At 42.5% G+C, this 1098075-nt stretch overlaps 19 protein-coding genes, 2 long non-coding RNA genes and 1 further gene across 55 annotated transcripts; 9 read left to right on the forward strand and 13 right to left on the reverse strand.

Annotated features, from left to right (window-relative positions):
* Window positions 1–34797: 34797 nt before the first annotated feature.
* Window positions 34798–64818, reverse strand: smarca1 (SWI/SNF related, matrix associated, actin dependent regulator of chromatin, subfamily a, member 1). The gene is made up of 24 exons (XM_003223394.4): window positions 64602–64818; window positions 62065–62151; window positions 61008–61174; window positions 59224–59324; window positions 59021–59121; window positions 58108–58287; window positions 57145–57300; window positions 56703–56834; window positions 55917–55985; window positions 55195–55304; window positions 54770–54996; window positions 53606–53727; window positions 52940–53092; window positions 51376–51508; window positions 51049–51197; window positions 50708–50827; window positions 50119–50229; window positions 49893–50006; window positions 48657–48779; window positions 44627–44759; window positions 42616–42734; window positions 42055–42267; window positions 38105–38215; window positions 34798–35269 (listed from the first exon to the last, which is right to left on the reverse strand). The coding sequence occupies exons 1-24, from the start codon at window positions 64746–64748 to the stop codon at window positions 35198–35200; spliced, it is 3150 nt and encodes a 1049-aa protein (XP_003223442.1). The 5' UTR covers window positions 64749–64818; the 3' UTR covers window positions 34798–35197.
* A 72-nt stretch (window positions 64819–64890) lies between these two features.
* LOC100553651 (synaptotagmin-like protein 2) lies at window positions 64891–104105 on the forward strand. 3 transcript variants are annotated; one of them, XM_062964030.1, is made up of 18 exons: window positions 69885–70037; window positions 79959–80471; window positions 81406–81554; window positions 85848–85947; window positions 86372–86465; window positions 87607–87700; window positions 88442–89599; window positions 90775–90873; window positions 91721–91812; window positions 92749–92850; window positions 93406–93575; window positions 94389–94491; window positions 94681–94842; window positions 96454–96532; window positions 97686–97785; window positions 98908–99113; window positions 103575–103682; window positions 103791–104105. In XM_062964030.1, the coding sequence occupies exons 2-18, from the start codon at window positions 80371–80373 to the stop codon at window positions 103811–103813; spliced, it is 2940 nt and encodes a 979-aa protein (XP_062820100.1). In that variant the 5' UTR covers window positions 69885–70037; window positions 79959–80370; the 3' UTR covers window positions 103814–104105. The 3 variants fall into 3 exon arrangements, with proteins under 3 accessions (XP_062820099.1, XP_062820100.1, XP_016850543.2); XM_062964029.1 differs by lacking the exons at window positions 69885–70037; window positions 103575–103682; window positions 103791–104105 and adding exons at window positions 64891–65026; window positions 99457–101977; XM_016995054.2 differs by lacking the exons at window positions 103575–103682; window positions 103791–104105 and adding an exon at window positions 99457–101977.
* A 2950-nt stretch (window positions 104106–107055) lies between these two features.
* gsk3a (glycogen synthase kinase 3 alpha) lies at window positions 107056–107337 on the forward strand (the record flags this gene model as incomplete). The annotated part of the gene is given in 1 exon segment (NM_001281714.1): window positions 107056–107337. The product of NM_001281714.1 is annotated as a glycogen synthase kinase 3 alpha (mRNA).
* A 16424-nt stretch (window positions 107338–123761) lies between these two features.
* vbp1 (VHL binding protein 1) lies at window positions 123762–132522 on the reverse strand. Of its 2 annotated transcripts, none has more exons than XM_003223397.4 (6): window positions 132365–132522; window positions 126895–127019; window positions 126557–126623; window positions 126180–126278; window positions 125254–125392; window positions 123762–124843 (listed from the first exon to the last, which is right to left on the reverse strand). In XM_003223397.4, the coding sequence occupies exons 1-6, from the start codon at window positions 132461–132463 to the stop codon at window positions 124773–124775; spliced, it is 600 nt and encodes a 199-aa protein (XP_003223445.1). In that variant the 5' UTR covers window positions 132464–132522; the 3' UTR covers window positions 123762–124772. The 2 variants fall into 2 exon arrangements, with proteins under 2 accessions (XP_003223445.1, XP_016850544.1); XM_016995055.2 differs by having other exon boundaries at window positions 126895–127015; window positions 132365–132506.
* A 1918-nt stretch (window positions 132523–134440) lies between these two features.
* On the reverse strand, window positions 134441–173793 carry LOC100554237 (phosphatidylinositol-binding clathrin assembly protein). Of its 3 annotated transcripts, none has more exons than XM_008114674.3 (20): window positions 173521–173793; window positions 160990–161132; window positions 159999–160074; window positions 159383–159485; window positions 158689–158782; window positions 158453–158564; window positions 156883–156989; window positions 156359–156400; window positions 154365–154450; window positions 153224–153347; window positions 151957–152093; window positions 151324–151427; window positions 150349–150495; window positions 149885–149977; window positions 148264–148380; window positions 148107–148137; window positions 147347–147479; window positions 146825–146881; window positions 144333–144440; window positions 134441–143799 (listed from the first exon to the last, which is right to left on the reverse strand). In XM_008114674.3, exons 1-20 carry the CDS (start codon window positions 173648–173650, stop codon window positions 143785–143787), a joined length of 1959 nt encoding a protein of 652 aa, XP_008112881.2. In that variant the 5' UTR covers window positions 173651–173793; the 3' UTR covers window positions 134441–143784. The 3 variants fall into 3 exon arrangements, with proteins under 3 accessions (XP_008112881.2, XP_008112880.2, XP_008112879.2); XM_008114673.3 differs by having other exon boundaries at window positions 147359–147479; window positions 149885–149995; XM_008114672.3 differs by having other exon boundaries at window positions 149885–149995.
* Window positions 173794–173889: 96 nt separating this feature from the next.
* On the forward strand, window positions 173890–284006 carry vsig1 (V-set and immunoglobulin domain containing 1). 3 transcript variants are annotated; one of them, XM_062964034.1, is made up of 7 exons: window positions 173890–175023; window positions 276287–276447; window positions 279959–280157; window positions 281967–282131; window positions 282621–282740; window positions 282924–283062; window positions 283234–284006. In XM_062964034.1, exons 1-7 carry the CDS (start codon window positions 174987–174989, stop codon window positions 283424–283426), a joined length of 1014 nt encoding a protein of 337 aa, XP_062820104.1. In that variant the 5' UTR covers window positions 173890–174986; the 3' UTR covers window positions 283427–284006. The 3 variants fall into 3 exon arrangements, with proteins under 3 accessions (XP_062820104.1, XP_062820103.1, XP_008112883.1); XM_008114676.3 differs by lacking the exon at window positions 173890–175023 and adding an exon at window positions 271874–274740; XM_062964033.1 differs by lacking the exons at window positions 276287–276447; window positions 279959–280157; window positions 281967–282131; ... (1 more) ...; window positions 282924–283062; window positions 283234–284006 and adding an exon at window positions 229881–235218.
* gab3 (GRB2 associated binding protein 3) lies at window positions 182053–266610 on the reverse strand. Its single transcript, XM_062964031.1, has 10 exons — window positions 266354–266610; window positions 207099–207402; window positions 192725–192941; window positions 191535–192007; window positions 190317–190372; window positions 188397–188652; window positions 187486–187567; window positions 186994–187096; window positions 184719–184835; window positions 182053–183021 (listed from the first exon to the last, which is right to left on the reverse strand). Exons 1-10 carry the CDS (start codon window positions 266423–266425, stop codon window positions 182905–182907), a joined length of 1797 nt encoding a protein of 598 aa, XP_062820101.1. The 5' UTR covers window positions 266426–266610; the 3' UTR covers window positions 182053–182904.
* Window positions 284007–284931: 925 nt separating the features above from the next.
* Window positions 284932–288774, reverse strand: psmd10 (proteasome 26S subunit, non-ATPase 10). The gene is made up of 5 exons (XM_003223367.4): window positions 288617–288774; window positions 287518–287616; window positions 287022–287168; window positions 286577–286743; window positions 284932–285867 (listed from the first exon to the last, which is right to left on the reverse strand). The coding sequence occupies exons 1-5, from the start codon at window positions 288737–288739 to the stop codon at window positions 285714–285716; spliced, it is 690 nt and encodes a 229-aa protein (XP_003223415.1). The 5' UTR covers window positions 288740–288774; the 3' UTR covers window positions 284932–285713.
* A 167-nt stretch (window positions 288775–288941) lies between these two features.
* On the forward strand, window positions 288942–310997 carry atg4a (autophagy related 4A cysteine peptidase). Of its 3 annotated transcripts, none has more exons than XM_016995056.2 (13): window positions 288942–289087; window positions 294422–294493; window positions 294889–294960; window positions 295352–295450; window positions 296514–296615; window positions 297013–297085; window positions 297783–297862; window positions 299006–299196; window positions 299988–300066; window positions 306210–306355; window positions 307745–307801; window positions 308636–308747; window positions 310006–310997. In XM_016995056.2, the coding sequence occupies exons 1-13, from the start codon at window positions 289078–289080 to the stop codon at window positions 310068–310070; spliced, it is 1158 nt and encodes a 385-aa protein (XP_016850545.1). In that variant the 5' UTR covers window positions 288942–289077; the 3' UTR covers window positions 310071–310997. The 3 variants fall into 3 exon arrangements, with proteins under 3 accessions (XP_016850545.1, XP_008112889.1, XP_062820102.1); XM_008114682.3 differs by having other exon boundaries at window positions 288944–289087; window positions 294419–294493; XM_062964032.1 differs by lacking the exons at window positions 288942–289087; window positions 294422–294493; window positions 294889–294960; window positions 295352–295450 and having other exon boundaries at window positions 297018–297085.
* Window positions 300345–475762, reverse strand: col4a6 (collagen type IV alpha 6 chain). Of its 7 annotated transcripts, none has more exons than XR_010001086.1 (48): window positions 475506–475762; window positions 473947–473998; window positions 418709–418792; window positions 382339–382473; window positions 381063–381107; window positions 372149–372265; window positions 371951–372019; window positions 370184–370219; window positions 369762–369824; window positions 368208–368243; window positions 366641–366682; window positions 363473–363565; window positions 361860–361913; window positions 361411–361470; window positions 358044–358088; window positions 357861–357914; window positions 357643–357712; window positions 357188–357298; window positions 356023–356172; window positions 355375–355479; window positions 353150–353307; window positions 350574–350753; window positions 348706–348889; window positions 348287–348370; window positions 344651–344704; window positions 343241–343312; window positions 341633–341740; window positions 340257–340478; window positions 339743–339904; window positions 336488–336658; window positions 333502–333645; window positions 333189–333314; window positions 330281–330462; window positions 329139–329202; window positions 328706–328780; window positions 327340–327447; window positions 326065–326172; window positions 325849–325920; window positions 325567–325692; window positions 325219–325335; window positions 324080–324241; window positions 322830–322928; window positions 321226–321372; window positions 320897–321013; window positions 319546–319737; window positions 314780–315066; window positions 312235–313182; window positions 300345–300670 (listed from the first exon to the last, which is right to left on the reverse strand). XR_010001086.1 is itself a non-coding variant. In XM_008114678.3 (47 exons), the coding sequence occupies exons 1-47, from the start codon at window positions 475517–475519 to the stop codon at window positions 312922–312924; spliced, it is 5217 nt and encodes a 1738-aa protein (XP_008112885.2). In that variant the 5' UTR covers window positions 475520–475762; the 3' UTR covers window positions 310892–312921. The 7 variants fall into 7 exon arrangements, 5 of the variants coding, with proteins under 5 accessions (XP_008112885.2, XP_062820095.1, XP_062820096.1 ...); XR_010001087.1 differs by lacking the exon at window positions 300345–300670 and adding an exon at window positions 306484–308814; XM_008114678.3 differs by lacking the exon at window positions 300345–300670 and having other exon boundaries at window positions 310892–313182.
* LOC134294066 (uncharacterized) lies at window positions 436315–441595 on the forward strand. The gene is made up of 2 exons (XM_062963885.1): window positions 436315–438087; window positions 441316–441595. The coding sequence occupies exons 1-2, from the start codon at window positions 436540–436542 to the stop codon at window positions 441355–441357; spliced, it is 1590 nt and encodes a 529-aa protein (XP_062819955.1). The 5' UTR covers window positions 436315–436539; the 3' UTR covers window positions 441358–441595.
* Window positions 475763–477564: 1802 nt separating the features above from the next.
* On the forward strand, window positions 477565–607519 carry col4a5 (collagen type IV alpha 5 chain). 3 transcript variants are annotated; one of them, XM_062964070.1, is made up of 51 exons: window positions 477569–477860; window positions 510574–510633; window positions 518487–518576; window positions 520790–520834; window positions 521044–521088; window positions 521214–521276; window positions 522806–522859; window positions 522992–523018; window positions 524633–524713; window positions 524846–524908; window positions 525378–525413; window positions 526809–526850; window positions 526995–527087; window positions 529303–529356; window positions 529455–529511; window positions 538333–538377; window positions 538468–538521; window positions 539708–539749; window positions 540345–540477; window positions 541241–541414; window positions 541846–541929; window positions 542046–542138; window positions 543817–543887; window positions 544001–544192; window positions 545712–545880; window positions 547105–547197; window positions 547828–547932; window positions 548872–548969; window positions 549973–550123; window positions 550571–550684; window positions 555291–555458; window positions 560886–560975; window positions 561962–562111; window positions 576242–576340; window positions 576765–576854; window positions 578717–578856; window positions 580519–580645; window positions 581608–581688; window positions 582677–582775; window positions 583855–583905; window positions 585225–585410; window positions 592981–593114; window positions 598946–599018; window positions 599939–600010; window positions 600440–600568; window positions 600675–600773; window positions 601033–601245; window positions 602126–602303; window positions 602977–603091; window positions 604634–604806; window positions 606032–607519. In XM_062964070.1, the coding sequence occupies exons 1-51, from the start codon at window positions 477759–477761 to the stop codon at window positions 606111–606113; spliced, it is 5079 nt and encodes a 1692-aa protein (XP_062820140.1). In that variant the 5' UTR covers window positions 477569–477758; the 3' UTR covers window positions 606114–607519. The 3 variants fall into 3 exon arrangements, with proteins under 3 accessions (XP_062820142.1, XP_062820140.1, XP_062820141.1); XM_062964072.1 differs by lacking the exons at window positions 592981–593114; window positions 598946–599018; window positions 599939–600010; ... (5 more) ...; window positions 604634–604806; window positions 606032–607519 and adding an exon at window positions 587648–590391 and having other exon boundaries at window positions 477565–477860; XM_062964071.1 differs by lacking the exons at window positions 477569–477860; window positions 510574–510633; window positions 518487–518576; ... (8 more) ...; window positions 526809–526850; window positions 526995–527087 and adding an exon at window positions 528622–528751.
* Window positions 607520–614969: 7450 nt separating this feature from the next.
* Window positions 614970–632803, reverse strand: irs4 (insulin receptor substrate 4). The gene is made up of 2 exons (XM_008114684.3): window positions 629081–632803; window positions 614970–617894 (listed from the first exon to the last, which is right to left on the reverse strand). Exons 1-2 carry the CDS (start codon window positions 632550–632552, stop codon window positions 617890–617892), a joined length of 3477 nt encoding a protein of 1158 aa, XP_008112891.3. The 5' UTR covers window positions 632553–632803; the 3' UTR covers window positions 614970–617889.
* Window positions 632804–644664: 11861 nt separating this feature from the next.
* Window positions 644665–676335, reverse strand: LOC134294078 (uncharacterized). 3 transcript variants are annotated; one of them, XR_010001063.1, is made up of 7 exons: window positions 676166–676334; window positions 659232–659443; window positions 655204–655363; window positions 654927–655094; window positions 653997–654104; window positions 653350–653533; window positions 644665–652472 (listed from the first exon to the last, which is right to left on the reverse strand). It is a non-coding gene; the product is annotated as an uncharacterized LOC134294078 (long non-coding RNA). The 3 variants fall into 3 exon arrangements; XR_010001061.1 differs by having other exon boundaries at window positions 655204–659443; window positions 676166–676335; XR_010001062.1 differs by lacking the exon at window positions 653997–654104 and having other exon boundaries at window positions 655204–659443; window positions 676166–676335.
* Window positions 676336–676377: 42 nt separating this feature from the next.
* On the forward strand, window positions 676378–679593 carry nxt2 (nuclear transport factor 2 like export factor 2). The gene is made up of 4 exons (XM_003223369.4): window positions 676378–676532; window positions 676643–676729; window positions 677155–677299; window positions 678285–679593. The coding sequence occupies exons 1-4, from the start codon at window positions 676518–676520 to the stop codon at window positions 678461–678463; spliced, it is 426 nt and encodes a 141-aa protein (XP_003223417.1). The 5' UTR covers window positions 676378–676517; the 3' UTR covers window positions 678464–679593.
* Window positions 679594–679894: 301 nt separating this feature from the next.
* On the reverse strand, window positions 679895–684214 carry kcne5 (potassium voltage-gated channel subfamily E regulatory subunit 5). The gene has a single exon (XM_008114685.2). The coding sequence runs from the start codon at window positions 682818–682820 to the stop codon at window positions 682443–682445; it is 378 nt and encodes a 125-aa protein (XP_008112892.1). The 5' UTR covers window positions 682821–684214; the 3' UTR covers window positions 679895–682442.
* Window positions 684215–685422: 1208 nt separating this feature from the next.
* acsl4 (acyl-CoA synthetase long chain family member 4) lies at window positions 685423–738304 on the reverse strand. 7 transcript variants are annotated; one of them, XM_008114689.3, is made up of 16 exons: window positions 738167–738304; window positions 707671–707745; window positions 704902–705138; window positions 703617–703794; window positions 702626–702735; window positions 701785–701923; window positions 700336–700486; window positions 698930–699053; window positions 698409–698480; window positions 696644–696783; window positions 695505–695677; window positions 695256–695330; window positions 694970–695161; window positions 694034–694148; window positions 689560–689717; window positions 685423–687078 (listed from the first exon to the last, which is right to left on the reverse strand). In XM_008114689.3, exons 3-16 carry the CDS (start codon window positions 705127–705129, stop codon window positions 686921–686923), a joined length of 2013 nt encoding a protein of 670 aa, XP_008112896.1. In that variant the 5' UTR covers window positions 705130–705138; window positions 707671–707745; window positions 738167–738304; the 3' UTR covers window positions 685423–686920. The 7 variants fall into 7 exon arrangements, with proteins under 7 accessions (XP_008112896.1, XP_016850546.1, XP_008112893.1 ...); XM_016995057.2 differs by having other exon boundaries at window positions 704902–705141; XM_008114686.3 differs by having other exon boundaries at window positions 704902–705343.
* Window positions 738305–778600: 40296 nt separating this feature from the next.
* tmem164 (transmembrane protein 164) lies at window positions 778601–828889 on the forward strand. Of its 5 annotated transcripts, XM_062964007.1 has the most exons (8): window positions 778602–779031; window positions 783050–783601; window positions 799909–799958; window positions 800387–800453; window positions 807135–807232; window positions 814826–814904; window positions 822870–822970; window positions 824970–825109. In XM_062964007.1, exons 2-7 carry the CDS (start codon window positions 783146–783148, stop codon window positions 822927–822929), a joined length of 810 nt encoding a protein of 269 aa, XP_062820077.1. In that variant the 5' UTR covers window positions 778602–779031; window positions 783050–783145; the 3' UTR covers window positions 822930–822970; window positions 824970–825109. The 5 variants fall into 5 exon arrangements, with proteins under 5 accessions (XP_062820075.1, XP_062820077.1, XP_062820076.1 ...); XM_062964005.1 differs by lacking the exon at window positions 822870–822970 and having other exon boundaries at window positions 778601–779031; window positions 824970–828889; XM_062964004.1 differs by lacking the exon at window positions 807135–807232 and having other exon boundaries at window positions 778613–779079; window positions 824970–828889.
* A 4525-nt stretch (window positions 828890–833414) lies between these two features.
* Window positions 833415–933891, reverse strand: ammecr1 (AMMECR nuclear protein 1). Of its 3 annotated transcripts, XM_062964001.1 has the most exons (7): window positions 933569–933879; window positions 915238–915787; window positions 868169–868279; window positions 847010–847124; window positions 842606–842696; window positions 840486–840582; window positions 833415–838693 (listed from the first exon to the last, which is right to left on the reverse strand). In XM_062964001.1, exons 1-7 carry the CDS (start codon window positions 933765–933767, stop codon window positions 838579–838581), a joined length of 1278 nt encoding a protein of 425 aa, XP_062820071.1. In that variant the 5' UTR covers window positions 933768–933879; the 3' UTR covers window positions 833415–838578. The 3 variants fall into 3 exon arrangements, 2 of the variants coding, with proteins under 2 accessions (XP_062820071.1, XP_062820072.1); XR_010001073.1 differs by lacking the exon at window positions 833415–838693 and having other exon boundaries at window positions 842490–842696; window positions 933569–933888; XM_062964002.1 differs by lacking the exons at window positions 833415–838693; window positions 840486–840582; window positions 842606–842696; window positions 847010–847124 and adding exons at window positions 863014–865380; window positions 867746–867848 and having other exon boundaries at window positions 933569–933891.
* Window positions 933892–947891: 14000 nt separating this feature from the next.
* chrdl1 (chordin like 1) lies at window positions 947892–979738 on the reverse strand. Its single transcript, XM_003226398.4, has 12 exons — window positions 978862–979738; window positions 974207–974362; window positions 970100–970212; window positions 969177–969270; window positions 963899–964044; window positions 963136–963229; window positions 962706–962773; window positions 957914–958088; window positions 954469–954663; window positions 953194–953361; window positions 951656–951745; window positions 947892–951524 (listed from the first exon to the last, which is right to left on the reverse strand). The coding sequence occupies exons 1-12, from the start codon at window positions 979154–979156 to the stop codon at window positions 951394–951396; spliced, it is 1725 nt and encodes a 574-aa protein (XP_003226446.4). The 5' UTR covers window positions 979157–979738; the 3' UTR covers window positions 947892–951393.
* Window positions 979739–993950: 14212 nt separating this feature from the next.
* On the forward strand, window positions 993951–1095112 carry pak3 (p21 (RAC1) activated kinase 3). Of its 3 annotated transcripts, none has more exons than XM_062963867.1 (16): window positions 993951–994105; window positions 1055790–1055983; window positions 1063333–1063433; window positions 1066769–1066813; window positions 1068942–1069095; window positions 1070204–1070241; window positions 1071423–1071554; window positions 1072054–1072216; window positions 1076822–1076885; window positions 1078735–1078783; window positions 1082056–1082168; window positions 1083496–1083613; window positions 1084351–1084450; window positions 1089159–1089355; window positions 1090958–1091095; window positions 1092031–1095112. In XM_062963867.1, exons 2-16 carry the CDS (start codon window positions 1055812–1055814, stop codon window positions 1092118–1092120), a joined length of 1674 nt encoding a protein of 557 aa, XP_062819937.1. In that variant the 5' UTR covers window positions 993951–994105; window positions 1055790–1055811; the 3' UTR covers window positions 1092121–1095112. The 3 variants fall into 3 exon arrangements, with proteins under 3 accessions (XP_062819937.1, XP_062819936.1, XP_062819938.1); XM_062963866.1 differs by lacking the exon at window positions 993951–994105 and adding an exon at window positions 1024577–1024826; XM_062963868.1 differs by lacking the exons at window positions 993951–994105; window positions 1066769–1066813 and adding an exon at window positions 1024578–1024826.
* On the reverse strand, window positions 1016307–1021260 carry LOC134294063 (uncharacterized). The gene is made up of 2 exons (XR_010001046.1): window positions 1021094–1021260; window positions 1016307–1020849 (listed from the first exon to the last, which is right to left on the reverse strand). It is a non-coding gene; the product is annotated as an uncharacterized LOC134294063 (long non-coding RNA).
* Window positions 1095113–1098075: the final 2963 nt, after the last annotated feature.

Raw genomic sequence — 1098075 nt, forward strand, 5'->3', positions numbered from 1 at the left:
CATCTCTATTTTTGGAAACACACGTACTAAAAATATTAGAGAATATTTAATCCATACAGATGTAATCACTCCCATTAGTACACCGAAGAGCACCCTGAGAGGCCATTATCCTTGTGGTCACTGTAAGTGTTGTCCTCAATCTTGGAAGACTAAGGAGATATATAATCATAGGAACAAAGTGGGCACCACACTAAAACATTTTTCTACTTGTAATAGCAGCAATGTAATCTACCTCTTGACATGTGACTGTGATCTCTGGTATATCGGAAAAACAACCAGATCCTTGAGAATCAGAATCTCTGAACATAAATCCAGAATCAAAAATTTATCTACAGAATCTCTTTTATATTCACACTTCACCCAATACAAACATTCATCTACCTCATTTAAATTTTGTGCTCTGGAATGCATCTCTCAAAAACCTTTCATGGACTTGGAAAAACTATTATCCCAAAGGGAAATGTACTGGATCTTTAAGTTTAAAATCTTTTCCCCTCAGGGACTTAATGAATCACTTAATTTTAGCTGTTTCCTTTAAACCTTCAAGTACTCTTTAAAAACCTTTGAATGAACCTCCAGAATTACTCGCAGTTGAAATCACCACAAGCAGAGTCACTCAGTGAAAGCATTTAGCACTATGTAAGTATAATACTGTTATATAGGTTACCTTTACTTCTGTTAATACTGCTGGTAAAATACTTGTTACTCTATGTTTTGTTTTAGATAGAAATTCATTGTTGCTGAGTTCAACAACTCCTGAAGAAGGGGTTTTTCCCTGAAACAGGGTCAAAAATACCCGGGACCCCTGTAGACTTGGGACTTTATTTGAACTTTACTTTTGAAGACTTTTTTGAGAGCGGTGCTCCATCATTATTTTCTTCAATCCAGTATACAGCAACACGACCAACCATCTGTTTGGAAGATATTTTCATTGACTGTATCCCTGAAGCCTATATATATTGGACCCAATACCAGACTTGAACAACTTTTGTGTTAGAGCTGTTGCTCCTTTTCATTTTGTTGGGTACGGCCAAATTGAGCTTTGTACGGGGAACTGTAACAATATATGTCATTTTCTTTGTACATAGACAATCGTTTGTGTGTATAGATACTTTACAAGTATTCTGGGACTTTGTATAGTACCAGTACTCTTTGGCAAAGAATGCTGAAGATCTTTTAAAACTACAACTCCTACAATTCCATATCATTGAGCCATGGCAGTCAGAGTGGTGTTAAACTGCATTCATTCTACAGTGCAGATATAGTTGTTTTGGGGACAGGCAGCACTGCACAGCCACCAGTTTATAAGCGTGAGTGTTGACTTACATGACACAGGCATGATATAGGATATCCGAGAGACCCTAAAGCCCAGACAAATCACCTTGAAGAATGTCATCCAAACCAGTCCCCAGATGCCTTGTGTCAACTCTGCAGCAATAATGTTGGACAGCCAACCCAAGAGAATATTACCTAGCGCAGTCTCCTTTTATTGTCAAGATCTGACTTTATCCCCTCAGGAAACAGCTATGATCTTTAAGAAGAAGGAAAAAAAGACAAGCTGAAGACGTGACCTGCATTATGGAGACCTGATCAGGGAAGCCACTGGGGAGAAGGCTTCATTAGAAGTTCTTCCTTGTCTTACTGATGGATGCATTTGCTGCTAGAAAAAGCAAGCCATCCATGCAATGAGGTGGTGATGCTCCTGTCACTCATTAGCCTGTAAAACTAAATGAGAAATGGTATGAACTATGGTTTTCAGAACACTCCTTCCAGCTGTTGCTGGCTTTTTCCGGATGCAAAATTGCCCAGTAGAATTTTGGATCAATTAGCAATGGAATGCACTTTTTTATTGGTTGCAAAACAAGATGGAACCAGTTCCATTCGCCATTGGCAAATGGCTAAAAAAGGTGCAGTTCCTTGAAGGCAGGCGAAGGAAGTAGAGAGAGGGGGAAAATCCAGGGCAACAGGCAGGGACTATCAACTATCTCCGATCTCATGAATAAACTCAGCGCTGAATAAATCATTTTCACTGTGCCGGTCCCACTGCATCTCATTAGAGAGCGCTGAAAGAAGAGTGCCCAAGAAGCATATTCGGCTCTTCTGAACATTAATAACATCCGGCGCATTTCACTTCATCCTTTCCATGACTTAAAGTTGCAGAATGAAAGCAGCCATACTAAGCTTTGACAGAGCATAGGAAGAGTTTTTGACATCCTGATGAAACTCAGCGCCCATCAGTACACATTACCCAGCTAAGGGTTCAACAATGGAGTTGGTGGCCTATCATTTTCTGGACTTCAAATTTTTAGTAACATGTTTGTGAGAGAAATTAAAGCAAAATATTATACTCCAGGAGGAGGAGGAGGAGGAGGACGAGGAAGAAGGAGGGGAAGGTAGAAGGGGGAAGAGGAGGAGGAAGAAGAAGAGGGGAAAGAAAAAGGAGAAAGGATGAAGAAGAGGAGGAACAAGAAGAGGAGGAGAAACAAGAAGGGAAGAGGAGGAAAAGAAGAATAAGAAAAGGAGGGGAAGAAGAAGCAGGGGAGGAAAAAGAAGAGGAAGAAGAGTAAGGACCTCATCACATGGATGAGATCCAGCATTGCGATTTGTCAGACTCCATGGCGAATTAGGGGGGCAGCGGGGCAATCCCAGTACCTTAGCTGGCAGTTGATGCTTCCCCATCACACATGGCTTAATCCAGTAGTAGCCTCATTGTGCCTAATGGAACAAGTGGAGGCTTCCCTGTTGGCAGCGCAGCCTCCTATCAGGAGAGAATTGCAGCCAGATGAGGCCGATGTTTTGGATTCCACAAGGGAAAGTTAAAGTCCCAGGTCCCTTGTGAAATGGCCTTTGGGGAGTTTTCACGAGAAGCTAGATTAGGCTTGAGAACGGAGGGAGTGAAAAATAGGCTGATTAGATGCTCTGAGAGACTCTGTGAGAAGACTCTCAAACCCAGGTGCATTCGACATGATCTCATGGCTACTTGGTCGGGTTTAAATTAAGGAGTGCTGGCTTTGTGCTTTTCAGAGGAGACAATGTTGCAACAGAGATTGCTCTCCTGTCTCAGCTCTCATGTTCATGATTCAAGTATTCTTAAGTTATCTGGCTCATGCCTTTGTTTCCTGGAAGGGTTTACCTTGGAAAATTTTTGCTTTCTGGTTTATGGATTTATGTTTGCTGTGGATTTTGGTTCTCCCGATTTTATGTATTTTGGCATTTTTGGAGTACTGCTCATTTGTATTCCCTATTCTGCTGACCCCTTTTGGAATTGCCCTTTTCTCCTTTTTATCTGGTTTTTTCAATAAACATATTCAGATAGAACTACTGGACTCCTCTGTGGTGCTGGGTGAAAAGGTATTATCAATGCTAGGGTGCAGTAGACGGTGGGGGACTCTGTGAGTGAATTGGGGTAGAAGCGTCCTAGAATCATTATTTTTCGCATGTGATGAGGTTACCAGAGGAGGAGACTTCTGGGATGAGACATGATGAAGCTTTGCCTCCTTCCTTTTCCATCCTAGGGCAGTGGCAATTGGGATGGAGGAGGGAGGACCTTTCCGCAGCTGCTGGGACCCAACTAAGCTGCCAGACCTTCTCTTTTGATTTTGGGACCTGAGCAAGGGGCTTCTTTGGGTGGGCCTTCTTTTAAAACAGAGCAGGTTGGGTGTCCAGTATTGCAAATTGCTCCTGATGCTCCAATGGTTAAAGAGGACTACAGGATCTCAGTCCTTGGTGCAAGAAATCCCGCTCTGCTTGCTCCAGTGCAGTTCATGGTCAAAGTAATGTCTCAATTTTTTCATTCCTGGAGTGGGTCAGCAAAGGTCTCCCTTTTGAGATACCAAGGAGAAACCTAGGTTATGTCTGGTTTGTTGTTAAAGGAACTCTCTCCAAAACGTTCATTGGAACTTAGTATCACTTCACTGCCACATCAAATTGTACAGTTCATTTTACCTCCTCACTCCACAATCCATTAAACCAAACCTAAGCAATGCTCCATACAACGAGATGGTACATGTTTCTTCACAGATAGATTTAAATCATAATCAATATTTATTACACCGACAGGCTTCCAGTCTGTATAATCTTGTCCGTAAGGCTTCCTAATAAATCATTCCCATCCTGGCTGGATTTACCTCCTGATATCAGCATCGTAGATCTGAACACACTGTCGGTGTTTATGAGAAAGAGAAACTAATAAATGGAAAATTATGAGTGGAAATTGAGTCTGCCAGATGAATTCTCAGCCAAAGATTAACATATGCTGTATTAGCAAAAAAAATACATATATATTTATATATAAATCTAGACTCCAGCCGGTATTCAATATTGAAATTGCTGGGGCTTTCTCACTGTTTTCCCATGTATTATCAGTCTGCATATTTCATTAGCTGCAGAGGCAACTTTCTAATAACTTCCCAACCCCTGAATTTCTGTCACTCAGATTTAAATTTGAAGAGGCACCAAAGGGCTATAAAAGGGAAGGGGAATAAACTCCATCCACTCAGGGCTATGGTCTTTCATTGCTATTGTCAGTGAAAAGTTTCCTTTGAGATACATAATTGAAAAGCCTAAGCCAAGCACAAAAAATATTATGAGGCGTGCATTTTCATGACAAAAACTTTGATTTACAAACTGCAAACACAATACAATAGGTAATTGCAAGGGTGTCCGTCCCATTTTATAATCTTCTTCATTTTACATTCCAAATAAACTTCCGATGTCGGTGACACTGCAGAGAGAAAATAATATTTCCTCTTTCAATCAAAACACATCAGCTATCTTTTGGGGAGGAATGGGAAGAGAACTTATCAAAAGCAACAGGGAGAAGAAGCTGAAACTTCAAGAAAGAAAGATGCCCCGGCGCAAACCAGCTGCCATTTTTGGAGATAAGATGTGAGCTGGTGAAACCATTGCATGGTGGTTCTTTTTCTTTCTGAAGAAAAGCTGAAACTAAGCCGTAAGATCTTTGGGTTATAATTTTATCTCCCTTTAACCCGTATCTTTGTTCAACTGTCGCTTTTAAGTATGGGAGGGGAAAAAAATAACATTTGCTTCTAAGCTTGCTTAATCTCAAACTTAGCAATGATATACATATTCCAATATTCATGGATTCTTCAAAGGTAGAAAAAGGAAGAAAAAGGAGGCGATAGGGCCATTGCAAGGAGAAGATGGGGTGACGGCGACAGGGGACAGGGAAAAGGCAGAACTGCTCAATGCCTTCTTGCCTCGGTCTTCTCAGAAAAAGAAAGCCATCTTCAACCTCAGCAACACGGAATGGACGAAGGATTGGGGGAAATCCAACCCCAAATAGGGAAACAAGTTGTCCAGGAACACCTGGCCTCTCTAAACGAATTCAAGTCCCCAGGGCCAGATCAGCTACACCCAAGAGTACTGAAGGAACTAGCGGAAGTTATTTCAGAACCACTGGCAATTATCTTCGAGAGTTCTTGGAGAACGGGAGAAGTCCCAGCAGATTGGAGGAGGGCGAATGTGGTCCCTATCTTCAAGAAGGGAAAAAAGAACGAACCAAACAATTACCGTCCGGTCAGCCTCACATCAATACCAGGCAAAATTCTGGAAAAGATCATTAAGGAAGTGGTCTGCGAACACTTAGAAACAAATGCGGTCATTGCTAATAGTCAACACGGATTTACCAAAAACAAGTCATGCCAGACTAATCTGATCTCTTTTTTCGATAGAGTTACGAGTTGGCTCGATACAGGGAATGCTGTGGATGTAGCGTACCTGGATTTCAGTAAGGCCTTCGACAAAGTCCCCCACGACCTTCTGGCAAACAAACTAGTAAAATGTGGGCTAGACAAAACTACAGTTAGGTGGATCTGTAATTGGCTAAGCGAACGAACCCAAAGGGTGCTCACCAATGTGTCGTCTTCATCATGGAAAGAAGTGACAAGTGGAGTGCCGCAGGGCTCCGTCCTGGGCCCAGTTCTGTTCAACATCTTTATTAACGACTTAGACGAAGGGTTAGAAGGCACGATCATCAAGTTTGCAGACGACACAAAACTGGGAGGGATAGCTAACACTCCAGAAGACAGGAGCAGAATTCAAAACGATCTTGACAGACTAGAGAGATGGGCCAAAACTAACAAAATGAAGTTCAACAGGGACAAATGCAAGATACTTCACTTCGGCAGAAAAAATGGAAATCAAAGATACAGAATGGGGGACGCCTGGCTTGACAGCAGTGTGTGCGAAAAAGACCTTGGAGTCCTCGTGGACAACAAGTTAAACATGAGCCAACAATGTGATGCGGCTGCTAAAAAAGCCAATGGGATTCTGGCCTGCATCAATAGGGGAATCGCGTCTAGATCCAGGGAAGTCCTGCTCCCCCTCTATTCTGACCACACCTGGAATCACACTGTGTCCAATTTTGGGCACCACAGTTGAAGGGAGATGTTGACAAGCTGGAAAGCGTCCAGAGGAGGGCGACTAAAATGATTAAGGGTCTGGAGAACAAGCCCTATGAGGAGCGGCTTAAAGAGCTGGGCATGTTTAGCCTGCAGAAGAGAAGGCTGAGAGGAGACATGATAGCCATGTACAAATATGTGAGGGGAAGTCATAGGGAGGAGGGAGCAAGCTTGTTTTCTGCTGCCCTGCAGACTAGGACAATGGCTTCAAACTACAGGAAAGGAGATTCCACTTGAACATCAGGAAGAACTTCCTCACTGTGAGAGCTGTTCGACAGTGGAACTCTCTCCCCGGGGCCGTGGTGGACGCTCCTTCCTTGGAGGCTTTTAAGCAGAGGCTGGATGGCCATCTGTCGGGGGTGCTTTGAATGCGATTTCCTGCTTCTTAGCAGGGGGTTGGACTAGATGGCCCATGTGGTCTCTTCCAACTCTACTATTCTATGATTCTATGATTCTATGATTCTATGGCTGATCATAATTGGAAATCGTCAACGAGGAGTCTGTAAACAATGCAAAGCCCAGCTTGTATCGCTTCTTTCTCACTTGCTTAGAGAACTAAAGAGAAAAAAAAGGAGATATGTGCTGCTAAAAAATAACCTTAACTCCAACCCCAGAAGGGATGGCTTACGGTTGTTCATCTACACTCCTCTTCTGCTGAACTGGATTGTAATGATAGTTACTTAATTCACAAGATACAGATAAAGAAAATTTCCAGAAAATGGCCATGATTGTTGCACCCCAAGCCTGGAAACCCCTATGACCACAGCACCACACAAGAGTCCCGAGTATAAGGTAAAGGTAAAGGTTTTCCCCTGACATTAAGTCCAGTCGTGTCCGACTGGGGTTGGTGCTCATCTCCATTTCTAAGCCAAAGAGCCGGCATTGTTCATAGACACCTCCAAGGTCATGTGGCCATGGGCATGACTGCATGGAGTGGCATTACCTTCCTGCCGGAGCGGTACCTATTGATCTACTCACATTTGCATGTTTTTGAACTGCTAGGTTGGCAGAAGCTGGGGCTAACAGCAGGTGCTCACTCTGCTCCCAGGATTCAAACCTGCATCCTTTCGGTCAGGAAGTTCAGCAGCTCAGTGCTTTAACACACTGCACCACTGAGGACCCTCCTAAGTAAACAGTTTATTGAAAAAAACACATAAAATATCTGAAAAATCAAGAATAAAGAAAGAATATGTATAATCCAAAAAAGAATCAGCAATATGTAATAACCAGATTGTAATCCAAATGTCTCATGCAAATCCGGAGGCAATATAGTCCAGAAATAGTCAGAAAGTCACAGGTAAAGCATAAATCCACAAGCAAAAATATACTTAGTAAAAACTTGAGTAAGAATACAAAAACAAGAACATAAGAAATTACTTGAGTCCAAAACCATGGCTTGACTTGAAACAAGAACCAGGGAACTCAGGCCTAGCTTCTCACTTGAACGCTATGTTGCCTGAACTAATTCTTAGGTAAACACAACTTGCCAATTAATAAGAACTCATGAAGTCATTTCTTTCCTCACAAATTTTCTCCTCAACTTTCTCACATAAGCGCTCTGACCAGCAATGCCTCTTTTCTGCTCTAATCTGTAAACGAAGACTCTTGATCTCCATAGCTCCAGGTGCTACGTTGGCAGAAGCTGGGGCTAACAGCAGGAACTCACCCCGCTCCCCGGATTCGAACCGCTGACCTTTTGGTCAGCAAGTTCAGCAGCTCAGCGGTTTAATCTGCTGTGCCACCAGGGGCTCCAAAGACAAGTTGTTGGTAAATACAATGTACTTTGAAGAGGTCTTGAACTCTAATTTAACTAATAATAAAACTCTCATAGAAACGAAACAGCACTTCAATTCATATTGAGAGACAAGTATTAATTCCCACCACAGTCAGCTCCTCTACCAGTTTGCTGTGGTTGTAATAAGGCATGCGCTGGAGCGCTCGAGGGACCATTGTTGACCAAGGTGGGATAATATTTAGAACCAGAATGTCAGTTTCAGGTGCAAATACATTTGGCCATTGAAGCAGCTGCTCCATCAATTAAAACCTTCTAATGAACTCTTATGAAGATTGACACCTTGGAATTAATTAAGTATTACATATTTCCAGGCAATTATCGTGGCAGTAATGTTAGACGTGTGGAACTATTTGTGGCTTCCTTCATCCTAATCGTCCGTATTGGTTTGGACATGAATGATTATTTGGGATAATCAAATTTTGCAGCTTCTCAAACAATCTGATTCCGGCAAATACAGTTTGTACACCAGAGACGAAAAAATCCAGTGTTTGTAAAACTTGCCCTTTGCTGTGCAATATCCCTGGGAATCAATAGATGCTACAAAGAACCTCAGATGTGGTTGCATTTCTAAATGTCTAATTCAGAGGAGAATAGGGATTTATGTAAACAGTACTTCTGAAAAGTAAAAAAAAAAAAAAAAGATCTGCACTGAGATTGTGCCTCTATGGGTTTTGGAATCCTATTAATTGCCATTTATTGTAAGGACCACTTTCTTTTAAAGAGACATACTGGTCAGAATTCTATATGAACTGATTAGTTATGCGACTTGCTTCAGACATGTATCATTTTGAACCTATATTATAATACTCCAATGGCTGCCAAATATTTTCCAGGAAAAGTGCAAAGTGTCAGTCATTACCTTTACAGTCAACCCTCTACATTTGTATTTTTTATAACTCTTGTGGATTTCTGTTGAAATTGTCCACAAGCTTGTGGATTTCAATGGCCTCTCTGTGTAGCCTGACATGGTGGTTGTTAGAATGGTCCAGCATTTCTGTGTTCTCAAATAATATCCTGTGTCCAGGTTGGTTCATCAAGTGCTCTCCTATGGCTGACTTCTCTGGTTGGATTAGTCTACAGACCACGGTGTCAGACTATGCAGAGAAGCCATTGAAATCCACAAGCATGTGGACAATTTCAACAGAAAGGAGGAACCATGAAAATGAACAAAATCTGGCTACCAGTATTAAAAAAAATTCCAAAATCAGGACAATAAATAAAGAATAACACTAAAAAAACTGGGGAATTCCAGACAGGAAACCATCAGGGCCAGCTAACACCTCCCAAAAAGGAATCTTCCAGGCAGGAAGCAGCCAAGCTTTGAAGCTGCAAGGCTATTCAATGCCAATCAAGCTGGCCAATTGGATATTCACACTTGCCTCCAACAGACAAGCGTTCTTTCTCCCACCACGGACATCATTCTACAGATATATAAACCTCACTTGCCAAGTTTCCAACAGACCTCGCAACCTCTGAGGATGTCTGCCGTAGATGTGGGCGAAACATCAGGAGAGAATGCATCTGGAACATAGCTATACAGCCTGGAAAGCTCACAGCAACCCAGTGATTCCGGCTAAGATTGAGCCATGGCAGTGAAAGTGGTGTCAAACTGCACTAAATCTACTATGTAGATCAGTGGTTCTCAACCTGGGGTCCCCAGATGTTTTTGGCCTACAACTCCCAGAAATCCCAGCCAGTTTACCAGCTGTTAAGATTTCTGGGAGCTGAAGGCCAAAAACATTTGGGGACCCCAGGTTGAGAACCACTGGTGTTGATCTACCTGATTGGATTTGCTGAGAGAAGACACTGCTGGTGTATTGAAGAAGAACGCGTTCTCCATGTTGTAATATTTTGCTGCAGTTTCTTTGCCACTGATAGGAAGCTTCCTCTTTCCTATGAAGAGTTGATTTTGTCAAAAGACTCAAAGCCATGGCAGGATCCAAGCAGAGGAATTCAAGACTCATTCCTGCGGATACCAGCAACTATCTGGAGACATTTAACGTTTTAATCCTGTGCTCTGGCTTAAGATGTACTTCTTCTTCCTCTCCCTCTATACTTGCTTTGTTTCCACCTGCCATGCTTTTAACATCTGAAACCGGCGCAGAAACAAAAGCAAAGACTGGCGACGCAGTTTCAAGGAAAGCGTGCTATCAAAAGCCTGGTTTTGGAGGGGGGGAAAATCCAACATTTTATTTAAATCTCTCTTTAGTGCCCTTTGTCAGCAGAGACTCTGAGCAGGTCAGCGATTACGATCCTGCTGACACAAGCCGTCTGGATACTTTAAAAGGACCCAAGGAAAAGCGGCTTCAAGGAGAAAAGAGCCCATACGTTTTGAGCAAGCAGCCTCAACCCACGCCTTGTAGGAATTTTCTGCTTTAAATACAAGCCTTGTAGGAATTTTCTGCTTTAAAATTAATCTGTTGTATGACTCGTATTGTCATAGTTTGGTTTGCAAGGCCATTCCATTGACATCCAATGTGTGCCTAATATGAAGTAGCATGACCCAGAACTCTGGAAGACTTAAATTCACATCTCCATGGGTGATTTTGGGCAAGCTGTGAGTTTTCCGGGCTGTATGGCCATCTTCCAGAATGCTTCTGAGACATGGCTATACAGTGCGGAAAACTCACAGCAATCCAGTGATTCCAGCCATGAAAGCCTTTGGCAACACAAGCCACAGTCTCTCGGCTGCAAAGGATGGCAAGGCGAAACCCTTCTGAACAAATCTTCCCCCAGAAAGACCCAACTTACGTTCACCTTCGCATTGGCATAAGTCGGAAATAACTTGAATGCACACTAAAGCAACAGCAACAACTCGGCCTTGTAGATGAACTCCAAGCCCATAATCATGTCTGCATGAGAAGGTTAGTATAGAATTTTAGCCACTTTTAAACTACAGGAAAAGAGATTCCACCTGAACATTAGGAAGAACTTCCTAACTGTGAGAGCTGTTCAGCAGTGGAACTCTCTGCCTCGGAGTGTGGTGGAGGCTCCTTCTTTGGAGGCATCTTTAGATGGCCATCTGTCGGGAGTGCTTTGAATACGATTTTCCTCCTTCTTGGCAGGTGGTTGGACTGGATGGCCCATGAGTTCTCTTCCAACTATGATTCTATGATTCTATATTGATTCCATACAATAAGCCCTTGTTATCCACTGGGGTTTGGTTCCAGGATACCAAAATCTGTGGATGCAATGGCATAGTAAAACGCTGTCCCTGGTATAAAATGGCTAAGCCAAGGTTTGCTTTTAGTATTTTTAGAAAATTATATTTTCAAGCTGTGAATGCTTGAATCTATGGGTCCAGAATCTGTGGATATGAAGAGCCGACAGTAGATTTAAACTGTGGTTATGGAAAATGCATTTGGGATTGTATCAAAAATAATAGGTCTCTGCACCAAAATGTGAATCATGCAGCTTGAATGACTGCAAAGGAGAGAGATTGGATTCAAAGTCCAAAGTTGTCCTTGTCACTTAAACTTCCATGGCTTAATGCTATGGAATCATAGGAGCTATCGTTTTACAAGGCAATTAGCCTTCTCTATTAAAAGGGCCACGGTGGAGCAATGGGTTAAACCCTTGTGCTACTGAACTGCTGACTTGAAGATTGGCAGTTCGAATCCACGTGAAGTGGTGAGCTCCTGTTGTTAGCAAATGTGGGTAGATAAATAGGTACTGCTTTGACGGAAAAGGCAAAAAAGACACCCCAAACAATCTTGCCGGCCACAGAACCAGGAGGTGTTGGAAACAGATAAGAGCACTTCTCCCAGAGGCAGAGATGAGCACCGCCTCCAGAGCCGGAAATGAAAGGAGAAGCCTTTGTGCATTTATGTCTCATTGTATGCCATTGCAACAAGGCATTGAATGTTTGCCTGTGTTATATATATATATATATATATATATATATATATATATATATATATATATATTCTGTCTATTTATATGCTGTAATCCGCTCTGAATCCCCTTGAGTAGAAGGTCAGAATATAAATAAAGTGTTGTTATTATTATTATTATTATTATTATTATTATTATTATTTTTATTATTATTATTCCCCAAACTATACATCCCATTATACCATAGCTTTGAGCCATGACAGTTCAAGTGGTGTCAAACTGCATTAATTCTACAGCGTAAATGCAGCCTAGGTTACGTGAACAGGATAGGAATCAAGACATTGTTGATCAGTTTGGTTGATGTCAACAGATAGTTGCACAATTATGAAGCTTCCACCAGAATCCAAGCATAATTTGATGTGGAACTAAACCTGATTAACCCTTCATGAGTTTGGGTCAGATGTAGCACTGTATTGCAGATCGCTCCATTTGTGGCCCTGGTGGCATTATTTCATTTGTCTAATTATTCTCTGCTCTTTGGAACAATTACACTCCTTCTAGGATTTTTGTAGACTTGGATCATTTATCATCCACGACAGCAACGTTCAGCTCATGTGTGAAGGTAAAGGTTTGCTATAGCTGCCGGCTGCTGCTGCGAACACAGTTATTGCTTATTGTTTCACATCAAATCAGCCTGACAGCTTGGGAAAGGAAGCATGGAAGTATTATTTAAACCTCCTCAGCCTGTGGCAGTAGCCAGGTTTTTATCTCGAATCAAGTTCTAGAATAAAGAAAAGCTAATAGGTTGTCGAAGGCTTTCATGGCCGGAATCACTGGGTTGCCGTGAGTTTTCCAGGCTATCTGGCCTCCTGACGTTTCGCTTGCATCTATGGGAGGCATGCTCAGAGATTTGGGGTCTGTTGGAAACTAGGCAAATGGGGTTTATATATCTGTGGAATGAATATCCAGAGTGGGAGAAAGAACTCTTGTCTGTTTGCTAATGGGTTTGAGGAACATCAATCTTGCATGCTTTTAGCTTCTAAATCAGTATTATTCTAGACAGAAGTGAGCAGAAGGTATTCAGTTATGCATCCAATCGTACACCCAAGTCTTCATTCGGTGGCACAGTCACTTGTGCAATATTGCCATTCGGCAATAGATTTGTATAGCACAGTGGTTCCCAACCTCTAGACTTCCAGGTGTTTTGGACTTCAGCTCCCACAGTTCTTAACAGCTGGTAAGCTGGCTGGGATTTCTGAAAGTTGAAGTCCAAAACACCTGGAGGCCCAAAGGTTGGGAACCACTGGAATAACAACAACAACAACAACAACAACAACAACAACAACAACACTTTATTTATATTCTGCCCTATCTCCTCAAGGGGACTCAGGGCGGATCACAGTACACATAAATGGCATTCAATGCCATTTGGAGATAGGACAGAACAGAATAATACAGACAGAAGGAAGTATGTTGTCTTGAAGTCCATTTTATTGGTGCCTTGGAGATTGAGGTTGTGCTCAGATTCAGTCACAGTAGGTGCTGTTGCTTCATCTCTATGACAAAGAGCCATCAGGACTTCCACCTTCCATCTTCCACCTTGCTCTCGGACACCACATTTCTGGTCTTGTTATTTGCAGTACCTAATTTTTCTACTTACAGCTTATAAGCTGTTTTCGAACTGCTTAGGTAAACAGTGAGCTGGGCTTGCAGTCGGGTGCTCACGCTGACCGGGCTTTGAATTGGCCACCTTTCGGTTGGTAAATCTCATTACTGCTGGTGATTTACCAGCTGTGCTACAGCCCAGCCCAACACAATAACACAATCGACATGCAGGTCCACTTTTGGAGAGTTCTGCTATACCAACACCAAGCCAAGATCTTGGCCAATTCCGAAGCAATCTTTCCAACACTGTGGCATTTGGTGGCATCCATAAGAGAGGCACTGTGAATCAAATCCAGGTTTTGGCTTGCAAGTTAAAGGAGATATCCAAGATGTTGAACATCAAACAAGATCATTACATTGGATAAATCCTTTCAGACAAGGAATTATATCTCATGAAGCTACTATCGCACTGCAGTCAAGCAATCATCGATAGCAGATACATACCAGAATAAACACCCATTGCAAAAGATAGGTGATAGAACATTGCAAGATGTGAGCTATTGAAATTTTGCCTATTCATAGCAAGACTGGTTTATTTATTTATTTATTTATTTGCGACATTTATATACCGCCCTTCTCACCCCGAAGGGGACTCAGGGCGGTTTACAAGTATATATACATACAATATATTATATTATACAACTATATTGCAATATTATTAGTAATATTGCATGTAATATAAATATACAATTATAATAGTGAATTATAATTATTATTACATTGTATTACATCATAATATTATTATTAATATTAAATGTATATACAATGTATTATAATATTAGTATAGTATAATATTTTATATATCATTATATCATTAAATTGATACAGGAGACATGGTGGAAAGATGTCTTCCCGGCCCCGCCTGGTTGATCACAGGGAAGAGACAGATTGGCGGTGAGGTGCATTCTGCAATAGGAACAGTGGTGTTCCAGCTTCATGTCAGCTTACCTGTTTCGTGCAATAAAGTCCTCTTACTCAAAGCAGATGCATTGCCCCGTTGGCACAGAAGCTGCCAACTCTCATTTACCATTAGACAGCGTCAAGCTAACCCCGACTGGGACCGCCTTCCTCCTGGAAACCAATGTCCTCACTGCGGGAGAATATGCGGGTCAAGAATCGGTCTCTTCAGCCACCTAAGAACACACACCCAGGATGGAAGACAATCGTCCTCGAGCTACGAGGGATCGCCTAAGTAAGTAAGTACCATTAGACATCCCAAGTAAAGATTGCCACATGTACGGAAACATGGTAAGAAAGAACCATTCCTCTAAACAGGAGCTTTACTGGGACAGATTGGCACATTATGGGTATTTGCTCCCCTGAAACTGGAGAACCTTCCCATTTCAGCAAATAAAGACTTATATCTCCAAAGGGTCTGATGGAAAGGTGTACAAGGGAGGGATTTTTCTGACTTCGGCATGAATCCCTGAGCCAGCGAAAGACCAAGGAATCATTTCAAAGGCTAATGGATAAGTGGATTTAGATATTGAGATGAACACACATTTGCGCTCGCACACATTCAGCTCAGCGATGAAAACAAAAATTGAGTCAGCTTTACGAACTCACATCATGGTCTTGAGATTATGTGTTTCTTCACAAGTCCTTTTATCCAGAGGAAGCTCGAGGAGTGATGTAAAAATATCCTCATTTAATTGAAATTTGTGGCTCAGGCTCACATCCGAGAACTAGGGACTAATCCAATATGTTTACAGCAGTTCTGCGTCTCCTTGTCCTTACTGAAGCGCTCTCCATCTGCCCAGTTTGCTCTCCTCGCTTCAAATCTCTGAGTAATATCTCCTTGAAGGATTTGGTCATCAGTGCAAATGCTTGTTGGTTTGTTTTGCTTAAGGAGAAAATTAAAAAGGAAACCTTGCAGGGGAAGCTTTGCCCTGACAATACTCCCATTAGGCCAGATAGGATGGAACATAACGGGAAAATGGGTAACAAACAGGCTAAAATTGGGGGAAGAAAAATAAATATATACATGGATAAGGATACAACAAATCAGAGGGACCAGCCCGAAAATGTTTTATATATATATTACTAGCTTGGGACCCGGCAATGCCAGGGTCATTTGAGAATGGTATTATTTGTCTTTTAATGTTATGTTTTCTGTTTGGAGTGGGTGAACTACAATTCCCAGAATTGTGGCTGAATCCTCCTGAAACCCTGCCAGTATTATAAGTTGGCCATTTTGGGCGTGTGTACCAGGTGTGGTGCAGTACTCTCTGGATGGGGGTAAACTACTGCAATTTCCAGATTCTCAGGGCAATTGTCCCGAAATATCTATCAGTATCCACAGCAGGCAATATTCAGTTTGTGTGCCAAGTTTGGTCTAGATTCGTAATTGGCTGGGTTTAGTGGTCTTTGGATGGAGGTGAACTACAACTCTCAAAATCAAGGCCCCTTCCCACAAATACCTGGAGTATGTTTGGTAGGTCATGAGGCTTCTCTGTGTGAAGTGCGGTCGTAGTGCATTGTCGGTGGGGGTCAGTGTTTATCTGGTTGCAGGTGAACTATAACTCCCTTTTTCCTAAACTTGTCCAATATGTTCTATTGGTTATGGGGGCTCTGTGTGCCAAGTGTGATGCCCATTCATTGGAGGTGAACTACAAATCCCAGTACCTACTACTCCTCAATTTCCAGTCCAGTTCCCCTCTAAACCCACCAGTAGTCAAATCTGGGCATATAGGGTCTGCATGGCAAGTTTGGCCGAGAGCCATCATTATTTGGGTTCATAGCGTTCTGGGTGTAGGTGAACTACAACTTCTCTATATTCCCCACTTCCAGCATGTGAAGTCAATCCCCAAATTCCTCCAGTAAGTTTAGTTGCAGCTCAGTTTTGCTCTGTTTGTTGTGCAGAGAGATTGGAAAGGAAAGGGCAGTGGGCGGGGCCATGCAAATTCCACAGCAATTGAGAACCCTGGGATGCGGAAGAAAAAGCAAAATCTAGGATGAAATGGTCGCCAAATGAAAGCATTCCTTGGGTGGTGGGCTGTAGTGTTTGGGAAGGACATTGGCAGGGGCTGGGCTGCATGTTCATGGCTCTCGCTGTAACCGCAATGTCAGTGGAAAAGAGTGACTTGCTAGATTCTTAACCCTGAGAACTATAGCCTGTTTGTGGAGGCCGGAGGCTGTCTGTGTGAGCAGACATCTATGCCACATACACACATACGGGTTTTCGCTTTTATTATGGATTTATATTTATATTATATTATATTATATTATATTATATATATATTATATATTCTATTATATTTATATTATATTATATTATATTAATATATATATATATATATATATATATATATATATATATAGATAGATAGATATAGATTTAGATATATGTATGTATGTATGTATGCGCATCCAATACATTCAGGGAGGTTGAACATCCCTGAAAGCTGTTCCCTATTTACATTGCAAGTAAGAGTGTAATCTTTGATCTCTTGAGCAAAGAAGCTTTATGAAGCATGGAGGTCTGTACATCCGAAGGGTTAATAAGACTGAGCCTTGGAAAGCTATCCTCTCTATACTCCATTCAATGCGAGAGTCTATGTCACCTGAGCTGCACTTTCCATCGTCCACTTCCACTCAGATGGAGCCAAGTGTACTTATTTGAAGGACATTGCTTTAATGAAGTCATTTGTGCCATTAGATATTAATCTGTCAAAGCAGTTAAAGTCGAGTGACTGTAACAAAACTAAATAATACATAATGGAGAAAGGTAATGAGGAAGGGGAGTGGGGAAGCACAGGCAGAAGTCAAGGTTAAGTAGCTGGCTTAATAAAAGAGTGAGATATGTGGATGAGTAAAGACCAGCCAGAGTCTCCTTGATGTAGCAAAGGGCTGGAGAACAGATCCATTGCTTACTGCACATATCCATGGATTTGCTGTCATCTCAGTCAGATGGTTGGTCTCTCCATCTGGCAATTGAAGTTAGGATCCTGGATATGCCATCATCACCCATGCAAGGCTGCCTGCCATCTAAGATCCTTCACAGAGTCTGGTGGGTAAATATAATAAAAGTGATGTCTCTACAATAATAATAATAATAATAATAATAATAATAATAATAATAATAATAATAATTATTATTATTATTATTATTCCTGATTGTGGAACTCCCTCCCAAAGGAGACCTGCCTGGCTCCATCTCTTCTGCATTTCCAGCACAAAGTAAGAACAATGCTATTTTTCTTGAATTAGGATCCTTGTTTCCTGGTTCTGTTCTGGCTATGCCACCTGTAACACCAACTATTATTATTATTATTATTATTATTATTATTATTATTATTATTATTATTTTATTGTATGACACAGCAAACAAGATAGACATGCTGGATTTCATATCACAAAATCACAAGTCGAACACTTCCCAAGCGTTTAGGACTGTGTGATGTATTTTCGGATGATGCGTGCAGATCCCAATAGGGTGGCCTTTTGCAGTTGGCAGATCGTAATTTTGTCAATGTCTATTGTATCCAAATGCCGGCTGAGATCTTTTGGCACGGCACCCAATGCGCCGATCACCACCGGGACCACCTGCACTGGTTTCTGCCAGAGTCTTTGAAGTTCAATCTTGAGGTCCTGATAGCAGCTGAGTTTTTCCTGTTGTTTTTCGTCAATGCAACTGTCACCTGGGATGGCAACATCAATGCCTTTTTCTTTATTATTATTATTATTATTATTATTATTATTATTATTATTATTATTATTATTTATACCTCACTTTTTTCTACAAAAAGGAGACAAAGTGGCAAAGCAATTCAAGGGGTTGGATTTCAAATGTGCTCTTCAAAGTGCTAAACTTCAGTGGTGCTGTCCAAAGTGCTGAAGTTGAAGAAGTTATCCAGCAGTCTGAATCCTATCCTCAAAATCATCTCAACATACCCTGGACAAAACCCCTTTACATTTAGGGCTTAAACAAAGTGGAAATTTACTGTCACTACTAACATCGCACCTCCTAGCCATTGCTTTCTTCAGTCCCAACATTATCAAATGTTGTATAATCAGTACCCATACCATCTGTAAACCATACATGGATTCCTACTGCCTTGGGGATTGGGTTGCTGTGAGTTTTCGGGGCTGTAAGGCCGTGTTCCAGAAGCAGTCTCTCCAGATGTTTTGCTTCTTCTATGGCAGGCTTCCTCAGAGATTATGAGGTCTGTTGGAAACTAGGTAAGTGTGGTTTATATATCTGGAGAATGTCCAGGGTGGGAGAAAGATCTCTTGTCTGCTTGAGGCAAGTGTGAATGATGCAATTGACCACCTTGATTAGCATTGAATAACCTTACAGCTTCAAGTTCTGGCTGCTTACTGCCTGGGGAAATCCTTTGTTGGGAGGTGTTAGCTGGCCTTGTTTGGAATTCCCCTGTTTACCCATTTCAGTGCCAACTAAACCAAAAGTGTAGATAATGGTTGCATAACAATGCCCTTACATACCTTGTATTTCTTTTTATGTTTTGCTGCCATGTTTTCTCCTTTCTCACTTGTGCTTCAGCTATTCTCTACTGATTCATTTTGAAATCCCACCTCCAAGAACTAAGACCTAACAAGAACCGTATCCAGCCTGGTGTACGCTGAGCTACCCTGCACATTATCTGATTTTTTTTTTCTCTCCCCATAAGATGATCCTGTATGGGAACCTCATTAGAAACCAAATTACTACCTGCCTCAGGTTTGCACTAATATATTGACATCTACAGCGGTTGTTAAATGAACTGTGAATCCAATACGCTAAAGTCATTTTCAAGTGAATCAAATCAGGTTTCAATCAAAAGAATGGTGAAGCATGAGGGACTTAATGCCTGGCACTTTTCATGGCATCTCCTCGGCTCGATGGCTTTTAGATGCAATGGGTATAAGTCATGAAAGAGCACAAATTTAGATTGAACAGAATGCAGGGCATACTAAGTAGAGCGTTCGGGGCAGGAGCAAAATAATGAACTAATTGAGTCATTGGTAAACCGTTACAGGCCTCCGTGCCTCTTTGTTTACAGATCTGCTTTCATGGGTCTCTTTCTTTCTTTCCCATTAGTTGAGGCCATCAGATGAAAAGTGATACTGCTCAGGTGTCACTGTACTTCTGGCTTTTAGACCTCTTTCAACCATCCCACCTGCAATTGCCTTGAAAGATAATGAACTAAAGCACAATTACTATTTGGGGCTACATTACGGAAGAGACAGGAAAGCAGGAATGAGTTTGCTTGCTACATTTGCAGAAGACAGAACACCAATTACACTTTCCATAACATCAGTATATAATTTTGTTTACAATGATCCATACGCAAGTAGATGCTCTTTTTTCCAACTACACCTTCAAAACAAATGGACTGGCAACATACATGCCCCTAAGTTTGTGTTTTGGACACTGTAGAAGGAGCTTTGTAACAACTTATACAGGGCCGGCCCTAGGCAATTTTCAAATGTAAGCAAGCAGTATTTTTGGCGCCCTGCCCCCCAGACCAATCACTGAATCACGGCGTGGGTATGAGTGATAACCTGTTAGGATTATGATACCAATATGGTTAGATATTGGTGCAGAGTAACAAAAATACAGAAGTCTAGGGGTTTATGTGAGCAGAGTTGAGGAAAAAAATAAAATAGCCAGTCTCCCTTTCCCTTTAAAGAGTCATGCACATAAAATAAGCATCAGAGACATCAAAAGTAAAATAGTAAAAATATGTTTTCTCACAATCTTGTATGATGATGGTCATACAGGTAAAAACATCTTAGTTCCAAAATAATACAGTTCAGGATACTACATATCTTTTAACAAGAAGTAACATCAGCATGGCAGGATCAAGAAGAGCATGAAGAGCAAAAGAAAGTCTACCCTTTTATGCCCAAATTCTAAAGGCATATGTCACTTCCTGTAAGTCTCCAGAAAGTATACTCCCATTTCCCACATCACATGCAAAACCCCTAAAATGCTGCCATCAACTCTGGAATGCAGCTTTGGCTTCAGGTTACTAAACAATAAACACAACTAACTACATAAACCATCCCACATTGAAAATGCATGCATGATTGCTAGATAACCCAACACCGCGTCTGTTGTTTTCCCGCACCGTGGGGATGGGTGATCCTTGCTCTCCAAGGCGCCTCAACTGCGCCCTCTAGACGACTGTGCCTTCTGCAAGTGCGTAGTTCACGTATAGCTTGAACTGCCCCTGTACTTATAGAATCATACATTTGGAGGAAAGAGTAAGGCCATTTAGTCCAATCCCCAAACATCCAAGGACATATAACTAAGGTATGCCCAAAAGACATGCTCCAAGCCTCTGCTTAAATTCCTTCAAAGAATAATAATATATTTTTTCGTGTCAGGGATGACTTGAGAAACTGCAAGTCGCTTCCGGTGTTAGAGAATTGGCCGTCTGCAAGGATATTGCCCAGAGTGTGGGGTTGAATTCCAACAAAAGGGAGAACTTATTTATTTACAACATTTATACCCCGCCCTTCTCACCCGAGGGGACTCAGGGCGGCTTACAAAAATTGGCAAAATTTAATGCCCAAAATGCAATCATAAAAACAAAACAATATAAACAGATCTGTTAATAATATTGTTAAAACACATTATAAAAACCTTAAAAACGTATATATAATTAATTCCATTCGTCCGAGATCCTCATGCTTCATCCTGGCCATGTTTTACCAGGCTGAACCCAATGTCCCAAGTAGCAGTCAGCTGGAGGCCGAAGTATCAGATCCAGGAAGGTAAAAGGGTCAATTTGCATAGGATTTCCATCCAAGTGAACAACAGAAACTTAGGGCTGGAAAAATAATAAATCAGCTTCACTTATAAGGGACTCCGAGAGGATGAAAAGGCCAGTTATGTCAGGAGTGATAGAGTCATGCAAAACCATATCTGTGACATCGAACGGGCCTTCGGTGTTCTCAGTTGCAGATATAATCAGAGTTCATTTGCTGCAAATCCTTCCCTTGGTTTTTATAAAAACGGCTCTATAGAAGCCAAGCAGATGGGAAGAAAGGCTGCCATTCCAAGCGACAGATCCATAACAATTTACTACTCTGGATTGAGGAGAGAGAGAGAGACAAAAAAAGGAAGAATTAACCTGTGCACACAAAATATGTCTGGTGTTATTATTCTCTGTAAAGTTGTCATATGCCAGTGGAAATATGCACAGTAAAAATAGTGTGACTGATATAGTGGGGCTGTAAACAGCTTGTTAAATAGAAACAGTAAACATGACAAAATGTGCTTGATCTTGGTCAGCTGTAAAATACTGTGTGGGCTCCAAGCTTGGGAGGTGCATAGCTGAAGCCTCCATATTGCTGACTGTCCTCGCCGTAGCAGGGAATCCATACCATTAGGGTCAGGGGTTCAAGACCTCTTTTCTCCATCCTTCAAGCCCTTCTGCTCATTTAGATCCCAACTACATTTCCATCCCTGCAAAGTTATCAAAGTTATTGTTCACTTCTGTTTAAGGTGGGCATGTCCAAAATCTGGTCCAGGGGTTGATTGCAGCCCCTGTTCAAATTTCCACCGGCCCTCTCTTTCCAGGCCTCCCTCACCTCTTTCTGCCTTCCTCCCTCCTTTTCTTGGCTTCCTTCCTTCCTTCCTCACTTTCTTAACTTCCTTCCTCTCTTCCTTCCTTCCTTCCCTCTTGGGAGTCCGTGCCCCGGAAAATCCCTCCAGTATTTTCTGTTAGTCATGGGAGTTTTATGTGGGTAGTTTGACCCAATTCTATCATTGGTGGGGTTCAGAATGCTCTTTGATTGTAGGTGAACTATAAATCCCAGCAACTACAACTCCCAAATGTCATGGTCTATTTTCGCCCAAATTCCACCAGAGTTCAAATTTGGGCATATTGAGTATTTTTGCCAAATTTTGTCCAGATCCATCATTGTTTGGCGTCCACAGTGCTCTCTGGATGTAGATGAACTACAACTCTCAAACTCAAGGTCAATGCCCACAAAACCCTTCCTGTTGGTCATGGGAGTTCCTTGTGCCAAGTTTGGTTCAATTCCATTGTTGGTGGAGTTCAGAATGCTCTTTGATTGTAGGTTAACTATAAATCCCAGCAACTACAACTCCCAACTGATAAAATCAATCCCCTCCTAATCCCACCAGTGTTCAAATTTGGACGTATTGAGTATTTGTGCCAAATTTGATCCAGTGAATGAAAATACACCCTGCATATCAAATATTTACTTTACGATTCATAACAGTTGCAAAATGACAGTTATGAAGTCACAATGAAAATAATGTTATGGTTGGGGGTCACCACAACATGAGGAACTGTATTAAGGGGCCGCGGCATTTGGAAGGTTGAGAACCACTGCTTCAGGGTCTTGAAGGCACACAATGATTCATTCATTCAAGCCATGGTTGCCTCGAGTTTGCAAGATCTGAACAAGGCTGTTGATAGCAGGAAGGCTTGGAAATCACATAGGCTGGATCTCCACTGCCATATAATCCAGTTTCTGAATCCGGATTATCTGCTTTGAACTGGATTATATGAGTCTACAATGCCATAGAATCCAGTTCAAAGCAGATAACCTGAATTCAGAAGATGGATTATATGGCAGTGGAGATGGGGCCTTAGTCAGTGTTGTCATCGATTGAAGCCAGCTTGACAGCAACAACAAAATGGTGTTAAACACAGTGTCAGCATTTTTTGAGGACAACCTTGACAACCCCATGGTACCCATATAACTCTCCATTTGATCTGAAACAATTTGCAAGACATTTCCTCCCCTGTTTGCTAAATTGGATGGATAAATATTCCAGACTGAGTGGCAGCATCTTCTCTTGAAAGGAGCCCTGTCCTCTGTGCCAAGAGCATCGGAAAAGATCAGACCTGCTTCCCTGATTGTGTTATCCTTCGTGGAAAGAAGTAACTTTTAATAATGCACCGCAATCCCAGAGAAATGGGGAGGGGGAATTGATCAGATCACAGAGCTGTTATAATAGAATTTAATTCTGCTTCAGATGTGCTGGTTTTAATAAAAAAGGATTGCACAAAGCTAAAATAAATTACACTGAAAGGTCAGGCTTATTGCTTGTACAGTTATGTTAACTCTACCAGAGACATTTTTAGAGACTGTATTTATGAGACCTTTTGATTTTTTGGAGGTGGGAGATAAACCACATCTATGGCTCCCCCATTATTTGCTGCAGTGATTCATTCGCGAGGGACGGTCCTCAGCTCTTAAACACAGCATCTTTAAGGGGAGTTCATATACACACCGATGACTTGTTTATAGAGCAGGTTTCCCTAATATATTAACCAAAGTATCTTCTTATCTGCCAGGAAATTAGGAGATCTTAACTAGTTGGTTAAACATGAAATATGAGCTCACATCATTTCATGGAGTATTTTTTACCCAAAGGCTGGGGGACATTGATTTCTTGGACTACAGCTTTTGCCATGGCTGCATTGAGAAACATAATCAGTAGTCTTGTGTGTTTGTATAGAATCACTATCCATTTTTGTTTGTTTCGTTCGTAAGGGCACGTTTTAGTTTTTGAGCGCCTCTCCCGAAAATGGGCACCTTTCCCAATGAGCTTTTTTGTCCAAGGTCCAAAAAAAATGCATATTTTCAGTCCATTAGTGGCAAAGTGCCAGCTCCTGCCAAGGCCTACAGCTGGGTGCCAAGTGCGTCTTATTCAGTGCTCTACACTTGGTGCTCGGCTTCAGGCCCTGGCAGGTGCTGGAGCTTTGGGCCTGCTCGCCACACACACTCTCCTTGGAAAGAGAGTGTGTGTGTGGTGAGTATGCCCAAAGCATTTGCACCTGCCAGGGCCTGCAACCAAGCACAAAAAATCAGCCAACCAAACTGTTACCATTCCCACTTTCCTTTAATTCCACTGATATTTCCATACCGGAGGGGGGTGTACTATTTCATGCCTTCTGGATTAACAAAACAGTACGAAAACACAAATTAAATGGGTGAGATGGTAACTGGGCCCATGACTAATAATCAGTCCTTCCCATTTTCAGGAAGGCTTGATTATTCGCAGATTTGGCTCAATTCTACAGAATCATGGGAGTCATAACGGTACAAGATATTTAGCCTTCTCTGCCAGTGCCTCGCCAAACTACAAATCTCAAAATTTCTTACCATTGAGCCATTAAAATCAAGCAGCATTCATTCTACAATGTAAACACACCCCTGCTAAGAACAAAGACATTTTACAAGATATCTAGGCAAAACATTTTAGCTCTGAAAAAGCTAAAGAGGATGTGCCTCAGAAAAATTGGATGCATAGTAACCGTGCTTTCTGCGCCTCGGTAGAAAAGTCAGGCACAAACTAACACAAGTACACCTTGGTGGGAGAGTCATGGAAGCCACATTACTGCATATGCTCAGCCACCTGCCTCTCCAAATACTTGTGATTCAGCCAGTCCCATTGGGTTCATCTCAATCAATCAAATAAAGGGAGTCTTTTCTGCCAAGCTAAACCAGGGACGGTTAGCTGTGCACATGCCTGGTGTGATTTCGAATTGGAGCTCTGTGGGTATTCCAAAACAGTGTATCCAGGAGCTCTCTCGGCTTTTCTTGTGTTTGTTCAGATGCTCAGTTCTGGTAAGAAGAAATAAATAGAAGCATGGAGCTGGATGATACTTTAGAGAAAACACTTTTCTGCTGGCAGGTTGTGTAACAATATGTTGTGTGCTTTTAAGTCAACTTGGACTAATGGAAGACCTCTGATATTGTATAGGGGGTGAGTGGGTAGACAGATAGACAGACGGATATAGACAGACTATAGGGGTGAAAGGTAAACATTATAGATGAAGAGAGAGATGATTAGATACATAGATAGATCATAGCTGGAGAAAGAGAGAGATGAAATGACATGAGAAGAGAGAGGGGATAAGTAGAGATCATAGATGGAGATAGAGACGATATAGACAATAGGGATGATTGATAGTTAGATATTATAAGTAGAGATCATAGATGGAGGGATGGGATGATATATATAGAGATTTATTTTATCTATCATGTCAGAAGCGAATTGATAATACAGTTATAATGTATAGAAAAACTACAATCAGAGTTAAAACCTTATTTATTTATTTACAGTATTTATATTCCGCCCTTCTCACCCCGAAGGGGACTCAGGGCGGATTACAATGAACACATATATGGCAAACATTCAATGCCAACAGACAAACAACATACAGTATATACAGACACAGAGGCATTTAACATTTTTCCAGCTTCACGATTCCGGCCACAGGGGAGCTGTTGCTTCACCGTCCACTAGTGACTGTACTTCCTCATTCCTTTCCTTGTGTTTTGCTGGCAGTTTTATGGTGTTGTAAATTAGCCAAATTAGCTTCCCGCATAAAGCGTACTTAAATTTCCCTACTTGACAGATGCAACTGTCTTTCGGGGCTGCATAGGTCAACAGTAAGCTGGGCTATTTAATGGTCGGGGGCTTAACCCAACCCGGGCTTTGAACTCATGACCTCTCGGTCAGTAGTGATTTATTGCAGCTGGTTACTAGCCAGCTGCGCCACAGCCCGGCCCAAACCTTGGCATTATACTAGATGTCCTTTGATCAGAAGCTGGCCACTTGGAGTGCCTCTGGTGTTGCTGCAAGAAGGTCCTCCATTGTGAATGTGGCAGGGCTCAGACAGACAGTCTGAGCCCTCAGGAAGCAGTCTGTGGTTTGCTCTTCTCCACTCACACACGTTTTAGACTCTGCTTTGTGGCCCCATTTCTTAAGGTTAGCTCGGTATCGCATGGTGCCAAAGTGCAGCCTGTTCTGCACCCTCCAAGTCACCCAGTCTTCTGTGTGCCTGCCAGGATGTGATAGCCCAGCATTCATAACAACTGTACTCTCCACATCCTGCCAGAGCAATGGGGGGGGGGGGGAGTGGGAGATAATCTAAATGATAAGGACCATCTGGCCAGGGATGGGTTTTATGGCCAGCTCTGGTTTTTCAAGCCTGGGAAAAGGATCATATAACAGATAACAGATACGTGTGAATGTGGGGAGGGGGGAAAGGTAGGAGGCGGATATACTCAAGGTTTGGTGGGAATACGTCAGTTCCAGCTTCGTTTCCATCTTGTAAAGAAGGTCTTCAATAAAGCGTTTCCACGGAGCTGCCTGTGTGAGCCTGTTTGGGTCCGATAGCTTTCAAGAGCTGACAGTGCCCAGGAGGGAGTTTCTCATCCGGTCTCAGCCACTGATTGAGGTTCCAGGGTATGTGTGGCAAGTTTACTAGTTCCATCACTTGTTTGGTACAGAGTGCTCTCTGAGTGTTGGTGAATTACAACTCCCAGAATTCAAAAACAGTCCCCCAACCTCGCCAGTATTCAATGTTAGCCATGTAGATAGTGTGCCAAGTCTGGTGCAGATCCATTGTGGGCTGGATTCAGAGTGCTCTTTGATTGTAGGTTAACTATAATTAACTGAATGAAAATACATCCTGCATATCAGAAATCTACAATATGATTCTTAACAATAGCAAAATTATAGTTATGAAGTAGCAACAAAAATAATTTTATGGTTGGGGGTCACCACAACACGAGGAGCTGTATTAAGGAGTTGCAGTATTAGGAAGGTTGAGAACCACTGCTCTAAAAAGAGTGATGTTCTCTGCAGTGAAACTGCAACCAAATGCAAGTGAGTTGTGTTTTCATTGTGCGAAATGGGAAGTCATTGCAAGCAACCAGCTATTTGTAACTTATTATTTCAGTCTTCAGCATGACAATGAGCTGAAAACCATTGCAAAGCTTCAGTAGTAAAGCTTTCCGCTATAGATCTCTCTGCAAATTATTGCATCAGTCAAATCCATCTGCCCACTTGGAGATTTATTGTCAGCTGCCGCAAAAGCTTTCTTGGAAAATCCCAATGCGCTGCTCAAGGCAAACCCAGCAACCCGCTCCTTATTTGTGCTTACAGGACCATGGATGCTACAGTCATTTTTCATAGAGGAGAGAAGGAGAAAAAGAACTTGCGGTGCCAGGAAAAAGAACTTGCGGTCCCTTTTTTTTTGCTTTTGTTTTTTTCTTTCATGGGACCGGAATCAATAATTGTGCCTATCGATTGAGGACATAAATTCAAAACATTAATTTACATTGAATGCTTTAACCTCATAAAAAGGCAACAACTGAATTTGCCAACATTGATTTCCCTTTTGTTTTTGAGAGAAAATCTCCAGGTCTGTGTGGGAAATGAAGCGTCAATATGTTGCAGTGTAGAAAAAAGCTGTTAATTATCAGCAAATACCAAAAACAAACCCCCCAAAAAACAAGAAATAAACATCTCTGGGAAGGAAGTATATTGTGGCTTAAGTCTACAGCGGCCTTTAGCAACCTTGATTACAGTTTCCATCAGTCCCAGGCAGGCTAAGGCTAAGGATGATAGGAGTTAGTTAAAACACAGCTGGATAGAGAAGTGACAACAGACTGGGCTGGAAAACAGGAATGAACTGGACTATGTTTTGATTTTGAGATAAGCTTCTGCAAGGACTTCAGCCTGTTTTGAATGGAAGAGCTAACTTCATTTTGCTTTATTTAATCCAGTTTTGCAACTAGATGTCTAGGGATGTGTCTACACTGCAGAATGAATGCACTTTGACACCACTTGGGCTGCCATGGCTCAATGCTATTGATAAATGAGAGCTGCAGTGGCACAATGGGTTAAAGAAACCCTTGTTAAACCCTTGTTTAATCCCTTGTGCCAGCCAGACTGCTGACCTGAAGGTTGGGTTGCTGACCTGAAGGTTGCCAGTTCAAATCCAACCTGGGAAGAGCATGGGTGAGCTCCTGTCTGTCAGCTCTAGCTTGTGGACACATGAAAGAAGCCTCCCACAAGGATGGTAAAAACATCAAAACATCTGGTGTCCCCTGGACAACGTCCTTGCAGACACCCAACTCTGTCACACCAGAAGTTAATGCCCAATTCTCCTGTTGAGTGCAAACTATAGTTGCAATAGAAAAGATTCCACCTAAACTTTAGGAAGAACTTCTTAATGGTAAGAGCTGTTCAACAGTAGAATACCATGGAGTTTAGTGGAGTGTCCTTTTCTGGAAGGTTTTAAGCAGAGACTGGGTGGCCATCTGTAAGGAGGGCTTGGATTATATATTCCTGAATGGCAGAATGGGATTGGGACTGGATGGCTCTTGGGGTCTCTTCCAACTCTACAATGCTATGGTTTAAAAATAGATCCATTTAAGACATTGATGACAACCCTCTTAAGCTTCCGTATATAATTGAGGAGAAGAAAGGAATATTGTCTCAGTTTAAGCAAAAGTTCCATTTACTTTTGAAGACGTGCCTATTGGCACAAAGATAATAAAAACTGGAGAGGTTTTTTTCTCTCAAACAAAAGCTTATGGCTTACCAATACAGTCATTTATGAAGTCGCTGACCTTCCCATAAAATGCAAGTATTTTATATCTCGTTTGACTGACACCTAATTAAATTTTTACTAGGTTAAAACTTTGCGAAGGACTTTCCATGCTATTCAAGTCGCTGCTTTGGCAAAGCAGGGAGGCCAAATGTTATGACAGCCCAAAACGTGTGGGTTGATCATTTATTTAAGTCATGGAAAATCGCCCAGAATGTTAAAATCCAGGGGCAATTATCATTTGCAGGCAAAACTCCAGCGTTCTCACATTTTTGCGGCAATAAATGTGAAAGCCTTGACATTATCCCACTGTAGCAATCCTGTTTGGAGGAAAAGAGCAAAGAAAGAACGGTTACATCAGAAGAACGTTGACCTTGTTGCTACTTATGGGAAATGACTCAGTGCAATAATTGCACAACAATTAGCATTTTTCAGAGATGCCATTTCATACAAAGGTTCTTGAAATGAGCAATTTGTGTATAATGGTTAGCAAACAAAAACTAGGCAAGACAAAAAGGTCCTCAGAAATCTATTGCTTATGGCCATTTGGCATACAATTCCTTTCTGCTGACGTAATATACTTGAAGATCAACAACAAAAGAATCTGCACAACCTAAGCAGAGTTGTTAACCTTGCTTAAGCCTAACTTTAGGCTTAATCTTGGGAGATTAGCTTTGCTTAAATGTAACCTTGGAGCTCATTGTTGGTCTTACTCAAGCCTAACCTCAGAGCTCACAGTCTAATCTTGGGAGATAGTTGTTACCTTTGCTTAAGTGTAACCTTGGAGCTCATGGTTGAACTTACTCAAGTCTAACCTTAGAGGCTTTGCTTAAGTGTAACCTTGGAGCTCATTGTTGATCTTACTCAAACCTAACCTTAGAGGTCATTGTCTAATCTTGAGAGATCGTTGTTACCTTTGCTTAAGTGTAACCTTGGAGCTCATTGTTGGTCTTACTCAAGTCTAACTTTAGAGGTCATTGTCCAATCATGAGAGATCATTGTTATCGTTGTTTAAATGTAACCTTGGAGCTCAGTGTTGATTTTACTCAAGTCTAATCTTAGAGGTCATTGTTAGCCTTGTTTACATCTATCCTTAAAGGTTAATTTTGCTTAAATCTAACTTTGAAGGTCATTGTTGACCTTGCTTCAGTCTAACTTGAAGTCATTGTTAACATTGCTTAAATATAACTTGGAGAGCATCATTAAACTTGCTTAAAGTCTATACTTGGTAGTCTTTTATTCAGAAGGTCTGCAAAAGTCTTTCCCAATTTCGTAACAACAATGAGCCCCGAGTCCCCTCGGGTGAGAAGGGCAGGGTACAAATGTTGTAAATAAATAAATAAAATTTCAAAAGGCTTTCTCAATAAATGGCCCAGAATCCCTAAGGAGACAACAACCTGGGCTGCTGTTATCTGTGCTCCTTCTTGGAAAGTATCCCATCAGCCCAAAAATTGCTCTCTTTTTCAGATTTTCTGGAACAATTTTCACCATCGTCAAGCTCATTTAATCCTTTCACTGCTCTCGGACAAAGGGCTCCCACCTGCCGAAAGGGCTTTCATCCGGCTTTGCCAATGGACGCTGTGCCCAACGACAAAGCCCCGCTGCAAGTAAAACATTGCCACAGTGTGTGGCCTGAGACATCACCTCCTTTCTGGTCGGCAGGATCCAGCTTAATTTGTTGATACCGTTGTATTTGCTCTGCATTTCAGGAGGGAGAACGAAGCCCAGTCCTTTTTTGGTGGCGTTTGCAGCAAAACAAATCCTTTTGCTAATGAACAATCAAAGGCCGGGAGACTCATCCTGTGCTTTGTGCACCAAGGAAGATCCGAAATGCAAAGGATCCCGTCGCTTCAACGTGAAATAAAGGAGCGCCCTGGGAGTTCTCCTCTGACTTTGTTTTGCCTGGCATCACAATGCTAAACAACCGGCCCGGCTTTTGTTGTTGCAATAATCGAAATGCAAAGGCAATGGACTGCTTTTGTAGCCACGAAGGATGTTTCTCCTGTGTTTATGTGCTCATTTCGCCTCTGATCCCTACATTGTTTTGCTTCCTTCCACAAAAGTAAACCACCAACTTGCCAACTCTTTACAAGCCCTTGTTTTGTTAAACCATCAACTGCTGAACTATATACATTTCCCCTGCTGCAACGTGTTGATGATGGTGTTTTTCATTTCATGTGCTTTTGGCTATTTTAATGATTTTAATGGTCTCCCTTATACTCTTGGCATTTATAGTTGCATTTGCTGCTTAATTTTTAATTTTAAACATCATCTGCCCGGGGGCCAAACGTTGGGATGGAGCAGCAGAGTCATGTATCCAAGTCAAAAGCAAAGCTCTCAGTAAAGACCATTGTAAACAACAGATGATCACAACTTATAAGAAGGATTAAACCACTGGTTGAGTGAATACACTATTTTTAAGACACTGATAACATATCAAACACATATTTAAAAAGAGCACACCTAACTGCAAAAACATCATAAAAACCAAACCCCAACTTTTAAAACATTTAAAACAGATGAAATACATATTTAAAAGAGCAAACCCAAATGCACATCCCTCTACTTTGGTCAGTTCGGGCAAAAGCTGAACCTTTTAAAGCTCTCAACTTGGTTTTAAAGAAATGGCACATGCATTTCCTTGCTCAACGAGCAAGGGATCCGTATATTGGGCTTTCTTCTTTGCCTAAACAGGGGACTCAAAACTGCTGGCTTTGGAAAAACAACCTATTTTTGCTTGCAGGACCCCCACAAAAGGAACATTTTAAAGAAGAAGAAGCAGCCCCATGTTTATTCCTTGGAGGAAGAGGAAGTGAGCAGCTCTGGTTTTCCTCCTCCCTCAAATCCATGAAAAAGTAACTGCTGGCTTTTTCCCAGTTTGAGGGAGATTGGTTAAAATGGAATTGGAGGGGCCACTAAGAATATCAGAAATAAGAAACAAACCATTAGTCCACAATCCACAGGACTCCCATCCCTGCTTTATATGGTTATGGATTAAGGGGTCGGATTGGCAGCAGCAGCAAATACACAAAGTAAAGTCAGACCTCCACATTTACGGACTTTTTCTAGGAATCTCTAGGTCTTCCAGTGCAATTCTATGGTCAATGCGCTCTATTCCTTGGCCATAGGGTTGTGTTGGAGGACCTAAAGGTTGTAAATAGAACACATTCATCAAATATAAATGTGGAGGACCAACTGTATAACAACTCAAACACTAATGCCTTCAACGTCAACTGGATATAGAATCATTTTTAAAGTCAGTTATCTGAATTAGAGTTGTGCTGGAGGACCAAGAGACTCCTAGGGAAATGTTCTCTCGGGTTTAAAAATGGGATTTTTTTTTATTTGGGGTTTTCCCCCTTTTGTGGGGCCCTTATCCCCAGACTGTGGGATTCAATGAGAAACTTCAGATTAGGCTCTCCTTTTCCAATGGAATCCAATCCACTTCACAGCCAGTGAATAGTGTTTCAAATTTTTCAATAGACCCCAAACCAGCTACTCCCAATAGAGGATGCAGCTTTTTCTTCTGTTTTCCTCACTTAAAATTGTTTCATTCTTTTGAAAGAAGGAGGTCTTGCTTCTGAATATGTCACATCTCTTTCTCGGTTTTGAGGCTCTTTTGTGGCCATCTGTCCCACAGACGCCATCCCTTGGAGCTGGATTTTAGCGCCTGAGCTGCTGGGAAGAGATACAGCCTTCTCCTCCTTTTCTTCCACTTATTTGAGTTTATCCTGCCGGGACTCGGAGTTCATCCTCCACTTCTGAACATTATGCTCAACTCCCTCTTGAGTTTACTTTCCATCTGGATCTTTCCTGAATTCCATCCTGGGATAGTATAAGGCAGTCTTTTCTGATCTCCGTCTGGATCCTCCTGAGTTTGGCTATCAGATCTCCGCTGCAAATTAGGCAGACAATCTTGTATTCCCCTTGTTAATTTTTAAGCTGCGCTTCCATCTACTTGAGAACCGTGAGAGCTGCACTGAACCAGTTCATACTTTGGGGGATTTAGTGGAGCTAAATTAAATTGGCTGCCAGTTCCAAGTACCCAAATTCTTGTCTATCATACTTCCTCTAATGTTTTAGTACAATTTATTGCGTATTGTATTCATCTTAAATATGCGTCAAAAAACAGCTGACCCGCTGTAACATTGAGAAGCCACAGGGAAAAAACATGGAAATGTGTCTTAACAGCTGTTTTTCTTCTACAGAAAGCCCAATATGTTTCATCCTCCACAAGACAATATTTGCCTATAGAAAACATTACAAAGATATGAGAAACTGTGGATAACAACACACACTATTGAAACAAAGTTCTCTCGACCCAAGGATATCACAAAGGCATGCCGGAGGACCTAGAAAATGCCTAGAGAGGTTTTTTTTTATCGTCTCCAAGCCAATTCAAAATTTAGCTGCAGAAATTTCAAACTGAGAAACCTCATAATAATTTGTGGGAAAAAACATATTTTTTGTTTAGTTTCTTGAAGATCAAACATGCATACAATGTACACACACACACACACACACACACACATATATATATGTCAAAATGCACTGGGTTGTCTCCATACTATTTATAGGGCATTTTATTGAACATTTTGGGACATTTCTCCATTCCCCTTCCCCCCTGTGGATTCTACTGCGGTGTTGGTATGTCACTCCACCTGCATTATTTTTCAGGGTGACAATTCTATAGTCTTTGCAACCACTTCAAATTTAATATTGAATGTACTTTTCTTGCACATGTGTTTTTCACGACAAGGACTTTACGTCTACTCTCTTCCTAGATTTGCTTTGTACAGAGTGACACACACTGGTTTTCCCACTTAAAATTTTTAAATAAATCTCTCAAAATTTATCCTCCTTTGAAAGTAACCTTGGGTACTTACACTGGCTTGCCCAAAGGAGGCAACAGAGAATTTTGTTTTCAGCCCTTTAACACTGAAAAAAGCCAGGTACAAATGCCACAAAAATCAACAAGACAAACAATAGCACCTGATGCTTAAAATACTAGTTTCGAACAGCTAGTTTGGCAGAAGCTGGGGCTAATAGTGGGAGCTCACCCCACTCCTCAGATTTGAACCGCCAACCTTTCTGTCAGCAAGTTCAGCAGCTCAGTGGTTTAACCCACTGCACCACTGGGGGTTTTGCACTGGAGAACCTACAAATTCCTACAGCAGTGTTCTTGCTAGAAATCTCTAGGTCCTCCAGCATATTCAGAGGAAATTGGTCCCAGAGTCAAACTAGAGGACCTGGAAATTCCAAGCGAGAATGTTTTCAATCAAACCTGTGAATAATCCAATCCACAAAAGTCAAAACCGCAGATGACTGTTGCTACAGAATGTGGACTGTGATGTCGGATCTCAGCCAATTGCTTTAAATCCTATGCGATAAAAATCCAGCAGATGAAGGAGAAAGAATTGCGCTCTACCTACTCTTTTCCTGCCAACATTCTATTTGCATTTTTAACATGGAGTTAAATAGAAAGGTTATCTGCCACTTCATGTACGACAGTGTGTTCTAGCATCAAATTATAGCATATGACAGGCCTGGTTTCAGGAGTAGAAGGGAAAAGGAAAAAAGATGTAAGTGAACACATACAAAAGGTGCAGTAAATGGAAGTATTACCCCTGTATATCACTACGACAAAAGCAAATGCACTCAAAGTCAATGCACTGGAAAAACCCCTAGAACGAAAGCGGAGTCGAAACATGGTTTTTTTTTTTCCAAAAGAACATGAGAGGTCTATTTTTCCTGTAGTCATTTTAATTCAGTTATACTTTCCACGATCATATAAAGTAGCAAACAACAGTAATACACCTAACAGAACCAAGGGGAATATTTCTTTTTTGTCAAAGCACCTGGATATAAAACATACGAAAGCCAAAAATGTAGCACAAGCTTCAGGACAGGAAGTGCATATTTTCTTGCATAAGACAAAACAACACAAAAAGACAACTGCACAAAAATGCTGGAATGCATTAAAATATAAAACTACAAAGCAAGTAAAGAACGGCGTTGTAAATCAGGCAAGATTGGCACAAATAAAAACTATGTGGGGGGTGAATACACAAAGGGCATCAATAACTTGGCAGAGAGAGAGGGCAATATGGCAGTTTTGGATGAAACCCTTTTTTCCACTGGTTTTACGTCTTCACTTTCTTGGCGTCCTTTTTGCCAGAGCTGTCAGCTGAGGAATCGGCTTTCCTTTTTTGTGACTGTGGAGAGAGAAGCAAGGAGAAACATATCCATTTATCTTAATGCATGGTGATCTATACAGGTAATGAAGTCTAATAGACCATTATGTTGCCATCTAAAGATAACAAAGGACTCGGGAAGTCGCTCCATGTTTCAGCCACATGCAATAAGTCCATCAAGCAGAACTACTGCAAGAACACAGCCATAACTTCACAAAGTTTGCAATATTATATTGTTAATGTCAATACTGCTAGCTTTCAGTTCCAAAAAAAATACAAGGCAACCATGACTTTGACAAGGTCGGAGGGAAAAACCAAGTGGCTGGTAATAGCAACTTCCCCGTTTCCCCGAAAATAAGACCTAGCCTGAATATAAGCCCATGGGTGCTCATAATATCAGCCCTGCCCCAGTTAAGATCGTCAAGTAGATGGATGCATTTACCAATAGTACGTCTATTGCAATACTAGGTGATGATATTAATATATAATAATATATAATATAATATAATATAATATAATATAATAATAATAATAATAATAATAATAATAATAAATAATATAATGATAATATAATATTATTTATTTATTTCATGTCAAAAGCATTGCATAATAAATATAATATAATATAATATAATATAATATAATATAATATAATGATAATATATAATACAGAAATACAGAAATAAATAATACTAATGATATTAATACAGTGGAGTCTCACTTATCCAAGACTCGCTTATCCAAGGTTCTGGTTTATCCAATGCATTTTTGTAGTCAATGTTTTCAATATATCATGATATTTTGGTGCTAAATTCATAAATACAGTAATTACAACATAACATTACTGCGTATTGAACTACTTTTTCTGTCAAATTTGTTGTATAACATGATGTTTTGGTGCTTAATTTGTAAAATCATAACCTAATTTGATGTTTAATAGGCTTTTCCTTAATCCCTCCTTATTATCCAAGATATCCGCTTATCCAAGGTTCTGCTGGCCCGTTTAGCTTGGATAAGTGAAACTCTACTGTACTTAAAATAAGCAATAATACGAATTATACTTAAGCATTTGTAAATACTGGGAGGTAAATGCCTATGTGAACAGAGAGTTGAGACTTATCAATTAATTATCAACCGAAGGACACACAACACACTAATAATATGCACACTTGATACATGAAAAAATAAGACACCCCCTGAAAATAAGCCCTAATGCATTTTTTGAATAAAAAATCAGTATATTATGGGGAAACTACAGTAGTTTGTAACTGCTCACTGAATCATTGGGACATCCTTTCACTGCAAATCAGCTTTTGAAATGATGAGCTTCTTAGCTAAGGCCATATTCTATCTTTCATCCGCAGCCTTTCCTTGGGAAAACCTCCAAGCTGCGTATTTGTTTGCAGTTTGGTAGACATAATCTCTTCATAAGGGGCTACTAACACCACACCTGCACATTGCTTCCGATTCTAACAAGACATTTTAAAAGATACTGGAAATTCCCTTAAGATTCAAAGGGGCACAATGCAAATTTTGTCTGAAATCTGGCATTCGTAATACACTTCTAGTCATCCTGCAAATGCCACCCAGTTGAGATAAAGAGCATAATGAGGATAACCGGTTCTGTATCTACCAAGATAGCGGACAGGATTTCCAAATCTTGATTCGTGTTCGGAACCAGAGTCAAATCAAAGACTTGGTGAAAAATTAATTTGATACCAAATGGGCCACCAAACTGAAAGAGGGATATCTACCTTTTTTCTCTCTTTGTTTTTAAAAGTTATAAAACATTCCATCCCTGGACTTTCTCCCTAAAGGGACTTTTCTGCTTGGCCAATACATCATGGAGGCATTTATCTTGAAAATGAATGTATATAACCGCAAATATTTTACTTTTTTATGCACCCAGCGTTGCCTGGGTATGCATTTTCTAATGGGACCATTCATAAAACTGTCAAACTAATGCCAGATACAAACAATACTGTTGTCAAAGACTTTCATGGCCAGAATCACTGGGTTGCTGTGAGTTTTCCGGGCATTATGGCCATGTTCCAGAAGCATTCTCTCCTGACGTTTCACCCACATCTATATCAGGCATCCTCGGAAGTTGTGAGGTCTACTCACAACCTTTGAGGATGCCTGTCATAGATGTGGGTGAACCATCAGGAGATAATGCTTCTGGAACATGGCCATACAGCCCAGAAAACTCACAGCAACCTAAGAAACAATAGTGTTTGATAAAGGTTTCAGGACTCAGTTTCCCAGATTAACTCAGGTTATTTTTTTTTCTTCATGCATAAAAAATACACTACTCTGAATACAAGATTCTCTTAAGAACTGAATTATTGCCCAGGGTTTTTAAATCTTTCTTTTAACCTTTCTCTGGCTCAGTTACATCTTTGCCTGGTCCTTTAAGAAAGCCTCCTTAACAACATCTCCTTGACAACACTCTGGCCCTCCTTAACAACATCTCTATGGCAAGGGCAACACTTTGGCCATCTCTCCCGTGAGGTAGCCTTTCTATCTAGTGCCCTCTGCTGGTTGCGCAAGAGCACTGCAGTGTGAGGCTCATCAACGTAGATCGTTTTTAAAATAAGGTAATAAACAAAAGAGGTATGTTTTATTTAGTTCAAATCCCACTAGCATTTTAAGTTTGATAATGAAGGGTCTGTGTACTAAGTTTGCTCCAGATCCATCAAGCAATGGAAGAGCCTTTGAAGAGCAAATATATATACACATATATCTATATATTCAGTTTCTTATATAGAGGTTATAAATATGAATTGGAAAGGTGGAATGTAAATATTACACACTTTAGAAAAACCCCCAAAAGAAAGCCAAACACAGATTAATTACCGCTGGAGTTTTCGTTCCCCGTTTCTTCTTCTCAGCCTTCTCTTTTTCCTCAATCTCCATATTTTCTTTTTCAATCAGCGATATGAGTGTATTGCAGCGTCTCTGAAGTTCCTAATCAAGATTATTTTAAAAGAAATGTTGAAATAACAGCCGCAAAATCTTATTAAAATGTGTTTCAGTTTGGTCCTTTTTTCATGTTTGTTGATCCCATCTTTAGGATGGCAATTAAAATCTAAGGCAATTAAAATCAATGGGTATTGAAATTCAATGGGAAGTGGATTATGTCCCTAATTATGCCCTATAAGACTGCGCACCACACAGAAAGGAAAAGCCTGCCTTAAATGACGCTTGAGGGCACAAATTGCGAAGCACCGACTGAAATTAGACCTTCTAAAAATACTCAGCCATTTTAGAAGCTCAGGCTGTTCTAATTTAGACTTGCCAATGTAGCCCAGAAAACAACTTAATCTAAAATAAACTGCCATAAAAGCATTTCTGACATCAAAACACGCCAGAGGATATGCTGCAGCACACACAAAAAGCAGAAAAGAAACACATACATTTTGATATTATCCTTTTTTCTCTTTTCGACTTCCTTCTGCACAAAACCCAATACTTCTTAAAACAATAAAGAAGAAGGCATCCAAAGCCCTTCCAAAGGAGGAACTCAAACAAATATGGGATACTTTGAATTTACATACATATTTGGCAATAGTTTCAATCAATGTTTAAGCCCTGACAGCTTTATTCATCTCATCATTTTAGGTATTAGACATGGCAGCACTGATAGGCATGAGAAGGCTAAGATTCAAGTCAACATTCGGCCACAAATATGCTCTTGGCCTGAGGACAAGGGAAGGGGTTCGTATAGCTTGAGCCCCTTAAAATTACCCAGCCAGTTTTAATCATGAATTTTAAACTCATATCTTGTGTTCACTATATTTGTTCTACGTATTTTAATGTATTTTATAGAAGTACATTTTAATATTTGTATTTTATATAACGATTATGTGTTTTTAGCTGTAACTTGCCTCAAGCCACAAGGAGAGGCGGGTAAGAAACAAAATAATAAAATAACAATAATAATAACAACAGATTGAATATAAATGTCATTAAGTTAAACACTTGTACAATTTGTTGTCAAAGACTTTCATGGCCAGGATTACAAGGTTGTTGTGTGTTTTCCGGGCAGTATGGCCATGTATATACCTCACAACCTCTGAGGATGCAATCAGCTTCCATCTCCCGCATTTCCCAAGGACTCAATGGGATCTTAGTCCCTTCTGGTTCTTCTCTATATCCCCAACCAAAATAAATGAACAAGTTTAAACATGCCAAAAAAGGCCACCAAAATGGCCAAAGGTTTTGGAGCTATAAATCCCTCTGAGAAGCAGCTCAAAGAGCTGGGGGTGTTTAGCTTGGAAAAAAGAAGGTTAAGAAAAGGGAACATGGGAGCCATGTTTAAACATTGGAAAGAATGTCCCATTGAGGTGGAAGGGGTAAACTTGTGTTCTGCTGATGCAGAAAAAAACCTGGAATTTTATAGAAACCATTACACCCTTTATGAGCTCACACTGTATAAGCCATATGCTGGTAGAAAAATAAAAACAGCAGAAGAATTATATATGTTTTGGGAAGAGAAAATCTATATATATAAAAAAGCTTCTGACCATTTCTACTTTAATTAAAACAGCGAAACTACACAACCCAAAACCATGAAATTTGGCAACAAAAGACCGTCCTCCCTGCTGTGTTTAGACAGCAAAACAAAACAAACAAACTGCAAGTCCCTCAAAATTCCAAAAAACAGGAAAACTCCATGTGCGCATGCGCCAACCAGCCCCCCCCGCCCCCCGAGAAACAAAGACGTCACACCAAGGCTGAGGCAACACTGCCTAAACTCCAAGGGAGCTGTTAAAACCGTTACTGTCCTCGCCTCCAAACCGGCTACTTGGGATTATGGGAGTTGAAGTCCAAAACACCTGGAGGGTCCAACAAAAAGGCTCAAATCCCTACTCTTCTCACAACAAACAAGGACATTACATACTAATCAAGGTGACTACTTACAACATTATGAAAATGGACATTCAAGAAAGGAAACATTCAGGGCCAGCTAGGTAAAGGTAAAGGTTTCCCGTGACGTTAAGTCCAGTCGTGACCGACTCTGAGGGTTGGTGCTCATCTCCATTTCTAAGCCGAAGAGCCGGCGTTGTCCATAGACACCTCCAAGATCATGTTGCTGGCATGACTACATGGAGCGCCATTACCTTCCCGCCGGAGCGGTACCTATTGATCTGCTCACATTTGCATGTTTTCGAACTGCTAGGTTGGCAGGAGCTGGGGTTAACAGCGGGTGCTCATTCCGCTCTCGGGATTTGAAACTGGGACCTTTTGGTCCGCAAGTTCAGCAGCTCAGCACTTTAACACACTGTGCCACCAAGGGACCCTAACATTCAGGGCCAGCTAACACCTCCCAAAACAGAAATCCCCCAGGCAGGAAACTTTGAAGCTACAAGGCCTTTACATGCTAATTTTGGTGACTCATTCTAACATAAAATCTTCCCTCCAACAAATAAGAGTTCTTTATCCCACACTGGACAAAACTGTATTCCACAGGTATACAACCCACACTTCCCTGTTGAAATCCATTGAAAATCAACAAAACCTCGCTCCCACTATTACAACACTCTAAAACCAGGACACTGAATACAGAACAACACACTGAAAACAGGCACATTCCAGACAGGACAAAACAGGGCCAATACAAAGATTCCCATAAGAAGAAAACGGCCAGGCTTTGAGGCTGCTATTCACTGCTATTCCACCTGCCCAACAAAGGATACCCATAATCCACAGCAACGCGTGGCCGGGCAAAGCTAGTATTTTATATAAATGCAAAGCCGGGAAACATGCAGGAAAATCAACCTACTTATCTAGAACCAGAGAGACATCTAGTGGTCACTAGCTAGGAGCCAGGATGTTTAAAATGAAACAGCAGAAAAACAAGGGCTTTTCCCCCTGAAAATCAATTCCTGAAAGATGCTATCTGATCTTAGAAGCTAAGCAGGGTCAGCTTGGATTAGTACATGGATGGGAAATCTGCAATAAACCCCAGATGTTATAGGTTGTATTTCAGAGAAGAAATTAGCAAATCTATTTTGAGTATTCCTTGCCTAAGAAAACGCTATGACTATAGGTCAACTGGGCAACCTGAAGGCACATACATAAGCCCTCCAAACATTGTTATTTTTTCCTTATTTTGGAGCGAGGTCTCCATTATATATCATTAAGCATGCCAATAATGCCAAATTAACATCCGACTATTTATTTTAATTCTCTATTAATCCCAATTTTAAGTCTCGCCCCTAAATGTTTGTTACATCGTAATTTTTCAGTTATGTGATCCCTAATTTGTTGCAATGTCTCACCATTGCTGGATGTTGTTGTTTAATGTGCTTTATTGGATTTGTGGTTGTTTTATTTCAGGTTGCACTTTATAGCATTGAATGTTTTCTGCTGTTTGCTGTGAGTTGCCCTGAGTCCCCATGGGGAGAAAGGGCAGGATATAAAGTTTATTTATTATTATTATTATTATTATTATTATTATTATTATTATTATTATTGGCCGATTTCAAAACAAGTCCCCATCTACATTGCCATATAATGCAGCTTGAAACTGCAATGAACCACATGACACCTTTATTTTTAATTGCTATGAACCATATTTTACAATTTCAAACTGCATTATATGGCAGTGTAGATGTGGCCTAAGTAGGTGTAGGAGAGCTATTTGTTTTGCTATAGCACAATGTATAAATAATTGATTTAAGCCATTCTATATGCCTTTCCGATCCAAAAGCATTTAAGACCCAAAAAAGAAAAGAGGCCTAGAAGGTTTAATACACACACAGACTTAAAGCATAATCCCATAGAAGGTCAGTGTTACTTACCATTGCAGTCCTCGACTTGATAAACCAGTCAAATCTAAATTGGGGTGCATTGCGGACACACTGCCTTAGCTCTTCGTAAACATTTTCTTTATCAAACCCCATTTTGTGCAACATGCATATCAAGAACCTGTCCTCCTCTTCTGTGTAGTTTTTGCCTTTGTTTGTTCCATACTGAATGCGGAGTTGATGAAAAGGGGCTTTATACCTCGCGATCTAAAGTTTAAAAAAGAAACTATTGAAGACTTTTGCTGATTCATGTCCAAGGATTATAATTCAGCTGCACATTTATGCAACTCTGGCGAAAGTGAGGTTAGCAGAAATACTTCCATCCTTTTGCCAAATCTTTATTTATTTATAATGAGCATTTCAATTCATATGGCTTTTATACCGCTAAACCACTTATCACTAAAAGAATAACTTTGCCCACCAATGAATTAGTGTAAGCTCTCTACTTAAAAACTGGAAGGGACTAAAAATACTTTTATCAGTGGGGAACACTACCAGATGCTGGGCTTCTAAGGGACAACATTAATCGGAAGAAATATTAATTTGAGGAATTACTTTGACATCCAGGGCTTTTTTGATGCTAATCCTCCGTTGTATTCTGGCTTCCCCTCGTTCAATCTGAGCCATGATCCTCTCAATATCCTGGAGTTCATTGCAACGTTCCCAAAATACAGCTGAAAAATTTCAGAAACACAAACATTCTCTAAATGCACCATATTAATAAATAACCCAATTACTATGTTTGAAATAAGTGATGTTTTTAAAAGGTCACCAGAACAAGTATTATATACATTACTTCCAGAACTTTTCTAACATTATCAGAATATACTCAGATTTTTAATAACAGTAACAATAAAAATAATAATTTTATTTCTTGCTCAAAGATTCCTAAAATATTTGACATAGAAAACAAATATATATCTAATGTTGTTTTGTGGAAATAGACAAAATGTGCTAAAATTGACATATGGTACAACCCCTGGATCTATGGAATCTGTTATGGTTGAGCCTTATGGCTCTGATACTGGGAGACGTGGTCGTAAGACTCCTCGAGAGTCAGACTCTCTTGAGGAGCGAGAGAGGAAACGGCTGCGGGACTTATTTGCAGAACCAACAGACGAAGATTCCTTTGAGGGTTTTACCGAGGGAATGGAGGAAGAGGTGGTTAGCTCAGAGGAGGATAACATGGAATGGACTCGTGTGAGGGAGGATTTGGGTGTCACCGGCAATGCTAGTGTGGGAGGCGACTGGCGGGTTGCAGGATCGGACCCGTGGACGAGTTGGAGGGATGGAACGGGATCCACAGCTGGGGATGCTGTGGGGCGTAGTCAAGGGTGTTTTAGCTCTGATGAGGATGATGATGATGAGGCACCTGGAATTAGGGTAACAGCTGACAGCGATGAGGAGTTGTAAACTGGCATAAAATGGGGTTTAGAATCCAGGGCTAATTGCGTTGGGCAAGGTAATCTGGACGAACGCTTGGGCTCTTGTTGGGAATTTCCTGAAGACGGGTGTGTTTCGTTTGCTGAATACGTAAGTTACCAAGGACACTGGGCATAGACGGCGGGAGGAACTGTGTGGGCTTTTGTTGTCCAACCTGTGTTTAATCTTATTAGCTTGGACCTCCGTCGTCTTCTTGACGGACATTAATTGCCTATTCTGGATTGACGCTGGACTGACTGACTGACTACGACCTCGGACTACCCCTTCTGTGGCTTTCGGTGGAATTGGTGAACCAAAGACATCTGTACCCGGCTTTCGACCTCGGACCGGACTGGGACCCTGCTGACCGTTGCTACCCTGATTGAAGTGCCTGGATCCGGATTCCGTTTGTTGCACGGAGGAGTAACAACCTTAGTTACTCATTTGCACCTTTCGAGTAGCAGAGAGGAATCTGCTGCCAGCTATTTATGTTTCTTTGAATCCTTGTTTATCAACTTTTGTTTGTTTAAATTGCCGGGCTGAAGTAAGCATTTTCTGTTTAACCCGGATTAAACTCCTGTTTAATCCGGTTTATCTTTTGAACCACTTTTAGTATCAGCGGAGTCTTTTTTGTGTATCTTTTACACTGAAGGCAAGTGTTTGCCTAGTCCTTTGTTTCATACGGGCACTTTTTAGTTCTGTAACTTTAATAAACTGTGTTGAACTTTATCTGGTGGCGTTCTGTCTCTGACAGAATCAGTATCTGCAGCTTCATTTACACAAGTCTAAAACAATTATGTTATCTCGGCATTTTCTAGGTCCTCCAGTGCAGCTCTATAGTATGCTTGAGTCAAAAGCTGGCCCTAGAGCCGAGTTGCATGATCTAGAAATGCTAAAAAACCTCTGGGCATTTTTTAAAATCTCCAATGCAATTTTATAGTATGCTTCCAATGGAAGTTGTTGAAGTCTTTAGGTTTCACTATTATCAACTGTTTCATATTTCTATGGTGGGTCAAGGAATGCATACCCCGCAGATAGAGAGGCCTTCTTCAATACAGAATAGAATTTAAAAGCTTTATTGGGCAAAAAGACCCTCCTCTTTCCAAAACCATTCTGAAAAGGCTCAAACTACAAATCATCAAACCTGAATACTCAATGACTTCTTCGGGCGACTTCCCTTCCACCTCACGGGCAATATTATCGATGTCGTCACGTCCATATTTTTCATTGGCTTTAATAAACTGGTTGAAGTCCCTCTTGTTCCAGTTTGTAAAACCCTGCGGAGCACAAAGTTGCCACAGAGGTGAAGCAGGAAACGTTTTGCAAAATCTTGAAACTTTAGAAGGATGCAGTCGGATTAGCTCATTAAGGTTCCTGTAACAATGTCACACAATAATTAAAGGGGCTAATGATCTTTCAGGACTTCCATAAGCATCTATTATGTGGGGTTTATTACTCAGTCATAAAAACCAGAGCGAGTTATTTTTTACACACCGCTCGCTGTGCATCAGGGAGAGAAAGGCTGTGCAGTCTTTTATTATTATTCACGCCCGTAAATAGCATTTCTCCAAAGAAGCAAAGTTCAATCCCAATTTTAATGGATTTCCGCTTATGTCACACTCGAAGAAGCACAAGTCACAAATAAAATTGCAAAAGGTTGAGGGCACATGTCCAGATGTCATCAGCAATCTCCCAGGCCTCCCAGACTCCATTTTGTATACTTACAAAGCAAATTGTGAATGAAATGAACACCTGGATGGGAAGCAAAGAGAGCCAAGGCACCCACTTCTCCTACAGGGTTTGACGCAGTTACAAGAAACGTGTATAAACTCTAGCTAAATATATCATATACAAGGGTGGGTTAAAAGTTCTGCCTCCTGTGTCATAAAAACATTATGAACAAACATATAACAGCAGAAGTTGCTGCAGAACATAGCCTGAACTATCTTCTATTCAAAACTACCATTCACCACAGTCACAATCACTTTGTACACATTTGCACCATCATTTAACCCAGGCATCAAAACCATTTGGGGAAAATTCAGGGTTTGCTTTATGACCCATGATTTTAAAGCTGTTTTAATGTCATTCAGATAATTGAATCTGTAACCACGTAGGTTGTCTTTCAGAGGTCCAAACAGATAAAAGTCAGAAGTGGCCAAATCAGGGCTGTAGGGTGGGTGAGGCACTACTGACCAGCCCATTTTTGCAATCGCCTGGATTAATAACTAGGGCGGCTTACAGGGAGCGTACCACCCCCCTGCTAAGCCAGCTCCACTGGCTGCCAATATGCTACCGAGCCCAATTCAAAGTGCTGGTTTTGACCTACAAAGCCCTAAACGGTTCTGGTCCAATTTACCTGTCCGAACGCATCTCCTCCTATGAGCCCACGAGAACCTTAAGATCATCCGGGGAGGCCCTGCTCTCGATCCCACCGGCCTCACAAGCACGGCTGGTGGGGACGAGAGACAGGGCCTTCTCGGTGGCGGCCCCTCGGCTGTGGAACTCCCTCCCCAGTGACATCCGGCAGGCTCCATCTCTTTTGGGGTTCAGGAAGAAGCTGAAGACCTGGCTATGCGCGCAAGCGTTTAATGAATGAACTCAGTTAGCATTGACATGGATCGGATTAAGGCTTTTGCACAAGGTCTGATGGATGATTGGTATATATATTTGGTGTTGCATTGTTTTAAATTTTATATATTGTATTTTATTATGTTATTTAATTATTTTAACTGTTTTATTCTTATTTTATTGTATTATGATGTACTGGTAGTGATCCTACCAGTTGTGTAAGCCGCCCTGAGTCCCCTCGGGGAGAAGGGCGGGGTAGAAATATTGGAAATAAATAAATAAATAAAAATTGTGAAAAATGATGTGTGTGGGCATGCATCATCAAAATGAAGCTTGATGGAACAAATGTCTTTTAGTAGTCTCTTCTTTCTTACTGCCTCCTTAAGTTTTTTAAGTGTGGTTACATAGTTAAATGTCATTTTTCACATGTATTGGCCTGAAATCATGTGATTTCAGATTCAATGAGTTGAATCAAATCTGAATACTTTATATACCCATGTAAAAGACTAGAATTTTTAGTCCAAAAGTCAGCCCCAAAAAACAGCTGACTTACTGACGAGTCAATATAAGTACAGGCAGTCCCCACGTTAAGAACAAGAGAGGTTTCTGGAGGTCTGTAAATTTGTATGGAAATCAGAATAGGTACATTTGCAAGTGTAACCACACACACACACACACACACACACACACACACACAAATATATTAACTTTGGATAGCATAAGGAAAGCACTGTGACGTTTCCTTTGCTGTCTGTGCCCATTATAAGATTTCACCACACTTTCTATCCCTGTGAGAATTGGATTTTGAAAAAAATTGGCTTGTTGCGGAAACAAGGATTGGTGAGAAAGCTTCAGTGGAGACCCATTTTCCCCATGATAATAATTCCTTCTGGAGTTAATTTGCCTTCCAAGGGGAAGATTTATTTCACTTCCTTTTGTCTCACCCTCATTCTTAACTAGGAGTAATTTGTAAGTCAGACGTTTTTAACTCATGGACTGCCTGTAGAGTTAGCTGCCGATATGGGCACAGAACCCTCATGGAAGTGGGAAAACCACAAATAGAAAACCTACTGTATTTCCATCCAATAGAACACCTCTTGAGGAATCTTTTGACCACAGAATTGGACTGGAGAAACTAGAGGTTCCTAGAGAGAACATTTCAATCAAATTCATGAATATTCAGATATGTAAAAGTGGCAGGCTGACTTAGAAATATAGACCATAGAGCTGGAAGAGACCTTGTAGGACATCCAGTCCAACCCCCTGCCAAGAAGCAGGAAAATTACATTCAACTTTAAGTCTCATGTCTGAGCAGAGCTGCAAAAGGCAAGAACAGTGGTTCTCAACCTGTTTGAATGCCTGGGTTGAGAAATGGTGATGGCTGCCAACATGGACCACATGGCCCTTTCTGCAGAGGACCTTCGCCGTAACTACAAGTCATATAAAAATTCATAATCTGACCGCCAAACCTGTCCCCAACTTATACATGAGGTTGACTTACACATGTACATATGGTATTAAATAATACTTTCAAATAATGAAACAGTAAGTGAACTTGCATTTATCTGACAAGATGAAAGGTCATAAAGAAATATGCAAAAGAATCCAGGTATTCTGATACACATTCTTCCAGATATTAAATACTATCATTAAAGGTTTTCAGAAACAGCCGTGCAAAAACTAAGAATGATTGGCTGACAATGTAATTTCAAGCAAAGTTTCACTTCAATCACCAGAGGCAATTCAAATTTTCAAAGGACAATCACGAAAATAACCATTTATAAGAGCACCATTCAAGCCTGTGAATACTTAACCGCAGGAATGTATTAAGGAGACTGTGACAAAACCTGATGCTTTCTGCTTTGTAATGCTAAAACAGCAAAGCGATCTAAAATGATTTGCAAATAGCCCTACTCTCTCTCTATTCACAGACACAATTAAATTGGTTTTTAAGGAGGTCTGGTTAAATGCTAAAGCAAATCTGGGCTTGGAGAGCAGCCGTGGATGATTAAAGTGGAAACACTGAATGTGAAGGGTCTGGAACCACCCACTGTTACTTATATAAGTATCCTAATCCAAACAATAACAATGATTTTCTAGAGAGAAAGAGAAAACAACTTGAGTCAGGTTGAGTATCCACTATCTGAAATCTTTAGGATTAGAATCATTCCATTTTTTCAGATTTTGGAATACTTGCGCATGCGTAGTGAGATATTTTAAAATAATTTTGTACATGAACCAAAGCTGGTGTACACAGAATCATCAGAAAACAAAAAAGCTGTCACAATCCATATGGACCATTTGGGATTTTGACATTTTTGGAATTCTGGATAAAGAATACTCACCACTGTGAACAAAAATGCTTTACTAGTCTTCTCAGGTTTTGTGCAAAAAATAAAATAATTTAGAGCAGGGACATTCCTTCTAAACCAGTATAAAAAAGCATTAATGTATATCCTCAGAACATGGCTTCTGCAGCATTCCTTGGGATATGGGCATGTTGACTGTGTGCTATACATCTTTTATCTTTCAAAATCTAGCTAAGTGCACCATGAACAGACCTGATTATTTCTTCTTGGGACGGGGAAGGGGGGGGCTTTTACCTGGGTGAGAAGTTTCTCCTTCTCTTCTGCCTCTTCTGCCGTCAGAGGTGCCGACTCGTCGATCTTCCGCTGCTCCTCTTTCTGCACCTGAGCTGCGTTGGGGAGTTCTGGATTCCTGGGGACCTGCAATCAGTGGAGGACTGAATGAATAAATAGTAAAAAGCAATGCCATTAAGGGGTTCCGTGTATAGCCCTCTCTCTCTCCCTTTACAGCCTTTCCCAGAAACAGGCACAGGATTGATGGATATCTCCTCTGCTGAGTATTTTGTTAGAGAAGGCAATATTTTTTCCTGGCTTCAGGACACTGATCAAGAAGTGTTTCTTTTACTGGTGTTTACCATTCTGGGAAAGTTCTCCAGGCAAGGTGAACATGGCGTATCATAATTCATCCATCCCTGGTTGTTCCTTCATGCCTTGTGGGCCCTTGTTCCACAGAAGTATAATGGTAACTGCAGCTAGTAAATAATCAAAGTGCCTCCAGAGGGTCTTGTTTAGGGCCGAAAAGTGCTCAAGGACACCATGAATAAGAGAGATGAGGGTGTAGCATACACACATACAAGTCAGGCACACTCGGCGACTCCTGTTTAGATGCAACAAAGCAAGCATTCAGTTTTATAGCACTGAATAAGCCTGTGCTGCAATCACCTGGCATGAAGATAATCTTTATAATGCTTTGGCTTTCTTTTATGTCATACCTAAACTCATCATTTGAAATCATCTTTAAAAACCACACTATATATGAAATAGTGGACATATTCTATACTGAAACGTCTTCTTTTTATTCTTGGGGTTATTTTGTATTGTTTTATGGCACTGAATGTTTGCCATCCTTTGCTGGAAACTGCTCAGAGTCCCCTTGGGGAGATAGAGTGGGTTACAAATAAAGATGATGATGATTATTATTATTATTATTATTTTAAAAATCCTCAATCGAGTGTTCAGAATTCTTCACATTTTTAATGGAAGGAGATTGAATGCTCCGCTTTAACTGCCATGGCACAATGCTAATGGAATCTTAGGAGTTGTAATTTAGTGGGGAACCAGCAATCTTTGGCAGAGATCTTGTAAAATGGCCGCGATTCTTGTAAAATTCTTGTGAGGCAGCCTCAGAAAGAAAAAAAATCAACCCCCACCACCTTCAACCAAGGTCAGAAAGATGAAGCTATCTAAAAACATGTTCTATTCTATGTGGTACAGAGATATCAATGATCTTTGAATGTGGAGATGGATACTTACCTTGTAGCCTATGGTCTTGCGATAATAAAGAATTTCTTTTTCCAGAAGTTCAAATAACCGTGGTGGAAAGAACTGGAAATCTTGAATATTTGGCTGTTTTGGAGGTCGTGGTGCCTTGGAAAGGAAACGTATCTATTAGTAACGCCACACTGGAATTTATGCGCTTTATATAAATAAGGTTACTCCATTGATGGAGGGAGCATTCACTATAAACACATTTATTCACCTTTGGGATTTTTGGTTCACTGACACGGAGGGCTTCTCTGAAATAGGCGTCCACAGCATAGTTGGCCTTACGCTCTCGTTTGGGAGGTTCGATCCATTCCATCATGCTCAGCTGGAGAATAAATTTATTTTTAAAACCACTGAAATGTAGCAAGTATCAGAGTTCAGTTATTAAGATGGTGCTGCTGAATTCTCAAAGGTTTTGGCTTAGTTTCAAAGTCCCTTTCAGCTTTGATGTTACCAAAACATGTTTGCTTTTCATGCCATCTTCATAGACAAATGAGTGAACTGTCCACTGTTAAACCTTGATTTATACTGAAGCTCTGAATGCTAAGAGGAATTAAAAGCTAATAAGGGAAGAAGGAAATATACAAAACATCTCAGAGACATACATTTGAACTCATAACATTATCTTTGGCTACCTCGGGAGGTAGCTAATTGAAATATTGTGCCAGGAAAGGCTTGAATGTAAAACATATTTGGCTCCAGTCACTCATTTGATAAGAGCAAAGATGTTTTAAAACCTCAAGCATTTTTTCTCGTTTGATACAGTTTACATCTTTATTTCATCAGTACAGTGAAAAACATACCTTCTGCTTCCCTCGATAATCTTCCCCTTCAAAATTGTACAAACTCGTTTCTGTCTCCATAGTGAAGTTTCGAAGAGAGCTCTCCCCCATTTTTTGTAGACGCTCATTCATTTCAGCTGTCTATAGCAGATAACACAAAAAAAGAGAAAGCCATTGCCTTAAGAAATGTTGCTTTTCCTAAATAAAACATACAAATGAAAAGAACTAAAGAGACCTAGCCACAAGTTTAAGACAAACAACAATGAAATAAATTGTGCTGAAGGAACAGAGAGCTGCCTCTAGACCGACCACCACCATTACAACTCTCACCAGGTCCAGGGAGTCGACTTTGGCCCTCTCACCTTTTTTTCCCCTCTTTCCAAAATAGTGGTAATATCTTCATCAGTCAGCTCACTGTCCTTGGAGGCAAATACATGTGTTGCTCCATGTCGGATCATCTGCAGCATTTCATCCTTTGCCAGTTTATTAGATTGCTGATCGATTAATCTCCCTGGTGCAGGAAACAAAGAAGCAAAGCTTCTAAATATTTTCAATGCTAATGCTACAAAGGACTCCCTTCTCATCAAAACAAGACCTCAGTAAACCTGTTGGATGTTAAGGGGAACCCCTGGGCCAAAGTCTACTTCTCCTTTAGTTCTTGAAACACCAAAGATGTACAGAAATATTACCTTGTTGTATAACTATTGAGTCCAATCTCAGTTTTATTTCGGCTCTCTCTACAATTCTCTCTTCTACAGTGTTGTCAGTGATGAGTCGGAAGACCCGTACCGGTTTCTTCTGACCAATACGATGTGCACGATCCTATTCACAAACAATTCAATATGTGAGAACCATGCGTGAGAGTCCGACAGAAGCAACATAAATGCATACATGTGTAAGGCAAGTATCAATATACTCCTGAACCCCACCAGGAGTATTAGAAGCACTTGAAAGCCATCCCATGAGAGAAGAGGTATAGATATCATTTTAGAAAGTTATTTTGTTGTTGCTGTTTTCACACTTTATTCTATTACACACATTATTCTCATTGCTGACTCTCTTTTAAGGAGTAGGCCTGCTTAGTACATGGGCTCATTTAACATTATTTCATTTATATGTGAAGAGCTTTGGGTGTCATAGAGACATGCAGGATGACTTGGCAATGCCTAGTGAGGTGTTCTCTCTAGGTCTCCGGCACCAATCTATGCTTGATGTCTGTGTTTTGCCAAGCTAGACAGGCCATTTGCCAGAGGGAACAAAGTTAGGATTGCATTTAAGGCCACTCTTCCAACATTCCTCCCCAATCCAATACCTCTTCCATCAATATTGAACTCATGGGAGGCTTTGCACAGGGAGTCAGGAATCATCTCCATTTATAGAGTTTTACAGATACATTTCAGTTTAATAGCAAGGAGAACAAACAAAGATAGCTCTGGAAGGGAGAATTCTGCCAGTATTCAAGTATGGAAGGCCTAGCCTCACAGCTTAAGCTCTACACTGGCAAATCTAATGTGAAGAACAAAAGTTTACAAGCAACAGCAGGTTTCCACCAGAAAGCAGCAGGGTAGAACAAATAACTGGCCTGCAATCATATGCCAGCAATACCAAGCAAGAATAATCACCATGCAAGTGGTTGGTGGCATTAGAAAATCACATACAATTAGGAAAGGGTAAGAAAAGAACCTCCCTTTAACTATGAGTCCATCCTAGTCATACATCACTGATACCCCTTGGGATAAACCCGCATGGCTTGGAATCATGTTCTCCCATTTAACTGACCAATCCATCAGACCTAAATAGAGAGCTTTCTCATCTTTAACAGAAAGCAGAAAGGCAAGACGTTTTCTCTCTGGTATCTTTGTACTACGCATGCAGCTATAGTATAAAATCTCACTTATGGGTTTGGCTTTATACAAGTGAGCCTAGAGCAGTGGTTCTCAACCTGGGGTCCCCAAATGTTTTTGGCCTACAACTCCCAGAAATCCCAGCCAGTTTACCAGCTGTCAAGATTTCTGGGAGTTGAAGGCAAAAAACCTCTGGGGACACCAGGTTGAGAACCACTGGCCTAGAGTTTGGCTGCTCAGTTCTCACCTGACTTGGATCATCCAAGTCAAGCCAAAGAAGGTTTCCAGCTCTGTTGTAGCTTATCTTATGTCTGCCTTAAAGGCAAAGCCCATCTCAGAAATGTTTAATGTGATGATTATGAAACAATAATAAAAAGCTTTGCCTGAGATGGACAAAAAGGCTGCTTACCATTGCCTGCAGATCGACCTGGGGGTTCCAGTCGGAATCGTACAAGATAACAACATCAGCAGTTGCTAGATTAATCCCCAAACCTCCAGCTCTTGTACTCAACATAAAAACAAACTTTCTGCTGTTGGGAGCATTAAAAGTGTCTATTGCTTCCTGAAAAGGAAAGAAAAACAAAAGATTTCATGACAATAATGCCTCCATGGAAGATGTAAAACTTCAAGTTACAGTATATTCATGGAAAGCTATCATGTTAGAGAGACTCTGAGTGATTTCTTGCACCCCACCAGGAGTATTAGAAGCACTTGAACGCCATCCCATGAGAGACATATCCTCCAGTAAGCACTGCTGTTTTTCACCCATATTCTTTGTAAATGCACCTTTCATCTATTTCCTTTTCAAGTGACTGTTCAAACTTAAATTAGAAGACTGAATGACATGAAAGAAACCCAAGAGACCATTCCATAATCTTGGATCAATCTCTGTTTATAAGGCATGTCACACATAAAAATCCTTACTTGGCAAGGTAGCGCCTTGGGAAGCATAAATGCCGGCGGAGAAATGACTGGTCACCGAATAAGAGTCACTGGGCAGAGATTGCCCAGGCTCCAACCTGCCTCCAGGACAGAGAGAAATGAAAAACCAAGTGACAAGATAAATCCTTCTCACCTCTCTCTCCTCATGTGGTGTTTGTCCATCCAGCCGGCAATACTCATAGCCCCGCCACATGCAATAGTCTTCCAGTATGTCCAGTAAGCGGGTCATCTGGCTAAAAACAAGGACTCTGGAACCTGAGGCACAAACAAATTATAGAAATGCATTTTATCATGCTGGCAAACTGCTTTGAGAATCTTGTTGATTAAAAAAAGAAATTATCTTCCATTTTCATGCAGGATTTCTGCAGCTCTTGCTTTCCTCTTTCTTCTTCCGTCTTCTGAAGAAGCTTTTTAATCCTATGTCCCTCTGACCTACCCATAAGGACCACAAGGACCTCACTGCCAGAGCATGTTCCTTGCTTGTTGCCTTTTAGACTTATTATTATTCTTGCTACTACTATTCACTAAATGTCTGGTTGGTTATTTGGAGACCACTGAAACTATGCAGTTTATTCACTGGAACAATATACATAATAGGCCACTACTGGAGTGAGGTCCACCACTTTCCTATCTGCCCTCAAGACAACAAGGCGTCAGTGTCCTCATGACAAGTATTGCATCCTTCTACACATGAACAAATAGAAGAAAATAAATGGGAATACTTGTTTGTCACAAACAGAAAAGAAGCTAAACTTGCTTCCTTCACTTGCTTATTCTAGTCTCCAAAGTATGAATCAGGTTCATCAACTGTTGTACTCATCCAATTGTACTCTGCTAATTCTGTATTACTCAGTAGGACGCACCTAAAAAAACACTATTAATCCATACTGGACTATTTCTAGCCTAGGCTCTATTTTCCTCAACTGGTTACAGTGAGGTAGGCAAAGTATGGACCTTCTCCAAAACCTTCAAATGAAAAAATAAAATAAAATAAAAACTCAGTAATGTTGGGGTGGTTTCTTTTTGCCCCAGAAATATTAAAATTTATCCAAACCACACCTACTTGATCCCCTGACCTTTTCCCAAACCTTCCCAAATCATAAACAATAAAACAAATATAATAAAATCAGACAAAATGAAAATTGGAAGTGACACCGTATCACTACAGGCAAGTCCGAGATTTGTTGGTAGAACGCATCAGGTGTCTACAGGGATGAAAAATAGTGCCCGCCTCTGTGCAATTGCCTGTGTCTGTGTTATAGTGTGACTTGTAACTTAAGCACTGTTCACAACTTACCCTGTTCTTTGAGTTTTGACAACAGTTTATCCAGAGCCACCATTTTACCACTGTTGGTCACAAGGTGTGTGTCAGTGGTGTACGGCGGGCCAGGTTCAGCACCATCAAACAGGTACGGATGGTTGCAACACTTCCGCAGCTGCATCAGGATGTTCAGCAACCGCATCTTGTCCATTTTTCCAGCTGAATTCAAGATGTCGATATCTTTCATCAGAATCTTAGTATACCTGAAATAATAGTCACTCAATCACTTTAAAACAAATGCGTCTTTAGATGCTCACTAAATGCTACACATATTAACATGTTAACATTAAATCTAAAATAAGTAGTGGGAACTTTGTCATCCACCAGGGATTGATTCCAGAACTCTCACAGACACCAACAACTACGTGTATTGTTTTGAAATGAAGGAAAAAGAGTCTTACCATTCTCTCTGCATCTTGCTGAGCCCCAGATAAATCTTCACTTCTTTCTTAGGAGGCAGACTCTTTTCCACTTCAGCTTTTATCCGCCGTAACAGAAATGGCTTTAAAACCTGACATAAAAATAAGCAACAAAGAGCCCCAAGTCTATCACACCATCCTGAGCACATTCCACCTTATCTGATTCTAGATGCTGTTTATTCATGCTGAAAAGGCCCTTTCCCCATTTAATCACAGTATTTTGCAGAGGAGCTCATCCTGCAATTATATACCAGCATACCATGCAAGAATAATCATCATGCAAGTGGCTGGTGGCATTAGGAGATCACATACAGAAAGGGGGAAAAAAAAGATGAGTAGAACTTGTTTAGTTCCTGGAAGGAAGAGAGTGTGTGTGTGCCTTCAAGTCGTCTATCAATTTATAGCCAGCCCACTGTATTCCATAGACTTTTCTTAAGCAAGAAATACTCAGAGATAGTATTGCCAGTTCCTTCTCTAGAATTCAGTCTCCTGCTCCTGAGATTCATCGGTGTTCTTCCATCCAAGGACCAACCAGGAATTAACTTGCTTAGTTTCTTCCACAATCAGTCAAAATCTGGTGCCCTTATGGTATTTAGGTCACCAAGGATCAGAGTTTTCAAAGTCGACAGCACTAGGTTTTGAAGATATTTCATCCAGAGACAGAAAGTTTACAGTACTTGAGCAAGAAGCATCATCATACTTACCGCGTGAAGCCTCTCTACGAGTTTTTGGTCACCAAGACAATTTTTAGTGTCAAACCATGAGTCAAAATCCTAAAGATGTTTTTTTAAAAAAGAGAAGTGTTAATGTACTGAATCTATTTATATAAGGCAGCAGCATTTAAATCTGATTGACATGTAAGAAGAAATATGCAGCTTGCATTCTAAACAGAATGGGAATTTCTCTCCTTTTACACCACACAGTAAAATCTACCCTGTGCTCTGGCATCATTTCGTTTCTGGCAGAGATGCCAACCTCTGGACAGCAATGGAAGAGTTTGGAAACACACACACGATGTGATAATGTCAGGAGAAAATATATACTTTTTGTTCTGTAACAGGAAGAAGGACCAAATTCAACATATGGATTCAGTGGCTCTGCCATGTCTCACTATTTATGTAACGCAACATGGCTGTACCTGTTGTTCAAGGAAGATAGGAACATATTCATTCTGCCCTAAAAATGCATGTGCAGAGTACGTGGTTGAAATAAAATGGAAACAATGCAATGAAGACAATGATTATTATAAACCAACTAGGTTTAGGCTCTATCTAAGAAATGCAAGCCATAGCAAGACTGCTTTCAATGTCTTGACTGACATAATAGGTTCATTGCTGCAGTAACCATTCCAATATCAGTTTGTTAGCTTTTATACTGCAGGCTATTATGATAAAATATAAAACACTACTCCTCACTATTTTGACAGAAACTAGATTACTGTTAAAGGGATGCTAGAGAACAGCACCATTTTACTGTCAGCCCAATCTCACCTCTGCAGAATTGAAGACATCTGGTAAAAGAAAATTGAGCAATGCCCAAAGCTCATGGAGGTTGTTCTGTAAAGGCGTTCCTGTCAACAGCAACCGATTGGTCGTCTTGAACTCGCGTACAATCTCAGAGAGCTACAAAAAATGAAAAAGCAGATTTATTCTTCCCTCAACAGACATGTGTACAAATTGGAATACCAATTATTTCAATATTAGTTCTAGGTTAGCATAACTTCCTAATATGCTATTGTTTTGTAATAAGAATCAATAATTGTTGCTTTAATTCCTACTCTAAAACATCCCTTCCTTCCATTCTAATATGTTCTCATTTTGCCAATATAAATCAGAATGCCTTCATTCCCCACAAAACTGATTTTCCCCCTCCCAGACACCTCTATTCTAGTATTATGGCTTCAGGGCTTACAGAAATTAAATTGATGCATACCTTAGATTTTTCATTCTTTATACGGTGAGCTTCGTCAATCACCAAGTATCTCCAGTTAAATTTTTTGAAAACAGACTTCTCTTTAATGACCATTTCGTAGGAGGTTACACACACATCCCATTCTCCAGGCATCATAACATCACGGATGAAAGCAGCCTAATTAAAAAAAATGAACATGAGAAATACTTCTCAATAAGATAAAGCAAATGGATAATTAGCTTGGAAAAGACTGTGTGATAACATGATTGTTGTTTTGAAAAATCTGAAAGGATGTCATACAGAATTTGAAACAAGCTTGTTTACTGCTGCTTCAGAGAGTAGCAATGGATTCAAATTTCTTATAAGGCAATTCTACCTAAATATCAGGAATAGCTTCTTTACCATAACAACTGTTTGATGATGGGAAAGACAGCCTCAAAGAGTAGTGGACTCTCCTTCAAAGATTTTTAAACGAATGGGCATCTTTTAGGACCACTTTAATGCATGGCAAGGGTCAGACTACATGGACTCTGTGGTCCCTTTTTATGCTATGATTCCCTAATAATAATAAAGAGTTGTCTGATTCATTTGGAGACTGTTGCTATAAGCATTTATCTATATCTAGGAAAGAACTTTCAAATTTAAAAAACAGAAGAAAATGAAGCATCTCAGGGTTGATATTAGGGCTGTCAACCTAGTAGTAAAATCTTCGCCAATAAAAAATGCTATTGCTGCCTGGGAAAGAGAGCCAGAGAGAAGTACATCTTGAGCTCAGGTGTGGCCTGATTTGACACATGCAAACATCAGCTTAAAAGTTGTACTCTTTTCCTATTGGAATCACAATTTTCTCTGTGCCAAATGAATGCAAATTTCATTGACAGCTTAATCAATTGGTCCTATTGTACTCTGCAAAGTGCTATTCAATAAATAATAGTTACAAGGGGAATGTTCCTGGGGCCTCACATACGCTGCCGACTCACTTACTCTGGCATCCTTGTCCCCAATGAGACATACGGCACGTAACGATGGGACCCAGCGTTTGAACTCGTTCATCCAGTTGTGCAGCGTTGATTTCGGAACCAGAACCATGTGCGGCCCAGGGATATTTCGGTAATGCTTCAGGTAGCCCAGCAGTGCAATCGTCTGCAGTGTCTTTCCAAGACCCTAACCAAAATAACAACAGCAATAATTACAACTCTAATAATGAAGTGATATGTCACTTTTACCCGCGCCAGACTAATTTTCATTTACAACGAGCACGGGGAAGTATGGAAACCAGCTATAATTTCAGTATATTGCCATACGCAAATTACAACTCTGGTTAGAGTTTATTTTGAGACAATAAAGACACAGCTTCTCATAAGCATGCAGTACACAAGAAATATTTCAGATAATGAAGTTTTTAATTACATTTTGCTTTGAGCCATGTTGCCACTGAATATGTGAGCCTCAGACTATATTACTGCTATGCATTATTCATTTCTTTTTGAATTGCACAAAACTTTTTGTTCCTTGCGAGTATGAGATACATTATGCTGCAGTCCCATTATAATAGATAATGCCTGGAGGGGAAAAATATTTTTGTGGGGTATTTTTTTTGGAGATGCAGACATCATAATATTAAATAACATTATTTCAAGGGCTCCTCCACAGTAAAAGAGTTGAGAAAAGCGGCCTTAAATTCCCAAGGGCTTTAAAAGTAGTTGGGGATGTAATAATAAGATTATTATCAATAGAAGTCCCAATAAGAAGCCACTGACTTCTGTGAGCTGTACTCTGATATAGGATTAATAGTTCCCAGTCTGTACATAACTCAGTTTGATGCTTTCTAATGGCACCTATGAGAGCAATCTTTTCTTCCCTTCCAAAAAATGCATTCCAAAAGTGAGGAGCTTACCATTTCATCTGCCAAAATCCCATTCACACCGTTTTCATATAATGAGATCATCCAATTCAAGCCCCTGACCTGATAATCACGTAATGTTCCTCCTTTAACATCTGGAAAACATCCATTGCTGTCTCATTACTTGTACCTTTAGTGACACATACATTCTTAAGGCAAGTAAGTAAATGCGACAAGGCTTCGATGAATATACTCACAAGAAGGAGACTCCTCAAATCTAACACACACATTTGCGGTTTTCCGGCTCTCGGAAAGGAGCTCCTCATCCTCCTCTTGCTCTGTGCGCCTATGGCGGTAACTGCAAAATTCATGAAGAAATTAAAGTACGACACACGTATTGAAGTATTTTCGGCAAGGAATGTCCAATATACTGTATCTGTAATTGGAAGACCTGCTACAGGAAGAGGAACTTTAGAAGCATACTCCAAAAAAAAAATACTCCAACAAGGATAATTTTTACTAAATTGATAAGCACATGCAATAGTAAATGTACACCATATGGAAAACTCTTGCATATATAAAGAACATAAAAGGGAACATAAAAGATTATCTTGAATATTTTTTCTTGACATGTTACTTGTCATGTTATTTAAAAAATAATAAAATAAAGGGTTGTTTAATTACATAAGCCTCTTTTTAACATTGTATGCTGCATGTTGTTTTTTTTACTGATGCTGATGTTTTTATTGGGATAATTGTGTTATTGCTCTGTTATTGTTATTTGATTGTTGTATCGGGCAAGGCCCCATGTAAGCCGCCCCGAGTCCTTTCAGGGAGATGGGGCAGGGTATAAAAATAAAGTTATTATTATTATTATTATTATTATTATTATTATTATTATTATTTTGGAATTAGCTATAGCCTAGAAACAGGTTTACCCTTCAATCAGAAATTAAGTGAGGCCTAAATCTGCAGGATCAATATTCTCACCTTAAGTCATCATCTGAGAATAAGATTTCTCCACATCCCAATTTCATACACGTATTATTACGCTATAAGAAAGACAAGTAGTTAAAATTGCTGGAAGAAACATTAACAACCTTAGGTATGCAGATGATACCACTCTGATGGCCGAAAGTGAGGAAGAGCTGAGGAATCTTATCACCAAAGTGAAAGAAGAAAATGCAAAAGCTGGGTTACAGTTAAACATCAAGAAAACCAAGATCATGGCAAATACACCTATTGATAACTGGCAAATGGAGAAAACATGGAGGCAGTGACAGACTTTATATTTCTAGGCGCAAAGATCACTGCAGATGGAAATCAGAAGACGTTTACTTCTTGGGAGGAAAGCAATGGCCAACCTCGATAACATAGTGAAGAGCAGAGACATCACACTTGCAACGAAGGTCCGCATAGTGAAAGCAATGGTATTCTCCATAGTAACCAATGGATGCGAGAGCTGGACCATAAGGAAGGCTGAGCTTAGGAAGATAGATGCCTTCGAACTTTGGTGCTGGAGGAAAATCCTGAGAGTGCCTTGGGCCGCAAGAAGATCCAACCAGTCCATCATCCAGGAAATAATGCCCAGCTGCTCACTGGAGGGAAGTATTTTGGCCACATCATGAGAAGACAGGAAAGCTTGGAAAATATCACGATGATGGGGAAAATGGAAGGAAAAAGGAAGAGAGGCCGACCAAGGGCAAGATGGATGGATGGTATCCTTGAAGTGACTGGCATGAACTTGAAGGAACTGGGGGCGGTGACAGCCAACAGGGAGCTCTGGCATGGACTGGTCCATGAGGTCACAAAGAGTCAGAAACGACTGTGTGAATGAAAAGAAGAAACATTACAAACTAACAATGAACTATGTATCCATGAATTTGTAAAGCATTTGTAGACATAATTGATACATGCAGATCTGTGTGTTTCCCCTATATCTTGCACCTAGACCAAATGTAACAAAATAAAAAGTAGTTATTTAACTCCAACCAAAACATTAAACAAAATGTCAAAACAAACATGTAAAAACAAAACATACTCTCCAGCAGAAAGCAAACTCTGCTTTTCATCCTTCTTTACTCTGGGCCGGCCAAGTTTCACTTTCAGAGGGGAAGTTGGCGATTTCTGAGCTGCAGGTTGGATAAAATGTGCAAAGAGTTCTGTCTGCTTCAGCAGGAATTCAAACCTTTTTGCTCGGTCTGTTTTCTAAATTCAAGATGAGAAAAAGAAAAGATGATATAGACGTGTGACCTTAATTATGTAAATATAGATAGTAATACACATATAGACCTTAATTATATAAACTCTTCCAAATCTAGAATACAATCAAGCATGAGTCTGATCTGTTCACTTAAAGCACTGCATACAGGTTAACAAGGATTCTTATTATTATTTGTATCCCATTTTATCTCCAAAGTAGCCATGGGTACCAGTAAAAACAGTGCCATATATAATTTAAAACCTAGAAAACATGCTACTATTAAAGTAGAATTAAACATTGAAATGATTAAAAATAAAGTTAAAATCATTTGAAGCTATTAAAAACCTATTCACATAGCTAAAACTCATAAAGCTGCCCAAACTGTACTACACAATGCGCTTGCTTCTAAGTCTGAAATTCTATTAACACCCACTTGGGAATAAGCTTCAATAAATATATTCTAAGTAAGCAAGCAGACAATCAGATTACATATACAAGCTTACTATATAACTGATCAGTATGTATGATATGTACAGATTTTAAGTATTCCAAACATATTTGTAAGTGACTGTACCTTCAAGTCCCTGTGAATTTCAAAGACGTAAATAATCAGAGATAGTTCGGCCAAGTCCTTACTCTAATAGTCACTAGTAAATTCCCATCCAAGTAATAACCAGGGCTGACCCTGCTTATACACCCTTTAGAAATGTAAGGGTATACATATACATACACTGATAACTGATGACACCTATCTTTACTGAGCAGGATAACATCTTAATAATTTAACAACAGTGATAAATTGTTTCACAGTAATATTTGATTGTTTTTAAATAAAAATTAAGTTAAATAATGGGCACCGTTATCACCACATAAACTGCTAAAGCACAAAACTGACCATCTTCTCTTCATATTCTGGATCAACTTCCTTTTCGGATTTAGATGCTTTTGGGGGCGGTTTGAGTACAAATGGTGGGTCATTTTTCTGAAAATAAAATTTGAAAATTCTGCAATTAGGGTAAGAAGTCAGAAAGACAAACAAAAGAGGGCATCACAGCCTTGAAAATGCTAGAGGAGAGGGTTCTGTCAATAATTTCAAAATCAAAGTAGTTTTCATAACTTCAAATGGCTCCTAAATATTCCCTACGCCTGTATCAAGGAATTTAGCAGATTACTTGGACTACAATTCCTATTCAGAACAAGATAGACCGAACACCAAATACTGAAACAGCAGCATGAAAACAGAATTAAAAACTATTTGTGTACACTGAACCATCAGAAGGAAAGCAAAGGAATCCCTGTATCAGCCACCCATGGGAACAATCGTGGAATATTTCAGATTTTGGAATACAAGATAAGGAGGCTCAACCTGTAGAATCTCAATTGCTCAAGCAACTTCACCAAATTACTGATCCCAGGATTCCATAGTACTGAGCCATAACAGTTAAAGTCATGTCAAACAAGACCGTTTCTGATGACCAGGTGAAAGCTCAATTAGTGCCAAATCCACAAACTCCATTGCCAGGATATGTATCTCCTGTGCATAAGAAGAGGTATCTAAGTTTTCAACCCAAATGGTTCAGCAGATTTCCCTGGTTAGTCTACTCATTTTAAGTACAAGGTGCACTCTGTAAGTATGGTGTGGTGTTCAGAGAAGAGGTTGGGGGACAAAGGTCCTCATCAGAAGCTTGGTGCATGGGTTGCTAAATCATGTGGGCAATGGAAAGATGCAATAGAAGTCTTCAACAGACACCAAAAAAGCAGAGTACCATCAGAACAACTTGTGCTTGGCTGAAAACCTCTTGCTAATTCAGTGGAAAACGTCTTGATGTAACCTGTCATCATGATAAAAGTAACAAGAAGAAAGCAGAAGAAAACAGAAAGAAATGTCTGCTAATTGTGGAAACTATTATCCTTTGTGGCTGACGAGAACTGGCTTAAAGAGGGAGCAATGATTCAGGACCTATTCCTGTGAAGAACTCTCTGAAAAGTCACCGGGGGAGGGGGGGAGTTTCAATCCCTCCTGATTTTTTTTCTGGCTATGGGCCTGGTCCCGAGTGATATGGTAGACTTTATGCAGCATTTTTCTATGTTGCACCGGTTCATAGACTGCCATAACGTCCACAAAAACTGTTCCCATAATGCAACCTTCGCATAGCCTTCCTTGATATACTCAATATTTGAATGAAGTAGTGTTGCTCTCGCTCTCTCTGCTGGAGCTCAGAAAGGTTCAAGGCAGCACCCCGCTGATTGAGCATGCGCAGAGTGCACAGCATGCCTGCCAGGCAAGGGGCACTGCCACACTGAAGAATCAGGGACACTTGCTCAGTGCCATGGCCTTTGTCCTGTGGGGTCCTGCAGAGCTCAGTATTGTCCCCCATGTTGTTTGACATCTACAACATGGAGCCACTGGGAGAGACCATGTGAAGTTTTGGAGTTCTATGTCATCTGTACACAGATAACACCCAGTTCTAACACTCTTTTCCACCCAATGCTAAGGAGGCTGTCCAGGTCCTGAACTGGTGCCTGGCAGCTGGTGCCTGTGACGATCTGGATGAGGGCTACAGACCCACTAAGAAAATCCAAAAATTGCTATGTTCAGCAAAGGACAAGAGGGATCCTCTCACTTCTGCAGGAGTGTACCATATACTATGGAGCTGTGAACAAGTCTACATAGCGGCCACCAAACATAGCAGCATTGTCCAGATATGAATCAAGGAACATGACAGGCACTGCTGACTGACTCTAGCAGAGAGGTCAGCCATAGAAGAGAACTTGATGAACCAACCTGGACACAACATATTATTGGAGAACACAAAAATGCTGGACCACTCTAACAATCACCATGTCATCGACAGAGAAGCCACTGAAATTCACAAGAATGTGGATAATTTCAACAGAAAAGAGAAAACCATGAAAATGAACACAATCTGACTAAAAATATTTTTAAAACTCTAAAATCAGGACAGTAAATAAAGAACAATATTCAGAAAACAGGGAAATTCCAGACAATAAACAATCAGGGCCAGTTAACACCTCCCAACCAAAGATTCTCCCCCAGGCAGGAAGCAACCGGGCTTTGAAGCTGCAAGGTGGCCAATTACAACATTCACACTGCCTCCAGCAGGCAAGAGTTCTTTCTCTCACTCTGGACATTCCGTAGATATATAAACCCCATTTGCCTCGTTTCCAATATACCTCACAACCTCTAAGGGTGCCTGACATAGATATGGGCGAAACGTCAGGAGAGAATGCTTCTGGAACATAGCCATACAGCCTGGAAAACTCACAGCAACCCAAATCATAAGTAAATAAATAAAATAATGACTGAAGCCGGGCACTGGGAGGGCGAGAGGCTCCTCGGGGCTGTAGCTGGACGAGGCCTTCCCGGCCTTCCTCCTCCTCGCCCGCTGGCTCTCTTCTCCCGGGACTTACCTCGTCCGGGCCAGGCTCCGGCGGCGGGGCGCAGGCGGCCGAGGTGGAGGGCTCCTCCTCGCCCTCCTTGGGGACGGCGGAGGAGGCAGGGAGGGCGGCCTCGGCCTCGGCCTCAGCGGCAGCGGTGACACTGACAGCCGCCTCCATTTTGTTTCTGGAAAGGAGGGAGCCGGGCGAAGGTCCCCCTGGAAACCCGCCCCCCTCTCTTTGGTTCCCCTCTGTTTTCCCTCCCCGCCCCCTTTTTCCCGCTACGTCCAGAAGATATCGCGAGAACACATTCCCGAGAATGCCTTCACTAGGCGCGCTGCCTGAAAGAACGCTCCCTCATTGGTGCTTCGATGGAAGGAAGGAAGGAAAAGGCGGGAGAACATATGGCCTGAAGCCCCGCCTCCTTTAAGGGGCGTGCCCTGGTTATGGTTGCCAAGGTGACAGCTGGAGCGGCTTATTTAATTAATTTAATTACTAGCTTGGGGGTTATTAGAAGAAGGCACTGTTTGTTTTGGGATGTTAGGTAATACAGTAGAGTCTCACTTATCCAAGCTTCAGGATAATCCAAGCCATTTTTGTAGTCAATGTTTTCAATACATCGTGATATTTTGGTGCTAAATTCGTAAATACAGTAATTACAACATAACATTACTGCATATTGAACTACTTTTTCTGTCAAATGTGTTGTATAACATGATGTTTTGGTGCTTAATTTGTAAAATCATAACCTAATTTGATGTTTAATAGGCTTTTCCTTAATCTCTCCTTATTATCCAAGATATTCGCTTATCCAAGCTTCTGACAACCCGTTTAGCTTGGATAAGTGAGACTCTACTGTATAACTTAATTTTGGTTCAGATCCATCATTGGCTGGGTTCAGTGTTGTCTGGATAAGGGTGAACTACAGCTCCCAAATTCCCAGGGCAATCACCCCCCAAACCCTACCAGTATTCGCAGTTGACCATGTTTGGTCTGTGTGCCAAGTTTAGTCCAGAACCATTGCCAGCTGGGATTAGGGCTCTCTAGATAAAGGTGAACTACAACTCCCCAATGCAAGGTCAATCACTTCCAAAGCAGGCCTGTATGCTCCGTTAGCCATGTTGGATCTGTGTGCCAAGTTTGATCCAGAACAGACGTTGGCTTGGTTCAGAGCTCTCTGGATAAAGGTGAACTACAACTCCCAGATTCCCAGGTCAATCACCCCCCCCCCCCCCTAAACCTTGCCAGTATTCACAGTTGGCCATGCTGGGTCTGTGTGCCAAGTTTGGTCCAGATCTGATGTCAGCTGGGTTCAGTGCTGTCTGGATACAGATGAACTATAGCTCCCAAAATCGAGATCCATTCCCACTAACCCCTGCAGTATGGTCAGTTGGTCATGGGGCTTCTCTGTAACAAGTTTGGTGGTCCCAGGACATTGTTGGTAGGGGTCACAGTAACAGTGAAAGTCCCATTATCCGTGACAAGTTTGGCCCAAATGGCCCATGAGGTCTATTCCAACTCTATGATTCTATATGGCAGCGTAGAGTCATATAATATAGTTCAAAGCAGGTAATCCAGAATCAGAAAGTGGATTATATCGCAGTGCAGATCCAGTCTGGATTAATTCTACAGTTAGATGCACCGAAGTCTGAACTTTGAAGGCACTGTCCAAGGTGCTGAACCTCTTTAGCCACAGCCTTCATCAATGAAACACATTAAAGGACATTTTTCTATGGCAATAATACAATAATATGGAAGCCACCAGAGACTTCAAACCTAATAGTCATTATATCAAATTCAGTTAATGATTTGCAATTACTTTATCATAGCAACTAGCTGTGCCCAGCCACGCGTTGCTGTGGCGAAGTCTGGTGGTATGGGAAATAAAGTATTGAGGAATTGGTGGTAGTTAAGGTCAAGGGTAAAGGTTTTCCCCAGACATTAAGTCCAGTCGTGTCTGACTCTGGAGGTTGGTGCTCATCTCCATTTCTAAGCCGAAGAGCCAGCGTTGTCCGTAGACTCCTCCAAGGTCATGTGGGATGACTACATGGAGCGGCGTTACCTTCCCGCCGGAGCAGTACCTATTGATGCACTCACATTTGCATGTTTTCGAACTTCTGGGTTGGCAGAAGCTGGAGCTAACAGTGGGGGCTCTCTCCGCTCCCCCAATTCAAACCTGTGGCCTTTCGGTCCAGAAGTTCAGCAGCTCAGCGCTTTAACACGCTGCGCCATCAGGGGATATTATTTCCTAAAGGTTGTGAATATACAATATTTCTGATTGGTTTTTTTTGTTTGTTGGAGGCAAGTATGAATGCTGCAATTAGGAAAAATGATTAGGATGTAATGGCCTTGCAGCTTTAAAGCCTGGCTGTTTCCTCCCTGAGTGAATTTTTTGTTGGGAGGTGTTAGCTGGCCCTGATTGTTTCCTGTCTGGAATTCCTTTGTTTTCAGAGTGGTGTTGTTTGCGATATTTTATGTGCTTCTACTGTCTGTGGCCCTGAGAAAACAGAGGATTTGCCAGACTTTGATGATGGGAATACTTTGTTGGGAGGTGTTAGCTGGCCCTGATTGTTTCCTGTGTGAAATTCCCCTGTTTATTTACTGTCCTGGTTTTAGAGATTATATTGTTCTGCATTATTCTATCCCAGTAATTATTTCATATTAAAGAAGAATCTCACTTATCCAACGTTCACTTATACAGTGTTATGGATTATCCAACACAGTCTGCCTTTTCATAATCAATGTTTTTGTAGTCAGTGTTTTAAATTCATTGTGATATTTTAGTGGTAAATTTGTAAATACAGTACAGTAGAGTCTCACTTATCCAACATAAATGGGCCGGCAGAATGTTGGATAAGCGAATATGTTGGATAATAAGGAGGGATTAAGGATAAGCCTATTAAACATCAAATTAAGTTATGATTTCACAAATTAAGGACCAAAACATCATGTTAGACAACAAATTTGGAAGAAAAAGTAGTTCAATACACAGTAATTCTATGTAGAAATTACTGGATTTATGAATTTAGCACCAAAATATCACGATATATTGAAAGCATTGACTACAAAAATGCGTTGGATAATCCAGAACGTTGGATAAGCGAGACTCTACTGTAATTACTACATAGCATTACTGAGCATGGAACTACTTTTTCTGTCAAATTTGTTGTATAATATGATGTTTTGGTGCTTAATTTGTATAACGATTACCTAATTTGATGTTTAATTGGCTTTTCCTGAATCCCTTCTTATTATCCAACATATTCACTTATCCTGCCGGCCTGTTTACGTTGGATAAGTGAGACTCTACTGTATATTTCTAATCTTATATTATCTGCTCAGAACTGGATTATATGAGGCCCCATCTTCACAGCTGTATAAAATGCACACTGAAGTGGATTATATGGTAGTGTGGAGTCAAGATAATCCAGTGCAAAGCAGATAATATAAGATTATAAATGGGTTATATAGCTGTGTGGAAGGGCCTTGAGTCTACACTGCCATATAATCCAGTGCAAATTAGATAATCTGTGGAAGAAGCCTAAGTGAGGCCTAACTGTGCCTGTCCCCTAACTGAAACCTGGCTGTCCCTTGGCTGGTTGCTAGGCAACCAAGTGGGCAGAGATTAGCCCTCTAAACTGGCAGGAATTGGATAAAAAAATTATTGCTCTCCCTCTAATTAGGACTTTATTTTTCTTTTCTTTTTGTTGTATCAACCTTGAGGCGTGGATGATGGGTTGTGTTGTCAAATTTTGAGGTTGGGGGGCCTGTACTTTTGTTGTTTTGTGAATTGCCGTGATGCCATCACTCTTTTATATATATAGATTGTCTACCACCTGTAGAAGCACTAATAAAATTAAAAGAAAGGAAGCACCCAAAGCCGAAGGAATCAGAAACATGGATGGTTTGTGAAAGATGGAAAGTTTGAAATTTGCTGGGGAAAAGATCTGCAGGTGACTGCCAAAAAGACAATTAAATGCTTCTTAGAACAAATCAAGCCTGGCCTCTCCTTAGAAACAACGGTAACTAATCTCAGTTTATTTTACTTTGGAGAAGTATCACTAAAAAATTACAATAATGTTTGGTAAGATGGAGGGAAGTAGGAAACATCTTCAGATAATAATAACATTAATTATTATACTTGCTTATAGAATCCTAGAGTTGGAAGAGGCCATCCAGTCCCACCCCAATCTACCATGCAGGAAAATGCATAATCAAAGCACAAAGACAGATGGCCATCCAGCCTCTGTTTAAAAGCCTCGGAAGAAGGAGCTTCCAATGTGCACAACAAAGGAGTGTATTTTGAATGAGACTCAAAGCTAATAATATAATGTATTGTATATACAGTAGAGTCTCACTTATCCAACATAAACGGGCCGGCAGAATGTTGGATAAGTGAATATGTTGGATAATAAGGAGGGATTAAGGAAAAGCCAATTAAACATCAAACCAGGTTATGATTTTACAAATTAAGCACCAAAATATCATGTATACAACAAATTTGACAGAAAAAGTAGTTCAATATGCAGTAATGCTATGTAGTAATTACTGTATTTACGAATTTAGCACCAAAATATCACGATGTATTGAAAACATTGACTACAAAATGCGTTGGATAATCCAGAACATTGGATAAGCGAGTGTTGGATAAGTGAGACTCTACTGTACATATAATATTGATAATAATACTATACTGTAATACAATATAATACTAGTAATAATACAATATAGTAATATATAATACTGCAATATAATAATACTAATATATTAAATATAATTACTACTGATAATATATAATGATGTTCTGTTTTAGTATTGTATATTTGAAGTTGCAATGTTTTTGATTGTGAGCCACTTTGGGTCTCCGTATGGAGAGATAAAGCGGGATATAAATAAATGCATAAATAAATAAAGCGGCTCATAACATTTAAAAAAACACTATCGTTTAAAATCCGCAACTAACAAAAGATTAAAATAAAATTCAACCTGTCAAGTGCAGTTTCAGTGGATATCCATGACTTTACTCATTCTGCTAATAGCATTCAAGACTTTACTCTCTTCTACTAATAGTATGGAGCTATCCACATTTTTGTGAGTGCTATGCATAAAAAGTAACTTTTGCAAACTCTGCTGGCGACTGGCCCTTCCATTCTTCAAAGGTAGAGAGCCTGCTTTTTAGCCCTCCATGGAGCAGAGCTTTCTTAGAAGTCAATTCTTTTTCAGAGCGGGCCAATAAAGTCCAGTCCGAGTTTTACCTCCAGCCGACTCTTTCGGGCGCCCGGTTCGGGCAAAGGGGAGGGCCAAGTGGGGGAAAGTCCATCGTGGACGAACTCCAGTCCGGGTTTTGTTACCCCGGCGGCTGGAGGAGTCGGCGGCGGCTTCTTGCCCTGTGTGCTCTTCTCCTCGGCGCCCCCAGCAGTCCCCTTCCGCGTGGTCCTGCCGCCGACTGGTACAAGAACAACAGCTCAGGTAAGGGGGCTAAGGTTGCCAGGAGGAGAGCTATTTAGGGCTCCTGTACCTTTTGTGTAGTGGAAGGCATTTCAGTAGTCCCGACAAACACCATCTGCTGAAATGCCCTCTTCTACACAATCGTTAAAGGGACAGGAGCACCTGACAAGTCTGGATGTGTCACTCCTAGTGTTGCCACCTGGTGCCCTTATTCCTTGCATTTCCTCCTAGAATTGCCAGATCAAATAAGGAAAGGGGCTCTGGGAACTTTAAGGGTTGCAATAAGAAGGAAAACTCAATATGTTGCTTCTTTGCACCTTTTGTTGGTGGATTTTGAGACCTGCAGTGCTTTAACTGAAAGGCACAGCTAGAGATCCCTGGCAGTTCCTTGTAAATGGGACTGAATGGGACAACAGATACAGAATGAAGTGTGTGATCCTGTGCATGCATGCATATATATATATATATATATATATATACACACACACACACACACAGTAGAGTCTTACTTATCCAAGCCTCGCTTATCCAAGCCTCTGGATTATCCAAGCCATTTTTGTAGTCAATGTTTTCAATATATCATGATATTTTGGTGCTAAATTCATAAATACAGTAATTACTACATAATGTTACTGTGTATTGAACTACATTTTCTGTCATATTTGTTGTATAACATGATGTTTTGGTACTTAATTTGTAAAATCATAACCTAATTTGATGTTTAATAGGCTTTTCCTTAAGCCCTCCTTATTATCCAAGATATTCGCTTATCCAAGCTTCTGCTGGCCCGTTTAGCTTGGATAAGTGAGACTTTACTGTATATATATAGCCCCCCCACCCCGGCACAGTGGATTAAACTGCTGAGCTGCTGAACTTGTTGACCGAAAGGTTGGTGGTTCAAATCCGGAGAGTGGGGTGAGCTCCTGCTGTTAGCCTCAGCTTCTGTCAACCTAGCAGTTCGAAAACATGCAAATGTGAGTAGATCAATAGGTACCACTCCGGAGGGAAGGTAACAGTGCTCCATGCAGTTGTGCCAGTGGCCACATGAACTTGTTTTTATCCGCAGCTCTGACTGCATTTTTTATGGCATGTGAGTAGTATGTGAGTAGATCAATATGTACTGCTCCGGCAGGAAGGTAACAGCACTCCATGCAGTCATGCTGGCCACATGACCTACCGTGTTTCCCCGAAAATAAGACAGTGTCTTATATTAATTTTTGCTCCCAAAGATGCGCTAGGTCTTATTTTCAGGGGATGTCTTATTTTTCCATGAAGAAGAATTCACATTTTTTGTTGAACAAAAAATGAACATTATATACTGTACAGTAGTTGTCATCACAAACCAGCATAACCAAACTGTGAATCCTATCAATAATTTCTTGTTATTACCATTATTTCCATGTACAAGACTCTATGATATGTACATTTACCAATCCCGCATGCTCTTGTGTTCTGTTGGGCGGGCATGCTTCCAAACAAAGACTTTGCTAGGTCTTACTTTCAGGGGAGGTTTTATATTTAGCAATTCAGCAAAACCTCTACTAGGTCTTATTTTCCGGGTATGTCTTATTTTCGGGGAAACAGGGTAGGAGGTGTCTTTGGCCTAGAAATCAAGATGAGCACCAACACCCAGAGTCGGACACGACTGGACTTAATGTTAGGGAAAAACCTTTACATATATATATATGTAAACCACCCCCAAAATGTTAAAATAAAGACCTAGTTAACTCATGAATCTTAACTGGTTAACCAAATCCCCATGCCAAGTCTATGAGAAGCAAAAATTAGAGGCCCTCCAGAACTACCATCACATTTTATAAGTGGGGCTGTCCCTGTGAAATTGGGACGTTTGGAATGTATGTGGTCCAAATAATGCCTTTATTATTGTGCTGTCCTTTGTGTGCCTCCCCAAGACAAAGCTTTTCTCAGTGGAAAATCAGACCTGGAGCAGTCTACAATGTTTATTGTGTGGACATGAACTCATAAAGTTGCTCTCACGTAATGGTTATTGTGTGAGGCAGCATATTTATCAGACAGCTCCAGGAGGCTTTCATTACTTGTATTCATTACTATAAGTTATTCATTTAGTTGTTTGCAAAGCTCTGTTTTGTTTGGCAAAGTGTAAGCAAATACACTTGGCTTGAAACTCAGGATGCAGCCGGTAGGCTGTTAGGAATTGTGGGAGTTGAAGTCCAAAACACCCGGAGGGACGAAGTTTGCCCATGCCTGATCTATACTGTAGAATGACTGCAGCTTGAAAGCACTTGAACTACTGTGGTTTAATGCTATGGGATCCTGGGATTTGTAGTTTGCTGTGACCCTAGTACTAAAGAACCTTCACGACTCCAATTACCTTGATCCCATAGAGTTGAGCCATGGCAATTTAAGTGTGGCCAAACTGCATTAATCTAAATGCACCTTGAGTTTGGCTCAGATATGGAGACATAAACTCTGTATTTGTTTTCCTCGCTAGCAGAACATCAGTAAAAGTAAATAGACACTCCTTCTGCAGGCAGTAAAATCAAACAACCCTGCATCCAATTCATAGAGGATCAAATACACTCTGTTTATTTGTCATCCAGGATACAACTCCTATTCCGTGTCTGAAACTAGAACCTTTGACATGGGGAACATTCACCATATTTTTGTATACGTGCTCCACAAAATGATGAAGACGTCTATTAGTCATAGCATTGGCTTTTCCTACATATTTTGCATTTCACATATTTTGAGGGTTTTTTTTTTAGTTATCCTTGGTTATTAAGAGCATACCTACACTGTAGAATTATTGCAGTTCATCCACCATAGCTGAATGCTAGGGAATCCTGGGAGTTGTAATTTGGTGAGGTGCCACCGCTCTATGGCAGAGAAGGCTAAGGACCTTGTGAAACTACAACTCCCTTGTAATGTCTAGCGTGACCTGCCCAAGTACAAAGCACAGTGTTTACTTCTGACTTAAAACCCTTCCTATTATAACATAATGACTTCCTGGACTCTTGTCACATGCAATGCGCCCATTCCTTCTGAAGCAGAATTGTTTTCCCAACAGAGCAAGAACTGCTGACTGCAATGCCGCATTTCTGACATTCCAGACAGAATTCAGTCTAGACAAGGGGGGAACCTGCCACAAAATGTTTGCATTCAAGGGAAGTCCCTATTCAGCACCCTCTTTCAAAGGAAAGCATTCCATTCCATTCCCCTTTCTCACTTGGAATGCACCTACAGTGTAGAATCAATGCAGCTTGAGACCACTTTACCTACCATGGCTCAATGCTATGGAAACCTGGGGATTAGGGTGATATGAAATCTTTTGCCTTCCTTTCCCAAAAGCATTAAACTTTCTTGCAGATTCGGGGGGGGGGGGTATGCAAGACCATAGGAAATAGTGAACCCTGGGTTGCTGTGAGTTTTCCGGGCTGTATGGCCATGTTCTAGAAGCATTCTCTCCTGGCATTTCTCCCACATCTACGGCAGACAGAGGTTGTGTAGTCTACTGGAAAAGAGGCAAGTGGGGTTTATATATCTGTGGAAAATCTAGGTTGGGAAAAAAGAACTCTTGTCTGTTTGAGGCAAGTATGAATATTGCAATTGGCCACCTTAATTAGCTTGAATGGCATAGAGACCGCATCTCCCCCTATGAACCTGCACGATCTCTTCGCTCTTCGGGGGAGGCTCTCCTCTCGCTTCCACCACCTTCGCAGTTGGGGTTGGTGGGGACGAGAGAGAGGGCCTTCTCCGCTGTGCCCCCCCCCCCCCCCCGCCTTTGGAACTCACTCCTGAGGGAGATTAGACAGGCCCCCACCCTCCTTGCCTTTCGAAAAAGCCTTAAAACCTGGCTTTTCCAGAGGGCCTTCGACGACTAATTCTTGGGGGTTGATTTGTCTGCCCTTTTAATTTAATTAGAGAGTGTCCTACCATGATTATTGATACCTTGTCGAGCACTTCTGCTACGAAGCTACCTTCTTCATGTAGCTCTCTATTTCGGCCCAGAACTGTTTTACCTCCTTGATTTTACAATGTGTAATTGTCACTGTTTTTACTATTGCTGTGAGCCGCCCCGAGTCCCCTCGGGGAGATGGGGCGGGATATAAGAATAAATTTATTATTATTATTATTATTATTTTAGCTTCAAAGCCTGCCTGCTTCCTGTCTGGGGGGATCATTTGTTGGGAGGTGTTAGCTGGCCCTGATTGTTTCTTGTCTAGAATTCCCCTGTGTTTTTTGTTTTGTTTTGAGCGATGCTCGTTATTTACTGTCCTGATATTAGAGTTCTTTTAATACTAGTGGAGTTTTAAAATCTGGCTACCAGTATTAAAAAAAACTTTAAAATCAGGGTCAACTCAGTGATTCTGACCATGAAAGCCTTTGACAACAATAGTGAATTATATTAGAATGGAGGATATCTGCCGTGGAATTGTGCTGGGGAATATAGCAAATACCTAAAAATGACATATTTTGTTGGATTTTTTTTTCATGTTAGGAGCGACTTGAAAAACTGCAAGTCGCTTCTGGTGTGAGAGAATTGGCCATCTGCAAGGACGTTGTCCAGGGGATGCCTGGATGTTTAGATGTTTTTACCATCCTTGTGGGAGGCTCCTCTCATGTCCCAGCATGGAGCTGGAGCTGATAGAGGGAGCTCATCGACTCCCCGGGTTGAATTTGAACTGGCAACCTTCAGGTCAGCAATCCAACCTTGAAGTCATCAGTCCTGCCAGCACAAGGCTTTAACCCACTGCGCCATTGAGGGCTCCATTTTGTTGGATGGGGATGAATGAAATATGAATACGAGGGTCGTACGGTACCATGTCTTGCACAGTTGACAGTGAAGATGTTTAGGGATTGTATAACAACACAGTGATCATGCCTTTGGGGTTAGCTGTCTTAAGGGGAAGTGCCAGGCAGAGGGTTCACTCATGGAAGGTATTCCTGGATTAAACCCTTTGCACATGGCATGCATTCCTAAACAGTCATTTGAGTTTATTCTGTGGACTTGGTCTGATGGGTGCCACAACAGAGCAAGTTAGGATTTGACTGTGCCCTGATGCAAGATTACTTGGATGAGTTTATATATCAGACGTGGACAATTTTTGGTTGTCTATATGTGGTTGGACTACAGCTCCCATTATTCCTAATGATTGCACTGGCTAGCATTGAGGAGAAATGCTGCAGCAACATCTGGAAATCCAGACATTTCCTGCATTCACTAGAATTCCATCATAAGCAATAACATGCAAAAAAATTATATACTTAAAGTGGTATCAAACTGTATTCATTCTATTGTGTAGACCGGCATGGGCAAACTTCGGCCTACCGGCTGTTAGGAATTCTGGGAGTTGAAGTTCAAAACACCTGGAGGGCTGAAGTTTGCCCATGCCTGGTGTAAACACACCCCTAGATGGTTGTCATCGAACAGATTTGCATTATTTGTAAATGAATAGAGTTATATTGTGGCAATGACAATATTGTTATTCTAATATTATCATTGAAGACTCTATGGATCCATCTCTACATTGTAAAAAGTAATGCAGACACCACTTGAACTGCCTTGTCTCAATGCTATGGAATAATTGGAGCTGTAGTTTTACAAAGTTACTAGCCTTCTCTGCCAAAGAGTGCTGGTGCCTCACCAAACTACAAATCCCAGAATTCCATGACATTGAGGCAAGGCTGGACACAAACTGCATTCATTCTGCAGTGTAGAGGCACCCTTTCTCATGCCTATTCTAGGCAGCGGATCGTTGATGTTACATTTGATAACAGAATAGGTTCTATAAAGAATTTTTTTTCAAGTACTGTAGGACCAAACCACACACAGATACATAGGCTGAATCAAGCAGGGCTACCTTTTTCCCCAAGATGGTCTCATTTACTGTGGAACTGCAGTTGGATTCCTGTGAGTTAACTGCTGCAGGTTCAATATTTGGGACTAATGTAGATTCAATAGGTGGAGTCTGTTTAACTAGTCTAGACTGCCGGATGTCTCCTCTGGTAAGTTCCGTATCACATATCGCAAAACAGGTGAGACTGGGATACTCAAAAGACTATCAAGTCAATGTTCTTTGCAAACTAGAAGTTCATTTTCTTGCATTTTGAATTTGAATATACAATACTGCATTGGCTGGACATGTACAGTCTTGCTCAGTGCTCTTACTAGAGAAGTTCTGAGCTTCTATATATAGTTGAGCCATTGGAAAAGGCAGGTAATACTTTATTATTATTATTATTATTATTATTATTATTATTATTATTTTATTGTATGACACAGCAAACAAGATAGACATGCTGGATTTCATATCACAAAATCACAAGTCGAACACTTCCCAAGTGTCTAGGACTCTGTGATGTATTTTCGGATGATGTGCGCAGATCCCAGTAGGGTGGCCTTTTGCAGTTGACAGATCGTAATTTTGTCAATGTCTATTGGCACGGCACCCAGTGTGCCCATCACCACCGGGACCACCTGTACTGGTTTCTGCCAGAGTCTTTGAAGTTCAATCTTGAGGTCCTGATAGCGACTGAGTTTTTCCTGTTGTTTTTCGTCAATGCGACTGTCACCTGGGATGGCAACATCAATGATCCAAACCTTTTTCTTTTCCACAATTGTGATGTCTGGTGTGTTGTGTTCCAGAACTTTGTCAGTCTGGATTCGGAAGTCCCACAGTATCTTTGTGTGTTCATTTTCCAATACTTTTGCAGGTTTGTGATCCCACCAGTTCTTTGCTGCTGGGAGGTGATAAATTCCAATGAATCATTTGGACCACATAGTTGTGCCTCTGTTTGTAGTCTGTCTGTGCGATTTTCTTACAGCAGCTGAGGATATGATCAATGGTTTCGTCGGTTTCCTTGCACAGTCTGCATTTTGGGTCATCAGCTGATGATGATGATGATGATTATTATTATTATTAGGGAGTGTTCCACTTTCAAAAGGGTCCTGTATCCCAGACACCAGAGAATGTGGAGGGCTGATGTAGTAATAATCCATGACATCCCAACAGGGTAACGTCTCTTGCAGGTGTTTCATTTTTGAACCGAGTGAATTTGAACAATAAAAGCATTCACAAGAACAGTTCTGGCAGCTGAGATTATGCTGAGATATTGACAGAGCTGGCCCGGCCTTGAGCCTTAGGCAGGTGAGATGGAGGAATCACAGGTGGGAGAAAGCAAAGTCTATGGAGCTGGAGCCACAGGCCACACAGCGCCCTTTGTTTGCAGAGAGACTCTGTGCCAACTCAGCAATTCCTTCCTATGGACACCTTGACCTTGCTTTGGGTCTTGGCTCAGCTCTGGAGTGGATTTCCCCTCCATCTTCCCTGGCATCCGACTTGACGAACATGACCTAAGGACTCGGTTGCTATGGGACTCCAAATCCCATATGCCTGCTCTGGGGCTACAAGTCACATCATCCTCCAAAATGCTAGGCTAGATAGCCAGCATTTCACTATATGCAACCCTGGCTTTTGCTGGCAGACGTACACCAACCCAGTGATTTTCATAGGGTATTCATTGGCAAAGAGTCCTTAGAGGTGGTTTTGCCAATTCTTTCCTATGAAATATCATCTACAGCACCCTTCCAAGTGCTAACCAAAGCTGGCATAGCTTAGCTTCCAAAATCAGATGGGATTTAGTGCATAAATAGGGGGTATTTATGTACTGACTACCGAATTCTTAACTATAACCAATCAGTTAAAAAAAACTAACTTACCAAGTGTGTGTGTGTGTGCATACATAGGATTAAACCACTGAGCTGCTGAACTTGCTGACCAAAAGGTCGGAGGTTCGAATCTAGGGAGTGAAGTTCGCTCCTGCTGTTAGCCCCAGCTTCTGCCAACCTAGCAGTTTGAAAACATGCAAATGTGAGTAGGTCAATAGGTACCGCTCCGGCAGGAAGGTAACAGCACTCCATGCAATCATGCCAGCCACATGACCTTGGAGGTGTCTACGGACAATGCCGGCTCTTCAGCTTAGAAATGGAGATAAGCACCAACCCCCAGAGTCGGACACGACTAGGCTTAATGTCAGGGGAAAACCTTTATCTTTACCTATACATACATACACACACCTCATTTTCCCCAAAAAAGTGTTAGGGTGAAAAACGAAGAGAGTAGAGACTTGAATTATTATGAATTTGGTAAATTACTTCCTGTGTGTATGTGTGTATTTCTGTTTGCCTCTTGCAATGTAATAGTTTGACTTTATCTTTGGAGACCAGGATTTGAATACCTTCTCAGCCATGGAAAACTTGGGCAAGTCACACTCTCTCAGCTTCATAAAAATCAAATGTAACCTTCCCCCAAACCAATGTTGCCAAGAACATGTTGCCTTGAGGGTCGTCATAATTTGGAAATGGCTTCAAGTCCTGCAACTGAAACACCTAGTGTAAGATTCCCAACACCAATACATTCTGCCTTTGTTCTAGAGCCCATTCCAGCTGAGTTAATAAGTAATAGTGGCTCAAAGAGAGAAGTCTTTTAATCTTACATGCCTTGTTCAGATACATTTTGATCCTGAATACTGCTGAACAATTCTTTACCTTGTATTTCCTCCCTCTCTGTGAGATTGGACTGTTTGCCTTGCTGGAGGTAGAGGCAGTACGAACGAACAGCAAAACAATGGAATTCTTTGCCAACATGGCACAACCCATTCCTCACCGAAACCATGAGCTGTTCTCAGTGGAGGACTGAGCAAAAACAGAAGCAGAATGTGACATTTCTTAGGTGTGGCTTCAGGAGATGCCATAGAAGATGTTTGGTTTGAATGCCTGCTCAACCATAAAACCAGCAGACAAGTCACATCCTCTCAGCCTCAGAGGAAAGCAAAGGCAAATCTCTTCTGAACATATCTGGCCAAAAAACCCTGTGGTACTCGCTTTGAGTCTCCTTTGTGGAGAGAAAAAGCTGAGTATACAAATAATAATAATAATAATAATAATAATAATAATAATAATAATAATAACAATAATAACAATAATAATAATAGTGGGTGCAGTGCCTAAAGGCCTTGGCCTGCACTTAAACACAATTGGCGCTGACAAAATTACCATCTGCCAGCTGCAGAAGGCCACCTTACTGGGATCTGCTCACATTATTTGCCGATACATCACACAGTCCTAGACACTTGGGAAGTGTCCGACATGTGATCCAATTCAACAACCAGCAGAGTGTCTGCTATGGACTCATCTTGCTGTGTTTCAAATAATAGGTTTGCCTTAGGGTCACCTTAGGTTGGAGACATAGATCTCCAAATAACTTTGAGTTGTTCTAAAAGAGTCACCCAGATGCCCTTTCTTTCCGCTTTTATGCTAAATTACAGCTCCCTCTGTGACCATTATCCGAAAGAATAGCTTTTCTAAGATACAGATCTTCACAGATAGGGACCAGAATCAGCCACAGGAACAAAAAGATTTGTTTACCTAATAATGCAACTCTGTCAATTGAAAGGAAACAACACATTGTCCTAACAAAATGTGAACAGCATTCTTCATTTCTTACATAAACTGCACAGCAGAATATGCCGGCACAATACTATGATGTTGTGTTGTTGTTGTTGTTGTTTACCTTCAAGTTGTTTCTGACCTACAATGACCCTAAGATAAATCTGTCTTGGAGATTTCTGGAGATGAGAGAATGTGACTCATTCAAGGTCACCTAATGGGTTTCTATGGCCGACCAGGAATCGAACCCTGCTCTCCAGAGTCATGGTCCAAAACTCAAACTGCTATGCCACACAAGCTCTTATACCAGTTTGATACCACATTAGTAGCCATGTCTCTTTCTTCCCCTCCTCCCCCTTTCCATTTTCTGCAAACACAAAGCCTTGCTCACTGGAAGTCATGAGTCAACATGGCCAATGTACACATGCGGTCACCACATGTTGCCTTAATCGAGAAAAGGCATCTCAGTCGATGTGTTATTCTTCTCCCTTCCCCTATTCTTTTCTTTACAGGTGCCACTGAACCAGATCGGCAAGATGTCTTGATAGGAGAAGGCTTTTACTGGAACCGCAGCCATTGCTCCTGTTTTTGAATTCTTCAATCAGGTTTTCACTGAGGGAACTAGTTCATTTATGCTTCCCTTATCGGATATGGATTAAATGGACTAAAGCTCTATGGAGAGACTTCTATCTTCCACAGACACGCTACGAAGAGGCTCAGATCATAGAAGAACAGGTCCATGTTTTGATGTTCCAGGCTGGACCCACTGGCAGATCATTTTCCAAGGCAAACTGGCCTGAACTGGTGGACCCCTTACTCTCCAGTTTTGGTGACAGTTTTTGCAGTCTCCACTCAATGCCCCCCTGATTGTCGCTGTTTCCAAACTCCCTGTCCGTGGCTTGGCTGAAGGAAGCTGAAGAGAAGATGCTGGACCTCAGCTTTCTGACCGAAGAGGAGTACGGGAAACTGATGACAGTTCTGCAGAGGGATGCAGAACTCAAGAAGAAAGATGGCGACCGTATCAGGTATGGGGCTGGAACTATGATGTTTTCATATTGGGAAAGGTGAAGCTTCCCTTGGCCTAACATTGAGCCACATGAAGCAACAGGTTTGAGGGATCGTATGGATAATTTTTTCATTGGTGGTCATGTTTACTTAAACTGCCAGGGATATGGAAGGATGGTTTTCTGCCTTATATGCCAAAATATCTTGCAGATCTTTGGCTACTGTGCACCTTGACCTGGCTGAATGTAGAATGGCGTGGCCCTGGATTTTCATGGCAGTGAAGTGGGGAAACCACTCTTGGTGTATTATTCCAGACTTTTCTTTTCTTTTGTTTTCTTTCTTTCTTTTTTTGGAGCTAGCTATGGTGCTGAATTCATTTGCAGGATAGGATTTAGCACCTTGGACAGCTCTGGACTGCCATAAACCTCAAAGTCAATTAATCACACCATAAACATTTCTAGTGTAGTTTTTGTCTATATAAATGGACGGTGTTCCATGCAGTCATGCCGGCCACATGACCTTGGAGGTGTCTACAGACAACGCCGGCTCTTCGGCTTAGAAATGGAGATGAGCACCAACCCTCAGAGTCGGACACAACTGGACTTAACATCAGGGGAAACCTTTACCTTTATAATGAACCCAAACCTATGTATCTAACAGAACGTTCCCATTTCAGTTCTCTCTCTGCACCTTTGGTCCCTTACTCCTTCCATCTTTGTTTTCTCCAAAATCTTGATTCCTCACCTTTCACTTAGCATTCTGTCACAATCCTTTCCCATTCTTGACATGGAATATTACTGTTTTTCACATTATAGAAGTGCAAACTTTTCCAAAGTTTGTATTCCATTTGAGCATCTTTGACGAAGGCTGGTTTACAAAGTATTTTCAGTCAATGCCTATAAAATGTATAGAGGCAAGAAAACTGGCCTCTGATGGCTTTTCATTCCCCCCTAGACGTATACAAGGCTCACTGAAAGATGAAAAGAAGAAGTTTGTGACGGGTGAATGGTTTCATGAGGTGAAGGCGCAGCGCTTCCAGGAGGCCTTGGAAGGGCCGGATCTACTCCGAGCTTCAATTAAAAAGAAAAAGAACAACTTTGATGGTGAGAATGTGATAACTAGTTACAAGTGCAATTCAAACAGTTAGAACAATGTTATTTGTAGTTCAATCAGGGGCAATCCACAAACCATTGACTGCTGGTTTGCAAAAAGTTTCCAGAAAAGTAAAGCAAGGAACAGTTGCAGCCAGTGATACAAAATGGTACTATTGGTTCAAATTTGGCACAAATACCCGATATGCCCAAATTTGAATACTGATGGGGTTGGGGGGGGGGGGGGAATGATTTTGTCATTTAGGAGTTGTAGTTGTTGGGATTTATAGTTCACGTACAATCAAAAAGCATTGAACTTGAGTTTGAGAGTTGCAGTTCACCTAAATTCAGAGAGCACTGTGGACTCAAACAATGATGGATCTGGACCAAACTTGGCACAAATACTCAATATGCCCAAATGTGAACACTGGTGGGGTTTGGGGAAAACAGACCTTGACATTTCAGAGTTGTAGTTGATGGGATTTATAGTTCACCTACAATCAAAGAGCCCCTTGAACCCCACTAATGATCGAATTGGGTCAAATACTGGTCTTTGGCGACCCATCTGAACCTCCCTCGTGACCCCTTCAAGATTGAGAAACGCTGATCTACACTGTAGAATGAATGTAGTTTGATCCCCACTTTAACAGCTGTGGTTCAATGGGATGGAATCCTAAGAGCTGTAGTTTGCTGAAACCCCAACATTATTTGATGGAGAAAGCCAAAGACTTTGTAAAACTACAGCTCCCAAGATCCCATAACATTGAGCCATGGCCGTTAAAGTAGTGTCAAACTGCATTAATTGTACCATGTCGATGCACCCTAACGATAGGGTTCAATCCATTATGATTCCAGCATTGACATTCCTTTTGTGGTGCTCTCCAGTGAATTTGCATTCTGATGGAGCAAGGGAGGTCCTCAGGAGCGCATAATGGCATAGCGAAAGTGTGTTCCCTGCTTCCAAAACTGCTTATGGACTCCTGCTTTGCTCGAAAACAGTTTCTGGGATGGAACAAAGCTGGCCTGACAGAGCTTTTATGCCGTGATTTGTTAAGGTTGGGCTGGGCTCCAGATCCTGCCAGCTCGACTGTGGCACTTGGGTATCAGGGTGCCTTGATGCATAAAAACTGCCATGGGGTTATTCACATGGGCATATGGAGGAAGGCCAACTCCAAATTCTTTTTCTCCCCTTTTTGACAAAGGGGGAGCACTGTTTATGGAAGGAGGAAGAGAGGGGGAAGGGGAATATTAGGGATTGTGTTGTCGAAGACTTTCATGGCCAGAATCACTAGAAACATTAAAAAGCAGGGAATTCCAGACAAAAACCCATCAGGGCCAGCTAATCACTTCCAACAAAGGATTCCCCCAGGCAGGAAGCAGCCAGTCTTTGAGGCTGCAAGGCCATTCAATGCTAATCAAGGTGGCCAGTTGCAACATTCACAATTGCCTGAAACAGACAAGAGTTCTTTCTCCCACCCTGGACATTATTCCACAGATATATAAACACCACTTGCTTAGTTTCCAATGGAACGGATCTGCTCACCTTGGAAGTGTGTTGTCAAATGAATACAGTTTGATGCCACTTTAAATGCCATGACTCAATGCTATGGAATTGTGGGAGTTGTAGTTTTATAATGCCTTTAGCCTTCTCTGCCCAAGAGAGTTTTGCTTCACCAACTACACCATACATACACCCCACAGATTCCATAGCACTGAGCTGTTGTCAAACTACATTCATTCTAAAGTATAGATTCACACTAAGATGGATTTAACTCTTTGCTTGCTTGCTTTGAAATTATCTTGAACATGAGAAAAATAACAATTGGAGCACAAATTCTTCCTGGTTTACATATCTCTGAATTTCTGGTTGTTTATTGGACCTCTGGTTTTAAAGGGATAATAAAACCAGTGAAGAGGTTATAAGCTTAAAAGGCTGGACCTTTAGCAAAACAAAGATTTGAGCATGCCAAACTGGTTGGACGACTGGGAGGCCACAATTGTTGTTTCCTTTTCTGTCTTAGCTGTCCTTCCAAGTTACACTCAGGCAAGCGTGTTATACTGAAATATAATGGAAAGAAAAAGAAATGACATTTATATTTTCAGGGCTGGTTCATTACATACCCATAAAGAGAGTATCTAACAAACCACAAATGACTTAATCATTGCAAAGTAGCAAACTGCCATCGGGTCAATGATAACAAGCTTTGTTTTCTTGCAACATGATCCCTGCATGGGAAATTTTCCATAAAATGTTGAATATTGTGCAACACAATATTGTGCAAGATCAGCGTGAAGAAGTCTGGAAGTCTGGACACGCCAAAGGGCTGACCATGTCATTAGGTTCTGTAGAATTAATCCAGTTTGATGCCCCCGGTTGTGCAAAGCGCTGAAAGGTTGCAGGTTCGAATTTGGGGAGCGGCGTGAGCACCCGCTGTTAGCTCCAGCTTCTGCCAACCTAGCCGTTCAAAAGCATGCAAATGTGAGTAGATCAATAGGTACTGCTCAGGTGGGAAGGTAATGGCACTCCATGCAGTCATGCTGGCCACATGACCTTGGAGGTGTCTACGGACAACGCTGGCTCTTTGGCTTAGAAATGGAGATGAGCACCAACCTCCACAGTCGGACATGACTGGACTTGTCAGGGGAAGACCTTTACCCTTTACCTTACGATGCCACTTTAACTGCAATGGCTCCATGCTCCAAATCCTGGGAGTTGTAGTTTGTTGTAGCACCAGCTCTGTACAAAACTCCAACTCCCATGATTCCATAGTATTGAGCTATGGCAGTTAAAGTGATGTCAAACTGTGTTGATTCTGCAGTATAGATGTGCCCCCACAGGGCTATTATAATTATTTCCCCCCAAGCTAGATAGCTTTGAGGCTCTTTTCAATGTGCATGTGAGGTGCATTGTTTTTCTTCCAATACATGCAACAACAGAATAGGAACATTGAAGCCACTGCTTCATATTTTTTTTTAGCTATCAGGGCAAACAATTCAAGATCTCTTTTTATTAGCTCTCTTGGCTGCCTCTGCTGTTTGCCCACATCGGATGACTTTGACTCCAAACAGGAAGCAGCTCCCTTCAAATCCTGGAATGGATTATGCTTGTTGACAGCTTCTGCCACATCCTGTTTAGCTTCGGAGCTGAACTTGTCAGCTGGCTGCCCAGGAACGGAAAATGAGAATTGGGCTTCTGCATGGCATCCCCATCATTCTCTGTTGCTTCTTGCAGTGAGAGTGAACATGCATTGGACAAAGTCTATGGCCTTCATATGAGATCACAGGGTGCATCTACTGCATAGAATGAATGCAGCTTGACACCACTTTAACTACCATGGCTGAATACTATGGAAGCACAGGAGTTGTAGTTTTCAAGGTCTGGAGCCTTCTCTGCCAAAGTGTGCTGGTGCCTCACTAAACTACAGCTTCCAGGATTCCATAGAATTGAGCCATGTCAGTCCAAGTGGTGTCAAACTGCATTAATTCTACAGTGTAGGTGCACTCATAGACCTTTTGCATTGCTGAGGGACAAATCTATAAGACCTTTGTGTAAAAAATAAAAACACTACATTCATGAATGTGGCACAATCATAAATGTTCATAAGTTGAGCTATGGTTTGACCTGCCATGAAATACAGCTCAGGTCCGGTTCTCTCTTTATGAGGCCATCCAAGTCTCAATTTTTCAACATTGCAGATTTAGTCTAATACTAGCTTGGGTACTCGGCATTGCCTGGGTTATTTGAAAAAGTCAACATTTTAATTGTACAAAATGCATAAGGTGGTGGGTGAACTGCAACTCACATCATGCCAGGTGAACCCCAAGAAACTCCATCAGTACTTAAGGTTTGTTATGTTGAACAAATTTGCTCTAGATGCATCATTGGTGGGGTTCAATGTGCTCTCTGGCTATAGGGTGAACTACAACTCTCACTATGGTAAAACAGTCCCCTCAAGCCCCTGCAGTAGGTTGAGTTAGTCATGGGGGTTCTGTGTGCCATGTTTAAACCAGGTCTATCATTGGTGAAGGTCAAAGTTTCTCTGGTTGTGGGTGAACTACAACTCCCAGAAAGGAAGGTCAGTTCCCCCCAAACCCCTCTAGTAATCAAATTTCAGCATATCAGGTATGTGTGCCAAGTGCAGTCCAGATCCATCGGTGTTTGGGTTCACAGTGCTCTCTGGATGTAGGGGAACTACAACTCCCCCAAATCAAGGTGAATTTCCAGCAGCATAATCCCACATCAAAACAGTGCTCACTCAATCAAAACTGTATTTTACTGTATTACTGGGTTTTTTTTTCTAACAGAGAAGGGCAATGAGCCAACCCAGGAGAGTCTGGAAGGCCGAGATGCTTATTTTCCATTGGAAGCTACCATTTTGCCCTCTCCGAAATCTGAAGAAGAAAGGTAATTATTAACAAGGAGAAGTGCAGGTGTGGAACAAGCATGGCCCTGCATTGTTTATTCATATAATTATTTACACAGGCAAATGCCCCAAGGAAACTGCAATTTAGATTTGAACCGAGCTTTGCCGGAAGCTGGGACAGAGTCATAATATTTCTACATAGAAAAATATTAATTTCTGTGCACAATGTGTCACTTCCTTTGCAGAAATGTGGGGGTTTTGTGCAAAAAAAAAAAGTCACAACGTGCAGATTTTTCACAAAGTTTTGAATAGGCTTTGAAAATGCTCTGGTTTCCAAAGAGTGTCTTGCTTAAGAAAGAAAATACCTGCAATTGTTCAATGATTCCTTCAAGAAAGTAGATAACCCTAACCCTAACCTCCTCTATTTTCAGGATTTGTACTTTTTCACTTGTTATTCCGTTGCAGGCCATTTGAATCCCCTTTGGAGTCTCCTGAAGGACACCGAGCCAAACAAAAGCCAAGGCTGACATTGTCTTCTCCACCATCTTCATCAGAAAAGGTAAAGAGGTCCAATGTGGTTCAGCACGGCAGTAGATTCATCACAGGCAAAAGGAATTGTGGAAGACGTAGTACAAACAAGAGTAACATTCTGAGCCTTTGTGTAAAACAGGAGTAGGCAAAGGTAAAAGTAGCTACAACTAGGGTTACCAGATGGAAAACTGGAGAAGGTTTATCTCATAACCTGGTCATACAAATCACAACTGATGAAATCTCATCTTCTATGCAAACTGGAAAGGTACAGCAGCCCTTTCCTGCTTTGAATCCAGCATTTCTATCCACATGGGGCCATTTTGGAAACATTTTTGTGGCCCTTGGCCCTTTGAGATGCCGTTCTGGCCATACCAAAGTGCACATGCCTCTCCTAGACACATCTCAGAATTGCAATGCAGTCTAAAATAATAATAATAATAATAATAATAATAATAATAATAACAACAACAACAACTTTATTTTTATACCCTGCCCCATCTCCCCGAAGGGACTCGGGGCGGCTTACATGGGGCCAGGCCCGATAAAACAAACAAAACAGTAACAAAGCAATAAAACAATTATCCCAGTAAAAAACATCAACATCAATAAAAACAATCATTAAAATCAACAAGCAGGATGCAGTGTTAAAAACAGGAGACTATATAGATTCTAGCCTGTTATCCTGCACTGTTTAGTATTTTCTTTGCAAGTTGACACTGACTTCTCACCACTTCCTGTTTGAGACTTGTTTATTGGTTTGTTTATGGCAATCTTTGTAGCCTTCTGGGAGTGCCAAGGGCAAAGAGTTTGCTTTCAAATCTGCCATAATGGTCCATGTGTCAATAAGCATATTGCGATATAGTTGTATAATATAATATATTGTATGTATATATACCTGAGTCCCCTTCGGGGTGAGAAGGGCGGTATATAAATGTCGCAAATAAATAAATAAATAAATAAATAAATAAATAAATAAATAAGCATGTGTAGCTACTCATAGATGGGGTTTAACTAATTGCATTCCATTCTCGTTTTGGAGTGTAGGAAAGGACCTTGATCACTTGGATGAACGAGTTGCATTCACGGTGATATGGACACCAGCCAGAAGTCATGTTGAACCCTAACAAAACCATTCCTTTTCTAACAAAAACCTTTCCTTTTCCCTTCAGAGATCCAGTCTGGAGGATATATCACCAGCAGACAGTGGGGTTGGGATAAGTCCGTTCTTGGGTTCGAGAGGAGATTTGCAAGGAGATGAGAAAGGTTTGCTTCTCTTTTAAAAAAAGTTAAATTTGGAGGTTTTGTCTCCAGTAACACCAGCATGATGCCAGGATTGCATAGTGGTTTGAGCATTGTACTATGGCCCTGGAGGCCAGGGTTCAAATCCCCTCTCAGCCATGAAAATCTTCCTATCCTCAGAAAGAGCTGTTATTATCAGTCAGACTTGAAGGCACACGATAACACCACCACCAGAAGAGAGCTTTGGAGTATATTTTGGAGTAGGGTCCCCCTACTTCGGAACTTGACCCTTCTTCTCCAGTACTTTGGGGCAATGGGGAGGAATCACAGGGCAAGAGTACTGCCTTGAAAATGAGTGTATCATGATCACAAAGCTCTTGAAGCCATCCATCTCCAGTCGTCTTACTCCTTACGAAACACAGGGTCTCCTAAGTGTTTGAGTGATTTACAAAAGTTTGTGACCTTAATGCTCTGGTCTTTAATGCATTTAATACCAAGATTCTCCCAAATATCTCATGAAGTCGACGAGCTTCCAAGTAGTTGAGGAACACCACCAAAATGGTTGTGGCCTAAATGTGTCAAATGGTGCTTCACCAATATTTTTGGACTGTAATTCAAAAAGTTCCTAAAATCCTCCTACCATCCTGGTCAGTGGTCATGTTGGGTGGGGTGTTGTAATCCAAAAAGAACAGCTTTTCTGAATTCTAACTTTCCATTTATAATGGAGTCTTTGAACTAGCTCTGGGTATTCTGTTTCCATCCTAGGTCACGAAATATCCAGTGTGATTTCTGCAAGGCTTTCCGAAAAGGATGTGACTGATTTCTCTCACTTTAGTGGAGGAGATGTTCCTGACTCTGTAGGAGTGATCCCACCTACTAGAGCAATTCAGCCGACTTTACACGAAGATGTCAACACTTCTAGCAAGATCCCAGTCAAGAGGAAATCTAGCAAAGAGCCGTTTGGTCCCATCACAGATCTGATTAACGGAGTCGGCAATGCCGAACTTGGTCTAACTAAGAGAGGATCACTGAAGACCTCAAAACTATCATCTCAGGGAGGGGAGAATGACCGTCCGGTGAAACAAGGACCCAACTATACAATCTCCTCTATGAGCAACAAAGATGAAGAAGTGGCCCTCGATCAGGAACATTTCAAGAATTTGAAGAACTTTTGGGAGAAGGGTGGCGAATCCCTTTTGGCGAATGATGTGTCCGAACCACTGATGGAAAAAGCTGAGGTTAACGGAAGGCCATCGAGATTGAACCGATCTCTCTCAGCCCAGTCCAATCAAAGCCCAAATAGTGATGACAAGCTCAGTTCTCATGTACATGGCAGAGCCAGAATCCCCTACAGAAAGACAGCCGTCTTGTCTTCCAGTGAAGATGAACCCAGTTACATAGCGCACCCAAGAAAAGGATCGGGATCAGGAATTCCCAGGTCCACTTACGGGAGAAACAAAGGGCCAATGGCTCGCAACAGTCTAAGCGATGGCAATGGTAAGCAGTCTCCGGCAGAAGAGGAAAAGAAAGCCCAGCGTTTCACAAGGAGATCGAAATTGCCAGTTCGAGTCCCATCGGTCAAAATAGAGAAGCCTTCCATAGAGCAGACTGGGTTCAGTTTTGAGCCAGAGACGCCCGCTGATGATTTTGTCATGGCCGAAGAAAGCAGATGTAAGAGGGATTCATTGGCTGGAAGGGTTCAGATACTGATTGAGTCTGTTCCTTCTTCAGAGGATATGGACAAAGATGGCAGTGTGGAAAATGAAAGTTTGAACTTGAGCGTTCAAAACAACCTGGAGGCGGATGAGACACTATCTAGCAAAGAACTTCCTTGTTCTGATGAAGGTTTGTCACAAAATGGAGCTTCTAGTGAAACAGGAAATACCAGTGAAACTCAGGAAATGGATCCTTCTACCCCTTCAGGTACTAACAGATGTTTTGGATTTCTTTTTAATGAAAAATAGTTTCTGGCTGCCTAGTATTTAAACGATCGTATGGGTAAGCCTAGTTAACGAAGCACATGTTTTCCTTGAACAGAAAATGTGGTGCCAATGGCAGAAATAACATGAACGGAATAGGGTTAGCCAACAAGTATACTCACAATATAAAGGTGTATAATGTGGGGCACAGATCCAAGCGGTCTGTGCCCCGCATTATACATCTTTATTCAAATACAGCTGGATATTGTATGTGTCTCAGTTCACAATCCATGTATTTCAGCTAGGTGTTTGCATATGTATTTCTTCACTCCGCTGAACATGCAAACCAGACAGATAATATACAAAACTCATGCACAAATGTTTCAAAGTGTAGTTTTTGTTTGAGGATGGGGAGAGACATAGATGGATGGATAGGTAGATAGATATGTACATATGTACACAGATAGAAGAGAGAGAGACAAAAGGAATGAAGGAAAGGAAAGGAAATTATGTCACCTAGTTGTGCACACTAGTTCCTGGATATTACTATACAGACCTTTGCACAACTAGGAGCCCCTGGTGGCACAGTGGGTTAAACCACTGAGCTTCTGAACTTGCTTACTGAAAGCTTGGCAGCTTGAATCCAGGGAGTGGGGTAAGCTCCCACGGTTAGCCCCAGCTTATGCCAACCTAGCCGTTCGAAAACATGCAATTGTGGGTAGGTACCACTCCGGTGGGAAGGTAACGGCACTCCATGTAGTCATGCTGGCCACATGACCTTGGAGGTGTCTAGAGACAACGCTGGCTTTTTGGCTTTGAAATGGAGATGAGCACCAACCCCCCAGAGTGGGACACGATGGGACTTAATATCAGAGGGAAACCTTTACCCCTTTACCTTTATGCACAACTATTTCAAAGGGTGGTGTGCTTTGTTTTCCTCAAAAATAGATAAATAGATAGATATTTAGACAGACTGGAGGGAGGGAAAAAGGAAGGAAGGAAAATGCAAACCAGGTCACGCAGCTGTACACACAGGTTCCTGGATCGCATGCCATAATATTTAAACCAAATAAAGAGGAGGAGAAGAGGGAGAAACTCACTCACATCCTGCACCAGTCTTGGTGACAATCATGCCTTTCCTTATTGAAGGCAAGCCTGTTTATTTTCATTGTATTCCAGAGAGAAATGGGCACCCATCTCCCGTTGCCAGAAAATCACCGCGTGCCAACGGGTATAGCCTGGCAAAGAGCATGGTGAATCTTTACACAACCACGGAGAGTAAGTAGGCAGCCTGCCATTTTCGCCTTGTCTGAATCTTTCACACATTGCTTCCCCAAATAAGAAGTCTTCTCGTAGTCTGAAAATTAGTCTGATCACTAAAGCTACAATGTCAACGTTTTGGCCACAGGACATAGAAAGGGACCCCTGCAAATTTATTGGTTGGTTCATATGGAATGAAAACACATGGGAAAAAAATGGTAAATATCTTTACCAGTAAGACTGATTGTAACCACGAGAGGGAGCTGAATCCATTCTCTTCTATACATGCGTTAAACAGACATTGACTTTTGCTTTTGCTTTACTATCTGTGGTTTTTATGCTGCTGCTGATGTGGTTAGACAAACATGCCCTTTATAATGCACATTCAGTCTAATGCAATAAAAAAATAAACATTTGAGTTCCTCGCACTTTGTTTCCTGCACAGAAACTACTGTTTCCTGCATAAAAATGCAGTGTGATAATTTTGCACAAAGCCCAGCACTGCAAATAGCACCACATCTGGAGACCCACAGGTTGAGAATTACTGGGTTAAACCCTTGTGGCGGCTGAACTGCTGACCTGAAGGTTGGGTTGCTGACCTGAAGGTTGCCGGTTTGAAACTGTGAGATGGGATGAGCTTCCGTCTGTCAGCTCTAGCTTGCGGTGACATGAGGGAAGCCTCCCAGCAACACATCTGGGTATCCCCTGGGCAACGTCTCTGTAGACGGCCAATTTTCTCACACCAGAAGTGACTTGCATTATGTTCTCAAGTCGCTTCTAACACGATAAAAAAGGCAGATGGGAATTTATTTTCTATTCCAAGCACAAAAACCATTTTTCAGTGTTTTTTGTTTCTTCTTTCTAGCCTATTCTAAGCCACAAATACTGACCCATCAATACCTTGAGCCTGAGAGAGCCAAAGACCTGAGCAAATCCAGTCCTCTCCTGCTCTCAGAGGTAGGACTCATATGGATTTATATAGTGGGCTTCCCACTTTGGCAAGCATTCGGGACACAGGGACCTCACGGAAATTGGAAAAGGATGCATTTAAAAAACATTATTTTGTTTTTATATGAGAGAACACCTCTTTAGAAATCTCTAGGTCCTGTAAAGCAATGGCTGGGATCCTGTTGATTGTTCCCAATTAGACTCAGAGAGTGTCTGCATGGTAGAATTTACACAGTTTGACATCACTTTAATTGCCATAGCTCAATGGTATAGATTCCTGGAAGTGGTTGTTTAGCCTTCTGTGCTTTCAAAGCTATACCAAAGTACAACTCCCATAATTCCATAGTATTGTGCCATGGCAGTTAAGCTGGTATCAAACTGGGTTAATTTTAGAGTGTAGATACACCCTTAGTCAATCAGTTGTTAAATGATGAATCAACACATGGATAAACTCCAATGAGTCAATGAGTCTAATGAAGTCACAACTCAAAACAGGATTTGGCATTTTATACAGGATTGATCAAAAATATAATCTATCTAGTTTTATTGACTTTGTAAACATAATGTTTTGTTTTTTACTGCACTTGTAGCATGGCTGTCTTCCAAGAAAGCCAAGACAATATTTTCTTTCATTTCCCTATTTTATCTTTCAAGTAATCCTATGAGTGACTGGTCCATCACTGGGGTAGAATGGGGATTTCAGCCTTGGTCTCCCATCTCTTCAAGTCCAACACTTTAACCCAGCGATTCCCAAACTCTAGTCCTCCAAGTGTTTTGGACTTCAACTCCCCAAAACTTCAGCTGCTTTGGCCAATAAATAGAGATTGAGGGAGATGAAGTCCAAAACACTTGGAAGAGCAGAGTTTGGGAAGCACTGCTCTAGTCAGTATGCTGAGAATTGACCTTCTGTGTTCACGTTTTAACACCCATGTGTTTGATTTGCAGACAGAATCGGACACCGCTTCCGAGATCAGCTTCCAGTTCTACCGACACAAGAAGTCTCCAAGTGTGGGGAGTCACTCCTCGGATATGGCCTCCGTCTCCTCGGTATGTGCCCCAACAAGTCTCAAAGGTCTCCATTCATTGGCTTTGTTGGCCGGGACTGATAATACTGTAGTTGGAGAGTTTTTTTAAAGTTCAGACTAAAGTCCAGAACAGATTGGTCACCCTATTTGCATCAAAACTATCAGCTGCCACTGAACTTGTGTTATAATGAATTGCTTGTTCTGAGAAGGTAGTTCAGAGCCAAGGGTTACGAAGTGGTCATGCATGCTAAGAGATTATGGAAGTGGTGGTCCAATTTTCTTAAATGATGACATGATTAAACCTATTGGAGGAGAACCATGTGTTCCACAAAGTCACTGTCTCCTCCTTCTCCTGCAAAACATCTCCTGCACATAAAGCATCAGTTCCCCCATTTAGAAATGATCCCTTATTGAAACATAGCAATTTCAAATATAAAGACCTTTCTCCCAGGAGGAAGGAGCAGAATCATAGAGATTCGCTTTGAGTGGGCAGTATTTTGTCCCATCTCCCAAGCCCTTCTCTGGTCTGTCGATATGAAGACCCCCATTGTGACCCTCCTTTCTTCCCTCTGAGCAGGTGAGTGGAAGCGTTCTGAGCGTCTACAGTGGCGATTTTGGGAGTGTCGATGCCCAGGGGGTGGTTCAGTTTGCCTTGGATTACGATGAGAAAAACCGAGAATTCCAGATTTTCGTCTCTCAGTGCAAGGACCTGGCCATTGTGGATGAGAAGAAAGTTAGGACGGACCCGTAAGTGGAGACTAAACTGTTGTGGCCATGCCTCGGGAAACAAGGTTGAGAAGGTGTGAAGAACCATCCTTTAGAAGTCTGCTTAATTTGGATTGTCTAGAGAGAGTGGTGGTTCTAGATTATAGTGGTTATAGAACCTTTGGTGCTCCAAATGGCTTGGACTTCAACTCCAGAAGTTCTGGCCAATATGACTAGTGTAAAGGAGTTCTGGGAGCTGAAGTCCCAATTGTCTAGCCCAGTGGTTCTCAACTTGTGGGTCCCCAGATGTTTTGGCCTTCAACTCCCAGAAATCCTAACAGCTGGTAAACTGGCTGGGATTTCTGGGAGTTGTAGGCCAAAACACCTGAGGACCCACAGGTTGAGAACCACTGATCTAAAGAACCAAAACTTGAGAACCACTGATAATGCTCTCTAGAGTACTTTTTGTGTATTTCTGAGAAAAACAGTGCCCAGAGTTGGACAGACACAGAATAAATTAGAACTATTACACCAGGCCCTTCACTTTCATAGGAGCAAAGGAATGCCCCAAAAATGGAAAACTGCAAATTTATAAAAGCTATTTTTAGATCAAATTCTTTTTGTTCAACTTGCATTGGTTAGCTTTGGCTTGTCTTGATCAGGAAATAAAAGTCTTATATAAATAAATAATAGAATGCTAACTCAGTGGCACTTGAGGTTGACCATGGAAGTGTGTTGGGGGACCGAGAAATGCACTGAGAAGTGTTTTCTCTAGGAATCTTTATGTCCTTCAGTGCAACTCTATGGCCAATGTCTACCAGCTTAACTTGAATGCTGACTCAGTCCCTTCTCCAGGTACGTCAAGACCTACCTCCTTCCAGACAAAGCACGGATGGGGAAAAGGAAAACCTCTGTGAAGAAGAGGACCGTCTCCCCCATTTACAATGAAGTCTTGCGGGTAAGGGATAAAGACGAAGCTGGTCCCGAATCCATTTTTATGCAATGGAGCAAAATTTCCCGCTGGAGTAGATATGATGGATTGCAGTCCTGCAAAGAAAACCCCATGAGATGGTTGCCTTAGAGTTGGCAGAAGTTAACAATAACAATAGCCCCCAAATAACAAGGCTATTTTTTCCTCTCTCTGCAGTATAAAATAGAGAAAATGGTTTTGCTGATTCAGAAGCTGAACCTCTCCATCTGGCACAACGACCCTCTTGGGCGGAACAGTTTCCTGGGCGAGATTGAGGTCGACTTGGCTGGCTGGGACTGGCAGAACAACAGGCTGAACTGGTACATGCTCAAACCCCGGGTAAGCCCCTTTCAGTGGATATCCTATGTCAAAGGTAGAATGATTTATAGAAACTATGTTGGCATAAATCTAATCGCCAGTCTCAGCTGGAGTAGATCCATTGAATATTATATAGACCTTGGTTTACCAGGTGTAATTTCACCTGCCTCTCTGCAAATGATGGAGCACTTGAGGTTCTTCAAGCTTGAGTTGGTCCATAGAGAAATAATAATAATAATAATAATAATAATAATAATAATAATAATAATAATAATAATTTTATTTTTTTACCCTCCCACCATTTCCCCAGAGGGACTCGGGGCGGCTCACAGATATAAAACCAGCATACAGTGATATAAAATACAAACATCAAATACAAAAACACACAAATAAATTTAAAAGGCATTTAAAAAAATCACAATCATTATAAAACACATGAAAAACACAGCAATAAAAACATAAAATGAGCTGGGCAAAGTGCACTGAGTGAAACTTGTAAACAAGAAGGAAGTTAAGGTGCTACAAGGTCATGGGAAGAATCATAGAATCATAGAATCATAGAATCATAGAATAGTAGAGTTGGAAGAGACCACATGGGCCATCTAGTCCAACCCCCTGCTAAGAAGCAGGAAATCGCATTCAAAGCACCCCCGACAGATGGCCATCCAGCCTCTGCTTAAAAGCCTCCAAGGAAGGAGCCTCCACCACGGCCCCGGGGAGAGAGTTCCACGGTCGAACAGCTCTCACAGGGAGGAAGTTCTTCCTGATGTTCAGGTGGAATCTCCTTTCCTGTAGTTTGAAGCCATTGTTCCGTGTCCTAGTCTGCAGGGCAGCAGAAAACAAGCTTTCTCCATCTTCCCTATGACTTCCCTTCACGTATTTGTACATGGCTATCATGTCTCCTCTCAGCCTTCTCTTCTGCAGGCTAAACATGCCCAGCTCTTTAAGCCACTCCTCATAGGGCTTGTTCTCCAGACCCTTAATCATTTTAGTCACCCTCCTCTGGACGCTTTCCAGCTTGTCAACATCTCCCTTCAACTGTGGTGCCCAGAATTGGACACAGTGTGATTCCAGGTGTGGTCTGACCAAGGCAGAATAGAGGGGGAGCATAACTTCCCTGGATCTAGACGCTATTCCCCTATTGATGCAGGACAGAATCCCGTTGGCTTTTTTAGCAGCCGCATCACATTGTTGGCTCATGTTTAACTTGTTGTCCACGAGGACTCCAAGGTCTTTTTCGCACACACTGCTGTCAAGCCAGGCGTCCCCCATTCTGTATCTTTGATTTCCATTTTTTCTGCCGAAGTGAAGTATCTTGCATTTGTCCCTGTTGAACTTCATTTTGTTAGTTTCGGCCCATCTCTCTAGTCTGTCAAGATCGTTTTGAATTCTGCTCCTGTCTTCTGGAGTGTTAGCTATCCCTCCCAGTTTTGTGTCGTCTGCAAACTTGATGATCGTGCCTTCTAACCCTTCGTCTTAAAAAAAAATCCAAATATTTATTCTAAGGAAATTGATGAGTTTCAGACAAAGGTTTCCTCTGGTTCCTGCTAAATCTAGTCACCTGCTGGTTTGAAGTCTCTGGGTTTTTGTTTGGTGCAATTCATGCCAATTGCAGTCTTTTCTCTTTTCCAGAGTTTGTCGGCCTTCAATTGCGTGGATCACCGGGGAGTGATGAACCTGTCCATTAAATACATCCCACCAGGAAGCCTAGGTAAAAAGGCACAGTTTTAAGAAAATTTGCCCAGGTTACATACCACCTTACAGTAACTTAGCTCACTGTTATGTATTATTGACTTTTCAGTCTCGAAATTGTAAACCTGACACATTTTACTTTGTGTTTCTTTTCCTTTCTTATAAGCTGGAGAATCTCTGGTGCTTTACATGCTGTTGGATTCCCATCGTCCTTGTCTGTTGTTGGGGCTGATGGGAACAGCAACAGAGGGGGACACGGTTTGTCCATCCCTAAGCTGCAATGCAACATGGAAAGACACTCCCCCAAATAGTTGCAGGACACCTCAACTTTGGGTGCATCTACACTAGAATTAATGCAGTGAAAAATCACTTTAATTGCAGGGTTGTGGTATGTCTTTCGGGCTGTGTGGCCATGTTCCAGAAGCATTCTCTCCTGACGTTTCACCCATATCTATGGCAGGCATCCTCAGAGGTTGTGAGGCATGGATAAACTAGGCAAGGAAGGTAAATATATATCTGTGGAGAGTCCAGGGTGTGATAAGAGTCCTTTGTCAGTTGGAAGCCAGCGCTAATGTTTCAGTTTCAATGCTAATTAGGGTGATTAACTGAAACATTAGCGCTGGCTTCCAACTGACAAAGGACTCTTGTCACACCCTGGACTCTCCACAGATATATATTTACCTTCCTTGCCTAGTTTATCCATGCCTCACAACCTCTGAGGATGCCTGCCATAGATATGGGCGAAGCGTCAGGAGAGAATGCTTCTGGAACATGGCCACACAGCCCGAAAGACATACAACAACCTTGTGATCCCAGCCATGAAAGCCTTCAACAACACACTTTAATTGCCATGGCTCAATGCAACAGAATCATAGAAGGTGTAGTTTCCCAAGGTCTTGAGCCGTCTCTACCAAAGAGTGGGTCTGCCTCACCAAACTACAACTCCCAGGATTCTATAACATGGAATTGAAATGGGGTCAGATTTCATTAATTCTACAGTGTAGATGCATTCGTGGACCCTTCATGCAGAAGTTCTCAAACTGTTCTTCCATGTACACACTGATTTAGAGGGTACACACTTACACTCTCTGCCTGTTTTATTTACCCTATGAATTAATGAATTAATGAATTGTTTTTGCCCGTGTCATGATTCCTGTTGCCATTAATGATAGGTCGCAAAACCCCTCCATCTGGGGAGGTCCACATCTGGGTGAAAGACATCAAAGACCTTCCGCAGCTGCGTCCCTCGGGAGTGGACTCCTTTGTGAAATGGTAGGCATGATACCTTCCAAAAAGAGGCTTATAATAACTGGCATTGCAGATTATTTCCCCAGCCAGCCAGGATTTCTATAATACTGGTGAACTGCTGTTAAGATTTTGTTAACTTCCAGACTCCCTTATTACTGGTAATTTTGGGAGTCAAAGCCCAAAATGTATAGAGGTCCATTGATTGAGAATTGCTATTTTAGAAGAGCCGCTGGCAAATTGTGGTCCTTGCTGGGATGAAACTCTGATTGGCCCCAGTCAAACATAGCAAGTGGCAAGGGATGCTAGAAGTTGCAACCCAATATCATCTGATATATTTCCTTTGAAAAATATTGCCATGCATAGCACTATAAGCCCCATCTATCATGGATAGATAGATGGTTGGGGAAGATGGCTTGATTTATCAAGAGGATTTTAATTTTGGGCTGCCAGCCTCAATAACTCTCATAGCTAAAAGAGAATCAACCTGTAAAGCAAAAAGTCTGTGGCTTGAAATTTTTTGATCTGAAAGTCCCTGCTTTGAATTTTGACTCCCTTCAGAACATTTCTCTCTCAGCCTAAGTTCTCCCATCTGCAAAATTAATTTTATGTATGGACACAAGTCCTCTTGAGAATGTTTAGTGGTACAAAGGTCGGAGCAAACATTGGGCATTTTGCACCAGGAGAATCCAAAAGAAACATGCAAATAAAGTGTTTTGATGCCCTCTGAGGAGCGGCTTAAAGAGCTGGGTCTGTTTATCTTCAGAAGAGAAGGCTGAGAGGAGACATGAGAGAAGCTATATATAAATATATGAAAGGGTGTCATAAGGAAGAGGCAGGAGGCTTGTTTTCTGCTGCCCTGGAGACTGGGACTCAATGGGGCAAAGGGTTCAAATTACAGGAAAAGAGATTCCACTTGAACATCAGGAAAGAACTTTCTGACTGTAAGAAGACCTGTTCAACAATGGAACTTTCTGCCTTAAAGTGTGGTGGAAGCTCCTTCTTTGGAGGCTTTGAATTAGGCTGGATGACTATCTGTCAGGGGTAGTTTGAGCTTTTCCTGCCTGGCAGGAAGGGGTTGAACTGGATGGCCTTAGAGGTCTCTTCCAACTCTAGGATTCTATAAACAGGTGTGTTCTCCTTTTCCAGCTACGTTCTTCCAGATACGAGTAAGAAGAGTTACCAGAAGACCCGAATTGTCAAGAGAGACTCCAATCCGGTCTTCAACCACACCATTGTGTACGACGGGTTCCATACGGAGGACCTGAAAGATGCCTGCGTGGAATTGACTGTCTGGGATCATGAAAAGCTAACCAACCACTTCCTCGGAGGGATCCGCCTGGGACTTGGGACAGGTAATGGGTTTGTTTGGTTTGTGTCCTTTAGACATGTGACATAGTTGTACAGCCAGAAATCTCAAATATCCATACCCATTGGGAGTAGGGAACTCGCGGTGGCGCAGCGGATTAAACCGCTGAGTTGCTGAACTTGCTGACCAAAAGGTCGCGGCTCGAATACAGCAAGCGAGGTGAGCTTCTGCTGTTAGCCCCAGCTTCTGCCAACCTAGCAGTTCAAAAACATGCTAATGTGAGTAGATCAATAGGTACCACACCCAATAGATGCACCCAATGTCTTGTCTATTCTGGGCGCCAGAAGGTGGGCATTTCTGAATGTTCTTCCTTCCTTCCTGTCTCCAAGGCTCCAGTTACGGGATTGCAGTGGACTGGATGGACTCCACGCAAGAAGAAGTGGCCTTCTGGCAGGAAATGATGTCGACGGCCAATGAGTGGATTGAGGGGTCGCTGCCTCTGCGCTCCTTGGCGGGAAGGAAAAAGCTGAAATGAAATGAATGAGTTTCGCCCAACTAAGCAACGGAACATGGATGGAAGACACTGGGAAATGCTGGAACGCATCCAACTTTTTGGGTGGCTTTTGTGACATAGTTTGGAGAAACGCAAAAAGGACAATCGTCTCTCCATACCCATGGATTCAACCATCCACGCCTTGAAAACATTTCTGAAGAATTCCAAAAAGCAATCCTCGACTTTGCCATTTTATATATATTGCAGGGACTTGAGCATCCAGAGCATTTTGGCATCATGGTACCCTTCTGGAGATATCTTGTCCTGATGCCATCTCAGCTCACAGGTTGAAAGAACTGCTGTTTATTGTTGTAACATTAATGTGTCTTTTATTCGTCAATTTTTTCCAAAAACGGACCCAAAAGGCAGAGTGAAAAAAATGTAAATATTTTAGGCTTTGGTCTCAACCTGTGGGGATGACAGTATCATAAAAATGAACTCTAAAGCAAGAAGAGGACGCTGGAAAGTTGGAGCAAATGATGGAAATGAACACTAACTGGCTTATATAAGGAGTTGTATTATGGTGAACCAAATAAGCAATCCATCTCACCAGGATGGTGCTCTTTCAAGAAAGGGCCAAAAGCTGATCGCAGTCTGTCATTATATTACCAATAGAATGGTTGCTGAGATGCTTGCAAAAAATGTTGAATTAAATCTGCTGTAGCAAAGGCCAGCCCTGCCATTGGGAATAAGGGGCAATTGCCTCAAATGGAGAAGCTCTTCTCTCCTCTTGAAGGCAAACTGTCTTTATCCCAAGCTGTCCTCGAATGTGAAGAAGGATATCTCTTGCTAGTCCTAACTGAATACATTCTTAATCAGGGGATCATACTCAGGATGACTTCACTTATATTATATTCACAATTCTGTAGCTGTCGATGTAGCAAAAGTGGAAAGCACAGTGATGCATAGCTCCTGGACTGTTTATTTGAGATGTGAAATAATAGCAGCAGGGTAAATAAGGAGATTCTCCCTCCCCATTTACTCTGGGCATTGAATGAGGCAACAACAAAGCTTTCAAGTTTCCCTCTGTTTCTGACTAATGTACGTAGAGGAAGCCAACGAAAAAGGAAACGGATGAAGCAAAATTTGGATAGGTAATGGTAAAGGTTTCCCCTGATGTTAGTCCAGTCGTGACCAACTCTGGGGGTTGGTGCTCATCTCCATTTCTAAGCTGAAGAGCCGCCATTGTTCATAGACACGTCCAAGGTCATGTGGCCAGCATGACTGCATGGAGCGCCGTTACCTTCCCGCCGGAGCGGTACCTATTGATCTACTCACATTTGCATGTTTTCGAACTGCTAGGTTGGCAGGAGCTGGGGCAAACAGCGGGCGCTCATTCCGCTCCCAGGATTTGAACCTGGGACCTTTTGGTCCGCAAGTTCAGCAGCTCAGCGCTTTAACACACTGTGCCACCAGGGGCCCCAGAGTTTGGATACTCCATACTTACACTTTGTCAGTAGCAGCTTAGAAGGTAACAGTTACTTGACATAGTTATTAGCACTTTTAATTAAAAGTGAAAGGTAGCATTTCAGCAGGCTGAAGGTCTTTTGGGTTGCTGTGAGATTTCCGGGCTGTATGGCACGTTCCAGAAGCATTCTCTCCAGACGTTTCGCCCACATTTATGGCAGGCATTCTCAGAGGTTGCGAGGTCTGTTGGAAATGAGGCAAGTGGGGTTTATATATCTGTGGAATATCCAGTATGGGAGAAAGAACTCCCCTTTTTGGGGCAAGTGTGAATGTTGCAATCGACCAGCTTGATTAGTATTGAATAGCCTTGCAGCTGCAAAGTCCAGCTTTTCTGTGTTCTCAAATCATATGCTGTGTCCACTCCAACAACCACCATGTCAGACTACACAGAGAAGCCACTGAAATCCACAGGCATGCAGTCATGCCGGCCACATGACCTTGGAGGTATCTATGGACAATGCCAGCTCTTCGGTTTAGAAATGGAGATGAGCACCAACCCCCAGAGTCAGACACAACTAGACTTAATGTCAGGGGGAAACCTTTACCTTATCTGTTATAAAGAATCAATACATTAGAGTAAGGAATGTTGTGGAACTTCTTTGTTTTCTATGGTTTCTCTAGGGCAGGGTTGTTTCTCTATGCCATCAAGTCAATGCTGATATCTAGCAGTACATTTCTTGACAGGATGTATTCAAAAGAGATTTGCTATGGCCTTTTAGGCTGAGAGAGTGTGACACACCCAAGATTACTCAGTGGGTTTTTGTGGGCAAATGTTGATTTCCAGAGCCTCAAACCAAATAGGCAGAACCATTTGTTATTGTAACCTCCCTGGAGCCTGTGCAAACATGTCTTGACATTCAACTGACATAAAGCCAAAGATTTTGCTTGTGCTCTTGGTTGTTGTTTGTCTCTTTGGCATCAAGTGTTTGCAAGTTTTTCCCCAAATCTAAACTTTGATTCAGAGGAAAATGACCAAGGAAGGGGAACAATAGAAGATGGGGTAAACAGAAAAGCAATATAGGGTTATAAGTATGTTAGCTTTGGTTACTTACTTAGTAAAATAGAATAGGGATAGTTAATTGTTTCCGTCAAAATAGATTCCTCAGTGCCCTGCATCCTATATCATTATTTCCAGGCTCAATACTTCATTAAGGGTTGCTTTCCTACAGTCCTAATTCTTATCTCTAATTTCTCATCAAACATAATATATTATTGCCATTATTATCATTATTATTATTACTATTTCTAGATCAGGCATGGGCAAACTTGGGCCCTCCAGGAATTGTGGGAGTTGGAGTCCAAATACCTGGAGGGGCGTGTTCTAGACCCAAAGCAGCCAACAAGAAAAGCAATACAATATACTATTTAAAACCTAAAACACCATACAAGCATCAAAATAGAATTAAGCATAGAACTATTAAAAATACATAATATTTCCGAAGTATCATTGGAGATAAGAGCTGTCATCACTGATCTCTCATCAGACATAAGAGCTCTTACCTTTGTTCTCTCATTGGACATATATGAGCATGTTATCGTAAATCTCTCATTTGAGACAAGAGCCCATTATCGTGGCTCGCTCATTGGAGACAAGAGCCTATTATTCCAGATTTCTCATTGGAGATAAGAACACATTATCTTAGATCTCCCACTGGAGATAAGAGCACTATCTTGGATCTCTCATTGGAGATAAGAACACTTTATCTCGGATCTCTCATTGGAGACAAGAACCTATTTCAGATCTCTCATTGGAGATAAGAACACATTATCTCAGATATTTCACTGGAGATAAGAGTACTATCTTTCATTACAGATAAAAGTACATTATCTTGGATTTCTCATTACAAACAAGAGTATATTATCTCGGATCTCTCATTGGAGACAAGAGTCTATTATTCCAGATTTCTCATTGGAGATAAGAACACATTATTTTAGATCTCCCATTGGAGACAAGAGCCTATTTCAGATCTCTCATTGGAGATAAGAACACATTATCTCAGATCTCTCACTGGAGATAAGAGTACTATCTTAGATCTTTCATTACAGATAAAAGTACATTACAAACAAGAGTACATTATCTCGGATCTCTCATTGGAGATAAGAGCGCTATCTTGAATCTCTCATTGGAGATAAGAACACATCTTGGATCTCTCATTGGAGATAAGAGTACATTTATTTTGGCTCTCTCGTTGGAGATAAGAGTACATTTATTTTGGCTCTCTTGTTGGAGATAAGAGCTGGGAAGATCTCTGTGATCCCCTATCGGAGATAAGAGCTCGGATCCAGTGGATATTAGAGTCAGGAAAGGGAAGAAGGGCTTTTATGTTCTTGGTGGGTGCAACTCAGAGTGAGCATTTGCATTTGCAAACTCTTCAGTTTCAGACAGGTTCCTTCCTCCCAGTGCTGCCTTACACCCACATTGCAGCCTTTGGGGTGGCCCCATTGAGGCCATGCTCCCCACAGACCCTTCTTGCTAAAATCTAACAGGTCAAATGAAAACCAAAGGGCTAGCTTCAAATCCCAGGCATCTAAGCAAGAGGACCCTGGTCTGCTTGGCCCCAACTTCCCAAGCCTTTTCTCCACAGACAGGAAGAGGTGAGTGATAAGCCCCAGAGTCCCTTAGATAGCAAAAGCCATAATGGGATAACGTGATGAGATTTAACCATCGCTTCTTAATCCTTGGATCTCTAATTCCTGTCTGAGGTCGGAGAGACTCAGTCCCATAATCGTGGATGAAAACTGGCACACAGCCCTCCATCCTTCTGATTTCTTCACCCAACAGAGATCCATTGGAGCAACTGGAGAAAGGTGAGTCAATGCGTAAGCAAATCCTGTTTATTCAATGAATCTTCTACCTTTGGAATTAACAATAGGATTTAGGCCAATGGTGATTAGGTTTGGGATTAGAAGGACACACTGCTTCCTTGGAAAGTTTGATTCTGCTTCTAAACACCCTACATCATCATCATCATCATCATCATCATCATCGAGTTACTGTGAGTTTTCCAAACTGTCTGGCCATGTTCCAGAAGCATTTTTTTCCTTCCTTCCTTCCTTCCTTCCTTCCTTCCTTCCTTCCTTCCTTCCTTCCTTCCTTCCCCTTTTCTCTCATTTCCTTCCTTCCTCCTTTCCTTCCTTCCCCTCCTTTTCCTTCTTTCCTTCCTTACACTTTTCCATCATGTCCTTCCTTTCTCTTCTTTATTTTTTCCTTCCTTTCATTTACCTCCTTCCTTCCCTTCCCTCATTTCCTTCCTTCCTCTTCTTTATTTTTCCTTCCTTCCCTCTCTTCCTCCCCTCTTCCCTCATTTCTTTCCTTCCTTCCCCTTTCTTTATTTTTTCCTTCCTTCTCTTTTTTATTTTTCCTTCCTTCCCCTTTTCCCTCATTTCCTTCCTTTCCTCTTTTCTTTTCATTTCCTTCTTCCCTCCCTCCCTCCCCTTTTCATTTCCTTCCTTCCCACTCCTTCTCCTTTCTTTACCCTTCCTTCCTTCCTTCCTTCCTTCCTTCCTTCCTTCCTTCCTTCCTTCCTTCCTTCCTTCCTTCCTTCCTTCTCCTTTCTTTACCCTTCCTTCCTTCCATCCTTCCTTCCTTCCTTCTCCTTTCTTTACCCTTCCTTCCTTCTCCTTTCTTTACCCTTCCTTCCTTCCATCCTTCCTTCTTTCCTTCCTTCCTTCTCCTTTCTGTACCCTTCCTTCCTTCCATCCTTCCTTCCTTCCTTCCTTCCTTCCTTCCTTCTCCTTTCTGTACCCTTCCTTCCTTCCATCCTTCCTTCTCCTTTCTTTACCCTTCCTTCCTTCCATCCTTCCTTCTCCTTTCTTTACCCTTCCTTTCTCCCTTCCTTCCTTCCTTCCTTCCTTCCTTCCTTCCTTCCTTCCTTCCTTCCTTCTCCTTTCTTTACCCTTCCTTCCTTCCTTCCTTCCTTCCTTCCATCCTTCCTTCTCCTTTCTTTACCCTTCCTTCCTTCCTTCCTTCCTTCCTTCCTTCCTTCCTTCCTTCCCCTTTCTTTACCCTTCCTTCCTTCCATCCTTCCTTCCTTCCTTCTCCTTTCTTTACCCTTCCTTCCTTCCATCCTTCCTTCCTTCCTTCCTTCCTTCCTTCCTTCTCCTTTCTTTACCCTTCCTTCCTCCCTTCCTTCCTTCCTTCTCCTTTCTTTACCCTTCCTTCCTTCCATCCTTCCTTCTTTCCTTCCTTCCTTCCTTCTCCTTTCTTTACCCTTCCTTCCTTCCTTCTTTCCTTCCTCCCTTCCTTCTCCTTTCTTTACCCTTCCTTACATCCTTCCTTCTTCTTTCTTTACCCTTCCTTACTTCTTTCCTTCCTTCCTTCCTTCCTTCCTTCCATCCTTCCTTCCTTCTCCTTTCTTTACCCTTCCTTCCTTCCTTCCTTCCATCCTTCCTTCTCCTTTCTTTACCCTTCCTTCCTTCCTTCCTTCTCCTTTCTTTACCCTTCCTTCCTTCCTTCCTTCCTTCCTTCCTTCCTTCCTTCCTTCCTTCCTTCCTTCCTTCCTTCTCCTTTCTTTACCCTTCCTTACATCCTTCCTTCTTCTTTCTTTACCCTTCCTTCCTTCTTTCCTTCTTTCCTTCCTTCCTTCCTTCCATCCTTCCTTCCTTCCTTCCTTCTTTCCTTCCTTCCTTCCTTCCTTCCTTCCATCCTTCCTTCTCCTTTCTTTACCCTTCCTTCCTTCCTTCCTTCCATCCTTCCTTCTCCTTTCTTTACCCTTCCTTCCTTCCATCCTTCCTTCTCCTTTCTTTACCCTTCCTTCCTTCTTTCCTTCCTTCCTTCCATCCTTCCTTCCTTCCTTCCTTCTTTCCTTCCTTCCTTCCTTCCTTCCTTCTCCTTTCTTTACCCTTCCTTCCTTCCTTCCTTCCATCCTTCCTTCTCCTTTCTTTACCCTTCCTTCCTTCCATCCTTCCTTCCTTCCTTCTCCTTTCTTTACCCTTCCTTCCTTCCTTCCTTCCATCCTTCCTTCTTTCCTTCCTTCCTTCCTTCTCCTTTCTTTACCCTTCCTTCCTTCCATCCTTCCTTCCTTCCTTCCTTCTCCTTTCTTTACCCTTCCTTCCTTCCTTCCATCCTTCCTTCTTTCCTTCCTTCCTTCCTTCTCCTTTCTTTACCCTTCCTTCCTTCCTTCCATCCTTCCTTCTTTCCTTCCTTCCTTCCTTCTCCTTTCTTTACCCTTCCTTCCTTCCTTCCTTCCTTCCATCCTTCCTTCTCCTTTCTTTACCCTTCCTTCCTTCCATCCTTCCTTCCTTCCTTCCTTCTCCTTTCTTTACCCTTCCTTCCTTCCATCCTTCCTTCTTTCCTTCCTTCCTTCCTTCTCCTTTCTTTACCCTTCCTTCCTTCCTTCCTTCTTTCCTTCCTCCCTTCCTTCTTCTTTCTTTACCCTTCCTTCCTTCCTTCCTTCCTTCCTTCCTTCCTTCCTTCCTTCCTTCCTTCCTTCCTTCCTTCCTTCCTTCCTTCCTTCCTTCCTTCCTTCCTTCCTTCCTTCCTTCCTTCCTTCCTTCCTTCCTTCCTTCCTTCCTTCCTCTTCTGCCTGCTCTTCTTTCTGGAGGCGCGCTCTTCCCTCCCGCGGAGGATCCTCCTGCGCTTCTCTTCGGGGGAGTGCGGCTCTTCCTCCTCCTCCTCCTCGTCTTTGGCCCAGGATGAGTCAGTGCCTTTGGGGCCGGGGCTGAGCCTGCCTCCTCCTCTTCTTCCTCCTCCTCCTCGCCCTCCTCCTGCATCGCCTGCATCCCTTCCTCCCTCCGGCGGAGCATCCCGGGCCCGGCAGGGAGAGCGGGCGGCTTCCCTTCCAGACCCTTCCTGTCCCTGCCCAGTGCCCTGGAAGGCCTCTCTTTCCCGGGGAGGCGCGGGGCCCCCGAGGCCTTTCTGGCGGGGATGGGGGCTCTCGAGCCCAGGCAGGGATGCCCCACAACCGCGCGGGGTAGAGGCAAAGGGCGCTCTTAAAGGGCCAGAGCAGGTCTCTCCAAGGAGACGAGGCAGAGGGGGGAAAGAGGAGGAGGATCCGGAGGAGGAGGAGGATTCGGAGGCTCCGCATCCCTGAGCCATGGAGGCCATCTGGCTCTACCAGTTCCGCCTCATCGTCATCGGCGACTCCACGGTGGGCAAGTCCTGCCTCATCCGCCGCTTCACCGAGGGCCGCTTCGCCCAGGTCTCCGACCCCACCGTCGGCGTGGACTTCTTCTCCCGCCTGGTCGAGATCGAGCCCGGGAAGAGGATCAAGCTCCAGATCTGGGACACCGCCGGGCAGGAGAGGTTCCGGTGAGCGGCGACGGGGAAGGCATGGCCTGCAGGGCCCTGGGGTGGGAGGAAGGGTGGGCCGCGCGTCTCCCTCCTTCCACGTCCCCTTCCCCTTCCTCCCAGGAGGGCACTGGGATCCCCTTCCCTCCCATCAGCCTCCCCCCCCCCCTTTGCCCTTCTTTGTATCCCTTTTCCTCTTCCTCCATCGAGGAATAATGTAATTGCATCCTGCTTTTCTTCCCTACAGGAGGCTCTGATCCCAGATTATTATTATTACTATTACTATTATTATTATGGCCCTCTTTCCTCTCCTGGAGGAGACTCTTTCCCCACCTCCCCACCTAAAAATAATTTATTTGTATCCTGCTTTTCTTTTCTAAAGGAGGCTCAGGCTTATTATTATTATTATTATTATTATTATTATTATTATTATTATTATTATTATTATGTCCCTCTTTTCTCTCCTAAGGAAACTCATCTCCCATCTCCCCATTTAATAGCAATAATAATAATAATAATTTATTTATTTATTTATTTGTATCCTGCTCCTTTTCCTAAAGGAGGCTCTGACCTCATATCATCATCATTACTGTAGAATCTCACTTATCCAACATAAACGGGCCGGCAAAACGTTGGATAAGCGAATATGTTGGATAACAAGGAGAGATTAAGGAGAAGCCTATTAAACACCAAATTAGGTTATGATTTTACAAATTAAGCACCAAAACATCATGTTTTACAACAAATTTGACAAAAAGTAGTTCAATACAAAATAATGCTATGTAGTAATTACTGTACAGTAGAGTCTCACTTATCCAAGCCTCGCTTATCCAAGCTTCTGGATAATCCAAGCCATTTTTGTAGTCAATGTTTTCAATATATCGTGATATTTTGGTGCTAAATTCGTAAATACAGTAATTACAACATAACATTACTACGTATTGAACTACTTTTTTCTGTCAAATTTGTTGTATAACATGATGTTTTGGTGCTTAATTTGTAAAATCATAACCTAATTTGATGTTTAATAGGCTTTTCCTTAATCCCTCCTTATTATCCAAGATATTCACTTATCCAAGCTTCTGCCGGCCCGTTTAGCTTGGATAAGTGAGACTCTACTGTATTTACGAATTTAGCACCAAAATATCACGGTATATTGAAAACATTGACTACAAAAATGCATTGGATAATCCAGAACGTTGGATAAGTGAATGTTGGATAAGTGAGACTCTACTGTATTATTATTATTATTATTATTATTATTATTATTATTATTATTATTATTATTATTATTATTATTATGACCCTCTTTCCTCTCCTGGAGGAGACTCTTTCCCCACCTCCCCACCTGAAAATAATATATTTGTATCCTGCTTTTATTTCCTAAAGGAGGCTCAGGCCTATTTATTATGTCCCTCTTTCCTCTCCTAAGGAAACTCATCTCCCATCTCCCCATTTAATAGCAGTAATAATAATAATAATAATAATAATAATAATAATAATAATAATAATAATTTATTTGTACCCTGCTTTTCTTTCCTAAAGGAGGCTCTGACCTCATATTATATTGTTGTTGTTGTTGTTATGTCCCTCGTTCCTCTCTTAAGGAGAGTCTTCCCCCACCTCTCTATCTAATTATTATTATTATTATTTTATTATGACACAGCAAACAAGATAGATATGCTGGATTTCGTATCACAAAATCACAAGTCGAACACTTCCCAAGTGTCTAGGACTGTGTGATGTATTTTCGGATGATGCGCGCAGATCCCAGCAGGGTGGCCTTTTGCAGTTGGCAGCTCGTAATTTTGTCAATGTCTATTGTTTCCAAATGCCGGCTGAGATCTTTTGGTACGGCACCCAGTGTTCCGATCACCACCGGGACCACCTGCACTGGTTTCTGCCAGAGTCTTTGAAGTTCAATCTTGAGGTCCTGATAGCGGTCCTGTTGTTTTCCGTCAATGCAACTGTCACCTGGGATGGCGACATCAATGATCCAAACCTTTTTCTTTTCCACAACTGTGATGTCTGGTGTGTTGTGTTCCAGAACTTTGTCAGTCTGGATTCGGAAATCCCACAGTATCTTTGCGTGCTCATTTTCCAATACTTTTGCAGGTTTGTGATCCCACCAGTTCTTTGCTGCTGGGAGGTGGTACTTGAGGCATAAGTTCCAATGAATCATTTGGGCCACATAGTTGTGCCTCTGTTTGTAGTCTGTCTGTGCGATTTTCTTACAGCAGCTGAGGATATGATCAATGGTTTCATCGGTTTCCTTGCACAATCTGCATTATTATTATTATTATTATTATTTCCCTCATTTCTCTCTTAAGGAGACTCTTCCCTCACCCCCTTATCTAATAATAGTAATTATTATTATTATTATTTATTTGCGTTCTGCTTCTCTTTCCTAAAGGAGGCTCTGACCTCATATTATTATTAGTAGTAGTATTAGTATTAGCATTATTATTGTGTCCCTGTTTCCTCTCTTAAAGGAGACTCTGTCCCTCAGGGCCTGTCCTCCTCCTTCTGCCCCACATTCTCTCCCCCACGCCTACCATCATGACCATCCCCAGTAACCTCTCCATGTTTCCTCCTTTATGGAGGGAAGAAGGTGTGGTGAAATTTGGGGGAGGACCATGCTTTGCCATTGCTAGGCTGGAAGTACAATGGGGGAGTTATGGAGAGAAGAAAGGAATGGGGAGATCTCAGGTGATATGGCCCTACAAGGAGATCCTCCTCCCTCCCCAATTAGTAGTAATAATAGTATCTCAAGATGCAGTCATTGCTCTCGGTGCCGTTTTCCAGCCTTAGCCATCTTCACTTGGACTTCTAAGTGTTGGTATCTCGAGAGCCAAGAGCTCCTTCAGCTTCAGAGCTTCTCTTTGCTGTCAAGATTTGTATGATTTCACTGTTCTTTGGAAAAGCATGACCTTGTTAGATGTCATAACCTTTTGAAAAATGATGCCATAACCTCTTGGTAAAAAGCACAACCTATTAGAGTCATAACCTTTCATGAAAGGTTACTCATCTGTTAAACCGATATCCTAAATATCTCTTTGAACTATTAGGGACAAAGATATGCCAATGCACAACATACACACATATACAGCAGAGTTTCAGAAGTGTATTTTTAGTTGCCCCAAAACATCTACTTCCTTTAAAATGTATTTGCCTTTAAAGCATGCTCTCAAGAGATTCTTTAAAAGTAACATAGTTGGTTTACTCACAAACTTCATGTATTCAGCCTACAGGTACTTTGCTTATCAATCCAGTTACAAATAGGATGTGTAGTTTCCCTGTGTAGGTAACACAGGGCATCTTTCTTAGAATTAACAGTCCATAATCTAAGGCAGTGATTCTCAACTTTCCGAATGCCACAACCGCTTAATACAGCTCCTCAGGTTGTGGCGACCCCCAACCATAACATTATTTTGTTGCTACTTCATTTTGCTACTGTTATGAATCATAAGGTAAATACCTGATATGTAGGGTGTATTTTCATTCACTGGACCAAATTTGGCACAAATACCTGATATGCCCAAATTTGAATACTGGTGGGATTTTGGGGGGGGGGGGGGTTGATTTTGTCATTTGGGAGTTGTAGTTGCTGGGATTTATAGTTAACCTACAATCAAAGAGCATTCTGAACTCCACCAAGGATGGAATTGAACCAAACTTGGCACACGGAATGCCCATGACCAACAGAAAATACTGGAAGGGTTTAGTGAGCATTGACATTGGGTTTTGGAGTTGTAGTTCACCTATATCCAGAGAGCACTGTGGACTCAAACAATGATGGATCTGGACCAAACTTGGCACAAATACTCAATATGCCCAAATGTGAACACTGGTGGAGTTTGGGGAAAATAGATCTTGAAATTTGAGAGTTGTAGTTGCTGGTATTTATAGTTCACCTACAATCAAAAAGCCCTTTGAACCCCACCAATGATAGAATTGGGCCAAACTTCCCACACAGAACTTGCATGACCAACAGAAAATACTGGTCTTTGGTGACTACTCTGAACCCCCATCGCGACTCCCTTAGGGTCCTGACCCCAGGTTGAGAAACACGAATCTAAAGCATCTCTATTCTGAGAGTCTAATTGAGTCTATGTCTAGTCTGAAAGCATACTGTTCCTATTGAAGTCTCAAAGCATACTATACTAAAATGGAGTCTGAGTCCTGAACAAGTCCAGATCTGATCATATGGTCTGCAGCCCCTCCCACAACAAAAGAGTTAAAGTAAAATTGCATACCAATATGCACATATGCAATACAGAAAGCAATCTGAATTATATACATAACAAATATTGAGTGGAGGCTTCTAAAGGTTGATATTTCCAACATTTCATTGCCATAAATGAAGTCTTTTCCCCCTAAGGAACAAAGCCTGACCTTTGGGGAAACATCGCTTAAAGCCTTCCCTGGTTAAGTCAAGTCCACCGCATGACAATCCTACAAATGATTAACTTCCATGAGCCGTGGGCATCAATAGCCTTGCCTATTTGTCTTGCAAACTCAGGGCTTCCTTGATGGAATCAATCAATCTCCAATGTAATCTCCCTCTTTTCCTGCTGCCTTCCACTTTTCTTTGCATTCTCCTCCTTCCCAATGAATCACGGCATCCCATGACAGGTCCAAAGGACAAGAGATTGAATTGAGTCCTTCTGGCTTCAGGTTTAGGCTTGATTTACTCTCAGACTCGCTTATCTCTCGGTTGGGCAACCCTCAGGATCCAAAGATATCTCCTCCAGCATCACGTTTCCGATGAGTGGATTCTCTTCCATTGTCTTCACAAGTCCAACCCTCCAAACCATACGCATAAATAGGAAGTGCTATTCTGGATTATCCTGGCTTTAATTCTCTTCTGAAAATCTCACTTATAGGTGCTTTTCCAACTTATAATATATTCAGCCTCCATTTTTTACTTATGGTTGAAGGTATAGAAACTCAGAACTTGTGTTGTCGAAGGCTTTCATGACCAGAATCACTGAGTTGCTATGAATTTTCTGGGCTGTCTGGTCATGTTCCAGAAGCATTCTCTCCTGACGTTTCGCCCACAGCTATGGCAGAGATTCTCAGAGGTTGTGATTAATAACGTGGGCAAGTTACAGGGAGAGATCCACTCCCCTGTTTAAGGAGCTCCACTGGCTGCCGTTCATTTTCCGGTCCCAATTCAAGGTGCAGACTATCATCTATAAAGCCCTAAACGGTTTGGGACCTACCTACCTCCATGACCGTATTTCCTTCCATAAACCTGCCCGATCTTTACGATCATCCGGGGAGGCCCTGTTATCACCACTGTCTTTATCCCAGGCCCGCCTTGTGAGTACAAGGGAGAGGGCCTTTTCTGCTGTGACCCCCCGACTGTGGAACTCACTACCTACTGAAATTAGGCAAGCTCCCACACTGTTAGCTTTTAAGAAAGACTTGAAAACATGGCTCTTCCGCTGTGCCTTTGGCGAGTAATTTCTGTTACTTCTGTGTTACTCCCACCCCGAACATCTATCCTCTGGATTACCCCACTTCCATATGTCCCTGCCCGCAGTGGAGTACCCCTATGCCCCTCTCACTCCAGGTTTTATCTTTGTGTCCACGTGGCCTGCCCTTGTTTTACTGTTTTTTGATTTCTTGATGTAATGCCTATTATCATTTATTGTATTTTTAATGGTGCTATGTTATGTTGTTTTATATTTTGTTATATTGTATTGCTCTGGGCATGGCCCCATGTTAGCCGCCCCGAGTCCCCGTTGGGGAGATGGTGGCGGGGTATAAATAAAGTTGTTTTATTATTATTATTATTATTATTATTATTATTATTATTATTATTATTATTATTATTATTGTGAAGTCTGTTGGAAACTAGGCAACTGAAGTTTATATCTGTGGAATAATGTCCAGGGTGGGAGAAAGAACTCTTGTCTGTTTGAGGCAAGTGTGAATGTTTCAGTTGGCTCCCTTGATTAGCATTGAATAGCCTTGCAGCTTCAAAGCCTGGCTTGCTTCCTGCCTGGGGGAATCCTTTGTTGGGTGGTGTTAGCTTGCCCTGATAGTTTCGTGTCTAGAATTTCCCTGTCTTCTGAGTGTTGCTCTTTATTTACTGCCCTGGTTTTAGAGTAAATAAATAAACAGACAATAAACAATCAGGGCCAACTAACACCTCCCAACAAATAATCCCCCCAGGCAGGAAGCAGCCAGGCTTTGAAGCTGCTATGCTATTCAGTGCTAATCAAGATGGTCAATTGCAACGTTCACACTTGCCTCAAGCAGACAAGAATTCTTTCTCCCTCCCTGGACATCATTCCACAGAGATATAAAACCCACTTGCCTAGTTTCCAACAGACCTCACTACCTCTGAGCATGCCTGCCATACATGTGGCTGTTGCTGCTCCTTTCAAGAGCTTTTGGACAAGATGCAGTTATCACCATATAATTTTAGTCACACAAAAGTCTCGTAAAATGAGTTGGACTAGGAGATTTTTGTGGCCGAATGAGGGCTTAAGTTGAGATCATCCTCGCTGTAGTTCAATAGTTTAATGCTTTGTGCTCCACTGGCTGTCCTTCACATTTAATCCTTTATGCCCCATTTTCCACATCTATTGCTCTCTGCTCTGGTTTGCGCTTTTCAAAGTTGACATTCAGGCTTCCGGGTAGGCAGCTGCTTTCCGTGTGATTTGCCAACTACAGCTCCCATAATCCTTCCCCACTGACTCGGCTGCATGGGTGTTTGAGTCCAAATGTCATCAGAAAGGCACCATTTTGCTAATGCACCAAAAGAAAAAATATATAGAAAACAAAGAGACTCACCCAAATAAGTGAATTCAATGTACAGTAGAGTCTCACTTATTCAACATAAACGGGCCGGCAGAATGTTGGATAAGCGAATATGTTGGATAATGAGGGATTAAGGAAAAGCCTATTAAAAATCAAATTAGACTATGATTTTACTAATTAAGCACCAAAACATCATGTTATACAACAAATTTGACAGAAAAAGTAGTTCAATACGCAGTAATGCTATGTAGTAATTACTGTATTTACGAATTTACCCTTAAAATATCACAATGTATTGAAAACATTGATTACAAAAATGCATTGGATAATCCAGAACGTTGGATAAGCGAGACTCTACTGTATATATAAAAACATGTGGTAGTCTACCAAACGACCAACAGTCTGTATGTGATACGTAGCTCATACAATTTTATAACAATCTGTGTGAAAGTTTGGTTGCTGGGAGTTTTTCCAGACTGTATGGCCATGTTCCAGAAGCATTCTCTCCTGACGTTTTGCCCACACCCAAAGGACAAGAGGGATGCTCTCACCTCTTCAGGAGTCTACCATATACTGTACCACTAAGCTGTAGACAAGTCTACATAGGGACCCCCAAATGTGGTCTTTCTCTTTGCCCGCTTGACAGTTCTGATTGCAGCAAGGAGGAGGATAATTTTGCTCGACACGGGTTTCTTGCATAAGATACTTATTCACATCGCCGTTGCCAACAAAATCACTGGAACAGCCTGTCTAGTTCGCGGAAAGATTACACGCAGGACAAGGAGGGGCCAAACCAACAGATAAAAATCAGGATGTATTCAACAGAAAACCTTTGCACAATCTGTCTGAAATTTGGCAGATCTGATGTTGGGTGGTGAAAGGGACATTGAGAACCACGTCTCTAGGCGTCTTTTGGTCCTCTAGGTTGAGGCTATGGTCAACTTGCAATCCATTGGGACACCGCTGTGCGAACAGTCCCCGAGTCTTTCCCTTTCCATAAATTTGACCCAAAGGCTTTTATTTATTTATCATGAAGCAAATTGAGGCTACAGTTATAATGTATTTAAAAACACAAAGAACGTTAAAAAGTTGACATTATATTAGATTTCCTTCAACCAGAAGCTGGCCACCTGGAGTGCCTCTGGTGTCGCTGTGAGAAGGTCCTCCCTTGTGCATGTGGCAGGGCTCAAACTACGTTGTAGTAAGTGCTCTGTGGTTCACTCTTCTCCACACTCACATGTTGCGGACTCCACTTTGTGGTCCCATTTCTTAAGGTTAGCTCTGCACCTCGTGGTCCCCGAGTGCAGTCTGTTCAGCGCCTTCCAAGTCGCCCAGTCTTCTGTGTGCCCAGGAGGGAGTTTCTCATCCGGTATCAGCCACTGATTGAGGTTCTGGGTTTTAGCCTGCCACTTTTGGACTCTCACTTGCTGAGGTGTTTTTGAAAGTATCTCTGTAGATCTTTAGGAGCCTGTTTCTTGAGTTAAGGCATTGGCATGCTGGCTGATACTCAAACAGGGGATGGGCCAGAGATGTCAATGCCTTAGTCCTTTCATTACAGCCTGCTTCATCCTGGCAGATGTCAGATGGTGCAATACTGGCGAAACAGTATAATTTCGCCAGGGTTGTAGGACATCGACATCCTCTAATAATGTGGAATGTCTCATTAAGGGCCACATCCACTGTTCTAAGGTGGTGAGATATATTCCACACCGGGCATGCATATTCAGCAGCAATGTAGCCAAGCACAAGGGCAGATGTCTTCACTGTATCTGGTTGTGATCCCCAGGTTGTACCAGTCAGCTTTAGTATGATGTTATTTCTAGCACCCACTTTTTGCTTGATATTCAAGCAGTGCTTCTTATAAGTCAGAGCACGGTCCAGAGTGACTCCCAGGTATTTTGCTGCAATACTCCAGTAGGATTCCTTCCCAGGTCATCCTCAGAGCTCGAGATGCTTGCCTGTTCTTAAGATGAAAAGCACATGTCTGTGTTTTAGATGGATTAGGTATCAGCTGGTTTTCCCTGTAATAGACAGTAAGAGCACCTAAAGCTTCAGAGAGCTTCTGTTGAGCCATTTCAAAGCTCCCTGCTTGAGTGTTGATGGCACGATCGTGAGCATAGATAAAACTCTCTGTCGCTTCTGGCAGTGGCCGGTCATTTGTGTAAGTGACCCAAAGGCTGATGTCACCCCATTTTACCCGGTGGCAAAGTGTGTTAAAGCTCTGAGCTGCTGAACTTGCGGACCGAAAGGTCCCAGGTTCAAATCCCGGGAGCGGAGTGAGCGCCCGCTGTTGCCCCAGCTTCTGCCAACCTAGCAGTTCGAAAACATGCCAATATGATTAATAGGTACCGCTCCGGCAGGAAGGTAATGGCGCTCCATGCAGTCATGCCGGCCACATGACCTTGGATAAGAATGAATGACAAGTAAAATAAGAGAGACAACGCTGTGACCAAGTTACAGCAGTCCCATACACTAGGGGACCTAGAAAATCCCTGGGGAGGGGACTTATTTTGTCAGATGTGGATATACGAAACCTCAAAAAACAGTCCCATGGATACAACTGGAGGTCAATGGAGGTCCATTGGCACTTTCAAAGTTACACCCATTTCAATAGGCCTGAGGATAAGGATAAGGTCATCTGCATGTAGCATGCTCCTCATTAAAATAGTCATTATTGTTGGAAGTAAAGAAGCCTCCACACTCGAATAAAGAGCAATTGAGGACGGAGGGAACCCTGTGGGGCAGACCTGCTGTCTTGTTTCTGACCTCTTATTTTCTAGATCTATGTGACTCAAAGTGTGTTGCTTCCTGCCTGCATGGAGAGGCAGGAAGCCTCTTTTCTCTTCTTCCCAAAAGTCTTCAGTGTTTGATTACCTTTTGTTTGAGAAGGGAACAGCATGAGGCTCCTCTGTCTCAAGAAGCCTTACAGACATGAGAGCATTGGGGACTCTTCTATCAAAGTTAGGAAACTTCCTTTTGCCCATCACTCATTTATCTGAGATGTGTTACTTGAAAAAATAAGAGTCTTCACCCTTTTTTGAACCTTATCAGAACATCCTGTGTATTTTCGCTCATTTCCTACCGTAAGCTCATATATAAAAGGTAAAGGTTTCACCGGAAGTTAAGTCCAGTCGTGTCTGACTCTGGGGGTTGGTGCTCATCTCAATTTCTAAGCCAAAGAGCCGGCGTTGTCTGTAGACACCTCCAAGGTCATGTGGCTGGCATGACTGCATGGAGCGCCATTACCTTCCCGCCGGAGTGGTACCTATTGATCTACTCACATTGGCATGTTTCAAACTGCTAGGTTGGCAGGAGCTGGAGCTAACAGCGGCCGCTCACGCCACTCCCAGGGTTTGAACCTGGGACCTTTCGGTCTCCAGCTCAGTGCTTTAGCACACTTCGCCACCGGGCTCCAAGCTCATATATAATACTAGCAAAATTGCACTCTACTCTGCTATAGGTACCAAATATTCCTACAATTATTGCCTCTCCGGGGCTGTCTGTCGCTGTCTTTCAGGTCAATCACCCGTGCCTACTACAGGAACTCGGTCGGCGGCCTGCTACTCTTTGACATTACGAACCGCCGGTCCTTCCAGAACGTCCACGAGTGGCTAGAGGAGACCAAGGCCCACGTCCAGCCCTACCAGATCGTCTTTGTCCTAGTGGGCCACAAGTGCGACCTCGACACCCAGCGGCAGGTCACACGGCACGAGGCTGAGAAACTGGCGCTGGCCTATGGCATGAAGTACATAGAGACCTCCGCCCGGGATGCCATTAACGTGGAGAAGGCCTTCACCGACCTGACACGGGACATTTACGAGCTGGTGAAACGGGGAGAGATCACCATCCAGGAGGGCTGGGAAGGGGTCAAGAGCGGCTTCGTGCCCAACGTAGTGCACTCCTCAGAAGAAGTGGTCAAGTCAGATCGGAGGTGCCTCTGCTAATGGCGCGAGCCCAAGCCGAGAGAAGTAAGGCTGGACTTTACTAACCCAAACTTACCCTGCTAGACGAACATGGGATGATGGAGGCATTCATACAAAGTATACGGTGGTGGTGGTGGTGGTGGTGGTATTAGTAGGGCCGGCACCAATCCCCAGTGCTCTTACCCTCAGAAGAATAAAACATTGGGGATCTGTAAACCCCATTTGTAGGAACAAACCCAGATGCATGCTATATATTGTAGGAAAGGGGGAGGAGTAAGGCAGCAAAGGTGCTGGGGAGTAGTAAATGCTGGAAGGATTTTACACACCATTTTAAGCAAACCTGCCCTTGAGTGCTTTATTTGGAAACTATTGTCAGACTAGCCTATGAGTAAGACACAGATTTAGAAGAGGAGAAATACAAAGAGTGAAAATGTAGCTTCTATTATAATATTTTAAGGAAGATTAAAACATAACATGTTGATCTTCTCTTTATGCTACCATGATGGTTACTACCAAAAGGAAAACATAAATACTGAGAGTTAGGCTAGCTAGGTCTTTACCATCCTACTTAAAACATAACCCAATAAATAATGATTTTACTATTACTTATTTGTATCCCCCTTTCCCCTCTCAAACGAGACTCAAAGCAGCTCAGATAAAATACAGAGATGTTTCTTCATTAGTCAAGCCCATTTTGAAGGCTCCTGTTACCAGGAATTTGATGGATTAGTGATTGTTTCTCTAATATTAAACTAGAAATAGTTTAATGATTTTTTTACTGTAAAAAGCCCTGGGAAAATTCTCAGTCATTCAAGTGTGAATTCAGTCTACGGCCAACAGCAACCTGGAGGCAATATTTAAAGTTGTTTTAAACTGTAACTAAGGTTCAGGGAAGGAGAGAAAGCATCTCAAAGGATTTTGATCAAGAGTGACAATTTTAGCAAGTTTGGGAGAGCCGTTTGAAGGCAAAGCAGGGCTTGTTCTTTGTGTATTTCATTGAAAACAACTGCAGAACAGGTCGGATGAAAGCTATAGAAAAGTTGGGGAGAGGCGCAAGGAGGGACATCATTGTTTTGAAAGTAGGGTTAGATATGAAATGATCTGGGCAGCTTTAAGGTTTCCCTGCGTAAACCATCAAGTGGTTGTTTGTTTGGAGCAAGAAAGCCATGTATGTGTTTGAAGCAAGGTTAGCACTATCTTGAATTCCTGGAAAGAAAATAATACACTTCCAAGGCCCTGTTTTTGGAATGAGGCCACTTTAGATCCTTTGGGAAATAATGTGTGCCTCATGGGGGTGATCTTGTAAAGAACCACCGGATGGAGCAAGTTTGAGATGCAGAGCCAGGAAAGGGGTTCTTTGTGTGGCACCAGGTTATACAAGATTACCCATTTACCTAAAGATGAATCTGTGCATCTTCAGATATACATCCATACTTCACTTCATTTTCTTAAAACAGCCATGACGTAATTTTAGGCCATCCATGATCACAGGATAGTTTGGATTTGGAATGAAATGTTCTTTCAAATTCTAGGAGACTGCTACAAAAGCAAGTTTACATGAAGAGAAAGGGCAATGTTAGTAATTTTTATTTATGCAAGTTAACCGCGTTGCTCATTTTGCAGTTTACTTATCTGATGTCAGCCAGAACCAAAATAAAAGACATAAACACGCATATGCCTGACATAGCTTGGGCTTTGACTGACTTAACAATGAATGGCAAATGCAGTGGAAGTATAACATGAGCATATTGCAGTTGTGTCGAACATAAAACTAGGACCATCATAGGTAATATAAGCCAAGGAAAATCAGAGTTTATCTCAATTTTCTACCAGAGTCTTGTATTCAACCAATTTGAAGATATTAGAAATGGGGGAGGGGATTGTTGCCAATTTTAAATCGCTATTTTCACCTGGTGTTTGAAGACACATTTATAGTGTGATACGTCAAACATCACCTCTGATCCTGGATGGATGTGTGATTGTTGTTTTGGGAAGAACAAAACTGTCAACGTAAGTTCCTTGTTTGTGTCTCAACATACTGCTTCATGCACTCTCAAATGTTGCACAACATATCCAAATTCAATGAAAACTGGGGTGAAGAATCCTTTGACATGGCTACATACCATTCCTTTTGTTGGGTTTTCCAACTTTTGTACATTTTTCTCTATTATAAAAATTATTATGCCTCCCCTAAGATCTAACTTACTCATGGTCAGAGTTTGGGTCCCATCCTTTTGGCCTTTGGTGCCAATGAACACCAAAAATTTTGAATTTAACTCTTGGGTGAAAAGGATTACCTGAAACTGAATTACATGGCCAAGAGAGCAATTGTTCACCAATCAGATAACGCTGTAATTTTCTTCATGATTTGGCCAACTCTCGTTTGGGTTTGGGCCACAGCATTGAAGGCAACTTGCCATCAGGAATCTGAAGGCGAGGGCAAGGAAACCGTGTCTAATGGAAAATACACAGACTTGGGCTTGGGATCTCCTGCAGGTATGCCAGCCATTTCTCTTTCTATTTAAAAGCAGGTCCAAGTGTGATCTTGGGAGCTATTCTTTTGAATTGTTTAGGATGACAACTGGAATTTCACCTTCCACAAGCACATTAGCAGTGCGTATATCTCAATTACATCCTCTTCAGGGAGAGATTAAAAATCTTCCATGGCTTCAGTTTCAGTGATTTTCCTCATATTAGGGGTAGTAGGAAATCTGAATTTATCCACTATTTCCAATGCAAACATTTCAGATAATGCATTAAGGCCTGAATCCAATTGCTAGTCAACTAGAGAAGGCCCACTAAAGATCGATTGTGTGGGACATCCTCACGTATGGAAATGCTATTGATCCTCTACTCAAGTCCAGGTTAAGCGGCTGGACTTAGGCCTAAAAGCAAATGTGTAGTCCTGGAGAAGGTATTGATAATTCCTTCCATACACACCTGAAGAAATTCGCCAGGCACTTACTGGCGTTTCCAAATTCCAAAACAGATTGAGACTTTTTGTTTTTAAGCAGGGCCTGAACATGGGAGATTTGGGCCATCCTTTAGCAAAAACATTCAGTGTGAAGGATTCCAGAACATTTACATCACATTACATTTCATTCCTCTGTTCCCTGTTACTTTCTTTTTACTGTAAGTATAGTTCGGAATGGCATCCTATGTCAGACTATAAAACCAAATAGGAACATTTGCTTATATCTGGAGCCTTTTAATTTGTAGCGTATAATGCGTTGCAATTAGAAAAGAAAGTACAATATATAGGAGACATAACATTCTTCTAAGTCGATCTAGAGGCCTAAATCGAATTTCTAGTCCTAGCTACTGCAAACCCACTCAGTCCACTGCTACATGGTTAATTAAGACTTAGGTCAATCCTATTTATTTCAATGGGTTTATTACAGATGGGATTAACAATTGGATATAGGCCATAATTCTGATGAAACCTGGTGATGTAATCTTTTTTTATATTGCCTTATATTTTTAGGCAGCTTATATATAAAAGACACAGGGGAAATCCTTCTGTACAAAAACTTTGTAAGATGAAAGCCTCATTTCTTAACTGGCTTGTGTTTTGACTACTGCAAGTTGAAAGGTGAGGCTGGCTGTAAAAAAAAAAGGAAGCTTCTTTCTTTTCCTTGGTTGCTTTCTGGAAAAAACAAAACAAAAACGGACAAGACACAAATCCCACAATCGCATTCTGCATGTTGGATTCAAAGTTCCTCAGAAACTCCAGGTTTAAAAAACAAAATACATGCTATTGTACACTTCTTTCCTAGCTTTCTGTTGTATGCACTGTAATGAAAATGTGACAATAATATGCTGTTTTTAGCTGTGCGTGAATGAAAAAATTATGCTTGTATCTAGCAAAATGGTTATCATGTAACATTCAAAACTTGTAAAGAGGGAAGAAATCCTCGTTTTTTTTATTTCTTCCTCTTGCCTTTTTTTCATCAAGCCATTTAGTAGCTCTGTATCCAGCAAACCTAAGACTGAGTCGGGTAAATAATAAACATACACAGTTTATAATGGAATCCACTGGTGTTTTCAACTTCATGCAGAAATCTGATTTTGTCTCTTTATGTTTCAACAAGTTATTTTTGTGCAAAAGGAGCCAGCATACTAACTATTCCAATATGACTGCCAAGTTAATCCCTTAAAAAGTATGAAACGATGGTTAATTCCTCTTAATTATGGATAGCTGATAATTCGCTTGGAACAAACCCTGGAATGTGTATGGCCTGCAGTTGTGTTGGCTCTTTCTCTGTAATGCTGTTTGTACAAATTTGGAATCCACCATTCTGAAAGTTCAGCTGTATGCTGACATTCAGAGATCTTCTGTTGGGATCTGTCCAGTCTCATTTTTTAAAAAAGGTCCCAAGCTTCTGTGTCCCAGTTGATAAGAGTGCTGCCTGTGAACATTATGGGAATTTCCCACAATGCCTTGGAAGGACACTGCAACAATGAAATAGTATGAAACGTATATGAGGATTAAATGATTAATCTTGTTAAGAGCAAAGGCAGAATTCTTATCAAGTCTGAGGGACCAATTTAACGTTATGAAAGTTTTGGGAGGGACATTCCCGTGCCAGGTCGGGACTAAAGGGAACAGGGCTGGAAAATACTAATATATTTTAGTTTAAATGGTTGTTCCTGCTATGATTAGTTGTACAATATTTCAACCTTGCAGGATTAGGAAAAACCTATACAAAAGTGGTGAAAGGTATCCTGGGAAAGGATCTGTGCCAGCTAGATCACATGTGTCCAACTCAAGATGCCAGCTAGATCACATGTGTCCAACTTTGCAGCTGTCTTTCAGTTTTTACCGAATCTGGGTTAAAAACTAAAAGAGCACTGACCACTAGGGAAAAAAACAGTACAGTTGGACCTCTTTGTCCACAGATTCAACAGTCCATAAAGCTGATGGGGCCTTTTGATGAAAATGAGCTTGACCCCTGATCTACATTACAAGTTTGAGGGCAGGAACGTGTTTTATTGTTCTTTTAGGAGCTGCAGTGGTGCAATGGATTAAACCCTTGTGCTGACTGAACTGCTGACTTGAAGGTTGAGTTGCTGATCTGAAGGTTGGAGGTTTGAATCCACAAGATGGGGTGAGCTCCCGTCCGTCAGCTCTAGCTTGTGGGGACATGAGAGAAGCCTCCCAGCAGGATGGTAACACATCCGGGCATCCCCTGGGCAATATCTCTGTAGACGGCCAATTCTCTCACACCAGAAGTGACCTGCAGTATGTTCTCAAGATACTTCTCACATGATAAAGAAATGTTCTTTTACTTGAATCTGTTGGTTTAAAGCAGAGTCTCTCCAATTGTGCTCCTCCAGATGTTTTGGAGATCAACTTCCACAATTCCTAACAACTGGTAAACTGGCTGGGATTTCAGGGAGCTGAAGTTCAAATACCTGGAGGAGCACAGTTTGAGAAACACTGGTTTAAAGGGCCAATCAGTTATATAGCAGAAATTTTTAAGAAACCCCATTTAAGAATTGTGAAGATGCCTCTTACTGCCCATTGTTGTTCTTGCAGAGTTAAGTCCACTTATGAAGAAGCTCTGGGTCAGGATTTTGGCCATTATTTATTTCTCTTTAAATGCCTTTTGACAAGAACACATGCTTTGGCGTTTTGGGAGTATCTATGTTATCTTCCATCGCACTGAAAACTACAAGAAATGTGTGACAGCTTTAGATGTTCTTATGCTGAAAAGAAAGAGGCACAAGAGGTTTCTGCCAGAAGCATTTCGAGTTTCACTGTCTTTAATATAATGAAAGAAAGTACAAAAAACTTTACAGGAATTATTTATGACATGAAACTAGAACACGGTTAACATTTGCTTTTAATTCTGAAGTGTACCTTGCCTTGCCAGCAATGCTGCTAATTTGACCATCGGGTGTGTAGCGCCGTTTCAAAAAATGAAAAGAAATTGAAAGGTGTCAAGGCAACACTTTTGCAAAGCTTCATAATAAGCAACATGGGAATAAGGTTCCACTTGTTAACGATGGGAGCAAGGCTCAAATGCACCATCCATGTTTAATTGTAGGTTTCACAGAGTGCCTTTGCAAGCATTAAGACATCCGAACGAGACACAAAGGACGGCAAGTGTGTTGACCAAATGCAGCAAGGGATCGGCATCCGGATGCTCCCAAATTTCAGACAAATAAAGATATTATGGTAACACAGAACTGAGGAAGACCATATACGGGTCTCTGTTTTTTCAACTGTTTCATCCTTTTTTTATAAGCTGCCATGTTTGTGTGAGGTACTTAAAGCCACACTGAGAACAGAATTGGGAATTGTTTGAGCAGCAATGCCAAAGGGCAGGAGTGCAATGGACACAAACTTCATTCTGCTAACAGATTTCTCCCCTTCATGGATTTTGCTCTCTGGCCAAGAAGATAAAGCAACCCTTGCTGAAATGTTCTAGTCTCAGAAATCCAAAATGCACCTTACCTTTTCAGACAAACCCTCAGGGTAATGCTTTCCCTGTAACAGATTTGTTTCTAAGGCCAGCAAAGCCAAATCCCTTGGGGCTCCTTTCCCCAACCAGCCATAATTTCATGTCGCATGCATGGAACTGAATACAGCTTGCAAATAAATAAGGAGCAGCTCATCATTATTTTAGGTGTTTATGTTCTCAACGAAAGCAATTAAATTAAACAGTCTGTTTGTTGAAAGATGAACCAGAAAGGGGCCATTTTAAAAATAAAAAAATACTTTGAAAATCAGAGCTGTTTTTAAAACCGGCAGAACTATGCTTTGCTTTTGGATGGGTCGTCCTTGTTCCTTCGCTTTACATCCCAATTATAAACCCTAGCCATATCTGGAAGTACAGTTAAGGAAGCCATTGTTCCGTGTACAGTGAAAGTACCAACTTCTATCCTTGTGTTATTTTGCCCATTTCAAAGAATTAACACAACAAGTTTGCTTTGTGAATATTTCACATTGTTGTTTTCATACCCAACATTTGCACAGAGGAAGGGTGAATACAGTAGAAATTTGTAGTGAGCAACTCTATGTCATGCCAGCAGAAATGGCAGCCTGAAGACAAGGTTTAAAGGTTTATCAACATAGGAGTTAAGGCATTAAAGCCTTCATTTTCCCCAATAGCTGAGACAGTATTAACTTTCTCGACAAAGTTCTTTCCCAACGGCATCATCAAACAAATTAGCACAAGGGATGAGCAAAGTGATATGCAGCACAATAGTTTGATCTGGAGTGTTAAAAGGATACTGACTTCTGTAGTAGTGAATTGATCCCTAAGAAAATCCAGGTCTTCCTCTAGAGACTCCAGGTTTCTTGTGGCTGTGGAGAGATTCTTTTCTAGCAGTGCCTGGGCCTCATCAATATCGTACTCCAACATTACATTGGCCTAAAAACCAAATTTAAATTGGAAAAGCTTAAATGTTTTTAAAAATTGTTTCAAGCTAAAAGCATCTCTAAAGCACTAGGTCTGGTTCTGACTTTCTCTCAGATTTTTGTTAAAATGTAAAATATAGGTATCTATTGATTTTTCATTTGAGACCATAGCAACAGTTTTCCTTTTCTAGAACTGCCATGAAGTGGATAGAGTTCAGAGCAAAGTGTCCAGCAATTATCCTGTTCCCTTCTGAACTAAGCCAGCAATTCATCACTTGTTTTCTTGTGACATTCCAACAGATCAGAAATTACACAAGAGCAAGTGTGAACAAAAACACCACATAATATTGTGACAACACCAACTAAATGGCTCAAATCAAATTGTCCACTGCAGCTCTGAACCAAACTGTATGCTTTTTTTCCATTTCTGGTATCAAACACATCCATGCCGAGAAACTATATATTTCCAAACCACTTCAGAAGGTAAACTCTGATTTCAAATTGGTCAAAACTATACAAAGAAATAAAACAGAGCATGAGACGGAAGGAAGAGGGGGAACATGGCTTCTTTTCGATTACCCAACTGAGCTATAATTTGGAGAATAATTTTTAGCCTTGTTCAGAGTCCCACCTCTGTAGCTCCAAATGTTTGTCACTGACTGGAAAAGGTAATGCCAAGTCCATATGCAACCACTCAGACCGCACAATACCATCTGGCCAAATTAACAGCTAGAATAAAACAAGTACCAGGATGGATGGTTTTAATTCTAGAAGTGTATACTTACTCAACAATTACTTACCCCCAACCAGAGACAGACTTTGTCTGTCGGAGGTACTGAAGCTTTACAATAGAGGTTATCTGCCAATAAAAATCTGGTTTCCATTGGGTTTGTAGATTCCTTTGGAAAAGACAGAAAACAATTCAACACAGGTTAACAGACATTATTAGTAACAATTTTCTGCTCTGGGCAGATGGCAGGAGTTGCATGTAGCCGAATGGATCTGGATGGAGCCAGATTTGGGAAGGCAGACATACAACGACTACACATAATCATCCAATACCTCACCGCCTACTCCAAAACAATTACTTTATTCAAAGAAATTAAATTACACTGAACATCCAACAGTTCCCTGTTGACAACTGTGTACTTAGAAATGAACAGTCAAAATTACTCACCTTTTTCTTTTGCATGTGCTTTAAGATTTCTAATGTTTGCTTAATTTCTGGAATCTGGTTTTTTAACCTGTGATTAAAAGACAGACAAAAATATTACTTTCACAAAGTTTACTAAAAATAGAGCCTGCTTTATATTTGGAAGCAAAAACAAAACAGAACTGCTACTATCAAGATATTTGATTCTGCAAATAAGAATGAAGTTAATTTAGCCACAAACTCTGTGGATCACAGACAGTTCTACTGTATGGTAACTTTCTCTTTTCTGCTCAAGCTGCATAATGATTTAGGGATTTGTACTGTAGAATGGTCTGTTATAAAAACCACCATATAATACCCACCTCCTTTTCTTCTGGGCAAGGTTAAGTTCCATAAACTTATATTTCTGATACTGTTCATCCAGTCTCTTGAGGACTATGTCTGCAGTTTCATTTCCTGGTTGTTTCATAAAAGAGTCTACATCTTCCTTCAAGAAAAAATACAGAGTAAGTGTTAATATCTTCAAAATCTTTGGATTATGTAGTAAACAGCTGGGGTAATTGGCCAATGCCCAGTTGTTTTACAGCAGTAGCACCAAATACTGGTTTGTCAAACATTGCTAATGTCCACATCTCCAGAAAAAGCCCATCAATAAGAGACTTTAGGACCAGATTAAGAAACTACAGACAAGCAAATAGTAATGGAGATAGGAAAAAGCAGTAGCTATTTGGATACCACTCACTGGTTGGCAAATGAGAATGCTGTAGGAAAGATCAGTTTTTGAAGCAATTGTGATGGAGAAACGGGGACATCTAAGGGTCCCCCAACACCTGGAACCAGCAACATAAAAGCAAGGAAGCATACATGGTTCCAAAGGAGAAATAGGCATAAAATCCCCAACTGCATAACACCATCATGTTTACGATACACCAAGAGTATTGTAGGTGCTACATAGACAACACAAGCTCAGACATTAATTGGGGGGCTGTTCCTTGTCTCCCAAAGGCATGTTTCAGGACCCAATCTGGCTTGCTGGAGCAAGGCTGGGCCTCATGAGCACCAGCATTTCGCTGCCAACAGCTAACACTCACATGTCCCTGGATGTCCTCAAACAAGGCAGGAAGCCAAAAGTCACACTCTTTGATCATTCTGGTACCCAGTGCTCAAAGGTAAGCTGCTTTTGAAGATTCAGCAGTCGCAGCTAATCGTTGCCACTGGCTATTTGTCTCATCCTGATTTTAAGAAGCTTTCTCAGCTAGTGAGCTGATCCCTACAGACTGTGCAAAATTTCTCTGCATGTACAGTTGGTAAAAATCAAGTCTATTGAGAAGCCTTGGAAATAAAAATTTGGCACTCCTATCCCCTTTGCAGTTCCTTATATAGAGAATTTGCCAGCCAAATATGTCTGTAGTATTCAAAATGTATCATGAACAATCCCAGCATGTAAATGTACACAGAACTCTTTCAACATGAATCTAAATGGATCAACTAGTTCAGTACAAGTTTTTTTTAACTAAGGTCTCCCAACATCAAATTCAAATAGCGAGTGCTTGCAAAAATGTACGATTGCAGCAAAAATGGGGCCACGAGGGAACAAGAATATAAGGGAAAAGGTGTCTGTAACGGCAATACATTAATTCTAATCAGTATAAATTCCTGGCCCCAAGTCTCTTGAATTAAAATCTCTCTTCACACCTAGGTAAAGGAAAGAGTCATCCTGAAAAGCACTAACTCTGCATTAGAAACTGAAAACAAGTCTGTCTTCTTCATGGCAAGTATATGAAACTGGCTTTAAACTAATTGGAGCATTAGATTTTTCTTATTCTTTGTCCCATTCAAGTGCCAATCACACATTCTCTGCTTCAAAGGAAGGCAAAGGCAAATCTCCACTGAACAAATCTCACCATGAAAACCCCATGATAGGTTTGCTTAAGGTCACCATAATTTTGTAGCAACTTTAAGGAACAGTATCATTATAATAATAACAATATTAATATTAATATCCTACTTTTCTCTCTTGATTGAAACCGCAAGTGGGACGCAGCATTAAAAATAATGTAATTAAAAACCTACAGCATCTAAATATTAAAACAGAAGGAAGCCTACAATAATTAAAACAAGTCAAACAGCAACAAGTAGAATTAAAACTAAGTAAGTTGTCAATGGCTTGAAGGCAGTCACATTGCATTCCTATAAAACCAGCATACATTAAATAAAGCTATGACCCTTGGGTAGAGAAAGCCTGCCATAACATTTACTTCCTGCCTTTTGGGCACCCAGCAATGAGACTCCAAGGTAGTTACACCTTTCGAGGAGAAGAATGAAGTCTCTATCATGATGAAGGGGGCAAGGACCTGATTTAATAAATGAAGAATAGAAGGTTTGATTAATAAATAGTCTTAGTCTTTTCACATAAAAGAAATCAATTGAAGGGTCTGCCATGAGAAACACGCAGAAAGAAAACTCACAAAGATAATAAGATGATAATATGATAATAAATAATAAAGATAATAAATGAGCAATAAAAATAGAAGTTGCAAGGAAAAGATGGCACAAGCAATAAACAAGTGACGGTCTGGGTTGCTGTGAGTTTTCCGGGCTGTTTAGCCTTGTTCCAGAAGCATTCTCTCCTGACATTTCACCCACATCTATGGCAGGCATCCTCGCAGGCTGTGAGGTCTGTTAGAAACTAGGCAAGTGGGATTTATGTATCTGTAGAATGATGTCCAGGGTGGGAGAAAGAACTCTTGTCTGTTGCAGGCAAGTGTGAATGTTGCATAGGGAGAATACGGCTTGTATTAGAGTGAATGGACAAAGAACGGAAAACATTCAAATTGAGAACGGGACCAAACAAGGTTGTCCATTATCCCCAATGTTATTTGCTCTGGTAATAGAACCCCTAGCATATAAAATAAGGATGGATGAAACATGGGAAGGGTATAAGATTGGGAGGAAGGAGGAGTTGAGATTGAACCTGTATGCGGACGATGCAATAATTTTAACACAGAGACCAAGGGAAATGATTAAATCAATGAAAATAATATTGAGGGAGTTTAAAAAAGTATCAGGGCTATCAGTAAATATGGAGAAATCAGAGATAGTATTTATTAATACGCCACCGAAGGAACAATTAGAGATAAGGAAGGAATCAGGTTTAAAATTGGGTATTAAAAAGATGAAGTATTTGGGAATTTGGATATTTAAGACACTTGATAAAATAATAGATGGAAATTATAGAATGGCATGGAAGAGAATGTTAAAACAAATGAGTAGGTGGAAGAATAAAAATTTGAGACAGATGTCTAGGATAAGGGCATTGAAAATATTGATAATTCCAAAAATGATGTATTTATTTCAGGCTCTCCCAGGAATTCCTCCCATGGCAAAATTAAAGGAATGGGATAGGAAACTAAATTATTGGGTTGAAGGAGGGAAAAGACCAAGAGTAAGGAAAAAATTGATAATTGCAAAAGAAATGAAAGGGGGATGGGGCTGTCCATGCCTAGAGCTATATAGTGCTGCCTTCCAAATTGAAAGAGCAATAGAATTACAAGTGACAAATAAAAAATGGGTGAGATTTGAAAAGGAAATGAATGGAGTTAATTGTGAAGAAATAATCTTTAGAAAATGGGATAAGAGAAATATAGATAAATTAATAGGACCAATGAAAGGAACAATGCAAGTGTGGAAGAAATGGCAAGGGAGAATAAGTAGCTTAAAATCTAAAATGTCAACAGTATGGATAATCAATAAGGATAAGGAATCAAATATGAATAGAAATATTCAAACATTGAAGGAAAAAGGAATAGAGAGACTAGAACAACTATATGACAGAGAGGGAACGGTAAGAGAAAATAAAATTAAACAATGGCTTGGAGAAGAAAATTGGTTACAGATAAGAGCAATCTGTGCATATTGCAAAATAAAAGAAAATATTAATATGGTTAAGAGAGAAGATAACGCCTTTGAAAAGATAATAAGAGAAAAGGGGGAAGGAAAGAAGGCACAGGCCAGCAAAATATATACAATGCTCATAGAGGCTGATGGATGTATAATACGGGATCTGAAAAGTATGTGGGAAACGGAGCTGCAAATCACAGAACAAGAGATGAGAAATGTGGTAGAGACAATAGGGATGAAAAGGAATACCAGAGTACGAGAAATGAGGAGGAAAATATTGCACAAATGGTATCGTACACCCTGCCAATTAGCATACTACTATAAAAAGGGGAGTAGTCACTGCTGGCATGGATGTCATCAGAAAGGGCGGTTTATGCACATGATGTGGGAATGTGAACATGTACAATATTTTTGGCAGACTATACAAAATGAGTCAAATCAAATACTAGGAAATGAGTGGGTCATAACAAAGGAAATAGCGGTATTAGGGAAAAGAGAGGAAATGGGAAATAAAAGGGAAATAAAAGAAGCAATAATTGAATGTGCACAAGCAGTAATAGTATTAGGATGGAAAGATAAATCAAAATGGACAGTAAATAAATGGTACCAATATATGGTGGAGCAAATGGAATTTGAAATTATGAATGTGAAACTAAATGTTGTAAAAACTAATGAAAATAGAACAAGAGAAATGGAAGAAAGATGGACAATGGTAAAGAACTATATCATGAATCAATCTGGAGATCAAGCCATAAGAAATAAGATACAAATGTTATATAGTATATAGGTTGGAAATGGATTAAGATAAAGATATAAAAATTGTCTCATAAAGAAATGAATATGTAAAAAGAAAACAATCCTCGTGTTGGTGGTGGGAATTGTAAATGTTTTGTATGTCTACGGTATGTATTTTTTGTGTTTAAAAAAATAAAAATTTATTTTTTAAAAAAAGTGTGAATGTTGCAACTGGCCAGCTTAATTAGCACTGAATAGCCTTGCAGCTTCAAGGTCTGGTTGTTTACTGCCTGGGGAATCCTTTGTTGGGAGGTGTAAACCTGCCTTGATTGTTTCCTGTATGGAATTCCCCAGTTTTCTGAATGTTGTTCTTTATTTACTGTTCTGATTTTAGAGTTTCTTAATATTGGTAGCCAGATTTTGTTCATTTTCCTGGTTCCCTCCTTTCTGTTGAATTTGTCCTCATGCTTGTGGTTGTTAAGCATGGTCCAGCATTTCTGTATTCTCAGATCATATGCTGTGCCCAGGTTGGTTTATCAGGTGCTCTGCTATGTCTGACTTCCTTGGCTGAATCAGTCTGCAGTGACTTTTATGTTCTTTGATTCATGTTTGGGCACGGTTTTATTCGTTTTTGGATAACCCCAGACAGGAAGCAGCCAAGCTTTGATACTGTAAGGCTATTCAATACTAATCAAGGTGATCAATAGCAAGATTGGCACTTGCCTCAAACAGACAAGAGTTCTTCCGCCCTGGACCTTCCAGATATATAAACCCCACTTGCCTAGTTTCCAACAAACCACACAACCTCCGAGGATGGCTAACTTAGATGTGTGCGAAACGTCAGGAGAGAATGCTTCTGGAATATGGCCACACAGCCCGGAAAACTCACAGTAACCAAAAATATTAGTATTAACGCAATGCTTTTGACATGAAATAAAATAAGCAGTTAAAGGGGAATAACAGTATGGCAACAGTGCTGTTTGATGAGACCTCAGGGAAGGCTTAAAACCACTTTCGTTCTTCTCTACTGGAGATTGAGGCCTGCAAACCTCCACTGCCCTCCCTTTCCCAGTGGCAACCCTGCGCATGCGCAGATGGGACCCCCTCCCCTCAGAGCCTTCCAGGCCCAACGGTATTCGGTTCCGAGTGGAAGCTTCTCGGCCTCCCGCTCGCCCCCTTTCCCTGCCATCCACTCACCACGAAAACGGCCTCCGGAATCCCCAAGTGGCCCCTTTTCCCGCCACCCGCGGGGCCGTCGCCACAAACCACCGCCTCGCCGCTTGTGGCCGCCGCCATTTTGGGGAGGAGAAGACGAGGGGCGGGGTTAAACGGCACAAAAGGACACGCGCATGCGCCTGAGGGAAAAGGAGTTTAGCGTCGCCTGACGACAGCGACGACGCTTAAAGCGATGTGGGCGGGACAAAATGTTCCCCGATTGGTCAAGGACGGCCTTGATTGACAGATTGAATTAACCCTTTGGGCACATGCTCAGTCCTAGGCTGGAGCTGGAGGGAGTTCTTGGGGGGTGGTTTGGGGAAGTTCTTGGGTTAGAAAGTTACTTTTTTTTTTACTGTTGCTCCCAAATACAATCAGCCAGCGCTGAGTGGAGAGTTGGAGAGTTTGTAGTTATATATTATATATGCTACAACTTATGATATAATACAATATCTATACACATAATAAAAGTGAAAATCTGTATGTATTCTAGGAGTTATAGGGACTTGACAATTTTCTTCTAGAGTCTCACTTATCCAAAACTCGCTTATCCAACGTTCTGGATTATCCAACGCATTTTTGTAGTCAATGTTTTCAATATATCGTGATATTTTGGTGCTAAATTCATAAATACAATAATTACTACATAGCATTACTGCGTATTGAAATACTTTTTCTGCCAAATTTGTCGTCTAACATGATGTTTTGGTGCTTCATTTGTAAAATCATAACGTAATTTGATGTTTAATAGGCTTTTCCTTAATGCCTCCTTATTATCCAACATATTCGCTTATCCAACATTCTGCCGGCCCGTTTATGTTGGATAAGTGAGACTCTACTGTATATTACTAGCTGTGAGTTTTTGTTTGTGAAGGCAAGTATGGATGATGTAATTAGTCACTTTGATTAGCATTGAATGGGCTTGCAGATTCAAAGTGTGGCTGTTCCCTCCCTGGGGGAATCCTATGTTGGGAGGTGTTAGCTGGCTCTGGTTGTTTCCTCTCTGGAATACCCTTATTTTCAGAGTGTTGTTCTTTGTTTACTGTCCAGATTGTAGTTTTTTAATGTTGGCTGCCAGGTTTTGTTCATTTTAATGGTTCCCAGGAACCCAATAATAATGATGATGATGACTCTGAGCAGGAATCCTTTGTTGAGAGGTGTTAGCTGGCTCTGGTTGTTTCCTGTCTGGAATATGTCTAGCTGTGCTCGGCCATGGGTTGGTGTGGCGTAGTCAATTGTTATGGAAAATAATGTAATGGGAAGCAGCCTGTTTGAAGCTGCAAGGCTGTTCAGTGCAATTCAAGGTGGGCAACGGAGGATCCCCATAGGTAGGAAGGAGCCATGCAAGTGCGGTTTATGTATCTGTGGAATAATACCCAGGGTGGGAGAAAGAACTCGTCTGCCTGAGGCAAGTGTGAATGTTGCAATTGGCCAGCTTGATTAGCATGTGATAGCCTTGTAGTTTCAAAGCCTTGCTGTTTCCTCCCCTGGGGGAGACTCCTTAAAGTTGAATGCGATTTTCCTGCTTCTTGGCATGGGGTTGGACTGGATGGCCCACAAGGTCTCTTCCAGCTCTATGATTGATTCTATTATTCCTTTTTCCTTTCCCCTTCTCCCTTCCCTTCTTTTCCTTACCCTAGATACCTTTTGTTTCCTTTCCATTTCTCCTTTTTCTTTCTCCCCTCCTTCATCCCTCCTTTTCTCATCTATCTTTCTTTCCTTACTTCCTCCCTTCCCCTCACATGCATCTCTCCTTTCTTTCCTAGTAGCATCACAGAGGGCCACTTCACCTAGCAACAGGCAATCCTTCTGAAAAGGTAGCCAAGTGTTGTTTTTTCCATCTCAGATCACAAAGCATGAGACTTCCTAATAATTTTGGAATTTACAGGAAACAACCCTCATTTCTTGAAACTTTTGAAAGAGTCCTTCCATTCACTGGTCTTTCATATAAATCCACATTGGTACCGAGGAAATGATACTGGTTGCTCAATAACCAATATGTGATTGCCTAGAAATTAAAGGTAATTTTAACAGACATTACACACACACACATCCAAGCCAACTTTGTGCCAAAGTTTATTTTTCAAAACCTGATCCTTAACAAAACGGAGGATTCTATGCAACAGTCTCGGTCATTTCCATTTCTATACATCCTGCCAAGTTATGAAGGGTCAAGATTCTCAAAATGTTAACGTAGCAAACCTTGTGCTTCATTCAGCAAAATAAAGAGTTGGGAGAAAAGAAAGGAACTGAAAACAACTTTTTTTTGGCTAGATGCATCATGGTCACTTTTTACAACTTTTCAGAGAGAAATTACATCCATCTACAAAAGAACATGCAGAACTGGGCAAAAGACACTTTGAGCAGGTGAAATATCACATTAGACCCCATTGATCTGTATCAAGTATGACTTTTTAAAAACTTAATTGAGAGAAGCATTTCAAACATGAAAAATAGTAAAAATTCAGAATACATATTTTATTTCAAAATACATTCAATCCATTCAGTCTTCTTAATGCGACAGTTTGGATTTTCAGGTTGAATTAAACTGTTACACAGGCTTTAAATACGATTTTTTAAAATAAACCCAGGTTGAAAAAGTGATGTTCTTGATTAATTTGGCGCTTCATGTAACCCTTGCACTGATAAAGATCACACTATTGTTGGTTGATAGTGGTGAACTGAAAGACTTTTCATACAAACATCCATTATTTAACCCGGCTACAGAGTACTCACGCAGGGAGTTCAAGTAAAGTGGCAACTGTCACTGGCATCAAAACTGTTATAAAACCTTAGCATTGTTGTTTAAAACAAAGGGGAAAATCTTTACAAGCCAATATATGTATCTACACTACAGTTTATGGCAGCTCTACACCACTTTGTCACAGTTCCATTCTATGGGATCTTGGAAATTATAGTTCCGCTCTTCTGAACAACACTAGAGATATCGCGCAAATAAATGCAAGCTTCAGCAAATTACAAATCCCAGGATTCACAAGAGACATCCAGAGCAGTCTCCATCAAGCTGTGCACAGGAGTAATGAGCTGGAGATATACATTTTGTAAAATTTGGCTTACAGGATTAAAAAAAAAATTGGTATTAACAAAATGGCCAACAAACTTTCACATAAGAAAAACTGTATCCTCACACTTTCATCAAAATCTGGTGAACGATGCTAACATCATTATTACAAGGATAACTTACATGCTGCCTGGTTGTATTGGTGCTACTCGGCAGCTTCAGCTGTTGTTGAAATGCAACTCCCAGCATTCTTCACTGGCTCTACTGGCCAAGGCTACTGGGACTTACAGTTCTGCATCACCTGAAGACCCACGTCATTGATCTCAGGGAGGTAGCTTCCTCAAACGCTGCACTAAGATTGACTTACTTCTGGTCTATTTGTTTCACAGCTCAGTGCCTTCAGGACAACACTGAACACTGTGAGAAACGCTTGGCTGAATTTCATGCGCAAGTCTGCAAGGACAGCGGAGAGGAAATAGAAGGTGAAATGGAGGAAGGAATGAATCGGGGACGAAAATAGAGGTGTAACTTATTCCTTCGATGCGGTCATGACAATGAACTCACCCAGAACGGCTCTTTCCTCCCAGAGGGAATTTTCAATTTCCACCAGTAATGGTCTTGAACGTTCAAGAGATATGTATCGGCATTGGCATCTTGGGAAGAACTAGCTCCCTTCCTTCCTAACACATCTGCAATCCTACCTCCATGCATGCTGCCAAGAACATGTGAAATCTGATCATATACCCTATTTACTCAAATCTAATGTTTCTTTTTGGTACCTTTTTTGGCTAAATTAGTTTGCCAAAATAAGAGTACACATTGCATTCGTGTAATATGGTCTTCTTAGCGCTGGACCAAAACAAAGGGGGAAGCTGCTTCAGAAGTGCTTGGAGCTCCTATTGAAGGAACATAAATCTCTAACTTTATGGCCATGGCTCAATGCTAAACAATCCTGAGATTTAGAGTTTGATGAGGCATCAGCATCCTTTGGCAGAGAAGGCCCAAGACCTTTTTGGGCACCGTAGTTGAAGGGAGATGTTGACAAGCTGGAAAGCGTCCAGAGGAGGGCGACTAAAATGATTAAGGGTCTGGAGAACAAGCCCTATGAGGAGAGGCTTAAAGAGCTGGGCATGTTTAGCCTGCAGAAGAGAAGGCTGAGAGGAGACATGATAGCCATGTACAAATACGTGAGGGGAAGTCATAGGGAGGAGGGAGCAAGCTTGTTTTCCCCTGCCCTGCAGACTAGGACACGGAACAATGGCTTCAAACTACAGGAAAGGAGATTCCACCTGAACATCAGGAAGAATTTCCTCACTGTGAGGGCTGTTCGACAGTGGAACTCTCTCCCCCGGGCCGTGGTAGAGGCTCCTTCTTTGGAGGCTTTTAAACAGAGGCTGGATAGCCATCTGTCGGGAGTGCTTTGAATGCGATTTCCTGCTTCTTAGCAGGGGGTTGGACTGGATGGCCCATGAGGTCTCTTCCAACTCTACTATTCTATGATTCTATGACCTTGTAAAACTACAGCCCCCTTAATTCCATAGCATGGAACCAAGGCAGTTAAAATGGATTCATTCTACAGCATAGATGCACCCCAAGGTTTACCTTTCCATTGCTGAAAGCTTTGGTGCTATAACTCTTTTGTCTTTAAAGAAAGAATTTTAAGCAGACAGCAACTGTAATGTCCAAATGACAAAGAGTGCGCTTTTTACATTCGACAGCAAATACTTTTTTTGTTTAAGGGTTTTGGAAATGGAGATACACATTAGATTTGATGGTGCATTAGACTTGAGTATATATGGTATTTTTCAGATATCGAGTGGGTCCTGACTCTGTTCTCACTGTGTAGTTGCCTGGAAAAACAGCTAAGCTACATAATGCCGACAGTGGTTAAGGGAAGGAGAGATAAGAATGGCACATCCAGGACATGAAGAAGGCCAAACCCAACAGACCAAGTTAGATCCATATAGGTAAAGCCTTGGCAAACATGTCCCCATTTTAATGACAACAAAGTCCAGCTAATTTAGTTTGGATCCCACCAATTACACTGTTTAAATGAAGATGTAGGACAGTGGTTCTCAACCTGTGGGTCCCCAGATGTTTTGGCCTTCAACTCCCAGAATTCTTAACAACTGGTAAACTGGCTGGGATTTCTGGGAGTTGTAGGCCAAAACCCCTGGGGACCCACAGGTTGAGAACCACTGACGTAGGAGTTCAAATCTGCACCAAAACCAAATTAAATCTCTCATCTACAGAGGATTGTAGGTTGTCTAGACCTGCCACTAGCTCTTTCTGGCATTTCTTACCAAACGGCATAAGGAGGGCAGGGGATCATATTCTTCTATTTCCGATACAAGACACAATTCAAATCCTATTTTAAATAGATATTTCAAATACAAAGGTTTTCAAAACAGCACAGCTCTGAAAAGAGGTATACAAGGATGTAATAGACTCACCCTGTAAAGAGGAAACCTTCCCTCTGGGAAGGCACAAACCGACTGTGTTTTAAGACATATAAATAAATGAAAAAGGGGATGTGGGCCAAATAATTAGAAGAACGTGTTAAGCTCAAAAGATGGGTTTAGCACCTTTGTTTCATCATTCAGTGCTCTGGAAAAACCCAGCCAACTAGTTGGTACAAATTACTATAGAAATGTAAATTAAATGGTGACATGGGGAGAGAAGATAGACTGTCTTGGCCATTAGAATATTTGAAAACAAAGGCTTTAACAGACAGCTATGGACAAAAATGAATTACACTATACATTTTTAAGCAGCACATTATGATCAAAAAAGTCAAATTACATCTTCAGAGTCCGGAGCAGTACTGTATTTCTATTCCTAGTTTCTAACTGTAGCAAGAGCATGTACAGTTTCTATCACTTAGCAATATCATCTTTAGAGTGGAAATAAGTAACTGATACATAATGCAGTTCAATGTTATCCTCAAAAATGCAAGCCATTTAAGAAACGTTTCCCTTTTATGTACAAATAAAAGCACTGATCCACAGTGCATTCTGCTCTAAATTTGAAACCTAACTTTCCCTAAAACAAATCGAAGAAACAAACAAAGAAATAAAAAAACCCCACAGATATGTATTTAATTTTAAAGTTGAGGAAAGTATATTTGCTTTAAAAAACTCTACACATCCTTACTATATGCAGAGAACTCTTTATACATTTTTCTTTTTAAAAAAATGAATGTATATGTAGAAAAAAGGAAAGCCAGCTTTAGAAGAGACATTTTCAAGTACTGTATGATGTTACATGTATTCACATCGCAATGTTTTTCTTCTTAGGGCAAGGAAATGGTGGACATTCTTATTTAACGACACATTGTTTATGAACTGTATTGGAAGCAGTATCTGATTTTAGCAACAATCGTTTCATTTATAGTGTCAAAACAGATATGGCTTGGATTACCAAAGTAAAAGTAGGAAGGGTTTCTGTACCTTTAATGGTTGTGTAGAAGAGAGAATTTCAGCTGGGGTTGCTTGTTATCCTGCTGTGGGATAAGCAAGTTTCTCTAAAATTTCCTCTTCTAAAAAAAAGGATTCAACACACCAGAGCTTTCCCTAGTTCTCACTATAGACATGGCAGTGATAGGAGGCAACTGGATACCATGGGAAAAGAGCTGGTGGAGCTCACTCATGGATATTACTCTACATGACCATGGGCACTGAATGTCTCAAAATGGCAACCCTTTACCACCAGCCCAACTGCAGTGGACTGCAAACAAGAGCAACCCATCTCAATTCTAGAACATGCAAACTTCTCTTTCAGGTGGCAATCCTTGCCTGAGATCAGGGGACATTCAACAAACTCAACAAACCAGGCTTCTCATGCCCCTTCTACACTGTCATATAATCTATATTATTCCAAGCAGATAATCTGGATTTTATATGGCAGTGTAGAAGGAACCTCAGTAGAGCTGCAGTGGTGAAATGGGTTAAACTCTTGTGTCGGCAGAAATGCTGACTTGAGGGTTGGCGATTCGAATCCATGGGATGGGTGAGCTCCTGTCTGTCAGCCCTAGCTTCCCAGGCAGGGACATGAGAGAAGCCCCCCGCAGGATGGTAACACAACTAGGCATCCCCTGGGTAACGTCTTTGAAGATGGGCGATTCTTTCACACAAAAAGCAACTTGCCTCAAATAGCTTCTGACATGATAAAGTAGAGAGGTATATTATTTCACTCTTTAACAGAGGAGGTCTAAACCAATCTGTATGGTATCACTAGTGCAGTGGTGTTTTCGTGCCAAATTTAAAGATCCCAGCCCTCACTTAAGGACAACCTTGTGAGAGGAACACTACAATACTACTCCCCTGTTAAATATATCAGGGCACAGTTGCAATGAAAGTGTTAATCTGACATGTTACTAAATCATGCTCTCAACATATTCACGAAGAAGTTGTTAAAACGCTACTTAGCTTCCAGAAAGGAGAATTAGTTTGGGCACTATCTCATGAACAAGCTCACTTAAGCAGTACAGAAGTAAATCCCAGAAAGAATGTGTGTAGGAATGCACCATCAACCACTGGACAACATGTCCTAGGTTTCACTGGGATATTATTTTTATAGTTCCCCTTAATCCACTAAAATAATATATATCAACTTGGGTGGGGGCTACTGTAGAGTATATATGATGGGTAATGTTTTATTACCACTAAATACAACACAATCTCTCCAGACGGTTCTATTATGACACCACTTGCATTACTGTAAACAAACTTTAGCCAACTGGAAGTGGGAAACAGTACAGCTTTCTGTACGTTGATCATTTCTGGGGTAATTTTAGGCTTGGCGACAAAAGCACTTCCAAATAATTTAACACAGTGACAACCACCTATCTGCTAGGGAAAAAATGACGTCTTAAGGGAAGATAGCTACTGCAAGAATCGCTAGCGATGGCTGAATGCTGCTGACTTCTTTGGGCTGTATATTCTATTCTGACAGCCTAGACAAAAAACAAAGGCAACATCCCAGGATTCACTGGCCAGCCAGGAAACTGAGACCCCTTCAACTCCATTAGAAATCTGACAAATGACCACAATCAAGTTAATATCATTAAGGGAACAACCGATTAAACACTACCTGCAGTTTTAATACCAATATTTACAGCTGACACCAACAAATGTTTTGAATGCAATTGCTCCAGTGAACAAACCTAGAATTGCTTAGTTGAGTAGAAAGGGCTTTGTTTGATGAAATGAGGAAAATACCAGAATGTTTAGACACTGGAAGAAATCCCACCTGTAAAACAGGTAACTGCTTCTTAAAATGCTTCTGATCCAAATTAAAATGTTTCTGGTTACAGCAAATGCTATATGTAAAGTATACTGTATGCTTCTTAAGCTATCCATTGAGAGGGACCAGCAGACATTTCCCCCTCCTCAGTGTGCCAAGGACCTGATCCATCTTTGTTGTTCACTGATTAAAATTATTATTTTTTCCTTCCAGCCCATGGACACCACTTTGGGGAAACATCACCATGCTAATTTATTTCTCAATGCAAACTACTGGAGGAGATGCATAGAATATGTTGCACACTTCAAGTAGAAGCAAAAAGGCGATATTGCCAGTTAGGTGAGTATTACTGCTTTAAAAACTTCCAAGTGTGGGACAATTCGGATATTTCAGAATGTTCTGCTTGTTTAATGCAGTGCATAAACTTTCACTATATTAAAAAATGGGGTACTGGAAAAAATATGCGGGACCTTTATGGACAATACTGCAATGAAATGGAAAGGAGAATGTCTAAATATTGAGGATTTATACATCATGTTTGTATCACAAAAGGATTATTATGAACCATAATTCCATTAAAATCAACACTAATTAGTGTATAATACTGAATAAAACACATAAAACATATAAAAAACATACTTTCTGCTAGAGAGTCCAAGTTGCCTGCTCTCTGAGGAGACGGGTCTTGCATGAAATTCCCTGCTGTGAGGGAATGTAATAAATTAAATACAATTAAACTGAATGATTAGAAAATAATCAGGGAAAGGTGGGGTTAAGAAGTGTCCTGCTTATTTTACAATCTCAAACTTTACATGGCCATAAACTCAAGTTAATTCTATTTATAAAATCCATGTGATTTAAAACATATGTACTGGTCTAAATTGGACTAAAAGACCAGAAATCGGTTGGAAGCAAGATGATACAATCCTAAATGAGGATTGGTTGCATTAACTCGCTTTAGAAAAAAAGGAAAGGTCGCACAGGGAAGCCACCCCAGGACCACAATAAATATGGGGTTTTGAACAAACATTAAAGGCAAAGGCCCTTGAAACAGTCACTTTCCACGTTTAATTACATGCATCCAGTTTATGCCTTTTGGCCAGGACGTGTTCCAAGATTTGGTCTAAAACATTTTTCCCCACTTGCAACATTTAGTCCATACAAAGTTAGTGGTTACAAATTGCAAACACATATGTAAAAAATGATTTTCTTTTTTAAAAAAATCATGTTTAGTTTGACAGAACAAGTATATCCTTTTTGAAGCAAGCATATTTTTTTCTCTTTACATTCTTGGCACAATATTAACAAACACAAAAGACACTTACAGAGAAAAAGACCGGGCTTCGAGAATCCGACACAGAGCCTGATCCACAAAAAGGATTTGTTGATGCAAACCTTTTTTTTTTTTAAAAAAAAGTGAAACAAAACAAGGGCCACAACTTGGCAAACACTTTGAAGAATGAGCTCAAGTGCTGCATTTCAAGCTATTTTCATGGCAAGGGCAAAGCTTTATGAAAGAAATCATCGTGTTGGCATTAAGAGATCACATTTTTGGCTGTTATTGCTACTGTGGGTGGATTTGAAAGGAGAAAACAATCTCCACAGTGATCAGAAGGGGATTTTCATCTTTGTATGACTGTTCTTTAGTTTTTAAAAAATTACTTTTAAAAGTCGTCTTGTAACCTCTCCTCCTAAATGTGCCCCAAATGCCTCCTGTCAAACAATGCAGGAACCTTTCCAATGTTAATTTCTTGCCATTTGTGGGTATTTTGAAAATCATGGACTGTCAGGCTTTATTGTCACACATCTTAACGCTTTCCTACACTGCAATAATAATATTAATAATAATAATAATAATAATATTCCACATTATCTTTCAAGGATAATAGTCTGAACGTTTCAATACAAAAGAAACGTGAGCTCAATTTCGTAAAAGTGGTACAACATTTGCATCTTGTATGTATGTAGGGAGGAAGAGAAGGGTTTTGTAGCGCTGGAGAAATTTTGTACTTAAAGGTATACAAATATGTACAATCCCCCCACCACCCCGATGTAAAAGTTCTTTTACGTTTTCACTCTTTTTTGTGTGTTCCTCATCCGCACAATGAGGATTATGAAACAAAGGACAGAAGGGTTTTCCAGGAATACAAATTTCCAGTTCTTAAAGTGCAGCATGTAACTAATGAGCCCCTAAGAAAATGCTGTCCAACCTCCTTCTCCAATAAAGGGCCAAAGAAAAGGGTCTTCTTTAAAAACAAAAACTAAAAAAACTAAAAAAAAAAAACTTCCAAGATTCTTTTACTTCCCAGGCTGCCTACAGACGTTACTTTCTGGGATACGAAAGGCAACTCTTAACTTGATGCTGCTGTTGGTACATAAAGGAAGCACAGCTATGGCCACTCATGCTGGACACTTCATCCCATACAAATTAACGTACTACAAATATTATTGTACTTCTCTCAGACTGCAAAGCGCACTTTCAGCAAATAAAGACCCTCTTGCTGTCATGCCAGCTGATTCAGGGTCGTCCCCCCCCCCCCCCCAAAAAAATGAATGGTCTACATTTGAGTTAAAAATCGATTCACAGCATTTTTAAACTCACAGTACAAAAATTGCGAATTAGAAGAAGCTCGTCTAACATGAGAAAAAGCAGTCACACGATACTGGCGTTCATGATGAAGGGCGAAATTCGTATTTAATCAGGTACTCCCTTACCAAGAGAGAGTATCTGCAAGGTTTATTGCTCGACTTCACGATTCTATCAGCCACAGACGTCGGGGGGGGGGGGGGGGAAATAAATAGACATACTACGCACCCTCCGCTGGCTCACCGTAGCCCAGCGGGTGGATGGAAATGCCGCAAGGAACTCTCAAGTTGGCTCTTGAGGGAAAAGTTGGGGTTTTCTTTGCACACTAAGCTGACGCATTTCAGCGTTCCACACTATTCAAAACCAAACATGATTTCATACCATAGTTGACTGTTGTAATTAAGAATCTCTAAAGCACAGCAATTCAAAGTAATGTATATTGTACGGAGGGGGGGCAGGTAATGCACCCTGGTGAAGACCGCCGCTTCCAAGTCCTGTCTCCTTTCTACCAATATTTGGTTGTCAAAGTGTCTCGCTGCTTTGGCAGGTCTACATAAACTGTATCTGAAAGGTAAGAAATCCAATTGAATTGATACTATTCACCAACATAACCACTTACATTTTAAATAGTCCTAGTACTCTTCCTGGGATTATGGGTTAATTATTTAAGATTATGAGGACATTGCTTATTTTATTTATTTATCGTGTCAGAAGCAAATTGAGGATACAGTTATAATGTATTTAAAAACACAAACAAAGTTAAAAACTTGGAATTATACTAGATTTCCTTTGACCTTCTGGTCAAAGAACATTGCTAATGACAAGCAATTAACTTTTACAAAGTAGAGTCATGAGCATAAGGAAGCTCTGGCCCCATATACACTGCCATTCTAATGCAATCTGAATTGCAGTACATGGTCAGTGTAGACTGCAGTGAATTGGATTATGAGTCTACACTGACCATATAATGCAGTTCAATCTGCATTATAATGTCAGTGTAGATGGGGGTCTGTATCTTGTGATATACCCTGTGCAACAAGAAATACATAGAACATCAATTAAGGACCTAACGGACATGAAATGAGGGAAAAACTTGCCTGTGTTCCAGAAATAGGTGCAAAAGGATTTGTTGGCCTTAGACCTGTTTGAGTATAAATCATAGACTGGGGTGCCATAATAGGTGTTGCTCCGATCTGTGTAGGTACCTGTGCGAAAGAAAGAGGAGTATTATGTAGTATTATGTATTATGTCCCAGCTTGAAAATGATGCTCTCTCTCTCTCAGTCAGGGTTTTTCCACTTCAGAATCCTTTTGGCCCGATACATTTTTACGTGACCCTGGGTATGTAGGTATATCAAATAGGTATAAAGATAAAACATTGACTGATAACAAATCAGAATTTGCAAGGCTGGTTAAACAGGTTAATTTTCCTTTTTATGAAGTCCAGCTGAAGCATCTTCTACACTGTAAAGGCTGCATAACAGATTTGTGTCAATACCTAAAGTTCAGAAAACTTTTTAATGTTGTCAAATTTTCAGGACCCCAACACTGAGCAAGGGGGGCCCCATTTAGGGTTGGGGCCTACAGTTTAAAAAGCAATGCTCTAGGTCAGGGGTCCTCAAACTTTTAAAGCAGAGGGTCGGTCCACAATCCTTCAGACAGTTGAGGGGCCAAATTATCATTTGGGGGAAAAAACCGAACAAATTCCTATGCACACTGCACATGTCTTATTTGTAGTGCAAAATAACAATAACAATGAAAGAATAATACAATATTTAAAAATGAAAATAATTTTAACCAACATAAACCTATCAGGATTTCAATAGGAAGTGTGGGTCTGCTTCTGGCCAATGAGATAGTCAGGTTAATTAGGGTTGTTGTTGTTGTTGTTGTTGTTGTGTGTCTTCAAGTCATTTCAGACTTTGGGCGAGCCTAAGTCCAAAATTATTTATTTATTCATTTACTACATTTATTTACTACATTTATATCCCACCCTTCTCACCCCGCAGGGAACTCAGAGCAGCTGTATGTACATACAATATATTATATTATTAGCATAGCACAATATTAGCATTATACTATATTGAACTATACCACTATACTGTAATATTATATGTAATATATAACATACTAGCTGTGCCCAGCCACGCGTTGCTGTGGCATTGTCTGGTGGTGTTGGTGAGAAATTGTTGAGGTATTGAATGTCTGTTGTATGGTAGTCTTTATTTTTAGTATGCACACTGAAGTGGATTATATGGCAGCGTGGAGTCAAGATAATCCAGTTCAAAGCAATAATATAAGATTCTAAATGGGTTATATAACTGTGTGGAATGGCCTTGAGTCTACACTGCCATATAATCCAGTTAAAATCTGATAATCTGTGGAAGAGGCCTAAGTGAGGCCTAACTGTGCCTGTCCCCTGGGCTGAGTGGGTAGCTAGGAGACCAAGTGGGCGGAGCTTAGACTTCTAACTGGCAGCAACTGGATAAAAACTATTATTCCTCTCCCTGTAATTAGGACTTTATTTTTCTTTTCTTTTTGTTGTATCAACCTAGAGCCATGAATGATGGGTTGTGTTGTCAAATTTCGAGGTTGGGGGGCCTGTAGTTTTGTTGTTTTGTCCGCTGCCCTGATGCCATCACTCTTTTATATATATAGATAATTAATATTATTATATGGTATTATTGTTAGCATTATATTGTATAAAATGATAATATTCTTATCAATATTATACCCTGTTTCCCCTAAAATAAGACATCCCCGGAAAATAAGACCTAGTAGAGGTTTTGCTGAATTGCTAAATATAAGTCCTCCCCTGAAAGTAAGACCTAGCAAAGGTTTTCTTTGGAAGCATGCTCGCCAAACAGAACACCAGAGCATGCAGGATCGGTAAATGTATGTACCATAGATTGTTGTACATGGAAATAATGGTAGTAACAAGAAATTCTTGATAGGATTCACAGTTTGTCTGGTTATGCTGGTTTGTGATGACAACTACTGTACAGTATATAATAAATGTTCAATTTTTTGTTCAACATTAAATGTGAATTCTTGATGGAAAAATAAGACATCCCCTGAAAATAAGACCTAGCGAATCTTTGGGAGCAAAAATTAATATAAGACACTGTCTTATTTTAAGGGGAAACACGGAATGTATATACAATATATTATATTATTAAAACTGATATTAAAATATTATATTATAAATGAGGGTGGGGGCCAGGTAAATTACCTTGGAGGGCCACATCCGGCCCCCGGGCCTTAGTTTGGGGACCCCTGCTCTAGGTCAAAGAAAGAAATGTGTACAGCAATCTTCAAACCATATGAGTTAATGTGAACTGGTAACAAGGTAACAGTGGCCTGCAGATCAATAAACACATACTACCTTAGAACTCTAGAAAAAGGGTTCTCCATGTTGTGTGGATTTGGGGAATGGGGGAAGGATGAGGAGGGAGCTCAAAATCATAAAGAGGATAACCGGAGAATTCACCATTTTTTCTCATTGAGATTCTGCTATATCAGTAGTATGAAAATCAAAGATGAATGCTTCTGTCATTTAGATTACAAATGCAAACAGTAGGTAACCTTACCATTCCATACAGAGGCACTTGAGGTGTATTCACTGGGTAGGTTACTGGAGCAGGTACCTTAAATAGTGGGAGAAAGGAAACAAAAGAGTGAACCATTTTGTTACAAACTGTACTGACAGGTTGGCAAAATGGTTTAAAAATGTGACTTAAAATTTATACCAAGCTCATAGCGGGGGGGGGGGGGGGTACATAAGCAGGATAAGATACTTCATTCTGGCATTGTAAAAAAGGGGCAAGGATAGACAATTATTGAGAAAGAAATAATACCAAAATAAACCTTCATTAACAACAAGGCAACTATTCTCAGAGTATCAAAAGGGCTGATCAGGACACTTTCTCATTGGCTGCCTCAAATATTGCATTTCTCTCCCCTAGGCAAGTTTGTATGTCCAGGTACACAGGGCAAACACTATGAACAGCCTTTACAAATATTTATTTACTTATTTATTGCATTTTTACCCCACTCTATCTCAAGGGGACTCAGAGCGGCTCACAAAAATAAGTTCACAAAACTCAACGCACTGAAGACGTTACCATCTGTGGCGCAGGAGGCATAGGGACCGTGTTCCATGTTGTTGCGGTGCTTGTTTTGGCCTGCCAGTTGGTTCCCCCAGTTAGCTTCTTCTCTGTAGGCTGACTCCACTGCATATCAGACCTGGAAGGGAATGCATACAGTTGAACTGCCACATATAGGAAACATAGCTAAAGAGCAACAGAACAATTATGTTAAGCACTATTTTTTTTGTCCCAGTTACAAAACATCACACATTTCATATGTTGAAAAAAAATGAGATGTACCCATTGCTAACACCTTGTTTAATTTAACTGAGTGTGTTAATTCAAGGCTCAATGAAATGGCTAGTTCCTGGAACAACATACTCCCTCCCTCCCTCCCTCTGACATCTGGGCAATATCATATAATCTAGTAGTAGTAGTAAGTGTTGTTGTTATTTGTATCCTGCTTTCTCTCTCTAAATAGGGACTCAACATTCCACACAAGGGACCACTTTGCATTGAGGAATCTTTCAAAAGAGACTTGTGATCTATGGTGGAAATATGTGCTCTTAAGGGGAGAATGGAAGAAACTGTTACCTCTAAGCTCTAATGACCATTTAAGCTTTTGAGTCTTAGTACACATGCTTACAGCAACAATATGAAATATTCCAAAATTCCCTTTTGCATACTATCTTAGCAATCCACACACATGACCTAAAGTACTGTTAACAATGCATAACTAGTTGTTTTTGAAATTTAAACAGGGACAAGATAAAAAATATCTCACTTTTTGGATGGTGTTCCACCAAAGCCAAGATCTGTAACAAAAATATATAAGTATAAAATTAAGCACTGATTTATTATTAAAGTATTAAAAGTATTTAAGTAAGACCTGGAATTTGTCTATACAATAAATATGTATGGAGGTATTTTAAAATACTTACTTCCTACAAGATTAGCAAGTGAAGAGTCAAGATCGTTGGCCAAAATCTTCCCACTTTGCTGGTTGATTAAAGCTCCTCTCTGGTTTTGTACTGGTACTACTGGCTGCAATACATCCTCTGGAAAATGAAGAACTGGAAGAAAGAAGAACAAAAAATATTAATGAAGTTATTCATTCAGAACTAAGACTGTAATATGAAAAACAGGAAGCAGCACTCCAATCCTGAAATCCCTAGAACACACACAACGCAAGATTAGCTGTGCAGAGATAAATATGCTGACATTGTGAAGCTCAACTAAATAGATAGGCTTATATTTCAATTACATTGGGACCTGTAATTACTGTGAGCAAAGAGGGACTTTGAAGAGGCTCTCGTTTGATGGGTGCCTTTCATTTTGAAACATTTTAAGGATTATATACCTAAATTAAAGCCTACATGAGTCTTGAGAAAAAATGAATCCTGGACCAATTTCTACAGAGCTGAAAGAAGGTAAAGCTTTGAAACGTTCAAATGGGTATTTTTTTTAAAGTACAGTTGGACTTCCACATTTACAGGTGAATTTGATTATTTGATGGATTCCATTAAAACATTGTCTCTAGGAATCTCTATCAAAAGCTGTCCACAGGGCCATGCTAAAAGACCTGGAGATTCCCAGAGAGGAATTATCTCAGGAAGAAAAATACTGAATTTTTTATTTGCATAATTCTTGTGTATATTATGGTCTTGGTATGAAGAACATCGCGTATTACAGAGAAGGGTCCTGTTCCTCTAAACTCAGTGAATGCAAATGTAGCTTTGAATTCTTAATTGGTGGCCTACAAATACCTTAAAATAATAACTTGGAAGTTATAGACAGCGCTATAATTTCACGCTTATTTCCTCTACGCACCCCACCCCCATCTGTTTGCATGCTGCAACTCCGAACAGAGAGTGACCTACAGAGCATGGACCTACTTAAAAGAGAAAAACTTACCCAATGGTATCCAGGAGGACACATTGAAAATTGTACCGAAAAGAGAAAAAGAGAAGGACCATTATAATGCATCATTGAAGGGTACTGTAGGTGAGGACTTGTGTTCTGAGGATAACAAATACATTTTTTAAAAAAAACTAGATTTAAACAGGTATTTGCAAATTGTTTTGAAACTTGAGTCAGACAATTAAACAGAAATCTAACACATGATGAGATAATGACCACTATCATACAAAATCAGTGAGTATCAGAGATACTATTTAGCTACAGAGCCAACACCTTAATAATATATATTAAAATTAATATTACTAATAACAATACATTTCATTTGTTACCCACCTCTCCTAATGGCTTGATGCAGGGTACAACAAAATCAAAGCACGAACACAAAATTTACAAAAAATACAGAGATCAAAATACTTGAATAATATATACAAAGAAGGCCAAGATCTGTATATCTTCATAATGAGCATATGACTAGCCAGAAAGGCCTTTTGTCATCCAGTAAAATAGATGTTTTTAATGTAAATTTGATATAAATGTTGGCTCCACTGAACTACACATCAAAAAAATAAGAAACTGCTGGCTACACATAAACACATATACAAACACACACAGTTAAAGTTGATACACATTAGGTAACTTTACCTGTTGCAGTTCTAAACTCAGGCACTGCTGACTTGCCACCAAACACAGCATCAAAATCCACATTGATGGTTGAACCGGCGGTTTTCTGTAATGCTGCAGGAACAGGATAGCCTACAAATGTTCATAAAGTTATATTTGCCACAATTTTCAACAAGTCCACATTTTTAAGAAGTAAATGTTGAGGGAATATTACTACTATTTCAAAGCCAATACATGGTAACATATGAAGATTTCAATCTACAGTATTACAATACAGTAGAGGCTTGGGGGAGGGCATGACAGAACTTCAGAAACACATTCATATTTGGTAAATAGGATCAAATATTTACATCAAATGTAAAAAACACATTGTTAATGATAAAGTATTCCATATAGTGGATTAAGGCTGAATATCAACAAAATTAGGAATCAAGATCATTATTACAGTGCCCCTGTATTTAGAAGTAAATTAGAGGACAATTTACCACTAAACAGTTCAACTGTTTGTTTCGAGGGGAAGGCAGACGTTCCAAAAGGTGTGCTACTTTTGACGGCTTCTTCGACCGGCTTCATATCGAAGAGGTCTAGGTGAGGGGGAGACCCAACACATCCGTTTGTAGACGAAAAAGGTCCTTTGGAGTGCAGCAGGAAAAAGAGGGCACAAAAAGAAGAAATTAAGAAAGAGAAGAATGTAAGTACTCACAAGAGAAGACTGTATCAGAAGGTGTATCAGAAAGCCTTTGTGCAAAGCTCCAAACGAATTTGTTTTTTTCCCCTCTACATATTTTGAAGAGAAGAGTCCTTACACAGGGGTTACTCCATAGGCCAGTGACTTGCAGACAAAGCTATAGTTCCCAAGGGCACTAGGTAGACCAATGTTGTTGAACTGGTCATTCAGATGCTGACCTCTTGGCAAGATAGAATCAGGAGAGCATCTCAAAACCATAAACACTCTTTGTTGCACCGCATGCCCTACGTAAAAAAAAGGGTCTGCTTGGACATATATTTTTAATGATGGAAGAGAAACACTTTAGATGCTTCTATTTATGATTTCGCTTCTATGATACATTGGATGTTGGTTGTAGATCTCGTCATATGTACTGTGAGATACATTTTGGGCCTGAAAGGGGAGAGAAATCCCACAACAGGGCACCTTAACACACAAACACAGGCTCCAACTGTTCCTCGAAGCTTGACATCTGCCATAGAAATACCTGATGATCAACTATACCCAAGCAAGTTGCCAACAGAATGTTTCAATCTGAAGGACTATTTAATAACTTAATTTGGTAAACAACTCTGAATGTTTTTGTAAAATGTTCATTGCTTTTGTGTTTTATTTTACTGAAAGTTGTTAATGTATGTAAATAAAAATTATTTAAAAAATAACTTAATTTGGTAAACAACTCGGAAACTCAAAGAATTGTACAGATTTGCTTCGGCCGCAACAGTCAACATACCTCCCCAGGCACTGCTTGCGGATGTCGCTATGGCGGGAGTGCTCTGTACCGTTGGGACAAACGCAGGCTGAAGGTCAAAGAGATCGGTAGAAAGGTTGGGCATGCTGAAAGTTTCAATGGGAAAGCCAAGTATCAGCAAGGTGAGGCCTATTACCTTGTTTCAAACATAAGGCAGAGACACATTGGAAAACCCCTACCACAAAACACACAGTCAGATAATCAGCTAAATCTTTTATTCCATGTTGAACTGATTAAAAATAATTGTGAAAACATTAGACAGATTACACAAAACATTTTCTTGGCCAATGATCATTTGTTAAAAATGTAATGCAAAGCATAATTGGATGGTGTTTTTTTTTACTGAAAAGAGTGACTCAATTCAATTTATTTAATCTTCTGATTACAAAATGGGTAGAGGAGAAAATCCCTCTTGTTTGTTATGACTATGATTACATGTGGCAAAGAACACATGAGTTTTCAGCAATGCCTACCCTCCTTAATAACTGCCATGAAATCTTCTAAGATACAGAATGGAAGAAGGAAGAATAGAAAACAAGAGAAGTTTTAACATGAGTAATGTAGCTCTGAGTATCAGGTTCTCTTTACTTGCTCCAGCACTGAAACGCCCCTCACCTATTGGTGGTCGGTGCGGGCGTTGCAAAAAGGTCCACCGCCGAATTGGTATTCACACTCTTCCCTGATAAAGTGCTTGGAGAGGCAGACGTAGATGTGGAATTGGACACCACAGAAATCTCCCTCAGCCGCTGTTCCTTTAAAAAAAAAATCAAATTATGCAAGATAATGTTGACTTAGGAAATTGCAATGTACACTCTGCTGGCCTTTCCTGCTGCCCTCAGAGGACAGTGGAACTGAAACCTCACTATCTTGCAGAAAGTCGCCCACATCCCCATTTCAGAATATGGCACATTAAGACCCACCCAAATCCCCATTGCTCAACTCTCTTCCAGAAAAATCGAGGGGACTGCCTTGCTTGGTCATGATTTCACAAAAGCCAAGCAGTTTCCTGTCTCACTGATTTTGATGGAAGAGAATGGGCTCTTTGCCCACCCACAAATAATTCAAAGCGCTCAACTTCAACTGCATCTGTAAACCCAAGGCTTTAACAAAACCACACGGACAGATCGTAAGCATTCAATGGTAGAAATGAAGACTTAGACCCCATCTCCGCTCTGAATCACCTTCAGGGTGAGAAGGATGGGATATAAATGTAGTAAATAAATATCTCCACTGCCATATACAATCCAGATTATCTGCTTTGAACTAGATTATATGGCAGGGTAGACTCAGGTCCCACCTACACTGCTATATAAAATCCAGATTATCTGATTTGATAATCTGGATTATATGGCAGTATAGCAGAGGCCCAAGACTCCATGACATACAGTAGTGGTTGATGCCAGTAATTTGCAACACACCATTACTCAACTAATCAAGACAGTATCCACATAAAATAACTTTTTAAGGCAGAAAACACAATTCAGCGTAACGATAATAGTAAAGTTGAAAGGATGCTGTCAAATCAGCTGATATACTTTTTAAATCACTTATTGATACCTAGACCATAGGTCATTCGCATTCACACAAATAAATACAATATAAAAGGACAACAATATAAAACATTATAAACATACTACATCAAACGATGGGCATACAGGTCTTGCCTATTAAGATTCAATGCCATCAAGATAAATTATAACTTCAAATATAAAATTCTTTTGCTTAGAGCATCCACATAACAACCAATTTCAATGTCGGTAATAAATTTAGCCTGAATTTTCATTGCTACCAAGGTGAGTTACTCACAAAGGAGATATTTTTTTCCTCTGACACATTATTGTGTTATTTTATACTTGCCCACAGCCTAGAAACCCAGATGTACCTTCAGCGCTTGCAGCCTCGCCTGCTCCTCCTCCAGCGCCTGTTGCTTCTCTCTTTCATCCATTTTACTGAAGGACATTCCTGTGTTGGCAAGTGTGGAGACGGCACTGGACAGAGTACTGGCTCTGAAATGGGTAGAACATGCATAGATACACATTTAACAGCTCTGCGCCTTGAGGATGGCTCAAACAATTATTTTGAGGAATAGTGGTAGGGAACTGAACTGAAACCACGCAGCTTTGCATTTGTCTAAATGCGAGAAAGAGTTTTCAGACTGCAGCCCTATTAACATTTACCTGGAAAGAAGTCCCATTGAATGAAGCTAGGCTTAAACCCAAGTAAACAAGCACAGGGTCTTGTGAATAAGAGTGGGAAGCATGATATTTCCAAGTATACATTTTCAGCATGCACACTTTTATAAACCCCATAAGGTTCTGCATACATGCATATTCATAAACAAAAATAAAAGATTATTGTTGAAAAGTGGAGGGGCGGGAGGGAAGAGATTAACATCTGTGGTCACTTCAAAAGATTTCACAGTGAAGGAAATGTTAGTGACTGGGTTTCACTGGAAACTCTACAAGATCCAACTTTATCTGGTCAAAGTAAATCCAAATAAAGGTTTCTAGGGTGCCTCCAAACACTTGCATGCTATTGCACTCAAAGCAGGGGGTGTTACCTAGACAGAAGATGCATGCACATGCCATAGAACATAAAAAGCAAATATTATTAATGGGAACTTTGCTGCCCCTGGAAAGGAAGGAAATGCATTCCTTTCAATATTTTAGCCTCTAATCCTTTCCCACTCACCTATTGCAAGAGATTATAGCAAGAGATGCTTTGGGACTACGGTTAAATGTGCATTCAATAAATCTTCGATAGAGCGGAAACCTCCCTTCGAATACCACCACCATCTCTTGAGTGAAACCATTTCAGTTCCCCCATTGAGATGGACAGAAAGATGGTTTCATTATTAATTATTATTATGGTGGTTTAATATCTCACTGTAGTCCTTACTATTTCAAAGAGTCAAATCTACTACATCATGTAAAAGTAAGAAAATGCAAGGTCTTAAAAATGCATGTCCATGTTACCCCGGAAGTTTATAAAACTCAAATAGGGATGAATGACCAGCTCATTACCTGCTGGCAGCCGAAAGCTCCTTTGTCTTCTTCCCTTCCAGAGAAGCTAGGTGCTGCTCCAGTGCTTCAAGCAGACTGCTGGGAGCCTAAAGTTAAAATTCTCATCAAATGGATGTTGGATGAGCAATGCTAAGCTAGGTTTTTTTTGCTCCAAATGCCAGAAAGTACTCCTAAAGACATCACAACAGACAACATAATAGTCTGTCTGTCTGTCTCTCTATTTACATATGGGATGGGGGAGGGGTCATCAAGATAAAAGAAGAAATACATTTATATGCTAAATTATTGAATCTAAAGGATGTGCTTCAAATTGAAGACATACTCTGATTTCCAGGGTTTAGATTTCACACAGATCTGCCTTGCAAAACCTGTTTTCCAAAGGCATTAGAGGTCATTTAATTAATAAAAGTTCCTGACATACAGACAATGATAATATATTCATATATTAAGACTTTAAAAAGAGACAGTATCCTTTGGATTCTTTCTCAACAGAAGCTGCAGGAACCAATGATTTCAAGAGGAATTAAGCGCAACAATCTTATAGAACTGAGTAAAGACTGTCCAAAACAACATTTAGGTATTTTTATTCTTTTTAAAACCTATCTACATTTCTTCTTACAACCTAATTATATTGTTCTTTATGCCAATCCTACAATATAATTATTTCAACTTAGAAGGTTCAACACATGACCTAGTCTTAACCCTTTTTAACTGGCTTAATGCTAGAATGATATAACTTCTGCAACATTTAAATCTATTAGAGTTCTGTATGAGTTCTGCCTTACTATCTTTGTGGAATGGCTCTAAAAGCATCAGTTGTGTTTATCCCTTCACATAATGCCACTTTATACTCATGTCACTTGACTACGTACATGTTATTTCACACCACAACTGACAGAATCATTCAGCAGGACCTCTGATTACAAATCTGAATGTACAATGACTAAGACAGCAGTCCAAGTTCTTCCCTCACCCTATTAAGAAATTCCTAGAATTGCAAATTCTAAGTGTGCTTTCCTGAAAAACAGAATCCCTGCCACTGAGCTGCTGGTTTTTCTCCAGCTGTCGTGGCTGCTTCTGCTTGCTGTTCCTGATGTGTCAGCACAAGCAGAGAAGAGTATTTAGTTTCCATAAACAAGGATTCCGGCTCCACAAAATAACTTCAGTTGCATATTTTGATGACTTCTCTTTTGAAAAGCTGCCCTTCCTCTACCCAGGAAATGTTCCAAAATGTGTTCATGGTATAGGAACATCACAACCTACTTTATATCTATCTAAACCAGCATTTTCCCCCATTCATATTGATGACACCTTGCCAGAGTCTCCGGCAATGAACTCTCCCATCACCAGCAAGATGTCAGTAATTGAAGCTCTGACTTTTGCATGCCATAAATATGCACCTGGACCTCCTATTTGAGGTATATCATCTCTAATTTAATGGCCACAGCTCAATGCGATGGGATCCTGGGATTTGTAGTTTGTGACATATCCACATTCTTTGGCAGAGAAGACTCAAAGTTTTGTCAAACGACCATCTCCTATGGCCAAGACTATTAAAGTGGATTCATTCTACAGCATAGATGCACCAAATGTTTTCTTTTCCATTACTGGAAGCTTTAGTGTTCTAACATTTTTGTTTTTAAAGAAGGAATCCTAAGAAGGAAGTCACTGTAATGCACACCTTTTTTGGCCTAATTACAGAGTACACTTTTTGCTACCATGCATTACATTAGCTAGCAAACCCTCTTTTTTTGGTTTCAAGATTTTGAAAATTGAGGTGTGCATTAAATTAGACAGCACACTTGTCTTAAGCAAATAAGGTATACTGCTTTTACACAAACAGAATAGTTCAGAAGGGGGAAATGACATGTGTTTCCATATATCACACACACACATATATATGGAAGAGAATGGCGTCTCAGAATGTACAGAATGGAATACTAACAGTTGAAATCACAAAGGGGGGGTTAAATCAATATGAAATGTACACTGACCTGCGTAAGATCTGGAATGTCACCCTGATCAATTCCAACTTGCTAGGTTCACAAAAAAGGGAAAAGAAATGCACATTACTACATGCAGTGGCAATGAAGAGAAAGAACTGTGGATCTGAATGTTTACATAAAGGTTAAGGAAATCAGGGAAGACATGAAGAGCTGTTTGAACTGGTACAACCCTAAATGCCATTCTAAAAACTCAGTTTCATGCAAAGGCCCTGAGAAATATTAAGTAGATTTGTTTCAAAAATATGAAACCCCCTGTTAGAACTTTTGATACTATTTAGACAAGACAATCAAAATGAATGCTTTCAAAATAATTACAGATATTTCTTAATAAAGTTAAAAGCAACTAGATTTCAAACCCATTAAATGCACATATTCTAGTTGACCATAACTTCCCAAGATAATTATTTAAATCTTGTTTTGCAGGAAATTAAAAAGGTTTGCCCTGTGCATTTATTACTGTACCAGTCCAGAGAGCGAGATGATATGTTGTTAGTGCTGTCGGCTTGATTTACCTCGGCCACTTTGAGGAATTCTGACAATTTGGTCATTCTGGCAAGGAATTTTTTGTAAATATCCAGACCGTCTTTACACTGATTCTTCTTCATATCAAAATATTTTTCTGGAAAATCAAATTCAGAGTAAAAATAGCCATCAATAAGAAAAGTGTAAATACTGGAAAGTAAATTACAAGGCAGACTCATCTTTGATTCTTAAATGATTAAATCAGTGTCCTTAGAATGTATGTTTTAGCGTTTATATTTATAGATAAACCATAAACGCATAATTTGTTCATTACCTTTCAACATTTAGCCATATGCAAAGATAATCATGGGGCAGTATTTTAAAAAGAAAAAAAGTTGTGGGGTTTTATACACAATCAATACAAGTTCTCCTTCTTTCATCCAGTGACTCAATTTTTAATATGTACAATTATTCCAAATACACATGGAAACAAAGTTTGAATACAAATCTGAAGTTTCATTAAGAGCAATTCCCTGCTTCTATACCTGCAGACTACTTCTGCACACTGGGAGGAAAACAAAAACTTGTTGAGAGATGAAATGAGCACTGGGTGCTGCTGTTTAAGGAGGATAAGAGCAAGTGCATATAGAGAGGTAGCCATGCTATTTCTCAAAGCTGCCTACAGATAATGCCTCTCTGCTTCTGGAGGCACATCCCCACAAAATAATCACATGCCACAGTGGATTCTCTGAATCAGAGCCAATATCTTATAAGGGCAACTGAGGCCAAGTCCCTGCAGTGATCCCTTAGGCACAGTTCTATTTAAATCCCTGAGATTTCAACACAATGTGTTTAGAACTGAAGACCAAGAAAAAATGAGGGCCAATGGCTCCCCTAGCAAGCACACATACACACAAAATCAAAGAAATCTAGCAGAAGAAAAGACCGCTTTTCTTGGATCTTTTGAAATCTCTGTGCTACTGACTTAACATTTATTGATACTTGATACTGGGGAGGTTATTTATTTATTTATTTATTTATTATTTCAATTATTTATACCCCGCCCTTCTCACCCAAGGGGACTCAGGGCGGTTTACAAGTGGCAATTGATGCCATTATACAATAAACTAAAACGATTAAAACAGTTAAAACAGTCATAAAATAGTCATAAAATACAATATACAAAGTTTAAAGTGGGTTGTAAGTGGGATTCTGGGAGGATGATCACTTTTAAATGTGATTTTAATTTATATCCATACACAAATATTTACAGCAATTGGGGTTGTTGTATTTGTTTTGTTTTACATTGTCACTAGATTGTGTGGTTGTTAGCCACCTTAATTCCCTAGAGGGAGAAAGGCAGGGTATAAAGATGATGATGATGATGATGATGGCATAGCCATCATGGTATTATTCTAGCTGGCCAATAGTGTGAGAAACAAACAAGAAAAGACACTTGAGGTCAGAGCAGGATGATAGTAAAAAAGTATGCGAACTTGGTGGGATTATCAAAGCGTTGGTCAAGGGAGAGACAGAGTCCAGAAGATAAGTATATTCACATATCCACACATTTTTCTACTGATAAACGTTTGAACAACTTGAATGTATTGTTTCACGTACCCAACAGGTTAATAATCCCCTCATTATAGGCAGCAAAAAGCCGAATTGAATCTTTGAAAAGCAGCATGAAGGCAGCATTGATCACACCATTCGTTAGTTCATTAGGGTTGGCCTGTGTAGAAAAGCAGAAAGAGTTTTCAGAACTTAAATCACCAGAAAGTGAAATTAGAACATATTTAGTCCCTGCATAAACCAAAGTGTGGGTTCTAGTCAGAGAGGCTAAGTCTAATGCTTACGTCAAAATCAAGCAGTGCATCGAGCTGATTCTGAATAATTGGAAGGGTCTTCAGAAGCTTTTCGGTATTCATTGTTCTCATCACACCATCAATCCTTCAGAGACAGAAGGCAAAATAAACCAGAATTATGCAGGCCATACACAAAACAATGCCATGCAATGATGGCCCTACAGACTAGAGCAGAAATGAAAAACTTGCCATACTTCTAGTGTTATTAGACTCCAGTTCCCATCAGCCCTTGCTAGTACAAACAGAAGCGAGGTTTGATGGGAATAGGCTACAAGTTCCTAAACACAAGACTGCATCCCCTTTTAATCTTAACTAGTAAGGACTCGCTCGAAATGAATGATATTTCTCAGTTGCTGCTCACCAAATTTCCACTGATTACCATGAAGTTACTCTAGTTAGGATTAACACTGAATTTAGGTCTAAGACTAAAGACTACAAAAACTCAATGAATACGTATCATATGCAGTTCCTTCCCATAATGTCTTCTTCTATTAAAAGACACTGCGTCTTTTTAGTATTTTATGAGAACAAAATGCAGGTATTATTTAAAACTTCACTTTAGATTGTCTGTTTTGTTCAGATGCCTAACCTCCTTCCACATTGAGCCCTGCTGTGAACATTTGGTCCCATCATCCATGCTGATGGTGTGAGAATAAAACAGTATGGAAACATATTAAATACTTGCCCTCTTTTCATTTTGGTGAAATCAACTGCTACAAGCCTATAAGAAAGTGCTTTTTCATTCAAGTATCTGCTATATCGTCTGATGAAGGTAGACATATCGTAGCCTGGAAATGAAACATTTTTAAGTTAGAAATTTTCATACTTCTACATCTCTAATCTTTTCTATTCAGTATGAAGCATGTTCCACATTAATTCTAGTTTCCCAGGCACTGCCTTCCCACGTTTTCCACTATATTCCAAAAGGCGTAAAAGTTATAGGAACACATTAATATACCTGCTTGTTCAGGAAACATGCATTTCAGAATTACAAACTTTACTTAAAACCATGTTTTAAAACCCATATTTTAAAACATAATTATTAATTAATTAATGAGAAAATCATATCCCAATAACACTTTAGGGTAAACCTCCTACAGATATTTAATTTGGAACACGTTTTACTTAATCCAGTAGGATTCACATGTATACAATGGATGGACCCAATTTCTGCTACTTCCATAGTATATGGGGAAGATGAGTACAATAACTAAATCCACTGGAATACCTAACATTCCCTCTACTATTAAAATATTATGCAGCTTGCAACTTTCTTTTTAGAATAATACAAACATCCTTACCCTGCATTGCACTTTTATCCAGATAGTTGTTGAGATTAAACAATGTATTTCGAGATGCCAGGTACTGGATGAAGCGCTATTGGCAGAAGAATCAGATTCCAAATTGGGAGAAGTACATTGATTTGGAAATATTTAACATAAGGCAGAAAAAATTAATATACTAACAGACCTGAGTTTGCAGTCACTATCTAGAGAAACAAACCTGGATTAACTGAGTCAAGTAACCAAGAACAATGTGTGCAACCAAGTGCGAGTGCAACTAAATCCACAATTCTCGCACAAAGGGCAGCAATATTCATTAACTATCATATATTTGCATACAACTCACTTTTGCAAGGAAATACTCAGACCATGTTTATAATGACATACAAACACCACTGAGATTATTCACCGTGATATGCACCACACACAAAAAACACCAGTGCTCATATTTGTAATAAGGCAACATGTCTAAGGAAGTATTATCTCACTAGTTTTTCAGTAATAAGAGAAGGAATGGCCTCTAACCTCTAACCAACCTCCACCCACACTTTTTATCACTTGGCTCTCAAAAATTACTCATAATTTCCAAATAAGACTACCAGCACTGGACAAGAGCACACCTTACAGAGACCATTCATGATCTGTCCATGAATGTAATTAGCAGACAAAAGGAAGAATGAGAAAGGATAGCATTCAGAAATGCTTCTCTGCGATTCTGCAGAACATCTGGAGAAAAGTGGTCTAAATCCTAAACATTATGTAATTATAATGGCTGGTGTAAAAATTATTCTGCTTAAGACTCTGGGCAGAATATTCCTAATGCAATTACATTTTATTGTACATGTAAGCTTTATATGCAACTATTTGCTTTCTAGCAAGATAAGAATCATATATACAATTCATATTGGCATACTGACTTGTTTCATCATGCTCAAATTCAGAAATCACAAGCGCCTGAATGCTCTTTCTGTTATTAAGCGTAGTACTATATCACAAATGACTGTCTTACCTCATTTCCGTACATCATGAGGTCGTGTGTTGTAATTAGAGCTTTGAACACTACTACCCAGCTACTGTTTGCCGTTCGCTCAAAAAGCGTATCTGCCAGCTGTGGAATATTCACATTCATCTCATTTGTGCACTGGATTAGATCTAAAACATAAGAAACAATCCAGTTAAGATGCATTTATAGGAATGTGCCAGTAAATAGTAAATCTATTTAAGGAACATGACTTACAAGTGTGTCTCTTAGCTCTCTCCCCCTCCCCCCAAGCCTGCCATTCTTCAAATTTCATTAGTGCAAGAACCATAGGTGTAAAGGAAGACTTCTGCTAGTTCCAAGACACAGGCTATTATTTCATTTGTTAAAGGTCTAGTTCATGTCCACCCAAACGTACTGTTGCCTTTTCCCAAAAATGCATTCACTTGAGTTCATGATCTGTAACTATCTATCTGGCAAGAGTTCTTCACAAAACCTAAATCACAGAGATAGTCTGTAGTGCTATTCTGAGACACCTAGGATTTGCCTGGCATGCTGTCGATTGTCTGGAATCTGCTCCTAACAACTATCCACTCTTCATCAAATATAACCACATCTTTCAGGTCCTGCCTTTTCCTCTCTCATTTGTGTCACTGTGATTCCTGCACAAGAAGCAGATCTAAACTGAGTCAAATCATTGGTCCATTGATCCCAGTACTACAGACTTTGGACTAGCCCTGGCAGACCAAGATTTCAGCAGGACTCTTTCCTAGCCCTGGCATTCCCTGGTGGTGCCCCATCGAGAAACTAGCCAGGTCTGCCAGCTTTTACATGGCATTACTTCACACTTTCATTTTTGTGCCTATAGTAGTCTTGTTGTCATGGTTATATATCATAGTAACCTTTCATATTTCCTTTCCGGTTACTCATCCATCAGTCCCAATAGAAACAGCTCAAGCTTAAATGGAATGCTTATCTTCAACACCTCTAGTATTTAAAGTATGTATGTACTGGATTTGAACCCATTCTTTGCTTTTCCCATGTCTACCACATAAGAGAAAATGTCAGCACTGCAATCTTTTATACTGGGGGGATTTCCTCAGCAATCAGCTGCCTAGAGTCACCAATGCTCTCCTTAAATTGTCAAATGTTTATGATCATCCAGAAAGAGGTGTTCAATATTTCCCCATCCTTTGAAACACACACAATAACTTTTTTCCCCTTTTTCCTGCTAACTTTCTAATACATACTTTCTGAGCTCCTGAGGCCAAGTCTGTTTCAATAAAAAATTGTGTTTCAGCCTCCAAAGACTACCTTGCAGCCTCCTACGGCTTCCCCCAAACTCCATTCCTGCTTCTAGCATCAGAGTTACTGAGAATCATACAAGAACAACTACCTGAGTCACCTAACTAAATGTAATATGAGTAGAATGAAACAGAAATGCTTTCCAACTTAATCTTTGTCCATGTTCTGGAGCTAGATTTCTCATTGCAAGCAAGCATGGAGCATAATCCACCATCTGAATGCCGTATCTCTGTAAATGATCTTAATATTTTGTGTTATTTGTGTACATGTCTAAAATCCATGTCCGGGTGAAGAATGAACAAAGCAACAGAGAGCAGTCAACGCCACATTTTTTGTATTACTTCAGGATACCCTATAAAAAAAGCTCAAATGAAGGCCTGAACAATGTTTTACTCTGCTCAAAGTACTGAATTATTAGCAATATTTAGAAGTCTACCGTGGCCTTAGAAGAGAAAATGACAATCTAGAGTTGTTACTCAGCACAGCATTGGCCCTTCCTTCCCTTTTCCTCCTCATATGTACATTCCAAATAGCACAAATTAATTCATGTGAGCTCTTACCAAAAAAAGAAAAGAAAAGAGAAAAAACAATCAAACTGTAAGAATGTGCCATGCTCCTAAAAACTTATTTCCCCCTTTGGAGAATGCAATTGAAAACATATAAACTGAGAGTCTTTAGTGACTTTTTCTCATGCTGTTGTGTATGTACATCCTGCTACTGCTAATACAGGCGGACAGAGGAAATCATTCCAACACTGACATTAGAAGAATAGAGCTGTGTGACTCTGATCTCCTTCCAAACAAAGCAGCAGTTCTGTCTGAGCCTTCTTCTGTCCAAATCACATTGCGATGATGGAACAGTGACGCTACACAGCTCACCAGCCAGTTTTCATGGGGTAAAGAAGGAAAAAGCCACTGTTTTTAGAGCCCAGACTTTAGATTCTATTTCAGCTGCTATTGTCCTGAACCCAGCGTGCTTTACAATTCATCTCCCCTTTTGAAAATAGACATATACACAAAATGTCTTTTAACCTACATCCTCTAACAAAGGACCAATTAACTGAAATCTGTTGCTGGGGATAGTCACAACCTCTGAATGGTTTCTGCATTTCCAAAGAGCTCTTCACTGATTTCATTGCCCTAACATGCCTCTGAGTAGTCTGTGATTTTACCAAGTTTCCATTTCCTCCATGACCACAAGAGAGATTCGGCAACACCTCTACTGTAAATGGCTAGTTTCCTCGATCCTGATGAACACCAGACATACCACAAGTCAAGAGACCCAACTGTTTATCTGCTATGTAACGCTCAACTGTGTTTTTGTGATCAAGCCAAATAAACCACAGAAGCCCCCAACAAGAAAACAAAAAGTCCCCTGTGTTTGAACCATACAACTGTGAAATACTGTATTACAACTATATGTTAACAGCGAGAGCAGTGCAGACTCTTGTTGCATATCAGCTGGCTTGGATTATACTCATAATCTAATGAACCTAATTCTATAGTCGCACATGCCTTTCTTCCCATAATATCACAGCACAACATGCAGACTGTTGTCCTTCCACCTTTTCCCAAAAAAGCATCCTTTCCTGAGGAAGATAACCACATTCTCAAAAGGTTGCAAAAAATGAAGCCCAGTGGCAAAGTAACTTCATGAAACAGACTTGCATGTTTTTTGTTCATTTATATTAGCTTACAAGGGCTTGATGAAGGTGTTTCTGGTATCCGTCCGGAACTACACGAACAACCAACCCAAAATGCCACTGTGTAACTCAGTGCCCTGTTTCCATGGGGAATCCACAAGGAAAACATAAAATCCAACATATATCAGAAAAGTTCCCCAGCCAGTCTGGGTAATCTGTGAAGATTCCATAACAATTTCTTCCAGAACCTATTGATTTAGTTGCAAGGTGTCTCAAATGCCACTCCTAACCGACAAAAAAAAGAAGAGAAGAAACTTCAAAGGCCCCTGTGCTGATTGTAAAAGTTGTAACAGAAACAGCATAAGAAGCAAGCAAGACATAAGTCCAAGATGGCAAATTCAACTTTCTAGACAAACTGAGTATTCAAGTATACCTCTATTACCAACAACATGAGATCACTATTTTTATTTTTTTTAATGTTCAGCTGTGACAAAGCTTTTGCACTTTCTTCAAATTCCAGTTACTCAATTCTTATCCATACAAAACAAAACAGGCCCTGCCAAAGCAAAAGGTTCTAAATACAGAGAAGTCCCCTAAATTTGCAGAAACACAAGCTTTATGCATTAAAATTAATAAATATCCATAAAAAGACAGAACTGTGGGATTCTAGAACGCATGGGATTCTCAGAGCACACTTAAAAAAATATTAGAGTAAATAATCTCTTTATCTGGACAGGAACTTCTGTGTTCACAGTGAACATTATTTTTGGTCTTGTGCAGGATAGAAGAAAGAACTGTGCAAAGAAATGGAATAGAGAAGCCCAATGTTTTAACAAAGCTATTCCTAAACATTGGCAAAACCCTATGCTTTAACAATAAATCATAATTATTTTGAGTCGAAATGACCTATTACTGTACCGCTAACGCCAATGCTTATTGCCTCCAACTGCAATGTAGAGGACTGGAAGTTGGGAAAAGACGGCTTACTACAATGTAGTGCTCCATCTAATTACAAATGGTTAGGACATATTTCTGAATCCAACCATTAAAAAAGGCAACACCATTTTACCATATCACTGAATATAACAAGACTGGAGCGTCCACAAATTTTGGTCTTCACGGAGGGTCCTGGAACCAAACCCGAGTAGATACCAAAGCCCTTTCTTTCTCTCATATACATCTGAAAAGTACCACTGCTGTCAACATTCTTAGCCTGGCAAAATATCTAAGTATCAGCATGAATTATTCTCCTAAGTGTGTTCATCAATAAAATGCATCCTGGCAGGGGGAACTAACTTGCAGTAAGAAGCTGATTCTCACCAAAACCATTGTCTGATAGAGAGGGCAAGGGAAAGATAAAGAGAAAATGATTATTTTTTCTTATTCACAAAGGATCCAAAGCAAAAGCAAAAGAATTCACCTACACAGGGCGTGAACTGACTTTTTTGTTAAATCTATCAACCCATTCAGCAAATAACTGAGGGAGCAGGAGTTGGCCTATTTTATTTGCACATGCCAATCAAATATTTCAAAATGATGTTGTACCAGTTAAACCACAGGGTATATAAATTCATGATATCTCTTTATAAGGCCTGAGCCAAAGCACTTTGAAGTTTGTGGAAGGATTTGAATGGTTTTTTTTCTAGACTTCTGAACATATCTTCTATTTTTACTAGGAGAAGGTGCTTTTTTCAACTATCAACCAATACATTCAAAGCTGTTGAGTAACTTTATGGTTCCACCACTTCCTAATTTCCTGGCACTGTCTAGTTTACTGATTTTAAGTTTGCATTCAAGCTTCAATCCATCACAGGAAGCAGAAGCCAGAAGAGAAAAGAGAGGCATCTGTACTAGACAGAAAGCATCTCCAGGCTGTACTTACTGAAGATGAAATGCCCTAGCAATTGTCATGCACTCAAGCAACAAGTCATTTGTTAAATGAAAGTGTCACAAGACTCTCTGTTCCTTTCTGCAAGTAATAAATATTGCTATTCTTTTGGTTCCAAGCTTTTCTGATGTTCCAGTTAGTTTTCAGAACAAATGGAAGTTGAAATGATCCTGTTCATCATTCTGGAGAAGTGTGTATGCAAACTAAGTCAACAAACAGATGGCAATGGCATGCATGCACAAGAAGGGTGGATACGACAAATAAAAGCATGTCAAATATACTGCAAAGATTCATATCAATGATGGCATCAGAGGCTGCATAATTCTTAAACATAATGTTGCTTTTCCAGATTTTAAAACTTCTCACCATGAGAAGCCTCATTCACTAGCTGGGATAAAAACAAAATAGGACTGTCACCCAAAATGCCTTGGAATTCATGCAACGAAGACCATCACAAGACAACATAAAACATAAAAATAAAATATGTTTAGTAAACACACTGTTAAGCTCTCAATACCATAATCACCAAAGTAACTTTGTGTTTATGAGTCAGATCACGGGAAATTGTCAATATTTCTTAACACCTAATTTGCCAGAACACTGCCTGATTGTTTCCTGTATAACTCCAGAGATAAAATTATAGGGTTTTTTTTTTAAAAAAAAAAAAACCTGAAAATTCATGAAGCACCAAAAAGTTCTTAATAAACTAGAAAGTCTACATAGTTGCAGAAGCACAGTCCAAAGTGTGACAAAAAGAAAGTATATTTACCCAGAGAGCTTAGAACACAAATATTCTTCTTTCCTAGCACAATTTTTTAACCATGGGTAAAAATTGACGTTTAACAATACCAAAGTTATTTTAGCAGCTAAGCTCCCAAGAAACCAGAACCACAATATCTTATCTGGTGAAAGCATTAACAGAAGGCTTCAGACCTTTGTGGCATCAGGTCAAGAATGTTCTTTATTTGGAGACAGATTCCATCAGGAAGAGTCACATGACCACACTCACTGACCTCTTAGAGAAGACATTGTTTTAAAAAATGGCTATTTGAAAGTGACAGTGTAAATTTTCTACAGCAAAAGATGGGAATAAATAATCTAGCAAAAGAAACAGCAGAAGTGTTACTCCGCTTTATATGTTCTCTTACTGTTTTTATTACATAGCAACAATAACCACAGGTTAACATAGTGGATTCCAAAAGCAAACAATCACTGGCCAAAGCACTTCATCTCATTCACATTTTTCTACTAATTTCCTACAGTATATTTGCGAGGTAGAAGCTGCCAGTAAATAACAGCCTGACTTTAATTTGATCACAAGGCAATAAAGAGAATCATCATAAAGGGAAGATGTCTTTGCAGATATCATTTCAGCAAGTCCAGCTTTCATCACCACTCTGTGAGATGTTGTACCTTGCTGAAACTATCCCTTGTACACAAGAGATAAGATCCCCCCCCCCCTTCAGGGTTGATCTCTTTTGCACCTCGTCATCCTAGAAAACAAAGGAAAATAGATACAGGAATCTATCTTGTCATTTGGAAGCTAGACTATCCATCCATTTAGCCTAGTCAGTCAGAACAGGTATTTTTTTGAAATGTAACACCAGCCAATTATATGTATGTATATGTATGTGTGTGTGTGTATGTATATATATTACAGTAGAGTCTCACTTATCCAACATAAACGGGCCGGCAGAACGTTGGATAAGTGAATATGTTGGATAATAAGGAGGGATTGAGGAAAAATCTATTAAACATCAAATTAGGTTATGATTTTACAAATAAAGCACCAAAACATCATGTTATACAACAAATTTGACAGAAAAAGTAGTTCAATACGCAGTAATGTTATGTTGTAATTACTGTATTTACGAATTTAGCACCAAAATATCACGATGTTTTGAAATCATTGACTACAAAAATGCGTTGGATAATCCAGAATGTTGGATAAGTGAGACTCTACTGTACTTTGATAGCATAGGGAAGAGTTAACCACCCTGTAGTGCTTCTTTTGCTGTCTGTGCCCCTATTCAGAAGATTTCACCTCACTTTCATTCCCTGTGATCACTGGATTTTGAAAAAATTGGCTTGTTATGGAAATAAGGATTTGTGAGAAAGCTTCAGTGGAGACCCCTTTCCCCCATGATAATAATTCTTCCAGGAGTGAATTTCCTTTCCAAGGGGTAGATTTCTCTCACTTCCTGTTGTCTCACTCCATTTTTAACTATAAGCCAGATGTAAGTCTGATGTCTGTAACACAGGGACTGCTTGTACCCTACCACAGAGCTACAGTTTACTCCAAAATATATTATACACTTTGTAGGCTGGCATTTAAAGGGGATCCGTGTGAGTGTGTTCAATACTGAATACTGTTACAAAAGAACATGAGTGCTTTATTTGTATACTAGCTTGGGGACCCGGCAGTGCCCGGGTTATTTGAAAAAGGCATTACAGTTCAGTCTCACTTATCCAAGCTAAATGGGCCGACAGAAGCTTGGATAAGCGAATATCTTGGATAATAAGGAGGGATTAAGGAAAAGCCTATTAAACATCAAGTTAGGTTATGATTTTACAAATTAAGCACCAAAACATCATGGTATACAACAAATTTGACAGAAAAGTACTTCAATACGTAGTAATGTTATGTTAGAATTACTGTATTTACGAATTTAGCACCAAAATATCACGATGTATTGAAAACATTGACTACAAAAATGGCTTGGATAAGCTAGGCTTGGATAAGTGAGACTCTACTGTATTTGTATTTGAATGTTAGGTATTCTCAGTTTAGAGTGGGTGAACTACAATTCCCAGAATCGTGGTTCAATCCTCCCCAATCCCTGCCAGTATTCAAAGTTGGCCATTTTGGGTCTGTGTTGTAAGCATGGTCCAGATCTGTCGTTGGCTGGTCATCGCCTGGCTGCAATGCTCTCTGGATGGGAGTGAACTACTACAACTCCCAGATTCCCGGCGCAATTGTCCCAAAACATCTGTCAGTATCCAGAGCAGGCAATGTTCAGTCTGTGTGCCCAGTTTGGTCCAGATTCGTCATTGGCTGGGTTCAGTGGTCTTTGGATGCAGGTGAACTACAACTCCCAAAAGCAAGGCCCATTCCCACAAACCCCTGCAGTATGTTCAGTTGGCCATAAGGCTTCTCTGTGCAAATTTTGGTCCCAGTCAATTGTCGGTGGGGGTCAGTGTTTCTCTGGATGCAGGTGAACTATAACTCCCTTTCCCCCAAACTTGTCCAATATGTTGTATTGGTTATGGGGGTTCTTTGTGCCAAGTTTGATCCTGGTCCATCATCGGTGAAGTTCGACTGCAGGTGAACTATAAATCCCAGTACCTACTACTCCCAAATGACCAGGCCAATTCCCCTCCAAACCCACCAGTATTCAAATCTGGGCATATCGGGTCTCCATGGCAAGTTTGGTCCAGACCCATCATTGTTTGGGTTCATAGCGTAGATGAACTACAACTCCTATAAATTCCCCAGTAGGAGTCACAATGCTCTAACTTGATGCAGGGTAAACTACAACTTCAATCCCTCAAACTCTTCCAGTAAGTTTAGTTGTAGCTCAGTTCTGCTCTGTTTGTTATGCAGACAAATTTGAAATGGAAGGGCAGTAGGTGGGATCATGCAAATTTCACACCAATGGAGAACCCTGGGATGCCTACCTATGGTGCAAGGGCAGGAGGCGGGGTCATGCAAATTCCCCAGCAATGGAGAACCCTGGGATGCCTGCCTGTGGTGGAAAAAGCAAAATCTAGGATGAAATGGTCCCCAAATGAAAGCATTCCTTGGATGGTGTGCCGTTGTATTTGGGGAGGACATTGGCAGGGGTTGGGCTACATGTTCATGGAGCTCGCTGTAATCGCAACATCAGTGGATGGGAGTGACTTGCTGGCTTCTCAGCATTGGGAACTATAGCCTGTTTGTGGAGGCTGTCGGCTGTCTGTGTGAGCGGACACCTGTGCCACATACACACATATGGGTTTTCACTTTTATTATGGATATATAGAAGATATAGATATAGATTTCCACAAGAAAAAGGGTTGGACTAGATGCCCCATGCAGTCCCTTCCAATGACATGATTCTGCTTTCAGATTTCTGGAGCTGTTGAAATCTCACTCCTAGACTCCACCTCTTTGCAACCCCTTTTGAACAACTGTTGCAAAGGGCTCCTAATAAGGTTTCTAATAAGACCCACCAACAAAGCCACAACAACGTACTACCGGTATCTCAGAGCTAAGAAACCTACATCTTCCCTAAAAACACCAGGTCAAGAATCAAAGAGCTGATGTGGCAACAGAAATCAGTGTCACCAAGTCCTGCAACAGAGTGGGTTGCTTTTATGCAAGCTTTAGAGACCAGAATACAAACCAAAGGTTCCAAATTACAAGAGAATTATTCAAAAAGTTAGGAAGAACTGTAAAAACTGTGAACTAAAACATCTCAGACATAAGGATGGACTCCTCTAAAGGAATCTTTAAACAGAAGTTCAGTTTTATTTTCTAATATGCCTCCATGACAGTGAGTTGGAATAAACAGACCTTGTGGTTTCTTACAACTTTAATAGCCTATGATTCTATAACGCTAACTGGAAGAGGAAGAGAAAGAATTTCCTGTAGGGATGAGACAGGGGGAAAAAAGAGAATCTTTTTCTTGTCAGTTGTTTTACCCACCAACACTCATGTTATCCTACCCGACTCATTTTCAAGCTTATGTTTCAGCTGTAATATTCTGTGATTTAAGCCACCCAACTGAATTTATCCTCCCGGTCTCATTAGTTGCATTTCAACCGTAAATCTTTCTCTCCCGCTTTTGCTTGCTGCCTTGAGCTTAACCCACTCAAGAGTGGACGCTGACAATCAGTAACAAATTACAGATTTATCCCAACCCTTGTGTACAATACAATCATGTAACCAGCTCTGACATTAAGTTCAGAAGGACATCCTCTAGGTGAGCAAGAATGGGAAGGTCGCTCCGAAATGCTCAAATGGTCCATTTGTGTGGCCGAAGTACATTTGCTTTCCAATGTTTCAATGTAAACAAAGTTTGCTTCATGCACATAAACAAAAATATTGTTCATAAAATGTATATAACCTATCTGTGAAACTTAAATGTCATGTCTGGTCTCGTCTCCGAAATACTTCACCATGTATGTGTGTGTGTGTGTGTGTGTGTGTGTGTGTGTATATATATATATATATAAATATTCTGAATTCTGAAACACCTGGTCCCACTTCATCAAATAAGGAATAAATATTGATATATTTGTGAGCAGTGGGGTATTAAACACCACAACTAACACACCAAGTATGAGAGATATCCTTTTTGTGGTCTACAGTTATCCACTCATATTTGTTCACCTGTAAGGAAGTCTTTTTGAGCATAATTTCAGAATTGGTTAAGCCAGGAGGAAGCTGTTTTGCACAGTTATGATAAGGCTGTTATTTGTTACTGCCTATCAAAGTCCACTCAGAATGGGTTAATCTCAGGGCAACAAGCAAAAGCAGTGTCGAAATGCAACTCATGAAACAAGGAGGATACATTAAACTGAGTGGGCTTCAATATAGAGTTCAGATTGCTGGTGCTTAAATCCTGACCCTCTGCTTGCTTCAATTCAATACAACTGACCAATAAAAGTCTCCTAAAAGAGAATACAGGCATGGTTCTATAATATAATAATGTTGTAGGCACCAACCATGAGACCACTCAGCCTGCAACTAGTAATAATGATGACGATATTTAGACACCAAACACAAGATAACCCAGCCCCCAAAATAATAATGATGTTATAGGCACCAACCATGAGACCATCCAGCCTAACAATAATAGTTGTAATATTAATAACAATAATAATGATATTGTTTTAGGCACCAACAGGAAAACTACCCAGTCCCAAAATGAATGCATTATAATAACAATGATGATGATGTTTTAGGCACCAACCATGAAATAAACCAGCCCCCAAATATAAAAACAGTAATATAATTTTGTTATAATTATAATGTTTTAGGCACCAACCAAAAGACCACTCAGCCTCATAACAGCAATAGCATTGATAATTAGCCCCATAATGAATACAATATTATGATGATGTTGATGAGGTTTTAGGCACCAACCTGTGAATAACAATAACAATAGTAATAATATAATGTTACTGATTATGATGACGATGTTTTAGGCATCTATGATGAGACCTCCCAGCCTCAAAATGAATATACAATAACAATAATAAGATATTTTAGACCCCAACTGCCAGGGGAAAAATAATAATAATAATTTTATTTTTATACCCCGCCCCATCTCCTCAAGGGGACTCGGGGTGGCTTACACGGGGCCAAGCCCAGGCAAAACAGACAATATAAAACACAACAATAAAACAAATCAATCAACAATAAAGAAAGTCATAAAACAAATATCAAAATCACTAGGCCCTGAAGAAAACAATAATCATGACAGTGATGATGAGGGTTTAGGAACAGATCCCCAGACTCCCAGCCTTCTAATAATACTAATTATTACATTATTATTATTATTATTATTATTATTATTATTATTATGTTTTAGGCACTGATGATGAGAATACAGTTACAGTAAAGATAAAGGTAAAGGTTTCCCCTGATGTTAAGTCCAGTCGTGTCTAAGCCAAAGAGCTGGCGTTGTCTGTAGACACCTCCAAGGTCATGTAGCTGGCATGACTGCATGTAGCGCCGTTATGTTATATAGTTATAATGTACAGAAAATACAGTTATAATGTACAGAAAAATCACAAACAAAGTTAAAAACTTGGCATTACAGTAGAGTCTCATTTATCCAACATAAACGGGCTGGCAGAACATTGGATAAGTGAAAATGTTGGATAATAAGGAGGGATTAAGGAAAAGACTATTAAACATCAAATTACGTATAATCTTACAAGTTAAGCACCAAAACATCATGTTTTATAAGAAGTCTGCCACTTGTTTGGTTGCTGGCTGCACTTGTGTTGTTGGGCATGTTGGCCTGCTCCGCGTTGCTGCCTAGAGAGACAGCTATGGATCCTGACAGGAGGCAGAGTGTGTTGGATAATGCAAAACATTGGATGAGCAAGACTCTGCTGCATACTAAATTTCCTTTGACCAGAAGCTGGAGAACCTTCTGACTGCAACACCAGAGGCACTCCAAGTGGCCAACCTTCTGATCGGGGCCAGCTCACACCTCCTAACAAAAGGATTCCCCCAGGCAGGAATCAGCCAGGCTTTGAAAGTGCAAGGCCATCTAATGCTAAGGTGATCAATTGCAACGTTCACACTTGCGTCAAACAGACAAGAGTTCTCTCTTCCACCCCGGACATCATTCCACAGATATATAAAACCCACTTGCCTAGTTTCCAACAGATCTCACAACCTATGAAGAGCCTGGGAAAGTCACAGAAACCCAATTATAATACTAATAATGGGTACTGTCCTATTAACCCAGGCATGGGCAAACTTGGGCCCTCCAGGTGTTTTGAACTACAACTCCCACAATTCCTAACAACCTTAAAAGGCCCTTTCCTTTCCCCCCTCAGCTGCTTTGGGGCCTGAGGCTGTTAGGAATTGTGGGAGTTGAAGTCCAAAACACTTGGAGGACCCAAATTTGCCCATGCCTGCATGAACCTTAATAGGATGCTGTAGGCCCCAACCTCCTAACCCCAAAATAATCATCATGATCACAATGAGGACAATGAGACTCACAGTCGAGGTGCTTCTTCTTGGGCCCCATGACTTCGTGGGTGGTGGCCTTGCAGACGGCCTTGGCCAGGGCCGAGCCGGTGACGCTGTGCTGCGCCGCCGTGATCCGGTCGGTGATGGACTGCCCCGACATGTCGGCCGCGAAGAGGGAGGAAAGGAGAGGAATCCCCTCAGAGGGCGCCGGAGGAGCAGCAGCAGCAGCAGGAGGAGGAGCAGCCTCAGTCACCGCCCCGCCGAGGCGAAGCCCAGCCCAGCCCCGGCGGCGGAAAGGCGGCTTCTGCTCCTTCCCCGACCGGAAGGCCTACCCCGCTCGCCTCAGGAGAGCCTCGTCTCTTTCACCGCCACTTCCGGACTTCTCCCCCACCCCCTCCCCTCCCCGGCTTTGTCCTCCCTCCCTCCCGCCGCCGCCTCACGGCTCCCACTCCGAGACAAAATGGCCGCCCGCCCTCCTTCCCTGTCACAGTGCTCCCTCCCCGACGCCTGTCTCTCTCTCCCTCTCTATCTCAGGTATTTCTTTTTTTTGGACTCCAACTCCCAGGATGCCTCATCATTTGCCAACGCGGCGGAGGCTTCTGGGAGTTGAAGTCCTTAAAAAAAAAGACGATCAGCACTGTTAGGCCCCTCTCGCTGCCATGGCAACGCAGAGTGGAATCCTAGGATTGGCAGCTCAGCCCTTCCGCTTAAGGTTGCCATGGCAAGTAGGCAGGATAGTTAGAAAGGACAGGATAGGTGGATAGGAAGATAGAGATAAGTAAATAGATAGGTAGATTTAGGATAGGTGGATTAGATAGATAGGTGGAGAGATTAGATAGGATAGACAGATAGGATGGTTGGTAGGTAGATAGGATAGGTAGGATACAATAGATAGGAAAGGTAGATAGATGGGATAGGTAGGTTGGGTAGGTAGATAGGATAAGATAGCTAAACGTAGATTGATAGGTAGGTAGATAGGCTGGGTAGATAGGTAGGTAAGTAGATAGATAGGTGGATAGATAAGTAGGATACGTAGGTAGGTAGTATAGGACAGGTAGACAGGTAGATTGATAGGATAGGTAGGTAGATAGGCTGGGTAGATAGGTAAGTAGGATATGTAGGATAGGTAGGTAGATAGGATAGGTAGGGTAGGTAGATAGGTAGGTTGATAGGATGGGTAGTTAGGTAAGTAGGATAAATAGGATAGCTAGATAGGATAGGTGAATTAGATAGGTAGAGAGATTAGATAGGATAGACAGATAGGACGGTAGGTAGGTAGATAGGATAGGATAGGTAGGATAAAATAGATAGAAAAGGTAGATAGATGGGATAGGATAGGATAGGATAGCTAAACGTAGATTGATACCCTGTTTGGTACCCTGTTTCCCCTAAAATAAGACATCCCCAGAAAATAAGACCTAGTAGAGGTTTTGATGAATTGCTAAATATAAGGCCTCCCCCGAAAGTAAGACCTAGCAAAGTTTGTGTTTGGAAGCATGCCCGCCGAACAGAACACCAGAGCATGCAGGTTTGGTAAGTGTACGTACCATAGATTGTTGTACATGGAAATAATGGTAGTAACAAGAAATTCTTGATAGGATTCACAGTTTATTTATTTATTTATTTATTTAATTTATATACCGCTCTTCTCCCCCAGGGGACCCAGTTTGTCTGGTTATGCTGGTTTGTGATGACAACTACTGTACAGTATATAATAAATGTTCATTTTTTTGTTCAACAATAAATGTGAATTCTTCTTCATGGAAAAATAAGACATCTCCTGAAAATAAGACCTAGAGCATATTTGGGAGAAAAAATTAATATAAGACACTGTCTTATTTTCAGGGAAACACAGTAGGTAGATAGGCTGGGTAGATAGATAGGTAAGTAGATGGATAGATGGATAGATAAGTAGGATACGTAGGTAGGTAGTATAGGACAGGTAGACAGGTAGATTGATAGGATAGGTAGGTAGATAAGCTGGGTAGATAGGTAAGTAGGATACGTAGGATAAGTAGGTAGACTGAAAGGTAGGTTGATAGGATAGGTAGGTAGGTAAGTAGGATAAATAGGACAGCTAGATAGGATAGGTGGGATAAAATAGATAGGGTAGGTAAGTAGCTTGATAGGATAAGTAGGTTAGTTAGGTTAGGATAGGTAGACCGGTAGATTGGTAGGTAGATAGGTAGGTAGTTTTATAGCACTATAACATTCTAGAGCCTTATTGAGATTTCTAGTGGACAAGAACACCAGTCAACCAGATACTGAGCAGAGCCAATGGTTCCCAAACTTTCGTCCTCCATACGTTTTGGACTTCAACTCCCAGAAGCCCCAGCTTGTCCAATGGCCATGAATTCTGGGGGCTGAAGTCCGAAACACCTGGAGCGCCACCAGTTTGAATCCACAGAACCTTGAAGACAGCCTCAACACCCATTTAACCCCGTTTCTGATCACGATAGATTTCACAGCCTCCTTTTCTTTTGCTGCAGTTCTTTTTTTTACTGACTTCCATTGAGAACTGTTTGTTATTAACAGCCATGGCTCCATGCTGTACAGTACAATACAGTCATCCCTCGACACTTGCAGTTTTGACTTTGGCAGATTTGATTATTGATGGATCTGCTTAAAGATGCTCTCCCTAGGAAGCCCCAGGTCCTCCACTGTGACTCTGTGCCCCCCAGTGCCATTCAGTGAAGGTGACTATAGGGTTGTACTATACTTTTTTTTAGTGAGGTGTTCTCTCTGATAAATAAAATAGCCATTTCTTTATTTGGGGTTTTTCACTTTCCCCTCATCTAAAGTATGTGTTTTAAAATGTGTTTTAATTGTATTATATTGTATTGTATTGAAAAGGCCTTTGGCTCGGTTGAGATCAATAACACTCTGCACCAAGCCGGAAATGGGGGGGGGGGGGGAAAGCACAGGGGATCATATATTTTGACAAATGGTAGATTTGCATGAAGCCCAGTGGATCAACAACAAATCATATAGGAATTGTTGTTGTTGTTGTTGTTGCTGTTGTTGTTTGCTGTGTCATACTATGTCTTTGTGCCAATAATAATAATTATAATAATAATAACTGCAAAGGCTCTGGCATAAACCAAAGCACATGGTCCCTGTAGTAATCGGCACTCTGCGTGACGTGCCAAAACATCTCAGCCAGCATTTGGAAACAATAAACATTGACAAAATTACGATCTGTCAACTGCAAAAGGCCACCTTACTGGGATCTGCACGCATCATCCGAAAATATATCACACAGTCCTAAACGCTTGGGAAGTGTTCAACTTGTGATTTTGTGATATGAAATCCAGCATATAGATCTCGTTTGCTGTGTCATACTATATCGTTGTGTCAATAATAATAATAATAATAATAATAATAATAATAAATTTTCAATTGAGTGGGTTGGGAGCTATCCCAGGACGATGGACGGAATCGTCCAACACATCCAGAGGGTTTCAGGATCTTAGGGAAGGTTACTACGGGCCATAGATGTGCGTTTATGTTGGCACACACTGCAGTAAATCCAGTTGCTTTGCCTGCCCCCAAAGATGGCTGGTTGGTGACAGCAGAAAAAAGAAAGAGCGGCACTTGTATTGAGAAGACAATAAAGGCTTTGACAAGGTTCCCAAAGTCGGATTGCATCTGGAGCAGCATCATTCGAGAGAAAGCGGCCTTGTCTCTTGCTGATGCCCATTGCTCATCAGAGCCCCTGCAGCACGAAGAAGAAACGCATTGAAGAACCTATGCAAACAAAAACCGCACCGACAGGTGTCCATCCTTTCAAGGCTCTGTGTTAAGGAAATGCCATTCTTGGTGTTGCAAGCTTTAAACACCGTTGATAGATTTACACAAACACCAGCTTTCCTCGTGGGTTTTATGCTCGGTGGTCAGTTTGTAATGAATGGATGCCACATTAATCTTCACAGGAAGGACGGACCCTGGATGCATTTTAATTCAAAAGAAATATCTTGTTGGTAAGCACCATTCTGAGAAAAATTAGCCTCCACTCTCCTGTGTTTTATTGGGCTTAGTTGCACACCCGAAATTATAGCGGAAAGCTATGGAAATAAACAAAAACCTCACCCACACCTGAGCAGCCAGTCGCTTTCCCCAAGTTGTCCTTTGTGCCACTTTGTATTTACATTGAAATGATATTTTGTGATGGAAATTATAACATGGTAGCCACACAAATGTCACACTTTGGCCTCCTATTTAAAAAAAGCTGTCAGTGAAAGAATGAATGCTGAAAACTGTGACATAGGAGAAGGAAGGTGGAGATGGAATATGGAGGGTTGACTCTCCCCAAGTTACAAATATCCAGCTTACAAACAAATCATAATTATGAATGGGGATGAGACAAAAAGGAGAGAAATCTACCCATTGGAAGGGAAATCCACTCCTGGAAAAGTTATTATCATGGGGCAAAGGGGTCTCCACTGAAGCTTTATTGCCAATCCTTGTTTCCACAACAAGCCACGTTTTTCAAAATCCAATTATCACAGGGACAGAAAGTGAGGTGAAATATTCTGAACAGGGTCACAGATAGCAAAACAAACACCACAGGAGTGTCCACTCTTCCTTATGCTATCCAAAGCTATATGTAAGGATAGAAGGTCAAGATGTGAACACATTCAGCAATTGCTTCCATACAGGTGGTGGATTCTGTTTTTGTGCAACTTGCTGGCTGGCAGGCAGAAAAATGTGTGAACTCGGCTGGAAATCATTGCATTTGACATCATGCAATGTGAGTGTATGATGGGAAGTTCAAAGAAAGCCAAGCCCTATGAGCAGCGGCTTAAGAAGATTGGGATGTTTAACATGGAGAAAAGAAGGCAGAGAAGGACTTGATAGAAAACACATTTAAATATATAAAAAGATATCACATTATGGAGGGGTCAAGCTTGTTTTCTGCTGCTCTGGAGTCTGGGCTATAACACAGCAATGGATTCAGATTGCAGGAGATTCCACTTAAACATTAGGAAGAGCTTCTTGACAATGGAATGTACTGGCTTGGAGGTTTTTAAGCAGAGGCTGGATGGCCGCCTGTCAGAAGGGGACCGGATGACCCATGGGGTGTCTTCCAACACTACGTTTCAATGATTCTGTCCTTGTTAAACCCAGTATCTCTTAATACAAACACAGCCCAACTAGTGTTTGATGGGAAATTGCAACTCACCTAGACCTCTCCCCGGAGCATGTTTTCCTCTACTGATAGTCTCAGCTATCTGTGGACAGCAATGCAGCTGCCTGGGAGGCGATAATGCAGCTGCCTGGTCATATCTTTTGAGGCCAAACTATTCATGAAAAGACGCAAAGGCATGGCCTCCAATATTTCACCGATGAAAACCAAGGTCCTTTGAGCCAAGCAAACTCAGAATGTGGTCAAGATGGAGAAGCTTATTTATGAAGGAAGACAGAGAAGCCAGGGAAGGGTGCAATGGTTTGCTTTTGCTTGACTCTACTGGGAAGGACAAAAGTGAGCCCTTTCTTTTCCTCTCCCCATTGAAGACAAACTACTTTTTTTACATTGAACTCAGTTTGCAGCCATAAAAGTAAGATAAGGACAACAGGTGGAAAGTAAAGGAGAAACTGAGACATTTTTAAAGTAGATAAAAAGTGGGATGACCAAAGAGAAATCATGACTGTTTATGCCGAACGGAATTGTAGCTTGATGGGACACCAGCACTCCTAGGTAGAGAAAGCTCAAGACTATTAATTCTACAGAGTAGATGCACCAGAAGGAAAACTTATACATGACACTATGGTCCTTCAGTTAGCCATCTATGCCATTCTCTTTCTCTTCCTGCACAATGTCCAAGCTTTGGATCTGTTTGCTTATAAATTGCAACCAAATGTTATTTATAGCACTGGAGAATTTTCTAAAACAGTTTCCAGCTATTACGTTTTCCCAAAAGCCCACATCACCATTTCACGGATTCCAGAGATCCTTGGCTCCACTGTTTTGAGTTTCATGCAGACAAACCTGCCAGATATTTGTGGCCTTATTCTTTTTCCCCTTCCCTTCCCGTGTACTAAGAAAAAGGAAGCGAATCTTGCACTAGGAAGTGGTGAGGCAACTATATTGCTAAACATGTAACTGGAGCAAAAGTTAACTGAAAACATCTTGGTTTGGCTGCTGAATTCATCTTGGCCTGCAGGACAGCTTTGCATGATTTTTTAAATTCCCTGAACACAATGCATGGACAAACTGTGACATTTTTGCGGCAAATATCTATTTCCTGCAACAAGTGGCATGATTTTAAGGGACACAGTCCTTAGATGCATCTACATTGTAGAATTAATGCATTTAGATACTACTTTTACTGCCATTGACTGAATGCTATGGAATCATGGCAGTTCAAGTTGAGTGAGATGTCAGGATTCTTTGGCAGAGAAGATTAAAGACCTTGGGAAACTCCAACTCACATAGCAAAGCGGAGTCAAACCACTTATTCTACAAGGTAGATGCACCCCGATCATTGATGCTATTGAAATGGATTTTTGGGTCAAAAGTACACAGATGATCAGTTTCTATTTGGAAAAGACACACCTGGCAACAGGAGCCCCTGGTGGCTCAGTGGGTTAGACCACTGAGCTGCTGAACTTGCTGACCGAAAGGTCGGCAGTTTGAATTCAGGGAGCGGGGTGAGCTCCTGCTCTTAGTTCCAGCTTCTGCCAACCTAGCAGTTCAAAAACATGCAAGTGTGAGTAGTTCAATAGGTACCATTCCGGCAGGAAAGTAATGGCACTCCATGCAGTCATTCCAGCCTAGGAGGTGTCTAGGGACAATGCTGGCTCTTTGGCTTAAGCCTGTTTAAGAACCTTCAGAGAAAGAGACCATCTGAATTACTGTAGGGTGTAAGGATAAATAGACACAATCACATAATTGGAGGTACTGATGTTCACAGAGGTTTCGAGGGAGAAAATAAGAAACAAGAAACTCCAACAAAACAACACAGTGTGACCTAAGGCCCCCTTACGGTTGTTTGCCAAGACTAGGAGAAGCTAACAAAACCCCAGGCAAACAGAGCTGGACATCCAGTCAACAGGGCAAAGTCGAATGCCAGCATTCCCGAAGTTGTGTTTTGCATGAGGGAGGTCACTGGACTTTCGCTCTAGAGAGAGATAAGAGGTGAAAGTACTTAGCAGCCGGTAAAAGGACATCAAGTGAGGGCAATGGGGGTTTCCTTTCAACCAAAGTTTGGCAAAGCAATAGGTACATTTTGTGCCATTCATTTAAGGCTTCCTTTTGCACCAGTTGGCCAAGAACTTCTTGCATTTCCTTTCTGGGATTCAACAAACTTAAGGGCTTAAGGGCTGAATCTTCTTTGCTTGTGTGCCCTCCACTTTTAATATTCCCCCCTTAACAACTGTATAATGTTTGTATACATGCTTCCCAATTTGTCCTGGTTCTTTCCTTCAAGGTTTATGTTATTCCTTTACAGTGGTTTGGTGCGATTTTCATTTTTTCACCCTAGCCTTGGGATTTGTAGTTTGATGAACTGTACTTTGTTAGAATGGGTGGCAACTCTGTCAGGGAGGATTGACCCAACTGCAAAATGTAGGGAAAAACCATGGCAAATTTAAACTAGCATGAAACAGATATAATTGTGCAATGGAGACACACCCCTTTATCTTTTTGTTCTGGTAGAACATCTGCCCAACTGTAGGACAGGAAGACAAGATATGGTGGCTATAAAACAATGAAGGAAAGCCTCATTGGTTCTATTTCAGCTTGTCAACAAGTTTAGTATAAAGAACCCAAAAGACAACGGGTGCACATACGCTAGTATTAAGGCAGTACTTTAATTGCTCTGGCTCACTGGTATTGAATCCTAAGATTTGTAGCACTTTTTGGCAGAGAAGACCAGTAATAGCAGTAGTAGGTAAATGTTTTCCCCGGATATTAACCCGACTCTGGGGGTTGGTGCCCGTCTCCATTTCTAAGACAAAGAACCAGCGTTGTCCGTAGACACCTCCAAGGTCATGTGGCCAGCATGACTGCATGGAGTGCCATTACCTCCCCGCTGGAACAGTACCTATTGATCTACTCACATTTGCATGTTTTTGAACTTCTAGGTTGGCAGAAGCTGTGGCTAATAGCGGGAGCTCACCCCACTCCCCGGATTCAAACTCCCAACCTTTCGGTCAGCAAGTTCAGCAACTCAGTGGTTTAATCTGCTGTGCCACCAGGGGCTCCAGTAGTAGTGGTAGTAGTAGTAGTTGTTGTTGTTGTTGTTCTTGTTGTTGTTGTTATTATTATTATTTATTACTGCCTCCCCTTGCAGCATGAGGTGAGATACCACAGGATTAAAACAGAGAGACTAAACACTATTAAAATGCACATGAGAATGGAATGGAGCCATGACAGTTAAAGTGATGTCAAAGTGCATTAATTCCATAGTATAGATGCGTCCCTAGTGTGACTGACAAGAGAGGATACTAAAATAAACATACAGCTGGAAACCTGGGATGAGCAGGGGTTCTTTACCCCAAACCTAATAAACTGTGATACATTTAATAAAATCCCTGACCCCCAACAGAAACTGGGAGAGATTACATCTTCACTTCTTTTATTGAAAGGAGGCTAAATATGAAGTAAAAGATCTTTGTGCTAAGAGGGTTGGGTCAACTTTATTCCAGTCATTTCATAGCTTCAGCCACACAGGGCTTGGCAGTGGGATTTCCAAGGACTGGGATCCATTGGAAGCTTGTTTACCGAGATCCAGAAACTGGGAGACCGTCCTTATGAATGGCTGCGGTGCTTCCTGCCCTGCTGAGCAGGCAATGCCAGCCTTGCTAAGACTCACTGGTTATTTCCCACCTTCCTTTGTTTCCTTTCGAAGGCAAAAACTTGGGCGTACGTTGAAATACAAATGGGACAGTGAAGATGGCTCCCACTCATTGTGACAGTTGCTATGAAGAAGCCAAGGACGAAAATGAGGGATTTTGAAACGGCCACAGTGCGAAGTCCTATTTACATGGTCCAATATGGCATTGAAGCCGACACGCTTCATATCAAGGGATATCCCACCCTTTGACAAAACTTGATTTCACATTACCCCAAAGGTTTAGCCCTTATTCTTCCACTTCCTGTCAGTACCAGATGCTACGGTCAAGGCAGCATCTGTTAAATAGCAAGGATATATTTCATTCTTTCATTACAGTGTGACACAACAAGTATTTGGTTCCCATTAAGTGTTCCAAGGCACCCAGATTCAAGTCTTAAAGGTACCACGGGTCCGTCTTGGAAAGGTGTTAATGTGGCAAAGTGATGAGCTGGTCCTTTTTCGGTGCCCGAAAGAAGGCAACACTTCAGCTTTCTTGCCATTGCCACTGGACTGTCCCAATGACCTGGATTTCCATGTGCAAAATTATGCTTCACCAAGCAAGGTGTGCATGTCCCCTTCAGACCTTGGACTGCCGCTCGTCCGTCCATTCCTGCTTCGTGCTCTGGAGAGCCTGAGTTCGTTGTTCGTCCACCTGGACATAATCCACCCGCTGTTCTTCCGAGAGGAAAGGTTTCTGCCAAAGAGAGAGCAGTGCAAGAACAAGGACAATAAATAAATAAATAAATAAACACAAGCTTAAGAAGGAAAAGCTGAGCTTGAATCCGTTCCTCTTCTATCCATCTGTAGCTAGTTTCCTTCCTTCCTCTGTTTTTCTTTCTCTCTTTTCCTTCCTCTCCCCAGCCCTTTTCTTTTCCTATGTACATAATTTAAGAAGGAAAAGCTAAGCTTGCATCACTTCTGCATCTCCTTCCCAACTGTAATCAGGACAATAAATAAAGAACAACACTCAGAAAACAGGGGAATTCCAGACATGAAACAATCTGGGCCAGCTGATACCTTCCAGCAAAGGATTCCCCCAGGCAGGAAGCAGCCAAGCTTTGAAGCTGCAAGGCTATTCAATGCTAATCAAGCTGGCAAAGTGCAACATTCACTGTGTTGTCGAAGGCTTTCATGGCCGAAATCACTGGGTTGCTGTGAGTTTTCTGGGCTGAATGTCCATGTTCCAGAAGCATTCTCTCCTGACGTTTCGCCCACAACTATGGCAAGCATCCTCAGAGGTTGTAAAGTATATTAGAAAGTAAATATTTGCCCACAAGCACAAAGATATATACTAACAATGGTAAATAAACTGTTATATACAGTGTAGACTTATATTGAGTTTGACTGAGACACAGCAAACTTTCAGCTGAAAGTTTATGTTTAGAACATGCATTGTTTAAATTAGGAACTACTTTGTTACACAGAGTATTACCCATTGTAATTATGTATTTTGTACTATGTGTATTTCACTCATTATAAGTCTACACTGTATGTAACGGTTTATTTACCATTGTTAGTATATATATTTGTGTTTGTAGGCAAATACTGTTTTGGTCATAGTCAGGAACCCATTTACTTAGTATATTAGAAACTAATCAAGGGAGGTTTATAAGTCTATGGAAAGTCCAAGGTGGGAGAAAAAGCTTTTGTCTGTTTGAGGTAAGTGTGAATGTTGCATCTGAGCACCTTGATGAGCATTGTATAGCCTTGCAACCTCAAAGCTTGGCTGCTTCCTACCTGGGGGAGTCCTTTGTTGGGAGGTGATTAGCTGGCCCTGATTGTTTCTTGTCTGGAAACATGGTAGTCAGACTACACAATGAAACCATTGAAATCCACAAGCATGTGGACAATTTCAACAGCAAGGAGGAAACCATGAAAATGAACAAAATCTGGCTACCGGTATTAAAAAAAAACTCTAAAACCCTTTTCCTTTTCTATGTACATATAAGTTTAAGAAGAAAAAGCTGGTTTTGCATCAGTTCTGCATCTCCTTCCCAACTGTAATCAGATCCAGACAGGAATTCCAGACAGGAAACAATCAGGGCCAGCTGACACCTCCCAACAAAGGGTTCCCCCAGGCAGGAAGCAGCCAGGTTTTTGAAGCCGCAAGGCTATTCAGTGCTAATCAAGGTGATCAGTTGCTACATTTACACTTGCCTTGAACAGACAAGAGTCCTTTCTCCCACCCTGGACATTCTACAGATATATAAACCCCACTTGTCTCGTTTCCAACAGATCTCACAACCTTTGAGGATGCCTGCCGCAGATGTGGGCGAAATGTCTGGAGAGAATGCCTTTCCTTTCTCTCTTTCTTCTCTTCCCCCTTTTATTTAAAGAATATCTTCATGTGCATCTTAAGTTTCCAGTTGCCCATCCCTTGCCAAGACCTACCTTTTGTACAGGTGACGGAGAAGCAGAATTAAAATCCAGCGCTAAGTAGTCAACGTTAAACTTCTTTGGCCATTGGAACAACGCTCCGTTATATGGCGAAGTTGCTTGCTGGTGCTCCTGTTGATGGAGGTAGCAATAAGAAATAAACCATCGGGCAGGTACCAGATGTATTAGACATGAATTAACCCACTATGATAAGAATATGTTCCAAAGAACATAAGCAAAAAACCACTGATCTATGCTGTAGAATGAGTTGACTTTAACTATATTGATTCAATGCTATGGGGTCATTGGGGATGTAGTTTTTCAAGGTCTCGAGCCTTCTCTGCGAAAGAATGTTGATGCCTCACCAAACTACAAATCCTAGGATGGCATAGCATTGAGCCCTGACCATTAAATTAGAGGTGACATCCCTTAAATAGGAGCTCTAGCTTCTGAAGCAGCTTCCTTTTTGGCTCAGCACCAAGATTCCTGTATGACGTGAATCTAATGTACAGTGTTTCCTCACTTATTGCTGGGGTTAGGTTCCAGGACCACCCGCAATAAGTGAAAATATGCAAAGTAGGGACGCTATATTTATTTTAATATTTATACATTATTTTACTAGTTATGCACTATTTTAAGTCTTTATCAACCAATCGTGTGTTGATAAATCGCCTGCTTCTCCTCCCGTTGCCTCTTGGGCTCCTTTTCTCTCCCTTTGGCTTCTCCTTCCTCCCTTCCTTAGCCTGTAAATTGTAATTTTTATGATTTATAATAATCTTTTAGAATTTATTGAAAAACTGCGAAACAGCAAATCCACGAAAAGTGAACCGCAAAGTAGTGAGGGAACACTGTGTGCCCTAATTTTGGCGAGGTCATTTGACCAAAAAAGGCGAGCATTAAATTCAAGTTAACTAAATATAGTAAAGGTAAAGGTTTTCCCCTGACATTAAGTCCAGTCATGTCTGACTCTGGGGGTTGGTGCTCATCTCAATTTCTAAGCCAAAGAGCCGGCGTTGTCCGAAGACACCTCCAAGGTCATGTGGCCGGCATGACTGCATAGAGCGCCGGTAGGATATTTGAAATGCTTTGCAAAAAAAATACTTTTTGACCCCTAGGGGGCTCCCAAAGATGGTAGAAATCTGTTGTCGAAGGCTTTCATGGCCAGGATCACAGGGTTGTTGTATGTCTTTCGGGCTGTGTGGCCATGTTCCAGAAGTATTCTCTCCTGACGTTTCGCCCACATCTATGGCAGGCATCTTGATGAACCAGCCTGGACACAGTATATTATTTGAGAACACAGAAATGCTGGACCATTCCAACAAATATCATGTCAGACTACACAGAGAAGCCATTGAAATCCACAAGCATGTGGACAATTTCAACAGAAAGGAAGAAACCATGAAAATGAACAAAATCTGGCTACCAGCATTACAAAACTCTAAAATCAAAACAGTAGATGGGAACCAACACTCTGAGGGCAGAAGAGAGCTAATGACTGAACAAAGGATGCCCCCAGGCAAGAGACAAAAAACCTTTCCAATGCTAATTAGGGTGATTAACTGAAACATTAATGCTGGCTTCCCAGTGACAAAGGACTCTTGCCACACCCTAGACTCTACACAGATATATATTCTTTCCTTTCCTTACTTAGTTTATCCATACCTCACAACCTTTGAGGATGCCTGCCATAGATGTGGGCGAAACGTCAGGAGAGAATACTTCTGGAACATGGCCACACAGCCCGAAAGACATACAACAACCATGGTAGAAATCACTTCCACGTCCCATTTCAAGCTTTAAAAAGAGAAAATTGATTTTTTAACCTCAAGGCATACATACAGCCTTGAAGGGGGTGTTTTACCCACCATGGTCTATATGGATTTACAGTCAGGACATTTATAGACAGGACAACCTTTTCCCAGCTGCTTGGGATGAAATAGAGAAAGTACCTGCTCTATCTAGTCCTGTGCAACTAGCCCTTGTGCACTTTCCATTTGGGCTTTTCTCATTCCTAAGGGGCAGCCTTGACAAAATGGAAGGGAGGCATTGATGAAGCCTCTCTTTGCAGCCATTGAGCTGGCATGGCTATCAGCCGTCCCTTGGAGAAGTGCCACCAAGGCTTGTGCACACAAGGAGATCTGTACAACTGAGAGAAGGACCCTCTCCTTATCTGTGTCTCAATCGCGCCTTGTGTTTTTCCATTTCGCAATCCATGCCTTTCTCTTAAAAAGTGCCCTTCCGCGTGAGTTGTCAAAGGCGAGCGGGGAAGAGCTGTATCAAAAACAATTACCATTTGAATGTAACTCTCTTCCTCTTCTCCGGAAATGGAACTGGCAAATACTTTGGCCGAATAAATGCAGTCTCTTTCTGGAGAGATAAAGCTCGTCCGATTGCTAGGAGGAAGGGAAACACACAAATGCACACAGCAGGGAGAAAAGAAGAAAAAGAGCTGTCAGAAAAGAGCCTTCCCAGATGCTCTGAAAGCAAGCCAAATCCTGACACAAGCCTCCAAGGGGGAGCGCATCGACACCCGGCAATATCACAAGGGTGACGTTTGCTGCACAATAAGGTTATACATACAATCTCATCCGGGAGATGATGCCGATGGGAACGTGGCCGTCTATCAAAATGGGAAAAACATTATTTTGGAGGAAGTTGGGGAATTAGGAGATGGGTCTCCACTTGCGATTTAAAGCAGGTTCTTTTCTGGGTGACTCAAATGGTGATAGCTTTGCCAAAGGTCTTCATAAAACATGCTGGAAGGGGTCTCCCATCTACTTACTAAGGCACGGTCCATGTCCTGGTTAAGGCAGCATGTTCTCGGATGGTGGACAGATTTCGCAGGTCCAGTGGAGGCGGTCGGACTGCAAAATGGCACAAAGAGAGGTCAAATACTTGACTGATACAAATTTATAAGTTTTTTTTTTACTCTCTTGTTGGTATAAGAGCACCAGCTCAATCCTCCTGCCTTTGGCCCAATATCTTGGCCTTGTTGGAAATAGCAACCTTCAATATATTTTATGGGAGAGTAGATTTTTTGGGGGGCAACTGAAATGACACTTCTGAATATCTGCTATATATTATGTGCATTGGCATGTCTTTGTTCCTAACAGTTCAAAGAGATAACAAGGTATATCAGTCTAACAACTGAGAAACCTAAATGGTCTTGCATGAATACTAGTGGATATTTATCACTACAAAGAAGATTTACTCAAACGAGTATTTATCTCTTCTCAGGAAGAACATACTTTACAAAAGGTTGTGATTGTTCCAAATAGCGTGAATGCCAATGAATCTCCAAAAGGGTTATGCTTCCAAAAGGCTATGGTGATTCTGGGTTTTCTAAAAGGTTATGATCTCTAAGAAGGTCATGCCTTTTCAAAGGGTCTGGTCTGGAACTCTATCCCAGTCGTTCCTCAATGGCAGGTATTAGCTGAGCTTTGCTTCCAGGATGCCCATGGATACCAAAATTCAATTCCCGTTAAATACAACAGAGTAGTCAAGTATATCCCTTACATAAAATAGTAAAATCAAGATTTGCATGCATGGGAATTTCTTTTGATTATTTTCAAGCCGTGGAGGGTGGAATCTGTGGATGCAGAATCTGTGTATATGAAGGGCAAACGGTATAAGGAAACAGGCGCCACATCTCCAGGTCTCTACTCAACAATAACTTGTAGAATACATACTTACATTTACGGCGAGGTTTGAGGTCCCGGTTCACCGGAGGTGGTTCCAGATCAGTGGGAAGTTCAGGCAGAGGGCTGGGGAGCTTTTCGGTGTTTACGGTGGAGACAGCAAACGCCGTTGATCCTGGACTCATGGGAATGTAGCCGTCCGGTGTGCAGTCAGAACCGGGGAGGGGAGGGGAGGCACTGGGGTGCATGGGCACGTAACTGTCCTCGGAACTGTTTGAAGTGCTGGAATAGAGCGGGCTAAACCGACATGGCTGGCAAAGGAAAGGGAAAGCAGTCAGCTGAAGGATCTACATCAGGCATGGGCAAACTTTGATCCTCCAAGTGTTTTGGACTTCAACTCCCACAATTCCTAACAACCGGTAGTTAAGCAAAGTTAAGTAAAGTAAGTAAGTAAGCATCAAATCCCTCCCACCTGTCCTTGCTTTATCCTAGAATCTCAAAAGACCCATCTTCCAAATGGCTTGAAGTCCTATGGACTTCCCAAATGCTCCAAAATCCAAACCCATGGGTAGCTGGGATAGTGAACCCCTTGCTTTTGGATGGTTCAAGGTACACACACTTTGTGTTGTGCACAACATTATTGCAAATACAATATATAAAATTGCCTTCGGGCTATAATGTGTATATATGAAACATAAATTAAACATAAATTAATTTCATGTTAGGACTTGAATCCCTTCTCCAAGATATCTCATTAAGTAAATAAACATATTCCAAAATCCAAAAAAGGTCATATCTGTATTTCTTCTATTGTAAGATGCCACTGATTGTGGCATCTTACAATAGAAGTGGGGGAGTGTTTTTAAGATTTTTTTTAATTATTATTATTTTTAAAGATATTTTAAAGATGTTTTTAAATTGTTAGATTTTAGCCTTTCTTGTAAGCTGCCCCGAGCCCTAGGAGAGTGGCGGCATATAAGTTTAAATAATAAATAAATAAATAAATAAATTGTAAGACACACCATAATTTAGTACCACCATCATTAACATTAATCACATAAAATAATAATAATAATAATAATAATAATACAGTAATAATAATAATTTGCATTATTCACAGATACATTACATAGTCCTAGAAACTTGGGAAGTGTCTGACGTGTGATCCAATACAAAAGCCAGCATAGTGATCTGGTCTGCTGTGTACTAATCTTGTTGTGTAACAAATAATGATAATAACAATAACAATAGCAATAATTTTGTGTGATTGATGTGAACTTGGTTCAGACTTTTAGGTGGACATAGTGATGGTAGTAGTAGTAGTAGTGGTAGTAGTGGTAGTAATAATAATAATAATAATAATAATAATAATAATAATAATAATCGTTGTTATTCTCATTATAAAAGCAAACAGGTAAATTCTCTCATGAGGTTGAAGCAGATATCCTCCAGCATGAAAACTAACATTTTGAACATGCATATCTTTTACTCTCAAATTGGTAATTCTCTTTGTTTTCTCGTGGTAGATTTTGCCCTGTGAGCAGTCCCATAACTGTGTACTACTCAGCCATAGCTCCAAACTGCATTGATTACAAAACCTATGCAGTGGTTAGGAAAGCCTGCCCCTATTGGCTGAAGTGTTGTCCGAAGTAAAAGCATAATGGGTTTGCACCTATTGGGCAACATTCATTCTTTTTCATTTATTTCAGCTTGTTAGGGATGGTTAAAACCACCTACTCATGACTATCAACCAACTCCAGCCCCACTTGTTTCCATGCTTTGGCAAAAAATAGATTGAAAACATAATAACTGTTATTGCTGTTGCTGGGAAACAGCTCATTTCATATTTTCTATTAGCCTGCTGATGGGTGCTTATTAATTTATTTTATTGTCCCCCCGCGAAAGCTTTACAAAATACAGTGTTTGCATGAGTAAAAGAGTATGTAGGAGGGAACAGGACAAAAAGGGCACTTACCAAATTCAAGCTAAGCCTCTTATCCCTGCTTCTTAAGGAACTTTCATCCATGTCAACTGCAAAAATGAGAGCATGGAGTATCAAGTTAATGCATAACAGTTCAAGAAACTAGTCAACGAAATGGCAGGGATAATATTTCTGGCCCAGAGTTTTCCAAGTATCTTGAAAGAATCCATAGGAGAATTTTGGCCAGATCAAGAGAAGTAGCAGGGCAAAACCATTCTACTTTGGCCAAACCTCAATAATAATAATATTAATAATATTAATAATAATAATAATAATAATAATAATAATAATAATAATTTTATTTCTTGCCCGCCTCTCCTCACGGCTTGAGGTGGGTTACAGCATTACTAAAACATCAACCAACACATAATCGTTGAGAAGCTGGAATGTGTCCAGAGATGGATGACAAAGATGATAAACAGTCAGAAACAAAGGCCCCTTCTACACTGCCCCTATATCCCAAGATTTGATCCCAGGTTATCTGTTTATCTCAGATTATATAGCAGTGGAGGCTCATATAATCCAGTTCAAATCAGATAATCTGGGATCAGATCTTGGGATATAGGGGCAATGTGGAAGGGACCTAAGTCTTACAAAGAACAGCTTAGGGAGTTGGGTATGTTTGGTTTGGAGAAGAGAAATCTGAGACATGACATGAGAGCTGTCTTTAAATATATGAAGAATATTATGTATAAGATGGGGCAAACATGTTTCATTCTACTCCAGGGAGTAGAACTTAAAGCAATGGACTAAGAAAAACCCCTAGAGTAGTGTTTCTCAACCTGTGGGTCCCCAAAAGTTTTGGCCTTCAACTCCCAGAAATTCTAACAGCTGGTAAACTGGCTGGGATTTCTGGCTGGGATTTCTGGGAGTTGTAGGCCAAAACACCTGGGGACCCACAGGTTGAGAACCACTACTCTAGAGATTTCCCTTAAACATTAGGAAGAACTTCTTCACTGTAAGATATGCTCAATAGTTGAATCAATGGCTCAGAAGGATGTGGACTGTTCTTCTTTAGAGGTCCTTAAAGAAAAGCCGGATGGGCATTTTTAAGGAGTGACGTAGTTGTGTATTCCAACACAGCAGGGGGTTAAACTAGATAGCCTTTTGGGTCCCTTCAAACTATAAGGTTTTGACTCTAGGAAGATCTTGAGATCTTTTAAAATCAAATTTAGCAAAAGGGCTGGATGTGTTTACTATTAATAATCTTACCTCTCCAATTCCTCATGGAATCTAAGCCAGACATGGAGATCCGTCTTGGCACCACAACCCTTTGACTGCTAGAGATCCCAGAATGTCCATTTTGAAGGCCCCCAAAAGGTTGCTCCTCGGCCCTTCTGTCAGAGAGGTGCGTTGGCTTCGGAGGCCGTGGCGGCGGCGTATTGGCCAAAACGTCCAGTTCAACGACACCCAAAGAAAGAGTGTTCTGGCTTTTATCAACCAGGAAGGTTGGTGTCAAGGGAGGTCCTGATAATGGAGAGGATGAGGAGAAATCGCTAGAAGGAGGCCCACTTGAGTCTGGGTTCCTAGGAAGGAGCCCTTGGCATGTTGGCGAGAGGATCTCCTGCAATGGGCCACCCGAGGACTGTAGGAAGAGGGAGGGCTGGGAAGCCACAAAGTCAACAAAGACATCGTCGGATGAGGTCTGCTCAAGGGACCGGTCGGAATTGGACCAGCTGTGGCATCTGGAAGGAAGACAAAGAGGACCAGAGCTGTTTGTTAGGAGGTGGGGAGCTTGGGAAAAGTTGGTTATTTGGATACAACTCTGGGAACGTTCGCTGGGGAATATGTCTAGGCAGCGGCAGTCCAAAAAAGTAACATTTCCAAGCTCTGATTGTTCTAAACAAGGAAGGCTCAGTCATTTAATAAGAGCAAACAATTCCAAGCTATTTCATTTTTTTAAAGTTCATATGTTGTTGTTGTTGAAGCTTAAGCGGCCGAGGGGGAAAGGGCCTGAGGCTGTTAGGAATGGTGGGAGTTGAAGTCCAAAAGGACCAAAATTTGCCCATTCCAGGTCTAGGTCCTTCAGATGACTCTGTGGTCAGCTCCCATTGGAAGCTGGTAATACCTGCACAAGAGGACCTCAAGGTTCCTAGAAAGAACATTTTAATCAAATCGATGAATAATCAAACCTGAAAAAGTCCATCTGGCAAATATGGAAGGTTGCCTGTAGCCAGCTCCTTCTCTTCATTCTAACTTGTTCTGTCTTCCAAATGTCCAAAGATATTTATCTTGAGGTTATCTTGTGCAAGTATCATCAGCTTCCAATGCTGAAGGGCTCAGATGGTTGGGGTGTTTACCCCCTAAATATACAAGTTTCTAATCTTAGGGTGCCTCTCTTTCCCTTGCAAGCCAAGTGCCACTTAACCTCCCAAGTCTGGTTTTCATGGGACTGAAGATACCTGACATGGCTGAGTTTCCCTGTCTCACAGTTGGATAGGAAGAGATAGTCTGGGAGGAAGACGGACTCCGACTCGCTGGCCGTCTCCTCAGCAGCAGAGGCATCGCTGGTGGGCTGGTCGACCGAAGAAGAGGTCTCCGCGGTCCTCAAGGCGTGGGCCGAAGTGGCCGGCGAGGGCTGCGGTGAGGAAGTGGTGTGTGACAAGCTGTCCCCCGAATCTGTAGCAAAGCAAAGGCCAAACCTTACTTAAGGGTGCAAAATGGGGGCCGTTTTGGCCCCGATCCTGCAAAGCCCAGCAATTTTGATTCAGACATAAAACATAGTAAAAAAGCAGAAATAATAATAATAATGATAATGATAATAATAAATAATAAAGAAGACCTGGCTATGGCTCACGAATGGGACACTGAAGAAAGAGACAGAAGGCCTGATCCTTGCAGCCCAGGAGCAAGCCATCAGAACAAAGGCAATTAAGGCCAAGATCGAAAAATCAGCTGATGACCCAAAATGCAGACTGTGCAAGGAAACCAATGAAACCATTGATCATATCCTCAGCTGCTGTAAGAAAATCGCACAGACAGACTACAAACAGAGGCACAACAGAGTCAGACACGACTAGACTTAAATGTCAGCGGAAAGCCTTTATCTTTACCTGTACATTTTAATCTCTGGTTTACTAGGAAAACTGAATGACTGCGTCATGAAATGATGGATTTCTAAAAAGACTGTCACCAACATGAAACATTTGGAAAGCTCTGCACTACAACATACTACAAAATGAAATCAAGCAGTCTCCCACCGAACACACGCCTACATACTACAAACTACAGAAAACTATTCTACAAACCTCGCATTCGTGGCTGATGTCTATCCATTATTATTCTACTTTCTTTAGATGGTACTATATGACCACACTTCTCTTTAGAGCATTGCTCTCTTTTGAGTTGTTAGGTGCACCTACATTTTAAAATTAATGCCATTTGACACATCTTTAACTGTCATTACTTTTTTATCATGTCAGAAGCAACTTGAGAACCTACTGCAAGTCGCTTCTGGTGTGAGAGAATTGGCAGTCTACAGAGACGTTGCCCAGGAGACGCCCGTATGTGTTAGCATCCTGCTAGGAGGCTTCTCTCATGTCCCTGCAAGCTAGGGCTGACAGATGGGAGCTCACCCCATCTCGCCGATTCAAGCTGGCAACCTTCAGGTCAGCAACCCAACCTTCAGGTTGGCAGTTCAGCTGGCACAAGGGTTTAACTTACTGTGCCACCACAGCTCTACTGCCATGACTCAATGCTATGGAATTTTGGGATTTGTAGTTTGGTGAGGCAACAGCCCTCTTTGGCAAAGAAGTCTAAAGACCTTGAAAAACTAGAACTCCCATAATTCCAGTGCATTGAGCCATGGCAGTAAAAGTGGTGTCAAGTTGCATTAATCCTAGTGTAGATGTATGCATGTAGATGGACAAGGATGAAAGATGAGGTCAGCTTTGGAAGGAAACGTAGCTTTCCTGGCCAAACTGGGTTGAAAAGAGTAAGTCTGTGTGCACTTATGTTCACCATATTGTTTTCTCTTTATGAGCAGCATTTCAAAACAGGTCAGCCAACTTGAATTACTTTCTGGATGGGGCAAGACGCCAACCAAGTGAACTGCATTTCCATATCGACTTGCGGATGTTTGCGAGAGACCTCTGGCAAGCTTTGCACATTTTCCGCATAGTTTTGGGAAGCGTCCAGTGCTTTTGGTATTTGATATTACTGCTGATTAATGGGATGACGTGCATTAATTAACTTCAAATTCCCAAATCATTCTCTTGGCTTATCTGAAGGAACCAACAGACCCCAAGCCAAGGATAAACTGACCAAAGGCCACAAAAAGTGTGCATAGTGAGGATGCAAAAGTAACGACGGCATTTGTTTCAAACACTTTCTGTTTCTACAGGGAACAATTTTAGAGCAACATCACTGTTGAAACAGCATAGTAATCCTAACTACGGGATTTGGGGGATTGTAGTTTAACGATTCCCCAAAGAAGCTGGCTCCTCACCAGACTGCAAATCCCAGGATCCCATAGCACTAAGCCATGGCGGTTGTAGTGATGTCAAACTGCATTGATTCTACATTGGAGGTGCAGCCAATAATCATCCCAAAGTCTTCCATGATATGTCTACTTTTGCAAAAACCAAGGTGATAATGAATGTAATGGATGGGCTGCTATGAGTTTTCCAGGCTGTATGGCCGTGTTTAATAAATAATAATAATAATAATAATAATAATAATAATAATAATAATAATAATAAATTATTCTTATATTCTGCCACATTTTCCCAAAGGGACTCAGGGTGGCTCACATGGGGACCAAGCCCAGCAATACACAACAAAATACAATCACGTAAATACATTTAAAACATATAAACATAACATCATAAAACATATAATACATTAAAACATACTCAAGCAATAGCTAATAGTCAGGCACAGTAAACATATTCAGAATCTCTAAGGATGTCTGCCATAGATGTGGGCAAAACATCAGGAGAGTATGCTTCTGGAATATGGCCACTGGCCAGCCCAGAAAACTCACAGCAATCCAGTGGTTCCGGCCATGAAAGCCTTCAACAACACAATGGTAGAAGGCGGCCAGGCTTTGAAGCAGCGATACTACTCTGTACTATTGAAGCTGACCAACCAAAGATTCCACTAGGTAGCAAGCAGCCAGGCTTTGAAGCAGTGAGGCTATTTGTTGCAATTCTAGCAACCCAAAAAACGATTCCCCTAGAACGTGTTAGTGTATTTTGTTGTTAGAGGGAAATGTTAGATTAATTGTTTGCTGTTTGGATTGTGCATCTGTGTTCCAGCAAGCTTTCCAGCAGCACACAAGTTAATTACAAGCCAGCCCTGATTGACTGCCTGCAGGGCCAATAGGTCAAGCCTTCTGGTTTCAACAGCCTGGACAGATCATTCGTCATGGACAGTGAAATGTTGGGTGTTGGCAGTGTGTGCTGATAGCTGATGACGAAGAGAGAGGACATGCTTTACCCTTGCGGGGAAGCATGAGTCCGGAGAGCGATGGTGTTTGTTATTGTAGCTGTAAATACCTGTAAATAAATAAAGCCTTAGAACTGCTGGGATCAGCAGAATAACAACTGAGGTGTTGTTTGTCAGTGTTGCTTTTGCTGGATGCTTAAGCGGTCTGACTGGAGAGGACAAGGTGAGAGGACCTGTCTCACCAATAAATCAGGGTGTTTTGAGTGCCAATTAAAACCCCTGACAGAACGCAAGTACCCAGCCTTCCAAGCAGCAAGCCTATTCCATTGTATTCCAGCTCACCAAACAAGGATTCCCATAAGAAGAAAACGGCCAGGTTTTTGAGGCTGCAAAGCTATTCACTGCTATTCTACTTGGTGAAAAAATGATTCCCATAAGCCACAGTAACGCGTGGCTGGGCACAGCTAATACTACTACTGTAATAATAATAATAATAATAATAATAATAATAATAATAATAATAATAATATCCCATTTCCCCATCAAATTGGATCTATGCATATGCTATAAAATTAATACTGCATTGAACTGCATTGTATGGATTTACACCAAAGTGTTGGACACGACTAGACTTAATGTCAGGGAAAAACCTTTACCTTTAACCTATACTTGGTTTCCCAACTCCAGTTCTAGTAATAAAGCAATATATCATTTTAGAAAGCCCTTTGGCTTTCGACGGTGATACGCCAGGATTCATTTCAAAACAAATGCATTTCAAGCTGGCGAGGTTTCGTTTCATTACGGACACAGCAGAGGTGTTTATACTGAGCAGAAACTCTTGCTTCCGTAACCTATAAACAATATCTGGGGGAAGCGGCCAAGTTATTATCTAAACTTCTGCAGCGACGTTTCCAAGAAGCGAAGTGTTTATAGTGGGAGAAGCCACTGCGAAGAGAAATGCACAGCCAAACATGTTCCCTGCAGGTGTTTGGGAAGGAAAACTCTGAGACAACATAGCCTCTTCGACGCTTTATATGACAGGCATGGGGAAACTCTGGCCCTCGGGTGTTTTGGACTTCAACTCCGGCTGTTAGGAATTGTTGGAGTTGAAGTCCAAAACACCTGGAGGGCCGAAATTTGCCCATGCCTGCTTTGTGAGAAGGAGAAACTGGGGTCCTATGAGAGAAAAGCTATATGGAACTTACAGCAGAAGGGAAACATGTTGGGAGAGCAGTCAAATAAAATCCTATCTGCATTTGGGAGTGGGTTTTGTTTTGGGGTTTATGTTTTCATGGAGAATCATAAACAATTGCGAGCAAAATCATATCCTGCTGTTCTGATCTGGCCAGCAGATGGCAACCTTCTAGAGTCATAGCCAATCTATCCATATACACTTGAGCAAATTTTTTGTTAGTTCGTTAAATTCGTTTAAAATTGTTTCATAATTACTTTTGAATTGATATTGAACCATCTGCTCACTGCCTTACAAATATTACGAATTTGAATAATAAAAGTACCTTTTTTTCGTTTGTTTCTGATGTCTTCGGATCGCCCCCCCCCCCCCAGGACCACACCGGCTCAGTAGAAACAGGGAGGGAGCGAAGAGAAGAGAGAAGAGCCATGCCTGCCTGCGCTTGGCCTTCTCCTCGCCCTGCCTCGCCCTGGAGCCGCCGTTTGGTTTTGCTTCTTAGAATCATAGAATCATAGAATCATAGAATAGTAGAGTTGGAAGAGACCACATGGGCCATCCAGTCCAACCCCCTGCTAAGAAGCAGGAAATCGCATTCAAAGCACCCCCGACAGATGGCCATCCAGCCTCTGCTTAAAAGCCTCCAAAGAAGGAGCCTCTACCACGGCCCCGGGGAGAGAGTTCCACTGTCGAACAGCTCTCACAGTGAGGAAGTTCTTCCTGATGTTCAGGTGGAATCTCCTTTCCTGTAGTTTGAAGCCATTGTTCCGTGTCCTAGTCTGCAGGGCAGCAGAAAACAAGCTTGCTCCCTCCTCCCTATGACTTCCCTTCACATATTTGTACATGGCTATCATGTCTCCTCTCAGCCTTCTCTTCTGCAGGCTAAACATGCCCAGCTCTTTAAGCCGCTCCTCATAGGGCTTGTTCTCCAGACCCTTAATCATTTTAGTCGCCCTCCTCTGGACGCTTTCCAGCTTGTCAACATCTCCCTTCACTCAGCCAGGCTTAAAGGGGAATACCAAAACAAGGCTTGCCTTCCTAAACGGAATCCTTAGAGCCAGAGGATATCCCTTTAAGAGATATCTCCACTGAGGAGATCTCCCGGAAAGGATTCTGGCACCAGCTCAATTGCAACAGATTCAGTGCCATGTCATGTGAGCTGTAGTTTTACAAAGTCCCTAGCCTTCCCTGCAGAAGAGAGCCAGTACCATGCCAAATTACAACTCCCAGTTTTCTGTCAAATTGTTTTGGATTTCAACTCCTAGAATTCCTAACTCCAGACATGGGCAAAGTTTGCCCTTGCCTGGTATAGAAGCATTCTATTCTTCTCCAGACATGCCAACAGTATTAAGTGATAAAATCTTGGGCATTTTTTCCTTTAATGCTAAAAGTTCATAGGTTGTTCAGCAACAGCCTACTGGCTGGGTTGCTATGAGTTTTCCGGGCTCTATGGCCATGTGCCAGAAGCATTCTCTCCTGACGTTTCACCCACATCTGTGGCAGACATACTCAGAGGTTTTGACGTCTGTGCGAAGCTAGGCAAGTGGGGTTTATATCTGTGGAAGGTCCAGGGTGGGAGAAAGAACTCTTGTCTGTGGGAGGCAAGTGTGAATGTTGCAATTGGTCACCTTGATTAGCATTGAATAGCCTTGCAGCTTGAAAGCCTGGCTGCTTCCTACCTGGGGGAATCCTTTGTTGGGAGGTATTAGCTGGCCCTGATTGTTTCCTGTCTGGAATTCCCATTTTCTGGGTGTTGTTCTTTTACTGTCCTGATTTTAGCTTTTCTGTAGCTAAAAATGCATATAAAATTGATTCTATAGGGAGGATAAATGATTGGATTTCAACTCCTACAGCTTGGCTTTCTCTGCCAATAATGGTACCATACCAAACTAAAGCTCCCAAGATTCTGTAGCAGTGAGCCACCTTGGATATTGTAAGGGATTTATTATTATTATTATTATTGTTATTATTATTATTATTAGACCTTGCTCCCAGGAAGATGCCTTCGCTGTGGCTCCCAACTTATCTATCTACCTTTCCACATATTCTCCACATTGTGTGTATGTGTATGTATATTATATATACATGAGCCCCGATGGCGAAGTGTGTTAAAGCACTGAGCTGCTGAACTTGCAGACCGAAAGGTCCCAGGTTCAAATCCCGGGAGCAGAGTGAGTGCCCGCTGTTAGCTCCAGCTTCTGCCAACCTAGCAGCTTGAAAACATGCCAATGTGAGTAGATCAATAGGTACCGCTCTGGCGGGAAGGTAATGGCACTCCATGTAGTCATGCCGGCCACATGACCTTGGAGGTGTCTATGGACAACACTGGCTCTTGGGCTTAGAAATGGAGATGAGCACCAACCCCCAGAGTCAGACATGACTGAACTTAACGTCAAGGGATACCTTTACCTTTACCTATATATACACACACACACACACACACACACACACACACACACACATATATGCAGGGACTATATATATATATATATATATATATATATATATATATATATATACACACACACACACACACACACACATATACAGTATATATCACACACACACCAATTTAACAAAGTTTTAGCCACAAAAACAAAGTTTCTGAAGTAGAACAATGACTTTCACAGTCATTTCCCAATTTAACAGGAAATAAGACTTTCAAACCAGGAACAGATTTCTGCAATTATTAAAAAATGGTTTATTATAAAAGCTATGAAAATTCGCCAAAAATCAGAGGATAAGGGAAACGTTCCAAATTTTGGTGAGCTGTCAGTGTTAAATGTGTTCTACCACTGTACCAAGTTTGAAGAAGATCACTCAAAAAATGAGGGCGGGAGAGTCCTGTAAAATCTCCCCTCGTGCTGTTTTTTTTGGCCACTGCGCATGCGCGTCCGCCATTAACGAATTACTTTTGAAACTAACGAATTTTCGTTAATTTCGAATTTTTTGGGGGCAAAATTCGGAAATGACATCAGAAACGAAACGCTGGCGCCCCCTACTTTTGAAACGAGTTTAGAATCAATTTTTTCATGGATCGCTCAAGCCTAATATACACATAATAAATGTGAAAATATGTATGCATATGTGTGGCTTACACACAGACAAGCTCCCACTTCCACAAATAGATATAGCTCCCACTACTCAGGAGACACCAATGGCCCTCCCTCCAATGACATTGCAGATTATAGTAAGCGCCGTGAACATGTCCAAGAGTCCTGCCAATGTCCTCCATAAACACCATACTGCCCACCACCCAAGTGAAGGCTTTTATACGGGGACAAATTGATCCTAGATTTTCTGTTTTTCCTCCACCACAGGCATCCCACTGTTTCTGACTCTCTCCATCGGTGTGGAATTTGCATGACCCCGCCCACTGCCTCTCCCATAACCCTTTCCTGTTCTTTGATATGGCACACAACAAACAGAGGAATTGATCAGCAACTGAACATATTTGGGGAGAATTCACCATGATTTAACTGCTTCTGGAAGCAGTTAAAAACACGGCTATTCTGTTGTGCTTTTGAGTAGACAAGTCCGTTATAACCTGGTCCATATCTACACTGAAACCTGCCCTGCTTACTTTTTAGTTTGATTCCCGTTCAGATTTATCTTCCCTACCTGTTTTATCTATTTGATGTATGTCCTATTTGTAATAGACACTCCCTAAATCAGTTTTGATTATCGTCCAGATGTTATCCTATATTGGACCTTTAATGCCTGGATGATTGTTTAACATTTTAACTATGTTGATTTTAACTATAACTTGTTTAAATTGTTTTTAAATTGTGTTGTCTGATGTCTAAATTGTTATTTTATGATTTTATGTGATTATATTGGGCTTGTTCGCCGTGTGAGCCTGCCCGAGTCCCCAGCTGGGGAGATGGAGGCGGCATACAAAAATATTATTATTATTTTATTATGACACAGCAAACAAGATAGATATGCTGGATTTCATATCACAAAATCACAAGTCGAACACTTCCCAAGTGTCTAGGACTGTGTGATGTATTTTTGGATGATGCGTGCAGATCCCAGTAGGGTGGCCTTTTGCAGTTGGCAGATCGTGATTTTGTCAATGTCTATTGCTTCCAAATGCCGGCTGAGATCTTTTGGCACGGCACCCAATGTGCCCGTCACCACCGAGACCACCTGCACTGGTTTCTGCCAGAGTCTTTGAAGTTCAATCTTGAGGTCCTGATAGCGGCTGAGTTTTTCCTGTTGTTTTTCGTCAATGCGACTGTCACCTGGGATGGCGACATCAATGATCCAAACCTTTTTCTTTTCCACAACTGTGATGTCTGGTGTGTTGTGTTCCAGAACATTGTCAGTCTGGATTCGAAAGTCCCACAGTATCTTTGCGTGCTCATTTTCCAATACTTTTGCAGGTCTGTGATCCCACCAGTTCTTTTCTTCTGGGAGGTGGTACTTGAGTCATAAGTTCCAATGAATCATTTGGGCCACATAGTTGTGCCTCTGTTTGTAGTCTGTCTGTGCAATTTTCTTACAGCCACTGAGGATATGATCAATGGTTTCATCAGCTTCCTTGCACAGTTGTTATTGTTATTGTTGTTGTTGTTATTATTGTTATTATTATTATTGTTGTTGTTGTTGAGCCCCCGATGGCCTAGTGGATTAAAGCCTTGTAACTTGAAGGTTGGGTTGCTGACCTGAAGGCTGCTCCAGCTCCATGCGGGGACATGAGAGAATCCTCCCACAAGGATGGTAAAAAACATCAAAACATCCAGGCGTCCCCTGGGGAACGTCCTCGCAGACGGCCAATTCTCTCACACCAGAAGCAACTCAGGTTGCTCCTGACACGAAAAAAAAATATTATTATTTATAGGAGTTGTAGGTACTGGGATGTAATCTAAGAGCACTCTGAACTCCACCAAATATCTAATTTGTGTGTTCTCCTGTTTTTCGTGCCCAAATGTGTATTGTATAAAAGGATCCATAGTTGGTATCTGCACATGTGTATATATGTAAACACTTACCGATTGCAACACGGGATCTCATTGACATTTAACATGACTGCAGTACTTTCAGCCTACATGTTTTATACAATCCAGCCAGCAAATGAGCCATGATGAAGTAATTTGGAATGCAAAGGACTCTTTCGGACTCCAGCCGATGCACTGAAATGACCTCTGCTGTTTATGGATGCAGTTGCGAACAGAACATCACAATCAGCCATCTGCATTAGGTGCATTAGGTGCATCTACACTGCAGAATGAATGTAGCTTCACACCACTTAACCTTCAGCCTTCTCTGCCAAGGGATGCTGTTGCTTTGACAAACTACAGTTCTGAATATCCCATGGTATTGAGACATGGCAGTTAAAGTGATGTGTTGTCGAAGGCGTTCATGGCTGGAATAACTGGCTTGCTGTGAGTTTTCCAGGCTGTATGGTCATGTTTCAGAGGCATTCTCTCCTGGCGTTTCACCCACAACTATGGCAGGCATCCTCAGAGGTTGTGAGGTCTGTTGGAAACTAGGCAAGTGGGGTTTATATATCTGTGGAATGGTGTCCAGGGTGGGAGAAAGAACTCTTTTCTGTTGCAGGCAAGGTTGGCGGTTCCAATCCGGGGAGTGGGGTGAGCTCCTGCTGTTAGCCCCAGCTTCTGCCAACCTAGCCGTTCAAAAACATGCAAATGTGAATAGATCAATAGATACTGCTCCAGCAGGAAGATAACTAATGGCACTCCATACAGTCATGCCGGCCACATGACCTTGGAGGTGTCTACGGACAACACCGGTTCTTCAGCTTAGAAATAGAGATGAGCACCAACTCCCAGAGTCAGACACAACTAGATTTAACATTAGGGGAAAACCTTTACCTTTACCTAGAGATACATTCCTTTAGGATGTGTAAATGGCAGTCTACATATCTTAAAGGCACACAATCCAGTCTGATTTTGGAAGCCAAGCAGGGTCAACTCTGTTTAGTACTTGGAGGGGAGACCGCCAAGGAATCCCAGGCGTGGTAGACACTATTTCAGAGGAAGGACACCTCTGAGTATGTCTTGCCTACGAAAAGCCTCAATACAAACCATAAACACCACATTTAAAGCTTTGCTTGGTGAAGTCATGTGCACTTCTGCACAATTCCTTGAAAGCCTGGTAATAGAATTAGTGCCCATTAAAGGCTCGGCCATAATAGCTGCAGATCATAAATAATGCAAGTCTATTTTCGATGGGAGAGAACAAGGGCAACACAATTCTCTCCCTCCCCCATCAAGGATATGCCCTGATCAACAAAAACAGAAAGTTCCTAAGTGCATAGATGCATAACGAAATGAAATGAAATGCCCCTTGTCTGCAGAAGACCATGCCAGTCCAAGCAGCATCTTTTCAGCATGCTTTCAATTACGACTTCAGGGCCAAAACTACACATTTCATCCCAAGGATTAAAACTGGATTTTTAAAATATGTGTATATTATATTTGTAATGCAAAATATAACTAATAATAAATTCCTTGAGGTTCCAATAACAATTAGGTGGGAAATCCACTCTATATATTACTTTGGAGCCCTCCATGCTGTTCAATGTGCTAAAGCATGGACTGCAAAACACAGCTTCAGCACTTTGGACAGCCCCATGAAAACCCAAAGTGGATCCATTACTTTGTTGACATTAGAGCAGGCATGGGCAAAGTACGGCCGGTAAGGTGTTTTGGACTTGAACTCCCACAATTCCTAACAGCCTCAGGCCCCTTCCTTTTCCTCCTCGGCCGCGGGAAAAGGAAAGGGCCTGAGGCTGTTAGGAATTGTGGAAGTTGAAGTCCAAAACATCTGGCCGGCCGAACTTTGCCCATGCCTGCATTAGAGCCACTGGCTGCCTTTGGACAACGCCAGTTAAAGTGATATTCAACTGCTATAACAGCTCAGTGCAGAATAATCTCAATCTACAAGTTAAACATGAGCCAGCAATGTGATGCGGCAGCAAAAAAAGCCAATAGGATTTTGGCTAGCATAAATAGGAGTCTAGTGTCTAAATCCAGGGAAGTCATGCTACCCCTCTATTCTGCCTTGGTCAGACCACACCTGGAATCACACTGTGTCCAATCAGAGCCAGCTAACACCTCCCAACAAATGATTCCACCCGGCAATAAGCAGCTAGGCTTTGAAGCTGCAAGGTTATTCAATGCTAATCAATGCTAGTCTTGCCTCTAACAGACAAGAGTTCTTTCTCCCACCCTGGACCTTCCATAGATTAGATATATAAACATCACTTGCCTAGTTTCCAGAGCCGGCCCTAGGTATTTTTCAAGTGTAGGCGAACAGAATTTTGCCCCCCCCCCCCCCCAAAACCAATCACTGAAAAATAAAAGCGTTGGATAAGCAAAAATGTTGGATAATAAAGAGGGATTAAGGAAAAGCCTATTAAACATCAAATTACATTAAGATTTTACAAATTAAGCATCAAAACATCATGTTTTACAAGAAATCAACAGAAAAAGCAGTCTCGACTGCGCCCGCGTATGTTTTGCGCCCGAAGCAACCGCTTAATTCGCCTCATTGTTGGACCGGCCCTGCTAGTTTCCAACAGATCTCACAACCTCTGAGGATGCCTGTCATAGATGTGGGCAAAACGTCAGGAGAGAATGCTTCCGGAACATAGCCATACAGCCTGGAAAACTCACAGCAACCCAGAGTTTGTTGTTGATCGGGATTAAACTATTCAGTTGCTGGCAGTACCTTAGTTATGTTTCCAATTATGTTTTAGTCCAGATACTGTATTTAATTCAGTATGTTAATGCTCTTGGTTAATTTGAGTTCCCTTCTGGCAAAGTGACTGGGTATAAATGTAACAAATCTATATAATTTACCATAATTCGAAAATATACAATTTGTAATGATCGCCAATGTTATCATTCATATATTCATTGATGATTATGACAAATGGTGAGTATCCAAGTAATGACTGGACCCACCAAACTGACTTTCTAAGACGGTAAAAAGTTATGAATGAGGATAGAGAAGAGAGGGTAGCACAGTATGCTTTTGCCTGATCCAACTGGGAAGGGCAGAGGATAAACTGGGACTGTATTTGCAAAATTGGGAATGTTGTAAGATATGCTACATCATAATGTATGCTCTCATCCACCACTGTATGCCTGGATTGCTACTTATGGAGGTATTTCCCCCTGGATATATATTATGACTCAGCTATGGCCATATTAGCCATTCCAGCAAATCATCTGCTCAATCAAGGGAAACATGGAGGTAAATGAATCTGACATTTGGACATGTCTTTGGAGTCGAGAAGCAAATTAGAGTAGGACCAGTACGATTCAATTATAATGTTGGAACACAGGCATTAGATTCATTTTCTTTCTGAAGGACACAGAACCCTTTCTCGTAACCAGTTGAAGGGTTTGCTGGATGATTCATTCCCAGACATTCTTTAAATGCACTGCAAAAGCAGACAGCACATTAAGCTCGTATTTCCCCTGCTTTAAAACCATATTTCCCTTCGAAGTTTAGTTGCCTCTCCAAAATATTAGGAAACCCTGAAACATGTTTGTTGCAAAAACATGGAGATAGAAATATTTAATTCATTTTTTCCTGAAATTTCAAGTTGTTTAATAGAACAAAGAGGAAAAGATGATAGCCCTTCCGCCCAAAGATAAATGCTATTAGTCCTTCTTCAGATACTTTTAGGAGTCCAAAGTGAACTGTTTGGGAATGCCCAGTTGGACAGAGACATTTCTGGGATATATTTCATTTCATTGGTCACTGACACTTCTCTAAGAACTTTTGAAGTCATTTAGGTGTGGCTCTATAGTAACTTCCAGTGGAGCTCATTCATTTCAATGGAGTCTGTTATCCTTTTTTTGTTTTCTCTATAAGTTTAGGAATGTAGCCTTCATGGATATAAATGTGACACTGAAGTAGCCATACTAATCTTAAGAACAGTAATCACAAAAATACACAAATACTGTTTGTGTTATTATTTCCCATCCTTTAAGTGAGCCAGCTTTCTTTTTTTCTTAAAACAAAATAATAAGGGAGTTGCTGTGAGTTTTCCGGGCTGTATGGCCACGTTCCAGAAGCATTCTCTCCTGAAGCATTCTTGCCTGGTTTCCAACAGACCGCACAACCTCTAAGGATGCCTGCCATAGATGTGCGTGAAACGTCACGGGAGAATGCTTCTGGAACATAGCCATACAGCCTGGAAAAATAGGTGATTCCAGCCAAGAAAGCCTTCGACAACACAAAATAATAGTAGCTGTGTGGCCCTTCTTGGTATCCACATATTTCTGAACGAACAGACATTTTCCAGTTGAAGCTGACCAAGCGACATATTAACCAGAAACAAATTCAGAATAGAGTAATCTTTCCACATTTGCTGGGCACAGACCCTGAGAAAGTGAAATATATAGTATATACAGTAGAGTCTCACTTATCCAACACTCGCTTATCCAACGTTATGGATTATCCAACGCATTTTTGTAGTCAATGTTTTCAATATATCATGATATTTTGGTGCTAAATTCATAAATACAGTAATTACTACTTAGCATTACTGTGTATTGAACTACTTTTTCTGTCAAATTTGTTGTATAACATGATGTTTTGGTCCTTAATTTGTAAAACCATAACTTAATTTAATGTTTAATAGGCTTTTCCCCAATCTCTCCTTATTATCCAATGTATTCGCTTATCCAATGTTCTGCTGGCCCGTTTACGTTGGATAAGCGAGACTCTACTGTATTTTTTTCTGAGAGAACACTCTTTAGTAATATCTCTATGGTCAGCTTATGCAGGTCAATTTTTGCAGATCTTCAGATCTGCAAAAACGAAATAAAGATTCGTACTCTCTATGAATCTTTAGGTCCTCCACTACAACCCTGGTTAGCTTGCAAATGTGGAGGGACAACTGTACAATTTTCTTCCCCAATGCATACTTATGATAAAGTTGAAACCACAAATTAGGCACAGTAAGAGATTAACAACTTCACACAACTCTATAGTTGCCTTCCACCACATTAAAGGACTCAGAGAACATTTCTCTAGGAATCTCTAGGTCCTCCATCATGGCTCTGATTAACCTTCAGCAGAAGTTGACTGTTGCATTGTACTGGAAGACCTAAAGAGTCGTAGAAATAACATTTTAATCAAATAGGTGAACGACCATATCCACAAATATGGAAGGCCAACATAGTCTGCTCCTTCTCTTCCTTCCTTCCTACCTGTACCATCTTCCAAATGTCCGAAGTTGCAGATTTGGGTGATGTGGTGGACCCATGCTTGCATCTCCTCCTCAGACTTGGCCACCAGATAGAAGGTGCGGTACGCCGTCTTCACAACAAAGACGAAATTGTTCTGGAACTCCTTCTTGATGAAATTCAGTCCCGAGTGCTTCACCACCTCGCACTCGTTCAGGTCGATCACCCGGATGGGCTTCTTGGAATGGCTGTTCCGGTAGTACTCCAGCACATCGGGGTTGCCGCTCATGCGGCCTTGGCGCAACACGAACCAACGCTTCCGCCAAGCCTGTGGAAAGAAGAGCAACGGAGAAGGCATCACTGATGGGGAACAAAAGGAAGGGAACTTATACCAGATGCAGGACATCTGGTGTCAAATTTGGGGTTACTTTCCACCACATCCATGGAAAGGTTATGGGCCCAGGAGACAATAAGTATATGGTTATGGGTCCAGGATACCAATGGTCAACTTTCAGCAGAAGATATCCATGGAACCACACCATAGGACCTAAAGACTCTTTCAGTCTAAAGGAGAACATTTTAATTAATGGTTTTCATGGCAGCCCTGTACACCAACCCCTATAAAAGTGGATGACCTATGTACAGACTTTCTGTATATATTTCAGACTTCAGTGTTAATGTCAAAAATACATAGCATGATTTCACATAGGATTTGTGCTACATTAGAACAGTCAAGATAAATATCACTTAAATAAAATGAACATTAAATATTAAATAACCAAAAAATATAATAAGGTGTAAACAGTAAACTAATTTGGGAATCCGCTATTGCAACACATCCAATGAAATGATATAAAACCAGTATAAACAAGGATTAGGACTAACTGTGTTCCAGTCTCCTCAAAGCAGCTCAGATAGGTGCTTTCTTTAGCCAGCTGTGAAGAGCTTCCCCACATTTAGTTTTGAATTCCTGGAAATGATTCTGTAATTGCTCTGGCGCTCTGATGCACATTTGCCGAGCCATTTGCTTTTAGTGGCCTCAGAGCAGCCTTTTGAGGCACCACTGAAGAGCAAGAATTGATCTGCATTAATTGGTATCCATCCTCCACAAAATAAAGCACAAAGCAAAACAGAAACACCAATCATAAAATCATGATTCTATGATCTGTATCTCTGTTTTGGCTGGATGATCTTGTGATCGGGTCTCTGCATTTGAACAGATGGTCCTGGTCAAATGCTTGGAGTGCAATCTGACCACTCGCTGCTGGCTTATGGAACATTGATAGCCTTTTCCATTGGGTCCACAAATGTGAGTAGAGCAATAGGTACTGCTCTGACAGGAAGGTAATGGCACTCCATGCAGTCATGTTAGCCACATGACTTTGGAGGTGTCTATGAACCATGCTGGCTCTTCAGCTTAGAAAAGGAGATGAGCACCAACCCCCAGTGTCGGACATGACTACACTTAATGTCAGGGGAAAACAACAACAACAACAACAACAGCAGCAGCAGCAACAACAACCACTTTGACCTAAGGGGATCCCATAAAGGAAAGACTTCCAAGTGTCCTGTTCAGGTTTTGCAAACTCAAAGCTTCCTTGATTGAATCTATCCATTGGTGGTGCAGTGGGCTAAAGCCTTGTGCCGGCAGGACTGCTGACTTGAAGTTTGGGTTGCTGACCTGAAGGATCCCAGTTTGAATCCAACCCGAGAGCATGGTTGAACTCCCTCTATTAGCTCCAGCTCCATGCGAGGACATGAGAGAAGCCTCCCACAAGGATGGTAAAAACATTAAAACATCCGTGTGTCCCCTGGGAAACATCCTTGCAATTCTCTCACACCAGAAGCGACTTGCAGTTTCTCAAGTCGCTCCTGACATGAAAAAAAAATCTATCCATCTGGAATGAATGAATGAATGATCCCTTGTTGTTGACCAACAAACTGGTTCAGACTTTTCCTACTTCCATCTCCCTTGGTCAAGCACTATCGTGTTTTATAGTGAGCATCTCATGTCCAAGGGACAACAGCCTTGGTTTAGTCATCTTGGCTACTAGTGAGAGTTCGAAGCTCAATTTGGTCTAAGACCCATTCATTTTCCTTGTTCTCTTTCCATGGCATCCATAGTACTTTCTCCAGCACATTCTACATTTTCTTCTCGTAGGGTTTCTTCACCATCCAGCTTTCAAAACCATACATAGAAATATTACTGTAAAGATCTTGTTATGACTAAGGTTCTTTCAGGCAGGGAGAAATCTTTTTATCCCACCACTGCCACCAATTTGTAACGATCTAATTACGACTGACACCAATTTGTAAAGGACTATGAACGACTAACACCAATTTGGAAAGATGCAACTACCAAAGACTCAGGGAGGAGACCTTTTACTTTAAAGGGTTGCGTAACTTGGTTTAGAATATATGCAACAGAGGCTTAGATGTTAGAAGAACAATAACAAGTTTATTCAGGCACAGAGCTTAGTGGTTACAATGTTGTGTGTCTCACTTAGAGGTATTCTTATTAACAGTTACAATACTAGAATGAGATGAATCAATTCCCTAAAGTATCACTCCTTTTACTTAAAGTAGTTAAAACTTCTTCCTCTGCCACTTTTAAACTGTTACTTCAATGGATCTCCGTGAGTCCAGCTGGATTAGTTCCCACAGTCTGAAACTTGGACTATCCAGTGACTTCAAACCACAGTCACCCCTGTGATATACTATCACAGATTCTCTGTTCCTTACTAGGACACAGACTACATTAAATAAGTCACCAAACTTATTTAAAACCGACTCAAAATGAACAATCGAGTCTACTTGATCCCATCAACCTGAAATCAATCTTCCCTATGCATCATCAGAGCACAGACTGACTCTCTTTTTTAAACTCTGCACTTCTTCAACTAAACGGCAGTTGGCTCCGCCTACTTCTCCATGGCAACCAGCCTCTGAGTGCTAGATGCAATAACTGTAATACTTACCCTTTTAAAACATAAACACACAATTAAACATAACATCTGTAAGCCAAAATTCATACTTCATTGCAATTACGGACAAGGATATCCCTGGGACCAGATTTGGACCCCCCCCCCCCCCCAAATGGTCCCAAGCATTTGGATAAGAGATGCTCAATTCGTATAAGGTTTCGTTTTCTATTTTAAAAAAAGAAAATCAGGAAAATAAGACCCACTCTGTTGTTCCACCAAGAACTTTCATGACTTTGGAGCAGGAAATGGAGGAAACAGCTGCCCGCCTTTCCTGCAATGGGGCACTCTAGGTACTGCAGGAAATGCCACGGCTGCCTCCCCGCTTCCTGAAAGGCCAAAAGGGAAGCCGAGGTTAGAACAACAGAGTGGGTGTCCACACTGTAGAATTAATACAGTCTGACACTGCTCTAATGGCTGTGTCTCAATGCTATGGGATCCTGGGAGTAGTAGTTTTGCAATGCCTTTAGTCTTCTCTGGCCAAAAGTGCCAGTGTCTCACAAAGCTACCAATACTATGATTCCATGGCACTGAGCCATGACAACTCAACTGGTGTCAAACTGCATTCATTCCACACTGTAGATGTACCCAAATTATTCCTGGCTCTTGAATTGTCCAGACCCTTGCTGTCAATTTAAAGGTAGAACATATTGCTGAAAGAGTAACAAAACAAAACAACGAACAACGCAACATTCCAAGCAAATACTATCACAACATTCCAGGCAAACGATAACACAAGGAGTTGTTTTGTTGCTTGGAATAAGGACAACAATTTGCATTTTTGGCTCATAATTAAGGGTGCATCTGCACCACTTGAACTGCCATGGCTCAATGCTATGGAATCCTGGGAGTTGCAGGACTCATTGGCAGGGACAACTATAACTCCCAGGATTCCATGGCAGTTGAAGTGATGCCAAATGGCATTAATTCTACAGTTTAGATGCACTCAAAATGGTTTGAGCATTGGACTATGATTTTGGAGACCAGAGTTCAAATCCCTACTCAGTTATGGAAACCTATTGGGTGCCTTTGGCCAAGTCCCACTTTCTCAGATTAACTGCTTTGAACTGGATTATATGTTGGTGTAGGCTCACACAATCCAGTTCAATGGATCCGCAGTGGTGTAATGGGTTAAACCTTGTGCTGGCTGAACTGCTGACCTGCAGGTTGGAGGTTTGAATCTGCGAGACGGGGTGAGCTCCTGTCTGTCAGCCCCAGCTTCCCATGTGGGGACATGGAAAGGCCTCCCAGCAGGATGGTAACACACCTGGGCATCCACTGGGTAACGTCTCTGTAGATGGCCAATTCTCTCACACCAGAAGCGGTTTGCAATATGTTCTCAAGTCGCTTCGGACACGATAAAAATAATCCAGTTCAATGCAGTCAGTCTCCATTCTGAAACTGCATTATATGGCAGTGTAGATCCAGCCTAAGTTTTGTAGATAGCCTTCAGTTACAAGATGAAGCTGGAAACTCTCCAGTTTTTTGGAGAATCAGAATGAACACACAGGTAAAAGGTAAAGGTATTCCCCTGACATTAAGTCCAGTCAGTGTCCGACTCTGGGGGTTTGTGCTCATGCCCATTTCTAAGCCGAAGAGCCGGTGTTGTCCATAGACATCTCCAAGGTCATGTGGCCACTGGCATGACTGCATGGAGCACCGTTACCTTCCCACCTATTGATCTACTCACATTTGCATGATTTCGAACTGCTAGGTTGGCAGAAGCTGAGGCTAACTGTATGTGCTCATTCCGCTCCCGGATTCGAACCTGCGACCTTTCGATCTGCAAGTTCAGCAGCTCAGCACTTTAACACGCTACGCCACTGGAGGCACAACCATAACAGTACAATAAACCGAACTCTCTGAAATGTGTATAACCATCTCTCTTTAACCCTTTTTAGTATTGAATCTGGACCTCCAGCATGTTCCAAGAACTGGGAATTTATTTTTATGATACAGAAACTATCCAATTACTCCAGCATTAAAATATCATTGGGGGAGGGGGACATCCATTGTTTGCTAAAAGCCCTGAACTGAATCTAATTTAAGATGGTTGTGTAATGAATTATAGGAAAGCATACAAAGGCTACATTTCACTTAAGCACTGGAAGAACAAATAGCCACATCCATGGAATAAAAGGCAGAGAGAATAAAGTTGGAGGCAAACGTCATCCTTGTTTCCCAAAAAGCTACATTCCCATCCATCGCCGAGCCCTGAGCGCATGCCCCGATCTATAGCATCGATGCATATTTATGTCTCCAGGAACAGCTGCAAGGCAGTGAGTCATTGCTGCAATTTAATAAACTTGCAAATTTGCTGTCAGGCTAATGGATTGCTTGGGGCCTGTCGGAGTCAAATGGATTTGAAAGCGGCAGGGCTTTTGTGGGAGGAGAAGGCAGAGAAAGCAGCCTTGCAAACGTATACGCAGCGGACCTTGCAAAAGTATGCGCAGGGATATAAACACACATGGTATCTAATGGGTTGGGCTCAACTGACTGCAGCCGGCTTTGGCCCTCCGTATCCACAGATCCTGTATCCATGGCTTGGAAATAGGTTTCCAAAAGAAAACTGTGATTATGCCATTGTATATCAGAGGTGTCATTTTACTACGACTTTGGCTGGATCTATATTGCCATATGGAACCCCCGATGGCGCAGCGGATTAAACTGCTGAGCTGCTGAACTTGCTGACCGAAAGGTCGACAGTTTGAATCCGGGAGCGGAGTGAGCGCCCACTGTTAGCCCCAGCTTCTGCCAACCTAGCAGTTCAAAAACATGCAAATGTGAGTAGATCAATAGGCACCGCTCCGGCGGGAAGGTAACGGTGCTCCATGCAGTCATGCCGGCCACATGACCTTGGAGGTGTCTACAGACAATGCCGGCTCTTAGGCTTAGAAATGGAGATGAGCACCAACCTCCAGAGTCGGTCACGACTGGACTTAATGTCAGGCGAAAACCTTTACCTTTATCTTTACCTTTACCTACGTTGCCATATAGCACAGTTTCAACTGTAATCATATGAGTCTACAACTCCGGTTTCCAACGACTTTTAAAAGTCATTGGTTTATTACGCTAACAGCTTTCATGGAAATACTCCAAAGTCCTTCCACTCCCCCACCACTTTTGTGCAAAAACAAAACAGCCCACAATCTCTAATCCCCTTTCTTGCAGTTTATGTGTGACTATAAACACAGATGTCGGCTGCATTTATACAAAGAGTCTGGAAAGCACTGCAGGTGGTTAGGCTACATCACATCACTCCACAGCTAGCATTGGGGTGCATCTACACTGTAGAATGAATGCACGTTGACACCACTTGAACTGCCTTAGCTCAATGCTATAGTAGGAAAGGAATTGTAGTTTGGTGAGGCACAGGACTCTTGGGCAGAGAAGGAGAAACTAAAGTTTCCGTGATTCTATAGCATTAGGCCATGGCACTTAAGCTGGTGTCAAATTGTGTTAATTTTGCATAGTATAACTTGTCGAAGGCTTTCATGGCCGGAATCACTGGGTGGTTGTGAGTTTTCTGAGCTAACTGGCCATGTTCCAGAAGCATTATCTCCTGACGTTTCACCCACAATCTATGGCAGGCATCCTCAAAGGTTGTGAAGACATTCCACAGATATATAAACCCCACTTGCCTAGTCTCCAACAGACCTCACAAGTGGGTTGTTTTGAGTTTTTCGGGCTGTCTGGCCATGTTCCAGAAGCATTATCTCCTGACATTTCGCTCACAAACTATGGCAGGCATCCTCAGAGGTAGAAACTAAGTAAGTGAGGGTTATATATCTGTAGAATGTCCATGGTGGGAGAAAGAACTCGTATCTGCTTGAAGTACATGTGAATGTTCAGTTTGCCACCTTGATTAGCATTTTAATGGCCTCACAACCTCTGAGGATGCCTGCCATAGATGTGGGTCAAACATCAGGAGAGAATGCTTCTGGAACATGGCCAGACAACCCAGAAAACTCACAGCAACCCATGGTATAGTATAACTGTTTGAGCATTGGAACATGATTCTGAAGACCAGGGTTTGATTCCTCAGTCAACCATGGAAAGCCAGTGAGTGTCCATGAGCAAGTCACATTCTCTCAGTCGCAAAGGAAGGCCATGTCCAACCCCTTCTGAAGAAATCTTGCCAAGAAAACCCCATGATTAGATCATCTTAGGGTCGCTAGAAGTCGGAAATGGCTTGAAGGCATGTAACAAAACAGTTTGAAAGCTCTGCACTGGGTTTCACTCCATGCTCACATTTGCTTGTTACATGCCATTTAAAGAGAAGGCGGTTCTGCTGTCATGTGCCTTTATTCCAGCCACAACCTACAATGACCCTTCTCTGGGCTTTCCTTGACAAGATTCCTTCAAAGGAGGTTTGCCATTGCTTTCCCTTAAGTCTGAGAGATGGGGCTTAACTGCTACCATATAACGAAGTATCATAGTGTAGTTGTACAGCACTGAATTGCATCATATGGCAATGTAGATGGGACCTTGGATTCCCCCAGGCAACAAGCAGCCAGGCTTTGAAGCTGCAAAGCTATTCAATGCTAATCAAGCTGGCCAACTGCAACAGTCACACTTGACTCCAACAGACAAGAGTTCTTTCTCCCACCCAGAAATATATACACTCCACTTGCCTAGTTTCCAACAGACCTCCCTCATAACCTCTGAGGATGCCTGCCATAGATGTGGGTGAAACGTCAGGAGAGAATGCTTCTGGAACATGGCCATACAGCCTGGAAAACTCACAGCAAGACAGGGACCTAAGTTGTCCCGCACGATTCTATGGTCAACTCCCACTAGTCAACTTTATGCAGATTCAATCAAAACGTTCTCTATAAAGACAAATATACACTGTAGAATAAATGCAGGTTGGCACCACTTAAAATGCCACAGCTCAGTGCAATGGAATCCTGAGAGATGTAGTTTCACAAGGCTTTTGGCCTTCTGTGCCCAAGAGGGCTGGTGCCTCACCAAACTACAACTCCCAGGATTCAATAGCATTGAGCTACAGCAGTTCAAGTGTTGTCAAACTGCACTCATTCCACAGTGTAGATGCACTCTTGGGAGTCCTGAAACCACTTTGCCTTATTGATCCCTTCCCAAAGTAAAGGACTCCCTTGCCCTTATTATTCTGCTGTTTCACCTTCTCGGCTAAACTGGCCGATGAGGAAAGCTGTTTACAGCCGTGGAGCCCATCTTTTAACTGCCTCCTCTCACATGACTCTGAAGCACGGAACAAAAGGAACATAAACAGGAAATTGGGCAAAGGGATCCCTCTGGCCCCCGCCCCGTTCTTAAAAAACCAAAAAACAGCAGCTGGGTCATTTTTATCTCAACCAAATCCATCGTCTTCCAACCAGCAAGGCAACTGCTTATCTTGATCTCCTTCCGATGGCTCCATATAGGCCACCCTCTGTATCTTAAGACATTCACACTCAACTGGCACTGGGTAGCTCATCTCTACCCTGTTTCCCTGAAAATAAGACATCCCCAAAAAATAAGACCTAGCAGAGGTTTTGCTGAATTGCTAAATATAAGGCCTCCCCTGAAAGTAAGACCTAGCAAAGTTTTTGTTTGGAAGCATGCCCGGCGCCCGCCAAACAAAACACCATAGCATGCAGGATTGGTAAATGTATATAATAATAATAATAATAATAATAATAATAATAATAATAATAATAATAACAACAACAATAATTTTATTTTTATACCCCGCCTCCATCTCCTTAGAGGGACTCTTACATACCAGTTGTATATGGAAATAACGGTAGTAACAAGAAATTCTTGACAGGAGTCACAGTTTGTCTGGTTTAGTTATGTTGGTTTGTGATGACAACTACAGTACAGTATAGAATCAATGTTCATTTTTTTTGTTCAATAATGATTATGAATTCTTCTTCATGGAAAAATAAGACATCCCCTGAAAATAAGACCTGAAAATAAACCAATGGCCTGTTATATAAAGCACACACAAGTAATGAGGCCACAGATATTCTGTAACTGTAAAGTAAAGGTAAAGGTATGACTGGCGTTAAGTCCAGTCATGTCTGACTCTGGGGGTTGGTGCTCATCTCCATTTCTAAGCCAAAGAGCCGGCGTTGTCCGTTGACACCTCCAAGGTCATGTGGCCAGCATGACTGCATGGAGCACCGTTACCTTCCCGCCGGAGCGGTACCTATTGATCTACTCACATTGGCATGTTTTCGAACTGCTAGGTTGGCAGAAGCTGGAGCTAATAGCAGGCGCTCACTCCACTCCTGGGATTTGAACCTGTGACCTTTCAGTCTGCAAGTTCAGCAGCTCAGTGCTTTAACACACTTCGCCACTGTAAGAGTAAGTAAATATTAGGTTAACCACACACAATGATGTTACATTGCAGTCATAATGTAATGTAATGGCACCTTGATGACTACAAAAGCATCCTCATTAGAAGCCACTTCCAAGCAATGGTTCAATGTCCTTCCATCTAACAAATCCACCTGAGTCCATACAACAAGCGAAAGTTAGATGGCATCAACCTGCTTTTATTTTACTGATCAATGAAATCATTGATATATGGTAAGCATTAAGAACACTTTTCCTCTGGGTGGATCTTTGTCTTTCCTCTCGTGGGTTGTTCTTGGTCTTGCAGCTCTTCTGATGTCTGAGGTGGAGTATCCATTGGCTTGAGGAGTCCAGTTTAGGTGGTTCAGTTCCCCTTGGAGGGGGTGGAGTTCGCAAGCCCTGGAAACAGCACCAAAAAGCCCACTATATGGTTCAGATATGTGGATGACACCTTCACCATTTGGAGCCATGGAGAAGAACTAAACCAGTTTCTGGACCACCTCAACAGCATCTACCCAAACATCCAATTCACCAAGGAAAAATAAAATGAAGGAAAATTGCCATTTCTATATGTCCTAGGTAAAGGTACTGGACTTAATGTTTTGCCGACATCAAGTTCAGTCATGTCCGACTCTGGGGGTTGGGGCTCCATTTCTAAGCTGAAGAGCCAGCATTGTCCATGGACACCTCCAAGGTCATGCAGCTGGCATGACTGCATGGAGCGCAGTTACCTTCCTGCCGGACCTATTGATCTACTCACATTGGGATGTTTTCGAACTGCTAGATTGCCAGAAGCTGGGACTAACAGCGGGAGCTCACTCCATTCCCTAGATTCGAACCGCAGACATTTCGGTCAGCAAGTTCAGCAGCTCAGCACTTTAACACACGGCACCATCGAGGGCTCCCATAGATGTCCTAGTCATCCGTAAACTAAATCAACAATTGAACCACACAGTTTATTGAAAACCTACACACACTACCTACATAAAACCACAGCCATTACCCAGGTCAAAAAGACGCATAAACAAAGCCCTTGCAGATGGTGCAAAAACAGAAACATTGAGTCATGGCAGATAAAGTAGTGCCAAGATGCACTGATTCTACAATGTAGATGCACCCAACTTCATCCATCACATCGTTTTGTTAAGCGGCATCAAATAAGACCCTTGCCCATCTGCATGAAGCTATGCAAATAGTTTGCTGCTTCTTGCAGCGGGTCGGGATCCGGCTCCATTTTTATGCCGAATCTGGGAGTTGCTCCAATTCTAGGTCCTTCCCTCCGTCGCAGACAAAACATGGGCCAAAAAGTGGGAAAGATAACACACAGAGGTCAAAACTTCAGAGCTGAGTCGGTCCCAGACGTTTTTCTTTTTGAAGTCGAATGACCAGAGGGGTTATCGCAATAACCTGAGCGGTTTGCAGAGTCCAAAACAGGGTAATGTATCATATTTTTATGAATATGAGCAAATATGCAACTCTGATTATTCCATCACAGTGAGCCATGGGATCAAACTGCAAGAATTAGACAGTATAGATTTGGCCTGGGCAAACTTGGGCCCTCCAGGTGTTTTGGACTTCAACTCCCATCATTCCTAACAGTCTCAGGCCCCTTCCTTTCCCCGCTTAAGCGGCTGAGGGGGGAAAGGAAAGGGTCTGAGGCTGTTAGGAATGATGGGAGTTGAAGTCCAAAACACCTGGAGGGCCCAAGTTTGCCCAGGCCTGATCTACACTATAAAACTCTCACTATGCCATAGCCTTGAGCCACTGCAATTAAAGTGGTACTAAACTGCATCCATTCTACAGTGCAGATGCACCATAGGCTCTATCCGTACCGGCAAGCCCAAGGGTAGAGGGGGGGAGTTGGGAGAGGCGCAAAGTTGCTTACTCCATCTTCCCTTGGTCCAGCCCTCAGTAACTGCCGAACGGTGTTGCTATTGCTGGCAAAGGCCCAGCCGGCTGTTTTTTGACCTTTTGCTCTCCTAGAGATAGAAATGGGAATTGTCTGAGGCTTGGAATAACTTCCTGCCATTGTGTGAGCGAGGGCTGGTCCAGCTCGATAGATAGCCGACACTATCTGGCTGGCTTTGGAGAGCAGAAAGGACGGGCTGCTCGCTGCGTGTGACTAATTGTAAAGACTCATTAGGCAATAAACTTATCAAAGAATAGCCCACCAATAAATGTGACACAAGGGCGGGGTGGCTGTCCTCCTTATGGTCCTCCACTTCCGTCACGCCCCAACATCCAAACCCAGCTTTTAAGGTCTTATGTGCCTTCCAGTTGGCTCTGGTTTATGCCAATTCTATTCCATACATAGCATAGAATAACAGAATCATAGAGTTGGAAGTGACCTCAAAGGCCATCTAGTCCAACCCCAGCCTGCAAGGCATGAAGACACCAACCAAACTCTCGTGACAGATGGCCATCCAGCCTCTGCGTTTTTATGGTGTCAGAAGCGACTTGAGAACATACTACAAGTCGCTTCTGGTGTGAGAGAATTGACCGTCTACAGAGACGTTGACCAGGCAATGTGTTGTCATCCTGTTGGGAGGCTTCTCTCATGTCCCCGCAAGCTAGAGCTGACAGACGGGAGCTCACCCTGTCTCGCAGATTCGAACCGGCAAAACTTCAGGTCAGCAACCCAACCTTCAGTTCAGCAGTCCTGCCGGCACAAGGGTTTAACCCACTGCACCACTGTGGCTCTGTCCTTCAAATAAGACGACTCCACCATGGACTGCCATTGTAAAATCCATATTTTTACTTTTCACTAAAGTAGGATGGCTTAGCTTTCTTGCCAAGATTTATTCAGCCCTTGTTTTTTTTGGTTTTTTTTTTTGTGAGGCTGAGAAAAAGTGACTTTCTTAAGATGAACCTGTGAAACACTTTTCTGGACTTCAAGATAAAGATCACCTAGACCCAGTCATTGTAAAATCCGTTATCTTTAACCATACCTCAAATAAATGTTAAGGAAACCTTGACAAAGACAGTTGCATTGACCCATTCACGGTCAACAGGAGTCAACCTTCCTGTTCCAAATGCAAATTTCATAGAGGAACAAATGAAAGCCAACCACACACAACGGCACAAAAGGGGAACAAACACCAGGTCGGCCAGTGCTGGGATGCTTGCTTTGTGTTCCATCGCTTCCACTTATTTATTTTTAGCCACAGATGTATTTTGCATATCCAACCTTGCTGGGCAGGTTCTTTCTAAAGAGTAAATTATAACAACAAGGTAGAAGGCAATGAAGAAAACCAAAGGGCCATGTGGAAGGGTTTGCTAAAGGCACCAGAGATCCCTTCAAGCAAAAAAGCTCAAACTTGCATGTTTGGCCACCAAAAAGAATAGTGGTGGCTAATGAAAGAAAAAGTAACCCCTTGGAAGACATCTTCCAATGGTCTCAATTTGTTTTTTGCTTACTTCTGCATGGCTTAGCTGACTCAGTTGTTTCATTTCATGTGTATATGTTTGTGAGATAGGAACAAAAGGTTTGTTGTTAGAAAAACTCATTGAACCGCTCTCTTTTTTATGGTGTCCCAATGATTCCATGTTATTCCTGCTTCAGATTCCCAATTTTATCTTGAAGAAGCAATACTCACATCTGCTTCATGAATTGACGTGCACCTGTATTTTGACATTTGAAAATGCTCATTTTTCTAAAACAGATTGGGAGAGTGGATTGGCAATTTTGGAGGCCTAACCTAAAGGGTTGCCAAGGGACAAAGATGGCACCCTCCTGCTTAATGTCCTTGTGACTCACAACTTGTACAATCCACAATTCGAAACCACTTCTAGGCAGTGGTTTCTTTTCAACTGAGCTTGACAAATGTCAAAAAGCCATAGAGAAATGAGTCATCACACCCAAAGAGTTAATTTGCAGCAATTTCACCAAACCAACGTCATAGTAATCTGGAGGTCTCTTTTTAGCACGGTCGGCTCTCTGAAAAACACAACACTTTGCAACTTAGTTGTTGTAGGACCCAACAACCTAAAACAAAGCCGATGCAAGCTGTAGGAAATCCAGGGTTGCTTTTCTATACCAAAATTAATGGGGGTGGCAAAATGAAAGAAAAGAAAGAGGTATTTTGAGCTTTCCAGCTCTACTGTCTTTGGATCATTAGTGGCTACTTACACTTTGCCAGCTCAGTCGTTTCAAAAGACAATTGCAAATTATTGTCACTAATCTCCCGCCTACACATCTGAATTGAAGTAACTCCGAACAACTATTTAACAGGAGAAATTGGGCAGGCTTCTCGTCTATTTGAAACACACTTCACGCTCACAGTATGATTCAGATATATTAATGCGCAAAATATCCCAAGTCAGATTATGTGTTCTGCATAGTTCAGGACAATGGTCCCTCGGTATCCAGTGGGGTGTATTTCCAGGACTACAAAACCCATGGATACTCAAATCCCATTTACCATAATGAGTTGACCTCATATATAAATCAAGGGCAGGTTTAGGGAGAAAAAATGGATTTTGTTATGGCCCATGGATAAGTCAAAAGGCAGGAAAGTGCCGGTGCCACTTCAAATTCTTCAAATATTTATTTACTTACAGTATTTATATTCCACCCTTCTCACCCCAAAGGGGACTCAGGGCAGATCACAATGCACATATACATGGCAAACATTCAATGCCATTAGACATATTATATATATAAACAACCACATATAGACAGACACAGAGGCAATTTAACGTTCCAGCTTCTAGCTTCATGAGGTATCCCTGGCCACAGGGGGAGCTACTGCTTACTGTCCACTTGTGACACTGAGTCCTTGATGGAATACTTCCTCATTCTTTCCGCACTGGAGATTGTATGGCGTCGTAATTTAATTAAATTAGCCTCCCCGCATAAGCGGTACCTAAATTCCTACTTGACAGATGCAACTGTCTTTCAGCTGCATAGGTCAACAGCAAGCTAGACTATTAAATGGTTGGGAGCTTGCTCTGACCCGGGCTGGCTTTCAACTCATGACCTCTCGGCCGGTAGTGATTTATTGCAGCTAGCTACTAACCAGCTGCACCACAGCCTGGTCCTTATACAGTATGATCCCCCATTTCTATGGAACCAACAGACACAATTTCACTTAGTTATGGCTTCATTTATTCTCTTGGGACCTCCTGTACAATGTACACCCTCCATCATTTGTCCCACTGCACATACCATATATGGTCCTGTATAAGTTAACCTCATGTACATGTCAAGGGTAGGTTTTGGTGCCAAAGCTATGGATTCTGATATGACCCATGGATAAACTGAGGATTGTTTCAAGAAGAGGGGAAAGCACCAATGCCTCCTCTGGCAGTTACTGCCATTTCATTGCACAGGCTTTCAAAAAGGCCAGAAATGATGCCACAATGGAGATAGTGTATGGGGTTACTGCTTCTTTTAGGTTCTCCTGATATGGATTAAGCTCTTGCCTTTTGTCATGCTACTCAGAGAAGGTGATAGTTCCCTTTTTGATAAGAGTTAAAGCACATTACTCACACTGACCGATGAAAAAGTTGATCCAGGTTTTGGGGCTTGATCTCTTGACTACTTACACATGCGTATATGCAATAATCCACAGTTTCCTTCTTGGGAATGTATCCCTTGTGGATATGGGAGTCATCATGTACTTCCCCTCTACATGTCCCCACTTCGTTCAGGCCAAAAGATGTGTTCTTGTATTTAAACATCCAGCTCTGGTGGTGGTTGTTTATGGGTTGAAAGAGATGTGATGATGCGTTCCCATCAATGGCATCTATTTACTGCTATCAGAGCCGCTGTGGTCGGGACGATGACTCACGTCTACGGCCACCAACTATCAAACCGTTGCTCTATCTCGCTATTTCTGGAATGGAGGGCCCCCCAACATGAAGGCCATCCTCTTGCTGCCAGAGTAACTATAGGAATGACATCAACAAACAACGGCAGGCTGATCTGGAGGTCAAGGGAAGAACAAGCTTGGAACAGCCAGTTTTTGAAAAACAGCTTGAAAATATAAATTCCTCTTTCAGCAGCGGCATGGAGGACACCAGGGAAGAGAAATCTCATCATAATTCCTAGTATAAGAAAGGCACTTCTGCCACCCAAAATATGCTATGATTATCGTCTTCATGGGACATGAGAGAAGCCTCCTACAAGGATGATAAAACATCAGAACATCCAGGCATCCCCTGGGCAACGTCCTTGCAGACAGTCAATTTTCTCACACCAGAAGCAACTTACAGTTTCTCAAGTCGCTCCTGACACACACAAAAAATCATCTTTGGTCAAAAATTCGCAAATGGGAATGCCTTTTCTTTGGTTCATCTCATCCCTGACTAAATCAAGAGCAGGGAATCGGGTATTTTGTGTATCACAATAATCTGCACAAATCATACTTTTAGGGAAAGCCAAAAAAGAAAGTGCATGGGTGGTTCTGTGCCAAGAAACAAGTTTGAATATGTCTCGTCTCCGCCAGGGAGAAGTCCTTTTGTAAAGCGAATGGACCTTCATTGCATGCTCAAGCACCTAGATCAGAGCTTTGCAAACATTTCATGTTGGTGACACACTTCTTAGATGTGCATCATTTTGCAACACAATCACACAGTTCTACTAGCAAACCGGAGGTTAAACCATCCCCTTATAAGAACTACGGACACATACATAAATTCTAATAATGACATGTATGGGGACACAACATTTCTTCTAGTTATTTGCTTATTTCACAAAAATTCAGGCATCTCTTGTTATGCTTGCAGGACACACGTACACATTTCAGCCAATACATAGTTAGGAAAACTCTGACCTAGATAGACCAATATGGTTTGCCTAGTAATACAAATAGCCGAGGTTGACAGTGATGTAGGGATGCTGGGAAGATTCCCTTGCATTTCCAGTAACAGCGAGAAGAACTGTGGTTCAGCTCAGAGAGAACCAACTCATTTTAGAAAACCATCCTTTCTTTGATGATGGTCCCTGCCTTCACTATACCACCTAAACCATGAATTTGCCAGGGTGTTATAGCTCAGCAAGTGGAAGAAGATTTTTTCTGCCATTTTAGAGGATGAGGGATTTGATGGGGTTCAAAGTGATGGGTCTATCAGTGTCAGGAGAGAACTGCAGGCAGATGAGACTGATGTTTTGGATTCCTGTGATTGTTCCCAAGCAACTGGGGAAAATGAAAGAAGTGAAGGGTCAATTTCTCTTGAGAAACAGCAAATGGGGAGTTTTCCTGAGAAGCCAGATTAGGCTTGAAAATGAAGGGAGTGAAAAATAGACTAATTAGACATTCTGAGAGAATCCATGATAAGACGAGGTGATCTCATGGCTACTTGGACAGGCTTAAATTAAGTGGGATTGGTTTCACACCTCTCAGAGGAGACAATGTTGCCATATGGGATGGCTCTCCTGTCTGTCTCTGCTCTCAAGTTCATGATTCAAGTATCCTCAAGTTTCCTATTCTGGTCCATGCCTTTCTTTTCTTGCAGCATTTACCTTGGAAAAGTTCCTGTTTTCTTGTTCATTGATTTGTTTGAAGTACCACTGTGGATTTTGGCTCTCTTGACTTTATATTGTCATTTTTGAATTATTGCTGTTTTGCATTTTCTATTCTTCTGACTCTTTTGGAAACACCTCTTTTCCCTTTTTACCTGCTTTATTCAGTAACCATTTTTAGATAGAACTACTTGGTTCTGGTGTGGTGCTGGGTGAAAAGGTGTTTTCAGTGCTAGAGTGCAACACGGAGAGTGTACCATGGCCTTCCTCTGAGGCTGAGAGGGCTTGAATCGACCTCCAGCACGATTCAGTGGCTGAACCCTGCTCTCCAGAGTCATAGTCCAACACTGAAACAATTACACCACAATGGTCCGGTTTTCTTGGCAAGGTTTATTCAGAGGTTTAGGAGAGGTGTAGCTATTGCTTGAGTATGGTTTAATGTATTATATGTTTTATGATTTTATGTTTATGTGTTTTAAATGTATTTATGTGATTGTATTTTATTGTGTACTAGCTTGGGGACCCGGCGGTTCCCAGGTCATTTGAGAATGGTATTATGTGTCTTTCAGTGTTATGTATTCTGTTTGGAGTGGGTGAACTACAATTCCCAGAATCATGGGTCAATCCTCCCCAAACCCAGCCTGTATGAAAAGTTGGCAATTTTGGGGCCTGTGTACCAAGTGTGGTCCAGATCTGTGGTTGGCTGGTCATTGCCTGGGTGCAGTACTCTCTGGATGGGGGTGAATGACTACAACTCCCAGAGTCCCGGGATAATTGCCCCAAAACATCTGTCAGTATCCACAGCAGGCAATGTTCAGTCTGTGTGCCAAGTTTGGTCCAGATCCGTCATTGGCTGGGTTCAGTGGTCTTTGGGTGCAGGTAAACTACAACTTCCAAAATAAAGGCCCATTCCCAAAAACACCTGCAGTATGTTCAGTTGGTCATGAGGATTCTCTGTGCGAAGTGTGGTCCTGGTCCATTGTCGGTGCGGGTCACTGTTTCTCTGGATGTAGGTGAACTATAACTCCCTTTTCCCCAAACTTGTCCAATATGTTCTATTGGTTATGGGGGCTCTGTGTGCCAAGTTTGTTCCTGGTATATCATCGGTGGGGTTCGGAATGCTCATTCATTGCAGGTGAACTATAAATCCCAGTAGCTACGACTTCAAAATGTGCAGGGTAATTGTCCTCCAAACCCCCCAGTATTGAAATCTGGGCATATCAGGTATGCATGGCAAGGTTGGTCCAGACCCATCATTGTTTGGGTTCATAGTGTTCTGGGTGTAGGTGAACTATAACTCCTCTAAATTTCAGTGCGGGGTGAACTACAACTTCTGCCATGTGGCGTCAATCCCCCAAACTCCTCCAGTAAATGTAGTTGCAGCTCAGTTCTGCTCTGTTTGTTATGCAGACAGATTTGAAAGAAAAGGGCAGTAGGCAGGGCCATGCAAATTCCACAGAAATTGAGAACCCTGGGGTGCCTGCCTGTGGTGGAAGAAAAAGCAAAATGTAGGATGAAATGGTCCCCAAATAAAGCATTCCTTGGGTGGTGGGCCATAGTGTTTGGGAAGGACATTGGCAGGGTTTGGCCTACATGTTCATGCTGCTCGCTGTAACCGTAATGTTGGTGCAAAGGAGTGACTTGCTGGTTTCTCCAAAGTGGGAATTGTAGCCTGTTTGTGGAGGCTGTAGGCTGTCTGTGTGAGTGGACACCTGTGCCACATACACACATACGGGTTTTCACTTTTATTATGGATTTAGATAGATTAGATTTAGATTAGATGTGAGCCATGCCGAGTCCCTTCGGGGAGATGGGGCGGGTTATAAGAATAACATTATTATTATTATTACTATTATTTACCATCGCCTTCCATCTGAAACTGAGAGAGTGTGACTTGCCCAAGTTCACTCAGCTGCTGAGCAGGGATTCAGACCCTGGTCTCATAAAGTCCTATCCTACACTGGTTGGCCCGCTCTTCCTTTCTTCCTTCCTTTCTTTCCTTTTTATTTTTCTTTCACTGTTATCTGACAGAAGGCACCGAGGGAAACGTGTCTGCTTCTCCATCGTGTTTGGCTTTCCCGAGATTAGAACTCATCTCAGAGCGATTCCAGCCGATTAGCTTGGGCCTCTCAGAAGGTTTCGTCAAACCCAAAACAACAAGGGCTTCTTGGAAATGTTAAACTCAGCTTCCATGGAAATGTTCTCCCTGCCACAATTGATAAAACGAGGCAGAGAGGGGTTGTGCATTTTCTTTTTCCTAGAAAAAGGTTGCTTTGTCAAAGGCCTCCCTTAGAAAAAGCCCTAATGTCCAAATGCATCAGAACTGCTGTCTCATCCAAGTTTGCTGTGATAATATTTCTGTTGCATCCCTTTTCCCCCTCTGTATCTTCAGCGAAAAGTATGACGCTGCAACTCAGACAGGGCAGAGGCTCCCCTGCCAAATGGAAGCAGAATGTTATGAGATTTTTAGTAAACAAATACCATAAATAATATAAAGAAGAATGAGGCCAATGCAGACCCAATTTTCCAGCAACGCAGAGCATGAAACATGGAAAACCTTCCACACCAAGCATTTTATCGTTTCTATGTGTTTGAATGATCCTAGTACTTTGCCTCCCTTTTTCCTTTGTATACCTACATTGCATTACTAAAAACTCCTATTTTCTGGAGAGGAGCAATGTTTTCATTTTGCGACTCTTGTTTGGGTGTTTGCTTATGTGTTTGTCATGTAGCCTATTCATTTAAAATAAACTGTCAGATGCAAAACTAGTTTGAAAAGCAGGTTAGAAATAAAAACAAGAGATCTTAATCACAACAGAACAATTGAAATGGAAACCATGTGCCTGGTTTTGTTCCTCCGGCTTTGAATATATCAAGAGACGGAAGCTAATATTTATTTATCTATCCAATCAGGTGCCACTTGCGAGTCCTGAATTCCAAAAACAGGGTCGTATCTTTCACCTGGGAAGGACTCAACCATTAATTTCCCATCTCACTCGCCTAACAGACAGAAAGACAACACCAAATACTTGGAACGATTTCCATCCTCTCCATCCAATTTGCTAGAAAAGGGAAAGAAATGCAAGATAGCTCAGCGATTACTCTTTGCTTGGCCGCCTTCGGAGTGTCTGGACCTCAGGATATTTCATTCCAAATGCCTCTCCCTCTCAGTGCTTTCTTGGAATAAGAACAATAAGAACAACATTTCCCTTTTATTTCCCCCAGCAGAAGGTAACCAGAATGGAGTATTCCGGAAGAAGTCATCACGGCTCAAGTCGAACTGAGAAAAGGAGCAGCTGATGCTGCAAGGAGTTGCTGTGAGTCTTTCGGGCTGTATGGCCATGTTCCAGAAGCTTTCTCTCCTGATGTTTTGCCCACATCTGTGGCAGGCATCATCACCTCTGAGGATGCCTGCCACAGATGTGGACGAAATGTCAGGAGAGAAAGCTTCTGGAACATGGCCATACAGCCCGAAAGACTCACAGCAACCCAGTGATTTCAGCCATGAAAGCCTTTGACAATATATTGATGCTGTAATGCTTTGAAGCAAGACTCACTTGTTCAGAGGTCCACATAGGAACAGAGGTCCATCTACACTGTAGAATTAATGCAGTTTGACCATGCTTTAACTGCCATGACCCAATGCTATGGAGTCCTGGGACTTCTAGTTTGATGAGGCAGCAGTATGCTTTATATATATTGTATATACAATCTTATTTTATAATAAATAAAAATGAAAATATAATAAATAATAATAATAAAAGTGAAAATGTGTGTGTGTGTGTGTGTGTGGCTGGGGTGTCCACTTACACAGACAAGCTCTCATTTCCACAAATAGCTTTAGCACCCACTACTCAGGAGATACCAATGGCCCTTCCTCCAATGACATTGCAGGTTATAGAGAGCGCTGTGAACATGTCCAAGAGCCCTGCCAATATCCTCCATAAAGTCTATACTGCCCACCACCCAAGTGAAAGCTTCCATGCGGGGTCAATTTCATCCTAGATTTTCTGTTTTCCCTCCACCACAGACATCCCAATGTTTCTGACTCTCTCCACTGGTGTAGAATTTGCATGACCCTGCCCACTGCCTCTCCCATAACCCTTTCCCTATTCTTTTCTATGCCGCACAGCAAACGGAGAACTGATCAGCAATTGAACATACTGGAGATGTCTGGTTTAGAAGGCAGAGGCTTGCAAGAGGAAGCCTGCAAGAATGGTTCATTTTGGTTTCCTCGCTGCTGAGACTTCGGAGTAAAGAACTTCTGAGAAGTTGGAGGTGGGACTTGCAATAAAGGGAAATCTGGTAGGAGATGTGCGGTCTGTTAACCGACTTTTTCTCCAAGGAAGAGGAACAACAGCTGTTCTCTGACAGTCCCTTGCGTCAAGAGTAAAAGCAAGCAAAAAGAGCCTTAGTTTTTCCTTCAATTAAAAATGGGGACAAGTGTAAGACCAAAGAGTTAGTATCATAAAACTGAAGACAAAGCCTAGCCTTTTCCATCCCTGAATTTACTGGAAGGAAGGAAGGAAGGAAGGAAGGAAGGAAGGAAGGAAGGAAGGAAGGAAGGAAGGAAGGAAGAAAGAAAGGAAGAAAGGAAAGAAGGAAGGAAGGAAGAAAGAAAGGAAGAAAGGAAGAAAGGAAAGAAGGAAGGAAGGAAGGAAGGAAGGAAGGAAGGAAGGAAGGAAGGAAGGAAGGAAGGAAAATGGATGGACGGAAGGAAACGAACTACAGATATTGTCAAAGGCTTTCATGGCCGGAATCCCTGGGTTGCTTTAAGTTTTTTAGGCTGTATGGCCATGTTCCAGAAGCATTCTCTCCTGATGTTTTGCCCACATCTACCGCAGGCATCCTTAGAGGTTGTGAATATGTTCACTGACCATTAACTATTGCTTGAGTATGTTTTAATGTACTATATGTTTTATGATTTTATGTTTATATGTTTTAAATGTAATTACGTGATTGTACTTTATTGTGTACTAGCTGTGCCCGGCCACGCGTTGCTGTGGCAAATTGTGGTGGTATTGGAAATAAAGTATTGAGGAATTGGCAGTAGTTTAGTATATGTTATTTCCTAAAGCATGTGAATATATAATATTTCTGGTTGTTACTTGTTTTGTCTGTTGGAGGCAAATGCGTGATGTACACTTTCAGCTTCAAAGCCTGGCTGCTTCTTCCCTGGGGGAATCTTTTGTTGGGAAGGTGTTAACTGGCCATGATTGTTTCATGTCTGGAATTCCCGTGTTGTCTGAGTGTTGTTCAGAGTGAACCCAGTTCAGAGCAGAAATTGGGCGATGGCAATTAGCTGTGTGGAAGGGACCCCAGAATTTCGAGGCAGGGAAATCACGCTATCTGCTTTGAGCTGGGTTATCTGAGTCCAGACTGCCGTATAATCCAGTTCAATGGGGATTTTATTGAACTGTGGAAGGGACTTTAGGCATTCCCCCCCCCCAATATATTATTTCCTTAGTTTGAGAGCACCCCATTACCCTTTACTGTGAGGACCCCCATTATATTATTATTATTATTATTATTATTATTATTATTATTATTATTATTATTATTTTATTGTATGACACAGCAAACAAGATAGACATGCTGGATTTCATATCACAAAATCACAAGTCGAACACTTCCCAAGTGTCTAGGACTCTGTGATGTATTTTCGGATGATGTGTGCAGATCCCAGTAGGGTGGCCTTTTGCAGTTGGCAGATCATGATTTTGTCAATGTCTATTGTTTCCAAATGCCAGCTGAGATCTTTTGGCACGGCACCCAGTGTGCCCATCACCACCGGGACCACCTGCACTGGTTTCTGCCAGAGTCTTTGAAGTTCAATCTTGAGGTCCTGATAGCGGCTGAGTTTTTCCTGTTGTTTTTCGTCAATGCGACTGTCACCTGGGATGGCAACATCAATGATCCAAACCTTTTTCTTTTCCACAACTGTGACGTCTGGTGTGTTGTATTCCAGAACTTTGTAAGTTTGGATTCGGAAGTCCCACAGTATCTTTACATGCTCATTCTCCAATACTTTTGCAGGTTTGTGATGCCAGCAGTTCGTTACTGGTGGGAATGAAGACTTGATTAACTCTCTGTGTGTGTGGTGGAACCAATGGGACATACCAGTTGGAGAGGAAGATATAGATAAAGCATATAGACCTTATCCTCAAAAGAGGGGGGGGGGAGAATTACAGAGGTCCCACACCAAGAGTGATAGTAGTGACATTTGTGAAACTATCAACATGCCTAAAAGTCTTTAAAGCCTTGAGGAGTGTGAATGACCTGCAGTACAACAGTAAAAAAATTACAGTTTTCCAGGACTTAGCAAGAGCTACAAGGGAGGAGAGAGCCTCCCTCAAGGCAATAACGGATAGTCTCAGATCAGCAAACATCAAATACACATGGGCCTTTCCAGCCACACTAATAATTTTCAAAGAAGAAAAAAAACTTACTGCAAAGACTATAGAAGAAGGGAAAAGGCTCCTGAGAGAACTAAAACTGACCCAACCCTCACAAAGAAAATCTCCAAGAGAAACAGGTGTCCCAACAGATAAAGAAAAGGAGTCTGAATCAGAGGAAGAACAACCAAGAGAAGAACATATAACTAAAAAAGTAACCACAAGGAAAAGAACTGGGAAACCTCAATCAAGGTTCTCCTATAGAATTCCTAACAGAAGAAATTTCAAATAACTGTTTTTATAGCAGGGTTTAAAGAAATGTTTATTGAGACTTGCAAGTACATTCTGTGAGGAATTAGAGGACTAGAGCAATCACAAGACAGTTTTTGTTTTGTTTTTTACTAATTGCTATTATATTCTAAACTTTAAAAAAGTTGGAAAATGGTTGTTAATTATATATGAAAAAGAAGAAGATGAGGTGCTCTGGAATTAACAAAAGGGATGTAGATGGGATTAAGGAACAGGGATTAGTGACAGGGATTAAAAAGGGAGGGGGAAGAATGAGAAAGAAAGAAAAAAGAGAGAAAGGGAAAAAAAGAAAGGGGGAAAAGAAAAAAAGAGGGAAAGGAAAAAAAAGGGTGATTCATGCGAAAACTTTATCCAACGGAAAGGAGGGGCAGATGCAGGGGCCTCTGTCCTTGGTTATTCTCTGGATGGGTGCTAGGATTCTTTTCCTAACAACTCCCTCGAGGAGGAGGGGGTCATGGGTTCCAGAGGAGGGGTTGTTTTGGGGTAGGAATCTGGGTCTTGCAGGGATATGGGTTAATATAATGGTTAATATAATGGGAGAGCCTGTAAAAGAAAGTTGGGAAGGTAAACAACGGATCTATGATGGATGAAATTAAATTAATGTCACTTAACATAAATGGCCTATCTTCTCCAGTTAAAAAATACAAACTGCCTACATTGTTATATGAACAGCATGTTGATATATGCTTAATCCAGGAGACTGTGATGTCCCATGGGCGATGGAGTTCTGATCCCAGCACCATTGTGGTTGATGATGACGAAAACATGGGTTTTTTGCTGGCTCAGCAAGAGACGGAATTTTTCCAGATGCCTGTTGTTGATGATTCTACCCAAGAGCCTATTAAAAAAGACCTTGAGCAGGCCTTTCCCACTGCCTCTTCCCCTTTTGCTAGGAAACAGTCCTATGCTACGAGTCGGGGTGAAAAAGAACAGTTTCGGAGAAGCTTGAGATTAGCAGCTAAACAAGACGTTAATTAGCTATGTTCCCCTGGGAAATTCTAGGGAGGAATGCATCTGGAGGGAGATGTGTTTCGCTTCTCTTTCCCTTGGGAAAGGAAGCTCTGGACACCTGCTTTGCAGGAAGATGGGACTTAGTTAAAAGTGCCCGACACGGAGGATTCCGTGCGGAGTCAACAGATCAGCTTCAGGAGTGATTTCGTGTTTCCAGCCAAGTGTAGACTTCGTAAAGTCTGCAACTCCAGTTTCCTTGCCTTGCCTTGCCTAGCCAAGTATTCAAGAACTATCTTGCCGTGCTTCCAGCCTTGGACCTTGTTTCTAGTATCAAGCCTTATTCCCAGTTCTTGCCATGGACTTACTTGAACTTTGGAAAGATCTTTGGACGTTTCCCCACTCTATTGTTTATAAATAGAGTGTGTTTCGGTTTGGAATTACAACTTTGAACTCTAATATAAAATATTGGACAAAATATTTTTGGACTATATTTGACCTTCCCTGAAAGGTCTTTTATTGGGCTACATTTTCTACTTGTTTTTTATTATTCTTACATTTCTCCTTAATAAAGATATTAGATAGTTTTTGGCCTCCGTGTGTCGGTTCTTAGTGCTCCGTTGCCTTGGGCGTGACAGAGACCCACAAGAAAAAAGATAAGGAAAAATTGTTAAATTTAAAGAATTGGGACTTACAATATGAATCAATAGGTTCAAACAAATCCAGAGGTGTAGCAATTATAATAAAGAATACTAACAACTTTGAACTAGAAAAAACGATTTCAGATAAGGAAGGTAGATTTATAATGATAAGAGGAAAACTAAACAATAGTGATATCTCCATTGCAAGTGTATATGCTCCAAACAAAAAGCAAATAAGTTTCATAAATAAAACATTTGCCAAGATTGAAAAACATGCAAAGGGCGATGTAGTCATCGGGGGAGATTTAAACACGGAGATATACATGAATAGAATAAGACCAGGGGAGAGTCCCACAAGGTTAGAAAGTAAAGTAAATTTTAAAAAATGGAATCTAATCGAGGCCCATAACAGAATAGGTGAAGAGGACATGGCACCAACTTTCTACTCACACAGGCACTCAAAATTCACAACTATAGATTACTTCATAGTTGGAATTAATAATTCTAGAGAAATTAATGAGGTAAAAGTTGGGAAACAATGGCCAGGAGATCATGCTCCGATTTTGCTTAAATTGGGTGAATCTGTGAAGAGATTTACAAAGAAATGGAGATTTAACCCAAAGGTAACTTTCAAGGACAATGACAAACAAGACATTAAAAAACAGATAAAAGAATTTTTTTATAATAAACAAACAACCAGAAATAAAAGAAGAGTTATTATGGGATGCTTTTAAAGCAACTGTTAGGGGTATTTGCATCACTAAAGAAATTGGGATTAACAAGAAAGAAAAATCTACTCTTGAAAAAACTAGAGGAGAGGTGGAGAACTTCCTCCAACAATTCCAAAATTACCCAACAGCAGAAAATAAGAAAAAATGGATTGAAAAAAAAACCGAAGTCTGGAGAACTTAGAAAAAATTGAAGCCACAAAAAAACACCTGTGGATCAAAAATGATTACCAAATCAACTCCATCAATAACTTAAAAAGTTTGGCCAGATTCCTTAAAAAAAACAGGCCAGAAACAAAATTCTAAAATTAAAAGATTACAGGGGTCAATTAAAAACAACAGATAATGAAATTAGAGAAATTATGGCAAGTTTTTATGAGAAACTCTATGAGGGTAAAGACACACTAGAACAAAAAGTTTATTTACAGAAAAACATAGATGATCAATCACAAATAGAGTTAAACAACAAAATATCAAATTTAGAAGTTGAAAAGGTAATAGACAGTCTAAAAGTGAATTCAGCCCCCGGACCAGACAGCCTAACTACAAATTTCTACAAAAATTTTAAAGGGGAAATTACTCCGAATTTGGTCACACTTTTCAACGTAATCATGGAAGGAGGTAAAGTTCCAGACTCTTGGAAATATTCTGAGATAATTACAATTCCAAAACCGAATAAAGATGACACAGATCCTAATAATTATAGACCTATCTCCCTCAGCAATGTGGATTATAAGATCTTTACAAAAATCTTATCAAATAGAATAAAGGAAAAAATCCCTAAAATAATCTATGAAGATCAATATGGATTTATTAAAAATAGGAAAATAGCAGACCCTATCAGGAACATCTTAAATACTCTAAATCACACCACAGCTAATAGCTCTAAACTGCTTATACTTAAACTTGACTTTCATAAAGCATTTGACTCAATAAACCATAAATATTTGAGCAAAATATGTGAGGCTAGTGGAATGGGTGAAAAAATATGTAATGTATTAAAAGAGATATACAGTGGAAATAAGGCAGTTATAAATGTAAATGGGATTAATTCGAGACAAATTAATATTAAGAGAGGAACTAAACAAGGATGCCCACTCTCCCCATCATTATTTGCATTGGCCATTGAACCTTTGGCGAATTTAATTGGACAGGACCAAACCATCAAAGGATACAAGGTGGGCAAGGAAGAAATAAAAATAAATCTTTATGTGGACGACACCATGATAATTTTAAGTGAGGTGAAAGAGTCATTAAGTTCCTTGGTCAAATTAATAAAGGAATTTTGGGAAATCTCAGGGCTTGAAATTAACTTAGGTAAAACAGAATTTCTCCATAAGAACCTATCATTGAAAGAACTAGGAATTGCTCAAAATATTATAGGAGTGAAACTGGGAAAGAAGTCACTAAAATACTTGGGCATAGAAATTCCAAAAAAAATTAAATAACATCAGCCAATCAAACTTTAACCATTTATGGAAAATGACAAATAAATTAGTTAAATTAAAATCTGGGGGAAGAATTTTCAGGACATCACCTCTAGACTTAAAATTTATAAAATGAAGATTCTACCCAAATTCCTATATTTATTTCAAAATTTGCCAGTAAACATTTCTGCAAAACTTTTTAAGAAGTGGGACAGTTCCATAAAAAAATGGGTAGCGGGAGGGAATAAAAATAGAATTTCTAATTTTATATTCTATGGCACCCAAGAAAAGGGGGGATGGGGAGCCCCATCCCTGGAGTTGTATTATGAGGCATGTCATATTGCTAAATTAATAGAACTGGAACTGGAAAGGGGAAAAAAATGGGTGAAACTAGAGAAAGAATTAAATGATTGGAAAAAGGGCTCTTTTATGGGAGAAAAATTGATAAAAAAGAGCTTAAAAAGTTAAGAGATTGCCCTCTTCTCTCAACACTGCAGGTTTGGAAAAGATGGCAAAATAAATTACAAATAAATAAAATAGATCCCTTTCCGCTAGAAACCCTGGAAAACAAAGATAAAACATTTAAGAACTTAATCAGGTCCCTGAAAGAGAATGGAGTAAATAAGGTAGGAGACCTCTTGGAACCTAATGGAGATATTAAAAAATGGGATAAGATAAAGGACAAATGCAGTTTAAAGTATTGGTTAGCTTGGGTAGGCCTGTCACAAAGAGCACATGAAATAAAAAAATAAAAAAACACTAGATGCCCCAATGGATAGAATAATTGGCTGGAAAATAGAAAAAGAGAAAGGCATTATAGGGGAAATATATAAGGAATAGCCTTATCCTATAATACAAAACATACTTTAGTAGAGGCCTGGAAACAGGATATAAACTTCAATGAACACTTAATAAACTCCTGGATCGATAAAACCCAAAAAATTAAACATATAAAAATAAAAGAAACACAAAAGAAAATAATCTCAAAATGGTACAGGACCCCTTATCAATTGGCTCACATTATGAAAAACATTTCTAATAAATGCGGGGAAATTGGTACCTTTTCCCACATGTGGTGGGACTGCTCTGAAATCCAAAAATACTATAATACTGTTAGAGCCGTAATAGAGGAAATAATAGAGCAAAGGTTATATTGGGATAAAGCTCGATTTTTGTCCCTTAACATAGAGGTAAAGGAGGGGAACAACCAATGGTCAGATATATTAAAATTTATGATAGCCGCTATTCATGCCACAATTGCCAGAGGGTGGAAAGATAAAACAAAGTGGGACCTGAAAACCTGGTGGTCGTATCTCTCTGAATATTTAATTAATGATTTCATCCATGAAAAGAAAAATAAATATTTGAATACTCAGTCAAGACAAGATTGGCATAGGAAATTGTCTTGTTTAATCGACAAAACGGAAGGAAAAGATAGGTACAAAACTTTAAATCAGGCCTTCCAGACAATTAAATCAATGTATTGATTCAAGCAACCCAGATGGGAGTGGGAGGGGGGTTGGAAGAGGGTGGTAAGGGTGGGTGGGATGGGGGGTTTAAAGGGGTAATTAATTAAGATATATGGTAAAGGGAATCACAATTGGAACCTGCATCCCAGCCATAAAGTTTGTAATCAGTTTTTGTGTTATCATTTAGATGGCAAAGGTTTGCAGTGTATTGTTTTGTTATCTGTATGAAGAAATAATAATAATAATAATAAACTTTTTTTAAAAAACCTGCAAAAGTATTATTATTATTATTGTTATTATTATTATTTTCTCCTGACCCCAAAGACTCCCCCATTCCCCTCTACATTGGCCCCAATTATTATTATTATTATTATTATTATTATTATTATTATTATTATTATTATTATTATTATTATTTTATTATGACACAGCAAACAAGATAGATATGCTGGATTTCATATCACAAAATCACAAGTCGAACACTTCCCAAGTGTCTAGGACTGTGTGATGTATTTTCGGATGATGCGTGAAGATCACAGCAGGGTGGCCTTTTGCAGCTGGCAGATCGTAATTTTGTCAATGTCTATTGTTTCCAAATGCTGGCTGAGATCTTTTGGCACGGCACCCAATGTGCCCATCACCACTGGGACCACCTGCACTGGTTTCTGCCAGAGTCTTTGAAGTTCAATCTTGAGGTCCTGAGAGCGGCTGAGTTTTTCCTGTTGTTTTTCGTCAATGCGACTGTCACCTGAGATGTCGACATCAATGATCCAAATCTTTTTCTTTTCCATAACTGTGATGTCTGGTGTGTTGTGTTCCAGAACTTTGTCAGTCTGGATTCGGAAGTCCCACAGTATCTTTGCATGCTCATTTTCCAATACTTTTGCAGGTTTGTGATCCCACCAGTTCTTTGCTGCTGGCAGGTGGTACTTGAGGCATAAGTTCCAATGAATCATTTGGGCCACATAGTTGTGCCTGTTTGTAGTCTGTCTGTGCAATTTTCTTACAGCAGTTGAGGATATGATCAATAGTTTCGTCGGTTTCCTTGCACAGTCTGCATTTTGGGTCATCAGCTGATTTTTCGATCTTGGTCTTAATTGCCTTTGTCCTGATGGCTTGCTCCTGGGCTGCAAGGATCAGCCTTCTGTCTCCTTCTTCAGGGTCCCATTCGTGAGCCATAGCCAGGTCTTCTCCTTATCAGCTTTTCCTTCAATTTTGTCAAGGAACTTTCCATGCAATGTTTTGTTGTGCCAGCTGTCAGCTCTAGTTTGTAGTGTGGCTTTCTTGTACTGGTTTTTTGTCTGCTGTGCTTTGAGGAGTTTCCGATTTTTGACTTCAATCAAAGCAGGTTCTTCACTTTGCTTTACATATTCTGCCAGGGCATGTTCTTCTTCTTTGACTGCTTGTTTGACTTGTAAGAGTCCTCTGCCCCCTGATCTTCTAGGCAGATACAGCCGGTCAACATCACTGCGAGGGTGCAGTGAATGATGAATGGTCATGAGTTTTCTTGTTTTTCTGTCCAAATTGTCCAGTTCCATCTGTGTCCAGTTTATGATGCCAGCAGTATATCTTATGACAGGTATGGCCCAGGTGTTTATGGCCTTGATGGTGTTGCCTACATTGAGCTTGCTTTTGAAAAATTTTCTGACCCTTTGTGTGTATTCCTTGCTGACCACAGTTTTCACATGTTCATGCTTGATGTTGTCCAGCTGTCGTATGCCCAGATATTTATAGGCCTCTGGCTGGTGACACTTTATTGTTTGGGCATTAGGTATATTTATGCCCTCACTTTCAATGATTTTTCCCTTCTTCAATGCCACTGTCGAACATTTGTCCAAGCCAAACTCCATGCTGATATCAGTGCTAAAGATTCGGACAGTGTTAGTCAGAGACTGGATTTCAATTTCCATTTTTCCATACAGCTTCAGGTCATCCATGTACATCAGATGTGAAATTTTGTGAGAATTCTTAGATGTTTGATAGCCGAGATTTGTTTTTTGTAAGATTGTTGACAGAGGGATCATGGCAATAATGAAAAGCAGAGGGGACAATGAGTCTCCCTGGAAAATTCCTCTCCTGATGTTGACAAGTCCATAGCTTTCATTTCCAACAAACAGTTCAGTTTTCCAGTGCTCCATCATGTTTTCAATGAAGGTGCCAACGTTTTTACTAATCCCGATGGCGTCCAGGCACTTGATGATCCAGCTGTGTGGGAGTGAGTCAAAGGCCTTTTTGTAGTCAATCCACGTCATGTGAAGATTAGCTTTTCGGCTTTTACAGTTCTCCAGAATCATTTTGTCAATCAATAACTGGTCTTTTGTGCCCCTGCTTTTCTGTTTGTTGCCTTTCTGTTCATCTGGCAAGATTTTTTTTTTCTTCAAGATAGTCTTGAATTCTGTCAGCTATGATGCCAGTCAGTAGTTTAAACATAGTGGGCAGACACGTTATTGGCCTGTAGTTTTCTGGTGCTGCTCCTTTTGCTGGATCCTTTTGTATCAGGTATGTTCTTCCAGTTGTTAGCCATTCACTGATACTTCCTTTCTGCATCATCTCATTGAATTGTTGGGCCATTTTTCCATGTAAACTAATCAGATGTTTGAGCCAAAATCCATGAAGTTGATCACTATCAGGCGATGTCCAGTTCTTGACTTTTTGCACTCGTTTGCTGATCATTTCAGTTGTTATTTCCATCTGTTCCATTTTGTTCTGTGAGAATTTTCCTTCAAACTCCTTTATCCACCCAGCATTTTTGTTGTAGTTCTTATTATTTTCCCAAAGCTCTTTCCAGAACTTCGTTGTTGCAGTTTGTCTGGCTTTATGGTTACTGTGTCTGTTGTTGTTGTTGTTGTTGTTATTATTATTATTATTATTATTATTATTATTATTATTATTATTGTTATTATTTTCTCCTGATCCCAAAGACTCCCCCATTCCCCTCTACATTGGCCCCATATTATTATTATTATTATTATTATTAGTAGTAGTAGTAGTAGTAGTAGTATTTTCTGCTCACCCCAGTCTCCTGGCCTCTCCCTGGAGAGCAAACTGCCGCTTTCGGTGCCCTCGCTCTCTCCTCGGGCGGTCTGTCCTTCCCTCCCCCTTCCAAGGCGTGCGGTGCTTTCTGGAGGATGGAGGATCGTGGCGATGATGGCGGCGCCTGCGGCAACAGGTGAGCGCGTGAGCAAGCGTGTTGGAGGGGGTTGGGGCGTGTGAGGCTCACGCACTGCGTCCTGCTCCGCGCAGGCGCAGATGGTTTTTTGGCTTTTTTGGGCCATGGTTCTGACTTTGATTTTTGGTTTTGTTGTCACAACCTAGCTGCAAGGACAGTGGGTTGTGTTGCCAAGTTTCGTGGTCCTGGATTGTTTAGTTTCATTGTCTACTTTTAGGTAAAAATGCCATAAGCTTTTTATATATATAGATTGCTGGGCTTGGTCCCCATGTGAGCCACCCCAAGGTACCTCACAACCTCTGAGGATGCCTGTCATAGATGTGGGCGAAACGTCAGGAGAGAGTGCTTCTGGAACATGGCCATACAGCCTGAAAAACTTTGCTCACTCCTACATGTCTTCTCTACACTGTAGAATTCATGCAGTTTGACACCACTTTCACATCAATGGCCTGTGACAATAAAATCCAGGGATTGGTGGTTTGTTGAGTCACCAGGACTCTTTGGCAGAGAAGGCTAAAGACCTTGCAAAGGGACAGCTCCGGTGATTCCACAGCACTGAGACATGGCAATTCAATGCAATTCAAACTGTATTAATTCTATAGATATGCCCCTAGTTTACTTCCTCGTCCAAATCGAGCACAAACCAGGAAGGTTAAATGAACTAGTCCTATGCAAAGGCAGAAAAGGGAACTTGCTTCAAGCAGACCGTTTTATGTGTCATGAACGGTTGAGACATCTATTTGGTTCCAAGCAAGCTGTTTACTTTATTACGAGGGTTGAATGAAAAGTAATGCCTCCACCTTTGTAACTCACCAGATGGCAGTACTGGTATGTGGCAGGTATACTGGCTTGTTCGGTAGACTCTCCTCTACTGTTCCGTTTGGTGGGAAGCCTTAGCATTGAACGGTTGTGTTGTTAAAGTGCGAAGTATGGAACCCTGCACAGAAGGTCGGTCAATGTGACTTAAGCAACGTGCAATCATTGAATTCTTGACAGTGGAAGGTGTCAGCCCAAAGGAGATTCATCCGAGAATGCAAGCTGTTTATGGTGTTATGTTAATGTGAGTACTGTGCGTCATTGGGCGAGTACGTTTAAAGATGTTGAGGTGGGAACATCTGACTTGTGTGACAAAGAGTGGGACGTCCTGTGACAGCAACCACCGAGTTTCACAAGCAAAAGGTTGACAGATTGATTCAGGACGATCGTTGTATCGCTCAGAGAGAAATTTCAAGCATAATCGGCATTTCACAAGAACGTGTGGGTCACATTATTGCTTTGCTTGGCTATTGGAAGATCTGCGCACGATGGGTACCCAGGATGCTGATGTCTGAAATGAAAGCACACAGACTTGAAATTTTCCAGGAACTCCTCTTGCATTACGAGAATGAAGGTGAAGCCTTTCTTCTTTGGGGTGACACCTTCTGCTGTCAAGAATTCAATGACTGTACGTTGCTTAAGTCGCATTGACCAACCATCTGTGCAGGGTTCCATACTTCTTTAACAACATAACCGTTGAATGCTAAGGCTTCCTGCCAAATGGAACAGTAGAGGAGAGTCTACTGAACAAGCCAGTATCTGCCACATACCCATACTGCCATCTGTGAGGAGTTACAAAGGTGGAGGCATTACTTTTCATTCAACCCTCATATATTAGGGGAAAGGACTTGGGGGATTGTCCACTTTGCACACCAAAATCATGTCTTGTTGCAACCATTTGGGTCTCTTTTTAGAGAGATAAAGTAGGATAGAAATAACAACAACAACAACAACAACAACAATATGCAGATATGTTGTCGAAGGCTTTCATGGCCGGGATCACAGGGTTGTTGAATGTCTTTTGGGCTGTGTGGCCATGTTCCAGAAGTATTCTCTCCTGACGTTTCGCCCACATCTATGGCAGGCATCCTCAGAGGTTGTGAGGTATACCTCAAATATATTGCTCATTTTATTATATGTTTATTATATGTTTATTATATTAGTTTGACTTGCCATTTACTCTTCTTCCATAGTCTCAAGTCTCAAACTATAAAGGTTTCCCCATTCAATCTTGGAGACAAATGTAGGGGAAACAGTACAGAAGACCTTTATATATCAAGATCAATTTGATGCATCGTTGCAAGATCTTAAGGACTATTTTGCTGGATATGTTTCAAAGTTATAATGAATCAGAAAGGTATTAATTACCCCCAAATTAATGAGTTTAGCTTACATCCATTTGGTATTGGGCTCCTGGCCACACTCTTGGCTCATTTATCACATTTTAACTTCATCACTTGGATGATGCCAAAAATATTATTCTTTTAACTTCGTCAATTAGCTGATGCCGACATTATTATTAGTTACTCACCTGGGTGATAAGGCAACCATAGTGTTTAATCAATTGAGATGGTTATTAAAAACCCCAGCAATTTGGCCTGAAGCTCAACTATTCTGCAAGGTGCAATGGATAGCTGACAGCTCATAGTGGAAAGGAGGTTTGCTAGATTTGTATTCCTTTCTTTGTTGCTTTTGCCTTATCTAAAATGCAAAGGTTTCCCCTGATGTTAAGTCCAGTCATGTCTGACTCTGGGGATTGGTGCTCATCTCCATTTCTAAGCTGAAAAGCCGGCGTTGTCCATAGACATTTCCAAGGTCATGTGGCCGGCATGACTGCATGGAGCGCTGTTACCTTCCCACCGGAGCGGTACCTATTGATCTACTCATATTGGCATGTTTTCGAACTGCTAGGTTGGCAGAAGCTGGAGCTAACAGTGGGTGCTCACTCCGCTCCCGGAATTTGAACCTGTGACCTTTCGGTCTGTTAAAGCTCAGTGCTTTAACACACTTCGCCACCGGGGCTCCTTGCCTTATCTATACACATAATAATAAAAATGAAAATATCTATGTGTGTGTGGTGGGGTGTAGCTCAGGAGTAGCTCCAGCTACTCAGGGACACCCATGGCCCTCCCCCCAGTGACATTGCAGGTTACAGCGAGCGTCAGGAACATGCCCAAGAGCTCTACCAGTGTCCTCCATAAACACCATAATGCCCACCACCCAAGTGAAGGCTTTCATACAGAGACAATTTCATCCTAGATTTTCTGTTTTTTCTCCATCAGCAACAACAACAGGCATCCCAGTGTTTCTTTCTCTCTTCTTTGGTGTGGATAACTCTTTCCTACTCTTTTCTATGCCACACAGCAAACAGAGGAATTGATCAGCAACTGAACATACTGGAGAGGTTTGGGGGACGGACTCAACATGATGGAAGTTGTAGTTCACCCTGCATCAAGACACAGCACTGTGATCCCCACTGACAATGGACTAGGACCAAATTTGGCATACAGAACCACCAGGTTTGGGGGCAATTGATCTCGATTTATAGGAGTTGTAGTTCACCTACATCCAGGGAGCACTGTGAACTCAATCAATGATGGATCTGGACCAAACTTGGCACAGATACTCCCAAATCTGAATACTAGAGGGGTTTGGGGGGAATTGACGTTGATATTTGGGAGTTGTAGTTCACCTACATCCAGAGACACTGTGACCCCCACCGACATTAGACCAGGACCAAACTTGGCACAGAGAACCTCAGGAACAATTGAACCTACAGTAGGGGTTTAAGAGGACTGACTCACCATGGTGGGAGTTGTAGTTTAACCTGCAACCAGGGAGCACACTGAACTCTACTGATGATGCATCTAGAGCAAAATTGTCCAACATGACCAACTAAGGATCATTGTGTGTTTTCGGGCTGTATGGCCATGTTCTTCTTGAACATGGCCATACAGCCCAGAAAACACACAACAATCATGTGATTCCAGACATGAAAGCCTTTGACAACATATGACAAACAAAGTACTGATGAAGTTTCAGGGGGTTAACCTGGCAAGATGTGAGTTGTAGTTCACCCACAACCTTATGAATTTTGTAAAATAAAAAAATTGACTTTTTCAAATAACTCGAACAGCATCATGTCCCCAAGCTAGTTCTTGATAAAAAACCTTATAACCTTATTGTCCATGAATCCAAAAAGAATAAGAACTTTTGCCTTTGGAAAAACAACAGCCTTTCAAGGTTGGTCAGGTAGAGAGAGCAAGTCACTGACCAAACGTCCACCAATAATTTTCATGGCTCAATGAGAACTAGAACCCAGATTGTCCCAGTCCAGCATCAAACCACTATAGTGTGGTTTACACTTGCAAAAAATCAGCTTTGGATGCAGCTCTCTCAATAGTTTGAACATCTGCAATGCCTGTGAATTTCACCACTGGATTTACTGCAAAGGCCAATGGGAGTTGCAATCCTGAAGCATCTGGAAGGCAAAAGGCTCCCCAAATTAGAATTGTATACAAACTCTGTCATTGGCATCCCAGCCAATTCTGGATTTTGGGGGGAAAGGGGAGGTTGTGACCGTCCGCACTGTCCATCCATCCCTTGTTGCTTAGCATTGTTATCATTGCATTTGCCATCGGTCACCCCAGCTGTAAACTCCTCCATCTGTCAACTCAAACATTTGCAATACGTTTTGGACGCCCAAACAGCTGCGCAGACTCCACAGTTTACATGACTTGCGATGCTAGACCGGGTTTGTTTATAACCTCGGTTAATCCGGCGGAGTTTATAGCCATGAAATCTGGGTCATTCGCACCATTTATATTGTTTGCCACATATAAAGTTTACTTTACGAAGCATAAGGCACGGAACACAATTTCCTTACCGCAGTGGTTCCCAAAGCACTTTCAATAAGCAAAGCGGTGGACAGTTTTTCCCAAGTTGTTTTTTCTCTCCCTCTCCCACAAATACATTTTCTTTTTCTCCTTCGCTAACAATCTTAGGTGGTCAGTCATTTCCATCTAGATGGAGACGTAAAGTCCATGAGCAGATATTCGAACCCAGTGCTTCCACAACAGCCAAACAAGAGTGCAAATACACCAGGCATGGGCAAACTTCGGCCCTCCAGGTGTTTTGGACTTCAACTCCCACAATTCCTAACAGCCGGTAGGCTGTTAGGAATAATAATAATAATAATAATAATAATAATAATAATAATAATAATAATAATAATAATAATAATATATTTTATTCTTATATCCCGCCCCATCTCCCCGGAGGGACTTGGGGCAGCTTACATGGGGCCATGCCCAGACACGACAGCACAAATCAGATAAAACATTAAACCGAGCAGTAAAACTTCAACATGATTAAAAACAGTCATAAAAGTCAATATACACAATAATATTAAAATCCCGATTTGGGTCAAAAGATCCAGGCCAAGGTGCAGAGCAATATCAAGTTATCAGGGGGGATAATTATACAGCAGGTGTAATACTTAAAGTGCTGAATGAATCTACTGCTTAATAGGTAAATAACATGATCCCACAAGGATCAGTCAACGAAGGCCTTCTGGAATAGCCAAGTTTTCAGGCTCTTCCTGAAAGAAAGTAGGGTAGGGGCCTGCCTAATCTCCCTGGGGAGCGAGTTCCATAGCCGGGGGGCCACGGCGGAGAAGGCCCTCTCCCTCATCCCCACCAACCGCAACTGCGAAGTTGGTGGGAGCGAGAGGAGGGCCTCCCCCGACGAGCGAAGAGGTCGTGTGGGTTCATAGGGGGAAATGCGGTCTCGAAGGTAGGTGGGTCCCAAACCATTTAGGGCTTTGTAGGTGATAACCTCAACAAACTATAACCCCCACCACTCCATAGCATTGAGCATGACTGTTAAAGTGGTGCCAAACTGCATTAATTCTACAGTGTAGATGCACCCTAGAACAAAGGGAAAGCAAGGTTGAAATCTCCACTTGGCCATGGAACCGTATTGGATGACTTTGAGCAAGTCACACTCTCTCAGCCTCCTTGGAAAATGTCTTGGAAGAAGAAGATATAGGTCCATCTTAGGTAAAGGTATTAAGTCTAGTCATGTCCAACTCTGGGGGTTGGTGCTCATCTCCATTTCTAAGCCGAAGAGCCAGTATTGTTCATAGACACCTCCAAGGTCATGCGGCCGGCATGACTGCATGGAACGCCATTACCTTTCTGCCAGAGCAGTACCTATTGATCTACTCTCACTTGCATGTTTTCCAACTGCTAGGTTGGTGAAGCTGGGGTTAACAGTGGAAGCTCACCCTGCCCCCTGGATTTGAACCACCAACCTTTCGATCAGCAATTTCAGCAGCTCAGTGGTTTAATCCGTTGCATTACCAGAGGCCTTGGGATACTTAGCAGCAGCATTTAATAACATGCTATTTTCTTTTCCTATTACCCAGAGCTGATTTCCCTAAAATTGGAGAATTTGCATCCATATCTCACCTGGAAATAACCTACAACTACTGGAGGAGGAAATATCCCCAAACACCAACCATATCAGCTTTCACAACTCAGATCTGTTTTCTGCAGACTCTGACATGAGTAATCTTGCATATGCAGCCTTTGTTTTCTTCTCTTTGTTCGGAGATGATAAGATTCTCAGAAAATCCACAGCATGTTGGATATTCAGGCTTGAAAAATAAGCAATTTGACTTCAAGAGGGCTCTAAATCCCAATATGAATGGAGAGCCACCTTTCTCCCTCCTTCATTCTGGGCTCCGGCACAATTCTCCAGCAAGGAGCTCCCTAGGGTTGCCAGTAAACAGTTTTGTAACCGTTGACCTTATCTCAGAACAGGTTTCTACTTTCACAGAAGCCTCTGCAAATGTCCTTCGATGCCTGCTTGGTATTAGAAGTTAACCACACTTGCACACAGAGCAGAGCAGGAAAGCACGAACAAAACGCCTCACGTTATATTATCAAGGGAACCGGAGGAAATGTTGCTAGTACTGGAGTCCAAAAACATCTGCAAACTCTATGCCAGTGTAAACTCTGGGGCAGAGATGCATCTAAACTGTCAAATTAATGCAGTTTGACATCACTTTAGCTGCCATCGTTCAATGCTATGGAATAATGGGACACAGTTTTACAAAGTTTTTAGTCTTCTCTCCCAAAGAGAGCTCGTGCCTCCCCAAACTACATCTCCTCTGATTCAGTAGTATTGAAGTGGTGTCAAACCACATTAACTCTACAATACAGACATACCCCAGGAGCACAGCTAATGGAGTTGTTTTGGCAAGATTAGTCCAGAAGGAAGCCTTCCTCTGAGGCTGAGAGAGTGTGCCCTGCCAACGGTCATCCAATGGGTTTCAATGGCCGAGTGCGGATGTAATCTCTTGTCTTGAGAGTGCATCTACATTGTAGATTTAATGTAACATTGTGTAACATTGTGAAGCGCCCCGAGTCCCCACGGGGAGATGGTGGCAGGGTATAAATAAATGCATTTTGACACCACTTTAATGACCTCGGCTCTATGCTATGGAATCCTGGGAGGTGTAGTTTGGTGAAGCACCAGTGCTCTTTGGCAGACAATACTAAAAACCTTCCCAGGATTCGATAGCATGGGGTCAAATGCCATTCATTCTACAGTGTAGATTGTCGTGGTTTGCATAGACACTGTGCTGTGTGTGTTAACTGGAAAATGAAGTGCATGAAGCCAAGTCTGCAAAAGACCTGGGGATTGATTTTGATACTGTTTCTGTTCTGCTGCTGCAGAACCATTTTGGACATGTTTTTCAGTGCTGGCTGAGTACTGCTAAAGAGCAGGGTATATTCAGAGAGGCCCTGCTATTTCGAGGCCTGTTTGCTGCTGAGAAAAGAAGGTGAAGAACCAGGACTGTATTCTTCTCTGAAGCAAATTTGTGGACTGAAAAAGGACTGTTTATGACTGTGGACTTTTGTAAGTGATCAGAGGGACCATGATCTCTTGGAATTAGTAAAGTTTCTGTATTGTTTGTTCTGCAGTGACATATTGTTCTGCGGGTGACTCTGGATCGAGGGCACATGTAAGAGCTTCAATTTATCGTCATCAATCCATAACATAGATGCACTCCTAGACAACCGGATAAGGCTGCTTCTCATGTTAGATAGATATAGATATAGATATATCAAAATACCTAACTACACAAGCTTGCAGGATTTCTGAGCAATGTATTCCAAGCCACAAAAAGAGCTGAAACATCCAGTTAAAGAAACCTAATGGAAGAGCACTGGGACGTGACTGCTTCCTCTTTGGAGAACAATATCAAAGGTCTCGCTTGCTCATCAGTGATGAGAAAGAATTTCCCTGGAAGTCGGTAGAATTGGGTCCGGTTCCACCATTTGGCAAAATGAACAGCAGCCCATTTGGGGACATGTTCATGACACAGCAGCAACTCCTCTGTTATGTTATTTAGCTTGTAACTATTGTGTTTTTACAGCCAGGCCCAGGAAGGAGGAGAAACGCTCCTGAGACAGCCGGCCTCAGTGCCAACATTTCTTGGCTGCCTTATTGCACAGCTTGACTTTTGGGAGGGGATGGCTACGTTTCCTGCTCTGCTTCGGGCGGCAAAGTCTCTTTGGTCAGCATAAGAAAAGGAGGGACACTTTCCAATGATCAGTCAGGGACAGGTTCATCCCCCTGTCATCCCATTTTCCAGCTGTTTTTAAAATGTCCTTGTTTAACTCCCTTTCTCCACCTTTGTCCTCACCTGACTTCAGTTGCAGCAAACCAAGCTGAAAGTACTGAAGTGTTTGCTCTTCCCAATACACCTAAGCAAAAGCAACTTGCTACAGTCTCTCCTAGCATTTCTGGCCTTCATTAATATCTTTTGCCATCTCCATTGGTGTGGAATTTGCATGACGTCACCTACTGCCTTTCCCATAATCCATTCCTATTCTTTTCTATGCCACACAGCAAACAGAGGAATTGATCAGCAACTGAACATACATACTAAAGAGTTTTGGGGAGAATTCACCATGATTTATAGGAGCTGTAGGTACTGGGATGTATAGTTCACCTGTAATCTAAGAGCACTCTGAACTCCACCAATGATGGACTGGGAACTCACTTGGCACACAGAACCCCAATGACCAAGAAAAAATACTGGAGGTCTTTGGAGAGATTTAGAGGAGTTGTAGTTCACCTACATCCAGAGCACACCATGAACCCAAACAATGATGGATCTGGATCAAACTTGGCAAACTCGATATGCCCAAATTTGAATACTGGTGGGTTTTTGAGGGGTATTGGCCTGGTCATTTTGGAATTGTAGGCACTGGGATTTATAGTTCACCTGCAATCAATGAGAACTCTGAACTCCACTAATGAAAGAATTGGACTAAACTTGGCACACAGAAACCCCATGACTAGCAAAAAATACTGGAGGTCTTTGGGGAAAATTTACCTTGATTTGGGGGAGTTGTAGTTCACCTACATCCAGAGAGCACTGTGAACCCAAATACAGATGGATCTGGACCAAACTTGGCACACAGACCTGATATGTCAAAATTTGATTACTGGAGAGGTTTGGGGGCTTCCCAACATGTTATGCTTTGTAAGAACTGTTTTCCTCTGCTGTTGACTGATACACACACACACACACACAGTCAGTATATACACACACACACACACACACTTATATATATATGCATCTATCTATGTCTGTCCCCAATGATGTAATGCCTGTTTGTGCCTTCTGCACCCCAGAATAGGCCCACGGATGAAATCAAATCCAAAGTCTCTACAGACTGCTATTTATAAGCCACTCTCCAGAGACAGGCTGCAATGGTTATTTAAAGTTTTCAAGGGGGAGGTGAAGAACATGTTCATTTTTAAAAAGCCAGAAAAGAAACAGAATTGCAAAGCTAATCGAGACAAAAGGCGGATTCGGAGACGGAAAGAGCCATGAAAAGTCCCTCTGCACCTTAAAGGCGAGCCAGAAGATTTGGGAGAACGGTGCCCACTTCAGATTGTCATATTTGGCAGAACAGGGGGTTTGTTTGTTGGTTAATCCATCAAATCAACTTAAATTCAAGTGCAAAAAGTGCAGACAGTGATCACAACCCACAAGGCTGGTCATTGACACAGAGTAGGTAAAGGTTTTCCCCTGACATGAAGTCTAGTCATGTCCGACTCTGGAGGTTGGTGCTCATCTCCATTTCTGAGCCAAAGAGCCGGCGTTGTCCATAGACACTTCCAAGGTCATGTGGCCAGCACAACTACAGGGAGTGCTGTTACCTTCCCACCAGAGTAGTACCTATTCATCTACTCACATTTACATTTTCGAACTGCAAGGTTGGCAGAAGCTCGGGCTAACAGTGGGAGCTCTCTCCACTCCCCAAATTTAAACCGCCAACCTTTCGATCAACAAGTACAGCAGCTCAGCGGTTTACCCCACTGCGACACTGACACAGTAGTTTCGTAGTGGTATCGTATGTGTCCTTGCAAAGATGAACGGATTAATGCATGTAGTAAATGAGAAAACACCTTCATTCTTATCAGAGCCACAGCAGGTAAGAGTTCTTGATGGACTCATCTAGACTTCTCATGGAAACAAGACGTATTTAGACTTCATGGTGTTGCAAGACGTTTGCTGCAAGGAACTAACAAACACTGAACTGCAAAGGTCAGTCTCGGATATTAACCCATGATGCTTTTGCTTTCATTTTCCAGGTTTGAGAGGGAGAAATGGGGACTTCATCTCAATCTTTGAAAGGGAAGGAAGGGCACTTAAGAGGGGGAAAAATGGGAAATGGAAGGGGATAAAAAGGGAAGTGATGTCAGGCTGGAGACACAAGGCATGGCGCCCATTGCAGGAGGCACAGACCTATTTCTCGGTGATCGTTTCATTACAAATTGAATTGTCTAAATTCATGGGTGGGTGTCTAGATCCAGATGACACTGTCATCCATTTGTGACTTCTCTCCCCTCCACCCACCTCAATAATGTTTTCCCATTGCACTTCTGTCTTTCCGCCCCACCTACCAATCATGGAAATTCCATTTAAAAAGAGAAACGGAATAAATCTACTGGAGAAGTAGTTTGCTTAGAAGCATGGCCTGAAAAAGTGGCCTGTTGTGAGGCGGGAGGTTAAAGAACCCCAGGAAATGCCATATATGGGCAGAGATGGCGACGGCTAGCGACCCAGGTGCATAAGCTCACAGAAACATGTGGTTTCTGGGAAATCATGTGTTTCTGAAGAAATGAAAGCTAAAGATAAACAAACTGCGCGTGCGCACGCAAGCGCTCTGAATGATTGTGAACACGGCACAGAAAGAGTGCGCCCGGGCCGCTGGTCAGCGCTGGTTGGATGCAAGTCAAGCAGCGTCACAACTCTAAGCCAATGAATTTGCTTGTGGGCGGGCATAACCCGAACCCTGTAGTGTGTATAAATATTTACTCAGCCCACCGCTGGGGGTTCTCCCTGGGAAAGCACCTATTTTGTGCGAGGGGGAACCCTAGTGGCCACTTGCCAATAAAACTGTTTTCTTGGAAATACTCCAGTTGTCCGTCTCCAATCCCTCCCACTGCGCTCGCAAGGACCGTAGCACAAAGGTTCCGCTACATTTTCTGGTGACCCCGACGTGATTTCCTATAAGACGGGCCAGGAGGTCGGAGACGGATCCCGTTGGCGGGACGGTCCCAACTCAGCGGTGGGGGCCGGAGGCAACTACCGTGAGACGAGAAGGGGCCCCTGAATATTGCAAGACCGGCTGCGGTGCTTGCCTCTGATGCCAACGCCGACTGACGGTGGGAGCTGCAACACCAGCGAGGTTCCATAGAAACCAGCCAGGAGGAAAAAGGATCCAGGGAAAAGCCCAGGGGCGAAGGTTGGTCCGACGTCTACAGAAATCTGGCAAGTATAGTGGTTAAATGAGACACTAAAGGGAACACCGGCGCCGGGAGGGACACACAAAGGTTCCCAGGGAGGTAAAAAGGGGCTCTGTCTTGTGTTTCCTGACGCATGCCGTTGAGTGTCCGGGTGCCCAGGCCAAGGCAGTCCCCTCTATTAGGCAGGATGGGAGGGAAAAATTCAAAGAGCTCCACTCCCTTACAATGCATCTTAGATAATTTTGGCTCTTTTGCTACCTGAGCCGTAGCAGGCAATCCAAGGGACCTGAGAGATTATAGACTGAGGAATTTGTGTCAGGGAGAATGGCCAGAGTTTGGGTTAGGTTGGCAAGTAGAAGGGACGTGGGATCTGAAACTGATCCGAACAGTGGAAGAATATTGTGCTGTGAATCATCCGAACCAGTGGGTCTATATTGCTACCTGGGAACGGGTAGTTAGAGAAGATCCAGGTTGGGTTCGACAGTGCAAGAATGGCAAATGTATGGTGGTGAAGAAGGAAGGGAAAAAGAAGGAAGTTTTCCAATCCAACGAGGAGGACTACCCAGATTTACAGTTGAGTGTACAGGCTAGACAACAGGAAATACTGCCGCCACCGCCCCCACCCCAGGGAATAGTCCCCGGTGCACCTACACTAGGAACGGGACCCCCACCCTACTCTCCAGAGTCAACCGAAGCAGCCAAGAAACACTATCCTAGCCTAGAAAAATATCAGGAGGAAACAAAAGAAAAGAAGAAGTCACAACGGATGCCCAGTGATGCTTCTCCGGCACAAACTCGGAGACATGGAGCTCCGGTATGGCCTAGTGATTCACCGACCGGACCGGCCCTCCAGATGCCTCTGAGAACGGTGCCTGTGATAAACAACAGGAATGAGATAGTTCAAGCATACCAGGTAGTGCCTTTCAGTAGTAGTGATATTCTGAATTGGAAGAATAATACTCCACCTTATAGTGAAGAACCCCAAGCTATGGCTAGGCTATTGGAAGGGATTATGGCAACCCATAATCCCACCTGGCAAGATTGCAGACAATTGTTGAATATGTTGTTCACATCAGAAGAGAGAAGAGCAGTGTTGAATAATGGGGTAGCCATAGCCCAGGTTGGGGCCCCACAAGATGGTAATGCAGCCGAGTGGGGAGCACAGAGGTTTCCTGTGGAAATAGATCCCCAATGGGACACCGTAGAAGAAGGACATTTGCAGAGACTGAAAGGATTCCAGCGTATATTGGCAGAAGCGGTAAAGAGGGGCCCGCCGCGACCCGTCAACATTATAAAAATTCAGGGAGTGGTACAGGAAAAATCTGAGTCACCAACAGCCTTTTTGGAAAGGCTGGAGGCAGCATATAGAAAGTATAGCTCGTATAATTTGGAGGATGAAAACGGTAGGAGGGCGATTCAACAGTATTTTATCAGTCAAGCGGCTCCTGACATCCGGAGAAAGATTCAAAAGCAACCAGGATTTCTAGGAAAGACTAGGAATGAATTGTTGGCACTCGCAGATCAGGTTTATATGGCAAGGGACCAGGTAGAAGAGGAGAAGAAGGATAGGAAGAAGAAGCAGGAATACCAAGCATTAGTTACCATGATGGAACAGAGTGCAAGTGGACAGAGAGGAAGAGGAGGATATGCCAGAGGGGGACAAGGAGGAAGAAGAGGGCCCCCTCGGAGGTTAGGTCGAGACCAATGTGCTAAATGTAAGAAGTTTGGACACTGGAAAGGTGAATGCCCAGAAGGAAAAGAAGGAAGTCAGGAAGGACCGAGAGGAAGAGGAAGGCCTGAGAGAGGAAGAAACCCAGGAAGGGGAAGAGGACATGGAAACTACGTACCCTTTCCTGCGAGAGAGGTGATAGCTGCAGCAGCTGTGATGGAAGAAGAATGGGAAGATATGGATGGAGGAGAGGAATGAGGAAGCCAGGCTCTTGTTTTGTTGGACCCCGGGGAGCCGATGGTCACACTTGAAATCGGGGACCAACAATTGGACTTTTTAGTGGACACAGGTGCCGAAAAATCAGTAGTAAATACAAAAATTAGTCCACCAACTCGGGAAACTACGAAAGTAATAGGGGTGTCTGGGAAGACCCAGAAGTGCCCCTTCCTCAAGGAACGCACCTGCAATCTGGCCGGACATCAGGTCAAGCATAAGATGTTATATCTTCCAGACTGCCCAGTCCCTTTGTTGGGAAGGGACATTTTATCAAAATTACAAGCACAACTCCAGTTCATGAAGAATGGACAAATGGAAATATCATTTCCCATGGAAGAGGAATGGAGACTGTTTCAAGTTAGGATTTTTACTGAAGAAATACAATGGCCATGGCATGAGACTCCTTTAGTGTGGGCAGAAGATAATCCTCCAGGATTAGCTAAATATGTTCCACCGGTGGTGGTGGAAGTGAAAAGAGGAATGGGACCCATATGTAAGCCACAGTATCCCGTCAGTCGAGAGGCGGTGCAGGGGATCAGAAAGCATCTAGAGCGACTTCTGCAGCATGGGATATTGGTACCATGCAGTTTCCCGTGGAATACGCCCTTGCTCCCAGTCAAGAAACCTGGAGGACAAGGAGAATATCGCCCAGTTCAAATTTGCGGGCTGTGAATCAAGCCACCGTTCCCCTAACCCCAGTAGTGCCTAATCCATACATCATGATGAGTCTAGTACCAGCATTTGCCAAATGGTTTACTGTATTGGATTTAAAGGATGCATTCTTTTGCATTCGATTGGCCCCTGTATCCCAACCGATCTTTGCTTTCCAATGGGAATCTCAGCAGTCAGGGCAAAGGACCCAGTATGTTTGGACACGCCTTCCTCAGGGGTTCCGGAACAGCCCGACCATTTTTGGTCAAGCCCTGGCCAAAGACTTGCAAAATTTTATAATAGGTATAAATAGGTATAAGAAGAGGGAATTTGGCTTCAGTACGTAGATGATCTGCTTATCGCTTGTCGGACACTAGGGGGCAGTAGAGAGCAAACTTTGAGGTTACTCAAGGAATTGGAAGAGAAGGGTTACAAAGTGTCAAGGAAAAAGGCCCAGTTGTGCTGTCCCAAGGTGAAATATTTGGGGTTCCATCTGACCGAAGGAAAGAAGATGTTAGGAGCTGAAAGAAAGGAAGTTGTTTGCGCCATCCCCACTCCCAGTACCCGGCGACAGGTGCGGGAATTTTTGGGATCAGCAGGATATTGCAGACAGTGGATCCCCAACTACGCCGTGTTGGCTAAGCCGCTGTACCAGGCTACGAGAGGTGGAAGAGAAGATCCGTTTGAGTGGACAGAAGAATGTCAACAGGCGTTTAAGGCATTAAAAGAAGCATTGATGTCATCTCCAGCATTAGGACTGCCCGATTTGGAAAAACCATTCACTCTGTTCGCTGCAGAGCGGGAAGGAACAGCGGTTGGAGTATTGACCCAACCACTAGGTTCATGGCAAAGGCCGATTGCCTACTTGTCAAAGCAATTGGACACAGTGGCTCGAGGATTGCCACCTTGCCTGAGGGCTGTGGCAGCATCAGTAGATTTAATTAAAGAAGTGAATAAATTGACCCTAGGACAGCCACTGACAGTTAAGGTGCCCCATAGCGTTAAGGCACTGTTAGACACTAAGGGACCGCGCTGGCTCACAAGTGAGAGGTTAATGAAATACGAGGGATTGTTGTGTGACAACCCACTGGTGACCCTGGAAACTTGCTCCACTCTGAATCCGGCCACCCTGCTCCCGACTCCAGGAGACACCACGATCCATCAGTGTGCCCAGGTGATGGACGAGGTATTCTCCAGTCGACCGGACTTGAAGGATGTGCCACTGACGAAGGTGGACGACACTCTGTTTACAGATGGAAGCTCCTTTATGGAAAATAATCAAAGACACTCAGGTTATGCGGGTGTCCGGTGGGGGGGAGAGACGCTGGAAGCAGGGTCACTGCCCCCGGGGACTTCTGCCCAGAAGGCCGAATTGATTGCCCTGACCCGAGCGTTGGAATTGTCAAGCGGAAAGTGGGCTAATATTTACACAGACTCAAAATATGCCTTCACTACCCTCCACGCACACGGAGCACTGTACAAGGAGCGCAGGCTCCGCACGTCTGGAGGAAAGTGCGTGAAACATGCCGGAGAGATTGTGGATCTCCTGGAGGCGGTTTGGAAGCCAAGGCAGGTGGCTGTGATGCATTGTAAAGGGCACCAACGTGGAGACGATCCCGTAGTGCAAGGAAATAGGCAGGCTGATCTGGCAGCCAAAGAGGCAGCTAGGCTGTCCCATATTGAACATCAGGTAATGGCCCTACAGGTAGAATTAACTGAACATAACGTTACATATACACCAGAGGAAGAAGAATGGGCCTTAAAGGAGAAGGGTCAGTGGTCAGGAGAACTCATAGTGATGCCAGATGCCCGTGTCTACGTCCCTAAGGACTTGGCATGGCATTTAGTCCAACACATACACCAAAACACACATTTAGGAAAAATGGCATTGGCAAATCTGCTAGGACGACAGTTGTATATCGATGGATTACATAGCCTAACGGCAGCAGCAGCCCGAAGATGCTGGACATGTATCAAAAATAACCCCAGAGAAGGACCCCTCAAGCCACCAGGAGTCCAACATGTGGGTGGGGTACCCTTTGAAGCTTTAGTCACTGACTTTACAGAAATGCCCCCATACAAAGGATACAAATATTTACTGGTGTTCGTGGACACATACACAGGATGGGTGGAGGCTTACCCTACAAAGACTGAGAAGGCTGTGGAGGTTTCAAGAGCTCTAATGAAATATGTTATTCCCAGATTTGGCATACCCTTAGAAATTGGATCAGATAATGGCCCCGCATATATTCAACAGGCCGTGCAAGGCTTATGTAGAATTTTGGGCATAAAATGGAAGTTACATTGTGCATATAGACCCCAATCTTCTGGAAAAGTGGAAAGAATGAATAGGACATTAAAGGCTCAGCTTGGGAAACTTTGCCAGGAGACAGGATTGCCGTGGACAGTGGTTTTGCCCATGGCATTATTAGGAATCAGATGTACACCACACAAACGGACAGGACTCTCCCCTTTTGAAAGACTCTATGGACGACCCCCTTTGAACTTGAAGGGAGCCTTAGAGATAGGAGCTGAGCAACACCTCATAGGAGAAAAACAGACATTGGCCCAGGTTCAGGCTTTGGGCAGACAAGTGCAGCAGTTAGAAAAATACATTTCTGAATTGAACCCACCATTCCCTACCACACCTCTACATTGTTTTTCACCAGGTGACGAGGTTTTGGTCAAGGATTGGAAGATTGAGCCATTGGGACCCAAGTGGCGAGGACCCTATGTTGTGCTCCTGTCTACCCCCACTGCAGTGAAGGTGAAGGAGATTAAGCCGTGGATACATCACACCCGTGTAAAACTAGCACCTGAGGAGTGGCGGACAGAGCGAGTTCCTGGTGAGGACCTGAGACTCAGGATCATCCGGCAACTCCCTGAGGGGTCAACAAGGCCATGAAGCTGATCCCTTCGGGTGCAACGGAGCGTCGGTGGTCAAGTATGTCGCAGCATGGCCCAACAAAGGCGCTCTCCGGGAGATGGTGGCTAGACATTTTGAGAGGAAAAAGTGGGAGACAAGTTATGAGGAGGGGAGGAAAGCATACTGTGTTTGGTATATTGTTTGTGTTAAGTTTTGTTTCCTTTTTGAACGGGGTACGTGCCAATTGGATAAAAAGACATGCCAATTATATGTTTGAGCAGCACGGGAAAGAGGTAGCATTAATATATGAACACCCCCTCACCATAGGAGATTTTTCATTTCTTCCCGATTTAATTGATGAACCACAGATTATGTTGGAGGGATTGTCCAAGGCTCAGGAGGGTCCACCTACCGTGTTTTCTAGCATACCGCAAGAAATAAATCAAACTCGGTTTCGACGGCTTAGATACCATACCTCCACCAGGGGTTTGTGCTTCTGTTGTGGAGGATCGGGAATATGGAATTCTAAGTGGAGACACTGGGGAACTAGGCAGGCATTCTTTTCCCGATTAGGCAATTACTCCCATTGTCGAGACCGGTTCTATCTACATGGACGATTTAATACATCTTATGTCTCACGATTAAATCTAACCGCAACCGAGTGGGCTAGCATGTATCCAGATTATCCCACATTTAGTGTGAATGATTCTATTGAGGGCCTAAAATCTTATATGAACATACTGCAACAATTAACCCAACTGAGCCTAGGTCAAAGCCTCTGTCCGTTATGGCAAATTAGGGATCCAAATCTATGGTTTTCCTTTGATAAATGGGCCACAAATTATCACCCCAGCAACTACCAGTGTGTCGGTGTGGGTTATTTGACATTCCCAGTCCGGGTCTTACACAAAAGGCATCAGCGCCTGAAACGGGACATTGTGCAAACAGGCCCTCTAGGACCAGAATGTTCGGATGAGGTCATTATTAACAAGGCCCTGTCAGGTTCAGAAGCCTCCCGTGTAGGAGGAGGCCTGATCACAGGCTTGTTGACCCTGGGTGCTTACCCAGGGATTGTAGCTCAAGCAAATCGTAGAAGTGTTCTGGGCCTGACTTGCCGTCTTGAAAAGTCCATAAATGCCACTGGTAAAATTTTCCGGGAAATCCAGTCTGAAGTAGAAGAAATCAGCCAGATGGCCCTACAGCATAAGCTGGCCCTTGACTACCTACTGGCGGCCAGGGGGGGTTTATGCGCCATGGTTAGAGGGCGTTGTGTAGTGAAATTTCATAACTTGAATAGTACTATTGAAGATGACATCGAGTCATTGCAAAAGTTAATTTACAATAATGTCCAGGAGGTAGAAGGTTGGTCTCCCTTCTCCTGGGTGACTAGCTGGTTACCCTCAGTAGAATGGTTGAAGGACATATTGTTGGTAGGGATTTTAGGATTGTTCATTGTTCTCATAGTTATGCGCTGCACTCCAATAATGATGCAAATGTGTACTAGGTGTGTCACACAATCTTTACCTGGAGAAAAGATAGCCATACTCCAAGCCAAGCGGGATTGGATGGAACCATAATGCTTTGCTTCAGCTTTTGTACACGCGCTTCGCAAAAAGAAAATGGGGGAGTGAGGCGGGAGGTTAAAGAACCCCAGGAAATGCCATATATGGGCAGAGATGGCGACGGCTAGCGACCCGGGTGCATAAGCTCACAGAAACATGTGGTTTCTGGGAAATCATGTGTTTCTGAAGAAATGAAAGCTAAAGATAAACAAACTGCGCGTGCGCACGCAAGCGCTCTGAATGATTGTGAACACGGCACAGAAAGAGTGCGCCCGGGCCGCTGGTCAGCGCTGGTTGGATGCAAGTCAAGCAGCGTCACAACTCTAAGCCAATGAATTTGCTTGTGGGCGGGCATAACCCGAACCCTGTAGTGTGTATAAATATTTACTCAGCCCGCCGCTGGGGGTTCTCCCTGGGAAAGCACCTATTTTGTGCGAGGGGGAACCCTAGTGGCCACTTGCCAATAAAACTGTTTTCTTGGAAATACTCCAGTTGTCCGTCTCCAATCCCTCCCACTGCGCTCGCAAGGACCGTAGCACAAAGGTTCCGCTACAGTTGGACTACAATTCCTTTAGTCCCCCACCAGCCTGGTTGGCCAGGAAGTGTGGGACCTAGAGTTTCAAAGTTCTCCCTGGGATCTTTTTCATGAGATACAATTATTATAATATGATGCTGTGGGCTGTATGGCCATGTTCTAGAAGCATTCTCTCCTAACGTTTCGCCCACATCTATGGCAGGCATCCTCAGAGGTTGTGAGGTCTGTTGGAAACTAGGCAAATGGGATTTATATGTCTGGGAATAATGTCCAGGGTGGGAGAACAACTCCCAACAAAGGATTCCCCCAGGCAAGAAGCAGCCAGACCTTGAAGCTGCAAGGCTATTCAATGCGAATCAAAGTGGCCAATTGCAACATTCAAACTTGCCTCAGGCAGACAAGAGTTCTTTCTCCCACCCAGGACATTCCACAGATATATAAACCTCACTTGCCTAGTTTCCAACAAACCTCACAACCTCTGAGGATGCCTGCCATAGATGTGGGCAAAACATCAGGAGAGAATGCTTCTGGAAGATGGCCATATAGCCCGGAAAACTCAGCAACCCAGTGATTCTGGCCATGAAAGCCTTTGACAACACAATTATTATAATTACTTCAAGTATGCCATGATATCTATTGACAGGTTTTCTTGGCACAATTAAATCCAGAGAGGTTTACCTTTGCCTTCCTCTAAGGCTGAGAGAGTAAAAGCTCTTCTGAACAAATGTGTGACGTGGCTGTCATTGGCCAGAAACACCTTGAAAGCGTGTAACAACAGCGATGTGTCCCTGATTTATGCAACGAGTCAACAATACAGCAGTAATGCTAGGACAGGATGGCGAAAGTTGTGCTCTTAACACACGCAAACGTTGTCCTGAACAACCCATGATTACGTCCATCTTGCAAATCTCACGGCCTTGGGTGCATCTACTTTGTAGAATGAAGACCTTGTTCATAGCACTGGTGGCACAGTGTATTAACGCAGTGAGCTGCTGAACTTGCGGACCAAAAGGTCCCAGGTTCAAATCCCGGGAGCAGAATGAGCGCCCGCTGTTAACCCCAGCTCCTGCCAACCTAGCAGTTCGAAAACATGCCAATGTGAGTAGATCAATAGGTACCACTCTGGTGGGAAGGTAACGGCGCTCCATGCAGTCATGCTGGCCACATTACCTTGGAGGTGTCTATGGACAACGGCGACTCTTCGGCTTAGAAATAGAGACCCCCAGAGTCGGTCACGACTGGACTTAACGTCAGGGGAAACCTTTACCTTTTTTATCATAGCATTGAGCCATGGCAGTGATGTTGTTGGGTGTTAAACTGCCTTAATACTTCAGTGTAGACTGAAGCACCTCTGGAGGAAGCTCGACTGGACCAACGAGGAAGAAAAGAACAGCAAAACAGCTCCGAGAAAAGACAAAGCCAGCGGAAGGGCTGTCAAGGAGAGCCAAGACCCAAGGGAACCAGAGTGGGAGGGATTGCACAAGTTTCCACCAGGCCAAAAGGAAAGGTCATCTCTCTCCGCCGGCCTCACTGCCACCCACGGAATAGCACCACTGCGCCCTTGGATTGTTTTCAATGCCGGAGGGACTGGCCAGGCAGTGGGAGTGGGCTCCGAAGGATCTCTGTGACATTTGGGCTCTTTTTCACCCCATACTACTCCATTCCAGCTCAATGAAGCCATTCCAATGGAATTCTAGGAGGGGTACTTTGAAGTTAGGGAGTTCTAGTGTACCACCAAATAATTTCAGTGGGATGGTGATACTGGAATGATGTAATGTGACTAAAGTTGTTTTGCATCCCCGGTCAAGAAACAAAACCATAACAACAACAACAACAACAACAACAACAACAACATGCAACCCTGTTACATTCAGAGATCTTAACTGACATGGCTCAATGCTAATGGAATCCTGGGAGTTGTAGTTGTACTAAGGGTGCATCTTGAGCCCCTGGTGGCACAGTGGGTTAAACTGATGAGCTGCTGAATTTGCTGACCAAAAGGTTGGTGGTTCGAATCCAGGGAACGGAGTGCCAGCTCCAACTTCTGCCAACCTAGCAGTTTGAAAACATGTAAAGGTGAGTAGATCAATAGGTACTGCTCCGGCAGGAAGGCAACGGCACTCCATGCAGTCATGTCAGCCACATGACCTTGGAGGAGTCTTCGGACAATGCCAGCTCTTCAGCTTAGAAATGGAGATGGGCACCAACCCAGAGTCAGACACAACTAGATTTAACGTCAGGGGGAAACCTTTACCTATACCTAAGGGTGCAGCTACACCAGGCATGGGCAAACTTTGGCCCTCCAAGTGTTTTGGGCTTCAACTCTCCCAATTCCTAACAGTCTACTGTCTGTTAGGAATTGTGGGAGTTGAAGTCCAAAACACCTGGAGGGCCGAAGTCTGCCGATGCCTGACTCTACACTGTAGAATGAATGCAACTTGACTCCATGTTTACTATTATGGGTCAATACAATGTAATGCTAGGAATTGCAATTTGGTGAGGTATCAGCACTTTAGCAGAGAAGACCGTATAAAATTCCCAACACTTTCTAGCGTTGAGCCATGGCAGGAAAAGTGATGTTAAACTGCATTCATCCTACAGTGTAAATGCTTCTCCTAGAATCCCTCTTTTATGTCTTTGGGTGCAATTCTACACTGTAGAATTGATACCATTCGATCACATTTTCACTCCTGTGGGGGAATGCTATGGAGTCACGGGAGTTAGAGTTTTACAAGGTCTTCAGCCTTCTCTGCCCAAGAGTGCTGGTCCTCACCAAATGACATCTTCCAGGGTTGCAAAAGTGGTGTCACGCTGCAATCGTTCTGCAGTGATACACCCTAAATCCGAACCCCAAGGACAGCAGGGCTCTGCTGCAACACTCCTAAAAGGGAGTGTGTTTGTTTGGCTTTCATGCCGGCACAAACAGACACACAAAAGATGCAGTTCTCTCTCTCTGTGTGTGTGTGTGTGTGTGTGTGTGTGTAGCAAAACAAGCCATTGGAAAAACACCAGACACAACAGCTGGGCCTGAGTGCTAGCAGGGTTTTGACCTCTGGAGGCCTGTCCTCCTGCCTGAGCTTGCCGGGCGAGGCGGTGGCTTCACCCTCCTAAGGCTAGGGACCCCACTGGTCACTCTGGGTAAATGGGATTCAGGGAGCCTCCTATGGCTATGGGGCCAACCTCCAGAGTCCTGGGATTTGTAGTTTACCAAGGAGAAGGTTTGGATTCTTCATCCCTTGGATTATCGCACTTGAAAGAGCTCTCTGAAAGAGAATGTCCAGAAACAACAGACTCTCTCAGACTAGAGAGATGGGCCGAAACTAACAAAATGAAGTTCAGCAGGGACAAATGCAAGCTACTTCACTTCGGCAGAAAAAATGGAATGCAAAGATACAGAATGGGGGACGATGCCTGGCTAGACAGCAGTACATGTGAAAAAGATCTTGGAGTCCTTGTGGACAACAAGTTAAACATGTGCCAGCAATGTGATGCAGCTGCTAAGAAAGCCAACGGGATTTTGGCCTGCATAAATAGGAGTATAGTGTCTAGATCCAGGGAAGTCCTGCTCCCCCTCTATTCTGCCTTGGTCAGACCACACCTGGAATACTGTGTCCAATTTTGGGCACCGCAATTGAAGGGAGATGTTGACAAGCTGGAAAGCGTCCAGAGGAGGGCAACTAAAATGATCAAAGGTCTGGAGAACAAGCCCTATGAGGAGCGGCTTAAAGAGCTGGGCATGTTTAGCCTGCAGAAGAGAAGGCTGAGAGGAGACATGATAGCCATGTACAAATACGTGAAGGGAAGTCATAGGGAGGAGGGAGTAAGCTTGTTTTCTGCTGCCCTGCAGACTAGGACGCGGAACAATGGCTTCAAACTACAGGAAAGGAGATTCCACCTGAACATCAGGAAGAATTTCCTCACTGTGAGAAGGGCTGTTCGGCAGTGGAACTCTCTGCCCCGGGCTGTGGTGGAGGCTCCTTCTTTGGAGGCTTTTAAGCAGAGGCTGGATGGCCATCTGTCGGGGGTGCTTTGAATGCGATTTCCTGCTTCTTGGCAGGGGGTTGGACTGGATGGCCCATGAGGTCTCTTCCAACTCTACTATTCTATGATTCTATGAACAAGGTCCCAAAGCAACACATTCTAGGATCCCAGGTACGCAGTGAAATGATAAATTCCAGGTTTACAAAACTACAAATCCCAGGATCAAAAGTATTGGACAGCAAGTCCCAGAGCTGCAAAACAAGCACCTCCTGAGTATGCTATAAAATGATAAGTCCCTGGGTTGAATACCTACAAATCCTAGGACCTAGTATGGCATTCAACAACAAATCCCAGGATCGCAAAATGACAGCTCCCAGGATCGTGACAAATCCCAAGGCTACAACTACAAATCCTTGGAGATTATGTTATAAAAGAACACTTACCAGAATTACAAATGGACAAACCCCAGGATTTTGGGGATGTTTGGAAACAACAAATCCAAGTGTTGCAAAACAACATACTCTGGAATCTGAAGTATGTTCGAAGATGACAAATCCCAGAATTGAAGAGTAAAACTCCCAGCATCCTGCACATTTTGCAATTGGTTGCCTTCAAGTAGTTTCCAACTTAGGGCGAACCTATAATAGGGTTTTTCTTGGCAGGATTTCTTTAGAAGAGCTTTGCCTTCCTCTGAGGCTGAGAGAGTGTGACCTGCCCAAGGTCACCCAAGGGGCCTCCATGGGGTTCGAACCCTGAACTCAACTCATGGTGCAATGCCCAAGGTCGCTATATGTTGAAATGTGTTATGAAACTACAAGTCCCAGGTCTCCAGCCAGGTCGGTATCATTGCCTAGGGTGCACAGACCTGCCCTCCTTCCTCACACACATGCAATATTTTCAAGGTTGTGGTTTTTGTTTTTCAGTTTCTTTGTTGTTGTGGCTTTTCTCTCTCCGCTTCCCCTCCTCCTCCTCCTCCTCCCCCAGGAGAAGTTCTTTCTTTGCAAAGTCATCCAGTGTTTGCAATGTGGCTCTTAAAGGCACAGAAAAATAACAAAATAACAACAACAACAACAACAACAACAATAATAATAGTGGATTGGAAGCCCAGACCATTTGGAGAATGGCTGCGCTACTTTTAAGAACCTCCTTTTAAATTGTACTTTAGCCTTTCGCTCAGATATATTATTGTTTCTATAGGTAAACAATTCAATTCCAATTTAATATTTACCTTGCTTTGTGAGCTACTTTAAACTCCCAATTTTGGGGAGAAAGAGGGATGTAACAAAATATAACAACACTGAGGTGATAGTAAACATAATACTGTGAACAACAACAATAATAATATTGTGATAATAGTATAGCGCTACTGTTGACAAAATAACTGTGAATATGATAATAATTGTACCATGATAATAATAATAATGCTGTGTTGCTAATAATAAATACTATGAAGTGGATGCTGCAGCTAATGGTGATACTGTCAATGTTACCAATAATATTAATATGGTTGATAATAATACTGCTAATAATAATACCAATTCCCTGATGCTAATAATAATAATGCTCAGATGCTAATAATCAATACTATGATGCTGACGCTGCAGTTTATGGTGATACTGTCAATGTCACTAATAATATTAATATTGTTAATATTAACACTGCTAATACCAATGCTAATTTGCTGATGCTAATAATAATAACAATGTTCTGATGCTAATAATCAATACTATCATGTTGACGCTACAGTTGACGGTGATACTGTCAATGTTATTAATAATATTAATACTGTTGATAATAATACTAATAATAATACTAATCTGCTGATGCTAATAATAATAATAATAATGTGATGATGTTAATAATAAATACTAAGATGCTGATAGTGACACTGTCAATGTTACTAATATTAATACAGTAGAGTCTCGCTTATCCAACGTAAACGGGCCGGCAGAATGTTGGATAAGCGAATATGTTGGATAATAAGGAGAGATTAAGGAAAAGCCTATTAAACATCAAATTAGGTTATGATTTTACAAATTAAGCACCAAAACATCATGTTATACAACAAATTTTACAGAAAAGGTGGTTCAATACACAGTAATGCTGTTTAGTAATTACTGTATTTATTAATTTAGCACCAAAATATCACGATGTATTGAAAACATTGACTACAAAAATGCCTTGGATAATCCAGAACATTGGATAAGCGAGTGTTGGATAAGTGAGACTCTACTGTACTGTTACTAATATTGCTAATAATAATACTAATTTGTTGATGCTAATAATAATAAAGCTCTGATGCTGATGCTTCAGCTGACAGTGAGACTGTCAATGTCACTAATAATAATACTGCTAATAATAATACTAATTCGCTGATGATAATAATAACAATGTTCTGATGCTAATAATAAATACTATGATGCTGATGCTGCAGTGTCAATATCATTAATAATATCAATTACTGTGAGTATTGATAACAATACTGCTAATAATAATACTAATTCCCTGATGCTAATAATAATAACAATAATACTGTGATGCTAATAATCAATACTATGATGCTGACACTGCAGCTGGTGATACTGTCAATGTTATTAATATTACTACTGTTGATAATGCTACTTCTAATAATAATACTAATTCCCTGATGCTAATAGTAACAATAATAATACTGTGATGCTAATAATCAATACTATGATGCTGATGCTGCAGCTGATGGTGATACTGTCAATGTTAGTAATATTAATACTGTTGATAATACTACTGTTAATAATAATACTAATTCTCTGATGCTAATAATAATAACAATGTTCTGATGCTAATAAATACTATGATGCTGATTCTGCATAGTGTCAATGTTATCAATAATATCAATTAATGTGAGCATTAATAACAATACTGCTAATAATAATAATACTAATGCTAATAATAATAATTATGTGGCGATGCCAATAATAAATACCATGCTGCTGCTGCTGCAGAGGATGGTAATGCTGTCAATGCTAATACGGGATTAATAATACTAATATTGTGATGCTACTAGAAATAAATGCTGTGATGTTCATAATGTGGATATTTTGTTATTGGTTTTATTATTGTTCTTTGATGTTTCATATTTTATCATTGCTTTGAATTTGATTTTGCTGTAAGCCGCCCCGAGTCCCCTTCGGGGAGATGGAGGCGGGATATAAATAAACTTATTATTATGGTGGCGAAGTGTGTTAAAGTGCTGAGCTGCTGAACTTGCAGACCGAAAGGTCCCAGGTTCAAATCCCGGGAGCGGAGTGAGTGCCTGCTGTTAGCCCCAGCTCCTGCCAACCTAGCAGTTTGAAAACATGCCAGTGTGAGTAGATCAATAGGTACTGCTCTGGTGGGAAGGTAACGGCGCTCCATGCAATCATGCCGACCACATGACCTTGGAGGTGTCTTCGGACAACACCGGCTCTTGGGCTTAGAAATGGAGATGAGCACCAACCCCCAGAGTTGGTCACAACTGGACTTAATGTTAGGGGAAAACCTTTACCTTTATTATCATTATTATTATTATTACAGTAGAGTCTCAGTTCTCCAAGCTAAATGGGCCTGCAGAAGCTTGTATAAGTGAATATCTTGGATAATAAGGAGGGATTAAGGAAAAGCCTATTAAACATCAAATTAGGTTATGATTTTACAAATTAAGCACCAAAACTTCATGTTATACAACAAATTTGACAGAAAAAGTAGTTCAATGGACAGTAATGTTATGTTGTAATTACTGTATTTATGAATTTAGCACCAAAATATCACGATATATTGAAAACATTGACTACAAAAATGGCTTGGATTATCCAGAGGCTTGGATAAGCGAGGTTTGGATAAGTGAGATTCGACTGTATTAATCAATGCACTGATGATGATAATACTGTAAGGAAACTGTAGATGCTAAGAATAATAATGCTAGCAAGGCTTGAATAATGGCACCCCTAAAAGCCTTATTAGCATTGTTATTCCCCCTAATAACGCTAATAAGGCTTGCATAAATGCCACGCGTGTCCAGAACTGTAAAGAGAAGCGAATCCATAGCGCAAAAGGCTCCGACAATACGGGAGGAAAGGAAAGAAGTCGATAGATAGATACATCTTGTATCTATTAGATGTATCTCTCTATCCATGGGATGCGTCGAATAGACAAGAGAGAGGGTCTTTCCGTTCGGGGCGGGGGTCCCAGACGCGTGTCGGCGCGCACTCACGTATCTCTTGAGCTTCTTCTCCGGGGGGGACTTGATGAGCCACCCGGTGCAGACGACGTGCCCGCCGCTCATCTTGGGCGCCCCACCCGAGAGCCCCTCTCCTGCCGTGGGCTCCGCTCCGAGGGTGGGCTCCGCTCACGAGGCCAGCCTTCTCCTCCGGAGGGAGAGGCGGGCGGACCCTCTCCGCGCTCCCATCCACACGCTCGCCCGCTCGCACACTCGCGCGCCCGCCGACACGCAGCGCGCACAGCCCACGCGGGCGGGGCCCGCCTCCCCTCCCACTCCGCGCCGTCCCCGCCCCCCCGCCCCCCCTTCTCCTTCCTTCTTCTTTTGCTGCTGCTGCAATTGCGGAGGATGGGATTTGCAGTAATTGCCATTTGCGGAAAGAGATGGGAATTGTAAAAGCCCCGTGGAGCAGCCCTATCCACCCCTGGACTGCAACTCCCAGCATCCCCACACACACTGAAAGAGATGGGAGTGGGAGTCCTGTGCACTATCATCATCATCATCATCATCATCATAATCATTATACCCCCTTTCCTGCCTTTAAAAGGTGCCTGGACTGCAACTCCCAGCATCCCCACACACACTGAAATGGATGGGAGTGGGAGTCCTGTGCACTATCATCATCATCGTCATCGTCATCATACCCTCTTTCCTGCCCCAAGAGGTGTCTGGACTGCAACTCCCAGCACCCCGCACTGAAACTGATGGAAGCAGGAGTCCTGTGCAGTATCATCATCATCACTACCACCACCACCACCATCATTATACCCCCTTTCCTGCCTGGACTGCAACTCCCAGCATCCCCTGTGGGAATCCTGTGCAATATTATTATTATCATTATTTCCCCTTTTCCCTTCCTAAAAGGTGCCTGGACTGCAACTGCCAGCATCCCCCACATTTTGGGTCGACACGGGAGCCATATGGGATATCCCTTTCCTCCTAAGAGATGTCTGGACTGCAGCTCCCAGGAGTGATGGGAGTTGTAGTCCAACCACAGCTGGAAGGTGGACTCATTTGGGAGCCCATTCACTGATTTACCTGTGCATATCGATAAAATCCCACTGATTCAATGGGATGCCTGTGGGATTCACAGTGAGTGCTATGGGTCTTGGTGAACTGCAGTTCCCACCAGCCCCAAGCCATGCCACCAGTAGTGAGGGAATCTGTGCCTTGATATCATCATACCTATGGTCAGCCTTTCAGGCATGAGCAAACTACAATTCCCATCTGACCTAACATACCAGAAGTGCATATAGGCATTGTTATGTGTGCATCTACACTGCAGTTTGACACTACTTTAACTGCTGTGGCTCGATACGATGGAATCTTGGAGTCTGTAGTTTGCGCTCTTGGACAGAGAAAGAGAAAGACCTTTGAAAACTACAACTCTCTGGATCCCAAAGCACTGAGCCATGGCAGTCAAACTGCATTCATTCCCTAGTGCAGACGCACCATCTGTCAGATGGGGAGTAGCAGGTTTGGAGATTGAAAACAGGAAGCTCAAAGAGAAATTAAATGCAAAAAGGGGGACAAACAAGAGGAAATAAGAGAAAGAAAGACAGAAAACATAAGATTTGCATAAGATTTCCATAGACTATGCACAGATGCAAATTCAACTGGAGCAGAAAATATGATACATTTTCCCAACCTCAGTGTGTGTCTATACTGTAGGATGAAAGCAGTTTGGACTAAGATGGCTTAATGCTTTGGAATCACGGAACTGTAGTTTTACAAGGTTTTTAGCCTCTGGTACTGCACCAAACTACAACTTCCAGAATACTATAGCATTGAGCCAGGGCAATATTACAAGTGATGCCAAACTGCATTCATTCTGCAGTGTAGAGGCCAATCCGGGAGACGTGTGATGCCCTTAAACCAGATGCATGAAGTGGCAATGCTCACAGCTTGTCCTTCAAACCTGCCACCATAGCCATGGCAGTTCAAGCGGTACCAAACTGCATTAATTCTGCAGTGTAGATGCATCCAAAGTGCTCAGGCCCTCCGCCATGTGCCCCATGTCTTTGTGTTTATGTGCCGCTGCCATGTTCTTGCAGCCGGAAGGACAAGGCTGGGCTATATTTGGAAGGGAAAGGGGGATGAAGGAGCGACAGGAACGGCACACAGAGAGACACTCTTCTCCTATGCGATACATGTTCCAGCTGTCTCTGACACCCACGGCTCCTGCGGATGGAATATTCTTATTCCTAAGGAAATGGAAAGAGAAAGAAAGGGAGAAGTTTGGGATGGTCCTTTTGTCCCTGCGCTGGCTCTGTGTACTTTGTGGAATGGAAAAGAGAATGGTGCCGGTTTTGTCAGAGAAGAATCCCTCCTCCTTTGCACCCATTTGCAGCATTTCAGGCGTGAATCTACACTGCAGAATGAAAGCATTAGCACACCACTTTTAACTGCCCCGGGCTCAATGCTGTGGAATCCCAGGACTTGTAGTTTGACAAGGCCCTTCACCTTTTGGCAATGATGACTTGTAGGCATCAGGAGATAACCACTAGGTAGGGCCGCAGGTCAATTTGGAAGAGTAAAACCCCAGGCCCCTTCTACACTGCCATATAAAATCCAGATTATCTGCTTTGAACTGGATTTTTTGCCAGTGTAGACTCATGTAATCCAGTTCAAAGCAGATAATATAGCAGGTCTGCTGACAGAAAGATCAGAAGTTTGAATCTGGGGAGCGGGGTGAGCTCCCGTCAGTCAGCTCCAGCTTCCCATTCAGGGACATGGTAACACATCTGGGCATCCCTTGGACAATGTCCTTGCAGACAGCCAATTCTCTTGCACCAGAAGCGACTTGCAGTTTCTCAAGTCGCTCCTGACATGGAAAAAAAATTCTACAGCACTGACTACATTCTGCTGTTTCAAACTGCATTATATGGCAGCATAGATGTGTCCAGAGTTTCTCCTGAGGACCTAGACCTAGGTGTTCTCTTGCATATGCTACATTTATGGTTTCCCTACTTTTATGGTAGTCTTGTGTCCTTAAAGCAGGTGGGCATATTATGAATTTAAGCCCATCATATGAATTTAAAGGAGAACAAGGGCATACGGTAACAGAGGAGGGCGAAAAAACACCCTAAAGTTCACACTGGATTGTAAAATTTATCATATGTTCTGTGATCCACAAGTGGTTTGTCATACCACATGATTTCCCCCTCCTACAGATCTTGCATTTAACGTGTTTTGCTTTTGAACCATGCATTGCAAAGTAAACATTGGCTCGATTTGCAAGTCCTGACTGCTTTGCACATATTTCTAGGGCAATCCCACTGCTGAGGAGGAAAATAGGCTAACCATAAAGATTTCCCTTCGTATTCTGCTTCAGCTCTGAGTTGCAATAAAAGGAAAACACAAAAGGATGTGTCAAAATAAAACAAGGGGGAATCAAGGCTTGTCAGGACAGAAAAAGCACACAGGAAGAATGGTAAACAGGTGGGAAAGAGATGGAGTTCATTCTAGACAGTAGAATTAATGCAGTCTGACACCACTTTAACTGTTGTGGCTCATTGCTATGGATTCTCAAGAAAGGTTGTTTTAAATGGTCTTTATTGTTCTCTCTGCCCAAAAGTGATAGTGCTTCCCCAAACTACAACTCCCAGGACCCTGTAGAAGTTCAAGTGATATCAAATTGCATTCATTCTCCAAAGTCATTTTGGATTCTCCAAAACCTGGTCTGAAAGCTGAGCAAAAGGGAGGAAACTTGCCAATGTGCATATGTCCTGAAAATTGCAAAGACCGTTTGCAACAGTTTTTCAACAGATTGGAGGGGGAGATGTACAGATGTAATTAGTTACGGTGCGAGACAGATTTCGCATTATGCCCACAGATGGAAGGACTGCAAGGAAAGGAAAGGGCAAATTTGTCACTGTTGTTTTTTTCTGATTTTGGCTCTATTCTGAAGGCAGAGATTCCTTGTAAGGCAAGCAAGACACGTAAATAATAAATAATTATAATAATTACAATAATAATAACAATAGCATTTTCTCTCTCAAAGGAGACTTATAGCGGTTGAAGCATAACAATTGCTTTTCTTTGCCATGCCTATGGGAGAGAAAAGTAAAGGTAATAATACCAGTAGTTTTTGAGAGCAGATGGCCTCTTTTTCAAAATATAGGTAGAAATATTTCTACCTATATTTTGAGTTTGCATGTGATTTATGTTTATGGCTAATAGACACAATTATATGGGTGCTAGGTGGACACCCAACATAACAAACTTAAAATACCGATGGAGTTTCTTGGGGTTAACCTGGCATGGTGTCAGTTGTATGCATTTGTTCCAATTAAAACATTAACTATTTCAAAAAACCTGGGCAATGCCGGGGATCCAAGCTAGTGCTGAAATAAAGTAGAGAAAGGCAATGTACCTGAATATAATCAATGATCAGCATCCTATACAAACATCAATAATTATGCTTCCATCTAGCGGTAGTATATAGAAATGACTTGGGACATCTCCACTGATGGATTGAGTCACAACTTTCATAAAAGTGTTCTTTGGGGGACTATACCTCCCAGAATCCGCTCACCATCATGGCCAATGATTATGTAGACTGGGAGATACTGGGAGGCGTTGTCCAAAGGCTAGTTTTTTCCAAATTCCAATAGATTCCAATATGTCAATTGTTTCTCCAAAATGATACCGGTTGTCTGTGAAGTTTGTTGATCCGGAATAACAGTCAGGTTCTTTTGCATTCTCACTGCCATTTGATCCCAATGGAATCCTGAGAGTTGTAGTTTTCACTATTAGTCAGAGAAGGATAAAGATAAATACCTTGTACAATTGCAACTCTCAGGATTCCCTAGCATTGAGCCATGACAGTTCAACTGGTATCAAATTGCATTAATTCTACAGTGTAGATCAATGATGGGCAACCTTTTGTACTTGGTGTGTCAAAATTCACCAAAAAACCTAGCATGACTTGGGTGGTGTGTCACTTCAAGAAAAAAACCATAATTTCGTAATATGTATAGTTTAAATAACAAAAATATATAATTGTAATATATAACTGTATTCAATAAATCAAAAACTATTTACTACCATTATTTCCATGTACAACAATCTATGGTACCTCTTGCAGTTTCCATGCTGATTTCTCTCTATTCTAGTTTCAATTTAGCCATGAATAATGAATAATATAAAAATAACATAATAGTAATAATATGATAATATACTACAATAATAATAGAATATATATATATATATATATATATTCTATATATATATATATATATATATATATATATATATATATATATAGAATATATATATATATATATATATATATATATATATATATTCTATATATATATTCTATATATATATATATATATATATGCAATGTGCATAATTCCCATGGAGTAAACAACAAAACCACTGGACCAAATCACACCAAATTTGGCCACAAAAGACATAGTCATCCAATCAATCTGCATGCAGCAGTGTGTCAGCAAAAATGGCTAGGCGTGTCAGTGCTGACATGCATGTCATAGGTTGGCCATCACTGGTGTAGATGCACCCTAGGATTCATCTGTCCTTGAGAAACCCATTTTTCAAATGTGGTGTCCATGGCTTCTCCAAAAGGGTGACTTATATATTTTATGTCATTGGGCCTGACTGAGAGATTTTGAGGAACGTATCCAAGAAAAAGAGAGGAAAATGAATGGGGGAACCCTCTCAAATTCAGGATTTGTTCTCCTTCCTACCATGATTTATGCCTCTGCTGCTATATTCCTTGTCCTGAGTGCGTTTTCTCGGGTCGTGCCAACAATGGCCCTTTACATACTTGCTGGCCCTTATCTAAAGATAGGAAGGAAAATGGGGAAAGGCCGTCAAGACGAGAGAAACGCCCTGTGAGCCGACTCTGAGTCAGCCCCAGCCCCAGCCCCAGCCAGGCTGAAAGGGCCATTCATGGACAACTCCTACTCAGGGACACAACTATTTCTGTCTGGGCTGCCCCTTCGCCCCTCTGCCATGACCTCTTCCTCCTGGCATTTTAAATCTCCGTCACATGGTGGGCGGTAAACTCCATCGATTCATGTAATTACACTTAGGGTGTGTTCACACTGTAGCATGAATGTAGTTTGACACCACTTTAACTCCATGCTATGAAATCCTGTGAGTTGCAGCTTTACAGACATCTTCTTGGTGTCTCACTAAACTAGAACTCCCGGGATTCCATAGTATTGAGGCATGGAAGTTAAAGTGGTGTCACATGGCATTAATTCTACAATGCAGATGCATTCCAGGATCGGTTGTTGCCCAAGGCCAAGTATTAGGATGTCTTCTCCTTTCCTTCGCCTTGCAGAAATTGTGGGAGTTGAAGTCCAAAACACCTGGAGGGCCAAAGTTTGCCCATGCCTGCCTTACGCAGTGTGGATGTACTCTGGGAAAATATAGAGCTATATGTGCAACAAAAGGATGACTATAAACCTCCTTAAGACTCCTGTACGTCCCACTGTTTTCCCATAAGAGAAAACTCAGACGGAGTAATTCTTCCAGTATTTGCATTCGGTCTCTCGGTGCTCTTCTCGCCAGGCTTTTCCGTTTGCTTGTTGTTGACTCACGCCGTCTGCTCACAAAGCAGTGCCTGGCACTGGGCCTTTCCATTCTCCATCCTATCTCAAGATAAGGGTTTCCATGCCACCCACTGCAAGTTCTCTGTGTTCCCGATGGAAAACTAGAACTAAGACAAAAAGCTGGAAAGGGAGAGGTCTCCCTTTTGGAAAATAACTCTATATGGAACTATTTTTTAAGGACAGTTGCCCTCTCTTTGGTTCACAGGATCCTAAAGCCCCTATTTGGAAGTTAGTCCTCTGTCATCCCACTTCTTCAGCTGCTTTCAAAATGTCCTGGATTATTTTTTTCCTCCTCTTTCATCTTCAGCATATTTCAATAGCTTCAAGATGCAAAAGAAAGTTTGTACTCAGCAGGAAGGAGAAGAGCGGGAAGATGGGATGTTGGCCTCCTCAGTGCCTTCAAGTTGTTTCCAGTCTTTAGAGACCTGATTTAATGGTTTTCTTGGCAAGAGGTTTGCCATTGCCTTCCTCTGAGGCTTGCCCAAGGACTATGACTGAGCAGAGAGCAGGAGGTGGAATAATAATAATAATAATAACAACAACAACTTTATTTTTGTATCCCACATCTCTCCGAAGGGACTCGGGGTGGCTCACATGAGAACAAGCCCAACAACAACATAGGTTAAAAACACAGATCCATAGATTAAAACATTGTAACAATATAAAACAACATAAAACACATCAACAGAATAAAAAACCTGGACATAATAGTAACTGAATATACAGAGGGTAGAATCTAATCAAGGGCACATCTACACTGTAGAATGAATGCGGTTTGGCACCGCTTGACACGTTCTTTAGTCTCCTCTGACAAAAGAATGCTAGGGCCTCCCCAAACTACAGCTTCCACAATTCCAAGGCATTGAACCAAGGCAGTTCAAGTGACATCAAACTGCATTAATTCCCCTGTGTAGAAGCACCCCAAGGGCAATCAATGGGTTTCCGTGCTCGAGGGAGATTCGAACCCTGAGCTTCCCAAAGTATTAGTCCTACACTCAAAACTGTATTGGCCAACACAACTCCTGGGTGCTTTTGGGTGCAACACAACTCCTACACTGCTTTTGAAACTGCATTATATGGCCAGTGTAGACTCATATAATGCAATTTAGTGGAATTAAACATTATTTGGCGTAGTTTTTTAATCGTGTCAGTCACTTCTGGTGTGAGAGAATTGGCTGTCTACAGAGATGTTGCACAGGGGACGCCCTGATGTGTTACCATCCTGCTGGGAGGCTTCTCTCATGTCCCTGCATGGGAAGCTAGGGCTGACAGATGGGAGCTCACTTTGTCTCACAGATTTGAACCATCAGTCTTCAGGTCAGCAGTTGAGCCGGCACAATGGTTTAACCCACTGCGCCACCGCGGCCCCTTGTAGTGTAGATGGGACCTGGGTGTACATCAATGTTAAAATATAAGATGTATATTGGGTACAGTCATTGATCGGACGCTTGTGTTTCAACTGAAATACAAATTACACGAATGTGAATAATGGTGGTACGATCTGGCCTGAATTATGAGGCTTGTTATTAGCAAATATTTCAACAGGACCACACCCCGCAATGAGATTTCGACCAAAGAAATCACCCAGCTTCCCTGGAACAGTAACAGCAATCTGATAAAAGTAGAGGAGGGAAAAAAAACGCTCTGTTGACTTGCTTTTGCTCTCCTGATAAGTCAAACAAGGGCCATATTTTTTTGAAACCTCAGTTGGGTTTTGCCTTTGCATGCAACTGCGTCCTCTGAGAATGGAAGCCACCGTGTTGAACATATTTGCCATTCTGGCAGCCATTACAGGTAAGACTCACTTCTTATTATTATTATTATTATTATTATTATTATTATTATTATTATTATTTTATTATTGTATGACACAGCAAACAAGATAGATATGCTGGATTTCGTTTCACAAAATCACAAGTTGAACACTTCCCAAGTGTCTAGGACTGTGTGATGTATTTTCAGATGATGCATGCAGATCCCAGTCGGGTGACCATTTGCAGTTGGCAGATTTTGTCAATGTCTATTTTTCTAAATGCCGGCTGAGATCTTTTGCGACGGCACCCAATGTGCCGATCACCACCGGGACCACCTGCACTGGTTTCTGCCAGAGTCTTTGAAGTTCAATCTTGAGGTCCTGATAGCAGCCGAGATTTTCCTGTTGTTTTTCGTCAATGAGACTGTCACCTGGGATGGCAACATCAATGATCCAAACCTTTTTCTTTTCCACAACTGTGATGTCTGGTGTGTTGTGTTCCAGAACTTTGTCAGTCTGGATTTGGAAGTCCCACAGTATCTTTGCAGGTTCATTTTCCAATACTTTTGCAGGTTTGTGATCCCACCAATTCTTTACCGCTGGGAGGTGGTACTTGAGGTATTATTATTATTATTATTATTATTAGCTGTGCCTGGCCAGCATTGCTCTGGCGTAGTCCTAAGTGGAGTTTTCTTCGTAGCATTCAAGGTGGCCTAGAGAGGATTCCCCTAGGTATGAAGCAACCAAGCTTTGAAGCTGCAAGGCTATTCAATGGTATTCAAGTTGACCAACAGTGGAGCCCCCTAGCAGGCTTTGAAGCAGCCAGGCTTTGAAGCTGCAAGGTTATTCAATGGTATTCAAGTTGGGTAACAATGGAATCCTCTAGGTATGAAGCAGCCAGGCTTTGAAGCTGCAAGGTCGCTTCTTGAAAAGGAGTATTGTGGCCAAATTTGGTGTGATTTGGCCCAGTGGTTTTGTTAACTCAGTCCTAATTATGCACATTACATTTTTTATATAGAGATTATTATTATGCTATTTCTTCTTATAACTATTTCCTGCTCTTACCACTTGATTGAAATGCAAAGTGAGTCAAAATGAAATAAGGATTCTTTCTTTCTTTCCCTTCCCATTTTATTTTTTGGAAGGTAGTAAGTAAGAACAGTATATTTGGGGGGCAGAACAAAAACAGAGGAGGTGTGCTATCAAATCAGATGATTTCCATAAACCTAGAATTTCCTGCATTTTTACAAATAATTTTTACAAAGGATTCCCCCAGGCAGGGAGCAGCCAGGCTTTGGAGCTGTGAGGCCATTCAATACTAATCAAGCCTGCCAGTTGCAACATTCACACTTGCCTCAAACAGACAAGAGTTCTTTCTTCCACCCTGGACATTATTCAATAGATATAGAAACCCCAAAGATCTTACAACCTCTTAGGATGCCTACCATAGATGTGGGCGAAACATCAGGAGAGAATGCTTCTGGAACATGGCCATACAGCCCAGAAAACTCACAGCGATTGTGTGATATTTATTTTAGCAATTGGAAAGTGCAAAATAAATCAGAAAGCTTGGCTTATCCTCCATAGGTCCTGCGAGTTGCGCAGTCATCACACCATCGCAGAGGTCCATGAACACAACCGTTGGCGGAAACATCACCATCCCCTGCATCTATCCAACGCAGGTCTCCGTATCCAATTCATTCATTCAGTGGACCTTCCACAAGTCCGGAATGACTAATCCCGAAATAGTAAGGAGACTTGTTATGTTGCTGTTGCCCTGTTTGTTTGTTTTTCATAACTGACTAATTACTTACAGTTTGATACAGTTAGTTTAGGATTCTTTCCTAAAGGTTATTCTTCCAAAATTGCATTGTGCCAGGGCAGTTCAAGTGGCATCAAAATTCCATACTTCTACCCATAGCGTTCTACAACACTCCTGTGACACTCAAGATTTCATAGGCCCCATCTACACTACAATATAATATATTATTATGCTATACTAATAATATAATATATTGTATATACATATAATATTGATAATAATATTATAATGTAATACAATATAATAATCACAATACATAATTATAATGATATATTATACATTACATGTAATATTACTAATAATATTGCAGTGTGGTGGAATAGTACAATATAGTAATATAATGCTAATATTGTGCTATGCTAATAATATACTATATTGTATGTACATATAACTTGTAAGCCACCCTGAGTCCCCTTTGGGGTGAGAAGGGCGGGATATAAATGTTGCTAATAAATAAATAATAAATACACTGCCATACAATGGAGTTTGAAAATACATCACAATCCGTACAGATTCATATAATGCATTGCAATGCCCTTAAACTACATTATATTATCTGATCAGTGTAGAGTCATATAATGCATTTTAATGCTTTTAAACTGCATTATATTATATGGTCAGTGTAGACTCCTAGAATGCATTTCAATGCCCGTAAACTGCATTAATTATCTGGTCAGTGTAGCTGGGGCCATAGATTTAGAGACTTGCAGACTCTTTTGTGAAATAAACATGCAAAGTCTTGTGTATCGAGACTCGATCTGGAAATCGAACCCTCATTAAGTGCATCTCAGCTAAATATCCCATTGAGGATGGCTTGAGAATGGCTCCAGCCCCAAGAGTGCTCTGTGTGATGTACAACTGAGTATCAAAGTCTCACTGACCGCTTAGACGGGCGCATTTCTGTCAAACGCAGCAGTCCCCGTGCCCCTCTGTGACTGACCCATCCGCTGGTCATTGTCAAAAGATGGTGTACATGACAGACGCACGGGGAAGGTGTAGCTGGAAAAACAAGGTAAGAACACCTCAACTACCAAAAAAGAAAGGATACCATAACTCTTTTGCTTTCATTTCCAGGGGTCATTTTGTATCTGCCAGGAACTCCATTTCGCAAAATCAAATCTAGAATTAATGTAGTTTGACACCGAATTAGCTGCCATGACTCAATGCTATGGAATTTGGGAATTTGTTTGTTTTTTCGTGTCAGGAGCGACTTGAGAAACTGCAAGTCACTTCTAGTGTGAGAGAATGGGCCGTCTGCAAGGATGTTGCCCAGGGGACGCCCAGATGTTTTGATATTTTTACCATCCTTGTGGGAAGCTTCTCTCATGTCCCTGCATGGGAAGTTAGAGCTGACAGAGGGAGCTCATCCGCGCTCTCCCTGGATTCGAACCGGCAACCTTTCGACCAGCAGTCCTGCCAGCACAAGGGTTTAACCCACTGAGCCACCGGAGGCTCCATTTGGGAATTGTAGTTTTACTAAATCTTTAGACTTCTCTGCCCAAGAGTGCTGGAGCCTCACCAAACTACAAATCCTAGGGTTCGGTATCAAGCTGCCTTAAATCTTCAATGCAGAAGCACCCAAATTATATATTTATTCCTGTTAAAGTTTAAAAAACAGATCACTTTGCATTCTGTAATTCAGAACACTTTCAGGCTGGACTGAAAATGTTTTGCAGGCCAAAGTCAAACACTTCGCATAAGGAAGTGGATCATATATATTTTCTTAAGTATTACAGTATTTTCTAAAGTATTATTAAAGTCCTTGCTCTTTGGAAAGTACTTAAAACTGCTCCAAACGGGGAGATACGTTGTCACAACTTGACAGTATAGTACTCGGCTGCCTGGAAATATAGTGGAGTTGTACAACTTCATTTTAAGTTGTGTGCGCATGCTTACATGTATTAACCAATTGTCCTGGGAGCCGCAGTGGCAGAATGGGTTAAACCCTTGTGCCGGCTAAACTGCTGACCTGAAGGTTGGCAGTTAAAATCCACGACATGGGGTGAACTCTCATCTGTCAGCTCTAGCTTGCAGGGACATGAGAGAAGACTCCCAGCAGGATGGTAACACATCCGGGCATCCCCTGGGCCACCTCTCTGTAGACAGCCAATTCTCTCACACCAGAAGCGACTTGTAGTATGTTCTCACAGGATTTTTTTTTTAACCAAAAGTCCTTTGATAGCGTTTGGGTGTAGCCTGCTTTTGGGTCAACAGAAACCATGAGATAAAATTGATTAAAGCGTTAGTCAACCCTAACGTTCAGTTTCATGAGCCCTCCTTTTTTATTACACGTATACAACCGAGCTGCTCCGTAAAGTAAATACGATTATATTTTTGTCTCAAGGGAAGGATTGATATGTATTTAAAACTAAAAGTACATTTCTAAAGCATTTCAGGCTGGATCGACACTGCTTTATAATCCAGTTCAAAGCAGATAATCTAGATTTTATATGGCGATGTAGATGGGGCCAAAGTGTCTCTTTTTGTAGCAAGTTGATATAGCAATATAGGACTTATAAAAGAACTTGCATATATACCCAGCTTTGCTCCTTTTCTTTCCCTCTGCTCTGAGGCTGAAAGGGATGGTTCTTTTAGTTCAAACCCCTCAATTATTTTAAGTTAGATCATGAAGGGTCTATGTGCCAAGTCTGGTCCAGATCCATCAAGCCACAGATGAGCCTTTGTGGGACAAACCAATCAACTACACTAGCTTGAGGACCCGGCGGTGCCCGGATTATTTGAGAAAGGCATTGTTTGTTTTGGGATGTTAGTTAATATCACCTAAGTTTGGGCCAGATCCGTCATTGGCTGGGTTCAGTGCTCTCTAGATAAAGGTGAACTACAGCTCCCAGATTCTCAAGGCAATCATTTCCAAACCTTGACAGTGTTTGCACTTGGCCATGTTGGGACTTTGTGCCAAGTTTGGTCCAGATCCATCGTCGGCCGAGTTTAGTGCTCTCTGGAGAAGAGAGAACTACAACTCCCAGATTCCCAGGGCAATCACCCCCTACTCCTCCCTGTATGCACAGTTGGCCATATTGGGTGCTTTAGCTGGGTTCAGTGCTCTCTGGATAAGGGTGAACTACAACTTCCAGAGCCAAGACAATCATCCCAAACCCTTGTGCACCTGTATACACAGTTGGCCGTGTTGGGTCTGTGAGCCATGTTTGGTCCAGATCCCATGTCGGCTGGGTTCAGTGCTCTCTGGATAAGGTGAACTACAACTCCTGGAGCCAAGGTTAATCACTCCCAAACCCTGCCTGTATGCATAGTTGGCCATGTCGGGTGTGTGTTTGGTGTGTGTGTGTGTGTGTATGTATGTGTGTGTGTGTGTGTGTGTGTGTGTGTGTGTGTGTGTGTGTGTATATATATATATATATATATATATATATATATATATATATATATTCTGATTAAGCTCACGTTTTGTGCTGCAGATTTATTATTCCAGGGACGGCCAGCCATACACTTCTGCCGAATTTCAGGGCCGAATCCAAGTGGTCAACAGCACAGGGAATGCCTCGCTAACCATCTTGCAGATGCGGCCGAAGGAGACTGGACTGTACACCTGCGAAGTGCTGAGCTTCGGGAATCCACCTGCGACTTTCGAAAAATCGGTCTTTGTCTACGTCTTGAGTAGGTAGAATCATAGAATAGTGGGCCATCTAGTCTAACCCCCTGACATGCAGAAAAAGCACAATCAAAGCATCCATGACAGATGGCCATCTAACCTCTGTTTCAAAGCTTCCAAAGAAGGAGCTTCCACCAGACTCTGAGGCAGAGAGTTCCACTGATAACAGCTCTTCTTACAGTCAGAAAGTTCTTCCTAATGTTCAAGAGGAATCTCCTTTCCTGTAATATGAATGAATTGCTCCGAGTCCTATTATTTGCTTTCTAATCTTTCTACCTCCCCCTGCACCATTCTGGGATTTGGAAGGTTAAGAAGTGGAGTTTTCAACAAAATATCTTAGTGGCAGAGATTTGGGGAGGGATGCTTTGGCTACCTTGTGGTCCATCACTTGTGTATTCCTTTTTAATTTTTTGAACTAAAAACATTTCCCACATTACATGACATTGGGAGCAAAGCATCCATTTTTTTTGTGTTTCTACCCCAGCTTTTAGGCCAAAAAAGATTTATAACAGGCTTGGGGTATAGCTACACTGTAGAATTAATACTGTTTGACAACACTTGAACCTCAATGGCACCAGATTACAGGATTTTTAGTCTTAGGGTTGTTGTGTGTTTTCCGGACTGTATGGCCATGTTCCAGAAGCATTCTCTTCTGACGTTTCACTCACATCTATGGCAGGCATCCTCAGAGGTGGGTACCTCACACTTCTGAGGATGACTTCCAGAGATGTGGGCGAAACGTCAGGAGAGAAGGTTTCTGGAACATGGCCATACAGCCCAGAAAACACACAACAACCCTATGAATCTGACCATGAATGGCTTCGACAACACATCTTTAGTCTTCTCTGTTTTGGGCCCCATCTACACTGTCATATAATGAAATTTGGAAGTGCATTATATGGCCAGAGTAAATGGGGGCCAAAGACAAAATACAGCTCCAGGGATTTCATAGCACTGAGCCATGACACTTAAAGTGGCACCAAACTCTGTTAATTCTACAGTATAGATGCAACAGAGGTGGAATAAATTAGGACAAAAATGACCCTGCATTTATCCTTTGAGTGTTTTTAGGGTATTTCTGTTCATTTTTGTGGATCTCTTTTGAGGTGCCAAAAATAGCATTGCAAATCATGGGGGCCTGTTTCATCCAGTTTTAGGGTTCCCAAGTCAGGATTGTCCCAAGTCCTGAGGTTTCTGGGCTACACTTTGCGACCTATGCACGGCCCAAAGATGCCATTAGACCAAATACATCAAATACTCACTTTCTTGTCACAGAAAGAGAGGCAAAACATATTTTTCAGGTTGTGAATGAAGACTGAAAGGGTATCTAAATGGGCTGTTTCCAAAGCAAGGAGAAACAAGAAGATTCGTCTTTCTCGTTTACTTAGGAAGATGGGATACAGAACATATAATCTGGCCAAGTGCATCTACACTGTAGAATGAATGCAGTTTGACACAACTTGAACTCAATGCTATGGAATCCCTGAATTTGTAGTTTTACAAGGTCTTATCTGCTCAAAGGTGTTGGTGCCTCACCAAACTATAGCACCCAGGATTCCATAGCATTGAGCCATGGCACCTAAAGGGGTGCCAAACTGCATTCATTCTAGTGTAGATGCACTGTCTGACGTGTTATTGTGTTCCATTAACAGTGAGAAATTGGATATATGTTGCACTATTCCTTTGCATGCCTGTATTTAAGGAATTAGAACTCCTTAGCATGTCCTTATGTTCAGTTCAAGCTTTCTCTCCTTGTTTGCTGAGATGTCATTAGTACTCTACAGTTGAATCTCACAAATATTGTTGCTTTCCAGCTCCCCCTTCGAAGCCCCTTTGCAGCTTCACCCAAAACCATGAAAAGGTCGAACTGGGCCACATCGTCACTCTCTCCTGCCTTTCGGAAATCGGGATGCCCCAGCCCAAGTACTACTGGCATCGGCTCTCGGGAGATGCCGCCATGCCAGTGACAGATACCTACAGTGAGTGACGTTTCCCAGTTGCTTTAGCGTTACCAGAATCGGAGTTGGCTGTCATCAGCAACCCACATTGCAATATGGCCCAGTGAGGTGACATCCTAGGAGTCCATACCTTGGAGCCATGGCAGTTAAAGTGGTGTTGAACTGCATTTGTTGTATAATCTAGACCAGGCATAGGGAAACTTTGGCTCTCCAGGTGTTTTGGACTTCAACTCCCACCATTCCTGGCCTCAGGCCCTTTCCTTTTCCCGCTCAGCCGCTTAAACTGGTCAAGTCACACTCTCTCAGCCTCAAAGGAGGCAAAGGCAAACTCAATTTGAACTAACCTTAAATTGCAACGGACTTGAAGGCACACAAGGACGAGTCCTATGTCTCCATCTAGTGGACTCTGCAGTTTCCACTGATGGTCAGCCAAACAAGGCAGGCCTTGACATTGACCGCATCACACCCTGATACATTTTGCAACCAGGATTTCCTTTCCTTTGGATACAGATCCCCAGACCGGTGTCTTGACCATCGGCAACCTAACTAAGTTCGAGGAAGGTTACTACCAATGCACTTCCTTCAACTCCCTCGGCAACGCCACCTGTCAGATTGACCTCACTATCAAACGTGAGTTTTTCATGGTTATGGTAACGTTTTTGTTCCACTTTAGCTTTAAAGGATCATTCCTTGAAATCAAAGTGAAAGGTAGGTACATTTACAGTATATATAGATAAGTACTGCATTTTGTGTTAGTTCTGCTAATACAACTATAGTCCTGCAAAATGGCAAAAAGAGACCATGTTTTTCCAGATTCTGAAAGCGGCATTATTGCTGCAGCGCTGATTGCGGCCATTCTGGCAGCCGCCCTGATCTGCGTCATTGTCTGGATTGTAGCCTCGAAGGAGAAGAAAAAGAGGAGGAAAGAAAAAGCTGCCATCAGCGAAATGCAGTAAGTTTTCAAACTCATCTCATGAAGGGGCAGGTCCATGACAATCTGTTGGATTTTCCAGACTCTCAGTACATTCTGCCACTGAACGTCATGGTTGGTTCTTTTTGAGCTGAGACTGAAAGATTGTAAAAGTTGGTGGATGCCTATCAATCTAATCTTCACCTTCTGCAGGACTATGGCTCAGAAGGAGCCCCTTACGTCGGAGTATGTGGCCATTCCCAGCCAAGAACATGAGCCAGTTGCCGCCGTGCCACCCAGCAAGGATTCTAATGAAACGGGCGAATACGTCACTCCCGAGGAGATCGAAGTGGTGCCGGTGCCGGAGAGCAAGGTGCAGGGGACAGAACACCACCCCGTAGCTTAATGTCATCCCAGCAGGAGCCTAACAGCAAGTCAGCAGCTCAGGAAGTAGTGCAAGGCATCGTACCACCCACCACGGGAAAGTCAAAGGCCCATCTTGTGCAAAAGGACTTTTTGCCTTTTGATGTTTATGGTTGGATAAAAACCTCCATCTCCCAGGAAAAGGCCTTCTCATTTAGCATTGATTACCAAGGTTGGATCTACACTGCCATATAACGCGGTTTGGAACTGCATTATATAGTCAGCATAGATCCAGCCAAAGTCAACATTGTCTGCCTCTACATCCTTCCCCTTTCCTTTTCATTCCCTGTTCTGGCAAGAATGGATTGGAGTTAAGCCATGTACACGTTCATTTTTCCAAACCTGTCTTTGAAATGGTGTAGTCAACACTCTCCTGCAACTTGTGCAGTAGTCTCTATACACTGAAAGAAAATTGTATTGTAAGTTGCTTTTATATCTGTTACCAAAGGATCATACTACTCTCCTCCAGTACTGTTGGGTTTTATACAGAGAGAAATGTAAGGAGGGGAATTACATTGATTGTTTTGCTACTTCAAAGTATAATAAACGATAACGAAAATCAAGATTTCAAATATCTTCACATACATTAAACAACCAGATCTGGACATGACTAGGCCCATCAGGGGCATTTGGATCTTCTCTTTCATATTAAGTAATGGAGTGACTTTAAAGGTGACACACAGCCCAAAATAGGACTAGAACAAGCTAATTATACACCAGATCAAGTTGTTTGTCCATTGAGAGCGGTATTATCTATAACAGCAGTTCTCAAGCTTTGCTGTTATGTACCTTCAATTCATTTTCGACTTACAATGTCTTGTAAGGCGAACCTATCATGGGGTTTTATAGTGAAGAAGATTTGTTCAGAGGGACTTTGATATTCCCTTCCTCTGAGGCTGAGAATGCAGCCTGGCTAATATCAACCATATCTTCCATAGCCAATCCTAGACTTTAATCCGATCCCATCACATGATTGGCTTTAACACCATAGTGGCATCTGCTCAGTCTTCCATGTTCCAGACATTTTGGATCTGAACTTTCCAAAGCTCCAACCAACATGACCAAGAAACGTGGATTCTGGGAATTGAGGTCATAAAGTGAAAACCACTGATGTAAACAGCCACAACCTGCAACATGGCAGTCAGCTTCCTAGGGCTTGTTTTCTTGATGGGACCCAGCTGCAAAGGCCTAAACAAGGATGAGAGTGGTTGGTTGCCAACCTTCTATTAGCTTGCACAACCAATGGTAAGATATGATGGGCGTTGCAGTCCCACATCTACACATCCACACAAGTTCTACTCCAATCTACGTTTAGATACCTGAAGCAAAAGCAAGGCACATTTTTTTAACTGCACAGAGTTTTGCACATGCATTAGGAGACCAGAGACCAGAGCAACTGATCAGTAGCTGCAAAATGCTAAGCTTCTGAGGCAACAAATGGCCACTCTTGTAGCTGAAGGGGACGCTGCTTGTCAGACAGTAAACCGGTTTAAGGGGCAAAGCGTATTTTATTCTAAGCAGCTTAGGATGCAAAAAAATCACTCCAACTGTACAAAGCATTAACGCACACTGCTCAAAACGATTGAGACAGTGAGCTAGGAAGGTAGCAGAAAGGAGTCAATACAAGTTGATCCTAACAACTGAAATCCATATTGTATCCCAAAGCTAGGCCCTCCCCACCAATAAGAAGCAGAAAAGAGAGGAATATCTTTTTAAGTAAATGGTCCACTGAAGTTGGTTTTTATGACAGACCTTAACCTTTAGGTTGCCATAGAAATTTACTTGGAAGTAAAGCTTCTACTTCAAGCCATTTTACTAGGCCTGTCATTGCTTTAGCTGAGTTAAACCCCTGATAATCTCCTATATAAGGCATAGGGCAGAAATGATTGTTGCAAAGGATGCGTTTTATGTCAAGAGAATCCATAATCTTTGGAGAAGGTAGTAATGCTGAGAGTTTGAGTCCCACAATATCTGGAGGATCACACAGTTGTAAGACAGCGATCTGCCATGGAGCAAGATTAATAGCTTCCAAATGGAAAGACGGTTGCCAAGGGTTTATCTTCTGTAGAAAAATAGGGCTTTAACTCCAATGCTGCCACATGTACAAATAAATGTTTAAAAGTGTTCATAAATGTACAAATAAAAAGGTTGTCCACTGAAGGTGTAGGAATCACAGTTAGATAATGAACAAAAAAAATCAAGTTGTGATAGTTAAAATCAATCCCAAACCAAAAACAACCCAGTGAACAGTCTTCAGTTTGCTGCAATGGCTAACCTTCAGCAAGCCTCCTCAGGATAGATCCCAGGCCGCCTTTGGCAACTTGAAGGGGGGTCTTTTCTTCTTTGTTCTCAATGTAGATACTTGCACCTTGGGACACCAAAAGCTTGGCTTCATCCACTCTCTCTTCATCGCAGGCTAAATGGCTACAAACAAAAACAAGAATTGTTAACTTTTAAAAAGGCATCATGATTGTTTTCCCAACGACTTCCATGATGCCTTGCAAATTGGATTTTTAAAAGAAGAACACAAGTCCTTTCTCCCTCTTTCCAGCAGACAGTAAAATTCCAAAATGTATTCAGGTGTTTAAGGTTTAATTCAAACAGCAGAATAAAACATCACCCAAAGACCATAAATAATTTAGCACAATCATAACCATTGTTCTGGTTCCAAATACTATTGCAATATGAGGATGATTATGAAGTTAAGCAGTCCATAAGACAAAAGAAAATAGTAATTCATAGTTTGGCTGTTGTGAGCTTGGAAGCCTAAATCACTATTTGATTTAATAACTTCAAATTGAAAACAAAGAAAAGCAGCCCCTTTGCATAAAAAGCCATTTATTTCCCCTCTCTTCTCATTTCTTTTTACAATTTTCAACAGCTTTTCTCTCTCTTTCTATATATATTACTTGTTGGATACTGCTGTTCTTATATACAACTGGGAGTGAGAAACCCTTGCAGATCCACCATAAAGTGACCAGACCCACTGACTAGAATCTACTCGATGTCAACTGTTGGAAGTTGACCACAGAGTCACATTGGAGGGCCTAGAAATGCCTACAGAGACTATATAAACCAAATGTGTAAAGCTCAACCCCAAAATGCAGAGGGCAGACTGTGTATCAGTTCTTACAGGGCCGTGTTTCCTTCCGAATCCTGCAGATTGGCAGATGCTTTGTGCTTCAAAAGGATCTGTATCATCTTCAGGTTCCCTTTGGAGGCCGCTCTGTGCAATGGAGTGGAGCCCATGTGGTCCTTTGCATCCGGATTGGCCTTGTTCTCTAGCAGCATGAGCGCAATCTAATAAAGAGAAGGGAAGGCTTTGTGTGAAGCAGTGCCCACTGTCCTTTCAGGTTTGGGGCTTCTTTAGTGAAAAAAGGGGACGTATACAATCTTTTATTTACATTATTACGGTTATCCCAAGAAAGACTTGAATATGTTTGAAGATAATACTATTAAGAGCACGATGAAATATTACAGCTTGACTTCATCCAGAAAAGCCAGGCAACAGCTTGAGGCAGCCAATGATTTTTGGCTAGCCATGGCTTTAACCAAAGGGAAGGAAAGGCCACACTTGCCTCCTGCTTGTTTTTGGAAGCGGCGTAATGCAGTGGAGTGCAGCCATTTTGGTTGACAGCATTGACCTGAGCACCTTCTTTCAAAAGGTCTTTCACAATCTCCTCCCGGCCGGCTGAAGCAGCGATGTGCAGAGGGCTCCATCCGGCCTAAAAGACCAGAGGGACACAAAACAATTCAGAACAGCACTGCACATAAGGACTATGGCATACCTCTGAAGGTGCCATTAGCCACAGATGTAGGTGAAACGCCAGGAGAGAATGCTACTGGATCATGGCCACGCAGCCTGAAAAAACTCAAAGCAGCCCAGTGATTTCGGCCATGAAAGCCTTTGGCAACACAAAGAATAATTTGGTTTTAAAATTCACAGTAATAATAAATTTAATAACAATAATGCCCCCAGCATCAGCAAATACAGAGACCTGTGGTCAACCATGTAAATGGGGCTCTGCTAAAATGGCTTTTGTTCAATTCATGATATAAAAGGCCAGTCCTTACATCGTCCTTGTCATTCACAGGAGCTCCCAGGCTCAGCAAGAGGTCCACAATGTCTGGATGCCCAGCGGAGCAGGCCCAGTGCAGGGCCGTCCTGTTATCCTACAGGGAGAACACAAAGAAACATTAGCAAGGCATTTGAAATCAGACAGCATGACATAAGCCAATCAGCAGCATACAGAATACACACAATGTGTTGTTGAAGGCTTTCATGGCTGGAATCACAGGAATCAGATGGTTTTCCCTGTAACAGGCAGTAGGATCACCTAAAGCTTTGGAGAATTTCTGCTCAACCATTTCAAAGCTCCCAAGCTTGCTAATAGCAACATTCACACTTGCTTCAAACAGGCAACCATTCTTTCTCCCACCATGGACATTCCACTGATAGATATACACTCCACTTGCCTCACTGGCAACAGAACCTCTGAATATGCCTGCAAGAGATGCAGGAGAAACATCAGGAGAGAATGCTACTGGAACAGGGCCATACAACTTGAAAAACTCACAGCAATCCAGAATACAGACACCTCCCTATTTATATGAGCCTGAATAAAGACTCTGAAAAGGAGAAGCAGTTCAAGGGCCCTTCCACACAGCCATATACCCCAGAATATCAATGCAGAAACTCCAGAATATCTGCTTTGATTTGGGTTATCTGAGTTCACACTACCATATAACCCAGTTCAAAATACAGTAGTCTCACTTATCCAACATTCGTTTATCCAATGTTCTGGATTATCCAACGCAGTCTGCCTTTTAGTAGTCAAATTTGTAAATACAGTCATTACTATATAGCATTATTGTGTATTGAATTACTTTTTCTGTCAAATTTGTTATAAAACATGATGTTTTGATGCTCAATTTGTAAAAGCATAATCTAATTTGATGTTTAACGTGCTTTTCCTTAATTCCTCCTTATTATCCAACATATTCGCTTATCCAACGTTCTGCCGGCCTGTTTATGTTGGATAAGTGAGACTCTACTGTAAATATTCTGGGATTTTCTGCCTTGATATTCTGGGATATTGGAAGGGCCTCTTGAGATTCCTAGAGAAGGCTTAGTGCAGTTCTGTTTAAAGGCCTCACTGTCCCAAAGACCCACCTGGTCGACTTTGGTGGCCAAGCTCCGGTTGTTTCCCAGCCGCTCCTTCAACTCCTCCAGGCGGCCCAAGTAGGCCAGGTTGCACACCTCCACGTCGGAGACCGAGCCACCCCCGTCCTCCATCTTTGACAACCTGGTAGCCCCGCCCTCAAAATGGCGTCCCTTTCCTCTGCAGCCAATCCGATTCCATTACTCCTCCGCCGCAGCCAATCCCCTTCCCTGACTGTTCTGCCGCCGCAGCCAATCCGCTGTGACACCTGGTGCCTGACGGGAGTCGTAGTCCCCGCGGGAGACAAGTACGCGGCCGAGGCGGGAGAGGGGACTACGTTTCCCAGCGTGCCTCACGGAAGCGGAGACTGCCGTCGTGTTGTTTTCTGCGGGGAGAAGGAGGAAGAGGAGGAGACGACGGGGGACGGTGGAGAAGGAGAGGATGGTGGCTGCGGAGGTCGCCTCAGGGGAGGATGGAGTGCGGTGAGTGAGCGAGCGAGGCCGCGGCAGGAGACTAAGCCCAGCATCTTTTCCCGCCTCTTTCTCTCACCCAATGGTCACCGAATGGGACCTGAGAGAACAGTGTCTGAGGCCCCTTCCACACAACTGTATACATCCCCACATTATCTGCTTTGTACTGGGTTATATGTCAGCGTGGACTCAGATAACCCAGTTCAAAGCAGATATTGTGGGTTATTCTGCCTTGATATTCTGGATTATATGGCTGTGTACAAGAGGCCTCTGTTGTGGAGAGAAAAAGCAAGCTATAAATTAACATAATACCCTGTTTCCCCTAAAATAAGACATCCCCAGAAAATAAGACCTAGTAGAGGTTTTGCTGAATTGCTCAATATAAGGCCTCCCCCGAAAGTAAGACCTGGCAAAGTTTTTGTTTGGAAGAATGCCCGCCGAACAGAACACCAGGGCATGCAGGATCGGTAAATGTACGTACCATAGAGTGTTGTACATGGAAATAATGGTAGTAACAAGAAATTCTTGATAGGATTCACAGTTTGTTTGGTTATGCTGGTTTGTGATGACAACTACTGTACAGTATACAATAAATGTTCTTTCTTTTTTGTTCAACAATAAATGTGAATTTTTCTTCATGGAAAAATAAGACATCACCTGAAAATAAGACCTAGAGCATCTTTGGGAGCAAAAAATAATATAAGACACGGTCTTATTTTCGGGGAAACACGGTAGTAATGTTGAGGGATTTTCTGCCTTGATATTCTACATTATATGGCTGTGTGGAAGGGATAAACAAAACCTGGGATCAGATCCTGCCTTTCTGTGGCCCCTTCCACACAGCTGAATAAAATCCCACATTATCTGCTTTGAACTGGAATATATGGCAGTATGGACCCCGATATCCCAGTTCAAAGCAGCTTTCGATATCATCAACCATGGTTTCCTTTTGGGATGGCTCTCCAGAATGGGTCTTGGGGGGGGGCTCTGCCCCTTCCTGGAGGATCATCCCCAGTTGATGAAGCTGAGGGACACCTGCTCGAACCCCTAGTCTTTGACCTATGGGGTCCCACAAAGTTCCATTCTATCCCCCATGCTTTTAAACATCTGCATGAAACTGCTGGGCGAGATCATCTGGAGTTTCGAGTTCGGTGCCATCTCTACGCAGAGGACTCTATTACTCTTTTCCACCTAATTTCAAGAAAGCCCCCCCAGATCCTGGACCAGTGCCTGGATGCTGTGATGGACTGGATGAGCTGAAGCTTAATCTAGACATGACAGAGGTCCTCCTGGTCAGTTGCGAGGTTGATCGGGGTATAGGGTGGCAACCTGTGCTTGAAGGGGTTAGACTCTCCGTGAGGATGCAGGTCCGCAGTCTGGGGGTTCTCCTGGACTCAGCGCTGACTCTTGAAAGCTATACACACACACACACACATATATGGGACTATAATAAAGGTATGTACAGGTAGCCCCCAAGTTACAAATATTTGACTTACAAACGACTCATAGCTAACAACAGGAAGTGAAAGAAATCTACCCCTTGGAAGGGAAATTCTATCCCGGAAGAATTATTATCATGAGGAAAAGGTGTTTCCACAGCAAGTAACATTTTTCAAAATCTAGTTATCACAGGGGCAGAAAGTAAAGTGAACTTTTCTGAACAATGGCACAGACAGCAAAGGAAATGTCACAGGCATGTTGACCCTTCCCTATGTGATCCAAAGTGAAAAAGTATATATTTTTGCTTGGAGTTACACTTAAAAATGTAGCTGTTTATACTAAGAAACAAATTCACCTTAAGAACAAACCTACAGAAATTGTCTTATTCATAACTTGGAGATTACCGTAATATATGTATTAATATATGTATACAACACACATAAAATAAAGGTTAAACAATATACACATATATATGAATATTATTGTCAATAACAGACCATTAAAACACTAGATATCTGTCATATAGCATATTATAGAAACACTAAACAATATAAAACAAACTGGGTATTATCAGTACACAAATTGCTTACTTTTTAAAAAAAAAACCAATAGATTTAAGATCATTTATGACAACATAAAAGGGAGACAAGCCACAAGTAATGCATAGGTGTATAAGGAAAAAAATGAACAGCTCAGAATACAGCCATGACAGGTTGATCAAAACATTCTTTTAAAACTAGCTATATCTGTCAAAATGTATAATTGCTGGTGACAATTTAATAGAAATTGATAGTCCTGCGTTTGGTGTTTAGGGTTTAAAGTTTGACGCTGGCCTAGAAATGTTTTAAATAAACAACCAAGGATTTTCTCAGCATCAATGTAGCATATGCATTTTGATATGTAAACATAAATGTAGGATAGGCACAACAATTGTGAGAACTGACTTTTTCCCTACTTGGGGAAAAAATGTGTGACTCTGAACATTCAAAGGCAACCCCTCAGATCTAGACTCTTGACTGGAGCTACCATATCCCATATATTTTTGTATTTTGTTCATTTTCAATGGCTAATGTGTCAATAGTTGTAGATCTACTAGAGAGCTATCCCTATTAAAGACATCTCACCCATTTGGATGTTATAACTCCCAAACACCTGCAAAATAAAAATTTAAAAAATGCACTTCTGCAGAACTCATATTAAAAAGTGAGCATTTATTAGATCTAACTGCTAGATGCAGATTGCATATCTGTCCTTGACACTGCAGGCAAATAAATATATTGAAATAAAACAAACCCAATTGATTAATTCTGTATAGATTGAACAGGCTCAGTATCTGTTGACATAATATCATAACTTACTTGATTTTAATAACCTGGGTTGTAACAATTATAAAAGCCAAATCTTGTCAAGAGTTTCTTCTATGAAAATTGAAGTATGGAAATCTCAGGAAATTGAATAATGGAAATAATTCTAAATTTCATGTGGTATGCATTCTATTAAATATGTCGTGTGCAAAACCTATAGGCATGGGAAAATAAACAAGCCAGGGGATGCAATGGGTTTAAACCCTTGTGCCAGCAGGAGTGCTGACCGAAAGATCAGCAGTTCAAATCTGAAGAACAGGTGAGCTCCTGTCTGTCAGCTCCAGCTTCTCATGCAGGGACACGAGAGAAGCCTCCCACAGGATAGTAAAACATCCGGGTGTTCCCTGGGCAATATCCTTGCAGACGGCCAATTCTTACACCAAAAGCGACTTGCAGTTTCTCAAGTCACTCTTGACATGAAGAAAAACACTGCACTTTTGATTTTTGCTAGACTACACATATCCTGGTTTCTGTCTATGCGTGCATCTATACTGCAGACCCAGTACAGTTTGACTACATTTAACTCCCATGGCTTAAAGCTATGGAACCCTATGTTTTTGTAGTTTTCCAAAGTCCTTAGCCTTCTCTGCCAAAGACTGCTGGTATCTCATTAAACTACAAACCTCATAATTCCAAAGCATTAAGCCCGAACAGATAAAGTGGTGTCAAACTACCTTAATTCTATTGTGTAGATGTACAGTAGGCACAATAAATAGAGGCGCCTTGTTCTGATCAAAATGAAGTGTCAGTTGGTTATCTGTGTGTCCCAATGCTTTGCAAAATTAGTTTTGTATGTAGCTGTAACAAGGCTTTCTTTGAAGCAGTCCCAAACTGTGGAACCCCCACCCTCAGCACCTTAGGCTAATTCCATTTAAAATTAAATGTCTGATTGTTTTTTAAAGAGTGTTTTAATGTGTATTTAAAATGTATTCTATTTGTACTGTTTCCTTTGGTTTTGTGTCTTTCTTTATTCAGGAACCCCTGTGGGCTAGGAAGCAATATAGAAATGTCTTAATTAAATAAATGTACGCATGACTTCATGGCCTTGGGGTACAATCAGTCAGAGCTGCAGAAGTCAGTAGGTCCACTTTTAAATCCAAGAAAACAACTGTTTTCTTGATTTGTTCAGTCTGCCATATTATCTCCCCCCCCCACCCCGGTTCCTGCTTTTCTTGGAAGGAGCTCAGTGTATTAAACGTCACATGCTTTCTTGATATAAATTTTTTTTATTAAAACTTAAGGTCTCCAACTGGATGAGATCACTGTAACTGTAAAAGTGCCTGTTTAGAGATCACTTTTTATTACATCATTCACAGCACTGACTGTTAGGAGGTCTATTTTCTTCTTCCCATAGGAAAGAAACAAATGAGAGAATCTCCCCATGGGGTCCTGCGGAGAACTGAATCCGTCCTTTTAGACATCCCATCCCCCAGGATTAGGTTCTCCTTTAGCTGGAAGATGCTGTGAGTCTCATGACACTGAGCTTAGTGGAGGAATGTTGTGAGAGGCCTTGCCTTTTAAAGCATAGCATGATCCAGAGAACTGTTGACAACTCCTGGCCATTTTGACCTCCTTTAAGGCTATTATTTTGTTCCGTTTGTTGAGATCAGAGCAGTGTTTAGCCTTGTGTGTTCTCTTCTGTTTTAGTGCAGCCCTGTTTTAGCTGGCCATCTAGTAGCAAGAGTTTCTGTACTGTCTCTTGTCAAGACTTAATTGGTGTTACACAATGCTCAGAATCGGTTATTTTAAAAAGCAACAGAATGGCAAGAGCAATGCAAAACCAGAACCATGTGTCCTTATGAAAGGAATGATATTATTAGACTGTCTCCAGCATTTGCAAAAGTGGCTGTTTGTTAACAGTGAAATTGCATCCATTAGCAAGAAAAAATAATTTTATATTGTATTGGACATAATATAAAGCAATTGCTAAGGTTAATCTTAATTTGTCTTCAGATAATTTCAGTTCTTTTGCTTAGTTTACAATGATCTCATTTGACAAATTGACTTACTTCTCATGATATTTGAAAGTGCATCTTGCTATACTGTTAAGAAAATTGATGTGTTTCTAGACATTTCTTTAAAAGAAGCAATTCGTGTAAAAAATAACAAGAAAGAATAGGTTTTCCACAGGTCTGGGTCTGAATCGTTGTCTTGAATGTTTTGTATTTGGTGTGAAAAGGAAGAATAAATGGTTCTGAAACCAATCTGTTTAGTCCTACTGTGCTTTTGAGAGGATAAACCTGCAGGCCGCAGCACCTAATGCATGCCTCCTACCACATGGGATCTGGTTTCAGCAGTGGCTCTATAATATTGAAGCACAAATGGCAAAGGCCATAGTCTGGTGAAAAGCAAGAGGTATTAATTACATTGACCTAAAAGCCAAATGAAGCATGATAGTATGTTTGGTGAATCACAAGACCAGAGGTTGGAATCCAAGAACTGAGCAGGTGCAAAAATGGCTGGGGAAACAAATTAGCATTTCAGTGTTCTGAAAACAGTTCCCGATTTTATTAACATCTGAAAAACTCATTATTTTTAGCAGAGTATTTAGAAGAGCTTCCTGAAACAGATGAACCTGCTTGGATCTTGGGAAGGCAACACCAACTTAAAACTGGTAGGTTGGAATGAGAAGTTCACAGCATGTTTACTCAGTAGTTATTTATCAATCACTGTTGTACTTTTTGCATTCTGCACCACTGTAAAGGACATGATTTCACGGATAATGGAATTAATGTATTTAGGACCTATCATTTTTGTGCTGCTAATCAATGAAATAATTACACTTTTCACACATAACACTGAATGATTTCTAGTAATCAGATGACCAAGACTTATACAAGTGTGTTACAATGAGATTATTCTCCTTTGGAGAATGATGGTATTGGACTGGAGATAACTATTGGACTGTACTTAGGAATGTTCCTTTGGGCCTGTCGGATATGTAAGATGTGAAATAACAAACATAGATGATGTCAGTGTCTAATTTTTAATGCTACTCTTTGATTCTAGAAAAATCTAAGCTTCTTTTGGACATAAGCGCTCGCCTTTGGTTTACCTACAGAAGAAAGTTTTCACCAATTGGTAGGTGTTTTTCTCCCCATCTTTTTGCTCTTTTCTTGTTTTCAAGAACATCATTACACAAGAAAAAGAACAACAGTTCCAAAAACCAGCTCTTACATTCTTCGATTTTCTAAAGACCATTTGTAAAAGGATAGTGCTGTATCATGCCCTGATATCTGTATGCCTCAGATATTGCCATATTAAAAAAAAAACGGGAGGCAGAGTGGGACCTGGAGTGTTTGGGGTCCATAAAAGTGAGAACCCACCCCTGTTGCTAAAAGGTATTTCAGTAGCAAATGGTGCACGGGGTTAGATAGCACTTATTCAAAGTCATGTGCTTTTGAGCCAACGACCTTTAGCATTGTGTGTATTTCTTTCATAAGCACATAAATACGGTGGCTGTTGATTCCAGGTGGCACAGGACCATCTTCAGATGCTGGCTGGGGCTGCATGCTGCGATGTGGACAGATGATGCTAGCTCAGGCTCTGATCTGCCGGCACCTGGGAAGAGGTAAGTGTACTTTTTTTTGACCAAGAAATCCCCATAATTGTGAGAAGTGAGGATGATGTGTGTTAAAATACCTGGAGGAGTGCCCTTGGGAATGCTTGTCTGCAACAAATGGTGGGCCGTTTTAGGCTCAGGAGTGGCCATTAATTTAAAAATAGAAAGTGGCCCTTTATTTAATTCCTGATGCCAAGGCCTAGGTGGTGAAATTGCCTGCATACCTTTAGAGAAGGTTTCTCATTCTGGCTTTCCAATGCATTTTGGACTTCAGCTCTCAGAATTCCTGGTCATTGTCTAAAGCAGCAGAGGCTTCTGGGAATTGAAGCTCAAAATACTGGAGGACTTGAGTTTGTTAATCTTCTCTAGAGGGTATCTTGGGACATAATTTTTCTGGTAAGCATATGGCTCTCTAAGTTTCCTGCAGAGTAAGGCAACCTGGTACCCTTCCAACAATTGCCTATGCTTTTAATAGTGTGTATGTATATTTATGTGTGTATTTATATGTCTGTCTGTGTGTGTGTGTCAGGAACGACATGAGAAACTGCAAGTCGCTTCTGGTGTGAGAGAATTGGCCGTCTGCAAGGATGTTGCCCAGGGGATGCCAGGATGTTCGATGTTTTACCATTCTGTGAGAGGCTTCTCTCATGTCCTTGCATGGGGAGCCAGAGCCAACAGATGGGAGCTCACCCCACTCCCCGGATTTGAACCACCAACCTTTCGGTCAGCAGTCCTGCCAGCACAAGGATTTAACCCATTGCGCCACTGGAAACCCCAATAGTATATTACAAGCAGAGCTTAGAAGTGCTTCTTTTTTGGACTACAGCTGCTATGATCCATAATGATAGGCATTGTAGCACAAAACAGTAACTTTATCCAAGGTCTAATAATACTTTTCCTTTCCTTTTTTGAAAGAAATTTTTCTAGTGGTTTCTCATTACTTTTAGCTCAGACCACGTAAGATTGCCATTTCAATGACTGACTTTGCATAATCATCTCTAGTTCTTATTTTCCTGTACTTCTTGCCAATGTAATGTGATCATTAAAATCTTAAATATTGTTCTCTCTTAAGATTGGCATTGGGAAGAACACAAAAAGCAGCCTGAAGAATATCACAGGATCTTGCGTTGTTTCTTGGACCGAAAAGATTGCTGTTACTCCATCCACCAAATGGGTAAGAGCTGTCTTCCTGGCTCCATCCTTGCATTTCACTCAAGTTATTCAAGTGGCATATAATTTTCTGTTAGCATCCATTGAAATTATGGAAGGTGCATGTTTTTAGGTGTTTATGGCAAGGTATATATTTTGGTCAGCCTGCCATAGGTGAAAGGGTGTAATGTTTTAAGCAAAGAAAAGTATCATAAAACACCTTGTATACAAATATAGGATTATTAAGCACATTGATTAAAATATTAAACAATTAGAATGTAAGATGGCCGTCAACAAAAAGAAGGCTGCCAACTTTCTGTTGGACATGAAAAGCACCTTATGCTGAGCGGATGCCATTGGGCCAGTACTTTCCAGATGCTTCTGCTATTTGGCGTGTCTGTTTCTTTTTCTTGTCCACACAGCACAGATGGGTGTTGGTGAAGGGAAGTCTATTGGAGAATGGTTTGGACCAAATACGGTTGCCCAGGTGCTCAAGTAAGCAAGCATGGATACATTGCTTTGTGTATGTAATATATGTCTGGCCACTTGGAGTGTAGTGCACAAGCCAGCCTTCATGTTATGATGATTTCCCCTGGAGATTATTAATAATTTTATTTGTATCTATACCACCAAAGAGCTCTTCTGGCACTTCACATCTCTATCATGATATTATTTATTATAGCTATTTGAAAGAGACAGAGTGGTTTCATAATGAAACCTGCACCTGGAAGCCCCTTTCCCCCCCCAAAGCGGAGAAGAAATCCCTCATTTTGTTTAGTAAGTTTCTGAAACTGTTTAACCTATCTTTGTAAAACAGACTTTCATCTATTAGAAATAAAAGGAATATAATTTTCCCCTTCTGCAGCACATTGGCTCTTGTTGCTAATTTGTTTTGGGCATTTGCTGAAAATGTTTATTTTATTTTCTTCTTAGCTTTTCTCCTGCAATTGTTTGGAAGTGTTTTTGTTGAGGGGAAAGTGTTGTAAACATTGGGATTGTGTTCACGCCAGAAGCAATAGAGAGGCTTTGCTAATACTAAATACATTACAGAAAATGGCAAAAGGGAAGGGATTTCATAAACCTTAGCCCTTGCACGCTCCCAAACAAAACTGGGCAAGCTGTTTCCGTTATGTTTAAACTTAAGCCTGTGTAGGAGTACATCTGCATTGAAGCCTGCTTTGTTTTCATTCAGGAAATTGGCACTCTTTGATGAATGGAATTCTCTAGCCGTTTATGTGTCTATGGACAACACTGTGGTGATTGAAGATATCAGTAAGTTTGATATCTATCTCCATTTTCTGATCTGTGTAGTTTCTAAATTCAGTTGGGGTTTTCTTTCTGCCTGATTCTGTTTCCAGAGAAACAGCGGTGGCTAGGGGAGCCTTCGCACAATTAAAACTTGTGCGCCAGCTGCGACCGTACCTTGGGAAGCCAGACTTGACCACGGTGGTCCACGCCCTTGTTACATCCCGTTTAGACTACTGCAACGCACTCTACGTGGGGCTGCCTTTGAAGACTGTTCGGAAGCTTCAATTAGTCCAACGGGAAGCTGCCAGGTTAATAACTGGAGCGGCGTTCAGGGAGCGTACTACTCCTCTGTTACGTCAGCTCCACTGGCTGCCGATTAGCTACCGAGCACAATTCAAGGTGCTGGCTTTAGCCTATAAAGCTCTAAACGGTTCCGGCCCAGCTTATCTATCCAAACGTGTCTCCCGCTATGACCCACCTCGAAGCTTAAGATCGTCGGATGAGGCCCTGCTCGCGGTCCCGTCAGCCTCACAGGTGCGGCTGGCGGGGACGAGAGACAGGGCCTTTTCAGTAGTGGCTCCCCGCCTATGGAACGCCCTCCCCATTGAAGTCAGGCAGGCTCCCTCCCTCCTATCCTTCCGTAAGAAGGTTAAAACTTGGTTATGGGGCCAGGCCTTCGAATAAGAATCAGCAGCATTAATTACTATTATGTATACTGGAACTCAATTGACAGACCCAGTCTTTTAAACTTGTACACGCCTACCTATATTTTATAAATGCATTTTATGAATGTTATATGTAAGTTAATTTTTTAACTGATTTATAGTGTATTGTACTGTTTTTATATGTCTGTTTTATTGTAAGCCGCCCTGAGTCCCCTGTTGGGTGAGAAGGGCGGGATATAAATATTGTAATAAATAAAAATAAATAAATAATACTTTAGCTGGTATTGCCAGCTGAAAGAGGACTGGTTACAGTCTCCAACTGTTTATTTTGTACCTTTATGTAAATAAATTATTTCCAAAAATTATTTCACAGATCGTTGCAGAAAGTGGATGGGAATTGGAGGTTATTGTAGTTTTAAAAAATACCTTATAAAAAAAGAAAATGCTGACAAATCACTGGTAGTGACCTAACCCCCAGGCTTTGCTGCCTCTTGCTCCCCAGAGAAGATGTGCCGGCTCCCCAACCAGAACTGCCCGCCGGTTGCCCACTGCAGCCCTCTTTCGCACCAGAGTCTGCTGAGCCGAAACAGGAGCCCTGGTGGGTTCTGCTGTGGTTGGAAGCCTCTGCTGCTGATTATACCTCTTCGCTTGGGGATAAACCACATCAATCCAGTCTATGTGGATGCTTTTAAGGTACCATTCATTAACGGGAGGTTTAGTTGGTCAAGTCGAGGTGATGGGCATTTTGGGTAATATTTAGAGCAGGCATGGGCAAACTTTGGCCCTCCTGGTGTTTTGAACTTCAACTCCCACAATTCCTAACAGCCAATAGCTGTTGGAATTGTGGAAATTGAAATCCAAAACACCAGGAGGGCTGAAGTTTGCCCATGCCTGATTTAGAGCAAACCAATCTTTAAATGACTTATTCATTGGAGGGGAAAACTTTGGGATAGAACCCTCATACAGTGGGTCAATTGAATTCATAGGCTTATTATCCATGGATTTAAACAGGAGAGCTGGAGCCTGTGGTAGTGCAGCGTGTTAAAGCGCTGAGCTGCTCAACTTGCGGACTGAAAGGTCGCAGGTTTGAATCCGGGGAGCAGAGTGAGCACCCGCTGTTAGCCCCAGCTTCTGCCAACCTAGCAGTTCAAAAACATGCAAATGTGAGTAGATCAATAGGTACCGCTCCGGCGGGAAGGTAACAGCACTCCAGTCATGCCAGCCACATGACCTTGGAGGTGTCTATGGACAGCACAGGCTCATTGGCTTAGAAATGGAGATGAGCACCAACACCCAGAGTCTGACACAACTGGACTTAATGTCATGGGAAAACCTTTACCTTTAAACAGGAGAGCTAGAACCATAGAGTTTACAGAGACCACAAGAGCCATCCAGTCCTACCCCTGCCATGCTAAGTATGTATGTATTGAGTTCCTCCATGAAAGGAAAGTGGAATAACAATAATTTTCTTCTTTGATCCCTAGGAGTGTTTTAAGATGCCGCAGTCTTTGGGAGCTTTAGGAGGAAAACCAAACAATGCCTACTATTTTATAGGATTTCTGGGTAAGGAGAACATAAACACATGGGTCAAATTGAGTTCTGTTGAAAATAATCCTCTTAAAGCTGACATTTCTCAGTAACTGGATTTAGGAAAGAAAGTGTAGAATGCTTTTGGCTAAAGGCTTATATGGTTCAGGTCTTGATAACTGATTGGATCAATACATTGGTCATCTTTGAATTTGAGCTTTCTTGACAAAAAGCTGGTCACAAGTTTTGTTTGGATGGAGCTTCCCACTTAAGAATGATCCCCAGGGGAAAAATCCTAACTAGCATCTACCATAGTGTCAGCTCACCACAGCCGCTCCTGAATGAACACACAAGACTCTCTGTGATATCACCAGAAACTTTTACTGTAGGAAACATGAACATCAGAAAAGCCAAGAATGGGATACTACGGCCAACCCTCCTTTATATACCCTCCCCCTCATTTGAACAGTCTCTTCCCGCTCAGTAAAACCCCGCGCAAATTCCCCGCCAAGTCCAGCAGCCGTTTCTTCTCCAAGTCCTGAGCCGCAGGTGTCTTATCAATGTCAGTGACCCTGAAACTCAGAGCCACATCCAGGCTCTAGTAGCAGGGTTCTGACATGGCGTCCTCCTCCCCTTCATCCTGGAAGGAAAAGATTAAACACAACTATTGTTCTCCGCCGTCCAGAGTTCCTTTATACTTTTTTAACAGGCTGCAATGGAATACCGGGTGTATCTTTCCTAGGTCCTTGGGTAGCCTCAGCTCATAGGTCACTTCGTTTATTCTTTTTGCTACCCTGAATGGTCCTATATAGCGTGGAGCCAATTTCTTGGATGGGAATCCCAATTTTAGGTTTTTTGTGCTCAGCCAAACCAGATCTCCTTCGCCCAATTTGTCCCCCTCTCGGCGCCTACGATCCGCAAAGAGCTTGTACTTCTTTTGTGTTTCCCGCAATGCCTCTACCACGGTTTGCCACCCTTGCTTGATTTTGGCCGGCCATTCCTCGTCGGTCTGGCCCTCCCCTTCCTTCCACTCGGGTAGCCTGGGGAAAGGTGCCACCTCCTGTCCGTATACTATTTCGAATGGGGCACGACCTGTGGCCGAATGTACGGCCCCGTTAAAAGCCATCTCAGCAAACGGTAGAAGGTCCGCCCAATCATCCTGTCTATAATTGGTGTACATCCTTAAAAATTGGCACAGTGTCTGTTGGGTACGTTCGACCCCCCCGTTGGTCGCGGGATGAAAGGCCGAGCTCAGGTTCCTTTCTGCTCCTAACAGCTGTAAGAATTTTCCCCAAAATTTTGCAGTAAATTGGACTCCCCGGTCGCTAATTATTTTGTCGGGACACCCATGTAGGCGATATACATGCTTCACATACAAATCAGCAAGTTTTTCAGCTGAAGGGAGTTTTGGCAGGGCCACAAAGTGTGCCTGTTTTGAGAATAGGTCCAATATTGTCCAAATGTATCTGTGGCCTCTGCTGGGGGGTAGTTCGCCTACAAAATCCATGGCTACGCATTCCCATGGCCTCATGGGCTCCACCACCTTCTGCAATAGCCCCTGGGGCTTCCCCGGTGGTGTTTTTCCCTCTGCACATAATTCACACTGCGTGACGTACCCCCTGGCGTCTTTCCTCATTCCGGGCCACCAGCATTGTCTGGCCAACAGTTTAATAGTCCTGGTGGGGCCTAGATGACCCGCACCTTTGTTATCATGGTACTTCCTTAACATTTCTCGTCTTAAACATTCAGGGATATACAATTTCTTATTTACAAACACCAAATCCCCACACAATTCTCCCTTTTCTTTGTTAGTTTGTAACCATTTGTCCATTCCATACGCTCGCTTCAACTCTTCCTCCCATATTTCTCCTCCCCCCGTGGAAATGGCAGTACGTTTGTTTTCTTTGGCCGCTTGTGCTCGAGTTAGTACTGCCAGGCCCCATTGCTTATCTAGGAATAGGCTCCCTTCAGATTCCTGAATTCCTCCCCCGTGCTGAGGCATCCGAGAGAGAGCGTCAGCGAGTATGTTATGTTTCCCCTGGAAGAATCTGAGTCTGAAATCAAAACGGCTGAAATATTGGGCCCATCTAATTTGCTTCGCTGATAGTTTACGAGGGGATCTTAGATACTGTAAATTTCTATGATCAGTCCACACCTCAAACGGTGTTCCACTTCCTTCCAGAAAGTGTCTCCAGCACTCTAGTGCTTTTAGAATAGCTAAGGCTTCTCTCTCCCAAATTGGCCAGTTTTTTTCTGTATCGCTAAACTTTTTTGACAGATAGCCACATGGCTTCAGGTTCCCCCCCTCGTCTTTCTGTAGCAGAACTGCCCCATATGCCCGGTCTGATGCATCGCAATGTAATACAAAGGCTTTAGACATATCAGGGTGCTGTAGGACAGGCTCCTCAGTAAAACGCTTTTTAAGGGCTTCGAAAGCTTCCTGGCATTCTATTGTCCATGTCAGTTTGGCCCCTGGGGCCTTCACTTTGGCTGTTTCTCCCCTGCCTTTAGTCTTTAACAAATCCGTTAATGGCAAAGTGAGGCGCGCAAAGTCCTTGATAAATGTTCTATAGAAGTTTGCGAACCCTAGGAAGGATTGCAGCTGCTTCCGTGTTTTGGGGGCTTCCCACCCCCTCACGTCTTCTACCTTCGCAGGGTCCATCGCCACTCCCTGGGAGGAAATCCTATACCCCAGAAAGTCTATCTGGTCTTTATTGAACTCGCACTTGGCAAGCTTCGCATACAGTTTTGCTTCTCTCAACTTTTGCAGGACTTCCCTGACTAGTTCTATGTGTTGCTCCTTAGTCCGAGATATTATCAATATGTCATCTAAAAAAACAAAGACCCCCTTGTACAACAATGGATGCAACACTTCGTTGATTAATTGCATGAACGCGGCACCTCCGCCGCACAAACCGAAGGGGAGCACACGATAATTGAATAATCCGAATGCACAGGAGAAGGCCGTCTTCCACCTGTCCTCTGGTTTGATCTGCAATTTATGGTACGCTTCAATTAAGTCCAATTTAGTGAATATCTGTCCCTCCGATAACTGGGCGATCAAGTCCTTCACTAAGGGTAGGGGGTATTTATTTACAGAACTGATTGCATTCAGGCCCCTGTAGTCAATGCAGAGCCTCAGCGTTTGGTCCTTTTTCCGCCTGAACAACACAGGCGCCCCTAGAGGGGAATTTGAAGGCTCTATGAAACCCCTCGCTAGGTTTTTATCAATGTATTTTCTCAGTTCCTCCTTTTCCCTAGCCGACATTGGGTATATTTTTGCCTTGGGAAGCTCTGCTCCTGGGACTAGCTCTATCTTCACTTCAACTCTCCGCTTCGGTGGGAAACTGTCTGCTTCCTTCTCATCAAATACGTCCACAAAATCCCGATACTCTGGGGGTAATTTATCTGCCAGTTCTGCTATCCTGATAGAGTCTTCCTCCCCCCTTTTCCCCGGCTCTCTCTCCACTTCCTGGCTCCCTTCTTCCAACTTCATCCTGAAGATCATGCTCTTATCCTCCCAGTTGATTTGCGGGTTGGCCTGCCCCAGCCATGGCATGCCTAGTATAACATTATAGCTGGCTATTTGTGATATCACAAATGACACCTTTCCTTCCCAACTCCCTATCTTACACTTTACATCTTCGGCACTGTACTTAGCTAATGATCCCGATGCTGTGGATCCGTCCAACTGCGAGAAAGCTATTGGGGATTCTAGGTTCGTTCTTTCGCATCCCAATCCCTCGGCTAATTCAGGGGAGATGATGTTCCTGGAACATCCACAATCCACAAATGCTTTGCAGGTTGCTTGTTTGCTGCCACTTTCAAGCTGAATGGGGACCACTATCATAGCTTTGTCCTGACTTACCAACCCCCCCGAGTGGTGCCTCATCGGTGGTTCTTCCTCGGCGCGTTTCCCTGCCACGGCTCTTGGTTTGGGCGGGCCTCCGCCTTCCCCTTTTCTCTGCCAGCACTCGGCAGCCCTGTGGCCCAAACGGCCGCACACGAAGCAGCCCCTCCTGCTGGTGCTCACGTTCCCTGTCGGCTCCGTTCTCCTCCCGGCTGGGGTTGATCCCTCCTTCCGGCTCCCCTCTTTCATCTGCGGCCGCTGCTGTAGCCCTCCTCGGTGCCTCCTCGCCTGGGCCAGCGATGTCTCGATGCGCCCCGCCAGCTGAATCCATCCGCGCAGTGTGTCAGGCTCATCACGATGCACCGCCCAGGAGAGGATCTCCCGCCTGAGACCCTCTTTGAAGAGTTCTATCTTTGTTACTGCAGACCATTCCGGCACCTTTTCAGCGAGGCATTGGAACTCCTCCGCATACTCAGATACTGACCTCTGCCCCTGGGAGACGGTCTTCAACTTCTCCCTCGCCCGGATCTGCTCCAGTGGATCTCGGAAACGGGTCTCCAGGGCCCCCATAAAGCGTCGGAGTGACCCCAGACATGGGTCGCGCCGCGCGTGCAGTTGAACGTACCAGCTGGCCGCTCCCCTCTTCAACACTGCACCAATGGCCCGTACCCGGCTGGATTCCGTTCTAAAAGTGTGAGCATTGTCCTCCATATAGCCCCTCACCGTGGTCAGGAAAAAATCCAGTTCAGAGGACTCTCCCCCAAACTCGATCCTTAGTTCCTCTCGTCTCGGTAGGGGTCCCTGTGGTGGCAATCCCCAATTCTCCGCCCGTCGCAAGCCCCCTTGCGGACCAGTGGGCCCCGCTGCTGCTTCTCTTGGCCCTGTGCCACGCCCGGCATTCGCCAGGGGCACCAGGGTCTCAGTTGGGAGCGTAGCCGGGATTCTCGGAGGCTTTTCCCCTTCGTCGTCACTCTCCTCCACCCGCGTCAGGCTTGTTTGGATCTTGGGCCGGGCACCGGGCTCCTTTCGCATTTCCCTTCCCTTCGGTGCTGGGAGGTCTGCAAAGCCCTGGCTGCTTCCCACGCTCACGTCCCACATTGAGCCAGCCCGAAGTTCCCTTCCTCTCTCCGGCTCCGCCAAAACCGCCAGGCGCTCCATCGCCCTCGACATCACTGCCAGGGTGGTCTCCATCGCCGACATCCTCTCCTCCAGAAACACCATCCTTTGTGGGCCTGGGGAAGGTGAACCTTCCTCTCCTCCGGTGCTGTCTCCCCGCACCACTCCACGCCTCTGGGTTACCCCATTTGGCTGGGCATAAGCGGTGGATGACGCCAGGGCCGCCAGCTGGTGGAACTCAGCGTCCGGCTCGGGAGTGGCCCTTTCCGACCTTCCTCCTCCTGCGCCCAAGAGCTCTTCATCCTCCACTTGCATGTTACACCTCACCGCTACAGCGGGATGGTGTCCGTATTCTTGGCTTAGTGTCAGCTCACCACAGCCGCTCCTGAATGAACACACAAGACTCTCTGTGATATCACCAGAAACTTTTACTGTAGGAAACATGAACATCAGAAAAGCCAAGAATGGGATACTACGGCCAACCCTCCTTTATATACCCTCCCCCTCATTTGAACAGTCTCTTCCCGCTCAGTAAAACCCCGCGCAAATTCCCCGCCAAGTCCAGCAGCCGTTTCTTCTCCAAGTCCTGAGCCGCAGGTGTCTTATCAATGTCAGTGACCCTGAAACTCAGAGCCACATCCAGGCTCTAGTAGCAGGGTTCTGACACCATAGAATAGAATAGCTTTATTTGTCAATGTGCTATTGCAGAATGAAGTTACATCCCTCCCCCGCACACACCAGAAAACAACACACCCATCCCTCCACACCCCAATCATCACCACACAGCCCCCAATGCCACATCAGTGTGAAGCCACGGAGATCAATAAAGCCACAGCTCTAGGATAAAAGCTATCCTTGTTTGTTTGTCCTTGTCTTTGTCACCCTGTATTGTCTGGCAGATGGCAAACGTTCAAAAAAAAAAAAAGAATATGCCAGTATTCAAATTTGGTTCAAAATAACATTTCTAGGTGCTCAAGCCATTGTCGTTTGGGTTTTTAATATGCTCCCTAATTCTCTATTTTAGTTACATGATGCCTGTTGGCATATTTTTTATTATAATGGTGTGTTTTGATATACCTTGTGGTACCATGCCTTCAGCTGTTAGGAGTGGCGAGTAACAAATTAAATGTATTATTATCATTGTTATTATTTCAATACAAGACTGGATTCCACTTCTGTTTTCTAAGAGAATGTGTTTGTTCTATCCATGTAGGAAATGAGCTGATCTATCTAGACCCTCATACCACCCAGCTTTTTGTAGATTCTGAGGAAAACAGCACTGTTGACGACCGAAGCTTTCACTGCCAGCAAGCGCCTCATCGGATGAAGATTATGAATCTCGATCCCTCTGTAGCATTAGTACGTGTTAAAGGAAAGACTGGTTGAGAAGGGGAAAATTTGGTCCAGTTAGAGCCATAGTTAGAGGCTCTGAACCCTCCAATTTGCTCTCTTCTCAATCCGACTGAGGAAATTGGCTGAACCATATGTTTACAACAACAACAATTCTTTATTGATTAGTCACTTTTGACCATATCAAAACATGTAAAACATACAATACGTACACACTTGCACATGCATACAATAAAACCATGTAAAGATACAAAAGATCCCGATCTGCAGCCTAATAACCCGCTCTTAGACAAATACAGAGAAAAAAGGTTAAAATTAGTAATTTCCTAAGGTAAGGTTTGAACGAGGACAGGGGTAAATAAAACAAGTGTCTTGTCCATAGTAAATCTTAAGTTTGGATTTTGTTAATGGCAATGTATCAGCTCTCAGCTTCCATCTTCTCACGAATGGCCAGCGCTTTTTGCGTAAAAAGGGCCAGTTTTAAAATAGAGTTTTTATCTGAACCCTGTAGGAGGATATGCAATTTCTCCTTATTCTCTAAGTGAGTATGATTCTCCAGCAGAGGGTCTAAGTAGAGAGATCGAATCCTGGTGTAGTAGGGGCATTTTAAGAAAAAATGTTCTGAGTCCTCCACTTCTGCATCTACCTCACGACACCCACAGGTTCTCTGCGTATAGGGGATATTCTGATGTCTACCTAGCTTGGACTTAATGTCGAGCTGCTCGAATCTAGCCTGGGTAAAAAGTTTTCTAATATATATATGTTTAGCTTTTGTTATAGCCAGGCAATTAGGGAATCTGGATATTGCTCCTCTTGATGGGAATGGGTATTTTACATGGTTACCAGTTATGTCAATGCTCCATGTCATCCACACTCAGTGAATTTGGGGCTTCCTCTGCGCATAAGCAGAGGCTGGATGGCCATCTGTCAGGGGTGCTTTGAATATGACTTTCCTGCTTCTTGGCAATGGGTTGGACTGGATGGCCCGTGAGGTCTCTTCCAACTCTATGATTCTGTTATTCTATCCCTCCCTATAAATGTAGGGGATAATTGGGCAGATTTCATGTGAGCCTCCAGAAGCAAGGAATTGGGGTGTGGGGGGAGCAAAAGGGGCTCATTTGATGGTTTTGATGGGCCAAAAGTACTTCCCGCTTCATTAAGCCTTAATTTTGGTGTACATTTGGTTTGGTTCCTGCTGAGGTGGCAAAGCCATCCCTCGACATCTGACACTTACTGTGTCAGATGTCAGAACTGTAATCCTAGTGCCCTCCCTATTCAAGGTGATTTGAAAAGTACTAAGATAGAGTGGTCCTATTATTTTCTTCCTTATGATCAATCTGGTCTGATGGTGTGTTTTGTTCGAATAATTGTCTTTAAACATTGCCTCTACTTCCTCAGGGATTCTTTTGCAAAGAAGAAAAAGATTTTGATACCTGGTGTAGCCTTGTGCAAAAGGTAAGTGGTAGGAAATCTCTTAAATATATATGTGCAGGCTGTGCCTTACTGCATACATCAGTTGCAGACTGGGATGTATAGAATACTAGCCTTAGAGGGATTATTTTATTTGTATTCTCCATAGTGGTTCTTTTCTATTTAGGAAGCAATTTGTTTATAGTCTTGCGATGAAAGCAGCCTGAATTTGTAGCCAACTGATATAATACTTAGCACTGTGATGCCTGCGCTGTGATGCATGATCTTGCTCTTAAGAGTGTAAGTGTACAAAAATACTGCCTGGAACATGTTATGTTTTGACTCTAGCACATCTTTTCTCCCAGTTTCTGCATTATCATTAGGGCTTTTCCTCTGGTTTAGTGACTGATCTTAAAATGTGCACATCTGTATAAATACAGACAGTGAAAGGGATATAAATGAGGAAAAGGAATGAGAAAGTAGCCTGGAAAAAAAGGAGAAGAGCAAGGAATGCAATCTACCTCTAATAGGGATTCAGAATGAAACGATTCTTGGAAGCAGTGCTGTCAACCCATAACCCCTTACTTGCACAAAACAGAGAAAAATAGCCCTCCCTCCTTTTTTCTTTCCCTTCCTTTCTAGTCAAACAATGTTCACAAGCAACATGGGGAACCCAAAGAATATGGCCTGCCATTTTTGTTTACTCGAGGCAGAGTGATGGCCGTCATTTGTAATAAGGCTCTGATAGAAGCCTTGCAGGTCTTGGCATCTCTCTGCAGAGAGGCTCACACAGTGTGTGCCTACTAAAAATGGCCACACAGTTTTTACTGGTTTCACTTCCCAAGGTCCCTTTTAAAAACTAAACATTTTACTTTTCAGGAGATACATAAACAGCAGAGTCTACGAATGTTTGAGCTCATTCAGAAGCACCCACCACACTGGCCTCCTTTCATACCGCCTACGAAGCCAGAAGTGACAACTACCGGTGCAGGTACAGAACAGCTCCTTACGAAGTGGCATTTTCTCCTTTCCAACTGAAGTACTGTATTTTATTATCCCTGAAAAAAGAGGGGGTATAACAATTACTGAAACAACTTTTAAAAATTAAACCAATGTTGAAAGCAACTTGAGAAATTGTAGTGTCCAGAGAACTAGGTAAGTTTAGCATTTTCATCCTCTTTGCCAGAAGGCTCTGTGCACTGTTATTGCTTTTATGCTCATGACAGATGTTTTGTCCTGTCCATCACTCTCCCACAGTGCATCATGATCTGATCCATCCAGGGCTTTAAAATGCCAGTTTTTAAAATGCTTTTGACAACAATGTCCTCTGTGCTAAGATCCCGTCTCTTAATGGCCCATGTGTGCACAAGTTCTAAAGATGAGCGCTTCACATTTCCAGCAGGTGTCAGTTATTGCAGTTGTTGATCAGCACTCATTATAGAAATGGCACAAGGGGTCTTTAAAAGACTTGTTCACTGGTGCATCCAGTGGCTGAAAGACAGGTTAAGCCACCAAGAACTACTGCCTCTTGTGTCTTCTCATAGAAAAGTTTCTTCACTTCCTTGACAATGTGACTTTGGAAACTTTCCCAAACTAGCAAAGCCAGCTGTTTCTGTAGCGTGTCTGATCTTCTGTTCTACAGTTTTAACACAATCCACCATGAGTTCCAAGTTCATCCAATCCCTTGGCCTGTACCATACATGAATCCCATAGAGCAATGGTATGATGTAACAAACTTCCTTCCATCACCATTACGGCACACCACAATCTCTCATGGCCACTAGTTCTCATGATGACACTGGATGGCCCCTTTAGTGCATGGCAGCCTGACCAGCATTACCAATTTCAGAAAAGGGGTACAGTTTTTTCTTGCGCATGCACAAGATGAATCAATGAAAGCTTAACACTTTCTCAGTGTAATCGGTTGCCAGCTTTTGGCATAAGTGCACAGACAGGTTGCATCGTTGCATGAACCTTTATGACCCAATCATGACTTGCTTCAAACTGAGTTGCAGGCTAGGTCCTGTGCTTCCATCTGCAATATCATAGAAGACGTTGCAGCCCTTGTCACACATTTTCCTCAGAGACACAAAGACCTGTTTGGAGAGGTTGACCATAGGGGACCTTGGGCAAGGAAACATTATGGTGAGGTTGAACATAGTGGTCCATATGATGAAGCTTATGGATTTCTGCAAAAAGATACACTGGGCCTTGTAATGAAACCTTCTCTTTTCGTCCCTTTTGTACAGAGCTTATTGAGTCCACCGATAAACTGTTTGAGTTGGAAGAAGAGTTTGAGATCCTGAGCGTATGAAGGGCACCTCCGCTGACCTTTTGGCACGCAACCCGTGTCGTGTGTAGCATTTTGCCAGTGACTGAGACCACACATAGCCTTTCCAGCCCCCAAGTGCCTGCATACGAACAGTGACAACACAGCACAAGAGCTGAACAGCACCTAGAAGCGGGGAGAACCCTTCGAGAAGACCTTCCCAGGGAAGGAAGCGAAAAGATCCTGGCTTCGGCTTGTGCATTTTTTCCAGAAATATATATATTTTTTCTGAAACAAATGAGACTTTTGGGGGGAGATGAAAGCAAAAAAGATATTGAAGTAAAGACTACTGAGAATCGCCTTGAAGGCATCAATATTTGGACGGTTGTTATTCCTCGATGTAGTATATAATGCAATAGTTCTGCTCATGCTGAAAGCATGTTGTCAAGGCAAAGAAGCGTGTGGCCTCTGGTCCCTAGGAATAAATGTCTTTGTCTCGTTTTAAAAACTCAGATCAGGCAAAAAATAATGGTTTTGTAAAAGGTTTTCACATTTGTGCTGCCACCACACTTCCGAAACCAACCAAGAAGCCCAGCCGTTTCTATGAAAGGAACTCTTTAATGATGCACCATTGCCTCCTGTTTCTTGAGATACGCAAATGAATGGGGGACATGGAGGGCTGCTCCCGAATTTCCCCATCTTTTCTTCCACTTCTGGGAAAGGAAGGAGCATCACACAATAAGCCTGAAGCAGGATGCCTCCCTCTTTCTCGTGACATCTTTCACCCTGCCCTTAAAAATTCCAATCATTATTAAAACTCACTTTTATTTTGCTTCCCTTCCAAGTTAAGAAAAAAAGAAAAATACTTTTGTTATAATTGTATATTATTTATTTTAAATTAAACATTTACAGTTTTCTCCCTCCTTGTGTAAGAGCACTTTATGTGTGCAGCTAATAAATTTCTTAAAAACATTTCGACATGGGTTTTTGTGCATTTTCAGAACCATTCTAAAAATCCAAAAAGGTAATTGGTCAGAAATGAAAACCACCTTCTTAGTTGAAGCTGGACCTACACTGCCATATAATCCAGTTCATTGCAGTTAATCTGCATTCTGAAACTGGATTATATGGCCATGTAGATCCAGCCTGACTCACACTCTTCTTTTTGCTATCAGTTTGACATAGTCACATTTCAACAAAGTTTATGGTGGATCTACCAAAATTCAAGCTTCCTGTTTAATGAAGATGTGAAAAATTCTAAATAGCTTATACAAAAAGGCTGCCAAGCTTAGGATGTGAGAACAAATGGAATATAAATCTCAAAAGTGGTGTACTGATCTTTTATGGCTTTTTTGGGGGGGAGAAAATAACGAAATATATTCTGTAGAATGTTTTTGACAGTGCATTACAAAAATTATTCTTCCTCAGCCTAGAAGTAAAAAAAACAACAAGCACCTCTTTGTTTCAGCAGTAAATCTAATGACTATTTGATGTAACAACAACATAATACTAAGCTATTCAATAGTCTATCAAGCACCAGCTGTCTCAAGGCTACCTCTGTGAGACAAGGGCAGAATATTAACATGTGAATACAGGCAGAGCGTCTGCTCATTTGTTGGGCACCACTTGGTAAACAATATTTTAAATTTCTTATTTTACATACAGTGCACACCAGGTCTGTACTACCATTAGAAATGTACAACTTCCAGGAGCCTCAGCATAGAGTTAGAGAAGCAATGGGGCTTCTGTTTTGGGACTGTGTTATATGAATCAAAAGTTTTCATTCAGGGCTCATAAAGAAGTGAAGAGGGGAGTCATACTCATCCAGTGTCTAATTCAAGAAATGGTTATGGATTTTGAAACTTCAAACACCAACAATCTGCTTGGTATTTTTAGCTGGGAAAGTCAGAAAGGTGGGCGAAGTCCCAAGAAATGCTGTGGCTTTATCTCAGGAGTTCAACTACTGCATTTACTTAGTATAAGTTCTCTACTCCAGAGAAATGCCACCCTCACATGTTATCAGGCTATTAAATAACCTGGTATAGCTAAGACAATACCTATGCCACAGTTTGCACATTTTTTGAGACAATTCAGGGGTTTTTGTATAACCCACTTGCTGGCTGCAAATTATTAGAATTACATAATTTAGAAAATATCCCAAAAGAAGGAAGAAAAAGCAGCCTTTTAAGCACATGAGGCAAATACTTACCCCACAAGTAGTAACGAAGTCAATTTCAGAGAACATTGTCTCAAAAAGCCCAGGATAAGAAAATTTTAAAAAATACAAGAAATGCAGAGAGCTCATGAAAGCGAATCGAGGCACAAAAAGTGGTCTTTAAAAACGGAGTCTTCATCCCAAATTCATTCTGGGCTCCTTCAAATGTATCATCTTTTTTAAAAATACTAAAATTGCATGACGTTAATGCAGGTTGATTCTAACCACCCTTTTCGCGTTGGTTTACTATGGCTGTGTCATATGGCAAGTAATGGGACTTGGACTTGATACCAGCATCCATGGAACCAAACTCTCTCATATATGAAGGGCCCATTGCACACTTTTTTTTGAGCATCGGGAACATCTGATGAATTTTTGCAAATGTCTCAATCCATAATGTAAAAAACAGTCCTAAAGGGTGATAGGTTTGAGAGAAGAACGTTCTCCCGAAGTCAAGTGATTGATGTATTAAACGTGGTTCAGTGTGTTACAAAGAGGACAAAGGTGGCACCCCGGAAGGCAGAGAAAGACTTTGAGGTAGCCATGAATACAAAAACGAGAGAGGGGAAAAACATATAGCACCATGTTCTGTGATGATAGACAAAAGGATTCCGGCCTTTGAAGAAAGAAGAGCCCAAAGTCCCTGGGAAGTGTGGGCTTTGGCTAAGTTTGGGTCCTTGGCTACAAGTTCTTCATGCAGACCTGGCAGCGGCTCACCCGCATCCGGAGCTGCCCGGCTTTCAGCGTCTCCGAAACGGGAGCCTCCACAAATTGCTGAGCCGGTTCCACCGTTGTCAGCCAGAAGCTGTACTTGTTGGAGAAGTAGTGGCAGGTGCCCCGGGCGCCGTTGCACTCGATGAAAGGGGTGGCACGGAAATCCTCCAAACAGGACCCTGGGGAGACCAGCGATTGGCCGCCTCCCTCGGCTCCGGCTGCCGTGTGCTGGAAAAGCAACAGGTCAAAATAGCCATCAAGGTCAGGATTGATGCCGGCGCACAGAATGGACCGATAAGGCACACAGCCCTGCTATCCCACTTTTCCTGTTGATTCCAGCAATATCCCATTATGGGAAAATTATTTTCTTCCTTCAAAACCCACCCTCCAACCCCCCCCCCCCCCCCCGAAAGTGGACTGTCTTTCTCTCTCTGGATAATCAGGAGAGCCTTCTGTGTTTGGGTTGTGTTGCCGTTACCATCAAATTGTGCTGTTCTTACCATTAAATTAATTTACACTATCAAGATTTGCCATCAGTTGGGGGTCCCTCCCCCAGAAATAACATAGTACTATATAATATAATAATATTGTGCTATTGTAATAATGGAGATGAGCATCAACCCCCAGAGTCAGACATGACTGGACACATGGACATAATGTCAGGGGAAACCTTTACCTTATGGTAATAATATAATATATTGTATATACATATAATATTGATAATAATATTATAATGTAATGCAACATAATACTAATAATAATATTATATAATAATATTAGTTATATATTATATATTAAATGTGATATTACTAATAATATTACGGTATAGTGGTATAGTGCAATAATGCTATTATTGTGCTATGCTAATGATATAATATATTGTATGTGAAAACAACTTGTAAGCCCCTCTGAGTCCCCTTTGGTGCTCCCACCACCGTCTCAAGTGCGGCTGGTGGGGACGAGGGAATGAGCCTTCTCAGCAGTGGCCCCCCGGCTCTGGAATTCATTGCCAAGGGGGATTAGGCAATCCCCTACATTATCCAATTTCCATAAGGAACTGAAGACCTGGTGGTGTCGGCAGGTTTTTGAGTAATTACATTGGACTACCGCCGATTTCTGGGCCTGAATATATTGCACAAGATTTCCCTAGCCTAAAATGATACATTTTAATATATTGGTTTTATGGTTCCCGTTCCCTTGATCTGGTCATGTAAGTGTGATTTATTGTTATAATTGTATTATTTTACTTTGTTTAATAATGTGTATTATGTTGTTATGTAATGTTTGTGTTTGCTTTTATGACTGTAAACCGCCCTGAGTCCCATCCAGGAGATAGGGCGGTATATAAATAAAGTATTATTATTATTATTATTATTATTATTATTATTATTATTATTATTATTATTATTATTATTATTATGAGAGAGGGCAGGGTATAAATGTAGCAAATAAATAAATAAATAAATAAACAATTTATTAAGTCAATGACTGTCTTAACCATTGCTTATATTCCCTAAATGCAAACACCAAAACTATTTTTTATTCCAGCAATACAAGATATCGGAGCCTCCAGTGACGCAGCGGAATTTGCTGACCGAAAGCTGGGTAAGCTCCCACTGTTAGCCACAGTTTCTGCCAACCTAGCAGTTCCAAAACATGCAAATGTGAATAGATCAATAGGTACTGCTCTGGCGGGAAGGGCGCTCTGTCCTCAGTCCCCATGCAGTTGACCACCCCTGCTTTAATGGAATGCAACGATATAAAAACATATTGACTATAGCCCCAGGGTACCAGAACATGCTCCTCAGTGCCTCCCGACCCTTACCATCAGGAAAGAGTAGCCGATCCAGAGGCTGCGCCAACCTTCAGGACACTGAGGGATGTTGATGCCTTGGCTGTGAACGGCCACCGCTTGGGAAGGGGCCTCACAGACGGAGCAGCGGCTGATGTACTGGGCAATCTGGAAGCTGCCGACGGGCATCATGGGTATGGAGGCCGTGGTGGAGAGCCAGTAGGACTTGTCGTTGCGGCTGGCGTAGTAGCAGACCTCGTTGATGTTGCAGTAAAGGAAGGGCATTGTGCTGAAGCGGGGCAGGCAGGAGCCAGCAAAGCCTTGGGGAATGAAACAGCAAGGTCAGAGTGTTGGAAATAGCAACCTCCCAAGCCTCTCACTATTTATTTGTTAGCATATATATTTGCCAACCTGTATTCTATGTGTATGCTGGTTTGCTAGATTGACTGTATGCCTTTGGTGTGGGAGGGACTATAGACACGTGATTGCACTGAGCATGTTCAGACTCAGGACTCCATTTTGTATTCACCTTTCGCATCAGACCTCAGTGAAAGTTGATGCATATATGTTGCTGTGTGGAATTCAATATAGAAGTATGCTTATGGACTTCAGTGAGTACAAGTATACTTAAAGACTATGGACTATTGATTGAGAATGATACCCTGTGTAGACAGAAACTACATCCTATCTGTAACTGAACGTCAATAAGAAATGTGCCTGTGTGGTGAATTAATACATGATATTTATGAGTAAACAAGATATGTTATTTTGCAAAGAAGACTTTTTTATTATAATATATTGTATATACATGTAATATTACTAGTAATATTATGATGTACTACAATGTAATAATAATTAAAATTCATTATTATAATTGTATATTTATATTACATGCAAAATTACTAATAATATTGCAATATAGTTGTACAATATAATATACTAGCTGTGCCCTGCCACGCTGGAATTGGAATTGCAGTGAATAGCCTCGCTGCTTCAAAGCCTGGCCGTTTTCTACATAGGGTATCCTTGCTAGGGCAGGTTGAATGAGATGGAGTAGCCTCGTTTCTAAAGTCTGGCTTTGAAGGTGCAAGGCTGTTCAGTGTTAATCAAGGTGGGCCAGAAAGGGGTTGATATATGTATGGATAACGTGCAGTGGTGGGGGTTGTGCTGTCTGTGCTCAGACTGGCCTTTGGCACAGGCGCAGATGGAGTATTCTGGTTTTGGGGGGGGGGGTTGGCCCCATGGAGGTTAGGGATGTGTAGTTTGTTTGTAAGAACGTAGAGACGTGGATGAGGGGTTGTGTTGTCAATTTTCTAGGTTGGGGGGCCTTTAGTTTTGTTGTTTTGCCCGGTGGAGCGATGCCACTGCCTTTATCTCAGGCCCGCCTTGTGGGAACAAGGGAGAGGGCCTTTTCTGCTGTGGCCCCCCCTTTATGGAACTCACTGCCCATTGAGATCAGGCAAGCCCCCACTCTTTTAGCCTTTAGAAAAGATTTAAAAACATGGCTCTTCCGGTGTGCTTTCGGAGAGTAACTGTATATACCTCCTTTGTTACTCCTCCCAACATCTATCCTTTAGACCCCTGTTCCCCATGGTTTTATTCTTATCTCTTCTTACCCCGAGTTTTAACTTTGTGTCCATGCGGCCCGCCCTTGTTATGTTATGCTGCTTTTGCTTTGATTTTGTTCTGTACTGTGCAGTGTTATTCTTGTATTGTTTAATTGTATTTTGATATGTTGTTTTTATATTTTGTTTATTGTATTGTCTTGGGCATGGCCCCATGTAAGCTGCCCCGAGTCCCCGTTGGGGAGATGGTGGCGGCGTATAAATAAAGTTTATTATTATTATTATTATTATTATTATTATTATTATTATTATTATTATTATTATTATTATTATAGATTGTATGTATACTAGCTTTGCCCGGCCACGCGTTGCTGTGGCTTATGCTTTCAGAGTGTTGCTCTTTATTTACTGTCCTGATGTTAGAGATTACATTGCTCTGTATTGTTATATCACAGTAATTATTACATATTATATTTATAATCTTATATTATCTGCTTAGAACTGGATTATATGAGGCCCCTTCTACACAGCTGTATAAAATGCACACTGAAGTGGATTATATGGCAGTGTGGAGTCCAGATAATCCAGTGCAAAGCAGATAATATAAGATTATAAATGGGTTATATAGCTGTGTGGAAGGGCCTTGAGTCTACACTGCCATATAATCCAGTTCAAATCTGATAATCTGTATTTTATAGGCAGTGTGAAAGAGGCCTAACTCTGCCTGTCCCCTGGGCTGAGTGGGTTGCTAAGAGACCAAGTGGGCAGAGCTTAGCCTTCTACTGGCAGCAATTGGATAAAAACAATTATTCATCTCCCTCTAATTGGGACTTTATTTTTCTTTTCTTTTTATTGTATGAACGTAGAGGCATGGATGAGGGGTTGTGCTGCCAAGTTTCGTGTTTCTAGGGTGTGTAGTTTTGTTGTTTTGTCCTAGGCTGAAATTTCATTACCCTTTTATATATATAGATATACTTGTAAACCGCCCTGAGTCCCCTTCGGGGTGAGAAGGACGGGATATAAATGTCACTTATAAATAAATAAATCTCTGAGTGCACACTTTTTGCCTATCTGCCTTTCTAATTTACAAGACCTGTTGAACATGAGCTGGATGAGTTAGATAACTTCCTATGTTATCTAACCAAAAATTCAACCTATGGGTAACTGGTAGGCTTGATCGATCCACGAAAAATTTGATTCTAAACTCGTTTCAAAACTAGAGGGGGGCAGCTTTTCGTTTCTGATGGTATTTCCAAATTTGGCCCCCCAAAAAATTCGAAATTAACGAAAATTCGTTATTTTCTAAATTAATTCGTTAATGGCGGACGCGCATGCGCAATTCCCAAAAACAGCACAGAGGGAGAGGACTTTACAGGACTCTCCCGCCCTCATTTTTTGAGTGATCTTCTTCCAACTTGGTACAGTGGTAGAACACATTTAACACTGATAGCTCACCAAAATTTGGAACGTTTCCCTTATCCTCTGATTTTTGGCGAATTTTCATAGCTTTTATAATAAACCATTTTTTAATAATTGCAGAAATCTGTTCCTGGTTTGAAAGTCTTATTTCCTGTTAAATTGGGTTGTCTTTACTGTGAAAGTCATTGTTCTACTTCAGAAACTTTGTTTTTGTGGCTGAAACTTTGTTAAATTGGTTTGTGTGTGATATATACTGTGTATATATAATATATATATAGTCCCTGCATAATGTGTGTGTGTGTGTGTGTGTGTGTGTGTGTATAGGTAAAGGTAAAGGTATCCCTTGACGTTAAGTTCAGTCATGTCTGACTCTGGGGGTTGGTGCTCATCTCCATTTCTAAGCCCAAGAGCCAGTGTTGTCCATAGACACCTCCAAGGTCATGTGGCCGGCATGACTACATGGAGTGCCATTACCTTCCCGCCACAGCGGTACCTATTGATCTACTCACATTGGCATGTTTTCAAGCTGCTAGGTTGGCAGAAGCTGGAGCTAACAGCGGGCACTCACTCTGCTCCCGGGATTTGAACCTGGGACCTTTCGGTCTGCAAGTTCAGCAGCTCAGTGCTTTAACACACTTCGCCATCGGGGCTCATGTATATATAATATACATACACATACACACAATGTGGAGAATATGTGGAAAGGTAGATAGATAAGTTGGGAGCCACAGCGAAGGCACCTTCCTGGGAGCAAGGTCTAATAATAATAATAATAATAATAATAATAATAATAATAATAATAATAATAATAATAATAAATCCCTTACAATATCCAAGATGTCTCACTGCTACAGAATCTTGCGAGGTTTAGTTTGATATGGTACCATTATTGGCAGAGAAAGCTAAGCTGTAGGAGTTGAAATCCAATCATTTATCTTCCCTATAGAATCAATTTTATATGCATTTTTAGCTACAGAAAAGCTAAAATCAGGACAGTAAAAGAACAACACCCAGAAAATGGGAATTCCAGACAGGAAACAATCAGGGCCAGCTAATACCTCCCAACAAAGGATTCCCCCAGGTAGGAAGCAGCCAGGCTTTGAAGCTGCAAGGCTATTCAATGCTAATCAAGGTAACCAATTGCAACATTCACACTTGCCTCCCACAGACAAGAGTTCTTTCTCCCACCCTGGACCTTCCACAGATATATAAACCCCACTTGCCTAGCTTCGCACAGACGTCAAAACCTCTGAGTATCAGGCCTGAGCTGAGGCGAGGCGGCGGCGGCCATTTTCCCCCTCCGTCTTCCTCCTCCTCCTCGGCCTCCTTCCCCCTCGCCCCCTCCCATTGGCTGAGCCCGTGACGCCCCTTTTGCTGAGGGGCAAAAGGAAAGGGCCTGAATGGTGGGAGTTTGGGTGATTTGCAAAAGCTTTTTTTTCCTAACGAAAAAAACGACGACATAACGAAAAACGGCCTCTCGCGATTCGAAACCGCGATATCCAGACGTGTGGACAACCAATGCCGTATATTGCTTCAAAACAAACGAAAATAACGAATTAATAACGGTTAACGGGGAAAACGAATTATTTGAGCAAGCCTAGTAACTGGCAAAGGATGAAGGAATTCTATCCCTGGTGAACTCACATAAAATACACCCTATCCTTTCCAATTACAGTTGGGACGGCTGTCTTGTCAACTTATTTGGAAGCTAACATCCCATCCCTGTTTAGTGCAGCACAACCGTCTAAGTGTAACCTTTCTGTTCCTTTGACAGGCAACTGGCGCACGGCACCACTGATCCACATATCCACTCACCCAGGTCTTGGTTGTGTGCCTTCTCCTGGCCCTCCACATACAGCAAGCTGTAGCCTTCCCACAGCTTGCTCATTCCCACAGGGCATGGCGGGATCTGCTCCGACTGGCTGTGTTTCACCAAGGTGTAACCCACACCAACGCTACGTCCCGGCATCCCTGGCAACCCTGGCAGCCCTGGCCTCCCAGGATGACCTTGGCAGAAAGAAAGAAAGGAAGGAAGGGAGGGAGGGAGGGAGGGAGGGAGGGAGGGAGGAGGGAAGGAAGGAAGGAAGGGGGAGACGCATTAGATGTCAGCTGTTATGGATGCTGGTAGTGAATGTATATATGCCCCCACTGAAGGGGAAACCACAAATCAGAGGCCAGTGATCCGATTATGTTGGTGATCTCATAATGCAGAACTCAAATGCTTCTGTCATTTTGGGAGGAGACTTTAATGCTAAGATGGGCCCAAATCTTGCTTTATAGATGCCATAAGACTCTCCCTCCCGAGCCTGATTATGATCTATCCCTCCTTATGCAATAATATTGAAACCAGGAAATATTTTTATCTAATTTATTCATTTCCTGTTGTGTTTTTAGTGCCCAATTCCCATATTTTTTATTATTAATAGATCTTTATATTTAAGCCAATTTTCCCACCCTATTATCCTTCTTTGGGAGGCCTCTAATGCTGATATCCATAATGGTGTTTTTACGTATAACTTTTTTTTATATTTCTCCCATATCTTAAGAATTGAGGATCTTATAAAACAAAATTATTTTCTATCTTTTTTTTCATACCAGAGATAAGAGTGCCACCCTAATCTCAGGTCTATTCCCTTCAGATTCAAAATTTTGCTATTTTCAAGTTTTGCCCAATCTTTGGCCCACAATAGTGCTGCTGCCTCAAAGTATAGTTTTAAATCGGGTGTAGCTAGACCTCCCCTCTTTCTTTCATCAATCATGTATTTTACTTCAATTCTGGATTTCTTTTTCTTTTTTTTGGCAAATAAACTTTATTATATCTTTATGCCAAAAAAAAAAAAAAAAAGGCCAGCCAGAATCCTGAACGGGATCTTGTTAACAGCTTGCTTATTTTAACTTTTTTTGTACCGTGGGTTGTATGTTGTATGTATGTCTATGTGCTAAATGTTTTTATACGGCCGATGGGCTAATCAATAAAATGTGATTGATTGATATAGAATGAAGTCAAGGCTGTTAGTGGAATCAAAGTGCCATAATTGCATAGCACGAAGGAGTCTGATATGACCCAACTCTCCCCCCTCCCCATTAAAAAAAAATCCTTCATATGTCCTAAAATAAGCTTGGGGTGCAACTACATTGTAAAATATAGCAACACAAATGCATTTACCTTCAAAGCCCGGGGGTCCAAGGTTGCCTGGAGAACCTGGGTCGCCAACCACGCCAGGTGAACCGGGGAAGCCATTGGAACCCATTTGGCCAGGTCTACCAGGCATCCCTTTGGGACCTGTAATAGGGAGAAATATTGATAAGTCATTTGAATACCTCACTATCACAAGCAACAAGAGGCCCTGCCTTTCACTGCATATATAAAGCAATTAAAAACCTAGGGAACCCAATAAACAACCCCTAGGTTCACAAAAAGCAACAAAATTAAACTTCTATCGATTAGCCATAATATCTGAACCCAACTCAGCTTCCGGAAGGTGCTGGTGTTACCTTGCTGGCCAATGGTCCCTTGGAATCCTGGATCTCCATTTAATCCCGGGATGCCATCGATCCCTGGAAGTCCCATTGACCCGGTTGGTGCCTTGATGTCTTCTGGTTTCTGGGTCAGACCTGGAGTTCCCTGAAGACCAGGAAAACCTGCACAGAATAGACAAGGGTGTGGTTTACACAGCTAGTCCCATATTGCAGGGAAGAAACCAGAAAACCATTAGGTTCCTTGCAATTGCAAGAGTTGTTTTGGTAGGGATGATGGGAATTGCCGTTCAAAAACATTTCGAGAGCCACTCAACTCTCATCCCTATTCTAGAAGGGGATTTTCCATTTTGGTAGATTCCTTCTTTAAACAGGGGCTAGATAGCCATCTGTCAGGAAGGCTTTTGTCATGTATTTCTACATGACAGAACGGGGTTGAACTGGATGGCCCCTCCAGCATTATGATTTGGTGTGTCTATAATTTAAATACGGCTCTATATGATTTTATTTGTAAAATATGTCAAAAAACAAAGAAACCAAAAACAACAATCCTGCAACGCAATGCTGAAATTGGATACACGTTGATAGGATGTACATTTGTACACATGTATTTCCATACTATACTTCTTAAGTTGTTGGTTTAAAACATACATAGGGCTGTGGTGCAGCTGGTTAATAGCTGCCGCAATAGATCACTGCTGACCGAAAGGCCATGAGTTCGAAAGCCCGCGTCAGATTGAGCACCTAACCGTTCAATAGCCTAGCTTACTGTCCAACTAAGCAGCTGCAGCTGTGAGTAGAGAATTTAGGGACTGCTTAAAGCAGGGAGATTAATTTAATTTAATTTACCACACCATAAAAACTGCCGGCGAGTGAAGAGCAAGGAGGAAATACTACAATCAAAAAGGACTTGGCGTCATAGTAGATGAAGTGACAGCTCCCCCTGTGGCCGGAATCGAGCATAACCTCCAGAAGCCGGAAGTTGGAAAATGTTGAATTACCTCTACTGTCTGTATGTGTATTGTATGTCTAATAATGGCATTGAATGTTTGCCATGATTATGTACATTGTGATCCACCCTGAGTGCCCTTTTGGGGTGAGAAGGGCGGAATATAAATACTGTAAATAAACAATACATGATAAAAACATAGGTCAACTCAGGTGATCAAGGCACAAAAAGGAGGCTAACAGGAAGGCTACTCAAAGGTTTGCAAAACTACAACAAGCCTTTTGGAAGAGGTGTCGCAGAGGGGAGTGTGCAGAAACAAGCCAATGAAACCTGAACATAGAAGCAGATGGTACAATGGACATACAATAGATGCTAACATGTTCTAATGTTTTGATGTTGATGTTTTATGCTGGTTTGTATGTTTATACTATTTTACCTGTTTTATATTGGTTTAATTATGCTGTATTTTATTGTATGTTGAAACTGGGCTTGTCCCCATGTGAGCCGCCACGAGTCCCCTCTGGGGAGATGGGAGCGAGATTTAAAAATAAAGTTGTTGTTGTTGTTGTTGTTGTTGTTGTTGTTGTTGTTGTTGTTGTAATTATATTATTATTATTGACAATGGATCTTCTCTCTTATATATTGGCTTCTCCATGTCCGTTTTGGCACTTACCTCGACGTCCGGTTTCACCTTTCGGACCGGGGAAACCTGGATCACCTGGAGGGCCATCTTTGCCTGGCATTCCCATGCTTCCAGGCTCCCCTTTGGGGCCTGAGAAGAGACAGAAATGATGATGACGAAGGTGATCAGGATGATGATGGTGACGACAATATTTATTTACCGAGTATACTCGAGTATAAGCCAACCCGAATATACGCCGAGGCACCTAATTTTACCACAAAATTGGGAAAACATTGACCCCAGTATAAGCTGAGGGTGGTAAATTTCAGAAATAAAAATAGTTACCAATAAAATTACATTAAATGCGGCATCAGTAGGTTAAATGTTTTTGAATACAGTAGAGTCTCACTTATCCAACACTCGCTTATCCAACGTTCCGGATTATCCAACACATTTTTGTAGTCAATGTTTTCAATGCATCATGATATTTTGGTGCTAAATTCGTAAATACAGTAATTACTACATAGCATTACTGTGTATTGAACTACTTTTTCTGTCAAATTTGTTGTATAACATGAGGTTTTGGTGCTTAATTTGTAAAATCATAACCTAATTTGATGTTTAATAGGCTTTTCCTTAATCCCTCCTTATTATCCAACATATTCGCTTATCCAACGTTCTGCTGGCCCATTTACATTGGATAAGCGAGACTCTACTGTAATAAGATCAGACTGAAATAATAAATGTATTATTATTTTTCTCCATTATTGTTGCTACTATTACATTTATTTTACTTTATTATTATTAATAATAATAATAAAGTAAAATAAATGTAATAGTAGCAACAATAATAGAGAAAAATAATAAATGTAATAATACCAATAATAATAGAGAAAAATAATAAATGTACCATATATTCTCGAGTATAAGCTGACCGAAATATAAGCCTACCAGGACCCTCACCCGAGTATAAGCCAAGGGGGCCTTTTTCAGTCCTAAAAAAAGGGCTGAAAAACTAGGCTTATACTCGAGTATATATAGTATATACTTTTCTACTTCAAAATGAGGTTTTTTTTCTTCCTTGAAGAGTCAAAGTCTGAATACCCACTTTTGGATGAAGCCACGTGTCTTATTAACATACAAGAATGAATGTTGGCACTCTGTTCTATTTCCCTGAGTCACAATTTTGGAGTATTGGGGATCTTGGATAAGGGATGCATGATCTTATTGAGGCTCCTCTGAGAAGAAGCAGGACATCGTATGCCACCAGGGAAGGCTTGAAGATTAATGTCACATCTTACCTTTGAATCCCGATGCTCCTGGAACGCCACTGACTCCAGGGAAGCCTGTATCACCTTTGAGGCCCAGAAGACCAGGAGGACCAGGGGAACCGGGGCTCCCTGTGTCCCCCTGATTAGAAGCCGGGCCCGGGAGTCCTTTGGGACCGGGGGGTCCTGGAAAGCCTACGGATTAAAAAAAATTAATCACCAGACATACAGCCAGTCTTCCATATCCGTGGATTGTGTATCCAAAGATTCAAATATCCACAGCTTGAAAATCCTATCTATCTAATAAAAGTCAAAGTGCTTGGGTCTGGGAGTTGTAGTTCACTCTTATCCAGAGAACACTGAACCCAGTCGATGACAGATCTGGACCAAACTTGGCAAATAAACCTAATATGGCCAACTGTGAATGCAGTTGGATTTTGGGGATAATTGCCCTGGGAATATGGGAGTTGTAGTTCACCTGCATCCAGAGAGCACTGAACCCAGCCAACAGTGGATCTAGACCAAACTTGACACATAGACCCAACATGGCCAACTGTGAATACTGGTGGGATTTGGGGGTGATTGCCCTGGGAATCTGGGAGTTGTAGTTCACTCCACATCCAGAGAGCTCTGTGACACTCTCCAACAATAGAACAAAACTGAACTTGGCACACATACCCAACATGCCCAACCTTAAGTACTGGCAGAATTTGGAGGGAACTGACCTTGGATGTTGGGAATTATAGTTCACCCACATCCAGAGAACACTGTGAACCAAATCAATGATGGATCTCAACTCAGCATATATACTCAACATGACCAACAGAAAATACTAAAGGAGTCGGGGGGATTGACCCAGGATGTTTGGAGCTGCAGTTCACCCACATCCAGAGCCCACTGTGAACCGCACCAAGTCTGGATCTGAACCAAACTTATAAGTACTGGTGGGGTTTGGGGGAGAAGATGAACCTGGGATGATGGAGTGGTAGTTTAACAATATCCTTATGCATTTTCTAATGGGACCATTCATAAAATCCAAAAACAAACAATGACTTTTTCTAATAAATATTGTTACAAATGACCTAACCTGGGCATTGCTGGGTACCTAAGCTAGCATTGCATGAAGCACACACCAATTTGGCTGTTACTGTAAATGGCTCCTGACTGTATACCTGGTCTGCCATCCTCTCCAGGTTTTCCAGCATCACCAGGTCTTCCAGGAATCACAGATGAAAAGGAGATGCCAGGAGGACCTTGCAAACCTGGAGGGCCTGTGGCTCCGGGGCGACCTAGAAGGACAACAACAAGCCATCAATGCTGTGTTCTCTGTTTGCCAAGAGGCAGAACAAATTGATCTCAACCTGTGAGTCCCCAGATGTTTTGGCCTTTGCTTTCATTGTAGTAACACATTTTTCACTAACTATACTTTAAAAACACTTTAGAAACAAAATGCCAGCACCCAACAGTTTTGTAATGGCTTTTGAAGCATTTTTAATGGATTGCACATCTCAACTACTTACCCATTTCCCCTGTCTGTCCTTTCTGTCCTGGAAACCCTGGGACTCCAATCTGAAATCCCGGAAGTCCTGGCTCTCCTGTGGTGCCTGGAGGCCCCGCAGGGCCTGGAAGTCCAATTTCACTCGAGCCTAATTTGAAGATAAAAGGAGAATTACAAAGAAGTTCACAAAACACCACAGGAAATACATCACTACTTCCCTTTGTGGTAGGAATTCAGCGCCAACACTTGCTTTACAACTGCTAGAAAGAGATTATTCAGTATTTCCCAGAAAAACTCAATTTACCTGGTGTTCCAAGCGAACCCTTGGTGCCCGGTAAGCCATAAAGACCAATCAGACCTGGAGGACCAGTGAATCCTGTAGAAAGAAGGTTCTTAATCTCCACAGTGAATGGAAGATGATAACATAAATGCACCTCCAACCCATACAAGGAATTCATGGCTCTTATTAAAAGAGCAGAAAAGGGAGGAAGGAAAAGGAGAAGAGCGAGCAAAGCCATGCCTTTCAGTCCTGGGCTGCCGGGAAGCCCTGGACGGCCGGAAGAGCCACGCTGCCCTGGGAGACCTGGGAGACCAGGGCTGCCCCTTGAAATCCCAATCCCGGGGAGACCTAGGAACGGAAAAAGAGAGAGCCATTAAAAATGAAGCACCCACTGTAATGAAGTATGAATTTTGGTTTACAGATGTTATGTTTAATTATAGGTATATGTTTGGAATGGGTACGTATTAGAGTTACCAGTGCGTTGGGGATGGTAGCCAGCTCAGCATTCTGAGGCAGGTTGCCATAGACACGTAGCTGCTTCTGTAGCAATGTAACTATTTCGAAGCTAGCAAGAAAGGGGCGGAGCTAGCTGGATGAAAAAGGAGGGAATGTTTTGAAGAGAGTTCAGTCTGTGATCGGGAGAGTCACAGGGAATAGACTGGTTCCAGGTTTAGGGAAACCAGGGAAGTTCAAATCTCAGTCCGTGCTCTGATGAGGCACAGGGAAGATTGATTCTAGGTTGATGGGATCAAGGAGACTCAATTGTTCATTTTGAGTCAGTTTTAAATAAGTTTGGTGACTTATTTAATGTAGTCTGTGTCCTGGTAAGGCACAGAGAATCTGTGATAGTATATCACAGGGGTGACTGTGGTTTGAAGTTACATTGAAGTAACGGTTAAAAAGTAGCAGAGGAAGAAGTTTTAACTACTTTAAGTAAAAGAAGTGGAGAGTTGATTCATCTCATTCTAGTATTGTAACTGTTAATAAGAATACCTCTAAGTGAGAAACAAAATTGTAACCTCTAAGCTCTGTGCCTGAAAACTTGTTATTGTTCTTCCAACATCTAAGCCTGTCGCATATATTCTAAACCAAGTTACACTACCCTTTAAAGTGAAGAAGAAGAAAGAAAAAAAGTAAAAGATCTTCTCCCTGAGTCTTTGGTGGTTGCATCTTTCCAAATTGGTGTTAGTCGTTCATAGTCCTTTACAAATTGGTGGCAGTCGTTATAAATATCTTTACACCCACATCTCTTTTATTTTCTATTCTGTAAGCTGAGTCCCTTTTGCCGAAATGGCAGATGTAAATAACCCAATTGATGTATTGGACCAAAAGTATCCTATGCAATGGGCAAACTTGGGTCCTGCAGGTGTTTTGGACTGCAACTCCCACTATTCCTAACAGCCTCAGGCCCCTTCCTTTTCCCCCTCAGCCGCATAAGCCCAGGCTATAAACACTATCTGTGCATCCAATGAATTGGATTAGTATCCACAGGTGATCTCAAAATGGCTTAAATACCTGGTGGTCCTTCTTGACCACGGTTTCCAGGAACACCTTTCTGCCCTTTGTCTCCAGGGATTCCTGGGAATTCGTCGTCTCCCTTTGGTCCATCAAAACCTCTTGGACCTAAATAGAGAGCACACAAAAATCATGTGATATATGGTAAAGGTTTTCCCCTGATGTTAAGTAGTCGTGACCGACTCTGGGGGTTGGTGCTCATCTCCATTTCTAAGCTGAAGAGCCGGCATTGTTCATAGACACGTCCAAGGTCATGTGGCCAGCATGACTGCATGGAGCGCCGTTAGTTACCTTCCTATTGATCTATTCACATTTGCATGTTTTTGAAAGGCTAGGTTGGCAGAAGCTGGGGCTAACAGCAGGAGCTCACCCCGCTCCCCGGATTGGAACTTGGGACCTTTAGGTCTGCAAGTTCAGCAGCTCAGTGCTTTAACACACTGCGCCACCACCAGGGGCCCATATATATATATGATGTAATCTTTCATCAAAAACTTTCTAATATAATAATAATATGTAATGTGATGGCCTTGGACCCTTTAAGGCTCTACCATTTCACAGGCACCAGGTATTTGCAGGTGGAGGTCTTTCACAATCTACTGCTCTTTGATATTTTGCTGCCAGAGGTATGTCAAAGCCATCCTGCCCAAGGAAATTTGTGCCTCACCAAACTACAACTCGCACGACTCCATAGCATTGAGCCATGTCAGTGGGCCAGGCTTTTAGCACAGCAGTTTAAACCACCAGCTGCGGTAAATCTTGTCAATCAAAACGTTGACAATTTGAAGCCTGGGTCAAGGTGAGCTCCAAGTCCTTTAGCCCAACTTCTCCCTACCTAGCGGTTTGAAAGCAAAATGTGAGTACATAAATAGGTACTGCTTAAAAGTGAGAAGGTATCTTAAGGTACGTATAAAGAAATGCCAGAAAAATGCCGGTGATTCGATCAAGGAGGAAGTTTACAAACAAAGGAGATGGAGCGTCAGCACCTACCAGTGGCCGGAACCACGGCAAAGATGGGAAAAGCCTATATATACCTCTATCTATGTACAATTGTCTGTTTTACCAGTGTATACACAGCATTGAATGTTTGCCACATATATATGTTCTGTGATCTTCCCTGAGTCTCCTTTGGGGTGAGAAGGGTGCAGCATTAAATAATGTAAATAATAAATAAATAAATAAGTGACATCAAACCACATTAATGCCATAGTGTAGATGCACCCCTAGACTCTATAAAAGCTTCCAAGGTGATGAATCCTATTGCTAAATGCATTCAGTACCTTGGATAGCTCCTTTAAAACTAGGCAAACTCTGGCATGGATCCATTGCCTCACTGACATGGGAATAATCAGTGCTATGCTTTGCTTACCTGGAAGTCCAGGATCGCCTTGTTCTCCTTTAGCTCCTACTCCTCCTGGGATTCCTATGGAGTCCCCTCGGTCACCTGGGGAAAAACACGTAGAGCAAACATTGGTTTTCAGTTTGAGTATCAACCCCACATGTGTCATAGGTTTTTCTTGGGCAAGGAATATTAAAGAGGTGCTTTTGCCAGTTCCTTCCTCTGAAATGTAACCTCCAGAGCCTGTTACTTATTGATTATCTTGCATCTGAAGACTAACCAAAGCGGACCCCACAGCTTCCAAAATCAGCCAAGATACTGCTGGTGCTGTAGAGATTTAGGCCATTCCGTCCAGGATGGAAGACCACCAATGAAGATGGTCACATTTTATAGTAAACATATACCACTGTGATCGTGTTGCATCTGCAAATGGTACATTAACAAAAACACACCAGTTACTTACCCTTTGGACCTCGCAATCCCATCATTCCTGGGAATCCAGGTGACCCTGGTATACCTTCAGCACCCTAAAGAGAGAAAAGTACATTTTTAGCTATTGTAAATTTATACATGAGTATATCTATATATGTGGAGCCCCGGTGGCGAAGTGCGTTAAAGCACTGAGCTGGAGACCGAAAGGTCCCAGGTCCAAACCCCGGGAGCGGTGTGAGCGGCCGCTGTTAGCTCCACCTCCTGCCAACCTAGCAGTTCGAAAACATGCCAATGTGAGTAGATCAATAGGTACCACTCCGGCGGGAAGGTAACGGCGCTCCATGCAGTCATGCCTATGGCCACATGACCTTGGAGGTGTCTACGGATAATGCCAGCTCTTTGGCTTAGAAACGGAGATGAGCACCAACCCCCAGAGTCAGACATGACTGGACTTAACGTCAGGGGAAACCTTTACCTTTACCTATATCTATATATGTATATGTGTGTGTGCATTTTATGTGTGTAGTACATACTAATGGATGGGGATACAGGGGTGTGTGAACTGCAAGAGAAATGCAAAACATGTGGATGTGGTGATGGGGTGTCACTCCAAACAAAAGCAGGAGACACAGATTTCCCATACAAGCCAAGATGAGCAGCTCAACGTACAAATAGTGGGTGACTTTCTTGATCTACTGCATGAGTATATCTTTATGGGGCCAGCAAACTGTTGCAATGAGGAGGTATGAGAACCCCACTTAGTAGCTAGGATGTCAACTAATGTTTAATGTGGTCAAAGTTTGACAGTCTCAGTTCAGTCCTCTTCTAGAAAGGGTTCAGTCTGACTTATTGCAGGACCCATTCAGGACCCACAGAACTCTCCTCAAGGTGGTGTTCTCATCATGTATTCCCTTGAATTATGTCATGATCTTTGACATCTCTGGTCAGCTGACAAAGGACAGATGCCAGCCATAAAACCTCAATTACCCTCTGGTATGTGAGAGCCCCTATATAAATGGGCCAAAGAGAAGGTTCTGGTATTCTGTACAATAAAACCTGTTGGAATCTACCAGCGTGTGTCTTGGTGCTTTTTCTGGTGGAAGACTGACCCACAGCACAACTGAGAGAAGAGAACCCGACACATTAGCTGGAAAAAGAGGTGAACATACTTACGCTTTCTCCAGGCATCCCTGGGAACCCTACAATGCCAGTAATGCCCTCCTGTCCTGGAAAACCGGGAAGGCCAAATGATCCTGGGAAACCCGAGTCTCCAGGTGGTCCTTCCGCTCTGCTTGGTGACCCCGCGATTCCTGGAAAGCCAGGTTGGCCCCGGGGCCCAGGGAGTCCCTTGTCCCCTGCAGAAATAAAGCGACCAAAGGGACAGTCAAGGAGAGTCGAACAATTCTGCAAAAAGGGCAGGTGAGCAGTTTCGTCAGTCTGCCATTTCTGATTTGAATTAACCGAAAGTTGCATCAAATGGAGATTTGCTTAAGAAAATAAGAAGAGCCCCAGTGGTAAAAGGGGGCAAAAAACCCTCTATTATGTAGATAGTTAACCAGATACAAAATATACAGAATATCTGTAGAACCACCAGAAAAGCAGAAGTGTCACAATTTCGGTCACCTATGTGTATAATTTTGGAGTATTTTGGATGTCAGAATCCTGAATAATAATAATAATAATAATAATAATAATAATAATACAGTAGAGTCTCACTTATCCAACATAAACAGGCCAGCAGAACGTTGGATAAGCGAATATGTTGGATAATAAGGAGGGATTAAGGAAAAGCCTATTAAACATCAAATTAGGTTATGATTTTACAAATTAAGCACCAAAACATTGTGTTATACAACAAATTTGACAGAAAAAGTAGTTCAATATGCAGTAATGCTAAGTAGTAATTACTGTATTTACAAATTTAGCACCAAAATAACACAATGTATTGAAAACATTGACTACAAAAATGAGTTGGATAATCCAGAACATTGGATAAGCGAGTGTTGGATAAGTGAGACTCTACTGTAATAATAATAATGAACAGCCAGCATAGTGATTTTGTTTGCTTTGTACTAATCTTGTTGTGTATCAAATAATAATAATAATAATAATAATAATAATAATAATAATAATAGGCAAAACAACTTTGAAAAAGGAGACGGAGGGCCTGATTCTGGCAGCCCAAGAACAAGCCATTACAACCAAGGCCATCAAAGCCAAAATTTAAAAGTTGATGACAGATCCCAAATGTAGACTCTGCAAGGAAGCAGATGAAACAATAGATCACGTCCTCAGCTGCTGCAAGAAGATCGCACAGACAGACTACAAGTAGAGGCATAGCACCGTTGCTCAGAGGATTCATTGGAACTTGTGCCACAAATACCATCTGCCTGTGACAAAGAACTGGTGGGATCACAAGCCGGAAAAAGTTACAGAGAATGAACATGTCAAGCTACTCTGGGACTTCCGAATTCAGACAGACAGGGTCTGGACACAATACTCCTGACCTCATTGGAACACAATACTCCTGACCTCATGATCGTGTTAAAAAACAAAGTATAGATTGTTGGTGTTGCAATCCCAGGGGACAGCAGGATTGAGGAGAAACAACTAGAAAAGCTGGCACGATATGAGGATTTAAAGATTGAATTGGCACAATCCAGTCAAGGTGGTCCCAGGGGTGATCGGCACACTGGTTGCAGTGCCTAAAGACCTTGGCCTGCACTTAAACACAATCGGCGCTGACAAAATCCCCACCTGCCAGCTGCAGAAGGCCACCTGATCGGGATCTGCACGGATTATTCGTCGATACATCACACAGCCCTAGACACTTGGGAAGTGTCCGACATGAGATCCAATACAACAGCCAGCGGAGTGTCTGCTGTGACTCATCTTGTTGTGTTTCAAATAATAATAATAATAATAATAATAATAATAATAATAATAATAATAATAATAATACATCAAACAGTCCTAGACGCTTGGGAAGTGTTCGACTTGTGATTTTGTGATACGAAATCCAACATATCTATTCTGTTTGCTGTGTCATACAATAATAATAATAATAACAATAATAATAGTAATACTTCCCTGCAGTAAAGAACTGGTGGGATCACAAACCTACAAAAGTATTGGAGAATGAGCACGCAAAGATACTGTGGGACTTCCGAATCCAGACTGACAAAGTTCTGGAACACAACACACCAGACATCACAGTTGTGGAAAAGAAAAAGTTTGGATAATTGATGTCGCCATCCCAGGTGACAGTCACATTGATGATTGGAAAAACTCAGCTGCTATCAGGACCTCAAGATTGAACTTCAAAGACTCTGGCAGAAACCAGTGCAGGTGGTCCCGGTGGTGATGGGAACACTGGGTGCCGTGCCAAAAGATCTCAGCCGGCATTTGGAAACAATAGACATTGACAAAATTACGATCTGTCAACTGCAAAAGGCCACCCTGCTGGGATCTGCGCGCATCATCCGAAAATACATCACACAGTCCTAGACACTTGGGAAGTGTTCAACTTGTGATTTTGTGATATGAAATCCAGCATATCTATTCTGTTTGCTGTGTCATACAATAATAATAATAATAATAATAATAATAATAATAATAATAATAATAATAATAATAATACACCACACAGTCCTAGACGCTTGGGAAGTGTTCGACTTGTGATTTTGTGATACGAAATCCAGCATATCTATTCTGTTTGCTGTGTCATACAATAATAATAATAATAATAATAATAATAATAATAATAATAATAATAATAATAACCCAATTCTCCTTAATAGCTAGAGGGGCACAAAGCAGTCAAAACACACCACCATAAAAACATACATTAACAAACGTATTTTTAGAACACATTACTATTAAATGCATTTGTTAAACACGTGGTACAAAGATTAAAATACAGTAGTAATAGTGTCAGTTTAAACCATATGGCTGACTAAGAAATGTACAATCTCTATTCTAATCTTTATATCTGTTGGTCAGTACTATTAACCAGACAATGAATTCATGGATAAAGACTAATGTAGAAACTGGATATTGCAAAGTAGATGCCAAAGAGTACCTCTAGGTCCTGGAAATCCTAGAAGTCCAAAAGAGCCGGGCTCCCCTTTGTTTCCCTTGAGGAGAAGAGACAGTTCTGGGGGTGTGAAAACTGGGGGTCCAGGAGGTCCGGGATTACCTCTCTCTCCTAACGATGGGAAAATAAGAGACATAGAGATATCGGCTGAGATCCTGCATCAAACATATTGCCATGGTGGCATAGCAAGACTTCGAGTCCTCATCAAGTAAGCCCACTTCTAGACACAGAGTCAGGAGAGTGCTTATCTCTTGGCTCATCTCTAAAACGTCACCCCATCCCAAGCTTCTGGACCCACCTTTCATGCCAAGGAGTCCAGGGAATCCGATGCCCCCATCTTTTCCTGGTCCTCCAGGGATTCCTTTTGGACCATCAGCCGCAGCGATTCCAGGAAGACCTGGCATGCCAGGGAAGCCAAGAACACCCGCCGAGCCCTTTTCTCCTATATTCAAGGAGGAAATCAAGAGAATCCTTATCCAGGCAAACTAGTTTAGCACAATGAAGTAAGATCGATGTAACTGCCGAACCCGTATCTACAGTTTCACTTACCCACACCGAGGGGGAAAAAGTTATCTCTAGGAATTTGTTAGCAGTTACCATAAAGTAAGTTGCTAAATATTAGGGTGTATCCAACAAATATTAGTTCAGTGATGACCAACCTATGACACGCGTGTCAGCATTGATACGCCTAGCCATTTTTGCTGACACGCTGCCGCATGCAGATTCATTGGATGACTATGTCTTTTGTGGCCAAATTCGGTGTGATTTGGTTCAGTGGTCTTGTTGTTTACTCCATGGGAATTATGCACATTACATCTATATATATAAAGGAGTAATGGTGTCCGTTCCTCGCACTAAACAACAAAAGTACAAGCCCCAGAACCTAGAAATTTAGCAACACAACCCACCATCCTTGCCCCTAGGTTCCGACAACAAAAAGAAAAGAAAAATAAAGTCCTAATTAGAGGGAGAGAAATAATTGTTTTTATCCAATTGCTGCCAGTTAAAAGGCTAAGCTCCACCCACTTGGTCTCCTAGCAACCCACTCAGCCCAGTGTTAATAAAAGAATAAAAAATAAAAGAAATAGAAATTATACAATAAAAATAATAATAAACACTAAAATAATTAAAACACTAAAATTATACAATAAAATACTACAACAAAATAACTAAAAATAATACAACAAAATAATAAAATATAATAAATAAAAAATAAGTTACAATAACATTAATTAAAAATACAAATAACGTCAAATAAAAATTCCACAACAATTTTTAACCAATACCACCACCACTTTGCTACAGCAACGCGTGGCCAGGCACAGCTAGTTTATATATATATATAGAGAGATTATCATTATATCATTCTATTATTATTCTATTATTATTGTAGTATATTGTCATATTATTACTATTATATTATTATATTGTTATTCATTACTCATGACTACATTGAAACTAGAATAGAGAGAAATCAGCGTGGAAACTGCAAGAGGTACCATAGATTGTTGTACATGGAAATAATGGTAGTAAATAGTTTTTGATTTATTAAATACAGTTATATATTACAATTATACATTTTTGTTATTTAAATTATACATAGTGCGAAATTATGGTTTTTTTCTCGAAGTGACACACCACCCAAGTCATGCTAGGTTTTTGGGTGAATTTTGACACACCAAGCGCAAAAGCTTGCCCATGATTGTATTAGTTGATACATTATAGGCTTGACAATACATGTTTCCAATAGCATTTTCAGCATCTTCTGTATTGTTGCCAAGATATGCATTCTCCGAGTCCCCATTTTTGGGGAAAGTACAGGTATAAATGAAAATGATAATGACTAAAAATTTACTGGAAAATATAAATATAAACACAACAAGAACAACAACACCAGTCTCTAATAGGTCCAACATTCCAATGATTTCACCCAAATAATGTTTTGCTCTATTTAACCAAATGCACCAAGGTAATCAACTGTCATTTAAAACCCTGCATAATTCCCACCAAAATATTATGTTATTATGTATATTCAAGTAAACTATGACTAGTGACGTCTTGGCAGCATTTATTCAGAGAAGAGTTGTCATGATCTGACTTGTCTATAATCACTAAGAGGGTTTTCCATAGCAGAGAGCGGAACTGAATCCAGATCTCAAAAATTCAGGCCACTACATCATGCAGGGTCTTACTCTCACTGAACTGAACTGAGACTGTCACATGATGATATGGTATGACAATAATGCTTGGGGAGGTGGAAGGCAGTGGGAAAGGGGAAGACCGTGTTCCAGACAGATGGACTCAACGGTTGCTTTGAGTTTGCAAGACCTAAGGAAGGAAAGATCTTGTGGTTGCTGTTGTTTTGTGCCTTCAAGTCATTCCCAATTCATGGTGAACCTAAGGTGGTCTTATCCCAGGGTTTTCTAGGACTGAGAGTGTGTAGTTTACCCAAGGCCAACACTCAGTGGGCTTCTATGGCCAAGAGGGCCGGCTTTAGCACAGCAGGTTAATCACCAGCTGCAGCTGCTGTAAATCTTGCCAACCGAAATGTTGACAGTTTGAAGCTTGGTCAGGTTGAGCTCCTGACCTTCAGCCCAACTCTCCGCCCACCTAGCGGATCGAAAACAGCAATGTGAGTAAATAAAGAGGAACCGCACTTAAGTGGGGAGATATTTTAGGCAATGTTTATGAACAAAAGAAAGCTCTTCGGCAAGGAGATGGAGAGACAGCAACCTCTCCAATGATACCGAAAAGATGAGAAAAGCTTATATAATATCTCTATATGTTGTCTGTCTTGTATAAAAAGGTAAAGGTTTCCCCTGACGTTAAGTCCAGTCGTGATCGACTCTGGGGGTTGGTGCTCATCTTCATTTCTAAGCCAAAGAGCTGGCATTGTCTGTAGACACCTCCAAGGTCATGTGGCCAGCATGACTGCATGGAGTGCTGTTATCTTCCCGTCGGAGCAGTACCTATTGAGCTACTCACATTTGCAGAAGCTGGGGCTAACAGCGGGTGCTCACTCTGCTCCTGGGATTTGAACCTGGGACTTTTTGGTCTGCAAGTTCAGCAGCTGAGCGCTTTAACACACTGAGCCAGCAGAGGCTCCCTGTCTTGTATAAGTGACGTTTAATACAAATAATGAAAATAAATAAATAGATAGATAGATAGATAGATAATTGAACCCATGTCTCCAAGGCTAAATCCATTACACCATGCTGGCTCTCCCCCAATACAACACACACATATATTTGGTCTAATCGACCTTTAATATTGACGTTTGTTACCTTCAGGTCCAAGGAAACCTGGATTCCCATCCGGACCCGAAGGGCCAGGCGATCCGGGAAATCCTTGCTCCCCGAGAGGCCCTTGAAGACCATTGAGACCTGTGAAACCCTTCATGCCGGCAGGACCGGGTGGACCAGGATCCCCGCTTTTGCCCTTTTCTCCAGGAAGACCTGAATCGAGACAAACAAAGGCTCTTCGTGTTGGAGTCTTCCTCACTCAGTTCTCCCTCCTTGTACGCTGTTCAAGCCATTTTACTGCATTGGTACATGAGGGGAAACCTTCAAAATGGAAAATCATGCAGCCTTTTTCTAAGGTTTAGAAATGCCAAAGTAAAATAGAAAGCATTAGTCGTCTAACAATTAAAAGGCTTAGGAAGGTTACTGCCTACACCACTACACAAGTGCCGAGAGTGAAACCCCTTATGCTTGGAATAATTTTGGCAGAGCTTGGGAAGCTATCCTTTGTGGAGAGAACAAGCAAAGTATAAATAAGCATAATAATAATAATAACAATAATGATAATTTTATTTCGGACTACAATTCACAGATTCCCACCCTTAACTTGGATGGCTGGTGTAAACTGCCTTGAGTCTTGGACTGAGAAAGAGGCAGGACTTAATAATAATAATAATAATAATAATAATAATAATAATAATAAGGGGTGTCACCTACAGTCAATGTGCGTCTCGTAGCATTAAAAGCTAGGCAGCTGTTAGTCCAGGAGCTTTTATGCTACAAGGCCTTTTGTGTGTTTGTTTTCGCTCTCACCTTGGCAGCCTATTTGGAGAACCCCAAAACCAAAAGAGTGTGACATCGGAAATGTTGGTGGTAAATGGAAGAGAAACACGGCAAGGTAAAAAAAAAAAAAACCAAAAAAACAAAGACGGACACACAGAGGGACAAGGAGAAAAGCACAAGGCCGTGAAACATAATGGATGATCATGGAATACAATGTTAGGACTCCACACCTGTCCACGCACACATTTATATCCTGCTTTGCATCTCAATCAAAGAGGCAAAAGCGGGATATAAATAAATATAATAGCTGTGGGCAGCTTGATATGCAAGCTTTTCACACGTAGCTTCAAGACCTCCAAGGGGTCCCTTCCTTTCCCCATATGAAAGTGGCTTTAATCTGGATTCAATACTCTTACAGGCTTTCCATGAAAACTTTGGTCACAGAGAAGGAATTCCTTTCCAAGTTCAACTTTCCACCAAGCAGCCCCACTCATGTGCAAAAGAAAGGCAAAATTATGCCCCAAACTCCTGGGTTTGGGCATTTATTAATGGTTGAACATTAAGTTATAGGGCAGTTAACTGGAACTCAAGGAACCAGAAAAACTCTCAAGCAGCTAGCAAGAAAAATCAAAGGAATAATACCTTAAATAAAAAATAAAATAACATCAGTTCTTATAATACAGCAAAATAGTGTTGCATTAAGTTGAGGTTTTCTTTATCTTAATTTGCTTTTAATTACTCTGTTCAATGTTATACATTGGAATATTTCAGTATTAAGATCAAGTCCATACAGAGTTTAAGTGATGGCAAAGTATGGGGTATAGTAATAGGTTTCTTTTATTGTTAACTCTCAAGCCTCCAGAAATTACACATATCCAGTATCTATCAATCCCCATGGGTGCTGGTTAATTGAGTCTACTGTAATTTAAACTATATGGTAGAAGTGGGGAACTTCTGAACCTCTTGACTCCAATCCCCAGAATCCCCAATGCGGAGGGATTGTAGGATTTAGAGTCCAAAATATTCAAAGTTTCCTTGTTTGATTCATTTTTCAATCCAAGAGAAACTAAAGGCTGCAATTCACCAAACCTTTGACATCCACCCATCCTTTCCAAAACTCCATTTTCAAAAGACAGCACAGCACACAAAGCAAAAGATGAATCTAAATATCTTCAGTTATTTTTTTTGCATTGTTTCACTAAGGGAACAAAGGAGCTGTCCAATCTCCTAAAGCGCAAAGAGGATGTCCCTGTTTCTGAGCAACTGGCAGATAAAGATGGAGAAACCACAGCCATGCTTTGGAGAAAGAAAAGTGAGAACAGACCGGGGAGGGTGAAAAGTTACATTCTGCAGTCATGCCTGCAATGAAAGCATGAATGTGGATGATGGAAGTTAGTAAATGATAAACAGCATTCTGGAAAAGAAAAGTCCTTCATCTGATCAACCTTTTAGCATCTTCTCCACTTCAAACAGAAGTACAATAAGGTGTCCTTTTGAGGCCAAGTCAAGTAGACAACTTGCTCCAAATGGTTGAGTCCACAACTAGAAGGACTTTGTGCCATTGTTCATATATAGCAGAAGTGGGAAACTCCAGGAAGGTAAATTCATTTCCCTCATCCCACATCATCCCCACTGTTGGCCATATGGTTGCTTACAATACGAGCAGAGGTGATTCAATGCCATTTGGGGTTTTGGAAATACATTCTGCAGATAGCTCTCCAAATTTGCTGAGGACCTCCACAAAAGTAGAAAAAATATGAATTTTTAAAATGCCATTTTTTTTGTTACTGGACAAAAAAAAAATTCTGTAGGGATGTCTAGTTTCTCAAGTGTGACTCCATGGCCAACTTCCATTGACCAAAGAATTGCACTGGAGATTTTTAGAGAGAGACCATATCAAACAAATCCGAGAATAATAAAATCTGCAAACAGAATTTTCAAATGTGAAGGGCTGACTATATTTCAACAGAGATATAAATCTCACTAGCCTAGTTTCCAATATACCTCACAACCACTGAGGATGCCTGCCATAGATGTGGGCGAAACGTGATGGAACATGGCCATACAGCCCGGAAAACTCACAGCAACCCAGTGATTCCGGCCATGAAAGCCTTTCACAAAACACTGAGATATTATGGATTCCTAAAGTGTTTTTATGGGTCTTGTGGGGCGAGGAAGTCAAACTGGCAGATTTTTTTTGTTGTCATTGTGGATTCTTTGACCATTTTTGGAGTCCTTTGGAGGCTTTTGAGTCTCCAAAAGATCTCCAAAATGGCCCACTAAGGGTGTGTAGAGTTCAACCTGATAAAATAGTTTTTATTGCTTGCATTTTGTAGGTCTTTCAGCGTAATTATTCAGTTTGATTCCCTCCCAAAAGAAGCCAACAATCTACTCAAGGTATCTTCTAGTCTACTGAGATGGGACACCACCATGAAGCTACCAGAGGAGAGAGACTCCATGTATGAAGGGATGAAGTAGAAGGCTACACACTCCTTTTCTCTTTGAGGCATTACGTACCTTGGGATCCTGGGAAGCCAATGACTCCAGCTGGACCTGCTTTTCCCTTGATGCCAAGTGGCCCAACGGGGCCCCGAGGCCCTGGCAGTCCAGGAAAACCTGCTGGACCTGGATCACCAGAAATTCCTTTGATGCCCGGTAGGCCTGGCCTCCCATCTAAACCTGAAAACAGAGAAACAGAGCTTGGCAGGGACAGGGAAGACATTTTGGGGCAGGAGAGCCAGCTTTCGCCTTTCCTCTCCACTAGATTTTGTTGCATCGCCAATGACAGACACACTGCTCCAACTGCAAAGGTGTATGTTCCACCAGTCCTCCTTCACCATCCTCCCAATGTGGATGCTGCTAAAAACTAGACAGAAAGCAAGGAGGGAAAGTTGTATAAAGGAGCATCTTTGTTCGAAGTTCGGTTAATTGAGGCATGCCTGCAATAACATCAACAGTCTCCCATGAAACATTAACCTTAGCTGCAAGGTGACACACTCTTTCGTCAGACAAGACAAGCAGCAGAACTAACCTTTCGGTCCTGGGAGGCCTGGATCCCCCGCAAAACCCTTTTCCCCTGGGGATCCGGTTCTCCCGGGTTCACCCCGCGCTCCGCTTTCAGCCCCAAAGACTTCCCCAGGGGGACCCTTTGCTCCGGGTAAACCGGGAAGGCCTGGTTTCCCCGGAAAGCCATCTGTCCCATCCGGTCCAGGAGGTCCTGATATCCCTGGATCACCACGAATACCCGGAAAACCTAAAGCCATATCAGTAAGAAGAAAATCAAGATTTCAATAATGTTTGCATTATCATCTCTCTCTGTTTAATATTCTGTAACATGCAGATCATTTATTACTAGGGTCTATGCTGTTCTTGGGATGTGCCTTCAAGTCATTTCTGATAACCCTCTCACAGGATTTTCTTGGCAAGATCTGTTCAGAAGAGATTTGCCATTGCTTTCCTCTGAGGCTGAGAGAGTGTGACTTGCTGAAGCTCACTCAGTGAGCAGTGATTCGAACCCTGGTCTCCAGCGTCACAGTCCAATGCTCAAACTGCTATGCATGCTGTCTTTTCAAGTAACACATCTGTAAGTGACACCAAATTCCAGGTAATACTAATAATAACGAAACCCACTGAACAAAAACATTATAGAGTTCCCAGGAAGAGCAGTCTAAGCACTACTCAGGAAACTACAAACCCCAAGACCTCACAGGAGGGAAGCCTTGTATTAAAAGTGCTATTGAACTGCTACAACTATAGTGTGTGGTTATATTGTTAAACTAAGGTAACCATCACAAATCTGAGCTTTGTAACCTGAAATATGGGGTTTATAACAGTGGTAAAGTATGTTACAGCACTGAGCTGCTGAACTTGCGACCAAAAGGTCGCAGGTTCAAATCCCGGGAGCAGAGTAAGCGCCCGCTGTTAGCTCCAGCTTCTGCCAACCTAGAAGTTCGAAAACATGCCAATGTGAATAGATCAATAGGTACCGCTCCGGCGGGAAGGTAACGGCGCTCCATGCAGTCATGCCAGTGGCCACATGACCTTGGAGGTGTGTACGGACAACGCCGGCTCTTCGGCTTAGAAAAGGAGATGAGCACCAACCCCCAGAGTCAGACATGACTGGACTTAACGTCAGGGGAAACCTTTACCTTTACCTAAACTTATTGTATCACACTGTTGTAAGAGGTGGAACCAAATCTTCTATGCGGAATGAATGCTATAGCATCAGCGATGGTCACTTCTCCTGCATGTAACAGATTGCCTTGGTTGAATGGTTTGATATAGTCTCAAACTATTTTAGATGGTTTAATTGACTGTATCCCATCTTTGGGTCCTTGGATACGGAGCAGGATCTAATAAATGCTCACTGTTGCTTCAGTCATGTGGTCACTGTTAACCAGACCTTACCTGGCATTCCTAGGAGGCCGATCAATCCTGGTGTGCCCATCGGTCCTTTTATGCCATTGAATCCCGGCTGACCAGGAATACCTGGGAGACCCTTGCTCCCCTTGCGTCCTGGACAGGAGGAAACATCCATTAAGTGTCTGCTTCTTGGAGGGATGCCATCGCCACCTCTATATCCATGTACCACCAATTTGCAGAACTCTTTGTACCCTCCACATCCAGCACCAAGTCTTATTGCCTGGCACTAAGCTAGGATGTCCTTCTTCAACCAAGAGTGGTCTTGAAGAGCACCTGGTCCTCCTCAAAGCCTGATATTTGGCCCAGCTGTCCTTCTGTGGCCAACACAGAAGACAGTCCATCGCTAACTCATGCTAAGGTTACTCTAAACCAGTGGTTCTAAATCTGTGGGTCCCCAGATGTTTTGGCCTTCAACTTCCAGAAATCCTAACAGCTGGTAAACTGGCAGGGATTTCTAGAACTTGTAGGCCAACACACCTGGGGACCCTCAGGTTGAGAACCACTACTTCAAACAGACCTAGGCATGTTATATTTGGGATATCAGTCTGCAAAGAGATCTCGTAACACCTCAGAGACTAATTGAGAGCACAACGTTGGGAGTAGAAGTTAGGACTTTATCATACACATTTTTGGAGCTGGATAACTATCAACTTCAGGTGTCTCTATATACTTAGAAGTGGGAAAAGACGCATACTTTAAGGTGTTTTGGAAACTGCTGGATTCCTCCTTGTAGTATCGCTTTATGGTGTTTACTTGTGAGCATTCAAGTGCATGGTATTAGGAGTTGATGCTCCGCAAGGACAAATTTGTGGTGACCAGCAGTACAAATAAAACCGTTACGATTATTAAAAGTTATCACAATGGTAAGCCAAAGCAATAGTAGAAATTATGAACCATACGATCCTGGGGGAAAAAAGCCATGCAAACTTGCTAGATTTTTTTTCCCCACAGAATCGCCAGATTTCGCACTTCCACTATTGGGTAGTTTAAAAAAAAAGAGGAAAATGCAGCAATATGGGCAGAAACTACTTTTTCCGTGTGATGGTGGACTGAAGCGAGTGATTGCTTTTTGAGATGGTAGGAGTGTAATACATATGATCAAGAAGGTTCAATTTCTGCAATATATGGCATCAAGCCCTTGGCGGCGTAGTGGGTTAAACCACTAAGCTGCTGAACTTGCTGACCGAAAGGTTGGAAGTTCGAATCCACGGAGCGGTGTGAGCTCCTGCTGTTAGTCCCAACTTCTGCCAACCTAGCAGTTTGAAAACATGCAAATCAATAGGTGGGAACATGCAAATTCCTCCGGTGGGAAGGAAATGGTGGTCTATGCAGTCATGCCAGCCACATGACCTTGGAGATGTCTACAGACAATGCCGGCTCTTCGTCTTAGAAATGGAAATGGGCACCAACCCCCAGTTGGACATGACTAGACTTAATGTCAAGAGAAACCTTTACCTTTACCTTACTATGGCATCAAGCACCTAACTGGAGACCTTTGTATCAATGGCCCTAGAAATGCAAAAGTTGTGGGTGGAATGACACCCTGCAGCTTGCATTCCTTGAGAAGGACGGTGCCTGTATAAGATGTCATACCTGGAAATCCCGAAGCTCCTGGAAATCCGGGTGGACCAAACGCTCCCGGAATGACGCAGGGCAACGTTCCACCTACAGAAAGAAAATATGGCAAAACTTTCCTTGGCTCTTTGCAATTTGAGGATATTTCAGGAAGAATGTATCAATGTGATTGATATCCCATCTTCCTCCCAATAGTGGCTTGCAATATCAGTTGCAACAGTGGATGCAATCCAATATCTCCTCCTGCAGAGTTCTGTTGTGCCAGCACTGCACAATCCCCATGCAGAATAGCCACGTTGCACTTTACATCTCAATGACTGGGGACTATTGCAATTGCAGAGCTGCAACGCGCAATGTGCTGCTGTGATGTGCAACCTTAATATGTGAGATCACTCTGTGGCACTTCAATTTTTTTTCAGCAGAAGCCATCCATTGGAGGTGGTAAACCATTCATTCCGTGTGCATAGCATATATGTGTGAATATCACTAACAGGATCCCGTGTATCTTCATGACTCAAGGGGTTCAGCTGCACTGTAGCATTAATGGGGTTTGACACCACTTTAACTGCCATGGCCCAAAGGTATGGATTAATGGGAACTGTAGCTTTACCAGGCCATCAAAGACAAAGAGTGCTGGGCTGCAAACTACAAAATCTAGGATTCCATAGCATGGAGCCATGGCAGTTAAAGAGATACCACATTGCATTAATCCAACAGTGCAGATGCACCCAAGGATAAGGATGGCATGGCACCATGCGTTAAGAAAGCTCATTCCAGGACTTCCAGACCTCTAAAAACATTTTAAAAGGTCTAAAGGGATGTGACTATGGAGGGAGAAATAGCCTCATTTTGTTCCCTTCCCATTTTTTTTAGCATTGCCAAAGGTGAGATGCTGAAACCCATACACCCCACAAAACTGTTCCTATTTCTTTTGCTAATTTGGGCAAATAAAAATAAATGCAGTTACCAGTCTTTGTTCAAAAGGCCACTGAATTGGCATATGTTGCAATGCATAGATGTCATAATCTAGTTTAGTGATTCCCAAAGGCTCAACTGGGAGCTGAAGTCCAAAACACCAGGAAGACCAGAGTTTGAGAAACACTGCTCTATTTAAATCATGTATCTGAATCTTCTTAAGACACTTGAAGCTGGGTTGGTGACTGCTGTGAAATTTGCCATTGCTTTTGTTTGTCCTATTGCCTCTTTGAGGCGCACATGCAAAAATAAGCAAAGATGTCAGAAGCACATGGAAGCATTGAAGCACACGCTTTGAAAGGGGGAAGCACACACAAGCAAGCTGCCTGGTTCCCTCAAATGTCCGCATCCTCTGGGTGGGATCCCAATGCCTGCAAGTGTCACACAACATGCTGTTTTGGGTGTGTCCCTCCCCTTCTCCCCAGTGAGACAACCGCCAGTCCTGGCTCTCACCTCCCTGAGCGTCTAAGACTCCATTCCCAACCTCCTCACTGCAGCAGCAATCACCTAGATCAGTTAAGCAAAGGAGGACAGGTTAAAACAGAGGCAGGTTAGGCAACAACAGGAGAAGGTCCACGCGCGAGAACCTCCCGTATTCACAGGCACTGCACAGAAGACATGGACGCAAACCAAAAATTCATATTGGTCTTAGGGCAGCTATGACTTAGGCTCTTCTCATTTTGAGAATCAGTATTTTTTGTATGGTTTTTTCTTGTGGGCAATTCTAATGCAATGTATCCCAGGGACAGAAACACCAAAACGTTTTTATTCAGAATGAGCCAACAGTGCTTGTTCACTGTTTATTATGTTTTACTGTTTCTATGCTTGTTTTCTATGCTTGTTTTATGTGTTCTTGTTTTAAATGTATTGATACTGTATTTTGAGATGACTTTGTTCCTAGTCACCCCGAGTCCCTCCGGGGAGATGGGGCAGGATATAATAATAATAATAATTATTATTATTAATAATAATAATTATTATTATTATTGACACAACGACGTTGTATGACCAGCATATCTATCTTGTTTGCTGTGTCATACAACGTCGTTGTGTCAATAATAATAATAATAATAATAATAATAATAATAATAATAATAATAATATGACCTGAAGCTGTATGGGAAAACGGGAACTGAAATCCAGTCTCTGACCAACACTGTCCGAATTTTTAGCACTAATATCAGCATGGAGTTTGGTTTGGACAAATGTTCAACAGTGGCATTGAAGAAGGGAAAAATCATTGAAAGCGAGGGCATAAATATGCCTAATGGCCAAACAATAAAGTGTCACCACCCAGAGGCCTATAAATATCTAGGCATATTACAGCTGGACAACATCAAGCATGAACATGTGAAAACTGTGGTCAGCAAAGAATACACACAAAGGGTCAGAAAAATTCTCAAAAGAAAGCTCAATGGAGGCAACACCATCAAGGCCATAAACGCCTGGGCCATACCTGTCATAAGATATACTGATGGCATTATAAACTGGACACAGGTGGAACTGGACAATTTGGACAGAAAAACAAGAAAACTCATGCACCCTCGCAGTGATGTTGACCGGCTATATCTGCCTAGAAGATCAGGGGGCAGAGGACTCTTAACAGTAAAACCAGCAGTCAAAGAAGAAGAAGATGCCCTGGCAGAATATGTAAAGCAAAGTGAAGAACCTGCTTTGATTGAAGTCAAAAATCAGAAACTCCTCAAAGCACAGCAGGCAAAAAACCAGTACAAGAAAACCACACTACAAACTAGAGCTGACAGCTGGCACAACAAAACACTGCATGGAAAGTTCCTTGACAAAATTGAAGGAAAACTGATAAAGAGAAGACCTGGCTATGGCTCACAAATGGGACCCTGAAGAAGGAGACAGAAGGCCTGATCCTTGCAGCCCAGGAGCAAGACATCAGAACAAAGGCAATTAAGGCCAAGATTGAAAAATCAGCTGATGACCCAAAATGCAGACTGTGCAAGGAAACCGACGAAACCATTGATCATATCCTCAGCTGCTGTAAGAAAATCGCACAGACAGACTACAAACAGAGGCACAACTATGTGGCCCAAATGATTCATTGGAACTTATGCCTCAAGTACCACCTCCCAGGAGTAAACAACTGGTGGGATCACAAACCTGCAAAAGTATTGGAAAATGAGCATGCAAAGATACTGTGGGACTTCCGAATCCAGACTGACAAAGTTCTGGAACACAACAACCAGACATCACAGTTGTGGAAAATACATCACACAGTCCTAGACACTTGGGAAGTGTTCGACTTCTGATTTTGTGAAACGAAATCCAGCATATCTATCTTGTTTGCTGTGTCATACAATAATAATAATACTTTATTTTTATACCCCGCCTCCATCTCCCCTAGGGGACTCGGGGCAGCTTACATGGGGGCAAGCCCAGATAAAACAAACAAAGCAAAATAAAACAACACTGATAATACAACACAAAAATTAAAATGAACATTTTAAAATATAAAAATAATAAACATCATAAAAACATGGATTTGGCACCCAAGTAAAAAGGATAAAACGAACCGGATAAAGTGCAGTGAGTGAGTATTGTAAACAAGACAGTTAAAAGGTGCTACGGTCAATAGGGAAGCAACTTGGGATGGGATGGACCATGTGACTACAATAAATAGATGGGGCATAATAAAGTGCAACAAATGAGGAAATGGTCGTAGATACAAATACTATAATGGAGAGGGGGAAATAAAGTTATTATTATTATTACATTATAAGGGATACTATGTAGTGTGTTAATTAGTTTAACAGTGGGCTGCTGTGAGTTTTCCATGCTATATGGCCATGTTCCAGAAGCATTCTCTTCTGACGTTTCACCCACATCTATAGCAGGCATCCCCAGAGGTTGCGAGGTCTGTTGGAAACTAGGCAAGTGGGGTTTATATATCTGGGGAATAATGTCCAGGGTGGGAGAAAAAAAGAACTCTTGTCTGCTTGAGGCAGTTATTGGTATCTGATTGTCGCAGTTGATCACCTTGATTAGCATTGAATGGAGCCTCCGGTGGCCTAGGGGATATAAGCCTCGTTACTTGAAGGTTGGGTTGCTGACCTGAAAGCTGCCAGGTTCGAATCCCACCCGGGGAGAGTGCGGATGAGCTCCCTCTTTCAGCTCCAGCTCCATGCGGGGACATGAGAAAAGCCTCCCACAAGGATGGTAAAACATCAAAACATCCAGGCGTCCCCTGGGCAACGTCCTTGCAGACGGCCAATTCTCTCACTCCAGAAGCAACTCTGGTTGCTCCTGACACGAAAAAACAAAAGCATTGAATAGCCTTACAGCTTCAAAGCCTGGCTGCCTCCTGCCAATTGCAACATTCACACTTGTCTCAAACAGACAAGCGTTCTTTCTCTCAACCTGGACTTTCGATAGATGTGTAAACCTCACTTTTGCTTAGTTTCCAGCAGACCTCACAACCTCCAAAGATGTCTGTCACAGATGTGGGCAAAATGTCAGGAGAGAATGCTTCTGGAATAGGGCCATACAGCATGGAAAACTCACAGCAATCCAGTGATTCCATTCATGAAAGCCTTCGACAACACATATTTTAATAGTTTTTCACGGTAACTATTTGTTTTTAACTGTTTGATGTGTTTAATTCTATTTTAATGTTCATATGTTGTAGGTTTCAAACTGTAATCTGTATTATCTTTAGTGTCACTTTGAGTCTCATTTAAGAGAGGAAATCGGGATAATGATACAATTATTATCCAACATAAACTGGCCGGCAGAACGTTGGATAAGCGAATATGTTGGATAATAAGGAGGGATTAAGGAAAAGCCTATTAAACAGCAAATTAGGTTATGATTTTACAAATTAAGCACCAAAACCTCATGTTATACAACAAATTTGACAGAAAAAGTAGTTCAATACGCAGTCATGTTATGTTGTAATTACTGTATTTACGAATTTAGCACCAAAATATCACAATGTATTGAAAACATTGACTACAAAAATGTGTTGGATAATCCAGAACGTTGGATAAGTGAGTGTTGGATAAGTGAGACTCTACTGTTGTTATTGTTGTTATTTTCTGGGGCTGAGAATATGTGACTCACTCTGGGTCACCCATTGGTTCTCATTTTGCACTGAATGTGTGTGCACTTTGGGCATCGCAGTGGGAATATTGTCAAATGCTTTGCCTGTGAATACAGATAAGGTACATTTTAAACACCACAAGCTGAAATACATATCTCTAAATGCAACGTTAAATAGACAAAAAGAAGTATTTATTTAATAAATAAAGGAAGCGGCAGTAAAGCACATGGCTGTTGTTAAGGGAAAGTCTTTTTAAAAGCTGACATTAGAATGAAACAATAATGGAAAGCTTTCATTCTATTACCGGGATTAAGATTTGTTGTTAGTGAAGAAATGGGTTCCAAGTTCCAAGTCTTTGGAAACTACGGTGTCCAAAGATGTTACTATCTTGTGATGAACTGAGAATAAGACATTTTCCTCTTTGTGGCAAATGACGTACCTGGAGGACCTGGAAGACCAGGCTGTCCTGGAAAACCATCTAACCCTGGTTCGCCCGGCAGCCCACGAGCTCCGGTTGAGCCGGGAAATCCAACGCCCGGAAGACCAACTCCACCCCGCCGGCCCTTGACTCCAGGCAATCCTGGCAAACCTTTCTCCCCTGGGTAGCCAAAGACCCCATCGCCCTAAACACACACAAAAGAAGAAGATGCGGGTAAAGAAGAGAGGTCTCACCAAGACTCGTATTCTTTGGATTGGAGAAGGCCTTTGGAATAATCCACTCAAACACTGCAGCCTTGGAAAACAACAGACCTCATAGATGTGGGTGAAACATCAGGAGAGAATGCTTCTGGAACATGGGCGTACTGCCCAGAAAACTCATAGCAACCCCGTAATCCTGCTGCTTAATTATTGTATGTATGTTTTGGTATGCAGCTGTCTTTCCTTGCTCTATGTTTTCCTGAGAAGTTGTGGGAAGGGCTGCAGACCACATGATCCGCTCTGGGACCAGCACAAAGCCCAGACTTCTTGAGACTTTGGACTGCTCAGATCGCAAACTTGCAAACACTTGCCTGCTGTTTATTATAAGAGAGATGTTTTGACCGGATGGCACAGAAACTATTTCAAACATATCTGTAACTGACTGATAAGTTGTATATCTGTGTATGCTGAACACGTTAAGGTTGCGAGTAAACCAAATACTGTATATACTCGAGTATAAGCCGACCCGAATATAAGCCGAGGCACCTAATTTTACCACAAAAAAACTGGGAAAACATTGACTCCAGTATAAGCCGAGGGTGGTAAATTTCAGAAATAAAAATAGATACCAATAACATTACATTAATTGAGGCATCAGTAGGTTAAATGTTGTTGAATATTTACATAAAGCTCAAATTTAAAATAAGACTGTCCAGCTCTGATCATATCATTATTCTCATCTTCTTCAATGCAAATGTGCTTATGTATCCTTTTAATAATAATAATAATAATAATAATAATAATAACAATAATAATAATATAATAATAATAATAATAATAATAATAATAATAATAATAATAATAATAATAATAATAGAGTAAAATAATACATGTCATAATAATATTATTATTATTATACAGGAAAATCATACAAGTAATAATAGAGTAAAATAATAAATGCAATAATAATAATAAGATCAGAGTGAAATAATACATGTATTAATAATAATAATAAAAATAGAGTGAAATAAATGTAATAGTAGCAATAATAATAGAGAAAAATAATAAATGTACCATATATTCTCAAGTATAAGATGACTCAAATATAAGCCAACCAGGACCCTCACCCGAGTATAAGCTGAGGGGGGCTTTTTCAGTCTTAAAAAAAGGGCTGAAAAACTAGGCTTATACTCGAGTATATACAGTATGTTATTTTTACCGTCTACTTTATTTTGTCTCTTGAGTGCATAATATAAAACAAATTGTAGATATATTTTTGGGCACTGAAAAAACACTTCTGAAGAACTGCTATTTTTATGCACTGGCATATTCTCTGTTTCCTAACAGATCAGAGACAACAGGTTATTCAGTTTAACAAGTGAAGCCAAAATGCCTTGAATAATTACATTTGCTTGTATACCACTTGAGAAGATTCTACTCAAATGGATTTCTGGCTCTTCTCTAAAAGGTTATGATCTCAAAAAGGTCATGCTTTTCTAAAAGTATGGAAGGGCCCCAAGTCTTCTTAATCTGGAACTGATAATCCAGAGTCCATGCAAATATTTTACTTAGATCTGATTACTCCAACCCTTCTAAAACAATCTTCTTCTTGAGAACCTCCCCAGTCCTGTATTCTCAGGGAGGAACTGAGAGCAAGGATACACTTACTGGAAGGCCAGGTGGGCCTGGGAAACCTGGAACACCATCCCGACCAGGAATTCCTGGGATGCCTGAAGGACCCCTGGGTCCGAGATTCCCTGGATCTCCGCGGAAGCCTTCGCCGGATGCTAAGAGCGGCTCTCCTTTCTCTCCCTTGAGACCTGGAAAACCAGGTGGACCAATGGAACCCTGAAGGTACAAACAAATAAAGAGTCAGCAAACAAAAGGATGCACACTCCCCAAGAAACCACAGAACTGGAAAACTTTTCTGGACTGTGAGGGTATATATGTCTTCGAGCTACTTTCCAACGTATAGAGATATCAAGCATTTCATTGGGTTTTCTTAGCCCTCTAAACATAGTCTACAGTGGGTTGCTGTGAGTCTTCTGGGCTGTATGACCATGTTCTAGAAGCATTCTCTCCTGACGTTTTGCCCACAATTATGGCAGGCATCCTCAACATCTGAGGATACCTGCCATAGTTGTGGGCAAAACGTCAACATCTGAGGCTGCCTGCCATAGTTGTGGGCAAAACGTCAGGGGAGAATGCTTCTAGAACATGGCCATATAGCCCAGAAGACTCACAACAACCCAGTGATTCCGGCCATGAAAGCCTTTGACAACACAGTGTTTGGTATTTATTGGATAGCTTCCATACATCAACAGGAACACAAAGGCTGCTCATTTTCCCATGTTAAGTATCCTGAAATTGTAATATTTAAGAGGAATATTGATGGAATTGGAAAAAAATTACTTCCATACACCTTGTTGTGTGGTGACTCTATGGATTTCGTAGGATTTTGTTAAACAAGGAATAGGCTTTTAAAGTAATAGTCTTGTTTGCCATTTTTGTTTATTGTTGGAATGTTTTAAATTGCTGTTAAATTTTATACATGTAATGCTATGTTATGTTGTTGTTCGGGCTTGTCCCTGTGTAAGCCACCCCGAGTCCCTTCGGGGAGATGGGGCGGGGTATAAGAAGATTATTATTATTATTATTATTATTATTATTATTATTATTATTATTATTATTATTAGTAGTAGTAGTTTTGCCAGTTCCTTATTCTGAAATATAATTGACAGCAATCTAGTTTACTGGCATTCTCCCATCCAAATACTAACCAGGGAGGAAGCAACTTAACTTCAGACTCTAGTGCCTTTGGATTACCAGTGGACATGATAGCAACACCAACTGCTTGTAACTTTCTCCCTCTTTCCAAACTGGAACCTTTCCAAGCTCTGCATATGTGTTTGTAATGGGAACAAAGCAAAAGAAAATGGTTCAATGTCTAAGTGAAATTGGCTTCATTTAGAAATCTGGCACGCCATTTCCAAATTCTCAGACGTAATGAGCCAAGTATTACAAAAAAAGAAGAAAAAGGAAATGATGAAAATAACAAGCTACAGGCTTAAAGCCTTCAATATTATCTTTGATTTATTTTTGTGTGTGTGCTTATATTTGTGGATGTCGCTGAAAAGTATCTTTATAAGGGTGTCATCAACAGACAAGGCACTTTAGCCAAGGAACAAGAAGTGCAACATTCTGGGTTTTTTAGCAGTTTACAGAGAACACAAGGGAGGCAGCAAAGGAAATGGAAGACAGCAGAGACATTTATTTCAGACATGTGTACTTAGATAGGACAATGTTTTGCTGCAGCTGTGCCAAGAGACTGCACCATTTTTTGGACTCTATATACACCGACTTTGTGTATAAGTTGAGGGCAAGTTTGAGGGACAAAAATAGGGATTTTGATATATGTGTTGTCCAAAGTTTTCATGGCCAGAATCACTGAATTGCTGTGAGTTTTCCAGGCTTTACAGCCATGTTCCAGAAACATTCCCTCCTGATGTTTCACCCACTTCTATGTCAGGCATCCTCATAGGTTGTGAAGTCTGTTGGACACTAGGCAAGTGGGGTGTATATATCTGTGGAATAATGTCCAGGGTGGGAGAAAAAACTCTTGGCTGTTTGAGGCAGGTGTGAATGTTGCACCTCCCAACCAAGGACTCCCTCAGGCAGGAAGCAGCCAGACATTGAAGCTGAAAGGCTATTCAATGCTAATCAAGCTGGCCAGCTGCAACATTCACACTTGCCTCCATCAGAAAAGAATTCTTTCTCCCACCCTGAATCTTCCCCAGATTTATAAACCCCACTTGCATCATTTCCAACAGACCTTACAATCTCTGAGGATGTCTGCCATAGATGTGGGTGAAACGTCAGGAGAGAATGCTTCTGGAACATGGTCATACAGCCCAGGAAACTCACAGCAATGCAGATTTTGATATAACTTGTTGGTAAATCGATGAGGAGTAGAAGGTGCAATTGCTGCCTCTGGTGCCATCACCATTTCCCTGGTTAAAAGACTTTTCCACTCTATTGAGATTTAGAATTTGTCAGAGCTTCTGCCTGTCCACCTATCTATTGATCTATCTGTCTGTCTGTCAATCTATCATTCTCTCTCTTGATTCATCCTGGCATCCATTCTTCATGCAAGGCTCCTCTTGCATGGATCTTCTCCATATTATCAATGCAACAAAAGGCAGCATCATTTCCCATCACCAGCAAATGGAGAAAACTCTACTTACCGGTGGCCCACGTGGGCCCGGTTCCCCAATTCCTGGGTCTCCCAAAGGGCCTTTTGGCCCAAATTCCCCTGGTCTTCCCGGCTGGCCAGGTGAACCTGGCTCTCCCTTGAGGCCATATCCTGTCACCCCTCCATCGCAGGCACAGTCGCCTCCTTCGCCTGGGAAAAGAGTGGCTCATATCAGACACACAGTCAAAGCATTGCTTACCCATGTAAACCAGGACCCTACAAAACCCTGCTGAGGGGAATACACTAGAAGGTCAAGTCATATTTCAGGTTTCTGTTCTCTAGATCTTCAGTTCCTGGCTACAAACTGAAGGCCACACTGGCGCAATGAGTTAAACCCTTCTGCCACTGAACTGCTGACCTGAAGGTTGGCAGTTCGAATCCATATGACGGGGTAAGCTCCCGCTGTTAGCCCTAGCTCCTACAAGGCTAGCAGTTCAAAAACATGCAAACGTGAGTAGATAAATAGGCACTGCTTCGGCAGGAAAAGGCAAAAAGACACTCAAAGCAGCCTTGCTGGCCACACAACCAGGAGGTGTCTATGGACAGTGCTGTCTCCTTGGTTTGGAAATGGTGAAGAGCACCTCCTCCAGAGCCAGAGATGAGAAGCCGTTGCCTTTGTCTGTGTATTTGTGTCTCACTATATGTCATTGTAACTAGGCATTGAATGTTTGCTGTGTCTGTGTATATGTTGTAATCCGCTCTGAGTCCCCCTGGAGAGAAGGGTGGAATATTATAATAATAATAATAATAATAATAATAATAATAATAATAATAATACGAGCTTGTTTGTTCTCCTGTTATGCTTTAGCTCCATGGACCACTTAGAAATAAGCCAAGCATTTGCTTTCTCCTCTTATGGAGATCCTTTGTACGTTAGTAAGCATTTGCACAGAAATACAAGTAGTTTTTTCTGCACAGAAATGTGTTTTCTGCGCAGTAATGTCTGCAGTTGTTCAGTGCAGAGAAAACACATGTACAGTAGAGTCTCACCTATCCAACATAAACGGGCCGGCAGAACACTGGATAAACAAATATGTTGGATAATAAGAAGAGATTAAGAAAAAGCCTATTAAACATCAAAATAAGTTATGATTTTACAAATTAAGCACCAAAACATCATGTTATACAACAAATTTGACAGAAAAAGTAGTTCATTACACATTAATGCTATGTAGTAATTACTGTATTTACAAATTTAGCACCAAATATCACAATGCATTGAAAACATTGACTACAAAAATGTGTTGGATAATCCAGAACGTTGGATGAGACTCTACTGTATATCTACATAGAAAGTGATTTCTGTGCAGAAAACCCACGTGTACTTCTGCCCAGAAAACATGTTTTCTGCAACATGTATTTCTATGTAGGAGCAGAGGGATACTTCCTAAAACACAAACATTCAGGAAGCTTTATAAAATTTTAATATTCCCATTCAGCAGGGAGAATTCTGCAGGAAATTGTCACTCTTCCCTTCAAGGATGAAGAAAACAAAGCTTGCAAACATCTCAGCAAATCATGTACATCTGAGTTGCTTGTTCATGTTCCATCTTTGCCACAGACTCAAACCCAAAGAATGGTCACAATTTACAAACCCACTTGAAGCCACAATGGCAAAGCAGGAGTTTGAGGTATCTCCTCTAAGACATAGCTATGCAACCTTATAGTAACGTCCATGTGCAGCGTAGAACTGCTTGGAGGACCCAGCAAATTCTTACAGAAACCATTTCCCCAGGGCACAGGTAAATGAAACCGTGGATATGGGTTCCACAATTACAGGATTTTGCTTATTATTAAGTCACCCACTAACCAAAGTCCACTGGGCCAATGTTTCATTGTTTTTGGTTCTCCAAATGTTTGGACTTGAACTTCCAAGAGTCAACCGACATGGCAAAAAGTGAGGGTTTTTTTGGAGCAGGAGTCTTAAACATATGGAAAACCATAGATTGGGAATCCCCGCACAGGTTGGTGCATTTCCTACAAAATTTCATATGAAATTATGCCATAATACAACAAGTATAGCTTTCCAGCCACTGTTTCATCTCAACCAAAGTGAAAATGGGGCCATTATTAGATACTTTCTGAAGACATATGTAGAAGAATGTGCTGTATATGTTGCGGCCAGCATGCCTAACAGGAAAACCCCATCCCATGATTCAATCCATGGTGAGTGAAGTCATGGTGAAAGATCTCAAGGACTATGGGAACCCTGCTCACCTTTGAATCCTTTGGGACCGAATGTCCCCGGTGGTCCCCTCTGCCCAGGTGTCCCTGGCTCTCCAGGTTCTCCACTAAAGATACCATCTGGTCTCAAATCAGAACCTGCAATATTGAATACAGGAAAAGAAAAAAATAGTCCATGTTCTTGGAAAAGTCAAATCTGCCTACGGAGACACATGCCTTGATTACATCCTGTCTGGACTGCTGTAATGTATTTTATATGGGCCTGCCCTTGGAAACTGGGTTAAAAATGGGATATAAATTCAAGAAATAAAGAAATTGCTATGTATTTTGTGGCATACAAAGCTGAGAAGGATTTGCAAAACTGTATTAACACTGTATTAGGCTTGTGGAAACTTCATTGTTCTTGCAAAGCAAGGAATGGGTGAGAAGGCATTTTGTTGACATTATTGTGTTCCTTCGAGTTATTCCTGACTTATGGTGACTGTAAGGCAAAGCTATCATGGGATTTTCTTGCCAAGATTTGTTCAGAAGGGGGTTCTCTTTGCCTTCCTCTGAGGCTGAGAGAGCATGGTATGGATTTGAACCCTGGCCTTCAGAGTCATAGTCTGGTGTTGAAACCATTACACCACACATAGGTAAAACCACTGAAGTATGGGAGCTGAACGTCATTCTGGTGCTTACGTGATGGACCAGGAAGTCCTGGAGGCCCTGGCAAGCCTGGAGTGCCATCTCTGCCAGGTGGGCCAGGCAATCCAATTGTCAATCTGCCTGGATCTCCTCGGTCCCCTTTAGCTCCTGTAACTCCTGGGAATCCCGTCAAACCTGGAGGTCCTAGAACATACAAACACATCTGCTTAGGAGGCCATCATATGTGCATTAAAACTACTTTAAAGTTCCTTCTTCTGAAATAGAATCCATAAAAGCAGTATTCATCCCATACGTTGACAAGTAATTTAAAGATACATGCAGTTGCTGCGCTCCCTCCCATATTACATATCTTGAAATTCCAATACTTAAGAATACTTAAATAGAATATAAATGTAAATGAAAAACATACTGCTATGAACTGTATGGTGATCCCATGACTTTCATAGGATTTTCTTAAATAAGGATTATTCAAATGTGGTTTTGCCACTTCATTTTTTTCTGAAACAGAGCCTACAGCACCTGCTATTCACTGGCAGTTTTCCATCCAAATACTAATCAGGACTGAGCTTGTTTAGCTTCCTCGATTGGACTGTATTTGGGAGTTATATACATCAATAAGTTGACCATATTTGCAAACTATATTATTTGAGACTTGAGATGTTCATGTTTAGTTGACTCAGCAAGATTTTATGAAGATTGAACAACAGATGGTGAATGCTTTATCTTTTCAACCTTGGAAGTGCAAATCTTTTACTCCAACATAAAAACCACACAGACTCCAATAACCTTGATCCTCAGTTACTTCCTCATCACAGGGATATAATTTAAAAGAACATAGGGATAATTTTATAAATTAGCATGTTGCTACATGTTCAACCAGAATGTAGTAGCCACATTGGCATCTTCACTACTCATCAGATAACGTTCAAGGTCCATCTAGTTCAAGTGTTCCTACATATCCTTGAAATTTCCACCCACGTATTTTACTATCCGTGTCTTGAGAAAATTAAAAAAACATCAAAAATGCAAACCCTGATATAAGTGACACCAGTTTACTACAGCATCGTATATAACGGAACCTGAACATCCACGGATGTTGAGTCCTGGGACCAAACCCAAGCAGATACCAAGGGTTTGGATGTTTTTTTTTCATTCTCATGCAAAGATGTCTCCAGTTGAAAACCTCCCACTGCTTTACCTGGAAAAGGCGCAGAATAACCTGGTGGGCCGGGAAGGCCTACCATCCCAACGGACCCTTCGTCGCCTCTAGCACCAGGGATTCCCGGAGTCCCAGGTTCTCCAGGAGGACCTGGGATGAAACAGTAAGAGAGAGAGAGAGGGAGGTCAGGATTGCCCTGGTCTCACCATATCACCATTGTCATGTTCATATTACCTTGATTAAAACTGGTCTCTTTTCCAAGTTACTATTAGCAGGTACTTTCAAAGATATCAAGTAGATATGAGAAACCACAGTTGACAGCCAACTCCATTAAACAAGCATACCATAGAATCGCAATGGAGGACACCTTTCTAGGCATCACTAGGTCCTACAGCGCAACCCTATGATCAACACTCTGTTAAGAAAACCCAAATGAGAAGGTCTGCCATAGATGAGAAAGTGATATATTTTGTCATAGTTAAACAAAAACACACCTGAAATTACAATGCCTTCTTCATCAATAATAACCGTAGGACCTGGAGGACCAATATCACCAAACTCGCCCTGGAAATTTGAGCACAAGCATCAGACATAAAAAGAAAAGCACTTGGAGACTGGATTCATTATTATTAGTACAAAGGATAGCAACTATGGGGCAGGTTTGTTTTCTGGATATTTAAAGTCCTAGACTTTTTTCATGCAAAAAAATTACCTTTCCTCCTGGTGATCCATCTCTTCCTGGAAATCCTGGCTCACCTGGTGAGCCCTATAAGACAATGAATTACTCTATTAGTAGCAGCAGCAGCAGCAGTAGTAGTAGTAGAAGTAGTATTACTTTTATAGTCCTCTGTGCGCCCTTCTTTCATACTACACAATGATAACTGTCAAAGTGTACCTCTCCACCTGGGCTCCCATCAAATCCTTTCGGTCCCATGTCTCCCTAAAAAAGAAAGAAAAGATATCATTGAACATTCCTAGATATGGCTCAGGGCTAAGCCAGTAGGATCCACCATTCTGCTTACTGATATTAGTGCTATTGTTATTTTTCATCCTCATCTTCATCATTTCTTGGTTTCAGTGTCTACTCATTGTTACTGACTGGAGTTTTGGGACCATCCATGACTTGGATTCTGTCACATTGTTAGATAACATGGTACATTCCCTGCAACAGTGTAATTTCTGCAATCATGTCATTCTGATCTTGTCTATGACGATTTTGTTCAGAACTGCTCCAAAGGTACCCATCCCATGAATATTCTGAGTACATGAACTGATCAGTTTCTTTTAAGACAGACAGACAGTAATTTTACCTGTATGATTTATGTTGCAATTGTATTGCACAGTTTTGTGTTTAGTTATCCCTTTCTTCCCTATATACTGTATATACTCGAGTATAAGCCTAGTTTTTCAGCCCTTTTTTTAAGACTGAAAAAGCCCCCTTCGGCTTATACTTGGGTGAGGGTCCTGGTTGGCTTATATTTGGGTCAGCTTATACTCGAGAATATATGGTACATTAAATTATTTTTCTCTATTATTATTGGTATTGTTACATTTATTATTTTACTCTATTAATTATTATTCTTACATTTATTATTTTACTCTATTATTGTTATTACATTTACATTTATTTTACTCTATTTTTATTATTATTAATACATTTATTATTTTACTCTATTATTACTTTTATTATTTTACTGCATTTATTATTATTATGATTACATTTATTATTTCACTCTATTATTATTAAAAGGATATATAAGCACATTGACATTGAAGAAGATGAAAATAATGATTTAATCAGAGTTGAACAGTCATATCTTAAATTACAGTTTGATGTAAAGATTCAAAAACATTTTAAACTACTGATGCCTCAATTAATGTAATTTTATTGGTATCTTGGCTTATACTAGAGTCAAATGTTTTCCCAGTTTTTTTGTGGTAAAATTAGGTGCCTCGGCTTATATTTGGGTCGGCTTATACTTGAGTATATACGGTATATGTATGCGTGTATACCTATACATTTTAGATTGATGAGCAGCTATGGAATAACAAGATTAGATACAAAGTCAGGGGCTGTAGTGGCACAATGGGCTAAACCCTTGTGCTGCTGAATTGCTAACCTGAAGGTTGGCAGTTTGAATCTCCGAGACAAGATGAGCGTCCTAGCTCCTGCCAACCTAGCAGTTCGAAAACATGTAAATGTGAATAGATAAATAGGTATCGTTTTGATGGGAAAGGCTTAAAGACACTCTAAGTAGTCATGCCGGTCACATGACCAGGAGGTGACAATATAATAATAATAATAATAATAATAATAATAATAATAATAATAATAATAATAATAATAAAAACTTTATTTATACCCCGCCACCAACGGGGACTCGGGGCGGCTTACATGGGGCCATGCCCAAAACCATACAATATGACAAAATATAAAACAACATATCATAACACAATTTAATAATACAATAAATAATAACATACATTACAATCCAAAATTCAGAAAAAGCCATAAAAACCAGGCTCCTTGGCTTGGAAGTGGAGAAGAGTACTTCCGCCAAAGCCAGAGATGAACAATGCCTCCAGAGCCGGAAATGGAAGGAGAAGCCTTTGCCTTTGTTTGTGTATGTGTGTCTCATTGTATTGTAACAAGGCATTGATTTTTTGCCTTTAACTGTTAACACTGTAATTCGCTCTAAGTCCCCAAGGGGAGAAGGATGGAATATAAAGTTATTATTATTATTATTATTATTATTATTATTATTATTATTGACACAACAATATTGTATGACACAGCAAACAAGACAGACATGCTGGATTTCGTATAAAAAAATCACAAGTCGAACACTTCCCAAGTGTCTAGGACTGTGTGATGTATTTTTGGATGATGCGCGCAGATCCCAGCAGGGTGGCCTTGTGCAGTTGGCAGATCATAATTTTGTAAATGTCTATTGTTTCCAAATGCCGGCTGAGATCTTTTGGCACGGCACCCAGTGTGCCGATCACCACCGGCACTGGTTTCTGCCAGAGTCTTTGCAGTTCGATCTTGAGGTCCTGATAGCAGCTGAGTTTTTCCTGTTGTTTTTCATCGATGCGACTGTCACCTGGGATGGCGACATCAATGATCCAAACCTTTTTCTTTTCCACAATTGTGAGGTCTGGTGTGTTGTGTTCCAGAACTTTGTCAGTCTGGACTCGGAAGTCCCACAGTATCTTTGCGTGCTCATTTTCCAGTACTTTTGCAGGTTTGTGATCCCACCAGTTCTTTGCTGCTGGGAGGTGGTACTTGAGGCATAAGTTCCAGTGAATCATTTGGGCCACATAGTTGTGCCTCTGTTTGTAGTCTGTGCAATTTTCTTACAGCAGCTGAGGATATGATCAATGGTTTCGTTGGTTTCCTTGCATGGTCTGCATTTTGGGTCCTCAGCTGATTTTTTGATCTTGGCCTGAATTGCCTTTGTCCTGATGTCTTGCTCCTGGGCTGCAAGGATCAGGCCTTCTGTCTCCTTCTTCAGGGTCCCATTCGTGAGCCAGAGCCAGGTCTTCTCCTTATCAGCTTTTCCTTCAATTTTGTCAAGGAACTTTCCATGCAATGTTCTGTTGTGCCAGCTGTCAGCTCTAGTTTGTAATTATTATTATTATTATTATTATTATTATTATTATTATTATTATTATTATTATTATTATTAAATAAAGGCCACTTTATTTAGCCAATTTCCCATTCAGTTTATTTTGATTGGTTTGTGTATAATTATTATTTTTGACACAGAGACATATGACACAGCAAATGAGATATATATGCTGGATTTTATTATTATTATTATTATTATTATTATTATTATTATTATTAATATTATTTTATCTGGGTGCTTTGTTTTGCATTCTTGTTGTATGGTTTAGCATTTTGTTATCCCTTCCTTCCTGCTGTGTATGTATGTGTACACAAATATATTCTGCCTTGCATGCCTTTAATGGGGCCCACTGTTTTTGGAACAGAGGAATATGGGAGGGGAATATTCACTGTAATAATTAATTCCGGTATGTCAAGATGGAACAGCTACTGAAATCCCAACTTGTCCTACATCTGAAACTGGGAAAGTTAGGGTTTTGAAACTACAACTCCCATAATGTTTCAGCCAAACTGTCCACGATAGCAAACCATCTTCTCTGCATATAGCCAAGATTTTAAACTACTAAGCCAATGATGCTAACTTACTTCTGTCTTTTACCCAACCTATAGATGGATTTGGGGAACTACTTACCCTGGGTCCAGGCAATCCAGGAACACCTTTTTCTCCTTTCTCCCCAAAACCGTCAACACCCTAATAGGAAAATGAGGGAAACACCAAAGATAGCATGGATCAACCTGCACTGTGAGAACAAAACTCCAACCTGAGTCCAAGACATGTCAAACAATGGATGTTTCATACAACTGGCTCGGGGTAGACCATTTAGTTGCCCTTTTTAGCACTAACATCACTGCTTTGGTGGATACTTATATGATTAACCAAACTTTCCTAAACCTAAAATAGAGAAATTATCTGAGAAATAATTTTATTTTTCTATAGTCTTCATCCAGATCTGTTCCTGAAGTAGATGTACTATGTAGTTGCCCCACAAACAAAGACCCACTCACTTTATAATCCCCCAATTGTACCAGAAGAACTACAAGGCTGGGAAAAGAATGAATTTTGTGCCATAAACAACTTACTGGCGGACCAGGAAATCCTTGTGGACCAGGAAACCCTTCTGGGCCTGGGACTCCCTGAAAAAAATAATATTCATATCAGATTGAAAGGAGGTTTGAAATGCAAATGCTTTAATCTGAAATTCAGAACTTGCACATCCCAATCTCTGCAATCACAGATCTCTAAATGTGCAAGTACTTGCCCTACAATTTGATTCATACTAAGTGCTGGCAAAGTTTGGACAGCATTGCCTTTGGATCTTGGAAGTTATTATTCACCCACACTGTGAACCCAACCAATAATGAATCTCGACCAAACCTGGCACAGATACCCAACATGGCCAACTTTACATACTGGCAAGGTTTCGAAAGAAGTGCCCTTTGATGTTGGGAGTTGTAGTTCACTTGCAATCAAACAGCACTGTGAACCCAATCAATGATGGATCTGGACGAAATTTGGCACACATATCCAATATGGACAACTTTACATACTGGCGAGATTTGGAGGGAATTGACCTTGGATGTTGTGAGTTATAGTACACCCACAAACAAAGAGCACTGTGAACCCAATTGATGGTGGATCTGGAGAACATGACCAACTTTGAAAACTGATGGGTTTTTGGGGGGGTTAGGGTTAGGGTTAGGGTGGGGCGAATTGACCCATGATGTTGGGAGATGAAGTTCAACCACATCCTTATCTGTTTTCTAATTAGAAAATTCATACAAAACAAAAGCAAGCAATGCCTATTTTTGATAAATATCATTACAAAAGACCTAACCCGGGTATCACTGGGTACTAAGCTAGTCCAGAAAAAAAAATCAGCTCCCACTATTTCCCTTTCTGTAACGGATCACGCTTTCCACTTGGCTTAACCCCGTTTCACGATTCAGAGATTTAGAGCAAATACTGTGTTTGTTTGTTGCCATTTCCAAAGTAATGATTAAAATCCCAAGCATCCCCTTGGCCTCCTCTTGTCCTGGGAAAGCTCACACTCTCAGAGACAAGGGAACCTTTGGAGAGAGGGGTCTCATATATGGACGGTATTTGGGGAGTAAAGAAAGAAAACACTTTGGAAAATCATTGACGAAACCTTCTGGAAAGGAGAGCTGGTTCACAGAGGTGGATAAATATCTTAAGACTTAATATTCACAAGACTTGGATGCCTCTACCCCTCTGCGCTTTTGGGGTCCGGAAAGCTCTTTTAGGTGGGAGGCACACTGTTATCTCGGTTTTTTCCTATGGGAACTGAAGTCAGTAGGATATTCCTAACTTTGAAGCTAAATCTTAATCCCGGCCAACAACAACAAAGACCCTGTTGATCTTTCAAATCTCAAGGAAGGATTTGGGGAGTTTCTAGGATTCTAGTTGGACCAGGAACCCAAGTCAAAATAGAATAAAGAGCTCAGAATCAGACCCAAATCCTTTTTTGATCTTTCATTGGCATTTATTGGCTTCCACGTCAGTAGGGTAGTGAATCCGCTCCAGTTTTTAGTCCAAACTTTAAGGACGCTTTCCAAGCTGCAGTACCTTATCTGCTAAATAGGTCCAGATTGCTCTTTTCAGATTAAAACATTGATCAATTTCATTCTGACGATCGCATGGTCTCCAAACTAATACTGGATGATAAAAACCGTACTTTTGCTCCTCGTTGTCCTTTGGGGAACTCCATGAATTCCAAAATCCCAGTGGAAGGCGGAGGTCCAGCGGGGCCTGGGAGTCCCACATCTCCCTAGGAAAGAAAGAAAGAAAGAAAGAAAGAAAGAAAGAAAGAAAGAAAGAAAGAAAGAAAGTGATTAGAGGCAGACACTTTGCCTGCCTGAAATCCTGCTTTACCACTGAGACTCCCAATTTAATATTAAAAGAAAGAAATAATCTTGTATTCCATCACTTTTTGTGGAATTGGGTAGGAAAGGAATTGGAAGTCTACGGGTGCCTCTACACTGCAGAATAAATGCAGTTTGACACCACTTTAACTGCCTTTTCTCAATGTTATGAAATTCTGTAGTTTGGTGAAGTGCAAGCGCACCTTGGCAGGGAAAGCTAAAGGACTTGTAAAACTACAGCTCCCATAAGCCACAACAGTCAAAGTGCATTCATTCTACAGAGGATATGCACTTTTCACGTCGCAATGAATAAAAAGGCAAATCACATTTTGCAAAGGTGTCAAGGAGGATGAATGGGAGGTGGATGTTCTCCTGTTTATTTCTATTGACAGAAAACAGATGATCAGTTCCAATGTAATAATCTGATTTAAGATAATAAAGCAATGGAAGTTAAAGGAGCGTCAAGCTGAAGCAGTCCTTACAGTGTTGATGCTCCTTACATCAATTCAAGTTCTGCAATTCATATAGAATGAATCAGACATAACAAGATTCCTTCCTTCTCTCCTCCTGCTCTTCTGTCCTCCTTTCTTACTCTGTCCTTCTTCCATTCTTCCATTTTCTTCCTCTTTCCTTCCTTCCTTCTTTGCCCTTCCTTTTCCTCTTTCCTCCCTTTCCTTCCGTCTCCTCTTTTCTCTTGCCCTCCTTCCTTCCTCCCTTCCTTCCTCTTTCCTTCCCCTTCCTTCCTTCCTCCCTCCCTCCCTCCCTTTTTTCTCCCTTTCTTCCTTCTCCTCTTTCCTCTTGCCCCCTCCTCCTTCCCTCCCTCTCTCCTTCCTTCCTTCTTTCTCCTTCCTTTCTTCCTTCTCCTCTTTCCTCTTGCCCTCCGCCCTCCCTTCCCCCTCTTTTCTTCCTTCTCTTCTTTCCTCTTGCCCTCCCTCTCTTCCTTTTCCTTCCTTCCTTCCTTCCCCCTCCTTTCTTCCTTCTCCTCTTTCCTTTTGCCCTCTCCTCCTTCCCTCCCTCCCTCCCTTCCTTTTCCTTCCTTCCTTCCCCTTCTTTTCTTCCTTCTCCTCTTTCCTTTTGCCCTCTCCTCCTTCCCTCCCTCCCTCCCTTCCTTTTCCTTCCTTCCTTCCTTCCCCTTCTTTTCTTCCTTCTCCTCTTTCCTCTTGCCCTCTCCTCCTTCCCTCCTTCCTTCCTTTCTTCTTTCTTTCCCTCCTTCCTTTCTACACTTTCGCTCAGCTTCTCCAAGCAGAAGGGAGGAGCCACCACCCTCTGTCGTCATCCCAGTCCCGCCCAGTGCAAAGCCATCTGGAAAACCCATAACTCTGAAGCTTCACCACCCGGGGCTCTAATGAGAAACAGACTGGGGCGGCTACCGAACTACTCAATCGGATAATCTGCCGCTGGGCTGTCAGCACTCCATTGACAGCTGCAGAGCTCTGCGGGAACAAACGCTTGCCTTGGGAAGTCAATGAGGTCTATATGTTCAATCCAGGTTAAGAGGCAATACGTCTCTTATATGCGGCTTAGTAGGAAATGGGAAGGAGATGAACACATCAACCTCCAGTAATACTGTAGACCAGTCATGGGCAAACTTTGGCCCTCCAGGTGTTTTGGACTTCAACTCCCACAATTTATTTATTTATTTATTTACAGCATTTATATTCCACCCTTCTCACCCCGAAGGGGACTCAGGGCGTCCTAACAGCCTACCGGCTGTTAGGACTTGTGGGAGTTGAAGTCCAAAACACCTGGAGAGCCAAAGTTTGCCCATGCCTGCTGTAGACTCTCAATTAAGCGGAATCCAAGCAGCTGGCATTCTCAAACAACTAGCATGACAGTCAAGGAAATTTCAGGAAAACCCCCAAAAATCTATACTGTATATACTTGAGTATAAGCCGACCCGAATATAAGCATCTAATTTTACTACAAAAAACCCTGGGAAAACATTGACTCTAATATAAGCCGAGGGTGGTAAATTTCAGAAATAAAAATAGATACCAATAAAATTACATTAATTGAGGCATCAGTAGGTTAAATGTTTTTGAATACAGTAGAGTCTCACTTATCCAACACTCAATTATCCAACGTTCTGGATTATCCAACGCATTTTTGTAGTCAATGTTTTCAATGCATTGTGATATTTTGGTGCTAAATACGTAAATACAGTAATTACTACATAGCATTAATGTGTAATGAACTACTTTTTCTGTCAAATTTCTTGTATAACATGATGTTTTTGTGCTTAATTTGTAAAATCATAACCCGTTTTGATGTTTAATAGGCTTTTTCTTAATCTCTCCTTATTATCCAACATATTCGCTTATCCAACGTTCTGCAGGCCCATTTATGTTGGATAGGTGAGACTCTTCTGTATTTACATAAAACTCAAATTTAAGATAAGACTGTCCAACTCTGATCAAATCATTATTCTCATCTTCTTCAATTATTTATTTCGTGTCAAAAGCATTGCATAACAAATAAATTTTAAAAATGATGGGAAAAATATAGAGGAAATCACAAACAACTAAATAGTTTTAGACCAAAAGCGGGCAACAGCAACCGCATTCAATGTAAATGTAAATGTGCTTATGTATTCTTTTAATAATAATAGAGTAAAATAATACATATAATAATAATAATAACAACAACAACAACAAATACAGGAAAATAATACAAGCAATAATAGAGTAAAATAATAAATGCAATAATAATGATAATAAGATCAGAGTGAAATAATAAATGTATTATTATTAATAATAAAAATAGAGTAAAATAAATGTAATAGTAGCAACAATAATAGAGAAAAATAATAAATGTACCATATGTTCTTGAGTATAAGCTGACCCAAATATAAGCCAACCAGGACCCTCACCCGAGTATAAGCCGAGGGGGGGCTTTTTCAGTCTTAAAATAAGGGCTGAAAAACTAGGCTTATACTCGAGTACATACAGTATATCTCAGGGGAGGAAAAAGACACAACTTACTTTCACACCCTTTTCTCCCTGGAAAACCAGGCCACTGTTTCCCTGCAAAACACCAAATAATGATCATTCATTGGGGGTTTGAATCACTGTTTGTGCATTTGTCAACAAAGACACTGTCCAATAAAAGAAGGAGCATAAAATAATTGCAACAGGAACAAATCATCTAGGCCTAAACCCATTTGCTCATCATAACTTATTATTTATTATTGTATCAGAAGCGACTTGAGAACATACTGCAAGTTGCTTCTGGTGTGAGAGAATTGGCCGTCTACAGACACATTGCCCAGGGGATGTCCGGATGTGTTACCATCCTGCTGGGAGACTCCTCTCATGTCCCCGCAAGCTAGAGCTGACAGTCTCATGCTTTTCTTGCCAGGAACTGCAATTGCCAATTTATCAACAGTTTCAAGTTAATGCCTAGCTTCCAGTCCATTTCCCCCCCAAATATGTTGAAAACATATCATTAAAAAGAGAAAGATTAAGCCGTAATCCATTTTCCAAGGCATTCCAGGCATCACGCTTATCATTCCCTTTGGAGATGTAAACCGCACTCTCCAATTAACATTTTTTTTTCTGTGTCAGGAGCAACCGGAGTTGCTTCTGGAGTGAGAGAATTGGCCGTCTGCAAGGACGTTGCCCAGGGGACGCCCGGATGTTTTGATGTTTTACCATCCTTGTGGGAGGCTTCTCTCATGTCCCCCATGGAGCTGGAGCTGATAGAGGGAGCTCATCCACGCTCTCCCTGGGTGGGATTCGAACCTGGCAGCCTTCAGGTCAGCAACCCAACCTTCAAGTCACGAGGCTTTTATCCCCTAGGCCACCAGAGACTCCTTCCAATTAACATTTTTTCCAATTAACATTCAGATACAAAAGGAGATTTAAGAATGTTTCAGGTATATCCAAGCATTTTCAATCTCTGAAAACCTGATTCTGTACTGATGCCATCTTGCGTTGTTACCAGCACTGGCACACTACGAAAATGCTAAAAATGAGAAAATACTAAAAACAGGAGCAAAAATATTATAATAATAATAATAATAATAATAATAATAATAATAATAATAATAATAATATACTTTATTTATATTCTGCTTTATCTCCCCGAGGTGACTCAGGACGGATTACAGAACACGCATACAGCAAGCATTCAATGTTGTTATACAATTAACAAGGACAGACAATACACAGAGAGAGGTGTAAATAAGATACATTTCCCATCTTATTTCCGGCATCTTGGAGGCTGTGCTCGACTCCGTCCATGGGGGATGCTGTCACTCCATCTTCCATGCCGAGAGCTTTGTCATCCTTGGACATCCTCCTGATTGATGTCCTTAAGGGCGCATTTATTACCTACCCACCAAAAGCGGTACCTATTTATCTACTCGCATTTCTGCTTTCAATCTGCTAGGTGGACAGGTAACTGGGGCTAACGGTGGGTGCTCACCCCGACCCCAGCTCGAAGTACAACTTGAACCCATATTTTCCAAAAGACAATTGGCCAAAAGACAACTACGCAGTGCATCCAATGGAAAAGCCAAGAACCAAGGGAGTAATCCAATCTACTTACCAATTCACCTGGTTGGCCGGGTGGACCTGGTAGCCCCTAAATATATCGAGAGAATAATGTGAGTTAAATGTTGGAATTGACACTTGGGAGATTGAACATCTATCTATTTCAAGGCACATACACACACACAAAAAAGAGCATGAATGAAAAAATCCCCAAAGGAGAGCTCAAATAAGCTCAAAGCAATGCAAAGGCTCTAGATGGGTGGAGCTCATTTCTACGGCTTTAGCCTATCTGCTGAGAAAGGAAAACCAACTTCCAAATGGGTTTTCTAAGGCATCTGTATCTATCTATATCCATAATAAAAGTGAATATATATATATATACAGTATATACTCAAGTATAAGCCTAGTTTTTCAGCCCTTTTTTAGGACTGAAGAAAAACCTCCTCGGCTTATACTCGGGTGAGGGACCTGGTGGGCTTATATTCAGGTCGGCTTATGCTCAAGTATATATGGTATATTTATTATTTTTCTCTATTATTATTGGTATTGTCACGTTTATTATTTTACTCTATTAATTATTATTATTACATTTATTAATTTACTCTATTATTGTTGTTACTTTTACATTTATTTTACTCTATTTTTATTATTAATACAGGTAATACATGTATTATTTTACTCTATTTATTATTACAGTTATTATTTTACTCCACAAACACAAGACTGCTCACCACCCAAGTCAAGGCTTTCATATGGGGACAATATCATCCTAGATTTTATGTGTTTCCTTCACCACAGACATCCCAGTGTTTCTGACTCTCTCCATTGGGTGGAATTTGCATGATCCCGCCCACTGCTTCTTCCCTAACCCTTTCATACTCAGGGGGTTAACCTGGTATGATGTGAGTTGTAGTTCACCCACAACCTTATGCATTTTGTAAAATAAAAAAATGACTTTTTCAAATAACTCGGGCGCACACACTCACACACACATACACTTTATTTGGATACCGCTCTATCTCTCCAAAGGGACTTAGGGTGGTTTCCAACATACGTAAAACCTCCAATTACCAGAACAAAACATAAAACACAACCATAATAAAACATCAACATAATTACTATTTAACATATTATCTGTTTCCTCTAAGAAAGGTAACTAACTAGAAAATGTAACTAGGATGTTGCTCAAAAGGAAAGCATTCATAGCAAAATAATAAGAGTGCAATACAAAACTGCTATTTGCAACATACAGTAGAGTCTCACTTATCCAACATTCGCTTATCCAACATTCTGGATTATCCAACGCATTTTTGTAGTCAATCTTTTCAATACATCGTGATATTTTGGGGCTAAATTCGTAAATACAGTAATTACTATGTAGCATTACTGTGTATTGAATTACTTTTTCTGTCAAATTTGTTGTATAACATGATGTTTTGGTGCTTAATTTGTAAAATCATAACCTAATTTGATGTCTAATAGGCTTCTCCTTAATCTCTCCTTATTATCCAACATATTCGCTTATCCAACGTTCTGCTGGCCTGTTTATGTTGGATAAGTGAGACTCTACTGTACTTAAAATATTAGGAAATACGTGTGGCCGACTTACTGGAAAGCCAGGTAGTCCCATTGGGCCAGCAGGACCCGGAAGACCTGGAAAACCTCTTGGACCCTGGTGTTTTTTTAAAGAAAAGAAAAAATTATTAAACTGAGTCACAAATAAGGAAAAAATTGTTCAGATCTAAAGGTGAATCAAAATGACAGAGGGCGCATCTACACTATAGAATTAATGCAGTTTGACTCCACTTGAACTGCCATGGCTCAATTTTATGGCATCTTGGGAGCTGTAGTTTGACAAGGCTTCTCTGCCAAAGAGTCCTGGTGCCTCACCAAATCACAACTCCCAGGATTCTATAGCACTGAGGCATGGCATTTAAAGTGGTATCAAACTGGATTCATTCTACAATGTAGATGCGCCCTCTGACTGTCTTTATTTAACTTGAATGTGCAATGAAAAGAGAGTGAACTTACCATCGGTCCATTCAAGCCAGGAAGACCACTTTCCCCCTGAAAGTCAAAACAATCCCCTTTGATGAAACAGGAATATTGGGATTATACCCAATCAATTGTAAACTATGAATTTTAAATGTACTGTACCTTTATTGGTATTAGTGTCTTTTATGCATTTTAATCTTTGTTCTGTGTCTTTTAATATATGTATGTTAACTATCTTATGTATTTTAACTATGTTGTATGTCATGTTGAACCATGACAAGCATACAAGTGTATGTGGAGAAGAGAGGTAGTCAAAATATCATCATCATCACCCAGGTAGCAAAATCTGTGATTAAAAATGGCTAAACATTTTCATTTATTTATTTGCTTTATTTTTATTTTGTTTTTCTCCAAACAATGGCCACTATCTATACTGCCATACATGCAGTTAATCTGCATTATAGGAATCTACAGCTTCAACCTGCCTTGCAAGAAAATGTGGACTCACATAATGGAATTCAATGTAGTCAGACTGCATTATATGAGTGTACAGCTTCAACCTGTATTATTTGGCAGTGTGGACTCATATAATGCAGTTCAATGTAGTCAAACTGCATTATATGAGTCTACAGCTTCAAACTGCATAATATGGCAATGTAAACTCATACAATGCAATTTAATGCAATTACACTGCATGATATAGCAGTGTAGACTCATATAATGTAATTCAATGTAGTCAGACTGCATTATATGAGTGTACAGCTTCAACCTGTATTATATGGCAGTGTAGACTCATACAATGCAGTTCAACGTAGTCAAACTGCATTATATGAATCTATAGCTTCAACCTGTATTATATGGCAGTGTAGACTCATACAATGCAATTCAAAGAAATCAAACTGCATGATATGGCAGTGTATACTCATACAATGCAGTTCACTGTAGTCAAAATGCATTATAGGAGTCTACAACTTCAACCTGTATTATAAGGCAGTATGGGACTCATATAATGCAGTTCAATGCAGTCAAACTGCATGATATGAATCTATAGCTTCAAACTGCATGATATGTCAGTGTAGACTCATATAATGCAGTCCAATGTATTCAGACTGCATTATATGACATACAGCTTCAAACTGCATGATATGGCAGTGTAGACTCATACAATGCAGTTCAATGCAATCAAACTGAACGATATGGCAATGTAAACTCATATAATTCAGTTCAATGTGGTCAAACTGCATTATATGAAGCTACAGCTTCAGACTGCATGATATGGCAGTGCAGACTCTTACAATGCAGTTCAATGCAATCAAACTGAATGATATGGCAATGTAAACTCATATAATTCAGTTCAATGTGGTCAAACTGCATTATATGAATCTACAGCTTCAGACTGCATGATATGGCAGTATAGACTCATACAATGCAGTTCAATGCAATCAAACTGAATGATATGGCAATGTAAACTCATATAATTCAGTTCAATGTGGTCAAACTGCATTATATGAATCTACAGCTTCAAACTGCATGATATGGCAGTATAGACTCATACAATGCAGTTCAATGCACTCAAACTGCATTATATGGTAGTGTAGATATATATCATGCAGGTTCAATGAACTCAAACTGCATTATGTGACTCTACAGCTTCAAACTGCATGGTATGACAGTGTAGATGGAGCCACTGACAGAAGAAGAAGAAAATACAGCTCAAATGAATGCAGTTTCTCACACTTAAGAGGGAAATGGCCAAGGATGCAGAAACGAGGTCTGTGAAGAACGTTCATGGACATCCCTTACCTTCATTCCTTTCAAAACTCCTTGGGCAAAAACAGGCTCGCCTTTGGGACCCTTTGGGCCAGGAGGACCCTATGCATACACAGAAAAAGAAGCCAACCTCAATCACTAGCATACATTTGCCTCTGGTCTGTGGTAAATCTCAAGACAAGGCCACCTCCCTCCTATCTCAGGCTAGCCAAAGGGCTTATCGTGGAGTACCGGCAGTCCTTGTGTGCCAGGAAACCCATCTGCTCCTAGGAGACCAGGGTCCCCAATGGTCCCATTGCAACCATCCAGGCCAGGAAGGCCTCTGGGACCCGGTTGGCCAGGATGCCCCTGTTCAAAGAAAGGAAAGATAATCAGACATTTATAAAAATAAAACCCATCTGCTGCATAAAATGCCAATGGAAACAAATGCTGTGAGAAGAACACATTTATATCTGCCTTTCTTTGGCTGCAAGTTGCAACCTCCAAAATATGCAGGATGCATATTTAGCATCATTATTATTGCTGCTATTGTCATCATTTTAATTATACTCCATAATTTTCCCACAACTGGGACTCTGAGGTCTTAGATATTAAAATTAATGCAATATAAGGCATATCTACACAGTAGAAGGAATGCTGTTTAACCCCACTTGAACTGCCCTGGGTCAATGCTATGGAATCCCGGGAGTTGCGGTTTGGGGAGGAATCAGCATTCTTTGGCAACTTAAAGAACCTGTAAAAATACAACTACCGTAATTCCACAGCATTGTGCCCTGGCAATTCAAGTGGGGTCAAATGGCATTCATTCTACAGTGTAGATGCACCCACATTTTGAAAGAGTTGTGCTGGAAGACCTAGAGAGAGGTGTTCCTTCAGGTATATAATAGGAATGTCTGTATTTGGGGTTTTCTGCTTCCATGGGGGTCCTGAGCCTGAGACCCCAATGAATGTGGAGGGCTGACTCTATTCATAATATTAAAATTATTGAAAATACACCATCAAAAAAGGTTTAAAATGCAGTGCAATTATTGTTCTGATGAGTCTCTGTCAATGGTGATTCTATATGATCTGCGTAAACATTATAATCTCTGATTGTATTTTGGACATCATGGCTTATTTTTGGGCAAAATAACCTAACAAATAGATCATACATAGAAACCAGAGATGCCTGGAATTAAACCATTATCCCTAACAACATCATCAACAACAACAACAACAACAACAACAACAACAAGAAGCTCCAATGGCAACTATGTGTCTGCCCCTATTATTCATGCCCAACAATGTGTTATCTATGGAGGATCATCAATGTTTTAAGAGCTTCCAGGAAGAAGGGTTCGACATATCTTTAGAGAAATGACAAAAAATTAGAAATGCATTCTTTTCCCACAGCACAACAGCAATACGCAGCTCCAACAATTTCTGCAGGAAAAGAGGAGGCTGAAAAGCTTATTGCTGCCTCTTTCCTTACAGCAGTTTTCCGGCTCCTCTGAAATAAAACTGAGACAGCAGATGGCAGCAGTAAGAACTTATAAACTTCTAACTAACTCTGCACAACTTGGAGGTTCCTTGAAAAAGGCAGCTCAACCAAGCGTTGGACCACAGACAATCCCCAGATGCTGAAGGATGAGGAGAGGGTGCTTGGCAAATGATATCAGCTCACAGTCTATGGATCAAAATATAATTTTCAGGTCCTTCCTTTTCTTTGGGAAAAGGAAGGCTGAGATGTAAGGGTTGAATGTAGAAGGGCCTATGTATAGTGATGTTGCTCAGTCATGGTCTAGGACAGTGGTCCTCAACCTGTGGGTCCCCAGATGTCTTGGCCTTCAACTCCCAGAAATCCTAACATCTGATAAAGTGGCTGGGATTTCTGAAAGTTGAAGGCCAAAACACCTGAGGACCCACAGGTTGAGAACAACTGGTCTAGAATAACCTCTATATCCCATGTGTCAAACTCAAGACCCGTAGACCCATTCTGACCCTCCATGTATGTTATTTTACGTGGCCCTCTAGATGATGGACTATAACTCCTATATTCCTCATCATTAAATATCGTAATTAGAGTTGATAGGAGTTGTGATACAGTAACATCTGGAAAGTTGCAGTTCTGTTTAGTTAGGAGAATGAATCAAGGTAAAAGACTTCTGGATAGGATGCCTGACTTTAAAATGCCCTTTAACCTTTCCCCTTTCCCCAACCTCAGAACCACAAGTGCTGTTGGGGTGCTATTCCCACTATCCACAGTCCACATGGTGGATAATCAAAAGTGATGGGGGGTTTTGTTCCACAACATCTGGGGACCAAGATGTCCCCAGATCGACCACTATGTAAAAAAATATAGTTGTCCTTCCGTGTCCATGGATTCTTCATCCATGGATCAAACAACCCTTTGAAGGCAACCATAAGGCTGACGTGGCCCTCAATGAAAATGAGTTTGACACCCATATGAAGTCTCTTTGTCCATCCATGGGCTAGAACAGTGATGGCCAATCTATGACACGCGTGTCAGCACTGACACGCCTAGCCATTTTTGCTGACATGCTGCTGCATGCAGATTGATTGGATGACTGTAATTTGGTGTGATTTGGTCCAGTCTTTTTGTTGTTTATGCCACGGGAATTATGCACAATAATATTTATATTATTATTCTATTATTATTGTAGTATATTGTCATATTATTACTATTATATTATTTTTATATTATTCATTATTCATGACTACATTGAAACTAGAATAGAGAGAAATCAGCATGGAAACTGCAAGAGGTACCATAGATTGATGTACGTGGAAATAATGGTAGTAAATAGTTTTTGATTTATTGAATACAGTTATATTTTACAATTATATATTTTTGTTATTTAAACTATACATATTGTGAAATTATGGTTTTTTTCTCGAAGTGACACACCACCCAAGTCATGCTAGGTTTTTTGGTGAATTTTTACACACCAAGTACAAAAGGTTGCCCATCATTGGGCTAGAACAACCTCTGCAAGTCTCAATTTTGTCCATGCATTGGCTAAAAGAAGCTCTATGTGAAGCCATGGGTTGGAAGGATAGACAATACTAGGCAACATTGATGGGCAGTTGGACCATGGGCGAACAAGACCATTTCATAGGTTCTATGCTGAGGGTCTTTTCCAGAGTGAGATCCCCCAGTAGAAAATACCTACTTCCTCACTGCCTCCAGTTATCACTGACCGTCCTCTGCCCCATTGTGGCAGGAAGGTCAGAGCTACTAGTTTCAAATGTCTGGCCTTCAGCAGTCCTTTCTTGTAGTGTCCAGGGACAGAGCAAAGCATCTGACATCTGGAAGGCTATGGAGAGATATAGATGGTCCATTCTTACAGGGCTGTGAAGCAAACACTCTGTGGAGCAGCAGTAGCTAGTAGGCTTGAGCGATCCATGAAAAAATTGATTCTAAACTCGTTTCAAAAGTAGGGGGCGCTAGCGTTTCATTTCTGATGTCATTTCCAAATTTTGCCCTCAAAAATTTTCGAAATTTAACGAAAATTCATTAGTTTCAAAAGTAATTCGTTAATGGCGGATGCGCATGCGCACTAGCAAAAAAAATAGCACGAGGGGAGACTTTACAGGACTCTCCCGCCCTCATTTTTTGAGCGATCTTCTTCAAACTTGGTACAGTGGTAGAACACATTTAACACTGATATCTCACCAAAATTTGGAACGTTCCCCTTATCCTCTGATTTTTGGCGAATTTTCATAGCTTTTATAATAAATCATTTTTTAATAATTGCAGAAATCTGTTCCTGGTTTGAAAGTCTTATTTCCTGTTTCATTGGGTTGTCTTTACTGTGAAAGTCATTGTTCTACTTGAGAAACTTTGTTTTTGTGGCTGAAACTTTGTTAAATTGGTGGACCAAACCATAATATGTTCCATCCATGTCGCTTGCACAAAGTTCAGGCAGTGTCATAGATTTTGCCATGTTTCTATGACAGAACCAATTAGGAAATGACATTTATCACCCAGGAACAGAAATCATAGTACACCATCAAATCATTCCTGACAGATGGCTATCAGCCTCTGAATAAGGAAATCAGTTCCTGGTTTGAAAGTGCTATTTCCTGAGAGTCACCTCTGGTTGCTTGAGAGTATGTATTAATGCTATGACAGTCGACTCTCATTTAACCGGCACCCGAGGGGAGTGGTTGATGCTATGACAGTTGACTCTCATTTAACCGGCACCCGAGGGGAGTGGTCGATGTCGGATAACGGAGAGTCGTCTCTGGTTGCTTGAGAGTATGTATTAATGCTATGACAGTCGACTCTCATTTAACCGGCACCCGAGGGGAGTGGTCAATGTCGGATAACTGAGAGTCATCTCTGGTTGTTTGAGAGTTTGTATTAATGCTATGACAGTCGACTCTCATTTAACTGGCACCCGTGGAGAGCGGTCAATGTCGGTTAACCGAGAGTCGTATCTGGTTGCTTGAGAGTTTGTATTAATGCTATGACAGTTAATGCTATGACAATGTTTGACCCATCCACTGATTTTTGGGGATTTTTGAAGCAACGTTTTTAAAAAATGTTAGCAGATCGATGGCCACGCCTCCCTGTCCTTCTTCCTTCCACTTTAATTGGCTTGCTAAGGCTTCTGGGAAATGGAGTTTTTGGCTCATAATGGCGACTTGCTTCATTTCCACTTAAAAGAATGGTCAAAATTCAGAGGCTTCGTTCTCCTGCATTTTGAAAGCTATTATGATCAAATTTGCCAGAATGGAAGCAGAAATTAAGTACTCTTTGCCTATCAAGTTTCATAATGTTTGACCCATTCACTGATTTTTGGGGATTTTTGAAGCAACGTTTTTTAAAAATGTTAGCAGATCGATGGCCACGCCTCCCTGTCCTTCTTCCTTCCACTTTGATTGGCTTGCTAAGGCTTCTGGGAAATGGAGTTTTTGGCTCATAATGGCGACTTGCTTCATTTCCACTTAAAAGAATGGTCAAAATTCAGAGGCTTTGTTCTCCTGCATTTTGAAAGCTATTATGAAAGCAACGTTTTTTAAAAATGCTAGCAGATCGATGGCCATGCCTCTCCCTCCCTCTCTCTTCCGCTCTGATTGGCTGAGAGGCATGCCAACATGGCTTCTCCTCTCAGAAGGGCTACAGCTACATCCGAAGACATCAGAAACAAAAGAAAAAAGGTACTTTTTTGATTCAAATTCGTAATATTTGTAAGGCAGTGAGCAGATGTTTCAAATGTCAATTCAAAAGTACTTGCGAAACGAATTTTTAACGAATTTAACGAACTAACGAAAAATTTGCTCAAGCCTAATAGCTAGGGAACAGGTGCCAACCTTCATGCAATGCCACTTTCTTCGGTCTTATATAGGAGGAGCGTCTCTGCAATCACGTCTTCGGTCAAAACTGGAGGGGGCTCCTGTACCTTTCATTGGGTGGTGCTTGTCCAACTTGCAAAAATTCCCTCTGCAATGCGACTAAAGGTACAGAAACCCTCTTCTGGTTTTCACTTTTGCAACCCTACTGTACACAATCTCCGTCATTCCCGTAAAATATGGTGTGCAACAAATCAGCATCTATACGAGAAGGGAAAATCAAGCTACAGAGGAGAAACTTTTATTGGAAAATCATCCCTTAAAGGACAATCTAGGGCAGAACTGCCTCTTTTTCCAGTTCCTGGAATACATATTCCCTCCCTATCTTCCTCTCCCATTAAAAGCTAATCCTTTGGAAGTGGGGCGGAGGGAGGCAGAGCCAAATGTTGTAACCTCTGAGCTCATGTGCTTATCTTTGGTTTGGTAGTGGAGTATCTTATGTCAACACACCATCCAGTAATAAAATGTAAACATGGGGCCCGTGACTATTCAAAGCAAACATGTGCAGGGCTTCATACATTTATTTATGTATTTAGATTTATAGCCAGAAAGGCTGCAGTTTATCTCCCTGGAGGGAAAGGGAACCGAGTGGAAATGAGAAGGACATATGTTCACCAGGAAAGAACAGCAGCTTTTCCTTTCTAGAGAGATAAGAGAATGGATAGTTTATGAGATGAATTATCTTTACTTTTAGAGCATTATATTTTAGTTGAGTTTGTGCTAACCTGGGCAACGCTAGCTTTTGAAATCACTTTTTGAAAGTGAGGTTTATATATCTATGGAAGGTCCAGGGTGGGAGAAAGAATCTTGTCTGTTGGAGGCATGTGTTAATGTTGCAGTTAATCACCTTGATTAGCATTGAAAAACCTTGCAGCTTCAAAGCCTGCCTGGGGGAATCCTTTGTTGGGAGGTGTCAGCTGGCCCTGATTGTTTCATGTTTGGAATTCCTGTTTTCAAAGTGTTGTTCCTTACCTACTGTTCTGATTTTAGAGTTGTTTTTCAAATAATGGGAGCCAGATTTTGTTCATTTTCATGGTTTCCTCCTTTCTGTTGAAATTGTCCACATGCTTGTGGATTTCAATGGCTTCACTGTGTAGTCCGACATGGTGATTGTTAGAGTGGTCCAGCATTTCTGTGTTCACAAATAATATGCTGTGTCCAGGTTGGTTCCTCCCAACAAAGATTTCCCCCAGGAAGGAATCACCCAGGCTTTGAAACTGTAAGGCTTTTCAATGCCAATCAAGGTGATTAATTGCAACATTCACACTTGCCTCCAACATACAAGAGTTCTTTCTCCCACCCTGGACCTTCCACAGATATATAAAAATAACTCACAACCTCTGAGGATGCCTAATGTAGATGTGGGCAAAATGTCAGGAGATCATGCTTCTGGAACATGGCCATACAGCTCGGAAAACTCGCAGCAACCCAACTAGCAGGATGTTTCAGTTAATTTTCTACTTCCAGGGAGATGTACCCTTTCTTTTCCCAATGCAAGACATTAACCTTTGTTTGCGATATATGCATTTAAGGTAATAAGCAGTGTTAAAACTGCAACTTCCTTTGAAGCTAAGGGATTACTTTCTAAGTCAATGCATGTGTTGGACTGAGCAGTTGGTGCAATTACGACTTTTCAAGAATCGCCAAAGACGGAAGGGAGAAACAGAGCAAAAGTAGGATGAATGCAAACCTAATTTAATAATCCGCTTTGTATATTTTTCAGCCAAGGGGGCCCCTTCTGTCAAGTACTCAGAGCAGAAGGAAAATCAGAAACTAACCAGAGCTGATAGAAGCCATTCCGTGGGCTATCTCCCTGCAATGTTTCCATTTCGCCCACCTTGTATATTCAGCTGAAGCGGCATAAATCGCCTGCTCGCACACTTTTCCAAACTTCTGAACCTTGTTCCATGGGAAAAGCTAAACAGAGGCAGTGGGGCGGGGGAGGAGGGGGCCTTTAAGGGCCGTTCCTCCTGTACATCTGCGTTTCACAGTCCATAAACACTGGCGGAGGCCGGCTGCCAAGGGCTTTTCAGCAACCCAGCTGCAAAAACACCAGAAGCCGGCAACTTACCTGGCGGTCAACATTTCCTACATGACCCGCGGTGGCCCTTTCCTCCAATGCAAAACCTTTCCAGGTCCTTAAATATGAACTCTAGTGAGTTTCCCTGCATCCAAACCCATTCATCCATGCAACTTGCAACAAAACTGCATTGCAAGAAACCCAGTCATTGTAAGAAAAGTGATGGGTTTTAACCCCCAAAAGCATGGAAAACGTGGAAGGCCCTGATCTCTGCTATCTTTCACATATATCCATTCAAAATGTAAAGCTTCCTCTGAGTCCTTAAGCCCGTTATTGGAGGAATGAGACAAACAACTAACTACACTGTAGAATTGATGAAGTTTGGTAACATTTAAACTGCCATGGCTCAGTGCTATAGTCCTGGGAGTTGCAGCTTCACAATTTGTTGTTAAAGGCTTTCATGGCTGGAATCACTGGGTTGCTGTGAGTTTTCTAGGCTGTATGGCCATGTTTCAGAAGCATGTTCCAGGGCCTGGCTGTGGCGCAGCTGGTTAGTAACCAGCAGCAATAAATCACTACTGACCGAAAGGTCATTGGTTCGAAGCTTGGGTTGGGATTAAGCTCCTGACCATTAATAACCTAGCTTGCTGCCCACCTAAGCAGCTCGAAAGCAGTTGCGGCTGTGAGTAGAAAATTCTAGATACCACTTAATGCGGGGAGGCTAATTTAACTTAATTTATGACACCATAAAACTCCTGATGTGTGAAGAGCAATGAGGAAGTACTCCATCAAGGACTCAGTGTCACAGTGGATGAAGCAGCAGCTCCCCCTGTGGCCAGAATTGAGCATACCCTCATGAAGCTGGAAGCTGGAAAACTTAAAATTGCCTCTATTTTCTGTCTGTATCTTGTATGTCTAATAATGGCATTGAATGTTTACCATGTATTTGTGCATTATGATCTGCCCTGAGTCCCTTTTGGGGTGAGAAGGGCGGAATATAAATACTGTAAATAAATAAATTCTCTCCTGACGTTTCACCCACATCTATGGCAAGCATCCTCAGAGGGTGTGAGGTTGGAAACTAGGCAAGTGGGGTTTATATATCTCCCACACTGGACATTCCACAGATATATCAAACCACTTGCCTAGTTTCCGACAACCCCACAACCTCTGAGGATGCCTGCCATAGATATGGGTGAAACGTCAGGAGATAATGCTTCTGGAACATAGCCATACAGCCCGGAAAACTCACAGCAACCCAGCTTCACAGTTCTTTAGCCTTCTCTATCAAATAGTGCCAGTGTCTCACCAAATTGTAACTCGAAGATTCCACAGCATTGTGTTAAACCAATGTCGACGTGCATTAATTTGAAAGTGTAGATGTAGCCATGGAAAATACTCTTCTCATACAGTAAGAATGGGCACATAGGCATATAAACAACTGCTTTATCACTATATAATCATGAGTTCATGATTCCACTTTGCATCCTATGGAATTGTGGGATTTATAGTTTGGTAAGAGTTAGAACCCACTACCAGAGAATTCTAAATGCTACAGGATTCCAATATGTGGAACCATGGTATTTAAAGTGGAATCAGAGTGTCCAACTATGTGGTGTGGAAGGGCCCTTGGATTCAGTATTTAATTATCTAGTTCAGCATTATCTATATTGATCCTCCACCATTCTTCCAAAACTAGCTACCAAACAGCTATCAACATTCCCATCCTTAAAACACTGAAAATACTTAAAACACAGAGAAACTTACAGGAACTCCATATATTCCTTGAAATCCAGGAACTCCCATTGGTCCCTAAAAGAGTAAAAAGAGCACAGGCAAAGGTTTAGTGGCAGAGCTCAGATTTGGACTAAGACAAGCATGCATTTCAATTACCCCTCAGCACAGAAGAAATGTCCGCATGCGGAGATGCATGACACTGGAAACGAATAACTTCTACACAAAATAGTAACGTTATATAACATGTACCTGTTGGGAATCATCCTGGACTACTCAAGTCTAGATGTAGTTAGATAGATGATAGAGTTAGATTGAGGGAATCCTTTCCCTGTTTCCAAAGCATGCCTAGATAGGCTTTACTGTGTTTCACTCTATCCTGTGTACGTCACATCCCTTACTTTGAAGTTAGTAGAAATGTGAATCTTTAGGGACACTAACTTCCCATTGGTCAGAATGTCTTTTATGGCCCCAATAAACTGGACCATGAGGTTGGAACCATTTTGGCTCTCTCTTCTCCCTTTGTTCTTCTAGTTAACAAGAAGCATCTCACCATCCCTCCTGGCAAGATGTAACTATTTAGATGTTTGTTATTTTTCCTTTCTTATTTTTCCTTAGAAACCAGTCTAGAGTAGACTAGACAGCTCCCAAGCCTTTCTATCTACAATGGAGTTCTTTTTACCTAAATAAATACTTTTTGAACTTTTATTGAGACTCTGCAGTCCATTGGAATCCTAAATGGTCAAAGGCTTCTTTTGCTCACCCCGTGTAAGTAACCGTTGCATTTGAAAGCTTTGCTTTTGCTACTCTGCTGATTTTGGTGGAATCTCCCCCAGAGAGGGTTAACTTGAGTCTAACCGCTCAGAGATTACCACAACAGTACCGGTGACTGGTTGCTATTGTGCACTGTACAACGGCAATGAACAACTACAACCTGCAATGTATAAAATGCAAATGCAATGTGCTTTCAGTATTTGCAGATTTTATTCTCGGTGAATTCATATACTTGTTGCAGCTTCCGCAACTGTGATGCTGGAGGACCCAGAGGTCCCTGGGGCAAACCCTTCTTGAGGCATCTATAGATCCTCCAGCACAATTCTGGAGTCTGAAGGACTTAGAGATTATCAAATTTAAGGATTTTGCACTCTTAACCCCTGCAAAAGGGGAGTCTACTGTACTATTGATGTGCTTAAATGAACATGGGCATTATCATTGGAAGATGCATCAGACTTTTGCCCATGCCTGCTTTAGACCAACTCTGAGCCCACTTGGTAATGCCCAGAGCCCATAAAACCTGGGCTCAACTTACCTTATCACCCTTGAGTCCAGCCGGTCCTGAAGCCCCCATGGATCCCTTCTCGCCCTTCGGCCCTCGCAAGCCTTCTGCTCCGGTAAATCCAGGAGCGCCCTGCTGTCCTTGGTTTCCGATTGGCCCTGGCCGACCCTAAAAGGAAGGAAGGAAGGAAGCAAGGAAGATATTGATCGGTGCAGGCTTTGCCAATGATCAGGTGGCTGCCCACCTTCCAAATTGCCTTCAAACAGAAACCAAGAACAATTGATAAAGACAAAGATGGTGCTATGATTTCATTTTGACACATGTCTACATCCTTTGGAATCTTAGGCTTTGGAGGTAAAGGTTTCCCCTTGACATTAAGTCTAGTTCAAATCCTGCCCAGGGAGAGTGCGGATGAGCTCCCTCTATCAGCTCCAGCTCCAAGGGTGGTAAAAACATCAAAAAAAACATCTGGGCGTCCCCTGGGCAACATCCTTGCAGACGGCCAATTCTCTCACTCCAGAAACAAATCAAGTTGCTCCTGACACGAAAAAAAAATTGTCCAACTCTGAGGGGAGGTTCTCCAGTTTTTAGCCGAAGAGCTGGATTTGTATGTGGACACCTCCTAGGTCGTGGCCAACATGACTGCATGGAGCACTGTTACGTTCCCACCGAAGCAGTACCTGTTGATCTACTCACATTTGCATGTTTTCAAACTGCTAGGTTGGCAGAAGCTGGGGCTATCAATGGGAGTTCATCCTGTCCCGCGGATTTGATCCGCCGACCTACCAGTCAGCAAGTTCTGAAGCTTAGCAGTTTAACCCTCTGCGCCACTGCGGAGTGGCGCAGAGGGTTAAACTGCTAAGCTTCAGAACTTGCTGACTGGTAGGTCGGCGGATCAAATCAGCGGGACAGGATGAACTCCCATTGATAGCCCCAGCTTCTGCCAACCTAGCAGTTTGAAAACATGCAAATGTGAGTAGATCAACAGGTACTGCTTCGGTGGGAACGTAACAGTGCTCCATGCAGTCATGTTGGCCACGACCTAGGAGGTGTCCACATACAAATCCAGCTCTTCGGCTAAAAACTTCGGCCATACCATAGGATGGAACCATAATTAAAGTGGAATCATAATTAAAGTGTGTTGGTGTGACAGGTCACCATGAGAAGAACACAAGGAAGAGTTGCAATGGATCAGACTAAGGGTTTATCTAGCCTAGATAACCAGATGTCTATGGAAAGCCCACCAAGATATCCATGTTACAGCTCCTGCTCTCTCACATTCCTCAACAATTGCTACACAAATCCGATTGCCTTTGATGTGGGAGAGGACACATAACCATCTTGACTTGAGATACCCTGAGAACAAAAGGGAATGAATTCAGAGGAGACGGCAAAGAGAATCACTGGGAGGGAAAATACTTTCTGTGTGGAAGATGTACCCTAATACAAATCCCAGGGACCCATCAGATGGAGTTGAAGTGGAATAACAATGTGTGGTAGAAGCAGGCAAAGTCTACCAGTTTTTACGGACTTGAGTTCTGGGCTGCCAATATTTCTATCCAAGAATCAGAATATCCAATTCTTATATATATTATGTAAATATAGTAAGGCTCCCTTATGCACTACAGGTATGTTCCAAGACCTCTCATGGATGAACTATATAGGTAAAGGTTTTCTCCTGACATTAAGTCCAGTCGTATCTGACTCTGGAGGTTGGTGCTCATCTCAATTTCTAAACCAAAGAGCCGGCATTATCTGTAGACACTTCCAGGGTCATGTGCTGTACCGTCAACTTCTAGAAGTTTAATCACATTTGTGAATAATCAAGTCATCACAAGTCAAACCTGCAAATGTGGAAGGCTGACTATATTGAATAGGTGGATACGTGGGCCGCACTGTATGCTAAAAATATAGTTTCAAAATTTTGCAGGTCAAGGGCGGGAGGCCTGAAATAACCTTGACGTCATCCATCGGCTGCCCTGCAAGTTTTGGGATACAGCCTGGGACTCCCTGGACCAAAAAGTGTTTCTAATCGCCTCCATAATGGGATTAAGCCATGATAATCTAATTCTTATGAACTTAATTTAAATCCCTTTGAAGCCCATGAGGATGGCTGGCAGAGAATAGTTTCCACCTGAGAATAAAGGGGAATTGCTGCTTTTTAGGCCACGGTCAAGAAAATAGATGTACACCCTTTTCTGGATGCGGCATTTGGGACTTGACGTCTCTTTATATTATCAGGGACCCCAAAAGAGTCTTTGAAGAGGAAGTTCTGCTTTCTTGCCTAAATGCTATCCAACACAATTAAAGTTTCCAGTGAGAGCTATTTTTCGTTACATAAACATTTCTGGACAAAAGCCCTGGGAGACTGGTGAAAAATTGTGTGTGTGCTCTCACTCCATTCCTTTGATTGATGTCCTTAAGGGTGCCTTTATTACCTCTCTACTAAAAGCAGTACCTATTTATATACTCACATTTCTGCTTTTGACCTGCTAGGTGGGGAGGTGAGTTGGGGCTGGTGGCGGGTGCTCACCTCAACCCTAGGTCGACCTTTGGATTGGCAGGATTTTTCTTCAGGACAGTGGTGTAGCCTGTGGTGCTAAGCCCAGCCCCATAGCATTGAGCCAGAGCAGTTCAAGTGGTATCAAACTGCAATAATTCTAATGTGTAGATGCAGCCAAGCTTTTGGGGAGGATTTAAGTGGGACAATAGGAAAACCCAATGTCATCAAAGAAACACTGAGAAATACATTAAATTCGTATATAAAGGAGTATGTATTCTAACCACCATTTTAATGTTTGTCCTTGCTATTACTACTCACAGCCATTACTTTTATGTGTTGCAATTGTTTGTTTATACTGTATATTTTAACACATAAAGCACACTTTAAAATAACATACATTACAACAACCAAATTTAAAACAGGTCTGTAACAGTCTTGCTTCCCTATTTATCATGTTGGGTTTTCTTTGTCATGTTTGACTTCTTTACATGACAAAATTGCCTGTTCAGAACAACCTGTCCATGCCTTTTTCTGTTTACAGCACTTCCTTGGCTGCTCCAAGCCCAACTGGAAGTTTTAATATCCGCAAGAGAGAAATAAATTAAAATATGATCTTAGCGATAGCTGCAATAAAGAATCGTCAGCCCCGATGTTGGCAGAACATTTTCCCACACATGTTTCAAGCATTTCCAGATGGATTAGCAACACAGTGCCTAAGACAATGGACTATAAGTGTGGGTCTCCCTGGTCTGAACCATATTAAACCAAAATGAACTGAATCCAATCCTTGCTTACTTGGTGGGTCCAAGAGCCAATCAGGTTGAATGCCTCCTAGAAGTCAAGATGTGTAAACTGAGATTGCATTATCTCCTGACATTTCACCCACATCTATGGCAGGCATCCTCAGAGGTTGTGAGGTCTGTTGGAAACTAGGCAAATGGGGTTTATATATCTGAGGAATAATGTCCAGGGGGGGAGAAAGAACTCTTGTCTGTTTGAGGCAAGTGTGAATGTTGCAGTTGGCCACCTTGATTAGCATTGAATAGCCCTGCAGCTTCAAGGTTTGGCTGCTTCCTGCCTGGGGGAATCCTTTGTTGGGAGGTGCTAGCTTATTGATCCTTGTCTGGAATGCCTCTGCTTTATTTACTGCCCTTATTTTGGACAGTAAACCATAAAACACTTGCATATGAGGGAGACAGGAGATGGAAGGAAGGAAGGACAAGAAGGGAGGGAGAGTGTCAGCTAGTCAAACTCCACCAGGCATTGGAGCAGAAATTAAAAAAATGAGACGTACTTGTATGTTTAGTGTACTTTTGCTCATTATTGTATTATGTTTGGTTGTTGTATTGTTTTAAGTTGTTGTATGGATTCCTTGCTACGTTGAGAACCACCCTGAGTACCTTGAGAAGATAGGGTGGTGTATAAATAAAATAATAATAATAATAATTATTATTATTATTATTATTATTATTATTATTATTATTATATTGTATGACACAGCAAACAAGAGAAATATGCTGGATTTCATATAACAAAATAACAAGTCAAACACTTCCCAAGTGTCTAGGACTGTGTGATGTATTTTCGGATGATGCGCGCAGATCCCAGCAGGAAATTTCACCCAATGCCATACAGAATTTTACACTTGCAATATGATCCTTGATTACTTTCTGACAGTGAAAAGCCAGCTCCCCAGCTCTCCTAAAACCTCAGCCTCATGTTGGCTTTTAGGAGATATACTAACACACTCCCTTCCCAGGAAAAGGCCTGCAAGGAGAACACTGCCATTCACACTTGCAGCAGGACTGACTGGGAGGCAGCCAGTGCCATGCGCGTACTGTCTCTCTGCAAGAAATACGCAGGGTGGGCGCCATGGATGATGGGGCTCCCCATGTGCCACCCGGGAGGATCAAACCCAGGCGGGATCTGCAACTTCAGAGGCAACTGGGGATGGCTCTGGGCCTGAAAGAATGCAGATAACTTGCAATTACACGAGATCCCCTTCACGGATTGTCAGATTAGCCGGGGCTGGCACGGCTGCCTCGCCTCGTCTTAATGGGGAGCCAAAGTGAGTTCGGCACAGCCCTGTGGAATGAAAGGCACTGAGGAAATGTCAGGAATGTGCCCTTTGTTTTAAGAAGAATGGACAGTCGAAGTGGATTTCAAAACACACAGGGCTTAAGGAAGAGTGAGGAGATAAAGGCAGTGTAAATAGGGAGGCATCTGGCCATGCCAGCATCCCTGGAAACCGTGCTTGTTTTAACAGGATATTATGCAGATGAGCTTCCTATCCTGGCATGGATGCCATTCTTCTAAAACCACAGACTCTCGTCTTAGAATCAAACTAGTCTTCGTCTTAGCTTGGACATTTCCACATCATCAAAGAAGAGGACAAATGAGGAGAATGATAATCTTAACACCGTTGTCCCTTCTTATCTCCAGACTCTGCAGGGATGAGCCATGGTTGACGAGGGATTTGAACCCTAGTCCCCAGAGTCATAGTCCAACGTTCAACCTCTCCACCATTCTGCAGTTTAAGCCACATCTTTGACTCTGTAGGATCTGAGCTGTTGACTTGAAGATCTATCAATCCTTGTGATATCAACTTGACATCAGTCAACAACAACAATTTAGAACATAGAACTTCTCATCTATTGACAAATCCTAGAACTCATTTAGACAAAAGCCAAGGCAATTAAAAGGGAATCACAGAATATGAAATGGCCCTTGGTTTTTTCCCCCTGACATTAAGTCTAGTCGTGTCTGACTCTGTGGTGCTCATCTCAATTTCTAAGCTGAAGAGCCAGTGTTGTCTTAGACAAGGTCATGTGGCCATAGGCATGACTGAATGGAGCACCGATTACCTTCCCACCAGAGCAGTACCTATTGATCTACTCACATTTGCATGTTTTTCAACTGCTAGGTTGGCAGAAGCTGGGGCTAACAGCGGGAGCTCACCCTGCTCCTTGGATTCGAACCGCTGACCTTTCAGTCAGCAAGTTCAGCAGCTCAGCAGTTTAACCCACTGCACCACCGGGGTCTAATCTCACATATTTCTGCCCTTAGAAAGCCCCATAGGGTCACTTTTGACAACTACAGCTCTATAAAGAGTAAACTCCACTGCCAAGTCTTCCCCTCTCTCACTGGCATTCAGGCTCAAGGTGCCAGCTCTCCTTCCAGACCCCAGCAATGCCTTTTATGGTAGCCGCTGTGCAGTAGATCCACACTTTCCTGGTATAATTCACGTTCCTGGTGAAAGGTCACTCTAAACTCATTTGATCATTGCCATTTAAATGTATAATTAAAACTGCTTGCAGTGTGACTCAGCTGATATGAAAAATAGCCAAGGCAAGGTTGTTCACGCTCTTTCTTCCACTAATCCTTTTGAGAGCTTTTTTTTTTTTTTGCTTTTTACACACTCTTTTTAGCCCTGTTTATTGCTTCTCAATGTCTTGGGGGAAGGGGTTTCTCACTCTCATCTGCAATCCTTGTATGGTAAGCCCTCCACATCAATGGATTCTGCATTTATGAGTTCCAACAGCTATGGCTTGAAATTTTTTTTTAAATTACTTAATGCAAGCATTGATTTAGCATTACAGGTAAGATTGTATACATCACTGTATACGATGGGACTTGAGCATGCACAGACTTGGATATCCACTTGGGGTCCTGAACCAAACCATAGAAGATATCAAACTCCTACCAGCTATTAGGAATTGTAGGAGTTGAAGTTCAAAACACCTGGAGGGCCGAAGCTCGGCCATGCCTGTGGTAGACCATAGAGTTGCACTGGAGGACCTAGGGTTTCCTAAAGAAGTGTTCTCTCTGGTAAAAAAAAAAATATTGATTTCTAGTCACCTTTTTTCCACTTCTCAAAAAATCCTGAGCCCTTAACCCCAGGGAACATAGATCCCTGACTATAGTTTATTTCCTAGCATCCTCAAAAGAATGAAGTACCCCTTTGAAGTGTCACCCAACTCTTGTCATTCTTGGTATGACAAGTTAAGAGGGTTGTAACCTCCTGGGCCAAATTCCATATCAAAGAGCCCAAGGAAAATGTATGTTTTCAGGAAAGAAAATCCCCCTCTGTGTTGTCAAGTGCTGCTGGACTAAAGGAGGCGAAGCCTGGACCCTTCCTGCCCCGTTGGCATTCCCACTGGCCAAGGTTTAGAAAATCAATGATTCATTCCAATGGTGCTTGTCATCACTTAAATTGTGTGCTTAAGTCCTTGGGCCTTTTCCTACGGGGCTGTATTAACACTCCAAAGGGCTGCTGGTTCATTTGTTGGTCTAAAGGGCACTTCCAGTCTGCTTAATCTTTGATGGACAGGGCCGATTGTTCCCCCAAATCCCCGGCCACACAATACAACAAAGGCCGACGGGACCCACAATGCACCCGGCTTCCTGTCCCTGCGTGGCTGGAATTCATGACCAGGCAAAATGTTCAATCGATCGCTAGGCCGGGGCTTATGCGGCTCTCTTTGTGCCGCGGCATCTGAGGTCTGGATGGAGATCTCGCCTGTCAGGGCTTGGTGCTCATTGGCCCATTGACGAGAGGCAGAAGGAAGGTCCAGCTGCAAAAGAGCGCCGGCGGCTAGCGGCCATCTGGTTCTTGGGTTGCATCCTGTCCCGCAGGTCAAGGGACTTCGATAGCAATGATAACGGTCATCCCAAACCCAAACACACCCAGAAACAACACCCGGCGCCCTCCGGCTCCCATGGAAAGGGAGAATCCAGCAAATACCTTCACAAGGACTCAGGCGCGCAAAGAGCCCTTCAGGCCCATGGAAACCTTTGAAGAGTACCAAATGGCTCTTTGCTTGTGTCAATACTCCAAAACTGAGAGGAAAGAATGTGAAATATCCCCAGTGAGAGCTTTCCTTGAAGACCCAAAGGCAAACAGAGAAGCTGGATGGCTTCCCCACCACCTGCACTTTGGGACATGTACCTAGCGTAAGACAAACCAAGCTAGATCGGGCAACTCACCAACCGGAGAACTGGGAAGGAAATGTTTAAAACCTGCTAGCACACAAAAAAAGTTACAATAATTCCTTGTTTTTCTGTGCCTTCAAGTTGGTTCTGACTTACTGTGACCCTAAGTCAAACCTATCATGAGGTTTTCTCAGTAAGGATTTGTCCACATGGGTTTGCTTTTGTCTTCCTCTGAGGCTGAGAAAGTGCAACTTGCCCAAATAGAAACTTGTTGAGATTCGATATCCAACGTTTAACTTGCCCACCTCCAAAACATATTCCTCCTCCCTAGAAACATTTGTGGAGCTCTCTAGGTTCTAAAGTGCAATTCTACAGTATGCTTCCAGCATAAAATTAGTCAAACTATAGGGTGCCTTATTATGCTAAAAGGTAAAAGTTTTCCCCTGACGTTAAGTCCAGTCATGTCTGATTCTGGGGGTTGGTGCTCATCTCCATTTCTAAGCCGAAGAGCCGGCGTTGTCCATAGACACCTCCATGGTCATGTGGCCAGCATAACTGCATGGAGCGCTGTTACCTTCCCACCAGAGCGGTACCTATTGATCTACTCACATTGGCATGTTTTGACAGGAGCTGGAGCTAACAGCGGCCGCTCACACCGCTTCTGGGGCTCGAACCTGGGACCTTTCGGTCTGCAGCTCAGTGCTTTAATACACTTTGCCGCCGGGGCTATGTAACACAATTTTCGTTCCTGGGTTATTAATGTCATTTCCTAATTGGTTCTATCATAAACATATGGAAATTATCTATTAAACCACAAAAACTTTGTTTCTGCATGACATCCTGTAGCACATTTTGCTATAGTTTTTCAATGACAGAATCTCAACCAATTCAACGTAGTTTGTGGCAACCACAAAAATGAAGTTTCTGCAGTATTACAACTACTTTCAAAGTAAGCAGCATACAATTAAACAGGAAACAAAACTTTCAAACCAGGAACAGATTTTTTCCCCAAATTTTCTTAGTGTTATCCATTGTTTCAACTATCCACAGGGAATCTTGAAACACGTCACCAATGGATACAGTGATCACATGTATTATTCAATATATGTTAGCAATAACATTTATTGCCAACTCAGGAAAATAGATCCAGTCAGGACTTGTATGGGGGACCTCCAACAAATACCATTAACTGCAGAATGTGTTTCAGAAAAATGAATGGGTAAAAGCACATCCAAGTATTCCTTGCCTAAGAAAATGCTCTGAAATTCATGGAGTTGCCATATATCAACAGGGAACTTGAAGAGAAATGCACAGACATACAGCAAACAATATATGTATTGTAGAGTTTTAGCAATAGTCTTCCATGAGAGGTGTTGGCATATCCATGTGCAAAAAATATTACCCAAGCCTGATGTGATGCTGAGATACAATGGGTCCTGGTATCCACTAGGGTTTGGTTCTGGACCCCAAGTAGATACAGTAGAGTCTCACTTATCCAAGCTAAACGGGCCGGCAGAAGCTTGGATAACCGAATATCTTGGATAATAAGGAGGGATTAAGGAAAAGCCTATTAAACATCAAATTAGGTTATGATTTTACAAATTAAGCACCAAAACATCATGTTATACAACAAATTTGACAGAGAAAGTAGTTCAATACGCAGTAATGTTATGTTGTAATTACTGTATTTACGAATTTAGCACCAAAATATCACGATATATTGAAAACATTGACTACAAAAATGGCTTGGATTATCCAGAGGCTTGGATAAGTGAGGCTTGGATAAGTGAGACTCTACTGTACCAAATCCATGGATGCTCAAGTCCCATGATATACAATAGCAGAATAAAATGGTGTCTGTGATGGCGCGAGTGGCGCCATCTATATGTCAAACTATAAGTTTCAAGATTTGAATTGCTGTATCATGCCTGATTTTGCCCTTACCCTGTAAATGTAGTTGGATTGGTTATTTATATCTGTCAATCAATGTTGTTTGTACCTGTTATATTGCTCACTTAGCTAAACTGTTTGGCTCCACCTCTTCCTGGAGTAGGACTGTGTTTCCTCCTTTTCATTCCACTCTATCGGATGGACGTGAAAGAGAGGCTTGGCTCTGAAAGCCCTTCAAAAGTTACCTCTCAGCACCAATTCTGAGGTTCTTACCCTTGGGACTCACACTTCATGTTCAGGGCCAACCTGAACAACGTTGAGGAGTCTCAAGCGCCTTCACATCAGTCCTTTGGCAACAGAGGAAGACTTTTGTCTTCAGATATAGGTCATTGGACTGAGGCTGAGTTTGCTCCGGCATTCACAGCCAGAGAAAGAAGGGATCTGGACAAGCTTCATGGACTTAAACAATCAAAGACTGTAATGTATATTTTCTTTTACCCCCTTTGTGAAGAATAAACCCAGTTTTTGAGTTAACTACAGTGTTTTGGTCCTTGGGAGTTCCAGTTTCCCTAAAGGAGGGCAAGAAGCAATCCCCTGGGTGCCTCTTTCACTAAGAGTTTACAGCCCCAGGCGCGACGGCACAGTGCTGAGAGGTAACTTTTGAAGGGCTTTCAGAGCCAAGCCTCTCCCAGAAACCAGTTTGCAAAGCAATAAATTCCAACCTTCTGCAGTTCCTGCCATTTCTTCAAAGCCTGCTGCAAGTTTATGAAAGCCCAAGCTTAACTTCTCAGTTAAGCAGCTGTTTTAATTGTCTTGTTTAAAATATTGCATTGCCCTTTTGTGTGCCTTTAATTGTATAGTTATATAGTATTGCATTTTGTACTGTTTGAAACTTGGGATAAGTTTCCTTTTGAATTTCACAGAATGTCAAGTCATAGCAATGAGATTTTGCAAACAAGGGTCAAATCTCCCCGCCCAGTCAGAGAAAGGCACCCCACAGAGAAAACAATGCTCTGCCTTTTGCAGAAGGAAGGCAAGCTTAGGCAGAGGTTTAACAGAGCTTGGCAAAACCTGCCGACCATAGCTGATGCAATAAGGGCATCCCTTTGCCCAAAGGAAAAGGAAATTCTCAGGCAAGAATTTGTAAAGGCCTTCAATAATGGGAGTGCTATTGCAGAAGAAATAATCTATGTACTGAACAAAATTAACACTCCAGAGTCTTTAGATAGGGCTAAGGAAATTTCTTTCAGCCTACAAGAAGAGAGGAGGCGCTACAGCGCGGTTCTATCTGAACCAGAGCCCAGTTCCTTATTCAAAGGTGCAGAAGAAAGGGTTCAAGGCTCCCCATGTGTAAGCCTTAGATCTAGTCTGCTCAAGATTCCATCTAATGATGCTAGCCATAAATCCAAGCATTCATCTAGGCATAGCAGTTCCTCCCAATCCATACATTCATTCATCAGTACTTCTTCCAAAGCAGCCCACTATAACAGAGAGGCTGTCCGTTTGAAAATTAGAAAAGAGGTTTTAGAAGCAGAGGCGTCTGCAGAAATGGCTAGGCAAGACTTTGCCTTCAATGAAGAGGAACTCCTCCTTCAACAGGCTAAAGCCAAGCAGAAACTGCTTCTAGCTCAGGCTAGGGCCCAACAAGAAGCTGACCTAGCGCAGGCCAGGGCCCAGAGAGAAATAGAGCTTGCAATGGCTGAAGCCAAGCAAGATGAGCTGCAACGGGATCTAGATCTGCTTCAAGTAAAAAGAGACACAGCACAAAAGATAGTCAGAGCTAACGTTCTAGCCAAAGCCCTATCACAGGAACTAACCCAAGAAAACCTTAGTTTCCTGCCAACACAAGAGCCTACAGCAAATGTTTCAGCACATCTGCAACCTGTAGTGCAGAGTCATATCTCCTTTCACCACCTTGAAGATCGCTCACCTGTTCCAGTGTTCGCAACTTCAAGGCCAGCCCATTCCTCAGAAGTACAGCAAAGCACGGCTGGGAGAGTGCCATCATCTCTGTCAGAGTCCATCCCTGTACTTAGGCCTCAGAGATACCACTTGTCTACTTGGGAACAAAAGGATGACGTCTTTCAACAACATCCAGATGTCCATTCACATTGGCAAGGCATGGCCGGGAGTGAACCACCACATTCATCCCTGCATACCAAGTCAATTCTCCCATCGCTGAAGATGAAGGCTTCAGAGGTGCTGCCTGCCAGCAATCTGCTGAACCCAGCATCGCCTACCATCGCGACAAGATGTGTTCAACCGAAGAACATTGAGTTTGTCACGCCACATCACACTACTCAGATGTACCCTTACACACTGGAGTCTCAATTGGGTTCCCTCTTGCGAAATCCAAGAAGAGACATCAGAGACAAAGGCGTCCAGAAATTCACTGACCGACCGGATGACTACCTTCTGTGGAAAATCACCTTCATGAGGGCCATTCGAGATTTCAAGCTAGAAGCAGATGAAGAACTGTCCCTTCTTATGGCGTGGCTTGGACCCAGCTCAGCCGAGCAAGTAAAAAGACTTTATGCTGCTCATGTAGCAGACCCCCAAAGAGCTTTGTCCACAGCGTGGTCTCGCTTGGACCAGCGCTTCGGTGCGAGCACTGAGATAGAAGCATCCCTCATGGATCGACTCAACAGGTTCCCATCACTGAAGAGGAAAGATTGCAAACAGCTTTGGGACTTTAGTGATCTTTTACTAGAGCTAGCTTCAGCCAAAGGAAATCCAGAGCTGCCAGGTTTAGCATGTCTGGACCAGCACACGTCGCAGAGTGCCATTCTCTGCAAACTTCCTTTTCCTCTTCGAGAAGCTTGGGGGAAACAGGTGTTCAAGTACAAAGAGGAGAATGCAAATGTATACCCGCCCTTCACCTTTTTGGTGGATTTCGTCACTAGAGCAGCCCGCGAGAGGAATGACCCTCAGACAGGTCTTCTCGCTTTGTACCAAGACCTAAAGCCTGAAAAGACCTCCAAAGAAGACAAAGCCCAGGGCAAAGATCTTAGAAGGAACCTGAGTGTCAAGATGACAGACGCAACTCCTGCAACTTCTGCTCAACCAGTCAGCAACAACACCATATCCTGTCCCATTCATCAAAGGTCACACAGCCTAGCTGAATGCAGAGAGTTCGCAAAGAAGCCTTACAAAGAACGACTCCAAATAGTTCAAAAGGCCAAGGTGTGCTTTAGATGCTGCGGCGCCACTATTCACTTCTCCAAAGACTGCAAAGAAAAGGTTAAATGCCAACATTGCAACAGCATCAAGCATTGCTCTGCAATGCACAATTTCGATTCCCCTCAATTCAAAGCAAAGTCAAATTCTCCTACCAAAGAAGAAACCAAAGAAGACCAAAAGCCTACAGAACCTCAGGTAGCCCTCAAGGCTCCTGCGGTTGCCTGCACCAAGCTTTGTCAAAATAGCCACAAGCCCAGAATTTGCCACCCAATCTGCCTGGCAGAGGTGTATCCAGACAAGCAGCCGTGGAATAAGAAAAGGGTCTATGTCGCCTTGGATGCCCAAAGTGACGCATCTCTTGCAACCCCAGAGTTCTTCGACATGTTCAACCTTCATACTGAGACAATAGATTACACCATATCCACTTGTTCCGGAAAGAATAAGATGAATGGCAGAGTTGCAACAAAGTTCAAAATCTCGCCTGTCGGACAAAAGGTCAGGTACGATCTTCCTGACCTTATAGAATGCAGCCTGATTCCCAGGAACAAAGAACAGATAGCCACGAAGGAGGTGGTACAAGCCCATCCTCATCTCAAAGGTATTCAAGATCTAATACCAGCTTTGTACTTGGAAACAGACATCGTCATGCTTATCGGTGCAGATTGTCCCACACTGTTCCGTGTTAGCAACCAGATTGAAGGTCCTAAGGGATCACCCATGGCCCAGCAGTTGCCTTTAGGATGGACGGTGTTAGGCCCAGTCTGCCTGAACAAGATGTTCCAGCCTGTCACTAAAAGGCCTTCACTAATGCAAGGATGTGCCAGCCACATCTCAGTTTGCTGCCAGGGAGTAATGCCAGATTACTCTCCCATCATCGAAGTCACAGAGAGAGATGAGCAAACAGCCTTCTCTAAAAATGATCAGAAGTTTCTTGAGATGATGAACAACCAAGTCACTCAAGACCCTGAAGGTAATTGGATAGCACCTTTACCTTTCAAGCCGGAAAGACCATCTCTACCCAACAACAGAGATGTTGCCCTTCATCGTCTCCTGTCCTCAAGAAGAAGGATGCTAAAGGATCCGAAGGTAAAGACCCAGATCACCCAGTTTGTGGAAGACCTCTTCAGAAGCAACTACGCTGAACCAGCCAGCGTGTGTGCGGAGGGAGAAGAGCAGTGGCATTACATATCCACTTCAGAAAATCCGGCAGATGTGACATCCCGAGGAACATCAGCCGCAAAGTTGTCCAAGTCATCCTGGATCACTGGACCCAAATGTCTTCAAAATCCTTCCTTTCCAGAAAGCATTTCTGTGCTCAAAGACACTGAGTTGCCAGAAATTCAGTCCTGCGAATCTACCATCGATGGCCAAGACTTATCAAGGCAAGGTTTAAATCCAGCCAAGTTTGAAAGATTTTCAAAATGGACTAGACTTCAGGCAGCCATTGCCAGGCTCATACATTACATCACTACAAAAAACAGTGGTGCAATTCAGCCCCAAGATCTTTCGAAAGCCTCAACAGTCATCCTGAGATCCACTCAAAGACAGTGTTTTTTAGAAGAAATAGCTTGTCTAGAAAGAAAAGCATCCTTGCCCAAAAATAGTTGTTTAAAGGACTTGAACCCCTTCCTGGACAATGAGGGTCTCCTTAGGGTTGGAGGTAGACTAAAGAGAGCAAAGATTAGATCCTGTGTTAAAAATCCTGTTATTTTGCCACACCATAGCCACATAGCTCTGCTGTTGACACAGCATTTCCACGCAAAGGTCAAACACCAAGGAAGGTCATTTACTGAGTCTGCCCTAAGAAACAATGGATTTTGGTTTGTTAATGCTAGTAAAGGTTGGGGATTTGATGTTACTTGAACAAAAGGATGCTCCTAGACACCAATGGGCTAAGGGTATTGTGTCAAAATTATATCCTAGCTCTGACAATAGAGTGCATAAGGCCCAGGTTAAGGTCGTCTCTAACGAAAAGGTTTCTTTGTTTGACAGGGCTATCAGCGACATGGTTGTGTTATTTTCAGAAGACATACAGTCTTAAAGTTATTAGAGTTAAAGGTATTTAACTCCATTTTGTTTAGATTTCCGAAAGTCCGGAAATCTAGGCCGGGAGTGTGACGGCGCGAGTGGCGCCATCTATATGTCAAACTATAAGTTTCAAGATTTGAATTGCTGTATCATGCCTGATTTTGCCCTTACCCTGTAAATGTAGTTGGATTGGTTATTTATATCTGTCAATCAATGTTGTTTGTACCTGTTATATTGCTCACTTAGCTAAACTGTTTGGCTCCACCTCTTCCTGGAGTAGGACTGTGTTTCCTCCTTTTCATTCCACTCTATCGGATGGACGTGAAAGAGAGGCTTGGCTCTGAAAGCCCTTCAAAAGTTACCTCTCAGCACCAATTCTGAGGTTCTTACCCTTGGGACTCACACTTCATGTTCAGGGCCAACCTGAACAACGTTGAGGAGTCTCAAGCGCCTTCACATCAGTCCTTTGGCAACAGAGGAAGACTTTTGTCTTCAGATATAGGTCATTGGACTGAGGCTGAGTTTGCTCCGGCATTCACAGCCAGAGAAAGAAGGGATCTGGACAAGCTTCATGGACTTAAACAATCAAAGACTGTAATGTATATTTTCTTTTACCCCCTTTGTGAAGAATAAACCCAGTTTTTGAGTTAACTACAGTGTTTTGGTCCTTGGGAGTTCCAGTTTCCCTAAAGGAGGGCAAGAAGCAATCCCCTGGGGAAAGATGTCACGTCCATGCCTCTTTCACTAAGAGTTTACAGCCCCAGGCGCGACGGCACAGTGTCCCTTACTCAAAATACATAATTTCAAGCCATGGAATGGTTGAATCTATGGATACCGAGGACTGAGTCTAGTCTCTGTGATATCAACTAAGTTTGTCTTAGGAACAGGGACTGCTACAGTATGTACCTTCAAGTCATTTCTGATATGGTGATCCAGCACCAGGCAAAATCAACAACTTGCCTGCAATTGTATCTGCATGTTGTGCCAAATCCCAACTACCCTGTTTTCCCGAAAATAAGACATCCCCGAAAAATAAGACCTAGTAGAAATTTTGCTGAATTGCTAAATATAAGGCCTCCCCCGAAAGTAAGACCTAGCAATGTTTTTGTTTGGAAGCATGCCCAGCGCCTGCCAAACAGAACACCAGAGCATTCAGGATTGGTACTTTTACTGCCACAGCTCCATTCTGCAGAATCCTGGGATTTGGAGTTTGGGGATTAAGCTTCCCGAGGATCCATTCCTTAGAAGCTTTGGATTCAAATGGGAACCTTTTCATAAAGTCCCACCAAGAAGGGTCCAGGTGGTCCCCATCGCAAGAATTCAGTAGGCTGTTGAGTTTCAGAGTAAACACACTTGCTCTCTTATAAACATTAAGAAAATGCTGGCGTTGTCAGCAGAACCCACTTTCGTCCCCAAATTAAGACAGATCCCCTCGCCTGACACAGTGTTAATATGACTTCTCACTATCCATAAATATTTGCCGATGTACTTTCCTGATATCCTAATGTACAGAAACTAGACACGGTGGCCTCAAATACTTGTCCTGGTGTCTAAACGATATTTTCATTTTTCGAGTGACCTGATTTGGAAAGGTTTGCTTTATGAGGTCCTCTCTGAGCCAGAAGACATGAACGTGGTCCTTTATGACGGCAACGGCCACACAAGAAATACACATCTGCTGACTTCTAGGGATGTAAACCTTGGCTACTTTTCTTCTCTATGACAGATGCCAGAAGAAATGTTGACAAACTTCTTCCCAGTGTGAGAACGTCTTCGAAGACTGTAGTTGGTCATTTTAACACAAAGAATTGGGGGTATCTGTGTGTACAGGGTTGGGAAGTATTTCCATGCGTTTTCACAAACCTGGAGGTCTTCTTTAGAAACATGTCCAAAATTATACTTAGTTTTAATGGAGGGCATGGGAATCCTTGAAAGACTGGGAAGGGGCTTTAGGGGTCACAAAAGTGGGGCCCAGGAGCCATATATAGTCCATGGGCACACATTGCCCACCCCTGAACTAGACGGAGAACACTGCTGTTGATCATATATGACAATGGAGATAATGCCCAGAGCCAGCTGTCAGTGTGTTTCAGAGTGTTTCAGAGCCAAGTCCTAAAAATAAGCGAAACACACACAGCGTGCCACTGAGCATGCACAGATTTCCTATCAAGAAATGGTGACAACTGACCATTCATGATCCAGCCATAGAGGAGTGACTTGGAAGGTGCTCCTTCCAAGTCACTGTAACATCTTGTGATGTTTCTTCATCGTATTACCCATTGCTGCATAGGGTCAGTAAAGGTGATAGGGAGAAAAACAACTCATTTGAGGACCATTTTGTGAATACTGTGGACTACTAAACTGATAAATAAATGGGTCCTAGGGCAAGTTAAGCTGCAACTTTCCCTAAAAGCCAAGATAAGTACACTGTTGGTCTTTTGGACATACCATGAGAAGAGATAACTCACTGAAAGAGAAAATAATTTTTGATAAATAGGAAAAGAGGAAGACAACATCATGAACTGATTGACTAAGTCAGTGATGGCCAACCTATGATACGCGTGTCAGCACTGACACGCCTAACCATTTTAGCTGACACACTGCCGCATGCAGATTGATTGGATGACTCCGTCTTTTGTGGCCAGATTTGGTGTGATTTCGTCCAGTGGTTTTGTTGTTTACTCCATGGGAATTATGCACATTACATTTATATTTATATCATTCTATTATTATTCTATTATTATTGTAGTATATTATCATATCATTACTATTAAATTATTATATTATTCATTATTCATGACTACATTGAAACTACAATAGAGAGAAATCAGCGTGGAAACTGCAAGAGGTACCATAGATTGTTGTACATGGAAATAATTGTAGTAAATAGTTTTTGATTTATTAAATACAATTATATATTACAATTATACATTTTTGTTATTTAAACTATACAGATTGCGAAATTATGGTTTTTTTTTTCTCAAAGTGACACACCACCCAAGTCATGCTAGGTTTTTTGGTGAATTTTGACACACCAAGCGCTAAAGCTTGCCCATCATTGGACTAAGTGAAGGAAACTATGGTTCTGAGTCCTCAAGCCCTGAGCAGGACTGTCAATAACAAGGTCTCTCTTTCATGGAGTTACTGTAACTCAAAGTCAATATGAGGACAATCTACAACAAGGTGGGATTATGTTTGCTTACAGCCATAATGAGTGCAATAACCTATATGGCAGTAAGCTTTCTTGCAGGTGTACTTCTTATCTAAGACTTAGGTTTACTTTTCTATAATATTTACATAAACTCTGTGATCTGATAAAAATAAAACCTCAAATGAGTACTAGAACAAATCAGGTCTGAAGCAAAGATTGCCTCAATTGAGGCTGTTATACTTTGGATACATCAGAAGACAGGACTCAGTAGAAAAGGCAAAAAAAGGCTTGGTAAGATGAGGGACAACAAGAAAAGAGGAAGACTCATTACAATCAAGCAATGGGTCTGCAAGACTTGAGTGGGGCTGTAAAGGATAGGGGACTTGAAGATCCTTCATTCATGGAATTAATATACCATAAGTCAGAGTCAAATTGTGTTGTCGAAGACTTTGATGGCCAGAATCACTGGGTTCTTGTGAGTTTTCTGGGCTGTATGACCAGAGGTGGTTCAACCATCAGGCCAACTAGGCAGTTGCCTGTGGCGCTATCTTGTTGGGGGCGCCATCGAGGCAACTCCTGTCTTCTGCGGCCTGCCTCCGCAAGGTATTAAACTGCTTTTTTCTGTTGATTTGTTGTAAAACATGATGTTTTAGTGCTTAATTTGTAAAATCTTAATGTAATTTGATATTTAATAGGCTTTTCCTTAATCCCTCCTTATTATCAAACATTTTCGCTTATCCAACGCTTTTATTTTTCAGTGATTGGTTTGGGGGGGGGGGGGGGAACCAAAATTCTGTTTGCCTACACTTGAAAAATACCTAGGGCCGGCTCTGTGTATGACCATGTTCCAGAAGCATTCTCTCCTGATGGCAGGCATCCTCAGAGGTTGTAAAGTCTGTTGGAAACTAGGCATGTGGGGTTTATGTATCTGTGGAATAATGTTCAGGGTAGGAGAGAGAACTCTTGTCTGCTTGAGGAAAGTGTGAATGTTGAATTGGCCAGCTTGATGAGCATTGAATAGCCTTGCAGCTTCAAAGCCTGGCAGCTATGGATTCCGCTAGGCAGGAAGCAGCCAGGCTTTGAAGCTGCAAGGCTATTCAATGCTCATCAAGATGGCCCCTCAGAAGTGGAGGGGTCTGTTGGAAACTAAGTAAGTGAGGTTTATATATCTGTGGAACCCTGGACCTTCCACAGATATATAAACCTCACTTTGTTTCCAACATAACCTCTCATAACCTTGAACTCATAACCTCTGAGGATGCCTGCCACAGATGTAGGTGAAACATCAGGAGATAATGCTTCTGGAACATGGCCATACAGCCCAGAAAACTCACAACAACAAAGTTAAACTGACAGCAGCTAAAAACAACAACTAAAGGAAAGCTCATAGATCCATGCACCCCATTTTCCTATGCAAGATTTCTCAGCCCTTCAGGTTAGCTAAGGAGCACCGAATTGTGTGGCCTTGTGGTGAGGCTTGGAGCGGAAAAAAGTAATAATTCTGTCAGTTGCCTTTCCCCCACAAACCAGGCGAGGGTTTTCACAGCCTGTTCAGCTTAAATGCAGGAAAGCCACATCAACCGCGGCGCTCATTAACTCATCAAGCCCTGATGGAAACCAGGCCTTCCCTGGCAGGACTCGGTCTGCTCCTCCAGTCAGTGGCAATGGGAAGTGGTTAAAAGTCCCGCTGGGATGCAAAACTCTTCCCTGACACACATCCACTGTTTGCTTTATGCCAGTTCCCAGGGCAAACCATTTTTTTTAAACAAAACCATAAAATAAATAAAAGATTACTTGTGGAAATGTCTTGGCAGAGCAAAGCAGGGAGAAGTCAAACTCCCTAGGCGAATTATGGCTCATAACGGATGGTGAAGGGAACAGGGCATAAAGTAAATTGTTTGTAGAGAGAAGAGTTTTGAACAGGGTTAAGGCAAACCACAGAGGGGGTTAGGAATTAGGAATCGACCGATCCGCCATGAATGGTCAGAAATCATAAATAAGAGTATGGTTCAAACTTTTTACAGCAGAATCCAAATGCACGACCACCTTCAAGTTCCATCATCATAACAAATGTGAACTAATGAGACTACAACTCCCAAAATCTCACAAAAAAGAGATGGTGGTCTGGATGGTGGTCTAGAGATTCTGGAGATGGTGGTCTAGGATTAACTAATGATCTACTAAAAGTTGAAGCAATATGGCTATAGTGATAGTACAGTGTCCCGTGAGCCTGGCAGCCGCGTGGGTTATGTGCCAGGGAATCGCCATCTAGAAACACTTCCGTCAGGCAATGCCACAAACAATGCATTTGGTTTGCAAAAAAAGGAGGAGATACTTTTGTTCTTTCTTGGGATTGTTCAACCCAAAGGAAAGCCTCTCTACCCCAGAATAATTCTTCTCTACTAACAACACCAGTGCTTAAATGGTGAGAGAAGCTCAGGGAAAGTATGGAGAAGTTGGGACTCCAGTGTGCACAGTCCTACAGAAGACAAATAAAAAAAATTAGTTTGTGGTCTGCTCCTAGTTAGAATATCTCTGAGCTGCTCTCTAGCTATCTATCGCTCTTGTCTTTCGCTACTCTACTTAAAGAACTGGATAATTCCCTTTTAAAAAATAAGAATTAAGGTACAGTACTCATACTGACTTATGCATACTAAAATTCCTAGACACATGAGTAGAGACAGCCAGCCATGTTGGGTTCATGAGAAGAGGTTCTCCACTGAAATTCCTTATGCCTAAGTGCAAAGATAGAGGCACGCATTTTCTTTGAATTTCTTGGACCTGAAAAGTCACAAACAACATTTTGAATGGAGCTTGAAATGGAAGCCAGTGAAGTCATAATGACATACATCATGAAGCCCAATCGTGGCAATAGGCAATAGGAGGCCTGCTTCTAGGCAAAAAAAAAAAAATGTAGCAGGCAACAACCAGGGTCAGCTAACACCTCCCAATAAAGATTCCCCCAGACAGGAAGCAGCCGGGCTTTGAAGCTGCAACGCCATTCAATGCTAATCAAGCTAGCTAATTGTAACATTCACACTTGCCTCCCACCCTGGACATTCCGCAGATATATAAACCACACTTGCCTAGTTTCCACTAGACCTCACAACCTCTGAGGATGCCTGCCATAGATGTGGGTGAAATGTCAGGAAATAATGCTTCTGGAACATGCCCATACAGCCTGGAAAACTCACAGCAACCCAATAATGCAACACTTTTGGCAAGATGACGAGGATCACAAAAGGGGGTCCTGGTCTGAATTTTTCCCACCGTGACTATATCAAGGACTGAACTCCTGGGAGAACATTTAGATGATCAAATACCTGGAAGAATGAGGAACCAAGTACAGTTGCAATAGCAAAGGGCTGTAACAGAATGATTTCAGAAAACCGAGACTCGGTCCATAGTTACATCTGCTGCACTTCCATGAAAGCCAAGTCAGATCCTATGATAAGGAGGCATCAAAGGCAATTAGCAGTTCCAGGCCATTCTTCCTCCAAGAGCAGATGTTACTAGCATCCTGAACGTAAGTGAACAACTATTTCAAAACAAATCTCAGATACAGCTTTCAAGTACGTGCAAGTATTCCAACAGCTGACTCAATAATCCCAGCCTTCCTTGACATTATTAGGAGAGTTTGTGGTCATCTCGCCTTGAGCCGTCCAAAGCGTTTCTTTGAAGAGCATTTCAGCAATGACACGGAATGTATAAGAATAAATCAACTCACAACAAAGAAAAGCATTGCATCTATATGTTAATTTTGCATCCCTGTTTCCTGATAAAATCCAGCTCATTCCAAGACTGCATTCTTTGTTCTTGAACCAAGAGAACATCATTGATCTTTTGAGAGACTGGAAATAGTTGTTGTCCAGTAATGAAGTTATATCAGCCTTGGGAGTCATGGTTATGCCCTAATGAAGGGTTACGTTTCCCCTTTGGCAATGTAGCTGCAACTTTTAATTCCTTGAGTAGTAGAGTTGTGCACGGAATCTGTTTCTCCTGTTTCCTTCATTTCTTTTGGTACTTTGGGACCACGTAACAGGAACCCCCCAGCCGATCCCAGCTCCAAGCCTGCTTTTCAGCATCAAAGTTTAATCTTTTTTTATTAATCCTCCAACAAACAAAAAGTAAACCCTCATTCCCTGAAACTACTCTCCTCTTCCAGGAATCCATCGCTCTTCCTTACCTGGAAGTAGGAATCCTACTTAAAATGCCTCGGAATTGAAAGAGTGCATGGTTGGATGGCGTGGTGTAGCCCAAGAGAGAAAGCGCGGGTGCCTGCCAGTGCTGCCTGCAGCCAAGCGCTTCCTCTATAGTAAGAATTTCTTACTCTAGAGGAGGAGCTCAGCTGCTGGCGGCACTGGCAGGTGCCCATGCTTTCTGGGCCAGAATGCCACATACACTCTCTCTTTCCAAGGAGAGTGCATATGTGGCGTGCAGGCCCAGAGAGCATGTGTGCCTGCCAGTGCCTGCAGCTGAATGCCTCCTCTAGAGTAGAAAGAAACAACAGGTAAGAAGAAGCTTCTTTAAAGCATGCAGGAAAGGGAGCTTGGGAAGCCTTCCCCCAATAATGGGTCTATAGAAAATTGATCTTTCGGCACACCAGATCAAAAACTGCCCTCCCGATTTCAGGAGGCTCCCAAAAAAGTGCGGACACAAAATGGGTGAAGGTTTACCCCAAATGCACAACTCTAATGGGTAGCGACCAAATGGCCCTGACATTGGCTTGCATTGTACTTTGTTCTGGATGCGGTGAATAGGAACCGAGTGCAAATTATACCACAGCTAGTAGCACTCTAATGGTTTTTGAAACGCAACAAAAAAGTAACTAGAAGCTTGGATAAGAGAACATCTTGGATAATAAGGAGGGATTAAGGAAAAGCCTATTAAACATCAAATTAGGTTATGATTTTACAAATTAAGCACCAAAACCTCATGCTATACAACTAATTTGACAGAAAAAGTAGCTCAATACGCAATAATATTATGTTGTAATTACTGTATTTACAAATTTAGCACCAAAATATCACGATATATTGAAAACACTGACTACAAAAATGGCTTGGATAATCCAGAACCTTGGATAAGCGAGGCTTGGATAAGTGAGACTTTTGTACTTTTGAAAGGGGGACTGAAGTATTTTTGAAAGCCAAATAAACTGTGAGAAATGTCTTGGCATTGCAACAGTATACAATTAAATTCTAAAAGCTGCTCATCCAAAAATGAGAAGAAATGAACCAAAATATTAATCACCCTTTCACTCTCTCAAGCAATTGGGAAACAGCTGGAAGAACCCAATGTTCTCTTTTCTGCTGGGGACGTGCATCTTGAGCAGAGATGTTGCACCTTTCTCCTTGCAGGAGGATTATCTGATTTACCACACAGACAAAAGCCAGTCGTTCTGACATGTTTGCCAGGCGGAGAAAAAGCAGGAGGCACAAAGAAAATAAGCCATGGCAAGATTTAAAAGGCACATCACCATTTCAGTGACACTACTTTTTATTTTCTTTCTTTTTCTCTCTCTTTTCTTGAGGGGGGTGGAGGTCAAAGCATGCTGAACTTCTTCCCAAAGACTTTTTAGAACACATCACTTCATTGTCTCTCTTTGTGCCTAAAAGGCTCAGTCCAATGTTACAAAAAGTCAAGCAAGGTTAATGCTGTTTCGGGCAGCCAGGTTTGCACAGCTGGAATCCATCAAATGTCAACCCACTCACTTTTCCAGTGGGACCAATCCTCCTGAAACCCGGTCTGCACCCAAATCAACAGTAAGATTCATACCGAATCATGGAAACACAGAGTTGGAAGAGACCCCCAGGGCCATCCAGTTCAACCCACTTCTACCCAGGAATGAAAACACTATCAACAGATGGCCATCCAGCCTCTGTTTCAAACCTCCAGAAAAGGAAACTCCCACCGGACTCCAAGGCAATATGTCAGGAAGTCCTTCCTAAAGTGTAAATTTGAATCCAGTGCTCCACAGTGTCCTAGTTTGTAGCATTGCAGAAAACCAGCCTGCTCTTCCTCAATATGACATGCTTTCAATGGGTTAAACCTTTGGGCCAGCTGAACTGCTGACCTCAAGGTTGGGTGCTGACCTGTAGGTTGCCGGTTCGAATCCGCGGGACAGGGTGAGCTTCTGTCTGTCAGCTCTAGCTTGCAGAGACATGAGTCAAGCCTCCCACAAGGATGGTAACACATCCGGGTATACCCTGGGCAACGTCTCTGTAGATGGCCAATTTTCTCACATCAGAAGCGACTTGTAATATGTTCTCAAGTCGCTTCTGACCTGATTTTAAAAAATAGCTATGTAACAAAATTAGAAAATAAAATCTGTTCCTGGTTTGAAAGTGTTATTTCCTGTTTAATTGTGCAGTACTTGCTTTGAAAGTAGTTGTTACACTCTAGAAACTTCATTTTTGTGGCTGCCACAAACCATATTGAATTGAGACTCGATGAGAGATTCACTGAAAAACTAGGGAAAATAGTGCTGCAGGATTTCCCGCAGAAACAAAGTGTTTGCAGTTTAATCAACTTTTTCTATGTGTTTATGATAGAACTAATTAGGAAATGACATTTATTGTTTTTTAAAATCATGTCAGAAGCGAATAGGGAAAATACTGCAAGTAGCTCCTGGTGTGAGAGAATCAGCCGTCTACAGAGACGTTGGCCAGGGGACACCCTGATGTGTTACCATCCGGTGGGAGGGTTGTCCCCGCATTTACACTATGTATGTATGTATGTATTTATTTATTTACAGTATTTATATTCCGCCCTTCTCACCCCGAAGGGGACTCAGGGCGGATCACATTATAACACACATAGGGCAAACATTCAATGCCCATAAACACATCAAACAGAGACTGAGAGACACACACAGATGCAAGTTAACCTTCTTCTGAGGGGATGTTCGATTCTGGCCACAGGGGGAGCAGCTGCTTCATCATCCACACTGACGGCACTTCCTCATTCCAGGTCGTAAATTAGTTAATCTTGCCTCCCCACTTTATAAGTGGTACCTTATCTCCTACTTGATAGATGCAACTATCTTTCGGGTTGCTAGGTCAGCAACGAGCAGGGGCTATTTTTTATTTTTAATTGACGGGTGCTCACCCCGCCACGGGCTGGCCTCGAACTCATGACCTCATGGTCAGAGTGATTTAAGGCAGCTGCTCAACAGCTGCGCCACAGCCCGGCCCCTTCCACATGGAAGCGACATTGTGTTACATAGTGTAAATATGGCTCTCATGTTCCCTTCTCTCAACCTTTTCTGATCCAAGATAAACACCCTTAGCTCTCTAAGTTGCTCCTCAAAGGAATCAGCTTCCAGACCTTCGGTCATTTCTCTGGACACTATACTCCTATTGATGCAGCCTAGAATCACACTGGCCTTTTTTGCTGCAGCGTCACACTCTTGGCTCATGTTCAGCTTGTGGTCCACTAAGACACCTAGATCCCTTGGATTGTTTCAAGCCAGGTGTCATCCATCCTATATCCATTGTAGCATTTTGTTTTTATTGCTGAAGTGTAGCACCATATATTTTTCCCTGTTCGAATCCATGTTGTCGGTTTTTGACCCAACTCTCCAATCTGTGACGGTCATTTTAAATCCCGGTCCTGTCCTATTCGATATTCCTTTTAATTTGGTGTCATTTGCAAATCCGATAGGCTTCCCCCATTAAAACTGACATCCAAACCAGGCTGGGATCCTACACCTTCAAGCGAATGCAACGGGGCTTATGTCTTAGTTGATCTTTACAGGATTCGCATTGTTCACTTAGGCAGATCTTACGACTGCAGGATATACTTCTTTTTTATATTACATCCTTGAGAACTCTGAGCTACTAAGCAAATCTACACAATATGGCTTCTAATGACTCTTTTTAAAAAAACCAACAAATTAACTCCAGCTTTGTTAACATAAAGTTCTCTCAACTTGTTTTCTACTGAGAAAGAAGATGGAGAGAGTTCTCAACAACAGCTGGATTTTATATTTCCAGAAATGGTAGATCAGCTATCATTTGTTACTTTCACGTTCCCAGAAGGCCGAAAAGCAGTTCCAGATGAAACCTGAAGCCATCACATGGGAGAGGCCAGCCTGAATGTCTCCTCCATTCTACCTTATGGCCCTGCAGGCTAAACATGACCAGCTCTTTAAGCCGCTCCTCATAGGGCTTGTTCTCCAGACCCTTGATCAGTTTAATCGCCCTCCTCTGGACAGTCTTGAAATCATAGAGTTGAAAGAGACCATAAGAGTCATCCAGTCAACCCCCTTCCAGGCAGGAAAGGTACCATCAAAGCCCTCCCGACAGATGGCCATCCAGTCCAAAGAAAGAGCTTCCACTGGACCAAAAGGCAGAGAGTTCCACTGCTGTACAGCTCTTCTTAAGGTCAGGATGTTCTTCCTAATGTTCAGGTGGAATCTCTGTGGAGACTCCCATAGCTGTCTGCCCAGATGTATTAATCAGTTGTAAATACAGAGGAAAATATATTGATGTTGCCAGATTACAACACCCATCATCCCACATCTTTGGCTGGTGAAGACTAGAGCACCGCAGTATCTGGAAAGCCACAAGTTGCCCAGACTTTCTTCAAACAATATCACACTGTTCTGCAATAGAGTCCAACAAGCCACAACAGTATTTCTCTCTAGTGTTAAAAACGGTTAGTTTAAGTAAACATCCTTAAGAGTTTTCCTGGCCTTCTGAGTCTTATGAAAGACACTTTTATAGGAGGGTTTTGCTGTAACACTAATGCTCTTTCTCCTTCCTCCCAAGCCACAGTTTGAAGAACAGTTCTTTCTGCTTTGCACTGGGGATACTAAACACCATTCTTCTCAAAAGATCCATAAGATACGGTCCTTTGTTCCAAGCCAATTGGCACCATAGTAACCTTGCTGGATTAACTATTTGACTCTGAAACTTAATTTGGCCTCAGGCTTCGTGGCTGGTGAACTTCCTCATAACCTCATTAGGTCTGCCTTTTTCTTTTTCTGTTTTTTGGCACAGTTTCATACTTCATAATGGCATTCTTCTTGACTTTCGCCCTTATGCCTCTCCAAATCAGGAGTCTCATGCTGCCTTTGAAGAACTTAGGAGAAAGGCTACCACCTGTACTGATACCTCCCTCCCTATACAGCAGGCATAGGCAAACTGGAAGCTAGAGCTGACAGACGGGAGCTCATCCCATCTTACATATTTGAACTGGCAACTTTCAGGTCAGCAACCCAACCTTCAGGTCAGCAGCCCAGCTGGCACAAGGGCTTAACCCACTGCGTCACCGCGGTTCCTCACATAGTAATATAATATTGTTATTTACCAAATCCTTATTCTTACTAACATTATTGTTGTTATCCCATGGAATCTTGGGACTGGTAGGAGTTTTAGGAATTCACAACCAAAACGTCCTGGTGCCTTAGCAAACTACAAATCCCAGCATTCCATAGGATGGTCATACAGTAAAGCGGAATAATAGTGCCATAATTGTGTGTTGTGAGTGAGGCTTTGTTGGCTTTGCTGAAAGACAACAGAACAACAACTGTGGGTTGGGTGGTGCCAGAGAAACAACTGTGGGTTGGGTGGTGCTCCTTCTTTCTTTGACTCATTCAATGAATACGCAATCCTCATGCTAATCCCCAGAAAGAAAACTGGACCCCACTGACCAAGGATCTATAAATCCTCCATTAGGTTTGGCACATTGCTAGGAGGCAAGAAGGACTCAAATGCAAAGAAATCCAAATATCAAGTGTGTGGGCTGAGTAAAACTGAGCCCATATCCTTTCCATCCGACCTCAGGACATAAATCACATTGAAGGCGAATGTTCGGATGGGCCTTCCCTTGCTCCAATTTCCTCTCCGGGCACGTAAAAGAGGTGTAAGTGAGTCCTTAGCAAGCAGCAAAAGTACTTGGAAAACCAACAGATAGTTCACCAGCGTTCCAGAAGCAACTTTGCTGGGTTGTTTGGAGCTCCCCCAAAATCACTTCAGACTTTTTCCAAAACAAGTTCTTGGAGATTTTCTTCTTTTATATGGCAAAGGATTCATAAATGTGTTCCAATGCAGATAAACCAGGTGCATGCAGCTGGATGGCTAGTGCAATCACTCTTCAGCCCCCAAAGCCATGGATTTTCACCAACTTCTCCGACATGAGATTTCTGGGAGTCTTTGTGGTGGGATTTTATGGATATTCAGCTGGCTACAATGACCACAACGTACTCAAAGGAATCCAGCTTTTAGTGCTGAACTGAACAGAACCATGAGTCGAATTATGCATTAGGGCTAGCAGGTCAAAAACTACAGAACTAACAAAAAGGTAGAGGTGGGAGAGGTCTTTGTTTGCCAAGCGAAGTCAACCCTAAAATCAGTGATGGCTGGTGGATCCCACTTGAGTAGGCTTTAGTCTAAATCAGCGTTTCTCAAACTATGCTCCTCGGGTGTTTTAGACTTCAGTTCCCGGGAATACCAGCCAGTTTACCAGCTGTTAGGAATTGTGGGAGCTGAAGTCCAAAACATTTGGAGGAGCACAGTTTGAGAAACACTGATCTAAATTTTAAAGGAAATGTCCAAGATCCCAAACCTATTTGGGGGCTGGGTTTAGCACCTCAATGGATTCTTAAGGTAAAGGTTTTCCCCTGACATTAAGTCTAGTTGTGTCCAACTCTGGGGTGCTCATCATCTCCATTTCTAAGCTTTTTTTTCATGTTAGGAGCAACTTAAGTCGCTTCCGGAGTGAGAGAATTGGCCATCTGCAAGGACGTTGCCCAGGGGACGCCAGGATGTTTTGATGTTTTGACCATCCTTGTGGGAGGCTTCTCTCATGTCCCCGCATGGAGCTGGAGCTGATAGAGGGAGCTCATCCGCACTCTTCCCGGGTGGGATTCGAACCTGGCAGCCTTCAGGTCAGCAACCCAACCTTCAAGTCACGAGGCTTTAGTCCACTACGCCATTGGGGGCTCTAAGCTGAAGAGCCAGCATTGTCCGTAGACACCTCCAAGTTCATGTGGCTGGCATGACTGCATGGAACACTGTTACCTTCCTGCCGGAGCAGTACCTGTTGATCTACTTTCATTTGCATGTTTTCAAACTACTAGGTTGGCAGAAGCTGTCTACTCCTCTTCTCATTCACTTGAGATCCCAAAAAGGGGAAGATGTTTTGTTCAGCATTTGCAGAGCTTGGAAGTCTCCAAAGGTCACCCTATCACCCTTGGCTCCTTTTTAGAAGATGGGAAGAGAACTGGGTTGGGATATTGGAGAGCAGTACATCTTCCTGTAAAGTGGTTTCCAAGCCCTCCTTGCAGAGCCAGAAAGACCAACAAAGAGCCCTGTTTTTGAAGAGTCGTCCCGAACCAAACAAACACTCCAGTGCTGTTGGAGAGCAAGATAAGACCAGCCGGGCCTCTCCCTTGAGACGTCTGGGCAAACCTCTCCAGACCTCATTGCTCCGTTGCCCCAAATGACAGGTTGGGTCTTGATTTTGCAGAGGGTTTGCATTTCGCAACGAAAGGCGTGCAAACGCATCCCACGGAGGGCAAGCACTCCTTGTACTCAGTGCAAGAAGGGAAATGGAGGCTAATTGCTTAATGCCCCATTTGGCAGCCAGGGAGGGTTTTTAAAAAATGACAAAGAGTAGGTCTTTGGTGGCGGTTAATAAAAACAACATTGGCATCGCTGGAGTTTGTTTGACTTACTATTACCTCATTTTCACCTGAACCTTTGCCAGGAACACGTCAACTAACAGCTAACAGATGGTCCAGATTTCTGAACTTTGAAGATAACGCTCTCCCATTCGGCCAAGGGAATGATCCCGGCCTCCTCCTCCTTCTTTCCCATGTTTACCCCATTGGGAGGAAAAGATAATGGAGGTCTCGTTATGGGCCCCAGCTAAGCCTCACTGACAAATGTTGAGAATGCTAACATTTGCTATGGATTACAAGCTACACATGATCAGAGAAAGTAATCTCAGTGGGTCAACAATGTGTGTGGGTTTCTTTACACTGAAAAGCCCATGTAGCAACATTGACTATATCCAAAAGAAAACCAAACAGATAAAGGGAAGTCGAGGGAGAGGGATACAGCAAGCATCAAAGATTTCTAATTGAGGATATATGTAAGCCACCCTGAGTCCTTTCGGGGAGATGGTGGTGCAATACAAGATGCCATAGATGTGGGCGAAACATCAGGAGAGAATGCTTCTGGAACATGGACATACAGCCTGGAAAACATACAACAACCCTGTGATCCCAGCCATGAAAGCCTTCGACAACACAAAGTTGTTGTTGTTGTTGTTGTTGTTGTTGTTGTTGTTGTTATTAGTGCAGCAATGTCTTTGTATCCAGGAATTTTGCATCCATGGACTCGATTGTACACAGTTTCAAAATATTAAAACAAAATCTAAAAAGTCATTTTATATCATTTTGCTACATAATGGGACTTAAGCATCCACTGATTTTGGTATCCACAGAAGGTCCTGGAATCAAACTCAATCTTCCTAATGCCATGACCCCTTAGTACAGTTCCTCATGTTGTGCTGACCCCCAACCAAAACATTATTTTCGTTGATACTTCATAACTGTCCTTTTGTTATTGTTATGAACTGTAATGTAAATATCTGATATGCAGGATGCATTTTCATTCACTGGACCAAATTTGGCACAAATACCGGATACGCCCAAATTTGAATACTGGTGGTGTTGGCCGGGGGGGGGGGGGGTGATTTTATAATTTGGGAGTTGTAGTTGCTGGGATGTATAGTTCACCCACAATCAAAGAGCATAATGACCTCCACCAATGATGGAAGAGAACCAAACTTGGCACACAAAATTCCCATGACCAATAGAAAATACTGGAAGGGTTTGGTGGGCATTGACCTTGAGTTTTGGAGTTGTAGTTCATCTACATCCAGAGAGCACTATGGACTCAAACAATGATGGATCTGAACCAAACTTGGTACAAATACTCAATATGCTCAAATGTGAACACTGGTGGAGTTTGGAGATAATAGATCTTGACATTTTGGAGTTGTAGTTGCTGGGATTTATAGTTCACCTACAATCAAAGAGCCCCTTGAACCCCACCAATGACAGAATTGGGCCAAACTTCCCACACAGGTCCCCCAAGACCAACAGAAAATACAGGTCTTTGGTGACCCCTCTGACACCCTCCTTGCAATGCCTCGGGGGTCCCGACCCCCAGGTTGAGAAACACTGCTCTAATGGGTATCCAAGGCCCACTGTATGTATGTATTATGTACTCAGCTTAAGCAGTTGAGGAGGAAAAGGAAAGGGCCTGAGGCTATTAGGAACTGTGGGAGTTGAAGTCCAAAATACCAGGAGATTAAAAGTTTGCCCATATCTGATGTAGATGCACCCACAGCACTATGCTATTATAGCAGTGGGTCAGACCAGATGGCCCTTGGGCTCTTTTCCAACTCTAAGATTTAAATAGGTTTTTACTGTGGGTCCAGTTTGCTTCTCCTTTATCTTTTTCAATAATCAATGTTTACATCTGATGAGCTGCAAGGGTTTTATTATTAGCTGTCTTGGAGGCTATTTCTAGTGGAAAGCACAAAGTTTCCAAAATAAATGCAGGGAGAAGTAAAAGATCATATCAAAGTTAGCCAAGAACTCTCATAAGCAAATTAGATAAAATAAAAAATACTGAGAAAGAAAGGCTCTCTTACCCCAGGGTTGTTGTGGGGTTTTATGCCCTTTAAAAAAAAAACTCTTCACAAAATGCTGATGCTATTGGGAAGAAGCGAAAAAGGAGTTCACATGACCTGGACTCAAAGGGGAGAAGGAAAATCTATATTGCACTCCGAGAGATGTTTAGAGAAGCTATTCACTATCTTCTGAGATAAGACCACAGGAGAATGAAAGGGTGCTCGCTGATTTCACAAGAGTTTGAAAGTACAACAGTCCAGAGAGTGAGCAAGAGATTTCCCAAAACATTACTATTTTTTCAAAGGAGCCTGCAGAAAATCCCACTGCAGCTAAATTGATGGAAACAAGAGTTTAGGAGGGGGAAATCCCTCGCTCCCTTCTTCCCATGGATTTACTGGCCGCAACTAGCATCTTTCTGTATCCTGTTGCAGTCAGTCCTATTCCCACAACTGTAAAACCTGCTGCTTTGATATCACATATCGGAAGAGGATCTGAATAAGTCTAGCCAAGAACATCCCATGATAGAGTCACTTTATATCTGCCATAGGTCAAAAATGGCTTGAAGGCACACAACGATGAAGCTCTCAAACATCCAACTTTGGCTTCCCATGCATTCAATCATGTTTCAAGGAGACTTATTACTTAGAATCACAGAATCGTAGAGTTGGAAGAGACCTCGTGGGACATCCAGTCCAACCCCATTCTGCCAAGAAGCAGGAAAATTGCATTCAATATAATACAACAATACTGTATTGTAGCACCTGGCACGCCTAGCACTTTATAGTTGGCCATCCCAACGTTAAATCCTGGCCACTGTATCTGGGTTCATTGATGGAGCCCTGTCTTTAGGTTTTAATTCTTGGTTATGTGTTTTTATGATTAAATGTCTTATGCATTTATGTTTCTGTGATATTTTATAGGTTTTAATTGCTGTATGGTTTTAACTTGTATGTTTCCTGCTGTACTGGAAACCGCTCTGAGTCCCTTGAAGAGATTGGGCGGTATATAAATAAAGTTGTTGTTGTTGTTGTTGTTGTTGTTGTTGTTGTTATTCAAAGCACCCCAGACAGATGACCATCCAGCCTCTGCTTAAAAGCCTCCAAAGGAGAAGCCTTCACCACACTCCGGAGCAGAGAGTTCCTCTGCTGAACAGCTCTCACAGTTTGGAAGTTTTTCCTAATATTCAGGTGGAATCTCCTTCCCTTATTTAATCCTTGATAGGGCTCTTTTTCATTAACAACTGCATAGCAGGCAATGACTACATGTATATTGTATCTAGTTGGCCCTCCATATTTGCAGGTTTAACTTGGCTATTCACTCATTTGATTAAATTTGAGGCCCTCCAATGCAGCTCTCTGGTCAATTTCCAAACTGACCATAATGTCATGCTGGAGGATTGAGAAATTCGCAGACAGGACATCTTTCTAGGAATCTCTAAAATTCTCCAGTGCAATTCTATGCAACTGACCATAGCATCATGCAGGAAAGTCTAGAGCAGTGGTTCTCAACCAGTGAGTCCCCAGGTGTTTTGGTCTACAACTTCCAGAAATCCCAGCCATTCTACCAACGGTTAGGATTTCTGGGAGTTGAAGGCCAAAATATCTGGGGACCCAAAGGTTGAGAACTACTAATCTAGAGATTCCTAAAGAAAGCGTTTTTCTAAGAATTTCTAGGTATTCCAATAGAAATACATGATCAACTTCTCCAGCACGACTCTATGCTCCACTTCCACCAAAAGCTTGACATTTTCAGATTTAATTATTTACAGATTTGAAGTTCCTCAAGGAATCTCTAGGATTGCAATTTCATGTTCAACTTCTGCTGGAAGTTGACCACAATGTCATGCTGGAGGACCCAGAGATACACAGAAATAAAACATTTCTAGGAATCTCTAGGTCCATCATGACACTGCGGTCAGCTTCTGGTAAAAGTTGATCATGGCATCATGCTGGAAAACCTAGAGAATACTAAAGAAAGAAGCTTTCTAGGGAATCTTTAGGTTCTCTAGTGCAACTCTGTGGTCAACATCTACTAAAAGCTCACTATAGCATCATGCTGAAGGACCTAGAGCAGTGGTTCTCAACCTGGGGTCCTCAGATGTTTTGGCCTTCAACTCCCAGGAATCCTAACAGCTGCTAAACCGGCTGAGATTTCTGGGAGTTATAGGCCAAAAACATCTGGGGACCTCAGGTTGAGAACCACTGTCCTAGAGGTTCGCAGAAAGAACATCTTCCTAGGTGTCTCTTGATCCGGCTTGTGAATCTTTACCTCTACAGATGTTTTGGCCTCTAACTCCCAGAATTCCTGGCCATTGGACAAGCTGGCTATGGTCTCTGGGAATTGGAGACCAAAACACCTGGAGGGCTGTAGATTGTCCAGAATCTGGACGAGCTCCTTCAGTACAATTCTATGGAAGTTGAGCATACAGTAAAGCTGGAGGACCAAGAAAATCTTAGAGCACTTTTCTAGGAATTTCTAGGTCCTCCAGTGCAATTCAATGGCCAACATCCTTAGGTCTTCCAGTATGACTATGTGCTCAACTTCCAGTGAAAATGCATGGCTGACTGCATATCTAGACACAAGTTATACAAAAATAAAACATTCAATATAGATTAATATGGATATGAATCTGATTTGTAATAGTTACTGGGGATATGAAATTACAAATGAGAATGTTCCATGCAGAGACTGCATCTTTATTTGTTCCATGAAAGTTATGAGAGCTGCAATTTCTAGGCCCGAAGTCCCTCGCCAAGCATGGGCCCCTGTAGAAAAATTACTGGCTTTTATTTTGCTTGTTGTTGTTGTCTATGCAAGGATTAGACCGAGGAGTTTAGGCCCCCATAAGACATAAAGAGAAAGTTCATCCAAGTTCCCAGGTTGGCAACGCAAACAAATGAAAGCCTTTGTGACATCTTCACAAAGAGGGAAACTCTGCGTTTGCACTGCAAGGTCAACAGAGTGGCCGGCAGAGCAAACAATCCAGCCGAACCCCAGAAATGGAAAGAGACAGAAGGACGGAGGCGGCTCAGGGTGGACATCAACAATGACATCATTGGGGGGAAGTTTAGGCCCCTTGCTTTGCTTACAAAGGCCCAGTAAGTTGGAGATGAGGGTGTTCAAGAGGAGGGTTTATCTCTTCTTCCCAAATTATTTGTGAACAATTGGTTTGTGAATAGGGCCTTTCCCCCCCAGCAAGGCTCTTTGTATAAAGCCAGTCCTTCATATTTAAAGGTTTAACCTCTACGGATGTGGTTCCTCAAGGATTTGATTAAGGTGTTCTCTCTCTATGTCAACTTCATGGTCAACTGCCACAAGATCTTGACATTATAGGATCTACAGCAGTGGTTCTCAACCTGTGGTTCCCCAGATGTTTTGGCCTTCAACTCCCAGAAATCCTAACTGCTGGTAAGTTGGCTGGGATTTCTGGGAGTTGTAGGCCAGAACACCTGGGAAACCACAGGTTGAGAACCACTGACCTAGAGATTCCTACAAAGAACACTTCTCAAGATACTTATGGCAATTCTGTGGTCAACCTCCAACAAATGTTGGCCACAGCATCACCCTGGCAGACCCAGAGATCCCTAGAGATATTTTATTTATATTTTTTCCACTTTTGTAGGGATCCTGTGCCTCAATTTTTTGTGAAGATGGAAGGTCTTTTTTGAACTTCAGGATTGGATGGTTTAAATCCACAAGATCCTGTCTGATCTTCAGAGCAAAACAAGGTCAGCCCTGTTGGTACTTGGATGGAAGATCCCCAGTGAATTGTAGGCTCTATTCCAGATGAAGGAACTAGCAGAATCACATCTTGGAATGCCTTCCTTGCTTAACAAAACCCTGTGAAATCCATGGGATCACCATAAGTCAATATGAAGGCATCAACACACAAAACGTCAGGGTGATTCTGGTTGGTTGTCATTAACTAGAGTTACTCAGCCTTGGATGCCATCGGAAACTATGGTTCATTTGGAAGCAAAAGTCTTTGCAAACGAAAAATAAGGAGGAATGGTCACATTAACCCAAGATTCATCCAAAATCTACGGATAATTCAAAGGACCTCAGTTGCCTCTTACTCAGTCTGGCTGGAGTAGCAATAGCCTAAACTTGGAACACTTCAGCTCATGAGGAAAGAGCTTCTACCAATGGCAATGGACAAAATCCAAAGAGTGCATCCACACTGTAGATTTAATGCCGTTTAACGTCACTTTAACTGCCATGACTCAATGTTATACAATCCAGGGAGTTGTATTATACTTCTTTAGCCTTCTCTACCAACAAGGTCTAAAGGTAAAGGTTTCCCTTTGACATTAAGTCTAATTGTGTCCGACTCTGGGTATTGGTACTCATCTCCTAAGTCGAAGAGCTAGCTTTGTCCATAGACACCTCCTAGGTCATGTGGCCGGCATGACTGCATGGAGCGCCATTACCTTTAGCCGCCCTGAGTCCCCTTGGGGAGAAGGGTGGGGTAGAAATATCGGAAATAAATACCTTGCCACTGAAGCTGTATCTATTGATATACTTGCATTTGCTTGTTTTCGAACTGCTAGGTTGGCAGAAGCTGTGGCTATCAACTGGAGCTCACCCCGTCTGTGTATTCGAACCGCTGACATTCCGATCAGCAAGTTCTGCAGCTTAGTGTTTTAACTCACTGCACCACTATGGCCCTAAAGAGTGTTAACGCCTCACCAAACTACAACTCCGTAGCATTGAGCCAGGGCAGTTCAAGTGGTAACAAACTGAATTAAATCTACAGTGCAGGTGCACCCAAAGAAGAAAGGCGAGGACCCAGTAGCTATGACAACATATTCAGAAATACCACATTTCTTTGGATGGATGCATGCTGCCATCCACATTACTCTGCTTTCCAATTAACTGAACGGACTCTGAATCATTCAACTTTTTGGCCAGGTCTGGCATTTTGGGGCCTCTGTTCTTCCTCACGTCCCTTGACTTTTGAAGATACAAGGCCAAACCTGAAGCATAAACCTGGAGGGAAAGGCAGCCCAGATAAGAAACCCAGGGACTGTTTTTCTTCATCACAGAGGGAAAGATGCCCACTTACCCGAGCCCCTTTCTCTGGGAAGCATCGGCATCCAGCGCTGCAGTCTCGACCCCCACAAGGTCCCTGGTAAAACTTCTTCCCTCCCTAAAAATGGAAAAAGGAGGAGAAAAAAATCAGCAAGTATTAAGTATACAGACTTCTAACATCATCTTGGGTTATGGGTTTCTTGGCTCAGAAACGGTTCCTTTTATTGCCGTTTTGACAGGCTTGCAAGATTTACAGAGTCCCAAAGCGTCACTTGCAGTTTTTTGGACGACACATCTGAACATGTACCTTTTACAAAGTCTGGATCATGCTGAGGGATGGAGAGCTATAAAAGTCAGGCTTGTTGACTTGAAAGTGTCCAAAAAATTTTTTTATTGCATACAAAAAAGTTATTTAAACAATACTAGTATCAATCACAAGAATACTTTTTGGAAGGAAGAGACATATATATCCCTTAAAAGTCAACTGATTCCCCTGTTTTTTGGACAACTTCAAAAGAAAGGAGGAAACCATGAAAATGAACAAATTCTGGCTACCAATATTTAAAAAAAACCTCTAGAATCAGGACAGTAAATAAAGACCAACATTAAAAAAACAGGGGAATTCCAGTCAGGGTCAGCTAACACCTCCCAACAAAAGACTCCCCAGGCAGGAAACAGCCAGGCTTTGAAGCTGCAAGGCTATTCAGTGCTAATCAAGGTGGCCAACTGCAATATTCACAGTTGCCCCAAACATTCATTAGTTCTTTCTCCCACCCTGGACATCCCCCAGATATATACTCACCCAGTGGGTGAAACATCAGGAAAGAATGCTTCTGGAATATGGTCGCAGTAACCCTACATATAATTCTGCAATGTAGATGCACCCTACGTGAAGAAGATCTGAGTCAAATCGCTCCTCAGACCATTTCCTCCAAAAGATCATGTTCAACCATCCCACACCTTCTATGTTGTCGTCCCTTTTTTCCTGCATGAAGAGGTCATGAATGAATGAAACCTGAGGAAGGGAGGAAGCCAAGGGGAGCCAGTTGGTGTTCAATGTCACACAAGTATTTTATTTACGGGAAGGAGCTGACACCAGACACTCCCAAATTACTTGAATAGCAAAGGGCCACGTGTTTAATATTGATGTATGCAGCTTGTCAGAATCTGTTTTGGTCTTTCCAGAAGGGATCCAAATGTGTTTACTCTTTGCCAGCAAAGAATTGTGACACATTCAAAAGGAGACCCAAGGAATCTGTTTAACCACATTGAACTGAATTATATGAATCTACACTGACTATATAATGCAGTTTCTTTCTTACTCCTGAGAAGACCATTGGATAGCAACTGGGATCTTATCTACCTTCTCCTTAAGATGGACATACTCAAGGGACCTTGCTATAGAAGATGGTTAATGCTGAATGCTATTCCTTCTGGTTCTTCTTACTGACTTGCTATGGACTACTTTGAAAAATGGGATGCTAGATGAGATAGATAAGACCCAAATTCTGGCCTCGTCTCACATCTCTCAAGTATGAGAGATGGTGGAAGGTGGAAAACATGATGTCCAAACCAGCTTTGTGAACAATCACCCTTCTGTCTCTTTGGGACTGGGCTCATCGAGTTCTCCATGTTCCCCGTCACCTTTGGAGGATCGCCATGGGATTAATTTAACATTCGATCCTCCGAAGATTCCAGACTTATCTGATGAGTCACTGGCTCCAGGCAACGTTTGCCTCCATCCCGGAGACGTCTGCCAAATCCTCCCCAATCTGGGTATGTCTGCTGTAGTAGAAAGCAAAGACATATGGACTCTGCCATGCCCAGCTTTCCCCATCGTAACTTTGATCATATTTGGGTTGCAGTGAGTTTTCCCGACTGTATGGCCATGTTCCAGAAGTATTCCCTCCTGACGCTTATCCCACATCTACAGCAGACATCCTCAGAGGTTGGGAAGTCTGTTGGAAATTAGGCAAATGGGGTGTATATATCTGTGGAATGATGTCCAGGGTGGGAGAAAGAACTCTTGTCTGCTTGAGATAAGTGTGAAAGTTGCAACTGGCCACCTTGATTATAATAATAATAACAAAACTTTATTTATATACCGCTCTGTCTCCTCGAGAGGACTCAGGGTGGGTTCCAACATGTGTGCAAAACAGTCAATTGTCAGAAACATCATACAACAACATTGAACACAGCAAACATAATAAAACAACATCATAACAAGGCTAAAAACGGTTCATTGAATGGCCTTGTAGCTTCAAAGCCTAGCTGCTTCCTGCCAAAGGAGATCATTTTTTAGGAGGTGTTAACTGGCCCTGATTGATTCATGTCTGTTATTCCCATTTTCTGAGTGTTGCTCTTTATTTACTGTCCCGATTTTAGAGTTTTTTAAAATACTGCTAGCCAGATTTTGTTCATTTTATAGTTTCCTCCTTTCTGTTGAAATTGTCTACATGCTTGTGGATTTCAATGGCTTCTCTGTGGCTGTTAGCAATATTGGTCCAACATTTCTGTGTTCTCAAACATTCCATAGATATATAAGCCCCACTTGCCTAGTTTCCGACAGACCTCACAACCTCTGAGGATGCCTGCCATAGATGTGGGTGAAATGTCAGGAGAGAATGTTTCTGGAACATGGCCATACAGCCCAGAAAACTCACAGCAACCCAGTGATACCGGTCATGGAAGCCTTCAACAACACATTGATCATATTTGCTACACTCCTCCTTAGGGAGTATTGTACTATACTTCTGAAGCAAACATCAACTGATGAAAACAGACTGATGCAAACTGACTCATACTCTAACTGACATCAACTTTTTTTTTTTTATTTCGTGTCAAAAGCATTGTACGACAAATACATTTCAAAATGATGGGGGGAAAAGGAAATCACAAGCAACTAAATAGTTTTGGACCAAAAGCGGGCAACAGCAACTGCATTGTCCGTAGCTTTAAACAACTCCTCCTCCGTACATGAGGCAGGGCATTGTGGGCAAGCATACATGTGCTGAGTTGTTTGTTCTGCTCCACAGTCACACAAGGTGGAGGGTTCCTCCAGGTAGTGCCACCTTGCCAGATTGTCTTTTGATCTGCCCAGTCCGCTTCTCAGTCTGTTCAGGGACTTCCAAGTTGCCCATTCTTGCTTTGCCCCTGGAGGAAGACCCTCATGGGGGGCCATCCAGTTAGAATTGCCAGGTTTAGCTGCCCAGAGGGACACCCTTGCTGCTGCTGGGGGAACATCAAGAGGAGTGGTGGTTCTCATGAAGCCCTTCCTTGATTTGAGTCTACTGGGAGGAGGCTGATAGTCATGCAGTGGGTGGCTTTCACAATGTTCGACCTTTTTTCTCTCGCAGTTAGCAGCGACTTCCCGTCGCACGTCAGGAGGGGCAATGCCAGCTAACTTGTGGAGTTTATCAACAGGTGTAGGTTTAAGGCCTCCCGTGATGATTCTGCATGTTTCGTTTAGTGCTATGTCCACTTGCTTCGCATGCCAGACAGGACAGGCGTACTCTGCAATTGAGTAAGACAAGGCCAGGGCTGATGTTCTTATTACTTGTGGGTCTGCACCCCATGCGCTGCCAGTCAGTTTCCGCAGGATGTTATTGCGTGCAGCTACTTTGTGCTTGGTGTTCATGCAGTGTTTCCTATATGTTAGTGTTCGATCTGAGGTGACACCAAGATATTTAGGATGGAAACAGTGTTCGAGCTCTTGGCCTTCCCAAGTAACTTTCAGTTTCCTGTTGGCTTCACGGTTACGTAGGTGGAAAGCACACACTTGTGTCTTGGCAGGGTTCGGCTTCAGGTGGTTCTCTTTGTAGTAGCTGGAGAAATATTTCAAGGCATTAGTGAGTTGCTTTTCAACTGTTTCAAAATCTTTCGTTTGTGTTGTGAGGCCAAGGTCATCAGCATATATGAAGCTCTTTGTGAGTGGTGGTTGTGGCTGGTCATTCGTGAAGATATTAAATAAGGTCGGTGCAAGGACGCTGCCTTGGGGTAAACCATTCTTTTGCCTCCTCCATCTGCTTTTCTGGCCCTGAAACTCCACATAGAAGCTGCGGTTTTCTAGGAGGGTCTGGACAGTTTTTGTAAAGTCAAAGTCCCGGGTGATATGGTAGACTTTATGCAGCATTTTTCTATGTTGCACCGTGTCATAGGCTGCCGTAAGGTCCACAAAGACTGTTCCCGTAATGCAGCCTTTCTCATAGCCTTCCTCGATATGCTCAGTCAGATGAAGAATTTGACCTGTACAGTTTTTCCCTGGTCTGAAACCTGCTTGTTGTGGAATAAGCTTGAGTTCGATAACAGGTCCTAGTAGATTTAATAGCATCCTCTCATAGACTTTACATAGATGACATAAGAGGGAGATTGGTCGGTAGTTCCTGGCATTGGAGGCATCTTTACCAGGTTTTAAGATGGCAATTATCTTAGTTTTCCTCCATGCTCTGGGAATCTGTTTGTGTGCCAGGCATTGATTGTAGAATTTCAAAAGCCAGTTTTCAGCTTTGGGGCCCAAGTGTTTGATTTGCTCCATCATCAGGTCATCTAGGCCAGGTGCTTTACCAGTCTTACATCGCTTGATGGCTTCTCTGAGTTCTTTCAGGTTTAGAGGAGAAGACAACTGGTGGGTTTCAAGTTCTGGCACCCTGTTGATTTTCATCTTTAATCTGCTGCAGTTGGTTTTCCCATTCTGAATTAGCTGGTGAGCTATCTGATCTGGTGTCACGTTCGCGTGTCCATGGTTGACCAGAGGGTCACTATCCAGGCGTCTCGGCAATTGCCAGGCTTTTCGGCTACTCTTGGACATGTCCAGGTTCTCAAGCAGCTCTATCCAACGGTCTTTCTTAGCATTAGCTAAGGCTGTAGATAGTTTTTGGCCTGCTGCTATAGTCCCATCACTGTATGGATTCTCTTGAAATAATCTGAGACATCAACTGACTTGACTTCTGATTCAAATGGATTCTGAAATCGAGTCTCAGTCTGAACAGATCTGGATCACATGGTCTGTAGTCCCCCAACCTCAAACAACATAGAATTAAGCAAAAACTGCATACTAATATATACATACAATATAGTAAGCAATCTCAATTATATACATAACAAATAACTAATATAGGAGGCTTGTAGAAGGTATTTCCAACACACAGAAGAAGCAGAACTTGACCAGGCCCCTTGGGGTTTTCATAGTTTGCCAGTGGGATTCCCCTGATGTTGGACACGGCAAGTGGCCAATGTTGCTGCCAACACCGAGATCTGTGTGCCCCATTATAAGCAGAATACTCTCTGGAGCAATTTCGTGTATGACAACAGGGGTCAAGCCCTAGATGTCTGTGCTCGCAGTCCATAATGCAAACCCTCTGAAGTCTTTGTTGGTGTCAAGCCATCCGCCTCCACGAACAGCAGGCAGAGAGGACAATGCAGTATTTCTTGCAAAGGGGACAAAAGCAGAACAAAGCATCTTCTGTCCAGAGCCATCTATCACCACCTTATTAACCAATTAAAGTTCCATATTGATTGATCCAAAAATGCCAATGGATCAGTCAGCCAATCAATCCCACTAAGAGATACCACTCAGTCAGTCAGGTAAAGGTAAAGGTTTCCCCCTGACATTAAGTCTAGTCGTGTCTGACTCTGAAGTTGGTGCTCATCTCCATTTCTAAGCCAAAGAGTCGGCGTTGTCCGTAAACACCTCCAAGGTCATGTGGCCACTGGCATGACTGCATGGAGCGCCATTACTTTCCCACCTGAGCAGTACCTATTGATCTACTCACATGACTACAGGTAGTTTAATTTATTGATGTTTGGTTTAATTTACTAATGTTAGGCTTTAATTTGATGTTAGGTTGTAATGTTATTTTTATATGCGGGGTTTCTCTGGGATTTTATGTGAGTATTTGTTTGTTTACGGAGGCATTGAATGTTTGCCACTGTATGTTGGAATCCGCCCTGAGTCTCCTCGGGCAGATAGGGCAGAATACAAATAAAGTTTTATTATATTATTATTTGAAACACAACAAGATGAGTCCACAGCAGACACTCTGCTGGCTGTTGTACTGGATCACACGTTGGACACTTCCCAAGTGTCTAGGACTGTGTGATGTATTGGCGAATAATGCGTGCAGATCCCAGTCAGGTGGCCTTCTGCAGCTGGCAGGTGGGGATTTTGTCAGTGCCGATTGTGTTCAAGTGCAGGCCAAGGTCTTTAGGCACTGCACCCAGTATGCCGATCACCACTGGGACAACCTTGACTGGCTTGTGCCACAGCGTTTGCATTATTATTATTATTATTATTATTATTATTATTATTATTATTATTATTTGCATGTTTTCGAACTGCTAGGCTGGCAGAAGCTAGAGCTGACAGCGGGAGCTTACTCCGCTCCCTGGATTCGAACCACTGACCATTCAGTGGTTCAGCAGCTCAGCGGTTTAACCCACTGAGCCACTGGGGGCTCCTTTCAGTCAATCAATTCCATCTCATTTAAAAATGGCAGGGTACCAATCAATCAAGAAATAAATCCCAATAAATACCTATCAATCAACTCAACTAACCCAGATAGCTCATCTATAAATGGCAGTGTACCAATCAACCAACCAACCAGTGAATCAATCGATCCTAATAAGTACCAATCAAACAATTAATCCCACTAACTCAGGCATTTCAACCAAAAAATGCCAGCTTGGACATACCTTTTGCCTCTCTGCCTTCCAAGCAAAGCGTGTGAAATAGCCAGCCATTCCAAAAAAGCCGGTGTTATTAGATGCCATGCTAAGGTCGAGGTGATGTAATAGGAGGCTTAGAGGATTAGAGAATATTTAATTTATTATGCTTAATTGGAATGTGACTCAGGCTGGAGAGGTTAAAGCAGAGCCTCAAGGCTGGCCGTCCAGCTGGAAAAAGACGGCATCTCTCGAGTTTCTCTGAGGACAAAACCCAACTGGAATTCCTGCTACAGGCATATGCACACACCCAGTGAGGAATGCGTTTTGGAGATCAAATTTCTCAATAAGGGATGTTCAACCCATACCTCTCTCCAAACTGCAAATCCCAGAACTCTGTAGCGATAAAGTGATATAAAACTGCTATAACTGTTTTCAAAAAAAGTCACCAAAGCACAGAAAGGGTTATGGGAGAGGCATTGGGCGGGGTCATGCAAATTCCACACCAATGGAGAGAGTAAGAAATACTGGGATGTCTATGGTGGAGGAAAAACAGAAAATCTAGGATGAAATTGTCCCTGTATGAAAGCCTTCATTTGGGTAGTGGGAAGTATAGTGTTTGTGGAAGACATTGGCAGGGCTCTTGGACATGTTCACGGCACTCTCTATAACCTGCAATATCATTGGCGAGAAAGACGTTGGTGTCTCCTGAGTACTAGCTATTTGTGGAAGTGGGAGCTTGTTTGTGTAAATGGGCACCCCAGCCACATACATACATACTGTATATACTTGAGTATAAGCCTAGCTTTTCAGCCCTTTTCTTTAAGACTGAAAAAGCCCCCCTCGGCTTATACTCGGGTGAGGGTCCTGGTTGGCTTATATTTGGGTCAGCTTATACTTGAGAATATATGGTACATTTATTATTTTTTCTATTATTATTGGTATTATTACATTTATTATTTTTCTCTATTATTGTTGCTACTATTACATTTATTTTACTCTATTTTTTATTATTAATACATTTATTATTTTACTCTGATCTTCTTATTATTACATTTATTATTTTACTCTATTTATTATTACATGTGTTATTTTCCTGTGTGTATGTATTATTACATGTATTATATTTAGCTCTATTATTATTAAAAGGATACATAAGCACATTTACATTGAAGAAGATGAGAATAATGATTTAATCAGAGTTGGACAATCTTATCTTAAATTAGAGCTTTATGTAAATATTAAAAAATATTTAACCTACTGATGCCTCAATTAATGTAATTTTATTGGTACAGTAGAGTCTCACTTATCCAAGCCTCGCTTATCCAAGCCATTTTTGTAGTCAATGTTTTCAATATATTATGATATTTTGGTGCTAAATTCGTAAATACAGTAATTACAACATAACATTATTGCGTATTGAACTACTTTTTCTGTCAAATTTGTTGTATAACATGATGTTTTGGTGCTTAATTTATAAAATCATAACCTAATTTGATGTTTAATAGGCTTTTCCTTAATCCCTCCTTATTATCCAAGATATTTGCTTATCCAAGCTTCTGCTGGCCCGTTTAGCTTGGATAAGTGAGACTCTACTGTATCTGTTTTTATTTCTGAAATTTACCACTCTTGGCTTATACTGGAGTCAATGTTTTCCCAGTTTTTTGGGAAAACATTGACTCCAGTATATTAGGTGCCTCAGCTTATATTCGGGTCAGTTTATACTCGAGTATATACGGTACAGATTTTCACTTTTATTATGGGTATAGATTGGATACGTTAAAAGGGGGCACAATTTGTATGGTGGAAGGAAACTCCATCCATTCCTTAGACGGCTGGGGCATTTGTCTATTTCAATTTCTGCCGTAACCCAGCCTTGGATTAAGTTTCTAAATTAGTCCAGTTATATACGTCAGATGCAGACACGGTGGAACCAGCCCCATGCGAAGGCAGGTTTCTGCCAAATAAAAAAAAATAAGCCCTAAAGGTGTATATTTCAAAAACACGTTTTTGCTTGGCAAATGTGATCTAGAGCAGGACCGTCCCTTGCTTTATTTTTCTCTTCCTTAAAGGCACATTAAGATTGCAATGAGCAAACCGGGTCGAGTCCTTCCTTCCTGGTGGTTGTATTTTTACAAAGGCAAAAGTTCTCCATTGCGAGCTCCAGACCAACCAAAGCATCCCAAGGCAGCTGGAAGTCGGCATTAATTATAGCGCCGCTAAATACAAACCAATGCAGTCACCTCCTGATGCGACCCAGCATCATATGAGACATGGCACTAAATCTGGTCAGTAGAAGAGGTTGTTTGCAAACAGAATCCCTTCCCTTCATCTCCAAGCAGCTAAAAGAAGCAACTAACTTCACACAACCCCCACCCCCAAAAGGCTAATAATAATGTTCACAGACCATGCAATGCAAACTGTTTTTCAGACCTAAACTCATGTAAAGAAATGGATAACCATGTATCATATGAAACATGGCACTGATACATTTCTTTAGATTCAAGAAGCTGAAGGCATTATACCTACCAATCTCCAATTCTCCTTGGCTGTAAATCATACCTGACTTATGTTGAACCTAAGACAAATGTCATTGATCAAGATTTGCATTGTTTCCTCTTGAACCCAGAGGATGGGACTTCACTAAGGTCACTTGGTGAGTTTCCATGGCCAAACAGAGCCAAAGCACTCCAGTATATATCTTCGTTATCATTATTATTGTCCTGTTTTTAATTCTGTTGATGTGTTTTATTTTTTTATGTACTTATCCAACATTCGCTTATCCAACGTTCTGGATTATCCAATGCATTTTTGTAGTCAATGTTTTCAATTCATCGTGATATTTTGGTGCTAAATTCATAAATACAGTAATTACTACGTAGCATTACTGTATATTGAACTACTTTTTTGTCAAATTTGTTGTATAACATGATGTTTTGGTTCTGCCGGCCCGTTTATGTTGGATAAGTGAGACTCTACTGTAGTTATAATGCTTTTAATTGGTTGTTCTGTGTTTTAACTTGTCTTGTTGGGCTTGGCTCCATGTGAGCCGCCCCGAGTCCCTTCGGGGAGATGAAAGTGGGATACAAAAATAAAGTTGTTGTTGTTATTATTATTATTACTACAGTAGAGTCTCACTTATCCAATATAAACGGGCCGGCAGAATGTTGGATAAGCGAATATGTTGGATAATAAGGAGGGATTGAGGAAAAGCCTATTAAACATCAAATTAGGTTATGATTTTACAAATTAAGCATCCAAACATCATGTTATACAACAAATTTGACAGAAAAAGTAGTTCAATACACAGTAATGCTATGTAGTAATTACGAATTTAGCACCAAAATATCACGATGTATTGAAAACATTGACTATAAAATGCGTTGGATAATCCAGAATGTTGGATAAGCGAGTGTTGGATAAGTGAGACTCTACTGTATTTCCCTTTTTTTCATGTCAGGAGCGACTTGAGAAACTGCAAGTCACTTCTGGTGTGAGAGAATTGGCCGTCTGCAAGGACGTTGCCCAGGGGACGCCCGGATGTTTTGATGTTTTACCATCCTTGCGGGAGGATTCTCTCATGTCCCCGCATGGAGCTGGAGCTGATAGAGGGAGCTCATCCACGCTCTCCCCGGGTGGGATTCAAACCTGGAAGCTTTCAGATCAGCAACCCAACCTTCAAGTCACGAGGCTTTAATCCACTATGCCACCGGAGGCTCCAGTTCAGAGGTAGAAACTATGTGAGTTACTGGTCATATATATTTTTATTTCTGAAATTTACCACCCTTGGCTTATACTGGAGTCAATGTTTTCCCAGTTTTTTTGAGATAAAATTAGGTGCCACGGCTTATATTCGGGTAGGCTTATACTCGAGTATATACGGTAGTTTCTGAATTGTTTCAGAAATGCATGGCCTGCATAAGAATCTATTTTACATCCAAAAAATATTTGCATTCTAATAATAGGAGCATAACTAAATCCAAAAGTTAGCCTTTCCTCTCTCTTCTGCTTACAGTCTCCGCAGTTTGGAGGAATTAAGCTTCGAAAAAGCCCTCCTCCCGCAGAGAGAATATTTTTTCCCTACATTATGTTTCTTCCAAAAAAGCACTTTCTGCATCTCTTGATAACCAACTGTGCTTCCTTTTTTAAATTAAAGAACTTTTTTGCCTTTTCCAAAACACTCTGGCTCTTGGATAGTAACCCATCTCGCTGTGAGTCAAGAAAAGAGCCGCTGAGCTGGGCATTTTTGCCCTTTTTTGGTTCTCTCTCGGTGCCATGGCTCCAGCGTGGTCAGCCTGCCATTTAGTCTGCAGATTTCCTTCCCTCTGGCAAGTGGCACCTATTTGGTTCAGTTTAATCTGAAATAAATCTTGCAAAGGCATTCCAGACCTTTCACTCTCCTCATTGTTTACCCCACAGGTAAGTTTATCTCCCCCCAAATCTGCCCCTTTTCTCTTAGCAGATGGAAGTCACATCCAAAGTAAAGCGATCCCCTCTGTTCTCGGTATCCCGACGAATTAAATTAGGTACAAAGTATTTCAATAAACATGGGATTATGTCAAGGAGTTAATGAAACCTCTCTCGGAGTCTGGTCCCCCCCCCCCCTTCTTGCCTTGTTTACTTGACTTAAAAATAGCCAGATTCTGTCTTGACCCTTCTTAAATTTTTGGAAGAGATCATTTTCATGGTTGACATTTTTGGCAGGTGGCTTTCTCCCAACCCCAAAAGTTCCATAAGTGTGGAACTTAAAAAGCAACAAGATTGTGCTTTAATTTAGAATAGAGTTCTGTGATCGTGGGGTATTTTCTAGCTTTCGGGGAAAGATGGAGGAATCTCAGAGTGAAAACCCTGCCTTGAAAGGGGAGTGAGATAATGCATTGGATTTGGTATACAGAGAATGAATACAATTTGACACTCCTTTAACTGCCATGGCTCTATGCTACATAATCCTTGAAATTGTACATTTATATGGTCATTGGACAGTTGGTGCCTTCCCAAACTACAAGTCCCAGGATCTCATAGTATTGAGCCATGCCAGTGAATGGGTATCAAACAGCATCCATTCTCTATACACAAAATCCAATGCTTTAAACTGGGCTCTGCAGGCCAATGGAGACTCCACCACAGACATCAGAAGAGGTGCAAGGCCAAGAACAAGACCCACCCAGAGGAAAAGTGTTCTTACCATATGTATCAAGGGAACCACTGACTGCATAGGCAAACTGATGAAGAAACACGACCTACAAATTATCTACAGACAGTTCGAAAACGTGCAGAAAGGTAATGGCGCTCCACCATACATTGAGTTTCAAGAATCTGGATCAACAATCTAATCTTGATCCATTGGAAAAGCTCTTCCCCTCACAGGCCCAACCAGCACCCAATATGACCCCAGTATCCACAGAACAAGTGGCCACTTCTGACAAAATTAAGACTACTCTAGGCATATTGTAGTTCCTTTAGCATGACTCTAAGGTATTCTTGGCCCAAAGGTCCTTAAGTTTAATAGGGTTCACTATTATGCACAGTTCAGCATATCCTGCAAAGTCTTGCAAATTCACAGATCATACAAAACTCTTTTCCAGCTTCCGTAGCTTAGTCTGGAGATTCCCTGCTTTGAGGTAAGTCATAATGATAAGGCCCCTCGGGGAGATAGGGCAGGTTATAAATAAAGTATATTATTATTTATCACTGTGAAATATTATCTTTTTTTAATTACATGCAGGAAATTATATTAAATTACTCATCCTGCCACACCTTGGGAATGCTACAAATATTGTAAAGTAATGAGGAAAATTTCTACTTATTCAGCTTTTCCTGTCCTGGGTACTTTTGTTCAAGATGGAGCATAGTCCCATCATCCCCATCGCTATGGACAATGGGAGCTGTAACCTACCTGAGCTCAAATTGGGGCAGGTTGGGGAAGGCTGAGAAAAGCATGTGAGTGTCATGGGCCTCCTGTCTTGGCATGTTTTCAGGAGCAGCAACAATATCCTCGCCAATTAAGATGCTTCTGCTCTTCGTTTTCATAAAAGCCTTTTATAAAACTAATTTCCCTCCCCGCCACACCTGAGACACAGTGCTAATCTTAATGGGAACACCGTTTAGATGGGCTTTCTTAAGGAGACTGTTTTCTTTGAGATTCCATTCCTGCTCTAATTCATAAAGAAAAGGAAGACACGGTGGTGCCAAAAAAAGGTATTCGATAATTTTTTTTAAATGCGACTTTCAAAGGGTCTTGTGCAAACCACAACGTAAGCTGTCATTTCAGGCAGGTTTCAAAAGCAAATTGTTGGCAGAGCTCTCTGAAAATTGCTGCGTGCCTTCAAGTGGTTTCCGAGTTATGGTAACTCTTGGGTTTTTCCCTGCCAGGATTTGTTCAGAAGCAGTTTGCCATTGCTTTCCTTTGAAGCTGAGAGAGCAACTTGCCCAAGGTCACCCAATGGGTTTCAAGGGGCTCCCAACATCAACCGATGGGTTTCAAGGGGTTCCCAAGGTCACCCAATGGGTTTCAAGGGGTTCCCAACATCAAACAATGAGTTTCAACAGGTTCCCAAGATCACCCAAAGGGTTTCAAGGGTTCCCAAGGTCACCCAATGGGTTTCAACAGGTTCCCAAGGTCACCCAATGGGTTTCAACAGGTTCCCAAGATCACCCAAAGAGTTTCAAAGGGTTCCCAAGGTCATCCCTTGGGTTTCAAACCCTCCAGAGTCATAGTCCAAACAGTTTGAAAATAAAGACCTATATTCAGTTTCTAGCCCCAGTTTGAGTTCAACAGTCGAATAAGTAGCAAACAGTTTCTACTTATTCATGCTGGGCATATTCCAAGACCTCCCATGGATTGCTGTGAGTTTTCCAGGCTGTATTGCCATGTTCCAGAAGCATTTTCTCCTGACATTTTGCCCACATCTATGGCAGGCATCTTCAGGGGTTGTGAGGTCTGTTGGAAACTAGGCAAGTAGGGTTTATATATCTGTGGAATAATGCTCAGGGTGGGAGAAAGAACTCTTGTCTGTTGGAGACTAGTGTGAATGTTGTAATTGACTGCCTTGATTAGCACTGAGTGGCCTTGTAGCTTTAAAGCCTGGCTGCTTTCTGCCTGGGGGAATTCTTTGTTGGGAGATGGTCCCGATTGTTTCCTGATTGGAATTTCCCTATTTTCTGAGTGTCTTCTTTCCATGGTATCTGGAAACAAAAATCACATTGAAACTAATAGTAATTTTAAGTTGATAGCAAGGAACTGTGATGGTGGAAAGCAAACCCACTGATAAGAGGGATTTTGCAATATTTTTTGGCTGCCATTAACCAATAAGTAACTGAAACCATGTAAAGGAGACCCACAGATAAGAGGGGATGACTGCACCAGTGATAAATCCCATTGAAGTTGCAGGTCTTGTCTAAGGGAGGCTGTTAACTGGAGTTAAGACAGTGCATGGAGCTGTGGTGGAGCAATGGGTTAAACCCTTGTGCCAGCTGAACTGCTGACTTGAAGGTTGGGTTGCTGACCTGAAGGTTGATGGTTCGAATCCCATCTGTCAGCTCTAGCTTGCGGGTACATGAGAGAAGCCTCCCAGCAAGAAGGTAACACATCCAGGCATCCCCTGGGCAACATCTCTGTAGACAGCCAATTCTCTCACACCAGAAGCGACTTGCAGCATATTCTCAAGTCGCTTCTGACACCAATATCTACCTAGTACTTATCCATCTATCTATCTATCTATCTATCTATCTATCCAAATCCATTACTTGATGGATCTGTACCAAACGTGGCACACAGACCCTTCATTAGCCAACTTAAAATAACTACAGAAGTAAATGAAAGTTACAGTTACATATCAAATTCAGCCAGCACTTGCATTACTGGGGAAAAGGATCGATTACAAAGAAGTTAGTTCCAATCTCTGAGATACGCCGCAAATTGAATGCTTGTTATTAGACAAAATGTGCTATCATGGATGCCCTGAATTAATGAAGAGTGAAGATGTCGAAATGAATGGCCCTTACATAATCGCCACATTTCAAGCAAAGCTGAACCCCGCTGCCCGATTAAACTTTCGCATTCCTCACCTAGTTTTATCGAGTCAGCTGTTTGCAAACCCAAATGCAACCCAATTGCACTGGAGAAGCCGGCGCTCAAAAGGCAAGATGGTTTCTGAGATTTCAAAGGTGTTTCATAGAGAAAGCTGTGCAAATCTGCCTGGAAACCCAGGGAGAGAATGGCACCACCAACTTGAAAGGGAGAGAGCAGACAGCCGTGTTAGAAAACATGGGCCACTTTTGCACAACTTGGCGGAGGGCAAGATAACCATACAAACCCTTTCTCTTTTGTAGCACCACATTTGCATTTGGAACTCGGCGGGAAAGGAGCAATTAATTCCCCAAACTGAATAGATGCCATCCGAAGTGGTATTTAGATGGCAGAGAGGGGAGCACAATGGCAACAAGAAAGATTTACACCTGCTTTACTAACAAACATAGTATTATTATGTGTTGTCCAAGGCTTTCATGGCAGGAATCACTGGGTTGCTGTGAGTTTTCCGGGCAATATGGACATGTTCCAGAAGCATTCTGTCCTGATGTTTGGCCCCCATATATGGCAGGCATCCTCAGAGGTTGTGAGGTCTGTTGGAAACAAGGCAAGTGGAGTTTATATATCTATGGAATAATGTCCAGGGTGGCAGAAAGAACTCTTGTCTGCTTGAGGCTAGTGTGAATGTTGCAATTGGCCACATTGATTAGCATTGAATAGCCTTGCAGCTTCAAAGCCTGGGTCATCATCATCATCATCATCATCATCATCATTATTGTATCCTGCTTTTCTCCTAGAATAGGATTTAGAACAAAAGTACAGGCAGGACCCTTAAAATTATGCTCTGACTTTCATGCTGTTGTTCATGTTTGAAATCTACATCGAAAATGCAATTGGGAAGAAGCTACTTTGGTGATTTTTTTTTTAAAAAACCCTGATTTGTTTATTCTTTTCTTAATTTGTTGCATGTATTTATTCTCAAAGCTTGGCATGTTGCATTCAAAAGGTAATTTGTTTCCCTTGTTTGTTATAAATACTAGAAATGTAACTTCTTGTTCCAATGTTAGAAAGCAACCTTCCAAAAATAGCCAGCAAAAGTGGCACTGCTGCTACTTTTTGCAGATACAGTAGAGTCTTACCCAAGCCTCGCTTATCCAAGTTTCTGGATTATCCAAGCCATTTTTGTAGTCAATGTTTTCAATATATCATGATATTTTGGTGCTAAATTCGTAAATACAGTAATTACAACATAACATTACTGTGTATTGAACTGCTTTTTCTGTCAAATTTGTTGTAAAACATGATGTTTTGGTGCTTAATTTGTAAAATCATAACCTAATTTGCCGTTTAATAGGCTTTTCCTTAATCTCTCCTTATTATCCAAGATATTCGCTTATCCAAGCTTCTGCCAGCCCCTTTAGCTTGGATACTGTACTTTGTTTTGGAGGGGAAAATCACTTCCAGGATACAGTTATAATATATTAAAAAAACAAACAAACAAAGTTAAAAGCTTGGCATTATACTAGATTTCCTTTGACTAGAAGCTGGCCACTTGGAGTGCCTCTGGTGTTGCTGAGAGAAGGTCCTCCCTTGTATCGTAGGTTGTATCATAGTAAGTGATCTGCTCTTCTCCACACTCGCATAATGTGGACTCCACTTTGTGGCCCCATTTCTTAAGATTCGCTCTGCATCTCGTGGTGCCAGAGTGCAGTCTGTTCAGTGCCCTACAAGTCACTCAGGCTTCTGCCCAGGAGGGAGTTTCTCATCTGGTATCAGCCACTGATTGAGGTTCCGGGTTTTAGCCTGCCACTTTTGGACTCTTGCTTGCTAAGGTGTTCCTGCGAATATCTATGTAGATCTTAGAAAGCTATTTCTTGACTTAAGGTGTTGGCTTGCTGGCTGATATCTGAACAGAGGAGAAGTCAATGCCTTGGTCCTTGCATTACAAGCTGCTACTTTCTGATGGATGTCAGGTGGTGCAATACCAGCTAAACTGTATAATTCCTCCAGAGGTGGAGGGCATAGACATAATGCGGTATGTCTCATTAAGAGCCACATCCACTGTTTTAACATGGTGCGATGTATTCCACACTGGCCATGCGTATTCAGCAGCAGAGTAGCAAAGCACAAGGACAGATGTCTTCACTGTGTCTGGCTGTGATCCCCAGGTTGTGCCAGTCAGCTTTCGTTTCATCGATGCTGCCGATTGTGCCATCACTGCTCAAACAGGGAGCTTTGAAAAGGTTGAACTGAAGCTTTATGCGCTCTTACTGCCTATTATAGAGAAAACCAGCTGATTCCTAATCCATCTAAAATGCAGACATGTGCTTTTCATCTTAAAAACAGGCAAGCATCTTGAGATCTGAGAATTACCTGGGAAGTAATCCCGCTAGAGCATTGCAGCACACCCACATATCTGGGAGTTACTCTGGACCGTACTCTGATTTATAAGAAACACTGCTTGGATATCAAGCAAAAAGTAGGTACCAGAAATAATATCATATAATCTTTTCAAAAGCAATGGGTCGCAGTCTTTAGTGTTAGAGGTAAAACTATAGTTACCAAAGCAGAACACTGCAAGTCATTTCTCACTTCTGTTTCCCCCTCCCTTTGTCCCATTAAATCCTCTATTTTATGTACCTTATGCCATTCCTGCATTCAAACGATATTGAAATGAACCTGGGCATGAAAAGGGGGGAAATGTGGGGCAAAGCGTTTTCTTTCATCTCTATATCAGTTCCTGAAACCCAAATAACTTGAAGTTGTAAGTGATATGGCCCATTAAAACCAGTGATATTACCATGTGCTAGTTAACTGCAAGGTCTGTTTGGCAGGGCTTAAAATAGTGCTTCGGCCTTGAGCTAATTTGGAAAAGTGCAAATAATCACAAGAGAAAGACAGCAGAGCATCAAAACCCATCCAAGTGTTGAGCAACAAAATGCTCACATGGGATACTAAAGTGTCAGAACCCTGCTACTAGAGCCTGGATGTGGCTCTGAGTTTCAGGGTCACTGACATTGATAAGACACCTGCGTCCCAGGACTCGGAGGAGAAACGGCTGATGGACTTGGCGGGGAATTTGCGCGGGGTTTTACTGAGCGGGAAGAGACTGTTCAAATGAGGGGGAGGGTATATAAAGGAGGGTTGGCCGGAGCCTCCCATTCTTGGCTTTTCTGATGTTCATGTTTCCTACAGTAAAAGTTTCTGGTGATATCACAGAGAGTCTTGTGTGTTCATTCAGGAGCGGCTGTGGTGAGCTGACACTAAGCCAAGAATACGGACACCATCCCGCTGTAGCGGTGAGGTGTAACATGCAAGTGGAGGATGAAGAGCTCTTGGGCGCCGGAGGAGGAAGGTCGGAAAGGGCCACTCCCGAGACGGACGCTGAGTTCCACCAGCTGGCGGCCCTGGCGTCATCCACCGCTTATGCCCAGCCAAATGGGGTAACCCAGAGGCGCGGAGTGGTGCGGGGAGATAGCACCGGAGGAGAGGAAGGTTCACCTTCCCCAGGCCCGCAAAAGATGGTGTTTCTGGAGGAGAGGATGTCGGCGATGGAGACCACCCTGGCAGTGATGTCGAGGGCGATGGAGCGCCTGGCGGTTTTGGCGGAGCCGGAGCGAGGATGGGAACTCCGGGCTAGCTCAATGTGGGACGTGAGCATGGGAAGCAGCCAGGGCTTTGCAGACCTCCCAGCACCGAAGGGAAGGGAAATGCGAAAGGAGCCCGGTGCCCGGCCCAAGATCCAAACGAGCCTGACGCGGGTGGAGGAGAGTGACGACGAAGGGGAAAAGCCTCCGAGAATCCCGGCTACGCTCCCAACTGAGACCCTGGTGCCCCTGGCGAATGCCGGGCGTGGCACAGGACAAAGGGAAGCAGCAGCGGGGCCCACTGGCCCGCAAGGGGGCTTGCGACGGGCGGAGGATTGGGGATTGCCACCACAGGGACCCCTACCGAGACGAGAGGAACTAAGGATCGAGTTTGGGGGAGAGTCCTCTGAACTGGATTTTTTCCTGACCACGGTGAGGGGCTATATGGAGGACAATGCCCACACTTTCAGAACGGAATCCAGCCGGGTACGGGCCATTGGTGCAGTGTTGAAGAGGGGAGCGGCCAGCTGGTACGTTCAACTACACGCGCGGCGCGACCCATGTCTGGGGTCACTCCGACGCTTTATGGGGGCCCTGGAGACCCGTTTCCGAGATCCACTGGAGCAGATCCGGGCGAGGGAGGAGTTGAAGACCGTCTCCCAGGGGCAGAGGTCGGTATCTGAGTATGCGGAGGAGTTCCAATGCCTCGCTGAAAAGGTGCCGGAATGGTCTGCAGTGACAAAGATAGAACTCTTCAAAGAGGGGCTCAGGCGGGAGATCCTCTCCTGGGCGGTGCATCGTGATGAGCCTGACACACTGCGCGGATGGATTCAGCTGGCGGGGCGCGTCGAGACATCGCTGGCCCAGGCGAGGAGGCACCGAGGAGGGCTACAGCAGCGGCCGCAGATGAAAGAGGGGAGCCGGAAGGAGGGATCAACCCCAGCCGGGAGGAGAACGGAGCCGCCAGGGAACGTGAGCACCAGCAGGAGGGGCTGCTTCGTGTGCGGCCGTTTGGGCCACAGGGCTGCCGAGTGCTGGCAGAGAAAAGGGGAAGGCGGAGGCCCGCCCAAACCAAGAGCCGTGGCAGGGAAACGCGCCGAGGAAGAACCACCGATGAGGCACCACTCGGGGGGGTTGGTAAGTCAGGACAAAGCCATGATAGTGGTCCCCATTCAGCTGGAAAGTGGCAGTAAACAAGCAACCTGCAAAGCATTTGTGGATTGTGGATGTTCCAGGAACATCATCTCCCCTGAATTAGCCGAGGGATTGGGATGCGAAAGAACGAACCTAGAATCCCCAATAGCTTTTTCGCAGTTGGACGGATCCACAGCATCAGGATCATTAGCTAAGTACAGTGCCGAAGATGTAAAGTGTAAGATAGGGAGTTGGGAAGGAAAGGTGTCATTTGTGATATCACAAATAGCCAGCTATAATGTTATACTAGGCATGCCATGGCTGGGGCAGGCCAACCCGCAAATCAACTGGGAGGATAAGAGCATGATCTTCAGGATGAAGTTGGAAGAAGGGAGCCAGGAAGTGGAGAGAGAGCCGGGGAAAAGGGGGGAGGAAGACTCTATCAGGATAGCAGAACTGGCAGATAAATTACCCCCAGAGTATCGGGATTTTGTGGACGTATTTGATGAGAAGGAAGCAGACAGTTTCCCACCGAAGCGGAGAGTAGAAGTGAAGATAGAGCTAGTCCCAGGAGCAGAGCTTCCTAAGGCAAAAATATACCCAATGTCGGCTAGGGAAAAGGAGGAACTGAGAAAATACATTGATAAAAACCTAGCGAGGGGTTTCATAGAGCCTTCAAATTCCCCTCTAGGGGCGCCTGTGTTGTTCAGGCGCAAAAAGGACCAAACGCTGAGGCTCTGCATTGACTACAGGGGCCTGAATGCAATCAGTTCTGGAAATAAATACCCCCTACCTTTAGTGAAGGACTTGATCGCCCAGTTATCGGAGGGACAGATATTCACTAAATTGGACTTAATTGAAGCATACCATAAATTGCAGATTAAACCAGAGGACAGGTGGAAGACGGCCTTCTCCTGTGCATTCGGATTATTCAATTATCGTGTGCTCCCTTTCGGTTTGTGCGGCGGAGGCGCCGCGTTCATGCAATTAATCAACGAAGTGTTGCATCCATTGTTGTACAAGGGAGTCTTTGTTTTTTTAGATGACATATTGTTAGTATCTCGGACTAAGGAGCAACACGTAGAACTAGTCAGGGAAGTCCTGCAAAAGTTGAGAGAAGCAAAACTGTATGCGAAGCTTGCCAAGTGCGAGTTCAATAAAGACCAGATAGACTTTCTGGGGTATAGGATTTCCTCCCAGGGAGTGGCGATGGACCCTGCGAAGGTAGAAGACGTGAGGGGGTGGGAAGCCCCCAAAACACGGAAGCAGCTGCAATCCTTCCTAGGGTTCGCAAACTTCTATAGAACATTTATCAAGGACTTTGCGCGCCTCACTTTGCCATTAACGGATTTGTTAAAGACTAAAGGTAGGGGAGAAACAGCCAAAGTGAAGGCCCCAGGGGCCAAACTGACCTGGACAATAGAATGCCAGGAAGCTTTCGAAGCCCTTAAAAAGCGTTTTACGGAGGAGCCTGTCCTACAGCACCCTGATATGTCTAAAGCCTTTGTATTACATTGCGATGCATCAGACCGGGCATATGGGGCAGTTCTGCTACAGAAAGACGAGGGGGGGAACCTGAAGCCATGTGGCTATCTGTCAAAAAAGTTTAGTGATACAGAAAAAAACTGGCCGATTTGGGAGAGAGAAGCCTTAGCGATTCTAAAAGCACTAGAGTGCTGGAGACACTTCCTGGAAGGAAGTGGAACACCGTTTGAGGTGTGGACTGACCATAGAAATTTACAGTATCTAAGATCCCCTCGTAAACTATCAGCGAAGCAAATTAGATGGGCCCAATATTTCAGCCGTTTTGATTTCAGACTCAGATTCTTCCAGGGGAAACATAATATACTCGCTGACGCTCTCTCTCGGATGCCTCAGCACGGGGGAGGAATTCAGGAATCTGAAGGGAGTATTTTTCTTGATAAGCAATGGGGCCTGGCAGTACTAACTCGAGCACAAGCGGCCAAGGAAAACAAACGCACTGCCATTTCCACGGGGGGAGGAGAAATATGGGAGGAAGAGTTGAAGCGAGCGTATGGAATGGACAAATGGTTACAAACAAACAAAGAAAAGGGAGAATTGTGTGGGGATTTGGTGTTTGTAAATAAGAAATTGTATATTCCTGAATGTTTAAGACGAGAAATGTTAAGGAAGTACCATGATAACAAGGGTGCGGGTCATCTAGGCCCCACCAGGACTATTAAACTGTTGGCCAAACAATGCTGGTGGCCCGGAATGAGGAAAGACGCCAGGGGGTACGTCACGCAGTGTGAATTATGCGCAGAGGGAAAAACACCACCGGGGAAGCCCCAGGGGCTATTGCAGAAGGTGGTAGAGCCCATGAGGCCATGGGAATGCGTAGCCATGGATTTTGTAGGCGAACTACCCCCCAGCAGAGGCCACAGATACATTTGGACAATATTGGACTTATTCTCAAAACAGGCACACTTTGTGGCTCTGCCAAAACTTCCTTCAGCTGAAAAACTTGCTGATTTGTATGTGAAGCACGTATATCGCCTACATGGGTGTCCCGACAAGATAATTAGTGACCGGGGAGTCCAATTTACTGCAAAATTTTGGGGAAAATTCTTACAGCTGTTAGGAGCAGAAAGGAACCTGAGCTCGGCCTTTCATCCCGCGACCAACGGGGGGGTCGAACGTACTCAACAGACACTGTGCCAATTCTTAAGGATGTACACCAATTATAGACAGGATGATTGGGCGGACCTTCTTCCGTTTGCTGAGATGGCTTTTAACGGGGCCGTACATTCGGCCACAGGTCGTGCCCCATTCGAAATAGTATACGGACAGGAGGTGGCACCTTTCCCCAGGCTACCCGAGTGGAAGGAAGGGGAGGGCCAGACCGACGAGGAATGGCCGGCCAAAATCAAGCAAGGGTGGCGAACCGTGGTAGAGGCATTGCGGGAAACACAAAAGAAGTACAAGCTCTTTGCGGATCGTAGGCGCCGAGAGGGGGACAAATTGGGCGAAGGAGATCTGGTTTGGCTGAGCACAAAAAACCTGAAATTGGGGTTCCCATCCAAGAAATTGGCTCCACGCTATATAGGGCCATTCAGGGTAGCAAAAAGAATAAACGAAGTGACCTATGAGCTGAGGCTACCAAAGGACCTAGGAAAGGTACACCCGGTATTCCATTGCAGCCTGTTAAAAAAGTATAAAGGAACTCTGGACAGCGGAGAACAATAGTTGTGTTTAACCTTTTCCTTCCAGGACGAAGGGGAGGAGGACGCCATGTCAGAACCCTGCTACTAGAGCCTGGATGTGGCTCTGAGTTTCAGGGTCACTGACATTGATAAGACACCTGCGTCCCAGGACTCGGAGGAGAAACGGCTGATGGACTTGGCGGGGAATTTGCGCGGGGTTTTACTGAGCGGGAAGAGACTGTTCAAATGAGGGGGAGGGTATATAAAGGAGGGTTGGCCGGAGCCTCCCATTCTTGGCTTTTCTGATGTTCATGTTTCCTACAGTAAAAGTTTCTGGTGATATCACAGAGAGTCTTGTGTGTTCATTCAGGAGCGGCTGTGGTGAGCTGACACTAAAGCAAAAAAAAAAAAACCTTTGTCCATTCTCCTGACAAAGGATTCTCCCAGACAGGAAGCTGCCAGGCTTTGAAGCTGCCAGGCTATTCAATGCTAATCGAGCTGGCCAATTGCAACATTCACACTTGCCTCCAATGGACAAAAGTTATTTTTCCCACCCTGGACATTATTCCACAGATATATAAACCCCACTTGCCTCATTTCCAAAAGACCTCACAACCTCTGAGGATGCCTGTCATAGATGTGTGCAAAATGTAAGGAGAGAATGCTTCTGGATCCTGGCCATACAGCCTGGAAAACTCACAGCAACCCAGTGATTTTGGTCGTGAAAGCCTTCGGCAACACAACTTTAGCCTTCATTGTGTCCATCTACAGTTGGACATCACTTTGACTATGATGGCATAATACTGTGGTATGGTGAGAGTTGTAATCTGGTGAGACACCCAAACTCTTTGATGGGGAATCTTCAAGACCTTGGGAAACTACAACTTCCAGGACTCCATAGCATTGAGCCTAGGTTTTCAAATCCCTGCTCATCCATACAACCTGGAAAACTCATAGCAACCCAGTGACCTAGCTGTTCCACACAAGAGATTTTAAAGGGATGCAAAGGTTTCGTGTAAAACATTTTGTCCCTAGCCGTTCTCTCAGTCAATTTAGTTTATTTTCATTTAGTTTTTAAATAATTGCCCTTATGGGAACTGGCAACGAATGGTTGGACATTTGCCCTGCTGGGTTTCAAACCTCAGGGCTATTTGGAGCACAGAAAAGTAGGAAGTCAAGTTTTCCAATTGACCATTGGTTCAGGGAGTCTGTAAAATTAATGCAATTTGATACCACTTCAACTGCCATATCTCAATGCTATGGAATCCTGGGAGTTGTATTTGGGTGAGAAACCTGTACCCTTTGGAGGAGATGTCTAAAAGCCTTGCAAAACTACAATTGATGTGAAAACACGACTTAAACTTATGTTCTCTGCCTCGAAATCTAACGTGAGAACTATTTGGTTAGTTTTGTTTTGTTTCCCATTTGGTGGAATTGGGGGGGGGGGGGGAACCCTGCCAAGAGCAGGGCTTATAGTTTCCATTCTGGATTATGTGCCAGGACCTTATTTTCCCCCTTTCCAAAACTTGTAACTTTTTTCCACTCGGATCCTTCCATTTCCAAATATAGATGTGATCAGATCTGAGCAGCCTTCGCACATGCTCAACGGTCTTCATCCATGATCCGGATTTGGTGAAGTGTATATAGCACAGCGAATGGATTAACAAAAGGAACAAAGGTCTTTATTAAGGGAGAGAAAAAATGGCGCTCATTTGAATCCCAACATTCAGCTTCCTGTCATATTTAGAGCATGTGCAAAGCCTTCCGTGATTCAGTCATACCCATCCAAAAGGGGAGCCCTGCTATTGAGCAGTTGGGTTTTTAGAGTCCTTGCTGGCTTCACAGCCAAGCATTAATAGCTGCCCAATCGCACGAAAGGGTGACTTGAATGCATCCACACTGTAGAATCAATACAGCTTTAACACCATTTTAACTGCCATGGAGCCCCCAGTGGCGTAGCGTGTTAAAGCGCTGAGCTGCTGAGCTTGCTGACCAAAAGGTCGCAGGTTCGAATCCAGGGGGCGGAATGAGTACCCACTGTTAGCCCCATGTTCTGCCAACCTAGCAGTTCAAAAACATGCAAATGTGAGTAGATCAATAGGTACTGCTCCGGAGGGAAGGTAACAGCGCTCCATTCAATCATGCTGGCCACATGACCTTGGAGGCATCTACAGACAACATCGGCTCTTCAGCTTAGAAATGGAGATGAGCACCAAACCCCAGAGTCGGACATGACTGGACTTAATGTAATGGGATAACCTTTACCTTTACCTAACTGCCATAGCTTAATGCTGTGGGATTCTGGGATTTGTAGTTTAGCAACACACCGGTACTCTTTGACAGAGAAGACCATCTCAAACTCCAGCTCTCACAGCATTGAGCCATCGCAGTTAAAGTGGCCTCAAACTGTATCTGGAATTCAACCCATGATTTTATCATTTTATCTTTGTATGTGATTTTTGTATGTGATTTTTGTATGTGATTGGGGGACACCTGGCTAGACAGCAGTACATGTGAAAAAGATCTTGGAGTCCTTGTGGACAACAAGTTAAACATGAGCCAGCAATGTGATGCGGCTGCTAAGAAAGCCAATGGGATTTTGGCCTGCATCAATAGGGGAATAGCGTCTAGATCCAGGGAAGTCATGCTCCTCTCTATTCTGCCTTGGTCAGACCACACCTGGAATACTGTGTCCAATTTTGGGCACCGCAGATGAAGGGAGATGTTGACAAGCTGGAGAGCGTCCAGAGGAGGGCGACTAAAATGATTAAGGGTCTAGAGAACAAGCCCTATGAGGAGAGGCTTAAAGAACTGGGCATGTTTAGCCTGCAGAAGAGAAGGCTGAGAGGAGACATGAGAGCCATGTACAAATACATGAGGGGAAGTCATAGGGAGGAGGGAGCAAGCTTGTTTTCTGCTGCCCTGCAGACTAGGACGCGGAACAATGGCTTCAAACTACAGGAAAGGAGATTCCACCTGAACATCAGGAAGAACTTCCTCACTGTGAGAGCTGTTCGACAGTGGAACTCTCTCCCCTGGACTGTGGCGGAGGCTCCTTCTTTGGAGGCTTTTAAACAGAGGCTGGATGGCCATCTGTCGGGGGTGCTTTGAATGCGATTTCCTGCTTCTTGGCAGGGGGTTGGACTAGATGGCCCATGAGGTCTCTTCCAACTCTACTATTCTATGATTCTATGATTCTATGACTGTTTTTATCGTTGCTTGATGTTTTATTGTTTTATTTATTTATTTATTTACAGCATATATATTCCGCCCTTCTCACCCCGAAGGGGACTCGGGGCAGATCACATTACACATATAAGGCAAACATTCAATGCCTTTTAACATAGAACAAAGACAAGACAAACATAGGTTCCGAGCAGGCCTCGAACTCATGACCTCCTGGTCAGAGTGATTCATTGCAGCTGGTTTCAGCTGGCTTGCTCTCCAGCCTGCGCCACAGCAGGCTGGAGAGCAAGCCAGCTGGATTGATCTGTTTTATTGTTTTGCTTTTATATTCTTGTGTCCGGGCTTGGCCCCATGTAAGCTGCCCCGAGTACCCTCGGGAGATGGGGCGGGGTATAAGAATAAAGTTATTATTATTATTATTATTATTATTATTATTATTATTATTATTATTATTATCTGGTGAAAAACTTAGGAGTTATAGTTTTTGTGGCATCAGCACTCTTTGGGCAGAGAAAGATAAAGACTTTGCAAAACTATAATTCCTAACTAGCTCAAAATGACTAGGGCCTCTTTCTTTGCTGCTCCAAAATAAATGCATCTGTTGAGGATACACAAACCACATATAACTGTGAACCCAACTGCATGGACAAGTTGTTCCAGCTGCATCATACTATACACCAGGCATGGGTAAACTTCTGCCCTCTCAACATTTAGGAATTGTGGGAGTTGAAGTCCAAAACACCCGGAAGGCTGAAGTTTGCCCACGTCTGCTATACACTGATGAACCTAGAGAAGACATTACTAAGTCCTCCGGCATAATACTATCATAAACACCCAGAGATAACATACCATAGACCTTCCTGGAGGACCTAATGCAGTTAGACCTCCACATCCTCTGAGATTAGAGGCATATGAGGGGGAGAGGAAACCAATCCGGGCATACTGAAGAGGCCTGGTCAGATGTTATGCTCATAAAGCAGCAAGATAATAGTGCAGCGGTGGGAAACATCCACCGTTCTGTGCTCTCCTTGTCTGTTCCTCCGCCAGCAGAGTCTCACACAGCTGCGGGGTGAGCTCATCCTTGCTCCGGCTAAGTTTATCTCAACCCAGAACAGAGAGGAATCTCTGGCAAGTTGGGCGCTCTGGAAATCCCACCAGCCTGACCTCCTTGTTCTAAACAAAGTGAGCCCGAGTCTCCTGCAGCTCCAGTCTGGACACCTGTCCTCCTCTGAGGAGAAGTCAGCCTTCATCTGGGTTTCAGGATGCTCTGTCATGTATCCATTCCAACTTTTTACAATCCAGCTGCAACCCAGGTGAATAAACAACCAGCACGGGATGAGGCTGATGTTCCATGGAAAACTAGCATGGGCCTTTTCCAATGGAGCACAATAGCTTGTACCTCCCTTGTTTGTGGTGTAGTGGATTCCTTTGCAAAGTCTGGCATGCAACTGGCATGCAACTGTCACAGGATCATTTCATAGCCATTGGAGATATTTTCAATTGCCTCCTCAAATGGGGACATTTCCACTACATTTTATAGAATCATAGAGTTGGAAGAGACCTCTTAAGCCATCCAGTTCAACCCCCACCAAGAAGCAGGAAAATCTCATTCAAAGCACTCCCAACATATGGCCATCCAGCCTTTCTTTAAAAGTCTCCAAAGAAGGAGTCTTCACCACACTCCGGGGCAGAGAGTTCCACTGCTGAACGGCTCTCACAGTGAGGAAGTTTTTCCTAATGTTCAGGTGGAATCTCCTTTCCTGTGGTTTTTTATTTTATTTTATTAATTTTTATTCATGGTTTCTTTCATGTACATGTTTAAAAAGGGAAGGTAAGTGAGGAAAGGTTGGGGGTGGAAGTTGAATAAAGGGGTAAGAAGAAAAAGAGAAAAGCAGGGATATAGGTAAGTAATCTAGGATAAGGGGATATAGCAGGGTAAAAAGTCCTGTTTGGTCTTCCGTTTTCTATTCTTTGTTTTCATTTCTTATCTGTTTTTCCTTAATATTCTGGTCTATTTCATAATTTCCATTCTCAGATTCTCCTTTTGTTTAATTTTCCTTTGACTTTTTCTTATATTCTTCATATTTTTCCCAGTCTGTCCTTTTTATTGCATTTCCTCTGCTTGATTTCATTAAGTATGTTAACTTGTCCATGTCATATATTTCGTCCAATTTCTCTAACCATTGTTTGCTTGTTGGGATTTCTTTTTGTTTCCAATATCTCGCAAAGGTTATTCTTGCGGCTGTCACTGAATATGTAAAAATAATATCCTCATTCTGATTAAAGTTTATTGTCTTCTCCGTTAGTCCAAGTAAGTAAAATTCTGGCTTCACTGGGAATGATTTTTGTAATATTTTCTGTGATTCTTCATGTATTTTCCAAAATTCTTTTATTTCTGGGCAAGTCCACCAGATATAGAAGTAAGTCCCTTCTTGTTTTTTTACATTTCCAACATTTATTTTGGGTATTCCTGATGTTCCATGGAAAACCAGCATGGGCCTTTTCCTTTCCTGTGGTTTGAAGCCATTGTTCCACATCCTAGTCTCCAGGGCAGCAGAAAACAAGCTTGCTCCCTCCTCACGTTGACTTCCTCTTTCATATTTATACATGGTCATATGTCTTATCTCACACTCCATTGGGCCATTAAAGCCCAAAAAAGGCCTTTCCCCTAAAACAGGGTATAAATAGGAAGCGTAAGGCACAGAAGTAGATGAAAAGCCTTCCCTCCATCCCAAATGCGACTTCTTTGGCCTTGAAGGGAGAGAAGAGACATGCAGAGTTCCATCATGCCTAGGCCCAGAAGGGGATGAAAGGTCTTCTGTCCATCCCAACTGCCTTTGCCCTAGTGACAAAGTGATAGTAGAAGAAGCAGTAGTAAATCCAACGTGTCTAAGCTTGGAAGCCAATGAAAGGACCTCCCTCCATCTCAACTGCCACTGCCCTGACCACGGAGGGAGAGAAGAAAGGGAAGGCACACCTCTGTCATATCCAGGTCCAGGAGATGAGAGGCCTCCCAAGCTGCAACAAGGTATTCAAGCTGAAACCATTCACAATGGAACTGCTTGGTTTTCTGCAAACTGGAAGGCTATATGGGTCCCTTTCTCTGCATGCATTCAGCTTGCTTTAAGAAATATCACCCCACGTTCTATGTGACAGCTCTTTGGAGCTTTGGAGACTCTTCATTCCCTCTCTACAGGTTTGCTCAACTCCTCCCCACAGAAGCTGGTTTGAAGACCAACCTGGATGTTCTTCTCTAAAGATAAACCATTCTCACTTCTTCCTTCTTGGTTATTTGTTTTTATGGCCTGCCTTTCCTCCAAAGAACCCATGGTTCTTGGTTTCTCCATTTTCTCTGAATGAGCTTCATGACATTTGAATATGCACAGTTCGTGTCTCATACGTAACCTTCCCTTCTCCATCACCTTCCAGATACTTAGGATTATGGCCTGTTTTTGCTTCCAGACAAATGATTTACGATTATTGCCAGAAATCTAGAGTTTGTAATCCAAATATTAAGAAGACAATAGGTTGGGGAACACCACTATATTTGAAAGAGGTTGGAAGGTCACTCTGGAACTACAACTCTCCAAAGGCCCCGGTCAGTCAACATATCCATTGGACATCCTGGTCCTTCTTGTAACACTAAAAGTGCTTTTCTCAAACTCGTACTGAATCAAAGTAACCAGCTCCCATTTTACAGGACTTTTCCAGGAGACAAGAACATGGTTACTCTGCAACAACATTTGTTGACCCAAAAAACTAAACACATGTCTTTGTGCTCCTTAAAACATGATGGCCCTCATAACATAATGTTCCATTTTGGATGTTCCTCAAATAGGTCACCAAAGTGCTTCAAAGGGATGTCGAATCCAAGGAATAATGAACAGCGCATAGTTCCAGCGGAGCGAATTTTGCTTGGGGGAATGAGTCCAAAAGTTTGCGGGCTAAAATTAAGGATTTAGGATTGGAAAAAAAATGACACTGAAAAACAGATGGCAATTAAGATGTGTAAATATGGCTCACAAAAAAGAGCCCAACAATCTGCAGAGCACACTACTGGCAAGTGAGAATTGTCCTAGGAAATTATTTGACATTTGGATTCAAGTCCCAGGCAGGTGCATCTGGATGAGACCACATTACACATCTGTGCTCCACCAAAGGTCCTAATGGGTTTGACCAACTTTGAAAAAGAGGGGAAAATGAAGCAACAAAATGTGGACATTTCCAGAAATGTGGCTTTAGGGAGAATCATTAAACAATCCAGAGACTATAATATGATTATACAGAATAGCATCCAATGTAACACAAGCACACACAACATTACGAAACTATGGTTCCAGATTAGCTGTTCTCCAGAATACTGGGATTTATAGTTTGGTGAGGCATTAGAAGTCTCCCAAAGATTTCTAAATACATACAACCTCAGTATCAGTGGACTTTGCATGGATATGCAGAAACAACATTATTGAGTGAAAAACTTCTGCAAGAATCATACCAAAGAGTTGGGTTGCAGGGCCTAGAAAATGCCTAGAGGTCCAGCATTGTGGGGTTTGAGTGCTGGACTATGGATGAATCTACACTGTATAATTAACACAGTTTAACATCACTTTAACTGCCATGGCTCAGTGTTATGGAATCATGAGTGTGTTAGTTTCATGAGGTCTTAGCATTCTCCCACCCTGGACCTTCCACAGATATATAAACCTTCCTTGCTTAATGTGTTGTCGAAGGCTTTTATTGCCAGAATCTCAGGGTTGTTGTGTGTTTTCCGGGCTGGATGGCCATGTTCCAGAAGTATTCTCTCCTGATGTTTTGCCCACATCTATGGCAGGCATTATCTATGGAAGTACCTCACAACCTCTGAGGATGCCTACCATAGATGTGGGCGAAATGTCAGGAGAGAATACTTCTGGAACATGGCCATACAGCCCAGAAAACACATAACAACCCTTCCTTGCTTAGCTTTTTCCAATATACCTCACAACTACTGAGGATGCCTGCCATAGATGTGGGTGAAACATCAGGAGAGAATGCTTCTGGAACATAGCCATACAGCCTGGAAAACACACAACAACCCTGTGATTTCGGCCATGAAAGCCTTCAACAACACGTCTTTAGCATTCTTTGCCAAAGAGTGCTGGTGCCTCATGAAACGACAACTGCAAGGATTCCACAGCATTGAGCTAGTGTGCTTAAAGTGCTGTCAAACTACATTAATTCACCAATGCAGATGCATCCTAAAACATGGACCATGGTCTAAGACGTAGGCAATGGCGAACCTCCTTTCTAGAGACCTGACCAACCCCTTGGAGAGGATATCCGTAAGTCAGACTGGACATGAAGGCACACGCAACATCAACAGCTGCAAGGCTTGGACCTCTTCCTTGGAAAGAACCAAGGCAAACATGATGCACGGACACAGAGTCCTACATGTCATGCAAAGAAAATGCAGGCAGGCTTTTGGGATGGTTTCTGATCCAATAGCCAAGTGCCGGCATGTCCACCCTAAAACCACAAGCCCTTTGATGAGACTATCAGCAATCAAAGAGGAGGATTACTCATCCTTCAGGTGTAGACACATCACTGGCCTATTTCTTGTTTAACAGCTGCATGGGACAATTTCCTGCCATATGGGTCTGGGAGCAATGCCCTACGGCACAGGCTTTGGAAACGTGTATTCCATTGAATCCAGCCTCTACATCTATTCACATCTCACTCTACATCTGTCATTGGGTGCATCTACACCAGTAGTTCTCAACCTTTGGGCCTCTAGGTGTTTTGGACTTCAACTCCCAGAAATCCCAGCCAGGAATTGTGGGAGCTGAAGTCCAAAACACCTGGAGGCCCAAAGGTTGGGAACCACTGATCTGCACTGTAGAATGAATGCAGCTTGACCCCACTTTAACTGCCTTGGCTCAGTGCTATGGATTCAAGAAGTTGTCATTTTGCACTCTTGGGCAGAAAAGGCTACAGACCTTGCAAAACTACAACTCCAAAGACATTGTGAAAGTTAAAAGGGTGCCAAACTGCATTAATGTATGCCCCCTTTATTTCCAAGTTTATCAGGGTTTGCCTGGCAACAGGTTTCCCATTGTGACCAAGGTTTTATCTGCAGAAGGTCAGCTTCCTTTGCTCCCTGCAGTCTGATTTCCTACTAAGCCAATCTCGCTGGTTACGCAAAGGAAAATACCAAAGCTGGCTGATTCTTATCAGAGCAAAGGAGAAAGAGGGATGGAGAAGAGCAGACAGAGAGCCCATCTTCAAAGACCTCAAATCCCCCACAAAAGCCTTGGAGCTATGAAAGCACACTGCATGAATAGGAGAACTATAAACTTCCAGATGTTTTAGGAGGCAATTCTGCAATTGGCCAAACAAGGGTTTCAAGCCAACCGTAGCTGGAGGACAACAAGTTGGTCACCCTTTGCTACAGATTAAAAACTCTGAATTGGGGTGCATCTACTAGTGGTTCCCAACCTGTGGGTCCCCAGATGTTTTGGCCTTCAACTCCCAGAAATCCTAACAGCTGGTAAACTGTCCAAAACACCTGGGGACCCACAGGTTGGGAACCATTGATCTACACTGTAGAACGAATGCAGTTAGACACCACTTGGACTATCATGGCTGAAAGTTATGGAATCCTGGGAGTTGTAGTTTGGTGATGTACTGTTTGGAAGAAAAGGCTGAAGACCTTGCAAAACTACAGCTGCTATGATTCTACAGCATTGAGCCATGGCTGTCAAAGGTGGTGTTAAACTACATTAATTTTACAGTGTAGATGCACCAATACTTATATTTATTTATTTATTTCCAATATTTACATCCAGCCCTTCTCACCCGATTATATTGTTTTAATTCATGGATTGTGTTTTAGCTTATGTTGATGCAGGGCTCGTCCCCATGTGAGCCACCCCAAATCCCTTCAGGGGGATGAGGCGGGGTATAAAAATAAAGTTGTTGTTGTTGTTGTTGTTATTATTATTATTATTATTATTGTATGACAGCAAACAAGATAGATATGCTGGATTTTGTTTCATAAAATCACAAGTTGAACACTTCCCAAGTGTCTAGGACTGTGTGATGTATTTTCGGATGATGCGCACAGATCCCAGTAGGGTGGCCTTTTGCAGTTGGCAGATCGTAATTTTGTCAATGTCTATTGTTTTATTATTGTATTATTATTATTATTATTATTATTATTATTATTATTATTATTATTATTATTATTATTAGAGGGTTCTCCAAAATCTGGACATGATACCTCAGATCTGAACACTCCTCTTAAGGAGATAAAAATACACCGCAGCATCTCTGATGTGGCACAAGGTTTAACATATTAAACCTCTATCTCCCTGCCTGGTTTGCCTTTTATGGCCAACTCCTTGCAGCACCAAGGGCTTGAGAGATCTTAACTTGACATTGCTACAATTAACAGCTTCTCTGAGCCTGTATGTTTCAGCCAACTCCTCTGGCACCCTCCTCTCTCCGCTTCAGGACACTTAAAAGCTGGCAAAGGCTTACCAGCCGAGACATGGCTCCTATAAACAAGCACCTGACTTTCCCTCCAGCCCAGACTCTGTTTGTCCTGAACGCTTCGTGAGATAATATAGCTGGTAATAAAAAAGATCATTCTGACCCAGGCCCCCAAAGGGATGCTGTAGAATGAATGTAGTTTGATGTTTCTTTGGTCCAATGCTCTGGAATCAGGAATTGTAGTTTGGCAAGTACTCAATGTCAGAGATGATTTTTTTTTTATCGTGTCAGAAGCAACTTGAGAACATACTGCAAGTCGCTTCTGGTGTGAGAGAATTGGCCTTCTACAGAGACGTTGCCCAGAGGACGCCTGGATGTGTTACCATTCTGCTGGGAAGCTTCTCTCATGTCCTCACAAGCTAGAGCTGACAGGCGGGAGCTCACCCCATCTTGTGGATTCAAACCAGCAAGCTTCAGGTCAGCAACCCTAGCAGATGGGGTGAGCTCCCGTCTGTTAGCTCTAGCTTGTGGGGACATGAGAGAAGGCTCCCAGCAGGATGGTAACACATCTTTGTTAACGTCTTTGTAGATGGCCAATTCTCTCACACCAGAAGTGACTTGTGGTATGTTCTCAAGCTGCTTCTGACACGATAAAAAAAAATTTATCTGACACTGAGTAGTTGCCAAACTACAATTCCTGATTCCAGAGCATTGGACCAAAGAAGCATCAAACTAAATTTGTTCTACAGCATCCTTTAGGTCAGCAGTCCAGCCGGCGCAAGGGTTTAGCCCATTGTGCCACATGGCTTCTCTTAAACAGAGTATGTATGTAAAACTACAGTCCCAATGATTGCATAGCATTGAGTGTAACAGCTAAAGTGGTGCCAAGCTGCCTTAATTCTACAGTGTAGATGCACCCCAAGTCCAGGATATACTATCAATGTTTATAATGGAAATCTTAGGCAGGAAAGTCAAAGGGAAATTAAATGCAAAAAGTACCAATGACAACAATGGCATTATTAACACTGGATGGTGATAAATCCCTCTGCTAATAGCACAAACATCCTGACGGTAAGTCAGCCACTTAAAACATGTCCTGTGATAACAAACCTTCATCCCGCTTTAAGCCTCTGGTGATAGACTGCACGGTAACTCAGCATTATCTCTAATAATCTCCCTTTGAAGTCCTTTGGCTTTCTAGCATCCAACACCAGGTTTGTTTCAACATCCTTGGAAAAGATTGGGGGAATTAATATTGTTGGACTAACAGCCCCAAAATTCCCAAACCAACATATACCATAGTCATGCTGTCTGGGTGATTTGGAGAGTTTTAGTCCAACAGCAAGGCCTTGGAGACAGTCATAATGGGATGGCCGGAAAGCCACTTTGGGTCTGGATCGAGAGAGAAAAGCTAGGGATAATACCAATACTGGGGCCCCCAGTGGCACAGTGTGTTAAAGTGCTAAGCTGCTGAACTTGTGGGCCTAAAGGTCGCAGGTTTGAATCCGCGGAGCGGAGCGAACACTTGCTGTTAGCCCCAGCTTCTGCTAATCTAGCAGTTTGAAAACATGCAAATGTGAGTAGATCAAAAAGTACTTCTCCGGTGGGAAGGTAACGGCGCACCATGCAGTTATGCCGGCCACATGACCTTGGAGGCGTCTATGGACAACGCCGGCTCTTCGGCTTAGAAATGGAGATGAGCACCAACCCCCAGAGTCGGATACGATGGATGTAATGTCAGGGGAAAATCTTTACCTAATACCAATATTACTAATATTACTACTACTAATAATATATTGAAAAGTTGCAAGCAAAACAAACCATATTTATTATTATTTATTTATTACATGCATTTATACCCCGCCCTTCTCCCCGAGGGGACTCAGAGCGGCTTACATTCTGCCACGAGGGCCAGCAACAAATATACTATAAAACAAAACAATTAAAACATGATAAAAACATGATAAAAACATGATAAAAAGTATACAAAAATTAAAACGCTGCAAGGCAGCGATATTGCACCATCCTCTGTCATTCAGTACTGCTAAAATTACAGATTTGCGACCTGATTACATCAGCCAATGAACTTATTCGCTGAATGCCTGGGCGCAGAGCCAAGTTTTTAGTTTTCTTCTAAATCCCAGGAAGGATGGGGTTTGCCGGATATCGCTGGGGAGGGAGTTCCACAGCCGAGGAGCCACCACCGAGAAGGCCCTGTCCCTCGTCCCCACCAGCCGTGCCTGTAAGGCAGGCGGGACCGAGAGCAGGGCCTCTCCAGATGACCTTAGGGATCTTCCTGGCTCATAGGAGAAGATACGTTCGGACAAGTAGATTGGGCCAGAACCGTTTAGGGCTTTGTAGGTCAAAACCAGCACTTTGAATTGGGCTCGGTAGCATATCGGCAGCCAGTGGAGCTGGCTTAGCAGGGGGGTTGTACGCTCCCTGTAAGCCGCTCCCGTTATTAACCTGGCTGCCGCCCGCTGCACCAGCTGGAGCTTCCGGGCCGTCTTCAAGGGCAGCCCCACGTAGAGTGCGTTGCAGTAATCCAGCCGGGATGTGACCAGAGCGTGGACCACCGTGGCCAAGTCAGACCTCCCAAGGAACGGGCACAGCTGGCGCACAAGGCGGAGTTGTGCGAAGGCTCTCCCGGCCACCGCTGAAACCTGAGGCTCCAGGCTCAGGGATGAGTCCAGGAGAACCCCCAGACTGCGAACCTGCGTCTTTAGGGGGAGTGCGACCCCGTCCAACACAGGCTGTAACCCTATTCACTGTTCAGCCTTGCGACTAACCAGGAGGACCTCCGTCTTGTCTGGATTCAATTTCAATTTATTGGCCCCCATCCAGTCCGACACAGCGGCCAGACACCGGTTCAGGACCTGGACAGCCTCCTTAGTGACAGGTGGGAAGGAGTGACAGAGCTGGACATCATCTGCGTACAGATGACACCTCACCCCGAAACTCCGGATGATCTCTCCCAGCGGCTTCATTTAGATGTTAAACAACATGGGGGACAATATCGACCCCTGCGGGACCCCACAGGACAATGGCTGTGGGGCCGAGCAGGTGTCCCCCAGTGACACCATTTGGGATCGTCCCTCCAGGAAGGACCGGAGCCGCTGCAGAACAGTGCCTCCAATGCCCAACCCGACGAGTCGTCCCAGAAGGATACCGTGGTCAACGCTATCGAAGGCCGCTGAGAGGTCCAGCAGAACCAGCAAGGACACACTCCCCTTGTCCAGTTCCCGGTGAAGATCATCGACTAAGGCGACCAAGGCTGTCTCGGTGCCCGGCCTGAAGCCAGACTGTGCCGGATCTAGAATATCAGCATCTACCAAGAATGCCTGGAGTTGCGCTGCCACCACCTGTTCCACGACCTTGCCCAAAAAGGGGAGATTGGAAATCAGCCGATAGTTATCCAATTGAGTGGGGTCCAGTGATGGCTTTTTCAACAGCGGTTTTATCACAGCCAATTTGAAGCTCGCTGGAAAAATGCCGTCCCTAAGGGAGGCATTCACCACCACCTTCACCCACTCGGCCAACCCCCCTCTGGCTTCTCTCACCAGCCAGGATGGGCAGGGGTCTAGGATGCAGGTAGTGGCCCTTGCCTCTCCAAGCACCTTGTCCGCATCCTCAAGCTCAATTAATTGAAAAGAATCCATCAAAATATGGAGCAGTGATGGATCTGATGGATCAGTGATTTGTGACAAAGTCTCAAGCACAAACCAACTGCAAAACCAACATAAAACCCGCCATTGTGTGTCCGAAAAATAGGACCAACGGCACCAGTAGCCTTCTCTCAAAGGAAGGAATGCCGCTTTAGGGGAACCAACAGCGAGGCCTTGGAGGACAGTCATAATGGGAAGGCCGGTTCGAGAACGTGGTCCATTCATGCAGAACCGCCAAGTCCAATTACTCATTATGGGCCCACAATGCGGTCCGCAGGCCAACGCCACACATCGCAAAAGAGAGCACAAAGTCTGAACCCTTCCTTTTGGAATCAGTCTGAAAGGACAGCCACGGAGGAAAGCGTCGTGCAAGAAATGTTCTTTGTCATTCATGAAACGTTCAGTGTCATTTCCCTTCCTTGGTTGGATAAGAGTCCTAGCTAAGTTTGCAAACTGTTGGAAACGTGGAGCAATATATGTCCATTTCCTATCTTAGAACTTAATATACTATCATTCATTCACATTTGCTTTTGAAGATCCTCCAGTGCTCAATGTTATACTTCCTCCCATGATGTTGAAGGGCCTGAAGATGTCTAGAAAGGATCCTTCTCTAGTAATGTCTACGTCCTCCAGTGCTATTCTATGCCCAGCTTCCTGTAGAAGTCAACCATAGTCATCATGAAAGACCTAGAAATTTCTAGAGATGTGTTTTCTCCAGTAACATATGGGTCCTGTGCTCCGAACTTCACATACCGTCACACTGGAGAACCTAGGGATTCCTAGGGAGATCATACTAGGCAAATGCAGAATAATCAAATCGGCAAAAGCGAAACCTGCAAACATGGAATGTACTCCCTCGTCTACTTCCTCGGAGTCTTTACGAAAGACGCTTACTGCATGAGTTTGAGCTGGCCTCCTCCTTTCCTTACACCGTTTTCCCCGCATACCAAAGCTACCTCTCTATATTTAGCCAGATGGCGGAGCGCCACACTCACATACTTCAAACCAAATTAGAATGAAGGTTAATATGAGCATTCCTCTGGAATACAAGTGGCCCTGGGCCTGCCATCATAACAATTTGCTCCCTGGGAAAGAATAATCTTCTCCATGTAGTCAAAGTCTGTATGTATGTATGCCTGTCTGTCTATTTGTACCACAAAGGCTGTTGCTAGGTTAAGTGGCCGTCTGTAGTGTCACCGCATAGGCTGTTGCTAGGTCAGGTGGCTCTCTGTGATATTACTAGGCTGGCTCTTGCTCGGTGAAGTGGTCCCTTCTGGTGTCACTGCATTGACTGTTGCTAGGTGAAGTGGCCCTCCGTGATGTTACTGGACTGGCTGTTGCTGCCCTTTGTGGTGTCACTGCTTTGCTGTTGCTAGGTGAGGAGGCCCTCTGTGATGTTACTGAACTGGCTGTTGCTGGGTGAATTGGCCCTTTGTAGTGTCACTGCATTGGCTGTTGCTGGGTGAAGTGGCCCTTCGTGATGTTACTGGACTGACTGTTACTGCCCTTTGTGGTGTCACTGCATTGGCTGTTGCTAGGTGAAGTGGCCCTCCGTGATGTTACTGGACTGCCTGTTGCTGCCCTTTGTGGTGTCACTGCTTTGCTGTTGTTAGGTGAAGTGGCCCTCCGTGATGTTACTGGACTGCCTGTTGCTGCCCTTTGTGGTGTCACTGCTTTGCTGTTGTTAGGTGAAGTGGCCCTCCGTGATGTTACTGGACTGCCTGTTGCTGCCCTTTGTGGTGTCACTGCTTTGCTGTTGTTAGGTGAAGTGGCCCTCCGTGATGTTACTGGACTGGCTGTTGCTGCCCTTTGTGGTGTCACTGCTTTGGCTGTTGCTAGGTGAGGTGGCCCTCTGTGATGTTACTGAACTGGCTGTTGCTGGGTGAATTGGCCCTTTGTAGTGTCACTGCATTGGCTGTTGCTGGGTGAAGTGGCCCTCCGTGATGTTACTGGACTGACTGTTACTGCCCTTTGTGGTGTCACTGCTTTGGCTGTTGCTAGGTGAGGTGGCCCTCTGTGATGTTACTGAACTGGCTGTTGCTGGGTGAATTGGCCCTTTGTAGTGTCACTGCATTGGCTGTTGCTGGGTGAAGTGGCCCTTCGTGATGTTACTGGACTGACTGTTACTGCCCTTTGTGGTGTCACTGCATTGGCTGTTGCTAGGTGAAGTGGCCTTCCGTGATGTTACTGGACTGCCTGTTGCTGCCCTTTGTGGTGTCACTGCTTTGCTGTTGTTAGGTGAAGTGGCCCTCCGTGATGTTACTGGACTGACTGTTACTGCCCTTTGTGGTGTCACTTCTTTGGCTGTTGCTAGGTGAGGTGGCCCTCTGTGATGTTACGGAACTAGCTGCTGCTGGGTGAATTGGCCTTTTCTAGTGTCACTGCATTGGCTGTTGCTGGGTGAAGTGGCCCTCCGTGATGTTACTGGACTGACTGTTACTGCCCTTTGTGGTGTCACTGCTTTGGCTGTTGCTAGGTGAGGTGGCCCTCTGTGATGTTACTGAACTGGCTGCTGCCTGGTGAAGTGGCCCTTTCTAGTGTCACTGCATTGGCTGTTGCTAGGGATAGTGCCCTTCTGTGATGTTACTGGACTGGCTGTTGCTAGGTGAAGTGGCCCTCTGTAGCGCCACTGCATTTGTTTGTTACTAGGTGAAGTGGTCCTCTGCAATGCTACTGGGCTAACTGTTGCTAGGTGAAGTGACCTTCTATGGCGTCACTGCATTGGCTGTTGCTAGGTGAAGTAGCCCTCGGTAGTGTCACTGAGCAAAAAAGGTGACATGTGTAGGACGGGACAGGATGGGACAGGAAGAAAGAAAGAAAGAAAGAAAGAAAGAAAGAAAGAAAGAAAGAAAGAAAGAGAAAAGGGGGCGGCGGTCCCTCAGTCTCTTGGGTGACGCGAGGAATATATGTTGGCAATAATAATAATAATAATAATAATAATAATAATAATAATAATAATAATAATAATAATAATGTCATTACCCCCTGAGTATTTACATTGTGCCATCCAAAGATTTGTTAGGAAGCCTGACATTCTGACAAGTGTAACAAACTGGCGACCACAAACCCCCTTTCCAGAAAGAGAAGGGACCCGTCAATCAGCCCATTCAAGAGATATTTTGGAGAGCTAGCCTGTACCTGCGGGCGTCTCTCCATTCACATTCCTTTGTCGGTGGCGGCGGTGGAATCTCAACCTGAAACCGTCTCCCTCCTCTGACATCCCACCTTCCAAGGCTGCAAATGATCTCACTGCCCTGGAATGAGGAGGAGGAGGAGGGCAACGATCTGGGTTTGTGGATTCTTGGGAAGGTAATTTATAGGACCTCCGCACTCCTTTGAAAAGAAAAGAAAAAGCAACCCGGGAGGCATTTTTATCTGTTGCTCCTCACAAGGTCAAGCCAGTTGCTAAGGAAGCCGGCTCCTGCTTACAGTAGCCATTCCCCGCATTCCTTGAGATTTTGAACCCCTTCGGAACAAACATCCTTTGGGTGCATCTATACTCTGCACCAGGCATGGGAAAACTTGGGCCCTCAAGGTGTTTTGGACTTCAACTCCCACCATTCCTAACAGCCTCAGGCACTTTATTCTGGTCCAGCTTCAGAGGCCGCAAGATATTACACAAATATAAATTCCACTGCCTTACTTCCACCCTTGAATGTGCTCACTGTGCCTGGCTATGGGTTGGCTGAGCATGTTTTTATTGGGTTGTTGTGTGTTTTCCGGGCTGTATGGCCATGTTCCAGAAGTATTCTCTCCTGACGTTTCGCCCACATCTATGGCAGGCATCCTCAAAGGTTGTGAGGTATATTGGAAAAACTAAGCAAGGAAGGTTTATATATCTGTGGAAGGTACATTTTAATTGTATTTTATATGCCTTTTGTTTTTATATGTTTATATTTTTTAAATGCGTTTTGCTGTTCCATTTTATGGTGTATTCTGGGCTTGGTCCGCATGTGAGCCTTCGGGGAGGTGGGGCGGAATATAAGAATAAAGTTATTATTATAGGGACACCAAAGGCAGCAGCATTGCTCAGACATGAATCAAGGAATATACAACCAGAGAAGTCAACCATAGCAAAGCACTCGATGAACCAATCTGGACACAGCACATTATTTGAGAACACAGAAATGCTAGACCAGTCTCACAACCACTATGTCAGACAACACAGAGAAGCCACCAAAATCCACCAGCATGTGGACAATTTCAACAGAAAGGATAAAACCATGAAAATGAACACAATCTGGCTACTAGTATTTGAAAACTATAAAATCAGGATGGTAAATAAAGATAAACTCTCAGAAAACAACAGAATTCAGGACAGGAAGCAATCGGGGCCAGCTAACACCTCCTGACAAAGCATTCCCCCAGGGAGGAAACAACCAGGCTTTGAAGCTGCAAGGCTTTGCAATGCCAATCAAGTTGGACAATTGCAACAATTCACACTTGCCTCCAACAGACAAGAGTTCTTTCTCCCACCATGGATATTATTCCACAGATATATAAACCCCACTTGCCTAGTTTCCAACAACCTCTGAGGATGCCTGCCATAGATGCGGGCAAAACGTCAGGAGTAAATGCTTCTGGAACATGGCCATACAGCCCAGAAAACTCACAGCAACCCAGTGATTCCAGCCATGAAAGCCTTCATCAACACATTATTTAATTAAAAACCCAACATGCCTTTGAAAGCCCTCTTGGGGTGCATCTACATAGTAGAATTAATGCAGTTTGAGACCACTTTCTCTGTTAGCCATCTCTGCCAAAGAGTGGGGGTTGCATCACCAAACTACAACTTCTACAATCCCATAGCATTGAAGTGCTAGTGCTAGTCCTAGTGCTAGTCCTAGGATAGTCAACAATATCCAGCATGCATGAAAGGAATTCCAGGAGCATTGCGCGATCTGAGCCGAACAACTCTTCCCTTTCTTCCAGAATCCTGCTTGTTAAATCTAGCGTCCGAAGCCAGGTCCCAAACATCGGGTCCCTTTGGTAACTTTGCTCTTGCCTTTGTGAAGCAATTAGACGTCCATTTAATGGCAAGCCAGTTAATTGCCTGGAACTGGGCCAAACATTTCTGCCACTGCTCACAGCATATGTGTACGGATGTATATGTGTGTGCGTGCTTTCTCTGTAATTGTCTGCTCTTTAAAACGGCACTTTATATTCTTGGCTTGCTTCCTCTCTTTTTTCCCCCTCCACCTAAATCTGGGACACGTACCTTTCTGCCCCAAAACCAAAAAGAAAGTGCAAGAGGGAAAATAAACAAGCCAACTCCTAGTTTTTGAAAACAGGTATTTTTCTGATATTTTTCCCCCACTGCTGTTAAACAGTGCAGGAAAGGCTTAAAGGGAATGTCTACACTACAGAATCAATGCAGCTTTGACACCACTTTAACTGGTTCAATATTATGGAATCCTGGGAGTTGTAGTTTGAGATAGTACTGGGGTTTCAAAAAGTGCTGGTGTTTCAACAAACTACAAATCCAAGGCATTGAGCCATGGTAGGTAAAGTGAAATCAGAACTTTGTAGCATTGAGCTATGGCAGGTAAAGTGGAACCAAACTGCATTAATTCCACAGAGCAGATGGACCCCTAGGGCTACATTGGTACAGTCCGAAAGAGACCCTGGTCTTTGGGGCCAGTGGTACTATAACCCTGCAAAGTAACATTGCATTGGGTTGCTGTGAGTTTTCCAGGCTGTATGGCCATGTTCCAGAAGCATTCTCTCCTGATGTTTCACCCACATCTATGGCAGGAAACCTCAGAGGTTGTGAGGTCTGTTGGAAACTAGGCAAGTGGGGTTTATATATCTGTGGAATAATGTCCAGGGTGGGAGAAGGAACTCTTATCTGTTGAAAGCAAGTGTGAATGTTGCAATCGGGCACCTTGATTAGCATTGAATCACTTTGCAGCTTCAAAGCCTGGCTGCTTTCTGCCTGGGGAATGCTTTGTTGGGAGGTGTTAGCTGTCCCTGATTGTTTCCTGTCAGGAATTCCCCTATCTTTTGGTGTAGCTCTTTATTTACTGTGCTGATTTTAGAGGGGTATTTTATTCAATGCTGTGGAATGTTTAGGGTGGCAGGAAGCAGCCAGGCTTTGAAGCTGCAAGGCTTTTCAATGCTAATCAAGGTGCCCGATTGCAACATTCACACTTGCCTTCAACAGATAAGAGTTCCTTCTCCCACCCTGGACCTTCCAGATATATAAACCCCACTTGACTAATATCCAAGAGTCTTCACAACCTCTGAGGATGCCTGCCATAGATGTGGGCAAAACATCAGGAGAGAATGCTTCTGGAACATGGCCATTAGGCCTGGAAAACTCACAGCAACCCAGTGATTCTGGCCATGAAAGCCTTCGACAATGCAGTAACCTTGCTTTGATGCAGAATGATTTCCCTGAACGGGATCTTGCACCTGGCCTTCCCACATTGCAACTCAAGGGAGAGCAATCTCAGGCAAAGATCTCCAGGATTTTGGCAGCTGTCCTCCCTGCTTTGAGGGAAAGACAGCAATCTCGCACCCTCATGCCATAAAGCATTTCATAAAACAATAAGCGGGTGAGTCATTAAGCTATAACATTATTCCCTAAACTTATCCCTAACATCAGGGTGGAGTTTCAGTGAAAGAACATGTCCAGAAGGGAAGAAAAACTTGGCCCAGATGGAAACGCTGCCGACTGTCTGTGTTTTAAGACTCTGCAGGGCTTGTCTATAGCCTAAAATAGGCAATGTCAATCTACTGTAAACCAGGAGAGAGTAGAATGTGGACCAACATGACTATCATCCCCTAGCTAGGTTAATAAATGATAGCATTTGTGCCCCAATAATAATACTACGACTATAATAATAATATAGTACAGTAATAACTACAATATAAATAATAAAAATATAAACAATAATAACATAAATATAATATACTAGTACTAATATATTATAATATAAACATAAATAATAACAGAAACATTCTTTTTCGTGTCAGGCACGACTTGAGAAACTGCAAGTCGCTTCTGGTGTGAGAGAATTGGCCATCTGCAAGGATGTTGCCCAGGGGACATTGCCCGGATGTTTTGATGTTTTACCATCCTTGTGGGAGGCTTCTCTCATGTCCCCCATGGAGCTGGAGCTGATAGAGGGAGCTCATCCACGCTCTCCCCGGGTTGGATTCAAACCTGGCAGCCTTCAGGTCAGCAACCCAACCTTCAAGTCACAAGGCTTTAACCCACAACGTCACTGGGGGCTCCAGCACAAACATAATAATATATAATAGTACTAATATAATAATAATAATAATAATAATAATAATAATAATATAAACACCAATATAAATAATAATAATACTAATACAGTATAGCCTGACTCTGACCTATGTGCTGCACCTAGCCACGCAGTAGGCCTTCTTTTAATATACTATACTATCTATATATATAAAAGAGTGATGGCATCACGGCGAGCCACAAAACAACAAAACTACAGGCCCCCCAACCTCGAAATTTGACAACACAACCCATCATCCATGCCTCTAGATTGATACAACAAAAAGAAAAGAAAAATAAAGTCCTAATTAGAGAGAGAGGAATAATTGCTTTTATCCAATTGCTGCCAGTTAGAAGGCTAAGCTCCTCCAACTTGGTCTCCTAGCAACCCAATAAAAAATAATTAAAAACACTAAAAAAATAATACAATAAAATACTATAATAACAGAAAATAACTAAAAATAATACAAGAAAATAATAAAATATAATAAATAAAAATATAACTTACAATAAAATTAATTAAAAAAATGCAAATAATGTCAAATAAAAAATACACAACAGTTTTTAACCAATACCACCACCACTTTGCCACAGCAACGCGTGGCCGGGCACAGCTAGTAATAATAATATAAATAATAAAAAATATAATAATAATAAAAATACTGGACTCCACTGCTACCAGATATAGAGCTTCGCTCACATACTTGCACATGTTAGCTTCCTCAGCCTTCACCAATGCGATGCTCTGGACTATAACTCCCATTGCCCACAGCTAGAAGAATAAAATTGGAAAAGACTCTCCCAGCATGGTTCTATAACACTATGTAAAACTGTTCCTGGTTTGAAAGTGTTCTTTCCTGTTTAATCGTATAGTCCATACTTTGAAAGTGTGTTGCACATGATAATCAACTTCTCCATAGAATTGCACTGAAGGACCCTAAAGATTCCTAGGGAGAGCATTTAAATCGAATCCGTAAAAGTCACAACTACAAATGTGGATGGATGTCTCCTTTCTTATTCAGGCACCAACCTGGAATGTACTTATCTCTTTATACGCTTCTTTGTTGGCTCCCAGCTTGGATTTTTTTCTGAGTAATGGGCAATTAAAACTATCTCAAAAAGCACACAGAGAATAGGTCCGTCATTATCTTGGTTCGTCCGTTCGGTTTGCCGCAGCCCCAATTTTCCCCTCATTTTTATAGGGAAGGACAGGGAGAACGTTGGTGCATTTTTGGCCTAATAAAGTAGTTTAGGACAAGACTCACATTTTGCGAGTCCTGTGCAGAAACTATACTTGGCACAGAGGAAAAGAATCTAATCACAAAATTGATGTTGGCATAAAAATAACTATATATAGATATAGTCTGAAGGAGTTGTTTCTTTCTTCCTGTACATCCCCCCCCCCCAAATTAGCTTTAAAAATAGAAAAGGATAAGATTAGGATTTGGTACATTTTGAAAAGAAGTACTTCTCAAAATTCTCAGATTTCTCCATAAATAGATGTAAAAAGGACACTGCATGTGTGTGTGTGTGTGTGTGTGTGTGTGTGTGTAGTCTCTGGTGGTGCAGTGGGTTAAACTGCTGAGCTGCTAAATTTGCTGACCGAAAGAAACATCGTCAGTTCGAATCCGGGGAGTGGGGTGAGAACCCGCCATTAGCCCCAGCTTCTGCCAATCTAGCAGTTTGAGAACATGCAAATGTGAGTAGATCAATAGGTACTGCTCCGACAGGAAGGTAACGGCACTCCATGCAATCATGCCGGCCACATCACCTTAGAGGTGTCTATGGACAATACCGGTTCTTCAGCTTAGAAATGGAGATGCGTACCAACCCCCAGAGTCAGACACGACTAGACTTAATGTTAAGGGAAACCCGTTATCATATATGTGTGTGTGTGTGTGTGTGTGTGTATATATGGTGGGCGAAGGGGAAAAGGAAGGGGCCTGAAGCTGTTAGGAATTGTGGGAGTTGAAGTCCAAAACACCTGGAGGGCCAAAGTTTGTCCATGCCTGTTCTACACTGTAGATGCACCCTTTCCCTCTCTCCCTTACCAATAGTATATCCACATTATATAATAAGAACAGTTTGATATCTCTCCAACTGCCAAGGTTCCATCATATGGAAATCTGGGATTTTTAGTGCTCAGTGCTCAAATACTGCAGTCCAGGGAAATGGAGCAGAAAATTCTTAGTTTTCACAAAACTACAACTCCCAAGATCCCACTGGATGCAGCCATAGTCGCTATTAACACAAACTGCTATAATTCTATGGATAGCTTATTTGCATTTTTACCTATATTTGTGCATATGGAGTGGCCTCAAATCCTAATTTTGTCATAAAAGTATGCAAGTGCATTCAACAATAATTGCATTATGCTCTGTTTGTGGACAAACAAATGCAGCCATGGTAGGATAAACAAAGGCAGATTCTAGATGGCTCACAAGCTCAATTGACCCTTTGCAAAAATATATTCCAAGAATAACGCAAAACAATTCTGCAATATGAAGTTGTGTCTGGAAATGCTGCAAAAGGGACAAAAACGAACCCTCTTGCCTTCAATCCAGGACTGGTTGCAAGAATACGTGTCACCATGCAACAAACCGAGCAAGGCTTCAAGTTAAAACTTGTTCTGGAAACACTCTGCGCAATGAATAAAGTTATGTTCCATTTATAAACAAGGCTTTTAAAAGCTTCACTTGCCTTGAGTCTTTACTTGCTTCTCCTGCAGTACAGTGGATTTTGTTTCTTTTTTGCATTTCTTTCCCTCCTACCAAATTATTCCCTTTCCCCCTCTATCCCATTTCCTCATGCTTTTGTATATTTCCCAGTCATAAAAATGCTATCAAGGTGACTCATCTCTGCCTATATAAACCTATGCCTTACTGTTTAAAAAACATAGAAACAACATTGGAATTTTTTTACTATCTTTCTTTAGGAGGAAAAGGGCTCTGCTTACATCAGGAACACCAAGGTAGCCTCGAGGAATTCATCTCATCCTTTTACAGTCTTGTACTTTTAAGAATGGCAAAGAAAACCAGTCATCTAAACATCCTGGAGCTTGCATGTTTGCAAGGAAGGTGGCAATATAATTCACATTAACAAACCTGCTCTTGACACGTAAGTGTAGCTGAATCTGCATCAAGGAAAAAATTTGTAATGGATAAAATGGCAAATTATCTACAAAGTGATTCATTTAAACTGGGATCCTTCTCTTTTATCTCATCCCCAATATAATGCATTTCAATACATCACATGTTGGTCATGCAGAAAAAGGGGATCGAACACAGCTGTATTTCTCAGAGTGCATCTACACTGCATAATTAATGCAGTTTGACACCACTTCAGCTGCCGTGTTTAATGCTATGGAATCCTGGGAGTGATAGCTTTACAATGACTTTACTCTTCTCTGTCAAAGAGTACTGACTGGTATCTCTCCAAATTACAAACCTCAGGATTCCATAGTATTGAGCCATGATAGTGAAAGTGGCATCAAACTGCAATAATTCTACGATGTAGACAAACTCTTTAGTCTCTTGGATCTATCTCGGTCAAAAAAAACCATGGGTAATTAATCAATGAAAGGCTATGGTTCTAGTTGAGATGTTTTACATGCCAGTAGGACTTCAAAGATTTGTTGTCCTCAGCAGGCATGAGATCCAGGATATTTAAAATACAGGAAGATATTACATCTCCCCGTCAGCTGTGATAGCTTCAATGTCATCCATACTATTCTATTTCATATTAATATTCTTGGAGAGATAACTGGATAAAACAGGGATGGACTACTATGCTCTTCTAGATGTTGTTAAGAGTAGAAGTCCCATAATCTCTCATTGTTAGTTATGTTGGCTAGGGCTGATGAAAGTTGAAGGTCAAGAATATCTATAGGAACACAGCCGTTTACCTCTCATCTAAAGAGAAATTCTATATTCTGTATATCAAAGAATGCTTCTTCAGGTCCTGATGTAGGCCGTCACATGGATAGGCTACTAGAGACCTAGCAATTGGTCCTTGGAGCTGATGCTAAAGGAGTCTCATTCTTGAGTCTTTCAGATTCGTGGGGAGTCTGAATGGCACTTCCCAGGTCACAAGTTGGCTCTTCCTGACCACACCATCATGCTCATATTTCCTAGCAATTAATATTCAGGTGCTGACTATCTCCAATTTGCTGCTATGTGCTATCAAGTCAGCTCTGACTTATGATGGTCGTATGAATGGGAACCAATGTGTTGTAGCAATTTGAGTGTTGGACTACAGCTCTGCAATGGAAACCCATTAGGTGACCTTGAACAAGTCACATTCTCTCAGCCTCAGAGGAAGGCTAAAGCAACCCTCCTCTGAAGAAATCTTGATAGGATCACCATAAGGTGGAAGACTCATGGCATTGGCTTCCTTCTTCATTCTTTTCCTATTGGCTTCCCTTTTTCTAAGCATTATAGTCTTTCCTAGTGAATGCCTGATGATGTGTCCATCATAAGCTCAGACCTGATTTACTCTGGTACCCATTTTAACATTGTAAAAAGTCATGAAGATCCTCTATTAGTTCAGCATTGTTTTTCTTTTGGATTGAAATGGATGGGATTCACAGAAGCTGCATTGTACCCAAGTCATGGGTACAGGGTCAACCCTTTCTTTGGCTGAAGGCGGATCTGTCACAAGGACAACGATGCAGGTCTTCTGTTCTTCTGGTGCCCATCAACTCCAAAGTTAGTGATATGGTGAAATTAGAAGACCTGGCCTCCATTACACATAAACAGCTTCAACTGAGGTTGTTTTTCTTTGAAGAGGATCTTGCCAGACTTTGCATTTCCTTCCACCTCCTTTCAAACATTAATGATCCCCTCTTGTTTGTTTTCCAAGGGTAATCAAAGAAAGGAAAACAATGGAGATGATAAGCCACAGTTTACTAGCGGAAGGTGATCAAGATATGTTTGCACTGATGCTATCTCAACCCTTTCCCATCACACACTCCCCAGTTTTAACAGTTTTTTTTCCCAACCACCTCCAGACTTTTCCAACAACTCCAAACTTTGGTCAAATAAGGTTCTTAATGATAGTAATAAATGTCTTAATTCTCAATTGACCTCTTCCTGCCCCTTTTGACCTCAGGAATGTTCTCTAGGTGAACCAGACCTCCGGGTTTCACACTGAGTTCCACAAAGAGACCGTAAAGTTGCAAAATACTATCAAAGTGTTGGCTCTTGGGAACTTGCACCTAAATTCACACAAATCATGGAAGCAAATGAGACCTCATCCTCATTCCTTCTTAAGGTCTCCAGATCTATGTATTAGCTTTTCTTGTAAAAAGACAGGAGAGGAACAGTTAGCTCTTATTAGGGTGTCAACTCTTAGTGACCATGTGAGTTGGAAGCCTGATGGGAATTGTAGTCCACACAGCAAACGAGATATATATGCTGGATTTCATATCACAAAATCACAAGTCAAACACTTCTCAAGCGTTTAGGACTGTGCGATGTGTTGTTGTTGTTGTTGTTAACAACGCTGACACTGGGTGACCATCTGTCAGGGCTGCTTTGCTTGTGCTTTTGGTACACAAAGGCAGAAGTAGGTTGGACTAACTGGCCCAAGGGAACTCTTCCAACCCTCTTTATTATTATTATTGTTGTTGTTGTTATTATTATTATTATTATTATTATTATTAACATTGAGGCTTTATTTGTTCTTGGGGTTTTTTTTAACTTCAAAATAAGATATGTGCAGTGTGCACAGGAATTTGTTCATAGTTATTTTAAAACTATAGTCTGGCTCTCCAACTGTCTGAGGGACCGTGAACTGGCCCCCTGTTTAAAAAGTTTGGGGACCCCTGACCTAGTAAAAAGTAAAGGTAAAGGTTTCCCCTGACGTTAAGTCCAGTCATGTCTGACTCTGGGGGTTGGTGCTCATCTCCAGTTCTAAGCCAAAGACACCTCCAAGGTCATGTGGCCGGCATGACTGCATGGAGCGCCGTTACCTTCCTGCTGGAGTAGTACCTATTGATCTACTCACATTGGCATATTTTCGAACTGCTAGGTTGGCAGAAGCTGGAGCTAACAGCGGGCACTTATTCCGCTCCCGGGATTTGAACCTGCGACCTTTCGGTCTGCAAGTTCAGCAGCTCAGCGCTTTAACACACTTCGCCACCTCTGTCCTAGAGATACGTATAAAGAACAAATTATTAATCAAATTCATCAATAATTAAATCTGCTAATGTCTAACCACCAGATATGAAGGGCCGACAGTATGCAGAAAGAGAGATCCAGAATGATATCTCAATTAAACTCTGTTCTTCTCTTGTCTACCTATACGCAGCTCCTTTTACACAGTTGTATTAAATCCACATTGAACTGGATTATATGGCAGTGTGGACTCAGATAAACCAGTTCAAAGCAGATATTTTGGATTATTTGTCTTGATATTCTGGTCATATTGCTGTGTGGAAGGGCCCTATGTCTCACATTTCAGTCTGAATAAAAAAGGATAGTCAACAAGGAGATCTTAAGTGGGTTATTGTGGAGCAGAGGACATCATAAGAGAGGGTTCCTCAACCTGGTATTTGAGAGATACGCTAGAATAATTTCCTGTCTTCCATGGTAAATGGCTCGATGATGATAGCTATCATTCCAATTAAATCAGGAGAGGCTAACAGAAGCCTTTGGAAAGGACAGCTCTGTAGTCAAATACCTGGATGTTAGAACCTCTGCGCTTTGGACATTTGGTCTGACAGTTTTAGGTAGCAGAATTACGTCTGGTCCAACCTAAAACTGCTTTTGTATGACTGTGCCATTTGAACCCAGCTTCAATCAGAATCTCTTGCCAGATTTTGACCTCTCTGCTAGAACAGACCTTCCGGATGTTGTTGGACCATAACTCCCATCATCCCTCCCCACTGGCTAATGGCAGTTACTGACATCCAACAGCATCTGGAGGATATCACATTCCCCAAGCCAAACCTTGAACGATGCTAAGATGTTTGTTTTCCTTCTCTGAAATAAAACAGCCCAACTGCAACATACAGTTCACTGTACCGAAGCCAACTTAAATCAAAGGGATTGCAAGACATTTAATTCAATATAGGATGACTATGGAAGCATTACAGATTCCTCTTTTTCTCAGCCCAAAGAACAATTTGCCTGGGCTTTTTTTTTTAAGTTTCCTTTGACTTTGAAACGCTACGTAATGAACAGGAAAACAACTTTCTTTCAACTCACAACATGCTAGAAACACATTTAGGAAAGTTTAAAGATGAGCGGTTATGTTGCCAAGAGAATTACATTTCAAACACAGAATATAAAATATGTTTTTGACTTTATAATGTGCCATTCTATAGTCTATGGCTGGGAAATTTCCATGCCAGATGTTTTGGATGACAACTCCCCAAATCCTTGACAATGGGATCCACACTGGGTATGGATGATGGGAGTTTTAGGTGTTTTTAACACATGAAGTCCTTTAACTTCTTCTCGCCATACACTCTTCTCTCCATTCAAATGACTACAAAGCGAAAACAAAAGAATGGCTTGACTCAGGGGAACCTACTTGCTCCATCAATGTTTAACATTTACATAAACATTTACACAAATGATCAGTTACTTCCAGAAGGGACAGAGTTTCATCTATGCTGATGATCATGCCATCACTTCCCAAGTAGGGAGCTTTAAAATGGTTGAACAGAAGCTCTCTGAAACCTTAGGTGCTCTTACTGCCTATTACAGAGAAAAACACCTGATCGCTAATCCATCTAAAACACAGACGTGTGCTTTTCATCTTAAAAACAGACAAGTATCTCAAGCCCTGAGGATTTCCTGGGAAGGAATCCCACTGGAACATTGCAACACACCAAAATACCTGGGAGTCACTCTGGGCCGTGCTCTGACTTATAAGAAGCTCTGCTTGAATATCAAGCAAAAGATGGGTGCTAGAAATAATATATGAAAGCTGACTATCTGGGGATCACAACCAGACACAGTGAAGACATCTGCCCTTGTGCTTTGCTACTCTGCTGCTGAATATGCATGCCCAGTGTGGAATACATCCCACCAGGTTAAAACGGTGGTTGTGGCCCTTAATGAGACATGGCGCATTATCACAGGATGTCTGCACAGGATGTCTGCACCCTACACCGCTGGAGAAATTACCATATACTGTACTGTTTAGCAGTACAGTTTAGCAGTACTGTTTAGCAGTATTGCATTATCTGACATCCGTCAGGAAGTAGCAGCCAATAATGAAAGGACCAAGGCATCCTCTGTTCAAATATCAGCCAGCAATGCCTCAAATCAAGAAACAGCTTTCTAAGATCTACAGAGATACTCGCAGGAACATCTCAGCAAGAAAGAGTCCAAATGTGGCAGGTTATAACCTGGAATCTCAATCAATGGCCGAGACAGGATGAGAAACTCCCTCCTCAACACACAGATGCTGGGTGACTTGGAAGGTGCTGAACAGACTGAGCTCTGGCACCTCAAGATGCAGAGCCAATCTTAGGAAATGGGGCTATAAAGTGGAGTCCATGGCATGCGAGTGTGGAGAAGAGCAAACCATAGGCCACTGACTACAATGCAGCCTGAGCCCTGCCACATGCACAAGGGAGGACCTTCTCACAGTGACACCAGAGGCACTCCAAGTGGCCAACTTCTGGTCAAAGAAAATCTTGTATAATGTCAAGTTTTCTAACTTTGTGGCTTTTTTTGGTTTTTTTAAAAAAACATTATAACTGACATGATAAATAAAATAAATGCTACAAAACCATTGGGAAATTCTGGTTATCGTCTTTCTAAGAATGGCCTTTTCAAGCCACAGAATAACATTCTGGTTTGTTCCAAAGCTACTAATCATGGGTACTTATCTTGGACAAAGTGCCAAACTGTGGTTAATTGGAGGCTTTATGGTTTAAATGTGGCTTCTGGCAAAAAGGAAAGACAAAACACCATACTATGCAATTGAATGAGTTGGTGCAAGCCTTATCTTAACACACTCAGCTTAGGAAAACATGCATTTCTCCACTTGCTAAGAAAGGTACAAGTGGCTTTGCAATACGAACCAAAATGTGCCTTCTAGCATCATTATAAACTTTCCTAGAGAAGCCTGTCTTTAGCTGATCCTTATCTCCTGCCCTCTCTTCCAATGCCCTACCAAAGGTCCAAGGTTTGGTATTGATTTATGAGGGAGACATAGCCAGATTAAGTTATACAATACATGGCTTTCCAACAGGAAGATGCAGTTTGCCAAGGTCTTGCCTAACCAGCACTTGCCTAACCTAGAAAAGTGATTATTTCCAATGTAGCTGAGCAGCTCAGATGGAAGCTTTGAGTTGACCCATTTTAGTAGGACAAAGGTCTTCTATGGACAGCTTGGGAAGTCCACTAAAATTTGAAATATTTACAGTCCCAGGTCTTCAAACAACATATCGTATATACCAGGAATGAAGGGTCACACTTCGAGAGGAGATTCCCCATCCATCCTTGGATAGTTGGAATCAATGCAACAGAGATCAAAATAGCTCTCCATGCTCATAAGGAGCAGGGCTTAAGAGAACCTAGAACTTCCAACGAGTCCAATTTGAATCCTCTTGTGCCAAACAGACTGGTAATAGGGATCATGGGTAGGTTTTCATCTGGATCTCACCTTGCTATGGGCCATGCATGTGACCATTTCTGTGGCCCTCGGGTAACAATATATTGCCACAAATGCCCTTGATAAGTGACATCTTGACACACAATTAATCTACAAAACCAATTTAGAAAAGGTCTTGGCTTGAATCAAGAAGCACCTTCTGCTTACTTCCTATTGCCCTAAAATAGAACAGAATGCCTGAAAAATATGGCAAAAATGGCAAGGTGTTCGGAGCAGTGAGGACCATCATTCATGGCCATTAAAGTGGTGCCAAACTGGATTAATTCCACAATGGAGGCCGTAAGACACGACAGACACATAAGGTGTTGCTGCAGGTATATCGAATGGGCTTTGTCTGATCCTTTGCCATCCAGACAGAATGTGGCACAAGCCCTTTCCTTTCCCAAGAAACGGGTGCCAAGTTTTTGTGAATGGGCAACCGGCTGTCTCTTTGGGGAAGCAGATGGCAGTCTTGGTGAAAAGCCACAAGACTCCTGACGCATGCCAAAACTCAGTGGCGGTTGATAGCTCCCATATTGGTGGACAGCAGAACCATTCTTGATCCCAGTCTGAACTTGAAGGGTGTTTAATGCTGGGCTCTCATCCAAAACAGAATTTGTGAGATATATCCTTTTCAGACTAAAACCTGCCTTGAGTCCCTATTTCAGGGATAAAAATAAACAAACCAAATAAATAAAACCCAGAGTTGATTTCCCAATTTGCTGACTTTGGAGTCACTATTGTTTAAACTTGCAATTCCATCAAATCTGAAGGAACATCACAACGAAAGGCAAACAAAAAACACACAGTTGCTGGTTGGGTGGTCATTCTGGAAGCTCCCGTCCACAAGAGGTCTGCCACTTTTGCACGGTAACTCCCATCCAAAGGCAATCCCAAAGACCATCAACATTTCCTTTCTCTTTTACCTTGCTACTCAAAAGTAAAGCAAGGATAGATCTTTGGCCATCAAATAACACACAAAAGGAAACGAGTTTATACAGGACTGTTTGGGACTGAGTCCCATTCAACATCTTTATTTTGGAATAAGTGCACAGAAGGCAGTGGCACGGCCTGGCATTCCTGCATTTGGTTGTCAACAGGGGCCCCATGTGTGAATGGACCTTGGAAATGCCAGGGAACCACCATCTTCAATCAGCAACACAACACATGATTTCAACTGATGCCAGAAAAGAAAAACACCCACAAATGTGTCCCCTCCCTGCCCCTTTTTAGAAAACCATTTTGCTCCTTTCTAGCAAGGCTGCCCCCAAAGTTCCCCTTCCTTTAGTCATAAGCAACCATAAGCAAAGAGTCCCCTCGAAAATGGGGTTACTCCTGGAGTAAAGAAGCACAGGGAAAGGAATGGGGATTCAGAATGAAATGCCCATCACTCCCATGCTGGATGGCTGGGGAGGCTAAAAAACTGCCGTCTAAGAAAGTACTGCAACTTGTAACTGCCATCCAGCCTTGTGACCAAAGATGCCTGTGCTGTGTTGTCAATGTTTACACTTACCCCATTCACAGAAGCCGGGTTCAGGAACAGTACAGCCAGAAGGACAACAACTCTGCATAGAGAGAGAATGCGTGTTATTCTGCCAGCCAAAGAAGCTCAAAGGAGGGTGATTTGCAAAAGTGTTAGCCACTCAAGAGCCAGGTGACAGCATCCACTGGGAACCTTGGCCCAGTTCTTTTTCACTTTTCAGTCACCTTCCTACTTATTTCACAGGGCTAGAAGGGGAAGATTTTATAGCCCTGTGTTGTCAAAGGCTTTCATGGCTGGAATCACTGGGTTGCTGTGAGTTTTCTGGGCTGTAATACCATGTTCCAGAAGCACGGCCATACAGCCTGGAAAACTCACACCAACCCACTATAATAGGCCTGTTAGTTTGAAAGATCAGAGTGCAAAACTCATTGAGGAAAGGATAGCATACATTTTCATAGACTTCAGTCTGTTTCACAAGGTTATTGTGATGATCAATTGAGTCTTCCACGACTGAGCCACTGCTTGAAAAATGCACTGGAGAAAACCTGAGCCGTGAACTGGGTATGTCAACAATATACCTCAAGTCCCAATTGGGACAGAAGCAGCTTGCCAGAAAAAAGCAAGGATATAATCGCACTAGTATGGAATATTCATGTGCAAAATCATTTTGCAGCACCAGAGTATTAAGTCGGTAACAGTAGGCAAAGCTTTGCAAGACCAAAAGTCTACTTTGCAGGGTTATTGCGGACATCCAGGGAGAGAGAAAACCTGAACCATGAACAGAATGGAGAAACAACCCGCTTTACTGGTTTGCTGTGAGTTTTTCAGGCTGTATGGCCATGTTCCAGAAGCATTCCCTCCTGATGTTTCACCTGCATCTATGGCAGGCATCCTCAGAGGTTGTGAGGTCTGTTGGAAATGAGGCAAGTGGGGTTTATATATTTGTGTAATAATGTCCAGGGTGAGAGGAAGAACCCTTGTCTTTTCACATATAAACCCCACTTGCATCGTTTCCAGCAGACCTCATAATCTCTGAGGATGACTGGAGAAATGTCAGGAGAGAATGCTTCTGGAACATACAGCCCGGAAAACTCACAGTAAAACAGTGATTCCGGCCATGAAAGCCTTTGACAACACATTGAACTCTTGCCTTTTTGAGGCAGGTGTGAATGTTGCAATTGCCCAGCTTGATGGGCATTGAATAGTCTTGCAGCTTCAAGGTCTGGCTGCTTACTTCCTGGGGGAATCCTTCTGGAACATGGCCAGACAGCTCGAAAAACCTCAAAGCAACCCAATGATTCCGGCCACGAAAGCCTTTCACAGCACATTAATCTCTTGTCTATTTGAGGCAGGTATGATTGTTGCAATTGCCCACCTTGATAAGGATGGAATTGCCTTGCAGCTTCAAAGTCTGACTGCTTACTGGGATATGGCCATACAGCCTGAGAAACCTCACAACCAACCAGTGATTTCGGCCATGAAAGTCTTCGACAACACATTGAACAGGGAAGAGGCAGGAGCAAAACACAGACCCAAGACGCCCTCCCTTTAACCCCCCCCCCCCCCATAACCCCGACCCCAACACTCACCGGGCCCGGAGCATGGCGCCGGAGTAAGGAGCCCCTCCCTCTCCTCGGTGGGGGCGGGGAAAGGCTGGGAGTCCCCTCCGAAGTCTCCAAAGAGCCCCCGAAAGTCGGGCGAGGAGGGAAGCGGCGGCAGGGACGCCGGTCTCCAAGCAAACGAGAAGCAGAGAACGCGCTGCACATTGGAAAGGGAGGGGGCGGGGGGGGGAGCAAAGCCGAGCCCGCGAGGAGAAGCCCAGCTCCGCCGGAGAAGAGAGGAGGGGGAGGAGGAGGAGTGGGAGGGGCGGGCCCGCGCGGCTGTCAATCAAGCCGCCTCAAAGCGCCCGAAAAGGAACGCGCCCCTCCCTCCTTTCCTCCCCTGGCAAAGCCACGCTCCCAACTTGGAGGACTTTCCCCCACTGGGTTTGCTTTGAGTTTTCCAGGTTGTATGGCCATGTTCCAGAAGCATTCCCTCCTGACATTTCGCCCACATCTATGGCAGGCATCCTCAGAGGTTGTGAGGTCTGTTGGAAACTAGGCAAGTGAGGTTTATATATCTGTGGAATAATGTCCAGGGCGGGAGAAAGAACTCTTGTCTGCTTGAGGCAAGTGTGAGTGTTGCAACTGGCCACCTTGATTAGTACTGAATAGCCTTGCAGCTTCAAAGTCTGGCTGCTTCCTGCCTGGGGGAGAATCCTTTGTTGGGAGGTGATTAGCTGGCCCTGGTTGTTTCCTTCCTGGAATTCCCCTGTCTTCTGAGTGTTATTTCTTTAGGTAAAGGTAAAGGTTTCCCCTGACGTTAAGTCCAGTCATGTCTGACTCTGGGGGTTGGTGCTCATCTCCAGTTCTAAGCCGAAGAGCCGGCGTTGTCCGTAGACACCTCCAAGGCCATGTGGCCGGAATGACTTTCTTTACTGTCCTGCTCTTAGAGTTTTTTCATACTGGTCACCAGATTTTGTTCATTTTCATGGTTTCCTTCTTTCTGTTGAAATTGTCCACATTCTTGTGGATTTCAGTGGCTTCTCTGTGTAGTCTGACAAGAGGGTTGTTAAAAATGGTCCAGGTCCTCTCACCTCTGCAGGAGTCTACTGTATTCCATGCAGCTGTGGACTAGTCTTCATAGGGAATGCAGCAGCATTGCCCAAACACGAATCAAGGAACATGAAAGGTACTGCAGACTAACTCTGGTTAGCAATGTTAAACTCCAAACTCAGGACAGTGAACAAAGAGCAACAGTCTGAAAGTAGATGAATTCCAGACATGAAACAATCAGGGCCAGCTAACACCTCCCGACAAAGGATTCCCCCAGGCAGGAAGCATCCAGGCTTTGAAGCTGCAAGGCTTTTCAATGCTATTGAAGGTGATTATTTGAAACATTCACACCTGTCACCAACAGACAAAGTGCTCTTTGAGGCAGGGGTGAATGTTGCCATTGCCCACCTTGAGGAGCACTGAATGGCCTTGCAGCTTCAAGGTCTGGCTGCTTACTGTCTGGGGGAATGCTTTGGAACATGGCCATACAGCCCGAAAAACCTCACAGCAACCTAGGTATTCCGGCCATGAAAGCCCTCGACGGCACATTGAACTCTCGTCTGTTTGAGGCAGGTGTGAATGTTGTAATTGGCCACCTTGAATAGCATTGACGAGCCTTGCAGCTTCAAGGTCTGGCTGCTTCCTGCCTGGGGGAAGCCCTCGACGGCACATTGAACTCTCGTCTGTTTGAGGGAGGTGTGAATGTTGTAATTGGCCACCTTGAATAGCATTGACGAGCCTTGCAGCTTCAAGGTCTGGCTGCTTCCTGCCTGGGGGAAGCCCTCGACAGCACACTGAACTCTTGTCTGTTTGAGGCAGGTGTGAATGCTGTAATTGGCCACCTTGAATAGCATTGAATAGCCTTGCAGCTTCAAAGCCTGGCTGCTTCCTGCCTGAGGGAATCCTTTCCTGCGAGGTGATTGTCTTCCTCTGATTGCTTCTTGCCTGGAATTCTTCCGCCTCTCCCCTTAAATCCGGGGCTGTGGGCGGAGGGATCCGCACTTGCTCTCTCTCTCTCTCTCTCTCTCTTTTTGGGAGGCGAAGTAGTCCCGGGAGAGAGCTTTAGGAGAGTGAGAAGAGGAGGAGGAGAGTCGGGAGCGCGCCTCTCGGGAGCGCGCCCCAAGCCCAGCCCCGCGCCTTTGCCTCAGTCTTGCCCTCTCCCCCAAAGGAAGAAGAAGACCATGTCAGGTCCTGGGCGCCCTCCGCGGATCCTGCAAAGCTGCTGAGAAGAAGAGGAGGAGGAGGGGGATGAAGAAGAGGAGGATGAAGGAGAGCCCCGGGCCTTCCATGCTGCTGCTGCTCCTCCGGCTGACGCTGCTCCTCTTCCTCCTGGGAGACGCCGACGCCGCGGTGGGTGCCTCCTGCCTTCCTTTCCCCTTCCTGTCCGGGAGAAGAGCAGCCATGGAAGTTTCCTTCCATGATGTGTGCAACTTTGCCTTCTGCAGAGAGTTTCTTTTCTCTCTTTCGCCTCCTCCTTCTCCTCTCTGTTTCCTGGCTGAAAGCAGCAGCCATGGCTGGAAAGGCTTTCCTTCCCTGTCTCCCTTTTTATTTTAATGCTCCTGAGAGAGAGAGAGAGAGAGAGAGAGAGAGCAGGGGAAAGTTTCTCCTCCTCTCTCTCTCCCATGAAGGTATTCATGGAGAGGTTCTTCTCATGTGCAGCTTTTGTTGTCATTCTCCAGGCTTGGATTTCGCCTTTGTATTTTCAAAATTAGGTGCCTTTGCAAGCTAGGGCCCAATCAGCCCTGTGCCCCAAAATCCCACAAGATCTGCTTTGAACTCTGGGCTATCTTGAGTCCACATTAAGATAATGTGGAATATTTATAAAGACCTTTTTTACAAATAGGTAACATTGAAAGTTTAGGTTTTGACCTAAGACACTTGCATGGGGCATAACCTCAGTGTTTTTCATTCTTTAACTGGGATATATTGTGGGATATAGGGCTGTGTGGAAGCAAGGTGGGAGAAAGGCAAGGGATTTCTTGTAATAAATCCACACTACTTGGTGCTTGCAGGGCCCTGGGATCTGTAGGGTGTAGAAAGAAAGAAAAAAGCTTCCTCTCTATGGAAAGAGAGAAGGAAAGGCAAGCCTTGCAGCTCCTTTGGAAGGGATGGAGAAAGAAGAAGGAAGGAGGCACGATCAGCTGCCCCAATGCCAGGGATTCCTGGAAGTTGTAGGGTCAAGAATACTTTTTAAAATGAAGCATTCTCTCTTGACGTTTCACCTGTATGTATGGCAGGCATCCTCAGAAGTTGTGAGCTCTATCTGTGGAATAATGTCTAGGGCGCGAGAAAGAACGCTCGTCTTTCCACAATCAGGGCCAGCTAATCACCTCTCAACAAAGGATTCTCCCCCAGGCAGGAAGCAGCCAAACTTTGAAGCTGCAAGGCTTTTCAGTGCTAATCACTGTGATTAATTATAACATTCACACTTGCCTCCAACAGACAAGAGTTCTTTCTCCCACCCTCGACCTTCCACAGATACATAAACTCACTTGCTTAGTTTCCAACAAATCTCACAACCTCTGAGGATACCTGCCATAGATGTGGGTGAAACGTCAGGGGAGAATGCTTCTGAATGTGGCCATACAGCCCAGACAACTCACAGCAACCCTTGCAGCTTCTAAACTCTCCTTTGGGAGGGATGGAGGAGGAACAAGAGGGAGGCATGATCAGCTCAATGCAAGGGATTCCTGGGAGTTGTAGTTTGAGGAGGCACCAACACTCTTGGGCAGAGAGGGCTAAAGAAGCACCTTGTGGTTCCATAGCATTGAGTCAATAGTAGTGTCAAAATGCATTAACTGTACAGTGTGGACTCACCCTTGTGCCCATTTTGCATGAGGAAGGAGCCCAATGGGATGTTGGTTTCTCTTGCCATCTCTCCTTTATCTCTCCTTTCCCTACTTTTTTCATCCCTCCTGAGAGGGAAGGAGTGTCTTTTCTTTATCAAACAAAGGCATGCCTAGTTTTGTCTAGCTCTCTGCCCTTTCCGATGGATGCCTCTTCCAAGTCCTTTTTCTAAGGGTGCATCTGCACTGTAGAATTAATGCACTTCAACTTCCATGCTAGGGAATCATAAGAGTTGTGGTTTCATGAGGCCTTTAGCTTTTTGTGCCCCAAACTGCAACTCCTTGGGTTCTGAATTCCATTGCATAAAACCTTGGCAGTTAAAATAGTGCCCAACTGCATTCAGTCCACAGTTTAGATGTAGTCTTTTGCCATTTTAAAGTGTCTTTAAACTCACAGAGGTGTATGCATGCATGTAATGCCATGGGTTGGCTGTGCTTCATGCCCCACTGCTGCTATTCGGTAGGGCCTGGGAGTGTGCCTTGGTCTGAGCTGGAGCTCCAGATGTTGCTCCAGATGTTCCCACCAGCCTTCATAATGCTGCTTAAAGACAACGGGCACTGGGTCCAGGAAACTCTGGAAGATCATATACGTATTGCCCTCTGGTCTGTAGGATGGTTTTATGAGCTTGTGTTTCTTCTGTACACATATTTACATAGTTACTGTATATACTCGAATATAAACCTAGTTTTTCAGCCCTTTTTTAAGACTGAAAAAGCCCCCCTCAGCTTATACTCGGGTGAGGGTCCTGGTTGGCTTATATTCGAGTCGACTTATACTCGAGAATATATGGTACATTTACTATTTTACTCTATTATTATTGGTATTATTACATTTATTATTTTACGCTGTTTATTACATTTATTATTTTACTCTATTTATTATTACTTGTATTATTTTCCTGTATTTATTATTATTATTATTATTACATGTATTATTTTACTCCATTATTATTAAAAGGATACATAAGCAAATTTACATTGAAGAAGATGAGAAGAATGATTTGATCAGAGTTGGACAGTCTTATCTTAAATTTGAGCATGATGTAAATATTCAGAAACATTTAACCGGATGCCTCAATTAATCTAATTTTATTAGTATCTATTTTTATTTCTGAAATTTACCATCCTCGGCTTATACTGGAGTCAATGTTTTCCCAGTTTTTTTGTGGCAAAATTAGGTGCCTCGGCTTATATTTGGGTTGGCTTATACTCGAGTATATATGCTATATCTCCTGTGTAGGGCGAATTGTTATTATTGAGTCATTTCCAACATATAGTTAACCTATCACATGATTTTCTTTGTCTTCCCCTTGAGGCTGAGAAGGTGTGACTTGCCCATGACCTCCTAGCCAGGATAGCTTTTGCACAATTAAAACTTGTGTGCCAGTTGCGCCCGTATCTTGGAAAGTCTGACTTGGCCACAGTAGTCCACGCTCTGGTTACATCCCAAATAGATTACTGCAACACGCGGTGTGTGGGGTTGCCTTAGAAGACTGTTTGGAAACTGCAACTGGTCCAACGGCAGCAGCCAGATTGCTCACCGAAACTGCATACAGGGAGCATACAACCAACTCCCCTGTTGATCCAGCTCCACTGGCTGCCAGTTTGCTACCAAGCACAATTCAAAGTGCTGGCTTTAGTGTATAAAGCCCTAAATGGTTCTGGCCCAGCTTAACTGTCTGAACATATCTCCCTCTATGAGCTATCTCGGAGTCTAAGATCATCTGGGGAGGCCCTGTTCTCGGTCCTGCCTTCTTCACAGGCGCGACTGGCAGGGACGAGAGACAGGGCCTTCTCAGTGGTGGCCCCTCAGCTATGGAACTACCTCCCCAGGGAGATTAGCTCACCCCTTCCCTCCTGATCTTCCGCAAAAAGTGAAGACGTGGCTCTTTGACCAAGCTTTTAGAAATCTGGCGCAATAATAGATACAAAAGATGTGTAACTGACTAATGAAATGGCCCCGGACTACCCCTATGGATCACGTGATTTACCCTGTTGTATGGACTCAAATGTTAGGAGCCCCGGTGGCGAAGTGTGTTAAAGCACTGAAGCTGCTGAACTTGCAGACCAAAAGGTCCCAGGTTCAAATCCCAGGAGCAGAGTGAGCGCCCGCTTTTAGCTCCAGCTTCTGCCAACCTAGCAGTTCGAAAACATGCAAATGTGAGTAGATCAATAGGTATCGCCACGGCGGGAAGGTAACGGCACTCCATGCAGTCATGCTGGCCACATGACCTTGGAGATGTCTACGGACAACGCCAGCTCTTTGGCTTAGAAATGGAGATGAGCACCAACCCCCAGAGTCAGACATGACTGGACTTAATGTCAGGGGAAAACCTTTACCTTTACCTATGGACTCAAATGCTTTTAATTGTTTTTAATTGTCTTTTAGTATGTCATTTTATTTTTAATGGTTTTTTTATTGTTTTTAAAGGCATTGAATTGTTGCCTATGTTGTGAAGCCACCTTGAGTCCCCTCCGGGGTTGAGAAAGGTGGGGTAAAAGTGCAGTAAATAAATAAATAAATGGTTGGGTTTCCATCGCTGAGCAGGGATTCCAACAGCCAAGCCTTACAACCAGTTTTCCATCAACTCTCCTGTTCCATCTTATAGATTGGGAATCAGTGCTCCAATTTTAATGTCCATGGCTATTCACTGGCAGGGATTGGGTATGAATCTAAACCAGTCATTCTTCACTGTAGACACACTTATGGTTAGATGAGATATGAAGGACCGTGTTGATCATTTTGTGCAGTTTCAAATATGCTTGACTAGGGATGTACATCCATTTGATCAATGACCTTTGGAGATGCATTCATGAAATGTTCTCTGTGTGCTTAGGAAAGGAAAAAAATGTGAATTATCCCTTACAGGAGACCATGACAGGGCAAGACTGGAGAATTGTAGGAGGGGATGGAAAGTTGGTCTCACTCTGTATTGTATAGACTATGGAGGATGGGATTTGGGACTTCCAAGTCTTTTGGACTGCAACACCCACCACTGCATATCATTGGCCACAGTGGCTGGGGTTTCTGGGAGTTCCTTTCCTGAGCACTCAGTATTGTGCCATGATAGTCAAAGTGATGTCAAACTGTAGATGCACCCAGTGGAGGCTAAGGATGTGTTGTCAAAGGCTTTCATGGCTGGAATCACTGTTTATATATCTGTGGAATAATGTCCAGGGTGGGAGAAAGAACTCTTGTCTGTTTGAGGGTTTGCATGCATGTTACAATTGGCCAGCTTGATTAGCATTGAATAGCCTTGCAGCTTCAAATGCTGGCTGCTTCCTGCCTGGGGGAATCTTTTGTTGGGAGGTTATAGACCTTGCAAAACTCTACCTCTTGTGATTCCATAGCATTGACCCATGCTGGTTCAAGACATGTCCAGCTGTGTCCATTCTACAGTTTAAATGCACCCTAAATCCTCTGACAATGGAGTGGCAAAGAACTTAAATATTCCTGGAGAGAACATTTTAATGCCACCCGTGAATAACCAAATCCACAAAAGTCAAAGTCTGCAATTGTGGTGGACTTTTTTGTGTATTGCAAATAAATCGCAGGCCGTATCCAATGCCAAAAATGTGCATACACAGAAACGTACGTCTGACCAATAAAACCCACATGTTATGCTCTCTTGGTATCCATGCAAAGCCGCTGGACAACATCAGGCCAAGGTTTGGGCCGAATTGTCATGAAACATACACAATTTGCAGCTCTGCCATCTGTTTCCTTCAAAGGGTCTGTGGAGCTGTAAACATGTGCCTGGAAGGCAATTTGGGGGTTGGATGGAGACAAGGAAGCTAGATTAAAACAAATCCACCGCTTTGGGTGGAGATAGGAGAGGGGTTTTGAGTGAACCAGCACTCCCCTTCAAAGGCTAAGGTTGAAGGTTTTCCCAGGCTTGATTGTATCACTGGAAGCAGAGATTGGCCATCCAGCGTGCCTTTTATCATCTGTGTCTGATTCACTGGTTGCATGGCTTTGGTGTAGTGATTCCGGCCCTAATCACATCCAGATTAAACTATTGTGACTTGTTGCAAGAAGATCTGTGTTCAAAGGTTATACTGTTGCCTGGTTGCTTGAAAAGACTAGAGTCTGACAGTGTTTCCCAAGCTATTTTAGGTGTTTTAGATTTCCCTGATCATTGACCAAAGCAAGCTGAGTGGAAGGATGATCTGTGCTTAATCTCTTTGGGGCCTAAAATGGGGAATGGAGGCCTTGCTTATGTGCCATTTGTAAGACCAAGGGTGCATCTATACTGTGGAATTAATGCACTTTGACACCACTTTAACTGCCCTGGTTGGAGTTTTACAGGGTATTGAGCCTCCTCTGCCAAAAAGTACTAGTGCCTCACTATATTACAAATTCCATAGCATTGAGCCAGGGCAGTTCAAGGGGTGTCTAACTGCTTCCATTCTACAGTGTATACACACCCCACATTGTTGCTGCTGTTTGCCCACAAATCCTTTCCGACTTGTGGTGGAGTTGGGTGAGAAGGGAGTTGCCTTTGCTTTCCTCTGTAGCTGAGAGAATCTGACTGGGCCACTCAGTGGGTTTCCATGCCCAAGTGGGATTTGAACCCAGATCTCTCAAAACTCTCCACCAGACGAGTCCCAAGATAATGGCTTTTTTTCATTTATATGGCTTCCCTGACTACATTTAACATCTTCCTCAAAGACCTGGATGCTGCAGGGTGCATCTACACTGCAAACCAATGCAGTTTGACCCCACTTGAACTGCCATGGCTAAATGCTATGGAATCCTGGGAGCTGTGCTTTGAACTTGTAAAACTATAATTTCCAGGATTCCATAACATTGAGCCAAGACAGTTAAAGTGGTGCCAAACTGCATTATTTCTGCAGTGTAGATGCATCCTCAGTTGACTTTAATTTTTAGTGGATTAATGCCTTCTACTGTCATTCTTTTACTTGCATTTGAATGCCATTTTAATGCAGTACTGGTTAATTGTATTTATATTACTGTTTAAGAAGCTATTGAAGGAGAGGCTAAAATGGCAAAGGTGTTGCCTTAACCTCTGACTGTATGCAGTCCAGCAGTGACTGAAAATGCATGCATATGACAGTAATAATTCAAGTAAGAAGCAGGAACAAGCAAAGAAATTGACTTTCTGGGCTCCTCAACTTCTTAAAAGGATATTTTAAGATATTCTTTAAACAACGTACCACTGGAAGGTGGGTGTTTACATGCAATGTTCAAGCACAAGAAGGAAGCCAAAACCTTAAAAAGTTACTTGTTAACAGCACATCATTCCTGTTCCTTGCTACCATGTTTTAAAAAGTAACTGTTGTCCTTCTTCATTGCCATATTTAGATAACACTACTTGCCTTGCGGGATACATTTTACTCCTTTTGTTGCTTCAAGGAATAGAACTAATTGGAGGAGAAGTGGATAAGTAGCAGAGCAGATCCTGGTCCTGGAAGACTAGTCAGTTGAGTTTGAGTCAGCACAGTCACCTCTCCATATTTGCCATTTTGGGTTCTTTGCAGGTTTGATTCTTTACAGATTTGAGTAAAATCTTATCTCTGGGAACCAGGTCCTCCAATGCGATTCTATGGTCAGCTTTCAGCAAAAGTTGACCATAAAGTCATATTAGACCTAGAAATTCCTAGATACATCCTCTCTCAGGTGAAAAACATGGCCATATCCCTAACTTCAACCAATGTGGAAAACTGACTCTGTAGAGCAGGAACATATAACATGAAAGTGTGATGCAGGAAGGAGAAATTTATTTCAAAAAGCAGCTTGGCGCATCGTGAGAAGACCATGCCCTGATAATATTACTACTTTTTCACACTATTTCCATGTCATCATCATTACAACAATGGACAGGAAGATAGATGCTGTGCAACCAGAGATGGATCTCTGCAACAGTCTTATAATCCTCATCACATTCTGGTGTGGGCCGCAGTGGCACAATGGATTAAATCCTTGTGCCAGCTGGACTGCTGACCTGAAGATTGTCAGTTCGAATCCACGAGATGGGGTGAGTTCCCATCTGTGAACTGTAGCTTGCGGGGACATGAGAGACGCCTCCCAGCAGGATGGCAACACATCTGGGCATTCCCTGGACAATGTCTCTGTAGACAGATCAATTCTCTCACACCAGAAACTACTTGCAGTATGTTATTAAGTTGCATCTGACACTATTTTAAAAATCACTTTCTGGTGAATTTTGGTTTCATGGTGGCGATCTGCTTTCATAGGGATGGAGTGAGGAACTCTCTTGCCATTTTGATGGGATCTCAAAAGCCTAGAAGGATTTTGATGGGTTCTCCAAGGCCTAGGGAGATGTTCCAATAAGCAAACCACACCATCCTGCTAAGGCCTACTAAAATGTCTCAGATCATTGACATTATTGTTTCTTAGTGCCTGAGGAATTGTTATTCTCTGGTATATATCATGAAGCAGGTTGGTTGACCAGATTCAAATGGAGCTGATAGATTACACAATAGAACATGTATGATCAGCTTTGATGGTGAGGCCAGCAAGATAGCTCTAATTCAGTAATTCTCAACCTGTGGGTCCCCAGATGTTTTGGCCTTAAACTCCCAGAAATCCTAACAGCTGGTAAAGTGGCTGGGTTTTCTGGGAGTTGTAGACCAAAACACCTGGGGACCCACAGGTTGAGAACCACTGCTCTATACTATTATCTCCATTGCATCCTCTCGTATTTTCCCAAAGGGCTGTTGAGGATTATCCAGGTTGACTCCTGTTTTGGTCAGTGTCAGCTTGGTTCCATCAAAGCCCTTTGATTTCTTAGGCTAGTATCTTTCCTAAGAAGGCTTGACACCATTTTCATTATGGATTTGTTGGTGTAACTACTACCCAGTTATATAACCCTCTGTCTTGTGGGGCTAATGTGGCTTGTTGTAGTCCAGTGAGGTAGAAGGAGAGCTTACAGAGGAACGTGGTGACAATAGCAGTCAAGGTGATGTATTAAAATGGAATTGTTAGAGCACATTCCTTATGTTTATTTCTCTTCTAAAGAAAGTGTTATAGATGCTGGACTTTGACAGTGACCTAGGAAGGCATAAGACTGTATGGTATTTATGTTGTTGGTGTCGATGACGCTGGTTCAGCCAATCTTCTGTATTTGCTAGGGTTTGTGATACAGGATCCCATGAAAGTAAAAAAAAATATATGAAGGAGGTGGTTTTGCCAGTTCCTTCCCGTGAAATAGAGCCTACAGCACTCATTGTCAGTCTTCCATCCAAGTACTAAGGAAGCTTCCAATCGGATACCTTTAGAGATGTAGGCATGTGCTTCAGTAGTTGCTGATGGAGGGTGGTATGAGGTGGTGGCTATATGCTCATGACCAGAGACATCCCAATGATACTGTTGAGATCTAAAGAGCAAAGGATGTCCTCAGATTGCATCTGATTATGATACCAAATAGTTCTCCAGTTCTCTTGCTCTCCATCAGCAACTGAGTGAATGATGTTGATGGTGGGGCTATCACATCACGATGGTCAGTGATAATATACGTAGTAGAGTCATGGATTCAGATAGAGAATAGACTTGATATAAAAATTAGGAAGAACTTTTTTTTACTGTAGTAGAATCGATTACCTTAAAGGTTGGTGAGTTCTCCTTCCTTGAAGGTCTTTAAACAGAAGTTTGCTGGATACCTTTTTCTTTAGTTGCATATTCCTTCATTGCAGGTGGTTGGACTACATGGTCCTTGTGGCCTCTTCTAAGATTCTCTTCAATTCTAAGGGCTTTTTAAAAAACACAAGTATTATTGAATTAATTCCAGCCCTGTTATCCTGAGATGCAGCCTTGGCCTAAATAAACAAAAAATCCCAGCCCTGTTCCAACTCCGGGCCTTGGCAGACAGTCCTGGGTCATTGACAGGTCACTCTGTTTTCCTAAAAATACAACTCTGTGATCTCCAGCCATCTAAGGTGAAAGACTCATTGTTGACATGGCCAAATGGGACACCTATCTGTGTTGGTGAACCCATTTCCTATGTAATGCAGTAACTTTTTACACACCAATGATTTGGACCTATGGTCCTTCCCCTAGTTTTTGCCCATAGATGAGAACAACTAGATGACGGATCTCCAGTGTTGTCTGGGGAAGCTTAGGAGGACCTAGCAATTCCTAGAAAACTGTTCTCTCATGAAATCTATAGGTCTTCCAACATGACCATAAGAAGTAGACTGGAGGACCTAGGGATTCCTAGGAAGAATAAATCTGTGAATAATCAAATCCACCAATGCAAAATTGCAAGTGTGGAGGGACAACTGTATAGTCTGGGCATCCGAAGGGAAAAGACAGGAAGAGAAATATAGGGAACATGAATGATTGTAGCTGTGACCCGTTTTTGACGTCTCTCATGGAAGAGAGAATTCTTACTGGGGGGAAATGTTTTCACGGCATCCGTTGGGGAAAAAAAGGTAGATGGAGGAAGGAAAACTTCAACAACTACTTCGAGATGTGTGTGAGGAACTCTGTGTGCTTGTAATCTCTGAGAAGTTTGCTTTCAGGGCCAAGACCAATACTTGGGAAAGCGTTGCTGGTCTTTTGTGGAGAACAGTTTGAGCAGTCCTGCCAAGCAGGTCATGAGAGATTAGAAGATGGAATAGAAGTTCTCCTCTGTGTCCTTCCCTCCCCTCCCTTCTGGCTCCCCATTAATTGGGAGGTAATTGACAGATATGTTGGGAAAGCTTCAGAAGTCCTATCCCTGGGGCTACATTTCCAGCATAGTCTCTTGGCATACAGTTGATCTGGAACTTTTTAAGGTCTTGTACTCAAGATAGAAATGAATCTAAAATTGTGCCAATTTAGGATAGGAAAAGGCTTTGCATGAGTCCAAGTTTGCGCTATATATATGAAAAAGTTTCTTTGTCATTTGCAAGACATTTTCTTGGCAGAAGTCTAGTTAAGTTCTGTCCCACAGATAGGGATATGGTAATGTTCCAGTTCCAACTCCAATGCGGTGAAGAGTGAGTGACTCTCCAGATATTATTTATTGGATTCCAAGTCCTATCTGCCCCAGTCAGTGATTGTGGATGATAGGTGGTGTAATTTTTTTTAGTCCTTTGTGGGATATTGGTATTCCACAACATGTCCACTGAATATGGTTATGAAAAACTTAAGATGCTCTAATGTAAGCTTCTTAATGGGAGTTTTGTTCCAAATTTTCCATAGTTTAGGGTTTAGTGCAGGAGTGGGCAGAAGTAACCCCACAGACCTGTTTGGATTGCAACTTCCAGTATCCATCACTAGGCCTGATAAGAGAGAAGTCCCATTAACCCTATCTTGCACGGATGGTGAGAAAGAATGATGGGAATTGAAGTTCACATCAATTAGAACAGTGACTCTCAACCTGGGGTGCCCAGATGTTTTTCGCCTTCAACTCCCATAAATCCTAACAGATGGTAAACTGGCTGGGATTTCTGGGAGTTGTAGGCCAAAAACATCTGGGGACCCCAATTGAGAAGCGCTGAGCTAGAAGGTCAACCGTCTATGTTGGTTCTGCCGTGACCGAATTTGGATGTAACGTTAAATCATACTGTAACAGTGAATATTCAGCCTGCCTGGTGTCTTGTCTTGATTATGATGACGATGACAATGAGGATGATGATGATGATATGCTTGTTTCCCTGTGGCTATAGGTGGGGTACATCTCTCATCTGCCCCAAATGCCTGTAGGGCCAAAGGGTATCCATGGGCACATCTATACAGCAGTAAATGCCATTTGACACCACCTTATTTGCCATAGCACCAGCACTGTTTGGAAGAGAAAGGTAAAGACCTTGTAGAGCTACAACTCCCGAGATTCCATAGCATTGAGCCATAGCAATTAAAGTGAATTAATTCTGCAGTGTACACCAGTGGTTCTCAACCTTCCTAATGCTGTGATCCTTTAATACAGTTCCTCATGTTGTGGTGACCCCCAACCATAAAATTATTTTTGTTGCTACTTCATAACTGTAATTTTGCTGCTGTTATGAATTGTAATGTAAATATCTGATATGCAGGATTTATTTTCATTCGCTGGACCAAATTTGGCACAAATACCCGATACGCCCAAATTTGAATACTGGTGGTGTTGGGAGGGGATTGATTTTGTCATTTGGGAGTTGTAGTTGCTGGGATTTATAGTTTACCTACAATCAAAGAGCATTCTGAACTCCACTAACCATGGAATTGAACCAAACTTGTCACATAGAACTCCCATGACCAACAAGAAATACTAGAAGAGTTTGGTGGGCATTAGCCTTGAGTTTTGGAGTTGTAGTACACCTACACCCAGAGAGCACTGTGGACTCAAAACAATGATGGATCTGGACCAAATTTGGCATGAAAGCTCAATATGCCCAAATGTAAGCACTGGTGGAGTTTGAGGAAAATAGACCTTGACATTTGGGAGTTGTTGTTGCTGGGATTTATACAATCAAAGAGCCTTTGAACCCCACCAACAATCGAATTGGGCCAAACTTCCCAAACAGAACCCTCATGACCAACAGAAAATACTGGAGGGATTTGGGTTCCTAAGACCATCATAAATATGTTTTCTGATGGTCTTTGGTCTCTGAAACTCCCTTGTGCCCCCCCCCCCCCCGGTTGAGAAATGCTGGTGTAGATGCATCCCATATCTACTGCAGGTGATTCATCCAGGCCTTTTTTTTACAACTGCACAGTATGCTTCTACATGTTGCAACAGTAATGGATGCAGCAGTAGATACCTCTCCTAAAGCACTCCTGACACCATTGATATTGGGTGCATGACAGGTTTTGGATGAGATGAGCCTTTTTAGCTCCAGGGAGAGGGAATCTAGAGTTATGAGTGGCATGACATCATTGCAGAGCCGCACCTATCCTAACCTGTCATAGTGGCCATTCTTGTTCAAAGCGAAGCAAAGAGAGTTTACATGGCCTCAGGCGACGCAAAGCCTGAGGTTCTGCCAAAGGGTTCTCGGTGTGTGCCTCCACCTGAGGAATGCAATTAGTTTAAACATTGGACGAAATGCCATTTAAGGCCAAGTATGTTTCCCCACTAGTTTTCAAATACCTACAATCTGACATGTTTCAATTGTTTTCAGGGTGACATGGTACCACCCGTTCCCCTAAATGCCAGAAATGCTAATGCTAGGCGGGGACCAAATGGCCCTATGAAGAGAGGATTGTGTCTTTGTGAAATAGTTGTTGACCATAGTTTTCTCGAAATGGTAGCCTTCGGTGACAAATGCAAAGATAGGATAACTATAAATGATCCAGATTATCTGCTTTGAACTGGATTATATGACAGTGTAGACTCATATAATCCAGTTTAAAGCAGATAATGTCGATTATCTGCTTTGATAATCTGGATTATATGGCAGTGTAGAAGGTCCCTTAGATTCACTTGTTTGTGTGTACATTGCATTATGTCCGTTCCCCCGTCCCCCCCCCCCCCCCCCGTCCCCCATTCAGTGGCTTACATTTGAACATCTGAATGGCTTCTGTTGGGAAGGATTTTCTGAGATGATTAAAAGTACTGTAGATTATTGGAAAGAAGGCTCTCAAAGACTTTTTGCTTCTGGGCTGCTGTGAGTTTTCCGGGCTGTATGGCCATGTTCCAGAAGCGTCCTCTCCTGACGTTTTACCCACATCTATGGCAGACATTCTCACAGGTTGTGAGGTCTGTTGGAAAGTAGGCCGGAAGCAGCCAGGCTTTGAAGCTGAGGCCATTCAATGCTAATCAAGGTGGCCAATTGCAACATTCACACTTGCCTCAAACAGAAGAGTTCTTTCTCCCACAGATATATAAATCCCATTTGCCTAGTTTCCAACAGGCCTCACAATCTCTGAGGATGCCTGACATAGATGTGGGAGAAACGTCAGGAGAGAATGCTTCTGTAACATAGTCATACAGCCCGGAAAACTCACAGCAGCCCAGTGATTCTGGCCACAAAAGCCTTCGACAACACTTTTTGCTTTGTTGGAGCAAAAACACAATTTCTCAGCCTCTGACCCTTAAATTTCCTAGTTTCCTCTGATCTTGGCTGTAGTTCTTACAGTTATTGGGAAGAAATTGATTTTTCCATAGTGTATTTAGTTGCTGTTGCTATGTATTTTGAGATGGCTGGAATGCATCATAAGGAGCCATTAGCTTAGCAAAAGACCCTGTTTTGGTAGTAATTAAAAATTATAACCATCGGCCACAAAAACCCACTTGGGACAGTCACATATTCTCAGCCCTGGGAAACCCTGTAATAGGGTCACCTTAGGAAGTTAGAAACAACTTGAAGGCACATAACGATACCGTAGTTGTGTATTTACTTTCACAGGGATTCCTGACAGCTTTAAAGTTCAGAAATAGTCATCAAATAACTTCCAGTAGCCCAATGATTCATATGGTGGTGATAAAACGCCTTGAGCTACTGCTTTATTGCAATAAATTCATTATCGAAAGTAATTATACAGTTGCCGTTCATGAAAGGGGTGGATAATTGAGATGTCAGCTCTAGAATTGAATAGATTCTTAGTCTTCTACATTAGTATGGTTAAACCCTTGTGTCGGCTGAGCTGCTGAACTGAAGGTTGGGTTGCTGACTTGAAGGTTGGTAGTTCAAATATTGAGACCAGTGAGCTCCCGTCTGTCAGCTCTAGCTTGCAGGGACATGACAGAAATCTCCCAGCAGGATGGTAATACATCCGGACGTCTCCAGGGCAACGTCTCTGTAGACAGCCAATTCTTTTACACCAGAAGCGACTGGTGGGTTTAACACATGCAGATTTGATTATTTGTGGATTTTATTAACATGTTCTCTTGGGGCATACATATGATTCCAGTGGAAGGTGGCCATAGAAGGCGCCTAAAGATTGGAGGAACTAAAGATTCCTTCTCTGATATCGTAATGCTGGAAGACCTAAATTTGCAGTTTTCCCACTTTTGTGGAATTCTTAAACTCCTGTCCCCAACAAATGTGACTATAGTAACAACATAGTACTATATAACATAATAATAATGTTCTATGGTAATAAAATAATATATTGTATCTACATATAATATTGATACTAATATTATAACGCAATGCAATATACTACTAATAATACAATATAATAACATTAATTTTATATTATATATTAAATGTAATATTACTAATAATATTACTGTATAGTGGTATAGTACAATATAGTAAAAATTAATGCTAATATTGTGCTAAACTAATGTAATGTATTGTATGTACAATACAGTACTTGTAAGCCGCTCTGAATCCCATTCGGGGTGAGAGAGGGCGGGATATAGATATAGTACATAAATAAATGAATGAATAAATATAGTGCTACATATTTGGGGATATGTTTTTAACCACAGACATGGTTATGAAAGACACAGTCAGGAAACCACTGCTTCTGGGCTGTTCTGCAGAGCCAACAATTACAGCAACCTGGAAGTATGGCTTCTTTTCAAGCAGTTCAGGTAAAAACAGCCACTTGTTTTCAAGAATGGATACAAACATGAAGTGGCTATTGTCTAATAAATGGGGTTTTACACTCTTAGCCGAATCTTAATGAATTAATCTCGCGATGGCGCTGGCAGTGAAGCTGAGCGCGGCTGACGGGTTTGGTCATGCCTGCAAAATGTCCTGGCTTGGAATGTATTACAGTATTCTTGAACTCTGGGATAAGCAGGCAAATAAGTACTTCTATATTTATGTATGGTTCGGCTTTAGACAAATTACTGCTGTGGAGAGAAATCACTAAACTGTGTGTTGTCGAAGGCCGGAATCACTGGGCTGCTGTGAGTTTTCTGGATTGTCTAGCCATGTACCAGAAGCATTCTCTCCTGACGTTTCGCCAGCATCTATGGCAGGCATCCTCAGACGTTGTGAGGTCTGTTGGAAACTAGGTAAGTGGGGTTTATATATCTCTGGAATAATGCCCAAGGTGGAAGAGAGCAGCCAGGCTTTCAAGCTGCAAGGCTATTCAATGCTAATCAAGGTGATTGATTGCAACATTCACACTTACCTCCAATAGACAAGAGTTCTTTCTCCCACCCTGAACCTTTCACAGATATATAAACCCAACAGACCTTCCAACCTCTGAGGATGCCTGCCATAGATGTGGGTAAAACGTCAAATCTACTCCATAAGAGGATACAGTAGACTCATTTTAGTGCCAAGCAGAATGAAAGTTACCCTGGCACCATTGTAGTAAACGGGTTTGTCACTGATAAAATAACCAGCTGCCAGCTCATTTTTATTGCAGCAGCTGAAAAATTATGACTCTGATCAAAGGAAAGAAATGAGGGAAATGCTGTGATTCCTCCCTTTTATTGCATTCATATCTCACCCTGCCTTCAAGCAGAATAGGTTGGTTTACTTGGATTTTCCCATTCTGGGAGTGGAAAAGTTGTGCCCCCCGCCCAAATCTTTGCTAATATTTGGGCTGAGACCTGTTTCAGTTGTATATATGAATGGATCCAGCCCTAGTTTTGTTTGCAGGGATAAAACCTCCCTGCTTCTCATATAAAGTCTATGAATGGTAAGTTCAAGCATTCTGTCACCACACCAAGCCAGAGTTAGCACTCTGTATGGTTCACAATTACCATATGAATATATGTTTTGCTTATGCTAGCTTGTGGCTTGTTTACAAACCATGGTTTGTTACGACATTTGGAAGCATTTGTATGTATCACTAAGCCACAGTCCAAATATATATGTATTTACATGAAGTCATAAATATGATTTCTTCTCCCTCCATGCCCATAAATCACGATTTGCTGTTGTGCACTAACCAGGAATCATGATTTCAAATACAGTCTCATCCATTGTTATATATATTTATTTATTGTGTCAGAAGCAAATTGAGGGTACAGTTATCATGTATTTAAAAACACAAACAAAGCTAAACTTGACATTATACTAAATGTCCTTTGACCAGAATCTGGCCACTTGGAGTGCTTCTGGTGTCGCTGTGAGAAGGTCCTCCATTGTGCATGTGGCAGGGCTCAGGCTGCATTGTAGTCAGTGGTCTTTGGTTTGCTCTTGTCCGCACTCGTATGTCGTGGATTCCACTTTGTAGCCCCATTCCTTAAGGTGGGGGTGTAGCCCCATTCCTACATCTCGTGGTGCCAAAGCGCAGCCTGTTCATCACCTTCCAAGGTGCCCAGGAGGGAGTATTTCATCTGGTCCCAGCCACTGATGGAGGTTCTGGGTTTTTGCCTGCCACTTTTGGACTCTTGCTTGCTGAAATGTTTCTGTGAGTATCTCTGTAGATCTTAGAAAGCTATTTCTTGATTTAAGGCATTGGCTTGCTGGCTGATATCTAGACAGAGGATGGGCCGGAGATGTCAATACCTTTGTCCTTTCATTACAGGCTTCTGTTTCCAGGCGGATGTCAGGTGGTGCAATACCGACTAAACAGTATAATTTCTCCAGCGGTGTTGAGTGTAGACATCCTATGATAATGTGGTTATCTCATTAAAATCATCTATTGTTGAAATATATATTTGTAGCTGGCTTGTTTAGCAGTTGGCTAAAACACTAGTTGCTGAATTTGTGCCCTAATATACTTAGAAAATAGCTTACCATTATGATGGCCTGATTTCTGAAACACAGGGAAAGAAGCTGATGTGATAGCATTGTACCAGTTCGAGAGGTTTCAGATGGAAGTTCCCAAACCCGTCTGAAATCATTCCTTAGTGGTCAGAAAAGTTACTTTTTTTGGCCCTTAGCTCCCAGAATCATCCAGACACATCCAAAGCAAAAGCAGGCTCTTAGAATCATAGAATCCTAGGGTTAGGCTTGGCTTGATCATTTTGGTCACTCTTCTCTGAATAGCTTCTGTCTTGTCCATCTCCTTGAATTATGAACACAGGATCATTCCAGGTGAGGTCTGACAAAGGTAGAGGAGAATGGACTATGACGTCCCTGGCAGCCTGGAATCGCAATGGCTTTTTTAGCTGCTGCATCACACTCTTGGCTTATGTTCAGCTTGTGATCCACTAAGACTCTTAGATCCCTTTCACATGGACTGTTTTCAAGCCAAGTGTCTCCCAGTTTTGTTTAACATCAGTGCAACAACTCAGGCCAACATCACGGAGGTGTTGCAATGTGCCATTGTATGAGCAACTCGTAAGAGCATCCAAGGACTGGACTTTGCAGAGTGTAAGTCCTTTATTCTCAGAGCTGGACAATAAGTTGCTTTCCTGTTGCTTTGATGTTACTGTCACGAAAGCCTTTCAGCAGAGACGTCTCTTTCCCCATAAGGGCCCTAGAGCCATAGTTGGTGGTTTGCGATTTGAAATCAGCGGCAGCCTCTAACAGGCTCCGTCTTGCAAGGGTGTGCCTTGTTTAAAGGGGAGAAAAATAGATAAAATCTTAAATGCTACCTACCTTCTGATTGAAACAGTCAGGTGTTTCGCGTTCTCTTAGGCTACGTCTGTGCCCCAGTTTTTATAATTACGCTTTTTATAGCTTCAGCTTGCATTGTATGGAGCAGATGTCATTTGCAGCTTCCTATGTCTGTCCCGTGTAACGCATACAATCGCTGCTTTTATTGCCACACTTTTTGCTCCAGTGAGGCTCAGAATGAGTTTGGTGGCTGGATAGAGGTTTTAATGTCTTATGTCTGGGTTCATCCAGAAGGGGAAAATGTCTCTGGAAGTATTAAGCGTTTCCAGCTCTTTGGGTTTTGATTTCATATGCATCCTTCTAGGTTTCCATCCAAAATACAGTCTGCCCACTTATTGTGCAAGCTCATAGAAGGTGGTTTCATTTATAGTTAGTGGTAGTCCCCTGCCACTATCTTTAGTGAATATAGAGGGCTGACAGTACCATAAAGCATTGCTTCTTAAACTATGGGTCCCAATCCCAAATGGGGTCCCCTTGGTGCAATATTAGGATTCCATTTTTTCTAAATGCCACCTAGTGGCTGTTTTAGGCATTGACATGAATCTGTTGTGCAAAGTTTACAGTAGACTCTGCAGAAGGTGCTTCAACTGTACTTATAATAATATAATAACGCTTTATTTATATTCTATCCTTCTTCCCAAGGGGGACTCAGAGTGGATTACAGCATATAAACAGACACAGGCAAACAGTCAGTGCCTTGTTACAATGAAATACAATGAGACAACAAAAACACAGAGGCAAAGGCTTTTTCTTTCATTTCTGGCTTTGGAGGTGATGCTCTTCTCTGGCTCTGGGGGAGGTGCTCTTTTCCATTTTCAAGCTGAGGAGCCTGTGTTGTTTGTCTACACCCCCTGGTCATGTGGCTGGCATGACTGCTTGGAGCGTCATTTTGACTTTTCCCATCGAAGTGGTACCTATTTATCTACTCACATTTGCATGTTTTCGAACTGTTAGGTTGGCAGGAGCTAGGGCTAACAGCGGGAGCTTACCACGTCCCATGGCTTCAAAATGCCAACCTTAGGTTAGCAGTTCAGCAGCACAAGAATTAACCCATTGTGCCCCTGGCACCCCATTAATTCAAAAATACGGAAATCAGTCTGTTTAGTGAGCTTTGCAAATGCTGAGTTGTTACCAGTAAGTGTTTGCTTTTTATATCTATTTTATGTATCAGGTTTGCATAAAAATTTCCGATGGTCAACTTTCACCGGACATTTAGAAGAATATATATCACTGTACAGGGAGCATACAACTCCTCTGTTGAAGCAGCTCCACTGGCTGCCTGTTAGCTTCCGGGCACAATTTAAAGTGCTGGCTTTGGCCTACAAAACCTTAAACGGCTCTGGTCCAACTTACCTCTCCGAACGTATCTCCCCCTATGAGCCGCCCCGCAGATTAAGATCTTCCAGTGAGGCCCTGCTCTCGGTCCCGTCGCCGTCACAGGTGCATTTGGCTGGAACGAGGGACAGGGCTTTTTCGGTGGTGGCTCCGCGGCTGTGGAACTCCTTGCCAAGGGAGATTAGGGAAGCCCCCTCACTCATGTCTTTTAGGAAGCAGCTGAAGACCTGGATGTGGGACCAAGCTTTTGGCCCATCCTAAGATACGGTCGATATAATCTGATGTATTCGCTGGATTAATGTGTAATTGAATACAGACTGGCTCTGACTTTTGGCCCAATGCTACTGGCCCTGTTGTAATGGCCACACAGTGCTTACTGTTTTAAATGGGGTATAATATTGGTTTTTAAGTGTGTTTTTACGATCGTTTGTTTTACTATATTTTGTATTATATGGGGCATTAATCTTGCCATTATGTAAGACCGCTCTGGGTCCCCCTGGGGGAGAAGAGCGGTATATAAATTAAATAAATAATAATAATAATTGTTCTCACTGGAAGGAGCAAAGAGTTCTCTGCACTCTGTTGTCACGTTAATACAGATGTTATTAATGCATATCCTGACATTTTCTGCACTGTAGAATGAATGCAGTTTGATACCACTTTAACTGCAATATCTCAATGCTGTGGACTCCTGGGCAGAGTTGTAGTTTGACAAAATCTTGAGCCTTTTATGTAAGAGAGTTTTGGTGCCATAGCAAGGAGTCACGGTAATTCAAGTGATGTCAAACTGGATTAATTCTACTGTGTAGATGCAGTCTCATTCTAAGTGATTTTTGGAGTAACCATATCAAATTGGGATTGACAGATGGCAGGGAAATGTGGTGGCAGTGTTGAGCCTGGTGGTCACAAAATGTTCCTGACATTCAGCTGATATAGATCTAGCATCTTTGTTGTCTTTCTAATTGACTCCCTTTTGCAAAAGTCAGACTACTAGGCAGCTGTGGATAGCAGCATATCAGCCCTTAATGGGGACCATATGGACTCTTCTACCCAGGTCTCAGGAGGCCAGTCATTTTGAGATTTAAGAGACTCTCATGAAAAGAAAACAGAATCACTTACTACTGAAAAGGATGTTGAGTTGAGTAAATAGCAACCAGAGGAGAAATCAAGTCTCCAACCATATGATGAAGGTTCAGAATGGACCGTTGTTCCTCTGCATTTGGGATTTTGACTTTTGCACATATTCAGTGACACAGACATGCTTACACTGATGTTCTTGTGTGTTATAAATCTGTACTGGGATTAGTCCTTTGTGGGTTATAAAGCAACATCAGCAACACAATGCTTCTGTCTGTTGCAGACCACCTTGGAAGTCCTGTTGGTATATAAATACTGTAAATAAATGGATAAAAAAATAATAAATTGAGCCAGTCTTCCACATTTGCAGGTTTTTCTTTTGGGAATTTGGTTATTAATGAATTTGATAATGTAGTCTCTCTTGGGAATCTCTGGTTTGAACCTGTGGTCAATCTCTGGAGGAAACCACCATACTTGAGGATCTAGAGCAGGCATGGGCAAACTTGGGCCTTCCAGGTGTTTTGGACTTCAACTCCCACCATTCCTAACAGCCTCAGGCCCTTTCCTTTTGCCCCTTAAGCAGCTGAGGGGCAAAAGGAAGGGGCCTGAGGCTGTTAGGAATGGTGGGAGTTGAAGTCTAAAACACCTGGAAGGCCCAAGTTTGCCCATGCCTATTCTAGAGATTCTATCTTTCAGCATGTATAGGTCCTCCAGAACTCATCTAGTGGAAGTTGGCCATAGAGTTGCACTAGAGGACCTAGAGATTCCTAGGTGGGTGTTTTCTAAGTGTTTATTATTCAGGGGTTTTCATGGAGTTCCTGTGCCCCAAGCCCTAGTGAATGTGGAGTTCTGACTGTATTACCTGTGCATTCAGACTACTATTCTGCAGGTGTTCGGGGCTGCATCCCTCCTCCTCCTCCTCCTCCCTGTCTTTCAAGGGGCCTCTTGGTGACCCTGTTGATCTCTGCTCTGGTCTCCAGAGACTCTGATAATTGGATGCCTCCAGGTCTCTTTGACCCATGGCACGGTGGCCTGGGTCGAGATGAAAAAGAGGTCCAGACGGAACGGTTGCAGCCCGAAAGCGAAGCCGGGCGGAGGGCGTCCTGGGCAAGTCCAGACAGAGGGGGCATTGTGCAGACTTCAAAGGGACTGCAGAGGAACCTTTGCTACGTAATTTAAACTCTCCGAGAAAAACCATAAGGCCAGACGGAAGATTTTCCACTGTCAAAGATGGACTTAAGATAATTGTTGAAAAGATTCGTTTGAAGGGTTAAGAAGGCAAGGTATTGGGTTGAGATAATAAGGATGGAAACATCCAGGCCCTCCAGGGCAATGCTTATGGTAACTTCTTGCAAAAGTTCTTCATTTCGCTAGGGTTTGCTGTTATCCACAGTTTCCTGTTTCCACATTTATTCCAGTGGATATGGGAGTTGTTTTTGATCATAGTAAAGATAAAGGTTTTCCCCTGACATGAAGTCCAGTCTTGTCCGACTCTGGGGGTTGGTGCTCATCTCCATTTCTAAGCTGAAGAGCCGGCGTTGTCCGTAGACGCCTCCAAGATCATGTGGCCATAGGCATGACTGCATGGAGTTGGCTTTTTTTGTGTCAAAAGCAACTTGAGTCACTTCTGGAGTGAGAGAATTGGCTGTCTGCAAGGACATTGCCCAGGGGACGCCTGGATGTTTTTGATGTTTTTACCATCCTTGTGGGAGGCTTCTCTCATGTCCCCGCATGGAGCTGGAGCTGATAGAGGGAGCTCATCCGCACTCTCCCCGGGTGGGATTCGAACCTGGCAGCTTTCAGGTCAGCAACCCAACCTTCAAGTCATTTAGTCCACTATGCCATCTGGGGGATCCATGGAGTTGGCTAAAAACTTTGAATAGAAATGTTTACTCCTCAAATAAAGAAGGGGCAGAGTTAGAATTATCCGGTGGAAATTGATACTCTTTGGGCATACTGATCCTTCAAAGACTACATAGCGATGGGATATCGTATTTCTATGCATTAATTAGAAATAAATACCAATTGTAGGCGTGGGGCCGTTGTGGCACAGCGGTTTAAACCGCTGAGCTGCAGAACTTGTTGACCGGAAGGCCGGTAGTTCAAATCCACAGGATGAGGTGAGCTCCTGTTGTTAGCCCCAGCTTCTGATAATCTAGCATTTCGAAAATATGTAAATGTGAGTAGATGAATAGGTACCGCTCTGGCAGGAGGGTAACGGCACTCCATGCAGTCATGCACATGACCTAGGAGGTGTCTACAGATAACGCCCGCTGTTCAACTTAGAAATGGAGATGAGCCCCAACCCCCAGAGTCCGACACGATTAGACTTAATGTCAAGGGGAAACCTTTACCTTTATCAATTGTAGCAGCAGGAAAGCCGTGTTTTAATGTTTTATTTTGTGTCATGGAGCTCTTCCCTTCTCCTGAAATGCGCAGGGATGTGAAACTCATGAAAATGTAGGTGTATTTTGAATGCATTGTGAGCAGTCCTTTTGACAGTAACAAACTTCCATATTTACAGCTTGAGAAGTTTCTCTAGACTTGCCCTGGAGGGCCTGAAAATTTCCATCTTTTAGTTATTTTAGTTATTTGTGGATTTGATTGAAATGTTATCTGGGAATCTGTTTGGAGCCATGGCCAACCTTCTTCAAAACTTGACCATAAGAGTCAAAATGGAAGACCTAGAGATTCTTAGAGAGAACATTATAGGAATATCAATGTCATCCAGTGCAGTTGCAATGGAAGTTGACCACAGAGTGGTGCTGGAAGAACCAACAAATGGCTTGCAGTTACAAGTTCTTGCAGTTACAAGTTATCGTTTTTTACTTTCATGGGTACCCTTTTTTCCTAACCCCAGCAAAAGTGGAAGGCTGGCTATATATTGTATATACTCGAGTATAAGCCTAGTTTTTCAGCCCTTCTTTAGGACTAAAAAGCCCCCCTCAGCTTATACTCGGGTGATGATCCTGGTTGGCTTATATTTGGGTCAGCTTATACTCGAGAATATATGGTACATTTATTATTTTACTCTATTATTGTTACATTTATTATTGTACTCTATTATTGTTGCTACTATTACATTTATTTTACTCTATTTTATTAATAATAATAATACATTTATTATTTCACTCTTATTATTATTATTACATTTATTATTCTACTCTATTTATTATTACATGTATTATTTTCCTTTATTATTATTATTATTATATGTATTATTTTACTCTATTATTATTAAAAGGATACATAAGCACCTTTACATTGAAGAAGATGAGAAGAATGATTTAATCAGAGTTAGACAGTCTTATCTTAAATTAGAGCTTGATGTAAATATTCAAAAACATTTAACCTACTGATGCCTCAATTGATGTAATTTTTTTGTATCTATTTTTATTTATGAAATTTCCCACCCTTGGCTTATACTGGAATCAAAGATTTCCCAGTTTTTTTGTGGTAAAATTAGATTCCTTGGCTTATATTCGGGTCAGCTTATATTCGAGTATATACAGTATACAATTCATCCTACCAAGCTTGTACAAAAGGAGAATCCGAGAACGGAAATTATGAAATAGACCAGATTATAAAGGAAAGATAAATAAGAAATGAAAAGAACACCACAAAGAATAGAAAACGGAAGACCAAATAAGACTTTTTACCCTATTATACCCCCACATCCTAGACTATTCACCTATATCTCTGTTTTTTCTTCTTCTTTTCTCTTGTTCCCCCTATTCAACTTCCATCCCAATCTTTCCTCACTTACCTTTCCCTTTTAATTATGTACACATAAGAAAATCTTAATAAAAATTATAATAAATAAATAAATAAATAAAAATAAATCCTACCAAGCTTGCGAACCACTGGCACAAAAAACTAGAGACTTTCGGCATTCAGCTACAGTTGACTGAATGGCGTGCAAATTTGCAACTTTATGTTAAACTTTTCAGTGTCTGTCTGTCCTTGTCAGGGCTCTCTTTCGTGCTCTTTCCACTTCCTATGCCTTCATGTCTGGGCAGGTAGGAAGCCTTATTAATGCGCTGCTTCGCCTGCCTTTGACCTGGAGACGAGTCCTGCCTTTGGCCAGGAAGCTGTGCAGGTGCTGAGAGATGGAGTAAATTCCAGCCGGCTGCTTTCTCCTCAAAAGAGTGGCGAGGAGGAATACCAAATATGTCCTTTGTCTCTTTTACAGCTCTATATAGCACCAGTGGATTTGTGCATAATGTCAGAGCAAAAAGGCTTTCTTTTGAAGTGGAGAGAAGAGTAAGTTAATGTGTGTACAGAGCGAAGGGCTCTTCAGGGTCTCCTTTGTGAGAAGGGAGAGGGGAACAATCGCTCGTGACCTCCTCCAGATGAGAACGGCGGCACACAAACACACACCGTTTTGGGCGCTGAATGGGGACTTTTAATATTGGATGCTGTGCCAAATCCCCTTTGAGAGCATCTCAAGAATAAGGCTTTTCTGCAAATATTTGAATGATGCCGCTTTTTGGACTGCATACCCCAGAGAGTTTACATTGAGCTCCAGGAGTGTGGAGTGTCGTCACTTATACAGTCTTGGCTTGGGGAGATATTTGCTTTGGAGTCCTGACTTCTACCAGTCTGGACCAGTATGGCCAATGGGAAGGGAGTGCTTGGTTGACTAAGAGGGCATGTATGCAGTTTGATGACACTTGAGTTGTCATGACACAGGCGACATGAAGGCACATTCACATACATGTTAGCCCATTGAATCCCATCATAAGGAGAAAGATGGAATGCAAATAATGTAGCAATAATAATAATAATAATAATAATAATAATAATAATAATAATAATTAATAATAATGGGATCTGCACGCATCATCCGAAAATACATCACACAGTCCTAGACACTTGGGAAGTGTTCGACTTGTGGTTTTGTGAAACGAAATCCAGCATATCTATCTAGTTTGCTGTGTCATACAACGTCGTTGTGTCAATAATAATAATAATAATAATAATAGATTGACAGAGTTATGAAGCACAATACTCCTGACCTCACAATCGTGGGAGGAAAAAGTATGGATCATCGATGTTGCAATCCCAGGTGACCACAGAATTGACAAGAAGCAAATGAAAAACCTAACATGATGTGAGGATTTAAAGATCAAACTGCAAAGACTCTGGCACAAGTCAGTCAAGGTGGTCCCAGTGGTGATCGGCACAGTGTGCAGTACCTAAAGACCTTGGCCTGCACTTAAACACAACCGGTGTTGACAAAATTTCCATCTGCCAGCTGCGGAAGGCCACCTGACTGGGATCTGCACGTATTATTCGCCGATACATCACACAGCCCTAGACACTTGGGAAGTGTCCGACGTGTGATCCAGTACAGCAGCCAGCAGAGTGTCTGCTGTGGACTCATCTTGTTGTGTTTGGGAAAATAATAAGAACTACAACAAAAACGTTGGGTGGATAAAGGAGTTTGAAGGAAAATTCTCACAGAACAAAATGGAACAGATGAAAATAACAACTGAAATGATCAAACGAGTGCAAAAAGTCAAGAACTGGACATCGCCTGGTAGTGATCAACTCCATGGATTTTGGCTCAAACATCTGATTAGTTTACATGGAAAAATGGCCCAACAATTCAATGAGATGCTGCAGAAAGGAAGTATCAGTGAATGGCTAACAAATGGAAGAACTTACCTGATACAAAAGGAGCAGCACCAATAACGTGTCTGCCCACTATGTTTAAACTACTGACTGGCATCATAGCTGACAGAATTCAAGACTATCTTGAAGAAAAAAAACATCTTGCCAGATGAACAGAAAGGCAACAAACGGAAAAGCAGGGGCACAAAAGACCAGTTATTGATTGACAAAATGATTCTGGAGAACTGTAAAAGCCGAAAAGCTAATCTTCACATGACGTGGATTGACTACAAAAAGGCCTTTGACTCACTCCCACACAGCTGGATCATCAAGTGCCTGGATGCCATCGGGATTAATAAAAACGTTGGCACCTTCATTGAAAACATGATGGAGCACTGGAAAACTGAACTGTTTGTTGGAAATGAAAGCTATGGACTTGTCAACATCAGGAGAGGAATTTTCCAGGGAGACTCATTGTCCCCTCTGCTTTTCATTATTGCCATGATCCCTCTGTCAACAATCTTACAAAAAACAAATCTCGGCTATCAAACATCTAAGAATTCTCACAAAATTTCGCATCTGATGTACATGGATGACCTGAAGCTGTATGGGAAAACGGAAACTGAAATCCAGTCTCTAACACTGTCAGAATTTTTAGCACTGATATCAGCATGGAGTTTGGTTGGACAAATGTTCGACAGTGGCATTGAAGAAGGGAAAAATCATTGAAAGTGAGGGCATAAATATGCCTAATGGCCAAACAATAAAGTGTCACCAGCCGGAGGCCTATAAATATCTGGGCATATTACAGCTGGACAACATCAAGCATGAACATGTGAAGACTGTGGTCAGTAAAGAATACACACAAAGGGTCAGAAAAATTCTCAAAAGCAAGCTCAATGGAGGCAACACCATCAAGGCCATAAACACCTGGGCCATACCTGTCATAAGATATACTGCTGGCATCATAAACTGGACACAGATGGAACTGGACAATTTGGACAGAAAAACAAGAAAACTCATGACCATTCATCATTCACTGCACCCTCGCAGTGATGTTGACCGGCTGTATCTGCCTAGAAGATCAGGGGGTAGAGGACTCTTACAAGTAAAACAAGCAGTCAAAGAAGAAGAACATGCGCTGGCAGAATATGTAAAGCAAAGTGAAGAACCTGCTTTGATTGAAGTCAAAAATCAGAAACTCCTCAAAGCACAGCAGACAAAAAACCAGTACAAGAAAGCCACACTACAAACTAGAGCTGACAGCTGGCACAACAAAACATTGCATGGAAAGTTCCTTGACAAAATTGAAGGAAAAGCTGATAAGGAGAAGACCTGGCTCTGGCTCACAAATGGGACCCTGAAGAAGGAGACAGAAGGCCTGATCCTTGCAGCCCAGGAGCAAGCCATCAGAACAAATGCAATTAAAGCCAAGATCGAAAAATCAGCTGATGACCCAACATGCAGACTGTGCAAGGAAACCGACGAAACCATTGATCATATCCTCAGCTGCTGTAAGAAAATTGCACAGACAGACTACAAACAGAGGCACAACTATGTGGCCCAAATGATTCATTGGAACTTATGCCTCAAGTACCACCTCCCAGCAGCAAAGAACTGGTGGGATCACAAACCTGCAAAAGTATTGGAAAATGAGCACGCAAAGATAATATGGGACTTCCGAATCCAGACTGACAAAGTTCTGGAACACAACACACCAGACATCACAGTTGTGGAAAAGAAAAAGGTTTGGATCATTGATGTCGCCATCCCAGGTGACAGTCGCATTGACGAAAAACAACAGGAAAAACTCAGCCGCTATCAGGACCTCAAGATTGAACTTTAAAGACTCTGGCAGAAACCAGTACAGGTGGTCCCGGTGGTGATGGGCACATTGGGTGCCGTGCCAAAAGATCTCAGCCGGCATTTGGAAACAATAGACATTGACAAAATTACGATCTGCCAACTGCAAAAGGCCACCCTGCTGGGATCTGCGCGCATCATCCGAAAATACATCACACAGTCCTAGACACTTGGGAAGTGTTCGACTTGTGATTTTGTGATATGAAATGTCTTTTAGGGTGTCTATCTTGTCTATCTTGCATGTCTATCTTGTTTGCTGTGTCATACCATAAAATAATACAGTAGATTCTCAGTTAACCCATGACACTGGTGGGGATCTGTAGATGTTTCTGGGTGCTTGAAAGTTAATATTACAAATAGGCCTAACTGATACTATACTCCATATTACACTATACCATACACTTTGTATTGACCTTACGCTTGGAAGGCCATGCTACTCGGACACAAGTGATCACCGATGATTGAAATAAAGCAATTTAAAGCACATTGAGATAAAGACAAATCTAATGTAACATTTTTTAATTTTTTATTTAAAGTACTTCTATTTATTTAGGTGTTTTGCCAGATGTTTGAGAGTTCTAGTTGCTTGAGTTCTGCTTAACGGAGAGTGTTGTGATAGTAGCTGAATGCTATTGGATCCTGGGTGTTGTCGTTTGGTGAAGTAAAAACCTTGGAAAACTGCACTGGAGTGAAGGCAGTTCAACACCACTTGAACTGCCATGGCTCAATGCTATGGGATTTTGGGAGATGTAGTTTTGCAAGGTCTTGAGCCAAAGACTGCAGACTATAACTTACAGGATGCCATCGCTTTGAGCCATGGCAGCTCAGGTGGAGTCAGACCACATTCATTCTGCAGAGTAGCTTGACTCAAATGCAGCACCGTTTCATGCAAGAATCCTTTTTGGAAGGAAGAGCACTAGACGCCTCTCTCTCTCTCTCTCCAGCTTTTGCCTCTAAATCTTTCTCTTTTACTTTCTCTCTCTCTTCTTGGCATGTGGTGCTTTGTTTGGGCAGGGCGCCAGGGCATTCCCGATGCCAGCCAGGTAGGCAATAGGTCACGCACCTCTTCGTTGTTGTGATGGAGGGGGAAGACTGCTCCAGTGCGTGGGGAGTTGCAACCAGTTGGATTTTCCTCCTTGCTTGACTTGAGCCCTAATTTTGTACAGAATGTTCTCTCTTTGGGGCATACTTTCCACTCCCTCCTCTTTCTCTGTTTTTTAAATATATAAATCTGCTCAAAATCTTGCAAACTTTAGCACTGTTTGCATCTCTGTGGAACGGCATCCTCGCTGCAGAAAGTGGTCCTCACTCTCAAAAAAGTGTAGAAATGTAGTTGAGATGAGAATTTCTGAAACTTAAAAAAAGAGTTTTCATACCCTAAAAGATAGGACATTACTGGGGGAAAGTTACTCCCCCCCCCAATTGCTAATTCTTGAGGAGCAGATTTTTTTCTCCTTCCAGAGTGGTACAGTTTCTGCCAAATAAAAGTGCAAGATAAAACAAAGCAGGAAATACAGGCAACATTAGAACAGGAAACACAAATTTGAAACATTATTTCATCCTTTAGGTCTAAAAATCCCTATTTGACTTTTTGACATCCAGAATGTATGTTACTTTAATACTAAAAATTGATTTACATTTATCTTTATCTGTATTGTATTCCATAAAGTTAATGCTGACATTTGTGTTTTAAATGTGGATAGAAATTGATATGGGGCCGGGCTGTGGCTCAGACTGGTGAGCAGCCTGCTGCAATAAATCACTCTGACCGTGAGGTCATGAGTTCGAGGCCAGCCCGTGGCAGGGTGAGTACCCATCAATGGTCCCTGCTCGTTGCTGACCTAGCAACCCGAAAGATAGTTGCATCTATCAAGTAGGAAATAAGGTACCACTTATAAAGTGGGGAGGCAAATTTAACTAATTTATGACGTTGGAATGAGGAAGTGCCGTCAGAGTGGATGATGAAGCAGCTGCTCCCCCTGTGGCCAGAATCGAACATCCCCTCAGGAGAAGGTTAAATTGCCTCTGCGTCTGTCTCTGTCTCGGTTCTATGTGTATATGGGCATTGAATGTGAGTTACTGGTCATATTTGGGGTGAAACATGGACGGATAGAAGCCAACCAAGACTTGCACACTCCAGTATTTTGACCCAAATAGCCAGCCTTTGAACCCCACCTAAAAGCCCCAAATCCAGTCTGACCTTGGAAGCTAAGCACGGTCAGCCCTGGTTAGTATTTGGATGGGAGACTGCCAATGTATTCCAAGTGCCATAAACTTTCTGGAAAGGAATCAGAAAGCCATCTCTGAGGATTCCTTGTGTGAGAAAACCCAATGGAATTGCCATGTCAACAAGCAAAATAAATTGGACACTAGGGTCTCTCTTCTCAATATATTGCATATCAGTGGAAATTCTTATTTATCCATTTATCAGTGAAAATTCTGCATCTGCCAACTGAATCAGACTACCAAAAATAGTTTGGGACAAGGGCAAGGAATGCAGTATTTTTCACCACTGGAAGGAAAAGCAATGCCTTGCCTTGCAAATTGGCTGTGCATTATCATGGAGGAAAATGCCCACGCATCCTGCCCCGCCATGCCATTGTTGCTGCGTTTCTGTGCCAGCATAGAATTGACTTTCAGTATTGGCAGAAAGCTTATCAGCTTGGATGTCCACCAAAGTTCAATAGGAGTGCTTCTACACTGTTGAATGAATGCAGTTTTACTTCACTTTAACTGCCAAGGTTCAATACTTTGGAATACTGGAAGTTGTAACTTTGGGGCTTCTCTGCCAAAGAGAGCTGGTGCCTCAGCAAACTACAACTTCCAGGATTCCAAGTCTGTTAAAGTGACGCCACACTGCATTCAAGCCATTGCACTATTATTGAATCAATTGCATGTGAGTTCCAACCTGCAAAAAGATCTGTTTTTGATAACTAATTTTCCCAATTAATGTGTAGAATTTGAAACTCTGTAATGTTAAATGTCGGCTTTCAATGTTGTGCAAGGCAAATGCAGATTTTAGGGCATAAATGAATAGGAGAAAATAGTCAATTCCTTGGGTTGCTGTGAGTTTTCCAGGCTGTCTGGTCATATTCCAGAAGCATTCTCTCCTGACATTTCACCCACATTTATGGCAGGCATTCTCAGAGGTTGTGAGGTCTGTTGGAAATTAGGCAAGTGAGATTTATATATCTGTGGAATAATGTCCAGGGTGGGAGAAAGCATCCTTGTCTGTTTGAGGCAAGTGTTAATGTTGCCATTGGCCACCTTGATTAGCATTCCAAAGCCTTGCAGCTTCAAAGCCTGACTGTTTCCTGCCTAGGTGGAATCCTTTGTTGGGAAGTGTTAACTGGCTCTGGTTGTTTCTTGTCTGGAATTCCCCTATTGTTTGAGTGTTGTTCTTTATTTGCTGTCCTGATTTTAGAGTTTTTTAAAATACTGGTAGCCACTAGCCAGTCAATTCCTTGCTTGCACTCCAAAATGAACAGATTCTGCTTCTCCCAATAATGGACAGAGATTGCCACCTACTGGACAGAGTTCGTATTGCAGAATATACTTAGTATGCAAACATTCTCTGGACATAACAGCTCAGATATTCTTAATTCCTTTAAAAGATGCTTCTTATTCAAAATGAATGGATGCACTTGATCATATTCTTAATCCATGGCATGCTGGTTGTGTGGTGCTATGTGTCTTAAAATTTATTCCATAATTACATGCTGTGCACAAAGTTGTTGTCATTTCTATAACACCATTGGTGTATTTCTTTGTGTATCCATGGAGGTTGGACTTGATGGCCTTTGTGTTCCCTTCCAAGTATAAGATTCTAAGTAGGAAAATAGTTTTGGAATTTTATCTTTTATTTTTCTCCCTCCAAAGCTATTAGAAGGGGGGAAAGTTATGCATGTTGAATAAACACATCAGTTGGGTTACTGTGAGTTTTCCGGGCTGTATGGCCATGTTCCAGAAGCATTCTCTCCTGATGTTTCACCCACATCTATGGCAGGCATCCTCAGAGGTTGTGAGGTCTGTTGGAAACTAGGCAAGTGGGGTTTATACTGTATATACTCGAGTGTAAGCCTAGTTTTTCAGCCCTTTTTTTAAGACTGAAAAAGCCCCACTCGGCTTATACTCGGGTGAGGGTCCTGGTTGGCTTATATTTGGGTCAGCTTATACTCAAGAATATATGCTACATTTATTGTTTTTCTCTATTATTATTGGTATTATTACATTTATTGTTTTTCTCTGTTGTTGCTACTATTACATTTATTTTACTCTATCTTTATTATTAATAATACACTTATTATTTCACTCTGATCTTATTATTACATTTATTATTTTACTCTATTTATTATTACATGTATTATTTTCTGTATTTATTATTCTTATTATACATGTATTATTTTACTCTATTATTATTAAAAGGATACATAAGCACATTTACATTGAAGAAGATGAGAATAATGATTTAATCAGAGTTGGACAGTCTTATCTTAAATTTGAGTTTTATGTAAATATTCAAAAACATTTAACCTACTGATGCCTCAATTAATGTCATTTTATTGGTATCTATTTTTATTTGTAAAATTTACCACTCTCGACTTATACTTGAGTCAATGTTTTCCTAGTTTTTGTGGTAAAATTAGGTGCTTCAGTTTATATTCGGGTTGGCTTATACTGTCTGTGGAATAATGTCCCGGGCGGGAGAAAGAACACTTGCCTGTTTGAGGCAAATGTGAATGTTGTAATTGGCCAACTTGATTAGCATTGAATAGCCTTACAGAGATACACTAAAATATCATTAATCTTTGGTGAGATTAAAGTTATATTATGCTTCACAGATATTTAGACAATTCTTCCAAGACATAATGGAGACTTTCCTTGGAACAACTTTTGTGTTCATGGAGTGCAAATAATAATAATAATCTAAATGTGTTGTTCTTTTTCCCCCTCCTGCCTAGGCTTGCCATGGATGCTCCTCTGGATCCAAATGTGACTGTAGTGGACAAAAAGGAGAGAAAGTGAGTAGAGGAGCAGGAAAACTCCCTTTCACTGCTATCACAGTCAGGCTCTGCTGCAGCAACTGTGCCATAGATGATTAATGTATGAAATCCATTTCTGCAGGTGTGTCAACACCAGGCTTAAGCAGCTGAGGGAGAAAAGGAAAGGGCCTGAGGCTGTTAGGAATTGTGGGAGTTGAAGTCCAAAACACCTGGTGGGCCAAAGTTTGCCCATGCCTGATCTACACTGTAGAATTAATGCAATTTGACACCATGTTAACTGTCATGTCTCAGTGCTGTGGAATCATAGGATGTCATTTTTTGGAGTCTGATAAAGAGTGCTGGTGCCTCACCAAACTACAAATCCCATGATTACAGTGCAGAATTGAGCCATGGCAATTAAAGTGTTGTCAAACTGCATTAATTCTACAATGTAGATGCACCCTTATTAACCTCGGAAGGCAGTCGTCTTTCTGTGATGCCTTACGACATCAATCTAGCCCCAAAAACATGCTGATACAACCACCTCTAATATAAGAATGTATGTGTCTACGTCTATGTATAAAACCAAAGTATGTGTGTCTGCCTCACAAAGGCTGTGGCTAGGTGAAGTGTCCCTCTGTGATGTCACTGGGAATGAGAGGTGACATGTGTATGAGGAGGAGAGAGGAAAGAAAGAAAGAAAGAAAGAAAGAAAGAAAGAAAGAAAGAAAGAAAGAAAGAGTGAGCCACAGAGAGAGCTGTCTTGCCTGCAGACATTGTGAGGTAGGTCTTCCTTGGAGTTGGAGAAGGGAGGAAGTTTGAGAAGAAAGGACAGAAAGAAAGAAAGAAAGAAAGAAAGAAAGAAAGAAAGAAAGAAAGAAAGAAAGAAAGAAAGGATGAAAGATGGTGACCAGCAACTCTACCGACCCCGCAGGCAATGCCAAATATATATGCTAGCAAATCTTAAATTACTAAAGTGCTGGTCGGCAAACAAGAGCCTCCCTCCCCCATGCCACAACGGTGAGTGGATAAGAACGGAGGGGAAAGAACTTGCCAAACTCCAGAAACACCTTGGAAGAAGAGGGCAGTGGAGCTTACTTAAGGGACCATCCAACCTTTGGCTACAGGGGAAAGAACTTTGTATAGCTTCTGTCCTATTGAGCTGCTGCCTGCTGAGCACTTTAAAAACCAGATGTTCGTCAAACACTTTGTGGGGACAGTGTTGTCGTCATTAATGCACTTTTAAGTGTAGAAGGGGCACCAATAAGCACTTTCCAGTAGAACTGAACTGCTGCACTGCACTTTATGAACTAAACCGCTTACCACCTATATTACACCAATATTTATTATGATAACATTAAATACCTATTGCTGGACCCTTCTTTGGACTTGAATTAAGCACTATAGCACTTTGGCACTGAGGTCGTTACAACCACAGTCAACATCTGTAGTGATCAAGGTGTGTTAGTAGCTAGAGTATTAATTAAGGGTCAGGGACACAAATAGGAGGGTGGGAAGGGAGGGCAGTGGTTAGAGGCCATTGGGCCAGTGCAATTACCATCCATAGATAACAATATAAACAACACTGAAGCACTGGAGCACTCTTATAGGGTTGGGGTAAAGAAATTAACATCTTAACTCCTACGCTGAGTATACTACTGCTTCCAATCAGAACATCAGTATAACCCTCTAAGGAGGTAGGAGTAGGAAGCAGCGGTAATATGATCCTCACGTGTGAAAGTGAGTCTACAACTATGGTAGACCATGTAGGGAGAGGGTGTGCATTTAGCAGCTGGGGGGCCCCCATCGAAGTTATCCAGGGGAGGGGGAGATATGGGAAAGGGAGGCATAACTTAATTCGGCCTAGGGTGAGAAATAGAGTGCTTGTAGATCTAAAACGGCCTCCTGACATAGTAAAGTTGGGTGCCCAGGTTGGCGGACCCTCCGATCTGAAGGTGGTGCTGCTGAACGCCAGGTCTGTCAACGGTAAAGCTGCAATCATCCAGGACCTCATCCTGGATGAGCGGGCAGACCTGGCGTGCATAACGGAGACCTGGTTGGACGAGGCTGGGGGAGTTAACCTCACCTAGCTTTGTCCACCAGGATATACCGTGCAGCACCAACCAAGATCTGGAGGGAGGGGAGGAGGGGTTGCAGTGGTCTATAAGGAGTCCATCCCCCTGACCAGGTGCCCCATCCCGTAGTCTACCTTGTTTGAGTGTGCTCATCTGAGGGTAGGGAGCCGGGAAAGTTTAGGGATTCTGTTAGTGTACCGACCACCCCGCTGCACTACAGTCTCCCTGCCTGAGCTAGCTGGGATGGTCTCGGGTCTGGCTTTGGAGTCCCAACGGCTCATTGTGCTGGGGGACTTCAATGTCCATGCCGAGGCCACTCCCTCCGGTGCGGCTCAGGACTTCATGGCCACCATGGCAACCATGGGGCTGTCCCAATTAGTATCTGGCCCTACCCACAGAGCAGGGCACACACTTGACTTGGTTTTCTGCCAGGGATGGGAGGAAGGTGGTGGTGTGGAGGAGCTCACCATCGCTCCTTTGCCATGGACCGACCATCACCTGATCAGGTTTAGAATCACTGCGCCCCCCAACCTCCGCAGGGGTGGAGGACCCAAAATGGTCCGCCCCAGGAGGCTTATGGATCCGGATGGATTCCTGACGGCTCTTGGGGAATTTCCCGCCACCTCGGCTGGTGACCCTGTCGATGCTCTGGTCGCCCTCTGGAACAAGGAGGCGGCTAGGGCAATAGACACGGTCGCTCCAGAATGTCCCCTCTCAAGTACCCGAGCTAAACCATCTCCTTGGTTCACCGAGGAGTTGGCAGCGATGAAGCGAAAGAAGAGGGGACTAGAGGGTGTGTGGCGTTCGGAGCCGAGCGAGCCAAACCGAACACGGCTGTGTTCCTATCTTAGGGCATATGCCGCGGCAATAGATGCTGCAAAGAACATTTTCTTTGCAGCTAATATTGCGTCTGCAAAGAACCGTCTGGCGGAGCTGTTCCGAGTTGTCAGAGGTTTGTTATATCCCGTCCCTCAAGACGGGATCCCTGACAACTCGGCAGCCCGCTGTGAAGCATTTGCTCGGTTCTTTGCGGACAAAGTCGCTTTGATCCGTTCTGGCTTTGACACCATATTAACGGCAGTCTCCGAGGATGTAGCAAGAGCACCTGCTTGTCCTATTTTGATGGATTCGTTTCAATTGGTTCAGCCTGAGGACGTGGACAAGGTGCTTGGAGAGGTGAGGGCTACCACATGCATCCTAGACCCCTGCCCATCCTGGCTAGTGAGAGAAGCCAGAGGGGGATTGGCCGAGTGGGTGAAGGTGGTGGTGAATGCCTCCCTTCGGGAAGGCATATTTCCAGCGAGCCTTAAATTGGCTGTGATCAAACCGCTGTTGAAGAAGCCATCACTGGACCCCACTCAATTGGATAGCTATCGGCCTATTTCCAATCTCCCCTTTTTGGGCAAGGTCGTGGAACATGTGGTGGCCGCACAACTCCAGGCATTCTTGGTTGACACTGATTTTCTAGATCCGGCGCAGTCTGGTTTCAGGCCGGGGCATGGTACCGAGACAGCCTTGGTCGCCTTAGTCGATGATCTACGCCGGGAACTGGACAGGGGGAGTGTGTCCCTGCTGGTTCTGCTGGACCTCTCAGCGGCCTTCGATACCGTCGATCACGGTATCCTTCTGGGGCGCCTTGCCGGGTCTTTCCTGGAGGGGCGTTCCCAGATGGTGTCATTGGGGAACGCCTGCTCAGCCCCACAACCATTGACTTGTGGGGTCCCGCAGGGTTCAGTACTGTCCCCCATGTTGTTCAACATATACATGAAGCCGCTGGGAGAGATCATCAGGAGTTTTGGGGTTCAGTGTCATCTGTACGCAGATGATGTCCAGCTCTGTCACTCCTTCCCACCTGTCACTAAGGAGGCTGTTCAGGTCCTGAACCGGTGTCTGGCCGCTGTGTCGGACTGGATGAGGGCGAACAAATTGAAACTGAATCCAGACAAGACAGAGGTCCTCCTGGTCAGTCGCAAGGCTGAACAGGGAATAGGGTTACAGCCTGTGTTGGACGGGGTCGCACTCCCCCTGAAGACACAGGTTCGCAGTCTGGGGGTTCTCCTGGACTCATCGCTGAGCCTGGAGCCCCAGGTCTCGGCGGTGGCTAGGGGAGCCTTTGCACAACTAAGACTTGTGCTCCAGCTGCGCCCGTTCCTTGGGAGGTCTGACTTGGCCACGGTGGTCCACGCTCTGGTTACATCCCATTTGGACTACTGCAACGCTCTCTACGTGGGGTTGCCTTTGAAGATGGCCCGGAAGCTCCAATTAGTACAACGGGCGGCAGCCAGATTAATAACTGGGGCGGCTTATAGGGAGCGTACCACCTCCCTACTTAGCCAGCTCCACTGGCTGCCGATATGCTACCGAGCCCAATTCAAAGTGTTGGTTTTGACCTACAAAGCCCTAAACGGTTCTGGCCCAATCTACTTGTCCGAACGTATCTCCTCCTATGAGCCAGGAAGATCCCTAAGGTCATCTGAAGAGGCCCTGCTCTCGGTCCCGCCTGCCTTACAGGCACGGCTGGTGGGGACGAGGGACAGGGCCTTCTCGGTGGTGGCTCCCCGGCTGTGGAACACCCTCCCCAGAGAAATACGGCAAGCCCCAACCCTTTTGAGTTTTAGAAAAGCCCTGAAAACATGGCTATGTGCCCAGGCTTTTGAAGATTAAACGATAATGACGACCCGGACTGATTTACGGCTACAGCACGAGGATTTTGGAAGAATGGATTTTAATCACATGTTTTTATATTTTTTATATTGTTTTAATTGTTTTATTGGATTTTTATTGCTGTTTTAATTATGTATAGGCATCGAATTGTTGCCAAATTTGTACGCCGCCCTGAGTCCCTTCGGGTGAGAAGGGCGGGATATAAATGTTGGAAATAAATAAATAAATAAATAAATAAAGTGAAATTCCAAGGCAACCAATTTATAATAATATAATAATAATAACTTTATTTTTGTATCCTGCCACCATCTCCCTGAAGGGACTCGGGGCGGCTTACAACAGGGACAATCCCAGCATAACAACATAACATCATAAAAACAATGATTTAAAACAGTAGTTCACACTGTTCACTACTGGAAGAACAGTAGTGCTTCCTGCCTGGGGGAATCCTTTGTTGTGAGGTGTTAGCTGGCTAACACCTTTGTTGGGAAGTGCTGTGTCATGAAAGACCTTGCGAACTAATTCAACCAGAGAAGTCAGCCAGAACAGAGCACTTGATGAACCAACTTAGACACAGCATATTATTTGAGAACACAGAAATGCTGGACCACTCTAGCAACCACCATGTCAGGCTACACAGAGAAGCCACTGAAACCCAAAAGCATGTGGACAATTTCAATAGAAAGGAGGAAACCATGAAAATGAACAAAATCTGGCTACCAGTAATGAAAAACTCTAAAATCAGGACTCTAAATAAAAAAATGGGGGAATTCCAGATTTGAAATAATCAGGTCCAGCTAACACCTCGAAGCAGCCAGGCTTTTCGATGCAAGGCTATTCGATGCTACTCAACCTGGCCATTAACAGCATTCACACTTGCCTCAAATAGACAAGAATTCTTTCTCCCACCCTGAACAATCCTCAGATATATAAATCCCACTTGCCTAGTTTCCAACAGACCTCACAACCACTGAGGATGCCTGCCATAGATGTGGGTAAAATGCCAGGAGAGAATGCTTCTGGAATATGTCCATACAATCCAGAAAACTCACTGCAACCCAGTGATTCCAGCTATGAAAGCCTTCAGCAGCACCTTGTTATTTTGTTTCCTGCCAGTTTTTTTTCCACCTGTTAAAGTCTCTCTGGCAGTGTGTACAGATATGGTCCCCTTTGGACTATCCAGAAAGGGCCCCGCCTCCCCCTCCAGGTGCCTGAGAGGGAATGAAATCATCCCTTGGCAGCGGCACTAGCCAAGGAGTCATTGCACACATCTGTGCCCTAAGGCTGAAGGCTTTGCCTCCTTGGCACTGGCGAAAGGGGAAACGAGGCCACGGATGTGTCTGAATACGAACCTCTTGTCATAAGAGCAGAGCGTGGATTATCCTTTAAAGCAAGATCGATGTGTAGTTTGGAGAGAAGAGCTGGGAGTCTCCTCTCCCTTGCATCATAATACAACTCTTTGACAATTTCTTCTATTACGAACCTGCCCAGATTTTGTGATCCAAAGGAAAGGTCCTTTGCTGAGTTCTGCCACTTTTGCAGGTATACTCTGTATCAGGCATGGGCAAACTTGGGCCCTCCAGGTGTTTTGGACTTCAACTCCCACAATTCCTAACACCCTCAGACTCCTTCCTTTTCCCCCTCAGCCGCTTAAGGGCCTGTAATGACAATATTGACTACTGTAAAGGTAAAGGTAAAGGTTTTCCCCTGACGTTAAGTCCAGTCATGTCTGACTCTGGGGGTTGGTGCTCATCTCCCATTTCTAAGCCGAAGAGCTGGTGTTGTCCGTAGACACCTCCAAGGTCATGTGGCTGGCATGACTGCATGGAGCGCCCTTACCTTCCCACCGGAGCGGTACCTATTGATCTACTCACATTTGCATGTTTTCGAACTGCTAGGTTAGCAGGAGCTGGGGCTAACAGCGGGCGCTCATTCCGCTCCTGGGATTTGAACTTGGGACCTTTTGGTCCGCAAGTTCAGCAGCTCAGCACTGTTAGTAGCAGTGATATTCTTTGGGTTCAATCTACAAGTCCCAGATTTGATGTTAAGTTGACATGCTCCGTTGTTTGGCAACAGAAGGCCTGCTCCTTCCCCAGGGTTTTTACGTGCAACATCAGCCTTTCCTCATGTTCCTTTGGAGCCTGACTTGTCACACTTTAGCTGCAGTTGCCAAATACACAAGATGGAATCTGTGCTAGACACCCTTCCATGGCTTCCTTGGGATCAAAAGCATGTACATCTTTTGCTTCCCTAATCCCTTTGCAAATGATCAGTGCTTGCGGATGGAAAACATCTGCCTCTCCAGGGCTGCTGCCTGCTACGTGAGGCTGAACCTGGTCTGGGTGAACTTAGTCCTCCAAAGGAACATGCCAAAGGGGTTCAGCCTGGTTCCCACCCACCTCTTTTATTTCCCAACCGATAAATCTTTCAAGACAGGTTCAAGGCAGGAGGGCTGGTCTACTTTCCCCACATGAAGGAAAACATTGCTTTGCATGATGGATCTGAACAATAAGAGTGCTACCAATTTTTTTATCATGACAGAAGTGACTTGAGAACATACTTCAGGTTGCTTCTGGTGTGAGAGAATTGGCCATCTACAGAGATGTTGCCCAGGGGACACCCAGATAAAAATATAATAATATATAATATAATAATAATGACTTTATTTTTGTATCCCGCCCCATCTTCCCGAGGGGACTCGGGGTGGCTCACATGGGGACCAAGTCCAACAATATACAATAAAATACCAACAATATAAAATACATAACAATCACAACAAATTAATATATCAAACTCTACAACACAGTTTCACTGAATAAAAGCATGACCAGTGAACAGAGGCGATATCATGGCTCTTCAATCCTCAGTCATGGAGGAGAAGAATAAAATTATAATTGTGCAATGTATTAGGAGAACTAATCACAAATGTCTGTGATAAGGTGCAGAAGATTAGGATGTAGGGACAAGTAGGGACTCCGTCAACTGTTCATCTCAGTCGAAGGTGGCTTGAAAAAAACAGGTCTTTGAAGCTTTCTGAATGACGTCAATGTAGGGGCTAACGTGTTGCCAACCTGCTGGGAGGCTTCTCTCATGTTCCTGCATGTTTTAGAACGCCAACCAACTCCATGAGTGACTTCTCTTTAATGGTTGCAGGGCGAGAGAGGATTCCCGGGTTTAGAAGGACAACCAGGTTTACCAGGATTTCCTGGACCAGAAGGACCACATGGGCCAAGAGGCGAAAAAGTGAGTAACACAACACAGTGGCATTGGACAGTAGATGCCACTGTGGTATTTGATATCAGTTGTTCAGGTGTTGAGATGAACCTTCTCAGGTAAAGGAACGAAGAACTATGAGCATGCAGACCTGGTTCTGTCCTTATCTCCATGGTCAGTTGGTGTTGTTGCCTCCATGTTGGAAACAATAACGTCTAGCAGTGGTGGCTCCATGAGTCTAGACCACATGTCTGTTGATTCAGTAATCTTGGAGGCATATGGGACATCCTCAAGGAGGTATTTCTATGCAAAACCCCTTCACTTGTCCACAAATGGGCACCTGCAGTGGGCATAGCATCCATCTGAGCAGATGGTTCAGTGCTATTTATTTATTTATTTATTTATTTATTTATTTACAGTATTTATATTCCGCCCTTCTCACCCCGAAGGGGACTCAGGGCAGATTACAATGAACACATATATGACAAACATTCAATGCCAACAGACAAACAACATATATAGACAGACACACATTTTTTTTCCAGCTTCATGATTCCGGCCACAGGGGGAGCTGTTGCTTCACTGTCCACTAGTGGCTGTACTTCCTCATTCCTTTCCTCATGTTTTGCTGGCAGTTTTATGATGTTGTAAATTAGTTAAATAAGCCTCCCCGCATAAAGCGTACCTAAATTTCCCTACTTGACAGATGCAACTTTCTTTCGGGGCTGCATAGGTCAACAGCAAGCCGGGCTATTTAATGGTTGGGGGCTTAACCCAACCCGGGCTTCAAACTCATGACCTCTCGGTCAGTAGTGATTTATTGCAGCTGTTATATGGGGTTACCATTGCTTTGTGGGCCATAACATACAAAATAAGCTATGTGGAGAAGATAGCTGGAATACTGTTGGGATACTTTGTGTGTGTATATATGTGCCTTCACATTGTCTGTTGACATACAGTAACCCCATGAAGGTTTTCATAGTCAAGGCGTAGTGACCGAGTACAGTCCTTAGAATATCTAAGTGTTGCACATGTACACACATGGCTCCCTTCTCATTTTCACCTTGATGAAAATGGAGCCATATGGCCATTGCCCAACAGATTCGCTCAGGATCTTGGTGCCACTTACTTAGTAGCAAAGTTGTGTGGAGTCCAACTATTTCCTGTTATGTGCCTTCATGTTGTTTCTCACTTATCACAATCCTAAGGTTTATCATGAGGATTTCTTGGCCATATTTGTGGAGAGGGAAGTTGGAGAAGGCTAAGTGAGGGTGACTTGTTCAGTGTCACCCAATACTTTTCCAATGAAACCCAATGGGGGACCTTGGGTAACCAGAAAACCTTATAGTAGGTTCTCCATAATTTGGGAATGACTCCAAGGCACACAACAAGAGCAGATTTACAAGAATGTTACCTTGGTGGACGTTGACCTTTTCATCCATGAAATGTAAAGTTGCATAATAAATTTATGGAACAATGTAGCCCTTTTGCACTTCCCAAAACCCGTTATCACCTTGAGAATTCATACTTTTGCCAAGTTTGGATGAAACAAAAGTGTGCAATAACATGCAAATGGCTGAGAATGTACATGATGAAAAGAAATATACACAAACATGTTTTTCTCAGTGGGGAAAATGTGTCAGCTGCCAGTGAAATTTGGACAAACACCATAAAACTGAGGCTGGAATTTTTGCATCCTTAATGTACCTATTGGTATATTGATGATCATATATAAAGGTGTAAAGGTTTCCCCTGACGTTAAGTCCAGTCATGTCTGGGGGTTGGTGTTCATCTCCATTTCTAAGCCGAAGAGCCGGCGTTGTTCGTAGACACCTCCAAGGTCATGTGGCCATTGGCATGACTACATGGAGAGCCGTTACCTTCCCGCCGGAGTGGTACCTATTGATCTACTCACATTGGCATGTTTTCGAACTGCTAGGTTGGCAGAAGCTAGAGCTAACAGCGGGCGCTCACTCCACTCCTGGGATTTGAACCTGGCACCTTTTGGTCTGCAAGTTCATCAGCTCAGTGCTTTAACACACTTCGCCACTGGGGCTCCTTTGATAAAATATGTGGGTGTGTAAATTATATCCCTGGAACATGCATGTTTGTGTGTGTGTGTGTGTGTGTGTGTGTATGCGCATGTTCCAGAGATATAATTTACCCACACCATCCCCTCAATAGGAAAAATACTGACATTTCCCTCTAACCCTTCCATCCTCCTCTGACATGTCTTTTTATAGGGAGATGATGGACTTCCAGGACCATCTGGACCCAAAGGAATTCGAGTAAGTACCATTCCTATTTTCTGGAATGTGAGTATTGGAAGGTGGGGGAAACCAAAGAAAGTGGCATTTTTTTCTCATGCTTTTAACATAGCGCCAAACATTTCTTGTGTGTGTGTGTGTGTGTGTGTGTGTGTGTGTGTGTGTGTGTGTGTGTATAAGATGCCCCCTGTTTTTACCTGATTGGGAATGTTGTCATTTCATACCTGCAGGGCCCTCCAGGTCTACCGGGCTTTCCAGGAACACCGGGGCTTCCTGTAAGTAGAGGCTTCATTGCTGTTGTAATTTCAGAATAGCCTCTCCTTTCATTCTTTTTACTTATGGACTTTTTGGTGGAATTCTTTATCTGGATGCAAGTTTTGCCACTCCTTTGTAATTTCAGGGGCTTCCAGGCCAAGATGGGCCCCCAGGACCTTCCGGTATCCCCGGATGCAACGGGACAAAGGTGGGTCTCTTCTGTGTAGTTTCTTTACACCATTATTATTGATCTTATTATTGTTATACTGCCTTTCTCCCCATGGGTACATGGCGGCTAACAAACACACAGTCTAATGACAATGTAAACCAGGGGCCCCCAAACTACGGCCCAGGGGCCACATGATTAGCCCATTGGCCGTATCAAAAAAATTCTCAGCTGTGTTGCTTTGAATAGGAAAAGGGCTGTTTTGTGTGTTATTTTAGGATTCTGGCGGGCCAACAAAAATGAAGTTTTATTATGTGGGTCCCAGTGTGTTTTGTGAATAACGTACGGCCCGAGTCATTGGTCTCTCTCTTTCTTATACAATTCACAGCTGAACAGTACATGTGCGATATCCTCCACCTCTGATACTCCACAAATACAAAATATAATAATAATAATCATCATCATCATCATTATCACACAGTCCTAGACACTTGGGAAGTGTTCGACTTGTGATTTTGTGATACAAAATCCAGTTTGCTGTGTCATACAATGTCATTGTGTCAATAATAATAATAATAATAATAATAATAATAATAATAATAATAATAATTAACATTGAGGCTGGGAGGCCATCTGTCAGGGGTGCTTTGCTTGTGCTTTTGGTCCACAAAGGCAGAAAGGAGTTGGGCTAAATATATTATTATTATTATTATTATTATTATTATTATTATTATTATTATTATTATTATTATTATTATTATTATTATTGCTCTGTTGTCACCTGGCCAACTATAGTCCGGCCCTCCAATGGTCTGAGGGATCGTGAACTGACCCCCAGCTTTAAAAGTTTGGGGACCTCTGATATAAACACTAGCACAAAATTGGATCACTTTAGTCATGAGACATGGGGTGCATCTACGTGGTTGAGTTTGAAACCACTTTAACTTCTATAGCTCAATACTATGGAATGCTGGGAGTTGTAGTTTGGTGAGCCCCAGCCCTCTTTGGCAAAGAAGGTTCAAGACTATGTAAAACTACAAGAGGGTTTCACTATCTGACGTTGCCTTCAGTGTCTTTTCCAGATGCAACAAGGGAAAACTAAGCATGCAGTATGATCTCTCTCTCCCATTTTTAGATTGTTCCTAAAATATTATACATATCTGGGATTTGTTATTGTTACTTTTGTTGCATATCCACATTTTTGAAAATTGTAAGTTTTTTGTGTGCATTCGACATACATTCCTTGATACATATATGTGTTAAACTATACTTAAACTATACTATACTTAACTATATGCGCTAAACTACACATATACTAAGTAACATACTAACACATAACATAAACTGACAGTAAATAATTTAAAATGGAATTGTTTGTCATGTGAGCTGCTTTGGGTCTCTATCAAGAGAGAAGAGCAAGCTAATAATAATAACAATAACTATAACTATAACTTGTCTTTTGCAATATAAGTGACTCCCTTTGCTCCTTCTTTCCATCTTTCAGGAGCATCCCTTTCCGTTTTCGGTTCTGTTTAACAATATATTGAACCTCAGTTTCTTTTCATTTTTAGGGGGAACGTGGTTTTCCTGGCAGCGTAGGTGTCCCCGGTTCACAAGGCCCCCCTGTAAGTATCAAGAACATGTTTTTATATTTTGAATTGCCACTTTAATTTTAAGTAAGATTAACTTGTGTTTAGAATACCCTGTGAATGTGGATTCTTAACTCTATATCTCCCTTTCTTCTTTTTCTCATGCAGGGCCAACCTGGCTTACCAGGAATGAAGGTAAATGTCATTTAAGCATAACGTTATTCTCTATAAACGCTTTCCAACCCATGTCTGTTGAATCGGAAATATCTGAAAACTACCTCAAGACATTACTCTTAATTCTAGTCTTTAGACTGCTTTCTGTGGTTTTAAGATAGCTCCATTCTTAGGGTTTTTTGTTGTCATACATGACCTTAGCTTTCACTAGAAAGGCAGTATAGATGTTAAAAATGCAGGATACGCCTTTTCTACCTGGACCCCCCCCCCCCACTCCCTGCCACATTCCCTCTATTCCCATACCTCATCCTATCTTATCTTCCCCCCCCTTTTTTTCTTGTTTCTCTCTTCTCTATCTTTTCTTTTTTCTTTTTCTTTTTGTTTATCTATTCTTTTAAAATAAAATTTAAAATTTTATTTTAATGTGTATATTGGAAAAAGCTTTAATAAAGATTATATTTTTTTAAAAAAATGCAGGATAAACATCCCTCCAATTTGTGTGTCAACCTATGGCAATCCCATGCCATTCATAAAGCTTTCTTAAAGAATGCTTTTTAAAATTGTGTCAGAAGCAACTTGAGAACATACTGCAAGCCGCTTCTGGTATAAAAGAATTGGCAGTCTACAGAGACATTGCCGAAGTGAAGCCTGGATGTGTTACCATCCTGCTGGGAGGCTTCTCTCATGTCCCCGAAAGCTAGAGCTGACAGACGAGAGCTCACCTGTCTCGCGGATTTGAACCGCCAACCTTTAGATCAGCTGTTCAGCCGGCACAAGGGTTTAACCCATTGTGCCACCTCAACTCCTTAAAGAATGCTCAAAAGGGGATTTCCAACTCTTTCCACTGAAATAGAGTCTATCTCCTATCCTGGCACTAACCAGGGCTGGTCCTGCTTAGCTTTCAAGATCCGATAGGATGTGGGGCTTAGTATCTATCTCTCAATCATTGGCCCCCTAAATGATCATTGGCCCCCTAAAGGGATAAATTCCTTTAGATGTGAAAAATGTATTTTGGAATATTTCAGCTTCTGTGATTGCTCCAAAATGTCAATGTATGTTGTAGCTACGATCCGTTTCAGTTATGGACCAAAAGGTTGCCTTCTTCATTCATTTTGTTTGATTGCATGCTGCAATTCAGATATCAGCCAGCACGCCAATGCCTTAAATCAAGAAATACCTTCCTAAGATCTACAGAGATATTTGCAGGAACATCTCAGCAAGCGAGAGTCCAAAAGTAGCAGGCTAAAACCCAGAACCTCAATCAGTGGCTGATACTGGATGAAAGATTTCCTCCTGGGCACACAGAAGACTGGGCGACTTGGAAGGCATTGAACAGACTGTGCTCTGGCACCACGAGGTGCAGAGCCAGTCTTCAGAAATGAGGCTACAAAGTGGAGTCCACAACATGTGAGTGTGGAAAAGAGCAAACCACACGCCACTGAGCCCTGCCACATGCACAATGGAGGACTTTCTCACAGTGGCATCAGAGGCACTCCAAGTGGCTAGCTTCTGGTCAAAGGACATTTAGTATAATGCCAAGTTTTTAACTTTGTGTTTTAAAATACATGATAACAGTACCCTCAATTCGCTTCTGACATGATAAATAAATTCATCCAATTTCCCTTTGTTTTTAAGGGCGAACCAGGTGAAATTATAACATCCTCGCTACCAGGACAGAAAGGCGAACAGGGATATCCAGGTCTTCCAGGGATAACAGTAAGTAGATGGAAACATCTGCCCATGATATTTTATTAGGTAGGACTCAATGGTAAACATGGGGATATAATATATGAATGTGTTTTTTCTGGTATCCTGATTTTCAACCTGTTCCTTCTCTTCTTGCTATAGGGCCCACCAGGTCCCGTTGGAGCATCAGGTCCCATTGGTCCTCCCGGGCCACCAGGTTTGACGGTACATTTCCTTGACTTCCTCTGCATCATTTGTAGGATAATTAAATGTTGCCGAATGAGGATCCAAGCAGTTGCTTTTGAATAGAGGTTTTTCACTAAGATCCAAATCTGCAGGATGGAAACCCATTCCTTGTATCCTGAACATGCCAACAAGGGAAACAGTTGTGCCAGGGAGAATGAAAAATATTTTTTTGCTTGATATTTCCTTCAGCAAAGCTGGATTAAATAATAATAATAACCTTCATTTATACCCTGCCACCATCTCCCCGAAGGGACTCGGGGCGGCTCACAGAAGCACAAGTACTGGGGCTGTTGGAGCAGTTCCCCAAAACATAGTAATTTACTACCCTGGATGCATATTGTGATAGCAAAGTAATAAAGTCACTGTAAAGTTATGCACATGGTATTTGATTCAGTATTTCAAGCAACATTTTTGCAATAAGTGATGAAAATGTATTGATCATTTCTAGGGTGTTCCTGGCCCACCAGGATTACCAGGCTCAAAGGTATGATATCCTTGACATCTTGTGAATTTGGTTGCTGCTGCTTCTGCCCCTGTTATTATGATCACTTTGATAACAGACTAGGATTTATGAACAACTAGCTTGGGGACCCGGCGGTGTCCGGATCATTTGAGAAAGGCACTGTTTGTCTTTGAATGTTAGGTATACTCAATTTGGAGTGGGTGAACTACAATTCCCAGAATCGTGGATCAATCCTCCCCAAACCTGCCAGTAATCAAAGTTGGCCATTTTGGTTCTGTGTACCAAGATTGGTCCAGATCCATGTTGGCTGGGTTCAGTGCTCTTTGGATGCAGGTGAACTACAACTCCCAAAATCAAGGCCCATTCTCACAAACCCCTGCAGTATGTTCAGTTGGTCATGAGGCTTCTCTGTGCAAAGTTTGGTCCCGGTCCATTGTCGGTGGGGATCACTGTTTCTCTGGATGCATGTGAGCGATAACTCCCTTTTCCCCAAACTTGTCCAATGTGTTCTGTTGGTTATAGGGGCTCTGTGTGCCATGTTTGGTCCTCATCCATCATCGGTGGGGTTTGATTGCAGGTGAACTATAAATCCCAGTACCTATGTCTTCCAAATGTCCAGGCCAATTCCCCTCAAACCCCACCAGTATTCAAATCTGGGCATATCAGGTCTGCATGGCAAGTTTGGTCCAGACCCATCATTGTTTGGGTTCATAGCATTCTGGGTGTAGGTGAACTACAACTCCTCTAAATTCCCCAGTAGAAGTCACAGTGAACTACAACTTCCACCATGTGGAGTCAATCCCACAAACTCTTCTGCTGCTGTGTTTGTTATGCAGATAGATTTGAAAGGGAAGGGCAGTGGGCGGGGTCATGCAAATTCCACACCAATGGAGAACCCTGGGATGCCTGCCTGTGGTGGAGGACAATGCAAAATCTAGGATGAAATGGTCCCCAAATGAAAGCATTCCTTAGGTGGTGGGCCGTAGCATTTGGGGAGGACAATGGCAGGGTTTGGGCTACATGTTCATTGCACTCACTGTAACCACAATGTCAGTGGAAAAGAGTGACTTGGTGGCTCCTCAGCCCTGGGAACTGTAGCCTATTTGTGAAGGCCAGAGGCTGGCTGTGTGAGCGGACACCCGTGCCACATACACACATACAGGTTTTCACTTTTTATTATGGATATAGATATAGATTAGTTCCCCCTACAAATAAAATCACTGAATTGGTGGAAGACTTTATGTTTTGTTTTTGCTGGTCGCTCATTGGTTTTACAAGGTATTCCTTTATTGAGTTTAATGCAGATTATTTCAATGTTGCTTTTACCTGGGATTTTTCTAGTGGGAAGGATATGAAGAATAATTGATGACAACAACAGCAAGAATAATTGATGTTATTCTTTTTTTTTTTCCCCAGGGCAACATGGGCCTGAACTTCCAAGGACCTAAAGGAGAAAAGGTGAGTGTAGAGTGGCCAGGTTAAGCCTTTCTTTGGCTGGTCCTCTCCTCATCAGAGAAGAGGACCTCCTATAGCTATATTGTTATTGTTGTTGTGGTTGTGGTTGTTGTTGTAGTAAATATTACTGTCTCCTGGGGAACTTAGGGTGACCAGGGTCTTCAAGGTCCTCCAGGGCCACCAGGACAAATAGGCGAACAGAAGAGACCAAACGACGTAGAATTTCAAAAAGGAGATCAGGTGAGTGAAGGAAAGTGATGCCACTGGTATTTTCATAGACTCAACCCACATGAACCATATTCTCCCTTCCAACTGCAATCAGCCTATAACACTTATCCTGTCAACCTGACTTTCCTTCTCCCAATGTCCTCATTTGCCTACCCAGGGATGCCACTCCTGAATATGTCATACAGACATAATACAACTCAAAGAGGATGTTATAGAGTCCAAAAATGGGTTTACCAAATTGAGCGCTAGATCAAGACTTAAGTATGCTTCATCTCAGTTCCAGGGGCTCTCCAACTCAGTTTCCATTGCTCTCTTGACTTTTCATCTTTTCCTTGTATTTCTGCCTCTCAGAATGTGAGCTTTGCTGCCTTCCCAGATACACATTTGATATATCTGTCATGGGATCTTCTTGCATATGTTTGTCTTATTTCTGTTGGATCCTAAAGAAGGAGAGATGGATGCCAGGCCATCCTGGTTTAGCTTTCTTGGGTTCCTTTTCCTGGTTGTATATGTTGCAGTTGCCCAAAGTGGCTAACAATAAGACATACAATTACTGTATGATACTTAGACTCACTTGCAGAGTCATTCATGACTACCTAGTACAAGTAAAGATATTGCATCTAATGTAGGGATGTCCATTTGATTGAAAGCTTTTGTAAGCAAGGAGGTCTTTGCTTGCAACCCAAAACTATCAACGTGAGATCTAAATGGATCTTTCCAGTCACATTCCCTTGATCAGACACCAAGAAGGGTCTCTCAAGGTCCTAACACAGAGACCGGTTTGTATTTGTGTTTCAAAGATTTTTAGAGCTTTACAGGTTGTGGCATAATATTGGGCTTGGAAACCTATGGCTGATGGCCATAAATGCACCAGGGAAGTTGAAAGAACTTTGTCTAGGTGCTGTGGTGATATCTTCAAGGCCAGCTACTATGTATGGTGGTTTATTTAAAGGACCAGTGGGTAGGGTGATCAATGTATATCCTTCAGCATGATGCCCTATTGGCATGTAGGGCTGAGTCTCTTCATCCAGTTGTGTCATTCTTATTTCTTCTCCTCATTTCCAACTCTTCCTCTTCCTTAAGACCTTAACACAAGAGGCCTGTATCCCTGAAAAACATCCTGGTATGAGATCTGGCCCTTCTATGAGGCAGGCTCTGGTATCTTCATCTGAAGCAGAAGATACTAGAAATTTCACTGACTTCATTGACTAAATTTCATTGAGTAGTTCTTTGACTACTCTGCTAATTATTATTTAAGTATACTCAAGACTAATATGCTATCCAAGTGGGGGGTGGGGTGGAGGATACTGTCCCATGACCGGTTGTGGTCAACATAACATTCAATGGCCAACTCAGTTTGACATCTAGTTATGGAAATGGGAAAAAGGAGGCACCATTTCCCGCCAAACATTAGAAGGTAGCAAAGAGAAGGTCTCTCAAACTCTTGACACAGGTGGCACAATGTTTTCAGGCTGTCCCTGCCCCTCTCTCTGTATGCATGTGCTCCCATGACAGTTGCTTTTCCCGCCCTGCTCCTTAGGCGGCTGTCTCCCCATGGTGACTCTGGCAGTGGGGTACGCGTGCCTCCCCCTTTTTGCGCCATCTGGGATGCTGCAGGAGCTGCTGGGACCCCCGCTCTGTCTCATTGCTCGCCACACAGTGACGGCTGCCTGATGGTGAGTGCCATGTCCCTCCCACAGGCTGCTGTTGCTGAGTGGCGGGTGGGGAAGGAGGAGGGGAGGGGAGGCCTGTCCCTGTCCTAGTCTGTCTCTCTGTCTGTCAGTCTTTCTCTCCCTTACTGTATTTCCGCCCTGTACACTTGCCTAAGTGGCCAGCCACCCAGCTTCCTCGCCGCCTTGGCCTTCTTGTACTTATCCTCCTGTCTGTGCGACCTCAAACTCTGCATGTCCTCCACGGAGAGGAGCAAAAGACCCCACCATGGAAGGCTTATTGTCCTCCCACATGGAGAGGTAGATGAATCGAATTACAACCATGGAGTTCTTCTTGTTCTCCACTGCCATCAAGTTGACTTCAGCTTATGACAACCCCTTGAATGGGAGATCTCCAGCTCAAGCTAACCTCAATAGCTCTGCTCAGGTCTTTCAGACTCAATATGAGATATTTAAATGGGAGTGAAATCATTGTGTTCTACCCACGGTAATGACTTCTCTCTTTTCCCCCTAATTGCTTCTCTCTTTTTTTCAACCCCCTCCCCCTTGCTTGACAGGGTGCTCCAGGTGAGCGTGGCCCTTCAGGACCACCTGGGCTACCAGGTCCTCCTGTAAGTAACCCATTTTTCCTTTGCTTTTCTGAAGTCCTATGAGAATGTTCCCAAATACCTTTGATGTCATGCAACCATCGTATGTTTCTTGTCCCTAGGGCTTTCCCGGTGGTGGAAAAGGTGAAAAAGGTGAGCAAGGAGAACCAGGCAAAAGAGTAAGTAACATCTTTCAATCCAACATTTTACCTTGTATAATGTACCATGTATAGCTTTGGGAATTCAGGTTGGGCCATCAGATGCTGGGTAAGATATATATTTCTTCCTTTTTCCTATGGTTTGTTAAATTGGTGTGGATGAAGATGTTATTTGGGAGGACAATATATTTTCCTGGGTGAGAAGGACCCATTGACTACAATACTATCTGAGTATTTACTTGTAGCAGGAAACAAACTATGGTTTGTTTAATTAGACTGGAAGAATCTGGGTTTGTTTTATCAGATATATGTGTGTATATATCTCTATATCTATCTATCTATCTATCTATCTATCTATCTCAGGTCAGGCAAAGAGCTTTCTAACTGGGTGTTCATCTTGTTGCACTTAATTGATTTGAATCACATGTTGCAGTTTAATTTCCAACCAGGAAAATAGCTTATGTGTGTTTGAGTGGCAAGCTGTGAGCAATGGTAGTTGCTGCTTAATGCACAATGCTCCACCCCAGGGACTGTCCCTAAGTCATGGGTTTTTGGCAATCCTACCAATAAGCCAGGGACTGTGAACCTATGATTGACTCTAATGTGTGGACGTGGCCCCAGACCAGCAGAATATTCATGGGATGCAAATGAAACCGTTGAAGGGTAACCCATTAGAAATCTTTTTAATGAATTAATACATAAGAGTGACAGGTGACATTGTATGCAAGCACTAATCAAGATCTGAGCCAATGAAAATACAGTAGAGTCTCACTTATCCAAGCTAAACGGGCCGGCAGAAGCTTGGATAAGCGAATATCTTGGATAATAAGAAGGGATTAAGGAAAAGCCTATTAAACATCAAATTAGGTTATGATTTTATAAATTAAGCACCAAAACATCATGTTATATAACAAATTTGACAAAAAAAGTAATGTTATATTGTAATTACTGTATTTACAAATTTAGCACCAAAATATGATACATTGAAAACATTGACTACAAAAATGGCTTGGATAATCCAGAAGCTTGGATAAGCGAGGCGTGGATAAGTGAGACTCTACTATAGTAGAAACCTGCTATAGATGTCATTAACAAGCCTGTATGAGCCTTAGCCACCCTATTTCTGCCTTCTTTCACCGCTTTTTCTATAACTCAAAGAGAAGTTAGTACATTTGCATTTCCAAGCTTAGATAGGATGCCACAGTTTCCTGTGACACCTGAAATTATCAAGTCATCATTTATTTAAAACTAGAACTAAAAGCTTTAGTGATGATAAGAGGTTAAGTCCAGAGGGTGGGCTATCCCTCATTTTGCATTATATTCGTATAGAAATGAGATAGGAAGACTGCAAGAGACAAGGTTCTGGTGAAGGCTTGAGAACAGGTATAGATTTTTGTAGGACTTCTTGATTTTCCATTTGTTTTGGCATTTTAACAAGTGGAGTTGTTGTATGTTTTCCGGGCTGTATGGCCATGTTCTAGAAGTATTCTCTCCTGACGTTTCGCCCACATCTATGGCAGGCATCCTCAGAGGTTATGAGGTATATGGAGAAACTAAGCAAGGAAGGTTTATATATCCCTGGACTTCCCACAGATATATATATAAACCTTCCTTGCTTAGTTTCTCCATATACCTCATAACCTCTGAGGATGCCTGCCATAGATGTGGGCGAAACGTCAGGAGAGAATGCTTCTAGAACATGGCCATACAGCCCGGAAAACATACAACAACCCTGTGATCCCGGCCATGAAAGCCTTCGACAACACATTTTAACAAGTCTTTAGACCTCTCCAGAAGCATATTTATAAGAGCATGAAGTTGATACATGAGTTACCTGATTGAATCCATGATCTAGTGACAAATATTGGTCTGAAGATGTCAAGGACAGAACGCCACTAGATAAGATTCAACACAGTTTATTAAAGATACAGAACCAAAAAATGCTCGTAAAAAACAAAGAGCTAGGCAAACACTCGCCTTCAATATGAAAAGTCACTCAAAAACGGTTCAAAAGATAAACCGGATTAAACAGGAGTTTAATCCGGGTTAAACCAAAAATGCTTACTTCAGCCTGGGACTTTAAACAAACAAAAGCTGGTAAACAAAGATTCAATAGAACATAAATACTGGCAGCAGATTCCTCTCTGCTACTCAACAGCTGTGGTTGAGCAACTAAGTTGTTACTCCTCCGTGCAGCGGGCGAACTCCGGGTTCAAACACATCAATCAGGGTTGCAGCGGTCAGCGGGGTCCCAATCCGGTCCGAGGTCGATAGCCAGGTGCAGGCGTCTTAGTTCCACGAAATCCTCCGATAGCCAAAGAAAGGGTCGTCCAAGATCGTAGTCAGTCAGTCAGTCAGTCAGTCAGCCAGTCCAGCGTCAATTCCGAGTAGGTAAATAATGTCCGTCAAGAAGACGACGGAGGGTCCAAGGTATTCAGCAAACGAAACACACCCGTCTTCAGGAAATTCCCAACAAGAGCCCAAGCGTTCGTCCAGATTACCTTGCCCAACGCAATTAGCCCCGGATTCAAGACCCCATTTTATGCCAGTTACAACTCCTCATCGCTATCAGGTGTTACCCTAATTCCAGGTGCCTCATCATCATCATCCTCATCAGAGCTAAAACATCTTTGACTACGCCCCACAGCATCCCCAGCTGTGGATCCCGTTCCATCCCTCCAGCTCGTCCACGGGTCCGATCCTGCAACCCGCCAGTCGCTTCCCATGCTATCATTACCAGGAACACCCAAATCCTCCCTCACACGAGTCCATTCCATGTCATCCTCCTCTGAGCTAACCACCACTTCCTCCATTCTCTCGGTAAAACCCTCAAAGGAGTCTTCGTCAGATGGTTCTGCAAAGATGTCCCGCAGCCGTTTCCTCTCTCGCTCCTCAAGAGAGTCTGACTCTCGAGGAGTCTTACGACCACGTCTCCCAGTATTGGAGCCATAAGGCTCAACCATAACACTATCCCCTCTCACAAAGGCCTCCTCCTCCAAAGGTGGAGTTACAGCAGTAATGTCTTCAGCTACAGTGTTACGGCGCCCAGAAGTATCTAACTTTAACAAAGAACGGTGAAAGACAGGGTGGATCTTAAAAGAAGAAGGTAAACGCAGTCTAAATGCCACAGAAGAGATTTTTTTAGTAATAGGAAAAGGTCCCAAATACCGTGGCGCAAACTTTCCTCCAGCCTGTTTAATATATTTAGAAGATAACCAAACCAGATCCCCTTCCTCCAACTCCTCCCCGGCTTGTCTATGGCGGTCGGCTTGAGTCTTCTGCGCTGCCTTAGCTTCTAACAACAGCCGGCGAGCGACATCATGTAAGGCAGCCATTTCAGAAGAACGGTACACCGGATCAGAGGAAACCACATTAGTCGATGGCGCCACCCCTCCCCGCGGATGAAAGCCATAAGTTAACTCAAAGGGAGTGTGTTGACTAGATGTATGTACAGCGTTATTATAGGTGAACTCAGCCACCGACAACCACTTAACCCAAGCAGTTGGCTGCTCCAGACAAAAACAACGTAAATATTGTTCCAACAGCCCATTCACTCTTTCAGATTGACCATCTGTTTGTGGATGAAAAGCAGAAGACACATTCAATTTGGTTCCCAAACACTCATGGAAGTGTTTCCAAAAATGAGACACAAACTGAGGAGCTCTATCAGAAACAATAACCTCAGGAGCTCCATGCAAGCGAAAGATATGTTTGGTAAATAGTAAAGCCAATGTAGGAGCCGCAGGAATTGTTGAACACGGTATGAAATGAGCCATTTTAGAAAATAGATCCACCACCACCCAAATACATGTATAACCCCCAGACCTAGGCAAGTCAGAAATAAAATCCATGGAAATAATCTGCCATGGTCTCTCAGGAACAGGCAAGGAGGATAATAACCCCCTAGGGCGCCCGGCAGGCGTCTTACTCTGTTGATAAACGGCGCAGGTATCACAAAAGCGGAGAATGTCCTGACGCATCTTTGGCCACCAATAGCTTCTGGTAATGAGTTGTACGGTCTTAAATCTGCCAAAATGCCCAGCCATTGGTTCGTCATGATGTGCCCTAATAACTTCTAACCTAAGTGCCCCTGCCGGTACATAAACCTGACCATTACGTACCAATACCCCCTCCTGGTCTTGTAAATGAGGCAGCATAGTGCGATTTCCTACCGAAAGTAGCATGAGTTGTTCCTGGGTCCAATTATCATCTTTCTGAGCCTCTAGGATTTGAGCATGTAATCCCGTCTCATTGTCCACCACACATAAAGAGGCAGTAGGCAAAACTGTCTGACACACTGGATGCTCGCAAGTCTTGAACTCCGGCTTACGAGATAATGCATCTGCCCGCAAGTTTTCCTTCCCTTCTACAAACTGAACTTTAAAATTGAACCTGGAGAAAAACAAAGCCCATCGAATCTGACGTTGATTCAATTTCTTGGCAGTTTGTAAATGTTCTAAATTCTTATGGTCAGATCTGACCACAATTTGATGTCGTGCGCCCTCTAACCAGTGCCGCCACACCTCAAACGCCACCTTGATAGCCAGCAACTCCTTTTCCCAGATGGTATAGTTTTGTTCAAAAGGTGTTAGTTGTCTGGAGTAAAATCCACAGGGACGCAAAGTCCCTGAAGAATCTCTTTGCGATAATACAGCCCCCAATGCATAACTAGAAGCGTCTGCTTCTACTATGAACGGTCTATTAATGTCCGGATGGATTAGTATGTTGTCAGCCTGGAAACTAGACTTCAACTGTAGAAATGCATCGTGAGCCTCCCGTCCCCACACAAACGGTTGTTTCTTTCGCAAAAGTTGCGTTAAAGGTACAGTGAGTTTGGCAAAGTTTGGGATAAACTCTCGGTAATAGTTAGCAAATCCCAAGAATCGCTGTACATCTTTCTTAGACTTGAGTTCTTGCCATGAGTTGACTGCGTCAACTTTGTGCGGATCCATTTTGAGTTCCTTTCCCGAAACTACATGTCCCAGGAACTCAACTTCAGACACGTGAAACACACATTTGGAAGCCTTAGCAAAAAGCCCATTACCCCGTAGACGGTGCAGTACCTGTTTCACATGCTGCTGGTGTTCCCTTTCATCCTTAGAAAAAATCAATATATCGTCCAAATAAACCACCACAAATTGATCAATTAAGTCCCTAAACACATCATTTATGAATCTTTGGAAGACCGCGGGCGCATTGCAAAGTCCGAAAGGCATTACTCGGAACTCGTGACATCCGAAACACGTGTTAAATGCCGTCTTCCATTCATCACCTTCCCGTATCCTAATCAAGTTATACGCCCCCCGCAGGTCAAGCTTGGTAAAGATCTTAGCCCCTTGCACTCTCGATAGTAATTCCGAAATCAAAGGTAGCGGATACCTATCACGAATTGTGTTTTTATTAAGTACCCGATAATCACACACTAGTCTAAGCTCTCCCGTCTTTTTAGCTACAAAGAACACAGGTGCGGCAGTTGGAGAGCTAGATGGGCGGATAAAACCTTTGGCTAGGTTTTCGTCAAGAAATTCCCTCAAAGCTTGTCTTTCTGGTACTGTTAAAGCGTACAACCTTCCTGCTGGTAATTTAGCGCCCTCTACTAGTCTAATCGCACAATCATATGGTCTATGAGGCGGCAACTTGTCTGCCTCCCTCTTACAAAACACATCTTGAAATTCCTTATATTCAACAGGCACACCCTCCATGTCAGGCTGAGAAGGACTAAGAGCAAAACATTCCTGCCTGTTAAAAGCTATAGTACGCTTCACCCAATCCACTTGAGGATTTACCAAAGTTAACCAATCCATTCCCAGGATTACATTATATCTTGGTAAACGTGTAATGTCCCAAACAAACTTTCCCGTTACTCCTTGTACCTCCCACGTTATTTCTGAGGTCTCACGATTAACCACCCCAGACTCCAGCAGTTTCCCGTCCGCTCCTTCCACCCATATATCGCATGCTTTTCGTACTGTAGGAAGCCCATGCTTCCTTGCAAACCCAACATCCACATATGAGACCGTAGCCCCCGAGTCCAGCAGTGCCAGAGTAGAAGCAAGTTCTTTTCCCCCAACAGATAAAGAAATGGGTACAAAGACATGTTTCTTCCCCTCAAGTGACTGCTTTAGAAGCCCTAGTGCGTTGGACTCACGTCGCACTAGGGCTGACCTTTTCCCGAAAGCTGAGAAGGCTTAACATTACAATTTCTAGCAAAATGCCCAGCGTTCCCACAATACAAACACAGTCCCAATTGTCTTCTACGGTCCTTTTCTGCCGTTGACAATTTTCTAAACACCCCAAGTTCCATAGGTTCCTCCCCTTTTGCTACAGGTGCCCTAGGTGCAGATACAGTTGGCGCATACATTTCTCTAGACTGTTTGCGAGATTCGAACCGGGCGTCTAAACGCAAAACTTTTGCCACCAAAGCGTCTCAGTTTTCTGCCGGCTCTAAACGCGCCAATTCATCCTGGAGATAATCATTTAAGCCCGCAATAAACAAGAGCATAAACGCGTTCTCTCCCCAGTCAAGTTGATGGCGATAAGAGTTAAACTTGTTTAAATAGTCCAAAACAGACCCCTTTCCCTGTTTCAACCGATAAAGAGCCCAGCTAGCATTCTCCATACGGAGGGGGTCCCCAAAAGTGTCAGATAGTAACTTCTTGAAATCATTTAAATTGTCCTTGACTGGGTCGTTTCCCAAAATTAAATTAGTGGCCCATTGTCCCGCAGGACCGGTCAATAAACTCAAAATAAATGCCACCTTACTGGTGTCCGTAGGAAAAGCCTGAGCACTAATTTGGGAAAAATAAAGTTCAATTTGCGCCAAAAAAGTAGGCAACTTATTTCGAGACCCGTCAAAACGTTCGGGAGTCATGACATGTCCTTTAGCTGGCTGTGCTGCTTGTGCAGCGTTAAATGCAGCCTGCAGCTGGTCAAAACGAGCCTTAAGCTCCTCCATCGTCTTCTAAACGTAATTACCTAACTAGAAAAAACTTCTTTCTGGCGTTGGGCAATCTGTCAAGGACAGAACGCCACTAGATAAGATTCAACACAGTTTATTAAAGATACAGAACCAAAAAATGCTCGTAAAAAACAAAGAGCTAGGCAAACACTCGCCTTCAATATGAAAAGTCACTCAAAAACGGTTCAAAAGATAAACCGGATTAAACAGGAGTTTAATCCGGGTTAAACCAAAAATGCTTACTTCAGCCTGGGACTTTAAACAAACAAAAGCTGGTAAACAAAGATTCAATAGAACATAAATACTGGCAGCAGATTCCTCTCTGCTACTCAACAGCTGTGGTTGAGCAACTAAGTTGTTACTCCTCCGTGCAGCGGGCGAACTCCGGGTTCAAACACATCAATCAGGGTTGCAGCGGTCAGCGGGGTCCCAATCCGGTCCGAGGTCGATAGCCAGGTGCAGGCGTCTTAGTTCCACGAAATCCTCCGATAGCCAAAGAAAGGGTCGTCCAAGATCGTAGTCAGTCAGTCAGTCAGTCAGTCAGTCAGCCAGTCCAGCGTCAATTCCGAGTAGGTAAATAATGTCCGTCAAGAAGACGACGGAGGGTCCAAGGTATTCAGCAAACGAAACACACCCGTGTTCAGGAAATTCCCAACAAGAGCCCAAGCGTTCGTCCAGATTACCTTGCCCAACGCAATTAGCCCCGGATTCAAGACCCCATTTTATGCCAGTTAAAACTCCTCATCGCTATCAGGTGTTACCCTAATTCCAGGTGCCTCATCATCATCATCCTCATCAGAGCTAAAACATCTTTGACTATGCCCCACAGCATCCCCAGCTGTGGATCCCGTTCCATCCCTCCAGCTCGTCCACGGGTCCGATCCTGCAACCCGCCAGTCGCTTCCCATGCTATCATTACCAGGAACACCCAAATCCTCCCTCACACGAGTCCATTCCATGTCATCCTCCTCTGAGCTAACCACCACTTCCTCCATTCTCTCGGTAAAACCCTCAAAGGAGTCTTCGTCAGATGGTTCTGCAAAGATGTCCCGCAGCCGTTTCCTCTCTCGCTCCTCAAGAGAGTCTGACTCTCGACCATGTCTCCCAGTATTGGAGCCATAAGGCTCAACCATAACAGAAGAGGAGCAGGGAGGTGGAAAAACTGGAGCTCTTGCTCTGAAATGGTAGAGGTCCAGATCAGAAGAAATGTTATCCATTTGATTCATGAGATTTCTTTCCCTTGACGTATAGTAAACCCTCCACATTTGTTGGAATTATGGATACAAAGGGAAACATGAATTAAAAAAAATTATTATTTTGTTACCTGAAAGAATGTCTGTAGGAATCTCTAGATCCTGCAACATGACTGTATGGTCAACTTCAACTTGAGTTGCACTGACTTAAAGACTTAGAGATTCCTAAAAGGAATGTTTTTAAATCAAATTGATATTACTTTGTAGTGTAAGCAGACTCGCTCAAAGCCTTCTGGTGTTTCATAGAGTTGGAAAGGACCACAAGGGCCATTTAGTCCAACTCCATTCTGCCAGGCAGGAAGATGCAACCAAGGAGCTCTTGAAAGATGTCCATCCAACTTCTCTTTAGAGATCTCCAGGGAAGAATCCATCCCAGTCAATGTGTTCCATCACTGAATATGTCTTATAGTGGAAAAGATCTTCCTAATGTTTGGGCTGAATTTCTTTCCTTGACATTTGAATCTATTAGTGCTGGAGCAGCAGCAGATAAGTTGGCACCATTTATCTTTTAAGGGAGGCAGAGAAAACAAATGTTGCATTTTGTTGTATCAGCCAACATTGCAATGGCAGTAGCATCTTTGTCCTATGAAGGTTTCTAGTTTTTCAATGTTTGTTTGTTTGTATTTTTAAGGGAAAAACTGGCAAGGATGGAGAATTGGGGCAGCCTGGATTACCTGTGAGTGTCTTATTTTTTCTCTTTCATATATAAACGAGCATATATTATGAAGATTAATCTCCTCTTCCCTCTTTTCTCTTTCGTTTGAAGGGCATACCTGGTAATCGTGGTGTCCCAGGATTTCCAGGACGAGATGGGGAAAAGGTAAGGGTGCTTTACATCTTAGAACCTCCATCTGTGTATATTTGATGAATATATAAACAATTACCAAAATCCTCTGTATCCTTGTAGAGAAATGGGTGTCTTATCCATCCATCCATCCCCATATTCTTCTGCAAGACAGGCATTCTTAAACAACGTTGAGCTCAAGGGGTTGTGGTAATTCAGCCAATGATTGTGTCTGATGTCACTGGGGATGATGGCTTTGCTGGGCCTGAGGTTTCAAGTCCCGGCCTTGCTGGGTTTGAAGTTTCAGGCCCAGCAAGTCTTGAAAATGAATGTTTTTCTCCTGTAGAGCCTGAAGGTCACATTCCTGAAGGGGCCCCAGATTAGCCTTTCTCTAGGGAAGTCACTTCTGAAGATGAATGATTAGGTGCAGAGGTTAATGAGCCAGGAGATAGGAGACAAAACTTCTATAAACTTAGGGCGAGTTCTCAAGCCCACCGAAGGTGATTGCGCTTGTTAGTAAAGAGATTCTTATCTAGTTGTAAACAAAATATTTTCTTTATGGTCTATGAGACAGGAAAAGCTTTTTATGAGATAGCGAAAATATTTTAGATCAGTCTGGGAAATGTTGGAGTAGAAGGAACATCTTTCACCAAGCCTTTGTCAAGGGAATTTCTAGTTTCAAGTTCCTGCTTTCCAAGTTCTGTGTATTGGATTTCATGTTGCATTGCTTATCTGAATATTTTGCATTCTTGGATATTGTATTCTACCTTTGTACCTTGGAGTTAATAGACTATTTTACATCTTTGAACTAATTTGTTTTTGCCATTTTTATTGCTTTGCCTTTACATATTCTTCCATAAACTGCTTGCTGATTTATTGAACTGGTTTGGTGGTTAAGTACAGAGGTGTTTCTGCTCTGGAATACAACAGGGGTCAGTTCTTGGGTTATGTTTATATGGATTCAGCTTGTTTGTACGAAGGACACTTTTCCCACTTAAAATCATTTTGTGCTGAAGTATATTATTCCAACAAAACTTTCCCCTAAAATTTGAAAAAATACTTGAAAAATAAGCAGAAACTCTCCTAATCTTTCCCAGCAGGGAGCTGTGAAGCTTTTTATTATATTGTATATAAGAGCGAAATAATGGCTAATCCCTAATGTCCATATAGTTCCTGGTGCATTTTACCACTAACATCAAACTTGTTGAAATTTTCTTGGCAGGGTCAGAAAGGTGATGCTGGTCTTCCCGGCCCTCCTGGACTTGTAAGTTTCTAGCCATTTCTCCCATTTCCTCCCCTTTGCTCTACATGGAACCCTTTCTTCCATATGGATCTTGATCACTTCATTTAATTTAAAATTAGGAGCCTCCGGTGGCCAAGGGGATAAAAGCCTCGTGACTTGAAGGTTGGGTTGCTGACCTGAAAGCTGCCAGGTTCGAATCCCACCCGGGGAGAGTGCGGATGAGCTCCCTCTATCAGCTCCAGCTCCATGCGGGGACATGAGAGAAGCCTCCCGCAAGGATGGTAAAACATCAAAAACATCCGGGCGTCCCCTGGGCAACGTCCTTGCAGACGGCCAATTCTCTCACTCCAGAAGCAACTCAGTTGCTCCTGACACGAAATTTTTTAAAAAAATTTGTATTGCAGTTTGGGAGGTTTGTGCAAAATTCACACATGGTTGATTTCTTGAGAAAACGGAATTTTCTGTGCAGAAAACAATGTTTCTGTATAAACATATTTTCTTTGAAGAAAAACCTACTTTCTGCACAAAAGATGTAATTGGGCCTATCTGGATCATGTGGCCTTTCTCTTTGCACATTTGTGTAATCTTTATTTTATCAATTTGTGGGGTTTGCCAGGTGATTCCTAGACCAGGCACGGGGGCAACGGTGGGACCGAAAGGAAGCAAAGGTTTGCCTGGGTTTCCCGGAGAAAAAGGCGAGCGCGGCTACCCCGGTCTGGAGGGTCCCCCCGGCCTTCCAGGTCCCCCAGGTAAGAGGAGGAGTCTTTGGGCTTTATGCCATGTCGGGCACCAACCTGCCTGGTGATGTGGTTTCCAAACTAAAGCAAACACCATTTTAAATAAAGAGGGGAGGGGGACTCAAATGTACCATCATTTTAATACAGTAGTTCATTGGTTTTCTGCCCATGTACAGCATGACATGACAGTACATATTCAGGAAGGTTTTCTCTAACTAAATGAATAAATTTCAGAATCCTGTTTAGGTACAGGCAATCCCCGAGTTACAAACATGTAACTTATTTTTGACTCATATTTACAAATGGGGGCAAGACAACCGGAAGTGAGATAAATCTCCCCCTCAGAAGGAAAATTCACTCCTGAAAGAGTTGTTTTATTTTTGTATTTTAGATTAATCATAGTTCAGCATGTTTTCTGGACACTAATTCTAATTTTATCAGCTTTTTCAGAATGTGACTTTATTCCGTTCGTTCTAGTTAAGATTAGCTGAATTTGAACAAAACTGAAAGCTGTGTTTAATCCTACATGGAAGCAAATGCTTAGAAAATTCTCCTCCTAGCAAACTTGGTCTTCTGTTTGCCTTGTAACAGATTCTGAAATAGAGGTGGCCAGATTTCACTGGAATGCAACTCCCAATATTACAATATGATGAGAGAACATGGGAATTGCAGCTCAAAAAAGACTTGGAGGGTTCACCATTCCATTGTTCAAAACAATTGCTCTGCATTAAGCGCAAAACATCCCATTGAGAAGATACCTTTTTTCCTACTGTAGGAATTCCAAGCATAGGACCTCCTGGACCACCAGGTCTTTCTGGAGAAAGAGGTCAAAAGGGTGATCAAGGTCCTCCTGGTATTTCCATCCCTGGTCCTCCTGGAATAGATGGCCGACCTGGATCCCCTGGTCCACCAGGCCTACCCGGCCCACCAGGAACAACAATTCCACCAAGTAAGACACAGCTTTGGGCACCCAATTAATTGCATGTCAATTCTGTATCCCTTTCTTGAACCAATGATGCATATTACACCTTGAGTGTTCTGTGAGCCACCCAGAGTCCCTCTGGGAGATGGTGGTGGGATATAAATACAAGTTTATTATTTATTTATTTATTTGTGGAGCATATGAGAGGAAATATACCATAACATCCATGAGGTTGCCAAGCATTCCTAGCTATATATGATAGGAGACATCACACACTGCCTTTGGTAGCTGTGACACTCAAGTGGTTGTTGGCATATGTTGAAGTTAAATGGATGCCATGAGGAAACAAGGACTGCATTTGTAGCCTGTACTGTAGACAGTGTGTCAGAACATCTAAGAGTGAAAAGGTATTTTCATCCATTTATAAGCTTACTAACTGTGTTTGCCTTTCCTTTCAGTTGGTATGCTGTGTGAACAAGGACCTCCTGGCCCACCAGGCCTTCCGGGGCAACAAGGATTTGTGGGAGAGAGAGGCCAGAAAGGTATTTAAAAAGCTGTCTTGTCTTGGAGAAAAATGTGGGGTATAAATAAAGGTTATTATATTTGCTGTTATTCCATGCATTTTTACTCACTTCACTGCTTCACTGGTTCATTCCAGGAGACAAAGGGGACACGTGTTTCAACTGCATAGGAAGTGGCATACCTGGACCGCCAGGGGAGAAGGGACAACCTGGTTTACCTGGCAGCCCAGGTAAGATCAATCACGGCTTCATCCAACCCTCTGTGCTCTGTGTTAAGCCATGTTTAGAACCACACACTTTTCTACACAACTCTCTCGATGCCACAGTTCCTCTGGCTGCCGATCGATTACCAGGCACAAATAGCCTATCTGCTATTTAGTATTTTATTTTATGAATGTTGCTGTAATTAATTATTTAACTATTTTAATTGATTTGTATTGTATTTTATATTTTTATATACGTGTGTTTTACTGTAAGCTCAGCTGCCCTGAGGCCCCTTTTGGGTGAGAAGGGCGAGATACAAATGTAATAAATAAATAAATAAATAAGTGCTGATGAAGATCTATAAAGCCCTGTATGGCTTGATTCTGGGCTGTTTGAATCACCGTATCTCCCTAAGCTCTAAGGTCTTCTGGAGAGATATTCTTTAGATGTGGTCCATGGACCTCAAGAGTTTTCAAGGTTTCCATGACCTGGAACTAAGAAACTTGACCTGCCAACACCAGCCACTTGGCTTTCTTTCTTGCTAATTTGAAAAATTCTGCCCAAGTGCATTTTTTTTCTCTATAGTTTTCCTCGGATTTGCAAAGAGATCTATATCAACAAGAAATGTTTAATACCCATCAGTCTACTAAATTAATATCCTTAGAATAATGGCTGAGATCCTAGATCAGTTGCAGAGTTAAATATACTTAACTGAGTAGCACCTTCTGACCCTATCCCACAATCCCATCTTACTGGGCTGCAGCTGCTGCAAGCAATGGGAATCTGTTTTATTAAGTGGGGTGCAGCATCCTGATGTTTCCACACACTCGCCTCACACCGTGGTCTCTAGAGTGACAAACAGAAGCAATATACATGTCATGTTCATGTCAGAGATCATTGACAGAGAGGGAATGGAAAACCCAGCATACCCCCACTCTTTTAGCCTTCAGGAAAGATTTAAAAACCTGGCTTTTCCGATGTGCTTTCGGAGAGTAACTATTACACACTTCTTTTGTTACTCCCCCAACATCTATCCTCTAGATTGTTTTTATCTTATGTCCCTGTTCTCCGTGATTGTATTCTTATCCTTTTCTCACCCCAAGTTTTAATTAAGTGTCTCATGCGGCCCGCCCTGTGAGATATATATATATATATATATATATATATATATATATATATATATATATAGTGTTGCATTGTATATGATTATTTATTGTATTGTTTAATTGTATTATGATATGTTGTTTTATATTTTGCTATATTGTACTGTTCTGGGCATGGCCCCATGTAAGCCGCCCCGAGTCCCCATTGGGGAGATGGTGGCGGGGTATAAATAAAGTTTTATTATTATTATTATTATTATTATTATTATTATTATTATTATTACTGTACCTTGATAGAACAGACCTCCAGCACTTGCAGCAGCGCTGCATAGAATGGAAGTTTTAGAAAATTTTGTTATCATGAATGCATAGGGGTTATGACTATAAACTCCCAACCTGGTAGTATATTTGGTATTTAACCTGGATTCAATACCAGAGCTGTTTTCCAAAGCTGTGGAAACTAACCCTTTGAGTGCTGGTTAAAGCCTTCCCTGTTTGAACTTTATAAAGATCTACCACTTTCCCTGTTCTAGAGAATGAATTGACAAAGCATGGCCATTTTCCAATGGCCACCATTGATTTTCCTCTTATTTGTGAACAGGTTCTCCTGGTTTCACAGGGCCAAAAGGTGACAAAGGATTCCCTGGCATAATTGGCCTGGTTGGGCCCCCAGTAAGTGACTGTAACAGTTGTGTGTGTGTGTGGGGGGGGGGCGTGGGGTTGGAGGGAGAGTGTAGTAATGATTCTCTGCAGTTCTAATTACTGAGTGACTCTTCTTTTCCTAGGGTCTTCCTGGCGTGCAAGGGCCTCCTGGGCGTGTGGGTGCCAAAGGCGATCCAGGTGATGTCCTTGCTTTTCCTGGAATGAAAGGTGAAAAAGGAGACCCAGGCTTCCCAGGCCCTTCAGGGCTGCCCGGTTTAGATGGGACACCTGGAAAAAATGGACTGCCAGGATCTCCTGGGCCCAAGGGAGAGCCAGTAAGTTCCTGATAATGGAGCATTGTTGCAAATCTATTCTGTTATATGTGAGTTAAACTAAAGGAGTGACGTGTATATATTCTAGCCCTAGTTCCCAATACTATGAGCCTTACTTTCTGAGCAGATAGTGGAAACTATGGTTCCCAAAGGGTAACATTTCCATGCTGTGCTGTGTATGTCAAACACTTCCTGATTCAGTCCAGTCACCAAACTTACAACTGGCCAAAGCTCCATACAGTGTCCACAGCTCTCCAGAACATAGAATCTAAGACATGGTTTTAAATGTTGCAGCACTCTGCAAAGCCTTAAATGCTGCTTTCACAACCAATCTCTATTTCTCTCAGGAATTCTGATTGAATGTCTCAGCTGAGATTTTTCTCTTCATTCAAGAAAAGAAAGCAATTTTCTTACATAGCCTGCTCCACCAAACCATCTTATTTTGGCCAGCAATCTGAGTAGTTGTTGCTTCTGGGAGTTGCTGCTCTTGACTAAGCTCTAGTTCCACAGCCAACCCCTCATCCACGCTATCCATTATGATGGCCGTCTTTGTAAAACAGTTCATCTAGATCAGTGGTTCTCAACCTGGGGTCCCCAGATGTTTTTGGCCTACAACTCCCAGAAATCCCAGCCAGTTTACCAGCTGTTAGGATTTCTGGGAGTTGAAGGCCAAAAATATCTGGGGACCCCAGGCTGAGAACCACTGCTCTAGATGCCAAAAGAGCAAGAGCTGCTCTGGATCTTATTGCTGAGTAGGGAGTGTGGTGGAGAGCAGAATATTATTGAAACATGAGGTCAAACAAAGCCCTCAAAGCTATTTTTTCACACACACACACACCCTCAGAAATTCTCCTGAGAAAATGATAAATTGCCATTCTCGGAAGCTTTCCAAATAGCTCATGGGACTTCTTGTATCATTTCCATATCTTTTTCGAAATGAGAAGTAGATCTCTGAAAGACGTCCTTCCTTCCTCTTTTTAATGAAGGAGATCTATGCAACTCGCAGAAGGGCCCTGGCTGGTTGGCCTGCTTTTTAAAGATCTTGAAAATCTGCCCACCAACAAAGGAAGATTTATGTATCAAATAAATGGAAAGGCAGTTTAATGTAGTACAGGATGAGCCATCCAGATCTAATGGAACTGTAGCCCCCATTAGGCCTAGCCAGCAAAATTGATAATAAGGAATTTCAGGAGTTGCAGTCCAAACACATCTGAAAGGCCACACTTTGATCAACCCTGGTCTAGTGTAGTGGCTTTTGCAATTGCCCATGAGTTCCGATTTGCTGACCTAACCTCTTCCGTCTTGCATTTGAACACCCTTGTTGATCAGCAAGAACACCACATGCTAGGTTTGCCATGAATGAGGATTGACTTGAAGGCACAACTATAACAGTGAGCAGATAGACCATCCATCAGCAAAGCAATACATGTCTCTTCCTATAGAATGGGCTGTAAATAAATCAACGTTGGAAAAACTTCTATGATGCGAGTGTTTTTCACCCTGCCTTTCCTTGTCCTTTCAGGGAGGGATCAACTACAAAGGAGAAAGGGGCCCCTCTGGCGATCCAGGACTTTCTGGACCTCCAGGGGATCGGGGGCCGTCAGGACCCCCTGGATTTGGCCCCCAGGGTCCCCCAGGAGAGAAAGGCATCCAGGGGGTCTCAGGTCGCCCAGGACCCCCCGGAGTCCCAGGTAAGTCTAATGACCTTTTCTTTTCTTTTCTTTTTTAAAATAATTTTTATTGAGGGATTTTCAGGGGGGGGGGACAAGGAGCAAGGGAGGAGTGAAAGGCGGACAGGGAGGGAGAAATGGGAGGGGGGACTGGAGGGAGGGGGTAAAAAAAAGAAAAAAAGCCACCAGGGGATGGACAATAAGATAAAAAGATTTTTAAAAATTGAAAAAGGGGAGAGAGAAAAAAGAAAAAGAAAAAAAGGAGAGAGAGAAAAAAGGAAAAAGTATCTAACTTCCTTTCTTCTTTATTGTGGGTTGGTATAAAAATCTCTAAAAAACCAAAAAAGAAAAAAAAGAAAACCAAAAATGTATGTAGAACTTTTTTGTGCTGTATTCATCTTTATCGCTCTTTGTGGTTTACTTTGTTTTAGTTTAATAACTTTTGCTTATTTTCTTTCATCCATTCTTTGAATAAAGTCCTATCAGTCTTGTTCCTACTTTTTGTCTGGGTTTTGGCAAGCCGGGAGGTCAGTTCGTCCATATTCATGATATCCATCAACCTGTCTAGCCATTGATCTTTTGTAGGTGTCAGCTTTTGCCTCCAAACCCTTGCATATACAATTCTCGCGGCAATGGTGATATATGTGGACAGCCTATCTATATTTGTGCTCCAATTGGAGTTTGTTAAACCAAGCAAGAAGTATTCCGGTTTCAGAGGAATTTTTAGTGACCAAAATCAAGCCCTTAAGACAAAAATCTCTAATCATTATCAGGTTTCCACCAAAAGTTAGCCGTATTCATCCTCAAAAGAACACGGTAGAAAATAACACAGCCCTTGGTGTCTTGGTTTTTCAGCATCTGCTTGGGGTTATTTGGGGCACTGATTCAGAAAATTGCATTGGATAGACATCATTAGCTCTAGTTTCTTAGAAACGCCTATAATGGTTTTCCTTGGGCAAGTAGATGGTGACTGGTAGATGTCATACATTCTGTATCTCAGAAGCTAGAACTGATAGGGGAAAGCAGATCAGATTTACCCAGAAACGAGTCTGTCATCTGAGGTACTAAAGTGTATGTAGGCCAATGTAATTGGTTTTTTAAAATTGTGCATGATTATTTTCTTCTTAATGATCTGCCTTTTAAAAGATAAATTGAGGGGTTTTGGAAGGGAGGGATGTCTATATTAAATCCTAATATCTTGGCTATGAATTATGAGAGGCTTATCTGTATTTTTTCTTCTTTCAGGACCCAAAGGAGAACCTGGTCAAACTATCACAGAATCAGGGTCTCCTGGTATCCCTGGCCCCCCAGGAAGGGATGGTGAAATTGGCCTTCCAGGTAAGAAATTACCTGTGATTCCCAGTGAATTTTCTCCCCCTTTACATTGGAGTGGGGTTGGATGGGAGGGAGGAACAAGAGATTTTTCTGTCTTGATAAGGAAGGTGTTCGAATGCATGTGCTGCAAAAATGGCCCGGTGCTGCAGAATTTTTCACATTACAGAGCTTTCTGCAAAGAAAATTGTGCCAAAAACATTTTTGTACAGGAAAGAGTAAGTTTCTCTCTATTTGTAGTGAATGTCTAGCAAAAAAAAAATCCCTGAAATGCAAAAAATCATCCAAAATATGCAGAACTTTTCATGATCCTTATCAAATAATGAAATATTCTTCTGTGAAAGCTAGAATAAAATAGGATTATTTCCATATTACAGAACTGTAATGGTATGATATGACTTCAACTGCTGTGTCTAAAAATACTGGGATTTATAGTTGGGCAAGATGCTCAACATTTTACATTTACCCACTCCTCTGAGCTCCAGCACCAGAGTACCCCATTGGACTACAAATCCCAGGATTCTACAAGGGGAAATCATGACAATTAAACAGGGATCAGACTTCCCTAATTGTGAAATGTAGATAGCAGAGATTTAAGGCCCTGGATTTTGCTGACTGAGATGCAACTTTTTCCAGGTGACCCAGGTTCTCCAGGGCAGCCAGGATTGCCAGGAGTCACCGGGCAAAAAGGTGAAATGGGATTACCTGGCATTGGACTTCCAGGCCCACCCGGGCCCAAAGGTTTGTTTTCGTAGTATTTTATAATCCCTATAAGACACTTGTATGTAGATTGTGGTGATCTGAATTCAAATCCTCACTCAGCCTTAAAGTATTTAGTGTAAACCACCATCTTTCATCATAACCCACCTTAGTTGCTTGGTGGGAGAATGAAAGATGTTGGGTTGCTACTGGACCAAGTGGCAGTCTAGGAAATCTTAGAGGGTCACACACCAAATTCCTTTGTTTGATTCTGTGTCTTATTTTGTTCTTGTTTTAAAACATAATTCATTTGCATCTCTATTGACATTTTGAATTTCCATTAAATGGGGAAACGAGAGGAAATAGCAACAGCTCAGATCAAGACAAGATTTCAACTTCTTGTCATCTTCTTAATGAAACATTATCTGAGTCTGTGTTTTAGATGTAGCAGATCATCCTGCCTTTCTGGTTATCTTTTGATTTTAGGACTAGATCTTTTTAGGGTTAAGGGCTGGGAGATAATCCCATGAAAGAAAAGTAGTAGAAACTTCTTGAGAATGTAGAAGGTGGCCTCTTTGGGCTGACCAAAGGGATACCTGGTCCGCCACCCTTTCTCACAGATGTTGATAGGAAGCCTACAAGCAAGACATGATCTCTGCCACTGTTACTGACCCCTGGACACACCATTTTGTCCTATTTTGGAAAGTAAACTGGCTCAGACTTGGTTAATACTTGGAAGGGAGTCCACCAAAAGATCTCCAAGTAGACCTATGAAAGCATCCTACTTAAAGTCTCAAAGAGTCATTGCTTTCAAATACAGTTAGTAGTACTACGTTAGCTGAACCACTAGTCTGATATAAGATCATGCAGATTCTTGTGCTCCCTTGTCTTGAATGGCATAGTCAGTGGCTCATGAAGAAGTTTGTTTGAATGTGATGGCTTCATGATACTGTACATCAAACTACTTCCATTGTGTTTTAGGTTTCCTGGGATTGCCTGGTCTCCCAGGACCACCTGGAGCCCCTGGAAGACCAGGCCAAGATGGGCCACCTGGGCCACCCGGAATAGCAGGACTGAAGGTCAATAAAGAAGAGAGTTCATTAATTTGGCTTGGAAGGACGTCATGGATTTGATCATACAATGCTGTAGGGCGCTTCTAGTTGGGCCTGAGTTTCAAGATGCTCTGATGGAAAATCTCCCCAGAAACCAAAATGACTAAACTGAGGCATTTAGGGTTTTCTCTTAGCATTTAGGAAAGTCTGTGATACTTTTGGAGAACTCTAGGGACAGAATTTTAGTTCCTGGACTTGCGAAATTTGCCAATCCTGGGAAAAATAAACCTGAGAGTCCATCTTTGCATACAGATTAACATTACCTTGCATTTAGGAGAAGTATAAATTAGTGGTCATTTTGGTTTTAGCACCATGTTGTCTTCTCACAGCTGTCAAGTCTCTTTTACTTAGTCCGAGGTTCAGTTTAAGTTTCAAAGAAAACCACGACTTTCACAATTATGATGGCCACCTTGACTCCCATTTTGGAAGAAATGCAAGATAAAAACTCGTTAAACAAACAATCTTCCAAATGGGTTGTTGTGCATTTTCCAGGCTGTATGGCCATGTTCCAGAAGCATTCTCTCCTGATGTTTCACCCACATCTATACCTGGCAACCTCAGAGGTTGTGAGGTATATTATATGGGTGAAACATCAGGAGAGAATGCTTCTTTAACATGGCCATACAGCCTGGAAAAGGCACAACAGCCCAGTGATTCTGGCCATGAAAGCCTTTGACAACACATTACACTTCCAAATGTATAGCAGCAAACCATTGTTTAGTCTCTTTGCCGCCTTGTATCATAAAAAGAAGCTACAAGAGGAGACTGCTAAGGTGGGGCAATGAGTTTATGTTTTTTCAGGTAGATTGTCTTGCGTTGGTTTACTTGGCTACAGTATTTATGGATTTAAAATCAGACATCCAAAAATGTAAGGATTAAGATATGAGTAGTGTGTTTAGTGGGAACAGAGAAACAAAGTTCTAAAGTATCACCTGCCTTGGCTTATCCGTCTTTCTTTGTTTTTTTTTAGGGGGATCGTGGCTTTGGTGTTCCAGGGCCAGCTGGGCCCCCCGGACAGCCAGGCCTTAAAGGGGCACAAGGTCCTAGAGGTGACCCTGGGTTTTCAGGGAGTCCTGGGATCCCAGGACGCACAGGTTTTGATGGAACTCCAGGACTTAAAGGTAATAGCAATGATATTTGATAGGACCTGGCAGCATAGATAATACTGAGATACTTTGCAGAAAGCATCTTCCTTCATTTGCAATCTGATGTGCTCCTTGCAAGTATTTCTGATGGGTTTTTACTAAAACGGAATGTAATGAAAACTATAGTTTTTAAAGTATAATTGCTTTGGTGTGGTGGTTGAACTAGTTTATTCTTGACTTAAGTGTGCCAGAAATCAAAACTATACTTTGAAGCAGCTTTGAAGACCATTATTTCGGTTAGTTGTTATTATCTTCTCAATAGAGCCAAGGATCAACATCTCTATTCTAGCAAACCCCCTCTGAAGAAATCTTGCCAAGACCTTCCCATAATAGGTTTGCCTTAGGACTGCCATAAGTTGGAATCTACTTGAAGGCACACAGAAACAGCAACACAGTTTTACTTTATTACAACTTCCTTTCCAGGTGACCCTGGGCCCCGTGGCCAGCCAGGCTTGGTAGGATCTCCAGGCGTCCCAGGAATCGGTGAACAAGGCCCACCGGGTGCACCAGGACCCCCAGGACCCGTGGGTCCCCCAGGTGAGAGGACTATGTCACAAATAGTGTGATCTAATGAGAGCGCAACTCAAACAAATGTGAAGGAACCGTGCATCATTCTGTCTTTTTGCATAGCCTTCCGTTAGAGAGTTCCTACAAAACCAAGAGCAGAAACAGGAAGTTGTGGAAGGCTAGGGAGCATTCGCTTTGGAGGGCAATACTATTCCACTGCCCCAATAAACCCCTAAACTAAATGTATTTTGCCCCCAAATGTCTCCCAACACCCTTTAGGGCAGCATTTCTCAACCTGGGGGTTGGGACCCTTGGGGAGGTCATGAGGCGGTGTCAGGGGGTCGCCAAAGAGCATCAGAAAACATATTTATGATGGTCTTAGGAACCCCTTTGATGGAGAAGGCTGAAGATCTCTTCACCTGTCCTTCTCTTCCTTTTTGGAAACAGACGGCAAATCCTCCCACCAATTTGCCTAATTCTATAGTTGATGGGGTTCAAGAGGCTCTTTGATTGTAGGTGAACTATAAATCCCAGCATACTCACAAATGTAAGATCTATTTTCCCCAACCTCTACCAATGTTCAAATTTGGGCATACTGAGTATCCATACCATGTTTGGTCTGGATCCATCATTGTTTGTGTCCACAGTGCTCTCTGGATGTAGGTGAACTACAACTCCCAAACTCAAGATCAGCGCCCATCAAACCCTTCCAGTACTTTCTATTGGTCATGGGAGTTCTGTGTGCCAAGTTTGGCTCAATTCCATCGTTGTTGGAGTTCAGAATGCTTTTAGATTGTAGGTTAACTACAATTCCCAAATGACAAAATCAACCCCCCAGCACCACCAGTATTCAAATTTGGGCATATTGGGTATTTGTGCCAAATTTGGTCCAGTGAATGAAAATACATCAAATACGTACATTACAATTCATAATAGTAGCAAAATTACAGTTATGAAGTAGCAAGGAAAATAATTTTATGGTTGGGGGGGGGGGGGTCACCACAACATGAGAAACTGCATTAATGGGTCACGGCATTAGGAAGGTTGGGAACCATGCTCTAGGGTCTGTGGGTTCACATTTGTCATCTTTCTTGTCCTAACCATGGACCATGTAAGCCCTAGAGATACCTTTTTCCAAAAGTGGAAATGAGTAGAAGTAACTTCCATTTGAGTTCTGCTTTCTAAAAAATAGGCCATATTTGTAGAACTTGTTTTGTTTCCAGAAGTTACCAAATCCACCCGAAAATTGTTTACAAGAATCGAAAGAAATGTACTGAGAATATGGTATTGAATTTGATACCTTTTGGAAACTAATTCCACATTTTGGGACTATAACAGCCTGGGGAAATGCTTGCTAGAGAGTATTGAAAGGCAAAAAAAACATCTACTCCTGGATTTTTCTCAGGAGCTATTTGTGAGGGACTCTACTTTTTGGAAAGATTGGGGAATTTGTGGTCGCACTTCTCCGTTATGGTAGTACTGTTCTTTTTAGACTGTGCCTTTCTTGGGAATAATTGCAGCACTGCATGCCACAGGGAGTTCACACCACAGGTATTGCTGCAAAAACCTTAGCCAGAAGCATGGCAATTCCTTACGCTCCTAAGGCAGTCCTCTGAGCTTTCCTTCACATACAGTTAAGGCATAAATCCACACATCAATTAACCACTACCCAAATATTTTCCTATGAAGCTCGGCACAATTTCATTCCAAGCCACCCTGAGAATGCCTTTTGGCTCTTGGCATGCACATCTCCTTAGCTCTATTGAATGGCCACAAACTACTGTGTATTTATTTAGTACTTTTGGGTGCCAACATTGTGTGAAAATGGCAAAATCTGTACCTGAGGTGTTTGAAGAAACTCTACATCTCAAAATTGGCACTTTCCCCATGACTATAACCTTGTTATCGAGGCCCCTGGTGGTGGCGCAGTGTGTTAAAGTGCTGAGCTGCTGAACTTGCAGACCAAAAGGTCCCAGGTTCAAATCCCGGGAGCGGAATGAGCGCCGGCTGTTAGCCCCAGCTTCTGTCAACCTAGCAGTTCAAAAACATGCCAGTGTGAGTAGATCAATAGGTACCGCTCCAGCGGGAAGGTAACAGCACTCCATGCCGGCCACATGACCTTGGAGGTGTCTACGGACAACGCCGGCTCTTTGGCTTAGAAATGGAGATGAGCACCAACCCCCAGAGTCTGTCACGACTGGACTTAACGTCAGGGGAAAACCTTTACCTATAAACTTGTTGCAAAACACATCAAGACTGGAATGTGTATTCCAATAACCCAAGCTGTAAAGTTTTCACCAGATGCTTCAGATCCCCCAAATTGAATTTTGTAATCCTTGCTTTTCGAATTGGACCTGTGAGGGTTTAATATCATTTATTGCCCTTTCCACATGATATGATGGAGTATCTCAGGCAACTCTCTGCATGCAACACATCTCTTAATGCAGTTTTATCCAAGTGCTGAAATGTTCACATTATGTCGATTCATTTTTCCCTTCACTCCATTTATTTGAAACAATCCATATGGTTCAGTCTTTGTTGTTGTTCCATCATTTCACCTGCATGGCTGAAGCTTATACTAACCAACCAGCATTAACAGTCACTGTCGGCTTTCTTCAAATGTCACAAACTTTTCTTCTTCTACTCCTGTTTCTCTTTGTTTCCTTAGCAATCATTTGGGATAACAATGATACGATTCTTTGTAACTGTGCAATTTGAAACCTCTTGGTTTGCATTTTCCTTTGGAAGTGTCATTATTTATTCAGATACTGTCACCAAAGACATGGGAGCATAATTCCACCAATAAAAAGTGGGAAAGTAGAAAAGACAGTACTTTGGTTAAATTCTGTTATGCAGAAGCATCAAAAGGTTATGTTTCTATTGGATGTTTTGTTGTGGGATTGGTTTTCTCCAGATATTATGGTGACCAGCCATTGGAAAATGTTTCAGACAAGTCTGCTTGAAGTTCAATTTCTAGATGTTGCCTATATGTGTACCTTGGCATTGTGCTTGGGTTAGATAACTGACAATATCCACAACCTATTTATTCGCTGGGTAATCTGTGATGGGTTGTGGATTGAAACCATTATGTAGCTTTTCTGTCTAACATTGGTGTGCTTCCTTTTGTATCCTAACCTTAACGGCATTCTCCCAACTCCCTACTTCTGCCTGTGCCTCAACTTCCTGATGAGTTCTTACCATGATGGCTTTTCATCTTCTCAGGCCCACCAGGTACTATGGATTCCTTGGTCCACCTCTTTTCCCCTTCTCATACATGCACTGATTTTTTTTTCCAATTAAAAATGCACTTAGTTCTACTTAACGTTTTTTCTGTGGAGGAGCTGGCCTAAATCTAGCTTCACATAGTACTACAGTAGTAATGCAGTGGGGCTTCCTTCTACTTCTCTTCTCTGTGCTCTCAACAGCAATCCCAAAAACTGGCTTTGTTAACCACATGTACTCCACATTTGGCAGAACCAATTTTGGAACACATAGAGAGTTGTGAGAAGGTGGGAGGATTGTTCACCTCCTCTTTCTGTTGGGTTTTACTCATATTTTAATGGAAGTTTATTGTTAGATACTAGCCAGTAGTTGGAAAGGAGTCTCTAAGCCACCTTCTGGAATAGAGTTGAGAAATCTTGGGTTGTTTAGGAATATATAACCCTTGCAATCTCTTGTCTTTGATCATGCTGGGTAGATCTAAAACAGTGGTTTTCAACCTGTGGGTCCCCAGGTGTTTTGGCCTACAACTCCCAGAAATCCCAGCCAGTTTTCCAGCTGTTAGGATTTCTGGGAGCTGAAGGCCAAAACATCTGGGGACCCTCAGGTTGAGAAGCACTGATCAAATAGGAGCTATAGTCTGGAACAGCCGGAGGGCCAAATTTTCCCAATTATAGAAGTGTGCTGTATATACTCATGCATGTCTACTTCATATGTATGCTGAGGGTTGGTTCGGGGGCCAAAATTATAGATTTTGATTTAACACATGGTTAGGTTGAGGGTCATTATGTGAAGAGCTTTGAAGTACTTGTGCTGCTTCAGATGGCCAGCCACTTCTAGCCATCACCATTTCCCCAAAAGATCCAAAATCATCACTGTGGCAGAAATAGCTAGAGTGGTCAGTGCTCATTTTAGGTTCTGCTGGGATCAATTAAGCTCTTGCCTTTCACAACTCTACCTATAAGAGTTAAAATACAATACTCACATTAACCCATGGTCAACCTAGTTTTGGGGAGTTTATTTTTTGACTAAAATCTCTAGACTTACATATATCCAGTACTAATCCAGATTTTGATATAAATAAAGAATCTGAACTCTACATTTTTATCTTGGGAGAACATTTCTGTAGGCACTTCTAGACCCTCCAGCAGCTTCCACATCTGCTCACCTGGAGCAGCTTTGGCAACCATTTTGTGCAGGTCCCTATTTCCTCATGTTTGGAGTCCTGTGAAATATGTGGTTTTCAGAGACCTGCTCAGTTTTTATTGAATTAAGTCTAAATGGGTAACCAATCAACTTGACCATCTAATAAGGCTGATACTACACACAATTCCATCTGTGGTGCAGTTTGCCATCATTCTAGCACTTCTTCTATAAATGCTTTAACTGAAGGACTGTGTTTGATAACGTTGCCCAGGATTGCAAGGCGTGCCAGGAGAAAAGGGAGACCCAGGTCCACCCGGGTTCGACGTTCCTGGTCCTCCAGGTGACAGAGGCAGCCCAGGTTTCCCAGGATCACCTGGTCTCCCAGGGCCTCCAGGTCCACTTGGGCCACCTGGACGAGATGGAATGCCAGGATTACAAGGTAAATTTCTTTTAGGCTTTTAGAAGTGTTGGAAACTGATGGTTGCATAGCAACTCATGACTTTGGACAAGGGTTTGCGTTTGATTGAGTGGGGATGGTTTGAATGTGTCTCAGGTTTTCTTCGTTCCAGAGATTCCATTAAATTTGAGACTTGCAGGTGGACCTTTTTAATATTGTTGCCCTCTTCCAGTTTTCCAGATGTGTGCCACCCTGTGTCTTGCTGTTAGAATCTGGAGAAATCCCCCTGTCAACAAGAGCGTGGTGGTGGGCCCTTAAATATTGGCTTAAGATCAGTATTTTCAGACTGGGCTCAGGTCTGATTCACCATCCAGCCCAGGATGATTCAGTAGGAGAGGGTTCAAGTTTAACTCTAAAAAGCCTCTTCTATTGGCCACTCTCCATCCCTCTTATCTCATCTGGGTTTTGACATTGCACTTAAATCAATTACCGTATATACTCGAGTATGAGCTGACCCGAATATAAGCCAAGGCACCTAATTTTACCACAAAAAACTGGGAAAACATTGACTCCAGTATAAGCCAAGGGTGGTAAATTTCAGAAATAAAAATGGATACCAATAAAATTACATTAATTGAGGCATCAGTAGGTTAAATGTTTTTGAATATTTACATAAAGCTCTAATTTAAGATAAAAGTGTTCAACTCTGATCAAATCATTATTCTCGTCTTCTTCCATGTAAATGTGCTTATGTATCCTTTTAATAATAGAGTAAAATAATACATGTAATAATAATAATAATAATAATAATAATAATAATAATAATAATAAATACAGACAACATCAAGCATGAACATGTGAAGACTGTGGTCAGTAAAGAATACACACAAAGGGTCAGAAAAATTCTCAAAAGCAAGCTCAATGGAGGCATCACCATCAAGGCCATAAACACCTGGGCCATACCTGTCATAAGATATACTGCTGGCATCATAAACTGGACACAGATGGAACTGGACAATTTGGACAGAAAAACAAGAAACCTCATGACCATTCATCATTCCCTGCACCCTCGCAGTGATGTTGACCGGCTATATCTGCCTAGAAGATCAGGGGGCAGAGGACTCTTACAAGTCAAACAAGCAGTCAAAGAAGAAGAACATGCCCTGGCAGAATATGTAAAGCAAAGTGAAGAACCTGCTTTGATTGAAGTCAAAAATCAGAAACTCCTCAAAGCACAGCAGACAAAAAACCAGTACAAGAAAGCCACACTACAAACTAGAGCTGACAGCTGGCACAACAAAACATTGCATGGAAAGTTCCTTGACAAAATTGAAGGAAAAGCTGATAAGGAGAAGACCTGGCTTTGGCTCACGAATGGGACCCTGAAGAAGGAGACAGAAGGCCTGATCCTTGCAGCCCAGGAGCAAGACATCAGGACAAATGCAATTAAGGCCAAGATCGAAAAATCAGCTGATGACCCAAAATGCAGACTGTGCAAGGAAACCGATGAAACCATTGATCATATCCTCAGCTGCTGTAAGAAAATTGCACAGACAGACTACAAACAGAGGCACAACTGTGTGGCCCAAATGATTCATTGGAACTTATGCCTCAAGTACCACTTCCCAGCAGCAAAGAACTGGTGGGATCACAAACCTGCAAAAGTATTGGAAAATGAGCACGCAAAGATACTGTGGGACTTTCGAATCCAGACTGACAAAGTTCTGGAACACAACACACCAGACATCACAGTTGTGGAAAAGAAAAAGGTTTGGATCATTGATGTCACCATCCCAGGTGACAGTCGCATTGACGAAAAACAACAGGAAAAACTCAGCCGCTATCAGGACCTCAAGATTGAACTTCAAAGACTCTGGCAGAAACCAGTGCAGGTGGTCCCAGTGGTGATGGGCACACTGGGTGCCGTGCCAAAAGATCTCAGCCGGCATTTGGAAACAATAGACATTGACAAAATTACGATCTGCCAGCTGCAAAAGGCCACCCTGCTGGGATCTGCACACATCATCCGAAAATACATCACACAGTCCTAGACACTTGGGAAGTGTTCGACATGTGATTTTGTGATATGAAATCCAGCATGTCTATCTTGTTTGTTGTGTCATAATAATAATAATAATAATAATAATAATAATAATAATAATAATAATAATAATAATAATAATAAATACAGAAAAATAATACAGTAGAGTCTCACTTATCCAACATAAATGGGCCAGCAGAATGATGAATAAGTGAATATGTTGGATAATAAGGAGAGATAAAGGAGAAGCCTATTAAACATCTAATTAGGTTATGATTTTACAAAGTAATCACCAAAACATCATGTTATACAACAAATTTGACAGAAAAAGTAGTTCAGTACGCAGTAATTCTATGCAGTAATTACTGTATTTATGAATTTAGCACCAAAATATCACGATGTATTGAAAACATTGACTAAAAAAATGCGTTGGATGATCCAGAACATTGGATAAGTGAGACTCTGCTGTACATGTAACTGCAATAATATTAATATCAGAGTGAAATAATAAATGTATTATTATTATTATTATTATTATTATTATTATTATTATTATTAATATAATAATAATAGAGTAAAATAAATGTAATAGTAGCAACAATAATAGAGAAAAATAATAAATGTACCATATATTCTTGAGTATAAGCTGACCCAAATATAAGCCAACCAGGACCCTCACCCGAGTATAAGCCGAGGGGAGCTTTTTCAGTCTTTAAAAAAGGGCTGAAAAACTAGGCTTATACTTGTGTATATACAGTAAATCAAGATTGTGGGACATTGCCTTCTGTGAGGTGCAGTCTTGCTCATATGTTTCTTGTTCCTCAAGCGCCCTGAGTATACACTATGCTGGGCCTCTCCATGAAGCAACTTATCTTAAGAACTTGACTGTGGTCAAATATCATTGACTATTCTCCAAGTCAAGGTGCAATGTGTTTCCACATTGTTTCGACGTAGATTTGTGGGAGTTCCGTACAATGCAAGACTTTGCCCTTTTAATAACCAGGATGTTGAATGTATGTATCACATCTTTTTGTCCTGTAGTTTTTATAGCAGGCTCAGCTACATATTATTAACCCACTACTGAGAAACCTACCCAGTAGATCAGCCCAATTCCATGTAAATTTTTGATAGGTGACAATTTCCCCCATGTGATCTTGGCTGTTGCCAGGTTTCTCTCTGAACTAGACAGGATAAGACAACTTCCTGTGTTGGACTCGGGTTGAAACTTACCTTTTATATATTTGCAGTGTTTTTACCCTTGTGCATCTGCTGTTGCAGTCTTCCTGCATTTAAGTGGTTTATGAATCTGTTGACAGTTGTGCACTTTTTATCACAGTCTTTGGACCATGATAAAGTTTGATTGGATATTTTTTCAAATTAATTACCGTATATACTCGAGTATAAGCCTACCCGAATATAAGCCGAGGCACCTAATTTTATCACAAAAAACTGGGATAACTTATTGACTCGAGTATAACCCGAGGGTGGGAAATGCAGCAGTTATGGGTAAATTTCAAAATAAAAATAGATACCAATAAAATTTCATTAATTGAGGCATCAGTAGGTTAAATGTTTTTGAATATTTACTGTATTTCAGAGAAAAGCAATAAACCACCTCTATAAGTGGAAAGGTAGGGGCAACAAAAACAATATGGTATCAACAATAACCTAATAATAATAATAATAATAATAATAATAATAATAATAATAATAAAACTTCATTTGGATCCCACCCTATCTCCCCATGGGGACTCAGGTCGGCCTCCAACATAGTAACAGGCAAACATTCAATGCTTATACAAACAATGCAGAGCTAGATATAGATCTATAATTATAGATACTAATTTCACATATGCATTTCCCCCTGAAACGTTTGCAAATCCCTTTGTGTGTGTGTGTGCATTTCCCCTACAATATTTGCAAGCCACACACACACACATATATTCATTCATATCTATCTAGACATGTCTATATATATTTGTGTGTTCATTTCCCCCCTGTAATATTTCCAAGCCCTATATATAGGTAGGTAAGAATATAGTCATATCTATCCAGACATCTCTCCTTATATAGATATTTGCAGAGACTTGCAAACATATGAGGGTAAATTCATATATAAAAATAATGTATATAGATAAATACACATATAAAGGTACATAGAGATTGCAAAAGCTTGCAAAGGGTTAATACCTATATATCTGTAGGAGAGTTTAACAAATATTTCAGGGGGAAATGTTTCATAAGATTAATGAATATATATTTTTCTTCTTCCTGACTTGCAAGGGTGTCTCTCTTTTCAAAACATTCCCTTGATTAAGAACGAGGGAGGCTTTGCAAAAGTAAACACACTGACCGTCTCTCCTTCTCCCATCATCGGAGGTCATAACGACCATCCCAACGAGACTTACTTTACATACCGGGTCCTAGAGAAGTGCACTTGGAAAGGACCAGACGCAGAGCTTTTTCTATTTCTGCCCCTGCCTTATGGAATGCCTTGCCGCCCTACATGAGAGCCATGCGTGAGTTAGGGCCTTTTACCCTCGCACTCAAGACCTGGCTCTTTACTAGAGCTTTTAATCTATGTTAATTTTATTAATATTTGTACGTATGTATTTTTATCCTTTACAATTTTATCTTGTAAATCGCCTAGAGCATCGTGGATGGAGGGCGATTAATAAGTAATTAAATGATGATGATGATGATGATGATGTTTGTTCTATGTTGTTTGGGCCTCTGCCCCATGTAAGCCGCCCTGAGTCCCCGCGAGGAGATGGTGGTGGGGTATAAATAAAGTTTTATTATATTTATTATAAATAGATCACATATTGCAAGCATTAGCCTGCATGCTCTGTTGCGGCCTTGACCTTGACCCGATTATAAGTTGGGGGAGGCTTTTTCAGCTGAAGAACTCGGCTTATCTTTGAGTATATACGGTAATAATGAATGCAGAATTTGCATACAGATTTCGAGTCATCATGATGGGAGGCAGTATTCAAATCCACTGGCAGTTTTTTGGGGGCGCAGTTTATGGAAAAGTACAATCATGGTTTTCTGACTGTAAGAAACCCTCCAAATCCAAAGCATTAATAATGGAAAGTGATACATCCATTAAACCGAGTATGTATTGCAACCAGATCTACTAAGGCTATTAATGGGACCTTCCAGGACTTTCCAATGCTTTCTGTTAGGCATGACAGTCAGTCCTTGGGTCATCTTTGCTAGAAAGTAAAGTCATTAACAGTGCATAGAATCGTCTTTATAGCTTATGATAACATGATCATTTTAAATGCTTTTATTGCATGTAAGTTATTTTAGCACTACATTTATAGCGGATTCCAGTTTGTCACCATCATCTTATGAGACGGAAAGCAGTCAAAGATTTTAGGGTGAGGTAGATTCAGAATAAAACTGTGATCCCATTCCTTTAGGTGGCAAAGGCGAGATGGGCGTGATGGGGGCACCTGGACCACCAGGTTCTCCTGGAACCCCTGGAAGGAGTGGTCTTCCTGGTGCAAAAGGTAAGGTCTGTCTTGCTATCATGGGAGTGGATTTAATGAAGCTTTGAGGTATGTGTCATGGGGATATATGCATGGATACATGTGGCTGATCACTGAAAGACTTTGAAAGTTCGCATATGCTATAAACAGAAGAGGTGGACTATCCACTTTGCTCTGCAGGTACTTTGGTTGCAATGGAATTGAGTCATCCTTAGCCAGTCTTTAGTTCACAGGTCACTGTTAGGTGTATGTTGTGTGGTGTGTATGTGTGTGATATTATGGACCATCCTGAACCTATTGAATGAAGTACGCAGTAACAGTGTTTTAGACATTGCACTTTTCAAATTCTGGGAATTACACCAGTGCTTTGACAATGCTAAGGATGTCAACATAGAATGCCATTCCTTGTAGATTGTGTATTTATTGGAATATATGTTTATATGTGCTTTTTATGGAATGTATTTTAGTATTGTGATTAGAGAGTTGTGCATTTGTGCGGAACCACTGTTCGTTTTGTGTAGTTTCATTCGTGTCGTCTCATTTTTGTATTCATGTCCCGCTATTGAAAATGGGCCACCTATATGACACAAAGGAGCCCCAGTGGCGAAGTGCGTTAAAGCACTGAGCTGGAGACCAAAAGGTCCCAGGTTCAAACCCTGGGAGTGGCGTGAGAGGCGTGTTAGCTCCAGCTCCTGCCAACCTAGCAGTTCAAAAACATTCCAATGTGAGTAGATCAGTAGGTACCGCTCCGGTGGGAAGGTAACGGCGCTCCATGCAGTCATGCCAGCCACATGACCTTGGAGGTATCTATGGACAACACTGGCTCTTCGGCTTAGAAATGGAGATGAGCACCAACCCCCAGAGTCAGACATGACTGGACTTAATGTCAGGGGAAACCTTTACCTTTATCTATATGACACAAATAAATAAATGATTATTATCACTGCATAGTATTGACACAGTAGTCTGAATCCGTGACATGTTCCTTGCCTTTGGGTACCACTTAGGCAATGATGGCTTACCTGGCCAAATGGGCCGTCCTGGATCTATAGGGCAAAAAGGCAGCAAAGGAGAGTCAGGCCTTCCTGGACTTCCAGGGAAAATCGATCTAGACCGGTTGGGCTCCAAAGGAGAAAAAGGAGAGCCGGGAACTCCAGGTGAGTCAACCTTGTCTCTGTGTTTTCCCCTGACTTAATAGAGATCTCTTTTCAGGGCTCCCATTTAGCCACGGCTTGTCGTATGGGACACTTTCTTGGGTGTGTATCTTCTCTTTTAGTTTCTCACTGGGGTTTCCTTCACTGTGGGTATACCAACCTCTTAGTGCAGGAGTCATGCCCTTTTGTGCATTTCCATTTGATCATGTACCTGGATATTAGGCTTGCTCAAATAATTCGTTTTCCCCGTTACCCATTATTAATTCATTATTTTCGTTAGTTTTGAAGCAATATTGAACCTTGGTTGTCCACACGCCTGGATATCGCGGTTTCGAACCGCGATTGGCCGTTTTCCGTTATGGCGCCTTTTTTTTCGTTTTTAAAAAATGCTTTTGCAAATCACCCAAACTTGTTTAATGGCACTGGGGCAACCTAGCGTGTTGTTGGCACCTTGTTGCCAATCAGAGAGCACGTTAAACCAGGGGGAGGGGCTGGTAGGACGTCCTGAATGAAAAGAGCCTGCACTCAGCCTCGTGGCTCATTCGCACCGGGGATTCTGAAGAGGGTGGAAGGGAGTTTGGGCAGGCAGGCAGGCAGGCAGTAAACTTTGCTGCGTCACAGCCTCCTTGGCTGTTTTCGGGAGCTGAGCTAGGCTGAAGACCGGGAGAAAATTTTGGGTGGGTGAGTTTGGGAGGTGTGGGTAAACTGTTGGGTGTTGGGTGTTGCTTTTATAATTTTTTGCAAAGGGCCTGTGGGTGTTTTTTTCCTCACGAGATTGGCGTTTGCAATTTTCCCACACGGCCAGCAATTATTCTGCTGCGCCTTTTTTTCTTCTAAAGGGTTTTTGGAAACAAGGGAGCCTGGTGATTTGGCCCTTGCCTCATGCAGGGCTGTTTTTCTCCGTGCCAGGGTCTCTGAATAAAAAGCCAACTTTGCCAAAAAAAATTGCAGCTCCCATTAGTCCTTGGTAGAACTAAAAAAACTCCTTTTTGGGAAACAAGGGACCCACTTTTGCCCTTTCATTGCTCAAATAGGGCAGTCTCTCCGTGAAAGGGTCGCTTTCTGTGTTTCAAAAGCCAACTTTGCCAAAAAGAACTGCAGCTCCCATTAGTCCTTGGCAGAACTAAAAAAATCCTTTTTGGGAAAAAAGGGACCCACTTTTGCCCTTTCATTGCTCAAATAGGGCAGTCTCTCCGTGAAAGGGTCGCTTCCTGTGTTTCAAAAGCCAACTTTGCCAAAAAGAACTGCAGCTCCCATTAGTCCTTGGCAGAACTCAAAAAACTACTTTTTGGGAAACAAGGGACCCACTTTTGCCCTTTCATTGCTCAAATAGGGCAGTCTCTCCGTGAAAGGGTCGCTTCCTGTGTTTCAGAAGCCAACTTTGCCAAAAAGAACTGCAGCTCCCATTAGTCCTTGGCAGAACTCAAAAAACTACTTTTTGGGAAACAAGGGACCCACTTTTGCCCTTTCATTGCTCAAATAGGGCAGTCTCTCCGTGAAAGGGTCGCTTCCTGTGTTTCAAAAGCCAACTTTGCCAAAAAGAACTGCAGCTCCCATTAGTCCTTGGCAGAACTAAAAAAATCCTTTTTGGGAAAAAAGGGACCCACTTTTGCCCTTTCATTGCTCAAATAGGGCAGTCTCTCCGTGAAAGGGTCGCTTCCTGTGTTTCAAAAGCCAACTTTGCCAAAAAGAACTGCAGCTCCCATTAGTCCTTGGCAGAACTCAAAAAACTCCTTTTTGGGAAACAAGGGACCCACTTTTGCCCTTTCATTGCTCAAATAGGGCAGTCTCTCCGTGAAAGGGTCGCTTCCTGTGTTTCAAAAGCCAACTTTGCCAAAAAGAACTGCAGCTCCCATTAGTCCTTGGCAGAACTCAAAAAATCCTTTTTGGGAAAAAAGGGACCCACTTTTGCCCTTTCATTGCTCAAATAGGGCAGTCTCTCCGTGAAAGGGTCGCTTCCTGTGTTTCAAAAGCCAACTTTGCCAAAAAGAACTGCAGCTCCCATTAGTCCTTGGAAGAACTAAAAAAATCCTTTTTGGGAAAAAAGGGACCCACTTTTGCCCTTTCATTGCTCAAATAGGGCAGTCTCTCCGTGAAAGGGTCGCTTTCTGTGTTTCAAAAGCCAACTTTGCCAAAAAGAACTGCAGCTCCCATTAGTCCTTGGCAGAACTCAAAAAAATCCTTTTTGGGAAACAAGGGACCCACTTTTGCCCTTTCATTGCTCAAATAGGGCAGTCTCTCCGTGAAAGGGTCGCTTCCTGTGTTTCAAAAGCCAACTTTGCCAAAAAGAACTGCAGCTCCCATTAGTCCTTGGCAGAACTCAAAAAAATCCTTTTTGGGAAAAAAGGGACCCACTTTTGCCCTTTCATTGCTCAAATAGGGCAGTCTCTCCGTGAAAGGGTCGCTTCCTGTGTTTCAAAAGCCAACTTTGCCAAAAAGAACTGCAGCTCCCATTAGTCCTTGGCAGAACTAAAAAAATCCTTTTTGGGAAAAAAGGGACCCACTTTTGCCCTTTCATTGCTCAAATAGGGCAGTCTCTCCATGAAAGGGTCGCTTTCTGTGTTTCAAAAGCCAACTTTGCCAAAAAGAATTGCAGCTCCCATTAGTCCTTGGCAGAACTCAAAAAACTCCTTTTTGGGAAACAAGGGACCCACTTTTGCCCTTTCATTGCTCAAATAGGGCAGTCTCTCCGTGAAAGGGTCGCTTCCTGTGTTTCAAAAGCCAACTTTGCCAAAAAGAACTGCAGCTCCCATTAGTCCTTGGAAGAACTAAAAAAATCCTTTTTGGGAAAAAAGGGACCCACTTTTGCCCTTTCATTGCTCAAATAGGGCAGTCTCTCCGTGAAAGGGTCGCTTCCTGTGTTTCAAAAGCCAACTTTGCCAAAAAGAATTGCAGCTCCCATTAGTCCTTGGCAGAACTCAAAAAACTCCTTTTTGGGAAACAAGGGACCCACTTTTGCCCTTTCATTGCTCAAATAGGGCAGTCTCTCCGTGAAAGGGTCGCTTCCTGTGTTTCAAAAGCCAACTTTGCCAAAAAGAACTGCAGCTCCCATTAGTCCTTGGCAGAACTAAAAAAATCCTTTCTGGGAAACAAGGGACCCACTTTTGCCCTTTCATTGCTCAAATAGGGCAGTCTCTCCGTGAAAGGGTCGCTTTCTGTGTGTCAAAAGCCAACTTTGCCAAAAAGAACTGCAGCTCCCATTAGTCCTTGGCAGTACTCAAAAAAATCCTTTTTGGGAAACAAGGGACCCACTTTTGCCCTTTCATTGCTCAAATAGGGCAGTCTCTCCGTGAAAGGGTCGCTTTCTGTGTTTCAAAAGCCAACTTTGCCAAAAAGAATTGCAGCTCCCATTAGTCCTTGGCAGAACTCAAAAAACTCCTTTTTGGGAAACAAGGGACCCACTTTTGCCCTTTCATTGCTCAAATAGGGCAGTCTCTCCTTGAAAGGGTCGCTTTCTGTGTTTCAAAAGCCAACTTTGCCAAAAAGAACTGCAGCTCCCATTAGTCCTTGGCAGAACTGGAAAGTACAGGTATCCCCTTGTAAAAAAATAAAATTAGCTAAAAAATACATAGACGATTTTGCGGCAGTTAAGATACCCTTAATAACATAACACGTTGCCAATCAAGAAACAAGAAATATTTTTCACCACTTCCACGACACCTTTCCATCCCCCCATCTGTCTCCTGAAAACACTCCTGCTGTCATGAAACGTTCAGCTGTACGCGGGTCTGGGGGAGCAAGTCCTGATAGTGGTAAAGGCACAGCCAGGACACTGTGGGGGGCCAAAAAAGTAAGGGTGGGTCCCATCCGTCTGGAACGCCGAACTATGGGAGTGGGTGGACTTGATGAAGAAGCCGGCTGTTCGCATGCAGAAAGTACACAGCCCTCCACACCGAGCCAGTTGTCTTATAGAGCTGAGACCACAGGAAGATCAATGGAACATACAGGTTTAGCCGTCCTGGAACTACAGGTGGTGGATAGTGAGGATATAGATAACCCCACCCCTCCACCCGCTACTGACAGTGAGGAGGAGGTAGAGGAGGTTGTACCATCCAAACAAAAACTTTCTCAAGCTGACGAAAGGGTGCCCACGACTCCTATCTCAGTGGGCGTCCCCACAGTGGCTGTGGGGAGGCCTAGGTCTTATATTTGGGACCATTTCCATGTGCACTCTCAGAGTGCTACCTTGGCTGTTTGTAGGCACTGTGGGGCAAATATCAGCAGAGGCAGAGACCTGAGACATCTTTCAACCTCGGGGTTGAGTTCTCACTTGAAGCGACACCATCCCTCCATATCGGTACGAGGGGGAACTGCAAGCCCTTCCAGTGGCAGCATTAGCACACAAAGTCCTCCTGGTGAAGATGGTGGAAGGCAGACACAGTCCACCTTGGAGGATTGGGCCATTCCATTACCCAGAAAGAAAACGGGGGAAACATTACTCACACCCCAGCAGATAACCCAAACTGTGGGAGAGATGATTGCCCTTGATCACCATCCCTTCCGCCTGGTTGAACAAGAAGGCTTCGTACGCCTTATGAAAAGGCTGTGCCCCCGATACAAAATCCCCTCCCGTCACACCTTTTCCAGAAAAGTAATTCCCGGCTTGTACGAGGGCTGTAAGGAACGCATTTCACAGATGTTGCGTAGCGCCATGGGAGGACACATCCATTTTACCTCTGACATTTGGTCAAGCTTGGGAGGAGGCCATTCCTACCTCTCTCTCACAGCACATTGGTGGGAGAAGGAAGGCAGTATGGATACATCCCATCGTTGGGCACTCCTCGCGTTGGAGGTTGTTGATCGAGATCACAAGGCAGAGACCATCTGCAGCTCTCTGGAAAACATTATGGGGGAGTGGATGCAGTATAGGCCGGAAGAAATGAGGAGGGGCTTTATGGTGACTGACGCTGGGAAAAATATGATCAAAGCGGTTGAAAGTGCCGGGTTTCAGAATGTGTCCTGCATGGCCCACATGCTTCACAATACCGTCAAGGAAGGTTTAAAGAGCCCGGAAGAGCAGCCAGCCAGCAACGCAAACATCTCCCTGCTGATCGAGCGCTGTAGAAAGATCGCGGGCTACTTCCACAGGAGCATCAAGGCAGCCCGGCAGCTGAGAGAGAGGCAGAGCCTTGAAGGCCTCCCGCAGCACAAGCTGCTCCAGGACGTCTCAACTCGGTGGAATTCAACCTTTAAAATGCTTGAGCGCATGGTCGAGCAGCAGAAGGCGGTACACAGCATCTCGCTCACTTTGGTTGCGCCAGTTAGCAAACTTGTTCCAAATAAGCAAGAGTGGGACACCATCTCCCAGCTAGTAGACATACTAAAGCCATTCAAACATGCCACTGACACCCTTTCGGACTCAAAAGCCCTTCTTAGCCAGGCAGTGCCCATGGTCTTGAGGCTAAGGAGGCACCTAGAAAGGCTTGGGGCCGGTCGAACAATGGACTCCCTGGCTGGACCGCTGACACCGCCGGCCCAGGAGGTGGTGAGGAGGTTGTCCTTTGCTGTACGGAAACGCCTTGAGCCACTTCTTTCCAGCAAGGTCCATATGCTGGCGGCCTTGTGTGATCCCCGGCTAAAGTACAACGTCTGCCCAAAAGACTTTACCGTGTGGAAGGCCCAACTAGTTAACCTTGTAAGGGAGGTCTTTGCTGCCAGGGTGGAGGAAACGGGCACAGCGGCCCCTCTTCCGGAAATGCCTGTCACCCCCAGCACTAGCGCTAGTGGCGAGACTGAAAGTCCCGGGGAGCCGGGAGGTGTTTGCCGTAGGGATACGGATCTCCAGCAGCGACCAGGAAACGTATTTTTTGCGGAGACAGTGGCCATACTAGCCTGCTCTGAAGAATCCTCTTTGCTGGCTTCTGCTCAAAAGGTAGACTCGGCCGAATGCTCGGTCAACAGGTACTTTGAGGAGCCTCCTGAGATAATATCTTGTGATCCATTGGCCTATTGGGCTTCACGCGAACACATGTGGCCGGACCTGTCACACGTAGCCCGCCAGTTCCTCAGCTGTCCTCCCACGAGCGTGCAGAGCGAAAGGGTCTTCAGCCTAGCGGGAGATGTAGTCACGCCCCACCGCAGCTTGCTGGACCCGCAAACAGTTGAGAAACTGGTTTTCCTGAAGGCCAACCTTCCCGTGTTGAATTTCCCAGATTTGGATTTTGACACCGACGGCTCTTAGAGCAATAGTTCTCCTTTAATCAGCTCTGCTTCAGAGTAACTTTGGCTAATTTTGTGGGTGGCCAGGGGTGGGGTTGCCCCTTTGGACTCTGTCAAACAACTCTCTCCTCTAACCTACAATGCTTTCCTCTCTCTTTTTCCTTCCTTTCTCGTCTTTATCATCACTCACCGTTGCCCTCTGTTGTTTTTGGGTTCATCAATCACAAGGCGCCGTTTCCCGAATCATTGAATCATGGAACCATAGAAAAGTAGAGTTGGAATAGAACTCATGGGCCATCAAGTTCTCCCCCAACAGACACGCAGGAAGTTTCATTCAAAGCATTCCCCACAGATGGCCATCGAGCCTATGCTTAAAAGCTTCAAAAGAAGGAGGCCCCAACACAGTCCGGGGGAGACAGTTCCACTCCAGAACAGTCTTCACAGTCAGGAAGTTCTTCCTGATGTTCCGGTGGAATCACCATTCCACTTCTTGGAACACACTGCTCCGTCCTGTTGTCTTCTGGGCAGCAGAAAATAAGCTTGCTTCCTCCTCCCTATGACTACCCCTCACATATTTGTACATTGCTAACATTTCTCCTCTCAGCCTTCTCTTCTGCAGGCTAAACAATGATTACCAGCTAATAAAGCCTCTACTCATACTGCTTGATCAGACCCTTTTTCATTGTAGTCGGAATCCTGTATACACTTTCAAGCTTGACCGCATCTCCATTTATCTGCGTTGCCCAAAGTTGGACATATTATTCCAGGTGCGGTCTGACCACGGCAGAGTAGAGTGGGAACAGGACTGCCTTGGATCTAGACGACGCTATTCCCCTGTTAATGCATGCCTAAAGCCCATTGGATATTTGCTCTGCCGCATACCATAGTAGGCTGATTGTTGTGTTGTTGTCCACGAGGACTCACAGACAGTTTTCTCACACAGTGCTGTCAAGCTAGGCGTCCCAAGAAATGTCGCTTGGATTTACATTATGTTTAACAAAGTGAAGTTTCTTTCATTTGTCCCTGTTGAACTTAATAAAGTTACTTTTGGTCCATCTCTGTAGTCTGAAGTCACAAAGTTTTTTCTCTCCCTCAATAGTGACGCTCTAGAGGTAGAAGGATTTTTGGTGAGAAATTACTCCATGAAATCCTAGGTAGGATATGCATCCTCTTAGGGTTCATTACGGATTTCATTCAATTCCCTTTTTTAATTTTTTTGGTTCAAACATTATTTCCCTCATGAGCCAGGAATTTTTGGTCTTCTCCAGATCCTAAGAGTTCCTGTACAGAAAGAGCAGTGATATATTTGATGAGGATACTTCGGATATTCATTTAAGGTGAAGGAATATGCCAGAGTCATATTTTTTTGATATATCTGTCCATCTGAACCTTTGAGGACGTGTTTTGCCACGGGGATTAATACAACACCTCGACTTTGGCCAGCACTTTCATCTTTCATCTAAAGTTTCATCTTTCACTGTCCCATTGGCTTGAGCGGTTGTGGTCGACGCAGTGGCCGCGGTACGGCCGCCTTTGGTCCCCCTTTCCCTCTGGCCGCGCACGTGGACGGTGGCGTTTGCCCGTCAGGGCGTGTGCCTTTGCGGCTGCTAGTGACCTCTGGGCGCAGGTTCCGTCGAGTGCGAACCGCATTTTGCTGGCTTGTTGGTATAACTCAGAGGGTCAAATCGTCAAAGTCAGAGGAACACCATCAAATTTGGACAAATTTCTCAAAATGTAAACCTTGGGTCCCATCACCCTGAAAGGCTGTGATTGACGCTGTTGCTGCGGAACGGCCGCCTTTGGTTGTTCTGGCCCTCTGGCCGCACACGTGGACGGTGGCGTTTGCCCGTCAGGGCGTGTGCCTTTGCGGTTGCTAGTGACCTCTGGGCGCAGGTTCTGTGGCGTGGGAACTTCAATTTGCTGGCTTGTTGGCAGGGACAATAGAAGAGGGTGGAATCACCGCACCGCAGAAAGCAGGACACCTTGGCCTTGTCCACCTCTTTTTCAAATTTTCTTCTTCCACTTTCCCATCGCCTTTAAAGGCAGTGTACTCGACGCTGTGGCCGCGGGACGACCGCATTTTGTTCCCCCCGCAATCTTTCCGCGCACGCGGGCGGTGGCGTTTGCCCGTCAGGGCGTGTGCCTTTGCGGCTGCTAGTGACCTCTGGGCGCATGTCCTCTGGCTACGGAAGTGCTTCTTGCTGCCTTGTTGGCAGCGACGATAGAAGAGGGTGGAATCACCGCACCGCTGAAAGCGGGACACCTCGGCCTTGTCCACCTCTTTTTTAAATTTTCTTCTTCCACTTTCCCATCGCCTTTAAAGGCAGTGTACTCGACGCTGTGGCCGCGGGACGACCGCATTTTGTTCCCCCCGCAATCTTTCCGCGCACGCGGGCGGTGGCGTTTGCCCGTCAGGGCGTGTGCCTTTGCGGCTGCTAGTGACCTCTGGACGCATGTCCTCTGGCTACGGAAGTGCTTCTTGCTGCCTTGTTGGCAGCGACGATAGAAGAGGGTGGAATCACCGCACCGCTGAAAGCGGGACACCTCGGCCTTGTCCACCACTTTTCTAAATTTTCTTCTTCCACTGTCCCATCACCTTGAGAGGCGGTTGTCGACGCTGTTGCCGAGGGACAGACGCCTAAGGTTCCCCTCGCCCTCTGTCCGCGCCCGAGGACGGTGCCCTTTGCCTGTCAGGGCGTGTGCCTTTGCGGCTGCTAGTGACCCTTGGGCGCAGGTTCTGTTTGTTGGTAGGACGATAGAAGAGGGTGGAATCTCACCGCAGAAAGTCTTACACTCAGAAGTAAGACTTGTAGTCTTCAACTATCTATGGAGAACTCTCGGACAGATTCAGAAAAGAAATTCCTGTTGGACATCAACGGCGTCACTTCCTTCAAGTCCATGCCATCCTGATGCTATGCCTGTAATATCACTACCTCCTTGAATCGGACGGGCAATAAAACATGGAGGATGGACCAGTTGGATCTTCTAACACTCCCAGGCACTGTCTTGTTTTTCAAAAAGGAATTCTTTTCAAAAGTGCCGTTTTTTCCCACGCTCTGCCTTCCTAACGGTCAAGCTCTCACATCTGCAGGTTTCTGGACTACGGCATTGCGATGACAATGCCAGTATGCGGTCCTCCAATTTTTGCATGAAGTCTCTTTTCTTTTTTTGTGTAGTGTGGACACAGCTCTGCAAAACCTCTACTAACTTGCAGACCACAGTCCACACCTACAGTGAGATGTTGCAAGAATAAAGTAAAGGTCTGTCAAACCCTCCTCATCCAATCCATGCTGTTGACAGTTATACATCTCTGTGGTTCCCTTTGGCTTCCTTCTCAACCCAGCTTTGGTCATTTACCTTTAATAACACCACACACACACACAACTCTTCCCTCTAGTTCAACGCCATAGAAACATTAACCTGACATCAGAGCCGTAAAACATTCCAGTTCCGAAAAGCCTTCGAGGACTGTGGGGTGGATCGCTGGCAGATGAAGAATTGGTTTCCAGGCAAAGAGTATTTCGCACTTTATTGATTTTTAACTCTCAAACTACCTCATCTATGTGCAATTATTCAGCCCTCGGCCACAGAGCCGTGTTTTTACACCTCTGTTTTTTAAGCAGGTAATGCTGTGACAGCTTTCTTATTTTATGTGTTATTGATGCAACATTTCCTTTAACAAATATAAAATTTTGGGGTTTAATTGTTCACATTGTATTGCTGACGGCCACGCCCCATGGAAGCTGCTCAGAGTCCCTCCGGGAAGATGGGCCGGGTAATAACAATAAAGATCTTACTGTGGTATTAGTACAATCATTATTGATGTCATGATGTCCACGATTTCCCTGTGGAATGCCAGCTAGCTTGTGTCCTCCCGGGAAGGGTGCGGCCAGGGCCGCTGACGGTTTGCTGTCATGGAGTGTGCCTTTGTGGCGGCTACAGACTGTGTTGCTATGGTCTGGTTGACACATTAGTCAGTGGGGCTTGGGCCCACATTTCACTAGCAGACGTGAAGAATACACGCCCTTCCCCTTGGGGGGTGAGTAGGTGGCGTTGGGCCGGCCAACGGTGGCCGGCCCCCCTGGTCAGTGGGGCTTGGGCCCACAGTTCACTAGCAGACGTGAAGAATACACGCCCTTCCCCATGTGGGTTCTGTGGTGGGCGTGGGGCCCCGGCCAACGGTGGCCGGCCCCCCTGGTCAGTGGGGCTTGGGCCCACATTTCACTAGCAGACGTGAAGAATACACGCCCTTCCCCATGTGGGTTCTGTGGTGGGCATGGGGCCGGCCAACGGTGGCCGGCCCCCCTGGTCAGTGGGGCTTGGGCCCACAGTTCACTAGCAGACGTGAAGAATACACGCCCTTCCCCATGTGGGTTCTGTGGTGGGCGTGGGGCCGGCCAACGGTGGCCGGCCCCCCTGGTCAGTGGGGCTTGGGCCCACATTTCACTAGCAGACGTGAAGAATACACGCCCTTCCCCATGTGGGTTCTGTGGTGGGCGTGGGGCCGGCCAACGGTGGCCGGCCCCCCTGGTCAGTGGGGCTTGGGCCCACAGTTCACTAGCAGACGTGAAGAATACACGCCCTTCCCCATGTGGGTTCTGTGGTGGGCGTGGGGCCGGCCAACGGTGGCCGGCCCCCCTGGTCAGTGGGGCTTGGGCCCACATTTCACTAGCAGACGTGAAGAATACACGCCCTTCCCCATGTGGGTTCTGTGGTGGGCGTGGGGCCGGCCAACGGTGGCCGGCCCCCCTGGTCAGTGGGGCTTGGGCCCACATTTCACTAGCAGACGTGAAGAATACACGCCCTTCCCCATGTGGGTTCTGTGGTGGGCGTGAGGCCGGCCAACGGTGGCCGGCCCCCCTGGTCAGGGGGGCTTGGGCCCACAGTTCACTAGCAGACGTGAAGAAGACACGTCTGAGGGGCTTGCGCCCACATTTCCAGGTATTTTACTTCTCTCTCTGTCTCTGGGAAGCGTGCCGGGCAACGGTGGCCGGCCCCCCTGAGCAGTATTTTAAGGTGCGGGCCTTGCCGCCTGTGGGTGTATCTTTCTTTTGTTTTGTTTTTGCTGCCTCACGGCCTACGTGGTCGTGTTTCCCGCGGTGCACCGCATCTCTCTTCTCTCTCGGCTGTCGTTCTTACCCCTTAGTGCGCTTTGGCACAGAAGCCTCCTTGGGGGCGGCCACTCTTTCTTCCTTTTCGGGAAGCGTGCCGGCCAACGGTGGCCGGCCCCCCTGAGCAGTATTTTAAGGTGCGGGCCTTGCCGCCTGTGGGTGTATCTTTCTTTTGGTTTGTTTTTGCTGCCTCACGGCCTACGTGGTCGTGTTTCCCGCGGTGCACCGCATCTCTCTTCTCTCTCGGCTGTCGTTCTTTACCCCTTAGTGCGCTTTGGCACAGAAGCCTCCTTGGGGGCGGCCACTCTTTCTTCCTTTTCGGGAAGCGTGCCGGGCAACGGTGGCCGGCCCTCAGTGAGCAGTATTTAAATGTGTGGGCCACTCTTTTTCCCTCTGTGGGAAGCGTGCCGGCCAAAGTTGGCCGGCCTAATATTTTAAGTTGTGGGCCACTCTTTCTTCCTTTTCGGGAAGCGTGCCGGGCAACGGTGGCCGGCCCTCAGTGAGCAGTATTTAAATGTGTGGGCCACTCTTTTTCCCTCTGTGGGAAGCGTGCCGGCCAAAGTTGGCCGGCCTAGTATTTTAAGTTGTGGGCCACTCTTTCTTCCTTTTCGGGAAGCGTGCCGGCCAACGGTGGCCGGCCCTCAGTGAGCAGTATTTAAATGTGTGGGCCACTCTTTTTCCCTCTGTGGGAAGCGTGCCGGCCAAAGTTGGCTGGCCTAGTATTTTAAGTTGTGGGCCACTCTTTCTTCCTTTTCGGGAAGCGTGCCGGGCAACGGTGGCCGGCCCTCAGTGAGCAGTATTTAAATGTGTGGGCCACTCTTTTTCCCTCTGTGGGAAGCGTGCCGGCCAAAGTTGGCCGGCCTAGTATTTTAAGTTGTGGGCCACTCTTTCTTCCTTTTCGGGAAGCGTGCCGGCCAACGGTGGCCGGCCCTCAGTGAGCAGTATTTAAATGTGTGGGCCACTCTTTTTCCCTCTGTGGGAAGCGTGCCGGCCAAAGTTGGCTGGCCTAGTATTTTAAGTTGTGGGCCACTCTTTCTTCCTTTTCGGAAAGCGTGCCGGGCAACGGTGGCCGGCCCTCAGTGAGCAGTATTTAAATGTGTGGGCCACTCTTTTTCCCTCTGTGGGAAGCGTGCCGGCCAAAGTTGGCCGGCCTAGTATTTTAAGTTGTGGGCCACTCTTTCTTCCTTTTCGGGAAGCGTGCCGGCCAACGGTGGCCGGCCCCCCTGAGCAGTATTTCAACGTGCGGGTCTTGCCGCCTGTGGGTGTATCTTTCTTTTGTTTTGTTTTTGCTGCCTCACGGCCTACGTGGTCGTGTTTCCCGCGGTGCACCGCATCTCTCTTCTCTCTCGTCTGTCGTTCTTTACCCCTTAGTGCGATTTGGCACAGAAGCCTCCTTGGGGGCGGCCACTCTTTCTTCCTTTTCGGGAAGCGTGCCGGGCAACGGTGGCCGGCCCCCCTGAGCAGTATTTTAAGGTGCGGGCCTTGCCGCCTGTGGGTGTATCTTTCTTTTGTTTTGTTTTTGCTGCCTCACGGCCTACGTGGTCGTGTTTCCCGCGGTGCACCGCATCTCTCTTCTCTCTCGGCTGTCGTTCTTTACCCCTTAGTGCGATTTGGCACAGAAGCCTCCTTGGGGGCGGCCACTCTTTCTTCCTTTTCGGGAAGCGTGCCGGGCAACGGTGGCCGGCCCCCCTGAGCAGTATTTTAAGGTGCGGGCCTTGCCGCCTGTGGGTGTATCTTTCTTTTGTTTTGTTTATGCTGCCTCACGGCCTACGTGGTCGTGTTTCCCGTGATGCACCGCATCTCTCTTCTCTCTCGGCTGTCGTTCTTACCCCTTTGTGCGATTTGGCACAGAAACCTCCTTGGGGGCGGCCACTCTTTCTTCCTTTTCGGGAAGCGTGCCGGCCAACGGTGGCCGGCCCCCCTGGGCAATATTTCAAGGTATGGGCCTTGCCGGCTGTGGCTTTTTCTTTCTTTTCTTTTCTTGCCTCCAGTAAGTTACAACACAATCACACAATAAACACAATCACAACACCAAAAAAAGGCCAAAACCCACAACAGGCAATGTGCCATGCTTTCTATATTTAGTAATATATATAATACAAAATAATAAATACAGCCAGACTTTTGAGCTGCAAGGATATTCAGTGCAATTCAACCAGACCAATAAAAGATTAACCTTCGAAAAAGGCGACCAGGCTTTGAAACAGTGATACTACTCTGAATCTGACCAACCAAAGATTTCCCCTAGATAGCAAGCACCCAGGCTTTGAACCACCGAGGCTATTCATTACAATTCTACCCCCCTAAAAGGCAACTACCTAACCTTCCAAGCAGCAAGCCTATTCCTTTCTATTCCACCTCACCAAACAAGGATTCCCATAAGAAAATGGCCAGGCTTTCAGGCTACAAAGCTATTATTCACTGTTATTCCACCTACCTAACAAAGAATTCCCATACACCACAGCAACGCGTGGCCGGGCACAGTAAACTATAAAATTGTGCAATAAATCTTAGGAAAGGGCAAACGCTCTGCAATTTAGCAAACAAGCAGGGTGGATTGTGTTCTCCCACTGTACCAAATTTGATCAGTATAGCTGAAAAAATGAGAGCAGGAGAGCCCCCGACCCCCCCCCCCCCGGGGCTGTTTTTGGGCGACCGCGCATGCGCGTCCGCCATTAACGAATTAATTTCGAAAATAACGAATTTTCGTTAATTTCGAAAAATTTTGGGGACAAAATTCGTAAATAGCAACAAAAACGAAAAACTGCCCCCTCTAGTTTTGAAACGAGTTTAGAATCAAATTTTTCATGGATCGATCAAGCCTACTGGATATATATAGAAGTCATTTTCTCTTTTCTTGAAGGTATGCCCGGCCCAACGGGGCTGAAGGGCTATCAAGGCATCCCAGGTGACCCAGGGCCTCCAGGACTAGTTGGGCAGCCGGGAACACCGGGACTTCCAGGTGAGGAATCAAAATGCTGACATGCGTATGTATGGGCATACCTCAATTAACAAAACCCTGTGACAATGAAGAGCCTGAAATATGATAGCCAGCCTCACTTTTCCTCTTCATCTTCTATTGCCCATCTGGAGTTTTTTGTAGCATCAGCATGGGTGGATGGAGAAACATAGGGTGCATCTACACTGTAGAATTAATGTAGTTTGACACCACTTAATTCGCCACTTAATATTAAAATCAGTTAATTTTTAAAAAATTAATAGAGATCTATGCCAGATACTGCATTTGTAAGGATCTATGTCATCTTCCTGTGAATTCGGATGCTTGAAAGTTAATGACATAATAACTCTGTTAGACTATATGAGCATTTGCTGGTAGAAATGAGTGTTTAGTATCAATCTAATTCCAATAATGATGTTTTCTCTAGGTCCCAAAGGTGATCGAGGATTATCTGGGCCCCCTGGGCCAACCGGCCCCCCGGGACAGAAAGGTTCCAGTGGTGAAATGGGTCTGCCAGGTAAGTTAGGTTATTTTTCACCCAGATTTGTTGTTGAGATGAGTTTTGTACTTTTATTCTTATAGAAGCCAGTGTTGGCACTCAAATCTATCTCATTTCTCATTTAATAAGAAATATTTCATATCAGTCAATAAATCCAGAATATATCTAAACTATACATTTGTAGCCATCTGATATTACTGAAATAATTATGACTACATTGCAAACTGGGAATTATAGACTGATGAAGTACTATACTTGGAATTCTGTGTTCGAGAATTCTTATCTCCTCCCCTGAATTGCCACATTTTCTAGCCAAGGATTTTAAATTTATGCTTAGGCTCCTCTTATTTAGAGATCCAAATGGCTTCCACGGCATAAAGGAGGGTTCGTCATTCACATCACACAGTTATACCGTTGTGATTCCTCTTGAATGAGATGGCAACGTTCTATAGAATCCTGGGATCGTAGTCTGTGGAGGTACTAGAGCTGTGGTTCTCAACCTGTGGGTCCCCAGGTGTTTTGACCTACAGCTCCCAGAAATCCCAGCCAGTTTACCATCTGTTAGGATTTCTGGGAGTTGAAGACCAAAACATCTGGGGACTCATAGGTTGAGAACCACTGCATAAGAGCTCTCTGCCTGGCAATGCTAAATACTTTTAAACCAGGACTCCCAAGATTCCCTATGGCAGAGTTATGTTGGGCTAGCACAGCGGATTAAGCCGCCAGCTATAAAAGATCCTGCCTACCGGAAAGTCAGTAGTTCCAAGCCCAGGTCAGGATGAGCTCCCATCGTCAGCCCAGTTTCTGTTCATCTAGAGGTCAAAAACAGCAATGTAAGTAGATTAAATAGGTACTGCTTTGGCAGGGAGGTAATAGGTGTCCTGAAAAAACATGCCGACAACAGGCTCCTCGGTGTGGAAAAATGAAACAACAGCACCTCCCCATGAGCCGGATGCTGGAGATTTATTTATTTAATACATTTATATCCCACGCTTTTCACCCCGAAGGGGACTCAGAGCAGCTTACAAATTAAATTTACATACAATATTATATTATTAGCATAGCACAATACTGGCAATAAATTACTATATTGTACTATATCAATATATTGTAATATTATTATTAATATTACATGTAATATAATATATAATTAACATTATTATATTGTATTATTAGTATTATATTGTATTACAAAATAATATTATTAATGAGATGAAAAGAGGGAAGCCTTGCCTCTGTTTATGTATTGTCTGTCTCTGTCAATTGTATAACGGCATTGAATGTTTGCCGTATATGTACCTGTAATCTACTCTGAGTCAGTTAAAGTGGAATCAAAGTGCTATAATTACCCTGTTTCCCCTAAAATAAGACATCCCCAGAAAATAAGACCTAGTAGAGGTTTTGCTGAATTGGTAAATATAAGGCCTCCCCCAAAAGTAAGACCTAGCCAAGTTTTTGTTTGGAAGCATAACCGCCAAACAGAACACCAGAGCATGCAGGATTGGTAAATGTACGTACCATAGAGTGTTGTACATGGAAATAATGGTAGTAACAAGAAATTCTTGATAGGATTCACAGTTTGTCTGGTTATGCTGGTTTGTGATGACAACTACTGTACAGTATATAATAAATGTTTAGTTTTTTGTTCAACAATAAATGTGAATTCTTCTTCATGGAAAAATAAGACATCCCCTGTTAGTAAGACCTAGAGCGTCTTTGGGAGAAAAAAATAATATAAAACACTGTCTTATTTTCGGGGAAACACGGTATGTGGCGTGAAGAGCCATAGCTAGTCTCCCATTGCAAGACTTCCCAGTTTTATGTTGACCTTCTTGCCAATTTAAATCTTCTGCAAAGTTCTGTTTTTACATGTTGGGCAGGTCCCCCCGGTGCAAAAGGTTTGCAAGGCATCGCGGGACGTCCTGGGCAACCTGGTTCGCCTGGACTTACCGGACTGAAGGGAGACAAAGGCAACCCTGGATTTTCAGACATCAGCATTCCGGGTCCACGGGGCCCAAAGGTATGTTACTAGAATGTTGCTTTTTCCAAGTGGATTTTATCAGTGTCCTATATAAAGCTCCAGTTAAGTAGAAAGAAAATAAATATTGTACATATGTACGAGAGAGAGGTGTCTCTCACTTTTTCAACAGGTCAATGACCACAGCACTGTTAAGAATAAAAAATCAGACTATTGAAAAATATAGGATGTTGGTACATGAGTACATATACTTTAATGCAGAGGTGGACAACATTGGCTCTTACATTTTTGCACTGTAGCATCTGTAATCCCTCGATGTTGGTTTTACTGCTTGAGGCTGATAGGACTTGCAGGGCAAAACTACAGCTGTCCATCACTAGTTTAATGGATACATGCCATCACCTGTTCTGTATTCTTCATAGTGTTGGCAACAGAGAACATACATTTGCCAGGTTTTCCACAGATAAATACAGGATGTTTGCGTCAGGCCTGTATGAAGCCATCTCATGTCTTGCAAGGGGTTTGTTTCACGATCTCAGGACTCCCATAAGATTTGTCATCTCACAAGAAACCCAAAGTGCAAGCAGATCTTGTGAAAGCAAGGCAACCAACGTGAGATGAAAACGTTGTTCTGGTGCTCCACATTAGTCCAGATGGATGGAAAGATCCATAGTGATCCACTCACAACCCCAGCAGACAGACCTCTAGCATACTGTTGTTGCTGCTGCTGCTGTGTTGTTTACACCCTACTTTTTCATCAAGACCCAATAATAATAATAATAATAATAATAATAATAATAATAATAATAATAATAATAATAATAATAATAATTTGGGTGCCGTGCCAAAAGATCTCAGCCGGTATTTAGAAACAATAGACATTGACAAAATTACGATCTGCCAACTGCAAAAGGCCACCCTACTGGGATCTGCACGCATCATCTGGAAATACATCACACAGTCCTAGACGCTTGGGAAGTGTTCAACTTGTAATTTTGTGATACGAAATCCAGCATATCTATCTTGTTTGCTGTGTCATAATATAATAATAATAATAATAATAATAATAATAATAATAATTTTATTTTTATACCCCGCCCCATCTCCCCAAAGGGACTCGGGGCGGCTTACATATGGGGCCAAGCCCAGGTCACAAACAATATAAAAACATAACAATAAAACAATAAACAATAAAACAAGTCATAGGTCAAGATACAATAAATATACTATGATAAAATCCTGGGTCGGCTCTAAAAAAGAACTGGGCCAAAAAAGTGCAATTAGTGTCAGGGTGAGGTAAATCCCAGAACTATTGTCCCGCTAAAGTGCTGGCGAAGGCATACACTATGGCCTGCTAAAGGAATAGGGTATAATAAATGAGATAAGCAACAAGTCAATAGGGTATAATAAATAGGGTATAATAAATGAGATAAGCAACAGGAACCAAAGCAGTTGATTGAGACCCAAAGTGGGACTTGGCACGTAGAGCCAAATTGCTGCATATGTACCAATTGCTTAGGGTTGGTCTATTCCCCAATTTGGGACTTTCCATATGATCCAGCTACAGGGCCTGGTTTTATGATCCCAAATGGGACAATAAGACATCCAACCAGTTTCCAAGCCTTCACTTGAGCTACTCCTGCCTCCCCTTTCCAATGGCTGCAGGACATACCCTTGTTTTTGACCTGTCCTGTTGCCTTCCAGGGAGACGCAGGGCCACCTGGCTACCGAGGGAGTCCCGGTGTCAAAGGGACTCCTGGTAATCCTGGTTTACCAGGTTTGTCTGGTAACCCAGGTGCAAAAGGTGAAATGGGCCTCCCCGGCTTCCCAGGTAATTCCTTTCTTGTTTAATTTGACAATTGTTTCTTCTGTTTTTCTTCATGCTTTCATGCTTTGGCTTCAGAGTCAGGTAATTCTTCTTCCTTCTCATGGTCATCCCTTACTGGACCTCGAGATAACATGACTAGAGGGTGAAGTCAAGACATTGTTCATGAACATTAAATCTACTTACCTTCTTCCAGTTCCCATCAGTCCTGGATAGCATGGCTGTGGCTGGAGAGGGGACCAACGAGCTTCATTGTTGCAAGAGCTCCACTGGTTGTTGGACTATTTCCAATCGTGGTTCAAAGGGATGGCCTATAAAGTCCTATATGGCTGGTCCAAGTTATTTGAAAGACAGCATTCTCCTCTATGAAGCCACCTGAGCTTTGAGGTCTTCTGGGAAGGTCCTTCTCTCAATCCCATTACCTTCACTTGTACATCCGGTGAAGTACAGGAGATGGCCTTTTTAAAGGCTGCTCCTAAAGAATTGAGACTGGCAAAAATGTTCTGAAGTCATGTTTACTCTATGACTTGAATCCCTAGCAGTTATAAACTCACAAATCCAGATTACCATCTCACGACAATCAGCCTTCCACATTCACTGGGGCCCCATGAAAGTGAAAAATCACAAATAAAATAAAACAATTGCTATTTTATGACTGAGGAGATGACTCTTGTAATGTCTTCCAACGTGACCTTGTAATCTATTCAGTGGTCAACATAGATCAGTATGTTCAGAGGCTGAACATAGGATGACATTGGAGGACCTCAAGATTCCTAGAAATGTGTTATCCCTAGAAACTTCTAGGTCCTCCAACATGACTGGAGGAAGTTGACCACAGAGTCACACTGTGTTTGGACTAGCATTCATACACAAGATCCATCCTGTTTGAGTAGTCCCATCTTAGCTGAGTTGTGTCCTCTTTATTTATCCATTCACTTGTTTTTGAAGCTCAAATTCTGCTCTCGCAGGGACGCCAGGTATTCCCGGACCAAAAGGTATTGATGGACCTCCAGGTAACCCAGGTGTGCCAGGATCACCAGGGCTTCCAGGTACGTGTTAAGGGATGCAAGACCTGTCAAACACATGTGTTACACAAATGAAGCTGGATTAGATCCCTTTCAGGCCTACTGGATTCTATTTTCACTTGCATTGTCCCATCCTATGAAATTTTGGAATTTGTTGTTTAGGAAGGGGCATTTAGAACACTCAGCAAAGGACCTCCAGTGCCTCTTGAAACTGCACATTCCAGGATGCATCCATGGCAGTTAAAATGATTTGATAGCACTGTATTTATGTACTGTGAGTGGATCCAGGTGTCCATTATCACAGATCCAAAAGCCACAGGTAGATTTTGGTGTGGAAGTAGTAGACATTATTGTCCAGCAAGAGAGAAGCTCACCAGTGATATGAACATTTAAAGGAGATGTTGCCCATTCCCTCTGGACATGGGGCCGGGCTGTGGCGCAGCTGTTGAGCAGCTGCCTTAAATCACTCTGACCATGAGGTCATGAGTTCGAGGCCAGCCCGTGGCGGGGTGAGCACCCGTCAATTAAAAATTAAAAATAGCCCCTGCTCGTTGCTGACCTAGCAACCCGAAAGATAGTTGCATCTATCAAGTAGGAGATAAGGTACCACTTATAAAGTGGGGAGGCAAGATTAACTAATTTACGACCTGGAATGAGGAAGTGCCGTCAGTGTGGATGATGAAGCAGCTGCTCCCCCCTGTGGCCAGAATCGAACATCCCCTCAGAAGAACGTTAACTTGCCTCTGTGTGTGTCTCTCAGTCTCTGTTTGATGTGTTTATGGGCATTGAATGTTTGCCCTTTGTGTGTTATAATGTGATCCGCCCTGAGTCCCCTTCGGGGTGAGAAGGGCGGAATATAAATACTGTAAATAAATAAATAAATGTCCTTCAGAATCCAATAAAAAGGAGGAATAACTGAACTTCTCAGCACATGAATGGTGACCATTCAAGCAAGTCTCAAGGCTTCCCAGAAAGACTGTTGTTTCTCACCTGTTTTCTTTTTATGTTATAGGTGAACCTGGTCGTTCTGGACCTCCAGGTTCTCCAGGGGAGAAAGGACAACCTGGACAAGATGGCATTCCTGGGCCAGCAGGACAGAAGGGTGAACCAGGTGAGCAAATACCTTCCTTCTCTTCTATAGTCCAGTTTTTCTCACTCTTATTTATTCTTTGCTAACAGAAGTGGGTCCATTCCACCATTATGTTTCAATCCCTCACCTTTTCTTTTTTTACCTTGAGGCATCCCATATCTGAAATGCTTGGGACCAGAAGTGTTTTGGATTTTGAAATGCCTGTATTTGCATATGTGTACATAATGAAATATGTTGGAGGTGGGAGCCAAGTCTAAACGTAAAATTCATTGATGTTTCATTTACACCTTACACACATAGCCTGAAGGTAAATATATACAATATTGCCACAGTGGCACAATGGGCTAAACCCTTTTGCTGAACTGCTGACCTGAAGATCTGAAGGTCGGTAGTTCAAATCCGCAAGGCGGGGTGAGCGCCCATCTGTCAGCCCCAGCTTCCTATATGGGGACATGAGAGAAGCCTCCCATAGGATGATAACACATCCGGGCATCCCCTTGGCAACATCTCTATAGATGGCCAATTATCTCACCCGAGAAGCGACTTTCAGTATACTCTCAATTCACTTCTGACGCAATAGAATATATATAGAGTCAACTATCAGAAAGTAAAGGTGTTGCTATTAATTTTGGAATTTGGAATATTTTAAGTTTCCTGATACGAGCTGCTCATCTTGTTAGATAGGATAGAGATCTGATACAACGACAACTGTATAAACATAAAAAAACAAATAGAAAACCCAACAGATTTAGAAACCTATATATAATACAATATGTATGGTAACTTGAGTAAATGAACTAAACAGACAAAATGTTTGTGGCAAGTAATTAACTTAGCACCTCTGCTAATATAGATGAGTATACGTCAGTGCTTCTCAACCTATAGGTCCCCAGATGTTTTGGCCTTCAACTGCCAGAAATCCTAGCATCTGATAAACTGGTTGGGATTTCTAGGAGTTGTAGGCCAAAACACTTGGGGACCCACAGGTTGAGAACCATTGGTATACGTAATGCCATGCAGCATGGACAGCAGTGTAGAACTGCATCTGCAGTATATAATCATTCCATTAACTTCTCTATGGTTATTGTGTTTTTTTCCAGGTCCACCAGGATTTGGTCGTCCCGGACCTCCAGGACTCCCAGGACTATCAGGCAAAGTTCCTTTGTCTTTATTCATGGAAGGGAGAAATCCTAGACCAGTAGTAGAGATCATACTTTGTATTCAGAAAGTTACTACTTCAATCACAGATTTCTCCAGTTGGAAAAGGGTTTAGATTGGTTGCTAAGAAAAACCTTTTCTTAAGACCCAGAAGATCCACTGGGAATCCAAAGTAGATAACATTAGGCTAGTTGGACAAAGAGATTGACTTGAAGTGGAATTATTTTTGTATTTAATTTGTAATAGATAAGATTTGAGAGATGGATTTACTATTAAGGTCCCAAATCACTTCAGGTTTGAAAGAATTGATTTGAGCTTGTCCAAGTATAATGGGATAGGCTCTGTGTCCAAGTTTTGTCACATAGAACCACAGAATCATAGAGTTGGAGCATTAAGTCTACCCTTTGACAATGCACAAAACAATAGTTTTATATTTTTACAACGATGTCCTGATTTACAACACAGCCCAACAAAAAGAAACGATCTTGGTGTCGGTTTTTAGTCCTGTTCCTGGGGTTATTTGGGGTGCTGATTTAGAAGATTGCCTTACATAGTCCACATTGTCTTCAGTTTTTTAGATATGGTTATGATGGTTTTCTATGGGCAAGCAGATGGTGACTGGTAATAATATATAGTAAACTTTATTTATATCCTGCCACCATCTCCCAAAGGGACTTGGGGTGGCTTACAAAGCACTCAAGGTGCAAATACACAAAATACAAAAGTGCAGAAACAATAACATAAAGACAGTAACAATCAACATAAACATCACAACCCCCCCGGTAAGATCAGTAAAATGCAACAATATCTGCAGATATAAAACAACTGTAATCAATATCAGTTTCATAAAGTTCATGGTGAAATAATCTCTAAGTCCTCAAATATATTCATTAAGGGATTCTAAACATGGTCAAATGCTTGTCGAAAAAAAAATGTCTTCAATTGTATACGGAAGGCTTGGAGAGTGGTGGCTAGCCTAATCTCTCTCGGGAGGACATTCCAAAGATAGGTTGGACTTGAAGCATATAGGTCTTCAGATCCAACCTATGGTAGATGCCTTATGTTCTGTATCTCAAAGACTAGAGCTGATAGGGGAAAACTGGTGCCATTTTTGGAATTGGCAGGTCAAGTATACCCAGAAACAAAGCTAACATTTGAGGCACCGAAATGTGTCTTGGCCAGTGAAATAGTTCTCAAAGTTTACACAGTTTTAAAGACTTTCAACCCAAATGTCCATTGTTTCTTGCAAATGTACAAAGGTTTCCAACCCAATTAAACATGGCTTTTCCCAATTTCTTTTTTTCTCAAACAGGTCAAAAGGGTGAATTAGGGTTGCCTGGGCCCCCAGGTTCACCGGGCCCCACTGGTCTGAAGGGGGAGATGGGTCCCCAAGGGTTTCCTGGTCTACAAGGTCCATCTGGCCCCCCAGGACTCCCAGGGCCAGCTTCAGAAGGACCAAAGGGCAGCCCTGGACCGCCGGGCATGCCAGGGAGGCCAGGTAAGATTGAGGAAGATAAGACCGCAGAACCTTTTGCTGACAGGTTATTGGTCTGTTGGATTAGACAACTTCTGATAAGTCCTGTAGTTACTAATGCTGGAAGGCATTAACTTGATGTCTTCTGGCTATCCAAAATTCGTCATGAAAGGTTATCTCTTGATAGCAATGTCAAGAGAGATCAAGAAAACCACACCCATTCAATAACCTGACAGCAAAACTTCGCCAACTTGAGATGTCCTCCGCATGTCATCACGGCAATCATCCAGCCGAGCACCCAATCAACTTTAATAGCATCTGCCAAATGTGCCTGTACCATGACGCCACATGATAAACCAATCCATCTTGTGCACCAAATGTCATAATAATAATACTACACTGCCCGCAGGACCCATTGAAATCAAACCCATGTTAGCAGCACAGCATGACCAGATTGTACCATGGTTCCTCTTCATCTTTGCGTCGCGTGTGTTCATCCTTGCTCCGTCATCTGCCACAGCTCCGATGGATCCAGTGCACCACGTCACCTTCACCCTTCCATCCTTGTCATCTTTGCTTCTCCTCTGTCTACTAATTCATGGGAGTGATGGTTTCCATAATGGGTGAACACCACTGAGCTGCTATTGGGTTTCTAGTACAATCAACACAATGATTCAATCATTTGGTGGTCAAAACAGAACAGGTGGACTTCCCTTTGTCCTGTTTGCTCTGTCTCCAAGTCCTACACTAAGCAGCAACATCATAGCAGAATTATTGCTTGCACCTTTGCATATTTTGTGATCTTTTTTCCATTGGCTTTCTGTGACTTGTTTGCTGATCATTAGCAATTCTTATTGGATTAATTGTTGACGAACAAGCTGCACGGTTAGGTTTTAATGTTGGAAATTTAGTTGAGTTCATTTGTAACTGTTACATCTGAAAATATTTGGTAAAATCTAGTGGAACGTGATGGGGATCCTAAGATGTATTCCAGTTTCTGGACCGGACTCTAGTAGGACCTCATTATGCTTCCTTAGGAGAAATGGAATGGCCACAGGATAAGCACTAATGTATACATTAACCTAATTTAACCATCTGGTTGAGATTTCTGGGGTTTTATCACCAATATTTAATCTTATGTCATTAGCACCAAAGCTTGCCTTAAAAACAAGGCATGTGGGAGTGTGTCCGTCTCTTTTTCCTCCAAATTGGTAAGCATTCGTTGAAACTTTCCAGCAACACAAATCAACTTGGAAACAAGATGCGTGCTCTTGTCAGACCTTGTTTTGAAGCAAATTGAAGATTTTGTTTTAATTGAATATATGGTATTAGCACATAGGAGCATGTGCACACTTGCAAGTTGAGTAGAGCTCCCATAAAAACCATGCCGTAGCAGGGTTGTTGTGTGTTTTCCAGGCTATACATATGGCCATGTTCCAGAAGCATTCTTCCAATGCTTCTGTAATATGGCCATACAGCCTGGAAAACACACAACAACCCTGTGATTCCAGCCATGAATACCTTCGACAACACATGCCGTAGCACTAGTCAACTTGGAAACAAGCTGCATGCTCTTGCTGAACCTCGTTTTAAAGCCAAATGGAAGATACATATTTTTAAAAGACCTAATGCCATATTGTGAACATTCAGCAGAAAGGGGCACAGGCAGCCCAAGATCCATGTCTTACTCATTCCCGCTTGGATAAACGCCATGGGAAGGCACCAGTAACTGCTCAGTGGTTTTGTTCCCATTGTCCTTGTTTGTATTGCACGTATACTGTACCATGCAGAGCATTTGTGTCACCCTGAAACGCATGTCCAAAATGGATAAACCAAGCTGTTACTGGTTGAAAAATCAGTCTGTATTTGAGTCCAACCAAATGAGCTAGTGATGAAACACCATCACATAACATGGGAATGAAATTGCTACTTTAAAGGAATAGTAGATACTTTGAGCTTTTTGACGAAGCTTATTGATCACTGAATAATTTGGCTTTCTTCTTGGAGCCTATTTTTGTTAACTGAAATCCTTAATAACCATTCCATACCAGACAGCTGGACTGTCTTCAATTGGTCATTTTAAACCAATTGGTATTGGATTGCGATTATGGGTTGTAATAGCTTGGTCTATACATTGTATTAAGAATGCCATTTTAGATGGATCGCCATGAAAAATGTTTAGTTTATTGACATATCTAACCGTATTGATGTTTCCCCTTTCTAATGATGGCCTTGGTGAACTGTTGGTCCCCTACTTCCAGGTGCCACAGGTTAGCTCATTAACTCTAGAGTCATAACTTTGCATGGACTTGGATGTACTACTTGGAAGGAGAAAATAAATGTCTTGTTTTCAAAGGCTGTATATGCCAAGCCATTAATCTTACATAGATTCATCTCTAGTCACTGAAAACATTCAATATAACCAGTGCTTCCCAACCTGTGCTCCGTAGACCACCAGTGGTCTGCAAGAATTAAAATGTGGTCCGCAGCCTACACTGTTGCAATGAGAGCAACTGGTCTCATGAAACCCTCTTATAGTGCTGAGGCTTATTAAATATGTTTTTTTGTGGGTGAGCAGATGGCCATTACTGGATGGCATATGTTCTGTATCAGAAACTAGAGCTGATGTGGTTTATCCAATGCAGTTTTCTGAATCAGCACCCCAGATAACCAAACCAAATCTAAAGTTGGCCAAAAACTGATTCATAGGACTTTTGGTACTAATGTTGGAGAATGGTCCCGGTCAAAGAAAGGTTGGGAACTACTGAGTATAACCAAATGCATGATATGGCAGTGTAGATGGGATCTTACTTAGGAGTGAGTCTTCTGAAGTGCATTCGAGCTTAAAGTAGACCTGCAGAGGATTGCACTGTAAGAAGGGCTTTCCTTCTCACCTCAAAGCGTTTGTTCTGATTTAGTGATCGTTTTTGTTTCTCTACTAATGTAAGGTTACTTAAGCTAATTATAAGATTTTCCATACCCTTCCAGAGAATAGGAGTGACTTGGCATATGCAACTGTGTTGTGTGGATTGAAACACAGATTTGAAAGTTTGCTATGATGTCTTTTAAAGACAAAAAGACATAGAATCATAGACTTGGAAGAGACCTCATGGCCATCCAGTCCAACCCCCTGCCAAGAAGCAGGAAAATCACATTCACAACTTCAAGGGGAGAGGAATAGTTTAAAATTAAGACATTGCATCGATTCTGCAGTCATCTGTAGTTCAATAAATTCACAGTTTAGTGGTAGATAAGAAGAAAGAAAAATGAAGACCACACTCATTCTTAAAATGTCCTTCATAATCCGCAGTGTTGATGCAACATTGGACCTTTCCTTATTTGAAGTCATAGCAAACGTTTCTATCTGTTTTATCATAGACTGTTCATGCTAGTCTCACCTTTTGTTTACCAATGTAGTGTGCTAATGTAGGCATATCATTAGCCAAGGATGTAAAGGAAAGACAGAAAGAGAGATTTAAAAAGTGTGTGTATGTTTAACTTAACGTTGCATGGAATTGTAATATTTCTGAAACATTTCACTGACACGTTCTATGCAGAGGACATGAGAAATGCTTCGCTTTACCTGACCACTGCCCCAGAGCAAGCATTGCATTCAAATTCAAAGAATTTTAGAACCTTAGAGTTGGAAAGGACTGCAGGAGCCATGAAGTCCCAACTTCGTGGCTCTTGCAGGAATATACTGAAAGTTGTCCATCCAACTTCTGTTGAAAGACCTCCAAAGAAAGAGTCCACCAGATTCAGTTGCAGTCTATCCTACTGTCAATAATAATAATAATAATAATAATAATAATAATAATAATAATAATAATAATAATAATATACTTATTATTAATAATATACTTATAATAATAATATATGAAATCCAGCATATCTATCTTGTTTGCTGTGTCATAATAAAAATATACTTTATTTATATTCTGCTCTATCTCCCCGGGGGGACTCAGTGTGGATTACAGAACACATATACGACAAATATTCAATGCCATTATACAATCAACAAGGACAGACAATACATAAACAGAGATAAAGGCTTTTCCCATCTTTCCCATTTCCAGCATCTGGAGGCTATGCTGGACTCCGGCCACGGGGGAGTGTGCTGTCGCCTCATCTTCTGTACTGAGGAGCTTTGTCATCCTTAGATATCCTCCCGATTGAATTACCAGGATGTCCTTATGGGTGCCTTTTATTATCTTCCCGCTTAAAGCGGTACTTATTTCTCTACTCACATTTCTGTTTTCGATCTGCTAGGTGGGCAGGTAGTTGGGGCTGATGGCGGGTGCTCACCCCAACCCAGGCTTGAACTGCTAACCTTTTGATCAGTAGGATTTTCTGCAACTTAGCCATTTAACCCACTTTGCCAAGCTCGGCCCCAACAGTCTTCACAGCCTGATGTTTAGGTGGATTTTTTAAATTGTAATTTGAATCCATTGGTTTGTGTTCTAGTGTCCAGAGCAGCAGAAAACAGGCTTTCTCCATCTTCTCCTTGAAATCATTTCAGTTATTTAAAGATAGCTATCATGTTTCAATCTTCTCTTCTTTTTTCCATACTGAATATTTCTGGACACTTCCCTTCTCTAATTGCGGTGCCCAGAACGAGACACAATATTCCTCCAAGAGAAATCCAAGCAACATCAAGAAGTCTCTCGATCTGGAAATTACACTTTGGTTAAACCAGCCTAGAATTGCATTGGACTTTTGGCTGATGAATCATTCTTAACAGCAACAACATTTCTATCGATGTATATTGCACGAAGGTTCCTCATGCAGCAGTGTCAGTGAAATGGTCCCAGTTAGTACCTGCCTTTGTTTCACATGGAATTAATGAATAGTAAGCCTCAGACTCACTGTTAAAATCATTAACTCCAACAAAGTTATGGATTTAGTAGATTTGATCAGCAAAATACATTGTCTAATGTCTATAAATTACATTATATCAGGCATGGGCAAACTTGGGCCCTCCTGGTGTTTTGGACTTCAACTCCCACAATTCCTAACAGCCTACCGGCTGTTAGGAATTGTGGGAGTTGAAGTCCAAAACACCAGGAGGGCCCAAGTTTGCCCATGCCTGCACTATATAGATATCTAAGTGTACTGGCGGGTGGGAATTATTTCCTCCATGCATGCAATGTTGTAAATGCACAATATGCTGGTGAAATTGGTTTCGCTGTTTAGTATCAATATCTCATATCTGTGCTACTTCTAACTAGTAATCTTGTTTTGCACTGTGTGGTGTCTGATATCCCCCTAACATCGATCATTGGGCTTTGGTGAACTCTGACTCTTCCAGGTCCTCCAGGTTAGATTCTTAACTTGGTTGGTTTGCTTTTCTACATTGCATTGGTTGTTTACAATGTTACTTTGACTGTAAATCGGAAACCGACAGCCTGAGATGTGCCAACAAGCCAGGGCTTATTGTTATACCAACAATCTCAGCAAACATCTCCTCCTTTCCTCTCCTCTCCTCTGCCTGGCTTGCAAAGAGATCGAAACATTTGCTTATCTTTTGGATTGACTATAGTTTACAGGAGTTCTCCAAACTTACATGCAATAACTGATATGGAGCAACCTTGAATCACGGTTTATAAAGCTGACTTGCTTCAGTAAACCATAATCCTGTTGTATCATTTGTTTAGTGAAACTAGCCAACTTTAGACCATGATATGTGAAGCTAGCTTGCTTCAATAAATCATAGTTAAAAACAATGATAGTTTAGAATTTAAACATAATCTAAACTGTAGTTAATTGAAACGCTAAATTTTCTAATATCCTTCTTGTGGAGCACATTAAATTGGAATGAATTTTTTATTATCACGACAAAATTTGATTTCTGTTTGATATCTGTACCTAGTAACAGCTAAATTATATATAATTTCCTGACCCTTTTTGCAAAGCTACTTGGCAAGAGAGGTGCCCAGAGCATTGGTTCAAACTTTGCCCCATATTCTAGTCATAAAATGCCCCATCTATTTTGGTATTTATTTTAAAGGTATATTTGTGATGGTTGCCCACTAGCAAGGATGTTGTGATCTCTTCAAGTGGCCAAGTTTTCCTCCTCGTACAGTGGTTCTCAACCTGGGGGTCCCCAGATGTTTTGGCCTTCAACTCCCAGAAATTCTAACAGCTGGTAAATTGGCTGGGATTTCTGGGAGTTGCAAGCCAAAACATCAGGGGACCCACAGGTTGAGAACCACTGCCCTAGTAGGAGAGAAGGCACAGGAACCTATATCTTTTCGCAATGGGAAGAAAACAGTTTGGGGGGGGCAACCATTGATAACCTCAACCCTTTCCAATGCTTTGCACTTTCAGTTAAGCAGGATTTGTATAAACAGCAGAGTAGTGTCTAGTAGGGTGTACCTTTCTGTGGCATTGTTCAAGTGTCCCATTTCCCCTCAGTTTTAAGGCTGAGAAGAAAGAACCCACAATATAAGTTGGGCAGATTCTCAAGACCTTGCACCATTTGCTTGCATATATATGATGATCCAGTATGATCCCAGTATCTATGGGACCTGTGCTTGTGGTTTCCTTTACTTCACCATCCCTATCCACTCCAGGCATTTTCTAGGATCTCCTATGGCAGTGGCTCTCAACCTGTGGGTCCCCAGGTATTTTGGCCTTCAACTCCCAGAAACCTTAACAGCTGGTAAACTGGTTAGGATTTCTGGGAGTTGTAGGCCAAAACACCTGGGGACCCACAGGTTGAGAGCCACTGTCGTATGGTATGCTTCCTCCAGAAGGTGACTCCAGAAGATAATTCTTTGGGCGGAGGACCTAGAAGTGTTGTCCTCCCTTGGCATTTCCTAGGTTCTCCTGTGCAACTTTCTGATATGCTTTCACTAGAAGTCATTTGTTCAAAAGAGTTCTCTATTATCTACAGTTTCATGTAGCAATGCAACATATTTCCCATGGATACTGGTGTCATATTGGATGAAAAAGAGCACAAGTGTTCTGGTGTAGTTTCCCCTCCACAATGGCTATTACTGCACTATAAGTAAGCTTTGTCAATTGTATTTTAAGTATATTATATAATGTTAAAATTATGTGAGTTTAGTGATATAAATAGTATGCAATAGTGCAGTAGCATGCTCATCCATAATAAGTAAGGGGTTTTGACACAGTGAGACACCCTATGGAAAAAATAGTTAATTGCTGAGAGATATTTTTCATACTTCTTTGCCAAAAATATTTTAGTGCAAAAACATGCACAGCAGACTTTATTGCTGTATCCAAAAACTGCTTATTTTGTGCAAACTACACTCTTTTTTGCACAGTAATATCGAGGTGTGCAAGAAACAAGGGGTTTATTTTCAACTTGCAAACTCTTTTGCAAAACTATCTGAAGAATGAGAGAATGAAATAATTGAAAGTTGGCATCCCCAAAGAGTGTGTTGACTGGGGCCAATTTTCTTAGGGCACACTGGGCACACTCTCTAAACTCATGCCTGAGTTTGGGGTTGCATCTCCCCACAATTTCAGAAAGGTTGGGTGAGCCTTTTAGCACAAGCCATACTTATAGTAGAGATGGATTAAAAAGGGTGTTGAGTCCCATTGACCCACAGACCTCTTGTTTCGCAAGGTCCAACCGGTCCAGAAGGTGCCCGTGGGCCCCCTGGAACTGGAGGAGTCAAGGGGGAAAAGGGCAACCCCGGTCCAGCCGGTCAACCTGGACTTCCCGGCTTAAAAGGAGATCAAGGACTACCTGGACGCCCGGTACGTACCCAGGGAGAAGTGGGAAGAATGGTTTAGTCTGTTGTCCTTTTCAAAGTTACGTGTGAGACAGGGACTACTGGGTTCAATGAAATTGCCTTCATACATAGGATTGGATTGTTAGTTGAGAAGTGTTGTCAATTGCTTTCAATTCAACTTTGACTTATATCAACTCCATACATGAGAGACCTCCAAGAGTCACATCAACTGCTCTACTCAGGTTTTGTAAACCCAGGGTCAGTAGTATGTACATAAGACAGTTGGGTATATTTCTGAAATATAAGTGTGAAAGTATGGGAAGGTCCTATCAACAACCAGCATGGCGTGGTAGTTTGGATGTTTGAGTGGGACTCCAGGAGATCAGGCCTAAAATCTCAACTCAGTCAGGGAATTCTTTAGGGAGCTTGAGCAAGTGGCACTATTCAGTGTCAGCTCACCACAGCCGCTCCTGAATGAACACACAAGACTCTCTGTGATATCACCAGAAACTTTTACTGTAGGAAACATGAACATCAGAAAAGCCAAGAATGGGAGGCTCCGGCCAACCCTCCTTTATATACCCTCCCCCTCATTTGAACAGTCTCTTCCCGCTCAGTAAAACCCCGCGCAAATTCCCCGCCAAGTCCATCAGCCGTTTCTCCTCCGAGTCCTGGGACGCAGGTGTCTTATCAATGTCAGTGACCCTGAAACTCAGAGCCACATCCAGGCTCTAGTAGCAGGGTTCTGACATGGCGTCCTCCTCCCCTTCGTCCTGGAAGGAAAAGATTAAACACAACTATTGTTCTCCGCTGTCCAGAGTTCCTTTATACTTTTTTAACAGGCTGCAATGGAATACCGGGTGTACCTTTCCTAGGTCCTTTGGTAGCCTCAGCTCATAGGTCACTTCGTTTATTCTTTTTGCTACCCTGAATGGCCCTATATAGCGTGGAGCCAATTTCTTGGATGGGAACCCCAATTTCAGGTTTTTTGTGCTCAGCCAAACCAGATCTCCTTCGCCCAATTTGTCCCCCTCTCGGCGCCTACGATCCGCAAAGAGCTTGTACTTCTTTTGTGTTTCCCGCAATGCCTCTACCACGGTTCGCCACCCTTGCTTGATTTTGGCCGGCCATTCCTCGTCGGTCTGGCCCTCCCCTTCCTTCCACTCGGGTAGCCTGGGGAAAGGTGCCACCTCCTGTCCGTATACTATTTCGAATGGGGCACGACCTGTGGCCGAATGTACGGCCCCGTTAAAAGCCATCTCAGCAAACGGAAGAAGGTCCGCCCAATCATCCTGTCTATAATTGGTGTACATCCTTAAGAATTGGCACAGTGTCTGTTGGGTACGTTCGACCCCCCCGTTGGTCGCGGGATGAAAGGCCGAGCTCAGGTTCCTTTCTGCTCCTAACAGCTGTAAGAATTTTCCCCAAAATTTTGCAGTAAATTGGACTCCCCGGCCACTAATTATCTTGTCGGGACACCCATGTAGGCGATATACGTGCTTCACATACAAATCAGCAAGTTTTTCAGCTGAAGGAAGTTTTGGCAGAGCCACAAAGTGTGCCTGTTTTGAGAATAAGTCCAATATTGTCCAAATGTATCTGTGGCCTCTGCTGGGGGGTAGTTCGCCTACAAAATCCATGGCTACGCATTCCCATGGCCTCATGGGCTCTACCACCTTCTGCAATAGCCCCTGGGGCTTCCCCGGTGGTGTTTTCCCCTCTGCGCATAATTCACACTGCGTGACGTACCCCCTGGCGTCTTTCCTCATTCCGGGCCACCAGCATTGTTTGGCCAACAGTTTAATAGTCCTGGTGGGGCCTAGATGACCCGCACCCTTGTTATCATGGTACTTCCTTAACATTTCTCGTCTTAAACATTCAGGAATATACAATTTCTTATTTACAAACACCAAATCCCCACACAATTCTCCTTTTTCTTTGTTTGTTTGTAACCATTTGTCCATTCCATACGCTCGCTTCAACTCTTCCTCCCATATTTCTCCTCCCCCCGTGGAAATGGCAGTACGTTTGTTTTCTTTGGCCGCTTGTGCTCGAGTTAGTACTGCCAGGCCCCATTGCTTATCAAGAAAAATACTCCCTTCAGATTCCTGAATTCCTCCCCCGTGCTGAGGCATCCGAGAGAGAGCGTCAGCGAGTATATTATGTTTCCCCTGGAAGAATCTGAGTCTGAAATCAAAACGGCTGAAATATTGGGCCCATCTAATTTGCTTCGCTGATAGTTTACGAGGGGATCTTAGATACTGTAAATTTCTATGGTCAGTCCACACCTCAAACGGTGTTCCACTTCCTTCCAGGAAGTGTCTCCAGCACTCTAGTGCTTTTAGAATCGCTAAGGCTTCTCTCTCCCAAATCGGCCAGTTTTTTTCTGTATCACTAAACTTTTTTGACAGATAGCCACATGGCTTCAGGTTCCCCCCCTCGTCTTTCTGTAGCAGAACTGCCCCATATGCCCGGTCTGACGCATCGCAATGTAATACAAAGGCTTTAGACATATCAGGGTGCTGTAGGACAGGCTCCTCCGTAAAACGCTTTTTAAGGGCTTCGAAAGCTTCCTGGCATTCTATTGTCCATGTCAGTTTGGCCCCTGGGGCCTTCACTTTGGCTGTTTCTCCCCTGCCTTTAGTCTTTAACAAATCCGTTAATGGCAAAGTGAGGCGCGCAAAGTCCTTGATAAATGTTCTATAGAAGTTTGCGAACCCTAGGAAGGATTGCAGCTGCTTCCGTGTTTTGGGGGCTTCCCACCCCCTCACGTCTTCTACCTTCGCAGGGTCCATCGCCACTCCCTGGGAGGAAATCCTATACCCCAGAAAGTCTATCTGGTCTTTATTGAACTCGCACTTGGCAAGCTTCGCATACAGTTTTGCTTCTCTCAACTTTTGCAGGACTTCCCTGACTAGTTCTACGTGTTGCTCCTTAGTCCGAGATACTAACAATATGTCATCTAAAAAAAACAAAGACTCCCTTGTACAACAATGGATGCAACACTTCGTTGATTAATTGCATGAACGCGGCGCCTCCGCCGCACAAACCGAAAGGGAGCACACGATAATTGAATAATCCGAATGCACAGGAGAAGGCCGTCTTCCACCTGTCCTCTGGTTTAATCTGCAATTTATGGTATGCTTCAATTAAGTCCAATTTAGTGAATATCTGTCCCTCCGATAACTGGGCGATCAAGTCCTTCACTAAAGGTAGGGGGTATTTATTTCCAGAACTGATTGCATTCAGGCCCCTGTAGTCAATGCAGAGCCTCAGCGTTTGGTCCTTTTTGCGCCTGAACAACACAGGCGCCCCTAGAGGGGAATTGGAAGGCTCTATGAAACCCCTCGCTAGGTTTTTATCAATGTATTTTCTCAGTTCCTCCTTTTCCCTAGCCGACATTGGGTATATTTTTGCCTTAGGAAGCTCTGCTCCTGGGACTAGCTCTATCTTCACTTCAACTCTCCGCTTCGGTGGGAAACTGTCTGCTTCCTTCTCATCAAATACGTCCACAAAATCCCGATACTCTGGGGGTAATTTATCTGCCAGTTCTGCTATCCTGATAGAGTCTTCCTCCCCCCTTTTCCCCTGCTCTCTCTCCACTTCCTGGCTCCCTTCTTCCAACTTCATCCTGAAGATCATGCTCTTATCCTCCCAGTTGATTTGCGGGTTGGCCTGCCCCAGCCATGGCATGCCTAGTATAACATTATAGCTGGCTATTTGTGATATCACAAATGACACCTTTCCTTCCCAACTCCCTATCTTACACTTTACATCTTCGGCACTGTACTTAGCTAATGATCCCGATGCTGTGGATCCGTCCAACTGCGAAAAAGCTATTGGGGATTCTAGGTTCGTTCTTTCGCATCCCAATCCCTCGGCTAATTCAGGGGAGATGATGTTCCTGGAACATCCACAATCCACAAATGCTTTGCAGGTTGCTTGTTTGCTGCCACTTTCCAGCTGAATGGGGACCACTATCATGGCTTTGTCCTGACTTACCAACCCCCCCGAGTGGTGCCTCATCGGTGGTTCTTCCTCGGCGCGTTTCCCTGCCACGGCTCTTGGTTTGGGCGGGCCTCCGCCTTCCCCTTTTCTCTGCCAGCACTCGGCAGCCCTGTGGCCCAAACGGCCGCACACGAAGCAGCCCCTCCTGCTGGTGCTCACGTTCCCTGGCGGCTCCGTTCTCCTCCCGGCTGGGGTTGATCCCTCCTTCCGGCTCCCCTCTTTCATCTGCGGCCGCTGCTGTAGCCCTCCTCGGTGCCTCCTCGCCTGGGCCAGCGATGTCTCGACGCGCCCCGCCAGCTGAATCCATCCGCGCAGTGTGTCAGGCTCATCACGATGCACCGCCCAGGAGAGGATCTCCCGCCTGAGCCCCTCTTTGAAGAGTTCTATCTTTGTCACTGCAGACCATTCCGGCACCTTTTCAGCGAGGCATTGGAACTCCTCCGCATACTCAGATACCGACCTCTGCCCTTGGGAGACGGTCTTCAACTCCTCCCTCGCCCGGATCTGCTCCAGTGGATCTCGGAAACGGGTCTCCAGGGCCCCCATAAAGCGTCGGAGTGACCCCAGACATGGGTCGCGCCGCGCGTGTAGTTGAACGTACCAGCTGGCCGCTCCCCTCTTCAACACTGCACCAATGGCCCGTACCCGGCTGGATTCCGTTCTGAAAGTGTGGGCATTGTCCTCCATATAGCCCCTCACCGTGGTCAGGAAAAAATCCAGTTCAGAGGACTCTCCCCCAAACTCGATCCTTAGTTCCTCTCGTCTCGGTAGGGGTCCCTGTGGTGGCAATCCCCAATCCTCCGCCCGTCGCAAGCCCCCTTGCGGGCCAGTGGGCCCCGCTGCTGCTTCCCTTTGTCCTGTGCCACGCCCGGCATTCGCCAGGGGCACCAGGGTCTCAGTTGGGAGCGTAGCCGGGATTCTCGGAGGCTTTTCCCCTTCGTCGTCACTCTCCTCCACCCGCGTCAGGCTCGTTTGGATCTTGGGCCGGGCACCGGGCTCCTTTCGCATTTCCCTTCCCTTCGGTGCTGGGAGGTCTGCAAAGCCCTGGCTGCTTCCCATGCTCACGTCCCACATTGAGCTAGCCCGGAGTTCCCTTCCTCGCTCCGGCTCCGCCAAAACCGCCAGGCGCTCCATCGCCCTCGACATCACTGCCAGGGTGGTCTCCATCGCCGACATCCTCTCCTCCAGAAACACCATCTTTTGCGGGCCTGGGGAAGGTGAACCTTCCTCTCCTCCGGTGCTGTCTCCCCGCACCACTCCACGCCTCTGGGTTACCCCATTTGGCTGGGCATAAGCGGTGGAGGACGCCAGGGCCGCCAGCTGGTGGAACTCAGCGTCCGTCTCGGGAGTGGCCCTTTCCGACCTTCCCCCTCCGGCGCCCAAGAGCTCTTCATCCTCCACTTGCATGTTACACCTCACCGCTACAGCGGGATGGTGTCCGTATTCTTGGCTTAGTGTCAGCTCACCACAGCCGCTCCTGAATGAACACACAAGACTCTCTGTGATATCACCAGAAACTTTTACTGTAGGAAACATGAACATCAGAAAAGCCAAGAATGGGAGGCTCCGGCCAACCCTCCTTTATATACCCTCCCCCTCATTTGAACAGTCTCTTCCCGCTCAGTAAAACCCCGCGCAAATTCCCCGCCAAGTCCATCAGCCGTTTCTCCTCCGAGTCCTGGGACGCAGGTGTCTTATCAATGTCAGTGACCCTGAAACTCAGAGCCACATCCAGGCTCTAGTAGCAGGGTTCTGACAATTCAGTATGCTTGGTTTCGGCCCAGTCCTATGCTTTTCCTTTGGTACTTATTTGCAATGAGAATAACAACCAATGCTGTGTTGTCTTAGGGCGAAGCAGGACGTCCAGGTCTGAATGGAATGAAAGGCGATCATGGTGTCCCAGGTGTTCCAGGATTCCCAGGTATATTAAAAGACAATTTTTTAGGGAAGGGGCCAGAATTGTGTTGATTTCCATATGTTCTTAGGCTGTAATTTTTGATATTCCTCACCTGTGGCTTTGCTGGGAAGGGCTACTGGAAGTGTGGCAGAATTTTGCTTTAGAGTAGACCTTGGTCCTCCGGGAATTTCTGGCTATTAGCCAAGCTGGCTAGGTCTTCTCGGAATTGAAGCCCAAGACCGTTGGGAAACCAGAGAGCAACAAGATCAAGGCCGCTTGGGGAATATATGTACATTATATGCAAAACATGTTCTCTATGTTATAGTTGAATGTAACATCTCTTTAATATAGGAAATGGTGGGTGAAAGTACTGCTCATACATGTGAGATTGTTACCTCAGATGATGGGTTTTTCCTAACAATTATGTTGGCTGTGGCGCAGGCTGGTTAGTAGCCAGCTGCAATAAATTACTCTGACCAAGAGGTCATGAATTCAAGGCCAGTCCGCGCCCAACCATTAAAATAAAATAAATAGCCCCTGCTCATTGCTGACCTAAGCAACCCGAAAAATAGTTGCATCTATCAAGTAGGAAATTTAGGTACCACTTATATGTGGGGAGGCTAATTTAACTAATCTACGACACCCTAAAAAAAATCGTCCAGCAAACGTTTGGAATGAGGAAGTTGCCGTCGCAGTGGATGATGAAGCAGCTGCTCCCCCTGTGGCCGGAATCGAGCATATCCTCAGGAAGCTGGAAGCTGGAGAAGTTTAAATTGCCTCTATGTCTGTCTCTGTCTCTGTTCTATGTGTATATGGCATTGAATGTTTGCCAATTATGTGTATATTGTGATCCACCCTGAGTCTCCTTTGGGGTGAGAAGGGCGGAATATATATACTGTAAATAAAATAAATAAAATATTAACTGCAAGGGTTTGGTCTTTCAGGGATGAAGGGACCCCTTGGACCTCCAGGACCAGCTGGCCTCAGTGGAGACCCTGGCCTTCCAGGTTCACCAGGTAAGAGATGGATGTTAGTGTCACTAACGTTGAAAGACAACATATTGGGCCAGTGGGATGACATCTTCTTACGATTACTTGTTTTGACTGGTATGCGAATGCCACTTTCATGAAAGAGCATTCTCTCATTTGACTTCATTCTACTCTGAAGTACCATTGCTGTGAAATAATCAATCCCTATCTCCAATACAATATAAATATATTTGTACGGGATTTGTGTGGAATGATGCCAAAGGATCCCCTTCCAGAAAATAAGGAGCCATCAGAATAAATTGAGCAGATACATAATTGTAGTTAGGGGCCTTGCCGGTTATGTAAACCAACTTCTTGCTCAAGGCCCAAAGGGAGAATGTCCCTAGAAGCCAAGTGTCCAACCTCTACTTAAAGATATACACATACTGAAATCATTCTATCTTTCCTTTGTCCTAGGTACTCCAGGGATACCTGGTCCAGCTGGACAAACCATTGTAGTGAAAGGAGATCTTGGTCCTCCAGGTCCACCAGGTCAGCCTGGAATGAAAGGTCTACCTGGTGTATCAGGCCCTCCGGGTTTGCCAGGTAAGCTCCTTGCTGGAGATGTGAGGAGCACAGTCTAATTGCATGAACTCAGGATGGTGAGATCTCAGGTACGTTTGCCAAAAATGTTCCATAATTCTGTACCCAGGTCCAATCGGCCTTCCTGGTGATGCTGGGCGAGATGGGCTGCCTGGTTTTGATGGTCCAGGAGGACGGAAAGGGGAGCGAGGACTCCCAGGTCAACCAGGTATGGTAAGCGCTTCTTCCTTGTGCAAAATTTAATCCACAAGGAACAGAGAGGAACCTGATATTTCTGCTGAGTTAAGTCATTGGCTTGACTATCAACAAGGACTAGGATATTTTGTGAAAATTCTGGGAGTCATTGTCCAATAAAATAGCTTGTTTCCTCATCCTACCAAGAGCCTCATATTGCATCACAATGTGTCATCCTTGCAGCTTGACTTCTGATCAATAGAAGGGTCTGACTGTTCCTCCCATCCGAACAGGTTTACGGGGTTCTCAGGGTCCCCCTGGTCCAGATGGCATGCAGGGCCCCCCCGGTTCCCCCGGTTCGGCTTCAGTCGCTCATGGGTTCCTGATCACTCGCCATAGCCAGACGACGGATGCCCCGCTCTGCCCGGAAGGAACTGCCGAGATCTACATTGGCTATTCTCTGCTGTATGTCCAGGGGAACGAGAGAGCCCACGGGCAGGACTTGGGTGAGCCACCATCCCTGCTGAGAAGTGTGGGAGATAACCCATGGTCAATTGTTTTGAAAGGTGGTATAAGAGGGTGGATCATGACAACGCATGTGATGCGTATTGTATTTGTTTTTAGTTATTGTATTTGGTTGTTGATGTTGTATTTAGTTTATGGCATGGGAGACTCCCAAGAGCTGTGGTCATCAATACTGTAGCTTTCTCGGGTCTCGCAATCTCATTTGTTCCTTCCTTAGTTGAGCCAATCTATTTGTGTGGCTTTCCTTTTCCGCAACCCCCATTGCCTCTTGGTTTATGAGGGATTTTCCAGTGAAGATTTAATGTCATTTAAAAGCATAACAGAGTTGTGGTGGTGCAATGGGTTAAACCCTTGTGCTGGCTGAACTGCTGACCTGAAGGTTGGGTTGCTGACTCGAAGGTTGTCAGTTCAAATCCGCAAGATGGGGTGAACTCCCGTCTGTCAGCTCTAGCTTGCAGGGATATGAGAGAAGCCTCCCACAGGATGGTAACACATCAGGGCATCCCCTGGGCAATGACTCTGTAGACAGCCAATTCTCTCACACTAGAAGCAACTTAGCAGAACAGCATCAGTTCAGTTATCTTGACTTCTAGTGAGATTTTCTAGAAAGAGTTTTTTGCCACAATGTTTGTACTGACTTGTGCTTTAGACTACAACTCTGCAAACCAGGGTTTGAGTCGTTGCTTACCATGGAAATGCCCTGAATGTCTGTGGACTTTGGAAGGCTGTAAAGTTTGTTGGGCAAGGTAAAATGATCCTGCAAGGATCAAAGCTGGTTCAGGTGTTGTCTTGAGACCTTCGGTGATCATGAAAAGATAAAATGTTGCCTCATTTGTATAAACAGTGCCTTTTGTACTCTAGGAACTGCCGGCAGCTGCCTCCGCCGTTTCAGCACCATGCCCTTCATGTTCTGCAACATCAACAACGTCTGCAATTTTGCATCTAGAAATGACTATTCCTATTGGCTCTCTACCCCTGCTCAGATGCCCATGAGCATGGAGCCCTTAACCGGAAAGAGCATACAACCATTTATTAGCCGGTGAGAGAAAAAAATGTGTTCCTATCCAAATGGACATTTGTGTACTTTTTGTGATGCTTTGCCTCTCGCATCAGATATAGCTATGCAGATGGTGGTCGTAAGAATGAGTTGAAAAGGGGAACGGAGAGGCTTAGAATAAGAATACGTGAGGAGGAAAAGATGAAATTGTCTTGTATGGAGTCAGAACTTTGTTTAGACCAGTATTGTCAGCATTGACCAGCAAATCACTCAGGGATTTCTGAATCCTATCACTGGCATTCCTTGATAGTTTCCTTACATTTATGGGCTTTGCAGAACCATTGCATGAACTAGGACCCCAAACAAGAGCAAAACAGTGGAAGCTCTTTCAATCCAAGGGTGAACTCAACATCAGAAAAGTTCTTCAGAGCCCCATTCTAGTCATAGCAAAATCATGGGACCGAAATATTTTTACTTAAAGCTCTTACAGCCTGTATCTGAGCCTTAGCAGAGACATTTCAGCCTTTTAGAGTAAGAGGGAAACTTGATACCAAATTGTGATATCAAGGGGAAGGGATTGTGGCCCTCAAGTATCTCAGACATTCCCAAGGCTTGGGGTTTACCAGCTCTGGACTACTCTAGTATATTAAAGAAGGGCTTTTAAAAGTTTTTTTTTGAGTCTCCTAATGCAACCTTTCAAATCTTTTCTCTTCAGCTGCTCAGTCTGTGAAGCTCCAGCCATGGTTATAGCAGTCCACAGCCAAACCATCCAAATCCCACAATGTCCACCAGGCTGGAATTCATTATGGATTGGTTATTCTTTTATGATGGTATGTCGCTTAAACCTTCTGCTAATACTCCAGGCACCTGTTTGTCTTGTCTGCCTCCATCATCCCCACAAAAAAGGGAGGTGAGAGAGGTAACCAGTATTGCCCAACCAGTATGGCCAAGGTTAGGATTAGATGGCGATTACCTTTTGACTAGAGGGCACTGTGTTACCTATTTCCAGGGAGAGGAAGGTCTCAGTGAAGAATACTCATTTTTGTTTGCTTGGAGGAAAGTCCTTCCTCCTCTTAGGACTGTAACTCCAAGCATTCCTTACCAGCTGGGACTTGCATTCCAACAAAATCTTGAGTCAGATATTGCCCCTAGAGACATAAAGTCTTCTTAAGCTAATGATAAAGTAATCATTATGGAGAGTTGGTTGGAAACATCTGGAGGGCCAAAAGTCCCTCACCATAACACAGTGGTTCTCAACCTTCCTAATGCCACGACCCCTTAATACAGTTCCTCATGTTGTGGTGACCCCCAACCATAAAATTAATTTTTGTTGTTACTTCATAACTGTAAATTTGCTACAGTAATGAATCGTAATGTAAATATCTGATATGCAGGATGTATTTTCATTCATTGGACCAAATTTGGCACAAATGCCTGATACGCCAAATTTTGAATTCTGGTGGGGTTGGAGGGGATTGATTTTGTCATTTGGGAGTTGTAGTTGCTGGGATTTATAGTTATTCTACAAAATCAAAGAGCATTCTAAACTCCACCAACAATGGAATTGAACCGAACTTGGTTCAACTCCCATGACTGACAGAAAATACTGGAAGGGCTTGGTGGGCATTGACCTTGAGTTTTGGAGTTGTACATTGAACATTGGTGGAGTTGGGTGGAAATAGATCTTGACATTTGGGAGTTGTAGTTGCTGGGATTTATAGTTCACCTACAATCAAAAAGCCCTTTGAACCCCACCAACTGTAGAAATGAGCTTAGACCATCAGAAAAATATGTTTTCTGATGGTCTTTGGTGACCGCCCCTTGTGACCCCCCCCCCCAGGGGTCCCTACTCCCAGGTTGAGTAACGCTGCCCTAACAAAAAAGAATGCCATGCTTTTCTATTGCTTTGGGGGAGGCATTTGTGTATTTCTGACATCATCACCCAGTACACTAGTTCTCACATTGAACCATGTATGCTCCGGGTCTTGGAGAACATGGAAACGTCTGTCTGATGGGTCTGCAGATCCTAGAATCCTTTCACAAGCCAGATTGGCTGTGAAAGTTTGGGTTCAAAAGCACAGCATTCCCAAACTCTGAAGACAATTGAAAAAATATCCACCATGCTTCACATTGATGGAGGTGAATGATGTCTCCAAATAATGTGGCATACCAAAGTGGGACATTCTCCCACCAGGCTAGTTCCATCTTCTGCATAACATATATTTCAGATATTGAAACATAGCTATCATGTCACCTCTTGGTATTCTCTTCTCCAAACCAACCACACCCAACTCACTAAGTTGTTCCTTACAAGTCATGGTTTGCAAACTGCTTTCTCCAGCTTGCCAATGTGATGTTAATATTACTTTTAGCACACCAGTGCTGGTGCAGAAGGATCTGGACAGGCATTGGCTTCTCCTGGTTCCTGCCTTGAAGAATTCCGCTCGGCTCCTTTCATTGAGTGCCATGGACGGGGGACCTGTAACTATTATGCCAACTCCTACAGCTTCTGGCTGGCAACTGTGGAGATGACAGAAATGTTTAGGTAAGCGTGTGCCTAGCTCTTGGGACTTGGAAAAGCTCATTTTGGAATCCTGCTTCTAGAATGTGTCCATCTTTGGCCATACCAGTTAGGAGCAGGATTCCAAAACTAGCTTGCACCCTACCATTGGCTTGAATGTGTCCATCTTTGGCCATACCAATTAGCAGTATTCCAAAACGAGCTTGAACCCTACCATTGGCTTCGACCCTACCGTTGGCTTCGACCCTACCGTTGGCTTGGATCCTACCAAATGTACTTAGATGCTGTACAAGGAGTTGGTGTATAATTGCTTGCACAGCACCCCAGAAAAAGACGTAAATATGTATAAACCCCAACTTGGTGCATGTAAGTCACCAACAGGATGTCAGTCTTTATTTCTTTCTGTCTCTCTTTCTCTGAGTTTCTCTCCTTGGAGAGTTGTAAGATTTGGGTGGCCTTGCAAAGAAAAGCAACACACTGAGCTACCTAAAGTTTCTGTGGTAACTCTCAGACCCCTACCTTGATCCCTCCCAATTATAGGAGGTCAATGGGTTAAACCCTTGTTGAACTGCTGACCTGAAGATCTGAAGGTCAGCGGTTCGAATCCGCAAGACGGGTTGAGCTCCCGTCTGCCAGCCCCAGCTTCCCATGCAGGGACGTGAGAGAAGCCTCCCACAGGATGGTAACACAACTGTGCGTCCCCTGGGCAACGTCTCTGAAGATCTCACACCAGAAGCAACTTGCACTATATTCTCAATTTGCTTCTGACATAATTAAAAAAATCTGTATTGATTGTTCTCAGTGGCACAGTGTGTTAAAGCGCTGAGCTGCTGAACTTGTGGACCAAAAGGTCACAGGTTTGAATCCAGGGAGCAGAATGAGCGCCCACTGTTAGCTCCAGCTTCTGCCAACCTAGCAGTTCGAAAACATGCAGATGTGAGTAGATCAATAGGTACTGCTCCGGCGGGAAGGTAACGGTGCTTCATGCAGTCATGCCGGCCACATGACCTTGGAGGTGTCTACGGACAATGCTGGCTCTTCAGTTTAGAAATGGAGATGAGTCAGACACGACTAGACTTAACGTCAGGGGAAACCTTTGCTACTTTTACCTATTGGTTGTTCACCGTAAAAGCTTCCAAACAGAAAACAGGAGGGCCATGTCCACCACTTGGGCTGGTGGTCCTTTTTTTCATATACAGTATCTGACCAACTAACCATCTGTGTTTGTTTGTGCTTTTCTCTTTACCAGTAAACCTCAGTCTGAGACGCTCAAGGCCGGAGACCTGAGGACGCGTATTAGTCGATGCCAAGTATGTATGAAGAGGACGTAATGCCTCAGAGACTTTTTTTTTAAAAAAAGAAAGAAAACACACACAATGACAACTGAAAAATCATATGGTGCACTGTCCTTCAGCTATAACAATGGTGCTATTGTGCAAAAGGAAAGAAGAATGAACATAAGAAGAGAAAATCCAGAATGTAGGTTCCGGTGCACCCTCTCTGTTTCTCCCCAAATGCCTTCCTGAAGGCATTCATCTGGTGCAGTTTTTCTTAAATTTTTATTTTTGGTCAAGGAAACTGACCTCTTGGAAAAAATGTTTAGAGACGCTTGCGGGGCACTAAGGGTCAGAAGGTTGGACGTGGCTATTCCTCCTCCGAGGGCCAATGGGGCGCCTTCTCAAGAATTGCCCCGGAGAGGAGGAGGAGGACAAACCAAATTCACTGTGACAATTCAGAGGAGGAGAAACTACAATTCTGTCAAAGCCCGACTTCATGGTGCTACTAACCCTACTGTATCCCAGGTTTTTTTTTTTTAATATGAAACGTTTTAAGCTTATTTTTTTTTCCCTCTGTAAGTAATGAAATGTGTATATTGTGTAAACACATTTTTTTTGTTTTCAACTTCTCAAAGCGTTTAGACACAAAACAGCCTTAAGTCAACAACAGAAATCAAATCAACCCTATATATATATAAATATATATTAAAAATACCCACTGAAAGCAGGGAGCAATATTGTATAGCCATTAAGCAACAAAGAGAGTTCTGTTTCTCTTGTAACAACTACTGAATTTTAAAATTTATATATATATATATTTTTTCCTGGAGTCCTGGTCACGTTTTATTTGGGAATTGTATAATAATGCTTTAGTCATTTCTTTAACAAACCAACAAAAAAGCAGGGTTGTTGATGTCTATAATGCAGGCATGGGCAAACTTGGGCCCGCAAAGTGTTTTAGACTACAACTCCCACAATTCCTAACAGCCTCAGGCCCCTTCCTCCTGAGGAAGGGGCCTGAGGCTGTTAGGAATTGTAGTCCAAAACATTTTGCGGGCCCAAGTTTGCCCATGCTTGCCACTCCACGCTCCTGGCGATTTTATCTGTCCTTCAAATACCAAAAAAGCAACAACATTTTAAAAATGTTTTTATTTTTGCATATTCTGTGAAAAAAAGAAAAGAAACGTGCAACCACGTCCTATCTTCTTCTATACGAAAGACGCCAAGGCATAGCCATTCCTATATGTCATACGTTGCATTTGGTTCAGCTAACTACCCCTTGGGAAATATAGGCAGGTCAAAACACAAATGTTATAAATATTATGAAACACACACACACACACAAAACCACACTTATTTTTTTCTTTCTGGAAACAACATTCTAGTATTTTATCCAAAATACCTCTACACACTTTGGAAATCCTTTTGAATGAAATAAAGTGAAAACTGGTGAAAACGGACCTTTTCCTAACCCACAAGTCGGTTATTTGAGGTCATAACGTATTTGTCGAACTGTGGAAGCTATTGTCAAATCTGTGATAGACGCCACACTGAAAGGAAAAAATGAATTGGTTGAGGGGACCAATCCACTTCTAATGACTCCTTACATTCATAGCATTTGCTGTTTAGAGATAGATATCTCCTTGCTATGACTCTCACCTTTGCCACCTTTCCGCGATTCAGCCTTCTGCGTTTTCTCTTTCCTTTGATGGTTCGAGCTCAAGAGAAGGAACGCCTGTCTTCCGGAACGGTAGGTTCTTCCTCTGAACGGACTTTCTCACTGGGTGAATGATAGTGATGGGGTCTGGTGATGGATCTCCCTTGGGCCCCAGTCACTCACCCAGCTGCCCTTTGTCCCCATCGAAACCCTCCTTGGATTGAGTACTTGGGCTTCACAGAATCCTAGATTAATAGAGTTGGAAGAGAACACATGGGCCATCCAGTCCCAACCCTCTTTCTGCCAGGCAGGAAGAGCACAATCAATGTACCCCTGACAGATGGCCATCCAGCTTCAGCTTAAAGGCCTCCAAAGAAGGAGCTTCCACTAGACCAGTGATTCTCAACCTGCGTCCCCAGATATTTTTGGCCTACAACTCCCAGAAATCCCAGCCAGTTTACCAGCTCTTAGGATTTCTGGGAGTTGAAGGCCAAAAATATCTGGGGACTCCGGGTTGAGAACCACTGCCCTAGACTCTGAGGCAGAGAGTTCCACTGTTGAATCTCCTTTCCTGTCATTTGAATCCATGTGTGAGGCGCAATGGGTTAAACCAGTGGTTCCCAACCTTTTTTTGACCAGGTCCCACTTGATGTGTGACCACTTTGACTGAACTTTCACCAGGAACCACTCTCCAACATTAGTACCAAAAGGGTTACGATTCACTTTTTGGTCAACTTCAGATTCAGTTTAGTTATTTGGGATGCTGATTCAGAAAATTGCATTGGATAGACCACATTCGCTGGTCAGTTCTGCAGGGCTCTGCGGAAAGGAGTGGAAATCAATAAAATAAATAAAGAGGGAGGAGGTTCGCAGACCGGATTTTCATTCTCGCAGCCCTGCTGGGCCGTAGCCCACAGGTCTGGAAACACTACGTTAAACCCTTGTGCTGGCTGAGCTGCTGGCCTGAAAGTTAGTCTGCTGATCTGAAGCTGCTGAAATCTGTGAGACACGGTGAACTCTTGCGGGGACATAAGAGAACTATCATTTCCGGGCGTCCCCTGGGCAACATCTCTGTAGACGGCCAATTTTCTCACACCAGAAGGGACTTGCAGTATGTTCTCAAGTCACTTCAGACACAATGAAAAAAAATTGAATCCATAGCTCCATTGAGTCCTAGTCTCCAGGGCATGAGAAAACAAGTCTGCTTCCTCTTCCTTATGACATTCTTTCAGATATACAAGGATTGAATGAAAAGTAATGCCTCCACCTTCTTAACTCCTCAACAAATGGCAGTCCTCGTCTGTGGCAGGTACTGGCTTGTTCAGTAGATTATCCTCTACAGTTCCATTTGGCGGGAAGCCTTAGCATTGAACGGTTGTGTTGTTAAAGTGCGAAGTATGGAACTTTACGCAAACGGTCGGTCAATGCGACTTAAGCAACGTGCAGTCATTGAATTCAATGGCAGCAGAAGGTGTCACCCCAAAGGAGATTCATCAGAAAATGCAAGCTGTTTGGTGATTGTGTTGATGTGAGTACTGTGCGTCGTTGGGCAAGTAAGGTGCACGATGGGTCCTGTGAGATGCTGGTTGCGGAAATAGAGCGTTGACTTCTTCTGTGACGGCTTCAGAAAACTTGTTCATCGTTGGCAGAAATGTATCCAATTGTCTGGTGATTATGTGGAAAAGTGAATAGTGGTAGTTAAAGAGCACATTCTAAGGATTATTTCTGCGTTTGATTTATTAAAATATTCCCATCCAAACCCAAGTAACGAAGGTGGAAGCATTACTTTTCATTCAACCCTCATGTAAACATGGTGATCATGTCTCCTCTCAACCTTTTCTTCTGCAGAAGGTTGAGACCATGGTGACCATTTGTGTTGACCTGTGGTTGTGTGGTGGTGGTTCTGATATGAGCACTTAATGATTCTTTATCAGGCTTTATAGAGACAGTGGACAAACAAGCAAAGTGGGTGTGTATTAAGACACAGTAAAATGAGACTTTTCCGACTGTGATTCTATGACTTGTTAACTCCCATCTATGGGAAGATCAGAGGTGAGAAGGCATCAGCCAAGGTCCTGTGGAGATACTGCGCAGTGCAAGAGAACAATAGAAGGAACAATAGAAAGGTTTTTTTTTCATGTCAGGAGTGACTTGAGAAACTGCAAGTTGCTTCTGGTGTGAGAGAATTGGCTGTCTGCAAGGATGTTGCCCGGGGGATGTCTGGATGTTTGATGTGAGAAGCCTCCCACAGGATGGTCCTAAGATCAAACCCTGGGAGTGGCGTAAGCGGCCGCTGTTAGCTCCAGTTCCTGCCAACCTAGCAGTTTGAAAACACGCCAATGTGAGTAGATCAATAGGTACCGCTCCGGTGGGAAGGTAACGGCGCTCCATGCAGTCATGCCGGCCACATGACCTTGGAGGTGTCTATGGACAACGCCGGCTCTTTGGCTTAGAAATGGAGTTGAGCACCAACCCCCAGAGTCAGACATGACTGGACTTAATGTCAGGGGAAACCTTTACCTTTAAGGAGGACAGAAAGAGGAAAAATGTGACACATTTAAGATTAACTGGTTTTTAATTTGACAAGTCTTTGTGGATATAGACCCATTTTTTTCAGATGCAGTCATGAATGGTATTAAGACCTCAGGCATAAAGTTGATTTATAGAGTTGTGGGAGTGGGACCAGGGCCGGCCGGAGAAAATGTAAAATATTAAGCGGGGGTGGGGAAAAGTGCCCCCCCCGCCGGCGCCGCGGGAGGCGTGGCCATGTGTCGTGGGAGGCACATGGCCCCGCCTCCCATGCCCTGGCCCCGCCTCCCGCCCAGCGTCCCCTGGCCCCCGCCTCCCACACAGCGTGGGAGGCGGGGTCAGGGCTAGTAGCGCGGGAGGCGGGGCCAGGGTTGGCCCCGCCTCCCACCCAGCGTGCGGCCAGCTAGACCAGGGCGCACTGGGCAGGAGGCAGGGCACCATCAGGGCGGTGCCCCGCCTCCCGCCCAGCATGCCCTGGCCCTGCCTCCCAGCGCTTTGCAGTGAGGCGTGGCGGCAGCGACAGCGCTAGGGGGTGCTGTCGAGGCGTCGACAGTGCCCCCTAGCGGCGTGCACCCGAGGCCGCGGCTTAACCGGCCTCATAGGTTAAACCGGCCCTGAGTGGGACAGAAAGCCATAGGATCCAGAAAAATGCAAATCACTACAGGATATTTTCTAGGATTTAAATGCCTATGCCTAACCATAAGAGGGCAGTACCTGCAAAGGAAACAGGGGAAAATAACACTGAAACAGTGTGGAGAGACATTTGTTTTTATTGCTAAAGGATTTATTTTGTTTTCTGGGGGACTGTTCACCAGACGGATAGACGGATGGATTGAGAGGTATGTCAGGCTGAAGAGCAGCAGCCAAGAGAACTGGCACTCGGAAAGGTTGTAAAAACAAATCAGTTGCATTTTGTAAAGCAATGCTCATCTTTTTGCCTTTTTCTGATCAGCATGGTCTGGGAAATTAGAATTCCAAAAGTAACAGTCTGTCCTTTGGAAAAAAAAAAAGTCCTAGCAAACTTTTTGCTTTTCAGTTTCTCTCCCTTCCTCTGGCTTTCCCCTTTTCTTCTCAGCTTATTCCAGTTACTACAAGCTTTTCTCAATACCCAAAAATAGTTCAAATCTGGGTTGGGGGAGAATTTTGTTCTTCCTGGTGGGCTCAGGCAAAAGCAAACTGCTGGGGTAAATCCTAGCTTGTGTGACCTTCCTATGGTATAACTCTTGACACCTTGGCCATATTGTGGTTTTCCTTGGCCACAATATGGCCAAGGAAAACCTGATTTTCCTCTGGGAAGGTGTAGAGGTGGAGTATATCTTCTTTCCCCTATTAATGATGGAATTAGCGAGGAAAAGTGGGAACATGTCTGCTTTTAAAAAAATTTAAAAGGTAGAACACAACCTCTAAACCTTGGTTCAACTTGGAAAAAGTTTTCCCTCTTTCCCTTTGCCAGGGTCAGGATGGGCTGAGATAACAGGAAGAAACTCAAATGGACAAAAGGATATTTTATTTTCCCTCCCCTTTCCGAGTGCCGTTTTGCTATATGCCTATACAGAGAGACTTTGTTATTTAAAGTGTATGGTATTTCCTAGTCGGCATACTAGTGGCATGAGTCACAGAACCACATGAGCCGAAGGGCTCTGGCCTCTGAGAGGAGCCATTTGGGGGAAGCGCTTTGCCTGAAAAGCTTCCCCCTTTCTCTCCGAAGACACATTCTCCATTCAGCACACAGACATGCCTCAGAATCATGAATAGGACACAAGACCCTTGGAAATGCCTTGAAGCGCACGACACCCAATGTTTTTTTAATACATTCACACGGAAAACATACATGACTTCTCATTTCTATTCACAAAGCGTTGAAGTTGCCCATCTGAATTGCCTCCCCCCCCCCCCCCCTAATTCACCAAGCTGTCTTTGGCAATACTTTTTCTCGGTCTCATTTATTTCATCCACAAGTTGTCTCACAATTGAGATATAATCTTCCAGGGTTGTCATAGGGATACCTGCCACACCGAGTGCAAAATGTTTTGAACACTCAAAATGTGCTTTATACTTTTCTAGTTTATTTTGAAAGTTTTCTAGTTCATTTAAAAAAAAACACCTGAAAAATCCAATTGTCCTCTCTGTGATTTTTCATATTAGGATCCGACATCTCTTTTATATAGAGGTATGATGTGATTCAATATAGAAATAGTTCTCTTAAAAGAAAGAGCTTGATCCTAAGGTGTGTATCCAAGTTATTGGATCTCTTGTGCTTACTGTAGAAATCTAAAATACTCCAAAATCATGCACATAGGTGGTTGAAGTAGTGACACTTAGGCTTTCTGGTGGTTCAGTGTTCACAAACTTTGTTACAAGCACAAAGTTATGACAAATATTATGTACAAAATGACCTTCAGAATAGATGCAGAATATGAAACATCAAAATAATTTTGTGTCTAGACTTGGGTACTATTTCCAAAATATTTGACTTGCGCAAGATCACCCAACGGGTTTCCATTACTGAGCAAGAATTTGAGTCCCATTTGTCAGACCACTCAACCGTATTGGTTCTGGTTTCCATGGTCAGATTTTCAGAGACCTCCCTCTTAGGCTGAAATGGTGTTCCTTGCTTGAGGTCACCCAGTAGTTTTTCATGGGTGAATAGGGTTCTGAAGCTTTGTCTTTTCAGAGTCCAACACTCAAACCATGGCACAAAATTGTATCTCCAATTCATTGACAAACTCTTTATTGGAGTATATTCATTGTCTGTGTATTTTTCCTTGAAGAATGTCGACTCGGGTCTCCAGATTAGAAGATGGCAAATCCAGAACCACTTAGTCTCCATTTCATAGGAGTGTCTTCCTTCCTCTCCAATTAACAGATTCAATAGTATGCCTCTCCGTCACCCCAGAACAACAAAAAGGTGGGGGGACCTTTAAAAAAGGAAACCTTTTCTCAGTTGCTCCAAGTGCCCCACAGCTTTTGTGAATGTGTTGATGGGCCCTTGCAGACAGGAGGGCCTTGTGGGCATTTTTGGTGCCAACCGTCTTGCCTCCTGGCTCACAGAGTCGTTGTTCAACTCCATGCCAAGCAACAGACGTAAGTTCACATCCAATGAGCCCTTTCACAGCAAAGGCCTCTTTTGCAGTTATTTTGTTTTTAAAAAAATGTTGCAATAGTCCTGACTGTGTTTGGATAATGTGCCTTGTTTATTTACTGCTGGTATGAGTTTCTGCCCTGTAGCAGGAGCTCTGTTTTCCTTTCTTCTTAACATATGCTGCCTGCTATAACATGAGGCCCAGAGAAAGGGGAGCTGGCCAGAGCAATCTGTTTTATCCAGAAAGCATGCCGAACATGGAGCCTGGTTATGGTTTGAATCTTCTGAAACAAAACGTTTCTGTGCGTTCTCTTCATTTCAAAACAAGCGTTTCAATTCCAATTCTGCCTTAAAATGAAAATCATGCTCCGAAAGGTAACATCTTTGCTCAATTACCAAGCTTTAAATACTACATTTGGGGGAAATCGCTTTTCAGTTTTACAACGTATTATATCAGGGAGAAAGGTATTCTGCTGAATCAAAGTTGCAGAGACAGCAAAGGAATTTGAAATGACCAACCTTGGTTTTCCTGATTTTCATAACAGCTGCTCTTTATTCCCATTGCACATGCTGAGAGCATGAACCAGAAGTCAAACACCCCATACGTATCTTTGCATCTGGTCAGCAACTCACACCTTTGCAAAGAACACAAGCCAAAACCCTCACATGCCTTTGCAAATGGACATCCACTGTGAGGATCAGAATTGTTCAGATCTGTAATGTGCATACAAGGAAAATCATATTATGATGAAGCCTTTCCTTCCAAGCGAGACTGGGGATTCAGGTAGAGCATACCTCTACATCCTCTGCTGGGTTACATGTCTCCACATACTAGACATGGCCCACAGGAGGGGTAATGCAGCATATTCACTAGGTGCTTAATATTTCCCATTTGCTTAATCCTACTAAGAATGCTGTTCAGTGATATTAACAGATGGTTCCCATGCTGGTTTGGACTTGTATGGAACTATTGGTTTTAATGAACCCAAGAGCACCAAATTAGGTTGTAAGCCTGTTAGGGCATACCTACACTAACTACTTAAGTCAGTTGCAAACCAGTATTTTAGAAAGTTGTTTCGCTGTGCAGAGGAGTACACAGGAAATCCTGGAATGAGTCTGAGGCTCACTGAGCACTGATGTGCATTAAGGGCTTTCTTTTGTGCGCTTTCTTGGGTCTTTCTTTTCTAGCTGCTCAGTGCAGAGTTTGCTATTACAGTGTTCCCCCGCGGTTTGCTTTTCGCGGACTTGCTGTTTTGTGGGTTTTCTGGAGGCTTCTGGGACATGGGACATGGCCATACAGCCCTCCCTCCCACAAAAGGGCCCTGACTGAAGCGCGCGGCCTGGTTCCGAGGGCCCGCAACGGCCTGCCACGGCTTCGAACAGTACATTAAAAAAGGGAAGGAGGGACACTATATTTATTAAAATAAAAATAGCATCCCTACTTCGCGGATTTTCACTTATCGCGGGTGGTCCTGGAACGTAACCCCCACAATAAGTGAGGGAACACTGTATTCCCCTTTTTGCGTATCCGCATGAAGACCTGGAACTTGTGCTCTCACATGCCATACTGTCCTCTTTTCAATTAAGGAAAGCATACTTGAAACAGCACGCCATTTGAAATAAAGACTCAACCACACAACACTACCATGAACACATTTACTGCAAGTAGCTCTATGGAAAGCCAATTCAGATAAATATAAACACTATACAGAGCTTCAAGCCAGTCTCCCAAAACTGCAAATGTGCTGCATTTACCATGAAAAACAATGTACCGATATTTACAATGGAAGACACAGCCGGATCAATCAGCTCAAACTTTGAAACAGATCAGTGAAACAGAAATAGCAAATATAATGAACAGTTTCAACCATATATGTTTTAGTTTGTACAGACAATAAATGTCCAATATCAAATTAAGATTTAGAGGACAAACATTGTTACATCATTGGTTTTTTTCTGTATAATACAGCAGCATAAAACGAGTGGCTGGAAAGTTACCCATGTAGTGATATGTTTTACATAGTTGGAAAATGGTCTTCCAGCACAATACTGAATAAGTTAGTTGCTGTAAACTAAGACAAAAAAGATTGCATATTTATAATGCTGTACCTGTTAAGTATTTGTACCAGTAGAGTCGAGGTTGCCCATTTGCTCATGTATTCAGCATTTGTAAAATCAGTGCTGTATATTGTACCATGGCAGCCTCAGGATCTAATACGTAAAGAATGTACGATTTGTTAAACCTTTTTCACAATTTATATTTTGAACTATCACCCAAATTTCCTTTGCTTTAAATAAAAATATGTAAACCTTTTTTATTTAAAAAGGCAGTACCTATTGCATTGTTAATTTACAGAGTCCAAAACAAAACGTACATGGCAAGACAGTATTGTGGTCTAGAAAAGTGGTCATGTTTTAAGTTAAAATCTGTGTAGCAGCAACTAGTTAACTGTATTCTTGAAAACCTTGCTTTTCTAGATTCAGAGACTTATCTGTGCTTTTAAACCCTGCAGCATATATATATTTAAATATATATATATATAGACCTCTATATATATTCTTTCTAATAACTGGGCTCCCAACATAAATTCAGAGGTATCAACTATCTTTGCCAAACGTTACCTATTTCATTGCGTGAGATGTATATTATTAAGTTTAACCAAAATAGATTCCAATGCACAGCAATGACATCAAAACTTGACAGCAGGATCTAATTGGTTATGTGTTGTCTAGGACCTTTTTTATTGGTTGGAAAAGGTGAGGCAACCCTTACTCCATACTTGTACAAGATGTAAGGTAGAGGAATACCAGCTGTGTGGTGCCTGAGGATTTTGTGTAACGCTTTCAACCCTTTCAGTCATCAGTGCTTCTAATTTATTAGTATATATACTATTTGTACCAAGAACTAGTGTCATGCTCTTTAATGACCTAAGTGAGGCACCTGGCTTTGGACAAACATTTCCAACTGCCAATATTCCCAAAGAAAGAAAAAGCCGCCCCTTTCCCCACAACAGGCATAATCAGAAGAGAATATTAGTAATGCTTTTTCTAAGTTTGAAGACCAAAAAGGTGGCTCCAAGTAAAACGGATTTTCCTTTGAAGATTCTCTCTAGAAAAGCTCTACAGCACATCAATATTGTAATGCAAGGGTAATACACAGTTCAAGAGTCTGCCTTTTTCGCCCCATCTGAACTGATTTAGTTTTTTTTAAATTATCCAAAATCTATCATCCATGGAAATGGCTATACAGGGAGATGAAAGAGATTTTTTTTAACTATAATTATGATACAACAGGATCTTCAGATCTACCTTTACATTCCAGATATTCTCAGCAACAATAATAAATTTAAGAGGATTGTACAAAAATAAAGAGGATCCATAAAGGAAAAAAAATCTCTCGTACCATAAAGTGAAATGCAGCAAAACAAAAGAGAAGAGGTCTTGATTTAGCGCTCTCTCTCTCTCGCTCTCTTTCTCCCACAGAGCATAATGCTGTTCTTTCTGTTGGTGGAGACGTATCAGAACCTGCGCATGTGTCAGCCTTGGAGGAGGGGATATGAGGCACGAGGGGAGGAGAGGCTGCAGCCCCATCCTGCATACATTTCCCTGGGATTAAATCCCAGTATATTTCCAGAGATGCTTGCCCTCATGTCACTGGACAGAATGGAGACTCCCTTTGCCTGGTTCTTTTCTGAAAGGGAAAACGGAACAGGAGAGAGGACCCCCCACTCATCTGGTCTTCGGCAGTTTGCTCAAGCAGCTGCAGTTCTCAAAACAGTGGCTGATGGAGCAAAGGATGGAGCTGCTTTGTGAAGAGGGCCGCAAGCACTGAGGAGTGGAACAGGAGGGCAGGAAGGGTAACCAGCCTTCCTTGGGGAAGGATGAGCTATGGCCTCGCCTATGGGGCATGCAAGAGGAGAGGGAGGCCCTGGGAGGAGCATGCAGTAGGGCTAGGGAGTTAGAGGAAAGACATCTACCCACTGCCTATGTAAAAAACAATGACAGTGGGGAGGCCGTGTTTTCTGCAGACCTCTAGTCCTGAAAATGTGACCCACAGAGTAGCAAGTCTCACAAATGTCACTTGTTGTTTCCAATCCTTCCATATGGGTTTAGGACTGCAAAAAAACAAAATAAAAAACCACCCCACAACCCCTTCTAAAACATTTAAGCGATCACTTCAAGTACTAGGAAAGCAAACCCCATATGACGTTGATTCTTGGGCAGCAAGTGACTTCCTCAAACAGAAACTTTGGAGGGGGGAAAATGTAGGCGTGGTCCAGGACACTATCAATCCTGGGGGGGGGGGGGGGGGCAGGGGCAGAGAGAGAAGCCTGTTGTCATCAAAACTCATCTATGACAAAGGTTCATTCAGATCAGCACAACGGTAGACTCAATCGCCACTCCATGAAAAATCATTCCCAGCAATGTGTGTCCATGTTCTGTGCCAGTAGAAGCGGACAGAGTTGGCTGGAGATGGGCTTTGCTTCCAAAAGCACCACATAGTGATGGAGATACCAGCGGGAAAGCCTGCTCTTCTCACAATGGTTTCCATGGTAATGCCATCAGTCTAGGGAAAGGAAAATACATATATTTTAATACAAGCAAAATCAGAGGAGAAAGATGTATCTCCTTTAAAAGTATTACTAGGAATCTGTTAGCTTTCATTCATTCATTCCAGGAACAATTTAGGAGTTATAGAACTCCTCAGAGAGAAGAGTGTACAATGAAACCATTTCACATTCTGCATTATCAAGCATTTGGATAGATTTCTCCTCTGATATATCATGTGTTATTTGTGCAGCCTCACCTACAGATAAATAAGTAAAGGTAGTGTACATGCACAGTCTCTACATTCAATGCATGGTGATCCAGAAGGAAAAACTGAAGACTCTCACAGATATGGACATTAAAAAAAATGTTGCCCAAGTAATTGAGATCTTATCAAGTATGCATAGGAAGGTTACAGTAATCTATATTTGCTGTACTATTTATTTAGATGTATCCCACCAAAAGACACACACATATATGGGCCAATGTGTGGTTTGTTTCTCTTTAGTATGATAATAGCTGTGGCAACATTCACAATATGTAAAACCATGATGAAAACAGACACTGTTAGTATTAAGGAGGAATGACTTCCAAAAAGAGTAGCAATTCAATTGCTGACATTTTTTAAAATCCAATCAAGCCCTTAAACAAATATGCTAGGAATTCTAGGAACGTGGAACATTCCAATCTAGAACAAATCCCCATGTGACAGTTTGATCAATGTAATTATTTTTTTGAAAATGATGGTGGTGGGGAGGAATCACATGGAATGTTCTGGTGAATTAGTAAAACAGAGTAAGGTGTGGACAATATATAGGTCACCTGAAAGTCTGGGCAGTTTTCTTTGCTGTCCCACAAACAAAAAGATTGCAGTGGCAAAAATCACTGTCTGAAAGAGCTGAGCTGGAACACAAATCATAATCAGGCAAATGAATTCTTGGCCACCTGAACTTGCAGGCTCAGGGCTGAACCCAGAAGCACAGAGAAGTTGTGAACCTGTACCCTCACCTTTCAACTCAACATAAACACCTCTGTCTTGCCTGGATTGAGCTGCAATGCAAAATTTGTACACTAAGCCCCTCAAACTCTATGAAACTGGTAGGCGGAAGAATGGCACTAAATGACACATTTGCCAATGAAACTCTTTGAATCAAAGCAATGTTATCTGCTTAGTCAATATGTTTAATACGTTCTCCTGAAAGTTTACTTCTAAAACCCTACGTAGGCTTTGAAGATAAGATTTGCCACTTAAGGGCACAGAGTTCATACATGCAAATGCTAAAGATTATTTTTAAGAACTTGGAGACCTTAGTTAGTTCATAAACTAGAAATGCTTTCTCCTTGCTGGGAGGAAATTGTACTTGACAAAAGTAGAAAAAGAGACTGAAGAAACTGAAGGTCATGTATGCAGCCACCAAACTGTTTTGGTAGCTGGCAAGTCCTATAGAGTCTCCACCACAGGTAAAAAAAAAAAAAATAGAATACAGACACTTTCTTCTCCTGGGCAGCTACAGAAACAACAGAAAACAAGATGCAGAATCCCCCTCCACACACTCATGCCAGGAAAACCAAAACCAGAAATTGACTTCCAGGTTCATTTTTAAACATGTTTCCCTGCATTTTCAGGTCTGGTGTGCCTCATAGTCAGTCCTAGGGGCAAAAAGGCTGGAAGTTGCTTATTCTTAAATTAGAAAATAAAGGAAACTGCAGTAGTTAATATTTTCATGATAAATAAGCCATTTCTTTTCTCATTCCCCTATTGATGCTGATAACTTTAAACCCCCCTCTTTTTATTTTAAGGAAGAAAACCTAGTTAGAGTAGAGCAGTCATGTCATGAAACAGAGCTTACACACAAAATTAAAAACTTCAAATACTCAGCATCTCTATAAATGCAGGTTCAACAGTAAACACATACCAATGCATCCCTTACACTTGGCCCTAAAGAGCATTCACTGCAATAGCATTATCTGTAAACTCTGGACAAGCCCTTGAACAGAAGACAGGAGAAAGTTCCATTCATCCAAGATTTGATGGAACACAAATTACTCTGCAAATAATGACAAGCAAGCCAACCGTGTGTTGAATATAAGCATATGGTTATAATCAGAACAGTCAAAAAGTGGGAGATGTCTGTACTTACAGCAACCTGTTGTAGGGAATCCTATAAACCTGAAAATTTTCCTGACAGTCAACCACCTCAGGAGTTGAACAAAAGCCCTACATTACATTCAAGAGTTAACAAAAGCATACTTTATTATTATTTCAACACAGAGTGAAAGAGCTGTAGACTAAGTACTTTGGAATTTGCCAGATCACCAGTTCAACCTAAAGGCTAGTTTAGACTTTGGCTCCCTGAAAACAACTTCTATTGTATCAGTCTTAGAAGGGTGTCATCCCATTCATGCTGGCAGTAATTTGAGATTCAATTGAACAAATTCTCATATATAAATATAAGGATGCCTACGCCTCTTCCAAAGAGAAGAAGGAAATTAGCCTTCAGGAATTCATACAAACATTTCTAATAAAATCCAATACACTACCTAATAAAATGCTACACCAATGCGGAAACTTCAACAGGCTTTCAAGGATGCATCTTGTAGCAGCTTGCTCCCAAGAACCTTGTGTCAGCACCAATGAACATAAGTTGCTGCAAAAGATCCCCTCACTGCAAAAGATCCCCTCACTTTAATTTTTTACTTTTACCACCCTAAAAGTATAAAAATTACTAATCATCCACCAGCCCATTTCATCTGCCTTGGCACAGTCTAAAGAAAGGAGAGCTGTGTTCATGAAATGGTAGCCTATAAAGGTCAAAGGAAGTACTGTTCCATAACTCACTTAGACCATGGACAGTATAGTTTTCAACATCAACACCTATTCCAGCACCCGAATCCCAAAGTTGCCAATGGCAACATATGTAACCATACCTTGTAAAACATTTACGCAACACCAGTACGACACTGCTTGTAGTATTAGAACTCCTCCCTGCATAAACAAGATCCAGCCAGTATGTATCTACAATAATTTTATGTCACAATTATGCTGTATCAACAGTTCTTTAGAAACAAAATATAGTGGTCCAGTGAACAAAATGCAGCTTTGCACTTTGATGAACTAAATTCAGAAGATTTTATAAACATAGGCTTAATAGCATGACCTCACTTCGGAACTACCATATATACTCATGTATAAGTCAACCTCATGTAAACATTGAGGGTAGGTTTGGAAGCCAAAATGATGGATTTGGATATGGCATGTGGATATGATTAAGGTTATTCCATAGAGATGAGAAAGCATCAATGGGGCCTCATGGGCCAGCCATCCTGGCCTTATCCCAGCCAGGCATTCAAAAGGGATGGGGTGCCATTGCAGTGGGGAGCAGAGTGGCTTGATGTATATTCCTGGGACGGAATACGCTCTTACCTTTTGCCAATCTATTCAGAGAAGGGGTGATTTCTTTTTTTATAAGAGTTAAAGTGCATTACTCACTTTGACCAGGCTTATCGGGTTGATTTTTTTGTCTAACATTTCCAAACGTATATATCAGTATATATGGTATATATCTATTTCTGTTGTGGATCTTCAAAATCCCAAAGCACAGGCAGTGTCCCTGTAAGACAAAGCGATAATTTCCAGCAGAATAGTAGTGGATAGGAAAGTGACATATGCTCCTTTGGCTGCCTAGGTTTTCGCTTGTAATAGAAATATGGCCCTTTCTAGAACCGGAGCAGTAGTCAGGCAGCTGCCGAGCAGTTGGGGGAGGGCAATTTCATTCTCAACTATGGTGGTCTTTTAGGTAGCAACCCGTTGTCCAACAATATTTAGGTATTCCCACCCTTGATTTTGAACATGTCTGCAGGAAAAATAATTCCAGGCATTGTACCTGGAAATCCACCTCTCAGTAAAAAACTACAGGATTTCCCCAAAGTACTTGTCTTTTTGGCACGATCTAGTCCCCCACCCCATTCAACACATTCTGATTAACAGGACTGCATTCCGTGTTATTTTCACTCATACTGAAATTCTCAGTCAGTTCTCATTCTGATTTTCCACGAGTTTAGATTATAGTAACACCTTAGATGCATATAAACCTTTCTGCACAGTTATCTTGGAAACCTAGTGCTGGCGACCTATATATTATTTTAGTAAAACCCAGGAAAAAATCACTTTCTGATCTTCACAGCTGTGAATGCCTTGAAAAACAGTTCCCCAAGCATGTTCTCCTAAGCAAACCTTTGTAAAACGTTGTCAGAAAAGACCCCAGCAGGCTAGCTTGCTATATCTTTGGATGACTTTCATGCCAGAAAAAGCCATTAGCTCAGTAGCTGCAGGACTTAAAAGGAACCACAAAGTAGAGAGCTGCACTATCAGAAACATTCGACACAAATCTGAGTGTAGAAGATGCTATAATTCAGTGGCTACTCACACCATAGAGGTAGGAAAGAATTGAAAAAACACTATGAGCTTTAGGTGGACAAGCACAGGAGACCAGGGAACTGCAATGGTTCTTTAGGAGATCTGGCAATGGGGTACCCGAACCACTCCCCACTATAGATAAAAGTGTTGCTCTTGAGAGTGTTGCTCTCAAGGTGTTTGCTTCCAGGGCAATTCTACCATATTGTAGACTATCTGGGCTTCTGTAAGCCCAAAATAGGTCTTTTTTTCCAAACCAGAATGTTACAGGACAAGAAGTCACTTCTGGTTTATTTCCAGGTTTTTAAAAAGTCCTTCCTAGGCCTAAAATGGCCCAGGATGCCCCCAAAACAAAGCAAAGCATGTCACCTCACCTAGGAGGGCATTTGGGTGCAATGTTTTGTCCCTGGGCCACACTTTTCCCACTTCTGAAATATAATACCCCTCAAAAGAAAGGATAACATTGGAAGCTACCTTACAATACCTATGTATCAAATCAATTGTCTATTTCATTTTGTGTTGCCCACAATGGTTGGTAGCAACTCTCCCAAAGTTTCTGAGTTGAGATTTTCTTACTCCTACCTGAAGATACCACAGATTAAATTTGGGGCCTTCTGGAAGCAAAGAAGGTACAGTGTTCCCTCACTACTTCGCGGTTCGCTTTTTGCGGATTCACTGTTTTGCAGTTTTTCAATAAACTCTAAAATAATATTATAAATCATTAAAAATTGCAATGTACAGCCTAAGGAAGGGAGGAAGGAGAAGCCAAAGGGAGAGAAAAGGAACCCAAGTGGCAATGAGAGGAGAAGGAGGCAATTTATCAACACACGATTGGTTGATAAAGACTTAAAATAGTGTACAACTACTAAAATAATATATAAATATATAGCGTCCCTACTTCGCCAATTTTCACTTATTGCGAATGGTCCTGGAACCTAACCCCCATGATAAGTGAGGAAACACTCTATTCTATTTCCAAAATACAACTCTTCTACAGATAAACCTCAAAGACTAGAAACTCACATGAGTTTCTAATAATGCCATTACTAGTTAATTCTTTTTTGCACTTCAGGGATTGAAGAACATCCATCTCAGTCCTCATCTCAGTGTGGACACTGCCTATCTCTATTACTCTCTTACTCTCAAAAAATTGAAACATGAACCAATAACTATCTCCACAGAATCCTTGGTCCTCTTCCGAATGCTTCCTGAGTTTTAGCTGATACCATCCACAAGCAACCTTTTCACTATTTTCAGTTTAATCTCCCAGATGCCAAAATTCAGTGCTCTGCTAAGCTTGCAATGAAACCAATCGTTTCAACAAGGCAAGTATATCATGGTGTAAAAGCACAATCTTAAGAATGTAACTGGCCTTGTTAACTAGTTACAATGAATCCCTTGATGTACAGAAAGCTGCCTCTTTTGTTATTCTAAAGCACCAGAAAACTGTCAACAAAGCAGGGGAATGAGACAGCATCCCACCTAGGAATGTGCACTATTTTCCAACATTGATTAGCAGCCTCAATGGAAGTTAGCAGTTTACATGTCTTTTGTCGGGCAGCTTGAAAGAATATGAGCACAACAACAAGCCTGAACTCTAACTAGAAAAATATCAGAACTGAACCACCACAATTAAATCTGGTTTATAAATGATTAACTGAAATGGCACAAGCAACCTTTCTATAGTATCATTATGTTTTTCTGCTCTGTCCCATATATGTTATGCTTTAACAATAAAGATGTTATTTGGGAGTATATTAAAGTTACACACAATGCTCCAACAAGATAAAATCACACAGATACTCACACACACACAAACCTGGATATTTTAAGACCCCAATCCCACTGTTTATGCATATAACCCCTGTTGAGCTAATACTCTGAAATCTGGCTTCCATGATCGACAAATGTGAAATTATGTGAAACTATTTGAAACTTCTGCCAGTGACAGAAATTCAAAAGTGTTGAAAACTGACATATACTTCTGTCTTTTGGAAAGGTATTTTCCATGCTACGTTTCACCCTGGAGCGAGAATACTTGTCTTGAAAAGCTGTAAGCAGCACAAGCTGCACAAGATCATGGGAGTTTGTGGAGCATGAGGCAACATGGTTTTAAAGTGGCAGATTTACTGATCGCTTAATCTGTTCTCTTTCACTAATTTTTCAAGGAGCAGGTGAACAATACTTTGCATTTTCAGGCACAATTTTAAAGTATGCAGAAATAACATTATCTGATCAACTGGAAACTGATTTGTGCCTACCGCCCCTTTCATTCAGATTACATGAGTTGCCCTTGAGTTGTCAGAATGCCATTTGTTGTGACTGGTTGGAGCAATCCCTTGGAATCAGGCAGGCTCAGACTGCAATTTCCAATGACGTTTTGGAAAGAACAGTTCAAACTATGGTTTTCAAACTAGCTTTGAGAGCCTAGCATAATGTAGTTCAATATAACCAAGTTTTACCTAGGCAGGGTGTTTGTGTGATTTGAGGAAGAGGACTTAAGTGTGTAATCCTTTTCACCCACACCGATTCTCTCCCACTGTAGCTTCATCTCAAACTTTTGCAGGATGGACAGCACATCCAACTTCTCTCCTAATTTCACCCTCATGAAAAGGTTTTTCTCATTTTTAGCAGAAATGACTGATGTTTTGCTACTTTCACTTATGCTTACAAGAAGTCACCTTCATTTACCACAGAAGGAATATTGTTCTTCCTTCCCCGGTGATATGGAACAAGAGCAAGCTTTTCTTGGAAATCTCTGTCACATTGGGAGGGAAGCATGCACATCACTCCAAAATGCTACACAAACTGATTAGAAAAATGAAAGTGAGTTCAACAATGGTGATCTGAAGCTCAAGCCTTGCTTCAGAGGTTTAAGCAGACATAGGCAACTGCTGCTTTCAGCAGCCTAGGCAACTCAGTTGTCTGAAAAACAACCATTCAAAATGCAAGGACACAAGTGTTTACATACCTTTGTAAAGCCACTTATATTTGAGGCATTGCTGAAAAGGGTTTTGATTATGTTTTTTTAAAAATAGCATGTCTTTAAAATAAGTGGGAAATCTCATCACAGAAAAAAAATACGCTTGCCTCTTTGCTCTGTTGGCTTTTAATTGGAGTGCACTGAAGTCAAACTTGGATATTAATAAGTTGAGATACAGACTATGGCAGAAAAAATACATCTACCAAGCCCTGAAGTAGCAGAAAGTAAACATTTCTATGAGAAGGGTATACTGTGAGGTTCAGTTTTTTCCCCCTGCTCTGAGTGAAAGAACACAAAAGCACCAGAATTAGAAACTACCTACTGGTATACTCTAACACAATCATTTTTTGCTTTCCCATTCCACCTTCTTTGTTGTTCTCTTGGTGCCACTAACTAAGGAAAGACATTTCAGATCTCTACCTGTCAGAGCAAAATAGCAAGTATTTTTTTTCCTCTTGCTCCTGGAATAGGGTTTATTTTAATATTTAACCAAGAGATGAAAACAGCAATCCCTTGGCTACAGTTCAGTCAGAGTCAATGTGCTTAAGCACTCTTACATCTATGCTTGATTGTGAGGCCTGACTAGAGACAAAGCATATTTCCTAGGAAGTATGAGAACTTTAGAGCAAAGAAATAAACCTCATTGGCCCAAAATCTACCAGGACTCAACTAATCTTGTGACTGCTTTTCTCCTTGTTCTCTGAGGAGAGTGCTCATCCTGGACATACAAACATGTGCAGGTAAAAAAAAAGAAATCTGCACTCCACAAAGTACTGCCAGTTCGACTGACTCTTTGCAACCACTTTCTTTAGGCTTCAGCTACAGCCCTAACAAGGACATGTTTTCAACAAATGTTGAGAAAGTGTTTAAAATTTAAATGCAGCAGTATGTTCAGGTCTGGGCAGCCAGCCCCCCTCCTCCATATTTGTCTTCTGTTGTCACTGTTACAGGCAAAGTACAAACTCTTCTGAAAACCTCTGGTGGCCACCGAGGTCATCTTCATTACTTTTTATTTTAATGAAATAAAACTTTACTTATAGGATTTCTCCTAAATATTATTTGCTAGCTTAGAAGAACAACGAAACATATTGGGGGTTCAGCCAGACAGGGAAAGAATTGGGAGTGGGGAGGCATAAAAAGCCAGTTCATAATGTTACCTTTTCCCAGTATTACAGTATACTCTTTAAGGATCTGAACTTTTTCCAACTATGGGTCCTCAAATGTTAAGATTAAAAACCCCACTATCCTTAGCCACTGGAACAGTGGTGAGGGATGATAGAAGCTGAAGCTCCATCAACAAAGTTAGGAAAAGTTGCCTAGAAGCCTTCAGAATGAACTAAGGCCAAAACAGAAGTCTTCATAAAACATTTCAGATAGTTTTATAAGAACCCAAAGCATTTTTTTAAATTTCTAATTATAAATCAAGCTAGAAATAACCTAAAATTGGATTTAATTTGATTATGTTTTCAAATGAAAACATACAAAACATTAGGGTTATATTATCTTATGACCCTAGTTCACTGCTAAGGTAAAATATAAAGATTTTCCCCTGACATTAAGTCTAGTTGTGTCCGACTCTGGGGGTTGATGCTCATCTCCATTACTAGGCCAAAGAGCCAGTGGTGTCCGTAGACACTCCAATATCATGTGGCTGGCATGGCTGCATGGAGCGCCATTACCTTACTGCCAGAGCAGTACCTATTGATCTACTCACATTTGCATGTTTTCAAATTGCTAGATTGGCAAAAGCTGGGTTTAACAGTGGGAGCTCACCCGCTCCCCGGATTCGAACTTCTGACTTTTCAGTCAGTAAGTTCAGCAGCTCAATGGTTTAACCCTCTGCGCCATCAGGGGCTCCCAAACACCTGAAGATGATAGCAAAAATATTCCAGGCCATTTTTGACTGTCAGAACACTACAGAGCTATTATTAGACTAGTCTTACAAACTGTAAGGTACCCTCTATGTTTATTCTATTTATTGATATGTCAAATATGTAACTTACATCTTGAATATGTATATATGCACAGCTTAAAGCAAGCCAAGTTCTTTGAAAAAGTTATCATCAAGCTCACATGATAAATGAGAAAACTGTCTAAGATGCAACCTTATATACACTGATTTGTAAGTAAACCCCACTGAATTCAGAAAAAAACACCTCAAAGTAAAACACACACAAAAACCTTTGGAAAATTAAGGTAGGAGAGTGCCAATAGACAACAATGTGCTGAGATGTACAACCTCCCCACAAAAAAATTTCTCAAAATATTTAGAATACAATCATTATTCCCCTCCTCTTAAATTTAGGGTTATGTGCCTATACTGCAGATAACAGAATGAGCAACACAATGCAGAAACTGTGAAGAACTTGTATTATGACTCTGGAAACAATACCTTCTCCAGGACCTCAGAAAACCAATTTTTTTACGCAACTTCTCTAAAAACTGTAACATGAAACTCCACAGTATTCAAACTATCTGCATTAATTAGTCTCTTGCAGCATAAAAGGATGAAGGGGGGAAGAAAAAAGAAGGAACGTGGCTATACTTTTTAGACTAACTGGTTTTATTTTCACATAAGATTTCTTGGATATAAACCTAATTCTTTGGATGTATGTACAGCATATGAAAATTGAGTCTGGATTCATTTCATTCTCATGGGAAAATGAAGGCCTGTTAGTCTTAAAGGTGGTGTCGTCATGATTCTTTTTTCCATCCCTCCTTTTTATGCTTTTTTTTCGTGTCAGGAGCAACCAGAGTTGCTTCTGGGCTGAGAGAATTGGCTGTCTGCAAGGACGTTGCCCCAGGGGATGCCCGGATGTTTTTGATGTTTTACCATCCTTGTGGGAGGCTTCTCTCATGTCCCCACATGGAGCTGGAGCTCATAGAGGGAGCTCATCCGTGCTCTCCCCGGGTTTTTATGCTGAAGTATTCAGATGCAACATTAAAAGTTTATTCTTTAGAAGAGCCAATGTAGCTAATGATTTTTTGGTGATTCTGAAAGAGGCAATATGCACAGAATAAAACTGTAGAAACACACGTGTACATCTACAGCAGGAATTTACAGACTTTGATGATCAATTTTTGTTAGAACGTTAAGATCTACCAGAGTGAGGTGTCAAATAGTGATTCTGAGTGGGCTGTGTCAGAATCAAGGAACATAATGTTTCATGGTTCATGTTTGGCCTGACCTGAATATCCTGAAGGCAATAGATCCCATTTGATCTTGGAAGCTAAACAGGGCCAGCCCTGGTTTATACTGGAAAGGGAGACTGTCAATGAACAACATGGGAACTCGGCTCTATTTTAGAAGTAGTTGGAAAAAACAACTCCCAAGCATTTCTTGAATGAGAAAACCCTAAGAAATCAAAAGGGTCTCCAAGCTTTTGTCACACAGAAAATTATTCCTGGCTTTCCCATGAGCCTCCTTCTTCAGTAACGTAAGAAGAGGAGGGAGCGTTCAAAGGTTTTGCTGCCACTATTCAGAAACCCTTTTTGCCTATTGCAAATAACCCAGACATTTACCAGAAGATTCTGATCTAATGTCTGGCCACCCCATAACTTATGGTTACCGATATAGGTTTATTACTTTATCCCCCAGACATATAACAATTTTAACTAAACTTAACTAAACTATATAAATATAGCAAGTTACTGTGACCCAGATCTTTGGTTGACCGCATAAATTCAGTGACACTACCCAATGAAAAGTGTTAAATGGAAAACGTAGCCATTTCTAAAGAGAAAGGTGTGGTTCACATTAATGTACACAGGCATTCTATCTTTGTAAATGTTTGCAAAGACTACAAACCTTTTCTCGCAGAGTTGCACTTCAAGCCATCTGATCTACTGAAGTCTATGCTTACATACACTCCACTTTCGAGATTCAGAGTACCATTTGGGAGGTGGCAGTTTGGTGTATTTGGGCTCTCCTCACAGTTTAAAGGGTTCTCCCGTAAATTGAGAGCTATATAGTTCAAGCCATTCTGAAACCCAGTTGACGTATCTCTGGACATCTTGCTTTCATGGCCATCTGAAATGTGTTCTTCGGGTTTCAGCCACACATTGTCAAAAGAGGCAGAGCTGTGCCTTTTACTACTGTCAGTAAAGAAAGATGAGGAAGTGGTAACAGTGGCGGCAGAAGAAAAGGTTTCAGAGCTATGCCGTCTCCTTCCTTGCGGATCAGCACGAATAACTTTAGGTACTACAAGAGGATCAGGACTGGGAACAGGGAAGTTACTCCCACCAGCATACTGATCAACAATGCAGAGTCTATTAACTATGGAAGGAGGACTATCAATCTTTAAGCAATTTTTGCTTTCTGTGTCAAATGGTCCAGGTGGTGTGGCTGCCATGCTGAAGGTCATCTCGGTATAGTCATCCATCCTACCACTTGCTGTGCTAACACAAGCAGTGCCGAAAGATAGCCTAGCATAATCAGCATCAGGTGGGTTTCTGGGGATGCTGGAACTTGCATAAATAGAAATATCTGTCAAAGAGCTGGAGAGTTCTTTAGCAGCTTTGGGTGATTGGACATCAAGGTCTACACTCATATAGTCCGAAAGTGGTGACTGTCTATGGTCACTGCTGGAACCAAGAGACGAAGGAGACCCTTCTGCAGATAAAGAATATGGTGTATTACTGGCCTTTTCCCCAAAGTCAATGTTTATATATTCTCCGGGGCTAGATGGCTCAAGTGGAATTGTACGATCATACATTCTTGGTATGGTGTTGCTACCTCTAGTACCAAGCGGAAGCCTTGTAGGCCTGATAACTCTGTTCTGTGCAAGGCCTTCATCTGAACTTTTTAGGAGAGATGCTTTGGAAAGACCATTAGTCAGAACTTCATTACTGATACTTTTGCCATTTTCAGTCCCATCATACAATAATTTTCCAGGTGACGACATTGGAACATACTCATCATGTTCACCGTTTTCCCCTGTCACAGCCTTAAAGCTTCGTGGGAGAGAGAAATAAGAACCAAAAGCTTTGGAACCAGCACTGCTTTGCATATAATTTGAATCACCAGGGTGTTTTGGAGCACCTGAGCTTCCAGGTGACATATCCATATACTCATTGTTTGCCAATTTTTCACTGCCGGCTTTAGAATTAAATCCAGTCAAAGGACTCCGAATGGGAGAAGTGACTGCCCTAGGAAACATCATCATGTACCCCTTGGAGTCAGCCTGAATTGATGACCAAGAACTGTTTATCTGTTTTGGAATAGATACACTTTTTGGAGTCATTGGCAGATAATCGCTGTTGCTTGCAAGAGAAGATGCAACTCCTGGCATCATTGGCATGTATCCATCATCTCTGGCTTTATTCCTGTTTTGATTACATACAGATTCAAGGGCAGCTTCCCCATACTCAGCTTCAGGGTTATTTTTGAATTTTGGCGATTCGGAACAAGGCAGGCGTCCATGGCTTCCGATAGGATCCTCATCTAATGAAGCTGCAGATTGGGGTGTTCTCTGTTGTATACATGCAGGTTTGGTTAAAGAATAAGTTCTTTTTCTGAAGCATTTCTCAGCCTCCCGGTAATCATCTCTTGAGGTATTATTATCCATTTGCTGCTTGCTCATAGACATGTATTCACTCAAGCAATTCTCTTCCCTGATTGGTGGTGTATTGCCCAAGGAATCTGGAGTATTACTTCTCACACGAAAGTACCTGAAGTCTCCAGGACTGGAGCCATATTCATCAGAAGAAATAAAGCCTCCATCACTTGGGGACCCACAGACAGAAGAACTGGAAGGTCTTACAAGAGTATCCGAAGTTGATCCATGGCCACTGCTTGAAGAAACACTGATGGGGCTGGTAGTAGAAGGGAAATGAGATACTGGAAGGGAAGCTGACCTGGTGTGATAGGAAGAGCTGAATGCCGCTCTAACGTATCGCCCAGTGCCTTCCTGGCGACCCAAATTCATCCTTGCAGTGTTCAGGTGAATCAGACTCCCAGTAACTGACCTGAACGGTCTCGTCATGGTCCCCTCCCCTTCACTGGAGGTTCTAAAGCGGTAAGAACTGCTACTCTTGGTGGTAGGAGGGGTTCCCCCAGTAACACTTTCCGTTCTGGACCTTCTTTGTAGGCCAGTCTGGCTGGGTGGCAGGTTGCCAAGGTGCCTCCTGGTTGTGATGAAGGAAATGGGGTTGGTGCTACTCCCTCCCCCAGAAGACTGGCTCTTGCTGCGAGGCCTGAACTCCGAGAAGGCTTTCAAAGCTTTCATGGTCTCGAGAAAGGTTTCGTGCATGTTCTGGGCCACCACCGAATCGTCAACTTGCATCCACAATTCCCCGGGCCCGATGGAGGCGGACCGGCCCACCTCGATGAAGAAGAAGTTTTCAGAGTGTCCACACCGGCGGATGTTCATCAGCTGCAAATGGACGGAGGGCACCTCGGTATTCAGCTTGACCAGATGGATGGCCTTGCTCGAAAGGCACAGCCGGTAGACCCCAGTCAAGTTCTTTGTCTGGCCCAGCCCTTTTGGCTTGACGTTGACTTGCCACACTTCTTTGAACACAGTGCCTGGCCTCAGGTTGGCGCCATAGTGCTCGTCGTCATCATTGTTGCTATCCAGCTGCGGGTCGGCGTGGTCTTCCTGCTCCAAAAAACCACGCTTGCTTTGGCTCATGAGTTCGCTTATGGCGTGGTACCAACCTTCCTGCTCCGCCTCGTTCTCAGCCACCATGGCAAAGTATTCATCCTTGGTGTAGAGGGCAATGATGTGCTTGTGTTTGGCATCCGCCCTCCTGCTGACGGTAAAGCACTGGTACAAGGGGATCACCCGCTTGGGAGGCGGGCAGCACAGGGCCACGGATGCCCCGCCAGAGGATGCCGCGGATGATGCCGCCGCTCTGAGGCTACTCTTGAACTTCTTCTCGCTGTCGTAGTACTCCAGCCGTGCGGGTGCCAAGTGGCTCTCGGCCCGCAGCACGAAGTAGCGCTTGTGGCCATGCTTCTGCTTGCGAAGGTAGCCACACTTGCGGACGTCGTCGCCGGGGAGCGCCGAAGGGGCCCTCAGAGCAGAAAGGGGCCCTGTTCGGCCCAGGTTTCCCTCAGCTTCTTCCTCCTGGACCAGGCAAAGGGAGGAGCTGGGGGACCTCCTCAGGAGCAGCATCAGAGGGTGAGGGGCCGAGGCCAAGGTGCTGCCGGTCTCCAGCTCTGGCTCTTCCTCGCTGGGAGTCAGCCTGGAGGAGGCGCTGGGCTTGGAGGCCTGGGCAAGGCCTTCAGCTCCTGGCCCCGCTGCCTCCTCTCTGGGGCCCAGCATCCCGCTCGCCATCTTCCAGGCGGGAAAGGCAGGCCCCGATGGGCATAGGCCGCTTCCCAGTCAGTCAGGGAAGGCCTCGGGTTCCTCCTCGGCTCGCCCGGGCCGCCTTCCTTCTCGCAGAAGCGCCAAGCGGCCTCCTCCTCTCCCTCAGCGACGGCTCCACGGCGAAAACATCACGTGACCCCCTGCGGGAGGGTGGGGAGAAGGTGGCGAAGGGTGAGTGAGGGAGAAAGAGAGGAGGGAAGGGGGCGGGACTTATCCCACAACTGGGCCTGTGTGTATAGCCAGCCACCCAATGGGAACGCGAAACGAACCAATCAGCACTCTGTCCCCATTGGCGAGCGTTGGGAAGCCTTGACGTCACTCACAATGAAAAGCGGGAGTTTCTCCCAATGGAAAGCGAAGTCGGGTGTTCCTCTGTAGTTCCGTTGGAGGAGGAGGCGGGCCAATCGTGGCCTCACACACGGGCTTTCCAGATGGGAGTGTAGCGCAAACATCCCTAGAGCAGTGAAGGGCAGGAGTGATAGCCAATCGGCGTGAGAGACGCGTACGAATCGCCCAATAGGAGCGATGGAGAGGCGTTAGGGGTGTGTTCTAAAGCCTACAAACGATGGAATGAGCCGACCTCCCACACACTCTTCCCGCCCACGCAGGCGCGCGCCCCCTTCGCAGGTTTGATGACCTTTGCGGCGTGGTGATTGGCTAGGGGGGCAGCCAATGGCGCGCCGAGAGGGCCGGGGGGAGGAGGAGGGGCGGGGCGGTCGGGGAAGTAAACAACTCGTCAGCGCGAGGGCGACCGTTGGCGAGGGAAGGAGGGAGGTGTGCAAAACTCGCCGCCTAGGCCACGCCCACCCCCACCCCTTAGCCACGCCCCTGAAGCCAAGGTGAGGGGGGGAGTGTCAGGAAAGTGGTCGAGTATTATTATTATTAGACAGGTATAAGCTCAGTAAAGTAATAAAGAGATTATTATTATAGGCCAATGGAAACTCCACCTAAGACATCAGAAGAGCTCCAAGGCCTAGAACAAGCCAAGAGAGTAAAGACAAAGATCCGCCCAGACTAAGGAAAAGTGGGAATTCCAGACACGAAACAATCAGGGCCAGCTAACACCTTCCAGGAGCCCCTGGTGGCGCAGTGGGTTAAAGCCTTGTGCCAGCAGGACTGATGACTTGAAGGCTGGGTTGCTAACCTGAAGGTTGCCGGTTTGAATCCAATCTGGGGAGAGCGCAGATGAGCTCCCTCTATCAGCTCTAGCTCCATGCAAGGACATGAGAGAAGCCTCCCACAAGGATGGTAAAAACATCCAGGCGTCCCCTGGGCAACGTCCTTGCAGATGGCCAATTCTCAAGTTTCTCAAGTTGCTCCCGACACGAAAAAAAACTCCTTCCAACAATGGATTCCTTCAGACTAGAGCAGCCAGGCTTTGAAGCTGCTAGGCTATTCAGTGCTAACTAAGGTGATCGATTGCAACAGTCACACTTGCCTCAAGACAATAGTTCTTTCTCCCACCCTGGATATTCCACAGATATATAAACACCACTTGTCAAGTTTCCAACAGACCTCACAACCTCTGAGGATGCCTGCCATAGATGTGGCTGAAACGTCAGGAAAGAATGCTTCTGGAGCATGGCCATACAGCCCGGAAAACTTACAGCAACCCAGATTTATTATTATTATTATCATTATTATTATTATTATTATTAGATACACAACATTAGGACACAGCAAACAAGATCACTATGTATTGGATCACACGTCAGACACTTCCTAAGTGTTTAGGACTATGTGATGTAGCGGCAAATAATGCCTGTAGATCCGAGTAGGGTGGCCTTTTACATCTGACAGATGGTAATTTTGTCAGCACCAATTGTGTTTAAGTGCAGGCCAAGATCTATAGGCACTGCACCCAGACAATCCATATTTTGTTTTTTAACATGATCGTGAGATCAGGAGTATTGTGCTCCAAAATTCTGTCAGTCTGAATTCGGTAGTCCCAGAGTAGTTTTACGTATTCATTTTCTGTAACTTTTTATAATATTATCATCATCATCATCATCATCATCATTATTAATATTATTAGACAGGTGTCATAAGCTCCAGAAATCAAGAAATTGATTATTCTTATTCTTATTATATTTATATATTTGTATCCAGCCTTTATATCTCATTGAGACACAAAATGGCTTAAAAAAGAGGCAGAATTGTTCAAAAACTGCAAAATTCTGTGTTTCATTTTAGCATGTGTCTACATTGTAGAGTTAACACAGTTTGACAGTATTTTAACCACCGTGGCTCAAGGCTCCGGAGTCCTGGGCGTTGTAATTTTGCAAGGCCTGCTCTGCCAAACTGCAACTCCCAGGGTCCCATAGCCTTGAACCATGGCAGTTAAAGTGGTGTCAAACTACATAAATTCTACAGTGTATATGCACCCAGTTTCTGTAAAGATTGGTTTGGCGGAAGCTATAAATAATTTGGATTTTGCTGAAGGCAACGAGGAAGAAATTTCCCAGAAAATATTTGTTTACTCATCTTTTCCTTGCAGTCCACTGACTTGTTTTGACAGTCGCTATGACAAAGCTGTTTGGATTTGTTTTGTTTTTTGGGGTTTGTTTTTACCTGCATGGTTATTATTATTTCCTGTTTATCATCCCCAGGAATGACACAAATCACACTGTTAGCAAAGAGTTATGTAACCGTAGTGTAATATTGCATAATTATTTCACTCCGTACTTGACAAGGATGGATCGAACCACTGGGAATTCACACACATTGGATTAATCGCGGCTTAATGTTCTTTACCTGCCTGTTTGTTTATGTGCTTCAGTTGCAGCTATTGTGAAAGGCAGGTGTTTTTCCCTCCGCTAAAGAGGAGCCAAACTAAACAGTGTTAATGCTGAGAAAGGGAAAATACTCCACTCCGCTTAAGTGGCTGAGCAGGGAAAGGAAGGGGCCTGAGGCTGTTGAGAATTGTGGGAGTTGAAGTCCAAAACACCAGGAGGGCCAAAGTTTGCCCATGCCTGAGCTACACTAGAATTAATGCAGTTTGACCCCACTTTGACTGCCCTGGAGTGTTATGAAGCTGTGGAAGTTGTAATTTGAATTTTGAAATGAATGTTCAAACTGCATTCATTCTATAGTGTAGATGCACCCACAGTGTGGCTGGATCTACACCACCATATAATCAAGTTTCTGAATGCAGGTTATCTTCTTTGAACTGGATTATGCAAGTCTTCTCTGCCATATAATCCAGTTCAAAGCAGATGATCAGGATTCAGAAACTGGATTATATGGCAGTGTAGATTGGTGGCTATGATTGCACTTTAACTGTCATGGCAGAGTGCCATAGGATTCTGTGGTTTGTAAAAACCTCTAGTTGGAAACCCTCAATATTCCTGCCTAATTGACAAATCTCATAGTATGCCTGTTGCCATAGCATTTAAGAATCATTCATAGCACTATAATTGTAGTATGGACAGCCTCCAAAACTACATTCGCAATTCTGGTTTCCTTTGTCTGCTCATTTGGGCTGGCAAAAATTAATGAACTATGCTTACAGCTCCACTATTTGTCGTGGCATACAGAACGCACACAGAACACAGCATGAAAGTTGTGTCTGTAAGTGCAGCTGTATTGTAGAATGAATGCAGTTTGACACCACTTTAACTGCCAGGACTCTATGCTATGGGAGCTTTGTGATTTTTATAAACTTTTTAGCCTCCTCTGTCAAAGAGCGCTGCTACTTGACCAAACTACAAAACTCCAAGAGTCCATAGCATTGATCCACAGCAGTTCAAGTGACGACAGACTGCACTCATTTTACAGTATGTACCCAAGAACACTCAATGTGTTTCTGTGACACCAGTGTCAAGCTGCACTAATCCGACAGTGTAGATGCACTCTGGAAGCACTAGAAGCCATGTATGCATTTCAGGGTCATAGCGCCTACACTGAGTAGTCCTGGGAGTGATTTGGATCAACAGAAATACCTCCAAGGCCCCCTGAGCTGCCCTTCCCTATTCTGCGTTGCATAAAGGAGCGTGTTGCATTGGCCTCCAGCCAAGCGCAGTGTACTCTCTCCCTCATATAGCCAGCAGGAAGTCTGTTTTGTAAGCTTGGTGTTGGTGGGGCTGGAGAGACTGCAATCCCAATGTATTTTCTAATAGGATAAACCACCCCATGGCACCTCTCTGTAGGCTTTATGCAACTTGTACCAGGACGGGATGTGCACTGGAGGGGCGTCCGGGGAGGACTTCCTACAGTCCATCTCTCAGGGACGAAGATGCCTCTATGTTTCCAGAGTGGAAAATAATGATTGCACCTGAGAGGATATGGCTGTATCCTATAAACAGAGCAGAGCAGGTATTGCACATATGGCGAGGCACGTACTTAGGTAGGGTACAAATTGAGCCATGATATATTTGTGTTGGAAGGTAGGCAAATGTTTCAATAAAACGGGCAAAGGGATTTCGTGAAAGTACTGAAAAAGCAATGTAACGCATGGGACCGTAATCCATCTCAAAGACTTTGCCTGCAATTGAATGTTTGTATCAGTCCAACTGGATGAGTTGATGTGACCCTCTGAAAGTGGAGAGGGCAACTCTCACAGGCATGACTGGGTAGGATTTTGGGTGACTGGGTAGGAAAAGGGATCAACGGCCCATTGAGTTGGCTCAGGCATGTTCCCCTCTGCAGACTTCCCCTTGACTTAGACACAGTTCATACCAAACCCCATAATTTGGGCCACTAAACCTGCCCTTATACACAAGTATATGTGGCACTTGAAGAAGCCAGGTATTGTATATACTCTTGTATAAAAACCACTAGACCAGGGACCATCACAACCACTAGACTGGGTTATTAGGACAGATGTGCACATACTATGGTGCAACGGGATCAACAGAAGGGATCCCATCACCCAATATTGGTTTCTAGATCGGACATCCAACAGCTTTTATATTTCCCTCCCTTGACAGTTGCAGAAAATACTCCCATAGGCCATTGAGAAACTATACCTCCCAATCTGTTTCGAAAGAAAAGAAAACCTTGACTTCTTACCTTCACCATTGCTGTTCTCAATAGTTTTGACAAGTGAAATAAGAAACAAGGCTTTTCCCTCTTTAAACATTGCAGGCAACACCTGCTGAAACTCCCTTTTCTATACAGCCGTTCAAGGTTAGGAGCCCCGGTCCCTTATTTCATGTTGACAACCCTCTTTCTCAAAGGGAGTTTATTCAAATCCACAGGCGATTGTTGCAGTGAAAGGAAATGAAGCACTTATGGAAAAAACACGTTATTCAGGGTAGATCTTTTCTTTCTTTCTTTCTTTTTGCAATGAATCAAGAAAATAGGGAAACTCTGCATCGTGCAATATTTACAGTAACCATAGCTTCAGAGGCTGTTGTTAGGGACAACAGTTGTTTACTCTTGTTAATCATTTATTCTCGCCCAGATTCACTTTGAAGAAAATGAGGATTAGAATATGGAAGATGGCATAATAGCTACTATCATCAAAGCCATTGTGTGTGTATGTGTAAGTATGTGTGTTATGTGTATATATGCGTTATGTGTATATATATCATATATACACATAGCACGCACATACTTACACACATATATGTGGAGGAATCCCATGCTTTTGGGAAAGAGCAGTGAAACCCTGCTGTTATCTGTGCTTTGCATGATAGGACAAGTCTACTTTGGCCACATCTTGTGGGCATGGGCAACATCCGCACATATGTAATCGGCTCTTGGCTGTTCTTATTTGATGTGGTTGTGCACATATAATGATGCTTAGCGTGTCATGGGATTAAAATGCAAGGAATGATGCAACCAACTACACCTTGGATGCCACTGTTCCTTGACTGGCATCATGTATCCCATCAAACAAACCTGTCTATGCTACTTGGACCTGGGATTTCTTACATACAGCCATGGGAATGTATGGATATGGGGTTTGGAATTATATGGTTGGGACTATCGGAAAAGGGGATTTGTCAAAGAGTGATTAATTAAACTGGTGGTATCAAACTTCTGCAACTGTACAGTGTGGACGCACCCCTAGATGTGTTTTGTGCATCTTGTAACAAACCAGTATGAAAACCAGTGTCAGGGGCTTTAGTGTTTTTCCCTACATCCCGTTCTATTTTTGAATGGATTTCGTGAACCAATAAACCTACGTGTTCTATTTTTACCCAGCTGCAAGTGCCGAAGTCTTTACTCATAAGTATGATGAATACTTTTATGGGTATTTACTCCTATTTAACAGCCATAAGCCTGCTGCACCCTGCTAATATACATACCAAATATTCTTACCAGGGTGAAAATGTCAACACTTTAAGAAACAGAGAGAAGGAAGATAGGGAGGCAAAAGGAAAAGAAGAGAGAGGGGTCTAGTCCTATTCCTGTTGGCCCTCCACATTTTCGAGTTTCACTTTTGCGGATTTGATTATTCTTGGATTTTATGAATTTGTTGTCTCTAGAAAACTTTATGTCCTTCAGCCTTTTTCTGCCCAAAAGCTGACCATAAAGTTTCATTGGAAGATCTAGAGATTCCTATAGGGAACACTGCTTTAGGTATTTGTCCAGTCTCCGGTGCAACTCAGTGGTCAACTACCACTGGATTTGTTCATTTGTGGGTTTGTTGAATATGTCATAGTCATCTGGAGGACTAGAGATTCCTAAAGAGGTGTTTCTGAAGGTTTTAAAAATAGTGTGTTTTTCTATTTATGGTTTTCCCACTTTCATCAAACTCTGGCGAATGTGACGGACCAACTGCATGGTGCAATGGGTTAAACCCTTGTTCCAGCAGGACTTCTGACCGAAAGGTCAGCAATTCGAATCCAGGATGCGGGGTGAGCTCCCGCCTGTCAGCTCCAGCTTCCCATGCTGGGACATGAGAGAAACCTCCCACAAGGATAGCAAAACATCCGGGTGTCCCCTGGGCAACCTCCCTGCAGACGGCCAGTTCTCTCACATCAAGTTGCTCCTAACACGGAAAAAAAACTGCATGGGCAATAGCTATTTGAGGAGAAGGGGGTCCGTTATGCAAACGTTCAAAGCACTGATAAATGACACTTCCTTCAGATCCTACTTTTTCAGCCATTTAAGTAAGCTGCAAACAAAGGCAGGAGGCCAAAGAGAGAAACAGGAACATGAGAAAGTGGGATGGTAGAGAATTAGTATGGACTACTCCTGCCCAACTGGCATGGTTGGAGGGCATGTTAACATGAAGGTGGTCATGATATAGGTGCAACCTGAATTTTTCACCTATTTTGGTCCTAAACGTCTTGAAAACAGAGATATGCAAGTACCCAGGTCACACTGTAAGTAGATTGTCAAGCTTTTAATTTTATGTGCGCCGCTCCCTTGGGAAATGCAGACTAACTGTCAGGTAGGTACACTTTGCTCCTCTGTGCAAAATGCCTTCAAACTGAGTCAGAGCAGTTCTCGCAGGAAAACAAAGCCGTCTCTCCATGTGACTGGAGGGCTTTCGGCTTTGTTCTGAGTCATGGTGACAAAGTTTAAAACCTAGGCCTCGATTATAGGTAGAATGGACCGCAAAAGAGGAGCTGGTTTTGGAAAACAAGGCAGACCCTTGATCTGTGGGCCAAAAGGACTTTGCAATGGAGCCTAGAAAGGTGCAAACATTGGCACTAGGAATGCCTGGCACCAACAAAGAGGCAATGAAAAAGTGAAATAAAGGTTGAAAAAAATCTTAACACGTGGGATGCCATCTAACTCAAGTCACACTGACACTGCTACACTATAAAACTAGCCCACTTTGATACCACTTTCATTGCCATGGCTCAATATTATACAATCCTGGGAGTTGGCACCTGGCACTCTGGCAGAGAAGGCAAACCCCAGGATGCCATAGCATCCAGGCATGGCAGTGAATGTGGTGTCAAACTGCATTAACTCTATAGTGCAGATGGAATTCAGAGAGAAATTTTAGGCCTATACTCAGGGCCGGCCGGAGAAATTTTTTGATGGGAAGCGGGGGTGCTGAAAAGCGCCCCCGCCACCGGCGCCATGGCCCCGCCCAGCGTGCCCTGGCCCCGCCTCCCACGCTGCGTGGGAGGCGGGGCCAGGGCGAATAGTGAGGGGGCGGGGCCAGAGTTGGCCCCGCCCCCGCCCAGCGTGCCCTGGCCCCGCCTCCCATGCAGCGTGGGAGGCGGGGCCAGGGCACGCTGGGCGGGGGGCGGGGCCAGAGCTGGCCCCGCCTCCCACGCTACCCTCGCTCGCCCGTCTGGCCTTTTGTAGCAGGCCAGACTTCAGCGGAGGTTCCTCCAGGCCGCGATCGCGGCCTGGAGGAACCTCCGCTGAAGTCTGGCCTGCTACAAAAGGCCAGACGGGCGAGCGGGGGTAGCGTGGGAGGCGGGGCCAGCTCTGAGGCCGCTCCCCCCCGCCCAGCGTGCCTTGGCCCCGCCTCCCACGCTACTCCCGCTCGCCCGTCTGGCCTTTCGTAGCAGGCCAGACTGCAGCGGAGGTCCCTGCAGGCCGCGATTGCGGCCTGCAGGGACCTCCGCTGCAGTCTGGCCAGCTAGGAAAGGCCAGACGGGCCAGGGCGCACTGGGCGGGAGGCGGGGCACCGTCAGGGCGGTGCCCCGCCTCCCGCCCAGCCTGACGGCGCCCCCCCGGGCCTGCGCCCGAGGCGGCGGCGTCAGGGGCCTCAATAGTGGGGCCGGCCCTGCCTATACTGTAGTCATTAACTTGTGAACCAGCCCTGTTGAACTTGAAAGTTTGATTTCTGAGTAGTCATGTATACATTCACACTGCTGGCCTTTAATATATGCAACTTTTAGACCCTTCTCAACAGTTGAAGTTATTAGACAGGTTTGAAATACCTTCTCCCTTGTATTTGGAATTCTTTCCTGGAATCCTTGCAGAACCATTCCTCTCATCATTTATCAGGGGGATGTGTGTGTAGGCATGTTGTATAAACCTGTCAAACCAAAATAACAAATGTTGCTGTGTTGTTTTCTTTTTTCATGCTGCCAGTTCATACGTTCTCGGGAGCTGGCTGGGGGACAGGGCTAAGTTCTCACGCAAGTGCCATCTTGCATAAGCCGGATCTAACTCTGCAGGAGAAACTGGCAGAACACAAACGGTGCCAGCGACGCACAGGGTTCAAAAATCCAATAGCCTTGTTATCTTCATTGGTTTTTTGTAGATGTATATCCTGCTCTTAATCAGAAATGGAGGGCTGGAATAAAATACGTATGTGTTGTTGAAGTCTTTCATGGCCAGAATCACTAGGTTGCTGTGAGTTTTCCGGGCTGTATGGCCATGTTCCAGAAGCATTCTTCTGGAACATAGCTATACAGCCTGGAAAACTCACAGCAACCCAGAATACATATGGACATTTGGTTCAATTTTGCACACACATAAGGCCAACTGCCAGCTCTATTATCATATCATTGTCGTCATCATATTTATACCTTGCTTTCTGTCTTAAAAGAGGAGCGGAGCAACTCATGTTTAAAAACCAATGCAATTTGTAGCTGTAGTCTGGAATCCTGTTGGTGACATTTGCACAGATGTTACATACGTACTGCTGTGGATATTCACAGGTTCCATCCCAAAACCTCCTTCTAAAAATGTGACCATTGGGAAAGTGCTGTCTGGGAGCAAGATATTAATACATGGCTAAAGTGAACTGAAATCAGTACGTTCACTCAGTGTTTCGGAAGAATACAAACTAGTTACTAGCTTCCTCCTGATTGTCAGCCTTGCATGATATGAATTCCAACTGTCCCTTTTTGCTTCTTTTGAGAGTCTTTGTGCCATGTTCCTCTTTGAAGGCCAATTTTTGTGATTCTTTACCAGGTCGCCGTTCTGTGCTTCTGGGCGCATGGGAAGCGCACCAGTCTTGCCTTGGGTTGGACCTCCCTCGCTTGCTGAAACATGTCAATTAGTCATGTATGCTACCGGTGCAACCAGGAACATACTCTACTTGGTCTTTGTTCCCTTGGGATCTTGGAGAGGGAGAAAACAGGTTTTTTTTTGGGGGGGGGGGTGTTTTATCCCACTAAAAAGTCTCTCTGGCATTGCCGCTGATGCTCATATCTCTCAGCCGCTTTTCCCCTCCTGCTTTTTGATGTGAGAAAATTGAATTTGTAAAGGACAGGACACTCCTTTTGTAATTTGGCTGACTGATAGCTACAAAATGGAAATGTCCTTTACTGTTTCCTTTTATTTGATAGCCTTTTCTTCACATCTTCTGGGAAGACATCAAACAAATGGATAGACACACAATGTCATCACTGACAGATAACATTTGGAAGCAGAATCATGCTTCCTTAGTCCTTGCCAGTCCATTAGGAAAAGGGAGAGAATTGCACTATAGCCCTCAGCATTCTTTACCACTGGCTATACTGGCTAGGAATTGCTGGGAATTGTATTTCAATAACACACTGGATGTTACTTACTTACTTTGACGGTCCCTCGTTGTCTGAGCATGATGGCCTTCCAAGTTTAGCATCTTGGTGGCGGATATGTAGGTAACTGTGGAGATCTATTCATGAACCACATGTTCTTCCGTAGTGAGGACATCGGTTTCCGGGTGGAAGATGGTACCAGTCAGGGTTGACCTGATGCGCCTTCCTCTTGGCACATTTCTCCCTTAAGCCCTCCATTTGTGCCTCTTCAAATTCCACAGCACTGCTGGTCACAGCTGACCTCCAGTTAGAGCAATCATGGGCCAGAGCTTCCTAGTTCTCTGTGTCTATTCCATAGTTTTTAAGGTTAGCTTTAAGCCCATCTTTAAATCTCCTTTGCTGTCCATCAATATTCCATTTTCCATTCTTGAGTTGGGAGTATAGTAACTGCTTTGGGAGGTGGTGATTAGGCATTCGGAGTTGATGGCGTAGGAGCATTGCTTCAATGCTGGTGGTCTTTGCTTCTTCTACCATGCTGACATTTGTCCACCTGTCTTCCCAAGAGATTTGCAGGATTTTTCAGAGGCAACGCTAATGGAATCATTCCAGGAGTAGAGTGTGATGTCTGTCAACAGTCCATGTTTTGCAGGCGTAGAGCAGGGTTGGGAGGACAATACCTTTATAAACAAGCACCTTGGTATCCCTACGGGTGTCCTGATCCTTAACACCATAGAATGAATGCAGCGTGACATCACTTTATGAGCCATGGCTCAATGCTATGGAATCCTGGGAGTTGTAGTTTGATGAGGCTCCCACACTCTTTGACAGTGAAGTCAAAGCTAAAACTCCCAAGATTCCACAGCAATGAGCCAGGGCAGTTCAAATGGAGTCAAACTGCATTAATTCTATAGTGTAGATGCACCCATAGACTGTGATGAAGTCCCTTAGCTGACAACAATATTAATGTTTGTTTAAACTTTCAAGCCTGGAGAGTCGTTTAATTGATGTACAAATGTACAAGTAGTCATTTATTAAGGCTGAGACCATACAAATACCAATAAATGGGATACAAAAGTGCAACAGTATAAAATGGTATAAAAGTAGAACACAAAATAACTAGCATTTTAAAAACCTGTTTTGTATTATCCTTATTAAAGTTGGTTTTCCAGATCTCTACAGGTCTGGTAATGCCATATATAAATGGCATGCTTCTGTAGAGAAAGTGGCCAAGGTTGCCGCTGGAAATACCCCTTAAAACCCAGGGTTAGATGCCCGATGTCCCCTGCAACGTTGCTTCAGTAAAGTCAGGACACAGTATCTGAATGTGTCCCCATTTATGTGAGAGTGTGAAGGTAGAACATCATGTAACGGAAGGTATTTTAAAGGATCCAGTTGGCATGGAAACCGGATTTTTCCTTCACAACCCCTTTCCTGAACGACCCAATGCAACACAAAGTTGTGAGTAATGCAGCCGGAGAGGCGGAAGTTTAAAAAAGAAAACCTCGCCTTTTTCATTTTAAAGAACAGACCTGCTTTGTTTGCTCCTACTTTCCTCATCGCAAACAACTGCCAGGACTTTGTGAGCTTGTAAATACGTTTTATGGCTTTTCAGAGGGTGGCGAAGCCAATAAAGCTTGCAAAAGGCCAACGTGCATGATGGTTTAGTTCATGCGTCAATTGTTCGTTAATGAAGATATGACTACACAATGCTAGTAATTAGTGACATAGAGATTGATCAGACAATATAGATATTATATTTTATTTCAAAAATTCATTTGCAAAGGTCTATGAAGGGTGCATCTACACCAGTGGTTCCCAACCTGTGGTCCGTGGACCACCAGTGGTCCTCAAGAACGAAAATATGGCCCACAGACTCGCCATTACTACACCGTTGCTTTCAAACTATGCGGCAACAAGAGCGACTGGTCTCGCGAAACTCTCTTATAGTGCCAAGACAACTGGGATGTCGGGATGGGTGAGGCTTGACTACCCACAAAAGATTACTACTATCACAACAGCTCTAGATTATTAAATATGGTTTTCTGTGGGCGAGCAGATGGAGACTACTGGATGGCATATGTTCTATATCAGAACTAGAGATGATATGGTCTATCCAATGCAATTTTCTGAATCAGCACCCCAAATAACCAAACCGAATCTGAGATAAAGATAAGGGTTAAGTCTCGTTGTGTCCGACTCTGGGAGTTGGTGCTCATCTCCATTTCTAAGCCAAAGAGCCGGCGTTGTCCATAGACACCTCGAAGGTCATGTGACTGGCATGACAGCATGGAGTGCCGTTACCTTTCCGCCAAAGCAGTACCTATTGATCTACTCACATTTGCATGTTTTCAAACTGCAAGTTTGGCAGAAGGTGGGGCTAACAGCGGGAGCTCACCCCGCTCCCTGGATTCGAACTGGTGACCGTTCGCTCAGCAAGTTCAGCAGCTCAGCGGTTTAACCTGCTGTGCCACCAGGGGATGAATCTAAAGTTGACCAAAAACTGATCCGTAACCCCAATAAATAATAATAATAATAATAATAATAATAATAATAATAATAATAATAATAATACAGTAGAGTCTCACTTATCCAACATAAACGGGCCGGCAGAACGTTGGATAAGCGAATATGTTGGATAATAAGGAGGGATTAAGGAAAAGCCTATTAAACATCAAATTACATTATAATTTTACAAATTAAGCACAAAAACATCATGTTATACAACAAATTTGACAGAAAAAGTAGTTTAATACTCAGTAATGCTATGTAGTAATTACTGTATTTACAAATTTAGCACCAAAATATCATGATGTATTGAAAACATTGACTACAAAAATGCGTTGGATAATCCAGAATGTTGGATAAGCGAGTGTTGGATAAGTGAGACTCTACTGTACTTTATTTATATACCGCCCTATCTTCTCGAGAGGACTCAGGGTGGTTTCCAACATAGCAAAAGAAACAATGCAACAATGTACAATTATGTTTAACAAAATTAAACATAATAAAAAATAATAAACATGAAACAAGAACATACAATTCAAAACAACAACAAAAATTTAAAAACCAGTTACAAAATGGGGCCAGATATGATGACCAGGGCTTCAGCATGGGTAAGGCCAACTATAAAGTGCTAGGCCCTTTTGGTACAGTAGAGTCTCACTTATCCAAGCTAAATGGGCCGGCAGAAGCTTGGATAAGCGAATATATTGGATAATAAGGAGGGATTAAGGAAAAGCCTATCAAACATCAAATTAAGTTATGATTTTACAAATTAAGCACCAAAACATCATGTTTTACAACAAATTTGACAAAAAAGTAGTTCAATACACAGTAATGTTATGTTGTAATTACTGTATTTATGAATTTATCACCAAAATATCACGATATTTTGAAAACATTGACTACAAAAATGGCTTGGATAATCCAGAGGCTTGGATAAGCGAGGCTTGGATTAGTGAGACTCTACTGTACTAATATTGGAGAGTGGTCCCTGGTCAAAAAAAGGTTGGGAACCACTGATCTACACTGTAAAATTAATGCAGTTTGACACCACTTTAACTTCAATGGCTCAATGCAAAGGGATCCTGGGAGTTGCAGTTTAGTGAGGCATTGGAAAACTCCTCAATGGATCCGACACCACTGTTGTTCCATGACTCTTCCTTGTGTGATAATGTCCAAACTCATCTGTGTTGTTTTGTGTTGTGACAAGAGGGTCTGTGTGCATCTTTGGAACCTGCTCCTCCTCCAGGTAACTGCCACAGCAGGCAACAATAATCCAGGAAGGAGACAAGTTTCCAGGTGTGATACACCCCGATCTCGCATCATGACTGACCTACAGACTAATAGAACCGTACAGAGCTGTCCTGTCACCTCGTAAATGTAGCCGAGTGTAAGAGGGCACAGCCATGTCAACTCATTCCTCTCTTTGTTCCTGGGAGTTTGGGGTGGGGGTGAGAGAGAAGACTTGGCTGCTGTAACATGCCGTACTCTAAAGGTCATTGGGAACAGGGCTCTGATAAATCAGGTTTGACAACCACACCAGTGAGTCAATGATAACAAAACAGGGCACCTGAAAATGAAACAGAGCAGTAGGAATCACTAAGGTTTTAGTTTATGCTAAAAATATGGGCAGGAGGTAAAAGGGTAAGGAAAGACTTTGGAAATTAGACACAACATTCACAGTTAGATCCTGTCCGACAAAGGCAGGTGGGATGCCAAAGACCACCTGCATCCATGCTCATCAGCCTCAAAGGCATCACTACCTGGTCTGTCTTTAAGGAAGGGCTTCTCTTCCTAAATGGGGAAGCTATAACTTGCATTACGAACCACATACAATTTTTTTCCATATCAGGAGCGAGTTGAGAAACTGCAAGTTGCTCTGGTATGAGAGAATTGGTCATCTGTTAGGACGTTGCCCAGGGGACACCCAGATGTTTGATGTTTTACCATCCTTGTGGGAAGCTTCTTTCATGTCCCCGCACGGGGAGCTGCAGCTGACAGAGGGAGCTCACCCTGCTCTCCCCAAATTCGATCCGCTGACCTATTGGTCAGCAGTCCTGCCAGCACAAGGGTTTAACTCATTGCGCCACAGGGGACTCCACCACATGTGATAATATCCTAAGAGCGATTAGATCACTAGATTCCTAGCCCCCAGATGGCGTAGTGGACTAAGTGACTGGAAGGTTGGGTTGCTGACCTGAAAGTTGCCAGGTTCGAATCCCACCTGGGGAGAGTGCGGATGAGCTCCCTCTTCCAGCTCCATGCGGGGACATGAGAGAAGCCTCCCACAAGGATGGTAAAACATCAAAAACATCCGGGCGTCCCCTGGGCAACGTCCTTGCAGACGGCCAATTCTCTCACTCCAGAAGCAACTTCGGTTACTCCTGACACGAAAAAAAACAAAAAAAAAACTAGATTCCTATCTGAATCAAGAGACAATTTGCATTGGCTAGTCCTGGTGTGCATGAGAAGTGCACTGACCACTTCTGATGTACATTGTACTTACACACCAAAACTAGAAACAAATACAGTAGAGTCTCACTTATCCAACGTTCTGGATTATCCAACACATTTTTGTAGTCAATGTTTTCAATACATCATGATATTTTGGTGTTAAATTTGTAAATACAGTAATTACTACATAGCATTACTGCGTATTGAACTACTTTTTCTGTCAAATTTGTTGTTAAACATGATGGTTTGGTGCTTAATTTGTAAAATCATAACCTAATTTGATGTATAATAGGCTTTTCCTTAATCCCTCCTTATTATCCAACATATTCACTTATCCAACGTTCTGCCGGCCTGTTTATGTTGGATAAGTGAGACTCTACTGTAATTCTTTTTAAAACCCTAAAACAGCAAACCTAACAGACACTATTCTATCCCTATCCTCACCCACAAAGAAAAAGCAAGCAAAACCCCCAATAAATACTTCAGTCTAAAGGAACAGGCTGAACTCCCGCATCCAATAATCTAAAATACTCGAAATCTGAAAATGTCCTTATGGGTAGTGATCGCGAACCCTTTGCTTTCTTGATGGTTCAATGTACACAAACTTTGTCTTGAACATAAAATTATTTTTAATTTTTTTAGACAATTACATCCAAGCTATGTGAATAGGTGTTTCCCTGACATTTAGTCTAGTCGTGTCCGGTGCTCATCTACATTTCTAATCCGAAGAGCCACCATTGTCCGTAAACGCCTCCAAGGTCATGTGGACGGCATGACTGCCAGAGCAGTACCTAATGATCTACTCACATTTGCATGTTTTTGAGCTGCTAGGTTGGCAGAAGCTGGGGCTAACAACAGGAGCTCACCCCGCTCCCCGGATTTGAACTGCAGACCTTTCGGTCAGCAAATTCAGCAGCAGAGAGATTTAACCCGCTGTGCCATCAGGGGCTCCTATGTGAACAATGTGTATATAAATCATAAATTAATTTCACATTTTGGCATGGTTCCCTTTTTCAAGATTAATCATATATATTTACATTAAAAATGTGTGACACTTCTGGTCAATGGTAAAACTCCCAAATCCAAGAGATGGTGGTGTGGGTGGATGCATCTGATTCTACGCTGTAGATTTGATTGGGTCCTAGCACACTTTGTTAGAGGAGGCCAAAGACCTTGTCAAACTACAACTCCCGTGATTTCACAGCACTGAGCCATGGCAGCTAAAGTGGGGTCAAACTGCATTAACTCTACAGTGCAGATGTACCCAAGGACAACATACCATCCTCACTCGCTTTGTTAGAACTGTACAGACCATGAGGAGGAGGTTAATTCTGCTCCGATCTCGCACCGCGCGGGTTGAAAGCCTTCTTGGCTTTGCGTGTGCAATTTCTGACGGCTTGAAAGCTCCCAAGGCGACATCTAATTCTCATTTAAGACTTCCCTTTCCTCGTTGAAAGCTGAATGATTTCCTTCTGTGGTTTTTATCAATGGGCCAGGAGGACTGATAAGATTGCTTCCTTCCTCCGCTAGATGTGCTTGGATCCCTGCCATCCACCATGAAAAGTAATATATTTGCCTTCCTGTCTTGAGCGGCAGGGAAACGTAGTGGGAGCCGGCCCTTTAAGTGGCTTCGCTCACACACAAAACACCGATCCACAAGCGCACAAAAAGCAGCCAAAGGAGCTGAACAAATACAAATACAGATCTGCATTTAAACCATTTGGGAGGTGGCATTACCATTTGAGAATATGTCCAGACTCTGAGGTCTGGATATAAGGATAGCCTCTAGTTAGGGATTCTCATTTCACACGGTCTGTCCCCTTCTCTGCCAAAGAGGGCTGGTGCCTTACCAAACTACAACTCCCATTATTGCATAGTATTGGGCCATAGATTTAAAGTGGTGTCAAACTGCATTAATTCTACAGTGTAGATGCACCCTCTATCTTGTTATCTTCACGAATCGACAGCCACCTTCCAAAAATACACCTTGAAAGTGCAATTGAATTCGCAATTCATGGGCTCTCGGTGGCGCAGCGTGTTAAAGCGCTGACCTGCTGAACTTGCTGACCGACAGGTTGGCAGTTCGAATCCAGAGAGCGGAGTGAGCACCCACGGTTAGCCCCAGCTTCTGCCAACCTAGCAGTTCGAAAACATGTAAATGCGAGTAGATCAATAGGTACCGCTCTGGAGGGATAGTACCAGCGCTCCATGCAGTCATGCTGGCCACATGACCTTGGAGGTGTCTATGGACAACACCCGCTCTTCGGCTTAGAAATGGAGATGAGCACCAACCCCCAGAGTCGGACACGACTAGACTTAATGTCAGGGGAAAACCTTTACTTTTAACCCATGTTAGATTGATTAGAGGTGCATCTACACTGTAAAATGAATGCAGTCTGACACCACTTTAATGCCGTGGCTCCATGATATGGAATCTTGGGAATATCACTTTGGTAAGACAAAAGACCTTGCAAAATTACAACTCCCAGGATACCGTATCTTGGAGCCATTGCAGTTAAAGTGGTGTCAAACTGCATTCATTCTACAGTGTAGATACACCCTTGGACTGCATCTGGTTGTTTTCCAGAGATTTCCACCCAACTTTCTGAACATTCTCCTCCCTTCCACATTTGCCAAGCATGACCTATTGCTGACATTAGTCCGACCACAACAGTGGGGTCTGTAATAACATGGAAACGATAGCATTCCTGGCGTATGATTCGGCTAAGCTGGAAATGGCCGGAGAAGACAAAAAAGGATCTTTATTGAAAACTGTCCTCATTAGGAAGTTTAGGAGATGAAGTCACAGTGCGGACAAGTTCTGGCTAGAAGAAGACAAAGCCCGTCCCACAGTCAAGTGCTCATTAACCTGACAGGAATCTGAATGATCGGGGTGTTAAAGCTATTCCCCGTCAACTGTGTTTTGTTTTCCAGCTCTTACTTGGTGCGAGGGTTGACGGTAAGAGAGATGGGTTTTAGAAATAATGCAACGGTTTTCTGTGGTGAAACACTAAGCAGAGGAGGAAATGGGACTGCTCATCCCTCTGCAGCTAATATTACCACAGATATTCTCCAGTTCGGAAGTAATTTAGCAACAAAGCACCATAACTGAAGGAAGATGTTGACAAGCTGGAATGTGTCCAGAGGAGGGCGACTCAAATGTGTTGTTCTTGTTGTCGTCGTTGTTGTATTTATTTATTTATTTATTTACAGTATTTATATTCCACCCTTCTCACCCCAAAGGGGACTCAGGTGGATCACAATGCACATATACATGGCAAACATTCAATGCCATTAGACATACGACATATATAGACAGATCAAATGATCAAGGGTCTGGAGAACAAGCCCTATGAGGAGCGGCTTAAAGAGCTGGGCATGTTCAGCCTGCAGAAGAGAAGGCAGAGAGGAGACATGATGAGGGCCATGAGGAAATATGTGAAGGGAAGTTATAGGCGGAAGCAAGCTTGTTTTCTTCTGCCATGGAGACTAGGACATGGAACAATGGCTATAAACTACACGAGATTCCACCTGAGTATTAGGAAGAACTTCCTAACTGTGAGAGCTGTTCAGCAGTGGAACTCTCTGTGGCCGAGTGTGGTGGAGGCTCCTTCTTTGGAGGCTTTTAAGCAGAGCCTGGATGCCATCTGTCAGGTGTACTATGAATGCGATATTCCTGCTTCTTGGCAGAATGGGGATGGACTGGATGACCCACGAAGTCTCTTCCAACTCTAGGATTCTATGTGCAGCTAGAGACATTTAAGTCACAGTGGATATAGGCTCCCATGTGAATCCGTTCTGGGGTTTAGTCAGAACTTTAAAGCAGCCCTGCAAAATGTGTTGAAGGTATACTATAGTAGGTCCTCCACACTTGCAGGCTTTTTTTTCAAGGTTTCTTTTCATTCCAGATGGGAAAAATAGGATGGCTGGGGATGATTGGGATTGTCCCTGCAGAATCAGGTCAGTCCAAGAGCATGGGATCCAAATGGAATAGGTAAAGGTAAAGGTTTTCCCCTGACATTAAGTCTAGTCGTGTCCAACTCTGGGGGTTGGTGCTCATCTCCATTTCTAAGCCGAAGAGCGGGCGTTGTCTGTAGACACCTCCTAGGTCATGTGGCTGGCATGACTGCATGGAACGCCGTTACCTTCCTGCCAGAGTGGTATCTATTGATCTACTCACATTTGCATGTTTTCGAACTGCTAGGTTGGCAGAAGCTGGGGCTAACAGCAGGCGCTCATTCTGCTCCTCGATTTGAACCTGCGACCTTTCAGTCTGCAAGTTCAGCAGCTCAATGCTTTAACACGCTGCACCACTGAGGGCTCCCCCAAATGGAATGGATCATGAAATTTCAGGCCATGCCAACCCTAGCTTCTGAAACACTAAACCAAAATTACCCCCTTCCCCACCTCCAGGTTTTAAATCCCAGAAAAACAGGGATACAGGCACACATAATTGTGCGTTCGCTGGCGGATTAGTCAGGTCACTTTCCCCTGTCATCGTTTTCATTAGTAAGGTTTAGTCATCCCCTTTTGTGTCACAGTGACATTTTCTCTCTTTTTCTCGGCTCTGACGAGAAGCAGCCGGCATCCAATTGTCCTGTCAAGCAGTTAATAGTTTAATTTAGAGTATTATAACGCGGAAGTGGAGAAGAAGAATTGAAAGCCGGAAGGAGGAAGAAGAGGCAGAAGAGGCAGTCTGGACACGTCTGCGTGGAGGCAAATCTGTGGGATGCGCCGCAATGTGCAAGCATCCTTCCTCATCCCTTTTTTGCCTTGGGAACTGGGATACATCCACACTACATATCAACATCAGTTTCATAAGATTTTAACCACGGTGACTCTATTCTAAGGAAACCTGGGATTTGTAGTATAGCAACATAATTAGAATTTTCTCTGATGGCAATCGTCCCATGAATTACACTTCCCTGATCTTTTGGGGGGGGGGGGGGGCTGTATATCGGGGAAGTGAACTAGGATACGCTCTAGATCGTCACCACTTTAACTGCCACAGATCAATGCTGTGAGTAGATAAATAGGTACTGCTTAAGCACCATAAAAGAAATACCAAAAAATGCCTGTGATCAAAAAAAGGAGGAAGTCTGTGAACAGGGCTCTTTGACATGGATGGAGCAATAGCACCCCCTTGTGGCCGGAATCGAGCACAACATCCAGGATGCCGAAAATGGGAAATGCCTATACAGTGTTCCCTCACTATTTCGCGGTTCACTTTTCGCAGATTAGCTGTTTCGTGGTTTCTCAATCAACTCTAAAAGACTATTATAAATCATAAAAAATTACAATTTACAGCCTAAGGAAGGGAGGAAGGAGAAACCAAAGGGAGAGAAAAGGAGCCCAAGAGGCAACGGGAGGAGAAGGAGGCAATTTATCAACACACAATTGCTTGATAAAGACTTAAAATAGTGTATAACTACTAAAATAATGTATAAATATTAAAATAAATATAGCGTCCTTACTTCGCGGATTTTCACTTATTGCGGGTGGTCCTGGAACCTGTTAGGTTGGCAGAAGCTGGGGCTAACAGCAGGAGCTCACCCCACTCCCTGGATTCGAACAGACAACTTTTTGGTCAGCAAGTTCAGCAGCTCAGCGGTTTAATCCGCTGCACCACTGGGGCTTCCATGGGGCAGAATATAAATGCTGTAAACAAATAAAAAATGTAAATAAATATTATGGAATCCTTGGAGTTGTAGTTTGGTGAGGCACCAGCTCTCTTTGGCAGAGAAGGGTAAAGATCTTATAAAGCTACAACTCCTATGATTTTATAATACTAAGCTATGGTGATAATGAAACAGATGATGAAATAGGAGAAATGTAGCATAAAATAGGTAAAGAGGCAGTACAGGAATACCTGGCTACTCAATGAATCTCACTTAATGAAGTCTCAGGGCCCTTCCACACTGCCATTTATCCCAGGATCGCATCCCATATTACCTGCTTCAAACTGGAATATATGAGTCCCCACTGCCAGATTTTTTTTTATCATGTCAGAAGTGACTTGAGAACATACTGCAAGTCGCTTCTGGTGTGAGAGAATTGGCCATCTACAGAGACGTTGCCCAAGGGTCGCCTGGATGTGTTACCATCCTGCTCGGAGGCTCACCATGTCTCACGGCAGTCTTCAGGTCTGCAACCCAACCTTCAGGTCAGTAGTCCAGCCGGCATAAGGGTTAACCCATTGCACCACTACGGCTCCATACAGACAGATAACCTGGGATAATCAGAGAATCTGGGGTCAGATCATGGAATATAGGAGCAGTGTGGAAGGGCCCTCAGATTCATCAGGATCTGGCACTATTCTGAACCGCCCGCCCCCCCCCCCTGCTTAATTCAGATCCACAAACCTCTGGATTTTGGGTTAACTCTGAGACATAAGACATCAACAGTAAAAGTAGTTCCAGGCAGGTGCGATGTTTGTTCCAATCACTTAACTGGGCCAGATGGCAATTAGTTCTGACCCAAGAAATAGGCTAATTGCTCAAGGCTCGGTTTAACGAAGGACGAGCCCATGTGTAATCAAGTCTTCTGCAGAAGATCTGGCAAGGATAGGTTCTCTTTCCGTTTCAATAAAAACAGGGTCAAGCGAAACAAGGATTTCTAATCTTGTATGAAATAGAGGTGGCCTGAAAGTGAGGTGCAATCTGTGCTGAGGCATCATAAGCCACTCCGGTCTAAAGTCAGGACTTGAAAATAATAATAATAATAATAATAATAATAATAATAATAATAATAATAATAATAATAATAGCAGCTACCAACAACTTCTTCTAAAAATTAGATATGGGGTCCAATACAGCTAAAATGCATAGATAAAAACACATCACCCAGAGATGATATTATTATCATAAAAAAGGTAAAGGTTTCCCCTGACATTAAGTCGAGTCATGTCTGACTCTGGGGGTTGGTGCTCATCTCCACTTCTAAGCTGAAGAGCTGGTGTTGTCTGTAGACACCTCCAAGGTCATGTGGCCGGCATGACTAAATGGAGCGCTGTTACCTTCCCGCCGGAGCGGTAACCTATTGATCTACTCACATTGGCATGTTTTCGAACTGCTAGGTTGGCAGAAGCTGGAGCAACAGCGGGCGCTCACTCTGCTCCCCGGATTTGAACATCATCATCATCATCATCATCATCATCATCATTTAATTACTTATTAATCGCCCTCCATCCATGATGCTCTAGGCAATTTACAAGATAAAACTGTAAAGGATAAAAATACATACATACAAATATTAATAAAATTAACATAGATTAAAAGCTCTAGTAAAGAGCCAGGTCTTGAGTGCTAGGGTAAAAGGTCCCAACTCACGCATGGCTCTCATGTAGGGCGGCAAGGCATTCCATAAGGCAGGGGCAGAAATAGAAAAAGCTCTGCGTCTGGTCCTTTCCAAGTGCACTTCTCTAGGACCCGGTCGTTGCGACCTCCGATGATGGGAGAAGGAGAGACGGTCCCTAAGGTACGATGGGCCCTGGCCGTAAAGAGTTTTAAAGGTCAGAACTAGCATCTTAGAGACTAGCACCTGAGACCTTTCGGTCTGCAAGTTCAGCAGCTCAGCGCTTGAACACACTGAGCCACTGGAGGCTCCCTAATAATAATAATAATAATAATAATAATAATAATAATAATAATAATACTTTATTTATATTCTGCCCTATCTCCCCAAGGGGACTAAGGGTGGATCACAGTACACATACCCAGCAATCATTCAATGCCGTTTGGACAGACAGGACAGAACAGAACAGAACAGACAGAAAGGAGGTATGTTGTCTCAAAGTCCAGTTGTGATGCCATGGAGGTTGAGTTCGGATTCAGTCACAGGGGGATGTTGTTGCTCCATTCTCTATGACGAAGAGCCAAGGACTTCTTCCTTGCACCTTCCTCTTGGTCACCACATTTCTGGTCTTGCTCTTTATGGTGTCGTAAAATACCTTTCCCGCAATTTGCAGTACCTAATTTCTCTACTTACAGCTCTAAGCTGTTTTAAAACTGCTTAGGTAAACAGTGAGCTGGGCTTGATGGTTATCAGGACAAGGAAGAGGAATTTCAAGCGTGAGAGCATTGCCTTGAAAAATGAGATTTTCACAGATCTTGGGGGCGGGGGGTTGTAGCTCTTCTCAGGGCCAGGAATCTGAGGAGAAATCTCAGAGTGAGATTTTCCTAGATCAGTGGTTCTCAACCTTTGGGTCCCCAGGTGTTTTGGCCTAGAAATCCCAGAAATCCAAGCCAGTTTACCTGCTGTTAGGATTTTTGGGAGTTGAAGGCCAAAACACCTGGGGACCCCAGGTTGAGAACCACAGTCCTAGATCTTGGATGAATTGGGACAAAACCTGCCAAATTGGGACATTGCCTTTTCCATTCATCTGGGACACATAGGGCTGTTAAAATGGGAAAACCAGATGGTCTCCAAATCCATCCCATGTTACCTGGACCTGGCTTTTGGTGTTATCTGTGTGAGCATTTTTGCTGTGCAATTTGCCAGAAGAGAAGTTAGCCCTCCGCTTCAGATTTGTCTGGTATAGTTTCTTGCAAAAAAACCCAAAACAAAACCCCAACAACCATTTATGACAACTCTTTCCCAATTTACTACTTCCTTGTTGAAGATTCCAGGAAAAGCTCCTGTCAAAACAAAGACATCTATGTTACGGAATATTTGTGGCTTCAGGGTTTGAAAGCGTCCCGCGAGAGACGTAGGATTTCTTCGCTGCCTGCGTCGGTCTGCCGTTCCCCAAGTCACGCTTTTGCCATCTGAGAAGGAAGGACTAAGGAAGAATGATGTCTCCAAATAGTACCTTTATGACGCTCACCTCCTCTCCATAAATAAGCCTTTTCTGGAGATGAACATTGTGCTTGCACTAGTGGAGGGCCACAATGTTCCCTGCCAATTTCCTTGTTTGCAAATTGGGGTGCATCTACATTGTGGAATTAATGCAGCTTGACCTCACTGTTACTAACTGCCCTGACTCAATGTTATAGAATCCTGGGAGTTGTAGTTTGGTGAGGCACCAGCACTCTTTGGCAAAGAAGGCTCAAGACCTTGCAAAAATACAGCTCCCAGGATTCCATACTTGGACCTTTTTCCCCCTAATCCTTGGGGCAAGGGGAGGAATTTCAGGATGAGAGTATTGCCTTGAAAAACGTTTGTATCTACAGTATCTAGATATCTAACATATGTATGTATGTATGTATGTATGTATGTTCCACAAAAACTCCTACATGACTTGATGGATCTGGACCAAACTTGGTAGACATATCCTTCTTGATCCAATTTAAAATACTGGTAGATCCCAACTAAACAGTCCACCCCTTTGGAGGCTAGGGCCCCCAAAATGAATAAATATCTATGTATGTATGCAGCACTCAGAGGCAACCACAAGCGGGCACTATGTAGATTGAAAGGCTGCCTCAGATGGGGAAATGAATGACAAATACGAGTAGAAGAGGGTTTGAGCATCAGCAAGGAGGTACTATTCTCATGGAGATATTGCGATAAAGACTTTGCTATGGAGACATCTGAAGGGAAGCCTTCTCAGAGGGCCAGGCAGAGCTGGAGAAGGGAGAAAGGTGTCCTTAAGATCACAAAACTTGGGTAATAATGCAATTCTTAACATAATCCAATATTCAGAGCAGTGTAATCTGTGATGATGCTAAAACTTTTACAAAACCCCAGCTTATGTACATAGCATTGCCCAGGTATGTCTTTTCTAACTGAGTCATTCATTAAATTAAAAAGGTAACAGTAAGTATTTTGAATAAATAAAATAGGAAAATAATAATAATTTTTCCATACTTTCTCAGCTGTTCTCAGGTCATATCTCTCCATTCTTCTGCTCTTAGAAGACATTCCTGTCAAACTGGTTTGAGGTTTGTGCCTGTAGGTTTTGTTTTGGTTTCGGACCAGCTTCCTCAGTCACGCATAGCCCTACATATGTACTTTTCCACACCGGTTTACGCCGGCAAACACGGAAGACGTACAGAGGAACTACGTCTTTTAGGAGAAGTGAAGAGCTCACAGTTTGCCATGTTTCTTGGCCATTTGACTGTGGGCAGAACATATCAAGGTGGAATCCTTGACTAATCGCTTACTGAACAAATCCAGAAGGGAGGACGACAGAAGAACTCTTGTTGCATTCCTACCTAAATCCACTCAAACAACAGTATCCCCAGTAATCTAGTTCCCATGCTGGGGAGCCACATTTGTCATTGCTCTTTCCTTGCTTATAGTCTTTCACTCAACCTGAAAGATTTACTTGCAAGTCACAATGGAACAGGTAAATAAGGTTGCCAAACCAGGGGTGGGTGGATGGATGGATAGATGGATATATAGATATATATACCGTATATTACCAACAGCAGTTTGAAAACATGCAAATGTGAGTAGATCAATAAGTACCTCTCCAGCAGGAAGGTAACAGCTCTCCATGCAGTCATGCCGGCCACATGACCTTGGAGGTGTCTACGGACAACGCCGGCTCTTCGGCTTAGAAATAAAGATGAGCACCAACCCACAGAATCGGACACGACTGGACTTAATGTCAGGGGAAAACCTTTACCTTTACCTATTACCCATCCATCTATAATATATACATTGTCCAGGTATGAATTTTCCAATATTATTGATTAGAAATACTCATTGAATTATTGCATTAAGAAATTCATACCAGGCAACACTGGTTATATAAGCTAGTGTTTTCTAAAAGTTTTCGTACTCATCATATCAACACAAATTAACACAGGTTAATTCTTTTCTCCATGCATAAAGAATACACTGCTCTTAATATAGTATTCTATTGCCCAAGTGTTGTCATCCATAGCATTGAGCCATGGTAGTTCAAGTGACGTCAAACTGCATTAACTACATAGTGTTAACACCCCACATTGCCCTTTATGTAGCCGTTCTGCTCTGCTCTGGACACAAATGCTGCACCATTTCCCTACAGGAAGTCACACAAATATAAAACACCAAGCTATATCTTTTTTTGGACAGCAACTTCCAGAATCCTCCAATGGCCACATCATTTTGGGGTGGGATTTCTAGGGGTTGTGATGCAACAGAAAAAAGGAACCTTTCTAAACTATGGCTCAGGCACCCTGGGTTGGGGGAAATAAAGACCTTGCCATTATGGTGGGTTGGCATCAGCCGCCTTGTGTTCATCTTATCTGGACGCATTCATTCATTTCAAGGCGAAAGGCAACACCATGTACAAATGTTGCTATTCTTCCACTCAGTGGCACTTCCTCAAGGCTTCATGCCCATTCATGCTGCGGTACTTACTGGGTGAAGTGCATGCAAATCAGGATGGGTTTTTTATTGTGTTAGAAGCGACTTGAGAACATACCGCAAGTCGCTTTTGGTGTGAGAGAATTGGCTGTCTACAGCGATGTTGCCCAGGAGAAACCCAGATGTGTTACCATCCTGCTAGGAGGCTTCTCTCATGTCCCCGCAAGCTAGAGCTGACAGATGGGAGCTCACACCGTCTGAATCAGGAGGTGATGGAAAACACTTGTTTATTCCAACGCCAACGTGACACCTTCAAAAGATAGTATGCTCCTTGAAGAGAAAACACAGAGCCGACAATTAGAGCTATAAGCAAGACATTGTTGTTGTTATATCGAATTGATTCCAACCTATAGCCATCCTATTAACAAGGGACCTCCAGGCCTTCAATGTCGATAGTGTGCAATGGGACACCTTGTACAATGGGTTTCATGGCAGATCTGGACACATTGGACAACTCTACAGATTGTGCACCAGGGCTGTTGTGCAATGGGCATCCACTGGCTCTGTTTGTAGAATGGTCCCAATGATGTTGCTGCATTGCTGCTCCCTTCTGAGAAGACCAATACTGCACTATAGCGAAAGCCAGTTTTCCAAACATCAGTTTAGGACAATGGGACTTCCCAATGGGATGCCAACTGAGGAAGATGGGGAAGGACAGACCGACACAATAAGGACCCGGCATTCTCAGGGGCTGCCAAATTCATTACTGTTGGTAGTAAATGAAGAGGATATTCTGCAAGAGGATGTGCCATGGCTGCAGAGTATAAATCGAGAAATTTTAGCCACAAAACCAACACCCAAAACCTGACTCAACGTAGCCATGTATCTTAACTCTTATTAAAAAATGAACTAATTCTTCTCTGAGTTGAATAGTGAAAGGCAAGAGCTTAGTTCATCCCAGGAGAACCAAAAAGAGGTACCAACTCCTTACAGTAGAGCCACTTATGGCCTTATTGAAGGCTTGGATAGGAAGATGGCAGCATCTGGCCCTCGAACTGGCACTTGCCCCTCTCTGAGGAAAGACCCCTTATCCTGAGGTCATATCATAACTTTGCCCCCCAAACCTACCTTCGACTTATATATGGTCAACTTACTCATGAATATACATATATATGCATACTGCAAGATCCTGGGCTGGGATGTCCCAAGGAAATGTATTGTTTATTCATGATCTGACTTCCTAGCATTATTTTCTTTTAGGGACAATGCCTTGCATTTTTCAACTTTTACCTTCATTGTATGAACTGCCCACAAAAATGTGCTGAGGAAGGCTTCCTTTCCACCGCACCAACCAGAGCGGGCTGAAAGACCTTTTTATGCCCAGCAAACACTTCCCGGCACTTCTCTCCTGACCCCTTTCCAAACTGCAACCAAAGGTCTCTCGCTGCGGGCGGAAAGTAAACACCAGAGCCTGAAGGTTGGCCTTTAGACTTTAGCTGGGCATGTGATGGCAAAGTGTTAGATGTTTTGACCTCGGCCCCAGACCATAGATTGTCTGGCGGACTAAAAATGCTGGGCCTCAGGCAAAAAATCATTACAAGAGTGTAGCAACATGGATGTTTTCAATGGGTCAGAAATGACGCACAAATGTTGCTCATGTGCCACCTGATGGCAAGCATTGGAACTGTTGGTTGATGGACCAAAAAAGGAGATTATAGAATTGAAGGTGCTTCAAGAGCCAACCCATTTCCATGCAAGAATAGACTCCCAAGGGATGCCCATCCAATTTCTGTTTGAAGACTTCCAATGGAAGGTTTACCACCCTTTGAAAGAGCCCTTTCTGTTCTCAGACATTTCTCACCATCAAAAAGTTTTTCCGAATGTTTTGGAAACTTCTTTCTATTAACATATATGGTCATGGAAGCAAAACTGTTGGATGTGCAAAGATGGAAGACGTCAACACTCCCAACTTTGGAGAGATTGTTGATGAAACTGATAAGATCACTGGTTCTCAACTTGTGGGTCCCCAGATGTTTTGGCCTTCCAACTTCCAGAAATCCTAACAGCTGATAAACTGGCTGGGATTTCTGGGAGTTGTAGACCAAAACACCTGGGGACCTACAGGTTGAAAACGACTGTGATAGATTGATAAATTGTGTTGCTTGGTAAGAGAAACGTCAGTAGAGATATTCCTCAAAGATCAGAAGCCCCTAATAGACTTTTTGCAGGATGGAAACTCCCATGATTCTATCGCATTGAGCTATGGCAGCTAAAGCAATGTCAAGCTGAAATTATTCTGCAGTGTAGATGGAAAGATGCTCCACTTCCCCATCATCTTTCACTTGGGGCCATTGTCCATTTTTCTCAGTGTTGGGCTTGACTTTTTTGCGAAGTTTTACTTGGTCCTCAGAAATCATGTTACACAACTCTTCTTTTTCAAAATAAGGAAGCCGTAGTGGAACAGATTGATGGCGACAGACGCTCTCCCAGGCAAGCGCCCATTTTGTCAGATGTGTGAAACGCACTCCATTTTGTGTCTCTGACAAAACGGGCTTTGGGCCACTCACGAGCTTCTGCCACGTTCATCTGTTTTGAAAGATGCTACTCAATTCTTGGGCGATTATTTTCTTGCTGTAAGGGACTGAAGCACAAAGATATATCACTGAATGCTAAAGCTAGGATTGTCAGTGGCATCGTATTCCGCATTTCTATGCATGGTGGCAAGAACTGGGCAGGGAAGAAAGCGCATAGGACGCAAATCAACGGATTTGAGATGTGATGCATGGGTAGAGTTCTGCGGATATTATGGAGCACTGAAAAAGATAAATGAATGGATCCTGGGGCAAATCAAGCCTGAATACTCCCTGGAAGCTATAATAACTACATTGAGGCTGTTGTACTTTGGCCAAATTGTGAGAAGACAGGACTCCTTAGAAAACAGAATAACACTTGCTAAAGTTGAAGGCAGTAAGAAAAGGAGAAGACTACATTACAGATGGATGGAGTCAACCAAGGAAGACATGACCCTGAGTCTGCAAGACCTAAGGTTAGAGAGACTTGGAGGTTGTTCATTCATGGGACCACCATAAATCCGGGTTGACCTGAAGGCAACTAACAATAATACAGAAACTCACTTGGCTCCAGCTTGTGTAGATTAGGGATCCAGGTAGCTTTTTCTTAGCTCTGTGTTTGGCATCCTATTTGTAACATATGCTGGTACTGGTGCATGTGTCCTTTTGATCACCAAAAGGAGGTGAATCCACAGCAATGCCTGTGGCAGACCCTTTCCTTGATTCAAGAAGGGCTTTTTAAAATGTCATAAACTAAATGCAACCTCTGAGGATGCCTGCCATAGATGTGGGTGAAACGTCAGGAGAGAATACTTCTGGAACATGGCCATACAGCCCGAAAAACATACAACCCTAAATGCTGATATTATACCCCAGGTTTCTTGTAGGTGGGGTTGGTCTTGGTTTGGTCTTGGACTAAACCTAGCCTTGTAAGTTTAGTCAGGAAAGAAGCCACCAAACAATGAAGCCTGCACTCTTTAAATTCATACAATACTTTCAAGGCACTAGATAATAATAATAATTTTTATTAATATCCCACTTTTTTCTCTAATGGGACCCAAAGCAGCTCACAACATCATACAGTACAAATCAAAGCACATTTAATGTAAAATACAAGTTTACTTTCACCAGAGCAGAAAGTTTTCATATTATAAAGTACTACGCTGCCATGAAAAAACACAATGATGTGCTCGACTTTCCATATAATTTAAAAAGCAGCTTAATAGATAAAAATAGGTGCATTGTTTCTGCCAATAAAATTTGACTGCTTTTCAAACAACGTGCTTGTCGTCGCCGTCGGAACAAAAAAGGAGAGGAGCAGATTGCATTTTATGTTCCTTCAAATCTTTTTGGGGGGTTTATGGCAGGGATCTAATTAATTTACATTAAAGTTACAACCAACTCCCATTAAGAAGGCTGCTGGAATACATGAGGTTGGAGCACAAATTGGGCTGCATAAATTGGGTTTCCAAAGTACAACGTGAATATTTTAGATGGGAATATCACCTGCAAACAAGTTATGTTTTTACATACGTAGTCACTGGACATGGTTACTACATTGAAGAAATGCAAAATCGATCACCTTGGGTGTTGTTTTCTTTTCCCATTTTCTTCTCTTTTCCTACTAGATATGGTTGTTGCAAACAAAAGCCCATATAAGATACAAGATGATAATTCTATCCCAGCATAATAGCAACTAAGGATAATATATATGTTGACTATTCCTAGCATTTGATGTTATGAACTACGCATTATTCACTGTTATCGTGGGGTGACATTGCTTATTTATATACCCCCATCTTCCTAGACTGAGGGTGCATCTGCACTGCAAAATTAATGCAGTTCAACACCACTTTAATCACCATGGCTCAATCCTATGGAATCTTGGGAGACATTGTTTGGTGAGGCCCCAACACTCTTTGCATAGTTTTTTAGAATCAGTTTTGATAGTTTTTAACTGTATTTTTAATACCATTAATATTGAATTATATTTTAATGTTTGTATATTTGTTTGTTTTTAATTGTATTGTATTGATTTTATTGCAAGCCATGTTGTGTCTTTTTTGGAGAGAAAAAACAGGCTATAAATAAATATAAACATAATAGTGACTGCAAAGAAGGTAAAGAACTTGTTAAACTACAATTCTGGCGATTCCACAGCATTGAGCCGGGACAGTTAAAGCGGTGTCAAACTGCATTCATTCTGCATTGTAGAAGCTCCCTGGAAGAATTTTGTTAGCCACCCCAAAAGAGGAAACAATCATTTTTGAAATTGTTTCCATCATATTATCCTTTTCGGGTATTAAAGGATACCGGGGAATTAAAAAGCAGAGAAAGTGCTGCCCCAAATGTTACCCAGCTTCACCAAAAAAGCTTTGGTCAATAACAAAACATTTCGTGGAGACTTCCGGTGCGCAGGCATGGCGGCGAGATAGGCACTTTAGATCTCTCCGGAGGGTGCCAGCTGAAACCGGGCGACTGGGTAGAGCAATAGCTCCCTCCACCTCATGGATTAAGGTGAGGTGGACAGCGGAAACCGGGGGTCAGCCAACGGACCCAGAAGGGGTCCACTCCTCAAGAGTGGGCTCCAAAAGGGACCCGGCAAAAGACCCATTGGTTAAGGCGGGTCGCGGTGGAAAGCGCGCGGGGGAGAAATCCCCAAGCAGGAATCGCCGACCGGGCGCATTGTTTTAATGGAAAAATGATGAAATGACAAATGAAATTTAAGATTTAACCAAGGGGCATCGTAACGGAGGTTAGCTCTCTGGAGAATAAGAAGAGAGAAGGAAGAGACTTGCCTTCCTGGAGGGGTGGAAAGCTGTGGAGAAGTAAAGCACATAGTGCTAGAAAGCGCATGTGCTTTCCTGCTTAGTGCTACGGCAGGAGAAACTAAACAATACCAAGGACCGGAAAGGAAAAAGAAAAAGACTTAAAAGGCTAAGTCTAAGGCTAAGGATTAAAAAGGCTTAAAAATAAACAACAAATCAATCCAAAGAAGATGGCGGAGTACTGACCTTGGGGGAAAGATAAGAGCCTCCCTTCTTGTAAACAAAGCGAGGTGCGGCGAAAGCCCCACTGGAAGAAGCCGGAAACAGCATAGAAGGGAAACCACGTGAGAGAGGGAGAGGGAAAGGACGTGACGTGAAGAAGGGCAGAAGAAGCTCAGATGAGGGGAAGACAGAAAGGGCGGAAGTAAAAGGAAAGAACAGAAGAAAACCATAAAGAAGAGGCAGGAAACGCCAGCAGGATTGAGAGGAGGGAAAAAAGAAGGGGAGAAGCGGAGAAGGTGAATCTCCGAAAGGTAAAAAGTGGAAAAAATTCTGGGTAGGGAAGAAGGAGAGATTAAGGAAAGACTAAAGTTTAAATAAATAATAGAAATAGGAATTGGGAATTCCCCAAAAGAAACTGCAAGATAGCAAAGACAAAGGTCCTCTAAGGGGAAATAGAGGAAAGAAAGACCAATAATAAAGAGATATAAAGAGATATAAAGATACAAGCAAGCATAGGAGGAGGAAGGTGATGAAAGTATAACAGGAAACTTGGGGAACTGTGCGACCAAAGTTAAATTACCAAAAAGAGGGAAGACTCATAGGGGCGGATAGACAAAATAAGCAACTGTATAAGAAAGTATACACAAGTGGAAATTTTGCCTAACTAACCCTATTGAAATTCAAATTAATTATTACTAGCACGAAAAGAATATTTGAAGACCTGTAAGGAACTACGGGACAAATAAAAGAACAAGAGGCTATAAGAAAGAAGGGGGGAAAAATACAGAGAACAAGATGGCAACATTTAAATTTAAATCAGACGGAGAAATAAAAGACTCAAGAGGTGCAACTAGAAGACCATCCCTGAATGAGGAAATGAATCTGAAGGATATGATGAAAAATATGATGAGAGAGATTCAGAAAATTCAGGAGAAGCAAGACGTATATCAGAAAATCCAACAGGAACAAATGTCAGATTTTAAGAAGGAGATTAAAGAAGAATTGGGGATAATGAAGAGCGAGATTACAACACTACAACAGGAAATAAAGGAACTAAAAATGAAAAGAAAGAATTAAAGATAACCCAAGAAAAGACCCAATATAAACTAAAAGAACTAGAGAAAAAAAATGAAAAAATAAACGCAAAACAAGAAGCCATGGAAGCAAGAGAATTGGAACATCAATTAAGAATGAGAAACATACCGGAAGAGCCAGGAGAAAACATAAGAGAGAAAGTAATAGAGATACTAATGAAACTTCTGGACTGCTCCGAACAAGAGATACAAGTACAAATGGACAGAACGTACAGGATTAACACAAACTTCTCAAGAAGAAACAAAACGCCGAGAGACGTGATAGTACACCTTACAAAGAAAATTGCAAGAGATGAAATATTGAGAATAAATAACAAAAAACAGATATTTTACAAAGAGACAAAAATAGCGATATTGAAGGAAGTACCAAATACAATAATAAATAGAAGAAAAAAATATACCTTCCTGACAGAGGAATTGAAGCAACAGAAGGCGAGATACAGATGGGAAAGAGAAGAAGGATTAATGACAAAGGTCAAAGGTATTGGATCACGACAGAAGAAAGAGCTCGAGAATTTTATAACACAATAAGAAAGGAGAAGGAAGAAGAGTCTGAAAAGAAACAAAAAGAGAAGAAAAAACCAAAGAGACAACGTATAGAGTCACCCGAAAAAGATGATCTGGACATAAAAGAATGCAGACTGAACCTAAGGGAAAACATGGAATCTATGAATCTAAGAAAAGTGGAAGAAAGACAGGAAGAAGAGGAGCAAGAAGATAGAATGAGAGAAGAAGAGGAGGAAGAGGAAGAGATAGAAGCAGTGGGTGATAGGGACGAAGATAAATATGAGTGAACTTAAAATTTATTCAAACAATATTAACGGACTAAACTCGGCAACAAAAAGGAATAAAGTATTTAATGAGCTAAAGAAAAAAAGATACCAGATTATTGCTCTCCAAGAAACCCACATAAACCAAAAACACGTTAAATATCTGGAGGAAAAAAAACTGGGACAATGCTTTTATGCCTCGGCATTAGAAAAAAAAAGGGGGTAGTGATGTATATAGAAGGGAGAATACCAGCTAAATTAGCTTTCAAGGATGATGAGGGTAGATTCGTAGGAGTAAAAATAACGATTCAGGGAATAGATATGTTAATATGTAACATATATGCACCTAATGGAGCAAAGTCAGCCTTCACAGAAAAATTAAAAGGCAGTATTAACGATCAAGAATATGAACATCTAATATTAATAGGAGACTTTAACGGTGTAGTAGAGGGGGAAATAGATAGGAGTAAAGTAGCGAAGAAAGGGAAAAGTAAAAATAATATAGGAAATTTACCAAAAACAATGATGAACATGATGAAGGAATTAAACATTCAGGATAGCTGGAGAATAAAAAATGAAGGAGTAAGGGATTTTACTTTTTTCTCGACCAGACACCAAAGCTGGTCGAGAATCGATATGGCGTGGGTGTCAAAGTCCTTAATGCCAAAAATAAGAAAAACAGTGATATTGCCAAGGTTAGATTCAGACCATTGCCCATTAGAACTAGAGATATTCTACAAAAAAAAAAGAATGGAGGTGGAGGTTAGATGAAAATCTATTGAAGAAAGAGGAAGATATTGAAAGAATAAGGAAAATAATACAAGAATATTTCGAGATAAATGACACAACAGAGATAGACCTATTTACATTGTGGGAAGCAAGTAAAGTAGTAGTAAGAGGGAGATTTATTCAACAAAAAGCAATTAAAAAGAAAGAAAGATCAAAAAAATGAACAAGATAATTGAAGAAATAAAAAAGGAAGAAATTAGGTTAAAATCAAACCCAAGAAACAAGGATATCCAGAGGAACATAGAAATCTTACAAATACAAAGGGAATATTTGATAATGGAGGAAAGGGCTAATAAACTGAAATTTATAAAGCAAGATTTCTTTCAAAATGCAAATAAACCGGGAAGATGGATGTCTAATAGAATTAAGGAAAGAAAGGAAAACAAATATGTAACAAAAATAAAAGAAGGGGACAAAATATATACAAAGGAGGAAGACATAAAAACCCAATTCAAAAAGTTTTACGAAACACTCTACCAAAAAGAACAAATAGACGAAGAGAAAATAATGAAATACATAGAAGAGAGAAAAGTGACAAAAATCTCAGAAAAACAAAGAGAGGAACTAAATAGTGAAATTACAGAGCAGGAGATAAAGAAAGCCATACAAAATTTGAAACCTAATAAGGCCCCAGGCCCAGATGGGCTAACAGCAGTATATTATAAAACTTTCGGCCAAGAGTTAATACCATACTTGAAAAAAATCATGAATAGGATTAGAGAAATTGCAAAAATGCCGGAAACATGGAAACAAGCAAACATATGTACAATACACAAAGAAAATTCGGACCCAGAAAAAATTAAAAACTACAGGCCAATTTCACTATTAAATTTGGATTACAAAATTTTTAGCAATATAATAGCGGAAAGATTTAAAAACTTTTTAAAAAACTGGATAAAAGAAGAACAAACGGGGTTTTTGCCCAATAGACACCAAAGAGAAAATGTAAGAACCATTATTGACTTGATCGAATATTATGAAATAAAAAAATCAAAAAAAAGTTCTTTTACTGGCCCTCGACGCTGAGAAAGCTTTCGACAATGTAAATTGGTCCTTTTTCAAATTATTAATAAGGGAAATGGATATAGGTTATTATTTCCAAAATACAATTGATGCAATATACACCTCACAAAAGGCAAAAATTCTAATTAATGACCAAGAAACGAAAGATATAAATATAGAGAAAGGAACTAGGCAAGGCTGCCCCTTATCACCATTAATATTCATTTTGACACTGGAGATACTATTAAACAGAATAAGGGAGGAAAAAGAGCTGAAAGGTGCAAAAATACAGAACTGTGAATACAAAATCAGAGCCTTCGCGGATGATATTATATGTGTAATAGAAGACCCGGACACAAAATTAGGAAAATGGCTAGAGATAATAAGAGAATTTGGAGAAGTAGCAGGATTTAAAATAAATTTGGAAAAAACGAAAGCAATTACCAAAAATATAACAAAGAAGGAACAAGAAACTTTAATGAAAAAATGGAATATCCAAATCGCCCCCAAAATAAAATACCTAGGAATAATTATAACTCAGAAAAACTCTCAGCTACTTGAAAATAACTACCTAACAAAGTGGAAAGAGATGAAGAAGGAAATGGAGAATTGGGGAAAGTTAAAACTATCACTGTTAGGTAGAATAGCATGCGTAAAAATGAGTATTCTACCAAAAATGATATTCCTATTTCAGAATCTGCCGATAATTAGAAATCAAAAGATCCTTAAAGAGTGGAACAGAGACATAATGAAATTTATATGGCAAAAAAAGAAACCGAGAATAAAGCTGAAATATATGATCCAGGAAAAGAATAGGGGAGGATTAGCGACATCAGACTTAAAACTTTATTTCGAAGCATCGGCCCTAATGTGGGTACGAGATTGGATAAAATTAGAAAATAATAAATTGCTAAATTTGGAAGGAATAAATTTAAGATTGGGATGGCATGCATACCTATGGTATGGGAAATCAAAAATTGAGAAAGAATTTAACAATCACTTTATACGCTCAGCAATTCTTAAAATTTGGGAGAAATACAAAAAGAAATTATATGACAAAACACCTTTATGGGTCTCTCCCCTAGAAGCATCGCAGAGAAGACTACTGGGATGGCATAACTGGCCAAATTATAAAGAATTATTAGAATGAATGAAGAATGAAGAATGGGAAATGAGACCTCAACAGGAAATGAGAGAAATAAATAAAAATATTTCCTGGTATCAGATATGGCAGGTAAAGAACACTTTAAGACAGACAAACAAGTAGGATTTGAGGAGCAAAATACATTTTGGGAAAAAATAATACGAACAGATAGAAAAATAAGAACAAAAATTTATAAAAAATTAGTAGAATGAGAAACAGAAAAAGAGGAAGAAAAATCACATATGGCCAGATGGAATGAAAATATAGGCAGGAAGATTAGGAAAGAAGAATGGGAAGAAATTTGGAGGGAAAAACTGAAATATAGCTATGCAACAGATTTAAAGGAGAATTGGATTAAGATGGCCTATAGATGGCATATGACACCACAAAAATTAGGAAAATGTTATAAAAACGTAAAAAAAATTGCTGGAAATGTGAGAAGATTGAGGGTACATACTATCATATGTGGTGGGGATGTGAAAAAGCTAAGATATATTGGAAGAAAATTAGGGGAGACATAGAAAAGATATTAGAGATAAAACTGCCAATGAAACCGGAAATATGGTTACTAGGAATAACGGAACAAAAACTAGAAAAAAATAAAGATAAATTATTATTCCTGCTAACGACGGCAGCAAGGATATGCTATGCGAGGATATGGAAAAATCCTGAAATCCCTAAAGAAGAAGAATGGTTGAAAAAAATACAAGATATAAAAAATATGGATAGGCTTACTTTCCTTCTATCAAAAAGTAAGGGAAATCCGATAAAAGAAACAAATTGGGACAATGTAACAAAATACCTAGAAGGAAAGATAAAACAATCAAAATAAATATAAAAATAAATAAAACAGCAAGATTATAGAATAAAAATGAAAAGATAGGATATATATATAAAAGAAAAGAAATAAATAAATAAATAGATAAATAAATAAACAAAAACAAAGATAATATAAGAAGCAAAGGAAGTCAGGCCCAAATGAAAATTAAGAAGGGAAATATTAAAAAACAGAGGATGTAAAAGGAAACCCCCCATCATGAATGGAAGAAAGACAGGAAGGAAGGACTCCAGAGAAACGAAACGAAACAAGGAAAAGACTGAAGAAAGAAAAGGAAGGGAATCTCCAGGAAGATGCCCAGAAGTTCAATTTATTTTATATATATTCTTTATTCTTTTCTTCTTTCTTCTTTTTTTTCTTCTTCTTTCCCTTTTCTTTTTCCTTTTTCCTTTTTTGTGTTTGTGTTTTTTTTTCCTTTTCTATCTCACTATTAATCATGCTTATTATCTTATATATATATTTTAATATGTAAATGGAAAATTTAATAAAGATTATTTTAAAAAAAATAACAAAACATTTCGTGGAATGTCCCTTAAATATAAAGATGAGGCTGAACAGACAGCAATCCCGGTGTTCACAGCTTGTTGCACTTTGCAATCCTTCGACACAGGGGTTTTCCAAAAGCTGGAATCATGCAGCGTCCGATCCCTGCTAAATTACAGTTTGGAAGCGGCTTTGTTTTAAATCTGCTCCCAGCATGGATGCTATGCCTGCATTGGCAAAGTATGCATCTACATCAGGCATGGGCAAACTATGGTCCTCCAGGTGTTTTGGATTCCAACTCCCACAATTCCTAACAGCTGGTAGGCTGTAGAATGAATGCAGTTTGACATCACTTTCACTGCCACAGCTCGATGCTATGTGAGTTGTAGTTTTGCAAAGCCCTTCACCTTCTCTGCCTCCCCAAACAATTCCTGGGATTCCATGGCAGAGAAAGAGTTGCTGTCCTTTGCAAAAAAAAAAAAAAAAAAAAAGGAAAGAAAAGAAAAGAAAAGAAAAAAAGGAGAAAAATAGGGTTTAAAAAAACTCTGCTTCTTCTTAAGGGGCCTTGCAACAAAAGGAGCCATCTCTCTACACAAAGGGATCATAGAAACTCGAAGAGATTTATTAGATCATGACTTGTCTTGCTCCCCATAGGACATGAATTGTTCCGGAGAAGAGATTCACAGTGCCATCCACCAGCAAGCCTTGCCACTGCAACAGATACTCTTTTCTCTTCCTCACCAGGACTGGGGAAAGGGACTATGTTGTCATTTTAACAAGAAAATGTTTTGTTTTGTTGTATCAACAGGTCCCTGTTCTTTCTAAATACAGTAGAGTCTCACTTATCCAAGCTAAAAGGGCCGGCAGAAGCTTGGATAAGCGAATATCTTGGATAATAAGGAGGGATTAAGGAAAAGCCTATTAAACATCAAATTAGGTTATGATTTTACAAATTAAGCACCAAAACATCATGGTATACAACAAATTTGACAGAAAAAGTAGTTCAATACGCAGTAATCTTGTGTTGTAACTACTGTATTTATGAATTTAGCACCAAAATATCACGATATATTGAAAACATTGAATACAAAAATGGCTTGGATTATCCGAGTCTTGGATAAGCGAGGCTTGGATAAGTGAGACTCTACTGTAAAACCCTCAGCTCTGAGTTTCTGGCAAAAAAGCTTTAGCTTTTCATGGATGCTGGTTACAGACTCACAGGGTTCTAGACTTGGAAGAGAAATAAAGGGCCATCTAGTCGAACCCCCTTCTGCCAAACAGGAAGGCACAATCAAAGCCCTCTCAATAGATGGCCATTTAGCCTCTGCTTAAAATCCTCTGGAGAAGGAAACTTAATCAGACTCCTTAGCAACTTTTGAACAGCTCATACCATCAGAAAGTTCTTCCTAATGTTTAGGTGGAATTTCTTTTCCTGCAGCTTTAATCCATGGCTCCATTGCGTCCCAACAGAAACCAAGCCTGGTCCCTCCTCAATGGGACATCCTTTCAAATATTTATCATGTCCCCTTCGCTCATATCCAGCACCCCAAGTCGCTGCTCATAAGTCTTGGCTTCTAAACCTTTGCTGATTTTAGTTGCTCTCCTCTGAACGCTTTCCATCTTATCCATCTCCTTATTTAATTGCTTTGCCCAGACCTGGACACAGAATGATTCCAGGTGATGTCTGGTGGCCAAAGCAGAAGGAAGCAGGGCTACAACTTCCCTTGATCTCAAAAAAACTGTCAATAAAAAATGAATACCAAAAAAACCCAAAAAAAACACTTCTATTGATGCAGACTAGAATTTCATTGGCTTTTTTAGTTGCAACATCACATTGTTGAGTCATGTTCAGCTTGTGGTCTACCTAACAAGTTGACAAGCTGGAAAGCGTCCAGAGGAGGGCGACTAAAATGATTAAGGTCTGGAGAACAAGCCCTATGAGGAGCGGCTTAAAGAGCTGGGCATGTTTAGCCTGCAGAAGAGAAGGCTGAGGGGAGACATGATAGCCATGTACAAATATGTGAGGGGAAGTCATAGGGAGAAGGGAGCAAGCTTGTTTTCTGCTGCCCTGCAGACTAGGACGCGGAACAATGGCTTCAAACTACAGGAAAGGAGATTCCACCTGAACATCAGGAAGAACTTCCTCACTGTGAGGGCTGTTCGACAGTGGAACTCTCTCCCCCGGGCCATGGTGGAGGCTCCTTCTTTGGAGGCTTTTAAGCAGAGGCTGGATGGCCATCTGTCGGGGGTGCTTTGAATGCGATTTCCTGCTTCTTGGCAGGGGTTGGACTGGATGGCCCATGAGGTCTCTTCCAACTCTACTATTCTATTATTCTATTATTCTATTATAAGACTCCTAGGTCTGTTTCACTGCTGTGGTGCAATGGGTTAAACCCCTGTGCCGGCTGAACTGCTGACCTGAAAGTTGCCGGTTCAAATCTGCAAGTTACCATCTGTTAGCTCTAGCTTGCAGGGTCATGAGAGAAGCCTCCCAGCAGGATGGTAACACATCTGGGCGTCCCCTGGGCGACGTCTCTGTAGGCAGCCAATTTTCTCAAACCAGAAGCAACTTGCAATATGTTCTCGAGTTGCTTCTGACACTATAAAAAAAAACTTATTGTGAGAGGCAACTTGGATTAGTTTGCCAAATTCGCTTTACCACAGATCATCCTTCATCATCATATCTGTATTAGAACAGTGTGAGTGCTGCTTTTGCAAAAAGTGGAGGCTCAGAATGCACCAAACCCATACCCTCCAATCCTTAATTTGCCAGTTCATCCTGTTTTTCGGAGTAAATCCTCTGTCAACCTATTCTTTTTCTTCAGATACTTCTGATACATCCCCATTTCCCATCCTTCCTCTCACTTTCAAGTGCTGCAAACCGAGTTCAAAGTGCAAAAAGAGAGTTCATTCTGCATTGGGGACAGGAGAATCACGGCAAAGCTTAGCCCTTCCCAGAAGAACGAGGCAAAGGCAAACCTCTGCAGCTCCTCCTCACCTGCATGTCTTTCCTCCTGAACATCTTTGGCCATCTTGACCACCTTCTGATCTTGTTTAATCACTTCTTGTCTGTGAACACTGTTACTGCCATTCCTGCCTGCTTACATCTCATTCAAAAGTGACCTTTGCCCTGCCCCCAATTTCAAATTCCTTTCATTCCAGAGGGAGAGGAATGCAGCCTTATGAAGTAAGCAGCCCCTGAGGTCTTCAGTAGAGAAAAACAAAGCAGAAGAAATACTTCAGTGCAGCAGATAATGCTTCAGCAGAGAGAAATGAGATGTTAATATATACTGTATTTCACTGCATAATAGTCGCACTTTACCCCCCTGAAGAGGACAAGGATCGAGGGCGTGATTTAGCAATAGTGTGGAGAGTGAGTCTGATTAAATAAATAGCCTTAGTGATAGAAGGAATCAACTGAAGAATCTGCCATGAGAAAACACAGGCTGACAGGGAACGCCTGATTTGATTTAATTTGATTTAATCTGATTAATAAATAGAAATAGTATGATTAAATAAATAACCTTATAAGAATTTATAAGAATTTATAAGAATATAAGAATGTTATAAGAATTTAGCCATGAGAAACACACACAGAACAGAGAAAACATGCAACAAATGGCAGTTGAAAGGAGAGACGCAGGGCAATAAACAGGCCAACACCTTCTTTAGATATGTAAAAGTGAATTAATTGAATATCAAGCCAGGAAGAAGGCTCACACAGGAAGGGCCATAAAACACCAGATGGACAAGGCATTACATACCCACACAAGGGGACAGAAGGAGAACTTCCTAAACAATTAAAACACACCAAATATAAGCACAAGACACTAAACACTGTTTGGTGATTGAAAGACTGAAAATTTGCTTTCCTGAACTGTTTTGATAAGCATTTGATCAAATGGTGTCATCTGCAAGATGAAACAAGACAAAACAAGAGAGGGGAGTATGAGAACCAAAATGTTGTTGGAAAGTGAATTGTACCTGCAAAACTATAAGAATCCCATGAGAAACCTCATTCGATGTGCCGCTTTCCTTTCAGAACAGTCACTCGCAGCTTTATTTTTAAAAAAAGACTTCTGTATCTGTATCGTCTTGCCTCTTTTGGAAAACCAGCTTCTGAGGTTCAAAGGGGTCACACCTTGTCTCTTCACATCCTGTCAGGAGTGGCTCAGAACTTCATGGGCTCCATGATAACTATAGGTCTGTCCCAAGTGGTGTCTTGTCCTACCCATGCTGCAGGACCTTGTTTTCTGTGCAGGATGGGATGATGGTGATTGTGGCAGTGGGTTGGACTGGATGGCCCATGAGGTCTCTTCCAACTCTACTATTCTATGATTCTATGATTCTGTGGTGTGGAGGAACTGGTCACAGACCTGTTGTCATGGACCGATCACTACCTGATCAGGATTAGACTTGCTGGGACTCCAAACCTCTGCAGACGTGGGGAACCAATTAAAATGGTCTGCCCCAGGAGGCTTATGGATCCGGATGGGTTCCTTATGGCTCTTGGGGATTTTCCTGTTACCTTGGCACTGCAGACTAATTCAACCAGATACATCAGCCATAGCAGAGCATTTGAACCAACCTGGACACAGCATATTATTGGAGAACACAGAAAGGCTGGACCACTCCAACAGCCACCATGTCAGGCTACACAGAGAAGCCACTGAAACCCACAAGCAGGAGGACAATGTCAACAGAGAAGAAGAAACCATGAAAACGAGCAAAATCATTAAAATGACTCTAAAATTGGAAGAGTAAAGAAAGAACAAAGGGCCCCTGGTGGCACAGTGTGTTAAAGCGCTGAGCTGCTAAACTTGCGGACCAAAAGGTCCCAGGTTCAAATCCTGGGAGCAGTATGAGTGCCCGTTGTTAGCCCCAGCTCCTGCCAACCTAGCAGTTCGAAAACATGCAAATGTGAGTAGATCAATAGGTACTGCTCCGGCGGGAAGGTAACGACGCTCCATGCAGTCATGCCGGCCACATGACCTTGGAGGTGTCTATGGACAACGCCGGCTCTTTGGCTTAGAAATGGAGATGAGCACCAACCCCCAGAGTCGGTCACGATTGGACTTAACGTCAGGGGAAACCTTTATCTTTACCTTTAAAGAAAGAACAACACTCAGAAGACAGGGAAATTCCAGGGCCAGCTAACACCTTCCAACAAAGGATTCCCCCAGGCAGGAAGCAGCCAGGCTTTGACGCTGAAAGGCCATTCAATGCTAATCAAGATGGCCAATTGCAAATGCTAATCAAGATGACCAATTGCAAGATGGCCACACTTGCCTCCAACAGACAAGAGTTTTTTCTCCCACCCTGGACATTATTCCACAGATATATAAACCCCATTTGCCAAGTTTCCAACAGACCTCACAGCCTCTGAAGATGCCTGCCATTGATGTGGACGAAACGTCAGGAGATAATGCTTCCGGAACATGGCCACACAGCCCAGAAAACTCACAGTATCCGAATAATAATAATTCCGCCCAAAAGGTGTCGCTCTAAGCCTGTTTGTCTTTACGAATGACTCCTCCCTTTTTTTCACTCCAATCAGAGCTAGATTGAGAGCCAACGGAAGCTGGGACTACCTGAGTCGCGTCTTTGTCCCTCATCGGAAGGTGTATAGGAGCGGACCCATAGGAAGTGGCTGGGGATGAGTTTCCGCTTCCGGCCTGCTGCCTGATTCGCTCGAGAGGGAAGAGCCTCTGCCGTTCTCCTCGCATGGCCGCCTCGGTGGTGAGGAGACCGGGCCAAGGCAGGGGAGGTGGGGCGGGAATGGGGCCCTTTCAGTATTCTAAACAAATTAAATGGATTTCACTTTGGATCATTGTTTCTCTGTTTGGCAGGACTTTAAAACCTACGTGGACCAGGCCTGCAAAGCAGCCGAAGAGTTCGCCAATATTTACTATGAAACCATGGACAAAAGGAGGAGGGTAAGGAAAGGGTTATCTTTGTGTTGTCGAAGGTTTTCATGGCCGGAATCACTGGGTTGTTGTGAGTTTTCCAGGCTGTATGGCCATGTTCCAGAAAATGTTTCCCTTTGCCATCCAAAGCCAAAAGATAAGTTTATTTGGCTGGGCTTACACTTAAAAAAGGGGCTGTTCTGACTTACCGTACATACAAATTCAGCTTAAGAACAAGTCTACAGAAGCCTGTAATTTAAAAAAAGTCCAAAAGGCGTGATCACAACATCCTTTCTGGGGTAATTAGATGTCATTAAATGAAACTCACTTCCCTTCAAATGCGCTACTTTTCTACCTCTGGAATATTTTAAGAAAGTGGGTCTTTCCAGACTGATGGATTTCTGAAAGAATGGCTTCTCCTTGGATTGTGTGTAATGCTCCTCAATATTCCTCAGGTGTTGACCCGGCTCTACACAGATGATGCGGCGCTGGTTTGGAACGGAAACGCCATGTCGGGACAGGAGGCCCTTTCGAAGTTCTTTGAGATGCTGCCTTCCAGCGAGTTTCAGGTGACAACCTTCGACTGCCAGCCTGTCCATGGTAAGAGATCCTTTGAAGCACACAGTGCAACCCTCAGATTAAGAGAAATGGCTTTATTCCAAAGACTTGGATGCAGTTGAATTTCTTGTCAAAGGCTTTCATGGCCAGGATCACAGGGTTGCTGTGTGTCTTCTGGGCTGTATGGCCATGTTCCAGGAGTATTCTCTCCTGATGTTTTGCCCACATCTATGGCAGGCATCCTTAGAGGTTGTGGATGCCTGCCATAGATGTGGGTGAAACGTCAGGAGAGAATACTTCTGGAACATGGCCATACAGCCCGGAAGACACACAACAGTCCTGCAGTTGAATTGTTTGCACAGAAGGGTCAACAGCTAAGATTTGGAAATGCAACCAAAGCCTTTCATTTGGGTTTCTGTGGCTTTGGGTGCTATGTCTTCTCTGTATGTTTGTATCACAAGGCTCCTAAATAGCTTTCCACGACAATATCATCTTGACTGTTCGCCTTGAGGTAGTGCTCTCCCTCTACATTATGTATTGGCTCCTTCTCATAATGCCTTGGATCATTTTTATAACTATCTTCCAAACTGTGTGACCTTATGCTCCTGTTTCCAATAAGTTTATTTCAAGAAGCTTCTGAATATGAGTCTGTGATCATGCTTCCTTAAACGGGTTCCGATGCTATCTACAAAGGATGCAGGAGAGAACAAAATGCTAGAAATGTAGAGCAGAACTATAGTTGTGGACATAGTAGAAAAAGATGGCTTCATGATGAATTTGAGTCTCTTTGCACACTGCTTAACTTGTTTGCCAAGCAGGTGCCTTGACATACGGTCCCTCTGGGTTATGGGAAGGTGATTTCAGAAGCAGCTTTGGAAACGGTGCTGTCAAACAGATTTCTTCCCAGCGGTATTGTTTATTTTTTTAAAAAACCCACTGCCATTTCAGCACTCTTGTTAATATACTGTGTAAAAGTAATGTCTTTTAGAAGCAGCGTGTTTTAACCTTTTGTATTCTTTCTCCGAAGAGCAAGCTACCCAGAACCAGACCACGGTCCTCGTTGTGACTTGTGGCACTGTCAAATTTGACGGGAACAAGATGCAGTACTTCAACCAGAACTTCTTGCTGACGGCACAAACCACAAACAACAACACGGTGTGGAAGATCATGAGCGACTGCTTCCGCTTCCAGGATTGGCCCAGTTAACAGGCGACAAGGAGGGAAAGTGTCCTCTCCAGACAAGATGAAAGTCGCTTTTTGAACGATTGAAACTTCTGTATGAACTGTTTTTCCTTCTGTGTCCTCTTTGGGAACAAAATAGACAATCGCAAGATGAAACCCGACTCGCTACTAAAAAGACTTTGGTGCCTTCATGGTCAGGGTAGACTACATCAGAGTGGAAGCCTTTCCTGGGTTTTTTTTATAGTGATGAATTATTTAGGAGGCAGTGGATTCAGGCCCCCAAAGCTCTTCATATTCTGTTTGGCACATTCTGGCTGTGCTCTCCTTAAAGGTTGTATGGTTAACCCATTTCCTTTGCCTCCGAGAAACATTAAAAGGGCTCTGACACAGGTTTGCATAAGGGCTTTGGTCACTTTTTTTGGTATTATGGTCTTAATCTAAACAGGTAATTTGTTCAAAGAAAGATGTGTGCAGAATAAGCTTATATTTCTGCAGTGAAAATTCTGTAGTTATGCTAGGGTTTTTTTTCTGTCACTGTTCAAAATGCAAATATTCCCTGAATAAAGCTTGTCCGAAAAAAATAAAAAGGCCAGTACTAGCCTTAGAAATGTAGTAAAATTGCCCCCCCCCCCCCAATTCTCTAGAGCAGGTCTCTTCAACCTGCGGCCCTCCAGCTGTTCGGGCCTCCAACTCCCAGAATTCCTGACCATTGAACAAACTGGCAATAAAGGCTTCTGGAATTCGGAGACCTGCTCTAGGGAATGGGGAAGCAATTTTGCTACATTTCTAAGGCCTTTTTATTTTTTTCCAGACAAGCGTGATTTCTTCCAAGGCCCCTCTTGGGCCTTAAATGGACCAGAGCAGCAAAAAACTTATTGAATATACCTCCCAAAAAAGGGCATATTACAAAAGGGGCATTTGGAATCTATGAGCCGAATAGATTAGTTTCCCCGCACTTACACTAAGGATGCCATGGTGGCATTAAGGCTAATGATTAGAAGTGTTGACTGTAGAGTTTGACTTGTTTGGTCATAGAACACAGAACTGCACTTCAGTTCTTTCCGTGTTGTCCATGACTATGTGCACTGTCAACAGTACCGCATCATTATAATTAATACACCTGTTAGATGTAAATAAATCTTTCCAATACATTGTCCAGATTTTAAAGTGAATGATTCCTTCCTGGAGTGAGTAGTTTTACTTTTAACAGTCAGCTTGGAGAAATGTGCAGTAAAAGAGGCACAGTGATCAGGGTTTCCCTTCTATATAAACATCTTTTCGCTGATTGTTTGTTAAATCTGGGATGGGCAAAGGGAAACCCTAAGACTATTATTGATGTTTATCAATCTATCCCAATGTTGGTGCTACACTCTGCCTTTTAAGTAATATTCATTCTTCTCCAGCCATAGGGTTTGTTTTAGCGCAGAAAGATGGATTGTCAGAACAAACAAGAAGTACAAACTGTTCATGTCTTTATTTTGAGAAAATATTCCTTGCAACACACACATATCCTAGGATCTCAATATACTCTGAAATAATTAACTATAGCAGGAGTGGATATGCAATGGGGCTTGAAGGATCCCTTTTGCTCTTCCTTTTGGCCACCTTCATGTATCCCAGGAATGACACTTCAGTGGGTTAGAAGCCCTTTCTGTTCTGATTTATAAGTAGTATGTATTTATTCATTGGGATTGGAGGGAGGGTGGGGGTCCAAAATCAGCCCAACCCTGAGGTTTTGCAGCTCAAAGGCCAGGTTATCTTTGGCCCAAAAGTGGGACCAGAACTTGTCAAGGGATACATGTGGGAGGAATGTTGGCAATGGGAGCATTTTAGAGATCTGCAGCCCAATGGCCAGCTGAACAGACCTCCTGGTGAAGGAGGTTTGGGCATGAGATGCTCCTGTGTTACATACATGCAGCATAGTCGCATATGTCCCTTGTAACCACAAAACCTATGTCTGCACCTCTCTGTGCTTGAGGAAACATGTCATCTCTAGAAATGTACAAAGAATTTGTTCCAGGTGATTCAATTGTCAATTTTCTTTAGAGGTTACTTATAGAGTTGTACAGATGACCTAGCAAATGTCTAGAGATACACCAATATACCACAAAGGCACATCGCATCAGGCAGTATATGGTCGATAGATATAGACAGGCAGAGGAGTAACACTTTGCAGTGGTTTTGAGCCATACAAGGAGAGGAAAACTCATTTCAATTTCTTTTTGTATTAAAAAATGTGATCTGAGGGTTTGGAGGCATGAATTGCCATGGGTATCTTAGAGCTGTAGCCCCAAAAGATCTTGTCCCAGTTCTTTTGCAGCTCACTTTCCCATTCAAGGTTCTTTTGTGACCCGCAAGTAATTTTTCCAATGTCTTTTGTGCCTGCTTCTCTACACCCCTAAACCTTCCCTTTGCTTGGAAACAGGAAAAAATGCCATTGGGGAAAGTCTTGGGTCTCCTCCCACCCGCCCCTGCTGTCTGTTGGCTTCTATTCTGCTTTGGCCATATGAGGCTAGTTTGAGTCAACAACTGCATGAGCGGCTTCAATAAAGGATAAAGATTTTCTACCTTGCAGGGCTAAATAAGTCTTGATCAGAGCCAGGGGAGAGAAAGCTGGAACCCACAATCTTGTCAAAGGTTTTAATGGCTGGAATCACTGGGTCGCTGTGAGTTTCCCAGGTTATATTGGCCATGTTCCAGAGCATTCTCTCCTGACATTTCACCCACATCTCTGGCAGGCATTGTCAAAGGTTGGGAGGTCTGTTGGAAAACTATGCAAGTGGGGTTTATATATCTGTGGCAGGTGGGAGAAAGAATTCTTGTGTGCTTGAGGCAAGTGTGAATGGTGCAATTGACCACCTTGATTAGCACTGAATGGCCTTGCAGCTTCTAAGTCTGGCGGAATCTTATTTGCAAAAAGCCATGGCAAATGTTGGGCTTCGAACCGAATCTCCAAATCTAAAGGCAGGTCTGTGCTTTCACTTTAATTTTGCAGAAAGCGGGAGAGAATAAGGGTGGCAGAGAGAGAAGGGAAGAAAGAATGGCAGGAAAAGGAGATGGAAGGAGACCAGGAATAGGACAAAGGGTGGCAGAATGAGTGAAAGGAGGAGGGCAGGAAAAGAAGGATGTGACAAAGAGGGGAAAGAGGAAAGGATAAACTGCCCTTTCATTCTGAGTTGTCATTATCTGCCTCCAAAACCAATCTTTTCAAGCTTTGGTCACAAACTCCCTGTTCAAGCCAACAAAGTCATCCCAAAATAACAGGATCAGAACAGAGACAGCTCAAAATATGCTGGTAGTTGGAAAATCAACTCCCGTAAAGGCTTAGCTCAAGCTGGGCTGGAGGGACGTTGATGGCCTCAGTTACTGTTCCCTTCACAAAATCTCGATCTCTTTCAACCGGCAACAATAAATGTCCCTCTCAAGAATGTCCAGTCAGCTGAGGTTGGTCTTTGGCCAGGTGCTCCCTTGGGGTGTTAGGCCCACCGGGATCCCATTTGCGCGCAGCGGCCCCAACTGCCAGCATTTCCCATCCTCAGACAATTTATGGCCTGCACAGCTACCCATCCCAAGTCTTTAAAGGCCCGTCTTCAATGTTTCCCAGACAAACACATTTGGAAAAGCAATCAGTGAGAGATGTGATACTCTCATCTCCCAAAAATAAATTTCCACACTCTGCTTTTTCTAGAAAAATCCACCGGTGCTATGATGCTGGATGGGGATCCTGGGACTTGTTGCCACACAGAGCTCCCCTCTTCCCCTCATGTAATGTGTCCAGGCATTGCTTTTTATTAAGACAACAAAGCCTGCTGGTGCTATTAGAGATGCTGGCGGAGACTATCCATCCCCATATTCTCTACAAACACATTTCTGCACTATACTCTTCAAGTGCTTGTCACTGAACCTGCAGTCTTCTGACGCCCAGGAGTCCAAAAGAAGGCCTTGGGGTTGGATCTTTCCTGTCTTGTCAGTCTGGGAAGCTGAGTGTGGTGAGGAGGGCATCCTAGGCAGCGGCGATTTCAGCAGAGGGGGCCTCCCCTTCCTCCAGGCCGCCTTCCCTGCTCTTGGCCCCTCCGGCTAGGCTGCTTCCTCCAGCTGCCCAGTCCCTCTCGATGTAGAGGTGGTAGGGGTCGTGCTTGGACTCCAGCTTGCGGGAGCGCGTGTAAGCTAGGATCAGCCCCCCAGCCAGGCAGCCATAGAAGATCATGATCAGCAGGATGTACAGGTAGGCATCGTCTTCGGTCCCAGCTTGGGCAGAGCTGCCAGCCTTGGGCGGCAACGGAGACGGCAAGATGGGGCTGGAGTTGGTGCTGCCACCGTGAAGCTCCTGCCAGAGTTGGATCAGAAGGCGGTGGAGGCGACGGCTCTCGCTGCAGTTCATGGCTCTGGAAGGGATGCAGCGCCTTCTTTGCCCTCCTCTGGATCTGGGCTGAGCCTTGTGTCCTTTCCTTCTTGCTCCTTCCTTCTTTCCTTTCTATCTTTCTCTCTTTCTCCTCCTCTCTCTCCTCAATCTGGTCTGCTTTGGCTTTGCAGGAGGGACAAAGGCAGCAGCTGGGGCAACCCTCAGTCCCTCCCTCCCCTCCCCATAAATCCCAGGCTTTGCTTAGTAAAAAAAAATGGGGGTGGAATGGCGAGGGGAGGTCCTTGTGTCTCTTTTTTTCTTTGCACTTCACTGGTGAAAAGAGGCAGGCAGGATTCCATTGTGCAGCTGGACACATTTTGAGCAGTTGAGGAATACAACAACGTGCAGTTGAAAAGGGCTTTTGTTTTGGTTTTTGCACCGTTGGCAGGAGGGACGTTAAACAAGAATAAAACAGGAGGAGGGCCTTCTAGGGTGGATGACGCCAGGCTTCAGAAATCCAAAGCTAAACTAACCTCCTTGAACTGATCACAGACCACTCTGTACTTTGCCTAAGTGACTCCGTATGTTACTGTTTTAACATTTCACAATTACAACAACCGTTTTGGTGCAGTGGAAACCTTTGGTTTTAATTATCATCACACAAATGAAAGCTGGTAACCCCTATAGCCCTTTCTTTCCCTTTTTCTTAGAGAAGGGTGACCAAGATGATCCAAGATCTGAAAAACAAGCCTTAAGGGGAAGGACTGAGGGAGCTGGGGACGTTTAGCTTGGAGAAAAGCGAAATTCCCAAGACAGGAAAAACTTGACCTGCTCTCCATCAGCAAACTCCCAATTTCCTCCCTGCTTCTGGAGCAAGGAAGGATGACCAAAAAAGGCTTAGAACAGGATGGTATTCGGCATCTGTTTTATCTAAGTATCTGCAGGGACTGCAACATTTCCCTTCAGTTTGTACTGGAAAATATATTAAAGTAGTTTTAGAGGAGGGCAAAATACAACTAGTATCCCTGCACTTCATTGTCTCTAAAAGGCAAAACTTTAATTGGGTCAACTGTGAGTTTTCTGGGCTATATAGCCATGTTCCCGAAGCATTCTCTCCTGCATCTATTGCAGGCATCCTCAGAGGTTGTGAGGTCTGCAGGCAAAACATCAGGAAAGAATGCTTCTGGAACATGGCCATACAGCCCGGAAAACTCACAGCAACACAGTGATTCCGACCATGAAAGCCTTCAACAACACATAAACAACACATTCTTTACAATGTTCTTGGTGAAATCTTGGAGTATTTTCATTTTCAAGGCAAAGGTGAATGTGCAGGTAGGTCGTAGGAAAGAATACTCCAACTTGTGTTGCGGTACAAAGATTTAAGTTACAAAGAGCCAAAGTGTTGTAACACATGGTTTTCCCACTCTATAAAAGGCTGTACAACACAGGTAGTTATCTATGATAGTACAGAGAAGCGATGTGTTCCGTGTGCCATTGATATACTCCCAAGCAAACAAAAGAGGGAAAACAGCCTTGAAAAGTTAAAAGCATCTGCAGAAGAACAAACTCTTCAACACAGACTTTCTTTGCAAATTAAGATGTATTCTGCAGTGGAAAGTTTTTAAAAAAACATATTCCATGCACACTGAAAATGAGGCTAGCCCACACAAACATCAGCGCAAAGGGACTGCATCGCCAAAGGATATACATTCAAAACAAACTTTGTAAGCTGCTGTCCGACCTGGAAGCACACAAAGAGCTATTTACTCTGCACACGCTCTCTCGTTACACAATTCATTGTGTATCAAATGGAACAGACCTCAATGATGGAATAAAAATCCACAAGTCCACAGCGGAAGCATCTCCTCTATATATGTAAACAAGTGTATGTGCGAGGCATTTTTCTGGTCCCAAGTCTAAACTTCTGCAAAGTGGATGAATCAAGATCTCTACTAAATCGGTTGCTAGTGCAGCTCTGGCTGGAAATGCATGGATGAATGCTACATAAAATACCTTAAGAACTAAAATTGGTCCCGCTGAACAGCCAGTTCCGGTCCAAACAATGGCCTGTAATTTTCACAAATAGTGATTCACTGCTGCATTGAAAGCCAGCTGACCCGCACATACACTTAAATAAGAGGAAACAAAAAAACCATGACCAAGTTGCATTTAAAACTGGTGTACTGAAAACGGTATTTCATACAAAACCCCCTCCATCCTGTAGAAACAATATCAGATTTTTCCTCCCCCTTTGAGCATAATATACATATTTTAAGTATTATTATGAGTCAAAGAGATCTCTCTCATAAATATTTCAGCGCCAAGAATACACATTGCAATCAAGGACTACATTATGTACAAAAGAAATGGAAGCAACACACACACACACACACACACACACACACACACACACACACACACACACACACACATATATATATATAAAGGACCAAGAAAAAAGTGCAAAATAGAACAGCATGAAGGATTGCCATGTCTTTTACAGTATTTCTAATTCAAGTGTGAACACACTAAAAGGAGGACATGAGCCCAGAGCATGAACCTGGCAAAAGAAGACACTTGCGGACTGCAGCACAAAGGAAGAACACAAACCACAGGAGAGGGGCGCCGTCCCACCAAATAGTTTTCCAGTTTTTTTTAAATAAACATGTTCACAAATAAACAATCAAATAAAAAAGACAAAAGTTTTAAATACAGACTTTTTCCCTTTTGGCAAGCCAGTTAAACCTTCGAAAGTCACGTTCATCACACATCAAGGAAAGAAATACAGTTTTCACGTGTGACTTTGTTTCGTGTGACACATTTAAAGAGATAAATAGAGAAAATGCCCCTTTCAGAGTACAAAAACAGAATAGAAGACTTCTAATTCCAACAGTGGATGGGCTTGGAGGAAGAGAGGCAGAGATAAGGAAAGTCACACTCGAGAAGAACAAGTGTGCATGAACAGAGAAAATTCATAAACTTCTTTACCCATCAGCTGACCTGCTTTGAAAGACAGTACAGAAAAGGATCTGAAAACTGTCCTAGCCTTACTATTACAAGCCACAGCAGTGTCGGTGATGGCAACAACCGCTAAATGATTTTAAACCCTTTTGGAGTAAGAAAAATAATCCAAATGGCAGTGTCAAAAGTGCAAGATACGGGTGAGTTGGATGTGGTTGACAGATCTTTTTAACTTCAGCTCTGTTCTTTGTAAGTGTACTTGTCTCTCTTTTAGGCACTTTTAATACCTGGAATAATGAAAAACACATGCAATCCATCACTTGTCCCTTCCATGTTGAATTAGTGGGCTGTTAAAAGTGAAGGAAAGATGTGGCCTGTGCTCAAGTGAATGGCAGGAGAGATTAGAGAAGAAAAATACTGGCATTAAAGGCTGCACTTCTACCTCTTCGGTGTTAAATAAGAAATAACTAGAACTGGGCTCTAAACGCTCTCAAAGTACCACAGGAATACTTCCACACAGCCAGAAGGTCCTCTTTAGCAGCTTAAGATACTGCGCATTGTGTGTATTCTATTAGAACTTGCTATGGGGTTTCCATTACAGAAATTAACGTGTTGTGTGTTGGTCTGTCAGTTTTTGGCTCTGTGGAAGCAACATTTCAGAAGACAACTTTTTTTCTTTTTCTCTGTGACAATAAAAAAAAGATATTCTCCTGGCAAAGGACCTGAGATTGTCAATTTCTGAGCAGCATTCTGAAAAGGACAAAGCCTGGCCTACCGTTTCCTTCACTTCTTCCCCATATATACATTAAAGACTATCTTGTCTTTCCTCCATTAAAAAAAACCCCAAAACAACAACAACAACGCATCATATTGGAATTAGATGATCTAACTCCTCACGGGTAAGACGCCAGAATATAAAGGCAGAAACTGTGGTTGATCCAATGAGGGAGTTTCGTGTGACCACGGCCGTCCAGGACGGGAGGTGATCGCATGAAACGATGGCAGTGGTCACTCGCTTTGACAGCATCTTGAAGACGCGTGGCTCTGTTACTTCCTCCTTTCCAGCAGGGTGTTGCCTGCCACCAGGGCCACAAGAAAAAAATGCCACATTTGAAGGAATAATGTCTTTCAGGAGGAATCCTGACCTGTTTCTGACTTCAAAGCGGCTTGGGAGGCTATTTCCCCCCATACATTCGCTCAATGTCGTTGAGGTAATGGTTCTTCAGCTCTTTCCTCTTCAGCTTGAAAGCGTCCGTCACGAGGCCTGTCTCCGGGGTCCAAGGTTCAGGGCTTAAGCGCACCTTGACTGGGATCTCAAATCTCTCCAGTTTCACTGCAGCAACAATTTGCAAGAAGGAAGAAAGGGATTGAGAAAGAGAGAACCCATATACTAAATATATATAACAGACCCTGCATGCACAAAGAATTCCATTACTCGGGAGGCAGAAGACTTAAGTCTCTTGCTATCTAAACAGAGCCACAGAACGATAGCTTTCAGTTCAGTCATGCAGTGAACCTTATTCCTTCTGTCTGAAGAGTCCTCAATAAAGTCACTAGAGAAGTATGGGGAAACTTCAGCCCTCCAGGTGTCTTGGACTTCAACTCCCACAATTCCTAACAGTCAGTAGGCTGTTAGGAATTGTGGAAGTCCAAAACACCTGGAGGGCTGAAATTTGCCCATGCCTGCACTAGAGACACATTTCAGTGGATTTAGAATGCACTTAAGTCACTTTCTTAAAAATAAAAAGTGAAAGCTTAGATATAATGGTTTGATATCCTGTTCTTCACAATGCTGTTTCTAAATACATTCTAGAGATGTTCTGTAGGTAATTATTTTAACTGGACCATTTGCATTCTGTCACCATACTACACATCCAAACATCTATTCCCTACTTTGTGAGGGACTTTTAGTATTTGGCTCTGCAATATTATTCATCTAAAGCAGATATTTAAATTAAAATTGACAGAGCACAATTTTAGGTCTTCAAAACTTCTCAGCAGCTTTGGTGTCTTTATGTGCGTGCCTTTTGGCCAATTTATTTTTAAAAGAAGTGAGTGGCCCACTTGACATTCCTCAATCTTGACATAAAAGATCATAAACTGTTTTACTGATCGGCTAACATTCTCAATGTTCTAAACCAGAGGTTCTCAACCTGTGGGTCCCCAGGTGTTTTGACCTACAACTCCCAGAAATCCAAGCCAGTTTACCAGCTGTTAGGATTTCTCGGAGTTGAAGGCCAAAACATCCCACAGGTTGAGAACCACTGGTCTATACCAAAACTAATTGTTTATATTATTTATTCTAACTGGCAACCACCATGCAAAAATCATACTGAAATCAAATAAATCTAAATAAATAGTCGCTGAGAATATTTATTTATTTATTTATTTTAAAAGGGGGAATTCTGTATAAAATAAAACATAGCCAGTAGATGGCAGGAGTGTGACACATTATAATTTGACGACATGGCCAAAAGGTTGACTGTCTTGGTTCTGGGAATTGAGGGCCAAAACATTTGGGGACCCACAGGTTGAAAACCACTACTTTAAGTAGTTGCTGACTAGTCAGACCCCTCAGCCCTCAAAATGTTCACATAAAGTGAAAGTAAACACAAAATGGCAAAAGAATCCATCTCTATTTAAACCACTCAAAGGATTAGGTCATATCCTTTCAATATATTCTCAGGGATCATCACACCTTCTGTCCAAGACCCTATTTACGTCTCTGCTGTCAATTGCATTTCATTCTCCAAAACTGGAATCCTCTATACAGTAATGGAAGTTCCTTGAAATATACGTAACACAGTAGACTAGGATAGCATTGCATGCTACAATGCTGGCTACAGACTTGCTGACTGCTTGGCGCAGTCTCTAGTGATAAAGCACCAACACCAGAAATGTTCTGAGTAACAGGTTTTGCAGTAATGCATCAGGACAACTCTGAACTCAGAATGCACTTTCTGCAAGTGAGAGCTGGAATCCTGAGAACTGAGAGGAAAGCAACTCGGGTAGCTGAGTTACTGGCTCCAATGTTTTATTTGCTTTTCCTTCCTTAGGAAATTGGGCGGCGGGGGGGGGGGGGGGGGGAGACTGCATCAGGGAGACCAAGTGGAAACAGAACTACTTCAGGGAACAGAATCATAAAGTTGGAAGAGACCTCATGGGCCATCCAATCCTACCCCCTGTCCAGAAGCAAGAAATTGCAGGACAGCCATTTTGCAGGAGTGGCCCTTTCCTGTAACTCCTTCGAATATTGTTTGATTAATGTATTATTTTGCATACTTTAAAATAAATCTCATTTCAGGACAAGTTATCCTCCAAAGATGTGCCCAGTGTTCCCATGCCAACAGAAAGAGGGTCAAAAACACACCCTGGAAACTAGAGAAAGGGGAAATGCCATGGAGGGCAGAAATGACACCAAAGGAGGGGAGTTTCCCTTCCAAATAAGCCAACATGCTCATTACAAACCCAGGAATGTAATGAAATGCTGGAAGCTCACCTGGGCAGAAGTAGGAAAGAGAAGGCACGGCCCCACTTGCAACCTTAAGAGTGTAGGGCAGGCATGGGCAAACTTTGGCCCTCCAGGTGTTTTGGACTTCAACTCCCATAATTCCTAACAACCAGCTGAAGTCCAAAACACCTGGAGGGCCAAAGTTTGTCCATGCCTGGCATAAGGCATTCTGGAGAAAGGCACAACTTCCTTGACTCAGAACAAGAGTGTTCCTCTTGAAGGAGTGAGGAAACAATTCCTGACTTTTGTTTCCAGCTCCTCTGGACATCATAACAGCAAAGAAAATGATCTACATCCCCTTACTTTTGTTTGCCATTTCTTTAATCTCCTTCAGGACTTCTGCCTCCATGAGGGGATTGTTGCAGATGTCCACCCAGCTGCCGGTCACTCCCCTCTGTTCCGCAAGAGCCGTCAACTTCTTCTGGTTGGGAACCACAAAACTGATGACATACGACTGGTCACTGGAATAGAGCGCAAGGGGACATGTTCAACCTCTGCATCATGTTTTTGCGATGCAGTACTTATCTACAGGCCCACTCCAACCCTAAAGAGATATGATTCAACACCTTTCGGAAGTATTGCAACATCTGCCCAGAAATAAATGCGTGTAATGAGGAGACCTTGCCAAGTAACACCAAAGGCATACAGTTTCAACCGTTTTATATATATATATATATATATATATATATATATATATATATATATATATATATAATGTTTATTTATTTTCACTCATTCAAATATACATACATTGCAGGTGTTTGTTGCATACAGTGCAATACTTTCATCTATTAGTCTTTCATAATCATTTCTTAGACAATATATTTACAATAAGGGGTCACAAGCTTCTATTTGTATAATATATATACTAATATTATAATATCCGAATTTATATCCGTTTTCTCCTTGCCTTCAGTCTATTAGCTTCCTCTATGTACATTTTTAGATTAATTTTACATTGAAATGTTGGATCATTGGTTGCCATTCTTTAACAAAGTTCTCTAAAGGTTCTCCTCTTAAGTGCATTGTTATTTTGTCCATCATCAGCAACTCTATAGTATATTGTTCCAGTTCTGCTAAGGGAGGTACCTCTGGGGTTTTCCAGTATCTAGCGTACACTATCCGAGCTGCCACTGTCACGTAAAACAAAATTCTTCCATATTTCCTTTCCAATTCTTCTTCGGGCATGTTCAAAAGGTACATTTGTGGTGTCATTTTAAAATTTGTATTTAATATCTTTTCTAGATGTACATGGATCTGTTTCCAATAGCTGTTTACTTTGTTGCATGACCACCACAGGTGGTAAAATGTGCCTTTTTCTTTCCCACATTTCCAGCATTTATCGGTGCAATTGTACATCTTCGCTAATCTCTCTGGAGGGAGATACCACCGCAAGTGCATTTTGTAAATGTTTTCTTTTAGGTTTTGACATGCCGTGTACTTCATTCTTCTATTCCATGTTTTTTCCCATTGGACCATTTTTATCTCTTGGCCGATGTTTTGAGCCCATCTAACCATTGAGTCTTTTACTATTTCCTCGTCTGTGTGCCAAGTCAGTAGGTTTTTGTATATATAAGATATACGTCCTTTTGGTTTTTGGAACATCGCCACATCAAACCATGTTTTTGCAGTCTGGAAACCTGAGGTTTTGAGTTGTTCTTTAAATTTCTCACGCAGTTGTCTATACAAAAGCCAATTACATTTAAGGCCTGATTGGTTCAGTTCTTCTAGGGATTTCATTTCTGAGTTTTCCAAATTGGTATGGACCAATTCCCTGTAGGTTAACCATTTCCCTTGTAAGATGTTCTCCCTTTTGTAGTGTGCCTCATGTGGGGACATCCACTCTGGTGTCTTTGTATATATTCTTTTTTTGTATCTGTTCCAGGTGTTTAGAATTGGTCTTCGTATGTAATGATCATTAAAAATGCCTGTTGGTTTGGCCTTTTGTATATCTAAATATGCATGCCATCCAAAAGGGAGATTTATACCTTCTAAATCTAATAGCTCATTGTCTTCTAGGGTCACCCATTCTTTAATCCAGTCCAAACAGCATGCATGAAAGTAGAGTTGTAAATTTGGAAGGGATAAGCCGCCTCTTGTTTTATCATCATTAAGTATTTTCATTTTTACTCTTGGTTTTTTCCCAGCCCAAATAAATTTTGAGATGTCTTTTTGCCAAATTTTGAAGATTTTTTCGTTGTTAATAATTGGTATGTTTTGAAACAAAAATAACATTTTTGGCAGTGTTGTCATTTTGATAGATGATATCCTCCCTAATAGGGAGAGCCCTCGTTTGTCCCATTCTGCTAGTTCTTTCTTTATCTCTCTCCACACCTTTTCATAATTATTTTTGAATAATTCTGAATTTTTCTTTGTAATGTATATTCCTAGGTATTTGGTTTTCTGTACAATATTATATTCTGTGTTTTCTTTTAGTTCTTGTTTTTCCGCTTCTGTGAGGTTCTTTGTTAAAAATTGACTTTTCTCTTTGTTTACCTTTAACCCAGCTAATTCTGAGAAGTTTGTTAGGATATTGATTAATTCTTTGAGTCATTGGGGTTTTCCAGAGTCAGAACAATATCATCGGCGAAGGCGCGAATCTTATATTCTTTTCCTGCTGCCCGTACACCTTTTATCTCCTTATTTCCATTTATTTGTTTTATAAGCATCTCTATGCACATAATAAAAAGGAGTGGCGATAATGGACAACCTTGCCTGGTACCACGTCTTATTCTGATTCTTTGTGTTTTCTCCCCATTGATTATTAACTGTGCATATTGATCTTTGTATATAGTTCTTATTGTTTTTATATATTGGTCTCCCATATCATGTGCTTGCAGAGCTTCCATCATAAAATCCCAGCTTAAGCTGTCGAATGCTTTTTCTATGTCTAAAAAGAGTATCGCTAATTTCCTGCTGGGATGTTTATCAAATAATTCAATTATATCGATGAGGCATCTTGTATTGTTTGATTTGTCTATTCGGCAAAAAGCCGGCTTGGTCTTTTGAGATTATTCTTTTTAGGATATTTTTCAATCTGTTTGCCAGGATAGACATAAATAGTTTGTAGTCTGCATTCAGAAGTGATATAGGTCTGTAATACTTTGGTTGTAGAGGGTCTCTATCTTCCTTCGGTATTAGTGTTATGTATGCATCTTTCCATGATTCGGGTATTTTCCCTTCTTTTAGCGAGTTCATAATAGCATGTAGCGGTTTAGTTAAGTTCTCCTGAAATACTTTGTAATATTTTGCTGTGAGGCCATCGGGTCCCGGAGCTTTGTTTATTTTGGCAGATTGTATTGCGTCTTCTATTTCCTCGGTGCTGATTGCTCGTTTTAAACTTCTTCTATCTTCTTCTGTGAATCTATTTATCTTTAATCCATCTAGATACTTTTGGATTTCTTCCTTGTTAGTTGTTTTGTTTTGGTATAAATTTGTGTAGTATTGTTCAAATATTTTCTTGATTTTAGTAGTTTCATGGTGTATATGATTACCGTCTGTTTCAACCGTTTTAATATGAATGATAATCATGGAGTTGGAAGAGACCTCCGGGTCATCCAGTCCAACCACCTTCTGCCATGCAGGAAAATCACAATTAAAACACTCCTGGCAAATGGCCATCCAGCCTTTACTTAAAAGCTTCCAAAGGAAGGAATACAGAGACATCTTTTTTTAAATTGCTTTTAGAAAAAATCCTTTCTATTTATTTATTAATTATTAGCGACATTTATATCCCGCCCTTCTCACCTCAAAGGGGACTTGGGCAGCTTACACATTATATGTACATACAATGTATTATATTATTAGTATAGCACAATACAAGCATTATATATTACTATATTGTACTATACCACTATATTGCAATATTATTAGTAATATTACATGTAATATAAATATACAATTATAATAGTGTATTATTATTATATTGTATTACATTATATTATTATCAATATTATAAAAGGTAAAGTTTTCCCTTGAAGTTAAGTCTTGTGTCCAACTCTGGGAGTTAGTGCTCATCTCCATTTCTAAGCCGAAAAGCTGGCGTTGTCCATAGACACCTCCAAGGTCATATGGCTGGCATAACTGCATGAAGTGCCGTTACCTTCCCTCCGGAGCAGTACCTATTGATCTACTCACATTTGTATGTTTTTGAACTGCTAGGTTAGCAGAAGCTGGAGTTAACAGTGGGTGCTCACTCCACTCCCCGTATTTGAACCTGTGACCTTTTGGTCCGCAAGTTCAGCAGCTCAGTGCTTTAACACACTGCGCCACCGGGGATCCATCAATAAATATGTATATATAATATATTATATTATTAGTATAGCATAATATGAGTATTATATATTGTTATATTGACACAGGAAACATGGTGGAATTATGTCTTCCTGGCCGCCTTTCTTCATCTCCTCCTTTTACATTCAGCCCATCCTACTCTTTCTATAAAGAGAACAACCAAGAGAAGTGTTGCTTTCAGACTTGAAATATAAGGGGAATGTTCAGATGTTACAAGGGAACAATGACTTCTACGGCGCTTTCTCAGAGCATTAACAATTGCCGTGCCTCTTCGTTGCATGATGCAACTAGAGCTAGGCTGTGTGTGTAAAGGGAGTCTCTTTTTCAGCCCTACATCTGCCTCCACCATTTGTTTGCTTTTAAGCATACATGTGAAAACCTTTGAACAGTGGATTTTAGTCACATGTGACTTGTTCAAAGTTGATTTCTTTTTAAACAGCCTCTCCTGAGAAAACAAGAACTACACAATTATGAAAGGGCTTACCTTTTGGCATAAGCACAGATGTTGTCAATAAAGGGACAGTTCTTCAGGGCAGCCTCCACTTTGCCAAGTGATACGTATTCTCCGGCCTGCAATTTTACCAAGTCTTTTTTGCGATCTGGGGAAAAGAATAGGGGGGGATCATTAATGCTTTCAAAAAGCTTACAATCTGGTTCTAAGCATCTCTAGCGTAAAAACAATAGCCATTTGAAGGAAAGGAGATTTAACCTGAACATTACAAAGAACTTCCTGATGACAGTGGAATATGCTGCTGCCTCAGTCTTTTGGAGGCTTCCAAGCAGAGGCTGAATGGCCATCTGTTGGGAGTGCTTTGTGCTTTTCCTGCATGGCAGAATTATTTATTTTTATTTATTTACGTCATTTCTATCCTGCCTTTCTCACCCGAAGGGACTCAAGGTGGCTTACAGACCTGGCAAAAATTCAATGCCAATAAAACAACAACACAATCCAATAAAACATAAAGCAATTAAAAACAATTTACAGTAAGCATTAAAACACATGAGACAGTATACAAAATTTAAAACATATGGGAGTTGGAGTGGATGGCCTTTTGGATGACCTACCTACTCTAGGATTCTATAATTCTATGATTAATCAGTGAAGCCCAGACTTCATGTGTATGCAGAAGAACCCTCAATCCATATCTGACATTTGGAATAACTTATTGAAATTAAATCAGAATACTATGCAATGACTTAAGCAGGAAATTAACTCTCAGGGAAGTGTCTGAGAACTGGAAACCAATATAATTATAAGATTTCAAATTACCAAAATGTCTGTTTTACAATGTGTCTTAAGAGCACAATTCAGCACATGTCCCTGGAATGTTTTGAACAAAAGGTAACATCTATATATATTACAATTTTTGATGTGCTTTACTGAACTGCAATATCATCAGTTTAAAAAATCAATAACCACCTATGATTTGTAGACAGCCATCAGGATGAAACTCCCCGATGTCTCCAGTACAAAACCAGTACTGGCCATTTTTGTCAGCGATAAAATCTTCTGCCGTTTTCTCCTCGTTCCTGAAGTATCCCATGGAGACGTTAGGCCCACCAATGATGATCTCTCCCCTCGGGTTGGGCTGGTCTCTACTTGTGTAGCCTCCTGAGAAAGTCAAATAAAATAGCAGGTGAATGAAATAATAACACTCACTATCTGTCACTCGGAAAGCAATGAATCGGGGCTGTTGTTCTCTCACCTTCTTGCCAATCTCTGAGTTTAATCTCACAGCAGATTAGAGGCGCCCCTACTCTGCCAGTACTGTAGTCAGACACTAAAGGGAGGAAGGAAAACAGAGTAAAATGGCAGCCAAAAGTTTCTCATTTTTAAACCACACCTTTTCATTAGTATGACTACATAATGAATGAATCCTCCGGTCAGTTGTTAAGATGAAAATGATACAACAGAGCCTTCTAGGTATGAGGATTGTGCTGCCCAAAGGACTTACCTTCCGTAATTGTCCCTGCCCCACAGGTCTCCGTGAGCCCATAGCCTTGACCGACGGGGCAGCAGAAGCAGATATTCATGAACCTTTGCGTCTGAGGAGAGAGGGGTGCTCCTCCCGAAAGCATCATGCGGACATTCCCTCCTAGCAAGGCTTTCACCTTCTTAAACAACAGCCTTAAAGGAAAGGATACGGGTGTCAGTAGGACATAACAACATGCCATGTGGCTTCATGAACTGACCTCTAGGGCTCCTTTCCTGCTTTGAATCATTCCCCATTGGTGACTCATGGGAAGCTCATGTGCACTCAGCCCAAGGATCAAGGTTATCCTTCAGACCAGCCATATCCAAATGTGCACATCTCCAAACCAAATTCATTAATCCAAAACCCCACTGAAAGCAAAGCCCTATGGCATCAAGGCCATTTCTATCCTAGTCTCTCATAGCTAGATTATTTTAAGTAAACCTTAGACATTTGTCTGCTGGTAAAGCTAGAAACTTTCTAACTTTCCAAGCAGTAGCAGGTTGAGGTGAGCTCACGCTGTCAGCCCTAGCTCCTGCCAACCTAGCAGTTTGAAAATATGCAAATGTGAGTAAATCAACAGGTACTGCTTCGGAGAGAAGGTAATAAAGGCACCCATGCAACACAACCAGGAGGTGTCGATGGACAATAGGCTCTTCGGCTTGGAAATGGAAGGAGCACCTTCCCATGGCCTCCAGAAAGCCGGAGATGAAAGGAGAAGCCTTTACCTTTGTTCTGTGTATTTTTATGTCATTGTTATTCCACTGTATTAAAGGCATTGAATGTTTGCCTATTTGTATATGTTATAATCTCTTCTAAATTCCCTTGGGGAGATAGAGCGGAATATAAATAAAGTGTTGTTGTTATTGCTATTATTAGTCTTATCCTAAGGCCCTCTCCATTCATTCCCGCCAAAGCACCCAATACAAGAATGTACAGCAATAGGACATACTTAGGATCTCTGCTGTGCTGGTCCTTCAGACAAAAAACACAAAATCAGGATAGAAATTACTGTACAATTGGATGAACCTCATTCAAGTTTTGCTCCTAACATATTGGCTTATATACTATCACATCTTTGATGACCATAAAGTCATAGTACATACATAGGCTGTACTTACAAGTTGCAGAGTGGTGCATCATATCCCCGTTTAATTTGTTCCAGTTTGTAGTCATAGCCTATTTTAAACAGTGTTTTCTGGATGTAGTTCATCTCTTGGACTTTACTCATAACATTTTTATAAATTCGATCCATAATTTCCTACAAAGGAGGGAGGGTGTGTTTAGAAACAACAATCCAGAACTGGTTTATACTGGTGCAGCCCAACTGCCTTTAGGGGAATGGGAAGGAGCGCCTCATTCATTTTAAACAGCTGAATCGTTTCTTCATTATATAATACTTAACACACAGTCTGGTTAACCATTTGTGGTCATTCTTAGCCAGAGGACATTCTGTATAAAGATTAAATAGAAATGAGCCATGGAAAAATGAAAACTTTCCTCCCCACACCATTCAACCATACTATTGCAGCTGGCTGGATTGTACTATTACAGAGTTACAGCAGCACTAAGCTGTTCTTCCGCTCAACTTGTACTTGGTATTTGGAAGCACAAATAAACATATGAGAATTGTGTAATTCTCATGCATTTGTCTTTTCAGAAAATGTTCTACTCCCCTAGGTCGTTCAACTAGCCCTGATATTTATTCTCAAAGGATTAAGTTAATTGTCATTTACTTTACAGGAGATACTCATAAAATTCATGATGTACTAAATAATTTTAAGATCTCGGCTGTGTTTGCCTAATAATAAGCCATGGATCTGTCTCCCTCCAAACCAAAGCTGCTGCAGCCATTTCCTTGGGGAAAATACCATATATACTCGAGTATAAACCAACCTGAATATAAGCTGAAGCACCTAATTTTACCACAAAAAACTGGGAAAACTTATTGACTCGAGTATAAGACGAAGGTGGGAAATGCAGCAGTTACTGGTAAATTTGAAAATAAAAATAGATACCAATAAAATTACATTAATTGAGGCATCTGTAGGTTAAATGTTTTTAATATTTACATAAAACTGTAATTTAAGATAATAACACTTCAAAAAGACTGTCCAACTCTGATTACCTATATACTCAAGTATAAATCGACCCAAATATAAGCCAGCCAGGACCCCCACTCAAGTATAAGCCAAGGAGAGATTTTTCAGCCCTAAAAAGTGCTGAAAACCTGCTTATACTCGAGTATATATGCTACTACTTCAAAGTGTAATACATTGCTTGGGAATAGATGGGGAACATTGGCTTCCTGACATTCTGTATGTAACAGAAGCAGTCAGCTACATGCATTTACAGCTGCTTGCAGTAAACTGTCATCTACACATATTCTTCTCTTCTGTCATCATTTCAGTCTCCCTCTAACTATCGAGGGAAATGGGTTAAAATGGCCAACCTCCATTCTCTATGGAGACTTTCTTTAAAGTTTTAACAGTCAAATTCACATGGAAATAAACCAAAGAGAGAGAGAGAGAGAGAGAGAGAGAGAGAGAGAGAGAGAGAGAGATCTCTCCATCTGACTGTTGCTTTCTGCCAAAAGAGCGCAAGAGCAAACTCCAAAGGAACAGATAGGACTAGTGTACTTCCCTTCTTTATGTGTTGAATTGATAGAATTATCAAGTGCCAGAACAGGTCTTCAATGGCACGGAAAAGTAGATTTGCAGTCTTGTAAGTGTTGATTTCTAATATGTTACCATGACTTTTCACATCTATATAGAAGAATTACTGTACTATTCAGATTCATTATCTCTTTCCAAACTGAAGCTTCTTGGGAGTGATTTATATGGAAGATAAGCATTTTATTAGCCACGAAACCCAACCCATACTTACAGGCACAGCTGCCATCAAGGTGGGCTTCAGAACGGTACAATCTCCTTTGCTTCCCTTTTTAATTTTACTTGACTGCAAAGAAGAAAAAAAATGAAATCTCAGTTTGAATTCATTTCCCTTCATGAAAGACCTGTGAAAAGCATTCAGCATTTGCAAGCCAAAGCTATTCAGTTAACCCACAAGACAACTCTTGCATCAACATCTTCTGTTGCCTCGGGATCAGCAACTGAGGCACGTCATAGGCATTACGTAGGCAAGCTTGTAAAACTGGTGCAGGCTGGTACAATTTCTGGCAACCTTCTTATAAAGCTGATTGCTGGCAGTGCCAGTTACAAAGTTACTCAGGAAACAGAGAAATGCTACAGGAGTACCTCTTAAAATGTAACTTCCCTTATACTTTTATGTACATGTTACTTCTGAACATTTAACTATGATGATACTAGGGTCCACTTTAAGTGGTGTTATAGAATTATTTCCTCTTTGAGCAACAACTAGCCAGACAGCTTCATGTCTTCTCTTACCTGGTCTGAAAGCGTGAGAGGAGAGGAGTAGCCAATCCGACAGCCGTAAGTAATACAGGAAATCTCTGCTGTCAGTTCTAATACATGTGCCAGAGGCAAGTAGCCAATGTATGTGTCTTTGGGTCTAAGGAAAGAATATTAAAAGCCTCAGTGTACAAAAAGCAAAATCTCTAAATACATGACTCTAAATTAGCAAAATGAATGATACATTATCTGAATGCTTTCCTCTAAACCTGGATCCAATTTCTCCACAACATAATCAGGCTGATTGTTCAAAAGAAACTTTTCTTTGCAGTTATGACTCACTGGCATCACCGTGACTGGTTATTTCAGGTCTGACTCCAGTAAGCAACCATGCACCTCACATGAATCGCTTAATGGCACATTATATTTATTCATTATCATTGACTGTACTTGGAGCCTCTGATGGCGCAGCGGGTTAAACCGCTGAGTTGCTAAACTTGCTGACCGAAAGGTCGGCAGTTTGAATCTGGGGGACGGGGAGAGCACCTGCTGTTAGCCCCAACTTCTGCCAACTTAGCAGTTCGAAAACACGCAAATGTGAGTAGATCAATAGGTACCACTCTGGTGGGAAGGTAATGGCGTACCATGCAGTCATGCCGGCCACATGACTTTGGAGGTGTTTATGGACAATGATGAGACACTTTGGCTTAGAAATGGAGATGAGCACCAACCCCCCGAGTCGGACATGACTAGACGTAATGTCAGGGGAAAACCTTTACCTTACCTTTTACTGTACTTATACCCCACCCTTCTCACCCCCAAAGGGAGACCTACGGCAGCTTACAAACTATGGCAATAATGCAGTGCCAGATTCAGACAATAACAATAACAGTAAAACACAATAACATAAAACTATAAAAACATGTACATATCAATTATAAATACAGAAATGGTAGCATATAACAGGGAGACTGTCTTAGCTGTCATCTCCTTCTTCAAGTTGCAGCTCTATTTGCTACTGATCTGTTTTTAAGCCTCTAAATAAGGACTGAGCAAAATATGATCCACAGGCCACACATTACACTCTGCACCTTTATTTCCTTTCTCTCAAGCAGCTAATCTCATACGCTCTAGCGACCCTCAGAGGACACTGTGTTATGTTTGAAACCCAAAAACCTATTTTCAAAATTAGTAGGGACTGCTGGATGTTTCCTGTTTCTGATGAAACCTTTCTTAAAAACATCCAAGTATAAGCAGAATGTGAAATGTAATATCCATCAGTGGACAAAGCAGAAAGTGTCTGCCTACCTTGCTACAGATCAGTATATGCTGCTTGTGTCCAGCAAAGAAAGCGATCTCTGTCCAAGCAAGATAAGGGTGTTGTTGGGTTTATTTTAAAGTAAGTTTCCAGATACATTTCTGACAAAGCAAGGGATTCTTACCCTAGTCCAGGTATCCGCTCACACTGTCCAGTCATTCCAGCTATGAGGTTTTTATGCATCATCATCACTCCTTTAGGCCTCCCAGTGGAGCCGCTTGTATACATGACTAAGGCCATGTCTGTTGGAACAGGTCTACTTGGTGGGGTGCTTACTGCAAAGAAGAGAAAAATATATAGAAAGGGAAGAAGGTTATAAATGAAAGCAGCATGGAAAACGTATTTGTACTGGAAACCAACTTTTTGACCAACAAAAAAGTAAACCTAATTAACACAAAATAAGAAAGAGTTACTCTAACTCTCAGTATTTACAAAAGGGTAGGTAACTACTTCAGTCCTCTGTGAAGGACATGATGGGAACAGAGCTTTTGTTTTCCTTCCTTGGGGACCAAAGAAGGAGAAACTGCCTGAATCCCCTTGGGGAAATAAGGCAGGTTAAAAATAAAGCATTATTATAACTATTATTGACACAAAGACATAGTATGACAAAGCAACAGAGATATATATGCTGGATTTAGTATCACAAAATCACAAGTCGAACACTTCCCAAGCATTTAGGACTGTGTGATGTATCTTCTTCTTCTCCTCCTTCTTCTTCTTCTTATTATTATTCGGGAGTGCCCCGGGGCCTCTGTCTGCCAGCCTCAAATGCCTTAAAGAGTTATACATCCACACAAGACGTGCTTCTAAATCACTTATAATTTCCATCAAGGCAGAAAATGGCAAGGACAGATGTTTTAAAAACCCATACTTGCATGCCAAATCGACATATTATTTCTGTGACAATTTTCAACCAGACGTATCAAGCCAAAGCGAAGAACATCCTGCCAGAGCCCTCCTCAGTTCTCAGAATGGGTACTGTACCCTTTGGACGCCATGACTGGTATACATATTTCAATGTATTACGATGTTTTATTCATAGAGCTGCTTATGAAAGAAAGACAGGTTTCTCTCTCTCATCAGCACTGTATGCAAGTTCTATATAAAATGGAGAAGCAGGAAATTATGAAGCACTATTTAGCTGATCAAAAGCAACTGTGCCATCTGAGGAAATGCAATGTAATCAAAATTTTGAGTTTTAGGACATTGTTGTCTGGAAAATGAGTATGAAGGGGGATTTTATATCACCGTTGGGACTAAAAGTCATGAACTTTTGTAAAATTAAGATTACTACATGATGAAAGATCATGAAGTAAGTAGTTTTAAAGTCTACAAAAGCTTTTTGCTGGTCTTAAAGGTGCAACATAAGAAAGGTGAGTGGCCCTAATAACTAAAATCAAAACAGTCAATATTGCTCTGCTACACTGAGGATGTGGCTTATATTTTTATTACAAGGACAACATTGTAAAAGCACAGTTAAATATATATTTTAAAACCTGAGTACTATACAAGTGGGAAAGGGCATATTGCTGTGTGTAAACAGCCATGCTAGCCTCTCAGCTCATCTACTTACAATTTTCTGATTTGGCTCCCAGCTCTTCTACTGCTTGCATACTATGAATCTCCAGTCTTTTCGGATAGTCTGATGTGTTGATGATCTTATTATCCACATAAATAATATGTCTGAGGTTGTGGATTTCTGACAATACGTTCTGATGAAGAAGAAGTGGTATAGGGTTGGTTAACATAATGTTCAGCTATCTGGATGCATCTCTTGCCCCTCCTCCTCCTCCTCTCTCCAAATATACTCAAGCTAGCCTAGAATGGGTGGCATTCACTTTTTAAAATATATAGCCCACCTATTTTTGCTGTCTATCACTCTCCCTAGTGGAAAGTTAGTACATAGGGGTTGGAAATCTCAGCATGTTTAGCAAAAGCTAGAGCAAACAAGAAACATGGTTTTACCCACCCAAGAACGGCACAACTGGTAGGAATGACGCTCCATATGGTCAGTTTACCATGATTTTCAAAATTATAATGCCAAGTTACTGAAGACTTTCTTGAGCAGGCTTTGTAATCTGATTGCAAAAGGCATATTTCTGCAGGTTTCCACATTCTCAAACACTTCAGGTGGAATGGTTTCTTCCATGAGGAATTATTACTACCTTGGGCCCTTTTGGTTTTTTTCCACTGTCTCCAAACAACCGAATCCAAAAATAACACAAGATCACCATCATTATCCACTAGATGAGTGGTTTTCCACCTGCGGGACCACAAGTGTTTTGGCCTAGAACTGCGAGAAATCCCAGCCAGTTTACCAGCTGTTAGGATTTCTAAGAGTTGAAGGCCAAAAACATCTAGGGACCCCAGTTGAGAACCATTGTACTAGATGAAGGAATCGGAGCAGGACTTACCTTCAGTTTGCCTTCCAAAAGGTCTGCACTAGTGATCAGATACGATGCCCCAGATTCATTCAGGCCATAGGTTACTGCTTCTTCTCCAAGGGTCGCATATAATGTAACCACTGTGTCATAAAAAGGAAGAAAATAGCTTAGGAATGAAATGATTTTATGTTGTAAAAATATACAGATTTGTTTCATACTTCAGATATATTCAAAGCTCAGGTATATATAAATATGAGGACAGTTCCTAACCATATTATCATTATTTTTATCTTGTATGCTTTATTATTATTATTATTTACAGTATTTATATTCCGCCCTTCTCACCCCGAAGGGGACTCAGGGCGGATCACATTATAACACACAAAGGGCAAACATTCAATGCCCATAAACACATCAAACAGAGACTGAGAGACACACACAGAGGCAAGTTAACGTTCTTCTGAGGGGATGTTCGATTCTGGCCACAGGGGGGAGCAGCTGCTTCATCATCCACACTGACGGCACTTCCTCATACCAGGTCGTAAATTAGTTAATCTTGCCTCCCCACTTTAGTGGTACCTTATCTCCTACTTGATAGATGCAACTATCTTTCGGGTTGCTAGGTCAGCAACGAGCAGGGGCTATTTTTTATTTTTAATTGACGGGTGCTCACCCCGCCACGGGCTGGCCTCGAACTCATGACCTCATGGTCAGAGTGATTTAAGGCAGCTGCTCAACAGCTGCGCCACAGCCCGGCCCCTAACAGCTCACCCCGCCACGGGCTGGCCTCGAACTCATGACCTCATGGTCAGAGTGATTTAAGGCAGCTGCTCAACAGCTGCGCACAGCCCGGCCCCGTTTGCTTTATATAACAATGTCCCCAATAAGCCGTTAAAAGCACTAATTCTTGAACTTATTCAAGGAAAAACCCATGAGAAAAAATGGAGGGCCTCACAAATCGGCAGTAACAGCCCTATTTTCCTAGGAGTTCACACATATCAAACATATTATCAGGACTCACGAGGAAAGTTATATCGGAAACAGGTTTGGGCTGCAAGTATCCATTCGGCTCGGGTTTCACAGAAGATAGCAACCGTGCTCTTTGGCTTTAACCCAAGTGCCGCAAGACCGCTGCCCAAGTGGTTCAGTTTCTGGTTCATGTCTTCATAGTTTAGCCACCGATAACTTCCAAGGATCAACTGATTAGAGAGGAAACATTTGCTTGGTAAACTAATAAATTCCTTGAAACATACACATGAATATAATACAGCAAGAATGACAAAAAGGAAGAACACTTAGCATCTAAACCAGGCATGGGCAAACTTCAGCCCTCCAGGTGTTTTGGACTTCAACTCACACAATTCCTAACAGTCGGTAGGATGTTAGGAATTGTGAGAGTTGAAGTTCAAAACACCTGGAGGGCCCACGTTTGCCCATGCCTGATTTAAACCTTTTAATGCTCTTTAAGAAAATTACTACTGCAGAAAAAGAACCACCATACAAAATGTATTTTTAATAAATCCAATGTCAGAAGCAAAACAACATCAAAAGTTTAAATCTGTTGCCCACTTTTACAAAGTAATAGAATGGATAATTAGATGTAAAATTAGCATTTAAAGATTTCTACTGTGAAAAAAAATCCAGTGCTCTCTTTATTACTTACATATTTAATTTAAAATACAAAAAATTTACAAACTCCAAAACCCGCACAATCCATCCCCACAACATGAACCAAGAGCCAACCACCATTCAACCTTTTAAAAATATAATAAAACAAAAACAACAAAATAGTAAAAATACACATTTAAGAAAACCCCGCACATTAAAAACACTTTCCCCCTCTGAAAACAAATCCAACGATTACATATACTTCTTGTCCTACATAACTGCATTCTGGCTTCTGCTAAATATAAATAAAAACATTTAAAATACATAGCTTCAAATACTATCCATATTAACAATGTATCCTTTTTTGTTAGAATTCCAATTCTCCTCACGCTTTAGATTATTATCTGAATATAATAATAATAATAATAATAATAATAATAATAATAATAATAATAATAATAATACTTTATTTATCGGCTGCCCTATCCCCCTGGAGGATTAAGGGTGGCTTACAAGCAAAAAGGCAAACATTCAATGCCTTGTTGGCAGACAAACATGGGTAATATCTCACCCATTTATTGCTTTCTTTACTACTGATCCTGGCTTGTTGGGAAGCCAGATATGCAGAGGCGAGATTTATTTTTTCACCAGGCTACCCACCAAATTCACAATCTTGAAAAATCTACAGAAGTCATTACCTTTTTGAATACTTTTCCATTGGGCTGCATTTCGTTCTCTTCACTCAGGATCTCTCTGGTTCCAAGGCAGTCCTTTTTCCCAAACCTTGTTACGGCGTAGTCAAACAGTTTATCCAGCGTGTCCGCTCCTGGAAAGTCTATGGTGGCTAGTGACTCAATATGTGAAATTGAGCGGTACGGGCTTCCGGGGTTCTCCGAGACGGGCCTAGCTTTTAAACGCTTTGCCATTGCTTTTTTCTTCTTTGCATTGGTAAGAAAATACCATGGTATGAATACAAGGGTACTGTACACATTGATCAAGAGGTACACAGGGAGCAAGAGAAGGATGCGTAGCCTGAGCTTAAAATTCATCGTCGAGAACTTTTTTTTTCCTTTCTCAGTCTATTTTGATCTGTCTCCTGTCCTTTGGGGATTCCAACGGTCTGAGTTCTCTCAAGGCAAACTGGAAGCAACAGCAACAGCAGCAGACAAAAGCAGAACACAAAGGTTTGGGTGGTGCAGTTTTAGCGAAATCACAGACATGTTAGAAACATTTGGAAGCCAGCAGCAGAAAAGTTGAAAATCACAGGTAATCAACATGCAGAGGGGAAAAAAATTAGTAACCATTTGTTAGCATCAATTCCTCATTAATTTCATTTCAAAGTGTAGCTAGGTACTAGAGGTTGAAAAAACTGGTTTCACATTAAAATGAGTTTTGAAGAGATCCGAAAATAAGTAAACATTTGTCCCAAGTCTTTTCCCCACTCCTACTTCCAAAGTTTAAAGGTCTTGAGACATCTGCTGCTCTTAAAATATGATGCTTTAAATCCACGTAAGCAATCTAAGCATTGTATCGCTATGGTCAAAAGTCCAAGAGTCCAAAGCCTTTTTCTTTAAATATTTGTGCAAGAGCTAGGACAGACTGACCAGTGCAGCGTAGGCCTTTCGGAAGCTGCATCAATCCTTTGTTTACAGACGTGCTTACTTCCAGATTTCTTGGCAGGTCAAAGCGACACCCTGTTCCAACCAACAGCGATTGCAAAATTCTCTAAAAGAGTTCACTGAAGGTTGTCATAGCCCATCATCCAACCTGACAAAAACAAGGCCTTTTACCCTATCCAACCGTAAGCATGCAGAGATCTGTTTTATTAGGAAAGCATTCCAAAAGGCATGCTTCACACCTTCTCATGTGGAAAGAGCCCCTATTCAAAAAGGGATCTCACAGTCCTCTTCTAAAAACATAGCTAATTTGTGGCCCTTTCCATTATCAGAGACTGTTGTTAAAACAAAGTCAAGATGGATTAGATCAACCTCAGTTGCTGCACTCTGGGATCTAATACTGACAAATGCGAAGGAAGCGGCAATTCTTCAAATAGGGATTTTGAAAGAATAATAGGTGCTGACTATATAAAGCCTGTTAAACTTCAGTGAAATCCACCACCACCACCCCCCATTTTCTCCTCAAGCAGAACGTCGAAATTTCCTTCTAAGACATGTCTGTCCCATGTGTGTCAGAAGTAAGTTTCTAAAGTTTTGTTCACAAGAAACAGTGGAAAATCATGAAGCTGTATGTATCCAAATTTTGCTGGATTTAGTCAACAGCTTGCCCGGAACCTCAAATCCTGCTATTTTGTGGCATTTCCGTTGTTCCTAATAAGAGGATATTACATCGTTGCTGCTTCTGAATATATTCTGGAGAACTGGCATGACTAACGGCTAGCAGCTGGATCAAATGGCAATTCTGCCCTAATATAGTTAGTTAATGCTTTATCTCAGTGACATATTGATACACTCATTCCTACTCTGAAACAGTTGGCACTGTTGTGGCTTATCCATAAAATATTCTGATATGTTCCAAGAAGTCGTCCCAACACTTGCATGCAAATGGAATTATTTCTTTAAATTCCATTATTATTTTTTAAAAAGAAATCCAGTTAATTCAATACTGCAGTAAGCACAGGCTGTACATAAGCTACAAACATACAATAAGCAAAGTTAATATTATAATTTGGAATTCTGGTGAATAACACAGATGTGAAAGGTTAGTACCGTCAGCCCTCCAACATTTGCCTGGACTAGAAGCATAGAACCCCCATAAAAGTGAAAAGCCACAAATAAAGACATTGCTAATTTTTTTTACATCTCTTGAGGAAGTTCTAAGTCTTCCAGTACAACTCTAAGGTCACCTTTTGCTGGAAGCTGACCATAGAATCACATTGGAAAAGGAGCTAGAGAGGTGTTCTCTCTAGGTTCTCCAACTGAGCTGGGGGAAGCCAACCATAAGGTCACACTAGAGGACTCAAAGACATTCCTAAAAATAACAGTTTTCATCAAATCCATAAATAATCAAATCCACAAAAGTCAAAGTCTCAAATGTGGAGGGATGACTGTCTTGAATGTTTGACAAAAAGAAAAAAAGCAAGTGCTGGCACAGCAGTCTAGACCTTAACCATACATTATACAGAAACATGTGCATCTTAAGTTCCTTTTTCTCTTCTGCTCCTCAAGAGAAAGCTATTTCTCCAATACCAATTGCGATCTCCAAAATGGGCAGAAAGATCTACGCTATACGTTAGGATATAATTCTAATTAGGATTTATTCATTAAATATATGTTTAAAAACTTACTCTTGCAATCACGTATATATTGGAAATGAAGAATCTTTAAGTCAAGAGATCAAATTCTCTACTATTTCTTATTACAACTCTATCTGATGGAGTCCAACTCTTGCTATGTCCATAAGCAAAAAAAAAACAGCTAAATATTGGCAAGTTAAACATGAATACTTACAAAATATCCAACAGAAATGTGATTTTCAGAATCAATTCAATCCACAAAGAGGCGAGGAACAAACGTTGTATGTGTCTGTGATAAAAACAGGTTCCCAAAGTTAGTAACTTTTAACAATTATAACTCTATTTTGCATCATTACATTTTTGTTTACTAACAGAATTGTGTGTGTTATGTATTATAATGGTAAAGACACTTTGTGTCCCTTTGTTGTGTAGAAGGAGTACAAAGAGCTCAGACAGTTCATAACATTCAGTATTGGGACAAAGTCTTCAGTACTGGCTTCTTAAAATGCTCCATTATCAAGAACCTTGTATAGGTTTGCAATTAAACCTATGCATCTGTAATTACAAGCAGATGAAAAACATACCAGCATAGATAATATGGAACCTGAGAACTGTCCAACCATCAAAATCCAGTTATCCCACATTTGCCATTACTGAAGAATAGTTATTTTTCATTTATATAATTAGAAACTTTCCCTCTGCATATGTAATTATATAACCTCTTTTAACTTCTATAAATAAAACACCCATTTTCCCATTCACTAAGAAAATAAGAGGCAATTGGGTTCTTTAAAAGGCGATGTAAAAATATGTTCATATATCAAAGGCAAAGAATAATTTGAAGAACTGCAATTAAGTTTTCTATATCTTGTCATATTTTATGTAAATGTGTTATTGATTTTATATGTTGATGTATTGTATTTTAGGTGTTGCATGACACAGTCATGTGCTATTCTGTAAGCCGCCCCGAGTCCCTATGGGAGACGGTGGTGGGATATTAATAAATTTTTATTATTATTTATTATATATTTCAGTGCTCTGAAAAATGTCCTAAATAACTGGTTCCCAGCCTTTGGTCCTCCAGTTGTTTCGGACTTCAACTCCCAGAAATCCCAGCCATCTTAACAGTTGTTAGGAATTGTGGGACCTGAAGTCCAAAACACCTAAAGGACCAAAGGTTGGGAACCACTGTTAAATGCACCAAATCCTGTCTGATCCCAGAAACCAAGCAGGGTCAGTCCTGCTTAGCACTTGGATGGGAAACCACCAATGGAATCCAGATGATGTAGGCTGGATTTCAGAGGAAGGAATGGGCAAAACCACTTCTGAGTGTTCCCTGCCTACTTGAAATAGTTTTGGATATTCTAGCTCTTCAGGAGTTTTAGAGAAAAATAAACAAGATATAAGGAACAGATATGTTGTAAGAGAAGTATGCATCAGAAATGGATGGAGTTAGCAACATTGGAGTACTAATCCACAGAATATATACATACCTTCTATTTGTTTGACAGTGACATACAAAAGGTGTCTATGCATCTAAGGTGGATGCTGGGTGGACATAAAAGATGGTGCACTTTTAAAATATGTATATTGAGTGTATAGGAGACAGAAAAGGGAGAAATGAGACAAAAGGTAGGAAATTAAAGAAACAGAAAGTGGGAAAGAAATGAAAGAGAAAATGGACACAGAAGTAGTATGACTGCATTTACACAGGCCTCGGCTTGTAAGTAACTGAACTACTACCACAATTATTGTTTTTTGGTCATTCTATGTCAGTGTTACCGCTAGATTTTTTCCATCTGAGTCAGTTCGTTTTATCATTTCAGTACCTTATTCATCAGACTGCCAGTTGTCTAGACTACAGTTTGTTCAATAGTCATTATGCCAATCATAATACTTCTACAGTTACAGGATGTACTCCGCTTCCATAGTTACTTAAAACTTCACAAACATGTTTGGTGCTAAAAGCATTTTTTCTTACGTTAGGCTTTGATAGTTTGTTAAAGATTTGAGAAAGAATTTGATATATACAATTACTCTCTTTCTAGAGCTTCTGATAACAGGAATAGGCTATCAGTACAATGACAACTGGAAAGGTCCTAAAATAACATGTATAAGCAATTATCCTATTAATACAATATGGTATCGGGAGAGGCATTTACCATTTTTTATGAAATAGGCAATATTAGCTGAGCGGCACACTTTGAAAGTCAATTTTATTCAAAGCTATATAAATTCCTTGTTGTTTTTTTGGCCCCTAACAGTTACAACTCATTTGAAAATGTTTCTGAAATGTAACAAAAGAATGCTAAAGATCTGCTATATTTACCAGCATTACTCTATTAAACAAATCTGGCAGCTAGTATAGGATAAGATCAGAAAACGTAAAAGCACTGAAGCATTAAAGAGACCTTTGTAAAAGGAGGCCAAACGATAGAGAACCCAGGCAAACACAAGCTACTCACCAGCTACAATCTTCTAGGCTCATGTTACAAGGCTGTATCCGCATTACAGAACTTATACGGCACACAGAGCACACCCACTTCCACTAGAAGAATTTCAGGGGGATTTTTTAATGACTTATTACAACAACTTCTGGGAAATGATTCAGCACCGACAGGGCCATTCTGATGCTTCTGAAGGGCCAAACCTACCTAAGCCTTGTCTAAGAACTTTCCCTCCAAAGCATATTATGATGAAATACATTTTTACATTGAACAGATTATTTCAGATAAGCTTCAAGAGACACAGGGCCCCAAATTGTAGAGGCAGGTGAGCGGGAAAAGCAAGCCAGCTGTTTGAGGGTAGGGATCACACAACACAACTGTTCAGTGCAGACACAGGGGGGAAAAAACAAGGCCTTTTCAGTGTGGTATTAACACAAAACTTGTGTTCTGTGTTGTCTTTTGAGTAAAAGTTTGGAATATTTTCAATTTGGTGGGTTTGCAACATTTCTTAACCCTCCTGACTATGGTGGTGTTCTATTGAAATATTTTCTAGCTTCAAGGCTCTGTGATTTCATCATAATCAGATGGTGTCTCTGGAAAAACACTGGACCTAATTATAAATAAAGCTTGACAGTACATTGGTAAATTTTGTTTCAGGAAAATAAGCTTCCCAAGCAAGACTACAGTTAGTTTTCATGCCTGAATCTTGAGGCAAATGACAGGCCCTCTCTCCAACCTAACTGAAGAAAAAATGGCAGATCTGTTAGACTATAGCAATAGTAGTTTTACAAAGGAGGGGGAATCTACCCCATTTTCTGTATTTTGCCTATCACCTTTCTAAAACCCATGGGAGTTTTTTAGACATGTTTTTGTTTGGATACTGGATTCAGGACACTTGTTACTGTGCAAAGAAACTCGACGGAGAGAAAGTAGCACTGTACTACACTGCAGTAGTCCTACACTGCACAAGTTATGACTGGGTAAGTAGCCAACACTTGTTTTTACTAGCCAGCTAAAAATGTAAAATACTACACATACACCTCTAAATATATGTAGAGTGGCCTTCCCTTTCCACCCAGAAAACGGCAATATGTCCCTCCCATTGAATTAAAAAGAGCTTCTGTATAGATAGTAGTTCTCAACCTTTGGCTATTAAGACTTTTTGGATTTCAACTCCATAGTCCCTTAATTGTGTTGGCTTAGGCTTCTGGGAAATGAAGTCCAAAACCTAGGGGAGGAAAAAGGCAGAGAATCCCTGATTTGGTGACATTGTTCTCTCTAAATGTAAGTCCTCTTACGATTTCAGAAAGAATTTCCTTTGCTTTCTTGGCAAGCTACCGGGGGGGGGGGGGGGGGGATGTTTTGAAAAACAGGAAGTCTTGGAAGACTTGTTACTAGGATCACTATAAGTCAAAGTCATCTTCATAGACATTAACTATTTCGGCTGCTATAATGCATCTTTCCTCCCACCTTGAATCTTCTGATGAAATTGTTTTGTTCCCCTGCCCGCTGGCAAATGCATTTGCACTGCCAGGTTCCCACAAACATGCCCCACATTGTTGGTTTCAATCCTTAGGGAGCAGAGAGTGCTCCTTGGCGAGAGTCTCACATAACACCCATGCAATATACTGAATACATCACCTCCTGTAACACAACACCACTTTTCACTGTGCTGCGACAACTCTGAATAGCAGAACCCACCAGCTGTCATATGCATAGAGAGGGATCATTGAGTTACTCAGAAAAAGAAACAAAGCCTCAAACGTTGTGATGCTTTTCTTTTTAAAGAAACAAATAACTATGCATAGTTTTTTCTCTTGTTGAACCATCTCTCACACTGTTGCTTCTCCAAAAACCCAAGAAATCTCAACAGGCCAACATTATGAAGAAGAATATAATACATTTGTAAAAAAAAATCTGGTAATTGAGCCAAGTTTTGTCAAGCCAGCCAAGGTCTTTAGAGTCAATGATGCATGTTTTTACAATGCTGTAAACCGTAACATTTCATACTGACTAATGATCATCCTAGCCACCGGTCATCACACATCCCCCCCTTGTATAAAGCAAGTCGAGTGGGATGTGTGTGCTTTTGAATGCCCATTTTTATAGAACGGGCTGCAAGGAAAGTTGGCAAGTGTCTTCAAAATCTACATCAATGATTCCAAACGCAGCATTATTTTCATCAAACACAAAGAGTCTCTGAAATATTGTGGCGGGGGGGGGGGGGGGCAGAAGTTGGGATAGTGGGAGGTTTTAATAGGAGCCATCCAGAACTGGCCTCGTTTCTGGTGTGAGAGAATGGGCTGTCTGCAAGGACGTTGCACAGGGGATACCTGGATGTTTTACCATCCTGCTTTACCATCCTTTGGAATGCTTTACCATCCTGTGGGAGGCTTCTCTCATGTCCCCGCATGGGAAGCTGGAGCTGACAGATGGGAGCTCACCCCGCTCCCCGGATTCGAACCACCAACCTGTTGGTCAGCAGTCCTACCAGCACAATGGTTTAACCCATTGCACCACCGGGGGCTCTATTCTGAGGATAAAATGTTACAAAACCTCAGCAGAATCTGCTCAATAAAAAAGTATAAAAAGAATTGCACTTAAAAAAACATGGAAACTAAAACTAAGTATTTGAAAGAAGAAAAACAGACCTCTGTTCTGTCTAGATGAATAGCTTTAAATAATAATAATAATAATAATAATAATAATAATAATAATAATAATAATAATAATACTTTATTTATATACCGCCCCATCTTCCCTAGAGGACTCAGGGCGGTTTCCAACAAGGCAAAACATCCAATTACCAAACAGAAGCAATACAACAAAGCCAACTATCATATATATATATAAAAAACATTCAATCCATCATACTTTTTTTTATACCCTGCCTCCATCTCCCCGAAGGTACTTGGGGCGGCTTACATGGGGCCAAGCCCGGATAAAACTAAAATAGTTCCAATCCATCTAAAATCAATCACAAAAATTAAAATCCAGTTCCAGTCTGCTCCATTAGACGGGTTTAAAATACAGTAGAGTCTCACTTATCCAAGCTAAACGGGCTGGCAGAAGCTTGGATAAACGAATATCTTGGACAATAAGGAGGGATTAAGGAAAAGCCTATTAAACATCAAATTAGGTAATGATTTTACAAATTAAGCACCAAAACATCATGTTTTACAACAAATTTGACAGAAAAAGTAGTTCAATATGCAGTAATGTTATGTTGTAATTACTGTATTTACGAATTTAGCACCAAAATATCACGATATATTGAAAACATTAACTACAAAAATGGCTTGGATAATCCAGAAGCTTGGATAAGCGAGGCTTGGATAAGTGAGACTCTACTGTACCAATAGCCGGAGTTTCACAACAGGCATGGGCATTTATGAAGGGCTATGCAAAGGTTAATGCGACTGAATATCACAGGGCTGGGGAAGTGGATAAAGTACAGAGCAGGCATGGATGCCTTTGTAGTTTTGTAGCCATCAGGGGATAGTATTTCCTAAAGCTTGTGAATATACAATATTTCTTATTGTTGTTGTTGTTTTGTTTTGTTTTTGTCTGTTGGAGGCAAGTATAAATGCTGCAATTAGCTAAAATGATTAGCATGTAATGGCCTTACAGCTTTAAAGCCTGGTTGCTTCCTCCCTGAGGGAATTTTTTGTTGGGAGGCATTAGCTGGCCCTGATTGTTTCCTGTCTGGAATTCCCTTGTTTTTTGTGAGTTGTTCTTTGCGAGATTTTATGTGCTTCTACTGTCTGTGTAGATGAAGAAGTACCCATATGCACTGCTTGAGCACACATTCCAAAAAAAAAAAAAAAAGGCAGTGGCCCTCAGAAAACAGAGGATTTGCAAGATGTCGGTGATGGGAATACTTTGTTGGGAGGTGTTAGCTGGGTCTGACTGTTTCCTGTCTGGAATTCCCCTGTTTTCGGTGTTGTTCTTTATTTAGTGTTCTAATTTTAGAGATTGTATTGTTCTGTTTTATTATACCACAGTAATGTTTATATATTCTGATTGTACTGTTTTTGAATACTTGGAGCCAGATTGTGTTCATTTTCACGGTTCACAGCAACACAATAATAATAATAATAATAATAATAATAGTAATAATAATGACTTTGATAATACACACTGCTTCTCTCCCTTCTCAGCTTCTTTTCTGGAAGAATGCTTTCTTGGGAGGTGTTAGCTGGCCCTGATTGTTTCCTTTCTGGAATTCCCCATTTCCCTGCTTTCAGAGTGTTGCTCTTTATTTACTATCCTGGTTTTAGAGATTATATTGTTCTGTATTATTGTATCACAGTAATTATTTCATATTACAGTAGAATCTCAGTTATCCAACATTCGCTTATCCAATGTTCTGGATTAACCAAAGCAGTCTGCCTTTTAGTAGTTTTTGTAATCAATGTTTTAAATTCATTGTGATATTTTGGTGCTAAATTTGTAAATACAGTAATTTCTACATAGCATTAATGCACATTGAACTACTTTTTCTGTCAAATTTGTTGTATAACATGATGTTTTGGTGCTTAATTTGTAAAATCATTACCTAATTTGATGTTTAATAGGCTTTTCCTGAATCCTTTCTTATTATCCAACATATTCACTTATGCAACGTTCTGCCGGGGTGTTTATGTTGGATAAGTGAGAGTCTACTGTATATTTATAATCTTATATTATCTGCTTAGAACTGGATTATATGAGGCCCCTTCTACACAGCTGTATAAAATGCACAGTGAAGTGGATTATATGGCAGTGTGGACTCACAATAATCCAGTTCAAAGCAGATAATATAAAATTATAAATGGGTTATATCGCTGTGTGGAAGGGCCTTGAGTCTACACTGCCATATAATCCAGTTCAAATCAGATAATCTGTATTTTATAGGCAGTGTGGAAGAGGCCTGATTGAAACGGCCCTGGGCTGAGTGGGTTGCTAGGAACCAAGTGAGCGGAGCTTAGCCTTCTAACTGGCAGCAATTGGATAAAAACAGTTATTCCTCTCCCTCTATTTAGGACTTTATTTTTCTTTTCTTTTTGTAGTTGGAACCTAGGGGCAAGGACGGTGGGTTGTTTTGCCAAATTTGGTGGTTGTGGGTGGTGTAGTTTTGTTGCCTACTTCTAGGCCCCCAGTCCATTACCTTTTTATATATATAGATTGTACAGTATGGACAATGTGCCTACACAACTCGCTAATGCATCTTACACAACTCACTAATGTATGTGAGTAATCTGATCAGGTTTTATTCAGGTTCACTAATGTTTGTGAACACAATATTTCTTAATTTACTATTAGCTGAAAACCAAAGCAAAATATAGAAACTTTGTCAAAGTCTAATGGTTTTACATCTCTACAAAATGTCAAAACAAGTAGCAGCAAGAAACCAGTGCTTGTTTGTCAATAACTTGAAATGTACTTTTTAGGCAATAGACAGCATATATTCTGTCTAAAATGTTTCCCAATAAAGAGGCTGAGTTGAAACAAAGTTTCAAGGTTTTATTTCTAAACTGTCATGATTCACACAAACTTTGTGTTGTTTCAATTTCCAGACGACACTCAGGAACATACTGCTGACCTCTAACATTAAAATCCACCATCCTGACCTTGGTCAAGGCTTATGAATTTTACCCACAAAGTAACACATTTCATATGGGGAATTATTCATTTTCCAGAATGTTCCCAGATACTGCAACTAGTTTAAACTCAAGAGACTGAAAAAAAAACTAGTTTGAAGCAAAAACTAGTTTGAATGCCCACTGTTTCTTGAATAAAGTTACATGACGAGGAAACCATTTAAGATGCCCCATTTGTTTAACTTAGTAATTAAGTTAGGAACTTTGAAGCCATATTGAATTCTCTGTACAAACTTTAATTAAATGTCCAGATTTAGATATCTGTGAAGAAAGCCGACACCACAAAATTAGAAACAGAATGTTTACTTTCCACCTGATTGTTTGCATCATTACTCAGAAAAAAAGTCTCACTGAATTCAAAAGAACCGACTCCAAATTTTAGAGACTTATTTATAAACCATATTTATTTGGAATTCAATACTGACTGCAGATATGCCATCATGCAAACGATTCATTTAAAACACACACATCCAGATCTACAAACAGACCCTTCTATTTGTTCGATCAGGCATGGGCAAACATCATCTGTCCAAGTGTTTTGGACTAAAACTCCCACAATTCCTAACAGCCTACTGTCTGTTAGGAATTATGGGAGTTGTAGTGCAAAACATCTGGACAGTCGAAGTTTGCCCATGCTTGTGTTGGATCTATTTGAGCTAATTTTTCAACCGCACAGAACTGAACTCTCTGGGCTCAAAGTAGTATAGCATTTAAGTTTCTGCATTTTCAAATGGTAGAAAATGCAAACTCTTTTCTAAAATCCCCACTCTTTCAAGGCTTTTAAGACAAGTGTTTAGCGGGATAGTTTTGTCCTTTATCTAATCATACAAAACAAACAGGATTAGAGCAGTCATACAATCAGCTATAAAAGCCAACTGTTACTGTTATTACTATAGGAGAGATCATATAACCAGTGTTTTCCCTTCAACTATGTATTTTCCCCACAGAATTATTTGCAATAAGAAGAAAATTTGACTATTTGTTTTTGTACATCATGTCAATTCTGTTGAAACTTTGGATGCCTGTAGCAACTGCTGTACCACTCTGTATTTGTCTAGCAGCGGGTTATTAGGCCGCAGGTCGGGATGTTTTGTATCTTTACATGGTTTTATTGTATGTATGTGTAAGTGTGTACGTATTGTATGTTTTACGTGTTTTGATATGTTCAAAAGTGACTAATAAATAAAGAATTGTATTGTATTGTAAAACTGCTGTACCATAGAGGTATTTGTGGTATTTATCAAATGATAGGGCTAGATCACAAATATTTCTCCTTTGAGCTTTTCCCCCCAACCAGCATTAGGATAAATCAAAGAGAAAAGAAAAAGGTTTTCAGTTAATCGAGAGTATTATAGGTGGGCATTATGTTCTGACCCTTTCCTTATTTTAGGTGTTCACCCTTGGCAAAACAGGGCTTTCCCAACAGGGAACTTGGGGGCATCTTAGAGCGGTGACGGCTAAACGTGCCGTCTGGGTGCATAGGCTTGTCTAGCCCTACCCTGTGGACGAAGTCTTGATGATGAAGTTGGTCTCCTAGCAGGGGCCGACTGTGTTGGGATGCGAGGCCTCGATCCCAGAGGAGCAGGACTAGCGTGTCCACGCTGAAACAGTAGGTATGAGGGCCAACGTTGTCCTGGGTAAGTAGATGAATGGGATGGTAGGCCGAACCTGTACGCCGTTTGGCGCATTTGGTGAGTGCGCTCGAGGTTGGAGTCCGTATTGGGGTTGAAAAGCCCGGACTCATCTAAAGGTAGGTCTTCAATTGCTGTACGTGCCGTGGAAGATAAACCGGCAGAGCGCAGCCATGCGTGACGACGGAGAGCAATAGCATTAGCGAAGAGTTTCCCCGCTGAATCCACCATATGCTTGGCGAGTTCCTTCTGCAGGTCTGCCAGCTGGCAAGCCTCTTGCTTGAAAGCCCTGGCTAAACGTAGTTCCTCGACAGGCAGGTGTTCCAGGAGAGGGGCAATTTTATTCCATAAGTAATTCTGATAGGCTCCCATGTAAGCCCCATAATGGGCCATACGCGCAAAAAGGCCAGCAGATGTATAGGTTTTGCGGCCCATGGCATCTAGCTTTTTTCCCTCTCTGTCCGCTCTAGTAGCTTGGGATCTTTGGGCTGGGCGTGACTGAGAGATGTCTACTACTACAGAATTCGGCTTAAGTTGTTTTCCCAACCACTCTGCCGATGCAAGGTCAATGCGGTAAAGATTATCAGCCTTCCTGGAGATGGCCGGTATCAACGAGGGAGCCAGATCGGGTGATCTCAGGAGGCGAAGGAGGTATGGCAAAAGTGGTAATGGTGTTGTAGTAGGGCCCTGCTGTTGTTCCCGTGGAAAAACTGGATCATCCACAACGGCAGGGTCCTGTCGCGTAGATAGGTTAAGCGCCTTAGCGAGGCGAGAGATCAGTGAGGAGAAACTTCGCAATTCCTCCAAGGAGTCACATTCCATTTCAGGCACCCCCATGGCAGGCTGTGGGTCAGCTGGTTCAAGTACCGAGCTAGCATCAGAGTTGATAACTTCTTCTTCCAGAGCCTCAGGTCCCTGCAATGGTTGAGGGGCGGGAGTTGGCTGACTGGGCGTTGGCTGGGTAGGTAAAGCTACAGGAATCCCTGGAGTCGATGTAAGCTGGCCTGTGGGCTATGCCGTCGAACCCGAGGTGGGAAGCGAGGGGATAGTTAGAGGGGCAGCCAGTGCTTGGTCACTATCAACTGGCAAGCGCGGATTGGTGGAGTTACGTCGGCACCTGTGGCGGCGTGAGATAAAACGAAAATAATCCCGCGTATAAATTGGGTCACCATGAAAATAATAGGGGGAGGGAGATCTTGAACCGCGCGAAAAGGTCCTCCGGGACGATCCCCGGGACCAAGAGCCACGCCTGTCTTCCTCCGATTAGGAGCTCCACGAAGCCGAGGAAGAGGGAGAGCGGTAGCGTCTCCCTCTGGAATGGCACAGACGGCTTGAAGAAGAACGGCCCTGACGTCGAGAGGTCTCCTCCCGTCCCGATGGGCCTGGAATCGTATCCAAAGGAACAGTCGGAGCCGGCAAAGCTGAGCGCTCGGTCCCCACGTCCTCCCTATCTAAGGCTGGAGTAGGGGCCGTGGCCACTAGAGCTATCTCTGCGCTCGCCTGATCTCCTCCCGACGAGGGGGGAGGCGCACTTAGTGTGGGCTGCAGATCCGGAGGGGAGAGGCCGTCTCCCTCAGGCTGCATGGGCAAGAGTGGAAGATCCTGCAGCAGCGCCTGATCGGTAAGAGGGCCGTAGCCAGCCGACACACCTAACTCCAGGGACGAAGAGGAGGACGCTGCAGCGGCAGCCACCTCAGTGGAGTGCTTCGCGCTCTTTTTAACTGCGTTTCCTCCCTGGAGAGCTTTCAGCTTCTTAACTTTTGGCTTCTTCGCCGGCGTCCAAAGGTAAGTTTCCAGGCAAGGAGGGGACTGGTGTGGTCATGTGTCTTGCCGGCGGGAGCTGGGCCGGGGGCTCCGAAGAGGCCCTTTTTTGAGGTTGAGGCGGCAGAAGGGCCTATTCATATAGGAAGGCCTTAAGGCGAGTTTCGCGGTTCTTTCGGGCCTGTGGAGTGAAGGCCTGGCAAATCGCACAAGATTGGGCCGCATGACCCTCCCCCAGACAAAGGAGGCACATTGAGTGTCCATCCGTATCGGGGAGCTTCCCCGCACATTGAGTGCACTTCTTAAAAAGGGCAGCCATACCAAAAACAGGGGGAACGAACTGGCCTGATCGCAGGGAGCTTAGCCGGTCAACCGAAAATGGAAAGTCCAAGAATCGATGTGAGTAGTAGTCAGAAGTCCGGAGTCAAGGCCGAAGAATCTAATTAGCTAAATAGTCCGCAAAATCGGCGTGAAGAGGTCAGAGGTCCGTGTCAATGCCAGAAGATCCAGATCAGTTAACCAGGAGAGCTAGAGAACTAGAGAGCTGTCTAACGCGGCGGAAAAAAGGAACTGGGGCGGTGGCCCCTCCCACTGGCTATATATACTACATGGGGAGAATGGGCGGGGGCCCCGCCAATTTTGTATCTCTGAGAGCTTCTAGAAAATTCTCAACTGTTCTGTGCAGGCGCAGGAAAACCCATATGTGTGCATTTGACAGGGACCACGTAGAAGAAGAAGTTTTATAATTTATATTTTTGACACATCTGCTTTTTTGTACAATCATATTGAACCCTGATGAAGGTTCCTGGTGATATTAAATGTCTGCAGATTTCTGTGACATTTTGAGCTGTGGCACAATGAGTTAAACCAGTGATTCCCAAAGTGGGCAGCAATCCAGGGGGGCAGTGATGGCCACAGGTGGATTTGTTTATATTACCTTTCTATTCTGAGTTCAAAAAAATAGTTTCATAATTTCAAACTTCAATGTTTCTAATTTCACCTTTCTTTACTATATTTTATGAAAAAGGTAGAAAGATTAATACATATATCTTTCTGTTTAATTGCTATTAAAATTTAAAAAAAATTAATTTCCAGGGGGTGCGGAGTAATCTTTTTTGTAGAAAGGGGCGGTAGGCCAAATAAGTTTGGGAACTACTGGGCTAAACCCTTGTGCCGCTGAACTGCTGACCTGAAGGTGGGCAGCTCGAATCCGCGAGACAGGGTAAGCTCCTGTCTGTCAGCCCAGCTCCTGCCAACCTAGCAGTTCGAAAACATGCAAATGCGAGTAAATAAATAAGTACTGTTTTGGTAGGAAAAGGCAAGACTTATTCCAGGCAATCTTGCCAATCACATGACCAGGAGGTGACAACATAGACTCCTCAGCTTGAAAATGGAGAAAAGGCACCTCCCCGGAGCCAGAGATGAGCACCGCCTTCTGAAGTTGGAAATGAAAGGAGAAGCCTTTGCCTTGTTTGTGTTTGTATGTCTCATTGTATTTGACTGTAAAGTCATTGAATGTTTGCCTATGTAAATGCTGTAATCCGCTCTGAATGTCCTAGGGGAGAAGAGTGGAATATAAATAAAGTGTATTATATTATTATTTATTATTACTAATCAACTAACTGTAGGCTTATCTTTCCTCATAGAGTAGTGTTTTTGGATTTATTATTATCCAGATTGGCTAATAGTGTTATTGGACAGTTGAAGAAAGTATGGTGATGCTTGAACAATGCCTGTTGTTGTTGTTGTTGTTGTTGTTGTATGCCTTCAAGTTATTTCTGACTGATGGCCTGATCCTAAGGCATACTTATCACAGGCTTTTCTTGGCAAGATTTGTTCAGAAGAGGTTTGCCTTTGACTTCATCTGAGGCCAGATAAAACTAATAACAGATAAGTTGCACAAGTTAAAAGGAAAATCTGACTTAGGGATTAACAATATGTCTTGAAATGAAAAAAAACTGTCAAATCATTAACACTGGTTTAAAAATATATAGAATGTCAGTTTCTTGTAGAAAAGCATGCTATTTTTTCACCTTAAGTGAAACTCAGAAAATATTAGAAAGCAGCAATTATAGTACATGTTCAGCAACAATGTATTTCCTGTACGAAAAGCTGATGACCTTATCAGCAATATCCTACAATAAACTTTCCAACTAAGGAAATGAGTAAGCAAATTGACTAAAAAAAGATATTTAAAAAGTGGTGCACTACCAACTCACTGATGACTACTACATAACCACATCATGTATGCCGAGACAAAAAAAGGTTTCCATGAAGTGAAAGATTCAATGTGTCCTTTTCATACTATTTGATAAGAATATACAGACTTTTAGACTTATTTAAAAGGCATGCAGTTTACATAGCTGATAGTTTATTGACATAATTCGAGGTATTACGAACTAAAGAAGAACAAGGATGCATGTCTAGATGTTTGCCATTATGAACTCAAACAATTCTAGCGCAGAGCTTTAAAAAAAGAGTTGATTAATGGAAAACTATTGGAAGAATTTTCTATCTCCAAAGGCACTCTGCAAGGATGCCCTTTATCGCCTTTAATATTTATCTTTGCATTAGAAATACTAATGAGGAACATAAGAGGAAATGGAAGACTAAAAGGTCTTAAAGTAGATAAACAGGAATATAAAGTGCGGGCTTTTGCTGATGACATTATTTTTATTATAGAAGATCCAAGAAATAATATAGAAGAATGGCTCAACGAAATAGAGGAATTTGGACCAGTGGCAGGATTAAGGATAAATAGAAGGAAAACAACAATTTTGACAAAAAAAACATGTCCAAAATGAATCGGGAGATACTCCAAGAGAAGTCCGGATTAAAAGTAGTGACAAAGAGTAAATATTTAGGAATATGGGTAACGGCAAAGAACAACCAACTACTTCAAAATAATTATTTGGCAAAATGGAAAGAAAAAAGAGAGATCTTGAAGGCTGGAAAAGTCTTAATCTATCCTTATTGGACAGGATAGCAGCGATAAAGATGAATGTATTACCGAAAATGCTCTATTATTTCAAAATCTTCCCATCATTCGGAATATGAAAATTTTAAATGATTGGAACAAAGATTTGAGGAAATTCATGTGGAAGGGGAAAAAACCAAGAATTAAATCAACAATAATGATAGATCAAAAAGAGAGGAGGTTTTGGAACCCCGGACTTAAATTATACTTTGAAGCCTGCGCCTTGGGATGGATAAAAGAGTGGATAAACCTAAAATACTTACGGTTGAAGGTTTTGATTTAAGAAAAGGCTGGCATTTGTATATTTGGTATGGGAAAGCCAATATTGAGAAAAATTTTGGAAATCATTTTATCAGGTCTTCTTTAATCAGTTTGGGATAGGTATAAAAGGAACTTCTACACAAAAACACCACAATGGGTTTCCCCACTTGAAGCCAACTAGAGAAGGTTGTTGGGATGGCTAAAATGGCCACCCTACAAAGATCTACTCAAAGCAAAAACAAACTCATCGGACTTAAAATCCCATCAAGAGATACAAGAAAAATATAAGGACATCACATGGCTTCATTACTTGCAAATTAAGGAGCATTTTAATATGGACAATAAATTAGGATTTGCAGAGGATGATTTTTGGGAAAAATTGATACAATTTGATAAAAAAATTTATAACAAAGATATATAATAAATTGCTTGACTGGGCTACGGAAACTGAGGAAATAAAGAATTCAATGATTAAATAGGCAAGAAATATAGGCAGACTGATACAACTAAAGGAATGGGAAGAAATCTGGAAGAACAAAATTAAATTTACATATGCTTTGATACGGAACTTTTTGCAGATTTAAATAAAGATAAGTTATTTACTTATTTTATTACAGCGGCGAGAATGGTCTACGCGAAAGACAATGGCATATTTAATGTAACAATATACTCAATTAATTTAATGTCACAATATACTCAATTAATTTAATGTCTTTTCAGGACCTGGTGAACACCTGACATTTCAGGAAATCCTGTTGAAACCACAGCCACTGCCATGTTGATATTTAAAAAGAAATGAAAGATATTCTGGCCATTTGGGGCAAACTAGTCTTTTGTTAGCTTTCAATGGGGAAGTAACCCAATCAGACATAAAGAAAATACCTATTCTGTGACTTGCCTAAAATTGGCTAAGAGTACCTCTGTCTTGCCTGGATTTTCATTAAATCCAAGCAAGTCCATTAGTGAGACTAAGCGCTGGTTTTAAACTAAAATAGATTCCTTGTATTCAAATACAAAGGAGTAATAGGAGAACTCAAAGAATTTGAATGCAGACAAGAATCTTTTCCTTTAACAAAAAAGTAAGAAAAAAATCTCGTAACATTATTTCTACCTCCCCAACACAAGCATTATTTGAACATTTGTCAAAGTTCCAAAATATCCTGTTTCCATCGCACATTCAACAAACACAGAATATGTATAATGCTTAACAGTGAGTCCCAAAGTTTTACAAGAAGTTTTGTTCTTAAATAAATTGCCATCATTATGCTTAAAGTCTTTCCAAATGCCTAACTCAAGTTCTGTATAATATACCCAGTTAATATTCTAACTACTCTCTCCTTTCCTTCTAAAATATATACATTAGTGTCATTTGGTGATGAAATGCCCAACTCCCACTTCCTTCCTTTTGGCTTTGCTAACTGTGCTAGTATTTCATATGAAGCCATATTCTCCCAGGTCCAGGATTATCATACTTCAGATTTGAAAATCTGAACATGTAAAGACCTTGGAGGACATGGAGTTGCACGAATTTAATCAATAAGGTCAGGAAGAATTAGAAAAAATATTTTATCTACTTTTTCCAACTAGCATTGAAAACTTTAATTGGTACAAAACATTACTTGTGGGGCTGAAATATGTAACGCACCTTGATTTTATACCTCCTGTGGTGGCTTTGGATTGGTTTCTGGGTGCACTTGAAACAGGTATTGACTTTTAAAGCCTGTTATAGGTTTACTTGCATCCATATGCATTTGATACTGATTTTTAGGTGAGCCACAGAGGCCCTGTCACATGCCTGTCATCAAAAAATCTGGGGCTTTATGGATCATCAGCTCTAACCCCATTCTCTTCAATACAGGAACTCCAGTCCAGTATCCCCTGTAAGGAGATGTCCAGCCAGAGAAAGCCCTCTGCCCTCTCTGAAGTAGCAAAATGGCCATGTATACTTTTAACAAGGAAAAACAACTGCTTCCATTCAGCACAATTTGGATAATTTTATGTATTACCGCAGTAACCAAAGCCATTGGCCAGGGAACAAAGTATCTTCATTCTTTATCTTTAGACTTGGGAAAGGGAGATAAAATTGGGTTGCTGTGAGTTTTCCGGCTTGTATGGTAATGTTCCAGAAGCATTCTCTCCTGACATTTCACCTGCGTCTGTGGCAGGCATCCTCAGAGGTTGTGAGGTCTGTTGGAAACCAGGCAAGTGAGGTTTATATATCTGTGGAATAATGTCCAGGGTGGGAGGAAGAACTCTTGTCTGTTGGAGGCAAATGTGAATGTTGCAACTGGGCAGCTTGATTAGCACTGAATGGCCTTGCAGCTTCAAAGCCTGGCTGCTTCCTGCCTGGGGGAATCCTTTATTTAGAATTGTTAGCTGGCCCTGATTGTTTCCTGTCTGGATTTTCCCTGCTTTTTGAGTCTTGTTCTTCATTTACCATCCTGATGTTAAATACTAATAGCCAGATTTTGTTCAAGGCCAGCTAATACCTCCCAACAAAGGATTCCCGCAGGCAGGAAGCAGCAGGCTTTGAAGCTGCAAGGATATTCAATGCTAATCAAGCTTGGCCAATTGCAACATTCACACTTGCCTCAAACAGACAAGTGTCTTTTCTCCCACCCTGGACATTCCACAGATATATAAACCACACTTGCCTAGTTTCCAACAGACCTCTGAGTATGCCTGCCATAGATGTGGGTGAAATGTCAAGAGAGAATGCTTCTGGAACATAGCCATACAGCCCAGAAAACTCACAGCAACCCAGTGATTCTGGCCATGAAAACCTTTGACAACACGATAAAATTATCCTTTACCTACAGAGAATCAGTTTAAAGCTGGAAAGAGACAGATATTATTGTTGTTCTTTCACCATATTTTCTATAAACAGCCATTTTAAAAAAACATTTATTCAGCTGTACAGTCTACTTTCCATTTCAGTACATTTTGTACAAAGTAGGAAGTACCAGGAAAAACGAGAAGTTTTGGAAGGGTTTTACTTTAAAAAATAGGTTTCTGAACTGGCTAGCACTGCTGACCTTTACAAATTCAAACATTTAAAAGATGACTGTCTATTGACTATATCTCTCTTTTTAAATCATACTCAAATTCATGCAAACTCCCATCTCAATTTCCACAAACTGAAGTAACTGAATCCAAGTCACAAGCAGAAGAAGTTAACTTTGTTTCTTCTTTTGTCTTTTTTAATATAAAAAGTTGTGTATAAGTATTTTTAAGTCACTTATGACAACCCCATGAAGATCAGATGAGATCTACTACATTAAGATATTTAAGGTTTACTGAGAATTAAAAGACAATTATATTAATATGGAAAAGAGCATACTGGCTTTTGAACAATATAGTGAGCAAACACATGAGCATATTTATTAGACACATTACAAGAATTTATCTTGCATGCAAGATAAAAATCTTGAAATTGCTGCTCAGTGAAAGGTTTCAAATAAGTTTTTTCTCCTTTCCAGTAAAACAAGATAAGCATATGAACCCTGTGCCTAAATTCCCAAAGGCATCCAATCCTGTTTAGTCTTGGAAACTATGAAGGGTTATCTTTAATTAGTGCCTGGAGAAAACCCTATGAAATGTATGAGGGTTGCCATAAGTTAACTGGGAACTTGAAGGAAGATATGGAGTGTCCATTTATATCTATCTGCTTTTTATCACAGTTTTTTTTTTGTGTGCCAGGAGCGACTTGAGAAACTTGAGTCACTTCTGGTGTGAGAGAATTGGCCATCTGCAAGGACATTGCCCAGGGGACGCCTGGATGTTTGATGTTTTACCATCCAGTCGGCAGCTTCTCTCATGTCCCCGCATGGGGAACTAGAGCTGACAGACGGGAGCTCACCCCACTCCCCGGAATCGACCGCCGACCTTTCGGTCAGTAGTTCTGCTGGCACAAGGGTTTAATCCAATGAGCCACCGGGGCCTCTTTTATCATAGTATAGCAATGTGACAGAGAAACCAGAACTGATACTGAAAAGTCCATTAAGTTCCCACCTAAGCTTATATAAGATTTTAACTTTAATCACTGGTATGACTGTAGCATGCCCACATAGATTCTGAAAGGCAAATAGCCTCTACAAGATTCTTAGTCATGCAATTTTCCCAAAGGATTTCAATATGTAAAATACTTTCCCAAAAGGAATACATATACATGAGCTCAAAGACAATCAACTTTTCTTCAGCTATTATTAGCAGAATGTTGATAGTTTAATTTAACTTAATTTAATACTCTCAATAAAAATGGTCTGCCAAATGTTCCCTTTTATATTTTTAGCCTTGGACTCTGAAAGGTTAAGGTCGCAAAACAAACTAAGAACAATCTGGGCATGGCACATTCAAGTATATGCATGTTTCAGCATCAGCATATTCCTGAGAAAAGCAGAAAGATCCATTAGTCACTCCAGCCATTCTAAGAAGTAGAATGTCCATACATTTACAAAACACTTAAAGGGTGTGGGAGGGGGAGAGAGAATCACCTCACCCATTTCAATGTAAGTGCATGCTCCTACACGATGTACTGCTGTGAACCCATAACTTCTGTAGCGGATTCCTGTACTCAAAATATTCTTTCTAGATAATGCTAGTCAAATCAGAAACAAAATCTGAAGACTCAACAAGAAAAACCAAATATTCCAGGGAATGTGTTGTAGAAGGCTTTCATGGTCAGAATCACTGGGTTGCTGTGAATTTTCCGGGCTGTATAGCCATGTTCCAGAAGCATTATCGCCTGACATTTCACCCACATCTATTGCAGGCATCTCACAACCTCTGAGGATGCCTGCCATAGATGTGGGTGAAACATCAGGAGAGAATGCTTCTGGAACATGGCCATACAGCCTGGAAAACTCACAGCAACCCAACAATTCCAGGGAAACTTATATAAATACTTCAATTAAAAAGTAAATATTACTTTCCAGGCTTTCCTGGAAAAGAAGTGTTTGTTGCCCTCACATGTCCAGTACCTATTTTATATGGCATTGCTGTATATTAGCCTACCAAAATTAATTGAAAATATTAATATTTTATTCATTCATTTATGAGTATACATTTCCTTTTCCCAAATTTTGTCTGTATTCTACCTTAGAATATCTCCTACTGGAGATATCTGGGAGCAAACATGCACAGGACTAAACTATTAGCCAATTTACTTATATTGGTATTCTACAATAATAGGAATCATCTTGTCTAGAATTGAGCAGCTTTTGATGTTTTGTAAATTAACAGATCTCTAGCTTAACAGATCCTTTTGTACATGTTACTTATTTCAGTGAAAATGTTATTTGGGAATTTCTAAACAGCAACAACAGCTGTTTATTTGTTGCTGCTATCCAAACACACACAGACACAAAGCTTTAACCAGGAGCAAGTATTTACTAATTTAAAACAAAAGGCTCAATTTACTAATTAAAACACAAAAGAAAGGACCTATTATATGAATAATAAAGCAGGAATGTCTCTATTGCTCCCTAAAATACATGAAATGGAGATAATTTGTGTGCAAAACTAATTAGTAACTAAAGATAATGGTGCTGACCATGAGAAAAAATATCCATAATTTATATTTGTGTAATATCTTTATTTCAGAAAATAAAAGGGTACAAAACTGTATCCAAAATCTTCAGATCTCTTTATCAGGCAACATGCAGGAGGGAAAAGGGAAAGGGGAGGAAAGCCTGACCTGATGTTGAAGTCATGGTCCTACACAATGTCCTCAGATGGAACGGAGGAGGAGGGATCTGTCTGCAAACATCAGAATGAGGCTATAACAGGGGAGGTGGCATTTTTAGGTTTAACCTGGAGTAACCCCGAAAACAATGGGAGCATAAAAAGGGAACAAAATTCTAATCTAATGTCAAAGTTATGAAGTCCTAACATGAAACAGAGGAGAATGGGGACAAAACAGGAAAAAGCTTGACCTTTTGCTTTTGAAAATATAAAACCCATCTCAAAATTCAGAACATTCACTCTTTGGTCAAAGCACACCAATCCCTTTCTGAAGTCATCCTTACATGGCACATCTTTTTCAACTTCTAACACTCAAATGCCTAATTTGAAGGATGCTTCTTTAAAATGCAGATGAAAAAACATTAAAGTAGCAGATTGGAAAATAAAACATTATTTTCTTTAGTAGTAGAAGAGGCATGAGAGTATTACACAGGCATGACACTCTCAGATAACTGTTCTGCACTTACAGACTGGCTGATGCCAAATAGCTAGCTAATTTCTCAAGACAGGGTGCATTCAATGACGTATTCAGAAAGCGTACTTTTATCAGATCAAGAAAAGCCACATGAAGCAATAGGGTTCCACGAGAAGAAATGCAATGGGTTTTTTTTTACCTCAAGAGGAAGCAAACGCCTGTTCACTTGGCTTTAGTGTCCATTCTTATCACAAGAGCAGGATGAAATACGCAACCTTGGATGCTGCTAAGCAGTGAATCACATTTTCCTGATGCTTTTTTTTTTTTGGCTTGTTACATCAGCATCAGGCCACATTGAAAGCCCAGCCTCCTGAGCTGCGTCTCGTCTCCATAAGAGGCGTGAGAAGGAGGAGATTGCGATGCTGAGCACTAAGGACCTGTGGCAGCCATCTGGTCTGAATCCAGAAAGATGCTACTGATTCAGAGCAAAAATCACAAAGGAGCACTTATTTGCCATTCAGCTACTGGGAAAGAGATGCCCCAGTTGGATATGGGCCAGATAAAGGCTTGAGATCTCCATTGTGACTATTTAAGGCACTTCACAGACAACTAATATAGTGTCCCTGCCTCAAAAAGAACAACACTGAAACATCTGCTAATGCAATAAATTGCTACAATGAACAAACTAGTGAGGATGCAAAGTGAGAGAAATAAGGACTTCGACCTGGGAATGGTAATGGTGTTAAAAACATAGGATGTAATACCGGTACGTCACCTGTTTTAATAATAATAATAAAACGTTATATATATACTGCCCTGTCTCCTCAGGGGACACTGGGCGGTTTCCAACATGATAAAAACAATACAATACAATACACATAATAAAAACAGAACCATACAACAATTTAAAATAATACAAGTAAAAAACATAAATACACAACATACGATCCAACAATGATAAATAAAACTAGTAACAACACTCCATTTACAGGCCAGTTTTGGTAACCCAGAGTTCAACGTTGCTTTATATAATTCTTCTAACTCCTGAGGCCCAAGATAATACAAAATGCAAAGCACTTCCAAATAAAAGTCCATCTCCTATAACAAAATCTCCCCACATGATTCCATACACAAAGTTTATTTGTTACTGTGGTCGGTATGTTTTATAGGTGACTTTACACATATAAGGAAATTCTTTTTGGATAACATGTTATCTTAGATAGCATATATTTGCCTAGCTACCCTACATCCCATTATTGCTGAGGATATCTGGAAATCTTGAGATACCTGACATGTATTACATTTATACATTTGCATCACAACTTACATGGCATGCAAATATTTCCCCAACATGTCATAAATAGTTTACACCTAAATTTGTGGAGCCTCTGGTGGCATAGTGGACTAAAGCCTCGTGACTTGAAGGTTGAGTTGCTGACCTGAAAGCTGCCAGGTTCGAATCCCACCCGGGGAAGAGAGCGGATGAGCTCCCTCATGCGGGGACATGAGAGAAGCCTCCCACAAGGATGGTAAAAACATCAAAAAATCCAGGCATCCCCTGGGCAACGTCCTTGCAGACGGCCAATTCTCTCACTCCAGAAGCGACTCAAGTTGCTCCTGACATGAAAAAAAAAACCCTAAATTTGTGGCAAAGATGTTGGTGGACTTCAACACCCAGTATTATCTATGAATTAGGACACTGCTTAGGGGTATAGGTGCTACATTCCTAAAATACCTGGAGAGGTGGCCTCAGCTTGGGTAAAGATGTTTTTCTGCTCTATAATCCCAAGTGCTCAACCTCCCAGTTTGCAGTAGCTTTTACAGAACCATACACATTACCTCTGTTTTGTTTTCTTGTGAAGTTCTTTCAGCCCATTAACACAAAAGTAAAAATATCCAGCTGTTCTCCTCCTATCTGGATTTTTTCCTTTCCTAACACCGTTGTCTAACTTGCTGTGAGTTTCCGGGCTGTATGGCCATGTTCCACACCTATGGCAGACATCCTCAGAAGTTGTGTGGTATATTAGAAACTAAGCAAGAGAGGTTTATATATCTGCGGAAGGTCCAGGGTGGGAGAAAGAACTCTTGTCTGTTGGAGGCAAGTGTGAATGCTGCAATTAATCACCTTGATTAGCCTTGCAGCTTCAAAGCCTGGCTGATTCCTGCCTGGGGAATCCTTTGTTGGAATGTGTTCCCTGCCCGGAATTCCCCTGTTTTCAGAGTGTTAATCTTTATTTATTGTCCTGATTTTAAAGTTTTTTAAATACTGGTAAGCCAGATTTTGTTCATTTTCATGGGTTCTTCTTTTCTGTTGAAATTGTCCACATGCTTGTCAACTTCAATGGCTTCTCTGTGTAGTCTGAAACGATGGTTATGAGAATGGTCCAGACTTCTGTGTTCTCAAATAATATGCTGTGTCCAGGTTGGTCCATCGAGTGCTCTGCTATGGCTGACTTCTCTGGTTGAGTTAGTCTGCAATGCCTTTCATGTTCCTTGATTCCACAGATATATAAACTCCCTTACTTAGTTTACAATATACCTCCCAACCTCAAAGTACATATGCACGGACTCACTTTACTTACAAGCAGACTATCACAATGTTCAGTATAAAATAAGACCAAAAGAATCTAAAAGATATATACATAAGGAGCAATAATGCACACAAACCATAGAAGTAACATTTCTCTCCCCAGCATCAGTAATAAATTAGTAATATATACCAATACTGTTGTTTTAAGTGTTTGCACTAACAAAAATGGGATGACAACCCATCCCATGGGATGACAACCCATCCCTATGGGATGACAACCCATCCCATAGTCCTTCCCACCATCCTTTCAGTTCCAACACAAAGAAGCAGATGAACCCATCGCCTCAGGGGTAGTATATCTGATTCTGATCCTCACAAGATCATTATCAAAGCATCAAAGCATCTTTTCAGCAACCTTTCTGCTACAAATGTGGAATCTCAGCTCAACAACTACAGTATAGAATTGCAATGTTTGGTCAGTTATTTGAGACTGATATCCTACATATGATTCCATGAAACTTAGCCCTAGCGAACATAGTAGGATTTAATTTCAAGTAAACATGCATTTTAGCTTCCTGCACAAATAATAATAATAATAATAATATAATAATAATAATAATAATAATAATAACAACTTTATTTTTATACCCCGCCCCATCTCCCCGAAGGGACTCAGGGTGGCTTACATGGGGCCTGGCCCGATAAAACAAACAAATAACAGTAACAAAGCAATAAAACAATTATCCCAGTAAAAAAACACCAACATCAATAAAAACAATCATTAAAATCAACAAGCAGGATACAGTGTTAAAAACCGGAGACTAATTCATAGATCCCAGGCGAAATGCAGAGTGTTACGAAATGGGAAAAGGAAATTTCACAGCTGAATGGACAATGAAGTGCGGTATAAAATGGCAAGACAACAACAATGGGACTATTATGGAATGGACAGATAGATCAATCCAGCAACAACTAAACATCAAAGGCCTTTTGGAAGAGCCAGGTTTTTAAGCTCTTCCGGAAGGAGAGGAGGGTAGGGGCCTGCCTGATCTCTCTGGGTAGAGAGTTCCAAAGCCGGGGGGCCACGACGGAGAAGGCCCTCTCTCTCGTCCCCACCAACCGTGACTGTGAGGGTGGTGGGAGCGAGAGAAGGGCCTCCCCCGACGAGCGAAGAGAACGTGTGGGTTCATAGAGGGAGATGTGGTCTCTAAGGTAGGTGGGTCCCAAACCGTTTAGGGCTTTGTAGGTGATAACCTGCACCTTGAATTGGACCCGGAAAGTAAATGGCAGCCAGTGAAGCTCCTTAAACAGAGGCGTTGAACGCGCCCTGTAATTCGCTCCAGTTAGAAGCCTGGCTGCCGAACGCTGTACTAGTTATAATTTCCGGGCCGTCTTCAAAGGCAGCCCCACGTAGAGCGCATTGCAATAGTCGAGTCTAGAGGTAACTAAGGTAACAAAGCTCTGTTGGGGCTGCTATTTCTCTTCCCTGCAACAATCTTTGACCATAACCATAAGGAATTCGATGTTTAAAATAGGGGTTCCTAAACTAAAGCCCGCAGGCCAGATGTGGCCCTCCAAGGCCATTGATCCGGCCTTTGCCTTAAACTTCAGACTTAGAGTCGCCCTAAGTCTGAAACGACTTGAAGGCACACAACAACAACAACAATCCTAATTAACTTGACTCTCTCATCAGCCAAAAGCAGGTTCACACTTCTCACTGAAATATTGGTAAGTTTATGTTGATTAGAATTGTTCTTGATTTTAAATATTTTATTGTTCTTTCATGATTTTTTCCACTACAAATAAGGTATGTGCAGCGTGCATAGGAATTACTTTGTGTTGTTTTCAAACAATAGTCCGGTCCCCTAATAGTTTGAGAGGCTGTGAACCAGCTCTCTGTTTAAAAAGTTTGAAGACCCTTGGTTTAAAAGACAGTTTCCCTTTTTTTTAGCAAATCTGAACCTAGGATGGCTCTATAAGACCATCATAATTTGGGGATATCATGAGACAAAGCAAGGCATTGGAAAAAATGTTCAGTGAAGTTCAGCAACAAAAGGAAGGTTGCACTATAAATAGCAAGACCTTCGATCACAGGGACTGTTGGAGGCCTCTCATTCCTAGGATCATCACTTGAGGCAAATCACAAAAACAATGGTTTCAGAACCTGCTCAGCAGTGTGTCTGAAAACCTCCTCAAATACCATCCCCTAAATTTCCACCTCCAGTAAACTCTCCATAGCAGGTCTTGATGAGATGATCTTATCCCATGGTGGACCAGGGCTGACTCAAGACATTGAGCTTGAGGTAAATAAGACACTCCAGCCCTCAAGACAAAATGTAAAGGACCCAACACTGGTCAGGCTATTTGGGTAAACATGAGAAAGAATCCCATAAGCACTTCTCAGAATCCCTGCCAAGTAAAGGGAAACATGTGTGACTAAGCATTGGCTTCGCTTTCATAACAGCCAAATATGTTGCCCGGGGCAGTCACCTCTCTGTTTGCAGCAGAATTCTACATCTTATGGCGCTCTCTATTGCCCTTTGGAGACCACTGAATTCCTCCCCAAAATGGTCCAAATGGAAACATACAATTATCTCCTGAATTAGAAACGGCCCATCTCTCTCTGTGTCCAAACACAGAAAGGCTGTCTTTGCAATTAAAAGATTGCTTACTGATTTTATGTATATGCTTAAGTCAATTTAATTAACCTACGAAACTCAAATTAAATATACTTTTGCATGCTCATAGATTTATTTATTTCTGGGCTGTTATCAAAGTAGCATGAACCAATGTAATTGCACTGCATAAATTTTAGTTGATTCATTAGCATTTTTTTCCCAGGATTGCTTGGAGGAAAGGGAAAATGGATGGTATAGGGCACTCATGGATAAACTTTGGTCCTTCAAGTGTTTTGGGCTTCAACTTCTTGCCGGTTGTTAGAAATTGTGGGAGCTGAAGTCCAAAACACCTGGAGGGCCAAAGTTTGCCCATGCCTGGTGTAGGGGTTCAAGTGCTGGACTAGGATTTTGAGAGACTCGGGTTCGAAGTCACCATTCGGGCATGGAAACTCACAGGTTGACCTGGGTGGGACACATTCCTTCAGCTTCAGAAGGTGGCAATGAAAAACTTCCTATGACCAAATCTTGCCAATAAAAACCCCTGTGATAATTTGTGTGAATGTCTTGAAGGCACACAAGACATGCAAGAAATATATGAAGAAAAATGAGAAGGAAGAAAAGGGGGGCATTAAAAAGGGCAGGGATGCTCTTAAGTCAATTCCATAAGAAAAGCAGAAGAACCTCGACTTCCTACAAGAAGCAGGTGGAAAGATATCAACAAGTACAATTTAGAAGAAAGGAAAGAGGAGAGATAAAGAGGCGAGAATGGGATGGAGGGAAGAGGAGATAAAGAGCACAATCTTACCCTCCCTTTCATTCCTATGGTGCAACCTGAAATGGGAGGAGACCCATCTAGCTGCCTTAAAGATAACCCAATCTTATCTGTGTCAGTCCCTCTAGGCCAGCAATCTGGCAGCGTGAAGGAGGATTCTTTATAAGCCCAATTTAGAAGAAAGGCAGGCAGAGTGGGACTAGGATAAAGGGGTGAGGAAGAAAAGGACCTGTTATTCTTCCCCTGAACTGGGCGAATGGAGACCCATCTAGGGCTCTTTCTACACTGCCATATAAAATCCAGATTATCTGCTTTGAATTGGATTATATAGCAGTGTAGACTCATATAATCCAGCTCAAAGCAGATAATCTGGATTATACGGCAGTGTAAAAGGGGGCTAAATCCTTTATCCTAAACCAGAGCTTTCCAAACCGTGTGTCGCTACATGTTAGTACAGTATGATTTGTGTATATATATGTTTGTGTATATATATACAAACAGTCCCCGTGTAACAGACATCCGACTTACAAATGACTCATAGTTAAGAACAGGGGTGAAAAACAGGAGTGAAAGGAATCTGCCCCTCAGAAGGGAAATCTACTCCTGGAAACTCTTCTGTTATTATTATGGGGGAAAGAGGTCTCCACTGAAGCTGTATCCCCAATCCTTATTTCCGCAACAAGCCATTTTTTTTCAAAATCCAATTATCACAGGGACACAAGTTGCTCCTGACACAAAAAAAGGGGGGGGGGGATAGTGTCAGGGTATTGTGTATTGTGAAATGTTAAAATCAATCTGGATTCAGCAATTATGGAGTTAATGAGAGTCTGCTATGATTGATGTATCACAGGACCAATGGGGTCAAGTGTGTATTGACTGGGACTTACTATCTAGTTCCTGTGGAATGCGAGGGAGTTTAGTTTTCCTGTGTCGAGCGGAGAACAGCGATGAGCAATGTGCTGTATGTGTGCATGAGTGCTTTCGGCAAGCACTCATGGGGGAAAGGACTGAATTTGCTCTATCTGTAAATAGATCATGTAAATAAAGTTGTTTGCCGTTGAACTACCAACTGAACCCTCATCTGCTGGAGTGAGTTTGTCCAGTGCTGTTTTCCACACCGGGAGACAGTCTGGAGAGAAGGAGGTGAACCGGGATGGTGAATTTTTGGATTTCAACTCTGCTACCCATCATCCCCACTGTCAGATAGAAAGCGAGGTGAAATTTTCTGAACAGGGGCAGAGACAGCAAAAGAAACACCACAAGGGTGTTAATCCTTCACTATGCTATCCAAAGTATGTATGTATCAACCATGGTATCTTTCTGGGTTGTCTTGCAGGGATGGGACTAGGTGGCCCTGTTTTACAGTGGCTCCATTCCTTCCTGACGCCTGTTCAGCCTCCTGTCCATTGGCCTTTGGTGTTTCTCAGGGATCTATTCTGGCAGCCATGCTCTTTAACATTTCCATGAAACCGCTGGGAGAGATCATCCGGAGTTTTGATGTTCAGTGTCATATTTATGCAGACGACACCCAACTCTATTACTTCTTTCCATCAAAAGCCAAGGATGCTGTTCTGGTCCTGAACAGATGTCTGTCAATAGTAATGGATTGGATGAGAGCCAAGAGACTGAAATTAAATCCTGACAAGACAGAGGTGCTCCTGGTCAGTCGCAAGGCACATCAGGGTATAGGGATACAAGCTGTGCTGGATGGTGCTACCCCCCCCCCCCCTTGAAGTCACAGGTTCGCAATTTCAGGGTGATCCTGAACTCATTGCTGACCCTGGAACCTCAGGTGTTGGCGGTGGCCAAGTGCCTTTGCACAACTAAAACTTGTGCACCAAATGTGCCTGTACCTTGAGATGCCAGATCTGGCCATGGATCCAGTCCACGCCTTAGTTACATATTTCCCGACTGGACTACTGGAACATACGCTACGTGGGGCTGCCTTTGAAGATAGTTCAGAAGCTTCAACTGGTTCAAAGGTGAGCTGCCAGGTTATTAACTGGAGTGCCGGACAGGGAGGGGACAACTCCCATGTTACGGCAGCTCCACTGGCTCCCAACCTGTTAACAGGAAAAATTTTAAGTGCTGGTTGTTACCTTTAAAGCCCTAAACGGTTTGGGTCCAGACTACCTAACCAACCGTCTCTCCTCATATGAACCTGCAATCATCAGGAAAGGCCCTCTTCTCGATGTCCCAAACCCAGCTGGTGGGGACAAGAGAGGTCTTCCCTGTAATTGCCCCCTCCCCCCACCGCCACTGGAACTCTCTCCTGAAAGACACTAGAATGGCCCCATTGCTGCCATCTATCAGGAAACAACTAAAAACTTTCCTATGTTCCCAAGTACATGGTGAAATGAACGATTGAATACATGGCCTTATGAAATGTGGAATAGTTTATGGAAACGGCTTTTAAATTTCCCCTTTGCTGATGTTATTTTAATGTGTTTTATAGTATGGTTTGGAGATAAGCACCAACCCCCAGAGTGAGACATGACTAGACTTAACATAAGGGGAAACCTTTACCTTTTATAGTATGATTATTACTGCCTTTGTAACTATTTGTTTTATACTATTCAAATTGTATTTTATTAAAATTGTACTACTTATTTATTACAATACAAAGCATTGAATATTTGCCTTTTTAAGTCTGTGAGCCGCCCTGAGTCCCCACAGGGAGATGGGGTGGGATATAAATAAAATTTTGATTGATTGATATATATGACTGGAGATACATGTAAGAAATGTACCTCCCCCCCCCTACACACACACACACATACAGATAGATATATAGATATGGCTGGAGATACACTTAAATATACCTGTTCCAACTTACATAAAATTCAACTAAACACAAACCTACAGAACCTCTCTTGCTCGTAACTTGGTGACTGCCTGTATTAAAAAAAAAATCAAGCCAGGCTTGGCTCTGATTCACTTCCTAAAATTACAAGGATCGGGCAGAAAAGGATGCTGCAGGGAAGCAAGAAGCGATAGCCTGCATGTGACTGGGTGCGTCCACAAACAGCAATATAGTGGTTTGTGTTGTCAAATCATGGCCAGAATCACTGTATTGCTATGAGTTTTCTGGGGTGTATGGCCATGTTCCAGAAGCATTCTTTCCTGACATTTCACCCACATTTATTGCAGGCATCCTCAGAGGTTGTGAGGTCTGTTGGAAACTAGGCAAGTGGGGTTTTATGTATCTGTGGAATGTAGGAGAAAGAACTCTTGTCTGCCTGAGGCAAGTATGCATGTTGCCATTGGCCAGCTTGGTAAGCATTGAATAGCCTTGCAGCTTCAAAGCCTGGCTGCATCTTGCTTGAGGGAATCCTTTGTGGGGAGGTGTTAGACTGATTGTTTCTTGTCTGGAAACAGTAGACCTCACAACCTCTGAGGATGCCTGTCATAGATGTGGGCGAAACATCAGGGGAGAAAGCTTCTGGAACATGGCCATACAGCCCAGAAAACTCACAGCAACCCATTATAGTGGTCTGACACCGGTGGAACTCCCCTGGCTGAGTGCTACAGGACTCTGGGATTTGTACTTAGACAAGCCAGCAAACCACAACTCCCAGGAGGCCACCCCGAGCGAGGCATGAGTCATAACGGCGATCATGGAGCCTCTGCGTCATTGGGGGCATCTACACTGCAGAGTTTGACACCCCCATGCTATAGGATTTTGGTCTGGCAAAGAGTGCTGGGCCTCTACAACTCCCACAGTTGAGCCAGAGCAGCTAAAGAAGGGCTAAACCGCCTTCATTCGACTATGTAGGCCAGGTCTGGGCAAACTTAGGCCCTCCAAGTGTTTTGGACTTTAACTCCCACAATTCCTAACAGCCTAGCGGAGGGCCCAAGTTTGCCCAGGCCTGTTGCAGAAGATGATCCCGCGAGAAAAAGAGAGGAAAGCTCACCGTGAACCCACTCCCGGAGTCTCCCTCACCTCACCGGCTCCGCTGCCCGCCTCACGCTGTTTAAAATGGCGAGAGAGACCGGTATGTAAAGGAAAAGGCGGGGAGGCGGGCGCCCCACCCTGACGGACCAATCCGGACGCCGGGTTTCCTAACTGACGTGAAAGGCGGCCGTAGACAGAGGAGGGCTCGCGCCGGGTGGCGCATAACCACAGGATGCTTATAACCGGCGTGGAAAAAGGGAGGGCTGATTTGGAAGCGTGGCGTAGATTCCCTCACGAACCAATCGTGCGGCACTTTTTCGCTGATTGACTCACATGGCAGCCACTAGGGGGAGAGAGGGAAGGAGAAGCATTAAAAAGGCGGGGAGAAGAGGGGGTGGGGCATGGACTCTCGCGGGCCAATCCTCAAGCGGTATTTGGTGATGGACGCGACGGGCAGCCACCGCTATCAAACTGCGTTAATTCTGCAGTGTAGATGCATCCCGATTCTCAGCTCAAAAAAAGCTGAGCTCAAACGTTTTCCTTGAAGGAGCCTCTCCTATACATATATATGTGTAAATGTGTATGTATATATATATGTGTGTGTGTGTGTATACACACATTTAATTTAAATGGTGAATAGGGAGTTCTTTTTCAAACACCCTGTATTATGTGTATATATGAGAGACTCCCTCAAGGAAGTGTGTGTGTGTGTGTAGGTACAGTATTTATATGCATGTATGTGTATATGTATATGTGTATATATGTATGTGTGTGTGTATGTACATATATATACATCCACACACACATCCACACATGATATTTTAAAATTGGATAAACCAATGGACCATATTTTCTGTGGGTAGCAGGTTGTTGATGTTAACTGCAGTCAAGTCAGAAAAAATATAATAATAACAACAACAACAATAGTAGCTTCAACTCCCAGGATTTCTATACCATTGAGCCCTGCCATTCAAAAGTGCTGTCAAACTGCATTACCTCTACCATGTAGATGCAGCTGGCGGCACCAGATTTTGCCCTCTGGCCATGCTAAACTATGGCAGTATCTGGAAGCCATCAACGTGGAGAAAGGAACCTATTTCTCTCCCACCCGCATTGCAATTAGCTGGCAACCAATTTGATAACTGGAATGCAGGAGGTCAGGATGGCAGAAGACTATCAATGTGGGGAATCTGCACGTCTGCCGTTTGCTTCTAGCCTTGGGGAGTCCAATCCTGGCCCTGCAAAGTCAGATTCGGGTGGAACTGTACAGACCAGCCTTGGTTTCAAGGCAGTCCAGGCAAAACCCTACAAGGCTGACGAAGCCATGGCAAAAACTCAAGGCCCAATCTGGCCTTCCATGTCATTTTAGGTGGCTCTCTTCCAGAGGCTGCACCACCATTCCTGTATTCCTCATCATTAGACATCAGAGCTGATGGGAGTTGGGATACATCTGGAAGGCTACCCATTTGTTCTGTTTGATCAGGAGTTTGGTTCAAGACCTAAGGCTTGTGGATCTGGTGCCTGATGTTAAAGTGTCCTTTATTGGGTTGCAATTCCCATTATTCCCAGATCATCAAAAGCAATGGGAATTGTTGCTCAAGAATATATGTGGACCCAAACTTGGTAAAATCTAAAGAGCACCAGTCACTATGTAAAAAATAATTGGAGATACTACATGTAAGACTACAAAGGGAAGCCACTGAAATCCACAAGCATGTGGACAATTTCAGCGGAAAGGAGGAAACTATTAAAATGGACAAAATCTGGCTACCAGTATTAAAAATACTCTAAGATCAGGACAGTAAATAAAAAATAACACTCGGAAAACAGGGAAATTCCAGACAGGAAACAATCAGGGGCAGCTAACACCTCTCCCAGGCAGGAAGCAGCAGGCTTTAGAAGCCGCAAGGCTATTCAATGCTAATCAAGCTGGCCAATTGCAACAGTCACACTTCCCTCCAGCAGACAAGAGTTCTTTCTTCCACCCTGGACATTATTCCACATAAACCCCACTTGCCTAGTTTCCAACAGGCCTCACAACCTCTGAGAATGCCTGCTATAGATGTGGGCAAAACGTCAGGAGAGAATGCTTCTGGAACATGGCCAGACAGCCCAGAAAATTCATAGCAGGAGATAAATTAATAGATTTTATTTTCCATCATCCTGATGATTCACCTGGTCTGAAGGATGAAGAAACAATTCCCTGGGCTGCCTTGTTATTATGCTAAATGTATTATTAGTAGCAAACATAAGAGTCGGAGTCGGGTTCAGACAGTAATAAAACGGAGGAGTTGGGAGTCAAAGCTGAAGGCTTTGATTACTGACTCCACCGATTTGGAATTATTGACAGGATTTTTCTTTTCATTTCACCAGCGTTAGCTTTGAAGTCGTCTGTAAAGCCAATGCATGAAGATGCTGCCGCAACATGCCTATGTTTGTTTCTTCGCCAGTTGGGCACCAGATCTGGCAGTGCATTCCTTTCCATTTAGTTTTCACCTAGCTAACTGGTATTACTGTTTTTTGCTCCTAAAATAATCACAGCGCTGCTGGCACATTGGGACATGAATCACTCTAGTGCAGGCATGGGCAAGCTCCCACTATCAGCCCCAGCTTCTGCCAACCTAGCAGTTCAAAAACATGTAAATGTGAGTAGATCAATAGGTACTGTTACTGTGGGAAGGTAAGAGCGCTCCATGCAGTCATGCCGGCCACATGAGTCTGGAGGTGTCCACGGACAGTGCTGACTCTTTGGCTTAGAAATGAAGATGAGCACCAACACGCAGAGTCGGACATGACTGGACTTAATGTCGGGGAAAACCTTTACCTTTACCTTTTTACACTGTAGGATTAATGCAGTTTGACACCACTATAACCTGCCATGGTTCAATACTACCGGCTCCTAAGATTTGTAGTTTTGTGAGGCATCATTCCTCTTTGACAAAAAAAGGCTAAAGACACACGAACGACAACTCCTAGAATTACATAGAATTGCGTCATGGCAGCTAGAGTGGTCTCAAACTGCATTAATTCCACAGCCTAGATGGAATGTTTATTTCCTCCAAGGCTGAGAGAGTTTAACCTGCCCAAGGCCACCCAATGAGTTTTCATGGCTTGGTGGCTATCCCAACCTCGGTCTCAGGAGTCATGGTCCAACCCTCAAGCGACACGCCATGCTCTTCCTCTTCTGTTTCCATTACAGGGACATTAATTCAAGTAACCCCCTCACTAACTGTCTATTTCTGGATCAGTGACGGCAGCACAGTTCTGAACACTTCCTCGTTGCCAATGGCAAGGCGCATGCAACACATGTGCAGCCCCTCTTCTTTCCTTCTTCCAGTGAGATCCCTGTTCTCCCTTGGAAAAAAAGAAGGTGACCCTTGAGTCAGCAGAGCATGGCATCCATCGCAGGCAGCCGTGTCCCAGATGAGGCATCACAATCTTCATTGTCTTCCACAAAGCAGCTGCAACTGGATCCTGACGCATCCCTGTGCCTTTAAAGCCAACTAGGGTTGCCATGGCTATGGTGACGTGGTGCCGCCGCTGATGGAAGGAAGGAAATCCATGACCGTGTGTGTTGTTGTTGCCTTAGAGAAGCTCTTTAATCCTCTGTGTAAACAACAATGGGCTCGGAGACGACTCTGCGGCCAAGGCTTTGCTTTGGCTCAGGTGCTGGCCTCATTCCACACGAGATAAGCCTTCATTAGCTCCTGGGAGAGCCCTCTTCTTAAGGACCAGAAATCATACCCTGGGGCTACATTTTCCTAGGTGAAAATACAGACACGCTTTCAGAAATCCTTCCGATCAAATCCAATATCTGGTGATGCATGCTGGTTGCAGCTGTGTTCATTTATTAGTCTGCGATGACTTGTCCGCTAGTTTAAAAGCCAAACATGTTGTTGGTTCTTTGAGCTTAAACATATGGTAGGAGAAAACAAATCAATAGCTCAGGCTGTGCCCTCGCAACAAGCGAAATGGCAAACTGTCAACACATTCCTTGGACGCTGCATTCATTATTCATCTGTAATTTTTCCTTCTTGAGGACTGATGGGCAAAGAACAGGCCAAGATCTTGTAGATCTCTAGGTGATTTACAACAGAGTCAACAAGACTTGTAGAAACATTTCCTTCTTCCTAAATGAGCCTGACGAAAGAAGTCAGCTTTAGGGGGAAACCGCACGTGTATTTTTGGTGTGAAAAGTGGGGTTGCTCGCTTCTCAGAGAGGAAACAAACACATGGAAGGTGCCCCGAAGCATCTTGTTATTTAATTTTAATCGTGTTTTCCCCTAATTACAATTCCTGTTGATGGTATTTTGTCTAGATCAGGATCTCTTCTAAAGAGGAGGAGGAGGCAGCGGCATGGGACCTTACAGAGAACCTCAGTGCAATGGAGGATTCAGAAGGATATCTTCCCACTTCTTGGTGACCCCAGTCTCCTGCTTTGGCCCCAAATTCTTCCCGTTCCCAGCTCCACTTCAAAGGCTTGGAAGCTGGGAGAAGTTCAAAGCCGATAAGAAGAGCCAGAAGTTCTCCATGTCCAGCTTCCCGGGAGCTTTATGGCTTTATCTACTCCGGGAGAAGGAAGCTGGAGGGGAATGAGACATCTCTTCTTTCCAGATCACTCAGCAAGTAAACCAAAAGGAGATGGATGAGTGGACTGTAGAAGTATACACCTCTGGGTCAACTCACTATTGGTCTCCTTTAGACTTCCCTATTTCCCCAAATGGCTGCTATAATTCTAATCCCATCCCTGCTCCAGGTCTAATTTCCTATTTCTTTGGAGTTAGTCCCTTTCAAAGTGTTTGCAGGTGCCTTCAATGAGCCTGTTTTCTTAGGCAAGGATTCTCCAGAAATGGTTTTGCCAATTCCTTCCTTTGAAACACAGAGGACAGCATCAGATATTCATTGCTGGCCTTCTTGCACTCTAGCCTTGAGACACCTTTTCACCCAGCACCACACCAGTGTCCAGTAGTACTAACTACAACAGTTTATTAAGAAAAACAGATACAAAGCGGGAAAGGGGCATTTTCCAAAAGAGCTATAAAATAGCAGTAGCCCATATACAACAGAGTAGTGCCCCAAAAATGGCAAAGTACATGAAATCAAGGAAGTCAAGATCATGGGCATAAATCCATAAGCATGAAAGCAGGAACTTTTCCCATGGCAAAACTTTTTCAGGGACATAGGCAAACACAGGGAACTTGAATCATGAACTTGAGAACTGAAACAGGAACCTGAATATTTTGACAACATTGTCTGCTCTGAGAGACACCAAGTAAACATCACTTAATTTAAGCCAAAGCCCAACCAAGAAGCCATGAGACTGTGCCTCACACACCTGGGCTTCAAGGACTTCCAAGGAGTCTCTCTGACTACCCACTAATCTATCCTTCACTCCCTCCATGTGGAGACCTAATCTGATATCCCAGGAAACCTCCCCATCAGCTGAAGTGTAGCGGAACCTTTGTGCTACGGTCCTTGCGAGCGCAGTGGGAGTGATTGGAGACGGACAACTGGAGTATTTCCAAGAAAACAGTTTTATTGGCAAGTGGCCACTAGGGTTCCCCCTCGCACAAAATAGGTGCTTTCCCAGGGAGAACCCCCAGCGGCGGGCTGAGTAAATATTTATACACACTACAGGGTTCGGGTTATGCCCGCCCACAAGCAAATTCATTGGCTTAGAGTTGTGACGCTGCTTGACTTGCATCCAACCAGCGCTGACCAGCGGCCCGGGCGCACTCTTTCTGTGCCGTGTTCACAATCATTCAGAGCGCCTGCGTGCGCACGCGCAGTTTGTTTATCTTTAGCTTTCATTTCTTCAGAAACACATGATTTCCCAGAAACCACATGTTTCTGTGAGTTTATGCACCCGGGTCGCTAGCCGTCGCCATCTCTGCCCATATATGGTATTTCCTGGGGTTCTTTAACCTCCCGCCTCACTCCCCCATTTTCTTTTTGCGAAGCGCGTGTACAAAAGCTGAAGCAAAGCATTATGGTTCCATCCAATCCCACTTGGTTTGGAGTATGGCTATCTTTTCTCCAGGTAATGATTGTGTGACACACCTAGTACACATTTGCATCATTATTGGAGTGCAGCGCATAACTATGAGAACAATGAACAATCCTAAAATCCCTACCAACAATATGTCCTTCAACCATTCTACTGAAGGTAACCAGCTAGTCACCCAGGAGAAGGGAGACCAACCTTCTACCTCCTGGACATTATTGTAAATTAACTTTTGCAATGACTCGATGTCATCTTCAATAGTACTATTCAAGTTATGAAATTTCACTACACAACGCCCTCTAACCATGGCGCATAAACCCCCCCTGGCCGCCAGTAGGTAGTCAAGGGCCAGCTTATGCTGTAGGGCCATCTGGCTGATTTCTTCTACTTCAGACTGGATTTCCCGGAAAATTTTACCAGTGGCATTTATGGACTTTTCAAGACGGCAAGTCAGGCCTAGAACACTTCTACGATTTGCTTGAGCTACAATCCCTGGGTAGGCACCCAGGGTCAACAAGCCTGTGATCAGGCCTCCTCCTACACGGGAGGCTTCTGAACCTGACAGGGCCTTGTTAATAATGACCTCATCCGAACATTCTGGTCCTAGAGGGCCTGTTTGCACAATGTCCCGTTTCAGGCGCTGATGCCTTTTGTGTAAGACCCGGACTGGGAATGTCAAATAACCCACACCGACACACTGGTAGTTGCCGGGGTGATAATTTGTGGCCCATTTATCAAAGAAAAACCATAGATTTGGATCCCTAATTTGCCATAACGGACAGAGGCTTTGACCTAGGCTCAGTTGGGTTAATTGTTGCAGTATGTTCATATAAGATTTTAGGCCCTCAATAGAATCATTCACACTAAATGTGGGATAATCTGGATACATGCTAGCCCACTCGGTTGCGGTTAGATTTAATCGTGAGACATAAGATGTATTAAATCGTCCATGTAGATAGAACCGGTCTCGACAATGGGAGTAATTGCCTAATCGGGAAAAGAACGCCTGCCTAGTTCCCCAGTGTCTCCACTCAGAATTCCATATTCCCGATCCTCCACAACAGAAGCACAAACCCCTGGTGGAGGTATGGTATCTAAGCCGTCGAAACCGAGTTTGATTTATTTCTTGCGGTATGCTAGAAAACACGGTAGGTGGACCCTCCTGAGCCTTGGACAATCCCTCCAACATAATCTGTGGTTCATCAATTAAATCGGGAAGAAATGAAAAATCTCCTATGGTGAGGGGGTGTTCATATATTAATGCTACCTCTTTCCCGTGCTGCTCAAACATATAATTGGCATGTCTTTTTATCCAATTGGCACGTACCCCGTTCAAAAAGGAAACAAAACTTAACACAAACAATATACCAAACACAGTATGCTTTCCTCCCCTCCTCATAACTTGTCTCCCACTTTTTCCTCTCAAAATGTCTAGCCACCATCTCCCGGAGAGCGCCTTTGTTGGGCCATGCTGCGACATACTTGACCACCGACGCTCCGTTGCACCCAAAGGGATCAGCTTCATGGCCTTGTTGACCCCTCAGGGAGTTGCCGGATGATCCTGAGTCTCAGGTCCTCACCAGGAATTCGCTCTGTCCGCCACTCCTCAGGTGCTAGTTTTACACGGGTGTGATGTATCCACGGCTTAATCTCCTTCACCTTCACTGCAGTGGGGGTAGACAGGAGCACAACATAGGGTCCTCGCCACTTGGGTCCCAATGGCTCAATCTTCCAATCCTTGACCAAAACCTCGTCACCTGGTGAAAAACAATGTAGAGGTGTGGTAGGGAATGGTGGGTTCAATTCAGAAATGTATTTTTCTAACTGCTGCACTTGTCTGCCCAAAGCCTGAACCTGGGCCAATGTCTGTTTCTCTCCTATGAGGTGTTGCTCAGCTCCTGTCTCTAAGGCTCCCTTCAAGTTCAAAGGGGGTCGTCCATAGAGTCTTTCAAAAGGGGAGAGTCCTGTCCGTTTGTGTGGTGTACATCTGATTCCTAATAATGCCATGGGCAAAACCACTGTCCACGGCAATCCTGTCTCCTGGCAAAGTTTCCCAAGCTGAGCCTTTAATGTCCTATTCATTCTTTCCACTTTTCCAGAAGATTGGGGTCTATATGCACAATGTAACTTCCATTTTATGCCCAAAATTCTACATAAGCCTTGCACGGCCTGTTGAATATATGCGGGGCCATTATCTGATCCAATTTCTAAGGGTATGCCAAATCTGGGAATAACATCTTTCATTAGAGCTCTTGAAACCTCCACAGCCTTCTCAGTCTTTGTAGGGTAAGCCTCCACCCATCCTGTGTATGTGTCCACGAACACCAGTAAATATTTGTATCCTTTGTATGGGGGCATTTCTGTAAAGTCAGTGACTAAAGCTTCAAAGGGTACCCCACCCACATGTTGGACTCCTGGTGGCTTGAGGGGTCCTTCTCTGGGGTTATTTTTGATACATGTCCAGCATCTTCGGGCTGCTGCTGCCGTTAGGCTATGTAATCCATCGATATACAACTGTCGTCCTAGTAGATTTGCCAATGCCATTTTTCCTAAATGTGTGTTTTGGTGCATGTGTTGGACTAAATGCCATGCCAAGTCCTTAGGGACGTAGACACGGGCGTCTGGCATCACTATGAGTTCTCCTGACCACTGACCCTTCTCCTTTAAGGCCCATTCTTCTTCCTCTGGTGTATATGTAACGTTATGTTCAGTTAATTCTACCTGTAGGGCCATTACCTGATGTTCAATATGGGGCAGCCTAGCTGCCTCTTTGGCTGCCAGATCAGCCTGCCTATTTCCTTGCACTACGGGATCGTCTCCACGTTGGTGCCCTTTACAATGCATCACAGCCACCTGCCTTGGCTTCCAAACCGCCTCCAGGAGATCCACAATCTCTCCGGCATGTTTCACGCACTTTCCTCCAGACGTGAGGAGCCCGCGCTCCTTGTACAGTGCTCCGTGTGCGTGGAGGGTAGTGAAGGCATATTTTGAGTCTGTGTAAATATTAACCCGCTTTCCGCTTGACCATTCCAACGCTCGGGTCAGGGCAATCAATTCAGCCTTCTGGGCAGAAGTCCCCGGGGGCAGTGACCCTGCTTCCAGCGTCTCTCCCCCCCACCGGACAACCGCATAACCTGAGTGTCTTTGATTATTTTCCATAAAGGAGCTTCCATCTGTGAACAGAGTGTCGTCCACCTTCATCAGTGGCACATCCTTCAAGTCCGGTCGACTGGAGAATACCTCGTCCATCACCTGGGCACACTGATGGATCGTGGTGTCTCCTGGAGTCGGGAGCAGGGTGGCCGGATTCAGAGTGGAGCAAGTCACCAGGGTCACCAGTAGGTTGTCACACAACAATCCCTCGTATTTCATTAACCTCTCACTTGTGAGCCAGCGCGGTCCCTTAGTGTCTAACAGTGCCTTAACGCTATGGGGCACCTTAACTGTCAGTGGCTGTCCTAGGGTCAATTTATTCGCTTCTTTGATTAAATCTACTGATGCTGCCACAGCCCTCAGGCAAGGTGGCAATCCACGAGCCACTGTGTCCAATTGCTTTGACAAGTAGGCAATCGGCCTTTGCCATGAACCTAGTGGTTGGGTCAATACTCCAACCGCTGTTCCTTCCCGCTCTGCAGCGAACAGAGTGAATGGTTTTTCCAAATCGGGCAGTCCTAATGCTGGAGATGACATCAATGCTTCTTTTAATGCCTTAAACGCCTGTTGACATTCTTCTGTCCACTCAAACGGATCTTCTCTTCCACCTCTCGTTGCCTGGTACAGCGGCTTAGCCAACACGGCGTAGTTGGGGATCCACTGTCTGCAATATCCTGCTGATCCCAAAAATTCCCGCACCTGTCGCCGGGTACTGGGAGTGGGAATGGCGCAAACAACTTCCTTTCTTTCAGCTCCTAACATCTTCTTTCCTTCGGTCAGATGGAACCCTAAATATTTCACCGTGGGACAGCACAACTGGGCCTTTTTCTTTGACACTTTGTAACCCTTCTCTTCCAATTCCTTGAGTAACCTCAAAGTATGCTCTCTACTGCCCCCTAGTGTCCGGCAAGCGATAAGCAGATCATCTACGTACTGAAGCCAAATTCCCTCTTCTTTAGGTATTACAAAATCCTGTAAGTCTTTGGCCAGGGCTTGACCAAAAATGGTCGGGCTGTCCCGGAACCCCTGAGGAAGGCGTGTCCAAACATACTGGGTCCTTTGCCCTGACTGCTGAGATTCCCATTGGAAAGCAAAGATCGGTTGGGATACAGGGGCCAATCGAATGCAAAAGAATGCATCCTTGTCACGACCCAGGCTACAGAGCACCAATAACCATACGCAGAGGCCAGATTCTATCTAATATCTTTATTAAGGAAATATATAAAGTTAATAAAAGCAAATGTAAAAGTTAGTCCAGAAGCAGACCTTTCAGGAAAGGTCAAAATTAGTCCAAAGAAACAATGTCCAATATGAAATATTAAGGTCCAAAGTTGTAATCCAATAACCGAAACACTCACTTTGCCAGGCAAAGTGAGGGGAGATGACAAGGTCCTTTAGTCCATGAACTTGAGCAAGGCTAGGAATTAACTTGATACTTGAAAACAAGGCTTGAATCGTGGCACAAGGTAACAAGGAACAAGAACAAGATCCGTGGAATTACTTGGTAAAATCCGTGAAACAAGGCAAGGTTTAGTCCTGAAAGGCGAGGCAAGGTCCGTAGGTAAACAAGGCTGGGAAACAGGAGCGAAGGCTTGAAAACAAGAACAAGGCTTGAACAGGAACGAGGCTTGGATCGGAGCGCGCTGTCCAGACACAACTCGCTCCGGAGGCTGACGAATTGACTCCGCAAAGTTACTCCGCGGGTAAAACACCTATATAGAGTCTAACTTTCCCGCCGAGAGCAGTTCTCTGGGAACCAGAAACGAAAGCTAATCTCTGAGACCAGATGTTTGACTCCTTAAAGATTCTCATGGAAAGCAGGCTTAATTGGCTAAATTCTTAGCAATTATTCTAGCACTCCTGCGCGAGGCCGCTTCCAAACCTCTCTGTTGTTTACAAAACTCATGGCGAGAAAACACAGGAGATGTAGCCTCAGTGTTTGTTTGACATACTTCTGGAACATAACCCTCTTGCAGGTGCAAGGTTCCCAGATCTGGCTGGGAAGAATCTGTCTGGGAAGAATCCAGTTCTGACTGGGAAGGTAAAAAACCCAAGTTTTCTTCTTCATCAGGCATCACAATGTCATGAGCAGGACTACAAGGCCCATGGGTCATCACACTATCCCCCTCCTCAAGCCCCCTCCCAAACTGGGACTCTCTCCCCGAGGCGCGAGGTCGCGGCTTGGCGGGATAGGTCTGATGAAAGCGACGGGTTAGATCAGGAGCATGGACTGTGGAGGCGTCTTCCCAAGAGCGTTCCTCAGGGCCAAAACCCACCCAGTCAATGAGATATTGCAGGCGGCGGCGGTGAAAGCGAGAATCCAAAATGTCCTGAACCTCGAACTCGTCCTCCCCATCCACCAAAATAGGGACGGGGGCCGGCCGGTCTACATCTGGCCGCACACCATCCGCCGGAAGGAGCAGGGAGCGGTGAAACACTGGGTGAATGCGCATTGAACGCGGAAGTTGGAGTTTGAAAGTCACGGGGTTTAATTGCGCCACCACTGGATAGGGGCCAATGAAACGGGCATCTAACTTCCGGCAAGGGCGATGGGAGGGCAAAAAGCGAGTGGACAGAAAAACCCGATCTCCTACCTTGATTTCGGGGCCCGGCTGGCGATGTTTGTCCGCGTGACGTTTATAATCCTCCTTGGCTTGGTCCAGTTGTTGGAGCAAAAGTTGTTGCACCGCTGTGAGTTCCTGCAGCCAATCTTCTGCTGCGGGAACTTCTGAAGTTTCAATGACAGGGGGAAAGAAACGTGGATGGAAGCCGTAGTTTGCAAAGAACGGCGTTTCTTTTGTAGAAGCCTGGACTCCATTGTTGTAGGCAAACTCCGACAGTGGTAACAGAGAAGCCCAATTGTCCTGTTGGTAGTTTACATAACAGCGAAGGTACTGTTCCAAAGTGGCATTGGTGCGCTCCGTTTGCCCATCCGTTTGGGGATGATGAGCTGAAGATAAACGAGAGTCTATGCCCAATAGTTTTTGTAGTGCCTTCCAGAAACGAGAGGTGAATTGGGATCCACGGTCTGTGACCAAACTCTTGGGCAATCCATGTAGTCTGAAAATATGTTGGAGGAATAAATCTGCAGTCTCTTGGGCCGTGGGAAGGCCTTCACAGGGAATGAAATGGGCTAACTTGGTGAAAAGGTCCACCACCACTAGGATCGTGGTGAATCCACAGGAAGGTGGTAAGTCAGTGATAAAATCCGCAGAAATTATTTCCCATGGGCGAGATGGGGTAGGAAGGGGGTGTAGAAGCCCTGAGGGCTTCTCCCTTCTTATCTTGGAGCGCTGGCATACTGGGCAGGTGTTGACATATTTTTCCACATCTTTGCGGATCTTGGGCCACCAGAAATCTCTTAGGATCAGATGCATGGTTTTAAATAGTCCGAAATGCCCTGCTGGTTTGCAGTCATGACACAGACGAAGTGCTTTTTCCCTGCCCGGTCCGGGTGGGATATAAACATGATTTCTATAGCAAAGCAGTCCATCTTTAAGCGAAAAGGGAAAATGCAGACCTTGACGAAGTTGGTCCTGCGCCCAGGCATCTGCTTGCTGACTAGCCCTGATTTCTTGAGCACAGATGGGTCCTGGAGTAGAGGGAGTTGAATCAATGGGAGTGGATTTGGTGTTCCCCACTGTGAGCGTGGCAAAGTTCTCGGGTTGTAGTAGTTGGGATTCAAAGGTCTCCTTGCGTCCTGCAGCGTATTCCGGTTTACGTGACAGGGCGTCTGCTTGCTTGGTTTGGGCTGGGGTCACATAATGAATCTGGAAGTTGAAACGTTCAAAGAATAAAGCCCAACGTTGCTGCCTCTGATTTAGCTTGCGGGCAGTTCTTAGATGTTCTAGATTCCGATGATCAGTGTGGACTTCAATGGGAAATTTGGCCCCTTCTAGCCAATGTCTCCAAGTTTCAAAAGCTGCCTTTATGGCTAATAGTTCTTTTTCCCAAATGGTATAGTTCCTCTCTGGTGCGGTTAGTTGACGAGAATAATAGGCACAAGGATGAAGGTGATCTCCCACCGGTTGTAGGAGCACAGCCCCAATTGCCACATCAGAGGCGTCCGCTTGCACCACAAAAAGGGTTTCAGGATCTGGATGCTGAAGGATTGGCTGGGATGTGAATAATTTCTTTAGTTGCTGGAACCCTTTCTCTGCTTGATCAGTCCAGCGGAAGGGCTGTTTTCCACGGATGCAGCTGGTGATTGGGTCAGACCAGCGGGCAAAATCTGGAATGAACTTGCGGTAATAGTTCGCGAACCCCAAGAATCGCTGCACCTCTTTCTTGTTGGTTGGCGCCCGCCATTCCAATACTGCTGAAACTTTTGTCGGGTCCATGGAGAGCCCTAGAGGCGAGATGCGGTACCCCAGGAAATCTACCTCTTGTAGATCAAAAGCGCATTTTTCCAGCTTGGCATAAAGTCCATGATCCCGCAATCGTTGTAACACCATTTTAACGTGGTTCTCATGTTCTGATTGTGATCTAGAAAACACCAAAAAATTGTCCAGGTAGATGATCAAGAACCGATCTAGATAGTCCTGAAAAATGTCATTGACAAAATGCTGGAACGTTGCGGGAGCTCCGCATAAACCATAATTCATAACTCGGGACTCGAATAATCCGAATTTAGTCTGGAAGGCGGTCTTCCACTCGTCCCCTTCTCTGATGCGAACTAGATTATAAGCCCCCCGTAGGTCCAGCTTGGTGTAGACCTTGGCTCCTCGAAGTCGGTCTAGTAGATCCGAGATTAAGGGCAGGGGATAGCTGTTCCGCTTAGTGATATTGTTCAATGCTCTATAGTCCACCACCAAGCGTAATTCCCCTGACTTCTTCTTCACAAACATCACTGGTGAGGCGGCTGGGGATTGAGAGGGTCTGATGAATCCCTTGCGAAGGTTTGTCTCTATGAATTCCCTGAGAGCTTCTTGCTCTGGTTCAGTCAGGGAGTAGAGATGCCCTCGCGGGATCGGGGCCCCCTCCACCAAGTCAATGGCACAGTCATAAGGTCTATGTGGGGGTAATTTTTCGGCTTCTTTTTCATTGAATACATCCCAATACTCGGAGTACTTCTTTGGCAAGGTGATAATGGGCTCGGTGTCTGTGGCATGGCAGACCTTGGCTACGAGGCAATGGTTTTGGCAGTACTTTGAAGCAAACTGCAGTTCTCTGTTGGACCAGGAGATGCTTGGGTCGTGAAGTGTCAGCCATGGAATCCCCAAAATCACAGGGAAATGGGGAACCTCAGTAACAAAGAAGGAAATTTCTTCCATATGTTCCCTTATCCACATCCTGGTGGGTTCCGACCACTGGCTTACGGGGCCCGTCTTGAGAGGGCGGCCATCGATGGCTTGCACCACACGGGCATTCTTGAAGTCATGATATTGTAATCCCAGAGAGTCGGCATACTCTCTATCAATGAAATTGTTGGTAGCTCCTGAGTCTATCATGGCGTGGATCATGACGGGTCCCTTTTTTGCTGACCATAAGGTGACCACTAGAAGGAACAGGACCCCGGTTGGCGGCTCTTGAATGGGTTTCTTGACCGGGTTGGCGAGCCTCTCTACGCCCGGTCGTTGGCTTCCCCCGCCGGCTGTGTGCCAGCCGCCTCAGACGCCTTCGTCTCCGTGGAAGACGCCGCCGCAAGACGGGCGGCGGGCTTCCCTTTGGCTGGGCACTCTCTGGCGAAGTGGCCCCCATTTCCGCAATACCAACAGAGATTTAGGCGTTGGCGGCGGGCCTTCTCGGCGGCATCTAATCTGGGACGCACATTGCCCAACTGCATCGGCACCTCCTCGCTCCCTCTGGGGTATGGGGATGGTGGTGGGGGTCTCCACACTGGACGCGGCTGAACGCTGGCGGGAGCGGGGGGTTTTGCCCCAGCTCTACCGCTCTGGCCTCGTACCCACTGTTTCCTGTTGGCAATCATGACTTCAGCCCGTAAACATTGATCGATGAGTGCTTCAAGCGTTTGGGGAGGATCCACCTTGGAGATTTCCTCCAGCATTTCAATGTTGAGACCCTCCCGAAATTGTCCTCTGAGGGCAACATCGTTCCAGCCGGTGTTGTGGGCCAGCACTCGGAACTCGGCTATGTACTGAGACATGGGTCTGTCTCCTTGGAAGAGGCGGCGGAGTTTGTGACCGGCTGCCTCCAAATTGTCCTCGATTCCCCAAGTCTCCTTAAGGTGGTCCAAGAAGCGTTGCGCTGATCTTAGGTGTGGAGAGGCTTGGTCGAACAGTGCCGTCGCCCAGTTGGCCGCTGGCCCGTCTAGAAGACTGTAAACCCACGCCACCTTGATGTCTTCTTGGGGAAACTCGGCAGCACGGGCCTCTAGATAAGCTTGACATTGGCGACGGAAAACATGAACCTTAGAAGCTTCTCCAGTAAACTTGGTTGGCAACGCCATGGCCGGAAGACGGATTCCGCGTTCCTTCAAACCCTTTATTTCCCCATCCTGTGCATTGAGCTTATCACGGATTCGGTCCACCTCATCCTTGTCGATGGTGTAGGTAATCGGCTGGCCGCCCGGTCCAGGTCCGGCTCCGGTAGACATTCTGGCCGAGGTTAATTGGTGCTTAGGGTGGCGGAGTCAAACTGTCACGACCCAGGCTACAGAGCACCAATAACCATACGCAGAGGCCAGATTCTATCTAATATCTTTATTAAGGAAATATATAAAGTTAATAAAAGCAAATGTAAAAGTTAGTCCAGAAGCAGACCTTTCAGGAAAGGTCAAAATTAGTCCAAAGAAACAATGTCCAATGTGAAATATTAAGGTCCAAAGTTGTAATCCAATAACCGAAACACTCACTTTGCCAGGCAAAGTGAGGGGAGATGACAAGGTCCTTTAGTCCATGAACTTGAGCAAGGCTAGGAATTAACTTGATACTTGAAAACAAGGCTTGAATCGTGGCACAAGGTAACAAGGAACAAGAACAAGATCCGTGGAATTACTTGGTAAAATCCGTGAAACAAGGCAAGGTTTAGTCCTGAAAGGCGAGGCAAGGTCCGTAGGTAAACAAGGCTGGGAAACAGGAGCGAAGGCTTGAAAACAAGAACAAGGCTTGAACAGGAACGAGGCTTGGATCGGAGCGCGCTGTCCAGACACAACTCGCTCCGGAGGCTGACGAATTGACTCCGCAAAGTTACTCCGCGGGTAAAACACCTATATAGAGTCTAACTTTCCCGCCGAGAGCAGTTCTCTGGGAACCAGAAACGAAAGCTAATCTCTGAGACCAGATGTTTGACTCCTTAAAGATTCTCATGGAAAGCAGGCTTAATTGGCTAAATTCTTAGCAATTATTCTAGCACTCCTGCGCGAGGCCGCTTCCAAACCTCTCTGTTGTTTACAAAACTCATGGCGAGAAAACACAGGAGATGTAGCCTCAGTGTTTGTTTGACATACTTCTGGAACATAACCCTCTTGCAGGTGCAAGGTTCCCAGATCTGGCTGGGAAGAATCTGTCTGGGAAGAATCCAGTTCTGACTGGGAAGGTAAAAAACCCAAGTTTTCTTCTTCATCAGGCATCACAATGTCATGAGCAGGACTACAAGGCCCATGGGTCATCACAATCCTTTAAATCCAATACAGTAAACCATTTGGCAAATGCTGGTACTAGACTCATCATGATGTATGGATTAGGCACTACTGGGGTTAGGGGAACGGTGGCTTGATTCACAGCCCGCAAATCTTGAACTGGGCGATATTCTCCTTGTCCTCCAGGTTTCTTGACTGGGAGCAAGGGCGTATTCCACGGGGAACTGCATAGTACCAATATCCCATGCTGCAGAAGTCGCTCTAGATGCTTTCTGATCCCCTGCACCGCCTCTCGACTGACGGGATACTGTGGCTTACATATGGGTCCCATTCCTCTTTTCACTTCCACCACCACCGGTGGAACATATTTAGCTAATCCTGGAGGATTATCTTCTGCCCACACTAAAGGAGTCTCATGCCATGGCCATTGTATTTCTTCAGTAAAAATCCTAACTTGAAACAGTCTCCATTCCTCTTCCATGGGAAATGATATTTCCATTTGTCCATTCTTCATGAACTGGAGTTGTGCTTGTAATTTTGATAAAATGTCCCTTCCCAACAAAGGGACTGGGCAGTCTGGAAGATATAACATCTTATGCTTGACCTGATGTCCAGCCAGATTGCAGGTGCGTTCCTTGAGGAAGGGGCACTTCTGGGTCTTCCCAGACACCCCTATTACTTTCGTAGTTTCCCGAGTTGGTGGACTAATTTTTGTATTTACTACTGATTTTTCGGCACCTGTGTCCACTAAAAAGTCCAATTGTTGGTCCCCGATTTCAAGTGTGACCATCGGCTCCCCGGGGTCCAACAAAACAAGAGCCTGGCTTCCTCATTCCTCTCCTCCATCCATATCTTCCCATTCTTCTTCCATCACAGCTGCTGCAGCTATCACCTCTCTCGCAGGAAAGGGTACGTAGTTTCCACTTTCCACGTCCTCTTCCCCTTCCTGGGTTTCTTCCTCTCTCAGGCCTTCCTCTTCCTCTCGGTCCTTCCTGACTTCCTTCTTTTCCTTCTGGGCATTCACCTTTCCAGTGTCCAAATTTCTTACATTTAGCACATTGGTCTCGGCCTAACCTCCGAGGGGGCCCTCTTCTTCCTCCTTGTCCCTCTCTGGCATATCCTCCTCTTCCTCTCTGTCCACTTGCACTCTGTTCCATCATGGTAACTAATGCTTGGTATCCCTGCTTCTTCTTCCTATCCTTCTTCTCCTCTTCTACCTGGTCCCTTGCCATATAAACCTGATCTGCGAGTGCCAACAATTCATTCATAGTCTTTCCTAGAAATCCTGGTTGCTTTTGAATCTTTCTCCGGATGTCAGGAGCCGCTTGACTGATAAAAGACTGTTGAATCGCCCTCCTACCGTTTTCATCCTCCAAATTATACGGGCTATACTTTCTATATGCTGCCTCCAGCCTTTCCAAAAAGGCTGTTGGTGACTCAGATTTTTCCTGTACCACTCCCTGAATTTTTATAATGTTGACGGGTCGCGGCGGGCCCCTCTTTACCGCTTCTACCAATATACGCTGGAATCCTTTCAGTCTCTGCAAATGTCCTTCTTCTACGGTGTCCCATTGGGGATCTATTTCCACAGGAAACCTCTGTGCTCCCCACTCGGCTGCATCACCATCTTGTGGGGCCCCAACCTGGGCTATGGCTACCCCATTATTCAACACTGCTCTTCTCTCTTCTGATGTGAACAACATATTCAACAATTGTCTGCAATCTTGCCAGGTGGGATTATGGGTTGCCATAATCCCTTCCAATAGCCTAGCCATAGCTTGGGGTTCTTCACTATAAGGTGGAGTATTATTTTTCCAATTCAGAATATCACTACTACTGAAAGGCACTACCTGGTATGCTTGAACTATCTCATTCCTGTTGTTTATCACAGGCACCGTTCTCAGAGGCATCTGGAGGGCCGGTCCGGTCGGTGAATCACTAGGCCATACCGGAGCTCCATGTCTCCGAGTTTGTGCCGGAGAAGCATCACTGGGCATCCGTTGTGACTTCTTCTTTTCTTTTGTTTCCTCCTGATATTTTTCTAGGCTAGGATAGTGTTTCTTGGCTGCTTCGGTTGACTCTGGAGAGTAGGGTGGGGGTCTCGTTCCTAGTGTAGGTGCACCGGGGGCTGTTCCCTGGGGTGGGGGCGGTGGCAAGGGTGGCAGCAATAATTCCTGTTGTCTGGCCTGTACACTCAACTGTAAATCTGGGTAGTCCTCCTCGTTGGATTGGAAAACTTCCTTCTTTTTCCCTTCCTTCTTCACCACCATACATTTGCCATTCTTGCACTGTCGAACCCAACCTGGATCTTCTCTAACTACCCGTTCCCAGGTAGCAATATAGACCCACTGGTTCGGATGATTCACAGCACAATATTCTTCCACTGTTCGGATCAGTTTCAGATCCCACGTCCCTTCTACTTGCCAACCTAACCCAAACTCTGGCCATTCTCCCTGACACAAATTCCTCAGTCTATAATCTCTCAGGTCCCTTGGATTGCCTGCTACGGCTCGGGTAGCAAAAGAGCCAAAATTATCTAAGATGCATTGTAAGGGAGTGGAGCTCTTTGAATTTTTCCCTAATAGAGGGGACTGCCTTGGCCTGGGCACCCGGACACTCAACGGCATGCGTCAGGAAACACAAGACAGAGCCCCTTTTTACCTCCCTGGGAACCTTTGTGTGTCCCTCCCGGCGCCGGTGTTCCCTTTAGTGTCTCATTTAACCACTATACTTGCCAGATTTCTGTAGACGTCGGACCAACCTTCGCCCCTGGGCTTTTCCCTGGATCCTTTTTCCTCCTGGCTGGTTTCTATGGAACCTCGCTGGTGTTGCAGCTCCCACCGTCAGTCGGCGTTGGCATCAGAGGCAAACACCGCAGCCGGTCTTGCAATATTCAGGGGCCCCTTCTCGTCTCACGGTAGTTGCCTCCGGCCCCCACCGCTGAGTTGGGACTCTCCCGCCAACGGGATCCGTCTCCGACCTCCTGGCCCGTCTTATAGGAAATCACGTCGGGGTCACCAGAAAATGTAGCGGAACCTTTGTGCTACGGTCCTTGCGAGCGCAGTGGGAGGGATTGGAGACGGACAACTAGAGTATTTCCAAGAAAACAGTTTTATTGGCAAGTGGCCACTAGGGTTCCCCCTCGCACAAAATAGGTGCTTTCCCAGGGAGAACCCCCAGCGGCGGGCTGAGTAAATATTTATACACACTACAGGGTTCGGGTTATGCCCGCCCACAAGCAAATTCATTGGCTTAGAGTTGTGACGCTGCTTGACTTGCATCCAACCAGCGCTGACCAGCGGCCCGGGCGCACTCTTTCTGTGCCGTGTTCACAATTATTCAGAGCGCCTGCGTGCGCACGCGCAGTTTGTTTATCTTTAGCTTTCATTTCTTCAGAAACACATGATTTCCCAGAAACCACATGTTTCTGTGAGTTTATGCACCCGGGTCGCTAGCCGTCGCCATCTCTGCCCATATATGGTATTTCCTGGGGTTCTTTAACCTCCCGCCTCAGAAGGACGATCCCCAAGAGAAATGGACTTTTCCCCTGTTGCTAAGGAATGAATATTGGAATTCAAAATATCCTCTGTCTCATCTTCAACTGCCTGCATTTCTCTCTGATCTAAGGTCTGTAATACACCCTGATTACACAGAGACTCATCAGTAGGAAACCCATCATCCCCCTCATCCACTGAGAAATCCCCAGTCTCTTGCTGAGCCCCAATAGGCCTCCCACCCAAGCCCTAACCAAAGCGGGCACTACTTAGCTCCAAAGTCCAGACATGACCTGGCATTGAGAGGCTATGTAAGCTCATTTTATCAGCTCATATTAACAAAATCCTCAAAAGTCCAAATGGAGACTGCAGTTTACGAGGAGCCAACCAAATAAATATGCTTGGTTTCTAGGAGCAGACAATGCATCTGCCTTTAGCCCAGAACGGTATCTTGAGCAATAGGTGCAGTCATTTCTTGTCTCACGGTGTTCCCCAGAGATATAAACATCTTGCTTTGTGTCTCCCCCAATCCAAATTTATTAACATCTAGAGTTATGTCCCCGCCCCGCAAACTGCTTCTCTAAGTTTCCACCTTTTCTGCCCTGCCCCCCAAATTGCATCCACATGCAGGCGCAGCTTCAGTCCCAATACCTGGAGGCCTTTGTTCATTACATATTGTTAAACATTAACTTTTAATTAATATGAGAAACCAATATTTTCCTTTAATTCTGCTAGGGAAGAAAAACAAGGTGTACAAATGCAAAGTCGATGGGCTTCTGTGGTTTTTTATCATTATCCCCCATCTCCTCTTTGCTATTGCTGTCTCTCTCCATAGAATCCTAGAATTGGAAGAGACCTCGTGGGCCATCCAGCCCAACCCCAAAAAGCAGGAAAACCGCATTCAAAGCACTCCTGACAGATGGCCATCCTGCCTCATTCCTTTCTTCCATCAGTGGTCACCTTGATCCTCCCAGGAAAATCTCCTATACGTACTGGGCCCTAGGGAAGTACGCCTGGAAGCTACAAAGTGTAGAGCCTTTTTGACCTATGCTCTAATTCTGTGGAACTCATTGCCTCCATATATTTGAGCAATGTCGGAGTTGTGACCTTTTGTAAAAGCGCTCAAGACTTGGCTGTTTGGTTGTGCATTTAAGTAAATCAAATCTAATTTTCCAAATAGTCACTGCTGAATGTTTTTATGTTGAATGTTTTTATATTGTGGAATGATATTTTAAATTGTAAGTCGCTCGGAGCACTCTAGTGGAGAGCGACTAATTAAGAAATAAAGTGAAGTGAAGTGAAGAAAGACCTGCAGCACATGCAAGAAGATCCTCTTCTCCAAATTCCTCCTCCCAGTGAAGTACCAAAAGCATGCCTCCATTGGCATCAATGGGGACTTTTCCCCCATGGGGTCCATTGAAAACGTTCCATCTTCAATATTTGCCCTTTCCCTCCATTGGACACCTTGAAGAACTGCTGCCACCAAAGGCATTGTGTGTCTGAACTCAAGCATTGCTGTAGCATTCTCAGAGGTGCAAGCATATAACACAAAAATGATTTGTTGCAAAAATAAAAAGGTCAGCCTAAAGTTAACCATTACTTATTTATAGCCTCTAAAACCTGATCCATCCAAACTAATTCTAACTCACATTCCTGACTTCAACCCTCAAATCTCGCCCTGTCTGATTTGAGTCAGGGAATGCATCTACACCAGGCATGGGCAAACTTCGGCCCTCCAGGTGCTTTGGACTTCAACTCCTGCCATTCTTAATAGCCTCAGCCCCTTTCCTTTTTCCCTTCAGCTGCTTAAGCCACTTAAGACGCTGCTTTTTGTTCATTTCAGGAAAAAGAATGTAACCTATGGGTTGCTGTGAGTTGTCCAGGCTGTATGGCCATGTTCCAGAAGCATTATCTCCTGATGTTTCGCCTACGTCTATGGCAAACATCCTCGGAGGTTGTGAGGTCTGTTGGAAACAAGGCAAGTGTGGTTTATATCCCTGTGGAATAATGTCCAGGGTGGGAGAAAGAACTCTTGTCTGTTTGAGGCAAGTGTGAATGTTGCAACTGGCCAGCGTGATTAGCATTGAATAGCCTTGTGATGCCATTTCCCCAGGTCTCCGAGCAAGACCCCCTGGCGGAGATGCCCTCCTGGTAATCTTGTCATATTCAAATGTGGGACAACTGGCCTTCGGAAAGCTGAGATTGTCCCAACTGTTTACTCCTTTGTCAACACACCTGGACGAAACAACTGACAAGATCTCACGTATCTGATCCACATATCCAGGCTTTAGAAAAATCGGAATCTGACAGCCAAGTCAGACACAGATGTACAGTAAAGTCTCACTAATCCAAGCCTCGCTTATCCAAGCCTCTGGATAATCCAAGCCATTTTTGTAGTCAATGTTTCCAATATATCGTGATATTTTGGTGCTAAATTCATAAATACAGTAATTACAACATGACATTACTGCGTATTGAACTACTTTTTCTGTCAAATTTGTTGTATAACATGAAGTTTTGGTGCTTAATTTGTAAAATCATAACCTAATTTGATGTTTAATAGGCTTTTCCTTGATCAGTCCTTATAATCCAAGATATTCGCTTATCCAAGCTTCTGCCGGCCCGTTTAGCTTGGATTAGTGAGACTCTACTGTATATTCACACAATCAGAAACAATATCTTGCTGGCTTGAGAACCCCGGGGGTTATCGCCAGCTGTTGGACACTCATTGAATCACTTTAAAACACTCAAAAACCATCCCCAGTTCTTTGTCTCCCGCCCTGATCGCCTCCTCTCTCCTGATTGGCCGAAAGGCCGAAGCAACGCTGGCTTTCTGATTGGCCGAGGCGCCCACGCCTCCTTTCCAGCTGATGACGACAGCCAATCAGCACAGAGCCGGCAGAGGGGGGCGGGCACCGGAAATTCAAAGCTGACCACCCTGATTTTTGGCTATATAATGTATTGTGAAGTGTTGTATGATATGTCTGCTTGACGAATGATCGCAGTTTGACATCCTTTCCAGCTGGATCGCATTAAAACAACTCGGTGGTTTTTTTCTTCAACCTCTGGTGAGATTTATTTGGGAAATCAAAGTAAAATTCTTATTTTGGTAGCTCTCTTTTTCTCGCCAAGGTAGTGGACCCTTCCTTGGTGGGTCTTTGGGCTCTCTCCCACTGGGTGAGCCCCTCCAAATTCTAGTTCGATTTCACTTGTAGCTTCAAAGCTTGGCTGCTTCCTGCCTGGGGGAATCCTTTGTTGGGAGGTGATTAGCTGATCAAAGTGGCCAAATGCAACCTTCACACTTGCCTCAAGCAGACAAGAGTTCTTTCTCCCACCCTGGACTTTCCCCAGATATATAAACCCCACTTGCCTAGTTTCCAGCAGACCTCACAACCTCTGAGGATGCCTGCTATAGATGTGGACGAAACATCAGGAGGGAATATTTCTGGAATGTGGCCATACAGCTCACAGTGACCCAGTGATTCCAGCCATGAAAGCCTTTAACAAAACAATCTAACCTATGTTCTTTGTGTGAAATAGAAAGGGGGCAAGTGAGGCAGACCTCCTTGTCGAGTTCACTTACCTAAAAACAATGTGATGGATCATATTATCTTTTCTATACATGAAGCAGGAATTATGGACAATTGGGGTTCATGTTCATTCAAATGTCCCCTTTCTGTAATAGGGATTTCCATGCTAGATGTGTCCTTGCAATTAATAATGTAAAGTATTCAAAACTGATATTTGCAGGAGGAGCACGAAAGGGGGGAAAGGAGAAGGAAACCAGGACACTTCCAAAGCAGTTGAAACCATGTAATGGGATTATTTGAGATTGTCTCTGCCAAATGGAGATCTTTGAACCACGGTGTGCAAAAGTTAGCCAACTTTATGCAATTGCATTTTTAAAAATTATTATTTTAATATATGAAGTGCCTTGAGGAGACTCCTGGATTAAAAAGCAGGACAGAAGTGGAATGAATAAAAATAGCTTTAGGTCCGTTCAATAGATGAATAAGGCTGCTAATCATCTCAGGAATCATTATCTGTCCTAAAAATAGAAATGCAATGATGTTGGTCCAGGACTAAAGGAAACAACATTTGGAATGAATAACCATGCCAGATAATTACATCGCTCATGGTGATTGGAAAAGAATCTTACTCATGGCTTAATTAGTAAAAAATGTGGCTGAAATTAACTTCTCTCAAAGCCTTTTGGAGTGGTTTCAAGACAAAGGGAAACCTGTGCTTGATCTTTATGGGGTGATATAATACTATAAATATAATCTTCATGAAAAATGGCAGAGATGTTTATAGTCCTTTGAGAAGCGGGTGAAAGAGACACTCTTAACCCTGAAACAAAATAAAATAACTGGCAAAATAGATGACAAAACTAAGTATGTATTGGCTACCAGGTGCTTTGTTTTCTAGCTTTGATGTCCCAATTATTTTTATTATTACAATTAGATAATAGGGAATAATTTATTATTAATGCAGTTGACAGGGAAGGAGTTTGTAAATGTTATGTCTTGGGAAAGGGAAAGAGGGCAGATGGGAGAAGAGCAAGAAAATTCAAAATTCAAAAAAGAGGAAATTATAAATTGTACATATTATGAAAATGTAATAAAATTATTAAAATATTTTTTAAAAAATAGAACAGGGCTTCAGTTTGATGTGGCTGTCAATCTGGACAACAAGCTCCATGGCAGGATGTATTGGCATTGGAGCGCAGTGACTTAAAACAAACACTGGGAGATTTGGGATAAAGGAAAGGTTTATCCCGATCATTAGCATTTCCCCTCGCCACTAATTATTGTTTCATAATGTCATTTAGAAGCCATTCTCCTTAATACCAGATTTAAAAGTTTAGCTGTATTGAGCACCTTTAAGATAACTGCACTAAGGCTCATTAAGCTCAATAATCTTGCAAATCACCAGTGGCATGCAACACGCTTTAGTGCTACGTGATACTAAGAATCGCTTAGGGGTTCATCTGCATTACAGAATTAATGCAGTTTGAAACCACTTTAGCTGTCAAGGCTCAATGCTATCAGATCCTGGGAGTTGCAATTCGGTGACGCACAAGCACTCTTTGGCAGAAATTGTTGTTTACATAGTTTTGAGCCACTGCAACTTTTTAAAAATCGTGTCAGAAGTGACTTGAGAACATACTGCTAGTCGCTTCTGGTGAGAGAGAATTGCCTGTCTACAGATACGTTGCCCAGGGGATGCCCGGATGTGTTACTGGAGGCTTCTCTCATGTCTCCAGAAGCTAGAGCTGACAGACAGGAGCTCATCCCATCTTGAGGATTTGAATCGGCAACCTTCAGGTCAGCAACCCAACTTTCATATCAGCAGTTCAGCCTTCACAAGGGTTTAACCCACTGCGCCACCACAGCTCACTGCCGCCATGGCAACTAAAGTGGGGTCAAACTGCATTAATTCTGCAGTGTAGACACACCCCAGGCCATCATATTCTCTATTTCTATGTATCATTGTGAAAGTTGTGCAGGGAAGAGAGCATATAGAAAGAAATCAAGAAATCCCCATGACCTGATAATTATTTCAAGGACCCCCTTAGGGTAAAAAGACTTGAGAAAGACTGCTTTAGGCACCGAACAACCTTATTATTATTGATAATAATAATAGCTCACCTTTCCCTTGGTTCTGGGCTCAAGATGGAGCCCCACAGTTAAAATGACCCAGCTGAAAGATTCCTGTCATGCCAAAGGAGATAAGCAATAAAAAACATATACAGTAGAATCTCACTTATCCAAGCCTCGCTTATCCAAGCCTCTGGATAATCCAAGCCATTTTTGTAGTCAATGTTTTCAATATATCGTGATATTTTGGTACTAAATTCGTAAATACAGTAATTACAACATAACATTACTGCGTATTGATCTACTATTTCTGTCAAATTTGTTGTATAACATGATGTTTTGGTGCTTAATTTGTAAAATCATAACCTAATTTGATGTTTAATAGGCTTTGTCTTAATCTCTCCTTATTATCCAAGATATTCGCTTATCCAAGCTTCTGCTGGCCCGTTTAGCTTGGATAAGTGAGATTCTACTGTAACAGTAAAAACATAAAGCATTAAAAGGCATCCAAACAAAGCCTTGAGTATTATGCACAGCCCACAGCCCATAGCCCTTCCTCAAAGGAAATGTTGGGATAAAAAGGCATTTCCTTCCGTACAGAAAGAAATGTAATAATATAATAATCTTTATAATATAATATAATAATCCCACCCTATCTCCCCAAGGGGACCCGAGCTACAACTAACGAATCCTATAATTCCCTAGCACTGATCCATGGCAGTTAAAGTGGTGTGAAACTGCATGCATTATACAGTCTTGATCAGTGGTTCCCAACCTTTTTTTGACCAGGGACCACTTTGACCAGGGACCACTCTCCAACATTAGTATCAAAAGGATTGAGCAACTGGTCTCGTGAAACCCTCTTATAGTGCCGAGGCAACGGGGATTTTAGGAAGGGAGAGGCTGACTACCCATGAAAGGTGCAACAATAAGCCTCCTGACTGCTGCTTCTCCTCCTCCTCCCTCCCCCTGAGCAGAGCCATTCCATGTGGTGCCTGGAAGCAGGAGCACCTTGGTATATTTGTTTTTAGGCCTGTTCCTGGGGTTATTTGGGGTGCTGATTCAGAAAATTGCATTGGATAGACCACATCAGCTCAGTTTCTGATGCTATCCAGTAGTTGCCATCTGCTCGCTCACAGAAAACCATATTTCATAATCTAGAGCTGACATGGTCTATCCAATGCAATTTTCTGAATCAGCACCCCAAATAACCCCAGGAACAGGCCTAAAAACGAAGATACCAAGGTGCCCCGCTTTCAGGTGCCGCATGGAATGGCTCCACTCAGGGGGAGGGAGGAGGAGGAGGAGCAGCAGTCAAGAGGCTTGTCGCACGTTTAGTGGGTAGTCAGCCTCTCCCCTTCCGACATCCCTGTTGTCTCAACACTATAAGAGGGTTTCGCGAGACCAGTCACTCTTGTTGCAACGGTGTAGTAACAGTGAGGCTGTGGACCATATTTTTGTTCTTGGGGACCATTGGTGGTCCACGGACCACAGGTTGGGAACCACTGGTCTTGAAAGACCTGTAGTCCAGCATTCAAGCCAGTATGCTACACTGGCTTGTTAATCCCCTTTGCTCCCAATTTCAGTGCATTCTGGGTTTGTCTTCCTTGTCTGGACAAACACTCTGTTGCTAAAACCCTAAGCCAGTGTCAGTGAAACCATGCTTATGGAGCTTAAGTGCCGTACCCAGATACCTCCTCCTACACCTTGATGTAACCACAGTAAAGGTTGTGATACATGCAAATGCAGATTGGTTGTGTAACAGTGCTCGATCATGCTATCAAAGTCAAATGGTTTTGCTCTAATTTGCAAAAGCGCACACCAGCATACTTTCCAATGGTCCAAATTCATCCTCTGCTGCCTCACTTTTTCAACCAGGTGCATCTACACTGTCGGATTAATGCAGTTTGATGACACCACTTCAGCTGCCATGGCTCAATGCTTTGGAATCAGGGGGGTTGAGGCTTCACAAGCCCTTTAGCCTCCTCTATCAAAGAGAGATGATGCCTCATCAAACAACTCATGTCACATTTAAAGTGGGGTCAAACTGCATTAATTGACAGTAGAGACACACTCATGGCTTCTCTCTCCTCCTCCACTTTCCACCTTTACCCTCAGGTCATTGCAATGACTGCAAATGCAGTTCAGAGTGCAAGAGGGTTATGTCACTATGGATGTGATTTGAGGAAGGAAGTCTTGCCCTTCCCTGCTGCAGCATCTCCAAGCGTATATGTTGCTCCTCATTAATACTTTGGGGCATTTTAACCACAATCTCTGTCTCAGTTTGCATTTGTGAAAAGTTCCAGCCATGCATTAGGAAGTCAATTTCTTCTGGTAGGATATGAGAGAAAAAAAGGCAGTAGAACATGCCTTTGGTCTATCAACTGGAGCACCCTTCCATGACGGGTCACCAGAAGGCAGCTTCCACAAACTATTTCTAGATTCTGCTCAGAACAGCATTGCATCACCGAGGACTGTGTGATGTGAGAAGAGTGGGGCAAGTCCACTTCTGATGTGGGCAATGCTCGTCTGCGGCATTCGGTGGAACTGACCATCTATTTCAGACATAGCTAGAAACCATGGGACTTCCTGGAGGGAGTGGGAAGTGACCCATGTGAACATGCTGAACATGCAACAAGGTCAAGAATAGGAATCATGCTGGCTCTGCATTGCATGATATGCACAGTACGGACCCATACAATGCCCTTTAGTGCAGTTAAACTACATTATGTAGGTTACCTTATTATTGGGAGCCCCCGATGGTGCAGCGGATTAAGCCACTGAGCTGCTGAACTTGTTGACCAAAAGGTTGGCGGTTCGAATCCAGGGAGCGGAGTGAGCTCCTGCTATTAGCCCCAGCTTCTGCCAACCTAGCAGTTCGAAAACATGCAAATGTGAGTAGATCAATAGGTATCGCTATGAAATTTGGGGAGTTGTAGTTTGGTGAGGCATTGTCACTTTTGGGCAGAGAAAGCCAAAGACCGTGTCAAGCTGCATTTCTCCCTAGCATTGAGTCAAGACCTTATCAAACTTAATTCATTCGACAGTGTAGATGCAGCCCATGGGATAGAGAAGTGGGGCATGCAATCCTTTCTGTCGCACACTTCTTCTGATATATAAACCTGTCCCCTCTACAACCTATTTGCCTTGCCTAGACAACTACAGAGACAGCGCCTGTATTTTGCCTCTATGGAGCAAAATAGCAGCTGCCTGGGATTAGCTTGGAGGAAATGGCATGACAACGGCTGCTCCAATCAAAACATAGACTCGCTTTCTCAGAAATGTAGTGTTTGTAACACCTGAATCTTCCCCTTAAGAGTTTTTGGAGACGAGGAAGACAGGTTGACTTCGCATTCCATCCTGATATGTGTAACTGAGCAGATGTATGCATTTCCTTATAGGTTAAAGAAGGGGGAAACACGTAGCAGAAGTAATAGAGAACATCAGCCGGTGTGCGTTGCTTCATTTGGTTCGTGAGCAGAAAGAAGAAATGTAGAGCAGAAGTTGACACGACAGAAGAATCAGGGAATAAAATTATCCTAGCAACAAGAGAGACTGGATGTTAAGAGAGGATAAGATGGCAAGCTGCAAATACAAACCCTGAGAATTTCTGTAATATTGTACCATAAAGCACTAGTTCGTTCATTGCCTCCTGCACCCAAGCTGGATCTAAAGTTCGGAACTGCATTATATGGTCACTCTAGACCTATATAATGCCATTTAACTCCATTGCACTGCATTATATGGGTCTACACCAACCATATCATACAGTTCCAAACTGCATTATCCCCATTTCCTAGTGTTCAGAAGCTCTTATTCCCGAATTGTGGGCAGGGGCACACTCTGGATGGTCCTCCATTCCATCATAGGACCTGTGCCTATTATGGGTGAAGATTCAGTAGGATTTGGCTAAAGCCCTATCTAAGGTAAAGGTTTTCCCTTGACATTAAGTGTAGTCATGTCCGACTCTGGGGCTTGGTGCTAAGCCAAAGATCCAGCGTCATCCATAGACACCTCCAAGGTCATGTGGCTGGCATGACTGCATGGAACGCCATTACCTTCCCACCAGAGCGGTAACTATTGAGCTACTCACATTTGCATGTTTTCAAACTGCGTGGTACACTGCCATATAATGGAGAATGCAGTTTAACTGTGTTGAACTGGATTATATGTCTACGCTGCCATATAATGCAGCTCAAACTGGATGGAATTACCGTGGCTATTTCAATAATAATAATAATAATAATAATAATAATAATAATAATAATACATGCCGCCTCCATCTCCCCATCAGGGACTCGGAGCGGCTCACATGGGGCCAAGCCCAATACATCATATAACAACATAAAACGAACAGATAAGACAAACATCACGTTAAAACTAATTAAACAAGTAATAATTTAAATAAAACATAATTAAAACAAAAATATTAAAACAATCATTCATTTAGAGTCCTCTTCCATTTTCCTTATAATTTAGCAACATGTAATCTTCATATCCCCTACTGCATATATATTTATATTCATATTTCTTCCTCTCTCCCCTGTACATCCCTTCACTGATTATCTACCTACCTACCTACCCACCTACAGTATCTACCTACCTACTGTCTATCCAACTATATATATATTGTTGTTGTTGTTGTTGTTGTTGTCATTGTGTCCCTTCAAATCATTTACAACTTACGGCACTCTAAAAGTGAACCTTCCATGGGATTTTCTGGGCAAGATTTGTTCAAAGATGCACCTGCCTTTTGCCTTCCACTGAGGCTGAGAGAGAGTGACTTTCCCAAGGGCCCTCAATGGGTTTCCATGTGTTAACTACATAGGAGCTTTGTTGGTCCAATTTTACTAAATAAGCTTCCTTTCTGCTGCCCTGGAGACTAGGATGCGGAACAATGGCTTCGAACTACAGGAAAGGAGATTCCACCCAAACATTAGGAAGAACTTAACGGTGAGAACTGTTCAGCAATGGAACTCTCTGCTTCGGAGTGTGGTGGAGGATCCTTCTTTGGAGGCTTTGAAAGAGATGCTGGATGGTCATCTGTCAGGGGTGCTCTGAATGTGATTTTCCTGCTTCTTGGCAGGGGGTTGGGTCTGGATGGCCCACTAAGCCTCTTCTAACTCTAGGATTCTATGATTATCAGAAGAAGATATCAAGTCTAGTGTTAGGAAGGGGCTCAAACCATCTCCATTCGAGGCACTGTCCTGACAGTTCTAACTTCCATAGATTTATCCTTTCAATTTGATTTAGTCATCACTACCTCTTGTGGCAGTGAGTTCCGCAGCTTAATGTCACCCTGCCTCCATTCAGCTTCTAAACTTAGAGACTTAGATGCCCAGTGACACATAGTATAACCCATTGAAGGAGTTTCTGCTTTGTTCACATTCATAAAAAGCCTGGATGAAGCCACAGAGGAGGCTCTTTCAACATGTTTTGAGGAAGTGCTACATAGTAAGTAACTGGCGTATTCCCGGCAGTTCACTCCTCAAGCCCAGATGCCACCTTCCGACTAAATCTCCCGATGGCATGATTGCCGTCATGGAGACATCTTGGGGTTTCCTTCCGGCTTTGTGCAAAGCCCCTCTTTGCTAAGCGTGTCCTGCTTTTCCATACAAAAAGAGAGGCATGTGACAGATGCACAGCCAGCGGGAGTTATATCATAATTACAGTTCATTAAGAAACAACGTGCCCGAGAGAGACAGTCCTGCTCTCTGTTTATGCTGCATGAAATCTCAGGAACATCATTCGAGTTTTCCTTTACAACCCAATCCAAAGGAGTCACTTAGGCTGCATCCATACTGGGGAACTAACACAGTTTGACACCGCTTTAATTGCCATGACTGGATGCTATGAACTTCTGGGAGTTATAGTTTTACAAGGTCTTTAACTTTCTCCTCCAAAGAATGCTGGTGTCTCACCTAACTGCAAATTCCACAATACCGTGGCCTTGAGCCATGACCCTTCAAATGGTGTCAAACTGCATTCATTCCACAGTGTAGATGCACCTTTGAAAAGGATTTTCAATTCCCAATAATAATAGTATTAATAGACACTACGGTCCTTTCTACACTGTCATATAAAATCCAAATTATCTGTTTTAAATTGGAGAAACTGCAAGTTGCTTCTGGTGTTAGAGAATTGGCCGTCTGCAAGGACATTGCCCAAGGGATGCCCGGATGTTTTGATGTTTTTACCATCCTTGTGGGAGGCTTCTCTCATGTCCGTGTATGGAGCTGGAGCTGATAGAGGGAGCTCATCCGCACTCTCCCCAGGTTGGATTTGAACTGGCAACCTTCAGGTCAGCAACCAAACCTTCAAGTCATCAGTCCTGCCAGCACCCACTGCGCCACTTGGGGGGGGGGGTAGAAGGAGTGAAACTGATGCAAGTTGGGAGGATTTATTATCATGGTAAGCCAGAAAATAGTAAACTTTTGCCTATGTAGCTTTGCCTCTGCATATGCCTCTCCCTTCCTGTGAGCTGGTGCCTTTCTCCAGAAAGTTCCAAGACCAAAAGTTAGCTTGAAATCAACAAGTGAGGTCACAGGTATCACTTATGCCAAGTGGGTGTGGAAGGTGAGGAAGACCCTCAGGCATTGGTCAATTTTAGATAAGCCAAAAGTATAAGTTCTTTGTTTGCTGCAACATGCTTTTGCAATGGTCATTTGCATGGTACAGCCCTCTGAGGTATGTACGGCTGTTGCCTTCTCACAGCTGTGGTGAAAAATAAACTTTGCTTTTTGCATCTCTCACGAGACTGGGTTTTCTGCCTGATTTCCCTCCTGAGCCAGGACCCTTTAAAGGTAATTGTCTTATAGTAATAATGCCACAACCTTCACAAAGTAGTGAATAAATACACAACAGACATGGATGAGTAAATCCCAGTAACTGTTCCATATTCACCATTAGTTCCTCCTGATGTCAGAAAAGCTGTTGACATGCAAAGAAGTGTGTTTAAGGTTGCATGTTTGGTCTTCCTCCAAAGCAACCAACATAAAAATTATGAATAATTTAATGCTTATATTGTGCTATGCTAATAATATATTGTATGTACATTTGATTTGTAAGCCTCTCTGAGTCCCCTCTAGGGTGAGAAGAGCGGGATATAAATGTAGTAAATAAATAATAAATAAATAAATAACAGACTCCTAATTCAAAGGGACCCCAAGGGTCACCCTGTCCAATCGCCAGTGATGCTGGGAAAGTACAACCAAAGCCCTCCCGATAGATGACCATCCAGCCTCGGCTTAAAAACCTCCAGAGGAGGAGATTCCACCATGATACGTACTTCATACTAACACCAATCCCATCCACCTTCTCGTGGTTTGCAGTCTCACCTTCAATGTATGAAAGATGATCTCGGCTCCTTCCTCACAGCATCATTGGTTTGCTTCTCTCGATCCATGCTTTGGAGGGTGGAGATGTCGTTCTTTGGTTTTGCAGTGCATTGCTCTCCGCCCAGGTCTGGCATCCTTTCAAGGACTTCGCCCATTGCCTGCCTCCTCCCTTGCTCCACTTAGCATCCTTTTACCATAACAAAGGCTCCCTCCACCTTGCAGTGTGCTCCAGCATCGTGGACTCAAACTCCTATCATTCTACACTGTAGAATGAATGCAACTTTGATGCTACTTTAACTGGTGCGGCTCAATACTATGGAATTATGTGCACTGCAGTTTTGCAAGGTCTTTAGCCTTCTCTGCAGTAGGGCCAAACTACCATGATTTCCTAGCATTGTAAGCGGTGCCAAACTGCATTCATTCTACATCTAGATCAGGCATGTGCAAACTTTGGCCTTGAAGCCCAAAACACCTGGAGGGCCAAAGTTTGCACATGCCTGATCTAGATGCACCCGCAGAGAAGAGAAGAGAAGCTATGGAGAAGCCCTGGAAGAGCATGTCTGGAGCAAATATGGCCCTAAGACATCAGATACCAGATTAAAATTAGCTTTGAAAGAAATAGCAATTTTAGTTTCTTGCAATGCAAACAAAAGGTGAAAGGGTGGAGAGGAGGGACAGGCATAAGGCGTACTACACCTTTAAGACGCATTGGTTCTCATTTTAACATGGGCTTTCCAGGATATAAACCCACTTCTTCAGATACAGCAGAGAACTATATTAAAGCCTCAGGTTATAAGGCAAATTTGGATGGTTTTAAATGAGAGAGAATGTCTAGACCAGTGGTTCTCAACCTGGGGTCCCCAGATATTTTTGACCTTCAACTCCCAGAAATCCCAACAGCTGGTAAACTGGCTGGGATTTCTGGCAGTTGTAGGCCAAAAGCATCTGGGGACCCCAGGTTGAGGACCACTGGTCTAGAAAGATACCAATCTCAAATCTTTCCTCTCTATTTTGCCCCCACCCTTTGGAAACATAGGGGAAGGGAATGGATTTGCATTGTTCTGGATCCTATTACATTCTACCCCACAATTGTACAAATCTGCTTCATAACCTGAGGCTTTCACATCCCTGTCCTGCATCTGAGGAAGTGGGTTTGATATCCATGAAAGCTCATGCTGAGATGCAAATCTGCTCATCTGAAAGGTGCGGCCAGCATTCCTTTTTCTCTGCTCTTCTCTTCTTCCGTGGTTCTTTTTTGAGATTACAGACATGCAACAATACATAACAGACATTTGCATACTGCCAACGTAATCAAACACAAATGCTTTTGTATACTTATGTGTGGCTCACCTGATCCGGTTGTTTTGTCCCACATTTGCATATGGTGCGCTTTGAATCAAAGGTCTGCCGGGACATGTTGAACCCCTTTGTTTGTGTCTCTGCTACCAAAAGCAGTGATAATACAGAAAGGGAAGGGATAGGTTCCTATAACTACTATGGCTCAATGTTATGGGATCTTGGGAGTTGTAGTTTTACAATGTCCCTGCTGAAGAGGGGTTTACAACTCCCAGGACCCGATAACATAGAGCCACAACAGTTCAACTGGTGTCAAACTATATTAACATCTACAGTGTCACTACAAATTTTTTAGCACTAGATGGGGATGGAGAGCTGAAAAAAACGTGATTTTTAGTATAATAGAATCTTAGATTGGAAGAGACTCCAAGGGTCATTCAGTCCAACCCCCGTTCTGCCAAGCAGTAAGACACCATCCAAGCCCTCTCAACAGATGGCCATCCAGTCTAATCTCTTTCCAGGCAGCATCAAAGCCAGGTTAAACATCCACAGTCCTTTTTATCCAGGACTTCAGTCCTTTGCCGTCCCCCAGTGGCCACATCAGAAATGGCACACTTTAAATTGTAGCCGAAAGGTAAAGGGCTCTATGTAAGCCATAGGCCTTCTATGGCCCACCCAGAGTAGGTGCATAGAGGGCTATGGCTCAGCTGCCAGTGTAGGAGTCTATGGCTCAGCCAAAGCCCTCTGCAGCTTCTCCTGGACTACTCTCCAGTCTATTGTCTCTTTCCTCCCCATGCAGATGCTGCTAATGAACTTCCAGCTTGACAGAGGATGAGGAGGAAAGGATGATTGGATGGATGTCAAACACCTTCCTAAAAATAAACAAATCTCTTGGTTAGAGGATTGGTTGAATGAGGTTTGCCTCGTCCCTCCGTATCCACAGATTCTGCATTCATGGATTCAACCACCCATGAATTTTATATATTAAATCCCAAAAGGTAAGGTTTGATTTTACAATTTTAAATAAAGGAAACCATTATATATTATGGGACTTGGGCATGAATGGATTTGAGTATCCTCAGTGTATGCTGGAATCAAATGCCAGCACAAACCAAGAGCCCACTGTACATGGCTGGGATGGTAAAACATCAAAACATCTGGGTGTCCCCTGGGCAACGTCCTTGCAGACAGCCAATTCTCTCACACCAGAAGCAACCTGCAGTTTCTCAAGTCGCTCCTGACATGAAAATAAATCCTGAGAATGATGGGAAGTGTAATCCCAGAGATCCAGGCTAAGGACAGCTGCTCCAAAAACATCTGGGACTGGATGTCTCTAGCTTGGGCCTGAATGCCCGCTCTGAATGCAGGACTGTTCTCTGCTTGCCGCTTTGGGAAACCATTCATGGGGTTATCACAGCAGCTATTCAAAGGCACACTTCAAAGGCCCCCAGTAGGCTGAGTGCAACCCTTCGATGTTGGGAACGTTGGCACCGGCTTCTCAAGTGGCATCCCATTTGGGACAAGAGAGCGTCTACACAAAAGCGCCTTTGTGTAGAGAAGGGGTGGACTTGGGGGCAGTAGCACCCTATGCAGTCCCCTTTCTCCCCCATTGGCCACCTTAAAATGCAAAATAGGGGAGCCATTAAAGTAGCATTCACTTCCCGATGGATGCAAACAGTCAGCGAAGAATTTTAGGAGTTTAATTGAGGCCGCAGTCAGCATTGCTTTTCTGTTTCCCAACAGTGTACACTGAATGCAATTTGACACCAGTTCAGCACTATGGAAACTTGGGAGTTACAGTTTTATACGGTCATGAGCCTTTCCTGCTAGTTGGCATCTTAGCAAACTGCAACTCCCAGGATTCCATAGCATTGAGCCATGGTGTTCAAGTGGTGTCAAACTATATTAATCCTCCAAATTAATCCTGCAAACTATATTAATCCCTACGAACATATTAACACTACACAAATATAGCACAATGAGTCTACTTCTACTGCCATGGTTCCATACTGTGGAATACTGGGATTTGTAGTTCAGGGATGAATTCTGTAATTATGAATGTGTAAGAAGTTATAATTAGGGATATCAGAAGAAGCCTGACTAACCTTGGATAATATATCAAAGAATATTGGATTGTTGTTCAACAATTAATACTTTGAAACAGTTGTCCAGATGATGACATATAGGATGATCTGACACATCTAGAGAAATGACTGCTATGGGATATCTTGCCAAAAGGAAAATGAACACAATTTGCATTGTGTTAAAATGCATGTCTGGGACATTGATTTCTCTAAGCTTTTAGCACTAAACAGCAGGGGGGAGGCTGCCAATGCTTTTTCATTGGGGAAAGAAACGACACCGCAGAACAATTTTTCACGCAAATTGACACTTTGCCTCCAAAGTTCAAGAGGAAAAATGGAACCACAAAGATGAAAACTCCATGGGTCACATCCAGGTAATATGCTTCACTCTAAGGAAAGGCTTCTCCAGAGCTTGACACCCCTTTAACTGCCATGGCTCAGTGCAATGGAAGCATGGGATTTGTAGTTTGGTGAGTCCCCCCCCCCCCCCCCCCCCATTCTTTGGCAGAGAAGGTTAACACCACACCAACTTTGTAACACCACAAGTCCTATGATTCTATACCTTTGAGATATAGCAGTCCCAAGATTCCATAGTATTGAACATTCAAAGGGAAATGCAACCTTTGTAAAACTAGAAATTCTAGGATTTTATAGCACTGAGCATTCATTATATGCTGGAGATGCACCCTTCATAAAACTAGAAATTCCAGGATTTTATATTTATTTATTTATTTATTTACAATATTTATATTCCGTCCTTCTTACCCCGAAGGGGACTCAGGGCGGATTACAATGTACACATACATGGCAAACATTCAATGCCATATGAGCACAGAGACAGAGACAGAGGCAATTTAACCTTCTCCAGCTTCCAGCTTCCTGAGGATATGCTCGATTCCGGCCACAGGGGGAGCAGCTGCATCATCATCCACTGTGATGCCGACTTCCTCATTCCAAACTCAGCTGGATGATTTTTATGGTGTCATAAATTCGTTGAATTAGCCTCCCCACATAGTGGTACCTAAATTTCCTACTTGATAGATGCAACTATCTTTCAGGTTGCTTAGGTCAATAATGAGCAGGCCTATTTTTTATTTTAATGCTCACTCCAACATGGGCTAGACTCGAACTCATGACCTCTTGGTCTTAGTGATTTAATGCAGCTGGCTACTAACCAGTCTGCGCCACAGCACCAAGCATTCATTCTACTCTGGAGATGCCACCCTTCATTAAACTAGAAATTCCAGGATTTTACAGCACCAACCAACTATAAATCATGGGATTCCATAGCACTGAAAATCCCTTCTATGGTGGAGATTCATCCTTTATAAAACTATACATTCCAGGATTTTATAACACCGAGCATTCATCCTACGATGCTATGATGGAATTGAGCCTTGGTTGAACCAATAAGCATCCATTACAAGACCTGGGATCCTGCGGAAAATTCCAACATTATCTGACCATAATGTTTGCTCATAAGGATTCATGGAATCTTGATTAACTGGTAAAATACCAATGAAACGACATAAGGGCTAAAGAAAAAGCTACATTCAGACCCGTTATCTCCAAAGCCTGAGTATCTTGCAAACCATCCTCTGACCCTGTGTAAACAACCATATCTTAAGTCAACAATGCCAAAAGACCTCTAAAGGCAATAGATCCCCAAACAAGAGATACTTTCCCTTTCCATGAGTGCCAGCTCACTCACTTCTCTTTGACCTGCCAACTGGGGGAAAGTGTTGCAGTGTCAGAAGCGGTTTCCCAAAAAAGTCAGACTTGAGAGCATGCATGTTGCAGCAGTTGGATTCATGTTCAGGTCACCAATGGAAATATGGTGACCTCGTGCATTTCGTAGGGGTTTCTTGGACCAGGAACACTCAGAAGTGGTTTTACCAGTTTCTTGCTCTGAAATAGAGCCCAAGCCCACTGCTTTTCATCTGTTATCTCCCATCCAAGTATTAACCAGGGCTGATTCTGCTTAGCTTCCCAAACCTTAGCTTCCCAGATTCTGGGGTCTGGTGCCTTTTGGGTATTTACTATCTGGCATTTATTAAGTAGGGAGACTTTAATGTTTTTTAATGTCACAATTGTGTCTCTAATATGTATTTTCACAGTGTTGTACCTGCCTTGAGGAGAGGCTGCTAAACAACAACAACAACAACAACAACAACAACAACAACAACAATAACAAAAATGTTGTTGCCATTATTTGGCCCATAGCTTTTATATATTGCCTTTCCCCCAAAACTGGGACTCCTGGTGGGTTACAATGTAAAACCTGCTATTGTTGTTGTTATTGTCTGTCTTTTACAGCTTAATAACTTCTCAGGATGCTACATCTTTTCTCTGTTTATTTGGGTGGAAAACATTTCCCCTTATTCTAACCTAAACCATCTACTTGGTTACATTTCTTTCTGAAATCCTTCCTACCACTAAAATGTCTTTGGCGCAACTAAGTATAAGATAATATCAAAGGCCCCTTCTACACTGCCATATAAAATCCAGAATGTCTGCTTTGAACTGGATTATATACAGCAAATAAATACAGTAGAGTCTCACTTATCCAACATAAACGGGCCAGCAGAACATTGGATAAGCAAAAATGTTGGCTAATTAGGAGGGATTAAAGAAAAGCCTTGTGAGTAGATCAATAGGTACCCCTTCGGCGGGAAGGTAACGGCGCTCCGTGCAGTCATGCCGGCCACATGACCTTGGAGGTGTCTATGGACAATGCTGGCTCTTCGGCTTAGAAATGGAGATGAGCACCAACCCCCAGAGTCGGTCACGACTGGACTTAACGTCAGGGGAAGCCTTTACCTTTACCTATTATATATATATGTGTGTGTGTGTGTGTGTGTGTGTAAAGGTAAAGGTTTTTCAAGACTTCTCTTGCCAAATGGTGCCAACATCAGCTCTCCTTTCTTAGAATCATAGAATAGTAGAGTTGGAAGAGACCTCATGGGCCATCCAGTCCAACCCCCTGCCAAGATAGGATCTTAGATAGGATTATCCATGGCTGCCATCTTAGATAGGATTATCCATGGCTGTTTGATTCCAGGGAGTGGGGTGAGTTCCTGCTGTTAGCCCCAACTTCCTAGCAGTTCGAAAACATGCAAATGTGAGTAGATCAATAGATGCAAATGTGAGTAGATCAATAGATCAATGGCGGGAAGGTAACGGCGCTCCATGCAGTCATGCCAGCCACATGACCTTGGAGGTGTCTATGGACAACGGCAGCTCATCGGCTTAGAAATGGAGATGAGCACCAACCCCCAGAGTCGAACACGACTGGACTTAATGTCATGGGAAAACCTTTACCTATCTCAAAAACTAGTGCTAATAAAGGAAAATGGGTGCAATTTTTGGAATCAACCAGCCAAATATATCCAGAAACAGGGCTAACATTTAAGGCACACACACACACACATATATATCTCGTGTCAGGAGCAACCTGAGTTGTTTCTGATGTGAGAGATTTGGCCGTCTGCAAGGACGTTGCCCAGGGGACGCCCGGATGTTTTGACCATCCTTGTGGGAGGCTTCTCTCATGTCCCCGCATGGAGCTGGAGCTGATAGAGGGAGCTCATCCGCGCTCTCCCCGGGTGGGATTCGAACCTGGCAGCCTTCAGGTCAGCAACCCAACCTTCAAGTCACAAGGCTTTAACCCACTACGCCACCGGGGGCTCCGACCACTTTATATGAGAGGGGGTGTTGCAGTTTGGAGAGGCTTTGGCACCATTTGGCACGAGAAGGCTTGAAAAACCCCAACACAGTCCCACTCCAACTTCCAAGGACTCCCTCGCATTGCTTGCCGGGGTCTCCAAGTGACTGCCCAGGGTGGCTGCCCGTGGGTGACCTGGAGGCGACCAAGGCCGTCCCCTTTGTTGCGCCTTCGCCAGGGAGGGCCACTTGTGGGGCTCGGAAGGCGACCAAAGGGCGGGGGAGGCGCAGGGAGGCGGGCGAGGGAGGGAGGCAGGAAGGCGAGGAGGCGGAGTGTGCGGAAAAGTCTCCCTCCCAGAAAGAGAGGGGGGAAAGCGCCCTCGGAAGAGCCGCCTTCGCCGAGGCGGAGCAAGAAGCCGAGCGGCAGCCAATCCGAACCCCTCCATCCCCTCCAGATGCAGGGCCCCCTCCCCCCCGCGCCCCCCTCTCCAAGGGCTCCCCTCGGCTCCTAGGGTTCCTTGCCACGCGGACGGCGTTGCGCCCCGAGAAGCTTGGGCAGCGCCTTTGGGGGTCTCCGAAGCGTGGGTATTGGGTTCCTCCTTGGCTTGGAAACCCTTTGGCCCCCGCTTGATCTTCGCCTTGGAGTCGAGGAGGAGGAAGAAGAGGAAGAAGAGGAGGAGGAAGAGGAAGGCGCAAGAGCGCAGGGCGCAAAGGTCGGCTTTCTCGCTTTCTCTTTCTCTCCCTTCCCATCACTCAGACAGGTATTATGATATCATCATCACCATTATCATTACTACTAAGCGGGCTTCAAGATGTGTCCAGGAGGGTCACCTTTAAGACGGAGGGGAACTCGTCTCCTCCAGCAGCCTTCTCTCCGCCCGTTTCCTGACTTGGGAGCAAGAGGAGGGAAGGAAGCCAGGGCTGGGCCTGCCCTGCAGGGATGTTGTGAAAGGCACTGGCCTCAACTCCAAGGAGGAGGAGAAGCTGGTCTCTATGGAGCCGTTTTGACCTCCTTGGAAAGAAGTCTAGGGTTGAGAGCCTGGGGCACCTTCCACCCAGCTGAATAAAATCCCACATTTTTTGCTTTGTTCTGGAATATACGTGAGTGTGGACTCAACCCAGTTCAAAGCAGATATTGTGGGAATTTCTGCCTTGATATTCTGGGTTACATGGCTGTGTGGAAGGGCTCCGGGAAGGGAAGGAGAAAGCCTGTTTGCGGAAGCAGAGAAACTGGAGAATACCGGCAGAAGCTTGGATAAGCGAATATCTTGGATAATAAGGAGGGATTAAGGAAAAGCCTATTAAACATCAAATTAGGTTATGATTTTACAAATTAAGCACCAAAACATCATGTTATACAACAAATTTGACAGAAAAAGTAGTTCAGTACGCAGTAATGTTATGTTGTAATTACTGTATTTATGAATTTAGCACCAAAATATCACGATATATTGAAAACATTGACTACAAAAATGGCTTGGATAATCCAGAGGCTTGAATAAGCGAGTGTTGGATAAGTGAGACTCTACTGTATTACTAATTATTATTATTATTGGATACACCACACCAGCTCGCCTTTCTTAGATAGGATTATCCATGGCAGTTTGATTCCAGGGAGTGGGGTGAGCTCCCGCTGTTAGCCCCAGCTTCCTAGCAGTTCGAAAACATGCAAATGTGAGTAGATCAATGGCGGGAAGGTAACGGCGCTCCATGCAGTCATGCCGGCCACATGACCTTGGAGGTGTCTATGGACAACGGCAGCTCATCAGCTTAGAAATGGAGATGAGCACCAACCCCCAGAGTCAGACACGACTGGACTTAATGTCAGGGGAAAACTTTTACCTATCTCAAAAACTAGAGCTAATAAAGGAAAATGGGCATCATTTTTGGAATCAACCAGCCAAATATACCCAGAAACAGGGCTAACATTTAAGGCACCAAAATATTTATTTATTTATTTACTTGTATCCCGCCTTTCTCAACCTGGAAAGGGACTCAAGGCGGCCTTACAAAGGCAACAGTTTGGTGCCACATATATACTTAGCTCAATGAATAAACAAAACATTCAAATCAACCAATTCAAACATAACATTAAAACAAGAATTAAAATCACATAATCCGAGTCATATTCCAAGGCCAGTCCAGCTCATCATTAAATTAGTTGGAGCCCTCAGTGGCGTAGTGGGTTAAACACTTGTGCCGGCAGGACTGATGACATGAAGGTTGGGTTGCTGACCTGAAGGTTGCTGGTTCGAATCCAACCCGGGGGGAGTGCGGATGAGCTCCCTCTATCAGTTCCATGCAGGAACATGAAAGAAGGATGGTAAAAACATCAAAACATCCGGGTGTCACCTGGGCAATATTCCTGCAGATGGACAATCTTCCCACACCAGAAGCAACTTGCAGTTTCTCAAGTTGCTCCTGACACGGAAAAAAAAGTCTACAGTCTATTATTGCACTACTCCCATTATTGACCAAAAGCCTGGTCCAGAATCCATGTTTATAGTTGTTTTCTGAAGGCCAGGAGGGAGGGGGACAATCTAATTTCACTTGGGAGGGAGTTCCATAGATGAGGGGCCACCGCTGAGAAGGCCCTGTCTCTGCCCCCCCCCCGGTCGCGCTTGCGAGGAGGGTGGAACTGAGAGCAGGGCCTCCCTTGATGGTCTTAGCCTCCGAAGTGGATCATAGAGGGAGATACATTTGGACAGGTAAGCCTGACTTCCCAAGGTACGGGCACAACTGTTGCACAAGTTTTCATTGTGCAAAGGCTCCCCTGGCCACTGCCGAAATCTGGGGTTCCAGGCTCACTGATTAGTCCAGGAGAACTCCCAAGCTGCGAACCTGCATCTTCAGTGGGAGTGTAATCCCATTCAACACAGGCTGTAACCCTATACCTTGTTCGGCCTTACGACTGACCAGGAGTCACTTCGTCTTGTCTGGGTTCAATTTCAATTTTCACCATCACGGTGGCCAAGCAATGGTTCAGGACCTGAACAGCCTCCTTAGTTGCAGGTGGAAAGGAGTGATAGTGTTGAACGTCATCTGCGTACAGATGATAACGGATTCAACAACTTTGAATGATATCTCTGGTGTGAATGGAACTTGTTTTGACCTCCATGGAAGAGGTCTGGGTTGAGAGCCTGGGAAGGGAGGGAAAAAGAGTGCTTGGGGACAGCAGAAAAACTGGAGAATACCTATTACTACCTACTACTACTACTTAATATTGTTATTATATTGTATGACACAGCAAACAAGATAGATATGCTGGATTTCATATCACATAATCACAAGTCGAACACTTCCCAAGTGTCTAGGACTGTGTGATGTATTTTCGGATGATGCGCGCAGATCCCAGTAGGGTGGCCTTTTGCAGTTGGCAGATCGTAATTTTGTCAATGTCTATGGTTTCCAAATGCCGGCTGAGATCTTTTGGCACGGCACCCAATGTGCCGATCACCACCGGGACCACCTGCACTGGTTTCTGCCAGAGTCTTTGAAGTTCAATCTTGAGGTCCTGACAGCAGCTGAGTTTTTCCTGTTGTTTTTTGTCAATGCGACTGTCACCTGGGATGGCAACATCAATGATCCAAAACTTTTTCTTTTCCACAACTGTGAGGTCTGGTGTGTTGTGTTCCAGAACTTTGTCAGTCTGGATTATTATTATTATTATTATTATTATTATTATTATTATTATTATTATTAGGCCACACCGGCCCTTATTTTTTAGATATGGTTATCCTGCTTTTCTATGGGCAGCTGGTAGATGGCATGTAGCAGTCTGGGAATTGAACCGGAGGTTCCCCTGTACAACTAAAAAACAAAACAAGTGGAATTAAAGATGCTGGGACCATGCTTCTCTGGTTTTTTTCCTCCATCTCTCTGTTCTGGTTTTGTGTGGTTTTCTATTTGTATAAAAGCTCAGCCACAGTCAGTGTTTCTAGAAAACCTCCAAGACTTGTCTGCTTTGTCACTGCCAGGATCCAAAAGTGTGTCTCTATAGGGAAACCGGCCAAATGAGCTGATTGCTTCCCAAATGAGCATTCTTACTCCCCGGTGAAATTTTCCTATAGTCCCCAATAGTTTTTAACATTTCACTTGAGTGAAAAACAGGTTATGGGTCCAGAGAAAAGACATAGGTAGAGATATATGCAAAACAAAAGCAAAACAATAGCTTTCCAGTGCTTTATCTTCAAGAAATTTGGGTGACTGAAGGGAAAATTAACTGGAAGGGAACAGCATTCTTATTTGAGAGGGTCAAGCTCTCCTTTTGGGGTCACCATGTAGACCTTGGGATGCATCTCCACTTTAGAAGGAATGCAGTTTGCTGTGGCTCGCAGTTTGCTGTGAGTTGCAGTTTCACAAGGGCTTAAGCTTTCTCTGCCCAAGAGTGTGGGTGCCTCACCAAACTATAACTCACATGATTCTATTGCATTGAACCAGTGCAATTAAATTGGTTTCAAACTGCATTAATTCTACAGTGCAGTTGCACCTTAGATGAAGGGAGGAAAGGGTTCCTTATGAAGAAATAGAGAGGGGTAGCTGATAATGCAGAAATCCCAGGATTCCATAGCATTGAGCCACATACATTAAAGTTGTGCCAAACGACATTCAACCTGCATTATAGATGAACCATAAAGGCCCTTTGTTTAAGGCCCATCACTGGAAGGAGATGTGGATAGCATCGGATGACCTTGCCCTTAAGGTTGCTCAGATGTCTTTCCTCTTTTGCAGATTTCCTGGGCGTCTGAGAGCACCTGAAGCCCTGCCCTTTCCTTGAAGGAGGAGGGCGTGAACCTGATGATAAGGACATCCTCTCTCTAGTGGTTCATGTTTCGCCACCCAGACAGCATCTCGGCTTTGATCGCTCCAAACTCCCCGCAGCGCCAGGGCTGGATGGAAGAGGGACAAGGCTCTGCCATGAGCCGCTACAGCTTCTCCAACCTCTTGGACTGGATGTATGGAGGCGTGGACCCCAGCTTCGAAGGCAACGGGGGTCCCGAATGTGCCGCCTTCCTCCCCTGGAAGCAGCGGCTGGTGGAAACTGTGGTCTTCCTCAGTTTGGGGTTTTTGGAGGTGGTGGTGTCGCTGCGGAAGATCCGGCAGAGCCATGCCAAGGAGGCAGGTGACTTGCTCGCTCAGTCCCGGATCAAGCAGGAAAGCTGGGGGAAGAACCTGCTCCTTGTCGCTCTTTGCCTCACTTTTGGGCTAGAAGTGGGCTTCAAGTTCGCAACTAAGACGGTCATCTACTTGTTGAATCCGTGCCACGTGGTCACCATGATGCAGGTACGGAAAGCTGTGCCAGGTTGGTTTGATTGCCGTCCCATTGATTCTGATTTATGGAGATCCTTCCCTAGCGTTTTGGCAAGATGTGTTCATCGCTGTGTGCTGTCACATTAATTCTGATTTATGGAATTCCTTCCCTTGGCAAGGCTTGTTCGGAGTAGCTTTCCCATTCATTGCTTTCCTTTAAAGCCGAGAGGGTGTGACTTGCCCAAAATTGTTCAGTGGGTTTTGTGGGTTTTTTCAACCGTTTTCTTCTACAATCCTAGTATAATAGTGAGACTACACACAACATAGACTATATTCTTATGTGTTTCAAGTTCTTGTGTGTGTCAAGAGTGACTTGAGAAACTGCAAATCGCTTCTGGTGTGAGAGAATTGGCCCTGAGGACACCCAGATGTTTTGATGTTTTACCAGCTTCTGCCAACTTAGCAGTTCTAAAATATGCAAATGTGAGTAGATCAATAGGTACCGCTCTGGCGGGAAGGTAACGGTCCTCCATGCAGTCATGTCGGCCACATGGCCTTGGAGGTGTCTAAGGACAATGCCGGCTCTTCGGCTTAGAAATGGAGATGAGCATCAACCTCAGACATGACTGGACTTAATGTCAGGGGAAAACCTTTACCTTTACTATATGTCAGTGTGGACACAGATAACCCAGTTCAAAGCAGATATTGTGGTCTTTTCTGCCTTGATATTCTGGGTTATATGGCTGTGTGGAAAGGCCCTTAGAAAACTAGTCCAAATTCATGCCACTATCACACACTGATTCTCACTTATTAATGTCATGGACCTCTTTTTCCATCCTTTTGGGAAATGAATCATTTCTAGAAATGCTTCCTGCCTTCAGCAGGGGATACGATCAATGAGCTCATAATTTCCAATGCACCTGGGACGTATTTTAATTCTCTCTTGAAACCGTTCCTGCATTTTGATTGTACATTACATCTCTGTCTAATCTAAAAGCCTATGAGCTTCAGTAGGGTTTCTCAGGGGGGAAAGCAAGGTAAAATACATCCATAAAACAATGAAAGTATGGATTGGGAAAAACCCGGCAGAATAAAAAGCTTATTTCCTTGTTTCCGGAAGAGTAATATGCCTGGGGTTGTTATGTTTTTTTGGGCTATATGGCCATGTTCCAGATGTATTCTCTCCTGGTATTTCTCCCACATCTATGGCAGGCGTCCTCAGAGGTTGTGAGGTATAATATAGCCCAAAAATATAGCCATACAGCCCGAAAAACGCACAACAACCCTGTGATTCCGGCCATGAAAGCCTGCTGGCACCACTTGAGGAATGGGTTCTATGCAAGTGTACCTTCAAGCTAAGATATCCGCATTCATATTGGAGGCTTTTCTTAGGCAAGGAATACCCAGAGAGATTGTTGCCACTTACTTCCTCTTGGAAGTCCCTGATATTCCTTGGCGGTCTCCCATCCAGGTATTTTCCAAGGCTGACCCTGCTTAGCTTCCAAATTCAGATGGAGCCTGTTGTCTTTAGGCTCTTCTATTGGTGCCTTTGGGGCAGGCATGTGCAAACTTCGGCCCTTTAGGTGTTTTGGACTTCAACTCCCACAATTCGTAACAGCCGGTAGGCTGTTAGGAATTGTGGGAGTTGAAGTCCAAAACACCTGGAGGGCCGAAGTTTGCACATGCCTGCTTTAGGGTACTTTGGCTCCTATTAGATTCTAAACATATGGAAACATTGCTTTTTCATGGCTAATTTGGGTATGGCTCAAGTGGTGTCAAACTGCATTAATTCTACAGTGTAGACTCACCCTTAGAATGTCGTATTTTCAGAGTTTGGTTTGATTTGGTTATTGTCCAGGCATTGCCTCTGCTGGAATCGCAGATCATAGAACTGTAGTCAGTGGTTTCGTGACCCCAAAAATGCAATATTCTGCCTTTGGCAGTGTCTTGAAGGAGAGCCTGTAGTAGTAAAAATAGTTTCCATTAAGGCCAGCCAAAGTTCAGAAAGCGGTATGTCAGCTTTCAAGATTTGTGGGAACTCCCAGTAGTCTTGGATTATAAAAAGCAGACAGAACTGATGTGTGTAAGAAAAACCACGATGTTCAACAATGGCGTTTTATTTTAACCATTAGCTTTTAACCTTGGAAAGAAGGCGCTTGGATGGCGTATCTACACTGTAGATATAAACTCAGTTTGACACCACTTTAACAGCCATGGTTCAGTGCTGTGAAATAATGTGAGTTGTGGTTTAGTGAGGCCCTCTTTCTCTGTTGCCGACGGCTTTCATGGCCGGAATCACTGGGTTATTGAGAGTTTTCCAGGTTGTCTGGCCATGTTCCAGAAGCATTCTCTCCTGACTTTACACCCACATCTATGGCAGGTATCCTCAGAGGTTGTGAGGTCTGTTGGAAACTCTGCAAGTTGGGTTTATATATCTGTGGAATAATGTCCAGGGTGGGAGAAAGAACTCTTGTCTGCTTGAGGCAAGTGAGAATGTTGCAATTGGCCAGTTTGATTAGCACTGAATAATAATAATAATAACAACAACAACTTTATTTTTGTATCCCACCTCCATCTCCTCGAAGGGATTCAGGGCGACTCACATGGGGACAAGCCTGATCAAACATGTGTTAAAAACACAGTCAACAATTTAAAACATTATATCGACATAAAATAACATAAAACAACATAAACAACATCAGCAGCAGTCTAGAACCTGGGTAATAATAATTACTGGGCATTCAGAGGGTTAGAGTTGTGCATAGAACTTTGATGGTGAATAGCCTTACAGATTCAAAGCCTGGCTGCTTCCTTCCTGGGGGAATCCAAGCTGGTCAATTGCAACATTCGCACCTGCCTCAAACAGACAAGAGTTCTTTCTCCCACCCTGGATATTATTTCACAGATATTTAACCCACACTTGCCTAGTTTCCAACAGACCTCACAACCTCTGAGGATGCCTGCCATAAATGTGGGTGAAATATCAGGACAGAATGCTTCTGGAACATGGGCACGCAACCTGGAAAACTCACAGCAACCCAATTATAAAGTGGTGCCAAACTGCATTTATTCTATTGTGTAGATGCAGTCTAAAGATCCTTAGAATAACCCCTCATTGTTGTGCTAGCAACAAGGGGAAATGAGATACTTCCTTAGCATTTGATCCAAAGACACAGGGCAGATAGACATGTATTTTGCTGTATTAACATTATCCAAGCATATAGCAGCTGTTCAAACATTGGTGCAAGAGCTACTCCTTGTATTACTTCCACGTATTAATATTTCAAGGCACAATCACTGCTGGGAAAAAAGGGAATACAGCTGCATTAGTTTTAAAATGATATCTTCGTTCCACTTCTTTAAATGTACACAAGAGCATTTCTTAAAAGGAAGGAGGTGAAACCAGGAAGAGAAATAAAAAGCAGGCGAAAGGTCCGTAGGGAAGCCAAGTACAAAGATACATTTGAATTTTCCATGCCATTTGTATTTCCAATTTCTATGCTGTTTTTCTTGGAGAGTTTGCTCATAGATTGAGAGATTGGTTGTCTGGTTCTTGCACCATATCCTGGGCGCCACCGAGAATTGGAATTTAATAAGTCCAGATATTAGATCGGAGGCTGACTCCTGTGTTGCTTCTGCAATTAATTAAAATGATTCAAAGAGAGTTGGGTCCATATATTAGTTTCTCAGATTTCTATGGTAAGGACCTGGTATGAGTCTGATTTTATTTGACTTAGGTGTTGCATAAAGATGGTGAAACACAAGCCCTGAAGCACTTTAAAATTAATAGTTTCTCAGGGAACATCTACATTAAAGAATTAATGCAGTTTAATGCCACTTTAATTGCCATGGATAAATGCTATGGAATCGTAGGAGTTGTTGTTTGGTCATTGGCTGAGAAAGCTAAGGACCTTGTGAAACCACAACTCTCATGATTCCATAGCGTTGAGCCACAGCAGCGAAAGTGGGGTCAAGCTGCATTAATTCTACAGTGCAGATGCAGCCATAGATACAAAGTAGCTATTATATGACTAGATTCTGGGATTTATAGTTTGGTGAGCCTTCCCACCACGCTTTGGCAGAGAAGGCGAAAGACCTTAGAAAACAACAACTCTGATGTGTTGTCGAAGGCTTTCATGGCTGGAATCACTCGGTTGCTTTGAGATTTCCAGGCTGTCTGGCCATGTTCCAGAAGCATTCTCTCCTGATGTTTCACCCACATCTGTGGCAGGCATGCTCAAAGGTTGTGAGATCTATTGGAAACTAGGCAAGTGAGGTTTATATATCTGTGGAATGTCTAGGATGGGAGAAAGAACTCTTGTCTGAGGCAAGTGTGAATGTTGCAATTGGCCACCTTGATTAGCATTGAATAGCCTTGCAGCTTCAAAGCCTGGCTGCTTCCTGCCTGGGAGCATCCTTTGCTGGGAGGTGCTAGCTGGCCCTGATTGTTTCTTGTTTCCAGACAAGAGTTCTTTCTCCCACCCTGGACATTCCACAGATATATAAACCCCACTTGCCTAGTTTCCAATCCAATTATAAAGTGGTGCCAAACTGCATTACTTCTATTGTGTAGATGTGGGCGAAACGTCAGAAGAGAATGCTTCTGGAACATGGCCATACAGCCCTAAAAACTCACAGCAACTCAGATACAAAGTAGCTATTATATTACTAGATCCTGGGATTTATAGTTTGGTGAGGCCCACATACACCTTGGCAGAGAATGCCAAAGGCCTTGTTAAACTACAACTCCCATGTTTCCATAGCATTTAGCCATGGCAGCTAAATTGCAGCCAAACTGCATTAATTCTGCACCCCAGGAATTACCCATCAGGGAAAGAAGGTAGAACTAAAAGGGAAGAAGTAAATCTAGAATGAACCAAAATGTGTTATATAATCATAATAATCCTCTGCTGAGCTGCAAAGATGAGCAAATATTCATAATACAAGAACAATCAGAACTTGAAAGTTGTTTTTGACTTTGAGCAAATCCTATGGTTCTTAGCTGGCATGTCAAAGATGTTTGTATACTGCTTGCTTAGATAAACAGCATGTTTTGTTAAAAAAAGAATGCTTCGCCCATTAGTCAATACTAAATATGATCTCGGGGAACAAAAGAGCCTGGGTGCGTCTTGTCACATCTTGTGTGTAACGAAATACTTCCCCATTCCTTTGCTTTGCTTTGAACTTCCTTGTTGGCTTCTACATTCCTGGCTTGTAAATGTCTAAACGACTATATTATAGGAATATCATATAGTAAATACAGTAGATGTCTTTCTGTGCATTACTTCTTTAACTATAATTGAGATTCTAGAGAGGCAGAAGGAATGGGGAAAATAGTGATAAGTTTAATAATAATAATAATAATAATAATAATAATAATAATAATAATAATAATAATAATAATAATATTGATGTATTAAATACAGTAGATGTGTTCCTGTGCATTACTTCTTTAACTTTAAGTTAGGTCCTAGAGAGGCAGAAGGAGTGTGGGAAAATAGTGATAAGTTTAATAATAATAATAATAATAATAATAATAATAATAATAATAATAATAATAACAACAATATATCTTGTTTGCTGTGTCATACTATTTGTGTCAATAATGATGATGATGATGATGATTATGATGATGATGTATTAAATACAGGAGATTACTTCTTTAACTATGACTTAGGTCCCAGAGAGGCAGAAGGAGTGTGGGAAAATAGTGATGAGTTTAATAACAACAACAACAACAACAACAACAACAATAACAATGATAAATAATAATATTGTTTGCTGTGTCATACTCTGTTTTTGTGCCAATAATAATAATGATGATGATGGTGATATATTAAATACAGTAGATGTGTTCCTGAACCTTCTTTAACTATAAATTAGGTTCCAGAGAGGCAGAAGGAGTATAGGAAAATAGTGATTAGTTCAATAATAATATTAATATTATTAATAATAATAATAACAATAATAATAATAATAAATCTTGTTTGCTGTGTCATACTCTGTCTTTGTGTCAATAATAATAATAATAATAATAATAATAATAATAATAATGTATTAAATACAGTAGATGTGTTCCTGGGCATTACTTTTTTAACTATGAGTTAGGTCCTAGAGAGGCAGAAGGAGTGTGGGAAAATAGTGATGTTTAATATATTTTTTTTCTTGTCAGGAGCAAACTGAGTTGCTTCTGGAGTGAGAGAATTGGCCGTCTCCAAGGACGTTGCCCAGGGGACGCCCAGATGTTTTGATGTTTTACCATCCTTGTGGGAGGCTTCTCTCATGTCCCCACATGGAGCTGGAGCTGATAGAGGGAGCTCATCCGCACTCTCCCCGAGTGGGATTCGAACCTGGCAGCCTTCAGGTCAGCAACCCAACCTTCAAGTCACAAGGCTTTTATCCCCTAGGCCAGGGGTCCTCAAACTTTTTAAGCCGAGGGCCGGTCCACAATCCTTCAGACTGTTGAGGGGCCGGATTATCATTTGAAAGAAATACAAACAAATTCCAATGCACACTGCATATGTCTTATTTGTAGCGCAAAAACAACAACAACAACAACAACAATGAAAGAACAATACAAAATTTAAAAATAAAAACAATTTTAGCCAACATACATTTATCAGGATTTCAATGGGAAGTGTGGTCCTGCTTCTGGCCAATGAGATAGTCAAGTTAATTAGGGTTGTTGTTGTTGTTGTTGTTGTTGTTGTTGTTGTTGTTGTTGTGTGCCTTCAAGTCATTTCAGACTTTGGGTGAGCCTAAGTCTAAAATTTATTTATTATTTATTTACTGCATTTATTTACTACACCCTTCTCACCCCAAAGGGGACTCAGAGTGGTTTACAAATTATATGTACATACAATATATTATATTATTAGCATAGCACAATATTAGCATTATATATTACTATATTGAACTATACCACTATACTGTAATATTATTAGTAATATTATATGTAATAAAGAATATATAATTAATATTATTATATGGTATTATTATTAGTGTTATATTGTATTACATTATAATATTATTATCAATATTATATGTATATACAATATATTATATTATAAAACTGAGGGCGGGGGCCAGGTAAATGACCTCCGAGGGCCGCATCCGGCCCCCGGGCCTTAGTTTGGGGACCCCTGCCCTAGGCCATCGGAGGCTTCAGTTTAATAATAATAATAATAATAATAATAATAATAATAATAATATTATAATGTATTGATTTATGTATTTGTTACCTGCCTCTTCTCAAGGCTTGCGGCAGGATACGACACACTTAAAATATATAGATAAGGAAAATGAGACCATTAAAACATATATATTAGAAGATATTGGTTGGGTGTACACTGCTATTAAGTGGACACTTGCACAAAATGTCAGCTGCATCTACACTGTAGACTTAATGCGGTTTGGTACCACTTTGTCGGTCGTGACTCAGTGCTATGGAATCCCGGGAGGTGACGTTTTGCAGGGCCTTTGCCTTCTCTGCCAAACTGTAACTCCAAGCACTCCGTAGCCTTGAGCCAAGGCAGTCCAAGTGGTGCCCAACTGCATTCCTTCTGCAGTATAGATACCCCTCTAGAGGCCCTCTGTTTTAGACCCATTGACTAATAAGGCAATGGAAGGAAAGGTGGATGGGATCGGTTGACTGTGTCCTACTCCTAGCATTGCTTTTTTTAAAGGAGGCTGAATAGGGCTAAAGTTAGAACATAATGGTTCGACAACACATTAGAACATAATGCTCCAGACTACAAACCTCTGAAGGCCATGAGAAGCCAAGCCAAGTCCTGGAAGGTCTGGGAAAGGAGCCAGTCCTGGAATGGGCTTCAAGGGAGGGACACAAAGCCAAGGGGGAAGAAATATAGCCGACAGCAAGGTGAGAGGTGGAGGGACGGGGCATTTAGGGTCTCAAAGAGTGGAAGAACTCTTTGGAAATGCTCCATGCAGAGACACATAGACCTAGGTCCAATGTGTATTGAGATCTCAAGCAGTCATCAACCACGGCATTTCTTGGCTCACTCCTATAGATCCGTTTCTATTGAAGTGAGTCTCTTATCATATTCTCTGTGTAGTCCAGTGGTTCTCAACCTTCCTAATGTCACGACTCCTTAATTCCTCATGTTGTGGTGACCCCCAACCATAACATTATTTTCGTTGCTACTTCCTAACTGGAATTTTGCTACTGTTATGAATCGTAATGTAAATATCTGATATGCAGGATGTATTTTCATTGTTATTTCTCTTTCTCCCTGGGATTCGGCCATGGAGGGGCCACTCCACCCCTCTCTAAGCCCTGCCCTCCAAGTCTCTGGGAAGCAAAGGGGGTGGGAAAAGTTAGTGGTATCTTGGTTCCTAAGACCATTGGAAACATGTGTTTTCTGATGGTCTTAGGCGACTCCTGTGAAAGGGTCATTCAACCCCCAAAGGATCTCTCAGGCCTCCATCATGACCCATTATGAACTCATTATTTTTTGTGGGAATCTCTAGGTCTTCCAATAAAATAATTGAGGACCTATACATGTTTAGAGGAGCATTTTCTTTAGGAATCCCCAGTGTGATCCAACTTCTAATAGAGTCATTTTCTGGAGGACCTATGAAGGTCTAAAGAAGTGTTATTTCTAAGAATATCTATAGTTAATTTCTGCTAGAAATTGATCCCCAAAGTTGCATTGGAGGATCTAGGAGATAGCTAGAGAGGACATATTAATCAAATATATAATCAATCCCCAAATCTGCAAAACTTTTATTTTAATTCTGAGTATCTTGTCTTAGACGAGGCCGCGGTAGTGTAGGAGGTTAAACCGCTAAGTTGCAGAACTTGCTGACCAGCAAGTCGGCAGTTCAAATCCGCGGGATGGGATGAGCTCCCACTGTTAGCCCCAGCTTCTGACAACCTAGCAGTTCGAAAACATGCAAATGTGAGTAGATCAATAGGTATCGCTTTGGCGGGAAGGTAATGGCGCTCCATGCAGTCATGCCAGTGGCCACATGATCTTGGAGATGTCTATGGCTTAGAAATGGAAATGAGCACCAACCTCCAGAGTTGGACATGACTAGACTTAGTGTCAAGGGGAAAACTTTACCTTTACTTTTACCTTGTTTTACGTATTAGAGTTTTATCTCATCTTGACAATGCACTCCACCTCAAGCTGCAGGGAGAGGCAGGTTATAAAATTGTTGCAGTTGCTGTTGCTGTTGCAGTTGCTGTTGCTGTTGTTGTTGTTGTTGTTGTTGTTCTTCTTCTTCTTCTTCTTCTTCTTCTTCTTCGATCTGACTTTGTATTATGATTCATCTGGTTTGTTGCTAGTCATTAAGGCCCCATCTACACTGTCCTTATATCACAGGATCTGATCCCAAGTTATCTGCTTTGAACTGGATTATATGAGGTCCCTTTCACACAGCTGTATAAAATCCACATTGAACTGGATTATATGGCAGTGTGGACTCAGATAACCCAGTTTGAAGCAGATATTATGGATTATCTACCTTGATAGTCTGGGTTATATGGCAGTGTGGAAGGGCCCTGAGTCTCAACTGCAAGATAATCTGGGATAAACAGATAATCTGGGATGAGATCCTGGGATAAAAATCAGTGTAGGTAAAGGTAAAGGTTTTCTTCTGACATTAAGTCTAGTTGTGTCCGACTCTGGGGGTTGGTGCTCATCTCCATTTCTAAGACGAAGAGTAAGTGTTGTCCATAGACACCTCCAAGGTCATGTGGCCATTGGCATGACTGCATGGAGCGGCATTACCTTCCTGCCAGAGCAGTACCTATTAATCTACTCACATTTGCATGTTTTCGAATTGCTAGGTTCACAGTGTAGAAGGGGCCTAATCTGAAAGTAAAGGCTCTGGCATCCAAACTCTGGCTTCTTTCCATGGGATTTGAACTTAAAACTGCATCCCTTCAGATGCTGTTGGATTGCATCTCCCATCACCCTAGTCAGTTGAATGCAGTGGATGATGCATTGAAGCCCAACAAGCTCTGGACCCTAATTCTTGTCATCGGAGCTGTAGAAGGGAATATGGAGTTAATTCTCCCCAGTGTTTAAAAATAAACTTGTATTATTCCCGGTCTAACCAAGTTGAAATGCGATTGGTTCTGGTTCATTGGTTAGTTTTTAAAAAATCACCTGCTTTTTCTCTCTATTCTTATATCCTTTTAAATGAGGTTGCACAGATTCCTGTAATGTCAGTTTCAGCAACAGCTGGTGCGTGATGTCTGAACAAGCCGGGTAGCTATTTTTATATAGAAACACCTCCCACATGTGTTTGCCTTTGGAAACATATGAGCAAGAAATAATAAGTTATATAAACACAGCTCTTATAATGCTGGATGGATCCTTATCTTTGGTTCGGCGGTTGAAAAATGCCTTTTCTTTTCAATGTACTTCCATAGCAGGTGAAAACTGTACTGAGTTTTAGCATTTTGCGAGATTTGAAGTGCTTGGGTGAGTATCCTTTATCCAAAATGGGACTTGGAAGCATTTTGAAATTTTATTTTATTTTGGCATTCTGGTATTTGCATATATGTACATAATGAGATATCTCGGAGATGGGATCCAAGTCCAAGCACGAAATGCATAGCATGGAGGTAATCTTATACCCAACTAATGTACGTACCCAGCATTGTCTGGGTGTGTTTTTCGTAATGCTATTTGTGAGAATAGTTAATTCGCCAGTGTCCTGTAAAATTTTCAGTATTCAGCTTCTCAGCTTAATTCTTTTCTCTACGCATAAAGAATACGCTGCTCTTCAAACAGGGGTCATCTTCAGGACTCCTTTCTCCACCTCCCTTCCACCTTCGCCTGGTCCTTGGAGAAGGCTACCCATAAAACGTCTCCATGGCAACACTCTGGTCCTTCTAGTGTCTCCATGGCAACAGTTCTCACCATCTATTCATCTTCTCTCTCCGAGTTAGACTTTCTATCTATATACTGCCCCCTTATGGTTGCATCTGAGCATTGCACACACACACATAGCAATGAATTCATTTTTGGGCCCTTAACCCCTGAACTGAGATTATTTTAAAATTGATACCTAATCAGTGTTTTAAGTTGGATCATGAAGGGTATATTTGCCAAGTTTGGTTCAGATTCAGCGAGTCAAATAGGAGCCTTTGTAGAACAAACAAATATACAAACATATGTTATCTATACGTATTCACTTATCTATATATATAAAAGAGTGATGGCATCATGGCGATTCACAAAACAACAAAAGTACAGGCCCCCCAACCTCAAAATTTGACAACACAACCCATCATCCACGCCTCAAGGTTGATACAACAAAAAGAAAAGAAAAATAAAGTCCTAATTAGAGGGAGAGCAATAATTGTTTTTATCCAATTGCTGCCAGTTTAGAGGGCTAATCTCTGCCCACTTGGTTGCATAGCAACCAAGGGACAGCCAGGTTTCAGTTAGGGGACAGGCAGATTTAGGCCTCACTTAGGCTTCTTCCACAGATTATCTAATTTGCACTGGATTATATGGCAGTGTAGACTCAAGGCCCTTCAACACAGCTATATAACCCATTTATAATCTTATATTATCTGCTTTGCACTGGATTATCTTGACTCCACACTGCCATATAATCCACTTCAGTGTGCATTTTATACACCTGTGAAGAAGGAGCCTCATATAATCCAGTTCTGAGCAGATAATATAAGATTAGAAATATACAGTAGAGTCTCACTTATCCAACGTAAACAGGCCAGCAGGATAAGTGAATATGTTGGATAATAAGGGATTCAGGAAAAGTCAATTAAACATCAAATTAGGTAATCGTTATACAAATTAAGCACCAAAACATCATATTATACAACAAATTTGACAGAAAAAGTAGTTCCATGCGCAGTAATGCTATGTAGTATTTACAGTAGAGTCTCACTTATCCAACACTCGCTTATCCAACGTTCTGGATTATCCAACGCATTTTTGTAGTCAATGCTTTCAATATATCGTGATATTTTAGTGCTAAATTCATAAATACAGTAATTACTATATAGCATTACTGTGTACTGAACTACTTTTTCTGACAAATTTGTTGTCTAACATGATGTTTTGGTCCTTAATTTGTAAAATCATAACTTAATTTGATGTTTAATAGGGTTATCCTTAATTCCTCATTATCCAACATATTCGCTTATCCAACGTTCTGCCAGCCCATTTATGTTGGATAAGTGAGACTCTACTGTACTGTATTTACAAATTTACCACTAAAATATCACAATGAATTTAAAACACTGACTACAAAAACATTGATTATGAAAAGGCAGACTGAGTTGGATAATCCAGAACATTATATAAGTGAATGTTGGATAAGTGAGATTCTTCTTTAATATGAAATAATTACTGGGATAGAATAATGCAGAACAATATAATCTCTAAAACCAGGACAGTAAATAAACAGGGGAATTCCACACAGGAAACAATCAGGGCCAGCTAACACCTCCCAACAAAGTATTCCCATCATCAAAGTCTGGCAAATCCTGTTTTCTCAGGGCCACAGACAGTAGAAGCACATAAAATATCGCAAGCAATGCGATTCTGAAAACAAGGGAATTCCAGACAGGAAACAATCAGGGCCAGCTAACACCTCCCAACAAAGTATTCCCATAATCAAAGTCTGGAAAATCCTCTGTTTTCTCAGGGCCACAGACAGTAGAAGCACATAAAATATCGCAAACAACACCACTCTAAAAACAAGCGAATTCCAGACAGGAAACAATCAGGGCCAGCTAACACCTCCCAACAAAAAATTCACTCAGGGAGGAAACAGCCAGGCTTTAAAGCTGCAAGGCCATTACATCCTAATCATTTTTCCTAATTGCAGCATTCATACTTGCCTCCAACAAAAAAAAAACCAATCAGAAATATTGTATATTCACAACCTTTAGGAAATAATATCCCCTGATGGCGCAGCGTGTTAAAGCGCTGAGCTGCTGAACTTCTGGACCGAAAGGCTACAGGTTTGAATTGGGGGAGCGGAGAGAGCCCCCACTGTTAGCCCCAGCTTCTGCCAACCCAGAAGTTCGAAAACATGCAAATGTGAGTGCATCAATAGGTACTGCTCCGGCGGGAAGGTAACGCCGCTCCATGTAGTCATCCCACATGACCTTGGAGGAGTCTACAGACAACACCGGCTCTTCGGCTTAGAAATGGAGATGAGCACCAACCTCCAGAGTAAGACACGACTGGACTTAATGTCTGGGGAAAACCTTTACCCTTGACCTTAACTACCACCAATTCCTCAATACTTTATTTCCCATACCACCAGACTTCGCCACAGCAACGCGTGGCCGGGCACAGCTAGTCTATCTATATATATAAAAGGGTAATGAAATTTCGGCCTAGGACAAAACAACAAAACTACACATCCCAGAAACACTAAACTTGGCAGCACAACCCCTCATCCATGCCTCTACATTCATACAAGAAAAAGCTCCAGCTACTCCAGAAAACGGCCAGGCTTTGAGACTGCAAGGCTATTGACTGCTATTCCACCTGGCCAACAAAGGATTCCCATAAGCCACAGCAACGCATGGCCGGGCAAAGCTAGTGTCTATATATAACAGCGCTCCATGCAGTCATGCTGGCCACATGACCTTGGAGGTGTCTACGGACAATGCCGGCTCTTCAGCTTAGAAATGGAAATGAGCACCAACCCCCAGAGTCGGACACGACTGGACTTCACGTCAGGGGAAAACTTTTACTTTTACTATCTGTATGTATTGTATATCTGTCTATCGTTTCAAAAGATATCTGAAAGTAAAGGTGTCACTTTATCAGCCAACTAATATAGACAATTTTGACAATATTGTATATGCATATAATAATAATAATAATACTATTATGTAATACAATATAATACTGTAATAATAATACACTATTATAATGGTATATTTATATTACATGTCATATTACTAATAATATTACAATATAGTGTTATAGTACAATATAGTAATATCTAATGCTTATATTGTGCTATACAAATAATACAATATATTGTATGTTCATATGACTTGTTAGCTGCCCTGAGAAGGGTGGGATATAAATGTTGCTAATAAATAAATAAAATAAATAAATTTTGGATTCTGGAATATTTTGGGCTTCATCTAACCATTCTTAGCCATATTATTAATCTATACACATAATAAAAGTCAAAATATGTATGTGTGTATGTGGTTGGGGTGTCCACTTACACAGACAAACTCCCACTTCCATAAATAGCTATAGATCCCACTACCCAGGAGACATCAGCGGCCCTCCCTCCAAATAATAATAATAATAATAATAATAATAATAATAATAATAATAATAATAATAATAATAATAATATAATAATGGTTATTTTCTGCAGCTTGAGGTGTGATACATCATCATTAAAACACATACAAGATACACAGAGTTAAAATCGAAATTAATATCCACTGATTTCAAAATCAAACAGGATCTTGGAAGTATTTAGTCCTGAAAAAAGCTATCCAAGTCCTATAGACTTTCTCTTATCCAGTCCTTTTCCCGCCTTGCATCCGTGATGGTTATGGATGATGGGACTTGTATTTGAACTCATCTGGAAGGTATTAAATTGCCTTGAAATGTGATGTTTAGATCCAAAGAAAATATGCTTCCTTCCTTATTTTTTCCCTCCTGAATTGAAATATTTGCAGCACTCCCTTTCATGTCAACCTGGGCTTGTTTTCCTGCATTTGCAACATGGAATGTTTCTCTCGTGACATTGCCGGCACATAGAACAGTGCTATTTGGCATATTTATGATATTTAAAAATACCAAATGCCCTAAAGAGGCACGTATGCCATATGCTGCTTCAGCACGTGCGTCCTGAATTTTGCCACGTGAGCCTTAAGAGGAGAAACATAGGAATCGTACATTTTGCATTAAATAACTATTGATTTTTTAAAATTTAGTCTGAAACAAGCACAGTTCAAAAACTTTGAGCAGAAAAGACTGTGACATCAGTGACTTTGTGCAATTGTTTTTTTTTTACCCCGCAGTCGCCTCTCCCTTTAAAGAAATGGCCCTGAACGTGGCTTTATCGACCGGGTTTGTCTCCATTCATTATTAATTCACTGTAAACCGAATTACTTCCATTGGAGTGATTATGTTTCTAGAGCACCCGTTTGCTTTGAAAGTGTGCGGTAGGATATCTTTATTGAATGTATGATGTAAAACAGTTGTCCCCCCCCCCCCCCAGATATCTGATAAACCTCTTAAAAGCACAGTTTTGGACTTTGATACAGTTTGCAAAATAATGGAAATGATATCAAAAATCCTCAGTCTCTTTTTATTACATCACCGTAGGACCTTATGGAGCCATAGATTAGAAATTTGGCCATCTACACTGTCATATAATCCAGTTTCTGAATCCAGATTGCTTGCTTTGAACTGGCAGTGTAGACAGATATAATCCAGTTCAAAGAAGATCATCTGGATTCGGAAACTGGATTGTATGACAGTGTAGACATATAATCCAGTTGAAAGCAGATAATCTGGATTCAGAAACTAGATTGTATAGCAGTGTAGACTCATAATCCAGTTCAAAGCAGAAAATCAGGATTCAGAAACTGGATTATATGGAAGTGTAGACATATGTAATCCAATTCAAAGCAGATAATCAGTATTCAGGAACTGGATTACACGGCAGTGTAGACTCATATAATCCAGTTCAAAACAGATAATCTGGATTCGGAAACTGGATTGTATAACAGTGTATACTCCTATAATCCAGTTCAAAACAGATAATATGGATTCGGAAACTGGATTGTATAACAGTGTATACTCCTATAATCCAGTTCAAAACAGATAATCTGGATTCGGAAACTGGATTGTATACCAGTGTATACTCCTATAATCCAGTTCAAAACAGATAATCTGGGTTCAGAAACTGGATTGTATGGCAGTGTAGATTCATATAATCCAGTTCAAAACAGATAATCTGGATTTGGGAACTGGATTGTATAACAGTGTATATTCATATAATCCAGTTCAAAATAGATAATCTGGATACAGAAAGTGGATTATACGGCAGTGTAGATCCAACCTGTGTTTTGTTTTGTTTTTAAAAGAAGGCATGACTGCAACATCATTTGGATGCACTTTCCGTCTACATAGGACTCGATTTGGCAACCTAGGAAACTGAATCACATTGGCGCAAGGGTCTTCTTCCATTATTATCTCATGATGTCACTGTCTCCTTAATGTGATAAGCCACATTGTAATTGCCTTGAAAGCATAGAACGAAACGTCGAGCGAAAGCAAAGTCTTACTGTACGAGAAACATAACGACCATTCTTTCTTCTTCTTCTCATATTTCAGATTTTCCTGCTGGCCTGCCCTCCCTGCCATTTTGCAATGATCCTCTTCAGGTGATGCTTTTTCATGAATTATGCAAACGATTGAAGCAAATCAATGACAATGCTTTAGACCAGGCATGGACAAACTTGGGCCCTCGGGGTGTTTTGGACTGCAACTCCCACCATTCCTAACAGCCTCAGGCCCCTTCCTTTTCCCCCTCAGCCGCTTAAGCGGCTGAGGGGGAAAAGGAAAGGGCCTGAGGCTGTTAGGAATGATGGGAGTTGCAGTCCAAAACACCCCAAGGGCCCAGGTTTGCCCATGCCTGGTCTAAAGTATCTAACATTGTGGTCAATTCTGCAAGCTAAACCATGATTTACTGTTACAGCAATGCTTTGCAGCCAACCTTGGCTCAATATGCCTTGTTCGTATAATGCTAAATTATGTCTTGATGTGAATATGTATGCACTGCAGATGTGACTTTTTTCCTTTCCTTTAACAGGTTGCAGATGCATATGCTTAATGGGGCGCTTTTGGCGTTGCTTTTCCCCGTGCTTAATACACGACTGGTAAGTAAACAGAGCCTGTCTGTCTATTTGATTTGATGTTGCTTCCATAACTCTATTTTCCTTGGAAAGATATCTAGGGGCGACTTGAGGCAATGCCAGCATGGAGGTGAATGTGTCATTTAAGTGGATTGTGGCTGATTCAGTTGCAAAACCATCACCTTTGACCACACGCCCAAAGTTATAGCTGCGTGGTATTGATGCTAATCTCTAGCCGAGATGCTTAACGATGCGGTAATTAAATTCCAATTTAATGGTGTGTAAGAACATTTGCACTGCCACATTATCTAAAGCAGTTGTTCTCAACCTTTGGGCCTCCAGGTGTTTTGGACTTCATCTCCCACAATTCCTAACACCTGGTAAGCCGGCTGGGAGTTGAAGTCCAAAACACCCGGAGGGCCAAAGGTTGGGAACCACTGATCTAAAGTGACACTGTTTCAGTAGCGTTTAGACCAGGCATGGGCGAACTTCGGTCCTCCAGGTGTTTTGGACTCCAACTCCCACAATTCCTAACAGCCTATTGGAAAAGGAAGGGGCCCAAAGCTGTTAGGTATTGTGGGAGATGGAGTCCAAAACACCCGGAGGGCCGAAGTTTGCCCATGCCTGGTCTAAAGCATCTATCATTGGGATCAATTCTGCAAGCTAAACCATGGTTTACTGTTACAGCAATGCTTTGCAGCAAACCTTGGGTCAGTATACCTTGTGATTATGATGCTTGTTTACTGTCTGCAATGCCTCTGCTTTCCGAGTGTTGCTCAGGACAGTAAATAAAGAACAGCACTCTGAAAACAGGGGAATTCCAGACATTAAACAATTCCCCCAGCTAACACCTCCCAACAAAGGATTCCCCCCCAGTCAGGAAGCGGCCAGGCCTTGAAGCTGCAAGGCCTTTCAATGCTAATCAATATAACAGCAACAACAACAACAACTTTATTTATATACTGCTCTATCTCCTCGAAAGGACTCAGGGCGGTTTCCAACATGTGTGCAAAAACAATCATACAAAAACTTGAACATAGTGAACATAATAAAACAAAAAGCACAATAAAACAACATTATAACGAAAACTAGAACCAGTTCCGTTAAAATGGACACAGTTTCAGTTCCAATCAGTACATTCCATCAAGGAATCGAGAACCAGTGGCCAATTCAAGGTGGCCAATTGCAACATTTATACTGTCCTGAAACAGACAAGAGTTCTTTCTCCCACCCTGGATATTATTCCACAGATATATAAACCCCACTTGCCTTGTTTCCAACAGACCTCACAACCTCTGAGGATGCCTGCCATAGATGTGGGTCAGGAGAGAATGCTTCTGGAACATGGCCATACAACCTGGAAAACTCACAGCAACCCATATACCATAATGTTTAAGACTGAGATGGAGGTCTGGGCATATATGTATACAACCCTTTCTCTCTTGCCATTTAGAACAAAGTATTATGCTCCCCTGTTGATATATTGGTTGATGAGTTGACCATTGATTGGAAACCTTTGGCCAAAGCGGTCCACCAACACTTCTGCTGACCGGGATGCTTCCTTCGGCCGTTCCTATCTGTATCCCGGCTGAGAGCGTCTTAACAAGATATGCTCTTAGAAACCCATTGCTGCATAGATTAAGAGCCGATTAATCATTGCCTCCATTAGCGAGATTATCGCAGCTTTAGCAGAGGGGACGGCAGCGAGACGCCTATCATTGCAAAGCCACTTAAGTGGCTGCGCTCTTTACACGGCTGTCTGTCTGCAAGGAAAGCAGGCCATTTGATTAAGGACAGACAACACTTGAGAGGATGGGAATCCTTTTTCCTCCTGATTCACTTTTGGTCAGCATTTTGGCTGATTCCCCCCCCCCCCCTTTTATTTTTTTTGAGTTTTTTTGGAGCCCTGGTGGCATCGTAGATTAAACTGAACTTGGAGACTGAAAGGTTGGTGGTTTGAATCCCAGGAGTGGAGTGAGCTCCCGCTGTTAGCCCCAGCTTCTGCTAACCTAGCAGATCGAAAACATGCAAATGTGAGTAGATCAATAGGTACCGCTTTTGCGGGAATTCCTAACAGCGCTCGCTATAATTATAATAATGTTCATAGCACTCGCTATAACCTACAGTGTCATTGGTGGGAGGGCCATTGGTGTCTCCTGAGCAGTGGAAGTGGAAACTTGTCTGTGTAATTGTAAGCGGACATCCCAGCCACTCACATACATATGTATTTTCACTTTTATTATGTGTATAGATAGATACAGTAGAGTCTCACTTATCCAAGACTCGCTTATCCAAGGCTCTGGATTATCCAAGCCATTTTTGTAGTCAATGTTTTCAATATATCATGATATTTTGGTGCTAAATTCATAAATACAGTAATTACAACATAACATTACTGCGTATTGAACTACTTTTTCTGTCTAATTTGTTGTATAACATGATGTTTTGGTGCTTAATTTGTAAAATCATAACCTAATTTGATGTTTAATAGGCTTTTCCTTAATCCCTCCTTATTGTCCAAGATATTCGCTTATCCAAGCTTCTGCCGGCCCGTTTGTGTTGGATAAGTGAGACTCTACTGTAGATAGATATAGCTGATGTCACATATTACTTAAAATGTAAGAATCATACAATCATTAAAATAAGATTAAACATTGAAACTATTTAAAACAAACAGTTAAAAATTGTTAAAACTCACACTGCCATTAATGTTTGCTAAAGAATCACTAAATGCAAATGGGAAGGCCTTTTTTTTTTACTGGCAAGCCTTTGGCATCATAAGCTATAAATAACCCTTTGCTATGAATTTATGCAGAGGAATAAAGGCAGATGCCTTTCGTGGCGCATAGAGATTGCATGAATTGTATTTTGAACCAGGGAGAGAAAATAAATCAATGCAAAACGTGCATAGCATTCACTTTGATTATTTTTAACGGCAGTTTTGTTGAATGTTCAACAGGAAGATGATGAAACGAAGTAAGAGTGTGATCTGTTACACGCTTAGAAAAACGGATCCATATTTTAATTCGGGTGGAGGGAAAGTGATCTCTTTTCAGTGTATTCGATATCTATGTTAGTCACAAAAGTCAATTCTGGAACTGCTGAAACACGCAGCATCCGTTCTGTCTCTGTAACTGGCAGGAATCATTTCTCTGTTTAAAAATGCAAGAAGCTGGTAATATGAACACACAAAACAATATGTTCAAACAAAATGCTCTCGGTGCCGAGTTTCCCCATTGATTCGCTGTCATCTAGGATGCAGAAGTAGGCCAGCAATGTGAGTGAATATTTCTCTGGTTTCTTGGGGGAGAGATGAGTCAGAGCCCAGGTTCAGACAACACAATATCGAAGCCGTGTTTGTGTGGCTGCTCTTCCTTCTATTGTAATTGGCAGCATGTAGCAACACATTGCCTTGCCCTTCGTGAAAAGGTTGCCAAGATGCATAAAGGCAAGGAACTAATCTCACCAAGAGAACCATGTGGTAGTCTCCATTGGTCAGAAACAACCTGAAAGTACACAACAAGAAGAAATAATAATCAATAAGGAGCATATCATCAATGGAATGTATGAAAGCCACATGTGAGGGGAAGTCATAGGGAGGAGGGAGCTGCCCTGGAGACTAGGACACGGAACAGTGGCTTCAAATTACAGGAAAGGAGATTCCACCTGAACATTAGGAAGAACTGTGAGAGCTGTTCGCCAGTGGAACTCTGCCCCGGAGTGTGGCGGAAGCTCCTTCTTTGGAGGCTTTGAAACAGAGGCTGGATGGCCATCTGTCAGGGGTGCTTTGAATGCGATTTCCCTGCTTCTTGGCAGAATGGGGTTGGACTGGATGGCCCTCAAGGTCTCTTCCAACTCAATGATTCTATGACTATGATTTATGGAATGAGTGATGCCTGGTTTTACAACCATCCATGGGAAAGAGATCTTGGAGTCTTAGTAGACCACAAACTGAGCATGAGCCAACAACGTGATGCAGCAGCTCAAAAGGCCAATGCGATTCTAGGCTTTTTTCGTGTCAGAAGCAACTTGAGCAACTTCAAGTCACTTCTGGTGTGAGAGAATTGACCATCTGCAAGGATGTTGCCCAGGGAATGCCCGGATGTTTTGATGTTTTTACCATCCTTGTGGTAGGCTTCTCTCATGTCCCCGCATGGAGCTGGAGCTGATTAGAGGGAGCTCATTTGTGCTCTCCCGGGTTGGATTCGAACCGGCAACCTTCATGTCAGCAACCTAACCTTCAAGTCATTGGTGGAGCCCCCGGTGGAGTAGTGGGTTAAAGCCTTGTGACTTGAAGGTTGGGCTGCTGATCTGCAAGCTGCCAGGTTCGAATCCTACCCGGAGAGAGCGCAGATGAGCTCCCTCTATCAGCTCCAGCTCCATGTGGGGACATGAGAGAAGCCTCCCACAAGGATGGTAAAACATCAAAACATCCGGGCGTCCCCTGGGCAACATCCTTGCAGACGGCCAATTCTCTCACTCCAGAAACGACTTGCTCAAGTCGCTCCTGACACGAAAATAAATTAGTCATCAGTCCTGCTGGCACAGGTGTTTAACCCACTGCACCACCGGTAGCTCCACATTCTAGGCTGCATCCATATTAGGAAGAACTCCTGACTGTAGGAAGAGCTGTTCAAGAGAGGAACTCTCTGCCTCTGAGTTTGGTAGAGGCTCTTTCTTTGGAGGCTTTTAAGCAGATGCTGGATGGCCATCTGTTGGGGGTGATTTGATTGTGTTTTTCCTTCCTGGCAGAAATGGAGTTGGATTGGATGGCCTCTGTGCTCTCTTCCAACTCTAGGATTCTCAGATTCCCTTTTTGTTTCTGTATTTTTCTGGGTGTTCTGGAAACGTTGCTACAGATCAAACCAAAATAGCACAGGACCTGGAGGCCGGAGGCTTGCTGTCTCTGCGAATCTTGCTAAAACTCTGCACCGCTTCCGTGCTCCTAGAAGAGGTTGTTCTGCCAGGATCTAAAGGCGCTTAAATAGTCAACAAGTATTGCTTTGGATCTGAGTGGAGCTGCCTGACAGTTTAAACATCTGAAACATGCTGGGAACAAACATCTATTTGTGTTTTGGAAGTGAGTGGCATTGTATGTGTTGCAAATCAAGGGCAAACCTTTGAGTATTCGTTGCCTTAGAGATTGCTAGGAAATTAATTATAGATGGTTTGAAGGCATCTACTGGCACTTCATTATTTTGTTGCTGTGTGCCTTCAAGTCACATCTGCATTAAAGTAACTCTTCGGCGGTGGTTCTCAACCTTCCTAATACCGCGATCCCTTGATACAGTTCCTCATGTTGTGGTGACCCACAACCATAAAATTATTTTCGTTGCTGCTTCATAACTGTAATTTTGCTAGTGTTATGAATCGCAATATAAATATCTGATATGCAGGATGTATTTTCATTCACTGGACCAAATTTGGCACAAATACCCAATACGCCCAAATTTGAATACATTGATTTTGTCATTTGGGAGTTGTAGTTGCTGGGATTTATAGTTCACCTATAATCAAAGAGCACTGTGAACTCCACCAGCGATGGAATTGAACCAAACTTGGCACATAGAACTCCCATGACCAATAGAAAATACTGGAAGGTTTGGTGGGCATTGACCTAGAATTTGGGAGTTGTAGTTCACCTACATCCCGAGAGCACTGTGGACTCAAACAATGATGGATCTGGACCAAACTTGGCACAAATACTCAATATGCCCAAATGTGACCACTGGTGGAGTTTGGGGAAAATAGACCTTGACATTTGGGAGTTGTAGTTGCTGGGATTTACAGTTCTCCTACAATCAAGAAGCCCCTTGAGCCCCACCAGCAATAGAATTGGGCCAGACCTCCCACACAGAACCCCCATGACCAACAGAAAATATTGAAGGGATTTGGGTTCCCAAGACCATCAGAATTATGTGTTTTCTGATGGTCTTTGGCGACCCCTCTGAAAACCCCTTGCGACCCCCAGGGATCCTGCCCCCCAGGTTGAGAAACGCTGCTCTAAGGAGAACATATCATTGAGTTTTCCAGGCAGAAGTTGTTCAGAGAGGTTTGTTATTGTCTTCCTTCGAGGCTGAGACAGTGTGACTCACCCAATGTCTACCCTCAATGGGTTTCCATGGCTGAGTGAACATTCAAACCATCACCCAATGCTCAACCCACTTCACTGTAGTTTGAGAAAAGTGGTATTTGAAGGAAGTTTTACGTACTGAAGCTAGGTATTCTGAGTTCTGAATCTCAAATGAGATTTTCTCATTCATATTATATTAAATTTTTTACTGCAAATCAATGTGAAAGTGCCTACTTATTATTAATAGAATGAGTAGAGGCTGAAATGGAACCGGAGATCAGTGCTAACCAAAGAACTGAAGTTAACAGGATGGAGGCTCCTTGGACAGATAGTGCTATGTTCAGGAATTAGGGTGCATCTGTACTGTAGAATGACTGCAGCTTGACTCCACTTCTACTGCCCTGGCTCAGTGCTATGGAACCCTGGGAGTTGTAGTTTTGCAAGGTCTTGGGCCTTCTCTGCGAAAGAGCACATGCCAAACTACAACTCCTTAATTCCATAGTATTGAGCCATGTTGCCCAACAGTCGTCCTAAATTGGAAACATCTTAAAAGTTTAGGAATCCCTTTGGGGTCCTTGGGGGGCATTCTCCCCTTCTTCAAATACCAAATACAGTATTTATTTCTCTTCCAGTTATTGGCCCCAACCATCTCTCTGACAAGGAGCCCTTCGTATCTGCTAATCATCTGTCGGGGCGCCATTAAAATTACAGATGCTATTGGTTGCATCAGGTACATTATTTATTACCCAATGAGTGATCTTACCAGGAAGATGTTGCAAGAGGGTTTCCTGTAAACAGAAGGGAAAAGGGTTGCATTGAAAACCTGAGTACAGGGCTGGGCTTGGCGGCGAAATAAGACTGTTGTCTGAGTTGCTCCCATTTGGCTTTGCTTCTCTCTGTCGACAAGTAGCCCTTCTCAGAGTGGGATCAAATACCCTTGTGGTCAAAAAGCCACCTCTATAATTCAATTAAATGGACTGTTTGCAATGAGATGCGGGTTTTTTTCCGACTTGAGAAACTGGTGTGACAGAATTGGCCGTCTGCAAGGACGTTGCCCAGGGGACGCCCGGATGTTTTGATGTTTTTACCATCCTTGTGGGAGGCTTCTCTCATGTCCCCGCATGGAGCTGGAGCTGACAGAGGGAGCTCATCCGTGCTCTCCCCGAATTCGAACCAGCAACCTTTAGGTCAGCAACCCAACTTTCAAGGCAGCAGTCCTGCCGGCACAAAGGTTTAATCCATTGCGCCACCGGGGGAGGACCCTTTTGATGGTTCCAATATATTGAGGTAACAACTGCTAGAATGTGAAATCCCATAAATTGCAAAAATGGGAAAGTGCCCAAAAGGAACTTTTGGTAAAGTTGTGTCTTTCCCTTTTTTGGAAATGTAGCATTAGCTTCAGTAAACGGACGCTTCCTTGAGAAGTTGCATCTGGCTGTAGCGACCCATGCCTTGACCACGTTCCCATTCAGATTGCAGAAACACACTCTTAGGCTGAGTTGCTTTGGGAAGTTGTCCAAAAGCTACTCCAAATGCTGAAACCGGGGCCGATTACGTGGATCATATAATTCCTTGGTTGGAACGGCTTCCTTGGCTACTGATTCCTTTCCAGAAAGAATTCAGAGTGCTGCTTATAACTTTTAAAGCCATGCTCTGGACAAGGGATTATTATTATTATTATTATTGACACAACAACATAGTATGACACAGCAAACAAGGCCAAAACATCTGGAGACTCCAGGTTGAGAACCACTGGTCTAGGACTGTGTGAGGTATTGACAAATAATGCGTGCAGTTCCGAATAGGGTGGCCTTTTGCAGTTGACAGATGGTAATTTTGTCAGCGCCGGTTGTGTTTAAGTGCAGGCCAAGGTCTTTAGTCATTTCACCCAGTGTGCCAATCACCACTGGGACCACCTTGACTGGCTTGTGCTAGAGTCTTTGCAGTTCGATTTTTAAATCCTCACATCATATCAGCTTTTTCAGTTGCTTCTCATCAATTCTACTGTCACCTGGGATTGTAACATCGATGATCCATACTTTGTTTTTATTATTATTATTATTATTATTATTATTATTATTATTATTATTATTATTATTATTTACTCCGCTTTATCTCTCCCGAAGGAGAAAGGGGCTTAACGTAAAAGCATTAGCATACAATTTACATGCAAACATTAAAAAAGAATTTAATATAGGTAAAGGTTTCCCCTGACATTAAGTCCAGTTGTGTCTGATTCTGGGGGTTGGTGCTCATCTTCATTTCTAAGCTGAAGAGCTGGCATTGTCCATATACATCTGCATGGAGTACTGTTACCTTTCCGCCGGAGTGGTACCTATTGATATACTCACATTTGCATGTTTTCGAACTGCTAGGTTGGCAGAAGCTGGGGCTAACAATGGGTGCTTACTCCGCTCCCCGGATTTGAACCTGTGACCTTTCAGTTCACAAGTTCAGCAGCTCAGCACTTTAACACACTGCGTCACCGTATTAAAAAATTCACAGCTAAAATCCATTAAAACATATTCAAAGATCCGCCATGCAAAAGGGATTCGCATTGAGAAAGGAAGAGGCAAATACAGCGGGAGGCAGAGAATGAGCACAAAGAGTATCGGAGAGGATTGTGTTACATTAATTGAGCATTTCGAATATCTCAGGGTAAGAATGGACGGCATTATCTCCCAACAAAGGATCACGAGAGCAATATCTATCAGGCCACAGATTGCCAATCCGTATTGTAAGGTAGTTTTCCATGCACTTGGAAGTAAGTCATGCTGAACTCCATATAACATCCTTAGGGCACCACAGTTCAAGAAGCTGGAACAGGGTCCCAAGAAGGGTGACCAAAGATGGTCAAAGGTCTGGAAACCCAACTCCAATAAGAAATAATTCAGGAGCTGGGAATGTTTAGCTTGGAGAAGAGAGGAAATGATATGAGAGCCGTCTGGAGCAAAGTCCTGGAAGATGGAGTGAGTTCCAAGGTCTAGAACAAGAACCAATGGATTCAAATTGCAAGGAAAAAAATTCCATTGAAACATCAGGAAGAACTTACTACATCTTACAGCCTCAATTCTTAATCGTTTGATCCTAGTATGAAATAATACTATTGTTAGAGGTTGTGTCAACTCTGTGTTTCTTGTTGTGGGCCTGTATCACAGTGATTTCTTGACATATTTTATTTGCTATCACCTTCCATTGTGGCTGAGAGCTTTGCCCATAGTCGCCCAGTGGCTTTCTGTTATTGAGTCCTTAAGAGTCCTAGCTCAATACTCAACCCACCAAGCATTAATTCCCCTGCTATTGTCTTCTCTATTTTCCCACAAACTGGCTTCTGGAATGGGTGTTGCCTGTTCACTTTGCTTTTATTTCATTTAGAAGGGATTTCAGTAAAATGACACAGTACCAGGAAATGTACTCTATGACTGGCCAAGTTTTAGTTCTCAAAAACTAGCCATTTTAGTTTGTTTTTGTTCTACATGTCGATGCAATGCAACTGTTGACGAAAGCGCTTTTTGGGTGGCAGCTGTGTAACCGACAACATTTTGACAACACAACATTAGGCAGCAATGAGTAGCTTTGGGTTGGGTTCTTTTATCTGAAATTGCTTTTGAAAATTTATCCTGCGTGCAAGGCCCCCCCCCGCCCGCCCCCCTATCCCAAATGATTGGCCAGAGAACTCACACAAGTATATAGGTGATAGATCGATAGATGTATGACCATGTTCCAGAAGCATTGGTGGGCATCCTCAGAGGTTGTGAGATCTGTGGGGTTTATATCCCTGTAGAATTATGTCCAGGGTGCGAGAAAGAACTCTAGTCTATTTCAGGCAAGTGTCAATGTTGCAATTGGCCACCTTGATTAGCATTGAATGGCCTTGCAGCTTCAAAGCCTGGCTGCTTCCTGCCTGGGGGAATCCTTTATTGGGACATGTTAGCTGGCCCTCCACATTAATAGATTCTGCACCCATGGATTCCTCTATCCACAATGTTTTACATATGGGATGCTATTTTACTACATTGTATGTAGCGGGACTTCGGTATCCACAGATTTTAATATCCTGCAAACCAACCCCAACAGATACCGAAGGCCCACTGTAGAAATTATTCTAGGTAAAGGTAAAGGTTTCCCCTGACGTTAAGTCCAGTCGTGTCCGACTCTGGGGGTTGGTGCTCATCTCCATTTCTAAGCCGAAGAGCCGGCATTGTCCATAGACACCTCCAAGGTCATGTGGCCACTTCTTGCTGGAACGATACCTATTGATCTACTTACATTGGTATGTTTTCGAACTGCTAGGTTGGCAGAAGCTGGAGCTATCAGCAGCTGCTCCCGCCGCTCCCGGGATTTGAACCTGGTCTGCAAGTTCAGCAGCTCAGTGCTTTAACACACTTCGCCACCAGGGCTATTATTCTATTATTATTCTATTATTATTATTCTAGCATTATTCAATTGATATCTGTTTCCGTGTATGAGGATTTCCTGACCAATGGCAAGCTCAAGATGGGCTTGCTAAGGTTTGTTGCTAAGGTTTGTTGAAAGAAGGTCTTCATCTAAGGTTGAGACAGTGTGACTTGCTCAAGGTCTCCCAGTGGGCTCCTATGTCTGAATGAGGATTCGAACTGGGGTCTTAGAACTAGGCAGCAATGACCATTGACCCTCCTCTGGACACATTCCAGTTTGTCAACATCTCCCTTGAATTGCAGTGTCCGGAATAGGACACAGTGTGATTCCAGGTGTGGTCTGACCAAGGCAGAAGAGAGGAGTAGTATGACTTCCCTGGATCTAGACCAGTGATGGCCAACCTATGACAAGCGTGTCAGCACTGACACGCCTAGCCATTTTTGCTGACACGCTGCCGCATGCAGATTAATTGGGTGACTATGTATTTTGTGGCCAAATTTGGTGTGATTTGGTCTAGTGGTTTTGTTGTTTACTCCATGGGAATTATGCACATTACATACATACATATATATATATGTGTGTGTGTATATATAAAATTATATATTTCTATTATTATTGTAGTATATTATCATATTATTACTATTATGTTATTATTATATTATTTATTATTCATGACTACATTGAAACTAGAATAGAGAGAAATCAGCATGGAAGCTGCAAGAGGTACCATAGATTGTTGTACGTGGAAATAATGGTAGTGGGTAGTTTTGGATTTATTAAATAGTTATATATTACAATTATATATATTTTTTATTTAAACTATACATATTGCGAAATTATGGTTTTTTTCTCAAAGTGACACACCACCCAAGTCATGCTAGGTTTTTTTGGTGAATTTTGACACACCAAGCACAAAAGGTTGCCCATCATTGATCGAGACACTAGAGTCCTATTAATCCAAGCCTGAACACTCCCTAGAAACCAAGATGAACAAACTGCCACATTTTGGGCATATCGAGAGGACAATATGTCACACTTGACAGTCATTCATAGGGATGCCATAAGTCAGAGCTGACTTGCCGACAGATACCAACAAGCATGACATTCTCCAGCCATGAGTTCTTCCCTGGGTTGGGCTCCAGATTGGCCAACATCTTGGTTGAGTCAGTGGCAAAAGCAATTTCGGAGGCGGCTGCGTTATCAGGAGCTCCCGTCCTTTCGCATACCAGTCCGGGTTACTCCTTGTGGTTTAATTTAAGACAGGCACGGACTAATTGCACATATCCCCTCCGCCAAGCCTTGGCTTTGTCATCACTTTACTATCACTATGAGTAGTGTTTTTTTCCAAATGGTGGCAAGTCTGAGATCGTCAGGAATTGTTTTTCCTTCGGTGATTACACAATGAATCAAAATAACGAAAAATGGAGTTGCTAGATGGGACTGCATCCTTTACATAGATGGAGAAGAGGATGAGGCAGTATTGAGATGCCTTCCTTTACCTTTGAGAGCTTGAAAAATATGGGAAGACAAGTGGCCTTACTCATTTTATAGTATCTCGTCCTTCTTCTCAGCCATGTGTTTTTTAAATTACTTTCCCAATGTTAGATGCAGCTATGATGAGGTTTTCTTGGCAAGGTTTGCTCAGAAAGGGACTTGCTCTGAGGTTGAGAGAGTGTGACTTGCCCAGTAAGCTTCCATTCCTGAGCAGAGATCCGAACCCAGGTCTCTAGAGAAAGCATGGGCAAACTGCGGCCCTCCAGGTGTTTTGGACTTCCAACTCCCAGAATTCCTAACAGCCTCGGGCCCCTTCCTTTTCCCACTGGGAGAAAGAACCCTTGTCTGTTGGAGGCAAGTGTGAATGTTGCAATTGGCCACCTTGATTAGTATTACATAGCCTTGCAGCTTCAAAGGCTGGCTGCTTTGTGCCTGGGGGAAGCATTTCTTGGCCCTGATTGTTTCCTGTCTGAAATTCCCCTGTTTTCTGAGTGTTGTTCTTTATTTACTGTCCTGATTTTAGAGGGTTTTTTTTAACACTGGTCGCCAGATTTTGTTCATTTTGATGGTTTCCTCCTTTCTGTTGAAATTCTCCATGTGCTTGGACAATCAGGGCCAGCTAACACCATCCAACAAATGATCACCCCAGGCAGGAAGCAGCCAGTCTTTGAAGCTGAAAGGCTATTCAATGGTAATCCACGTCTCCTGTGTCAATATAACAATATAATAATATATAATATTATTATTATGCCGGGCTGGGCTGTGCCGCAGCTGTTGAGCAGCTGCCTTAAATCACTCTGACCATGAGGTCATGAGTTCGAGGCCAGCCCGTGAGCACCCGTCAATTAAAAATAAAAAATAGCCCCTGCTCGTTGCTGACCTAGCAACCCGAAAGATAGTTGCATCTATCAAGTAGGAGATAAGGTACCACTTATAAAGTGGGGAGGCAAGATTAACTAATTTACGACCTGGAATGAGGAAGTGCTGTCAGTGTGGATGATGAAGCAGCTGCTCCCCCCTGTGGCCAGAATCGAACATCCCCTCAGAAGAAGGTTAACTTGCCTCTGCGTGTGTCTCTCAGTCTCTGTTTGATGTGTTTATGGGCATTGAATGTTTGCCCTATGTGTGTTATAATGTGATCCGCCCTGAGTCCCTTCAGGGTGAGAAGGGCGGAATATAAATACTGTAAATAAATAAATAAATAAATACTAATAATATAATATAATGTATGTACATATAATATGGATAAGAATATTATAATTTAATACTATATAATAATAATACGCTATTATAATTGTTTATTTATGTTACATGTAATATTATTAATAATATTGCAATATAGTGTTATAATACAATATAGTAATATATAATGCCCCGGTGGCAAAGTGTGTTAAAGCACTGAGCTGCTGAACTTGCAGACCAAAACGTCCCAGGTTCAAATCCCAGGAGCGGAGTGAGCGCCCGCTGTTAGCTCCAGCTTCTGCCAACCTAGCAGTTCGCAAACATGCCAATGTGAGTAGATCAATAGGTACCGTTCCAGCGGGAAGGTAACAGCTCTCTATGCAGTCATGCCTATGGCCACATGACCTTGGAGGTGTCTACAGACAATGCCGGCTCTTCGGCTTAGAAATGGAGATGAGCACCAACCCCCAGAGTTGGTCACGACTGGACTTAGCGTCAGGGGAAACCTTTACCTTTATTATAAATGTATATTTATGTTACATGTAATATTATTAATAATATTGCAATATAGTGTTATAGTACAATATAGTAATATATAATGCTTATATTGTTCTATGCTAATAATATAATATATTGTATATACGTTTAACTTGAAAGCCACCTTGAGTCCCCTTCGGGGTGGGAAGGGTGGGATATAAATGCTGCTAAAAATAAATAAATAAACAAGCTGGCCAATTGCAACATCAGACAGACAAGAGTTCTTTCTCCCACCCTGAACATCGTTCCACAGATATATATACAGTAGAGTCTCACTTATCCAAGCTAAACGGGCCGGCAGAAGCTTGGATAAGCGAATATCTTGGATAATAAGGAGGGATTAAGGAAAAGCCTATTAAACCTCAAATTAGATTATGATTTTACAAGTCAAGTTAAGCACCAAAACATCATGTTTTATAACATTGACTACAAAAATGGCTTGGATTATCCAGAGGCTTGGATAAGTGAGGCTTGGATTAGTGAGACTCTACTGTATATAAACCCTTTCCTAGTTTCCAACAGACCTCACAACCTCTGAGGATGCCTGCCATAGATGTGGGTGAAACATCAGGAGAGAATGCTTCTGGAACATGGCCATACAGCTTGGAAGACTCACAGCAACCCAGTGATTCCAGCCATGAAAACCTTCGACAACATTATATAAATGGTTTGTTCAAACTGTTTACAGTGTTTGTTTCCTTTCTTTCTGCAGCTACCTTTTGAAGTGGAGGTTTACTACATCCAGCATATTATGCTGTACATCGTTCCCATCTATCTACTGCGGAAAGGAGGTAGGTGCAATTGCAGGGTGCTTTTATTTAAGGCAAAGGTGGGCAAGTAGTGACTGAATTCCCTTGGAAAGAAAGAAAGAAAGAGGCCCCAGGATGTCTCTGAGCACTTTCTAGGTGACATAAATGGTGCATCTACACTGTCGAATTAATGCAGTTTAATTACCCTACTATTTAGGCTACAGTGGCCTGAGTCCAAAAGCACATTCGATCTTGCTGGTCTCCTGTTGATTTACAATGGTTTGCTGCCCTCTAGTGGTGGCCTAACAATGAACTGCTTTTGCAAAAATAAAATACTTATTTATTTATTATTTATTAGCCACATTTATATCCCGCCCTTCTCACCCTGAAGGGGACTCAGGGCGGTTTACAAGTATATATACATACAATATATTATATTATATGACTATATTGCAATATTATTAGTAATATTGCATGTAATATAAATATACAATTATAATAGTGAATTATAATTATTATTACATTGTATTACATCATAATATTATTAATATTACATGTATATACAATATATTATAATAGTATAGTATAATATTATTATAAACTATTATATCATTAAATTGATACAGGAGACATGGTGGAAAGATGTCTTCCTGACCCTGGTTAAGAGATTTTTTATTGTGTCAGAAGCAACTTGAGAACATACTGCAAGTCGTTTCTGGTGTGAGAGGATTGACCATCTGTAGAGATGTTGCCCAGGGAACGCCTGGATGTGTTACTATCTTGCTGGTTGGCTCATCTCATGTTCCCATATGGGAAACTAGAGCTGACAGGTGGGAGCTCATCCCGTTTTGCGGATTCGAACCGGCAACCTTCAGGTTAGCAATCCAACCATCAGATCAGCAGTTCAGCTGGAACAAGGGTATAACATTGCACCACTGTGGCTTCTGTTGGTTAAGAGATAAAAGCAGGATATAAGTAGGGTTGTGGTGAGTTTTCTGGGCTGTATGGCCGTGTTCCAGAAGCATTCTATCCTGATGTTTCGCCTACAACCATGGCAGGCATCCTCAGAGATTGTGAGATCTGTTGGAAACTAGGAAAGTGAGGTTCCTTCTCCCAGGCAGGAAACAGCCAGGCTTTGAAGCTGCAAGGCCATTCGGTGCTAATTAAGGTGGCGAATTGCAACACTCACACTTGCCTCAAACAGACAAGAGTTCTTTCTCCCACCCTAGGCGTTATTCCACAGATATATAAACCTCACTTGCCTAATTTGCAACAGACCCAACAACCTCTGAGGATGCCTGCCATAGATGTGGGTAAAACATCAGGAGAGAATGCTGCTAGAACATGGTCAGACAGCCTGGAAAACTCAACAGCGAACCAGTGATTCCGGCCATGAAAGCCTTCGACAACAGGATATAAAGTTGTTGTTGTGATTGTTGTTATTGAACAAAACAGCAAGCTTTATTGTGATTCAGCCTTTGCTGTGCATTCTCCTTAAGAGTTATTACATTTCATTTATAAAACCCAAAGTACACTTTGTAACAAAATTTGAAAAAAAAAATCTTATCTTCCTCATTTGAAAGTGTTATTGCTATTTCATCATGCAGTACTTACTTTGAAAGTACAGTAGAGTCTCACTTATCCAATGTTCTGGATTATCCAACTCATTTTTGTAGTCAATGTTTTCAATACATCATGATATTTTGGTGCTAAATTCGTAAATGCAGTAATTACTCATTACGCATTACTGTGTATTGAACTACTTTTCTGTCTAATTTGTTGTATAACATGATGTTTTGGTGCTTAATTTTAAAAATCATAACCTAATTTGATGTTTAATAGGCTTTTCCTTAATTCCTCCTTATTATCCAACATATTCGCTTATCCAACATTCTGCCGGCCCGTTTATGTTGGATAAGTGAGACTCTACTGTAGTTGCTCTACTCCAGAAACTTCAGTTTTGCGGCTGCCAAAAACTAGGTTGCATTGACTGAGAGAGACCCTGGAGCAAAATGTGCTGCATGTTGTCCCTCCTGCAAAAACAAAAGTTTTTTTTCCAGTTTAATAAAGTTTTTTTTCATGATTTTATTATAGACCCAATTAGGAAATGACATTTATAACCCAGAAACAGAAATCGCGTTACATACCCTGTTTCCCTGAAAATAAGACATCCTCGAAAAATAAGACCTAGTAGAAGTTTTGCTAAATTGCTAAATATAAGGCCTTCCCCGAAAGTAAGACCTAGTAAAGTTTTTGTTTGGAAGCATGCAGGATCGGTAAATGTACATACCATAGATTGTTGTACATGGAAATAAAGGTAGTAACAAGAAATAATAATAATATCAAATATGTTAATTTGTCCATATTTTTAATTTCCATTATTTTTTCTAACCACATTTCTTTCATGGGGATAACTGTACCTTTCCAGTGTTTAGCAATTACTAATCTCACTGCTGTAATTAAATATGTGAAATTTTTTTCTAAATTCTCTTTATTCTTCAGTTTTGGTCCTCTCTCTCTATCTTGTATATTATATAATCCCAGTAGATAGTAGTCCGGTTTACATTCCAGATTTATTTTTTAAGGTTTTCCTACATTCAATATTAATTATTTTCCAATATTTTTTTATTTCCTTACAATTCCATCACATATGATAGTATGACCCTACTTGCTCTTTACACCTCCAAGATTTATTATCTCTATTTTTGTACATTAAGCCATTTTTTGGTGTTAAATACCATCTATGGATTATTTTTATCCAGTTCTCTTTGAGATCTGTAGCGAGGCAATATTTGATTTTCTTTCCCCAAATTTCCTCCCATTCACTTATTAAGATTAGCCTGCCCAGATCTTTAGACCACTTTAACATTGATTCTTTTATAATTTCTGTCTCTATGGCCCAATCTACTAATTTGTTGTATAATTTTGTTATAACCTTTTTATTTCTTTGGAGTATGTTATCCCAGAACCCATTATTAGTATCAAATCCCACTTTCTTATCCTTATTAAAACTCTCTTTAATTTGATAGTACTGGAACCATGATACATCCCTATAGTCTGTTTGAATTTCTTCTAATTCCTTGATTTCTGGCGCTTCTTTATTTATATCTTGAAAATTTTTGAAAGGATTCACAGTTTGGTTATGCTGGTCTGTGATGACAACTACTGCACAGTAGATAATACATTTTCATTTTTAAACAATTCAACCATAAATGTGAATTCTTCTTTGTGGAAAAATAAGACATCCCCTGAAAATAAGACCTAGTGCATCTTTGGGAGCAAAAATTAATATACGACACTGTCTTATTATCGGGGAAACAGGGTACATAGTGTTATTCGGAGACTGTACGTTGGTATAGTTACTTGCTATTGAGACAACTGCCTGCAGGGGGAGCCAAAGTTCCCTTTTCTGTGGCTTGCCTTTGTTTTGATCCTTAGCTGCTTTTCTTGGCTGGAGGAACAGCTCATTCATTCATTCTGGTAGACACCAGGCATGGGCAAATTTTGGCCCTCCGGGTGTTTTGGATTCCCAACTCCCACCATTCCTAACAGCCTCAGGCCCTTTCCTTTTCCCCCTCAGCCGCTTAAGCGGCTGAGGGGGAAAAGGAAGGGGCCTGAGGCTGTTAGGAATGGTGGGAGTTGGGAATCCAAAACACCCGGAGGGCCACAATTTGCCCAGCTATTGTTATACCATGTCGTTTTGCCTATTACGTTTCTATCTATATCGGGATCCCGCTCTCCCTTCTGCTCCAGTGATCCCCATCCTGGCACCGTGCCCTTCTCTCCGTCCCCGACTCGGGCTGACCTTCAGCCACCCACTGGCTAAGAAATCTTATAAGCTGCTTTGGGCCTGAAGGCTAATTCCTTCCCCGCGAAAGGCACGTAACCGGCCGAGGTGAAGGCTCTCGGCTGTGTCGGTGGTGTGCTGATTCCAGCAATATTTAGCCCGCTTCCCCTAATAAAGGAAAGGAATAAAGTGCGGGGGGTCCATCCCATGCCAAAGTGGTCTAAACCTTCCCACCATCATGTCCTCCAATTTTGTTCAATTTTTAGCTGTAATGCCAGCCAGGCGTTAAACTAAATTTCCCAAAATTTCAGATCTCTAATTGTAGTAGTTGCAGATCTAGACCCTCTTATCTGAAGGGAGAGCACTTTCAGATACGAAGACTCTCTGGATGTGTGTCTCAGTCGAGCTAAATTCCACAGTGAAATCACTTTAAAATCATCCAAATAAACCACTACAGTAGAGTCTCACTTATTCAACATAAACGGGCCGGCAGAATGTTGGATAAGTGAATACGTTGGATAATAAGGAGGGATTAAGGAAAAGCCTATTAAACATCAAATTAGGTTATGATTTTACAAATTAAGCACTAAAACATCATGTTAGACAACAAATTTGACAGAAAAAGTAGTTCAATACACAATAATGCTATGTAGTAATTACTGTATTTACAAATTTAGCACCAAAATAACACCATGTTTTGAAAACATTGACTACAAAAATGCGTTGGATAATCCAGAACGTTGGATAAGTGTGACTCTACTGTATATATTTTATGAATTTAACATGTGGCTTTTTATATAATATAGCATTTTATTAACAGCTGCATGTCATGACCCTTTTTAAAGTGGACTGTGGCACTACATTCTGCAATACCTGCTAAATTGAACACTATTTGTGTCTTAATATTTGCACTAAAATGTGTGATGCAAGGCCAGAAAGTTATTTTTGTTCTTTACAATATGTTCTGTCTACTTGATCTTTATGAAACAAATTGCTTGTGCGTGACATTTACCAAAATGCCATTTTTGGGGTCTAATAAAATGGAAATTAAATGTATAAGAATGGCTAGTCAATTGAAATCCTCTGCAGTTTTTTCTACTGATTCCAATGAAAAAAAATTTTCATGTCAGGAGCAACTTGAGAAACCGCAAGTTGCTTCTGGTGTGAGAGAATTGGCCGCCTTCAAGGACGTTGCCCAGGAGACATTGCCCGGATGTTTGATGTTTTACCAAACTTGTGGGAGGCTTCTCTCATGTCCCCGCATGGGGAGCTGGAGTTGAAAGAGCTCACCAGCTCTCCCCGGATTCAAACTGCTGACCTATTGGTCAGCAGTCCTGCCAGCACAAGGGTTTAACCCACTGCGCCACCAGGAGCTCCCCAATGAAATTAATGTTAACAGTATGGACGCAAAGTCCAGTCAAAGAAGTTGACTCAAAGTGTGCATCAGCATGTGTACATTAAATTGCTGTATTATGTATGTGTATATTGGTATACAGTTTTCTTTGGCTCTTTGTTGTCGGAAGGGCAGCAGACCATATGATCAGATCTGGGCTTGCTCAGGACTCAGACTCCATTTTAGTATATAGTGTTCCCTCACTACATTGCGGTTCACTTTTTGCAGATTCACTGTTTTGTGGCTTTTCAATAAACTCTAAAAGAATATTATAAATCATAAAAATACAATTTACAGCCTAAGGAAGGAAGGAAAGAGAAGCCGAAGGGAGAGAAAAGGAGCCCAAGTGGCAACAGGAGAAGGAGGCGATTTATCAACACACAATTGGTTGACAAAGACTTCAAATAGTGTATAACTACTAAAATAATGTATAAATATATAGCGTCCCTACTTCGCGGATTTTCACTTATTGCAGGTAGTGCTGGAATCTAACCCCCGCGATAAGTGAGGGAAAACTGTAGCATGCTTAGAGACTTCAGTAGGAACAGATGTATGCTTTAGATTTCAGTAGGAACAGTATGCTTTTAGAAGTCTAGAGGAACAAAATTCTGTTCAGGAGCCATCAGACTCCATTGGACTTTCAGACTAGACCAGTGGTTCTCAACCTGTGGATGTTTGGCCTCCAACTCCCAGAAATCCCAGCCAGTTTACCATCTGTTGGGATTTCTCGGAGTTGAAGGCCAGGTTGAGAACCACTGAACTAGACAGAGACTCTATTAGACTCTCAGAATAGACAGATGTTTTGGACTATGGACTATTGATTCTCAGAAAGATGCCCTGTGTTATCTACCCAGAGAAACTACTTCAAATCCTATCTGTAACTGGATTCATAAGCAAAGTACCTGTAGGCTGAATACATGAAGTTTGTGAGTAAACCAACTATGTTACTTTTAAAGAAGTCTGCTTATTTTTTGTCTCTTGAGAGCATGATTTAAAAGCAAATACCGTATATACTCGAGTATAAGCCAACCCAAATATAAGCCGAGGCACCTAATTTTACCACAAAAAAACTGGGAAAACATTGACTCCAGTATAAGCCGAGGGTGGGAAATTTCAGAAATCAAAATAGATGCCAATAAAATTACATTAATTGAGGCATCAGTAGGTTAAATGTTTCTGAATATTTACATAAAGCTCAAATTTAAAATAAGACTGTCCAACTCTGATCAAATCATTCTTCTTCTTCAATGCAAATGTGCTTATGTATCCTTTTAATAATAATAGAGTAAAATAATACATGTAATAATAATAATAAATACAGGGAAATAATACATGTAATAATAAATAGAGTAAAATAATACATTCAGTAATACAGTAGAGTCTCGCTTATCCAAGCCTCGCTTATCCAAGCCTCTGGATTATCCAAGCCATTTTTGTAGTCAGTGTTTTCAATATATCGTGATATTTTGGTGCTAAATTCATAAATACAGTAATTAAAACATAACATTACTGTGTATTGAACTACTTTTTCTGTCAATTTTTTTGTATAACATGATGTTTTGGTGCTTAATTTGTAAAATCATAACCTAATTTGATGTTTAATAGGCTTTTCTGTAATCCCTCCTTATTATTCAAGATATTCGCTTATCCAAGTGTCTGCCGGCCCGTTTAGCTTGGATAAGTGAGACTCTACTGTAATAATAATAATAATAATATCAGAGTGAAATAATAAATGTATTAATAATAATAAAAATATAGTAAAATAAATGTAATAGTAGCAACAATAATAGAGAAAAATAATAAATGTAATAATACCAATAATAATAATAATATATTCTCGAGTATAAGCTGACCCAAATATAAGCCAACCAGGATCCTCACCCGAGTATAAGCCAAGGGGGGCTTTTTCAGTCTTAAAAAAGGGCTGAAAAACTAGGCTTATACTCGAGTATATACAGTATATGTTAAGGGAGAGTCTATGTTTTTGGGCAACTAAAAGAACACTTCTAACTCCGCATTCATTCTGCAGTGTAGATGCACACTCAGTTTCTGTTTCAACTTCAACTGCATTTGCTGACTTTCCAGTTGGCAGCAAATATAGATTCTCCTCTTGCATGTGTGGACAAACAAGTCGTACAACTTTGGCAAGTCATACATTCTGTGCATGTGCCTAATCACGCCTTGAGAAAAACCGGTTTGTCATAATAATTCTGGTCCTGCCCATCAATTAAGGCTTTATTTTCTCTTCTAGGATAGAAGTTACATATTTCCATAATTATTGTTGGCAGGGTTGTATTGGTACGCATTGTTTCTAAGTGAAGAAAATGGGATATAATTACTATGACGAGTGGGTTTGGGTGATTTCGCCAATTTCTGTTCTGGAGGAGAGCAAGCAAAAACCACAGAGAATTGAACAGCCTGTAAGACTATCCCTGAACCGTTCATGAAAGGGCAGACTTGGCATGGATGTTGAAGTCCCCCCGCACAACTAGCCGTTGGGACTCCAATGACAGGTCTGAGACCACCCCGGCTAGCTCAGGCAGGGAGATGGGACACCAACAGAATCCTTGTTCTGTCCTGGCCACTCACCCTTAGGTAGACGCATTCAAATGTGGTCGACTGTGAGACGGGACACCTGGTCAGGTGGGTGGAATCTCTATAGACCACTGCAATTCCATCTCCCTGCCCCCCGGTTCTGGCAAAAGTTTTCAAGTAAAGAACCTTTAAAAAAGAATCAACTTCTAAAGTTTGTATTATTGAAGAAACATTGCTACTGCTCTAGTCTTTCTGAATGAGATTTCTTCTGTCTCCATCCCGTTTCAAACAGGTGTCTACACTCCGGAACCGTCTTGCAATTTCTGGTGGGCCTTACTCGCCACTGGACTGATGTTCGTGTATCACTTCACGGTTTTACAGAGTCTGGGGATGGTGCGTAAAGTGTTCACTGGATCTTGGCCTGAGTTTCAGTCATGTAGTTAATGAAATAATAATAATATGAAGTGGATGCAGTTTCATACCACTTTAACTGCTGTGGCTCAATAATATGGTATCTAGGAGTTTTTCCTCAATGCAAAAAATTACACATCCCAACATCCTCGAAACAGGGAAGGCTGGGAGATGCAGTCTATAATAATAATAATAATAATAATAATAATAATAATAATAATAATAATAATAATAATAAATAATTTTGCCAACTGCAAAAGGCCACCCTACTGGATCTGCACGCATCATCCGAAAATACATCACACAGTCCTAGACACTTGGGAAGTGTTTGACTTGTGATTTTGTGATACAAAATCCAGCATATCTATCTTGTTTGCTGTGTCATAATAAAATAACAACAACAACACTTCATTTATATTCCGCCCTTCTCCCCGTGGGGACTCAGAGTGGATTACAGTATATATAAACAGATTCAGGCAAACATTCAGTGCCTTTTTACAATGCAATGAGGCACACATACACAGGCAAAAGCATAGGCTTCTCCTTTTATTTTCGGCTCTGGAGGCGGTGCTCATCTCTGGCTCTGGGGGAGGTTCTCTTCTCCATTTCCAAGCTGAGGAGCTTGCGCTGTCACCTCCTGGTCCTGTGACTGGCATGACTATTTGGAGTGTCTTTGCCTCTCCTGCTGAAGCGGTACTTATTTATCTACTCACATTTGCATGTTTTCAAACTGGTAGGTCCTGTGAATTCAAACTCCTAACCTTCAGGTCAGCAGTTCAGTAGCACAAGGGTTTAACCCATTGCGCCACCGCGGCCCCATCAAGAACCTTCAGGAACACTCTCCAGTAGCCTCCCACTGGTTCCTTGGGGTGAAATAACAACAACAACAACAACAGTTACCCAACTCTCCTTGTGGATCTCAAGACACTTAGTAACATACGTATGTTAAAAATACAGAGAGAAAACATGAGACCATTAACATACTGTATATACTGGAGTATAAGCCTAGTTTTTCAGCCCTTTTTTTAAGACTGAAAAAGCCTCCCTCGGCTTATACTCGGGTGAGGGTCCTGGTTGGCTTATATTTGGGTCAGCTTATACTCGAGAATATATGGTACATTTATTATATTTCTCTATTATTATTGGTATTATTACATGTATTATTTTCTCTATTATTGTTGCTACTATTACATTTATTTTACTCTATTATTATTAATACATTTATTATTTCACTCTGATATTATTATTATTGCATGTATTATTTTACTCTATTATTATTAAAAGGATACATAAGCACATTTACATTGAAGAAGATGAGAATAATGATTTGATCAGAGTTGGACAGTCTTATCTTAAATTTGAGCTTTATGTAAATATTCAAAAACATTTAACCTACTGATGCCTCAATTCATGTAATTTTATTGGTATCTATTTTTATTTCTGAAATTTACCACCTTCGGCTTATACTGGAGTCAATGTTTTCCCAGTTTTTTTGTGGTAAAATTAGGTGCCTTGGCTTATATTTGGGTCGGCTTATACTCGAGTATATACGGTACATAGAACAAAGATCAAAACACTAATGAAATGTCAATTGAAAATTAATATTTTAAATTGACTGGGTGGGCTTGGTGAAATGGGCCGACTGTGTGACTTGGTGATTTAGAATGGCACATTTAGGGAAGCCCTTTCCCATCGCGACCTCCTATTAGCAGCCCTAGGAATATTAAAGCTATAGACATACGGATTGCTAAGGGAGTTGGGCAAAACAAAAAGGCAATGGGATTTTAGGCTTCATCCAAAGGAGCCTAGTGTCTAGGTCAAGGGTGAGACCTTCTCACCTGGAATAACCTTGCCTCCAATTCTGAGAAAAGCAATTCAAGAAGGATATGGACAAGATGGAAGGGGTCCAGAAGAGGCCTCCTATGATAATAGTTTCTTATGCGAGTAAGCAACACATCTCTTTCTCCCTTATGTTTTCCAGGCCACAGAAGTGAACCTGAACAATATGCTCTGCCCAGCCATCTCGGACCCTTTCTACGGCCCCTGGTACCGGATATGGGCCTCCGGGCACCAGACGCTCATGACCATGATTCACGGGAAACTCATTATGACGATCTTCTACAGCACTGTTCCCATCTGCAAGTTCTGCCTGGATTTACTCCGGCTTCCAGCTAAGAAAATATCCTGAATTCTCTTTGGAAGGAAGCGGAAGAGGACCGTGCTCGAAGCAGGAAGGAAAAGGCCATGCATCCAACGTTCCTTCCATTTTTTTCCATCTGTTGTGAAGTAAGGCCTTTCCTTCCCTTGTATCCCCTTTCTGTTTGATTTTTCAATGGCGAAATTTGTGGCCTTATTGGGGGAGTGACACTGACTCGACTAATTCTTTCTATCCAGCCAAATTTGGCAGCTTTGGACCATTTGAGCCCTCCAAAAAGAGTCAGGATCTCTTCCATGTTCTCCCAGAGAAGCCAGTTCACTGCCGATCCTTTTGACCAGCTAACCCACCGAGGGCTAGTTTCATAATTTCTCCCCTGGAAATGCAGTTTTTCTTCTGCATTGCGGGCATCTCTTGATTCTCTGCCACCTTTGTTCTATCTCATTTTCAAGACTGTCTCCAAATCAGTAATGTTTTGCTGTTATGGCTGGTTGAAACAACTTGGAACAATAACAGCAACATATTTGCTAAATATCAACTTTGGAAGCTGTCTGTGATTTTCTGTTTTCTATCCATTGCTAGCCCGTGGATTGCTCTTCTTATGGTGAGAAACAGGAGGCTGGAATAAGTCTTGTCCACAATGTAGAAGATGAATTGCAATGCACGGTGCCCTGGCTGCAAGTAATGGAACAGGAAGGATCGTCCTTTAAAGAGACGGTTGGGTCGGAGATAAGTATGGCCCTCGACAAAGCAAAACTGTCCATTTGAAATTAACGGGTGCATTGACGCACTCCTCTTTTTTGTGGTTTGCAATGCAGACTACTCCCCTGAGAAAGGAGCCCAAGAAAGACCCAAGAAATTGTCTCGTCAGGGAAAAATATTACCATATTTGGAGCAAATTTGGGATGTTCCTTCTACATAAAGGACACACGAGTTTACCAAAAGATCATGTAGAGAGCATTGTGGCCAATGTAGACCAGTATTCTGTATCAGCAACTTTGTTAAGAAAACTAATTAGCAACCGTGAGTCTGGAACATCAACCTAGATTTACTAATTTGTAACTTAAGTCCATAGTTGCAACTTAGGGCGCATCTACACAGTAAAATTAATGCAGTTCGACCTCACTTTAGCTGCCATGGCTCAGGGCTGTGGGATCGTGCGCAATTATAAGGTCTTCCGCCTCCTCTGCCAATAGGTGCTGGTGCCTCGCCACACTACAAATCCCAGGATTCTATATTATTGAGGCACTGCAGTTGAAGCAGTGTCAAACTGCATTAATTCTACAGTGTAGATGCACCTCAAGGAACCAGTGAGAAGCTGTTCGAGAGGGCCCTTATGCCCTCCTGAAGCGATGGACTGCAACTCCCAGCCTCCCTAGTTTGGGGATGTTGGGATGTGTCCGGATTTTTTTGCATTGAGAAAATCTCCTAGAGCAATGGTTCTCAACTAGCTGGTAAACTGGCTGGGATTTCTGTGAGTTGGAGGCCAAAACACATGGGGACCCACAGGTTGAGAACCACACTGTCCTAGAGAGACCATACTATTGAGCCAAAGCAGTTAAAAGTGCGGTGAAACTGCATTCATTCTATGTTGTTATTATTATTATTATTATTTGATACATAACAAGATTAGTACACAGCAAACAAGATCACTATGCTGGCTGTTGTATTGAATTACACATCGGACACTTCCCAAGTGTCTAGGATTGTGTGATATATCTGTGAATAATGCATGCAGATCTGAGTAGGGTGACCTTTTGCAGCTGACAGATGGTAATTTTGTCAGTGCCGATTGTTTTCAAGTGTTGGCCAAGGTCTTTAGGCACTGCACTTAGTGTACCGATCACCAATGGGACCACCTTTACTAGCTTGTGCCGGAGTCTTTGCACTTCTTTAAATCCTCATATCATGTCAGCTTTTCCGGTTGCCTCTTGTCAATTCTTCTGTTGCCTGGGATTGCAACATCGACGATCCATACTATTATTATTAGCATTAGTATTAGTATTATTCAGTGCAGATGCAACCTTAAGTCACAATTATGACACTGTTGCCCCCCTTAAACCTACTTTACTATACATCAATTGGAGCAGAATGTCAACCAAGCTGCATTTTCACTGTAGAATTAATGCAGTATGACACCCTTTAACTACCATGGATCAATGCTATGGGATATCGGGAGTTGTAGTCCAGTAAGGCAACAGCACTCTTGGTCAGAGAAGACCTCATAGAACTATAATTCCTATTATTCCATCACATTGATCCATGGCAGTCCAAAGTGGAGTCAAAGGGTATTGATGCACCCTAAGCACGAAGTCGCAAATGCAGAATACTGTTGTCGTTTTGTTTCTTTTCTGCCTTCGGCGCACACATTTCTCTTGTCGACGGACTCGCCGGACGCAGCGACTGTCATAATTCCACACTGCGAACAGCCACTCGATACCTCAAGATGAGAGATCTTTGCCTTAAAGGACAACCTTGCAACTCTGCAAACCAAGGGGAAAAGGGTTTCCGGGGCTATTCCCACTCCAAGACTTGAATCGCATTGGCAATTAGGGAAAAAAGTATCCTGGTTTTGTGAGCACCTTGGTTACATATTTATAGCCGGTGAGGATTTTTGTATCCATTTAATACTGTGAATGCGCTTTACTGCCATGGATCTCTCTCCAATGAGTCGGAATATTCCCGCGTTTTTCACATCTTTTGCTGAAAGTTGGGGAAGTCCTTTGCGGACAATCGCGGATTCTCTTTTATAGCCTTCTCTGCGTTTTGGGAATCTTAATGTGTACATTGTTTACTCTTCCAGGTGGCATGTTTAGACGGGCATATATACATATATATATATCTATATATCTCGATAGGGCAATCATTAACAAAATAGCGTAGACATAATCTCTTTTCCTGTTTGCATGTAAAAGAGAGAGAGAGTTGGACAATAAGCCAGGATTTGTTATAGTGAGTATAGAAAAAAGTGAAATTTATGCACAATGGATAACATTGGACTTTTAGACTTTTGGTTTTTACTTGGCTCTGCACACAAAGGCCTGGATCCTATGAGAAGTCTTACCTAGAATTAGAGCCATTGATTCAATATGATTTGCATTAAGAGTTGACACAGGCAACTCAAATGTAGACTCCGAATTCATTCAGTTTGACACTGATGTAACCGCCATGGCCCAATGCTACAGAATCATGGGAGTTGTAGTTTTACTCTTCTGTGCCAAAGAGGGCAGGCGCCTCACCAAGCCGCAAATCCCAGGATTCCATAGCATTGAGGAACTGAGCAGTTGAAGTGGCGTTGAACTGCATTAATTCCAGTGTGGCTGCACCCAAAGAAGCAGCGGGAGGCCATTGGAGAGAATTGCTATGCCCTCTTGACACGATAAGATGACAACTCTCACCCACCCCAGTTGGGATGTGTAGTTTTTCAGATTAACAAGGCACAAAGTAGAGCAAAGTGGCTCCTTTGCCAAGGCATAGCTGAGGCCAAACCCATTCTAAGAAATGGAGCCAAGAAACTGGGTTTCTGTTAGTTTTCTGGACTGTATGGTCATGTTCTAGAAGCATTCTCTCCTGACATTTCACCCACATCTATGGCAGGCATCCTCAGAGGTTGTGAGGATTCCTCCAGGCTGAAAGCAGCCAGGCTTTGAAGCTGCAAGGTCATTCAGTACTAATCAAGGTGGCCAATTGCAACATTCACACTTGCCTTAAACAGACAAGAGTTCTTTCTCCCATCCCAGATTTTACACAGATATATAAACCCCACTTGACTAGTTTCCAACAGACCCTGCAAACTCCAAGGATGCCTGCCATAGATGTGGGCAAAACTTCAGGAGAGAAAGCTTCTAGAACAGGGGTCCTCAAACTTTTAAAGTAGAGGGCCGGTCCACAATCCTTCAGACTGTTGAGGGGCTGAATTATCATTTGGGGAAAAAAGGAACAAATTCCTGTGCACCCTGCACATGTCTTATTTGTAGTGCAAAACAACAACAATGAAAGAACAATACAATATTTAAAAATGAAAACAATTGTAACCAACATAAACCTATCAGGATTTCAATGGGAAGTGTGGGCCTGCTTCTGGCCAATGAGATAGTCAAGTTAATTAGGATTGTTGTTGTTGTGTGCCTTCAAGTCATTTGGGCGAGCCTAAGTCTAAAATTATTTATTTATTCATTTACTACATTTATTTATTACATTTATATCCCGCCCTTCTCACCCCGAAGGGGACTCAGAGCAGCTGTATGTACATACAATATATTATATTATTAGCATAGCACAATATTAGCATTATATATTACTATATTGAGCTATACCACTATACTGTAATATTATATGTAGTATATATCATATAATTAATATTATTATATGGTATTATTAGTATTATATTTTATAACATTATAATATTATCAATATTATATGTATATACAATATATTATATTATTTAAAATGATATAAAAATATTATATTATAAAACTGAGGGTGGGGGCCAGGTAAATGACTTTGGAGGGCCGCATCCGGCCCCCGGGCCTTAGTTTGGGGACCCCTGTTCTAGAACATGGCCATACAGCCCGGAAAACTCAGAGCAACCCAGTGATTCCGTCCATGATAGCCTTCGGTAACACATGGAGCCAAGAAAGTTTTTTTTTCCTTTCTGAAATATCAGGGAGAATAATAGAGTGGATGTTTTTGCCCAGCACTGAAATGACAAGCGTGCCCCATATTCTTTTGGGCTGCATAGATGGCTACAATATTTGAGGAGAGGGGTGTCTAGGGGCTCACAGACCTCTCCCCATCTCGACTCCACTCGATCATGGAACAATTTCAATTCTTAGAAGCGTTCTGTTGATCGGTTAAGCATCCTTTATGCTGAGCGATTTACTTTCGTCATTTTAAGAATGCTGAAAATGTGTGTGTGTGTGTGTGTTTTGTGTGTGTTAATGGAATGCTTATGGGGCTGGGGTTAATTGGACACCAAACCTTACTGCCACCCCGAATAACCTCGGCGGCCCTTGTATATCATGGCATATATATTCGTATATAGATGTATAGTTATACTGGTATCGGTTTGCATTGTTTTCCTCTATTTATGGCTTCCTGTGTAGATCTGGCATTCCTCTCTATGGCTGTAAATCCCCCCCCCCCCCCAGTCACAAAACGGGCTCCTGTTTCATTGGGGGGGTGGCTTAGTATTTGTGCACTTTAACATATTAGAGTACCTCAGTGTAACCATTAACTCTCCTTCTGTGGCCTATACTGGGGTTTTTGATATCTTTCTGTATATTTGATAATTCAGTGTGTTCCTTTTGATATTACGGACTCAGTTCAGTGTGTGCCAACAGTCTGTATGTGAAAAGCATGCCGACTTCCTTGATATTTCTGTTGCGCCATGGCGTTCCGATCTACGTGGCGTTGCATTGATCTTTCCTGGTATTTCAGGGGTTTTGGGATTTGTTTCTGTAAGGGGGATGTCATCTACAAAGAGCTTAACTGGTGTTTTCGGGACTTACGATCTCTCCTGGCGTTTTATGATGTCCAACGCCAGAGAAGAAAAGGTGAATGGGGTTTTTTTTACGAGAGAGATTGTTGTAATTGCAGTTGACTGGCAACTTCCAATTTCCTTCCTTTGCAGTTTAGTACAACTCCTTATGTATTTCTATCTCTTCCTCCTTACGGGCCAAATTGTATTTCTTGGCTGGAATCCTGTATCACGTCTGTTAGATATTTACCCATGAAGTTACAATGAAATTGCAGAGATAGTTATGGGGACACCAGCAAGAATGCTACCTTCAGTGGTCGCTTGGCCAGACCAGCAACGTAGGACGTAACTTCATTGACAAAGGCGTCACTTCCATACAGGATTCCGGTCCTTTTTATCCTTTACCTCTTAACGGTGGAATCACTTTTGAGTGTTTTACATTCTTGTATTTCCTGGTATTGCATCCTGTAATGCATTCATGGGTAAATTTGGGCCCTCCGGGTGTTTTGGACTGCAACTCCCACCATGCCTAACAGCCTCGGGCCCTTTCCTTTCCCCCCTCAGCTGCTTAAGCAGCTGAGGGGGAAAAGGAAGGGGCCTGAGGCTGTTAGGAATGGTGGGAATTGTAGTCCAAAACACCCGGAGGGCCCAAGTTTGCCCATGCCTGCTATAGCGTGTGTATGTGTCTTTCCCTCTCCTTCTGAGCCACACGTTTGTTCCACCGATTCTCCATTCTTTGTAGTAGGATAATTTTGATATAAATAACTCCATTTTCTAAATGTTGTGTAAGCCTAACCGGTTATGTTTTTCAACAACAAATCAAAGTGTACATGGGAATTTTGACCTTGTTTTTTAAATTATTATTATCACCAATTGTCGTTTTCTTCTGCACCTCTTAAATAAAATTATGTTCAAGTAGCTGATTCTATTTATTTCATCAATTCTTGGACGTCATGTGCTCCGTGCCGATTCGGTCAAAGATACAGGTGGCCTTGAACAAGGATGGCTGAAAAAGAGTGAATGTTTCCTTTTCATATCCAAGTCTTGGTGGACTGGCCTCTACCAAATACTTTTTGAAGTTTGTATGATTTAAAGAGATACGGCATACCCTTGGGTTGCGGTGAGTTTTCCAGGCTGTATGGCCATGTTCCAGAAGCATGCTCTCCTGTTGTTTCGTCCACATCTATGACAGGCATCCTCAGATGTTGTGAGATCAGTTGGAAACTCGGCAAGTGGGGGTTATATATCTGTGGAATAATGTCCAGAGTGGGAGAAAGAACTCTTTGTCTGTTTGAGGCAAGTGGGAATGTTGCAATTGAGGAGTGCCAGTTAACACCTCCCAACAAAGGATTCCCCCAGGCAGGAAGCACTCATTTCCCGACTGTTTTGTAAGGAATTAAAATAATCCAATGATCTGCATCAATCCATAGCTTCTCTTCGAGTATTGTAGTAGCTTATGAATCCTGGGGAGATGGTCAGTATTGATTTATCATGTCAGAAGTAAGTTGAGAATACAGCTATAAAGTATAAAGAACCGCAAACAAGGTTAAACACTTGGCATTATTCTAAATTTCCTTTGTCCAGAAGCTGGCCACTTCAAGTGCCTCTGGTGTCGCTGTAAGAAGGTCCAGGCTGCATTGTAGTGGGTGATCTGTGGTTAGCTCTTTTCCACATTCACATGTCGTGGACTCCACTTTGTAGCCCCATTTCCTAAGATTGGCTCTGCATCTTGTGGTGACAGAGCAGTCTGTTCAAAGCCTTCCAAGTTGCCCAGTCTTCTGTGTTCCCAGGAGGGACCTTCTCGTCTGGTCTCAGCCACTTTTGGACTCTCTTGCTTGCTGAGGTATTCCTGCAAGTATCTCTGTAGATCTTAGGACGCAGTTTCATGATTTATGTCATTGGCATGCTGGCTGATATCTGAAGAGGACGAGCCAGAGATGTCGATGCCTTGGTCCTTGCATTGGTGGCTGCTACTTCCCGGCAGGTATCAGGTGGTGCAATACTGGCCAAACAGTATAATTTCTCCAGTGGTGTAGGCCGTAGCCATCTGATAATGTGGCAAGTCTCATTAAGAACCACATTCACAGTTTTAATGTGGCGAGATGGTCAGTTTTTGATGAGCTACTTACATTTTGCAATTATGCCGATGCGCTTTCAAATCTTGCCTATGTTGGTGATTTCATTCATGTGTCTGATAGGAGAAGGCCCCATATGACTTTTCACCCAAAACCTGTACTGGCATCCTATTATGCCAGTGGTTCTCAAGCTGTGGGTCCCCAGATGTTTTGGCCTTCAACTCCCAGAATTCCTAACAGCTGGTAAACTGGCTGGGATTTCTGGGAGTTGTAGGCCAAAACACCTGGGGACCCACAGGTTGAGAACCACTGGATCAGGCAGTTGCAATGTCATAAGCTAGACTTGGAGCCTTGTAGCTTTTTTTAAATTCACCTTTGAAAATGGGACTTCAGTTGCCATGATTGCAACCCACCTTAAAAGCCACTCAGCCCAATGGAGTGCATTTGCAAGACGCTGAAAGGTGACTGACTTGGTCCCGCCGCCTGGCTTTTAAGGTAAATTTTAGGGAGTTGGAGCTAGGTATGAGACCTTGGCCACAGTATTTTGAAATTCCACATAAGCAGTTGATGTTCATATTAATTTATCTCGATAAGCTAAAGTTGTGTTTTCTCCTAATTGCAAGCAAGGAATAGGTTAAGAGGACTCACTGTTTCTCCTTTTGGTCGAACACCTTCCAAGGCCAAGCACTTAAGGAAAAGCATAAGTACAAGCAGCTGTGATTTTAAAAAATTCTCCTTATTTTATTGGATAAATGATTTTAAAAGGTAATAACAATAGTGTTAAAACTACTACAATATCTTTCCACAGCCATATCTCACAGACCCACAAATTACCTTCTAGATATATATTTATTTTTTTTGCTTTTCCCCTCATTTTTTTACCATTTATAAGCCATACTTATAAAAATGCCCATTTTTAATCAAGTTTTTTTTGTCTTCTTCTTCTTCACACTAATAGCAAATAAACATGGAAGGAAGGAGGATCTAGTTCAAATGGAAGGAGGTTTGTGGTATTCTGTGATAATATTGTAATCAGGAGTCAAGTTACTAAGGAAGGAAAAGAAAATACGGGCCGCCAAAAACTACACCAGGCAGTTTTTCTTGCCCATTTCTTTTTTTCTGTGTGTGTTTCACCTTTTTGCATGGAAGATAACTAGTTTATGCTGGTGAACAAATTCTTGTATAACATATAAAAACACTAAAATAACTTAGAAACTAGATCCAAATCTTTTGAAAAGAATCAACTTCGATATACAAAAACAGTCACAAGTTGTTACAAAAGTTTTTTTTTCTCAGTGCATTTTCCAGCACGGCGACTGGATCCAGAGCAAAAGGAATTATTTTTTTTTCATTTTATTTTATTTTCTTCTGAAACAGTAATAAAAAAACAAGGAAAAAAACACATATCTTTGTATATAAAGAATCAATTGCTGGTCTTAATAAATGTAACGAGAAACCCTTTAAAATCTGAGAGGCACACGTCGGGTTTCTATATCATTTTATTTAAACATAAAAGTCACCAGGGTTTTCTTTAATTATTATTATTATTTCAAGGGAGGAGTTTGCATCGGCTGTTCCTCCTCCTCCCCCGCCCCATCCCCCACCCCAAACCAAAAAAACCTTAATTCAATTAACATCACTAGCAAAAAAATCAGTTAGAAACTGTACAAAAATAAAAAAAGTTAAACCCATTTTTTTATATCCTGCAGAGACTTTGGAAGGACCAGAAGGCAGGCTTTATTTCATTTTTTTAGTTTTGTTTTCCGGAGCAGCATTTAGGCTTGGTTTAAAGGATTCTTTGGTACAATCCAACACACAAGAGATGTCATCTACTCCAAGACGGATTGAAAAACCCACACGGTTGAAGACAAAGAAATCAAGGAAACGCAACAAAATATTTGGAGGGTTGAGGCAGCTGCTTCGGGGCGACCGCTTGGCACCGTCCTTGTTGACTCCCCCCAAATGGGAAAGCGGGCACAACGAAGGCAAAACAGCGCTATGCAAAACCCCATCTACTTGGCAACTGCGTTGTGTGCGTGTGGTTTCGTCTTTTTCAGGATAGGAAGAGGGTCCCAAACCGTCTCAAGCTGAGCTCAAGAGGCTTGCTGCACAGGTTACAGGTGCAGAAACCAAGTGATTAAAGCTAGCCTTTTGGAATGAAATAAGGCAAAGGAAAAAACACCGTTTGACGCTCAGCAACCGCAAGATGAGGATTAGGATTTCAAACCAATTCCCTCTTCGACCCAGACTCCCCCGTGCTCCGCCGCTCCCCAAAAAACTCAAGATCACACTACCACACTGTTATAGCACAAGTCTGGTCTAAAATCACCCGGAAGGAGGACAAAGTTTGATATAAGTCTCCTAGTTTTGTTTTCATGCAAATTTAATATTTGAGGTCATTGCATGATGCTGTTAAAGCACGGTTATTTTGCTTTTTACATTTGCTTCTTGTGGAAACTAGGGATTTGTAGTTTATAGAGGGACTTCTTAAAATCCTAAGATGGTAATATGTTTCCTAGTTTTGTTTTGTACACATTTAACATCGGAGGAGGTTATCATACACTGCTGTTATTCCGCTTCAACTGTTGCTATGGCCGCCTCCTGTGGAATCCTGGGATTTGCAGTTTAGGGAGGCTCAGAATCTTTCTGGCTGAGGATTTTTAAAAGGCCCTACACCACAAACCCCAGGATGCCACAGGAGGCGGCCATTGCAGCAGTTAAAGCAGAATCACCACAGCATGTGATAATCTCCTCCATGTTAAATTTGCACAAAACCTAACCAGGAGACGTATTTCAAGCTTTGTCCTCCCTTCTGGGCAATTTAAAGGAGAACAGACTGAGTGTTCTTGTTCTTCCGTAGTACACAGTGTTTCTGTACACACAAACCTGCAAATACACACCAAGGACGTCATGTCCTTAAGTGCCGTCGGCCTTTTCATCACCATAAAGGAAGGTGGCGGCAGCACTAAATAAAAGACTCAGAGAAACTTGAGTTTGATCTATGTGTACAAACAGAACGTTGCTGAAGTTTCTGCCCAAAGCTGACGTCTTAACAACGTTGTCACTGCAAAACCGGTTTCAGAAGAGTCTGGAGGTTTTATGTTTTTAAAGCACACCTTTCCAGTTTGCATTGACCCTCTGAGCTTTCATTTGGGAAATTCCCCAAGCAACAGCTATTCAGCAAGAGAGAGACAGAAACGAATTGTGCATTATGCTGTGTTACACACTCATACACATATATAAAAGGAAACAAAAATTGTCTTTTTAAAAAAAGTTTCTCCCCCAAGCCACGGTGGGAAGTATTGCTGACCTTGTCCTTCAAACCCTGCAGGATATTTTTTTTTATTTAAATCAGTATATCATCATTATTACACTTGTAAGAAATTCTGTATAACATCTGCATATATTGAGGATTTTTTTTCTAAAAAAAAATCTGATATGATTTTTAGAGTCCGCATGACCAGTCACGTGACCTGCTCAAGGTTGATTAGCACCTTTAAATACACATATATTTATATATATAATAGATCTTTCTTTAAAAAAACGTCTAATGAGGAGCTCACCCACAAGCATGAGCCATTAATGAGATAATGGAGAATGATGGGACCAGGTGGCTATGGCTGATTTCTCAAATGTTTGCAGCAGACAATGGTTATTTTTTTCCAGCTTGTGCTCAAGTTTCCCTTTTGAGGGCAAAAAAAAAACACCAAAAAAGTTGCAATCAAATACACCTGGATGATACAGCTTTCGTTTCAGAGTGAAGCCACTTCTCAAAACGCCAAATGGGAAAGAAAAAAGAGAGAACCGTACTGAATAACTTCGACAAGAAGCAGTGGCCACAGCTCTTTTATCCGCCCGTCTGTACCTTGCGTTTCTCAGGCCTTCCATTCACTTCAAAAATTAAGGCATTAAAACAGAAAAAGTTAATATTTGGACGTTTAAACACTGTGGATGAAGGAATGACAGTGGCCCCTGTGAAACCAGCTCCACTTACTTCCCCAGGTACTCAAGAGTTATCTCTTGGAATAACATCAAAGGTTATGCTTTCTACTAGTTGCAACCAAATGAAAAAGGTCTTTTAGCAATGGGTAGGCTTCCTACCCCCTTGGAAATACACTTTGCCATAATAAAAGCTTGCGAGTGATTTGCAAGTGCACAGAACAAGGCAATGGCTCCAATGGGAAGCCTTTCGGCAACACAAACATCACCCTATCCCATTCCCATTACTTGAAGGGGCAATCTATAGTTCCCTTGTCCTCTTCCATGTTGGGAAAGACACTAGCCAGCATCACGGTGCTGAACTCTTGGTCGCAGTACTGTCTGGACACTTGATATCCAAACGCACTACTCCTTAACTCTTTCTACCAACTAATTGTTGGGCAAAAGCAGGCCCATGCAACATGTGGCCTTCTAATCAATGGTTCTCAACCTGTGGGTCCCCAGATGTTTTGGCCTTCAACTCCCAGAAATCCTAACAGCTGGTAAACTGGATTAGATCTCTGGGAGTTGTAGGCCAAAACATTTGGGGACCCAGAGGTTGAGAACCGCTGCTCTAGATGTTTGGGACTCCAACTCCCAGAAGCTCTAGCCGGCTTGTCCAATGGTCAGGAATTCTGGGAGATGACGTCCAAAACACCTGAAGGGTCACAACTTATGCAGGCCTGCGCTAAACTGAAACATAACCAAGGCTAGATGCCTCAAATTTCAAGAAGCAGGGAGCAGAAAGCTGGATTTTGCTCCCACTTCTCAGTTTGATGTAGTCTTTTGTCATGGTTCTACTTCCCTGCTTTTTTCCCCACTATTATGGTAAAGCCTGCATCCTGGTTGAAGGCACTAATACCTAGATCCACTGACTTTCTAACACACCTGTTGTGCCGTGCCAAACCGTTTTGGCAACGGAAGCAACCCCTGTCTCAGAAGCCGCAGAACAGCATCAGTGCTGGGCGTGAAACCATGACGGTGCGCCGGTCACTCGCCTCTGCCAAAGAGAAGAACTGCACAAGGCATTGACCAGGAAAGGGAGGAGCCATCTTCCTTCAAGCGCCATGGATGGGCGGGAAGGTGGACCGCTCCCTCTCCAAGAATCAGCCACTTGGGATGAGATTTTAGTTCCAGTGATTCGTGTCATAAACATTTTGCGAAGTCAATGGAACCAGGACCCCTGCCCTGGCATGCCATGACATTTGTCCTATGATTTACGGCATCGCTTGTGCCAAAAATATCATAGCCTTTTTTTCTTTTTCCTAATCAGGCAATTTATGTCATCATCATCGTCGTCGTCGTGCCCCCTCCTGGGCTGACCAGGATAGGAGTCTGAGCTTCATGTATATCTACATGAAATGAAAAATCTTAACTCATGGGGACTCTAAGGAACCGCATGGCTACTTCTACTCAGGTTTTCCAAACCGATATGTCTTATGATTTCATGAGCAGCTGACTTTGCTTTCCCCTTTCTCTCTAGTTCAAACTCTTAAGTGTTAAATTCTTTCCCTCTATCCACAGGAAAAAAACCCTTGATTGATATAATGTCAATGTTCGTGAAGTAGAAATTTAAATTTTTATATATATATATATATATATATATATATATATATATATATATATATGTCCCGAGTTTTTATATGCTGTCAAAAAAAACCCAATAAGCCCACAGTGACTTAATACTATTTTTAAAAAAAGAAAGGATGAAGGGTGAATGATGCAGCGTTTCTACCCGTTGCCATGGTGAACTTAACCTGCTGCGGAGAAGCGTCATCATGGCAACGGAAACTATCATCATAAAATGGTACAGTAATAGAGATAGCTAGACCAGGAGGGGGTCGGGTCTCCTGGGAAGAGGTCGGCGGAGAGGTCCAGGGACGACTGGTCATGCGGCTCAATGTCAGGAATAATGGTTGTACGGTGGGAGGCTGTGCCCGATGCCATTCTGGAAGTGGTGGTGCTGGCGGTGGGCAAGGTACTCCGTGTAGCTCAGGGTCATCTTTTCACTACGATACCTAGACGGGAAAGGGCAAAGAAAGGAGTGGTCTTTCAAAAGGAATCCCTAAAAACATATTCTCATGAAAAAAACAAAACATTCCCTTCTTTGAGTAGTGGCGAAAGGCATGAGCTTGTTGTGTTCCAGGAGAACCCTAAAGAAGGATTGACCCCCTCTACTCCTCTACTTCTAGTCTTTTTGAACAGGAAAATGGCAATGGGGTCCAGGGGTGGTCCTTGACTTACTCACAGGTCCTATCAAAATGCATAATGTTGACCCTCAAACCTGCCCTCAATGAATACAACAAATACGCGTTGGGTTCAACCTAACTTCGAGACCACATCGCCTTCTATGAATCAGCACGGGCTTTGAGATCTGCTGGGGAGGCCCTTTTCTTGGTCCCATCACTGTCTCAAGCATGGTTGGTGGGAATGAGAGAGAAAGCCTTTTCGGTGGTGGCCCCCCACCTCTGGAATTCCCTCCCTAGACAGATTAGGTGAGCCCCAACTCTCCAAGCCTTTCGGGCTAGTTTAAAGACATGGCTTTTTAGACAGGCCTTGTGTAATTTATGGCCAGAATTGACGATTTAGTGATCGCTGCACTTTGGCACCTTGGTTGGCTAATTGTAGATAGCCAGTTTTATTTGCAGGTTCCACTGTGTATTATGAATTTTATCATTTTATTAGATGGGGCTTTGTGTGTGTTTGTTGTTTATAAACTTATGTTTGTTGTTTTATATGCTTATGTATTATTTGTTTTATGTGCAGCACTTTGAAGTGCTCTTGTGAGCCATCCCGAGGCCCTTCAGGGAGATGGTGGGAGGGTATAAATAAAGTTGTTGTTGTTGTTGTTGTTGTTGTTGTTGTTGTTGTTGTTATTATTATTATTATTATTATTATTATTATTATTATTATTATTATTATTATATGGCTCATTCAAAAACCGTATCCCATCTGGTTTTGGAAGTGAAGGAGGCCTAGAGAGTACTTTGTTGGGAGACTGCCATGGGAAGCTAGGGTATATTTCAACAGAAAGCAATAATCAACTACCTCTGAGGGTTCGTAGCCAAAGAGAATCCTATGCAATTCTTGGAATGGCCATAAGTGGGCATAAATATCCAAATGTGTTGTGTGTGTGTGTGTGTGTGTGTATGCGCACATGCGCACACACACATTATTAAAAAAAAACAACCTTAGAATTGGCCTACCGCATTTGAGACTTCAAACTTCTAGGGATTTCACAATTTGTAGATTTTTTTAATATGTTCTCTCTAGGTCCTACAGGATTACTATGGCCAACTTCTGGTAGAATGTGTTCTCCTCTCAGACTGTCTAGGTCATTCAGCATGACTCTATAGTCAACTTCTGGCAAGGGTTGACCACAGGGGTGCACTGGAGGACCTAGAGACCCAAGCTTCTGTAATGTTTGCACTATGGAAGGCAGAGGCCATGCTACATCACATTTCCACACAAGGATAGATCTACATTCCCACAAGTTCTTTCCTACGGTAGAAACTCTGGCAGTTGATGGCTTGTGGACCTGGATCAGTGCAAAGGCTACTTTTGAGAAGCATTACACAAGAATAGCCTTTTCTTCCTCAACGTAAAAGCTAAAATTGCCTCAGAATGGGTTCAGATATCTAGTTTTGTTCAAACTGACCTACATTTGAGAGACTCATCAATTGCTGCAAATACTTTCTTAAAATCAACCTTAGACGCTGTTCGAGGAGATGCTTTAGAAAACTGTTTATTATGACTGGTTTCAAGTAAGCAGATCCTAGTTCATCAGCATATATCAAAGCAACCTCATACCTGGTCAGTTTTATTGTTTTCCTGAAATCGTTTGTAATTGGAACTTTGTAGCCTCCTTTCCTCAATAAGGAATCTATGGTCTGAATGTGGTCCCATCCTGTTGAGATTCATCACAAAACATGTATTAGGAAACAAGTATCAGAAACTGCATTACAAGTCATTATTGCTGTGTGTCATTGGCTATTCCCCGACCAAGGGGGGATGCACACACCTTTTTTCTTATAGCGTGGGTTGGAAACATGTGGCTCTCCAGGTGCTGTTGGATAAGAACTTCCAGCAGCCACAGCTGGCAGAGCCAATACTGGGAAATTCTGGGAAATGCTGAGTCTAACCACATCTGAAAGGCCACTGGTCTCATAAGCTTTCACAAGAAGAAGCTAGATTGCAACAGCTTCTTGTGAACCTGTTTTCTCATTCTTGAAAAATGGATACTAATCACATCCACATTAAACCTTAATTTCTTTGAATACACAGTCATATAATTCATTCCCGTGGTGTAGTGTCTCATGTCTATTGGCAGTTTATCACCAAAATAGGGGGGGAAACTGGTCAAAAAGGAGGTGTAAGGATTACTTACACTTATATATGTCACTAACAGGATGCCAGCACAAGAGTTCAAATGATTGTTTAAAAAAGGAAGTTGTGTCCCAAAGAACCCATGTGATATCACTCCAAAAATGGTGAACAGCAAAAATGAAATAAACATTTTTGTCATAGAAAGGCATAAAAATAAATGTTATTTAACAAAGAAAAATGCAATCCAGGAAAAAACAACGGTTGCTTAATCACCACTCAGTTCATTGTGCTTGTAGATGACAGCCCTGCAGGGGTGGCCCTTGGTTGCTCTGCACTCACTCTCACTTTTGTTTCAGTTGAGTATAGTTTTTCTCATGAGGTTAATAATGTGCTTTGCAAATCCACCAACCCATCCTTTTTAAGAAGCCTCCACTGTTTCTTATACAATGTTGATGTATAAGAGCACAAGTTTAAACCATTATTCAAAAGCTTCTTAATATAGAGAATGTGTTTCAGTGGACTGAGGGTTATTTCTGGGGCTATGCATAAATATTGGAAGCTCTTATACGGAGATACACAGAAGTAATGTAAGAGTGAGGACAGAAAATGGAAATGAGAAAATCGCTGGTAAGCGTGAAAGTGAGGTCTTTTGGTCTTATGACTCAATGACAAACAGCTTCTCCAAAGGATGAAATGGCAACCAAGTGCCTTTTTATATAATAGCCTAGTACAGGAGAGGCTGCCTTTGGCTGCAATGGTTAATGGGGACCCTGATCTGGCATCTGAAAATATTTTGCTGGTGGCCTTAAGGCAGGCCGGTAGGCTGTTAGGAATTGTGGGAGTTGAAGTCCAAAACACCTGGAGGGCCGAAGTTTGTCCATGCCTGCCTTAAGGCCATTCCACCCACAGAGGGGCAGAAACTAAGTTTGCAATCCATTGTCTGGTCCTGATCCTCTGACCTGTATCATACACATTTCCAGAAAACGTCTCCATTTCACACATAGTGTTTTTAGAAGCACACCTAAAAAACGTCGTGAACAAAACCTGGGTGCGTGAGTCCATTTCCTGGTCTCTATCCCATCCCAAAAAGTAGCAAGTCAAGGAACACACAGAGTAAGTATCATAGTGAGTGCCAGGCAACAAGAAATGTACAGCAATAAATATAATTTTGTGCTTAATTTTCTCACTGTTCATTAAGAAGTTTCCCATACTGTGTGCATGTGTGTATATACATATATATACATACACACACACACACACACACACACACACACACACACACACATATATGTTAATATATGCAATATGGCAAAATGCAGCTTTTGGTCACTTTATTTTACCAGTTTCAATTGCCGTTTGCGACATTAACCAACTCAAGTTAGCTTATTGCAGCACATTGTTTGATGGCTGCCATTGACAGAAGCATTCCCAATAAAGGGACTTATCTATGGACACATAAGTGGCATTTAAAGAAGAGTCATCCCTTACAATTAAAAGTATTGCTCCATCATCTGACATCTGTGCAAGGTCAAATATTGCATTTTAAGTTCCTAGGTATGTTTAAATTCTTCACCAGATCATATGAGATAAAGTGCAACAATGACCTTGCTCCTTTGCAACCTCCGGTAAGTAGGTGGCGGTGCGTTTTGATCCTTTTTCATTGATGAATTCTATTCTAATGCCATGTACACCCACCTGAAAGAAATGGGCAGGTGTATTAGTACATTTTTGTTAGAAAAAATTGAAACAAAGAGATGGTTAGAAATATAAACCTCAAGGAATCAGATCTGCATCATCATTGTTTTAAAGGTCTTCCTAATTTTTGACCAGGATTTTACTCTCGTTTTGGAAAAAGATCACATGGATGTAGCTTCACTAAATGGGACAACCAAGGGGAATTAACACTTGTCACACTTAGAATGGAAGGGCAATTAATCCACCAATTTAAACTGAATGTCTTTTTGAGATGATTGGCTCCACTTGCAATCTCAAATGTAACTGACAGCTATTATAGTCTGATACACCACTCTACTAACCTCAATGTTTGGGTGAATCAAAATCTACATGATCGTAGACTGACTTAAATTAAGAGTGCTAGCTTCATTTCAACATGGGGTTGATCTGCTTGGTATGACCAATGAGTCAATAGCACTGATGAGGAAAGGTCTGAATGGTGCTCTTGAACCCATCCCAAGACATCCTTCCCGTTCCACATTAGGCAACCAGAAGACCCAAGTAGATCCCCATCCAATTAAGACAGAGTTAAAGGTTTTGATGTCCTGAATGAGAGATGCCCAGCTATTATACCAATATAAACCCTTTGGGACACTGGCTAACCCATTTACTCCAGGAGAACTGGACCTTTTTGTGTGATACCTGCTTTTCCTTGTCATTTGGTAATGATGCCGTGAAGCTGAATGAAAGATCATAATGGCCCCTTCTCCATTAAAAATTAACCTGAACGTATCTATTGCTCAACAGGACTGCTGTTGACAAGGCCTTTAATGGAGAATCAAAATACTTGTTGTTAAACTGGAAAAACAAGGGTGTGATCTCAGGGATGTCCTACAGCCATCTAATGATTTATTCCAGATTTTAAGTCATTTATAGGTGTTAGTAGGACACCAGGGCCTACTGATAAAGTGGGGCATGCTCAACCTGTATTGTGTTTTCCACTAAACCAGGACAACCACAGTTAATAAAGGAAACATTTGGAACTCAGCTTGGCATTTGGATCTGGAATGAAGTAAAGTATCTGCCTTGTGGCTGCTGGAAGGATGGCATGGAAATGGAGCAGACCAACAGACCAATTCTTCCAAACTCAAAGAATTGTTCAATTGGAAGTGAATTTACTACCTTTAAACGAGGCCTCAGCTGTTCTCAAAGTATATATTTACAGCCAAAGAAAACCAACCATCAGACCAACCACTCAAAGATCCAACTATGCATTGGAAACATGAGGTTATCAAAACATGGAATACTGTATTTGTCCACCTTTGTCCAAGTAAATCATGCCTACTTGAGAAAATTAGGTCCAGGACTGGTCAATGGAAACTAAAGAGACATTTTGAAGAAGTGGAAGATGCAGATCTTCACAAACTCTTACAATCCCATACCCATTTTTTTCAGGGGGTCTCCCAATGGCCTGTGCTCTACTCTTGTTTGTGCTTTGATTTTCTGAGAAATGAAAACCATTCGGCATTACTGAGAAGTCGGCGCAAAAATAACAACAATGCGAAGAAATAATTCCCAAGCATTGCCAGTACCATTGGGCCAAAACCTGTATCTATACAATACTTCATCTGGGAGAACTACTATTTAAATTCACTACTGGAAGCCTTGGGCCAAATGTACTGTGGGTTAGTTTACCTCAAAAAGTTGTTTGAAGATAAAAGAGGGCTTCTTCACAGATCATACAAGATGCTTTCAAGAATCTGAAGAAAGGACGGGACTACAAATCTAAACACTGGCTCCTTTTCTCCCCTTTCGCAGCTTCTTCCTACCTCTACTGTTGCCTTCAAAGGATCACAGCACTGTGTTTGGCCTCACAGGGGTCATCTTTTTTTTCTTCCCACTCCCTTTTTCTTATGAATTAATCTGAAACCACCTTTTTCCTGAATCAGACAAAGCTGTGGTCCTGAAAAAGAAATCTCCAATGCCTTTGCCCTCAATATTCCTGAGACTCAATAAAGGACCAAGGGAGGTGACAGTTTAACTCAATATGCATTAAAGCGAAAGAAATATTCCAATAACTGTTTGCCCACTGCTGTCAGCTGCTATTTGCTTTAGCCATCTGTGGATTAAAAGGTCTGACTCCGCTGGTAAATACCAGCTTTGTACAGCAATTCTCTAAGTGCCTCAGTAAAATGTGGTGTTTCAATATATGAGACCATTTGCAAAACCCTGGAGTTCCTCATCATACTGTATCGCTTGTGTTTATGATTATTAGGAGGAAACACCATTAGGGGACGGACAGGATTGAATAATCAACATAACCCTTCCCTGCATTTTTACAGAACTGGATACCATCAACCTCCCCAATATATTGGTTTGCTAACTCCAAGGCAAAAGAACATTCCACTCAACAGGAGTTGAGGGTTTCTTCTCAAATGGCTCAGCAAACAAACAAAAATATATGAAGATCATTATATACCCAAGACACAATACTAAAGGCTTAGCGAGTCTACAGTTATCCAACCTGCAAATGGTATATTGAAGCAGTTACTCTTTTATTGCACTTGCTAGGTAGCGATCTATTTCTATAGGACTTCATCCAGTGATGGCTAGAGTGGTAATGGACACAAAGGAATGAAGAAAGCCCCACTTCAGGCCTTACTAAATGTATGCCCTGCTTTAGCCGAGATTCCGCATTATCAGATATATCTATGACGACAGATCTCCGTCGTTGTCTCATAAAATGACAAAACTAAGACAATATTTTTAAGCTGTGGATGATTGAACCCATGGACATTGAACCACTGGATTCAGAGGGCCAACTATACTAATGAACAGGAAGCCAGTCTTTATACTTATTTAAGTGCTAAATTACAACATATAATAGCTGCTCAGATAAGTATAAAGCCATATTGTGACTATTTGGACACCTCACCTGCTTATTTGGCGAACATAATACTATTTGCAGTATGCTTTATTATAACATATGCAGAGAGACTATCATAAAATGACAGGGTAGCTAACATAAAGATCTTTTTAAGTATTCTATTCTGCTATTAATTACAGTTATTTAAAATGGTCTTGAAGTCTTTGCCTCATTTTGATTTCAGCAAAACACAGAGGAAAGTGCTGTAAGTAGGAGGTTATGTTCTCATAGAGCAGCCCATTCATGGCCTTCAATATGTATAAGTATTAATAACTGAAAGCTGTAATGTATAATAAATCTCTATTTTTGGAAAACAGAAACAGCCAGCAGAAGTTCTAGAAGGGAGGGATGGGGACCTTGTTCCCATTATAGACACATTTACATAACTTCAGTCTCCACCTGAATTTCTGACATTTCGAGATAAAATTAGCACTTAGTCAGAAGGCTTAGGCTATCCAAATTACATTGCACTATGTAGCAACATTTGAAAAAAATTCTGTTCCTGGTTTGAAAGTGTCATTTCCTGTTTAATTGTGCAGTGCCAACGTAGAAAGTAGTTATTATACTCCAGAAACTTTGTTTTTGAGGCTGCCACAAACTATGTTGAATTGGTTGAGATTGTCTGAGATATTCATTGAAAAGCTATAGCAAAATGTGCTGCAGGATGTCCCTCCAGCAGAAACAAAGTTTTTGCAGTTTAATAAACTTTTTCATGTTTTAATGATAGAACCAATTAGGAAATGATATTCATAGCCAGGAACAAAAATAATCACATTAGCTTCACACAGTTGAGGGAGGCATACCTCTCACTAAAACAGTAAGCCTGTGCAGAGGCATGAATGAATGAAATGCTTTTAATGTGTCCAGTTCAGCTAGAATACTTTTAAACATATTTTTATGTACATATTTTTTGGAGAGTGCAAGGAGTATAGCATCGTAAGACACACACCATATGAAGTGGCACAGTTCAGACACAGGTTGAGTCTCCTTTCTCAGAAATACCTCGGACCAGAAGAGGTTTGGATTTTTCATATAGGAACATAATAAGATATGTTAGAGATGAGAAACAAACTTAAAAATCCCTTTATGTTTCATATACATCTTATACACATATCCTTAAGGTCACTTGTTTATACAATATGAAATGCAGGGAGGAGAGTCCAGACTAGCAGACAAGATAAATCCATTTTTGTGTGTGTGTTTTGCAGGGTTGGAGGTTAAATGGGCTGGCTACACAGAGCTCTTTACTTTGACCTAATGGTCTTTAAGCACTTTCCTTGCACACTTCTCTTGTTGAAGATGAATGACCTTTGAAGGCATGAAGAACTATTTTAATGAGGACAATGACAAAATGGGTGCCAAACGAAGTCAACAATTCCTTTACAAGAAAGGGCCAGATATGACTTACCTCCCAATCTAAGTAATCACAGACATCTTCAAAATTAGTAAGCAGAGACACTGAGCAGAAAAGCCGTGGCAACTCATCCCTCGTCATTGGGGGGAAGCGACTATCTTTAAGGGCACTGTGGAGACACAAAAGGGACATAGAAATAAGTTACACAGATGAGTCTTCGTGGGAACAAGTGAGCTGAGACCATTCAGTTGACCTTTATTGTGGTTATTTGCCAACAAGTTGACTCTGAGGTCTGGCAATCCTTTGAATCAGAGGCTGCCAAGACAATGTGTTATTTATCCACACATTAATATTTATTTTTTAAATGTCTGCATTTGTTTTGTTTAAAATTGTTATTAGATTGTGTAGGTTGTTAACTACCTGGAGTCCCTATGGAGAGAAAGGGGGGTTATAACTGTGTTTTAATGTCTATGCTTGACACAATATTTAATGGTTTTTCATGTCTGAATTTGCTCTATTTAAATGTATTGGTTGTGTAATGTAATTGTGAGCCGCCTCGAGTCTGCATGGGGAGAAAGGCGGGTTAGAAATAAAGTAAGTAAATAAATGTTGGCATCAGATCCCAGTAGGGTGGCCTTTTGCAGTTGGCAGATCGTAATTTTGTCAATGTCTATTGTTTCCAAATGCCGGCTGAGATCTTTTGGCACGGCACCCAATGTGCCCATCACCACCGAGACCACCTGCACTGGTTTCTGCCAGAGTCTTTGAAGTTCAATCTTGAGGTCCTGATAGCGGCTGAGTTTTTCCTGTTGTTTTTCGTCAATGCTACTGTGATGTCTGGTGTGTTGTGTTCCAGAACTTTGTCAGTTTGGATTCGGAAGTCCCACAGTATCTTTGCGTGCTTATTTTCCAATACTTTTGCAGGTTTGTGATCCCACCAGTTCTTTGCTGCTGGGAGGTGGTCCTTGAGGCATAAGTTCCAATGAATCATTTGGGCCACATAGTTGTGCCTCTGTTTGTAGTCTGTCTGTGCAATTTTCTTACAGCAGCTGAGGATATGATCAATGGTTTCGTCAGTTTCCTTGCACAGTCTGCATTTTGGGTCATCAGCTGATTTTTCGATCTTGGCCTTAATTGCCTTTGCTCTGATGGCTTGCTCCCGGGATGCAAGGATCAGGCCTTCTGTCTCCTTCTTCAGGGTCCCACTCGTGAGCCATAGCCAGGTCTTCTTATCAGCTTTTCCTTCAATTTTGTCAATTATTATTATTATTATTATTATTATTATTATTATTATTATTATTATTATTATTATTATTATCAGATGATGATGATGATTACTACTATTATTATTAGAAGGCTTTTATCAAAATGAAAGTGAACATCTTAGGACGCTCAAAGAGAGCACAATAACGCAACGGAAATATCTCCAGCATAAGACTTATTGTAGCAGGAAAAAAAAGTCAATAAACCTGAGCTACTCAGCAAATGCACCATATTCCTTTGAGAATACTCTATGAAACAACACAGCTTTAACTGGAGAATCCAGAAAAACATAGAAATGAAGGTTAATGCAGAATATATGAAAGAATTTGGAAATATATTATTGGAAATGCCACAAACCAAAAGAACAGAGAAGACATATCTTAATTGTATAATGTACACTTGTTCCTAGGGATAAGCATTTGGTCCAATGAATTCTTCTTTCAAAGTCATTAATTTGATTTCTATTTACAATATTTATTTTCATATTTTAAAATATTTATATCCAGCCTTATATCACAGAACCTCAAAGCTGCAGGCAAAGAAATTCAGAATATACATTTATAACTGTTACAAATACACATATTAAAATCTTTTTTTAAAAAAAATATCTTTATTGAGGGTTTAACATTTAAAAAAAGAAAAAGAATATATGTTAGAAAATAATTTCACAGCGAGAGTGGGAGAACACTTATTGTTAATAGAAAGTAGGAAATGAGATAAGAGGAAGAAGAAAAAGCAAAAAAGAGAAATAAAAAAAAATAAAAAAATTGTAAAAATAAAAATGTGTTGATTTCCATCTTACTTTAACTGATTCTTCAAAATCTTTCTTAAGTATTCGTACATATCGGTAAAACACCACATCCCCTTCGTCCTCTTTAGTCTCTAAGATTGTATCTGTTCAGCAGATAGGATCAAATTTCATTTGTTTTAATAGTTCTTTATCAGGTCCCAGTTGGTTTCTTTCTTTGGTAGACCTTGGTTTGGAGATAACCAATAAGTAAGTCTATCCATATTCATCGCCTCCATGATTTTGTTCAGCCAATCCTCCTTTTTTGGGATCTCATTTTGTCTCCAAGTCCTGGCATATGTTATCCTCGCAGCCGTGACCAAATAATTAAACAGGATCTCTTTATTTTTATCGTGTTCACTGTCCAACATTCCCAGTAAAAAATATTCAGGTTCTCTTTGAATCCTTATGTTGAGAATTGTATAGCTTCATTTATGTCTTTCCAACAGAGTTGGGCTTTTGGACAAGTCCACCATAAGTGAAAGAAAGTGGCTGTCTGATGTTCGCACTTATTTATTTATTTATTTACTTATATCCCGCTCTTCTTACCCCGAAGGGGACTCAGAGCGGCTTACCAATCAAATGAACATACAATATATTATTAGCATAGCACAATATAAGCATTAAATTACTATATTGTACTATATCATTACATGGTAATATTATTAGTAATATTACATTTAATATATAATATACAATTAATATTATTATATTGTATTATTAGAAGTATAATATTGTATAATATTATATTATTATCAATATTATATGTATATACAATATATTATATATTTATAAATTATTACAAATTATATACATATATGTATATAAAATTAGCATAGCATGTTGCTATGGCAGGAGACAAGATGGAACTATCTTCCTGGCTCTCAGGTTGGTATGATGTCATTTGTTAGATGTATTCTTCCAACATTTGTTAAATGTATTCTTATAGTAATTAGAAATTTTGTAAGGGGTAATACACCACCTATATTGCATTTTTAACCAGTTCTCTCGCATGTCATATGAATATGTGTATCTAAGGCCCTGATTCCAAACCTTCTTCCAACTTTTTAATTGGATCTGGTGTCCCACATTCCGAGCCCATTTCGCGATGCACTCCTTTATCTGATCTTTTACTGTAGCCCACTCTAATAATTTTTTGTATAATTTCGTAATCAGTTTTTGATCAGTCTTCATTACATTGTCCCAAAAGCCATTTCTGTCTGCGAAACCTATCTCTTTATCTTTCCTGAAGAAATCACATGTCTGTCTGTAATGGAACCAGGAACACTTCGGAAACATAAGTTTAATGTCTTTTTCCTCCTTTAATTCAAATTTCCCTTTTTGTTTTATTAATAGATTGTCATAAGTAGGCCAGGTTTGCCATACCAGTTCTCTCCTTTGGAAAGCTTCCAAAGGAGATACCCATAAAGGAGTTTGCGTGTAAAATTTTGATTTATACCTGTCCCAAATTTTTATTAGGCCACCTCGAATAAAATGGTTAGAGAAATTTCTTTCTATCTTTGACTTGTCATACCATGTATAGGCATGCCACCCCCTCCATAAGTCAAAGCCCTCCAATGTTAAGATATTTCGCCTTTTTAGAGTCATCCAGTCTCTAATCCAGCTTAGACCTGCAGCTTCATAGTATAGTCGTAAGTTCGGTAGGCCAAATCCACCTCTTTTTTCCCCGTCTATTAGATTCACCCGTTTTATCCTTGGCTTTTTGCTTTGTCAAATAAATTTAGAGATATCTTTGTGCCAAATATTAAAAGTACTTAGATTCCTAATGACTGGAAGAGACTGGAATAAGTAGAGCAGTTTGGGTAACACATTCATTTTAATAATTGAAATTCTGCCAAGTAGAGATAGTTTCAGATGCTTCCAATTGTCCAAATCCTTCTCCACTTCTTTCCATTTTAACTCACAATTATTTTTCATCAATTGGGAATTTTTGCCTGTTATTGTTAGACCTAGATATTGAATTTTGTCAACCACCTGAAGTCCAGTAAGTTTGGATAATTCTTCTTTTTTCTCTTTTGACATATTTTTAGTCAAAGCCACAGATTTCCTTTTGTTTAATTTTAGACCTGCCAGTTTGTTGTACTCTTCTATTTTATCAATACAATTTGTTATGTTTTCTAATGGATTGCTAATAATGCAAATCACATCATTGGCATAGGCTCTTATTTTGAATTCTTCGTTCTTTATTTTTAAACCCATGAGCCTAGAATCTCGTCTAACCCCATTTAGCAAGATTTCTAACGACATAATAAAAAGCAATAGGGACAATGGGCATCCCTGTCTAGTCCCCTTGCCTATATTAAATGCTTCTGAATCTTGCAAATTAATTGTTACCTTTGCCTCCTGCTGATCATATATTGCCTCTATGGCATTCGTAAACTGAAATCCGAAATCCAATTCTTTTAATAGTAATTTTATGAAGTCCCAGTTTAGATTGTCAAATGCTTTTTCTGCATCCAAATTTAACAGAACTAATTCTTCTTATTTTTTTCATAATACTCCATTACATTTAGGATCATTCTAACGTTGTCTCTAATCTGATGATGGGGAAGAAAGCCCACCTGTTCTTCCTTTATCCAATCATTTTTTTAAAAAATTGAGTCTTCCTGCTAATATGTTTGCAAATATTTTGTAGTCCACATTAAGGAGCGAAATTGGCCTATAATTCCTCACATCTTTGGGGTCTTGTCATTGTACCAGGTCCCATTGTAATAGTGGCCTTTTGCCAAGAGTCAGGGGCTTTTGCCTATGTAGTATCGCATTCATAATTTTGTGGAGGTGTGGCGTTATTTCATCAATCATAATCTTGTAATAACCAGCCGAAAATCCATCTGGGCCTGGGGCCTTGTATGAGTCCATCGCCCTTATGACCTTTTAAAATTTCCTCTACTGTAATCTCTTTATTTAATATCTCCCTTTGTTGCTCGGTTATTTTTTTTGAAGATACTGCCTATTTAGAAATGACATAATATTCTCTTTTTTATTATGTCCTTAGTATATAATTTCTTGTAAAATTTAAAGAATTGTTTCAGTATGTCCTGGTCATTTGTATAGATTTTTCCCTCTTGACTCGATTTCTGTAATAAACTGTGCTTGTTTCTTTTTTCTAATTTTCCTGGATATCCATCGGCCTGGTTTGTTTGCGTTCTGAAAATTATATTGTTTGATAAACTTCAGTTGTTTGGCTGTTTGTTCCGTTTCTAAGTAATATTTCTGGGTTAACCAGAAATTCAAGTCTTGCTTAAGTTTCTTGTCTGAGGGGTTCTCTTTTAGGCCTACTTCTAGTTTAGTTATATGTTCCAAAACTTTATCATACTTTTCTCTCTTAAGCTTGTTTTTTCTGGCATTCTGCTGGATCAGGTGGCCTCGCATAACAGCTTTATTCGCATCCCATATTGTTTGGATCGAGGTCTCCTGAGCCGAGTTCAGGTGGAAGTACTCCTTTAGGATTTCCCTGTTTTTTTTAATGTCCTCTTCGGATTTTAACATATTCTCATTAAATCTCCATTTAAACTTATTTCTCACCTCATCTGATGTAAATTCAATCAGGCAATGGTCAGAAATACTTCTGGGCAAAATTTTAATTTTAGATACTTTTGTTGATATAGAGTTCGTAGCCCATACCATATCAATCCTTGATCACGACGGATGTCTATCTGGAAAAAAGGTGAAATCTTTGTCTTTTTTATGTGTTGTTCTCCAAATGTCAATTAAATCAAATTCTTCCTTTAAGTTTACAAATTGTTTGGGAAGCTGGCTCGTCCTATTCCCTGTCCTATTTTTCTGATTTTGGGATTTGTTTAGCTGTGGGTCCAATACCCCATTAAAATCTCCAACAATTATCAAATTGTCAAAATGTTGGCTCAGTGTTTTTTTCTCTTAGATCCTTTACAAAAGATGTTTTAGTACCATTTGGGGCATATATGTTACAAAATAATGTAATCTGGTTATTCTGTTTTATAGTGATCCCAATCATTCGCCCCTCTTGGTGCCTGAAAGCTAAGTCTCAAGTTGGTATAAATTACTACTCCTCATTTTTTTTCGTTAGCTGAAGAGTAAAATTCTTTCCCAGTGTTTTTTTGGATTAAATTTTTGACAAATGTACATTTCCTGGAGCGTCACAATATCGTACTTCCCTCTTTTAATTTAATTAAATAGTTTTCTCCTCTTATTTTGGGAATTTAACCCATTAGCATTATTAATCCAACACTTGAGTTGCATAATGTATCTTTATTTAATATTTTATATACCATGATTTATTTATTTCCATGTCCGGTTGAGGCATATTCTTATTTATAAGGGTCTGTGACAGAAATCTGGCTCGCTTCTTCTCTCTCTAGTCTTCATCATCTGGTGACTTCTCACTTTCTTGATCCCTTATCAACCTCTCATAAAATGCCTTGGCCTTATCCTCGGAGGTAATCCAATATCTCTCTTCCTTGTACAATATCTCTCTTCTCCCATCAGAAGCGGATTTCTCTTTTCCTTAGTTTTTCAGCTAAAAAGTTGTATTTCCTTCTCTTCATCAGAGTAGAGGCTGGATGTTCTTTAAGAATGGATATTTTGCAACCCTTATAGTACTGAGGATTGTTACTATTGCTCCTCAGTATTTCTTCCCTCAAATTTCTTCTTGCGAAATGGACAATGATGTCCCTTGCCACTTTGTGTTTTCTCAAATAATTTGTCATAATTCTGTACGTTTTTTCAATGTTCTCAGCTATCTCTTCCTCCGTGCGTTATGTCATTTCAGCTGTAATTTTGTTTATAATCTTCTTTAGATTCTCATTTACTTCCTCTTGTATATTTCTAAATCTCAGCTGAAATTCTGATTCTTTCTGTTCTATTCTTTCTTGTCTAGCTTCCAATTTTGTGCTCAGAGACTCTAGTTCATTCATTCTCACTTGCAATTCATCTTGGGTCTGCTCTATTTTTTGTTTGCCTCTTTTTATCTCTTGTTGAACTAAATCAAATTTTTTTTTGATATTACTAAATTCATCTGTCATTTCCCTTCTCACATTCAACATTTGTTCCTGAAACATGTTCTGGCTTTCAGATAGTTTCATTATTTCTCTCATTATATCTTTGAGACCCAAATTTTCTGCCAGGGATTGTCTCTGCTGTTGTATCTTGGCTTCTTCCTTTACCTTAGAGGCTACCATTATTACTTAAAATTTATCAGCTTAGTTGGAATTGATATGCCCAAAAGAGGAAGTTGATATTCTCTTGATATTCAATTAATTTTGGAAATTAATTATGATAATGGAAAATTAATTATGATTTGGAAATTATGATTATTTAATTGCTGAGAGTATATATATATATATAATATTTAATATTTTGCTTGTCTGAATTAGTTTGATAATTCATTGATTTTTTTCCCCGTGTCAGGAGCAACTTGAGTCACTTCTGAAGTGAGAGAATTGGCCGTCTGCAAGGACGTTGCCCAGGGGGATGCCCGGATGTTTTTACCATCCTTGTGGGATGGTAAAAATTAATTTAATTTAATAATTAATTAGTTGTAAATTTTGTGGCTTGGATATATCGTTGTCTAAATGCGTAGAGGGAAGTCCCTAATCTCCAAATGTAAGTGATGACAGATATTAATTCAAATGGCCCCTTGCAACTCTCTCCCCTTTGCCTAGCTGCCTTTCCTCTGCTAGGTTTCAAAACCAAGTTTCCCTCAGGGATTATATTAATTTTTTTTAAAAAAAAACCTTCTTTCTCTAAGGCACCCCTCCTTCTACTTGCTGTCAGTGGCCTAATCTCAGTCAACTTGCGTTTTCTGCCCGCTGATCCTCTGTCCTCCGTTCTCTCTTCGCTTTTCTTCACTTCTGGTATCCCTGTTGCGATCACCATGTCTGCCAATCCTCGCCGCTTCAACCACACCGTTGCTCCTCGCACTTCACTCGATTGTCAATCCGACTCTCTATCTGTATTATTTCTCTCTCTCGGTCTTTGTCTCCCCATCCTGCATGTCAGGGTCTCTTTACTTTGTAAGGTTTGTAGTTCTATGAGCCTTTCTGTTTCACGTAGGCTATAGTGTCATAGTCTATGGGCCTCTATCAGTGTCCCTCTACCTCACGTCTTCCCGTCGCTATCATTCCTTCTTTCTTCCTGTACCTGTTTCCTGTTGTTGCCACGCGCTATTTGGACCAAGCACAAGCCTGCACACTTCGCCTTCTTATTTGTTTAAAGAAAGGAGGATAGTAGGCACAATTCCGTAGTCAAGGTCAGTAAGAGTTCCAATGATCTGTAATGGGGAGTTCAAGATGTCGGCTCCGTTGCACCTCCCCTCCCTCTTTAGTCTCTTCTCTTTTCCCCTTTAGAAATACAATCCACTTTCTTTCTCTTTCGTCTTGGTGTTTTAAAAGTTCATTGGTCATTCTTTCGTATTTAAGAGGCCTGGATTAGTGTAGAGTCCCTCCGTCCGCATTAACTCCTTTCTCTCCTCTTCCAACCTTTGAATATTTAATTACATCCAAACCGTGGAGGGGTATTCAACCAGTAAAGCAGATTCACTTCGTATGAAATTTACTCACTCATAATAAGCATCTTCTTGATGTTTGAAAGTGGATAGGTAGGCAGTCAGTCGGACGAGTCCGAGTCACATTCCTCGCGGTCTGCTTGCCTGTGGAACTCCTTTTGCCGGGTCCGTAGACCCTTACCCTTGAGGGGCAAGGGGCGCTAGGACTATTGGCGGAGTCCTGTGGGTTTAGCAGTCTATCAGACTCAGGATTCTGTCTGATAGAGGGAGCCTTCAGGCTCTACCCGACCGCTTGGATGGTGGCATCCCGAGAGTTTCAGGGCACCCGTCCTGCCTCCATGGCATCCACCCGGAATCCGGTTCCACATATTAAAAATCTAAACACATATTTAGCAATTTAAACATATTAAAACAGTTTTGAACTTGAACACAGGTTTCAACCATAGGTGCAGAATCTGTCGATACAGAGGGCCAACCATATAGTTTCAATATAAATAAATGCATTTATCTAGATATATAAGAATACATCTGCATTTGTTGAAGTGGTTTATTCCCCACAAATAAAATGTGCCAGCCTTTAAGGTACTAGTATTTTCCCTTTGCTAAACCAGACTAATACAATTTTAAAGCACATTTGTAATGCATGTCATTGGATTCAAGCAGAATGTACTTCTGGAAATATCATTACCAGATTGTTTTCCTCCCTGTATTAATGATTTTTGTTCTTTTTTTCATGAAGTAATAGGAAACAGATGTCTACGTATATCTCAGACTGAGAAATAAGGCCCACACACGTTAATAGTCTGCAAAGGTTGTTTCATGAGGAGAGTGTGGGAGGGCTGGCAAAAGAGATGCAGAGAGCCCTGTTCTTCCTGCAGAGAACACTCCCTTTCGATGAACGTTGCAGTGTGAAGAGCGTTTTTCCGTGGACCATTTGCCTGCACAGATTCCATTATTGCCTACAGCTATGATGCCACAACCTCAATGCTGCAGCTAAAATCCAATATTAAGGCCAACTGTAGTAAACCCACCCAATGAGTGAGGTGTATCTATTTCCCAATGGAGCACAGGGCCCCCATGATAGTGAAAAACCACAAATAAAGACATTGCTTTTTTTTTTTTTTTACTAAGGCTAAGCAACTCTAGGAATTTCTGAATCTTTCTATGGTCAATTTCTGATTGAAGCTGACCAGAGAACTGCACTTGAGGACTTGGAGATTCTTCAAGATGTGTTTTTTCTATAGAAATATCTCAGTCACCCAACATGACTAAAGAAAGCTGACCACAGGGTCACCCTGGAGGACTTAGACATCTCTAAAGAACATATTATTAATTAAATCTTTGACTATTCAAATCCACAAAACTAATACGAATGTGGGGCATGATCATTTGCGTTTCTCCTTCTCTACAAATACGCCCACGCTAAATATTTAAGTTACTTTTGTCATATCCATAAACAGCCTTACAATAATTATTTGGCTTCTTTGCCACACAAAGTGATTCTTACAAAGTTAAACAGTATTGGGATTATAAATGCTACCTTATGCTATCTTATGCTACCTTAATGTGATACAAGATGTTCTCCATGAATATACTTTGCGGATCCACTGATTACACACTCCCATGCTAGTTTTGGGTCCAAACACAAGCAATTTTAAACTTTACTCTCATTAGCAACAATGCCAAAAACTGCTTTAAACCTTTTCTGTCCTCAACAATTTCCAAATGAAAGGAGAAAAGCCAAAAGTATTGCTTTAGTCACTCAATATTAAAATTCTGGGCTTCAGAACAACCAACAGATGGGCACTGGAACTGGTACATTGGAAAACAACAACAACAACAACATAATGTCACATGAGGACAACTTCCATCTTGGACATAACTAAAAAGCCATAAAAGATGGAGCACAAAGCCCAAGATTTCCAGAATCCTTTACCAGCAATCGGGTGAATGGAGGAAAGGTATAAAAAAATCTTGGAGTATGAAAGTATCATTTTGTATTATTATTTATATTTGCCTAATGTTCACATGCCTTCTTCCATTTCTGCTGTGGTCATCAGGAGAGGATAAGAACCTCTAACTTTGTTTTTTTATTCACTGCATTAAGAGTGATCTTTGAATCTATGCCTAACTCTGCTTGATCCGGGCTCAAGAAATGAAAAGTACAGTAGAGTCTCACTTATCCAACATAAACGGGTCGGCAGAACGTTGGATAAGCGAATATGTTAGATAATAAGGAGGCATTAAGGAAAAGCCTATTAAACATCAAATTAGGTTATGATTTTACAAATTAAGCACCAAAACATCATGTTACACAACAAATTTGATAGAAAAAGTAGTTCAATATGCAGTAATGCTATGTAGTAATTACTGTATTTACGAATTTAGCACCAAAAACATCACAATGTATTGAAAACATTGACTACTAAAAGGCAGACTGCATTGGATAATCCAGAATGTTGGATAAGTGAATAATGGATAAGTGAGACTCTACTGTACATACTTTGACAGGAAGACAGATGGATAGATCAAGCGACCAACCATATGAAGTGACATCACAGACATCACACTACTGGCAAAGGAATGAAAACAAGCACCAGCCTTTCATTGGGGATAAAATCCAAGTTTTATCAAACGCCTACAGAGGTGTGGGGAGAGTGGCATGGGGACACCTCCCCAAAGGAAGGACACAGTGGGGCTGGTCATGTCTCCTACTATCATTACTAACCGCAGGCAGCCCTGCAATATTATGTGCATGTGTGAAGATGACTGGGAGTTTATTTTTAAAACCTAGCAAACCACCGGCAACAGTGTGAGGGAGGTACGTGTGTTAAGCGCTCAAAAACACAGCCTGAACAATGCAAGAACAAAAGCAGACATTGCTACATGTTCCTAACCTAATTTTAGATGTGGGATGTCCAAAACAGAAAACAAAAACATCTCCAAAGAGCCTAAAGACGGCATATCTGAAATGAAATGCAGGCAGGACTATTTAAAAAAACACAACAACCACAGGTAGCTAAATTGGGAAAACAATCTGGGGGCTGAAATATGACCAACAAGAAAAAGCAATTCCAAAAGATGTCAAGGAGCATCAGAGAGGTGGAGCACTGGCAAGAATAGTTAACATCCGGTTTTAAAGGGAGGAAGTGGAGGGAGGTTGATTGATTGATCCAATGGCTCAGAGATGTAAAGAAAAAGGGGTGCATCTACACTCCAGAACAAATGTAGTCTAAGACCACTTTAACTGCAATGGCACAACACTATGGAATTACACACAGTCTTCACTCTTCTCTGCCAATGAGTGCTTAGCAAACTACAACTCTTAGGATTCTACAGCACTCTCAGTTCTTTGATAAATGCTCAGCAAAGCTGGGACTTAAAGCCCAAAACATCTCGCAGAACAAAGGTCAAGAACTATGGCTTTCAGAAGATGACTGTGCCCCATATGGTACTTTTATTAGTAATCAATCCACTCTGCGCCCTCCCTCCAAAGCAGAAATAACTAATTGAGCCATCAGCCAATGAAAACTTGTACAACCAGCCAAGGTTTCTGTAACCAAGTAAGTGCCGTAAATGTACTTATTGCGAATGGGAAGAGCCAGAGAAGGCAGGTCCGGCATTACATTTTTGTGAACAGACGGCTGTGAGTCAGTGCAGAGGCCAAGAATAGATGCACGAGCCAGGGCTTCCCGACCCTGTTTTAAAGTTGTTACCCCACACCCTTCCTTTTTATAGCCCACGCAATGCACATTTGTCACGCTTGAAGAACTGAACAGCAAGCGGCTAAAAACTTGTTCCAGGGGGAGCTCATACATGAAAGCTAGTCCCATTTTTGGACACATCAAAAAACAAAAAACAAAAACAACAACAACAACAACAACAAACCCCAATGGATTCTCATTATGACCAACCGCACTGCGGTTACAGCACTGTGTTGAAAGGTGGAGTGGTAAATCAGGAAGCTGACAGTTTGAATCTTGCTATTATCTAGAATACACTCTGTGGTTTCGGTCTATTTCCTGGTATCAATCCTTTATGTCTAAGAAGCAAATAAAAATATGAATCGGCCATGCTGGAAGATATCCCCACCAGAGCATCATCAGAAAACATTTGAACATGCAAGGGTCTAAGTATGTCCAACAAGGTATGGTCTTGGCAGGTCTTTGCTTCCAGCCCTGATGAACACTCAGTCCAGGAAGGCAACTGCAGAGTTTTGTGCCAAGCTTAATGATCCATAAGCACAGCTCGATCTGTTCCCGATAAGCATCACACACGTTGTACTGATCAGATGATCTGCAAAAACTTGCATCTCATAACACGGCTGGTGTCTCTATGTTTCCTGGCTTAAGGATGCTGTTCTCATTTGTAAGGAGATGGACAAAGGGTTTACTTTGTAGATGCTAGGAGACTCCATAGCCCCTGTGCCCCTAGACCTTTGAGGGTAGATGCATATGCCAAAAGAAACCGTTTCCTCCAAATGCTCTTAAATAGCCTTACACACAGGGCTTCTTGATAAGGAAAGATTAGAAAAGATTTCCGTGGAAAGATTTCAGGGGACAGGCGGAGAGGTGCTCTGGCATTGCTTCTAATGGGACATCCTTTGAATGTTTGTTCTTTGGTCCAAAACTGAGCATTCAGAAGAGGATCACCTGTTCCTTGCACTATTATGGGAAGAAGAAATATTATGAAGATAGTCCCTGATCTAGGGAGCGCCTGCGTGCACGTGTTCACATGCATTGATTTTTCCATAGTCAGATTCTAGCCAATAACAGGCGGTAGGAGAATTCTTGTCATGCTGGCCATCAATATTTTCCCAGCAGCAATAATAAAACCTTAGCTTCATCCAAAGGGCAGCCAAGTCGAGGGTTTCTTTCATTTCATAATATTAAGAGGAATGCTGCTCTCCATAAAGTAGTCAATTTGAGAAAGAGGATTTGCTTGATTACCATGGCCTTCCAGATTATGAAAAGAAAGCTGATATGTAAAGAAGGGAGTGAGAAGCTACCAAAAACAAGTGTTCCTGGTGTTGCTTGTTTTCACTTTCAGTAAATTTGGAGACAATTTTATGGGATTCTGTCAGGCTTTTAAGGTACATGGGGGTTTATGGGAGCAAAATTTGTTTTTCATATTGAATTTTAACCTGATTTCAAGAGAGTTAATAGACAGGTGATGTGAGGGGAGCAGTGGCCACCTTTTAAATAGACCCAAGGCAGGAAACATCCTACTGTTGACATTATTATCCCAGGAGCAATCCATTTTCTCCCCACCTCTCCTGGACTTTAGTACGGAGAGGTGGGTAAATAACAACAAAAACAACGTGCTGAAGTTGCAGGAAGATCTTCTGGCCAAGGTTTTTATAGGCTATGGCAAGATGACTGATCCAACAGGATGGGTCAGCTACCCATCAGAAAATGCCTTATTGCACCAAGAAAGTCTTTATAGACAGCCAAGTGCACAGTAACTTGATTGATCCAAGAGCAGAGGTTGAATCCTGCTCATTCAAAATGACTGATAATTCTTCAGGCTGAGTAAGTGATTAAAGAAGAAAAAGAAGAAAAGCCAAGGTGGGCTGTTGCATGAAGGAAGGGTGCATCCAGTCTCTCCTGTTCAGGCTGGACACGGTGCACTGACAGCAGGTCTGGCCCAAGACATCTTGCAGAACAAAACAGGGCCCCTTCCAAATTGAGAGCTGAAAATCTCTCCACCGTTAGCAATCAGATAGTACCTAGAAATTAAAGGTAGCAATAAAAAATGGACGGATACTGTAAAGTATATGATAGAAGCTACCCAAGCAATGATTGCCCTGGGTTGGAAAGAGCAAGGAAAATGGAAAATAAAAAAATAGTTATGTTATGTTTTGAGACTATATTTCTGGGAGAAGAATCAAATGCATGAATGGTTGTCTCAATAACAAATGGGATTCGAAATGGAAAACTCTGATAGTTAGAGTCAAAGGAAAATATAAGGAATTACAACAGACTATCTCCATGATCGATTATTTAAAATAATATTGAAAATAAACATATCCCACCTACAAAGAGATACTAATTAAGAGAAATGATATGCTACAACTGAGGTCGCAAGAGGAACTAGCAAACAAGTATACGAACTTTACATGGCTACAATACCACCAATTACAAGAAATATATAATAAAGATAAAAAGAATGGATTCAATGAAAAAGACGACTTTTGGGAAAAACTGATAAAATTAGAGAAAAAAGAGATAACCAGAATATATAATAAACTCTTAGAATGGTCAACGGAGACGGAACTCATAAAGAAGTGCATGATTAAATGGTCTGCGAACATTGGAAGAAATATAAAACTCAAGGAATGGGAAGAAATTTGGAACATAAAACTAAACTATACCTATGCATCTGACTTAAAAGAAAACTGGCTAAAAATGATGCATAGGTGGTACATGACCCCCAAAGAGATTGGTATTATGTATAAAAATTCGGAAAACAAATGCTAGAAATGGCATCAGCACGAAGGCAGTTTTTACCACATGTGGTGGTCCTGCAAACAAGCAAGAAAATATTGGAGTATGATTCATGAAACATCCCAGAAGATCCTAAAAATAAAATTTGAAAAGAAACCAGAGTTTTACCTATTAGGCATGACAAATCCAGATATGAATTTAAACAAAAACCAGGACATCTTATTCACATACCTTACAACAGGGGCTAGAATGGTCTATGCCAAAATATGGAGACAAAAAGAAACCCCATCAAAGGAACAATGGCTGGAAAAAGTTTCAGAAATAAAAGATATGGATAAATTAACTTTCTTATTAAAGAAAGTCACAGGTAAACAAATAAGACTAACGGATTGGAAATACTATGAAGACTATATGCAAGGACTAAACTAATTGTGATAGGTAAGAAAGAGTATTAAAAGAGAAAAAATGAAGAACAGAAGGAGATCAAACAAAAGAATTCCATTTGGAATATAAAAGAAACAGGTTTAAAGAAGAGAAAATATTTGCGTAAAAAATGAATGGAAGTTAAACATTACCCTCCCCCCCTCTCTCTTTTTTCTTTTCCTCCATTTTTTTTAATTTCCCCCCTGTCTCCCCCTCTTTTTCCTTCTTTTCCTACTTTACTATACAAAGTATTATTTCCCCACTTTTACTGTATTGTTTTTTGAAAATTGTAAATAAAATTAAAAAAGAAAAAGGAAAAGAAAAAAAGGATACAACTGTTCCCGGAGGGTGTGTGTGTGTGTGGGGGGGGGGGGGGTAAACTGGTTGATGTAAGTAGTAGATATAAGTATGGAAATGGAAGGGACAAGAGAATAGGATATACCAAAACGTACTCCAGCTCCAGCTCCATGCGGAGACCTGAGAGAAGCCTCTCACAAGGATGGTAAAAACATCAAAAACATCCAGGCGTCCCTTGAGCAATGTCTTTGCAGACGGCCAGTTCTCCCACACCAGAAGTGACTTGCAGTTTCTCAAGTCACTCCCGACACAAAAAGAACCCTAAAACATACAAGAATGTAATGAAAAACTGTTTATTTCTTCTGTCTTTTCAGGGATGTGATTGTGTTTTGTAATATTCTACAGATATATTCAGACATATACATTGTTGTGGCAGGGCAGAGGAAAGGATGAGTGGCACATATATTTCTCTACTTCCAGCATCTGTGATCTGAAGCAACTATTTCACTTTGCCTTGCAGTGGGGTCAGCCCTGACTCGCATTTACTGGAAATTCAGCTGAGACAATGGGTAACTTCCTCTTGGTGACTCCATTCCCCTTCTGTGGCCTCCAGACAGGGAGCTGGCACCACTTGCACCAGTTACAATAGAGCTGGAGCAACACAGCTGTTTTGTGAGATGTAGGTCTGCCCGGTCATGTATGAACAAGCAGCAGAGAGGAATGGAAGCAGCTTTTAAGAGCAGAAAATCCTCCTCTATCCAAGACTTCAGTATGCACTTGGGGTTTCCCTCAACCGCAAATGAGATACTGATGAAATCCAGCCTGGGAAAGTGTCAAATACAACTTTCCGTTTGCATAACCCCTTTTATTCTATACATCCCCTCCTCTTACCTAAAATATACAGATGTGATTTATGTGTGATGTAAGTCTGCCACCTTCGAGCCTAGTTTCATTCGTGTCCAAAGATTCCCAGGTCAACTTCTACAAGTTTGTCAGTTGTTATGTACACTACTTTTTTTTGGTACATGCTGATCTGCAAACGTATGCGTATGGCCAGTGTTGACGGCATGTCAGAAAAGAAACACGATCAGCTCTACAATTTATTGCATGGTACAAGATTTAAATAAAAAAGAAAGACTAACAGTACAGCCTGTTCATTTCAGGGAAAACATTCAGCCTAATTTGAATCTCAATTTCTTGCACACCACAGGGCAGAACTGGATTGTGCCAATATTTATCCGGAGGCAGTCTTCCCATAAATGCATCATCAATGGACAGGGAGAAAATCTGATTTTCAGCAAAAGGAGACAAGGGAAAAAAACTAGCTCTGGAAATGATGCTATCAAAATTGGGCAGCAGATCTTATATGATTTCTTTAGCTGGGCTGGACAATGAAGAAGGTGGACAGAAAGGAAACCAATTCATTTGCAAGCCACATTCTTTCAGCCACAAAGGAAGGCAAAGGCAAACCTCTTCTGAAGAAATCTTAGCAAGAAAACCATGATAGGTTCACCTTAAGGGTGTCAGAGGTCAGAAATGACTTAAATGGCACACAGCAAAAACAATTTGAGAAGAACCCTTTGGATGCTGCTACCTAGGCAAAGGAACAAAACTTCAACGAATTTTGACAGAAGCCTAGGGCACCAAATAAATAATGATCAGCATCCTTTGATATCAGGTTCAAACAGCAAAAGCTACAAAAAAGGAAATAACTTGACTCAGTGTGATTTCTGGCTCTAAGGTTGAATGTCCTTCAATAGTGATTCAGAAACAAGGGATTAAGGGGATTTTAATACAGAATGTGTCACACTTCCTTTCCCTGCTCCTCCCAACTCTTACACTCCTTGCTGCTCTGCCCAAAAAAATGCAAGCTGCTAATTTTCAATTTAGGGATTTGATGCAGTCCCATGAAAATCTATTTTTCCCATGTGCCCTACCAAATACTGGATTTCTTAAATTGAATTTATTTGTTTTTGGCATTTGTTTACTTTTAACATAATATTAAATTTCCTTGTTGTCTAAACCTTATAGACTCTACAGAGTAATAACACACTTTTTTCAACACTTTTTTCAATACAGTAAGAGCCCCATATCTATATAAATAAAAGCCAATATGTATATGCATGTTTGTATCTATGTATCTACCTATGTTTGTGTCTATGTATTTTTCAAGATGGCTCCCACATCCAGAGAGCATTGTGACTACCTCCAGCAATGGAACTGGAACAAATTTGGCACACAGATCCATAAAGAGCCATTTTAAATACTGGTAAGGTTGGGGGGAATTGACCCTCCCTGTTGGGGTTTGTAGTTCTCCCACATCCAGAGAGCACTCTAAATCCTACCAGTGATCGCTGGGTACCTAAGCTAATAATGCACTGTTAATGAATTACTTTTTCAATACAGAGTCCCAGATACTACACTTCTAAGAAGTCCTTGGAAAATGATGGTCAGGCAGCGCCAAACTGGCTGGGGAAAAGAAAAGAGTGAGGTTTTGGTCAGAGAGGGATCAATTGTTTTGACCAACCCTTGGAGGGGGGATAGGACTGGTGTATCGTGATACACAAAACAACAATTCTAAACAAGTTAGACAGAGAGGAAGAACCTTAATAACAACCGTTCAACAATATGTGAAAATAGTTTGTCAACCTGTTCTGAAATGACGTAGTAAACTGCTTCCAAGGTCAGTAAATTCCCGAAGAAGCTGTAAAACACAAGGCAATTTGTTTTTCATAATCTAGATTTTTTTACTTCAGACATTCAACTGATTTACTCAAATCGCACATTGGATCTGGAGAGGCACTCTAGTGTTGTGCAAAACATAATTCATGTTTCACTATGCTTTTGAAATATGTTCTTCCTTCTCTTCCTCCTACCAGTGCGTCATCACACACTCGCAAAGCAGAGAAAACAGTACTTATAAAATTACCCACATCAATAAATGCATTTGACACATAACAGTAGGTATTCTCATCCCTTTCAGCCAACTAGGTGAGAGATGGCTTGTTAACTAAGACTCAAATTCATATGACTGAAAATAAAAACATTCAGCACCAGCTAATATGAGACCAGAGTCAGACGGGTTTATAAAGAGTAAGAACCTCTTTGAAAAGCAGAGGTTTGCGAAACGGACTGGATGAGCCTCAAGAAAGGGAGACACTCAGAGAGAACAAAGATGATCAAAACAAGGACAGAGGAGCTCTTCGATCTATGTCCTTTGAGAAGTGGAAAGGAGCAATGGATTGCCCTGGATGCCTGTGGAGCAAACTCAGGGTTACCAGAGAGGCCAATTCCAATTATTCATTGCTCTTTGTGGACTCAGATCCCTTTGTGGGTGGAAGTGAGGGAGATGAGTCATTACGTTGTCAAGGATATTCATCAAGAAGTACCCTTTTTTCTTACCCTTCAAAGATTTCACTGCTAACGTCCAGGGAACACCATTTGGCTCCAGCTACTCCAGGAATAACTCAAAGGGCTGGTTCTAAATGTAAAAACCCTATTCAGCTCAAGTTTTAAATGTCAGAAAGGTACCAGATTCTGCTTAATCTTGCAATCTATGTGAGGTCAATGCTGGTTTGTACTTGGATGTGGGATTCCCAACAAATACCAGGTGCTGTAAGTGCCATTTCAGAGAAAGAAACTATCAAAACTGCCACTGAGTATTCTTAGCCTAGGAAAGCCCTGAAATTTATGGGGTCAACATAAGTCGACAGATGACTTGAAGTCACATACTTTGGGGCTTAAATACCCTAAAAACATGAGATTGTGTATGATCCTAGAATCTAAGTAGGGTCAGCCCTATTTAGTACTTGAATGGGAGACCACCAACAAATCCCAGGTGATATGAGCTATATTTCAGAGGAAAGGATAGGAAAAACTGCCTGATAAAACCTATGAAATATATGGTGTTACCACAAGTCAACAGGCAACTGGAAGGCACAGGCACACCGGCATAGGAGAGCTGATGAAAACATAGGAAAGCTGATGCAAAATGAATGCTATGAAACAAGCTGTTTATGAATTGGAAAACTGCAGGACAGTTTTAAAAAAATATAAGAGGAATCAGAATCTGGCTAAGCAATGATACACCACAATAACATGAGTATGGAGCCGTGTATTTTCTCTCAACGTAACTTGTGGGTTCAATCAACTCAGTGGGGTTGAAAGTGTCCTGGGGGGGGGGGGGATCACAAATATTAGTTCTGTTTAATGAAGTGAGCAGGTGAAAAGGCTCATTAGCAAGAGGAGGGTATCTTTGCTGCTCAAAACTGCAAATTACTAGGGCACTATCCATTCTTTTATGAGAAATGAAACCCTGAATACATCTTCTACACAAGGAGTTAAAGGTATTTGCACAGAATCCGGTAGTAGCACATTTAATCTTCAACAGCAACATTCACAGGGATATGTGCTAAACTACAGAATTTATTTCTTTGTTCACTATTCCATCTATTTAATTTTCAAGCCGAGAACCTGTGGTCTGAGTGTTAGACTGGAATTCTGGGCTCGAATCCCTGATCAGCCACGGAAACCCACTGAGTGACTCTGGGCAAGTCATATCCTCTCAGCCTCAGAGGAAAGCAAACTCCCTCTGAACAAGTTTCACAAAGAAAACTTCGTAATAGGGTCACCTAAGGGTTGTTGTGAGTCATAATGACTTAAAGGCAAGCAACAACAACAACAACAACAACGACAACAGCGAATTCTTCTATACTTGGACCAAGCCAGCATTGCAACAGTATTATTAAGATGCCTCATGAAAGGCCACATCACTGGTCCGTCCTTTACTGTCCTTCCTTTCTTAAAAAAAAGTCTTTCAGATATCACTTTGCTTCCTGACAATGCATAGTCTATTTGTAGAACTTAAATTCACAACATATTTCGTGATTATCAACAGCCTGGTCAGCTTTCCCATGCATCTGGTTACACTCACTTTTCATGAAATGAAAAATATACCCATAATTCAAAGCAAGGCTAAGTATAAGACTTCGTGTGCACACTGAAAAGGGAAAAAAGGCCAAGATGATTCAGCCTTGGTGCCACCAAAGCAAAAGGTTCTTATTACTTACCTTCCTAGTCCAGTGGCTTCCCACGCAAGAACAAGGTGGAGCTGAATAATAACATGGAATGGAAATGTGTAGGATTATATTAATTGCCGCTGACAGGAGGCACCTGCCGGAAAAGAGGTAAGAATACCTGCTGTTTTAGAAATTTGATTGTGTTTCTCCAACATATGCAAACACTGATGTTTTCCCACCTATGTTTGTCCTTCTCAAAAATAAAAAAACCCTCTCACTCTTATCTGTCTTTTTGGAGAAAAAACACTGTCAAGAAGGTTCAACTGTTCAAAAGTCACAGAGAATTTTAGGACACAATACAAATCCAATGACAACGTTCTGGGTTAACAAGCCAACAACATCAGTAGCAGCATAGATTTTATTAAAAAGTTGAGTTTAGCAAACAAACAAACAAACAAAAAATCCCAATCTTACCTAGTAAGCGTGTACTCCCTGAGTCCTGAATGCAGGTTCATGGCAGAAAAGGTACCTATACATCCACGTAATCGTTTCTCTCGGCCAATCTTCCACGTTACGAAGAGTGGGCTGCATCAAAGGAAACAAAAAAAGGGGGGATTGTGAACCAAAATTCCTGACAATGACCCAAACGATCCCTCCCCCCCCCCCTTTTCTGGGACTCCAATGCAGCTTGGTAAATGCTAGCTATATCATTAAAAACACCTTTCGAGGAACAATGCAAGCATTGATGAGAACACTGGTGCTAAAATAACAACAGCGAACACACATTTCTTGCCCCCTAAGGGTTTGGTGAAAAGAAGAAACAAGGACAAGTGAAATAAGGATACATAACATAGCCTAACAAAAATATTTTTCTTGGTGCCGTTTTTTTAGGCCCATTCCTGGGGTTCTCCTGGGGTGCTGATTCAGAAGATTGCATTAGAGAGATCGTATCAGCTCCAGTTTCTCAGATATGATTATCATGATTTCCTATAGGTAAGAAGATAATGACTTTGGGTATATGGCAAATGGTCTGTATCTCAAAAACTAGATCCGATAGGGGAAAACAGGTGCCATTTTTGGAATCCAATATACCCAGAAACAGGGCTAACACTTGAGGCACCAAAATGTGTGTTGGCCAGTGCCTTTTCAGCTTCTTCTTCTACTTTCTAAAAGACCAGGGCCAGGATGCAAGACACATTTCACTGTGCTGAACTGGAGACAAGAATATCCCAGCTTTGATCCTCATTAGCAAACAACGGCACAAGCAACAAGTCCAGACTGTCTGGCCAACTAATTCTCTGTAGAGAAAGAGAAGAGTGGATGTTCCTTCCTTCTGCTCCAACACCTGCTCTCATCCAGCCTTCTTTCCCTCTTTTTACTCAATTTTCAAAGATTGGGGACAGGATGAGCCAAAAAAGATTTATGGGGTCTTGGCAAACTCAGGGGGGTTGACCCAATGTCTCAAGATTTCAGCGACAGAACTCCATGATGACTGCAAAAGACGTTCTGTTCTTTGGTGTCAGCTAACTAAAGGCACCAAATGTTGTCCAGTCTTGGAAGCTAAGCTAATGCCACAAAGTACTGTTTGAATAACAACAAAAGATACATTAAGGGTAAACTCGATATGAGTTAGCCCCAGTCTTATCAAGGATATTGCCTTCCTTTATCCATGTTTGAAATCCACATAAGCAAAGTATGTGGCTGAAACAAAAGATCCAAACATCAAACATGTTCTATTTACTTTTCCAATCATCTATTTACAACAGCAAACACAACAAGCCGAGAGGAATGGTAACAAACGCCTTGACGGTATTCTTTACTATCCATCTATAATCCGTAAACATCGATAATTTAAGGAGGGATGTTTCTGAAGGTCAGGATAAACCGCATCTAAGTCTGGTATTGGAAAACAGAACATTGAAGGAGTGGCAATGGCTTTGCTGCAGTAACTCGCTGGAGCACAAAGATAGGGATGTCAGTTGAGAAAAATGGGAGATAAAAATGTTTTTAACTGAAAGCACACCCAGTTTTATTTCTATTGTTTGTTGTTCAGTTGCCTAACATTTTAATGTATACAGAGTGAATCTGTGAACATTTAGATTTCAATTGAGGAGAATCTTTAATTAGCACAAATATTTACTCATTGGACAAGGTTTTGAAAGCATTTGGAAAGCAGAGATGGAACAGCCAAGAGATACAAGCACAAGATAGTTTATATCTAGAAGAGGTTATCATGTGTCAAGTATCGTTGTAGGTATGTCTTAAGTCAACTCAAGCCGTTTAGCACAGTTTCCCAAAATGAAGTACAGCTTGAACAGTTGAAAGGCACATGTGGATGCATTTCCTCAATATTATGTTTTCTTTTAAAAAAATATCTATGCTAGTGGGCCTCCAATGGAAGTAAAGTGTTAGTAGCTACAGTGCCACATTCTGATTCACATAAATTACTCTGGTTGAAAATGGAAGAAGGAGCAGAGGATTTTATTGAGATGCTCTGAGACGGGTCCACACATGCACTAATATACATGGATGGATGACGACCTGCACAGGGTTGCCTTGGGGCTGAATCCAAAGGCATGGCCAACTAAGCCTAGAATATCACTTTGCATCGAAGAGATTAACTGCGAAAACCATGTTGGTAGCATAACCCTTTGCAAACTAGGTCTTCTCCCTTAGAACTGCTTTCATGGGGAAGCACTGAGAATTTTTACCTAACTTGACACCCAACAGACACTAACTGCCTTATATACTCAACAGTCTGCACAATGACATGTCAGGAAATGGCATTTCTTGAAGACCAAGGCCATAATAAACGTATTACAGGTATGGAGGTCAAACATCCCACCAGTTCATCCCAACAGATTACTACTCAATCTGTTTAAGAGTTTCTAATGTGGAGGAGAGATTTTGGAGTCCCTTGCAGCATCTACACTAGTGTTTCTCAAGCTATCAGATCTGGACAATTCCTAATATTTTCCCCATTAAGCAAGGGACTAGTGTGACATGTAAGCTCTCTGGCTACATTTCTTTCCTGGAAGTTCTCCAGGGACCACCACTTTGAACAGTGATATTTTACATCTCCTAATGTCTAACATTTCATTTACTGTCTTATTTTATTTTGTTTCTGAACTCTACCAAAACATTATTTCTGTCTCATAACAGTAAAGAATTCTGAATCTGGCATTTAAGGAAGTATTTTTCCTTCTTCCAGCCTGATTGTTCTGAGGATCATAATTTTGAATATTTGCGTAAGGGACCCTTCTCCTCCGATCGCTGGGTTTAAAAAAGCTGAGGGCAAGTAAGGAAAGAAAGAAAAGACCTGGAAAGCCGAATGCTGCTAAGGAGTTCCAGATGCTCCCAAGGCTTCCTCACAATGCGGCACTTTATCCCTGTAGCGTTGAAGGCGATACGAGCGTTTCCATCGTTAATGTTTCACGACAAATTCCATAAATTGTACCAGTGACCTACTTTTGTTCAATGTCATGGGAGATGCTCTAGAACGCATGGAAGCGCAAGCTTTTCTGGGAGGCAGCCCACAATCACAAGCACAAATGGTCCAGGTCCAGACAAAACCCTGGCACTAAGTCCCTGGGCACAATGACAGCAGTGTTGCTGCATGCATGGTGCATAATATAAGCATTAGTTTCCCCCAAATACATTTGCTAATGTATCTTCCTGTCCACCAAAACAGGCAACACCTAACTTTAGCACAAACTTTGGCAACAAGACCACAGAAGCAAGGAAGATTTTAGGATAGACCAAAATATCTATTTCAGTGCATGGATTTCCTTTGCAAGTACAGCCAAGAGAAAGCCTTATTAACCAAGATCTTTTTTTTAAAAAACCCCTGAAGTGTACACATTTATAAACCATCTGAATCCAACAGCAAAAAAGCTGTTTAAAAGTTTAACAGAGGATTAAAATATAATCTCCTTTTTTATCCCAAGATGAAAATATAATCTCCTTTTTTATCCCAAGATGAATGTAAGCAAAACCAACAACTGCTGGAATCTGCAGCTGTTTTACTTCTTTGGCTCCAGGATACACTGAATTAAATTCATTCACCTCTAATCAATGTTTATTTTTTTAATACTGATGACACACTATATGGCAAACTGCACTCCATGGCAATACTGTGGTTTTAATTGCTTCAGCTATTCAGAAGTTTTTTGGGAAAGGCAGAATTTAAGTGGAAAAGAAACAAATACGGAAGCAAAACAAGCACAACTTCAAGAAACTAGGCAATCTACCATCTTAATAAAGGAAAAGGTAACATTCTTTCCACGTATTGTGGGTTATTAGTCCAGGAAGTAGAGTTAATGGGGAGAGTTACCAACTGGCCATCATCCTATGGGGGATTCTGTGCACCAGATTTTTTTGGGGGGGGGGGTGTCCCAATACATTCCTATTATTTGCCACATCCTTGCCTTATTTAGTGGTGCACAAAATCCTCGACGCACAACTTGAGCGCTACAGAGATAGTTGCATCCATAGTCTGAGAATGTGGGAGGGAAGATGAGGCAGTATGGCATTCCCAACACATGCCAAGCAAATGATGGGAGATATACTTACGGAGGCCACGAGAGAGCATAAAGTATAGGGCCAACTGGAGGACCAAGGCAGTGTCTGAGCAATTGTGTCCGCAAAGAACATGTGACAACCATGTTATTTTATTTTTATCCTTTACAATTTTATCTTGTAAATCGCCTAGAGCATCGTGGATGGAGGGCGATTAATAAGTAATTAAATGATGATGATGATGATGATCTCAGGGTGCTGGGATCCTGTTGCTATCCCCTATCTGTCACCATTTTGAATATATGGACTCCAAGAGAAAGAAGTCAATATGGCAACTGACATTTTCCGATCAAGGAACACATCAACACAATAACAATTCTGTCCTTCAGTTTAAAAGAAGACCTCAAAGACCTGTGTCAACCTATCCACGGTATTGTATCTTAAACCCGTATCAAAAAAGAAACCATCTCTTAGTGGTGAAAGGTGAGAACTGAGTCCTCCCGGGAGAACACCAAAGAAGAACTGATCTCATCAACTCTCTCCATTGTGTCAATGCAAGACAAGGACCAATATTATGAATTTCCATACGACCCGTGGATAAGTCTAGGGTTATTCCACAGATGGAAAAATGTCAAGCCTGAGTCAAGCCTGAATCAACCCTCCGACCCAAATTCAACCTGCCAGAATCCAATGTAGTTAGCAAGCCCTTCTACAAAATAACTCAAACTGGTTTTCTTTCCTCATAAACTCTTTAATTTTTCACATATTTTCTTACATCCAGCTCTATCTTTATGTCAACATTCTTGAGTTTTTCCCAAAAAAGAATTAGAGATTTCATTTGCACATTCAACTGAGAACATCCACTTTGCCCAGGTTTCTTTTCTAATATGTTGGCTTAGAAAACTACAAAATGAGATATAGTTAATTCCACTGGGCTCAACAAAGTCTGCAAGAAACCAACATGGCTTCATCTTGTTCCCATTCGTAATCAAGTGTGCTGCATATTTTATACTCACCAGCTCACAATGACTACATCTTCTTACAAAAGATTGCTTACCTCTAGACTGGACTACTGTAATGCGCTCTACGTGGGGCTTCCCTTGAAGATGGCCCGGAAATTACAATTGGTCCAACGCTCGGCTGCCAGATTAATAACGGGGGCAAGTTACAGGGAGAGATCTACTCCCTTGTTTAAGGAGCTCCACTGGCTGCCGTTCATCTTCCGGTCCCAATTCAAGGTGCAGACCATCACCTATAAAGCCCTAAACGGTTTGGGACCCACCTACCTTTGTGACCGTATCTCCTACCATAAACCTGCCCGATCTCTCCGCTCATCTGGGGAGGCCCTCCTATCGCCACTGCCTATATCCCAGGCCCGCCTTGTGGGTACTAGGGAGAGGGCCTTTTCTGCTGTGGCCCCCCGACTATGGAATTCACTGCCCATTGAGATTAGGCAAGCTCCCACTCTATTAGCTTTTAAAAAAGATTTAAAAACATGGCTCTTCCGTTGTGCTTTTGGAGAGTAACTGTCATATATTCCTTTTTGTTACTCCCCTCCAACATCTATCCTCTAGACTGTTCCACTTTCGTATGTCCCTGTTCCCCATGGTTTTTATTCCTTTGTCTCTCTCACCCCGAGTTTTATCTTTGTGTTCATGCGGCCCACCCTTGTTTTTACTGTTTCTTTGACTTTGTGTTGTAATGTATATTATTATCTATTGTATTGTTTAATTGTGCTATGATACGCTGTTTTTATATTTTGTTATATTGTATTGCTCTGGGCATGGCCCCATGTAAGCCGCTCCGAGTCCCCGCTGGGGAGATGGTGGCGGGGTATAAATAAAGTTTTTTTTATTATTATTATTATTATTATTATTATTATTATTATTATTATTAATCAATAAAGACTATTCAGGATCTGTTTGCCAAAGACATTGACTTTAAAAAAAAATGTGCCAAAAGATAAACTTTGTGCCACTTTATATAATTAGCAGCCAAGAACACAAAAGCTACCCTCTGCATATAGTTGAGCTCAGAAAGTACCCATACACTTAAAATGTGATATACAGTAGAGTCTCACTTATCCAACATAAACGGGCCGGCAGAATGTTGGATAAGCGAATATGTTGGATAATAAGGAGAGATTAAGAAAAAGCCTATTAAACATCTAATTAGGTTATGATTTTACAAATTAAGCACCAAAACATCATGTTAGACAACAAATTTGACAAAAAAGTAGTTCAATACGTAGTAATGCTATGTAATAATTACTGTATTTACGAATTTAGCACCAAAATATCACGATGTATTGAAAACATTGACTACAAAAAAGCGCTGGATAATCCAGAACGTTGGATAAGTGAGACTCTACTGTACTAGTCAATCTGATTTAATTTATTTATTTATTTACAGCATTTCTATTCCGCCCTTCTCACCCCGAAGGGGACTCAGGGCAGATCACATTACACATATAGGCAAACATTCAATGCCTTTTAACATAGAACAAAGACAAGACAAACATAGGCTCCGAGCGGGCCTCGAACTCATGACCTCCTGGTCAGAGTGATTCATTGCAGCTAGTTGCAGCTGGCTTGCTCTTCCGCCTGTGCCACAGCCCGGGCCCATTATCGCCGCAATTCCATTAAATCGCAATTCCATAATCGCCGCAATTCCATTAAAGGCATCTTCCATGAAATGACAAAATGATCAAATAGCAAGTAATGGGAAAGAGTTCTGTGTCTGAAAACTTGTCACTTAGGATAGGCACACTGGCCAGATGGAGAAAGACTCTAATGATGTGGTAGAAAGCAGCTTCCTGTATTTCTATTTTATTTTGCTTGTGTTGTTTTAAGGAAACAGGATATATATCCAGAACAACACAAATGTAGGTAAGAGGGCAAGGCAAGATTCATGAAAGATGCATGACTTCCACCCAAAGCAGAATGAAATGTTTCCCTTCCTTCCCCACAGAATATCCAGACATAGAAAAAATACTGAAGGCCCCTGAGCCCATTTCATACATTTTCCATTATTAGATGTTACAAGAGCAAAGTGGGACTTAGGGATTCATCTACACTGTGCAATTAATGTAGCTTTGGCACCACTTTAACTGCTATGACTCAATGTCAAGGAATAATGGGAGTTCTATAAGGTTTGTAGTCTTCTCTGTCAAAGAGTGCCAGTGCCTTACCATTGAGCCATGACATTTAAAGTGGTATTGAACTGCATTAATTCTAGCATAGAAGCATCCTGAGCCATCAAGATCCCAATACTTTTTTTCTTTGGGAAGCAGATGGATGTCAAAAAGATCCTTTGGAAGTAAAAGATATTGGTAATAGGAAACTCATGTCAGAGAATGCTGCACTTCTTCTCCCATTGCCTGACAGTAAATATTCAAATATACAAAGGCATTACAGGCAAGAGTCACATTTTTACCACAATAACACTGGATGTCCTCATCTTGTATTTCTGCTTTCAACTGAAGATATACAACGGATCCATCTGCTGCCGAGCATCTTTGATATCAACAGAACAGTCAACAAGAACTCAATTACCAAATCTCAGGAAAGAGGGCAGCAAAACACACAGACGCTCCCATGCAACTACTTTCATGTGGGTTTAAACATATTTTTTCATTCCAAGCCCTTTTCCATTGCAGCATCAGGAGCTTAGCCAGCCCACGGTGGACAAGAGCCAGATGTGGGCGAGATCTCCAGATCAAACTAGGACAGCGCCTTCCGAGGCAAACTGCTTTAGGACTTTAGAAAATCAGTATGTCACTATGGCAGTTCAACATGCCAGATTATCTCCAGTTTACGGACTGGTAAGAAAAAAGCAACCTCTTCTTAAATTGTAATGCGATGCATAACACATCTGTCCAAGTTAATGTGAAATTAACTTCTGATCCTTTGCATGAAACAGAACCTTAAGTTGGAAGGGACAGCAAAGGACAACTACTCGAGGTCTTTAAGCAGAAGTTGGGTGGAGATCTTTCAGGAACCATTTGTTTAAGAGAACAACTCCATAGGAATTTCTAGGTCTTCCAGCATATCTGTATGGTCAACTTCCCTTGGTGGATGGCCACAGAATCACACTGAAGGACTTAGAGATTCCTAGAAACGTGTTCTCTCCAGATATGAATATTAATCTACATTTATCAGTAAATTTTAACTTATGTTTGAACTCTGTGTATCTTGTTGTATGTGTTCTAATAGTATTTTATCTTTTGTTTTAATGTTGTACCCCACTTTGAGTCACAAGGAGAGGCGGGTAATAAATCTGTTGCTGTTATCATATTCCTCCCCCTTCTCCTCCTCCTCTTTTAAATCAAACATATGAATAATCAAATCTGCAAAAGTCAAAATCCAAATGTGGAGACAATCCCAGTTCCAGAAAAGGCACAAACAACACATGACTGTGAGCACAGAATACAGAAAGAACTAGATTAGGAACACAACCTCAGCATAACATCTGAATATTACCTTCTTTCCCACAAGGTACATCCAAAAAGACACAAAGGTCTATACAGTTTTCAGTTTCTGACCTCAGCCATATAGCAATGGTTCTCTCAAAGCTATTGTCCCAAGTCTATCAAATTTCACCCAGTCGCCCTCTAACTCTTGTTCCAAATTAAATTGTTAATTATAGTTCAGATTGGCTGGTTGGGCATTTCCTCAGTCAAAGTTGCTTCCTAAACAAAATCGAGGGCAGGCTTTCGGCTTTGTTCTCAATGCTTTCCAGTAAATTCCAGGAGGGGAAAGGAAAAGGGCAAAAATGTGGGGAATAGTTGAAAGGGAAAAGAGCATTTTCCTCCTGGTGAGGTCCAAAGGTCTGGCTCCAATACTTGACTGATGATAAAAAGTTAGCTCTTTTCATGCAAGCTCAGTTTCCATCTTTTTTGTACGCCTGACGCTTCACTTTCAATTCTCTGATTTTCATTAACAAGGCAAAACAGGAGAACTGTCTGCGGACAAGGCAGATGTTCAATAGTCCTTTTTTATCCTAATCAAATTTATATCCCCAATCCCTTATTTGCTGGATGGAGTCCAACTCGTAATGGATTTGGAGCGACGGGTTCCATGCACAAAGGTCAAAGTGTCTGGGAATCAATTCATTTCAGAACATTTTTTATTGGGGGAATTGAAAGAAAAGAGGAAAAAAGCAAATGCAAAAAAAAGAGTGAGATGACACCTCACACAATAATGAGCATATCAATTAATGACTTTTTGGACTGCAACGTTTTTATGGAGCAATGCAACTCCTTACAGTTCTCCATTAATAACCAAGTTGTGAACATTTTAGAACCAGCATTATCTTACAAAGCAGTGAGGAGAGCTGGGAAATGAGTAAAATGGTCACTCTGGAAAAAAATCGTCTGCTCACTGCAACCTCTGACACCCAGAAAAGCTATGACAGACCAGGCAGACATAGATAAAAGCCAGTTATCTCAGGCTGCAGTCATATGCCTCAGCACAAGACTATCTCTCTTTTCATGAAAGGCTTGCCCAACCCTTAGGCTTTCAAACTTCAATGGAGATACAGCTCTGGGAAAAGCTTGCAAAGGAGGATTACACGGGCCAAAATCGAATGAGTTTTAATTGAAGTTTAGAAAGGTACAACGCCCCCCTTCCCCCAAACTTGCCATAATATGTTTGATTGTAATCTCACACTTCAGACTCCACTCAAAGCCTTTGAGTGAGATTAATATCGGCTGCTACACCTGTTTGGGCACAGCCCTGTCTGCCTTTATGGAGGTAATTAAAATTGTGGTGGGTGTAAACCATTTGGAGCAAGGAATTGGGGAGGGGAGGACTTTACACAGCTAGCAACAGGATTTTGAAATTACAAAGCAAGTGCCTTCGACTGGGAATCACTAATGAAAGTTTCTGATTAAGGGACAGTTCATGGGCAAGTACAATAATGGGGTCTGGAACTAGCCAAGAAAATAAATGAACTATATTATGGACAGCTGCCAAATAGTGCCATTTGATCTCTCTTTTCAAAGGCAACTTCACACCAAGAGAACTACAGTAACCAAGTCCCAAAGTCAACTAAGGCATGCCTCCATGGCTATATCTGACCATTACAAGAAACAGGCGTAGTTTGCAGACCAACCAAGGAAGAGCAAAATGAATTTTGGACATGGCCTCCAACCAAGGCAGGAGAGATTAGCAGTCTGGAAACCTAATTCCCCAAGAGAGGTTGGTTTCCCATTCCCAGGTTAATAGTTCTATTAATCAAGAGTGCCACTCTCTTATCTGGATTAAACATGTTTATTTGCTCCCATGCATCTGCTGCGGCTGTCCTCAGACACTAGTTCAGTACTTAAAAAGCTTGTCTGGAACTAGAAGAAAGGCAGAAATAAGGTTGAATGGTATCAAGGCATAGGTAACATCACACTCCAAAAGGACAGGTTGCTTACCTGTAACCATGTTTCTTCGAGTGTACTCTGTGAATTCACACTAATGGAGAAGCTGCGCCTGCGCAGGTTCCGACGGAAACTCTTCCAAGCTGAAGTTCAAATTTTGGCGGTAGCCACGCCCCCCTTCCCAAGGGGCATATAAGGCAGCCCCAGGCGCCCGCTCTCCAGTTCCTACGCCGCCAAGGCAACGAGAAAGGGAGAGGTTTGCCAGAGGGGAAGGAAGGGCGGGTTTGTGTGAATTCACAGAGTACACTCGAAGAAACATGGTTACAGGTAAGCAACCTGTCCTTTTTCTGCGTGTACTCTGTGAATGCACACTAATGGAGACTGACACGCTAAGGTCCCGGATGGTGGGACAGGGCAAACTCGACAACCAGAGAATGTCCAAACATAAGTTTATTAGGACACATTGAAATAACAGTCCCAAGAGACCAGTGCAATAAGTTGTCCGAAAGGACCAGTGCAATGCCAGCATGAGCATAGTACAAGAAACCAGAACGTATTAGGAAATACTGAATAAACGTAATAGAAACACAGAAATTGCGTATAGTGCATATAAACGCTCTCCCAAGGGAAGAGGGGAAAAGCATCACACAACTTGACACACCCGTCAGGGCCAATAAAGTGTTACAGAGCAACAGAGCAACTGCCCAACACAATCAGGGAAAAAACATATCCCCAGAGGTAGGTATGGGGAGAAAAACTGGCCCATAACTTGAAGGAGAGGTATAGAGAGTCACCTGCGGGTGAGTATAGGGAGAAGAAGGACGTTTGAGAGTCAGGATAGGCAAGATGAGAGTACTGATCTTGCGAAGGCCGAGTCTTTTAGGGCTTTATTGTCTAGCCTGTAGTGAGAGACAAACGTAAGTGGGTTCGACCAGATTGCCGCTTTACAGATGGAGTCAAGCGGGATACCTCTGAGGAAGGCGGTCGAAGCCGAGAGGCCCCTCGTTGATCTCGGACGGATGGATGGAGGGGGAGGGCGTTTGGCCAGCTCATAAACCAACTCAATGGCCTGAGCAATCCAATGGGACAACCTTTGGGAGGAGATGGGATTACCCAACTTGTCCGGGGCATAGGCGACAAAGAGTCTCTGAGTCTTACGGATGCCCTTGGTACGGTCCTTGTAGAAGAGGAGCGCCCTGCGAACGTCGAGAAGGTGCAGTTTTCGCTCGAGAGGAGAGGAGGGGTTAGAGAAGAAAGCTGGTAGAACAATGTCCTGATTGAGGTGGAAAGCTGACACTACCTTAGGGAGAAAGGTAATGTCCGGGCGAAGGACAGCATGGTCGTGGTGGAAACGTGGGTAAGGCTCATCGACCCTGAGAGCAGCAAGCTCAGATGGCCGTCGTGCCGAAGTGATTGCCACTAGAAAGGCCAGCTTCCACGAAAGCAAGCGGAGATCAGTTGAGGCTAGTAGTTCGAAGGGAGCAGAAGTGAGTTGAGAGAGTACGAGTTCGAGGTTCCAGCCCGGCATAGGTGGTAGCGACGGTGGGCAGATGTTGTTGTAGCCTCGAAGAAATGTTTTGATCAAGTGGTGAGAGAAGAGAGACGGCTGACCATGGCGTTGAAAAGACCAGGAAAGAGCTGCGAGGTAAGCCTTAATAGAAGCAAGAGAGAGTTTCCTCTCGACGAGAGTCATAAGGAAGTCGAGGACCACCGATACCGAGGTTGGAAAGGAGTCGATATTACGGGATCGAAGGAAGGCGTGAAAGCGAGAGAGTTTGTAGGTATAAGCTTTGGTTGTAGACGGCTTATGGGCTGCCCGAAGAACATCTTGTAGGTTTTGCGGAAGGGAGGTTAGGTAAGAATCCTCCACGCAGTGAGATGAAGAGAAGGAAGGTCTGGGTGAAGAATTTGACCGTCCTCTCTCTCGAGAGAAGGTGCAGCGAGGGAGGCAGAGGACGAAACGTTCCTCTGGAGAGGCGAAGAAGGGCTGGATACCACGGTTGGCGGGGCCAGGCCGGAGCTATGAGAATCGCTGTGACCGAGATCGAGAGGAGTCTTTCGAGGACTTTCGGTATGAGGGGAATGGGGGGAAAAAGATAAAGCATCTCCGCTGACCAGTCCAGCAGAAAGGCGTCCCCTAGGCAGCCGGGAAAGGAGTTCGGGGGAAGCCTCGCTCCGTAGCGGGGTAGCTGAGCGTTCTGGGGGGAGGCAAAAAGGTCCAGAGTAGGTCGCCCCCAGTCGAGAAACAGATTGTGGAGGATCTCGGGATCGAGCTTCCACTCGTGAGAGGAGGATGTCATCCTGCTGAGGGCATCTGCCAAGTCGTTTTGGGCACCCGGAAGGTGAATCGCGGAGACCTGGACGTCGTGGGCTATGCACCAAAACCAGAGGCGGGAGGAGAGGTGCATCAACTTTCTCGAACCCGTACCGCCCTGTTTGTTGATGTAGAATACTGCTACCAGATTGTCCGATTGAATGAGGATGGATTTGTGGCAGATGAGGCGGGAGAAAGCTTTCAGGGCTTTGAGGATGGCGAGAAGCTCGAGAAAGTTTATGTGGTTGGTCCTTTCGGATGGGGACCAAAGATCTTGGACCGTCAGGCCGCTCATGTGGGCTCCCCAAGCGTAGGTGGAGGAGTCCGTGGTTATGGTTATTGAAGGTAGGGTTGGATGAAATGGAAGGCCCCTGCACACGTTCCGGTGAGACGTCCACCATGAGAGGGATTGGCGGACGTTTGACGGTATCGACAGGTACTTGGAGTTGTGGTGGTAGAGCGGCTTGAAAGTGTCTATAAACCACCTTTGTAGAACCCGAAGATGCAGCCTGGCGAAGGGGGTCGTGAGAACCGTGGAGGCCATATGGCCTAGAAGGACTTGAATGGCACGGGCTCGGACCCTCCGGGCGGATCGACATAGGGCGATCTGGTGGCGGAGAGCTAGGAATCTGTCGAGCGGTAGCGAGACAGTCTCTGTGACGGAGTCGAAGAGAGCTCCGATGAATCGGATTTTGGTCGACGGGGAGAGATTTGACTTCTCGGCATTGAGTTGAAGGCCGAGAGATTTTAGGAGACGCAGCGTGAAGGAGACGTGGCTCTCGAGAAGAACAGGGTCGGGCCCGACCAGAAGCCAGTCGTCCAGATAAGGAAAGACCGTGATGCCATGCAGCCTGAGGTGGGCCGCTACGGCGGCGACGACCTTGGTAAAGACCCTTGGAGCCGTGACAAGACCGAAGGGTAAAACGGTAAATTGGTAGGTTTGGTCGAGGACTTTGAAACAGAGGAAACGTCTGTGAGCCTCCCGTATCGCCACGTGGAAGTAGGCGTCTCGTAAGTCTATGGAGGCAAAGTAGTCTCCCAGCTGCAGCATCGGGAGAATAGAGGCAATAGAGACCATCCTGAATTTGGAAGGGCGAATGAAGATATTGAGGGCCCTTAGGTCTAGAATGGGGCGTAGCCCGCCCCCCCTTTTCGGGACTGTAAAGTATCTGGAGAAGAAACTTTGAGGATCCAGTTCGGGAGGAGAGGGACGGATGGCCCCTTTGGGCATCGATTTCGGCCAGTATCTCTGGAGAAGGAGTTGAAGAGAGAATGTGACCTGTAGGTGGGAGCTCTGTGAACTCTAAGGCGTAGCCCTCTTGGACAATGCGAAGAACCCAAGCATCTGAAGTGATGGACTCCCATTGATTGTAAAAGGGGGCCAGGCGGTCGGCGAAGGCACAGGAGGGTCGAGGCAGCGTGGGCTCTACATCGGTAGCGGACGAGGAGCTTTGGCAAAAGGGGATGGCATCAGGTACGCCGGTTAGCCTGCAGAGGAGCGGGGGTGGTTCGACCCCGTTGCTTTTGCGGATGAGGTCCCCGACGGGGTTGGTGATGGCTTTGATTGCTCGAGCCCGAGGGGCGCTTGAAAGATTGGTGCCGGAAAGATTGCGGCGGGAAGCGACGGAAGCGGTGAGGGAACCAGCGGGTGCGCTGTGGCTGCGGTTGGTCGCCACATTTAGACGCAAGAATTTTAAAGTCATGATTAGACTTGAGTTTGTCATCGGTACCGGAGTTAAATAGTCCGAGTGCATCAAAGGGGAGGTCCTCAATGACCTGTCTGGAAGATAAGGAGAGACCTGACGACCTCAGCCAGGCGTGGCGACGGATGGCGATCGCGTGAGCAATCATCTTGCCCGCCGTGTCCCCGGTATGTTTCGCCATCTGGATTTGATGGTGGGCAAGCGAGTCAGCCTCCTGTTGGAGGGTGGTAAGGACGGAGCGGTCTTCGTCTGACAGTTTAGCGAAGAAGGGCTGTGCCTTCTCCCAGATAATCTGTTGGTAGGCACCCATGCAGGCTCCATAGTTTGCCATCCGGCAAAGTAAAAGGGCTCCGGAGTAAAGCTTTCGACCCACAGCGTCGAAGCGCTTCCCTTCTCTGTCGGCCGGAGTGTTCGACTGACGGCCTGAGGATTGGGAGGCCTTGACGACCAGGGAGTTGGGGTCGGGGTGGTGTTTCAGCCACTCCAAGGTATCGTCGTCGGTACGGTACCAAGTCTCGATCCTCTTCGAGGTCGGAGGAATGGAGGAAGGGGTTTTCCAGGAGGCCTGGATAACGTCCAAGAGATAAGGCAGGAAAGGGAGTAGCATAGCCGGCGGAGCTTGGGCCTGCACCCTTTTGAAAACTGGATCAGACACTGCTTTGGAAGTCTGCTTGATCTCCAAACCCAGGGCGTTGGCCATTCTGACCATTTGATCAGAGAAAGCACGAATATTGTCAGTAGGAGAAGGCGGGTCCGCCTCATACGCATCGTGAGGAGGAGAGAGGTCGAGTCCGAGAGAGACTACCGAAGCCGAGAGGACAGAGTCTGGGCGGTCAATGTCAACATCTTCCTCCTCAGCCCCTTGGGGGGACTGAGGGGGAGAAGAAAGCACAGTCTCGGGGGGAGGCATGGCCTCACGGGAAGAGAGGGCCGGGAGCCGAGGATCTTTAGAGGCTGAGGCCTGGGCTGCTCGAGCCAGGCGAGCCGTTTGTCTGCCACGCTCCGGTGTCGAGGTGGGAGGGAAGAGCTGTTGGCGCGAAGAGTGAGGCGGCGCAAGAGGCTCCGGCACCGGCACCCTGACCACCGTTTGGGTAGAGTGGTGGGGTGAGTTCTGCAGCTCCCCGTCAGACAGGGGGTGCAATGGAGATTGAGAAACATCTCTAGGCCTCTGGGCTGGCACAACTGGAGAAGACCTTCTCGAGGAGGTTGCCGAGGAGGACGGCGGGTCTCTCCTTGAGGAAGCCGAGGAAGAGGAGCGCTGAGTCAGCCGTTTTTTTTGTCGGCGGTTGCTTGGATGCAACCCTCAAGGACTTGCCAGGTGTGGGAGGAACCACAGCTGAGTCAGATTGCGCTCGACGAGACTCCTCGTGAGCCCTCTTAAAGGCTATTTTAATAGCAGAGGAGGACGGAGGGGAGCCGATACGAGAGCGGATCGAGGTCACCGAAGCCAGAGAGCTCGACGTCGAGGAAGGCCCCACCTTTCCGGAGCGGGTCGACACGGTAGCCGTCGTCACAGTACACGGTGGCTTGACCGGTTTAGCCCTGGAGGTCCTGGACGCCCTGGACGAGACCGAGGAGGCTTTAGCTGTCGGAGGCTTAGCTGGTGGCGCCGACATTGCTCTCAGAGCTGAAGACGACGACGTACCCGACGTCGACGGAGTCGGTTCTGGCGCGAGAGATCTTTCGTAGAGCGCCGCTCTGAGCCTAGCGGCTCTGTTCTTTCTGGCCTGAGCCATGAGAGCTAGGCAGAAGCGGCAGGTACCGACCACATGAGCCTCGCCAAGACAGAAGAGGCACTTGGCGTGGCTGTCTGAATCAGGAATTTTAGCAGCGCACTGCGTGCAGCGTTTGAAACGAGTAGTAGACATGCGAAGAGTCCGAAGTGAACCTTGCGGCGGAAAGAAAGGAACTGGAGAGCGGGCGCCTGGGGCTGCCTTATATGCCCCTTGGGAAGGGGGGCGTGGCTACCGCCAAAATTTGAACTTCAGCTTGGAAGAGTTGCGCAGGCTGCGCAGGCGCAGCTTCTCCATTAGTGTGCATTCACAGAGTACACGAAGAAAAACTAGAAGATCTTTCCCAGCAGTCTCATAAAATGTAAAACAGGGTTCGGGATAAGACAATCTCCAGTACATCACCATAAGCAAGTGTGTCCTAGAGAACAATAACACTTCTGTATTCGTGGAACAATAGCCATGGTTTCACTTACACATGTTTGTTAGATCCTCCAGTGTAATTCCATGATACATATGTTCGAACTAGAAGACCAAGAGGAATCTTTCTAGAAATCTGTAGGACCTCCTGCATAATTCTATGGTACGCTGGGACCAAAAGTCAGATAATTTATTTATTCATTTATTTATTACAAAACCCCTTCTCACCCAACAGGGGACTCAATTTAATAGTTTAATAGTGTATCATCATATCCACGATTACAGGAAACCACAGTCTGGCTGGCTATGTACACATATATATGGGGACCTTACTGTACTTTTCTAACATCAAATTCTGGATATGTACCTTCAGAAAGACTGGAGTCCCAACAAAACAGTTCCCCCAAGGATTGTTTGACTGATGAGCTAGTTCTATTTCTACTTATAGATGCTAATTACCGTGTTTGTGTCTTTCTGCATACAGGGCATTATGTCTTGCCACGAAACTTTGGCTCTTTCCCACAACAGTAACATACTATCAGTATTCAGCACTATCCTGAATAAAGTTGCAGGCAAAATTAAGCAATATACCATTAAAATGCAACATAGAAGTCTAAATTAGATAGTTTTGCTCAAGGCATTTTGTCCATCAAGAGCCTTGTGGGATAAAGTAATAGCAATTAATTTGTCCAATATCAATATCTGGTTAATTAAAATTATTAGAATATGCATGGTAAGCTTCGGGCCATAGCTCTTCCTCTCCTTCAACATCAGTGCAGTTATTACAATGCCACATCTTCAGTATTTTGTTGCTGCAAATTACCTATTCTAATTAAAATTTTGTCATGAGACCACCAACAAACCTAAGTTCCTCATTTTTGCTGAGAAATTTCAAGGAAGTTTCAAGTCAGGAGTCAGTCTCCAACTTTTTGGTCTTCCATGGCTGAGCAGGGATTTGAACGCTTGTCTCCCAATGCTCAAATCTCTCTGCTTTTCTAGCTCCCAGTCCCTGTTTCTGAGCTGGAAATTCACTTTCTGGCCTCTCTGTAACATCCCAAGAAATGAGAGATTCTGTGTCTGGGGAGATCAAAAAGTGGAAGACATCGAACATTTTTTGATTGACTGCCCAGCATATGCCAATCTTCACAGATATTTACATCGATTACTATCTAATTTTAGGTCTCCCAACAGAAATGATCTTCTGACAGTCCTCTTGCAAGGACAAGAAAGATCCACCCATAATTAGAGTCAGCCTCTTTACCCTGAAAGTTATCAAGAAAAGAGCACATTTCCTGAAAGAAGAAGAATCAGGAAAATAAGATTTTGTCAGCAAACAGATGGTCAGCTGCCTGTCCTCCCATCCTTTTTGCCTTGTTTTTATTTATGTTGCACTTTGAAATGGTCATATGACTGGTCAAACAAATAAATTATTATTATTATTATTATTATTATTATTATTATTATTATTATTATTATTATTACTTTCTGGCCTCTCAAATCTGTCCACCCCTTGTTCCAAATCTTAGTTTTGATTATTATCTGAACTAGGTCATAGGATCACATCAGAAGGTAATCTGAAGATAATGCTGCAAGTACTAAGAACATAAATATGAAAAGCAAAACATGTTGACATATTCTACGCAGCCAAGGTTAGCTTATTTTATCAGAACTTTGATTTGGACACCGGTGTCGAAAGAACAGAGCTTTCTGAGGACAAAGAAACCTGAAGCAGTCAAGAAAGTTTGTCAACTGTATAGCAAGCAACGTCAGAGTTCCTAAAAAACAATCTGCAGTTGAACAAAGACCCAGACAGAAGAAAACACCCACAAAAAAATAAGTGTTTGTATTAGGAAAGGAAAGCATAACCAAATACGCAAAACACAACTCCATTGTTATCTTAATGTAAATCTGCATAAATGTGCTGATGCTCACCCTTACAGTCTCCTTGAAATGTGTCAAGGAACACACGTAGGAAAGCATGAAAAAAGCAGGATATGGAGGTCTCACCACTGCTGTGAAAACTGCTTATCCATGCGTTGAAGCACAGATGCTAAAGGCAACCCCAAAACAGCACAAATCGCATTGCAGATGTAAAGCGATTACACAAATTACACAACCTTCTCCTTCAAACCTTCACTAATTCCAACTCAAATCATGTGCGCTTCCCCAAAGTATTGTGTGTAAATTATTTTGCTGTTACTATGCTACCCATAAAAAGGAGAAATCCTGTGGCTTCTGCCTGCATAAACCATTTGGAAGTTGTATGGATGTGTGTATCACAGAGACAAGACACTCCTTAAATAATCAATCTGCCACCTTTGCTTCCTGTTTTGACACACTTCAGCATCAGCAGTAAACACTGAAACATAAAGCATTATTGAATACACTGGTTCACTTACATACTCTTTAGAGTTTGCTTTTCAGTTGAGTGTAGACAAACAGATTACATCATTTATACGCTGCTTTTCCAAAGGCATATGTTACAATATTAGAACCTCACTCGGCAGTATTTGATGTCATTGTCTATAAGGTTTTTGGCTCAGTGCCTTAAAACCCAGATGTTTCCTTCTATGCTCAGAGTTATAACAAGTCACAGGTTATGATGCATATCTTCAGAAAGTGCACTTAAGTTGTAGAGACATACAGAATACTCTCCCATTGAATAAATACTGCATCGCAAGAGAATGATGCCACAAAGCTGCTAGATCTTCCAGAGAGGTCTCATACCTAAAAATATACAGCACTGTTAAGGGTATTAGTTAATAATCAAATTATTTTTATCTGCGATGACAAGTTGTGTAAACACCAGTGGAACACAAGTATTCATAACACTGTATTGTAGACTCTTCTTAAGCGCAATCTAGGCAGCTGAATTTCTCATCTTTTGAAGTATCAGGATTGTCTTCCAAGGCAGCTCCAAGCAGTGTGCATTGCAGCCATCAATCCATGAGGCTGCCACAAGGTTCAATGGGTTGGGAGCATGGCTGGCTTATGAAAGATGGTTAATTAAAAGCACCCTGACCGCAGCTCTCATTTGATGATCCAGGAACGGAGCCAAGCGGGTTGAAAAATCCCCAGATGGAGTCTGGCTCTTAAATAGGGTGTGATCCCTTCCAGCAGAACTTCCGGTCGTTGTGCAAGTATCACCATGAAGTGATTCAGCTATCATTGCTCCCACCATGTTAAAGCCTCCCTTCGTTCAAAGTAATCCTGCAGCGTCTTTAAGAACAACCTTTCAGTCCAAAGCACCCATACACATTATTCTGGAGAATAGGCAATTGCTCCAAGATCCAAATTTAAATGGAACCAGGTTACATCACTTTCCAAATTCTAGGCGAACTTATATTGAAAACCAGTGAGAGAATACAACTTTTGAGTTTCACAAGATGCTTTCTATAAGAGGCCAGAAAGCATGCCAAGAGCATCCACCCCCTAATAAGATTTGCAAATTATAAGACTTGAACAGCATGGTGTCGCTTGCAATTTCTGCTGTATTCTGTAAGGCCATAATTGACCATGAAGACCACTGGTATGTCTGCCTAGCCTTGGTTTGGCAGCATCCACCAAAATAGAGAACTCTAAAATCTAACTGGAAATAATCCAGTTAATCAGTTTAGTCCAAGAAACATATGATTTCTTTGCTGCTGCCCATTAACTCTCTTGCTCAGAAATGGTGAATCATTCTGTTCATCAACCTTCCTCAAAATATTGTACCTTTTCTAGTTATGTCTGCACCACTGCTCGTTTTAAAAGGGGCAGCATCTTATACTTAGAAAGAATTTACTACGGCTGCATCAAGCCAGGATAGGTTGGGATCTAACAAGCCAGTGGATGTGTGGGTCTCTCCAGGAACTTTATCTGCAACTCTGGGTGATGATGAAACGTCATCAACCAAATGGAACCAAAGAACTCAATGAAATGCTGGAAATCTGTACCTTCTGTAAACAGCAACTTCCAGATGGAACCAACTGCACTCAACATTACCCATAAAGCACATGGGAAAAATGTCAGCAAACTGATGAGACATTTTCCCATAAAGGAAAAAGACACTATTAAACTTGTAAAAATGCCATTAGACAGACCTGAGTAGACAACGGTGATGGCGAAGTATGCCTTCATTACTCTTTCAGTTTGACAGATCCAGTCTATCTGTATCAAGCTTTCTTTTAAAATAGATTTAAACTAATCTAAATCTCTAGAAACCTTAAAATGTTATCCACAAAGCTGCACTAAAGTTAATAAACTCTAAACATTTATATGCAAGTGACAATGATGTATTTTTCATGTTAGGTGGGGTGTTTTAGGAAGGAATCCCAATGCATCTTGCTAAAGGGAGTTCCATACATTTCAGTTAGTCACAAACAAAACTGTAGGTGGAATTAATTTTTGACACATTAATTAAATGCAGAGCTGAAGCTCTTAAGTTAATCCACCCGATAGTGGGTTTGGATCACAAAAGCTTGTGCTATATTAGGTCTGTTTGTGAAGGTGCCACAAAGCCCTGTTGTTTTTGCCTGAAACAAATATAGCTAACTCTCGGGAATGAAATACTCCTTGCAAATGCTTTTCACGATGACAATTGATGGAATCCCAGATGAGTAACAGATTCTTCTTGATGTGTGCCCAATTTATCTCCTCTGGAAGAGAACCTCAAAAATAACACCCACATGGAAAGCAGCTGAGAAGAAGGCTTTACATAAAAACCGAAGTAACACAGTGGATGTGTGTGGGAGGGCAGAGGGAAAGAGAATCAACGAGATCAAAAACATTATCATGAAATAGGGTTCTGTATGTCAATATCTCTTCCTCCTCATTCCGCTATAATCTCCCATTCAAAATGGCAGAGAGGGAATGCAACTTCCATGAGATCAAGATATTTCTAGAGAAGCACCCTTTCTAGGAATCTGCCATATCTTCTAGCATACCTCTATTGTAACTTCCAGGGGAAGCACACCTGGAAGCACAGCAAATTCCCAACAAAAAAAGGATATGGGTTTTGCAGTTCCAGGGGTCTTACTATAGCTAATACAGACATGCTCCAAGAATGCACAAAGGGCTAATGTCCTATTTATAAAGTGTTATGTTGGCAGAGTGCCCTGACCCTGAAAAAGGAAACTTCATTTATGGGAAGGGGCTTCATTTTTAGGCTTAGAAGCTAGCATTACTGAATGGAAGAATTTGTGTTATCCTACTGTAAGTAAAGCTAGCATATTAATCTTAAAACCTGAACTCCTGCTATGTGTACCACTAACTCCTCCCATATATCCTACTAACTTTTCCCATGGCTATTAGCAAGGTTATGGTTCTAAAGCAGAAGGTTTGCAGAAGTTCCTTATTCAACTCTTTGCAGTTCCAATTAAGTTAGAGAGCAGAGCTGGGAGAGACCTCCTTTCAGATTGTGAAAAGCCACTGCAAGGTGACATGGGGCACACAGGTTAACAGCCTTAAAATGAGTCTCCTCAACTGCCATTCTGTTTACAACTAGCTGTGCCTGGCCACGCGTTGCTGTGGTGAAGTATGGTGGTATGGGAAATAAAGTATTGAGGAATTGGTGGTAGTTAAGGTAAAGGGTCAAGGTTTTTCCATGACATTAAGTCCAGTCGTGTCTGAGTCTGGGGGGGTTTGTGCTCATCTGAATTCGTAATGCCGAGGAGCTGGCGTTGTCCGTAGACTCCTCCAAGGTCATGTGGCTGGCATGACTGCATGAAGCGCCGTTACCTTCCTGCCGGAGCAGTACCTATTCATGTATTTCCATTTGCATGTTTTCGAACTTCTGGGTTGGCAGAAGCTGGGGCTAACAGTGGGTGCTCTCTCCGCTCCCCCAATTCAAAAATGTGGCCTTTCAGTCTAGAAGTTCAGCAGCTCAGAGTGGTGTTGTTTGCAATATTTTATGTGCTTGTACTGTGTCTGTGGCCGTCAGAGAACAGAGGATTTGCCAGAGTTTGATGATGGGAATACTTTGTTGGGAGGTCTTAGGTGGTCCTGATTGTTTCCTGGATGGAATTCCTGTGGTTTTAGAGTGTTGCTCTTTATTTACTGTTCTGAGATGAGAGAGTGATGAGCACGGAATGGCCTTGCACCTTCAAAGCTTGGGTGGTTCCCTCTCTGAGGGGGTGGGAATGCTTTGCTGGGAGGTGTTAGCTGATCCTGATTGTTTCCTGGTTGGAATTCGTGTCTTTTCAGAGTGTTGATCTTTATTTACTGTCCTGAGATGAGAGAGTGATGAGCATGGAATGGCCTTGCAGCTTCAAAGCCTGGTTGCTTCCCTGTCTGAGGGGGGGGATCCTTTGTTGGGATGTGTTAGGTGGCCCTGATTGTTTCCTGGATGGAATTCCTTTGTTTTCATAGTGTTGTTATTTATTTTCTGTGCTGAGATGAGAGAGTGATGAGTACCAATTGGCCTTGTACCTTTAAAGCCTGGCTGCTTCCCTGCCGGGGGGGGGGGAATCCTTTGGTGGGAGGTGTTAGATGGGCCTGATTGTTTCCTGAATGGAATAGCTGTGTTTTTAGAGTGTTGATCTTTATTTAGTGTCCTGAGATGAGAGAGTGATGAGTACGGAATGGCCTTGGAGCTTCAAAGGCTGGCTGCTTCCCTGTCTGGGGGGGGGGGGGAGGAAATCCTTTGTTGAGCAGCCAGGCTTTGCAGTTGTGAGGGGAGGAAAGGAAATGGGCCGTAACTTGTTTGGTGAGTCCGGTGGCAGGGAGGGGGGGGGAGTTTAAAGGGGATCTTTGTGGGGTTTGAGTAGTTTTTTCATTGGGTAGGCCCCTGAAGGGGGGCATTTTGAACCCACCTTGCTCCTCCTGAGAAGTATTAGACTGTGAGATGGTGGGGAGGATGGCGACGGTATGTGAGGGAGGCAAAGGAGTGCGCGCGGGAGCGGCCGTTGGAGGGAGGGGTGTGGATTGTTGTGTGTGCACGCGGGTTGGCCTCTTGGGCATGCGCAGATGGAGCATCCCGGTTTCTGGGGGGTTTTTTGGCCCCATGGAGGTTAGGGATGTGTAGTTTGTTTGTAAGAACGTAGAGACGTGGATGAGGGGTTGTGTTGTCAATTTTCTAGGTTGGGGGGCCTTTAGTTTTGTTGTTTTGCTCAGTGGAGCGATGCCATTCTCCTTTTATAGATAGACTAGCTGTGCCCGGCCACGCGTTGCTGTGGCGAAGTATGGTGGTATGGGAAATAAGGTATTGAGGAATTGGTGGTAGTTAAGGTAAAGGGTAAAGGTTTTCCCCTGACATTAAGTCCAGTTGTGTCTGACTCTGGGGGTTGGTGCTCATCTTTAGTCTACACTGCCATATAATCCAGTTGAAATCAGATAATCTGTATTTTATAGGCAGTGTGAAAGAGGCCTGATTGAAGTGGCTCTGGTCTGAGTGGGTTGCTAGGAGACCAAGTGGGTGGAGCTTAGCCTTCTAACTGACAGCAGACCAAGTGGGTGGAGATTAGCCTTCTAACTGGCAGCAATTGGATAAAAACAATTATTCCTCTCCCTCTAATTAGGACTTTATTTTTCTTTTCTTTTTGTTGTATGAACGTGGAGGCATGGATGAGGGGTTGTGCTACCAAGTTTAGTGTTTCTGGGATGTGTAGTTTTGTTGTTTTGTCCTAGGCCGAAATTTCATTACCCTTTTATATATATACTAGCTGTGCCCGGCCACGCGTTGCTGTGGCTTAGTCTGGTGGTGTTGTTCAGTCTACATTAGGTTGTATTGATGCTGTGACCTCCACCTTCTTTATACTCACATTAGTAGTAGTATTTGAAGTCTGTTACCTTCTTCAATTTTTGTGTTGATTGATAATTGCTTGAGATCCCTGTTGTCTTTGGTTTGTTGTTAATTGTAATGTCTGATTCTGCTGAGTGCGGTTTATATTTTTATTGTAGTACAATAGTCTTTTTTTTGTTTCGCCTGTATAGGTGTTTATTATTGTTGTTGTAGTAGTGGTCATGAAGGTTGGATAAGTTAGAGGCTACTGTATTGTTTTTTGGAGGCCCAGTGTAGCACTGACTGGCCTCTCAGCCTCAGTGCCTGGCTGTTTCTTGCCTGTGATGGTGTTGATTCTTATTGTTGTTGTCATTGTTATTACTGTAATTGTTTTTTTTGGAGGCCAAGTGTGAATGTAGGGATTGGGGAGGAGGATGAGTTGTGTTGTCAAATTTTGTATTTGTTATAGTCACAATGCGTTGTTGTGAGTTTTGTGGGTCCGGATTGTGTTTTTGTGGTGTGGTTGTGTTGTTACAACTGAGAGGCAAGCTTTTGTGTTGTGTTGCCAAGTTTTGTATTTCTGGGGCGTTTAGTTGTGTTGTTATAGTAACGATGCATTGTTGTGAGTTTTGTGGGTCCGGATTGTGGTTTTGTGGTGTGGTTGTGTTGTTACAATTGGGAGGGAATGCTTTTGCATTGTGTTGCCAAGTTTCGTATTTCTGGGGCGTTTAGTTGTGTTGTTATAGTCACGATGCGTTGTTGTGAGTTTTGTGGGTCCTGTGTGGTTTTGTGGTGTGGTTGTGTTGTTACAACTGGGAGGCAAGGCTTTTGCATTGTGTTGCCAAGTTTTGTATTTCTGGGGCGTTTAGTTGTGTTGTTATCGCATGATGCGTTGTTGTGAGTTTTGTGGGTCTGGATTGTGGTTTTGTGGTGTGGTTGTGTTGTTGTAACCTGGAGGCAAGCCTTTTGCATTGTGTTGCCAAATTTCGTATTTCTGGGATGTTTAGTTTTGTTGTTATAGTCACTGCGCAAACAACTTTATCATTTTATATATATAGACTAGCTGTGCCCGGCCACGCGTTGCTGTGGCGAAGTATGGTGGTATGGGAAATAAAGTATTGAGGAATTGGTGGTAGTTAAGGCAAAGGGTCCCCTGGGCTGAGTGGGTTGCTAGGAGACCAAGGGAGCGGAGCTTAGCCTTCTAACTGGCAGAAATTGGATAAAAACAATTATTCCTCTCCCTCTAATGAGGACTTTATTTTTCTTTTCTTTTTGTTGTATCAACCTAGAGGCATGGATGAGGGGTTGTGCTGTCAATTTTCGAGGTTGTGGGGTGTTTACTTTTGTTGTTTTGTCCGCTGCCGTGATGCCATCACTCTTTTATATATATAGATAGATAGACAGATAGATAAATAGATAGATAGATCTGTGTTTCAGGGCTCTCAAATGTCCTGCCAATAATTCATACCCAGAGGTAGCTGTGTTGGCTGCATAGTGAAATACATCAACATGCAAAATTCACATAACAGAAGCACATTTACCAAAAACGCACAAAATACATCATGTGTGCTTTCTAAGCTCCATTGGCTTTGAATTGTATTCAGTGGAAATCAAGTGGTCAAATATAAATATGAAACAAAAAATCTAGGATGATATTATGCATCATCCAAGGTACTTTCCACTGCTATTTCCCTCATTATCCTGCCAAGAAGTATCTCTAAAGTTTAAGCAAGCAGAAGTTTCAATATGACATTGCAGCAAACCCTGAACTGCCTTCACCCAAAACAATCTGCCTTGCCAACTTGAAAGCCGAGAATGGAAAATCCACCTACTTAAAAAGGGGGCATAATTTGGGCATCACAGCATTCTGATAAATATAATTTTACTTTCATCTATTCCTTTCACTCTATTTCCAAGCCAGCCCATCCAAAACACATTTTAAATTAGTCTGCTGACAAGTTTAGATGATGTTCACCATTCAAGTCTATTGCAAAGGCATGTATTTTGTTGGCCTTTTGGAAATGTTCACTATTTCTCAAATTACACAATTTCAAAGGCCAGAATCCAGTTGACTTGTGACACTGACATGAAAATACTTCTTTCCTATCAAAATCTTTGCAGAAGGCTGAGAAGCTTTGTAAAACAAGATTATAAACAAAATAGGATAGATGAGGAAAAAGTATGCCGCATGGGAAACTGCCGAATTCAAGACCTGCCACTGAATGTCTTTTATCGGTACAAGAAACTGGTTGGATCATGACCAAATACTCTATTTTAACAAGTCACTTAACTTGAGGCAAAGTATTACAACGCGGGTCTGTTTGGCAGACACTCGCTTTTTGGGAATCTATAACCTCATTCATTTCACAGAGGGCTGGCACAGCTTTCTGGCAAATGGGACAGAGGCTTCCATCCACCCAGCACAGGAGAAGTCAGAGCACGGTTGGAGGAATGGCATCCATGCCGCTCTTTGGCCCCAAAGGAGCAGAGAACCAGGGTATGTTTTGACTCTGTATTTCTAGGGAACTCAGGAAGCTAGAAGCAAAAACCTGCCCTTCGTTTCTATCTCCAAGACAGAAGACAAAGACAAGAATTGGAGATTGGAAATTATATTCTGGACTACATCTCCCATAATCTCGAAGTCTGGCTATGGAATTCTGGGAGCAGCTATTGGAAAAGCGAACTTTCCGAATTCTGGATGGGTCCACAGAAACAATAGGCCTATTTTTAAAAAACCTGCTGCCAGTACAGAGGGATTTCTAGAATAGCATGAATGGAAATAATCATTCTGGTCAGTAACTGTTTATTCAAGGTATTCATACCTCACCCTCCAAACATTCTATCTATACAGTATAATAAATCCAAATGAGGTTTTACTGATCACATTTATAGGCCTACCTTTTTCTCCAAAGAATGTAAGACAGAGAATTTGGATCTTTGGGTGTACCTTCCAATTTTGCTGTCACAATACAGTGGCAGGTGAGGATGCGACCAGCCCAGGGTCAAACAGTGATTGTTATGGCTGTGAAACAACTAGTACAGTAGAGTCTCACTTATCCAAGCTAAACGGGCTGGCAGAAGCTTGGATAAGCGAATATCTTGGATAATAAAGAGGGATTAAGGAAAAGCATATTAAACATCAAATTAGGTTATGATTTTACAAATTAAGCACCAAAACATCATATTATACAACAAATTTGACAGAAAACCTAGTTCAATACGCAGTAATGTTATGTTGTAATTACTGTATTTACGAATTTAGCACCAAAATATCACAATATATTGAAAACATGGACTACAAAAACGGCTTGGATAATCCAGAGGCTTGGATAAGCGAGGCTTGGATAAGTGTGACTCTACTGTACTTGGTTCTTCCTAACCCACTACACCAGCAAAAGGGTTGAACAGACAGACAGCTAGGTAAAGGTTTCCCCCTGACATTAAGTCTAGGCCTGGCCGACTCCAGGGGGTGGGGGGGGTGGAGGTGGTGCTCATCTCCATTTCTAAGCCAAAGAGCCGGCTTTGTCCGTAGACACTTCCTAGGTCATGTGGCTGGCATGACTGCATAGAGCAGTTATCTTCCTGCCAAAGTGATACCTATTGATCTACTCACATTAGCATGTTTTTGAACTGCTAGGTTGGCAGAAGCTGGGACTAACAACCCCGTCAGCAGATTTGAACCACCGACCTTCCGTCAGCAAGTTCTACAGCTTAGTGGTTTAACCTGCTGCACAACCGCAGCTAGACAGATAGCTAAGAAGGGCAAAATGGTGGACTATGATGCTTTGATGCCTGGTTTTTGAGATGGGAATGACCCAGGAGTCAGAAATCACTGGAAGGCATCGAAGATTGACACAAGATGCCCCTGGTTAGTCATGCAGTCAGCCGGACAGAGTCTGCATCTCGCTTTCTTACAATAAGGAAAGGAAGCAGGAAGTGTTGCAGTCAGATCATACAGAACAATAGTTATCAAAAAGGACTGGGAGCCCAACTTCAAGCACCAGGAGTTAAATTGGAGCTTTTCGCATGTAAACTGTCTGCTCTCCCACTGCGTTAGTTTCCAAAGAGGGGTGGCAGGAAGAGACAGGAAAAATAAAGCTGAGAGGCTTTTAGCACCTTAAAGACTAACATGTTTCATAGGCTTGATTTGGAGACTGCAGCATAGGATGCCAAATAAAATCTGCTGTCTAAGGAACCACAAGCATCTGCGGTGTTTTCACTGAGCTACAATTCTTCAACAAAAACTACTGATTGAAGAGTATTGTATGACCCTCATATACATGGCTTCTCTAATCCATAGTTTCATTTAAAGCCTCCCAGGCAAGATATGTCCTCGATACATCTACAATTAATCACATAGAAATACCATAGAAGGGTTCTCTATCACCCATGGTTTGATAAATCCACATTAAATCTGCAATATATATATATGTGTGTGTGATAGAGAGTTGTACTTTATGTATTATCCCATCTTATTATTGGTAAAAATAGCAACCTGCTTGTCAGGTGCAACTGTGGACTTTTGATTCACTTTATGCCTCATACAATTTGAAGCTTTCACACTTCTTATTCAAACACAGCCCAATAACAGATGGTAACCTGATGATAGTTGACTAATCACTCCCTATAATCTTTCTAGGACATTTTTAGTATTTTCCTTCATTGACTGGCTTAATTTTGTTCTCCATTGGCAAGAGAAATTTTATATATTGGCTTTTTTGGAGTATTCAGCTGCTGTTGGCCACACATCCCAAAGACACCTCTGTTGCTTATAAAAGTTAGAAATTTAAAAAAGAACTAGCTATGCCCGGCCACGCGTTGCTATGGCAAAGTATGGTGGTATGGGAAATAAAGTACTGAGGAACTGGTGGTAGTTAAGGTAAAGGGTAAAGGTTTTCCCCTGACATTAAGTCTAGTCTTGTCTGACTCTGGGGGTTGGTGCTCATGTCCATTTCTAAGCTGAAGGGCCGGCGTTGTCCATAGACTCCTCCAAGGTCATGTGGGATGACTTCATGGAGCGCCATTACCTTCCTGCCGGAGCAGTACCTATTCATCTACTCTCAATTGCATGTTTTTGAACTTTAGAGTTGGCAGAAGCTGGGGCCAACAGTGGGTGCTCTCTCCGCTCCCCCAATTCAAACCTGCGACCTTTCGGTCCAGAAGTTCAGCAGCTTAACGCTTTAACACGCTGCGCCATCAGGGGATATTATTCCCTAAAGATTGTGAATATACAATATTTTTGATTTTTTTTTTGTCTGTGTTAGCTGGCCCTGATTGTTTCCTTTGTGGAATTTCCAATTTCTCTGCTTTCAGAGTGTTGCTCTTTATTTGCTGTCCTGGTTTTAGAGATTATATTGTTCTGTATTATTCTATCACAGTAATTATTTCATATTAAAGTAGAATCTCACTTATTCAACATTCGCTTATCCAACGCAGTCTGCCTTTTAGTAATCAGTGTTTTTGTAGTCAGTGTTTTATATTCATTGTGATATTTTGATGGTAAATTTATAAATACAGTAATTACTACACAGCGCTACTGCTCATGGAACTACTTTTTCTGTCAAATTTATTGTATAACATGATGTTTTGGTGCTTAATTTGTATAATGATTACCTAATTTGATGTTTAATCGGCTTTTCCTGAATTCCTTCTTATTATCCAACATATTCACTTATCCAACGTTCTGCCGGCCTGTTTATGTTGGATAAGTGAGACTCTACTGTATATTGATAATGTTATATTGTCTGCTTAGAACTAGATTATATGAGGCCCCTTCTTCACAGCTGTATAAAATGCACACTGAAGTGGATTATGTGGCAGTGTGGAGTCAAGATAATCCAGTGCAAACCAGATAATATAAGATTATAAATGGGTTATATAGCTGTGTGGAAGGGCCTTGAGTCTACACTGCCATATAATCTAGTGCCAATTAGATAATCTGTTATTTTATTTATTTCGTGTCAAAAGCATTGCATAACAAATACATTTTAAAATGATGGAAAAAAATAGAGGAAATCACAAACAACTAAATAGTTTTAGACCAGAAACGGGCAACAGCAACTGCATTGTCCGTAGCTTTAAACAACTCCTCCTCTGTACATGAGGTAGGACATTGTGGGCACGCATACATATGCGGAGTTGTTTGTTCTGCTCCACAGTCACACAAGGTGGAGGATTCCTCCAGGTAGTGCCACCTTGCCAAGTTGTCTTTAGATCTGCCCACTCCACTTCTGAGTCTGTTCAGGGACTTCCAAGTTGCCCATTCTTGGTTTGCCCCTGGAGGAAGACCCTCATGGGGGGCCATCCAGTTAGAATTGCCAGGTTTAGCTGCCCAGAGGGACACCCTTGCTGTTGCTGGAGGAACATTAAGAGGAGTGGTGGTTCTCATGAAGCCCTTCCTTGATTTGAGTCTGGTGGGAGGAGGCTGATAGTCATGCAGTGGGTGGCTTTCACAATGTTCAACCTTATTGCTCTCACAGTTAGCAGCAACTTCCCGTCGCACGTCAGGAGGGGCAATGCCAGCTAACTTGTGGAGTTTATCAACAGGTGTAGGTTTAAGGCATCCTGTGATTATTCTGCATGTTTCGTTTAGTGCTATGTCCACTTGCTTCGCATGGGCAGACTTTTGCCAGACAGGACAGGCGTACTCTGCAGTTGAGAAAGATAAGGCCAGGGCTGATGTTCTTATTACTTGTGGGTCTGCACCCCATGAGCTGCCAGTCAGTTTCCGCAGGATGTTATTGCGTGCAGCTACTTTGTGCTTGGTGTTCATGCAGTGTTTCCTATATGTTAGTGTTCGATCTAAGGTGACACCAAGATATTTAGGATGGAAACAGTGTTCGAGCTCTTGGCCTTCCCAAGTAACTTTCAGTTTCCTGTTGGCTTCACGGTTACGTAGGTGGAAAGCACACACTTGTGTCTTGGCAGGGTTCGGCTTCAGGTGGTTCTCTTTGTAGTAGCTGGAGAGATCTTTCAAGGCATTAGTGAGTTGGTTTTCAACTGTTTCAAAATCTTTCGCTTGTGTTGTAAGTCCAAGGTCATCAGCAGTTAATCTGTGGAAGAGGCCTAAGTGAGGCCTAACTCTGCCTGTCCTCTGGGCTGAGTGGGTTGCTAGGAACCTAAGTGGGTGGAGCTTAGCCTTCTAACTGGCAGCAATTGGATAAAAACAATTATCCCTCTCCCTCTAATTAGGACTTTATTTTTCTTTTCTTTTTGTTGTATCAATCTAGAGGCGTGGATGATGGGTTGTGTTGTCAAATTTCGTGGTTGGGGGGCCTGTAGTTTTCTTGTTTTGTCGGTCGCCAGGATTCCATCACTCTTTTATATATATATAGACTAGCTGTGCCCGGCCACGCGTTGCTGTGGCGAAGTATGGTGGTATGGGAAATAAAGTATAGTAGAGTCTCACTTATCCAAGCTAAACGGACCGGCAGAAGCTTGGATAAGCGAATATCTTGGATAATAAGGAGGGATTAAAGAAAAGCCTGTTAAACATCAAATTAGGTTATGATTTTACAAATTAAACACCAAAACATCATGTTATACAACAAATTTGACAGAAAACCTAGTTCAATACGCAGTAATGTTATGTTGTAATTACTGTATTTACGAATTTAGCACCAAAATATCACGATATATTGGAAACATAGACTACAAAAATGGCTTGGATAATCCAGAAACTTGGATAAGCGAGGCTTGGATAAGTGAGACTCTACTGTATTGAGGAATTGGTGGTAGTTAAGGTAAAGGGTAAAGGTTTTTTCCTGACATTCAGTCCAGTCATGTCTGACTCTAGGGGTTGGGGCTCATTTCCATTTCTAAGCCGAAGAGCTGGCGTTGTCCGTAGACTCCTCCAAGGCCATGTGGCCGGAATGAATGCATGGAAACAATCAGGGCCAGCTAACATGGAAACAATCAGGGACGTTAAAATCTGATAATCTGTTGAAGAGGGTAAGTGAGGCCTAACTGTGCCTGTCCCCTGGGCTGAGTAGGTTGCTAGGAGACCAAGTGGGTGGAGCTTAGCCTTCAAACTGGCAGCAATTGGATAAAAACTATTCTTCCTCTCCCTGTAATTAGGACTTTATTTTTCTTTTCTTTTTGTTGTATCAACCTAGATGTCAGGACCCAGGCTGCAGAGCACCAATAACCATGCGCAGAGACCAGAATCTAACTAATATCTTTATTAAGGAAATATATAAAGTTAATAAAAACAAGTGTAGAATATAGTTCAGAAGTAGACCTTTCAGGAAAGGTCAAATATAGTCCAGGAAAACAATGTCCAATATGAGATATTAAGGTCCAAAGTTGTAATCCAATAACCGAAACACACACTTTGCCAAGCAAAGTGAGGGGAAATGACAAGGTCCTTTAGTCCATGGAGCTTAATGCAAGGCTGGGGAGCAAACTAGATTCTTGGCAAACAAGGCTTGATTCAAGGCAACAAGAAGCGAGGAGCAAGAACAGGGTCCGTGGCGAAATCCGTGGCGAGGTCCGGGGAACAAGGCAGGGCTGGAACGAGAGCAAGGTCCTGGAAACTGGAGTAGCGTAGTCCACACACAATCTACTCCCGAAGCTGACGAATTGACTCCGCAAGGATTCCTTTGCGGCCAAACACCTATATAGGATCTTGTTTTCCCGCCAAAGAACACTTTCTCTGGGGAACAAGAACGAAACCTATGCTGTGTCCAGATGCATGACTCCTTAAACTTTCCCAAGGGAAACAGACTTAATCATCTAATTGTCTGGCAGCTATCCTGGCGCTCCGGCGAGTCGCCTCCCGAGCGCTTCTATCTTGATTATAATAAAGCTGGCGAGAAAATGGGGGAGATTTCTGCTCAAGGCTTGTTTGGCTGACTTCTTGTGGGCAAACATCCTGCAGCTGCAAGGGCTCCAAATCCGGCAGAAACGGTGGGAAACCCAAGTTTTCCTCTTCATCTGTCACAACAGTACTAGGAACAGGACTACATGGCCCATGAGTCATCACACTATCCCCCTCCTCAAGGCCCCCCTCAAAAATGGGCCCTCTTCCCGAGGTGCGGGGCCGCGGCTTGGCAGGGTAGGCCTGATGGAAGCGGCGGACTAAATCGGGGGCATGGACTGCGGAAGCATCTTCCCAAGAGCGTTCGTCGGGGCCAAAACCCACCCAGTCAATGAGATACTGAAGGCGGCGGCGGTGGAAGCGAGAATCCAAAATGTCCTGAACCTCGAATTCCTCCTCCCCATCCACCAAAACAGGAGTGGGGGCCGGCCGGTCTGCATCGGGGCGTACACCATCCGCCGGAAGGAGCAGGGAGCGATGAAACACTGGATGAATGCGCATAGAGCGTGGAAGTTGAAGTTTGAAAGTCACGGGGTTAAGTTGCGCCACCACTGGATAAGGACCAATGAAACGGGCATCTAGCTTCCGGCAGGGACGGTAAAAAGCGAGTGGACAAAAGAACCCGATCTCCTACCTTGATCTCGGGGCCCGGCTGGCGATGACTGTCAGCGTGGCGTTTATAGTCCTCCTTGGCTTGGTCCAGTTGCTGGAGCAATAGTTGTTGCACCGCTGTGAGTTCTTGTAGCCAGTCCTCCGCTGCGGGGACTTCTGAGGTTTCAATGACAGGAGGAAAGAAACGTGGATGGAAGCCGTAGTTTGCAAAGAACGGGGTTTCCTTAGTTGAAGCCTGGACACCATTGTTGTAGGCAAACTCTGACAGAGATAACAGGGAAGCCCAATTGTCCTGCTGATAGTTTACATAACAGCGAAGGTATTGTTCCAAAGTGGCATTGGTGCGCTCAGTTTGCCCATCTGTTTGAGGATGGTGAGCTGAAGATAAACGAGAGTCTATGCCCAATAGTTTTTGTAGTGCCTTCCAGAAACGAGAGGTGAATTGAGATCCACGGTCTGTGACTAAACTCTTGGGCAATCCATGTAGTCTGAAAACATGCTGAAGGAATAAATCTGCAGTCTCTTTGGCCGTGGGGAGGCCATCGCAGGGAATGAAATGGGCCAATTTGGTAAAAAGGTCCACCACCACTAGGATCGTGGTGAATCCAAGGGAAGGTGGTAGGTCAGTGATAAAATCCGCAGAAATTATTTCCCATGGACGAGATGGAGTAGGAAGGGGATGCAGTAGCCCTGAGGGCTTCTCCCTTCTTGTCTTGGAACGCTGGCATACCGGGCAGGTATTGACATATTTTTCCACATCCTTGCGGATCTTGGGCCACCAGAAATCTCTTAGGATCAAATGCATGGTTTTAAATAGTCCAAAATGCCCTGCTGGCTTGCAGTCATGACACAGGCGAAGAGCCTTTTCTCTGCCTGGTCCTGGAGGGATGTAGACATGATTTCTGTAGCATAGTAATCCATCCTTAAGTGAGAAAGGGAAACGTAGTCCTTGACGAATTTGATCTTGAGCCCAGGCATCCGCCTGTTGACTGGCTCTAATTTCCTGAGCGCAAAGGGGCCCTGGAGTAGAGGGAGTTGATTCAATTGGAGTGGATTTGGTGTTTCCCACTGTGAGCGTGGCAAAGTTCTCGGGCTGCAGCAATTGGGATTCAAAGGTCTCTCTGCGCCCTGCAGCATACTCTGGTTTCCGTGATAGAGCATCTGCTTGCTTGGTCTGAGCTGGGGTTACATAATGGATCTGGAAGTCAAAACGCTCAAAGAATAAAGCCCAGCGCTGCTGCCTCTGATTTAACTTGCGGGCAGTTCTTAGATGCTCTAAATTACGATGGTCAGTATGGACCTCAATGGGAAATTTGGCCCCTTCTAACCAATGTCTCCAATTTTCAAAGGCTGCTTTTATGGCCAAAAGTTCCTTCTCCCAAATAGTGTAATTTCTCTCTGGGGCTGTTAGTTGACGGGAGTAAAAGGCACAAGGATGAAGATGTTCTCCCACTGGTTGCAAGAGTACAGCCCCAATTGCCACATCGGAGGCGTCAGCCTGCACAACAAAAGGGGTTTTAGGATCAGGGTGCTGTAGAATTGGCTGGGACGTGAATAATTTCTTTAGTTGCTGGAACCCTTTCTCTGCTTGCTCCGTCCAGCGGAAAGGCTGTTTTCCACGGATGCAGCTGGTGATTGGGTCAGACCAGCGGGCAAAGTCTGGAATGAACTTGCGGTAGTAGTTCGCGAACCCCAAGAAACGTTGCACCTCTTTCTTGTTGGTTGGCGCCTGCCATTCCAATACTGCTGAAACCTTTGCCGGGTCCATGGAGAGCCCTTGTGGCGAGACACGGTATCCCAGGAAATCAACCTCTTCAAGATCAAAGGCGCATTTTTCCAACTTGGCATATAGTCCATGATCCCGCAAACGTTGTAACACCATTCTGACGTGCTTCTCATGTTCTGATTGTGATCTAGAAAACACCAAAAAATCGTCCAAGTAGATGATCAAGAACCGATCTAGATAGTCCTGAAAGATATCGTTGACAAAGTGCTGGAACGTTGCAGGAGCTCCACATAAACCATAATTCATGACTAGGGACTCGAATAATCCGAATTTGGTCTGGAAGGCGGTTTTCCACTCGTCCCCCTCCCTGATGCGAACTAGATTGTAAGCCCCCCGAAGATCCAGCTTGGTGTAAACCTTGGCCCCTCGAAGCCGGTCTAATAGGTCCGAGATTAAAGGCAGGGGATAGCGGTTCCGCTTCGTGATATTATTCAATGCTCTATAGTCCACAACCAAGCGTAGGTCCCCTGACTTCTTTTTCACAAACATCACCGGGGAAGCAGCTGGGGATTGAGAGGGTCTGATGAATCCCTTGCGAAGATTTGACTCTATGAACTCCCTGAGAGCTTCTTGCTCTGGTTCAGTCAGGGAGTAGAGGTGTCCTCGCGGGATCGGGGCCCCCTCCACCAAGTCAATGGCACAATCATAAGGCCTATGCGGGGGTAGTTTCTCGGCTTCCTTTTCATTGAAAACATCCCAAAAGTCTGTGTATTTCTTGGGCAAGGTGATGATGGATTCAGCGTCTGTGGCATGGCAGACCTTGGCTACAAGACAATGGTTTTGGCAATATTTAGAAGCAAACTGCAGTTCTCTGTTGGTCCAAGAGATGCTGGGGTCGTGGAGTGTCAGCCATGGGATTCCCAAAATCACAGGGAAGTGAGGAACCTCGGTAACAAAAAAGGAAATCTCTTCCATGTGTTCCCTTATCCACATTCTGGTGGGTTCAGACCATTGGCTTACTGGACCTGTCTTTAGGGGGCGGCCATCTATGGCTTGCACCACCCGGGCGTTCTTGAAATCGTGATATTGTAATCCCAGAGAGTCGGCATACTCTCTATCGATGAAATTGTTTGTTGCTCCTGAGTCTATCATGGCATGGATCATGACGGGTCCTTTTTTCGCTGACCACAAGGTGACCACTAGGAGAAATAGGACCCCGGTTGGCGGCTCTTGAGTGGGGTTTCTGACCGGGTTGGCGAGCCTCTCTACGCCCGGTCGCTGGCTTCCCCCGCCGGCTTTGCGCCAGCCGCCTCGGCCATCTCCGTCTCCACGGAGGACGCCGCCGCCAAACGAGCGGCGGGCTTTCTTTTGGCTGGACACTCTCTGGCAAAGTGGCCCCCGTTTCCGCAGTACCAACAGAGGTTTAAACGTTGGCGGCGGGCCTTCTCGGCAACATCTAATCTGGGACGCACATTGCCCCACTGCATCGGCACCTCCTCGCTTTCTCTGGGGTATGGGGCTGGTGGCGGGGGTCTCCACATTGGACGTGGCTGGATGCCGGCGGTAGCGGGAGGTTTTGCTCCAGCTCTTCCACTCTGGCCTCGGAGCCACTGTTTTCTGTTGGCAAGCATGACTTCGGCTCGTAAACATTGGTCAATAAGTCTTTCAAGAGAGTTTGGAGGATCCACCTTGGAGATTTCTTCCAACATCTCGATGTTGAGACCCTCCCGAAACTGTCCTCTGAGGGCTACGTCATTCCAACCGGTGTTTTGGGCCAGCACTCGGAACTCGGCTATGTACTGGGACAAGGGCCTGTCTCCTTGGAGAAGGCGTCGGAGTTTGTGGCCGGCCGCCTCTAAATTGTCCTCGATCCCCCAAGTCGCCTTAAGGTGATTCAGGAAGTTTTGCGCGGAACTTAGGTGTGGGGAGGCTTCATCAAACAGCGCCGTCGCCCAATTGGCCGCTGGCCCGTCTAGGAGACTGTAAATCCACGCCACCTTGATGTCTTCTTGGGGAAATTCGGCATGACGGGCTTCTAGGTATGCCTGGCATTGGCGACGGAAAACATGAACCTTGGAAGCTTCTCCAGAAAACTTGGTTGGTAGCGCCAGGGCAGGGAGACGGGCTCCGCGTTCCTTCAAGCCCCGTATTTCTCCCTCCTGCGTATGGAGTGTATCTCGGATTCTGTCCACTTCATCCTTGGAGATGGTGTAGCTGAGTGGTTGGGCTTCCGCCCCGGTTCCAGTAGACATTCTGGCCTAGGTTAATTGGTGCTTAAGGCGGCGGAGTCAAACTGTCAGGACCCAGGCTGCAGAGCACCAATAACCATGCGCAGAGACCAGAATCTAACTAATATCTTTATTAAGGAAATATATAAAGTTAATAAAAACAAGTGTAGAATATAGTTCAGAAGTAGACCTTTCAGGAAAGGTCAAATATAGTCCAGGAAAACAATGTCCAATATGAGATATTAAGGTCCAAAGTTGTAATCCAATAACCGAAACACACACTTTGCCAAGCAAAGTGAGGGGAAATGACAAGGTCCTTTAGTCCATGGAGCTTAATGCAAGGCTGGGGAGCAAACTAGATTCTTGGCAAACAAGGCTTGATTCAAGGCAACAAGAAGCGAGGAGCAAGAACAGGGTCCGTGGCGAAATCCGTGGCGAGGTCCGGGGAACAAGGCAGGGCTGGAACGAGAGCAAGGTCCTGGAAACTGGAGTAGCGTAGTCCACACACAATCTACTCCCGAAGCTGACGAATTGACTCCGCAAGGATTCCTTTGCGGCCAAACACCTATATAGGATCTTGTTTTCCCACCAAAGAACACTTTCTCTGGGGAACAAGAACGAAACCTATGCTGTGTCCAGATGCATGACTCCTTAAACTTTCCCAAGGGAAACAGACTTAATCATCTAATTGTCTGGCAGCTATCCTGGCGCTCCGGCGAGTCGCCTCCCGAGCGCTTCTATCTTGATTATAATAAAGCCGGCGAGAAAATGGGGGAGATTTCTGCTCAAGGCTTGTTTGGCTGACTTCTTGTGGGCAAACATCCTGCAGCTGCAAGGGCTCCAAATCCGGCAGAAATGGTGGGAAACCCAAGTTTTCCTCTTCATCTGTCACAACAGTACTAGGAACAGGACTACATGGCCCATGAGTCATCACACTAGAGCCGTGGATGATGGGTTGTGTTGTCAAATTTCGAGGTTGGGGGGCCTGTAGTTTTGTTTTTTGTCTGCTGCCCTGATGCCATCACTCTTTTATATATATAGATAGAAGATAGAAGAAACCAAGACTTCAGAATTTCAAAAAGCACCTACTGTGTTTCTAAGGAAATAAAGCCAATTTCTTTGATCACTGGATACATCTTTTCACTGTGGAAGGACTGCTGGAAGAGATTCAACAGCTAAACGAGCTGTCAGAATTTAAGACACAATGTAAGATCACTTCCAGTTGATTTTAACGTGTGAATTTTAACCTGCAATTTATCAGTAAACTTTAATCTGTATTTTACCTGTACAGTGTTCCCTCACTACTTCGCGGTTCACTTTTCGTGGATTCGCTGTTTTGCGGGTTTTCAATAAACTCTAAAAGACTATTATGAATCATAAAAAATTACAATTTACATCCTAAGGAAGGGAGGAAGAAGCAGCCAAAGGGAGATAAAAGGAGCCCAAGTGGCAACGGGAGAAGGAGGTGATTTATCAACACAAGATTGGTTGATAAAGACTTAAAATAGTGTATAACTACTAAAATAATGTATAAATATTAAAATAAATATAGTGTCCCTACTTCACGGATTTTCACTTGTTACAGGTGGTCCTGGAACCTAACCCCCACAGTAAGTGAGGGAACACTGTATACATTTGTTACATATGTTTTAACAGTGTTTTGTTTAATCATAGTGTACCCTGCCTCGTGCCATAAGGAGCGGAGGGCATTATTATTATTAGAAAGGATTAACTGAAATTGAAACAAAGGCAGTGTTTGGAAGAATGGGGAATTATGTTGCTGTCGTTGTTATTGTTGTAATAATTATATGAAAGGATTCAATGAAACTGAAACAAAGGTGGTGTTTGGAAGAATGAAGGGTTATATTATGATTATGATTAAGGATTCATTGAAACTGAAACCAAGGATGGAGAGTTATAGCAAGCCAGCCTTTTTATTGTTCGATAGATATTCCAAAATCAAGGAAGACTGAAGGCCCTGTAATATTTAGGAGTCCCATCTGACTGGATCCTCCGAATGACCAGCTGTCACTGGGGTTGAAGCTGCCAGAGGGAATACTTTACAGTGGAAGCCACATGGCAAGTGGCCATCTGTTTCAATTCTTACTTGAAGCAGAGACGATACTGGAGAGATCATATCCTCAGGAGGCGGCACTGGTTTGAGTGATGACAGGGCTGAGAGGAGTTCCCAGAGCAAGGAATACGTCACCTTGAATCATAAGAGCCAGGGGGGCACTGGTGTAGGAACTAGGACCCTGGAGACCAGGGTTCAAATTTCCTTTTTTCGGCCATGGAAACCCCTTGGTGCCCCTATGTTCCACCATCTCAGCCTCAAAAGAAGGCAAAGGCAACTCGCTTGAAAAACCTTGCCAAGAAAACTATTACTATGTGACTTGAAGGTAGAAAATAACAGTGACGGGAGAAGTGAAAGCACTGATCTCCCCATTTCCAAATAAGATTTCCAAGTACCAAATCATTTTTCCTTCCATCCCTAAATATTAAGCAATGCAGTTGCTTAAAACTTCAGTTGAACATTTTAAAAGAATTTAGGCCTTCAAAGAAAAAGGACGAGGAAAATAATGCAGGGAAAACCATGATGGGAAAGAATGACAAAGCCTGGGGTTGTTTTGGTGTGGTCTGGGGGCAAAATTGCATGAATATCATACTTAGAAAAGGTAAATAAAATGGAAGGGACTTTAGGGTATTGGCAGGGGGTTTTAGGAAAAGCTGAAACTAGGAAACATCTGAAGTAATCCAAAAGAAGAATTGGAGGAACATCTCAAGATGATCATAAGATGGTTGTTTTATTAATTTTAAAAAGCACAGTATGTTTCGACCTGAGCACAGTACTCAAGGGCTAGAAAAAGTATAAAAGTAAAACTCATAAATGCTTGTTTATGTATACTGTTCTATTTTCTTTCTGGGGAGAATCTACATTCAGTCCACCGCTTAGCCAAATTTATTATAAAAGCTGGCCCCGAGAGAGAGCTCACAAAACGGGGTCTCTTGTCAAGGCGATGAATTTACTTAAAATCATTTTGTAATTTAATTTAATCCGATTTTACCAAATTTATTATTTAATCAATATTTAAGCGTCAAAATGTATTTTAGCTAACTATTACAGGAGTGTTTGGATAGGGATTTATGTTTATTGTGTCTTTGCATACTTGTATTTTGCCTTTTATTGTTGATATAGTCAGAGGATTAATTAATAGACAAATATATCTATGTATATACATATAATGGGTTTCAGAGGCTATCAAAATAGGGTCTGTGATGTGCATTTTCCCTCCCTTGATAGAAGACTAATGTGTGTGTCCAAATTGATAAAAAAATCAGAAAAATTAAAAAAAAGGGAAATGTAGAGCACAAGAATTATTAATTGTTTCATTAACCTTTATTTATGTTGTTTCATTAATCCAGCAAAAGGGTTTCAAAAGGCTAAGAGTTGAATAGAAATACTTTGTAAACATATGAAAGCTAAACTGCAGCTCGAGACAAACACACTGAAATTTACAATTTCAGTTATTTTAGTGCTCTTGGGGTTCAGCAACCATTAATTATGTTTAACAATGCATTCCAACAAGTGCAAAAATCAGAAATGGAAAATTCAAATGTACTTCATGTTTTGTCTACAAGTTTTCTGGTATTGGAAGAGAAAAAGCCAGTGAAAGCCAGCCTGCTGGAGTGGTTTGTGTGTCTGGACTATGACTCTGGAGACTAGTCTCTCAGAACTAGACACACAAGGTAAGCATTTTAAGACGCTGCTCGGTGAGTTTTAAACAATGTCTTCAAAAAGGACCCAGACCACACAAAAGATCTCTTCAATATGTGGTTGATTTTCTTCAAAAAGGAGCCCTGACACCTACAGAAAATGCATGTTCCACTTTGCAGACTATGGGGATGTATGCATTAAAAATGCACCCTTGATTCTAGACCCACAAATGTCTATTCTAAATTAATCTGGTGTCTGAAAATACTTTGAATTAGGCACTCGTTTTCCATTGGATGCCTAAATCTAGGTTTTCCCTATAATCAAGACAGGTACTTGAAGGAGGCCATATGGAAGTTCTTCAATAAATGATTCGCCTTCTCAAGGAGATTGCATGTTCAACCTGTGCAGAAAGGTGTAACAGGTTAAAGACGAGAACTACAATCTGCAGGTACTTCTAAATCCAGCTATTACATAGAACCCAGGTGGTACCTCTTCGGATTTGTACTTTTCATCATTTAAGGCTGCTGCACCAACCTCAACTAGTTATGGACAACCTGACGACAGTTATCCCATGACACCCCTTAAAAACTCACTACAGTGTCCCATACACTACAACTCTCATATCTGCAGGGGATACGTTCCTGGACTTTGATTGGAAACATGAAACCACAGATAAATAGTGAACCCTATTGAAGTGAATGACTTTTGGCAGAAGCATACTATAGAATCATATTGGAGGACCTAGAAAATGGCTAGAGAGAACACTTTTCTAGCATTTCTAGGTACTCCAGTGCAACTCTATGGAAACAGAGAGCAAAAAGATAGTTCTCTAGATGAAGCATGTTGCTTTGAAAGAGAGAGCCATGGCTGCCACTGCAGAATAACTGGGGATAATTGGAGGAAGAAAACCTGGCCTGGGTCCTCGGTCAGCTAGAAAACACAGGCTGGGTGACCACACAATGGAGACAAAATGGAGAAAGAGGTTACCAACAGAGAAGGTAAACACAGGTCACCATGTGCAGTGCTTTTATGGGGCAAAAGAGACTGCGGGGGCAGATCGCCTGTGCATTGTGTGCATGAGCAAAGGCATGTGTATGTCAAAGAAAGTTAATTTTAGGGATGGAAAACACATGGTTGGTTCCAACAGAGCTGGTCAATATAGTAAAGGTTTCCAACAAAGGTGGTCAGGAGATGAGAAAAGTCAATAAAAGTAGTTAGGAGGGGGAAACCACTCTTAAAAATAGAGGGGAGGTACTGGATAGTGCTTTCTTAGTGGCAGGATTCAGCCACAGAGAGAAAGCAATTGCTCTTGGATTAAATGTGCATTTATGACTTGGAGAGTCCTTGGGGAGCAGGATATTTTGAATCATTTTGAGAAAAAAGCTTCAAGTATTCCTAACAAAATACACTTTGCTGGCACTTGGTGAATGACTGAAAAACCAATACCATTTCCAGTCGCAACAACTGTTTTTACTCTGAATTTAGAAAACACATACATCTAATGGCCTTATTCCTGGGTTTCTGCATTCTCACTCAAATTGCAACCATTCAACATTCAGCATAAATCTTATTGGGAGAAAGGTGGGATATAAATTAATAAAATAAATAAGCGAATAAGTAAATTGGAAATTTCATAAACACTGAACTGTTAATTAGAAGTCACACTTCATAGCCCCTTCCAAAAACACCTTATTCTTGGCTTCCTGAAGGGACTCCATTCACCTGCACCAACATTGCCACCATTCAACATATATAAGGGTTATGAAACAAAATAGGGGGGGTCAAAAGGAGGGATTAATGAACTTATTGATTAAAGGTCACACTTTGTAGGGATCTCCTTCAACACATTAAAAATCGTACATGCCTTTTCACCCACACTGACACCATTCAACATTAATAAAGATGATCAGAATGGAAATATAAGGGGAAAATGCAGGAGGGGTATTTTTAAATAACCCCCACAAACAAATTCTTTTAGCAGAGGCATTAATTAAATACCAAACTTTGTAGAGATCCCCCAAACAAACAAAAACACATAAATAGTCCATGAACCATTTCTGTCTTCCTAAAAGGTCTCCATGAATCCTCACCAACACTGCCACCATTTAATATTGATTAGGGTTAATAAAAGGGAAATAAAAGGCAGGAGGGGTGCTTCAAAAAGACTCCAATTCCAGTTTTTTAAAAGAGGGGGACTAACTAGAAATCATACTTTGTACTCTTCCCAAAAAAAAAAAAAAAAAACCTCAAACAAGGGCCTTAGTCCTGGCTTCCTGATGGGACTCCATGCCTGTTAACCCACACTGCCACCTTTCAATATAATAAAGATTAATAAACCAAAGTAAAATAAGTGAGAAAAATGATAGGGGGTTCAAAGAGGCCCCCTGAATATCATGTTTTTAAAGGGGGAACTTTGTAGAGACTTTCCCACAAAACACACAAAAATTATTATTCCATGCCTTCCTGAAGGGACTCCATGACTTCTCCTCACCACCACCATCAATAATAATAATAATAATAATAATAATAATAATAATAATAATAATAATAATAACAGCAACAACAAAATATGGCATGAAAAGGCAAGAGACAGGATTTCAAAGAACCCCTCAATATCAGGTTTTGTAAAGATGGGGATTAATGAAATTATTAATGAGAGGTCACACTTTGTAGGAACCTCGCCAAACAAACGAAACAAACAAAAACCATTCCATGGTTTCCTGAATGGACTTCATGTCCCCTCATCCACACTACCACCATTCAAGATAATTAAGGCTTAATAAAATGAAACAAAGGATGTGAGGAAAAGAGAAGTAGGGTTTCAAAGAGCTCCCAAAATCAAGTTTCAGAGGGGATGAATGAATGAAATTATTAGAGGTCACTCTTGGTAGCTCCCCCAAAACACACAGGAGGGTCTCAGTACTGGCTTCTTGATAGGACTCCATGCTTCTTAACCCACACTGCAACCATTCAAGATAAACAGAAATGAAGTGAAGTATGAGAAGAAAAGGGAATCAGGTTTCCTAGAGCCCCCCTCCCCATTTAGCAGGTTTTAGGGGGGATGGATGAAACTGTTAATTAAAGGTCACTCTTTCTAAGAACCCCCCTGCCCCTACCGTCAAACACACAGACATTATCCCAGGGCTTCCTGAAAAGACTCCATGGCCCCTCACCAACACTCATCATCATCATCATCATCATCATCATCATCTTCTTAAAAATTATGTGAGGAAAAGGCAGGAGAAAGGGTTTCAAAGAGACCGCCATATATCAGGCTTTAGGGAGGGGGGGGGGGTTGAATGAAATTGTTAATTAGAGGTCATTCTTTGTAGGGACCCCCCAGTAATAACAATAACAACAACAATGAAATATATAAGGAAAGGGTAGGAGAAAGGGTGTCAAAGAGCCCCCCAATATCAGGTTTTCAAAGGGGGGGTTAGTTACTCAATCTTTGGAGGACACCTCCAACCCCCCACCCCCCAAAAAAATCTTATTCCATGACTTCTTGAAGGAACTCTATGGTCTCTCACTGACAATAATAATAATAATAATAATGAAATATGTGAAGTATGTGAGGAAGAGGCAGGAGAGAGGGTTTCAAATATCCCCCCAACATCAGGCTGTAGGGGGGAAGAATGAATGGTATTATTAACTAGAGATCACTCCTTGTAGGGAACCCCCTCCTCCTCCCTCCCCCAATTATGCCATGGCTTCCTGAAGAGACTCAATTGTCCCTCGTCAACACTAATAATAATAATGAAATATATGAGGAAGAGGCAGGAGAGAGGGTTTCAAAGAGACCCCCAAATATCAAGTTTTAGGGGATGAATTAATGGAAACACCACCACCACCACCACCACCACCAACAACAACAACCTGCCATGGCTTCCTTAAGGGACTCAACTGCCTCTCAGTTGAGTCCCCCAATATAAGGCTTTAGGGGGGATTAATGAAAGTGTTAATTAGAGGTCACTCTTTGTAGGGAATTCCCTTTCTCAAACACACACACGAAAATCATGCCATGGATTCCTGAAGGACTCAACTGCCCTTCATCAACAGTAATGATAATAATAAAAAGGCAGGAGAGAGGATTTCAAAGACACCCCTTAAATCAGGTTTTAGGGAGGAATGAATGAATGGAATCACCAACACTAATGATGTTGATGATGAAATTGTGATATGGCTTTCTGAAGAGACTCAACTGCCCCTCAATTGAGTCCCCCAATATCAGGTTTTAGGGGTGATGAATGAAACTGTTAATTAGAGGTCACTCTTTGTAGGGACCCCCCCTTCGAAAAAACACACACGCCAAAATCATGTTATGGCTTTCTGAAGGGACTCAATTGCCCCTCAATTGAGCTCCCCAATATCAGGTTTTAGGGGGATGAATGAAACTGTTAATTAGAGGTCACTCTGTAGGGAACCCCCCCCCCCCTTCCCAAACACAGAAACACACACCAAAATCATGCCATAGCTTCCTGAAGGGACTCAACTGTCCCTCAGCAACACTAATAATAATGAGGAAAAAGAGAGGCTTTGCAAAGAACCCCCCAATACCAGGTTGGGGGGGGGGGGAGTGGATGAATTAATGGAATCACCAACAGTTCAACACTAATAATATTAGTAATGAAACTGTGCCACGGCTTCCTGAAGGGACTCAATTGCCCCTCAGCAACACTAATAATAGTAATAAAGAAAGAGGCGGGTTTCAAAGAGCCCCCCAATACCAGGTTTGGGTGTTTGTGTGTGTGAATGAATGGAATCACCAACACTAATAATAATTATAATAATAATGAAATTGTGCCATGGCTTCCTGAAGGGACTCAATCGCCCCTCAATTGAGTCAGCCAATATCAGGTCTTAGGGATGATGAACAAAACTGTTAATTTGAGGTCACTCTTTGTAGGGAACCCCCCTTCCCAAACACAGAAACACACACCAAAATCATGCCATGGCTTCCTGGAAGGACTCAATTGCCCCTCACCAACACTGATGATGATAGTAATGATAATAATAATAATAATAATAATAAGTGAGGAAGAGGCAGGAGAGAGTGTTTCAAAGAGCCCCCCAATACCAGATTTCAGGGAGGGGGTGAATGAATGGAATCACCAACACGAATAATAATAATAATAATAATGGAACAGTGCCATAGTTTCCTGATGGGACTCAATTGCCCCTCAATTGAGCTCCCCAATAATAATAATAATAATAATAATAATAATAATAATAATAATCCCCAATATCAGGCTTTAAAGGGGGTTACTGAATGGAATCACCAACACTAATAATAATAGTAATGAAACCGTGCCATGGCTTCCTGAGGGGACTCAATTGCCCCTCACCAACACCAATAATAATATAAATATGTGAGGAAGAGGCAGGAGAGAGGGTTTCAAAGAGCCCCCCAATACCAGATTGTAGGGGAGGGTGAATGAATGGAAACGCCAACACTAACAATAACAGTAATGAAACCGTGCCATGGCTTCCTGAAGGGACTCCATCCACCCTGAGGGGACTGAGAGGGCTGAATACAATGGGAATGTATGAGGAAAGGGCTGGATGGAATGGCGAAGGCCAGAGAGGCCCCTTTGTGAGGAGCGAGAGGGAGGGCGAGGGCGCGTTTCGGTGCGGGCGGGGGAAGCGTGTCCCTCGGCGCGGCCCGTCCGGGCCCTTCCCTGAGGCCTACTCACTAGGGCTCGTTGGTGAAGCGGGGGCTCCTCGGAGGCTGGTAGCCGTAGAGGTGGCAGTAGAGCACGTCGAAGCAGAAGCAGCACATCTCGGCCGACACCACCATCTTCCGGCACCCGGCCCCGGGCGAGGCGAGCAGCGCGGCGGCGGAAGAAGAGGCGGCGGAAGCGGCGGCGGCGGAGGAGGCCGAGGCCGGGGCCCCGCAGCCGGGCGGAGGAGAGGGCCCGGCCAGCGCGCACCCGGGGGAGCCCCCCGCCAGGCCGTTGAGGCGCGGCGCCGGCTCCCCCGAGCAGCGCGACCCCGCTCCGCCGGCCCCGGCCCCGCCCCCGGCCGAGCCCGACGGCGGCGAGCTGGAGAGCTTCTGCTTCTTCACCCCGCAGCAACCCGCCGCCATCTTGGAGGAGCCCGACCCGCCGCCGCTGCTGCCGCCGCCGCCGCAGCAGCGCTTCCGACCCATGGAGGCCGAGGGGGCGGGGCCTGGCGGGCGGGGGGCGGGGCGAGCGCGGCGGGAGGACACGCCCCCGGAGGGGCAGGCCACGCCCCCGGCGCCTCCTGCAAGGGGAGGGGAGGGGGAGAGAGAATGAGAATGGGAAGAGGGAAGGGGAGGGGGAGGGAAGATGGAGGGAACAGGAAAGGAGAGAAGATAGAAGGAGGAAGAAAGAGAATGGGGAGAAAGAGGGAAGGAGGAGGGAGAAGAAGAGAAGGTGGTGGGAAGGAGAGAGAAGGAGGAAAGGGGGATGGGAAGCAGAGGAGGATATGAGAGAAGAAAAGGGGAAGAAGGAGAGAAAAAGGAAAATGGAGGGAAAAGGAAGGTGGAGGAGGAAGGAAAGAAGGCAAAGAGGAGGAGAAGAAGGGGAGAAAGGGGAGGGGGATGGAGGGAAAAGAAAGAAGAAGAGAAAGGCGCAAACAAGATAGAAGGATGAGAAGAGAATGAAATTGGGGGAAGGAAGAAGAGGGAGAGGAAGGAAGGAGAGAAAGGAAATGCAGGAGAGAAGGAGAGGATGGAGGGATGAGAAGAGAAAGGGGTTGTGGACAAGAAGGAGGAGGAAAAAAGAAAGGTGGAGGGAATGGGAAGAAGGGAAGGAAGAGAAAAGGAGAGAAAATATTAGTGCCAGAAAAATATTAGAAAATATTATTTGGCAGAATAACCCCATCCTGCCAAAAGCAGGATAATTGCATTCAAAGCACTTCCAACAGATGGCCATCCAGCCTCTGTTTCAAAGCCTCCAGAGAAGGAACCTCCACCACACTCCGGGGCAGAGAGTTCCACTGCTGAACAGCTCTCTCACACAGTCAGGAAGTTCTTCCTCATGTTCAGGTGGAATCTCCTTTCCTGTAGTTTGAAGCCATTGCTCCGTTGCGTCCTAGTCTCCAGGGAGGCAGAAAACAAGCTTGCTCCTTCCTCCCTATGACTTCCTTCCCCTCACATCTTGATCCATGGCCCTCATCAGGTCTCTTCTCAGCCTTCTCTTCTGCAGGCTAAACATGCCCAGCTCTTTAAGCCATTCCTCATAGGGCTTGTTCTCCAGACCCTTGATCATTTGAGTCGCCCTCTGGACACTTTCCATCTTGTCAACATCTCCCTTCAACTGCGGTGCCCAGAATTGGATACAGTATTCCAGGAGTGGTCTGACCAAGGCAGAATAGAGGGGGAGCAGGACTTCCCTTGATCTAGACATTAGACTCCTGTTTATGCAGGCCAAAATCCCATTGGCTTTTTTTGCTGCCGCATCACATTGCTGGCTCATGTTCACCTTCCTGTCCTCAAGGACTCCAAGATCTTTTTCCCACCTCCTGCTGTTGAGCTCGGCATCGTCCCCCATTCTGTATCTTTGCATTTCATTTTTTTTCTGCCTAAGTGGAGTAGCTTGCATTTGTCCCTGTTGAACTTCATTGTGTTAGTTTTGACCAATCATCTCTCTAATCTGTTAAGATCGTTTTGAATTCTGCTCCTGTCTTCTGGAGTATCAGCTATCCTTCCCAATTTGGTGTCATCTGCAAACTTGATGATCATGCCTTCTAACCCTTCATCTAAGCCATTAATAAAGATGTGGAACAGAACTGAGCCCAGAATGGAACCCTGCTTATGGCACTCCACTCGGCACTTCTTTCCAGGATGAAAAAGAAGCATTGGTGAGCACCTGTTGGGTTCGTTTGCTTAGCCAATTACAGATCCACCTAATGGTAGTTTTGTCTAGCTCACATTGAACTACCTTGTTTGCCAGAAGGTCATGGGGGACCTTGTTGAAAGCCTTTCTGAAACCCAGATATACTACAGCAGGGGCCCTCATTTATAATATAATATTTTTATATCAGTTTTAATAATATAATATATTGTATATACATATAATATTGATAAGAATATTATCATTTTATACAATATAATACTAACAATAATACCATATAATAATATTAATTATATGTTATATATTACATATAATATTACAGTATAGTGGTATAGTTCAATATAGTATAATGCTAATATTGTGCTATGCTAATAATATATTGTATGTACATACAGCTGCTCTGAGTTCCCTTTGGGGTGAGAAGAGTGGGATATAAATGTAGTAAATAAATGTAGTAAATGAATCAATAAATAATTTTGGACTTAGGCTCACCCAAAGTCTGAAATGACTTGAAGCACACAACAACAACAACAACAACAATCCTAATTAACCTGACTATCTAATTGGCCAGAAGCAGGCCCACACTTCCTACTGAAATCCTGATAGGTTTATGTTGGTTAAAATTATTTTCATTTTTAAATATTGTATTATTTTTTCATTGTTGTTGTTGTTGTTTTGCACTACAAATAAGATATGTGCAGTGTTCATAGGAATTTGTTCGTTTTCCCCCCCCAAATGATAATTTGGCCCCTCAACAGTCTGAAGGATTGTAGACCGGTCCTCTGCTCAAAAAGTTTGAGGACCCCTGTACTACAGTCATGTCATTCCCTGCATCTACATAGCTAGTAACTATAAAAAAGAGATCAAATTAGTCTGGCATGACTTGTTTTAAATAAATCCATGCTGACTATTAGTAATGACCACATTGATTTTTTTTTATAAAAAAAATCCCAGGTATGGAGTCCCACATTGCTGCTAAGTCTCCTTTCCTAACCATCCCACGGATCTGAAAAAAAAATGCCCTACTAAATAATTCACATGACCTGAGTTGGCTTGAAGCAGGAGATGAAATAAATAAGTCTGAGTCAGCAAGGCAGAGCCAAGGAGTCTCCCGTAAAACACAGCGAGAGAGAGAGAGAGAGAGAGAGAGAGAGAGAGATTCAAAATGCAGCCGCCCTGCCTGCCTGATAATTGTGGTCTGTCGCCATCCCATAAATGCCATCCCAGAGAAAGGATGAGACAGACGCTGCTTTCCCTGGTATCAGACAGCCTCTCACAACTCTTTATTTGTTGGCATGCAGAAACCTATTTTAGGAACCGCTTCCTACTATTATACAGCCCACTACATATCTTATGGCTGTGCGCCGAGAGCGAGAATCAGCATGGAGTGCATCGACACTGTAGAATTAATGCTGTTTGACATCACTGTAAAATGCTATAGGTTCATGAGATTTATCATTTGGGGAGGCACTGGCACTCTGGCAGAGAGGGCTAAGGACCTTGCAAATATACAGCTCCCAGGATTCTATACATTCAGGCATGGCAGTTAAAATGGTGTCAAACTGCACTCATTCTAGATGCATCCATGGCCGTGGATCTTAAATGTATGTCATCTCCTCTTGCTATGGCTGTAAAATGGAGAATAAAAACAATGCTTTATTTATATCCCGCCACCATCTTGCCAGAGCGACTTAGATTGCTTGTTTGGATAGCTCAAGTTGTTTTTGAGCTATCCAAAGTGCTGAATATATTTTGCCGATAGAGTCTAGCCCTTTGGCTCGCTCCTTTAAAGATCGGACTAAAACCCAGAGTGGAATAAACAGCCCACTAACCTGAAGGCCCTAATCACAATTCATATTATACTATCAAAGTTTACACTAATATATTTTCCTTTGCTTCCACTCTTTTACCATTGCAGCCATGCATTGAAGTGTATAGTCAGGCCTCCACATCCACCGAGGTCAGAGGCACAGGACCACCACAAAAGACACACTGTCTCTTTTGTCTTGCATCAAAGACAAATGTTGGATTTCTTATCAACAGCATCCAAAAAAGCGCACTCAGTTATACATAAGGGGAGCACTTCAAGCACCATGGCATTAGAAATGGTGGAACAGTAAGCATGCAAATTAATTCAGTTTTCTTTCCCATTCCTGGTCCCATTGGCTTCTTTGCAGCACACGGAAAAATACTTTTCAGTTCACTCCAATCAGTACTGCAGATTCCAATAGCACTGCTATTGGATGTTTTGTTCCCAAATGTTTTGCACAAATTATTTTAAAGCCCTTATGAGAATAATGTCCATGTTCATTATTAATCTTGTTGGTGCCCCCGGTGGCATAGTGGATTAAAGCCTTGTGACTTGAAGGTTGGGTTGCTGATCTGAAAGCTGCCAAGTTCGAATCCCACCCGGGGAGAGCACGGATGAGCTCCCTCTATCAGCTCCAGCTCCATGCAGGGACATGAGAGAAGCCTCCCATAAGGATGATAAAAACATCAAAACATCCAGGCGTCCCCTGGGCAATGTCCTTGCAGACAGCCAATTCTCTCACACCAGAAGCGACTTGCAGTTTCTCAAGTCGCTCCTGACACACACACACACACACACAAACCCACAAAAGAGGGGAAAATGCAAGTAACAAAATTTCAGGAGAACATCTCTTTAGGAATATCTAGTTTCCCCAAAATATGGTCTTCTATAAATGCTGTTCCAGAATAAAATCTTGCTCTTTCTTAAAAGCAATCTGATGCATCCAAGGTTCACTCTGAACAAGGACCCCAAAGGGTTAATATCTACTGTGTGTACACACCCGCGCGCACACACACACACACACACACACACACACACACGGTGGAGGGTGGGGAGAGGGGAGAGAGAGAAACATACAGACATAGTGACTCACTCCTCACCGAAACAGCCACAAGGGAGTGAAACCTGGCAGCTGTTTAAACACAGGGCAAAATGATTGAAGACCAGGAGTGCAGCTAATGTATATTCTGGTTCATAATGGGATGAGAAAAGTTGTAAAGGGAAAATTTGAAAGTAGTTATCCAAGTCATAATATCATGAGTAATAGTCTTACAAAGCCTTTAGGTGCTGGGGCCTCTTCAAACTCCCAACTACCATGATTCCAAAAAATTGAGCCATGGCAGTTAAAAGGATGTCAAACTGACAGGTGATAGAGTCTTTGATTTCCTGTGAAGTTTCAAATCCATGGGTGCTCAATTCCCATTATATGCAATGGCATAGGAAAATGGATAACAGTGGTCCTTTATAACAGTGGTCCTCAAGAACTAAATGGTCCACAACCCCACTGTTACTACACCATTGCAACAAGAGCGAATCCCCTCTTATAGTTTTAAGGCAACGGGATATTGTAGGGGAGAGGGTGACTATCCATGAACTATGAGACAACAGGCTCCTGACTGCCGCTTCTCCTCCTCCTCTCTCCCCCTGAATGGAGCCGTTCTATGTGGTGCCTGGAAGTAGGGGTGTCTTTGTTTTTAATTCCTGTTCCTGGGGTGATTTAGGGTGCTGATTCAGAAAATTGCATTGGATAGACTTTAGATAATTAAATACGGTTTTTTGTGGGCATGCAGATAGCGACTACTGGATGGCATATGTTCTGTGTCAATGTAGAGAACTGATGTTGTCTATCCAGTGCAATTTTCTGAATCAGCATCCCAGATAACCAAACCGAATCTAAAGTTGATCAAAAACTGATTTGTAATCCTTTTGGTACTAATGTTGGAGAGTGGTCCCTGGTTAAAAAAAAAAAATTGGGAACCACTGCTTTATATCAAATACGGAAAAAAAAACCCAACGTTTACTTTTTGGATATTTTTTTTATTATTTCCAAGCTATAAATGGTAGAATCCATGGGTGCCAATTCTGTGGATACAGAAAGCCAACTATAGATGGACTATGATAGAGAAAGCATAAAAAAGATAGCTAAATAGACAGGTAATAGACAGATTTGCTGCTGAAATAATGTCCTCTTCTTATTCTGCAAAATCTATCTGCAAATTTCTCAGAATAGTAAAAGTATTTGGTCACCCTGTGTCAAGACCCAGGCTACAGAACACCAATAACCATGCGCAGAGGCCAGATTCTATCTAATATCTTTATTAAAGGAATATATAAAGTCAATAAAAACAAGTGAAGAATATAGTTCAGAAGTAGACCTTTCAGGAAAGGTCAAATATAGTCCAGGAAAATAATGTCCAATATGTGATATTAGAGTCCAAAGTTATAATCCATTAACCGAAACACACATTTTGCCAAGCAATAGTGTGGGGAGATGACAAGGTCTTTTAGTCCATTGAAGCTTGACAACAAGGCTGGAGAACAAACTAGATTCTTGGCAAAACAAGACTTGATACGAGGCAAACAAGAAGCAAGAACAAGGTCCGTGGCGAGGTCCGCGGTCAAACGTGAAACAAGGCAGGCTTGGAACTTGGTCCGGGAAACAAGGAACTGGGATTACTAAGTCCACACACGATCCCACTCCTCAAGCTGACGAATTGACTCCGCAAGGTTTCCTTTGCGGCAAAACACCTAAATAGGGTCTCGTTTCCCGCCAGAAGAACCCTTTCCCTGGAGAACGAGAAGTGAAACTCAACTCCGTCCAGATGCATGACTCCTTAGAATTTCCCAAGGGAAGCAGACCTAATCTGCCAATTGTTTGGCTGCGATTCTGAGACTCCGGCGATTAGCCTCCCTAGCTCCTCTATCTCTATTATAATTGTCTTTTCGGGAAAACGGGGGAGAATTCTGCCCAAGGCTTGTTTGGCTGACTTCTTGAGGGCAAACATCCTCCAGGTGCAGGGGCTCCGATTCTGGCTGAACCGGTGGAAATCCCATGTTTTCCTCTTCGTCTGCCACAATAGTACTAGGAACGGGACTACAAGGCCCATGAGTCATCACACCCTGCCTTTTCTTCTTAAACCATTATTTTTTTCAGTTTGAATATTTGTACAATGGCCTTCTCTTTTGCTTTCTTTGGCCCTTTCTTTCCCCTTCTGCTTTAGTTAGCTGGCACATTTGGGCATCAGAAGAGTCCTGTCTTGAACAAAGTCGGTATGAACATCAACGTGTGTTTCTTCAAACCAAGGAACAAAGGCTAGCCATGCATTGGGAATAAATGAATTTAATTTATATCCAATTTGTCCAGCCCTGAGCAGCAAACACTGCGGCTTTTCTTGCCTTCAGTTTTACAATTAGCCTCTGATTCACCCTGAGGTTCATTTTCTGTTGTAAAATGATGAAGGAACTAGAGCTGACATTGGATTATTTGGGGAAGAAAAAATAGAATAAGGACGGCAATTGGGTGCCTCTAAAGAGAAGAGTCAAGCCATTATTCAGCATGTAATTTTGCCAGAGATTGAAAGTGTCAACTGTTTGCTCCTGTTGAGATTATCACAAGACTATTGAATGATTTAGAATCATAGAATCTTAGAGTTGGAAGAGACCTCATGAGCCATCCAGTCCAACCCCCTGCCAAGAAGCAGGAAATCACATTGAAAGCACCCCCGACAGATGGCCATCCAGCCTCTGCTTAAAAGCCTGCAAAGAAGGAGCCTCCACCACACTCTGGGGCAGAGAGTTCCACTGCTGAACAGCTCTCACAGTGAGGACGTTCTTCCTGATGTTCAGGTGGAATCTCTTTCCTGTAGTTTGAAGCCATTGTTCTGCATCCTAGTCTCCAGGACTTCCCTTGCAATCTGCAATTTCACACTGATGTACTAGTAAGGGTGCATTCTACATTGTAGAATGAATGCCGTTTGACACCATTTGAACTGCTGTGGCTTTATGCTGTGGAATCATGGGAATTGTAGTTTGACATGGCTTTTAGCCTTCTCTGCTAAAGAGAGCTGGTACCTCTCCAAATTGCAATTCCCAGGATTCTATAGCCTTGAGCTTAGGTAATTCAAAGGGTGTCAATCTGCATTCATTCTCACTGTAGACACTATTACACACACACAAACATAGAATCCTAGAATTGGAAGAGACCTTGTGGGCTATCCAGTCCAACCCCCTGCCAAGAAGCAGGAAAATCACATTCAAAGCACTCCTGACAGATGGCCAAACCTTAATGAAGGAAAGCAAACCATATCATGACTGGCCAAGGAACCTCAGAGCTTGTTAATGATAATAAAAGTTACAAAAGTGGAAAGAAGCTGCCACAGTTTGCTTTTACCTGGCGCTACTGGGAAGAATGGGCCAAACTCTGCCTCTTCCTTTTCTCTTTTTCCTGCTGGGTTCAGTGAAAGCAAACTACTTGAATTCGGTTTGCAGTGACTGATGTAAGCTGACTAAAAAGGGTGAAGTGAGAAGGAAACCGGGACATTTTAAAAACAGCTGTAAATGTGGGAAGCGAGGGGATTAACCTGGGAGGACTGACTAATATATGATCCTATTGTTAGTCTCAAAAACGGTTTAATCCATTGGATTTACTAATGTGTTGATTCATCATTCAGCAACAGACCCCATCTGATTTTGGAAGCTAAGCAGGGTGAGCCCTGGTAACTACTTGGGTAGTAGATGGTCAAGGAATGCCAAGTGCTGTATGATGTACTTTAGAGGAAGGAACCAGCAAAGCCACATCTGGGTATCCCTTGCTTATGAAATCCCCATTAAGTTTATGGGTTTGCCAGAAGAACTGAGTTTCATTTAACCATGGAGCATATTGCTCATTTAATTCTGGAATAGAGTTTGAAGGCACTTGAAATCAAGCACTTTGCAACTATTCAGGGCCTCATCTCTGCTGTCATATAATGCATTTTGAAACGGCATTATACAGTAGTGTAGATTCCTATGATGCCGTCCAACTGCATTGCGCTGCATTATGTGACACACTGCACTTTCAAACTGATGGGCCCCAGAAGGACCAAAAGCACACCATGCAGGGTATGTCAGTTTGTGCCACTTAGATTTACTGCCCTAGTCAATGAAAATGAAGGAGCAGGCCTGTTTTCAGCAGCCAGGGCTTTAATTAAAGTCCTGTGGCATCCATAGAAATAAACCTTGGCATCAATTCCCCTTTAATTTGTTTTCTTTACATTTCTGTTTGCTTTGCAGGCTGAAGGAGTGAGGAATTATAATGAGAAGAGGAGCTGAAGAAGGTATTGTAAGAGACAGGTGCTTCATAGCCACTTGGGATCTTCCCTGAGCTGTTTGTTATTCCAGGATGGTGCTTTATGCACTTAATTAATGTGTTTGTTGAATGGCCTCAATTGCACTACTCCCTTTTCCAGTTTATTGACTTGAGGAAACCTTACCTGCATTATTTCGCACCTTCTTAGCTTATCCTCAGCAATGTCTTTACTTCCTTTTACATTGAGCGTCCAACATGTAGTCCAATGTGGTTGAACTACAGCTCCCATGTTGGGAATTGCGGTGTCTTAACGTCATCATTGGCCTAAGTCCAATTACTAGTCTCACTTGAATCAATGAGACTGAATTAGATGGGATGATGGGAGTTTGGTACCAGTCGAACTGCTGTGGCCTTCTCTGCCAAGGAGTGCCAAACTACAACTCCCAACATCCCATAGCATTGAGCCATGGCAGTGAAGATGGGGTTACAACATCGCCTGAGCTCTGCGAGTGCAGCATTTCTCTGAATGAAGCAGAGAGTGTTTGAGGATTGAGACATTTGTAGGGATACCAAGGTGCTTGCTTATAAAGCTGTTGTCCTCTCAACCCTGTCTATATGCCTGCGAAACGTGAACTGTCTACAGATGCCACACTCAACTCTTGGAAAGATTCAGTTGACTCCGAAAAATCCTGCAAATCTCTTGGGAAGACAGGCAGACAAATGTCAGCGTGCTGGAAGAAGCAAAGAACACCAGCATGAAAGTGATGCTCCTACGCCATCACCTCCACTGGACTGACCATGTTGTCCGAATGCCTGATCACCATCTCCCAAAGCAGTTACTATATTCCCAACTCAAGAACGGGAAACGTAATGTTGGTGGACAGGAAAAGAGATTTAAAGACGGGCTCAAAGCCAACCTTAAAAACTGTGGCATAGACACCGAGAACTGGGAAGCCTTAGCCCTTGAGTGCTCTAACTGGAGGTCAGTTGTGACCAGCAGTGCTGCAGAATTTGAAGGTGCACGGATGGAAGGCTTAAGGGAGAAATGTGCCAAGAGGAAGACATGTCAAGCCAACCCTGACCGGCAAACCAATGCCTTCACTTCGGAAGAACATGTGGGTCAAGAATAGGTCTCCACAGCCACCTACGCATCCACCGCCAAGACACTACACATGGAGGACCATTATCCTCTAGCTACAAGCGATCACCTAACTAAAAATAAAGTAAGGAGGTCGGTCAAACGCTGTTCATCCTGCAGTGTAGATGCAAGTTGGCTCTTCTGCAGCTCCAGACCCATGAGGTCTTTCCTTTATAGTTGCTGGAATATTCCCATTATAAATAGCTTTCCCTCCTTCTGGGGGGAAATATCTGGGATTGCCCAAAGCATTGGGACTCATGGGGGATTGGTGGCCAGTTGTAAGTACAGAAGTACCAGTAAGATGACACCCGCCGGGGCCAACACACATTCCCTTGACTGGGATCGACTTGCTCTGCTGGTTTTTAATTGTAACCTTGGCGTGTGAAAAGGAATCACTCCTATTTTTTAAAAATTATGCACTCTCAAGCTTTTTTTCTGTACAGGAAATGACTGCTGACTGCAAGAAGAGACAGTGCCAAAAATAATAACACAAGGGATTCCATTAGGAGGCGTTGTTTGGGGAACAGATTAATCCATAATGACTGGTATCCTGTTGGTGTCATGTACAGGAGTACGACCCATTTGGCTGTCATTTTTGTGCAAGGATTGTGTCTGGTTCAGAGTTGCACAGGAGGGGTTCCAAAATGGTAATAATAATAATACACTCAGATATGTCTTGGCCACACAAATTCTGTTTTTTATCTGTGAAATAACCTATGTATTATTGTTCATCCCAACAGCTATACAGCTATACGTAACATCCAGCAATTGATTAAATAGATTTACGGTACTCCAAGAAACAGCATTTCAGCAAAGCATGGATACATAACTATGTCTTGGTTCTATCAACATGTCACTATTTGTCATGCATAGGAAACAACATTGCTGCTTACAAAGTTCTATTTTCTGCCCAAAATGTGCATTTTTCTCACACAGAAAGAGAATCAGCTTGAGTGTTAGACCAGGATTTGGAGTCTTAGAAACAAAGAAATGTAGCAATGACAAAAATGAAGAACACCTGCATTTAGTTCAATGCTGGAAGCAGATTGGCCCATGTTGTGCCATTGGGCATGTGCCTTGGCATTTACAAGACTACACTGACCATGGCCCATCTGTGTGTGCAAACTGCATGTGAACGTGCTCATATATAAATAGCAGATAATCCACTAGTGTGATGCATGCTTGTTCCATGTATCACTACAGCGTCCGGTACTACAAACCTAATAAACATATTAGCACCTGCTTCATATTCATACAGGCCTTGGGGCTATTTATAGTCATCAAGTATTATCATCAGCTTGGTTTTGTCTCTATAGTGCCAAATGCCAATGGGTTGAATGAGGCCTGAAACGGTGGCTTCTGCATGCTCTGGTGCTCTCTAGTGGTACGAATCAGAATGGTTTCTTCAATTTAGAATCAGAATCCTAGAATTTGAAGAGACTCCCAGGGCCAGTCCAATCCTCTTTTGCCAGACAGGAAGACTCAATCAAAGCCCTCCCAGCAGACAGCCATCCAGCCTCTGGTTAAAAAGCTCAAGAGAAGGGGATTCCATAGGACTCTCAGCAAGTCTATATTCCACTGTTGAATAGCTGATCAGGAAGTTCTTTCTGCCATTTAAATCCATTGCCCCATTGTATCCATTGATGCAGCATGAAATCACATTGGCTTTTTGAGCTGCTGCACCACACTCTTGGCTCGTGTTCAGCTTGTGTTCCACAAAGACTGCTTAGATCCTTTCCCCATGGACTGTTCTCAATCCAGGTGTCCTCCATCCTATTTCTGTGCATGCCAAAGTGCCGTTTCATACATTCCTCCCTGTTGAAATGCATTTCGATAGTTTTGGCTCAGGTCTCTAATTTGTCCTTTGTGTGCCTTCAAGCCATATGGGAGACCATAAGGCAAACCTGTCACAGGGCGCATCTACACTGTAGAATTAATGCAGTTTGACACCATTTTAACTGCCATGGTTCATGCAACGGAATCCTGAGATTTGTGGCTTGGTGAGGCTCCAGCACTCTTTGGCAGAGAAATCACAAGGCCTTATAAAACTGCAACTCCCATGATTCCATAGCATGAAGCTATGGCAGTTAAAGTGGGGCAACGGAGGGTTAATCGGGGTCAGATCCCAGACTGCAAGCTCCTTGGGACAGGGACCTGCCTCTCCTTGTTCTGCTACAAAGCAACATTTGCATTGACAATGCTATATTTAGAGTCTGTTATGCCAAGAAGTATGCCTGGTACCAACTTTATTGGCATTTTAGCATCTGGATAAGATGCCTTTTTTTGAGCCAAGCATTTCTAAGTGGCGAGCTGCTGCTTCGGTCAATTCCCACTGCAATTTTATTGTTTATTGAGTGTTTTATTGTTGACTGGCTTCTCTGCGTTCTTATTCCTTGCATCACAATGTTTTATGGTTGTCCCAGATAGCCTGATTGTTATTATTATTATCCAGAAATATGGATAAAAGATCTAATTACACTACTCTTCATTTGGAAACAGAGGCAAATAAATACAAATAAAATAAAGCTAAGCAGGAGTGCATCTACACTGCAGAATTAATGCACTTTGACTCCACTATACCTACTTGATGCTATGGAATCCTAGCAATTGTAGTTTGACAAGGATTTTAGCCCTTCCAAAAGTATAAATGCCTCGCCAAACTATAACTCCTATAAATTCCATATCATTGAGCCATAGCAGTTCAACTGATGTCAAACTGCAGTAATTCTACTGTGTAGACATGATGGCCAGAAATAATACCATATACATAAGCTGACTGGCACAACCTGGGGATCACAACCAGATACAGTAAAGACATCTGCCCTTGTGCTTTGCTACTCTGCTGCTGAATACGCATGCCCAGTGTGGAATACATCTCACCATGTTAAAACAGTGGATGTAGCTCTTATTGAGACATGTCGCATTATCACAGGATGCCTATGCCTTACACCACTGGAAAAACTATACTGGGTTGTTGTATGTTTTCCGGGCTGTATGGCCATGTTCTAGAAGTATTCTCTCCTAATGTTTCGCCCACATCTATGGCAGGCATCCTCAGAGGTTGTGAGATCTGTTGGAAACTAGGCAAGGAAGGTTTATATATATCTGTGGGAAGTCCAGGGTGAGGGAAGAACTCTTGTTAGTTGGTGGCCAGCGTGAACGTCAGAATGAGAAAACGTCTAGAACATGGCCATACAGCCTGGAAAACATACAACAACCCTGTGATCTTGGCCATGAAAGCCTTCGACAACACAAAAAACTAAACTGTTTGGATAGATTTTAATGCTTTTGCAAATCGCTTGTTTCCAAAAATTAACTTTTATATTTCTACTTGTTATTGATATGTTTCATCTGTGATATTTTGAAATGGTTGGAAGCCACCCTGAGTCTCATTACTGGAGTAAAGATGGTGTGTGTGTGTGTGTGTGTATATACACACACACACACACACACTCAATTAATAAATTGGCCTATGACTTTGTTGACCAGGATTCGAATCCCATGGAGTTTAGTGGGATATGCATTCGAAACACTTACAAGGCTCTTTTCCAGGACGCAGCCAGCTACCCTCTAACATTAATGCTTTGAGTCCCTAGAGCGCTATATAAATATGTTGTTGTTGTTGTTATTATTATTATTATTATTATTATTATTATTATTATTATTATTATTATTCTGTTTGATTCCACTTTAACTACCATGTATCAATGCTAAGTAGTCATCTTGAGCTTTCTTTGCTGTTGCCTCCCAGAATGCCATAGCATTGAGCAATGGCAGTTCAAGCAGTATCAAACTGTTTTAATTCTACAGTGTTAACGCACCCCAGTTTGTAAGTGCAAAATGATACCTGTACCTATAGTTTCACCTCATTCACACAGATATATGTATATACAGTAGAGTCTCACTTATCCAACGTTCTGGATTATCCAATGCATTTTTGTAGTCAATGTTTTCAATATATCGTGATATTTTGGTGCTAAATTCATAAATACAGTAATTACTACATAGCATTACTGCATATTGAACTACTTTTTCTGCCAAATTTGTTGTCTAACATGATGTTTTGGTGCTTCACTTGTAAAATCATAACCTAATTTGATGTTTAATAGGCTTTTCCTTAATGCCTCCTTATTATCCAACATATTCGCTTATCCAACATTCTGCCGGCCCGTTTATGTTGGATAAGTGAGACTCTACTGTATATGTGTGTGTGTGTGTGTATCACTAAAATCCTTTTGAAATGAATGTCTACCGGTATATATGTACACACACACACAAATATGAGAGTCATTCTCTCTATAGATATATTAAATAAATATAATCTATTTCAGTAGGGTTTACTATTGTCCATGATTTTCTGTTAAGAAACATATGTCCTGTGGATACTTAGGACACACTATATAATCCAAACCATGGAAAGCTTTTGAGACCAAAGATTTAGCAGTCAAGGTCTGGAATCAAATAGTATGACTGGCTTCCTTTCAGTTCCAATTTTCCAATTTTCCCCTTTAAGAGAAGCATAACACAAGCATATAACTACAAACCCGTGAGCCTTTTTTTCCTTTTAAAAATGAGGGAAAAAATCCCAATGGAGGCTGGTGATAAGATCAGAGTGGGTATGTTTAACTCTTTCTGCACCCACCTTTTTTTTCTCCTTTCTAACATGAGCATTATGTATGAAAGGCCAATTCGGAGCAAAAAATTGGTGGTCGGGAGAGGGTTAAGCACCCTTGCCTTCCCCTGCTGTTTTCCCCTTTTGATAAAATGGGATCCACTAGGATATTTTTAAAACCCCAGCCCAGACTGCCGAGAACTGAAAGCAAAATGGGAGACAGTAATGGGAGACAGCATCGTTGAGGAATATACAGAGCAGCTGATAACTGAGATGGCTGGCCTGTATATACAGTAGACTTTCAGTTAACCAAATCTCTCAAATAGTTACATAAAATTGTATGCTGCTATGTCCATTAATTTAATTTGCTTTGGATTCCTGTCTTTCAATATGAACAACAATACAGAATTTGTAGTATGCTATAATATGGCGTAGAGTATTTGTAAAAGTTACTATCAGGCAACTGGAAACTACATTGATCTGGCATGTATCAATTCCCATTGGTGATTGTACATCAGGCATGGGCAAACTTTGGCCCTCCAGGTGTTTTGGACTTCAACTCCCACAATTCCTAACAGCTGATAGGAAAAACTTGCTGATGGTAAAAACTGTTCAATAATGGAATATACCACCTCAGAGTTTCACAAACCTTCCTTCTCTTGAGGTTTTTAAACCGAGGTTAGATGACCATCTGTCGGGATGGCTTTTATTTATTTACTGTACTTATACTGCGCCCTTCTCACCCTCGAAGGGCGACTGAGGGTGGCTTACAAACTATGACAATAGTTCAATGCCAGATTCAAACCATAACAATATCAGTAAAACATAATATTATAAAACTATAAAAATACATATCATTTAAAATAGTCTTTCAAACGATGCAAGCATATCAAACGTATCACAGGTCTATCACTAACTGAGCTTTGAGAACCACATATGTGGGGCTGATCAGGGCAAATTGTAGGGGTGATAAGGATATATATATATATATATATATATATATATATATATATATATTCAGTTTTATCATATTTATTTCTGTATTATTATAAGTGTCTTATTTTAACTTGCTACATTGAGTATAATCAAGTCTTATCAAACCTTGAGGTTCAATACATTTATTGAACTGAGCTTTGTAAACATTGAACCAATTGCTTTGCCGTTCTTCCGTCATACTTATGGGTCATATTAATTCCCAAAGGCTTGCTTAAATCGCCAGGTCTTAAGATCCTACAAAATCTTAAATAGCAGAAGGGGGTTTGGACTGGATGGTCTTTGTGGTCTTTTTCAACCCTAGGCTTCTATGCTTCTGACAAAACAAAGTAGCCACACTGTTTGACACATAAAGCTCTAAACCAGAGGTCCTCAAACTTTTTAAGCAGTGAGCCGGTCCACAATCCTTCAGACTGTTGAGGGGCCGAATTATCATTTGAAAAAAAATACGAACAAATTCCTATGCACACTGCACATGTCTTATTTGTAGTGCAAAAAACAAAACAAAACCCAACAACAACAACAATGAAAGAAAAACACAATATTTAAAAATAAGAATAACCAACATAAACCTACTAGGATTTCAATGGGAAGTGTTGTCTTGCTTCTGGCCAATGAGATAGTAAAGTTAATTGGGATTGTTGTTGTTGTTGTTGTGTGCCTTCAAGTCATTTCAGACTTCGGGTGAGCCTAAGTCTAAAACTGAGGGCGGGGGCCAGATAAATGACCTTGGAGGGCCGCATCCAGCCCCCTGGCCTTAGTTTGGGGACCCCTGCTCTAAACGGTTCAGGCCCAGCTTACTTGTCTGAACATATCTCCCGCTACAACCCACCTCGTAGTCTAAGATCTTCAGGGAAGGCCCTGCTCTCGATCCCACCACCTTCGCAAGCGCGACTGGTGGGGATGAGAGGCAGGGCCTTCTCAGTGGTGGTCCCCGTCTGTGGAACGACCTCCCTAATGAGATCAGGCAGGCTCCCTCACTCCTATCCTTTCGTAAGCATCTCTAAATTTGGTGATAGGACCAGGCCTTTGAGCAATGGAAGCAGAACTAACTATAAAATGAAATTAGGATAAATAATGGACAGACCTGGATCTTGATTTGGAATGCCCCCTCGAATGTATATTTATATGGATCTTTTAACTAATGCTATCTATTTTAACTGTAATTGTTTTATATACAGTAGAGTCTCACTTATCCAACATAAATGGGCCGGCAGAACGTTGGATAAGTGAATATGTTGGATAATGAGGCATTAAGGAAAAGCCTATTAAACATTAAATTAGGTTATGATTTTACAAATTAAGCACCAAAACATCATGTTAAAAAGGTAAAGGTAAAGGTTTTCCCCTGATGGTAAGTCCAGTCTTGACCGACTCTGGGGATTGGTGCTCATCTCCATTTCTAAGCCGAAGAGCCGGCATTGTCCGTAGACACCTCCAAGGTCAGCATGACTTGCATGGAGCGCCGTTACCTATTTATCTATTCACATTTGCATGTTTTCGAACTGCTAGGTTGGCAGGAGCTGGGGCTAACAGCGGGCGCTCATTCCACTCCCGGGATTTGAACCTGGGACCTTTCGGTCTGCAAGTTCAGCAGCTCACGGCTTTAATACACTGCACCACTACCAGGGGCCCAAACATCATGTTATACAACAAATTTGACAGAAAAAGTAGTTCAATATGCAGTAATGCTATGTAGTAATTACTGTATTTACAAATTTAGCACCAAAATATCATGATGTATTGAAAACATTGACTACAAAAATGCGTTGGATAATCCAGAAAGTTCGATAAGCAAGTGTTGGATAAGTGAGACTCTACTGTATTATGTTTTATATTGGCTTGTTCAATGTCGAATGATGCTAATTGTAAGGCTGCCCTGAGTCCCCCCTCGGGGGTGAAAAAGGCCAAATATAAATGCTTGGAATAAATAAATATTGCCAACTCATTTTAGCAATTTAGAGTTTATCCCCGCGACCTGCTCTCCAAAATCCAATGCGATCACACAGCACAGAACTGGGGTGCAACCTTTAGGCATGCCGTGATACATTTGAGAAGGCCAGGAACACACCTTCAAGGATCTGTATGCAAGACCGAGAGCATCCTTGTACAAAGAAGGATGCCGAGTCCGACCTAACGCAACATGCTTTCCCCTGCTTTTCTTCCCTGGATGGCACAATGCGCATCACTGGTTTCTCGAAGGCGTAAAGGAGCAGCGATGGATGCTCGGTCTCTGCGTTACTTAACATGGGCTGAAAATGGAGCCTGCCATACCAACGGCTTTGGATGTGGAAGTGATGGAGGCACAGAGAAAGGAGGGGAAAGGGATGCTGAATCCATGTCCTGGGGACCAATAGATGGGCTTACCGTGCTGCGGCTGGCAGGCGATCCGTGTCTGGGGGCCCTCAATCCCACTCCCCAGGTTCTGGGAGGCTTGCTTGCAAGGCAGGTTCTCCTTGATGGGCTCGGTGCAGGAAAATGGAGAGATAAAGAGAAAGGAGCACAAGGTGCATGGCAAATAGCTGCAGTTCTTGAGCATGCTGCCTGCGTTGCCCTGAAGCTGCATCCGCAATCAATGAAGAGGAAGAGGAAGGGGGGGGGCAGGCACACCGAATAAGCGAGAGACCCGTCCCCCGCACACGCCCCCCTGCCAAGCTGCCAAAGGATGGGGACCTAAGCAAGGATGGCAGGAAGCCGGAGGAGGCAGAGGAATGGGAACCAAGGATGGGCTCTGGGAGGGAAATGGAAGTTCACACTAGTGACAGGAGGGCAGGCCGAAGAAGGTGTTCCCCCCCACGTCCCCCACTCATCCGGGCCACCTCCCCTTAACCCTTCAAGGCCCAGCTTGGAAGGAAAATGAAGACGTGGATGTGCGATGGATGTGCCGGAAGAGAGGAAACGCAGCACAGAGGCAGACGAGTGCCTTTCCTGCTGTTGATGGAGTGGAGATTTTAGCCACTTTAAGAGAGGAAAGGATATAAATAGATATTGGCATTGTACAAACGTAGAGTTGGAAGAGACCAACCAGTCCAACCCCATTCAATCATGTAGGAGAATACAATCCAAGTCCTCTTCACAGATGGCCACTCTGCCTCTGCTTAAAACCCCCCACCACATTCCCAGGCCCCTACTATATTGCCATATACATTCCAGATTACAGTAGAGTCTCGCTTATCCAACAAAAACGGGCCGGCAGAATGTTGGATAAGCGAATATGTTGGATAATAAGGAGAGATTAAGGAAAAGCCTATTAAACATCAAATTAGGTTATGGTTTTACTAATTAAGCACCAAAACAAATTTGTTATACAACAAATTTGACAGAAAAAGTAGTTCAATACGCAGTAATGCTATGTAGTAATTACTGTATCACCAAAATATCATGATGTATTGAAAACATTGACTACAAAAATGTGTTGGATAATCCAGAACGTTGGATAAGCGAGACTCTACTGTATATGATTTGAACTGGGTTGTATGGCAGTGTAGACTTATATAATCCAGTTCAAAGCAATGTGGATTATGTGTTGTCAAAGGCTTCCATGGCCAGAATCACTGGGTTGCTGTGTTTTTCCAGACTGTATGGCCATGTTCCAGAAGCAATTCTCTCCTGACATTTCACCCACATCTATGGCAGGCATCCTCAGAGTTTGTGAGGTCCGTTGGAAAATAAGCAGATCCTTCAAACCAACAGAAAAAGTATCTGTGTTTGCACCCACACTGTCAAATTAATGCACTTTGACACCACTTTAACTGCCATGGCACAAGGCTATGGGATCATGGGACTTGTAGTTCCACAAGGTTTTCTCTGCCAAAGGAGGAATCTCTTTAGATTTAATGCAATTTGACCCTATTTTACCTGCCATGTCTCGATGCTGTGGGAGATGTAGTTGTACAAGGTCCTTAGGCCTTTTCTACCAAATGGCCCTGGGGCCTCAGCAAACTACAAATCCCAGTAATCTATAGCCTTGAGCCATGGCAGTTCTAGTGATGTTGATCTACATTAGTCTCTGTTAAGAGAAAAAAGTGGCACATACATAAATATAGTAATACAACAACAACAACAACAACAACTAATAATAATAATAATAATAATAATAACAACGAAATCCAGAATATCTATCTTGTTTGCTGTGTCATACAATAATAATAATAATAATAATAATAATAATAATAATAATAATAATAAATGGCAATGAAATTTGAATTGTATCTTTTCTTCTGCATGTGCTACAAATACACAGTAATGTTTTTGTTGCTGCTGATTTTTAAATAATTGCTGGTTTTGTCAAATTTTGGGGTATTTTAGTGACAATATTGTGCTATGTTCTGGCATAGGAAGAGGTCCATGGGGGAAGTTACCAGGAGACACCAAAAATACCACTGCTTTGTGGATTGTGGACTGAGTTATACTGTATTTTACCACCCCTTTTTTGCCTTTAGTGAGATGACACACTGAATAGAGATGATGTGCCCTATTTCCTTAAAATAATCTGCTTCTGCCCCAGCGAACTGACATTCTGCAAAGGTTGGCACATTCTGGACCCTCTCCAAGGAGGTCTCTCCTTGGATTCTCAGTGGCTTGGTCACGAAAAGGGCCCTGAGCGAACAGCAAGTCAGCAAAAAATAAAAATAAAACCACATTTCGCTGCAAAACAGCTTCCAACTTTAGGTTGCTTTTCGTGATGATGATGCAGGGAGATTGCAGAGACCAGAATTAACACACCACAAAAGGAGAACTTCAGAGAGCTGTGTCAAGCATAGGATGGTTGTAGCTACCAATACTGTAATTTAATGAAGTTTGACACCACTTTAACTTCAATGACTCCAGGCTATGGAATCTGGGGAATTGTAGTTTTATAAGCCTACAACTTGTTAAATAATACAGGCGTCTCACCAAACTACAACTCCCAGGGACCCATAGCATCGAGCCATGGCGGTGAAAAGTGGTGCAAACTGCATTTACAATGTAGATGCATCCTGTACTGCTATTTTAATTGGGTTATCCTGAAACAATGTTTGATGCCCAGTGATAAATAAATCCTCCTTCTATCTTTATGAATGCAGGGTAAAACCTATATCAATACAATAGGGGTTTGTGTGTGTTGCATTATATGCAGTTACGATGTGCATTATATGTGTCTTTTTTATGCATTATATGCAGTTACGATGCATTATATGAGTCTACGGGCCATTCTATACAGCCATATAACCCAGAATATCAAGGCGGATAATTCATAATACCTGCTTTGAACTGGATATCTGAGTCCACACTGCCATATAATCCAGTTCCATGTGGATTTTATACAGCTGTGTGGAAGGGGCCTTAGGGTCACTATGAATTCAGGAAAGACTTAAAGGCAACTGGGGCCCTATCTACACTGTCCTGTAATGCAGTTTGAAACTACATTATATGGTCAGTGTGGAAGGGCCCTAAGACAAACTTATCACTGGGTTTTCTTTGCAAGTATGGTTCAGGGCTATTGGTTTCCTCTGAGGCTGAGAGAGAGAGAGAGACTTTGAGTTCCTATTCACCTTCTTAAAAAACAACAATACTGCAGTTTGACACCACTTTAAGCTGCCATTGGACTGATGCTATGGCATCCTGTGAGTTGTAGTTTGGTGAGGCACTAGCACTATTTGGAAGGGAAGACTAGAGGCCTTGTAATACTACAGTTTCCAGGATTTCTCCAGCATTGAGCCACGGCAATTTAAGTGGTGTCAAGTTGTATCCATTGTACGGTGTAGATACACCCTTGGAGATCTGAATACTTTTACGAGAGAGAGTATACAGTAGAGTCTCGCTTATCCAACCTTCACTTATCCAACCTTCTGGATTATCCAACACAGTCTGCCTTTTAGTAGTCAATGTTTTGTAGTCAATGTTTTCAATACATTGCAATGTTTTGGTGCTAAATTTGTATATACAGTAATTATTACATAATGTTACTGAGCATTGAACTGCTTTTTCTGTTGATTTGTTGTAAAACATGATATTTTGGTGCTTAATTTGTAAAATCATAACATAATTTGACACTTTTCCTTAATCCCTCCTTATTATCCAACATTTCCGCTTATCCAACGTTATGCCAGCCCATTTATGTTGAATAAGCAAGACTCTACTGTACTAGCTTGATAAGTTCCAGGGATGGGGATAGATCCAAGCCAATGGATGTCTTCTTTGCCCTTTGTTTGGTGTCATTTGCCATAAAAGCATGAGCTTGCAGTAATGCTGACTGCTTTCTCACCTTGAGATTGGACCAAACATCCTTTTCGATCCCTGCCATGGACCAGAAACGCTGCTCCGAGCAATAGCTTTGTAGAGGCTGGCAAATAAACAAATTCTCCTGGAATAGAAATAGATGAAAGATTTGGGGCAAGAGGAGGTGCATCTACTCTTGAGAATTAATGCGGTTCAACACCACTTCAAATGCCACAGCTCAATGCTATGGGATCATGGGAGTTGTAGTTTGTGGACCATCCACTCTCAGGCATGGTTCTGGATGCCAGTTGCTAGGTGGCAGCATTGTATAATAAACTCTAAGATCAAGCCCCTGGCTTTCTCTTTGGTTTTCATTGCGGAATTACCCAAAGTTACTGGAATTCAGAGGGGACAATATCTTAAAGGGACCAAATGATGGAAGCCAAACAGGGTCAACCCTGGATAGGGTTTGGATGGGAGTCTACTAATCCCAGGTGCTATAGGCTCTCTTTCAGAGGAAGGAACAGGCAAAACTACTTCTGAGTGGGCCTTGCCTAAGAAAACTCTATGAAATTCATGAGGTTCTCATCAGTCAACAGGTGATTCGAAGGTATCTACACATACATTATGAATAGGAGAGCCAACATGGTATAGTGGTTGAACTGGGAATCTAGGTTCAAATCCCTTCTTATCGATGACCTTGGATGAGTCACACTCTCTCAGTCTCAGAAGTAGATCTATATTTATATCTATCTATATCAGTGGTTCTCAACTTGGGGTCCCCAGATGTTTTTGGCCTACAACTCCCAGAAATCCCAGCCAGTTTACCAGCTGTTAGGATTTCTGGGAGTTGAAGGCCAAAAACCTCTGGGGACCCCATGTTTAGAACCACTGGTCTATATTTATTACATCTACATCTGCATCTGTATTATATCTATATCTACATCTACAACTCTGTCTAAAGTCAAAATACATTTGGATGTTGTAATACATATATCAGACCCAGGCATAGACATCCTGTAGAATAATCACAGGATGTCTTAAACCTACAGCTGTTGATAAACTCTGTAAGCTAGCTGGCATCACCCCTCACCTGATGTGCAATGGAAGGTTGAGGCCAACTGCAAGCAAAATAAGGTTGAACACTGTGAAAGCCACCCACTGTATGGCTATCAGCCTCCTCCTGAGGTCAAACATAAATTGACTTTCTGCATTCAACCTAATCTGACCTGTAGCAGGGAGTTCCACAGATCCAGAAAGAAGCTCTGCTGAACCAATCAATAAATGAATTGTGTGTTCCAACAGCAGCTTATAACATGTTTCCTTTTTGCCTCCCTCCCTATCCCAACAATGTAACTAATCCCTAATAAAAGTAACATTTTATTCTAACACTCCTTTCATAGTAGTTATTTTGTATCTTTCTGTGATGTCTCAGGTACCTTTGGCCCCTGATCCAGCAGCCATTGCGGATCAAAGTGAAGAGGTTTTGGTTTTTTTTTCCCACCGCAGCAAGATTCTATCCCTTTCCAGATGTCTCCTGTTGACATTGCAGAGTCAGAGCCAATTAGGAATGCCCTTGAAATGTTGCCGGCTCTTCCCGGATCTCCGGGGAGTTTAGAATTTGATAGAAGGGCTACTTTCCAAACAGATTGCTCTCGAAGACAAAATTTAAGGAGAAGTGTGAGATTAGCGGAGTGAGGAGATTGTGGCTAAGCCAGTTCTCCTGGGAAGAATTGGGGAGGCAGGCATCTGGCGTCTCGTTGTTAGCAGCTTGTTCTCTTGGGAACTTTTGGGGAGTCACGCACCTGCTTGGGGGAAGCTTTTGGACTTCAATAAAAGTTCTGTGCAGAGAATCTCTGTTGCGGTGTCAACTGGACTTCTAACGGAAGAATACATCGTCTCTTGATCCTGTGCTTCTAAGCGGCCCGTTGGCGCGCTTACTCTCGAGTAGACCGGGCGTAGCAGCTCGTCCCTTGCCAAGTTTGGACTGCGTTTCAGATCCACCACGAATTGCCTTGCCTTGCCTTGAACCCTGGTTCTGGACTATTATTCAAGTGCCATTTACTTTCCGGGCCCAATTCAAGGTGCAGGTTATCACCTACAAAGCCCCAAACGGTTTGGGACCCTTAGAGACCGCATCTCCCCCTACGAACCCGCACGTTCTCTTCGCTCGTCGGGGGAGGCCCTTCTCTCGCTCCCACCACCCTCGCAGTCGTGGTTGGTGGGGACGAGAGAGAGGGCCTTCTCCATCGTGGCCCCCCGGCTTTGGAACTCTCTTCCTAGAGAGATCAGGCAGGCCCCTACCCTCCTCTCCTTTCGTAGGAGCTTAAAAACCTGGCTCTTCCAAAAGGCCTTTGATACCTAATTTGATGTTGGACTGATCCATCTGCCCAGTTTATAATAGCCCCCATTTCGAGATGTTGCCAATGCTATTTTGCACTTTATTGTCCATTTCTACCGGCACATTCTGTTCTGGATTTTATGAATTAGTCTCCTGTTTTAATATTGTATGTTTTTCGTATGCTTCTTGCCGATTTTAACAATTGTTTTATTGCTATTGATGTTTTACTGGTATAATTGTTTTATAGTCGTGTTACTGATGTTGATTGTTTTATCGGGCTAGCCCCATGTAAGCCGCCCCGAGTCCCTTCGGGGAGATGGGGCGGGGTATAAAAATATAGTTATTATTATTATTATTACTTTCCTAAGGAACTTTGCTCCTTTCCCCACTCAAACTTCCAATAGGTTTGAGTGTGTTTCGGTTATTAGATTTTGGACTTTGGACTCTAATATTGGACATGTAACTTTCATTCTTTGGACTAATTCTGATTTCTTCTAAAAGGTCAACTGTTTGACTATCTACTCTGCTTATATTTGTTGAAAACTTTTATTGCTTTAATAAAGATATTAGATTGTATATTGGCCTCCATGTTGGTTCCCAGTGTTCGCGCTGCCTAGGGGTGTTACACTTTCCTTGACTCTGGCACGGGAACCTTTCCTTTCTTATTAATAACCTCCCAAAGTGTTTCCCCTCCCTTCTCAACCACATTTGGTACACACATCCATATAGATGGGAGTTGTACTTCGGCCACATCCAGAGACCCACATGAATCCCACCTTTGATGGATCTCAACCCAGTTTAGTACATCTAGAATTTTCCATCTTCAATTACAGTATCATGCAAGGGTGCCGCTATACTGCCGGATTAATGCAGTTTGACTACTTTGGGTGAGTTCCTGGCAGTTTCCTTCCGACTTGCATTAGCATTTGAAGCTATTGTCTTCTTTTGCTTTGTCTCCCAGCATGGAGTTTCTTTGGATTGTTTGTGCAGCTATGTTTTCAGAAACAAACCAAAATAAAAACACACTTCCAGACCTTTCCCTTTTTTCCTTTCTCTTTCTTTGCGGGGAGGGGAATGGATCTGATTTTGCCTTTCCTCCCAGAAGCATAAATGCAGCCAAAGAAACAAAACCTCCAATCAGTCCAAATTCTGCTTCTTTTTTTTTTGCAGCGGATGGCAAACAGAGATAAACAAGGAAAAGCCAAATCAAATACATACTTTTGTTAAGTGTAAGGGGAGCCGATCTTCTGGAATGTCCAAGTGTGTTCTTTTCAACTTTTTAACACACAATTCCTCCCATTTCCTTGTAAAGTCAAGCTTTCCACACTGATGAACGAAATTGTTTCATGTATTTGTCCTATGCATTGAAAAGGCTCAGCAAAACATAAAAGGAAAGGAGTGATGTCAGAGATAAAGATGTCTTGTTTTGCTGGGAAAACACTTAGTACGTTGTATTTTTTTTTTGACAAAAGGAATATTCTCAATGCTGTTTGCAGACCTGAAAAAGGTGAAAGGTCCATGAATCCCTATGATAAATGGCTTAGGGATTTGGGAAAGAGAATGGTTTGGAAAAAAAATAGGTTGAGCTGGAACCTGAGAGTCATATCTAAATATTTGAATGGATGTCACATTGAAGATGGATTAAGCTTGTTTTATGATGTTCTAGATTCAAGATGCAGGTAAAGAGACTTTACCTAAACATTAGGAAAAACTTCCTAATGGTAACAACTGTTTAACAGTGGAAGATACTGCTTCGGAGTTTGATAAACTATCCTTCTCTGGAGATTTTAAAGCTGGATGGCCATCTGTCAGGAGGGCTGTGATTGTGTATTCTCATATAGTATAATAGGGTTGGACTGGATGGTCCTTGGGGTCCCAACTGTGTTTCTGTGACCCTTACAAAGGGACAAGTGGGATATGTAGTGAAATTCTCCACTCTCTGCACCAAGGTGTCTATTTCACTATATATAAAGTGTTGTGGCCCCTGGTGGCAAAGTGTGTTAAAGCGCTGAGCTGCTGAACTTGCAGACCAAAAGGTCCCAGGTTCAAATCCTGGGAGCGGAATGAGCACCCGCTGTTAGCCCCAGCTCCTGCCAACCTAGCAGTTTGAAAACATGCAAATGAGAGTAGATCAATAGGTACCACTCCGGCGGGAAGGTAATGGTGCTCCTTGCAGTCATGCCAGCCACATGACTTTGGAGGTGTCTACGGACAATGCTGGCTCTTCAGCTTAGAAATGGAGATGAGCACCAACCCCCAGAGTTGGTCACGACTGGACTTAACGTCAGGGGAAAATCTTTACCTTAAAATGTTGGGAAAAATAGCAGATAGAATAAAGGAGCCAACAGCCCTATAGAAACCCACTTCAGGATGCATCTACACCAGGCATGGGCAAAACTCTGGCCCTCCAGGTATTTTGGACTTCAAATCCCACAATTCCTAACAGTCCGTGGGAGTTGGAGTCCAAAGCACCTGGACGGCCGAAGTTTGCCTATGCCTGATCTACATTACTGAATCAATGCAGTTTCAGAACACTTTAACTGCCATGGCTCAATGCTGTGGAATCATTGAAGTTGTGATTTGATGAGGCACCAGCAAGGTTTGGGAGAGAAGGCTAGAGACTTATCAAACTACAACTTCCATAATTTCATTGCACCATTGCAGTGAGAGTGGAGTCCAATTGCATTCATTCTACAGTGTAGGTAATACTCTAAGCCATTCTTTACAGGGCTTAGAATCCTAGAGTTGGAAGAGACCTCGTGGGCCATCCAGTCCAACCCCATTCTGCTAAGAAGCAGGAAAATCACATTCAAAGCACCCCCAACAGATGGCCATCCAGCCTCTGCTTAAAAGTCTCCAAAGAAGAAACCTCCACCACACTCTGGAGCAGAAAGTTCCACTGCTGAACAGCCCTCACAGTGAGGAAGTTCATTCTAATGTTCAGGTGGAATCTCCTTTCATGTAGTTTGAAGCCCTTGTTGAAGCCCAGGGCAGCAGAAAACAAGCCAGCTCCCTCCTCGCTATGACTTTCCCTCTGATCTTGATCCATGGTCCTCATCATGTCTCTTCTCAACCTTCTCTTCTGCAGGCTAAATATGCCCAGCTTTTTAAGCCACTCCTCATAGGGCTTGTTCTCCAGACCCTTGATTTTTTTTAGTCGCCCTAATTTCCAGACTTCTGATCTTCTTGGTCAATCTTTCTTGAGCTGTGGTGCTCAAACCTGAATAGAATTCAGGTTTTGTATTCATTTATTTATTTAATTCATATCTTACATTTCTCCCCAAGATGATAGATAATCTGCTTGAAATAAGGAAGATGGAATAGACTTGCTGTTCTGTATGTGGAATTGCTCCACAGGGGAAGGATTTATTCCATCCAGTGACATTGGGCTTCACCTGTCATAAGATACCCGGTGCTGGATGTGCAAAGTTTTCCATTGCATGCACAAAAAGAGGAAAGCATGGCATGAAAGGAATGCCGGTGTTTATCTAAAAAGCCGTCTCTAAGATCTAAGCATTCTCCCAATTTTGTGTTTAGACAAAACAAACCTGATCTTCCTATCCCTCCGCTTGGCCAATCTCCTCTGTGAAACAAATGGAAATCATGACAAATGTTGCAAGGAACAGTACGGAAGTGCAGTTGCATGGAAAATGTGAGCACAAAGGAGAAACAAGACTTTGCTTTAATGCATATATTGCTGGGTTGAATACTGTTGGAAATAGCATCCTTCTCCAAGCCTCCTATACTAGTTATTTGTTGTGTATATAATTGAGATTGCTTACTCTATTGTACGTATATATTGGCATGCACATTTTTCACCCACATTTATGGCAGGCATCCTCAGACGTTGCAGGAAGCAGCCAGGCTTTGAAGCTGCAAAGCCATTCAGCGCTATTCAAGGTGACCTATTTATTTATTTATTTATTTATTTCTAGAATTTATACCCCGCCCTTCTCACCCGGGGGGACTCAGGGCGGCTTACACAGTTGGCAACATTTAATGCCAAGAACATAATAATAAAACAAAAACAGTACACATAATCAATTAAAACTATAAAAATACATCATTAAAATACATTATAAAAATTAAAACATATGTAAATTAGATCCATTGCAACATCAATTGCAACATTCACACTTGTCCCAAACCGAAAAGAGTTCTTTCTCACACGCTGGACCTTCCACAGATATATAAACCCCAATTGCCTAGTTTCCAACAGACCTCACAATCTCTGAGGATGCCTGCCATAGATGTGGGCGAAACGTCAGGAGAGAATGCTTCTGGAACATGGCCATACAGCCTGGAAAACTCACAGTAACCCATTATTGTTGATGTTGTTATTGTTGTTGTTGTTGTTGTTGTTGTTGTTGTTCTTCTTCTTCTTCTTCTTCTTCTTCTTCTTCTTCTTCTTCTTCTTCTTCTTCTTCTTCTTCTTCTTATGTTTATATTATACCATAACAATATACAATTATTATTATGTCTATATTTATATTATATTAAACCTCACTTTTTCTCTCCACAAAGGAGAATAAGAACTAACCAGAGCCCACCTTTAGGGTATTTTGGCAAAACATCTTCAATAATTGTAGTTCTTGAAGACTACTTCCAGTTTGGCATCAATTTTGTGCCAAATTTGCACACTTTCTCTGTGCAGAAGGCAGTGTTTTCTGCACAGAAATAATACAATATTTCTATCTGAAATATTATTTTCTGCACTTCAGATGTTGTTCCCTGTGCAGAAAATGTTTTTTGCACATAAAAAAATCAATGAGTTCATAGAAAGAGGCTTTGAATATTGCAAAGTAAGAGAATGAATACAACGTGAACCAGATAACAATGGGAGATATATTCCTGGACTTACTATGGAAATGGGAAATTATGGGTAATAGTAAGCCTATTGAAATGCACAGTGTCTGGTGGAAGCATACTATAGAATTGTGGGGGAGGACCTTGGAAATTCCTACAGAGAACACTTTTCTAGCATTTCTAAGTTCTCAGGCGTGAACTGTGGTCAATTTTTGATGGAAGTACACCTTAGCGTCATGTTGGAAGACATAGAAAATTCCTAGGGAGAACATATTTGTTGAATGTGGGTAAGTGAAACCATAGTCCCACAAATATGGGGATCGTATTGTACTAACCACCCCAATCTTCAGGGGGAAAAACACACACAAGCACTAGGTGGACTATGTATGTATGTATGTGTGTGTGTGTGTGTGTGTGTGTGTGTGTGTGTGTGTGTGTGTATATATATATATATATATATATATATATATATATATATATATATATATGGAATGGAAACTTTGACTCTCACAACTGTTTTGGTACAGAGCAATTTGATCTGCAGAGGCTCAGCTATTTTTGTTCTCCTTTGTTTATATCTTTAGTGCTCTTCCTTTCTTTCTGTCTTTCTTTCTTGGAAACGTGCATGCTTTTATCTTTATGTTTATCTTGAATGGAATGAAGTCGTCCAAGGAAAATGCATCAGAAGGGACATATGTGCTCATAAGGCAACATCCTCTATGCACATACCTGAAGGCACATACACACACACACGCACACACACACACACGAGTGAACAATCGTTCTTTCTTATTCATTGCTGTTGGCACTGACTCTGGGTCTCAGCCAGGAGGTACTCTGGTAGCCCTACCTGGAAATGGCAGAGACGGAGCCAAGAAACCTCCGCTCTCCAGCCCTTCTTCCCAGATCATTCACCTAATGCAGGGGTCCTCAACCTTTTTAAAACAGAGGACTGGTTCACGGTCCTGTAGACTGTTTGTGGGGTGAGGAGGGAGGGAGAGACTATAGCACAGCAGGTTAAACCACCAGCTATAAAAGATCTTGCCAACTGGAAGGTTGACAGTGCAAGCTGTGGGCTGGGTGAGCTCCCACTGCCAGCCTAGGTAAAGGTAAAGGTTTCCCCTGACGTTAAGTCCAGTCATGTCTGACTCTAGGGGTTGGTGCTCATCTCCATTTCTAAGCTGAAGAGTCGGCATTGTCCGTAGACACCTCCAAGGTCATGTGGCCGCATGGAGCGCTGTTACCTTCCTGCCGGAGCAGTACCTATTGATCTACTCACATTTGCATGTTTTCGAACTGCTAGGTTGGCAGAAGCTGGAGCTAACAACGGGCACTCACTCCGCTCCTGGGATTTGAACCTGGGACCTTTTGGTCTGCAAGTTCAGCAGCTCAGTGCTTTAACACACTTCGCCACCGGGGCTCCTATCAGCCTAGCTTCTGCCTATCTAGCAGTTCGAAAACAGCAATGTGAGTAAATAAATAGGAATTGCTTTAGTGGGGAGGTAAAAGGCACCCCTGAAAAACATGCCAGCGGTTCAATTGACAGCTCCTCAGTGTGGAAGAATGGAACAACATCACCTCCCCACGGCCGAGTGAAGCGTAGCCTCCAAATGCCTCTGTTTAGGCATTGTCTGTCTCTGTCAATTGTATAATAGCATTGAATGTTTGCCATATATATGTACCTGTAATCCGCTCTGAGTCCTCTCGGGGAGATAGAGCAGAATATAATAAAGTATACTATTATTATATTATAGTTCGTTGTTGTTTTGATGTTGTTGTCATGTGCCTTCAAGTCGTTTCAGACTTAAGGTAACCCAATTACCGTGTTTTCTTGTAAAGATGTATTCAAAGGGGATTTGCCTTTGTCTTCCTTTGAGGCTGAGAGAGTGGGAGTTGCCTCAAGTCACCCAGTGGGTTCAGAGCCAGTCTGAGGTTTGAACCTTTGTGCCACGCTTTCTGAATTCCTTCCCTCTCTGTTTCCTATCTACCTTGCTTCCTTCCATTTCTCCTTCCCTCTTTTTCCTACCTCCTTTTTATTTTTCTTTCTTTCTCCCCTCCCCCCTCCCTCCATTTTGGAGGGAGCAAGAATCGTATGGAGGGGATTCCCTCTGTTGTTGGAGTTCAGCAAGAAGCTGGGGATTTCTCAGAGAATGAGGGGGATGATGGGTCTCCAACTGAGGAGACCGTGTGTGATTGGGATGAATTGCAGGCCTTAGATCAGAGAGATGTGCAGGCAGTTGAAGATGAGACAGAAGATGTTTTGGATTCCAATGTTCATTCCTTAGCAACAGGGAAAAAAGAAATTGGTGAAAGGTCCATTTCTCTTGGGAATTGGCCTTCAGCTGATGGGAAGTTTTCCTGTGATATCATTTTCCTGTGTCTGGATGGAGGGAGTGATGGATAGATTGATTAGGCATTGAGAAAGATTCCATGAGAAATCCTTGAAACTCAAGTGTGTGAGGTATGATTTCATGGCTTCTTGGTTGGGCTTGGGCTTAAATTAAGTGATGTTTACTTGGTGTCTCTCAGAACAGACAATGTTGCCAAAAGGTTCTGGTTCCTGTCTCAGCTCTCAAGTTCATTATTCAAGTTCCCTGGGTATGCCTATGTTTCTGAAAGAGTTTTGCCTTGGGAAAAAAATCTGCTTTCATGCTTATGGATTTATGCCTGTGATCTTGACTCCCTTGATTTCATGTACCTTGCCATTTTTGGACTACTGCTCTTTTGTATATGGACTACAGTGTTCCCTCACTTTTATTGCTGGGGCTAGGTTCCAGGACCACCCGCAATAAGTGAAAATCCGCAAAGTAGGGACACTATATTTATTTTAATATTTATACATTATTTATACACTATTTTAAGACTTTATCAACCAATTGTGTGTTGATAAATTGCCTCCTTCTCCTCCTGTTGCTGCTTGGCCTCCTTTTCTCTCCCTTTGGCTTCTCCTTCCTCCCTTCCTTAGGCTGTAAATTGTAATTTTTTTTATGATTTATAGTAGTATTTTAGAGTTTATTGAAAACCGCAAAACAGCGAATCTGCGAAAAGTGAACTGCAAAGTAGTGAGGGAACACTTTATTACTATTTTATAGCTCCTTTTCTACTGCTCTTTTGGGAAATGTTTTTCCCGTTGTGCATGCTTTTCTTAATAAACTGCTGTAGTTAATATTACTGATAAAGGGTGCTAGGAGTCATAGTCCAAAAGAGCCATTGCTCTTCCACCTTAATGGGACCGACTTCTGGATCCCATTGAGCAAGGCTTTCAAATTCTCAATCTTTTGCCAATGAAATAGACATCCAAGTGGCACACTTTGCACTCATCCCATGAAAGACAAAACTCGGTTTGAAACAACTCTGAGTGTATTAATTTATAAAAGTGATAGAACAAGTACATAAATAATGGTTACAAGTTAAATGTCTTGGGAAAGGTGGCGGAAGGAAGGTGGAACTCAATCCAAAGGCAGGTCGGGATGTATATTGGTTAATTGTAAGCAAGTTCTCGCCATCTTGGTTCTTCAAGAGAAGCTCCTGTACAAATAAATACACACCCTGTATCCCACCTGTCCCAGCACAGTACATATCATCTGTCTTCCAAAAATAATCACAATAATTAAAAAGAACATACTGTACAGCAATCTTTCCACCCATCCTGTCCTCACCCCACAGTGGTATGTTCCAAAAAAGTGGCAGACCACCGAATCCATTACAAATTAGACCCAAGTGCTTACGAGAAGGCAAAGTGTATATTGCATTGCGGAGATGTGTATACAGTGGGCCATTGGTATCCAGTGGGGTTTGGCTCCAGGGTCCCCGGTGGATACCAAAATCTGTGAATGCCCAAGTTTTATTATATAGGTTGGCGCAGTAAAATGGCAAAGTCCTCTTTATATAAAACGGCAGACAACTCGAACAAGTGCCAGAGAGACCGAGGATCAGTGAAATGGCGGGAGGCTATAGCAGGATATGCTGGTGCATGAACTCGACATGCAGCAAAATCAAACTTTGATTTCGGGATTTTATTTTTCTAAATATTTTTGAGTCGTGGTTGGCTGAATCCATTGATATAGAGGACTGACTGTATTGCTTTAGATTTCAGGACAATGACCTTGTGGACTACGCTGGCTTCGTTAAATCAACATCTAGCCCTGCCTCTGACTTCGGTTGCATCTGCACTGTAGAATTAATGCAGTCTGACACCACTTTCACTGCTTAATGCTATTTTTAATTGTGTCAGAAGCTACTTGAGAACATACCGCAAGTCGCTTCTGGTGTGAGAGAATTGGCTGTCCTTAGAGAGGTTGCCCAGGGGATGCCTGGATGTGTTACCATGCTGCTTGGAGGCTTCTCACATGTCCCCACAAGCTAGAGCTGACAGATAGGAGCTCACCCCATCTTGTGGATTCAAACTGGCAACCTTCAGGTCAGCAGTACAGCCGGTACTAGGGTTTAACCCACTGCAGCTCTATGCTTAATGCTATGAAATGATGGGAGTTGCAGATGGGTGAGGCACCAGCACTATTTTGCAGGATCTTATAAAATGACGACTCCCTGGACTCCTTAGCACTGAGCCTTGGCAGTAAAAAAGGTGTGAAACCACATTAATTCAACCTTGTAGATGCTGACAAATATCGAAATTGTAAGTTGGTTCTGGTGCAGCATCCATTATGGTTACTTTGTCAAGCTTTTCCTGAATCAACCCAGAGACACAATCAGCTCACCCTTTTCCATCAGTGGCTCTCCATCAGACTAAATACACATTAATTCGGGACATAATCTTTCACTGATTTCATTCTCAAAGGAAATAAGTTTGCCATTTGTTCTCCCCTTTACAAGAGAGCCTTTTAAAATATGCAATTTTGAAAAATTGCTTGCAGTTTGGGATTTCTTTCATACAAAATACACAAGTTATTTTTTTTTTGCACAGAAACAGAACCTGGGGGCTTGTTCTGCGCAAAAATGGCAAAGGTTATTTTATAACAGCATGTGCATATGGTTTCTTGCAGAAAAACCTGTGCAGAAAAGATTGTTTCCTGTGCAAGAACAAAAATTGAAAGTTTCATGCAGAATATAGGCACGAAGTACAGAAGTTCTTGCCAGGCCAGAATTCTCATTAGGGTTTACTGATACTTTGGAAACTAAATGCTCAACCCCCTTCCAAATATTCTTTCCATCTCTACCACCTAGCTGAATTTTTTTTTGCACTGGCTGGCAGAAGTTCTCCATGGTTTTTGGCAGAATCTCCTTTCAGAGATATTGGGTGTATCTACACAAGGCATGGGTAACCTTTGGCCCTCCAAGTGGATTTCAACTCCCACCATTCCCGTGAGTCTGGCAACAAGTTAAGCATTTATAAAGAATTATGGGACATCTGGATGATAGGCATCCCATTTTCCCACTCCAATGGGTTGTATTTACTCTTTTTGGAAATGGAAATTCCCAAAAGATTATATCTTGTGTTCCAAAAATGTTGGCCAATATTACTATCACCAACTCGAGGTTAGCCACTGAACCAATTGGTGATTTTCCAATGTGTTGTCTCACTACTCAACCATTCATTCCATAGGTCTACTCTTGCTAGAAAAAACCAACAGGGAGTGTATCTACATTGTGGAATGAATGCAGTATGACCCCACTTTAACTGCCATGGCTCAATGCTATGGGATACCGGGTGTTGTAGTTTTACAAGTACTTAAGCCATGTGTTATCGAAGGCTTCCATAGCCGGAATCACTGGGTTGCTGTGAGTCACTGTGAGACAGGGGAATTCCAGACAAGAAGCAATCAGGGGTAGTTGACACCTCCCAATGAAGGATTCCCCGAGGTAGGAAGCAGCCAGGCTCTGAAGCTGCAAGGCTATTCAATGCTAATCAAGCTGGCCAATTGCAACATACACACAGACAAGAGTTCTTTCTTCCACTCTGAACATTTCAGAGGTATATAAAGCCCACTTGCCTAGTTTTCAACAGACCTCACGACCTCTGACAATGCCTGCCAAAGATGTGGGTGAAACATCAGGAGAGAATGCTTCTGGAACATAGCCATACAGCCTCGAAAACTCACAGCAACCCAGTACTTAAGCCTTCTCTGCCAAAGAGTGTTGGTTCCTTGCTAAACGGCAACTCCCATAGCATTCAGCCAAGGCAGTTAAAGTGGTGTTGAACTGCAGTGCAGATGCACTCCGAGGGGAGACGTTGTTGATTGCAGAGAAAGAACAAAATACCAATCTATGTGATTAAAACAAAAAAAGCATATGCAGGTTTGTGTTAAAGGTTGTGTACATCACTAACAGGGTATCAGTTACTGTCTTCAACTAACAAGAAATAGCTTTCTGCTCATTATGAGCCTGGTCTGAACTTTTCCAAAACCTTTAAGGAATGACATTGAAACACACCTTTTTATCCCTTCCAAGCTTCGGTGGGGAATGGGACCCAGCATTTTTGGACTGCAGGACCCATAATTCCCCAGCTCACTGTCTGGGTAGTTAAGGGACTTATAGTTTCCCAAAACCTATGTGTGCCAGGCTCTGAGAGTATATGAGGTTTTCTGTTTGGACAAACAGGAAGATTGAAAGGCCAGATCTGGGCACAAAGCTGCAAGTTGTCATTTCCCAGGACTTTATAAGCTCTGAATAATGTAGAGTATTTTAGAGGGTTTTATGGAGAGGGATTGAAAGGCCAGAGCTATAAATATTGTTTTGCATGAGATGAATGTTGTCTTGCAGGGGAGGTTTGGTCTTTTGGGCGCTGGCAAGCAAAATCCGCCCGCAGTCCAGCTGCAGATCCAGGTCTTCCTCCGTTTCCCTTTTCAGTGCGGTCCTTTCTCCTCCTCCTCCTCCTTTTCCTTCCTTAACAGTGGTCCTTCTCAGACTTTTCGAGGTACAACACCTTCACCAGGTCTTCCAGTTCAGTCCTGCACAGCCGGCTCTCGCACATCTGGCTTATCTGGGCCTCTCCTTCGCTGAAGATCTTCCACTGGCCTGAAACAGGGAAAACCAAAAAGCATCCCTCACTACGATGTCAAGACAAGAAGTCACAGCCAATGGGATTTTGCATGATGATAATAAGACCTCCCCCACCTTTGTTTCCTCAAAAATAGACACTGACTTACTCAGAGTAGTCTTTGTGATCTTCTTAAAGTGGGGAAGCTGTCTGAATTCACTCTTGGATACGGTCTCCGTATTGAAATGGCTCAGGATACCTGCAGGTCAAGAATGGTGAATTTGTCGAGGTCATGTACAATTCCATATTAGAAAAATTCAAAAATCTGCCCCCAAATGAGAAAAAAGTCAGCCCTCTCTCAGTGCTAAGTCCAGGAATTCACAAATAAACATATGAATCAGGCATCTCCTTGATTCTTCCTGGAATGAGAAGGCAAGGCAATAGGAGAACTTCTCTTGGGGCGCATCTACATTGTGGAATGAATGGAGTTTGACCTAATGGCTCAGCGCTATGGAATCATGGGAATTGTAGTTTTACAAGGTCTTTAGTTTTCTCTGCCAAAGACTTCTGGTGCCCCCCTTAATTACAACTCCCAGGATTCAATTAAAGCAGTGAAAAGAGGTGTTAAACTGCATTCATTCTACAGTGTAGATGCACCTCTGAATGCTACTTGAAGATCCTAAAAGGATATATCATATTAGCCACTATTGAGCTAGCATTAAAATATTTCATGTTTGTTTTAAATGTAGCATTTCAAGCACAGCAAGAGAGTAAAGTGAAGAAATTTCTGCTCCAAGCATGGAGCCCTAATGCTTTTAAGTATGTTCTAACAGATGTCCCATTAAAATTTAAAACTGGATCTACACTAGCATATATCCCAGGATCTGATTCCAGATTATCTGCTTTGAACAGGATTATGTGAGTCTACACTGCCAGATAATCAGGGATAATAAGATAATCTGGGATCAGATCCTGGGATATAGGGCAGCGTGGAAGGGGGCTAAGGCCCCTTTTACACTGCCATATAAAATCCAGATTAAAATCTGGCAGTGTAGACTCTGATAATCCAGTTCAAAGCAGATTTTCTGCCTTGATAATCTGGTTTATATGGCAGTGTACAAGAGCCCTCAGATGTAGAGTAGATCCAGTGCTTAGGACTGTGTTGTGTTTTGAAGGAACAGATGTGGACGTTCTTTAGCCCTGTGTTAGAATCCCAGGTAAGTTCTGTGGCTGAGAGACTGTGACTTGCCCACTGGGTCTTCATGGCTGAGATGAGATTTGAACCCTGGTCTCCAAAGTAGTGATTTCAGTGCACAAACCATTCCTCCATGCTGTCTCTCAATATTAATATTAAGCATTACGTTAAACCATTTAGTCTTTGAAAATGACTAAATGGTTTAATGTAAAAGATATATAGGGATTGATGGCTATCCTACTTTTGACCTCTCAAATCTGGGAATGTGAAGATTGCTTATGATGTTTCATTGTGAAGTCGGTTTTTCCACCAACTTGCTATGCTCCAGATATGTTGGACTACACTTTTCATTGTCACTGACTAGCTGGGGCTTATGGGACTTGCAGTCCAAGTCACCTAAAAGATATTGAGTGTAAGAAGCTTGCTTTAAGGGATTGTAAGAGTTTGTTGCATCAGGTTGGCTGCAAAGGTCTAACATGGCTAGTTTTTGAAAGAGAACCTGCTCTGCTCACCTTTCCTAATGGTCCAGACATGGACCTCCACCTGGGATGGCTGATCTGTCTCCAAAGCAATTTTTCGGACAATTTCTCCTTCTTCTGCTAGAACGGCTTCGTAAACCGGAAGGGTCTCTTCCCCACAGTAATATTCTTTACTGTCAAGCTCCTGACTTTCCATTTCGTCTGCAAGAGAAACAAACAATTGATGGCTCTGGAGGTCGTATTGTATTTTAATTTCACATTTAAAATTATTTCAATAGTGCAAATGGCTTAATTCCAGTCTGAAGTTGACCTTTGGTATACTTTTAGGCAAATCACTGAGTCTGAGTTTGATCCAATACAACAGCCAGTATAATGATCTTGTTTGCTGTGCACTAATTTTGTTGTGTATCAAATAATAATAATAATAATAATAATAATAATAATAATAATAATAATAATAATAATAGTCCTAGAAACTTGGGAAATGTCTGACATGTGATCCAATACAACAGCCAGCATAATGATCTTGTTTGCTGTGCACTAATCTTGTTGTGTATCTAATAATAATAATAATAATAATAATAATAATAATAATAATAATAATAATAATAAAAAGGTTTGGATCATAGATGTCGCCATCCCAGGTGACAGTCGCATTGACAAAAAACAACAGGAAAAACTCAGCTGCTATCAGGACCTCAAGATTGAACTGCAAAGACTCTGGCAGAAACCAGTGCAGGTGGTCCCGGTGGTGATGGGCACATTGGGTGCCGTGCCAAAAGATCTCAGCCGGCATTTGGAAACAATAGACATTGACAAAATTACGATCTGCCAGCTGCAAAAGGCCACCCTGCTGGGATCTGCGCGCATCATCCGAAAATACATCACACAGTCCTAGACACTTGGGAAGTGTTTGACTTGTGATTTTGTGATATGAAATCCAGCATATCTATCTTGTTTGCTGTGTCATAATAAAATAATAATAATAATAACAATAATAATATAGCAGCAGCAGCAATCACAACAGTGTTACATTAGAAGCAGGGACTTTTTTGTAGCAGCTCCAATATAATAGTTCTCCCTTCTGTTGGATCGCGCAGTGCCGTATCTGTCAACCACAGTGCAATTATGGCCATTGCTCATTTGGAAGAGCTGTGGCCAGTCAATACATAAAGTGGCCAGTAATTTTAAAAGCTCACTGAGAGGTTAGCATTTTGCTATGCATCTGTTTTTTACTTGCTTGCAAAATTGCACAGATCTTGGGACACGAGGATACCCTTAAACTCAAAGTGATGTTATCATCCCTACCTGGACAGACTTTGCAGCACTTCCCTTCAATTTTCTGTGGCTGCTTGCAGGGATATTGTTCGGGGCAGTTGATCTTTTTGCATTCTTGCTTGGTGACGTTGCAGGTACACAAGACGCATTCCACGATTCCATAGGAGCGTAGGTTCGGGTGCCAGGACTCTCCATGGGAGTAGGTTTTCCCATTGGAAACACACACTGGGATGGAGAAAAGCCACAGAGATATTAGGAGACATTGACACCAGGACATAATGGCTTCACTCTCAACTCTTGGCTACCTCTCATGATGTACCATGGTCCGGAACATGGAAAAATAACATTTTTAATCATTAACATCATCATTATCTTGCTTTCTTCTCCATTATCTCGCTTTCCTCTCCTAGAGGAGACTTATTTGTTTCTTCTACAGCCATGTTGCATTGCTGAATGCCTTATAGTCAGTTCTGACTGAAGGTGACCCCAAGGGAAATCTATTGCACAGTTTTCTGGGCTTCCTTTGAGGCTGAGAGAGTGTGACCTGCCCCATGGCAGGGTAAGGATTTGGACCCTGTTCCCCATAGTTGGAACCCAACACTCAAATCATCACACCAGTTCCATACCTTGAATTAAGAACCACTGCACTCAGGACATAGGACATTACAGGTTACAGCAAACATCCCAGGGTTCCTTTCTCTTTCCATTTGCAGGACCTCATCCACTGCCTCTCCCTTAACCCTTTCCTGTCCTTTCCTATGGCACACAAGAGAGGAACAGACTGGAGAGATTTGGGGAGAATTTTCCCCTGACATTAAGTCTAGTCATGTCTGACTCTGGGGTTGGTGCTCATCTCCATTTCTAAGCTGAAGAGCTGGCATTGTCCATAGACACCTTCAAGGTCATGTGGCCGGCATGACTGCATAGAGCACCATTATCTTTCCACTGAAGCGGTACCTATTTATTCACATTTGCATGTTTTCGAACTATTAGGTTGGCAGAAGCTGGAGCTGACAGTGGGAGCGTACTCCACTCTCCGGATTCGAACTGCCGACCTTTTGGTCAGCAAGTTTGCCAGCTCAGCACTTTAATCCACTGCGCCACCAGGGGTTTAGACCCACTGAATTCAATGAGATGCACTGCTAGGTTAGTAGGACTGCAGAGTTTTAAAAAATCCCTTTTGCATTAGGATGCTTACAATGGTCGAAAAGCTGGAGGCACAGCGATATAGACCGAGCAGTGAGGAATCTACAAACAAAATCTGGGAAACCCATTTGGCTTGGCTAGCATGCAAATGAGCCTTTTGGGGGGTCTCCACAACAGCTGCGGTGAACTTCATGGCTGCCGATCTGGAATCCCAGGAATTTGGAGTTGTGCAGCATGGAGCCAAAAGTAGGACAAGAAGGCTTTTGAGTGCTGTTAGACCTGACTCCATCTCCCTGTCAGCCATAGCATCTTCTTTTATTTCCATCAGCAACTCAATGCTAAATTAGGGGACATGGGGTGCATCTACATTGTAAAATAAATGCAGTTTGAAATGCCATGGCTCGGTGCAATGGAATCCTGGGAGTCATGGTAGTCAAAGAGGAGTCAAACCACATTAATTCTACAGTGGAGATGCAGTCATGGTTCCAAGGCACACTTTTGCTAAACATATCCCAAACCATTTTTAATAAAATGGACATGAATTAAGCTTATTCAGTCAACTTTTACATTTTGGTTGCAATTCTCTTGGGATTGTAAATGAGAGCGACCGCCGTTAATGCTAATGTCATTACACTTCCCAATGGTGTACAAGGCATGTAACACAATGTTTTTGTCCAACCATTGCCTAATGGATGGTGTGAAATTAAGATGGTTGGGAAAATTGAGCACTTCTCAAAATGGAGGGCCCTTTGGGCATGTCGGGTCACACACTCTCAGCTTGGAAAACCGCACAATAGGGCCACCATAAGTCCGAAATGGATTGAAATGCACACCGTAACGATTCTAGGAGTAGTGGTACAGAAATCCTCACAAAGAGAGGTTTTTTTTAGTTTTAGCATGCTCTCCACCAGCAAGAAAACTCAGATGCCCAAATAGAGTACATTTTTTCTCTGTCTGAAAGTACACTGTGCCATAAGACCCCTAAATTCTGTGTGAAGTTAGATCTCCGGTTAATTAATAACACTCCTGTTAATTAGAATGAACCAAATGCAGAGAGGCAAAGACTCTGTGCACATTCCAGAGGGATTTTTTCTTCTTTATCTATCCAAAAAGGAGTGCCCGAGTTCGCCTGACGTGGTCTGGTGCATGGGAAATGTGCTATTCATTTGGTGGCTTTTTATGTACCGGAGCCAATTGGTTAAAAATTGCTTTGATGATAGAGTAGTGTGTGAACCGGAGGTCGGAGGAACAGGAGCAGGCGGGGACTTTGGGATCCGACATGAAACGCCGTCCCGCCGGAATGTTATTCCATGATTGTTCAGGTGGATAATAAAGACTCCACGGCCAACATTCCTTCAGGGAGTTAATACCTGGAAAGATTAGTTGGCCATAAATCAAATGCTTTTAACATGTTCTGGGCCACATTCGAGAGCCCATGGACTGTTGGTTTTGCATTGAATGGCTTTCTCAACATCAAAATGTTTTTTTAAAAGTATTTTGGGTTTCATCCTCCAAATCTTCCAGATCATTCAAAATACCAGCTCAAAAATCCTATGGGGATTTCAGGCCTTGGCAATTATGCAGGGGGCATGGGACTATTTTGATATTCCTTATGGTTGTTCTGGAATGTTATTTTTTTGCTATCATTTTGGCTGCTTTTTAACATTTACACAGTATAACCCCACGTCCACAAATACATTTCAGGATTTCCAAAACTGCTAATAGTAGTGAACCTTACTAAAAAAAACAGTTTCTAGTCAAAGCATACTATAGATCTGGAGGGCCTATTATATTCTCCATTGCAATTCTATAGTCAACTGCCAGTGGAAACACCATGGAATTGCCTGGATGGCCTAGAAAATGCCTAATTAGGATGTATTTTATTAGACACTAGCTTGGGGACCCGGCGGTGCCCGGGTTATTTGAAAAAGGCATTATTTGTCTTTGAATGTTATGTATTCTCAGTTTGGAGTGGGTGAACTACAATTCCCCAAACCTGCCAGTATTCAAAGTTGGCCATTTTGGGTCTGTGTACCAAGTGTGTCCAGAGCTGTCATCGCCTGGCTGCAGTGCTGTCTGGATGGGGATGAACTACTACAACTCCTAGATTTCCGGGCAATTATCCCAAAACATCTGCCAGTATCCACAGCAGGCAATGTTGAGTCTGTGTGCCCAGTTTGGTGCAAATCCGTCGTTGACTGGGTTCAGTGCTCTTTGGATGCAGGTGAACTACAACTCCCAAAATCAAGGCCCATTCCCACAAATACCGCTGTGGTTGCCCATCTCTAACCCAACACTCAAGAACCCAACTCTGAAGAGATCTCTCTACCTCGTCCGTGTTTGTGTTTGTTGTTGAGGACAATCTTAACAATGGTTCCCGACGCTTGCTGCAAATCCGGCAAGGCTCCTCTGTTGCTTCGGCCTCCAGTGAACCGTGGGAGGTTGGCGACTGGCCTGGGATTGCTGGGCAGCGGGTCATAATGGGACCGATGTGGGGAATGTCTCTGTATGAGGAGAGAGAGAGAGAGAGAATAGGAGTGAGGGATTTTCATGATAACTGAAGGTCCAGGAGCTTTTGTTTTTCTTGGGAACATATTCCAAAATGTGTCCAGTCTCTCTTGCAAAACCCCAAATAAACCCACAGCAACTTATAGCACCACTGCTTATTCTGGCAGAAACTTTGGGTTGGCAACCTCAGAGGCAACCAACAGCCAACGAAGATGATGGACAAGCGCATAGAGATATAAAATAAATAATCCCCAGCAAGAACACAAACATTGAGGGATACATTTACAATGAGTCAGTGAAATGTTTACACTTGGTTTGTTTGTTTTTTTGCAGTTAACTAAATAACTTGGAAAGCCCCCTTGGTCCTTTCAAAGGTCAGAGGAATGGTCCAGCGCCTGAGGTCCTCAGATCTCTTCGGAAGGCAAGCTGCTACTTCTGGGAGTGTCCTCATGTAAATATCACACCACAAAGGGTTTTGGAAAGTTGCTTCTGGCCAAGAGAGTGACCTTTTCTTTCTGTTTTCTGCATTGTTCTATCAACTTCACATCTCATAATGTTGGCTCATTTCTAGCCTAACTTCTTGAGATGTATTGCATCCAAAGACAATCCTATTTCGACATCGTTTTTTTTGCCTCCATCCATTCTGTTCCAACCCAGTCAAAACAGACATTGGGAATAAGTTTGGAAGTACTTATTTTGGAGTGATTGTGCTGGAGGACCTACAGTCCCTAGAGAAGTGTTCTCTCTAGGAAATTCTAGTTTCTCCAGCATGTCCTTATGAGAACATACCACAAAGTCATAATGGAGGACCTATAGATTCCTAGAGATTACATATTAATCTGCGAATAATCCAGTCTGCAAAAGCGAAACGTGCAATTGTAGAGGACTAAATGTATATGGAAAGTTACATGCTGTAGGTGTCAATAAGTAATTCCATCTTAAGTTTTCAAATTTTAAGATTAGACGATTTGATTTAACAAGGCCCTTCTGTCCTTGTTTGATTACAGCTCCCATCATTGCTCTGGAGGACTCTGGATTCGGAACAGCTTGAGTCAGTCTCTGTTCTCTGACTACAAAAGGCAAAACATCCCTTCAGACCCACAAATCCATACCCAAATTCAATGAGTAACTGATATTCAGAGGAAAGGTTTTGCCTGAAGGGAGAACAGGCTAAACACTTCATAACAAGGGAGTAGGCCTGTCTCTGCTATGGTTTTGGGGTCTGCATTATGAAACCATACTGTAAGATTTCCAGTCCAGCAGAACTGATTGGTAAAGCAGTGCCCTTGGAAGCCAAGGCGCCGCATTTTGAAATGTTAGCAGCAAAAATAACAAAAGGTAAACAAAGGCCGATAAGCACACAAATGTGTGTATTTCCCCCTCTCTTGCTCAGAGCCATGGCCATAATCCAAAACAGACTTAAACAAGCATAAGTCCACTGGAATCGATGGGTTTAAGGATTTCTAACTCAAAAGAAAAACCAAATAACTCACTGACAAAGGAAGGAATTCTCTACACACCCCAAGTGAGATGTCAAGGCTAGCTCCTTTACCGTTTGGTCTAAAACCCAGAGCCAAGGCCATATGGAAGCCACCAATTGCACGATGGTAGAAACCAAAATGATCCCATTACACTCTGAATTACTTTAGGGCAGCGCTTCTCAAGCTGGGGATTGGGACCCCTGGGGGGGGGGGGTTGCAAAAAGGGTGGCAGAGGGGTTGCCAAAGACAATCAGAAAACACATATTTCTGATGGTCTTAAAGGTTTCCCCTGACGTAAAGTCCAGTCATGTCTGACTCTGGGGGTTAATGCTCATCTCCATTTCTAAGACGAAGAGCCGGCGTTGTCTGTAGACACCTCCAAGGTCATGTGGCCGGCATGACTGCATGGGGCGCCGTTACCTTCCTGCTGGAGTGGTACCTATTGATCTACTCACATTGCAATGTTTTTGAACTGCTAGGTTGGCAGAATTTGGAACTAATAGCCGGGCGCTCACTCCGCTCCTGGGATTTGAACCTGCAACCTTTTGGTCTGCAAGTTCAGTAGCTCGGTGCTTTAACACACTTCACCACCGGGGCTCCACCCCTTTATAGGTGAACTATAAATCCCAGCAAATACAATTCCCTTGTATTTGTCAAGGTCTGTTACCCCAAACTCCACCAGTGTTCACATTTGGACATATTGAGTATTTGTGCCAATTGGTCCAGATCCATCATTGTTTGGAGTCCATAATGCTCTCTGGATGTAGGTGAACTACAACTCCAAAAACAAGGTCAATGCCCACCAAACCCTTTCAGTATTTTATGTTGGTCATGGGAGTTCTTTGTGCCAAGTTTAGTTCAATTCCATCATTGGTGGAGTTCAGAATGCTCTTTGAAGGTAGGTGAACTATAAATCCAGGAAACTACAACTCCCAAATGACAAAATCAACCCCACAAGTATTTAAATTTGGGCGTATTGGGTATTTGTGCCAAATTTAGTCCAGTGAATGAAAATACATCCCGCATATTAGATATTTACATTATGATTCATAACAGAGGCAAAATTACAGTTCTGAAGTAGCAACGAAAATGTTATGGTTTGGGGGTCATCACCACATGAGGAACTGTATTAAGGGGTCACAACATTAGGAAGGTTGAGAATCACTGCTTTAGGGAATGCAGTTCTCCATTCTGGATGGACAACTCAGCGTGCTTTTGAACTTTCTTGCAGAAGGATGTTGTGTTTTCATGTTTCCATCTTCTAGAACTTCATGCTAAAACTCCCACAGCTGTTTCATGGGATGGTCTTTTCACACGTACCATTCTGCTAAGCCAAGCATGCCTTAAATATTGTATATCATATTTGCAGAGTGGGCTTCCCGGCTTCCAAGAAGCTTCAGGTTCACCTCTATGGGAAACAAGTTTCTAGTGCAACTAGGTCTTTCCCTTGTAGGGCTTCTTTTTAGGTTTCTCATTGCTCCACCCAAATGAGCTCCCTTGAACTTCTGTTGATTCAGTGGCTGCAGAAAAGGATCTCCATATTGTTTTGATTGGCAGTTCAGTAGACTCTGACCACAGAAATAAGCAAACATCTACTTTTCCTTAACCACTATATTTTTTTCCTTTTCTCAAACAAAGGATTTCCTATCCTTCCCTTGGCCTCCAAGAAAGAGATGTAAAATCTACTTGAGCCATTGTTTTCATTCCAGCTATTCATAAGCTGCAAATGAAGACGCGGGGCCCAAAAAGGATTTTGTAAGATTGAAAGGAAAGGAAAGATAGGAAGGTATCATATAAGAGAGGAAGAACAAGCTGCTCTCTGGAAACGTATATTCTTCTATTGAGCTGAGACAGTTTTTCAAATACCAGAAGATGTTTCAGTGGCAAAGATGAGTTAATATATGTTATATTATAGTACATGTTATAGTATTATGCTATGTTATGTTATATTATATTGCATACACAATACTATACATGTTGGGTATCTGCTATAAAAAAAGTGATTGGAATTGTTTTGGATCTCAGATTTTTCAGATTTTGGAATACCTGCAGTTGTATATACTGTACGTATATAATGAGATATCTTGGTGATTGGACCCAAATCTTAACACAAAATTTATTTATGTTTCATATACTCTTGAAGGTAACTTCATTGTGATATTATTTGTAAAATTTGTACCTGAAACAAGCTTTGCATTCATTGATCCACCAGATTTGGGACTACAGTAGAGTCTCACTTATCCAACATAAACTGGCCGGCAGAACGTTGGATAAGTGAATATGTTGGATAATAAGGAGAGATTAAGGAAAAGCCTATTAAACATCAAATTAGGTTATGATTTTACAAATTAAGCACCAAAACATGTTGTACAACAAAGTTGACAGAAAAAGTAGTTCAATACGCGCAGTAATGTTATGTTGAAATTACTGTATTTACAAATTTAGCACCGAAATATTACGATATATTGAAAACATTGACTACAAAAATGCGTTGGATAATCCAGAACGTTGGATAAGCGAGTGTTGGATAAGTGAGACTCTACTGTATTTGGGAATTCTAGAAAAGGGATGTTCAACATGCTATGGAATTTTGGGAAGTGTGGTTTAGTGAGGCAATAGCACTGTTTGGCAGAGGACGCAAAAGATCTTGCAAAACGACAACTCCTACAGCACTGTCATAAAATCATAGAGTTGGAAGAGATCATATGGGTCATCTAGTTCAACCTTCCCACATGCAGGAAAAGCACAATCAGAGCACCCCAGACAGATGGCCATACAGCCTCTGTTTAAAAGCTTCCAAGGAGGCAGAGTGTTCCACTGCTGAACACCTCTTGGCAGTTAAAGTGTCAAACTGTATTAATTCTACAGTGTATTTGCACCCATGTAGTTGAAGATGTCATTATGGGCTTTACTATATTATTCTCCATAGATCACATAGTTATTTCGGAATATAATTTAAGAAAACAAAACAAAAGAGTTCTGCTAGGTAAACTTCTGCCAAAAGTACTCTGTCATGGAATGGGACAGGCAAGGAGTTCAAAACACAAGATACAGTATCGACTCGGGGATGTTCCCAGCTCAGTAGGGAAAAGTGTCATTTCTTTTTGGATGGGAACATAAGGGTCCACTTACCGCTTCCCTGTTGGCCGGCTGCCGAAAGATGTCTCCGTCCGCATTGTCCCAAGGTAACTCTCCATCCCCTGCACAGAAGAAGAAGAGAAACATGTCAAGAACTCCTTTCTGGAGCCAGCGATGGTCCTTCGAGGCGATGACAGTGAGAAAGGAAAGCCCAGAGATACAAGGAATGTGTATCTACACTGTGGAATGAACACAGTTTGATACAACTTTGACTACAATGGCTCAGTGCTATGGAATCCTGGGAGTTGTAGTTTGGGGAGGCACCATGACTGTCATATTTTCTCATAGCTGAATTTCAGTCCTGAGCTCAAAACAACAAAAGGCATGCAAGGGCTATTGGAATATCATGCTTAACTCCTCCCAATACATTCATGGAGTCTATCTGGCTTGCAGGAAATACGATTTCCCCCTTCTCCATGTTTACCTCTGCAAGCTGGGCAGCAGGACTCGGGCACAGAGACCGGTGAGGAGCAGGTGAGTTTGGGACATGTCTTCAAACCACAATAGACGTTTCCTTCCTGCCAAAATGAATGAGAAAGAAGACAGGCACAGAGTCAGTTATGGAAAATGTAGACATAGTAGGTGCTTGCTATGACAGTCAATGATACAGCATGCCTTTTCTACTTTTTACAAAACGAAATTAGAAATGTTAATTTAGCTTGTCTGAAAGGTCTTCCTTAGTTTCACATTGTGGGTGCCTAACTTCTCATTTTACTTCTTGAGGCAAGCAGCAAGTAATCTAGGGCTTTTCCACATAGCCATATAATCCAGAATATTAAGGCAGAAAATCCCACAATATCTGGGTTATCTGAGTCCACACTGCCATATGTCCCAGTACAATGGAAATAATGTGGGATTTTATTAAGCTGTGTGAAAAGAGGCCCTAGTGTTTATACTCTTAACTGTAAGAAAACCTTTGAAAACCGAATTTTTCAAAGACTATTCGCAATTTAAGATTCGCTTGGTGCAAAACTCACATTAGCTTTGTTTTGTGCCAGAAGTTACTTTTTGGTATGAGGAAATGATACTTATGAGCAGAAATGTCACTTTTCTATGCGGAATGTAAAATTTCTGCATAGAAACCCGGCTCTGTTACCGAGCTCTTCTCTACCACTCCTCACCCCAAGGGCCATATCTAATGGTAAGGATGGCCTCACATTACAATTGAGTGTAGTTGTGTTACTTACGGAACAGCTGCACTGTGCACACTGATTGGGTTGCCTGTTTAGGAAGAGTCCCTCAGCCACAAACATCTCCCCATGGTTGTAGGTGGTGCCGTTGTATTCGCAGGTCCTCCCGGTGGTCTTGCTGCCCATGGAGAAGAGTGAATCATCTGGAAAAGAGGGCACAGAATGGCACGGAACTCATTAAATGAAGCCAAATTCAAATATGCAACTCCACTATGACTAAGAGTAAGATCCCCTGCAACCCACAGAAGACAGGTCACTACTTATGAAGATAATTCACTCATGGGTGCACCACCAAAGAAGCAACAGGTTCTGAATTGTAGGCCTGTGAGCTAAACGGGGACATTGGGAGGCCTAGGTTGTGAACCATTTGTTTTGGCACAGCCGTCGAATGCCCTTTTCAAGTTGGGCAAAAAGAATTAAACATAAATGTCAGGCCACCAGTGTTGCAGGAGAAGTATGAAACCCGACACGTTTTGCTCTTACATGCGCCCAGGAGCGGCTACATCTTGGAAAGCACATTTTGATATCGATATGGTTGGGTTTTTTGATCCAAACATGGACATTTTCGCTATGCTATTCATCAAAAGGTGGCAGAAGCACACAAAATTACACTGCTCTAAAGCAGGCATAGGCAAACTTTGGCCCTCCGGGTGTTCTGGACTCCAAAACACCAGGCAGAGGGGGGAAAGGAAAGGTGGAGTTGGAGTTGGAGTCCAAAACACCCGGAGGGCCAAAGTTTGCCTATACCTGTTCTAGAACAATTTGGGCAATAAAATTTCCAAATTATTCAATGAACCAAGAAAACCAGCACTATCCATTTCGCCCGGAACAAAAATACTTCTGATGATCTTTAGTTATTTATGTGTGTTAACAGGAGCACTTGCTTTTTTTTGCTAATTAATGTCAGATTGACGGGAAACTTTCCAAAGACTTCAAAGAGAACTAAGACTCCATTGGTAGATAAACTCAAACTTCTGGAGTTTCGACTCCCAATCCTTAAACACAGTGTAATCTAATATTTAACTAAAAACACCGAGCGATTTGGGCAAAGGATCAAGACTCGGCTCCTAAACCCGACGCATGGAATTAGGGTTTTTGCAGTGAGGAGAGATTAGGAAGGGATCCAGCACCAACCAACTGCAAATGCGGACGCTAACTGCCTCCATATGTGGCAGGTGTCAAACACATTAGCCGTCCCAAGGCTTTTGGAAAGCGACTTCAAGGCTTCCCCTAAGCTTGAAAAGTCCACCAAAGCCAGTGACTTGTCCTTTAAGGGGAGCGGGTGCGGGATCACCCACAGTGGGGCACATAACCAAGCCACTGTATCAAGTTAAATGGGGAAGTCTCAACCCTCGATGCTCAGGTTTCATGGGCTTTCTTGGGTGAAAGCTAGCCCTCTAATGCTCTCACATTGGTGGCTTAATTTCCTGTGTTTGCCTTTGTTTTAAATAGAGAGAGATGGGGTGAAAAAAACCCTTGAACACATATGGGTGAGCCATTAGAAGGATAGTCTTCGCAGCTCCAGGTTTCATGGGCATTGGTTAATTTTCCCAAAGGCAGCATGGCGCATTTGATACCTCTTCCAAACTCTCTTTGGAAACCATCTAGAACAAAGCATTGCATTGCTGGCAAATGGAGGATATTTGTCGCCCAATATGCCGCAATTACAATTAAGCAGCCCTTATCTGGAACTCTGAAATAACGCAAAATTCCAAACAATCCTAGTTTTCTGATGGGTCAATGGACCTAAACTTCATTTCATGCCCCAAATTAGTGCAAATATCATACGGAATTACCTCTAGGTAATATATATAAGGTGTATATGAAAATAATGAAACATAAGGAGCCCCGGTGGCGAAGTGAGTTAAAGCACTGAGCTGCTGAACTTGCAGACCGAAAGGTCCCAGGTTCAAATCCCGGGAGCGGAGTGAGCACCCGCTGTTAGCTCTAGCTTCTGCCAACCTAGCAGTTTGAAAACATGCCAATGTGAGTAGATCAATAGGTACTGCTCAGGCGGAAAGGTAAGGGCGCTCCATGCAGTCATGCCGGCCACATGACCTTGGAGGTGTCTACAGACAACGCCGGCTCTTTGGCTTAGAAATGGAGATGAGCACCAACCCCCAGAGTCAGACATGACTGGACTTAACCTCAGGGGAAACCTTTACTTTACTATATGAAACATAGGGAACCCCTGGTGGTGCAGAGAGTTAAAGTGCTGAGCTGCTGAACTTGCAGAATGAAGGGTCATAGGTTTGAATCCGGGAAGTGGAGTGAGCGCCTGCTGTTAGCCCCAGCTTCTGCCAACCTAGCAGTTAGAAAACATGTAAGTGTCTAGGTAAGGACACACTTTCTCTGTGAAGTCTTTCCAAAAGTTGTATCAAGAAACCAAAGAGGCTTCAGAAATTCTAGCCAGTTGGTGCTCTGTTAGTACATCTGGAGATTTGCATAGAACCGTTTCCCATTAGGACAGAGATGGGTCCCCCCAAAAATGGAGAATATGGACTCCTGTTTTTTTTTTTTCATGTCAGGAGCAACTTAAGAAACTGCAAGTCACTTCTGGTGTGAGAGAATTGGCTGTCTGCAAGGATGTTGCCCAGGGGATACCCGGATGTTTCGATGTTTTCACCATCCTTGTGGGAAGCTTTTCTCATGTCCCTGCATGGAGCTGCGCTCTCTCCGGGTTGGATTCGAACTGGCAACCTTCAGGTCAGCAACCCAACCTTCAAGTCATCAGTCCTGCCGGCACAAGGGTTTAACCCACTGCACCACCGGCAGCTCTGGCTCCAGGTTGGGGATGACTTATGAAAACTAGAGGCTTGGGGACAGGCATCTGGCAACTCCACCACAACAGTGTGTGCCTGTAGCCCCAAAGAAAACTAAACAAACACCCTCTTTGCAATGCTGAATGTTACCTCTTTTTAATAACTAGAAATGCTGGAGAAAAGGCAGCTGGAGCCCAGGGAGCGCACCGAACCCTCCAGATGTGAGGCCATGTCGGGAATTTTGCTGCAAACTCGAGAAAGATCTCGCTTCGCCTGCCCCGGTACAGAGGCTCTTAACAATGAGGTATAATACATGTACAGTCTGGGGAGTTTATGACGCAGCGTATGACCCAGTTTATACATCCATAAAAATTGCCAGCCCCCTGCCTTTCTAATTTACAGCCCCCTTGCCTAATTAGGAAGCTAGGCCCAGTTGCAAGGCTCCGTTTTTATATAGCCAATGCTGGGATTTGTCACAGTCTTCAAGAGAAATCAGCCATTTGGTTATCATTTTGGGACAAAGGACTGACATTTGATATTATCTGCTTATATTTGATTTTGGGGTGCATCTACACCATAGAATTCATGAAGTTTGACCCTGCTTTAACTGCTGTGGCTCAATGCTATGGAATCACAGGAATCCTTTGGAACAGAAAGCTCTTTCCAGATGTTAAAGATGCTGTGAGAAAAAGGGCTGCTGTTCCTAGTTTTTCTGCTGCCTGTCCCCACTACCTTTTGCATCGGGGTAAGCAGTCTGCCATGACTGGGCCACTCCGATTCATGCTTTCACTGTGTGATACGGTTTATACTAGAGTGCACTGGTGTGCATTGCAGGATCTATTTTAAAGAACACTCTGCTTATTTCACTCTGCTATCATCTGTGGGCATGGTAGAGCTCACTTTGAGCTGCATTAAATGATCCATACAAATGTGCTCTCTATTTGCCTAACTGAAACATTTATCAAATCTAATGCTCATCTCTATTGACTAAATTACTTTGCCAAAATTAAGGTGCACTGGTGGCACAGTGGGTTAAACTGCTGAGCTGCTGAACTTGCTGACCGAAAGGAGTGGGGTAAGCTCCTGATGTTAGCCCCAGCTTCTGCCAACCTAGCAGTTCAAAAACAAGCAAATGTGAGTAGATTAATAGGTACCGCTCCAGCAGGAGGGTAATAGCGCTCCATGCAGTCATGCCAGCCACATGACTTAGGAGGTGTCTATGGGCAACGCCGGCTCTTAGAAAGCTTAGAAACGGAGATGAGCACCAACTCCCAGAGTTGGTGCTAGACTTAATGTCAGGGGAAAACCAACCAAAGATAGGTGTAATACTGTAATCTTTGTGCTGAGCCAAAGCAAAAGGGGAAGCTATTTCAAGTGTGCATTAGATTCGACTGTGCATTAGGCTCAAGTAAGTATGGTAATATGGCAATTATTGTGCTCCCAAGCTGCCCCTGATGCAGCCTAAAGCTTCTGTTGAGTCAAAATGACCAGACTGAGCACATTGATGCCATCTCTGCTATCTTGCCAGCTTAAATGGGTTCCTGGCAGAGCCTTGCTGGTAATGTTATTTCTCATCAAGTCACAAAAGCCTAGTCTAGTAAGTGACACTTTACGTCAAGTCTGCTTCTTGACACGAGGACACTGAATTGGGTCAAAATCAGGCCAATATAGCTGACTGAGTTTGGTGGACATCTGGATATGGGCTCGGACCAGATCCAATATAATATAGTTATCCACACCACAAAAACATCGAGTGCGGGGACCTTTAATGGATCAATGGCCGGAAGCAGCTTTTTCTTTGGTCCATATTGACATGGCCTCCATTAAAAGCTCTTTGTTCCCAAACTGTCTTTGAAAGCAATAACAAGAAGTGTGCATTCAAGTCTTCCATCCCTCACCTAGTAAATTATATGCCCAAAGCATGGCACTTAAATCTGAGGTTTAATGCTCACAAATGCATTAAAAATCATATAGAAATGTATATAAAATCCCCAATAACCCCAAAAGCTCCTGTGCACATTGAGGCAAATCCCCATATTTGGGTTTCAACACAGTCCCACATGTTACTCTCTTAATTCGTGAGGATTTAAGAAAAAAGGAGGACAGAATCCCAGCCCCCAAACACTGCAAAAAAACAGTCCCCAAGACAGTTCTGTGCCAGTTCTGGCAAAGAGGCCCATTTTTAGTGCTGGGTAAAACTTCCCCACTTTTGCACATACAGAGGGAGATAAGAACATTATTAAAAGAGCCTGGTTGGAAGGGGATTTGCTTCAATGAAACGCAAGGAGGGGGCGAAGAGGCATACTTGCTGAAGGCTGGAAGGGGGAAACATTACTTTCTAGCCAATGGTCTCCTGAGAATACAGGCCTCTCTTGTCATAAATGGAGTGTATAACAGGGTTTGCTGCATGAAAGCATTCCATTGTTATTTTTAGACCGGGAATTTGTCTGTTTGCTCTGCTCCGACATCCTCAGCCGAGTACATTTCGTGGCGCTTTGTTCTACGGAAATTACCTGGGCATCGCGGGCAGCACAACTGCGGGACCTGGACGGGGTTGGGGCAGTGCAGGTTGGGGCACCGGATCCTGTTGCATTGCACGTTCCCGCTCTGGGGAAAGGAAGCAACAAAGAAAAGGCATTTGTTACAGTTTGGATATTAATGCAATTGCAGCAGTTTGGTTCTACTTTCATTGCCAGGACTCCTGGGATTTGTGGTTTGGCAAAAGGTGCTTGCAGTTAGGCAAGGAATTAGTGCTCTACTTCAGGGGAATTCAGAATATTTAATGTGCCACTCATCAAACTACAAATCCTGGAGTCTGCAGAATGGATTCAGGCAAATTAAAGTGGCCTTAAAATGCGATCATTGGATAGTGGAGATACATATTTAGTCTCTAAAGGCAAGTACCATGCTATCCAAAGGGATGAGGAGCATTCTGATCCATTATTTAGCCACAGGAAAAAACTCTTTCTTGTAATGGTGCCTCAATAAGAGATGCTGAAAATGTTCCTTTTGGACTACAGCTCCCAGTATCCCCAGTTAGTATGGGCAATGGGAGATGCTGGGAAATGTGGCACCTTTCTCAAGCTCTGAGTCTCCTCTTGAGGTCTCCTTTGCAACATGTGCAGCATCAGGCAAAATCATTGTTGTTGAATTTTTTTTTAAATTACATTTGGAATGAGAGGCAGTTTAGAAAAAAAAAAAGCTATTCCTCCCTTCCCCCAGTAATTATGGATTTGCTTCAGTGTTTTAAGTGAATTCACTTAATTCATATTTCCTAGGCTAATACGAAGATTGTCTCAAAAACAAGCTACAAGTCTTGGGATGCCACAGAATGGAGCGGTGGCAGTTAAAGTGGTGCCAAACTGCTATGACATTGCAGTGAGGATGTTCAGTCTGATCATTGCTGAAAAGCAAACATTGCAAAATGCATATATACCTCTGAGCAGAGACAGTTGACACAGTAAACAATCCCGTAGGGCTCCAGGTAGGGATGCCACCGTTCGCCGACCCGATACTTCTTGTCTTGAAACACACAGAAGGTCTCCGAATCTGGAATGGGGAGCAAGAGAAACTGTCAGTGGGCAGGCAAAGAGCCTGTGCTACATTTTAATACCATCCACCTTGGAACAGTCTTGGGCAGAGCTTAGTTTCATCCTCATAATCAGTTTTGTCGCCTTGACCATACTAAGCATGCATCTACACCGTAGAATGAATACAGCTTGAAATTACTTTAACTGCCATGGTTTAAAGTTAGAATCGTGGGATTTGTGGTTTGGTGAAGCACAGCCCCCTTCCACATATCTATATATATATATATATAAAAGGGTAATGAAATTTCGGCCTAGGATAAAACAACAAAGCTACACATCCCAGAAACACTAAACCTAGCAGCACAACCCCTCATCCATGCCTCTACGTTCATACAACAAAAAGAAAAGAAAAATAAAGTCCTAATTAGAGGGAGAGGAATAATTCCTTTCATCTAGTTGCTGCCAGTTAGAAGGCTAAGCTCCGCTCACTTGGTCTCCTAGCAACCCACTCACCCCAGGGGACAGGCAGAGTTAGGCCTCACTTAGGCCTCTTCCACAGATTATCTAATTGGCACTAGATTATATGGCAGTGTAGACTCAAGGCCCTTTCACACAGCTATATAACCCATTTATAATCTTATATTATCTGCTTTGAACTGGATTATCTTGACTCCACACTGCCAGATAATCCACTTCAGTATGCATTTTATACCGCTGTGTAGAAGGGGCCTCATAGAAGGGGGCTTAATGTCAGGGGAAAACCTTTACCCTTGACCTTAACCAATTCCTCAATACTTTATTTCCCATACCACCATACTTCGCCACAGCAACGCGTGGCCGGGCACAGCTAGTACTTTACAAAACTCCAACTCTCAGAATTTCTGAGCATTGAGCAATGGCAGTTAAATTGGTGTCTGACTGCATTAATTCTGCCGTGTAGATGCACCTAAGATGTTTCTTGCCTGGCTTTCATCCTTGCAAAGAGAAGGATGAAACTGGCTCTTTGACCCTGGCGGCTACGGTCCCCTTTCTTTAATCAAAGGCAAAGAAGCAGGACGTCAGGAACATGGCGGTGGTGGCAATGGCAGTTCATGCGAAAAGATCTGCTTCCACTTCAGTCCCTGCCGGATGAATGAGGCTTTCATGTTGGCGGAGCAGTGAACTGGAGATGCCACTGACAGTCCCAAATCGTAGGGCAAAACTATTTGCACAGCCCGTTCTTGTGAATAAGCTCGGTCGAGCAGAGAGAATGCTTCCTTTGGACCGCAGCCATCCCCTCCGTCCCTTTGGAGAGGCCGGGTCAGAGTGAGGGAACGGGTTCCCTTCCTCTCTTGTTGATGGAAGTTACAAAATTCCAAGTGAGTAAAACACAGAACGGCTGCCCCAACAGGTAAGTCTGTTCCTTCTGACTGAGAGTCCTGTAGTCAGCCATAGCAGAGCACCTGATAAACCAACCTGGACACAGCATATTATTTGAGAACCCAGAAATGCTGGACCACTCTAACAACTACCACGTCAGATGACACAGAGAAGCCATTGAAATCCACAAGCATGTGGACAATTTCAACACAAAGGAGGAAACAATGAAAATGAACCAAATCTTCAAGTCATCAGTCCTGCCGGCACTGTGCCATCGGGTTAAACCCTTGTGCTGTTAGAGCAATGCAGTTAGAGCATTGGGTCTCAATCTTTGGTCCTCCAAGATTTTAGATTTCATTTCCCAGAATCCTGATCGATGTCTATGGTAGCCAAAGCTTCTGGGAGTTCAAGTCCAAACCCTTGGGAGGAGGAGAGGTTCAGATTTCAGTTTCTAATGGGAACCAGCCACAATGTGAAAAGAAATCCATGTTTCATTTATCCACACCCAACAAAGGGTACATCCATATGGTAGAGTTAATGCAGTTTGTCACACCCATGGCTCAATGGGATGGAATCCTGGGAGTTGTTGTTTGGTGAAGCACTAGCATCCTTTGGTAAAGAAGGCTTGTAAAATGACCATAGGAGTGAGTACAAGAGATGTTAAACTGCATTAATTCTGCAATGTGGATGCAGCTGGAATATGTCATCTTGAAGCATTTCCTAGATCCTATGGCATGACTCTGACATTCCTTTGCCATCTCCCATCCAAGTACTAACCAAGGCTGACACTGCTTAACTTCCAAGACCCGACAGGATTTGGTGCGTTCTGGGACTGTCACCTCAAAAAAAAAATATTTAAAAAGAAGCGAAGGACAATTCTGATTTTATGTTTGATGGCTCTATTGCTCATTCCGGTTGCTCAATTTGACGATGTTCCTCATTAATTTTATGATTATTAACATAAATTTCCAAAATGGAAAGATGCTCTTTTTTCCATGGAAAAATGCAGCAGTGGAAAAACTTTTCGAAGGACATTTTCCGTTGCATTTCGGTGCAGAAATGATTCCATCCGCATCATGGCAGAAACATTCTGTCCGCACTCTGGCGGCTGGACTGGGATCAAATGGGCAGACGGGCTCATCTTTTGCCAACCGAAACAAGTGCTTCCGTTGCAGTTGTGAAAATCTTGAAGCTATTTGAATATAATTAACAGAACAGCGTCTCCGATGGGTCGGGAGCTTTTTGGGTGCATCTACACTGTCGAATTAATACAAGGTAACACTACTATAACTACCTTGGCTCAATGATATGGAATCCTAGGAGTTATGATTTCGTGGGGCAAAGGAACTCTTGGGAAGAGAAGGCTAAAGCCCTTGCAAAATTACAACTCCCACAATTTCATGGCATTTAAAGTGGTATCAAACTGCATAAATTTAACAGTGTAGATGCACCTTATGACTCACCATGGCCCCATCTACACTGCCATATCATCCAGTTTGAACCACATGATAATGGTCAGTACCAGGCATGGGAAACTTTGGCCCTCCGGGTGTCTTGGACATCAACTTAGACAATTTCTAACAGCCAGTAGGCTGCTAGGAATTGTGGAAGTTGAAATCCAAAACACCCGGAGGGCCAAAGTTTGCCCATGCCTGATATAGACTCATATAATGCAGATTTTTTAATCATGTCAAAAGTGACTTGAAAACATAACGTAAGTTGCTTCTGGTGTGAGAGAATTAGTCATCTACAGAGACGTTGCCCAGGGGACGCCTGGATGTGGATTATTGTGGGATTATTGAATGATTATGTTCAATGTTTTTATATATTTTATACATTAATTTTGAAATGCAATTTTATGCTATGTATCATTGTGTATTTAGGGCTTGATCCCTATGTAAGCCCTCCTGAGTCCCTTCGGAGAGATGGGGCGGGATATAAGAATAAAGCTGCTATTATTATTATTATTATTATTATTATTTTATTATGACACAGCAGACAAGATAGATATGCTGGATTTCATATCACAAAATCACAAGTCGAACACTTCCCAAGTGTCTAGGACTGTGTGATGTATTTTCGGATGATGCGTGCAGATCACAGTAGGGTGGCCTTTTGCAGTTGGCAGATCGTAATTTTGTCAATGTCTATGGTTTCCAAATGCCGGCTGAGATCTTTTGACACAGCACCCAGCTTATTATTATTATTATTATTATTATTATTATTATTATTATTATTGACACAACGACATTGTATGACACAGCAAACAAGATAGATATGCTGGATTTCATATCACAAAATCACAAGTCGAACACTTCCCAAGTATATTAATTATTATTATTATTTGATACCATCCTGCTGGGAGGCTTCTCTCATGTCCCCATAAGCTAGGGCTGACAGACGGGAATTCACCACAGGTAAGCAACCCAACCTTCAGGTCAGCAGTCCAGACGGCACAAGCGTTTAACCCATTGCACCACCGTGACTCCTTTAATGCAGATTGAATTGCACTGAACATGAATTACATGACTCTGAACAGCTATATAATCCAGTTCAGTGCAGTAAAACACCTAGAGGGACCAAGTTTGCCCATGCCTGGTGTAGATGCACCCGATGCTATTCTAGTTCGTTTACAATAACAAGCATTAACTCACATTTTCCTTGTTCGGTTTTACTTCCTTCTATGAAGAGGAGGCAGAGCATGCAGGCTAGAGTAACCCTCACATTCTCCAGTCTCCATTTTGTCCACATCTTTGCCATCAGGAAGGCGAAAGAAAGGAAAAGATCCTCGGTTGCAGACAACGCTGGAGCTGTAAGAAAAGAAAAGCTGAAGTTATTTCAGGCGTAGAAAGCATCCATTGAGGATATAGTATAGTCTCAGCACTGTACATTAGATCAACTTTGAGAAGACAGATAAATCTTTAGAAGTTGGGTAGCTGTGAGTTTTCCTGGCTGTATGGCCATGTTCCAGAAGCATTCTCTCCTGATGTTTCACCCACATCTGTAGCAGGCATCCTCAGAGGTATGAGGTCTGTTGGAAACTAGACAAAGGAGGTTTATATATCTGTGTAAGATCCAGGGTGGGAGAAAGAACTCTTGTCTGGGTTGTTGTGCATTTTCCAGGCTGTATGGCCATGTTCCAGAAGCTTTCCCTCTTGACGTTCTGCCCACATCTATGGTAGGTATCCTCAGGGGTTGTTCTTAGTTACAATAGTTTGAAATCTCTAAATTATAAGGAATACTGAGAGATGTAGTCCAAAGAAGACATTTTCCAAAAATTTCTTTTTTTGTGCAGCTACACTGTAGAATTAACACAGTTTGATACCACTTGAATGGTGTGGCTCAAAGCTATGGAATCCCAGGAGTTGCAGTTATATGAGGTGTGTAGCCTCTTCTGCCAAAGAGTATTGGTGCTTCTTAAAACTACAAATCCCAGCCTTGAGCATTGGTAGATAAAGTGGGGTCAAACTGCATTATTTCTGCAGTGTGGATGGATACAGCTCTTGTTAGCATGTACCGAACTACTTTTAACCAACAAGTGGATTTGTACATCTGTGAGAGGAAACCAATGGAAAGCCAATAGCTAGAGCCAAAAATACTAAATCATTTTGCAAGTGTTATAAACGGTCTTGTTTTGGAATTTCTGATACATCGACCACAAAACAAACAAACATGGCTTAAGGAGTGGAATGCTGTCAAGACCAGACCTTTTTCCAGAAGCTGCATGTGCAAGGCTAATTCCCCTTTTAATTGAAAGTTTCCAGTCTTACAATAAATATACATGATGGGTTTTTAAAAAAAATATTTTCCAATTGAGCAAGAGTCACTTTAATCCCTGGGTTTGTGGTGTTGCAATGGCTCTGCTTCTTTTCTCAATTCCTAGGTCGCATCAACACTGTCAAATGAATGCAGTTTGGCACCACTCTAACCACCATGGCTCAATGTTATGGATTTGAATGAAGCTGTAGTTTTGCAAGGCCTTTATCCTTCTCTGCCAAAGAGGTCCAGTGCCTCACCAAACTACAAATCCCAGGAAACTATCACACAGAGTGATGAGGTCAAAATGCATTCATCCTGTAGTGTAAATACATCTACACTGTGGAATGAATGCAGTTTGGAACCATTTCAATGGCCATGGCTCAATTCTAGGGAACAATGGGAGTTGTAGCTTTACAAGGTCTTTAGCTTTCTCTGCCAAAGAGAACTGGTGCTTTACCAAACTACAAATCCAATTATTCTACAGCATTGAGCTTGCGTTACGTTAGGCATTGAACTATGGCGCATCAAATGGTATCAATCTGTATCAATTCTACAGTGTAGAATTGGACTTCAACTCCCACCATTCCTAACAGCCGGTAGAATGCTAGGAATGGTGGGAGTTGAAGTCCAAAACACCTGGAGGGCCAAAGTTTGCCCATGCCTGGTGTAGATGCACCCCAAAGTTGGATCTACACTGCCATATAACCCAGTTCAGTCTGCATTCTGAAGCTGAATTATATCGTAGATCTAGTCTAAGAGTCCTTTGATATTGAAGTCCTGCTTTGAATTTCATATCTCTGTGTGTGTGTGTGTGTGTGTGTGTGTGTGTGTACACATACATATATATGGAATATTGCAATATCTTTTGGTAGCTCTGGACCCAAATGGTTACCACCAGCTAACATAATTTTACAAGGGTGCAGTGAAATAAAAGAGAGACGTGAAATGGAAAAAAATTAAATCTTTGGGTGTTGCAAGAACCACACAGAAGAAGACGTTTCTCATTAGTAATGGCTAGTAATAAATCATTTAATGGCCGAGCTTGAATTTCCATTGATGGAAAAATGAAGAGATCAAAGGAAAATTGATTTCCCCATCATGTTCCGTTGGGGACAATTTCCGAACGGAAGCCACTCCTTCAAGCTGTCTTCTTTCTATAATACTCTTGAATGCGAAGGGAAAAAGCAAACGGGTTCCTGTTTCACCAAATGATTATTTTCTTTTGTCTAGAGATGCCTCTACATTGGAGAATGAATGCACCTTGATGCCACTTTGACTCCCATGGCTCAATGCAATGCAATCCTGGGAGCTGTAGTTTTGCAAGATCTTCCGCTTTCTCTGCTGAATGGAATATCCCAGGATCCCATAACAAAGACCTTGTGAAACTAAAACTCCCGGGACTCTATAGCTTTGCGCCATGGCAGGGAAACTGCATTCATTCTGGAGTGTAGATCCACTGTTTTGCATCCAAACAATGAATAATAATAATAATTATTATTATTATTATTATTATTATTATTATTTTTAATATTAAAACTGGGTGATTCAAGGGCAGGTTGCTCCCACTTCTGTCCCCAAATATGCCATCTAAATATTACAAAGAGATTACAAATCCCTGGGCGGTCGCTTCCAACTGAGCATGGGCAAACATCGTCTCCCAGGCGAGCATCCAAGACTTAAATTTGTGCTGGAAAGCTGCCCATTTTCTTGTTTCCAAAGGAGTTGGTAGGGTTTACATTAGAGCATGCCTTTCTCTTGTTGTTGCAGTTTCTGCATCCAACCCCGTCACTGCAAAAGGCGCATGAAGCCAAACTCAACTCTCTGCACATGATTTTATATCATCATCATCATCATCATCATCATCATCATCATCATCATCATCATCATCCTGCTTTTCCCTCTTGACTGAGACTTGATCTACACTAGGCATGGGCAAACTTGGGCCCTCCAGGTGTTTTGGACTGCAATTCCCATAATTTCTAACAGCCGGTAGGCTGTTAAGAATTGGGGAGTTGAAGTCCAAAACACTTGGAGGGCCCAAGTTTGCCCATGACTGGATTATAGGAAAGAGATAGCTGTAGCAGCCTCACATTTAGGGCTTTTCTGGGCTTTTCTGTATGAAAAATTCCATTCTTTATCAATATTTTGACTCCATGCTCAGTCTCAGAAACCCATTTTTGGCAAGTCACACTATCTCAGCCTCAGAGGAAGACCATGGCAAACCTGAATCTTTGCCACAAAACTCATAAACTGGACTATGAGACAAAGGATGCATCTATACTGTGGAATTAATGCATTTTAGCACCACTTGAACTCCCACCAGAATCATGCGAGTTGTAGTTTTACAAGACCTTTAGCCTTCTCTGCCAGATTGGAATCTACATCTCCCAGGATTCAGCCATGGCAGTTCAAGCGAGGCCAAACTGCATTCATTCTAGTGTAGATGCACCCTCTGGGTCATGGAAACTCAATGAGAAAGTCACACTCTCTCGGCCTTTGACAGCTACAGCAACCCATCTGAACTAAACATATTAGGAAAAATGGTAGGAAATACACTTTAGGTTTCACAATAATTCCTAAATATTCTGCACACAACAAGAGAATAGGGGCACAAAGACATAATAATAATAATAATAATAATAATAATAATAATAATAATAATAATAATAATAATGAAGTTAGCCACAAATGCTTGCAAGGTGGCTTCTAAAATTATTATTACAGTAGAGTCTCACTTATCCAACATAAACGGGCTGGCAGAACGTTGGATAAGCAAATATGTTGGATAATAAGGAGAGATTAAGAAAAAGCCTATTAAACATCAAAATAGGTTATGATTTTACAAATTAAGCACCAAAACATCATGTTATACAACAAATTTGACAAAAAAGTAGTTCATTACACATTAATGCTATGTAGTAATTACTGTATTTATGAATTTAGCACCAAAATATCACAATGCATTGAAAACATTGACTACAAAAATGCGTTGGATAATCCAGAATGTTGGATAAGTGAGACTCTACTGTATTATTATTATTATTATTACTTTTTTGCTGTGTCATAAAATAATAATAATAATAATAATAATAATAATAATAATAATAATTTTAGAAGCCACCTTGCAAGCATGTGTGGCTAACTTCAGAGGAGACCTGGACAGAACCACACTTATTGTTGCTTTTGAGGCAACCTGGTAGGATTGAATAATAATAATAATAACCCACTTGCCTAGTTTCCAACAGACCTCACAATCTCTCTGAGGATGCCTGCTATAGATGTGGGCGAAACTTCAGGAGGGAATGCTTCTGGAACATGGCCATACAGCCCGGAAAACGCACAGCAACACACCGGGGAGCCTTTGTGAGTTGGGGAGGGGGATACTGGGGATTCTGGCGACTGCAATCCCTTTAAAAAAAGGGAAATTATCCTGCCACTGATTGGGGCAGAGCTAGGGATTGTGGTAAATGCAGTCCTGAGAGAAAAATCCCAACTTTGCCGGAGATGCTTGGGCATGCAGAGGCGGAAAGGGAGCAAGGATGCGACTCACCTGCCCGGCGCGCAACTGCGGCTCCTTCTTGTCCTGCTTTCTTTCCTTCTCGCCTTCTTCCAAGCTCAAGGCTGCAGCTCCAGGGACGACTGGCAAGGCTGGCCTCGCCTGCTGCGGGGAATATATGGGCGAGAGAGGAGGAGGAGGAGGAGGAAGAAGAGGAGAGGAGGGGGCCGTTGGTGGGCGAGAGAAAGGGAGTTGCGCCTCCTCCTCCTCCTCCTCCCTTCTTGTCACGCCAATGGCTCAGCTCCTCGCCAAGGTACCACCCGGGATGGATGGGGGGAGTTTCTTGCATGGATGACAGAGAGAGAGAGAGAGAGAGAGAGAGAGAGAAAGAAATGAGGAGGAGGAGAGAAGCTAGGCTTCGGGGTGAGCAAGTCCATAGTCAAGGGGGCGGTTTAGGGGTTCAAACCACCCTCAACATTTTCCAGGTCAAATCAAAACCTGGTTTACTCATGAATGCTAACTTGGTTACCCAATCCCCATGCCAAGTCTATGAGAAGCAAAAATTAGAGTCCCTCCAGTACTGTCGCAAACTTCCTTCTTTCCTAGCTCAAGGATGGTGGTCAAGTGTAGTGAAGACAAAATAGTGAAGAGCAGAAACATCACACTGGCAACGAAGGTCCGCATAGTCAAAGCAATGGTATTCCCCATAGTGACCTATGGATGTGAGAGCTGAACCATAAGAAAGGCTGAGCGAAGGAAGAGAGACGCTTTTGAACTCTGGTGCTGGAGGAAAATCCTGAGAGTGCCTTGGACCTTGGCAAGAAGATCCAACCAGTCCATCCTCCAGGAAATAATGCCCAGTGGCTGCTCACTGGAGGGAAGGAGATTAAAGCTGAAGTATTTTGGCCACATCATGAGGAGACAGGAAAGCTTGGAAAAGATCATGATGCTGGGGAAAATGGAAGGAAAAGGCAAGAGAGGCCGACCAAGGGCAAGATGGATGGACGGTATCATTGAAGTGACTGGCTTGACCTTGAAGGAACTGGGGCTGGCCACGGCCAACAGGGAGCTCTGGTGTGGACTGGTTCATGAGGTCACGAAGAGTCAGAGACGACTAAATGACTGAGCAGCAGCAGCAGCAAGTGTAGTGACTTGGTGGTGGATGCATAGGTGGCTGTGGAGCCCTATTCTTGACCTGCATGTTCTTCCGCAGTGAGGACATTGATTCCCAGATGGAAGGTGGTCCTGGTCAGGGTTGCCTTGATGTGCCTTCTCCATGGCACGTTTCTCCCTTAAGCCCTCCATTTGTTCCTCTTCAAATTCTGCAGCACTGCTGGTCACAGCTGACCTCCAGTTAGAGAGCTCAAGAGCCAGGGCTTCCCTGTTCTCGGTGTCTATGTCACAGTTTGAACCCATCTTTCAATCTCTTTTCCTGTCCACCAACATTAGGTAAAGGTAAAGGTTTTCCCCTGAAGTTAAGTCCAGTCATGGCCGACTCTGGGGGTTGGTGCTCATCTCCATTTCTAAGCCGAAGAGCTGGCGTTGTCCATAGACATCTCCAAGGTCATGTGGCTGGCATGACTGCATGGAGCGCCGTTACCTTCCCACTGGAGCGGTACCTATTGATCTACTCACATTGGCATGTTTTCGAACTGCTAGGTTGGCAGGAGCTGGGGCTAACAATGGGCACTCATTCTGCTCCCGGGATTTGAACCCGGCACTTTTTGGTCCGCAAGTTCAGCAGCTCAGCGCTTTGGTCTGCAAGTTCAGCAGCTCCCATTTTTGAGTTCGGAGTAGAGTAACTGCTTTGGGAGACAGTGATAGGGATTCGGACAATGTGGCCAGTCCAGCGCAGTTGGTGGCGTAGGAGCATCGCTTCAATGCTGGTGGTCTTTGCTTCTTCCAGCACGTTGACATTTGTCTGCCTGTCTTCCCAAGAGATTTGCAGGATTTTTCAGAGGCAACTCTGGTGGAATTGTTCTAGGAGTTGAGTGTGACGTCTGTAGACCGTCTACATTTTGCAGGCGTATAACGGGGTCGGGAGGACAACAGCTTTATAAACAACCACCTTGGTATCCCTACAGATCCTCAAACACTCTGCTTCATTCAGAAAAATGCTGCACTTGCAGAGCTCAGGTGATGTTGTATGTCAGTGTCAATTCTTTGTGGAGAGGTGGCTGCCAAGGTAGCGGAAATGGTCAACATTTTCTAATGTTACACCACTAAGCTGTATTGGCTGACAAGTGCTGGAACCACATTTTGATTATTCACACTGTCATTACCAACTTTCTACTAATAGTGGAAGTGATTGTATTGGAAGCCCCGCCAAGGAAACAATGGCACAGGAACAAAGAGAAGAAGCTGTGTCATTGGACTTTATATGAACAAGACTGTTTCTGATGACCAAGTGAAAGCTCAGTTAGTGCCAAACCCACAGACTTCATTGCCAGGATATGTCTCTCCTGTGGATAAGAAGAGGCACCTACCCAGTGGTTCTCAACCTTCCTAATGCTGCGACTCCTTAATACAGTTCCTCATGTTGTGGTGACCCCCAACTGTAACATTATTTTCGGTGCTACTTCATAACTATACTTTTGCTACTGTTATGAATCGTAACTCAAGGAAAGGATATTAGAGGCAAAGCTGAATTACTTTGGCCACACAATGGGAAAACAGGAAAGCTTGGAGAAGGCAATGAAGCTGGGGAAAATGGAAGGAAAAAGGAAGAGGGGCCGACCAAGGGCAAGATGGATGGATGGTATGCTTGACGGGACTGGCTTGACCTTGAAGGAGCTGGGGGTGATGACGGCTGACAGGGAGCTCTGGAAATGGGGTCCTGGACGCAAATCCCAGCAGACACTCAAGATCCACTGTATATAAATTTTGATGTATCTCTTCTGTAACATGTATTGTTTGCCCTGCTTCTTCATCCTGTTGTCTTTTTCTTGCATCACCATAGATTTCCAACCTTGCATGGCTCCCAGATTTCATCCAAGAGATGTGGAAAAGTATGACACATCCCCAGGTTTTTCCATGACTGGGAAGCTGTGGAAATAATTTGATTCCATTATCTGGGCAGAGGCCACAAGGGGGTGCTAGAGAGAGAAGGATATTCCATTTTACAGGGGGAGTTGAAAGAGAAAAACTATTTCCCTGTTTTCACTGGTTATTCCCCCTCCCCATATCCACCACGGGGATATGGGTGGAGGGAATAACAGGAAAACAGGGAAAGGCTTTTACTACTTCAACGTACCTGTTTCACTGTAGCAGTGATAACACCTTTCACCGGAGTCCAGTAGTTCTATTGAAAAATGTTTCTTAAAGAAAGCAGGTAAAAAAGGAAAAGGGACAATTCCAAAAGGGACCAGCAGGATAGGGAATACAAAATAGCAGTAATCCAAAAATGCCAAAGTACATAAAATCAAGAGAACCAAAATCCACAGCAATACTTCAAACATAAATCTATAAACCAAAAATCCAGAACATTTTCCAGGTAAATCCTTCCAGGAATCGAAGGCATGAACCAGGTAACTTAAGAATACTTGAATCATGAACTTGAGAGCTGAAACAAGAGAGCCATCCCTATGGCAATGTTGTCTCCTCTGAAAGGCATGAAGCCAGCACGACCAAGTAGCCATGAGATCATGTTGAACACACCTGGGCTTCAAGCTCTTCTCATGGAGTCTCTCAGAATAAAGTAAAGAATTAACCTATTCTTTACTCCCCCCGTTCTCAATCCTAATCTAGTTTCTTGTGAAAACTACCCATCAGCCAAAGGCCGTTCACTTGCTGAGCTACAACACCATCCTCCACCTTGTAAAATGGACTATCCTTCTCTCTCTCTAGCACTCCATTGTGGTTCCTGCCCAGATAATGGAACAACACCATAATTCGTAGTTTGGTGAAGCTCCAGCACTTTTTGGTGGAGAAGGTGAAAGACTTTGTCAAACTGCAGCTCCCAGGGTCCCATGGCAGTAAAAGTGGTGCCAAACTGCATTAATTTCTACAGTGTAGATGCACCCTACAGTGAGTTCAAATCCAATTCCATTTGGAGAATGGCTTATACCAAGGTACAGACATCAGATGGTGTAGATTCACTCTTTGTCACTAGAAAGTAACCGTTTGAGCTGCTTTGGACAAACAGGAAAATAAATGGTTCCTTTATAAGGGTAAGTCATTACTCTCGGAGGGACCTCATTTGAGAGGTCCTATGGCTTCTGAGAACTCACACGGCTTTCGAACGTAACTTTAAATGTTCCTTGCAAGTTTCTTCCAGGTCACCTTGACCTTCAGCAAAGGCTGGGCCTCAAGACGTATTATATGCTTGGCCAGCCTTCCCCATTTGGGGGCAAGCAGTGGCCCAGGCGACTAATCTGAAGTGATGGGCCAAGAATGCCAGGGCAATGATCTGAGAAAAAAGGGCGCGAAGATATTAAAAAGCCAGCATTGTCTGGAGGAAAACAACTGTCAGCTTCCTGCAGCCTGGAGTTGGGCAGCGGGGCATGGGAGAGCTTAATGTGGCTTGGGGGGTCACGACAAGCCCCCTCCGCTCTTGACCCCAGCAGAGGCCAATAAAAACCAACTCTGTGCGCCCGCTTGGACTGCAGGAAGTGAAACCGTTAATGGAACAAAGCACAAGGAGGATACTGTAAGGGGCAATTAAAATCCGGAGTAGGAGTGGATGACGTCATGGGGTGGACCAGCCCCCCCCCCCCCCGCAATACTTCTTCGCTTTGGGATTAAAAATGTGCTGGAAAATGCTTTCAACATCCCAGCCCCAATCTGCCGTTAGAGTCACCAGCTAAGGCCATGTTTTCTGGGCACTAGAGATGGTCAAATACAACCCCAAATATCACCTTGTTTGGAAAAGAAGACACAAACGGAAGGAAAAGGAACAGTTATCAGATCAGTGAAATGTGGGCCTTATCCACCTCACTTATTTATTTATCTATCATGTCAGAAGCAAGTTGAGAATATAGATATTATGTATAAAAATCCCCACAAACAAAGTTAAAAACTTGGCATTATGCTGAATTTCCTTTGACCAGAAGCTGGCCACTTGGAGTGCCTCTGGTGTCGCTGTGAGAAGGTCCTCCGTTGTTCATGTGGCAGGACTCAGGCTGCATCGTAGAGTAGTCTGTGGTTTGGCCTTCCCCACACTCGCATTTCGTGGAATCCATTCTGTAGTCCCATTTCTTAAGATTGGCTCTGCATCTTGTGGTGCCAGAGCACAGTCTGTTCAGCACCATCCAAGTTGCTCAGTCTTCTGTATGCCCAGGAGGGAGTTTCTCATCTGGTATCAGTCATAGATTGAGATTCCAGATTTTAGCCTGCCACTTTTGGACTCTCGCTTGCTGAAATGTTCCTGCAAGTATCTCTGTAGAACTTAGGAAGCTGTTTCTTGATTTGAGTCATTGTCATGCTGGCTGATACCTCAACAGAGGATGGGCCGGAGATGTCAGTGCCTTGGTCCTGCTACTTCCTGGTGGATATCAGGTGGTGCAATACTGGCTAAACAGTATAATTTCTCCAATGGTGTGATAATGCAGCATGTCTCATTAAGGCCACATCCACTGTTTTAACGTGGTGAGATGTATTCCATTCTGGGCATGCATACTCAGCAACAGAGTAACCAAGCACAAGGGCAGATGTCTTCACTGTGTCTGGTTGTGATCCCCAGGTTGTGCCAGTCAGCTTTCGTATGATGTTATTTCTAGCACCCACTTTTTGCTTGATATTCAAACAGTGCCTCTTGTACATCAGAGCATGATTCAGAGTGACTCCCAGATATTTTGGGGTGCTGCTGTGCTCCAGTGGGACTCCTTCCCAGGTGATCCACCTGACTTATTTAGTGAGATAGGATAGTAAAGGTAAAGGTTTCCCCTGACGTTAAGTCTAGTCGTGTCCGACTGGGGGTTGGTGCTCATCTCCATTTCTAAGCCGAAGAGCCGGTGTTGTCCGTAGACACCTCCAAGGTCATGTGGCTGGCATGACTGCATGGAGCGCCGTTACCTTCCCGCCGGAGCGGTACCTATTGATCTACTCACATTGGCATGTTTTCGAACTGCTAGGTTGGCAGAAGCTGGAGTTTAACAGCGGGCACTCACTCCGTTCCTTGGATTTGAACCTGGGACCTTTCGGTCTGCAAGTTCAGCAGCTCAGCGCTTTAACACACTTCGCCATCAGAGGCTCCTGAGATAGGATAAGGGAACTTTTAATTTAGTTAAGTTACTTCTAGCAGACATTGGATGTAGCAGAGTAGAGGGTGAGTCCTGGCGCCATAAGGACTGAAAGGGAAGATGGATGCTAACCAATTAAGTGCATAGATCTCTTGGAAAGCCATGGCAAAATGCAGCAAGAAATTGATTTAAGGCCTGCAAATTGTTGCAAGTTGAAGCTGTCTTAGGTAAATGGGAGATTATCACATAATCCTTGCCCACAGTTCAGAATGAAACAACGACAATCCTAAAGGCATAAAAACCTATTTTATGATAACCTCAGAAACAGAAGCAAAATGTATGTCACTATAACAAGTATTAAATCAATGAATTAGATGTAGGAAAACATAGACTGGGAAGCAAGAGTTTATGGTGTCACAACCCAGTGTTTTTTCCCCTATTGCTTTGGAGAGGCCTGCCATATAACAACGGTCCCTTTGATTCATCCTCTCTCTCTCTGGCCTCCCTCTTTACAATGGCCAGCATGAAACACACAAAGCTGTGAAGTCATCAAGGCTGGAACGAAGCCAGTACAAACCCATTTATTGGGGTCTGACAATTAACCCAAACCTAGAAAGCTTGATTAACTGTGGCATGACCCAGCGGGAGAACATTGATATTTTGGTGGAATGAAGGGGATGAAGCAGGGAAATGGAGAAGGGGAGGAGAGAGAAAAAGAACTTCATGCTTTGCGTGGATGATGGTTCCTCATACAATGCAACTGTACTGCCACCAAATAGTGGATTTCTGAAGTCAAGTGATGAATCCACTGAAGTATCACACATTTTTTCTGTCTCCTGGAGAAGGGATTTCAATGAAAAACACTGGTTAGATTCCATAAAGGATGCATCTACACTGTAGAATTAATGCAGTTTGACACTTCTTTAACACCCATGGCTCAGTACTATGGAATCATGGGAGCTGTAGTTTGGTAAGGCACCAGTACTAAACAAAGCTGAAGACCTTGTAAAACTACAACTTGTGGGATTCCTTTGTCACCTGCCCATTGGGCTGTATAACTTTACAAGAAATGCTTTATAAATACTGTATATACTCGAGTATAAGCCTAGTTTTTCAGCCCTTTTTTAGGACTTGAAAAAAAGAACCCTCGGCTTATACTCGGGTGAGGGTCCTGGTGGGCTTATATTCAGGTCGGCTTATACTCAAGTATATATGGTATATTTTGTTTTTGTCCTGATGTTTTATATTTTATCATTGTTTGTATTTTGATTTTGCTGTAAGCCGCCCCGAGTCCCCTTTGGGGGAGATGGAGGCGGGATACAAATAAACTTCTTCTTCTTCTTCTTCTTCTTATTATTATTATTATTATTATTATTATTATTATTTATTTTTCTCTATTATTATTGGTATTGTTACATTTATTATTTTACTCTATTAATTATTATTATTACATGTATTCTTTTACTCTAATATTGTTGTTACTTTTACATTTATTTTACTCTATTTTTATTATTAATAATACATTTATTATTTTACTCTATTATTACATTTATTATTTTACTGCATTTATTATTATTACATTTATTATTTCACTCTATTATTATTAAAAGGATACATAAGCACATTTACATTGAAGAAGATGAGAATAATGATTTAATCAGAGTTGAACAGTCATATCTTAAATTACAGTTTGATGTAAAGATTCAAAAACATTTAAACTACTGATGCCTCAATTAATAATAATAATAATAATAATAATAATAATAATAATAATAATAATAATACTTTATTTATACCCCACCACCATCTCCCCGCAGGGACTCGGGGCGGCTCACATGGGGCAAGGCCCGACTAGCACAATTTACAAAAACAACAGCATAAATACATTGAACAATATACAAAAAATGAAACACAGTAAGACAGTAAAACAAGAGTTGATAATATCAATCAACCATCAAGTAAAATTCAGTCGACTTCATTGGTGGGGGGGACTGCAGCAGCAATATAAAAATAACATCATCAGTTAAAATACCAGAATAAAAGGGACCTGATAAAATTCAGGATAGAGTTATTATGCCAACTGAGGCTGGTCAATTAATGTAATTGTATTGGTATCTCGGCTTATACTGGAGTCAATGTTTTCCGAGTTTTTTTGTGGTAAAATTAGGTGCCTCGGCTTATATTCGGGTTGGCTTATACTCGAGTATATACGGTAAATGTAAATTAAATAGCATTAGACATGATCAAGCTTGGAGAGTCGGTGTGACATATGGGTTTGAGTGTGGGACTATAGACCCATCTACACATTACATAGATGTAGTTATACTACATTATATGAAATACATTATAGGGATAAAATGACCATATAATGCATTGTAGATGGGCTCCAAGACTCTGGAAACCAGGCGTCAATTGGGTGACACTCTCTCAGCCTCAGAAATCTTCTTGAAAGGTTCGCCTTAGGGTCACTATGAGTTGGCGACGATGTAAAGGCACACAGTGACAAACATTGCAATGTGTTTGGGCCCCATACAGGAGACAAGATAAATCAAACCAATAAATGATAAAAGATGACATTATTTTGGCACAAATTGTGGAAGAGGCACAATCTCAGGGTCACAGGCTGATGAGGCCAGCCTTTGCGGGGACAATGTTTTGGGATAGCCAAGCAGATAGGAAAAGCTGTCTCCTGCAATTTGCCCAATGAGCCCATTGAGGATTCAGAGTTGGCGATGCTTGTCCCCCTTCCCTCCCAAAAGTATTGGCCGTGCAAAGAGGGATTCGCAAAAGGTCGTTGAATTGAATTGTGGGGTCTGGCAGCCCATCACAAAGCTAGGGTTTGCTGAGCTTGAACTGTGAAATGCCCAGCAGGTGTGCCCAGACCCCCCACGGTGGAATAAATTGCAATATTTCCCCAAATATGAGTGACTTGGCCACCTCCGAAGGTGAAGACTGGCCAGACACAACCAGGCAACCTCCCTGCCTTTCCATTTGGGCAAAAAGGAGGGCCAACCTGGCTGAATATTTTTTCCACATGAGCCACATGAGTCGAAATCTGGATTCTCCTTGCTCACAATAAATCAAGAGAATTCTTCCCACAATCTTCCTTTGAAGAAGTCTTTTCATTCAGGAAACAGTGCCTTTCATGTTCCTTGATTCGTGTTTGGTCAATGCTGCTGCATTTGGTGGTCGCTATGTAGACTTGTCCAATACTTTCTAGAGATCAGACTTCTATAGATCCTCCAATATGATTCTATGGTTAGATTCCACTGCAACTTAACCACAGAGTCATGCTGAAGGACATAGAAACTCCTCAAGAGGCATTCCTTTGGTGAAAAAGAGTATTTTATTTATTTATTTCACTTTCATAGTGGTCCTGCATCTCTAATCTCAGTGAATATGGATTGATTGTATTTGCAATCCATATCTACAGGGGATATGTTCGAAGACGCCCTATGGATGCTTGAAACTTTGGATAGTAACAAATCCTATAATGGTCATATTTTCAGTTGATGGTAGAGAAAAGAAGTCACAGAAAGTAATGGCATTGAAAAGAGGAGCTACATTTGGACTGCGGTTGACCGCAAGTGACTCAGACTGCAGAAAACATACAGCGGATAAAGGGTCTGACTGTAATTCTGGCTTCCTTCTGGTGACATTACAGTTGGTTATTTGTAAGTCGACTGCTTATTTTCATTTTGGGGTTGAATCCTTGCATTGACAAAACTTCAACCGCTGTGACTCAGTGCTATGGACTCTTGGGAGTTGCAGTTTAGAGTGGGACCAGCACTCTTTGGAAATGAAAGTTAAAGAACATGAAATTCTACCGTTTTCTTTCTATCCCGCTCCGAGAAAATGTCATGCCAGTTTAAACCCTCATGTAATGTTATCCCCTGTTATAATTATTGGAGGCGATTGAGTTTCCATGAAGTTTTATTGAGCCTCAGCCTGGATGCTGGATGTCTGACCCTCTGCACACAGTTCTGTCATGGGATAAAGGCGGCTTTTCACAATCTGATGGTATCTTGCTGGTGTCAGTTGCCATCCCTTTGAGACACTGATAGTCTAGATCTTAATGAAATCGTCAATCATTTTATGAAGTGGAGAGCTGAGATACAGGAGGGGGAACCACAGAAATATTCAGATGGGGTCAGTCATCAGAACCCATTTGACGGAGCGGAAAATGGGGAAAAAGCATTTGCAAAGGCCATTCATGTCATTGAAAATAACACGGGGTGCATCTGTACCAGGCATGAGCCTACTTCAACTCCCACAATTCCTAACAGCCTCAGGCCCTTTCCCTTTCCCTCTCAGCCGATTTTAGATTTTAGCTGAATATCAGTATTATAAAACTCCAAAATCAGGACAATAAATAAAGAACAACACTCTGAAAACAGGGGAATTCCAGGCATGAAATGATCAGGGCCAGCTAATACCTCCCAACAAAGAATTCCCCAAGGCAGGAAGCACCCAGGCTTTGAAGCTGAAAGACCATTCAGCGCTAATCAAGGTAGCCAATTGCAACATTCACACTTTCCTCAAGCAGACAAGAGTTCTTTTTCCCACCCTAGACGTTATTCCACAGATATATACACTCCACTTTTCTAGTTTCCAACAGACCTCATAACCTCTGAAACATGGCCATAAAGCGTGGAAAATTCACAGCAACCTAGTGATTCCGGCCATGAAAGCCTTTGACAACACAAATGCCTATCCTGGTTTTATAGGGTGACTATTTGAGGAAAAGCAGGGAGTTGTAGTTCCCCCAAAAACATAGGCCTCTGATGATTGAATCCTTCCCAGGAGTATGACTTGGAACTCCATGTTGTAAACATCCTGGAGACATCCAATGCTGGCTGTGGATTTCCCTAGCTATATTTACTCTATGTATGTTCATATATACCCTATATATTTATGGATAAGGTTAGACATTTTAGGGGGGGGGGGAATCAATGCAAAAAAACTGGATCAATGTGAGTACTGTACCTTAACTCTTATTTTAAAAAGGAACCATCCCTTTCTCTATGTGGTGTGGTGAAAGGCAAGAGACCATACTGAGAGAATCTAAAAGAAACTTGGAACATCTCTTATTTTCTCTGCCATGTCACAATTTCTGGCCTTATAACAACAACAACAACAACAACAACAACAACAACAACATTATTATCCTGCCTACATCTCCCTAAAGGGACTCGGGGCAGCTCACAAGGGAATGAACCCGAACAAACATAAATTAAAACATAGATCAGTAAAATTATAACATTATAACCACATAAAACAGTATAAACCAACATCAACAGCAATTTAAAACCTGGACAGTAATGGTTACTGAACATTCAGAGGGTAAAATTTGTGTATAGAGTAGGCCTGGGCATGGAAATGGCAATGGCAGCCAAGGGTGCCATAGGCGCTTTCCCCTCTCTGCAGAATAACCCTTGACTTATCCATCAAAAGCCATAATCTTGACTCTCCAACCTGTCTCCAAATTTTGCATGAGTCTTGATATATCAAAATGCTCTCATTGACATTAAAGCACATGCCTCTTTCCTGACAATTTTTCCCAAAGAGCTATCCAAGGTGCTGAAATCTGTCTCCAACTTGGTTCAGCACATTGGAGAGCTCCTGCAAAACAAGGGGTGAATTTCCCACAGTGATGGAGAGGAGCCAGGGGACCTCTGGGATACAGTACATACTTTGCAGGCCAGCAAAGCTCTGGGTTCAAAACCTGTATCTCTAAGAAATGCATCTGGTTGCTTTGGCAAGAATGCTGTTTCCTTTGTCTTTTTTTCAGTAATTGTGCCCCATCTTTGCTATCTTTCGCTAGTAGCATGTTGGCATCTGTGTACCTTAAATTGTGGATTTTCCTACCTCCAGTTTTCACATCTCCTTTCTCTATATTTAAGCTGAATGCATACAGTATGCAAGCCAAATAGGGCAATTAAATACTTGGTCCCTTCGCCTTCCTGTTTGTAATACAGAGATCATAACACTCACCTACATAACCGGATTGTTGCAAAGATCACAGAAAATAATGCAAGATGCCTCAAGGCTGGCATTGTTTGACATTTTCCAAGCAGGCATCAAACATAATAACTACTTTTACTATTATTTCAGTTACAATAACACATTTTGGAAATTATGTTTTTAAAATGCTGGAATTATATTGTTTCTTCTGCCTTTCCATTTGTTTTAAAGTGGAGCATATAAATGAGTTACTCGCCAAGGCCTCATTGTCGGCAGGGCAGGCTTTAATGAAAAATTTAAAAGGGGAAGCATTCTCTTGGAGCGCAATGCCTCATTTAATTGACTTTTAGTGGCATCTTGCTGTGACGGCAGATTCAGAATAAGCAGGGCTGCAGTCCATTGTCTTATGGAGTAGTAGCTGTTTAAATAAACAAAGCATTTATGTATGCAAAGCCACCCAGGGACTAAAAAAAGGCACAATTCATTAGTTCACATTACATTCCGGCACCCAAATGAGGAAACACCGACACCTAGTGGAACCATCCTGGTATCACAACTATGTTTATAGTAAAAGGTAAAGGTTTTCTCTGGTTATGTCCAGTCATGTCTGACTCTGGGGGTTGGTGCTCATCTCCATTTCTAAGCCGAAGAGCCGGTGTTTTCCATAGTCACCTCCAAGGTCATGTGGCCGGCATGACTGCATGAAGCGCCGTTACTTTCCCGCCAGAGCGGTACTTATTGATCTACTCACATTTGCATGTTTTCGAACTGCTAGGTTGGCAGGAGCTGGGGCTAACAGCGGGCGCTCATTCCGCTCCCGGGATTTGAACTTGGGACCTTTTGGTCCACAAGTTCAGCAATTCAGTGCTTTAACACACTTCGCCACCGGGGCTATGTGTATAGCCGAGGTTTGTATTATTATTTGTAGAGTCTATGTGTATACATACTACGAATAATAATAATACAAACCTCGGCTATCAGACATCTAAAAAATCTCACAAAATTTCAAATCTGATGTGCATAGGTGACTTGACGCTGTATGGGAAAACGCAAACTGAAATCCAGTCTCTGACCAACACTGTCCGAATTTTTAGCACTGATATCAACATGGAGTTTGGTTGGGACAAATGTTCAACAGTGGCATTGAAGAAGGGAAAAATCATTGAAAGCGAGGGCATAAATATGCCTAATGGCCAAACAATAAAGTGTCAACAGCCAGAGGCCTATGAATATCTAGGCATATTACAGCTGGACAACATCAAGCATGAACATTGAAAACTGTGGTCAGCAAAGAATACACACAAAGGGTCAGAAAAATTCTCAAAAGCAAGCTCAATGGAGGCAACACCATCAAGGCCATAAACACCTAGGCCATACCTGTCATAAGATATACTGCTGGCATTATAAATTGGAAACAGGAAGAACTGGACAATTTGGACAGAAAAACAAGAAACCTCATGACCATTCATCATTCACTGCACCCTCGCAGTGATGTTGACCGGCTATATCTGCCTAGAAGATCAGGGGGTAGAGGACTCTTACAAGTAAAACAAGCAGTCAAAGAAGAAGAACATGCCCTGGCAGAATATGTCAAGCAAAGTGAAGAACCTGCTTTGATTGAAGTCAAAAATCAGAAACTCCTCAAAGCACAGCAGACAAAAAACCAGTACAAGAAAGCCACACTACAAATTAGAGCTGACAGCTGGCAGAACAAAACATTGCATGGAAAGTTCCTTGACAAAATTGAAGGAAAAGCTGATAAGGAGAAGACCTGGCTCTGGCTCACGAATGGGACCCTGAAGAAGGAGACAGAAGGCCTGATCCTTGCAGCCCAGGAGCAAGCCATCAGAACAAAGGCAATTAAGACCAAGATCGAAAAATCAGCTGATGACCCAAAATGCAGACTGTGCAAGGAAACCGACGAAACCATTGATCATATCCTCAGCTGCTGTAAGAAAATCGCACAGACTACAAACAGAGGTACAACTATGTGGCCCAAATGATTTATTGGAACTTATGCCTCAAGTACCACCTTCCAGCAGCAAAGAATTGGTGGGATCACAAACCTGCAAAAGTATTGGAAAATGAGCACACAAATATACTGTGGGACTTCCGAATCCAGACTGACAAAGTTCTGGAACACAACACACCAGACATCACAGCTGTGGAAAAGAAAAAGGTTTGGATCATTGATGTTGCCATCCCAGGTGACAGTCGCATTGACGAAGAACAACAGGAAAAACTCAGCCGCTATCAGGACCTCAAGATTGAACTGCAAAGACTCTGGCAGAAACCAGTGCAGGTGGTCTCGGTGGTGATGGGCACATTGAGTGCCGTGCCAAAAGATCTCAGCCGGCATTTGGAAACAATAGACATTGACAAAATTACGATCTGCCAACTGCAAAAGGCCACCCTATTGGGATCTGCGCACATCATCCGAAAATACATCACACAGTCCTAGACGCTTGGGAAGTGTTCGCCTTGTGATTTTGTGATACAAAATCCAGCATATCTATCTGTGTCATACAATAAAATAATAATAATAATAATAATAATAATAATAATAATTAACACACCTATTAAAATATAGTTCTATAAAAGATACATATTAAAGTGTATTTCTATAAAATACACAGGTCAGAGATGTTTAAAATTCATGGTCAGTGCAGAAGCATATGATGCAGTTTGACTGCCTTGAGCTGCATTATAGAATGCAATTTGGAAACGCATCGAATGGCGGTGCAGATGGGTGCAGAAGAGCAACAATGTCCACGCTCAGGAAATGCAGAGACGGCTTGAGAGAGGGAGAGATACAGGGAAGCTGAGAATGTCCCTGGCTGGGCAGCGCCTGCCGCCTTGGCTCCTTTGCTTTGGGGGCAGAGAAAGGAGTGCCCCCTCCCCCCCCCTTTTGACTGGAGGAAGGGGAAGGGTTTCACTTCCGCCTGGCTGCAGGAGGAGCCACCCCCTCCCCAAAAGGGAGCCAGCCCACCCACCCACCCAGGCCAGCCACGAGGGGTCCCTGCCTCCCCTGCTGCAGGATGGGGCTCCCAGGGGGACCCCTCGAGGCCAGCTAGACGGGCCCAGGAGCCTCCCAGAGCCCCCGCAGCCCTCGCCGTGAAGCCCCCGCCTCACCCGCTCCACGGAGGACAAGAAAGGTCTGCCAGGGAAGGAGGGGGGGGGAATTATTGGGGAGCAAGCCCATAACCAAGGTGCCGTTTGGGGGTTCAAACCACTCCTGAAAATTTTCAGGTCAAAACCTGGTTTGCTCATGATTTTTTAAATTTTTTTTATTTATGCTTTTAAAAGTACATACAAGAAAATATGAGAACAATGTAATAGATTAAGAAACATATTACAGTACAGTCTCACTTATCCAACACTCGCTTATCCAACGTTCTGGATTATCCAACGCATTTTTGTAGTCAATGTTTTCAATAAATTGTGATATTTTGGTGCTAAATTCGTAAATACAGTAATTACTACATAGCATCACCTTTTCTATCAAATTTATTGTATAACATGATGTTTTGGTGTTTAATTTGTAAAATCATAACCCAATTTGATGTTTAATAGGCTTTTCCTTAATCCCTCCTTATTATCCAACATATTCGCTTATCCAACGTTCTGCCGGCCCGTTTATGTTGGATAAGTAAGACTCTACTGTATAAAGTTTCCCTTCCAGATCCTTTGCACATCAAATCATGTTTTCTACAGTTCTGAACATTTCTTCGCAAATTCCATCCATATTTTAGGGCCTACCGGTAGATTGTAGTAAGAGAGAAAAAAAGAAAAAAAGAAAAAAGAAAAAGAGGCAGAATAAGTCATAAAAGAACTGCCAACCTAGCAGTTCGAAAACATGCCAATGTGAGTAGATCAATAGATCAATGGCGGGAAGGTAACGGCGCTCCATGCAGTCATGCTGGCCACATGACCTTGGAGGCGTCTATGGACAATGCCGGCTCTTCGGCTTAGAAATGGAGATGAGCACCAACCCAGAGTCGGTCACGACTGGACTTAACGTCAGGGGAAAACCTTTACCTTTACCCTTAAGACATAAACGACATAAATTAACAATCCCCCAAACAATATAAAGTTTCCCTTCCAGATCCTTTGCACATCAAATCATGTTTTCTACAGTTCTGAACATTTGTCCGCAAATTCCACCCATATTTTAGGGCCTAGGGTGTTTTCCTTCCTTATTTTACCAATTTACAGTACTCTGGTTTTAATTCAAATTTTACTTGAGTTATTTTTTCCATTTCTTTATTAATAACCTGCCAAAACTGTTTTACCTTTTTACAGCCCCACCACATGTGTATAAAATCTCCCATGTGTTTTCCACACTTCCAGCATTTCCCATCACCTTTCCCTTTACTAAATTTCTCAAGCCTTTCCGAAATTAACTGGTTAATCCAGTCCCCCTGCCAAGTCAAACATTAGAGTCCCTCCAGAACTACAAGCACTATCTCAACCACATTTTGATTATTCATAACATTACCTACCTTTCTATCAATTTACATTGCAATAGCAGCAATAGCTGATATAGTAAAAGCCCTGCCAAAGAAACCATAGAACAGGAGCAAAGAGAAGAAGCTGGGTCATTGGACTTTATACGAACAAGATTGCTTCTAGGTTGCTGTGAGTTTTCTAGGCTGTGTGTGGCCATGTTCCAGAAGCATTCTCTCCTGATTTTTTGTGTGTGTGTCAGGAGCGACTTGAGAAACTGCAAGTCACTTCTGGAGTGAGATAATTGGCCGTCTGCAAGGACGTTGCCCAGGGGACACCCAGATGTTTCGATGTTTTACCATCCTTGTAGGAGGCTTCTCTCATGTCCCCGCATTTAGCTGGAGCTGATAGAGGGAGCTCATCCGCGCTCTCCCCGGGTTGGATTCGAACCTGGCAGCTTGCAGATCAGCAGCCCAACCTTCAAGTCACAAGGCTTTAACCCACTACTCCACCGGGGGCTCCTTCTCTCCTGATATTTCGACCACTTCTATGGTAGACCTCCTCAGAAGTTGTGAGGTCTGTTGGAAACTAGGCAAGTGGGGTTTATATATCTGTGGAATAATGTCCAGGGCAGGAGAAAGAACTCTTGTCTGTTTGACGCAAGTGTGAATGTAGCAATTGATCATCTTGATTAGCATTGAGTAGCCGAGCCATTGCCCAAATAAAAAAAGAAATGCAATTAAAGCCCTGGCAAACTGTGCCAAAAGAAACTGTGAACCTCACCTCCTTCAAGGTGAACTGAACCACCTAAACTGGGCTCTACAGGCCATTGGAGACTCCACCACAGACATCAGAGGAGCTGAAGGGCCAAGAACAAGTCACCAGAGGGAAGACAAAGGCCCACCCATACACCAAGGGAACTACTGACTGCATAGGGAAGCGGATGAAGAAACAACCTACCAACTATCTACAGACCCACTAAGAAAATCCAACAAATGCTACGTTCCACAAAGGACAAGAGGGATCCTCTCACCTCTGCAGGAGTCTACCGTATACCATGGCACCTGTGGATGAGTCTACATAGGGACCACCAAACGCAGTATTGTCCAGACACAAATCAAGGAACATGAAAAGCACAGCACACTAACTCAATGAGAAAGGTCAGTCATAGCAGAGCACTTGATGAACCAACCTGGACACAGCATATGATTTGAGAACACAGAAATGCTGAACCACTCTAACAACCACCATGCCAGACTACACAGAGAAGCCACTGTGGACAATTTCAACAGAAAGAAGGAAACTATGAAAATCAACAAAATCTGGCTACCACTATTTTAAAAACTCTAAAATCAGGACAGTAAATAAAGAACAACACTCAGAAAACAGTGGAATTCCAGACAAGAAACAATCAGGGCCAGCTAACATCTCCCAACAAAGGATTCCCCCAGGCAGGAAGTAGCCAGGCTTTGAAGCTGCAGGGCAATTTAATGCTAATTAAGATGATAAATTGCAACATTCATACTTGCCTCAAACACTGCTTTCTCCATCCTGGATATTATTCCACAGAGATCTAAACCCCACTTGCCTAGTTTCCAACAGACCTCACAACCTCCGAGGATGCCTGCCATAGATGTGGGCAAAAAGTCAGGAGAGAATGCTTCTGGAACATGGCCATACAGCCCAGAAAACTCACAGTAACCCAGTGATTTTGGCCATGAAATCTATTGACAACAAGATTGTTTCTGATAACCAAGTGAAAGCTCAATTAATGCCAAATCCTCAGGTTCCATTACCAGGATATGTATCTCCTGTGGATAAGATGAGGCACCTAAGATTCCAACCCAAATGGTTCAACAGATTTCCCTGGTGAGCCTACTCATGTTATGTACAAGGTGCACTCTGTAAGTATCGTGTGGTGTTTGAAGGAGAAGTTGGGGGTAAAGGTGCTCATCAGAAGCTTGGTGCATTGGTGGCTGACCCATTGGTGCGATGGAGAAATGCAATAGAAGTCTTCGGACCCTTCCACACTGCCCCTATATCCCAAGATCTGACTTCTGGATCCACACCAAACTACAACTCCTATGATTTTATAGCATTGAGCCAGGGCAGTGAAAGTAGGGTCACACTTCATCCGTTATATAGTGTAGAGCTGGAGGATGACTTCCTGAGAGTGTGTGACTTATTAAAGGTCCCCCAGTTGTACCCTCCAATTGTTGGACCCGTTCCATGAAAAGTGCAGTTTCACAGCACAAATCCTAAATAGAATGACAGGCAACAAGCCCCAACAAATTGAATCAGCTCAAAATCCCAGAGTAGCTTAATGAGGAGCCAATTTATTATCGTCCAAGCTTTCCTGGACCGGTTCCATGAAAAGCCGTGCCGTAATAAATCTGGTTCTTTTTCCTATTGCACTCCTTTTTTATTATTGCAACCTTTGGTAAGGGATGGGAATCATGTGGCTTTCTCAATGCTGTTGGGATGCAGTTCCCAGCATTCCTGATGCCAAACAGGGATGCTGGGAGGTGCAATCCTGCAACAACTTGAAGTGCAGCATGGTTTCTATCCAAATTGGTGGAGCAAATGAAGCCATGCTTTCCAACGTTTGAAAAGCAGCTGGAAAAATGGGATGACAGAGGAGTAATTGGGGCGGAGACACAATCGGATAGGACCATTAGGAGAATCTTGAGAAAGTCACTTTCTCTCAGCCTCAGAGGAAGTCATCATCCAGCTAAAACATCCCAAGAAAGCCCCAGGATTTCCATAAATTAGACTCAACCTGAAGGCACAAATATTATAAATATATCTTTGATCAGGAGAGAATCATCATCTGAACCTAATAATCCTATTTTTAAAACTTGATGTTTTGTTGCTGATGATTTACCCAGGACAAATTATCCTCTCCCTTTCCTTCAGGCTGTATTTCACGATGCAAAACACAGTCAGCCAGTCACAAGCAAAAACAGTGAACTGTAGCAGAATAGGTTCAGTATCCAAATGGGCTTATCAGGATGGCTTTGGGATCATCATGTGTTTTGCTGGTCCGTGCTCAGCATTTAAATAAGATATATGCATTATAAATAGATATCATGTGTCCTTAGATGTCTCTCTACAACTATTTTGGCCTCTAGTAAGGCAACGTTTAAATGTTCATTTCTCCAGAAAGGAAATTGGTGGGTGCTGTCGAATTAATGCGGTTTGATACCACTTTAATTGTAGAATCATAGAATCATAGAATCATAGAATAGTAGAGTTGGAAGAGACCTCATGGGCCATCTAGTCCAACCCCCTGCCAAGAAGCAGGAAATCGCATTCAAAGCACCCCCGACAGATGGCCATCCAGCCTCTGTTTAAAAGCCTCCAAAGAAGGAGCCTCCACCACAGTCTGGGGCAGAGAGTTCCACTGCCGAACAGCCCTCACAGTGAGGAAGTTCTTCCTGATGTTCAGGTGGAATCTCCTTTCCTGTAGTTTGAAGCCATTGTTCCGCGTCCTAGTCTGCAGGGCAGCAGAAAACAAGCTTGCTCCCTCCTCCCTATGGCTTCCCCTCACATATTTGTACATGGCTATCATGTCTCCTCTCAGCCTTCTCTTCTGCAGGCTAAACATGCCCAGTTCTTTAAGCCTCTCCTCATAGGGCTTGTTCTCCAGACCTTTGATCATTTTAGTTGCCCTCCTCTGGACGCTCTCCAGCTTGTCAACATCTCCCTTCAACTGTGGTGCCCAAAATTGGACACAGTGTGATTCCAGGTGTGGTCTGACCAAGGCAGAGTAGAGTGGGAGCATGACTTCCCTGGATCTAGACGCTATTCCCCTATTGATGCAGGACAGAATCCCGTTGGCTTTCTTAGCAGCCGCATCACATTGCTGGCTCATGTTTAACTTGTTGTCCACAAGGACTCCTTGTCATGGATAAGTGCTATGAAGTTGGAGCTGCGGTAGCGCAATGGGTTAAACCCTTGTACCAGCTGGACTGCTGACCTGAAGGTTGGGTTGTTGATCTGAAGGCTGCCGGTTCGAATCCGTGAGACGGAGTGAGCTCCCGTCTGTCAGCTCTAGCTTGTGGGGACATTGTGGCGCAATGGGTTATAAACCCTTGTGCCGACTGGACTGCTAACCTGAAGGTTGGGTTGCTGACCGGCTGCCGGTTCAAATCCATGAGATGGAGTGAGCTCCCGTCTGTCAGCTCTACCTTGCGGGGACATGGTAGTGCAATGGGTTAAACCCTTGTGCTGACTAGACTGCTAACCTGAAGGCTGCCAGTTCGAATCCGTGAGACGGAGTGAGCTCTTGCCTATCAACTCTAGCTTGCTGGGACATGGTGGCACAATGGGTTAAACCCTTGTGCCAACTGGACTGCTGACCTGAAGGTTGGGTTGCTGACCTGAAAGCTGCTGGTTCAAATCTGAGATGAGGTGAGCTCCTGCCTGTCAGCTCTAGCTTGCAGGGACATGAGAGAAGCCTCCCAGCAGGATGGTAACACATCCGGGCGTCCCCTGGGTAAAGTCTCTCTAGACAGCCAATCCTCTCACACTAGAAGAGACTTGCAGTATGTTCTTGCAGAAATGACTTTTCTGACATGATTTTTAAAAAGTACTATCAAATTGTGGGAGTTGTAGTAGTATAACATCTTTAGCCTTCTCTGAGAAGGAGTTCTGGTGCCTCGCCAAAATACTACTTGTTTGATTCCATAGCAGTTGAGCCATGGCAGTTAAAGGGGTGTCAAACTGCCTTAATGCGACCATGTAGATGCACCCTGGATTCCGCAGTCCTTCCTGACCTGGAAGTTTCTTGCAAGATCCCTGGCTCCTGACTTGCCTTCTCAGATCACAAAAGCCATGGCAGGGTGGCGGAGGGGCTCTAACTTTTGTAGCTAAACGCTGCTTTTAAGCGGCTTATAGCAAGAGCCCGGCTTAAGCTTCGGCAAATGTTAAGAATGAGCTATAAATTGCAGTTCTCATCTTGCAAATGTATCTGCGGAGAGTGAAAAAAGAGATCTCCTTTTCCTGTGGCCCCTTCCCTAAGACTTCATTTCCAGGCTTCTTTTCCTAGAAGTACAAATCAACGTGATAGCATAACTAAGGGTGCATCCACACTGGAGTTGTAATCTGGAAGGAAGAGTAACATGAAAATATAAAACTTTGGCTAGGTGGCACAAAGTCATGTGAAGCTAAGACTCAGAGTTTGGAAATGTGTTATTTGGTATTTCCCAGATTCTCCCAGGCAGAATGGCCACTGCTGGAGGATTCTGGGAGTTGGGGTCCAAAACATAACAGAGGTTGGATGGCCATCTGTCAGGGATGCTTTGATTGTGTTTGTTCTGCATGGCAGGGGGTAAGACAAGATAGCCCATGTGGTCTCTTCCAACTCTGTTATTCTATGATTCAATTTTGGGATCAATGTACTGTATCAATTGTTGTTTCTGGTGGATGTTGACCCTAACGTTGTCCTATCATGGCCCTTTTTAGAGTGTGTGTGACTTGCCCAAGGCCACCCAGTGAATGGTGATTCAAACCCTGATCTCCAGAGTCCAGTACTCAAGCCATTACTCCATACTGGCTCTTCGAAGTAGCCATGCATTGCAGTTTATTTAGAGAGAGGTGGAAGAGACTAGAAACAATGGCTTATTTGGAGAGCCCACTTATCCCTCTCCAAGAGATTTGCACAGCCTTGGGAAACAGAGTGGGCTCTGTGGAAGCGGAGTCTTTATGATGACAATGAAATGACCTTGAGTGGAAGAAGAGTCCTTTCTGAGTGGAGTCTGAGGGGGAACAACAGCAACTAGAATCTACTTTGAATAGGTTTTTCCTCCTAACAAATCCATGTCTCCTTTGTCTGCACCGCTTGAGTCAACAGGGAGTGATCGACACGACAATTCGCGATACGTTTTTGTGACAATTAGAACCATGGAAAACAACCAATGTGTCACCGATGTTCTGGATGGCCTGGCATTCATAAAGGCCACTGATTTCTCTGCGCCCAAGGCTGGGACCTTGAGAGAAGCAGATGGTGCCATGCATTAACATGAAAATAGCAGTGTGGGGAATGGATGGCTCCGAGGCAGGGCTTTCCCTTGTGTGCCTTTTCATCAGACCAAATGGGGTCTTTGGGGTGCCACCCATTCCTTACTTCTCCTTCTGGTTTAGATCATTGGCATTTCGTTCCTTTGGGTAAGATAGATTGGTTCCTGAATCAAAGTTTGATCATTTTGTTTTTAAAAATTGTGTCAGAAGTGACTTGAGCACATCCTGCAAGTTGCTTCTGGTGTGAGAGAATTGGCTGTCTACAGAGTCGATGCCCAGGGGACCCCTGGATGTGTTAGCATCCTGCTGTGAGGCTTCTCTCATGTACCTGCAAGCTAGAGCTGATAGACAGGAGCTCACCCCATCTCACAGATTCAAACCAGCAAACTTCAGGTCAGCAGTTCAACCAGCACAAGGATTTAACCCATTTCGCCGCATTGCACATTTGGATATTTATTTGGGTATTTAGATAGGAAGTCCCTTTGGACAAGATAACTTGGTTTCTGAATCAAAGTTTTGTTATTTTGTGTACAGTATTTTGTGTTTTTGGATATTAAATTCATTTGGATAATATTTCTGAATCAAAGTTTTGGTATTTGGGCATTCAGCCATTTGGGTATTTGTGTGTGGGGTATTCAGACATTATGTTCCTTTGGGTAAGATAAGGTGGTTACTGAATCAAAGTTTGGTTATTTTGTGTATTGTGGTATTTGGTCATTAAGTTCCTTTGGACAAGATAAAGTGGTTTCTGAATCAAATTTTTGGTATTTGGACATTAAGTTCTTTTGGGTAAAATAAATTTGTTTCTGAATCAAAGTTTGGGAATTTGGGGTGTTTGGACATTAAGCTCCTTTTGGTAAGATCAATCCATTTCTGAACCAAACCAAGTAAGCGAGCACTTCCCTTTGTGAGCCTTGGAAGTGATTATTTCTTGGGTGCAAGTTGGAAGAAATGAGCAACGCTCGACACATGAGGTTCTTGGCGGCACAGATGAGACATTCTGCTTCTCATTTCATGAGCAATCGATTGCATATGTTACAAGCTGCTGAAAGATGGGGTTATCTTTAGCTGCAAGTTTCGTACTGGAGAAATTTTCTCCACAACATTGGTGGCCCATGTGTAATCTCCATTTAGGGATGTTTAAATCCGGAGCTGGTTGGTGGCTTCCATGTCAGCAGAGCAGTGAATCCACTCCAGGTTTTAAAAGAGCTGTCCCAAACACTGAATTGGTTTATCTTGGAGCTTCAGCACCTTGGACAACTGGTTTCAAAACCTCCAGTAACAATAAGAATAATATTGGGAGGGGTGATGAGTCAAATATCTAAATCTGGGTGGATCTACACTGTAGAATTAATGTAATTGATACCACTTTAATAGCAACATCTCAATTCTACAAAATCATGGGAGATGTTGTTTTATAATGCCAAAGAGTGCTGGGCTCTCACTAAACTACAACTCCCATGATTCTATAGCATTGAGACATGGCAATTAAAGTGGTGTCAAACTGCATTAATTCTACAGTGTAGATGCATCTTCCATAGTTACTTCAGTCTCATTGAATCACATTCTCCTGGTCTCCCGTGATCCCTTTGAGAAGTAGCTCCCTCTATTTACATCTGTATCAATGTACATCAGAAGTCCAATCCTAATATAAACTGGTATATTATTTCTCTTAATCGATGAATCATTTCTCTTTCAATGAAATGGGTGGTAATGGCATATTCACCATCACTGGTCAACGAGGAATCGACGTATCGCCATGAGCCAAAATGCTTCTTCTGGTCTCCGAAACGCTTCTCTAGACTATGTGATCCAGAAACAGGTTTGAGAAATATCCCTTCTGATTAGCAATCCAGTCACATTACAGTCACATCCTCCCGTCTCAAGGTTGCTCTTCTCGGCCCAAGTCTTGTCAACTAGGAAAGTTGTCAGCTTCCACCCAGCAACCAAATGAAAGGCAGGCATTTGTCACCAAGGTCTGGAAGCGCAAAGGGCTACACGGGTTGACAGCGCCGGTTCTAATTTTAGATTTAGATTATCTGTGTTTCTTCCAAAGTTGCAAGCCCAAATAAAGCTGAGGCTATGTGCATATTAGAGGAGAAACTATCCCTCATCTAATCCCAGGGAATATCAGGTCATTTTCCCCACAAAGGAGTGTAGTATTGTGCAAATAACTAGACCACAGAGGTAGTCTGTAGTCATTCATTTGGGATGAGAGAGTATCCCTGTATCATGGGCTTTTCCTGGCAGAATTGGTTGAGAATTGGCTTGCCTTGGCCTTCCTCTGAAGTTGAGAGAGTGTGACTTGCCCAAAGTCATTTAGGCAGACTCCAGAGATTCAAACCATTATCTATGTGTTTACGAAGGCTTTCATGACCGGGATCACAGGGTTGTTGTGTGTTTTCGGGCAGTGTGGCCATGTTCCAGAAGTATTCTCTCCTGACATTTCACCCACATCTATGGCAGGCATCCTCAGAGGTTGCGCAACATGGCCATACTACCCCAAAACACGTAACAACCCTGAAACCAAGATCTCCCAAACAAACAGACTCCTCTGGCTCTTAATAATAATAATAATAATAATAATAATAATAATAATAATAATAATAATAATAATTTATTTGTAGACTTCCCTATCTCCCCGAAGGGACTCAGGGCAGTCTCCAATACATATGGCACACATTCAGAGCCAGCAAAAAGACATATTAACAAATTGCATCAAAACAATACACGTCAAAGAAAACAGAACAGCCATAATATTCCAAAGGCACCAGATTCCATCTGATCTTAGATGCTAAGCAAGGTCAGCTTTGGTTAGTACTTTGATGAGAGACATACCAAGTGCTGTAGGCGTTATTTAAGGGGAAAAAATTGGCAAAATTGCCTTTGAGTTTTCCTAACTAATTCATGGGCTTGCCATAAGTCAACAGTTGACTTCGAGGCACATGTAAACATGAATGAGAGATCTCCAAGTCAACTGACAGGCAATGTTTCCAGCCCAATGTCACAGAATAGAAAGGGATTCTTTTCATAAAGCAATCTCCAGAATAACTGGAAAATCAAGGAGAGGGTTAAGTCATTTAGACGGAGCGGTGCTGTGTTGCTTCACCTCCGTTCCAAACAAACGGTCCTATGAAGTCAGTCTTGTCAGAGGCATCAAAGTCTATCTCTAGCACTGAATGTCTATCAGTCATGGCATGGTTTTCCCAGTGCATTAAGCTCACTTTTTTGCTAAGACAAGTGCCAAGCCCTGAAAACCTCACTTTTCACTGTTGTTTCCATCTTTTGTGCCTACATAGCTACAACATTCTTGGGACCTGTTGAATCAAATGCTGAATGCTTAGCCAACGCTTGTACAAAACTCATTGAGCTGATATAATAATAGAAAAGGGGACCCCAAGGGCCATCTAGTCCAAGCCTCACCATGCAGGAATGCAGGAATATAGCACTTCCGAGTTGTCATGTCGTGAGGCACCAGCAATCTTCAGCAGAGAAGACTGAAAACCTTGTAAAACTACAACTCCCATGATTCCATAGCAATGTTGTCAAACTGCATTAATTCTATAGTGTGAGCACACTCTTATCCATAACATTCAAAGGAAAAAGATGTTAAGAAAAACCTCAAAATAATACTCAAGAGTTGAGATGTTGCCATAAAGAGCATTTTGAAGGTTGCAATGTCAGTTCTCATTAGTATCCATTAGTTGATGAGAGTCTGGAGGTGAAATGCGGAACATGATGCGATGCCTCTGCCCTTGGAAGGTCCATGAAGCCGATCCAGAACTGCGAGAGTTGGCCGAGGGCAGTGTTGTGTCTGTTGTGTCCAAAGCAGCCCAGGGAGGAGGAGAACCCCGGAGGAGTTGCATAAGACTTTGGCAGGAACTGCCCCTGAACTCCAAAGGTAACAAAACAAAAAGATGCCTGGAGGTCTGTCACGGGAAAGAAGGACCAAGCTTGTTTACTGCTGCTCTGGAAGACAGGAGTCAAATTGCAAGTCAGAGACTGCTGGTGCTTCACCAAACTTGTAGGATTCCATAGCATTGAGTCATAGCAGTTAAAGTGGGGCTAAACTGCATTCTTTCTACAGTGTAGATCAGTGGTTCCCAAACTTATTTGGCCTACCGCCCCTTTCAAGAAAAAATATTACTCAGTGCCCCCTGGAAATTAATTTTTTAAAATTTTAATAGAAATTAAACAGAAAGATATATGTATTAATGTTTCTACCTTTTTCGTAAAATATAGTAAAGAAAGGTGTAAATTAGAAACATTGAAGTTTGAAATTATGAAACTATTTTTTGAACTCAGAATAGAAAGGTAATACAAAAAAAGTTAAAACATTTGAAATCATCTTAATGAGAAGGATGAACCTGTTATGCTGCTACCAATTTAGTAATCCTCGGCTCTATTTTCGTCAGCAGTAATCTTAAATCACCGCGATTGACTATTTGCAATGGGTTTCTTTTTTTGTTAATAAATTGGTTACTGCACTGAATCCACGTTCCACTAAATATGATGAAGGAAATGCAATTAAGAACTTTTGAATTACAGCCCATATTTCAGGATAAGCCGTAGGGATCTCCTTTTGCAGCTAGAATTGTTCAATTTCAATTCATCATTTGTAGTTACTTCCATCAGTTCTTCTTGTAACTATGGAGATTTTTTTGTGTTTGCACTTGAAAAAGGATCCAAAATCCAATCAGGTATGTTCATTTTCAAAATATCATCAAATCGTTGATTAAAATCTACATGGAGAGCATCCAAGTGCTTACAATAAGAAAGTATGTCTTCATCTTTTTTTTCTGCTCTTGATAAATTTGGGAACTGGCTGAATCCCCCTCGTCCAAAATTTCGTTTGTACATAAAATGCTTTGTCACAAATGCAGAAATAACAGATTTTGTTTTTATTAAATTCAATTCATCACCTTGAAGCTGAAGATTTCTTTCATTAAATTTTTGAAACAAGTTGGTCAAGTAAGCGATGTCATTTTTGGATTGAATTAAATTGGATTGTAAAGCTTCATTTTTACCTTTCAAGAACTCCAGCGCCGAGTTTAACAGCTTATAAAACCTATCTAAACAGGCACCCTGTCATACCTCAGCCACCTTTGGTTTCTGAACCTGATTCAGAAATGAACTTTGACCAGGATGAAGCTTATTCTGACTTTTTACCTAGTCCGCAGAGCTCCTTCCAATTACAGCTGCCGGCTGTTGATAGCTCGGATGGTTCCTTAATTGGGAGAGAAACTGGAAATATTACTCCCATTGCTGAACCAGATGTTCTGAGTTCCCCAGAGAATGTGTCCTTCAACAGAAGGGAGTTTCTGCATCGCCAGAGATCACAAAAACAAGGGATCCAAAGGAGTAATCGCTTGGCATCTCGAGGGGATAATGGATAGAAGATTCCCTTGGGAACCTCTGGGGAGTTTGGCTTCCCTTCTTTGTGATCAGATCTAAGTTCCATAAAAATGCCTTGCACTGTGAACACTTTGCGGTGTCAACGTAGCTATTTCCTGAGAACAGTTCACCGACTCCAGCTCCTGATTCTACAAAGCCAAGTTTCCTGTTCCTGGTGGCCAAGCCGAGCCACGACTCCTGAGTAGACCTGGAGTAAATCTACTTCCTTGCCTTGTTCCTGAATCAAGTTTGGTCTTTGCTTTGTCTTGTTCCTGCCTTGATATCAAAGACTTCCTAGTGACTTTGGACTCTGTTATTGAACCTTGCTTCCTCGTTGTTTCTCGCTCAAGAGCTTTCCAACAGTTTTGAGCGTGTTTCGGTTTCTGGACTTTGGACAATAATATTGGACATTTCTCTTTAACTCTTTGGACTAATTCATACCTCTTCACAAAATACTATAATCTACTCAACCTTTCCACTTATTCATTCCTGAATTTATACTTGTTTTAATAAAGATATTATATGGTTATTGGTCTCTGTCTGGTTTCCAGTGCTCACACTGCCTTGGGGTGCAACACACCCTTTGACAACCAACAAACTTCTGTATGAAGCAGCAAACAATTACATTCTTCATAGTTTTCGATACAAAGCTGTTTAAATAATCTGTCATTCAATGATTTGCTTCTGATTGTGTTGATAGCTTTAATCTCCCCGGGGCCGTGGTGGAGGCTCCTTCCTTGGAGGCTTTTAAGCAGAGGCTGGATGGCCATCTGTCGGGGGTGCTTTGAATGCGATTTCCTGCTTCTTAGCAGGGGGTTGGACTAGATGGCCCATGTGGTCTCTTCCAACTCTACTATTCTATGATAATTACATATTGTAATGAATTATGTAGGTGTGCGCTTAAATTTTTGGCAAATAGATGTTGACGATGTATGATACAGTGTACTGTGAATGCATTCAGCACCTCCTTTTTTAAATATGCAAGAAAACCCCTGTAGCGCCCTACCATCGCTGGAGCACCATCTGTGGCTACTGATAGAATATTACTCAGAGGTATTTATTTTTCTTTAAAAAACTCATCCAATGCATGAAATATTGATTCTCCTTTAGTATCAGTTTGCAAATAATTAGCAAATAATAATTCTTGGCAAATTTGTTCTTCCTTTGTGAACCACACGTATGCTAAAAGTAAAGCTTCATTTCCTAACGAAATTGACTCATCAAGTTGAATAGAAAACTGAGATGTTTTTAAATAGCCACACAATGAATCTTCAACATCTTGAGCCATTTCATCAATTCTTCTTTGCACTGTATTATTGTTCAACGAAATTTTCTTGATAATATCAGATGCTGGCTTGTGTAGCACAGTACGTATTACTTCACTTATAGCCAGTATAATTAGTTCTTCACCTATAGTATGAGGTTTTCCTGATTTGGCAATCAGTAATGAAGCAAGTCATCGCCATCTTGTGTGGTTGCGGTTGAAAAGAGTTTTTCCATTGTCGGTTGTTTGATACATTTTTCTTTTAGTGTTTGAAAATAAGATAATTCCTTATCTTTTTTTTCACCATGAATTTTAGTCAAATGTTCTTATAGTCTGGAAGGCTACATAGCTTCATTTGGTAAAACTTTCTGGCAAATCAGGCACATTAGTAATGTATTGTTTACAGGCGACTCAATAAAGCCATATTTCAAATATTTGATATTATATTGTCTACATTTTTTCTTTGGTTGAGCCATTATTATCTGCAGAAAAAATATTTTTTATGGAGGTATTTTTAATTAATATTTTTTTTTAATTTTCAAAAATATTTTTGTAAAAAACAAACTAAAATACAGTAGAGTCTCACTTATCCAACACTCGCTTATCCAACATTCTGGATTATCCAACGCATTTTTGTAGTCAATGTTTTCAATAAATTGTTATTTTTGGTGCTAAATTCGTAAATACAGTAATTACTACATAGCATTACTGCGTATTGAACTACTTTTTCTGTCAAATTTGTTGTATAACATGATGTTTTGGTGCTTAATTTGTAAAATCATAATGTAATTTGATTTTTAATAGGCTTTTCCTTAATCCCTCCTTATTATCCAACATATTCGCTTATCCAACATTCTGCCGGCCTGTTTATGTTGGATAAGTGAGACTCTACTGTAAATACTAATGAAATAAATAAACATGATATTATTAATTGTAAAGCGCATATAATTATTACAAAATAAATAATACTCACCAATTATATTTGCACTATTTGTTAGTTAACTTTAACTTGTCACAATATCACAACAGTCTAACGTAGAGTTATATTACGCCATAATTTTCCCGTAATAATTATGGGAAATCTCCTGATTCATGGCATGCTCCAAAATCTGCTGGTAGTAGCAATGTTCACGTGCAAGTGAGGGAGTATGCGGGAACCGAGCCAACGTCCAGCACGTTGTTCAAAGAAAAATTAAGCATTATGAGCAGAATACATAAATCAAATTTTCTAAATCTTCTATTTCTTTTATGCTTTCACCGCCCTTACAGTTATTCATTGCCCCCAAATGCACCGGTGCCCATCACCGCCCCCTGGATCGCTGCAGCGCCCACCAGGGGGCGGTAGTGCCCACTTTGGGAATCACTGGTGTAGACGCACCAGATGTCAAAGCTGTTGATGTCAAAGCTCCATGATGCTGTGTCTCTCTTGTAGTTGCATTACACCCAAACCATGACTCCGAAATCGCTGTGCTTTCTGATGCAATTGTTTCTTTCCACTGCAATCTTGATATTACAAAGTGCAATGCTGAAACTGCAAAACTGCAGAGCTGCCACAAAACAAGAAGTGAAAAGACTCTTGCTCAGCTTTTTTTGGGTTGTACATGGTAAAATTTCTCTCTAATGCATGAGCACTACACCTTGTGGCTCTTGGGCTTCTTCAATCTTCCGCCTTGTATGAGGGTTGAATGAAAAGTAATGCCTCCGCCTTCGTAACTCCTCAACTGATGGCAGTACTGGTATGCGGCAGGTACTGGCTTGTTCAGTAGACTCTCTTCTACAGTTCCATTTGGTGGGAAGCCTTAGCATTGAACGGTTGTGTTGTTAAAGTGTGAAGTATGGAACCCTGCGCAGACGGTCGGTCAATGTGACTTAAGCAATGTGCAGTAATTGAATTTTTGACAGCAGAAGGTGTCACCCCAAAGGAAATTCACCAGAGAATTCAAGCTGTTTATGGTGATTGTGTTGATGTGAGCACTCTGCGTCGTTGGGTGAGTAAGTTTAAAGATGTTGAGGTGGGAATATCTGACTTGCGTGACAAACAAAGAGTTGGACGTCCTGTGACAGCAACCAACAAGTTTCACAAGCAAAAGGTTGACAGATTGATTCAAGATGATTGTCGTATCACTCAGAGAGAAATTTCAAGCATAATTGGCATTTCACAAGAACGTGTGGGTCACATTATTGCTTTGCTTAGCTATCGGAAGATCTGTGCACGATGGGTCCTGTGAGACACTGGTTGCGGAAACAGAGTGTTGTCTTCTTCCGTGACGGCTTCAGAAAACTTGTTCATCGTTGGCAGAAATGTATCCAATTGTCTGGTGATTATGTGAAAAGTAAATAGTGGTAGTTAAAGAGTAAGTTCTAAGGATTATTTCTGTGTTTGATTTATTAAAATACCGTATATACTCAAAGATAAGCCAAGTTTTTCAGGCCTTTTTTTGAGCTGAAAAAGCACCCCCTCGGCTTATAATAGGGTCAAGGTCAAGGCCGGGCAACAGAACCTGGAGGCAATTGCTTGCAATATATGATATATTTCTCTCTTACCCTCCCTTATCAGTGTGTTTTCCAAAGCCTACCTCGCTCTTAACCAAGGGAATGTTTTGAAAAGGGAAAGATGCCCTTGGAAGTCAGGAAGGAGAAAAATATATATCCATTAATCTTATAAAAGCATTTTCCCCTGAAATATTTGTTAAACTCTTCCCTGCATGCATTTGCAATCCCTATGTACTTATATATCTCTATCTATCTATCTATCTATCTATCTATCTATCTATCTATCTATCTATCTACATTAATTTTATATATGAATTTTCCCCTCATATGTTTGCAGGTCCTGTAATATCTATATCCAATCCATATATATACATTATTTAACCTATTGCTGTGTCGATTAATGTAATTTTATTGGTATCTATTTTTATTTTGAAATTTACCAGTAGCTGCTTCATTTCCCACCCTCGGCTTATACTCGGGTCAATAAGTTATTCCAGTTTTTTTGTGGTAAAATTAGGTACCTCGGCTTATATTCGGGTCGGCTTATACTTGAGTATATAGGGTAGCCCGAGGCTGTGGCGCAGACGGGAGAGCAATGAATCACTGACCGGGAGGTCATAAGTTCGAGGCCCGCTCGGAGCTATGTTTGTTGTTTGTCTTTGTCCTATGTTAAAAAGGCATTGAATGTTTGCCTGATGTGTGTAATGTGATCCACCCTGAGTCCCCTTCGGGGTGAGAAGGGCAGAATATAAATGCTGTAAATAAATAAATAAATAAATAAATTCCCATCCAAACCCAAGCAATGAAGGTGGAGGCATTACTTTTCATTCAACCCTCATATCTTACTTAATCCATTGTTTCAAGCATCTAGAAAGTGTTGAGTTTTGTAGATAGCCTTATCCCTTTCTCTATTGATTTCGTGGCGTGGGAAGCTTCACATCACCACCTTCGATTCTTTCCAATTGCAGTAAGATAAGCTAAATAAGTTATGTATTGAATTTCCTATCCTTCTGATACAGGGTGCATCTATGCTGCTGAATGAATGCAATTGGAAACCACTTGAACTGCCATGGCTCAATGTGGTGGAATCCTGGGAGTTGTAGTCTTGCAAGGCCCTTTGCCTTCTTTGCCAAACTACAACTCCCAGGAATCTATACCATTAAGCGATATGGCAATTCAAGTGACGTCAAGTTATATTAATTTTACAGTGCAGAGGCTGTGTTACTGAAAGCAGAAATCTGTGAAACTGTGTAAATGGACCTTTTTCCATGGCATTACAGTAGAGTCTCACTAATCCAAGCCTCGCTTATCCAAGCCTCTGGATAATCCAAGCCATTTTTGTAGTCAATGTTTCCAATATATCGTGATATTTTGGTGCTAAATTCGTAAATACAGTAATTACAACATAACAATACTACGTATTGAACTACTTTTTCTGTCAAATTTGTTGTATAACATGAAGTTTTGGTGCTTAATTTGTAAAATCATAACCTAATTTGATGTTTAATAGGCTTTTCCTTGATCAGTCCTTATAATCCAAGATATTCGCTTATCCAAGCTTCTGCCGGCCCGTTTAGCTTGGATTAGTGAGACTCTACTGTATTTGTTTTTGAGAAATCTATGTTGGCTATTAGCGATGACCACATTCATTTCTAAGTGTTTGCAGACCACTTAAGTAGAAAATTTCACCCAAAAATGGAAAAGATTATAGATACACCTCGGTTAATACAGCAGATAGATTCCTGGATGATGATGATGGTGGTGGTGATGATTATTACACAGATGAAAACACAAAGCTATTCAAAACCACACATAGTGGAAGACGTTTGTTTTGTCTTTCCCTCCTTTTGCCATTCCTCTGAATTCTTCTCTCATTACTTCTGTTTTCCCTTGACTTCCCTTGACTTTGTTGTTCCGGTATTGAAAAATTCCTTAAGCAATGAATGCACAGCTATCTGGTTGCAGACCTGTTTTTCTGCTATTTTGAAACAAGTTATACCTTTTTGAGTTTGTCAGATATGCAAAAATACAGCTTTCAGATTAGCCCACTGTAGAATGAATGCAGTTCGGCTCCACTTTCACTGCCATGACTCAATGCCATTGGATTTGGGGGTTTGTAGCTTTCCAAGGTCTTCTTTCCCAAACTACAACTCCCAGGCCTCCATTGCATTGAGCTACATCTGAAGCTGCTGATATCCTGGGAAACTTTATACGTAGCACTGTGATTTCACATCAACTGCAGTGGTTCCACCATACAGATTCCTCAGATTGGAATAATAACAATAACAATAACAATAATAATAATAAAACTTTATTTATACCCCGCCATCATCTCCCCAATGGGGACTCGGGGCGGCTTACATGGGGCCATGCCCAGAACAATACAATATAACAGCATATAAAATAAAAATTAATAATAATAATAATAATAATAATAATAATAATAATAATAATAATAATTTATTTATTACATGCCTCGCTTCAAGGCGGAGTATGGCATTATCAAAATACAACAAAATAATTATGAACCCATATGAATATGAAAGTCCTCTACGATATATATATATATCTATCTATCTATCTATCTATCTATCTATCTATCTATCTATCTATCTCAGAGTGATAATAAGGTGATAATAATCCATGACTTTCCAGGTCTTGAGATCTGGATCCCAAACGCTTCTATGCTCCTCGTAATCTTAAAATGCCACACAAAGGGTGCATCTACACTGTAGAATTAATGCAGTTTGACACCCCTTTATGTGCAGTGGTTAAATGCTATGTAATCCTGGGATTTGTAGTTTAGTGAGGCACCGGCATTCTTTGGATGAGAAGAATAGTAATATTAAATCCATATATATTACCGTATGTACTCGAAGATAAGCTGAGTTTTTCAGCCCTTATTTATGAGCTGAAAAAGCCTCCCCGGCTTATATTCGGGTCAAGGTCAAGCCAGCAGCAGAGCCTGGAGGCCACAGTATGTTTTCTTTTCCAAAACCTCCCTCCTCTGCCTCAGCCTCCCAGGCTGGTTATCTTATATGTTTTTGAGAGAGAGAGACAGAGACGAAGCGAATGTTTTTAAAAGTGAAAGGAAAGTGTGAGAGAAACCCTTGCAAGCCAGATTGCATGGGCAGAAGGGGAAGAAAAAAAGATATTCTTGCAAATTTGCATGATTCATTGCTATTATTATTATTATTATTATTATTATTATTATTATTATTACTACTACTACTACTACTACTACTACTACTATTATTGCAAGAACATTTGAGTCCAAAGGGAGGGAAGGAGGGAAAAGAGAGCAACAGAAGGTGTGTATTTCTTTTATTCCTAAGGAAACAAAAATGAGGTGGGCTTTTTGGGAGGGGGACAGAAGTTTTAAAAAACCTTCTCTGGCTACTTTTAGAGTTTGAAAAAGGGAAAAAGAAAAGTGGTGGGAAAGGGCAGGAGAAAAGAGGACAAAGTTGTTTTTAGGGGGGCTTTGCTTGCATTTCTTCCTTGGGTAAATGCATACCCCAAAGCTTCTAAATATTTATATAGATGTTCCCCCTATAAATACATTAATATATGAATTGTCCCCTCATATGTTTACAGGTCTTTGCAAATCCTATGTAAATATAGATAACTAGAGATTTCCATGTACCTGTATATCTGTTCCTATATGTATACATTAATTTTATATGTGAATTTTATATTAATTTTACCCTCACATGTTTGCAAGTGTAGAGGGAAAATGCGTGTGTGTGCGCGCGCGCGCACACACACACACACACACACACACACAGATGTCTAGATAGATATAAACATTGATAAATCGGGCTTGGAAATATTGCAGGAGGAAAATGCACATAGAGGATTTGCAAAGGTTTCAGGGGGAAATACACATGTGAAATTAGTATATATAATGATAGATCTATATCTATATATGTAGGCATTATATGTTTGCCTGTTGGTATGTTGGAAGCCGGCCTGAGTCCCCATGGGGAGTGAGATAGGGCAGGGTACAAATGAAGCTGTTGTTGATGATGATGATTATTATTATAAAATTATTGTTGCTTTTCCACTTACAGAGTTAGTTTACTGTTTTTCTTTGAAATACAGTAAATATTCAAAACATTTAACCCACTGATGCCTCAATTAATGTAATTAATTTTTGAAATTTACCAGTAGCTGCTGCATTTCCCACCTTTGGCTTATACTCGAGTCAATACGTTTTCCCAGTTTTTTGTGGTAAAATTAGGTGCCTCGGCTTATATTCGGGTCGGCTTATACTCGAGTATATACGGTATATGGATGAATATTACTATTTTCTATAATTTAAGTACATTATAGTTAGTTCTTCCAGTGAGGTTTATATATATATATATATATATATATATATATATATATATATATATATTCCACCCTTTCTTTCGGAAATTAAAAACTGAATCTCCCTCTGAAGGATGGATTCCGCTGTGTTTGGGTGGGCGTAACACTACATTACTTTATTATTGAGGAGTGATAAAATATTGAATTAGTTAACTGGCATTCGGGAGCCGCCTAATGAGCTCTAATAGCAATAGATTCAGATGTCCATTAAGTACAGTCGGAATTGTCTGGCGGGGCTTAATTGGAGTGTGTTAATTTTCATATTTACATATCATTACGTTGAAATATAGCGGCGCTGTCAAAATTGGGGCTGGAAGTGACATCGAATGAGAACCAAATCCCAGCTTCTTTTCTCCAAGGGACCTGGGAACAAATCCAGCTTCAAACTACAGGAAAGGAGATTCCACCTGAACATCAGGAAGAATTTCCTCACAGTGAGAGCTGTTCAGCAGTGGAACTCTCTGCCCTGGAGTGTGGTGGAGGCTCCTTCTTTGGAGGCTTTTGATCAGAGGCTGGATGGCCATCTGCTGGGGATGCTTTGAATGCAATTTTCCTGCTTTTTGGCAGGAGGTTGGACTGGATGGCCCATGAAGTCTTTTACAACTATGATTCTATGAACTCAATGGGACTTGTATTTGTAGACCAGGGATTGGAAGCAAGGGGACTTCCAGGTATTGTTGGACTGCAAGTCCCAGCATCCCTAGTGTGCACAGCCAGTGTGTTCAGGAATGCTGGGAGTTGTAGTCCAACACTTGTTGGATGCTATCATGATCCTACATCCCTGTGATTGCATTGTATTTTTGCTTGGAATCCTGGTTTTGAAATAATCTATGTATGTTTGGGTGCATTTACAGTGTAGAATGAATGTGGTTTGACACCATTTTAACTGCATTGGACTCCTGGGAGTTGTAGTTTTACAATGCTTTTCGCCTTCTCTTCCAAAGAATGCCAGTGCCTCACCAAACTATAAATCCCAGGATTTCATAGCATTTAACCATGCCATGTAAAGGGGTGTCAAATTGCATTAATTCTACAGTGTAGATGCACCCTTTGTGTGGCATTTTAAGATTAAGAGGAGTATAGAAACGTTTGGGATCCAGATCTCAAGACCTGGAAAGTCATGGATTATTATCACCTTGTTTTGTGTTGTTTTTTTCCATTGAAGCATGGATATACTTCAACTCTAATGGCTCAATACTATGGGATCTTGGGAGTTGTAGTTCTGTTAGGCATCAACAAGTATTTTGCAGGGAAGATCTTGCAAAACTAAAACTCCCATGAATTTGTAGCATTGATCCATGGCAGTTCAAGTCTTGTCAAACCATATTAATGCCCCCATAGTTGCATGGAAATGACTCAGTGAAGGATTGCTGTATTATTGTCGTGCCTTTAATCAATGCCAGTTTTGGAACATGTACTGCAACAAATCTGTATTATTTCCAACCAATTTGTATTTATTTATTTATTTATTTATTTATTTACATCACTTTTACCCCGCCTTTCTCCCCGAGGGGACTCAAAGCAGCTTACAATAAATAGGCAAAAATTCAATGCCTAAAAACAATGTAAAAACAACAATTCATATAAAAAAATCTACAAAACAACAATTCATATAAAACAAATACCATTGCAAAATAAAATCACATTATATAAAATTTTAAGCATGTCCCAGATTAGAATCCATTCATCCAGAATCCAGAAGTATTTCAGTACAGTAATGCATTCTTATATGTCATTGGAATATTCATGTAATACTAGGCAGCGTCGACTCAGATGTTTACCTGTACAAACCTTGGTTGAAATGAAGTCTGCACCCAAAGTGGCAGCCGGGAACCTCCCTCTTTGTTATTGCTGTGGAAACCAGAACTTTCCCTTCCCAAAATGATAACTTACATCATCTGAAGGATGCATTGTACTTGGCAGGGATTGTTAGCAACATCCTGCCTTCCACCCTTTCCATTAAAAGTAATGAGAATAAAAGGGCTAAATCCTCAGAAAATTCAACAGAATTCATGCGTTTACCCTAAATAACCAGGCGTATTGAAGGCACATCACAATGGCAAAACCAAGCCAGTTGCAATCGGAAATGTTGGAAAATATGGAGTGCCTAGCAGCATTACAGCTCTTTCTCTCACTTTCTCTTCCCTCAAAGGGTTGTCCTTGTGAGGATGCTGTAGGTAGGAATGGAGCCATGTGCAGCCCCTTGAAGGCCCCGCAGCAAGAGCAGGAGATAAAGGTGAACTATAAACAAAGAATAAGTACTGTATAAGCCTAGTTTTTCAGCCCTTTTTTTAAGACTGAAAAAGCCCCCCTCGGCTTATACTTGGGTGAAGGTCCTGGTTGGCTTATATTTGGGTCAGCTTATACTCGAGAATATATGGTACATTTATTATTTTTCTCTATTATTATTGGTATTATTACTTTTATTATTTTTCTCAATTATTGTTGCTACTATTACATTTATTTTACTCTTTATTATTATTATTAATACATTTATTATTTCACTCTGATATTATTATTATTAATATTATTATTATTGCATTTATTATTTTACTCTATTTATTATTACTTGTATTATTTTCCTGTATTTATTATTATTATTATTGTTACATGTATTATTTTACTCTATTATTATTAAAAGGATACATAAGCACATTTACATTGAAGAAGATGAGAATAATGATTGGATCAGAGTTGGACAGTCTTATCTTAAATTAGAGCTTGATGCAAATATTCAAAAACATTTAACCTAGTGATGCCTCAATTAATGTAATTTCATTGGTATCTATTTTTATTTCTGAAATTTACCACTCTCGGCTTATACTGGAGTCAGTGTTTTCCCAGTTTTTTTTTTTAATTAAAATTAGGTGCCTTGGCTTATATTCGGGTCGGCTTATACTCAAGTATATACAGTAATACCTTTTTAAAAATGAATATGTAATGCGTAAAATCCTATTTCTGCAACTGGGAAGCAAAACTATCTGTTAGAGTTGCTGTGAGTTTTCCATGCTGTATGGCCATGTTCCAGAAGTATTCTCTCCTGACGTTTCTCCTACATCTATAGTGTCCCATTCTGGGCACCTCAGTTGAAGGGAGATGTTGACCCTAAGCTGGAATGTGCCCAGAGGAGGGTGACTATATTGAGCAAGGGTCTGAAGAACAAGCCCTATGAGGAGTGGCTTAAAGAGCTGGGCATGTTTAGTCTTCAGAAGGGGAGGCTGAGAGGAGACATGATGAGGGCCATGGATCAAGATGTGAGGGGAAGTCATAGGGAGGAGGGAGCAAACTTATTTCCTGCTTCGACACGGAACAATGGCTTCAAACAACAGGAAAGGAGATTCCACCTGAACATTAGGAAAAACTTCCTCACTCTGAGAGCTGTTCAGCAGTGGAACTCTCTGCCCTAGAGCAGTGGTTCTCACTCTGTGGGTCCCCAGATGTTTTGGCCTTCAATCCCAGAAATCCCAACTGCTGATAAACTGGCTGGGATTTCTGGGAGTTGTAGGTCAAAACACCTGGGGACCCACAGGTTGAGAACCACTGGCCTAGAGTATGGTGAAGGCCCCTTCTTTGGAGGCTTTGATATAGAGGCTGGATGTCCATCTATCAGGGGTGCTTTGAATACAATTTTCCTGGTTCTCGGCAGAATGGGTTTGGACTGGATGGCCCATGTGGTCTCTTCCAACTCTAGCATTCTAGGATTCTCCTTTCTCCCCCCCCCTCCTCTTCTTCTCTTTTTTCTCTTCTCTTTCCCCCCCTTCCCTTTTCTCCTCCTCCTCTTCTTCTTTTGCTTTTTCCTTTCCTTTCTTTCCTTTTCCTCTTGTTTCCATCTTTCCCTCCTTCATAACTATACTGGGAACAGTAGTCCTTGGATAAAGGGCCACAGTAATACAAACTTCAAGGGAGTTTGTGTTGTTGTGCATTTTCTGGACTGTATGGCCATGTTCTAGAAGCATTCCCTCCTGATGTTTCGCCCACATCTATGGCAGGCATCCTCGAGGTTGTGAAGTATATTGGAAAACTAAGCAAGGGAAGTTTATATATCTGTGGAAGGTCCAGGGTGGGAAAAAGGATACTTGTCTGTTGGAGACCAGTGTGAATGTTGTAATTAATCACCTTGATTATCATTAATGGCCTTGCAAGCTTCATTCCTGCCTGGGGAATCCTTTGTTCGGAGGTGTTAGCTGCCTCTGATTGATTCAGGAGAAAATGCTTCTGGAACATGGCCATACAGCGTGAAAAATGCACAACAACCCAGTGATTCTGTCCTGTTTTGTCTTTCAAGAACAGCCTTAAGACACTGTGGTAAGTAAATGAAAACTGCTTTACTTCAGCAAAGGGGGCCCCTGGTGGCACAGTGGGTTAAAGCGCTGAGCTGCTGAACTTGGGGACCAAAAGGTCCCAGGTTCAAATCCCGGGAGCGGAATGAGTGCCCGCTGTTAGCCCCAGCTCCTGCCAACCTAGCAGTTCAAAAACATGCAAATGTGAGTAGATCAATAGGTACTGCTCCGGCGGGAAGGTAACGGCGCTCCATGCAGTCATGCCAGTGGCCACATGACCTTGGAGGTGTCTACGGACAATGCCGGCTCTTCGGCTTAGAAATGGGGATGCGCACCAACCCCCAGAGTCAGTCATGACTGGACTTAACATCAGGGGAAACCTTTACCTTTACCTTACTTCAGTAAAATATAAAGTACAGCACACTCAGTGAAATAATGCAAAAGAAAGCCAGGAAGTCTTACTTCAGACAAAGAAACAGGCATAAATCCAGATGCAGACTTGGAGTAGGCACAACGAGAGTAAAGGCAGTAAAGTCAGTTTGTTACCAGCAAGAGCGGGCTGCACCTGCTTCTGCTTTTATAGCCCTGGGTCTCCTCCCAGCTGCTAGGGCAGTTACTAATTACTCAGCTGCATTTCTGACAGCTAATCTAGCTGAACGACGTCTCTGCTCTGTTTCCTTTCGCCTCTCCTGGAATGAGGGTCCAGTAGAATCTCACTTATCCAAGCCTCGCTTATCCAAGCCTCTGGATTATCCAAGCCATTTTTGTAGTCAATGTTTTCAATATATCGGGATATTTTGGTGCTAAATTCATAAATACAGTAATTACAACATAACATTACTGCGTATTGAACTACTTTTTCTGTCAAATTTGTTGTTAAACATGATGTTTTGGTGCTTAATTTGTAAAATCATAACCTAATTTGATGTTTAATAGGCTTTTCCTTAATCCCTTCTTATTATCCAAGATATTTGCTTATCCAAGCTTCTGCTGGCCCATTTAGCTTGGATAAGTGAGACTCTACTGTACTAGCAAAGTCTTCTCCTCAGACTCCAACTCACCCTCAGATTCATGAACATTTCCTGCTCCCCTTTCTCTTCTGAAGAAGAGGAATCCCTGACAGATTCCAGCCATTTTATTTTCATGTCAGGAGCGACTTGGGAAACTGCAAGTCGCTTCTGGAGTGAGAGAATTGGCCGTCTGCAAGGATGTTGCCCAGGGGACATCCGGATTTTTTGTTGTTTTACCATCCTTGTGGGAGGCTTCTCTCATGTCCCCGCATGGAGCTGGAGCTGATAGAGAGAGCTCATCCGCGCTCTCCCCGGGTGGGATTTGAACGTGGCAGCTTGCAGATCAGCAGCCCAACCTTCAAGTCACGAGGCTTTAACCCACTACTCCACCGGTGGCTCCTCCGTCCATGAAAGCGTTCGACAGCACATTCAAGAGAGTTTTCCAAGGTCTTGTTTCCATTTGGCAGGGAGGGCTCAGTACCTTGGAGAGCTCCTTTAACCTTTGGATTAAAATTCCCAGGCGACACAGGGCCTCCTTCTTGCTTGCATGTGCCGCTATTGACCATCTGATGCGCCTTTCCATAGTTCCCTTCGCTCCGATCCTCAAGGTTGCTGGGATCCTGCAGTGGGTGACAAAGAACATATACACACAGACTGAAACCCACCTTCTTTTCTGGAGGGACCTTACCTCTCCAGGCCCTATTCCCGATGGAAGGCCCCATTCCGTTTTGGGGGTGGGTGGATGGGGCAGCCCCATTCTTCAGGGCTGAGGAGGAGGAGGGGCCGGCACCACCCGGGTTGCCAGGGCAACTAGCCCTGATTCAAAGCAGCTCTGAAAGGTCTGAACCTCCTCCGGCGACTCACCAGCCAGCAGATGCTGCGCCCAGGTTGGCCAATGGCAGCTGAGCAGGGAAAGCATGACATCATAGTCCAACCGGTCCAGAAAGTTTACTGATGTGGTTGACGCCTCCCTCCTGCTCCATTTTTCATCCCTCCTTTCTCTTCAGTGTATGCTATCGGCCTCGGCCTGGCTGGCTATTTGCAAGGAGGGAGGTTAAAAAAGGAACGTGGTATGAAGGAAAGCAAGGATATGTCAGCTTTAAGACAAAAAAGAGTAACAATAGCAACCGCTGGAAAAATGCATTAAAATAATCACAAATTATTTGCATTTGTTCTTGATTTTGGAATATGCACAGAGGTGTATTCTATCACACTACATTGCTACCATACTGGGTTGCTGTGAGTTTTCTGAGCTGTCTGGCCATGTTCCAGAAGCATTATTTCCTGACGTTTCGCCCGCATCTATGGCAGGCATCCTCAGTGTGAATGCAAGTGAAAGCAAGTGTGAATGTTGCAATTGGCCACCTTGATTAGCAAATGGAGATGAGCACCAACCCCCAGAGTCGGTCACGACTGGACAGCGTCAGGGGAAAACCTTTAACCTTTAACTTAAGTCTTTCACCTTCAAGGTCTGGCTGCTTACTGCCTGGGGGAATCTATTTTGGGAGGTTTAGCTGGCCCTGATTGAGTCATGTCATTCCACAGATATATAAATCTCACTTGTCAAGGAAGCAGCCAGGCTTTGAAGCTGCAAAACTATTCAATGCTAATCAAGGTGGCCAATTGCAACATTCACACTTGCGTCAAACAGACAAGAGTTCTTTCTCCCACCCTGGACATTATTCCACAGATATATAAACCCCACTTGCCTAGTTTCCAACAGACCTCACAACCTCTGAGGATGCCTGCCATAGATGCAGGTGATACGTCAAGAAATAATGCTTCAGGTTAAGCACATTGCACCACCGCGGCTCCTTCCTGAAGCATAATAAAAATGAAGTTTTTAGTAGAATATGTCCACTTTTCCATAGAAAACAAGACCGAGTAAGGAGTGACTTTGAGAATTGGTGTTTTCAAAATCCTTCCACTTTATTCTGCTTCAGTGTTGTGTTGCGTTTATACGATGGCAGGCTTTGCCTTAGGCTTGAGAGGTCACCAGCCGGTTTAGCAAGGCAATCGCCGCTTGTCTGCTCCTCCATTGGCAGAAGGCAGGGAATCTTGCTGAGAACCAGGTTTGGCTAGATTTGGAGACCTCTCCAATTCTCTCTGGCCGGGGGAGACAAACCTGCCGGGCTGAATTCCAGCCCAACCGGCAAAGCCTTTGCCATAAAACAGATCATTTTCACAGTGCAAAGGGGGACCTTCCAGAATTGCTAAACAGATGTCTGGCAGAATTCGCTCCTAGGGCCTGAATGTGGTGGTAAATCCTCCCAATATTAGTTGAGCTTGCAAATGTTTACTGTTGCAGAGCAAGACTAAAAAGTGCATCTACACAGCAGAATCAATGTTGTTTGGCACCACTTGAATTGCCATGGCTCAATGCTATTGGATCCTGGAAATTGTAGTTTGGCGTGGGACCAGTACTCTATTCCATTGCATAGAGCCATGGCAGTTCAAGTGGAGTCAAATTGAATTTGTCTTACTGTGTAGATGCACCCTTAAATACAGGAAATGGTGGTCATCTAGTCTTGGAATGATGTTTTCTTTGTATCTAGAGAACTGTAAATATTTTCTTGTTTTTGATATTTTGCACCCCCTGTATACGAAAGGGGGAATCCTTTGTTGGGAGGTGCTAGCTGGCCCTGATTGTTTCATGTCTGAAATCCCTCTATTTTCTGAGTATTGTTCTTTATTTACTGTTCTGATTTTAGAGTTTTTTTTAAAATACTGATAGCCAGTTTTTTTTTTCATTTTCATGGTTACCTCCTTTCTGTTGAAATTGTCCACATGCTTGTGGATTTCATTGGCTTCTCTGTGTAGTCTGACATGGCAGTTGTTAGAGTGGATTCCCCAGGCAGTAAGCAGCCAAACCTTGAAGCTGAAAGGCTATTCAATACTAATCAAGGTGATTAATTAATACATACCGGAAAACTCACAGCTACCCATAGTTCTTTATCATTGGCCATACCTACTAGGACAATGATGGCCACCCTATGACACGCGTGTCAGCACTGACACGCCTAGCCATTTTTGCTGTCACGCTGCCACATGCAGATTGATTGGATGACTATGTCTTTTGTGGCCAAATTTGGTGTGATTTGGTCCAGTGGTTTTGTTGTTTACTCCATGGGAATTATGCACATTATATATAATTATATATAATCTCATTCTATTATTATTCTATTATTGTAGTATATTATCATATTATTACTATTATATTATTATTATATTATTCATTATTCATGACTACATTGAAATTAGAATAGAGAGAAATCAGCGTGGAAATTGCAAGAGGTAGCATAGATTGTTGTACATGGAAACGGTAGTAATAAATAGTTTTTATTTATTAAATAGTTATATATTACAATTATACATTTTTGTTATTTAAACTATACATATTGTGAAATTATGGTTTTTTTCTTGAAGTGACACACCACCCAAGTCATGCTAGGTTTTTTGGTGAAGCGCAAGCGCAAAAGGTTGCCCATCATTGTACTAGGAGATCATAATTAAGGAGATAATTAATATATTGTATATACATGTAATATTGATAATAATGGAGCCCCCAGATGGCATAGTGGACTAAGTGACTTGAAGGTTGGGTTGCTGACCTGAAAGCTGCCAGGTTCGAATCCCACCCGGGGAGAGCGCGGATGAGCTCCCTCTATCAGCTCCAGCTCCATGCGGGGACATGAAAGAAGCCTCCCACAAGGATGGTAAAAACATCAAAACATCAAGGGCATCCCCTGGCCAACGTCCTTGCAGACGGCCAATTCTCTCACTCCAGAAGCGACTCAAGTTGCTCCTGACATGAAAAAAAAGATAATAATATTATAATGTAATGCAATATAATACTAATAATAATGCAATATAATAATATTAATTATATATTATTTATTACATGTAATATTACTGGTAATATTATAGTATGGTGTTGTGGTGCAATATTCTGGTATATAGTGCTAGTGTTGTGCTGTGCTACTGATATAATACACTCTATGTAAATATTATTTGTAAATGTAGTACATAAATAAATAAATAAATAATCATGGGTGTTAAAATCTAAAACCTCTGGTGAGCAATTGCTTGGGGAAGACCAGCTTTTCTGTTCCTCTGCAATCCATAAATTTAGTCATCGTGACCCTCCTGTGATGTTGCTTGGGGCCATGAAAGAAAGCCCATGCTGGAAAGCCTTGCAACTCAGATGCCTGTCTTGGCTCTCCCTCCTCACATTCCTCCTTGCGCCTGGTCTTTGAAACACAAGATTTGTCGACTCCAGCCCTGCCAGTGCTATTAGTACTATGATTATCTGCTCCGCCTCAGCCAATCCGGGGGCCAGGAAGCGGGTGACGACATGTGCTAGGGAACAGCAAGGAGGCAGCAAAGCATCCAAGCTACTAATGCTGGGATTGGAGGTCGGAAGCTGCTCTATGGGGAGAGCAGGGCGCCTTTGCATGGACTGAGCAGGAGTGTGCCTTGCCTCCCACCCTCCTTCCTTGTCTCCCCTCTCCTTCCCACCAAGGGGTTGCTTTTCATGAGCCAAGCAGACCTCCAGGGGACGGAAAGCCTGGGTGCAGCATGACAAGACAGACTGCAGGTAATATGCAGGGGTGGGTTTTCCTCCTCCCTCCCTCTTTTCCCTTCGGCTCCATTGCCATCAGGGCTGCCGGCCTGTTCTCCTTGCCATCCTTTCCGCCTGCAGCTCTACCTGGGCTCGGCCCCCATGTGTTCCGCATCAAAACACCACTGTCCTTTCCTTGCACACCGCACAACATAAAATCCCAGACAATGCACGGACGGCTGGCTGGCAGGAGGGAGGGAGGGAAGGAGGGAGGCAACCCACCCTGAGCAAAAGGCTTTGGTTTGGTATGATTCTGGGCTTTCCCTACTTCACAGCCTTCATTTTTATAATCTACAGTTATTGTTTTGGTAAATAAGCTGGGGTTGGGAAAGAGAGAGAGAGCCATTTTCCTTCCTGAGACACAGCGGCAGGGCTTCGCGTCAAAAGCTAACAATGCACAGCTCGTGCGCCTTGGTGTTCGGATGCACATGAATGAGCCTGGGCCTGTGACTGCAGTCTGCAATTAGCTATGTCTATCATTTATCCTTCCATTCTGCTTGTCTATCTGTATGGCAGTGTATTTTTTCTCTATCATTTATCCATCACCATCAAGGTGCTTAGCAATATGTCTGTCTCTATATCTTTATGTCTGTCTATCTGTCTCAATCCATCCCTCCAATCTATCAGAATCTATGTTCCTAGCTCTACCTACCATCCATCTATTTTCCTATTTCGATCTGTCATTTATCTTCCACCTATTTGTCTGTCTGTCATCCACCAGTATCTAGGTGCCTACGGATATTCCTATTTCTGTTTGTCTCGTTCTCTCTTTCTAATCCCTGCCTAAATGTATGCCGATCCCTTTGGTCTTTTGCTTTGTCTCCAAAGGGCTTAGGGGACCCACACCCTTGAAACCAAAAGGGTGTTTCTGTTCCATCTGGACACAGCACTGGTTTTGCGCTTTCCCACCCCAGAAGCGTTTTGCTTCTTCCAAAGGGTTTTCCCTTTGTCCCAGAATGGTGGACAGGTTTGGCAGCCCCTTTCCCTGTTGACACCTTTGCAGAAACTGTCCCTTTCTAGTTCATTGCTGGCTTTAGGACTCATTGGAGGGTGGCTTTTTTTCCTGCCGGAATGGAAACCTGGCTTTTTGGAAATGCAATTTGTTTTTGGAAGCAACGGGGATGAAAATGGAAACGTTTCTGCCTGTCTCGCTGGGCCTCGGCTGCTGGACGCTGAGCTGGCTTTTCATTTATACTGGCTCTCCTTTGCACACACACAACATTCATGGTCAGGGGGTTATTTTTAGTGTCTCTAAGTGGGATGGAGCTGTTGGGGGTGACCGACACACTCAATGTATTTCTGGTTTTCATCCCTTTCCCTTTATGCCTGCTTTTGTTTTGCCAAGATCTGTACACATTCACTTCTCTCTCTCTGTCTTTCATCCTCCAGATAAGAATGTATGGGTTGGGCATATTTTGGACAGGCGTTTCTTTTTTGGACAATATTTGCTTCTCTTTCGGGGGGGCCTAAAAGGAGGCACTCTTTCTGATGGGCTTTGTTTTTCATTTTGGGTTTTATTGATCGGCAGGTCAAAGTCCAAATAGGGGTTGGATTGGAGACCTTGTGGAGAGGCAGAAAGAGAGAGAGCAAGGGTGAAACAGCTGTCTGATTTGGAGAAAGATAATAGGAAATGCGGGGCCCTGGCGGAGAATGAAATCAAGTGGTCCCCTGTGACTCCTCCTTGATTCATAAATTCACATTCTGCAGTTTATTTCTGGATTTTCCAAAGGCACAGCTGGTTGGGGGAAGAAGGGAGGACAAGGCATAGGAGAGGAAGGGGAAAGAGAACGATCGTTTGCTTTGGAGGACCTTGATCCGTTGGTCGTCATATCTATCTATCTCTATTTCACAAATTTTATCCTGCCCTTGTTACCCGGAAGGGGACTCAGGGTGGCTTTACAGCAGGCAGCAATTTGATGCCAATATATATAAATATAAATATAAACACATACAACTTTTTTCCTGTCAGGAACGACTTGAGAAACTGCAAGTCGCTTCTGGTGTGAGAGAATTGGCCATCAGCAAGGACGTTGCCCAGGGGACGCCTGGATGTTTTGATGTTTTTTACCATCCTTGTGGGAGGCTTCTCTCATGTCCCCGCATGGAGCTGGAGCTAATAGAGGGAGCTCATCTGCACTCTCCCCGGGTGGAATTCTAACCGGCAACCTTCAGGTCAGCAGCCCAACCTTTGAGTCATTAGTCCTGCCGGCACAAAGGTTTAACCCACTGCAAATACAATTAAAAGACATACAATTAAACATTAATTATTAAAACATAAATTAAAACCACGCAGTCCAGATCGTTGTCTAAAACCTGTTCCATTGTCAATCCAATTAATCCAATAATAATAATAATAATAATAATAATAATAATAATAATAATAATAATTATATTGTATGACACAGAAAACAAGATAAATATGCTGGATTTCGTATCACAAGTCGAACACTTCCCAAGTGTCTAGGACTATGTGATGTATTTTCGGATGATGCGCACAGATCCCAGTAGGGTGGCCTTTTGCAGTTGGCAGATCATAATTTTGTCAATGTCTATTTCTTCCAAATGCCGGCTGAGATCTTTTGGCACGGCATCCAATGTGCCCATCACCACTGGGACCACCTGTACTGGTTTCTGCCAGAGTCTTTGAAGTTCAATCTTGAGGTCCTGACAGCAGTTGAGTTTTTCCTGTTTTTTTCATCAATGCGACTGTCACCTGGGATGGCGACATCAATGATCCAAACCTTTTTCTTTTCCACAACTGTGATGTCTGGTGTGTTGTGTTCCAGAACTTTGTCAGTCTGGATTCGGAAGTCCCACAGTATCTTTCGTGCTCATTTTCCAATACTTTTGCAGGTTTGTGATCCCACTAGTTCTTTACTGCTGGCAGGTGGTACTTGAGGCATAACCTCCAATGAATCATTTGGGCCACATAGTTGTGCCTCTGTTTGTAGTCTGTCTGTGCAATTTTCTTACAGCAGCTGAGGATATGATCAATGGTTTTGTCAGCTTCCTTGCACAGTCTGCATTTTGGGTTATTGTTATTGTTGTTGTTGTTGTTGTTATTATTATTATTATTATTATTATTACTATTACTATTATTGCATTGCTTTCTGGTTGAAGCTTGGTTCCACAGCCATGTCTTAAGTCTTTTCCTGAAAGACAGGAGGGAGGGGGCTGACCTGATTTCACTGGGGAGGGAGTTCCATAGATGAGGGGCCACCACTGAGAAGGCCCTGTCTCTCGTTCCCACCAATCACGCTTGCAAAGGTGGTGGGACTGAGAGCAGGGCCTCCCCGATGATCTTAACTTCCAAGGTGGGTCATGGAGGGAGATACGTTCAAACAGGTAAGCTGGGCTGGAACCATTTAGAGCAGTGGTTCCCAACCTGTGGGTCCCCAGGTGTTTTGGCCTACAACTCTCAGAAATCCCAGCCAGTTTACCAGCTGTTAGGCTTTCTGGGAGTTGGAGGCCAAAACATCTGGGGACTCAGAGGTTGAGAACCACTGGTTTAGAGCTTTATAGGCTAAAGCCAGCACTTTGAATTGTGTTCGGTCACAGACTGGCAGCCAGTGGATCTGGTGTAACAAGGGGGTTGTGTATCTATCTATTTATTTATATATCTATCTGGAGAAACGGGCAGGAACTGGAGAACAGGGTGGGAGGAAGATGAGAGAGATGTTGGATTTAGGGGATGGAAAAAAGGAAAAAGAGTCAGAAGATGGAGAACAGGTGATGTGCCCAGATGAAGAAATGAAGTGGAACAAGGTGCAGAGTATGGTTAAGTTAATAATGGGCATCTGATGTTGGCAGATTGAAAACACGAGTGGTCTCCTGACTTCATAGAATAGGAGAGAATGATCTGTCAATGCAAGCAAGTCACAGGAAAAGAGTGACCTGTTACTTGCTTGCATTTGCAAGAATGACCTGTCTGTGCAAGCAGGTAACAGGGAATAATACCTGCTGGGATTTCCTCTTTTACACAACCACAAAAGGTACTTTCTCCTATATTTGTCCTTGCGGTGCTATGGGCATCGAGGGAGATGACCATTGTCCAAGTGGTGAACATCTAGATGTAGACAACAAGACAAAGAGACAAGAATTGGGACTGCGAGTTGTGCACCAGGGAGTTTTCAGAGGCTCGATGGAAGTGTTCAGGGCCAAACCAAGACTTTTGTGGCCTGAGATTACAAGACAGCCCCCAGGCTTACCTGCGAGTCAAGGTACATGGAAACCAAAGCCAGCCAAGTTATTTTGGCTGAGAAATACACCTAATACCTCAATTTGTCTGAGAACATACCAATTCATCCTCTGCCATTTCATTTTTTCAGTTGCTTTTAAAATGTCCCAGTTTCTTCCTCCTCCCTCCACTTTCCCCTTGATCCTTTGCTTACTTCAAGGCCCGCAAGTTGAGTCCAAAGCACAAAAGTAGTTTGTACTCAGGCCCCTTCCACACAGCTGAATAAAATCCCAAATTATTTGCATTGTACTGGAATATATGGTGGTGTGGACTCAGATAACCCAGTTCAAAGCAGATATCGTGGGATTTTCTGCCTTGATATTCTGGGTTATATGGCTGTGTGGAAGGGCACTCAGTTAACCCAGCTCAGGGGAGAGGAGAGGAAGAGACGGACTTTTGCCCTTCCCAGTGAGAATTCTAGCAATAACATTTTTAATCGAATCTGTGAATAATCGGATCTGCCAAAGTCAAACCCACAAATGTGGAGGGACAACTGCATTGACATTGGAGATGGGTGGTGGAAGGCATTACATCATTTCTGTTCCAGGAAAATGTGTCCTCCAGGGATATTTTCTTTTTGGTTCTCTGGAGAGTCAAGATTGGTCCTTTGAGTTCTTGGTGAAAGGGTTCTCAATGTAACTTGGTTTCAGAAGATGTTCTTTGTTATGGATATAACACACCAGTTCCTCCATGACTAGCATTATTAGTAGTCTTAATTTTGGACTTATGAAGCCACACCATTTGGTGTTAACTTTGGAAAGTAGACATTTAAGTCGCCCTAGGCCCAGAAATGGAGATTGCTCAGAAGACCCCGACATTTGCTTTAAGGCAGTGGTTCTCAACTTTGGCTGTCAACACCCAGAAATCCTAATACCTAATAAACTGGCTGGGATTTCTGAGAGTTGTAGGCCAAAAACATCTGGGGACCTTAGGTTGAGAACCACTGTTTTAAGGGGAGAGGACCTCAGCTTTAGAAGGCAGGTTGTTCCTTTTCCCTACTTGCAGAAGTTTTGCAGGGTTAAGACTTCATAGTTAAATTCAAGACAGAAATAATCTTCTCCAAGATCCACTGAGGGCCTTTCCACACAGCCATATAACCCAGAATGTCAAGGCAGAATAACCCACAATATCTGCTTTGAACTGGGTTATCTGAGTCTACACTGTCATACACTGAGAGAGCTATCTATTGGACATAGCCAGGAATTTCTCTGTCTGTCTGCTCTCTCAATAAAGTCAAGGAAGAGCTCTTACAGGGACTGTCACTGCAAAACTCTTGAGTCCTGGGAAGTATTGGCTGTCGTGAGGAGAGAAGAGAATATAGTTCTTGCCGTGAGCAAAAAAAGAGGAAACACACAGGTGTAATGTAGAGCAAGTCACTAATAGGATGCTGGCCCACGGCTTTATCCATGGTGCATTCCTGTTGCTTAGGAATCAACCTGAACCTTCTGAATTATAGATGGTTTGATGCTTGGGATTCCAAACAAAGGCTTTCTCTCCTATCATAGCCAGCAGAAGGCTCAACCCTTCACAAAGTGGTGGATGAGGCTAGAGGTCCATGTTGTCTCAGACAACTCGCCAATGGAAATGATCATCTCAAAACATTTGAAGTCATTGCAGCAGTCATTTTGGGAGGAGCAAGTTTTGGAAGAAGCATTATCACCACTGGAAAAGTCCTGTGCACCTGAAGGCTCACTCTTTTAGACAAAAGGCCCAAAATATAGGTCATAGTTTCTTGTTCGGAAGAGGTCTGTCATGGCCTGCCACTGAGGCTGAGAGATTGTGATCTGCTCAAGGTCAGCCAGTGGGTTTCAAACCCAATGATAGTCCAATGGTGGTCCATACTCAACTTAGATCACAGTACTAAAATAAGTTCAATGCACAGTGTAAAGTACCTGTCAATGCAGATGCACATGTGCAAGCACAGTGCTACCACGTGTGCAAGCCCGCTTTTCCTGATCCCATACTTCAAGAAGGGGAAAAGGGGACCCTAACAATTACCATCCAGTCAGCCGGACATCAATATCAGGAAAGATTGTAGAGCAGATCACTAAGGAGGCAGTCTGCAGTCACTTAGAAAAGAATACTGTGATTACTAAAAGTCAACATGGAATTCTCAAAAAGAAGTCATGCCAGACTGATCTCATCTCTTTTTTTCAATAGTTACAAGCTTGGTAGATGCAGGGAATGCTGTGGATGGAGCACCTCTTGATTTCAGCAAGACTTTTGACAAAGTCCTCCATGACCTTCTTGCAAGCTAACTAGTCAAATATAGGTTATGCAATGCTACTATTAGGTGGATGTGTAATTGGTTAAGGAAGTGAACTCAAAGGGTGCTTCTCACTCATGGTTCTTCTTCATACTGGAAAGAAGGGACTACTGGAGTGCCGCAGGGTTTGGTCCTAGGCTTAGTACTATTCAACATCTTTATTAATGGCTTGTATGAAGGTTTAGAGGGCACTCTTATCAAGTTTGCAGATGACACCAAATTGGGAGGAATAGCTAATACTCCAGAGGACAATATCAGAATTCAAAACATTAGAGAGCTGATTGGCCAAAACTAACAGAATGAATTTCAACAAAGACAAATGTAAGATACTACACTGAGGCAGAAAAAAATGAAATGCAAAGATACAGAATGGGTGATTCCTGGCTCTACAAGAGTCCATGTGAAAAAGATATTGGAGTCTTTTTGGACAACAAATTCAACATAAGCCAAGAATGTGATGCAGCAGCCTAAAAACCAATGGGATTTTGGGTTGCATCAAAAGGAGTCTAGTGTCTCTAGATCGGGAGAAGTCATTGTGCCTCTCTAATCTGCTTTGCTTAGATATCACCTGTAATACTGTTTCCAATTCTTGGCACCACAGTTTAGAAGAGATTTTGACAAGCTGGAAGGTGTCCAGAGGACGGCAACTAAAAGGATAAAAGATCTGGAGATCATGAATCCTTCTCAGGAGCAGCTTAAATAGCTGGATCCATTTAGCCTGCAGAAGAGGAGGTTGAGATGAAACATGAGAGCCATGTATAAATTTGTGAAAGGCTGTCATAATGAAGAAGGAGTAGGCTTGTTTTCTGCTGTCCTGGAAACTAGGACTCACAGCAATGGGATCAAATGATAGGAAAGGCGATTACACCTGAATATTAGGAAGAACTTCCTGGCTGTATGAGCTTTTCAACAGTGGAACTCTATGCCTTGGAGTGTGGTCGAAGGTACTTCCTTGGAAGCTTTTAAACAGGCTGGATGGCCATCTGTCAGGGATACTTCAATTGTGTTTTTCCTGTGTGGCAGGGAGTTGGACTACATGACCCATGTGATCTCTTCCGACTCTATTATTTTATGATTCTTTAGTTCTACAGATGTTCCAAATTGGACAATGATGCTCAATGGTTCTGGTAAGGAAACTTAATTGGGCCTCAGACACCAACAGTATCTCAGCTGCAGCATGTTCCAGCTACTGAACAAGCAAGAAATGAAATACATTGATTATTTTCCCCAAAGAAGTCTGGTCACCAAATGTGTTTTTAGTACCTGCAAGACAAAGCTAATCTATTGAGACTTTGTAAGAGCATCTTGTACAGTTGAAGGTGAACTCTCTGCTTTCTGTGTCGCTTGGAAGTTTTTGAGATGCCTTTCCAGTTACTATTTCTTCTATGTCGATTTACTGAGTTGTTCCTTTTAAAATAAAAACATGGGATGGGTAGTAATCATGGTGCAGAGGTAGGTAGGTAGGTGCTGTCCTTATTCAGTTTTGCCAAGGAGCCAAACTAGATTTAGAGGTCTTTAGAAGGAGCCGGGAACTTCTTTTTCAGCTCCGGTTTGACAGTGACAAAGTTGCTGTCGAGCTCCCTGACTGATGCGTCCACTCATCCTTCCGTGACAATATTGCTGTTCTTTTGGTCTGTCATTCCTCTTGGTCACTGGCTTGGCTGTTTTCCTTACTTCTAAATTCCTTCCTCGTCTGATACTGACTTTGAGTCTCTAAGATTGACCCACCTTCCTTGCCATTGCAGTGGAACTCAATGGAATTGCTTTGCTAGAAGATCAAATAGTGGATGCTGGCAAGGTGCACAGTGACTTTATTTTCCCCCAGAAGTTTTGTGTTTGTGTGCAGGGTTAGACTGGGAAGAAAGCTTTACATCAGAAATGGAGAACCTGTGGTCATCTAGATGTTATCACAACTGTCTGTTCACTCATGTTGCTAAAACTTGTAGTCCATTGACATATGGAGCCCACTTTTAACTGCTTTCAACACTTCTTCTCTTAGTACTGTTGCTCAAAATCTATCTGGATTTTCCAAAGTTAGTTGAGAAGGCTTCCTATGATACCAATAGTTTGGCCCAATGGAAAAAGCCTTGAGAATTGATGTATGCTTCCAATTTGCTTGAATCTCAGGGCATCCTGAGGTTTTTGGGAGCTTGCTCTCCTTTAAAAGAGAGATCACAGGGCAGTGTTTGAATAATGTACCAAGGAGTCAGAAGGGATTGGGCATTGGTTCAAATCTCTGCTTGGCCATGAAACACATTGGGTATCCTTGGGAAAGTCACTCTCTCTCAGCCTCAGAGGAGGGCCATGACAAACCTCTTTTGAACAAATCTTGCCAAGGAGATCCCATGACAGATTCACCTTACAGTCACCATTGAGCAGGAATGACTTGAAGGCACATAACAACAACAATGTGCCAAGTGATGTACAGCTAGTTGTACTCATTGATTGTAGGTGGAGAGAAATGGCACAGGAATGAACCAGATCCTTCAACAGACAGCTCTGAAATATTCTTCCTGCCACTCCAAGCTCCCTCCCTCCTTCTGTCTGTCTGTCTCTGTGCCATTTTTTCCCTCGGTGTCTGCATCCTTGACTGACTCATCCAACTGCAGCTGTCTTTGCTTCTTTAGGTACACAGAGACATAATTGAGATCACCTTCAGTGGGTCAAGGAAAAGTCAGGTATTCCTCAGCTCTTGTCAAGGCATTATCTAGCAATAATTTTTGCAATAATTGGAAAAGTTCAGTTTTTGATTACAGATCTCCAAATTCCTGAGCCAGTTGGCTGGAGAATGCTGAGAGGTATAGTCTACACAACATTCACTCTGTGGAATTACAGCCTCTCTCTCTCTCCCTCTCTCCCTCCCTCCCCCCTCTCTCTCTATATGTATATATATGCACATATATGTGTGTGTGTGTGTGTATGTATCTATATGTGTACAATCAGACCCCCACTTTCACTAGAGATAGGGGATCTATTTTTTTCACTTGTCTACGTCCTCTGGTGTGACTCTGTGGCCAAACTCTTGAATATGTTGAGCATAGCATTGTACTGGAAGACCTAGCGTTTCCAAGAAACAACACATCTCTAGGAATCCCTAGGTTCACTAGCATAAGTCTATGGTCAACCTCCAGCAAAAGTTGACCACAAAGTCACAATGGAGGACCTAGAGATTCCCAGAGAGACTGTAGTAATAATATCCTCCAATGTTACACCCACAAATGTGGAAGGTCGACTGTTTGTATGTTGTATGTATGTATGTTTAGAGTTATGTGTCATTCTCCCTTGCTGTTTCCATGGACTGATAGCTTCCTTGTCAATGGTACCACCCAGTGTTTAGAGCAGTGGTTCTCATCCTGGGGTCCCTAGATGTTTTTGGCCTACAAATCCCAGAAATCCCAGCCAGTTTATCAGCTACTGTATTAGGATTTCTGGGAGTTGAAAGCCAAAAACATCTAGTGACCCCAGGCTGAGAATCACTGGTTTAGAGTTGACCAAGGTATAAAATCCATTTGGAGAATAGAGTTAAGTAGGTCCTTTAAAGTTTAAACTTAAACTCAGTATGGATTCCTTGACATGGAAGCCACCAGCCAACATTTTTTGTCTTTTGCTGTCTCCTTCATTTGTGGCTTCTAAATCTTTGACCATTTTTGTGGACCTTCCCTAGACACCTTCCTCTTGTCCATCTCCTTCTTGACTTGCTTCGCCCAGAACAGGACCCAAGCTTATACCAGGGGAGGCTTGACCAAAGCAGAACACAATGGGACTGCGATTTCCTCATTCTGGATCTTAGACTCCGATTGATGTAGCCTACAATCACATTGGCTTTTTAAGCTGTTGACTCATGTTCAGCTTGTGGTCTGCTAAGACCCCTAGATCCTTTTCAGTTGGATTATTTTCAAGCCAGGCATTTCTCACCCTATACCTTACATTTCTCCATGTTGAAATTCATTTGTTTAGTTTTGGCTCATCTCTCCAATCTGTGAGGGTCATTTTGAACCCTGATCCTGTCCTCTGGAGTATTTGCAGTCTCTTCCAATATGGTACCATCTGCAAATTTGAAAAGTATTCCACCCTCCAAGTCATTGATCAATTATAAGACTGTTTATATGGAATAAGGCTGTTATATGGATATGGAAGTGGCTTATAGAAAAGATGCAGATGCCTGCTTTCCATTCCAGCTCGAGAGCTTTCTGGTGGGTTGCACTCCATGTGTCTTTTCTGAAGTGGGAGACCTGGAATCTTCTGTGTCAAGTCCTTTCCCAGCAGGAAGGGAAAGAACGATTCACGCAAGTTGCTCATTAGAAGAAAGCCAGAGAAGGGTGTTTCGCAGACATTGAGCATCTGGAACATGTTAGTGGGGAAAGGAAGTGAAGAGGGAGCCTGTGCATGGCTATTGAAGAGCGAGAGTGTGGGGTTTTTTTCATGTTGGGAGAAAGAATACAAAGCAGGGGGAAGTGAAAACATGGAGTTAAAAACTACCCATCATGAGCCAGATATTTTTTTAAAAAAACAACAGTAGTGAAAGGAAATATGAAAATAAATGTTCCTTCTAATTCAGCTTCATAAGCTATTTAATTAAATTTGAATGTTTACTGCAAATTGTCAATGCCTGCACTGATACAGGGTTCATCAATGCTGTGGAATGAATGCAGTTTGAACAGCCATGGCTCAATGGTATGGCATACAGTGAGTTGTAGTTTGGTGAGGCATCAGCACTCTTGGTCAGAGAAGGCAAAAGACCTTGCAAAACTACAACTCCCAGGGTGTAGTCTAGTGGTTCTCAACCTTCCTAATGCTGCGACTCCTTAATACAGTTCTTCATGTTGTCATGACCCCCAACAATAAAATTATTTTTGTTGCTACTTCATAACTGTCATTTGGCTACTGTTATGAATTGTGATGTAAATATTGGATATGCAGGATGCATTTTCATTCAATGGACCAAATTTGGCACAAATAACCGATATGCCCAAATTTGGCTGGGTGGGTTGATTTTGTCATATGAGAGTTGTAGTTGCTGGGATTTATAGTTAACCTATAATCAAAGAGCATTCTGAACTCCACCAACGATGGAATTGAACCAGACTTGGCACACAGAACTCCCATGACCCACAGAAAATATTTGAAGAGTTTGGTGGTCATTGATCTTGAGTTTTGGAGTTGTAGTTTACCTACATCCAAAGAGCACTGTGGACTCATACAATGATGGATCTGGACCAAACTTGACACAAATACTTAATATGCCCAAATGTGAACACTGTTGGATTTTGAGGGAAATAGACCTTAACATTTGGGAGTTGTAGTTGCTGGGATTTATAGTTCACCTACAATCAAAGAGTCCCTTGAACCCCACCAACTATAGAATTGGGCCAAACTTCCCACACAGAACCCCCATGACCAACAGAAAATACTGGAGGGGTTTGGGAGGAATTGACTGTGATTTAGGGGAGATGTAGTTCACCTACCTCCAGAGAGCACTGTGAACCCAAACAAGGGTGGATCTGGAACAAATTTGGCACATATACCTGATATACTGAAATTCCTAAGACCATCAGAAATATGTGTTTTCTGATGGTCTTCGGTGAGCCCTCTGACACACCCTCAAGACCCCCCGCAGGGGTCCCGACCCCCAGGTTGAGAAACACTGGTCTGAAAGAGGCAAGTGAGGAAGGAGGTGGATCTAACTCCTGTGGTCTACAAACCACACGACTGTCGTGCGCGATGCTCTGTTTGCGTGACTTAAGAACAGCGACTGGTATCCGACACGCCACTTGGCGCATGAATATTTTAACAACTGGAACAGTGTCCTCATGCGTGTGTCCTTATTTGATCCTTTAACAAACAGGCATTAATATGCATCAGCTCCGCCTCTTGGTTACATCTTCTAAATGTGGATGGAAATAGATCTGGATATTAGTTGTGCTTCCCTGAGTATCAGCGACTTCTTTTTCATTATGAGTCCTCCATCCACCTAGGGATCCAATTAAATAATGTTTTTGAGATGTGTCTCAGAATATCTAGATCCTCCAACATGGCTTTAGTTCTTCTAGTGAAAATTAGTCATAACTTCACTGGAGGAGATACACCAATAACTGGCAAACTTGGACCCTCCAGGTGTTTTGGACTCCAACTCCCACCATTCCTAACAGCCTCAGGCCCTTTCCTTTCCCCCCTCAGCCGCTTAAGCGGCTGAGGGGGGAAAGGAAGGGGCCTGAGGCTGTTAGGAATGGTGGGAGTTGAAGTCCAAAACACCTGGAGGGTCCAAGTTTGCCAGTTATTGGTGCAGATGCACCCTATGATGCCCATCCTCCTCCACCATTCTGGCTTGGGATGATGGGAGCTGTAGTCAGCCACATCCTGGCAGGCTGTTCTGCTTCTGTGTGCAGCAGATAGATTGCCATTCTTCTCCTTCCTGGACTGGATAATTAACCTGTCCCTTCCAGATTAATTTTGCCGGCCCAGGGCTCCCCAGGCGCCACTTAGGATGATGGAGCAGAAGTTTCAGTGCAGCATGTACTGCTGATGCCACCTTCCTGCCAGACTCCTGCGCAGGGCACTGGATGAGGCCCAAAACACATTGCCGCTTGTTTAATTAACAATGTTGTGCAACGAGGAAGACTTGTGTGTGACTGCAAGTCACTTTATGGCCAACCAGTGAAATTAAAAGGTTTCTCAGAGGTTGATTTGCCAGTTCCCTCCTCCAAAATAGAGCCTCCAGCATTGGGATTCATTGGCAGACTCCCATCCAAGGGCTACCCAGGTCTGAAACAGCTTATATTCAGACATCAGGTGGTATCTGGTGCCATTTTTGCATTACTGTTTTTAATATACCCCACTAGTTTGGGTACATTGTCCAGGTTATTTTAAAAAGTCAGTTTTAATTGTACAAAATACATAAGGTTGTGGGTGAACTACAACTCACATCATGCCAGGTTAACCCAGAGAAACTCCATCAGTACTTAAGTTATGTTGGGTTAGTTTGCTCTAGATCAGGGGTCCTCAAACTTTTGAATCAGAGGGCCGGTCCACAATCCTTCAGACTGTTGAGAGGCCGAATTATCATTTGAAAAAAACAAAAAACCAAACAAATTCCTATACACACTGCACATGTCTTATTTTTTATAGTGCAAAACACTATAAAACAATGAAAGAACAATACAATATTTTAAAATGAAAACAATTTTAACCAACATAAACCTATCAGGATTTCAATGGAAAATGTGGGCCTGCTTCTGGCCAATGAGATAGTCAAGTTAATTAGGATTGTTGTTGTTGTGTGCCTTCAAGTCATTTCAGAGTTTGGCCGAGCCTAAGTCTAAAATTAATTATTTATTTACTGCATTTATTTACTACATTTATATCCCACCCTTCTCACCCCGAAGGGGACTCAGAGCAGCTGTATGTACATACAATATATTATATTATTAGCATAACAGAATATTAGCATTATATATTACTATATTGAACTATACCACTATACTGTAATATTATATGTAATATAGAATTAATATTATTATATGGTATTATTATTAGTATTATATTGTGTAACATAATATTAGTATCAATATTATATGTATATACAATATATTATATTATTAAAACTGATATAAAAATATATTATAAAACTGAGGGCGGGGGCCAGGTAAATGACCTTGGAGGGCTGCATCTGGCCCCCGGGCCTTAGTTTGGGGACCCCTGCTCTAGATATATCATCAGTGGGGTTCAGTTTGTTCAGTGGCTGTAGGGTGAACTACAAATCCTACTATGGTGAGTCAGTCCCTCCAGTAGGTTGAGTTAGTCAAGTTTGTGCCAGGTCCAGGTCCATCATCGGTGGAGGTCACAGTTTCCCTGGTTGTGGGTGAACTACAACTCCCAGAAAGGAAGGTCAGTTCCCCCGAAACCACTCCAGTAGTAAAATGTCAGCATATCAGGTCTGTGTGCCAAGTTTGGTCCAGATCCATTGGTGTTTGGGTTCACAGTGATCACAGTGAGTACAACTCACCGAAATCAAGGTGAATTTTCCCCAAAGACCTCCAGAATTTTTTGCTGGTCATGGAGGCTCTGTGTGCCAAGTTTGGTCCAATTTCATCTTTGGTGGAGTTCATAGAGCTCTTAGATTACATTCCAGTAACTACAACTCCAAAATGTCCAGGCCAATTTCCCTCAAAACCCACCAGTATTCAAATTTGGGCATATCGGGTATGCATGCCAAGTTTGGTCCAAATCTGTCATTGTTTGGATTCATAGTGCACTCTGGATGTTGGTGAACTACAATTTCTATAAATTCCTCCAAAGACTTGTGACGTCAAATGGCATTAGTTTAACAGTGTAGATACACTCAATGAGGGAGACATCCCACGTCTTGGGAGACAGTGCAAAATCTCTGCTGGAGAAAGGCGAGGGGACTTTAAACCTGTTTCAGAGATCAATCCATTCTGGCAGAAATCCCTCACTTACTCAGACAACAAGCATTCTCCAGCTTTTCCCTTGAAGGTTCAAAGGAAGCTTTGTCCAAACAACCTTGTGTAGGCAAACATTGAGACTGAACAAAGTCCAGTTGTGTCCAGCCCAGAATGGCTTCCTTACTCTGGAGGCTTTGTTCTTATTTAAACCTGAAGACCCTTGGCTGTGTTTGGAGGCCATGATAAGACCAAGGAGGACATTCTTTGGGGGTTGGAAGACCACGTTTTGCTCTTCCAGTTTGTAGTTTTATTAGAAGGCATGATAATCAAGTTTGCAGATGACACCAAATTGGGAGGGAGAGCTAATACTCCAGAAGACAGGAGCAGGATTCAATACAATCTTGACAGATTAGAGAGATGATTGGTCAAAACTAACACAATGAAGTTCAACAGGGACAAATGCAAGATACTCCACTTAGGCAGACAAAATGAAATGCAAAGATACAGAATGGAGGACAATGCTTGGCTCAACAGCAGGACGTGTGAAAAAGATCTTGGAGTCCTTGTGGGGAGGAAGGTGAACATGAACCAACAATGTGATGCGATGACTAAAAAAGCCAATGGGATTTTGGCCTGCATTAATAGGAATCTAATGCCTAGATCCAGGGAAGTCATGCTCCCCCTCTATTCTGCCTTGGTCAGACCACACCTGGAATCACACTGTGTCCAGTTCTGGGCACCGCAATTGAAGGGGCGACTCAAATGATCAAGGGTCTAGAGAACAAGCCCTATGAGGAGCAGCTTAGAGAACTGGGCATGCTTTGCCTGCAAAAGAGAAGCCTGAGAAGAGACATGAAGAAGGCCATGTATCATGATGTGAGGGCAAGTCAGGGAGGAAGGTGCAAGCTTGGTTTCTGCTGCCCTGGAGACTAGGATGCGGAACAATGGCTTCAAACTATAGGAAACATTAGGAAGAATGTCTTGACTGTGAGAGCTGTTCAGCAGTGGAAATCTCTATCTCAGAGTATGGTGGAGCTCCTCCTTTGGAGACTTTTAAACAGAGACTGGATAGCCATCTGTCAAGAGTGTTTTGAATGTGATTTTCCTTCTTGGCAGAATGGGATTGGACTGGATGGTCCATGAGGTCTCTTCCAACTCTATGGTTCTATGGTTATTTCTGGATTTGATTAACATGAATCTCTAGATCAGTGGTTCTCAATCTTTGGTCCTCCAGATGTTATGGATTTCAGCTCCCACAATTCCTAACAGCTGGTAAGATGGCCGGGATTTCTGGGAGTTGAAGTTCAAAACACCCGGAGGCCCAAAGGTTGGGAACCACTGCTCTAGGTCCGTCAATATGACTCTAGGATCAGCTTATTCTGGGAGTTGACCATTAGATTGTATTGGAAGACCTAGAGATTTTTAGATAAATGTTCTCTCAGGTTAAACCTGGTTTTTCTTCATAAGATGTTTTGGATGGGAAACACCCTAAACTCCCAATTCCTTATGTTCTGTATACTGAGAAAGATGCTCCATGTAAGTTAATTTTGGCCACAGCCTCCTGTTTCTGCCTCTACTTTGCTAAGCAAGACTTATACATTTCCTCCTTAAATAGACCATGTTTAGACCCTTTCTTCAAAAAACCATAATATCTCTACATATCCAGCTGTTGTGAAAGCAATATATTATATCCTCACCCTTAATAAGGCTATTTACATCACGCAATGCTGCAATCCAGCATTTTAAATTTGTGCTTTTTCTCTCCTTCGATGCCAAACTTTGACCAGTCTTTTAAAGTTGGATTTGGAATTTTTTTTTTGTGGGGGGGGGGGGGGGGAGAGGAACTATTCTGTTTTGTTTGGAAAGAAGATCAAATTGTATGGGATGTGAAGGGCAAGAGACTTACTCAAGGTGTTGCATTGCCTCTTTCTCCTCTAAGCAGAGTTCATGGGATCTGGGAGATGAAATTACATCTTTTCCAAGACACTGAGAGGGCGAGCCTTTTGTGTAAGCACACAGGTAGCAGGCAATCCGTTGATTGAATTGTGTAAGTATTATTTAAGGAGGGAGGAAAATACAGAAAGGAGAGGTAATTAAAAATGGGTCAGAAAAGAAAGCAAGGCTATTATTATTATTATTATTATTATTATTATTATTATTATTATTATTATTATTATTATTCGATATAGAGACATAGGAGCCTCCAGTGATGCAGCCCTGACATTAAGTCTAGTCGTGTCCAATTCTGGGGGGTTGGTGCTCATCTCCATTTCTTAGCTGAAGAGCCGGCGTTGTCCAAGGTCATGTTGCTAGCATGACTGCATGGAGTGCCATTACCTTCCCGCTGGAGCGGTACCTTGTTTTCGAACGGCTAGGTTGGCAGAAGTTGGGGCTAATAGCGGGAGCTCACCTCACTCCCCGTATTCGAATTGCCATCCTTTTGGTCAGCAAGTTCAGCAGTTCAGCAGTTTAACCCATTGCGCCACCCGGGGTCCAAAATGTAGAGTATACTGAGTATATTGAGCATATCTTTCAACAACAATAGCAACCTCCTCCTCCTCCTCCTCCTCCTCCTCCTCCTCCTCCTCCTCCTCCTCCTCCTCCTCCATTGCTTTCAAGGCATTTATGACTTATGGCAACCCTATGGTGGACCTATCACAGGTTTTCTGGGGCCAAGACTCACCCAAAGTCACCTGGTGCATTTCCATGTCCAAATGGAAAACCCAACCCTGCTCTCCAGAGTTGCTGTCCAGTGCTCAAACCACAATAAAGTCATCCCTTCACATTTGCGGTTTTGGCTTTTGTGGATTCGATGTGTGGATTTGATTAAGAATGTCTCCTCTAGGATTCTGTAGGTCCTGCAGTGCAGTTCTAGGGGCAGCTTCCAATTGACGTTGTCTGTAGAATTATGCTGGAAAGCTGAGAAATTCCTAGAACTCTGTCTTTTCATATGAAAAAAAATGCAATTTCTTTATTTGTGGTCTTCCCCTGTCACAGGAGTATTTTGCCACTAACCAAGGCAAAGGACCCCTTCCCTCTATCTATGGGGAGGCCCAATCCTGAATATAAGGTCCAGTTTCTTCACAGAGGTAATGTTTCCTCTGTATCAGGTTGCCCCTTGGATTAGCGTTTTAAACTACAGTTTGTGGGGAGAGTTTGGGTCATGATGTAACCTGAGGCAGGGCCGTTTAAGCCGCAACAAGAACACAAATGAGATGTAATTCCATAGCCTTTGTGGACGGGCAGAAGAAATGAGAAACCGCCTGGCCTGCCTTTGTGTTAGCAACATGGCAGGACCAGATCACTTTCCCTCCCAGCAACCAGATGGCAGTTTCGTTTCTTGGTGGCCAGAATTGTCCAGAAACGCCCCCAACAAATGATTATACTAGTCATTGCTAAATGCCAAGGGGCCATTCAGACACACAGAGTCTTTGCACCTTTTTGTTGTCTGTCTATGTAGTAGAGAAGTGGTTCTTAACCTGTGAGTCTCCAGGCGTTTTGGCCTACAACTCCCAGAGATCCCAGCCAATTTATCTGTTGGGATTTTTGGGAGTTGAAGGCCAAAACATCTGGAAACCCACAGGTTGAGAACCACTGTAGTAGAGTTTGATAACTGTACCTTTTGGACCACAACTCCCAGTATCATTGTCACTCCCCAGTAGCCAGGGTGACTCAAGGAATCTGGATTACTAATGACGGCAAGTGGGGCCTATAGATACGCATGTCTCTTTCAGACAAAAATTGAGGTTCTAAGTTCAACAGAAGGGTAGTAATAGTGCTAAAAAAGCCAATGTGATTTCCAGGCTGTATCTATAGGAGTCTAGTGCCAAGATCGAGGGAAGTTGTAGTCCCGCTCGCTTCTTCCATGATCAGACTTCACCTGAAATAAGACTGTGTCCAGTTCTGGGCACCATCATATAAGGAGGATATTGATATGCTAGAATGTGTCCAAAGAAAGGCAACCAAGATTATCAGAGTTGTGGAAACCAAGCCCTAAGAGAAACGATTTCAGAAGTTGGCCACATTTAACTTGGGAGAAGAAAGGATGGGGAGGTATTATGATAACCATCTTTCAGTTGTGAAGAAGAAAGATGGCACTCAATTGTTTTCTCTTCTATGGAGATGAGAAAACGTTCCGATGGATTCAAATTACAAGAGAAGAGGTTCCACCAAAACATCAGGAAGAACTTGTTTCCTGAAAGATATGCCTGAAATTAGAATAGATTGATATGGATGGAGGTGGACAATCTATCTTTGGAAATCTTTGGCACTCCATGCAGTCATGCCGGCCACGTAACCTTGGAGACATCTATGGACAACGCCGGCTCTTCAGCTTAGAAATGGAGATGAGCACCAAAATTCAGAGTTGGACACAATTAGACTTAATGTCAGGGAAAAACCTTTACCTTTACCTAGATAGGCACCTGTTGGGAGCAATGTAGTTTATTTTTTCAAGGCAGAGGTTGGACTAGATGGCCTTTGTGGTCTCTTCCAGCAATATGCAGTAAGTATGACCCCTGTGGTAGAGGGAGATTTTTGGATAGTGAGCATCCAAGAAAAGAAGGACATATGGAATGCTTGGATGGAGTGTTGCATTAGGCCTGATCTCAGTCATAGTCCCCAAAAAAGTATTGTCTCCAAGGTCTCCAATTCTCCAATAAAGCAAAGGCATTAGTTTCTATCTCTACTTCTTGATATGGGTTGTGTCATGGAATCCAGCCTAAATTTTAATATGAAATCTAAAGGAGCTGTCCAAGGTATCAAACTGTGTTCCGCTCCTTGGAGGTCTCCTAGTTCAGACTAAAACATGGAGTGGATTCACTATTCTAGTTCCTTCCCTGTCCCCAAGTTTTAGGATGGATCCCCACTGCCATTTGGAATTACATTATATGGTCAGCATACATCCATAAAATGCAATTCCAAACTGCATTATATAGCAGTGTAGATTCAGTGTTAGACCTCTCATATTCCTTGGGTGAATAAGAAGACTTATAAACTAGCAGCCATTGTTTGTGGCCACTTCTCCACATTCTTCAAAGGCATCTAGGTTTTTGAGAGCGAGAACAAGCTTCATGTTCATAAACAACATATGAACATGGATCCCAACAAGAGGCCTTAAAGTCCAATTGGGTTTCTTTTGTTTGTAAATCGGAACATTTTGAATACAAGAAAATCATGAGAAAGATCTCATCCCTGCTGGCATTGCTGAAGAGTTAAAAATCTATTTTGCAGACAGACCCAGGGCTGGGAGAGAGACACAGCTGGCCTACATTTCACCAAACACAATGTCTGAGGGAATCAAGAAGCGGGAGACGGCACTTGCCTCACAGCTAGCATCAGACTTTCCCAGAGGGGTGGGAGAAACTGTCGGTGGAGTCTTCTAGGAGACTTGAATCCAATTTAACAAGGCAATGCTCAGGACTAGAGTTGAAAAATAACTAGATGCAAGTAACTAATTACTTGTAATTTGTTTCTTTCCCCAGATGACAAAGACATAAGTGTATCCACAGGGTGTAGTGATTTGAAAGTTGGTACTGCAACTCCAGAGACCCGGGTTCACATCCCTGCTCAGCTATGGAAACCCAATGGATAGCCTGGGAGGGGGGTCACACTCTCTCAGCCCCAAAAAACCCCACAATAGGTTCACCTTAAGGTCACCATAAGTCAGAAATGACTTAAAGGACACAAAACAACAGTTTGACAGCATTTCTCAACCTGGGGGTCGGAACCCCTTTAGAGGTCACCAGGAGTTTTCAGAGGGGTCGCCAAAGACGGTGAGAAAACACATACTGTATATACTCGAGTATAAGCCTAGTTTTTCAGCCCTTTTTTAGGACTGGAAAAGCCCCCCTCAGCTTATACTCGGGTGAGGGTCCTGGTTGCCTTATATTTGGGTCAGCTTATACTCGAGAATCTATGGTACATTTATTATTTTTCTCTATTATTATTGTTATTATTACATTGATTATTTTTCTCTATTATTGTTGCTACTATTACATTTATTTTACATTATTATTATTATTATTATTATTATTATTACATTTATTATTTCACTCTGATCTTATTATTATTATATTTATTATTTTACTCTATTTATTATTACTTGTATTATTTCCTGTATTTATTATTATTATTACATGTAATATTTTACTCCCTTATTATTAAAAGGATACATAAGCACATTTACATTGAAGAAGATGAGAACAATGATTTGATCAGAGTTGGACAGTCTTATCTTAAATTTGAGCTTTATGTAAATATTCAAAAACATTTAACCTACTGATGCCTCAATTAATATAATTTTATTGGTATCTATTTTTATTGCTGAAATTTACCACCCTTGGCTTATACTGGAGTCAATGTTTTCCCAGTTTTTTGTGGTAAAATTAGGTGCCTCGGCTTATATTCGGGTCGGCTTATACTCGTGTATATACAGTATTTCTGATATTCTCAGGAACCCAAATCCCTCTATTTTCTGTTAGTCATGGGGTTTCTGTGTGGAAAGTTTGGCCCAATTCTATCATTGGTGGGCTTCAAGGGGCGCTTTGATTGTAGATGAACTATAAATCCCAGCGACTACAACTCCCAAATTTCAAGGTCTATTTTCCCCAAACTCCACCAGTATTCCAATATGGGCATATTGAGTATTTGTGCCAAGTTTGGTCTAGATCAGTGATGGCCAACCTATGACACACGTGTCAGCACTGACACGCCTAGCCATTTTTGCTGACACGCTGCTGCATGCAGATTGATTGGATGACTATGTCTTTTGTGGCCAAATTTGGTGTGATTTGGTCCAATGGTTTTGTTGTTTACTCCATGGGAATTATGCACACACACACACACACACACACACACACACACACATATATATATAATTTCTATTATTCTATTATTATTGTAGGATATTATCATATTATCACTATTATATTATTATTATATTATTATTCATGACTACATTGAAACTAGAATAGAGAGAAATCAGCATGGAAACTGCAAGAGGTACCATAGATTGATGTACATGGAAATAATAGTAGTAAATAGTTTTTGATTTATTGAATATAGTTATATATTACAATTATATATTTTTGTTATTGAAACTATAGTAAAGGTAAAGGTTTCCCCTGATGTTAAGTCCAGTCGTGACCGACTCTGGGGGTTGGTGCTCATCTCCATTTCTAAGCCGAAGAGCCGGCGTTGTCCGTAGACACCTCCAAGGTCATGTAGCCGATATGACAGCATGGAGCGCCGTTACCTTCCCGACGGAGCTGTACCTATTGATCTACTGACATTGGCATGTTTTCAAACTGCTAGGTTGGCAGGAGCTGGAGCTAACGGCGGATGCTTAAGCCGCTCCCGGGATTTGAACCTGGGACCTTTTGGTCTGCAAGTTCAGCAGCTTAGCGCTTTAACGCACTTCACCACTTTTAACTATACTTATTGCAAAATTATGTTTTTTTTCTCGAAGTGACACACCACCCAAGTCATGCTAGGTTTTTTGGTGAATTTTGACACACCAAGCGCAAAAGGTTGCCCATCACTGGTCTAGATCCATCTTTGTTTGGAGTCCACAGTACTCTCTGGATGTAGGTGAACTATAATTCCAAAACTCAAGTTCAATGTCCACCAAACCCTTCCAGTATTTTATGTTGGTCATGGGAGTTCTGTGTGTCAAGTTTGGTTCAATTTCATCATTTGTGGAGTTCAAAATGCTCTTTGATTGTAGGTTAACTATAAATCCCAACAACTACAACTCCCAGATGACAAAATCTATCCTCCCCACCCCACTGGTATTCAAATTTGGGCGTATCTATTGGGTATTTGTGCCAAATTTGGTCCAGTGAATGAAAATAGATCCCGCATATCAGATATTTACATTACGATTCATAGAGTTATGAAGTAGCAACAAAAATAATTTTATGGTTGAGGGGGGGGGGATCACCACCACATGAGGAAGCGTTTTGAGGGGTCACAGCATTAGGAAGGTTGAGAACCACTGGTATAGTTGGTATGACATGAGCAGTCATTGGCAGGGAAGACTACAGACTTTGAAAAACTACAAATCCTAGGATTCCATAGCATTGAGACACAGTCGTTCAAGTGGTGTCAGTCTGCATTTATTCTGCAGTGTAGATACACCTTTTCCATACTTAGTGACCCTGAGTGAATTGCTAAAGCCACAAGCTTTTTGCCTCAAAACTAATAATAGGAAAGGGTCAAGGTTTTATTCCCTTCCTTAAACTATTCCAAGATAACAAGGTGGCCAGTGTTTACTGAGCCCCACTGCATGGTAAATTGTGCAGAACTCCTTTTGGCATAGGAATACATGGATTGCTGAGCTGGGTCCTATGAATCGGGCCGCTGTTAAGGGCTTAGGATGAGAGTCACTGTAAAAGTTGGCAGCTATATAGGAAGAAAAAATATATAAGGGCTGGAGAAGAGTCCCTTGAATCTGGTTATTTGTGGCTCTTGGGCCTCAGTGTGCAATTGATTGGAATATAAATGGAATTGGCAGGAGCATGGAAAGAAAGGCTGAGCAAAAATCACACTAAATGAGGGGAAAAGAGCTTCATTGGGTCAGGCAGCTCTAGGAATAGAGGTTTTTCAAAGCAGAAGGCAATAGGGGTTCCAAATGAGAGGCAGGACTAGCTGAGAGACTATGACAATAATAATAATAATAATAATAATAATAATAATAATAATAATAATAATAATAATAATAAAAACAACCACTTTATTTGTATTCCACCCTATCTCCCCAAGGGCACTCAGGGCGGATTCCAAATACAATGGCAAACATTCAATGCCTCCGTAAACAAACAAATACTGAAATAAAATCCCAGAGAAACCCAGCCAGCTAAAACCTCCCAACAGAGGATTCCTCCAGGCAGGAATGAGCCAGGTTTTGAAGCCACAAGACAGGAAACAATCAGGGCCAGCTAACACCTCCCAACAAAGGATTCCCCCAAGCAGGACTCAGGCAGGGATTGAATCTCCAAGGCAGGAAACAATCAGGGCCAGCTAACACCTCCCAACAAAGGATTCCCCCAGGCAGGAATCAGCCAGGCTTTGAAGCTGAAAGGCCATTGTATGCTAACCATTCTGGCTAATTGCAGTATTCATACTTCCCTCCAACAGACAAAAAAAAAATGAACAACCAGAAATATTGTATATTCAAAAGCTTTAGGAAATAGCATATACTAACTACAGTACCGCCAATTTCTCAATAATTTATTTCCCATACCACCACACTTCGCCACAGCAACATGTGGCAGAGCACAGCTAGTACTTACATAATATCCCAGAAACCCCGCATATGAAAATAACATTAAAACCTAACATCAAATTAAAGCCTAACATCAGTAGATTAAACCTAACATCAATAAATTAAACTACATGTAGTCGAACAAAATTATATAATAACATATAATCCAAACAAACATCTACATTAGTTTACAACAGCCAACTAGAGTTCACAGTATGGGTTGGACTTTAGCCTTCTCTGCCAAAGAGTGCTGGTGCCTCAGCAAACTACAAATCCCAGAATTCCATAGCATGGAGCCATGTCAGTCAGTGTGATTTCAAACCACATTAATTTTACCATGTAGACACAATTATTCTAAGTGCCATGGTTTGAGAGAAAGGCCGGCAATAAGTCTAAAGAAACCCCTCCGTGCATTGGCTCCAACCTTCTCGTCCTTCTCTCCTGGATCATTTGTAAGAAATTGCAACACCATGTTGTGCCTTTCTCTTCTCCATTTTCATGGCAAAGAATGGGACCTTGTATGGGTTTTTGACGCAGAGCCCAAAAGCCTGGTTGAGAAATCAAATATAGAGCGCGCTTCAAGAGCTTGGAAACAATGACATCACACATAAATAAATGGGGCCAGAAACCCTTAAAAGAAATCTTTGTAAACTAAAAAAACCCCTCCTGGGTTAGTTTAGCAAAGTGACTTTGTTTACTAATTGCTTCAGTGAGTAACCCTGCCGTTGCCTTGTCCTTTGGGAGCTGCTGAAACAGTTCAAGGATGCATCTACACTGTAGAATTAATGCAGTTTGGCACCACCTTAGCACCCATGGCTCAATGCTATGACATTGTACGAGCTCTGGTTTTAAAAGGCCCTTAACCTTCTCTACCCAAGAGTTCTGGTGCCTCACCAAATTACAACTCCTATGATGCCATAGCATTCAATCTACACTGTAGATGCACCCCTTGCTCCTTTACTCTCCCTTCTAAAAACTCCTTATTTTGAACAGGGAAGACCTCCTTAAAGAAGAGATCTTCTCTGTCCATTTCTTCTCTGTTCTAGTATTGCCGTAAAAAGAGGTCTACAAAAGGGAAGACGAAGACCAAAAACAAGGCTTTGGCGATCTTTTCATGCAAATGGTCTCAGGAGGCAAACACTCTTTGGCAGATAGAAATGCTATAAAGATATATGGAAGCTAAGGATTCTCCGGTGGCTCAGTGTGTTAAAGTGCTGAGCTGCTGAACTCGCAGACGGAAAGGTCCCAGGTTCAAATCCCGGGAGCGGCTTGAGCGCCCGCTGTTAACTCCAGCTCCTGCCAACCTAGCAGTTCGAAAACATGCCAATGTGAGTAGATCAATAGGTACCACTCCAGCGGGAAGGTAACGGCGCTCCATGCAGTCATGCCAGCCACATGACCTTGGAGGTGTCTACGGACAACGCCGGCTCTTCGGCTTAGAAATGGAGATGAGCACCAACCCCTAGAGTCAGACATGACTGGACTTAATGTCAAGGGAAAACCTTTACCTTTACTAAGGAGATTACCTTGGCCATCAAACACAGCCTAGTTAATGCTCTGCAAGGAGGATATGGAAGTCTTTTCATGTGTCACGATGCCATGTATTAGGTGCCTGTTGATCCAGAGGAGATACTGTTGTGATGTTGTGATTTCACATTTAGGATGGTTATATTTGAAGACTCAGACAGGAAGGCAAGGAATGACATTCATACAATGAGAATGTCTCCAAGCCAAGTGTGGTTCCTACTAGAGCAGTGGTTCTCAACTTGTGGGTCCCCAGGTGTTTTGGCCCACAATTCTCAGAAATCCCAGCCATTTTACCAGCTGTTAGGATTTCTGGGAGCTGAAGGCCAAAACATCTGGGGTTCCACAGGTTGAGAACCAATGTACTAGAGCATCCTTTTGGGATTTTCTTTAATAGATGGGGCCCAAGAGTCTATTTTTAAAAGTTCTTGGCATACCCCATCTTTCTATAGAAGTGGACAAGATCCAGTGAAAGTCTTGTTTGGCCCACTCTCAGATGTTGCATTGCTTTTGATGTTTCTTTTGAAGGTCTACCAATGAACTCCTTTAAGTTGCATTTTGGTAGTCATTCTTGATGCTTTTCAGGGAGTAACGGCTGCTCTAGGATTGTGCTATTGGTATATTTGAGAGTTTACTCCAACCCTGTACCATTATTGAAAATTGGAGGACAGTGCTCCGGGGTACTCAGGTGTAACAATCACAACTACGGTGCTCTTCTGTGGTTTAGTGGTGGCTGGTGGTCCCTATGACATAGTGACTTAACTATGAATTTTATAGATGCTGCCCAGAGGATAGGATGTAGATAGGGTTCAGCACATTGGATAGTTCCTATAGCAATCAGTTGTAGACCTGGAGACCTGATTCAAAATCCATACCATGCAATGGAAGAATCTGCATGTGGACCTTACTCTATGTTGACACATATACATCATCTCCTGGTGTTCTTATAGCTGGCTCCTAGAGTCATTCCATTCTGCAGTGTGAACAGGCAATATCAGAAAACACCTGGCTCTAAAGTAAGTCAGAAAGGAAACTTTGGGTTCTGCATGGAGAGGATGTGAATATTGGTCTCTACAGGGCTCAATAAAGTACATTCTTGTAAAGAAGGGACACGTTCACATATAGACATCCTCAACCAAAATTCCAACCGGAGTGAATTCATGGTTGGAATTTTTGTTTGGACATCTATGTATCAGTGCATTCCTTCTGCACATGCTATGGCACAGAAAAGATTTGGACATGCCACGTTATTTGGCCTATGACCCCCAAGAGTTTTCTGACATCCAAACAGGTTGGGTTATTCATGGTTTTGGTCCAGCAAAGTACCATATTGACTTGAGTCTAATGCTCCCCTTTTTTGGCTCAATTACACCACCAAAATTGAGTGGCACATTAGATTCGATGGCGCATTATACTCGGTAACTCCATAAGCACTTGAGCACTTTCTATTAAAAGAAAACCCTGAGGCTTGCACAGTGAAGTGTTTCCTCCATTTTTATTTTTATTTTTTGCAATGGAAAGAAAGGAAGGGAAGGTCTCTTTTGGGTAATGGCCATGCATGTTGGCAGTGTGCTTCTTTCAACAACCACAAGCCTCCATGACAAAGGCCTTCAAAACAGTTGAGTAACGTATGTGGCCTTGGGCAGCCTCCAGCCTATCCTTGTTCTAGAGATTATTGGGGCAATTTTGTGGGTTTTAAAAATAATGTAAAGCAGGAATCAGCCAAAGCAGGATCAGCTGATCCAATGATTTCCAGCATGTCATCAAAGGTTTTTGATATCCAGTGGTTGAACGTTAACTGGTTTCCCTTTAGTGGTTTTTTTCATGTGTAAGCATGTGATGGGGCTTTAGGGGTCAGAGCGTAGCGTCTGAAGATTGTGGAAACAGAGTTGAACACGTGGTGCCATCGCACATGTGATGCGATTCCTCATTGCATAAACAGATGTGTGTTGTGACTTTCACAGACAGATGTGCAATTGTGCATTTCAGGTGTGGCATGCTGCTCTTCCTGAACTCCATTGTGTAACTCTATGAATATAAAGTTACACTCCATCTCCTTGTTATTGACATCTAATGGTGGCAAATGGTTTTTGTGTCAGTAGGGAAGTAAAGCCATTTGGGGTATTATCCAAGTGCTGTATCTATTTCAAGGATAGGTTTAGTACTCTGGATAGCTCCTTTAAGGTTTAACCAAGTCTTTTCACGGAGCTGGATTGTATCCCTAAAATAGGTTCAGCAACTTGGAGAGCACCTTTAAAGTTTGGACTAAAGCCCAGAGATGATTCATGGCTCCAATGAGATGGGAGCCAAAAACTACCATTGAATGATGTTATTTGGAAGTCTAGCTTGATGGTCAGCACACGATCCTGCAGGGATTCCAACTAAATTCTAACTGAAGTTCTTCTGATCTACTAAGAATGGTATGCTGTTGATTAATATTTATTAATCCAGAGGGATAAATATATACTTTTATTCCAGGTCGGTTTCACCAAGTTTTCAATATGCAAATGGATAGAATTACCTCTTCTCTAGGAATGGGTCAAGCCAAGGACACGGCATAGTTTTCATTGTAGATTGGATGCTCCAAATATTAGGAGCCTGCCCAAACTCCCTTGGAGAGAATGCTAAGATTTCTGTGTCATTTCTTGTAAATATTCTGTCTTTGGGTCCAGAATGGTGGTCTTGGTGGGAAAGGAAGCTGAATTTGCCATCTCCAGGTATTATTTGAGGACAAAATGTAATATTTTGGAGAGGGATATCACCTGCCACAGTTTTCTTATATCCCCCAAACCCAGATGATGACCCACTCTGATCTACAGTTGAACGCTACTTTCAGAAACTCTGAGAATGGAGTTTTTTCACCATTAGAGAAGTTTTCGACCCGAACGCTCTGCATAATTTATTTCCTAACTCTTCCCTTTGCTCCAGAGTCAGACACTATGTGTTTTTATGAATTCCCTTATCTTCCTGCGACCACCTGTTGGTTAACTATCTTTAGAATGTGTAATTACAGCAACCTTTGGCATAATTAAAATCAGATGGAGGTTTAATTAACATGGTTGCAAAAGGGCCAAACTGCACGCTTAAAACACCCAACCTGGCCTCCTTCTGTTGGGTTCTCTTGGTCCCTTTGGTCCTTCCATTGACCCATAAAGAGGGCATTGTCGAGTGGTGTCTTGGGAAATGTCTAGGTCAGCCTCACATCTCAGGCAGATAAAACTTTATGTTATAGGGAGAGGAGAGGAGAATGCAAGGGAAGCTGGTGCATTTATTTACTGTATATACTCGAGTATAAGCCTAGTTTTTCAGCCCTTTTTTAAGACAGAAAAAGCCCCCCTCAGCATATACTCGGGTGAGGGTCCTGGTTGGCTTATATTTGGGTCAGCTTATACTCGAGAATTTATGGTACATTTATTATTATTGGGTTTTTTTCAGTGTCAGGAGATTATTATTGGTATTATTACATTTATTATTTTTCTCTATTATTGTTACTATTACATTTATTTTACTCTATTTTTTATTATTATTAATACATTTATTATTTCACTCTGATCGTATTATTATTATTACATGTATTATTTTACTCTATTATTATTAAAAGGATACATAAGCACATTTACATTGAAGAAGATGAAAATAATGATTTAATCCGAGTTGGACAGTCTTATCTTAAATTTGAGCTTTATGTAAATATTCAAAAACATTTAACCCACTGATGCCTCAATTAATGTAATTTTATTGGTACAGTAGAGTCTTATTTCTGAAATTTACCACTCTCGGCTTATACTGGAGTCAATGTTTTCCCAGTTTTTTTGTGGTAAAATTAGGTGCCTCGGCTTATATTCGGGTCGGCTTATACTCGAGTATATATGGTATATTTTATTGAAAGCATTTTTGCCTGGCTGTTCAGCCTATTAGGGCCTTTGAGGTGACGAAATTATTATTGTGTGCTTTTTGGCCATTTCTGACATATGGTGGTGGTAATAATAATAATAATAATGATAATAATAATAATAACAACAACAACAACAACAACAACAATAATATGCTTTATTTATATTCCGCTCTGTCTCCCTGAGGGGATCTCAGAGCAGATTACAACATACACAGATAGGCAAACATTTAATGTTGTAATATAGTGGAAATAACAATGACACACAAATACACAGAACAAAGGTAAATAAAGGCTTCCTCTTTCATCTCTGGCTTTTTGGAGGCATTGCTCAATTCTGGCCATGGGGAGGTGCTCTTGTTCCATTTTTTCCATGCTGAGGAGCCTGTTGTCTGTAGACATCTCAGATTGTATTGCCGGCGTGTCTACATGTCTGCATGGGGTGCCCATTCACCTTCCCGCCGAAGCGTTACCTATTGATCTACTTGCTTTGCATACTTTTGAACTGCTAGGTTGGCAGAAACTACAGCTAACAGTGAGATCTCACTCCAACTCGTGGCTTTGAACTGCCAACCCTCTGGTCGGCAGATTTCCTGCAGCTAGCAGTTTAACCTGCTGCGCTATTGCGGCCCTTCACCAAACTACAAATCCCAAGATCCCATGGCATGAGACTCTTAATCTCAGGGTCGTGGGTAGCCACCCCGAGTCCCCTTCAGGGGAGATGGGGGCGGGGTATAAATAAACTTGTTGTTGTTGTTGTTGTTGTTGTTGTTGTTGTTGTTGTTGTTGTTATTATTATTATTATTATTAAATGAGATTGCATCCCTCCAATAGGCTCTCCAGAGGTTCTTTAAGCACTTTCCCCTTTGGCCTTGGCTCAACACTAAGATTACTGTATGACAAGAATCTTATGCTCACCTCAATTTTGGCCAGGTCATTTAGCCAAAAAAGGTGAGCATTGAGTAAATACTGTATTTTCAAGCTGTGGATGATTGAATCCATGGATACAGGATCCGTGGGTAAAGAAAGCAGACTGTATTTTGAAAATGCCTAGGGCTTTCCCGTTAACCTTAGGGACTCTATGGTCAACGCCCACCAGAAGCTGACAATGGAAAAGTTTTTCCATTTCATAGAAGAGAGTGGGATGAAAATATTTAAATAACTAAGTCATCTAGGGCAATTGCAAATATTGCTGTAGCCTTTGCATTTTTTGAAATGGATGCCACCAGGTTGTTTGTAGCAAGAATTACCTGGGATGAGCCTCCAAAGCCATGCTTCCAGCTTGCGCTGGCTGTTCTGTTTTTCCTATCTCCAGCCTTTCTTCACTCTTCTCTCGCTTTTCTCCTTGTGCAGGAAGCTGTGAGGGTTGCTGAAGATGTCAGAGAGCCTGGACACTGAAGAGAAACCTCCAGCGCCTCCACTGAGAATGAACAGCAACAACCGCGATTCTTCTGCGCTGAACCACGGCTCCAAGCCTCTCCCGATGGCTCCCGAAGAGAAGAACAAGAAGGCCCGGCTTCGCTCCATCTTTCCAGGCGGAGACAAAAGTAAAGTACCGCCAAAGGGAAACGTGGCCTCTCATTTTCCGCATCTGGTTTCCTTGCTCTTTCCGATGGCAGAAAAGGGCCGCTGAAAGCAGCAAGAGTGCATCAGTTTGATACGGACTGTGCTTGCATTTCTCTCAAAGTGCTAGGGACATAAATAGGCATATAAAATAAAATAATTAATTTTTATTATTACTTACTAGTTTGAGTTGCCCGGGTTATTTGAAAAATATCAATTTTACATAATGCATAAGGTTGTGAATTAACTACAGCTGACATCATGCCAGGTTAACCCATCAGTACTTAAAGTTTGTTATGTTGGGCATGTTTGTTCTGGATGCATCATGGTCTTTGGTGGCATTCAGAGTGCTCATTGTTTACAGGTGAACTCTAAATCCCACTACCTCCAACTCCAAAATGTCCAGGCCAATTCCTCTCAAAACACATCAATATTCAAATTTGGGTATATCGGGAATGCACGTCAAGTTTGGTCCTGATCCATCATGCCAGGTTAACCACGAAAAACTCCATCAAGTTTGTTATGTTGGGCAAGTTTGCTCTGGACGCATCATGGTCCAATTCCAAGGCTTTCATGGCTGGAATCACTGGTTGCTGTTAGTTTTCTGGGCTGTATGGCTGTGTTCCAGAAGCATTCTCTCCTGATGTTTCGCCCACATCTATGGCAGGCATCCTCAGAGGTTGTGAGGTCTGTTGGAAACTAGAACAAGTGGGCTTTATAGATCTATGGAATTTTCAGGATGGGAGAGAGAACTCTTGTCTGTTGAAGGCAAGTGTGAATGTTGCAATTGGCCAGCTTGATTAGCAATTAATGGCCTTGCAGCTTCAGAACCTGGCTGCTTCCTGCCTGGGAGAATCCTTTGTTGGGAGGTGTTAGCTGGCACTGATTGTTTCCTGCCTGGATTTCTCCTGTTTTTTTTTTAGTGTTGCTCTTTATTTACTGTCTTGATTTTAGAGTTTTAAAATATTTTTCTCATGTATAGAATTATCTGCTCCTTTCAATGTAACTTGTCTGTGTATGTGTCTTTAAGTTGCCTGTCAATTTACGTGAACCGTATGAATTTAGAAGGGTTTGCTTAGGCAAGGAAGACTCAGAGGTGGTTTTGCAGTTCATTCCTCTGAAATACAGCCTTAGTATTATTATTATTTATTATTTACATCACTTTTACCCCGCCTTTCTCTCCGAGGAGACTCAAAGCGGCTTATAGTAAATAGGCAAAAATTCAATTATTGGTGGTCTCCCATCCAAGTACTAGCCAGGGACGGACCCTGCTTAGCTTCCAGGATCAGATATAATCTAATGCAGTGGTTTGCAACCTGGGGGCCTACAACTCCCAGACATCCCAGCCAGTTTACCAGCTGTTAGTATTTCTGGGAGTTGAAGGCCAAAAACATTTGGGGACCCCAGGTTGAAAACCATTGATTTAATGGCACTGATCTAAGGGCATTAAGGTCCCATTTTTTTGTGCCTGTGGCTTTAAGTTGACCATAGACTTCTAGTGACCGTAGGAAGACTCAGAGCTGGTTTTGCCAGTTCCTTCCTCTGAAAATAGTATTCATGGGCAGCTTCCCATCCAAGTATTAACCAAGGAAGATCCTGCTTAGCTTCCAAGATCCAATGGCATCTGGTGCATAGGTTAATGGCATTCTGATTTACTCAAACACACAATTCAACCCATAGTATTTGATGATGGTCTCCTGTCAGGACCCTGCTACTAGAGCCTGGATGTGGCTCTGAGTTTCAGGGTCACTGACATTGATAAGACACCTGCGGCTCAGGACTTGGAGAAGAAACGGCTGCTGGACTTGGCGGGGAATTTGCGCGGGGTTTTACTGAGCGGGAAGAGACTGTTCAAATGAGGGGGAGGGTATATAAAGGAGGGTTGGCCGTAGTATCCCATTCTTGGCTTTTCTGATGTTCATGTTTCCTACAGTAAAAGTTTCTGGTGATATCACAGAGAGTCTTGTGTGTTCATTCAGGAGCGGCTGTGGTGAGCTGACACTAAGCCAAGAATACGGACACCATCCCGCTGTAGCGGTGAGGTGTAACATGCAAGTGGAGGATGAAGAGCTCTTGGGCGCAGGAGGAGGAAGGTCGGAAAGGGCCACTCCCGAGCCGGACGCTGAGTTCCACCAGCTGGCGGCCCTGGCGTCATCCACCGCTTATGCCCAGCCAAATGGGGTAACCCAGAGGCGTGGAGTGGTGCGGGGAGACAGCACCGGAGGAGAGGAAGGTTCACCTTCCCCAGGCCCACAAAGGATGGTGTTTCTGGAGGAGAGGATGTCGGCGATGGAGACCACCCTGGCAGTGATGTCGAGGGCGATGGAGCGCCTGGCGGTTTTGGCGGAGCCGGAGAGAGGAAGGGAACTTCGGGCTAGCTCAATGTGGGACGTGAGCGTGGGAAGCAGCCAGGGCTTTGCAGACCTCCCAGCACCGAAGGGAAGGGAAATGCGAAAGGAGCCCGGTGCCCGGCCCAAGATCCAAACAAGCCTGACGCGGGTGGAGGAGAGTGACGACGAAGGGGAAAAGCCTCCGAGAATCCCGGCTACGCTCCCAACTGAGACCCTGGTGCCCCTGGCGAATGCCGGGCGTGGCACAGGGCCAAGAGAAGCAGCAGCGGGGCCCACTGGTCCGCAAGGGGGCTTGCGACGGGCGGAGAATTGGGGATTGCCACCACAGGGACCCCTACCGAGACGAGAGGAACTAAGGATCGAGTTTGGGGGAGAGTCCTCTGAACTGGATTTTTTCCTGACCACGGTGAGGGGCTATATGGAGGACAATGCTCACACTTTTAGAACGGAATCCAGCCGGGTACGGGCCATTGGTGCAGTGTTGAAGAGGGGAGCGGCCAGCTGGTACGTTCAACTGCACGCGCGGCGCGACCCATGTCTGGGGTCACTCCGACGCTTTATGGGGGCCCTGGAGACCCGTTTCCGAGATCCACTGGAGCAGATCCGGGCGAGGGAGAAGTTGAAGACCGTCTCCCAGGGGCAGAGGTCAGTATCTGAGTATGCGGAGGAGTTCCAATGCCTCGCTGAAAAGGTGCCGGAATGGTCTGCAGTAACAAAGATAGAACTCTTCAAAGAGGGTCTCAGGCGGGAGATCCTCTCCTGGGCGGTGCATCGTGATGAGCCTGACACACTGCGCGGATGGATTCAGCTGGCGGGGCGCATCGAGACATCGCTGGCCCAGGCGAGGAGGCACCGAGGAGGGCTACAGCAGCGGCCGCAGATGAAAGAGGGGAGCCGGAAGGAGGGATCAACCCCAGCCGGGAGGAGAACGGAGCCGACAGGGAACGTGAGCACCAGCAGGAGGGGCTGCTTCGTGTGCGGCTGTTTGGGCCACAGGGCTGCCGAGTGCTGGCAGAGAAAAGGGGAAGGCGGAGGCCCGCCCAAACCAAGAGCCGTGGCAGGGAAACGCGCCGAGGAAGAACCACCGATGAGGCACCACTCGGGGGGGTTGGTAAGTCAGGACAAAGCCATGATAGTGGTCCCCATTCAGCTTGAAAGTGGCAGCAAACAAGCAACCTGCAAAGCATTTGTGGATTGTGGATGTTCCAGGAACATCATCTCCCCTGAATTAGCCGAGGGATTGGGATGCGAAAGAACGAACCTAGAATCCCCAATAGCTTTCTCGCAGTTGGACGGATCCACAGCATCGGGATCATTAGCTAAGTACAGTGCCGAAGATGTAAAGTGTAAGATAGGGAGTTGGGAAGGAAAGGTGTCATTTGTGATATCACAAATAGCCAGCTATAATGTTATACTAGGCATGCCATGGCTGGGGCAGGCCAACCCGCAAATCAACTGGGAGGATAAGAGCATGATCTTCAGGATGAAGTTGGAAGAAGGGAGCCAGGAAGTGGAGAGAGAGCCGGGGAAAAGGGGGGAGGAAGACTCTATCAGGATAGCAGAACTGGCAGATAAATTACCCCCAGAGTATCGGGATTTTGTGGACGTATTTGATGAGAAGGAAGCAGACAGTTTCCCACCGAAGCGGAGAGTTGAAGTGAAGATAGAGCTAGTCCCAGGAGCAGAGCTTCCCAAGGCAAAAATATACCCAATGTCGGCTAGGGAAAAGGAGGAACTGAGAAAATACATTGATAAAAACCTAGCGAGGGGTTTCATAGAGCCTTCAAATTCCCCTCTAGGGGCGCCTGTGTTGTTCAGGCGGAAAAAGGACCAAACGCTGAGGCTCTGCATTGACTACAGGGGCCTGAATGCAATCAGTACTGTAAATAAATACCCCCTACCCTTAGTGAAGGACTTGATCGCCCAGTTATCGGAGGGACAGATATTCACTAAATTGGACTTAATTGAAGCGTACCATAAATTGCAGATCAAACCAGAGGACAGGTGGAAGACGGCCTTCTCCTGTGCATTCGGATTATTCAATTATCGTGTGCTCCCCTTCGGTTTGTGCGGCGGAGGTGCCGCGTTCATGCAATTAATCAACGAAGTGTTGCATCCATTGTTGTACAAGGGGGTCTTTGTTTTTTTAGATGACATATTGATAATATCTCGGACTAAGGAGCAACACATAGAACTAGTCAGGGAAGTCCTGCAAAAGTTGAGAGAAGCAAAACTGTATGCGAAGCTTGCCAAGTGCGAGTTCAATAAAGACCAGATAGACTTTCTGGGGTATAGGATTTCCTCCCAGGGAGTGGCGATGGACCCTGCGAAGGTAGAAGACGTGAGGGGGTGGGAAGCCCCAAAAACACGGAAGCAGCTGCAATCCTTCCTAGGGTTCGCAAACTTCTATAGAACATTTATCAAGGACTTTGCGCGCCTCACTTTGCCATTAACGGATTTGTTAAAGACTAAAGGCAGGGGAGAAACAGCCAAAGTGAAGGCCCCAGGGGCCAAACTGACATGGACAATAGAATGCCAGGAAGCTTTCGAAGCCCTAAAAAAGCGTTTTACTGAGGAGCCTGTCCTACAGCACCCTGATATGTCTAAAGCCTTTGTATTACATTGCGATGCATCAGACCGGGCATATGGGGCAGTTCTGCTACAGAAAGACGAGGGGGGGAACCTGAAGCCATGTGGCTATCTGTCAAAAAAGTTTAGCGATACAGAAAAAAACTGGCCAATTTGGGAGAGAGAAGCCTTAGCTATTCTAAAAGCACTAGAGTGCTGGAGACACTTTCTGGAAGGAAGTGGAACACCGTTTGAGGTGTGGACTGATCATAGAAATTTACAGTATCTAAGATCCCCTCGTAAACTATCAGCGAAGCAAATTAGATGGGCCCAATATTTCAGCCGTTTTGATTTCAGACTCAGATTCTTCCAGGGGAAACATAACATACTCGCTGACGCTCTCTCTCGGATGCCTCAGCACGGGGGAGGAATTCAGGAATCTGAAGGGAGCCTATTCCTAGATAAGCAATGGGGCCTGGCAGTACTAACTCGAGCACAAGCGGCCAAAGAAAACAAACGTACTGCCATTTCCACGGGGGGAGGAGAAATATGGGAGGAAGAGTTGAAGCGAGCGTATGGAATGGACAAATGGTTACAAACTAACAAAGAAAAGGGAGAATTGTGTGGGGATTTGGTGTTTGTAAATAAGAAATTGTATATCCCTGAATGTTTAAGAAGAGAAATGTTAAGGAAGTACCATGATAACAAAGGTGCGGGTCATCTAGGCCCCACCAGGACTATTAAACTGTTGGCCAGACAATGCTGGTGGCCCGGAATGAGGAAAGACGCCAGGGGGTACGTCACGCAGTGTGAATTATGTGCAGAGGGAAAAACACCACCGGGGAAGCCCCAGGGGCTATTGCAGAAGGTGGTGGAGCCCATGAGGCCATGGGAATGCGTAGCCATGGATTTTGTAGGCGAACTACCCCCCAGCAGAGGCCACAGATACATTTGGACAATATTGGACCTATTCTCAAAACAGGCACACTTTGTGGCCCTGCCAAAACTCCCTTCAGCTGAAAAACTTGCTGATTTGTATGTGAAGCATGTATATCGCCTACATGGGTGTCCCGACAAAATAATTAGCGACCGGGGAGTCCAATTTACTGCAAAATTTTGGGGAAAATTCTTACAGCTGTTAGGAGCAGAAAGGAACCTGAGCTCGGCCTTTCATCCCGCGACCAACGGGGGGGTCGAACGTACCCAACAGACACTGTGCCAATTTTTAAGGATGTACACCAATTATAGACAGGATGATTGGGCGGACCTTCTACCGTTTGCTGAGATGGCTTTTAACGGGGCCGTACATTCGGCCACAGGTCGTGCCCCATTCGAAATAGTATACGGACAGGAGGTGGCACCTTTCCCCAGGCTACCCGAGTGGAAGGAAGGGGAGGGCCAGACCGACGAGGAATGGCCGGCCAAAATCAAGCAAGGGTGGCAAACCGTGGTAGAGGCATTGCGGGAAACACAAAAGAAGTACAAGCTCTTTGCGGATCGTAGGCGCCGAGAGGGGGACAAATTGGGCGAAGGAGATCTGGTTTGGCTGAGCACAAAAAACCTAAAATTGGGATTCCCATCCAAGAAATTGGCTCCACGCTATATAGGACCATTCAGGGTAGCAAAAAGAATAAACGAAGTGACCTATGAGCTGAGGCTACCCAAGGACCTAGGAAAGATACACCCGGTATTCCATTGCAGCCTGTTAAAAAAGTATAAAGGAACTCTGGACGGCGGAGAACAATAGTTGTGTTTAATCTTTTCCTTCCAGGATGAAGGGGAGGAGGACGCCATGTCAGGACCCTGCTACTAGAGCCTGGATGTGGCTCTGAGTTTCAGGGTCACTGACATTGATAAGACACCTGCGGCTCAGGACTTGGAGAAGAAACGGCTGCTGGACTTGGCGGGGAATTTGCGCGGGGTTTTACTGAGCGGGAAGAGACTGTTCAAATGAGGGGGAGGGTATATAAAGGAGGGTTGGCCGTAGTATCCCATTCTTGGCTTTTCTGATGTTCATGTTTCCTACAGTAAAAGTTTCTGGTGATATCACAGAGAGTCTTGTGTGTTCATTCAGGAGCGGCTGTGGTGAGCTGACAGTCTCCCATCCAAATACTATTCAGGGCTGACCCATCTTAGCACCTAAGATCAGATTCTTAGTTGAAGAGGATACAAGCAAGTGAATCAGTCTCCTTTTCATTTGCTGGAAGCGGTACAGCAAAATTATAGTTTGTGTACTTTTACTCAAGTTTCTATGGGCTCAAGAATATGTGTTTTCCTTCATTCTGCTTTCCGAACTCTGTTTTATGTGCTTCTCCCTGTCCTTACGTCCCTTGCTTTGAATAAATGAGATGGTGAAATGTATGAATCAATGGCAGTGCGGATGAGTAAGTGTACATTTGCATTTCGCCTTTTAGCAAACAAGAAGAAAGAGAAGGAACGTCCCGAGATCTCCCTCCCGTCGGACTTTGAACACACCATCCATGTGGGCTTTGATGCGGTCACCGGGGAATTCACCGTAAGTTGCTTTTCTTTCGTTGTGGACTTCTTCTGGTCTGAGTTATTTTTCTTTGCAGCCATTTAAAACTTCATGGAACTGAGTTGTATGGGTGTAGACCAGGCATGGGCAAACTTGGTCCCTCTGGGTGTTTTGGACTTCAACTCCCACCATTCCTAATAGCCTCAGGCCCCTTCCTTTTTGCCCTCAGCCGCTTAAGCGGCTGAGGGCAAAAAGGAAGGGGCCTGAGGCTATTAGGATAGGTGGGAGTTGAAGTCCAAAACACCCAGAGGGACCAAGTTTGCCCATGCCTGGTCTACGTTGACCATATAATTCAGTTTCATACCCAGATGATAGGAGTCCATACAGTGGCTTTTCCCTATCAGTTCAAGTTCGATGAGCCCAAGCATTTGCAAAGTCTGCAAACTTTTGCCTGAGTTTATCCATCAAAAGGAAGACTTCTGAAAATCAAAAATAAAATAAGGGAAGCCTTATTTATTTATTTATAAAATGCATTTGGAGTTTTTCTTCCACCCAGTCCACTACTGAGCCAAAGCACAAGAGTTAGATATTTATTCAGTACGATGACAGCTTTCCCAGTGGTTTGTGCGTCCCATTTGAGTTCTGCTAGAATTTATACTATCCATCTCTAGATGTCAGTCCCATAACACTGCAGTAATGTTAGGTCTTTGGATTTGTAGGCTTTCCAACGGGGCTGAAGAAAAACAGAGATGGGATGAAGGTTGAATTTCAGCTCAACGTTGTGTTTGGAAGATTCTATCCCTGAAAAATGGTCATAGTTGCATCTGAATTGATCTACGGGTGCATCCACATTGTGGAATGGATGTAGCTTGCCACCACTTGAACTGCCAGGCTCAATGCTTATCGAATCCTGGAAGTTGTAGTTTGGAGATGCACCACTTCTCTTTGCCAGAGAAATGTGAAGACCTTGTGAGACAATAACTTCCATGTTTCCATAACAATGAGTCAGGGTGGTTCAAGTGTTGTCCAACTGGATTAATTCAGCATAGATCAGTGGTTCTCAACCTGGGGTCCCCAGATGTTTTTGGCCTACAACTCCCAGAAATCCCAGCAAGTTTACCAGCTGTTAGGATTTCTGGGAGTTGAAGGCCAAAAACATTTGGGGACCCCAGATTGAGAACCACTGGAATAGATCCATCCTATGAAATTCATGGTGGACATCAAGGCAGATGTTGATGGTGGTCAGCTAAAGTTCCAGAGGATTCAAGAGGTTAGGGATGAGCCTTTGCACCTTAGACTTTCCTGGTCTTAGACCTATTTTTGGATAAGTTATATGGTAAGTAAACCATACCAAGGGGTTCTGCTACTCATTCCAGGTCCATTATCCCAAAGTGTCCACCAGTGTTCAGTGATGGCATTCTTTCTTTTTCTCTCAGAAGTTTGGAAGTGCCAGGGCTGTATCCAAAATCCATACAAATATTTCCCTCGACATTTTCCTCTAACCCTTAATGCCATTGGTTGCTCTGGCTGCATTGCTTGCATTGCCCTGAGCTGCATCCAAAAGCACAACCAAGGTGCCTGCATGGTCTGTCTCCAAGCTTCGGATTTTAGTCATTAGCATCGGACGACATGGTGCCCTTTGTCATCAGTGCATGTCCAAACTCCACTCAATCATTGGGCCACAAAACACGAAGGGGACTGATTGGAAATGACTAGGCAGAAGCATGATTCTGTAGCCATAATAATTGGTGGATACGAAAGAAATAAGTGCATTCATATGCACTTTTCTATTTTTCCCCTTTTGAATAATTTTGCAAAACCTACTTTTGGTAAGATGGACCCTCGTTCCCCATCTGGATTGACAAAACTGGCTGCGGTCAAAATTTCTTAAGATTTCAATTCAAGCAAAAAAATGGAAACGATGACGTTAAGTTAGATGAAGAACAGCTGCAAAAAACATACTTTTTTGCGTGTCAAGAAGCCCTCATGACAAGAATCGTGGATAGACAAGACACTTTACAATTTGGGACACTCTCTGTGTACATTTGCAGTATACAAAATTATTATTTCCTCTGCCAAAAATTCTGAAATTAGAAGTTCATTCTGCACAAAATTCATGGACTCGAAGCGCTTCCCCACGGCAATCTGCTAGTCCTGTGGGATCTCGTCCGGGCCCTTTTAACCACCTCCCTTGAGGGGAAAGTTGTTTTGGGGTCCGTCGGTTCGACCCATACGGATTTGGCTGCCTTTCTGGAATCAATCTATCCGAAAGGGGGGAGCCACTGCCATATCGCACACCGGAAGTCAACACTATTTTCTGTGCAAAACAACTGCATGTGGATTTTGCTCAGCATCAGCAGTTGCATGGTTTTCAAAAACTTTGGGTGCATTTGTACTGTAGATTTAATGCAGTTTGACATCACTTTAACTATAATGGCTCATTGCTGTGGAATCTTGGGATTTGTAATTTGCTGAGGCACCATCATTCTTTGGCAGAGAAAGCTAAGTACCTTGTAAAACTACAACTCCCAGGATCTCATAGCAGTGACCTGTGGCAGTTAAAATGGTGTCAAACTGCATTCATTCTACAGTATAGATTGGGCATGGGCAAACTGCGTCCCTCCAGGTGTTTTGAACTTCAGCTCCCACAATTCCTGGCCTCAGCCCTTTCCGTTTCCCTTAAGCAACTGAGGAGGAAAAGGAAAGGGCCCCGAGGCCAGGAATTGTGGGAGCTGAAGTCCAAAACACCCAGAGGGATGAAGTTTGCTCATGTTTAGTGTAGATGCACCTTTTCTTTAAGATGGAAGGAAATGGTTAACATTATTTGTTGCTTCATTGCAAAAGAAATTGATTAAAAAGTGGCAACACTAATCTGGAGCGAACCCCATTGGTCACCCTTTCCTAAGATATATAATATGCATTGGAATGCATTGTCTAGCTTGCATGGATCTAGTTCAGGATTTAAGCATGGGAAAGATGTTCCTTCTTCGCTATCCATCTTTTCAACCCATTATTGGTCATTTGTTCTTTGCAGTATTATTATTTTTCCAATGAGCAAATCAACACACCAAGGAAAGGATCACAATCTACCAACCACCACAACTCAAATGGGGAATGGATGCTTCCAAACTTTGGGCTTGATTGTGGTTTTTTGCCCCTCTGTTTTCTTTTTCTTTCTCCCGAAGTCTGTCTTCCTGTACCTGTCAATTACTACTTTGTTTGGTGCCTCTACATTTTCGATGGGATGACGTCCCTTCCTCCCCCAGTTCCCTTTCCATTCCAACCCACTGGGTTCCACTTGACTCTCCCGCCTTCTCAGTTATCCCGCATTCTGTTTTAACTTTCTTTTCTTTCTTTATTTACGTCCATTGCAGCCAGATCTCTATGGCTCACAGATGTGCACAGGGAAGCTCCCAGAGGTGCGTCACTGCCCCCTCCCCAAAAGAAGCTTGCATCCCAGTGCTTCTTTGAGATGTCATAGCATTGCAGTTCCATATGTGTGCCGTAGATTTCGTTGCTTGGCTTATCCCATGTCCTCATCACGAACCCCCTCCCCCAAACGCCCGAGGCCCATGTCACACGTCATTTTTTGATTTACGTATTCATTTATTTTTGGCAGAGCACCTCTTAAGAGGAACCAACAAAACAATACAAACCGAAGCCCATGTTTTGCTAGAATCTAAGCTGGGGTGGAAAACGAGGAATGCTTCGAGGCGGTTTGCGTGGTTTGCTGCTTAGATGTGACCTGTGTGATAGAATTGGGGATGGATGTTTCTCGGATTTAGGAAATTATACTGGATGTTTCTGAGCATCTTTATTAAAAAAAACAAAAATGTAAGACCTGGCCAATGCAAACTCAAACTTTTTTCAGTTTCACATTTGCAAGCTCTGCTCTGAGATCCTTTAGGACAGGCATGGACAAACTTTTTTGCCTTGGGGCCACATGGTGGGCCTGGTCAGGAGGGCCGGGACGGGAAAGGGGGTTGCTAGGCACACGCTGGGTGGGATGGACCTGGGAGGAGGAGGACCTGGTAGAGGACAGGACCAGGAGAGGGTGGGCCATTCTCAGGATGCCCTCCTGGCATAAGGACGGGGCTGCTCACCCCATCCGTTTGCTGGGAGGAAAATGAGACATGTGGCGACTGCCCCGATCCTCCTCCTCAATATTAACAGTAGTAATAATAATAATCTTTATTTTTCTATCCCGCCTTTATCTCCCCATAGGGACTCGGGGCGGCTAACATAAACAATAGAGGATAGATGAACACAGATTTGTCCAGGAAATGAATTAACCAAATATAGCAAAGCATAACCAGAATCTTTAGAAAAACTTAGAAAAACAAGTTTCTAAAATACTGGTCATTAAAAATAATATTGGGAAATGATCAAGATACTTTTTCCATTTATAAACTCAATGGAAGTTCTAACTGTACTATCCATGAGATAAAAAGGTGATGTTGATTCATCATTAATACATGGAGGGTGAGACAGGTAATGTCCAAGAGCACTCAGGAAGGTTCTCAAGCACTCCGTGTCTTCCTCAAGGCATCCTCCCAGCATAACGACAGGGCTGCTCACACCTTCCTTATGCCAGGAGGAGGGCGAGACACGCAGTAGCTGAGAGCACTCAGGAAGGTTCTCAAGCACTTCGTGTCTTCCTCAAGGCATCCTCCCAGCATAACGACAGGGCTGCTCACACCTTCCTTATGCCAGGAGGAGGGCGAGACACGCAGTAGCTGAGAGCACTCCGGAGGGCTCTCAGCTGCTGCGTGCCTTCCTCCCCCTTCCTTTCTACATAAGGATGTGGCAGACCGCCACGGCTTTATGCCAAGAGGACAGGGAAAATGAGGAGGGCCTAAGTGTCTAGAGGGCCTTAGTTTGCCCATGCCTGCTTTAGGAGCTTTGTGTTGTTTCGGGGTCCAAAATGGAGAGATGTCAAGGACTTTGAAGAGACGGGAAGGGATCTTTCACCACACTCGCTGTGTTATGTAATTCCGGATTACCATTTTGATTTCCAAAATTGTGGTCTCTCCTCCGAACTGCGGAGAAGGCTCCCTGGGGGCCAATTAATATGTTGGGAAGCGGCTTCGACTTCAGTTGGATCAGCCGATATCTCTTGAGATTTTCTCTTGTTACACCGCCAGAGATCCAGTGTAAAATTCCTAAAAGCCCTTCGTTTAGAATAGCATTTGGATGTCAGCACTGAAGCACCAGAGAACCCAGCTAGGCTTTTCCGTCATTGTTCCATGGGTCAGAAAGACTTGATTTGAGGATGAGTTCCATGCACCTTTTTTTCTTGCCATGGTCATGACGGTCTTCTTTTTGTGTGTGTGTTTTCAGTTGAATCCAAATTTTAGCTCTTTGTTTTAAGAAAGGGTGAGAGAATGATCACCGCGGCTGTCAAACGTCTTGATTTAAAGGGCCAGGCTTCGGTCACAGTCTCTGACAGGCAGCATGGGACTCTGGGGAAGGCACTGTCCTGGCAGACAATCAGATCAAGCTGACCAAGTGCCCTGTATCCTCATTCGTACTGCTTTCTTTCCGCAGGGCATTCCTGAACAGTGGGCCCGGTTACTGCAAACCTCTAATATAACCAAACTGGAGCAGAAGAAGAATCCGCAAGCTGTTTTGGATGTCCTCAAGTTCTACGATTCCAAAGAGACAGTAAACAACCAGAAATACATGAGCTTTACATCAGGAGGTAAGCATGCAACAGTGGTTGAGAAGACACTTGTGGCCAATGTTTGGGAATAAAGCAGTGGTTCTCAACCTGTGGGTCCCCAAGTTTTTTGGACTGCAACTCCCAGAAATCCCAGCCAGATTACCAGCTATTAGGATTTCTGGAAGTTGAAGGCCAAACATCTGGGGGCCTAGAGGTTCAGAACCACTGGGATAAAGGGTAGATTCAAGAACCAGGTGATATAGTGGTTTGTGGATTTGATTAGGACTCTGGTAGACGATGATTTGAATCTACACTCAGCCATGGAAGATCACTAGGAAAGCCTTTAGAGCCTCACATGAAGACAATGGCAATCCCCTTCTGAACAAATCATGCCAAGAAAACCCTATGAAATGTTCACCTCAGGTTTGCCACAAATCAGAAATGGCTTGAAGGTACACAACAACCACAAAGTGTAGATCCAGAACTCAGGGGCGACATACTATAAACCAGTGGTTCTCAACCTGTGGTTCCCAGCAGTGGGCCGTGAAAATAAAAATTTATTTATTTTATTTCCGCTGCTTTCCGCAGAGCTGACCATTGCATTGGATAGACCACATCAGTTCTAGATTATTAAATATGCTTTTCTGTGGTTTTCTATACCTTAAAATAAGTGAACCTAGTCCTATCTATTATTTTGCTGAAACCGACCATGGCGCATCCCCTTTTGAGTCTTCTACATCACTTTCTCTAATGGTTAATTCAACTGGCAAGTGCCAACCAGATTGTACCCAAAGATACATGATGTTGGTATTAGCGTGCTTGAAGAAGACCTATGGTTACGACAATAAATAACAACCCCAAAAGGGATTTAATTGAGAGTAACTCCCTCTGTAGAATTGGAGGGAAGAGTGGAATAGAAAAATGGAAAGAGAATGGAAATGGAATAGAGCGTTCTTGGACGGGACACGATGAGCTCATCTTTCTTGCCATCTATCCATCCATCCGTGTCCCCTTCAAGAATTCTCTGTTCCATTTTGTTCCATTTTCATGACTTGATTGCATATGCTGCTTATATTGTCCAATATTACTCCAAATTATCCTCCTGCAAAGTGCCCTCCAACTACCCAGGTTCTTTTACACATTTCAGATAAGAGCGCCCACGGATATATTGCAGCCCATACTTCGGTGAGTATAAAAACCTATTGTGAGGGGTAAGCTGAACTCAGCCTTTTGGACCCCCCCCCCCCCCCCGCCCCAGTTTTGCAGCTCTAGTTCAATCTATGGGTTGGTTATAATTGGTGAAAATTGTTGAATCTGTCGGCATTTTTGAAACATTTAATGAATGCCAAATTATCCTGGAAACCACAAAGATACTCTTATAACCACATCGGGACTGAGTTCTCAGTATAAATAGCTTTGTGCTCAGTGTGAAATGGCTCAACAGGGACACACTTTTCATTTTTTAAAATGTGAAATGACTTAATTTTGCATCACTGAGGACCCAACGGAAATGCAACGATTTCAGCTGGTAGCGCATACTCAGAGGTTACTCATGGGTGCTATCCTATTCTGAGTTGCCCATGCCTGTTACACTGGTGTAAAGCATTGCACATGTGGTGGTGCCAATTAGAACATCTGATGAAGTGTGCTCGTTTGTTGCGGGTGGGGTGTTGTGTTGACTTTGAGGCAATGGGAGGTGATAGATAGATTATGGAAGGCAAATCAAAGAGAAAGGATAGAGATTGAAGGGGGATACAGTGCCCTTTTTGATCTGAGCATCATCCAGCAATGCTTAGACTGGGTTGCTGTGAGTTTTTTGGGCTATGTGGCCATGTTCCAGAAGCATTATCTCCTGACATTTCACCCACATCTATTGTTCTTTTGTTTACTGTCTTGATTTTAGAGTTTTTCAATACTGGTAGCCAGGCTAAAAACTCTAAAAAGAAATATAAAATCACGACAGTAAATAAAGAACAACACCCAGCTAACACCTCCCATCAAAGAATCCCCCTGGGCAGGAAGCAGCTAGGATTTGTAGCTGCAAGACAATTCAGTGCTAATCAAGCTGGCCAATTGCAACATTCACACTTGCCTCCAACAGACAAGAGTTTTTCTCCCACCCTGGATATTCCACAGATATATAAACCCCACCTGCCTAGTTTCCAACAGATCTCTCAACCTCTGAGGATGCCTGCCGTAGATGTGGGACAAACATTAAGAGAGAATGCTTCTGGAACATGGCCAGACAACCTGGAAAACTCCCAGCAACCCAGTGATTCCAGTCATGAAAGCCTTCAACATCCCAATGCTTAGACCGTTTGAATTTTGCTGAGGTTTTATGCAGTGCCCACAACTCTTCCCTACAGAGCACAAAAACAGCCTCGGAACCCCCACTCGCTCCCCCTGTTTCTGAAGAAGAGGATGAGGAAGATGAAGAAGAGGATGATGACAATGAACCTCCGCCAGTTATTGCCCCACGGCCAGAGCATACAAAATCAGTAAGCTCCTATTCTAATTTCTTCTTATTGGGACCAGCAGGGTACATAAAGCTGGCATCGTGTTAACGTCAAGCACAGGCATAGCTCAGTCTTATACTCACAATTTCTTTTTTTAATCCCACAGTTTACAATGTATTCAATGCTTAGACCACAGGCCTTTCACATATAGGACAAAGCAGGCTTTCGTGTCGAGCTGAGTTTCATATAGGGAGGGGGGCTTTCTGTTTCGTGCTTCCAAATAAATGAAGGACACGAAAGAAACGATAAGAACGAAGTTATGCACATGTCTACTGACCAGTCCCCTCAAGGTACCATAGAGCTGTGCTTTGTAGAACATGAGAAGGTCCTGCATTCCTAGCCAAGCAAATTTGAACTTTGAGAGAGAGAAACAGATACTTTTGGGGAAAGTGTAGGAAACATTTCATGCATTTCTGCTCTGTTCAGTTGCTCCAAATTCGCAATGCAATGACATTACTCCCCTCGTGCTTTTGTCTTCCAGATTTATACCCGTTCTGTCATTGAGCCTGTTACAGCTCCAGCCCCAGTAAAGGAGCCACCCACCCCGCAGCCTGAGAACTCCAACACAAACACTTTGTATAGGAACACAGACCGGCAACGGAAAAAATCCAAGATGACAGATGAAGAGATTCTAGAGAAATTAAGTGAGTGGTGTCAAATGGACATATTGTTTGCCTAATAGCTGGCCAGTGTTCCACTAATAGCTAGCCAGTGTGGGGCAAAGCCATTCCTTCCTGGGATCAAGAGCATTGCTATGTACTAGATATACCGTATATACTCGAGTATAAGCCGACCCGAATATAAGCTGAGGCACCTAATTTTACCACAAAAAAACTGGGAAAACATTGACTCCAGTATAAGCCGAGAGTGGTAAATTTCAGAAATAAAAACAGATACCAATAAAATTACATTAATTGAAGTATCAGTAGGTTAAATGTTTTTGAATATTTACATAAAGCTCAAATTTAAGATAAGACTGTCCAACTCTGATCCAATCATTATTCTCATCTTCTTCAATGTAAATGTGCTTATGTATCCTTTTAATAATAATAGAGTAAAATAATACATGTAATAATAATAATAATAATAATAATAATAATAATAATAATAATAATAATAATAAATAATACAGGAAAATAATACAAGTAATAATAAATAGAGTGAAATAATAAATGTATTAATAATAATAATGAAAATAGAGTAAAATAAATGTAAAATAAAATAGTAGCAACAACAATAGAGAAATATAATAAATGTAATAATACCAATAATAATAGCGAAAAATAATAAATGTACCATATATTCTCGAGTATAAGCTGACCCAAATATAAGCCAACCAGGACCCTCACCCAAGTATAAGCCGAGCGGGGCTTTTTCAGTCTTAAAAAAAGGGCTGAAAAACTAGGCTTATACTCAAGTATATACAGTACTCATGGATAAGTAGAAATTTTAGTCCAAAAGCTAACCATCAACACATGGGGTTTTCATGGGTCACTGTAAGCACACATACCCGATACGCCCAAATTTGAATACTGGCGGGGTTCAGATGGGATGGCTGTTGTTATTTGGGAGTTGTAGTTGCTGGGATTTATAGTTAACCTATAATAAAAGAGCATTCTGAATTCTAACAATGATGGAATTGTACCAAACTTAGCACACAGAAGCCCCATGACCAACAGAAAATACTGGAAGGGTTTGGTGGGCAATGATCTTGATTTTTGGAGTTGTAGTTCACCTACATCCAGAGAGCACTGTGGACTCAAACAATGATGGATCTGGACCAAACTTGGCACAAATACTCAATACAGTAGAGTCTCACTAATCCAAGCTAAACGGGCCGGCAGAAGCTTGGATAAACGAATATCTTGGATTATAAGGACTGATCAAGGAAAAGCCTATTAAACATCAAATTAGGTTATGATTTTACAAATTAAGCACCAAAACTTCATGTTATACAACAAATTTGACAGAAAAAGTAGTTCAATACGCAGTAATGTCATGTTGTAATTACTGTATTTATGAATTTAGCACCAAAATATCACGATATATTGGAAACATTGACTACAAAAATGGCTTGGATTATCCAGAGGCTTGGATAAGCGAGGCTTGGATTAGTGAGACTCTACTGTATGCCCAAACGTGAACACTGGTGGAGTTTGGGGAAAATAGACCTTGACATTTGTGAGTTGTAGTTGCTGGGATTTATAGTTCACCTACAATGAAAGAGAATTCTGAACCCCACCAAGGATAGAATTGGGCCAAACTTCCCACACAGAACCCCCATGACCAACAGAAAATACTGGAGGGATTTGGGAGGAATTGACTGTGATTTAGGGGAGATGTAGTTCACTTACCTCCAGAGAGCACTGTGAACCCAAACAAGGATGGATCTGGACCAAATTTGGCACAAATACTTTTGTGTTTTCTGATGGTCTTTGGGGACCCCTCTGACACCCCTTCATGGCCCCCCAAGGGGTCCCAACCCCCAGGTTGAGAAACGCTGGTGTAGATACACCCTGTGTCTTTTTCTTATGGCTCATAGCTCTTGAGCTGGGAGACTGCCATCTGTAAAGCATGAGATAAGTTTACCGTGTGTGTCTTCAGGTCTATGAACCCTTGGCTTTATGCATGGGGCTGTGGGTTCCCCTCTGTTTCCAGGCATCTGCTATTTCCTTCCTTCTTGCTGCGCTGCCTACCCTTTTGCTGTTCAGCCACAACCCACTCGGTTGCCTCAGTTGCCCTCTGCTGTGCTTTTCTGTTCCTTGCAATATTTCAGCTATATGGGTCATTGGGGAAAAAAACAGCATCTGAAAGCATCCAGAATCATGTTCAAGGACATTTCCAGGAGAAAGATAAGAAGGTGGCCACTGCAGCAGCTGACAAGACTTGAGCTAATCTGTCTTACCACTTGTCAGGCTCAGCAGCTGCCCAGCCGTCCTCCTTCATATATTTTCTCCCCGTTTCAGTAAACGGAGCTGATTAATGCACAGCTTGGACATGTCCAGAAATCGGCTGCCATGAATTGCTTGACTCCAATGCCCTCTAAATTAGTGATATTAACTGGGGCGCAATATTACTCCTTCGTGCCAAGGAAACCACTAAGATATTTTAAAAAGTGCGCTGGCAGGTGACACATGCGAGTGCAAGTTGCATTACAGGTGTGGGGCAATGCTTTTGGATAATGCTTATCAGTGGATTGCATTGTAAGTAGCACTGCACATGTAGAAGCATTGCTTATGTGACAGTGCATTTAAATGCACAAAGAAACCATAAGGCACATTGCCTATATGCATCATCGGTAAACATTATAATTGCAGAGCGGGATTTTGTCTTTTTTTCCAATATCTTGCATATGTTATTCTGGTCGTAGTTGTAAGGTATGTTAAGATTTTTCCTCATTAGGATATTGGAAACAAGACGAAATCCCCTCACTAGAAGAATGGATAAGTAAAATAACTGAAATAAAAAATATGGATAGATTGACTTATTTAATTGCAAAACAACAGTGAAAACCAAAAAAAAGAAACAGATTGGAGTAAATTAGAAAAATATTTAAAACAAAGGAAAATTGGAGTATAAATGAAAAAGAAGAAACACCACAGGCCTATGGTGAAGAACCAATGCTGTTATACATGAACTAAGAAGAAGAGAACATACAGGATCACAGACAAGAAATAAAAGTTATACACAACAGTAAATTGACCACAGAAGTTGACTCAGAAGCACTGCCCCTCCCCCACCCCCTTATCTCTTTTATTATTATTATTATTATTATTATTATTATTATTATTTTACTATTTTTTCTTTCTCTCTTTTTCTCTTTTACTTCCCTACCCATCCCCCTTCCCTGAAGGTTTATATTTTATGTATATAATAAAATGCAAAATAAACACTATTTTATAAAAAAATAATTGCAGAGCACGTTGTTGGACATACACATTGGCCACATAATATAATGCAAGATTCCTGCCTATGCCTGGCAATGTTATAGAGTTGAAAACATTTATGTGCAGAAGTGGAGGTTGCTGGCTTTTGTTTCAGGTTAAATTCTGATTTTATGGGAGCTTTCCATGGTTTTGAAGCCCAAATGGCTTTCAGCACCTTGGAGGTCTCCTTGAAAGGAATGCAGTACCTCTGGATTAATTCCAAGAATTGATACACAATCCTAATGACAGGGATGCTATCGTTTGGGGGGTTACATTCTCATAATGTAGTATAGCCATCCATCCATATTCACTGGGGTTGGGGCACAGGGCCCCATGGATTAAACAATTGCAGTCTGGAGAGAACACTTAAGGAATTTCTAGGCCTTCAGTTGAAAGCTGGCCATGGAAACATATTGTAGGGTTTAGAGTTTCCTAGGAGCAGGGTGAGCTCCCATTGTCAGCCCCAGCTTCTGCCACCCTAAAAGTTCGAAAACATGCAAATGTGAATAGATCAATAGATACCGCTCCAGCGGGAAGGTAACAGTGCTCTATGCAGTCATGCCGGCCTCATGGCCTTGGAGATGTCTATGGACAATGCCAGCTCTTTGGCTTAGTAATGGAGATGAACACCAACCCCAGAGTCGGACACGACAAGACTTAATGTCAGGGGAACACCTTTACCTTTACTAGAGTTTCCTAGAGGAATAATATTCCTAAAAATATCTAGGTCTTTCAGCATGAATGGAAAAAGTTGACTATAGAGGCACATTGGAGGACTGAGAGATTCATATAAAGAACATTTTAAACCAAATCCATGAATAATTAACTTTGCAAAAGTTGATTATTATATGGAGTTATAACCATAATGGAGCCTCTGGTGGCTCAGTGTGTTAAAGTGCTGAGCTGCTGAACTTGCAGACCAAAAGGTCCCAGGTTCAAATCCGGGGAGCGGAGTGAGCGCCCACTGTTAGCTCCAGCTTCTGCCAACCTAGCAGTTTGAAAACATGCAAATGTGAGTAGGTCAATAGGCACTGCTAACGGCATTCCATGCAGTCATGCTGGCCACATGACCTTGGAGGTATCTACGGACAACGCCAGCTCTTCGGCTTAGAAATGGAGATGAGCACCAACCCCCAGAGTCGGACACGACTGGACTTAACGTCAGGGAAAACCTTTACCTTTTCCTATAACCATAATGCCTAAGAACACATCTTTGTTACCCAACATATGCCTTTAATTGGGTTCTCTTGTTCCTTGTTATCACTGGAAACACCCTAAACAGATTCATATTTATGCAAGATCTGCGTTTCTTGTTTTTTCTAGGAAGCATTGTGAGTGTCGGGGACCCAAAGAAGAAATACACACGGTTTGAAAAAATTGGCCAAGGGTGAGTATGACCCAAAGACGCTGGCTCCGCCTTGATTGTGAGATATTCTTTCGACCTGCTCCTTATTGAAAATGTGTTTTCCTGGAGGCAGTATGACTTGGCTAATACTCCCTTCTCGAAAGATTTCCAGCTCGGTTGCTGATCCTCTTTCTAGACCCTGAAATTGACATCTGTGTGCGAACAGGTTTTCCAAATCACAATACTGATACAGAAAAGCTTTGAGCTCTTTGGGGCTGCACTTCTGCACCGACGGCCATGAAAGAACGGAATTAAAAATTGTTATGTAAACAAATTGGATTAATCTTCTCTATTAGTCACAGAAAAGGCATTTACATTTATAGTGGAACGGTCTGTAGCAATGCATGGTGAAGACGCAGCTATGTGAAACCACAGGATCCAGTTAGTACTAAACAATTAGAAAATTCAGATACATGGGAAATCCTTCAAATTAATCAACATTCATGTAGAGGTCTCATATGAAAATTATCCTTAATGGTTCTTTCATGGCTCTGCTTCCATTAAGAAGAATGAGGTTGCTACATAGGTAGCTGTGATTTTGGATGGAGCACAAGGCAAGAAATACTTAGTATTTACTGTAATGTTTCATGTTGATTTATCTGAAGTGTCAAAATATCCCAAAGTCCAAAATGAGTCTCCTTTGGTAGAGAAAAAGTGGGGTATATAACAACAACAACAGCAACAACAATAACAACAACAACAACAACAACAACAACAACAACAACAACGGTCCATGAATGGATGAGATTGCTTTCTAATGGTTCACTGCACACCAAGTTTGCTCCATTCACAACATTATTAAAAATATATAAAATTACCTTCAGGTTCTTAGCTGTGGTGGCACAATGGATTAAACCTTTGTGCTGGCTGGACTGCTGACCTGAAGGTTGGGTTGCTGATGTGAAGGTTGCCGGTTCGAATTTGCAGGATGGGGTGAGCTCCTGTCTGTCAGCTACGGCTCATGAGAGGGGCCTCCCAGCAGGATGGTAACACATCTGGGCATTCCCTGGACAACATCTCTGTAGATAGCCAATTCTCTCACACCAGAATTAACTTGCAGTATGTTCTCAAGTCTCTTCTGAAACAATTTAAAAAACCCTTCATTAGGTGCATATGGAATATGAATGGATGCTATGTTTAAACTTAGGTCCCAAGATATCTCATTATGTCCATATATGCAAATCTAGGCATTCTAAAATCAGAAAAACACCCAAACACCTGTATCCAAACTTTTTGGAGAAGGATACCCAACCTGTATTCCATTGTTTTTGTTTTAGTGGAAGATGATCATAGCCAATACTTCTCCAGGAGCCTCTATGTCAGTGGTTCTCAACCTGTGGGTCCCCAGATGATTTGGCCTATAACTCCCAGAAATCCCAGCCAGTTTACCAGCTATTAGGATTTTGGGAAGGCCAAAACACCTGGGGACCCATAGGTTGAGAACCACTGCTCTATGTCTTCCAACATAACTCTGTAGTCAACTTCAGGTAGAATTGCATTGGAGGACCTTGACATTCATAGAGAGACATATCCTTACAGAAGTGTTTTCTCAGGTGAAAGCAAACGCAAAATAGTGGGTTTTTTAAAATTCAATTTTTCACTTTTGTAGAGGTCCAATTCCATTAACCCCTATGAAAATGGGCGATCTCTTGTACTGTGCTATGCAGATCCACTTGAAACAGATTAAGAAATGATCAACTCTTGTTGTTCTGTTCTTTAATGAAACTCTTCTAAAAATGGACAAGTGTTAATCCAGCAACTACTGCTTACATATAGCCTTCATATTACTGTGTGGAACCTCCTTATAACCTGTTTTTTATCCCCTCTGTAGGGCATCGGGTACAGTGTATACTGCAATAGACATTGCCACAGGGCAGGAGGTGAGTGCAAAACAGACTCTTATTTCATTTGCAAAGAGGGAAATTCTACGGCTTTATGGACTCACTTTGATGCCACCATCAATGTTCTACACTCCAAAAAAAGGAAAAATGGTGAACATGTGTATATTCTTGATTCTGGTAGAGTGATGAAGAAGGTGGAGACAGCTTGTTTCCTACTGCTCCAGAGAGACTTGGGCTCAATGGATTGAAATGGCAGGAAATGCCATTTGAGGAGCAGCCTAAGTATGTTTAGTCTGGAGTAGAGAAGGCAAAGAGGGGACATGAGAGCGATGTTTCAGTATCTGAAAGGATGACATATTGAGGCTTGTTTTCTGACGCTCCAGAAACAACGAAACTATACGCTCAAACTGTAGTAAATGGGAGTCCACCTAAACATTAGGAAGAACCGCATGATGGTAAGAGCTGTTAAACAGTGGAATATGTGTTGTCGAAGGCTTCCATGGCCAGAATCACTGGATTGCTGTGAGTGTTCCGAGTTGTATGACCATGTTCCAGAAGCATTCTCTCCTGATGTTTTGCCCACATCTATGGCAGGCTTCCTCAGAGGTTGTGAGGTCTGTTGGAAAATAGGCAAGTGGGGTTTATATATCTGTGGAATAATGTCCAGGGTGGGAATAATAATAATAATAATAATAATAATAATAATAATAATAATAATAATAATAATAATAATAGAAATTGACAAAATTACGATCTGCCAGCTGCAAAAGGCCACCCTGCTGGGATCTGCACACATCATCCGAAAATACATCACACAGTCCTAGACACTTGGGAAGTGTTCGACTTGTGATTTTGTGATACGAAATCCAGCATATCTATCTTGTTTGCTGTGTCAGAATATAATAATAATACTTTATTTTTGTATCCTGCCACCATCTCCCCGAAGGGACTCGGGGCGGCTTTCATGGGGTCAAGCCCAGAAGAAGACAAAAGTGCAAACAAGTTAAAATATAAAACAAAACAATAAAATAACAGTACAGTATAACAATATTCAAGCAGCAATTATACAGATAAAACCATAAAACAAGATAACAAGTATAAAACAATTTCAGTTTCAGTTGTCTGAGGCATGTGTGAATGTTGCAATTGGCCACCTTGATTAGCATTGAATAGCCTTGCAGCTTCAAAGTCTGGCTGCTTCCTGCCTGGGGGAATCCTTTGTTGGGAGATGTTACCTAGCCCTGCTTTCATACTCCTGCAAGTGATGTAGAACCTTTTAGGTAACTTCAAAGGAGGCCCCATATACTGCTTATGGCATCAATGAAAAGGACCTGATGGAGCTGGCAACCCATTGCTGCGATGCAGGTCTGGCAGATTGTCTCCCCTTCATTGACTCTGGCCTTGCATCCTTGCCACGGTTGATGCCACCTCCCTTCTGAGCTGATTTGCTGGAGAAGCAGATGTTCAAACCGAGCTGCTAAGCCCACCGCGATTAATACAATACCCACCTCCCTCTTTAAGTATTGGGTGGTCTGGTTGTCAAGATCCCTTTCCTTACTGGTTCCAGAGATATTAACGCCACTTAGCAGAACCTTTGATTCCCCAAGTTGGCTGTAAATATCAATTAAAGAAGGATCTCTGCCAAAGTGTCGAGATTGGTATTTCGGTGACAAGGAGGTCAGTTGACATTTAAAATCATTAAAACGAAGAAAAAATTGAAAGGAGGGTCAAAGGTCTATCTTTAAAACACACAATTATGTGTAGGCTATACTCCGTTTTACATGTTGACCGATGCATGACCCATCAAAGCCAACAAGAGAGGAGGCCTTTGAACTCTCTCTGCTTTGGTTCATGTCAAGTTGTCACCTTGATGTTCACAACTTTGTCATAATTGGAGAGAAGACGGACTCAGGGGTCAGTCTTCTCAAGCTGGGAAAGAAAGGAAAGTTCAGAAACAATCTAGAATTATTAAGGACGACTTGGGTTTTGCTGCAGATCCCAGCAAACAATGCCTTGGGTTGTTGCATCAGTACTAGAGTGTCAGGAGAGATTTGGCCAACTACATTCAGGTCTAGTCTCAGTAGGACTTACGTTTCCTTGGAATTGAGTAGTGAAACTCTATAGGGCAACATTTCAGGGATGAAAATGGAGTCACTTGTGTATTTGTTGGTTACAATCACATAGACACATTAGTAAAGGTTTACCCTTGACATTAACTCTAGTTGTGCTCAACTCTGGAGGTGGTGCCCATCTCCATTCCCAAGCCCAAAAAGCCGGCGTTGTCCGTAGACGCCTCCTAGGTCATGTGGCCAGCATGACTGTATGGAGTGCTGTTACCTTCCCGCCAAAGCAGTACCTATTGATCTACTCACATTTGCATGTTTTCAAACTGCTTGGTTGGCAGAAGCTGGGGAGAACAACAGGAGCTCACCCCTTCCACAGATTCAAATCACTGACCTTCTGATCAGCAAGTTCTGCAGTTTAGTGGTTTAACCCGCTGCACCACCATGGCCCCTTATATAGACACATTACTCATGGGCAAATGTTCTTTCTCTGTTACTCGAACATTGTGTAGGCAAAACATAATGCAGGTGTATTATAAACAGTGGAGCCAAAAGTCACATCACTTTTACACACACGCACACACATACACACATATATCTGTGCAACACAAAGGCCAAGAATTATACAAACTTTTCTGTAGGTTCGATTAGAGAACATATTGCTATAAATATCGTATTTATTGTTTGTTTATTTTTATATGTGCTATAAATATTGTATCAGTTGTTGGTACAGGTTGAGTATCCCTCTTCTGAAATGCTTAGAATTTTGGAGGATTTGGGAATATTTGCACATACATAATGAGACATCTTGGAGATGGAGCTCAACTCTAAACACAAAATTCATGTATCTTACACACCCGATACACATAGTCTGAAGGTAGTTTTATTCACTATGCCTTTAATAAGTTAGTGCATTAAACAAAGACTGTGTACATCGATTGTGCAAAGATGCCACCTATGTGGCAATTTCAGATATTGGAGTATTTGGGATTTTCAGGTCAGGGAAGCCTAATCTGTATTTGTAATATATTTGATTGGTTTGTGTGATGCTCTTGGATGTTTTTGAAGGTCCTTTTTATTGTCGGTTGATGACATGGAGTTACTGTGCTAATACAAAATGCTTGTTCCCAATCTTCCATTATCGCTGAGATCTTGTTCTCAAAAGTTATCAGCTCTTCCGCGGTGTGTTTATTTCGTGCTGATTGTTTAGTTCAATTAAAAATATGTGTCCTCAAACTGTCATTCCAGGTGGCTATAAAACAAATGAATCTCCAACAGCAGCCCAAAAAGGAATTAATAATTAATGAAATCTTGGTCATGAGGGAAAATAAGAATTCGAACATCGTGAACTATTTAGATAGGTAAGTAGCACCGGGTCTTGGTTTGGCATTGTTTCCTGAAGTGGTTTTGGTAAGAAGTCACAACTATCATCCTGAGTTAGGATATGGTTTGTTCAATGTGCCTCATCATAATTCACTGTTTTGTGGGAATTTTGCCTCAAACAACCAAAATACCTCTCCAAACCCAATCTCTTCTCTTCTGAAGTTCATCTTCAGTATAGCCCTTTCCTGATTGATGAATGGTAGACGAAGCAGCAGAGAAAATCCAGTTATTTCCTCATAGCTGAATGCACAGTACAAGGTTCCCTCATCTTTTGATGTCTCACTTTCCAGTTATTTGCTTTTTTTGGACCAGTCTAAAGTATAACCATGTAACACACTTTCAACCCCTGGTCCATTCTTTCAACCATTCCGTTTGCTCCCATGTTTATTCTCAGTAGATGCACCGCCATCTAGTGTTCAACCTTGCTTTTGCAAGCTAAAGATAATAATATACTTTATATATTCCGCTCAGTCTCCCCAGAGATACTCAGAGCGGATTACAGAACACATATGAGGCAAACATTTAATGCCTTTTACACAACATACAACACACAGACAGAGGTAAAGGTCTTCCCACTTTTTCATCTCCGGCGTCTGGAGGCAATGCTCAACTTCTGGCCATGGGGAGATGCTTTTGTTCCATTTTTCCATGCCTAGGAGCCTGTTATCTGTAGATATTTCCAATCTGTTGCCGTCATGTTTTTGCATATCAGCACAGGCATCCTTTTCCCTTCCTGCTGAGGCGGTACCTATTGATCTACTCGCATTGCATGCTTTCGAACTGCTAGGTTGGCAGAAGCTAGGGCTGACAGTCGGGAGCTCATGTCGACTTGCAGCTTTGAACTGCCAACCCTCCAGTTGACAGATTTCCTGCAGCTAGCGGTTTAACCCACTTATCTACCATGCCCGTTCAGTTCTTTCCAATGATTTTCAATTTTTGACAGTGCTCTGGTCCCTGAGCTGTTAAATAAGTGAGGGAGGGCTGTAATGATATCATCCTTAGGGATCTCCATAGGAATTTTGGGCCCATTCACATGACAGAATAATAAGACATTACGTGCCATGAACGTCTCACCCATTTGCGTGACATTGATATATAGTGCCATGGTAGGGAAGCCTAAGGTGAAACAATCCAAAGTGAAAGAAGACGAAACAGAGTAGCTTTTGAACGGACCGTTGTCCTCATGTTATAGTTTAAGTTGTTTGTTGGTTGATATTTAAGGAGGGTTTGTTCAGAATGACATCCTAGAGATGTTTAAATTAGTAAATTCGTACACACACTCTCTTTCCATGATTGGTTTTTCAGCTACCTTGTCGGTGATGAACTTTGGGTCGTCATGGAGTATTTGGCCGGGGGCTCGTTGACGGATGTTGTTACAGAAACCTGCATGGATGAAGGACAAATAGCTGCTGTCTGTAGGGAGGTAAGAGGTTTCCATGGCCATTAAAGAGATGTCAACCTGCATTCATTCTACAGTGTAGATGTGCCCGGAGACAGATTAAACTACAGGCTCCCAAACACAATTCTCAGATGGTGGGTCTCAGATGTCTCCACCAGCATGGTTAGTGGCCAGATATTGTAGTAATCCAATAATATCTAAAGCCTATAATAAGAATCTCTAGATTAGAGATATGCTTTAATGGCAGATTATTATTATTATTATTATTATTATTATTATTGTATGACACAGCAAACAAGATAAATATGCTGGATTTCGTATCACAAAATCACAAGTCGAACACTTCCCAAGTGTCTAGGACTGTGTGATGTATTTTCGGATGATGCGTGCAGATCCCAGTAGGGTGGCTTTTTGCAGTTGGCAGATTGTAATTTTGTCAGTGTCTATTGTTTCCAAATGCCGGCTGAGATCTTTTGGCACGGCACCCAGTGTGCCCATCACCACTGGGACCACCTGCACTGGTTTCTGCCAGAGTCTTTGAAGTTCAATCTTGAGGTCCTGATAGCGGCTGAGTTTTTCCTGTTGTTTTTCGTAAATGCGACTGTCACCTGGGATGGCAACATCAGTGATCCAAACCTTTTTCTTTTCCACAACTGTGATGTCTGGTGTGTTGTGTTCCAGAACATTGTCAGTCTGGATTATTATTATTATTATTATTATTATTATTATTATTATTATTATTATTATTATTATTTTGACAGTGCCTGCAAGCTCTAGATTTCTTGCATTCAAACCAAGTTATCCATCGAGACATCAAGAGTGACAACATTCTCCTTGGGATGGATGGATCTGTTAAACTCAGTAGGTATTCTTTTTACACTTCTACCTTCAAAGCATTGTGAATTGGATGATCCCTGTTATTGTTATTGCTGTTGTTAGCCTGCTTCCCCCCCCCCCCCCCCCAGAACGGAGGATACAAAAACATTGTTGAATGACGGCAGTTTGACTCTTCTTTAGCTGTCATTGCTCAATGCTATGGAGTCCTGGGAGTTGTAGTTTTGCAGGGTCTTGAGCCTTCTCTGCCAAAGAGTGTTGGTGCCTCACCAATTACGACTCCCAGGATTCAATAGCATTAAACCATAGCAGTTCAACCGGTGTCAAACTGCATTCATTCCACATTGTAGACCCAACCTATCTTTGACAAAGAGATGTAATTTTTTTCTTGAAGGAAGAAATGAGTTATTTGAGCAGTTTTCTTCCCATTGTAATAAAGTTTTCAAAAAACCCAGCAGTTTTCAATTATTCCCCTATAATTCGGAACTTATTTTCTGCAAACTTCCCGTGCGGTAAAGTGTTGTCAAAGGCTAGAACCAATGGGCTACTGTGAGTTTTTCGGGTTGTATGGCCATGTTCCAGAAGCATTCTCTCCTGATGTTTCACCCACATCTATGGCAGGCAAACCCAGAGGTTGTGAGGTCTGTTGGAAACTAGGCAAGTGGGGTTTATAAATATGTAGAATGTCCAGGGAAGAAAGAACTCTAGTATGAATATTGCAATTGATCATCTTGATTAGCATTTAATGGCCTTGCAGCTTTAAAGCTTGGCTGCTTCCTGCCTGGGTGAATCTTTTGTTGGGAGGTGATTAGCTGGCCCTGATCGCTTCTTGTCTGGAATTTCCCCATGTGGTCTTTTTGTGTAACAAATGGTATTGCTTGTGAAGAAATATTATATCCTCCACAGAAAATGCATATCCCCCTGCAGAACAGTAACTGTCTCATTCTGTGAAAAAAGTCAATAGAAAATGGCATTTTCAGCTCAGATAATAGCATTTTCTGCACAGAAATCTTAATGTTGTGGATTTTGTGTAGAATAAGTTCCAGAGTGCAATTTTTTTGTTATTTATTTATTTATTAGCGACATTTATATCCTGCCCTTCTCATCCCGAAGGGGACTCAGGGTGGCTTACAAGTTATATGTACATCTATATATATAAAAGAGTGATGGCATCACGGCGTTGCACAAAACAACAAATCTACAGGCCCCCCAACCTCCAAATTTGACAAAACAACCCATCATCCACGGCTCCAGTAAGATACAACACATTTATATGACAAACACAATCACAGGGCCACAAACGGCCAAAAACCGCAACAGGCGATGTGCGCCTGCGCGCACCCTCCCCTCCCATCCTTTCCCGCGTGCACACACACACCTCGCCTCAGAGCTGAAGGAAGGAAGGCAGGAAGGCCGATTCCTTGGTGGGCGCGGGATGCAGGAGGCCGCGCTGGGAGGTGCGGGCCTCACGTCGCTCTCTGCCCTCTCCCCCTTCCTCTCCTCCCCCCTCAGGGCCCATGAAGGGCCCCGGTTGCCGTTCAGGCCCCCTCCTCCCGCCCCTCTCCCCTCCCCTCAGTGCGAGGAAGGCCCCGCGGAGCCCCCGTCTCACCCTCTCTCCTCCTCCCTTCTCGGTTCTTCTCGGAGGTCTTCAAGCTCTTCAAGGTGAGGGGGGAAGAGGAGGGCATGGCCCTCGAGCAGGCCTGGACCTCCCCTCGAGTTGTTTGGGGCGCCAACCCCCCCGCCCTTCCCGGCCTCAGGACCCTTCCTTTTCCCCCTCACCCGGTTAAACGGCTGAAGGGGAAAAGGAAAGAGCCTCAGGCCAGGAAGGGTGGAAGTTGGCGCCCAAAACAAGTCAAGGGAAGGCCCAAGTTGGCCCACGCTGAGCTTCCCCCTTTTCTGTCGTTGTTGTTGTTCTCACCCACAAATTACAATCCCTCCAATGCCTCAAAAGCCCCCCTTTTTTTCCTCTCAAACCCTATCGCCCTCACCTTTCCCTTCCCTGTAATAATTATTAATATAATAATAACTGATCATGTAATAATCACCAATAATAATACTAATTTATTATTATTATAATACTGATAATCATTTGAAAACATAATAATTCATAATAATCAGTTCTTATTATTATAACACTGACAATCATTCAACAATGTATTAACAAATCGTAATAATAGAAAATTATTATTATTATTATAGTAATAATCATTCACAAATTAATAATTATTATTATAACATTGATAATCATTCAACAATATAATAACAACTAATAATAAGTGGTAAGTTATTATTTTTATCACAATGATAATCATTCAAGACTATAATAATTATTATTGTATTAACAGAAGGCGCCTCATATAATCCACTTCTAAACAATTAATATCACATTATAAATATACACTAGAATCTCACTTATCCAACATAAACAAGCCGGCACAATGTTGCATAAGTAAATATGATGGATAATAAGAAGGGATTCAGGAAAACCAATTACACATCGAATTAGGTAATCATTATACAAATTAAACACCAAAACATCATGTTATACAACAAATTTGAAACAAAAAGTAGTTCCATGCATAGTAATGCTATGTAGTAATTACTGTATTTACAAATTTACCACCAAAATATCACAATACATTAAAAACACTCACTCCAAAAACATTGACTATTAAAAGGCAGACTCCACTGCATAATCTAGAACATTGAATAAACGAATGTTGGATAAGTGAGATTCTACTGTAATATGAAATCATTACTGTGGTACAATAATACACAACAATATCATCTCAGGACAGTAAATAAAGATCAACATTCTAAAAACACAGCTATTCCATCCAGGAAACAATCAGGGCCATCTAACACCTCCCACCAAAGGATTCCCCCCTTCACACAGGAAACTACCCACGCTTTGAACCTACAAGGCCATTCCGTACTCATCACTCTCATCTCAGCACAGGAAATAAACAACAACAGTCTGAAAACACACAAATTCCATCCAGGAAACAATCACACCCAGCTAACACCTCCCACCAAACGATTCCCCCCCCCCAAGGCATGGAAGCAGCCAGGCTTTGAAGGTACAAGGCCATTCCGTACTCATCACTCTCTCATCTCAGGACAGTAAATAAAGAGCAACACTCTGAAAACACTGGAATTCCATCCAGGAAACAATCAGGACCACCTAGCACCTCCCAACAAAGCATTCCCCCCCTCTAACACACGAAACCACCCAGGCTTTGAAACTACAAGGCCATTCCGTACTCTGGGGCCAATTTGCAATATATTAATATATATAATAATACAATACATTGTATATACATATAATACTGCTAATAATATTATAATACACTACAATATAATACTAATAACAAAACAGTATAATTATATATATATATTACTACTAATATTGTGAAATAGTCGTATACTATTATATGTTATAGCGTAATATCCTATCATATGTCTTTAATGTAATAAATGAATAAATAAAACTGTATAATTTTTGTTGACGGTCAGAACAAAAATAAAACCCAATGTAGATTGACCAACACCACTAAAAAAAAGCCACAGCAACGCGTGGCCGGGCACAGCTAGTACAATATATTATATTATTAGCATAGCACAATATAAGCATTATATATTATAGTAGAGTCTCGCTTATCCAACATAAATGGGCTAGCAGAATGTTGGATAAGCAAAAATGTTGGATAATAAGGAGGCATTAAGGAAAAACCTATTAAACATCAAATTATGTTATGATTTTACAAATTAAGCACCAAACATCATGTTTTACAACAAATAGATAGAAAAAGCAGTTCATTACATAGTGACATTATGTAGTAATTACTGTATTTATGAATTTAGCACTAAAATATAGCAATGTATTGAAAACATTGACTACAAAAAAAATTAAATACTAAAAGGCAGACTGCATTGGATAATACAGGTTGGATAAGCGAGACTCTACTGTACTATATTGTACTATACCACTATATTGCAGTATTGTTAGTAATATTAGATGTAATATAAATATGCAATTGTAGTAAGGTAAAGGTAAAGGTAACGGTTTCCCCTGACGTTAAGTCCAGTCATGTCCGACTCTGGGGGTTGGTGCTCATCTCCATTTCTAAGCCGAAGAGCCGGCGTTGTCTGTAGACACCTTCAAGGTCATGTGGCCATTAGCATGACTGCATGGAACGCCGTTACCTTCCCGCCGGAGCGGTACCTATTGATCTACTCAGATTGGCTCCCGCCGCTCCTGGGGTTTGAACCTGGGACCTTTCGGTCTCCAGCTCAGTGCTTTAATGCACTTCGCCACCGGGGCACAATTATAATAGTGTTTTGTTATTATTATATTGTATTGTATTCTCCCCCTGGGGGAGAAAAGCGGTATATAAATTAAATAAATAAATAAATAAATAAATAATATCACTATCAATATTATATGTATATACAATATATTATATTATTAGTATAGCATTAGTCCCAGATTCATCTCCTCTGGGTTTCTTGAGACTTAAGAAACATGTTCCTTGTTAATTTTAAAAATATTTTCAAATAATTTTGTCTATATTGTTTGCACCCTTGAGCTCCTCCAGCTGGACATGGTAGTTCTGGATTCTAATCCGTTCTTCTTTACCGCGGTTCCTCCTGTCTCTGTGACCCATTTGCCAGATGTCTGTGTCTTCTGTCTGATCTTCTCAAGTCTCAACTTTTTGCTTTTTCTCCTTTATAGCTGACTTTGGCTTCTGTGCCCAGATTACGCCGGAGCAAAGTAAACGGAGCACAATGGTCGGGACCCCGTACTGGATGGCCCCCGAAGTCGTCACACGGAAAGCGTACGGCCCCAAAGTGGATATCTGGTCTTTAGGGATCATGGCAATAGAAATGGTGGAAGGAGAACCTCCGTATCTGAATGAAAATCCTCTCAGGGTAAGAGCAAATTCTGATGCTCTTGGACTTTTTTGAAAAGCACATCCTCGATGATACTTGACTGGACATTTTGACAAGGTCCTCCATGACCTTCTGGCAAACAAATAGTCAAATGTGGGCTAGGCAAAACTATCGTCAGGTGGATCTGTAATTGGTTAAGTGAACGCAGGGCCGGCCGGAGATATTTTTTGATGTGAAGCGGGGGTGCTGAAAAGCGCCCCCGCCACCGGCGCCCTGGCCCCGCCCAGCGTGCCCTGGCCCCGCCTCCCACGCTGCGTGGGAGGCGGGGCCAGGGCGAATAGTGAGGGGGCGGGGCCAGAGTTGGCCCCGCCCCCCGCCCAGCGTGCCCTGGCCCCGCCTCCCACGCAGCGTGGGAGGCGGGGCCAGGGCACGCTGGGCGGGGGGGGGCGGGGCCAGAGTTGGCCCCGCCTCCCACGCTACCCCCGCTCGCCCGTCTGGCCTTTTGTAGCAGGCCAGACTTCAGCGGAGGTTCCTCCAGGCCGCAATCGCGGCCTGGAGAAACCTCCGCTGAGTCTGGCCTGCTACAAAAGGCCAGACGGGCGAGCGGGGGTAGCGTGGGAGGCGGGGCCAGCTCTGACGCCGCTCCCCCCCCCCGCCCAGCGTGCCTTGGCCCCGCCTCCCACGCTGCGTGGGAGGCAGGGCCAAGGCACGCTGGGCGGGGGGGGGGGGAGCGGCGTCAGAGCTGGCCCCGCTTCCCACGCTACTCCCGCTCGCCCGTCTGGCCTTTTCTAGCAGGCCAGACGGGCCAGGGCGCACTGGGCGGGAGGCGGGGCACCGTCAGGGCGGTGCCCCGCCTCCCGCCCAGCCTGACGGCGCCCCCCCGGGCCTGCGCCCGAGGCAGCGGCGTCAGGTGCCTCATTAGTGGGGCCGGCCCTGAGTGAACGAACCCAAAGGGTGCTCACCAATGCTTCCTCTTCATCCTGGAAAGATGAAGGTGGCCATGTATAAATATGTGAGGTGAAGTCATAGGGAGGAGGGAGCAAGCTTGTTTTCTGCTGCCCTGGAGACTAGGACGCGGAACAATGGCTTCAAACTACAGGAAAGAAGGTCCCACCTAAACATTAGGAAGAACTTCCTAACGGTGAGAGCTGTTCAATAGTGGAACTCCCTGCCCCGGAGTGTGGTGGAGGCTCCTTCTTTGGAGGCCTTGTAACAGAGGCTGGATGGCCATCTGTTGAGGGTGTTTTGAATGTGATTTTCCTGCTTCTTGATAGATTGGGGTTGAACTGGATGGCCCACGAGGTCTCTTCCAACTTTGTGAGTCTATGATTCTATAATATACTACAATGCCCAAGTTCCCCAGCTGCCCTTGGGCTAATGGGTCAGGTTGGGTTGGCATATTAGCGTTAGAGGGAGGTTGATGTTGAGAGATTATTATGATCTTCTTATATTTAAAAAATGCTGGAAGTGTTCTTGTTAATTGTCCTAATTTTGTGTTGTTGTCCTTCTTTCCTTGCATTTTGTTTTGAATGTGCTCTAGAAATGACTTTGAGAAAACAGGGAAGGAGAAGCCCTGTATTATCAATACATGAAGGCAAATGCAGAGTAACCAGCATCTTGTGTGTTTATTTGCTCTCTTAGGCCTTGTATTTGATAGCCACAAATGGGACGCCTGAACTCCAGAATCCCGAGAGATTATCCGCTGTTTTCCGAGATTTTTTGAATCGCTGTCTTGAGATGGATGTTGACCGACGCGGTTCTGCAAAGGAACTTTTGCAGGTAAATGGGAAAGGTGAATAGGGGAGGAAGGATTAAGGGACACATCATAGAGTGGTATCTTTGTTATGGCTGTCACGTTAGGCAGACCAAACCAAGTTTTTTTTGTGTCACGAGCGACTTGAGAATCTGCAAGTCACTTCCAGTATGAGAGAACTGACCGTCTGCAAGGGAATTGCAGTTTTACCACCCTGTGGGAGGCTTCTCTCATGTCCACGCATGAGAAGCTGGAGCTGACAGATGGGAGCTCACCCCGTTCCCAGGATTCGAACCTCTGATCTTTTGGTCAGCAGTCCTACTGGCACAAGGGTTTAACTCATTGCACCACCGGAGGCTCCTCACCAAAGCAAGTACCTCAAGTGGAATAATTCTAACACACATTTTGGTGCCTCAAATAGTGGACCTGTTTCTGGATATATTTGACCTGCTGGTCCATAATGGCACAATCCCCCCCCCCCCCCACACACACACACACCATCTGCTCTAGTTTTAGCAGCCACAGTGGTGCAATGGGCTAAACCCTTGTGCCGGCTGAACTGCCGACCTGAAGATCTGAAGGTCAGCAGTTTGGGAGATGAGGTGAGCTCCTATCTGTCAGCTCCAGCTTCCATGCGGGGACATGAGAGAAGCCTCCCACAGGATGGTAACACATCCAGGCATCCTTTGGGCAATATTTCTGTAGACAGCCAATTCTCTCATACCAGAAGCGACTTGCAGTATATTCTCAATTTGCTTCTGACACGATAAAAAAGCTCTGATTCTGATGTCAAAACAGATGCCTTCTACCAGTTGTTGTGCTGTGTAATACAGTCAACTTTCCATATTCACTGGTGATAGGGGCACAAGACCCCCATGAAAGTGAAATGAGGAAAAATATCGCTATTTCTTTCCCTACGTGCCTATAGATGGTGAGCAGTCTTTATTCTTCTTCCTTCCAGCATCCATTTTTAAAACTGGCCAAGCCACTCTCCAGTTTGACCCCGTTGATCATTGCAGCAAAGGAGGCGATAAAGAACAGTAGTCGCTAGTGGCTTGAGTCGCCCATATTTACTCCTTCCTAGCAAGACTGCATTTGGGGGGGAAACGACTCTATCGAACCTCAGACTTTTTCTGCTGCTGGATGGGAAGGCGAAGAACCATCGTGGTCGCAGTTGACGGGGGACAGAGGTCACGGTCCTCGGCCCCTCCCTGCAGAAGAGAAAACTCTCCTTCCCTCTCTTAGACCCCTTAATTTATTTCTAAGGCGAACAGGAGCTTCGTGGACAGAGGCAGGACCGTAAGCTTCTTTTGTGCTGTCGGCCATTTCTTGGGGACCGGGGAGCGACGGTGCCGCATGAAGGCTCTCCGCACTCATCCGGACAAGAGCGGCGGCCTCAAAGGCCCCCTCCTCTTCTGCGTCTTCCCCCACTCCTCTTTTGGCTTTGAAACTGAAGGGAGGTCCTCTTCCACTCCACTCATTGGGACGGATCCTAAACTGTTTGCGAGCAACTGGTCGGTTTGCTTGTCCTGAGATGAGGAGGATCCTGGGGAAGCCTGCTTTATTTAACCAAATAATAATGATGATGATGATGATAATTAATAAACCAAGAAGCAGATCAATCACAGCATCCTCTTTGGGGTGGGTGGGTATTATGCCTTGAAATATGAAATATGGATAGCATTTCATTCCTGGGAAACCTAAGGAAGTTGTGCTAGGAATTGGTGTTTCTAAGTTGGTGGGTTTTCCCTCCCCAAGAAGAAACAAAACTAGTAATGTGAGAATATCATTGTTCCAACTGGGCTCATATTGTCTTCATAGCTAATATAGTATGACCTCTCATACTATACTAACTAGATCAGACAACAATCCATGAGATTAGTCTTCATGATTTCACTTATCTACATCTGAAAAAATATGTTCTGTCTAGGCATTTTCTAGGTCCTCCAGTATGGTTCTGTGGTACATTTTTGCCAGAAAATGACCATAGATCCATGTTGAAGGACCTAGAAATGCTAAAGATGCGGTCTCTTGGTCCTTCATACAGTGTGTGGTATGCGTTTCCCAGAGGATGACATAGATTCATGCTAGAAGACCTAGGAATTCTAGAGAGCTGATCTCTAGGAATATTCTAGGTCTTCTAGTGGGACTCTGTGATACGTTTTTGCCAGAAGATGACCTTATAGTCATGCTGGAGAACCAAGAAATGCTAGAGATGATTTTGGCCTACAACTCCCAGCAATCCCCAGCCAGTTTACCAGCTGTTAGGATTTCTGGGAGTTGAAGGCCAAAAACATCTGGGGACCCCAGATTGAGAACCTCTGTTCTAGATCCTTTCACATGAATCTATGATAGGCTTCCACTGGAAGCTGTCCTAAGGTTCTTTCCGGAAGACCTCAAAATGCTAGAGAGTCCAACATGAGTCCCTGGAGGACCTAAACATCTAGGTCCTCCAGAGAGACTCCATGGTATGCTTCTGCTGGAATGTGTTCATTTCAAGAGGATTCTCAATTACCTGCAGTTTCATGTTTCCACAATAAGCCCAGAAATGTCTTTTCTGCAGATATGGGGGTCGTTGTACATTCACCAGTTTTGCCAAGTGCTCATATCCTTCCCAAAGTCCCACTGAACTAAAGTTGACCAGGAGTCTACGTCATCCTCCAGGATCTGGACTCACTGCACCCAGATTCTTAAACAACTCACTTGTAGGAGAAACAGGACCTTTGCTTTCATGGTAGTACCTAAACTCACTGAGCCATATCTGGTCATGCCATAATCCATACTGGTGTTGTCTTGAGAAAATGGCCTCATGGATCTCCCGTGACTGGGTCTAGGAGAACACCATCTTCAAGCCATGGTCATTGTGATGGTGTTAGCTGAATTCTTCTTCCTCCATAGAAAAAAACTTGGCTGAGTATCTGAAGTCATCTCAATAAACAGGGTTTGGGGAGGGTTGTAGTGGTTTGGAGCCTTACTCTGAGGATTCCCATCCGATTGCTGTGTGTACTGAAATAGGTAGGTTTGGTGCTCATGAAAGTAACTCAAGGGGAATTTGGAAAATGCAGCAATATCTAAACCTGTTGTGGGGATTTCTTGCCTAGGTTTGCTATAAGCTGTGATCCTGAATGCATACTGTTGAACCTGGAATCTCTGAACTCTTTGTATTGCTGAAACTGGGCCATGACTGTGAATATCTGTTCAAGAAGCAAACAAGCTTTGATTAAATGAATTTGCATTGATGTTTCTTCCGACATGAGTTGGACAGATCTGGTTCTCTTTTACTCTGTGGAAATGGGCTGGCATTGAATGACATCCAGCAAAAGATGAGGGCGATTTAAATGTCTTTCCACACCATTCTTGGTGCCTTTAAGAGCCGCTTAATCTGTAGATATCAGTAATTGAAATATAAATCTTGGAAAGCTTTTCCTGACATATTAAGCAGCTCTTAAAGGCAGTGGAGCCAGTTTGTTTTGGACAGTTGAAGTTACTGTACTTTAGTTTCAAGAGCAAGATGAAATGATATGGAAGTGTGTGCATCTGTGAGTGTATATTTGTGTGTGTGTTGACTGTTGGCCATGAGCCCAGGAAGACGTAGCAAAGGAGGACATTCACTTTCTATAGATATTAACCAATCAATTTCAGAAACGAAAGAAACTTCTTCTTCCTTGAAGTCAAATTTGCACAGTGTCACATTCAACATTTTGTGGTTATTTTTTTGGTGTGTCTCTTTTCCACTTACGGATGGCCGGCCGTTACCATGTCACTTGAATTGAGGATCAGATGTGGATTTTAGTCTGAATCCATGGAGCTCATTTTACTTTGGGAAAGCTCCTTTGAAGTTTGGATTAAAATCCAGGATGGATCTGACATGGGAGCTGCTCTCACTGGTTGTCCTCCAATGCTGCTCCTCACGTTGTAACTTTCTGAATGTTTGTATTGTCCTTAGTGGGCATCCAAGATCATGTTCATACAGGCCTTACTGAGTTTTTCTTTCTTTTGCCATTGGAAGGCAGAGCTCTTTAATAAACCATGGGGCAAATCTCTGGGGTTCCTTTATTTCTTTTCCTCCTGTATGGAAACGTAGTGTAACAGTGTAGAGCAAGATCCTACAATGGATTCTATTGTTTGCTGATTGGATGTTTCTACTTTAGCTGTGCATGCCAATAAAATCCAGTCTTCATGGGTAGAGTTAGCTATCAATCCTTGTCTGGTCATGCTCTGATCAGTAAAATGGCACTTTGTCAATCAAAGCATTGAGGACTGAAAAACTTGTTCTTAACACGTTTCATTCTGGGTTGCTGAGAGTTTTCCAGGCTGTATGGCCATGTTCCAAAAGCATTTTCTCCTGATGTTTCGCCCACATCTATGGCAGGCATTCTCAGAGGCTGTGAGGTCTGTTGGAAACTAGGCAAGTTGGGTTTATATATCTGTGGAATGTTCAGGGTGGGAGAAAGAACTCTTGACTGTTGGAGGCAAGTGTGAATGTTGCAATTACAGTGTTCCCGCACTTCTCGCGGGGGTTACATTCCAGGATCACCCACGAAAAGTGAAAATCCGCAAAGTAGGGACACTATATTTGTGTTTACAATCTCACTGATGCTGTCTAACTGTGTTGTTTACAATCTCGTGAAGCTGCCTCAGCCTCCTTTTCTCTTCCTTCGGCTCCTTCCTTCCTTCCTTCCTTCCTTCCTTCCTTCCTTCCTTCCTTCCTTCCTTCCTTCCTTCCTTCCTTAGGCTTCTCCTTAGGAAGGAGAAAGAGAGAGGAAGGAAGGAAAAATCACATTTTTTTGGTTTATTATATTATTTTAGTGTTTATTGAAAAACTGTGAAACAGCGAATCTGCAAAAAGTGAACTGCAAAGTAGTGAGGGAACACTGTAATCACCTTGATTGGCATTTGATGACCTCTGAGGATGCCTGCCACAGATGTAGGCGAAACATCAGGAGAGAAAGTTTCTGGAACATGGCCATACAGCTCAAAAGACTGCACTGCATTATATGACAGTGTAGACACGTATAATGCAGTTCAATACAGTTAAACTGAATTACGAAATTGCATTATATGCCAGTGTAGATGGGACCATGCTCACTTTCTAAAATAAATTTGCAAAAATCAATAGGCCAGGGACTCTGCACTAGGTTTTAGTCCAAACTTTCAAGGAGCTATCCAAGAGGCGGAATTGGTTTGGTGATATGGTTTAGCAGCTTGCATACTTCCTTGAATGTTCAGATTAAAACGCAGAGTGGATTTACCTCATTTGTGACATGAAGGTAAAGGACTGGAAGAACGTTTTAAAAAAAATCACAAAAAGATGGTTTAAAAAAACCCTGGCCAGTATTCTCCATCAGGTATATATGGTTGCCAGACTGGATCCATAACTTTGACCCTTAACAGATTTTGAAGAAACTGCAAAGCTTCACCAAGTGAAGAGAACTGTCCTCCTTCCCTTTCCAAACCCCCAATACTACTACAACTTAAGATCATTTCAGCCTCTCTTTCTAAAAAATGCTTCTCGAAACATAGATGTGCACATTCCCACTTGTGTTCTAAAACTGAACTCCACATGGATCCTATCCCCCTCCCCTTGCTGCATTTATTTCCTGACTGTGGCCAATTTATAAAGGGTTCCTTTATGGGTAGAGAGGAAAACTGACCCTGAGTGTAGTGTGGTGACTAGGGTTGGGCAGTGAAAAGTTCAAGTTCAGAAATAAAGAACCTGAAAGTTGTCGGCATTGCGGGTGGCAAATGTGAGACTGCAAAGAAGAAACAAAAGCATCTGGTGTGAAGGAGTTTGGTGGACTTCATTAAGACCATTGCTTAGTGAACTGGATAAGCTTTGAGTGATAGAACCAGATTGTCATCATGTGTTCACAAGTGGTCAATACAGCCGTATGTCCAGTAGTTATTTCCTTTGGAGACCTATTGTCTCCATCCTATAGAATCCTTGAGTTCGCAACTGTGGGAGGATCTTGGGAATCCTCAGTCGGAGAGCCCTAGTGCTCCATCAGACTACAAATTTCAGAATTCCATAGACTGCTGCTGTGTAAGTTAAAGTGACACCATAGCACTATAAACATGGAGTCGAGGAGGTACAATGGGTTTTTATGGGATGTAATAAAAAGTAAATCTTTAAATCCTTGTGTCGGCTGGACTGCTGACTTGAAGGTTGGGTTGCTGACCTGAAGGTTGCTGGTTTGAATCTGTGTCCCCTAGGCAATGTCTCTGTAGATGGTGTGCTCCCATCTGTCAGCTCTAGCTTGCCGGGACATGAGAGAAGCCTCCCAGCAGGATGGTAACACATCTGGATGTCCCTTGGGCAATGTCTCTGTAGACAGCCAATTCTCTCACACCAGAAGCGACTTGCAGTATGTTCTCAAGTCACTTCTGACACTATAAAAGAAACTAAAAACATATGAAGTGAAAGGGTTCCTAGTCATTGCAGTCTTCTCCGAAGGACTGCAGGTATGAAATTACGCAACATAGATTTATACATTCACCCTGGTGGGGTGTATTAAAGCGCTGAGCTGCTGAACTTGCAGACTGAAAGGTCCCAGGTTCAAATCCTGGGAGTGGAGTGAGCACCTGCTGTTAGCTCCAGCTTCTGCCAACCTAGCAGTTCGAAAACATGCCAATGTGAGTAGATCAATAGGTACCGTTCTGCTGGGAAGGTAAGGGCGCTCCACGCAGTCATGCCGGCCACATGACCTTGGAGGTGTCTACGGACAACGGCGGCTCAGAAATGGAGATGAGCACCAACCCCCAGAGTTGGACATGACTGGACTTAACCTCAGGGGAAAACTTTACCTTTTAAGTGGTTTATATTCAATAGTGTAGGGAATATATATGGAGCCAGTATGATGTAGAGGTTTGAGCTTTGGAGACCTGGAGATCTCTGCTCAGACATGGAAACCCTCTGGCAATCTTGGGCAAGTTGCACCCTTTCGGCCTCAGTGGAAGGCAATGGCAAACCCATTCCATGCAAATCCTCTGAAGTTAGATGCCAAAA

Source organism: Anolis carolinensis, unplaced genomic scaffold (genome assembly GCF_035594765.1).
Source record: "Anolis carolinensis isolate JA03-04 unplaced genomic scaffold, rAnoCar3.1.pri scaffold_12, whole genome shotgun sequence".
NCBI classification, from domain to species: domain Eukaryota; kingdom Metazoa; phylum Chordata; class Lepidosauria; order Squamata; family Dactyloidae; genus Anolis; species Anolis carolinensis.

Bases quoted from the DNA above. Each gene is read 5' to 3' on its own strand.
- vsig1 (XM_062964033.1), top strand. From the start codon at position 233,228: ATGGCAAGTTTTTATGAGAAACTCTATGAGGGTAAAGACACACTAGAA.
- pak3 (XM_062963867.1), top strand. From the start codon at position 1,055,812: ATGTCAGAGAGCCTGGACACTGAAGAGAAACCTCCAGCGCCTCCACTG. The intron at 1,084,451-1,089,158 runs GTAGGTATTCTT...TCTCCTTTATAG, and splicing joins GGATGGATCTGTTAAACTCA to CTGACTTTGGCTTCTGTGCC. The intron at 1,091,096-1,092,030 runs GTAAATGGGAAA...TCTTCCTTCCAG, and splicing joins CTGCAAAGGAACTTTTGCAG to CATCCATTTTTAAAACTGGC.
- chrdl1 (XM_003226398.4), bottom strand. From the start codon at position 979,156: ATGCAAGAAACTCCCCCCATCCATCCCGGGTGGTACCTTGGCGAGGAG. The intron at 958,089-962,705 runs GTAAGTGGACCC...CTCCTCATACAG, and splicing joins AGCCGGCCAACAGGGAAGCG to AGACATTCCCCACATCGGTC. The intron at 954,664-957,913 runs GTAGAGAGATCT...TCTCCATCCCAG, and splicing joins CAAACACAAACACGGACGAG to TGTGTGTTTCCAATGGGAAA.
- nxt2 (XM_003223369.4), top strand. The intron at 676,730-677,154 runs GTAAGGAAAGGG...AATATTCCTCAG, and splicing joins CCATGGACAAAAGGAGGAGG to GTGTTGACCCGGCTCTACAC. The intron at 677,300-678,284 runs GTAAGAGATCCT...CTTTCTCCGAAG, and splicing joins CGACTGCCAGCCTGTCCATG to AGCAAGCTACCCAGAACCAG.
- psmd10 (XM_003223367.4), bottom strand. From the start codon at position 288,739: ATGGAGGACGGGGGTGGCTCGGTCTCCGACGTGGAGGTGTGCAACCTG. The intron at 287,169-287,517 runs GTAAGGACTGGC...CTGGTCTTTTAG, and splicing joins CTGTGAATGACAAGGACGAT to GCCGGATGGAGCCCTCTGCA. The intron at 285,868-286,576 runs GTAAGAACTGAT...TTTTGTTTGTAG, and splicing joins TCGGAAGGAAACACGGCCCT to CCATTTAGCCTGCGATGAAG.
- smarca1 (XM_003223394.4), bottom strand. From the start codon at position 64,748: ATGGAGGCGGCTGTCAGTGTCACCGCTGCCGCTGAGGCCGAGGCCGAG. The intron at 58,288-59,020 runs GTAAGCTCCTCA...TATTTTGGTTAG, and splicing joins GGATTTTGGCAGATGAAATG to GGTCTTGGAAAGACACTGCA. The intron at 53,728-54,769 runs GTAAGTTGTGAA...TTTGTGCCTCAG, and splicing joins GTCAAAACTCAAAGAACAGG to GTTCCAGAGTCCTTGTTTTT.
- ammecr1 (XM_062964001.1), bottom strand. From the start codon at position 933,767: ATGCAGCTTCAGGGCAACGCAGGCAGCATGCTCAAGAACTGCAGCTAT. The intron at 842,697-847,009 runs GTAAGTCATATC...CATTTCTTTCAG, and splicing joins GTGATTACTTAGATTGGGAG to GTGGGTGTACATGGCATTAG. The intron at 838,694-840,485 runs GTATGAGGTTGC...TTTCCCGTCTAG, and splicing joins AAAACAATAAAACTGACCAG to GTATCGTAGTGAAAAGATGA.
- LOC100554237 (XM_008114672.3), bottom strand. From the start codon at position 173,650: ATGTCGGGGCAGTCCATCACCGACCGGATCACGGCGGCGCAGCACAGC. The intron at 160,075-160,989 runs GTAAGACAGTCA...TTCTGCCAATAG, and splicing joins TCATGATGTACGGAAATGAG to CGCTTCATCCAGTACCTGGC. The intron at 156,401-156,882 runs GTAAATCAAGCC...TTGTGAACCTAG, and splicing joins AATTCCTCAAAGTGGCCGAG to CAAGTTGGAATTGATCAGGG.
- acsl4 (XM_008114686.3), bottom strand. From the start codon at position 705,252: ATGAATTTTAAGCTCAGGCTACGCATCCTTCTCTTGCTCCCTGTGTAC. The intron at 702,736-703,616 runs GTGAGTCCTGAT...TTTATGACACAG, and splicing joins TTTCCGATATAACTTTCCTC to TGGTTACATTATATGCGACC. The intron at 694,149-694,969 runs GTGGTTATTGAT...TCTTTTCCCCAG, and splicing joins TGGCTGTCTACAAATCATAG to ATCGCAAAAAAGACTTGGTA.
- col4a6 (XM_008114678.3), bottom strand. The intron at 324,242-325,218 runs GTATACAGTCAG...TTTAATCCGTAG, and splicing joins TGGAGAGGATGGCAGACCAG to GCTTTCCAGGACCCCCCGGT. The intron at 321,014-321,225 runs GTAACACCAGCA...TCCCTATTACAG, and splicing joins AGGGACCATTGGCCAGCAAG to GTCCCAAAGGGATGCCTGGT.
- tmem164 (XM_062964004.1), top strand. From the start codon at position 783,146: ATGTTTCGCCACCCAGACAGCATCTCGGCTTTGATCGCTCCAAACTCC. The intron at 800,454-814,825 runs GTAAGTAAACAG...TTCTTTCTGCAG, and splicing joins CCGTGCTTAATACACGACTG to CTACCTTTTGAAGTGGAGGT. The intron at 814,905-822,869 runs GTAGGTGCAATT...CGTTTCAAACAG, and splicing joins CTATCTACTGCGGAAAGGAG to GTGTCTACACTCCGGAACCG.
- atg4a (XM_008114682.3), top strand. The intron at 299,197-299,987 runs GTACCATTCATT...TTTGATCCCTAG, and splicing joins TCTATGTGGATGCTTTTAAG to GAGTGTTTTAAGATGCCGCA. The intron at 308,748-310,005 runs GTACAGAACAGC...CCTTTTGTACAG, and splicing joins AGTGACAACTACCGGTGCAG to AGCTTATTGAGTCCACCGAT.
- gab3 (XM_062964031.1), bottom strand. From the start codon at position 266,425: ATGAGCGGCGGGCACGTCGTCTGCACCGGGTGGCTCATCAAGTCCCCC. The intron at 192,008-192,724 runs GTATCTTCAGTC...TCTTCCTTCCAG, and splicing joins GGGAAACTCAGCCATGTCAG to ATGCCACAGCTGGTCCAATT. The intron at 183,022-184,718 runs GTAGGTCTTGGC...TCTCTTTGGCAG, and splicing joins CTCCGTCACCTGTACAAAAG to AAACCTTTCCTCTCGGAAGA.
- vbp1 (XM_003223397.4), bottom strand. From the start codon at position 132,463: ATGGCGGCGGCCACAAGCGGCGAGGCGGTGGTTTGTGGCGACGGCCCC. The intron at 126,279-126,556 runs GTGAGTAATTTT...TCTTTTCCAAAG, and splicing joins AGCACATGCAAAAGAAAAAG to GAATCTACAAACCCAATGGA. The intron at 125,393-126,179 runs GTAAGTAATTGT...TTTGGTTTTTAG, and splicing joins AAGTCTGTCTCTGGTTGGGG to GCCAATGTAATGTTGGAGTA.
- irs4 (XM_008114684.3), bottom strand. From the start codon at position 632,552: ATGGCGAGCGGGATGCTGGGCCCCAGAGAGGAGGCAGCGGGGCCAGGA.
- LOC134294066 (XM_062963885.1), top strand. From the start codon at position 436,540: ATGTTCATGTTTCCTACAGTAAAAGTTTCTGGTGATATCACAGAGAGT. The intron at 438,088-441,315 runs GTAAGTCAGGAC...TTTTCCTTCCAG, and splicing joins GGCACCACTCGGGGGGGTTG to GACGAAGGGGAGGAGGACGC.
- kcne5 (XM_008114685.2), bottom strand. From the start codon at position 682,820: ATGAACTGCAGCGAGAGCCGTCGCCTCCACCGCCTTCTGATCCAACTC.
- LOC100553651 (XM_062964029.1), top strand. From the start codon at position 80,371: ATGCTGGACCTCAGCTTTCTGACCGAAGAGGAGTACGGGAAACTGATG. The intron at 92,851-93,405 runs GTATGTGCCCCA...CCCTCTGAGCAG, and splicing joins ATATGGCCTCCGTCTCCTCG to GTGAGTGGAAGCGTTCTGAG. The intron at 94,843-96,453 runs GTAAGCCCCTTT...TCTCTTTTCCAG, and splicing joins GGTACATGCTCAAACCCCGG to AGTTTGTCGGCCTTCAATTG.
- col4a5 (XM_062964070.1), top strand. From the start codon at position 477,759: ATGAAGAAGAGGAGGATGAAGGAGAGCCCCGGGCCTTCCATGCTGCTG. The intron at 547,198-547,827 runs GTAAGAAATTAC...AACTTTTTCCAG, and splicing joins TGGTGAAATTGGCCTTCCAG to GTGACCCAGGTTCTCCAGGG. The intron at 603,092-604,633 runs GTATGTCGCTTA...TATTACTTTTAG, and splicing joins TTGGTTATTCTTTTATGATG to CACACCAGTGCTGGTGCAGA.